The sequence below is a fragment of the Rhodnius prolixus genome, unplaced genomic scaffold, assembly GCF_049639745.1.
Source record: "Rhodnius prolixus isolate KJV_2025 unplaced genomic scaffold, Rpr scaffold_5, whole genome shotgun sequence".
NCBI lineage: Eukaryota > Metazoa > Arthropoda > Insecta > Hemiptera > Reduviidae > Rhodnius > Rhodnius prolixus.
In genome coordinates this window covers 41,708,275-42,844,980 of record NW_027411624.1, presented here as the reverse complement: position 1 = coordinate 42,844,980, position 1,136,706 = coordinate 41,708,275, and the positions used below count along the sequence as shown (strand labels likewise).

The 1,136,706-nt window shown below is 34.9% G+C and overlaps 20 protein-coding genes, 4 long non-coding RNA genes, 3 other non-coding genes and 1 pseudogene across 63 annotated transcripts; 14 read left to right on the top strand and 14 right to left on the bottom strand.

The window, feature by feature from the left end:
* Nucleotides 1-2,684: 2,684 nt before the first annotated feature.
* Nucleotides 2,685-12,690, bottom strand: LOC141458919 (solute carrier family 22 member 3-like). 2 transcript variants are annotated; one of them, XM_074137502.1, is made up of 11 exons: nucleotides 12,471-12,690; nucleotides 11,499-11,774; nucleotides 10,842-10,988; nucleotides 9,905-10,008; nucleotides 9,493-9,647; nucleotides 8,780-8,948; nucleotides 7,316-7,445; nucleotides 6,064-6,259; nucleotides 5,419-5,541; nucleotides 4,639-4,820; nucleotides 2,685-3,160 (listed from the first exon to the last, which is right to left on the bottom strand). In XM_074137502.1, exons 2-11 carry the CDS (start codon nucleotides 11,763-11,765, stop codon nucleotides 2,876-2,878), a joined length of 1,758 nt encoding a protein of 585 aa, XP_073993603.1. In that variant the 5' UTR covers nucleotides 11,766-11,774; nucleotides 12,471-12,690; the 3' UTR covers nucleotides 2,685-2,875. The 2 variants fall into 2 exon arrangements, with proteins under 2 accessions (XP_073993603.1, XP_073993604.1); XM_074137503.1 differs by lacking the exon at nucleotides 12,471-12,690 and having other exon boundaries at nucleotides 10,842-10,992; nucleotides 11,499-11,742.
* A 114-nt stretch (nucleotides 12,691-12,804) lies between these two features.
* On the top strand, nucleotides 12,805-24,000 carry crok (crooked). 2 transcript variants are annotated; one of them, XM_074137516.1, is made up of 4 exons: nucleotides 12,805-13,129; nucleotides 17,726-17,804; nucleotides 17,896-18,057; nucleotides 18,847-24,000. In XM_074137516.1, exons 2-4 carry the CDS (start codon nucleotides 17,750-17,752, stop codon nucleotides 19,065-19,067), a joined length of 438 nt encoding a protein of 145 aa, XP_073993617.1. In that variant the 5' UTR covers nucleotides 12,805-13,129; nucleotides 17,726-17,749; the 3' UTR covers nucleotides 19,068-24,000. The 2 variants fall into 2 exon arrangements, with proteins under 2 accessions (XP_073993617.1, XP_073993616.1); XM_074137515.1 differs by lacking the exon at nucleotides 12,805-13,129 and adding an exon at nucleotides 16,762-17,650.
* Nucleotides 16,769-16,980, top strand: LOC141459023 (small nucleolar RNA U3). Its single transcript, XR_012461365.1, has one exon. It is a non-coding gene; the product is annotated as a small nucleolar RNA U3 (small nucleolar RNA).
* A 118-nt stretch (nucleotides 24,001-24,118) lies between the features above and the next one.
* On the top strand, nucleotides 24,119-46,704 carry LOC141458915 (uncharacterized). 3 transcript variants are annotated; one of them, XM_074137491.1, is made up of 15 exons: nucleotides 24,119-28,573; nucleotides 29,740-29,845; nucleotides 29,937-30,140; nucleotides 32,222-32,442; nucleotides 32,748-32,917; nucleotides 35,762-35,962; nucleotides 36,048-36,212; nucleotides 37,241-37,379; nucleotides 39,209-39,387; nucleotides 39,732-39,797; nucleotides 42,005-42,401; nucleotides 42,823-43,005; nucleotides 43,155-43,328; nucleotides 43,790-44,004; nucleotides 44,547-46,704. In XM_074137491.1, exons 1-15 carry the CDS (start codon nucleotides 28,465-28,467, stop codon nucleotides 46,668-46,670), a joined length of 4,653 nt encoding a protein of 1,550 aa, XP_073993592.1. In that variant the 5' UTR covers nucleotides 24,119-28,464; the 3' UTR covers nucleotides 46,671-46,704. The 3 variants fall into 3 exon arrangements, with proteins under 3 accessions (XP_073993592.1, XP_073993593.1, XP_073993594.1); XM_074137492.1 differs by lacking the exons at nucleotides 24,119-28,573; nucleotides 29,740-29,845; nucleotides 32,222-32,442; nucleotides 32,748-32,917 and having other exon boundaries at nucleotides 30,002-30,140; XM_074137493.1 differs by lacking the exons at nucleotides 24,119-28,573; nucleotides 29,740-29,845; nucleotides 29,937-30,140; nucleotides 32,748-32,917 and having other exon boundaries at nucleotides 32,313-32,442.
* A 1,962-nt stretch (nucleotides 46,705-48,666) lies between these two features.
* Nucleotides 48,667-50,680, bottom strand: LOC141458925 (UPAR/Ly6 domain-containing protein crok). Its single transcript, XM_074137513.1, has 3 exons — nucleotides 50,520-50,680; nucleotides 50,264-50,446; nucleotides 48,667-49,440 (listed from the first exon to the last, which is right to left on the bottom strand). The coding sequence occupies exons 1-3, from the start codon at nucleotides 50,575-50,577 to the stop codon at nucleotides 49,229-49,231; spliced, it is 453 nt and encodes a 150-aa protein (XP_073993614.1). The 5' UTR covers nucleotides 50,578-50,680; the 3' UTR covers nucleotides 48,667-49,228.
* Nucleotides 50,681-50,819: 139 nt separating this feature from the next.
* LOC141458918 (uncharacterized) lies at nucleotides 50,820-57,841 on the top strand. 2 transcript variants are annotated; one of them, XR_012461276.1, is made up of 7 exons: nucleotides 50,820-51,852; nucleotides 52,882-53,063; nucleotides 53,388-53,628; nucleotides 53,871-53,973; nucleotides 55,134-55,259; nucleotides 55,362-56,194; nucleotides 56,290-57,841. XR_012461276.1 is itself a non-coding variant. In XM_074137501.1 (6 exons), exons 1-6 carry the CDS (start codon nucleotides 51,206-51,208, stop codon nucleotides 55,869-55,871), a joined length of 1,809 nt encoding a protein of 602 aa, XP_073993602.1. In that variant the 5' UTR covers nucleotides 50,820-51,205; the 3' UTR covers nucleotides 55,872-57,841. The 2 variants fall into 2 exon arrangements, 1 of the variants encoding a protein (XP_073993602.1); XM_074137501.1 differs by having other exon boundaries at nucleotides 55,362-57,841.
* Nucleotides 57,842-59,491: 1,650 nt separating this feature from the next.
* On the bottom strand, nucleotides 59,492-104,111 carry spz3 (Spaetzle domain-containing protein 3). The gene is made up of 5 exons (XM_074137508.1): nucleotides 103,591-104,111; nucleotides 66,097-66,221; nucleotides 62,255-62,533; nucleotides 61,512-61,637; nucleotides 59,492-61,434 (listed from the first exon to the last, which is right to left on the bottom strand). The coding sequence occupies exons 1-5, from the start codon at nucleotides 103,900-103,902 to the stop codon at nucleotides 61,227-61,229; spliced, it is 1,050 nt and encodes a 349-aa protein (XP_073993609.1). The 5' UTR covers nucleotides 103,903-104,111; the 3' UTR covers nucleotides 59,492-61,226.
* Nucleotides 104,112-111,520: 7,409 nt separating this feature from the next.
* LOC141458931 (uncharacterized) lies at nucleotides 111,521-112,757 on the top strand. The gene is made up of 3 exons (XR_012461284.1): nucleotides 111,521-111,872; nucleotides 112,043-112,166; nucleotides 112,361-112,757. It is a non-coding gene; the product is annotated as an uncharacterized lncRNA (long non-coding RNA).
* A 4,777-nt stretch (nucleotides 112,758-117,534) lies between these two features.
* Nucleotides 117,535-126,441, top strand: LOC141458924 (ubiquitin-conjugating enzyme E2 J1-like). 3 transcript variants are annotated; one of them, XM_074137512.1, is made up of 6 exons: nucleotides 117,535-117,767; nucleotides 121,906-121,984; nucleotides 122,062-122,267; nucleotides 122,366-122,556; nucleotides 123,697-123,808; nucleotides 124,088-126,441. In XM_074137512.1, the coding sequence occupies exons 2-6, from the start codon at nucleotides 121,948-121,950 to the stop codon at nucleotides 124,364-124,366; spliced, it is 825 nt and encodes a 274-aa protein (XP_073993613.1). In that variant the 5' UTR covers nucleotides 117,535-117,767; nucleotides 121,906-121,947; the 3' UTR covers nucleotides 124,367-126,441. The 3 variants fall into 3 exon arrangements, with proteins under 3 accessions (XP_073993613.1, XP_073993612.1, XP_073993611.1); XM_074137511.1 differs by lacking the exon at nucleotides 117,535-117,767 and adding an exon at nucleotides 121,727-121,796; XM_074137510.1 differs by lacking the exon at nucleotides 117,535-117,767 and having other exon boundaries at nucleotides 121,753-121,984.
* LOC141458917 (WD repeat-containing protein 48) lies at nucleotides 126,324-142,927 on the bottom strand. Of its 2 annotated transcripts, none has more exons than XR_012461275.1 (14): nucleotides 142,372-142,726; nucleotides 142,012-142,231; nucleotides 140,578-140,790; nucleotides 139,412-139,552; nucleotides 138,977-139,131; nucleotides 138,704-138,886; nucleotides 138,325-138,516; nucleotides 137,900-138,007; nucleotides 137,707-137,809; nucleotides 137,199-137,361; nucleotides 136,848-137,039; nucleotides 135,435-135,615; nucleotides 130,579-133,292; nucleotides 126,324-126,686 (listed from the first exon to the last, which is right to left on the bottom strand). XR_012461275.1 is itself a non-coding variant. In XM_074137500.1 (14 exons), the coding sequence occupies exons 2-14, from the start codon at nucleotides 142,417-142,419 to the stop codon at nucleotides 133,182-133,184; spliced, it is 2,010 nt and encodes a 669-aa protein (XP_073993601.1). In that variant the 5' UTR covers nucleotides 142,420-142,545; nucleotides 142,775-142,927; the 3' UTR covers nucleotides 127,895-133,181. The 2 variants fall into 2 exon arrangements, 1 of the variants encoding a protein (XP_073993601.1); XM_074137500.1 differs by lacking the exon at nucleotides 126,324-126,686 and adding an exon at nucleotides 142,775-142,927 and having other exon boundaries at nucleotides 127,895-133,292; nucleotides 142,372-142,545.
* Nucleotides 142,928-145,196: 2,269 nt separating this feature from the next.
* LOC141458916 (E3 ubiquitin-protein ligase RNF19B-like) lies at nucleotides 145,197-361,749 on the bottom strand. 5 transcript variants are annotated; one of them, XM_074137497.1, is made up of 20 exons: nucleotides 361,361-361,749; nucleotides 337,194-337,275; nucleotides 230,547-230,806; nucleotides 225,489-225,613; nucleotides 220,813-221,002; nucleotides 219,183-219,297; nucleotides 216,416-216,606; nucleotides 215,064-215,208; nucleotides 212,520-212,656; nucleotides 207,649-207,746; nucleotides 166,258-166,453; nucleotides 164,898-165,057; nucleotides 163,876-164,017; nucleotides 163,591-163,779; nucleotides 162,938-163,053; nucleotides 162,715-162,844; nucleotides 160,286-160,402; nucleotides 158,467-158,589; nucleotides 158,186-158,328; nucleotides 145,197-149,732 (listed from the first exon to the last, which is right to left on the bottom strand). In XM_074137497.1, the coding sequence occupies exons 3-20, from the start codon at nucleotides 230,803-230,805 to the stop codon at nucleotides 149,585-149,587; spliced, it is 2,724 nt and encodes a 907-aa protein (XP_073993598.1). In that variant the 5' UTR covers nucleotide 230,806; nucleotides 337,194-337,275; nucleotides 361,361-361,749; the 3' UTR covers nucleotides 145,197-149,584. The 5 variants fall into 5 exon arrangements, with proteins under 5 accessions (XP_073993598.1, XP_073993599.1, XP_073993596.1 ...); XM_074137498.1 differs by lacking the exon at nucleotides 337,194-337,275 and having other exon boundaries at nucleotides 361,361-361,731; XM_074137495.1 differs by lacking the exons at nucleotides 337,194-337,275; nucleotides 361,361-361,749 and adding an exon at nucleotides 250,514-250,852.
* LOC141458921 (uncharacterized) lies at nucleotides 176,601-197,478 on the top strand. The gene is made up of 3 exons (XM_074137507.1): nucleotides 176,601-176,958; nucleotides 192,280-192,537; nucleotides 193,548-197,478. The coding sequence occupies exons 1-3, from the start codon at nucleotides 176,668-176,670 to the stop codon at nucleotides 194,181-194,183; spliced, it is 1,185 nt and encodes a 394-aa protein (XP_073993608.1). The 5' UTR covers nucleotides 176,601-176,667; the 3' UTR covers nucleotides 194,184-197,478.
* Nucleotides 339,846-352,343, top strand: LOC141458930 (uncharacterized). Of its 7 annotated transcripts, XR_012461279.1 has the most exons (7): nucleotides 339,846-339,906; nucleotides 339,984-342,925; nucleotides 343,307-343,527; nucleotides 344,886-345,113; nucleotides 345,195-345,425; nucleotides 347,211-347,328; nucleotides 351,390-352,343. It is a non-coding gene; the product is annotated as an uncharacterized lncRNA (long non-coding RNA). The 7 variants fall into 7 exon arrangements; XR_012461283.1 differs by lacking the exons at nucleotides 343,307-343,527; nucleotides 344,886-345,113 and having other exon boundaries at nucleotides 339,984-340,107; nucleotides 342,477-342,925; XR_012461281.1 differs by lacking the exons at nucleotides 343,307-343,527; nucleotides 344,886-345,113 and having other exon boundaries at nucleotides 339,984-340,107; nucleotides 340,708-342,925.
* Nucleotides 361,750-361,884: 135 nt separating the features above from the next.
* Nucleotides 361,885-397,115, top strand: LOC141458920 (mitochondrial protein C2orf69 homolog). 3 transcript variants are annotated; one of them, XM_074137506.1, is made up of 8 exons: nucleotides 361,885-361,936; nucleotides 362,021-362,109; nucleotides 371,951-372,142; nucleotides 373,742-373,869; nucleotides 382,696-382,758; nucleotides 385,932-386,082; nucleotides 386,570-386,909; nucleotides 388,455-397,115. In XM_074137506.1, the coding sequence occupies exons 3-8, from the start codon at nucleotides 371,981-371,983 to the stop codon at nucleotides 388,718-388,720; spliced, it is 1,110 nt and encodes a 369-aa protein (XP_073993607.1). In that variant the 5' UTR covers nucleotides 361,885-361,936; nucleotides 362,021-362,109; nucleotides 371,951-371,980; the 3' UTR covers nucleotides 388,721-397,115. The 3 variants fall into 3 exon arrangements, with proteins under 3 accessions (XP_073993607.1, XP_073993605.1, XP_073993606.1); XM_074137504.1 differs by lacking the exons at nucleotides 361,885-361,936; nucleotides 362,021-362,109 and adding an exon at nucleotides 363,517-363,752; XM_074137505.1 differs by lacking the exons at nucleotides 361,885-361,936; nucleotides 362,021-362,109; nucleotides 382,696-382,758 and adding an exon at nucleotides 363,517-363,752.
* LOC141458928 (putative peptidyl-tRNA hydrolase PTRHD1) lies at nucleotides 361,942-363,348 on the bottom strand. Its single transcript, XM_074137517.1, has 2 exons — nucleotides 363,045-363,348; nucleotides 361,942-362,141 (listed from the first exon to the last, which is right to left on the bottom strand). The coding sequence occupies exons 1-2, from the start codon at nucleotides 363,231-363,233 to the stop codon at nucleotides 361,968-361,970; spliced, it is 363 nt and encodes a 120-aa protein (XP_073993618.1). The 5' UTR covers nucleotides 363,234-363,348; the 3' UTR covers nucleotides 361,942-361,967.
* Nucleotides 363,856-370,259, top strand: LOC141458923 (two pore potassium channel protein sup-9). Its single transcript, XM_074137509.1, has one exon. It carries the CDS (start codon nucleotides 367,877-367,879, stop codon nucleotides 368,921-368,923), a length of 1,047 nt encoding a protein of 348 aa, XP_073993610.1. The 5' UTR covers nucleotides 363,856-367,876; the 3' UTR covers nucleotides 368,924-370,259.
* Nucleotides 397,116-400,624: 3,509 nt separating the features above from the next.
* LOC141457757 (uncharacterized) lies at nucleotides 400,625-403,576 on the bottom strand. Its single transcript, XM_074134987.1, has 8 exons — nucleotides 403,381-403,576; nucleotides 403,024-403,285; nucleotides 402,708-402,947; nucleotides 402,287-402,502; nucleotides 401,998-402,208; nucleotides 401,377-401,499; nucleotides 401,059-401,181; nucleotides 400,625-400,962 (listed from the first exon to the last, which is right to left on the bottom strand). The coding sequence occupies exons 2-8, from the start codon at nucleotides 403,267-403,269 to the stop codon at nucleotides 400,889-400,891; spliced, it is 1,233 nt and encodes a 410-aa protein (XP_073991088.1). The 5' UTR covers nucleotides 403,270-403,285; nucleotides 403,381-403,576; the 3' UTR covers nucleotides 400,625-400,888.
* Nucleotides 403,577-407,928: 4,352 nt separating this feature from the next.
* Usp39 (ubiquitin specific protease 39) lies at nucleotides 407,929-414,704 on the bottom strand. The gene is made up of 11 exons (XM_074136244.1): nucleotides 414,562-414,704; nucleotides 414,324-414,485; nucleotides 413,820-413,933; nucleotides 413,129-413,304; nucleotides 412,785-413,010; nucleotides 412,139-412,425; nucleotides 410,068-410,196; nucleotides 409,925-409,986; nucleotides 409,553-409,688; nucleotides 409,371-409,457; nucleotides 407,929-408,141 (listed from the first exon to the last, which is right to left on the bottom strand). The coding sequence occupies exons 1-11, from the start codon at nucleotides 414,662-414,664 to the stop codon at nucleotides 408,097-408,099; spliced, it is 1,527 nt and encodes a 508-aa protein (XP_073992345.1). The 5' UTR covers nucleotides 414,665-414,704; the 3' UTR covers nucleotides 407,929-408,096.
* Nucleotides 414,705-415,179: 475 nt separating this feature from the next.
* On the top strand, nucleotides 415,180-424,077 carry LOC141458369 (uncharacterized). Its single transcript, XM_074136252.1, has 5 exons — nucleotides 415,180-415,559; nucleotides 416,136-416,238; nucleotides 421,639-421,753; nucleotides 422,105-422,327; nucleotides 423,711-424,077. Exons 1-5 carry the CDS (start codon nucleotides 415,180-415,182, stop codon nucleotides 423,895-423,897), a joined length of 1,008 nt encoding a protein of 335 aa, XP_073992353.1. The 3' UTR covers nucleotides 423,898-424,077.
* A 2,357-nt stretch (nucleotides 424,078-426,434) lies between these two features.
* Nucleotides 426,435-443,681, bottom strand: Prp40 (pre-mRNA processing factor 40). Of its 9 annotated transcripts, none has more exons than XM_074136241.1 (18): nucleotides 443,263-443,681; nucleotides 442,756-442,936; nucleotides 442,611-442,671; nucleotides 442,396-442,525; nucleotides 441,144-441,295; nucleotides 440,051-440,124; nucleotides 439,280-439,396; nucleotides 438,581-438,702; nucleotides 437,592-437,815; nucleotides 436,595-436,860; nucleotides 436,043-436,176; nucleotides 435,493-435,607; nucleotides 434,330-434,460; nucleotides 434,122-434,229; nucleotides 433,395-433,589; nucleotides 431,687-431,791; nucleotides 431,161-431,319; nucleotides 426,435-426,938 (listed from the first exon to the last, which is right to left on the bottom strand). In XM_074136241.1, exons 1-18 carry the CDS (start codon nucleotides 443,263-443,265, stop codon nucleotides 426,777-426,779), a joined length of 2,439 nt encoding a protein of 812 aa, XP_073992342.1. In that variant the 5' UTR covers nucleotides 443,266-443,681; the 3' UTR covers nucleotides 426,435-426,776. The 9 variants fall into 9 exon arrangements, 8 of the variants coding, with proteins under 8 accessions (XP_073992342.1, XP_073992337.1, XP_073992336.1 ...); XM_074136236.1 differs by lacking the exon at nucleotides 443,263-443,681 and adding an exon at nucleotides 443,125-443,255; XM_074136235.1 differs by lacking the exon at nucleotides 443,263-443,681 and adding an exon at nucleotides 443,119-443,160.
* A 1,512-nt stretch (nucleotides 443,682-445,193) lies between these two features.
* On the bottom strand, nucleotides 445,194-485,274 carry Fancd2. Of its 2 annotated transcripts, XM_074136233.1 has the most exons (26): nucleotides 484,603-485,273; nucleotides 483,480-483,622; nucleotides 483,249-483,391; nucleotides 483,016-483,145; nucleotides 482,365-482,441; nucleotides 481,745-481,937; nucleotides 481,046-481,260; nucleotides 480,181-480,331; nucleotides 479,827-479,924; nucleotides 479,573-479,738; nucleotides 459,865-460,034; nucleotides 459,483-459,673; nucleotides 459,255-459,361; nucleotides 457,897-457,970; nucleotides 457,678-457,803; nucleotides 457,111-457,354; nucleotides 456,834-456,961; nucleotides 455,788-456,046; nucleotides 455,251-455,487; nucleotides 455,013-455,172; nucleotides 453,909-454,121; nucleotides 453,569-453,794; nucleotides 452,637-452,823; nucleotides 446,546-446,695; nucleotides 446,264-446,431; nucleotides 445,194-445,657 (listed from the first exon to the last, which is right to left on the bottom strand). In XM_074136233.1, exons 1-26 carry the CDS (start codon nucleotides 485,030-485,032, stop codon nucleotides 445,481-445,483), a joined length of 4,563 nt encoding a protein of 1,520 aa, XP_073992334.1. In that variant the 5' UTR covers nucleotides 485,033-485,273; the 3' UTR covers nucleotides 445,194-445,480. The 2 variants fall into 2 exon arrangements, with proteins under 2 accessions (XP_073992334.1, XP_073992335.1); XM_074136234.1 differs by lacking the exons at nucleotides 445,194-445,657; nucleotides 446,264-446,431; nucleotides 446,546-446,695 and having other exon boundaries at nucleotides 452,656-452,823; nucleotides 453,732-453,794; nucleotides 484,603-485,274.
* A 1,255-nt stretch (nucleotides 485,275-486,529) lies between these two features.
* On the bottom strand, nucleotides 486,530-494,089 carry LOC141458370 (uncharacterized). Of its 2 annotated transcripts, none has more exons than XM_074136254.1 (9): nucleotides 493,907-494,089; nucleotides 491,584-491,737; nucleotides 491,446-491,497; nucleotides 490,824-490,930; nucleotides 490,371-490,572; nucleotides 489,213-489,385; nucleotides 488,232-488,350; nucleotides 487,590-487,765; nucleotides 486,530-486,799 (listed from the first exon to the last, which is right to left on the bottom strand). In XM_074136254.1, exons 2-9 carry the CDS (start codon nucleotides 491,587-491,589, stop codon nucleotides 486,645-486,647), a joined length of 990 nt encoding a protein of 329 aa, XP_073992355.1. In that variant the 5' UTR covers nucleotides 491,590-491,737; nucleotides 493,907-494,089; the 3' UTR covers nucleotides 486,530-486,644. The 2 variants fall into 2 exon arrangements, with proteins under 2 accessions (XP_073992355.1, XP_073992354.1); XM_074136253.1 differs by lacking the exon at nucleotides 493,907-494,089 and adding an exon at nucleotides 492,628-493,794.
* Nucleotides 494,090-494,125: 36 nt separating this feature from the next.
* LOC141458368 (uncharacterized) lies at nucleotides 494,126-980,234 on the top strand. 6 transcript variants are annotated; one of them, XM_074136245.1, is made up of 5 exons: nucleotides 494,126-494,840; nucleotides 499,512-499,677; nucleotides 500,125-500,361; nucleotides 500,647-500,918; nucleotides 979,664-980,234. In XM_074136245.1, the coding sequence occupies exons 1-5, from the start codon at nucleotides 494,269-494,271 to the stop codon at nucleotides 979,869-979,871; spliced, it is 1,455 nt and encodes a 484-aa protein (XP_073992346.1). In that variant the 5' UTR covers nucleotides 494,126-494,268; the 3' UTR covers nucleotides 979,872-980,234. The 6 variants fall into 6 exon arrangements, with proteins under 6 accessions (XP_073992346.1, XP_073992350.1, XP_073992349.1 ...); XM_074136249.1 differs by lacking the exon at nucleotides 979,664-980,234 and adding an exon at nucleotides 902,600-902,636; XM_074136248.1 differs by lacking the exon at nucleotides 979,664-980,234 and adding an exon at nucleotides 624,436-624,478.
* LOC141458371 (uncharacterized) lies at nucleotides 650,148-655,694 on the bottom strand. The gene is made up of 3 exons (XR_012460904.1): nucleotides 653,692-655,694; nucleotides 651,605-651,658; nucleotides 650,148-650,613 (listed from the first exon to the last, which is right to left on the bottom strand). It is a non-coding gene; the product is annotated as an uncharacterized lncRNA (long non-coding RNA).
* Nucleotides 803,078-935,035, bottom strand: LOC141458372 (uncharacterized). Of its 2 annotated transcripts, none has more exons than XR_012460906.1 (2): nucleotides 934,683-935,035; nucleotides 803,078-803,998 (listed from the first exon to the last, which is right to left on the bottom strand). It is a non-coding gene; the product is annotated as an uncharacterized lncRNA (long non-coding RNA). The 2 variants fall into 2 exon arrangements; XR_012460905.1 differs by lacking the exon at nucleotides 934,683-935,035 and adding an exon at nucleotides 804,081-804,476.
* Nucleotides 977,422-977,524, top strand: LOC141459044 (U6 spliceosomal RNA). Its single transcript, XR_012461373.1, has one exon. It is a non-coding gene; the product is annotated as a U6 spliceosomal RNA (small nuclear RNA).
* A 67,390-nt stretch (nucleotides 980,235-1,047,624) lies between the features above and the next one.
* Nucleotides 1,047,625-1,047,784, top strand: LOC141459017 (U2 spliceosomal RNA; annotated as a pseudogene).
* A 54,929-nt stretch (nucleotides 1,047,785-1,102,713) lies between these two features.
* On the bottom strand, nucleotides 1,102,714-1,102,818 carry LOC141459047 (U6 spliceosomal RNA). The gene has a single exon (XR_012461375.1). It is a non-coding gene; the product is annotated as a U6 spliceosomal RNA (small nuclear RNA).
* Between the last annotated feature and the right edge of the window lie 33,888 nt (nucleotides 1,102,819-1,136,706).

The window sequence follows — 1,136,706 nt, the reverse complement described above, 5'->3', positions numbered from 1 at the left end:
ATTCAAAATAGGTAAGAGCAACTAACTATAAACAGATAAAAAAAAGGCACCGACTTTTAACCCAAGAGAGACCTGAGGATGATACAATGTCTTATATAATTGCAGCATCACCTGATGTAAAAAAAGAAATGCTGGGCCATCTTTTTTTGTTTGCCCCATAACCCCCCTCCGAATTATTATCTATAAATAGGTGATGCCCCAAACAGAGCCGAAACAAACGAAGCTCTAGTATCCTCAGAAATGAGATTTACGAGCAATTTTTTTGGAATTTTATGCAGGTTAAAGATAATAGTAATTTCATTGTTCACTAAGTGTATTCTTAGAACACTATAGACTTGGAGTTTTATTTCTTCTACCATTTGTAGTTCCATATTCCATCTTTTTTTCAAAATTAAATATTTTTTTTTTCTTGCAAGTGATTCCATCTAAAGTTAATGGAGGGGGTGTAACAGGTATCGATATGTTTGTATTTATTGCTGGTTGCAGGAAAATTGAATAAGTTGAAGAAGGTTATGTGTAGAATCTCTTGAAAAATAGGGGTTAGGTTATGTTATGGAATGTAATTTCAGTTAATAATATGAAGATTTTAAAAAATTTACAGGTGTCCGTATAATTTTTTGTAAAATCGGTTTTATTTGAACTGCCCATCAGCAAGGGAATGAATTTATTATAATTTGTCTAGAATAATGGTTCGAGCGTATTCATCATGAATTTATGCACGAATAACCTACCTATGAAGCCATATATTTTACTTATTTTGGGTGAAATTTGTAAATACTCATTTTGCCGATAGAATCTAGTTCGCTACACGCTCAGTTATTGCCAGATCAAACGATTGGAATAATTCATTTAACTATTGCCCAAATTCAGAAAGAAACCATATCAAAATTTCATGTTCACTTGAACTGTTCAGGCTTCATCCAATGAACGACAACTACAATAAGTGTGTTTGTGTGGGGAAAAGGCTGAATTGGTAAATAACTGTTCAAAGCAGCCGGTGAGGTTTTGTTGATATTCAGTGCTATTAAAACAAGATATTCCAAAGACTTTTTGTAAGGGAATAATTCCATAATTCGTTGATGACTGGTTTTTTTTTATGGTTTCTCTTAACTTGAAGACTGAAGTTGTGTGAATTGATATAGAGCATTTCGGGCTTTATTCTGTAGTATTGTTCACTACTTCAGATTATAATGATGTTATTATTATACTTGTTTAATAATAAAGTACTACGTTTTTAAACTAAAATAAATTGATTACTCTATCCCGCTATTAGAGTGCACACATATTTGTTATGTTTACGCTAAGTCATTGCAGATTATTATTTATTGGAGATTTGGAATATCAGTACACAAATAGTAAGAGCAGGTATGTACTTAGAAAGATTGTTTTTTATATCTTGAGACTTCCTCCTTCTTTTACACGGGATTAGCCATCCTACGCTTCATACTCGATGTACAATAAATCGGACTTACATTTATAAGGACTGCGGACAATATGCTATTTACATTTGTTTGTGGGTGGCAAGTTTCTGTGCGGCAGGCCTTCCACTTGCTCCCTCTGTAAAGAGGATGGGATTAACACCCCGACCATTTGTGAATGGGTGTGTGAATAGAATAGATAATCTAGTTTGTAAATTACAACAGTGCTATTTGGATATAAACATTATGAGTGAGAACATTCGATATATAAGATTATAGTTTGTCTGTAAATGTGAATGTTAATTTCAGAGAAAAGTATGAAAGCTAAGATCTGTAAGCGATAAACATAGGCCAATTAAATTAATGCTAAAAACAAATTGTCATTTCAGCAAAAAATAACGGTCATATAAAGAATTAAGGTGTGTTTTAATTCCTCAAGTGAAAAGAAAATTGGAAAAATGCAATTTTCCAGTTTTTTTTTTCTAACCTTCGTTTAAACATTACATATTCTGTAACATTTCACTCACTCACTCACAATGGCACTACAACCCAATTAGTTGGGTCCTGGCCTCCTCAATTTTACTCGGCCAGTCGCGCCCTCTGTTTGGGTCTCCCAACTCTCTTTTTGCGGTCAGAGACTTTCGCTGTAGAAGCTTGTACGGAATCTCTTCGTGGGACATTCTTACAACATGTCCCCAGTCCATCTAAGCCCCTGATTAACTTAATTAACGCTATAATATTCGCGGCTCTTTTGTCAGAGCATACAGCTCTCTGTTTGTTCTGCGACGCCAAGTCATGTTCTCACGTATTGTGGGCCGAAGATCTTACGGCAGTATTTTTCCTTTCGAATATTAAAAGGCGTTGTTCATCAGCTTTCGTGATTGTATCCAGGTTTCGGAGGCAAATACCAGGTACAGGGCGAATAAGAGTTTTATAAATTCTTAGCTTGGTTGCCCTGTCCAACAACTTACTTCTCATGTGCCTATAAAGGCCGAAATAGCACTTATATTCTGTAATATTTACATATATAAAAAAAGTTCTGCCAAAATTTGATTTAGGACCAGTTCTAAGGAAGAATGGGTTGAAGAATGACTTTTGTCTCATCCAATGTATAGAAACTATTAGAACAAGTAGGAACAGTTTAATTTTTATATGTTTTTTAATAAATGTCACAAATTCAGGATTTGTAAACTTATATAAGTTAGAACTTGAAAATAGTAAGTAAAAAAAGTCGTTTTTTTTGTTTTTTTAAATAATTCAAACTACTTTAACAATGAAAACACATTTATTTATTATCGGTTTAGCTCCATCATCTTGATTTGGCTTGATTTCAATTAAAGGCGCATAACAAGCAAAAAATAATGCTGCTATTAATATGGCGTTATTTATAAACTTAGTAGTATTGAGGGGCAATTCATCAGGATAATTTCGTTCATCTCTACTTAAGTACAACCTTTCTAAAATCTAAGAAAAGGCACTTTAGATTTTGATGTAGTTGTTTTTAAAGATTTTCTATCTGAAGAAATTCTTGTAGATTCTGCACGAATTAAAGTTCTCTTAGTAGTTACATGTCTCAGCATTTCGCTTATATCGATGTCATCACGTTTAATTTCTGTATTTTCCAACTGACTGATTAAATCGCATGATTCTTCTAGTTGTTTTGGTAGTAACAGCAGTAAAACGGAGCCCAAACAAGCTGACGTGCCAAACAGTACCTGCGGCAAATTCTCTGATATTCTTCCCTAAAAAATAGGAAATTATGTACCTACATTAATTGTATTAGCAATTTCAAGTATTGAAATGGCAAATGTAAGGCTAGAATTTTAAAACATTCATAAATTCAATTTTTAAATCTATGAATATACAGGGTGAACCAGTAAGTATTGTCCATAGGCCTACTGTGTTTACCAATGACGTATTGGCCAACTTCATATTTTCCACTGTTTTTGAGTGACGTCACTTTTAATTTTTTTAAAAAAATCATTACTTTTTTTTGCAATAAAAATGTTATTGATCAGAAAGTTTTAATTCTGAGTTCGATTCTGGATGACACGGTTAGAAAGGCAGATAAATTTCCTGAAAATTGACACCATTTTGAAGTATAAATTATTCTCCAATCAGCCTCAATCTTCCTCCCGAAACTGGAAAAATAAAACTAATCGAAATTTTTGAAGAAAACTCATTAGGACCTTACGTGATCATTATCACACCTAGGTGCTGGCCCTTTTTTATAAAAGTTTCCTTGTTTAATGGGCTTTAAAACGGTATATCATTTTCCAGGATTTCTTTTATCTTCGTATGAGAAATTACGTTTGTTTTGCAATAAAATAAGAGGAATCCTGGAAAATGATATACCGTTTGAAAGCCCATTAGGCAAGGAAACTTTTATAAAAAAGGGCCAGCACCTAGGTCTGATAATGATCACGTAAGGGGCTAATGAGTTTTCTTAAAAATTTCGATTAATTTTATTTTTCCTGTATCCAGGAGGAAGATTGAGGCTGTTTGGAGAATAATTTATGCTTCAAAATGGTGTCAATTTTTAGGAAATTTATCTGTCTTTCTAACCGTGTCATGTCATCAGAATCGAATTCGGACTAAAACTTTCTGAGTAATAACATTTTTATTGGAAAAAAAGTATTGTTTTTAGAAAAATAAAAATTAAGTGACGTCACTCAAGAACAGTGCAAAATATGAAGTTGGCCAATACGTCATTGAACTCCACCTTAGATGTACTACACACAGTAGGCCTATGGACAATACTTATTGGTTCACCTTGTATATAGTTAATAATACAAAAAATGAAAGCCTAATATTTTGCGAGCAATTACTAATCCCTGTGCAATACTTTTTTTTGAGAAAGAAATAAAAAAAATACTCGTCCTACGATTGTCGAAATGTATTGAAGTAAATCGCGATTGTGTGGAAAAAGTAATGTATACCATAGTTCATGTAAGTTTCTGTTAAATATTTTCTTTTTTTTTTTAAAAAAAAATATCTTGTAATCTTACTTTTCGAATAACCCTCGTACATTATTACCTTTTATCTAAATTTTACATTAATATTTTTAAGCTACAATCTTTTGTTCAACAACAAATAACTTAGGCCCCTTATTCAGTGCAGTCATTATTATTTGAAACCATGCCCCCTCCTCCACGCGTATATACGCATATATCTCCCACGAAATAAACATTAATTACTTGTATGTTTCATATTTACTTACTAAATTAACGACATTTGTGGCGACAAATAAAGCTAAGCCTACGCAGGTGTAACCCCATCCTAGGCCAGTCATGCGAATTGAAGTAGGGTAGAAAGAGGCCACTGTCATCGCTATTGACGTGTTTGTGACGGAAGCAAAGAACCTGCTGGCCAAAATCAACACCATCGATGCAGGACTTCTACCTGAAACGTTAGAAAAGAACCTATTTATTTTATTTGTTGCATTCAAATCATGGGACTTCTCAAGAAATGGGATTGCTCTGTGCCTGAACAGTTTTAAAGATATAATATCTTTTAAAACTATAAAGTATAATTAATTATAACTAACATTTTATATAATTTATTAATCGTGATAATATAATTAAGATTTATTAACGTAATAAAATCGTAGTCTTAGGAGATGTTTATGGAGCCTGCATATTTCTGCTGAGGCTGAGATCTTGAGGTAAGCCTAATGACATGAAGGATATTGGCCGTCGGCATCGTCCGTCAGTTATTCAGACTGAAATTTTCATCATTTATGCTCAATATCTGGATGACTACAGGCTGGAGGATCGCCATGTTTTCTCAACAGTCAGTCCGCCCTAGAAGCTTTAAAGAGATCTGTATTCAGATGAAAGATTATCAACACGAGCACAATGCACAAAATGTCGCACGAGCCGCAACAGCATAAGGATTAAGTTGGGATGCCGGGGAATACAAGGTATAAAGCGAAATGCAGCATCTATATAATATAATCCCATTTTAATCATGTGATTATTAATAAATGCAAATTACTTACTTGGCCATAGTGTGGAAGCTAGACAGAGGATTCCTTCAACTAGAGTGGACACAACCAGGAACATGATTCCAGGGCAGTAAGTCAAGATTAGTGCAACAGAGGTGGCAATCATTTCCAACCCACCTTAAAAAACAATTTTATTATAAAACTTGTAATGTGTATCAATAAAAAAAGAATGATGTCACACGTCATTACTCTCAAGGTTTGAAAGCACAATTTTGTTTGAATCTTTACTTGTGACCAAAATTATAAAGTCTGTAAAACTGAAACGTAATAAGGAACCTGCTCCACAGTACATCTTACATGTGTTTGTATACATGATGTGAATTTTGCCGAGAATGGTGAACAATTTCTGAGTAAATATAAACTTCAGATTGAAGAGTTTGCTGTAAATTTTGAATTTTAATTAAAATTAAAACCATCATAATTAGTAAGCAAGAGATAGAATAGTTAATTAGATGAAAGGGGGTCACTTTAGAGGGAATCTACTCATCCCTACTCCTTAAATTCAAATAAAAGCTGTCCATTTATGTGTTTGCAACCAAAGAACGATATTTCAATTCAATTTTAGAAGCTGTTTTAGTATTCAACCTCTAACGTTTGGCTTAAGAAAAACAAAAAAATTTACAGGTAATGAATGGATACCTTTGATCATGAGCACGTGCATAATATCTGTGATGGAGAACAAGGTGACCTTCCTCAGAGTAAGACCGTAGTAAGAAATAAATATAAAGAAAAATATGAAAGGTGTGATGACTGTTAAGTGTTTCATGATGGGTGTTTTGAAGAGCATTTCCACCTCCACCTTATTGCGTTGACCGCTGAAGTAAAGCACTTCCATCTGCAACAAACAACAAATAACCTCAGTACTAAGTTTTTCCAGCAATTAAAAGCTCATTACTTAAGCGCCACGGTAGCCGAGCGGTTAGAGGCGAGACCTGCAATGCTAAGATGTATTGTTGGTTAATGGGTTCGATTCCCGATCTTAGGCCTTGTATTTTATTTAATGGTTAATAAAAGAAATGTACAGTAAAGTAGGTTTGCTAGTCGCCTCCGTTCACGACATCAAATTTGGTAGTTAGACGTAAAGTCCGCCTGAAAAAATAGGTAATTACTTTACTTTACTTAGAGCTGTAGAAAATATTTCATTAACACACTTATTTTCTACATATATTCAAAGCATAAACATGCTCTTGTAAAATCTCTAGTCAGTTTCTCTCATAGCAATTGAAGTTGCTGTTGCAAGAAATAGATAAGCAACAAATAGTTCTGAAAGAATGCTATGCAACATAGCCTATTTTGAGGGCGGGGATTAGAAACTGAACATATTTTAGAAGTGGAGTAAGCCTCTCAAATGTTTGTGGCTTTTTCTAAAATTATTATGGTTAAATAACTCTTTAAATCTTAGTTCGATTTTTGTTGAAATTTGGTGTAATGAAGAAGATGGGTTTCCAAGATATCTTATCTTGTACTTGAAGAAGACCAAGCATTGCAATCGTGTCAAATTTTGATATCTAGTTTTTATTAGACATTACCATTTTGCAGATTCTCTGGATAAAAAAAATATAAATACCATTAAGAAAACGATCCGTATTTATCTGTATTTGATAACATATTTATATCTAAAACTAAAAAAACTATCCTTGTTTTGATTCTATTAGGGTTTCCTGATTGTATACTATTGGCCAAAATGTTCATCTTAATGCAGGAAATAGTAATGAACTAATCTGAAACCCTTTGTTACATTTAGTGTGCTTAATAATGTATGACATTTTATTAATAATAGGAGGGTTATGTTGCAACAATGCAACTGAAGTAACAGTCGCCACTGGCTAAAATATCGATAGCTTTTGAAGTAATACATCATTTAGTAATTGAATATGGATTCCTTTCATACTTTTTTTATACGGACTACTACATCTGAAGGCAGAGGTTTGCTGTTGATGGAGGCGGCCGCCTCTAGAACGCCCATCACGCCATCTAACTGGTTTCTTGTTAATAGCCATCGAGGAGATTCTGGCAAGAACCTTAAACCAAACAATGCAACAAATGAAATTCATTTTATTAAATAACTTTATATAGTAAATATCTGCATTACGCTTACAAGAGATATTCAGAAGGGATAGAGTAAAAAAATAGCAAAAACAGCGCGTTATGAGATGTCAAATAAATTCACTTCGATTGGTATTTAAGAAGAGGCTATTTTTAAGTGGATGACTAATCTAAAAAACACTTGGCGCTGGATTATAAAAACCTGTTCATAAAAATCCTCAAGTTTTTTAGATTACTATTTGATATAGAAATTAAATAGTTAAGAACATTGGTTTTTGTTGAAACAATATTTCGGTGCCGCAATACAGGGATCAGTCGAATTAAGTTTCGTAGAATGCAACTTTTGTTCTTTTCGATAACTGTTTCGTTTTTCACGTAACTTATCAATGCTATTAGGCACTGTTGTTCTCTATCTAAATTTTTTATTTACACCTCTGACCATTCTTTCTAGGCAACGCTAATAAATAACTGGCCGTAGGCTAATATTTGTACCGACATATCAGCCCTGTCTGTACTGTCGTCTCCAGAGTCCCAGACTGCCGTTCTATTGCCAAATCGAACAATAATCTAGCAAGAACGTTTCTTATTTCAAGCTATTCCAAGATGAAACATTAAGGTACTTAATGGTAATTAAGGTGATTTGACGCTTTCATCTTGACTGGTAAGTCAGAAGATTATCGAACTCCAGATTATCAAATAATCAGATGTCATACCACTTCCTTCACCAATATCTTCTGTTACTTGATTGCAAGACTGTTTATCAATTAAAAATGAAAAAAAAAAAAAACATATCCAATCAACTACGGATCTAAAAGGAAAGGAAAGGATAAGAGCCCTACGCTGGAAGAGTGGGGAACATCCGGGAAAATCAGAAAAATTCTAGAAGTGGGCGGACCCGAAGAAGGATAACAGTGGAAATATAAACCACGAATAATCACAATTTAACCTCATAAAATCAAATTTAACATTGTTATAGTTTCAAGCTTTGGATGAGTCGATTTTCATTTGTTTTTGTTTTTTTTAATGGTTTAAGGCGCGTCAACATCTAAGGTTAATGGCGCCCGGAGCTTTTTTCAGTGCACTGTCGGCCTCCGGACAGTGTTCTCTCGTTACAGACAACACTGTCCATCACCGGACAGTGAGCTGTAAGAAGCTCCTAGGAAGAGAAAATCTAAGAGTCAGCAGCTGGATTCGAACCCGGGACCTCCGCGTGGGAATCCAATACGCTAACCGCATAGCTAATCCCTTCCCTCATTTTATTTGTTATAGGTAAATTAAGAAAGCGAGAGGGAAAAGTAAAGAAACTCACCACCAAAAGGAGAAAAGCAACAAGCTGAGCAGCGAAATGACTATGTGAAGATGGTTCCATCTTCTGAAAAAATATGCAAGTCCAGCCAGCGTGAAATAGCCCAATCCGTATGAGTACATGTAGAATACGCTCATCGTGGACTTCCATCGACCGCCAGTCACTTCTACACCTGCATCAAAATAAGTCAAGCACACTGCAAAGTAGCTCATCAAAAATGGTTCGGTTTTCAAATTTTACTAAAAAAGTTACTGTAAATTAATTGTTTTAACGGCAATACTCGAGGCTTTATTTATTTTATTAACTTTCCCATATTTTACTAAAGAAGGTATAGAATCAGATTATCAAGTTTTCTTAGGAAATATTAATTTAAAGTCCCCTAAGTTTAAAAAAGTGGTGTTTTGTTTTCTTTACGTCTATAAATTTATAATTTATGTAACCATGTTCTGTAGTATTTCGAAGGCAGTTTAGTAGTTCAATTCATTCTACTAAAATGACCTAACTCACTTAAAAAAAAATTCACATAATACTTTTACATTTTTCACATATGTTGGTATATAAATAGCACATTTTTTCCAACCTATTATTACAAGTAAATCCAGAATTTTAACATCTTCATTTCAAACATCAGCATTAATTAATTAATTAATTAATCAACTTAAATGATTTATTCGCTAACTATAAAATTCATTTAGTATATACATTAATATAGTTACATAAAACTGAGGTGCAGGTCATCAAAGCGTTACACACAAAACCCTGGATACCGGTAGAGACAAGATAACCAGTGTATGAAGAGCTCAAGCCGGTGATGATGCCAGTCACCATCTGTACGAACTGGGCCACCAGTAGTACTGATCGCCGGCCGTGCCTGGGATTCATGATAACATCTTAAAAAATTATTTCAGGAGATCATAGCATTGTAGGTATCTACTCCAATAAATTACAAGATTACACCTATACCACTGAGTGAAAAGATCTAGTATGATGTTGCGTGCACATTGACATTACTAATAGTTTGTGTGTCTGACGTCCCCGCTATTGACACCTTCTTGATCTCCTCACATATAAACTTAGTTAAATATCTTCTTTAAAGAAAGTTCTGAAGTCAGCAGATAAAAAAGTTACCTGTCAGCGGCTATTCCAACGATAAGGCAACTGCAAGCTGCGCCCGCAGAGAAAACACTTTCAGCCAAGGTGTTGATCGGTAGTTTGGAGCAGGCCAGATTGAACTTGAATATACAAAATAAGTGGTGTAATTTTAATTTCAATAATTATTAATTACAAATTTTCGCTACACTCATTTTTCTCATTGTTGAACGCAAATTTTTCAAAAGAACTGGAATGTTTCATGTTTATTTTTACGGTACAAAAAAAGGTACGGAAGTCTTAAGAACCCATAAAAATGTCTCAGGAAAACGTTATAAATAAAAAAAAAACAAAAATATAATCTACTTACAACGAAATAATTGCGTTTATTGAGAATAGAATAAATCATTATTTCAATAAAAATATATACAAAAAATAAATGAAGTATAATGTACGAAACGTTATAACCTTCATAACAGTGCTAACTGGTAAAGGTTAAGATGAGCGGGATAAGAATGCAGGGAAAAAAGGAAAGGGAAAACCTGCAGCTGCGTTTATTGAGTTAAGAGAAAGTTAATATCAGATTGATGTTTGTTAACGAAAAAAAGGAGAATTATTTTATGAGATGCAGAATGTTTTAAAAGCAAGAATGAACTAAATTCATTGAAGGATTAGCTTTTAATTAGTTTAAAAGATTCTCATTTATAGCCCAGCTGATAACAATAACATTCGTAACGTCGACAATGCTTCCACGCAAACCCTGGCTAATCAAAAAAAAAAACACTGTTAATATCCAAGTGTTCGAAAACAAAGTTACGTTATAAAATTAATATTAATTCATAATATAAATAAATTTATTCGTATCAATAATGTATTAATGTCGTCCGTACGTAGACTAGTAAAAGCTAACGAAAAAATTGTGAAGATTAGAAATAAAATAAGATAAATAAAGACAGAATAAAAAGATGCTTCTTACCTGGGCGATTATCGTCCACCATTCCTGCGAATATTCCCATCCCGTGCAAGTAATTTCATCTGCCGATCGAGACTTCATCATTTCTTCATAAGAGAGGGAAAAATTAAGCTTCTTTATATTGCAGGGGTTATACTCCAATCCGCCCAACTTGCTCATAAATAAATATGTTTCTCTTAATACAGTAAAAAATAAATAAAAACACCAGAATGAAAAAGTAGCAGAGAAATCACTTGGCTCATACAACAAATTAATATGTTTTAAGAACAAAATATCAACGAGAACAAAGTATTTTAAGAACAAATACTTCAGTACCTGCAGATAGCTTGGAACGATAAGAGTGTGGGACTACTTACTTTGTTCTCCAAAAGTGGATTTTGCTCAAAAAACTTAGGATACTTATGATCATGAATTTATGAGAACATATTTCACCATTAGGTATGTATTTTAAAAATGTTGACTAAAGAATTCCCAAAATTCTCGTGACATTAAACCAATTGACTTTTGCTTTCAAAATGAAAAAGGCGACATCCTAAACAGCAACGGCAACTTCAAATACGCATCCGAATTTAATATGGAAATCGGATATATTTAGTGATCAAAACCCAAATCCTGATTCACAATACGGCACTTACAGGAGTTTCGCATTATTCGGCTTACCTCGGCTGGCCTTGTCGTTCCTGACAGTTTGATCCATTCAGCAATGCTGATATTGTGTAGGGTGGGTGGCCTCCTACACCAGAAACCGCCATCCATTGCTTCTACCTCTGGAGCAATCAGTTGTAAAGTTGCCGGCATGTTGAACAAGGTCATTACTACCACAATGGATATTTGCCAAACGCCAACATCGCCCATTGTCTCCAGGATGGGGTCTTCATGAGTTGGTTGAGGTACCCAATGGGGCTTATCTCCAAAGCTTTCTGTCATTGGTGAATCCTTAGTAAAATAAAGAAGATCTCATTTACTTAAAAATGTAGTTTTTTCCTAAATCTCGACTCTTTCCTACCATAATTTACATACATGAACTTTAAATTTACCATCACTTAGAAATTTGCTGTTAACATAATTAACTTGAAAAGTACTACTACAGGTACTTGAAATGATTCTGTTTAAAGTAACATAACGACATCTCTCCCCCATATCCCCACCTAAATCTATTCTTTGATTGGCGGCGGTTTAGCCAATTACTAGAACTCGAAGAATTTTCTGTTCACAGACAGTTTCGGTGAGTGGAGACTCCTAAATAGGTGGGACAGCCCATCATTTAATAATTTAATCATAAAAGAATTCCATACTCCATTTACATCAATGTCCTGTAATATAAGTGTCATTTTAATCATCAAGAATTAGGCTAATATCTATGGAAATACTGACTGTAATAATAATTTTTTGAGGGGTTTACACAGGTGTAAACATTTTTAATCGAATGATACTTCGTTTATGGGACGTTGAAACAAAAAAGAAGAACAAGAACATTTTATTTTAAACGCCATTATTGGCAAGTTTTTTTCTTCAAATTAATTTGTCCTACGTGTTGAGATAAATTACTCTTAAAAAACAATAAAGTTATTGTTATAGATGAAGTAAGAAAAAGTCGGTAGGAATGATGATTGATAAGAGAATAGGACTTACCAAATTACTCGCACCTGTCTTCTTTAATATACTTCTGGGATTGTATATTATATTACTCAATTTTAGCACCTATGATTTCCATTTGCTCATCTAAACATATAAGTACTAAGTTTATAAAAGCTCCTTCTATGGAGCTACAATTATAGCGACAGTGCTCGACAAGGCGCACCATTTTTGTTAATTATAATTTTGTACACATGTTAATGAACTGTAAGACACATGTTTTTAGCGTTATGAAAAGAGCAACATGTAAATTTTTGCTTACAGTATTTCCATTATTATTATCACATTGCATTACAGTTTGAAGAAGGCAGTGAAGAGTATTTTCTCTTATTCTTGTTAAAGCATAAGAGTATATCTTTGTGAATTGTGTGAACTTAATATCTCCAAAAAAAAAAAAAAAAAAAATATTGCAGAAGACATGTTATTTTTTTCAATTGGCTAGGATTGATAAATATTTAGGAAAGGCTACACACATTTCCACATTTTAAAAACTGATTTTGATTTTCTGCTTTTAAAGAATATTGTAATCAGACTTTCAGATTGTAATAATATTTTCGATGTTGAATTTTTATCAGATATATCCATTTTAAGCCTCGTTGAAATCGAAGATTGTGTGTGAATATCGACGCTATAATATCGAATCAACCTTTTTACTAGTAAGTACCATTTTACTTTATCGCTTTTTCATTTTTTTTCCCCTCAAGATTTTCTTGCAAACTGCTTTTTCTTACGATTTTCTTTAAACTTAATGTGCTAGTTATACATATAAGGAGATTCCTAAGATTGCTCTGGTTACAATCGAGAGACAAAAGCCATGACGGAAGTACCGTACGAAGACATAATGGAATTTACTGGTTTAAGTACTTTACAGTTTCTAAGACTAGCCACGAACTTAATTTTTATTTTCAAAATTCTAAATAATAATATTAACTGTCCTGAACTGTTGTCATTGTTGAATTTTCATGTGCCAACTAACAGTACTAGAAAAAGACAAGTGTGCCATGGTACTAATTATCGTATGTTCAGTTATTTTCCAAGAGTTGCGGATCAAGTTAATCATCTACCCGCTGATATACGAGGGTCGTTTGAAAAGTCCGTGCAAAAATAAAAACTACTTAATTTTTTGGGGAAAACCTTTTTTATTTTTCAACATAGTCTCCTTTTAGGCTTATACACTTCGTCCAACGCTGCTCCAGTTTGTTGATCCCTTCCGAATAATAGGATTTGTCCAAGACTGAAAAATAGCCATTCGTTTCTGCAATCACCTCCTCGTTTGAATAAAATCTTTTTCCCGCCAGCCATTTCTTCATATTGGGAAACAAATAGTAGTCCGAGGGAGCCAAGTCTGGAGAATAGGGGGGTTGTGAAACGAGTTGGAACCCTATTTCCATTAATTTTGCGACCACAACTGCTGAGGGGTGAGCTGGTGCGTTGTCGTGATGGAAAAGGACTTTTTTGTGGGCCAATCGTGGGCGTTTTTCTTGCAGCTCGGTTTTCAAACGGTCCAATAACGATGAATAATATGCAGCTGTAATAGTTTTACCCTTTTCCTGATAGTCGATGAGGATTATTCCTTGCGAATCCCAAAAGACAGTCGCCATAATCTTTCCGGCCGAAGGAACGGTCTTCGCCTTTTTTGGCGCAGATTCCCCCTTGGTAACCCATTGTTTAGATTGTTCTTTGGTCTCAGGAGTGTAGTGATGTATCCATGTTTCATCCACAGTGACGAAACGACGCTTAAAGTCCTGCGGATTCTTCTGAAACAGCTGCAAACCGTCCTTGCAACACTTCACACGATTTCGTTTTTGGTCAAGCGTGAGCAATCGCGGCACCCATCTTGCGGATAGCTTTGTCATTTCCAAATGTTGATGCAAAATATTATGTACCCGTTCATTCGAGATGCCCACAGCACTAGCAATTTCACGCACCTTCACTCTTCTGTCATCCATCACCATATCATGGATTTTATCAATGATTTCTGGAGTAGTAACCTCAACAGGGCGTCCAGAACGTTCAGCGTCACTTGTGCCCATATGGCCACTCCGAAAATTTTGAAACCACTTATAAACTGTTCTAATCGAAGGTGCAGAGTCACCATAATGTTTATCAAGCATCTCTTTAGTCTCCTGAGGCGTTTTGCCTTTCATAAAGTAGTGTTTAATCAACACACGAAATTCTTTTTCGTCCATTTTTTGAAAATCACTCGATTTCCTCGATTCAAACGAATGCCAAACACAAAGAAATAGACCGATCTGGCTGTAACTTGGTGTGTGTTCTTCCAAGAGATGCTACTAACTATAACTAAACATAACCTCGATACGCGCCAGTAGTGCTATCTCTCTGACTTTGCACGGACTTTTCAAACGACCCTCGTATTTGATTTATTCAACACCAACATGATCGAGTTGAAACGTTTGTTAAATAGCTGATTTTGCGGAGATTGGTACTAGGGAAAACTTACCGGTTATTTGTGATATTATTAAGATTTATTAATTAAGTAAAGTTTCTCTATTTTTAAAGTATATTTTATAGTACATATTTTGAAGTATTTTTTATCTATTAAGTAAAGTATGTGTATATATTATTTCTATTTCATTTTTATTTCCATTCTACGATGTATATATGTATAAATGTTGAGTTATTATTAAATGTTATTTTAAATTATATTTCTTTGTAACTGGATGATCGCCCGTTTTGTAAATAAATAAATACTTAGCACTGTTACTTTTATTTGTTAACTTTTCCAGAAGTATTCGAAATAAGGGGATTCGAAATAACTAGGTTTCTATCTAAATGTTTTATATCATATTACAAAGGGATGTGGATTGTGTAGCTAAAATTACGTGTTCGATTAAAAAAAATCTTACAAACTATTTTTACCAATTTAAAGAATGGCTTTTTCTCTTTTTTAAGATTTTCTCGAAAATGGCGTTTAGGATTGTGATGATAGCTGAAGCTAAGTTAGGAGATTTATGTCTACATAAAATTAGAGGGTTATTGCAAGAAAGTGAGATTAGTTCTGACGATGTCAAATCGCAAGTGGGTTACATTGTGCTAAAAATTTAAAAAATTATTTATTTACAATACGAGCAATCACCCATTTTCAATGAAATATTTATAATCCATAATATAATGTAATGTAAAACATATGAACGTATATTAGAATATATAGAATATACATTTATTGTTATGTAAATAAAAAATATTATTAATAACAACAATATTATTAATTAAGAAAAAACAATTGATTTTAGGCTTTTTAAGGAATATAAGAAATTGAATGGAACCGTTTAAAGTACTTTACTGAATTAACAAATTTTAATGATTTCAGATTTAATTTGATTGTAATTTTCCTTTTTGTATAAACCAAGAGAATTTATACATAACTAAACGTTACTTGATTCCACAATGTTTAATTTTTCCATAAACTCTTCTATTTTACAAAGTATCTCTCGACATTTAATGATTCTGTTAATTTTGACGAGCTCTTGCATTCCTTAGACATTATATTATTTACTTAAGTGATAAGTTTAGGATTTATTTTAGGAACAACCTGATTTTTTTGTAAACATGCATTTCTCTTAAATTACTTTTTTATTGCTCTTAAATTATTTGTGTTGTAGCCTTTGTCCTCTGTGTGTACTTAAAACTTTGGTTTCTGGTTGGAGTCCTTATTAATAGAAATTGAACGAATTTATAGAAATTTTTGTATTTAAAAATACTTGTGTGTACTTTTGTTATGGTAAAATTGTATTAGACTAATGATCAGAAAAATTCTTCACATTTTATGAAATTTTAAAAAGTTATTGATTTGATTTAATGTCAAAAAATCATGATAGTAACAAATGTTTAACTTGTTTATATTTAATATTTTATATGTTTAATCAGTGCGATTGTGTGAATTTTTGGTTTTATGATCAATATTACTTCTTCATAAATACAAATATTGAGCAATATTGGGTTAACTTGGCGATTCGACTAAATTCATCGTCAGGTAGAACTCTCCATGAGAGCTCATTTTCAACCACCCAGTAGTTCTTCTGTGCACCAGTAGAAATCGCTAGGCACTAATTTAAGAACTTTTTCAATTAATTTTCTAATAAATAAATAAATCAGGTTCAGATTCGGTATGAACATTTTTCTCTTTTAGTATTTTATGTTTAAAGCATTACCTATTTTCAAGGTTGGTCAATATTTGCTTGTAAGTAAATAATACTTTGCTTATAAATTGTTGCTTCTCGTTGGGTTACACAACAGTTGTCTGGTTAACTGTGAATGTCTCGATACAGCCAGTTAAGACCTTACTTCTACAGGATCATTTCTGCAGTAAGTGGTCGATTGCAAATAATGTAAAATTTTGCGAAAAATAAACCATGATGAGGATTCATAGTGTTTTTCCTTGAGCGTGAGAAAGATCGAATAGTTCTCTTGTAGAGTTATTCGATTGTCGATGATCGCTGGAACTTTCGTTTGCGGGAGTTCGTGGGAAGGGCACTTTCTGAGTGGTTTTTTTTAAATTTAAACTAAAGAAATTATTAGTAGTTCGAGGATTTTTGGTCCATTATTTGTAAATGTGAAGTTCCAGTGTGTCTGGACATAGAATGACAAGCCTGGTAGCTCAGCCGTAAATACTTAGTGAATACGTGAAATTCTGTATATCCAACTTGTTAGTCCAATCTCATGTATTACTAAAGTGTGTTAGTGAGAAACTATTACGTTTTTTTTTTGGATTTACTGTGTTTTTGTGGGCAGAAACTATATTGAGTGGTATGGTCATGGTCTCAATGTTGGTTAAAAATTTTGTACCCTCAGTAGCCAGACGTAGATTTTTTAACTTTTATTGAAATGTCACTGGGAAATTCGATTAAAACCACTTCAGTTTAAAGGGAATTTAGCCTTTATTTCGTGTTTTTACTATACCACTACTGTCATGAGCATTGCAAGAAAGAGTCGTGTAAATGTCCATGCCAAAGTTTAATTATATTAAATTATTATTATTTGGTAAACATGGTTAATTTTCATGATAGTTCGCTTATAGAAATGTAAATAAAGGGAATTGGGGCGTGGTCAGTTTTGGTTCCTACTATTGGAAGGTAGACGCAGACTTCGTTATTTTAGTTACCACTCGCCAGGGCATGTATAGTGGTGTTTGGTGTAGTGGAATAACTGTGCTGAAGGTAGAACATTGTTATCTGCTAGTTGAACGTTTTTGTTAGTTGTAAATATTGATAGAATTGTTTTTTTTTTTCTAGCATAATTAAAATAAAAAGTTGAAAATGTCTAATTGGGATTTATTAAAGATTATATTTATACTCTCATTGTGTCAGGAAGGTATGTGAAAAAAATAGTGTTTATTGTTCCTTGATACTTTTTTTAAAGAAAAATAATTTATACTTCATTTTTTGTGTGTGTGTTTTACTAGCATTATCCATTAAATGTTGGGTATGCAGATCTGACGCAGATCCAAAATGTGCCGATCCATTTGATAATTCAACTGTACCAATAACTGATTGTAAACAAGAACCTGATCTACCTCATTTGCCTGGAGTTAGGCCAACAATGTGCAGAAAGATTAGACAAAAAGGTAATCAAACAAAAAAAATACTTCAATTTTTTAATAAATTTAAACTTTGCAAATTGGAAATAGACTATTTTTGGAACAGTTTGAAAAAAACCAAACAGTTTATTGCTTTGCATATAGTGCTGTTTAAAACAAAAAATAATGGCCAACATAATTGGAAACAAACGCATATAATTTGCGAATCAAAATAAATTGCAGAAAGTGTTAAAAAAAAAACAAGGAAAAAATTGCTAGAAGTTCTAAACAGCAATTAATCTCTTGATTAAAACTCAAGAAAGGGTTAAGAAATTAATTAAACCTTATTAATATTGATTATTTTTCTAAAATTTTCGTACTATTGCATTTTTAAATATAAATGGTTATAATATTTTTAATTTAGATAAAATGTGTGGAATTTCAGTCATTTGATATTGTTTGTTTCTCTGAAACTAACCTAACCAATAATCATAAAACTGTTTTTAAGGAAAAATTTAAATTTCAAGGGGATATTTTTAAAAAGTTGCTGTTTCCTAGGTCGAAAGCTTGGTAAGAAAGAAGTGAAAATAATGAATACTTATTCTGACTGAAATGGCATTATTCCTTTTAATGTTTTTTTAAAATTTTAATTAATAGTATGTAAATTATTTGTAAGTGACTACATCTGTATTATTTTTGGTTGATTTTTGTTTTCATTTAATTAAACTTTCATTGTGTTGTAATGTATACTTTTTTTAATAGGCGATTGCCGGTTATTTATGGTTAAATTAATGAAATTATGTTAGTTTTAATTTTCCTTTTTTCTTATATTTTTAGTAAATGGTGAATGGAGATATTTCCGCAGTTGTGCTTATCTAGGTGAACCAGGCATTGAAGGGGATGAACGATTTTGCCTGATGAGAACTGGCACTTACAACATATTCATGGAGTATTGTACGTGTAATTCCAAAGATGGATGCAATTCTGCCATTTCCAAATATACTGGAATTTCTAGTTTAGTGACAGGTTTATTTATGTTATTATGGTATTTTAGATAAGTTTTTTTTTATTTTTTGTGTATAAAATATGTGAGAGACTGGATGGAAGCTTTTTTTAAATAATTAATATTCACTATTAGTGCTTTAAGCGCCAACATTTATGTACAATTAAAGTGCCTTAGGTCTACCACAATGAGATCCTACAAAAAAAAAAAACTGTAATATTTTAAAGCAATTATTTGCTTAGAAAATAAAAGCACAACGATATAACTACAAAAAAATATAGCAAAGACTTAATTAGTGTTTAAATGTTTTCTAAAATTATTTAGAGTCTAAGAGAATCTATTTTCTGTGGTTTTTCTTTGTTGCTGTCTCATCCCATTTGATCTTCATTATCAAAGATTGCTAATTACTTGATAGAAGTTTTCTTTATCACATTCCACGATTGATCAAGTTTGTTTGATTCTAGCAGTGTTTTAGAGAACAATCCGGCTGCTTACTTGACGGAAATCCTCTCGCTGGTGTTTTGCTTTCCATGCTTCTAGGATGCTTAAGAGATTGCCAGTCTAGTATGCGGCTGGTCCACAGCGATCAGGCTCCGACCGATTGGTTTTTGGTCAGGGTGTTTTTTTTTTTTTTGGTATATCTGAAAAGAATCGCGCTTCAATTCCGAATTCCACGTCTTTTTTTGTGGATATTTATCATATGAGTGCTTGTTTTCTTTGGTCTATCCCATGGGAATGATCAACATAAGCCTAATTTTAGTAAAACCTATTTCGTTGTTTGGCCATAGAATGAAATTCAAAGTTTTTTTGAGGGGGTTAGTTATGCGGGCCAATAATGGAACAACTTTCTTTTGTATTGAAAGAAATTTAGGTGCTCAATGATTTTTTTTGAATCTCTTTGGCTTCCTTCTCCCTATTCCCCAAAATACTGTTAGTCTGATTTGAATTCTTGGAAGGCTTTTCTATTTGAGGAGTCACTAATTTTCATAGAATTGTATTGTGCTGATGGTTTCAGATTCTTTGTTTTTTTATCATTATTCTTCATTCCGATTAAGTTCAAAGTTGTTCGTGCCTGCCACCAAGTAATAGCAAGTTAACAAGCAGGTAAGTAATAAGCAATGACTTAACAACTAATTTGTATGAAAATTGGGTGCAGCTTAAATGTACACCGCTATTTCAGGAGCAAATTCTATTCTAATTATCAAAATTAGTAAAGAAAAACTTCATATAAACCATGGTTCGAATCTCAACAGTTTTCCGAGAAAGTTACTACTAGTTGTAACGCTTCACTACTATTTTGTCTACACAAAAATGGGCCTTAATTCTTTAGTAAAAGCTACAGGAAATTTGATTACACCAATAGAAATAAAAATCATTAAATTTTCCATAAGATGAAGTTATATTGTTTATTGTTATTATTATTATTTTTTAATGTTAATGTTAACTTGTTAATTTTAATGTTATTTAGTGATGACGCTTTACATTAAATGCAGTAAGTAAGCTTCTTAAATAAGTTTTTCAGAGAAAATATGTTAAACAAGTTCTAGAACTATTCTTATACTGTTGTTTTTAAAATTTAAAGAAAATTGTCGAAAAGGTTTTTGAGATAAATCCCACTCCAAAAAAAGTCAAAAATCGATTTAGTAAAATGGCAAGTCTTGTTTTTTAAAGTTGTGAAATGTGAACGCCCTGCTATTCTCTGTTTTATTTATTTTTTTTTTTTTGAATGAAAGGTAACATTTTCGAAACCGTGGTTTTGTCCTTTCTAAAAAAAATGTTCTCCTTATTGAATCTCAAAATCTTAAATCTGCACGATCACATCTTACCCTTGAAGGAGGATTAAAAACAATAAAAAAAAAAAAGTAGTTATTTAGAAGTGATTAAACACTTGATCTTTATTCTGAACTGTTTATTGGGGGGGGCCTGCTTTGTTTAGAAAAAGCTATTTAATTTTTTTATAAGCCCAGCTTATGTGCTATTGAAGATATCAATTATTAAAAAAACTTTGCCCAATAAAGGGTCATTGCGTTTAACTTCAAGCAGTTAAATATTACTTCTCTATTGATTGCGATCCAATCAATATCTTGTGTGTATAGTATTATACCGTATCGCTAAAATTATAAAGAAATTAATGCTCATACAGTTTTTAAAACTTGACCAAAAACTTTTAAACTATAAATAAATATATAAATCAAGGGGAAGGTTAAGTTTTCCATTTATAAAGTGCCAATTCAAAATAATTTGCGGTGTTATTAATAAATAATTATTAATTAACAAATAAATAATAAATTTGTTAAGTCAGATATACATACACTGGGCCAAAAAAGTCTGTGAACACTAACCTAAATTTTATTACTTTTATTATTATCTTATTAGAAACTTCTTTTATTTTCAAATGAAATATACTATTCGATAGAGAGAAACCAGAGTTTTTCATTTTATATTCAATCTTTTATTTTTGTTCAGCAGGAATATCACAATTAAATGTTTAACAAAACAACACCCCAAACGAATGCAAAAAAAGTCTGTGAACAGCTGTATAAATATGTAAAAACATTAAGATAACAAACAGAAAAACGATTGAATAAAGTTTCAAAGTTCTCTATTGTATTGTAGAAACCACTACAGTCAGTTTTGTGAATAAATAATCTAATTAGTACATATTTAACCACTAATATGGAAGTTCCCAGACCAATTCGAGAACTTATTGTGACGTTGCGAAATGAAAGAAAAAGTATTCGAGAAATAGGGAAGATAGTTCAAAAAAAACCCTTCAACGGTGCATAATATAATTAAAAAGTACGGAAATGTGATTAGTAGGCCACGCAGTGGACGGCCACCAAAACTTAATTCCTTTCATAAACTGCAAATTCTGAAGTCTGTTCGAGAAGAACCCAGGACAAGCGCTCAAAAAATCAGTCAAGAATTATCAAGTGGTTATGTGTAAGCGTAACACCACAGACAATTAGAAATAAATTACATGAATACGATTATTGCGGTCGAGTCCCGAGGAAAAAACCTTTAATCAATAAAATAAATAGTAACCGCCGATTGGATTTCGCGAAAGAATATGTTTCTAAGCTTTCTAGTTTCTGGGAAACCGTAATCTTTTCAGATGAGTCGAAATTCAATGTATGTGGGTCTGATTGACGACAAAAAGTGTGGCGAAAAAGAAATGAAGCTATGAAAATGAAAAATATGAAGCCTACTTTTAAGCATGGGGGAGGCAACATTCTGGTGTGGGGTGCATGAGTGCTAAAGGAGTGGGCAAGTTAGATCTAATTAATGGTATGATGGACCAATATGTGTATGTGGATATATTAAGACGCAATTTAAAAGAAAATTCAAAAAAATTAGGGTTGGAGGGAACGTTTGTCTTTCAACAAGACAATGACCCGAAACATACCGCACTAAAAACTCGGGAATGGCTTTTAAATAATACACTCTGGCGCCTAAACACCCCTCCACAATTGCCAGACCTTAACCCAATAGAACATTTGTGGGATGAAATCAGCCGCGAAATAAATAAACGAGGAATAAGAAACCGTGAACAACTAAAAAACGCTATTTTAGAAGAGTGGGATAAAATTCCAACATTGACGACCACAAAATTATTAGGATCGATGAAAGCTCGCTTGTTGGAAGTGATTAGGAACATAGGAGGTCCTACAAGTTTTTAAAATTTATAATTCACGTACAATGTGTAAGAATGATTTATTTCTGCAAAGTGTTCACAGACTTTTTTTGCATTCGTTTGGGGTGTTGTTTTGTTAAACATTTAATTGTGATATTCCTGTTGAACAAAAATAAAAGATTGAATATAAAATGAAAAATTCTGGTTTCTCTCTATCGAATAGTATATTTAATTTGAAAATAAAAGAAGTTTCTAATAAGATAATAATAAAAGTAATAAAATTTAGGTTAGTGTTCACAGACTTTTTTGGCCCAGTGTATGTAACAGCTGGTTCGGTTTGGCTGTAGTATTATTATTATTAAATTCATTACAAATGACAAAAATTTTCTTTAAAAAAATTCAGTTTCCCTCAAACTACGTAATGGTATAGAGGTGTTTTTTTTTTTTACCTAAAAAAAATGTTTTTTCCCCGAAAATTTCAGGTAATTTTCCAAAAAAAAATCATTTTACGTTCCGCAAAACACTCAGAAAACTGTAAAATCTTTATCGATATAAAAATCGACTAAGAAGGGTATTCTATCTGTAAAAAATACAGAAAAATTGAAACAATATTCATTTAAAGATCTCAAAAAAATAAAGAATATATTTATAATAAATTAATAGTAATCAACAAAATCAAATCAAATGCCTTTATTTTTGAAATTAAGAGTGATTATTAACCACACATTACAAAAAAAAAATACGAATAATATTATAATATCAATATTATTTTGTGTATGTTCAGCTTTTGAATTTTTTGCGTATAGTCTTAACAATTTTTTTTCTAAAAGTAAAAGCAAACTATAGAAAATCATTTTGTTTTAATTTGTAATTATAATTTGTAGAATCTCAGATAAAATTGACGTATTTGATATTTTTAGTATAAAATATTGCTGCCATAAATAATTCTGTTTAGAATAGATATTTGAAAATGATAATTACTTTTAATCTGTAACTTCAATATTACTTCAAAAATAATTTCATTCAGTTCATGTGTTATTAACATTAATTATTACTCTTTTTTTTATATATATAATTTTATTAAAATTGAAAGATTAAATAAGAATTAGTAAGAATTTTTTCTTTTAAGCCTTTGATTAATTGTTTGTCAGCTATTGATTATCGATTTTTTTTTTTTTATTAAAATAACTATAGGTGTAAAAGTAATGAAAATAGAAATAGAATTTCTAATAACCAACTGTACCGTCCCAATATAATGTGACAAATAATGTAAAGTGACCTTTTTTTAAAAAACAATATTTTTTTTTTTTTAATTTCTAATTGTATAACAAAAAATAAATGTTTTGAAATCTTATTATTTTTTCTTTTACATTTTTTCTGCACGTTCCTCTTCAACTAGACTATAATTACTAAATAATTTCAAATAGGGCTGAAAATCTAGACATTTCAAAATACTGTTATATGAAAGGATTCAAATATAAAGTCTAATTAGGATTTAATTAACTTTTAACTCGCAATTTGCAATTTTATTTGAAATTATAACAACAGATATGCTCAGTCTTGGTAGTGAAATAGGATAGTACGAGTATCAATGAATCTGTGTATCGGTGAGCTTTTAAGTTATGTAAAGCTAATTTTGTTCTATTAAACACTTCCTTAAATTAATTATTTTTAAAGAAAGTCCCAAGAATGGATGTTCTCTCTTCCTCTTTAGAGATGAATACAGCATAGACGTTTTTGCGTATCCTTTCATGACAACGGTCGTTAATAGTGTCGTTTAGTATATAATAAATTCTCGCATTTTATTTTGTATTTACTTTTAATCACTTAGCGAAAATCAAAAAACTATCTGAATAACAAAACACTATTACAAACACAAAACACTACCACAGAAACAAAACACCATCTGAAAAACAAAACACTATCTGAAAAACAAAACACTATCACAAAAAACAAAATATCTGAAAAACAAAACACTATCACAAAAAACAAAACACTATTACAAAGACAAAACACTATCTGAAAAACAAAACACTATTTGAAAAACAAAACACTACCACAGAAACAAAACACCATCTGAAAAACAAAACACTATCACAAAAAACAAAACACTATCTGAAAAACAAAACACTATCACAAAAAACAAAACACTATCACAAAAAACAAAACACTATCTGAAAAACAAAACACTATCACAAAAAACAAAACACTATCACAAAAAACAAAACACTATCACAAAAAACAAAACACTATCTGAAAAACAAAACACTATCACAAAAAACAAAACACTATCACAAAAAACAAAACACTATCTGAAAAACAAAACACTATCACAAAAAACAAAACACTATCACAAAAAACAAAACACTATCACAAAAAACAAAACACTATCTGAAAAACAAAACACTATCACAAAAAACAAAACACTATCACAAAAAACAAAACACTATCACAAAAAACAAAACACTATCTGAAAAACAAAACACTATCACAAAAAACAAAACACTATCACAAAAAACAAAACACTATCTGAAAAACAAAACACTATCACAAAAAACAAAACACTATCACAAAAAACAAAACACTATCACAAAAAACAAAACACTATCTGAAAAACAAAACACTATCACAAAAAACAAAACACTATCACAAAAAACAAAACACTATCACAAAAAACAAAACACTATCTGAAAAACAAAACACTATCACAAAAAACAAAACACTATCACAAAAACAAAACACTATCTGAAAAACAAAACACTATCACAAAAAACAAAACACTATCACAAAAAACAAAACACTACCACAAAAAACAAAACACTATCACAAAAAACAAAACACTATCACAAAAAACAAAACACTATCTGAAAAACAAAACACTATCACAAAAAACAAAACACTATCACAAAAAACAAAACACTATCACAAAAAAAAACACTATTACAAAGACAAAACACTATCTGAAAAACAAAACACTTCCACAAAAAACAAAACACTATTACAAAGACAAAACACTATCTGAAAAACAAAACACTACCACAAAAAACAAAACACTATCACAAAAAACAAAACACTACCACAGAAACAAAACACTATCACAAAAAAAAAACACTATCTGAAAAACAAAACACTATCACAAAAAACAAAACACTATTACAAAGACAAAACACTATCTGAAAAACAAAACACTACCACAGAAACAAAACACCATCTGAAAAACAAAACACTATCACAAAAAACAAAACACTATTTGAAAAACAAAACACTACCACAGAAACAAAACACCATCTGAAAAACAAAACACTATCACAAAAAACAAAACACTATCTGAAAAACAAAACACTATCACAAAAAACAAAACACTATCACAAAAAACAAAACACTATCTGAAAAACAAAACACTATCACAAAAAACAAAACACTATCACAAAAAACAAAACACTATCACAAAAAACAAAACACTATCTGAAAAACAAAACACTATCACAAAAAACAAAACACTATCACAAAAAACAAAACACTATCACAAAAAACAAAACACTATCACAAAAAACAAAACACTATTACAAAAAACAAAACACTATCACAAAAAACAAAACACTATCACAAAAAACAAAACACTATCACAAAAACAAAACACTATCTGAAAAACAAAACACTATCTCAAAAAACAAAACACTATCACAAAAAACAAAACACTATCTGAAAAACAAAACACTATCACAAAAAACAAAACACTATCACAAAAAACAAAACACTATAACAAAAAACAAAACACTATCACAAAAAACAAAACACTATCACAAAAAACAAAACACTATCACAAAAAACAAAACACTATCACAAAAACAAAACACTATCTGAAAAACAAAACACTATCACAAAAAACAAAACACTATCACAAAAAACAAAACACTATCTGAAAAACAAAACACTATCACAAAAAACAAAACACTATCACAAAAAACAAAACACTATCACAAAAAACAAAACACTATCACAAAAAACAAAACACTATCTGAAAAACAAAACACTATCACAAAAAACAAAACACTATCACAAAAAACAAAACACTATCACAAAAAACAAAACACTATCACAAAAAACAAAACACTATCACAAAAACAAAACACTATCTGAAAAACAAAACACTATCACAAAAAACAAAACACTATCACAAAAAACAAAACACTATCTGAAAAACAAAACACTATCACAAAAAACAAAACACTATCACAAAAAACAAAACACTATCTGAAAAACAAAACACTATCACAAAAAACAAAACACTATCACAAAAAACAAAACACTATCACAAAAACAAAACACTATCTGAAAAACAAAACACTATCACAAAAAACAAAACACTATCACAAAAAACAAAACACTATCTGAAAAACAAAACACTATCACAAAAAACAAAACACTATCACAAAAAACAAAACACTATCACAAAAACAAAACACTATCACAAAAAACAAAACACTATCTGAAAAACAAAACACTATCACAAAAAACAAAACACTATCACAAAAAACAAAACACTATCTGAAAAACAAAACACTATCACAAAAAACAAAACACTATCACAAAAAACAAAACACTATCACAAAAACAAAACACTATCACAAAAAACAAAACACTATCACAAAAAACAAAACACTATCACAAAAAACAAAACACTATCTGAAAAACAAAACACTATCTGAAAAACAAAACACTATCACAAAAAACAAAACACTATCACAAAAAACAAAACACTATCACAAAAAACAAAACACTATCACAAAAACAAAACACTATCTGAAAAACAAAACACTATCACAAAAAACAAAACACTATCACAAAAAACAAAACACTATCTGAAAAACAAAACACTATCACAAAAAACAAAACACTATCACAAAAAACAAAACACTATCTGAAAAACAAAACACTATCACAAAAAACAAAACACTATCTGAAAAACTAAACACTAGTTAGAAAATGAATGAATTATAATTACAAGTATCATTTATTTGTCATTAACTATGTAATTTGTGCTCACGTAAGACGAATTCAAGACTGAAATTTAGTTTTAACTCCGTAATTCAAATCACAACGATAAAACACCAACTCCAACTTTCCCTTTTTCTTTATAATGTGGTAGTGAATGAATATATGTAATGATTATTCAGAATAAAGATAAATCATGAGAATAATTTGGAATAGAATTAAAATGAAGTGCCTTTTAATACTAACCATGATGATGAGATACATCTTTTATTAATCTAACAGAAAAATATTTATGGGTGATAAAAGGTCAGCATAAGGGTCTGTGACAACTAATACATTCTAAAAAAATATGGTACTAGAAGTATTAATGAAATGTTGGGTACTCTCTGATTTGTGTACCTTTTGGCGTTTAATCAACCCTTCTACTTAACTTTTTAAGAAGATTAGCAATTATTTTCAATTTTCAAAAATCTCTTGGAGCTCCTATTGCAGTGTGCACTCATGATACAAAATAGTATTTTTTTCAAATAAAATAGCAAATTTTGTAAATTGTGCATAAGCAGCGCTCTACAGTGGTCTTTTATTGAACTAATTTTTGGAACCCTTCCAAAAACAATAATAGTGGAATTAGATTTTTTCGGTTTTATTTAAAAAAAAACAAACTAGAAAATATATTTATTCATTTACCAATGGCAATTTTATAGAAAACGTGTTCTGAATTATATCATGTGTGAATATATATATATTTCATTACATACAGCTACTTAAGGCATTTTTTTTAAGTTTTGAAATTACAAGAAGGTGCAAATGTACTTTGTAAAAAATGTGTAAATCAAAAAATAAGAAGCCTACTAAAGCCACATGTGTGCTTTCTCCAGAACCATCGACCAGAATATGTTTAACAAGATCGAACAAACTAAAAGCAAAAGAAGGTAAAATATAGCTTCATTTTAAACAAACAATAGGCTAACAGTTGTTAAAAGAGGAAGCTTTAAGCTGGAGAGGAATTTCTGAAAAAAAAAACAAGAGCTTTGTATTTTCCAACATCTTTTAAAAGAAAAAGTTTTGTAAAACTCGTTGAAGATTCTGGTTTTCACCAGGATTAAATGCTTTTTTTTTAAAGAGTTATTAGGAAGATGCGTCCATGGACATTCCTTGATACGAGAATCTATTATTTTTTTAAATGTTAAAGGAGGGGGCTTTGAGTTTACTGAACTTCAGAATATCATCGTTTGTTCAAGAAAACGAAATGTTAGGAAAAAATTTGTCATTTACAATTTTATAATTGGAGTAAGAAAAAAACCTACTGAGTTATTGCAATAGATTTTTACTTACTCCTACTTCTTCGGGTATTTCTCTTTTTGTTTTGGAGTTTGCCAGAAATTTTATTTTGAGGTGTCTTGAGTTCGAAAAAGGGTTTTTACAAATAAGTCTTGACTTATTAGGGTTGCCAACTGCCTTTTCTTGGAAAGGACAGTCTTTTTTTAACACCTGGTTTTCCTTGTCTTTTCTTAAATTAGGGAAGGACACCTTTTGTCCTTTTTTTTCAGATATTGTTCACACAAATCTAATTTATTTTATTGTATTTTTGATTTAAGTTTTGACTTCTGAGACTTCTTCATTTGGCGTGTTGTTTTTTTCTGTTCTAACTAAACTGAATAGGTCAACAGGTTATTGATGTAACGGATGAACTTTTTATGAATAAGTACGTAAGATATAAATGTACCCAGGCCAGATTACAGACGAGGGAGAGGGGACTTACGCCAGGGGCCCGGAGCCGGAGTCTCTAAAAAAAAAGGGAAAACGAATGACATATATTCCCTGGCCCCAAAATCCTGTCGACGGCCCTGAATGTACCTAATTTTTTTAGGGTGTCATTTTATGGAACTTTATAGAGTTGGCAACCCTAATACTTATTCATATTAAACTTAAATAAAAAAAAGTGCAATTCACCAAAATTTTGCAATTATTAATAAAATGAACAACAGATATGCTCAATATTTATTGGGAAATAAGGTAAATTTAGTGAATTAGTGTATTGTCGAGCTTTTTGAATTCTGTTGAAAGATATTTTCGTTAAGTTTAAATTATTTTTCAGGAAAGCTACAAGATTGGAAATTCTCTCTTTATAAAAATGAGTACAGCATAGTAGATGTTTTTGCGTATCCTTTCATGGCAGAGGTCATCAGATACTTAGTAGTGTCGTTAAGTATAATAATAAAGTCTCGCATTTTATTTATTGTTGCTATATCACCAGCTAAACGAATGCACAATTATGTAATTTATTTTTTGCAGGTGCAAAAAACTACATATGCCATCATCTGATGAACGGAAAACCTTTGATATTGCAGCAGTATGCACGTGTACAACTTGTAAATGCGGATCAAAAGAACACAAAGATCTAGCTGAATATCTGAAATCTAAAAAGATTAAGATAGAGGATTGTAAGGTTTCTGAGCATTCTGATTCTGATGCTGGCTCCTCGAATAATTCAGTGCTGTAAGTGCTTACGAGGAGGATTTGGTATAAAACTATTTTTAATAGTTTATTAAACTATTGTATAAAAATGAAACAAATCTTGTTTTAAATACTCTCACAACTTTCGCATACATTGAATTTTTGATAAATGTTTAAATTAATTAATAGAAAATTTTGAAAACAAAACCGGGTACTTTTCCGTTAAACGGGCGCAAGCGAAAAACAGTTTTGGGTAAAACTGTTTTCTTTACAATTCATTAATATTTGTTTATAGTTGAACGTTTTCGAATTTTATTTCGTTGACTTGGCTCGCGTTTGGTTCACAATTGGCGACATTTGCGCCCGGCTAACGGAAAAGTACCCAAAACCGTAATAATGGTCTTTATCAAGTCTTTGTGCGAAAGCTGAAAATCCAAGAAATACTTACGATACTTACTTCATACTTCCAATTAAGTGATTAAGTGATGATAAACGTGGAATTTTTGCTTAAATCAGGAAGGGCTATTAACCTTTCTTGTTTCCTTTGATAGTAAAGTAATGGTCCACTACCGTTTTCTCAGAATAATTAATTATTAAATACATTCAGCATAAACGAAAATTATTTATGTGTAGGGCAGAGGGGTATTAAGAGGCATTTCTTACTAAATGCCATTTCTGGCATCGTATACCAACTAGAAACCTACATAATTTGGATTAGTCGCTGATTCATTAATTCTAAAGGGAGGAAGATTTATTGCCAATTCCAGTCGTAATTTATGATTACTTGCCAAACTTTTGACCTAGGGGGACTAGGTCATATTTAGGGGTTAGGCTATTAACAATTATAATTGTTAATAAACATAAGTACATTTTAATGTAGTGGAGAGGGGGGCCACATTTGAACAGATTTACATTTTCTGTTACAGAGTGCGCACAGAATCTGTATTACTGAACCTTTTTATTTTGTTCTGTATAACTTTCAAGTCTTCTTAACAGATCTATATCAATAAACAGTTGTTGTACTTTACATACATATCTATATTTTTTTTTTTAATTTAAAAATTTTGTGTCAAATGTTAATATCTGCTCCACTGGTGGGGTAGCTTTGAAGTAAAGTAATAGCCAATTTTTTCAGGCGGGGCTTAACGTCCAACTACCATTTACTAGGTGTCGTGGACGGAGGCGACTAGCAAACATACTTTACTGTAAATTTCTTTTATTAACTATTAAATAAAATCCAAGGCCTCTAGACCGGGAATCGAACCCAGTACCACGATGCATATTAGCATTGCAGGTCTTGCCTCTAACCGCTCGGCAACCGTGGCGCCTAGGGTAGCTTTGAACACAATATAAAATAGAAAGAATTGGATATTACTTTACTCTGAAATCTACCTTTTATCAGTTATTTCTCTCTCACTACTACAATTACTTTCTCTTTTAAACCACTGAAATCTAGTTCAAAAAATCAAGAATGACTCAGTTCGGGGATGTTGTACCGGGTTTAGGAACAAATGTTGCGCTTCTTAATGGTAGGTTTGAACCACTTTACCCCTTCTCTGCGATTAAACACAAATAAGTCACAAACTTGCAGAGGTCGGTAGGGCGGCACATTCTAACTGGTGATGTTAGAAATGTGGTGCCCCTCTCCTTCCATAAAAGGAAATATAATATCCAAACACTTTTTTTGCAAGCAAATAGACTTTTTGTAAATACAAGGTTTGAAAATACGAATTCCAAATGGTAATATGGACTAACAATACTTACAAACTTGTCCACACACAATTTGTAATGTCTTTTTTTTTTATGATTAAGTTGGCCTCAAATAAATTTTAACGTTCCATAAAACGTTTTAGCACTTAACTGTGGGCCACCAATAAAAGAATAAAGAAAACATTTATCTGAAACTAATTTATTATATTTTTTTTTTTAAAAAAAAAAGAAGACACTTCTAATTCATTAATTCCTAGACTACCGTTACCTAAACGAAATGTCAAGTTTGAATAAACTGTGACGGATAGCTCAAGAAATGGAGCAGACCATTACAAATCACTGAGTTATTTAAATCAAATTTGCACTTTTTAATGAAAATCATTCTCAAAAAATAAAAATATAAACATTTTCAGATATCCAAAAATACCAAAGAAACTGGATGAACCGATTGAAGGTAAAAAACATTTTCTGAAAAGTTTTAAAACAAAGAAACGCAAAAAACGTACAAGAAAGAAAAGAAAGCTGGAAAAATGGAAAAAGAAAGAAAAAGTATTGAAACTATTAGAAAAGGTGAAAATTAGAGGAATTAGCGAATATCCATTATATGAATTATTGGCTGCTTTGAGAGCGAGGGGTATGTTTTTGGAAGTATTGGATTTATCTAATATTAAATGAATTTGTAACCATATTTGGCAACAGATATTTTAAGACTATTGGACTGCAAAATGCAGAGCAACGAGTTAGCGAAAGGCTAAGATGCTAAAAAAAAAGTGGAAGATGTGCCCCCCGGTGATTTTTTAAAAATTGATAATTTATTAAATAGAAAAAAAAAAGTATTTTCCATTTCCAATCAGACTCGGCAAGAATTTTTCATTCCACGTTAAGATTTTATCAAGATATCAACAATATTTTCTTAATTCAAATTCTTGTCTTGTACAGAATTAAAACTGGGACCTCTAATGAAGAAAATTAAGCCAGAATCTTTAAAGCTTTTCTCCAAAGCATTGAAAATCAGCTTTCTAAACGGATCAAAATATGAAGGTTATTTTGACCAAATGATGATTAATGGTTTTGGGCAGCTGAGATACAAGAATGGTTCAGCTTATAAAGTAAATACTAATATCTTTATTATCAAAGAATAAAACTGGGAGTTTATTGTTAGTTTAACGTTAGTGTTTAGTTTTAGTAGCATACTAAAAGGTGTCTCACGCCTTCTTAAACTATCAATCAATAAACCTTTATTTATAATTAAATGTAAAATACAAAAAATTATTAGGAAATGCATGGCGTATAGCCGTCTGCAGGAGTTGGTACATCAATTATGAAAATCAAAAATAATAAAAAAACGGTGATAAACAAAGAAGAGAGAGAGAGTGAGAAAGTGTGGCAATAAGATGTAAATGAAACAGAATACGAAATTATCTATTAAAGTCATATGAGAAAATAAGGATGAATAAAAATAATAAAACTAATAAATAATTACAAATTAACTATACAGTAATAAAACATTAAAAACTAAATAATTCCTTCTCTATTTGGGCAGGTTACAGAAGTGATGACAAAAATAATAATAATAACATAACATAAAATCATAATAATAAAAATAATAAATTTAAAAAAATTAGAAAAAAATAATAATAAGCATCATGTTATAATTTGGAAAATGCGTATCAACTATGAATAAAGGAGCTGTCTACATTCAGAGCTTGAATCCTAGATCTCCAGGCCACTTTAGTGAAATTTAGAAGTGGGTGGAATTCCAATGAGGATAGCAGCCGAACAATTTGGTAGCTAGGAACAATAGAGGCTCCCATATACCGAAGGCGAAGCTCACCCAGTGATGGACATTCGGCTAAGAAATGGAAGAGGTCTTCGCGGACCCCGGATGTACATAATGCACAAAGGCTCTTGTCCTCCTCACAATCCAACCATGGCACGCTATTCAGCTTCAACAACTCTCCCCTTAGCTTAAATAGCCACCTTAAGTCCCCTAATTTCAGATTAGTGGCAATATCTTTGCCGAAATAAGCCCCAAAGTGTGCCTTCACATCAGTTAGTGTTCTATACAGCAGAAAACGCTTTGTACTTCCGGCCCTTCTGATAGACTCCTCTCGACAAACATTCCGGATTTTAGCAACTAAATCTAACAGCTGTGTTTGCCAACGGTCCTGGTGTTCCAGCGAAACATCAAACTCAGCAGAGTACCTCCGCGCAAGGGCCGTCCAGCGACCGAAGAATGCTACACCTCTCCCAATCACCTCAAGAGCCACAATTCGAGGCAAACGGAATGCCGGTAGATTTATTACTTTAAGGCAGTACTTAACATGAAGTAGTAGGGTAAATAAAAATAAAGGGTCTAAAGCTGTTTCAATGTGTAGAATATAGTTAGGCGTAGATGGAGGCAGGGCAAAAAGCTTTTTAATAAAGTACCGCTGAAATTGTTCCAGGGCGTCGAATTGCTCATAACCCCAAACCTGGCAACCGTAACAGACAACGGCCCGTGAAGCAGCCTCAAAGACTTGGTACTTAGCATTAAGTGGGACCTCCTCTTGTGAAATAAAGCTCGACCAAACTTTATTGATGCCTGCTTTAGCAGAGGAAATCTTATAATTAAAGTGAGGTGCGAATGAGAGGCGCGAGGTTAACGTCACGCCTAGATACTTATATTGATTGACATTCTCTAAACGTTGACCCTTGTAGAACCAGCCTTCTTAAACTATAAACTAACGATATAAATATTTGGCCCAAAAATGAAGCCCATAAAAATGAAGTAGATTTCCGTTTAAATGAAACAGCCTTTTTTATCAACAACTTTTATGACTCTAGGTCTCATTTTCTTCGACTAGGAATTTGGCTGACAAGGAGAAAAAAAATACTCCTTCCCTCCTGAGGTTTATTTAGAAAGAGAGTTTAACGATGTAAAGAGTAGTAACGACTTCTGAAAGTAGTTAACCCTTTTACTCTCATCTTTAATGGTTGTCCCTGACTACCAGTTTTTCAGTTTCCTCTAGACCAGGGGTGCACCAGCTCAAATAGAGTTAGGGGGCCAAAATTCAGATAGAAAAGAATACGCGGGCCATAAAAATGAGTAGGATCAAAGAAAATATTTTTGAAAAATAAATTATTTTCAATTTTAATTGTAAAGTGAATTTACTGAGGATTAATGTTCCGTTTTTCGGCCTTCAAGTGTTTCGTAATCGGGAGACATATTTGAAGTAGCAGTTTTTAAAATAATTTCCAAATGATCGTCGTTCAAACATGATCGTTTTTATTAATGTTCATAAGCGAGAATGTCTGTTCACATAAATATGTTGTTCCATATATGGAAAGGATTTTCAATGCAACCTTTATAAGATTTATAAGTTTTAGTTTAGTCCAGGATTGTCAAAACATAAAACAAAATTCTTCCCATAATTTGCTTCGCGGGCCGCATGCTAGACAACTGGAGATAGCTTTTTTGTTGAAGTGTCCAAGACTTCAATTGACTACTTTAAAATCTGGCTGAAGTACATTTTTATAAAGCATCTACTTTTGTCTTCGATGAGATTTCTATCTTTTCAAAGTAAATTATTTCTGGATAATGTAAAAAACCTTATTGCCTATGAAAGAATTTTCATAGCAATGGAAATTTCGTAGCGCATTCAGATATTTAGTATTTTCCATTCGTTCTTAATTTTCACTTGCAATGTTCTTCAAAATTTCACCAGTTGTCATGCGTACAGATTTCTCAGCTTTTACTCCGCTAAATCTTTCACCAGTGGGCTTATGTTCAAAAATTTAAAAAAAAACTTTGTTAATTTACGATGTGGGATTAGTTATTTCACGTGCCCCTTGCCTGGTTGGCTCCGGAACTAATGAATGTGTACAGATTTGCCGAACTAAATTGTATAAAAACTTACATTAAGCTTAATTCCTGTGATTGTCAATGTATTTATTTAATTTATTTTTTTAAGGGAAAATTTAAGAATGGAATGGCCCATGGATTTGGCATGATGACATGGGATGATGGTAGTTATTATCAAGGAACGCTGAAAAAAAACCTGAAGCATGGTCATGGATCTTTTGTATTTTTTAAAGATCGCAGAATCCATGAGGATACTAATATTTACAAAGCACATTTTGGTGAATGGAAAAATGGCTTAAAACATAATCATGTACATACCGTAGTTTTTATTTTAATATTGTATGTTCATCTTTTTTTTTTCTATAGAATACTATAAATACTATTAATGGTTTTAGGGCCTTACAGTTTTCGGGAAAAGTAACTGGTATGAAGGAAATTGGAACAATGGACTAATGAATGGCTTTGGAATCCGTTGTTATAAAAAAGGATGCTATTATATAGGGAACTGGAAAGATGGACGAAGAGATGGTTTTGGCACCATGATGTGGCCAAATAGAGATGTTAGTGAATTATTTCAAGGTTTCGTGTGAAATGTTCACATAGGTGACTTACCAATTGCTTGGTACATTAATTGCATGTTGGAACTATAATCCTATGAAAATCATTGGTTCAGACATAAGAACCTGAGAGTTGTTTGACAGTAAAGTATCACATCATTACAACGAGAGGCAAATCAGGCAATTTTTAGGCTGATACACTGTAGGAAGTCTAGAATTATTCGTGGCTATATGAGCTTTACATTATATTCTAAAGTTTACAGTACCATTAGCAAGCATTGCTCACAGCCTAATAAATTCTTCATTACATACTGCTCCACTTTTTTCTTTTTATTGTGTTTCTATCAACATCCTTCAGGGAGATTAAGTGCTTTTTAAAATTAATGATAGTGAATTTCCTTCTAAATGTTTTGGGTAGAGCTTTGGAAAACTTGATGCCTCAATGGTGTAAAAAAAATTAAAAATAAAAACAGTCAAGTACATTCAGTCGTCTGTTCACAATCGTTTAAGTCATTTCATGTTTTCGTTCGTAGAATTTTCTTGAGTTTTTCTGGTTTTTATTTACTTTTATCACAGTGATAAGAATATTATTCATTTCCTCTATTTCTGTGTTTGTCGTATTAACCCAATTCGTAATGCTCGTTCCTGAATTTTTGGCTCTTATTGTTGTCTGTGTTTATTTTCTATTCTTCTTTCTGAATTAGTACACCTAAGTTTTTTTTTGCTAATAAGTTTAATATTTGAAAAGAAATTTTGTTTTGTTCGGAAGAATTGCCTGGAAGATAATGATGCTAAGTGGATGTAAGTGGTCTGAGATGGATACTAGGGAATCCAAACTTTTATTAACCCTATTTAGTAAATAACTTCCCTACCAAGTAAATGAAAAAGAAGACAAGAATTAAGATCATTATCTACTATATTTTGATATAAAACTGTCAAAAAATAATAGTCATATTTTTTTTGTGCGAAGTAAGAAAAAGTAGATTTATTTACAATTTTCTGTAAATAAATTTTTCTTTTGTGTACTGTAGATGTATCAAGGAAATTGGGTTAATGGTAAAATGGATGGTACAGGAACATACATTTGGAAAGCTTTCAAAGTGACTGAATGGCTGATATCACCATTTCAAAACTCGTATGCTGGAGAATGGAAGAATGGGCTAAGACATGGTTAGTTCTTTTTACTATTATTTTTTCACGACTGTCAATAATTTATTTAATAAATTAGATTTTGAATTCTTTTATACTCTACCAAGATCAGTTAGCGTCTATTACAGGTACTTTCGCCCGTAGAAACTTTGTTGTTAATTATTTGCGTGCCGGTTGTTGTTGTACGAATTGTGTTGAGATCGTTATGAAGATTAACATTAGAAACGTAGATATAGAACTTATAACGATGTATCATTCGCTTAAATAACACTTTATTTTCCACCGTCACTTTCCCTTAAAATTTAAAAATATTATATAAACACCTAAGAGAAGAATCAAAAATATAAAGTTACATCCATTTTTGGTTGATCTTTACAATAGCTCCCCAGAGGCGTGGCCTGTTTATTTTTGGTGCATGCGCAGTACAGCACAGTTACCGTTGACTTTTTAAACTACTTCCCGCCAATGTTCAATATATTCTTTTTAAATTTCTCAACTTCCCGCCAATGTGCTGTATATAATTTTTTTGAATTTCTTAGCTATTTATGTTGAGCGCGCATGCGCAGTACACTTACTGCATAGTAACTGCTTCTTTTTCAACGTATTATCAGTTCCCGCTAGTGCCAGTGTGTAACTTTAGGTTCCTTTTTTTTGAAACTTCATAAAAGATGAGCGTTTTGAATTTACAGTTTTTCTTTAATTTAAAGCATGAATGTAGTCTGAGGGAGGATAAAGAGATGAAAGTTTTATCATTTTGAATAAGTGTTGGTTTAATTAGTAATAGATATGTAGGTCCGAAGTGTGGAAGTGAGATAAGTATGAAAAGGAGTCATTTTTCCATGGGCGATCAAATGAGAGCATTATTTAAGGGAGTGAATAAAGTGTAGAAACAGAAGGATAGGGATTGCATTGAATAAGGTAGGCTTCTTTTCTTTTCTTTTTCATGTGTCTGAATTACAAATTAGAGTTGTGTTAGTGGATTAGTGGGGCAGTGAGGGGGGTTTGGGGGGCGAAGCCCCCCATAAAAACAAAAAATAGATCAGGGGGCGTGGGGGCAAAGCCCCCACAAAAAGGGGGGTGTGGGGGCACAGCCCCCACGAAATTTTTTTTTAAATAAAATTTTCAATCTTGAATTAATAATTCGAAGTGATTCTAATTCGCTGTTACCATATAACCCGCCAGATTTAAATGTAAATATAAAATAAAGAAATATTTTTATATTTACATTTGAATTTGGCGGGTTCTATAGTAACAGCGAATCAGAATCACTTCGAATTAGGCCACGCCTCTGGGGAGCTATTGTAAAGATTTACCCTTTTATACTCTACCAAGATCAGTTAGCGTCTATTTAAGGTACTTTCGCCCGTAGAAACTTTGTTGTTAATTATTTGCGTGCCGGTTGTTGTTGTACGAATTGTGTTGAGATCGTTATGAAGATTAACATTAGAAACGTAGATATAGAACTTATAACGATGTATCATTCGCTTAAATAACACTTTATTTTCCACCGTCACTTTCCCTTAAAATTTAAAAATATTATATAAACACCTAAGAGAAGAATCAAAAATATAAAGTTACATCCATTTTTGAGTTGTCCTGATCCGAAACACGTATGAGCAAACAAATTTCTCAATTTAAGAAATTAAGTTATTCTCAAAGAAAGTGCGTTGTATCACATTTTCTTAAAAATTGTTTAACTTCCAAAAAGGAATGATAACTATTGACAACCTCCTCCCTCTGAGTGGAGTGGAGTTTTGCCCAGTGCAGCTCTGACATTGTTAGTTCTTCTTCCCAGTCAGTAAATATAATTTCCCAATTATTAATTTATTTTTTTTTTATTTAAATTTAAGGTAAAGGAACTTTATATCTGTCTTCTGGAGTGAAAGTGATTGCCAATTGGAAAAAGGGGCAAAAACATGGTTACGGTGAGATTCTGTGCACAAATGGTAAAAAAGTAATGAAAAATAAGCTTTTCCATCATGATAATATCGTTGATACAAAGGAGCCTATATTTGAAGATCAATCACAGGTAAGTAAAGTTTATAATAATTTCTAGATATTTTTTTTTTTATAAGCATTTCTTTTAAAGTATGGAGAGAAGTATGGAAAGTGAAGGCCCCTCCACACAAAAGTTTTTGTAAACGAAAATTCTCTTATTCTATCTCTTAATTTTGCATATTCTACTTCTACTTACTATAGTAATACGAAATATCTCGCATAGTTAAAGAACAAGTTGTATTTAAGTTTATTCATTTGTTAATATTGTTTTAATCCTGAAGAAACCATACTAATTTATTTAATAATTATTATACATTATGTACAAGTGTTTAATGTTACTTTTTTTTTTATTTAATCCTATATTCATACATGAAGGATGAAAACGAAGAAGGAAGTAAGGAAATTGCCTTGAAAAACAATGAGCCTGATACAACCAACAAAGCAAGTATTTCTTTCTTCCAAGTTATTAATATATTCATTGTTATTGTTGCGGTTTAAAGATGGGATTATTGCCTAATACCCTCTTAAGGGGAAGTTATGACAACAATAGGTATTGTGATGTTTAATCAATTAATTTCTTCTACTTCTGATTGCCCGAGACGCTTGGCCAGCTATTCCAGGATAAACTGCTGAGCTCAATTGGTGGCTAAACGGGCGCTGATTCCTCCCTATTTGCTTATTAGCAATAATTACAATGCCCAGCTACCTTGTTTTGGAACGGACTTCTGATAGCGGGTTGTCGAAAAATTCTAAAAATGTCTTACTATCTCTATTCTTCCAGCATCCTGCAGACTTGGTCATGTTTCAATTCATGATACTTTATAAAGATAAATTGCAACATTAACAGGCTGTAAATTCTCTTTATTTCCCACTATTTCTCACAAATCGGCTCCATAATCTTTGAGCACTTTCCGCCCAAACCTGTTTAAAGTTACGAGGGTCGCTTGAAAAGTCCGTGCAAAGTCAGAGAGATAGCACCACTGGCTCGTATCGAGGTTATGTTTAGTTAGTAGCATCTCTTGGAAGAACACACACCAAGTTTCAGCTAGATCGGTCTATTTCTTTATGTTTGGCATTCGTTTGAATCGAGGAAATCGAGTGATTTTCAAAAAATGGACGAAAAAGAATTTCGTGTGTTGATTAAACACTACTTTATGAAAGGCAAAACGCCTCAGGAGACTAAAGAGAAGCTTGATAAACATTATGGTGACTCTGTACCTTCGATTAGAACAGTTTATAAGTGGTTTCAAAATTTTCGGAGTGGCCATATGGGCACAAGTGACGCTGAACGTTCTGGACGCCCTGTTGAGGTTACTACTCCAGAAATCATTGATAAAATCCATGATATGGTGATGGATGACAGAAGAGTGAAGGTGCGTGAGATTGCTAGTGCTGTGGGCATCTCGAATGAACGGGTACATAATATATGCATCAACATTTGGAAATGACAAAGCTATCCGCAAGATGGGTGCCGCGATTGCTCACGCTTGACCAAAAACGAAATCGTGTGAAGTGTTTGCAAGGACGGTTTGCAGCTGTTCCAGAAGAATCCGCAGGACTTTAAGCGTCGTTTCGTCACTGTGGATGAAACATGGATACATCACTACACTCCTGAGACCAAAGAACAATCTAAACAATGGGTTACCAAGGGGGAATCTGCGCCAAAAAAGGCGAAGACCGTTCCTTCGGCCGGAAAGATTATGGCGACTGTCTTTTGGGATTCGCAAGGAATAATCCTCATCGACTATCTGGAAAAGGGTAAAACTATTACAGGTGCATATTATTCATCGTTATTGGACCGTTTGAAAACCAAGCTGCAAGAAAAACGCCCACGATTGGCCCACAAAAAAGTCCTTTTCCATCAAACGCACCAGCTCACACCTCAGCAGTTGTGGTCGCAAAATTAATGGAAATAGGGTTCCAACTCGTTTCACATCCCCCCTATTCTCCAGACTTGGCTCCCTCGGACTACTATTTGTTCCCCAATATGAAGAAATGGCTGGTGGGAAAAAGATTTTATTCAAACGAGGAGGTGATTGCAGAAACGAATGGCTATTTTTCAGACTTGGACAAATCCTATTATTCGGAAAGGATCAACAAACAAGAGCAGCGTTGGACGAAGTGTATAAGCCTAAAAGGAGACTATGTTGAAAAATAAAAAAGGCCACCATCTCTCAACATCTTCCATAAACAAATTCTCATCATTGCCGGATTAAATTGAAATTGTTTTGAACTTCCACCAGTAGCATATTTGTAATAGATAAAATTTAATTCTGGTCCACGTTTTATTATCACTTTTTGCAACCATTCTCTTTCTAAACAGTATATAGATTGTCTCTTTCCTGTGGATAAAAAATTAAGTAGTTTTTATTTTTGCTTGGACTTTTCAAACGACCCTCGTACAATTATGTTCCATTACTGTAAGTAATGACAGCACTTTTACTAGTGTTCTGTAAACATGGGTTTTTGTCCCTGACCACGAAGTTCTTTATAATTCTGCCGTAACTATCTTTTTCTTCACGCCCTCTGCTCCGCCTACATCACTTAGAATCGAGTATATGTAAGAAATTTGGTGACTTTATGAAACCTATAGTTTCTCTGAAGAGATTCCATTAATCTATAAATAATTTTTTTTGTTTTTTTTTTAGACATCAGGTGATGAATTAATAAAAGCTGAAGGTTATTTACCTGAATGTGTTGCCATAAATGCGCCTGCATACTCTATGGACTTTGATTCACATATTTACAAAATATTTGTACCAGATGTTTGTCCAGATATCTATCCAGATGGTACTGACTTTTCCACGTGGGTATCCACAGGAAAGAGACAATCTATATACTGTTTAGAAAGAGAATGGTTGCAAAAAGTGATAATAAAACGTGGACCAGAATTAAATTTTATCTATTACAAATATGCTACTGGTGGAAGTTCAAAACAATTTCAATTTAATCCGGCAATGATGAGAATTTGTTTATGGAAGATGTTGAGAGATGGTGGCCTGTTTCTGACCAAGAAATCTCTAGTTGATTTCGACAAAGAAGTCGGTAAGAAGTAAAAAAACGTAATCTGTTTTTTCTACTTTCGCTACCATCTTCGTGTTGTATGGATTTTAGCCATTCTAATCCATTCCTTCAATCTATTATTAAACAAGCAAATCTTCTCATTTAAGAAAAATTCCTCTTTTACCTGTCTTATTCTTTCAATAAAATTCTTTGCCATTGCCTAAGGAAATCGTTACGTCCATCATTCATTTTCACAATGTGGCCATTACCATCGTGGCTTTAAATTCTTTAAAATTTGTCTTGTCTCTGCCCAGTATACTTGCTGAAGAGCGTGGTATGTAGAGGATGGTGCTGAAATGTTAGTAAATTTTATTTTGCCATCAAACTGATATTTCATTAATCTAAAGATTACATTTTTTTTACTACTTAAAATACTGAATTTTTTTTTTTTTTTTTTGTTCAGGACTTGGCGATAAACCGTTCGATCAGATCCCTATGTACGAAATGATACATTACTTATTAATTCTCTCTTGGGAAGTGTTTGCTAAACAGAAATTTTCCAATCCCAATATTCCTGGAATAATAGCGTCAGCATTTGACAGATTTATTGAAGATGTATTGGTTCCGGTAGCACATGGATATTGTGGTAATTATTTGAGGAGTAACCAATAGTTTCTCTTAGTCACAATGTTTCAATATCCTTCCGTTCTAGATACGCCTAGTTTATTTATACAGAATATTATTGCATTTCCATGAGTTAATAAAAGAAAACCATTTCATATTTTGTTTCTTTAGGCAACATCCTAATGTTATTCAGATATGTCCCTCTAAAAGCATTGTTTTCTTTGTTCAATTCAATCAAGAAACCATTTACTATTCGCAGACTTTTAAAAGTGATTAAACCAGTGGAAAATTCTTTTCGAGACATATTACCTCGACCCTCGAAATTTATCAGAAAACTAGCGAAAGGTAAGAGATTTAAAAACTTCTAAAGTTATCACGTAAACGTATAACTCATTCACGTTAAATATGATTGGGCATTAACTGAATTTAAAGATAACTATTATGTGCTTTAAAAAATATAAATTTCTCCTATAGCAAAAATAATCACTAAAAACTATTTAGGCAAAATCTGGTCTGGACATTGGCACACGACTTTCTTTGATTTAATTTTAAGGTTTAAAAATTAAATACCAAATTAACATTATATAATTTTATCATACAGAAAACATCTTACCGTCACCTGTTTCTCAGATCAAATTAATTAAAACTGAATTACCTTAACAAATTATTAGTTATAAAACTTATTCACATTACGGGAGTAATGAACAAACAATACGTCATTTTAACAAAAAATCTTAATGCTTTTCTAAAACTACGCTAGACTTACTGGATTTGATAATCTATTAAACAATAATGTTCTTTTCCAGGTTTAAATGTTATTCACCCAAACGGTTCTTTGGATTATTTACCTATACATGATACATACTTTGATTTAGTGTATGAAAAGAAGACTTCTGTAATAATCGAAGGTTCAGATCTTAGTCTTCTAGGACTATTGGGTTTCAATATATTTGTCCAAGTATTGCTGGAAGTGTTACCAAATGTTGTTACTCTGGAAGGAACTATTAGAGATGATTACGAGGTAATTATATGCACTGCGCAATTCCTAAAGGGCAAGAGTTGGTGTCTTGTAACATATCATTAGAGTGGTTACAAATTTTTACAGGGCATGTAGCTTTGTTTTTTTTTTTTGTATCTGTTCTGCATGTACGCTCTTGTAAGTGAACACTTAAGCTTAAACATTATATTCCGTTTGCGATCGCTCTTGAAGACATTTCTTGAAGACTCGAAGTAATTTAGCGAATGGAATTTCCACTGCCGGAAGTAACATATCACTGAGAGATTTATTTTTTTAATATTTTTAAGAATTTCTCACGATTGGTCCTAATTCCTCCCACCCACGAACTTCGAAAGTAGAGTACATTCATACATTCTACTTTTGTTTCGATTATTTTTCCCTAAAAAAAATTCTCTCTAAAGTGCTATTTGAGAGCAATGGGCGGTTTTACAGTGTATAAAGTTAGAAGTAAATATGTTTCAAGAAGTTAGGAACCTTGAGAATAGTTGTAAGGAAAAGTCGTGTTTATGTTCATGCCAGGTTTTTTTTTTGTTTTTTTTTTCTAGATTACCTTTTTGGACTTTTGTGATATATTGAGTGAACTGATAGTTATCTATTTGGACAAAGTGCACGGTGATCTTGTTGATGAAGACTTGGTGGAAGAAGGAGCGGAAGATGTAGATGATGAAAAAGAGGAAGAAGAAAAAGATGACAGAGACACTTATGAGGGCGAACGAGTAGATGAAGAAGAGGAGGATGAAGATCCCTGCTTGTACGGAGATGATGTTAGCACTGACGAAGATGAGAGTGAGCATTTCTATGACATTGTCGATGACGACTACTACGATGATAACGACGAAGACGGCCGCAATGATAATAACAATAACGATGAAGAGGAAAATGTCCAGGAGATCGGTGAAAATAAAGCGACAGCAGTAGCCCGTTCAGTTTCCGAAGCGGAAGGAGAAATACCAGGCTATTGTAAAGATCGTCTACGTTTTAAAATGTACGAGAAAAAAAGTGATGATGAATTATCTTCAAATGTTGGTGGGTGTTTTTCGGATGTTTACTTAAGCGGAGAAGAAAATCAGCTTTTGGATGATTTAAGATTTGTCGACGACGATGATGATGAGGTTATAGATGATGAAGAAGAGAATGCTGCCTATGAGGAAGCATTTGCAGACTTCATGGCCTGTAAGGATGAGGAAAGTGGCTCCGAAGTTCAAGAAAGCGAAGAGGAGAAGGAGTATGTGGAGTCGGAAGCACTGAAAGTATGTCCTCCGGAACATGAATGCCTAGAGCCGATTAGTAAAGCATTGCCTTCAGAAGATGAGGTAAAATCTGAGATAGAGGATTTAAGTGAGAAAATTAGAGAGTGTTTTAACAAAAATGTATTAGCACCTGATGCTGTACATTTTCAATCATTTCTTAACATATTGCTGGGTAATGAAGAGAATTATAGAAATTATCCCTGTATGGCTTATTTGAAAAAGAGTAAGAAATTGATATGTATCTTCAATAATTTAGTTAAAAAAAGCGGATTACTACATAAAAAACGATTCGATTTTATAAAATCCAGATTAGAAAATGAATTTATAAAAAAATTTATAAACAACAAATTAAAACACGGCTCACATGAGAGGAAAAAGAAGTCAGAAAGCCCTCCTTTGCAAGATACGCCCAGCGATTCAGAAATCTCTGATGATAGCTCTGAAAATAGTAATACTTTTGGTTACAATAACTTTTTCCACATCGATTCGGATTCCTCGGACGATTGGGGCGGCTGGAGTGACAGTTCCACTAATACAGATGTTACTAAGAAAAGTAACTCTAGTTACACAGAAACAGAGGAAGAAATTTCTTCGGCTAGTTCAAATACCACTTTTACAACGCTAGTGGAAACTGATGCAGACAATTCAAACTATGAACTAAATTATTCAGCTACGGACGAAGAAAGTGAGTTAATAAGAGGATCGTCAACATCTTCACCAATTACAGACACACTGACCAGTAGATCTGATGAGACAAGCATTGGATTCACAAATTTGAGCGTTGTATGTTCGGAAACAAATGCGCCAGATATAGAAAATGGATCTGAAGAAAGTATTTGGTCTATAGAAAATTCGGAAAATAATGAACATAAACCATTACTTGTGGTACACGAGACTGAAAAAAACAGAGAAGAGATTAAGCGAAAAGCTGAAATTCTAAAAAGTAAAATTGCGGAAGCTTTATTCAGTGAAGGAAACGGTCGTGAAGAGTACAATAAATTGCTAGTTAGGTTAGGTGGTAATAAATTATTAGACGAATTACGAGATTCATTAAAAAGAAAAATGGGTATAAATGAAGTAGTTTTTAACAAAGAAGAGTCATTAGAAAGTGAATCGGAGGAGGAATCAGATAGTACAAGTGAAGTGGAAAGATCAAAATCAATGCTATCTAAAGGGAGTTTTCTTGAGACAACTTCAGAATTGAATCTGACTTCTGATACGAGTAAAAAGTTTAAACGTACCAAAAATTATGAATTTGACCGTTATACTCACATGTTCACTTTGAAAAGTAATCGACCTATAAATTATGAATATTTTTTTGATTTGCCTCCAATAAAACATCCTCTTATTGTAGGCGGCGGCATTGAAGGTTGCTCTTCAGATGACGATCGCTATGATGTTAAAAAACAATACTTTTGATAAATAAAATGTATTATTGTTTCGTTTTTTTAAATCTAGCTTAATGACCAGAAATAAATACGCGCAAATATAATTTTTTTTTTTTTTTTAAGAAATATTCTGTAGAAATATTAGTATTGGGGTCATCTGAGTTCAAAAATTTGTAAAAATGGTTTATGAATAAATACTGAAAACTAGCAGAAAACTTAGAATTTTATATTTTGTTTACGTCCCTTCATTGGGATCTGACGCTAACTTAACGAAGAGAATTGACAGTATACTTTAGTGAATGGATTCTTCTTCAATTATTTTAGATATTCGCGAAAATAGTTGCTTCAAGTTTCTTTAAACTTTATAATCTCATGTCAATCAAACAAAAGTTTATTGGAAATTCTTCAAAAAAAACGTGTGGCTGTGTCATGGACACGGCCGTGTGTTGTACGTGAATACGTTTACGTAACGGGTTATATTTTTTATTTATATATTTAGGATGAAATCAAGGAAACAAATTCGAAGATCGAACACAATCTATGCCCTATACAGTCCGTTGTCGATGTAGAAGCGATTTCACCATCTATTTGCATAATACAACCGCCCCAGCTGCACAGATTTACTGACACCGTCGTTGATCCGCTCGGCCGCATTCATTCTTTTACGTTCCCGGCACAGCTTGACTCGGTCATATGGTGTTTTATTATTATCATTCGATTGTTCTTGAGTAGCCCTTTCCAATCGTATATGATCTCTGTATTTCATTTTGGCTTTTCGACGCGTATAGGCCGACATTATATATTTTTTTATTCTAACACCTTTATTTTATTCACTGTCACTATTTTACACTAATGTTTTATATACAATCGATAGATTGTAACGACAGCTGACGATTAAAACTTAAACGAACATCGTAGCTTCGTCCGAGTCAAAAGTTATGCTAATTGCAAATCTCGAATCGCAGCAAAATGATCTCAAAATGGCGGCGCTTCCCCCTCCACCGCGCGCGATGTGTCACAGTCCTCGCTTATCGTAATGAATTCTTTGATCCTTTGGCTATCCAGTGGTCTAATTTAATTTTGGATGTAGAGGATAGATTCGAAACTATAATGCCAAACTGTATCCCCCGATTTTGTTATCATTAGGTTTTTTGGATTGCCACCATATGATTCAAATTTAAAGACGTATTCACGTCAAAAAAAAAAAAATCGATTAAAAGCACTTTTGGCAAAGAGGTAAGTGTTATTATAATCAAGAAATTGCAAATAAGATCATTCTTTTAAACTAAAACTGGAAGAGATCTGAGTTGAGTTGGTTTGGGTAAAAAATAAAATTCGACTGTCTTGACGAGCCACTGTCGTTGCAGAGGTCACCTGAAGAAAGAGGGCCTGTTAGGTGTGGTGTGGATCTGCGGATGCTGTTCAGCAAAGGCGATCACGCAAGTAAACTTATTAACTTAAAAGCGTTGCCCATTCATTCAATGACTATGAAGTTATCATATGAAGGAGGACGTACCGTTCCTAGAACTTAGTGGCTCTTCAAAATTCCGAGAGACTTTTCAGTTGTTTAATTTGTGAGCTCTTACCAATTTGCACCACTATACTTACAGATAGAGAGAACAATAGATCTATGAAAGTCACACAGCTTTATTCTACTTTCCAGGTACTCCAAAAATTTTTCGCTCTTTTCTTCGCAGCAAAACTGCTAGTTAAAGGTGTTTGAAGGGTTGACGAGAATTCTGCACAATAATTAGTCGAAAAAAAATTATTTTAACGATTATTTATAACTTCTATGAATAGTATATCTAGGTCATCAAGGATGGTTTTCAAACTAGGCTCTTACCTCCGATACCACCCACACAATAGATAACCTTTTTTTTAGTTCTGGTAAAATCGCTGTTACTCTATTCAAAAAGCAACTACCACTATTTTGTAACCACATTAGTTTGGTTGGTTAGCGAACCCATTAAAATATTCCATTATAAAATAGGTAATTTAAAAAAAGAAGGAAATTCATTAAATGAAAATTATGACAAAATATAAAAGATTTTTATTTACAACTATTTGCTTAAAAGTTTCTTGGGTCTCTTGCTAACAAAGTACAAAATAAAATTGGGGCGATTTGTGCCATGCTAAATTCTTTTATAAATTGCCTTCAAAAAACCTTTAGATTTGTTTTTTTTTTTTTAATAGATACATAAGAAATATGTACTTATTAATATTAGTTTTCACAAATATTTGTTAAAGCTATATTCTGGACGGCATAAGTACGTTTATGATTGCACAAAACTACTGAATAAAAATAAAAAACAAATTAGTATAATAAAATCATAAAATATATGTATCATTTTGTACTGATAATAAAATGCATTTATATATTGTGTGTTTATACATTTATATATATTATTTATACATTGCATATTTAAATAGGTTGTTATTACATTTGTATAATTCCTTGGAACAAGGCAATAAATTTGCCGAAATGTTGAATAAGATGTTTGCTTACATTAACAGCTGCTCCTCAAATACTATACAAGTATGTATCTGTATTACTTATTGAAACAATGGTGATCTTCTCGATAATCTCAATCACTTTATAATATAATAAAATATAAATGAAATGATGATAAAAATGGTCCAGTTCGCTCTTATACTTGGTCCACTGTTACATCCATCTTCTGAACAATAACATTGTTCCCAGTAATCACCATTTTCTCTAACTCCCCAATTACAAACTCCGGTAACACCAGTCTCAGCTACGGAAGCACATCTTCTAATAACTTGTCTCCATCTACCATCCCCTAGGAAAATGAATTTTTTATGATTAGTCCCAGGAAATATTTGAATATTCTCTTTTTATTCAGCAGGCAACTAAAAAAAAAAAAGTTGAGGCCTATATGAGCAATGTAACAATTAACAACAAAACACGTTCTGAATAGAAAACACGATGGTTAAATCTTCTTAATACCTAAATCACATTAAACAACGTCAAGTCCTACTAAATTCAAAATGGAAGCAAATAGCTAAATCTGCAGTTTAAAAAGAATTTTACATGAAAGATTCACTTATTTTACTACAATAACTAACATTCTTAAGTTCTCATTTGTTTCATAAACCGAATAATAATTTTGGATAAAGTCTCGTCTAATGCCTAGTTTTTTTTACTTTTTGAGAACCTAATCGCTTTGTAGATCTGTCTGTAACTACATACAAGAGAAGACGGTCAGAAATTAAACATTTGATAAAAAAAAAATCTATTATTCAAAGAACTGTGAAGGAACAGTACGCGAAAAAATTTGGTTGAAAAAAAACCATGGGCTCTGTAACATTGGAAGTTGCAAATATATCTGTGAAGCAGAACTCGCCTGTCTTTATCAAACGTACTTTAGATCCCAGAATAAGGCCTAATGCTTGACCAAATATGGGTTTCTTCACATTGTGGTTTGCTTAGTAAACTTTCTGAAAATATTAACAGAGTTCATATCTACCGTAGCAAATGTTCCTGATTTAGTAAATCCCCAACAATAATTGCATTATAAGATAACAGGGTTAAATTTGGATGAAGAATGTGCTTAAATAATTAAGAATATAGAAGTTAAATTATTATTTTTCAATAGTATTTACAAATAAATCCTTTAGGCCCTTGGTGAGTTTCTTTCATGCAGAATGTCCCAGGTGTTACTGCTTCCTCGCTTGCACAATCAACTGGAATATTTCTATCTTTTTGAAAATTAGAATAAGCTCCACAGTTATCTACACCTTTTGGATCAGTTCCTGACGAACACTGATAACATCTAATCGCATTTCCTAAAAAAATAAAATAAATAGAACAAGACCGATCAGTATTCACTTATAATAAGTATTTCTTTGGATTACTAACCTTGAATAAAAACAGACAAAAAATGTATTAAAATAAAAATAAAATTAGATAAAATCATAGCTAAAAATTATTGAAAAAAAAAAAAATCTAACGAAGATTCCTAACCATAAACAAACATAAACAACTATGGACCTTCCCTAAGGGTGAACTAAACCACACCTACCCACAACCATTTAGATTGTTGCAGTCCTGTAGTAAATACATAAGGAATGCCTATTTTTTATTTTAATAAAAAAAAAGATTTATATTAAGTTCTTCGAAATTTATTTAAAACTTGATTTTTACAATTATTTAAAACTGATGCTTCTTTAATAAACACGTGGGTTGATGGAAGAGGGGAACTGTTTTGATTTTACTAAAGTAGTACAGTTTTACAGTAAGAAGGATTTGTTTTTAGTGTTTATTTTTAATATTTGTTAGAGTTGAATGTTAAAAAGAGTTGTTTTAATGAGGTAAAGTTGTTTTCTAAATTAACTTGGGACGTTATTTCTTAAAATATTTGCTTTATTCATCAAAGAAGGCTTTGTCATTACAGTTTTTTTGATGGTAAAGTGGTTTTGTGTGATATAATTCGGGTTAAATTATCAATCTGTTTCAAATACTACTTTTTATTGAGGATTTAGATTATTCTAATTTGCTTATGTTTTGAAATAAATCTATTGTAATAAATTAGAAGAAACAAAAAAATGGAAGAAACCGGTGAAGAAAACGAAAATAAATGTATTTCCATTAAAAAAGGTCAAGCTGGGTTTCCTAGTCTACAAAATATTGCACAAGAAGATGAACAACTTGAAGCCAGTAGCGAAAGCAATGATACTTCTACAACAAACAGTGAAATTAAGATCACTGAAAGCAGTGCTTTAAAGGAAGTGCATAGCAATAGTAGAGAAACAGCAACCGAGTGCAGCATACTAAAAGAAAAACAATGTGATATTGAAGATATAAGTGACAATTATGTCAGCTGCCCAAATTCGACAATCCATGAAGTATCTGATAAGTGTGATAATGAAATCACCCCTATTTCTTCTAACAACAGAGATACAGAAACAATGAAAGCTATAAGAACACCAAATATAGCCACAAGTGAATCTCAGTCTGGCGATGAATCCTCCAGTTTAGGTGACGATATGGAAGCTAGTAGTTCACTGAAGCTAATACCAAAACCTGAAGTGAATGTACAGAAAAGAAGTGATTCACTAGCGCTAATATCTTCAATTTATGATTATAGCAGTGACTCTGGCTCGGATAATAGATCTTTAGTTGATGGTTTCAGCGAACATCGTTCTGAATGCTTTTCCTCTAATTCTGAACACATATGTTCAGACGATACTGAGTAAGTTATAACATTTATGCAAATTATTTTTTAAAATTTAAATATACATGGTTTATACAAGCTATCTTTCTCAGTGTAAGATTCTCCTCATTAGATGTAGTCTCGCGAATTCGCCAATAAATTCACTTGTCATTGATTTTATTTTTTTAAAAGAAATTTTGTTGCAAATGTTCATTTGTACTAGGGTTTGGATTTGAACCCGACAGGTCCTTCGAAGACTTGTTGACTTCCCTGAACCTGTTAATTTTCTACGGTCGTGTTAATACTTAATGTTTAAAACCAAGTTCGGACTTTTGCTAATCATGGAAATCTTTCCCTTCCATTGCACATTCCTTTCCACACACATACGCTCGTAAAGCATTTTTGTGAGTAACGGTGTAAAATTATATATATGTGTATGTGTGTGTGCTTATGCATATATATTATATGTATATTATATAATAAGAGTGAAGATCTTTAATCATCTGTTCTCGTTGCGACTTTTTATCTCACCTATGCTTGATGCTTGTTTAATCATTGATGTCATATTCTGTACGAGCTATTGTTTGCCATTCCACGTACTTAGGCAGCCATACTTTGGTATTTAAAGTGTGAGAAGTAATTAATCTTACTTCTTAAACAGGTTATTAAGGTTTTAAAGCCTAATTTGTTTAAGATGTAGAAAAACAGTATGTATTTTTTCATCTCCGATTAACTCTATTAACCTTGACTCCCTATCTTTTCACCTGCCATCCTTGAAAAACCGAGCGAGATTTCCATCTCCAAACAAAATCCTTTCCTTTCTGAGGCACGCACTTCTATATTTCGGCTAATTCTTTAGGCTTTAGTCCTACCATCTTAGTTTTTTCTATTATTACCATTTCTTCTTTTTCGCTTCTACCCCTATTAGCACATTTCTCAGGCTCTCCTTTTCTTTCGATTTGTTTTTATTAATATAATTACATTCCCAACTCATTTTATAAATATGTAAGTCCATAACAATTTATTTTTTCAGTGCTAAAAAATAATAACAAAATATTACTGTTTTAGAGAAAGTGATTCTGATTTAGAATCAATCATTGCCAAAAAACCAACATTTATCCCAAAACAGATTAAAGTATTGGGTGAATTAAACATTAAAGATCTGCCACCTATCGAAGATCTGCATATCTCTGTTAAAGAAGAGGAATGCATCCCATTCGGCAAAGTGTACAGTATTGTGGACACGTTGTGTAAGTTTATTTCTTATAAAGTGTAAAAAGAACATTATAAAAGATTTATATTGTAAATTATACAACATTAATATACGAGTATGTTGGACATGGCTACTAAGTGATGTTTGAGACCATTTGTCAGTTTTACTTTACGGAAGCTTTTCTCTCTTGTGACAGATATATGAAAAATTAATTTAATAGCTTTTCTATCAAGATTTATGAGAAAATGAGTTAAAAAATTAGGTTTATTTCTAGGTTAATGCTAAAAAAAAAAATTAGGTAAAAATAATTCATTTCCACGAGAATTTTCAATTGTATTAATGATTTTCTTGTTCTTTTCAGTGGTAATACAGTCATTGCCAGATAAACCTGCTCTGAATTTAGATAGCATCTTTTTCAGGCATAATGGCGAACCAATTGGTCGAATCTTCGATGTGTTTGGCCCTGTTAAAAGGCCATTTTATTCAGTACGCTTTAATACTAATGATGAAATTCATGAAAAGGGATTGGAAATCGATGTGGTATTATACGCAGCACCTGACACTAAACATATTGATTATGTGTTCGCGCAACAATTAATGAAGTAAGTTATTTATTTTTTAGTTTAAAAAATAATTCTGCTCAGAACAGGAAAGGTTGGCGTTACTTAAACGCTGTAATGTAACAGTAATCAATAAAACAATAATATTAAAAATAATACATTAGTAATGTACAAGATAAGGGATTAGCGTAATGTTTAGGGCACTAGATTTAGGACTCATGGCCACTTCCTCAGCGGCCTACAATATTTTATCTTGATTGATTTATTTATTTTTTCTGTACCAGGCAAAAAGGAAGTGATGCGTCCTGGGTAAATGACTGTGAGCCCCCAGTTGAGTGTATAGACTATTCAGACGATGAAGAAGAACGGAACAATAGACGAAAACAGGTAAAAAGCAGAAAAAAGTTGTTTGTAAAATGCCATTTTGAAGGTTTTTATATATTTCTGTTTTCAGAAGATGCCCTAAGCCTGGGGCCCAACTGTCTCACGAATTGCCTCTATTCATAATTAATGAATGACGCAAGTTTTTGTTGAGAGTAACTGCCAATTTTTAATTTTTCATTGTAGACCTATTAGACTAGTTTTCTGTATAACATTGTATAAATTAATTAAGCAATTAATATTGATTAAGAAAATTGGTTCAAGATTAGTAAGGGTGAAACTTAATTAGTATTCTTTCTTTGTAATCACAGTTTAGGTTGTAATAATAATTTTTTATTGAAAAAGTATCAAATTATGATGGTGATAAATTGATTAAATATCGATTATTAATAGTTGCAGACCATCGATAAAAAATTCTGTAAAACAAATAACTGAAATTAAATGAACCGACATAAAATCATTTAATTAAAAAAGCAAGACAAAAAATGAAATAAAAATAATTCCAAGAAGTACTTATATAATGCAATAATTTTCGGTCTTTCGTATAAATTTTAATATATAGGCTTCGTGACCGTAAATTATTAAACTAAGGATTGAAGATTGGCGAGGAATCGGTCCAAATAAAAAACAACTCGTTTTTTATTTGACCGATTCCTCGCCAATCTTCAATCCTTAGTTATAAATTTTTTGTTCAAAGAAACTAAAGATAGCCGATCGATCATTGCCCAGATTATCAGCAAATCTACTGCTGATAGTTTCATATTACCGTTCAAGTCCAAAAGAAAGCATACTTAACATGTACTTTAATTTAATTTCCCACATTTGGGATAATCGGGGAAAAATGAAACAATCAACGATTTTCTTTAACATTTTTTGAGTACACTACACACACACACACACATTTATATCCACTTAGAAAAGAATACGGAGTGGTTCACGATACCCTCATACGCTGTAAAGAGAGTATGTAAGGTCTTATATAGTTCTTACCAAATTCTGGCTGAAAAAAAAAAAACATTGTGTAGATAATGTCAATCCCAATTTCTTAATAATTCCCTCCAGGCAAACTTTGTTACCTCTAGGTCCCGGCAGCCAATTTAGTAATTGGTCTTTTGCGACTCTAATAATTGCAATTAGTGAAAGTCTTTTGCATATTTCCATTTCAGAAAAAGCCGGTGATTGTAAAACAGGAAGAAATTGATGACGGCTCTCCAGCCAGGAAGAAATATCTTTCATTTGAGGAACGCATGAATAGAAATAACGTTATGAGAAATAAATATTATAGTAAAGTGGTAAGATTACGTTAATATATTAGTTTCAATAACAATACATTGTTAAATACTGGACTGTTGATTAATCTAGTTTTTTTTTGTTCTTTTTGTGATTTTTATTAGAATACTCCATTCAAACGGAATCGAGATATTGGCTGGCATAACAGAATTGATCGTCCACTTTCCTCGCCTTCACCACAGCCGACATCCTCTTCAAACACCAGCGGAACTTTCCATATGAGAGCACCAATGTTAATACCACCTTCGCCAAATTCTGTACCTCCTCCACCAGTCAGGCCGGCAATAACATTTCCACAGAAGACTACTACCTTTCTGACTTATACACCGCCACAGTATAATCCACACCATCCACCGCCAGTATGGCATCATAATCGCCCACCCGCCGCGGTAATACGTGATCAAAGATTTCCCATAGGTTGTCCACCACCACCCGTTCAACACAATCCACCAGTATTTCAACAGCCTCCACCATCGGAGTTCTATTATCGTTGTCAGCTGCCACCGATTATACATCAAGGGCCGATGATAAGACCACAGTTTTCCACGCCCTCTAGTACATCTAATAATGCCTTCCAGTATCCTCATTTTCCACGCGGTGGAAATTCCTTTTAAGATGTTTTTTTTTTAATTTTATTTTTTAAACTATATTTTTTAAATGGAAAGCTTTATTAAATTTGTTTTTATATTTTTGATAAAAAAAAAAAAATTATTTCTTTTAAATTTAATTAATTTACATCTTTCTTTTTGTTTTGTTGTGGCATTAGATGGCTATATTTTTCAGAAAATGTTCATAGAATTTGGCTGTCAAATAAAAATTAATTGGCAAGATTTGCTACTATTTAGTGAGCCGCAAATTAAACGTTCCAATTCTGGATTTTGTAAAACTTGAAGAAATTAAGTCAAGGTAATCCAACTATAGTGGACATAATCCACAGGTAACTGAGGTTTCTATACTATCTTACTTGGCATTCCAGTCTTTTTCAAATCGGTCGTTTTTTGATTTTCCTTAAAATTGTTTTGTTTCATACAGGATAGAGTTTTTGAGTAGTTAATAACTTCCGCAGAAGGTGCTAATTGTGATGCACGATACACGTTCAACGTTACCTTATTGCGACATATTTAAGATTTTCAACTAACTCGAAATATTACCAAAAATGTTGAAATTCAACTATTTAATTCAAACAAATGTGTTCTAGAAAGTGCTTTTCTTAAATTTTCAACCAAAAATTTGTGGAATCTTCAATCCTGAATGATGGTATTGTCTTATTATTCTGAATAAGAAAGAGAGAGACAGAAAAATTGTAACGTAAAAATTTAAAATATAACGGGATACTGCCCAAATAGTTTTGGTTGCTTTGTCATGGCATACGATATCAGTTAACCATGATTTACATTTTTACAAAACTTACTAGCTTTTCTTGGAACAGGTTTTTTGTAACAGTATGAAAACCTTTTGTACCAATTTATTTTTACATGAATCTTTACTGCTATGTAAAGAAAAGAGAAAATTTGGAATTGTGATTTTCTAGCTTAAGGTGGCTAACCTAAAACCACCGTAACATTCAACAGTTAAGAATAATGTAAAAATATGATGAACTAAAGGAAATAAGTAAACAAGTTTTTCTATCCAATAGCCAGTTTATCACCAAAAAAAATGCAAAACTATTGATAGAGAATAAAATATAGAAATTCATAAGGAAATATTCCCATTTTCAGTTTTTAAATCCCGTAAATGTGATGATGAACTATTCGTTCGGGAATCTAAGATAAACCTACGTGTTCCAAGACCAATAAACTCCTTCGAGATCCCTATCACTAATATTGAGGTAAAGTGATATTTTGATAGGAAATAAATACCGAGAAAATTAATGAAAAACTCAGAACTACCTTATTAATGATTGTCATATTTTGTTCATGCAATATTATTTAAAATAAGTTAAAAGAAAACTTTAAATTGTACAATTTATAAATATAAAGGGGAATAAAATTTTCATCCTACAAATGACGCTTTCTTTTTGGTGTGAATGAAGAAGCTTTTCTTATTATCAACACGCATGATTCTGCGTGAAAAAAAAAGAAAAGAAAAGTAAATCTGCCTTTATTGGGTAGAACTAGATTCATAAAATTAATTTTATTCTTTAATGACCTTGGTGCGAAGTAAAGGTACTTTTCACTGGATTTTTTTTTTATTTTTAAGCCAAAATATAATTTAAAAAGCTCAAGTTGGGGGTGACCGCCTCTTATTTCGTACATGCCTGATAAAAATATCTGTGGAAAAGGGAGAAAGTTCGAAATCGATTAAAAATCAAACGGAGATGAATAGAAAGATAAATGATAAAAAAATTTCCTACATGACTTCAAAAAATTTGGAAACTATATAGAAGTAAATTGGCTAAGTTGAAAGAAAATAATTTTTCCACCTAAAATTTCAATTTTTGTTCGCAAATTTTTACCACCGAAAGTATTTTTTCCTAGATGTGCAATAAGTGTTTTTTTAAGAAAGTATCGATTCTCTCGAAGATAAGAAAAATCGTTTGTAGAACATTTTTTACTTCCAATAAAAAGTGGTACTTAATATTTTATTACTTTGTTTTAGTTATAAAAAAAATTGTATTTTAAAATTATTATTTGATACATCTTATAAAGTCTATACTCTATAAAACTTTTGTCTCAAATTTCTTGTTACATTTTGTGCTTTTTTGGTGGCTAAAATGCCATTTTAATTTAATTAAAAGAAGAGTAATAATATATCTAAATAATAATTATGTATATAGTTTATGATTTACGTTGAATGAATGTCAGACTTTATATTATTTTCTAAAAAAATATTTAGATATATTAAATAAAACTAAAGTTCGTGTTTATTTTTAATTTTTTTTTGTATAATTTTATAAAGTTTTATTCAACTATATTATTTTTTATAAGCATAGAATTTGAAAGAATCTAAGGAGGAGAATTGGGCAGATTGACTGTAATCTGTGGCATAACTAATGAAACAGAATCTACTCTGAAGATGTTTTTTGTTTTTTTAATGGAAGTAAAATTACAAGAATCAATTTTTCTTTCTCTTGCTACACGATAAATCCGCTATCAAATTATTTATAGGTTCCCAAGATATATTTGGAAAACCACGTTTGGAAATATCTTGTGAATTATCGGGTTATATATCCTCTCTATTCATAAGTCGGTAAGTATCCTCAGATTAAAATTTCTAAATCCAATTACTATCAACACAGTGTGCCTCACACAAGAAAAATGTTGGGCTTAAAAAAAAAGAAGAAAACTGTCTTCAGTCTATCAAGGTCCAGTTTTAAGAAAATCTTATTTTTTTTGCACGTCTCAGATCTAAAGATCTGACTCAAGGTTTGTCCCAACCCTGAAAGACATGTATCCACACGATGTAAATGGATACACGGTATGACAAGCTTATTTGCAAACTTACAACTCCAGTGGATTTTTAAAACGTTTCACAGGAAAGCACTCCTGTGATTTTTAATTTGTATTATACAGGGTGAGAGGATCCGAAAAAAATACGAGAGCTTAGCGAGCTATATGCGGAGGCGGATGTTATAAAAATAATTAAATTAAGTAGGCTTAGCTGGGCGGGCCACCTAGCAAGAATGGACAAGTCCGAGATGCCTAGGAAAACTCTGGATGAGATCTTTTTCCGAACTCGGAGAGCTGGTAAGGCCGAGGCTGAGGTGGGCAGACGGTGTGAGGGTGGACGCTGGGAGCCTGTTGCGAGTCTCTGAGTGGAGGGCGGCAGCACAGGACAGAGCTGGTTGGCGGACGCTCATAGGGGAGTCCAGGACTCACCACAAGTTGTAGAGCCATCGAAGTAAGTTAAGTATTATACAGGGTGATCCATTTAAAACGCACCAATCGCAAATAATTTTTTAGGAAAGCGGAATTTCGAAAAAACCCACGAAGTAAACTATATGTTTTTTTTAGGTCTAGTTTTCAAATTTTTCACCTCCGATGCTGTATCTTTACTTTTTGGCGGAGTTTCGGCCAAAAACCCAATTGGGGTTTCATAAGGACCACTGGTTTTGACAATGATTGTGTAAACTACTTAAAAAATTGTGAAAAAATGACGATAACCCTAATATTTGTCAAGATATTTAAACTTTTAAGGTATACTAAGAGAGAAGAATAAAAATACTTCATTTGTTTTCTCTAAACTTAATGATGATAAGCATTACTTACTAATTATTTGAAAAAACAAAAAATAATGATGATTTAAGAAATATGATCATCTTTTACAACAGATTTATTTTTCTATATTACAAATACACAATACGTACAGGGCAAATAAATTGATTAATTATATAAAAAAGATTTCGAGAAGTTCATTAGTAAAAAGACTATTTACAAAATGACTAATAAACAATTTTTATTTTTTTTTAAATTGGTACATTCTATCTTGTAAAATCTAAATAATTACTTGATATTATTACATATTCTTTTGTGTAACTGTATTCTGCAACGTTCAAGATTAAAATTACAACATTTTAAGAAATACATACCATTCAAGTACCACTATCTTCAAAACAAGATAAATAGTACATTTATCAATTTGAATCAATTCTGAGATAGGTAGTAAAATCTGGAACTAAGATTATTAAACGGTGGTACTTAATTAATAATAATATTTACAAAAAATTAATTAACAGAGAAAGTGATACCAGTTTGAAGAATTAACACAATTTTTAGTTATTCATGTAAATGATTTCGGCTTAAATAAGTGAAAATGGAGATCAAGTTCGTTGTTATCCATGTAAAAACTGAATTTTTTCAAAGATTTTTAAAAAAATACATTGAGAAAAACAAGAAATGGTACCCCGTGAGTTTCTTCTGTTTTTTTTTGTTTTTTTTTCACTTAGAAATACATACACAGGCCAAAAAAGTCTATGAACACTAACCTAAATTTTATTGCTTTTATCATTATCTTAGTATAAACTTCTTTTATTTCCAAATGAAATATACTATTCAATAGAGAGAAACTAGAGTTTTTCATTTTATATTCAATCTTTTATTTTTGTTCAACAGGAATATCATAATTAAATGTTTAACAAAACAACACCCCAAACGAATGCAAAAAAAGTCTGTGAACAGCTGTATAATAAATGTGTAAAAACATTAAGATAACAAGTAGAAAAACGATTGAATAAAGTTTCAAAGTTCTCTATTGTATTGTAGGAACCACAACAGTCAGTTTTGTAAATAAATAATCTAATTAGTATACATTAGTGTAAGAATTATATATTATCTGCAAAGTGTTCACAGAATTTTTTTTGCATTCGTTTGTGGTGTTGTTTTGTTAAACATTTAATTGTGATATTCCAATTGAACAAAAATAAAAGATTGAATATAAAATGAAAACTCTGGTTTCTCTCTATCGAATAGTATATTTCATTTGAAAATAAAAGAAGTTTCTAATAAGATAATAATAAAAGTAATAAAATTTTGGTTAGTGTTCCCAGACTTTTTTGGCCCAGTGTATGTTCTTATTTTAAATTACCAAAAGAAAATAAATAAATAACATAATTCATAAAATAATTAATTTTATGGTTGTAAAGTCAGTTTTGAATTTCCAATTAAAGTTTAGGAACGCGATGTTATTTTCAATGTTTTTGTTTACATTTCTAAATAATAAGTCATAGGTTATTTTAATTTAAACTAACATTGTAAAAATAGGAGGTAAATAAAGGGTTATAAACTAAACGCAATTAAGCAAAAACTATATGATTGTTGACCTTGTTCGGTAGTTAATTTGGTATTTTCCTCAATTAGAAATCAAAACTTCTTTCAGTTAAAATAATTTTATTTTCATTTCAAACACGAATTATATATATTTATTCTTTATTAGTGCAATATATATTTGTAGCACAATCATCAGAATGATTCAATCTATAGCTGGGAAAAAAAATCGATAAACTGGGAAAAAGAATACAAAGTAATAGTCTTCTAATTTGATCGTTGTCTGGAGGTTACTGGTTGAGTGCTAGAGTTAAACTCAGTTGGATTACATCGGCAAACACAACACGACGGAAATAGAAACCAATCCATGAATATTCCTTTGCAGTCATTGTCTGGATCGTAGGCAAGTAGTCGGTGCCACTTATATTTCTGTTCACAGCCACAATCACCCGAACATCGGCTGGTCTGCACTTTGCTGTAATAATAATAATAAAATAATTTGACTTATTTTTCTTAAATATTTTCTTCAGTAATAAAGAGCCTAATACTCACGAACAAACTTCCTGATGTACGGCTTGTTCGAAATGTTGCGTGTTGACAATGGCCCGTACTTTACCCGCACTGTTGGCTGCCCAGTATGGGGTAACGATTTCCACCTTGGACTGGCAAGCGTCAACTCTAAAACAGATTAACATTAATAATTGGTTTATTACTGAAGCAGACGTTTAAAAAAGTATTCAGTCCTTCGTCTTGTAACCGGTAGTGTCTTTTTAGAAACTTGTACTAAAACGGGACATCTTCCCAAGCCGAAGTTCTCCCTTCTCAAAGTCAAAAGATTCACTTTAAAGCTAAAAGCAGTTGTTTTAAGTGAGATTCTGTAAGTGATAGTTCAGTGAGGGTAACTTCTACTGTAAGTTGAAATGTTTATCAACAATTTAGAATTCTTTAATAAAAAATATATGCAACACTAAATATGGTATCTCGGAGTTGACAGTTCTTGCAAGCATTCTTAATGCACAAGCACCAATCTTGCTTCTATCCGAAAATTATTCGTTGCTTAAGAGCGTCTTCATGTTCCCCAAGGGCTGGAGAGGTATAGGCCACGACTTGCCACTGAATTGGGATCACTCCTTGCTTACTTTAAGCCCTAGTTCATCTAACTACCTTTTGCAGTTTGGAAATAGATTGTATTCTCACCTAAATTATTATTATTATTATTATTATTTTACTAAATACGTGCAGTTAAAAACGATTGTATCAAAATTAAATCTCGCGGGATCATTTTGTTCACATACCTGCCAGTATCTGAAGAACTGTTAACCGTAGGCGTTCTAAGACCACCGCCTGCCTGTCTGGCAGATCTTGCCTTGTTGTTGAAGTAACTGCTGCCACCGCCTCCCGCAAAACCGGCTGTTGCACTAACAGAACCACCCAGACCGTTTCCACTTCGCCGTCTTCTATCCGATTCGTACACTTCTTGCCCTGGCGGACCGTACTCCGATGTTAACTGAAACTCTCCATACATCCGCTTCATTAGCGCCTTGTTCTCATCTATGAACAGTTCTATTCGTTCTCTGAAAAATAAAAACAAAATTGCGTGAACACTCACTCGACTTTGTTTTTCTTGCAGATTTACGTAAGTAAATACAAATGGTTCTAAAAATTAGAGGATCAAATCATAGGTGTACCACTTTAATGGTATAACACACTCCACAACAAAAACGTTTCAAGAGGTTGACATTTGATATTTCGCTCTGCTGCGACCAGAGGATGCCACAGGAAGGTTTTGGTCAAAGTCGGTAGACCGGAAGTACTTCTTTACCCAAGAGTTTCTTTTTAAAGATTTTTCCATCGATTTTATTTGAACTTGGTGTACCAATTTTATAGTTGTGGTTATTATTTGTAAAAAATCGATTACGAGTAATGAGTAGTAATAAGTAATGAGACTGATTTTTTTATTCAAAAAGAATTACAATTCTACATTGTCACCTTCAAAATAACTTCCTTCTGAAGCCTCACAGCGCTGGAGACGTTTCTTCCACTCCTCATAGCAGTGCTCGAACTCCGGTACTGGAATAACCTTCAGCCTTAGTCGGTTACAGCCGTTTGAATGTTTTCGACTGTCCCAAAATGAGTTCCCTTGAGGTGATTTTTCAACTTCGGGAAGAGAAAAAGGTCACAAGGACTCAAGTCAGGCGAATAAGGAGGCTGAGGAGCCACAGGAATGTTTTTACTGGCCAAAAACTCTGTTTATTGAAATTACTGTGTGACAAGGAGCATTATCGTGATGCAACACCCACTTGTTCTTGATGTTTGGTCTCACACGAATGACCCTTTTTTCGAAGTTTTTCAAGAACTCGGTAAAAATGTCAAGGGAACTCTCGTTTTGGGACAGTCGAAATGGAAGAAACGTCTCCAGCGCTGTGTGGCTTCAGAAGGAAGTTATTTTAAAGGTGACAATATATGTAGAATTGTAATTCTTTTTGAATAAAAAAAATTTAAAAAAATCAGTCTCATTACTTAATTTACAGGCCACGTATTACATGAGTTGCTAAAAAAAAATCGATACTTTTTTTACTCAACGGAATGGTTCACTTCATTGAAAATGATTTTCAGGCTTTTCTGACAACTTACTGAATTCTAAATAAAGTAATCTAACATTCTTATACACTTTTTCTTTAATCATTTTTCAAGAAAACCTGCGTTTTATAGAACAGTTCTAGAGTAAGGTTCGAGCTAGGCTTCCCTGTAAGGTTATGTTGTTTTTTTTTTTATGAAGGTTACCCTTTGTAAAGTTATGTGTAGTGTAGTGGACGGGTTTAATTCCGTGTAATGAAATTTATTATCAAATATTCGTAGTTTGTAGAACATTTTTTTGAACTTAAAACCTTGAAAAAAGTATTAAGTGAAAGTAATGTATGTTCACAACAAATATTTGTTTTACTTGATTACTATAATCAATCTTTGTGAAGTTATTTTTCAGAAACAGATGCTAAGAAGTATTTTTATTAAATAAAACATAATTAACATTGATCATTCCTATATTTATATGCAAATGATCCACCAGCAAGCCTACACTAGCGTATGTTATTAGATTTCTAAGAATTATTAGGGGCCTAATAACTTCTTTTTTCTTTTTTTTGCTCGAAGTAAATTGACAAGTTTGTTATTGTGAAGTGTCTATACACTTATACACATTTTTTATAGCTTGTTTACATTCATGTTTTTTGATTCGTAGAAGACGTTAAGTCATCTACTTCAAGAAATGTCCAGTCATTTTGAATTTCGAAATGATTTCTACATTAATTATGTAATTGAAGAATAAACAATTATCAAAAGAATTTTTTGTTTTGAGAAAAGAAAGAAATAACCTTTTTATTGATACCAGATGTCATTGTAGTTTGGGTGGGAATATTAGAACCGTAGATTGTTACTCTTTTAGAGGAAAGTTTAACATTTAATTTCCTTTGAATTCTATAATAATCTAATTTCCTGGGAGAAGAATATAAAATCTGATGTAGACATACCTGATACTTCCTTTGACCCTCCTCACTATATAAATTCTTTGTTTTCATTTCTGCTTTTATTAATTTAATCTTCTTTAGGAATAGGGTGATGTTTTTAGTTAGAATTACCACAAATACTACCTTCCCATTATGATTGGTATTTTATTTAATAAGTAGATGGAGGTTAATGCATGTTTATATCGTTCTTAAATTACAATCTAGTTCAAATTGGCGCCCTTACCCCAAATAAAAATTAATAAGTACATTAAAAATCCGTAACACCCACAAATACTTAAACGTTTTTTATTACAAGTTATTTTTTTTATTTATTTACACTAAATTCTACTAAATACAAAAAATGTTAAGTTCTGCAATCGTATCTTATTTTCGATTTCGAATAATCATCGAAAAAAAAAATCGATTTGAGATCTCCTCTGTATACAAAAACTTTATGTTTAAAACAAGTAACCTGCATGCGTTTGGGTACTCAAACTTTGTATTTCTTTTGGATATTTTTTCTTCATCTGAGGGAAATTTAGCGATTGAAATCCTTGAATTGGAAGTTGTGGTTATTTTAAAAATTTCAAAGCCCAAACCGTTTGTTCAACAACTGCTAAGGTTATGGACAAAGAGAATGCATTTGAGATGGTGGAAATTGTTACAAAAATGCAATCTCACGTTAACAGTCACCAATAACTTAAAATCACACAGTCAAATTTCAAATACTTCGAAGGCAGTGGCATCAGTGCACCATTATTTTCATCCATCTGATTGTAACATGAATTAATAAAACTCTACATGGATCATATTTCATGTAACTGGTGAGTGCACGAAACTTTTTAACATCCGGCTTAGGTACCGGATAATCATTCAGTGTGACCAACGTAAAAAAAAAAAATTTGCTAGAAAAGAATGCAATCTGTTGGAATTAAGTTTCATTTTTAGGGATTTGGGATTCATCATCCAATTGGTGCTTTTAAACCCACTGTGAAGCTGTTAGAAGGTGCTAAGTTGATCATTAAGGCGCGCAAAGGCATTTCTTTCTTTGTCCATTCAAATTTTCTTTGTCAAAAAAAAAAACAAACTGCAGAAACCTCCGGATCTTTTATAGGTTTGCGCCGAAAAACCAGAGGCTCACTTGGATTACTAAAGTCGTACGCCATTTCGTCAGTACACTCCACAGGTCAAACTGGTGCGTAGTGTATCTTTCTCAAAGACAGACCAAAGAGATTAAGTTACTTCGACCTAGTTTTTTTTGTTTTTCCTAGAATTGATAAGTGGGATGGCGTTACTCTTCTTTTGATAGGGTCGTAGAATCGTAGGTAAAACTCGTACTCGCTTCGGCGGTAAAACTGGCAACTATCTTAGCTAAAGTGAGGCAAAAAAGGTATATTCTGTGGCAAATAAGCTTAAATTATTGTACACGGCCCGCAGTTTAGAGGCAGAGCTTTTTTGCTTAGGTTTGCAAGATAGTTCTTTCCGGTGGGTATAATTCCGGTAAACCTATTTTGTTTTTTAGATCTTTACTGTGTTACAAACGTACGAACACACAACGAGAGAGATGAGATACTGCAGAGTACAATTTTTTTTTAAAAAAAACTACCACATCAATTATAATAGGACGTACTTACATTGGATAGGAATTTCCAGCAGTCGGACAGAAAAGCTGATGGTACCGTTTTATACATGGTGTTCCTTTGATGATATCACCCCTGATTTCCAGACCCAGTGCAAGGGATAGAGCAGTCCACAGGACCTGTAACAACAGGAAAAAAAAATTTAGTAAATAACAATGAATTTTTCGCTCTCGAAAATAGATTAAAACTATTTCTTTTCAATATTAATTTCAAACTCATTGCACATCTTTAAACTTTGGGGTTAGAGGAAGGTAAAAGAAATGCGTATCGACCCGTTTCCGGTAATGTTAAGGTCACCGATAAATTAATGGCACGTCATGATGAATGTATATGCATAATAAAATGACATAGGTAAGTAATAGTATAAAGTCTTTGCAATATATTCTTTCTACATATATAATTATATATCCATTTCCGTACAATGACTTGGCAATTTTCATTAATCTACACCAGCGTAAAGACGCCAGCGTAGAAAAAAAAGGAAAAGAAGAAGTTGAAGGTCACAATGTAGTGGATAAAAAATGAAATACATCTTATACTATTTACCCACATATTGTTCGATACGCTGGTGATTTCCTTTACGAATCAAGACGTTTGATCAAGTTCCGGGTTTTACTGTGCAAGAATTACTTATTCTATGCTCACAAACAAAATGGCGACGTATGCATGTTTTTTCATGTTGAATTTGAAAAAAAATACTATCATAAAAAACCTAAAACTACTTCAAATGTCCAAAAAACGTGTTTTTTTTTTTAATGGTTTACTGTGCTTCTTTCTTTGGCCCCATTATTTTTAGAAATAAAATTTCTTGCCAAACTTTACGCTTAAATTTTTAAATTAATTTTTATTCTTTTCATAAATTTCCATTCTTCCCTTCGCCACGGAGTCGTCAATGTACGAGGTGTGGCTATTAAGTAACGAGAGACTGAGGCTGCTACAGAAGAACTATGCATGCGCCTAAATCCTAACGACCGAACAGCTGTGCAGTGTAAAGCCTTCTCTTTCGAATTGCAGCGTCTCACGTGTTTTTGTAGAGAAATTTGTTTGACCGGAACCGTCGTTTCTGTTGTAAGAGTTGTTAGTTTCGTTTTGCCGAAAACTTGATACTACACATTTGTAGTAGAGCAACGAATTGTCGTGAAATTTCACATCAAAACTTGATAAAACCGCTACTGAAACTTGATCTTTTATTAAAAGAAGTTTATGGCGAAGAATGCTGTATCACGTGCGCAAGTTTTTGAGTGGTTCAAGCGTTTCCAAGATGGCCGAGAAGACGCCGGAGATGATGACCGCCTGGGTCGCCTTTCCACGTCCAAAACGGATGAAAATATCGATTATAATTGAATCAACATTACTACCATGAGGTGCTTGCTCAACTCCGTGAAAGAGTAAGGAAAAAAAACGACCCGATTTGTGGAAGAACAAGTACTCAGGGTTCTCCAACGCAAGACAACGCGCCGGCTCACACTGCATTGTCTGTCACAAGACGTTTCTAGCCAGGTACAACACCCCAGTTTTAGGCCATCCGCCTTATTCGCCTGACCTCTAGTCTCGTGTGACTTTTATCTGTTCCCCCAAAGCCAAATCTCCATTAAAAGGAACACGATTTATAGTTCGTTGAAGCTGTGAAAGAAAAAGCGGCACGCGTCATGCTGGAGCTGACAGAAAAAGACTTCCAGCACTAATTCTGAACAATGGTAAATTCGCATGGAGCGTTGTAGGGATAGGGGAGGGGTGTATATTGAAGGTGATAATAACTAAATATGTTTAAAGTTAAAATAAAATGTTTTACAGCAATAGTCTCGTTATCGCGATCTCTGTCCAAAATAAGAACTTTTGAAATGCTCGCCTTAACTAGCAGTAGTTAGTGGTGTAGACTTGTAAGTCTCACGATGGCCATAAGTAACCCTTTTTTGGTGGAGAGGGGATATCTTAGCACTAATTTGGTACATTCGTTGAGATTTTAATCTGACTAATTTTAACAGGGAGCAGCCGCTAAAAAAATTCTGGACAATTCTAGACGCTTTTTTTTGATGCCGACGGTTTATTAAAATTATTTTCCTATGACTTCTTTAAAGTTAGAATTCTGTTGCAAAATGCCATCATTCGTAGAAAAGCAAAATATAATTAAAATATTCATTTCAATTCATCAGATCAAAGCCAATTTAGGTAGATACAGTCTAGCAGATATAATTGAATAAAGAAGATAGAATTCTGTAATAAGTCTTGCAAGTTTTAAGACCCAATATGTTGTCTATAGATGATGACTCATTCACTTATTAACATTACATTATTATTAGAATAAAGCAGTCATGTATAAAAAATAAATAAATGACACAATAAATTTATTTTAAATAAAGGTGACGTAATTTTAAGTATATTAACTTAGAGTGGGCAACTGGGGGAATCGAATTAGATGGAACTCGACAGACTCGAATGGATTAGGTAATGTTTTTTGTTCCCTCTCTGTAGGATCGAGAAATCCTCGATGGGCCATTTACTCTCTGGCTTGGGATAGTTTGCGGTCCTTACTAACCTCCTGATACACTCATCAGGAACTTCTGGAATAATCTAGAAGAAATCCTCCTAATGATCTGTAGTGGTCACTTCATGGGAGACGTGGCCCAGTTAGGGTTTCCTTAACCAGTTAAGCGTGGAATTTAGCTTTTTTTAAAAAAACCGCTCACAGTGTGCGGAATTAAAATCAGACAGTGACGTGTATACACGTGTCGAACGCAGCAGGGCAAAAACAACCAAAAGTTTACAATAGTCGTAATAGTCGCACTGCATGCGACTTTTACTGCAATCTCTCTCTGGGGGCTTACAGATTACCAGAGAGCATTCTGTGCTCATTCAAAAATCTTGCACCGCTTCACGTATGCATTGCTCTAGTTAACTAGGGACGCCAAGAGCTTTTTTACAAGGAAGAAAAGAGCTTTTTGAATTCTGTGCAAAATGAAATCATGCTCGTACTGTGAGGTCTGAACCTCTATCTAAGAGGTAAAAACGGGCATTGCACAAGGGTTTGTGAGCTTCTATTTATGTGCGTAATTCCCCAATCTCTAATGCGGAGACCAAATATGTACCAACAGCTTATCATTTGGCTGACTCCCACCGTAGTTCTATTGGGTAAGATAAAGGAAACATCCCACCAAATAATGTTGCTTATTGTATTTTATTAAAATTTCGAGTTTTTATAGTTAATGGCAATTTGATATTTTTCACCACGAGTATACAGGTCGAACGCACCGTAATAGAGATTTGGTTTGACGTGCTTAACTGGTTAAAAGGGCTAATTTTTGTGAACTGGACTGTACTTTGCGGATCGTGTAAAGGGAGTGATTTTTTTTTCCTTTTTCTTGTTTTAATCCCTGGATTTGAGCCTTAAAGTTAAATTTTATTTATACAGGTTCCGAGTTGATAAGCCTTCAGGTGCTTTCTGAACCTACTATACCCCGTGAATAGGCCTGTGGTCAGAGTAATCTCGATTCCTACGCAAGCAATGAGTTCTCTCTAGTTCTTTTTGTTTACACAACCAAGGGCATCATTAGTCTTGTTGTGTTTAATCCCCAGGACACATCTCACCCAGTTCTTTTCATGCTCTCTCTCCAGATCCAGTCTCTTGAGAGCCGCACGAACTGCTTCTCTTTGGGTGATCCCCAGGACAGGCACCGGGCCAATGAAAGGAGTGTTAGCTCCCGTTGCAGGTCAGTTGATCGCCTGTTTCATTCCTCCTTGATCCCCCACATGACCTAGCACCCGTTCCAGTTGAACTTCATTGTGCCAGGCCTTAGTCCTTAAAGTTAAATTTTATTTATGCAGGTTCCGAGTTGATAAGCCCTACCTTGTGCTTTCTGAACCCCGTGAATAGGCCTGTGATCAAAGTAATCTCGATTCCTACGCAAGCAAAGAGTTCTCTCTAGTTCCAGGGTCTTTTTACAGTCCCAAACCAGGGATGAGGTAGTTCTGAAGGAAGTAAGGGGCCTTCAGTGCAGCTTGGGTGTCCCGAAAAGATACAGATCTCCCTATTTCTAAGTTCCATTTGCAGGTTTTCCTCAGTACAAGTTTTTTTGATGGCAAAGACCTCGGCCTGTGAAAGACGGTGGCGTATCTCCCAAGAGCAATCTCTCTCACAATGAGTATCTCAGGTTTATATCTAAGGTTGGATATAGTAATAAAGAGTTCTCAATAAAATAAGTAATGGGGTAATTTCAAGATTTTTCTTCTTTTCTTTAAATGGCGACTTGAATCATATTCCAGGTACCAAGTTATCTCAGACAAGGTTTTTTAGACTCCAGGGAATCTGTAATGGTCAAATTTTTTCTGGCTAATTGATACAAGGGAGCAACAAAAACTACGATACAGAGCTGGTGGCTAGAAAAATAAAAAGATGTGTTTATCTAAACTGATACAAAATTTATCTTTTTAATTTTATCTTTTTACTAAAGAAATTCCCAACATTTTAAGAATAAATAATTGTTGTCTCGAGAAAAAAATAAATTAGCCAGAAATAAGGAAAACAAATATCTGGAATGATAATGTTCAGGGAATAGTTTTCCTTAAAAAATTGTATCACTTTTTTGCCAAGCCGGCGTATCCTGTATTTTAACGCGCTCAAATACTTAAAAAACACGGTTTAATTATGTTAGCAATTCCCGCTTATTTAATGCCCAAATAAATTTCTTGAAAATAAAAAAAGAATTGCCGGAAGTCTCGGCATGAATAACTAAATTTTTTAACATCCTTTAGTTTGTTTCCAATTCTGGACAGTTTTTTTTCTCTATGAATATTGCAAACTTGAAGTACCAATCGCACTAAGTCCCATCCAGAAAACTTTACGTCCTAGGGAAGGACTTAAACAATAAAGGGTACTTCCTTTCTGTAAAAAAAGTAAAAATAATTGGCCATCTATCCCTGCTGTTTGATGGCCATCTGTCCCGAATGCTAGAGAGAGATGGCCAACATGATAAACATAACTCAACGCACACTTTTTGACAGTTTTAGAAGTTAGGATTCATTAATGTATACTGCACTTTCCTAATATGTAGAAAACAACACTAAAATTTCGACACATACATTCGCTGCAGCACGCAGTATGCAACTATCATAGAAGTTTTTGTTGAGACGATAATGTTTTTATTCTCTGAGTTAATTAATAACGCTTTGACGCAGACCAAAATGGGCTCACTGTAGTCAGACATGAACGTACATCACTGGAGAGGTCACGCAGCGCCGTCGGACGACATTTCGGTTAAATTTCGGCTGTTAGGGAAGAAATTAGCTATGCGGTTAGCGTACTGGACTCCCACGCAGAGGTCCCGGGTTCGAATCCAGCAGCTGCTGACCCTTAGATTTTCTCTTCCTAGGAGCTTCTTACAGCTCACTCTCCGGTGATGGACAGTGTTGTCTGTAACGAGAGAACACTGTCCGGAGGCCGTACAGTGCACTGAAAAAAGCTCCAGGCGCCATTAACCTAAGCTGTTGACGCGTCTTAAATCATAAAAAAAGAAAAAAGAAATTCGGCTGTTGGCCCGATCTCACCCGACTTTACCCTATCTTGATGACACCATATTTTTAGATGGTTTAGATTTTACGAAAAAAGTAAAAAGATTTCAGAATAATAAAAAATAAACGATCAATAAAAGAAGCAATAATTTATTGATTATTGATCATTATTAATGCAGAAAGCTGATGCCCACACAACATCTGTAGAAAAGTAACCCGAAAAGTGACTGAAAAATCGATTCAGTAAAACGACACTTCCGGTTTGCTGATTTCGTTGAAATGCCACCTAAATCAGATTATATTACATTTCAACTTCCTGTGACTTTTTGTTTTTATGCTGACCATTTTTTTTTTACGGACTCAATTTTTGAACATTTGTCACGAACGCTATCAATTCCTTACGCACAATATATTAGTAAAATAAAGTAAAAATAAATATAAATAAATAATTCATTCCAAGGGATTTCCTCTCTCGTAACATACGTAATTTTAATGCCAAGAAAAAACCGCTACATACCCATCTGATTGACAGCATTGTCTGTTGTTTTTCAGAAATTTTCAGTCAGCTTTAAGAGACACTAACTTTGATGTAAACAAAGAAAAGTTTCAACATATAACTGAACCGGAAACATACACACATTCCGGAAGTGCACTGTTAATGGAATCATAAATTCGTGAACGAAATAGTTTTTTAAAAAATTTTTAATCACAATAAATTCACCATAAATTTTAACACTGAGAAAAAGAAGTACATTCGTACACAATACACACGCACAAAAAGAATCTATTAACCTATTTCCTGTATGATTGTTGCAAAAAAAAAACAAGAAAAAAAAACGATCGATTCCCGGGAAGTGCAGTGAATCCCGGCGAGTTACCAACCTTAATAACTTGGGATGAGAAGAATAGTTCGTAGTGAAAGATCCTCAGAGGGGTGGGGGCAGTATGGAACTCTCTCTCTCTCTTCTCTCTCTCACTCTCTTCTCTCTCTCTCCTTGTCTGTGTGTGTGTGTCAGTCTGAGTATTCCCTCTTCTAGTTTCCCTCCAATTAAATATAACCTTGCAATTTTTATAAATATATTTTTTAGCTGCATCACCTATTTCCTGTGTCTCAAATAATTAAAAAGATTCCCCACCATCCTGAGTCTTGACAGTAAATGAAGTAAAGAGGAAATCATTGCACACCAAATCCTGTGGAGGGTAAAAGTAGTCACACGAAATTCGCTTGACAAAAAACAATGCGTTTCCTGTAACGTTGCGTTTTCCGGTGTACACTTGATACATTTTCGAATTCCTGTAATAACGATTGGACCTAGAACAATATCCAGGAGTTAGGTAACAAATTGCAATCCAGCGTTTACGCTATGAAACCTTTGGAACGCTGTGGCCGAAGGAGATAGTAGCACAAAAAGAACTAGTAGGGAAAGTCCTCAACCTTCTTAGTAGGAGAGGTTTCGTCTACTAGATCCAGAAGGAGGAACTAGATTAGCCACTTCTACAGGGTACTTGGCATCCCTGCGGTTATCCCAGCCTAACAATATGAACATGAGCAACATATACTGTTACACTCTTAATACATTTACACAGTAGACGTAAGGCGTAGTCATCTGTACAAGGAGGGGCTTCTTATTAGCTGTGGAACCGTTGTGTGCAGATTGTGTCAGGATGAGGAGGAAACGGCCTCTCTCGATTGCGCTATGAAACCTTTGGAACGCTGAGGCCGAAGGAGATGATAGCACAAAAAGAACTAGTAGGGAAAGTCCTCAACCTCTTTAGTAGGGGGAGGTTTCGTCTACTAGATCCAAAGGAGGAAGTAGATTAGCCACTTATTCAGGGTACTTGGCATCCCTGCGGGTATCCCAGCCTAACATTATGAACATGAGCAACATTAAACTGTTACATCCCAACACATTTACACAGTACTCATCTGTACAAGGAGGGGCTTCTTATTAGCTGTGGAACCGTTGTGTGCAGATTGTGTCAGGATGAGGAGGAAACGGCCTCTCTCGATTGCGCTATGAAACCTTTGAAACCGTTGAGGCCGAAGGATATAGTAGCGCAAAAAGAACTAGTAGGGAAAGTCTTCAGCCTCTTTAGGAGGGGAGGGTTCGCTTACTAGAACTAAGAAGGGGCTGGCACAATAAGTCTTCTGTGGCTGCGGTGCCGTGGGGCGTAGGTCCCGTCCCATCTATTATCTTATCTTAGGAAACAAATTTATGAAAATGAACTTCCCTTTTTATTGGCTATAGACTTGGCAGTTTCACGTTTTAGCCAGGCTAGGGTTTGCTTACGTACTTCCTTTTGGGCAGGAAGATAATGTTCTCATAATAACCTTGCAATTTCCCTCTCCTTGAACTTCAATTTCATATAACCACCACTCACACTTCCTAGGGGGCTCTTCTTTTTTCATGAAATTCTGGGAAAGCTTTCCACAACTTACCGCTTTTTCCCAAGTTTCCACCCCCCCGCAAGAACACTGCCCCTTTATCGTGAAAGATTGTTAATGTTACGAACTTTTTTCTTTTTTTTCAACGGTAGTACGATTTTACAAAATGGAGGTTACCAAGTTTACCAATTTTTAATTAAAAGTTGTGACTTTATCGTCCTGTACTACGATAATTAGAAAAAGACGAAGCCTTGCTAGTCTATCAAGCTGAGCTTTATCATACTTCAAGCTTTGGATGATGATTTTAACGCGGATGTTCTTTTAATTAAATATTTGCGTAATAATAGTTCTTTTTTTGCTGGCAAATGATTTTTTTAAGGATGTGGTTAAACGGGAAATATTTTTATAATACCCCAGTGTATCCAGTCGTAAAATGTAAATTAAGGAAGACATGGAAAAAAACGAAGAAGCTTAATATTATGCATTGTTAAGGAAAAAAGGAAAAGCCAGTTTAATAAAGGATTTTCCGTGCGCTGATTTTTGTTGTGCCTCAAATTTATTTAGAATTTCAAACTCTTAGAAAATTCAATTTCCCTCTCTTTTTTTCTAATCTTCTTCAGTAAATCATCTTAAAAATAAGTTTAAAATGAATTTTGTATCCCTCTAGTTCAGTGATGGCGAACCTATGTGACCCGCAGACACTGACCCGCGCAAGTTTTTTCACTGACCCACACAATTGCTAGGCAACAATTTGATTTAGATTTTCTAATTGTGTGGATAATTTATATTCTATCTGTATTATTTTCAATCACTCATTGACACAAAAGCAATTTAAATGCTATCTATAATCTTTAGTTTGATCATTACAGTTCTAAAACGCAAATGACGACAAATGCTTTTTGTAGTATTTGAAATAAAGCAAAAGTGTTTACAAAATATCAAATAAAATGTATAATTTTACTCATATTTTGTTTGTTAAAAAAAATCGACAACCCAAAGCACAAATAACCATATTTAGATTAAGCCAACTGAATTTTAAAGTTGTTTAGTTTTAAACTTAACTCTTGTGCAAATGGGCATTAGTGACCCAAGAGCTAGTACTAAAAAAAAAAAATGAACAAAATTTGATCCACGTCTCAAAAAGGTTCGCCATCTCTGTTCTAGTCCATGTAGGACTTCGTATTTTAGGTTGAATTCCTGTTCGGAAAAGTGCGTGTACTACTAACATTTACTCCTGTCTGTCTTCTTTTGGAAGTAAGAGTACTGGGATAGGGGGAGACTTCCTGTGTAGGAGTAGCAATTCACGGTTTTCAGAAACTATAATGTTGCTTGAAAATTTAATAAAGGATAAAATTTTCTCCGAGTTTGTAGACTATTATTGAGTTAGATATTTTCCGAGTATAGTTAGCTATAAGAGAACGTGCTCATATATCAGAGTTTAATTTTTTTTAAAACCGCGATTTCCACGTTTAGACATAATTTTCAGAAACCCCATCTTAGCGGAGCACGAATCAAAATAGTACCATGACGAGGTAAAACTGAAGTATTCCAAACTTGTAAATTTCGAAGATTTACTGGTCGGGTGATTTCTTGCTTTTATCTATTTATAGAATTATAAATAAAACTATAATGATTCTTGAAACAATGTTGCCAACTAAATTGAATAAAAATAGAATATAATTATAATTGTATTGTATTTAATGTACTGAGTAGGACGTTCAGCTAGCTTTTTTTAACGCTGAATTTTAAATTCAAATGAAGTTTTTTTACTTCGTTATTGCTTCATAGATGAGTGAATTTTAGATGTTAAATATAGTTATATATGTATATATATACAACAACAAGGTTAAAAGTGTTGATGAATTCATTGGATACAATTGTTACAGTTCATAATGAAGTTTGACTCCATTACCTAATTAGATTAATTCAACTAATATACTCGTATCATGTAAACAAGGAAAACGAAACAGAAAAAATAATTAGATTAATAATATTCAATTGAATAAATAGGTAATGTATTAGGCGCCACGATAGCCGAGCGGTTAAGAGACTAGACCCGCAATGCTGAGATGTATTGTTGGTTTAGTGGGTTCGATTCTCTGTGTCTAGGCCTTGGATTTTATTTAATGGTTAATATGAGAAATTTACAGTAAAGTATGTTAGGCGGTTATAGGCTAGACCCGCAATGCAGAGATGTATTGTTGGTTTAGTGGGTTCGATTCTCTGTGTCTAGGCCTTGGATTTTATTTAATGGTTAATATGAGAAATTTATAGTGAAGTATGTTTGCTAATTGCCACCGTCCACGAAACCTAATTGGGTAGTTGGACGTAAGGCTAGCCTAAAAAAATAGGCGTTACTTTACTTTACTTTTAAATAGGTAATGTATCAGACCGGAAGTAATCACGTGTAATCTATAAAAATATCTTGAAAGGATATCTGAAAAGTTCTGGAATGACCAATCAGAAGTTTTTTTGGGCGGATGGTAAGGAAAACAATTTTGCCAGTTCCTCTGATGGCCAATCAAAACGAAATATTTCATCTATTTGCGATTATTTTTGGGCTCTTCAGTTGAACACAATTATATTGACAAATACTGCTGAAACTGTTTCAACATCCGGTGAAACTTTGCACGATCGTAACCATCTAACTATGAGCGTTCAGAAAAATTTTAAGATTGAATGAGGTGAGGGGATAATCTAAAAGTAGATTATGTATGGACTTGATAGTATATTTCTGTCAATAATATTGCAATAAAATTAATACCACTAGATGCAATTATGCAATATGGCCTGTGAACTTTTGCGCATGCGAAGTCCAGTTTAAGAAAAATAAGAAATATGTGCTACCAAATCTGGTTGCCAAGAATGTTAACTCTCTGTTGGTTTATGTAACTTAAAAGAAAGGATATTAAATAATTCTTAATACCATTTATTAAAAAAATATTTAACTCAAGGTTGAATGTTCAATATAATATTAAGTAACAATTATTTCCCATATTAAACTTTAATATTCCATCTCATAACAAATTTTCTGCTTCTTAATTTTAGAGCTCCATTTTTTTTTTAGTTTCCACCAATTTTTAGATTCCAAGAGAAACTAGAAATCACAATTATTAGTTGAGGCAATTGAGGCAATGTTGTTGTCTCAGAAAAATGTTTTGTTTAGATAATTATCTTCGTTTGTGTGCGAATCAAATATCTCAAAATGAACAAAAAAAAAAAAAAATTCACCGGAAGCTGAAAGATCGATTCAAAATTCTTGCAACAGGAAGTAACCAATTCTATTCTAAGCGTTAATAAGTCGAAGCACTATGCAATTTCGTCTTTGGTGATTTCATCGATTTAGCCCTCGTAACGGTCGATGATTTCTACGATAAATGATGCTTTAAAGACCATCCTGGAAAGTGACCAATAATCTTTTGAAGCGGTTCAGTAAGATCGCAACAGAACAATCGGCCATTAATTGACACTATTATTGTGGATTATTTAAAAAAAAAGGTGAACTCAAAAATTTTTACATTAAAAGTCAACAAGAATTTTATTATAAATAAAATTTATTATTTTTTTTCTTTACATTTTTTATTATTATTTATTTAAAATGCTTCACCTTGCTTTGTCGTTAACCGCTTTATTAATATTGTTACCTTTAAAAATAAATGAAATGGATTAAATGTTTGCAATCTAACGCCTACAAACTTCCAACTATACTAAGAGTAAATGTTTCAATGTAACGTTGGTTAGCATAACTACCTCACTAGCAGGCACCTGTTGGAATTCCCTATTAAAATATTGGGCTGCATTTTACCTTTTAATTACGCATTAATTTTACTAATTAAATTGAATTTTATAATTTTTCCCCCACCTATGATTTTAATCATAAAGACGAAAAAAGATACACTGCTCCACAAAAAAAGTGGCGTACTTTAAAAATGCGTTATTTTTTTTTTCTCTGTAACTTTTTTGTTCTACATTTTATTTTAGTTAGCAAATATAAGAAGTATAAAGTTACGGGAGGGCTAAAATAAAATAAAAAATGATCTAAAAGAAATGAATACCTTTAATTTAACAAAAAAAGTATTTCTCGGCAAAAAATGAGTTTGAAAAAAAATGTATTTCTTCCGATTAAAAAAAGAGAAAAAGAATTTTAGTAACGTGTATTGCTCGGCTTACTGCATCCAATCTCCTCGGCATACTCCTTATTAAATCTCTCACGAAATCTTATGTTAATTCCTCCCATATCTCCACCAGAGCACCTCGCAACTCTTCTAAGCTCCTGGGAGGATTATTTCTCCATCTTAATCGCCTACCCATCTCATCCCAAAGATGTTGGATTTAAATCCGGGCTGCGTGCTGGCCACCTCAAAACACGAATGCTAGTATCCTGTAGATATTGAACAACACAGGCGGCAGTGTGTGGTCGGGCATTATCTTGCATAAAAATAAAATTTTCCCCAATAAATGGTTCATAGGGTATCACATATTGCTGCAAAATTTCCCCCACATACAAATCTGCATTCAAGATTGCCCTGTTGAACACGTGGAGCTCAGTATGAGCCCCCATAGAAATCCCAGTCCACACCATCACTGAACCACCTCCGAATGGTAGTCTACCAGAAATATTGCACGGAGCGTAGCGCTTTCCAGGCCTTCGGTAAACTCGTCGCCTCCCATCAGGTGCGTAGAGAGCAAAACAGGACTCGTCTGAAAAGAGAACGTTTCTCCAATCGTTCTCAGACCAGTTGCGGTGTTCCCTAGCGAACTCTAGATGGGCTCTCCGATGGTCTACGGTGAGCAATGGTCCTGTGGCTTACTTCCTAGAGCGTAAATTCATTTCAGCGAGCCTTCTTTGTACAGTTTCGGCACTTACTGAAACTCCACGAACAGTAAGCAGTGTTTGAGCAGTTTCAGTAGGAGTTGATTTACAATTTCTCAGAGTGTGAATTCTAATAAATCGGTCATCAATTCAGACCCTTTGTCACTTCTGGTATTGGGCTAACGGTTTGGACATGCGCACTTCGAGTGAACTCGCAGAGAAAGTACGTGAGAGTGTTATATTCCTGGAATATCTCCATTCGCCCATAATGTCCTGCTATTTCTAGTTTAAAACAGGTTATTATAATGTGATAATAATAATAATGCGATGTGGTGATCTATTTTATTTTATTTTTAATAATTAATGCAAAAAAAGAAAAAAGAAATTTAAAAATATCGTAAACAGTTTCCAGTAAGATGAGTCACTTTGTAATAAATGTGTTACGATAAAACAAAAACAAAAATTAACTTAATGTAGTCGAAATCAACTTTCAGAATCCAGGGCCGGCTGGATTAACCTCCCTCCCCAAATCCTGGTCACAGTTTCCGGTAATTCTCGTTCTTTATTTGTCGTTTGTGACCTCTTCATCTAACCACGCTAACGGAGGGAACAAAGTTGATCACCGCTTTTGGAGAACATAATTTTGTTCTTTTTCTCCTTTCTGGCCGTAAACAAATACTAATACTAAAATTTAATTGGTGATAAATCCGTACATTAGATAAGAAAAAGCACTTTAGAGGGATGGCCAAACCAAACCATAGCCTAGAAGTGCCCTTAATAGGCTATATTTGGGTAAATATTTCCAATAAAGATTATCTCGAGGTTTCAACTTAGAAATTCTCTTCTAATTTTGGAATATTTACGTCATATTTATAGCTTGCGTAAATTACGCGGTTCGCAATTGAAATTGCAGGAACTGAAATCTCCTGTCCGTAACCCTTTCCTCGAGAACTGCCCTAAAACTACATCTCTTTTTTTAGTAGAGAGAGAGAGAGTGAGAGAGAGAGGAAGAGGAAGAGAGAGGGAGCGAGAGAAGGTGAGAGTGAGAGAGGTGAGGGAGAGGAAGAGAGAGGGAGCGAGAGAAGGTGAGAGTGAGAGAGGTGAGGGAGAGAGGGAGTGGGTGGTAGAGAGGGGGTGGGGGGAGGGGGAGGAAGAGAGGGAGTGAGGGAGAAAATTAATGCCCAAAAGCCATTTTTTTTCCAGGAAGTCTCTAAAAGTGTAAATAATCCATTGAGTATTTCCGTTTTTTGGGGGGAATAAGCTTCAAAACACGATTTTTGGGAACACTTTTATCTCCACTCTTTTCAGCGAGATGCTGTACACAAAGATGGTATGGTAGGGTTTAGGCAGTTTAGGGTATTAGTGCCAACCTATTGTATTTCATTACTAGTGTGTTTTATTGCTACTGTATTTTTTACTTCCGTTTTGTGGGAGTCCGAAATGTCCAAACGTTTCACTCTACATAATATAGGCGTCTATATGAGCACTCTCTAAGGAGGTTACTTGATTGTTTATACAACCAATTATAGTTATTATTGTTCAATTTAAGCTTATATATTGGTTTATTTAATTCATATATACTTCCGTTTTATTAAATAAGTAATTGTTCAAAACTAAAATGGTTACTTTTCTTTTTGTTCCTTCTCTAAAAAATTGAGATACGAGTAAATTAATAATTTGATATCAGTGAAAAGTCGGTCACGAAACTTCCCAGTTTGCTGCATTTACGCCCCTCTGTTCGGGGTAGGGTTTTATTAAAAACCAAAAAAGTCCATATGATCTTGAAGCTCAATAAATGCGCAACTTTTTCTGAAATTTGGTGAGACTCCTTGATTCCATTAATCATTAGAAAAATACAGTTGAAAATTTTAATTAGAAATCTAAGAGAACGAATTTTTTTTTGGACAATAAAGTAAAAATTCAATATTTATAAGAAACGTTTTAAGGCTTTGGGCTAAGCAGATTTCTAGGAAATTTAATGCTCTTTCGTTTAGGAATAAGCAGATTTGATGTAGGGCAAAAGATAGAAATGTTACGGCCATTTTTATGGGCAAAAAAACGCGAATGTCGACGGAAAAGTTAAACAAAAATGCAAATTTTTTGGACACTATTGAGAATCAGGCCATAGTGAAGAGAATATTTTTTGTTGCATTTGAGCTGCTGAATCACCTCCCGGAAGTTTCGACCACTCCTCCGTTGTACACCCTGTAACGGTTATCGTCGTTTCGTCGAAAAAAATTCGGGGATAATCGCAGAACGGATATGACGTACCGTAATTACGCTCTAATTGAGCTTGGCTATACCAAGCTGTTTTCTAAGTACCGAGCATCCCCTTATGTATAGAAGATCGCAAAACTATACTAATCAGCCACTGTTCTATTCAGCTGACTAGACGGAAATTAGAAATAGTAAACAATCTATTCGTATACGCATTCCATTCCAAGAGGAAGTAGTTATTAAAATAGAAAACGCTATTTAAATACAAACACCTCAGATGTATTCAGGGGATAAATTATTTCTAATACACATACATACATACATACACACATACATACATACATACATACATACATACATTTACCACGTAAAATGGTGAGAGAACAAAAGCCTTATTTACATAAATTAGAATACACTAACAGAATCTTTAGATTCATAGTATAACTAAAGTTTAAACTATCACTATAACTATTACATTGTAGTAGATAACATCTATCATGTGCATGAAAAATGGCACACACCTGTATTATTCTAAGTACTGGTAAAAACAGATCTCTCTCTGGTGCAAGAGCGTGCATCTGTTATGTTAATTATACGCCGAGCAACAATAATTACTAATGGTTGCATCTCCAGATGCACCTATACGGTCCACCCACTATTTTAGTGTGAGTTTATAATTATTGTTTCTAACCTAGTTTTATTAATAATTAATTCAATGGTAAACCATTTATAATCTATCAAAATAGATTCATTATTATAGATAGATTCCAAATACTGGTTTCTAAGAGATGAGGTTTTATTCTTAAATCGTAGTTTCAAGACATGGCACAAAAAGGATTTCGCCATTTATGGCCAGATGTGTTAGCGTGGAAGGAAATAAGATGGCATCCAAGACTGTGGTTTGAAAACCCCACTACGATGGAGTTTGCGATGGTTTACCTGCGGGAGGAGTAGCCTCCTGGACTAGGAGGCAGATGAAGATCTGGTCTCCACAATTATAAACAAATTAAAATGGACAAATCTGAGTCTTGCCTTTGCCCCTGAGTAGAATTAGAAAATTGCTCAACTGGAACTGGGTCTTATCTCAAAGGGCCCAAAGTAGTAGGGCTTTGAGAAACGCAATGACACTTGCAGAACCTCCTCAACCGCTGACTGTGATGCCATAATTCAAAAAAAAAAGACACCTAGTTGTTGGAGGAGGAAGTACTCTATCTAAGATATCTTGGAATCACAGACTGAAATGGGATGCTGTGGAGATTCACTTGGCGCCACTAAGGTGCACATTTTTTTTGTGTAATATCCTGGGAAAGGGGGTGGAGAAAGTGGCCACATGCACACAAACTAGCAGTAAAAGAGACATTTTTCGATCAAGTCGCCAGAAATGGGGCAGACTACCACTAAATTTTACACTGAACGCACCGTAAAAAAACATAGCGTTAGTTATGGAAAGAGTACAACTACCCTGGCAACAAAGCCAGGCGTAGAGCAACATCGGCCTAATGACTACTTTGTAAAGGAGTAGTTTGTTAGTCACAGTCATTTTGGAGTCACCTGAGAGAAGAGGAAATAATAGTCTTGTAGTCCAGTTTGCCTGCGTTTACTTTGTCCTGAACGTGGGTAATTGTTGTCCAAAGTTAGCCCTAAGTACTTCACGTGGGTAGACCACTGAATGAGAGTATTATTACATCTGATTTGTCGGTTAAGAGTCGGTCTGCGTTTGGTATGAAGAGTATAGCGTTAATCTTGTCGTGGTTAATTTTAATTTTCCATTTGCTGCAGAATTTTGTAGGTCTGTCTATTGCAAGAGTAAATCTGTTGGTGAGTCTTAAGCTTTCCGCTATAAAGTGCCCTTAATGTTTAATAAGCCGCTCCCATTTCCTGTTTAATATCAACAGGTATTAAATTAGTAAAGTTACAAATTTGAAAAAAAAAAAAAATTTTTGAACGGAAATGCCATTTTAATGAATAAATTTTCTACTTTTCTACGTATTTTTCGCACTAAATAATTAAAAACAGAAAATTTTATGACGTAAGTTTAGGTTAAAGGAAGTCGTGTCAGTACATTCACTTCAGTCATAAATTTAAAAAAATAAAAGTAAAAACCTGTTTACAGTATTACTGTGCAATACTTAACATTAACACTAACAATCAATTAACTTCTAATATAGGCTGTAAATTTTTCTAATTAAATATAGCATATTAATAACAGTATTTCAAATTATTTAATACGCTGGCTACATTTTTGCTTTTGTGTCCGCATACCTGAAACTCTGCCTTCTCCTCAATATGTCCATGAAATTAATCGTTAACAAGCAACAAGTTATCTGCACTTGTAAAGAGGATGTTTGCTTTTACGTAAAACGGTTCCCCCTCCTCCCCCGCCAGGAGTGGGGAGAATTGGGTCCTTTCAAGGGAGCCGTGGCAGAGTGGGTATTAAGAGGCATTTCTCACTAAATGCCATTTCTGGCATCTTATACCAACTAGAAACCTACATAATTTGGATTAGTCGCTGATTCATTAATTCTAAAGGGAGGAAGATTTATTGCCAATTCCAGTCGTAATTTATGATTACTTGCCAAACTTTTGACCTAGGGGGACTAGGTCATATTTAGGGGTTAGGCTATTAACAATTATAATTGTTAATAAACATAAGTACATTATAATGTAGTGGAGAGGGGGGGGGCACATTTGAACAGAATTTACATTTTCTGTGCGCACAGAATCTGTATTATTGTACCTTTTTATTTTGTTTTCTACAACTTTCAAGTCTTCTTAACAGATCTGTATCAATAAGCAGTTGGTACTTTACATACATATCTATATTTTCTTAATTGAAAAATGTTGTGTCAAATGTTAATATAGTACAACCTGGATTAACCGGGCTGACCTCCGGCTGTACCCACCCCGGAAAACTGAAATCCCTGTTAAACCGAATACACAGTATTAACATAGTACATTTGTACCTATGAATGTACATATGTACATATATAAGTATGTAAGTATTATACGGGTGCATAGGTAGACTCATCAGTGAGATGCCTATGTGAAAATATGTAAATTAAAAAGCCGTTTCGTCACGTAAATCCTATGGTCTTTTGTAAGACTGTGGTAAATCCCAAGAAATTCAGGACTAATTGCACCATATTTTGGGTTTTTACATACATAATGACCCTTCAAGAAAATCAGGTATAAAAGAGTTGTTGCCACGCCTACCAATTATGTTACATCGGAAGACAAAAAAAATGTTTCCTGTCGCCACCGAAAATTAACTTTTGTTTCGGCGCCGATCTGAGGTGTTCTTATGATGACTTAACATGATCCCAGTTAATCCGAATCCCCGGTTAACCGAGGGCCGGTTAATCGATGTTGTACTGTATCTACCCCACTGGTGGGGTCACCTTTGAACACAATATAAAATAGAAAGAAATGATATTACTTTACTCTGAATCTACCTTCTATCAGTTATTTCTCTCTCACTACTACAATAACTTTCTCCTTTAAACCACTGAAAACTAGTTCAAAAATCAAGAATGCCTCAGTTCGGGGATGTTGTACCCGAAGTGATGGGTTTAGGAAGTTTGAACAAAGCATTCGGTTTGTTGAGCTTCTTAATGTAGTAGGTTCGGGACCACTTTCCCCTTCCCTGCGATTAAACCCCCCAAAAAAGTCACCAACTTGCAGGTCGGTAGGGCGGCACATTCTAACTGGTGACGTAGAAATGTGGTGCCCCTCTCCTTCCATAAAAGAAAATATAATATCCAAACACTTTTTTTTTTGCAAGCAAATAGACTTTTTGTAAATACTATATTTAAAAATACGAATTCCAAATGGGTAATATGGACTAACAATACTTCACACCTTGTCGAACTACAATCTTCACAATACACTTCCCAAAGCTGTAACAAGAAAATTTTTTTTACTTTCAGCTTATAAAAATTCCTCAATTCTGGACTTTACAAAACCATGAAAACGGAAAGGAAATTCTGTCAATTATAAAACAGGTCTACCACAACATTCTGAAGAAAATTACCAATCATAAATGTTTTAAATATTTGGCGAGAAAAGTAAATCTGTTCAAAGGTGCCCCCTCACCACCACTCATAAACAGTCAGCACAGAAGATACACTAAACGTTAGATGTAACAATGTAAAAAAAAAAATATATATATATATTATAATTGTTAATAGCATAAGTCTTGATGATGATCTAGGTCCCCTAGTTCGAGAACTTTGACAAAATTGAGGACTGGGAATGGGCAATCTTCTTTCTCCCATTAATTAAGAAGGAAGTTCGTTGCTTTAAATTCTAAGTTTGAAGGTAAGTTCAAAACCAGAAACCTACCACTTCAATTTGTGGATTTTTTTTACTTCCTTCCTCCCCCCACCGGAAATATCTTTTACGAAGTTCTTTAAACTTAGAATCAACTAATTACGTATATTAGACTTTTTTTTTTTTTTTCTAATTCAATACTTTCTAAGTCATTCTGAGAAAAGACGAAGGTTAAAGTTCATTTGTAAAGTATCATTACAAATTTACGTACAACATTCTGAAACTTCCAAAAAAAAAAGTCCCATTAAATACTAATATATTTAAAAATAATTACATATTCCTAATCTTACATTACAAAGTTACAAAACAAGTTAATGACTGAGATCGATAAACTTAAGAAGTAAATAACCACTAAAAAGTGCCAATCATAAAATAAGGATTTAAAAAAAACCCGCATTCATCGTGTGTTGGAAGCGATAATCGTCAAAACATTTTGTCCGACCAACGTTAATTATAAATTATCAACATAAAACATATAAACAGAAAAATACTTTTTAATTATTTGGTAAACAGGTGATTATGAAATTCAGGTAGATAATTTTTCTTTTTGATGTTCTTTATTTTAAATCTTAAATGGCAGTTTTATTATCTATGAAATAATATCGCCGGGAGGTTTTATTTTCTGAAAATAATCCAGTGATAAATTAGAAATTAATGACTAAGTGAAAATGAAAATTTTGTGTTTTGGGAGAAAAAACAAAAAAAAAAACTTTCCCTTGATTTTTCTTTAAAACTCTAGCGGAAGTACCCAAAAAGAATGTAAAAAAGAAACTCAAGTTTCACGAGCGAGTTTTTCACGCAAGAATTTTCCACGTACAGAATGGATTTCCGGTCAAAAAATAAATTTCAAAGTTTTGTTTAGAACACATACTAGCTACTTCCTTTTTTTACGTTAATTGAATAAATTTAAACGAAAAAATAAATAAATAAATAAAAGCCCATACATTAAATTGCCTAAATACCGTTTCAAAATATAATAAATGTTTTACTCGTTCATGTCAAAACATGAATAACAAATCATGATAAATTAAATTTTTATTTCCTGAATAAATAATAAATAATAATAAAAAATCAAAAATTACTAATAATATAGTTATTGGAGGGTATAGGTGTGTGTGTGTGTGTGTGTGCAGAAGAACATGGAGAATCTAGATGGCATTGACCCAGTATTTAGATGAACAGTGTTCACTCTCACTTCTTCGCCATGTTTTACATCTGATTATAGGTTAGTTTTATTACTGTTACACAAACGGGCATCTTTTTTTTTTTTTTTTACTTTCACTGTATGAGACAGTGTTGACTTTTATTGGCTTTTGATTTTTTCAAACGAAAATTCCCTGTTTGATAAAAAAAAATCGTATCAGCTGATTTTGGTAGAAAAAAAAAAAACAAACAAACTGAAAAATCGTTTCTGTAAAGTATCACTTCCGCTTAGAAGAATTTATTTTATTTTCCTCACACATCTTTTTTTTTTTACTTTCACTGCAAGAGACAGTGTTGACTTTTATTGGCTTTTAATTTTGAAACGAAAATTCCCTGTTTTGTAAAAAAAAAATCGTATCAGCTGATTTTGGGAGAAAAAAAAAACAAACTGAAAAATCGTTTCTGTAAAGTATCACTTCCGCTTAGAAGAATTTATTTTCCTCAAACGGTTACTGTTAATTTCGAAACTAAATAACTTAAAAAAAAAAATACTCAGGTGACATCGAAACCAATTTTTTTTGGGGTAATAATTTGATATCAAAAATTTAACCCAATTGCAATACATTTTCGTACCTAGTATTACCGAGTATGTAATAAAAATCGATTGTTTATCAAAGAGAATTAATCAAATCGTTTGACATTTCTGTAATTCTATCGATAATACTTGAGGTATTTCTAAAGCATGTACGCTATGAATGCAATTCTCAAGGGTACATACCGTAAGAACGTATACTACCATTCTAAGGACAGACATACAAAGTATTTATAAATATGCATAAATAACAATACTAAATACAAACGCAGACATATGACTACTTATTTATCACTAAATAAATATATCTTTGTTCTGTCTCTATACTTTTTTATATTACAAGTTATAGATTTTACCAATCGTATAAAACCCCAGGGTCAATAAATGAATATCATAATAAAAATAAGTATTAATAAAAAATTGAAATACAACAATAACAGTAATTTTTGTATTGTATCATATAAAAATATAACTGTACAAAAAAAATTATAGAATATTAACATAAAACGGCTGTCAGATAAATAACTATAACGAAGCTAATGTTGTCCTTGAACTTCTATTGTTGATATGATCGGCTAGCGTGATAGATATTGTTGGTTATATTTTGCAACAAGACTGCAAAAAGTTTCGAAATTTTCTTTGATAGCATGAGATTTTTAATAGTTAACAACCGAGATGTTAAGTGTTATATTTTCGGGCGGTTTTGTGAAATTGAAACTGCTAAAAACAAAACAGTCTGTAACTCCACTAATATTCTGAGTAAAACCTTCTAATTTTGCTCAAATATAGACCTAGTATTTACCCATTTAATATCAAAATTTGAAAGGAATCCGTTAGTTAGGAAGCGAGATATTAAGTGTTATGTTTTCAGCTATTTTGAGTGATAAAGATTGTACAGTTTATAACTACTTTAATGTACTATAAGAAAGTTCTTATTTTGCTCAGATATAGACTCCACATTTCCTTATAAGTTTCGTAAAAGCGGAAAATTAGCAGAATATTTTTAGAAATATAAGATTTGGAGCAAAAGGAAGTCATGTGAGTTTACACTCAAGGTTACTTTCTCTTTCTTTACAAATAAATCCAATAAACATATTATACAGTTTTGTTAATGATGACGAAAGTTTTTTGATATGTCGTCATACAGTGTTTTTATTATTAAACTCATTCATGTTATAACATGTTTTTTAGTAGGCCATCAACAGTAACACCTGTCTGTAGACACTCTTAATTGAAATACATCATATAACCTTACTCATAGCCACCTCACGATTCATGTAGATTCTGTAGGTGTAACTAAGAACAATAGCAGACGATATTCTGACCCAGTTACTGGATATTTAGTCAACATCATTCATGGTTATGTTCCTAATCTACTTACGTCTTTGGTTACCTTCATAATATTTAGATGTTACACCTTGGGGTAATGATTGTCGTCTCACGTCATATATCGGCCATCTATTGCTCAACTTTAAATAGCTGTTTCGTCGTGAGAATTTTTGCAAGTTAGTGGCGGAAGAAGCTTGCTTTTCCTTCCTTTTTACTCGGTTTAGAAGAAATTATCCCTAGCGTTGTACTAATAACTGTACTGTGTCTTACATGAGTGGGTTATTCAATAATGTACACAAAGAAACATATTTTCTGGGATTATTTCTTGGAGGTGCTTCGCACTATAAAATAGCCTACACTGCCCAGACATGATTGAGTCAATGACTGGGATGGCAGAGGAAAGGAGGTGTTTCTTCTTCAATACAACATACAATGGCACAAGTGACGCTGAAAACGATAGGAGCTCCTGCCTCACAACCACCTTTACCAGCCTTCACCTTGACCTTTCGGATTTTGATCTGTTTAGTAAAAAGAACAAAACTTTGTATGGCTCTTCAAGTTCAACGGCAACGATGAGGTGCAGAAAAAGAAAGTACAAGACTTCCCTCTCCCTCTTATTATAAAGGAGGGATAAAAGTTTAAGTTAATGAACTGTGCATCAAGAAAATTTCACAACCGAAAGTAACAGGAGGAAAATGGCTCCTACGATTTTCACCTGACTCCTGGTACGCCATGTTAGAATGTTGATCTAGAAAATTAGATCTAGCGCATTCTGTGAAGGGAAGAATATAGTTCAAGATTCTTAGTATGAAGAAAAAGTGAGTGAATATCGAGAACTGTAGTAAGGGAAAGTAGTTGGTTTAGTAAGACAGATTATACGTAGGCTGATGTGTTGCCGTAAGCGTATTATACACAATACTTTTTATCCTGATACAATTTTTTAATTACTGTTGAGCTCTTAGGTTGCACTTTTTTTGAGGAACACATGAAGGTCAAAATGGAGAAAATATATGGTTTAAAGAGTTACCAATCCGAATTGTGATGGAGGGGGTATTAGGAGGCGACGCCCTCCAGTTTTTTTTTATACTCTGCTATCTTCATTTTAAATTCTATAAAGTTAGGATGAAAATAAAACTAAAACTTGGTTAAAATAAATAAAAAATGCTAAAGAACTTTATCCTAATAAATTCACTCGCCAGTTGAACCAGTTTGTCCCACGCTTTATTTGCAAAGCTCCTCTCACAATATTTTTTTTTTTTGTTTTTATTTATTTTTACCAGGAGTTTCCTGTCTTAGCTCTTCTCTTTTTTTTCAATCCTGTTAGTTTGACCATGACTTCTTGTAGAGCGGTTTTTCTGAATCAATTGTTCACGCTGATCAATCTTTATTAGTTTTAGTACTTGCTAACTTGATTATTTAATCGAGATTTATCTGTGTAATGTTTCCTTCCGCTGTTTTATCAGTAGGAAAATGATTATCATGTCGAATGTTCGATTATATAAGTTTCGCCAGAAAACATAAGTTTTAATAGAAATCGCTTTACCGGAAATAACTATCTCTAAAGACGATCTTTTAATCTTATGTATAATACAAGGGAAAAATTATTGCGCCAAAATTATGAAAATCGGGTTTTCGACATTAAAAAAGAAAAAGGGTTAATGAAGTAAACTCTAAATCATCTCCTAACTGACGACGTTGCTAATATTCAAGGTCAACTGTCTGGGCAGTTTCCTGCGGGATAGAGAAAGATATACCTCTCGTAAAACCTGCCCTGGTTCTGTGGCTTCTCAGATATAAATCTGCCAAAGATGGTTTCGAGTGAAACTCGGAAAATTAAAAGAAAAACCTCTAGAAAATAAGCAATTTTTGGCTGAAACGCTGTTTTATTTCTACACGTATTTCTAGCTAATCTTTTGTTCTTAAAAAAAAAAAAAAAAAAAAAAAAAAATTACTGCCGATAAAAACACGAAACCGGAAATCCTCATCCCAAGGAAATGTAAAAAAATTTGGTTTAAAAAAAGAAAACCGGAAAAACCTTGGAAAATTGATTCAGTAGAATGGCAGCATTTGCGGATATCTAAACTAAATAACATCTTTTAATAATCAGCAATTTTACATGTTTAAATTACTCCGGAAATAGACTTGCAAATATACCAATTGATTAAAAATGTCTTTTCGTATTCTTGAGACGGGAAAACATGTATTTCCTGTGTAAGCTCAAAATGAAAATAATGCTTTCTCAAAAAAAAAATAGAAAAACCACAAATTTTCACAAAAACTGGAGCTCAGTTCCTGTAATAAGCGTAAATAAATAATAACGCCAAGTAATATTATTAAAAAAATAATTTCACGGTTTTTGACTTTTAAATTATTGAAAGATATTTATAAACTTAATTAAAAGAAAAAAAAAGGCATGTTCCAAAAATGGAGTCAATTAAAACATGATAAAACATTCATAGCAATCGATTGGAAGTAATTCAAAAAGTTTAATGATATGCTAATCGATGTCCTCCACTGACTACAATCAATGGAATTCTAATTGATATGATTCATTGATAGAAAATCTTGGAACTTATTTATGCACAGTGGGTAACACATGTTAATTCAGGACTGAATGTTACACCCCATTTATAATCAGGATTTTTATTTATTTGAAGGCAAGCGCTTGAACTACTTATAATAATACCTAAGAAAATATCTAGTTAAGATAATAGTGGCAGTGGTAAGAGTTCATTGGATATCGTCGAATAATTTGTTTGGTTACAAGTTGAATGCACCCACTTTATTGAATAGACAGGTGCCACACGGTAGCCGAGCGGTTAAGATACTAGACCCGCAAAGCTAGGTTGTATTGTTGGTTTAGTAGATTCGATTCCCTGGTCTAGAGGCCTTGGATTTTATTTAATGGTTAATAAAAGAAATTTACAGTAAAGTATGTTAGGCGGTTATAGACTAGACCCGCAAAGCTAAGATGTATTGTTGGTTTAGTGGATTCGATTCCCCGGTCTTTGGCCTTGGATTTTATTTAATGGTTAATAAAAGAAATTTACAGTAAAGTATGTTAGGCGGTTATAGACTAGACCCGCAAAGCTAAGATGTATTGTTGGTTTAGTGGATTCGATTCCCCGGTCTTAGGCCTTGGATTTTATTTAATGGTTAATAAAAGAAATTTACAGTAAAGTATGTTAGGCGGTTATAGACTAGACCCGCAAAGCTAAGATGTATTGTTGGTTTAGTGGGTTCGATTCCCCGGTCTTTGGCCTTGGATTTTATTTAATGGTTAATAAAAGAAATTTACAGTAAAGTATGTTAGGCGGTTATAGACTAGACCCGCAAAGCTAAGATGTATTGTTGGTTTAGTGGATTCGATTCCCCGGTCTTTGGCCTTGGATTTTATTTAATGGTTAATAAAAGAAATTTACAGTAAAGTATGTTAGGCGGTTATAGACTAGACCCGCAAAGCTAAGATGTATTGTTGGTTTAGTGGATTCGATTCCCCGGTCTTAGGCCTTGGATTTTATTTAATGGTTAATAAAAGAAATTTACAGTAAAGTATGTTAGGCGGTTATAGGCTAGACCCGCAATGCTAAGATGTATTGTTGGTTTAGTGGATTCGATTCCCCCGGTCTAGGGGCCTTGGATTTTATTTAATGGTTAATATGAGAAATTTACAGTAAAGTACGAGTATGTTTGCTAGTCGCCTCCGTCCACGACACCTAATTGGTAGTTCCACGTAAAGCCCCGCCTGTAAAAAATTATTGAATAGACTCCATTTTTCTGAGAGGTTTTGGAAAATTCTTTTGTTTCCGTAAAAACTTTGTTTACACGTTACATAATATATAAAAGTAGATCGGAACCATTCTCTCTAAAGTGTCTTTATGTATGTAATGTGCCATTTTTACCATCTTGACAATGTAAGTAATAATTTAGATTACAATTTGATATAATCAATTTATGAACCTTAATTAACAGGAAATCGTGTGCGTGCGTGTTGAATTTGGATTAACTTTTAAATAGGAAACGATTTCAAGGATGTGATCGATTTTAAAATAAATCGAACGTGAACTATTTAAAAAAAACAACTAATAAATTGAAAATACTCTATGGCTGAACTGTCCTTGAATTGTCAATTTTCTCAGATATTTATCTTTTCAAAAAAAAAGAAGTTTGATTAACATCTCTGAAATGAAGGAACAATATCCGCATTCAGTTAGTGCTCATTAATTTACTCAGTGCAGCAGGGCTTTTAACAGGAATATATGTGTTAATAACAGAATTTCTATAACAACTTATGGGAATCTTTTTTGTTAAATGTAGAACGAACATTCGATTGCTTTGCTGTTATATAATAAGTTCTTTTTTAGTTCCTAACCTTGCCACAAATTAGAGAGATAATATAGACAGCTATGAATATTATAATTTAATGTATCACCATGAAATAGCGTGCAAGTCGTTTAACGAATACATTTTAGCTATTTGGGGAATCCCCAGCTAATATTAGTAATTGTATGTTCACTGCTTTATTTTAATAGCTTATCCCCACCAATCTCTCTTAGCTAATTGGGAGTTAATAACAGCCCCTTAACAAGGTATTAAATGAGTTGTTACTTAAACTTTTGAGCTAGATCAAAATAGCATAACGTGTTTATTTCTAGCTATTCAATAGCTGGTCTAGATTATTCTAGAAATACCATTTTGTCCATTATTTATTGAAGGTTTTTTCTTTTTGGTTTGATCCGTTGAAGCGTCCCTCACTTATTCCTGAAGTGTAGTGGCTAGACGGAAACGGAAGTGATGTCGAAATCACTCAACACCAAAGTAATTAATCTACCTCTGATTATGGGCGAAAGTCCGAAATCGGTCAAGGATACAATTATAATCAACAAAGATGTTATAAATTTTTGTGCATATTTTATATGTTATAAAGTTCATCCTAATTTTTTATTTATTTTTGTTAAAATATTCTCGGACGCAATCTAAATTGTGAAGCACTTTAAGTTGTTAAAATGATGAGTATTCAGGCGGGGCTTTACGTCCAACTACAAAACTAGGTAAGTATCGCGGATGGAGGCGACTAGCAAACATACTTTACTATAAATTTCTCGTATTAACCATTAAATAAAATCCAATGCTTCTAGACCAGGAATCGAACACACTAAACCAACAATACATCTAAGCATTGCGGGTCTAGCCTATAACCGCCTAACATACTTTACTATAAATTTCTCGTATTAACCATTAAATAAAATCCAATGCCTAGACCTGTGGGGAATCGAACCCACTAAACCAACAATACATCTTAGCTTTGCGGGTCTAGCCTATAAACGCCTAACATACTTTACTATAAATTTCTCATATTAACCATTAAATAAAATCCAAGGCTTCTAGACCAGGAATCGAACACACTAAACCAACAATACATCTAAGCATTGCGGGTCTAGCCTATAACTACCTAACATACTTTACTGTAAATTTCTCATATTAACCATTAAATAAAATCCAAGATCTAGACCGGGGGAATCGAACCCAGTACCACAATAAATATTAGCCAAAAATGTAAAGTGTAGTAAAATGATGAGTAATTTCATTTTTCAGCATTTTCTTTTTTTTTCATATTTGTAAAATCGAAGCTCAGCACAAATGCAATAAGTTACACTTAAGGAGAACTTATTCTAACTTTCTAAAATTAAAAAAAAAATGTTAATGTATTTTCAAGTTGCTAACCAAACAAATAGCTACCCACACGGTGCCTATAAAGTAAATACAATATAAATAAACAAAATAAGGCGTTAAACATTGTGAATATGTCCAATTTTGATGTACCAAACAACCAGCTACAAACTAAAGGCACCACCATATGAGATTTATTTATGACTAGAGGGTGTGGCTGTGGGGGAGGGGGGTAGAAAGAACAATTATATTAGTTAATATATTTATTGTCACAGATTGCGCATGCCCCATGGCCCCATGTTGACTCATTTACACAGGAAGTGGATACACTCTGTACAAGAACTGTTGAGGAGGGTGTGGTCTTACTAGTTTGGTCGCTCGCATTAATTTTTGTTTTGTTCTATGAATAATTTTATGAGTAGCTCAATTTATCAAACTAAAAACATACTGAGGTCAGAGAAATCATTTTTTTTTTTTGGTCTTGTTTTAAGGAATAAGAATGAAACGTTGAAATCTCGAGAGTGGGTAGCGCTTTTGCTTTTGAGACCAAGTTCATACTGTCGGGGGCCGTTTGTACAAGACCCTGATCCGCCCAGTCTTGGACATACAGCTCTGAAACCTGGACCACATCTAAAACCAGATGAGAGAGACCCCTCCTAATTTTCGAAAGGAAAATACTGCGGCGAATTTTCCGGGCCCAGTACGCGTGGGACAGGAATGGAGGTTTACCAAGGAATCTAGGAGCTTGTACGAGTATGTAATGTTTAAAGAAATAGATGTGGTTAAATTCATGAAGTTGGGCTGGACATGTGGTTAGAATGAGGGACGAGGACATCCCCCCAAAAAAGGTGACTAATGAGCCACCTCCATGGAGTCAGGAGAGTTGGGAGGCCGAAGCTGCGCTTGACGGACGGTGTTGCAAGGTTGTTGTTGAATAACACCAACTGGAGAGCGGCAGCAAAGAGTAGGATTGACTGGCCGGAAACTGGTTCAAGGAGGCCAAGACTCAGCGATGAGTTGTAGCGCCATTGGATGATGATGGGGCCGTTTCTGATAAAAGGTACTCGGAGTAATGGAGGATCTAAAAAGAATATGCTGGGTCCTTGGTTCCGGTAAGAATCCCAATACTTTCCGTTCCATTTTTCCAAACTTTCTCAAGAATTTGAGAAATTTGCATACAGAGAATTCCAGGAGTAATGGGACCAATCAGCTGTTTTTCCAATCTTATTTCTGTTCAGATTTCCTGTGAGATAATTACAAAAAAATAATTGTATTAACCAATATTTATTATCAATTTATTGAATCACTAAGTTCTGATGATTATAGACGATCAATTCAATCTCTATTCACTACCTCACTTGTCAAAATCACGGAGATCCTCAATGATTCTGGGAATATCGCTAATTTTAGTATCATTAGATGAGGATGACTTTCCATTACAGGATATGGTTAACAAGCCAATAAAATGAAGATCAATCAAAAGTTCCCGGATACGTAATATTCTCTCTCTCTCTCTCTCTCTCTCTCTCTCTCTCTCTCTCTATCCCGGACATTAAAGTGAGAATCCGCAATCCAGTGGGCTAATCCATTTTGTGTTTGATTACCCACAAGTGCTGCTCATCTGGCTATAGGATCTTCCTGTTTTATTCTTTGTTTCCCAGAAGTTCCCTGAAGTATTATTTAGTAATTGAATTATTTTTATCCAACTTGTCAAATAATGGCGTGAATTTTTTCACAGACTTTCTTGTACCGCATCTTACTTAAACTTACTTAAAACTTACAAAAAAAAAGTTTCGTCATTACAAAAAAAAAAAATATTTAAGTACAAAATTATAAAAGTTCCGTTTTAGAGGTACCTAGGAGCTTCTTATAGCTCACTTCCTACAGTATTCTCTGTAACGAGAGAAAACTCTCCGGAAACCGGCAGTGCTCTAGTAAAAGCTCCCAGCGCCAATGATCTCAACTGTTGACGCGCCTCAAAATAAAAAAAAACCGGCACTTGCGGTAAAAGCCAATTTTCACCAAATTTTATGATTTGAGATTAATATTTGACCCTTATTAATTGTTGCATTTATTCCCTGGAAATAGCATTAGAGAGAGGAAAATCCAACCTTCCATCACCCATAAAAGTTTTTCTTAAAATCCATTTCTCTTCGTGGAAAACGACGTTTCAAAGAAAAGTCTTAAAATGTTCCCCAACTTGTCATTTCTAACTAGTTTATATATTGATAAGCCAGACGCCACGGTAGCCGAGTGGTTAAGAGACTAGACCCGCAATGCAGAGATGTATTGTTGGTTTAATAGGTTCGATTCCCCGGCCTCTAGGTCTTGGATTTTATTTAATGGTTAATATGAGAAATTAACAGTAAATTAAGTTAGGCGGTTGTAGGCTAGACCCGCAATGCAGAGATGTATTGTTGGTTTAGTAGGTTCGATTCCCAGTCCTTAAGCCTTAGATTTTATTTAATGGTTAATATGAGAAATTCACAGTAAAGTATCTTTGCTAGTCGCCTCCGTCCACGACACCTAATTTGGTAGTTGGACGTTAAGCCCGCCTGAAAAAATAGGCATTTACTTTACTTTATAATTGATAAGCCATAAAATATCATAAAATAATTGCAAAAAGTTTAAATGTCAAAAAAAGAAAGGAAAATATACTCATATTTTTATATTAGTTTTTAATTAATAGAGAGATATGCAATATATACTAATGATATGATTGGGTAAAGATGGCGCCTGGTGCACCGTTGGAATTTAGAACGAGGTCCCTTTTTTTATTTCGTATTTCCAGTAATAACTACCGTTCTTACAGCCTCTATGTAATTAAAAATTTTTATTACATCTACAAAATGTATTTCTATTTATTTAAGTTCACTTCGTTCACTACTAGATGGTATTACAATCGCGCTGATTTACGATTTTAAAAATTCACTAGAAATATAAGTAAAAGTAATTTTTAAAAATTGATCTGTTGGTAAGACTGTTCCGGTATCCGCTATAAAGCGTGAAACTAAAAATTAGCAGGAAGTTGAAATTAGTTATTTTGCTGTTATCACCAGAGGATGGCCAAAACGTTATGGTTGGAAATTGTTTCAACCCAGAAATACCAATTCCGGAAGAAAAATTGCAAGGGCCAACAGTTGAATGCGAAGTATCTCCATGTGGGAATCCAGTACGCTAACCACTGAGCTAATCCCCTTCTCTTTCTTAAATTGTATTATTTTTAAATTTCATACTTTCAAATTTTGTAAATAATTCTTTACGATGATAATAAACAGCGCGACAAATCCCCCTATTTTTTTATTCTGGTCATTTTGTAAATGTTAAGGTGAACCTCTAGGTACGGACTTGTTATTTAGTGTTCCATGTTAAATGGTTATTTATTTGCTATATAATTATTTTTAAATAAGATCGTAAACACTTTTTTTTCGAAAAAAAGACTAGGTTAATACGTGCACGTAAACACTTTGTCCAATTTTAAAGTTCTAACTCGTAAAGCCACTGCAAAATCAGAATTTGCATTTCCTGTTTCTGGAAAAGGGAAGTATTGCGATCGTGACAGAATTTTCTGTTTTGAGTTTTCAAAATATCCATTTTGAGGTTCTTTGAGAGCAAAAAAAAAGTAGTTTTGAAATGTTTGTGTGTATGTGATAAAAATATCTCAAAACTTACAGAGCACAGGGAACTGAAAATTTATACTTAGATTGGACCCCCCATACTAAGGGACAGACTTTACCCTGGCCATCAAATACCGGGCAACATTTTGAATATTGTCAAATGGCGACTATTTTTTTTACTTTTAACTTTACGTAATGAGTGTCCTGGATCCTGGAGCTTGTAAGAAGGGGAAGGAATTGCTGCTAATATTATCTAGGGCATGTGTAGTAAGCTTCTTGGCTGCGGAAACCCATTACATACAGATTTTTAGATTACATACACACATTTTTTTTTACAGATTTGAAGATGTATTTCTTAATCGTCCCATCTCTTAGACGGGTCCCAACACGTCCCTTGTTCAAAATAATAATTCGCCTTGTGCTAGCTTTGTTGTCAGAATTCGAAAGGAGGCGATTTCCACACCAAGACATCTGTACTCATTTACCTCTAACTGAGGAGATTTCTCGCCAGATCTACCAACAAATCCACCGGAGAACTTCACTCTGAGCTTTTCCAAAGCGCTGTTCATTTTATTTTCATCCATGTCATCACACATCTGGTTCCCCAGAATAAGGTGAGTTTATGTTACTTTCTCTGTCCAGCTGAGGCTTTTCCCCCAGGGCCGGATTTTTCTATAGGCTAACTAGGTTTCAGCCTAGGGCCTCAAGATCAAGAGGGGCCTACATTCAAATTGTTAGCAAAATTAAAATTACACTATTCTAAAAACAGTGAACAATAAAACACTGTTTTAGTGATGTATCAATGTAGTGATTATTTTATTATCTCTCAAGTAATTAACAAACTTAAAACTTAAACTTAAAAATGGGAGGTGAAAGGGCCTCATAAGTGGAATAGCCTAGGGCCTCTTATCTTCTAAATCCGGCCCTGTATTTCCCCTACTACATTTCTCTAGGTGAGGATATTAGAGCATTGCGCATTAATTGGTGGACTCCAGTAAAGGTTAATCTTGAATCATTTTAAGGTTCTGGTAGCAGTTGAACTTGAACTAATCTTCCTATAATGGCGAGAGTGTTAGGGAAATTCACCCATGAGCTCTGAGTTGGTTGAGCTGGTCATAGCCTCTAATTCCGCGACCTCTGCTCCTTTTAGAGGTCTTCCATTCATTCATACCCTTTGATTTCAGAAAGGATGGATTCACTGTTCAAGCCTATCCTAGCGCACAGATTCCAAGATGTATTTCTTAATCGTTCCATCTCTTAGGGAACTTCCAAAGTGGGCGAACTGGTAGTGCATCTAAATTGTCTGTTACCAGGACGTCCGTATCTATCTAGCGCCTTCTGAGGATTCCCTTAAGACAACTAACTTTATCCACCGTTTCGACTGTGTTTTTAATCAGAATAATAATTAAAGTAATTTTTACTGGGAAAAAAAGAAAAACTAAATGCACGCAGCGAGAATTGAAAGAAAAACCCTAAGGAAATGGTTCTAAGGGAAATTCGACTCTGCAACTGAGGTTTATATCTAAATTCAGATTTATGGTTCTGCATGATAGATATTCCATTATACTTAACTATATTAAGTAAAAAAACTTTAATACAGGAAACAGATCGCCTACACAGCCTCTATTTAAACATGTTGCAGCTGTAAACAGTGTATATGGTTCCCCACCCTAGAGTGTTACACTTAAATGTTAACTCCTATTCAAGGTGAGTGAGATGTGCTAGTAGTAGTAGTCGTCGTCGTCTATAACCATTATGTACTGTCTGCAGGAGCGGCAATACATTAACATTATGCGGCGCGTTCGAAGGCACCCAAGCGAGCATTTAATATTTTAATCATAAAGAATTTACTTGCTATACCAATATTTACACAGCTAATAATTCTGACCCCTAATTATTTTTCTCAGTGACTGTAACATTGAGAAATTATTATAGCGTATTAATTTATAACTAATGATATAATATAACTGCCATAAAGAACGGTTAATAATAATAATAATAATAATGGTTCGAATCCAGCAGCTGACCCTTAGATTTTCTCTTCCTAGGAGCTTCTTACAGCTCACTGTCCGGTGATGGACAGTGTTGTCTGTAACTAGAGAACACTGTCCGGAGGCCGGCAGTGCACTGGAAAAAGCTCCGGGCGCTAATAACCTCAGCTGTTGATGCGCAAAAAATTATGTATAAAAAAAAAATAATAATAATAATAATAATAGTAATAATAAAGACGCCCCAGTAGTCGAGCGGTTATAGGCTAGCCCCGCAAAGCTAAGATGCATTGTTGGTGTAGTGGGTTCGATTCCCGGTCTTAGGCCTTGGATTTTATTTAATGGTTAATAAAAAGAATTTACAGTAAAGTTTGTTAAGGCGTTTATAGGCTAGACCCGCAAAGCTAAGATGTATTGTTGGTTTAGTGGGTTCGATTCCCAGTCTCTAGGTCTTGGATTTTATTTAATGGTTAATATGAGAAATTTACAGTAAAGTATGATAGGCGGTTATAGACTAGACCCGCAAAGGTAAGTTGTATTGCTGGTTTAGTGGATTCGATACCCCTGGTCTTAGGCCTTGGATTTTATTTAATGGTTAATATGAGAAATTTACAGTAAAGTATGATAGGCGGTTATAGACTAGACCCGCAAAGGTAAGTTGTATTGCTGGTTTAGTGGATTCGATTCCCCTGGTCTTAGGCCTTGGATTTTATTTAATGGTTAATAAAAAGAATTTACAGTAAAGTATGTTAAGGCGTTTATAGGCTAGACCCGCAAAGCTAAGATGTATTGTTGGTTTAGTGGGTTCGATTCCCAGTCTCTAGGTCTTGGATTTTATTTAATGGTTAATATGAGAAATTTATAGTAAAGTCTGTTAGGCGGTTATAGGCTAGACCCGCAAAGCTAAGATGTATTGTTGGTTTAGTGGGTTCGATTCCCCCGGTCTTAGCCCTTGGACTTTATTTAATGGTTAATATGAGAAATTTATAGTAAAGTCTGTTAGGCGGTTATAGGCTAGACCCGCAAAGCTAAGATGTATTGTTGGTTTAGTGGGTTCGATTCCCCCGGTCTTAGCCCTTGGACTTTATTTAATGGTTAATATGAGAAATTTATAGTAAAGTCTGTTAGGCGGTTATAGGCTAGACCCGCAAAGCTAAGATGTATTGTTGGTTTAGTGGGTTCGATTCCCCCGGTCTTAGCCCTTGGACTTTATTTAATGGTTAATATGAGAAATTTATAGTAAAGTCTGTTAGGCGGTTATAGGCTAGACCCGCAAAGCTAAGATGTATTGTTGGTTTAGTGGGTTCGATTCCCCCGGTCTTAGCCCTTGGACTTTATTTAATGGTTAATATGAGAAATTTATAGTAAAGTCTGTTAGGCGGTTATAGGCTAGACCCGCAAAGCTAAGATGTATTGTTGGTTTAGTGGGTTCGATTCCCCCGGTCTTAGCCCTTGGACTTTATTTAATGGTTAATATGAGAAATTTATAGTAAAGTCTGTTAGGCGGTTATAGGCTAGACCCGCAATGCTAAGATGTATTGTTGGTTTAGTGGGTTCGATTCCCCCGGTCTCAATGCCTTGGATTTTATTTAATGGTTAATATGAGAAATTTATAGTAAAGTCTGTTAGGCGGTTATAGGCTAGACCCGCAATGCTAAGATGTATTTTTGGTTTAGTGGGTTCGATTCCCCCGGTCTCAATGCCTTGGATTTTATTTACCACTGGGTTTAATTTATCTAGTAAATGTCTTAGAAGACATTAAGTTACTTTCCTTATTTTTATTATACTTAAAAAACGACTCCTTAATTTTCAAAATTAAAAACATAAAAACACCCTTATCAGTGTGTGTCAAGGTCAACCAAATCTTTATCTATTCTGTATCTCATACTTATTCTATTGTGATTCGAGGTAAATTACCTTAGAAAACTATTTGTTGATTAGTTTTTATTACTAAAGTCTCTTTTCACTCGATTGCAAAACTTCAAATTGTACTATCTAATTATAGGTTTGTTTGTCAGTAGCGTACGTACATTCCAAAGGCCCGACGGACAATAATTGCTCTTCTCTATTATTAGCCTTTTGCTTAAGTACGTTTTTTACAGCCTTTCTTTCACTATAATAATCCACAGGAAGTATTTTGATCATGTAGACTCTTCTATATCGAATGTTTTCCTGGAATATTTGTCTGTAGAGTGTATAGTCAAACATTTGTCCTAGAAAAATTCGATTAATAGCCGGTCAGAGCGAAGTATGTGGGTTAAACATATCTTTACGTTGCTATTTCAAATAATTTTTATGGCATGTCTTATTAAACATGGGATAAGGATTAAATAGTTATCCCTAATTCTAAATTTGAGGAAAATTTTTAGGTACCCGAGGAACGACACTATGTTTTAGAACTAATTTTATCTATCAGAAGTTTTATTTGTATTGTTTTATGTTTTAATTACAGTCCAACGTTTTTAAACTTGCTATATACTTACGAGTATTTAGTATCCGTGGAGATCTATGATTTTATTTGTTCAAATTTCTGCACCTAAGTATCGCTACAATATAATATATTGTTGTACGGTTCTAGTAAAGTGTTAAATAAAATAAAGTAAAGTAAAGTAATCGCCTATTTTTTTTCAGCCGGGGCTTTACGTCCATTTTACCTTGGGCAAACTAACTAATCCTTTTTAATTTTTAGGATTTCATCAACCACCAGAAGCAGAGGGGATTACCGGACACAAATGCACCCAAAACAGTGCAAGCAATGTCAGTTTTGCAATGAAGGAAGCTTATGAACGCCCCGTATCTAGCCTAAGCTTCTAGTTCAAAACGGCCTTACTTCCTCTTGAAGCAGCAATGTCAAAGATCTTCCTTCAGGACTAAGAAAAGTCTTGTACAACTTATCTCCTTGCCAAATGAAAGGTTCATTACCCTGGTTACAGGCTTTATCCCATAAGGAAATTTTGGAATAAGATAAGAAAACAGGGGTCAGATGGGGGAAAATGGAGAACTTAGACTAATATTACATTCAGGCTCATGCTTTCGCTAGCCAATCTGGGATTAGAGATACTCTTGACTCTGTTCTGGATTCTGGAAAGGTATATGGTTGATATTGGTAGTGTTAAAGAGCGCGGAGGACCTAGAATGCTCAGTTTGAAGAACAAAATCTGTTGCAACAGTCGTAATATATCCTGTTTGTACTTTCTCTTACTCCAAAACCAAGAGGATGTATCGTGATTAAGATATATTTTCAACGGAAGTACGTTATTGGGATCCGCTGAACAAGTGGTTACATGACTTAGGGAGTAAGAATCCTGTAAACGTTCATAAAAAACAAAATCGTAGGGGGAAGTGGATTAGCCACTTTTTCAGGGTCCCTGAGGGTATCCCAGCCTAACAACATGAACATGAGCAACATTAAACTGTTGCAGTCCAATAAATAGGGCATCTGTATAAGGAGCGGCACATTAGCTTGGAGCCGTTGCGCAGATTGTGTCAGAATGAGAAGGAAACGGCCTCTCTCTGGCTGTTCCCTTTAGATCTTTCAGTCGAATGGAGATAGTAGCGCAAAAAGAACTAGTAGGGAAATAGGGAAAGTTCTCCACCTCTTTTGTAGGGAAGATTTCTTCTGCTAGATCCAAAGGGGATGGCACAATAAGCTGCGGTGTCGTGGGGCATAGGTCTCACCCTGATAATCTAATCTCTATGGAGTAAGAGCTGTCACACTTAAACACTATACAAGTTATGGACGCCTCATTTTATGGACCAAACACTGATAACTAAGGGAGCTCCAATAATCTTCTAGGTACACAGTGGGTTTTGGTATTATTGACCACTGGTTCTTCCTAAACACAAATTAAAGTTTACAAATCAGCCATCTAAGGCATGGAAGAATACTGATTACTGACCGGAATATGTACCAAGGTACCATTGTTGTAGGTAGAACTATAGGAATAGAGTGGCACCACAGGCACAGAGCCGTTCTTCACCAGGATGGGTCCTCTGAACTCTTCGGCAGGCTGATGAGGGCCACCGCTACCCGGAGGTCTGCCCTCGTCTTCGTCATCATCATAGTCGAGCACCGCGTGCAAAGTGGTACGTCCAGAGCCGGCCGGCACACCGCCGGACACGCGAACATATTGTACTGGATAGGGCGGTGGTGGAAGTGTTGGAGGCGGAGGCGGTAATAGCCCGGCTGTACTGTAGTTCTGTATGGACATCACTCACATAATACTGGACATCGGACAAAGTAAAATATCTTGGGCACTAAAATCGAAACCTGAGACAATTAAAAAAAAAAAAAAAAAAGGGAGAAAAGAAGACGATGGCAATGTAAACAGAACTAACAAGAGCTCGTCAGTAGCTGGACTGTGACGTAACAATCCAGACGCTATCCGACTGACACGCGAACAGAGACTGACAGAGCTACAAATACTGGGCCAATCTACATACAGCACCGCTAATAATCTGGACGGGGATCAGGAGGGGATCGTACCCCACTTTTGCGTCATTCACGTAATCTTTTAGTTTTTGTTTGTACTCCAAATGAAATTAATTTAAATTAGCAAGATCATATTTTAAATTTTACTTTCCCATGGTAGAATTAGGACGTTATTTAATTTTTTTTTTTTCTTCTTCTTTTTTGTGGTGTTAATTGCACGAGAACTGTCAACTTTAAGCCAAAATCATTGATGCGGAAGGAAGGATTATTTTATTTTCACGAAAATGATTTTAACGAAGTTTTTTTTACTTCCTGTCACGACTTGGTAAGGAGAAGGTAGCGTTTTTCGAAGTTTTTTTTCTAAGAAAATTCGTTCTAGGATAGCCCTGGGGGAGTAATGGGGATCGTTTTCCTCTAAAGTAGCAAATCAGCACAATTTACGTAACACAAACCTTAAAATCTAAATCGCCCCAGGGGTGTTGATATAACACCATCAGGCATGTAAAGTGATATCGATAGGCAATTTGATGGGCTTGTTATATCGACGGGAGGCGATTCAGTGGCCACCTCCTTCACCGTATTTGACACCTATGGACTATTTCCTTTGGGGATACCTGAAAAACAAGGTGATTATTCATAACCTTTCTTATTTCTGCCTATCTAAAAGCATTTCTAAATCTAGGTGTATCAGAATCAAGCCGGAATTGCATCTGTAGATGAACTAAAGCAGAGAATAATAGATACCTGTAAGTCGGTTAAAGCCGAATCTATTTCTTTGGCAGTAAGGGACAATTGGCAGGAAAGAGCATGTCTAATGATAGAGGCCATTTCGAGCATGATCTGTAATATTAATGAGGAGTAAAATTTATAATAAAATAGTACTTTTCTTCTTATTCAATCAAAAAAAAACCGTTATAATATTGTCATTTAGAAATTTCTTATAAGAATCATGTTTTCATTCATAACTTGTAAAATATCGCTCTCAGCAAAAAACCGTCCAAGTAAATCTGTTTCTGAAATAAAAACCCCACCTCCCCATTTGAAAAAATGAAGTTGGTGCCTGTATCTCGCTTCTGGAAGCACCGAAAAAAATTTACAAATTAAATTTGGATGTCTAACAAAAAACTAAGGGAACACGTATTTTTTAGTTTTTTTCTAGCTATCTTAGTTTCCGAGAAAAAGTCGTTATCCATATAGCTAGGGACACCCTGTATTACATAATTTATTTAAAGAACAGACTCAAATTAGATGAATCAAATTTAGTACCATGTAATCAAATTTTCAAGAAGGCAGTGGGTAATAGTAACTATTATTCTCAGCTGATTGTAACCATAACAGAGTATAACCTTCAAATGGATTACACACGTTGCCACAGCTCTTTGAATCATATTAGCTATTGATGAAAGGGACATATTATATGGCGATAAAACTTTTGGCAAACAAATTAAAGACACAAGTTTTTAAAACCTAAAATCAACAAACTTGGTCTTCGAACCCATAAATAAGATAAACAAAAATTACCCCCCCCCCAAAAAAAAAAAACAGTTACACACTTACTGTTAAGTGTAATTGCGTAATTGATGTTAAGTATTAAGCTTTGACGTCAGATTTTTTTGTCTGTTTCTTTTAAAGTTACTTTGTTTTTAAATTTTAACCATTGTTTTTGTTTTGGCCTAGTTTCCCAAAATATTCGAGAAGCACGTAGTATAAAATCTAAAAAAATAAATGTACGTGATCTGCATAAATTTATTAAATTTACTATTTCTTTTTTAATTTTTTGGTTTAAATAGCTTTATTTTACCTAAAATTGTAAACAAACCATATTTTTATTTGTAAATATCCCAAATTTTACTTTGTAATTTTGTATTTTACAACATATCACGTATAACTTTTGTGTAATATGCTTTAATGCACTGTATAAAATGAACGTATATGCTTCTTATCTTTTGACTTTATTTTCATAGGAAATTTTCATTTTAGGGCACTCCAGAGGGAGGGTGTGGTTAGGTTTCCCTCTAGTGTGCCATTTCAGTATAATGTACGGACCAATCACTTGATTTAAGTGTGAGAGAGAGGGAGAGAAGCGAGAAATGTAGAAACAAGACCCTGTAATGTGGACCCCTCCAAGACTTGAACCAACAATAAAATAGAATTAAGAATTTCATCTTGGGGGTCTATTTTTAAAAGCAAAAACTATTGATTAAATTCATAATAAATTGATGAAAGTAATCAAAAAAAAGATTAACGAAAATACGATAAAAAAAAAAAAAAAAAAAAAATGTTAGCACTGAATTAGAAAACGTGCAACAATAAAATTAACTGTTAATTCTTTTCAAAGAATTCGTGATATTACATCATTTACTAGCAATGGAAACACGCCCCTAGTGGCTAAAACAACTAACTACTTAGCTTTATTGTAGCATTACAAGAACATAGGGCTTTAGTAGTGGTTTAGTAATTTCGAAACATTTCGATTAAGTCGCTGTGCTAGAATATAATTATTTTTATTTAATTTTTTTATTTTTTAAATCACGGTATTTAGGTCATTATGGTAAATCTATTGCGAATTCTGTTTTCAATTCCCACTAAAATTACTTTTAATCAGAGTATTTGTTTTTTTCAACAGTTAATTTATTCAAAATTACGTGTAAATGAAAGTAATCAAATTATTATATGCATTTCAATGAACTGCACAAATTATTCAATTTTGCAATGAACTACAAAACATTGACCAAAAGAAAACAAAATCTGGGTGAAGGAATAACGGCCAATCTCATTATTATTATTATTATTTTTTTTTGCAATAATTACACGTTGATTGACAATATTTTCTTGTAACATTCAATTTTTTTTTTTCTGATCGATTTAAAAATTATTCTTCATAATTAGATATTGTTGTGTAGCGGGGGGGGGGGGGGCGGCCTTAGATTATTTTTCAGTTAGAAGGTGACTTGATTGGTGTGGTTATGTGATGAATAAGGAACGGATTTTTATGTATTTAAAAATGCCAAATATTTAATTAAAATATGCATTTATTTTCGTCAATTATGTGGAAAATATGTGATTTTCTTAAAATATTTTCTGGAATATTTAAGTAAAATGGACATTTTTTTTATGAAAATGGAATTTTTTTTTTTTTGGCAAGTTATAATTATTTATACGAGAAAAGAACATTTTTACAATTTGTAATAATTTATTAGGAACAATGTAATTTGTTTTTATAAGTTATAATGATTTATACAACAAAGAACATCAGCATCACTGTCAAGTTTTTCAATAACTGCATTGGCAAAATACCTGCCCTCAACGTCAGTGGTTTCATCAATTGACACCCAAATTGGTCCATCTTTGATATGTTCTCGAATTTTGGTTAGTGTATCTTTATAGATATCTTCCAGGTAGTTTTTCCGCAGAGTGCTCTCGTCAGGCATTTTTTTCCCAATATAGGTCTCTAAGAATCCTTTGAAATGAGGATTTTTAAGTTTGTGGAAAGGGATATCTGCTCTAACCAAAGCCCGACACAGATCTGTACTCAGAGTAGACTTACTTGATGATGGAGATGTAAGGAAGGCTTGATAGGACGTCCTCTCTTTATTTCTGTTTTTATTCTCTATGTGCGATCTGGTGGCAATATGTTGGGTGACTTGGGAACGTTGAGAGCAAGAAACGCGCTTGTCACAAGCTGTGCAGTACAAAATGTCTCCATCACTTCGAAAAAGTTCAGCTGGAAACTCGCGAAGATATTTAGCAACCAGTTGTTTGCTTGAGGCCGATGTTCGTGGCATTTCACCCAAAAAAGAATGCACTAAGTGACCGAACGAAATGAATTGGACACTTCAACGAACGAGCTGAAAGAACAGACAACCTCAGACAACTTCAAAGAACTAACAAGTGCCCGTCACTGTTTAGCAGCATTCTGAGTAAATTACAATAACCATTGTACCCACTGTGGTTCACAGTTCCTGTCAACCACCTCCCAATTATGAAAATATGCCCAAAATGAAAAATATGAAAAAATATGTACATATTTTGATTAAATATGTAGAAATATTTATTTATTTTAATCAAATATGTATAAATATGCGATAATATCCAAATATGTGGAAATATGTGAAATAAAAGTAGACTCAAACGGCTTAAAAAGTGTCAGAATGTATACTTCTAGTTGAAAAACGTCTGTAAATTGCCTAGAAAAAAATTATGTAAATACATACGAATCCGTTCCCTAGTGATGAATATTATCTTGGTCTCGGCCCTTGACGCGCCATCTATTAACTCGGTGTGGTGAAGTAATTTACAACTTCAAGTTTAAGGCACATAGCCGGGAGCTTGTCACGAGAAATTTGCCCTTCCCCTCCCAAAAAATGTCTTGTTTCAAAAATTTCATCTTTAAAAATAGTACTTCCGGTTGATAGCTTTCGTATTGAGTGAATATATTACCCCCCCCCCAAAATAAGAGAAATTACTACTTTCACTTCTAGTGAGAGATACTGATGTCAATTACTAAATTATGGTCAGCGCTCCTGGTAGAACCAAATGGAAGTATAAAGTTTCAGCTTCTTGTAATTTTTCGATTTTTTTTTTGTGGGGGGCTCATTTGTTCTCGCAAAAAAATATTTCTTTTTATGAAAAAAAAAAAAACACTTTCTAGGGGTGGGACCTCAAAATGGATAAATTCAATTTTTTTTTTTTTTTTCAAATTGGCATGATTGAAAGTAATGAAGTATAATATTAAAGTATAATAAAGTCAAGTGAATCATCGTTTCTGATTTTATTTCCTTTTAATATTGATTTGCGAGTTAATATAAAATTACGAGGCACTTAATCTAGAAAAACGGTAGCTTGGTAAATAATAATAATAATAATAAAAAACTATATTAACCTATGAAAAGACACACACACACACACACACAAAAATGCACTACATAACCTTGGCATATCGAGAAGTTATCGAGTGGTTACTTTCATTACACATTGCCTTACTAAACGGCACATTTTATACGATTTATGGTAAGTAGGGAGTTGTTCTTTATATTTACACTGTGAAAGTCGTATTTTGCACTATTGCATTCTATATTCCAGAATGATTAACTGGACTCTAGCCAATAATCCAATCATAATAATAACTGTCTTCATTTATCTTACTTACATTAAGAATATAAAAGTGAAAAAAAAGAAGTCTGGGGTGACCTATTTTATTGAATAGTTCTGATATTGGTTAAGCAGTTCACAATTTCCCCAGCTTATTGATAAAATATTTTAGAAAAAACCTAGGTCATAAAACACAAGTTGGTGTCAAACTGAACCCTATGTAGACATACACTTTCGACTGGAATAGGTTACTCTTACGTCAGAGGCAGAGAGGTGTAAAGGAATCGTACCAAATGTAGTTCTTCAATAAACCGATAAAGGATGGTTATCTAATTGAAGCAAAAAATTTAACATTTAGTGAAAGTTGTAAATTTAATGATTTTTGGTGAATATCGAGGTGCGTTCTTAAATAAAAACAACATTTTTGCTTTATACCAACGTTTCGGTAATTTTTACTACCTTCTTCAGGGTATTATAAAAAAAAAAGTTTGTGAAGTTTAATGTAGAGCTACGAGTATATCATCATAACTGTAGGTCATCATCAACTGTAAAAGGATTACAGAAACTGCTGAGGACTGTTTTATTTCGACAAAATTCTTCAATAAAACCAAAATTAGGTACATGATAATTGAAATAAAACATATTCTGCAATCATTCACTAACCGTAGTGGATGGTGTGACGTAATATAAATTTTCAAAATAATTTATTTTAATTTTTGCATAATTCCATTCTTTATTAAATACCTATGGAGGAAAAAATAGTGAAAAAATTCTGGAATACATTTATTATAAGAAAAAAAGGCTTAAAATGTCCTAATGGTGGGCGTGTAATTGGGCGTGGTTTACTCCTCCCCTACCTACGGTTCTATTGGCCAGTATACACGCCCACAAGACGCTTGTCCGATCCGCCATTAGGATTTTTAATGCCATTTTTTTCTAATTAAACAATAGTTTAGAATTTTTTTACTATTTTTTCCTCCGTAGGTATTTCACAAAAAATCACCTAATGCAATAAAAAAATGCATTTCAAAAATTAATGTAATTTCGAATTTAACTGTTTTATTTCGACAAAATACTTGAATCAAATAAAATTAGACACTTGATAATTGAAATAAAACATATTCTGCAATCATTCTTAAACCGTAGTGGATGGTGTGACGTAAAATAAATCTTTAAAATAATTTATTTTTATTTTTGCATAATTCCATTCTTTATTAAATACCTATGGAGGAAAAAATAGTGAAAAAATTCTAAAGAACGTTTTTGGTAAGATTATTAGGCCTAAAAGATCTTAATGGCGGAACGTAGAATAGGTAGGTGGGCGTGTAGTTGTGTGTGGCTTATCCCCACCTACCTACATTTCTATTGGCCAGTATACACGCCCACAAGACGCTTGTCCGATCCGCCATTAGGATTTTTAATGCCATTTTTTTCTAATTAAACAATAGTTTAGAATTTTTTTACTATTTTTTCCTCCGTAGGTATTTCACAAAGAATCACTTAATGCAATAAAAAAATGCGTTTCAAAAATTAATGTAATTTTCAACTTAACTGCTTTATTTCGACAAAATACTTGAATCAAATATAAATTAGGCACTTGATAATTGAAACAAAACATATTCTGCAATCATTCATAAACCGTAGTGGATGGTGTGACGTAAAATAAGTCTTGAAAATAATTTATTATTACTTTTGCATAATTTCATTCTTTATTAAATACCTATGGAGGAAAAAATAGTGAAAAAATTCTAAAGAACGTTTTTGGTAAGATTATTAGGCCTAAAAGATCTTAATGGCGGAACGTAGAATAGGTAGGTGGGCGTGTAGTTGTGTGTGGCTTATCCCCACCTACCTACAGTTCTATTGGCCAGTATACACGCCCACAAGACGCTTGTCCGATCCGCCATTAGGATTTTTAATGCCATTTTTTTCTAATTAAACAATAGTTTAGAATTTTTTTACTATTTTTTCCTCCGTAGGTATTTCACAAAGAATCTCTTAATGCAATAAAAAAATGCGTTTCAAAAATTAATGTAATTTTCAACTTAACTGCTTTATTTCGACAAAATACTTGAATCAAATATAAATTAGGCACTTGATAATTGAAACAAAACATATTCTGCAATCATTCATAAACCGTAGTGGATGGTGTGACGTAAAATAAATCTTGAAAATAATTTATTATTACTTTTGCATAATTTCATTCTTTATTAAATACCTATGGACGAAAAAAAAAGTGAAAAAATTTTAAGAGAATATTTTTAATAAAAATAAATAGATCGTAATATTTTCTCACGTACTTATACTAGAGTAAGAGAAAGTATTTATTTGATAGTAGAGCCATCTCTGGGCAAGGCTGAGAATCCTTGCCCTAGTTCAGCTCACCATATACGTGTGAAACTAAAACTTTTTTTAACATTTTATTTATTAAAAGCTAATTGCTTTGAGGAGAGAATATTAAAAAATTGTTTGACACATTTCGTTCCTCCCAAAACTTCTATTAAATATATAATCAAATTATAATTCTAATAAAATAACTACATAAAGTGAAGAATAGTACTTAAGATGGCATTGGCACGAACAAAAGCAAGTTCAATAGCGTATTGTCTGCTGTGTAAGGTCGAGGCTTTATAGAAAGTGTCCAAGGAAAATAGAAAGGTTTTACATTTTAGCATATATCTTCTCCCACCATATTGTAATTGTAACTGAAGCACGATGGCCTGGAATTTATCCAAGTTATAATATAATGATTGAAATTTAATTCATTTTATGTTCTACAATTTTAGACTAAAGAACTAAAGATGCTTGATATTTTTTTCACATTTCAGGTTATTCTGAATGATAGAGATTTAAACTTATTTCCACAAATCCTAACGTTAGAATTATAAGCGAAGGTCGGCAGTGCGGTGAAAAAAAAAGTTCCTATGACGAAGTTCTTGGAAGAGATAGAGGGTAAGCTTCCCTCTAATTTATTTTAAAAATCCTAAGTTTTAAATCCACCATAATAGTATGCATGTGCTAAGACCTTACCTGTAGCACGTTAGAGACAAACGGACCTACGCCGCTCTTTTAGAGCTTTCTCTTAGTTGAATGTTTCTTGCAAAATAAATCAAATGATAGAGATTTTCTTCTTCTTTGTTGTTTAGGTTCACAGAGGTAATCAAACGATTAGTTTTGAGTTGATGTTCATACAAATAGGACCATTAGTTTAAAAAAAACTGCTTTTTCCTCAAAACCTCAAGACGCTTACTTCCGGTGGAAAATTGCATTTAAGAAATTGATACGATCGCAAAACTTACGTAAGAGAGTGGCAGTTCGCTACTTCCTCAAACAGACATAATGTTCAAAGTGAATGTACTTACATGGCCACTGTGAATGTAATGTACGATTTCACACAAGCACCTTAATTCATTTATTCACCTTTTCATTTAAAATGGTAACCAGCTTACAATATGTAACATAATGCCTTAAGTAACCTCCAGTGTCCAGAATCAAGGATTCAACACTGATTAAATGTCAGCTCAACCTTGATAAATCGAGATTTATTTGCTGAGATAATTTTTTTTATAATCTTGTTTATTATTGTATAAGAAAGATAATAATTATTATTGCAAAGGAATTTATTAATCACCTTTGTTTTGGATAATGCATCGAGTCTCGCGAATCTATAAATGTTCAAAGTTTTTTTCACCAGAAAATCAGTGTTATGAGATCTGCTGTGTAAAGAAAATTATGGTGTAAACTATTATACCACGATTTAGGTTCGAAAAATTTTCCTTGAAATTACGAATTTGACTGAAAAGATATCTTGACTTTAGTAGTATTCACTTAGAAAACCTTAATGCAGGAAGTGATTTTTTCATTTTCAAATTACGCTGAACGCATCCATAAACAAAAACAAGACAGGTTCAACCAGTCTACTCCACCAAAACCCCTATTTCAGATTCCATCTTGCATAAAGACCCAGACTGTAAGGATATTCGTCTACAATTTCCAGCTCCAGATCGTGAGGGTCTACAAATCATCTGTGCTATAACGAACGTCTTGCCGTTCGTTTTCATCCAAGTAGGATCTATGCTTCTCCTATTATCTATAAATTTCTCATATTAACCATTAAATAAAATCCAAGGCCTCTTGACCGGGAATCGAACCCCCCACTAAACCAACAATACATCTTAGCTTTGCGGGTCTAGCCTATAAACGCCTTAACAAACTTTACTGTAAATTCTTTTTATTAACCATTAAATAAAATCCAAGGCCTAAGACCGGGAATCGAACCCACTACACCAACAATGCATCTTAGCTTTGCGGGGCTAGCCTATAACCGCTCGACTACTGGGGCGTCTTTATTATTACTATTATTATTATTTTTTTTTATACATAATTTTTTGCGCATCAACAGCTGAGGTTATTAGCGCCCGGAGCTTTTTCCAGTGCACTGCCGGCCTCCGGACAGTGTTCTCTAGTTACAGACAACACTGTCCATCACCGGACAGTGAGCTGTAAGAAGCTCCTAGGAAGAGAAAATCTCAATACATCTTAGCTTTGCGGGTCTAGCCTTTAACCGCCTAACATACTTTACTATAAATTTCTTTTATTAACCATTAAATAAAATCGAAGGCCTAGATCAGGGGAATCGAACCTACTAAACCAACAATGCATCTTAGTTTTGCGGGTCTAGTCTCTTAACCGCTCGGCTACCGTGGCTTTTTCTTTGTGAAGTTGAAAAACACGGTTGACCTGAACTACCAATTTATACGTGGTTTTAAAATATTCATACAAAGTATGTTGACATGCGATTACAATTAAAAAATTGTATATCTGAAAATAAAAATTAGTTATTTTCTTATTTATTAAGAAAAATCTGTTTATTTTCATTTGTTTTTGAGAACATTTTAATAATTTTTTTTAAATTTTTGCCCAGATAATCCGCATCCGGATAAACGAGAGAACACTATCCAAGTTATAAGTTGTTTTATTTTCTTCAAAAGATATTCTGTTTTATTAAAATATGCACACCTAAGATGGTAATATTATTTGGTTTCAAACAAGATAGTAAGGTGACACAAAAAGCCTAATTATTTCTTACAAGACCAATTACCCCACAGATCCAAAGGTGAGATAATGTAATCTTGTTGGAAAAATCTCCACTGTTGTCATCAAAGAGTCGACACCGAACTGTCAGGAGGTCTTCAAATAACACCTGTATACTAGACATACAACATGGGTACAAGGTGAATGTGTACAGACCATTATAGTCATTATCTGTGTAACAAAAGGGGAACTGGTCACGATCTGAGGATTTCCTTTCTCTAGTTGTACTAATGAAAGTGCTGACTAGATAGATTTGTTGCCCATTTTCCTGAAGTATCAAGGACTTTTGTTTCTAAGCTCCCTTTTTGACACTCCCTTTGTGTGGATTGCATCCTACAATATTACATGATTTTATTCCCTTATATGTACTCCTTTCCCTTAGTTGCATTGATAAACTAATAAAGTTATCTTCATTTATGGAATTTTATTTATCTATTTTCACCTTTATATCTTACCTGAAGGTTCAAATAAGTTCAACAAACGTTTCACCAAAGATCTGTTTTGTCGTTTTTGCCCGGGTTACTACTTTTGGCCTCAATTTCTTCATACTATCTTCCGGAGCTTTTCTCTTCGTAGGAGTCCCTACAGCTCATTTTGTTGCGTCCAGTGATGTCTGCAGCAAGAGAACTGCTGTACTGTAGAGGCCGGCAGTGCTCCTTATATGGCTCCAGGAGGTACCAATGATCTTTGTGGTTGACTCTATATAAACTAGTGTGAATACTCATGAATTTCTGTTACTATAATTCTTATGGACAGATTTTTGATCTGTAAACCAAAATCAAGAGAAAAATTGAGTTGTGCTAACCGGTTTTTGAAGCTTTCTGCCTTGACAGAATTTTCGCAACACATTTAACTTTTCTTTAATGCAGAACCGTAAATTACACTTGCAAATTTAAAAGGAAGCATTCCTGTCTAAATAGAAACCTTAATTTTCTTCTTTATAATAATTTGATTATCCCTGACTTGAATTGATTGAATTCGTTTTACACGAAATAAAAGAAATTTAATAAAATATAAAAAAAGAAAAATAATATAAAATCGAGCATAATAAAATTAATAATGGACTTTATTGACAAAATAATAGATCAAGGACTTGTGTTGTAATTGATTCTTTTGATCGTATAAAAACTACATACAAGATAACTACATACAAAATAAATGTTAAAATATAATTAATTTACCAAGCTTATTAAAGTGAATGCGTCTAGTGCATAATCAAAACATCAATTGGGACCAGCAACTTGAGGGCCTTAATGTGCCTCGTACTGTTCGTGCTTAAAAAAGTATTTCGCGGAAATAACTCTGAGTGGTCCGAAACAAAATTTTGAGACCATTTTATACATTTTGGTACTATTATACATAGTGTGCCTCCTGCTGTGTTATGGCCCTACAATTTGGTATTAAAATTAGACGCGACTTATTCACTAAACTCTCTTTTTAAACTAGCAAGTGTAAAACTTCACTTCGATACAATAAACTATTGGCTGTAACAAAAATTATAAATAATATGGCAGTTTTAGAGTTTTGTTTATTGTTTCTGTTACGTAGTAAACGTGGAGAACATAGTGTGATGTATAGAGTTATAGCACGGAGTATCTGCTCTCTAGCGGAGAATTTTTTTTTTAAACGTTTTGTTGTACCGCACAATTCAAGTCCCTAAGTCCAATATTGGTTTGTGTATGTTGTTGTAAATCAATCGTTTGTGTTTTAGAGGTAATTTTGATTGTCTGCCTATTACTAACAGTTTGTACGTTTAGTTTCTGCGTTTTAGTTCCGTATGACGGTTCCAATTTAGTCGCTTGCCATCGTATCGTAAATATCATATCCACGGTTGCAGAGAGGAGTGTTATCACTAGGGAACGGATTCGTATGTATTTACATATTTTTTTCTAGGCAATTTACAGACGTTTTTCAACTAGAAGTATTCATACTGACACTTTTTAAGCCGTTTGAGCCTACTTTTATTTCACATATTTCCACATATTTGGATGTTATCGCATATTTATACATATTTGATTAAAATAAATAAATATTTCTACATATTTAATCAAAATATGTACATATTTTTCATTTTGGGCATATTTTCATAATTGGGAGGTGGTTGACAGGAACTGTGAACCACAGCCTGTGAATCACAGTGGTTAAAAAAGTGTTTTTAAAAGCACCAAGTCGCATTAAAATGCTAAAAGATCTCTATCCAGACTTGTGCCTTCCACCAGAACCAATATTGACAAGATAGGGTACTTGGCTGGAAGCAGCTCAGTATTTTTTTTTTTTTTTTTTTTTTTTGGGCGCATCGACTGCTAAGGTCATTAGCGCCAGCTCAGTATTATTATGAAAACTACAATAAAATCAAGAATGTCCTTTCACATCTCGAAGACGAAGCAGTAGCGATAAATACAGTCAAGTCTTTATTCGAGAAACCTAATTTAAGGAACGACCTTGCATTCATTTCTGACAATTGCGTATTTCTTGCACTTGAGTCCCAAAATGTTCGACTGACAGAAAACGTGTCCAACGTTAAAAAAAGTCATCGAAAAGGTGGAAGGAATACCTGGGAGTAAGGGAGATCTGATCAGATCAAAACTGGTAGAAGTACTGAGCAAGAACAAAGGGTGGGAGACCATCTGCCAGATTTCTGATATTATCAGTGGAACAGAAGTCACCTCAGAACATCGTGTACCCTTTACAACCAACGAGATAACTTCTTTCATCTGTAGATGTTGAACGATCTTTTAGTCGTTAAAAGTCCATCTTACGCCCAGATCGTCGTCACTTTACGTTCCAACATTTGAAATTTCATGTGGTTGCAAACAATTTCGAAGAGTGAAGTTTTCAAAATTGAAAATTTAACACATCTTTTTATAAATAGTAAAAATGTTCTTTGTTGTATAAATCATTATAACTTGTAAAAACAAATTATTTTGTTCCTAATAAATTATTATAAATTGTAAAAATGTTCTTTTCTTGTATAAATAATTATAACTTGACCCCCCCCCCCAAAAAAATCCATTTTCATAAAAAAAAAATGTCCATTTTACTTAAATATTCCAGAAAATATTTTAAGAAAATCACATATTTTCCACATAATTGACGAAAATAAATGCATATTTTAATTAAATATTTGGCATTTTTAAATACATAAAAATCCGTTCCTTAGTTATCACGTTAAAAAAAAGGCAGGATGACAAAAAGCTGTTTGCAGAGTGAAGCTGATTTGTTGGCATTCTTGCGGATTAAATTTTATTGCCCATTTGTTTGAGCCAAGTTCTGTTTTGGTATAAACTGTAAATGAGTAGAAGCTGTATTTAGGAGTCAGAATGGATTTCAGTGACTTTAGCAGAAGTACGAAGAAGTATAGTATGTAAGGTTCGCCCGAAGAATATTTCCTAACGATCTTCCGTTGGCGCTGAGGAAAAGACAGAATTAGCTGTTTCCACTGCCTGAAAAGATTAAGTAGTAAGTTCAAGAAAGATTTTCTTTAATTTCCCTTAAAGTTCCTGGTGCCACAGACGATTGAAAGCTTAAGCGACATCAAGGAAGGTCACAGAACAATACTGTTTTCATTCCTGCGAGGAAGCGCTAGTAGTTACTGCTATATGGCATAATTAACTAGCGAAATTGTCGTTAAGAGAGATTTTATCGTACCCATGCGCACATGAAATCCACACAAAGATCAAAAAGACTGGAACTTAATAGATGGTACAAAATTCTTGCTAGGCTTCTTGACTGATGGCTCGAAACTCTGTTTGAAAACAAAAGAGATTACCAGAACTGGCTAATCTATAGAATAGCTCCCCGGAGGTGTGGCCTGTTTATTTTTAGGAGGTGGGAAGTACAGCGCACCTACCGGTGAAAATTTAAACTACTTCCCGCCAATGAACTGTTTCGGATTGTGCGAATTTCGTAACGCTTATGTTTCGCGCGCAAGCGCAGTACACTTACTGCATAGTAACTGCTTCCTTTTTAATGTATTATTAGTTCCCGCGAGTGCCCTGTTTGTGATTTGAGGTGCCTTTTTTTTGTAACTTTATGAGCATGAGCGTTTTAAATTTGCAGTTTTTTTAAAAATTAAAGCATGATTGTAGTGTGAGTGAGGATGGAGTAATGAATGTTTTAAAAATTTTTATGGATGTTGGTTTGATCAGTAGGAGATATGTATGTCCGAAGTGTGGATGTGATATGAAAATAACAAAAAAAAATAGTGCGATTGATAAGTATGGTTGGAGGTGCCGAGGCTATTCGACCCCGCCAAGTACACCCTCCTCAGGTAAAGGACTCCACAGAATAAGGTAAGTTTCTTTTGTGTTGTTCTGTGTAATTATTGTAATGAATCTTGTGACACAAATTAAAAAATTGAGGGTGATTAGGTAGGTTAGGAGGGGGGAATGGGGGCGAAACCCCCCATTAAGAAAAAAATCAGGGGGTGAAGCCCCCCATTAAGAAATAAATAAATAATTCGAAGTGATTCTGATTCGCTGTTACCATATAACCCGCTAGATTTAAGTGTACATATAAAATAAAGAAATAGTTTTATATTTATATTTGAATATGGCGGGTTCTATAGTAACAGCGAATCAGGATCACTTCGAATTAGGCCACGCCTCCGGGGAGCTATCCTGAAGATTTACCCCAGAACCAATGATATCTCTTTAACAAAAACTTACAGTTTAAAATGTTAAGTATAAGGGTTGATTAAACGCCAAAAGGTACACAAATCAGCAAGCACCCAACATTTCATTAATTCTTCATTAATATTTAAGTAATTTTACTGCATTAATTTTCATTAATATTTTTTAGAATTTATTAGATGTCACAGACCCTTATGCTGGCCATTTTCGTCTACAAAATATTTGTTCAAGTAGCACTGTAGATTGACTGTAATATCTAGTTATTTATAATAATCAAACTATTAAATACAGGTTAAAAAGAAAAACGTTATAAAAAATAAAAAAAAATTATGAGGCTAAAAAATTCAAAACTTTTTTTTATAAAAAAAAATGTAATATGTAATATAAAGTAAATAAGATATGTATATTTTTAGGACAGCTAATTATTCCAGTATTTTACTATAAGTAAAATTAGGGGGACTAAATTAAATTACAATTGAGAAATCAATAATTGTTGTTGAATAATCTACTTGTTATTAACTGTGTGTTATTTGTGCTCACGAATATTTCGGTAAGACGAATTCAAGACAGTAGCCTACTCTAACTTTGTCTTTTTCTACTTTAACATGCATGTACATATGTGTGATTTATCATAATTATAACAAAAAAATATAAATGAAGTGGCCAGCATAAGGGTCTGTGACATCTAATAAATTCTAAAAAATATTAATGAAAATTAATGCAGTAAAATTACTTAAATATTAATGAAGAATTAATGAAATGTTGGGTGCTTGCTGATTTGTGTACCTTTTGGCGTTTAATCAACCCTTATACTTAACATTTTAAACTGTAAGTTTTTGTTAAAGAGATTTTTGTACCTTTTGGATAGATTTTCCTTTTTGTCTATTTTACAAAGTTACATATCTGCTTTACAGAATTTTTTAAATTTGGAATAAGCAATTCTATCATTATAACCTGATAAGATGGTAAGTCGGAACCGTAACTACCACTAGAGAGATCTTTTTAAAGAATGATTATCGTTAAGGTCCCCCAAACCATCCTCAGTAACAACTTTTTTTGAAAAAGCGTTTTGAATAAAATAGGAAGGTATTTGTGCGTAAATAGCAAAATTAAACTGCGATTTCATTACTTCCTTTTAAGAGGAGTAAGAAAAATAAACTGCGATTGCAGTACTTCTAGGCAAAGAGGCAAAGATTTTTTAATCGAACGACAATTCATTGATTTAAATCGGTTCACTCATTGATAATTTAAACGATTGCAGTACTTCCTCTTAGTAGGTGCAAGAGCATCAGCAATGTAGAGGAGCTTTAACCACTTATTCGAGCTGAATTTTATCAAAATCGGACTAAGCGTTATAGAAATATTGGTAATAATAGTTTTAGAAAGGGCCTTATTTGGGTGGGGCAAACTCCCCTCCTTATGAGGCACGGCGTCGAGACCTTTATAGTGCAAATCTGTACAAAATTTCGATTCGAATGACATTTCATTCATGAAAATCGGTTCACGTGTCGATAATTTGAAACGATTCCTATACTTCCCCTTAACAAGTGTAAGAGCTGATTGCCGCTTTAATGTTACGTAGGGGAGCCCTAACCCTATCATCCTACCAAATTTTATCAAAATCGGGCTAAGATTTACAGAGTAATTAGTAATAATAATTTTGGAGGGGGCCTTACATAAAGGGGGCTAACTCCTCTCCCATTCGATGTACAGGATCGAGACCCTCAAAAGGCACATCTACATAAAATTCCGAATCGAATGACACCTCATTCATGAAAATCGGTTCACGCGTTTAGGCGCTACGTTGTTTACAAAAAAGGTAACAAGAAGAAGAAGAACAACAACAACAACAACAACAAGAACAAGAACAAGAACATTTTTTGAAAAAGCCGTTTTTGCTCATTTTCAGCAACTTTTTTCTCGAAACCTATTAGATCTGGGTGGTTGCAAAAAAATTACAGCTATAAAGGAGGGTTTGCCCTATATTTTAAAGAAAATTTGGGAATTTTATCTTTTATAGAAAAAGAGAAAAAAATTGTCAAAGTTGGGTGTTTTTCAACGTTACGCTTTTTCGTGCAGTTTTTGACGATCAACCCTTATACAACTGTCCTACCGGACAGTTTTAATAATACTCTTTACACAGATGGTTTGGAGCACAACTAAACTTTTCATCTTCAATCGTGTTCAATCTGTTTAATCAATCAAACTTAACCCTTCGTACCGTACCCCAAAATTATTTTTGTGTCCAAGAGTTAATTAAAAAAACCGCCATAAAAATTCCATAACAACTGCACGTCCAACCTTACCAACAAATTAACAAATTCTTATTCACAATCCTAGCAGGAGAGGAAATGCCGATCTCCTCGTGATTATTTTCCTCAAACGGACAACCAGTAATCTGAAGATTTAGTGGAGTTCCTATACTGGGAGTCATCTCCCTAACGTTTTCAAGACAGACACATTTCACGAAACGACTGCAACTTGTATTATTTTTTTTACAGTTCTAAAAAAAAAAAAACAAGCGAAATATTACGCATATGAGACTATGTACATTAGCAATAGCTGTGTAAGTACACAGCATTCAATATTAATAATTAGTTCAAATGCTACTAATTTAATTAAACCATTAAAAAAGCTCGGAATTTAATGCTAATTTGTAGCAGCTCTTATTTTTAATCTTTTGAATTAAAATAAAAGTAATTTGTTAAAACATTTACAAAAAAAAAAGACTAGCAAAAGACGCTAATTTGAACAAATTTAAAAAAGGCGGGCATTTCGAGTCAGGTGATCATTTTGTCCTTGAACCTCCACTTAAACCTGACGTCATTTTCTAGTGTTTATTCTGTTCAAGTTAATGGTTCGTGTTGTGTTAAAATGTTGTTCCAACTAGTTTGAAATTTGAAATGGAAATTAAAATTATTTTATAGTATTAATATTAATTTTAGTTTTTGTTTTTTTTAATATAGTTTTCTGTGATCTCAAACTAGTACAAATTATTCCTGTAAAAAATGGATTTTCAGGCCAAATATAATACTAAAATCCCAGGTATGTTTAGCTCAAGATTGTTGAAAAATTCTTTTCAGAAATGAGTTCTAACATTTATTTATTTTTTTTCAACTTAGCTGTAAAAAGGTTAATGAGGGAAGCACAAGAACTTCAAGAGCCAACAGAAGATTACAGTGCTCATCCATTAGAGGACAACCTCTTTGAATGGCATTTTACTGTACGAGGTTCACCAAGTACTGAATTCGAAGACGGTCTATACCATGGACGGATTATACTACCAAATCAGTATCCAATGAAACCACCAAACATAATTTTACTAACTGTATGGTAAAATTTTAAATTGAAATTCTGAATTACGATTAAGTTTTTAAATCCAACAATAATCCTGTTTTTCCTATCTTTGATTTCTATGATTTCTAGCCAAATGGTCGTTTTGAAACTAATAAAAAGATATGCTTAAGTATATCTGGACATCATCCGGAAACTTGGCAACCGTCTTGGTCTATAAGAACAGCTTTACTTGCTCTGATTGCATTCATGCCTACAGCAAGTAAGGGTACAATCGGTTCTTTAGATTATACTCCAGAAGAGAGAAGAGCTTTAGCTAGGAGGTGAGTGAGTTTATATTTTTAGCTAATCCATTGATGGTACCTATAAACTTATCCCATGTTTAGGATCATCTGGAATTCCAAAAATTGGAGATAGTGAAAGATTCCTATTTTTATAAAAGAAATTGTTCTTTCCACTGGTCGCACATTTTTACCCTCAATCGGTGCTCCAGTGAATTTTGTTCAACATCTCACCAATTGCTTTGTTTGTTTGGACAGAAGGTTATCTAATGATTTTTCCTCTATTCCTATTTTTCCAATTGCTCACCTTGTAGATGAAAATTGATTTTATTTCTTAATAAATAAATGAAAACTCTGTTTTAAATAAGTCATAGTTAATGAACTAAGTTAAACACTGTGTCCTGTCATAAAAGTTGTTTCTAATTTTACTAGTAATCTACATTAAATGATTAGAACATTAGCCAAGATAGTTTATATTAACATAAATTTACACCAACTTCTTTATCTCATCAGTCTAAATTGATGAAATCAAAGAATTACGATAAAATTTTACGCCAATGAAAATGGATTAAATATTGATTCATGAAATTTTCAACTGGATTGGGACTCGGATTTTTCACACGGTGACGATGAAAGAGTTCTCAACTTAGATCGTAGTATGATTCAGTAGAGAAAAGAATGCCTAATCGCACAATTATTAATGATGTCGACCAAAACAGAGATTTTATTATTTTTCATTAAAATATTAAGGTTCAGTATAATTAAGAAATAATATTTAAATTATACTGCGAAAACGGAAAAATCATGCTCTTCGTTACTGCTGAAAAGCGTTAATTTCCATTCTTTTCCATTTCTTTCACACTAGTTGTGACAGTTCATTTAGTAGTGATTAGAATCGACTAATGGAGTGCTAAGGGTTTAATATTAGCCTGATCCACTTTGTGATTTTCATAGATTCACAGGCAACTATTTCTTTGTTGGAGTAAAAAAAAATAAGAGATAGAAATATATTTTTAAATTTCAAGCCCCATAATATTTTTCATTTCAAAGCTGTCCTTCAAAGAGTAGAATCAGATCAAGAATTACTGTTATGACAATATATGTATATCAAAAAAGTACCTTAAAATGAGTTTTCATTTTATATATTTATTTAATTAATACACTTGTTCTTCAAACCTTAAGGTCATTGAAATGGGAATGCCCTCAGTGTGGTCTAATTTCATCACTCCTAGGTAAAAGACCTAATGACATTACTAAAGATGAATCACAACTTATCAAGAGTGTAATCTTTAAGGTGAGTTAATAATTAACTTTTTTTTTTTCCTGTAGATTCCTGCGCCAAACCCTTATCCAGAGACCCAATCCTGGGCAACAAATCGACGTTGTGCAATCCGCTGTTGTTTTTTTAAGAATTTCTGGGCAAAGCTTAAATGCTCATCTCATACATAAATTAAACAATGCTAACTATAATTTAAATTTGCACACGGTTGTGAGAATGTTGAAAATCATAAGCCAGCCATATTATTTATTCCATGATAAGAATCCAAAGTATTATAATTTCATGATATTACAGGCCGAAGATCAACAAGGTTCAGCGAATGGTGGAGGAAAAGACACGATGAATACCAAAGAATCAAATTCAAAAGCACTTAAATCATCTGTTTCGGCTGCCAACTTTACAGCATCGCCAAACTCGACCAATCAGCCAGACTGTTCGGCCACCACACTTCCTGTGGTAATGGATTCATCTCCGCCAGGTTTCTATTTAGGTGAGAAAACGTTCAACATCATGGTCGCCGGCATCGTTTTGGCCATATCCCTATTAATCTACAGAAGGCTGTATTTATTGTAAAGATCTCTTATTTAAAAGTTAGCTCTTGTATTGTATAAAACCATTTTACCAAAAACCAATATAGTATACAATGCAATTAGTATCTGTTTATAGTTATTTTATTGTGATTAATTATCTGTTATATAAAATTGAACGGTGGAAAAAAAGCATGTATTTATATATTCAATATATATAAATTTTAATAAATATATTAAAAAATAATAGAAGGTTACAAATGATATTGTGAATGAAATCATTTGTTCCAACAGAAATTTTGTGATTGCCGATTGGTTTGTAAATTACTTTGGCTTGTGCTTACAAAAGTTTGGAAGAATTTGTTTGCAACCTTCCTTTTGGGAGATCTAGTTCTCAAGTCTGGAAATTTTGATCTAACGTTTGGTACTCTTGAGTGATCACAGATCAGTTTCAATTTGTCACTGGTATTATCTGTTGTTGTGATTTGTATGTTTATATTTATATATTTTTAAACGGTTTCAAATTTTAATCCATTATCAGAGGATTAATTTATTAATTTGGTTTAGAGAATTTGACTTCCACTTATGTTTCTGTCGCGCACTAAGCTTTTTTCCCATGATCAAACTTATAAATCATCCTCTGATAATGAATATTAATTCTGAAACCTGTCATAGATTTTAGAAAAAACGTTCTACGACAGATAAAATCAACGATATTATCTTACGCTGCGTTCCTAACCACATTTTTAACAATTTTAAAAGTTATTAGTTTGGTAAATGTTGGTACATCTATCTGTTATTGCGCATGCTCTGTACAAACCAATCAGAAATTCTGTTGGAAAAGAGAATCTAGTTTCTACTTTACAATGTTTTTAATTATTAGATGAAAGTAGATCTCAAAATAAAATAAAAAAATATTAATAATGATTAACCAAACAACCAAAACTAAAAATAAGGAAGATAAATTACTGTTTTTATTTAATAATTAGAAGGATGAAATTATGTTAGTAACTAAAAACAAGAACTGTATACATCTTTACTATTTTTTTTATTTTTAATCGTAATCATTGTAGGTGCAAAACAACATCAAGTAAGGTTATTATTTATTTTAGTATTTTTTTTTTTTAAGTTCTTCCATTATCCTAGGAGTATTATTTATATTTTGCGGGTTTGTCATTTAAAGAAAAAAAATGGAATGTTTGATCCGGTTAATAATGCTAGGTTATAAAATAAATTCGTTGCAAAACTTGCAATTTTCAATTATTTTGTTAAAATTTAAACTTACGCTTATTATTAAAGTGCAGCAAACTTCTAAACAATAGAGCTTTGAACAGTACCCATTTTTGTTAACTTTGACCCATTGTATTTCTGTTCAAACTTCGGAAGTTTTATTCTAATCATCGCGGATATCAATGGAACCTACATATACGAGTAACCAAAACAAATAAAATTAATATTTGTTATTCTACTTTGCGCTCTAATCTACCAATAAATTTCTTCAACAATTAATTAAACTGAAAATTCATAAATCATTTTTTAAACTAATCTAGTTTTTACTCTTTCTTTCAGTAATTAGATTTTCTTATCGTACTAGAAAAATCCTTATCCAAGGATTAGCTACTAATTATGGACATCCGTTTAGATTAGCTACTTAATAAAAAAGGGCAATTTTGTCACTTTTTTTGGTGTCAAAAATTTCCTCGTACAGCCAGTATATTGGTACGGTCAGTTTATTACATTTTGTTTACATTTTCTATGCGATACGTGACCAAAGTTTACATGTACATAATATCACTTACATCAAGAAAAGTTCCACCATATCATCTTCTGTTACCTTCTGAGAGCCGATTTTTTTTCTTTAAAAAAAACTTGGATAAGTTCGTAATTTAGAAGCATTACATTTGTAATTATTGAAAAAAAAAATCAATCCAACAGGATTCGAAGTACCTAGGTTGGAAAGTAGGCTTCATTAAATTTGCTGGTCGTAGAAATCATTTTCCTAATTAATAAATACATAAATTAGCCTTTATTTCCATTTCGTATACATAATAAATGTTCGATATACAACATTTTTCAAAGAAAAAAGAAACTTTAATAATAAAAAAAATTAAATCTGTTTTATTTACGATTATTTTCTTAGAGGCTCCTTTCTTGGCAAAGATTTTTCTCCCAGTTTCTCCATAATTGTTTACCTTGAACCATTCTTCCCCGTTTGGTACCCATCTTAAATTGATGACTTCCTCTTTTCCTTCTATTATTTCAGCCTAGTCGAGTTAACCATCCTTCTTGTCCATCTATCATCAGTCATTCTTGCTAAACGCCCTTTCCTGTTCTATTTCATTGTCTTTACATTTTCATTGTGTCGTCTAGAACCGTAATTTTTCTTAAGTCTTAATTTTTTTATTTTATCCTTTGGTAAAGTTTAGAATACTCCTTTCTATCGACGTTTGAGCAACTTGAAGGAGTTCTTTTTTTAAACCCCCTGGCAGATGGCAAGTGGACAAAAAGAATGACAGAGTGAACACCGTTGAGGAATAAAAGGAAAAGAAGAAAGAGTATTTAAGATTCGCAAATGAACTGAAGAAAGAGGGTGAAACCAATTGGAGATCAGCTCAAGATACAAAAAAATCATGAAAAAAGTGGGGAAAGCCCCACTTTGAGAAATGACTCGACGAAGAAGGATTTGCTATACCATAGCAGGATATTTCAGATACTATAAAAATTATGCACCATTCCAGGGAAAAATATGATAATAGTCCTAGTCACACAGTCAACTATTAAATTTCTAAAGGAAACAAGTAATAAAATTAAACACATACCAAAATTTTAACAAATTAACCTTTAATTGGCCGAAAATATTCTAATTCTCCTGACATTACCCTCTGGGTACGAGTTAAATTAAACAAATTATGGTCACTCATGTTTCTAATTTAAACGAATAATTATATTCTGAAATAGGCTAAGATGCAATCAATGATTTCACACACACACAAAATAGTAAGCAAAAATGACAAACTCAGCAGACCTCATGAACACGCGCTGTACTTAATGCGATTGTCATATAACCTCAGGGAGGTAACAAGAAGTTCCACAACTAGCCATTCAAAGGCAACACTGTGAGGAGGCTCAGCACCAAAGAATTTTTTTTTTTTCTAGATGTAATAAAGTTAAATGGCAAATAATAACAAGAAGAAATCTATCCAACGAATCTAATTCAACTAAACTTACATCTCAGTTGGCCGTAAATGAATGAATGATACAAACCTGAGCTACTAGATGTTAGATGCTGAAAAGATATTGAGCAAATACTCTTTAGATTGCCCAACCCTAGTAGATGCAATGAATAATTGAAAAAAGTTTTGATAATAAAAATAACATAAGCTTCTAAACTTCAAAAGCCCACAAAAAGGAGTAATATGTAAACTTGGTAACTTTTATGCAGATGATCCTCTTTGACTTTTATAATCCTTTACAGTGGAGACACGGAGCAGTAACTTCATTAAATCTTGTTTTTGTTTTAAATAAACAGTTCATAACAAAATTACAAGTTAAGGAAAATATATAAATAAGCTAATTTATAAAATTCTGGCTTTATTTCATTATTACACTGCCCAATTTTCTGTTGGCAGCACTATTTTTGGGTGCCATCAAGTAGCACTTATGGAAACAAACTCATTAATTACGTTTTATGATTTCTTGTTCAGATTCCATTGGTTTATCTTTCTTTAATGAGAGAACATGAAAATTGTAATCTTAATATTGCCTTTAATCAAATAACAATAAGTAGGGATTTTAAATTGTAAAAAATTGGAAAATGGGTAAAATTATTGTTAAAAACAAAACAAAAAAAATTGTAATACTATATGGTGCACTTTTTTAGTTATTTATCAAGGCACTCTTCACAATTTTAAATAAATATAGAGATAAACAAAAAACTGTTACCATTTTAAAAATATATACAAAAATTCGTCGACTGGGTTTAATGTTTTTTCTGAAAATATCACACTTTTCATATTGTTTAACACATGCACTTTACTACAACGAGTTCAAAATTATCTGTGGGGGTACTTAGAGCGGGCAAAGCTCCTAAACTTAGGTAGGTTGCTTAAAATTATTGGAATTTTATTTTATTTTAAAAAGTATAATGTGTAAATTTGATAACTTAACTGTAATTAAATGTAACTCCATACTTTAACAATTAATTTACTATAAACAGAAGGCAGAACCCTGTTCGATTGTTAAATAGCCCAAAATCAAAACTGAGTTGTTCACAATAACACATGTCCACGTCGACAAAGAGAAAAAAAAAGATGGTTTATATTAACGATATCGGTTTCTTCGCAAATAACGCTCACAAAACGACGACTAAAGAGTGAGGAAAAACTAGTAAAGAAATAAGAGTATTGTATCTGTTGATAGTTTTTTTTTTCAGTTGAATCTGTAGAAATTAAAGATCTTGTACCCTAATCTAAAGTAAAATCTATTGTGGACCTACAAATACATTAATACCTTTGAGATGTCTTGTTAACGGGCAGAAGGCAATAATGTTGGTCGCTTGCATCGAATCATACATATGAAGCTATTTATATATATGAAGGTTTTTATTAGGTTTACTCTGGTAGTTGTTTAATACAGTCAAATCTAAATTATTATTATTTTTTATTAATGATAATCTAGCCTAGAAAAGGAAATGTGAGCGTGTAATGTTTTCTTAAGAAACACGTCATGTTTAAACAAAACTTCTAATTTTGTAGTATAAAGATAAAAAATGTAATATTAAAAATCCAAATACATGAAATCAATTTTGTTTTTGTATTTTCCTTTTAAACACTTTTTAAATTCTTTGGTTAATACCATGTCAGTTGTTCCAGCATGCAGTACGTAACTGACTTATGATTACCATTTAGCCCTGAGAGGTTGGTTTTGTAATTATTTCTTTATTTAGAAAGTTATTTTTTTTTTAAAGTAATTTATGTTCTGCTTAATTTATCCACAATAAATGGCGTATGAAGCAGAAGGAGAGAAACTACACTAATGGTAGGTAGCCTTCTACAAGATATCATTAAGTTCTAATTATACCCAAAAGGGTGCTTTCAGAGCCACTGGATGTTAAGCCAGCTTCATGAATTGCCAGATATATTCGGAGTTGCAAGGTTTTTGGATTAAAAGATTTTAAAAAAAAAAGTGAGAGAAAATAGTGATATATTTTAACTTGGCGAACAAGTCACTGAAATCGTCAACAAGACTTAAGATTTGAGACATTAACGGGAGTCCTATTACGTACTTTTGTCCAATTAGCTGAAACCTACAATCCAGGGTGAAAAAAAATAAAGCCGGAGTCAAAAGATATTATCAACAATTACAGTGAGCTAATTGTTACTTCTCCCAATATAAAGCTGATTTATATTGGATCGTAAGAAACGAAATGGCATCTATTTGAAGTTGGATAAAAAAAGGAAAAGATTTTATGGCTTTTACTGAAAATGGAACATAAATTTTAGTAAAAACTTCAAAAATTGAAATTAAAATCAAAACATGTACATCTAATCTTTCTTTTAGAAGGCTAAATATGTATCTACATATAATTTTTATATAACTAACGGAATGTCACCCACATTTACGTACAACTAACCAAGATAAAATAATCGACCATCTGTAAATTAAAACCTTCAACCTCTCCTTTACATAAGCTCCGTTACAACTTAAAAAAGAAACAGGTTCGACAGGCTTTGTTGTATACAACCCTGCACAACTATTATGCTTGTTTACAACTTCTTAATTCCCCAAATATTATTATAAATTATTTTCATTATTTTAAGGCGCGTACCACATCTGAATTTTTGTAGCGCGCCAGGAGCTATTTTCAGAGCACACCCATGGGACAGTGAGCATTAAGAGACTTCCGGGGGGGGGGGGGGAAAGAGAAATATCATAAAAGGCAGGCTTGATTCGAAACCGGTATTATCCGAGGTGTGCTAGAATGTCTAACCACCCGCATAATCTTTTCCCTAATATTATTAATTTGTTTTTTCAAGTTTCTCTTTAGAGTCCGGAGAAAATGTCTTACAATACATTTCATATATAATCCATTTTTTTTAAACTATTTACAGAGCCCTAAAATTATTTTCATTTTTGTATTTATAAGAAGTAATACTATTTTTTCTTTTTAGTTACTAACTTCATTATTATCTTAATAATACTAGCTAGATAATTAAGCATGTTTTTTAAATATACAGTTTAAATATAAAATATACTTACATTAAAAAAAGGTTGTTTTAATTTTTTAATTTGATTATTGTGGAAAACCTAGTTTCTTTGCTTACAACTTACAATTGTAAGATTCCTATTTTTCATTATTCAAGCCAATATTTCCTGAAATTCCATCAAATAATTTTTTTTTTCAAACATTATTTCATAATGCAAATGATTTAAACTACAGATTATCTTCTTGGACTTGAAGATATAAGTTTTTTTTTTTTTTGTATTATCGCCAATACTTATTTTTCAACTGACGAACCAAAAAACAAAAAAAAATTAAATATTAAACCGAAATTCCAGTGTGGCTACCAGGGTGAACTTGATTTTATAGTTTATTTTTTATTTTTATAACAAAAATATATCAAAGCATATATTTTTTTTTTTTTTTTTTTTAATATTAATTATTTAACTTATAAATTAAAAACTGTACATAATAAATATTCACGATTTGATTCCGTCATGTTTAAATGATTTACAAATATATAAGAAATTCACCAACAGAACTAAGAATCAATCACAGAAGATAACTCTTTTCTTGTTTACACTTATTACACAAAATGTGGTTGATTTAATTGTTGAAAAATATTTTCGAATTTATTTTTTATTTTTATTTTTTTTCAACAAGTCAAACAAATATCACATTTATTAGATAAATGTTTACGACTCTGTATTTCTATACCCAGTTAAATGTCCCCTATCAAATATCAAAAATAACAAGACATGATTCCACTAATGGGTTTGTTAACACTAACACTAACACACACAAAATTGTATCTTACCATGTTAAGGTCATTCTGATTAAAATCAATTCTTATTCATAATTGTAAGGAGTGTAAACAGGAATATTTATATGGATTCTGTCCTAATTGGAACAGTTTTTGCCTAAATTCCTGATATAAAAATACAAAAAAATCCGAACAAGTCTTAACCGTATGTATCCAAAAATACGTGTGCCAATTTGAAAGTAGATGAAATAAAAGATGGCTTACGAGAGAAATAATAAGACGATAAATAGGCCAATTCGAATTGGGTAGGCTCAAAAAAAGAATTGTACACAAGTCAGGGATTAATGAACATGGTCAGAAGAAAAATAAAACTTACTTTTAGTGATTTAGATTTTGATTGAAAACAAAATTAAATCGATATTTTAATAAAATTTAAAGTCTGGGAATTTAAAAATGTTTTAGTATTTAGGATAGATTTATTAGGATACGTTTTATTGCATAAAACGAAAAAAAATACAACGGCTAAAACAACTAAAAAGATAGAATAGCCAAGCTAGGCTACAAAATACAATAGAGTCGGTGAACCAAACTCTGAGTAAGTTCGATAATAACTAGAAACCTGTCATATGTTTAAAATAATACCAAAACAAATAAAAAATAAACAATACTTTTATATCTCTTTGAAGGATAATTCACTCAGCTGTGAGAATTTGAATAGTTTAATGTTCCATTTCTAGATCCACGAAATAGACTGCAATAAATGCATTTATTGAACTTTGTAAAATTTTAAAACAATAAATTTTACTGGTTTAACTGTTTAAATCGGTTTTATATAAGGCATAATTTGTCCTTATGCTCTTTATTTTTTCACTTAGAATGAGAAATAATATCTCATAAATTTTCTACAAGTGCCTCAATGAAAATAGAGAGTGCCCGATGGCGATGGTGTTATTGTGGATTGAAGGGCAGAATTTGTGCGCATTTATGACATTAAAAAGGGTAATAAGTTAATAATGATTGTGTAAAAACTATAGGGAGATCCACAAGTAACAACAGAAATACTAAGATCATTAACAGAAAGGAGAAAGAAACGATACTCAAATTCTTTGCGAACTGCTGGAGATGTAGAGTATGTATGTGATCATCCCAACTTGTTGGCGCCCCTACATCGGTGTTGCGGGGGAAACAAATAAAATAAAATAAAATAAATAAATACAAATAACTCAAGGAGAAAGTTATAACTAAAATAATCACGAAAAATCTTGTACACAATAAAAATTACAAGAATAATCATTTTAAAAACAAAACTATCTTCAAACTGACAACAATTTTAAAAATAAATAATCTTAAAAATTTAATATATTTTTAAAATATTAAACCAAATATACCTTTTTTTTGCCCGTATTTGTTTCTTTTTATAACAAGGATGGTCCCCAGAAATGATTATAAGTTAATAAACACTTTTTTTTTATAAGTTACGATGTAATTTCCCCCAAACAATTATTCCCGTTAAAAAAGAAATCAACCACATAAGTGTAATTGTAACGCTTTAAAAATGGTCGATGGTCTTGCCACAGCAGTTCTTTATCTTATTATTTGTTTTTTTTCTCGATTTATTATTAATAATAATAATTTAAAAAAATTATTACGCAGCACGAAATACCAAGAAGCCTGACTTAGTTCCTTTTGTTGTAGTAACTCTCAAAAAAAATGTTACTAGCAACAATTTTTTTTCTTTTTCATGGCCTATTTTTAGATAACGAATGATGAATAATTCCTAGTGAACACTTTGCCGAGTCCGGGCCGATGATGATGCAAGTGCTGCTGTTGTTGCTGTTGTTGTTGGTGGTGATGATGATGATTGTTGTTCTCTAACGATCATGGCCTTGAATTGGTGCCTTTAATTGGACGATAATGTAGAATCAAATCAGAAGATGATTTCCAAATAAAATGACGTACCGTTCTTAAATCCATGTTTGAGTCCAATGTCTAAAATGAACAAAAGAAGTATAGAAATCATAGAAAGAGAGAGAGAAAACAATTCTTGTAACGAATCGATATAATTTAACATTGATTTTTTTACTAAATTTCAGTTGACTTCTATATAGTTTAAATTGAAAGAAAGAAATACAGGAGCCATTACAAAAACCTTACTTAACACCAATTTTTCTTATATATTAAAGCCAGGTTACACACATTCGTTAAAATTTATGCTACAGACGACGTATGAAATGACAGCAGGGTGAGAGACTGAACGAATACAGCAATGTAGAACTAGTGATATTTCGTCTTGACGAGTTGTATGTACGAATGGGGTATATTGTCAACAATAAGGTTAGTCACGCAGAAAGTAGCGTCAACGTAGGTGTAGTTTTTGATTGAAATATCTACACAGTTCGTATGTTTGTGAGTACAGCTGAGCCGTTAAGTGCTAGTCCGTAAAATCCAGACATGTTTGAGGATAGCATTGTACGAGGGTCGTTTGAAAAGTCCGTGCAAAAATAAAAACTACTTAATTTTTTGGGGTAAACCTTTTTTATTTTTCAACATAGTCTCCTTTTAGGCTTATACACTTCGTCCAACGCTGCTCTAGTTTTGTGATCCCTTCCGAATAATAGGATTTGTCCAAGTCTGAAAAATAGCCATTCGTTTCTGCAATCACCTCCTCGTTTGAATAAAATCTTTTTCCCGCCAGCCATTTCTTCATATTGGGGAACAAATAGTAGTCCGAGGGAGCCAAGTCTGGAGAATAGGGGGGGATGTGAAACGAGTTGGAACCCTATTTCCATTAATTTTGCGACCACAACTGCTGAGGTGAGAGCTGGTGCGTTGTCGTGATGGAAAAGGACTTTTTTGTGGGCCAATCGTGGGCGTTTTTCTTGCAGCTCGGTTTTCAACCGGTCCAATAACGATGAATAATATGCACCTGTAATAGTTTTACCCTTTTCCAGATAGTCGATGAGGATTATTCCTTGCGAATCCCAAAAGACAGTCGCCATAATCTTTCCGGCCGAAGGAACGGTCTTCGCCTTTTTTAGCGCAGATTCCCCCTTGGTAACCCATTGTTTAGATTGTTCTTTGGTCTCAGGAGTGTAGTGATGTATCCATGTTTCATCCACAGTGACGAAACGACGCTTAAAGTCCTGCGGATTCTTCTGGAACAGCTGCAAACCGTCCTTGCAGCACTTCACACGATTTCGTTTTTGGTCAAGCGTGAGCAATCGCGGCACCCATCTTGCGGATAGCTTTGTCATGTCCAAATGTTGATGCAAAATATTATGTACCCGTTCGTTCGAGATGCCCACAGCACTAGCAATCTCACGCACCTTCATTCTTCTGTCATCCATCACCATATCATGGATTTTATCAATGATTTCTGGAGTAGTAACCTCAACAGGGCGTCCAGAACGTTCAGCGTCACTTGTGCCCATATGGCCACTCCGAAAATTTTGAAACCACTTATAAACTGTTCTAATCGAAGGTGCAGTCATCATAATGTTTATCAAGCTTCTCTTTAGTCTCCTGAAGCGTTTTGCCTTTCATAAAGTAGTGTTTAATCAACACACGAAATTCTTTTTCGTCCATTTTTTGAAAATCACTCCACTTCCTCGATTCAAACGAATGCCAAACACAAAGAAATAGACCGATCTGGCTGAAACTTGGTGTGTGTTCTTCCAAGAGATGCTACTAACTAAACATAACCTCGATACGCACCAGTGGTGCTATCTCTCTGACTTTGCACGGACTTTTCAAACGACCCTCGTATATCAATCGTTTAAGCTAATTAGGCAAATTGGAGCATGTTCCGAGTAGTCTGAAAGGAAGTTTTGCACGTTTTGTCATTTCTAGAATTCTTTGCCTTTTGATTAGTAAGCAATAAGGAATAAGTTTTTTTTATCTAAATGCTTAAATCAATATTTACACATTTAAGGGTATATTGGAAAAAAAGTAAATTGCAAAATAAGTGGTCATAAAGTGATACCTAAAAGATCTATTATGGTTCATTAGAGTGCATTCTCAGTACTAAGGAGTTAATAAAGTGTACAACGTATATAACTAAATGACTTTCTGTGAAGAAGATTTAATAAGAGTTTTCTTAATTATTACAAGAAATCTAGCTCGTAAACATACCTGATCATTACAGAGTAATTCTACTTTATCCTCGGCTAATGATGTTGAATCGGTTCCATCGTACGCTCTTTCAGATCCTTGGACACCAGCCACTGATCCAGTCTCTGAACCTAACATTTTCTCGTAAACATGTTCGGCTACTTTATGCATCTGAATAAAATCGTTAGCAGATAATCGTTCCCTGAAAAAAATAGATAAATAAATAAAATAAACAATTTCATATACATTCGAATATTTAAGAAAATCTTATCAAAGTCAAGAGTATCAAAATATGTGCGATATGTCTACGACTTTTTTATTTTTGAGATAGTTTGTTTAAACGCACGACATAGCTAGTAGCTAAATATCAAGTAGTACTATTGAAAGGAATGTTATTTAATTGGCGTTAATTTTCAAATAATGTTAACTTTTTAAGTTCTTTCCAAGTCTATCTATCATCGTTTATAATAGAAAAAGTCTTTGCATAATAACTACGTTTGGCATTTTTAATTTTATTCTGAACCAGATTACCGAGTACTTCAAGTCCCAAATGTAGATAATCTTTTTTTGATCTTATGAAAGCTTTCCTCAGCTTGTCTTGTTAAAGCATTAAATTTCGAAAATCGTCTCATAACCAAGGAGATAGTACACGTCTAATTCGAACAGAACAAAAAAAAAAATTATTCATTGTATCCAAAATGTAGCTGTAGTCATGGCCGGATTTTCCTATAGGCTAACTAGGCTTCAGCCTAGGACCTCAAGATCAAGAGGGCCCTACATTAAAATTGTTAGCAAAGTTAAAATTACTATTCTAAAAACATGTTTCATTTAACATATTGATATTTATATCGCAGAAGTGATGTATTTTATTATCTCTTATGTAATTTACAAACTTAAAAATGGGAGATGAAAGGGCCTCAAAAGTGGAATAGCCTAGGGCCTCTTTTCATCTAAATCCGGCCCTGGCTGTTGTATATCAGGAATTTAATCGTCAATAAACGAAGACTCATGCAAAGTAGATCTCTCACAATCGTGTAATTTAACTACGTAATTTTAAGCCAAAAAAACGTTTGAAATTCCGAATCATGCTATTTTCATCGTATAAATGCTATACTTTAAAAGAAAACTTAATTTAAATAAAAAAACATTTTGAAAGAAAGGTAACTGGAAGATAACAATGTTCAAGAACTTTATCCTCATCATCTACAATGAAGAGATCAAGCCAAGTGTGTGAAGAAGATGTATCAAGAAAACTTTAAGGAGGGAGCGAGACCAATTTGTAAAACTATCGAACTCACAGGAGCTGAATCGAATTTTTCTAGTAATCGAAAATCTGCACGATTACAATATAGTAAGAAAGAGAAAGTAAAAAATAAACATTCGAATAACATTCCCGAAGTATAATATAAACAATGCAAAAAAAAAAAATCTTACCTTTTAATACTTTTGACCTGGGTACTTGAGTAGGGCACCAGGTAGAATGGTATTTTATTAAATTTAGGTAAATTCTTTTCTACAACAATATCGGCTACCCATGATGGCACTGTCTCGTGTAAAAGCGAAATCTCCGTTTCTCCACCAGCGTCTTGAACTAATAACCTGTACAGGGTACGACCTCCAACTTCACTGCAAATAAATAAAACAAACATAAACGTTTACAACAAAAAGTGTTAATAGGTAAAATAATTAGCATGGAGTTATGTTCTAACAAAAGAATTATAGGAATAATTTCATTTTCTTGCGGTATTAATAAGTGTATAGATATTTTTTTTGTGTGTTTATTACCTAAAAATAAGTGGCGTATGCGGTGGTACCCTAAAATAATCATTAAGCTGATGGGAAGAGACTAACTGGGCATCGTTATTACGGCAATCTTGTTCTTCGCCGGCCACCAACGATGACCACCAATGTTCTAACAACGCTTTCAACAGCACGCTGCCGTAATTAACTGGGAACACATAACGCACAAAAAAAAAACAAGATGTAAAACTCAAATTAAGAAAACAATCTCATCATGAAGAACAGTAAACTATTTTATTATCTTTTTCCATTTTGTTTGTATTATAACTGCTTCTTGCAAGGTTTCTGATTATGGATACTTATGGCATGCAAGCAAGAAACATCAATACAACAAGCAGGAAACTTTTGGCAGAAAAATTCCTCACCCCATGATTTAAGTCCTAAAGAATCAAGAACTAGTCCAAGAATTATTTTTTGCTTTAAAACTTTATTAATTAATTTCCATTCTAAAACTGTTGGCCTTGAATACCAAATATTGGAGTAAGTGATTTACCTTTTTGATCGATTATATCATTATGCGCCAGTCCAGCATCCTTTGCAGAGACCCAAGCTGAAAAGCAATCAGTCTCATCTTGTCCTAAATGTATTGTTAGCATCTGAAAAAAAGGAAGTTATTTAAATAAGCTAGTTAATTTCATTCTTTCAATACATTTAAGGCAGAATAAAGTAAAAAATTCAAATCTTACCCCAGTTTTGAGATCAACATTAAACCAGCTGGGCACAAAAACCATCTTAAACCTAGCCTTTACTTCTTCTTCAAAATTTACTCTTCCAAGATCTTCAACTTTGGTTGCCTAACACGAAAATTCTAGATCACTTATCTATCTATCACTTAAAAATAATCAAGGTTTTTTTACAATTTTAAACTTTACTTATGTTAGCAACTGTAATTCAACTGTTCTTTGGCTTCACTATGAGCATAATTAAAGAACTTTAAAAAAAAGCGAGAAGTCTCAAATCATCTCCTTAAATCTATTTCAAGAAATTCACACTAATGTTCAAGCGATCTTTCTACAAAGTCGAAATATGTTCAACCTACTTCAATCTCGCTAATATTCCATCGATTATCAAAATCTTATCCTAATCTATTATAAAACTAGATGTAAATTACCTTCAGAACATCGTATACAGCCACACATTCGGCCGTATCCTGGGTAAGGATTAACCGTTTATCATTAAGGATATGGAATTTCCTAATCGCCGCTCCACCTTTGATAGTCTGTTCAGGCCTTTTACAAAGCGGTTCTGCTCCGTCGGTATCTTCGTCTAGGTCGGCAATAACGGCATCTCGTTTTGGTATAGTCTGTTTAAAAAATGAAAAAGGAGATAATCAGGTTAGTACCTAACATATCGAGACAAGGTTAAAAGAAAGTGATGGAAATCTTATGTGTCTTTCTTTTCGCAATTTATGCAATACATTTTTATTTAATTTTCAAAACTTAAAAAAAAAAATAGATTTGTAACGAACATAAAGTAATTAGTGTGCGAACCCAATAGTTGATGGAAGAATTGGAAGTTGCCACCCAGAGCCCAGTGAAATCTGGAGTAGTAGCCATTTTCAAGACTGGAGCAACTTCTTCACAAAGTAATACAGATCTCTTGGTGCATAGATCTGTCAAATAGACTTTCTTATCTCGACCACCGCTTATCACTTGGGTGAAATTATCACTAGCCTATATTAAATAAAAAAAAAAAAAGATTAAGCTAGGTAATTACATCTTTTATTGATTTATTGTTAAATAAAAGACCTATAATATACATACGATCAAAGCCCAAACACCTTCGTTATGTATTCGGATTGTTTGAATACATTGCTGTTGACCTAATGACCACATCTTTATCGTACCATCACTGCTTCCTGAAAGGCATTGGGTACCGTCTCGATTTACGACTAGCGCTTTTACATTATCACTGTGACCTACAAGTTCCAAGTATGTACATAAATTGTAAAAATAAAAGTAAACCTAATGTCTTTTAAATGTTCTTTCTAAAAAGCTTTTGAAAGATTTACAAATTAATAAAAAAACAAAACAAAAAAGCAGTTGAAACATCCAATTAAGTATTTAAATTGAACTATTCTTCTAAATAAAAGAGTAATTTGTACATATTAAACACCGCTATTACTCGCTGTTCTTTATTCAATCCACGTAAAGGAACAATATTTTAAAAATAATTTTTTGAATTTAAATTAAACTGACCAATAAGTTTCATTTGCTTGTTGCAAGACCGTGGGTCCCAAACTCTTAATACTTTTTCGGTACTACCGCTGATGATCACAGTTCCTGACGGATTCATAGCCAAACTATAAATAGAATTCTTGCTGCCACTGATGGAAGATGCTGCACAAAATGTAAATTGTATCATTCACACACACACAAAAAATATTAATAATAATAAATTAGTAATATCAACTATTTCACTGGAAATATATATTACATTACGAACTGACAGAAGTCAGAAGTGAAAGAATAAAGAAAGAGGAAGATCTGGTTAAAAAATGGAACAAAACTAAGTATAAATCAATTTAAAAGTTTTAGTGAACAACAAAATAAACAGAATAAAGCTAAAATAGGAAATTTATTATTTTTTTTTTTTTGAAATTAAAAAAGCAAAATACAAATAAGGTGAATGGAGATTTTCTTAATAACTAATTGACAAATTCAACTAGTTGATCAATTAAACAGGAAATTAACGTGATCTGTGTGACGAAAAATCACTTTCACACCCTTAAGAACAAAGAAAATGCAGAAATAAATGTAATCTTTTTGCAAGAATTATCTAGAGTCATCAAATTGGATGAAACAAAGTGGAGCTAGGTTTATCCTGTCTTCTTTATCGGTAGCTTAATGAATAAGACTGGAATACTCTCGGAGGGGCGACAATATCCCAGAAGAAGTGGCGAATCTAAATTTTTCAGGAGGAAATTAACATATCATCCGTTTGAAAGCGTTACCATAAGTTTGCAACAATCAAAGTATTAACTTTGGCCTTAAGAGCTCTCAGAAGATATTTCAAAAAAAGGTCTGCTAGGAAAAATCCGGAGCTTGTGAAAAAAAAGAAGAAGTTTCTGCACTGTAGAACTAAAATGAGTCGCCCACACTTTTTTATGGCTACAATAAATGGGAAACGGGCCATCCCATAATCTAATGTGCTAATAGGTAGAATTCTTCCGAATTAAAAAACGATTCTTAATCACTGTTGCTACCCAGTGCTTTTTACTCACTCCATTAAAACGGCTAAAAAAACATTTTTTTTTAAACTGATACCCTTTTTTCGATCACTTATGACATTAAAGTTTGGAAAAACAACTATAGTACACTCTTTTCTTTTAATTCATATCCAATACTTGGATTAAAATACTTACTAGTTACAGTATTATTTGATGCGGTAAGTGCAGTAAGGGTATTTACATCCCACAAAAAGATGGCTCGATCTAGACCGGCTGATGCAACTTGTTCGATTTCTTTTGCATAAGCCAACGCTCGGACATAATCTTTGTGTGTTCTTAATGTCGACATACAAAATCCTTTATGAGCGTTCCATACTTTTACAGTTGTATCAGAACTAGCTGATATCACTGAAATTAAATTAAAAAAATATTTACATTAACATGAACTATCTTAGCTACAGAAACACTAGGAGTGTGCACCTACAATTATATTATTGTAGATATCTAATTTATTTATTTAGATTTTATCTAACTATCTAGATAGGTTTATCCCAGAGGCAAAGTGATACCAAAGAACTGGAAAAGAATATTGGTGGATAAAGTTAGAGATTGAAGGAAAAGTACTGACTTTTTTTATTTATCTGGGGAGTCAACATCTGAAGTCATTCCGCACCAAAAGAATTCTCAGTGCTCTACCATGACTGAGCTGTCAACTGAGAGAGCAAATCCATCCCCACCCCCCAGAATGTGGAAGTAATTGCTGAGAATGTAGAAGTCATGAAGACAAAACCATGCAACAGTGATTTTATTTTTTGTTTAGATATTTAAAAAAGTAAAAAGTTTTGTACCTATTGTTTATTAAAATTTCATTATAGAATTTCTCTTGAAAATAGGATGAAACACTAATTGGTATATTTGGGATTTGAAAAATGTGGCACGTATCCTCAAATGACTTTTTTAGTAGTAGAAATTATAATTATTGGAAATATACAAAAAAAATAATTAAAAACCAGGGATTACCATGGGAGCTAGGGGCTGACCTGAGTTTATGGGCGCCGGTAGTGCACTCAGAAAACAGATTTCCAAGGAACATGTTCAAGCACTACGTAGAATTATCAAGGTGTTTGAAGAAAATGTTTAGAACTTGTAAGAATTGTAGTTAATTTTATGTTGAGCAATTGTTTACTTTTTATCTTTCTTTTTGTGATTAAAATACCCAAAAAATCGAGTTGAAAACAGTGGAATGTATAAACAAGTCAACTTGATAGCAAGTGATTATCGGCAAACAGTATTCGACTGTTTTATCTTGGAGTAACAACTAAGGCCGATAACAAACTAGTCTTGAACTAGAGAAGAAATATTAGATTAAATTAAAAGCGGTTTCAGAAAAATTGTAGAATGAATTTTAAGCAGAATATATAATTGGATTATCCAGAGTTACTTTAAGAAGCTTCTAATATCTACACACAAGTTAAACAAGGAATTGCAAAGGATTATAATAACAAAGTAATAAATTTTTGTTTGCAAATTATCCATGTTTTATCAAATTCTTGCCCGAAACTTTGTACTGTAAACTCCTTACATTGAGGATGGCAAAACAATAGAAATGAAGAATTATCATTTACTTACAGTTTTTTCCCCCGCAACAGAGAACAATGTCGTTGACCCAATCCGTATGATGTTCCATGGATTGTATATATTGTTCTCGACTGGTCTGTTTTGTACTCCATGTCCTGATAATGCTATCTCTGCCAGCAGAGTAAAGTCTTTGCATATGCGGATCATATTGTAACGAATTGACCCCGGCTCTATGCTGTTTTTCAACTTCATCACGAATAACGAATGAAACCTAACACACAAATAATTCTGATTTTTTATTCAATAAAAAACAAGAAATCCTTAATTTCATGGTACGATATCTTGAATAGTTAAATCTTGAATCACATTTAGAAAAATTTATGAAATTCAACAGGCTAACTTTTTATTTACCTGAACTTTTTTCCTACCACTTTGGCCACCGGATTTATGAGTGGTCATTTCGACTTGTTAGACAGTATTTTCACGCCGTCTTTTAATTATTTTAATCCCTTATACACTTAATTAGAACTACATTATTTCAAAACTAAATATAAATTTATCCTCACGTTTTTTTTGTACTTCCAACTAAATAAAGAAAGGCAAGTTACATTAATTTTAGAAATAAAAACACAACTATATAAAAAAATAAATAATGAATTCGTTTAATATTTTTCTAGCTAGGTGCCCAAACAGGTACTTCAGTACACCCAGTCCAGTAACAAATCACAACAGCCTCTACCATGTTTATATCAGTAGATGGCATAATAACATAATTCCTCATTAAGAGGGAATAATACAATGTTATGAAACTTACATTAAATAAACTATAATCTGGCAAGTTAAAAAAATTATATTTTCCAAAGAAAGAAATTTAATTACAATTATTTTTTGTTCTACTATGTATAATAAAAAACGAATTTTGTAAAAATAATGATTAAGGCAATAACGCTTATACAGTCTCGAAATATGACTCATAAAATTATTATTACTGGAGTCTAATTTGACATTTGGTAAAATCAAGTATCGATAAATCGATTTTAAATTTGATCGATAGAAATGTGGTCATTCAAAATATTTTGTTTTCATTGATTTATATCTAATTATTGTTTCAAAAATAATATTGAATCTCATCAAGTTAAGAATAGGAAAAAAGAAAATGTAGCGAAAGTACTTAATCTTAAACTATTCTAATATATAAAATATATTTAGGAATTAGAATTAGTTGAGCTAGTAATAGCGCCTTGCAGTTCCTACTTTTGAAATTATCTCTTTTCAAAATAAAGTAATATCACTTTCTCGTAAGAAAACCTATTTAAAGGAGCAAATAGACTACTCACTTCTTTAAGATCCTTGCTTTACCGCGAAAAACTCAAAGGAAATTCATCCATAAATATAAAAGAAATCACTGAAACTCATTCTAGTTAATTCATGGAAATATACAATACTTCTTTTCATCAAACTTTCACTTAAAATCGCCATTTATTTTTAAACTGTATATTAAAAAAAAAAACAGAAGAAAACCCTCAGTTGATCCTAAAGTATAACAGCAAAGTTCAAAATAAAAATTTCTGGACGTAGAAGGTGGGAAGGTTTCGGATTCTATTTTTAAATTTTCTGTTTTATTTTTTGATTATTTGGCCAATAATCCTCTCTATTCTCATTAAATGACGTACCATTTTATTTTGTAGTATACTTTACAGTTTTTTGGAACCCTAACTTACCTCTGGCTAGAAGTTAGAGTTACGTTAAAAGTGGCTCTTTTCTTAAAATACCATAACTACTTCCAGATATCCATTTCGACAGCAAGCAATCTGTGCTCTGATCTCTTTGATTACTGTCCCAGTTATCTGATTGATAAGTTACTACGTTTTTAAGACTAAAACAAGCTAACTAAAACTAAAACATGACGAAAGAAGTAAAGAAATATTCTGCCGAGCTTTCAACATAGGGACTAAGTCATTTTTAGAGCTTATGCTATTGACAATTACAATACTTTTTACATTATTATAAGGGTGTGTCTTCTGTCCTGTTTACAATAGCACAAGCTCTGAAGATGACCTGTCTCTAGGTCGAAAGCTCGGCAAAAAATAAAAAAATAACTGAAATTGGCAGTATTCTTTCTTCCTTCTAGAATAAAGAATCAATCACCAAAAAAAAAATGCACAATACTATTGACATAAGTATTATAAGTTCTAAAATGAGATATCCCTCTATATACACTGGGCCAAAAAAGTCTGTGAACACTAACCTAAATTTTATTACTTTTATTATTATCTTAGTAGAAACTTCTTTTATTTTCAAATGAAATATACTATTCGATAGAGAGAAACCAGAGTTTTCATTTTATATTCAATCTTTTATTTTTGTTCAACAGGAATATCACAATTACATGTTTAACAAAACAACCCCACTCACGAATGCAAAAAAAGTCTGTGAACAGCTGAATAAATGTGTAAAAACATTAAGATAACAAACAAAAAAATGATTGAATAAAGTTTCAAAGTTCTCTATTGTATTGTAGAAACCACTACAGTCAGTTTTGTGAATAAATAATCTAATTAGTATACATTTAACCACTAATATGGAAGTTCCCAGACCAATTCGTGAACTTATTGTGAAATTGCGAAATGAAAGAAAAAGTATTCGAGAAATAGGGAAGATAGTTCAAAAAAACCCTTCAACGGTGCATAATATAATTAAAAAGTACGGAAATGTGATTAGTAGGCCACGCAGTGGACGGCCACCAAAACTTAATTCCTTTCATAAACGATTCATTTCAAGAAGAACCCAGGACAAGCGCTCAAAAAATCAGTCAAGAATTATCAAGTGATTATGGTGTAAGCGTAACACCTCAGACAATTAGAAATAAATTACATGAATACGATTATTGCGGTCGAGTCCCGAGGAAAAAACCTTTAATCAATAAAATAAATAGTAACCGCCGATTGGATTTCGCGAAAGAATATGTTTCTAAGCTTTCTAGTTTCTGGGAAACCGTAATCTTTTCAGATGAGTCGAAATTCAATGTATGTGGGTCTGATTGACGACAAAAAGTGTGGCGAAAAAGAAATGAAGCTATGAAAATGAAAAATATGAAGCCTACTTTTAAGCATGGGGGAGGCAACATTCTGGTGTGGGGTGCATGAGTGCTAAAGGAGTGGGCAAGTTAGATCTAATAATGGTATGATGGACCAATATGTGTATGTGGATATATTAAGACGCAATTTAAAAGAAAATTCAAAAAAATTAGGGTTGGAGGGAACGTTTGTCTTTCAACAAGACAATGACCCGAAACATACCGCACTAAAAACTCGGGAATGGCTTTTAAATAATACACTCTGGCGCCTAAACACCCCTCCACAATTGCCAGACCTTAACCCAATAGAACATTTGTGGGATGAAATCAGCCGCGAAATAAATAAACGAGGAATAAGAAACCGTGAACAACTAAAAAACGCTATTTTAGAAGAGTGGGATAAAATTCCAACATTGACGACCACAAAATTATTAGGATCGATGAAAGCTCGCTTGTTGGAAGTGATTAGGAACATAGGAGGTCCTACAAGTTTTTAAAATTTATAATTCACGTACAATGTGTAAGAATGATTTATTTCTGCAAAGTGTTCACAGACTTTTTTTGCATTCGTTTGGGGTGTTGTTTTGTTAAACATTTAATTGTGATATTCCTGCTGAACAAAAATAAAAGATTGAATATAAAATGAAAAATTCTGGTTTCTCTCTATCGAATAGTATATTTCATTTGAAAATAAAAGAAGTTTCTAATAAGATAATAATAAAAGTAATAAAATTTAGGTTAGTGTTCACAGACTTTTTTGGCCCAGTGTACATAGGTACAAATATATATACATTACCGGGTCTTAGCCAGACATTTCAAAGAAAATGTGCTTAAGTTTTAAAATACTTCACCAATCACTCGTGAATTGTGATGATAATGTTTAATCCGTACTTGCGCATATTTAGACAATAAATAATCTTCTGAAATTGATGAAAAGGATACAAACTTTTCTCTAAGAGGGTTGATAGTTCAGAAATCTTGAATATTCAGTTAAGAAATAGCTTTTATTCGGTTAAATATAAACAATGGCATAATTCTGTACAAAAAAAATATTCGAATACCCTATACAATAGAATTTACAGGAAAACATAATATAATTTCTCTTCATTCGTTTTAAATGCCAATATGCCTATAGTAATCTTTTTTTTTTCGTAATATTTACATTAATTAGACAGCTGATGATAGTGATTGAATTAGTATTAATGATAATTTGCATTATTTTGAAGAATGACTTCTTAGTGATGAAAACAAAACAAAAAATCGAACGAACTCAAATTCTGTAAAAAATATAAACTCGTCTTTGTGTTCTTACAAGATTTTGTCCTGATGAATTTACAAACATGTTTTTTTTTAAAAGGATAATATATTTTCTAGTCATAACTATTTTGAATTCATTTTTTTTTCAATGCAAGTTCAAAGTTCCAAAATGTATTTTTAAGTTCTCTTTGTCTTCCAAAAAACAAAAAATTGTCAAGGCTGTTACAAGTTGTAGAAAAATCTGCCAGTTAATTCTTGAGAAGAGAATTTACCGTTTTTCTTGATCATGAAGATATATATAAATCGTTGATGGTGGAAAATTTCGGTAAAAGTGTTAAACTTGCTTGAATTGAGTGAAGTATAATATGTTCCCTGAAACTTGTTAAATGAAATTGCTTTGACACCCAGGAATGGCAATTTCTAACTGCTGCACCCCAACTCTTTTTTAAACTTGCTGGAGGGCCGAGGTTACCTAACAGGACTGGGTAGGGTATATATTTATATAAATTCCCTCTCCGTAGCAGATCCTCAAATTTTTAATTTAGGATTTCTTTTCGGAATAAGTGGGGCGCGAGTGCATTAACATGTGTACTGAATTACTGACTTTCCTCTATCTAAAACTTCCCTAATAAGCATTGGGATTCCCTTAATCTAGGGAAGCTGTCCTCAGAATTTCTGAGGACCTCCCCCCCAAGAAAGTCATTAACTCTAATTGGCTCCCTACTCTTTCATCACACACACACACACAAAAGGGAAGTTTAATATGATGTTAACTTCAAGTTGTGCATTATCGATGAAAACTCGATAGTGGAAATTTGTCCACATCCCCAATACTTCCCCTCCTCTTATCATTTCAAAAAGAAAGTAAAAATCAAGTTGTCGACTTTTCTGAAAATTTCATAAGTTTAACAGTTAAAAATCACCGAATTTAATGTAAAGGAGTCTAATGACTAATGACCAATATATGTTTAGTTGCTCTTAATTTTAAATAAATAAGATCACCCATTCATCAAAGATATTCAACAAATACTTAATTTTTTTTTATTACAAATCAAGAAGGGTCAAAATAATTATTATCTTTTTTGTCCCCCTATCGGTGGCTGTAAAAACAAAAAAGAAAAAACAAATAAACAAAAAATAATCTTACAATATAGGCTAGGCTTTTAAGTTTAACAAGAATAAGTTTAAAATCAAATAGTAACATATCTTTACAAATTACATTAAACAATTTCATTGGAAAAAATAATAATAATTGTTAAAAAATATTGCACCTAAAAACTTAATGTTATTAAAGAATATTAGCAAGAAAACTATTATTCCCTTTTTTTTTTTATGGCAACACTGTCAATTATTTTTTAACAATATTGATGGCAACAATTTTCTGTTAAAAGTGAGAGTGAGTAACATGAACTTTAAAGTTAACAAAATAAAGGTAATTACCCGATATGCCTCATTTAAATACAAATATTATTGTATTTAAAAATTATCCATAAAATTTTTATTTTGGGGAATTTTGTAGGCAACTTTTTTTTTTTTTCAGGGCAGCTGCAACTGTTTTTTTTTTTAAACATGGACCAGTGGCAGTACACCATTAAGATAAACCCTGAATGCGGTGCCCTAATCAGTACTGAAGGCTTCTAAATACCTCATAATTTCAAATTAAATCATCAACTAGTTCTGTAACTTTCGATTAGAAGGAGTTCAATCTAAGCTTCCACATAATCGCCTACATGTGGGCAATATGTATAACTTAGTAAAATATCTTTAGCAGGATCTAGTTAGGAAAAGGATTAATCGTTCTGTGGTACAATAAACTAAAAAGAAATAACATTAAAAAGAAGGTAGCAGTAATTAAATCTATTATAAATCTTTTTAGTAAGATTCGTTTGATCATTTCAAGAAAACTGCTGATCATCTGTAAAAGTACTGTTTATGTGAAAGTTTCACTTCATTGATTACGTGAAATCTTGCTATAATCATTGTTTTCCAAATTAAATCAAGAACGACTCTTCTCCCCCCAAATGGGGGGGAAAATCCTTGTACTTTACAAGAAATGGGAGACATTTCTCTCCTAGTGGATCATCTAGTTGGGGATTTTGTAGGCAACTTTTTTTTTTTTTCAGGGCAGCTGCAACATTTGAGGAATTTAAACCTATCAATCTTTGATCTAATTGAATATGTAACCAAGTACACCCCCCACCAAGAGTATATTTATCAGAAATTTTTTTTGAGACGAAATTTGTAGATTTCTGCAGGGCAAATGAAAAACAAAAACATTTTTAGAGAATATAAACAAAAAAAAAAAAAAAAAAAAATTTCTACGAAATTGAAAATTGGTAAAAAGCGCTTGGGGCCACCAATAGTAGACCCTAACCTGGACTCTTCACTTTTTTTTTAATACACATTAAATACATAATTCTTTTTAAGAAAAATGAAATGTTCTTTAAAAATATGTGATACATTAGTTTAATGTTTGAACATTGTTACGATATACGTTGCAGCAGCCAACCAATTAATAGGTATATTTTTTAAATACCACTTCATTATTTTATAGCAAATTGTTTTTATTTTTTTTTTTATACAATTAATATTTTCAAAATACTATACAAAAATTTTATTTTTGAACTATTTCATTTCTTTTTAAATTAAAGAAAATGAACAATCTTAGGGACTCATTTTGCAATAAAAAAATATATTATGTATACTTCAATTTCTTGTTTTTACTAATGTTTTTAATCAAGTCCTTATAATGCTAGATTATACAACCCTTTATAAAGAATTTGCACTTAAGGAAAAACAAAAAGTGCAAAAAAAGCTCGACCGATTTTTTTTTACATAGTAGTAATTTTCCCCTAAATTTATGTAAAACCTAAAAATAATAATAAATCTTTTTTTTTAACCAATTTAATACATTATAAATTTATTTATATACTATTTATTTTTTGACACAGTTCGTATTGACATTTAATTAATTTATTAATAAAGCGAATTGATCACAAAAAAGAGATAACATATATTTTATTATATAATATGATAAGTTGCCCTTTTTTCTTATTAACGCTTGAAAGGAAAATCTAATTATATTATTTTTCTCTTTCATAAAACAAAGAAAAAAAGAGAGAGAGATAAGAAATATAATCACAATTATTCAAACGAGGAGTTTTGACACAAATTATGCCGCCAACTGTGTGCATTTTTGTTTTTATGTTGATTAAATTTAATGGAAAGACAGTAAAGAATTTTTTTGATTTTCTTTTTTCTGTGATATTTTTTTTATATTTATTATTATTTTTAGTCCTGTATAGAAACAGTAACAGAATCTATTGGTTCTGGTATAGTTGGTAAAAGTGGAGGACTGTCAAGGTTTGTGGTACTGCGAGGTTGTGGAGTATAGACTTCATCGGCTATCTGTTGGAAGAATTGACTTCGTAGCGATGACCTGGTAGGAAGAAAACAATTTCAAAGTTATTTTACTTACAAAATTAGCAAAGTAACTTAAGTCCCACCCACGGATCCACCACAGCTGAAGCTATTTTGCACAACTTCCAACGGCAACATGCCTTTGGTCAGTCCTGGTTTCGTATCTGCCGAGTTAATAGTTTCTTGTTCGCTTAAACCGCTAGCTTTCGCACATCTTCGACGGCCACTAATAATGCCCGGTGATTTCTGATTTAAATACTAACAATAGTTAATAACTTAATGTAAGTGAAAGTGTGTGTCTTACTACCAAAGCCTCAATCTCATGCTTGTGAATGACTGACACAGGCTGCCCAATTTTGACGACCGGACGAAGTTCACCGACAGTGCAGTCTAACAAAATGGATCTGCTGCATGATAAGTACCGGAGGGCAGTATCGATGGTGTAAATTGCTGCCTAACAACCTCCTTCAAGTTTCAGAAAGTATGCGGAACTGGGGGGTTACCAAATTAAGTGCCTGTGGGAAGAAAAGTGCCTAAGTACTTTCAGCAACTGGTATAGTTCCATTTCCAGCTATACACTAGCCCTGGTATTAGATCGAAATATTTACATTCAACTGCAAAAAAAAAAAAAAGGGTGGATCTTCTTCACCAGCCATATTGTCAGCAAATTTCCATATATCTGCTATTTCGTATTGTTGTTACGTATCAAGGATATCTTAGCTTAGAAAATTGAATAATAATAATAATATCCAGCTGTTAGCCCTTAGATTTTCTCCTCCCAGGAGCCTTACAGCTCACTGTCCAATGATGGACACATTGTTGTCCGGAGAACACTGTCGTGGTCTGTTCCGGTGCACTGAGAAAAAAAGCTCCGGGCGCCAACAACCTAAGATGTTGGTTGGCGCACTCCAGTGGTTAATGCACTAGATTTTCCAAGTGAAAACCAAAACATTCGTAATTAGCTGCCAGACCTTACATCATAGAAAGTAATATCTATGGTAGATTTCAGATTGTGCAAGGTATCTCTAGGTATCTGCAGCAGAGTGTCTCATAACAGGCAGCTATGTGTTTAGTTACGACGAATTATCTGAAAAGTCACAACCACATCGCAAAGCTCATCACTTGACAGCAATAGTGCAGCGTGGTTATTTTACCCGGCTGTAGCCGGGGCGAATATTCAAGTTCTTATCAATATCTCCCTCTAACGAACTCTTACAAATATTATAGTAACTTACTGTGACGTGTATTAAAGTATGAGAACTTATAAAAATTAAACACTTGTAACGGGGCACTGGAACTAGTTGCTATGCTTATGGTTACAGCTGTGTATTTTATTTGGAAAAAAAAGGATTTTATTTATTTTTGATTCATTCTGAGTTGGGACTTGCTGGAAGTAAGACAAGGACAAAACTGTTTGGAAAACCCTGTGTTACCTCTTGTTGACCTGCGAGTCTTCTCGTCTACGGCCCTGCCGTAATTGATGTTATTAAATAATTTATTAAAGAATTTATCCTGTGAATCTATTCTGCTTAATGGTAAGATTGGCTATCGTTACTTTAGCTTATGTCAAATAGTTTATTGGTCATATCTCTCTGTGAGTGTGTGTGCGTAAGTGTGTGTGAATGTGTGTGTGTGTGTGTGTGTGTGTGCGCATAGAATCATTGCTCAAGTAAGTGAGAATAAGGAAGAGTCAGCGGCTGGCCTACATTGGTGTCAGGTGTGGGGTATCGTTGGAAACCCGTACCGAGCTGTTTGCGGTAGCAATAATAGCGTCGCGTACTCTTATTAATAGTACCTCTGAAGTATGGGTGACGTAAAGGCTTTAAAGGAGGAGGTAGACCTGCTGAAAGAGGAAGTTCGCAGGATGAGCTCCCAAAAGGAAGCAGCAAGCTTTTCCTCCGATGAAGGGGGGGTTAAACGAGACCTTTCCCTACAATCGCTAATCATGCCTTGGGGTGGGGACATATCAGATAGGCCTATTGATCAATTTTTGCAGAATTTTGCATTAGTGGCCGAAAGAGGCGGGTGGTCAGAGGCGGATAAACTTATGGTATGTCGCCTTAAACTAAAAGGGGCTGCAGCGGATTGTGTGGCTTGTCGACCGGAGTTATTGCTGCCCACGGCGACGTTTACTGACCTGGTTGAGGTGATTAGAACTCGCTTTGCGAGAGAGGCCACGCCTGAGCAAAGGCTATTGGAACTTAACTCTCTTGAACAGCTGTCGGGGGAAGATGCGCGTCAGTTTGCAGATAGGTGTCGGCATGTTGGTGGAAAAACATTGCCTGTCAAGGCGTCAGTGGAGGAAGCGGGTTGGGCTAGAGCTCAGCTCGAAAGAATCCTTATGGCTGCCTATATAAAAGGGCTAAAAGGGGAGCCAAGTCGGCAGCTACAATACGACCCCCCGAAAACGTTTCAGGAAGCGGTGGCTCGGGCTTCGCGTATTGAGCAAGTGAAAGTGCCGTCAATTTCTCCACGGGAAATAGGGGCAGTGCGAGGAACTTCGGGTCTAGAAGGGAAGACAGCAGTTGAGCCTCAACGATCTGGAGGCGTATGCTTCCTTTGTGGGAGACCGGGTCATTTTGCGAAGTCATGTGGTCGGAGAGGAAGAAGAAGCTTTGGGTGGAGTAATCCACGCATTGAGGCTGGGCCCTCAAAAAAGGAGACCGTCTGTTTTGTCTGTGGCCAATTCGGACACTACGCACGGGATTGTGCTCGACGAGCTACCTTAACAAAAGGCAGAACTTGTTCTACGGAGGAAAACTGGCACCCAAAAGCGGAGGGCTCGACCGATGGCCCAACGTCGAACGCCCGTTAGAAACAAGGGCCCCTGTCCTGGTGCCAAGTGTGGCAACGGGGAAGTCTAAGGGAGTAACAATACCTGTGTTCACAGGAAAGCGCCGGTTGGAATTACTTGTTGACAGCGGTTCAGAAATTTCCATTTTAAAACAAGCGATTCCGGAATTGGTAGTCAAGCAGTCCCGTATAAAAGCAACAGGAGTTACGGGGAGTTCGGTACCCATTATGGGTGAACAAGAGCTGGAGTTCCTTGTAGAGGGGAGCCGGGTGAACCACACCTTTGTGATCGCCGAGGTAGCCACTCGCGGGGACGGTCTAATGGGTTGGGACTTAATGAAGAAACTAGGGTTGGTTGTAGACGCTGGCCGAGGTCAGATCACAATTAAACCAAGGAACCCTTCCGTAGCTATGGTGGAGAATGGCTGCAAGGAGGAAGCATCGTCCTACGGTAGGGATAAGCAGGGGAGTAAGGGGAGGGACCCTAACTGGCCTCGAGAGGGCAGGTTAAGTGAGCTCGGAGTGAAGGTAGCACGATGTCAGAAGATACCGGGTCACAGCGAATGCTTAGTAGAGGGTAAAATAGCCCACGACCTGGAAGGGGACATTCTTTTAGAGCCCTTGGGGTCAATCGAGGGGGGCTTGAGGATAGCGAGAAGTCTAAACCGGGCTGAAGGCCGCCGGGTTTGGGTAAGAGTAATAAACCTGACTGGGTCAGATGTGAATGTGGGGAAAGGACAGTGGGTAGCCACTGCGGAGAGGATAAACTTAGATAGCGCATCATCTCAAGCGGAGATGGTTGGTGCCGTGGAACAGAAAGTGGTCCCGGAGGGAAAAGTGGAAGCCGAGTGGGAAGGGAAGTTAAGCCATTTGGCCGAGGGAGACCGCGATAAATTGATGCAAGTGCTACGCTCGTACATACGAATCTTTCTGGAGCCTGGGCCAGAAGGGTGCAAGTTACCTGTGTATCACAGAATTAAAACAACAGAGGAAGGTCCCGTTATCAAGCGTCCCTACCGGGTTCCCTATAATCAGAGGCCCATTGTGGAAGAACATCTCCGTGAAATGCTAGACAAGGGGGTAATTGCACCGTCAACAAGCCCATGGTCTGCCCCGATTGTGTTGGTACCAAAGAAAAGTGGGGACGGCACTTGTAAATACCGTTTCTGTACTGATTTTAGGGGACTTAACAAAATCACTAAAATAGACTCCTACCCACTACCACTAATAACGGAAACGTTGGAGAACTTGGGTAGAAGCAGGTACTTTTCAACAATCGATTTGGCCAGTGGTTATCACCAGATCCCTATCCACCCAGAGGACTGCGAAAAAACAGCTTTTACAACTATAGGGGGCCATTTTGAGTATAAACGGATGGCTTTTGGTCTGGTTAACGCGCCAGCGACGTTTCAACGTTTAATGGACCAATTATTGGCGGAAATCAAAGGGGAGGAGTGTCTGGTCTACATGGACGATATAATTATCTACAGTCCCACCCTCGAAGAACACTGTCGCCGATTGGGTAATGTATTGCATCTCTTAGAGCGTGCGGGGTTGAAAGCTAATCTAGGGAAGTGTGCTTTCGCACAGCGGGAGGTGCAGTACTTGGGACATGTTGTATCTGCTGAAGGCGTAAAACCAGATCCTAGCAAATTGGTGGCCATCAACTCTTATCCTACTCCTACCTCGGCAAAAGAGGTAAAGAGTTTTTTGGGTCTTGCGGGATATTACCGCCGCTTTATAAAGGGGTTTGCGGACCTTGCTCAACCACTTACCTCATTACTTAAGAAGGATGTGATGTTCACCTGGGGCAAGGAGGAGCAGTCTGCGTTTGAGGTTCTGAAGAGAACACTGTGCTCCTCGTCAGTACTAGTATACCCAGATTTTAGAGACAGCTTTATATTAGCGACTGACGCTTCGGGGATAGCGTTAGGAGCAGTTCTCTCCCAACTATGTGAAGGGCAAGAAAGACCAGTGGCGTATGCTAGCCGTCAACTAACTCCAGCTGAGCAAAGGTATTCCACCACGGAAAGAGAACTGCTAGCAGTGGTCTGGGCCACAACACAATTCCGCTGTTATCTTTTGGGTCGAAAATTCAAACTCGTCACAGACCATGCTGCTTTAAAGTGGATGCTGAGCCTGAAAGACCCTTCCGCGAAATTGACACGGTGGTCTCTAAGATTATCCGAGTTCGTGTATGACGTAGAACATAGGCCCGGGATTAAACACCTTAACGCTGACGGATTGAGCCGAAGGGTCGCTTCTGCTTTCGAGCCAGAGTCGGTAAACGAAATCTGGTGGGGTACGGGGGAAAGCGACCGGTTCGTGAAAGAGCAATCCAAAGATCGCTGGTGTAGCCAAACTAGGAAGTCCTGGCCAGAGAAAACATATGTTCACGAATCCGGGTTGTTATACTGGACAGATAGTAAAGCTCAGAGAACCCAGTGGCGTATAATGGTACCAGCCAAACAGCGGATTCATATAATCAAAGTCCATCATGACGCGCCCTGGTCCGGCCATCCCGGTATAGAGAGGACTTTAACTCGTATCAAGGAGAATTTTTTTTGGCCCGAGATGGCTAGAGATGTTGAGCTATACGTCAAAAGTTGCCACTCTTGTAATGAACGTAAGACACCAAGTGGATTAGCAGTACCACTGGGCCGAGTAGCTGGAGCTACTTATCCCTTCGAGTTGGTCTCCCTGGACGTAGTGGAGTGCCCTCTAAGTAGCATGGGAAACCGCTACCTTCTTACTATGGTCGATCATTTCACTCGGTACGCAGAGGTGGTCCCGATGAGAACGCAAACGGCTGAAGAGACTGCCCGGGCATTTGTCCATAATATTATTCTGAGACATGGGGCTCCTCGTCAGGTTCTGACCGATAGAGGTACAAATTTCCTATCCCATTTGTTTAAAGCAGTCTGCCACGTGCTGCACATAAAGAAGCTACAGACCACCGCCTACCATCCCCAGAGCAATGGAATAGTGGAGCGTATGCATCGGACACTCATCGAATCTCTCTCCCACTTTGTTAGAAAAGATGGCCGGAATTGGGATCGATGGGTGCCATTTGTTGTGATGGCGTACCGCTCCACTGTTCATTCATCAACAGGGTTTACTCCTCATTATCTGTTATATGGGCGAGACTTTGAAATGCCGTTTGATTTCCCATATACGAGGCAGCAACAGGCGGCATCTGTGGAGGAGTATGTGACGCAATTAAAGGAGAGGCTCTCCGCGGCGTATGCCCAGGCCAAAGAAATCGAGACTAAAGCCCGAGAGTCGTGGACCCGTTCTTATGACTCGGGGAAAAAGGACCGGGTATTTCACGTAGGCGACAAAGTGTATTTATTGGAGCCGGCCATACCACAAGGTCAGGCGAAAAAATTTTATAAACCTTGGTCGGGACCACATGAGATAAGTGCAAAAATCTCTCCCTGCGACTATGAATTGGTTTTGAGTTCAGGGGGTCGATATGTGGTGCATGCCAACCGGCTCAAGCCTGCCTATGAAGCCAGAGGAGACTATGGTAGGGGGCAAGCAAATGACGCGGTTCACCCCTCAGGAGTTTCGGAGGAGACGGCCACCTCAGGCAGTACTCCTCAGGCGGATAATGGGCAAGGGCTGGGAGAAGACTTGAGTGAAACCCCTCTCAGAGTTTCCCTAGCACCATCCACACAGAGTGAGGCGGTGGAAGAGGGAGGGGAGGACGCTTCCGAGAGTCCCGAGTCCACGGTGGGAGAAGCAGATTCATCGTGGCACCCAACATCCGGACAGTGGGGTCCAACAGAACCCCCAAGGTCTCCTTATTTGTTACGTGGTCAAGAGAGCGAACAGGAATCTAACCACAACATTCCTTGGGAGGTTAGAGTCAATCTACGGCCGAGACGTCGTCGAGAGCGCATAGATGAATGTAGATGAATGAGGAATAACCACTAGACTCCATTCTCTTATCAATCACCCTGATTGGCCCCAAAACTATTTGAATAAGCGTATGGAGCAAAAGCCAAAGAATTAGTATTGATATGGATAGGCATGTGAGGCCGGTAGGGGAGTGGACGGAGAAATGGCCGTGGCGGAAATGAGAGGACCCATAAACCAAGATGAAAGGGAATGTTTCTCGAGCGGAATACCAGCAAAGAGAGGTCTTGGCAACTCAGGAATCCAGCCTAGGTTCCTAATCTGCCAGCCATTTAAAACAGGAGTGTCTCGGAGCAGAAGAGATTATTGAGCTGAAGAGTGCCTCGCGGAGTCGACAGACGTAGGCGCCATAAAGGAAGGCAGAGGCTCAATTCCGAAAACGTAACCGAAAGGGCGAGTGGCGTGAAGAATTGAATCGGGAGAGCAGCGACAGAGCGCGCAGGACCATTCAAATGGTAGAACAAGAGTAGCCGTGGAGCGATAGCTTCTCCAAAGGTTCCAAGATGGGGAAACTTGCTCACCAACGGGACACACCTACATGTCATCCACTGCGAAGACTTGGGCCAGGAATATTCAAGGGTCGGCTGCCCATGCGGAGTGGAATCAGGAGTGGACCAGCACGCGGTAGGAGCGGCAGAGTCGACAACCTCCCCGAGGCTTGAAAAGTGGAGTCCACTTTTCTTCAAAGGGGGGGATAATGTAACGGGGCACTGGAACTAGTTGCTATGCTTATGGTTACAGCTGTGTATTTTATTTGGAAAAAAAAGGATTTTATTTATTTTTGATTCATTCTGAGTTGGGACTTGCTGGAAGTAAGACAAGGACAAAACTGTTTGGAAAACCCTGTGTTACCTCTTGTTGACCTGCGAGTCTTCTCGTCTACGGCCCTGCCGTAATTGATGTTATTAAATAATTTATTAAAGAATTTATCCTGTGAATCTATTCTGCTTAATGGTAAGATTGGCTATCGTTACTTTAGCTTATGTCAAATAGTTTATTGGTCATATCTCTCTGTGAGTGTGTGTGCGTAAGTGTGTGTGAATGTGTGTGTGTGTGTGTGTGTGTGTGCGCATAGAATCATTGCTCAAGTAAGTGAGAATAAGGAAGAGTCAGCGGCTGGCCTACACACTAATACAACAAAACACTGTACAATATCAGAACTGTTAATAAAGATCCGGGAGATGTCGAAGCTAGCCTTCTGACCATCAATAACTCTTATCAAGCAGAATCAACCGTAGGTAGCGACTTCTTGTAAACAGTTTGATTGCGACGACAGGTAGCGATATGCTAATACATTCTGCGGCCAAAAGAAATTATATCGCAACAAAGAAAGACTAAAAAGAAATATTCTCAGCCTTATGTCAAGAAGGATTAACATTCAAAGGTTGATACAGGCTCCAGTGTCGTTTGGAACTTAACCCATCGCGTGGGTCAACTATAATGAGAGATTACACAGAGAAAGCTGTGCTTCTGAACTTCTGCAGCATGAAAATTAAGTGAAGCTTAATGGAACACGTTGTTGCTACATCAAACTAGAATATTGGCTAATGGCCACAGGCATAGGCCAAAAAAAAAAAAAAAAAAAAAAAAAAAAAAAAAAAAAAAAAAAAAAAAAAAAAAAAAATAATAATATCCCGTTTCTGCGTGAAATATTAATAATAAAAAAAATAATATTAAGTTTTTTTTTTTATATAAAAAAATCATTATTTTTTATTCTCATTAGTAAATAATTTAGTAATTATTTGGAAAAATAAATACTTGGAAGTCAAAGACCCGTCTTCATGTTTTCGATGTAGAACTGAGCCTGACGATGGTGCCTGGCGATCGATGTAGCTAACGTTTTTATCAAATCTAACTCTCTCCGGAGTGCTTGCTTCTTCAATTTCTTCTTTAAATGGTCCCTAAAAAAAAAAAGGGAATACAGTGTTGAAAATCATATCAACAAACCCCCTAAATTGAATCTTCATCTATCAAATTATAATGGACAAGATTTCATCCGTAAGTAATGCAATAATAAAGTTTAAATAGAAAATACTTACGAACTTATTCTTTCTTGTACCACCAACTTTTCTATAAAAATTCGAGCCATTGTCATCCCAATAAGCTGCATTATTTGATGATGAGGTAGCAGGTGGCGTTGTAGAATTTGGTTCCGAGTCAATCTTAAAAGATATATTTTTTTATTTATTCGTTTTGATAGTATTTTTTATTATTCTATCATATTTCAAAACTGTGCAATTCTGATTGGAATTTAAAATGACTAATATGTAAATACGAGGGTCGTTTGAAAAGTCCGTGCAAAGTCAGAGAGATAGCACTACTGGCGCGTATCGAGGTTATGTTTAGTTAGTAGCATCTCTTGGAAGAACACACACCAAGTTTCAGCCAGATCGGTCTATTTCTTTGTGTTTGGCATTCGTTTGAACCGAGGAAGTCGAGTGATTTTCAAAAAATGGACGAAAAAGAATTTCGTGTGTTGATTAAACACTACTTTATGAAAGGCAAAACGCCTCAGGAGACTAAAGAGAAGCTTGATAAACATTATGGTGACTCTGCACTTTCGATTAGAACAGTTTATAAGTGGTTTCAAAATTTTCGGAGTGGCCATATGGGCACAAGTGACGCTGAACGTTCTGGACGCCCAGTTGAGATTACTACTCCAGAAATCATTGATAAAATCCATGATATGGTGATGGATGACAGAAGAGTGAAGGTGCGTGAGATTGCTAGTGCTGTGGGCATCTCGAATGAACGGGTACATAATATTTTGCATCAACATTTGGACATGACAAAGCTATCCGCAAGATGGGTGCCGCGATTGCTCACGCTTGACCAAAAACGAAATCGTGTGAAGTGTTGCAAGGACGGTTTGCAGCTGTTCCAGAAGAATCCGCAGGACTTTAAGCGTCGTTTTGTCACTGTGGATGAAACATGGATACATCACTACACTCCTGAGACCAAAGAACAATCTAAACAATGGGTTACCAAGGGGGGAATCTGCGCCAAAAAAGGCGAAGACCGTTCCTTCGGCCGGAAAGATTATGGCGACTGTCTTTTGGGATTCGCAAGGAATAATCCTCATCGACTATCTGGAAAAGGGTAAAACTATTACAGGTGCATATTATTCATCGTTATTGGACCGTTTGAAAACCGAGCTGCAAGAAAAACGCCCACGATTGGCCCACAAAAAAGTCCTTTTCCATCACGACAACGCACCAGCTCACACCTCAGCAGTTGTGGTCGCAAAATTAATGGAAATAGGGTTCCAACTCGTTTCACAACCCCCCTATTCTCCAGACTTGGCTCCCTCGGACTACTATTTCTTCCCCAATATGAAGAAATGGCTGGTGGGAAAAAGATTTTATTCAAACGAGGAGGTGATTGCAGAAACGAATGGCTATTTTTCAGACTTGGACAAATCCTATTATTCGGAAGGGATCAACAAACTAGAGCAGCGTTGGACGAAGTGTATAAGCCTAAAAGGAGACTATGTTGAAAAATAAAAAAGGTTTACCCCAAAAAATTAAGTAGTTTTTATTTTTGCACGGACTTTTCAAACGACCCTCGTACAGCTGTTAACGACGTATCCGTGCGAACGATCATTAATAGTTTCTTTTTCAAACTCTGCTACAATTGCATTAAATAAAGTTACTATTTCTTCGTTTATACATTCGTTTCAAGGATCCCTCTACATTTCTGAGAAATTACCATTTTTCTTATCATTACCAGAAATAGGTACCAAATATTTCAATTAAAAACATTATTAAAGCTTTAGGCAAAGTGTTATTTGCTAGTTTTAGTATTAATTATACCTGTATCTGGAATTAACAAAAATATAAGTATTTAAAAAATACTTACAAACTTATTCTTTCTTGTACCACCAACTCTTCTATGATAATTATTGGTGCCACTGTCATCAACATTCGTTGACGATGAAGTAGGTGTTGTGGTCGAAGAACTTGGTTCTGATTCGATCTAAAAAAAAAATACAAGTACTTTATCAGTTTTTATTTTGGAGCAAAAAAATCAAGCAAAAACAAAGATCTGGTTGACCCATCAACACAGTTCTATTCTGATTCTGGTTTCGTATCACACGAATTGTTCTTAAGAGTAACCCACAAGAAATAATCCAGTGAGGTATGGAGGTCAGGTGATCGCAGTGGGTATTCTACTCAGAATAATAAATTGCTATTTATTTTTTTAAGGAAACAGAAGCAAAGCCATTTTCCTTGATTTATCTTTAAGTGTTCTTCAAGATTTTGGTAATTTTGGTGTTTTAAAGGACAAGTTGACGCTTCATCAAATTACCATAGAATAATGTTAGGGGCCCATCTTAATGAGAACATTCCTAGCAGGTCTCGTACAGGTTGCGTAGAATATCCAAGTTATATTTTTGTTTTTTTTTTCTTTTCTTTTCTTGAGGAGTAGCTCTTAAGAATAACGTGTATGATAAAAAAAAAAACAAAAAAAAACCCTGTCACCATTGAAGATTTAAGTTAGCTATCGAATGAGCATGTGCTGAAATTCCTAATAAAATGTTTTTAAATTCAAGCGATTTCAGAGCCTCACGATGCTAAAGGCGCTGTTTACATCGTAAAGTTCAACAATTTGAAATTTGGGGATTGGGCCATTATTTCTCAACCATTAAATCTAAAGTATAATTAAATTACCCAATTTTATAAAGTGTGACAACATTTTTTTCTGCGAAATTCCTTATTAAATTCAGCAGTAAATTATATTTAAGAGTTGGAACTGTAAAATACGTAAGAAATGGTTCTTTTGAAGGTTGCCGCTTCAACTCACCTCAATTAATTTTTAACGAAAAGAAGTTTTCTAATGTGGCTACCAGTACTAAGGTTAAAAGAGATCACCTGGTTTATTGTTAAATCTTAACAACTTATTTAATCTTCTTCAATATTTCGTAAGCTATAGGAACATATATTGCACTAAAAAAGGGCTTTTTAGAGAGAAATCGAACGATCTCTATTTCCAGCAGATAAACTCTAATAAAGAGAAGTAGTACTTCAGATTCAGCAGTTTTCTTTATACTTAAAATGTTACCAGCCCATCTAATTCTCCTAAATAGGACATAAATGACATGGTCGAACATTTCATTTAAGTAGTACATTTCAGGAATGCCTACACATTTTACAAATCCACGTTCGTGACCACTACTCCAACACCCGCTCCTATATATATTTATCTAATAGGTAAAGGGTAAATAGTACCATTGGAGATCGTGCAGATAGCTCTATAGCTATTTCAAGGGTCATATGGCCAATGAAATTGGTGAGAGATGATCGTCATTGCCAGGAGACCCGTGTTTTACCCCAGAACTCTTTAGAACTTGCACTTTACCTTGGACATCTTTCTACGGAGTCTGATCTACTTTTCCGGAATACCTAGCATTCACAGTCTCTCAACCAAAATTGATTTCAATTAGCTATAACTTATCCCTGTCTAAAATGTATAGATAGAAGACAATCATTTATTGCTAGACTTCCCCTGAGAGAAATACGATATATTTGATCTCGTCCACAAAGAGTTTCTACCTCAAAGTCAATCAACACTTTTACTGAGAGGTTCTTGAAAAAACTTCGAAAAAGGGCCATTCGAATGTGAGACCAAACATCAAGAACAAGTGGGTGTTGCATCAAGATAATGCTCCTTGCCACACAGCAATTTCAATAAACAGAGTTTTTTGGCCCTGTAAAGACATTGCTGTGGCTCCTCACAGCCTCCTTAGTCGCCTGACTTGTCAAGTCCTTGTGACTTTTTTTTTCTCTTCCTGAAGTTGAAAAAAATCACCTCAAGGGTGACTCATTTTTGGGACAGTAGAAAACATTCAAACGGCTGTAACCGACCAGCTGAAGGCTATTCCAGTATCGGAGTTCGAGCACTGCTATGGAGGAGTGGAAGAAACGTCTCCAGCGCTGTGTGGCTTCAGAAGGAAGTTATTTTGAAGGTGACAATATAGAATTGTAATTCTTTTTGAATAAAAAAAATTTAAAAAAAGTCTCATTACTTAATTTACAGACCTCGTATATACTGTAAAGTAATCATCAATTCTTTTTTATGAATCTTATGGGATCCAAGACCTAGTCTAATTATTATCATATACTCGGCTTGCATCACAGTATCCTTTCTTTGGTATAAATAATTGGAAAATGGAATTTCCAGAGGTCTTGTTTTTCTTCTCGAAATGAAGCATAATTTTTCGGAGATAATAATAATAATAATAAAACCTTTTATTTTTTCACATTTATTTCACTAAATCACATGCTTACCTTGAAATTAACTGAAGTCATTGAACTCCTATGACCCGCATCTTCCGTTTGTGTCTTATCAGATAGACTATTACAGGATGTTTCACTTCGTTGTCTGGATTCGTTAATAGACTCTACAACTGTGTCCTCTCTGTTACAGTAAAATAAAATTGGATGAGTGAATTTTTTTTTAAAAATAATTTGATGAGAGAATAAACCTATATTGATGTCCATCGTGGCTAACCTGGCTATTGGCTCGGTTGTATCATGAGCACCTTCTAATTGGGGATCAATAAAACTAACGTTGTCATCGAATCTTACACGATCTAAACACCCATCTTCAACGTCATCTTTATGGCTCTACAAAAAAAGTAAACAAAAGAAAATTTAACACATAAGTAACTATTCTAAGTAATTAGATTAGGTAATTTTAAAATGTTTGCCTCTTTGTACTTGTAAGGGGAAGGCTATGATAATGAACTTTAAGAAAAGTACCAGAATAAGTAAAATAATTAAGTGATTTCAGCATTTTCTTTAGAGAAGTTGCCAAGTTTTTTTTTTTTCAAACTAGGACAAGATCTATCAATTAGTCCTGAAACTTTTTGGAACTTCCAAGAACATTGATTTTATTTAGCAGAAACTTTCGAGAGGAAACTGAAGCGTCCCACTTCCTTCATCAACAGTAACCTTTACCTCTCTAATAAGTATTGTTATTTTGATGCCACAATCTTTTACTGAAAATTTTTGTTCCAAAATCTGTGATAACAGAAAATGTTGTGTTAACACTAATTTTTAAAAAATTATATTAAGATATCGAATTATATTTTTGAAAAATCGAAATATAAGCAAAAATTTAGCTATAATTAGAAAAGTAACGTAAAATTTACTATTACTTACTAATTTACTTTTCTTCGTAACTTTTCTTAACAATCTAGTAGCTAACTCTTCTAAAGAATTGACAGTAGCTGGTTCGGCTTCATTAGCAACAGCAATTGTACTTCCACCCGTTGACGTCGTTGTCTCCGCTGCGCTACCTGATGAATCGTTGCTTGCACCACGATAATTTGACAAAGAACCTCCTTCAGTCTTTTAGAAAATTAATTAACAAATTTAATATAACTATAATTATAATATTATAGTATTTTAGTTATACAAAGAGTTTTTGGTGAAAGACTTCTTTACCTTGAAATTTAATGGGGAGCCGGCTAATCCCCTGGTAGAAGCGGCGTCAGTCTTGTCTGAGAGGCTTGTCGTCGCGCTGGCAGTCTCACTACTCACGCTAAATCTTTGACACACAACTACATCGGCTAGCACTTCTAATCTGCTTTGGAAAAAACAAAATTTCAAAATGTTTCATCAAGATGTTTAATTCAGTACGGGGGGGAAATAATCGCTCTCTTCATTTCCATCTCCCATAAGAGGTATCAGGGACTGTTTTTTTGGGATTATATTTCTACTTTTGGAATGTCCGCTACCTCTATATCGGGTCAAATTGGTTGGCCCCTTAGAGGAGGATAATAAACTTCCAGCTTCCCTTATAGAGCTAAAGTAGTGAACAAGGGATGGAGGGAGATAGATCCCTAAAGAGAACGAAGAATCTTTTTCGAATCAAGCAGTAGTTTTTCCTAACTGCCGACTTTTCTCCCGTGATTTCCTGCAGGACCCCTTATAATTACTAGTGTTGAAGGTTTATTATATCCCCCACTCCTAGAACCTTCCCTAATTTTTAATTTGGGTGTGTCATCTTATGGGCATCAGAGAGTGATCTCTGTCGGCCAGCTCTACGCTCTTCTCAAATCTAACTAGAAAAGAAAACAAAAAATAAGCCATCTTGTTATTACAACTGCTACATTCTCTTAACAGAATTGTAACAATAAGATCTTGTCAAGTTTTTAGATTTGAGAATTCAGCAGAAATACAAGGTTAAATCTCAAGTCCCCTGGATAGTTAATTAAGAATGATTAAGTGAGGTAAGTGAAACTGCAGCTACATTATATGAGACAATACATAAATATAATGTATTTATGACTGGCAGACGGCGTTAGCCATGCCTTTTGTACAATGTTAAAAAATATTATGTACTATATCTTCTAAAATAAATGTATATTATTATTATTATTATTATTATTAATGTATTTATGAGAGAAATTTAATCAAATATCTTTTAAAAATTAAATAAATAAATTCATTCCCGCCAACTTTACCTTTGTCCAGTGTTGTTATTGGACGCAATACTTCCTGCCAGCGCTACAAAACTGGCACTCTCTCTATCAGCTTCTCTTTCCAATTGGCTACCACTTCCTAAAGATAAAGAAACCTCACCGATACTTGGATTACCTCCAGGATGGCTTACGGTATCACCGTCTGTAAACAAAAAAACATAAACTCAATTAGAATAATGGTTTTTATTTCTTTTTTGCGTTTATTGTGCTACAATCAGCGTGTTAGCGCTATAAGTAACAATGATAACAGTGAACAGTAGAAGTAAATGAGTGGAGAAGTTACCGGCAGTGGTAACACTCCAAAACATTTTATGGTTAGTCACTCTCTGTTCACTTGAGAGGAGATCACGAGGCCTCACTGTCTTTTAAGACGTCTTGTCGGGTTGTCAGGAAGAGTTCTAAAAGAAAGATTTTGGAGCTAGAGGATTTATATGAGATTGCAGGCAATTGAAGTGGGAATTTTCTGTATCGTGTTTTAGCAACTTGGGTGATGAAAAGAATGTTAAGGTCAGTGTTTATAGAGTCCAGGTTGGAGACATAAAATGGAGCGTTTACAAATAGTTCGAAGTATTTTAGATTGTAGAGATTGAATCCTTTGGAGATTGGTGCGTTTTGGTTGAATCCCCACAGCTCTATTCCATACGCCCAGATGGGTTTCAAAATAGAAGTATAAATCAGTCTTGAATTGTCCAGAGAGAGTTTTGATCTATCGTCTAAGAGTCTTTTAAGTAGTCCATAGCGTCTGTTTAGTTCTGTTCTTTTAAGTCTAGTGTGGGGGTTCCAAGAAAGTCTTCGGTCTACAATAATTAAAAAAAGAAGAAGAAGAAGAAGGTTGCATCTTGCAATAAGACAACCACACTAATCAGTTACCAAACCGATTTCCTGTTAGTCAAAGGCCCCAAATTATCTTCTAACTGGTTCTAGACGGCGTCTAAAATCGGAAAACCCAGAATTGAGACCTGCTGTTGAGATCAATCAGGAAAACATTTCATGAAAGTTCGCTGCAGCAGAAAGCTGAAAGGATGAAACTAAATGATCTGGAAAATTAAGAGGATTCCCTGAAAAGATGGCATCCAGGCAAAAGGTACCTTGATTGGATAAGAAGGAGACATCTTGTTCCAAATAGAAGGAAATGGAGTCGCCTCTGTTGGAAAGATTGCCTCCATAGTCTCAGGGTAAACATGGATATTTAATAAGATATCTAAGTAGCCAAATCTTCACAACTTAAGGGCACTTATTTTTTTCAACCAATATTATTTACCTTGACTAAAAACTAAATTCAAAATAAAACAAACCCTTATATGGTTTAACAAAATTAAATAAAATAGTTTGGTAAACTAACCGTTAGCTTTAGAAGCTAATACACCCATCACATCTTGTTCATCATCGAATTCAAATCTAACTCCAGCACCAGAAGTGGAAACTCCACAGCCTCCAGATCGGCACAAAGATACAGGTACCACTCCGTAGACATAGAACAAGAGTATGGGCACACCGATACCAACAGCTAGGCCGGCTAATACTGGCGAGATCAGCACCTGCTCAAACAACAAAAATTATTATTATAAAACCACTTGACATCGTAGGAATGGGGTTTTTGGATCAATACTTTTTCATTTCAATCTTAAACGAAGAATTGGTTCTCACCAATACCTGCACAGGTGGGCAAAACTTTGGATTCGTTCCCAGACCATTAGCGCAGAGACTGCCCTCTATGGGCTTTTTCATAAAAATAAACAAAACTACCCTTTCTATGGAACACGAGAACCTAGCGTTCCAGGAACGATTCTAAAGTGAACCGCAAAGTAGTGCCCAAGCTTGAGAGAACTCATGCCCAATTTCCCGGACCCATCATTACCAATTATAGGAAAGTAAATCACCCATCAGGTTAGCAAGTAAATTTACTAGTAAAACATAAGAGATTAAGTCGAAACAATTAGGTTCACTTTCAACATTCCTCGCCAAAAATAAACTAATTCTAATAAAAATGAATCACAACGGAATTAAGTAAACAACATTTCGTGTGGAATGTAACAGGAAATACTTTAAATGCCGGATATCCAAAACGTAAAAGTTTCTCTGAATAATAAATGAGCAAAAATTTTTTTTTTTCTGCATCTGTTTTGCCTGAGCTCTGCTTTAAGCAAGAGTACTTCTAGGATCTTAGAGAATCTTCGCACGCTAATTCCATAACATTTGATTGATTTCCAGTCGCCTATTATTTAAAAATTTCATACCTAGCACCTTAAGACGATCCCTGGAATAATGTTCTCCAATAGAATCAACAGTTTAAGGAAAAACCACCGGAATTCCCCAAAAAAACTCGCTAAAAACTGGAAAATCCATTCCGTAAAGTAAGTCACTTCCTGTCAGCAAATCTGCTTCAAAATTTAATCACTATTATGCAGATAATGAAGGCCGTGCATTACACGGTAAACGGCTTTTCCCACAGAAAAATCTCAATATCTCCACTCTCAGAGAACTTGACGACTTCATCAGATTTTTCCGGAAAAATGTTGTTTTTTTTTTTCCAAATGAAAGTTCTGGAGCTACAGTTTGGCATTTAGTGCATCAAATTTAAAGAAAATCGTTAGGGCTGTTTCCCTCCAAAATTTCTGGAAAAGAGATAATACCAGTTGATTGATTAAATCGAAAAGCTAACTGTTGGGTAGCTCCTAAGCTAAGTTATAATCAAATTAGCGCAATCTAGGAATTTTCGTTTCAGAGAGTATTTACAGTAAAAGTAATGTAATTGCCTATTTTTTCAGGCGGGGCTTTACATCCAAATACCAAATTAGGTGTCGTGGACGGAGAGGCGACTAACATACTTTACTGTACAGTTATCATATTAACCATTAAATAAAATCCAAGGCCCAAAGACCGGGAATCGAACCCACTAAACCAACAATACATCTTAGCTTTGCGGGTCTAGCCTATAACCGCCTAACATACTTTACTATAAATTTCTCAAATTAACCATTAAATAAAATCCAAGGCCTAGAGACCAGGGAATCGAACCCACCAAACCAACAATACATCTTAGCATTGCAAGTCTAGACTATAACCGCCTAACATACTTTACTGTAAATTTCTCATATTAACCATTAAATAAAATCCAAGGCCTAGAGACCGGGGAATCGAACCGACTAAACCAACAATACATATTAGCTTTACAGGTATCGCCTCTTAACCGCTCGGCTACCTTGGCGCCTAAGAGAGTATTTACTGTGTGTTTTTTGGATCTGCAGATTGTTTAATGCGTCACACGGGGGGAACTTCACCTTTATATACTCATCATTCAACAAGAGAGTGATAAGGTAAGAAAGGAAGAAATATGCTTCCAATTACGGCGGAAATTTGAGACATACTCAATACTTCCTATTGTAAGCAACTATCTGATTGAAGAAGCAAAATCTTGGTAATATTTGATGAGAGATTAATGTACTTGATGAAAGCAATTAGAAATAAGAACATCTTCAGCTATTAACAGAGAAGGAAGCTGTAAATGAAGATGCCAACTAATGTACAAAAAAAAAAAGAGGCGCAAAGAGATGTTAACCAACGCAAGCTTGGTGGTAGTTAAAGGCGTGGAAACAGCGTTGCAAACATAACAAGGGGTCGTCCGGTCGGATACAACAGAGAGCCAGGAGCCGCCGCATTCATCGTACACACTTATTGATTGGGTGCAACAGAGAGCGTGAGTAGAAACTGCGATGGGATGATGACACACCAGGATCTGCACAAAGTGGAGTTCCACGGTTACCACTACTGGAGCTCCACTCACACACGCACAGGAAACCTCTTTTTTAACCTCCTCTTCTTCCCTGCCGTTATTTCTTCTTTATACAACTTAACATACAAACCAGATATTTCTATCCCCACCAAACCCAGTTCTTTTCAAATTTATATCTCTTTATGGACATTTCTCAGAGTACGTTACGCATTATCAAGCTTTTCATGCTAGCCAAATAATATAATATATAAAAGAGGCATATAAGCAAATGCACCATTATTTACCTTCAAAGGGTGTATTCCATTCTGCCAAATATATCATATTATAAGAACTTGTGCAAACAAATAAAACGATCCACAAATTTCAACTTTGTAAACAACCTCGAACATAACCCTACCACAGAGTATATTATAACCTTCCCCATTAGCTTTTACTTTCTCTGACATCACATGGGCATTTTTGATGGTGACGTAATTTTTTAAATCCAAATTTTTTATTGGATATGTTTTCACTAATTATTAACGTTGATAAATAAATCTTTAAAAAAAAATCACTGAAACTTTAAATCTAAAGTAACTCCACCCAAGAGCGTTCCACCAATTTTAGAACCGCTAAATTTAACTTATATATATTTTCTTAGAAAAAAATTTAAGATGAAAATCACAGCATCCGATCTCACACAAACACTCTTTTCCATGTGGCAAGATAGTAGAAGCAATTACAGGTTTTTCCAGTTCAATACGAGAGATAGCTGAAAGGCTAGCCTTCAGTGCCTCAATACATAAAAAGAATAAATATTTATTATGATAAATATATACAATACATAAAATAAATAAAGAAGTATAAATGTATAAAAAAAACATTTCAATCTTCTTAACTAAGTGATATAAGAGAAAAGTTAGGTGAGGAGGATTGGATTGCAGGGGAAAAGGAGGAAAAACCTGCAGCTAGTGTAGAAAGTTAGAGTAGGATATGTTTTAGTCTTCTGTGTCCTGTATGTTGTAGAAGGATCGTAGGAGGCTATGTCGTGGTAGAGTGGATTAGGATGGCAGTATAGGATGGAAAGGAGTTTGAGCAGACGATTTTTGGATATAGGAGCGTACCCCGGGGATAATGGACGCAGTCTCCGTGGAGTGAGTCAATTCTAGTACGCCGTGGAGAGAGTCTGTTGCGAGTCTGAGAAATTTGTTTAGCGTTGTCCTGGAGTTTTTTGATGTTGCTACTACAAGTCCAGGCTCCCAGGCAGAGCAGGCGTAGAGAGCAACATCGGCCTGATGACTACTTTGTAGAGGAGAAGTTTGTTAGTCACAGTCATTTTGGAGTCACCTGAGAGAAGAGGAAATAATAGTCGTTTAGCCAGTTTGCCTGCGTTTACTTTGTCCTGAACGTGCGTAATGAAAGACAGTTTGTTGTCTAAAGTTAGCTCTAAGTACTTCACATGGGTAGACCACGAAATGAGTGTGTTAATACAAGTGATTTGTCGGTTAAGAGTGGGTCTGCGTTTGGTGAAGAGTATATCGTTAGCCTTGTCGTGGTTAATTTTAATTTTCCATTTGCTGCAGAATTTTGTAGGTCTGTCTATTGCAAGAGTAAGTGGCCTCAATACAATGCAGCTATAAACACAACTGATTTGGACAAGTACGCAAGGGTATTGATGTGCTGACTTGTTTCGAAACTTTTTTTTTTTTGATGGCTCAGCCTTTGGAGTCAAACAGGAAACCATAGGAAGGGGACTCACAGCAGAGGAAACTATGTGAAAAGAGGAATGATAAGAAGCAGGTGGAGCAGCCGATTTGGTTTAAGGACACCATTCTTCCACATCCAAGCAAACTTACTTCTTGCAGGATGCTGCCTCTGGAATGTCTACTGATCCCTTAGTGTTTTTTTGGGAACCATCAACCTTTCTAAAAACACAACAAGAATGAGGATTCCCTGTTGCTGTATATTCAATAAAGGAACGGGCTTCGCTGGCTTGATTTGAAATGCGCCTAACACTTCTGATCTAACGTTACCCACTGAAGTAACAACAATAGCCTTCAGAGGTGGTTATGCATAATAATTATTTAGTGGAATACACTGGAGGGAAGAAGACCGCTTTTATACACGAGAAAGGTCACAGCCTTTCTGTATACTGGTATTTCATTTACAAAGCGGATGTAAACAATACCAAACCAATTCACAGAAACCACCTGAGTTACACCTCGAATTTTGTACAAAAGACATTTCAATTAATTTTATTATTTATTAAACTCCAGCTTCCCTTAATAATACAATATTTCAATGCTACCCCCCACACAGTGACTTCATGAATCTGAATATCAAAATTTAATGACGTCAATGTTTGTAGTTACCTACGTAATAGCTCTGCTCAGTATTCAAATAGAAGGAACATTATATAACGATGACGCCACTGGTACACACCAGTGTGAACCCTCACATGATTTGGGCGGAAGCACGTGTTCTACTGTTTTCATTTGTGTACGCAATAAGGGAAGCGTATTTCCTTATTTAAATTTATCGATCGAAATTCCTCACGTTGGAAGTACAAAGGGAGTAGCGGAATAAGAGGGGTCTGGCGGCCCCCACCGGTTTTGAAACAATCGACCCAAAAACTTTGGAGGAGACCGAAAAAAAAATTTTTGAAATTTTTTCCGACCCTCTCCAACCCCACAAAAACTCGTAAACGAGAAAAATGTGTTTTTTTGATATTTTAATTTTTTTCGAGCGTTCTAATCCTTTTAAAGCGGTTCCAACGCAACTAAAAATTTATTTTGGATGTGTAGATGTTCTCTGAATTTTTTCGGTTTTTACGGTACAGTTAAATGAAGTGAAACATAGCTTTGAATCCAAAAAAATCGTTAAAAATCGGGATTTTTTAAAAACAAGTTTTCGGCATTTTGGGCTGACTCGATGGAAAATGACGGCCTAACTATGGTTGAAAGATACACTCTTACTCTACAAAATGGCGCAATTGAAACTCAATTTGGTTGCTTGTTGTCTGCGATAACTCAATTTGAGTAAAACGCGAATTTAAAAGGTATGCGATTTTGGCCAATAAAATAAGTCACAATTTAATTAAACAAAAAAAGCACCAAAAATAATGTTCGTATAAAGGTATTCTAAATCGCTGATCAAGAATTTGATGTCAAAACCATGTTTTGACAATTGACAGCTGTTAAAAATGCTGTCAACAAAAAACGAAGAATTCATTTTTTTTCAATTTTTTTTTAATGCACGGATAATTGTTTTTATTTTCAATTCATTGAGGTAATTATAATCTTGAATTTAATGATAAAAGTATATGTTGATAAAACGTCATATCACATTTTTTTAGTTTGATTTTGTCGAAGATGTTCATCATTTGGAAGTTTTCAAATCCAATTCCTCGGATTCGAATTTACCATCAACAAGCCACAAGTAGATTATTCAACAACAATTATTGATTTCTCAATTGTAATTTAATTTAGTCCCCCTAATTTTACTTATAGTAAAATATTGGAATAATTAGCTGTCCTAAAAATATGCATATCTTATTTACTTAATATTACATATATACAACATTGTGGGATAAATACCTAGATTGAGAATGTAATTGAAGAAAACTATATTATTTGCGATAAAGCCAGATAATTATTACCTATTATCACAAAACTTCCAAATGATGAAAGGTGCATAAAATGCGACCTACTGTTGCGATACGGCACCGGGCAAAAAAAAGTCATTACTTCAGAAGAAGAAGCCAACTTGTTTTCAGATGAACTGGACAAAGAAGTGGATGTAGGAAACGTTCTGTGCGGAAAATGTCGTCGTTCAACTCGTCTAGTCAGTGCGGATCCGAATTTACCATCAACAAGCCACAGTCATCACGAAACTTTTCCGCAAGATCGTGATCGTGTGGAACGACAATTATCAGAACTCTCAAACTTGTCAGCATCAGGATCTTCAAACCATTGACATCAGACGATGTATCAGACTTTCCCGAAATGACAGAAAAAGATTTGAAGATCCTTTTTACAGGTTCATCATTCATTCATCATTTGGAAGTTTTCGTTTTTTTGGTGGCATCTCTGTTTTAGCGAAAAAAAATTTCAAAAAATTAACATCTTCGACAAAATCAAACTAAAAAAATGTGATATGACGTTTTATCAACATATACTTTTATCATTAAATTCAAGATTATAATTACCTCAATGAATTGAAAATAAAAACAATTATCCGTGCATTTAAAAAAAATTGAAAAAAAATGAATTCTTCGTTTTTTGTTGACAGCATTTTTAACAGCTGTCAATTGTCAAAACATGGTTTTGACATCAAATTCTTGATCAGCGATTTAGAATACCTTTATACGAACATTATTTTTGGTGCTTTTTTTGTTTAATTAAATTGTGACTTATTTTATAGGCCAAAATCGCATACCTTTTAAATTCGCGTTTTACTCAAATTGAGTTATCGCAGACAACAAGCAACCAAATTGAGTTTCAATTGCGCCATTTTGTAGAGTAAGAGTGTATCTTTCAACCATAGTTAGGCCGTCATTTTCCATCGAGTCAGCCCAAAATGCCGAAAACTTGTTTTTAAAAAATCCCGATTTTTAACGATTTTTTTGGATTCAAAGCTATGTTTCACTTCATTTAACTGTACCGTAAAAACCGAAAAAATTCAGAGAACATCTACACATCCAAAATAAATTTTTAGTTGCGTTGGAACCGCTTTAAAAGGATTAGAACGCTCGAAAAAAATTAAAATATCAAAAAAACACATTTTTCTCGTTTACGGGTTTTTGTGGGGTTGGAGAGGGTCGGAAAAAATTTCAAAAATTTTTTTTTCGGTCTCCTCCAAAGTTTTTGGGTCGATTGTTTCAAAACCGGTGGGGGCCGCCAGACCCCTCTTATTCCGCTATCCCTTTTACAGAATGGATATTCCACTATTTCCTCTAAACTTGACCCAAAGTTTGGGATTTAAGGATACTGTTGAGTGACGGAAGATTGGTAGGTAGGTAGATCCTTTAGAAGTCCCATTCCTGGCTCTTATCGTATTATAAAAAAAAGAGAAGGATTAAAGATGCTGCGAAAATTCTCAGTTTAAGGAACGATAGTTATGTCGGTGGTAAAATGGCCGACTTGGTTGTTTCAGGTGGCAACCAAAAATGTGAGTCTATTCGCGCGCTGGCGTTTCACACATTTCTTTGATTAAAAAAAAATATATATATACACTGCTCCACAAAAAAAGTGGCGTACTTTAAAAATGCGTTATTTTTTTTCTCTGTAACTTTTTTGTTCTACATTTTATTTTAGTTAGCAAATATAAGAAGTATAAAGTTACGGGAGGGCTAAAATAAAATAAAAAATGATCTAAAAGAAATGAAAACCTTTAATTTAACAAAAAAGTACTTCTCGGCAAAATATGAGTTTGGAAAAAAAAGTATTTCTTCCGATTAAAAAAAGAGAAAAAGAATTTTAGTAACGTGTATTGCTCGGCTTACTGCATCCAATCTCCTCGGCATACTCCTTATTAAATTTCTCACGAAATCTTGTGTTAATTCCTGCCATATCTTCACCAGAGCACCTCGCAACTCTTCTAAGCTCCTGGGAGGATTATTTCTCCATCTTAATCGCCTACCCAGCTCATCCCAAAGATGTTCGATTGGATTTAAATCCGGGCTGCGTGCTGGCCATCTCAGAACACGAATGCCAGTATCGTGGAGATATTGAACACAGGCGGCAGTGTGTGGTCGGGCATTATCTTGCATAAAAATAAAATTCTCCCCCATAAATGGTGCATAGGGTATCACATATTGCTGCAAAATTTCCCTCACATACAAATCTGCATTCAAGATTGCCCTGTTGGAACACGTGAAGCTCAGTCTTAGCCTCCATAGAAATCCCAGCCCACACCAGCACTGAACCACCTCAGAATGGTAGTCTACCAGAAATATTGCACGGAGCGTAGCGCTTTCCAGGCCTTCGGTAAACCCGTCGCCTCCCATCAGGTGCATAGAGAGCAAAACGGGACTCGTCTGAAGAGAGAACGTTTCTCCAATCGTTCTCAGACCAGTTGCGGTGTTCCCTAGCGAACTCTAGACGGGCTCTCCGATGATCTACGGTGAGCAATGGTCCTGTGGCTTGCTTCCTAGAGCGTAAATTCATTTCAGCGAACCTTCTTCGTACGGTTTCGGCACTGACTAAAACTCCACGAACAGTAAGCAGTGTTTGAGCTGTTTCAGAAGCAGTTGATGTACGATTTCTTAGAGTGTGAATTATAATAAATCGGTCATCTAGTGCTTCTGTGGCTCTTGGTCGACCCGAATCTTGTCTGCGAGTGCAGAGGCCTGTCTCCCGGTAACGATGGATGGCTCTACGGACGGTGTTCTCAGGCAACCCTAACGTTCGTGCAGCGTACCGCTGACTCCGTCCATCCTCAACTAATGCAATAATACGGGCCACTTGCTCTGTTGTAATTGAGAGTTTGCAATGCTTTCAGCTTGAAAAAAGTCGAAACGCAACTGTAGAGGTCAATAAATTTATTTACTGTTGAGGTAAAGTTCACGTTGTTCTTTACACAAAAAGACCGAAGGGGATTAAACGAGGCATTGCTTCTCTATTTCCAAGAAACATTGGACCTTGATTCGATTAATTGTTCCCAGACAGTTTATGAAAACAATTAAAACTAATAATCTTTCCCCAAAATGTGATAAAACAAAAAATAAACGCTTATTTCAAAGTGCGCCACTTTTTTTGTGGAGCAGTTTATGTATAGGGTGTTCATTTTAAGACGGCTCAAATGCATTTCATGCTTAAACGGTTTGTCCTGAGCAAAAAATGGTAGAGGAAAAATTTGTTGCCCGTCACCTCTAGTTTCAGAATATGTTACTTGATTTTAGATTGCTGCCCGCATACGCGGCTGACGAGCGACAAAAGAGAGGGTTCGCAGTTGACCCTCACTTTTCATATACACCGTTTTAAAGAGTAGAAAAAGTTATGAAAGAAACCGGAAACCGCAATTCTATATCTTCAAAATTAAAGGTGCTAGGCCATTTCAAAAACCGGTATTTATTAATCATATTTCAATTTTTTAACTTGTTATCAAAGAGAAAGAAGAGCAGGCGATAGGTCATTTTTATGTATTTTTTCATCCCCTTTCTACTAAAAATATTGCCAAAGCAGTAAAGCTAGTATTTTTCTTAATATCGGGGAAATAAGTCGTTTTCCGAGTGATTTTTCTAAGAAAAATCAAATGTTAAGAGCTTTAGATGTTCTCAAGCATACACAAAATGGCTAAAAATTAATTTTACATCTGTTACAAACAAGGTTTAAAAATTATTTGGTAATTTTGGGAGAGTTGCGTTTAATTACCAAAAAAAAATTAGAAACCTCCTGCCACATATTTAAGTGAAACAATATCTTTCATGTAAAGGTTCAAACTTATTCCTTAATTTATCAAATAATGCACTTTACTCAACTTGTGAAGCATGTACTGGTGCCTTCAAAGGTGCCTCCTCTGGCTCGCAAGCCAGGTTAGCCAGGAGGTTATCAACTGCTCTCTGTATCTGAGGAGGTACATTTCAAGGCATAATACATGCTGCACAAGCTGCGTAAAGTGCATAAATTAAACTATCAAATAATTTGTGAATCGCATCCCTTTAATAGAATGCGGAACTTTATATTAATAGACGACTAAGTTTTTGTTAGACTTTTTTCTAAAAATAGATCGATCTGCTTTCGACGATCAAGAATCATTTGGACTATTGTCTTGTGTTATAATATATAATATAAAAATAAATCGATAAAAGTACTACTACGTACATCGAGACACAATACTGATGGTATGGCAAAGTACAGAAAAACACAAGTGATACATATCGAGATAACAAAGAGCCACACTGATAGAGAATAGAGAGGGGTGGACCCAAGTAAAAGGGATGGCTTTCCCTCCGGAGTGGGGGGGCAAAGAGGGCGCGAGTGTAGTAGGAGTGCAGGCTGGCTGCGGCGCGACCTCGGCCTCCACCGAGTTCTCTCAGTCATGTCGGACAGCTCGGACGAAGAAGAGTGGCCAGTGTCCGCGGAATGGCTGTCACATGTACTCTCGGAATATCACGGCGGTAGTGCTGTACTCGTGACAGATTATCGCCTATCACAGGCTGAATCCGCACTATCGGACATTCTATCAATAAAGGTTACATATGAACGGCCGCCCAGTCAACAGTCGACCACGATATCCTTGGTGTTGAAACTGTTGCCCAGGGATCCATTCAGTCGTTTCTTTGTCACTGAAGCGCAGTTTGATCTGAGGGAAATCAAATTCTACACAAAGGTAAATAATATAAAACTAATGTAATAAATATAAATAAAATTATTACTGCATCCCCCACCATCTTTCAAGAATTCAAAACTCAAGTTTCCCAATAAGAACTGCCATTTCAACACTATCATGTTTTCAGCTAATGCTCTCTCTCTGGAATTAAGTTGGGCTTAAATCTCAAGATTAGCTCTCAAAATTAGCCATCAAAGAATTTTGTTTTTCTGAAAAACTGCTATTTATCTGAGATTATTCTACCCACAATTATTGCAGAATGTAATATTCTTATTACCTTTGGCAATATTCAGGTAAAATTAAAATTTTCAATCAGACAAGAAAGCCACCAAAAATGCACTAGCATTGGGTTCAGGTCCTCTGAAGAAGAAAGTGGGACGAGAAGAGCTCTTTCTAAGCCAATTAACTTTGATGCTTTCAATCTTTGGGAATTTTCCCCGAAATAATTTCATTCAAAGTTTTCGTACAAATTACACAAACATAAAATTTCTACTATTACTTTTCTTTCCCCCACGGAAAATTGATTTATGAATTTTTCTCAGCACTATTAACTTTCCCTTAAATTAAATGGGACCATCTTAGTAAGACAAGAGAACTATCTGAAAACCTTTCTAGAATATTTCCATTTTTAAGGAAAATCAAAAATCCCGGGAAACTTTGGTAAACTTTACTCAAATACATGTTTTGTGATCTCCCGTAAGTCTCCTAACGATCCCTATATTGTACACTTCATTTATCACCACCTGATGATGACTGACAAACAAAGACTTGGAATGTTATAAGAGCTGGACAACCTTTAACTGTAAGTGTGTCTCTTTTTTCCAGTAAAAACTTCCCATGGTCACTAACCAACACATTCACTATTTGTTGCTGTTGGTCATTTAAGAAGTTACCAACAACATCTTAGTCTCAAATTTTAACTTCTATTACGATTTCCTTAAAAATGTTTCTACTAGAAGGTTTTTTTTTAAGGAAAAAGTTTTTAAAATATTTTAGCTTATATCCAGACTGATATTTTTGCGCAGTACTAAAGCTTGGGCATATATTAGCTATTTAAAAAAATAATAATTTTATCTTAAAGGAGGGTGGCCGTTATAGAATATTTACCGGCAATGATTAGAAGTTCTATGATACTCTCCATGCTTGACATTCATGTTTAAATACCCCCATAAGGCACATCTACATAAAATTCCGAATCGAATAACACCTCATTCATGAAAATCGGTTCGCGCGTTTAGGCGCTACGTTGTTTTCAAAAAAGGTAACAAGAAGAACAACAACAAGAAGAACAAGAACAAGAACATTTTTTGAAAAAGCGGTTTTTGCTCATTTTCGGCAACTTTTTTCTCTAAACCTATTAGATCTGGGTTGTTGCAAAAAAATTACAGTCATAAAGGAGGATTTGCCCTTTATTTTAAAGAAAATTTGGGAATTTTATCTTTCATAGAAAAAGAGAAAAAAATTGTCAAAGTTGGGTGTTTTTCAACGTTACGCTTTTTCGTGCAGTTTTTGACGATCAACCCTTATACAACTGTCCTACCGGACAGTTTTAATTATCTAATATTCTGAAAACAAGGAACACTCCATTTTTTCATGAGTGTTCCCTGAATGTTTGAAAGCGACTTTTTTCATGACATTTTTCTCGCAACGGAAAAAGGGCCTGCCTTGATGACACCTCCTAAAAAGGACTCTTTGGGTAGAGAACACGCTCTATTCAGTTTTCCCAATGAGTTGGGAGAGAAATTTTACTGTGAGTATACTGTAAGTATGTGGGAACAGAACATCTCAACAAAATGAAAATTGAAAACTTGAACCATTCAATTTAGGCTCCCCCTTCGCTCTAACAACACCAGACTTTGTGTAGGATAGATTTCTAGATAGATAAAATAAAGCAGTTTTTAAGTCTCAGCAGAAGACTGTCAGATGGATCCTTTCAGTTTAAAAATCCCATAGTAGGGCCCAGATCGATTGAATAATCGAAGAAAATTAGTTATAGTTAGTGCAGATAGTTTTGCCCCATTAGTCTGCTGATGTTACCAGTTCAGTCTAGTGTGCTAAATTGATTGGAAAATATTAATGAAGATTGATTCTCATATAATCCGGCTGGGCAATCTTATTTTTCGTAGCGTTAAAAGAAAGTGTACAAGATTTGCTGATCTAATGCAGCACCTATTATTAAAATCAACAATTAGTTGTTGTTCATTACTTTTTGGTGACTGATTCATAGTTTCAATAGGATGAAAAAATAATTGCCATTTCAGTCGTGATACATTTATTCTGCCGAGCTTTTGGACCTAGGGGGACTAAGGCCCATCTTCAGGGATAGTTTACAAAGTAATGTTTTTACATTACAAGGTTGATGTGTCTTCTTTTTTGTCTGTTCATGGGCAAGACATGTCTGTAATTAAAATTTTACTTTGTAAACTAGCCCTGAAGATGACCTAGTCCCTAGGTCCAAAAGCTCAGCAGAATAAATGTATCACGACTGAAATGTCAATTATTTTTTCATCCTATTTATCAATTAGAATGATATTTAATTAGACGCCCAAGAAAGAAAAAAAGTCATAATTAGTCGTCCAAGTTGAGAAGATCAAGTTATTTATAATTCAACTTTATTTTAGATAAGGAAAAAAATTAATTTAAACAAAAATTAACTACTTTAAAAGAAAGTTTCTTTTTTTAAATTAAAAAAAATAAAAGAAAACTTGGCAACAAAAAGAAGACGAAGAACGGATTAAAAGATAACAAAAGGAGAAAGAGAATAATTCTCTAAGTTTTCATCGCGACCAATTTACTTCTTTCTAAAGAGCGGCGATAGTTCTCTCTGAGCTCCTTTATTCCACTTACCGACAAAAGAGAAGTGCTTCTCTTCTTTTTTATTGTCATCGCTCTTAGTTATTATGCTACTGTCATTTATATTTACAAAAAAAGAGAGTTAAAAAGAAGAAAAACAAATGAAACAAAGATTTTTTTAACCTTAAAAGAGAACAATTACAATGTTTTTATAAAAAGTTTTAAGAGAAAGAAAAAAACATTTTGTTTAATTATGTGTAGGTTATAAGTAGGTTATAGAGCACGGCCAACTTGATTGTGGGGAAAATAATATTATACAAAATTTTTGTTTCTTCTTTATTTTTTTCTGTTGTTTCTTTTAAACTACTTTTTAAATTACTTTAGGACTTGGGTTGTTAAGTTAGAAAATAAAATTAATTATAAATAAATGTTGTATTTAATGGGATTGAAAAAATAACTGCCATTTCAGTCAGTGCTATTTATTCTGCCGAGCTTTCGACCTAGGGACTAGATCATCTTCAAGGCTGTGGAACATATTTACAGTTTGTTAACAATGAAACTATTGAAATGAATATGTATAATAAAAACGAAATTTACAAAAATTATTTACCTAGTTTAGAAAGTAATACGAGGGTCGTTTGAAAAGTCCGTGCAAAAATAAAAACTACCTTATTTTTTGGGGTAAACCTTTTTTATTTTTCAACATAGTCTCCTTTTAGGCTTATACACTTCGTCCAACGCTGCTCTAGTTTGTTGATCCCTTCCGAATAATAGGATTTGTCCAAGTCTGAAAAATAGCCATTCGTTTCTGCAATCACCTCCTCGTTTGAATAAAATCTTTTTCCCGCCAGCCATTTCTTCATACTGGGGAACAAATAGTAGTCCGAGGGAGCCAAGTCTGGAGAATAGGGGGGATGTGAAACGAGTTGGAACCCTATTTCCATTAATTTTGCGACCACAACTGCTGAGGTGTGAGCTGGTGCGTTGTCGTGATGGAAGAGGACTTTTTTGTGGGCCAATCGTGGGCGTTTTTCTTGCAGCTCGGTTTTCAAACGGTCCAATAACGATGAATAATATGCACCTGTAATAGTTTTACCCTTTTCCAGATAGTCGATGAGGATTATTCCTTGCGAATCCCAAAAGACAGTCGCCATAATCTTTCCGGCTGAAGGAACGGTCTTCGCCTTTTTTGGCGCAGATTCCCTTCTTGGTAACCCATTGTTTAGATTGTTCTTTGGTCTCAGGAGTGTAGTGATGTATCCATGTTTCATCCACAGTGACGAAACGACGCTTTAAAGTCCTGCGGATTCTTCTGGAACAGCTGCAAACCGTCCTTGCAACACTTCACACGATTTCGTTTTTGGTCAAGCGTGAGCAATCGCGGCACCCATCTTGCGGATAGCTTTGTCATGTCCAAATGTTGATGCAAAATATTATGTACCCGTTCATTCGAGATGCCCACAGCACTAGCAATCTCACGCACCTTTACTCTTCTGTCATCCATCAGCATATCATGGATTTTATCAATGATTTCTGGAGTAGTAACCTCAACAGGGCGTCCAGAACGTTCAGCGTCACTTGTGCCCATATGGCCACTCCGAAAATTTTGAAACCACTTATAAACTGTTCTAATCGAAGGTGCAGAGTCACCATAATGTTTATCAAGCTTATCTTTAGTCTCCTGAGGCGTTTTGCCTTTCATAAAGTAGTGTTTAATCAACACACGAAATTCTTTTTCGTCCATTTTTTTGAAAATCACTCGACTTCCTCGATTCAAACGAATGCCAAACACAAAGAAATAGACCGATCTGACTGAAACTTGGTGTGTGTTCTTCCAAGAGATGCTACTAACTAAACATAACCTCGATACGCGCCAGTGGTGCTATCTCTCTGACTTTGCACGGACTTTTCAAACGACTCTCGTATTTTCACATTACAGGGTTGGTGTGTCTTCTGTCTTGTCTGTTCATGGGACTGAGTGTGATCGGTCTGTGTGTGATATGTGTTAGGTTGTGTGGAAGTCAGTGTTGCCAATTGTCATAAGTATTTTTGTAGTAAGTTTGCGTATATGTTGTTTAAATTGTTCGTGCCTGTTTTGAAGTTTAAACTGTTTTCTGTCTTAGATATGTACCTCATTTCCAGAAACTAGGTTAATAATTTTTGTAAATTTCGTTACATTATACATTATTCATTTCAATAGAATCATTGTTATCAATCTGTAAACAAGTTCAACAGCCCTGAAGATGTGACCTAGTCCCCTAGGTCGATAGCTCGGCAGAATAAATTTTTCTAGACTGAAATGGCAGTTATTTTTTCATCCCATTGAAACTAAGAATCAGTCACCAAAAAGAATGAACAACAACGTTGTATTTAAGTTTAATTAAAAAAAAAACAAAAAAAACATCGCACTTATCTTTCAAAACATAACTACTGAACTGTCTTTAACTTCGATTAAATCTTAAGACAATAGACTTAATGAAAAATCCCCCAAAGAGGCCACAGTCACTCTGAACTCCCCGGATTCTTTCTCTTAATATAAAAACTACTTTGTAACTATCTTAATTTTTTTTTTAAACTTACTAATAAAAGAACTTATATGCTGAGGATAGGGGAGCTAAAAAAAAATCTACGGGCCCGGTGGTGTATGGAGGCTCCAAAAGAACGAAGAACTTAAGAAAAAACTATACGGAGAAACCCCCGGACCTAGTTTCTTGTATCACAAAAAAAAAGGCAGGCTGAGTTGGCTCTCGGCCCATGTTGAACGGATGCCCTATCACTGAGTTCCTAAAAAAAGTATTATATGGATACCCGGTGGGGGGGGGGGGCGCAAGATGTAGAGGGTCGTCCCAGGATAAGATGGTTGGTTGAAGGGGATCTGCGAAAGGTGTGGGTGTTAGAAGATGGCGCCTAAAAGCCGAGGACAGAGGGAAGAGTGGCACTCTCTATAGAACTGTAGCGCCATAGGGAGAAGAATAAAAGAACTTGAACTGAGACCATAGAAGGGACTACGGTCTAAAATCCCAAAATGCAGCAAAGAACTCCCAAACAGAAATGACCTTCAAGTCCACAAAACAAAAAATTGGGCGTATTTAATCTCAGTTTACGAACTAAACTCTTAACATTGCTTTCGTGCCAATCACCTTAGATTATCTATGGCTTTTCTTCAAATTTCACTGGGCAAATGTCCAGGATTGCCAATCCTTCTAGAAGGGCTGGCTGGCAATATACTTTTTTTCACTTTAGTTACAATTTCTTAGTTGCACTTGTTAGCGTTCTTTTGATGGTGGCAACAACAGAGGGGGAGACTTGAGAAACCCGCCGACGTTCTTAGTCAAAAAAAATGCTCACTTCATAAATTGGCCGCTTACTTCTGACCTTAATAAATTTTTTCTTTAACTAATTGCAAAAGATGACATCAAGGATGTGCACCTTCATTTGTTGCTTTGATATAATACAGATAGGTGTACAGGTTATATCATGTCCTAGGACTTCTTTATCATACTCGAAAGCCTAATTAAAATAAGACAGAACTAGTAAAAGGGTGCTCCAACATAATACGGGTGATCCTAGAAGAGACACATTGTTGGCCATCCTTATCACACTTTTCACATGCTCTGCACATTTCCGCTATCATATCAGAACCACTGTCAAGAGCACAATTCAGTGCTGGACACATCCGGTAATTATAAAATTAATTAAAAATAAAAATTAGACTTTTTTTTAAAAAAAACTTTCCACAAAAAATGAAGTTTCAAATATCAAAATAGAGAAAATTTAGAGAAATAAGAAACGGGCGTTTCTGGTTACTAATAAAGGAAATCAAAAAGGGAACGACCAACTAAAGTGTGATCTGGAACGAGTACGTCAAAAAAAAAAACTTGATCCTAACACTACCTAGGCGCTTCAGGAGCATTGATTTGGATGATGGTGTATGTCTCCTTCCTTGAAAAGAGGATGTTGGCCGTAACCTCGGTAGCGGAAGTGACGTTTTTAATGATTTTAAACGTATCACACAAAATTCCTGTTACTTTTTCCACTAAATGTAAAAGGAAGTAATATAATAAATTCAGATTACATTAACAAAAAAAAATAAATTAAAAATTCATGATTGTGACTTCATAAAAACAAGTGCCTTCTAAATCACCTTGATCACTAATTAATTATTCAGCCAGCGAAGAAAGACAAGTGAAATGGAAAAAGACGCTATACGCCTTTCTTTTTAGAACTTGATTTATTAATGAGTTTCACTCCCACTTTTTCTTTTTGTAGTTGATTTAATTTTCGTTATGCCAATGGTTCTGTAGAGAATTTCCCCTCTAGTCTTTGTTAAGAAATGATCTTTACCGGCTGCAGAGGAATATGTATCTCAAATCGCAACCACGCGATAAGTACGTAGTCAAGCAGGATAAGAAAAACATGTTTCCTTCTCTTCCTGGCCTTCCGGGTTAACTAACACCCCAACAACCTGTAAAAATGTTTCCAGAACCTCAGTCCAAAAAAACAGTAGGGAGAGAAAGAGCCTGTGTCACTACAGTAATCTTGATTCTTACAGGGTCATCTCCAAGAACTCAGTTTTGGAGCTCTTACTGAGTTTCACAGTCAATGGAAAGTTGAGTTAGCCTTCTACGAGTAAGTAGTCGTGGCCAACGTCCAAAGAGCCACTCGCTCCAAACGGTAACTGTTACTACCAAAAAAACAGGTTCTGAATGAACTGAACGAAGTGGAGGATGATCAAGTATCTCTTAGAGACTCATTCTCTCGATATTTTTTTTTTTTTAAGGCCTAAGATCTGAGATCTTAAATACAAAAACCTCTACCAAGAAAACTTTTTAATGAATGTCTCCTGATTTCACACTGGAAGATACCGACCGTCGAAGACATTAAATACCATCTTGGACCAATCTGAGAACCAGATGACTCAGGAATAAAGTAAAATTAAAGGGAAAAAAATTAACAGCAAGCCCACTTTACGATAGATGGATTTAAAATTTGGTACCAGATTTCCGGTAAACACGCCAAATCGAATATCTAAACGACTGCATTTCCTTAACCTACGAGAAGATCAAAATTTTACCTTCGTAATTCCGAAAGAGAAAGCTGTGTGTGTGTGTGTGTGTGTTTCTCACACCTTTTTCTATTAAATGTTTTTCTTACTGTAATTCACTAATAAAATTAGCAGAGTAATTAGAAAGAATTTAATGACTTCCGCTATAAAAAAAACTTCAAGAAGACGACGCTTAAGTCAAAGAGTATCATCATAAGCACCTCCTTTTCACGAGGGTAAATGATAAGAGGGCTCTTGACGGACGCCCTTTCTACCAGAGGAAAATAAATTTTTCACGGCTTCTTATTAAAACAAGGAAGGTTTTTTGTATATATACGAGGGTCGTTTGAAAAGTCCGTGCAAAGTCACGAGAGATAGCACTACTGGCGCGTATCGAGGTTATGTTTACTTAGTAGCATCTCTTGGAAGAACACACACCAAGTTTCAGCCAGATCGGTCTATTTCTTTGTGTTTGGCATTCGTTTGAATCGAGGAAGTCGAGTGATTTTCAAAAAATGGACGACAAAGAATTTCGTGTGTTGATTAAACACTACTTTATGAAAGGCAAAACGCCTCAGGAGACTAAAGAGAAGCTTGATAAACATTATGGTGACTCTGCACCTTCGATTAGAACAGTTTATAAGTGGTTTCAAAATTTTCGGAGTGGCCATATGGGCACAAGTGACGCTGAACGTTCTGGACGCCCTGTTGAGGTTACTACTCCAGAAATCATTGATAAAATCCATCATTGATATCATTGAAATCATTGATATGGCGATGGATGACAGAAGAGTGAAGGTGCGTGAGATTGCTAGTGCTGTGGGCATCTCGAATGAACGGGTACATAATATTTTGCATCAACATTTGGACATGACAAAGCTATCCGCAAGATGGGTGCCGCGATTGCTCACGCTTGACCAAAAACGAAATCATGTGAAGTGTTGCCAGGACGGTTTGCAGCTGTTCCAGAAGAATCCGCAGGACTTTAAGCGTCGTTTCGTCACTGTGCATGAAACATGGATACATCACTACACTCCTGAGACCAAAGAACAATCTAAACAATGGGTTACCAAGGGGGAATCTGCGCCAAAAAGGGCGAAGACCGTTCCTTCGGCCGGAAAGATTATGGCAACTGTCTTTTGGGATTCGCAAGGAATAATCCTCATCGACAATCTGGAAAAGGGTAAAACTATTACAGGTGCATATTATTCATCGTTATTGGACCGTTTTAAAACCGAGCTGCAAGAAAAACGCCCACGATTGGCCCACAAAGAAGTCCTTTTCCATCACGACAACGCACCAGCTCACACCTCAGCAGTTGTGGTCGCAAAATTAATGGAAATAGGGTTCCAACTCGTTTCACATCCCCCCTATTCTCCAGACTTGGCTCCCTCGGACTACTATTTGTTCCCCAATATGAAGAAATGGCTGGCGGGAAAAAGATTTTATTCAAACGAGGAGGTGATTGCAGAAACGAATGGCTATTTTTCAGACTTGGACAAATCCTATTATTCGGAAGGGATCAACAAACTAGAGCAGCGTTGGATGAAGTGTATAAGCCTAAAAGGAGACTATGTTGAAAAATAAAAAAGGTTTACCCCAAAAAATTAAGTAGTTTTTATTTTTGCACGGACTTTTCAAACGACCCTCGTATATATATATATATATATATATATATATATATATATATATATATATATATATATATATATAACTCATTATAACTTACCGAGATAGAACTATTTTTGGAGGGGGATAATTTCTCAGAATAAATAAGGTGACTGAGTACTTTGATTAATATATAATCCAAATAGGGTTGGTAAGTGGTACGACTGAGCGCCATGTTGAAAATCCCGAAGATCTTTATCTACTTCCTGTTATCGCTTGTAAGAGTACAGAATTTTCCCCCGGAAAAGCACGAAAATGCATTGAGGCACCCCGAGCCTAACAAAAATAAATTTAAAATTAATAAAAAAACATTTCAAGGTTCAGGAAGTAAACAAATCATATCGTAGTTTATTGAATCCATTAACCAATGCGATAAGAGTAAAAAGTAAACATCCGGCGTTAAAAGAAAATGCTATTCATAATAAGAAATAGCAGTAACAAACAGGAAGTGGTTCAACTATGTGTTTTTAGACCACATTTATAATCGATCATTCTTCGCCAGTTATTAATCTAATTTTATTAATTTTCCAAAGATGTTTCGATTCATTATATTCGATACTAAAATGAGCAACTCAATCTCTATATGTCCCCTCTTGTTGTTGGGGTACAGGCTTGAACAATAATCAGGCCATATACCCACTGATCAATATCAAAGTTAGTTTGAAAGAGGAGAGGAGAGGGGCAGGCACCCATTTTTGGGGGTAGAGAAGGGGGTCGTTTGCTGTACCCTAATATTTTATTCATGTCCAAACATGTTCATTTGAATATCCATTTATATAAGAGAGAGTAATGGTGATTTGGAATTCACTTAAAATGTTATTCTAAATATGGACTAAAATACTGTTTATTTATTTTTTTTAATTCTATAAAAAAAATGTAGCTATAAACACGAGTATTTTAATTGTTAATCTCGAATTTTGGTACAATGCCATAGCTTTTGGACAATGTCTTCAGCAGTTGGAAGGTCCTCACCAATTTGGGCTCCGTTTTATGCTGATTATATTATAGACACGAGTCTCAGGCGTTCCGTCCTGAATGGTTCCACAAAGAATTTGTAAAATGAGCAACATTTAGGCCTATTTTGTTAATTTTTGTATGGTATCTTTTCTTCGTCGTTAACCAAAAAAAAATATGGATCACCATAATTTGCATGCTGAATGTTGGTGACAAAACCATAAAAAAAATAATAATCTCACAAAAACCTTATACTAAAAGAACCGGAAACTTGGAGATTTTTACCTACGTAATTACTTCCTATGAATATGCTACAGTTGTTAAGACCCGCTCATTATACCTACTACACTAACTTTAGGGGGATGCTTAACCCTCCCACCTCTTCCCTAGGGAAAATATTTTTTAAATTAAAACTGTCCGGTAGGACAGTTGTACCTATAAGGGTTGAGAAGTCAAAAAAGTGCACGAAAAAGCGTAACGTTGAAAAACACCCAACTTTGATAATTTTTTTCTCTTTTTCTATAAAAGATAAAATTCCCAAATTTTCTTTATAATATAGGGCTAATCCTTCTTTATAACTGTAATTTTTTTGCAACAACCTAGATCTGTTAGATTACGAGAAAAAAGTTGCTGAAAATGAGCAAAAAAGACATTTTCAAAAATTGGTCTTGTTCTTGTTGTTGTTGTTCTTCTTGTTTGTGTACTTTTTGGCGTTTAATCAACCCTTATACTTAACATTTTTAAACTGTAAGTTTTTTGTTAAGGAGATAAAAAGTTATAGATAAAAAGAAAAAAGAGTATGGAAGAGGGAAAGAAAATTACGGGAGCCGTTTTTCCAAGAAAAACTGGGAAAATTCTTTTTCTTTTCTTTTTTTTTGGGTAAAGAGGAATCAATTTGAGAAAAATTGTAATTTAAATTTCCTCAGAGCTTCCGTTTTTGCGTAATGATGCTCACAGCAAACTGATCAAATTTTCAGCATCAGGGGATCCCCCAAAACAGCTGTTTCCGGTCTAAATATTCTAAATAATTTCTCAAGACGAGGACGAGGAGGGGGTGTGAAAAGCTTTTCATTAATGCATACTTCCGGTTTTCCTGTAGCACAGTTACTGTCGCGGCAACCTTGATTAGCGTCAACCTAGAAAACTAAACAACAAAAATTTGAGCTCTCATTTTTTTTTTTTGTTTCCGTTTTTGAGTAGTAATTAAACACGCAGCGATAAATTATGGTACAAATGATCGATCATTATGGAGGCTGACAATTATAGTATCGATAGCAATATATGCAGCTGTTTGGTCGATTATCTCTACATACTGCATGTGCCATAGTCTCGTATTATAAATGGCTGTTATCTAGATCCAATATTGGTGGACAGACTCGCAGTATCAGCGCACTTAGTTCACTGTCGATGTTCTTATCAAATAATCAGTGTGGAATTCTTCCAGTACATTCTCTTAGTAAATGTTTACATTTTTATTTACCAAATATTTATTCTAATCCCCTCTCTGAAGACGAAAAGCAAGGGGCGGGTAACTTTCTTCCCCTCACACCCCACCAAAATCGAATTACGAAACAACTGATTATGAGTGGCAACACTGTACTCGATTAATGAATCTTTGAATGTTCACAACAGCCGGAAAACAGTGAAAAAAAAGTTGTGTGAAATATTCACCCAAAATTACAGTTGTTCAATTATTATTAATGAATACGAAAACAATAAGGAGGGGAGGGGGCCCATAGAAATTCTGGCCCCTTAATTAATTACCAAGTTGGCTAGTTTATGCAATCAACCGGCAGTGTTTGGCCCCCGACCGCACACAGATAGTATCGGCCATGTTGCCTACATCAGCTGATATAATATTAAATTGTTCACTAACACTGCCAACTAAATTAATATATATAACTGTAATATATCTTAATGAATTCTGTTAATGAATTATTTATTAATCTATTTCTATTATCATTTATTGCTAACTTTTTGTTTTTATACCTAGTTATCACCTTGTGGTCCCTTCAATTTTATATTTTCGTTCCTTCATATTTTATTGTAGCGAATATATAATTAAAATATTGAAGTAAAATGTCTCTAGATTGAATTCTAATTTAATAAAAAATAATTAAGTGTTTTGGGAATTTAAGAATTAGTACGAAACCTTGATTATATGTTAATTAATGAATAACTGAGATCAACGTACAAAACACAATTTTGGGGGGATCATCATTTTGTTCCAGAATAGCGTTTCCCCAACCTGTGGTACGCGAAAAATAATCAGAAATGGCTGACATAAAAAATTAAATCATAAAAATATCATAGATACGTTTCCCCCCCCCTATAATTTAATAAAAATTATTTTAATTAATAATAAGTATATGGTAAAGTTGTTAATACTCGTATGTACAAGTAATAAGGTTGGTCTGTCTCAAGATATACGAGAAAATATAATAGCACATTTAACAAGGATTAAATTTGTCTTTCATGGAGTAGTTTCCCAAAACCTGAAAACACAAATGATAATTCGGATTTCAAAAGCCCCTTCTATAAAGAAAATTTAGGAAAAGCTACATCATCATCAATAAAAGATAAAGAAAATTTAATAGAATTATCATGTGACAGAACTTAAATGATAACTACGTAAAAATCGCTTAAAGAGACTGGATTGTAATGAGTAAGCTTTATCCAAGCTTCATTAAATTTAATTGGTACTTACAGGTGGTAGTTGAATGCTTAAAAGAAATTAATTTAGAAGATTTGGGCCCAAATATAATATTCGTAAAGAAGAACTTTGTAAATTAATTAATAATTTTGAAGAGAAAAATATGTACGCAATTTTTAATTATTTAAAAAAAAGTTTTAAAACTAAGATCTTACACTTTACGAAGTTTATAAAGTGAACATGAACTTGGAACTCATTTCTAACAGATACAATGTATCTCTATACAAATAAAGATGATAATAATATAATAACACACTAGGAATAACAAATTTCACGAAATACAGTCATTTTTACGAAGTGGTACAATTTAGCATGATTGGTACTACCAAGTGGTAGGCGAGCCAAAAAATAGGTTGGGAAAACGCTGCTCTAGACCATTGATAAAAAAATAAATAAAATGTTTCAATCAAACAACATGAAAGAACACCAACTAGAATTGACCTAACGTACGTCATAGCTTTACTATATATGTTAGTTGTAATGAATGAATGAAATGTAGCTATTTATTTAAAATGGAACTCTCCAACAGGTGGTCCGTCAGTTATGGAAGTTAATTTTTTTTTTTAATTCATGAGAGCGGACAATGAATGGCCGAGCATAAATAGTTTATACAATAATTAGCATGACGTCAGAGTATGAAAACACCTGCAACGTTCAAGATCACTGTACTTATCGTCAGTGGAGGCAAGATTCCTTCTAGCCCAAGACATTCCTGAAGCCCTTCTGAGCGCTATTATTGGCTACCTACTCTTCCAATTGCCAGTAACAAATTAACCACTGAGAATTCTTGTACAAGAAAATCCATTCGCTGACTGTAGCCAAGTTCCCGGCGCTCAAACTAGAAGAGAGAGAATATAGCCTACTCTCTTTTCCCTAGCCAAGATTCTGCGCACCTATTTCCCTTGTAGCGTGGCAGGTTGTGTCTATCTGAGTATAGAGTGAGCTATCCTAGCCTATTCTTATCTAATCTCCCCACCCCCCCCGGCTTAATAGCCTTACCCGAGCTAAATCCAGCCCGGATTAGATCCTAGGCCTAACCCTGATATAAAGTCCCCAGGCAAATAGTTTGTGAAGCTGAGATTTCTTAAAGCTTTTATTTTTTATCATCCCACACATACTCACGCACACGCACGTCTATATCCTCAAGAAAGGGGGCAAGAGAGAGCCCCCCAAAAAAAACAAACTAGGGCACTCAAGAAAACATAAATATTTAATATTCGAAGGGGGATGTCTGGGGGCCCTTTTTTTTTATATGTGGGAGACGATTTACACACATTCCCCCGTACTATTGATTTTAGTTTAATACTGTATGAGATGTTCTGCGTCCTGTGGGAAGGGACGAGATGCCCTATTCAAGATAGGATTAACCTTTCAAGGGAAAATGTGTTAGAGGGGGAACTCTACTTAGACTCCCATCTTTTTACGCTGCAAAAAAGCAGCGCTTACATCCAACTACTTTAAACTATTAAAAAAACGTAGGAGGGAGAGACAGAGAGAGAGAGAGAGGACTTTTCCCCCCCACCTTGTTCACTTCCTCTAACACTGAGTTTAGACCGGAAATACCTGTTTTGAAGACCTCCACCCCCCAACAGCCACCCCAAAAAGTGGTTTTTACTAAGTCTTATCACTGAGTGAGTGGAAGAGGCGGTTGAGAAACCCGCCAATTAACTTCCTTTACTAAATAGGTCAACCGGAAGTGCCTGAATGATTTCGAGATTTTCTCGAAAATGGCTCTCCCTAAGTTCTTTCCTTTGAACTCCTTCTTTTATACTTCATACACAACAAAGCTCTGACAACTTTTAGACGGCAAAATGTTTCAGGGCAAAATTCACTTCTAGGGCGAACCGGAAGTGGTGGGTTTTCCTCTTCCGAGTTCTACTTCAGTGAATTCAAGGACTTATTTTAAATATTAATAATCATTAAATGTGGTGAGCAAAATTCCAAATTTGATTAAAAAAAAAAAAAAAATGGCTGACCGGATGTACCATTTCACTGATTGGACTTTTTGGGGTTTCAGCAATTTTTTTCTTTTTTAATGGTAACTAAATTTAAGGTAAAGTCATGTGAGATTGCCTAGTTTTGAGCACTAAGGTTTCTATTTTCCTGCTAATTTTTAAACAAAAGTTAAATTGATTTATTTTTATAACAGGTGGCACCAGATTTACACGATTTCCAGAAAGATTATCTACAAGATGGCCAACAGCCAATAGAATTACCAATACCAAAATGTTACCACGCTAGATATTCAGGAGGCGATGAAAGCCCTGTGGAAAGCGTACTAGTATTAGAGAATCTAAAATCCACCGGATATGATGTAATGGAATTTAGCAGAGGACTGACATTGGATCAAACCAGATCGGCTTTGGCAGCCGTGGCTAAACTGCATGCCTTATCTTTAGTTATGAAGGTGAGTTTAACTTTGTGTGTGTGGGTGTTTCCCGCAAAAAAATGCCAACATGTCCCCGCCTACACCCGCCGTTCATTGTCCTAGACATTCTTTCCTGTTTCTGATTTAATACGCTAACTTAAAGACTTTGCAAAAAAAAAAAGAAGACCAACAACGCAGACGGGGAACCAACGATCTAAGTCTTACCTAAAAGGCTCACGGAACAAATCCTTCCAAGAACAAAAAAAACCTTCTACTGCAATAATTCCGTTATCTATCTAGATACATCCTTAATAATCCTTTCGAGAAGTTTTAATTTCCGATTGTTCCGTGATTCCACCAATGACTAATCAGATCTACTGGCTTATCCCTGATCGGCTTCATCCTGGATAATCCTTCCGAGAAGTTTTAATTTCCGATTGTTCCGTATTCCACCAATGACTAGTCAGATCTACTGGCTTATCCCTGATCGGTTTCATCCTGGATAATCCTTCCGAGAAGTTTTAATTTCCGATTGTTCCGTGATTCCACCAATGACTAATCAGATCTACTGGCTTATCCCTGATCGATTTCTCAGCCAAGTGTGCCTTCAAATAGCTTTTTTGGATTGGTTGGATTGGCCTTTCAAATCGACAAGGAAGTTTCTTTCATTCTGAGATCAGATCGAGAAGGAACTGAGATATGTTACATAGACGAAGTATCTGCTAAAAGAATCGATTCCCGTTGCCATGAATTCTTTTACCAACACTTTCCAAGTTGCATTTTTTAACGAGTTTTAAAAGCAATAGAATAGCTTTCTGAAAATAATTAATGGGCTACGTCACTTCCGTTTAGGTTTCTAATAATTATGTTTCCACAAAATTATGGTGAACCACAAAAAGGGTTGGGTTACTTCAGCGCATTTCACGTTCTCAATTCTGAAGTCAACATGATAGATATCGTCCTAAAAAGTGATTTCGATAGCTACGAGTGTACTACAAATACCATCATTGCCGGTTGAATGCTAAAGTGGAGTTTTCTCTTTGTTCCAGGTGAAAGAAGGAAGACCTTTGGATAAGAAATATCCATTTCTATTTCAAACAGCCAGAGCGACAGACTCCTATCAGCAATTAGTTGAACGAGGACTACCACAACTGGCACAGTTCTTAGAAACAAGACACGGTCTTACATCGGTCATGGAAGCATTAGCCAGACTAAAAAGCGACACCAAAGAGCTAATATCCTCACTGTTAGCGCCCAGCGAGCCAATCGCCTTGATAACGCACACAGACTTCTGGTGTAATAATTTACTGTTCAGAGACGATAACAGTTGTCGGGTACTCGACTGGCAGATGGTCACCTACTCAAAGCCGACAAACGATGTAGCACTATTACTAGTCAGTTCTGTGCCGACTGAATTAAGACGTCGCCATTGTACAATATTATTAGATCATTATTGGAAACATTTCACGGAGAATACCCAAAAACTTGGTCTAGATATCCAAAGTGAACTAGGATATAGCCGGCAAGATTTAGATCGTGACTTTAAACGTTCCCAATTGTTAGCCTTATTATTGTGTATTGGTTCGGTGGATGTCGCCTTGGGTGATCCGGTCACTGAACAACGTCTACTCGATCTACTACAAGATCTACACGATGAAGGGATATTAACCAAAGATCTAATATAGACTTCAAAAATTCTGCTCATTCTAGAAGGTTATATATATTCAGGTTAGTTGGTGATAATTAAGAGCAAAGAAAATTTTAACAAGTATCTTTAAATCCTTAAGAATCGGCTTCCTCAAATCAACTCCTCAAAGCATCGGAAAAGTCAAAGCGAATTTTTCCCCAACCCAATTAGATTAGATTAGACTAGGGCGGCCTCAAGGCCTACGCCATTGCGACCCCTTTGGATCTATTGTGACTACCTTCACTGTAAAGTTCACCCTCCCAGACCTGTCCTCTTAATCAGACTCTTAATTCCTGGAGAGCGACTCTTGCGTAAAGCTCACAGGCCTTGGTTTTTCCTCCCCCGAGAAGTAACATCCTTAGCCCCAGACAAGCCCCTCACACTGACACCACACGTGCAGTGCCCGTTTCCTCCTTCTCCTCCTGACAGAACCTAATAATCTGTTTCAAAGCTTCTGGGTCCATACCCTTATTTTTGACTCTAGGCATCATATTCCCACTCAAGGAACTACCACAGCCATTCTAAGGCTCCTTCAGTTTTGTCCCGGAATCCACTTTTTACCATCCAGGAAAATAAAAACTGCTCCACAAATAAGCGCAGCTTTCTAACTCCCCCCCCCCATGAATTCCTTTAAAAAAAACCAAGGTCTTAGGGAACCGTGTCAAAACAAAATGGAGTCTCAATCATGCTACAATATCTTGTACGCTTTTACAGGAAATATTATTATAAAAAAAAAAATCAATTCGCTTTGATTTTTAAGGATGCTTATTTAAATTCCCATTAAAAAAAAAAAAAACAGACATAATCCTGCTTGAGAGGGGGGAAAAAATCCCTAAACTTCAAATTAGAGGACCCTAGCTAATTTTTTTATATTAAAAGTTTAACAAAAATAAAGCAAAGTAATCCTTGAATTTATTACTATAAAGTTTCAATTAATACGTGATTTTTTTAAATAATTTATTATTTATTAAAGCACCATCTTAAGGATTATATTATTATATTTCAAAGCACCACCAATTTGGTAGTGTCGAGTAAACGTCCTAAATAAAAATAAAAGTTTAAAATTAAATACGCTACTGCTAGCCTATTTAAATATATATTATTATCCATAATAATTAAATGAAATATAATATAAATATAAAGAATTATATTGTGATTAACCCGTACTTTATACATTTAATTTAAGCAAAAAAAAATGGAGTAATTTAAATAGAAGAAGGTTTCAATTGTGTTACCAAGTTATCAATAAAAATTACCACGGCTTTATAGATTATAAATCATATGTTTCTTGTTTTTATTTTTTAAACAAACGGAATAATTGTTACGTCACTAAATTAAAAAAAAAAAGAAAAAAAAAAGATAATATTTTGTTATCTTATAAATTAAAAAAAATAGGGAATAAAAGGCTAGTAAATAATTTTAAAAAATTTAAAAACAAAAACAATTCTTTGAATGGCGAGCAAAATTATTGTAGAAAATGTTTTTGTTTTTTATTCAAATAACTTATTCTTAAAATAATTAGCCAACATTCAAAATAATTATAAAATATTAATGAATATAAATTAAAAAGCCAATAAAATAGCCTACATAAAAGAAAACAAAAACCCATATTATGTTTTACGTGTATTAAAGTAATGAAAAACATTTTTATTTAATTATTTACTTATTTTTAAACTTTGAGGGACTTTTTGTTTAAAAACGTCCTACGTAACAATAATAATAACAAAAAGAACATTGTCAAGTTTATTGTAATTTGTGCCAAAACAAAGAAATAAAAAGAATAAATAATAATTATTATTATAATTCCAGAATTTCTTTAAACAAAGAAGTGGTAAATACCAAAAAAAAAAAAAAATATTTTTTCTGCAACCATGTAGGAATGTTCTCATTACTCAATTAAAAATCAGCTGTGTAATGCCCAACTTTACCTCACTAGTGGGGGAAAAATTCCCATTAGTGTCACTTTCCTCACTAGTGAGTGGAAAAAATTTATTGTGCTTTCTTGATATAAGAAGTTTTGTTATTAAATATTTTCTGTAAAACTTTAATAAGCTTATTTAAATTTATTTTATCTAATTAATTAAAAAAATAAAATAAAAATTGAAAGGAATATAGAAATAAAAATAATATTTTAATAAATAATTAGATATTTTTAATTATAACAGTTAAAAAGAGGGATGGAATTAGCTATGAGGTTAGCATACTGGACTCCCACGCGGAGGTCCCGGGTTCGAATCCAGCAGCTGACCCTTAGATTTTCTCTTCCTAGGAGCTTCTTACAGCTCACTGACCGGTGATGGACAGTGTTGTCTGTAACGAGAGAACACTGTCCGGAGGCCGGCAGTGCACTGGAAAAAGCTCCGGGCGCTAATAACTTCAGCTGTTGTGCAAAAAAATAAAAAAAAAAAACAGTTAAAAAGGTTATAGTGTTACTTTATAGAAATTTAAAATGGATTCTAGTGATTCCTGTTTAGTTTTTTTTTTTAGTTAATAACCCTAATGGTTGCAGAAAAAATATAGTATTTAACTCGAGTGTAAAGTATTTTCCTCACACTCGGCAATTTGCACTTGCACTCGCCTCGCTTCGCTCGCTTGTGCGTGCAAACCCTGTCTCGTGTGAGGAAAAGTACTACTTTCCACACTTGTTAAATAAATAACTATTAATCAAATAATACCAAATAAGTTTATGTGGCCCTATCTAAATTTTTAAATTTAATATTAATGACTTTTATTTTGTTTAAAAGGAATTAAATTTATCACTTCCTGTTTCACGTCGTAAGATTTAGAGCCTAGCAAGAACGCAAAGAGTAACTGCGCATGTACATACAAAGCAGATAGAAACTGGGGTTTCTATAGTAAAGGATGCGATGGGGTAACGAGAAGTTTATTCAAGTCCAGGGCACATCTTCCACAGTTGGTCCAGTTGATAATGGGGGGGGGGACATTACAGACGAAGAAGCGTTCACCAGCCTAGAAGTCTTTTCTTTGATCACTCAGGCTTCAAGTTGAAGGAGGAAAGCCTTGAGCGCTTCAACATCCGAGATTATTGGCGCCTGGAGCTTCTTTTTTTTCAGAGCACTAGACGGCCTCCAGACAGTGTTTTCTCGTTATAGACACCACTGTCCATCACCCGGACAGTGAAGCTGTAAGAAGCTCCTAGGAAGAAGCAGCTGGATTCGAACCTGGGACTTCCTCGTGGGAATCCAATTCACTGGAATCATTTTCATTTTCTTCACACAGACTTGCGCACGCACAGGCGGGTAGAGTCTCTCGGAAATCCATCTAGATTTAGACTGAATGGGAACGAATTATCAGCACTAAAAAAGATGAAGGAATAACAAGATAATATACAGTATTGAAGACTGCAGCCCAAGATCTGTGAACAAGTGATCTCGTCCATTCTCTCTAAGCCAACAGAAGAAAAACCGCAAATCACAATTTGATAGAAAGAAGTTGATGAGTTCCAATCCCAAGATAATCCCAGGACGACAAGGATCACGACTCACATCCCCCCACTTTCAGACAAACAGGAACAACTAACCACTGGGTGGGAGGGGGTAGGGTAAGGCGGAGTGGGGATGGCGGCCATCTAGCACAAAAAAGGTGCACATTTTAGGTGCGCCAGAAACCCCATTTTCCCCCTACTTACAAGATTTCCGGTTAATTAGGCCGGAAGATAATCCAAGAAGTATTTGGAGAATTTGAGTCAATCAAAAAATGGCTAATTTTTTGTTTGTATCAATTTGTTTCAGCACCGGAAACATGAAAAACCACTAAATCGCATCAACTTATTTGGAAAACTGAATAATATTTGTTTTTTGTGAGCATTGTTTTATTATATTATAAGAAATTTTGTATTATTTTTTTTTTTAAATATTTTGAATACCAATATATTTCAGCTTTAAATTTAAATACAATAAATGTGGCTGTTTAAAAAAAAAAAAAATAATAATATAACTCCTTGAAGGTTTTTTTTTTTGCTAAACGATTTTGAAGACGGCAAAGAAAAAAGTAAAAAACTTTGTTTACCATCCCATCAATATTGAAGGAGTAAAATGGAGTAGATTAAGAGTGATGACACTGTGACGATCCCTAGGGGGGACAGAGGTCGTCAGATGTTACCGACATTCAAGGACATTCGGCAAATTCTTTTTCACTTCTAACCATGTTAGTGTAAACATAAATTAGTGTCTAAACTCGGTTTACGTAATTTTCTTTTAGTAAAATAACATTTTTTTTTTTTTCCAAACAACATAGAATTTGGTCTACAAAAATGTTGTTAACTTCAATGTGGTTTACGTGTTCTCTATAATCAATTGACGGTTGTTAAAGGAAGCGCAAACTTCAAAGCTACCGCTTAGTCCATCAATAAAAAATCAATATATATGTGGATAATACAACTTTTTAAATCTAGCCATTATATTCACATTCAATTGGCGACTGCAAAGACAGATTGTAAGCAAACTCTCAGGAGGATATAAGCTTCAGAACCCAACAACATACTTAGGCAACTTACAGGAAACTCCGCCCGACTTCCTGAGAACTCAGTTTTTTATAAAGATTTGAATCCTTTGATCTTCATGCTGCACAGCAAATTAAGCTTCACATACAGCATAATTTTTTACCCCGTTTTCAATGCACCATCAACAAAAAATATGACCATTTTTTTTGGTTGCAAATGCTCGCTTGAGGTGGAAATCATGAAAATTAAATCAATTTGAAAAAAGTTTGGTTGATTTTACAGGCATAAACTTGTTCCTCCTACAAAATGGCGCAGGGAAACGCCAGCTGATTCGGGGGGGCCTTGCGATATAAAAAAAAAAGTAAAGTAATTGCCTATTTTTTCAGGCGGGCTTTACGTCCAACAACCAAATTAGGTGTCGTGGACGGAGGCAACCAGCAAACATACTTTACTGTAAATTTCTTTTATTAACCATTAAATAAAATCCAAGGCCTCTAGACCAGGGAATCGAACCCACTAATCCAACAATACATCTTAGCATTGCGGGTCTAGCCTATAACCACCGAACATACTTTACTGTAAATCCGTCATATTAACCATTAAATAAAATCCAAGGCCTAGAGACCGGGAATCGAACCCAGTAAACCAACAATACATCTTAGCATTGCGGGTCTAGCCTATAACCGCCGAACATACTTTACTGTAAATCCGTCATATTAACCATTAAATAAAATCCAAGGCCTAAGACCGGGAATCGAACCCACTAATCCAACAATACATTTCAGCATTGCGGGTCTAGCCTATAACCGCCAAACATACTTTACTGTAAATCCGTCATATTAACCATTAAATAAAATCCAAGGCCTAGAGACCGGGGAATCGAACCCACTAAACCAACAATACATTTTAGCTTTACAGGTCTCGCCTCTTAATCGCTCGGCGCCTATTGCGATCTATCTTGCGACATTTTTAGAATTTAGACCAAAGAAATTGTGCGCCAGCCCGTTTGAAATTGCAAATGGTGTGGATGAGCTTAAGTACATAGTTGCTTTTACCTTCAACTAAATCGAGTGGAATTTAAGATAATAATGTTTCCCCCCCAATTTAAGTGTGTATAGTCCGTCTCCTCTTTACCAGCTAGCAGTTTCGGGGTATTGACGTTCGGACGGCCAGTTATCTACCTGCAAGGTTATAGGAGGAGCATTGGATACTGTCATCTATTCACAACTAACCCCCCCACATGGGACTCATTGATCATTAATTATTAATCAGAATTAAATATGTAATCGTAAAGCAAATTGGCAGCCGGAAATGCTATGACACTCAACAGATTATTGTGGTTATTATCGATTTTTTTATCGATTCCCCCCCTGAAAATGTTGCTTCAAAGTGAACACCAATAATATTGAAGTCATCTATTTTTTAGTTCAATTTGAAATTTACACAAAATTTATTTATATAAAAGTGAAAGAAAGTCGTGTGAGTCATTTTTAATGAGAAAAATCAGAGATTTCAATGAATTTAAAATAAGTAAATAATACGTAAATAAACATGTTGAAACTGGTTAAAATAAGCAAAATAATCCTTCTTTTTTTTTTTGACTGGCACGGACAGGAGATATAGTGGAGAACAAAGTGGTTTGTAGGGGGGTCAGGAAGTGGAGTTGGGTTCATCACGCTGGTAACAAAGCGTGACTAGGAGAGGGTGTCAGAGGCAGGCTCTACTGATGGGGGGCCGAACACCTTCCGCTGGACTAGATCAATCAGGTCACCTGGCGGAATGTAGAGAGGCAACCGCTGGCTGATAGCAACAGTGAAGAACACACTGCAAATACCATGTGTGGTGCCAAGCAAAATTGGGGAATAAAAATGAATATTGCATACACACTGCAAAATAGAAAGAATTCAATTTTAATCTACCTAGAAAAAAATAAATAAATTATTATGGTGTGCAATGAACAAATAAAGTTTAAAGCATTAACTTTGGCACCGAGTTCGAGAAAATAATAATTAAAAAAAAAAAATGAAACGTTTATCCAATGAAATAAGTTCCGGTTGGCTGATTCCGTTAAAATGCTTATTACCCTAGGCTAAGCGCCCAATTGGAAATATTAAATTTAAACTTTCTGCCCACTTCCTGTCTTCAGGGGCCACGATAGCCGAGCGGTTAAGAGGCGAGACCCGCAATGCTAAGATGTATTGTTGGTTTAGTGGGTTCGATTCCCGGTCTCTAGGCCTTGGATTTTATTTAATGGTTAATATGAGAAATTTACAGTAAAGTATGTTAGGCGGTTATAGGCTAGTCCCGCAATGCTAAGATGTATTGTTGGTTTAGTGGGTTCGATTCCCGGTCTCTAGGCCTTGGATTTTATTTAATGGTTAATATGAGAAATTTACAGTAAAGTATGTTAGGCGGTTATAGGCTAGTCCCGCAATGCTAAGATGTATTGCTGGTTTAGTGGGTTCGATTCCCCCGGTCTAGGTCTTGGATTTTATTTAATAGTTAATATGAGAAATTTACAGTAAAGTATGTTAGGCGGTTATAGGCTAGACCCGCAAAGCTGAGATGTATTGTTGGTATAGTGGGTTCGATTTCTTGGTCTAGGCCTTGGATTTTATTTAATGGTTAATATGAGAAATTTACAGTAAAGTATGTTAGGCGGTTATAGGCTAGACCCGCAATGCTAAGATGTATTGTGGTTTAGTGGGTTCGATTCTCCTGATCTAGGCCTTGGATTTTATTTAATGGTAAATATGAGAAATTTACAGTAAAGTATGTTTGCTAGTCGCCTCCGTCCACGACACCTAATTTGGTAGTTAGAAAAAATAGGCGATTACTTTACTTTACAGTCTTTGAGTTCCGCAGCTTACAAACACAAATCGCTCTGTAAATTCTCTCTAAACCAGGATATTTCCTGTTAAAAAAACCCTCCAAAATCAGCACGATTACATTACTTCCTCTTAAATAGAGTAAGAGAAAGGTGGAAAAATCATTGAAGCTGCACAAAAAACTTTTCCAAGATTATTCAGAGCGGATGTAAAAAAAAAATAAGATCAGCCTAAAGGAAAGATTAATCTAAGAACCATGAAGTGTACACTGATTCCTAGGAAGCTAGCATGCTGGAGGAAAGGAGATAAAGCCTAAGTTTATATAAAGGAATCCGTGTAACAGCCGTTAACTTTCTTCCTCTCAAGGCTTACAGGGAAATGAACTTTCCAATGATCCAGTTAGGCTTAAATGTTGCCTAAAGTAAAAAAAAAAGAAAAGAGGGATTAAAATGAAAATGTGCATGAAGAAAGAGTTAAGAGTGTACGTGGGAGTTGAAGGATAAGTAGAAGAGCCGAGATGAGAAGGAAAGCTAGGAACGCGAGTAGTGGTGAGCTAGAATAGGGGGAAACTGGCGCGCTGGCGGCTGGAAGCTGCGAGAGACTGGAAGATGCAGAAGGGCGTGGCGGAAGTGTCTGTAGCGAACGGAGGCAGGGTGCCCAGATCGATACGGGGTTGAGGGCTTCAGGAGCCCGGGCCGGGTCAAGGCTGCCAATTCTACCCCACCTCCCCTGACAACACTCATCCACCAATCATGTACCGCCTCTTTACCAACGCAGAATTATTATTTTTGTTTTTTGTGCTCTCTGTTTACTATATAACATTGGCTGCTTCCCTCTCTTTCCCATCTACATCAGAGGTAAATATCTAATAAAATATCAAGTGCCAATTTCATCTAAACTCGGAACTGAACTCACACAAGAATGAATATGGTTCAAACCCTATACTGATAGGGATACTGATAGGATTAAGAAAAACAAATCTAACCTAGAACACGCAACATCACGATCTCTTACTACTGCGGCCCAAGATATGAGCTCAAAAATTTTTCGAATTTTTTTTGGGGGGGTGGAATTTTTGAGCCCCCATACAGTTCGTAACCAACCAAGACCGGAGCTCGACTGCTTTAAAACCAATTTTTTAGCTGGAAAATGATACAATCTATTGAAAGAAAAAACGCACTCTACCTCGTATATTGAAGCGAGTAGATGGTAGAATACGAGGTCTGTAAATTAAGTAATGAGACTGATTTTTTAAAAAAAATTTATTCAAAAAGAATCACCAATTCTATATTGTCACCTTCAAAATAACTTCCTTCTGAAGCCACACAGCGCTGGAGACGTTTCTTCCACTCCTCATAGCAATAGCTCGAACTCCGATACTGGGAATAGCCTTCAGCTGGTCTCGGTTACAGAGCCGTTTGAATGTTTTCGACTGTCCCAAAATGAGTCACCCTTGAGGTGATTTTTCAACTTCGGGAAGAGAAAAAAAAAGTCACAAGGACTTGACAAGTCAGGCGACTAAGGAGGCTGTGAGGAGCCACAGCAATGTCTTTACAGGGCCAAAAACTCTGGTTTATTGAAATTGCTGTGTGACAAGGAGCATTATCGTGATGCAACACCCAAATTGTTCTTGATATTTGGTCTCACACGAATGACCCTTTTTCGAAGTTTTTTCAAGAACCTCTCGGTAAAAGTGTTTTTATTGACCGTTTGACCTTGGAGGTAGAAACTCTTTGTGGACGATTCCGTGGATATCGAAAAAAACAAATCAGCATGCATTTGATCTTCGACTTCGGCCATCCTTGCTTATTTTTGGGCCTTGGAAAGGGTTGAAGTGTGCCAATCCATGCTCTGGCGCTTGGTTTCTCTGGGTCGTACTCAAACACCCAAGACTCGTCACCAGTAATAATGACACGTTCCAGAAAGTGGGGGTCATTTTCAATTGAATCCAAAAAGTCAAGTCAAAAACATTCAAACGGCTGTAACCGACCAGCTGAAGGCTATTCAAGTATCGGAGTTCGAGCTATTGCTATGAGGAGTGGAAGAAATGTCTCCACTGCGCTGGGTGGCTTCAGAAGGAAGTTATTTTGAAGGTGACAATATAGAATTGTAATTCTTTTTGAATAAAATTTTTTCTAAAAAATCAGTCTCATTACTTAATTTACAGACCTCGTAGGCCTAAAACCAAAAATATAATCCTCCCCACCCCAACAATTTGCTCAGGAGCTTTCAAAACGCACTTCCTCCAAAAAAAAAAAAAAAAAAAAATCTGGAACGTTCACAATCATTCCCGGTAATACAGCAAATCAGAGAAAATTACCAAAATGATCGGCCAAAGAGAAATGTAATAATTTACATTAATGCATAGCATGTAAATAAGTTCACTTGTTTGTAAAATTTATTACATTGGATGATTACAGTGACTAAACAACAACACACACAGACATCAATAAATGAGTATTTTATTCATGTGTTTTGCGAGAAGTAGGAGTAGATGGTCGTATAAATTATGTGCGGTAGTTATCACACTGAGATGATGGGTCCCCAAGTACACAATTAATTCAATACTACCCCCTCCTATACTAGCTCTCTTCCACCTAAACATATTTTAATGTCCATGTAAAGTTGTTAATGTAGATGTTGCCTTTGTTTATTCTACACAATACAACTTTCTCTCATTAAAGTATTCGCCAAACTACGGAATTTTTACTGAATAATAGCTGCCTTCTACATCACCAGGGTGGGTGATCTATATACAGGGTGATCCATTTAAAACGCACCAATCGCTAATAACTTTTAAGGAATACGAAATTCCGGAAAAACCCACGAAGTGAACTAAATGTTTTTTTTGGGTCTAGTTTTCAAATTCCCCCCCCCCCCGATGCTGTATCTTCATTTTTAGCTGAGTTACGGCTAAAAACCCGATTGAGGTTTCATAAGGACCACACTGTTTTTGACAATGATTATGAAAACTACATTTAAAAAAACTGCGTATGGAGTCATTCTTATTACTTAAAAAAAAAATCATAATACTTGTTTTAATATAGTGTAGTCATACGCAAGATTCGAACTGGGGATCTCCCACTTACAAAGCCACGCTCTTGACCACTAGACCAACACCCGCCCATCCTTGGCAAGATATTCTTACCGTAATCACAGGTCAAGAAGTCTTGCATACAGGGTACATTAAAATGATGTGATGATTGCTTTTATTTGATGATAAAACAAATTTATCCTGATTCACCCACAACCATTACATTACACTACATGTTTTAAAATCTTCAATTATTATTAATTTTTTACTTTGCGTCACAAATAACATTTTTTCCAGTCAGAGGACCTCCCCAAAACGTGTATTTCTGGTGGAAAATTAATATCGTAAACCGTTCAAGAATAAGATAAAATTGTAACTTTGATCTTAAATATCTCAACAAATATTAGGGGATATCGAAACGGGGAGAACGTCATTTTTCACAGTTTTTTTATGTAGTTTTCATAATCATTGTCAAAACTAGTGGTCCTTATGAAATCCCAATCAGGTTTTTGGCCGTAACTCCGCTAAAAATGAAGATACAGCATCGGGGGGTGGAAAATTTGGAAAACTAGACCAAAAAACACATACGAGGGTCGTTTGAAAAGTCCGTGCAAAGTCAGAGAGATAGCACCACTGGCGCGTATCGAGGTTATGTTTAGTTAGTAGCATCTCTTGGAAGAACACACACCAAGTTTCAGCCAGATCGGTCTATTTCTTTGTGTTTGGCATTCGTTTGAATCGAGGAAGTCGAGTGATTTTCAAAAAATGGACGAAAAAGAATTTCGTGTGTTGATTAAACACTACTTTATGAAAGGCAAAACGCCTCAGGAGACTAAAGAGAAGCTTCATAAACATTATGGTGACTCTGCACCTTCGATTAGAACAGTTTATAAGTGGTTTCAAAATTTTCGGAGTGGCCATATGGGCACAAGTGACGCTGAACGTTCTGGACGCCCTGTTGAGGTTACTACTCCAGAAATCATTGATAAAATCCATGATATGGTGATGGATGACAGACGAGTGAAGGTGTGTGGGATTGCTAGTGCTGTGGGCATCTCGAATGAACGGGCACATAATATTTTGCATCAACATTTGGACATGACAAAGCTATCCGCAAGATGGGTGCCGCGATTGCTCACGCTTGACCAAAAACGAAATCGTGTGAAGTGTTGCAAGGACGGTTTGCAGCTGTTCCAGAAGAATCCGCAGGACTTTAAGCGTCGTTTCGTCACTGTGCATGAAACATGGATACATCACTACACTCCTAAGACCAAAGAACAATCTAAACAATGGGTTACCAAGGGGGGAATCTGCGCCAAAAAAGGCGAAGACCGTTCCTTCGGCCGGAAAGATTATGGTGACTGTCTTTTGGGATTCCCAAGGAATAATCCTCATCGACTATCTGGAAAAGGGTCAAACTATTACAGGTGCATATTATTCATCGTTATTTGACCGTTTGAAAACCGAGCTGCAAGAAAAACGCCCACGATTGGCCCACAAACAAGTCCTTTTCCATCACGACAACGCACCAGCTCACACCTCAGCAGTTGTGGTCGCAAAATTAATGGAAATAGGGTTCCAACTCGTTTCACATCCCCCCTATTCTCCAGACTTGGCTCCCTCGGACTACTATTTGTTCCCCAATATGAAGAAATGGCTGGCGGGAAAAAGATTTTATTCAAACGAGGAGGTGATTGCAGAAACGAATGGCTATTTTTCAGACTTGGACAAATCCTATTATTCGGAAGGGATCAACAAACTAGAGCAGCGTTGGACGAAGTGTATAAGCCTAAAAGGAGACTATGTTGAAAAATAAAAAAAGGTTTACCCCAAAAAATTAAGTAGTTTTTATTTTTGCACGGACTTTTCAAACGACCCTCGTATAGTTTTACTTCATGGATTTTTTTTCAAAATTCCGCTTTCCTAAAAAGTTATTAGCGATTGGTGCGTTTTAAATGGATCACCCTGTATATGCACTTACTCGTACACGTGCGCGCACATGCATGTGCGCCCAAGAGGCAAAGAGTTGGAGTGAACGACGACCATCCAGTGATGGAAGCTGTTAGTTCCGTCAGGTTGGCAGAGCTTACACAGTAAAATTGATAAATCACTGATAAAATTCAATATAGAAACCTGCATCTCTGGTAATACTTCATTAAAAGTGGGATCAACGAAATAAACGAATACAAATAACGGTTAACAAGAATGCTACGTTATTATGCTACTTATCCGTCATTGTGTTGTCATATATATATTTAATATGAGTCAGACGCAAGAATAGACTCGTAGACAGTATCAATTAAATTGGCTCCTCAACAAATAGGGATCTATCTATGTGTATGACGCATCAATAAAAACTATGAACTAACAAGCGAAGCAGTCACAATCAATTGAGTGTAAATTGAATCAACAAACCAAATGTATGTTTACAATATGTCAAACAAGTTGTCCCGCTATTTTATTAAATATAAACTATTATTTAGGTCTTTGTGATTTATTTTAGGTTGGTTATATTATCATTTAAGGCGCGTCAATATCTAAGGTTATTGGTACCCGGAGCTTTTTTCAACGCACTGTACGACCTCCGGACAGTTATTCTCTCGTTACAGACAACACTGTCCATGAGAAGAAGAAAAGAGGAGCTGTAAGAAGCTCCTAGGAAGGAAAAAAATTCTAAGGGTCAGCAGCTGGATACGAACCCGGGACCTCTGCGTGGGAATCCAATACGCTAACCGCTATATTATTATTAGATACTTAAACTTAACTGCACCCGCACAAGGTTACATGATATGCATTTATGATTCAGTAAATATAATTACTAAATAAAGCTTTTTTATTTTACTTTATCTGGAGTGGGATTCTAGTTTTTGGTTAACAATAGAAAGTAATAACTTTCCGAGAAAATAAATCAGGATTTTCTAAGGCTTTTGTCCAGTTTTGCCAACAAATGTTTGCAAAACTGTTGAAAAAAAGGAAAAAAAAAAAACAGACTCGATGATGAATGAAATTGGGTAATCAGTCGAAATTCACTATGAACGCAACAAAATTTGTGTCCAATCAACATCAACTAAAAGAACATTAAAAATAGTCCTATTCAATAATAATAACAAAAAACAAATTAAAATATAAAAATACTCACAGAAGCAGAAACTCCACCAGCAATTGCCAGATTTCTTTTATGCTTGTTCGAATGTTTGTACCTGGTGTAGATCTTGCGGCCCACCCACACGGGAATTCCTGTAACAAAATATAATTTATTTAAATATTTTTCAGGCGGGGCTTTACAACTACCACAAATTAGGTGTCGTGGACGAAGGCGACTAGCAAACATAATTTACTACACATTTCTTAAATTAACCATTAAATAAAATCCAAGGCCTAGAGACCGGGGTATCGAACCCACTAAACCAACAATACATCTTAGCATTGCGGGTCTAGCCTATAACTGCCTAATATACTTTACTATAAATTTCTCATATTAACCATTAAATAAAATCCAAGGCCTAGACCAGGGGAATCGAACCCACTAACCTACAATACATCTTAGCATTGCGGGTCTAGCCTATAACTGCCTAACATACTTTACTATAAATTTCTCATATTAACCATTAAATAAAATCCAAGGCCTAGACCAGGGGAATCGAACCCACTAACCTACAATACATCTTAGCATTGCGGGTCTAGCCTATAACTGCCTAACATACTTTACTATAAATTTCTCATATTAACCATTAAATAAAATCCAAGGCCTAGACCAGGGGAATCGAACCCACTAACCTACAATACATCTTAGCATTGCGGGTCTAGCCTATAACTGCCTAACATACTTTACTATAAATTTCTCATATTAACCATTAAATAAAATTTAAGGCCTAGAGACCGGGGAATTGAACCCACTAACCAACAATACATCTTAGCATTGCGGGTCTAGCCTATAACCGCCTAACATACTTTACTATAAATTTCTCATATTAACCATTAAATAAAATCCAAGGCCTAGACCAGGGGAATCGAACCCACTAACCTACAATACATCTTAGCATTGCGGGTCTAGCCTATAACTGCCTAACATACTTTACTATAAATTTCTCATATTAACCATTAAATAAAATCCAAGGCCTAGACCAGGGGAATCGAACCCACTAACCTACAATACATCTTAGCATTGCGGGTCTAGCCTATAACTGCCTAACATACTTTACTATAAATTTCTCATATTAACCATTAAATAAAATCCAAGGCCTAGACCAGGGGAATCGAACCCACTAACCTACAATACATCTTAGCATTGCGGGTCTAGCCTATAACCGCCTAACATACTTTACTATAAATTTCTCATATTAACCATTAAATAAAATCCAAGGCCTAGACCAGGGGAATCGAACCCACTAACCTACAATACATCTTAGCATTGCGGGTCTAGCCTATAACTGCCTAACATACTTTACTATAAATTTCTCATATTAACCATTAAATAAAATTTAAGGCCTAGAGACCGGGGAATTGAACCCACTAACCAACAATACATCTTAGCTTTGCAGGTCTAGCCTATAACCGCCTAACATACTTTACTGTAAATTTCTCATATTAACCATTAAATAAAATCCAAGGCCTAGACCGGGGGAATCGAACCCACTAACCTACAATACATCTTAGCATTGCAAGTCTAGCCTATAACCGTCTAACATATTTTACTGTAAATTTCTCATATTAACCATTAAATAAAATCTAAAGCCAGAGACCGAGAATCTGATTGACTGATTCTATATGTTTGTAAAACTTGCAGTATCGTAGCGTTGCTAATGGAAAATGAACAGGTAAGTTTTAGTTATCTATCTAATAAGAGGTCGTTTTACGATCTTATGACCTCCAGTAATACAATTATAGAATGTGAACATCCTCAAATCCAAATAATCTACACAGAAATTATAAAATAAACTCTACCTACCAGTAATTTTCATTGAAGGAGCTGTTCTTTTACATTCTTTCTTTTATTATAACTGATGGACATAAGGAGTTCGATTTCCTTAGACATACGAGTTATATCCCAAATTCTTTTATTGTAAGTAAAATTTAAGTTAAGAAATCATGGAAAACTAACATAACGAAATAAACCAAATACCTGTACTTAGTCTCAGTTCTTTCATTCAGTCAATTTATTTTAATAATTATTAAATCATAAACTTCCAAATAATATAATACAAATACCTTATACAATACAGTAACAATAATAAATTAGTCAACTTTGTAATGGCTGCAGTTAACATCCTAGCAGAAGTACCAACTCAAAAATTTGAAATTTAAACAAACGCGGTCACTTAATTCTAAACTTTACCAAACAGATGGCATGATAGTCGCCAATGACATTAAAATAACCTTCCATTGTTTATACTTGGGAGTACGGTCGAATAAATATTTTCTCATTCCTGTTAAAGGAATTGTCTCAAATTCTCTGATATAGTGTGATCAATGGAAATTCTAGTTTTCGAGGTTTTCAGAGAGATCGAAGTTTGTTTTGTGTTTTTTTAAAAAAATAAAATATGTTCTGGGAATATGTTCACTGAAATTAGCTTGGAAATTCAATCGTTATATTGCGTATGGGTATTCCATCAATCAGGAAGCGATTAAAGTACCTCAAGCCCAAAGTAATTTTAATAGTTTAGCTTTTTTATAATAATAAAGTAAGTAATTTTGATAGCTTTTTAATTGTTTGTTAGTTTCCTAAGAGTAACTTACAAATAGCTTTTTAATTGTTTGTTAGTTTCCTAAGAGGAACTTACGTTTTTCTTTAAACTAGCAGTATATTGCACACATGTAAATCTTAAAACTGTTACTTAAACATGAATTTGATTAAGGGCACTTCCGTTAAAAAGATAGTAGTTAGGCTTCCCCTTTTTAGAAGGAAAAAAGTGTCATTTTAGTGTAAAGTAATGTCTGACTACTAATCCATTATCAAAGATTAAATAATGAGATGGTAAAATTTTGTTTTTTGAAGAAATTGGGAGCTAGTAAATCAATCAAGTGAAACTCTTTAAAATAGTGGTAATAAATCGTAAGTAAGGTGGCTTACAGAAGAGTATAATAGGCGGTTCTCTAAAGTGCCAATAATGTAAATTCCATAGTGGTTTGGCGATCAATATACAGTAGCTATAGAGCTTAAGATTGTGAATTAAAGTATCAGAAACTTTGTAAACGAAGTTTTGTCCAATTCTGTTCTTCACTACTAAGTAGTAAGTACTTAATTTCCTTATACCAACTGCTGGCAATTCATATCTGGCAACTCAGTGAAATAAATATACCTACCTTAAAGAAATTAGAATTATGTTCGGTGGCCTCTTGCACTGCTTAGTTAGAGCCTGGCAAATTTACAAGATATTCCGCATTTGATTAAACATATGACATAATAGCATCCAATTCGTTGCGAACATTCGCTGCGATAGTTGTAGGGAACAGTTAATGTAAAATGCGCAGACAATAAAGCCATTACAGGTTTCTAGGAACAGCCTGTTTCAGTGGTACGAGGGTCGTTTGAAAAGTCCGTGCAAAAATAAAAACTACTTAATTTTTTAGGGTAAACCTTTTTTATTTTTCAACATAGTCTCCTTTTAGGCTTATACACTTCGTCCAACGCTGCTCTAGTTTGTTGATCCATTCCGAATAATAGGATTTGTCCGAGTCTGAAAAATAGCCATTCGTTTCTGCAATCACCTCCTCGTTTGAATAAAATCTTTTTCCCGCCAGCCATTTCTTCATATTGGGGAACAAATAGTAGTCCGAGGGAGCCAAGTCTGGAGAATAGGGGGGATGTGAAACGAGTTGGAACCCTATTTCCATTAATTTTGCTACCACAACTGCTGAGGTGTGAGCTGGTGCGTTGTCGTAATGGAAAAGGACTTTTTTGTGGGCCAATCGTGGGCGTTTTTCTTGCAGCTCGGTTTTCAATCGGTCCAATAACGATGAATAATATGCACCTGTAATAGTTTTACCCTTTTCCAGATAGTCGATGAGGATTATTCCTTGCGAATCCCAAAAGACAGTCGCCATAATCTTTCCGGCCGAAGGAACGGTCTTCGCCTTTTTTGGCGCAGATTCCCCCTTGGTAACCCATTGTTTAGATTGTTCTTTGGTCTCAGGAGTGTAGTGATGTATCCATGTTTCATCCACAGTGATGAAACGGCGCTTAAAGTCCTGCGGATTCTTCTGGAACAGCTGCAAACCGTCCTTACACGATTTCGTTTTTGGTCAAGCGTGAGCAATCGCGGCACCCATCTTGCGGATAGCTTTGTCATGTCCAAATGTTGATGCAAAATATTATGTACCCGTTCATTCGAGATGCCCACAGCACTAGCAATCTCACGCACCTTCACTCTTCTGTCATCCATTTCAGGAGTAGTAACCTCAACAGGACGTCCAGAACGTTCAGCGTCACTTGTGCCCATATGGCCACTCCGAAAATTTTGAAACCACTTATAAACTGTTCTAATCGAAGGTGCAGAGTCACCATAATGTTTATCAAGCTTCTCTTTAGTCTCCTGAGGCGTTTTGCCTTTCATAAAGTAGTGTTTAATCAACACACGAAATTCTTTTTCGTCCATTTCTTGAAAATCACTCGACTTCCTCGATTCAAACGAATGCCAAACACAAAGAAATAGACCGATCTGGCTGAAACTTGGTGTGTGTTCTTCCAAGAGATGCTACTAACTAAACATAACCTCGATACGCGCCAGTGGTGCTTTCTCTCTGACTTTGCACGGACTTTTCAAACGACCCTCGTACATGGCTAGATTTCACCGAGTGCCTTCTTTAACAGTGAAAACCAGATGGAAATCGAACAAGAATTTAAGGAAATGCTCATCCATAGATGGATATGTGATACTGCTATAGAACGTGGATAAAATCCAACGACACTCCAGTATCTCATCTAGATTTTCGTCAAATTACACATGACATTTATAACGACTAAACTACTGTAATAATATCTAGTAAATTAAAAGAAATAACAGTACTAACCAATAATTATGGCAGGTACAGCAATGCCTGCCAACAGACCAATTCCTACAGGAGCACCCACCAGGGTGCCCAATTGCCATAAGATTTTCTTTTTCCGGGACCAAGGCTTCTTTCCCCAGAATGTACAACCTGAAGGACTGTAAACAATTTTTTAATGTATATTAATAAAAAGTGATATTACCTATTTAGTTCTAAGTTAATTGGAAATCAATTGAGTCTTCTTTTAAAAAAATAAAGAACCTAAAATAATAAATAAAAATAAAGTACTGTCACAAGAACAGAAAAAGTAAGGCATTAAGTATATATAAAAAAAAATAAAGATTAGTTGAAGATAAAATTCAGATTTCTAAATGTCTCTGTGCTTTATGACTTCAGAAAACTTCTGGACCCAAAGAGTAAACAAAATCTTAGATTTTCTCTCTCCTTTAAGAGCCGTTAGAACCAAACTTTAAAAAGAGATCCAGGCGCCAATGATCGAAGAACTGTGACAGCAATCTTTACGAGGTTTTCGAACCTTCTAGTCACGCAACTTACATACAACAAAAAAAAAGGAGTGACCCAGATTTACACCAACGAAGACTCACAGCAGTCCTAAACCAGAGAGCAACCTTGAGTAGATAAATCATAAGTAAACTGAAGAAGGATGATTTGATTTTGGGAAGATTTATGGGACGCAGAGAAAGACTTTTCTTGCCTCTCCTATTCTCGTTTAGATATCACTGCTGCGGGTGCCATTTTTATCTTAAACATCCCATTTTCCATTAAACAATTTTCCGCATGTTCTATGTTTACTTTTAATCTTCATATCTCATGTTCTTCTACTGAATTCCTGATCATGTAACTGATATTCTCTCTGTCACGAGTAAGAATCTTCTGATGCCCGAAAATAATAAATCTTTCTCTGATCTCTGATCTCTATCCTCACCTTGCAGCAGTTTTATTCTATTTTTTTTAAATTCAACAACGTATTGAAGAGACTGTCTGTTAAGTCTTAAAGTAAGTCTTTGGAAATGATTTCTAGTTTTTACTCAATATGAGAGCTTTTTTTTGTTTTTCTTGTATGTTCTCTGGAAGGCTTTAATCGAATCTTTCTATAGAGAAAATTCAGTCGATTTTTCCTTTTCTTGATTTATACTAATCCAAAGCCCTTTTTGACAGAACATTACTGTAAAAATGGAAACTGAAAAAAAAAGGAAGCATTCTTTCCATAATTAAGCAAAGTTTTGATTGAGTTATCACTAAGGAACGGATTTTTATGTATTTAAAAATGCCAAATATTTAATTAAAATATGCATTTATTTTCGTCAATTATGTGGAAAATATGTGATTTTCTTAAAATATTTTCTGGAATATTTAAGTAAAATGGACATTTTTTTTGGGGGGGGGGAGGCAAATTATAATTATTTATACAAGAAAAGAACATTTTTACCATTATAAATAAGTTTGTGGAAAGGGATATCTGCTCTAACCAAAGCCCGACACAGATCTGTACTCAGAGTAGACTTACTTGATGATGGAGATGTAAGGAAGGCTTGTTAGGACGTCCTCTCTTTCTTTCTGTTTTTATTCTCTATGTGCGATCCGGTGGCAATATGTTGGGTGACTTGGGAACGTTGAGAGCAAGAAACGCGCTTGTCACAAACTGTGCAGTACAAAATGTCTCCATCACTTCGAAAAAAGTTCTGCTGGAAACTCGCGAAGATATTTAGCAACCAGTTGTTTGTTTGAGGCCGATGTTCGTGGCATTTCACCCAAAAAAGAATACACTAAGTGACCGAACGAAATGAATTGGACACTTCAACGAACGAGCTGAAAGAACAGACAACGTCAGACAACTTCAAAGAACTAACAAGTGCCCGTCACTGTTTAGCAGCATTCTGTGTAAATTACAATAACCATTGTACCCACTGTGATTCACAGCCCTACAGTCTGTGGTTCACAGTTCCTGTCAACCATCTCCAAATTATGAAAATATGCCCAAAATGAAAAATATGAAAAAATATGTACATATTTTGATTAAATATGTAGAAATATTTATTTATTTTAATCAAATATGTATAAATATGCGATAACATCCAAATATGTGGAAATATGTGAAATAAAAGTAGACTCAAACGGCTTAAAAAGTGTCAGTATGAATACTTCTAGTTGAAAAACGTCTGTAAATTGCCTAGAAAAAAATATGTAAATACATACGAATCCGTTCCCTAGTTATCACTAACGAGTTTGAATGAAACGAAAAGATCGATTGGATGACAAAGCAGAGTCGTCCAAGAAACTTCTACTGTATTCTGAAAGAATAAGAGTGAAGATTAGATGAAACCTCTCCACTGGACTGTGCAAGGATTCTTGTTTAATTCAAGAGAGACCCAGTTGGCGAAAAGAGATCATGGACTACTGTCTTGCCAAGATGGATATCAGACTTATAAAGACTTCCTTCCACACAGTCACTTTTATTAATAACATAGCAACTTCAGAGTTCTTGTACCATTAACACTAACAATCTGATTACCTACTTATTATCTAATAAATAGAAAATATTACCTAAGATAATGGAGATCTGAGATTTCTTTCATACAAAGCCAACAAAATTCAGCACCGCAAACAGCACAAGAGATATGATTACAGCTTCCGTCATCCATCTTGACTATTAATACTTGGCATCTAGGACATGGCTTTATATCATCTCCTGTAATAAAATATTATACATTATTATATACATCAAACAATGATACTATAATATTAAACACTGTTTTGAAATACTCGTTCATCTACTTTGAGGTTGATGTTACCAAAATCTCTCACTCGATCTCTAAAATCGACATTCTGGTGTGAAACACTCTCTTCAACTTTCAATGTTATGATCAAAACATTAACTGTAAACTTGGGAGATTTTATTAACATGTTAAGTGTGTTAGACGTGAATAGACGTTAAACCAAATCTCTGTTACGGTGCGTTCCACGTGTATACTCGTGAAAAATCTAAAATTGCTATTAACTATAAAAACTCGAAATTTTAATAAAATACAATAAGAATATTATTTGGTGGGATGTTTCCTTTATCTTACCACTAGAACTGCCAAGTATTTTATACGGAGGGGGTTGGTGGGAATCAGCAAAATGATAAGTGGTGGTACATGTTTGGTCTCCTCATTAGAGATTGAGGAATTAAGCGCACAAATAAAAGCTCTCAACCCTTGTGCAATGCCCGTTTTTGCCTTAGATAGAGGTTCAGACCTCTCAGTACGAGCATGATTTCATTTTGCCCAGAATTCAAAAAGCTCTTTTCTTCCTTGTAAAAGCTCTTGCGTCACTGCATACGAGAAGAAGGGGTGCAAGATTTTGAAAGAGCACAGAATGCTCTCTGGTAATCTCATGCCCAAGAGATTGCAGAAAAAGTCGCTTGCAGTGCGACTATTACGACTATTGTAAACTTTTGGTTGTTTTGCCCTGCTGCGTTCGACGTGTATACACGTCATTGTCTGATTTTAATTCCGCACACCGTTGGGGGGGGGGGGGATTTTTAAAACTAAATTACACGTTTAATTGGTTAAAAATAATAAAAGGCACTGGAATGTGACAAAATTAACCTAAAAATTAAAATTTGGGGCCAGATGAATCAATTTTTAATGAGAGAATATTGAACTTTATTTTTTCTTTTTACTTCTTCTTAATCTTTGTAAAAGAAAGTATTGTTATCGTGCAGGCTTCTTCGTACGCTTAGCAACACTTTTCTACTCTTAAAAGCCGCACTGGTTTGTCAAGTCTTTACCTCCGTCAAAATACGTGCAGTGATTGATACTTGTTCCTTAACAAAACCTACTACACTGGCAACCTCGGCCAGTTTTACTAAACTTACATTTCTAATTTACCTGAAGAAAAAAAACCCAACTTACTGTGATGAGAATCCTGAGAGAAAGATAAGGAAGAAGAACGAACATTAGGACTACGTTGTGCTCTGGCCGCGTCGCAGGTTTGATTCGGATGCCATGCCGCTTTACAATGATAACAGAAATAAGAATCACAACCTTCTCGTTCGCATTTAATTTTAGGACAACTCGCACAACCAGATGCTATTACCGCATAACTGTAACAATAATAATAATAATAATAATAATAATAATAATAATAATAATAATACAACAAATATAGCTAGCTTATATAACATTTTTATTTTATCATTTTCTTGATAATATAAATTAATTACATACAATTATTCCGTTACGAATAAATGAATGGGAAAAACTAAAGCAATTTTCTCAACTTAAAAAGTTATACTAAAGTAGGTCTAGAGGCCTTGGATTTTATTTAATGGTTAATATAAGAAATTTATAGTAAAGTATGTTCGGCGGTTATAGGCTAGACCCGCAATGCTAAGATGTATTGTTGGTTTAGTGGGTTCGATTCCCCCGGTCTAGGCCTTGGATTTTATTTAATGGTTAATATGAGAAATTTATAGTAAAGTATGTTAGGCGGTTAAGAGACTAGACCCGCAATGCTAAGATGTATTGTTGGTTTAGTGGGTTCGATTCCCTTGTCCTAGACCTTGGATTTTATTTAATGGTTAATATGAGAAATTTATAGTAAAGTATGTTTGCTAGTCGCCTCCGTCCACAATACCGAATTGGTAGATGGACGTTAAAACCCTGCCTGAAAAAATAGGCGATTACTTTAGTTTTTACTAAAGTAGGAAAAAATATAAATGGTTCAGTGCTTCTTATCTGACACTGAGATCCAAGAATAAGTTTGTGTACTCGACCGCCAATATTTACAATTTCAAACAATTTAGAAGGAGAAGCTGATGTTAACATCAAACTAACTGAAAGAATTTAATTTTATTCCCTGAAAATATTAAATAAAACATAAAATCCATTATTAATTATAAATTAACAATCTAAAACAACTATTATAGATTAAACACGATACTTGTCTTTATTTTCTTGATTGAAATATCTCCAAATTAAAAATTGTATTTATTTTTCGAAGTACAAAGATTTGTCAATCAGAGAAAGATCTCTTCAAAAGCCAAAAGAAGTGGACCTAAAATTGCACAATAGTTGATCTGTAATGGTTGAAATTTAAATTGGTATTCAGTTGAAACTAACCAAGGTAAGTAAATTAAACTACAGCTTGAAAAGAAAAAGCTTAAGGGACTAGTCCCTTGGAAAGTAATTGGTCTTTTCTTTATAAAGGAGCAGTCCTGTATGTTTTGCGCAGTATCGAAGGTTAGATCTATCCCCTTTCACGGCTTTGAATGATCGCCTTTTTTTTCCGCCTGACTTTTCTTAATGTAGATTTCTTTTACTTCCATCGCTAGCATAATCTGAGCTTTTTTTCTTTTTTTACTTTATTATTGATTTCAAAGATGGTTTTGGTTTTTTCGACCGTTGTTGATACGATGATTTTTGGTGAATATCGAGGTGCGGTCTTAAATAAAATAACTTTGTTGCTTTATACCAACGTTTCGGTAATTTTTACTACCTTCTTCAGGGTCTGTACAAAAGGAATATTACACTAATTTTGATAAAATTTAAAAAATAAAATTAAATAAATAAAAATTATTTCTAAAACATAAAATTAATTGGATAGATAAATATAATTTGGAAAGACTTACATTATAAAAAAAAAAAAGTCTGTGAAGTTCAATGTAGAGCTACGAGTATATCATCATAACTGTTAAGGAATTCACGGAAAAGCGGGTTTATATAGAGGTAAGGGAGGGGTGAAAACAATAAGGCTGGAAAAACCTAAGGTATGTGGTGAGTACGAGTATGTGTGAGTACAGACCCTCGTACTTTGTTAAGTTACTATTTGAAGAACGTTATTGTAGAAATTTGAAAGATTGTTCGTGTCTGTCCTAAAGTTGATACATTTTTGTTGTTTTTTAATGTGAATCATTTCTAATATGTTCCGTTTGTTTCTGTTGGTGTTAGTTGCAAGTATGGAAGTGTTGTCAAAGTCAAATTCGTGTTGTAAGTCTACGAGGGTCGTTTGAAACGTCCGTGCAAAGTCAGAGAGATAGCACCACTGGCGCGTATCGAGGTTATGTTTAGTTAGTAGCATCTCTTGGAAGAACACACACCAAGTTTCAGCCAGATCGGTCTATTTCTTTGTGTTTGGCATTCGTTTGAATCGAGGAAGTCGAGTGATTTTCAAAAAATGGACGAACAAGAATTTCGTGTCTTGATTAAACACTACTTTATGAAAGGCAAAACGCCTCAGGAGACTAAAGAGAAGCTTGATAAACATTATGGTGACTCTGCACCTTCGATTAGAACAGTTTATAAGTGGTTTCAAAATTTTCGGAGTGGCCATATGGGCCCAAGTGACGCTGAACGTTCTGGACGCCCCTGTTGAGGTTACTACTCCAGAAATCATTGATAAAATCCATGATATGGTGATGGATGACAGAAGAGTGAAGGTGCGTGAGATTGCTAGTGCTGTGGGCATCTCGAATGAACGGGTACATAATATTTTGCATCAACATTTGGACATGACAAAGCTATCCGCAAGATGGGTGCCGCGATTGCTCACGCTTGATCAAAAACGAAATCGTGTGAAGTGTTGCAAGGACGGTTTGCAGCTGTTCCAGAAGAATCCGCAGGACTTTAAGCGTATGACTTTTCAAACGACCCTCGTAAAACAGTTTTTTTTATTTTTTACCTGCAGTCAGGTGCTGGACACCATCGGGTATCCGGTTCAACGGCCAAAACTCTACGGACCATGAAGTCTTCGTATTTTTCATACTGATTCTTATCATTTAATATCATTCGTATATCTAGAAAATAAAAATTATAAAATGAGTTAAATCATTACAGAAACAGTGGGTGATACAAATACTTAATAGTTCTGATAATGAACGTAATATTTAGATTAATAATATTGGAATTATTTCTCTATTATTTTTCGGAGACTAAGAAGAGGACATAAATAAATAAAATAAATAAATAAAATAAATAAATAAAATAAATAAAATAAATAAATAAAATAAATAAATAAAATAAATAAATAAAATAAATAAATAAAATAAATAAATAAAATAAATAAATAAATAAAAACTCCTTTTACTGACGTTTCGGCAAATTAATTGCTTTTTTCAGTAACTACAAAACTGAATTCATACAAATGTACAATAATACTATCAGTAGTATTATTTTGTCTAGTTATTTTGTAATTTGTAGTATTAATAATACAGTAGTATTATTAATACAGGGTGGGGCAAAAGGTATGAACCGGTTTTAAAGGGATGTAAAGCAAAAACAATTCAACTCACAGAAATTATGTTTATATTGTTTAATTCAGTACAGAATCTAGTTTTTTAATTAAGTTTGAAAGATGATATCACGTAGGTGGCGGCCGTCAGCCGCGATACCAAGAAATGTTGGACAGAATTCCAGAAAAATTCAACATTTTTCAACAGTGACGAGGCCCATTTTCACCTGTGTGGAGCTGTTAATAAACAGAATTTTCGCTATTGGGCTAATGAAAACCCAAGGGAAATTCACCAGAGGTCACTTCACTACCCTAAAGTGACTGTATGGTGTGCAAGTATCCCAATTTGGGATTATTGGTCCTTACTTTTTCGAGGATAATGGGCGAACCGTCACTGTCATCGCTATGTGACAATGTTGGAAGAGTTTTTTTTTGGAACCTGAACTGGAAGAATTGAGTGAAGCAACTAATCTGGGGGGGCATCTGGTTCCAACAGGACGGGGCTAGCATCCCCAACACTGCTAGGATTTCAATGGCGAGATTGAGGCAAGTGTTCCCCCAGCGCCTCGTCTCTTTGGAGGGGTGACGTGGAGTGACCTCACCAGATTTGAGCATTTGAGATTTTTTTCTCTGAGGGTACATAAAGGAAAAAGTTTTTAAACACACAGTCCACATACCCAGGAAGAACTTAAGGACAGAATCAGAGAGGAAGTTACGGCAATAGCCATCGAAATGTTGTCAGAAGAGCTGTTGAAAACTTCAAAATTCGCCTTTAAGAGTGCATCGCAGCTGACGGCCGCCACCTACGTGATATCATCTTTCAAACTTAATGTAAAAAACTAGATTCTGTACTGAATTAAACAATATAAACATAATTTCTGTAAGTTGAATTGTTTTTGTTTTACATCCCTTTAAAACCCGGTTCATACCTTTTGCACCACCCTGTATTACGAGTACAAAATTTCGGGAGCCATTTCAGGAAAGAGTTGCTGGTGTGATGATAGCTTTACGGGCCATCATCTTTAACCCTCTCGGCTATCTTCTTACAAGGAATAAAAGACTACCAATAATTTATACAAACCGTTCGGATGCATGGCTTCGGCACATTGTGGACAAGATACAGGCACTCTTGATTCAGATATCTCAATTCTAAGATAAACTTGTAAACAATCATAACAAGATTTATGTGGACAGGTGACCAACAGAGGGAAGTATTCAGGTGCCAGTTCATTTAAACACAGGCTACACTCCAATCTTTTAGTGCCATCACTCTGGAAAAAAAAGTACCAAAAATAATAAGCTAATTAAAGAATAATATATTTTTTTAAGGACAAAAAGTTTTTTTAAAAATTTACTCCAATCAAATCTAATTTCTTTGACATGATTAGCGTTCATAACGCTGAGATATTCAAATCTATTAACCACATGCACACGCATACGAGGGTCGTTTGAAAAGTCCGTGAAAAAATAAAAACTACTTAATTTTTTGGGGTAAACCTTTTTTATTTTTCAACATAGTCTCCTTTTATGCTTATACACTTCGTCCAACGCTGCTCTAGTTTGTTGATCCCTTCCGAATAATAGGATTTGTCCAAGTCTGAAAAATAGCCATTCGTTTCTGCAATCACCTCCTCGTTTGAATAAAATCTTTTTCCCGCCAGCCATTTCTTCATATTGGGGAACAAATAGTAGTCCGAGGGAGCCAAGTCTGGAGAATAGGGGGGGATGTGAAACGAGTTGGAACCCTATTTCCATTAATTTTGCGACCACAACTGCTGAGGTGTAAGCTGGTGCGTTGTCGTGTTGGAAAAGGACTTTTTTGTGGGCCAATCGTGGGCGTTTTTCTAGCAGCTCGGTTTTCAAACGGTCCAATAACGATGAATAATATGCACCTGTAATAGTTTTACCCTTTTCCAGATAGTCGATGAGGATTATTCCTTGCGAATCCCAAAAAGACAGTCGCCATAATCTTTCCGGCCGAAGGAACGGTCTTCGCCTTTTTTTTTTGGCGCAGATTCCCCCCTTGGTAACCCATTGTTTAAATTGTTCTTTGGTCTCAGGAGTGTAGTGATGTATCCATGTTTCATGCACAGTGGCGAAACAACGCTTAAAGTCCTGCGGATTCTTCTGGAACAGCTGCAAACCGTCCTTGCAACACTTCACACGATTTCGTTTTTGGTCAAGCGTGAGCAATCGCGGCACCCCCATCTTGCGGATAGCTTTGTCATGTCCAAATTTGGATGCAAAATATTATGTACCCGTTCATTCGAGATGCCCCACAGCACTAGCAATCTCACGCATCTTCACTCTTCTGTCATCCATCACCATATCATGGATTTTATCAATGATTTCTCCGAAAATTTTGAAACCACTTATAAACTGTTCTAATCGAAGGTGCAGAGTCACCATAATGTTTATCAAGCTTTCTCTTTAGTCTCCTGAGGCGTTTTGCCTTTCATAAAGTAGTGTTTAATCAACACACGAAATTCTTTTTCGTCCATTTTTTGAAAATCACTCGACTTCCTCGATTCAAACGAATGCCAAACACAAAGAAATAGACCGATCTGGCTGAAACTTGTTGTGTGTTCTTCCAAGAGATGCTACTAACTAAACATAACCTCGATACGCGCCAGTGGTGCTATCTCTCTGACTTTGCACGGACTTTTCAAACGACCCTCGTATTTCAGAATAACTGTAGCTGTATTTATCGAGTTTTTTTATTTATTTGCGTAGTTATATAAAAAACAGGAAGATTAACAGCTGTGAAGGAGAAAACGTTTAACTTAATGAAAAATCAATGTACGCTTCAATTAGCGTAGATTGTAGGACGCAGAAATGTATGAATGTAAATGACCTTGCATTTTACTACTACTGCTTTCTAAATAATCTATCATGAATCTAATTTGTATGTATTTAATTTGTTTTGAAAACAAAGTTGTATTTATTTATTTATTTTTTACATAATTTTTTGAATCCATCTTTGTTGTTAGGAAAGAGATTTGACGCTATTAGGTAGAATAAAATAAAAAAATCACTAGTGTACGAGGGTCGTTTGAAAAGTGCGTGCAAAGTCAGAGAGATAGCACCACTGGCGCGTATCGAGGTTATGTTTAGTTAGTAGCATCTCTTGGAAGAACACACACCAAGTTTCAGCCAGATCGGTCTATTTCTTTGTGTTTGGCATTCGTTTGAATCGAGGAAGTCGAGTGATTTTCAAAAAATGGACGAAAAAGAATTTCGTGTGTTGATTAAACACTACTTTATGAAAGGCAAAACGCCTCAGGAGACTAAAGAGAAGCTTGATAAACATTATGGTGACTCTCTGCACCTTCGATTAGAACAGTTTATAAGTGGTTTCAAAATTTTCGGAGTGGCCATATAGGGCACAAGTGACGCTGAACGTTCTGGACGCCCTGTTGAGATTACTACTCCAGAAATCATTGATAAAATCCATGGATATGGTGATGGATGGCAGAAGAGTGAAGGTGCGTGAGATTGCTAGTGCTGAGGGCAAATGAACGGGTACATAATATTTTGCATCAACATTTGGGACATGGCAAAGTTGTCCGCAAGATGGGGGTGCCGCGATTGCTCACGCTTGACCAAAAACGAAATCGTGTGAAGTGTTGGCAAGGACGGTTTGCAGCTGTTCCAGAAGAATCCGCAGGACTTTAAAGCGTCGTTTCGTCACTGTGGATGAAACATGGATACATCACTACACTCCTGAGACCATAGAACAATCTAAACAATGGGGTTTCCAAGGGGGGAATCTGCGCCAAAAAAAAGGCGAAGACCGTTCCTTCGGCTGGAAAGATTATGGCGACTGTCTTTTTGGGATTCGCAAGGAATAATCCTCATCGACTATCTGGAATAGGGTAAAACTATTACAGGTGCATATTATTCATCGTTATTGGACCGTTTGAAAACCGAGCTGCTAGAAAAACGCCCACGATTGGCCCACAAAAAAAAGTCCTTTTCCAACACGACAACGCACCAGCTCACACCTCAGCAGTTGTGGTCGCAAAATTAATGGAAATATGGTTCCAACTCGTTTCACATCCCCCCTATTCTCCAGACTTGGCTCCCTCGGACTACTCTTTGTTCCCCAATATGAAGAAATGGCTGGCGGGAAAAGATTTTATTCAAACGAGGAGGTGATTGCAGATACGAATGGCTATTTTTCAGACTTGGACAAATCCTATTATTCGGAAGGGATCAACAAACTAGAGCAGCGTTGGACGAAGTCATAATTATAAGCCTAAAAGGAGACTATGTTGAAAAATAAAAAAGGTTTACCCCAAAAAATTAAGTAGTTTTTATTTTTGCACGGACTTTTCAAACGACCCTCGTATACTACAAATACCTACAACTTCTCTAGTGACCTCAAAAGTTTTCTTCAAAATTTCAAAGTTAACTAAATGAAAGTTTGGTCCAATAAAGATTATAATGAACCCCCCCCTTAATAAAATAAATGTTCATGAAAATTACGGTAGTTTTCCGTTTGCCGGGCGCAAGCGGAAAACATGTTTTCTTTACAATTCATTTTAATATTTTTGTTCTTTAGTTGAACTTGTTTTGCTTACTATAAATTAATATCTGTTTATAGTTGAACGTTTTCGACTCAATTCATTGAATTTTATTAATTCAAAATTAATTTCAAATATAACTACAAAAGCATTTTTGTCGTCATTTGCGTTTTTTAGAACTGTAATGATCCAAACTAAAGGTTATAGATAGCATTTAAATTGTGCTTTTGTGTCCAATGCGTGATTAAAAAAAAAAAAAAATACAGATGGAATAGATATTTATTTAACAAGTGCGGAAAGTAGTACTTTTCCTCACGCGAGGCAGGGTTTGCACTTTACACTCGAGTTAAATATTATATTTTTTCTGCAACCATTAGGGTTATTAACTAAAAAAAAAACTAAACAGGCATCACTAGAATCCATTTTAAATTTCTATAAGGTAACACTATAACCTTTTTAACTGTTATAATTAAAAATATCTAATTATTTATTAAAGTATTATTTTTATTTCTATATTCCTTTCAATTTTTATTTTATTTTTTTAATATTCGTTTTTTAATTATTTAGTTACGTTAAATAAGCTTATTAAAGTTTTACAGAAAATATTTAATAACAAAACTTCTTATATCAAGGAAGCACAATAAAGTTTTTCCACTCACTAGTGAGGAAAGTGACACTAATGGGAATTTTTCCCCCACTAGTGAGGTAAAGTTGGGCATTACAGAGCTGATTTTTAATTGAGTAATGAGAACATTCCTACATGGTTGCGGAAAATATAAATTATCCACCACAATTAGCAAAATCTAAATCAACCCGCGTTCGCCATCACTGTCCTAAGCCTTAAGGTATCCCTCTAACGTGCCATTTTTAAGGAGTATGCCACCTTAATACTCAAAAAATTGTAACAGATAAAAATCAGGTTTTTTTTGTTTTTTTTGCAGTAAAACCGTCATAACAGACATTTAATGAAATTACTTAAAATTACCGAAATTTCGGAGTCCTAAAAAAGGCAATTGAATCCATAAGAAGTATCCAAAATGAAACTTTTAGTAAACATATTTATTTGCTCTCGCTATTTACCTAAAAAAACACCACAAATCTAATTTATTTCTTAATGAAGCAGCATATACAGTTGAATGCAGCAAGATAATACAAAAGTTATTAAAGCCTGCTTGAAACCGTTCTAGTAATATTTACTTAAAGTGTTCTACCATGGTAGATAAAGCCTTACTTTGTTAGGGTCAGTGGTAATGTTTACATTTAATTTAGGATCCACCGTCTGTTCATCGCTCAGTCTGCCACTTTGTTGATCCGATTGTTGTTGCGATCTAGTCGTCTCGCTGGGACTGCTTTCGCCTGCAATAAAATGTTTTATTTAACAGATATTTACTTGGAAAGTAAAACAATCTAATAGAGAGAAAAACAATTATTTTAATGGACTAAATGTAATTTGTTTAAATTGTGCCGTTTATTTTGAAAGTGGGGCAAGTCCATTTTTGGTTATTTCGAGATATTTAAGGTTTTGCGGTTCAATAAATTTAAAAATATTGGTAAATATTAATAGACATATTTTTTTGTATTTTGTGGTGTTAGATAATGTAAGTTTATAATCCAATAGTGTTTATAGTGCTGGCTAAGGAAAATAAAGGTTTATTATAACTAAATGGACTTGCCTCAGTTTCAAAATTAATGAATTATTGTAATCGTTGATTTAAATGGATAATATTTCAGTCGTATCAGTCTTTTTTTTTGAATCATTTTGGTCCGAATTGCCTTCGTATTCAGATTCTGATTCCAAGATTCTTCTTTTATTACCGATTGTCATGGGTCTTATTTCTACAAACATAATAAAATTACTTACAAATGAGGATTTTATTGAAATATGGCGTTATTTTATTTTTTTGTACCTACCAAATTCACTTTCAGATGTATCAGAGTTTATAATTACCGTTGTAATCGGTTTCAGCCATTTCTTTCTTTTTATAAAATAAACCACAATCCGTTAGTAATTTTCAAATAATGAAACTTTTTTCGTACACCGAGCACAAAACAACACAACTTACTTGATAGCCGATAATATAATGTCGAATGTTAAACAATATTTACAGTTTTTCAGAGTGTTGCCAATAGTAGTACTAAAGATAGATAAAAACACCCTACATTTCAGACATGATGTTAAACCATCATATTTGCTTCACCATACATCAACCGGAGTTAAATTTTGCTGTACAGTTAAATAATTTCAACCTAAGATGGACTTGCACCATTTTCAAATTAAACATATTTACAATATTGTTAAGAGCTAAAACTTCAATCTCCCAAATATTAGGATTCTGAATTTTTTTGACTCTAAATTGTTTACAGATAAAAAGATCATACTAAGTTTTATCTATAATTACCATTATCTTCATTTTTTTTTTAAAAACGGACTTGCCCCACTTTAAAAATAAACGGCTCAATTATTCTATTTTTATACACATTTCCCTAATAATGTAACAAAATATCCGGGTGTGTGCATTAATTTTAAGGATTTTCTAAGAGATGGCGTTACTAGTATTGAATTGCATCAGATTAAAGTTTAATTAACTTCATTATGAAGCGTCATTGTTGCGCTTCATTTTTCAGTATATGTCATATCGCTGTTGTGTAAACAACATTTTTTTTTAACCTTATAACCTGTCAACTTTTGTACCAACAAAACGCAATTTGCGGGAAGCTTTACTTTTCTGTTTCAATTGGAAGAAAAAAGCAGCTGAAAGTCACCGATTGCTGTGTGAAGTTTATGGTGAACATGCTCCATCGCAACAAACGTGTGAGTACTGGTTTCGACGCTTTAAAAGTGGGGATTTCGATGTGGATGACAAAGAACGTCCAGGCCAACCAAAAAAATTCGAAGATGATGAATTAGAGGCATTACTCGATAAAGACTCGTGTCAAACGCAAGCAGAACTCGCAGAATCATTGGAAGTTGATCGAGCAACAATTTCGAGACGCTTAAAAGAATTGTGAATGATTCAAAAGCAAGGAAATTGGGTGCCACATGAATTGAAGCCGAGAGACGTCGAAAGGCGATTTTGCATGTCGGAAATCCTGCTTGAACGCCACAAAAAAGAAGTTGTTTTTGCATCGTATCGTCACTGGTGTTGAAAAATGGATTCACTACGACAACCCGAAGCGCAAAAAATCATGGGGTAAGCCCGGACATGCAACAACATGGACGGCCAAGCCAAATATTCATGGCGCCAAGGTAATGCTGTGTATTTGGTGGGATCAGAAGGGTGTCATCCACTATGAGCTGCTGAAACCAGGCCAAACTATAACGGGCGAGTTCTACAGACAACAATTGATGCGTTTGAAGCAAGCATTGGCAGAAAAACGGCCAGAATATGCGTCCAGGCACGAGTCTGCAATTTTCCATCATGACAATGCTCGGCCACATGTTGCTAAACCGGTTAAAACGTACTTGGAAAACAGTGGATGGGAAGTTCTGCCTCACCCGCCTTATAGCCCAGACCTGGCCCCTTCCGACTACCACTTGTTTCGATCGATGCAGAATGCTCTTTCTGGAATACGCTTCACTTCTGAACAGGGTATCACAAATTGGCTTGATTCTTTCTTGGCTTCAAAAGACGAACAGTTCTTTTGGGATGGAATCCATAATTTGCCCGAAAGATGGGAAAAAGTAGTGGCTAGCGATGGACAATACTTTGAATAGAATATTTTGTACCAATTTTTTATAATAAAGCTCCAATTTCACAAAAAAAAAATCCTTAAAATTAATGCACACTCCCTATATAGGTAAACTTTGGTACACAAAAAAACCCACAATTTTGTGAACCCTCTTACGTCTCGTATCTCTTAACATAATACCCAAAATTCTAACCTATATTTAACACAAATTTCAAACGAAATTTCAAAAAACACATTTAACTCACAGTATACAGTTTTTTAAAACTGCATAGTACTATGAATTATCACCAAAGGGATGTCTAACCCCGTTTACAAACTGCCTCAAGTCTTCTACAAATATGATTAAAAAAAAAAAAAAAATTTACAAGATCTACCTGCATTTAATAACATTTTATATCCAAACACCGAAGATAGAATTAAACAGCATTCCACCAGTTGGATTTCCAAATACAAACTTGAAGACGAAATCTCGTGATGAAAATTGAAGAATTTCTAAGGGTTCTTTGTCACCTGATGAAAGTTATGAAATGCAAAGCAATGAGAACTACAAAAGAAGCCGAATCGAAAATGTTCATAACTAAAAAGTGATATAAATAAGATTTTCTAGCTGACAACGCTAGGAAAAATTAAACTAGAGGATAACATTTCTTAAAGCTTAATTCCTACACTTTCATAAAGACAAAATGCTAATGCACTAATATTAATTAAAGACTTCCGATATACTTAATTTTGGCTTAATGCATAACACATACTCGAACAATAAATCCAATATTTCAACCACCTAACCATCATATAGCCTTCCCTAGTGGTATCTCTTTTATCGACCTGCTAATCGATCCAACAAACAACAATATCGGTATGGGGTACTCTATTAAAAACACAATTTTATCATAAATTTCATTGATTAAATTTTAATCAGTTCTTTAATCGACAAAATTAATCGTACTTTTAATCATACAACAATTAATTAGTGAACTAAATTTAAAACTTAATCCTTAAACTAAAAAAAAATTATCGATTAAACACTTCTCTCTTTAAGTGCCATTCCTGTGAAATGTACGGCCTAAACACCTGTAAAATATTAACACGATTTAAAAAGTTAACTGATGTTCAAAATTTGTAAAGAAGAATACGATTAACATTAAGCAAGCGATTATTATTTTGAAAATCGATTTATTTTTTTTAAAAACTTTTGTCAACAATTTACATATGTACATGTAGGAGGAATATTTCATTTATAACAATCTTTTTTTTTTTTCAAGCAACTTTATTTTATTTAGGAGGGGGTTAAATAAGATTTTCTAAACTTCCATTTTAGATATTTTAAGGTTTTACAATCTCTAAAATCATAAAATAGAAGAAAATAATCAGAGAATTAGAAAAATAAGTGAAAGGTATTGGAAGCACCAATGTTAATACGCTCTGATCCCACCCATGACTGTTTATCATTGGAGGGCGTGACTACACTAGTGGTGGGCGTGACCCGTCCACAGTCCGCAACTGTTCTGCATTGTGATTGGCCACTACTTCGAACTCAATAATTTCAATGAAATAATTAGTTTAAAAATTTTTTCTCCACATTTCTCCCATAGGTATTTGATAAACTTTCGATTAAAGCAAGAAAAAAAAATTCTACTTAAAAATACGATAAATAATATTTCTTTTGGCATAATACTTCATGTTTTACACAATTATCGTTAACAGAAACAAAAATGTTCAGAATTTGTATTGTTTAATCGTGAAATAGATAAAAGAGAAATGGGCATATTCTAGACTTGTAAGCCGCCATTAAATAGGCGGCACGCTTACTTTATCCGGTGGAGAACTCTCGTGGCAATTTCTGTAAACTCAAATGCAATTTCTACATTCACATTTAACCATGTTAACGACTCACTAGACTTAAATAGGTCCACCTTGTGATCATATTTATCGATGTTGGTGACTCACTAGACTTATATAAGACAATCTTGCACTCATTTAACCATGTTGGAGACTCACTAGATTTAAATAGGACTATCTTACACTAATATTTAACCTTGTTGAAGACTCACTAGACTTATATAGGACTATGTTAAACTCACATTTAACCATGTTGACGACTCACTACACTTATTAAATAGGTCCACCTTATGCTCATGTTGGCGACCACTAGACTTATATAACACAATCTTTCACTCATTTAACCATATTGGAGACTCACTAGACTTGCAGAGGACCACCTTACACTATATTTCAATAAGTTGGAGACTCACTAGATTTATATAGGACTATCTTACACTAATATTTAACCTTGTTGAAGACTCACTAGACTTATATAGGACTATCTTACACTAACATTTTACCATGACTTACAGAACACTCGTCCGATTTCATTAAAAAGTATATCTTTCTAATTCTTTAGTTTTTTTCTTAATAATGATGTGGTGATTCTAAAAAGTCAATTTTCTATTTTATGTAAATTATGTTATATCGTACATCATTTTACCAAAGATGATTTTGTATTTGACCACTGTAACTTGATGAAATAATTCGCGATCTATTAGGCTAATATATTTGACAACCAACAAGTTTAGTGCTTTTGCAGAATGACTGTACTAACCATTCGAAGAGGAGTGGTTAGTGGTGAAGGCAGCTGATTGCGGCAGTTCACACACCTGTTGTCCAGCAACAGATCCGCCACCGGTGGCTGCATTCAAAAGCCTCCTGGCCAGCAGGGGACTGGGACGTAGGAGACGTCCAAGCGAGATCCTAGGAAAGTGTCTCCTTTTAGCCGTAGACGCAGTTCCTCGTTCATCACTGCTACTTGAGCCTTCCGATCCTCCACCAAGTCCTCCACTTCCTCCGCCTGCCTTTCTCATCCTGCAACAAGTCCAAGTAAAAGTGTGTTTTATTTATATTTTCTTAAAATATAAATGCCAATTTAAATAATAATATGTTTAACCTAGCTAAATGTTTACAGTAAACTTTCTTTAACCTTTTTCTAGATATTGGATGCTGGCAACGTTTCGATCATCGGCAATTCCGATTATCAAACGGTTAAGGAGTTTTATTAAATAAAAATATAAAGTAAGAGTTTTATAAAAAAGTAACATCTTAAACCAAAAGATAGGAACAAATATATCTATTTAATAAGAAAACTGATTAGTTTAAGATAAACCCGAGTAACGATTGACTGTGAGAGATTTAGGGTTAGCTATCGGTTAGGGGTCCTCCCAGGGCTTAAGAAGTTCTATGCCTCAAGGCACTCGTCTGGAATAATAATAATATTGAAAGTTCGAATCCAGCTGCTGACCCTTCTTAGATTTTATTTTCCTAGGAGCTTCTTACAGCTCACTGTCCGGTGATGATGGACAGTGTTGTCTGTAACGAGAGAACACTGTCCCCGGAGGCTGTACAGTGCACTTAAAAAAGCTCCGGGCGCCAATAACCTTAGTTGTTGACGCGCCTTAAATCATTAGAAAAAAAAAATAATAATAATAATATTGAAACCGATCCATTGATCTATAAAAGAATATTTTTTTGAATATGTTTAAATCTTTTATTTCTAAAAATTCAGTTAAGTTATTTGTAATTAAGTAGTTAGTATGTTTTATTTTTTTGTTAGTTCGTGATGTTAACTTCAAAGCGTTTAATCATTATGTTAACAGAAAAGAGTTAATTTATTTATTTTTTTTATATTATTTAACCACCACTTCAAACAGAGACAGCCATTAGCCACCTCAGAAACTGTTCATGGAAAGATTTAAATAAGCATATGCAAATTAGCTATCTACAAAGCTACTTTTTGAAGAGAGAAACATATAATTTTTTTTTGTCTTTTTTAAACTGTTTAGGAAAAAAACTATAAATAAGAAAAATTTAAAAATAGCGAGACAAGTAACTATAAATTTCATTTTAAATATCAAGGTCATTGATTACTCTGCATTTCTACTTACAAGAAACAGATAAATATCCCTACAGTTTTTATTTATTTGATCTTATTTATTTATTTATTTTCTTTTAGAATAAAGAAGAAACCAAACCGGATGCCTGTAGGATATCTAAATTAAGTTAGCACTGTCATTAGTTGTTTTTTTTTTTAAATTTAAAGTTTGTTAGGAATGGGCCCCACTAGAAGTGCACACTTAAACTTATTGATGCTTAGTCTAAGTCTAAACACGTATCTGGTCTAATTTGCATACTGTGTGGGCTTGATCTTATTACTTTCATTGATTTTCATTAATTTCTTTTTCCAAAAAAAACACTTCAAGATGGTAAAACTGAGAGAACAGGTCGGTCATCTTCTTGAACTTATTCAATTCAGCATTGGCACAGCTCCCAAATTTTATGCACGTGCATTTTTACTTGTTTCCAATGAAGATTCTTTTATACTTGACACTAGTTTACCTTGCAGGTTATAGAGGGGGGAAAAGAATGACCTAGAGGTATGTGGAAGCTGCAGAGTCATAAGTTCATTTCAAAAATATGAAGCCACACCCAATGGCTGAATTAAGCGCCCAAAAAAAGGCGTACCAGCTGTATGTTTAAGGGGATGTTCACAGTTATTAATGACATTTCATAAATGGTCCAGGTTAAAGTTTAGGGAGCATAGTTTAGGGGGTGGGGGGGTAGCAGAATGGGAGGAAATCCTTTTATTAGTGGTCTCCGTCGTTATCCGTTTTGTAGTAGGAAACCAACAGAGATGTGTACATGTGTCAAGAACTTGGACTCATAGCCGGAATTGAAGTAATAATTCTGAACGTCCAGGGATGGTAGAGCTGGACTAAGGGAGACATCCTCTGATCGACTCGGGAAGATGTTTGGTTGGACATCTTAACTGCTGCTCCCATTTCTTTCCTAACCATATCTCCAGTGACAAGGTTAACTGAGCCAAGTACGGGAGCCTCCAATTGGTGCCTCTAGCGCCTGCCCGCTGGCAATTTAAACTAAAATTAAAAACTCACTAAAATGGGCTCCTATTGATCAAAAAAACAAAATTACCAACTCATCCAAGCTTTGTCCAAATATTATTTAATGGCGTTTCATTAAGATTTATTTAATATTTAATTGTTTAATGAATTCAATAATAAAATTTAAATTTGAAATTTGAGTTTAATGAACTTGATAATGAGTTCCACCAAGTATCTTGTTAATAATTAATTTCCGAAAAGGGTGGGGGGAGACCACAATGAATTGTTTTTCTCATTTTCGGTCTCTGCTGCCTTCAATCTATCGATTTGCAGTTTTCCTTAATACAAATCCTTTTTTAAAAAACAGTGTGAGCAAAAGACAAAATCGACAAAGTAAATTAACCGGAAACTAGCTTTCTTGCGTCTTTTATAATTGGATAGAATTTTAAAGGATGTACGATACCTACCGCTTTTTCTTCATTTCATTAAATAATGGGCTCATTACTATTATATCAAATTCTGTGAAGGAAATTTAAATTGCAATCATCGTTTGTATCATATTGAGTTAAGATCCCCACCAAGCCTTTGGATACAATTCTTGAATAGTCATGACGTCGTTCATTCGTAGAGCATGAAGTTCAAGCTTATTGGTACGCTCAGCCTTAGTTCATTAATGGTTGGGTTAGGTTAGGTTAGGTTAGGTTGGGTTGGGTTAGGTTAGGTTAGGTTAGGTTAGGTTGGGTTAGGTAAGGTTGGGTTAGGTTAGGTTTGGTTGGATTGGGTTAGGTTAGGTTAGGTTAGGTTAGGTAAGGTTGGGTTAGGTTAGGTTTGGTTGGATTGGGTTAGGTTAGGTTAAGTTAAGTTAGGTTAGATTTGCTTAAATGTAAAGCAATGAGTTTGCAATGCCTGCCAATCCTATAGAAGTGACCATTTTTTTGTGTGCTATTCATCTACTTCTTCTATTTAATGAGCTATCTGAAAGAAGGAAGAGTTATGGATAGAAGATAGTGTGATTGATTGTAACGACTACTAATTGCATTCTTACTAATCAATTGATTAAATAAACAAGACGGAATATTAAAGAGTAATTATCGATATATCACGAGTGTTGACCTTTTTGGAGGTCAATAGTAAATATTATCTAAAATAATAGATGATAAGTTAAAGTATATATACTCTCCAAACAAAATGATTGTTTAAATTCAACATCTTTACTGATATCTACTACGACTTCCATATCATTGTTAAAGGAAACCACATATTCTACCAAAAGAGCATTGGCATAATTTTATTACAGCATCCACCTTTCGTAGCCATGGCAAGGGAAAGATTACCAAAAGGGAGAAATGTTTTTCTCCAAATTGGCAGGAGGCTGCGTTGCAGGAGCTTCCACATGATATTGAGAAGAGCTTGTTAACACGTTCTGTGCCACGTGTACAACACGTTGAACTAGAACTTCAGGCCACGTGTACCACTAGGTGATAGACGCAGTCATATTTATTTAATGCGTTGAAAATATATATTTTATGACAAATGTAATTTTGTAAAATGTATTTCTACTAAAAAGATGAGGCGTTTTACAAAATGGAGTAGAGAACAAAATACATAAGTTATATAAACAATAATTAATAATTACATTTAATAATGGATTTTGTTGAAGCAAGGGAGGGGCATAAAGACGGCTTTTTCGGGGCAATCGCTGCAAAACAAACCAACTGTTTCTCTTGCTACTTCAGTACTGAATTTTTTTAATATTTTGTTTGTAGCAAGAAATGCAACGTTCGTCTTTGCTGTCCTCGCTTTGCCCTCTATCTTTTTTTTAGTTTCTTGGCTTCGTCTTCTACAGTTTGTCGCAGTTAATGAAGACGAGTTGTCATTTATATACCACATACACGATAAGATAGCTATTCCTAAACAAGAGTATCGATTGATGATCTAATGAAAGATTGTGGTGATAATATATATCAACCTTTAGTCAAAATATCAAATGGCCTGAACGACAAGTCCAGGCAAAAATGGCTTAGGCACGGAACGTGTTAACTTAGCTAGATTACAGAAGGACATTCACTTTCCCAAAAGTTTTCCAGCTGCTATGCCTAAAAAGAAAGGGGGGCATCCACTCTCTCAACTTGTTCCAAATACCTTACAGCTGAATCTTCGATAGCAAAAAAATAAAAATCAACCAGATGAGACTTTTTTTGGTCTATTTGCCGCTGGACCATTTTTTTCCCCGTCTTCCCCAACATGTCCATTGTCCCAAATCCCACCCATCGGCCCCCCCAGCAGCAAGCATCCTCCACCCCCCTCATAATCCCGCTTCAAGATACTACCCATAATCATGGAAATGCCCCGGCATCAGGATGCTACTTCATTTTTCAAAAATCCTTGCTATATACATCATAATTTTGCTTATAACCGTACTGTGCATGACCTTCAAGTAAACACTAGATCAAGCACCCATTGACTTTCTAAGAAACGTACAAGTTACTAATTCAATAATTCACTGACCCACTTCTGCCAACCACAATTTGATGTCATAATTATAGTAATTCTATTTCTAATTACTATTTTCAATTTTAGCTCAATTATCTTTTATTTAATAAGAAAATTATTACAGTGCTTTATAAAAAAATAAACTTAAGAAATGAATGTATTTTAAACTTGGTTTTATTTGCCAATATTTTATATTTATGTTTAAAATACATATAATACCTATATATATATATTTTTTAAATGATTTAAGGCGTTTCAACATTTCAGGTTATTGGCGCCCGGAGCTTTTTTCAGTGCACTGCCGGCCTCCGGACAGTGTTCTCTCGTTACAGACAACACTATCTATCACCCGGACAGTGAGCTGTAAGAAGCTCCTAGAAAGAGAAAATCTAAGAGTCAGCAGCTGGATTCGAACCCGGAACTTCCGCGTGGGAATCCAATACGCTAACCACATAGCTAATCCCTTCCCTTGTTTAAAATATTAAAATCATTATAAAGATGCTGTAATAATAAAGAAATAGCTTTGGCCAAAGAAGGAATTGGTTAATGGACTCAATGATTCCTGAACACTACATTACCATGATTTCTATTTGCAGAATACCACACTGAAGTGGAAAACTTGTGCTTAGTTGTAAGAGAAAATTGTGTAAATTTTCACACCAGCTTTTCACAAGAAAAGTGAAAACCCAATATCGAAATAAGGACATGAAATCCCTTTCCCCTTTCTATAAGTAAGAGTATGTGATAACGATTATGTTCCTGACATATCGACTTTAACAGTCGATTAATTCAGTAAACTGTTACTCTGTACGCTGGTTCATCTCACCGCAAACGAACCAATTAAGAGATAATTCACGTACCCACCATTATTTAGCTGTGAAATCACAAAGATAATGGCGGTTAATCTCTCTCTCTCACTCTCTTTATTACACTATAATAAAAATAAATTATTATATTCAAATAAAATACTAAATTGCTCCCATCAAGGGCAATTAAATTTCAATCTTGAAATTTCTGTCCTTGTTGGAATTTTTCCTTATTTTTTTTAAAAAAAATGAACTCAAAGATCTAAATAAATAAAATTATAGTTTGTAATCGACCATACCACTTAATTATAATGATTATAAATACAATAATAACTACTATTACACTATAAAAGGATAAATGTTATAGTTTTAATAATTTAAATTTATAATGTAGAAAATAATGGCAATAAAATTCCAAAATTAGAAGATTTAATGATTTAAATACAGAGCTTTTGAACAAGTTTGATGAGTGATGTAATTCCATTTTTTCAGACAGGCTTTACCAAATAAGGTAGTTGGAGGCGACTAGCAAACATGCTTTACTATAAATGGCTCCATATTAACTATTAGATAAGACCAGGGGGGGAATCGAACCCACTAAACCAACAATACATCTTAGCTTTGCGGGTCTAGCCTATAACCGCCAAACATACTTTGATATCAAGTTTTCATATTAACCATTAAAATAAAATCCAAGCCTAAGACCGGGGGAATCGAACCCACTAAACCAACAATACATCTAAGCATTGCGGGTCTAGTATCTTAACCACTAGGCCACTATGACACTTAGCTAGGACTAATTAAATCAGCAATATTATTCACCACGTCGGAACTTAACGTATTTTCAACAAAAATTAAATAATATTTCTATCTCAAATTATTCTTCTGAAGTGGACAAAACGTGTGTTTAGGCCAGTTTGTCTGTCAGAAACTTCTTAAATATATATTTTTCTTAAAAAAGAAAAAAGAGCCAACAGCTGGATATTCGAACTCAGGTTCTCCGTGTGGGAATCGCTGAACACTCAGCTAATCCCTTCCCATATTATTTGTTTTATTGCCTTTTTATTTAGTTACTCATTTCTATAGCTATTTATATTGTCCACGTAATTTAACAGTATTCACTTTATATATCAAACTTCTATTTTTTTTAAAACCAATCCTTGAGATAACAGTCAAGGAGATCAGTGGAAAAGTTAAGAAGGTTATAAGTAAATTATAATGACATTTTTAAAACTCCACGTGTCATTATGGCAATTATAGCACACGATAACTTCCTATATAAATGCGTTTAAGGCAAAGAGATAAGACGAGTGCGAGAAATAAATGTTATTTCCTCTAACCTCTATGGCTGAATGAGACGTATAGTGGTCCTACTTCCGTTTTGATGGATTTTTAATGTATAAATACAAAGTGAAATATAGTGCTTCAACTCTTCTGAGCTATTTTGAACTTTTACTGAGTCTGTGGACCTCCTGAACCCGTGTTTGAGAAAGCTCAATCACAATACTTTCCTTAACTGTAATAATAATAATAATAAGGAAAAAATTGAAATCCACAAATTATCTTTTCGCAAAAATTACTTTAAACACACTTCTATTCCGAACAAATGATATAACCTTTAACCAAAAAAAGAGTTGTTTTGCGGTCATAATTATTTATTCAAATATTCATTTATGGGGATTAGTTTATATTCAAGGATTGCTAATTTTCCAAAAGGTGCGATTCAATTCACTGAATACTGATAAATGTTAATGCGCTAATTCAACTGTCAGTTAAAGAAGCACTCCTTTACCACGACTATTGACTGACATGAATAATGGACTGACACACACAAACACAAACGCGTCCACAGTTTATGTGAAAACCAGTTCAAGGGCATAAAACTTTTAAAAAAATTATAGTTGAGAAGGTTATTGGGCTAGGTCTGCTCTGTTAGGCCAATAGTAATCTTCATGAATATCAATTTAAAATATTTATTCATTTATTTATTAACTTCATATTTCTACCGCAAAGATAGTTGACTTTAAGGTAATAAATAAATGTCTGTTACAATAATAGAAATGAAAATGTTAAAAAATGCGTTACATAAATAGATAAACATTATTGTTACATGTTAACAGCTAATTACAAAGGTAAAGTTCCAATTTAAATTTACGTACATTCTAGGAAATCCTTATGATGGGAAAAGGATAAAATAGGCAGAGAAAAAAAAAACCTGCAGCTAAAGGAGGGAGAAAGCTAGGGAAGGATATGTTTGTTTTGTGTTCTGTAGGGAATGGAAGGATCTTAGCAGAGAGGGTTTTAGGATGATAACTTAGAATGGAGAGAAGTTTCAGCTGATGGTTTTTATATAAGGGAGCGTACGGGAAGGATTATGGAAGCTATCCCACGGAGTGAATCAATTTTAGTTTTGTAACAGCTTCACAGAGAAGTTTGAGCTGATGGTTTTTGGATAAGGGAGTGTACAGGAAAGATTATGAAAGCAATCTTATGGAGTGAATCAATTTTAGTTTGTAACAGCTTCACATTGAAGTTTCAGCTGATGGTTTTGGATAAGGGAGCGTACGGGAAGAATTATGGAAGCAATCTTATGGAGTGAATCAATTTTAGTTTGTAACAGCTTCACATAGAAGTTTCAGCTGATGGTTTTTGGTTAAAGGCGCGTACGGGAAAGATTATGGAAGCAATCTTATGGAGTGAATCAATTTTAGATTGTAACAGCTTCACAGGATGCTCTAGTTATAGCAAAACAAAAAAGGCGCATGGTTTCCTTAGACCCACTCGAAAGAACCACTCAACACCGAGAAAATAGCCCTGGTACAACATCCGAGAATCTGAATGAATTAAAGAAAGCAGTCCTAGACTGATTGACCAAACTGTCCAAGCTTGGAGACCTCGCAAATATACATTTACATAATTTCAGCAACAGATTGACGAGTCTTACACGTAACCAATGAAGACGGGCACCCAAATGCGAGCTGCTTTATCAGCAAAAACTCGGGGTTTTTTCCAAGAAAATCCTGTAGAGTGGCTAGCTGGGACACCACAGGCATAAAAGTTCCTTCAATTTTTGCGTAATTCTTTCATCCCACAAGTATGTAAACAAATTCTTTTCTCGAAAAAGTAACCTTCTTTTTTTTCGAACTAAAGGGATTTCCGGTGAAAACTAAGTTATCGAACATTTTTCAAATTTCCTGTGTAAGGGGACAGTAAATCAAATAAAATCTTGAGATCAAATAAAGTGTTATTTCTCTTTATATTATTAATTGTTAATATATTTATGGCAATAAGAACATAAAATCAAATTCAGTAAATAAAGACATTAAAAATCGTACGACCTAACATTTATCCTTATCGTAATAAAAAAAAAAACCAAATAAAATTAAATAAAAAGCAATAAAAGGAAAATTACTGTCTACTACTCCATATAAAAAAATTTGATGATAAGAAGATAAATAAAGAATGCGTCATCTAAGTAAATACTTATATATATATATATATATAAAAAATAATCAAAGTGTAAATAATATACTATTAGACCATTCGTCTAAGAAAAATGAGTTATTAGCAGAAATTGCTGCTTCCCACCTCAGTGGTGGATATTGGTGGCATCACGAAGTCGGGGAACAAGGATTTAGATTAGGTCTTAATTCTGGACCGACGTGGAGGGCATCCCATATATTGGGACGAGGGACAAACACTATGACTGATGCTGCTACAGAAAGCATGCGCCAAAATCCTAAGGACCGACCGACAGCTGTGCAGCGTAAAGCCCTTCTCTTTCGGATTGCAGCGTGTCTCACGTGTTTGGTAGAGAAATCTGTCTGACCGAAACCGTCAGTGTTTGTGTAAGAGGTGTTAGTTTCCGTTTTGCCGAAAACATGATACTACACACTGTGGTAGAGCAACGAATTGTCGTGAAATTTTCACATCAAAACTTTGGTAAAACCGCTACTGGGAACTTGATCTTTTATAAAAAAAGATGTTTATGGTGATGAATGTTTAATCACGTGCACCAGTTTTTTTGAGTGGTTTCCAAGATGGCCGAGAAGACGTCGGAGATGATGATCACCCGGGTCACCCCTTCCACGTCCAAAAACGGATGAAAATATCGATTATAATTGAATCAATTATAATAATTACTACCACTGAGGTGCTTGCTCAACTCCGTGAAAGAGTAAGGGAAAAAGAGACCCGATTTGTGGAAGAACAAGTCACGGGTTCTCCAACGCATGACAACGCGCCGGCTCACACTGTATTGTCCGTCACAAGACGTTTCCTAGCCAAAGTACAACATCCCAGTTTTAGGCCATCCGCCTTATTGTCTTATGTGACTTTTGTCCTGTTCCCTAAAGTCAAATCTGCATTAAAATGAAACCAGATTTCAGTCTGTTGAAGCTGTGAAAGAAAAAGCGGTACGCGTCATGCAGGAGCTGACAGAAAAACACTTCCCAGTACTGTTTCAGAACAATGGTAAATTCGCATGGAGCGTTGTGGGGATAGGCAAGGGGTGTATATTGAAGGTGATAATAACTAAATGTGTATAAATTTAAAATAAAATGTTTTACAGCATCAGTCTCGTTATTTAATAGACACACCTCATATCTTGTCACACATGTGAAAATAATCGTTATTAATTAAAGTGTTTTTTACACAAATCGTTCTGACCCTCTCCAACTTATCAGAATGTCCGATGAAGAAAAAAAGCAAATAGAAATGATAATAATAGCGAAATACTAAACCGATGATGAGGTGACATCATCAACACAAATACATTCACAAATCTTTTGACATTTACACTACACACAGGCACTAAAACAAAAAAAAAGTAAGAAAACATCATTCACTATGAGTGGAATATTACAACGACAATAGAAAAACATAAATAAACAAACAACAGTATATAACCTTACTATTAGGTAACCTTTACACAAGAATGTAAACATCGCGACTGCCTGTATAATCAAATTAAAAATACAGCGCACAAAAACCAGTCTCGCCATGTGTGTGTGTGTGTGTGTGTGTGTGACGCGCTTCCAAGAAGGTGAAAGAAAATAAATAATAATAATGATGATGATAAAAAAACATTGCAATATTATAAGGAGCAGTGCATAATTTACAAGATCGATATTTAGAAGATCAGCTGTCTGGAGAAGGAGCTACATATTGGGTCATTCGCCCCCCTTAGGCTGGAAACATAGTGGAGCGGCGAGCAAAGCGGCGATGATAGCTGCTTCAGATCTTAAAGAAAGCGACGAGCAGCGAGCAAAGAGTCGCATGCACATAGTGACGAGTTTAGTCGCGTTCTCCTTTTGACAAAACAAGATGGAGGAACTATTTTTATATGAAAATTCTTCGTTGAAACTTTGGCATTTGCAGCAGCTTAGTAGTAGGAGCTGCAGTGTATATGACATAAATAAGTTTAGAAATGAACTTGGTGAATTTCATCACTTGTACCAACAACTTCGGGAGCATCCTGGCAAGTTTCATGCGTATTTTCGAATGTCTTATCAACATTTGATTACATACTAGCCCAGTTTAACCCCATTAATCAAAATCAAATTTTATTGTTTTTGAGTAATACAGCTCATAACATGGAGTTAGGCACAATATAGAAAAATTAACTATTTAGGTTATTTACTAAATACAAATCTGTGTAACCCCATTAATCCTAGCAGTTACTTTAAGATAAGAAAATCAAAATAAATAAAAATAAAATAGAAATATATGCAGATAAAAAGAAATTAGTCAATTAAAAAAACACAATAATTTTATTAAATCACTACTCCATGATTTGTCGTAAATTAATGTTGTTCATCTGAAAAACTGGAGTAGTACGACGCTACAGAAGAAGGATTGGAGAATTCGTCCTGATCAGAAGTAGTAGGAAGTGAAAATGTAATTTAATTTTGCCTAGTATTTAGATGAAAGTTAGCATTAAGGGATTGAGAACCAAATTAAATGTAGCAAAAATTACCTGAATTCTCCATTAACTAATAATTGTTAATTAATTTAAACTATTAATTATTAAAAACTATTGTAGCTTCACAAATACTATGGCCCCACAGAGGTTTCTTTAAACAAACAACCAATAATGTATCAATATCCATAACCTTTGAAAAATAACCTTTACAAATTGAGCGCGATGAGAGCGAAGAAATCAAACATGTCATAACGCTTCGCTCTACTCTTTATAGATAGCGTTGCTCTATCTTCGCTTTGCTCGCCACTATGCGCGGTCCCATTTGTTTACTTGTGTTTGATTTCGCCGCTTTGCTCTTCGCTATCATCGCCGCTTTGCTCGCCGCTCCACTATGTTTCCAGCCTTAGATTTAAAAAAATAAATAAAATAAAGCTTCAAATACCTAATTTTTTATTAGTAAATTTAAAAATCAATGCTGACATGCCGTTTTAATTAACAATCCTATTTAATTAACAATCCTATTTAATTAACAATCCTATTTCATTACCAATCCTATTTCATTAACAACCCTATTTAATTAACAACCCTATTTAATTAACAATCCTATTAAATTAACAATCCTATTTAATTAACAATCCTATTTAATTAACAATCCTATTTAATAAACAATCATATTTCATTAACAACCCTATTTAATTAACAATCCTATTTAATTAACAATCCTATTTAATTAACAACCCTATTTAATTAACAATCCTATTTAATTAACAATCCTAGTTAATTAACAATCCTATTTCATTAACAATCCTACTAAATTAAACATTTTTAATTCATTACCTTAAACAGTGATAAAAAATTAATTTAATTAATTGAAAATGTGGTTAGGGCCGCAGTGTTGGATAATATCTCCTGGATTTTTTATACGTGTTCGTAGTACGCATGTTCTTTTTTTTGTGTGTGTGTGCGCTTGACTTAAATTCGGACTTACGGCCGTCATCAGTTTAGTGTAAAGATTTCAAAGATTTCATTTCGTACTACATTTGTTGACTGAGTCAATAATCATTCTTTAGCCACTTCTTCTTTTAACTTTGTTTATATTGCTAGTTCACAAACAGACAGATAAACATGTAGACCAATTTTTGAAAGAAAAAAAAATAAATAATACACTTTTTCGTGGTCCTAAGGATCTTGAAATCATGTATTTCCGCCAAAAACTCGAAAGTCTATATAAATCGAACAAAAAATGCTAAAGTCATACTTCCTGTTAATTTTTTTTTTAATTTTGTTCCCCCCACCCGCTAAACAAAAATTACTACCTAAAACTCCTACTTATTAGACCAAACAAAAAAAAAAAATACACTGAAAAATAGTAAATACTAGATTTATACGATAATATAAGGAATGCTCTGACCGGAAACTACACAAGGGTGAGAACTTATTATACACATTTAGCGTAAAATTAACTACAATTAATTTCCTTTGAGAAAATGATGCATATTTTTTTGGCACGAAACACAATATCCTTTTATATTTAACAGGCATGCGCAAAATGTATTATCTAAGCATATTTATCTAACTATTTTTTCCTACTTCATTGTCTCCAAAAATATTTCTTCAACTATTAATTCACTAATTTACTTGTTTACAAATACAATAATAAGATTTACGTCAAGAACTCAATAACTATTAGTTTCTGGAATATCGTATGTACATATAAGGCGCCACGGTAGCCGAGCGGTTATAGGCTAGACCTGCAATGCTAAGATGTATTGTTGGTTTAGTGGGTTCAATTCCCGGTCTTAGGCCTTGGATTTTATTTAATGGTTAATATGAGAAATTTACAGTAAAGTATGTTAGGCGGTTATAGGCTAGACCCGCAATGCTAAGATGTATTGTTGGTTTAGTGGGTTCGATTCCCGGTCTTAGGCCTTGTGTTATTATTTAATGGTTAATATGAGAAATTTACAGTAAAGTATGTTAGGCGGTTATAGGCTAGGCCCGCAATGCTAAGATGTATTGTGGTTTAGTAGGTGCGATTCCCGGTCTAAGCCTTGAATTCTATTTAATGGTTAATACGAGAAATTTAGAGTAAAGTATGTTAGGCGGTTATAGGCTAGACCCGCATTGCTAAGATGTATTGTTGGTTTAGTGGATTCGATTCCCGGTCTTAGGCCTTGTATTATTATTTAATGGTTAATATGAGGAATTTTCAGTAAAGTATGTTTGCTAGTCGCCCTCCTAATTGGTAGTTGGACGTTAAGCCCGCCTGAAAAAATAGCCAATAACTTTACTTTATATTCAAATCACGACTAACAGGAATTAGTTTGTTTTTGTTAAATATTCATCAACTGGATATTTTTATTTAGTAAACAGTTGTTTCTGTAAAAATTTTCACGTAAAATGGTTCCATGAATTTTGTACAAAAACTTAGAATATAGTATATCCATTGGATACTAAGATACCAACGCGGAGAACCCAGATTCGAAACCAGCTGCTGGCCTCTCTCACCCTTAGAGCTTCTTACAGTTCACAGTATTGTCTGTAACTAGAGAACACTGTCCAGAGGCCGGCAGTGAACATGGAAAAAACACTGGGCCGTCTATAACCCCTCGAGATGAGCGAAGCGCCTTAAACTATTTAAAAACCAAAACAAAATACGCCAAAGGAAGGCTCTGACCGACTACAGTCAGAGCAACACACCCCGTCAGCCTTTACCTGATTCTCTGCTCATGGACACGTCACACAACTAGTAATTGCCAAGGGTGGGGTGGTAGGAAGGACAATGTAGATTAGTTAACAACAGGTGGAGGATGTAGAGCGTACTTTCACTTCTTAATAAATCCGAAAGGTTAGTAAACTTAAGCTACACCATCTTCTTTGTACGGGAAAGAGGAGCAAGTCCACGGAAGTGGAGTTCAGCAATTACCACCGGATACCATCATCGATAAAATTGCAACTTGCGTGGGGAGGAGGGAAGTGCTCCCAATTCTAACTCCTATTTCAGGTCTTTTGTTTATTGTAGAGGATGCTGTTGGAAGCAGTTAAGAGTTGTCATGTTTAAGCTGGAAAAACAAGTTAATTTTCCATTTTCTTCCAGGAGAAAATCCTTTCATTGAATCAAATAGACCTTCAGCTGTTCCCCATGAAAACTTAAAGCCCAAAATTTTCCAACTTTAAAGGAGAAAACATAGAATTTAATGGTATGATAATAAAGATATAAGGCGTTTCATAATGGAAGTGCTACTTATCGTCTTACATAGAATACATTTTGTTTTTTAGTAACTTTTTTTTGGCTTTTATTTGTGCTACAATCAGCGCGTTGGCGCTATAAGTAACTATGATAACAGAGTAACTAATGATAAGGTAACGAGTGGAGAAGTTACCGCATTGGTAATCCTCCCAAAACATTAGACTGTTAGTCCCACTCTCTTCACTAGAGAGGAGATCACGAGGCCACACTGTCTCTTTTAAGACGTCTTGTCCCAGGTTATCAGGAAGAGTTCTTAGAAGAAAGATTTTGTGAGCTAGAGGATTTATATGAGATTACAGGATGAAGTGGAGTTTTCTGTATCGTGTTCTGGGCGATTTGGGTGACAAAAAGAATGTTAAGATCAGTGTGTACAGTCCCGGTTGGAGCGTTTACAATAGTTCGAAGTATTTTTGATTGAGAAGATTGAATAATTTGGAGATTCGAGTGTTTGGTTGAACCCCACAGCTCTATTCCATACGCCCATGGGTTTTAAAATAGAAGTATAAATCAGTCTTCCATTGTCTCGAGAGAGTTTTGATCTATCGTCTAAGAGTCTTTTTAATTGTCGATAGCGTCTGTTTAGTTCTGTTCTTTCCAGCCTACTGTGGGGGGTTTTAGTAACTTAGAATGTAATTTATGTAGGCGCCACGGTAGCCGAGCGGTTAAGAGATTAGACCCGCAATGCTAAGATGTATTGTTGGTTTAGTGGGTTTGATTCTCCCGTTCTAGGCCTTAGATTTTATTTAATGGTTAATATGAGAAATTTATAGTAAAGAATGTTAGGCGGTTATAGGCTAGACCCGCAATGCTAAGATGTATTGTTGGTTTAGTGGGTTCGATTCCCCCGGTCTTAGGTCTTGGATTTTATTTAATGGTTAATAAAAGAAATTTACAGTAAAGTATGTTAGGCGGTTATAGGCTAGACCCGCAATGCTAAGATGTATTGTTGGTTTAGTGGGTTCGATTCCCCCTGGTCTAGGCTTTGGATTTGATTTAATGGTTAATATGAAAAATTTACAGTAAAGTATGTTAGGCGGTTATAGGATAAACCCGCAATGCTAAGATGTATTGTTGGTTTAGTGGGTTCGATTCCAGGTCTTAAGCCTCTTGGATTTTATTTAATGGTTAATAAAAGAAATTTACAGTAAAGTATGTTTGCTAGTAGCCTCCGACCACGTCACCTAATTGGTAGTAGGACTTAAAGCCGGCCTGAATATAATTTATGCAATGAATACGTGTGCACACACACAATATTGTCATGAACCAGCCGATGTCTCTGACAGAAGTACACACAATGGGGCGAACAAAGTGGTGGCTACTGATATAACGTTCAGAAGGGGGAGATGTGTGAATAGCCAATATTAACATCATGGAATTGCACAATGATAGCCAACAATGGAGAAGATTGACGAAATAGCTGTGGCTCCATAGCTTTCTTTCTTTTCATTTCGATCGGTACGCACAATTTTTTTCTTTTTATTAACCACGACCGGTACCGTAGTTTCAGCCATCATCAGAGGTTTAAAGAATCTGTTGTCAACCAAGTTCCTGTATCACGCTACACTTCCGAGTAAAAATATGCATTACGTAAATAGAACTTCATTAAAAAATATTTACAAATATGAAGTACCAATTAAAATTATATTTTAACCTTAATAGTTTAGGGGACGCTCAGGATAGATAAGATATTTATTAAATATACAGGGAAGAAAGATAGATAAAAAGAAACCTGCAGCTAGAGAAGGATATGTTTCAATTGTTTTGGGTTCTGTAGGGATCGGAAGGATCGTAAGCAGAGGGGGTTATAGGATAATAATTTAGAAAGGAGAGGAGTTACTGTAGATGGTTTTGGATAAGGGAGTGTACGGGATGGATTATGGAAGCTGTCTAATGGAGTGAATCAACTTTAGTTTGTAACAGTTTCACAGTGAAGTTTCAGCTGATGGTTTTTGGATAAGGGAGCGTACGGGAAAGATTATGGAAGCAATCTTATGGAGTGAATTAATTTTAGTTTGTAACAGCTTCACTGAGAAGTTTCAGCTGATGTTTTTGGATAAGGGAGTGTACAGTAAGGGTCATGGAAGCTATTTAATGGTAGGGATTTGTTTCTAGTTCGTCGAGAAAAGAAAGCCAGTCTCAAGACTAAGGAGTTTCTTCTGTGTAGTCCAGAGTTTCGAAAAATATGCGTACTACGTCTTCTGCTTGCTATAAACAAAGATAAAAGGCAATTCCGTTTCTTAAATCGAAAAAAACCAACAATTGTAAACATGATGTTAATTTAACCTAACTGATTGAATATATCAGCCAAATCGTTTGTACAAAGAGAAAATATATATATATTATTATTAAAAAAAACAATATTCATATTGCAATAATAGGATACAGGAAGTATTATACAATATCAAGTGTAATTATTACGACACGAACAGACAATACTAAAATTCAGGTCAGTTTTATATAAATACGTGTCCGGAAATCACAAATAATAAATAAAACTAATGTTGTAATAAATAAATTATTGTTCACGAATGGAAATGGCTGCGTAGTTCCAAAATGGAAAAAAAGTTTAACCAATAATTACTGATGCTTTAATCGATATTTAAGTTCGATATACTTCCGGCATTTCCGGTGAGAACTTAATATCGACAATTTATGACGATCGCGATATATAGTGTACTTCCTGTAACCTTGAAAGCGAAAGTAATATCAATTAGTATTTTGAAATTAAAATAATTAAAAGAGTAAGGTCTTCGGGAAAAACCTAATTTACATTTTAAGAAAAGGAAAATTAAATGAAAGAGCCTGCAAGAAAGAGAGATAACCATGTTTCCTTATTGCTGTTAAGGAAGACAGGAGGCGGCCATCACGCTGAATGATGAATCTAGCTAATCGGTGGGGAACAATCTGGAAAATCATCACAGGACCAATGAACCCAGGTGTGCAACGGACTGTGGATAGTCCCACTGGGGTATTCCACGACCAATACCATTACCTCCCTCCTCCGGGACCACGGGGAGTCTAGAATTACTCTAAATTACAATTTCCACAAATTTTTCAATTGCATCAGGATTTACAAACAAACATACGAGACCGCACAGAAAATTCAGAGCTGTATTTTCCTCCATCGCTATTTGGGTCTCCAGATCTTCCTGTAGAAGAAAGATATTTCCTTTCTAATTTATCATCTAAAGTAAAGTAATTGCCAATTTTTTCAGACAGGCTTTACGTCTAACTACCAAATTAGGTGTCATGGACAGAGGCGACTAGCAAACATAATTTACTGTAAATTTCTTTTATTAACCATTAAATAAAATCCAAGGTCTAGACCAGGGGAATCGAACCCACTAAACCAACAATACATCTTAGCTTTGCGGGTCTAGCCTATAACCGCCTAACATACTTTACTGTAAATTTCTCATATTAACCATTGAATAAAATCCAAGGTCTAGAGACTGGGGAATCGAACCCACTAAACCAACAATACATCTTAGCATTGCGGGTCTAGCCTATAACCGCCTAACGTACTTTACTATAAATTTCTCATATTAACCATTAAATAAAATCCAAGGCCTAGAGACTGGGGAATCGAACCCACTAAACCAACAATACATCTTAGCTTTGCGGGTCTAGCCTATAACCGCCTAACATACTTTACTGTAAATTTCTCATATTAACCATTAAATAAAATCCAAGGCCTAGATACCGGGAATCGAACCCACTAAACCAACAATACATCTTAGCATTGCGGGTCTAGCCTATAACCGCCTAACATGCTTTACTATAAATTTCTCATATTAACCATTAAATAAAATCCAATGCCTAGAGACCGGGGAATCGAACCCACTAAACCAACAATACATCTTAGCTTTGCGGGTCTAGCCTATAACCGCCTAACATACTTAACTGTAAACTCAAATTAACCATTAAATAAAATCCAAGGTCTAGACCAGGGGAATCGAACCCACTAAACCAACAATACATCTTAGCTTTGCGGGTCTAGCCTATAACCGCCTAACATACTTTACTATAAATTTTTCATATTAACCATTAAATAAAATCCAAGGCCTAGAGACCGGTGAATTGAACCCAATACCACAATGCATATTAGCTTTACAGATTCTAATTATAATCTATAAAACACCAATATTTTTATCTACCATAACTAGCCTTAGGCCGGCCACCAAAAGAATAACTCCGGGCGCCAATAATCTTAGATGTTGACGCGCCTTACATTAAAATTTAAAACAAAAAAATGATTTTAGGCGCGTCAACATCTGAGGTTATTGGCGCCCAGAGCTTTTTTTTTTTGTCAGTGCACTGGCGGCTTCAGTTACAGACAACACTGTCCTTCATCGAGCTGTAAGAAGCTCCTAGAAGAAGAGAAAAATTTATGGGCCACAGCAGCTGGATTCGAACCCGGGACCTCCGCATAGAAATCCAAATACACTAACCGCGTAGCTTAATTCCTTCCCTAAATTAAAAAATTAAGGATATAATTCAGTACCTCGAAGGTAGAACACTAACTCAATTGTTTTCGAAATTTCTTTTTTTAATGTTTCTAATTCAAAATTATTATTTGTATATTACCCAACGATCTGCTAACGTGCATCCATGTTACTTATTATCCGCCAAAGATTTAAGTAAAATAACTCCCCTGTGGGCTTACCACATATCACTTTTTTTTTCATTTGCTCTCCTGTAAAAAAATAAAAAAGTGACATAGTGTTGGGGTATCTCCGTGGTACTGAAATAAAATACACCAAAAACGGGTTCCGTAAAAATATTCACACTTCCGGCCAAGCAATTTTTCAAATTCTCAAACTAGGAATTTTTATATCTTTACGATATAACACGTGGGTGATAATACCCATTCTTTAGGACGAAATATTCAATGATATTGAAGTCGTTTTTAAAGGAAACTCCTCCCCCCCCCAAAAAAAAACAGTGTCACATTCGGTTGGCTCTTTTGTCGAAAAAATTTGTTGTCTATCTTCATCGAAACTATCTCATGATGATAACAAAAAAACAAATCAAATTTGAACATAATCTGATATTTGGTTTATTAAATTAGGCTGAAACATAAAAGAAAAACAGATGGAGGATGACGTAGAACTCTCTCTATATGTACTTCCGGTGTAAATTTAAGAATAAAAATCTGCACGTTCACAGGGGGGGGGGGCTTCAGAGAAATAAATAAAATTTTACCTTCTGCCTCTAGGATTTAATCGATACGAATCGCACACAAAAGCAGGTAACATCTTCTATCTCTTTTTTTTTAGTTTAATCAATTAACACGAAACACTGACCAAAACACTAAAACAGGAAATAAAACGGAGAAAACTTCAAATAATACGAATCACATTAGTGTTTGGTTTAAATTGACGACGAACTACAATCATAGTACTGTACACAGTAAAGCACACAGACGAAAAGAGTCCTACATAAACGTATTTATTTATATAGGAAACAACGCATTTAATAACACATTTAACCAACAACCTGGACTACGCGAACTGACATACACACAGTAAGTGAGGCGACTAAATATACTGCTGCTAACAACAACATACTCGTATTGTTTGTGCTGGCTGGTGTCCGCAGTAGTGGGGGGCCAACGGAGAATACACTTTTAAAAATGTACCGAATGTATCTCTTCAACCATGATAAACACTAATTTATCTACTCCCTTTACGTACAAAGATACAAAAACATTCCTTGTGTATTTTAATATCCGGGAATACGAATACTCTTTGGGAATATACCTATATATATATTTTAAATTCCGTTTAGAATTAATTCCCAGTACTTAGTTTTATAAATAAACGAATCAACTCGATAGAATTATTATATCTAATACGCATTTCCGGTCGAATGGAAAGGATGTGAACATGCTCCAAAAATGGGGGGGGTTAAATCCCCATTTGGTGGGGTTTCCGGTATTTTTTAAAATTTTCTACCAAAACCAGAACTTAAGACCACCTTTTATTCTATTTAAACACGCCGAGTCACAAATTATAAACAATTTTAACTTAGAATTTAAAATATGGTCGAATTTTGGGCATATTTAATTCAATTATTAGGCTATATAAGTCATTACAATACACTGAAATGGTACTTTAGAGGTATGCCCGCCGGCAGTCTCGCCTAGAAATGCCTTTAATCTCATCCCGGGCCTCTCCTTCCACCTTCTAGCCCTTCCTGGATGTCCAAGAAAGAGTTTCTTGGCTTTTCTTTCATCACCACATCCGTTCCAAGAGATCTAACCATCTAATCCTTCCTTATAATGTTTCAAATACAAGTTATACCCATCTGTGCATTACGTATACACTAACTTTAAGAAAAATCTTGGTTGGAGCCTTTTTCGAATGAAAATCATCTCATCTCAAGCTCCTCATCTTCAATGCTTGAAGAAAGGTTTATCGGATACGACAGCGACTGCTAATCACGTACTGATTTATTTACAGATCTTTTCAATATGTATTGTTTCTAGATGTTTACCATCTTGGGCACTAATCATCTTCTTCTTCTTCTTCTTCTTCTTCTTCTTCTTCTTCTTATTCTTCTTCTTCTTGCTTCTACTTCTTATTCTTGCTTCTACTTCTTATTCTTGCTTCTACTTCTTCTTGCTTCTACTTCTTCTTCTTGCTTCTACTTCTTCTTCTTGCTTCTACTTCTTCTTCTTGCTTCTACTTCTTCTTGCTTCTACTTCTTCTTCTTGCTTCTACTTCTTCTTCTTCTTGTTTGACACTACAGTTTACCTTGGCCGCCTCAATAATCATGTGTCATTCTTTTCTCCCTAGGGCCGCTCTTCTCCGATCTTCCCAAACCCAAATCTCTCAAATTCCACTCCCAAAACACTGTCCAGCCCTCTCACCCAGAATCTCCCTCCCCTTCTAGCCCATCTTGGATGTCCAAGAAAGAGTTTCTTGGCTATTCTTTGCTCCCTCATTCGTTCCAAGTGACCTAACCATCTAATCCTTCCTCGTTTGATAAGGTCCAACTAGATCCTGACCAGCATAAAGATCTTTGACTTTCTTATTTTGGACCTTAACATCCATCTGTTCTCCCTTCCTGAATGGGGGTCATCTTAAAATTTTCCTCTCCCAGACATTGGAGAAAGCGTTCATTCTCCCTCAGTGAGAGCCCACATTTTGCTCCCTATACATCACAATAGGTCTCAAAATCGTTTTATAACATAAGCATGCAATTTGGCATCTCTCCGGAGCACCAATAGCACGATTAAATAAGACGAATCATCTTCAAAAAATGAAACAGCTGACTCCCTTACATTAGACTCAATCAACTTTGAATTTCTTTCTGACGATGATAAACCCTCTAATACGAAGAACTATTCGACATTCCAGATTATCCCACTTCAAGGACCATACACACGTAAAAACGGGTTACCGAATAGAGAAAACTATTCCGTCAGAACATGTTGACCATTATCAATAAACATTTTGTGGACATACTGACCCACACAGTACAGCTAGTGGTGTAAATACTACCGGAAGTCTTGAATCATTTTTTTCACTACTACACTCTTCCTTAATTTTTCAAATCTTACGGCTGCACTCTTGATCATCTAGTCGATCTCCGGTATATCGATTTACAATCATAAAACAAAAGAAGATATTTTAAAAAAGTCGTTCTATTATTCACAAAAGAGAAATGTTTATTTAAAACCAAAGAGAATCTTCACTTAAAGAAAATAAAAATATAACCCAATAAAAACTGGTTCTAAAATTCAACTTCAAGCTGCATCGGAAAATCCCCTCCCTATTGATTTTTTTTTTTAAATTTAAATTTATTCCAAGGATTTCAACGTTAAAAAATAAAATCTTCCAATTGAAAAAAACAAAAAAAAACAATGTAACTAGATTAGCTTAAAACTTTGATAATTGTGGCGTAGTAGTATTGGCAGAATATGGATGACTAATTCCCATGGAAACATTGCAGGAACGCGTCAAACTGGGCTAAATATTCTGGAGCCTTGGATGCTGAAGTGGAGGATCGAAATCCCAAAACACAGTATTCACTCTAAAGAAGGAAATTCTCCGTAATTCCCCAACACTTCTGTACCAAGTACGATATCTTGAGCTTACACCTTGACAAAACGACTAACATGGATCGCCCCACACGAGATTCAAACAAACTGATCTCAATCTGAGGTAAGATACGAGGTGTGTTCAAAAAGTAACGGGAATTTTTAAATTTCGCGGGTTTGGAGAGTCTGATTGTAAAAATTTTTTTTTATTATGTTGGTACACATGCCCCTGAAGTACGATAAAATTTTCAGTAATATTCATTGTTTACTTCTTAAGTGGTAGCCGTTAAGGTTAGACGTGTTTTTCGAGCTTGGCGATTTTTGTTTGTTAAAAAAAATGGATCAAAGAATTTGTATTAAATTTTGCGTAAAAAATGAAATAAAGTGTGTGAAATGTTAATAAAGGCATATGGTGAGTCTGCTATGAGTAAAACAAGGATTTACGAGTGGTATAAGCGTTTCCAAGATGGCCGCGAAAACGTTGAAGATGACGAACGACCTGGACGTCCAAGCACATCAACAACCGATGAAAACGTGAAAAAAGTGAAAGAAATGGTTATGAACGATCGCCGAATCACAATCAGAGAAGTCGCTGATGATGTTGCCATATCAATTGGCTCATGCCATGAAATTTTTTCGGATGTTTTGGGTATGAAACGTGTGGCAGCAAAATTTGTTCCAAAATTGTTGAATTTCGAACAAAAACAGCGGAGAATGGAAGTTGCTCAAGAGTCACTCAATGAAGTCGACAACGATGCGGATCTACTGAAACGTGTTATAACAGGTGACGAAACATGGGTTTACGGATATGATGTCGAAACTAAGGCTCAATCGCCCAAGTGGAGGCATTCTGGATCGCCAAGACCGAAAAAGGCTCGACAAGTGCGGTCGAATGTGAAGGTTATGCTCACTGTGTTCTTCGATTTTAATGGCATAGTGCATCATGAATTCTTGCCACAAGGTCAAACAATCAATAAGGAGTACTACCTACAAGTTCAACGCCGTTTGCGTGAAGCAATCCGAAAAAAACGCCCGGATTTGTGGCAAAACAATTCATGGATTTTGCACCACGATAATGCACCTGCTCACACTTCATTGCTTGTTCGTGAATTTTTGGCCAAAAACAAAACTTTAACGATGCCCCAGCCTCCATATTCGCCAGACATGGCTCCATGTGACTTTTTTCTATTTCCAAACATAAAGAGAACATTAAAAGGCCGTCGTTTTACAAGCATAGATGACATTAAAAGCGAATCGCTGAAAGAGCTGAAAGCTATCACAAAGATCGAGTTTCAGAAGTGTTTCGAGGATTGGAAAAAGCGCTGGCACAAGTGTATTGTATGCGAAGGGGACTACTTTGAAGGCGACAATATTAATGTAGATGAATAAATAAATATTTTTTTCAAAAAACGAAAATTCCCGTTACTTTTTGAACACACCTCGTATGCGTGAAAAGACGATTCAACAAACGATCAAAATAGAGTCTGGATATACAGCTCCATGGATCCATCGTCTGACAGACAGACTCACAAGCCTGGAACGAAAGAAGACACACTTCCGGTTAATCTAAACTCGCCATTCTATCCCCCCTCTCTTTCCCGGTAACTATAAACAAGCATCTGTGCACTGTCCAGTTGACAGAATTACAGATAGTTGGAAATTATGTAATTTTCAAGATTAATTTTTCTTCTAATTAAGAGTTTTTCCTAGAAATTGGTAGCACACTGACGAGATGGGGAAGATTTATTGTGGTTTTCTCAGGTATGGTGGTGGTGGGGGGGATAATGGTGGATTTTCGTTAAACTTGAAACCCAGATTGTGGTGAGGGGCAAATTATGCATTTTCTAACTTCCTTTAGAAGATCGTGAAGGTTGTTGGATCGATTAGATCGAAACTAGGAACTTTCCTTTTTCAGGGGATTATGTTAGATTAAATGCAGGATCAAAGGTTCGAGCTACTAGAATACGTACACTCGAGTAGTAGGGATTCCAGGACCATCAGTTTCATTTCAAAGGTATCATCCCACGATTCCTGAAGATTTAGCATCTAGGGAGCATCGTTGAACTGACCAGAATGGAAACCAACAAGTTGTTTATCACTAACTAATGTCCACTTCCTGCCAACCTGCATGCCATCCTCACAGAACCAATATTCGACACGTATCTGGCTATTTCCCAATTCATTACCAAAAACAAAATCAAACTTTGAAAATAAAAATAAAGACATAAAACATAACAGCAACTAAAAGCAAAAATAACAATAGTACTCATAACACATCCCATTAAATAATACATTAGTACATCCCTGGCTAATCTGCACAGACAGGAAGCCAACAAACAAACAAATAAAAAAAAAAACTCTTTCTGGGACGTCCACGATAGTTTATCTGATATTAGAGTGGGGGGGAATGAACCATACCTTGATTCCTCCTGGAGTTAGAATATATAGGTGGAGGGAAGAGTTGGCTCCCAAGGGATTGTACGACGGGCGGGCGTTGGCTCCTGTTTTTCCAAGTCGAAGTTCCCTTAACTACCTGGGTGATTGCTTCAACACCTGTGTGTATTGAGTAATCTCATCTCTTGCTATAGGTGAAGAGCCCCAAATACTAAATGAAGTTTGCAAAGAAGAACAACTCTCACTAACAAACATCTGTGCACTCTGTCCAATTAAATGTTTCGACAAAATGGGGCGCAGAAGGATGAATGGATTGAAGGGGATCTCTAGGCGGCGAGTGGGTAGCCACTATGCGGAAGAGATACAAGGACGTTTGGAGTGAATAGAAAGAAATATCAGCGGCGATATTGTCTTTGATATCTTTAATGAGAAATGCTCTCTCGTTATTTACCACACAATAACAATAAGTTACCTTGAATTTTATTATAGTAGATTTTCAATTAACAACACGTTTATGCTGCTAATATTAAATGTGCAGTTAAATGCCACTGTGTATATGCCTATATATAGGAGCGTCTGTACCAAACTGTGGGTGACACTAACTCACGCACTCCCAATGTGACGTCCTTACATTCCACTTCCTCTTTCTCCTTCCAGAGGAAGTCATGTGATCGTCTTCCTTACAATTCAGGTATATTCCATTTATCTGGATCATATATCCAGGAACTTAATTTATGCGCGGTACTTAGGGGCGAGATGATTTAAGATAATCCTCTAATGTGCCATTTTAGTTACAGTACAATTCTAACCACTACTCGTACGTAATATATGACTAAAGACTATCCAATTAAAATTCCGAATATTAGAATACCGGAAATGCAGAACAGCTTTTTGGCAATATCTGCAATTTTCTAGACCAGGGGTTCCCAACCATTTTTATTTTGTCACCTCTTACCCCTAAAGAAATTTCACTCGAACCCCACACCTCCCTGGAATTTATATTTTGCTCAAGGATAAGTATAACAAAAACAAAAAATCTAACACAAGGAGTAGGGGAGAGAGGGGGCACCTTTGAACAGTTTTTAATTTCTCGCCAAATATTTGGAAAACATTTATGATTGGTAATTTTCTCCAGAATGTTGTGGTAGACCTGTTGTTGTATAATTTGACAGAGTTTCCCTTCCGTTTTCATTGTTTTGTAAAGTCCAGAATTGAGGAATTTTTATATTTTGTAAGGTGGAAGTAAAATTCTTTGTTGCAGCTTTGGGTAAGTGGACAAGGTGTGAAGTATTGTTAGTCCATTATTTAACATTTTGGAATTCTTATTTTTAAACCTAGTATTTACAAAAAGTCTATTTGCTTGCAAAAAAAAGTGTTTGGATATTATATTTTCTTTTATGGAAGGAGAGGGGCACCACATTTCTACGTCACCAGTTAAAATGTGCCGCCCTACCGACCTCTGCAAGTTTGTGACTTTTTTGGGGGGTTTAATCGCAGAGAAGGGGATAGTGGTCCGAAGCTACCATTAAGAAGCGCAAAAAAAACGAATATTTGGTTTAACTTCCCTAAACCCATCACCACTTCGAGTACAACATCCCCGAACTGGGTGATTCTTGATTTTTGAACTAGATATCACAGTAGTTTAAAAGAGAAGGTAATTGTAGTAGTCGAGAGAAATAACTGATAGAAGGTAGAGTCCAGAGTAAAGTAATATCATTTCTTTCTATTTTATATTGTGTTCAAAGGTACCCCACCAGTGGGGCAGATATTAACATTGGACACAAAATTTTTTATCGTATGTACAAGATAATATTATAATGAAAAACATTTAGAATAATAATAATATCCTATTATTTACCTGGTTTTTTCTCGCACACCCAGGATGGGTACCCCAGATCCTAGAGCGTCATTAAAAGCATTGATTTGGACGTAAACAAAACGAGTGGTTAAGCTATACAATGAATTCGAAACTTCTTGTCGAAAATATATGGTAATGATGACGTTATCATTTCCTTTAGCTGTAAAATTTTATTACAGGGAGAACAAGTTTAATATTAAAGGAAAGGACACCTCATTCATGAAAAATCGGTTCGCGCGTTTAGGCACTACACAGTTTTACTAAAAAAGGTAACAAGAACAGGAACAATTTTTAGAAAATGTAATTTTTGCCCATTTTTGGCATCGTTTTTTCTCAAAATCTATTAGATCTTGGTTGTTGCAGAAAAAAATAACAGTTACAAAGGAGGATTTTCACTAAATTTTAAAAGAAAAATTTGGGAATTTTATCTTTTATAGAAAAAGAGAAAAAAAAATTGTCAAGTTGGGGTGTTTTTTTTCAACGTTACAGCTTTTTCTGGCCACTTTTTTGACGATCAACCCTTATACAACTGGTCCTACGGGAAACAGTTTTAATTATTTTTTTAAAATTAAGTTATGTTAATTATAGTATAGGGGAAGTCATGTGAGTGTCCACACCAGATTTTTTTTTTTTTACACCATTAAAAGGAAGTATGAGTCAGGGTAACCAATGGCCCGGAAATTGTGCAAATAAAACGCTTTTAATTAAGAAACATTTCTTGAAGTTTATACCAGATTTTCGTAATTCCAATTTCCGTTTTAGAACCAAGAAAAGTAATAAGTGGAAAGTAAAATTATTGATGAAAATAGAAAAGAGGAGCACAAAGATGTTCGAACTTAATGAAGCAATTTATATTTATAGTAGATTGAACAACAGGTTTGATTCAAAGGCTGTCTCTGATTGGACGGTGGTTGTAGATGGGCCTGTTGAGCTTTCTTTGATCAATTAAATTCCAATTTCCTTCAAGGGGGGGGATAATTGTTTCATACCCTATCGCCAAGATTTTACAACTGTGCAGATTCCATTTTATTTTATTAAACTCTTTGCACAGCAGCTTAAAGGAGCAGTCAAAGCTGTTTATCTCTTCTGCTCTGTCCAAAAAGCTCCACCACCCTACAGCACATTCAAATTATCAAACAAAGATTTGGTTACTATTTGGGCCAACCTCCCACCGCTTCCAAGAAGAAACCAGACATAATGGTTACATCCTGATGACTCTGTGTGCATTTCCCAGCTTTACATTAATAAAAGCCCCATGATGAATTAAGAAAATTTAAAGAAAAACTTGTTTTTAAAATTTATTTAGTAATTTACAATCTGCACACATTGTGTACAATCAGTAAATATGATGAGTATGATGAACTGGTGTGCGGGAGGAGAGCAGGAGGAGAGAAACGACCCAGCGGTAGCACTCTCTATAGGAGAAGAATGACGTTTAGGTCTTCAAACAACAAGGAAGTCGCGGGGCCACTGGCGATTCAGTCGGCGAGGAGTATTAGGGAAGTCAGAGAAGGTGAAAGGACTGTAAAAGAGGATTAGAGCTAGTCGAGAGAGTAGTATGGAACTTTTTGGTATTTAGTCTTGGCGAGTTGGTTGTACGAATGGGGGATGTTAAGAGGTCGTTGTGAAGAGTGAGGTTAGTCACCGTAGAAAGGAACGCCAACTATCTGTCGGCAGTAGTTTTGACTGAAATATCCTGTAATGTCCGTATGTTTGCATTGAGGGAAACTAGAAACTTACTGCTTAACTTCGGCCGTAATTACCCCAAATTTCTGCTTCGTCGGTAAACGAACTAAAATTTGAAATTATCCTAATATACAATATAAATAAATTTAGACCCGCAAAGCTAAGATGTATTGTTGGTTTAGTGGGTTCGATTCCCCTGATCTAGGCTTTGGATTTTATTTAATGCTTAATATGAGAAATTTATAGTAAAATATGTTAGGCGATTATAGGCTAGACCCGCAATGCTAAGATGTATTGTTGGATTAGTGGGTTCGATTCCTCTGGTCTAGGCCTTGGATTTTATTTAATGGTTAATATGAGAAATTTATAGAAAAGTAAGTTAGGCGGTTATAGGCTAGACCCGCAATGCTAAGATGTATTGTTGGTTTAGTGGGTTCGATTCCCCTGGGCTAGACCTTGGATTTTTATTTAATGGTTAATATGAGAAATTTACAGTAAAGTATGTTTGCTAGTCGCCTCCGTCCACGACACCTAATTTAGTAGTTGGACGTAAAGCCCCGCCTGAAAAAATAGGCGATTACTTTACTTTTACAAATAAATTTAGAAAACAAATAAAATTTTTAATTAAATTCATTTATTATTAACACTTCAATTGTTAATTAAAAAGAATCATTCACCTCTTATTGCAGGTTATCAGATGTTATTACAATAATTTTAATTACTCATTTCTAAAATTAGCACCAAAAGAATTACGTCAACCATACTGAATCATAAAAAAAATAAGCCTTGCATGTAGATTGTGCAATTTTATATTGCTGTAGTGGGGTGGAGGGAAAGATCTGAAAGTTTCAAGTAAGTCCCTTGTGATGTGAGAGATTGCAGTAGAGACCAGTGACATTGAGATAGGAAGTCAAAGAGAGAGAGAGAGGGACGCTGTCATTGTGAAAGTTACGAGTGACACTACGACTGGAATGGTCGTCTTGGAGGGAATGTTCTCCAGTGAGAGGGGAGCGGGCAGAAGAGAAAGGCACAAGAATGCTGCACAAAGAGATTGAGGAGAGAGATAACACTCTGTAGATAAGATAATGGTAAGTGTTAGAGAAAGAGAAATTTACTCTCGTAATCGTGAGCTTACGTAAAGGTAAACAGGAAGTATTGCGTACGTGACAAATTCTCGATTTCTAATTCACACCGGAAATACCATCTGAGATCCAATCAGATCAAATTTAAGTTTCATTTTTTTTTTTTGGTGATATTTATAATTTTTCAAATTTGAAGACAGAAAACAAAATGGGTGACCGGAAATGCCACATTTCTGAATAGTTTTTTGGCGTTTTTTTTTGCCTTTTTTTTGGCATTGGCTTTAGCCATACAGCCAGCATCGTCTAGGTGCTTATCACTAGAATATCACTCACTCTCCATTCTTACTTATAAATACAGTCACTTCACACATTCATCCCTCTACTGTATACAACTATTTACATACAAACTTACAAACTAATGGATGGATCAGTACTCTATATTCCTGCCATCCTTATAGCTTAACCGAAATTAAAATCACCGTAATCCTTCTCTAATCACTTTCTTCCATTCATTCTAATCGGCTATAAATTTTAAATACATTCATATTTCTTAGGCTAGCTCTGCTACAGGAATTAAGCTTGAGAATATTATGTCTTCGTAGCGAAATGGTGCATCTAAATACCCTGTACGTATAAGTCGTCAAACATTCGTTTCCTTTCTACTCACATAACGTGGACACATCCATTATTATATTGTCCTGAAATCCTCCTCCTCATCAGCAATCTACGCAATGAGGAGAGAGGACCTTTTTGTTGATCCTGTGAAGATACGGATCCACACACACCGGTGGTTCGCTCTCAGCCTGCTTATTGTCATGACAACCCATTTATTTAGTGGCAGTTCCCTTAAACCATGGTTTCTTTTCTTTAGAAGTCATAATCTCATTTTAATCATTAAAATTGTAAATTTTACGAACATTCAATTTCGTAAACTTGTGGTAATACAAAGTTTTGGGCATGTTCAACCAGTACAGTTTTTTGAGAGCTGTTCTTCTTTGTAACCTTCATTTAGTATTGGACTCTTCACCTATAGCAAGAGATGAGATTACTCAATACTCACAGGTGTTGAAGCAATCACCCAGGTAGTTAAGGGAACTTCGACCAGGAAAAGGAGGAGCCGACGCCCCTCCTCTCCGTACAATTCCTTGTGGCCAACTCTTCCCTCCACCTATATATTCTAACTCCAAGAGGAATCAAGGTATGCTTCATTCCCCCCCCCCACTCTAATACCAGGTAAACTATCGTGGAAGTCCCAGAAAAAGTTTGTTAGCGATAACCAACTTGCTGGTTCCCATTCTGGTCATTTCAACGGAGCTCCTCCCTAGATGTTAAATCTTCAGGAATCGTGAGATGATGCCTTTGAAATGAAACTGATGGTCCTGGAATCCCTACTACTCGAGTGTATTATAGTAGCTCGAACCTTTGATCCTGCATTTCATCTAACATAATCCCCGAAAAAGGAAAGTTCCTAGTTTCGATCTAATCGATCCAACATCCTTCACGATCTACTAAAGGAAGTTAGAAATGCATAATTTGTCCTTCACCACAATCTGGGTTTCATGTTTAATGGAAATGCACCATTATCCCCCCCACCATACCTGAGAAAACCACAATAAATCTTCCCTATCTCGTCAGTGTGCTATCAATTTCTAGGAAAAACTCTTAATTAAAAGAAAAATTAATCTTGAAAATTACATAATAATTTCTAACTATCAACTATTCAAATTCCCAACTATCAACTATAGTTTGGAGGGGGAAAAAACACCGGATATAGTGTCTACGTAATGGCAAATAAATTGCAAAGTCATCATTTAAGTTAAACCATCCACCACTAACTTCTAAAGAAAAAAGATAACAATAGAAATAGACGCATTTAGGTGAAGACGATTGTATTTAATGAGATCCGGACAAAAAAAAGAATGAATAGAGCATTATTTCAAGAGACGTGTACATTAAAGTCCGTTCATTAAGACGACCTTCAAATAAGACTAGACCTAATGTGAAATACGTTGACTTTGTTGTTTTTGCTTCAATACAAAAATCTACAATTCTCAAATTCAAGAAATTAATACAGAATCTTAGACTAATTTTTTCCTATTCTCTGTTTTACGTAAAAGAGGAAATAATTAATTATATTTAGTTTACACCGGAAATAAATGAAGTCGAAAAAGTTTTTTTTTTTGTCACTTAACTGTTTTGCAGAAGTGTAGAACGTTAGTGAAGGATATGTGATAACAAGCCTGTTATAGCGCGTTACTAAGATAGGTTAGGTTATCCTGTTTTTGTTTTTTTTTTGTAACAGGATTTTTATAATCGTGTTCCCAGGGAATGTTTGTTTAGTTCACTTTGGTTACATTTAGTGGTATTATTTACAGTTTACAAACTACAACAAGCATCAAATTATAAGAAAAGAAGGAAAAATGAGATGGCCGAAGTAGAAGGATGCAGCTTTTTTGATTAACCATCAAGGACTAACGGAAGCGAAGTTTTGTCTAGGCAAGGAAGATATGGATGCCCCAGAAGATTACCTGGAAGAACATATTCCTTTCCTAGAACGATCCAGATTATGTGATAGACAAAAACCATAAAAGAAACTTCTGAGAACTAGCCAGGATTTCATAATTCAAATCCTAATAATAGGTGCATAATATGACGTGGGACATTCTCGGAAAATGGGGGATCATATTTCTTCATAAAGGAGAGGTGTTTTCATGGAAATCATAAATTTACTGGAGATATTGTAATTTTACTACAATTTACGATTAATTGTAACAGATATTTGGTTAAAAATAAATGAAATGGTTTTGAAAAGTGTCTTGCCTAAGGAAAAGCGAGGAACGATTCTCGTATAGACACCTCTAACCAGTTTTTTTTTTGTAGGGGAACGACCTCAGCCGGTTTAAGGTCGCCGCCTACAACAGCAATATCTTTCCAGAATCACCTGACCGCCCTAATACAGTTGACTTCCTTTGATTCGCCAATGAATGGATCGCGGATCTCTCTCTTTATTGGTTTTGATCAAAAAAACCTTTGAAAACGGATATGCAGTTTTATTCAACAAGTTTCCCCTTTTTCCCGGAAAAAAATTAATTGAATATTAATTGCATAACTTTTATTGGCCAGACTTTCGCTGGAAAATTCACAATTGAAGTTTCACTGTGACGTAACAGTGAAAGTTGCTTAAAAAAGTCTTGTGTATGACTGAAATGGTATCCTCCCTAATGTGAATATTCTAGAAAAATAAATCAAATCTTACTACTACTACTACTCCCTGGTCATCACAACCCATGAAGGGCCTGGAGACCTCAGCCTCCAACAGCTTTCCCCCGTTCACGGGTCCCTCGCAGCCGTTCTCCAACCGTGCAGAGCCCATCCGCCACCACATCATCCTCCACGTCCCTCAGCCATCTCAGCCTTGTGGTCTGCCTCGGGGGGGGGGCCCTTCTCCCGCCAATACAACGGATGCTCATACAACGCTCTTTTTGAAGCCCATTCGATGTATGTGTCCCAAACCATCGCAACCTGGCACGAACGGATATGGAACAGACTTAATAATTCTGGATGCTGAGGAAGGGATACTAACGTCCTAAAGAAAAAAATCTAGGATTTAAAAACTAGCCATCCTTGAACAGCAATCAAGGAGAATTAGAGCACTCCTGATCCCCAGGCTAAGGCACACATAAACAACTTCTAGAATCCTGATTTGAATCGATTCTCATCAGGAGTACTCGTCAACAACTAATACATTTCCAAACTTTCTTAGCGCTTTCTTGTAAAAAAAAAAAAAAAATCACAGTTAAACAAGATCTGTGATGTCATTTCCCCTTCTCTTCTTAAATGAAAAAGTTAAAGAGAGAGAGAGAGAGAGAAAACTTCAGAATTTCCAAGAATTGACCATTCCGAGTTAAAAAAAAAAACCATGAGCGTTTTCATGCAAAGACTTTTCTCCCAAAATTTTGTATTAAATATTACACAAGGAAATTCTAAATTGAGGAAAACTTGTCGGCTAAATTATAGAAATATCTAAACACCTCAATTTCATTAATTTTTAACTGGATACAATTATGGAGATTATTATATGAATTGTGGAATTCCACCAATCATAATGACAGATTTAGTGATTCAAGAAGGAAAATACGATGCTTTTACTAACACAAAGCATAGATCTTACTTTATCTCCAAAAACGTAAATGTTGTAATGGAAAACGAAAGTATAATTTATAATTTTAAAGAAACTAAGACAAGAACAACATAATAATAAAAACTCAAAATTATTATTATACATATATAAAAAAAAAAGACTAGAGATGAAAGAATTACGAGAGAGGAAGTGGACGGGATATACGTCCCTTGTTGTCCTGATAAAACTTGGGTGTCCTGTGTTGGATGCAGGAATGTGAGAGTGGTCTTCTCCAGTCCAGTTAACGGAAATTCCTAGTTATTTTAAAGACAGTACAGTTACTTTTACTGGAAAATAGGCAGAAACAAATTTATTATAATTAATTATTTATTTATTGTTACTAACGCCCCTAGAAATAATTAAGAGCAAAAGGGAGGGAGAAGACCGTTGCAGCTTGACAATTCCTAAATTTGGAAATCTGTTGCGAACATACATAGAAACACCTGGAATTCTTTAAGAACTGTCCAGCAGCTTAAGATCAGTTTCCGTGGACCGATATAAAAAATAATATTTTTTTTTTTTTTTGAAAATGACGTGCTTTTAAAAGGTTGTATTTCCGGTAAGGGCTAGTACACTTCAAAAGTATGACTTTGCTGCAATTCTTCCGCTTATAAAGTTGACAAAATACGTAAAAGATAAGACAAGATTTTTTGTTTTTTGGAGAAGTTAAAGAAAGATTCTGAATTGTACTCAGCCTGGAGAACGAACAGTTCGCCGATTGAATGAGAAGAAAAAGATGGTGGTACCCTCATGATGTGATTAATGGCTGAAACGTCATGAGATAAAGATTATATTCATAGCCTCTAACCAGTGTAGTTAATTGTGAACTAAAAATATTACTTCACTTTAAATAATAATATTACGCCAAAAAAGGAAGTGACCACACTACAGACCCCGAGAGAGCGTTTCCGGGGGGGGGGGGAAGGAAGAGGAAGTAATGGCCATTCAAGGGTCTGGAATTAGCTGAGTGGTTAGCGTAACCTGGATTCCAATGTGAAGATCTGAAACGTACGTTTCCGGGAGGGAGGGTTAAGAGTAGATAAGAGAGGATCTTTAGAGATTAGAGATGGAAGATGAAAATACTATATCCCCGCTCAGCTAAAAGAGGAAAGAAGTCGCAGGTTATATGGCGAAGATTACGAAGGTCAGACGGATTTAATTGTATATTTTCGAGGATTTATAGATTTAGCCCAAAGTGGTCCGTCCGCCCCGAAGAAGCACGCGATGCATGATCCACAAGCCACGCTATTGTATTCCGCACCACCGCCCCCCTCCTCACACCCAATAAGGAGGAAATTGAACTGACCAAAACAGGAAATAATCAATAGCTGCACCAAAGAAAAAAGGTGCTCTATCACCCTAAAGCTAGAAATTCAATAAACCGCAGCGTAATTTTCCAACAGATGAGTTCAAATTTAAATATTATTTTGAGATTGCTCGGAATGACAATATTGGGGAAAAAATAGTCTACAACTAAAACAGTGCCAACGGCCATACCATTTTTTCAAACTATACATTTTTAATAAAAATTTTAATTTGGGTTTTAATCGAACTTAATGAATCGATTAAAAATTGTGCTGAGGAGAATCTGCGAATGGATCTTAGAAATAGGGAGATTTGCATCTTTTCGGGAAGTCAAGCTGCACTGAAGGCCCTCACTTCCTTCAGAACTACCTCTTCTCCTGGTTTGGGAATGTAAAAAAAAAAAGCCGGCACTAAAACTGGGATGGGCACAATAAAGTTCTGGACTGGAATGGGTGCCGGGTCATGTGGGGGATTAAGGGGAATGAAATAGCTGATCAACTGGCCAATGAATGGAGAGCTAGTAGTCCTTCCACTGGCCTGGAAACTGTCCTGGAGATCACCCAAGAATGGTAGTTTGAAGATCTGGAGAGAACATGAAAAGAACTGGGTGATGCTTCCCGGAGGTTAAACACGGCAAGAGTATGATGCCCTTCCTGTGAAAACAAAGAACCAAAGAGACTCTGGACTTGGGCAGGAATCAGATTACTCTGATTACAGGCCTATTCACAGGAACATGGTAGATTCAGAAAGCAGTTCTGTACAAGGTAGGGCTTTTTAGCATGGAACCGTTGTGCAGATTGTGCCAGGAATGGAGCTAACACTCCTTTCATTGGACTGGAACCTGTCTCAGAGATTGGATCTGGTGAGAGAGCATGAAAAGAACTGGTGGGTGATGTGTCCAGGGGTTTAAACACAAAAGAGTATGATGCCTTGGCTGTGTAAACAAAGAACCAAAGAGACTCTAGGCTTGGGTAGAGATCAGATTACTCTGGTGGAAGGCCTATTCGACAGGGCACGGTAGGTTCAGAAAGCACCTGCCGAAGAGAATGATTGTGTAAAGGATTCACCCTTGCAGATAAGACCTCATATCTTGGTGCTACTCACTGGGGAAACCCCCCACCACCATCCCTCCGGAGTAGAGGAGAATATTTAAGTGCTCATTTCGCGCTGGAAACCGCCCGGACAGTGGCGCTCTCTTAACTGATAAACTGACAACCTTCCATTTCATTTGATTTATACACCAAGGACAACAGCAACTAAGTTGCCAGCGCAACTCCTTGGAAGATAGGGGCTTATCAGCTCGGAACCGTGGTGCAGATTGTTGTCCCAGAAAGAGGAGGAAATGGCCTCTCTCACTTGTTATTCTATTGCGTTGCAATCGAGCTGCTGCGCTACCGATATCTTTGAGGCTTTTGAGGCTAAAGGAGATTGTAGCACAGAAGGAACTGGTAGGGAAAGTCCTTAACATTCTTAGAAGGGGAGGTTTCATATACTAGACTTAAAGGGGAAGACACAATAAGCCTCTTTAGGCTGCGGTGCCGTAGGGCATGGGTCCCGTCCCGCTTCTAATCTTAATCTTGATAAATCAATGGAAATAGTGCTTAATGGGATTTGTCCCATATTAATAATTTAAAAGAAAGCCAAAAAATCCAGAATTTGATTCCCACTCGATTCATTATTCATCTTAAATTTTAGATCACTCGTATTCTACGACCAAAAATGACTCAGCTTACAACAATAGAAATAATTATGCCAATTAATACGGATCTAAGCATAAAATAATTTGTTTTGTTATGCACACTGTTACCGAACACACGGATAGTTCTTGCAATAAACATCAAGTACAGCGCTTGCTACACAGGGAATTCCATTTTGAACGGATGTTCTTGAATCTTGGGGGGGGGGGGGGAAATTAATAAAATCGATTAAGTAGTACTTTCATTTGACCGGATGTTACAGAAATTTGTTCATTATGTTAAAAATCAGCTTCCTTGGTAAGGCCCAATCACAAAACTTCCGCCGTTTTTTTGTTTTGTTTTATTTAATATTTTGTTCACAGAAAATTTTTTGATACCCAAAACCGATAATTTGACCAGTAAAGTAAAGTAATCGCCTATTTTTTCAGGCGGGGCTTAACGTCCAACTACCAAATTAGGTGTCGTGGACGGAGGCGACTAGCAAACATACTTTACTGCAAAGTTCTCATATTAACCATTAAATAAAATCCAAGACCTAGACCAGGAGAATCGAACCCACTAAACCAACAATACATCTCAGCTTTGCGGGTCTAGCATATAACCGCCTAACATACTTTACTATAAATTTCTCATATTAACCATTAAATAAAATGCAAGGCCTAGAGACCTGGGGAATCGAACCCACTAAACCAACAATACATCTTAGCATTGCGGGTCTAATCTCTTAACCGCTCGGCTACCGTGTCGCCTTAATTTGACTAGTATTACTATATCATTTTTCCTTAACAAGTAAGTGAAAATCAAAAATAAATTTAAAAAGAAAACTACAAGATCTTATATTTCATTTTCTTTTTTAATTTCAAGTGAAATTTTAATATTCCGTCATTCTTTTAAACTTAAGTATTTACATATGAATACGTGTAAATATTGATTTAATACATAAGTCACGCTCATGTTTGTGTAATATGAGAATAAAAAAAAAAATGTTACGATAAGAAACAGTATTGCATATTCTCATGCATATTCTCATGCAGTTTTTATGATTTTTCACGCTAAGAGAAAGTGTGGAGATCATAAAAAGGAATTTTCCAAATTGATTTTTCCCAATGCAAATCAATCTTTTTTTGAGGACGCCAGAAAATAAACCTCAATCTGGGTCTCTCACGACCTAACTTAAGTTCACTATTTAAATTTTCCTGAAACTTTGACCTAGTAAGTTAAGCGAGGCAGCGTGAAATGTACCCTACAGAAGCAAAAGCGAATTCGCACCCATCCCCCTCCCGGAAATGCCCTCCTAAATAAGGGTTTAATGGAAAACTGATTGTGATAAAAGTTTTAGCTACGTATAAAGTGCAGGTTATCTTCAAACGAAGAACAATAATACGTTACATCCGGTTACGTATTTTCTTAAAAATTTAGAAACTCCAGAAAAGTATAAAAAAAAGTTTCCTCTAAAGAAATTTAACATTTAACCCATGGAAACCACTGGTATTCTCCCTTGTGACCTTTTCTTTTTTAATGTAGGAATTGTTTTCTACAAGCGGGAAGCTCAACTAACTGGACGGGATGGATACTCACATACGATGCACAGAAACTTTGATTCCCCGGTCTCTAGGTCTTGGATTTTATTTAATGGTTAATAAAAAGAAATTTATAGTAAAATATGTTAGGCGGTTATAGGCTTGACCCGCAATGCTAAGATGTATTGTTGGTTTAGTGGGTTCGATTCCTTGTGGGTCTAGGCCTGGGATTTTATTTAATGGTTAATATGAGAAATTTATAGTAAAGTATGTTAGGCGGTCATAGACCCGCAATGCTAAGATGTATTGTTGGTTTAGTGGGTTCAATACCCCGATCTCGAGGCCTTAGATTTTATTTAATGGTTAATATGAGAAATTTACAGTAAAGTTTGTTAGGCGGTTATAGACTAGACCCGCAATGCTAAGATGTATTGTTGGTTTAGTGGGTTCGATTCCTGATCTAGAGGCCTTGCATTTTATTTAATGGTTAATAAAAGAAATTTACAGTAAAGTATGTTTGCTAGTCACCTCCGTCCACGACACCTAATTGGTAGTTGGACGTTAAGCCCCGCCTGAAAAAAATAGGCGATTACTTCACTTTACTTTACATACGATGCACAGAAACTTCGGACTACTGCACAGACAGTAGTGTTTTGTGATAGGGCTAAATAGTGGAAATGGATTATCCGGAAGCGGTATATTCAGAAAGCTAGGAGGATTAGGATAAGTAAGGAAGGAGAAGGGAATACCAAAAACAATGACAGAATGCTTAAGTAGTACGTTAAAATTAGGAGAATCCCCCCCCCCCGCAAAAGGTAGCCTGAAGAAGTCACAAAACTAGTACAGAGGAAGAAGAAAAACCAGCAATGAGATGGAAGAAGTGAATCGTCAATGTAGAAAAAAAGGGAAAATCCGGATTAGGCAAGTCAAAGCTAGATACGAAAAATCCATTCACTTAACAATTTACTTTCGGTTACTGGGGACTTTGATCGGACTTTATTTCTCATGTATTGCAATCAACAATAAACTTTCAGCTTCCAGATGATATTACGTTTTAGTAACACAGACACACATACACGTTTTCAGTGAGAACTCGATATTAAAAATTTAGCATGATCGATGTAACAGCTGTTATATTATGAAGGTGTTGGAAAATGAAAAACATACGAAAAACTGTTAGAAATAAAAATAAAATTTTCCCTGTCCCAAAAAAAAGTATTGAATAAATTTTAATAAATAACTAATAAGTAATTAATATCTAAAAATAATAATAATAAGAGAAATATAACAGTCTGATGAACAAACATAAATGCGAGAAGAGCCCCCAGGTTAGGGTCAATCCATTCCATAATATAACAGTAATGCAAAGCATTTAACAATATTATGAGCCAGGCAGCAATTTAACAGCACCCAGCTGTATGAATGCTAAATTGAGAAGATTGCCATGCACTCTAGCGCCCAGACAGTTAACTATAATTAAAGTAGTCGGACTCTCAGACAGACAAACCAACGGCCGCGCGCGCGGCGCTAACCCACACTCCATCTACTGGAATAAATGTTTAACTATACTCGTACAAACGTTTCTCCATTTAAGTAGTTGACAACACATACTACTATTACAGTAATATAACATAATAATTGTTATAAGTAGCGATGTTTTGGTGATAATAGTTTAAGAGATATAGAAGGTTAAAGTTTTGTGATTTTCAAATTCGTTGTAATTTCAAACGTTTATTATCTCCCTTCCTCTTGCTTGTATTTCAATAAATCCTTTACCAAATTGTAGAGAAAACACAGCTGTAAAACTGATATAAATAGCGATCTTTTAGTGATAATAGTTTATGAGATATAAAAAGTTAAAGTTTTGTGGTTTCCAAATTCGTTCAATACCGTTTTAACACTATGATAATGAGATAAATCTTTTATTATTCTAACAGAAATATAATCAAAATCTATAGTGTAGTTTACGAGATATTAGAAGTTAAAGTTTTCACTTAATAGAACAGAAACAAATTTCAAAACTAAATATATCATTTTCTACTCGATAGATTTTTACGAAATTTTATACAATTATAGACAATAGTAGTCTCCATATACAGGTAAAATATAAACAAAATCAATCGAGTAGTTTTCGAGATATTTGAAGTTAAAGTTTTCACTTTATAGAACAGAAACAAACTTTAACACTAAATATCTCGTTTTCTGCTCGATAGATTTTTCCAAACTTTTACACAATTATAGACAATAGTAGTCTTCATATACAGGTAAAATATAAACAAAATCTATCGAGTAGTTTTTGAGATATTTGAAGTTCAAGTTTTCACTTTGTAGAACAGAAACAAACTTTAACACTAAATATCTCGTTTTCTGCTCGATAGAGTTTTCCAAAATTTTGCACAATTATAGACAATAGTAGTCTTCATATACAGGTAAAATATAAACAAAATCTATCAAGTAGTTTACGAGATATTTGAGGTTAAAGTTTTCACTTTGTAGAACAGAAACAAACTTTAACACTAAATATCTCGTTTTCTGCTCGATAGATTTTTCCTAAATTTTACACAATTATAGACAATAGTAGTCTTCATATACAGGTAAAATTTAATCAAAATCTATCGAGTAGTTTTTGAGATATTTGAAGTTCAAGTTTTCACTTTGTAGAACAGAAACAAACTTTAACACTAAATATCTCGTTTTCTGCTCGATAGAGTTTTCCAAAATTTTGCACAATTATAGACAATAGTAGTCTTCATATACAGGTAAAATATAAACAAAATCTATCAAGTAGTTTACGAGATATTTGAGGTTAAAGTTTTCACTTTGTAGAACAGAAACAAACTTTAACACTAAATATCTCGTTTTCTGCTCGATAGATTTTTCCAAACTTTTACACAATTATAGACAATAGTAGTCTTCATATACAGGTAAAATATAAACAAAATCTATCGAGTAGTTTTTGAGATATTTGAAGTTCAAGTTTTCACTTTGTAGAACAGAAACAAACTTTAACACTAAATATCTCGTTTTCAGCTCAATAGAGTTTTCCAAAATTTTGCACAATTATAGACAATAGTAGTCTTCATATACAGGTAAAATATAAACAAAATCTATCAAGTAGTTTACGAGATATTTGAGGTTAAAGTTTTCACTTTGTAGAACAGAAACAAACTTTAACACTAAATATCTCGTTTTCTGCTCGATAGAGTTTTCCAAAATTTTGCACAATTATAGACAATAGTAGTCTTCATATACAGGTAAAATATAAACAAAATCTATCAAGTAGTTTACGAGATATTTGAGGTTAAAGTTTTCACTTTGTAGAACAGAAACAAACTTTAACACTAAATATCTCGTTTTCTGCTCGATAGAGTTTTCCAAAATTTTGCACAATTATAGACAATAGATGTCTCCATATACAGGTAAAATATAAACAAAATCTATCAAGTAGTTTACGAGATATTTGAGGTTAAAGTTTTCACTTTGTAGAACAGAAACAAACTTTAACACTAAATATCTCGTTTTCTGCTCGATAGAGTTTTCCAAAATTTTGCACAATTATAGACAATAGTAGTCTTCATATACAGGTAAAATATAAACAAAATCTATCAAGTAGTTTACGAGATATTTGAGGTTAAAGTTTTCACTTTGTAGAACAGAAACAAACTTTAACACTAAATATCTCGTTTTCAGCTCAATAGATTTTTCCTAAATTTTACACAATTATAGACAATAGTAGTCTCCATATACAGGTAAAATTTAATCAAAATCTATCGAGTAGTTTACGAGATATTTGAGGTTAAAGTTTTCACTTTTTAGAACAGAAACAAACTTTAACACTAAATATCTCGTTTTCAGCTCAATAGATTTTTCCTAAATTTTACACAATTATAGACAATAGTAGTCTCCACATACAGGTAAAATTTAATCAAAATCTATCGAGTAGTTTACGAGATATTTGAGGTTAAAGTTTTCCCTTTTTAGGACTGAAACAAACTTTAACACTAAATATCTCGTATTATGCTCGATAGATTTTACCTGAATTTTGCACAATTATAGACAATAGTAGTCTCCATATACAGGTAAATTATAAACAAAATCTATCGAGTAGTTTTTGAGATATTTGAAGTTAAAGTTTTCACTTTGTAGTACAGAAACAAACTTTAACACTAAATATCTCGTTTTCTGCTCGATAGATTTTTACTAAATTTTACACAATTATAGACAATAGTAGTCTTCATATACAGGTAAAATATAAACAAAATCTATCGAGTAGTTTTCGAGATATTTGAAGTTAAAGTTTTCACTTTTTAGAACAGAAACAAACTTTAACACTAAATATCTCGTTTTCTGCTCGATAGATTTTTCCAAAATTTTACACAATTATAGACAATAGTAGTCTTCATATACAGGTAAAATTCATTCAGGTAAACTTTAAACCCAAGTTTGCTTTCGTTTTACAGAGTGAAAACTTTAACTTCAAATATCTTGATAATTACTCTATAGGTTTTGTTTATATTTTACCTGTATATGAAGACAACTTTAGTATATAATTGTATAAGAGATATAGAAGGTTAATGTTTTGTGGTTTTCCTCTTCGTATTAAAAGCAATTTATTTAATTAAATGAATCCTTTACCAAATTGTAGAGAAAACTTATAACTGATATAAATGGCGATGTTTTAGCGATAATAGTTATTGAGATATAGAAGGTTAAAGTTTTGTTGTTTTCAGTGGTTTAAAGGAGAAAGTTATTGTAGTAGTGAGAGAGAAATAACTGATAGAAGGTAGATTCAGAGTAAAGTAATGTCATTTCTTTCTATTTTATATTGTGTTCAAAGCTACCCTACCAGTGGGTAAAGCGTCTAAATCATTTGACACAAAATTTATTTAAACAAAATAATATAGATTTGTAGGTAATGTACCAACTTTTTATTGATATAGAACTATTCGGAATACATAAAAGTTGTAGAGAAGAAAATAAATAATAATACAGATTCTGTGCGGACTCTGTAACAGAAAATGTAAATTCCGTTCAAATGTGCCCCCCTCTCCAATACATCTATTTGCAAGTCGGCTCTGTCCTGCCGTAGTCGACGGAAAGCCAGCCTGAAAAATTAGGCATTACCTTATTTGACTGCTCAAAATGAGAGAGAGAGAGAGAGAGAGAGAGAGAGAAATACAGAAGTTTGTTTTTCTCACAGACAGGTACAGTTAATTACTATTGCGCACGTAAGAAGCGCGAGTCGTCCATCTAGTGTTTTACTTGATAGCCTCACGAGATCGCTAGCTACCTGGGCACACGATGGAAGAGGTCAACAGACCGGCCTTGGACAACCTTGCAATTCTCAGCTGATCGCCACTTACTAATGACAGTCCTAATTAACTGAAGCGTCTAAATCATTGTAAACAGCGTTTTTAAAATTTTCCACTCATATGTTTTAACTATTTATAGTTTTATTTAATTATTTTTAATCTCCGCTATCTGTTTATAGTAAAAGCAAAACTATTCTGAGATCTTCCAGATTTTTCTATTTCCAGTTTTTTTTCACCAGAAGTAGTCACTTTTTCATTTCCTCTTTCCTAGGTGGAAAAACTGAAAATAACCCTTGGCCAAATTCACACTTCCGGCCATGATATGATTTAACTCAACACTCGAGAAACTTATTTTATTATAGATTAAAGTGAGTGAACCATAATATTCCACTAAGTGGTTAGTCTAGGACCAGGGGTCGCGCCTAACGTTTTTGATCATGGACCCCCTATATAATTTTTCGAAATCTCCATCAACCCCCCCCCCGTAAAAGTAATTTTCAGTTTTATTAAAATAAAACTATCTATTAGGTTGACTGTGTTTATACATTTATTTTATGATTTTTAAACATTTTATTATTATTTTTTTTCAGGCGGGGCTTAACGTCCAACTACCAATTAGGTGTCGCGGACGGAGGCGACTAGCAAACATACTTTACTGTAAATTTCTCATATTAACCATTAAATAAAAATCCAAGGTCTAGACCAGGGAATCGAACCCACTAAACCAACAATACATCTTAGCATTGCGGGTCTAGTCTATAATCGCCTAACATACTTTACTGTAAATTTCTTTTATTAACCATTAAATAAAATCCAAGGCCTAGAGACCGGGAATCGAACCCTCTAAACCAACAATACATCTTAGCTTTGCGGGTCTAACCTATAACCGCCTAACATACTTTAATATAAATTTCTTTTATTAACCATTAAATAAAATACAAGGCCTAGACCAGGGAATCGAACCCACTAAACCAACAATACATCTTAGCATTGCGGGTCTAGTCAATAATCGCCTAACATACTTTACTGTAAATTACTTTTATTAACCATTAAATAAAATCCAAGGCCTAGAGCTGGAAATCGAACCCATTAAACCAACAATACATCTTAGCTTTGCGGATCTAGCCTATAATCGCCTAACATACTTTACTGTAAATTTCTTTTATTAACCATTAAATAAAATCCAAGGCCTAGACCGGGGGAATTGAACCCACTAAACCAACAATACATCTTAGCATTGCGGGTCTAGCCTATAACCGCCTAACATACTTTACTATAAATTTCTCATATTAACCATTAAATAAAATCCAACGCCTAAGATCAGGAATCGAATCCAGTATCACAATACATATTAGCTTCGCAGGACTCGTCTCTAACCGCTCGGCTTCGGTGGCGCCCATGATTTTAAGCATTTATTAAAGTAATTTTACATTGTGTAACAAATAGTTTTATGAAAAATATCTCAATGTTGAAATTCAAAATACCGTAATATTTTATTAAATAATAAGTAATTATAAATAAATAAAGTAACTACAGTATTGTTTCTTAATTAATGAAGTGGGTATGCCTGGTGTTTCTTTGCCAGGTTCGCAATATTGGGTTCAAAAATTGTTTTTCCTTCGACCCTCTGGCTCAGCAGATCGACCCCCTACTTTAGTTAAATAGACCCCCATTGGTATATATAGACCACTTTGGCGACCTCTGCTATAGCCCCACTTTTCTCATATTTGCCATTAATAAAATTTTCCAGGAAATACGTTACTAATATGAAAATTGAAAATTGGGAGGGTTTCAAGTTTAAAAAACAAATATTTTCAACCATTTTCCAAAAAAAAGAAAAGAAATCTTAAAAAAAAGTGAAAAATCTCAGCAAAGTGATAATTCTGGTTAAGTACATCCGTAAATGCACTACATTTCCGGTGGAACAAGCACGAAACCATCTATTTCCGGTAAGAGGTAAAAAAAAACAAGCATGAAAGCAAAGTTTTAGCAGTTAGTAAGGATTATATAAATAAAATATAAACGCCCACTTTAAGCGCTTACTCACTGTCTTGGTGAAAGTTTGCTAATTTGAAGTTGTTATCGCGTAGTTTAACTGCTAGACGCTATATATCTCTCGTTCTCTCTTTTTCTCTATCTCTATCTCTATTGTCCACCGCCATCTTGTTCATGACGTAGAATTTGATTTAGTAATTTTTATTCTTACCGGAAATACATGTGGACGGACAATGTGAATGTGAGATTAAATCAGTGTGACGTATTTTCATGGAAAGCAAAAAAAATTTCAATAAATAATTAAAAATTTTAAAATAAAATACAATTTCTCTGAAATCCAGTCAAATTATCGTAAAATGTAAGCCTAATGTTTAAAATTGACCTAAATTTAAACTTGCAGTCTGAACTGTGGCTTAAAAATGGAAGTTCTACTATACACACATTACATTCATGGATTGCGTGCTTATTATCATAAATATTATAACTACGAACCAGTTCAATGTGTTCCGAAGTAAGATAAATGTATATAAATCGTGTGAATTAACTTTCTCTCTTCAAACCCATTTCCGGTTGTAGGATTCCCAATCATCAAACTTGCGTTATTTTAGCAACATATTCTCCTTTATAATAACCGTAGAACTCAAAGCGATACCACATATTTAAATGGTCTTATAAAGGAAATTCCAAATTTGAGGAATATCATTTGGGTGAAAGTTCCATTATACTGAACAAGGCGCCGCGGTAGCCGAGCGGTTAAGAGACTAGACCCGCAATGCTAAGATGTATTGTTGGTATAGTAGGTTCAATTCCCAGTCTCTAGGTCTTGGATTTTATTTAATAGTCAATATGAGAAATTTATAGTAAAGTATGTTAGGCGGTTTTAGGCTAGACCCGCAAAGCTAAGATGTATTGTTGGTATAGTAGGTTCGATTCTCCTGATCTAGGCCTTGGATTTTATTTAATGGTTAATATAAGAAATTTACAGTAAAGTATGTTTGCTAGTCGCCTCCGTCCGCCGACACCTAATTGGTAGTTGGACGTAAAGCCCGCCTGAAAAAATAGGTAATTACTTTACTATACTTTACTTTATAAACCATTCATGTTAGAAAACAAAATTATAAGTTAATTTCAATAGAAAAACGTTTTTATTAAAATACACACATCAATATTGCAGGATCATGACGTTTAACACCGTGACCCAATGCTGTCTTAATGCTGGGAGCTTGTCGATTAGCAAATATGATCTCTGGTTTCCTTTTTAACTCGGTCTGGTGCTACAAATTTAAAAGTCTAACTTGATGTCATTGTAATTCTATTTCAGGCCGCCATTTTGGGAGGTGGGAGAGAAGCTAGATTTTTTTTTCAGACTCTGTGGCCCTCAAAATGAAAGTAAACAATGAACATGGACACATTTATTACAATATTTCAATTTAAAAGATAAAAATGGATAATTCTAGGTATTCTTTTTATATATTGAGGCAATTATTAAGAATAGTGAACTGAAATAGAAAAATTCTAATAATAAATCAATCTATTCTATTCACTCACACACACACCACACACATATATATATATATATATATATACATTATACTGTGTAAGTGGTGTAAGTTGTGTTGATCACGTGGCCCAATCCAAACACTGGATAAACCGATTGAGTCATATACAAATATAAAAATGTGAGGAGATGGGTGGGGATAGAGACCTGTTATAGTAATTGATTCGAGGCTGCAATCACTTATCAAGGTTCTCTGATTTAATAAATACGAGATTTGGATTTAATTTCGGCCCGCCTATTTTTACGCGTTTTTTCTTTTAATAACAACCAATCAATATGGATTAATATATCTTTTTCTGTCTTTTTTCTCTGTGGTGGCCGCCTAGATATTATAACATATCAGTGGGGCCCAAATTGCCATGCACACCAAATCTAAACACCATATTAATTGGGTTCATTTTAGGATGATTCGCACTTAATTCTTGTAAATCCTTGTCAAAAACTTACGATAGTTTAAAAAGTTAAGAGAACCCAAAAAAAAAACATATAACCCCCCCCCCAAACCCTACACTAGATTAATTATTTTAAACCCAATATCCATTTTGCAATCATTTGAGGAGTAATCCACTAAAATAACTAGCATTCATCATGAGTTGTGAAGTAATCGCCTATTTTTTCAGGCGGCCTTTACGTCCAACAAGTACAGATTAGGTGTCGGGGACGGAGGCGACTAGCAAACATACTTTACTGTAAATTTCTTTTATTAACCATTAAATAAAATCCAAGGCCTCTAGACCGGGAATCTAACCCAGTAACACAATACATATTAGCTTCGCAGGTCTCGCCTCTAACCGCTCGGCTACCTTGGCGCCTTCTTCATGAGTGATAACGGAAGTAACTCAAGGGGTATCACACTTCTTGACACCTTCCTTTCCAGAACTTTCTGAACTCACACTCGGCTGAAACTATTTTGTACATTGACAGCCGCCACGCTGTGAAAACTAAATAATTATCATCACCATAATCATGGACAAAATTCCGGCATTTAATTTCCTGTTTGACAAAGTTGTCGCCGGATAAGAAGTAGACAGGCCAGTTTCACTAGAAACTTGGAGGGGGGGTCACTCTTTTTCTTTTTTTTTGAAAAGTGGGGTGAAAATATTATTTACAAACTTCACGAGAACTTTGTAAATAATTTAATTCAAGTTTTACTAAGTGCACTTTCTGCGGGGGAATGATGATTACAACATCAATTCAAACTGAGTTCCGGTATACAGGTTTCCCCGGTGAAGAGGCTGGCTATACAGGAAATTCAAGAAACCCCTTAAAACAAAAAAACTAATTAATTTCAGCCATTAAGATTACCTCTCGAACAAACTTCTACTCAAGTAAGCACTAATTAACTTCCTTCAAAAACTGGTGGTCTCTTTGTTAACTAGAAATCGATCAAAGAGGAAGATAATAAAAGATGTACAGTTTCAGGGCTTACCTGATCATTAGATTTATCCTTCATAATGAAATATTCTAAAGCAAGGAACGGAAGTGAAGAATGAATCTGTGATTCACCTAGTTTATATTTCTACAAATGTTTTAGTAAATAACTCCAATGAAACGAAGTTTGCGTATAAAATAAAAAAGCGTATAAAATGAAGTGAGTTTTTGAAGCCTTATAATAATTAGGACATGAAAATGATAGTAATAATAGAGGCGCCACAGTAGCCGAGCGGTTATAGACTAGACCCGCAATGCTAAGATGTATTGTTGGTTAGTGGATTCGATTCCCATTCTCTTAGCCTTGGATTTTATTTAATGGTTAACATGAGAAATTTATAGTAAAGTATGTTAGGCGGTTATAGGCTAGACCCGCAAAACTAAGATGTATTGTTGGTTTAGTGGGTTCGATTCCCTGGTTCTAGGCATTGGATTTTATTTAATGGTTAATATGACGAATTTATAGTAAAGTATGTTAGGCGGTTATAGGCAAGACCCGCAAAGCTGAGATGTATTGTTGGTTTAGTGGGTTCGATTCCCCGGTTTCTAGGTCTTGGATTTTATTTAATGGTTAATATGGCGAATTTATAGTAAAGTATGTTAGGCGGTTATAGGCTAGACCCGCAATGCTAAGATGTATTGTTGGTTTGTGGATTCGATTCCCATTCTCTTAGCCTTGGATTTTATTTAATGGTTAACATGAGAAATTTATAGTAAAGTATGTTAGGCGGTTATAGGCTAGACCCGCAAAACTAAGATGTATTGTTGGTTTAGTGGGTTCGATTCCCTGGTTCTAGGCATTGGATTTTATTTAATGGTTAACATGAGAAATTTACAGTAAAGTATGTTTGCTAATTGTCTCCGTCCAAGACACCTTAAAAGAAAACTGGTCAATGATGTGCCCAACAAGTTCCTGTTTACAAAATCCCTTCCTGGAGGCACCTCCAGACTTCACTCACAAAGCCTGTGGCTCCTCGGGAAAGTGGTGGAAATCCATCACCAGCTGATGGAAAAGTGTTCTCCAAACTCCTAAATTTGTCTCTTCTCACTCAGAGAAACTCTTTTACATTTAAAAGCGGGACAAGACGCGCATACTCATCAGCCATTAGCTCTTCCCATTTCTTTCTTCTGCTCTTAATGACGCCAGCAGTACAGATCATCACTGTTTTGTCCCCCCCCCCTCATTGCTCTGTTATTTCAAATTCTTTGATTTTAATAAATATATTATTTAAACGTGAACTAAATTTCACTAAATTTTAATTTTGAAATTTTTTCACGCTCTATATTTTTTTCTCCCTGCCATTTATTTAATAAATTATTTTTCTCGGATATGTAAAATGATTAGATTAAAAATTATCATTAATTTGAAACTTAAGTTTAAGTTGACAGAGCATTTCTTAATCTATCAGAAAATTAATTAAAGCAAACGTTCTTAAGATAAATAAATATTGGTATATAAAATAATTCCATCCAAGGTTATCAGATCTGCTGATAAGCCCAGTTTATCTTACAATAGAGACAATTTTGTTGCAATATTATGCAAACTGTAATGCACTCATCTTTGTCCCAATATCTCTTTCTCTTAACCCTTCATTCACTTACGAGGAGTATTGCGAAGTTCTATGTAACCAGAAATAAGGCTTTTTGGAATCTTCAAAGTCCCCCCCCCCTCAAAAAAAGTACTGTTTTTAGAGAATGGTACATGTATATGTGTCTGTAAATCACCATCAGAAACTTACTTAGGTATGAGAAGTATTGTAATCAGTTTAATCAAAATGTTGCTGCGAAACATTAATCCCCCCAAAAAGGAAGTGTATTTAAGTCAAATGTTTATTACGTAAAGAAACAGGAAATAAAGGCTATTTAAGTTAGCCACAAGATACCCAGTGCTGGAGATTTAGAGACAGGTTCAAGGCACAGCCTCCACAGTTGCTACTAGAGGAAAGTAAAGCAGCAATCAACAAGCGCCAAACATGTCGAGAACAGACAACTCTCAAATTGCCCCTACACAGATCTTAAGTAGCCAAAGTTTAGGCCATTGTTAAATGGAAAACAACCAAAGTTTTATTTATCTAGTAATGGTTGAACCCACCCACTAACCCCAAATAAACAAATCCTGGAACATTACTAAACCCCGCACCCTCTCCACCGCCATTAACTTTACAAACAATACGTAATTACCTAAAGAAAATAACTGAGCTATTGTTATAGCCTAGAGTCGGCTATCAGACTTGTGAGAATAACCAATAGAAAGGCACCTTCCGTTTTCTTATTGCTAAACTTTCTAAATTAGAAAACTAATCTCAACCACTTCCTGTAACACTTCCTCCTTAAATTCTAAATTGACTGAACAAGTTATTTCCTTTAAACTCGATTTATTTATTTATTTATTTTTTTTGGAACATATCTAATGATTAGAGTTATCTGACTCAGGTGGTTCAATCATTAAAAGGGCCAACATTAAAGAAGAAATGATTCTCATCATTTTTAAGAAAATTTAAAAAAAAAAAATTTCAGTAAAGTGGTACCTCGGTTTTCGAACGACTTGACTTTCCAACAAATCGGTATTCGACGAAGAAATTCGCGGAAAATATTGTCCTAAAATCCGAACAAACATTTGGAACTCGGAACACCCGAAATGAGCCGAGTTGTGTTTTTTATTTACACTTTTAGATCTTATTTCTTGTTTAGATACATAAAATATTTAAAATTAGGCCAGTAAAATTAGGCATAATTCTGGAGCATCTGACTTAGTTTACATTATTTCTTATGGGATAAATTGTTTCGATTCTCGACCAAATTGGTTCTCGACCGTACTTCCGGAACGAATTGTGGTCGAGAACCGAGGTACCACTGCACTTCCGGTTTTATAATTTTGAACAAAATTCATTGACACGAAAGTAATTCTGCAGGAAATAATTGCCGTACCCATCCTAAAAAAAAAAAAGCAGGAAAAACCCACTGAATTGAACCCAACAAATATACACAAACCCATAAGAAAAATTTACAAAATGGCTGATGTTTTTGAGTGAAGTTTTTTTTTTTTTTTTATGGCGAAAGAGTCATTTTCTCAAGGGTCAGCCCCTCCATTTAACCAGTTAAGCGTGTTAAGACGTGTATACACGTCAAACCAAATCTCTATTACGGTGCGTTCCACGTGTATACTCGTTGTGAAAAATATAAAATTGCCATTAACTAAAAAAACTCGAAATTTTAATAAGAATACAATAAGAATATTATTTGGGTGGGATGTTTCCTTTATCTTACCCAGTAGAACTGCGGTGGGAGCCAACCAAATGATAAGTGGTTGGTACATGTTTGGTCTCCGCATTAGAGATTGGGGAATTACGCACCCAAATACGTAGAAGCTCTCAAACCCTTGTGCAATGCCCGTTTTTTACCTTTTTAGATAGAGATTCAGACCTCACAGTACGAGCATGATTTCATTTTGCACAGAATTCAAAAAGCTCTTTTCTTCCTAGTAAAAGCTCTAGTGGCGTCCCTAGTTAACTAGGAGCACAATGCATACGTGAAGAAGCGGTGCACATAGATTTTTGAATGAGCACAGATTGCTCTGGTAATCTCAAGCCCACAGAGAGATTGCAGAAAAAGTCCCCTTGCAATGACTATTACGACTATTGTAAACTTTTAGTTGTTCTTACCCTCTGCGTTCGACGTGTGTACGACGTCATTGTCTGATTTTAATTCCGCACACTGTGGAGGGTTTTTTTTTTAAACTAAATTCCACCGCTTAACTGGTTAAAGGAAGGAAGTAAAACTTTCTTGGGAGGCTTTTTGAAAGTCTTCTGCAGATCTTATTAAGTTTGGAAACGAGTCAATATTAATTAATAACACAAAATAATTGCTTTAAATTGTTTTTACACGTTTACATAAAACAGTAAAGGTTAGGTTAGGTTAAAGTAAATAAATTTTTTCCGCAACCATGTAGGAATTCTGTTCTCATTACTCAATTAAAATCAGCTGTGTTGTAATGCCCAACTTTACCTCACTAGTGGGGAAAAATTCCCATTAGTGTCACTTTCCTCACTAGTGAGTGGAAAAACTTTATTGTGCTTCCTTGATATAAGAAGTTTTGTTATTAAATATTTTCTGTAAAACTTTAATAAGCTTATTTAAATTTATTTTATCTAAATAATTAAAAAACGAATATTAAAAAAATAAAATAAAAATTGAAAGGTATTAAAACTGTCCGGCAGGACAGTTGTATAAGGGTTGATCATCAAAAACTGCACGAAAAAGCGTAACGTTGAAAAACACCCAACTTTGACAATTGTTTTCTCTTTTTCTATAAAAGATAAAATTCCCAAATTTTCTTTAAAAATAAAGGGCAAACCCTCCTTTATAGCTGTAAATTTTTTTTTTTGCAACCACCCAGATCTAATAGGTTTCGAGAAAAAAGTTGCCGAAAATGAGCAAAAACGGCTTTTTCAAAAAATGTTCTTGTTCTTGAAGTTACCTTTTTTGTAAACAACGTAGCGCCTAAACGCGTGAACCGATTTTCATGAATGAGGTGTCATTCGATTCGGAATTTTATGTAGATGTGCCTTTTGGGGGTCTCGACGCTGTACATCGAATGGGAGAGGAGTTAGTCCCCTTAATGTAAGTAAAGAAATTAAAATATTTTAATAAATAATTAGATATTTTTTAATTATAACAGTTAAAAAGGTTATAGTGTTACCTTATAGAAATTTAAAATGGATTCTAGTGATTCCTGTTTAGTTTTTTTTTATTAGTTAATAACCCTAATGGTTGCAGAAAAAATATAATATTTAACTCGAGTGTAAAGTATTTTCCTCACAATAACTATAACATTGTTGAATTAAATTAATTAAAAAGTTTATTGTAGCGTGCATTTCTAGGTAAATAAATAAGCGAAATTGTACTAAATGATAATTATAAAACGTTGATAAACGTGATAAACTAATTTGAAACGTGCCGTCAATAAAGTTGATAACCAAATAGGGAAACTCTAAACTAAAGAAGCACTTAATGGAAACGTGTCCGTACGGGTAATTACCAACTTACAGCATGACCACCAGGAAAACGAACTTTTCTCACTAGATAACTTTAAAACACTTCATTTCCGGGTAAAATACCGCATGTTTCAAAAAATTTCCTCCTCCTACGAGTAGAAGCAAGAGAACCAGGAAAAACCTAAAAACCGGATTTAAACTAAAATTGATAATACAAAAAGAAAATAAGATGAGAAGAATCGAACAATAATTATATAAATGGTGAGAAGAATCAAATTGTGGACATTGAAAATGCATTTAGTAAACACGTACTGGATGACGCTATAACATGTAAGAGGGGCAGCGATCTGGCGTCACATACGTTAACAAAATTACATCACATGTCTGTCTGCAATTTATGTAATATACATGGTGTGAAAATATATTGAATAATTAATTAAATCATACTACAAAAAAAAAGTAATGTAGAGTGTAACCATCACCAGATCACATGACCACAATCACGTGGTCTTGTCCTAGGCTCAAGGATAATACAGGATAGCCAACTAAATTACTATTACTGTAAATATCGTATTTATATGATTATATTAAAACATAATATTAGCTAAACCTGTTGCAGTTAAAAAAAAAATCAATCTTAAAATTTCGATCTATCGAAATAATAGATGATACTGGTAAGAACAATCTTAGATCCATCACAAATCAGTTTAGGTGTTTGGGTGGCAAGCATAAATCACCCTGCTTTCGTGCATGATTTGAAACGCACCGGAAAGATAAAAAAGTGATTTAGCAGTGAAAAGTTCTATCATAATTAACTCAAATTACTGTTTTAGTTAATATACATACAAATAAACATATTATAATGGTACTTGTGAGTTGATATATAGCAATTCGAAAATTGAAGGTAATGCACAACTCCCAAAACTTTATCACCTTATATCTCCTACAAAAGTACTGCTAGAAAGTTGGGATAATGCACAATTGTAGAGGTAAACGAGTACTATAATTGGATATATTTCCGCAGGATTTACCCTAATAAGACAGGAGATATAGCGATTCGAAAATTGAAGGTAAAGCACAACTCCCAAAACTTTATCACCTTATATCTCCTACAAAAGTACTGCTAGAAAGTTGGGATAATGCACAATTGTAGAGGTAAACGAGTACTATATATAGTACTATATATTGGATATATTTTCGCAGGATTTACCCTAATAAGACAGGAGTTATAGCGATTCGAAAATTGAAGGTAATGCACAACTCCCAAAACTTTATCACCTTATATCTCCTACAAAAGTACTGCTAGAAAGTTGGGATAATGCACAATTGTAGAGGTAAACGAGTACTATAATTGGATATATTTTCGCAGGATTTACCCTAATAAGACAGGAGTTATAGCGATTCGAAAATTGAAGGTAATGCACAACTCCCAAAACTTTATCACCTTATATCTCCTACAAAAGTACTGCTAGAAAGTTGGGATAATGCACAATTGTAGAGGTAAACGAGTACTATATATAGTACTATATATTGGATATATTTTCGCAGGATTTACCCTAATAAGACAGGAGATATAGCGATTCGAAAATTGAAGGTAATGCACAACTCCCAAAACTTTATCACCTTATATCTCCTACAAAAGTACTGCTAGAAAGTTGCGATAATGTACAATTGTAGAGGTAAACGAGTACTATATATAGTACTATATATTGGATATATTTTTGCAGGATTTACCCTAATAAGACAGGAGTTATAGCGATTCGAAAATTGAAGGTAATGCACAACTCCCAAAACTTTATCACCTTATATCTCCTACAAAAGTACTGCTAGAAAGTTGGGATAATGCACAATTGTAGAGGTAAACGAGTACTATAATTGGATATATTTCCGCAGGATTTACCCTAATAAGACAGGAGATATAGCGATTCGAAAATTGAAGGTAATGCACAACTCCCAAAACTTTATCACCTTATATCTCCTACAAAAGTACTGCTAGAAAGTTGCGATAATGTACACTCGTAGAGGTAAACGAGTACTATATATAGTACTATATATTGGATATATTTTCGCAGGATTTACCCTAATAAGACAGGAGTTATAGCGATTCGAAAATTGAAGGTAATGCACAACTCCCAAAACTTTATCACCTTATATCTCCTACAAAAGTACTGCTGGAAACTTGGGATAATGCACAATTGTAGAGGTAAAGGAGTACTATAATTGGATATATTTCCGCAGGATTTACCCTAATAAGACAGGAGATATAGCGATTCGAAAATTGAAGGTAATGCACAACTCCCAAAACTTTATCACCTTATATCTCCTACAAAAGTACTGCTAGAAAGTTGCGATAATGTACAATTGTAGAGGTAAACGAGTACTATATATAGTACTATATATTGGATATATTTTCGCAGGATTTACCCTAATAAGACAGGAGTTATAGCGATTCGAAAATTGAAGGTAATGCACAACTCCCAAAACTTTATCACCTTATATCTCCTACAAAAGTACTGCTAGAAAGTTGGGATAATGCACAATTGTAGAGGTAAACGAGTACTATATATAGTACTATATATTGGATATATTTTCGCAGGATTTACCCTAATAAGACAGGAGTTATAGCGATTCGAAAATTGAAGGTAATGCACAACTCCCAAAACTTTATCACCTTATATCTCCTACAAAAGTACTGCTAGAAAGTTGGGATAATGCACAATTGTAGAGGTAAACGAGTACTATAATTGGATATATTTTCGCAGGATTTACCCTAATAAGACAGGAGTTATAGCGATTCGAAAATTGAAGGTAATGCACAACTCCCAAAACTTTATCACCTTATATCTCCTACAAAAGTACTGCTAGAAAGTTGGGATAATGCACAATTGTAGAGGTAAACGAGTACTATAATTGGATATATTTCCGCAGGATTTACCCTAATAAGACAGGAGATATAGCGATTCGAAAATTGAAGGTAATGCACAACTCCCAAAACTTTATCACCTTATATCTCCTACAAAAGTACTGCTAGAAAGTTGCGATAATGTACAATTGTAGAGGTAAACGAGTACTATATATAGTACTATATATTGGATATATTTTTGCAGGATTTACCCTAATAAGACAGGAGTTATAGCGATTCGAAAATTGAAGGTAATGCACAACTCCCAAAACTTTATCACCTTATATCTCCTACAAAAGTACTGCTAGAAAGTTGGGATAATGCACAATTGTAGAGGTAAACGAGTACTATAATTGGATATATTTCCGCAGGATTTACCCTAATAAGACAGGAGATATAGCGATTCGAAAATTGAAGGTAATGCACAACTCCCAAAACTTTATCACCTTATATCTCCTACAAAAGTACTGCTAGAAAGTTGCGATAATGTACATTTGTAGAGGTAAACGAGTACTATATATAGTACTATATATTGGATATATTTTCGCAGGATTTACCCTAATAAGACAGGAGTTATAGCGATTCGAAAATTGAAGGTAATGCACAACTCCCAAAACTTTATCACCTTATATCTCCTACAAAAGTACTGCTGGAAAGTTGGGATAATGCACAATTGTAGAGGTAAACGAGTACTATAATTGGATATATTTCCGCAGGATTTACCCTAATAAGACAGGAGATATAGCGATTCGAAAATTGAAGGTAATGCACAACTCCCAAAACTTTATCACCTTATATCTCCTACAAAAGTACTGCTAGAAAGTTGCGATAATGTACAATTGTAGAGGTAAACGAGTACTATATATAGTACTATATATTGGATATATTTTCGCAGGATTTACCCTAATAAGACAGGAGTTATAGCGATTCGAAAATTGAAGGTAATGCACAACTCCCAAAACTTTATCACCTTATATCTCCTACAAAAGTACTGCTAGAAAGTTGGGATAATGCACAATCGTAGAGGTAAACGAGTACTATAATTGGATATATTTCCGCAGGATTTACCCTAATAAGACAGGAGATATAGCGATTCGAAAATTGAAGGGAATGCACAACTCCCAAAACTTTATCACCTTATATCTCCTACAAAAGTACTGCTGGAAAGTTGCGATAATGTACAATTGTAGAGGTAAACGAGTACTATATATAGTACTATATATTGGATATATTTTCGCAGGATTTACCCTAATAACAGGAGTTATAGCGATTCGAAAATTGAAGGTAATGCAAAACTCCCAAAACTTTATATCTCCTACAAAAATACATAGCAATAGAAAATAATCAGCATATGTATATAATTATTATTATTTTTTTTTCAGCTGGAGAATTACAATGCTATCTTATCTGCCAAATTTTGATAATGTATCTAAGATACTTGAAAATGCATGCACTTACTTTCATGGAGATAGGAATTCAAGGCGACCAAGGAGTTAGTTAAACACATTGCTTACCTGAAAAAAGCATTCAATAATTAGTTGTGCAATTACCTTTGCAATGAAATAGATATATCTTAGCAGAGTGAATTAATGTGCACAGAATGTCTGTTAATTACTCATATATATATATATATATATATCTTTTTTCTTTTTCTTTTCTTGTTAAGCTACAGACTTATTTGGATATTGAATCCATTTACCTAAGAAGGTAAATTAATTGACAAGACTATATTCACTATTGTATTCTACAAAATTATAAAAATGTGTACAAGGAGAAATAAAATTGCTCAAACTTAAAAGGAAACAGGAGGAAAGAAATCTGGCGTTAAAGATTCGAAACCTTCTTCCTGGGCCCTTCTTGGGTTAAAAGGACAACAGTAGGACCTCCCTCAACTTTTCTTCATCATTAAAAGGGATGAATTTAACAAATAGTTCTTGAAATATAATTTGGTAACATATTTATAAATTCACCTAATATTGTAAGGATGATGAAAAAGCACGAAATTCCTTGGCAACAGCTCTTTTTTCTTAGCAACTCATTTGAATCATTTTTACAGGATATATAAGTATATATTTTTAAATCGAAGGGATAGGTAGTTTTGCCATTTTTTTTAAAGGGATATTGTCGTCCCTATCGGATAGTCAAGCAACAGACAATTACTGAAACCTCCCTAACATTCACACACTATCACATAAGGTTTACTGAGACGGCTTATACAATTATATGGCTTTAGAGATACAGGGGTTCAGCTCCTAAACCAAGATATTGAACACCTTGTGCCAAAGGATGGATGACCGGCGAGAATGGAAGCACCGAGACACCCATTAGGTTTACTTGGAGCAAGATGCTCACTTGTGGAACAAGCAACCTTTTTCAGACTTTCCTGGGCATTGGTAGGGCATGAAATGAGATCTCACTCTAGGAAGAGAAGGGACCCCTTCAGAGCCCCCTTAGGAGTTGGTTTTCGGTGTTGAAGATGGAAATACCCGCTCTGGAGAGTACTGGAGAGAGGGATGTCTGTGGCAAAAGGAAGTGGTCAAAATGATTAATTCTTAGAAATTCCGCGAGAAAAGTTGGGTTTCTTGTTTCTCTAATATAGGGAAAGCCATCCTTAGAACATCTGGAAGAACCAGAAGTGGGATACATTGCACCAAGAAATGGTTACCCCTGGGACTCCCCTGGAGAGCCTAGTACTATAGATGTACTCTATGCAGTATTTGTCTTGGGGGGTAAGTCTTCTACAGAAATCTGGAGAGAGCATTGGAAGTAAGGTTTTTAAGTTGGTACCAGTTGATGGTTATTATTCATTTATGGTTTAAACCATACTTTCTAAGACTTCCTTAGAACAACATCTTGAATTGTTTGATCACCTGATTTTAAAAGCTCTATGAAAAACACAATTTGAAAATTCGGTGTAACGAAATTACACAATTCTAAAGAACAGGAGTAGAAAATAAATAAGAAAATAAATACGAAGGTTATTTATAAATAATTTTAACAAACACGTACAAAGTAAACATCGGAAAAATTACAAGAAATAACTGAAACTTCTTCATCATTACGTATCTTAAATAAATATTTAATTTAAGACTTCTCCTATTATTTACTCTTTTAATTTATATTAATTTATCCGACATATTTGTTTTCCTTACGCTAAATATTTACTTTAAATTTAATCAAATATTTCTTTATGTTGGCCACCACAATAGTTGAATGGTTTAAGAATGCAATCACCACAATAACTGTGGTTTTAAGAATGCAATCACCACAATAGTAGAGTAGATTAAGAATGCAATCACCACAATGGTTGAGTGGTTTAAGAATGCAATCACCACAATAGTAGAGTAGATTAAGAATGCAATCACCACAATGGTTGAGTGGTTTAAGAATGCAATCACCACAATAGATGAGTGGTTTTAAGAATGCAATCATCACAATAACTGTGGGTTTAAGAATGCAATCACTGCAATAGTTTAGTGGTTAAGAATGCAATCACCACAATAGTTGGGTGGTTTAAGAATGCAATAACTAAAATAGGTGAGTGGTTTAAGAATGCAATCACCACAATAGTAAAGTAGATTAAGAATGCAATCACCACAATAGTTGAGTGAATTAAGGCTGCATTACCTACAGTAGTTAAGTGGATTAAGAATGCAATCACCACAATAGTTGAGTAGTTTAAGAATGCCATCACTACAATAGTTGAGTGGATTAAGAATGCAATCACCACAATAGTTGAGTGGATTAAGAATGCAATCACCACAATGGTTGAGTGGTTTAAGAATGCAATCACCACAATAGATGAGTGGTTTTAAGAATGCAATCATCACAATAACTGTGGGTTTAAGAATGCAATCACTGCAATAGTTTAGTGGTTAAGAATGCAATCACCACAATAGTAGAGTAGATTAAGAATGCAATCACCACAATAGTAGAGTAGATTAAGAATGCAATCACCACAATAGTTGAGTGAATTAAGGCTGCATTACCTACAGTAGTTAAGTGGATTAAGAATGCAATCACCACAATAGTTGAGTAGTTTAAGAATGCCATCACTACAATAGTTGAGTGGATTAAGAATGCAATCACCACAATAGTTGAGTGGATTAAGAATGCAATCACCACAATAGTTGAGTGGATTAAGAATGCAATCACCACAATAGTTGAGTGGATTAAGAATGCAATCACCACAATAGTTGAGTAGTTTAAGAATGCCATCACTACAATAGTTGAGTGGATTAAGAATGCAATCACCACAATAGTTGAGTGGATTAAGAATGCAATCACAACAATAGTTGAGTGAATTAAGGCTGCATTACCTACAATATGTTATTGGGTAAACTATGTAGACCCCCAAGAATTTAGTACTAGGGCTCGTTTCCCATCGTTAAGTCTTGAATTTTAATAAATGGTAATGTAAGGAAGACTTTAAAGTCTAAGCCAAGCGTGCTTTGTTATATTTATCGAGGAAAATTACATATTTGTCATTATTTGTGGGGGGGGGGTCATTAAATATTCATTACATTTTTGTAAAGAATAAAAAAGGCTGTGAAGCATTGATCTGTCTAAAGTTATTACAATGTAAATTAGATGAATACGATGCAATATTTAGAATAAAAGAGGGAATAAAGTGTAATTTAAAGTACAGTCTACTGACTTCTAAGAGCTAGCCAAACTAGCCACGAAAAATCTGCATAACTTCTCACACTTATTTACTTTTCCACATTAGTTATGGAATATATTGTGATCATATCAAAATTACCGGAAATATCCGGCGTTAAAGTGAACTGAGATTGAATTTTGAGACAATTGCCTGAAGTTTTCTCCCTTTACAAGCCTTCTTTTTGGGTCAGGGCACTCTCAGTCCTCCCAAAAAAATAAGGATAATCTCGAGAGTGGACTGAGCAACCACTTCCGTCTAGAGCACTCTTATCTAACAAATATTACTTTGCCAAATTTTAATTTAATTAGAACAATTGACAATTGTTAAGTGTTTTCAAATTGTAATTCAAATATAAGGGCTTCCTTTAATTTTTAGATAATAATTTAATTTCCTAAATTGCAAAGGTGACAGGTAATTAAATGTAATTAAAACGTGTGACAGAATTTAATATCTTGGATGATTGTTTTATCAAAAAATAAATATAATTAATTTAAAATTAATTATCTTTTGTATCAGAAACGTTTATTAACATTTATTTTAATATTTATCGAAGTAATCATTCGTAGACTTATCTTTTGTGGGTTTGAATTTCATGCTTACGAGCTTGAAAGCTAGGATACCCAGGCAACAAACTTACGAATTTAAGATCAAAAAATTAACTACAACTACAATCCCAACTTTAGTAATACCCAAATATTCGGGACACAACAAATCACGACATTTGAAAAAGAAAGAGGATAAAAGCAACACAAAAGAGGCTTCCTGTAAAACAGGAAGGAAGATACAATCTTAAGGATTCTAAGCCACTACACTCGACCCAATGTTTCTAGGATTTTGGGGGGAAAAAATAAATAAAACAAGGGAATTTTAAAGAGATGTTGAACAATGTCCAGGGGATTCTACCTCAATACTGAATTCTGAGCCATCTTCCAGTGTCGTTCCCCAGAGGTACAGAGGAGTGGGGACATGAAGGAGAGCAGCAGAAATTGATACTTCTAAACGTAGACAACAATGGGTCTTACAAATAAACATAAGCCTATTCATGGAACCATTAGATAGTTGAGATCTTTTTCTTTTTACAGTGAAGTGATTTCCTGGTGTTCATCAGAGTGTTGGGAAGGACTAATGTTCTCCCCCCCCCAAGGGGAGTTCGAGAGAGGGATATAGCACCAAGGAGCATCTTTAATCCTGAGATTTTTTTCTACAGAGCCTAGGCGATCCAATCCTTAGTATGCTCCCTACCGTTTAATATGGGGGGGGGGTTCAGTTTGGGGATGCCTAAGGCGGATTTTGGGGAAAGGTGTGCTGACCAGTGCTGATTCTTCCTGCATGGGGGATTATTAGTATTTAAAAGGGGGAAAAGACACTCTCTACCTAGTATTCTCTTAAGGGAGATTCCTGTAAAATGATTCGATTGAGTTGGGCTCAGGGAAGTAATTATCCCTAACTGCTGGCTTTCACTTTTCATTCTCCTAGAGAATCTGGATGAATAGTGAAAGACGTTCGCGATAATAGTCGCCCTCCTCTTGCCGCCATGTTAATGACGTAATAACAGAGCCACTCATTGATAGGTAAACCCTTACAATCCGACATCGTAGTGCAGGCAAAAAAAAAAAAGACAAAAGCTTGGTAATCGATTAGAATGACCATTTAGTCTTTTAAATGTTCTGATCGACCACAATATTTACTCGACCACCTGTTTTCCGTTTCCGTTTCAAATGCATTTTCTTGTGAATCAACAAAATAAGAACAATTCCCAATTTCCATTAATATAGAAAAAAAAAAAAGTTGAATTACTCCCACGGGAACAATATTGCACATACAAAAGCAATATTAATTAAAAACTACAAAAGAAGTGAGAGAAAGGTTATAAAATAAAAGAGGTTACTCTGGATGAGTGGGGGGGGGGTTAGAATATCGTAGCAACTTTCTTAACAACTTAAGCAGGTTATAGCAGTAATGAAACCTTCTACTTTTAGCTTTAAAAAAAAAACTTACAACTGATCTAACCATATTGGTTGGAGCAAAATTTATTGAGGTTAGTATATTTAATTGTTATACTTCCTTGTATAACCTTCAACAAAAACTAGTTTAACGTCTTTTAATAGAACATTCTATTGGCTGGTATTTATAATAAAATGTCTAATTTATTATTCTGTTGGTAAAACATGATTGGAAATTCTGAACCAAACGGAGTATTTATTGGCTCTGAGAATATCCTAGTAAAAGAAGGTTGGATAAGGATTTGTATAAGTGATTATTGAAGAAATGCTGTTTGGTAGATTGTGTCGAGGAACTTCTATAAGAGAGGATAAGCCTATCCACCATCTTAGATGAATGCGTACGCATGTAGGGCACAACTGGTGCCTAAAAAAATAATTACAAGTAATTACGTTTACCGTACGCAAGTCCAGACAAGACTGCCCCAAAAATTAACAGTGGGAGAAGAAAAAAAAAAAAAAAAAAAAACTCGGCAGCAGCTGGATTCGAACCCAGGATCCCCGCGTAGAAATTTGCTCCAAAATGGCTGCAATGAATTTCGTTAAATATTGAATACACACACGCTACTCCTGCATCCTGCTTAATCTACCATTTTTTATTTGAAAAGTTTTTTTCCGCGCTTCTCTGGAGGAAATGGATAGATAAGCTTTCCCCTCCCCCCTCTAAAGTATTATTTCAATTAAAATGTACGCTCCATTGTTTTAAAGGTGTTGCCAAAATTTTCACTCTCTCTACAGTTTCCTGTAAACTTCAAACATGCTAGAAGATCGATAAATTTTATTTTAAAAATAATTGTTCAGAAAAATTCGTTTTTGGGGGGTGCCTTTTCTCTTTTTTTTTTTTTTTTAAATTGGGTGTATGAGAAAATGTATAATTTCGAACTGTATTAAGAGAAAGTCGTGTGAGTGATTCAAATCAGATTTTCTCTTTCTAATTTGATCCCATACAGAGATCCTGGGTTCGAATCCAGCAGCTGGCCTATTTTTTTTTTTTTTTTTTTGTCTTGTCTGAACATGCCTAAAGTAAACGTAATTACTTGTAATTATTTTTTTAGCCACCAGTTGCGGCGCACTGCAAGTGTTCGCATTCAGCTAAGATGGTGGAAGGCTTATCCTCTCTTATAATAGTTCCTCGAGAGTTCAGTATAGAGCAGCAGTTAAACGAAGAAGATCAACTATCTAGAAGGTCGTGGAAAGCATGCGTGCGCAATAGAACAAACTGCTAACATCGTGTGCACTCTACCATGATGATAAATACTACAATTAGAAACTAGGAAATCTACCAATCTATTTCCTGTTCCCAGGACTTTTGTGTCGGACAATTAATTTATTGAATATTATTTATTAATCAGCCTATGACGTCCGATCGTGTGTCCGGGAGAACAATGGGAAGTCCAGACAGAAGGCAGACTATTATAGCCTTGAAGAGGTTACCCAAGAGACATGGCAATTTTCTTCCTTTTAAATAATGCTCACAGTATCTCTTGATAAAAATATTCACAAACCACTGATAATGACCAAATTTCCGCAATCTATACTAAATGTGATTGCCCTAAAGCCTAAATATACGTAGCTGTAGTAGTATAACTGAAGAAGACTGCCCAACCGACCCCGTAAGTCGAAAAACCCTTTGTTCTGCGCTCAGACGAATCATTCTCATACTTGCAGTTCATTATAATGAAGTGATTTTTTTAAAAACTAGGAATGTTTACTGAAAAAAAAATTTCTTATTAATCTTAATTATTATTATTTTAAATGATTTAAGGCGCGTCAACAGCTGAGGTTATTAGCGCCCGGAGCTTTTTTCAGTGCACTGCCGACCTCCGGACAGTGTTCTCTCGTTACAGAGCTGTAAAAAGCTCTTAGGAAGAGAAAATCTAAGAAGGGTCAGCAGTTGGATTCGAACCCGGGACCTCCGCGTGGAAATCCAGTACGCTAACCTAACCGCATAGCTAATCCCTTCCCTTATTATTATTATTAAAAAATGAATTTTTCTAGAAATCTATGTATATTTAGCCAATGTAAGACAACAGGAAATGGATTGGTTTACGAACTGCCTAGGAGCTAATTTCGAAAAAGTGACCAATCAATTGTGGTGTAACGAGCTCTTTCAGTTGACCGAAATTTTAAAAATGGCGTCCTAAGAGATCAAAAGCACCTATAGGCGGAAGATCAAATATTCTGCTTCTTTTTTTTCTATTTTATTTTAGTTTTTGTGTTACGATGTACGAGGTGTGTTCAAAAAGTAACGGGAATTTTCGTTTTTTGAAAAAAATATTTATTTATTCATCTACATTAATATTGTCGCCTTCAAAGTAGTCCCCTTCGCATACAATACACTTGTGTCAGCGCTTTTTCCAATCCTCGAAACACTTCTGAAACTCGATCTTTGTGATAGCTTTCAGCTCTTTCAGCGATTCGCTTTTAATGTCATCTATGCTTGTAAAACGACGGCCTTTTAATGTTCTCTTTATGTTTGGAAATAGAAAAAAGTCACATGGAGCCATGTCTGGCGAATATGGAGGCTGGGGCATCGTTAAAGTTTTGTTTTTGGCCAAAAATTCACGAACAAGCAATGAAGTGTGAGCAGGTGCATTATCGTGGTGCAAAATCCATGAATTGTTTTGCCACAAATGCGGGCGTTTTTTTCGGATTGCTTCACGCAAACGGCGTTGAACTTGTAGGTAGTACTCCTTATTGATTGTTTGACCTTGTGGCAAGAATTCATGATGCACTATGCCATTAAAATCGAAGAACACAGTGAGCATAACCTTCACATTCGACCGCACTTGTCGAGCCTTTTTCGGTCTTGGCGATCCAGAATGCCTCCACTGGGACGATTGAGCCTTAGTTTCGACATCATATCCGTAAACCCATGTTTCGTCACCTGTTATAACACGTTTCAGTAGATCCGCATCGTTGTCGACTTCATTGAGTGACTCTTGAGCAACTTCCATTCTCCGCTGTTTTTGTTCGAAATTCAACAATTTTGGAACAAATTTTGCTGCCACACGTTTCATACCCAAAACATCCGAAAAAATTTCATGGCATGAGCCAATTGATATGGCAACATCATCAGCGACTTCTCTGATTGTGATTCGGCGATCGTTCATAACCATTTCTTTCACTTTTTTCACGTTTTCATCGGTTGTTGATGTGCTTGGACGTCTAGGTCGTTCGTCATCTTCAACGTTTTCGCGGCCATCTTGGAAACGCTTATACCACTCGTAAATCCTTGTTTTACTCATAGCAGACTCACCATATGCCTTTATTATCATTTCACACACTTTATTACACTTTATTTCATTTTTTACGCAAAATTTAATACAAATTCTTTGATCCATTTTTTTTAACAAACAAAAATCGCCAAGCTCGAAAAACACGTCTAACCTTAACGGCTGCCACTTAAGAAGTAAACAATGAATATTACTGAAAATTTTATCGTACTTCAGGGGCATGTGTACCAACATAATAAAAAAAAAAATTTTACAATCAGACTCTCCAAACCCGCGAAATTTAAAAATTCCCGTTACTTTTTGAACACACCTCGTATACAGACAGGCAGACCGACAAAACTCATTCAGAGAGTGAGAGAAAGGAAAAAAACAAAAGAAAAACCAGTTTTTCTAATTCATGGAAACTTAAAACGGATTTTCTCAAGGGAAAACTCAAAATTAAAAAAAAAAAATCAGCACGATTACAATATATTTTTTTGCCGGAAGTAAAACGAATTTCTTTTTTTATTCTTTTATTTTAGTTTAAAACCTCCCCTCATAAAAAAAAATTCTACTGCGCATGCCTGGAGTTTCCCATCTTGTGAAATTTGATTTAAACTTAACGTCTTACTTCCTGGATCTGAAGTACCGCAAACTCTCCACCGAGAGAGAGAGACACAGAGACAGAATCTCTCAAGGACACTTTTAACAACTCCTTCTTCAAATGCCAATTAATTACATAATGCTACATAAAAAATAAGACAAATCCTTGCCATATTAACGGTAAATAGTTTTATAATATACCTATTCATTAGGGTGTTCCAAAAAAAAATAATGTTGACTTTTAAATTTAAAAGAGCGCCGGGCGGAAAATCGAAAGTTCATTTTAAAAACAAAAAGTTTGGGTCCATATTAGAGCAAAATCGATTAATATTTAGAGGTCGATACCATCGATCAAAAGATTTTTGTTTTGCTTTTTTTTTTTTTTATAAAAAATCTTAATTAAATGTTTTGTATCTTTTCAAATTATCAGCAAAACGTGTAATTGTACAAAGTTTATTTAAATATAATTCGCTCTAAAGACAATGCAGATGGAATCATTTTAATGGCCATTTTACTTTCAAAGTTATGAATAATTAAAGAAGCTGTATTTAAAAGAAAAAATATTAAGAAAAATATACATTTTTGAAAGATTTCTATTAATTAACGTTAAAATCACTTCATTTTTTATGTGTTTCGTACAGAATTTAAAAAACCAATAATTTTTGTTACTGAAACGTCTAAATTAGGGAATATTTTGCATTTACTGTTATAATTTGAAATTGATTGATCGATAGTAAATCACAATAAATGCAAAATATTCCCTAATTTAGACGTTTCAGTGACCAAAATTAGTATTTGTTTTTTAAATTCTGTACGAAACACATAAAAAATTAAGTGATTTTAACGTTAATTAATCGAAATCTTTCAAAAATGTATATTTTTCTTAATACGAGGGTCGTTTGAAAAGTCCGTGCAAAAATAAAAACTACTTAATTTTTTGGGGTAAACCTTTTTTATTTTTCAACATAGTCTCCTTTTAGGCTTATACACTTCGTCCAACGCTGCTCTAGTTTGTTGATCCCTTCCGAATAATAGGATTTGTCCAAGTCTGAAAAATAGCCATTCGTTTCTGCAATCACCTCCTCGTTTGAATAAAATCTTTTTCCCGCCAGCCATTTCTTCATATTGGGGAAGAAATAGTAGTCCGAGGGAGCCAAGTCTGGAGAATAGGGGGGGGGGATGTGAAACGAGTTGGAACCCTATTTCCATTAATTTTGCGACCACAACTGCTGAGGTGTGAGCTGGTGCGTTGTCGTGATGGAAAAGGACTTTTTTTTGTGGGCCAATCGTGGGCGTTTTTCTTGCAGCTCGGTTTTCAAACGGTCCAATAACGATGAATAATATGCACCTGTAATAGTTTTACCCATTTCCAGATAGTCGATGCGGATTATTCCTTGCGAATCCCAAAAGACAGTCGCCATAATCTTTCCGGCCGAAGGAACGGTCTTCGCCTTTTTTTGGCGCAGATTCCCCCCTTGATAACCCATTGTTTAGATTGTTCTTTGGTCTCAGGAGTGTAGTGATGTATCCATGTTTCATCCACAGTGACGAAACGACGCTTAAAGTACTGCGGATTCTTCTGGAACAGCTGCAAACCGTCCTTGCAACACTTCACACGATTTCGTTTTTGGTCAAGCGTGAGCAATCGCGGCACCCATCTTGCGGATAGCTTTGTCATGTCCAAATGTTGATGCAAAATATTATGTACCCGTTCATTCGAGATGCCCACAGACACTAGCAATCTCACGCACCTTCACTCTTCTGTCATCCATCACCATATCATGGATTTTATCAATGATTTCTGGAGTAGTAAACTCAACAGGGCGTCCAGAACGTTCAGCGTCACTTGTGCCCTATATGGCCACTCTGAAAATTTTGAAACCACTTATAAATTGTTCTAATCGAAGGTGCAGAGTCACCATAATGTTTATCAAGCTTCTCTTTAGTCTCCTGAGGCGTTTTGCCTTTCATAAAGTAGTGTTTAATCAACACACGAAATTCTTTTTCGTCCATTTTTTGAAAATCACTCGACTTCCTCGATTCAAACGAATGCCAAACACAAAGAAATAGACCGATCTGGCTGAAACTTGGTGTGTGTTCTTCCAAGAGATGCTACTAACTAAACATAACCTCGATACGCGCCAGTGGTGCTATCTCTCTGACTTTGCACGGACTTTTCAAACGACCCTCATATATATATATTTTTTTTTTAAATACAGCTTCTTTAATTATTCATAACTGTGAAAGTAAAATGGCCATTAAAATGATTCCAACTGCATTGTCTTTATAGCAAATTATATTTAAATAAACTTTGTACAATTAACAACGCTTTACATACAATACTATCCCCAAACCTATGGTGGACCTACGGACTAGGGCTGTCTGGGGTTCAGCCACACCTACAGAACATACGAACTGTACAAGACATTTCAGCCAAAACTACTGCCGACAGATAGCTGACGCTCCTTTCTACGATGACTAACCTCACTCTTAACGCCGACCTCAACATCTGATTCGTACAACAACATTGTTGAGAGAATACTGGCCCCGGAAGTGGGCCGGTACACTGGGGTGGAGCAAGCTCCAAGTCCCCCCAATGATCAGTTTGCGATTTCTAATATCTGCGATAAGAATTAGCCTATTGATTCTATAAAGCCAAAAATCTGAAAGTTGTTGCTAACAGAGCTGAAAATTATGTTAGCGCCTTCGAGTGTTCTATAGATGTAGGATCCGGTCGTGAATTGATCGTCGCCCTTGCCCTAAATAGTTACGTAGCCATTACTACAGGAAATGCCCTTGTCCTATTATTCAAGCAATTCCAACGTTGTTGCAAAATTGCAATTTTTTAATAATAATTTTTAAACAGAATTATTACTTTTTTATGGATTTTTAGAAAAATAAAACCATCAGACTAAATTCTACTTTAATTTAGGACATATTTAATGTTTATTAAGCAATTTAAATAAGGTTAACGGAAAAGTTTTATAGATTTTACAAGAAAAAGTTTTCCTCAACATATTATTCACACTTAAATACCAGCGTTATCACACGAATTTCCCACTTTTTACGAAGGCGCCATTTCATTTTAAATCAATCTTTATAGTTTTTTTCAATTTTCCATCAAAATTATTACAGTAATATCACCGTGGGAAAGGAAAAATTTTTTGGGGGGAGCTTGAATTTCTTTTATGAGCTTACAAAATATTTACAAAGTGCTGTTTTTGGGAGGGGACACCAATTGGTGTTATAGGGAAAGAGCACTGTGCTTTCCTGTGTTATCCAGAAAAGTTTTCTTTTAAGAACTATAAAATTTTTGGTTTTTCTAATTTACAATTATTACGCCATTTTATTTTCTTTAAAAGTCTATTTGTTAACAGAAAATTTAATTTAATTTTTAATTACGAAATTTTTTTTTAGTTACCTACTGCTATAATTTCAATTTTGTTCTGAAAATTAGGAATTTTAATCATTATGTTCGTAAATGTATATGGGTCAAAGCCATTGTCATTCACATATTTTGTATTTAAAAAAAAAGTGTAACGTTAAATAAACAAAAATGGAAAAAAAAAAATAGTCCACGTAATGGAATAAGATGATGATGCTTTTAATGATCATCCTGGAAGCTGAGGATGACGCAGCAATAAGACGTTGATGATTTATATGTTTGTTATTTTTACAGGAAGTTAAAAATAAAATCGTAGCAAAATGATTATTTCCGGTCACCTGATTTTTTTTTTGGGGGGGGGTGGTTTCAAATTTAGAAATTTAAGTTTTACATTTGTTTTTTTTTGTATTTTTTTTGACAGATACAGAGTTTCATGCACAAATAACAGCTGTTATTTTAGTAGAAATGATGCCTATTTTATCGTGCTTCTGATCAGAGTAGGTCTATAGAAAGTGACCGTGGAAATCGATTTCTAAATCGATTGCTTACGACCTCTTAAAGGGCAAAAATCGATTACATTAAAAAAAAAAAAAAACAAAGTACCTGATGAATGAGGGCGAACTATTAATCTCATGTAGCGGTCTGTAAAATGCCATCTAAATAGATGTAAAACACCACAAAATACACAATATTAACACAAACAGCTGATCGCTGGTTTTTCCACTGCTAACTAAATCTTAAGATAAAAAGACGCGGCCGGCTAATCACTGACGAGCTCCGACAGACTGTCGGCAAAGAGTAAATCGTTTCTAATTCAATACAGATTTTTAATATAAACTTAAACCTTGACACATTTCAACATTTCTGTTATTATTATTATTATTTTTTTCCATGTTCTGCAGCAAAGCAGTTTCAAGGACCACCTTGTACTTGTAATAATTGAAGGGGTAATGAAAAACTGTACGATGTTCAAGGAAAAATGATTAAATAATATAATTTAAGAGAAATGTCCGCCAAACGGAAATAACCGAGTAAATCTATTTTTGTTACTGCTAGAAAACTGTGAAAAGCCGAACATTCCATTGGTTACTGCTACAATGAAGTAGATAAACACCATTATTTGCTACAATTCATCACCGTAATAACAACGTCACTGTGGAAATTTTTTAGCAATTATTAAAAACAATTTCTCCCCTCCTTCTCAACCAACCAAATCTAAAAATTTGTAAATAAAATTATAATTGTTTTAAAGTAGACTTGATTTTCCCATATGAATATTTAGAAAAACCTTGGAATCCTAAGTTTTCCTTTTATGTATTTGTTTACAAGGAATAACTTTTCTTTGTATTTTTCTTTTCTTTTTTAATAATAGATTAACGAAGCTACGGATATTCCATGTTCACTTTCCGGCCAGGTTTCTGCCATCTTTCATAACACAGACTTGGACAGATCTGAAGCGCTCCCTAGGGGCTCTTCATAGACCAAACGACTAACATGGGGAATCTATGCACAAGACTTAAAAAGACAAGGGGTGGGGCTGGGGGGGGAAAGCGTGCGCAACTTCTTTACAGACTACTTGGACGACGCTCCAAATAGTCTGAAGAACTCAAAACGATTGATTTACAAGACAATGCTCAAACCTATGTGAGATTTACGGACTAGAGCTACAAGGTTCAGCCTAAACCTACGAACATATGGACTGTACAATACCCGAATAGTCTGAAGAACTCAAAGCGATTGATTTACAAGACTATGTTCAAACCTATGTGAGATTTACATGGACTAGTGCTGTGGGGTCCAGCCAAACCTACAAACATACGGACTGTACAGGACATTTCAGTCAAAACTTCTGCCGACAGATAGTTGACGCTTCCTTAGTGCGGTGACTAACCTCACTCTTCACAACGACCTCTCAACATCCCCCATTCGTACAACCAACTCGCCAAGACTAAATATCAAAACGTTCCATACTGCTCTCTCTACTTGCACTAATCATCTCGTACGGTCTCTCGCCTCCTCTGAAAATCCTCCTTACAATCCTACCCGCCGACTGAATCGCCAGTACTATACTCCTCTCTCTACTTGCTCTAATCCTCTAGTACTGTCTCTCGCCTCCTCTGACATCCCTAACACAATCCTCCTCGCTGACTGAATCGCCAGTACTATACTGCTCTCTCTAGACTAGTAATATTTCCCTGGATATCAACAAAGTAAGATCAAGTCAAAAAAAAAATTGTAAGTTTATATAAGATTTAACCTGGTAGGAATCTCCTTTCCCAATCGCAGCTTCGCGTGTTATTCTACTGTAGAATCCGAACCTTTTCTTATTTTGTGCGGAGGCTAAATGATCGCCCAGTTGGCGTTAGCAATGGACTAGCGATTCCACCAAACTTCCAATGCATTGTTTAAAAAAAACGTTCAAGCAAAACGTTCACATGGTGCATCATTCCACATAATGTGCGAGCTCTTCATAATTGCCAGAGTCTAATGATAATAATCCGGCAGGAGATATTCTGACGTCACAGGACGTGACTACATTAGATTGACGCACTTCCTTAATTTATGTAATTGCAGCCATTAATATTTCTTTAATAATCAATATCCCAGCCTAGAATGGTAAACTAATTCACCAGCTTGTAGTATTTGTTTTTTTTTTTGTTTTTTTGCGTAAACCAAAACGAAACGGAAAAGAATTAGTTTTTCCCTCGACCCCTTTCCCTGAAGTACCACTACGTAAAAGCGCGTCAATATCTTCACGGTCATTGGCGCCCGAAGCTTTTTTCTCTAGTAAACATTTGTTTTAAGATACATAGTTCCTTGGAAGGGGCTGGTTTAGGCAATCCTATAAAGAGATTACATTTCAGGGTATGGTACGATTCAAAAAACTGTACAATGTTGGTAAATAATGTAATACGTCTCAAATAATCGGAGTTACAAGAAAATTTTGGGAAGTTTGAAAATAGTAGTCAAAGGAAGTCGTGTGAGTGTCCACATCAGATTTTTCTTTCTTTTTTTTTTTTTTTTTTTTTTAAAAAAAAAGAAGAATTTTCTAGCGGAAAATTGGACACAGAAAAAATTACGAAACTTCGTAAACAACTTTTAACATAGAGAGTGACGTCATCAACAAAATTTCCCACAATTCCCTTGGATCAAACCCACAGATAATTGGCGCCCTTTCAACACTTTGACTGCCGCCAAAATCTATGCTGCAGTTAGTTATTGTAGTAACGCCCACAATTTAAAATGACCTTCTTCCTGTTTTTGTGACGTTGATTTAAAAATATTTTCTCTTTTCCTTATTATTTATTATTAAATGACGAAAAAATTGGCAAATCAGCTGGGATGCTATTTTTTTTACTTTTTTCGAAAAGTAAATCCTTGTGATCAAGTTACATTTTCAGAAAATAAACTTATAAGAACTTTAAAAGGTTTAACGAAAAAGTAATTAGAAGATCCATTTGGCCGGAGCGTAGTACTAATACCCGGATCTTCCGCTCCTTCCGAATGTATGTCAATGGCAGACTTTTCTGCAGCAGCCGAACTTCGATGGCTCTGCTTCCTACACCCAGGATGCCATGTACCATATAGAATGGGGAAAGATAATTAAATGATTAAGAAGCATAAGGATGCTGCAATATAGATAATGTACTTCATTATTCTTCATCCAAGTGGATAGAAATTACCTCTTAAAGACGCCTCTAAAAGTAAACAAAAGTGATGACGTCACGGGAAGAGAAAAAAGCAGCTCTAGACTCAATCTTTGGGTAATTACATTAACTTCACCATTCGCCAAGTTCAGACCAGAATCTTGAAATCTAATAAGGAAATTAACCAACTGCAAGATTCAATCAAAATGGTTTCCTTAATGAAGTTGATGATCCTAGTTCTAGGAGTCTTTAAACTAATTTTTACTTCAATTTACACCCCTTTTGTTGCTTAATTACCAAAACTTCCTCTTGTCAAAGTATTCCAAAACCGGAAGTAATTGCAAGTAAAAAAAAAAATAATAATAATGACACAAATACGACTTCCTCTTAAACCTATTTCCTGTTTTTCACTAATTTGGATTAGTACCAATTTTCCAAAAAGATAGTTGCCAATAGTTTCTTGGTTAGCATAAAAAAGAAACAATTTTTTGCACAAACTTACAAACTAGGCTTTCAAAGGGATATAAATCTGGAGCAGAAAATAGGAATGGATAAAGTATGTACAACCAAAGGGAAGTGGAAGGAATACAACCGACTAGTCCCCCCCCTCCCAGAAAAACAGAGTTTTTCCACCTTAATAGGAAAAGTTCAAAAAGAAAGAAGTCCTAACTAATATTGGAAAAACTATACGCCGTAAACTTTACTAGCATTTTCTCAGTTAGGTACTTACCAACACCTGGGGCCGAACATTAACTTACGTACAAAAAGATACTCCATTTATTACCCCAATTGTTTGTAAACTGACCCATTTTTAGAGGGAAGAAAAATTTAATTGGTGTTCTTTGTTTGAATGGAGTATCGACAGCTTAGCTTCTTTTTTTTTTTTTTGCAGGATACTGCCAGCCTGCGGTCAATATTAGACAAGTTTAAACATGTTTATCGCCCCTCCCATTAGAGCTACACTCTCATGGACTACTTTTTAATGAAAAATGATTAAAATAAAAGTTAGTAAAAACATCTGGGTAGATTTAATCTAAACGGATATGTAGAGCTACTTCCGGGTGAATGGATTTTTGACTACGTCAAGTAAAATCTAAGACACGATTGCGCTACTTCCACACAACAAAAGAGGTCGTACAAAGTAAAGGGGTGAACTTAAATAACAAGTAAAGTAAAGTAATTGCCTATTTTTTCAGTCCAGCTTTAGTCTAACTATCACAAATTAGATGTCGTGGACGGAGGCGACTAGCAAACATACTTTACTGTAAATTTCTTTCATTAACCATTAAATAAAATCCAAGGCCTAAGATCGGGAATCGAACCCACTAAACCAACAATACATCTTAGCGTTGCGGGTCTAGCCTATATCCGCCTAACATACTTTACTGTAAATTTCTCATATTAACCATTAAATAAAATCCAAGGCCTAAGATCGGGAATCGAACCCACTAAACCAACAATACATCTTAGCTTTGCGGGTCTAGCCTATAACCACCTAACATACTGTAACAAAGTTGACCTGGGCGGAGAAGAAAGGCCTAGATTGTTCTAGAGGTTGAACGACCAAAGTCAGTAACAGGCCGCCACTGCATAAACAAAAGGGGCGGTATCTACTTGTGGCAGAAAAGAAAGGCCTAGATTGTTCTAGGGGTTAAGCGACTAAAGCCGGTAACAGGCCACCACTGGGTAGACAAAAGGGCCGGTCTTTACTTGAACTAGAAAGGAAAGGGCTAGATTGTTCAAGGAGTTAGTGACCTGTGTAAAAGCCAGCTAAGAGAAAGGCCTCAGTTGGGGTGGTGGCATATGTGTTTCCCAGCCAGTGATTGACAGGTGAGAGTGAGACAGACGGAGTTGGAGAGAGACGGAGAATGGGAGGAGGCGTCTCACAGCTGAGGTGGTGGCAGTATGTTTTCTCCAGCCAATGAACATCAGGAGGGCGTGGAAACTTATGCTCAGAGAGTTGGAGGAGGGCAGTTCCAGTTGAAGGGAGGCACGTAGTTAAAAGGAGGCAGACACAGCTGGAGAAGTCAGTTTTAACAGTTTTTAATCAAGTTTTAAGGAGTTCTTAACGAGTTGTTAATCAGTTAGTTTTGGAGTTAGTCTTGGAGAGTCAGTGTTGAGACATAGTTAGAGAGAGTCAGTGTTGTGGAGTGCTTCAGTGGTAGCTAGTTGGGAAATTAGTCAGTTGATGAGTAGAGCTGTTTTAGTGCAGCTGAGACTAGTGCAATTCGGTGCAGTGCGGACCAGTGGTCAGTCGGGGAACAGTTTTGTGGCGTTACGAAGTGAGTAAGTAACAGTAAACTGTTGTGACTGTTGTAAATGGTGACTGTAATGAATAGCGTTAGTTGCTAGTAAATGTTAATGTTAGTTAATGTTAATGTGTGAATAAATCAGGTTATTACTTACAACTTTAGCGAGTTTTATTATTTTATTTTATTTATTTATTTATTTATAATTTGTCAACGGGGTGAACCCCATACAAATAGAGTTTGGTATTTACATCATTACAAGTTTAGCAGACATATGATAATCCAACAATGAGAGACCACAATGATTGACTGCAGAAAAACAAAAATAGAAAATTGATGATACAAGAAATTAGCAACAGCGAAGCAATACAAAAAGAAGTGCCAATGACAAAAATTACAATAGCTTGTACAAGAGTAAGTAGTTGAAAAACAAAAAAAGAATACAATACAATAAAATTGACATGAAAATTAAATTCAGAAAAGAAAGGCAGTAATCAAAATTGATAGTTATTCATTTAATGTAAACGATCTGATCTTTAAACAGTTTACAATATAATAGTATAGATTTTTTATATCCTGTTCAGTATTAATGGCTAGTACATTAGGAAACAGCTGTGGGGTAACATTTATAACCTGTGGTATATGATGCTTGCGAAGTGGTTCGTATATCGGACAAACAACAATCAAATGAAATAAGTCCTCAGCAGCCTTATAATTACATATTGTACACAACTCTTTAGGTTTGATGATATAGGTGGTGTTTTTAACCATTAATTTAACTTGATATGTACCAGAAAGCCTCAATTGCGTGAAAAGTTTTAGTATGCCAAATGGCAAGTTAAGGTCAATGTAGGGCTCCTTATCATAAGTAAGAGTGAATAGATTAGTATAAAATGGACTATATTTTGCAGAGAGCAGCAGTTCAAAATCTTTATTTTTTAAAAAATCTTTAAACTTATTTAATGTAGGTGTAATTGATTTTTTAAAAAGGACAGGATTTGTTTCTAATAAAATGGAATTAGAGTGAATTTGGGTGAGCAAGTTATCAATTTGAGAGAACCAGTTAAATTTTATTGAACTATGGTAGTTAAAGTGAGCATGTTTAAGCTGCGAAAAACATATTTTTGGAAGCCTGTTGTCCTCCATACTCAGCAGTTTATTAATCCAGGCTAATGTAAGTTTTAAGACTCGGTAGCTGGAATTGTCCAGCGTAAGTTCAGTGCGGATCAACCATGCAGGGGTATTTTTATTTAGAGAAAATAACTTTTTATAGAAGTGTAAATGTGCTTTTTCTATTGCTGGAAGATACCGAAGTCCCCATATAATAACTCCATAGCAAAGAGTACTCAAAGAAATAGCATCATTCACTCTGATCCTGCTTTTCATAGACGTTATTTTTCCCTTTCGACACAACTCCAGAACAGATCCTACAGCAGAGGAGGCTTTGGAAGCAGCAAATTTAGACTGAAGGTGAAAGAGTCCAGAATCCGAGAATTTAACTCCCAAGTAGTTCCAAGACTGGGCAAGTTCAATTTCCTGCCCCAAATAGTTCATTTTTTTAAGTTTTTTTGCACGACCCCTATGAAAATATACAATTTTTGTTTTGATGGAGTTCACCTCTAAGCAGTTAGTCTTGGCATAACTAGCAAGGATATCTATTTTTTTTACTAAATCAGGCAAAGAGTCAGCAAAGATAGCACTATCATCTGCATAAAGAGATAAGAGGACATCAGTATCTGAGGCAATTGGAATACCCGAGACACCTCTCGCTCGAAAGAATTCTTCCATGTCACTTGTGAAAAGACTAAACAAGTATCCAGAAAGTACCTCACCCTGCAGTACACCCTTGGTTACACTTACCTCATCAGATACAGAGCCACCACTTTTTACCCTTAAAGTTGCATTATCATACATATGTTTAAGGATTCTTATCAGTTTGCCACTCATTCCAATATAATTTAGTTTATGCCAAAGCAAATTGTGGTTCACACAATCAAAGGCTTTCCTGTAGTCTACAAATACAACAAATAAATTAGAATTTCTGTAATCAATTTTAAATTGGATTAAAGTATTCAATATAAATAAGTTGTCTATACATGAGCGCCCTTTTCTAAAACCACACTGAGATTCTGGTAATACATTGACATTATCATCCCATACCATCAACCTCTCTAACATTATTTGAGAGAATATTTTTAACATAACACATAGTAGAGATATTGGTCTATAATTATCAGGAGCAGTCCTGTCACCTTTTTTATAAATCATCGAAACTATAGATTTAGACCAACCGTCAGGGATCTTCTCTTGTTCAATAATTTTATTAAAAAAACAAACTAAATATAATAGCCAATTCTCAGGGAGATATTTAAAATATTCACTGGGCAATCTATCATGTCCAGGAACTTTGCCACACTTTAATTTATGTAATGAAAATTTCACTTCTTCTAACGTTACAGGACAGTCAAGGAGAGGACAAGATACACTAAAAAATAAGTCATTACGGATATCAGACTCCCCATAATAATTCCTAAAATAAACCATCCACTGTTCCATATTAATGAAGTTCAATTGCATATTTTTAGGGCGAAATTTATTGACCGTTTGCCAAAACAATTTACTATTATTACACTGATTTAAACTATTTATTAATTCTTTTTCATAATTTCGCTTTTTCAGTTTAACTACATTCTTGTAATATTTTTTGGAACTGATATAATTCACCTTCTGAACTGCATCATAACCACTGCCCTTGAACAACTTAAAGTAGGTTTTTACAGCAGCTTTAACTTTTCTACACTCACCATCAAACCAGGGACAGTTATTTCGGGTTGGTTTATTTAGATTAACCTTCTTTTGGAAAGTAAGTTTTAACGAATCAGCAGTATCATATAAAGCGGAAACAAAGTTAGTATATAAGTCATTTATATTATCACTATTAATGTTGCCCACTTTAGGGGAACATTTCAGGGTTTCTGCGAATAGTAAACTTTTAAAAGGGTCCCATAAAAGAAAATCTTTAAATATTAAGCTGTTAGAATTATTAGTATCAAGTTTTTTAGTGTTATAATTAAGAATGGTAGTTATAGGAAAGTGATCTGATTGTGATATGTGAGATGTGACACAAAAATCATTAATATGATGAGCAAAATTCAGGTTACACCAAAGCAGGTCCACAACACTTTGACCATTATAATTTATACTGGTAAAATTTCCAGCAGTATCACTTGGTGATCTGCCATTAAGTAAGAGAAAATTATTGCTCTCCAATAGATCAACTAATAGTTGACCTCTAGTGTTAACCACATCATCCTGACTACTGCGACTACCACCAAGATATGTGTTATAAAGTACTTCTACATCAAATTGGTTCAAAAGGCCCATCCTGCAGTTAAAATCTCCTCCCAGGAGTATCAGATTATTACCAAATTTAGATTGCAGGCTATTAAGGGAATCATTAAGAATATCTAGGATATAATCTAGGTCAAGGGAAGGTTTAAAATAAAAAAGACCAATAATAAACACATAATTAGTCTCTGTTAGTATTACTTTTACAAACATCCAGTACTCACACTTCTCAATGACATTTATTTTATACAAACTGTTACTGAAAATGATGGCCAGGCCACCACTTGCCCTTCCTTTACTCTTCTGTTTAACAGCCGGCGATGAGACCATAGAAATATCAGACATGTACGCTGGCAGCTTGAAGGTATCTGAGGCTACCCAGGTTTCAGATAAGCAGTAAATGGTATCTTGAGAAAGTTCAGGAACACTGAGTTTGAAGTTGGAGAAACCTTGGATGTTCCAAAAAGCAACCGAACAGAAGTTTTCTTGCATAGACTTCTTTTCATGTAAATATGGAATCTTCAGTTCATTATGTGCAATTACATTTATGGAGTTACAAGTTTTACCTTTAGGTTTTTTCATTTCTTCTTTAAAAAAGGTTTTATTGAACCAGTAGGGGATTTCTTTGTTTTCCTTTTTCTGGTGGCACCAGACCTTGAAGAATCAGATCTGTCTGTTTCCGGACCATCAATTTCTGTCTCATCAGATAATGGGGTAGCTGCAAATTGTCCAAACAAATGCTGAATATCTAATTCTGATCTGATTACGGCTGCAGGTACACCTTCCACTTTTCTTACTAAAATTTTATTATTTCTAAACCAAACAAACTTGACTTTCCCCACATTTTTCAGATTTTTCGCGTTGCGGGTCTAGCCTATATCCGCCTAACATACTTTACTGTAAATTTCTCATATTAACCATTAAATAAAATCCAAGGCCTAAGATCGGGAATCGAACCCACTAAACCAACAATACATCTTAGCTTTGCGGGTCTAGCCTATAACCACCTAACATACTGTAACAAAGTTGACCTGGGCGGAGAAGAAAGGCCTAGATTGTTCTAGAGGTTGAACGACCAAAGTCAGTAACAGGCCGCCACTGCATAAACAAAAGGGGCGGTATCTACTTGTGGCAGAAAAGAAAGGCCTAGATTGTTCTAGGGGTTAAGCGACTAAAGCCGGTAACAGGCCACCACTGGGTAGACAAAAGGGCCGGTCTTTACTTGAACTAGAAAGGAAAGGGCTAGATTGTTCAAGGAGTTAGTGACCTGTGTAAAAGCCAGCTAAGAGAAAGGCCTCAGTTGGGGTGGTGGCATATGTGTTTCCCAGCCAGTGATTGACAGGTGAGAGTGAGACAGACGGAGTTGGAGAGAGACGGAGAATGGGAGGAGGCGTCTCACAGCTGAGGTGGTGGCAGTATGTTTTCTCCAGCCAATGAACATCAGGAGGGCGTGGAAACTTATGCTCAGAGAGTTGGAGGAGGGCAGTTCCAGTTGAAGGGAGGCACGTAGTTAAAAGGAGGCAGACACAGCTGGAGAAGTCAGTTTTAACAGTTTTTAATCAAGTTTTAAGGAGTTCTTAACGAGTTGTTAATCAGTTAGTTTTGGAGTTAGTCTTGGAGAGTCAGTGTTGAGACATAGTTAGAGAGAGTCAGTGTTGTGGAGTGCTTCAGTGGTAGCTAGTTGGGAAATTAGTCAGTTGATGAGTAGAGCTGTTTTAGTGCAGCTGAGACTAGTGCAATTCGGTGCAGTGCGGACCAGTGGTCAGTCGGGGAACAGTTTTGTGGCGTTACGAAGTGAGTAAGTAACAGTAAACTGTTGTGACTGTTGTAAATGGTGACTGTAATGAATAGCGTTAGTTGCTAGTAAATGTTAATGTTAGTTAATGTTAATGTGTGAATAAATCAGGTTATTACTTACAACTTTAGCGAGTTTTATTATTTAATCAAACCCACATATTTAATAACTAGTGGCAGGCATTAGTTGTGTAAGTAAAGTTTTTTTTTGGGAAAAACTTTACAATACTTTGATATAAGGTTCTCGTATTAACCATTAAATAAAATCCAAGGCCTAAAGACCGGGAATTGAACCCACTAACCAACAATACATCTTAGCATTGCGGGTATAGCCTATAACCGCCTAACATACTTTGATATAAGGTTCTCGTATTAACCATTAAATAAAATCCAAGGCCTACAGCACGGGAATCGAACCCACTAAACCAACAATACATCTTAGCGTTGCGGGTCTAGCCTATAACTGTCTAACATACTTTACTATAAATTTCTCATATTAACCATTAAATAAAATCCAAGGCCTAGACAGGGAATCGAACCCACTAAACCAACAATACATCTTAGCGTTGCGGGTCTAGCCTATAACTGCTCGGCTACAGTGGCGCCTAAATAACAAGTACGTCAATAAATAACGGAAACAAAGCTGGCGGGGGACGACGATAACGTCCTTGGAGATTACATCCTGAAATATTTAATAATAAACACCATTCCAGTGAAAGCTATATAATTATAAAGAACAAAGTAGTGGTATTTTAATCCAGTTACACTGGAGAGCAGGAGGGAACAAAATATATGACGTAAATGGTAACTAACTGTATTCTCATCGCTAAAAGTTAGCTGATATCCTGAATGAAATCTTGCGCTATAAAGAGGAAATCGGATTTGAACACTCACACTACTTTCTGTTACTGTGCTCAAGAATTTGCTCAGAAATTGCCTTCCGGGGAAAGTTTCGAGACGTCTGGACCAAAACCATTGCTTTGAGGTTGGAAGATGAATGGATAGGCCAACACAGACTGCTTTTTTGGGGGGTTTTCGTTTTGAGAATGGGAGAGAGAGGGAGATTTTAAAATTGTATTTCTGGTGTCAAATCAATTTCTTTGATTGCAAATTGATCACAAAATTTCCGCTTGTTCCAGAGGCAATGAGAAGAAAACAAAAAAAAAAAATGGAGAGGGAATAGTTGAATGAATGAAAAGATGTCCCCCACACTTCCAGGGAGGCCAGACAGACCGGGAGAATCCGATCCGGGGGCGGAACAGCTGTGCTGGAGTGTTGTTTTGCAGCCATACTCCTGGTGCCTCTTAAACCCTCCTCTCTGTATAGCAGTAAGAGGTCGCCGTCAAGAGCACCCACCCTGGGTGTAGGGAGGAGATACTCCCCGCTAAAATATCGATTAGCTTTGGGGGCGTAGATGATGGGAGTGGTGCCGCCTCATCTAGGTGTTCACAACGGCCTCTCCAAAGGTGGGTTGTAGCCGCCAGATCTACTCATCTTCCCTCTTTCATCAAAAAATCCCCATTCAACAAACCATAGAAGATCGTAGCTTCACTGACGTACAAGTACAGATCACCTATGCAACTTCCGTTTACTCTAATCTGACTGCAGATCTAATTTAGGTATCAAAGCAGTGTGAAATACCTGCCATAAGTTGGACTGGACAATAGTGGAAGGCAAACTATAATACTTAACTACAATGACGGCGCGTGTCCTCACCATACTTGATATAGTAGCGTATCGTAGTCACTTTATTTAGGTAGACTTTAGCGGGTGAATCTCCATGTTTTTTTAAGGGTTTGAGGATTCCCTTGCCCCAACTCATTTAATTCTTTATTTTTCTTTTCCAAATCTCTCTATTCTTTGCGACTTCAATTTGAAAGACCACAACCAACCATATCCTCCTTAGCCATCTTCAGCCATGACATCTTCGGCCTCCCTCTTCTCCTTCTTCTCTCTCTGAGACCCATTCCAAGATCAGTCTAGCAATCCTTTGCTCTTGCATCCTTCAAACATGTCCTCTGCCACTCCAACCTTTTCTCCGTAAAATCTCCAGTTCTGTACATCACTAAAACTTCACTCAACGACCTCCTAAGAGGACTTTAGTCCAATCCATGAAAAGAAGTTGGGAATATCTCCGTTTAAAATCCTAAACAAAGTGCAGAAACCTTATTAAAACTGTTTCCGGTAGGACAGTTGTATCAAGGGTTGAGATCGTCAAAAAGTGCACAGAAAAAGCGTAACGTTGAAAAACACCCCAGCTTTGACAATTTTTTCCTCTTTTTCTATAAAAGATAAAATTCCCAAATTTTCTTTATAATGTAGGGCAAATCCTCCTTTATAACTGTAATTTTTTTGCAACAACCCTGATCTGGTTTCGAGAAAAAAAAGTTGCCGAAAATGAGCAAACACGACATTTTCAGAAAATGTTCTTCTTCTTCTTCTTGTTGTTGTTGTTCTTGTTACCTTTTTTGTAAACAACGTAGCGCCTAAACGCACGAACCGATTTTCATGAATGAGGTGTCATTCGATTCGGAATTTTATGTAGATGTGCCTTTTGTGTCCATATACACAGACTACTTGCCCACAAACCCATTTTTATCTGGACTCCACTGATCCTAACCACCGAAGTTTTTGAAGTCCAAAAAAACTGAACAACCACCAATGTCTTCACTTAGTTGAGTAAGTGAAAGTAACCACTGGATATTCGTAATACAAATATAGGAACTACAGAGTAGGATATGATTACGCGAGCGAACGGAATACTGAATTCATTTAACCATCTCCACATGGTGAGTAATATTAATAAGACAGAACAATATACATGTAATAAGATGAATTCCCCGGTGAGTTGAACGGAAATCTTAACAACAAAAAAAATCGATTTAAAGTAAAAAAAAAAAAAAAAAATCGATAATACACATTTACGAGATAAATCTAAAAAAAAATTGGCGTAAATACACTCACATGACTATTTCTTCCCATTATTTAAAGAAAACTCGTAGAAGCCATCTTTAGGAAAATCTCGGGGGGGGGGGGAATACGCAGACGAGTGGAAATTTTGGTTAGCCGGCTTTTCCAAAAGCCTCAAAGAAGAGAACTTCAGCATTAAAATTAGTTTTTGGTCAAATTTGTGATTGAATGGCATGCCTTGGGGGTCAAAATTCAGGTTACGCCACTCCAATTCCAACCTACATATATACGCTACATGGAGGGGGAAATAATATTCTAATATTATTCTATCAGCTGTTCAGTAAGACTAGAACCGTTCAGTGTTGAATGCCCTGAAGAGAGAGAGAGAGATAATACTGTTTAATGCGCGTATTTAATTTCATTAAATTTATCTGTTGGCTAAAATTCTTTTTCCCCATGATTCAATGTAAATGAGACCAAAATTTTTTTGAGTAAAATGTTCCCAAAAAAATTTAAAAAAAAGAAGATAAAAAGGAACATTACAGAAAAGTCTAGCGTGCACATACCAAAGGAAATATACACGTAAACGGAAATCTTGTGAGTGATTCAAACTAGGTGTCGTCGTTGTTAACATTTAAACGAACACACGGACACAGTGTTGCCACCACTTCCTATTTCACTAAACTTTCAAAGAATGATTTTTTTTTAAGTATTACTTAACATCTTTTTTTTTCTTTTTTTTTTTACAGAAAAATTCCTGTATAAACATGCATGAACATGTTTTAAAAATAAACAATGACAGATTCTACTATTTCAAGGCTCCCATATGAATCATTCACAATTGTACGGCTTTGTTAGCCATGCAGATAAAAAGACATAATAAAAAAAACTCTAATAAGGAAAAAATACTGAAGTAGCAAATTTTTTATTGGCTTTCAGGCACCACAATGATGATTACGAAATAATAATAAATAGATATTGTTAATCCTTTGCAGAAATCAATAATTACGTAACAATCTATCGACAAAATTTTTGAATCATTAATTTGATCTAAAAATCTAGATAGCTCTAGTTTTAAATTTATTACATTTTCGTTAATAATTAATAGTTATTACTATTAATTTTAGACTTAATATTTTCCTCGTTCTCATGCACACTAAGCTGCGACCACGTGACTCGCTAATAACCAATTAGGGATGAGAACTTAGAGAGAGCAAAGGAACCAATCAAAACAATTGGGGATTTTCGATTCTCACTAGTGAAAACAGGAACAATTCATTGCTTTAAACAAAAACTAGCGTGAACAACTCAGATGACTTCCGCTTCAATAACTACAAATCTAATACATCAATTTTTTTCTCCACAATTTTCCATTAAAAACTAGAATTTCGGTGGACTTAAAGCTTAAGATTAGAGCTATTTTTCAAAATGATACTTCTCAGGATAACTTTAAAAACACGCGAAAATTATTACAAATAAAACAGCTGCTTTTTTTGTTTTTTTTTGTTTTTGCATAAAATGAAAAACCGGAAGTAGCACTTTATTGACTGGATTTTCCACTATTTTTAAGAACTTTTCACTTATCAGGGCTTTATACTTCCGTACATAAATAATATATTCATTGGTCTACAACTTTCATGTAGAAAGTTCACGTGAAAGGGCTGAATAGATACAATATTTCTATGAACTATGATGCAATTGTTGGCTCAAAAAAAAAGGTTACAAATTACAGAAGTATATATATGTATAAAAAAAAAAATCTGGATAATATATATGATATTTACTTCATCTTGGTGGGCAATGAAGTGGGGGATGTTTTATATATATATATATATATATATATAAAGAGAAAGCGGTTTTGTGATTGGTTTAAAATGAAAAAAACAATTAAGAAGTCAAATTACTAGGAATGTTAATTATGTAATAATAAACATCTTAGTTAAGGAAAAAAATAGAAAGTTTGGTCTAAGAATAAAAAAATAAAATAAAACAACGTGTGAACGAACAGTCCACATACTTATCGCTCCTCGGATTGACTGGAAACGGATTTTCTGGGGGAAAAACTATTCAAATATAGTTTGTAGAATACAGTTTAGTGAAAATGGTAGGAAAATAGTACAAGGAAAAAGTTCTAAGCAGAAGTGAAGGGAAACTTTCTCCTAAAAAATTCCGCTGGAAAAATGGGTTTTAAAGCATCATTGTACTTATCTAACCTAACCCAACCTAACCTAACCTAACCTAACCTAACCTAACCTAACCCAACCCAACCCAACCCAACCCAACCCAACCCAACCCAACCCAACCCAACCTAACCTAACCTAACCTAACCTAACCTAACCTAACCTAACCCAACCCAACCCAACCCAACCCAACCCAACCCAACCCAACCCAACCCAACCCAACCCAACCCAACCTAACCTAACCTAACCTAACCTAACCTAACCTAACCTAACCTAACCTAACCTAACCCAACCCAACCTAACCTAACCTAACCTAACCTAACCTAACCCAACCTAACCTAACCTAATCGCGGGCTAAACTTCAACATGCCGTAGCGTTATTTTTCTCTTCTCTTAGTGAAGGCCACATTGCGGTAGAAAAAAAAGTGATGAAAAATATTTTCATTAATTTTTAGCAGACGAATTTATTATTTATTTAGCAGTGCACATAATTTGAAATGAATAGAGATACAAATGGCTGGGCCAAGTGGAAATGCATAATGGCTGTAGTAGATAAGACATCGTCAAAAAAAAAAAAAGACAAAAGATAACATGCATTAGCGCACCGAAACAAACCTTGAAACAAGTCAAATATAGTGAGTGTGTGTGTGAGAGAGAGAGATTGACAGAGAGAGAAAGAGAGAGAGCGAACGAGAGCTTGACCCCGAAGTTCTAAGAGTAAGCTAACAAAACTTAAGTCTACATCCATTCATTACGCATATCCAATTACGTTACCTTAACTCAAACACTACGTCACAAGGTAATGCTTACTTAATTGGTTAACTGTATTAACAAAACTAGTGTGGGGTAGGAGGAGAGAGAGGGAAACAAATCCATAAATTTAGTTCGTGCAGTTAGTCCTTGCTTTAAACTGGAACCCTGGGTCCTTGGATCGCAATATCTCATGACAAGCCACTTGTGGGGCCAATCTTCCCCTGGGTAGGCTAAAAAAAGAAGTAAGCAATGGAAGAAAAAGGGTAACATTGGCATTAACGGTGGTGATTTGTTCTTCCTAGTACTTCCTCAGACGTTCGGTTTCCTTAATTTTAGATGAGCTTTGCTCAGGATATTGCGGGCTAATAACTAGGAGAGGATTTAGCATCAAGGAGTAGCTGCTATTTCTGAATGTTGATTCTCCACTCTTCGGGAACTTCCCTAGAGACATTTGGTCCTTTTCCATCCAGGTCCTACTTTGGCGGCATGACAGGAATCTGGGTTGAAAGTAAAACAGTTTTTGCTAAGCTACACGCTGACAGGAGGCGGCAGTAAATGACAAGAAGTTTACAAGCCCTCAAGGGATAAGTAGCGTATCCGGAGAGAATAATTTTGTGAGCACGCTAGCGATATGGAAGGACAAAGCACAGCCCACCAACTACTACCACATTGGGCCCCTATTAGTGACCAGATAATGGTGGAGGTAATACCTTAGAACCAACCCAGATTCACTTTATTTGGGAAAGTCATCTACAGACTCCTAGAAAGAGAGTAGGATTGAGATGAATGCACTAGCAGGAGGGACTAAATCTTATTCCTACTTGCTTGAAAGCTAGAGTGGTAGCCATTTCCTAAGAATATCTAATAATGGAAAGCAAGAAAAGTGGAGGAATTTATTTGGCCTTAGGGGACCTTGACTGCCGATTTCTCTGTTCCTTGAACTTAACTGGTGGTCTTGACGGAAGTTTGAAGAGAATACGAGGTGTGGCTATTAAATAACGAGACTGATGATGGCTACAGAAGAACTATGCATGCGCCAAATCCTAACGACCGACAGCTGTACAGCGTAAAGCCTTCTCTTTCGGATTGCAGCGTGTCTCACGTGTTTGTAGAGAAATCTGTCTGACCGGAACCGCCGTTTGTGCACTGGAGGTGTTAGTTTCGTTTTGCCGAAAACATGATACTACACATGTAGTAGAGCAACGAATTGTCGATGAAATTTCACATGAAAACTGGGTAAAACCGCTACTGAAACTTGATCTTTTATTAAAAGAAGATTATGGCGATGAATGTTGTATCACGTGCGCAAGTTTTTGAGTGGTTCAAGCGTTTCCAAGATGGCCGAGAAGACGACGGAGATGATGACGTCGCCCAGGTCGTCCTTCCACGTCCAAAACGGGTGAAAATATCGATCATAATTGAATCAACATTACTACCGTGAGGTGCTTGCTCAACTCCGTGAAAGAGTAAGGGAAAAAAAACGACCCGATTTGTGGAAGAACAAGTCACGGATTCTCCAACGCAACACAACGCATACTGCATTGTCTGTCAAGACGTACCTAGCCAAGCACAACATCCCAGTTTTTTAGGCCATCTGCCTTATTCGCCTGACCTCTGGCCCCATGTGACTTTTATCTGGTTCCCCAAAAATCAAATCTGCATTAAAAGGAACAAGATTTCAGTCGGTTGAAGCTGTGAAAGAAAAAGCGGCACGCGTCATGCAGGAGCTCACAGAAAAAGACTTCCAGCACTGTTTCTGAACAATGGTAAATCCGCATGGAGCGTTGTAGGGATAGGGGAGGGGGTATATTGAAGGTGATAATAACTAAATATGTTTAAATTTAAAATAAAATGGTTTTTACAGCATCAGTCTCGTTATTTAATAGCCACACCTCGTACAACTTTCTAGAACCTCCCAAATCATCTTAATTTGGAACCCGTCTCACAGAATATTTAGAGGCATGCTAGCAACAGAGGTTCGTCTCTGTTCGTGATTGACCATTCCCCAGGAATTTGAGCAGAACCCACAGAAATGGAGTCAAGAATTCTCTTTATTTATTTAAATAACCCCAGATTGTCGTTTCCCTTCTTATTAATAATAAACTCTAGCAATAACTCTACGGTGATTAACGAGGCAGATCGTGAGGGATTATAAATAACGAGTTTAATAAAAAAAAACCGCTAAGGAATGCTAGGAGGAGGATCCAGTGGGAAAGGAAGTCTGGGGCAATTGCTGCAAAGTTTAAAAATAACCCCAATCTCTAAACATAGCCCCTACTCATCATTTCCTCGAGCGACGAACTACAAACTAAATAATTTATAAATGTTGTACATCATAAATAAGTGCCGCTCTATTTTGCTTCAAGCACAAGAAGAAAGCATTTATTTATTCTTTATGTATCCCTTTAGCGGATATAGTTGGGAGAACAAAAGCGGGAACCATCTGGTCTCAAAACGCACACATCACATCATGCATATATATGGCGGTTAAATTTTCTCCACATGTTTGGTGGCTGGGAGGATAGGGGTAGACCCACTACTCTCGCCGGGATAAAATAAGGATTGAATTATAGAAAATATATAATATTCCAACAGCCCATTAGGAGTCTAGGTGTCATCGGATCCGAGTGAACAGATCCTAGTCTAAGTGTTGCAACCGCACAACTGACATCCTCTCCACAAAGCCCGAATCCAGCAACTAGCACCGAAGACTATAGCTACCACCATAATCTAGATAATTATTACAGGAACTTGTAGTTAGAGAGGGCTAATATTTCCTGGCAACTGAATTGAAAGTGTAAAAGAAAGCCACAAGGGAATTGATCACAGGCATTACCAGGCATCTGAAGACTTCAAAACCATGTTTTCCTGGGTGAAATACTTGAATTTCTCGCTAAAAGGGTGGGAGGGAAATTGGTGTAAAACGACTCCTAATATTACTTCCTCTTTCGGCGATTTACAAGGTTTTTTTTCCAGGGTATATCAAATTTGAACTCTCTGCTATTTTCCGTATTAAATGAGGCTGACCATAGATGGATAAACTGACAGAAAGGTGGACACCAATATGTAAAAAACGATTCATGTTTTTGGGGAACCCACAAAACGGGAATGGAAGAATTGAAACACCAGGGATCCTGGCGTGTGCCCCCCCCCACCGCCACCCTGGCCAACTAAATACTGACAAGGGAAGGGATTAGCTATGCGCGGTTAGCGTACTGGACTCCCACACGGAGGTCTCGGGTTCGAATCCAGCTGCTGACCCTTAGATTTTTCTCTTCCTAGGGAGCTTCTTACAGCTCACTGTCGCCGGTGATGGAGAGTGTTGTCTGCAACGAGAGAACACTGTCCGGAGGCCGCGGCAGTGCACAGAAAAAATCTCCGGGCGCCAATAACCTTAGATGTTGACGCGCCTTAAATCATAAAATAAAAAAAATACTGACAACTCCGACAAACACACATAAGAGAGACCTGCAGAGGCTAACCCAGTTGATGAGTACAACTATTCTGGGTTTAGCGAACCCACAGGCAAACTTTAGCTCACCATCAAACTCACATTTACTCAGAAAAACATTTTACAACCCCAGGCTACATGGAAAATGGAAAGTCAAAAAACTACACGATTGCAATAATTCCCCTCAATAATTGTGAGTCACCGGAAATAAAGTATTTGATTTTTTTTTTTTAATTGCGTATTCTTAGCGTAAACAAAAATAACGAAAACACACGAACACGATTATATAAATGTTCGCAACAATGGTGGCGTTTAAAAGTGCAATGCACTATAAAATTATACTGTTAGCCATTTATAACAAATTATCAATTATGCAAATACTGCTAGTTGCTAGCTGTAGTTCAGTTTTACTATTCACTAATACGAGTTTCCTAACGAACATGTCGTTGCAAGTTAGAACTCTGCTCTGACCACTCTCACGACTTCCTATTACGAATTTCCTTTAAATTCCGAACAAAATTCAATTTATATCTTAAAATTACAATTTGTAATCGTATATAACACGAAAATATAACGACAAAAGGGGAATCACTCCCCCCAAAACGGTCCTTAGACGAACTTTCCTGGAAAAATGAAGAAAGGAAAAGATCATCTAATGTAATAGGAACTTTAAAGAGAAGGATAAAAACGATTTTCATGAAAATAAAGGAACTTCCGGTTTTAAGGAATTCCCGCCCCCATTTTCCTGCATAAATATTAAAATTAGTACACCAAGTTTAAAGAAAATCGTTTTCCCTTAAAGAGGAAATCTCAAAAGTTTGAAACAAAAACCTGAAAGAGGCACTTCCGGTGGTTGCTCTAAATCTTGTGACAACATCCTGTTTTGCAACAAAGCAAAAGAAAATCAAATTTGTATTTACTGAGATTTATTGGTTTTTGGGAGTTTGAAGATGGATATACAGGGTGATCCATTTAAAACGCACCAATCGCTGATAACTTTTTAGGAAAGCGGAATTTCGAAAAAAACCCACGAAGTAAACTATATGTTTTTTTCGGTCTAGTTTTCAAATTTTCCACTCCCGATGCTGTATCTTCATTTTTGGTAGAGTTACAGCCAAAAACCCGATTGGGGTTTCATAAGGACCACTGGTTTTGACAATGATTATGAAAACTACATAAAAAAACTGTGAAGAATGGCGTTAACCCCGTTTTGATATCCCTAATATTGGTTGAGAAATTTAAGATCAAAGTTACAATTTTATCTATTCGTGAACAGGTTTTCAATATTAATTTTCCACCAGAGATACACGTTTTGGGAGGGTCCTCTGGCTGCGAAAAATGTTATTTTTGACGCAAAGAACAAAAAATAATAATAATTGAAGATTTTAAAACGTGTAGTGTAATGTAATGGTTGTGAGTGAATCAGGATAAATTTGTTTTATCATCAAATAAAAGCAATCATCACATCATTTTAATGTAACCCGTATGCAGGACTTCTTGACCTGTGATTACGGTAAGAATATCTTGCCAGGGTGTTGGTCTAGTGATGTCTAGTGATCAAGAGCGTGGTTTTGTAAGTGGGAGGTCCCCAGTTCGAATCCCTCAGGTGCAGTCATTCACAATACTTAGTACATCATAACTCTTTTTTAAATAAAACGTAGTCATAATCATTGTCAAAACCAGTTGTCCTTATGAAACCCCAAAAGGGTTTTTGGCCGTAACTCCGCAAAAAATGAAGATACAGCATCGGGGGTGGAAGATTTGAAAACTAGACAAAAAAAAAACATATAGTTTACTTCGAGGGTTTTTTTCGAAATTCGGCATTCCTAAAAAGTTATTAGCGATTGGTGCGTTTTAAATGGATCACCCTGTATATTCAAATACCCACAACATCCCAACATCCTTGCATAGACACGCCGACAAACACGCTTGGAGGGTGAGAAAAGAGAGTGGTATTGGGAAAAAAAAAACACTTTTTTTCATGGTCTCAATACTTCCGCTGACGTAAAGCAAGAAGAGAGAGTGAACAAAAAAGTTAACACTCAATATTCCTAACAACACACACATCTTTCTACTCTAATAACAAGAGAACAGCCCTAAGGGTTGGCCCTATTCAAGGTTCTGGAAATGGATTCAGAGTGTGGAGCACAGATACGACGATAGAAGCCTTCATTCGTATGCTAGCGCGGTTATTGTACTCGTACTTCCAAACATATGTTCAGTTAGACACTAAAGGCCCTTTGTTTTTCTTCGTTTCTTATTTCTTTTCTCTCAGCATTATCTAAAACTTTGAACCTAGACTCACAAGACTTCCTCCTTATACAGACGACGAGTTGTTCGAAAAAGAAAACTAATTAACCTAAAAAATTGTTCGTAACAAAAAAAATGTTGATCTAAACACAAAATCTGGAGAAAAGTAGATCTCCCCCCACTGACAAAACTACGCTTCATAACATAACCTCTACACCAGTGGTTCTCAACCGGTGTTCCGGTTAACACCGGTGTAAACACACTGGTGTTCCGCGAATATGGTCCAAGTTCCGCGAATATGGTTCCGCGAAATTTCAATTTTAAATGTATTAAAATTTAGAAACTTGGGAAAGATACGAAAACAAAAAATTGTTCCTTTTTTTTTAATTTGAATTTAATTTTAAGTTCTTGCTAAATACCGAATTTCAAATTATTTAATGTTAGTGTTCCGCGAGAAAAATATATACATATAATTGTGTTCCGCGTCTACGAAAACGTTAAGAACCACTGATATAAAGGGTTGAAAATTTTTTGGGTCATGAAATTCTGTAAAATTAAGGCCGTTCCATATCTCCCACTGTAAAACACGTATTGGTATGGAATTTTGTTCTCTTATACACTTTGTTTTTCTCAATTATAAACTATAGTTATTTTGTGCACAGATCTAAAAAGGTAGAAGATATAAAGGGTTGAAACTTTTTAGGGTCATGAAATTCTGTGAAATTATGGCCGTTCTGTATCTCCCACTGTGAACCACGTATTGGTATGGAATTTTGTACTCTTATACACTTTGTTTTTTTCAATTATAAACTATAGTTATTTTGTGCACAGATTTAAAAAGGTAGAAGATATAAAGGGTTGAAAATTTTTTGGGTCATGAAATTCTGTAAAATTATGGCCGTTCCATATCTCCCACTGTGTACCACGTATTTATATGGAATTTTGTTCTCTTGTATACTCTGTTTTTCTCAATTATAAACTATAGTTATTTTGTGCACAGATCTAAAAAGGTAGAAGATATAAAGGGTTGAAAATTTTTTGGGTCATGAAATTCTATAAAATTATGGCTGTTCTACATCCCCCTCTGTGAACCACGTATTGGTTTGGAATTTTGTTCTCTTATACATTTTGTTTTTCTCAAATATAAACTATAGTTATTTTCTTCACTGATCTATAAATGTAGAAAATATAAAGGATTGAAAATTTTTTGGGTCATGAAATTCTGTAAAATTATGGCTGTTCTACATCCCCCTCTGTGAACCACGTATTGGTATGGAATTTTGTTCTCTTATACACTTTGTTTTTCTCAATTATAAACTATAGTTATTTTGTGCACAGATCTAAAAAGGTAGAAGATATAAAGGGTTGAAACTTTTTAGGGTCATGAAATTCTGTGAAATTATGGCCGTTCTGTATCTCCCACTGTGAACCACGTATTGGTATGGAATTTTGTACTCTTATACACTTTGTTTTTTTCAATTATAAACTATAGTTATTTTGTGCACAGATTTAAAAAGGTAGAAGATATAAAGGGTTGAAAATTTTTTGGGTCATGAAATTCTGTAAAATTATGGCCGTTCCATATCTCCCACTGTGTACCACGTATTTATATGGAATTTTGTTCTCTTGTATACTCTGTTTTTCTCAATTATAAACTATAGTTATTTTGTGCACAGATCTAAAAAGGTAGAAGATATAAAGGGTTGAAAATTTTTTGGGTCATGAAATTCTATAAAATTATGGCTGTTCTACATCCCCCTCTGTGAACTACGTATTGGTTTGGAATTTTGTTCTCTTATACATTTTGTTTTTCTCAAATATAAACTATAGTTATTTTCTTCACTGATCTATAAATGTAGAAAATATAAAGGATTGAAAATTTTTTGGGTCATGAAATTCTGTAAAATTATGGCTGTTCTACATCCCCCTCTGTGAACCACGTATTGGTATGGAATTTTGTTCTCTTATACATTTTGTTTTTCTCAAATATAAACTATAGTTATTTTCTTCACTGATCTATAAATGTAGAAAATATAAAGGATTGAAAATTTTTTGGGTCATGAAATTCTGTAAAATTATGGCTGTTCTACATCCCCCTCTGTGAACCACGTATTGGTATGGAATTTTGTTCTCTTATACATTTTGTTTTTCTCAAATATAAACTATAGTTATTTTCTTCACTGATCTATAAATGTAGAAAATATAAAGGATTGAAAATTTTTTGGGTCATGAAATTCTGTAAAATTATGGCTGTTCTACATCCCCCTCTGTGAACCACGTATTGGTATGGAATTTTGTTCTCTTATACATTTTGTTTTTCTCAAATATAAACTATAGTTATTTTCTTCACTGATCTATAAATGTAGAAGATATAAAGGATTGAAAATTTTTTGGGTCAAGAAATTCTGTAAAATTATGGCCGTTCTATATCTCCCACTGTGAACCACGTATCGGTATGGAATTTTGTACTCTTATATATTTTGTTTTTTTCAATTATAAACTATAGTTATTTTGTGCACAGATTTAAAAAGATAGAAGATATAAAGGGTTGAAAATTTTTTGGGTCAGGAAATTCTGTAAAATTATGGCCGTTCCATATCTCCCACTGTGTACCACGTATTGATATGGAATTTTGTTCTCTTGTACACTTTGTTTTTCTCAATTATAAACTATAGTTATTTTCTTCACTGATCTATAAATGTAGAAGATATAAAGGATTGAAAATTTTTTGGGTCATGAAATTCTGTAAAATTATGGCTGTTCTACATCCCCCTCTGTGAACCACGTATTGGTATGGAATTTTGTTCTCTTATACATTTTGTTTTTCTCAAATATAAACTATAGTTATTTTCTTCACTGATCTATAAATGTAGAAAATATAAAGGATTGAAAATTTTTTGGGTCATGAAATTCTGTAAAATTATGGCTGTTCTACATCCCCCTCTGTGAACCACGTATTGGTATGGAATTTTGTTCTCTTATACATTTTGTTTTTCTCAAATATAAACTATAGTTATTTTCTTCACTGATCTATAAATGTAGAAAATATAAAGGATTGAAAATTTTTTGGGTCATGAAATTCTGTAAAATTATGGCTGTTCTACATCCCCCTCTGTGAACCACGTATTGGTATGGAATTTTGTTCTCTTATACATTTTGTTTTTCTCAAATATAAACTATAGTTATTTTCTTCACTGATCTATAAATGTAGAAGATATAAAGGATTGAAAATTTTTTGGGTCATGAAATTCTGTAAAATTATGGCCGTTCTATATCTCCCACTGTGAACCACGTATTGGTATGGAATTTTGTACTCTTATACACTTTGTTTTTTTCAATTATAAACTATAGTTATTTTGTGCACACATTTAAAAAGATAGAAGATATAAAGGGTTGAAAATTTTTTGGGTCATGAAATTCTATAAAATTATGGTTGTTCTACATCCCCCTCTGTGAACCACGTATTGGTTTGGAATTTTGTTCTCTTATACATTTTGTTTTTCTCAAATATAAACTATAGTTATTTTCTTCACTGATCTATAAATGTAGAAGATATAAAGGATTGAAAATTTTTTGGGTCATGAAATTCTGTAAAATTATGGCCATTCTATATCTCCCACTGTGTACCACGTATTGATATGGAATTTTGTTCTCTTATACATTTTGTTTTTCTCAAATATAAACTATAGTTATTTTCTTCACTGATCTATAAATGTAGAAGATATAAAGGATTGAAAATTTTTTGGGTCATGAAATTCTGTAAAATTATGGCTGTTCTACATCCCCCTCTGTGAACCACGTATTAGTTTGGAATTTTGTTCTCTTATACATTTTGTTTTTCTCAAATATAAACTATAGTTATTTTCTTCACTGATCTATAAATGTAGAAGATATAAAGGATTGAAAATTTTTTGGGTCATGAAATTCTGTAAAATTATGGCCGTTCTATATCTCCCACTGTGAACCACGTATTGGTATGGAATTTTGTACTCTTATACACTTTGTTTTTTTCAATTATGAACTATAGTTATTTTGTGCACAGATTTAAAAAGATAGAAGATATAAAGGGTTGAAAATTTTTTGGGTCATGAAATTCTATAAAATTATGGCTGTTCTACATCCCCCTCTGTGAACCACGTATTGGTTTGGAATTTTGTTCTCTTATACATTTTGTTTTTCTCAAATATAAACTATAGTTATTTTCTTCACTGATCTATAAATGTAGAAGATATAAAGGATTAAAAATTTGTTGGGTCATGAAATTCTGTAAAATTATGGCTGTTCTACATCCCCCTCTGTGAACCACGTATTGGTTTGGAATTTTGTTCTCTTATACATTTTGTTTTTCTCAAATATAAACTATAGTTATTTTCTACACTGATCTATAAATGTAGAAGATATAAAGGATTGAAAATTTTTTGGGTCATGAAATTCTGTAAAATTATGGCCGTTCTATATCTCCCACTGTGAACCACGTATTGGTATGGAATTTTGTACTCTTATACACTTTGTTTTTTTCAATTATAAACTATCGTAATTTTGTGCACAGATTTAAAAAGATAGAAGATATAAAGGGTTGAAAATTTATTGGGTCATGAAATTCTGTAAAATTATGGCCGTTCCATATCTCCCACTGTGTACCACGTATTGATATGGAATTTTGTTCTCTTGTACACTTTGTTTTTCTCAATTATAAACTATAGTTATTTTGTGCACAGATCTAAAAAGGTAGAAGATATAAAGGGTTGAAAATTTTTTGGGTCACGAAATTCTGTAAAATTATGGCCGTTCTATATCTCCCACTGTGTACCACGTATTGGTATGGAATTTTGTTCTCTTATACACTTTGTTTTTCACAATTATAAAGTACAGTTATTTTCTTCACTGATCTATAAATGTAGAAGATATATAGGATTGAAAATTTTTTGGGTCATGAAATTCGTTAAAATTATGGCCGTTCTATAACTGTGTACCACGTATTGGTATGGAATTTTGTTCTCTTATACACTTTGTTTTTCTCAATTATAAACTATAGTTATTTTGTGCACAGATCTAAAAAGGTAGAAGATATAAAGGGTTGAAAATTTTTTGGGTCATGAAATTCTGTAAAATTATGGCCGTTCTATATCTCCCACAGTGAACCACGAATCGGTATGGAATTTTGTTCTCTTGTGCACTTTGTTTAACTCAGTTATAAACTATAGTTATTTTGTGCACAGATCTAAAAAGGTAGAAGATATAAAGGGTTGAAAATTTTTTGGGTCACGAAATTCTGTAAAATTATGGCCGTTCTATATCTCCCACAGTGAACCACGTATCGGTTTGGAATTTTCTTCTCTTGTGCACTTTGTTTTTCTCAATTATAAACTATAGTTATTTTGTGCACAGATCTAAAAAGGTAGAAGATATAAATGGTTGAAAATTTTTTGGGTCACGAAATTCTGTAAAATAATGTCCGTTCTATATCTCCCACTGTGTACCACGTATTGGTTTGGAATTTTGTTCTCTTATACATTTTGTTTTTCTCAAATATAAACTATAGTTATTTTCTTCACTGATCTATAAATGTAGAAGATGTAAAGGATTGAAAATTTTTTGGGTCATGAAATTCTGTAAAATTATGGCCGTTCTATATCTCCCACTGTGTACCACGTATTGATATGGAATTTTGTTCTCTTGTACACTTTGTTTTTCTCAATTAGAAACTATAGTTATTTTGTGCACAGATCTAAAAAGGTAGAAGATATAAAGGGTTGAAAATTTTTTGGGTCATGAAATTCTGTAAAATTATGGCCGTTCTATATCTCCCACTGTGTACCACGTAATGATATGGAATTTTGTTCACTTGTACACTTTGTTTTTCTCAATTATAAACTATAGTTATTTTGTGCACAGATCTATAAAGGTAGAAGATATAAAGGGTTGAAAATTTTTTGGGTCATGAAAATCTGTAAAATTATGGCCGTTCTATATCTCCCACTGTGTACCACGTATTGATATGGAATTTAGTTCTCTTGTACACTTTGTTTTTCTCAATTATAAACTATAGTTATTTTCTTCACTGATCTATAAATGTAGAAGATATAAAGGATTGAAAATTTTTTGGGTCATGAAATTCTGTAAAATTATGGCTGTTCTACATCCCCCTCTGTGAACCACGTATTAGTTTGGAATTTTGTTCTCTTATACATTTTGTTTTTCTCAAATATAAACTATAGTTATTTTCTTCACTGATCTATAAATGTAGAAGATATAAAGGATTGAAAATTTTTTGGGTCATGAAATTCTGTAAAATTATGGCCGTTCTATATCTCCCACTGTGAACCACGTATTGGTATGGAATTTTGTACTCTTATACACTTTGTTTTTTTCAATTATGAACTATAGTTATTTTGTGCACAGATTTAAAAAGATAGAAGATATAAAGGGTTGAAAATTTTTTGGGTCATGAAATTCTGTAAAATTATGGCTGTTCTACATCCCCCTCTGTGAACCAAGTATTGGTTTGGAATTTCGTTCTCTTATACACTTTGTTTTTCTCGATTATAAACTATAGTTATTTTGTGCACAGATCTAAAAAGGTAGAAGATATAAAGGGTTGAAAATTTTTTGGGTCATGAAATTCTGTAAAATTATGGCCGTTCTAAATCGCCCACTGTGAACCACGTATTGATATGGAATTTTGTTCACATGTACACTTTGTTTTTCTCAATTATAAACTATAGTTATTTTGTGCACAGATCTAAAAAGGTAGAAGATATAAAGGGTTGAAAATTTTTTGGGTCATGAAATTCTGTAAAATTATGGCCGTTCTAAATCGCCCACTGTGAACCACGTATTGGTATGGAATTTTGTTTTCTTATACACTTTGTTTTTCTCAATTATAAACTATAGTTATTTTGTGCACAGATCTAAAAAGGTAGAAGATATAAAGGGTTGAAAATTTTTTGGGTCATGAAATTCTGTAAAATTATGACCGTTCTATATCTCCCACAGTGAACCACGTATCGAAATTGGATTTTGTTCTCTTGTGCACTTTGTTTTTCTCAATTATAAACTATAGTTATTTTGTGCACAGATCTAAAAAGGTAGAAGATATAAAGGGTTGAAAATTTTTTGGGTCACGAAATTCTGTAAAATTATGGCCGTTCTATATCTCCCACAGTGAACCACGTATCGGTTTGGAATTTTCTTCTCTTGTGCACTTTGTTTTTCTCAATTATAAACTATAGTTATTTTGTGCACAGATCTAAAAAGGTAGAAGATATAAATGGTTGAAAATTTTTTGGGTCATGAAATTCTGTAAAATTATGTCCGTTCTATATCTCCCACTGTGTACCACGTATTGGTTTGGAATTTTGTTCTCTTATACATTTTGTTTTTCTCAAACATAAACTATAGTTATTTTCTTCACTGATCTATAAATGTAGAAGATGTAAAGGATTGAAAATTTTTTGGGTCATGAAATTCTGTAAAATTATGGCCGTTCTATATCTCCCACTGTGTACCACGTATTGATATGGAATTTTGTTCTCTTGTACACTTTGTTTTTCTCAATTAGAAACTATAGTTATTTTGTGCACAGATCTAAAAAGGTAGAAGATATAAAGGGTTGAAAATTTTTTGGGTCATGAAATTCTGTAAAATTATGGCCGTTCTATATCTCCCACTGTGTACCACGTAATGATATGGAATTTTGTTCACTTGTACACTTTGTTTTTCTCAATTATAAACTATAGTTATTTTGTGCACAGATCTATAAAGGTAGAAGATATAAAGGGTTGAAAATTTTTTGGGTCATGAAAATCTGTAAAATTATGGCCGTTCTATATCTCCCACTGTGTACCACGTATTGATATGGAATTTTGTTCTCTTGTACACTTTGTTTTTCTCAATTATAAACTATAGTTATTTTCTTCACTGATCTATAAATGTAGAAGATATAAAGGATTGAAAATTTTTTGGGTCATGAAATTCTGTAAAATTATGGCTGTTCTACATCCCCCTCTGTGAACCACGTATTAGTTTGGAATTTTGTTCTCTTATACATTTTGTTTTTCTCAAATATAAACTATAGTTATTTTCTTCACTGATCTATAAATGTAGAAGATATAAAGGATTGAAAATTTTTTGGGTCATGAAATTCTGTAAAATTATGGCCGTTCTATATCTCCCACAGTGAACCACGTATCGAAATGGGATTTTGTTCTCTTGTGCACTTTGTTTTTCTCAATTATAAACTATAGTTATTTTGTGCACAGATCTAAAAAGGTAGAAGATATAAAGGGTTGAAAATTTTTTGGGTCATGAAATTCTGTAAAATTATGGCCGTTTTAAATCGCCCACTGTGAACCACGTATTGATATGGAATTTTGTTCACTTGTACACTTTGTTTTTCTCAATTATAAACTGTAGTTATTTTGTGCACAGATCTAAAAAGGTAGAAAATATAAAGGGTTGAAAATTTTTTGGGTCATGAAATTCTGTAAAATTATGGCCGTTCTAAATCGCCCACTTTGAACCACGTATTGGTATGGAATTTTGTTTTCTTATACACTTTGTTTTTCTCAATTATGAACTATAGTTATTTTGTGCACAGATCTAAAAAGGTAGAAGATATAAAGGGTTGAAAATTTTTTGGGTCATGAAATTCTGTAAAATTATGGCCGTTCTATATCTCCCACTGTGTACCACGTATTTATATGGAACTTTGTTCACTTGTATACTCTGTTTTTCTCAATTATAAACTATAGTTATTTTGTGTACAGATCTAAAAAGGTAGAAGATATAAAGGGTTGAAAATTTTTTGGGTCATGAAATTCTGTAAAATTATGGCTGTTCTACATCCCCCTCTGTGAACCACGTATTGGTTTGGAATTTTGTTTTCTCATACACTTTGTTTTTCTGAAATATAAACTATAGTTATTTTCTTCACTGATCTATAAATGTAGAAGATATAAGGGATTGAAAATTTTTTGGGTCATGAAATTCTGTAAAATTATGGCCGTTCTATAACTCCCACTGTGTACCACGTATTGATATGGAATTTTGTTCTCTTGTACACTTTGTTTTTCTCAATTATAAACTATAGTTATTTTGTGCACAGATCTATAAAGGTAGAAGATATAAAGGGTTGAAAATTTTTTGGGTCATGAAATTCTGTAAAATTATGGCCGTTCTATATCTCCCACAGTGAACCACGTATTGGTATGGAATTTTGTTCTCTTGTACACTTTGTTTTTCTCAATTATAAACTATAGTTATTTTGTGCACAGATCTAAAAAGGTAGAAGATATAAAGGGTTGAAGATTTTTTGGGTCATGAAATTCTGTAAAATTATGGCCGTTCTATATCTCCCACTGTGTACCACGTATTTATATGGAACTTTGTTCACTTGTATACTCTGTTTTTCTCAATTATAAACTATAGTTATTTTGTGTACAGATCTAAAAAGGTAGAAGATATAAAGGGTTGAAAATTTTTTGGGTCATGAAATTCTGTAAAATTCTGGCTGTTCTACATCCCCCTCTGTGAACCACGTATTGGTTTGGAATTTTGTTTTCTCATACACTTTGTTTTTCTGAAATATAAACTATAGTTATTTTCTTCACTGATCTATAAATGTAGAAGATATAAGGGATTGAAAATTTTTTGGGTCATGAAATTCTGTAAAATTATGGCCGTTCTATAACTCCCACTGTGTACCACGTATTGATATGGAATTTTGTTCTCTTGTACACTTTGTTTTTCTCAATTATAAACTATAGTTATTTTGTGCACAGATCTATAAAGGTAGAAGATATAAAGGGTTGAAAATTTTTTGGGTCATGAAATTCTGTAAAATTATGGCCGTTCTATATCTCCCACAGTGAACCACGTATTGGTATGGAATTTTGTTCTCTTGTACACTTTGTTTTTCTCAATAATAAACTATAGTTATTTTGTGCACATATCTAAAAAGGTAGAAGATATAAAGGGTTGAAAATTTTTTGGGTCATGAAATTCTGTAAAATTATGGCCGTTCTATATCTTCCACTGTGTACCACGTATTGATATGGAATTTTGTTCTCTTATACACTTTGTTTTTCTCAATTATAAACTACAGTTATTTGGTGCACAGATCTATAATTTTAGAAGATATAAAGCAGTGCTTCTTAACCGGTGTTCCTGCTAATATGGTCCAAGAGTTCCGCGAAATTTCAATTTTAAATGTATTGAAATTTAGAAACTTAGGAAAGATACGAAAACAAAAAATTGTTCTTTTTTTTTAATTTGAATTTAATTTTAAGTTCTTGCTAAATACCGAATTTCAAATTATTTAATGTTAGTGTTCCGCGAGAAAAATATATACATATAATTGTGTTCCGCGTCTATGAAAAGGTTAAGAACCACTGCTCTACACCAACACATCGCCCCTGATAAACCAGCTGTATAGAATGCAGCCATTTAAAAAAAGTAGAAAAATATGCCTCCATTTTTTTTGTATACACAAAATAAACTTTATCAGAGTTCAATGCTTAAATAATAATACAAATATAGATATATAGTTCAGATGAAACAAGAATAAATTCCACTAGAAATAAAATAAGAAAATAAATCCAAGGTGATCCAATGTATTACGTCACAGATAAACTAGAAATGAGGGTTTATTAAAATGGTCAGAAGAGGAAGGGGGGATACCCTATCAAACACAAAACTTTGACGAGGTCATTTCTATTCAGCTGCCCAAGCTCAGTGTGCCCAAGAAATAGTGGTGTTCATGAACACCTATATCGAAAATATCGATTATACTTCTTTATCGATTCTTATTTTCATTCGATGGTATCAATTTAATTGCGATTCTAAACCAAATTTCGAAAACTATTTAACAACGAAATTATTATTATTATTTTATTTTTTTAATTTATTAAGTTAAGTTATCTACAGTCTGTATATACATATATACAAACTGTAAATCAGGAAGTACAAGATTAATTAATTGGTACGTGAAGAGCAGGAGGAGAGAAACTACCCAGTGGTAGCACTCTCTACGGGATGTTAATGATGTTTAGGTCTTCAGACCTCAAGAAAGTTGCGGGGCCACTGGCGATTCAGTCTACGAGGAGGATTGTCAGAGGAGGCGAGAGACAGTACAAGAGGATTGGAGCAAGTGGAGAGAGCAGTATAGAATGTTTGATATTTAGTCTTGGCGAGTTGGTCTATGAAGGAAATGTTGAGGTCGTTGTGAAGAGTGAGGTTAGACACCGTAGAAAGGAGCGTCGGCTATCTGTCGGCAGTAGTTTCGTCTGAATTGTCTTGTATAGTCCGTATGTTCGTAGGTTAGGATGAACCCCACAGCTCTAGTCCAAGGATGAGCAACACGCGGCCCGCCAAGCATTTCTAAAATTGAATTTATTTTATCGACTTTGTCCCATCAATATATTGTTATAAAATTAATTATAATAAAATGGTAGTACATACTGAACCGAAATATTTTTTTATGGCGAGTTACTTGTCGACGACGTTTTTAAACATGCAATACGAACGCGCCGCGCCTGCGCGACTTTTTTGTGACGAGATACACACTTGTCGGTGACTTGTTCAAACATGCAATACGGACGTTTCGTAAATTATTAGTAAGAGTTAATCTATGTGCGGCCCGCCAAAAAAAAATTAAATTTAAATTGGCCCATTGATTAAAAAAGTTGCTCACCCCTGGTCTAGTCCATAAGTTCACCATAGGTTTGGGGATAGTGTTGTATATTAAGCGTTTGAGTTCAATGGTTAATTTGGAGCGTCGTCTGTAGTCTGTAAAGCAGTTTCGCACGTTTCGTCATTGTATGTCTTTTAAGTCTAGTATGAGTGGGTTCCACGTGAGTTGTTTGTCTATGTAGAGCCCAAGGTAGCTAGCACCAGATCTGTTCAAGGAAGAGGATTGCTGTTGAAGAGGACAGGTGGACAGAAGCCCCGCCGAAGAGTAAACGTGGCATGCTGGCATTTCTGTGGGTTCATTTTAATCCGCCACTTCTTAGCCCAGGATTCTATTTTATGTAAGTGTAAAAAAAACGGGATTTAAAAGGAATTTAGTCCGTTGAAAATTCCTCACCAAGGGAAACCACTGGTGGCTTAAAAATATCTTGGTATTCTCCATGACTTCATCATTATGTTGAAGACGTTGGATGAACCTGGTTCATCTTAGCCAAATCTAGGAAGAAGAGTTAGCCGCCCCAAAAATAAGAAGTTGTCAAGACAACTCCAACAATCAAAACCGTTGGCTTCCTAAGGGTACGTTTACAACGGAGCTGTGAGTATAGACGATAGCAAAGATGATAACTGATAGAGTAAAATATAATCGCTGATTAGTGTGCACAACGGAGCTGTGATACATGCAACATGTCCGAGTAGTGAAGAAGAGTTTTCATGTTCAGCAGCAACAAAAAGGTATATTTTAAAGAGAAAACGCTTTAGAAAATATCATGTACATCCCATAAATAGAAAACGAAGAACTTTGGGCGAATTTCACCATTTATATAAGGAACTTAGAAATTATCCGGATCGTTTTTTTGAATATGTGAGGATAGGTCCACCCACATTCGACTATATTTTAGAAAAAATAAGGTCAAAATTAAGAAAACTTTGGAAAAATTGTCATGGAAATCCTATAACCATAGAAGAAAAACTAGTGATTACTCTTAGGTAAGTAATGATTTTATTGAAAAAAAAACAACAAATAAATACACATGAAAATAAATGTAAGCACGATTTAAAAAACAAAATATTGTTTAAAAATAAATAATAAAAAATAATGAGTAAAGACAGCACTAAATAATTTTTCGACGTCCATCTTGAAGCTCCGATACTGGAGTTCAGCTAGCAGAAAAATGAAAAATTCAATTCTATCATCTATGCTCGTTTATAGCAGCGCGTATGAGTCACTAGTCGAAGCTTCGTTGTGCACGCTCACATAAGAATGTACTAGGTTATTCTATAAGCGCTGATGCATCACTGCTATCATCTCCGCTATCATCTATGCTCACAGCTCCGTTGTGAACGTACCCTAAATCAAGCCGTACGATAAGGCCTTAAATCATTTGCCCACAAAAATCTCTTCAAAAGAAACTGAGAAAAGATGAAGATTTCCACAGACAGAGCAACTTTGGGCAAGAAAAATTACATCCTGGGTAACTCTGTGTGGAGTTAAAGCTTTAAAAAAATTTGAAGCTTGCAATTTCATTTTTTTTTCGGTTAAAATGTGAATCATAAATTGCATATGTACGTGCTGATACACTCCTTTTATAAGGAACATGACTTAGAATGGCAGGCAACCCTGGATTCTCTACCTAGACATCCTCTTCCATAAAGATTCTGGAGAGTTTTTTTTATCAATTAAATGGCATTTTACTATCTTAAGTTACCACTTTACGAGAAATATTAAAAGTATACAAAATGTGATTCTTGAAAAAAAAATATAATAATAAATTTTTTCTGTCCCCCTACCTTCAAAGTTTCTGGATGATTAGATCGCCGAATCCAGTAAATGTATCTGTATATCCACAAATTGCACTAGAAACTTGCGCACCTGGAATTAAAAACAGAAAACTATAATTAAAAAAAACTAAATTGGTAACAAGAAAAGTTTTTTACAACCACATCTAAAAATCCATTTAAAAAATTGAGCTTATTTTAAGCTAGATAAGTGTAGAAGCATATCCTGAAAGCACTACCTAATCAAATGGATTCCTTCAAGTACAGGGAATTTGATAAAAAATTTATTCGTACTAAATATGATTAAGCAGCAGTTACAAACTGTACGTTGAAATGCACTTTAAAGAACTGACTAACCTCTTTTTGAAGAAAAATACTTTAAATAAAATTTTTTTATCTACTAAACATTTAATATTAACTAGTATACATTCTTAGATTACAAAAAAAAAATCGTCTACGAGGGTCGTTTGAAAAGTCCGTGCAAAGTCAGAGAGATAGCACCACTGGCGCGTATCGAGGTTATGTTTAGTTAGTAGCATCTCTTGGAAGAACACACACCAAGTTTCAGCCAGATCGGTCTATTTCTTTGTGTTTGGCATTCGTTTGAATCGAGGAAGTCGAGTGATTTTCAAAAAATGGACGAAAAAGAATTTCGTGTGTTGATTAAACACTACTTTATGAAAGGCAAAACGCCTCAGGTGACTAAAGAGAAGCTTGATAAACATTATGGTGACTCTGCACCATCGATTAGAACAGTTTATAAGTGGTTTCAAAATTTTCGGAGTGGCCATATATAGGCACAAGTGACGCTGAACGTTCTGGACGCCCTGTTGAGGTTACTACTCCAGAAATCATTGATAAAATCCATGATATGGTGATGGATGACAGAAGAGTGAAGGTGCGTGAGATTGCTAGTGCTGTGGGCATCTCGAATGAACGGGTACATAATATTTTGCATCAACATTTGGACATGACAAAAAGCTATCCGCAAGTTGGGTGCCGCGATTGCTCACGCTTGACCAAAAACGAAATCGTGTGAAGTGTTGCAAGGACGGTTTGCAGCTGTTCCAGAAGAATCCGCAGGACTTTAAGCGTCGTTTCGTCACTGTGGATGAAACATGGATACATCACTACACTCCGGAGACCAAAGAACAACCTAAACAATGGGTTACCAAGGGGGGAATCTGCGCCAAAAAAAGGCGAAGACCGTTCCTTCGGCCGGAAAGATTATGGTGACTGTCTTTTTGGGATTCGCAAGGAATAATCCTCATCGACTATCTGGAAAAGGGTAAAACTATTACAGGTGCATATTATTCATCGTTATTGGACCGTTTGAAAACCGAGCTGCAAGAAAAACGCCCACGATTGGCCCACAAAAAAGTCCTTTTACATCACGACAACGCACCAGCTCACACCTCAGCAGTTGTGGTCACAAAATTAATGGAAATAGGGTTCCAACTCGTTTCACATCCCCCCCCTATTCTCCAGACTTGGCTCCCTCGGACTACTATTTCTTCCCCAATATGAAGAAATGGCTGGCGGGAAAAAGATTTTATTCAAACGAGGAGGTGATTGCAGAAACGAATGGCTATTTTTCAAACTTGGACAAATCCTATTATTCGTAAGGGATCAACAAACTAGAGCAGCGTTGGACGAAGTGTATAAGCCTAAAAGGAGACTATGTTGAAAAATAAAAAAGGTTTACCCCCAAAAAATTAAGTAGTTTTTATTTTTGCACGGACTTTTCAAACGACCCTCGTAGAATCTTTTCTAAAAACAAAAAACAAAAAAAAGATAAATCGGAGTTAAGTTAGATTCTACAAGGATAGGCCCAGAAAGCCTACGCCACTGCCATCCAAATTGTCTAGATCTTACCAAGAAAAAGTTGCCAAAATTTGAATTCTATTTACATATACCATCTGTCTGCAGAAACCTATCTATCTATGAAGCTTATTATAAAAATAACAAGTATATTTGCATGTGAAAATCCTAAAATAGAAACCCCTAATTCTTTCAATAACAAGAGAAACAAGTCAGGGAAAAAAAGTTGTAAAATTCAAAATTAACGTGACGTCAGAACACAAAAGTTTGTAAAGAAGCCATCTTTTTTTTCCCCCGTTTTTATTAAACTTACGTTTAAAATCAATAATTTACAATTAAAACAATGAGGAAACTGAATCTCAAAAACAAAATTAATAACTCAAAATACTGTAAGAGATTACAAGTAATAATTAATTCTATTTTTCTAAAAATTCAAATTCTGATACCATATTGAATCTCATGTCAATCAAAGTTGGTGATATTGTTACGACTTTTTTTTGCACATAATCTTAAAGTAAATAGTGTTAATTATCAAAATTTAATTAAAATTTGCTCCATTTACTAATTAATTGTTAATTTAAATTTGAACTTACATATAACGGTTGTTAACGCTGGGAAGTGTTAAAGGAACTAAAAGAAACTAACTTCCCCCCACTAACAGAAAAATCTTAAAAATACTAAACAAATAATTTTATTACTATTAGTTTTGTAATTAATTAATACTATAAAATTATTGCGTTTAAATATTAATTTTTATTTTTATTCTATTAAATTTTAAGTTAAAATTTTTTAATACATTTACCTAAATACATACATTAAATTTGGTTATGCTTAGGAATGATGAACTGTACTGTGCTGAACATAAACCAGCTGACTAATTACCAATGGCGGTTACATTATAAATGTTACGTATAAACATCACTTGTTTGTTTAGACTGTAAGTTTTATTATTATGTTATTTCATTTATTAATTTCTTGCAGAACAAAAAAAGAAAACAATGAAGAATGAATTTCTGAAGTAATAAAGTGTGGTTGAATACTGAAAACTTAAAAGGAATCTTATGAAACAATATTGTCTGGAACAAAATTTTCTTTATAATAATAGGTAAGTGTTTATTTTCTATTTTACTTTTCCTTGTACGAATTATAAAGAATTACGAATCCTAGATTCAAAGTTTTTATCAGAATTACGTTTTAGAGGTCTTGTTTACTTTTTTCCATGTTACGCGTAATACAAAAGTTGAAATTGACTGGAAATATAAAGAATGATATTGTGCCTGCCAGCACAGGGAACAAACAATAAATGTTTTGAGCAAAAATAAAGCCAAAATGGAATAACTTTTTCCATAAATCAACTTCAATAATATTCATAAATTTTATATACGCAGTCAAAAATTCTAGGCCGGTAATCAGTGTTTATTTATAACAATATTTCTGTTGAATTCAATTAAAACATTCCAATGGGTAGTTAGTTATGCTTCTCTCAAAAGCAACGTCTTATTTATTTATATAATTTGGTCAAAATTATGTGAGTGCCCTCCAAAAAAAAAAAGAAACAGTATAGAAAAAATTTATAACCTTGATGTTTTTTAGTAACCTTCAGTGTTTGAAAGAATTTTGTCGTTTACCTGTTATATAAGCAATAATTGCCATCGTATTTTTGAGTTTACACCGATAATTAAGTGCTTATAATATAAAATTATAGTTTTCAGGTCCCTTGAATACGAAAAAGTGTTTTTTTTTTGTTTTTTTTAAAATTGATCAGTGAGTGTAGTGAATGTAACTGCTGTGAGACAAATATGTATACATATACAATTACATCGTTTAGGTGCCATCAGGAGAGACGTGATATTAAGGTATGAATCAAAATTCGTCAACTGAAAATTCCATTTAATCCACTTTTCGAGTTTTTTTTGGAGGTTTTCTCGAAAATGATTTTCTTTAAAGCAGTTATTTGCTGATATGTAACTTTTGATACTTTTTCCGGTTAATCTTTACAATAGCCCACGGAGGTGTGGCCTATTTATTTTAAGCGCATGCGCAGTACAGCACACTTACCGTTGACTTTTTAAACTACTTCCCGCCAATGTTCAATATATTCATTTTAAATTTCTCAACTTCCCGCCAATGTGCTGTATATAATTTTTTTGAATTTCTTGCCTATTTATTTTTAGTGAGCATGCGCAGTACACTTACTGCATAGTAACTGCTTCCTTTCCAACGTATTATTAGTTCCCGCCAGTGTCCAGTGTGTAACTTTAGGTGCGTTTTTTTTTAAAGTTCATAAAACATGAACGTTTAAAATCTACAGTTTTTCTTTCATTTAAAGCATGAATGTAGTCTGAGTGAGGATGGAGAGATGAAAGTTTCAAAATTTTGAATGGGTGTTGGTTTCATTAGTAATAGATATGTAGGTCCAAAGTGCGTTAAGTATGAAAAGAAGTCATTCTTCCATGGGCGATCAAATGAGAGCATTATTTAAGGGAGTAAATAAAGTTTAGAAACAGAAGGATAGGGATTGCATTGAATAAGGTAGGCTTCTTTTCTTTTGTTTTTCATGTGTCTGAATTACAAATTAGAGTTGTGTGTGGATTAGTTGGGTAGTGAGGGGGTGTGGGGGCGAAGCCCCCATAAAAATAAAAAATAGATCAGGGGTGTGGGGGCCCCCCACGAAAATTTTTTAAATGAAATTATCAATCTTGAATTAATAGTTCGAAGTGATTCTGATTCGCCGTTACCATATAACCCGCCAGATTTAAATGTAAATATAAAATAAAGAAATATTTTTATATTTACATTTGAATTTGGCGGGTTATATGGTAAGAGCGAATCAGAATCACTTCGATATTAGGCCACACCTCCGTGGGCTATTGTAAAGATATACCCATTTTCGAAAGAAAATAAGGCCCCTTCTGGGAGACAAAATTTTAAGTTTTACTCTTTTCATTTCTGTCTTTGTACCTTTGTTCAAAAATAAGAACTTAATTCGGGAAGAAATTTGACTCACCTGAAGTAACACTTTGTTGAATAAATGGTTTTTTTTCAATAGTTTAAGAGAAAATGGCTGCTATGAATTATTTTAAACTTTGTCTGATGATTAACCAAACTTATAAATCTACAACTATTATTATTTAAAACAACTTTTCCGGAAAATTCGATTTTCGGAAACGTCTGAGAGAGAGTGATTGATTAGATTATCATTTTTGTTTAATGAATGGTTTAATAAAAAGTTTATTGAGGATATAATTCACTATTAATCAAATATTCGAGTTCGAAGACAATTTATAAGTTAAAACCATGATTAAATAGTAAGAGAAGGTAATGTGAGGGTTTACCCCAGATTTTTTGATTTGAAATTTTTTGTTTACAGGTCATTTCCAGTTCTATAGTGCAACTTTTAAAAAATTGTGCCATTTTAAACGAAGTTTTTTTAAAATAATATATTGTACATTCAATTCTTTCTTATTATAATAGTTTCAGGAAGTAGATCTTCTCCACTGAAGAATCTTCAAGGAACCAGGCGTACAAATGTTATTCCGTAATAAGTTCGGATTAGAAGAAGAAGAAAAAAAAACAATCTAGGAATAATAGCACGCCTGGATTTGAATCCATTACCTCTTTGGCGGTACATATAACTAAAAATTCGCTAAAAATCTTGCTATCAGAGGCATCAACAATTACAAAACGGAATAAATTTGATCTTTCCACAGTTTTCTGTTATTCGAGATATTATATTAAAAAATAATACAATCGCTGATACAAATTTCATGTTCTTTTTTCAGAAAAAACATAAAAGCAGAATGTGTATTTCCTGTGAAAGATTGGTATAGAAAATTTGACCCAATTTTACAACTTCTTTTTACCTGGAACAAGAGTTAGTAAAACCAAAAAGTAATGCGGATGTCCATTTGAATGAACATAAAGTAAGTAAAATAAAAAAAAAAAGAATACTGCTTCATTACAACTTAGAATAATCTTCATAAAAAACAACACACAAACATTTCCTTCCTGCTAGTTACAGGGAAGTGGTTTAGATAAAGAATGCAGGTTATATTATTGTTTAAAAAAAGAAAAGAAAAAACTATAAAAAAAAAAAAACTCAATTTCCTGAACTCTCTCTTAAGTTCCTTAAGGAATACACAGGAACTATTTTAAAAGTAGCAGGAAGACTTCTGTATTAAAAATTCTATTAGTATTCACATCCATTCTTCCAGTTATATAGGAAGGAATTACTGCCACAAAAGTTTTGTTTCTATTTGTTTTGAAAATAAATTTAAAATAAAGAAATACCTGATTTTTTTCAGGCGTGCTTTACCGTCCAACTAAAAACTTAACGGAGACGACTAGCAGCAGCAAACTTACTTCGTTTTGAATTTCTCATATTAAGTATTTGATAAAATACTTGGCCCAGACCGGGGAATGAATGTTTTGTTTTAAAACTAACTGCAGCTTTAAAAAAAGAAAAATTTAAATGTTGATAAAATATTACTTTTGAAGGAACCTAGTAAAAGCTTATTAAAAGAAGGTCATCTCATATTTTAAGGAAGTATATTTAAAATTTAGGAATGAAATAATATTTAGTTAAAGAATAACTGGCAAGTGTAACCCTCTACGCGGCAGAAACTTGGAGCCTAACGAAGAAAATGGAAGATTGGCTATTGGCCTTAGAAATGGATTTCTGGAGAAGAAGCTGTGGGGTCTCCAAGATATGGCACGTGCCCAATCCGGAAATCCGAAGACGTGTTGGAATACAAAAAAAAAAAAATTTGTATTCCATTGAAACACGGAAATTAAAATGGTACGGCCACGTGATGCGTATGAGTGGTGAGAGATGGCCTAGGAAGATGATTGATTTCATTCCTAGTGAGAGGAGAAGGAAAGGCAGGCCTAGGAAAACTTGGATGGAGGGAATAACCGATGGAATGGCCTCTAGAGGCCTTCGGGAAGGGGAGTGGGAGGGCAGGAAATCTTGGACTTTGGGCATTGGGGATATGATTCCTTAGGAATTGTCTTTAACCCCTAAAAAAAAAATAAATAAATAAAATAAATAACTGGATTGTTGATTGAAGATAAATGGAAGATAAAAATCAGTCAATTCATTAAATTGGTTACACGCATTTTTTTGTTTTAAGGGGCTAAAGACAATTCCCAAGGAATCATATCCCCAATGCCCAAAGTCCAAGATTTCCTGTCCTCCCATTGCCCTTCCCGAAGGCCTCTAGAGGCCATTCCTTCGGTAATTCCCTCCATCCAAGTTTTCCTAGGCCTGCCTTTCCTTCTCCTCTCACTAGGAATGAAATCAATCATCTTCCTAGGCCATCTCTCACCACTCATACGCATCACGTGGCCGTACCATTTTAATTTCCGTGCTTCAATGGAATACAATTTTTTTTTTTTTTTTTTGTATTCCAACACGTCTTCAGATTTCCGGATTAGGCACGTGCCCATATCTTGGAGACCCCACAGCTTCTTCTCCAGAAATCCATTTCTAAGGCCAATAGCCTAACCTTCCGTTTTTTTCGTTAGGCTCCAAGTTTCTGCCGAGTACAGGGTTATATTTGCCAAGAAAACGTGGAAGAGCCTTTTTTTTTAATCTCCATACGGAGAGATTTACTACAAAGTAGTCCCAGTAGCTGACAACCAGGCGCCCAGGTACTTGAACACAGCTACACGGATGCAGCTGCTAATCATCCACAATCAGGGACGTTGGGGAAGATCCACCTACCACCATATATTGCTTTTTGGACTTACTGACCTCTAAACCCCATACTGAGTACGCTGCAAGCAGCTTCAACATTTTAAAGAAAAGTCACCACTTTCACGAACTCCAAGGGATTTGTAACTTTTATTTCCGGTGAAAATAAGATTGTGACTTTTCCAAAGGTGGTGGAGGAGGAGAATGAGGGAAGATAATCGCAGTATTTTCTTTCATTAGCATTAAGAGAAATGTTTGAAGAAAAAAACTGTTTATTTACTTGGCCAGAATTCCGCTATTTCCTTGAACGCTGGCTGGGAATTCGTATTTAAGATTTCTTTTCATCAGAGCTCTTGTCAGAATGAATAAACTTGCATCATTTTATCGCTTCAAGTTTATTTTATGAGTTCGAGGTTGTAAGATGTCATAATTTTATTATGTAAACATAATTTTATACATATATTAAGTACGTTTTTATTTGTTGTTTTCCTTTTTAGGTTTTCTTAAAACAAATTACTAAGGTTCATAGACTTAGATTAGGGTTGACCCAAGAGCCTTAAGATTCAAGTTATCCAGAATTTCAGCAGCAATAGGAACATATTCTATTCATGATTCAGCAATTAGTTCATTTTAATGGTAAAGTCGAACACACGGTTTAACATAGAAATAGATTTTCACTAGAACGCCAGATCCCCGTGGGCTTTTCGGATGAGAATCTCATATCTCAGGTTGGTGGTTTTTTTTTTACTCCATTTTTCATTAACCATCGTTTAACAGAGGTGAAGTTGTGAATCATTCGTATAAAGATACTTTGAAGTTATTTGATATGGTTAGCCTAATAGTTGTTTCATTCGCCTGATTAGTATCGTAGAGATTAGTAGCATAATGTAATTATTATATCGAGAATACGTTGGGTACACCTGGATAGAATCTTGGAGAAAGTCCGCTAGATGTCATTCATTCAAAAGCAAAGTTAGAAGAGATCGTGTAAAGTTCAAAGAGTTTGGTGTCTTTATGTCTAGTTTATTTTTGAATGACTAGGACATTCACAAGGACTTCCCTGAAGGCGAAGTCCACATTCCTTCAAAGTACAATAAATTGAGTATCTCCCATGATATACGAGGGTCGTTTGAAAAGTCCGAGCAAAGTCAGAGAGATAGCACTACTGGCGCGTATCGAGGTTATGTTTAGTTAGTAGCATCTCTTGGAAGAACACGCACCAAGTTTCAGCCAGATCGGTCTATTTCTTTGTGTTTGGCATTCGTTTGAATCGAGGAAGTCGAGTGATTTTCAAAAAATGGACGAAAAAGAATTTCGTGTATTGATTAAACACTACTTTATGAAAGGCAAAACACCTCAGGAGACTAAAGAGAAGCTTGATAAACATTATGGTGACTCTGACACCTTCGATTAGAACAGTCTATAAGTGGTTTCAAAATTTTCGGAGTGGCCATATGGGCACAAGTGACGCTGAACGTTCTGGACGCCCTGTTGAGGTTACTACTCCAGAAATCATTGATAAAATCCATGATATGGTGATGGACGACAGAAGAGTGAAGGTGCGTGAGATTGCTAGTGCTGTGGGCATCTCGAATGAACGGGTACATAATATTTTGCATCAACATTTGGACATGACAAAGCTATCCGCAAGATGGGTGCCGCGATTGCTCACGCTTGACCAAAAACGAAATCGTGTGAAGTGTTGCAAGGACGGTTTGCAGCTGTTCCAGAAGAATCCGCAGGACTTTAAGCGTCGTTTCGTCACTGTGGATGAAACATGGATACATCACTACACTCCTGAGACCAAAGAACAATCTAAACAATGGGTTACCAAGGGGGGAATCTGCGCCAAAGAAGGCGAAGACCGTTCCTTCGGCCGGAAAGATTATGGCGACTGTCTTTTTGGGATTCGCAAGGAATAATCCTCATCGACTATCTGGAAAAGGGTAAAACTATTACAGGTGCATATTATTCATCGTTATTGGACCGTTTGAAAACCGAGCTGCAAGAAAAACGCCCACGATTGGCCCACAAAAAAGTCCTTTTCCATCACGACAACGCACCAGCTCACACCTCAGCAGTTGTGGTCGCAAAATTACTGGGAAATAGGGTTCCAACTCGTTTCACATCCCCCCCCTATTCTCCAGACTTGGCTCCCTCGGACTACTATTTGTTCCCCAATATGAAGAAATGGCTGGCGGGAAAAAGATTTTATTCAAACGAGGAGGTGATTGCAGAAACGAATGGCTATTTTTCAGACTTGGACAAATCCTATTATTCGGAAGGGATCAACAAACTAGAGCAGCGTTGGACGAAGTGTATAAGCCTAAAAGGAGACTATGTTGAAAAATAAAAAAGGTTTACCCCAAAAAATTAAGTAGTTTTTATTTTTGCACGGACTTTTCAAACGACCCTCGTATTTGTAACATTATATCTAGTTTAAACTCCTTGTTCACAGTATTTATTTATTTAATTATATTTCTTCATTTAATTATTTATTTTTTTGTTCACAGACTTATTTCACCCTACACATTCGCTAAAAATAAATATCTGCAAATACCTGATGAAATTTCAGTGCGGAAAACTTGTGACAGAAGATAAAAATACCTAATAAAATTGGAATCATAACTGGTTAGAAATTAGTATATCGTTATTTTAAAATAATGTCAAACATATATATATTTAGAATAGATAACTTACATTAGTGTTTTTCCTTAAATAACTTATTATTATAATAACTTATTCCTTGGCAAAACACGTTTATTTCTGTGTCAGTGCCATGCAACAGGTGACAAGAGTATCTCTGGAAACAATATCACGTGACATCTAAACACCAGATAAGCTCTGATATTACAACCACATACTGTAATTTTGTTGATATATGGGAGCGCAGATTAATATTTTTTAAAAAAAAAAAAAAAGAACAAAAAATCTTATGTAAACTTTATATCGTTTTAAGTTATCAAAATTTTGTTATTTTTACTTTTTTTTAAAAAATTGGTAAAATATTTTCTAGAAAGTTGAAAAGCTTTACTTCCAATTACTTAGTAATTCTTGGGGGACTTTGCAAATTAAGTTTTTCACCGAAATGTTTTCTTTTCTTTTTGGTCCCCTCAATTAAAAAAAAAAGTTTTGTAAGCATTTTTGGACTTCGTGGATATGAGAGAACTGATGATACTCAAAAGCTAGAAATCATCAGAAGAAACTCTTCAACTTTGGGTAAATCCATGTTAATACCTTCCATCATCTCTCAAACCCATGACTCATCAGTGTAGTGTTGGGGTACGTTCACAACGGAGCTGTGAGCATAGATGATAGCGGAGATGATAGCAGTGCATCAGCGCTTATAGAATAACCTAGTACATTCTTATGTGAGCGTGCACAACGAAGCTTCGACTAGTGACTCATACTCGCTGTTATAAACGAGCATAGATGATAGAATTGAATTTTTCATTTTTCTGCTAGCTGAACTCCAGTATCGGAGCTTCAAAATGGACGTCGAAAAATTATTTAGTGCTGTCTTTACTCATTATTTTTTATTATTTACTTTTAAACAATATTTTGTTTTTTAAATCGTGCTTACATTTATTTTCATGGGTATTTATTTGTTTTTTTTTCAATAAAATCATTACTTACCTAAGAGTAATCACTAGTTTTTCTTCTATGGTTATAGGATTTCCATGACAATTTTTCCAAAGTTTTCTTAATTTTGACCTTATTTTTTCTAAAATATAGTCGAATGTGGGTGGACCCATCCTCACATATTCAAAAAAACGATCCGGATAATTTCAAAGTTCCTTATATAAGTAGTGAAATTCACCCAAAGTACTTCGTTTTTTATTTATGGGATGTACATGATATTTTCTAAAGCGTTTTTACTTTAAAATATACCTTTTTGTTGCTGCTGAACATAAAAACTCTTCTTCACTTCTCGGACATGTTGCATGTATCACAACTCCGTTGTGCACACTAATCAGCGATTATATTTTACTCTATCAGTTATCATCTCTGCTATCGTCTATACTCACAGCTCCGTTGTAAACGTACCCTTGAAATCATCTTTTTTACTTCAGCCGACTGAAGTTGCACTTCATTCCATTCAACCCTATCTTTTTTTTGGCTAGGTCAGCGTTTCCCAAACTTTTTTGACCGCGGCCTGGTACGAGATTTTAAATTTTTTCGCGACCCACCTTTTTAAAAAAAACATTTATTTACAAAACAAATTTTATTTTTTAATAAAAATCAAAATTCAAGTTGTTTGTTTATTTCATGCACAAAAATTGCAAAATAATTTATGTAACTAAAACATAAGTAATTAAAGACAATCCATTATCTTCATTTAAAACTTGAAAATAAATTTTGTTTTACATATTTTGTCCTTAGTGCGAAGGATGATGTTTTTCATCACATAGTAATTTCAAATTAGGACTTGATGATGTTAATTTTATTCTCAAATTAGGTTCGTCATCCAATCTGTTTCGATACTTATTTTTTAAGTACACCAAGGCTGAGAACGCAGTTTCACTCGTATAAGTGGTGACACTGAATGACGAATCGAAATCAGCCAATCAGTGCATCCGAATTAAAACGGTCCGGTAGGAAACGGTGGTAAAGGGTTACCACCTGCAGTACTTGAAAAAGTTTCGAAAAATATTAAATTTAGAGCAAAATGTTATAGATTTTTTGTGTTTTTACAATTTTTGCCACGACCCAGCTGAATTTTTCTGCGACCCACACTTAGGGAAACGCTGGGCTAGGTTATTCACCATCTTCGTTAATCCTAGCGTGTCTTACAAGCTCAATGTAATGACTTAGATTGAGTCAGTCTTATTTTTTGTTTTTAACCTTTCTCGATTATTGTAGCCATCACATTTTTTTGTTAATTAGTCCCCGTGTAAAACTGCAGTGTGCAAGGGAAGCTTGCAATTAATACACATCAGTGAAGAAGAATGTAATTTCTAAATATATAGAATGCATCTGCCCATTTTATTTTTACACTTTCGTATTTCTGCATAATATTACTTGCACACTTCTTCAAAACATAGGGAAGATTCAATTTGTTGTTTTCTCCATTTCTTTGAAAATAGCTCCAACAATGTTCTTTAATTTTCGTCCACCACTTTACCCATCTTCACTTTTATTCAAATCATTTTCCCAGATTCTTTTGATTTTTGTTTGAGGGGCATCTTCTGAGAAAATCAAAATAAGATCCCTGACAATGGAACGTGAGATAAATTTTTTGCCTACTTCTTTGGTTTTTGGTCAGGATTTTTTTTTTTTTGTAATTTACTTTGCAAGTGCCTTGATTCTTTTTTAGAATTAATAAAACTAATGGCAAAGCAACATTTATTTTCCCACCTTTAAAGTGTTATCATTTTTTACCCATAATGTCAGCCGGACACAAAGTCAACCAGGCCAAGAACATGAAGCACATTTAAGTGCTGCGTCTTACCTTACGATTAATGGACTCCAAACGATTATTCTGACTGTAAGAACAGTCAATCGTCTTAATTTTATCTAATTTGTCAAAATATCTAGAAATTTGTGCCTTTCATTACTCATGAATACTCTTATACTCGTAAAACAGTACACAGTCAATTAGACTGATGAGATTATCAATCCGATTCACCGATGTAAGAAGGTGACCTTTCTGATCAATACCAAATTAATTCGGCCAACTAGTTGCATTCTACAAACTAATCATTTCTAAAAAGATCTTCAAACAAAACACTTGCGAAATTTTATTAAACGATATGAGCAAAATATAAATGAAACTTGCTGAAAATTTTCAGTCCCTTCTATTCCAGTCTATTTTCTACAATTTTATTATTATTACGATACTGTATTATTACTACAGTCGACTCTCGATAATTCGAAACTCGATAATTCGAACTCTATAGCTGCTAACTTCGGTAAATCGAAAAAATGCAGTGTATTTAGATACGCTCGATAACTCGAAATCCTTTTCTTAACAACAGGGGGAGAGAAGGCTCTATAATTCGAACGAGGCCGTATGCCCCTCTTTATAATTCGAATTTTCCCGAGTAATGTTTATTTCTCATTTTCCGCTTATTGTTCATTTCCTGCGTAATGTTTCCCTCCTTTCAGCCCAGTTTAACTTTACAATTCTCTTTCTTAGTTTGTCACGATGGGCAGTACCTCTCCCTTACTGTGTCCCACAAAAAAAAAACATTATCGCGGCCGTGGTAAGTGGTTCGAAAAAAGAAAGATATCGCCAAAACTTTCAATATTCCACCATCAACGCTTTCCACAATTCTAAGTCACTTGACTAAGTCAAGCCACATTGAAACAAAAAACTGTTCTTCATTTTTTAAATTAGGTACATATGTATATTATTATTTATTGAAATGTTAATACATATGTAATTTTTTGTTCTTTTTTGACGTTTTCATTATTTTTACTTTTTTACTCGAGGCTATATATGTCTAAAACTTAGGTAAGCTCATACGTATTTTCAATATGCGTATGTACATTGTACATACATATGTACATAATAAAAACTCTTAATAATTCGAATTTTTTCCCCCCTTCTTGATAATTCAAACTTCTTGATAAATCGAAGTCTCGATAATTCGAATTTTTCTTGTAGACCCTTGGATTTCGATTTATCGAGAGTCGACTGTATTACTATTATTATGAAAATAATCATAATAATTAAAAATTTTTTATAGCGCGTCAACATCTAAGGTTATTGGCGCCCAGAGCTTTTTTCAATGCACTGCCGGCCTCTCGTTACAGACAACACTGTCCATCACCGGACAGTGAGCTGTAAGAAGCTCCTAGGAAGAGAAAATCTAAGGGTCAGCTGCTGGATTTGAACCCGGGACCTCCGCGTGGGAGTCCAGTACGCTAACCGCATAGCTAATCCCTTCCCTTTTAAAAATTATTGTTACTCAAAGAATTCTTTATTTATTTTAAGCAGTTTTGCCCCCCGAACAATTTTGCTCTGCCATGTATTTATGTATTTTTTTTTTTTAAACCTAGTATAAAATAAAATAATAAATATATATTATTTAGGTAAGTAAGCAAATGAATTGTAAACTGACCGTTTTGTAATACCCTCATAATGTAATTTGCAAAAATAAAATTAAGTTTTGATACTATACAAAAGTTGTAATTTGAGAATTTTATCTAAATGCATAAATACAGTGATAACCAAAATTAAGATTAATCTACATTTTGTTTATTATGGCCGCACAATGTTCACTTTAATCACTAAGAAATATGAGAGCTGTGATAAAAAATATAATTGTAAACATATAATGTATTTTAAAATGTCATTTAATACAACAATTTTTGGCAAACTAATATAATAATATTTGATTTTTTTTTTTTTCTTTAAATTTTAAACATAATGAAATGCCTGTTCTGACTGAGTGCTAAGCGGAATATTCTAAAAATATTTGAAAATAAACATAAAAGATTTATAATTGTAATAACTGCTACAATAAAAGTAAATATGTGGCATCTTTCCCATTTACAATTCGGTTTGAAGGACGATTTCTTACTTTTTACGAAATATGTTCTTGAAAACAGATTTAATGTATTACAGACGTTTAATATGTACTATTTATATCCTTAACAAAAACTTACTTGTTTTTAAAAAGAGAAGTATAAAGAAATTAAGTACAAAATTCAGCAAGTACCAAATACTTTCATTCATACTATAGCTCGTAATATCAGCCATTTAAAAACGGCCGATTTTCCCAATTTTTTAAAACTGTTTTCTCTTATTGAAACTATTTCCGGTAGGACAGTTGTATAAGGGTTGATCGTCCAAAAACTGCACCAGAAAAAGCTGTAACGTTGAAAAACACCCAACTTTGACAATTTTTTTTCTCTTTTTCTATCTTTAAAAGATAAAATTCCCCAATGTTCTTTAAAATATAGGGCAAATCCTCCTTTATAACTATAATTTTTTTGAAACAACTCAGATCTAATAGATTTCGAGAAAAAAAGTTGCTGAAAATGATCAAAAACGGCTTTTTCAGAAAATGTTCTCGTTCTTGTTGTTGTTACCTTTTTTTGTAAACAACGTAGCGCCTATAAACGCGTGAACCGATTTTCATGAATGAGGTGTCATTCGATTCGGAATTTTATGTAGATGTGCCTTTTGGGGGGGACTCAATGTTGTACAGCGAATGGGAGAAGAGTTAGCCCCATATATGTAAGGCCCCCTTCCAAATTATTTTTAATGATAACTCTGGAAATCTTAGTCCGATTGTGATGAAATTTGGCAGGAAGATATGGGTCCCCTACGTAACATGAAAGCAACGTTCTGCGCTTACACCTGATAACGGGAAGTGTTGCATTCATTTCAAATTATCGTCGCGTCAACAGATTTTCGTGATCTTACTAAGTAAAGTTGCCCTAAATTTAATTCTCCATATTTTTCTCCACATTTATTAGATCTATATAATATCCTGGACACTTATGGACTATATCAGGTCCTACACATCATTGAAATATCCATTTATTATCTGTTATCAAATTTAAAACCTTTTTAAAGAAATTTACCCCTTTTTTAAAAAAATAACACACACACAGCCCTTATACTAATACTAAAATAGCACGTGCGAGAGAACAATACCACTTCCTCTCCCAATATCCTGAACCGAATTGTTCTGGAACAATTTTTTTAAAATAAAAATCACGAAGAATTGACACATTATCCTCGACTGACTCCCCTCCATCGATTCCATGAAATATCTTCTTCCACAATCCCCTTACTTTTTTACTTAAAAAAAACATGAATCCCTTCTTCATACCCAAAACTATTTGCTGAAACTCCTCTCCGCTCTAAATTGTCAATCCTAACCCTTTCTGCTAAGATCCTTCCATTCCCTACAGAACACAAAACCATTAAACATATCCTTCTCTAACTTTCTCCTCTAGCTGCAGGTTTTTCTATCGTTCCCCCTCCCCCACGCAGCAAATAATATTCTTGTCCCATTCTAAACGTCCCTCAACGATAAAAAGGTTGTAATGTTTAATAATTTGGAATTTCATTACTTTTTGTAAGTATTGAGTAGATATTTAAATGAAGTTTGTACTATCTGTGATCTCAAAGAAAAGTTGTTGACCTTCACTAGTGCTACGAGAATAGAAAAGCTGAAAGAAGATCTTAGAAGCAGATGGAATTTACTGTAAAAAGAGGAAGTAAAAAACAAAAAACAAAATAAAATAAAACTTCCCAGAGCATCTAAAAACACAAAGTAATTAACAGAATATTATCAAACCCACTACCACTATGTCAACCATACGTAGAATAAAATTAAAGAAAACATCTTGGGAGTTATGTATCGATGTAGACTCGATTCATTGAGCACTTTTTTTTAAAAAAAACTTGAAAAGGAGAAACTATTACGAAAGTTCTCGAATGCTATTCGAAAGTGTTTTTTAAAAGCCAGTAATAGAATACTTTCCCTCTGTGAGTGTCTTCACTCTTATTTATCGTTAGAGAGCTGCCATATTTAAATACATAAAAAAAGGAATCCATTTTTGGAGAACTTATGCTTGATTAATTTTATTAAAATAAATAAAAAAAGAGCACTTTTATGATGAAGTAGAAAAGAAAAAACTTGGGTAAGAAATAATTGCTTGATTCTGACTGCAATTCTCAAAGTTTAATTATTAATACAATTTCTCTTTAAACTTATAATTTGAAAAACACATTCAGTTCTTCGTATGAACTGAAAGGCGTGTAAAATATCTATCTGCAACTACCAATTGTGTCTATATGACTCAAAACGTTCTCTAGGTTTTTCCATTGGATTTGGGAATACGAGGAAGTCAGAAACCAAACTGATGAATAGGAAGGGACCATACTTCAATTCTCTCAAGATAACCCATTGTTAATGGACCTTTTCAGCATTGTCCTGATGAAAGATGATGTTTTTCTTCTCTCTCTCTCTCTCACCCATACACTTTATAAAGTAAAGTAATAGCCTATTTTTTCAGGCGGGGACTTAACGTCCAACTACCAATTAGGGTGTCGTGGACGGAGGCGACTAGTAAACATACTTCACTGTAAATTTCTTTTATTAACCATTAAATAAAATGCAAGGTTTTTAGACCGGGAATCGAACCCACTAACCAACAATACATACTCGTATTAGCTTTACTGGTCTCACCTCCTAACCGCTCGGCTATCGTGGCGCCTCCATACACTTTATATACTCGTATAAATATATATTGCAATCTAGTTCTCTCTTTTTCACGAATTTATTTATCCAATAAAAAAAACAACTTGCATTATTCTGAACGAACTCACTCAAAATCATTTATTGGTTGGTTTCCTTTTTCTTCTGTCTTGTCTGTTCATGAACCTTGTCACATAGACAGAAGACACACCAACCCTTTAATGATGTAAAAAAGTATATTGTAAATTAGCCATGAAGATAAACCTAGTCCCTAGGTCGAAGGCTCGCGGCATAATAAAGTTTATCATGACTGAAACTGGCATTAATTTTTCATCCTATTGAAACTATGATTCAGTCACAAAAAATAATGAACAGTAATTCCTTTTTATAGATTTTCTCATTTTCTTTATTCCAATTAATCCATTTCAACGAGAAATACAAACGTCATCACGTCTAATAAATATGTTGCATATAAAGAAAACTGGTCGACATATCGAATCTATCCCATACACGTTATTGACGGGTTACCTACAAAAAAAATAACGAAATTTCATTAAATGCAACGCCATCTACTTGCAAAGCCGAGAACATTTTAAGCCTTTCCCATCCCAAAGAAACAACTATTAAATATTTTTAATACAATTTACTATCTACCAGTAGTACGATTTGCAGATTATAGTGAGCAGCAGCTGGTTTTTAGTTCATGAAAAGGGAAAGGACTTGTACATGGTTTCCATCCAAGGAATATTTGTCTCAATCCCCCTGCTAGGTACTTTGTGCCTTCAAAGCTGCCCAAAGTTACCTAGTCTTATTTGATTCCCAAGGTAGTTGGTGAATCACTTTCAATCAAAGGAAGTTTTCTTGAAAACTCCTCTCTAAGGTAGTTTCGTTTCAATCTTGTATCAAAAAAAGAAGTTTTGTCTCAATTGCCATCCAAGTTAAATTAGTTTCAATTCTCCATCCCAAAATAGGTTTTTTCGATTAGGCTTTGTCAGTGCAAACAAAACTTACCATTTGCTTTCTCTGTTAGGGACCTTCAATAAAATTTAATTTAAATAGAAAATTTGCCAATTAGGGTTAAAACCTGAATGTGTTACTGATTCGTGCTAAAAGTTTATTATATACATTTCATGCACTTTATATATTATATAAATACATATCTAGCTCTCTCCTTTCACCAATAGATTTATCCAAATATTTAATTATTAAATTCAAATCATTATTTGTATTTATATGCTAATGTTATAAGAGGGACGGTTAATATATAAAATAAAACCATATATGACCAACTAGGCGTGAGATAATGCCATAAAAACAACCTACAAAGGAAAGTTGTGTACTCGCCATACAAATGGACATTTCGTCATAAGCACCTATTGTTCACATGTTTGATTATTTGATGCACACATTTTTTTTTTTTGTAACTGTTGTGACTCAAAATTAAAATGAATGTTAAATTCAATTCATTTAATAGATACCACTATTTATTCAAGGACAAAATAAAATAAAGCGTGAAACATTTGCACAAATTAACGAAATTCAGAGTTTTCAATCAACATTTTAGTATCCTCAACGTTTTTCTTGGGGTCAGATACTTCTCAGTCTCTGAAGTTTCAAGTAGAGTGAATGAGTAACTTGATCTAAGAATGTAATATAAAGCAGGGACTTATAAAAGTTTCATATCCTTGATCACCTGGTCGACCAAGTCAGCTGCATTAATCGCGTAGGAAGCGATCTATTATTTCCGTTAGCGCATATGGCATTTGTTGTGTTAAGAGGCCTTGTTAGAGGCAATAAGGTAGGGTGGGTTACGCATCCGCCATATGTTATGACTTGATTGCATCTCTCCTGCGGACCCTGTGATCATATTTTGTTTCCTATCAGTGAGTTCAACACCTATACAGCTGGACACAGCTAATAGGGTTTAAATTACTTTCCAAAGGAATAGATTAGTTTACTTTGTGAAAATATAAACAATGATACAGAGACCACTAACAACTTGTGGGTGTTCCATACTGGCAAAATTTATATTTTGACTCCTAACACTCATAAAATAGTGGTCTGCTTTGATAGTTTATATAGTGCGACCATAAATCAAAACTATCATGTGGGTAATATGATGGGAGACATATTTTCTCCTCCTATTATATTATGCAATAAAAGGCAGTATAATCTGCAAAACGTACCTTTGATTTTCACAAATATTTGGTAGTTGTTTATTAAAAAGAACTATAATATTGTGGTGAATTACATACTTGCGGCAAATTGTTTTTTAAAAAAGAGTGATAACCTTTATGTCATCCTTTGTGTAAATCTTTATTTTCGATGAAATCAAAAAGCGAAAAAAAAATGACTCAAGAATTCAAAACAGCTGTTTATATTTTTCATTAACTTATTTTAACTCTTCTACAGTGAATTTAGTAAGTAAAGTGCTAGCTTTCACTGGTTGGATCTACACCTTCTTCACAAAGAACTGCCATTCTCGCCTATCTTCGGCTTTTCTTCTTCTTCTTCTTCTTCTTCATCCTCACACACCAATCCTTCCAAGATCTTTACATACCATCCTAAAAGCCACGGGTGCCACTGAACTCCCTCTCATCGACTTATTAGGGTGCTTTGGTTTTCTCTGCACTTGAACAAGTCACTGCACAACTCCTTTTCTGTTTAATGAAGGCAACGAAAGCTATATATATTTTATCTTATGATTCTCCACACCTCATAAGCAACCAAAAAAAAAATCTGATTAATCTTCATTTAAATGTCAATTTGAGCTGCATGATCTGAAAAACGAAGCACTTCATTGAAAGTAAAAGGCATCTTGCTGCCTGCATGCTTTGATTTCATCTTCCACATCAATCTCCTCTGTTTCCACAGCTTCCAGGCTTATTAATCCCAGGAAATTAATATATAAACTTAAAGAATGTATATTACATAAAATTCAGCAATTAAAAGTTCAACAAACAAATATGTTAAAGCTTCCCACGGCCTCCTACGTGCAACTAAAAACAAGTGGGTCACACCAGAAGCAACCCTAAACTATACGTTACAGTCCCTTTAAAAAAACAAAACTCAGCTAGGATTTTCTAAGAAGTGTAATCTATATTCAAAGCAAGAAAAAAAAGAAGTTTATAAACAATACCAGAATTTAGAACAATAAGATCAATTCAATAAGCATATCTAAAATAAAAACACAAATTCTAAGAATGTTATAAACATTATTAAAAACCTTATCGTTTATAAAAATAGCAAGACTGATTAACTTCTAAATTGAGAAACATTTGTTTACTACGTCTCTGACGTGACATTCTTTGCTAGATTACAGAATTTGGTTAGAAAATTTTATTTTATAGTCAGTCAGCATAAGCTTATTTTATCATTGGGAAAGATATATTCTGAGGCATCGGTAGCATTTTTGTAAAATTTGTTCTCACAATTTTCAATTTTCTAACTTAAAATAATTTCTAACTCTATAGTTTAAAATATATTTTGATTATTACCAACATTATCTAAATTAGAAAATTGGAAACTACACCGAAATCTATTTTACCTTTTATACTTGAATACATGGTTCAAGAGTTGCTCGAAAAGATATCAAGTTAAAGGTAAATGAACCGAAAGTTCGTGGTTTTCCCGCTATTTTTGGCTGTGCTTAAAACATATGCCTGACATGGAAGGAACCCCCCCCACAAAAATTTTGTTGACAACATATCCTTACTTTAAGTCCAGCTAAACTAACCGACCTCCAACGAATCCAATTCCTTCTTTACTTCAGCTACTTTCTTGCTATAACATCAGCTGTTGTTTTGAGCATAAATCATGTGTGAAAATATTATATCTACTGTCGTCATGCTTTTATAGTTTGTAGTGATTTAAAAACGTGGGCTAGCTATAGAAAAAATTGGTAAGAGATAGTACTATTGGTAACGCGATAGATTTAAAAAAAAAAAAAAAAACCGGCTGGAAGTTTCAGGTTCAAATCCAACTGGTTAGCTTACAGAAATTGTATATTCCAAGGAGCGTTTACAGCTCACCTGTCCGATAAAGGACAATGACGTCCTTTTATCGCGACTCTCCAGAAATCGAATTGGTACTGAGAAGACTTCCCAAGTAAAAAATATTTAAATTTAAATAAGATTGCTGTAGGCAACGAATTAAAAAGTTCAAATTATTTTTTGAGCCCCAAAAATATAAAATGCAATCAGCTGTAACAATTTTAAAACTTAATAAGTGTTGAAAACTGGGAGATAAGTCCTTGACCAACTAATAGCAGTTCTAATTGGTATTCATTATATTATATTATATATTTTACCTACAGCTTTGCATCATCACTTTAAGCTAGTAATATTCTTTATTTAAATCAAATTATTCAATGAACCTATTTAACTTTAACAAATTATCTTTAGCAAAAAAAATAATTTTGATTATTCATACAACCTTCTCCTACCTCAGTTTATCGCTAAAAAAAACGAAAAAGTTCTTGTAATTTCTTTTCAGTACCTAACCTAAACCAAAAATTTGAAATTTGTTATTACATTTGTGTGCAGCACTAGGGGACGCAATAAGACCTTCGGTCAAGATCGTTCTGAACAGAAGTAGGGATTTTAAGTGTTTACAAAGTGACATGTTTTATACGTAGAAGATTTTCGAAATGAGCTAAATCAACGTAATTGATGAATAATTAATTTATCTTTAGCGTTAAACTACGTAAATACGTATGCCCACTTTAAGAGTTCATTGTTCATCGTTTGTGGTTTCTAATTCTTGAATCCAAACGGAAGAATATTGCTAATTCAGTCATTTTTTTTAATTTATTTATTTTCTGCAACCTTACAGGACTAGGTCATCTTCAGGGCTGTGGAACACAATCTATTTATTGTAAAATATGTTCCACAGCCTTGAAGATGACCTAGTCGAAAGCTGAACAAAAAAATAAATAGAAAAAATATTATTTAAATTGGCAATATTCTTTTTTTTTTACATTTGTTAATCATTTATTTTTTTTTTATATTTAAATTATCTTGTAAGGAAATATTGTAATTCATAACTTCTACATCTCTGACAGTGAAACATAGTAATTTCTGAAGGTTGGGCAGAATAATGGTTGGTGGTTAAATTCCATTGCTCACGCCCTCACAGACATCTCAAATTTCTACATCTCGGACTTTGAAACTTTCCGAACTGACCATATCGACACTTCCATCGATAGTTCAGCAATTCAATTTCAATATCATCTCATCTCATCTTATCTTCTCCTACAGGCTCTCTGATGTCTACCTCTCTCTCTCATTCTTCCCAGCACACCTTTTGACCTTATTCTGGGCTGCTACATCCTGCCTCCCTATCAAACTTCTTCCTCCTTTTTTTTTTTTTCTATCCCTTGGCTTTTCTTTCTAAGCGGGTGGCGATTAAAATGTATCTGTGCTATACCATCTTTGAACTACTTATTTTCCTATCCTACGAAAATTTCCCAAATAAATCACAAGCTAGGTAAAGATAGTCACATCCTTTAGGCCAATAAGGTTCATGTCCTTTCTCGACAAAATATTTGAAAAATTATTGCTACAGCGCTGTTATCCAACCGTAGGCAACAAAACTATCCTTGCTCATCTTCAATTTAGATTTCCATTGCGACACGGCACAATGTAGACGGTGTATTGAATAGTATAAGTTAATATTTTTCGTAGGCAGTCTCGCCTGGGTGTTTTTCGAAGTGGGGCAAACTTTTAATCTGGATTAGCATCCCGATTATTTTTCAGTACACCCTTTAACCAACCTGTTCTTAAGCTACCTACCGACCAGTATTTTCCCGTATTAAGGACTATTACCAGTTTCTCCTTTTACTCTATTTCGTAAACAAGAAGAGAAGGCACTAAAACCCTAATTATTATCATCGCTTACTCTTTTCTTACTTACATCTTCCAAGTAATCATTCTGTAACAGGTCTTATGTCAATCAAACAACCGTGTTTACTGTTAGTCATATTTCTTGAATTAAGTTTACACAAGGCAAGGTTATGCATATCAAAATGAAATCTTTCATCTTTCCAGGGTTTCCTCGATTCAAAAGAAAACCCAGATATTTTCCCACACTTCAAATTGATTAATAAAAAAAAAAAGTAATAAAACATAATATAGTTTACATTAATAAATATATAAGGAGATTTTAAATTATTGAGCAAAAAAGTAATATTTTTCAAGGGCATTCAAATTGGTTTAAAAATAACTGTACATCACTAATCTAAGTTAGCATGTATTTTTTGAATATCCACATTAAAAATGCTTGTGCTTCAAAATTTTCATAAAAGTATTGAACAAATTCTGATTACTTAATTATTTCTTGGTATAACGGTACTTCTCATGAATTTGAAAAAGTTCCCGTTCTTATGAAAATAAAACTTTTCCTAAATGAAAAATTTGCTTTAATTCAACCAGTATTATATGATTAGTGGATTCCTTTAAAAGCTTAAATGTAAAAAAAGATTTAAACACTTTAAAACTTACCTTTTATCAAAACTTGTCAATTCTCTGTGTGCACTTCTCCTAGTTTGTTTTTAAAATGCATTAATATTTAAAACCGTATAACTATTGAAAGTTCCAGAAAAAAATTTAATTTTTAAGCGTATACTGCAAGAGTAAACAATGATAAACTTCTCACCACAATATGGTCAACACTTTTTCGAAGTTTACGAATTATGAAAGCTTTTCTCTAAATAAATGAAATAACATAGATTAAGCAAAAATTAATATATTAGCAACTACTAAAAAAAGAAAATCAAATGGATCTAAACAAAAATTTCTAAAAAATTTAATTTAATAGAAGCACACTCGTAAACATTCTCCTACATCTGGGCCAAGACTGAACAGATGGGCATACAACCGTGCATAACCCAAACACTGAGCACAGCTTTAGAGATCCACAGGTTTACCAACACAATATTGGCAACGTATTAGTTAGGGGGTAGGGAAAGGAGGTTACTTTATTGCTATAAGCGAACATTAAATTACTTTCTATTAGCAGACAGTTTATGAAAAAAAATTTAATTATTAATATTTAAAAGGGTAAAAGGAGATTACAAAGTAAGTTATTCATTTCAAAAATGCTTTTTTATTATCCCGAAAACAGTTTGTATTTTTTAAAATAATTCTGTACTTCACTTTTAGGATATGGTTTTAATACTAAGCAAGTAGCTATATCTTCTGGTTGTTCAATCCATAATTTATGGTCAATATTGTCCAGTTTCAATTTCAAGGTAAGCTCCATAAGTACATCTTCGTCAGGTACCTAAATGTCCAACAAAGTTTAAAGAAATCAACTCAATACTACAAATATTCTTAGACAAGCTAATATTAATTTTGTTTTAACTTGTGATATTGTTAACAACTAATGTAAAGTTACTATAAACTGCTTTAATACTAATTCTAAAACTGAGTTCTTAAAAAATTTTTTGTAACGTTCCGATAAATTGTAAAATTAAGCCATTATACTAATCAAGATTGTGGTAGGCAGACTAATGCTTGGCGCCTTCTTGAAAATTTATATGAAACTTTAAACTCAATTAGCTTGTCTATTTGAAAGTCGCACACGAATTTGATTCATTTAGGTCGTCCACATAGGAGGAACATTAGGAAGCTGTCGACAACCTGTTCTCCATACCGATATCTGGCAACCCAAGGATATAAATTAATCTGGTAGAGTTTCCTACAATTATGGTTGCACACTCGACTTTCTCGGATCGGCCAAGGGAGGAGAAAATAGTAATTTCTACTTAGTGGATAACAAACCGTTACGCAAAAGAAATACCCTTTTACACATCAATTCCTATAGGTCACGTTTTATTCGCTTGACATTACTCACTATAGAATAGAATACTAAACTATAGAATGCAATAAAACTGCAGTCGAACAAAAAGAATGGTGCAACTAATGTAAAATGTTGCCAAAATTGTTACTTTTAGTGGAGGTGTCATGTTACCCAATTGCATTTATCACTTAACCATTGAGATGCATAATTGTGAATTATGCTTACACAAAATTTAAAGAAACGTAGTTTTTAAACCATGTAGGAAATTTCACTAAAAATGTTAACTATACATTTACTAACAACATTCTATAGATTATATGATAGTTCCACAAATGACAAGTACGCTTTCACTTCTTTTTAATATACATATATATATAATCATACCTCTAAAACCACCTTGTGCATATTGTCCAAATCCTTCAAATATTCTTTGGTATTTTGATCTTCATAAAATAAGTGTATTGTGGCTGTACATGCATGGCAAGCTTGCGCTATCAACGCTCCTAATGTCCATTTTAATGATGATATTAAATCCTTCCTTATCAACACATATTGCACAATTTGTGTAGCCATTGTTTTGGTAAAAAAAAAAAAAAAAAACGATTAAAAAAAATTTCTATTAGAAATCGCTAAATTGTAAGGTTGCTATCTCAACAATGTAGGGTAAGGTTGTACAATGTGTTATAATGCTCGATTGTATACAGGTTACTTCACGTTATCGATAGGCTATGATTATTTATGTTTAAAAGTAATAAACTTAATATTCGGAAAATAAATAAATATTTATTAGGCCTATTTAAAAATCAAATTTTGCTTTTGTAATATGGTTAGTTAAACTAAACATTTTATTAAAAATAACTTTCAAACCTCTTGGTCATTGGCAGTGGTTATGGTGGAATTGGAATGGTGGTGTAACTTTGGTCGTAAGGAATGGTATTGAGAGTTGAGTTAACTTTTATTTTAAATATTCATTTTATAAAAACTGTGCTTCTTTTAGAATTGATATGAATAAACTATATAGTGGATTAGCTAAACTTTTTAAGTTGCATGACTCTCAGTACAACATGTAAACTTATTTGTCGGATAATTCAGGTATTTCAGTTTTAAATTAGTATTAAGTATGTTTCCATTCTTACTGTTATTAATGATACTTTGCTTGATTAGTATATCAGGCTTATATATATTGCCTACTTCAAATTCATTGCTAATTTTATACTAACCTGTTGTGTCTAACCTTTTTAGCCTAGACATTTTTATATGATAAACTGAATTGACTTTCATGAAATCGCTTTTAGAAGAACTAAACTTCACTTTTGTAATTAGATTTTAGTTCTGGTTTTTATAAATTATTTAACTGATTTTTATTCGCCAAAGGAACATTCGCTATGATAAGGAAATTATTCTGGTTGTGATAACATTCCAAGGTAAATAGGTTTTAGCATAATGCATGTGAACCTATTTGCGATTAAAATTGTAATTATCATTTCTTTACTTTTTAAAATTATTTGGCAAAACTAGAACCGGCATTTTTGAGACCTAACCCAGCTGATTATGATGAACGAAAGGCATGTAATCAGTTTCTAAATTATGTTCTCTTGTTTGGTTTAATTAAGAAGAATATTTTGAAGTGTGCTTATTTTAAGAACTTTCAAAAACAAGAACTGTTATCAAAAGAACCAAATTCTCTAAAAAGTATAAGATGTACAAAGTATTTGTTGAATCTATTTTTCAATCTTTTTTTATTGAATTAAAAACATCTACAAGCAAGGGTCAAATATTATTTGAAAACGAATAGTTGTTACCAAATAATTATAATCACTATCAATTTAAAAGAAAGCTTTAACGTCTAAGATATTATTTACCTTTTTAAGACTTAGATATGTGTTCATACAAGTGTTTTATTAATAATGTTAATATTTTGTGATTAACAATGTTAATTTTCAATTACAGATTAGTGTTGTAAGATGCTGCTTTCCTTTTCGTCCTGCTAAGTTTTATTCGCATTACCTTGCCTTTATTGATTGAAACAAACATCTTTTTTTTTACATCTAATGTTATTTTTTACTTCAGATTCCAAATTTTAGTATCTATATGTAGCATAGAAGGGCTGTCAGGCCTCTTGAGCGTAATTTACCTGAGATGCTCTTGAGTTGTTTTAGAAAAAGACCTGTAGAATTTCTTCATTATGGAAGTTCTTGGTTGTACAGGTAGACATGTATTCCAATGTCGAACTCTGTTACAAATTATGTGGAAACATTTAATGAAATCCTATCGGGTGCTGCACAAACGCATCAAAGTGGATTGGGATCTGCACGGATATTCAGACTGATCTCAAGGCTAAATTATTTGGTTTTTATTGGTACTGTTTTTTTTTTTTTAAATCTTTTATCAAGAATACTCTTAAAGGGTATTTAGTGAAATGTTTACTAGGTTGGGGATGTTTGGCAATCTATAATGAGTTGAGCTGATTTTTCGTTGTTGGTGTACCTTTTACGGACGCTCTCCAAGTCCCATTTCAGATATTATTGGATTAAAGAAACAACCCTTGTTACGAGACTCCTCAAAATCAGATTGATAATTGAGATTAGGTTGAAAAAGTTATAAAGGAAACAGGAGAAAGAAGAGCTTTGGCCATTTTCTAATGAGTTAATTGTTTGTTTTGTACAGGCTCTTTGAATCTCTTTGAAGTTGTTTCAAGCCCGGGTGTTGATTTTTGGGGCAGGTATGAGGGCCCTAAAAAAATTTAGTCTTCAAAGCTATGATCTCTCTCTCTCTCCAATGACTGAGTTTAAACAAGTATTGTCAAGAAGTAGAGGGAATATCTGACGCAGGTGTTATGGCAGAATGTAACAGCGACATTCTGGTAGAAGAATAACTAATGGATGCTTTGCGGAAGACCTGTTATTGTTCTTTCTAAGTCTGATTAAAGAAATATATATCGTAGAGTGATTCTAATATAAAAACACAATAGATAATGATTATTTTTAGATCGTTTTCTAAGATGATTCTTACTTCTTTTTTTTATTATTATTATTTCATTTATAAATCGGTTGCAGTCTTATGCACCTGTGAATAAATTGTTTTTGGCGTTCGACGACATACATTTAGAATGTTTAAATTATTTTGGCAACAAATATAAGGTATAAATGGGTCTAACAATAGTTCTGCCCATTAGTCATCATAATTGACAAAACTGTGAACTGGTTTCTTAGCTAGATTCTGGCAAGTGAATTGAAACCATTCTTCCTTACACTCTTACATCTCTGGCCAAAGACCAAAGTGGTAAATGTAACAGTTCTTACACTTTCACAGAGAGAGAGAGAGAGATATTTGTAAATTCTTACTCTCACAAATTATTGCACTATCTTTATCCCGATAGACCCCCTCAGAAATTACTATGCTCCAGGCTGCTCTGTACTACAATACTTAGACCTGTACTGAAATAACTGACACCCAGTGTGGGTGGGGCCCAGTGAGACATCAATACAAATCTTTCAAAACAAAGACGACTCGTAAAGATTTATAGATTACCTACTAGCTATGGAAGCTGGAAAAGTCTTCCAGCCAACTAGTTCTCGCCGACCTAAACCAAAATTACCGCATGACATACTTCACAACTCTTGAGACATAAAAATTTAATCATGTTTTTTTCCGAACATATATTTTGTTCATTACATGTTTGTAGGCATAAAATGTTAGCCGGGAAAATAAAGATATTTCTTTCTTTTAATTTTCTTTACTGCTTGAAAGATTAGTTTAGAGGCGAGTTATGAAATTACGTTAATTTTTTTTTTTTTTTCTAATTAAAAATTATAAATAAATGCAAAAACTAGCCCCCACCTAATTGTATAGGCATTTATCTATCTTTCGACGAGTCCCTGTCTTTAAACCATTCTTTAGGCATAAAAGCTTATAATTTTTGGACCTCACCAATTGCACCGCCAACACCAAGGGAAATAAGCTTCTATTTTATTCGGAACAAATTACAGGGTCAAAGCGGAGCTGTATGGAGAGTAAAACAACGAAATTTCCTCTAGTTCTTCTTTAAATATTTACTGGTTGAATTTTGCTGTGTTGCTGAAAGATTTATTCCTTTTCATTTTATTTAAGACATTTTTTTGGGCCAAAGTAGCAAACATTGGTGGCGACCAACGATTTAATTGTCTGGCATGTATTCACAGTAGATAATTCCTTATCAGTTCCAAAAAAAAAAAAAACTGCAATCTATATTAAGCCAATAGATACACTTTTTTTCTTTTATAAGACGTAATATTCGATGTAAGAAACGATCATCCAGTAAGAATTGCAAGTAACTTTCTAGGGTATTCAACCTCTTTCTCAGCTTCGGCAATGATTTCTACAGCCCAGTGAATCTACGAGTTTCGAGCGATTATACGAATCTCGTATAATCTATCGAAACCTGACTTTGTTTCCAAGTTGGTGTCTCATTCTTGGATTTTTGGATAAGATTAAGCAAGATCGTTCGTAATCTGGGCCTTTCAATTTCATAAATTTTGTTTGTAGTTACTGTGGGCTGTAAAACGAAATAAAAAAAGACTTAGCCACAGTATTTGATAAAGGTAAAGGGTTAAGATGAAATAATTTTCAGATAAAATTAAAATTAAATTAACGTAAGTCCGTATCTGAAATAAAATTAGAAAAACGAATTTTTTGGTTTACCATTTTACCATGTAGATTGTAAAATGTAGCTTTACAATCTAGCCATTCATTCATAATTATTGTATAGGTATAGATACTTAGGAGATATTTTTAATTTTATCCAATCTTCAATTCATAAATATCCTACTTCAATATTTATTAGGTCAATGTTTAATATATTTTTATAGCTATTTGAAGACCAACAACGAGCGTCGAACTAGTTTCAACACTAATCGGTTGGCTAAAGAAGGAACTAGCAACAGGGACAGGGAGGGAGAGAGTCCAAATTCTGTATATGTGGGATGTTAGGAGAGGGGCGTACGGTATGGATGGATTTAGAATCACTGTAGTCAGTGTGGCGAGAGTCTACTCTAGTGTGTTGTTATTTAATAGAAACAAAATGGCTAAGCTATTATCTAAGATGGTGTGCAGAATGTTTTTTGCTGTAGAATGTGATAAAATTGTTGGTTTCTTCTTTTTGTATTTTGGAAGGAGATAAATAGCAAAGTGGAGACTAGCATTTGTGAAGAAATAGAAATTTTGCAGAAGGAGTAACAATGAATGAATCAAAGACAAAGTCAAATTCTTCTTCACGTTACAGAAGTTCTGTGCGCAGTAAAGGATCAGCGTCCTCTTATCATCAGGCAACCCCAAGAGAGAAGGTGCGTGATTGTTGCCGAAAGATTGTGGCATTTATGTGCACACAAGTGGGCGTAGGCGGACTGATAGTCGGCTATGCTGTAGTCGGTGCGTTCAGTTTTATAGCCATCGAAGGGGCTAAAGAGAGACCAGAGTATAAATCGGTTATTGAATTGAGAGCAAATTGTACAGCACAATTATGGGAATTAACTACAACGGAAAATGTGTTCAATCAGACTAGATGGAAAATGAAAGCGACAGCAATACTGAAAGGATTTCAAAATGGTGTTGCACATGCAGTGAAAGCTGGCTACGATGGACGTACAGCTGCTGAAACATGGTCATTTCCAGCCGCACTGATGTTTTGCCTGTCAATTTTCACCATGATTGGCTATGGAAATATGGTACCACGCACCAGTTGGGGTAAATTAGCCACAGTTGTCTACGCAGTATTCGGTATACCCTTGTATGTATTGTATTTCATGAACATGGGACAAGTATTGGCCAGCACTTTTAAATGGGTCTACACCAAACTATGTGAATGCTCTTTGATAAGAGACCCTGAGAACCCGGAACCGCCTAGAATTGTTGTACCATCAACAGCATGCCTGTGGGTGATGGGCGCTTATATAGCCACTGGGACCATTATGTTTGCCGAATGGGAAAAATGGAATTATCTAGATTCAACATATTTTTGTGTAACCTCATTGTGTAAAATTGGTATTGGTGATTTTGTGCCGGGAGCAAATATTCTTGAATCAAAAAGTGGTAATCAAACTAAATTGATTATAAATTTTGTTTATCTATTACTGGGTATGGGTTTAGTGGCCATGTGTTATAATTTAATGAGAGAAGTGGTTAAAGTGAAAATGCACGATTTTAAGGAAGATATACTACATTGTTTTGAAGATATGCGATTGAGAACGGTTGAGTGCTATCAGAGACGACGATCTCCAGATAGATAAGATGCGTTTGAGGACTTTTTTTTTTTTTTTCCTTGAACTAAAAAAAAAAAATGAACAGAAAAGCTTAAATTGTAAATTTATTCCATTTTTTTGGTTTTAATTGTAAGCTCAAAAAAATCTATTGCTTTAGACACTTGAGAAAAAAGCTATGAATAGAAAACGCAAGCTGCCTCTTCCTCCTCCTTATTTTGCTTTATTATATGTCAGCTATGTAGTAGAGCTTTGGACAGATATATTGCGCTTGGATATTATTGATACTTTTGCCAAAATATGTAACGGTATTTGCAAAGAACATTGAATGTTTATTCTTAGATTTAAAAGAAAAGGAAGTAAAGTAATAATTATTGAAAGCTTTTTCTTATATTCAATGCCTTAGAATTTATCAAGATTTAAAATGTAAATATGTACGGGATTCCATTCTGTTATTGCTTGCATTGAAAGGTTCAGATTTTGACTTTTTTAGTTAATTTTAGACACTTTAAATTAATGCTCACATTTTTAATTATATTTTTTTTTTTTTTGATATATTTAGAAAATAATATTATATTCAGTGAATGTGAAATAACACGCGCGTGCGTAATATCACTGGCAGTACGCCTATTGAATGTGTATACCAGCTTTGGCTATAATTAGCAAAAAAAAAAATATGTGTGTTAGCAAGAGAGAAAAAAAAAAAATAAATAAATAATGGAATTGATTTTGCTGGAATTGTTGGTGTAAACAAAACTTTTTAAAATAAACCAAACGTTCAAAAAAAAATATGGAAGTAAGAAGTATTTCAGTTTTTGGTTTCTTTAAATGTTTTCTTACTTTCAAATATTTATGTTGGTTAAGTTTTTTTAACTTTCTATTAAAAATGTTTTTTTTTATTATTTTGTCTTATTTTAGAATTAAAACATGATTTATAGAAAGAGTAATAAATTATTATAATTTTTTCTCGCTTCTCGTAAGGTTAAAGTTTTTTTTTTTTTAATTCAGACTAAATTTTGTAGACTTCACAGAAATATTTTGTTTTTCAAAAAAAAAAAAAAAAAAAACAAATTCTGATATTTGTGTGAGTGGTCTTGTATGTGTGCTCATTGTAACTCAAAAATGAAAATTACAGGGGAAGTGATTAGCTATTAGGTTAGAGCATACTGGACTCCCACGCGGAGGTCTCGGGTTCGAATCCAGCAGCTGACCCTTAGATTTTCTCTACCCTAGTAGCTTCTTACAGCTCACAGTTTTGTCTGTAACGAGAGAACACTGTCCGGAGGCCGGCAGTGCACTGAAAAAAAGCTCCGGGCGCTAATAACCTCAGTTGTTGACGCGCCAAAAAAAAAAAAAAAAATTAAAATTCTTTAAAATTTGGCTTTAGAAGCCGACAGAGGTCGCGACAATCAGCTCAGCTTTTGGTCAAAATTAATTTAGGAAAATTTGGCTCAATTGCAATGCTTTCTTTTACTAAATTAGTGTAAATGATCTAGTAAATAGATCCTTCTATTTTGAGTACTACTGTAACTGTATTTTTACTAAAATACAGTTTTTTAAGTAATTTTTGATGTCATATTTGATTTTTTTTCACATAACTGTCAAAAAAATAGAAACACATTCTAGTACATTCCAGTTTAGTTACGTTGATTTGGAATTTCATATTTTGCATTTTGTGTATGGGTATACAAGAATAGAATGAAATTTTTAAAAAAAACAAAATCCAGCGGGATCCTAAAGAAAACGTTCTCCTACAAAGTAAAGTTCCTTTAAACTTTATGCTTAAGTCACAAGTAATATTGAAGTGAGGAAAATAGCTTAAGCCTAGGCAGAAAAATATCCCTCTTTCTAAGATTATATATTATATCAGCTTTGTGTTATTTAATTGTTAATCTTTTGTACTAGATTTAATGAATAATGCAATAATTAGAACTTTCCGATGATGGACTGTGTTGTCTGTAACGAGAGAGAGAACACTGTCCGGAGGATGGCTGTGCACTTAAAACAGTGGTTCCCAAAGTGGTCCCTACGGACCCCCAGGGGTCCCCGGTATCATTCAGGGGGTCCGTGGAAAATTAAAATTGATTTGGGGGTCCCTGATCAACGTCAGGGGGTCCGCGCAAGGTTCAATATAAAATAATTAAACTGTGATCCATTTTTATTATTATGGAAATTAGAGACTAACAAGGTGACCAATTAAATTTAATCAAAACTAAAAGGGTAATATCTCCGTTTGTTGCAAAACGTTTTCTGTAAAAACAAAACTTGGGAAGAGGAGAATGTTCTCGGTTTCCAAATCTTTCGAAATTGCAAAATAGAGATGAAGATTTGCTTGCTCACTGTCAAACACCTAACGGCTCTTCATGCAGACCTGAACCAAAGATTACTCGTGGGGATTTGCGGTTGCTACTCACAAACATTGAGCCGGATATAAATACACTCATAACATCTCATCACGTTCATCCAAATTTTTAATTTTTTTAAATTTTATTTTAAACAAAAGTTATAATTTCAATAAATACTTCTTCAACAAAATGCTTTTTTAAATTTGTAAATTTTAGACTATGCATTTATGTACTCGTAGCTTTTTCATTTGGGGGTCCGTGGGCAAGGTTTGACTATAAAAAGGGGTCCATGGGTCAAAAAAGTTTGGGAACCACTGACTTAAAAGAAGCTCCGGGCGTCAATGATTTAATGGAAATTAAATTAATAACCTTAAATCAGTCATGACAGAAAGAAAACATTTTCATCATTTGTTAATGTTAAATTAAAAGTAATCGCCAATTTTTTTCAGGCGTGTCTTAACGTCCATCTACCAATTAGGGTGTCGTGGACGGAGGCGGAAGCTCATGCTTTACTATAAACCAATTTTTGTCTAACAAATAAAAAGTAGTCATACGCGGGATTCGAACTGGGGGACCTCCCAATTACAAAGCCACGCTCTTGACTCACTAGACCATCACCCGCGCCCGTGTTAAATTAAGAAATAATCTATTTCTGTATATTATATTTTGTTGTATGTTAAAAAAATAATTAATTCTGTAAATTTCAATGCAGAAAAGATGTGGTAGCAGTTGTAGCGAAAGGATGGCAGCTCCAGTTCCCGTCCGTTTAGCCAGAGTGGCTGGATACCAGGGTCGATCCAATGATATAGTTTATACTCCACCTTGGTCACCATCGCCTCCAGATTCAAATGCTGTACAACAATCGTCTTCACAAGTTGTGGTCTTCTTTGGCGGAGATGTACAGGTAGGTTGCGGATTAAATTTTTTTTTAAAGGTAAATTTTCGGTTTTGTATTGGATTCAATTTGGGTAGAGATTAGTTTTTTATTTTGGGGGATTCAAGCGATTCTAGGTAATAAGATGTAAGAGATGAAACTCGTTTGACTAACAGTAAAAAATAAAACAAAAGATCTTTCTCTCAGAACTTTTAAAAATTACCTGTCAACCTGAGCCTTTTTGGTGGTATATATGTATGAAAAGTGTGACAGAAGAAATATTTATTATAATAAATATGTGCATAAAATAAATACAGAAGTATAAATGTATAATACAGTTCAACCTTCTTAACTAAGTGAAGTAAGAGAAAAGTTAGGTGAGGAGGATTGGAATGCAGGGAAAAAAGGAGAGGAAAAACCTGCAGCTAATATATGTATGAACTCCAAAATTTTGGGATATGAAAACGAGGGTTATATATTATTTCATTATTTCCAAAAAAAGAGGGATATCGAACTTTTAGAAGTGGCTGCTAAGATTATCAATTGTGGATTATGCCATATTTTAAAGTTAGTATTTCCTATTTTTATCCAATTCCATTTTCTTTTATCTGAATTTCCCTATTGCCTTCCACATGGACTTACCCAAAATGTCTGTGAAACTTTGAAATACACGAATATTATGAAAATGACCGGCGTGTCACCTAAACTCTTATATGGACATAAGTATAAAAAAAAAATGTATCATCCTCAAAAAAGGCTTCAAACAATATGAAATTAAAATTCTGATTTAATCCTCAAACTATTTTTTTTTTTAAATTATTTTTCTTGTACACTTCTGCAGATTTTTCTAATTTTTTATTTATCTCTTGGATATTATGAAAAATCGGTTCACGCGTTTAGGCGCTACATAGTTTACAAAAAAAGGTAACAACAACAACAAGAACAAGAACAACAATTTTTGAAAATGTCGTTTTTGCACATTTTTGGCATTGTTTTTCTCTAAAACTAATTAATCTATGTTATTAAGAAAAAATTACAGTTATAAAGAAGGATTTGCCCTATATTATAAAGAAAATTTGAGAATTTTATCTTTTATAGAAAAAGAGAAAAAAATTGTCAAAGTTGGGTGTTTTTCAACGTTTCGCTTTTTTATGCAGTTTTTGACGATCAACCCTTATACAACTGTCCTACCGGACAGTTTTAATTCACGCATTTTGGCACAATGTTAAATATATATATTGTATATATAATGCGTGTTGAATTACAACTAGACTGAGTTTCTCTGAAAAAGAAAAGAGATTTATTTGGCATTAACAACATTCTTAAAACATTAATTTTCAATACATAATTATTTAACTATTCTTCAATACCTGAAAAAGAAAAGAGAAACGACACTCAAAGCCGATAATTCACTTCACTCTTTTCAATCCTAACCTGTCCTTTTTTTCCTACCCACTCTTCACTCGAAGCTACGAGCATGCGCAGAAAGACGGGGGTGGAAATTAAAATTAAATATCTTACATAAATATATATATTTCATCTTTACATTTCATTAACTGTCTTTTTTCCAAAATGATCTTTTAAAAATTATTCCCGCTCTAATAATAATAATCTTGTGATTATTTACAGGACTTCAGTGAAAATATGGAAGCCCATCGTGACAACAAAAGATATGCGAAATGGAATTTAGAGAATACTGCGTCAATATTACAATCTCAATTTGAAAATCATCACATTGTTGTAGTGAGACCATCCAGGTTTGTTTAAGTTTCAGTTTTTTTTTTTTTTTTTTGTCAATTAATAACAGTTTTCTTACAATGTTTAAAGTGTTCTAAATTTGTTTGATGGTTAGAGAGAGATATTTTCTTAGTAAGACTTCTTTTTTTGTTTTTTCTTATTAAGAGAGAAATTATCCAATTATTTTTAACTATCGATCGCAGGAAAAATTGTTTCCTCTTCAATGTATCGATGTGTGCTGAGAAGATTAACCCCAGAACATCTTCGGATAAGATTTCAGGAATTCCTAGTTCTCAAACGACTTCTTACAAAATTACTCACACCCTTAGGGTACGTTCACAACGGAGCTGTGAGTATAGATGATAGCAGAGATGATAACTGATAGAGTAAAATATAATCGCTGATTAGTGTGCACAACGGAGCTGTGGATACATGCAACATGTCGAGTAGTGAAGAAGAGTTTTTATGTTCACCAGCAACCAAATGGTATATTTAAAAAAAAAAAAGATGTAGAAAATATCATGTACATACCATAAATAAAAAAACGAAGTACTTTGGGCGAATTTCACTATTTATATAAGGAACTTAGAAATTATCCGGATCGTTTTTTTGAATATGTGAGGATGGGTCCAACCACATTTGACTAAATTTTAGAAAAAATAAGGTCAAAATTAAGAAAAAGTAGGAAAAATTGTCATGGAAATCCTATAACTATAGAAGAAAAACTAGTGATAACTCTGAGGTAATGATTTTATTGAGGAAAAACAAATAAATACACATAAAAATAAATGTAAGCACGATTTAAAAAACAAAATATTGTTTAAAAGTAAATAATAAAATAATAACCAAAAATAATGAGTAAAGACAGCACTAATTAATTTTTCTACCTCCATTTTGAAGCTCCGATACTGGAGTTCAGCTAGCAGAAAAATGAAAAATTCAATTCTATCATCTATGCTCGTTTATACCAGCGAGTATGAGTCACAAGTCGAAGCTTCGTTGTGCACGCTCACATAAGAATGTACTAGGTTATTCTATAAGCGCTGATGCATCACTGCTATCATCTCCGCTATCATCTATGCTCACAGCTCCGTTGTGAACGTACCCTTACGCGTAACGTCATCTATGAAATTTATCAAAATTATCTTTCCAAAATCCGTACATCTTGTCTTCCCTAATTGGGCTTTAGTTACAAGCCGTTACAGATTGAAAAAAAATGTATTTTTTTCAATTTTATTACCAATAACCATCCATTTAAAAAAAAAAAAAAAAATTGCATCATAAAAAGAATTTCAAAATATGTATTGCCTAATTTTATCTATTTATCCTCTTAGAATAGATTAAATTAGGGCGGCTTTAATGCCTACACCACCGAGGATCTATTGTGGCTCCCCGACTTCAGAGCTCACCCTCCAGACCCCGTCCGCTTAATCTGGACTCTTTAATTCTGGAGAGAGGCTTCTGGGTAAAAGCTCCTCAGGCCTTGGTTTTTTTCCTCACCGTGGAGTAACATCCTTAGCCATACAAGCCCCTCACACTGACACCAACACGTGCATTGCCCGTTTCCTCTTCTTCCTGACAGAACCTACAAAGGCTAGCCATCTAGCCAAGCTCGTGCGATGCATGTGTATTCTGAGCCTGCAGTGGCCAGATAATAGGCTTACAATTATCCTTATAGTCCCCCACGGCCTTGACGGATTAATTCTGCGGTCAGCCTCGGCGAATAGCCTCTGATGAACTCCTTCGCCTGTCTCAGCCCAGTGGTGGCAAGCCACCACTCCTGAGCCCTATATTTATCCTCTTATTTACGGCCAAAAATAGGATGCAAACTAATTTTATTTTGAATTTTTGGAAAAAAAAAAAAACCTTCCAAAATTATTTTTGAATCAATCCTTACAGTTCAACTTGAACAGTTAAAAATAACAACAAATCAAAGCTATACCTGGGTATAGGGTATTTTAATCGAAAAGGTATTTTTTTTTTCGGATAATTAACGAGGTCTCTAGTGAAATTTAGGGATAAAATTTAGAAAAATCTTCAAGTTAAATATTTTATGAAACATTTACAAGGTATAGAAAGCTATTTTAAGATAAATCTCATAATTTTTTTTAAAGATGGGGGAAACACAATTATACTAAGTTGGTTAATATTATATATTAAGAAAAATGTTATTTTATTCTTTTTTTTTTATCTTTAATTAATATCCTTAAGTAGTCAATAAGAATTGGAAACAAATATGTTTGTGACATATTTGTTTGTCTAAAAAGTCTAAACAGTAAAAATTGGCAATAAATGTTTAAAAACAGAAGAAAAAATCCTATTCTTTAATGATTTGACAACATTGTTAATAAGTTTTTTAAATTGATTGCTAAATCTTAGACTGTTTGTAGTCTTAAAATGGCTCCCTGTGTTTGGATTTTGTTTTAACCTTTTAGAATTATAAAAAAAATTGAAAAAGATAAGTGAAACTAGTTAAAATGTAATATTTCCTTTTGTATTTAGTTTTATGGAGATGTAAATATATTTTTTTATTTCTAAATTATGATAATTAGTTTTTGTCATTGTAATAATAATTATCATTTTTAAAAAAAGTTCAAAAGACATGAATAATTGATTTCTTTGATATCAAAAAATTTAAAATCAAAGAAATTGAAAATAATACTAACAAGAAGAGATTTACTCCACATTTATTTAAATAATTTTTTTTTTATGTTTAATATACCCTAAATCGAAATGTGATATGTCGTATCACATTTCGATTTACCACATTTTTATTTCTTTCTCCTCGTTATCACGATTTCTTAAGGAATCGAAATGTGATACTTCGAATCACATACATTTCACTTACCTCATTTTTATTTCTTTCTCCTCGTTATCACGATTTCTTAAGGAATCGAAATGTGATACTTCGAATCACATACATTTCACTTACCACATTTTTATTTCTTTCTCCTCGTTATCACGATTTCTTAAGGAATCGAAATGTGATACTTCGAATCACATACATTTCACTTACCTCATTTTTATTTCTTTCTACTCGTTATCACGATTTCTTAAGGAATCGAAATGTGATACTTCGAATCACATACATTTCACTTACCACATTTTTATTTCTTTCTCCTCGTTATCACGATTTCTTAAGGAATCGAAATGTGATACTTCGAATCACATACATTTCACTTACCACATTTTTATTTCTTTCTCCTCGTTATCACGATTTCTTAAGGAATCGAAATGTGATACTTCGAATCACAAACATTTCACTTACCACATTTTTATTTCTTTCTCCTCGTTATCACGATTTCTTAAGGAATCGAAATGTGATACTTCGAATCACATACATTTCACTTACCACATTTTTATTTCTTTCTCCTCGTTATCACGATTTCTTAAGGAATCGAAATGTGATACTTCGAATCACAAACATTTCACTTACCACATTTTTATTTCTTTCTCCTCGTTATCACGATTTCTTAAGGAATCGAAATGTGATACTTCGAATCACATACATTTCACTTACCACATTTTTATTTCTTTCTCCTCGTTATCACGATTTCTTAAGGAATCGAAATGTGATACTTCGAATCACATACATTTCACTTACCTCATTTTTATTTCTTTCTACTCGTTATCACGATTTCTTAAGGAATCGAAATGTGATACTTCGAATCACATACATTTCACTTACCACATTTTTATTTCTTTCTCCTCGTTATCACGATTTCTTAAGGAATCGAAATGTGATACTTCGAATCACATACATTTCACTTACCACATTTTTCTTTCTTTCTCCTCGTTATCACGATTTCTTAAGGAATCGAAATGTGATACTTCGAATCACAAACATTTCACTTACCACATTTTTATTTCTTTCTCCTCGTTATCACGATTTCTTAAGGAATCGAAATGTGATACTTCGAATCACATACATTTCACTTACCACATTTTTATTTCTTTCTCCTCGTTATCACGATTTCTTAAGGAATAGATGATAAAAATTGTTTTAATAAAATATTTTTTTTTATTTAATTTGCTTCGTTTGTACTTTCAATACTTGTCAAACGATTAAGTGAATAATTCACGTTAATTTTTATTTAATTAATTAATTTTTTTAAAAATTTATTTAAGAGTTTTTTGAAATTATTTTTCTGGCATTAAAAAGTTAAGTTCAATATTTTTTTTTGTTGAGCTCTTCAATGTTCGAATCCTGACAGTTGATCTTTTGATCGCATTATAATGGGCTGTCCTTACATCGTGCGGAAGATCTAAACTGATTCCTTCTGGACTTTTCTGGGACCTTTCTTACTTAAGTCTAATTTTTCTTTTCTTGCAAAGTTTTTTCTGCAATTTCTAAGTAAATATATTGGACAGTTGCTCTCATTCTTCTTCTTTAGCTGGACAGTCCCTTAAAAGGACCAAGGCCTCCCACTTTCTCCTCTTACAGTCATCATCCTTAGATTCTCTTCACCTACTAGGTGGACCGCTCTCTTGGTCACCTGTCCTCTGCCCTCAATCTTGGGACTGTTTCCAATCTCATCAAGTAGCCAGCCCACATCTCTACCTTGCTTGCTTTATCTCCTGTTCACTAGGTCCGCCTCTACATTTAAGTCTCGCAGCTCTTTGGTAGGTGCGGAAATGCCTTTGATCGTATTCGCAAACCGTAGATTCTGCTGTGAATCATTCTACCACACAACTACCAGCAGTCACTTCGGTACTGGAGAGACCATGCTTTTGATGCTTACATTGTGACTGGCCTAACGACCTATTTTTTTTTTTGATATGGCAAGCTTAGCTTGTCTGGAGATATCGTAAGATTTAAAGATATTTTGTAGTACAGTCACTTTAGTTTCGACGTTGTTGTCCTTGGTCACTATCGCTCCCAGGTACTTGTAAATATCCACTTGCACGAAGATCTTATTTTTGAACTGCAGATTCCCTTGACATCTTTCAAGTTCCATGGATTTTTCCATAAATTGCTCATTTATCTGGATTCCCATTCTTTCCGCTGTTGCGGTCAGTGAGGACAACTTCTTTTTAATAAATGAGTAAAACGGATTCGTTTTGATTAATGTTCTCTATTTATTTATATTTTATTTATTTTTTATTTTTTTTTGTGATAAATAGGAATATTATGGAAAGAAAATAAATCGCCTGCCTTTAATAGACTTCTGCATGCTCGTTGATTTCAACAATTTAGTAGTTAGTGTTTTGCATTGTATGGATACAGTATTTTGTTTTGTTTCGTTTTCATTCTTAGCTGATAAGTACTCGTAATTTCTTCATAAAACAAGGGAATAATTTGGGTTTTATCCGAGGTTTTACAAGTTTTTAAAGGACTTTCAAGAAAAATGAACTATTGCTGTCAGCTGTAAGGGTGGCTTAATCGTGAAGTGAAGCTGAATTACATATTTTTTACGAATCTTTTAATTAGTTTTAGAATTTACGATATCAGATTGAAAGCATGAAGGGGGTACTCTGCACTGCGACAGAGTAGTTAAATTGTGCCCCGCACCAGATGAGATCGTCATCGCCCAGAACTCCGATCTAGGAGCCAGAACACCCCCTTGTACAAACTTACACCTCCTCGTAAATTGATCTCCCTAAATATTCTGAAAAACACCCCAAAATTAAAGACAGAGACTTCTGGCAGAAGTATATTTCCCTCCAACAATTGGTAACTACCGAGGTTGTCCAGGAAAGCCACAAATCGTGTTGTGATGTTGGCAAGTGGGTATAATCACCCTCCTAGATAGAACCTCTACACCTAATTTACTCAGGAAGGATATATCTCGCTTCTTTCACCTGGGTACCAAGGTTCTCTATGGAAGCCCTAGGAAGTGAGTGTTTTTTTAATTTTATTTTTGTCTCGAAGCTCTGTTCTCGACGCTTATCGGTGTAGTGAATTGCTACTTCTTTTTTTTTTTTTTTTTTTCATTAGGTGGGTGTGTTCACAGGGAAACCGAAATCCCCGTAGAAGTGGCTAATCCAATTCCATTCCATGGGTACTCTATAATAATCTATTAGGAATTCACTACGATAGCCTTTACTGAACGAGAGAAGACCTATCACTTTATTAGAAATTATGTCTCCAGAGGACATAATGTGAACTCGTTGTTAAACATATACAAAAAAAAAAAAAAACAAGCTTCCGTCTTGAGAATCTCGAACAATATTGTTGGTGGACCCCCCCCCCCCCAAAAAAAAACCCTCAGATATTGACGCGCCTTATATAGTATATTATATAAAATCGTTACAATTTGGTACAATTCACGAAAGCCTCAAAATTCTTCTCGAAGGGTGGACCAGATATTTTAAGTACAACTTTTCTTAAGATTTCTGCAAGTTTTCAAATCAAGATTTTTTTTTTTTTTTTTCTAATGTGAATAATGACTGCTTTAGCTTCCGCCAATTAACCTTCCAGCGGGCGCACCCAAAAAGTTAAAAAAACGGGCGCGCGTATCTTAGAGATAAACTTTGGTATTTTTAATTTTTTCTATCAATAGAAGAAATGAAATTAATTAAAGAACATCTATAATTATTAATAATTGAAAAAACAATTTGAAAAAAGGCTCAGAAAACGACAGTACTTTTTATTTTTTGAAAGCCAACAAGTGTAATTTTACAATCACCATGTTCAGCCACTAGACTGTCTGAAAATGTTCGCAGTGATTTCCTCCTCGTATCTGAAGATATAAAATGTCTTTTTCTGTCAATAGAAAACAATATTCTTATAAAAAATGTTGAAAATAGTTCAATTTGATGAACACGTATAAAAGAAAAAAAAATATATAAATAATTGATAAGTCAGAAAACTTACTCGAATGGTCGCGAGTATATGTCAGTCACGGTTTCGGCAATTGCAAAGAAATGTACAACACCAAACAAGATAAGATTTTTACTGAAGGAAACTAGTCATGAGGGAGTAGTATTGCTTAAAGGGCAGCATCCTCCGCCGCTCCGTCACTACGAGGGTCGTTTGAAAAGTCCGTGCAAAGTCAGAGAGATAGCATCACTGGCGCGTATCGAGGTTATGTTTAGTTAGTAGCATCTCTTGGAAGAACACACACCAAGTTTCAGCCAGATCGGTCTATTTCTTTGTGTTTGGCATTCGTTTGAAACGAGGAAGTCGAGTGATTTTCAAAGAATGGACGAAAAAGAATTTCATGTGTTGATTAAACACTACTTTATGAAAGGCAAAACGCCTGAGGAGACTAAAGAGAAGCTTGATAAACATTATGGTGACTCTGCACCTTCGATTAGAACAGTTTATAAATGGTTTCAAAATTTTCAGAGTGGCCATATGGGCACAAGTGACGCTGAACGTTCTGGACGCCCTGTTGAGGTTACTACTCCAGAAATCATTGATAAAATCCATGATATGGTGATGGATGACAGAAGAGTGAAGGTGCGTAAGATTGCTAGTGCTGTGGGCATCTCGAATGAACGGGTACATAATATTTTGCATCAACCTTTGGACATGACAAAGCTATCCGCAAGATGGGTGCCGCGATTGCTCACGCTTGACCAAAAACGAAATCGTGTGAAGTGTTGCAAGGACGGTTTGCAGCTGTTCCAGAAGAATCCGCAGGACTTTAAGCGTCGTTTCGTCACTGTGGATGAAACATGGATACATCACTACACTCCTGAGACCAAAAGAACAATCTAAACAATGGGTTACCAAGGGGGGAATCTGCGCCAAAAAAAGGCGAAGACCGTTCCTTCGACCGGAAAGATTATGGCGACGTGCCTTTTGGGATTCGCAAGGAATAATCCTCATCGACTATCTGGAAAAGGGTTAAACTATTACAGGTGCATATTATTCATCGTTATTGGACCGTTTGAAAACCGAGCTGCAAGAAAAACGCCCACGATTGGCCCACAAAAAAGTCACTTTTCCATCACGACAACGCACCAGCTCACACCTCTGCAGTTGTGGTCGCAAAATTAATTGGAAATAGGGTTCCAACTCGTTTCACATCCCCCCCTATTCTCCAGACTTGGCTCCCTCGGACTACTATTTGTTCCCCAATATGAAGAAATGGCTGGCGGGAAAAAGATTTTATTCAAACGAGGAGGTGATTGCAGAAACGAATTGGCTATTTTTCAGACTTGGACAAATCCTATTATTCGGAAGGGATCAACAAACTGGAGCAGTGTTGGACGAAGTGTATAAGCCTAAAAGGAGACTATGTTGAAAAATAAAAAAGGTTTACCCCCAAAAAATTAAGTAGTTTTTATTTTTGCACGGACTTTTCAAACGACCCTCGTAAACTGCGATTATTTTAGTCTAAGCTTGTATCTGTGAGATACGCGCGCCCGGCTGGAAGGTTAAGATCGTCCTTCGGCTGACAAATAGTACACTGTTCTTGGAGGATGCTTGTATAAAAAGGAAGGTAAGAAGGGTCCCCTCACAAGACAGATAGATTTTTAAGAAATTTATGTAATAAAAGTATTTTATTTTATTTTATTTTTTCTTGCATGTATCTCTTCATTAACCACCATTGCATTTTGTTCTTTTTATTTTTATCTATTCATTTATTTTGCTAGTAATTTCGATGCTTTTAATTAATTTCTAAAATTGCTTGAAATTAAAAAAAAAGAAAAGAAAAAAATGTTTTTCTCGTAGTAATTATTGTTATTCTAGTATTTCACTTATCTATAAGTAATCTATTTTATTAATTACAATTTCCAAACATGGATAGCCCCTTGTGTGTACTTCCATTACTTTGTAAACAAAGTTCGAATCACATTGAACGGGTTTTTTTTTTTTGGTTTTTTTCTGACAACTTTCATTTTTTATTTCTTTCTTTTTTTATTATTTTTATTTTCTGTTATGTTACGACTAGATTGGCGTCACATAAGCTAGCAACTTTTATGGACTTGTTATCACCAGATCAAGAGCAAAGAAGGTAAATGATGTTGAGAAAGAAAACAGAAAACAAAAAGACCAAAAATATAAGAATCAAACAATATTATAAAAAAAAAGGCATTCTAGGTCCCAAACAAAATACCAAGGGGCTATCCGAATTAAGTCTTTGATTTATTGATTATTTATTTTATTTATTTATTTATTTTTGCCTTTCAACTATTGGTAACTCAATCGCAGTCTTTTTTTTTGTGTGGGGGGAAATTGATTATATCTTATTTTCCTGCTGGGTTCTTGTTAATTACCAGCTAGCATCTCCCAGCTAAAGCAACATACCAACCAATCTACATTACGCACTCACTTGACTATCTGCAGAAATGAATCGTGAGCATTTCTTTTTTGAACACTAAGCCAAAGTAGCTGTTAAAATTTCATCAAAAAATACAGTATAAAACTTAACGAAAAACAAAGCCACAATTTTTTTGGTTTGGCTTTTTAATTATTCTCTAAAAATATTAAAATCAGATTATGTGACTTCCGTTTAATTTTTACACCTTTTTTTTTTGGAAATTAATACTAATTAGGATTGAAATATGAGTAAATTTGTTTGAAATGTTTGGGGCCTAAGTGCTATATTATATATTAATACTATACAAAAATAGAGCATGATATATTTATATTTCTTTTTTTTTTGAATGACATAATCAATAGTATATATATATTTTTTTTTTATCTTACCTCTTTATTTAATGTATTTGGTTGTTGCTGGATGAATTAGAGAATGTTTAAATCTAGTAGAATTTTGGGTATTGAGTATTTCAAAATATGATTTCGAAATGAATTACATTTAAAAATACTTTTTTTTGGAATTTTTGTTTTACAAGTTTAATTTCCCGCCCCCCCCCTTGTCTGCTCTTTACCTAATGTCGAGGATTAGCCCCCGAACAAAGTGGGATTTTAAAATAATTAAGTTACATTATTTACAGATTATATTCTTCATAAATTTATGTTGTAAAAATAATCAGGATAATATGAGGATAAATTGCAAACAATTCATTTGTTGAGTGTACTAGATTAACTGCAATCATTGCCCAGTTATATACACTGAACAGATTATGGCAACATTTGCAAGAAAGAATGGCAAAAAAAAACACGAGAGAAAGAGATTTGGATAATAAGAAGGAAGATTGTGCCCAAAGCATTTCAGCATCTTATAAAATGCATCTCACAAAAGCACTCATGCTTACAAAAATGGCAATGAGGTTGAAGTGCTCTTATTATTATTATTATTTTTAAAAATAATAGTTATAAAATTTGCCTAATTGAAAAACCAAATTTTTGTTGTAAATTTTAGAGTACCTTCCAGTTCACAGGAACTCTTTTGTCTCGTGACATTGTAAGAAAATTATCTTCAAAAAAGTTTTCTGTTTATAATGATGGGGAGAAATTATGTCGTATATTTGACGTACAATATCTCTTTACTGTGACGTGTTGAATGGGAAATGGAAAATTAGATCAACTTGTAGAAATAAAACCAATCTTACCAACATTTAAGATTAAGATTCTAATAGGACGGCCCTTTAAGGCCTACGCCACTGCGACCCCTTTGGATCTATTGTGGCGAGCTCACCCTCCAGACCCGTCCGTTTAATCAGGCTCTTAATTCTGGAGAGCGACTCTTGGGTAAAGCTTACAGGCCTTGGTTTTTCCTCCCCGAGAAGTAACATCCTTCACATAGACACAAAACGTGCAGTGTCGTCTCTTCCTGACAGAGCCTACAAAGGCTATCATCTGCCAGGCTCATGCGATGCATGTGTTTTCTAAGCCTGCAGTGGTCGGTAAATAGGCCTACAATTATCCTTAAAGCCCCACGGCCTTGACGGATTAAATCTGCAGTTAGCTTTGGCGAATAGCCCTTGATGTACTCCTTCGCCTGTCTCTGCCCTGTCCTGAGACCTAGTCTGCACCCATAGTTTAATGGCCGCAGTCTTGAAGACACTTGGAGACCGCAAAATAGGGCTCCGGGCCAACGAAGTGTCCCGCAGAGCCTTCCCGGGGCCAATAAATCTGTCACTTCGTTTCCTTTATGTCCTGAATGACCAGGTACCCAAACCAGAAAGACCTTATTGTGGTCACTGATTTCCTTCAGGGCACCCAGACAGTCCCAAACCAGTCTTGAATTGACCTTTGTAGGAACTAATAGCTCGTAGAGCAGCCTGACTGTCCGAGAAAATCACGACCTTAGAATTAATAATTCCTCGTCCGCTAATTTCGGCAGCACAGAACCTTATTGCAACTAGCTCAGCCTGAAAAACCGTAGCAAGTTTTCCTAGGCTAACCGAATACCTAAATTTCGGCTTCACCCCGTACACTCCCGCTCCCACCCCTTCCTCTGTTCTGGAGCCGTCCGTGTACCAAATTGAGTCCCCCACAACTGGCGGACCGTGTGTCCAAGCCTCCCAGTCCCAAATACAGACTTTGAAAGGCTTGTCAAAGCTATATTTGGGGGTCATACCATCCGAAGGCAGGCCCAAAAGAGGGTCAGCCTCCAGCTCCTCATATAGCTCATCTTACCAACATATATACAAAATACTTCTGCGCAAAGTAGCCAAAAACCAATTCAGTTTTAAAGAAAAACCAATACCTCAACTGGAATTAGTTACTAGGGGCGACTTGGACTCATCAGCTGGGCAATTAAAGGTGGAGGGGAACCACGGTACTTTAATAAACATCCTTTTAAAAATGAATATAAATAACTCTGCCCCGATGAGTAGTCTCAACAATTGAGAAGATGTATTCCAGTTTGTTAATAATATGACCTATCCTGAGAGAATTACTAGTTTGATACTTAAGTGTTAATAATAGAGCTTGAATTCATTATTTGTTTTAAAATGTAGATGAAAGAATTTAAGATAATTCTTCGGTTTGATACGTTACATAATCTAGCAAGAACATATATACTTAATTTAGACTCTTCCACTATAATTTTATACCCATTGGTTTGCTCAATAGAACTTTAGGAAATGTTTTGCAATGATGAATGTTTATAAGAGAATGAGGATTCAGTAAATGAATGAACCCAATGGAAGGAAGAATTTTGCACAAAATGTCTTCACTAAAGTTATAGTCTAAGGGAATATGTTGTAGGTGTGAGGAGGGGAGGGGGGATTTTATTCATTTAAGATTGTCATTATTTTTTTTCTGTTCTTTCTTTAGGATGGAATTCAAAATGTTCAGTTGTTTTGACAATTTCGTCCCATGTAACAACACCGGAGCTCCTGATCACACGCCCATGCATTTTGCTTTGCTTCATTTAGAAAGATTGCTTCAAAATATTTCTGTCCGACTGAATGAAAGAAAACAGCAGGTAATTTTATTTTTATTATCAACTTAATAAATAAGTTGAAATAAGTATTTTCTTAATCATAAGATTGGATATTAAAAAAATAAATAAATCACGTCCTTCTCTAACTTTCCCCTCTACCTGCAGCTTTATCCTTTTTCGCTGCTTATTTTATCCTTGTCCCAGATTAAGCGTTTCCTAAATTGTAATGAAGGATAAAAAGCACTATAAAAATTTTGGTACTTCTGTAAAGCTAATATGTATTGTGGTACTTGGTTCGATTCCTGGACTTAGGCCTTGCCTTTTATTTTATGGTTAATACAAGAAATTTACAGTAAAGTATATTTGCTAGTCGCATCCGTCCACGACACCTAATTGGTAGTTGGACGTAAAGCCCGTCTGAAAAAATAGGCAATTACTTTACTTTTATTGGTACTTCATTATTGTACTTATTTGTCAATTTATAAAGTAGTATAAAGTATATCCATTATCTTTCTTATCTGTCTATCAGGTAGGAGCTGCTGAACAGCAAAACAGTAGTACCAACAAAGCTACAACGGGAAGCGGAACAGCAACAGTTGGTAACAGTAATGCAGATAGTAACGAACAGGTTGTTTGTCGTTTAGATAAATGTGATTCGCTTACATTAATCGGCTTTAGTAAAGGATGTGTTGTGCTTAATCAATTTGTATACGAATTCCATTATTTAAAAACTCTTACACCAGATGACCAGTCATTATCTGAAGTTGTGAGTCGCATATCCGATATGTATTGGTTAGACGGTGGACATTCAGGCGGCAAGAATACTTGGGTCACGTCAAGAAGCCTACTGGAGACTTTAACAAGACTTGGTAAGTAAAGTTTTGGCCTTAAAATTAGAAAAGAAAAACTGTAATAAAGCAGAAGTTTTGATTGTTTTCCCAAGACTGGCTTAAATAGTATTTTGTGTTCTTGTCTCCTTCGGTCGGGTATGGGGATTTCATGTGAGTCGTTTATCGTAGTGTAAAAGTTATAAAATTGGCTTTTGGTCTATTTTTATTCTCCACTTTTTCGAATCTACAGAGTTAAAAAAGCTTGTACGGTTTTGAAGATTTCTGAAGTCGAACCAAAGAGATCTATATGGGGAGAGATGATGCAGTGCTTTCTGCGAAAGTGTAAATGTGTAGGATGAAAGGAAAGATAGAGATGTGTCTTCGGTATATCACGGTTCGCCTAGAACGATTTTAATTGAAAAGTTCACGAACATGAAAAAGTTTTCTTTCTCCTTATTATTTGGGGCAAAACTAACCAAAATCCACTGAAAACCAAATCGGTTTACGTTGCGGATTTTTTTTTAAAAATTTTTCAGGTCAAAAAACGGGAAAAACGGCTTTTTTTTTTTGCATTGATAAGCCTAATGAATGGAAAAACAATACAGTTTTTTGCAAAATCAATGCATGCTTTTTGAAGCTGAGGGAATTTCTGACAGATTGATGTATTTTATAAATGATAAAAATGAAATTTCGACATTCAAAATCAATAAAAAAGACATTTTTGAGCAAAATAAGGCAAAAACAAGGGTTTCTCACAATTCAAAGCTTACTTAACAAATAAAGCATCGTTTTTTTTGTGGAAGGGAATGGAACTTTTCAAAAATGAGAAAAATTCTTGCAAAATACAATATTTATACACTGGAAAAAGTGAAATTTACCAATTCAAATTCATTTAATGAAACTTTTTGGATTAAAAGATAAATGATTACAATTGTAAACAACAATAGAACGAAGAAGTCTTTCACCATTCAGTGTATAAATATTGTATTTTGCAGGAATTTTTCTCATTTTTGAAAAGTCCCATTCCCTTCCACAAAAAAAACGATGCTTTATTTGTTAAGTAAGCTTTGAATTGTGAGAAACCCTTGTTTTTGCCTTATTTTGCTCAAAAATGTCTTTTTTATTGATTTTGAATGTCGAAATTTCATTTTTATCATTTATAAAATACATCAATCTGTCGGAAATTCCCTCAGCTTCAAAAAGCATGCATTGATTTTGCAAAAAACTGTATTTCCATTCATTAGGCTTATCAATGCAAAAAAAAAAGCCGTTTTTCCCCGTTTTTTGACCTGAAAAATTAAAAAAAAAAAAAAATCCGCAACGTAAACCGATTTGGTTTTCAGTGGATTTTGGTTAGTTTTGACCCAAATAATAAGGAGAAAGAAAACTTTTTCATGTTCGTGAACTTTTCAATTAAAATCGTTCTAGGCGAACCGTCTTATACCGAGTATAAGGAGAGGACCTACAATGCTCCCCTGACGGAACATTTTCAAGAATAGGACAATCATAAATTATAATTTTAAAATATCTTCAAGTATTAGGGAAAATGATGTAGAATTTTAAAGTTATAATTTTACCATGCAGGTATCCGAGTGCATGTTCACGTCACACCATTCCAGATAAATGATGATCGCCGGCCTTGGATTAGAAAAGAAGAACGTTCCTTTACTGAATGGCTGAAAAGATTGGGTGCTCCGCTCAGCAGGCATGTACATTTTGATTCACTGCCGCCTAACCTTGCAACACATTTGGAATTGATTACGGCCTTCAAACAATCAACACCAACAACTACAGCAATTAGTTCACCAACAACTGATGAAGAGGTTTCTGATAGTGCTCCCCAGTCGTGAGTGAAGTAATGGATAAGGCATTTCTTATAATAAAAAAAAAAATGGTGCGTGGCTCAGGTACAATTTTCGTCACTAATTTTTAAATATAAATAATTTAATTGAAAACAAAATGAAGACATTCAGTAAATTACAGAACTATAAAACAGTGGTCAATTAGAATGAAAATACAATTTGACTACTATAGAACGATAATATTCGTGCATATTTTTTCGCCATATAGGAGTTGTAGTTTTTATTTGTAAAAATGAAAGGAAGGAAGTCGGCCAGCTGATTATTTATTAGCAATTATATGTAATTGCTCATTTTAAATTTAAAATGTCATAAGACTGCTTTCAGGTAGGATTTAAAAAAAAAATAAATAAAAGCTTCATTTATTGATTATTTGCAATATTTCTTAATTTTTGTCATTCCTTTTTTTGTTTTGTTTACATTATCCAGGTTTAGCTGTTTTTCTTTTTTAATGATAGGTTTTTCATAAATTTTCGCTACTGTATTTTATTTGCATTTAAAATTCATATTAATTATAAACAAAGCAAATTCTTTTAGTAAGTCAGTTTAGATTAGGTGCGAGGGTCATCACTGTTGGATAACATCGTTTTTTCTTTTTAATCATAAACTGTTTATATTCTTCAATCATATCAGGTTTCAGATTTACATCCATCTGCAGAGATTGTGTTTTCCAGGGGTTTTTTTGTTATGAATTTTTTTGAGCTGTTCTTTTATAACATAGCGTACAGGTACCGTTCAATGCAACTAATAAAACTATAATGTTCCTAAGTGGAAGGCTAAAAATATTGACTTCCACTGATTTGAGTAGAATAAAACAGAATATTTATTACACAAGAAATTTGATTCTGATCTAATTAGTTTCCTTTCCTTAATATCAGAACTGTTCATCAGGTTTGAGATTTGGTTTTCTTGCTGGAATACCACACCCTTATTCTAACTTCTCACAAGAACTTAAAAAAATTATTCTAGCTGTGTGAGGTCGCGTATTATTCAAGGTTATCTTTAATCTGTCTGCAGGCAGTTTGTAGCTCTATATCACAATGGACGTGTAACACAGAACAGGAGTCACGTCAGAATAGATTCTACTCCATGTTGGTTACACAGCCTCCATATAGGGTGCGTTCCACTTGGCGACCACAACGACCAAAACATACTTTCAGGCGTTCCACTTGGCGACCGCGGTCGTTGTGGTCGTGGCGAAAACGTCACTAATGACGTCATTATTTTCGCCCACACAACGACCACAACGCCCCATCTATAGAGCTGGGTCGAAGTGGGCGTTCAGAGTTGGCGCAATTTTTAAAACAAAATATGGCGACCGAAAAAATTATCTCATGTAAATGAAAGTATTATTTCTGTAAATAATAGAATGTGTTTCTCGAAAGTCTCCAAAAAATAAATAAATAAATAATTACTTATCCCTTTACACACTAAATCACTGAATAACACAAAATCATTTACCTGAAATAACTTTTAAATTCTTCATTTGAATAAAGATCAATTACTCTGATAGCTAATAATACGTGGCCTAAGTTTTCGCTTTTTATCATTGCGATTTTGTAAAATTGCATTCCACTCTTCATCGGAACTAGATAAAGTACTTTCTAAAGCATTATTAATAAATATCCAACTGTTGCCACAAAAGACATTTTAATTTTATTTAAACGTAAATTTTATAAATACTCCACTAAAATGTAATATAAAAAATTGAATTATATATATTCTATTAATATAAGTCAACTTTACCAATAATTAATAAAGTTTATTATAACTGCTTATAAATGGGGTTTAAATTAAAAAACAACCTCTTCAAGCTTCTGACTTATTTTCGAGGCCGCCATATGCAATGTTTACATGAACGGTTAAAACGCCCACAGTCCGTTCCACTTGGGTTTTCGATCGCAACGCTCACAAGCAAGTGGAACGGCCAAAATCGCGGTCGTGGTCGTGGTCGTTGTGGTCGCCAAGTGGAACGCACCCATAGTAGCGCATATTTCATGGACCTTCACCATACCTCTTTCCATCTGGTAAGTTTAAAATGTGCCTATACATCTCTGTGAATATTGCAGCGGACCATTTTTCTATGTCCAGTCAATACGTTTATTTCCGACACAGTGAACAGTACTTATTGTGTACACACTGTTGAGAAGAAAACCTGTTGCCGGTATTCCAGGCATTTAATCTTGCTTATTGTTCTTAAAAAAAAATGTGATCGCCTTGAACAGATTCAAGTAATATTCTTACTTCTTTAACTATATACAACCTGTTTTTTTATAATATACAATCTGTCTTCTCGCCCTGTTGTAAAACGGGTTGACCTTATACCCAGTACTTCTTATATTGCTGCATTACAGCCCTGGATAATACATCAGCTGATTCCTTCTCCAAACAGAACTATATTTATTTCTGGTTTGTAATCATTTTAAAAATATGAACAGGATATGATGCGATGAATGAATTATGTTACCTTAGAAAATTTAAAGAATAACTTTACTTCCCATATCTCGTGCGTTTATCTTTTGTACTATGCTTCCGGCGATTCTTAAGCTTATCATTTTCATTCCGTCCTTAAGTAAGACTTCTTTAAACAATCTTAAATAAATCATATATTTATTTGAAGATAGACTAAAATATTTTACATATATTAAAACATTTCAGATTGTTTTTACTGTTAATTCAAAAAATAAATTATCACTTATAAAAAAGAAAAAAAAACAACTCAGTATTGATGCTTAGTATAGGGAATATAAATGAAGATCTATAACGTGAATTCTGTAACTTAAGTCCATAATTTTGTTATGGTGCTCACAAGGTGACCCAAAAAGGCTGGTTGTTAGATTCCTCCGATCGAAAATATGTTTGTAGTATATTGGTGCTTTAATGAGGCAAGCTTCAACAATTGTATCAACGAATTATTTGTAATTTATCATTAATTATCTGTTTACTTCGGTTGTCTTAATTTTTGTATTTTTATTTTTTACATGCACTAATATTTAGTACAATTTCCATATAATAAGATTTCTTTTTTTTAACTTTTGTTTACTATGAAATGAATCAATTACTTGATGAAATCAGTAGCAATAGTCTTCTTGCACAACTTCTTTGTCTAGTTATAATCTTCCCTGTCGCTTTTGCTTTTTCTAGACACGTTGTCCATTTCTGAACAATTAACATTTCATAACTTTTGGCTTCAGCTTTCAACATTACATTTAGGCTATTGTTAGTGACAGACCTAATTAATTATATTTAATCTAGAATTCATTTTAACCTAGTTTAATGTCCTTTTTGAAGCCAGCTTTTTCTCTCTAGTACTGGTTTTGATAATGTTAAATACAGTTCCTTGACGGAAGTGGTAAAAAAATACTATTTCCTTAAAGCTCCATAGAAGTTCCATAATTGTCGTGTTTTGTACCTTTCAACGGAGTTTCAATAGGTATTTGATCTACTCATGTCAACTATCTTTTTGTCCTGTGGATTTTGGAGGAGCCAGTGGTTTTTTTTTTTTGTTCAAGTTGGAATATTCGTAAAGACGCCAACATTTTCTAAGAAAAGGCTAAACAACTACCAAGGGTTGATTCTAGTTTTTTGTTTATTTATGAGGTTTTATCTATTTTTATTAAATTTTTCTTTAGTCTTCCTTGAAATCAGTGTTTTATTGTTAAAGTTGTGATAAATGTGGGCTCGACTATTCTTTTTATTTCAAAAGTGTTCTTAAAAAAGAAAGAGTAATGGTAAAGAAATATACAAATAAATTAAGTGCTTTCAGCTATTTATAATAGGAGGTTCATATTCCAAAACTTTATCAACAAAGAAAGCCTAAAATATTTGCCACATTAAAATGCACACTTATTCCCCGATTTAGGCGAATGATCGGTCCCCTAGGATAAAGCAAAACCTTGAGTGATAAACATATGGAAACCAGGGTAATTTGAATATTCATTTTATTTAAACCTATAATGAAAACGCTAAAGCACAAAAACAAATAATTTGAGTCCATTATTGCATAAAGTACTCCTACTTTTTTTGCGTTTCTTTAAAAATATAAACAAATGAAGCTCATGTAATTCATTTCATGAAAACTGTTTGCTACAGAATTTTTTTCGGAAGGAAATAGTCGAGAATTTGGATTCCTATTTTATTTAAAATAGAGATTTTTACAAGTATACACTATTACAAAGAAAGTCAGAGAATTTTTAGAACTGTAAGTAAAGTAAAATAGTGCCTGCTTTTTTCTTTTTTTTTTCAGTCGGGCTTTTCTTCCAACTACCAAATTAGTTGTATAATTTACTTTTCCGACTAGCAAACGTTCTTTACTATAAATTTTCTTTTATTATCCATTAAAGCTCCAAGGTCTAGACTGAGTATTAAACCAAGCACCACAATTGCATTAGAGACACCAAAAATCATGACATCAGTTTTTAAAGACTGGTTCCTGTAAAAAAAAAAGAGATAAGACTCGAAATCATGCACTTTCTCAATGATATCTAAGTATCTTAACATAACTTGGTCTTCCTATATTCTCATTTTATCACGGTATTTCGTCAAATTTAATTACAGCTCTTTGTTTCATCTTAATAATTCAGTATTTCAGTATTAAACCAGTGTGCATTACTTTAAATAGTACAGTTCAGTAGCTTTAAACAGTTTTCTGTAACTCAACCAACCCGCATAGCCATGCCCTGAAGAAGACAATAAATATATTTGTCGAAACGTTGGCAAAAAAGACGAGTTGTTTTTTTATTTGGACCGATTCCTCGCCAATCTTGAATTCTTAGTTTAATAATTTACAGTCACGAAGCCTATATGAGCCGTTTATTTTGAAAGTGGCTTAACTCCATTTGTCAATTTTTTCCGGTTGCCATGGTTACTTGTACAACTTCCTGTTATTTATGAGTAAAGCATTTCAGGTTGCTCATATTCCGAGCAAATACGATAAATTCTTGACACATAAGTTTTTAGAGTTAGTTCAATAATTGAACCGTGTAGTTTGAAAGTGGCCTAACTCCATTTATACTTAAATCAAGATAATAATCTATTATTGAGGGAAGGGATTAGCTATGCGGTTAGCGTACTGGACTCCCACGCGGAGGTCCCGGGTTCGAATCCAGCTGCTGACCCTTAGATTTTCTCTTCCTAGGAGCTTCTTACAGCTCACTGTCCGGTGATGGACAGTGTTGTCTGTAACGAGAGAACACTGTCCGGAGGCCGGCAGTGCACTGGAAAAAGCTCCGGGCGCTAATGACCTCAGCTGTTAATGCGCCCAAAAAAAAAAAAAAAAAAAAAAAAAAATCTATTATTAATAATGTCTGAAGGCAGTAATTTTAATTAATTAGTATTTAACAAGTTAACTTCTCAGTTTTTGGACAATTGCGCTAGTTTAATAACCAGTACGTTTAATTAATATAAAACTTAAAATTTAATATTAAATTTTAGAAATTATTTCACCCATGGGGAAGAACAGAACAAGACCATTTAGTTCAGATAGTGAAGAAGAAATAGTTTTAAAGATATGTAAAATAAATTAAGTATGGTTTTTTCAATTTGAAGCATCTTAAATTATGTTGAATGGACTTGGGCACCTTCAAATTTTATAAAGAATCTGGAAGTTAATTTTGAAAGTGGCCTAACTCCATTCTTGATAAGAAAACGCATATTATTCGCTTAATAATTGCTTTATTTTAATAGGAACTATAAATTTAACACCCTTAGATACACTTAAGCAGTATGGCTCATTAGTATACTGTACGTATATTTTTAAATTCATTGAAACGCAAACCCTTAAATATCTCGATTTGAAGATAAATGGAGTTAGGCCACTTTCAAAATAAACGGCTCATATATTCATATTTAAATAGTGCGCCAGCAGTTCGGTCGTGGTTTAAATCACTCATGCTGTGTGGATCTATCGCGAGTCTTGAAATTTTTTTTGGCACACACCATGTACGTCACCTATTTTTTTTATCCATCCCAGCTTAATTAGTGAAATTTACTGTAAATTTAGATCGAGTTCTCTAATGTATTGGTGTCACAGAATTAGTTACCGATTATAATTTTCGTACAATCAGTTGAAACTTTTCAAACAGAAAGTAAATGTTAGGATCCACACTAAACTTTTCTCATTGCAGTTACGCTACTCGACGAGACTAATTTATTCATGTTGAAAATTTGTTGAGTGTAAAAAAAATATTACTTCGACAAAGCTACCGTTGATTTGACGTGAAAACAGATGAAAACAATAAATGTCTAACGGGACGTTATGAGATTTGTAGTTTGCAAATATGGTTTAGATTTTGGAACTATTGGGTGTACAATTTTTATAAATTTTTAAATGTCAACTCAAGAAGAATAAGATTACATTTTTAAAGCAGCACAGTATAAAATAATTATAAAAGCCTGGATTAATAGCGTTATCAGTTCATGATAACGGTCATGATCTCTGCCTAATTATCATTAATAAACAAAATTTTTATTGTGAGGATAATTTTATTATTAACAGTGCTACTAAAAAAATAAAAAATAATGACGTCTGAAAATTTTTTAAACTTAAAAATTTTTTTATTTTAAGCTATTGTTAGAGAGTTGTTGACTTTGTAAAAATTGATCCAGTTTCTGATTTAAATCTTTTTTTCCGGAGATCGGCTTTGAGAATAATATCAACTAAGTTTTTTTTTACTAGTTATAAATTTTGGGGTATCTTGATTTCTTTTTTGCTAAAGAACTTGGTGATAAAGACGAATTTCGTAACCAAATGAGTAAGAAAACACTTCAGCTTTAGTTACGCACAACATTTTGTGCACTGAAAAAAGCTCCGGGCGCCAATAACCTTAGATGTTGACGCGCCTTAAATCATTTAAAAAAAAAAAAAAAAAAAATTCCTCTGATTAAAGAAAAAGAAGAATTTTAGAGATCTATTTGAAATAAAAACAAATTAAGATTGTAACATATGATTCAATATAGTTAGTTATCTCTCTTATTACTCAATTAGTATCAGTTAATTTTTTGATTTTTTGTTAACGGTGATTTTGGCGGTGGGGGGGGGGGGGAATATTAAGGTGCGGTTGAATAAATTCACGAACAAATTTTGTTTCTTCATGCCAACGTTTCGGTAAATATATTACCTTCTTCAGGATATTATAAAAATTTGTTGAAGTTCAATGTGAAACATTTATAGCAAAGTACGATGCTGCTAAGTGTCACCTCCAATCATGGTACCTAATTGACTGTATCGCTATTTTACGCAGCAGAAAATAATTTCATTACGCAAAGAAAAATCCAAAGGTGTAAGCACTTTTTTTGCTCAACCGCGTTGGAAAAACACGGTCTAATAAACTCGGAAACACAATTTCAAAACCAGTGGTCAACTAATTGGAGAAAGCTTGTTGGAAGACTCGTAATTTCAGTTGGTGATTGGATTCATAATCCGACATTAATATCACCAGATTTTAATTTTCTAGAGTATTTTTTTTGCTGTGATCAATTTCGGATTTACATCTTATCCTCACAGTGTGTCGTTAAGTTTTTGAAAGTGAAGTCGAGTCTTAATTTTTTTTTTCTGCTCTACCCAGTCGACAACCCTCATTCTTAGATCAGACATTTTTTTTCTTTTGTAACTTTTCTTCTTTTGCTGTCACAAATGAAACGTTTTCTTGGTTTCTGTGGAATACATATTCCTAATATACTTTGATTAATCCCATAGACTCTTCATTTAATACAACACCATACAAGCTGTTTCTCATCAAAGAATCTTTCCAAGTACTCTTATATATTTTATTGTTCATAAATTTTACGTCTTGGTCTTCTGAAAGATGATCGATCATTCCATGTTTTGGAAATTTTATCTTCTTACGACACTTTGCCCCACGCCATTTCTTCTTTTTCTTTTGCAAATCTTCCAAATAAAATTATAGTGAAATGGCTGAAATCCCAAGTAATTGATTCTTAGTTTATTTTTACTTTTTATTTATTTATTTTTTTTTCAATGAGCAATAAATCTAAAGAATGCAACTTTCAAAAAGTTGTTAGCAAGAATTGGTACGATAAAAAGAATATTGTTTAAAAAACAAGCAAAAAGAAAAAGATTTCCTCATGTTATCACATGGTAAAAAAGAGCAAAAAATGTGTGTCTTTAAAAAAAGAATAAAAATTAAATTCTTATAAATCCTTTTCTTGCATTTTTTGTCTTAAACATTGTCTTAAAAAAAATAAATGCCCCTCCCCAAAAAAAACAAAAATAATTTGGCTGTTATTGATGTTAATACAATAAAAATTTTGATGCTGCTCAATGTATCTCTCCTCACCACCTCATGTATGTCGAATTTTTCCGCTCCATTTTAACCATACATTTTTGAACAAAAACAAAAATCTAGTCAAAATGTATTTTTTTTTTTTTTTTTAAACAAAAAATCAATTTTTTATAAAAAAGAAATTAATTTGAATTAAAATAAAATAACAGAAATAAGCGAGCATATATTTTTTTTTTTGCAAACGTATTTTGATTGTAAAACACTTCTTTTTCTTTAATATTATTATTAAAAAGTAACGTTGACGAATGTTTATAAATATTTTATTTATTACACATAATTATCTATATTTTCATTCAATTTATTTTATTCATTTTTTTTTCTAAATCACTTCTTGATAATAATATTTACAGGAGTTTATTTATATAAAATGTATATATAATAGTAAATGTGATTTGTAAATAAGATTCTTTTTTTTTTTCTTTAAATGTAAAAAAAAGAAAAGATAAATATTGATTTTTTTTTTTCTCCTTTGTGTTCGATTTTTAATATATGTTGTTTGTGCCTAATCAGTAATAATGATGGAAAAACCGATCGGGAGGTTATAGAATCATGTGAAGGTCAAATTGTATCTTACATAAACACGTGTAGTATAGAAGAACAGGAGAAGGTACGAGGGTCGTTTGAAAAGTCCGTGCAAAAATAAAAACTACTTAATTTTTTGGGGTAAACCTTTTTTATTTTTCAACACAGCCTCCTTTTAGGCTTATACACTTCGTCCAGCGCTGCTCTAGTTTGTTGATCCCTTCCGAATAATAGGATTTGTCCAAGCTCTGAAAAATAGCCATTCGTTTCTGCAATCACCTCCTCGTTTGAATAAAATCTTTTTCCCGCCAGCCATTTCTTCATATTAGGGGAACAAATAGTAGTCCGAGGGAGCCAAGTCTGGAGAATAGGGGGGATGTGAAACGAGTTCGAACCCTATTTCCAATTAATTTTGCGACCACAACTGCTGAGGTGTGAGCTGGTGCGTTGTCGTGATGGAAAAGTGACTTTTTTGTGGGCCAATCGTGGGCGTTTTTCTTGCAGCTCGGTTTTCAAACGGTCCAATAACGATGAATAATATGCGCCTGTAATAGTTTTACCCTTTTTCCAGATAGTCGATGAGGATTATTCCTTGCGAATCCCAAAAGACAGTCGCCATAATCTTTCCGGCCGAAGGAACGGTCTTCGCCTTTTTTCGGCGCAGATTCCCCCCTTGGTAACCCATTGTTTAGATTGTTCTTTGGTCTCAGGAGTGTAATGATGTATCCATGTTTCATCCACAGTGACGAAACGACGCTTAAAGTCCTGCGGATTCTTCTGGAACAGCTGCAAACCGTCCTTGCAACACTTCACACGATTTCGTTTTTGGTCAAGCGTGAGCAATCGCGGCACCCATCTTGCGGATAGCTTTGTCATGTCCAAATGTTGATGCAAAATATTATGTACCCGTTCATTCGAGATGCCCACAGCACTAGCAATCTCACGCACCTTCACTCTTCTGTCATCCATCACCATATCATGGATTTTATCAATGATTTCTGGAGTAGTAACCTCAACAGGGCGTCCAGAACGTTCAGCGTCACTTGTGCCTATATGGCCACTCCGAAAATTTTGAAACCACTTATAAACTGTTCTAATCGAAGGTGCAGAGTCACCATAATGTTTATCAAGCTTCTCTTTAGTCTCCTGAGGCGTTTTGCCTTTCATAAAGTAGTGTTTAATCAACACACGAAATTCTTTTTCGTCCATTTTTTGAAAATCACTCGACTTCCTCGATTCAAACGAATGCCAAACACAAAGAAATAGACCGATCTGGCTGAAACTTGGTGTGTGTTCTTCCAAGAGATGCTACTAACTAAACATAACCTCGATACGCGCCAGTAGTGCTATCTCTCTGACTTTGCACGGACTTTTCAAACGACCCTCGTATCTCAAGAATATTAAAAATAAGAATTCTTTCCGGAGAGTTGGATAACCTTTTCCCACATGGACCCCAAGACAGACAAGAGCTCCAAGAGTAATAAAAACAATCGGCGTTGGGATTAGCAGAGTGGTTAGCGAATACTGGATTCCAACGTGGAAATCTCAGGTTTAAAAACCAGCTGCTGGCCCTGAGATTTTTTCTTCTTAGAAGTTTCTTGTAGCTGTCCAGTGATGGATAGATAGATAGTGTTCTCTGAACGGGACAACACTGGGTGCCAATTACCTCAGATGTTTAAATTTAAAAAAAAAAGTTATGCTATTACTGAGCCTTGGCCACCACAACCTTCTTAACCTTAATTTGGATCTGCCAATTCGCCCTAACCCAATGCACTTCCTAGCCACTTTTAATTCAAGTTAACATCAGCAGAGCAACAGGGTACTTTATTTTCATTCTCACGACTGGTAAGAAGTATGTTATAATCGTGTCTGATGTCATCTTGCCATCAAATTCCATATCCGGAAAACCAAAGTAAAAGGATTTGTTGAGTTTTCTTTGAAAAAAAAAAAAAAAGTCTCAGAATTCTTTTAACCTTGTTTTCTCAATTTATTTTTAACTGTTCATTATTTTTGGTGACTGATTCATGGTTTCAATTGGATGAAAAAAATAAATGCCTATTTCAGTCATGGTAAACTTTATTATGCCGAGCTTTCGGACCTAGGGACTAGGCCATCTTCAGGGCTGTGGAACATATTTACAATGTGATAACAATAATTATATTACAATGAATATGTATAATGTAAAGAAATTTACAAAAAATATTTTTTCATTATAAATATTCGTTGTTCATTTTAAGACGGCTCAAATGCATTTCATGCTGAAACGGTTGATCTTAGCCAAAAAATGGTTGAGGAAAATTTTGTTGCCCGTTACCTCTAGTTTCAGTATATGTGACTCGATTTTAGATTCCTGCCCGCTGACGCGCGACCAAAAGTGAGGGTTCGCAGTTGACCCCTATTTTCATGTACAGTTTTAAAGAGTATTAAAAGTTATGAAACAAACCGGAAACCGCAATTCCATATCTTCAAAATTAAAGATGCTAGGCCATTTCAAAATCTGGTATTTATTAATCATATTTCAATTTTTTTTAGCTTGTTATCAAAGAGAAAGAAGAGCACGCGATAGGTCATTTTTATGTATTTTTTCATCCCCTTTCTACTGAAAATATTGCCAAGGCAGTAAAGCTAGTATTTTTCATAATATCGGGAAATAAGTCGTTTTCCGAGTGATATTTCTAAGAAAAATCAAATGTTAAGAGCTTTAGATGTTCTCAAGCATACACAAAGTGGCTAAAAATTAATTTTACATCTGTTACAAACAAGAAGGTTTAATAATTACTTGGTAATTTTGGGAGAGTTGCGTTTAATTACCAAAAAAAAAAAAAAATTGGAAACCTGCCACATATATAAGTGATCAATATCTTTCATTCAAAGGTTCACAATTATTCCTTAATTTATCAAATAATGCACTTTACTCAACTTGTAAAGTATGTACTGTGCCTCCAAAGGTGCCTCCTCTGGCTCGAAGGCCAGGTTAGCTAGGAGGTTATCAACTGCTCTGTAACTGAAGAGCACCAAAGTGGATTTTATTTTTAAATAAATGTTTCTCTCAGAAGAAAAATACTTTGAGGAAAAAAAAAAATCTTTATTAAAAATTACAAAATAAGTACAGGTCAATAGTAAAATATTAAGGTACATCTTGTTTGCAACAAAAATACATCTATAGTAATCCCAAATTCTATTCTGCAGTCCCTCTAATTAACAATATAATTAGATTTTCTTCTTTTTTTTAAGTTGGAAATTTTTTATTTCAAATAAAAACTTACCCTTAATACTGTACAAATTAAAAATATACATCATTCGCTCATTGGGAAGAGTAATTATTAAAATCAACTCACAGCACTATTGCTGGAGTAATTCCTTTAATGAAAAAATTTGCATCAGATCTTCTCTTACCGCAAAGAAATTCTGGAAGAAAAAGGAAAGAAAAACAAGATTGTACTAATAAGAATTTAGACACAGATCTAATTGAAATTGTTTACAAAAACAAAAAATAAATATAACCTTGTAAAAGACCTATAGCTTCATAACCTTCTAAAAGTTGAAACCTGGCTTTAGCCTCGGCATGTCCCATTTCGGAGGCCATTTTATGCAATTGTAGTACAATGCCGGACGCCGTAATATCTTCTACAAAAAAATAATTTTATTAATAACAATAACTAACATTGACTGACTCCTATTGTAAGGGCGAGTCCTGTTTCCGAAGCCATTGGGGCTTACTACATGATCCCCCTAGATGGTCAAGGAGGTAAATCCTCATTTTATTACAAGGTACAGGAGCGTACGATTCTAATTTATGAAGCGATTAAATAAAATGCTTACCACAAACGGATGATTCATAAGTAAGAGCCATTTTGTACAATTCATTTGCATCACTAAATTTGTTAGGTTCTTTAACATCGTTGGATTCTCTGGCCAATCCCCAATCTTCAGCATCTCTCAAACCTATAATAAAAAAAGAAAAAGGGAAGGCACTAAATAACCTTGTATCACCAAATTACATAAAATACAGTGTACCGGACTGTGGCCCCCTAATGAAGTTTTTGTCTGGGTATTTCAGAGCGTTTCAGTTCTTACAGCCTCCTTAGAGACTGAGAAGCGGTCTGAAGAGTTGGCAATGCCTTGAATAAGCTGATGGCCTCAAATTTTTAAGTCACTTAAAATATAAATAATAGTATTACGGGGAATTATGAGTAATGTTGTAATTAAATCTTTCATATGGTATTTGGACATTATTATCTGAAAGAATCATCATTACGTTCCTTTTTCATTGGCAGTTTTTATTTATACGGTTTTGCGCTGCTACTTTGATGACTACTAATACTAAATAATTCGGAGGTAATTTTAAACCGGTGTTTCTTTAATTATTATAGAATTCCTTAATTTCATCTCTGTTAATAGAATCTTGTGACTTACTTAATTAAAGAGGAAATTGGTACATACCACTGAGTAGTGGTGCATCCTTAGTTTTACTGTCCAGCCCGAGTGCCGCTTTAGCATCTGGTTGACCTAGAGCGGCAGCCTCTTCGAATAGTTTTCTGGCCGTTATATTACTTGCCTCCAATCCACCCCATCCATGGGCATAAAAGACTCCCAAATTGTATTTAGCTGTTGCGTGTCCTTTATCAGCGGCCACTTGATACCATTTTGCTGCCTAAATGACAAATATTATCAATTAAATTTTCATTTGTTATAGAAGTTATCAAAAATTAATAATAATAAAAAAAAATACCTGGGAAAAATCCTGTTTAGTTCCTAATCCCATTTCATAACACTGTGCAAGATTATAGGCGGCTGGTGCATATCCCCTACGGCTGGCCGATCTAAACAAATCAACTGCTTCACGATGACGTTTTGCTGAAATGTAGTCTACACCGCGACTATTCTCGGATGAAGCAACTACAGATTCATGTACAGCGCGGAATTCTTCAGCAGCTTCGTTTAGTACCTGTAAGTAGTTGGTTGTTGACCTAATTGCTATAAAATATATTCCATGATATTATAAAGGTTTACTTTTTTTATCAGTATCATTTCTCAGGGAAAAAGGAGTCATTTTTCTTCAAAACAATGCTAAAGTCTACTTTTCCTAGTTTCTCTGTGATTATCAATGCAAGAATTACACTCATTCCTGTACTAAGAGAAATAATGTTCACCTCTTCAGCGGTTTTAGGGCCATATGGAACACTGTCAGTTACATCGTTACTATCTGTGCTGTCGACAGCTACTGTAGAATCCGAATGGATTCCCACATTGATCGGTTGATTGTTAGCAACTTTTCCCAAAAGATGAAATAATTGCGGTTTTTTACAATCTTTCTCCTTGCTTCTTACACACCACCATTTTCTCCAATGACATGGTTGTGTAAGAAACCATCCAAGAGCTAATACACTACTCTGTAAACATAATTAAACTGAACGTTTAAGAACTATCTGAAATTCTTAAAATTTGGAGAAATTAAAATCGACTTACACAACTGACAGCACCTAGAAGTGTGTTATTTCCATCGTGAGGAGTCGACTTTTGTTTATCTCGTTTTGGATCTTCATTACTTGCACATCTATATTTGTAAATTGGTTGTAGGAAACATGGAGAGAATTTTCGACAGTAAGTTGTATGTTCAGTGCAATCATTTTTGACAGTTTGCTCAGATGGTCTGATGATGCGGAATCCTCTCTCCAATGTTTCTCTCACACCACGCGAAAAAAATTTCCACATAATTGTAATTCGTTTCCTGTAAAAGTGATAAATACTTCGCCATATAACAAACAAGTTAATATAAAACTATTAGTTTGAATTATAATTTTATTACTTATGAAAAATCCTAACCTGTTAACCTTGAAATCTGTAATGGCTTCTTTGAAATTTGATAAAATGAAACTTTAATTTGTTGTATTTCTTTCACAATTTGATTTATTAAAAAGAGAAAACAAAAGATATAATTAAGAATTTATCATTTTTATAAGTGCCTGGAGGCACTATCGTGACCTCTAGTCCCAGTTTGAGCCTCAGCCTTCGTGCTTAGCGGTCGGCTATCAGCGCACTAAATTCCTCCTTGAGATATCATACTCTTAAAAGATATATAGATATACTGCAAATGGAGCCGTTGCAGCTGATCAGACAAGTATGGAAGATGAGATGAAATTCATTGCAGGTTATTTTGAACATACAGCGGGGTATTTGAATTGGAACGTAAAATTAAAATGAAATTAATTCCTTTTCATGAGTTGGACTTAGCAAAATCTATTTAATTTTCATTATCAGTGGAAACTAGAGCATTAATTATTGACAAAAAACTAGTGTGGGATGGAGATGTTCTTTTTTAGTTCTTACCCCTCTCAAGAAGTATTTCATTCGTGCATATTTGAGTTTTCATTTAAATAAAAAATTATGTGGAATTTTATTGAAGTTTTAAAAAGTGTGCAAAAGAATTAACTTTAATTAGCACCTCCTTTGTTCAAACACAATATTCTTTTTAAGGGAAATGTAACTTATTCAGCGTTTCGCGTTACCAACCACGTAAAACAACTCAAATAAGACTTGCAGATATATTTTAAAAAATGATAGAATTTGAATCCTCTGATATTTCCCGTTTTTGAATTATAAGGAAAACAATCACAGCGAATAAATTGTGCATGTATGAACCTGTGGGTGCAGAATATCTCAAAAATTAAATGATCAAACTTTCTATTGAAGCTATTTTGGCTTCTGTTACTATTATTTTCTGAAGAAATCTTTCGCTTGTGAAAACGTCTAAGATGAGACAACTGTTTTTCGCGTTCTTATTGAAAATGCCCCTCACGATTTTCGTTAAATTTCATTCTCTTAGAATTTGTTTTAAACATTTTTCTAGATAAATTTGATTTTGTACTAAAGGTAAGTAAAACATTAGCAAACAATTAACGGTTCTGCCAGCAATATAATTTCAAGCCTCATTTAAGTTGGAAGGGTACCTATTGGAAGCACTCGATGATACCTGTTGTGCAAGCAGTCACAATTATTAGCCAGATTGTTTAAAGAAAAGCCTTTTAAAAAACTTAAAAATTAGATGTGAGAGGAATTAAAAATTGATAAACACTCATTGATGAGAAATTGGAAATTCATCTTTAACTGAATACATTTGACTGACTATTATAGAAGTTTTTGCTAGCCTACATGGGTTCTCTGTATAGAAGTTAGTTTGTCTGTCTTATACTCAATTAGAGCCCAATTTTATTTAATTTCATTTAGGTACATTTTACATTAGGGAGATTGATATTTTTCTGTTACAATTTCCACTTAACATCGTTTCTAAAGAAAGTAGTTATTTAAATAAAGTCAAGAATGTAAATAGAAACAAGTTAATGTTAAGAATCGATCTCGAAATCAGCTTTTATTAACATTTTTATATTCAGTTGTATGAGCGAATAATATTATGCAATCTATCGACTCAAATACATTATAGTTGCTATTATTGATTACAGTTTCTTCACCAATAAACGGCAGCCATGTTATTAGCAATCCTGGAGGTCACGAACACAAAAGTGAAAAATTAAGTTGTGGATGTAAATAAGACACATTGCACCTAGTTCTAAATTAATCGCTGAATTTAAATTTTCTACCCTTAAATAATGAATCTGATCTCTGCATTGCTTCTAGACATAATCCTTATCTAAAAATTAAAGCGTCCTGGACTGTATCCACATCATACTTTGAGTGGGAAAAGCGTCCTCACGCCTTTTGGTGCACATTGTTTCTAAAAGTCATTGAATATAAAAGGAGACGAATATTTTGGAATTCGGGTTAAAGGGGCAGTCTTAGTTCACCACGTTTCTCTACCAACGATTACTAATTAATTTTCTTTGGAGTCAAAACTAAGAAAGCGTTTGCTTGTAAGCGTTGAACATTGCCTTACATGGTTGGTATTAGAAGGCTAAGAGATTAATTCCCAATTTTTAACTAATTCTAGTTTTAGAAGTTATTCAATAATTACGATTTTCAAAATGTGGGTTCTTAGAGTATAAACGTTTCTACTTCGACTGTAAGATGCTTTCGTAAAGCACCTTTGTTTTCTGTTTCAATTTTCTATTTAATCAAAACACCATTTATGTGATACTCAAATAACAATAAATAATTTATTTAGAAAGAATTCCAAATTTATCATTTTAATATAATGTTTCTCTTACCTTAACGAATCCTTCGCTGCCATCCCTAAACTACTGCAGATCATCAGAAAGTGAAGGATGTGATCCAAGGTATGACCTTGGTAGTTGAACCAATGGTCTATTTGGAAGCAGATTACCGGATGGCTTTTCTGAACGGCTTGACTTCTCAATTATGTTGAATCAGCATGGACGTGTATTAAGTGTATATTGTATTCTGTTTTTACAGTAACATTTGTTTTTAAAGAAAAGAAGTATGAGGAATTCTGTGTTTTTATAAATATATTACGAAATAAAAGATGAAGTAGTGACATGATCTCTATGAGAAAGGAAGTAGAAACTGAGAAAAAGATGAAGTTGCCAGTTCTACGAGAGGTCTCGCGCCTCTGTCACTTGCCTACAGGGGAGTTACAGTTAATTCAATGGAACCACATTTAGCTTTTTGGTCAAAGTGCAGTTGCTTTGATCCTCTTTCCTCATCTAAGTCCTAATCAGGAGATATTCAACCCTATTGAGCTTGTGGTTAGTAGCAAGTACATTAGAACTTAATTTATCAATTTCAACAAGCTTAGCATTTACTACCAATCTGACCGGTTTTTCGTGATACGATAACTCTCACTTTTCCATCGGCTTTCCAGCGTCTTCCACTGCCATTCAGTTTACTCGGACTCCAGTATAGTTTGTATACTTAACTAAACTTGTTGGGTCCATACAAGTAAAACAGATCTAGAAGGAGTTTACTACCCTAATCATCTCGATAATCTTGTCCTGAAGAAAGTTGTAAGTTGTGAGTCACCCATTTTTTCCCTATAGCTTTGCTACCAGCTTCCACTTTAAAGTCACTTGATGGTAGACGTAACCGAAAGAAACGCTTACATAGCACGACTCACCACTAATTCCTTCGTTTGCCCACTTATTGTAACTCTTGTTTTAACAGTTCTTTTTTTTAGAGGCTTATAATCAGTATACTTGAGTTGCCTGTAACTTTTCACTTTTTTTCCTTGAGTTTTCTTAGTACATAAGATTGACTTTAAAAAAAATTTAGGATGGAAGATTTGCGAGGAATCGGTCAAATAAAACAACTCGTCTTTTTGCCAACGTTTCGACAAATATATTGTCCTCTTCAGGGCCTGGATATTACAAATACAAAACAATTTACAGAGTCAGTAACATAGAAAAAACAGTAAAAATCAGTAATACAAAAATTTTGTATTTTACTGTTTATTTTTGTATTACTGATTTTTACTGTTTTTTTCTATGTTACTGACTCTATAAATTTGTAATATCCAGGCCCTGAAGAGGACAATATATTTGTCGAAACGTTGGCAAAAAGACGAGTTGTTTTATTTGACCGATTCCTCGCAAATCTTCCATCCTAAGTTTAACAATTTGCAGTCACGAAAACTATATATTCATATTTTAAAAAAAATGGTAAAACCGCAGAAATGGTACTTAAGAGGGATGCCCAAATACTCTGTTCCCTCTTAAAATAATAATTAAACTGAATAAATCTAATAATCAAGCAAATATTCATCTTTACATGAATATTTTGTATTTCTAGTTTGGTCCCAGTGATTTTCGAAAAAAATCGCGAAAAAAACGAAATGCCAGTTAACTCTGAAATCCTTGTTAATATGTTTGTGATAGGTCCCGTGAATATCAGTAAACTTACATTGTACAGGTAACTCTTACGGGACCCTCTCTCGGAAAAGAGCCCTTTATCGAATTTTTTGTATCTTTGTATCTTTTGCAATAACTGAAAGTATTGCTAACTTGCAGAATGTTAAGACAATTTTTGAGTTTACCAGAGATTTTGTGATATGCGTTAAATTCTTTTATAGAAATGCGTTTCAATTAGTACTTTTTCAACTTTCGTGATAATGGCTTCAATGTTTTTTTTTAAATATGTAATTTTACTCTTTTGCCCATACTTATGTAAAACTTACGGTTTTATGAACTGCATTTAAAGAAAAATTATGTGAAGCCTTCCTTAAGGGTTTTTTTCGAGTTTTTGAGAGCTCAAAAGTATCTCACATATCGCTGATTTACATCCGTCATCAGTTAGGTGATGAGAATGTGACTTCCAAGTTTCCGTCACACATCAAATTGTTGAATATTATGGTGTGATGGGTAAAATAAACGATATTACCCAGCACTAAGAATGTAATTACGTATTTAACAATATCTTACATATCTCTCTAAAAATATTTTTCGGATTTAAAATTTAAAACAACTGTTTCTTTTTTTTTAAGAAATGAAATATATTTGTAACAAAATTGCATTGCCTCTTTAAATATTTGTTATAAAGGTAATTATATTTTTGCTATTCAAGTAGGATTTCAAAACTTCAGCCTATTGAACACACCCATATATTCAACTTTTCTTTTTTTTTCGTCACCCAATCTTAAGAAGCAGACTTTGGAGTTTCTTCTTTTTTTAACTCATAGATCTGTGAACATTGAAGAAATAATTCAGATTAAATTATATAAGAATTTAGTAGTTAGGTAAAATTTTGTGTGGATTACGCGCATCCCTAGAGATGCTTCTTTAGGGATTTTGTTATCCCTGCGGATATCCCACACTAACTGCACAAAAAACCTTTACGATAAGACCCTTGAAACACCTAATTTTACATAAAACTTGACTTGTTTAATTTAAGTTGGACTAGCCCTAAGATTTTTGACACTCTTAGTGAACAATTACTACGGATAGAATTCATTCCAGAACAGGCCTTGTGTGAAACAATCTTCCCTCACATCTATTCCTCAAGATTTAATTTTTTGTGTAGTTTTTTTTGTATTTAATGCCGTGTTTCAGATTAACGGTGTGTTATCTTGTTTCATAAAAACTTTAAGACACCTCTTTGAAGTTATATTTCAATAATTAGTGAAATTATGTTTCATTTGCTTAGATTTTTTTACACATCTTTCTTGTTTTATTATTTCTTCTTTCGATTCGGGTCTAATATTATCTTTTGACAAACTCCGCATAATTTCATGAACTCCTTTCTTATTGAGTTAAAAAAGGACCTTACTGGTCTAAATTCCATGATTACAACAAAGTAGTTTTGCTCTGCGTTGATTAACTAGGCAATCAGAAATTTTCTATTTATCAAGAAATCAAGTTTAAAAGTAAGTAAAATTTGACTCAATAAGTTCAGTTTACTCGTAAATATAGCTTATCTTCATGGTTTTTATGATTATTATATCCGAGCCAGATATTTCAGAATCCAGCCAGGAAGAGACATTTTTCAATCCTACTTTATTTTATTTTTCTTGATTGTGTCTGAAGTCGAAGATTAAATCAAAAGTGCTCCAAAGGGAGAAATTGACTAGACATAATACGTGACGTGAATTTCACGTCTTCAGAGGCTTATGGGTTTCCCAACCTAACAACATAAACCATTGACTGATCCAACATTCACCTAAAACACACCTGAAAAGAATGATGAAGGTGTGCAACTATTTGGATTTAGACTAACTCACTGACAAACTGTATAACTGTTCCCATAAGTTCATTTAAGCTTAAATATTTATAACACACTACATAATATGTAAGAAAATACTGATTTCCTGAGAAGCCGCGTTTTCTATTTGAGCGTAAATGTAAAAATAAATAATCATCAAAACCAACTGACTAATATTCATTTTTTTTAAAAAAAAAGACGTATTAACTTACTTGAATATAAGCTTCTGTTAGAGTTATCATCTGTGGAAGTATGTCAGTCACATGTAAATCCTGCATTTCATACCATTTACCATTTCCCTGTAAAACAATTGAAGCAAGTTCTCAAACACTGCACTTCCCAAACATCTATTATCGTATTATCATTATTATAAAATATCCGAAATCGTGATTACCTTGTGCAAAAGATGTACTCTATAAGTACCTTTATCTGGTTCACCATCGTGTACAACGTTTGCTACTAGGTCATAAACAGTACTTTTATGAAGAGCTTTAACTTCAGGAGTAAGGAAATCACCAAAATCTATACTTCTGTAAATGATCATTAATATGTTTTTAATTTTAAATTCTCATTATAAAAATCTGATTCAAATATCACAACTTTTTTTTTACTGCAATTATTGCGATTACTGCTTGAGCTTCACCTCTCACCACCATAAACTATTGGAATTCCAAAATTAATATAAAGTTTGAGTTTTTACTTCTTTTTTACACATTCATACTCCAACTAACAAATACATTCATTCATCTTACCAACTGTTACTTACTTGACAGGGAAGTTCACAATTGTAGGATTCTTTTCAACAAAAAACGTATTCTTTGTAAATCTCTGCAACGAAGGTGTAGTAATTACAAAATAAAAACAAACTGTCAATGATTATTTAGAGTAAATAAAATTAAAATTATTTACCTTTATATACAATATTAGAAAAGGAGGCAATCTTGTTATTTCGAATTTTTTAAGAAAATTCTCTTTATATGTTTTGTATTCTTTTTCAGTTTCGCCATTAAACTTTGTTAACAGAGTGAAAAGATTTACCTAAGAAAAGAAGTAGTATTTACAAAAATAAACCTAATTGACTTTTTATTAATTTTAATTTTTCAGTTTACTTTTAATTTTAAATTTATATTTTCTGATGTGTACACATTGCCTGAAACTTTTATAAATCAAATCTTTTTTAAAATATTAGCAAATTAATAACTTAATATCGAGTACTTTCAAGAGTGGAAAGCCCAACGCTCATTTTACCGCCTTTGCATTGAAGCTAGATTTACTGCAATTATTGCGATTACTGCTTGAGCTTCACCTCTCACCAGTCTGGAATTGGAAATTCTGATTTGGCTTCGAAGAAACTAGTGAAAAGTAGCCAGAACGCTGAAAATGAAAAAAATCAAACAACTTCTTCCAAGCTTTTTCAGCGACTGTTGGTACTGAAGGGAACACTTCTACAGCTAGTTAATGCTGTGTTCTACCAACATGTTTGTTCACTTCAATAGCTAAGAATGAAAAAAAAGCACTTCTTTTTAACACTTTTGCTGTACTCTATATTAGAAAAAGAAAAAAGAAGGCCTAAAGTCCAAAATTAAGAAGGTGTACAGAAATCTCAACAGATTTTTTGTAATAAGAGGCGAGAGAGGACCCTCTGCAGCAAAATGTGAGAAAATGACGCATCTGGCTGAGCCAGGAACATGTTTAATTCTGACCGGTTTAAGTATTTCATCCATTCAGAGATTCAGTGTTGGTAGAATCTGACTTCTACTAATAAAGTTTCTAATAAAACCAACCAAATTATCCAACACTTCTGATCCTGAGTAATTTCCATGAGATTTCCCTTATCACAAATATATACAGCTATTAACGGAGCTCCTGGATTGTTGTCTGATGTTTGTAATTTCTGAAATGCTAATGTTAATATGATCATAATTAAATGTTTTTACTATCGAATTGTAAATTATTGTAACCTCTGAGAAAAAAAATTATTATTTGTTCTCAAAGATCATTGTTCTTATTAAAAATTCTAGGTTCAACCCAATTAGCAAAAACTTTGAACTTCCTTAAGTTAGAAGAATTTTCTGCTAACTTAGGGCAGGGTTTCCACCCACATTCTAAAAAGTAACCCCACACAATAGTGTATAAGGAATCCGTGTAAAAGTTCGATTCTGATCACACTCTTCTTTAAAGCGAGAAAAAAATATTTTCTACATTTACCTTGAGTCCAGTCCATCCTAGTTACCATTCAGAGGAAGATACCTTTATAAATATAAGTAAATCTCGCGCACTAGATGTAAAAAAAAAGTGGAAACTAATTATTTCTAAGTTAAAACAAATATTTTTTCATGCCATAAGTTTCCCAAACTAAGTACAATTAAAAAATGGTTTAATTTTGTTTGGGCAAGCGGCCATAGAGGCATTAAATTTAATGAAATACGCGTTTTAATTAAAAAAAAAAAAAAAAAAAAAAATACGCCTGGAGCATTATTACGTGCAACTTCGCCTATTTTTAATTTTAGGAATTTTACAACATTTAACGTTGTTAAAAGATGTCAAGATTTCACAAAGAAAATTAAGTGAAGTTCAATAAAAAAAATTATAAATACACTTTCCCTGCAGAGAGAACAAAATGACTCTGGGTTAATTCATAAAACTAAAGCAATATTACCTTTTAAATCTTCAATTAAAAAAAAACTATAAAGAAAAACATTTAAAAATTGCAAAAATTTTAATATATACAATAACATTTCACCTTAATTCCATGAACGAATGAATACTCACTTAATCCAAGCATCAATAGATTGTTTCAAGAATTTTAATTGGTTTCTACAGTCCAATCCAGCATAAACAATTCTTTTAAAAATATGGAATTATTTTCGTTCGATTCCAACTTCTCAGCTTTCATCTGACTACGATGATATACAAAAATTCCAAGTACTCTCATCAACATACTAAAAACGTCATGGAGACCTTGTAATTGTTTACTTACTTGTGGTATGATATTCTCCATGATTTCATCTTTAAACAGAGGTGGAGGCGGTAGATCGCAAGTAAGATACAAGAATGGAGAATCGGCCACTGATTCTTGATACTCTTGTGTTAGCAAAAGTTCTGATCGTTGTCTCTCTTCCAATTCCACTGGAGGAATTTTACGCGTTCTAATTCTCATTGCACCCAGAAATGTACGATAAATGACAGATGATTCTGGACTTTTGTTTCCGTTCAGTGCAATATGCAATGCGTTCAGAAACCATGATAAGAAATCAATAGGATCACCTGTAACCAAAGTTTTGTGTAAATCACTCCACATCATTTTCTTATGTGGGAATTAAGAGTTGATTTTAAAATAGAAATTGTGTTGAGCTGCGAAGAGAGTGGCTGGAATAGAATTGTTGAGGCTCCGCTGAAAGATTTCTGCACTGCAGTAGTCGTATGGTTTAAATGTTAATAAATAGTCTGTTGTGCAGTAACTTGAAGAGGACACAATTGATTTAAAACATTCTACATAGACTTAGAATAATTGTAATGTTGCGTTTATGAAGATCAAAACATGAGTTGATAAGTTATGTTCCACGGACCAATAGTAGAAAAACCTTATTATTTTGAATAAAAAACGGAAAAACAAAACCAAAAACCTTGTTTGGTAAACTGGAATTTCTTGCGACTCCATAGTACAACAGCTTGTAACATTTCATGCGGAGATACGTGTGCTTTAAAATTTCTTGGATTCCATAACTTTCTCATGAGTTCTCCGAATCTTTGAACCAGAAGAAATGAGCTATCGCCTGGTGGACGTTTCACACGAGCATAGTTGATTTCTCGTAAAAAGAAATCTCTTAAAGGTGTCACATGGCAGAGAGCCTAAAGAAAGAGAACATAGAATTAATTGATAACACAACACATACAGCACAATAGTAAATTTATTACAGTATAGTAGATAAAAAAAAAAAAAATGGCGGCATTATATTTTGTTATTTACCTGCAGGATAACGTTACAGTAATCATTAGCTTTGATGTTATTTAAACCAACAATGCCAGGCAAATATAACGTACCATCGATCGCTCTGGAAAGTTTGTCACTAGTATCCAGAGATCTTATATGGTCTGAAGTAAACGTTGGATTTAACACATATTTAATGTCATCCAATGAAGAATCTTAAAAAAAAAAATAAATAAATAAATTCTTCCGAAGCAATAAAGAAGAAATCTTGATTACTTGAGATATCAGTTAAACATCCACAATTTTTTATTTATACACACAGTGTAATAGTATCCATTACTTTAACAAATTTTTCGAACTTGTTTTAAAAACTATATATATATAAGGTTTAAAGACAATAAACTTTTGAACTTTTCATTTATTTCCTCGCAGAAAACAGTTTGCTCGTAAATTATATAGGTGTGTAACAAAGTTGTATTTTTTGGAATCTTTTGCTAGCCCTGGGAATCGAAGCCATTCTCTTGTATTGCTATCCTGCAGATTCGAGTAATTAGGGGGTTCGAAAGAGTTTAAAGAAGAAGTTCTAGAGAATAATCTGCTTCTGCACTGTTCTGTTTCCAAGAGTTTAACAATATCTCAAATAGGGTGATCTTATAATATATTTATTTATATTCTAAATCAAAGTGAATACTGCATCTATATTGTTTTACCGTGAAACCTTTATACATACCCACAATTTCATAATTATCTGGCAAACAATAGAATTTCAATGTGTGTAAATTAAGAAAAACATGATGGCTCTCGGCAACACTGTGGGTATAGGCATGTGTATTTGTTCCTCGACCTGCAATACATAGGTAACTTAAACGAGAAATAGGTATCATAAGTTTGATAATTTGCTGACATGATTTTTAGTGAGTACTGGTAACTTTGGAAGCATGCCTCCTCAAATCATTATTGTAAGCCAAAAATTGGTTTTCGACTAAAATTGTAGAAATTAGTAAAGGAACTGAAACGTACGTCACTCCATATGATTTTGGTCAATTGTGGCATTCAAGGCATGCTTCTACAGCGCATTCACAATATATTTGGCTTACTCATTTTAATATCTCTAATATATAATGTCGAGGAGACGGCTTGAGGAAAAAAAAGTGGGAGCAAAAGTAATAGCAAAACTCTCAACTTGGCGAGTCAAAAATTCAAATTCAAGTATTCAAAATTAAAAAAATAATACCTTGGAAATATTTTCCACAAACCAAACAGGCATATACATTTATTCTTGATAGCGATACTGAACAGAGTTTTTCAAAATCAAAATCCAAAACTTGCCTGTTAATCGTATCTAGATATGGGCATAACCGATGTCTGACAACGGTATCTTTGTCCTTTTTGTGTACTGCAATTTAAAAATATTTCAAACATACTTTCTAAATAAACAAATTAATCAATATTAAAAAAAAAAAAATACTTACCCGGCTCATCATCCTCTGAAATAGGATCAATATCATAAATATCATCAACTACTTTTCTTTTTAACACTTTTACACCATTTTTGGCTTTATTTTTGAATTCCATTTATGAAATTTGTATTTCTATTTCCGCTTCAATTGGCAAATATTAAATTAAAACTTATTTACGGAAATTTAATTAAAACTTACGTCTGCAAAACGTAAATATAACCTCCACTGCTGTAACTTGTAAGGCTTCTTCAAACACTACAGATCGCAGTACAGTTTAGGCTACGATTCGATTATCTGCGAGGTTATGTTTTTGGAGAGTAGACGTTATGTTTTATCTACCTGTTTAACTAAATAGTTAAATTTAATTTGAATAGGTGCATAAATATTTTCGAAATTTCATTTTTTCTATTGATTTTTAATTAACTGCGTACATTGTAACTAATTTGAGAAGCAACTGCGGTTGCTTGAATGCGTAGTAACGTTCTTTAAATTTTAGGTTTGCTTTTTTTGTTATCAAGTTTTTGTACTTTATTATAATAGAACAAAACTGTGAACTATGTCCCACATTAATTTCACAGATGTGATTTCTTAGTTATTCTTTTGTTTAATTTTCTTCATTCTTTTGCTTCAATGGCTCCATCAAGATCTCGCAGTAGATCTAGAAGAAGGAAGTCTCGAGAACCTTCAGAAGAAAGATTGCGAAGTAGAAAAGAAGAGAGAATTGTTTACAGACATGATGGCCGTGAAAGCAGTCATAAATATGTTAAGGACAAAAGTAAAAGAGATGATCATCTAACAGAGAGTGTAAGAAAACTGTCAGATAATGGATTTATTAGGGCAAGAGATTTTAGTAGAGATGATAGAGATAGAAGAGAACATTATGCCAGAAAATTAAAAGATGAAGATCTTGAAGAAGAATTTATGAACCACAGAAGGGAAGAACGAGAGAGAATTACCTTTTTCGGAGTGGCCAGTGTTTGGGGGAAGTCTCCTTTAAGGATGTTTGAGGAGTGAGTATAAACCCATATTGGGAAAAATGAGGAGTGATTTTTCAATACCATATTGTTTTCCATTTTCCATTAATCGGGATATTTTCCCCCATTACCTTGAAGCATTTCTGTTTTAATATTCGTTCTTATAGATGCACTTTAGATAAGATTGATTTTCCGGAGGTGGGACATATAAAAAGGAATTCTGCCTTTTTTTCTTTTTTATTTGGACGAAACATCTATGCCGGTGATAATCCACATTTTGACTAAGTCTGGGAAGTTTCCTACAGTCGTTTCAGTGGGCCAGGTTCAGCAGCCTAACATTTGCTCGTATTTGCCTCCTCATTTCTTTAAGTTGCTTCAAGGGAGACGCTGATCATTGATATAAGTAAAAAGACTCGGGATAGCATGTGGGGTCATTTACCTTCTATCCTCCAGTTCGACACTACATATGTATTTAGAGACGTATTTACTTCATAACTACTAGCTGACCAGTTACAGCAATGTTGGCTAGCTTTATTTTCAGCATCTGCTAAAAAATGGCATATATCTATCCGTTATTGAATGAATATATTTATTTTACTTTGTTTACTTCAGCTCTGATGAAGAAGTGAAATTGGATGTTAATGCAAACAGCAGTTCGGAAAGTGAAAAAGATTTGAAGAGAAAAAAGAAAAAGAAACATTCGGAGAAATCTAAGGTTAGTTTGTCTTCAAATAATTTAAAGTATAATTATTCTCATTGAATATTGGTTCGGTGGCAGGTACCTATGTACTTCTTTACTGAATCTGTTTTTCAGTTATTTGAGATTTTTTCAAAAAATGGCTTCAATGAATTTTGTAAAATTTGGTGAACTAATCATTTATTTGTAGATCTATATCTTTTATTTGAAATGTTTTTCCTGAAAATTCAATTAAGGGCACTTTTGTATAAGGTTTGGGTAGGTACTCAATTAGATGTATTTTAATGTACACACTTTTTGATGTATGGTTCTACTTCTTGTGAAGTATTAAGAAGGGCTAAATACGTATCTAAAATCGAGTTTAAAGTAAATGCCTCACTCTACTTCTTACTTATTCAATTAAAGTACTTCTTTATTCAATGTATTGTTCACTGTCTTGAAATTGGCTTTTGGGCTTTTCTGTGAGCTCCTTACATTTGCACACATAGATTTGTATCTTTCCCTTTTTATTGTTTTCTAGGAAAAAAAACCTTTTTTCTCCACTTCCTAGGAGCTTCTTAGAGCTCACTGTCCGGTGAGTGTTGTGTCTGTAATAAGAAATAGTGATGGGCTATTAGAGCGGACTCGTTCCACTGGAACGAGTCCGATGGTGGAACGAGTTGATTCAAATCCCTATTTTAAAAAAAAGTGATTCCGCCCCGCCCCAAAAAATTGAGGCAAATTAAAATGAAAATAATTAATACTGTAGTCGTTTACACTAAAATAAAACTGACTTAAGGCTACTATGTAGAAGTTCACTGACACATTCCAACTTGTAAGAGGAATCCACACCAAAATACAAAACCTGGCGAGCTTAAATACTGATGCTTGAAGAATAAAATAAGTTCGAAGGTTTTTTTAGAATATCAATTCTAAAATAATATTCATTTTATTATTTTGTTAATTTCTAAACAAAAGTAGGGGTCGATCTAAGACAGGGAGTCGAAGGAAAAATAATTTCGTACCCAATATAGCGAACCTTGCAAAGAAACACCAGGCACACCCATCTCATTAATTAAAAAGCAATGCTGTAGTTACTTTACTTATTATTTAATATTTTATTTTACATATAGAAAATACTGTGTGCCAAATCTTTAACTTAGCGGCTGGACGCTCTTTCTTTTATCTTCATTGGCGAAAGTTAAATCGTGTACATGTCATGACGACGATCAAAGTAATACTGAGCTAAAAAATAGTATTACCTAACTGGATTACTTACTGCTGTATCCCTCCCACTCTATCACCTACTTCACAAACATTCGTCGATTGGAAATGGGTTGTAGTTTAATATTCGTTTCATTTGAAAACAAAAAACATTATAACGCTTTCTCAAGATGTTTTTAATTTTTAAAAATTTGTTTTTGTCCATTACTCTTATAATATACGAAAAATTTCGAATAAAATATAATATACAAATACAGAATGATCTAGAGTGCAGGTGGAGTCAGTCGTCGTTGTCATGGTGATGGAACCGTTTAACGACTCCGGCCCAACACCAGCAATTTCATTGGTTAAATCCACTGGAATTGGTGGAGTCAAATCCGGAGTGATTTAAATCCTTTTGAAACCGGACTCGTTCCATTTTTTCGTTCACTGAATCTAGCCAATAGAAAATGCTGAAGCTGGAACCGGAGTCGTTAAACGGTTCCATCACCATGACAACGACGACTGACTCCACCTGCATTCTAGATCATTTGTGTTTGTACATTATATTTTATTTGAAATTCTTCGTATTTTACAAGAGTAATGGACAAAAACAAATTTTTAAAACTTAAAAACATCTTGAGAAAGCGTTATAATGTTTTTTGTTTTCAAATAAAACAAATATTTAACTAAAACCTACTTCCAATCGACGAATGTTTGTGAAATAGGTGATAGAGTGGGAGGGATACAGCAGTAAGTAAACCAGTTAGGTAATACTATTTTTTAGCTCAGTATTAGTGATGGGCAGAACGAGTCCGCGTTTGGAGTCGTTGGATTTGAATCAGTTCCAGGGTTGGAATCGATTCCAACAACTCGTTCACTGATTCCAGTCTGTACTTACCCTATGCATTAGTACAAATGTCACGCATTGTAATTAAATAAATAATTAAAAGTTAGCTTTTCCAGTTAATAACAAAACTATATTTCTTTAACACACATTAAGTAGTTCCCTAATTCCCAATTGATCTGATAAATATAAAATTAACAACGTAACCAAATATTAACAAAAATAGGCTAGTCAAATATAAAAATTAAAGCAACTGCAGTTTTGTCGTTATCTAGCTTGACCACCGGAGTTAACTTGATTCAAGAAGAAAAACGCAAATGGGTAGGAAATTATTCCCATAAAAAAAAATTATAACCCTTCAAACAAAATGATAATTACTCATAAAGAAAGAAATATTTATTTACTATGAATTAATATCAAGCTTTTAAAATATCTTATTATTTTACAAAAAGAAAAAGCTGTGTGCCAAATCTTTAACTTAGCGGCTGGACGCTCTTTCTCTTATCTTCATTGGCGAAAGTTAAATCGTGTACATGTCATGACGACGATCAAAGTAATACTGAGCTAAAAAATAGTATTACCTAACTGCTTTACTTACTGCTGTATCCCTCCCACTCTATCACCTATTTCACAAACATTCGTCGATTGGAAGTAGGTTTTAGTTAAATATTTGTTTCATTTGAAAACAAAAAACATTATAACGCTTTCTCAAGATGTTTTTAAGTTTTAAAAATTTGTTTTTGTCCATTACTCTTGTAAAATACGAAGAATTTTAAATAAAATATAATATACAAACACAAATGATCTAGAATGCAGGTGGAGTCAGTCGGCGTTGTCATGGTGATGGAACCGTTTAACGACTCCGGTTCCAGCTCCAGCATTTTCTATTGGCTAGATTCAGTGAACGAAAAAATGGAACGAGTCCGGTTTCAAAAGGATTTAAATCACTCCGGATTTGACTCCACCAATTCCAGTGGATTTAACCAATGAAATTGCTGGTGTTGGGCCGGAGTCGTTAAACGGTTCCATCACCATGACAACGCCGACTGACTCCACCTGCACTCTAGATCATTCTGTGTTTGTATATTATATTTTATTCGAAATTCTTCGTATATTATAAGAGTAATGGACAAAAACAAATTTTTAAAAATTAAAAACATCTTGAGAAAGCGTTATAATGTTTTTTGTTTTCAAATGAAACGAATATTAAACTACAACCCATTTCCAATCGACGAATGTTTGTGAAGTAGGTGATAGAGTGGGAGGGATACAGCAGTAAGTAAACCAGTTAGGTAATACTATTTTTTAGCTCAGTATTACTTTGATCGTCGTAATAACATGTACACGATTTAACTTTCGCCAATGAAGATAAGAGAAAGAGCGTCCAGCCGCTAAGTTAAAGATTAAGCACACAGCATTTTCTATATGTAAAATAAAATATTAAATAATAAGTAAAGTAACTACAGCATTGCTTTTTAATTAATGAGATGGGTGTGCCTGGTGTTTCTTTGCAAGGTTCGCTATATTGGGTACGAAATTATTTTTCCTTCGACTCCCTGTCTTAGATCGACCCCTACTTTTGTTTAGAAATTAACAAAATAATAAAATGAATATTATTTTAGAATCGATATTCTAAAAAAACCTTGGAACTTATTTTATTCTTCAAGCATCAGTATTTAAGCTCGCCAGATTTTGTATTTTGGTGTGGATTCCTCTTACAAGTTGGAATGTGTCAGTGAACTTCTACATAGTAGCCTTAAGTGAGTTTTATTTTAGTGTAAACGACTACAGTATTAATTATTTTCATTTTAATTTGCCTCAATTTTTTGGGGCGGGGCGGAATCACTTTTTTTTAAAATAGGGATTTGAATCAACTCGTTCCACCATCGGACTCGTTCCAGTGGAACGAGTCCGCTCTAATAGCCCATCACTACTCAGTATTACTTTGATCGTCGTCATGACATGTACACGATTTAACTTTCGCCAATGAAGATAAGAGAAAGAGCGTCCAGCCGCTAAGTTAAAGATTTGGCACACAGCTTTTTCTTTTTGTAAAATAATAAGCTATTTTAAAAGCTTGATATTAATTCATAGTAAATAAATATTTCTTTCTTTATGAGTAATTATCATCTTGTTTGAAGGGTTATAATTTTTTTTTATGGGAATAATTTCCTACCCATTTGCGTTTTTCTTCTTAAATCAAGTTAACGCCGGTGGTCAAGCTAGATAACGACAAAACTGCAGTTGCTTTAATTTTTATATTTGACTAGCCTATTTTTGTTAATATTTGGTTACGTTGTTAATTTTATATTTATCAGATCAATTGGGAATTAGGGAACTACTTAATGTGTGTTATAGAAATATAGTTTTGTTATTAACTGGAAAAGCTAACTTTTAATTATTTATTTAATTACAATGCGTGACATTTGTACTAATGCATAGGGTAAGTACAGACTGGAATCAGTGAACGAGTTGTTGGAATCGATTCCAACCCTGGAACTGATTCAAATCCAACGACTCCAAACGCGGACTCGTTCTGCCCATCACTACTCTAAAGTACTTCTTTATTCAATGTATTGTTCACTGTCTTGAAATTGGCTTTTGGGCTTTTCTGTGAGCTCCTTACATTTGCACACATAGATTTGTATCTTTCCCTTTTTATTGTTTTCTAGGAAAAAAAACCTTTTTTCTCCACTTCCTAGGAGCTTCTTAGAGCTCACTGTCCGGTGAGTGTTGTGTCTGTAATAAGAAAACACTGTCCGGAGGCCGACGCTCCGGGCGCCAATAACCTCAGATAATGATGCGCCTTAAATCATAAAAATAAATTTATGCAACTGGATGATTTTTATTGTTTCGTGTTGAATATGAGAGTATTACTAATGTATGTACTCCTTTCATGCTTTGCCACTCCTTAAGAACTATTATAATCTTTTTTTTATTTGTTTCAAGAATTTGGAAAATATTGAAGACTAAGAAAGATTTGCGCTCTTTTTTTTTATCTAATCGAAAATTATGCATTGCAATTAACGAAGATATTATATTAGCAAAATTACGATATGAATATTACAAAAATTATTAATCAAGTATAGGTTTTCAAAGTATGGCATGACTATTTGGTAAATAATCCAAATTTTTATTTGGAAAAAATTATTTTAGTCTACTTGCAATGAAACAAAACACAGATGATGATATAATATGAACAATTTTATAAGTACGCTCTGATTTTGAGTAGAACATTAAAACAGTTTTTCCGTTCTCATGAAAAGTAGTGATTATCACATTCAATAGTTAGCATTTGTACAGACCAAGTTTTTTTTTATTAAAATTGGAAAATGGGTGATTATTGCACTTATTGTATTAAAATATAATATTCTCGTTCTAATTTTCAGAAAAGTTCGAAGAAAAAGAAGAAGGAAAAGAAACATAAAAAGAAAAAGAAAAAATCAAAGAGTTCAAGTGAATCCGAAGATTCTGATGGTGAAGAGATTTGGGTTGAAAAGAATGGTAAAATATTAATTAGAATAAATTACATCTTTTAGTTTTGTATAATCAACTAAGTTGACTTCGAGAAAAAGGAAAATTACGATGACCTTTTTTGCTTGCATTCTTAAGAGTCTCTGGTAATCAAGATTTTCGATTTGCTTTTTGGTAGCTTTTAATTTCTTTCACTAGGTAAGGTCAAATTTTTTATTTCGAATTTTTGCCGGAAATAACTGTTTTGTGATCCATTAAGTCTAAAAAAAAAAAGTATAATATAGTATATTATTATAATATGAGTATATTTTTATTTTACTGAAGCAAAAAAACTACCTTTGAGATTCGAGGTTTGAGAATTGATTTATCTTGTTCTTGCAGATGCAGAGAAAACAGCTGAGGATGACGAGATTGGGCCAGTGTTGAAAGCACATGCCACCTTATCGCAGAAAGATTTCGGCAAAGCCTTGCTGCCAGGTGAAGGTGCAGCAATGGCCGCCTATGTGGCCGAAGGAAAAAGAATCCCACGTAGAGGTGAGATCGGCTTGACTTCCGATCAGATCGCCTCTTATGAATCTGTTGGCTATGTGATGAGCGGAAGCAGGTTAGCACTTGATTTTCTTTGATTTTTATCATTTTCTTTTACCGTTAAGTGAAACGACATTTAACGATTCTTTCAATTTTTTTTTTTTTGAAATAGCATTTGCTATTTAGAAAATGGGTATAGGTTTTTAAGGTCCGAACAGTGTAGTTTTATAAGGTTGTTTATGAACGGCATAGTTTAAAAAATAAAATCACCGGAAATTCAAACTTATAAAGGTCGTACGATACAATTTCCTAAAACAGACGATATTTATTCAGTTTTATTTAATGGTTTACTTGTACAGTTTTTCACATGGGCCTTCTGATGTTGCTTTTCAGTTTAATGTACTAATCTACCATACACACATTATTAAACTGGTTAGAACGACTTACAGTACATTTTTCATCTTGGTTTAACCCTCGTAAGAGAAAGAAGACATTGCGCGTTTTCAATTTTGTGTTTTCATTGGAAATTTCACATATTTCAGTGGTCATCTTCATACAAAAATAATTTCGGTACTTTTCCATTAGCCGGGCGCAAGCGAAAAAGAGTTGAGGGTAAAACTGTTTTCTTTACAATTCATTAATATTTGTTTATAGTTGAACTTGTTTTGCTTACTATTAATTAATATTTGTTTATAGTTGAACGTTTTCAACTTTTATTCCGTTGACTTGGCTCGCGTTTGGTTCACAATTGGCGACATTTGCGCCCGGCTAACGGTAAAGTACCAAATTTTTCTTTCTGTAGTTGTGTGAAAGCCATATTATTATGATTTTCTCCTGAAGTTCAAAATATACTAAATATTTTCAATGTTCAATCGAATTATAGAAGAAATTATGTGTACAGATAATGAAATAATACGGTGATAACTTACTGTCATAAACTTTGTCAATGAAATTGTGTTTCTATCAGTTGAAGAGGACCCTCCGTCGTGAAATATGCCTGTTTGACCAGTCAGTTCTGACTCTTCTTCGTCGCAAGGACTGTATACTTAATAATATTACAGTCACAAAAACCATATCTAAAGGTGTAAACCAATTTGATTTATATTGAAAATTTAAATTTTGGGCTACTCACTTAGAACTCTACACATAGTGATATTGTAAATGGAGTTCAGTTTTTCATAGATCTTGATACAGTCTTGGTTTCAGTCTTCAAATCACATTGTTAATTAATAGTTAATAACTAATAATCACGCGAACGTTCACTGTACTCAATTACCGTTATAATCAGCGACAGTAGCAACTACTATCCAAATAATTGGGCTGTACGATAACGATTTAAAGTCTACAAAAATGATATTTTTTCTAATTTATAACTTTTCTCAAAACAAAATCAATTTTCGCAATAAATTTATTTCTTCTTTTTTTACTTCTTAAGGTGATTTATTTTTTATCATTATAGACATCGTCGTATGGAAGCTGTACGTCTGAGAAAGGAGAACCAAATCTATTCAGCCGACGAGAAGCGCGCTCTGGCGATGTTCAGCAAGGAAGAAAGACAGAAACGAGAGAACAGAATACTTACTCAGTTTAAGGAAATGGTTTCAAGTAAACTATCCACGACTAACCCGACCATCAGTGAAAATTAAGGCAAAAAAAAACTTTCAAATTACAAACTATGGTTTAAGGCCAAATAATAGTCAGATTAGAAAATAATTACCTTGAGATTCTTCATTTGGTTCACTTTTGTTTATTATTAATTTCTAATTATAATTGTTTATATAATATGTAAATAAAATGTTTAAAATAAATAAAAAGTTTGATTGAAATCAGTTGCAAACAATAGTAAGTACAAGTATAACAACTTACGTTTGTCCGAAAAATGTCCCTCTTTTTTAACATCCAGATAATTTCTCATAGCTTTTTTTATAATGCAAATTGTAAAACTTTTGTTCACTTTCTTTCTTATAAGGCGTTGGACAATAGCAATAATAAAGTGATTAATAAAGATTTGTGGTATTAAATCTTTGGCGATTGGCGCCAACACTGTATTTCAGTATTTTGCCGGTCCACTACACAGTACCTGTCACTGAACAGTATTTGTGAGAGGCTATCTATAGAGGAAATCTGAGAACAGGATGTTGGCAATTAAAATTAGGTCTCAACGTAGTTTTCAACCACCGAGCCGTTATTATCCCTAGATTTTTTATAATTCGTAAATGTTTATTTTTTTCAGGTCATTTTAGAAATATGCTGGGCGAACAATAAAAATGGCGTGGCAATCATGAATGATGATCATCCAGTGATGGTCACGGGGCCAACGGCGCCTCAGCCGTCTTTGGGGGTTGGAGGGAAGTGTGGTTGAGAATAGGTTTGCAGCTAAAGGATTAGGGTGAAATGATAGTTTTTGGTGGAATGTGTTGTAGCGGGTTTTGGCAAGTTCTGGTATAAATGGAATGTTGAGGTCTGTGTGTATGGAGTGGTTACTGACATAAAAGGGAGCGTTTACTGACATAAAAGGGAGCGTTTACAATGCGGCGGAGTATTTTAGATTGGAGTGTTTGTAATCTGTTGATGTTAGATCGTTTAGCTGTCCCGTAAAGTTCAAGTCCGTAAGTCCATATTGGAGCAAGAAGGGAAGTGTACAGTCGACGCTTGTTCTGTAGTGTTAGTTTTGAGCGTTTGTCCAGTAGTCTAGCAAGGAGTTTGTATCGTTTGTGTAATTCAGCCCGTTTAAGTCTCGTATGAGGGTTCCAAGTTAGTCTTTTGTCTAGGTACAGTCCAAGGTACCGCACATGGTCGGCTGGTGGGATAGGAGTGTTATATAAGAAGACAGGTCCAAGAGTTGTTCGTTTGAGTGTGAAGACTATGTGTTTGGATTTGTTTGGGTTGATTTTTATTCGCCATTTTTGTAGCCAGGGTTCTAGTGAGTGAAGGTGAGATTGTAGAGAGCGGATAGCGAAGACAGCTATCCGCTCTCTACAATTTTAGAAATGAAAATCTAACATGTAAAATTAAGCATTTATATTTTTAAACAAGTTATTTTCTTACAAATATCTTTTTGCCATAATCAATCAATAATCAAGCTTGTTCACATCACATGACTGAGGTATGAATTCTCCATACTTGTCGATATTGTGGGAGACCTACGCAATATTGTTCTCAAACTTGACGATAGAGCAAGTTGAATCCTTGAATGCAGTTGTTGCCTCTTGTACATAAGAAGTTATATTTTCGATTTTACAGATTTCTTTTCTTTTTATTAGTTACTTGTTTCCTAATCAAAGTGCTAATTACTGAGGTATTAATCAATAACTCATTACAAAATTAATCGATATGTCAAAATTACTAATTTAATGGATGAGCAAGAAATGAAATTTTCTGTTACTATGAACAATTGAAAGATGAAGGAAGTTGTTTTAAAGAAAACCCAACAATAGCAAAAAGCTTTAGATTTTTGGGAGAATTTTCTGTTATAGTTCTCTACAGTAAATTAGATGCTACTGTACATGTTCTAGTCTCAACTCAAATATTCCAAGACCGTAACTTTTTATATTGGTTCTACTCTATCATACATTACCACGGACAGAGCAAGGCTCCTGCACTGAACCTATTACCTTCTTACTCTGCTATTGGTGGAGGCGCAGAGAAAATCAGTCTTCTAGACAACCATCGCTAAATACATTATACCGAATGATATAAAAAATAATTCCTCTGAATCACTAGACGGTTCTTTATCTTGCTGAAGAACCTCCCCGACCTTCTGATAGCAACTCTCGTCTGCTCAAAACAAGCATCCACTGCCCTCCCTCAAATGTACTTATTTGAGAAGGATCAATTAGTAAAAACTAACTTGACCTTTTTCACTTTGTGACTTTCAAGATTTGTCAAGATGTTTAGAACTTTGTTTAGCCAGGACCACGTAAGTACTCCGTCTGGATCGCTATTAGACTTTCCAAGAGATAGATTCAACAATCCCGTGTAAGAATTTATAAACATTTCCTGATTTTTTAGTGTAAATAATCCAGAATTTGGCAGTATCTCGACCTCATCTATAAGTTTCCTCATTATCAATGCCGAAAAATAATTAGATTCCTTCAACCGTGCATATCTCAAGCGGATAGGCAAGAAGATTGAACTTAGGAAACTGTGGAAAATGGAAGGCTGGAGAGAGAGCATTAAAAAGTTAAAAGTAAAATAAATTTTAATTTAAAATAATTTTGTTTTACTCAGCGTACAGAATATTTACTAAATTTATACAAAGAAAACAAATTTGTACATTTAAATTAAATATGTACAACATAATGTTAGAAATCAAAATAAACAAATGAAATCCCAAGAAATGAAAAAAATTAAAATTACAAAATAGAGAACCACTTTATCCGAATATTAAAAACTATCCAATAAAATTAATATTAAATATTATGAATTAATTTTTATTTTAAAATAAAAACAACGTTTTGCAACGAGTAAAAATAAAAATCACTAATGAAATAACTAAATTACAAAAAATAATAATAATAATAATTTAGTCGTCTTCATCGTGAAGTTGTTTCAACAGTGCTATCCTCCTTAATTCCAGCTCATGGTCGCTCATCTCTTCAGATTTATGATTAGTTTTGGATTTATCTTCGGGCGGTGGAGTTGATGGGCTTTTCGGCCTACTTTCTGAGTCCCTTCTCTCGGATGCCTGAACACAAAGAAGCAATTTTGGACAATAAAAATGTAAAAATTGTTTATTGTCTTTTTGTTTGTTTTATTATTTAGATTAAGATGAAAATTATCATTAAATCTTAAAGATATAATAAAGATTGTGAAGCAACAGCAATGTTTTTTATTTTGTTTTCCTTCAAATCCATGTTTAGATGGTGATTTTTCAAGTAAATATCACAAGTAAACTTAGTTTATATAAGAAAGAATTTATGCTTTTTAACGATAGTTATACTTTTGTTGCATTCTCTATTCCAGAATACTTTTTGCTTAAAATAATTTTCCAGAAAAGTATTTTGGGTTATAAATTATTTTAACAATGTTCTGAGTTTGATTTTTTAGATTGTAAATCCTTATCACAAGTTTTGATAATGATCGGTTGGTTTTACGAATGAAACGAACAATTTTGAAAAAAAAAAACTGTGAATCAAAGAAGTGTTTTAGAGACTTTATATTTATTTATTTATAATCTTAAAACTCACTTAGAATACAGTCTGGTTTAGATTATTCATGAAAATAGGTAAAAAAAAATACAAGAACGTTAGTTTAAAAAAAAAAATCATAACTTACAGGCTACCGATTTAATTTATTTTTAAAAATCAAGCACATTTAGCATCGTTAATACTACATTTCACACACCAAAACATTTCCCTTAAATTGCACTTCTAAATAGTAGCGCTAAGCATTAGCCCTTTTCTAGAAGGGCTGTAAAATAAAATGAAGCATGGACCAACAAACAATATTTTCTGATGTAAGGGTTCAAACCCCAAAGAAATTGGTATAATTTAAGATTTATTGCCCAAGATCAACTCGAATGCTTTGAAAAATACAGATCTAATACCAACTTTGGAACTTTGGCATTTTGATTAGTCATTTTATACTTGTAAATACTTAAAAAGATTTTAAAACTGTACAAAATACTGATACAGCTTATAGAGGAAGCTTATAATTTACCCCTACCTGAGAATTCTGACTTAGTAAATTACCCTGGAAAAAATGTTTCAAATAATAAAAGTAATAAATAGATCTATATGGAAATAGTAAAGATACAAAGTTTGAAGAAATTGATTGAAGCCGATTTTGAAAATAGAAAAAAAAAATGGGTAAACTAGAAAATCAATTCAGCTAAAAATGGGCACAAAACTGTCCCGGTGTATGGTATCTAAATTAATTTTGAGTTGTGCTGATCCCTGCCCTTTCACTTGAAAATCTCAAAAAATGGACATGAACTGAGCGCAAAACTTTTCTAACACAAGAGATCTCAAAATAAATAAAATAAAAATAAATAAATAAATGCTATTAGTAATTGAGTCCTAAAGTAGGACAGCAGAAGGCGTTCTGCACAATGTATTCCAAGTAAAAACCTAGTTAAGTCTAACATAGTAGATACCTAAAAGACAAATTTACCTTACGGATTCACCTATAAATCTTTATTGACATATTTCTTCAATCTTTGCATTTTTAATTGAAGAAATTATTATTTTTTTTTTCCAATAAATTTAAAACTGCTCACCAGAGATTTCCTAAAAATTAAAACTTTTCCCGATTGAATTTTATACGAAGTATTAAAAGTTATAACATAAATGAAGGAACTTTACTTGTTTTCCAAACACTTAAAATACGCCTGAATAACTTAGCAAAATCAAATCAGTAAAATTATATTTCATATTTTTTATTAATACAAACAGGGGGACATCAATATAATGTATGAGATTGATCACTCGGGTAAGTTTTGAGATATGATAATATGGTTTACCTCCTAAAGAAACTTTTTATCAATGGAGTTGCTGTTTGTTCACCTTCCATTTCTAGTGCATTTGGTTTTAGCCTCATTTTCCAGAACTGAAGATACTTGTGTAATCCAAAGATGTGTCTTCAGGAAGTTTCCTTGTCAGTAGACGATTTGATAATGTTTGAAGTTTGAAGAAAGACTGAAGTAAGCTAAATAGTTTTTTAAAAAAAAGGTGCAGATGATTTTCAATTTGAAGACAACTAATTGATATCTTAAAATGGCTGTGAATGAACAGTCATTATCAAAGAAGAGTAATAAGCTTCGAAGATCCATTTAGCTTCTTGGCAGTCTTCTGCTCCATTCACCCTAATCGTCTTAACCAAGCAGTACTTCTGAAGAAATGGTCTATTTATGATTTTTCCCATAAGCATTATTCTTTGAAAGTACTTGAAAGAGTTTTGGTGAAGGAATTCCTAACCCTTCGTATTCTTTACTATTCTTAGGCAGGTTCAAGTATATTGTCCTAAAACGAATAAGCAGGTTGCCCTCACCAGCACTTCGTAAATAAAACAAAAAAAATCTTTCTCCACTCCTGTAGACACCCAAATCTTATCATGCACGCACACAATACTTACACGAAGCCCACAAGGCTTCTGCAGAATTGTTATATCAACAGTTGGATTTAGCGTACCCACAGGCAAACTTTAGCTTACCTATATTCATTCATTCAAACACATACGCACACCCATGGTTACATTCTACAAATCGACTACATTATTATCAGTAATCACTTTAACCTAAGAAAGCCGCAATAAGATCTCTTGTAGTTCTTTAATATATTTGACTATTAATACAGCCACTTCCTTCTTACTTTTTAATACATTTCCGAGACCAGTTTTTTGTATTATTACTTTTCTTGAAAAAAAAAAAAAAAATGATAATCTTGTTAAGTTGACTTAAAGTCACCAATTCCACGATGTTCAATGAAAAAACTTCACCACAATGCATCGTTAAGATTTAGAATTCTTATTATAAACTGCAGAGATCAAATTTCGAAAAACAATTCTTTCGCAGATGTTTATTTTTTCGATTGATTACTCGTGACTTTACTCCAGATGAGAAAAGATTTCAAAGAAGTTAAGGACCGAGATTTAAACAGCAGAATGAAAGTAGCCCCCAGTATATTTAAAATTCTTTCTCTCTATACCGCAAATTGGGTCGTCTACCACCTTCTTTTCTTGCACATTATCCAGCCGCCTACCAGCAATCTCTGATCTTCCTCTTAAAAAATTTCTTACTCAAAAGAGAGTTTTCTCGTACATCACAACTCTGTGACATTCCAGTTCTTTCGAATAATTTAAGACAGAGAGCTAATTTTGCAGCACTCTGGGGCTCATGTCTCTGGAATATTCTTATTTCTTTTGGGCCGATCTTCATGTGACAGCAGAGCAACCTGTTTTTTTTGTTGTTTTTTTTTCCCCCCCAGCAGCAAGTCTGTTCCATATAACTTGGCCGAAATCTTCGTCGTCATTATCATCTCTTAAGCATTAAAACATATGTCTACATTGGAAATATTATTAATAAAAGATAAATACAGATATCCAATATCACAATAGAGAAAACCGTTAATTGGGAAATTGTTACGTTGATGCAGAATTGATGATCCAATGATGATACGCGACGAATTTTAAGAGTAGTCCGTTTTCAATAAGTGGATTCAAAGTTTTTTTTATAATTTTTCATCAGAAGGGCTTACAGCTACAGAATAGTCTTCTCATTGAGATACCATACTATCTCTTGATTGTTGCAAATCTTTGACCAGTTACGAGCAGTTTCATCCCTAAAAAAAGACTATGACGCAGCATCATGTACATTTTTTTAATTTATGTGATTTAAAACTATCACAGCCAAAAGAAAAAAACTCTTTTACAAAATTTTCCAAGATTCGCAAAATTAGGAATATGTTTCCTTTTTTTTCACACTCTGTGATTAAATGAATATGTTAAGTTTCGAAACTATTCAGTACATAAAAGCACCAATAAAAACAAAGTAAAATATACTTCCACTTTTTCGTTTCATTTTTTTTTCATACCTCAAAACTTTCTCAATTCCGAATGATTCTAGAATTTTAAATGTTGAACATTTTAATTTTCGGAAATCTCAAAGTGAGCAAAGAAAGAAAAAAAAAAACTACTTTTAATAGCAGTAAGAAAAATAAAAAAACTTCTTAAAAAATGTATTCCAACAAATAAATACTAAAAAGCAAAGACAATTATTATTATTTTTTTTAAAAATCTATACAAAATAAGTGTATTTTCTGGCTTTACAAAAATCACATTCTTTTTTCTTTCATGACAATATAAAAAAAAAATAAAAAAATAAAAAAGAAAAAGAAAAAAAAACTTTGTCTTTTTACTTTTTATTTTTGCGAGCGAGAGAACCCGAATTTTGATTTCTTCTAAATACTCACAGCAGGACTGTGGGAATGGCGCCTCTTTTTCTTAGATTTCTTCCTTTTATTCCTGTTACGATGTTCAGAATCCGAACTCTCAGATTCTGATTTATGTTTTCTGGTTCGTTTATTATGTTCCCGACTGTAGGCTCGGTGATCCGAATCACTTTCAGAACCCTATAAGAAGAAAGAAGAAAACAAAAACAAAAAATGGCATTAATTTTCTCATAATTTATTATTAATATTAAGTAATTCCACGTATTTATTGTTTTTATATACCTCTAAGCAATATATACAAAAATAATGGGAGATATCAAGTAAAAGTTTATTAAGGAAGGCCATATTTTTTAATGTTTTAATTTAATTTTTTTTTATTCATCAGTTTTTGGTATTTTGGCCGGATCGGGAAGTAGCGTGGCTAGGAAACATAGTGTTCTAGGAGATAAAGGACTCTGGAACATATAAAAATGGATACTGGAAAGAATTACAAGGAATACAAAGTAAATTTCAAAATAAAAAAATAAATATAAAAAGTTTTCCATACCACTGATCTTGATCTGGATCGTTTTTTAGTTTTTTTACTTTTCTTCGTTTTCTTAGATCTGGTATGGTGATGACTGCAAGATTCTTCCACTTCTTGTTGATATTCCTTTAAAATAAATAATTAAATTAAATTAAAAAATGCGCTCAAAATTCAATAAAATAGATAATGAAGTGAGATAAAACTATTTATTAGACAATAAGTGTTGGTGGCCAATTATATTGGTTTGTTTTACCACATTCTATTTGTATAATCTTATGTCGACAAGTTTAAATCTTATAAGGTAAAAGAAAAAACTATATTGTACAGGTAGACTTCGCTTTAAAAACATAAGAACTCTTCCGAGTCAAAATACAAATCAATATACATAAATGGAATTGGAATTACAAACAGCCTACCTGGCTACCCGAAAGCGTTCGCATGGAACCTAAAATGACGTTATAGCCGATTAAGGCGTAGGAAAATTCAGCAACAGGAGGAGAATCAAACAAAGTGGTACGCATTAAAAGACGTAGCAATTGTGAATGAAAATCTTAGGCCCAGAGTCAGTGAAAAAGTTCATGATTAGCCACTCGTGCAAGTTTATTACAGCATTTCTAGAAGCCTGAGAGACCATCCGAATGATCTGGACGGGCTACTCAGATTGATTAAATAAAACATGTATCGCATACACCGGCGGTCAGCGCATTGGATAACCCTAGTAATTTTTAAGTAAAAAAAACGCAAAAAGACAACAGAAGTTTTTCCAGTAAAAGGCGAGTATTGCTTACGAGTAGTAGCAATTGCCTATTTTTTCAGGGCGAGCTTTACGTCCAACTACCAATTAGGTGCCGTGGACGGAGGCGACTAGCAAACATACTTTACTATAAACTTCTATTATTAACCATTAAATAAAATCCAAGGCCTAGACACCGGGAATCGAACCCAGTACCACAATACGAGTATTTAGCACTTAGAAAAAGAAAAACTCTTGTCTTCAAGCTTTACTCAGAAGTTCCTCTTCACACTCTCAAATCTAATCAAATAGACAGAAATGCTGAAATACTCCAACTAGAGGGTACCACAACAGATTAGATCACGGTGTCGTAGTTTATCTAGCCAATCTTCCACGGAATCTATTCAGATCAAAGAACTTTTTTCTGTTTATGTTTGTTAATTATTATTATTGTTTATTTTGATTTTGATTTGATTGAGACAGACGGCTGGTAAGCCATTGCCAATTTTTGCTTAAGGATAAATTTTCCTTTGTAAAAATAATTTGTATAAATAAAGCAATTTTCTATTCTATTCAGATCAAAACAACTAAGCCCAATTTTTAAATAATAGAATTATGTTTAAATGCAGATAACAGATGAATTCATATTTTTATAAAGGATGTTAAGGCATTAAACTTGACAAAATGCTGGAATTTCCTAAAATTGTACTTTAGTCTAAATTGCATAATTGTAAAACTTTTTCCAAATATATTTTCAAGGAGTGTCAAACCCCTAAACCCCCTGGGTGCGCCTAAATACAGAAACAATGTAAAAATAACTAACTGAAATAATACAACTATTGAAAACGAAATAATTTGAAACAGAAATAACCCCCGCGACAAAGTAATATATAAACTAGCATTTCTTTTATTAGTTCTATCTACAGTAAACTGAGGTTCTCCGCAATTATTTATTTATAATAATTATTTAGCAAAAACTTAGAAAAAAAAATTTACCTTAAATACCCTAAGACGATCAGCCTCAATAGATAATGTTCTAAAAGCTTCTTCACTCTGTAATTTCTCTCTGATTTCTGACCATTCACTGCTATAATCTACGTCATATTCTTTTAAAAGATTTTTAAAGCCGGCTTCTAATTTTCTTTGACGACGTTGATCTTCTTTTAAGCGCTCTTTTTCTCTTGATTCAGCCTGTCAATTTTAAAAGGTTTATATTAGTTATTACGTTATTTTAGATATCTATTTAAACATGTATTAAGAATACACCTTATACACATTGGAGTTCGTTGTAATGTACCGTTCGTCATTGTTCACAAAAAAATGCATAAGTAATTACTTTTTAAGTAATAGAAACTAAGAAAAAGTTCCTCTGAATTAAACCAATGTAAACTAACTACTTGAGATTAAAAATGTTAGAGTAGTGTCGTTTAAATAAAAAGCCAGCTTCTTAACCAGCCAGCCAAAATAAATCTAAGGGAGTAGATCCTGTAAAGGAATGGATTTCTAATGGAAGCTACCACAAGACTGCCCAAATCTATTCCAATCAAGTCCTTTTTTATTAAATAGATGATATTAAGTTTTGGTAGCTCTCTATTTTTTAACAGAAATTTATCTAAAATCTCACAATCTTTAAAATTAATTACTTAAATTTGATAAATATCATTTATGAATGGAAAAACTTTACTGAAAAACGAATACTTTAAAATAATAATAGTATCAATACCTTTTCCAATAATGCATTATATGTAAGTTTAACGTTTCCAGCGTCCAAGGTTGCTGATCGTCTATCTTCACAAACAACTGTCGCGAATTCTTCGAATGTTGTGGTAACCTGTATTAAGACAATAATTAACATTGTTTATTACTATTTTTTTTATTTGACAATGAAAACATAGTTAAAGTATATCAATGGAAATAATTATGAAACGTACCTCTACTTCAAAACCTTTTTCTTTTAAAATTTCTTTTATAATTTTCCTTTCATCATGAAATCTAGATTTCAAATCTTCTACATAAAATTTAAATAAATCTAAGGGAGTAGACCCTGTAAAGGAATGGATTTCTAAAAATATTACTTGATAATTCAAAAAATATAATATTTATTTATACTATGAGTTCGGAGATTGGCGAATGTTTAACTAATGAGAGAAACACACTTTACACAGTAGTTACTTTTTTTTTTTTACCGAAATCCCTGATTCTTTTTTAACTTCAGAGAAAGAAAGTTTTAAAAAAGTTAGGAACTGGAAACCAACTAGTTTTCTTATCGCAATAATCTTAAACCTACAAAGACCTATTTGAAAAAGTTTTAAACTAGTTAATCATTAAATACCTGTATGTACTAAGGAAATGCGCCTTCAGTATAATTAATTTTCTTTCAACTAACTTTAAATTTACAAATCACTACTCAAATCCAATCCATCCATTTTTAGAAAGTACATATTTATCACATAAAGTACACGCTCATGTAAGGAGTAAATGAACAATATCAGACCCTTTAAGTTAAAGTAATCATGATAGCAAACTTGCTTTATTACCTAAATTAAAGTCTTGTGAGATGTGTTTTATTTTTACAGCTGTGTGTTTGCTATTGTTTAGATGTAATAAAAAATTGTCTTAATGATCCAACCAGAACTATTCTGATCTTTTGTCAGTCACAATCTTTTTAAGCGTATGGTTAATCAATTTTCATTTTTATTAATGAACAATTATTTTTTTTTGGATCTGACCTAAAAGTATTTAACTGATACTACTTTTGTTATAGCCGACAGCACCGCATAAATAACACAACACATATGTATTAATATTTTTTTTAAAAGTAAACATAAATAAAATAATAATTCTTTTAATATCTAATCGTCCCTAAGTGATTATATGTTGGGAGATATCTTTAATTACCGAGGTTAAAATACACTTAGTAACATTCTCGATTAAAAATATCGATAAAACTATCGATTCACTTTTAATACACATACTGCTTTTATTTTTAGTTTTTGACTGAATAATTATGTTCCACGAATTATATTACATAGCTAATTATTTAGTCGAAAACAGCATAAATCTAAAATATAAAAAATGAATAAATGCTAGTCACCTGATTGTCCTAACATAGCTGAAAAGCGCAAGTCGGCGCTAATGATGGGATATAACTCTACCCATAAAGACATTGAGGTTAATTTGCCTTCCTCGTGAAGTTCATTAAGTAACATCTAGAATATATATAGAATACATTGTTCGGACATCAATAGAAGCAAACTCAAGTAAAGCAGAACACATTTTAGTTGACATATAATTAAATATAAGTTAATTTATGTATTACTTCTTGAACTAGTTTCAGTAAGTCGTAAATCTACAATTCTATCAGAAACTTTTTCAGTTTCATTTATGTCCCAGTACAGTTGTCTTAGTAAATATATTATTTAAGAGTTTTTTGAAAGATACTCCATTGGCAGCGAGATATTCAATCAAGAAAATCTTGGAAACCTGACTAGGTCTCAACTGGTACATAGCCTCTCTGTACCAAAGATCTACGTTGGACAATGTGTACACCAAATATTCACTCACCCAAACTGTATGACTATAACTAAAAGGGAATAGTAACCAATGTTAAGAATAAAAGGAGAATAATTTATCAAAACACCTACCCCAAATGCATCTCTATTCTTTCTTTGCTGTCTTTTCCGGCGTTTTTTGTCTTTCTCTTTCTCTTCTTCTTCCTCTTTCTCTAATTCTCTAATGTGATCTTCAAACACTATCAACGCATCTTCTTTGTCCATCCCTGAGCGAAACAAGAAGTCAAAAGATTAACCAAAAAAGCTAGTTTAGATGGATAAAATCAACATCTTCTATGTTCTTATCAATAAAAAAATGTTAGAATTTTTTTTTCACTAGATCCACAAGTATTTAAAAAAAGTACGTAAAGTTAAAAGGAAAAGGAAGTTGCTTCGAGAAAAACGTGGCAAGCTGAAAAAAAAATCTTTAAAAAACAGACGTAGTCGGGCCCTGAACATAATCAACATTACCAATGTTGAACATGCTTAAGGTTTTTTTTGTAACCAATTAAACAAATAGTTTTATATTTAGTACGTTGATACTCATCACATCAAATTATCTTTTGCAAATTTTCTTTGCAAAATACATAAACTAATAATTATTCACCACCAAATAAATAAAAACTAAATCAATCATCCACTAACCAAGCAGATCAGCATCATTAACGAAATTAGGATTATCCAATAACATTTGTTGTGCTTCTTGCCAAGTAGTTCTATGATCAATTTGCGCCATAGCATCTAAGATTGCGGCCAACTGTTTCATATTTCTTTTCTTCTTAGCTTTAGCTTCTTCTTTTTCTCGCTTGGCTAAATTAAATACAGCATCTTCATAGATTTCACGTCGATCAGAATCGCAAACATTTTTCCAAACATCTAAATGGCCAAACGTTTCTTGACAACGATAGTATCTGAAAGGGAAATCGAAAATATACTTTTTATCTAAGAAAATGCTTTAAGTCGGAAAGGATGTCAACTTTTTTAACATTCTCTTATCGGTGTGCATCTTCTAATGGGACTTTATACCTTTAATACTTACAAATTTTATCTTCTAAAGTCGGAATCGACAAACATTATTTACTTATGAATCGATAACTTTAAGAGGATTATGTTCGGTTATTTGTTTCGTCTTAATATGGGGGGGAAATTTTATTTGAATCATTTATTTAATTTTTTTTTTAAATAAATAAGTAATCAGATAATAATAATAATAATAATAGTAATAATAATAATAATAGGCGCTAATGACCTTAGCAGTCGATGCGCAAAAAAAAAAAAAAAAAAATAATAATAATAATAATAAGGGAAGGGATTAGCTATGAGGTTAGCATACTGGACTCCCACGCGGAGGTCCCGGGTTCGAATCCAGCTGGGTGCTTCTTACAGCTCACTATCCGGTGATGGACAGTGTTGTCTGTAACGAGAGAGCACTGTCCGAAGGCCGGCAGTGCACTGAAAAAGCTCCGGGCGCAAATAACCTTAGATGTTGACGCGCCTTAAATCATAAAATAATAATAATAATAATATTAATAATAATAATAATAATAATAATAATAAAGGTATTGGTAGTTAGACATAAAGCCCGCCTGAAAAAAATATGCAATTACTTTACTAATAAAAAAGGTAATATAATTAATTTTACCTCATTGAAGAGCACATATTGTCCGTAGTCATAAGAAAATGTTCCAAGTCTTCTTTAGCTTTTTTCGCCCTTAACCTTTGTTCATCGGCTTCTTCCTTTCTACGCTGGGTTTTATAAGCGTTAAATACCTGTTTCTTATCACTAAACTGTTTCATCTGCGTATATCTTGGGTCATTGCCAATGAGTTTCATCGCTTGTTCCCAGGAAGCATTACTAGGGACATCCTGAAATTTGAAAATCATTACCCATAATTTGTCAGGCCTTAAATTGCAAGAGGAAAGATGGAAGGATGTTAGCCTTTGAAAGATATTTAACAAGAAGTTTTTCATTGATGCTCTACTAAAAAAATTTAATGAGACCGACTTTTTAAAATTACTGGTAAACACTTCCAGAAGGATAAAATAAGATTTGTGGAAGTGAAATGATGAAGAGGGTTGGATATGTGAAATTATAAAGATCTTGTGAAATTACAGTGGTATTTAAGCTTAAATAAAGAATACAGGTAGAAGGGTTGTTAAAAGGAAAAGGATTTCATGTGCGAAAGAGTTAAATACTGTCTACTGAAGAATAGTTTTAATAATAATATCAGGATAATCTATTATAAAATGGAGTGATATGCAGATCGAGTGGAAAATCATAAATAAATCTGATGTAGGCGTCTTACAAGACGCGAAACAGTTAAACGTTAATATCCGTTAAGATGCTTTTATAATCTGCAATAAACAAAATAAGAAAATATCACGTAAGAAATTAAAGTCTTGCGAACAGATACTGTAATCCGGCAAGTGTTTTGAAAACATTATGGTAGATGCCTTGGACATTATCAGGCTAACAAGTAGATATTTGGTACATGCTATAAAATCCTTCACTGTTGAGATGTAATTTTTTTTATAAACTGCTTACGATAGCATTATTTACGTATATACGACATTTTTGTCTATCCTACTAATTTGTTTATAACTAAAAGCACTAGTAAAAATATTACCTACCTTCTCTTTCAATAGATTTCTGAAAGCTTCAGTCAGCTCTTTCTTATCTTTGAATGACATTTTTGAATCATCACCTTTACCAGGCAATGAAGTATTGGAATTACTATCTTCATCAACTGAAACTAAGAACATTAAGGAAACAAGAACTTTTAACTCACAACAATACATAAACTTTATAAATATAAAACAATAGTTCAAATATAAATAAAAAAAAAATCAATATTAGAGATCAACTTATTGATTCCATATCATCATTACATTAGTCCAAAATAATCAGAATAAAAAAAATAGAAATATAATAATTGCACTTAAATGAATGATGCCTAATCTTTAAGCTGCTTCAAGTCAAGCGTATAAGCTAAAAAAATGTGGGCTTCTAGCAATTTGGTTTAAAATCAGTAGATTAAGCCAGACTTAAGAGCTTAAACGAATTTACTCGAAGTATAATTGATTCACGAATTAAACTAAATAAAGCTTTGCACAAAATTTTGAAAACCAGCACAAAATAAAGTTTAAGAAGTATAAAAAAGTGGAAATAGTTGAAGAAAAACTAAAAACCACCGATTGCAATAATAATCTTGCTTCAAAACAGGCACTAAAATATAAACGTCAATTTTTACCCAGATTAATATTAAGATAATAATAATAATGCCCAAACAACCGTTATAAAAAAATATCAACAGTTAACAATCTACTGACCAGCTGATGATTTTGGCGGAGGAGTTGACGCAATAGCGGCTAATGTAGCTGCCATGGCTTGATCCAATGCTGATTTACCCAATGGTGGAGTGGTTGATTTTGCCACAGTTTCTACCGCTGTAATGTAAACAATTATGTGGAATTTTTATTAGTTGATTCCTCTTCTTCTTTTTTATACTCAAGTGTTTTATAAATATATACATTATCGTCAAAAAAGGTTAATATACAAAGAAGTTTAGATCAAAATCAATTGTAGTATTTATTTTTAAAAGTTAATAAATTCTATTCTGAAATATTTTGTGTTTTAAATAACTTATTTCAAATTGAATGCCTTTAATCTGTAGAACATTTTCTTAAAATAAATGAATAGTTTCTATGGTGATTTGCACTCTTTAACGAAACCTCGAAACAAAAATCGAAAAATAATGAATAAGCTTTGCAAATAATTGATTTCAGCCGAAATAATTATTAAAATGCATCCAAGAAAATATTTATTACACAGAGAAGTAAAAATGATCACTACGGGTAATTCTTAATTTTTATTTGATCCTTAACAAAATGACAATTGTTTATTTGGCTCGTAATGGAAAAAAAAAAAATTGCCTAGCACTGTTCTAAACTCTTCCATCGCTTTACGAGCAGATGTACTGTTGCTTTCAACAATCTCTATGATGGTGCTATCTTTACGTAAAGTGTGTCTCTTCACTTTTGGATGCATTAAACGAAATAAGAAGGAAAGTTATTAATAAAAAAACTAATAATTCACAATACCTGTAGGCATGGGTATGGAATTGGATGTACTATCTTTAGGTGACTGCCCTTCTTCAGTTGTAGGTTTCTTCTCTCTGAAAGAATCATCATAAGATTTTTTTTTTATTATGCTATTAGACAAATTTAAAAAGATGGATGTTCTTTCTCGTTAGGGGAAATGATGAACTAAAAAATTTACACGAAGCCTCTGATAGACTTTAAAGACACAGATTGTGTTGAGATAATTTTGATAAAGTTTAGCTCACCAGTAGAAATTTCACATGCACACTACAAAGGCGTCACAATAAGCACGATATATATAAATTTTTTTAAGTAAGCACTGACATTTAGAGCTATAAGAAAATGTTGGTTTTTTACAATAAACACTTGAAATCATGTTACAATAGATTCCTTTGAACTAAAAGTTTCTTACAACACAGTGGATAATAACAGGTGATGTTCTACGCTAGGCGGTTCTTCGATAACCAATATGAGCATCGGAACTTTCTTAAGAAAAAATGAGGATAATGTAATGTAACGAAAATTATCTTTATAAGAATGATTATCAATTGTCAATTTATAGTTTGAATACAGTGTTTTATGTATCTACTTTAATTAAAGTAAAGTAAATAAAAATTAAAACGGATCAAGGCGGGGACCTTGATGGAGCTTTAAAAAAAATAAAATAAAGAAATGAGTTTGAAAAAAAGACCTACAGTCTTTTGACTTATGAACTTAGTTGCAGAGGTTGAAATTTAGAATTTGGAGTGAAGCAGTAGTGGTGTGAACTTGAACAGGGAGTTTTAAAGAACTAAAGGAAGCAAGTACGGCAAAACTAGTGAGAGAGCCGACAATTTACGTTCTAATTTTTAATAAAGAATATGTTTATATATTTTTTCTCAACTGTTCAATTTATATCAACTGGTGCAAAACATAAAATATGAACAATGGAAATTAAGATGTTTATTAAACAGACCCAAAATAACTGTTCTTGTAAAACTTATTAGACACAGAAACGTAATAAAAAAAAAAAAAAGAATTTTATTGTCTACTTACAATAAAACAGTGTAAATTCTAAATGAACTCATAGAAAAATTAAATACGCTACACTTACTCAGTCGGAAGTTCTTCAGCAGCTATTTTAGCTTTCAATTCTTCCAATTCTTTGGGAATCGTCCAACGGGATTCTTTTGTAACCACATTATGAAAATACACTTTTCCAGTATCAGACTTATATTCTTTCCACGGGCAATTGGACAAGAGTTTCTGAAAAAATTATTGAAGAAATTATGTACTGTACATGTATACACTGTCGTAAACGGTTATTTTAATATATAAATGTAGGCTTAATTTAATATTCGCTTAAAATTGTTGCTAAATTGTTTATAATTTCTTCAAAAACACTGCATACTAAATAAGAAAATATTTGTTTTTTAACATTAATAATAAATACTGAGTAACATAGATGTAACTTCTCTAAACTGACCTTTGAATTCGTACAACTAAGAAATAATAAATAATATTGAAAAGTTTGTGACATCATTAGTTCACTTTATAGAAGCTAGAGAATCGATTATTTAACTTTCGTCTTCGTTTGTACAACCAAATATTTTAGCTAAGAGATGGAGTAGAAAAAGCAGGGAAATCTAATAGGAATAATGGTAGAAAGTTCACTTGAAATTATTAAAATTGTAAATAGAAATCCTTATACCATACAAAGTAGACTACAAAAGTATTAAAAATGGAAATAAATTAAAAAAATGAGGAAGTAGTACAAAGAAATATCGGTGAACATTTAAATATCAAAGTCACTAGATTTGCATATACGATTGCAGAGGGTTAGCTTTGCAAATTTCAATTTTCAATCAACAATCTGAATATTAATTATGGGAATTAAACATGTTACTAGAATTTCGAGTTTGTAAAAACCTGGAAGAATGTACATATGTCACTTATACCCATACATATAATGGAGTGAGAGAAATTCTAGTGAATATTTGACATCATTTTTTTATTTCTGATAAAGATGATCTTACACCGTCAGTAACAATATGGAAACAGCAATAAATTTTTAACCAAATCTCTGACCCTTATGCCATTAACTCTGTCACAAATGATTGTTTACTGGAAGTTCTAGCAAGTACTTGTTACCAACTGAGAGCTCGGCTTGTCAATGATGTACAACATATTTTCGCCTAAAAGGCAACATTCCCGAAACAAGTACGTATAGCCTACAAGCTTTTTAAGCTTACTGTGGATATGCATCAAAGAAAATTTTAAGCATACACGTTATAATGATTGGCATATTATTTGAAGTACTACAGTCCCTAACTGGAGTTAATTATAAAAATAAAAATGCCACTTACTTCTGCAGGAGATTTTAGCTCATCAGGTTTCTCCCAAAGACTCTTTTTGGTGACGGTATTATAATAGTAGATTCTACCATCAGGAGCTTTGTGCTCTGTCCAGTCACACTTCTTATCCTTTGAATCATCTCTGTATGATAAAAGTTTTGGTTAAAAGAGATGGAATTCAAGGATACTGACGATTCTTAAACTTTAATAAGTACAATATTACTTACCCTTCCTTTTCCTCGTTAGTCTTTGACACTTCTGGACCATTTTTCGTAGGTTCGCCTATTACTAAAGAAATACCAGCAGATATTCAACTTCTTTTAATTTATGTAAAATACGCAAACCACAGACTAATAAGACAATAATAATTACCTTGACCTGGAAAAGCAAATCCTGGTGGGGGAATGCCGTACGGTGCAAGAGGAGGACCTGGTGGCATCATGCCAGGAGGCGGTATAAATCCAGGCGGAGGCCCTGGAGGAAACCCAGCCATCGGAGGCATTGGAAATCCAGCGGGAGGAAAGGAAGGCGGAGGGCCTCTATCTGCAGGATTCTGAAAATGAAAAGAGTTTCAATACGTAGTGAAAGTATACATCATATTGGATTCAAGTAATTATGATACTCTATTGCTCTTGGAGCCTATTTACTCTATAATCTCAAATGTTTTCTTATACAAAATAACCAAAAGACAACGTCATGCATTAAGCCTAAAAATAAATAAAAAATAACACAAACCCATACCCCAAAATTAAATGGGAACATTGCGAAACGAATGAATAACCTATACTATCAATAACCTACATTATATTACAACAATTCCAACAGGCAATTGTTTTTAAGAACAAAGATAAACGACATGAGATAAAAATTACACCTTACCATAGTGTGCGCGCTGCTCAAACAGTTCAATCAGAATATTGTTATTTTTTGTTTCAATTAATTGAAATTTTTCTTTTAAAAAATCTTTTATATTCACAATTTACAAACATGAACATTTGAGATTAAAATTTTTATGCAATATTACTAAAACATACACAAAATGTAAAAGGGTTATTAAAGGCATACAAAGCCGCATAAAACAATGAATAACCTTCCCTTGTCCCTTTCTAAGCAAAACAACCCTAAGGACCAATGCTAATATCTTCATAGAAGTTATTCTATTTTTTTTTTTTTTTGTACTTGGATCAAATTCTTTTTAAAGGTTTTTAAAAATGACCGTATAAGATATTACTTCCTGTTATTTTAAATAATTATTCCCGGACAACGCACATGCCAAGCCCAAATATAGCGTCGTTTTATACGTTGCGCACTAGGGTTCCAGAGATTATGCTCAAGTCCTCCTAATACGGCATAACATTCAATACTATATTACTGTTTAAAAAAATTTCAATGCAATCCTTTCCTTTCACCCTGGTGCAATAATTACAAAAAATACTGTATTTGAAATAAACAAAGTTGGGTAAAGCATTTGATGGTGGACAGATTTTCTAAGACCACAAAAGTTCGACTCTACAATTAAAACTACTCGCAGAATACTGTATTATAAATGATATTCTTTCTTAACTTCAACATTTTAAAATAAAATATAAATTTCAAAAATGTTTCTCCCATGTTTGATTTTATTAAAAATCACAATCAAGGTTGGAATCATAGCTTACTCCATTCTGAATCTTAAATATATCATATATGTGAAATTCTGATGATAAAGTTGGTTTAACAGATCCCAATTTGAATTCCATTAGCAAGTGGAATTCCGTTACATACTTTAATCTCTCTCTCTTGAAAAATGATCGATATTAATAAATATAAAAGGAACTTAAGAAAGAGAAGTAGATTTTGAATTCTTTACTTTATAGATGATTAGTCAGTTTCCTGGATATAGTATAAATACAAACCTACCATCTTTATTGAAAAATTTTTCTATAAAAAAATTAGTCTTGGGTGGTTGAGAATCTTGTTTTTTCCTAAAATAATAATAAAAAAGTGAACTATGTATTTCTTCAGGAAGTTGAAATCTTTGATGATTAAAATCAAAATTAGTGAGATTAACAAAAAATTGGTGCCCAAATAATAAAAACGAACGATTTCTTATTTATTTATTTGCGTTTTCGCGTTGTATAGATAGATATGGATTCTCAATTTCGAAGCCGAAGGATCAATACTCTGTTTTCATTTTGATTTGTTACTGTAAATACTAAGTTGTCATACTTCCACAGGTATCAGCCCAAAGTGAAAATTTTGTAGGGTTCCAAGGGAAGATTTGGAAGGAGATCCTCTCAAATCCCCATCCAACACTTTTTTAACTACCCAGGCAATTGCGAGGAAGGGTTAGAAGCAAGCACTCAGGGATAATCCCTTACTAGCATCATATGTTCTTTGAATTCAATCCAAGATTTACTAAGAATAATAATAATGAAAAGGTATAACGTGGAGAATCATTTCAATTCTGGCAGTAAAAAAAGCCAAACTACCATATCTGTAGCCTGGTCCTAGAGACAGTTGCCTAGGAAACACCACACGGAGAGGGGTTTTGCTCTCCCATAAATTTCAAATTTTAAAAGTTCTAACATCAGTTTCGTTTCCGGTCAGACTTCAGTCAACAGATCTTCATAGAGTCTAATATCGAAAACTACAGCTTCTTGATATCTCTAGCAATTTTCTAAATAATTTCAAACGCAGATGGGCATCATTACAAAATTTCCAGCGCATCTTTTCTTCTAAAGTCAAAAAATATATTACATATTAAAAAAAATCTTTTATTAATAATTTTATAAATTTTTTCAATTGAATATTCTCTTCTTTTTTCTCTCTCGTTTGCTGACTGAACAGATTAATATACTACATTTATACAAGATCACATAATATCGTTAATACAACTTTTTTAAAATCCATTTATATCAGGTACATTTTAAGGCACATACCTATTATATTAGTCACAGAATATAGGACAATTATTTTAAAAAAGAAATCATTAATATATAAAACAATTAACTCTTTACAATATCTCAGTATAAAAAAATACCAAACAGTAGTAGCAACTCTAAAACAATACATGTAAAATGAACATCCGATTAACTAAGTACTGAAGCTTAAAAGATCAGTAGGCTTCACTGATTGACGTTGTGTCAGTAACGGAAGTACCATCGCTTACATTACCATCATCATTCTCATCTTCTTCTTCTTCCTCCTGTTCACCATCATTTCCTCCATCATCTACTAGCATGTCATCCACAAGTGGAGAGTTGGAGCCTACTGAATTTGTATCCAGTGAATCCTGTAAAACAAAACGTCAGTCTTAAGAACTTTAAACAAAAAAATTGACTCTTCGGGTACTGGGAAAGAAGAAAGTACTAGCGCGATCGTGTAAAATTTTCTAACTTTCCCGTTTTCACCGGAAGTTTTGACGTCCTCTGTGTCAAAAAAATTGTTTGGCAAATCTTTTGGTCTCTATGTGTCTTTCTATTAGGTTTGTGGTCTGAATAATACAAGTTATTTGAAGCACAAACGTTTAACTACTACTTAGATTTGACATTTTCAAAAATGTTTTGCATTCCTCTTGTCTCGAAAAATTAGTTTAAATAGGACTGTCAGTTTGGCGGTAAGTATCCATCAGAACACAAAATATAAAAAAGGTACTAATGAATTAAGGTATATGCTTTAAAAAATACTTTTACCACTGGTCACCGACTAGCATATGAAAAGAGTTGCTTTCTATACGAATTACAAGACTCGTACAGAATTTTTTTTTACAGATTCCTTAACCAATAATTCATTTTATAGACTTACAAAATTAGATGAATTAATTTTTTTGTTCACTGACCCATCCAAGGTTTTTTTAAACAAATATAAGCAAGAAAATTAATTCTATTACGAGTTTCACCTGTGACTGGATAACATCCCCATGATGGTCCTTGTTTTTCATACTACCCAAGAAGAAAGCTTCAGTACACTTATTCTGTAATATCATACTTTTAACTAACAGCACTATAGATTCCAAGGTACCTCTGATGCCTGGAAGTTGTTGGAGAATTGATCTATCTTTGGTTATCTATAAGCACATTATTATAATCCAAATAATTATTACAAAATCTCAAAAAAACGTTATCATAGAAAGAAATATTAATACTAATCTAAAGCTAAGTTTTTTTTTTTTGTAAATTACCTTACTGTAATTGCAGACACTTTGTATATATCTTGTAACGACTTGAAGTTTCTTAATAGTTTGGGTTACTAGTACGGCATCTAATTTAAACATATTCGCACATACAGACATACCATTCGATTTAAATAATTTGATTATAGGAAAACATCCCTGAAAATTGAAACGTTTAAGATATTTAAGCAAATCTATAAGAATTTTTCTTAAATAGAAAAAATGTAAAGTGATATTTTTATAATTTAGTTATTACCAAAAAATGTAAGAATTGGAAGCATAATTTTTAGAAAAAGATTTTCTGCCAAGAATGACAATGGCTTAAAAACGAAACAATAAAAATAGTTTCTAGGCAACAGAAGTCTCCCTCTCATTAAAGGAAAGAAATCTATGTAATGTATCCCATAATCAACTTTCAAGATAGCTCCAGAAAGAGCCGGTGGTCACAGTCAACCACTCCCAGACGACAACATACCCAAAAGGTCTCACCAGTTGTTCTCCGGAGCAACAAAAGATCTTATCCAGTTAAGCGTTGAATTTAGTTTAAAAAAAACAAAAAACCACAGTGTGCGGAATTAAAATCAGACAATGACGAGTATACACGTCGAACGCAGGGAGGCAGAACAACCAAAAGTTTACAATAGTCGTAATAGCCACTGCAAGCGACTTTTTCGTTAATATCTGTAGCTTGAATCTTGCACCGCTTCTTCACGTATGCATTACTCTAGTTAACTAGGGACGCCAAGAGCTTTTACAAGGAAGAAAAGAGCTTTGAATTTTGTGCAAAATGAAATCATGCTCGTACTGAGGTCTAAACCTCTAACTAAGGTAAAAACGGCATTGCACAAAGGTTGAGAGCTCCTATTTGTGTGCCTAATTCCCCAATCTCTTATGCGGAGACCAAACATGTACCAACCACTTATCATTTGGCTGATTCCCACCGTAATTCTATTAAGGATAGAGGAAACATCCCACCAAATAATATTCTTATTGTATTTTATTAAAATTTCGTGTATACACGTCAAACACGCTTAACTGGTTAAGGAACCAGACTAACCATCCCCTTAACCACAACTTGGGTATCAAGTCGAAATAAAAAAAATTTCATTTCGGTTTTGTGATGAAGGCACATACAAAACAACCGATCAGAGAGTGAGAGATTTACTTTAATAATAATAATAATAATAATATCTTTATTAAGCCAAATTAGAAAGAGATGAAAACAAAACAATCACTGACAATATAAAGATAATACTCTTGGTTTAATAAACCATCAGAGGGAGCTGGCATTAATAAACAAAAATAAATAATAAAAATAAAATAAAAATAAAACAACATTCTGCATATAAGTTATAAGATGGTACTTCTGACTCGGATACATTACAAAAATACTCCAAATTAACAAACAAAAATAAAAATAAATACTACATTTTATAAACAAAACCAATGAAATACAAATGAAAGGGAACGTATAGGGATTGTTACATTAAAGATTAATAATTAAATTCCTGTACTAGGAAATACCTGTACTGCCAGGCCGTTTTGCAGTAATTAATCAATGCTTTAAAATCGGCACCATTTAAGTAGTTTATTAATTCTTCCCGTGTAAGTACAGCCTTTTTTAACCACTTCACGCGAAACTCTTTTAGTATTGGACAGATTGCAATGAAGTGGTAAATGTCCTCCTGCTGTGAAAGATTGCAAAGCGAACAGAGGGATGATGCGCTTGTTCCATAACGTTTGTAGTTCAAACAAATCAATTCCCCTCTAGCTTTTATTATCCAGGTAAAATCATTTAAGGAGAGCCACTCATTTATGAAGTTTAAATCGTATTTTAAATCTTTATAAATTACTGAGGTTTTAGACGAGGTAGCTGCATTTACGCAATCTTCCAGAAATTTAAAACTTATTTGTTCTCTTAATTTATTAAAGCTATTATTAAGGGCTTCTGGATTTACAGCACCCACATCAAATCGAATTCCGTGCGAATGAAACAATTCATTTTGAATCTTGAACCAATATAAATTTTTTTTTATAGCAAACTGGGCAAGAATTTTCGGAAATCTAAAGTCGGGCATTTTCAGTACTTTTAAAATATATTTATGATGTAAATTAAGCGTGAAAGTAAATAATGGGCAAAGCTTTGTCTCAAGATATAATAAATAATTTGGAGTATTTACTGGCAATTTAAATACTTTCTTAATAAAGAATACTAATAGTTTTTCCACATCATTAAATTTTTGGCCTCCCCACACTTGAGCTCCGTAGCAGATACTTGCTCTAGATATAGAATTAAATATTTTTAATTTACTTTCGAAGCCAATATCTTTGTTTAAAATAAAACTTTTCCAAAAGGAATTTAGACAAGACTTTGAACTTTTTAATTTATTTTTAAAATGATTAGTCAGACAAAGGGTTGGCGTGATATTGATTCCAAGATATTTATAATTGTTTACAATTTCAATTTGTTCAGCTCCATACCACCACTTGTTATTTGAAGAGATTTTACCGCCGTTTCTAAAAACAATGATTTTTGATTTTGCAAGATTAACAACCAAATTCCAAGTACTACAATAACTGTGCAATGAATTTATCATTTTTTGTAGTGAAATGGGCGACGACGCAAGCAAGACAATGTCATCGGCGTACGCTAAAAGTTTAACATTAGATGCACCAATATTCACTCCGCCATCTAAATACTCCTCCAGATCATTAATAAATACAGAAAAAAGGAGAGGACTCAAAAGTGCACCCTGTTTAACTCCCATCGCGATTTTAAATGAGTCTGACAAACCTTCCCTACACCACACCCTGCCATAAGTATCATTGTGAAGACCAAAAATAAGTTTAATTATTTTATAAGAGAGCCCATTATTGTATAATTTATAAATTAGTCCATGTCGATCAATTCGATCGAATGCCGCACTGAAGTCGACAAAAAAGGCGTACACTTTTTGCCTTTTGACGCTTAATTTGATTTTTACCAGAGAAATTAACGTAAACACATTGTCTATTGTTGAGTAATTACGGCGGAAACCCGCCTGAAATTCTTTTAAAATATCATTTTCAGTGAACCACTGGTTTAATCTTTGCAAAACTAACCCGGAAAATATTTTCCCGACGGTGTTCTCAAAAGAGATCCCCCTGTAATTTTCTACACAATTAGTGTTGCCCTTCTTATGTAAAGGAAATATTATTGCTTCATTAAAACGCTTTGGAATATTACCATTTTCTAAAATGTTGTTATAAAAATTAAGTAATACATTTAAAAAGTTTTCTGGGGCATATTTATAGAATTCGTACGGGATTCGATCTGTACCTGGTGCTTTATCACATTTAACTGTGTTCAAAACTTGTTTTAATTCTGGAAAACTAAATGGAGCGTCCAAAAACTCATTAGTCATAAAAGGTGGGCAGAAATGAATGCGATTTGCAAGCAAGGGTGGATTATACATATCACTGAAGTGCATTAACCATTGGTTCAACGAGATATCCGGTCCAGTGACGTAAGATTTAGTTTTAAAAGATCGAACTATTTCCCAAAATTCTTTGGTATCTTTTATTTCAGAAAATTTTCCAATTATATTTCTATAGTATTCTATACGTTTCCTTTTAAAAACATCTTTAAATTCTTTATTATAAATACAATAATTATTTCTATCATTAATATTATTTGTCTTTCTGTACAATCTAAGTGAACTAAAAGAAATTTTACGAGCTTGAAAACATTCTTTATCAAACCAGGGCTGTTCTTTCATTCTATTGTATTTTATGTTATTATTGTTTGTGTACAAAAGGTTATTATGTGAAGAGATAAATATTAGTTGATAAATAGACTCTAAGTTCGTGGTATTATATTCATAAATAAATTTTTCGGTACTTATTTCAAGTTTAAATTGGTAATCTGATTTGTTTTGAATTTTCCAATTTAGTTTCGGAATTAGATTTAACGACTGGTCGTACTTGAATTGCCTTTTTAATTTGCAAGTAACTATGATGGGCATGTGGTCAGAGTAAATTTGAGAATCAATTTTAAAATCCAAGACAACAGGCAAACATTCTCTAGACACACAGCACAAATCAATTGTAGACGAACCAGTAGGGCCTAAAAATGAAAATTCACCAAATATATCTCCTCGTGATCTACCATTCAATACAATAAAGTCGTAGTTATCAAATAACTCAATTAGACTTAGCCCGTTTTTATTTACTACATTGTCTTTACTATTTCTGACTACGTTCATAAATTCAACATTCTCTATTTGCTTACTAGATAATTTATTTTGTAAATCTCCTATTCTTCCATTGAAATCGCCCAATAAGATGAAATTTTCATCTTGATATTCAGTTATTAAATTACTTAACAAAATAAAATCAGCTTCCCATCTGTTACAATTTAAGTACACTGGCAGAACATATACAGACATATTATCACAGCTACATAAATTAATTGTAAAAAAGCCATTAATATTTACATATCTCACTGAATTAAAATTATAAATAGATTTTTTAATGCCGAACAAAAAACCCCCACTGGCTCTACCATAATTTGACACGCGAACTGCGGGTATAAACTTGAGCTCATAATCATCAAACAGAGAAACAAAAAACGAAAACTCCTCCTCAACTAAAAAAGTTTCAAATAAGAGAAAAATTTCATACCTTTTTATGTAATTAAAAAAACCAGAATTAAATTTTTTACTTTTCATACCACAAACATTGTAAGCCAAAATCGTTACCAGAGATCCGTCCAGACTGTTTTTAAATTCTATTTCTTCTCCTCCTTGTTCTTTTCCCCTTGACTCAGTGGACGCTGAGGTCGGCCTCGTAAAAAAGGAAGAATCGAGCTGGAGTCTGAGTTTTTCTTCAAATTCTTCAATTTCCTTTTCTTGCTGCTTTGTGTGGATGCAGTTGAGATGCCCGAGGCATCAGTATCCGGTTCGTCATATTCTGACTCTCCGCCCAGCTCAGCAGTTTCCTTTTGCCCCGTAAAGCCCAACTGAAGGGAAATTAAATCATTTTCACTTTTTACAGACTTCACATACGTAGTATCAGATACTCGAACCTTGATGCACCCATTTTGAAACCAAACATACTTTATCATAATTTGTTTTTGAAGCTCTTTAACTTTCTTAAATAATTTGTAATGATAAGGAGACATATTTTCGTTTATAAAGATAGGTTTACCAGGTGAAGTAGCACTGAATAATTCGGTGGTTAGTTTAGCTCTATTTATTTTCTTACTTTTCAGGAATTCGTTTTTATCTTTAGTATTCACAAATTTCAAAATAATTGAAGGGCAGACAGTTTCCTCTCTATAATTGGCCGTCAATTTTTTAAAGAATTGTCGATAACAGGAACAAATACGCTCCTCCCTTACTTCAAAGCCAATAGCTAGGCCTATTTTTTGTACAATATTATACACATTTTCCTGCTCAGTGTAAGGGACATTATTTATCCTAACAGAGCTATTATATTGTGTAGACTGAATTAACTCATTTATTTGTAGCTTAACTTCTCCAAGTTCTTTCTGCAGTTTCATGTTAGCTTTTTTAAGCTGACGATTGTCGTCGTTACATTTTTTTATTCTCTCATCAATCGCAGAAATGGCTGTGACAATATCGTTTTTACAAGCGTTTACAGATGAGACAACTTCCGCTCGATCAGCTTTTAAATCTCGCAGTTCAGTGAAAATATAATCCAGTCGGGCCAGTATTACGCTACTAGAGTCGGTGCCCCCACTACTCCCCGGCACACTGTCACTCTGCACATCCCCACCAACTGAACTTTGATTTTTACCGTACATAATTTCTTCTAAACTTGATTATTTTTAACAGTAATTATTTTAAGTTTTTCTTAAATTATCAAATGAAGCCAAACAACCTATTTATGAAATTATTATCACTAAAAAGCAGGCAGAAAACTGAAAAAACTGATACTAAATTTAACTAAGTAATTCGAATTTAACTTAGAGAAAAACAGAAACTAAAACAGAACAGTCAATTACGTCCGCACTCTACAAATGCTCAATACCAACTCCGAGAGATTTACTTTAAATAAATAAGTTTAATTAAAAATATTAAATAAATAAAAAATTTACCTTTAACAACTGCCTTAGATTAACTTTAGCATCTTGTGCTTTAACTATTTGAACAAGATGTTGTAAACAGTCTACAATTTTATCCCAAAATGTGAATTCTTCTTTTAAATCCGAAACATCTATTTTGTTTTTTGATACAGTGTATAGACATTTTGTTAAACACTTTATCAGTACATGTAGATTTGTCCTTAAAAATAAGACAAAAACAAAAAAAAATTCTTTTAATAATTGATTTAGGAAGAATTGAAGGATAATTTAGTTACATCTAGAGAGAGTACGCTCTTGAGGCTAAATCCTGCAATGTTGAAGCCCCATTTATAGGTGGGGGCCCGTAAGTATCTGGATCTTATGTTAACATTAATTATTTTTTATTTTTGACACATTTCGCCAGAGCACTAGGCCACTTCTCGCTTCCAAAAGCGATTAACTACTTCACTTTCACGAAACTACAAGCGACTGGATATTCCAAGAAGCAGAATAGTCACTTTAATTCACTAGTTCAAAATTTTCCTAGTTATCAACCATTCCACATACCAAGTGTTGGCGATTATTTACCCAAATTCATTAATAAATATAATATATTTGTTCATGCACATATATATTAAAAAAATCTTCCAATTTTTGAGATTGTTTTTCAATCACCCTCGTTAGAAGATAAAAGTTATTTTTATCTTAATTATTATGAACAGTATTAAGTGTTTATCTTTGCGTTATGTGTGATATGAACCCTATTTTAAAGTTTTAAATATCTGTACATAGGAAAAACATAAATTTGACCAAAACTTCTGGATTTTTTTTATGTTCTCGTGATTTCCACTGTTCCACCTATAGATTACTTTCCAGAATTATTGTGCACAGGTAATAGCTTAACCAATTAAACAGAGATACCACACTGTCTTACACATAAAAATATACTTAAATAAGGCATTTACTTATTAAAATGTGGCAACAGAGTAAATGAGCAATCTGTACTGTTTAATGTCGTAATTTCATTACTTATTGATGTTATAACAGTAAAAACATTTTCCAAACTGTCTTCGCCGCTAATTAAGTAAATCTCTAGTAAACAAGCTTGGCTTTTATTTAACTGGTTACCTTTCAGTACAACTCCTTTATTGTCGTACCATTTACGTTTTAGAAACTGGTTACACAATTCACCTGCAACAATTGGCAGAGCTTTTAAATAGTTTTAATTTAGATTTTTTTATTTATTTATTTAAATAACAATATAATATCCTTTATTATTATTACTACTAAACAAATAATAAATACCTATATCAGTAACTTTTTTATCTTCGACATCGTCTTGAAGTGAATTCAACGTATTTATTAAATTAACTAGGTTAACAGCTGAATTTAAATCAACCATACACTTAGATATAGTTTCTAAATAGTTAATAGCCGATTGCAATGCGCGATTTAAGGTTATTGAAGATTTAGATTTTGCTTCATTACTGGACTCACCACCTAACTTCATTGCTGCCTCTGTGAACATAATAAAGTAGACTGATTTTGGTAAGAGAAAGAATTTATTACATAGCTTGATTTAGAAAATTAATGTTTTGAGTGGATAGCGGAAATCGGGCTATGCAGAACAACAACAAAAACAATAATAATAATAAGAAGAATAGTAAATAATAATAATAACACGGAGGTCCCGGGTTCTTAGATTTTCTCTTCCTAAGAGCTTCTTACAGCTCAAGAAATACTTACCAGAACTCAATGAATATTTCCTACTAATTTGTTTTTAAGGCTGATATTGTCGGTTCTCGTACACAAAGCTTTGCCGTTTTTGTTTTGTTTTTCAATTATCGCTTATATCTATTTTTTTAATAAAAGTATTTGTAGAATTAACTAACCAGGTCTTGGAGAGAAACTTAGAGTAGCCACTCCTTTCATTGTTTTACAATATGTCCTAAACCCTTGAAAAATCAGTAGGGATCAAATACGGTAAGAGGTAAATATCAAAACAGATGAGATTCTTAAACTGGACCGGAGTCAACAGCAGCGTGGTGAATTGACCTGTTCAAGAAAGCTGTAGGTTTAGGGAGCTCAAAGGATGTAGGGAAGAAGAAATAGCCTCTCACATCCTGTTTGGGTAGTATGAGATCTTAGGCACCTTCAGACCACAACAAAACACCTAAACTCTTGCAAAAGATGAGAGCTTGCACCTATTAGGACTCAAAGGGCCAGTTATAAAAAAAAACTGTCTTTTGGCTATATATACCTCTCCAGATATTGTCTTCAATAGAACCCACTTCCTGTATTCATCTAATCCCAATTCCTCTTCATACCAACAAAAACTAGTAAAAGTAAATTTACTCCTACTCGTTAAAGACATTAAATTAAAACTGATTTGAACTGAGCATTGCTTACTTATAAGATACTTGATGTAGGTATCCGTTTTAAGATCTGGCCAAGAAAAAAATGAATCAAATATTGAAAATATTAATGAAGTACATTTTTTAATTTCTGCAGTACCGGAACAAAACATTCCTAATGCATCATAAACTCCATCGTTTTCTTGTAATAAATTCTAAAATCAAATATTTATTTCGTAAATGTTTCAGTTATGTGGATAAAAATTTAAGAAATAAAAATAACCAAAACTTACATAAAAATATTCAACCATTTTTTGCAAATGATTTGTAATGTGTGATATTAGTTTTGCCGTATTTCTAACTACAAGATCAACTGGTACATTTAAAAAATTATTAAATTCCACTTTTTCAGTTTCACGGCTTTTTAATAAAATACCCTTAGGTTTTAGACGATATATTAGTTTTCTGTTTAAATCATCTAATAGTAGTAATAATTCATTTGGTCCCAATTCGGCGCTAAATTTACCATCCTGAAAAAATAGTTTTAAAAATTAGTTTGAATAAATATTGAGGCCTTAAAATATAAGTTAAATAACCCTTAGCCCGAAATTGAAATTAAGCTTAACACAATTAATATCGATATCTTATCGATCGATATTTTCTTCACAATTTTTTCGATTTGAGAATAAAATATTAAGTTAAATCTATTTAAACATTTATTACCATTAAACACTCATAAAGTATTTGGCACGATTATATTAGAAGAAACAGAAAGAAAAATATACTTATGAATGAACTAATTGAACCCAAAATATAAAGTTTGTACTCACAATTGGCGGATCAGGTTTCATGATCAGTGATTGTGTTAATATTAGACAAACGTCAAAATCAAACTCTCTTAGATACTGTTGAAAATAAGAGAAATCTGTTAAAATCTCCACAGATGCATCTTCATCTTCAGTGGATGAATCTTCTGGCTGGGTTGGTGCTGAATTATTTCCATCGTTCTTTGAAGAACCACTATAATTAGTGTGAACTTTCTTCTTTTTTCGTGGACGACGTTGTGATACTCCTCCATTGGCACTTGATCTGTTCACATTTTTTAAGTGCTAGTTAAGTGAATGATTAAAAAAAAAAAAAAGTCTCACTTTTTTAAAGACTTAAAAACACTTTTAAAAGTCTGACTAGAGTTGCCTTTTGGTAGTACACCGCCGAAACTTTAGAATCGAAAGAAAAATTGGTATTTATGTTGGAGAGGCAATTTACTAGACAAATTCTAAGCAGGGGGGCCTAAAACATGTGGAAAGTTTGACGTTTCAGTTCTGTTTTTTCAGACGAAGTTTACGTTCTGTAACACCCGCGCATATAACAATAAAGGATTATCATCTTCTCTTTAAATAAATAAACTAAGATAAATTACTTATATCGCTTAGTTAAACATTCAAAACCATGCTTTGGAAGAAGCCTAGGACCAGTATCCCGGCGAAGGACCCAATCAGAAGCAATTCTAGGCAATTCCAGGCTAAACTACGTAATTGTTCTATTTCCATTTGCGGTAACTAGGACCTTTTGTATCAGTATTGTTTCCCACAGGCATAGGCAATCCAGATAAGTACGAAAATACGAATATCGGAGGATTAAAGAAAAACGCAAAAAACCATGCTTATCTTTACAGTTATCTTTCATATGATTTTCTTCCTCCAATACTGGTATTACCTTAGATTCTTTTACATACGTACTCCTTGAAAAACTCAGCTTAACACTATTACCACCTAACTCCTTTTCAATTACATTCAATTTCTGTGCCATATTGAATTATTATTGAAGCAAAGTAAGTGATATTATTAATTGATAGAATTGAATATCCATTTCTTACTTTTTCTTTAACTGGCCAAGCCCTTTACGAACGCCCACACACTTAGGTGGAACGTAGCCAATAGCTAGTGGGAAACAACTAGCGACGAGCGTCTGTACATGCAGAAGTAGACGTAACCGCATCATTACCTGTCAGTATTGTAAAAAAAAAAAATAAATAAATAAAAATAAATGAATATATAATTCAAAAATATAAACAAATAAAATCATGATTTACGTTGAAAAAAAAATAAAACCGATCAAATTATTATTATTTTTTTTTTTAAACGAATACTGACCTTTTCTGGTGCACCTTCTTTGATAAGATAAACAAATGAATTGATTATCTCTCTGAGCCAATTACAAGTATGAAACAGGCAATCCATCGTAAATACTTGTTCTTGCTGATCTAATGTAGAAAATTTTGTAAAAACTGAAGGATTTGGAAAAGAGATATAACAACCTAGTAGGGCATCAATTTCAGACAGATCAGCTAATTGTAGACCTCTTATCACTCTTAACAATCCAGGTAGTGCCACCAATCTGTCCAGTAATCAAAATTAAAATAATTATTAAATGCAAATTTTGCATTTGCCATTGGGTATATGTTGAAAATTTATTATTAAACTTTTCCAAATTATTAGTATTTTCGCCAAATATATTACGGAAATTGAGAGACAGACACATTATTTTAAACAATGTTACTGAAAACAAGTAATTCTGCCAAAATTTCCTAGCCTTGTTCGTAATTTGGAATAGAAATAACATTTTTCAATGTCAATGAACAAATTTTTGTAATTTATTTAATTTTTAGTTGCTGTAAAACTGAACTTTTAAAAAGTAACAAAGATAGTATCTGTACTAACTTATGTACACTGAAATTAGTTTTTTGTTTGGATTCTTTAATTACAGCATCACTAATATTCAGAACTATAGGATCTTCTAAATCTACGTCTATACAAAACTGTATAGATGCTTCTAGTTCATCATCTCTATAAAGAAGAAAAACAAAATTATTAATAAAAAAATTCGTTGTTTGAAAAAATTAAATTCATAATGAGATGAAAGAAAATTTATCTTTGAACCTGGATGAAAATTCAGATGCAGCAATGATGAAATTATTTTGAAGACTGTTCTGCAATTCAATTGAAACTTTTTTCTGAAACAAAAAGAGTACATGAAACTCTTAGTGCGGATCAAATCTTGAGTACGATCTTTGGACTAATTGTGGAGTACAGCTAATAACAATTACCAAGATAACAAGTTAGACCAAAATTCGTAAGGACTAGAGTATTACTTTTAAACATTACACAAAAAGGAAATGAACAGAGAAATCTGCATTTTTTTGGGGGGCGTTTTTTTTTTGCAGACTCTCCTACAAAATCATCTTCACCCAGCATCAATCACGAGTCAATATGATGAGGACTTTTTCTGGCTTGAGGCTTACTTGTTTCTTACCGCAAGAGGCAAGCAACGCTTAAATTATACACTGTCCGTTGTATGGTTGAGTCCATCCAGGATGTGAAATTAAAATGTCTCCAAAATTTATTCACCTGATCAGACCAATGTTCCGGAAGAGCAACTCTAAACGGCTTTAGAGTGAAGCCGTAACTTCCCTTCACCCCCCAAAAAACTGCATTAAAATGAATTTTTTAGGTTGTGGATAACGTTAAACGAAAATATTGAAGCCATTTTTGAGCTAAATTGCAAAAAAAACAAAAAAAAAACGAATAATCGACATTTTAAAGTATCACTTTCCGAGGATGGAATCTGACCATATCCTGGTGCTCTGGGTGGCACCTAAATGAAATATCATATTTGAATTATCTGCACACTTCCACTTCTGAGTTTACTCAGATTAATCTGCATTAAACTACCTTTTTCTTAGATTAAGGTAAGTGCTTCAAAACCAGCTTTTCAAAAGAGACAATCTACACGATTGATTGCTACTCTATATTCAGTCCAGAAATCTGAAGTAGACAAAATATTTAATATTTTCAAGAGTTTTGCATGTCTGGTGTTGACTGTAAATAATGAAATGAAGGAAAAAGCAACTTTATTTTCTCAGACAGAAAGAAAAATCAAGCACAAAAATAAAGGCGTTCAAAAGAAAAATCAAGCACAAAAAAACTGATTTCTTCTAACTAATCACAACGCAAATGAAGAATAAAATTACGGTATGATAGTCCATATTAAAAGGCAAATAAGTACAATATGAATGAGTGAAGTGAAGAAATAAATCTGGAAATCATCAGTGCAAAGATGATATTGAAAGAGATGAATATGGTCCAAAACAAAGAATGGTAGGAGAGTTGTTTATATAAATATTATAATACAATGTATTACTCAAATATTCTGTATTCTTTAGCTACCTTTTTAACAATCCGGTTTATTATAGTCAGAAAATTTACTAATTTACAAAATAAAAACCAAAAATTTTTACCATAAAAGCTTTATCCATATTGTCAGAATTCAGCACTATGTATGACAGCTGATCATAACACAATTCATGGGCTTCAGAATTTGAATAAGTAGCGGCCGTAACCAATTCTATGAATGAAAAGAAAATAAACAAATTAATCATGCAAAATATTATTAGAGATTTTAAACAGAATATTTGCAGAAAAAAAAGGAATTTCTTGGAAAATGAAAAAGGAAAATTCTAGTTTACCTAAAAGAGCGTAAGCTTTTTCAGAATTATTATTCAACACAATGCTGTTTATTCCGCTAGTTTCTTCAGTTGAGTTTCCTTCTTTTGATTGCAACTCTTCAGTATCAGGAGTTATGTTTGTTTCATTTTCTTTCTTTTGTACCATATGTTTGATTGTCATTAATGAACAAATAACTCCACTTTTGAATATTCTAAAATAAAAAAAAGTGCAGTAACAATTATATACAATATTAGTCATCATGTATTCATATTGATCAACCCTGAATATTAGATGGTGTCAGTTAAGAAATTGCATATATATTTAATACAACATAAAGTATTATTTCATTCCGTACTCATGAAATAACATAATACAGAAACACGCTATACTAGTAAAACTTACGGTGGCTCTGGACAGCATAACTGTTTTTGTACAATCATGTAAATTTCATTTTGTAAAGAAACTGGTTCTTCGGATAGTTCATCAGAATTTCCAAAGGCAATCATACAAATGGTGTCCATTAATTGCCTTATTTCAAAAACATTCAAGTCGGACACTATATCGAGTAAAGACTGCAAAACAAAAAATGAAAAAAATACCTTAAAATAAAACTTTTTTTTTTTTTTCTTCAAGGGGGTGAAATGCAAATTACGCTCATTGTGCCGGACACCCACGCGGCTAAGTTTTCTCTACAATTAGGTACAGAATTCATTGGAATCTAAGCAATACAAACCGAGATATAAACGTTTGAAATTTGATCGAGTTTGAAAACAACAAAATTTAACCGTCTATATCTCCTTAAATATTACAACTAAAACTTCGCTATTTATATCACATATACAGCTAAGTTTTCTCTACAACTAGGTATAGAATTCTTTGAAATCTAAGCAATACAAACCGAGATATAAACGTTTGAAATTTGATCGAGTTTGAAAACCACAAAATTTAACCGTCTATATCTCCTTAAATATTACAACTAATACTTCGCTATTTATATCACATATACAGCTAAGTTTCCTCTAAAACTAGGTATAGAATTCTTTGAAATCTAAGCAATACAAACCGAGATATAAACGTTTGAAATTTGATCGAGTTTGAAAACCACAAAATTTAACCGTCTATATCTCCTTAAATATTACAACTAAAACTTCGCGATTTATATCACATATACTGCTAAGTTTCCTCTAAAACTAGGTATAGAATTCTTTGAAATCTAAGCAATACAAACCGAGATATAAACGTTTGAAATTTGATCGAGTTTGAAAACCACAAAATTTAACCGTCTATATCTCCTTAAATATTACAACTAAAACTTCGCTATTTATATCACATATACAGCTAAGTTTCCTCTAAAACTAGGTATAGAATTCTTTGAAATCTAAGCAATACAAACCGAGATATAAACGTTTGAAATTTGATCGAGTTTGAAAACCACAAAATTTAACCGTCTATATCTCCTTAAATATTACAACTAAAACTTCGCTATTTATATCACATATACAGCTAAGTTTCCTCTAAAACTAGGTATAGAATTCTTTGAAATCTAAGCAATACAAACCGAGATATAAACGTTTGAAATATGATCTAGTTTGAAAACCACAAAATTTAACCGTCTATATCTCCTTAAATATTACAACTAAAACTTCGTTATTTATATCACATATACAGCTAAGTTTCCTCTAAAACTAGGTATAGAATTCTTTGAAATCTAAGCAATACAAACCGAGATGTAAACGTTTAAAATTTGATCGAGTTTGAAAACCACAAAATTTAACCGTCTATATCTCCTTAAATATTACAACTAAAACTTCGCTATTTATATCACATATACAGCTAAGTTTCCTCTAAAACTAGGTATAGAATTCTTTGAAATCTAAGCAATACAAACCGAGATATAAACGTTTGAAATTTGATCGAGTTTGAAAACCACAAAATTTAACCGTCTATATCTCCTTAAATATAACAACTAATACTTCGCTATTTATATCACAAATACAGCTAAGTTTCCTCTAAAACTAGGTATAGAATTCTTTGAAATCTAAGCAATACAAACCGAGATATAAACGTTTGAAATTTGATCGAGTTTGAAAACCACAAAATTTAACCGTCTATATCTCCGTAAATATTACAACTAAAACTTCGCGATTTATATCACATATACTGCTAAGTTTCCTCTAAAACTAGGTATAGAATTCTTTGAAATCTAAGCAATACAAACCGAGATATAAACGTTTGAAATTTGATCGAGTTTGAAAACCACAAAATTTAACCGTCTATATCTCCTTAAATATTACAACTAAAACTTCGCTATTTATATCACATATACAGCTAAGTTTCCTCTAAAACTAGGTATAGAATTCTTTGAAATCTAAGCAATACAAACCGAGATATAAACGTTTGAAATTTGATCGAGTTTGAAAACAACAAAATTTAACCGTCTATATCTCCTTAAATATTACAACTAAAACTTCGCTATTTATATCACATATACAGCTAAGTTTCCTCTAAAACTAGGTATAGAATTCTTTGAAATCTAAGCAATACAAACCGAGATATAAACGTTTGAAATTTGATCGAGTTTGAAAACCACAAAATTTAACCGTCTATATCTCCTTAAATATTACAACTAAAACTTCGTTATTTATATCACATATACAGCTAAGTTTCCTCTAAAACTAGGTATAGAATTCTTTGAAATCTAAGCAATACAAACCGAGATATAAACGTTTGAAATATGATCTAGTTTGAAAACCACAAAATTTAACCGTCTATATCTCCTTAAATATTACAACTAAAACTTCGTTATTTATATCACATATACAGCTAAGTTTCCTCTAAAACTAGTTATAGAATTCTTTGAAATCTAAGCAATACAAACCGAGATGTAAACGTTTAAAATTTGATCGAGTTTGAAAACCACAAAATTTAACCGTCTATATCTCCTTAAATATTACAACTAAAACTTCGCTATTTATATCACATATACAGCTAAGTTTCCTCTAAAACTAGGTATAGAATTCTTTGAAATCTAAGCAATACAAACCGAGATATAAACGTTTGAAATTTGATCGAGTTTGAAAACCACAAAATTTAACCGTCTATATCTCCTTAAATATAACAACTAATACTTCGCTATTTATATCACATATACAGCTAAGTTTCCTCTAAAACTAGGTATAGAATTCTTTGAAATCTAAGCAATACAAACCGAGATATAAACGTTTGAAATTTGATCGAGTTTGAAAACCACAAAATTTAACCGTCTATATCTCCTTAAATATTACAACTAAAACTTCGCGATTTATATCACATATACTGCTAAGTTTCCTCTAAAACTAGGTATAGAATTCTTTGAAATCTAAGCAATACAAACCGAGATATAAACGTTTGAAATTTGATCGAGTTTGAAAACCACAAAATTTAACCGTCTATATCTCCTTAAATATTACAACTAAAACTTCGCTATTTATATCACATATACAGCTAAGTTTCCTCTAAAACTAGGTATAGAATTCTTTGAAATCTAAGCAATACAAACCGAGATATAAACGTTTGAAATTTGATCGAGTTTGAAAACAACAAAATTTAACCGTCTATATCTCCTTAAATATTACAACTAAAACTTCGCTATTTATATCACATATACAGCTAAGTTTCCTCTAAAACTAGGTATAGAATTCTTTGAAATCTAAGCAATACAAACCGAGATATAAACGTTTGAAATTTGATCGAGTTTGAAAACCACAAAATTTAACCGTCTATATCTCCTTAAATATTACAACTAAAACTTCGTTATTTATATCACATATACAGCTAAGTTTACTCTAAAACTAGGTATAGAATTCTTTGAAATCTAAGCAATACAAACCGAGATGTAAACGTTTGAAATTTGATCGAGTTTGAAAACCACAAAATTTAACCGTCTATATCTCCTTAAATATTACAACTAAAACTTCGCTATTTATATCACATATACAGCTAAGTTTTCTCTACAATTAGGTACAGAATTCATTGGAATCTAAGCAATACAAACCGAGATATAAACGTTTGAAATTTGATCGAGTTTGAAAACAACAAAAATTAACCGTCTATATCTCCTTAAATATTACAACTAAAACTTCGCTATTTATATCACATATACAGCTAAGTTTTCTCTACAACTAGGTATAGAATTCTTTGAAATCTAAGCAATACAAACCGAGATATAAACGTTTGAAATTTGATCGAGTTTGAAAACCACAAAATTTAACCGTCTATATCTCCTTAAATATTACAACTAATACTTCGCTATTTATATCACATATACAGCTAAGTTTCCTCTAAAACTAGGTATAGAATTCTTTGAAATCTAAGCAATACAAACCGAGATATAAACGTTTGAAATTTGATCGAGTTTGAAAACCACAAAATTTAACCGTCTATATCTCCTTAAATATTACAACTAAAACTTGGCGATTTATATCACATATACAGCTAAGTTTCCTCTAAAACTAGGTATAGAATTCTTTGAAATCTAAGCAATACAAACCGAGATATAAACGTTTGAAATTTGATCGAGTTTGAAAACCACAAAATTTAACCGTCTATATCTCCTTAAATATTACAACTAAAACTTCGCTATTTATATCACATATACAGCTAAGTTTCCTCTAAAACTAGGTATAGAATTCTTTGAAATCTAAGCAATACAAACCGAGATATAAACGTTTGAAATTTGATCGAGTTTGAAAACCACAAAATTTAACCGTCTATATCTCCTTAAATATTACAACTAAAACTTCGCTATTTATATCACATATACAGCTAAGTTTTCTCTACAATTAGGTACAGAATTCTTTGAAATCTAAGCAATACAAACCGAGATATAAACGTTTGAAATTTGATCGAGTTTGAAAACCACAAAATTTAACCGTCTATATCTCCTTAAATATTACAACTAAAACTTCGCGATTTATATCACATATACTGCTAAGTTTCCTCTAAAACTAGGTATAGAATTCTTTGAAATCTAAGCAATACAAACCGAGATATAAACGTTTGAAATTTGATCGAGTTTGAAAACCACAAAATTTAACCGTCTATATCTCCTTAAATATTACAACTAAAACTTCGCTATTTATATCACATATACAGCTAAGTTTCCTCTAAAACTAGGTATAGAATTCTTTGAAATCTAAGCAATACAAACCGAGATATAAACGTTTGAATTTTGATCGAGTTTGAAAACCACAAAATTTAACCGTCTATATCTCCTTAAATATTACAACTAAAACTTCGCTATTTATATCACATATACAGCTAAGTTTCCACTAAAACTAGGTATAGAATTCTTTGAAATCTAAGCAATACAAACCGAGATATAAACGTTTGAAATTTGATCGAGTTTGAAAACCACAAAATTTAACCGTCTATATCTCCTTAAATATTACAACTAAAACTTCGTTATTTATATCACATATACAGCTAAGTTTCCTCTAAAACTAGGTATAGAATTCTTTGAAATCTAAGCAATACAAACCGAGATGTAAACGTTTGAAATTTGATCGAGTTTGAAAACCACAAAATTTAACCGTCTATATCTCCTTAAATATTACAACTAAAACTTCGCTATTTATATCACATATACAGCTAAGTTTCCTCTACAATTAGGTACAGAATTCATTGGAATCTAAGCAATACAAACCGAGATATAAACGTTTGAAATTTGATCGAGTTTGAAAACAACAAAAATTAACAGTCTATATATCTTCTTAAATATTACAACTAAAACTTCGCTATTTATATCACATATACAGCTAAGTTTTCTCTACAACTAGGTATAGAATTCTTTGAAATCTAAGCAATACAAACCGAGATATAAACGTTTGAAATTTGATCGAGTTTGAAAACCACAAAATTTAACCGTCTATATCTCCTTAAATATTACAACTAATACTTCGCTATTTATATCACATATACAGCTAAGTTTCCTCTAAAACTAGGTATAGAATTCTTTGAAATCTAAGCAATACAAACCGAGATATAAACGTTTGAAATTTGATCGAGTTTGAAAACCACAAAATTTAACCGTCTATATCTCCTTAAATATTACAACTAAAACTTCGCGATTTATATCACATATACTGCTAAGTTTCCTCTAAAACTAGGTATAGAATTCTTTGAAATCTAAGCAATACAAACCGAGATATAAACGTTTGAAATTTGATCGAGTTTGAAAACCACAAAATTTAACCGTCTATATCACCTTAAATATTTCAACTAAAACTTCGCTATTTATATCACATATACAGCTAAGTTTCCTCTAAAACTAGGTATAGAATTCTTTGAAATCTAAGCAATACAAACCGAGATATAAACGTTTGAAATTTGATCGAGTTTGAAAACCACAAAATTTAACCGTCTATATCTCCTTAAATATTACAACTAAAACTTCGCTATTTATATCACATATACAGCTAAGTTTCCTCTACAACTAGGTATATAATTCTTTGAAATCTAAGCAATACAAACCGAGATATAAACGTTTGAAATTTGATCGAGTTTGAAAACCACAAAATTTAACCGTCTATATCTCCTTAAATATTACAACTAAAACTTCGCTATTTATATCACATATACAGCTAAGTTTCCTCTAAAACTAGGTATAGAATTCTTTGAAATCTAAGCAATACAAACCGAGATATAAACGTTTGAAATTTGATCGAGTTTGAAAACCACAAAATTTAACCGTCTATATCTCCTTAAATATTACAACTAAAACTTCGCGATTTATATCACATATACTGCTAAGTTTCCTCTAAAACTAGGTATAGAATTCTTTGAAATCTAAGCAATACAAACCGAGATATAAACGTTTGAAATTTGATCGAGTTTGAAAACCACAAAATTTAACCGTCTATATCTCCTTAAATATTACAACTAAAACTTCGCTATTTATATCACATATACAGCTAAGTTTCCTCTAAAACTAGGTATAGAATTCTTTGAAATCTAAGCAATACAAACCGAGATATAAACGTTTGAAATTTGATCGAGTTTGAAAACCACAAAATTTAACCGTCTATATCTCCTTAAATGTTACAACTAAAACTTCGCTATTTATATCACATATACAGCTAAGTTTCCTCTACAACTAGGTATAGAATTCTTTGAAATCTAAGCAATACAAACCGAGATATAAACGTTTGAAATTTGATCGAGTTTGAAAACCACAAAATTTAACCGTCTATATCTCCTTAAATATTACAACTAAAACTTCGCTATTTATATCACATATACAGCTAAGTTTCCTCTAAAACTAGGTATAGAATTCTTTGAAATCTAAGCAATACAAACCGAGATATAAACGTTTGAAATTTGATCGAGTTTGAAAACCACAAAATTTAACCGTCTATATCTCCTTAAATATTACAACTAAAACTTCGTTATTTATATCACATATACAGCTAAGTTTCCTCTAAAACTAGGTATAGAATTCTTTGAAATCTAAGCAATACAAACCGAGATGTAAACGTTTGAAATTTGATCGAGTTTGAAAACCACAAAATTTAACCGTCTTTATCTCCTTAAATATTACAACTAAAACTTCGCTATTTATATCACATATACAGCTAAGTTTCCTCTAAAACTAGGTATAGAATTCTTTGAAATCTAAGCAATACAAACCGAGATATAAACGTTTGAAATTTGATCGAGTTTGAAAACCACAAAATTTAACCGTCTATATCTCCTTAAATATTACAACTAAAACTTCGCTATTTATATCACATATACAGCTAAGTTTTCTCTACAATTAGGTACAGAATTCATTGGAATCTAAGCAATACAAACCGAGATATAAACGTTTGAAATTTGATCGAGTTTGAAAACCACAAAATTTAACCGTCTATATCTCCTTAAATATTACAACTAAAACTTCGCTATTTATATCACATATACAGCTAAGTTTTCTCTACAACTAGGTATAGAATTCTTTGAAATCTAAGCAATACAAACCGAGATATAAACGTTTGAAATTTGATCGAGTTTGAAAACCACAAAATTTAACCGTCTATATCTCCTTAAATATTACAACTAAAACTTCGCTATTTATATCACATATACAGCTAAGTTTCCTCTAAAACTAGGTATAGAATTCTTTGAAATCTAAGCAATACAAACCGAGATATAAACGTTTGAAATTTGATCGAGTTTGAAAACCACAAAATTTAACCGTCTATATCTCCTTAAATATTACAACTAAAACTTCGCTATTTATATCACATATACAGCTAAGTTTTCTCTACAATTAGGTATAGAATTCTTTGAAATCTAAGCAATACAAACCGAGATATAAACGTTTGAAATTTGATCGAGTTTGAAAACCACAAAATTTAACCGTCTATATCTCCTTAAATATTACAACTAAAACTTCGCTATTTATATCACATATACAGCTAAGTTTCCTCTAAAACTAGGTATAGAATTCTTTGAAATCTAATCAATACAAACCGAGATATAAACGTTTGAAATTTGATCGAGTTTGAAAACCACAAAATTTAACCGTCTATATCTCCCTAAATATTACAACTAAAACTTCGCTATTTATATCACATATACAGCTAAGTATCCTCTAAAACTAGGTATAGAATTCTTTGAAATCTAAGCAATACAAACCGAGATATAAACGTTTGAAATTTGATCGAGTTCGAAAACCCAAAAACTTTAACCGTGTATATCTCCCTAAATATTATAACTAAAACATCGCTATTTATATCAGTTATACAGCTAAGTTTTCTCTACAACTAGGTACAGAATTCTTTGAAATCTAAGGAATACGGACAGAGATATAAACGTTTGAAATTTGATCGAGTTTGAAAACCACAAAAACTTTAACCGTCTATATCTCCTTAAATATTACAACTAAAACTTCGCTATTTATATCACATATACAGCTAAGTTTCCTCTAAAACTAGGTATAGAATTCTTTGAAATCTAAGCAATACAAACCGAGATATAAACGTTTGAAATTTGATCGAGTTTGAAAACCACAAAATTTAACCGTCTATATCTCCTTAAATATTACAACTAAAACTTCGCTATTTATATCACATATACAGCTAAGTTTCCTCTAAAACTAGGTATAGAATTCTTTGAAATCTAAGCAATACAAACCGAGATATAAACGTTTGAAATTTGATCGAGTTTGAAAACAACAAAATTTAACCGTCTATATCTCCTTAAATATTACAACTAAAACTTCGCTATTTATATCACATATACAGCTAAGTTTCCTCTAAAACTAGGTATAGAATTCTTTGAAATCTAAGCAATACAAACCGAGATATAAACGTTTGAAATTTGATCGAGTTTGAAAACCACAAAATTTAACCGTCTATATCTCCTTAAATATTACAACTAAAACTTCGTTATTTATATCACATATACAGCTAAGTTTACTCTAAAACTAGGTATAGAATTCTTTGAAATCTAAGCAATACAAACCGAGATGTAAACGTTTGAAATTTGATCGAGTTTGAAAACCACAAAATTTAACCGTCTATATCTCCTTAAATATTACAACTAAAACTTCGCTATTTATATCACATATACAGCTAAGTTTTCTCTACAATTAGGTACAGAATTCATTGGAATCTAAGCAATACAAACCGAGATATAAACGTTTGAAATTTGATCGAGTTTGAAAACAACAAAAATTAACCGTCTATATCTCCTTAAATATTACAACTAAAACTTCGCTATTTATATCACATATACAGCTAAGTTTTCTCTACAACTAGGTATAGAATTCTTTGAAATCTAAGCAATACAAACCGAGATATAAACGTTTGAAATTTGATCGAGTTTGAAAACCACAAAATTTAACCGTCTATATCTCCTTAAATATTACAACTAATACTTCGCTATTTATATCACATATACAGCTAAGTTTCCTCTAAAACTAGGTATAGAATTCTTTGAAATCTAAGCAATACAAACCGAGATATAAACGTTTGAAATTTGATCGAGTTTGAAAACCACAAAATTTAACCGTCTATATCTCCTTAAATATTACAACTAAAACTTCGCGATTTATATCACATATACAGCTAAGTTTCCTCTAAAACTAGGTATAGAATTCTTTGAAATCTAAGCAATACAAACCGAGATATAAACGTTTGAAATTTGATCGAGTTTGAAAACCACAAAATTTAACCGTCTATATCTCCTTAAATATTACAACTAAAACTTCGCTATTTATATCACATATACAGCTAAGTTTCCTCTAAAACTAGGTATAGAATTCTTTGAAATCTAAGCAATACAAACCGAGATATAAACGTTTGAAATTTGATCGAGTTTGAAAACCACAAAATTTAACCGTCTATATCTCCTTAAATATTACAACTAAAACTTCGCTATTTATATCACATATACAGCTAAGTTTTCTCTACAATTAGGTACAGAATTCTTTGAAATCTAAGCAATACAAACCGAGATATAAACGTTTGAAATTTGATCGAGTTTGAAAACCACAAAATTTAACCGTCTATATCTCCTTAAATATTACAACTAAAACTTCGCGATTTATATCACATATACTGCTAAGTTTCCTCTAAAACTAGGTATAGAATTCTTTGAAATCTAAGCAATACAAACCGAGATATAAACGTTTGAAATTTGATCGAGTTTGAAAACCACAAAATTTAACCGTCTATATCTCCTTAAATATTACAACTAAAACTTCGCTATTTATATCACATATACAGCTAAGTTTCCTCTAAAACTAGGTATAGAATTCTTTGAAATCTAAGCAATACAAACCGAGATATAAACGTTTGAATTTTGATCGAGTTTGAAAACCACAAAATTTAACCGTCTATATCTCCTTAAATATTACAACTAAAACTTCGCTATTTATATCACATATACAGCTAAGTTTCCACTAAAACTAGGTATAGAATTCTTTGAAATCTAAGCAATACAAACCGAGATATAAACGTTTGAAATTTGATCGAGTTTGAAAACCACAAAATTTAACCGTCTATATCTCCTTAAATATTACAACTAAAACTTCGTTATTTATATCACATATACAGCTAAGTTTCCTCTAAAACTAGGTATAGAATTCTTTGAAATCTAAGCAATACAAACCGAGATGTAAACGTTTGAAATTTGATCGAGTTTGAAAACCACAAAATTTAACCGTCTATATCTCCTTAAATATTACAACTAAAACTTCGCTATTTATATCACATATACAGCTAAGTTTCCTCTACAATTAGGTACAGAATTCATTGGAATCTAAGCAATACAAACCGAGATATAAACGTTTGAAATTTGATCGAGTTTGAAAACAACAAAAATTAACAGTCTATATATCTTCTTAAATATTACAACTAAAACTTCGCTATTTATATCACATATACAGCTAAGTTTTCTCTACAACTAGGTATAGAATTCTTTGAAATCTAAGCAATACAAACCGAGATATAAACGTTTGAAATTTGATCGAGTTTGAAAACCACAAAATTTAACCGTCTATATCTCCTTAAATATTACAACTAATACTTCGCTATTTATATCACATATACAGCTAAGTTTCCTCTAAAACTAGGTATAGAATTCTTTGAAATCTAAGCAATACAAACCGAGATATAAACGTTTGAAATTTGATCGAGTTTGAAAACCACAAAATTTAACCGTCTATATCTCCTTAAATATTACAACTAAAACTTCGCGATTTATATCACATATACTGCTAAGTTTCCTCTAAAACTAGGTATAGAATTGTTTGAAATCTAAGCAATACAAACCGAGATATAAACGTTTGAAATTTGATCGAGTTTGAAAACCACAAAATTTAACCGTCTATATCACCTTAAATATTACAACTAAAACTTCGCTATTTATATCACATATACAGCTAAGTTTCCTCTAAAACTAGGTATAGAATTCTTTGAAATCTAAGCAATACAAACCGAGATATAAACGTTTGAAATTTGATCGAGTTTGAAAACCACAAAATTTAACCGTCTATATCTCCTTAAATATTACAACTAAAACTTCGCTATTTATATCACATATACAGCTAAGTTTCCTCTACAACTAGGTATATAATTCTTTGAAATCTAAGCAATACAAACCGAGATATAAACGTTTGAAATTTGATCGAGTTTGAAAACCACAAAATTTAACCGTCTATATCTCCTTAAATATTACAACTAAAACTTCGCTATTTATATCACATATACAGCTAAGTTTCCTCTAAAACTAGGTATAGAATTCTTTGAAATCTAAGCAATACAAACCGAGATATAAACGTTTGAAATTTGATCGAGTTTGAAAACCACAAAATTTAACCGTCTATATCTCCTTAAATATTACAACTAAAACTTCGCGATTTATATCACATATACTGCTAAGTTTCCTCTAAAACTAGGTATAGAATTCTTTGAAATCTAAGCAATACAAACCGAGATATAAACGTTTGAAATTTGATCGAGTTTGAAAACCACAAAATTTAACCGTCTATATCTCCTTAAATATTACAACTAAAACTTCGCTATTTATATCACATATACAGCTAAGTTTCCTCTAAAACTAGGTATAGAATTCTTTGAAATCTAAGCAATACAAACCGAGATATAAACGTTTGAAATTTGATCGAGTTTGAAAACCACAAAATTTAACCGTCTATATCTCCTTAAATGTTACAACTAAAACTTCGCTATTTATATCACATATACAGCTAAGTTTCCTCTACAACTAGGTATAGAATTCTTTGAAATCTAAGCAATACAAACCGAGATATAAACGTTTGAAATTTGATCGAGTTTGAAAACCACAAAATTTAACCGTCTATATCTCCTTAAATATTACAACTAAAACTTCGCTATTTATATCACATATACAGCTAAGTTTCCTCTAAAACTAGGTATAGAATTCTTTGAAATCTAAGCAATACAAACCGAGATATAAACGTTTGAAATTTGATCGAGTTTGAAAACCACAAAATTTAACCGTCTATATCTCCTTAAATATTACAACTAAAACTTCGTTATTTATATCACATATACAGCTAAGTTTCCTCTAAAACTAGGTATAGAATTCTTTGAAATCTAAGCAATACAAACCGAGATGTAAACGTTTGAAATTTGATCGAGTTTGAAAACCACAAAATTTAACCGTCTTTATCTCCTTAAATATTACAACTAAAACTTCGCTATTTATATCACATATACAGCTAAGTTTCCTCTAAAACTAGGTATAGAATTCTTTGAAATCTAAGCAATACAAACCGAGATATAAACGTTTGAAATTTGATCGAGTTTGAAAACCACAAAATTTAACCGTCTATATCTCCTTAAATATTACAACTAAAACTTCGCTATTTATATCACATATACAGCTAAGTTTTCTCTACAATTAGGTACAGAATTCATTGGAATCTAAGCAATACAAACCGAGATATAAACGTTTGAAATTTGATCGAGTTTGAAAACCACAAAATTTAACCGTCTATATCTCCTTAAATATTACAACTAAAACTTCGCTATTTATATCACATATACAGCTAAGTTTTCTCTACAACTAGGTATAGAATTCTTTGAAATCTAAGCAATACAAACCGAGATATAAACGTTTGAAATTTGATCGAGTTTGAAAACCACAAAATTTAACCGTCTATATCTCCTTAAATATTACAACTAAAACTTCGCTATTTATATCACATATACAGCTAAGTTTCCTCTAAAACTAGGTATAGAATTCTTTGAAATCTAAGCAATACAAACCGAGATATAAACGTTTGAAATTTGATCGAGTTTGAAAACCACAAAATTTAACCGTCTATATCTCCTTAAATATTACAACTAAAACTTCGCTATTTATATCACATATACAGCTAAGTTTTCTCTACAATTAGGTATAGAATTCTTTGAAATCTAAGCAATACAAACCGAGATATAAACGTTTGAAATTTGATCGAGTTTGAAAACCACAAAATTTAACCGTCTATATCTCCTTAAATATTACAACTAAAACTTCGCTATTTATATCACATATACAGCTAAGTTTCCTCTAAAACTAGGTATAGAATTCTTTGAAATCTAATCAATACAAACCGAGATATAAACGTTTGAAATTTGATCGAGTTTGAAAACCACAAAATTTAACCGTCTATATCTCCCTAAATATTACAACTAAAACTTCGCTATTTATATCACATATACAGCTAAGTATCCTCTAAAACTAGGTATAGAATTCTTTGAAATCTAAGCAATACAAACCGAGATATAAACGTTTGAAATTTGATCGAGTTCGAAAACCCAAAAACTTTAACCGTGTATATCTCCCTAAATATTATAACTAAAACATCGCTATTTATATCAGTTATACAGCTAAGTTTTCTCTACAACTAGGTACAGAATTCTTTGAAATCTAAGGAATACGGACAGAGATATAAACGTTTGAAATTTGATCGAGTTTGAAAACCACAAAAACTTTAACCGTCTATATCTCCTTAAATATTACAACTAAAACTTCGCTATTTATATCACATATACAGCTAAGTTTCCTCTAAAACTAGGTATAGAATTCTTTGAAATCTAAGCAATACAAACCGAGATATAAACGTTTGAAATTTGATCGAGTTTGAAAACCACAAAATTTAACCGTCTATATCTCCTTAAATATTACAACTAAAACTTCGCTATTTATATCACATATACAGCTAAGTTTCCTCTACAACTAGGTATAGAATTCTTTGAAATCTAAGCAATACAAACCGAGATATAAACGTTTGAAATTTGATCGAGTTTGAAAACCACAAAATTTAACCGTCTATATCTCCTTAAATATTACAACTAAAACTTCGCTATTTATATCACATATACAGCTAAGTTTCCTCTAAAACTAGGTATAGAATTCTTTGAAATCTAAGCAATACAAACCGAGATGTAAACGTTTGAAATTTGATCGAGTTTGAAAACCACAAAATTTAACCGTCTTTATCTCCTTAAATATTACAACTAAAACTTCGCTATTTATATCACATATACAGCTAAGTTTCCTCTAAAACTAGGTATAGAATTCTTTGAAATCTAAGCAATACAAACCGAGATATAAACGTTTGAAATTTGATCGAGTTTGAAAACCACAAAATTTAACCGTCTATATCTCCTTAAATATTACAACTAAAACTTCGCTATTTATATCACATATACAGCTAAGTTTTCTCTACAATTAGGTACAGAATTCATTGGAATCTAAGCAATACAAACCGAGATATAAACGTTTGAAATTTGATCGAGTTTGAAAACCACAAAATTTAACCGTCTATATCTCCTTAAATATTACAACTAAAACTTCGCTATTTATATCACATATACAGCTAAGTTTTCTCTACAACTAGGTATAGAATTCTTTGAAATCTAAGCAATACAAACCGAGATATAAACGTTTGAAATTTGATCGAGTTTGAAAACCACAAAATTTAACCGTCTATATCTCCTTAAATATTACAACTAAAACTTCGCTATTTATATCACATATACAGCTAAGTTTCCTCTAAAACTAGGTATAGAATTCTTTGAAATCTAAGCAATACAAACCGAGATATAAACGTTTGAAATTTGATCGAGTTTGAAAACCACAAAATTTAACCGTCTATATCTCCTTAAATATTACAACTAAAACTTCGCTATTTATATCACATATACAGCTAAGTTTTCTCTACAATTAGGTATAGAATTCTTTGAAATCTAAGCAATACAAACCGAGATATAAACGTTTGAAATTTGATCGAGTTTGAAAACCACAAAATTTAACCGTCTATATCTCCTTAAATATTACAACTAAAACTTCGCTATTTATATCACATATACAGCTAAGTTTCCTCTAAAACTAGGTATAGAATTCTTTGAAATCTAAGCAATACAAACCGAGATATAAACGTTTGAAATTTGATCGAGTTCGAAAACCCAAAAACTTTAACCGTCTATATCTCCCTAAATATTATAACTAAAACATCGCTATTTATATCAGTTATACAGCTAAGTTTTCTCTACAACTAGGTACAGAATTCTTTGAAATCTAAGGAATACGGACAGAGATATAAACGTTTGAAATTTGATCGAGTTTGAAAACCACAAAAACTTTAACCGTCTATATCTCCTTAAATATTACAACTAAAACTTCGCTATTTATATCACATATACAGCTAAGTTTCCTCTAAAACTAGGTATAGAATTCTTTGAAATCTAAGCAATACAAACCGAGCTATAAACGTTTGAAATTTGATCGAGTTTAAAAACCACAAAATTTAACCGTCTATATCTCCCTAAATATTACAACTAAAACTTCGCTATTTATATCACATATACAGCTAAGTTTCCTCTAAAACTAGGTATAGAATTCTTTGAAATCTAAGCAATACAAACCGAGATATAAACGTTTGAAATTTGATCGAGTTTGAAAACCACAAAATTTAACCGTCTATATCTCCCTAAATATTACAACTAAAACTTCGCTTTTTATATCACATATACAGCTAAGTATCCTCTAAAACTAGGTATAGAATTCTTTGAAATCTAAGCAATACAAACCGAGATATAAACGTTTGAAATTTGATCGAGTTTGAAAACCACAAAATTTAACCGTCTATATCTCCTTAAATATTACAACTAAAACTTCGCTATTTATATCACATATACAGCTAAGTTTTCTCTACAATTAGGTATAGAATTCTTTGAAATCTAAGCAATACAAACCGAGATATAAACGTTTGAAATTTGATCGAGTTTGAAAACCACAAAATTTAACCGTCTATATCTCCTTAAATATTACAACTAAAACTTCGCTATTTATATCACATATACAGCTAAGATTCCTCTAAAACTAGGTATAGAATTCTTTGAAATCTAATCAATACAAACCGAGATATAAACGTTTGAAATTTGATCGAGTTTGAAAACCACAAACTTTAACCTTCTATATCTCCCTAAATATTACAACTAAAACTTCGCTATTTATATCACATATACAGCTAAGTATCCTCTAAAACTAGGTATAGAATTCTTTGAAATCTAAGCAATACAAACCGAGATATAAACGTTTGAAATTTGATCGAGTTCGAAAACCCAAAAACTTTAACCGTGTATATCTCCCTAAATATTATAACTAAAACATCGCTATTTATATCAGTTATACAGCTAAGTTTTCTCTACAACTAGGTACAGAATTCTTTGAAATCTAAGGAATACGGACAGAGATATAAACGTTTGAAATTTGATCGAGTTTGAAAACCACAAAAACTTTAACCGTCTATATCTCCTTAAATATTACAACTAAAACTTCGCTATTTATATCACATATACAGCTAAGTTTCCTCTAAAACTAGGTATAGAATTCTTTGAAATCTAAGCAATACAAACCGAGATATAAACGTTTGAAATTTGATCGAGTTTGAAAACCACAAAATTTAACCGTCTATATCTCCTTAAATATTACAACTAAAACTTCGCTATTTATATCACATATACAGCTAAGTTTTCTCTACAACTAGGTATAGAATTCTTTGAAATCTAAGCAATACAAACCGAGATATAAACGTTTGAAATTTGATCGAGTTTGAAAACCACAAAATTTAACCGTCTTTATCTCCTTAAATATTACAACTAAAACTTCGCTATTTATATCACATATACAGCTAAGTTTCCTCTAAAACTAGGTATAGAATTCTTTGAAATCTAAGCAATACAAACCGAGATATAAACGTTTGAAATTTGATCGAGTTTGAAAACCACAAAATTTAACCGTCTATATCTCCTTAAATATTACAACTAAAACTTCGCTATTTATATCACATATACAGCTAAGTTTTCTCTACAATTAGGTACAGAATTCATTGGAATCTAAGCAATACAAACCGAGATATAAACGTTTGAAATTTGATCGAGTTTGAAAACCACAAAATTTAACCGTCTATATCTCCTTAAATATTACAACTAAAACTTCGCTATTTATATCACATATACAGCTAAGTTTCCTCTAAAACTAGGTATAGAATTCTTTGAAATCTAAGCAATACAAACCGAGATATAAACGTTTGAAATTTGATCGAGTTCGAAAACCCAAAAACTTTAACCGTCTATATCTCCCTAAATATTATAACTAAAACATCGCTATTTATATCAGTTATACAGCTAAGTTTTCTCTACAACTAGGTACAGAATTCTTTGAAATCTAAGGAATACGGACAGAGATATAAACGTTTGAAATTTGATCGAGTTTGAAAACCACAAAAACTTTAACCGTCTATATCTCCTTAAATATTACAACTAAAACTTCGCTATTTATATCACATATACAGCTAAGTTTCCTCTAAAACTAGGTATAGAATTCTTTGAAATCTAAGCAATACAAACCGAGCTATAAACGTTTGAAATTTGATCGAGTTTAAAAACCACAAAATTTAACCGTCTATATCTCCCTAAATATTACAACTAAAACTTCGCTATTTATATCACATATACAGCTAAGTTTCCTCTAAAACTAGGTATAGAATTCTTTGAAATCTAAGCAATACAAACCGAGATATAAACGTTTGAAATTTGATCGAGTTTGAAAACCACAAAATTTAACCGTCTATATCTCCCTAAATATTACAACTAAAACTTCGCTTTTTATATCACATATACAGCTAAGTATCCTCTAAAACTAGGTATAGAATTCTTTGAAATCTAAGCAATACAAACCGAGATATAAACGTTTGAAATTTGATCGAGTTCGAAAACCCAAAAACTTTAACCGTCTATATCTCCCTAAATATTATAACTAAAACATCGCTATTTATATCAGTTATACAGCTAAGTTTTCTCTACAACTAGGTACAGAATTCTTTGAAATCTAAGGAATACGGACAGAGATATAAACGTTTGAAATTTGATCGTGTTTGAAAACCACAAAAACTTTAACCGTCTATCTCTTTAAATATTATAACTAAAACATCGCAATTTATATCAGTTATACAGCTTGGTTTTCTCTACAACTACGTACAGAATTCTTTGAAATCTAAGCAATACGAACAGAGATATGAACGTTTGAAATTTGATTGAGGTTGAAAACCACAAAACTTTAACCTTCTATATCTCCGTAAATATTATAACTAAAACATCGCTAATTATATCACATATACAGCTAAGTTTTCTCTACAACTAGGTACAGAATTCTTTGAAATCTAAGCAATACAAACCGAGATATAAACGTTTGAAATTTGATCGAGTTTGAAAACCACAAAATTTAACCCTCTATATCTCCTTAAATATTATAACTAAAACATTGCTATTTATATCATTTATACAGCTAGGTTTTCTCTACAATTAGGTTGAGAATTCATTGAAATCCAAGCAATAATAGTAGTAATAATAATAATAATAATAATATCCCACGCGGAGGTCCCGGGTTCGAATCCAGCAGCTGACCCTTAGATTTTCTCTTCCTAGGAGTTTCTTACAGCTCACTGTCCGGTGATGGACAGTGTTGTCTGTAACGAGAGAACACTGTCCGGAGGCCAGCAGTGCACTGGAAAATCTCTGGGCGCTAATGACCTCAGCTGTTGATGCGCCAAAAAAATAAAATAAAATAAAATAATAATAATAAGCATAATAAGAATAACAATATGAATAATAATAATAAAAAGTATAATAATAATAGGAATTATAATAATAATTATAATAGGAATAATAAAAGAGTCCTGTTCCAATGGTCAAGGTACTTAGAATACCGTTTAATTGAATGTAAGAAAAACATATTTTAGATCATGATAGAAATCTGATAGTATTTTTAAAGATATATTAGATTGCTGTGGAAAATTATTTGTTCCATTTCTTTGTGAACATTTGTAAAAATATTAGCCATCAGCTAAGTTCAAATTTTCTAGTAAAAATTATGTAATGTACAAACAGAAAGCTGAAAAGTTTGTATCTATAGAAAAAAAGCTGAGCATTTTTACAATTTCTTTTCTCCTAGGAAATATAAAAGTGAAAACTATTTGGCCTGAAAACTGATCCTGAAGTTGGATAAACACTACCGTACTCTGTTTAACCTAAATATAAATAAATATACTAACCATAATTAATGTAAGAAATGGTGCCATTTTTGCCGCATGTTTAGTGGTAAGTTCATGGAGAAGATCTAAAGATGGTCTAGCGTTTTTCGTAAATATTTTAACATTGTCTATTATTTCTATTACTATGGCCTTACGATGTTCTTTACCCATCTGGACAAAACATTCACTAGAAAAAAATAAATTAATTAAACAAGTAAAATAATCTCGCAGAAGAGGAAAAAAAAAAACCTTAAACCTCCAAAATTTGTACTCACGCAAAGAAAAACGAAGCAAAATTGGAAACTGTTAGATCAGCACTTTGCAATAGTGATGATAAAAATTTTCTGAGATCAGAAAAATTTTGTTTCAATACCTAAAATGTTAAAATAATAGTGATTATACAAATGAACACAGTCATGGACTAATGTGATTCATTTAGATAAGTATTTCAGACCAATCTCTTTGATTTGAAAATTTTCAACAGGGAATAATTGATATTAAAAGAATGATTGCTTGAATAGCATTATTTCGTTGCAGTGCATATATTCTTTAAAAAAAAAGAATTTTAAGATAATCTATAAAAATTTAAGTAAATTGTTTAAATCAGGTGTAGAGAATTTAATACTTACCCCCGCTAGTGCACTAATAGTGTCCGATATCAACGACTGTTTAAAATAACCATGCCTTATTCTGCCTCTAGTTGCAGTTACAATCACTTTCTTCTTAGAAGGGCACATGGCGATTGAATGTAACAGTAATAACATCACCATATCAACAGGCCTGAGAAAAAAAAAAAAATAATAATGATGGAAATTAAAGAAAACAGCAGGCTTGGACTGACAACTTTTGCAGAAGTATGTTGGTTTTGGCGAGGAATGGACAGGGAGTGTATGTCTCACACCCATAGTCTTAAAACAGTTCTAGCATTACGATGATGAATACGATGAATCGAGAGCATACACGAAATTTCACGAGGTGGTGATCCGATAAAAATTCATCAAAAACTTGTAAGTTTTGCAACACAATTGATAGTTTGTTCTTATCAGACCTTTTGCGTCTGATATCCTGATGAACTCTCCTCCAATCAGCGCAAGAGTATAGAGATTTCAGGGTTAGACATTCTGAATTTTCCTCACGTTTCTAGAATCATTTTTATTAGTTTCAATGGCACTAATTATTTTAAATAATCAAAACGAAATGTGTTGCCCTACTTTTTATCCAAAATAATGATAGAGTTAATGTTTTCGTGTACTGCAACAACTTTTATCACTAAACTGATCAAAGTCAGTTCATCCAAATATTATTTGTTAGACATGCAGCAACCACAGTATATCAACACGCAAGATTTTGATTTGTTTTTTTTTCATGGATAATCTAGGAACTGCTAGATCACAAAAATTATCGTATGTTTATGCTGCTGGGAAAAATAAAAGAGGTCGGTTACTTAATTATTAAAAACTAATCAGTAAAAAAAAAGAAAAGAAAAAAACTTACTTATGACTAGTGTGACTTTTCACTTTTGTGACATTTTTTAAAATTGCATCTGCTAACTTCTGATTCTGTAAAATAGAATCTTTTACTTTTTCAAATATCTTAATCAAAGTACTGGAAACCTCTGAAGCAGTTACTTCACGTGCACGCATATAATCAGCCAGCGCAGGTCCATCAGCGTGACATATCACCAACTCTGAGCGAATACCGTTTAGAAACTTAAATATGAAAACAAATTTGGCATTTATTATAGCAAATCTAATCTGCTTTTATAGGATATATTTAAAACAAGAATACAATAAGAGGAGGAAGCAAAGCACCAACAAGGGAAACAAAAAAAATTAGTAATTTACAAACACTCGGCTTTCATTTACTACAATCTTCAACGATGTTAATCTCTCAAACCACGAATTTAATAAACACATATAATATTGTAGTCAACTTTTTTAAATATAAATAGTAAATTCCAGGAATATTTAATAACTAAAACTGAGGTAAGTGAAAGACGTGTAAGTGTTCAAACCATATTATAGTATTATTTTTCCTAGAAAAGGGCGAAACTAGCCGATCTAAAGGCCCTTCTTGGCCCTAATAGCCAAAAAAAAACCAGGACTAGGACCACTTATGATTTACATCTTACTTATTACCGAGCTAAACACATATCCGAGTACATACAAATGAGCTAATATTTTAATAAATTACCTCATCAATATGTCCATCTACAGGCGCTTTTAGGATGAACTTAACAAAAGTTGGAATATGATCTAATGGTCCTCTTCTTAAAGACTTCACCAGACTAATTTTCACCTCGTATAGCGAGTTTCCTTCCAAACACAAGTTACCGAATGCTGTTAATATGGAAGGAGTCAAAAAAGGCTTCCACTTCATTAATTCCCTTAGAAAAAAAATGTTTTAAAATAAGTTTAAGATTAAATTTTTGTATTAATAACTTTCTGTAAATTTAAATAATTGAGAATAAATTAAAAATTCATCCAGTATTTTGCCATCAACATTCCTGGAAACCATATCCACAAAGTTCAGTTGCTTAGTAACTAAGAGTGGCTTCAACAGTTTGGACGCTACTGAGAAAGGAAAGGAAACTACCTCACTATGATTTCCAGAACATCTTAAATAAATAAAAACAACCCAGTTTAAACACCTCCCTTCAAGAGAAAATAACACGAGTTCAGTAGCGAAATTGCTATAAAACTTCAGCCTTCAAAAACCAGTGTTACTGGTTTCGAAAGAGAGTTGCTTAATAGTTTAATTTGGCTAGTTGCAAGTTAAGCCCAACAAAAAAATGATAAGAATTTGGTACATACATGAGTTCTTTGGCGACAGAGTCTCGTTGTTCATCTCTGATTAAGTCTGGAATACAATTTATAATCTCATGTTGTACCTAAAAAAATGAAATTTCAAATAGACATGAAAATATTAAACTAATAACGTTAAATAAATTAAAGAAATTACTAGAAATAAGGTACAAAAGTCGAAGAGAAGGTCAAGGACAATAATAACGGTTTAATTTACGTCTTTTATTTATTTTTATATTCCAAGAAATAAGTATAATAATTCTAAGTTTAAAGAACAAAGGGGACAACTTCGGCGGACGGTCTCGAAGTCTATACTCATCAATGCATTCTCGTTGCATCTTTACATGTGTTTAAGTCTTAATTAAATATTTCATTTTATTTCGCTAAGTGTAAACCATTTATTAAATGTATAATTTAAAAATCTAACATTATTTGTCTCACTTATCATCATATTATTTGAAATCTTACAAATCGTTCCAGTTAATAATAATAAAAACAAAATTAATGAAACTTATTCCAAGTTGGGGCTACTTAACTTATAGGTTGTCCATCTTTTTTGTTTTTGTTAAAGCGACTCTCTGTCATAAAAATGTTTTCCGATCCGACTTATAATTTCTTCTATACATATAAAAAACCTATACAAAACATTCTGATGCTCACCATGGTGACTGGCACAGCATGAATAATATCAAATAAAGTTTTCGTAAAAGTAATTGATGCATCAGTATATGGTAGGCATCTCATTGCTTGAAGAATCAAACGTACCCACATAACTCCTTCATTAGAGCTTCTGCAATAAAATATTTTTATTATTTTGTTACCTATAATTAAAAATTAAACAAAAATAAGATTAAGAATGTCATTAAATGATCCTGCTAGGAATCCATACATACTGATCTGCGTCTGATAATATTAGTCCAGCTAAACGATCAAGTAAATACTGAGCAAGTTTTGACTGAAGAACATTGACCATTAGAAGTAATCGTATGAGACATTCCTGATATTCACCTCTGGCTATGATACAATCCGCTTCAGTCTGGGAACATTGTAAATGTGGAAATAAAGATAAAGAGTTGGAGTTTTAATAATATTAAAAAAGAAAAGAAAAAGAATTATATACTAACCTTTGTTGGTGCTAATGATTTCAGGAATAGATCTTTATCAGCCAGGTATTCTTCTAGATATTTTATGAATCTGTTTACGCGATTCTCACCTCCATTTTTCAACAGTTTTGTAAGGTCACGAACAAATATCGCTTGATCTTTTTCTGAAAAAAAGAGAGAGAAGAGAGTTTAATTTTAAAATAGAAAAATAAAATAATTGGGAAAGTATATTTATCCTTCAACAAAGAAAACACAGATCTTCATAGCATAACTTTAGGCTGTTAGCCACAGTATTCCAGGCAGAGAAAGTAACAATACTCATTTGAACTGCTGAGATCATAAGGCGAGGATAGTTAATTCCACAGTCGTTATTGTCTTTTACCCACGAGCCCTTCACCTGATTCCTAAATATAATTAAAAAGACAGAACTACTGAAGGCGGTCCTAGAAATATAGAGTGACACAACAGACCTTTTGGATCGTACGCTTCAATTCCAAAGGATCAAATCTATATTATTGTTAAGAAGGAATTAAATGAAGTCAAATTTCTATATTTCAGTTTTGATCACACATTGACGACATGAAGTGCTTCATGAATTCTGTGAGGACAGTAAAATGGCTTAAACCAGCTTATGACTTGTGACTCAAGTGTTGCTTAAATTGCTTAAAACAAGTGAGTCAAAATTGAGTTGATGGTAGAGGCCAAACCTCAAAGAATGATACAGAATATAAACAAATTTGAATAATTCAAACTATAATTTAAAAGCTATAAAATTAGAAAAGGGCTATACTGAAAACAAGAAGAATTAGTTGTACAGGAATAAAAGCGCAACCAATTTGTTGTGGCCAATAGGGTGAAGATCTGCCAGGTGATGTAGAGAAACATTCCTGAAAAATGTAAAATTCCAGAATCGTTTCTAGCAAACTGCAATGGATAATGCTCTCAATTGGTGAAGTCCTTAACCAAATTTCCCATTCTATCGAATTCTTAAACTTCGATTCTTAAGTTTAACAGCTAATAATTTTGACCAACCTTCATGTTGAATGAAGTGCTTATTGAACTAAACCAAACTGATTACTATCATATTACTTCGTAATAATAATTAAAACAATGAGAACAAACAATAAATAATACAAAAACTCACTTAATATGTTATGTACTCCGTCTTCACACAAAATCATTCCAGCATCTTTTAACAACAACATGAAATCATTAGATGTCTTCAAAGTATTCATAGGTTCCAAACTAGATGGTAACTTGGAGATATTCTGTTTTTTTGACGAACAACTTTCCAGAGGTGGAGTTGATAACATTTCTAGCACTTTTTCAGCAGCTGATTTGTCTCCAGTTTTTTGTTTTAAAGGACTGGTTGTGGACTGTATTTTTTGGCTTTTATTTCCATTAACTATAGTGCTTATACTTTCACTATCGAACAAATCCTTTTGTGACTGAACTTTTTGTGATGAAACATCACTTTCAGTGTAACTAATTTGACTAAGCGAACTTGTTGATGAATTACCAAGTAAAGTGCTGCTTGCTTGAGGTGTAACAAGTTTTTTTCTTTTTCTGTACATATTTTACCAAGTTTTTAAGAAGAACTATTGAAATTAAATAAAGCAACAGATTGGCCTAATAATGTTTTCTAAAATACAAAGCACCAAATTATATAAATCGTTTAGTGATTAGTGAACTGTCAAGAGCATAAACAAAGTAAAGAATCACTTAATAAATTAAATTTACTATTAGTTTATTAACAGCAGGTAAACTGATATTGGCGCCTTTTTCTCTTAAGTACAAAGCCTTCATTGCAACCTCCCATTCTTACTGCAATCTAATATCTATATCTAATGAAAGAATGGCATGATTTCAATATTCAATTGTATTAAGTTTGGACAGATATTTTATATTCAACCCGAATTCACATATTTTAAGTTCACAATTTGAAAATAAATAATTAGGAATAAAATTTAACCTGAAGTTCATTAAAATGGCGACACTGTAAAATAAAGTTAGGATAATTCAAAACTGAACTTATCCATTTTTCAAGTGTAACAGGATTTCGCCGGTCAATACAATTCTAATCACGTTGTAGAAAATGGATATTTTTGGGAGTAACCATTATACCGGTGGTCTATTGAAGCATACATTATCCTTCACCTTATCCTGTAAACCCCCTTTGATCTTTTCCTTGTTTCAAATAGAGATGACCTAGATCCAACCAACTCTAGAGCAAAGGTGGTTCGATTATACTGTTAACACCTTTTGATTGTCTGTATAAATGACAATTCTAATTGGCTCTACAACTTGCTTGCACGAATCTTGGCCTCCTCTATCAAAGTACGCCAGTTGTCCCGGTCCCAATGCCGCCACTATCCAGTTTACAACTCAAAATTACCTTGCCCAGCACATATTATCCTTTTGGAGCGATCGTTTCTACTACGAAACATTCTAACATCTGAAGCGGCACTGTAGAAGAAATTGTACTATATCTTTCCTAAGTAATCTTAAATCAAATTCACTGAGAAATGCTTCAAATAAACGTTATAGACTTACAAGTAAGGTAAGCATGCATGTGAGGTAGTAAGCATGCAGAATTTGAAGAAACCCAGAGCAAGGGGAAGAAATCGCTTTAAAGAACCTTTTCAGTATTGAATACTAATATGTAACGTCAAAATTTGAAGAAATTGAAAATTTGACCGACTGAACTATTTTTTTTACCTTTTAGCAATTTTGTCCAAAATAATTTTTTAAAAAATTTGTACACATTCGAAGTACATGTTGGTACTTTCAAGGAAAAATCATTTAAGCGGTATTCTTAGAGATGAAAATAAGCTCTTCTTATAGCTTAAGTACCGTATAACAATGCATATATTTCACTTTAAGAATTTCATCTTCGTCAAACTTTATACAAAATGTAACAACAATATTTACATAAAGGAATTATTTACAAAAATTTAGAAGAGTAAAAGTAAAAAATTAAGATAAGAAATAACTAAGATTAGTCAACTTGTCACTTATAAATAAAAAATATAGCCTAAATATAAAAAATATGAAATAATCATCTCACAATGGACGAATATGTCTGGCCTGAATTTAATAATAGCAATGATCATATTATAAATTTACATTATAAAAATAATTTATACATACTTTTTCTTTTTTTAAGTAAAAATACATATTTTTTTTTTATAATTTAATGTATAATTTCTGCTTTGAGAAAAGTTTCATTGAATGTTCCATGTTCTCCAATTGTTTTTCTAAATCTGACCTTCTCTGTCTTGCTTTCAGTGAATCACTTCTAACTGGTAGTTGATTGAATTGAAGCAAAAGATCTTCATAATCTGTAACGATACCGAAACAAAAATTAGATTACAAAATTAAAAGGTCAGGAGGGAGGGAAATTTGGTGTGAACATTCCTCAAAACTTTCTTTCACAATTCACATAATTGCTTAATTTCACAATAAAGTCTACGACAGTGGCCGATAAAAATTAGCTGCAAATAAAATAGATGATCATAATTGAAAGATGAATTAATAGCTCCCGCATTCAACGGATTGCGGACAGTGAAAATTTTGATCACTCTCTTCCCAGAAAATATCTAAAGAGCCTTAATTTGGAAGGATCTTCTTAAGAACTTTGGGAGAACACTGAGCAGAGAGAAGTAATCCCGCACTGCCGGACTGCTCTGCTCCGCCTGGGGTTTCCATTGTAGTTACCAAGGTTAAGAGGGGAGTACTTGCGTAGATTACTCTTAGTTATTCAGGGGCGCCAAAGAGTTGGTTATCTCTAACTAACGACTTTCACCGTTCTTCATAGAACTAATATTCCACAGAGAATCTGGATGGTTGTTTTCAATCACCTGAGAGAATGGTCTAAACACGGAGCGTAGGAACACATTAAGACCTGTTTGGTTGCAGAATAGGGCAGCGTTTATTTCGAACCGCGCAGTTTTGTTGCCGTTCATTAGAGAATGCAGAGACTAGTTAGAAAAATGTGAAAAGGCTTACCAACCTGAAGGTAACGTAACGTAAGGTTCATCCTACCGCTTGGAATCAACCGTGAACCTTGAATGCAAAAACTACAGGCTGAGAGTGTACAGAACTAGTGTATTAATAAAATTTAATACTTACGTTTGTTCATCATTTTTAGATGCTCTAATCGTTCTTCGTCACTAAGCAGTACATAACCTGAACGTGCATCTCTTTCCAACGGAGGGTGTTCTATCAATCGCTCGTTTGAGGTAGCAGAAGCTTCTTCAGATTCCTCTGGCGAAAGAATATTTGTTTTTTTCCTATCTTTTAGGTATCTAAAGAAATAAATTTAAACAAGCACTGTTTCATTTTCAATTTTTCTCTTATCTATGATGGAGTAACAAAAGTCTGTGCGCATATATTATCATTACACAATCTTACTTTGTACTATTTATCAGTCAAATTTTCAACTTAAAAAAATTATATTATTATATTTATAATGTAGACAACAGATGGATTCAACTGTCTAATACAAAAGTAGGTGAATTAAGCCATTTATTTCATCTAACAACTTCAATTTTCTAAACAATATATATAGTCTACTTTCCATATACATAGCGTATTATTGGAACACTTTTATTCTCTCATAAATTTTCTTAGGGGCTCCTAAACCATCCCTAACGGGTGAGCCTTTAAAACTAATTATCCTTAAAACGTAAGATGCAAAATGAACAGACTTTTGTTTCATCCTGATTGTAATAATTTACGCCAGAACAGACTGCAACTAAATACTTCAAGCACCTTGGTAATTCACCTAACTGATAGTTTTGAGGTATACCGTTTGGATCAGGCTTTTCTTTTGATATCTTACACTTATATTCCATCCGCCTGTTTAGTTCGACGAAATTTATGACAGCGTCCTAAAAGCAAAGGGGGAAATAAAACATCACCAATAGCCCTTTTAAAATGACGAATAAATGCGCATGTGTTATCCACAAATAATAAAAAAAAATTATTTATTCATAGTTGAGAAGCAATTTTTGTATACTATATTCTTGCTGATTGTATCACACTTTTGGAAATTACTTTATCATCGACAACACATGCTTTAAGATTTGAGCGAAAGAAAAATGTTTTCGTAGAATGCTGAAAGTAACAATATTGATAGATTCAAGAAAAATTGTATCAATATTTAAAAAAGAAAATTTGAAATTCCATCAAAACTGAGACATCTAATAGTACTGGTTTCAACACTAAATTAGTTTATTTAATATCGAATTTATTAAGGAGTTGGAGAGGAATATTTTTTCCAGATTCTAAGACCTCAATTTAGATGGTGTGCTGTAGGGTCTTACCCGACACGCAGTAAGGAAAGCACAGATTTGTCTTTCAGAACTATTTCCTACGAGGCTGCTGGCTCCTTTCCAGCTTTATGAAAAAAGAAATTAATAAGACCAATTTAAAAACGAAATAAATAATTATTTTTGACTAATCTACAATTTATTTTAATGTTTTCTTTTTCATCCTGTTATATTATTCAGTGTATTAATCAAGAGTAGTTAAGATGTTAACTTATTTGGTCCATTAATCTTCAAACAAGAATTTCATTTAATTCATTAAATTTCTTTTAACCACCTCTTTTTATTGTACAAGTTTATTATGGCTTTTCTAACCTGGTACTTTGTATCAACCTTTATTTTTGTTTCTTTAATTGAACTCTATTTAAAAATCTACTTAGATTTTAAAGAGTAAATAAGGTTTCATTAGAGAATATCAAAATACCTTGGTAACTTTATTTATGGTTTTCTCATTCGTATTAATAGATGAATCCCTTGACACTGGTTCATTTTTACTAATATTTCCTTGTGCCTTAATTAATTTTGGAGAAGTTAAGTTTACATTAGAACTTTCATTATCTATTGTGTCTTGGAGTTTTGGAGGGCTAGTCTGAATACCTGCAAGAAATTCATAAGTTTAAAAAAAATAATCATAGCTTCAATATTATCTATGTTTAATATCTAAGTAGTGTTGTGTTAAATTTTTAGTAGAGATGGGTCTAATTTTATTAAAAAGTATGGCGTCATTACCGATCTGTAAAGTTGAACGTCCGATTTTCAATTGATTATATGTACATTTTGGGTAGGCTTACCATTCGTACCGGTTTGACCGGGATTGTCCCGGCGTCCCGGTCAAACTTGAACAACACCGCCATCCCGGCCGATCGTTCCCCCGCGCCAATTTATTCATATGTTTTCAGTTCTTAATAATTTTGATTGCATTTCAAATATGAAAAACACAAATTAAGCGATAAGCAAAACGAAAATGAGCCTCTTCCTCCTCTGCGTCCCGGTTTGGCTCTTCGTAATTATGGTAAGCCTAATTTTAGGTAATTGCACTTCAAAGGGCAGTCAGCTTTCCCCCCACCAAAAATCCCTTAGATTTTAATTGGAAAAACTGATTCAATTAAAGTTATAGACATTCTTGATTGAAATGAGCGCACTTAGTTCAAATTAATCCCAATTACGTAAAAATCTTCCAAAATGTGATAAGCCTTTGCAATGAAGTTAAATTGGAAGTTTATATATTGGAATGATTAGTTAAATAGCCAAACGGATCAATATAAGCTAAAGATGGCTTTATTAGGCCGAAACATCCAAAGAAAATGTAGCAAATATGAGCAATTTCATACACTAACCAACGACCTAAGAATCTCTAACTTCCTGATCTATCAAAGAAATACATGATAAAGGGGAAAAAAAATTGAATCCTATGCTGAATATGTCCATTCCTACCCTCATATAGACCGAAGTTCCCCTTTTTAAGTATACCGTTGGTGAGGAACATATTAGGTAAGTAATTTAAAAAACCACTGTAAAAACTATGCAATGTTAACGCCTTTTTTGTTCATAAGATCCTTATCAATGAAAGTTTGGTACAAACCTTGGTCAGTGAACTGCTTTGGTGTTGAATTTTTTTTTAATGGAGCATCATCTACAAAGTCTATAACTGAAGTGCTAGAATTAGCAGATCGCCCAGTCAATTTTTTTTCTACTGTTGACTGATTATATTTAATCCATACAGGTTTGTTAATACCTTTCAAAACTGTAAACTCTGATCTACATTTGGGTACACTTGATTTTTGCTAAACATCAATAAAAAAAAAAGAGTCCAGTTTATTCAAAAGAATAAAATAAATGTTAACAAAAAATAAGTTGCAACTAATAAGGATAATTAAGTAATTATTGACGGGCATAAACTTCAACTTGAAGAAGCTGATCTGAGAAAAAAAGATGTCTCTATCACCAGGAGCGCATTAGAGAGGACAATAATTCAGATCTACTTCGTTGCAGTTTTTAAACATCCGTTAAAAAACAGAGAAAAAAATATAATTACTTTTGCTTGTACTTCTAATACTTTTTTCGTTGCTGATATTTGCTGCTGCATTTGACGCAAATTTTTTACATTTTCCAGAAGAAAATTTCTCGTAGGTTTTTTAGGTCCTGAAAAACAAAGAAAAAAAAACCTGGCTGTAATGAAACTTGTTCAATGCATAATTAAGTTGATTCATGACACCAGAACATGAGAATTTTTCGTTAATTCAAGTAAGAATTGTTGATGCTTTCAATTCCCTTTCTATAGAAGCCAATGGAAGTAAGGAGTAAGTTGAAAAGTTAAATAAGATCAGGTATAATTCACGAGTACCGTCTAGCAGGATAAGGTCTTGCCATGATATCTTACATTACGGATGTTAGGGGGACGGAATTCTGAGTGTTATCAACTTGGATAGTCATGCTGAGTCTGAAGTTTTGCCCTATTAATTTTCACTCTTTCTTCACAGGGGAGAATTAATAATAAAATTTATTCTTGTCAAAAAAAGAATCATTTGTTTATCTACTAAAACGGTAGGAACGTCTAAATCAAAATAGTTTCCAGTTGAAGGCAGGGGAGATAATAATATTATCATATATAATCAAAATGTGGTAATACAAAACAAAACAAACATTAATTTACTCACGCACGGGTAGAAGATTTTTTAGTTCAGGAGACACTTCAAAAGATTTTTTAAACTGGAATTAAAATAATTTTGTGGTTAAAAATTCTGTAACACAATCGTATAAACAAAACTAAATTTGAAGCAACATTTTTTACTCACGTTCATGATTCAGTGTAAATAAATTTAATACATTAATTAGCTCTAGATATTCTGTTTACCACAATTTCACAACTCAGAGAAACCTCATCACTAATTTGAAAACAAATATGGCTCTTGTGAATGCCTTCTAAAAATGGCTCCACACATCTCATAACTTAAAAAACAATGTTTAATAATCTGTTAATTTTTTGCAACGTATTTTGAGGTTAAAATAAAATTATTAAAATAAAACAAATAATATTTTATACAACAAACAATATTTTATACATGGAATGAAATCGGATAACATCGGGTAAAAACTTGAGAGCGGGAGATTTAAATTTTAAAATAAAGTTTTAAATGTAATGTTTTATTCTTTCAACAACAAAACAGGCTTGATTTTTATCAACAGCAATTAAATTAAAATAATTAAAAAATTCTGATATTTATATTATTTAGGTTACATTGAATGTTTATGAATAGATTCTCAGGAATTTGGTGTGAATAAAATTAATTTTTGTACCGATCTACTTTATCGCAGGTTTGAAAAAACATTTCACAATTTATTCTGTATTTTAAATATATTCTGATTCATGAATACATCTGATTATATTTCTTAGAACTTTTCATAAAATAGTCAAAACTATTAAACTCTCATGAAGTGCAAAAAGAACACAAAAACAAAGGCCATGAATCTATACGAGAACCAGTATTTATTAAGATAGATCACAGAATCACAAGATGCCCTTTAGTGAATAGATGCTCATGATTAACTGACTGAAAACCTCTATTTATTTAGAATGAAGAAAGCAATTAGCAGTTGATCACTCTTCTACAGAAGCAGAGTACAAGGCAATGACTGAAGCTGTTAAGGAAGACAAGTCCCCGCAAAAACGTATAAAACGAGTTAGAAACATTAACTGAACAATGACATGGCACTCAAACTCGCGGAAAAACCCATTTTCTGTGAGAAAATAAAGCACACTGACTTAAATAATCGAGTTACATTGAAACAAGCAAATTATTCAGTTAATAAATCAACAGATTTTTTGTTGGTATACTTACCATCAAAGAGCCTAACAAAGCCGAAATGCATGACTGAATAGGTAAACTTTCTTCTTTTGGATCAAGGGGAACAGTTTAAAAGGAGCTGTCCAAGTGAAATGTTAAAAAAAACATATGAAAAGAACTAAGATGACCTTTATTATGATAAACTTCATGTACATCTTAGGTGTTTTTTTTTATCACCATTAAAAACCATTTTGAATAAGAATTCCATATTGAAAGTGAATATAATATGTAATCTATCTACTGTGATTAAATAAACTATTTTTTTATAAACACCACTCGCCTTATTTTTTCCTAACTTAGCTCTGCTAACACTGAGTTTGCAAGTAAATTTGGTATTCCACAAAAAGTACCAGTTTTGGATCCAGTTTTTCACTGTCAATTTAATATTAAATAAAAGTAATAAATGTATTGATAAAGTGAAAAAAAAAATATCAAAGTTGGGTGTTTTTCAACTTTACGCTTTTTCGTGCACTTTTTTTTGACGATCAACCCTTATACAACTGTCCTTAAGGACGGTTTTAATTAAAAAATATATTTTAAATGAAATCACTAACAATATTGCTCAAAACGATTTACCCAAAATCTGCGGTATTATTAATGATTTTACCGTCATAGTTTCCTTTCGAAAAAAAGAAGATCGAAGAAGAGTTAGCATAGGATAGAAATTCAAAGAAGATTTTTTAAGAAAACTGAAAACTGCAAGGTGCTTCTTTAAAGTAACACTTCTGTGTAATGGATTAGAATCTATAAATAAGCTGCTTATTCATTTGGACTTCATTACTAAATTTGAAAATTATTTTTTAGTGTGGTCTTCTGATCTTAGTAAACTTCTAGTCTTACATCATTTCATTTAGACATTGCCTGGGATATTCCACAAAAATATTCAACGAAAAAATCAAACGGAGGAATAGATTTGCAAATAATTTGTTGATCATCACTTTTGGTTGGAAAGTGTTTTCCCAAGAAAGGTAATTTTAATGCATTCTGGGCGTAGAATGAAGTTAGGTATTTCTTCTCTTATGATTTTTAGAGTCATAAGTTCTTTCTAAATTAATTTTGGTTCCCTTTAAATATTTAAATAAAGATTGAGGAAGGGTCCTAGGCGGACCGAAACGTCCTAAATTGGAAAACATAAAGCGTAGAGACTAAGTTCCTTTTTTTTTTGGATTTTATACCACACAAAGGATGATGACGTTAATCGCATATCTCTCCATCCAAAATCTTCCGACTCAATCTCACTCCCTAAGTAATTCCCAAAAAATGGTTTAAGCACCTTTGCTTAACGAATCCCAAGGTATCTATTTCAGATCACATCCTCTGATGCTTTCCATTTTGTGCATCTTATTGCATTCCTTTTCTTCTCTCTTCAGGTGTAAATTTCCTTGAAATCATTCACTGCTATTCCATCACTTCTTGTCCATCCTAAATTCAAACTCACTGAGTCTTGTCTGTGTTCATGATTAATCATTGCTCTCTTAATAATAAACTTTATTTTCAAATCATCATGTTTAATGTGGCACATGTGTTATTAAAAAAATAAACAAGATATTAAAGGCAGTGCTTATGACATTTATAAACTCTGTAATTTGTTTCGGGTCGTGTTAATACTTCCAATCGAAAAACAAAAAACAAAAAATGGATTTTAATGATAAACCTTCTAATTTTATTAAACTTCCAACAGAAAGTTATAGCAGCGTTGATGAAGAATGCAGTGATGAAATGGCAACTCTTAATGATGTTGAAGAGTCAGATATATCAACAGAAACAAGGGAAAAATATGAAGAAGAAGAGGAAGTGGACTATAAGCGTGTAAAGGTGGGCAAGAAACCGAAAGAAGAGCTCAGCGATGAAGAAGATAAAACAGAAATAGATTTACTTAACATACCCAAGAAGCCAAAAATAAAGATGTTTAAGTTAAAGCTGTTAGAATCAAAAGAGACAGTTTCTGTTGAAGAAGAGAAATTAGAGGAAGCCTTCGACAGTGGCAGTACAGAAACATTATATAATATTTCTGCGTCTACGGCTTCAAAATCTCCATCAGTATCAACAGCATTTCGTTCATCAGCCTCCTTGGATACGTTATTGTCTTTAGAATCATTTGAAGGATCAGAAGCAACAGTGGAATCACCAGAATCAAGCATTGGATTTGCACCGTCAGTAAAAACGAAGAAAAAGAAAAAATATTTTATTAAGGAAAACAAGTCACTGTAAGTCCATTTCAGAGTGCTTATGTTTTATGCGATTCAGAGATGAAAGCCTTTTCGTCAGATAAACGAATGGTTGTTTGTTTGATTTAGGGAGCGTTGTACTTTCGGTATCTAGCCTTACTTTCTAATGTTTATTTGTATGCTAGAGCTTTATGGTCATAACTCAGATGGAAAGAGCATTGAGCGTCCTATTACCTTACATTAATAAACTCCATATTGTTATAGTATCTTAATAATGCAAGAGACTATTTTGAATCCATGTAAAAAAAAAAAGTTAACTTTCCACACTTTCTAAGAAAAGTATCCTATTTTCATTTTGATTATTCACAAGAAATATGTTTTGAGATGCCCTTGAAAAAGTGATTTTTATTTTCTTAATTAGTTCATGATCAGCATACCACAGACGAAGAAACTTCCAAAATAATAATAAGAGCTAGCAATCAATGGACTCTTTAAATGTTTGTCTTTCGGAAATCTGGGTCTCAGTAGAATCACTGGCCAATCTATCCGTCTCGATCACACCTACGATTAAAGAAATCAAGCTGCGTTAAAGCCAGTAGTGGCTGTGTCATAAATGAAAGTTAAAACTCAGATGTATGAAATTTATCTAATTTAGATTTATTTTTGCCAAAAAAAACTAATTAGACAAAAAATAACAAAGGAAATCATTTAATCTAAATTGATTTTTATCTAGTATGTAATTACCACCATCTTAAAGACTGTAGGATGACTGACTTAAAGTCAGTTCAATGCTTCTCCATCTTAAAGGAAACGCACAACATGCTCAAGAAAGCAAGAATATTGAATACTACCAACCTAGGGCAATAAAGATTTGAGAGTTCTGTCAATGTATAAATTTGTTTAGGATGAGTAAATGTAAATTGTAGGTGCTTAGTCGCAAGCTGGAATTGTATCTGACTTCATAAGATCCTTCTTATTGGTGAATGAGAATGATATATGTCGCTAGCTGCATGATTGGTGGAAGCTGATACAAAATAAAATAAAAACGGGTGAATAATCCTGATTCTGGCGTCATTTTTTTAATTTATTTAATGCCTATAATTTTGTCAATTTCAATTTTTACAGTATTGTAATGTTTACAATTGAAGAGTATAACGTTGTTGCATTACATTATTGTTATTCTACTTTTATTTATTTTATTTTTTTGTAATTAACATTATGCCACGTCTTAACCTTGTTTGTATCGGCATTTTAAAATCTTCAAATACAATATACTGTTTTCTCCTCCCTTTTGGGAACAAAAGGAAAACACAAGATTATTTACACACAGTAAAATTCTTCATCAATCAAAACAGTAAATGCACAATATAGTTTCTCTAATTCTAAGCTATAATACGCATACACACAGTAGTAAGAAACTCGTATACACTTACACTCTAGTGATGGGCTATTTGAGCGGACTCGTTCCATTGGAACGAGTCCGATGGTGGAACGAGTTGATTCAAATCCCTATTTTTAAAAAAAGTGATTCCGCCCCGCCCCAAAAAATTTAGGCAAATAAAAATGAAAATGAGGCAGCAGAAGGTTTGGAACGATTAAACATAAGAACAAATGTCACGCAATTTATTATATTATTATATCATTAAATGTTAGCTTTCCCAGTTAATAACAAAACTATATTTCTTTAACACACATTGAGTACTATCCCTAATTTCCAATTGCTCTGATAAATATAAAATTAACAACGTAATACAAATATTAACACAAAAGTAGGCTAGTCAAATATAAATTAAAGCAATGCAGTTTTGTCATTATCTAGCTTGACCACTAGAAGACTGGAGTTAACTTACTTCAAGAGTATTCAAGGTAGAGAAACGGAAATGGGTAGGAAATTATTCCATAAAAATTCTAACCCTTCAAAATTATAATTACTCATAATATTTATTTACTAAGAATTGAATATCAAGCTTTTAAAATATTATCTTATTGTTTTACAAAAAGAAAAAGCTGTGTGCTTAATCTTAAACTTAGCGCTGGACACTTACTCTCATCTTCATTGGCGTAAGTTTGAACGTGTACATGTCAGCTAGACGGTCAAAGTAAAACTGGGCCAAAATTTAGTATTACCTAACTGGTTTACTTAGGCTGGAAACATAGTGGAGCGGCGAGCAAAGCGGCGATGATAGCGAAGAGCAAAGCGGCGAAATCAAACACAAGTAAACATATGGGACCGCGCATAGTGGCGAGCAAAGCAAAGATAGAGCAACGCTATCTATAAAGAGTAGAGCGAAGCGTTATGACATGTTTGATTTCTTCGCTCTCATCGCGCTCAATTTGTAAAGGTTATTTTTCAAAGGTTATGGATATTGATACATTATTAGTTGTTTGTTTAAAGAAACCTCTGTGGGGCCATAGTATTTGTGAAGCTACAATAGTTTTTAATAATTAATAGTTTAAATTAATTAACAATTAGTAGTTAATGGAGAATTCAGGTAATTTTTGCTACATTTAATTTGGTTCTCAATCCCTTAATGCTAACTTTCATCTAAATACTAGGCAAAATTAAATTACATTTTCACGTCCTACTACTTCTGATCAGGACGAATTCTCCAATCCTTCTTCTGTAGCGTCGTACTACTCCAGTTTTTCAGATGAACAACATTAATTTATGACAAATCATGGTGTAGTGATTTAATAAAATTATTGTGTTTTTTTAATTGACTAATTTCTTTTTATCTGCATATATTTCTATTTTATTTTTATTTATTTTGATTTTCTTATCTTAAAGTAACTGCTAGGATTAATGGGGTTACACAGATTTGTATTTAGTAAATAACCTAAATAGTTAATTTTTCTATATTGTGCCTAACTCATGTTATGAGCTGTATTACTCAAAAACAATAAAATTTGATTTTGATTAATGGGGTTACACTGGGCTAATATGTAATCAAATGTAGACATTCGAAAATACGCATGAAACTTGCCAGGATGCTCCCGAAGTTGTTGGTACAAGTGATGAAATTCACCAAGTTCATTTCTAAACTTATTTATGTCATGTACACTGCAGCTTCTACTACTAAGCTGCTGCAAATACCAAAGTTTCAACGAAGAATTTTCATATAAAAATAGTTCCTCCATCTTGTTTTGTCAAAAGGAGAACGCGACTAAGCTCGTCACTATGTGCATGCGAATCTTTGCTCGCTGCTCGTCGCTCTCTTTGATCTGAAGTAGCTATCATCGCCGCTTTGCCCGCCGCTCCACTATGTTTCCAGCCTTAGTGTAGTATCCCTCCCACTCTATCACCTATTTCACAAACATTCATCGATTAAAAATATTTTTTAGTTAAATATTCGTTTCATTGGAATACAAAAAACATTATAACGCTTTCTTAAGATGATTTGAATTTTTAAAATTTGTTTTTGTCCATTACTCTTATAAAATACGAAGAATTTCAAATAAAATATAATATACAAACACAGAATGATCTAGTGTGCAGGTGGAGTCAGTCGTAGTTACCATGACAACGGAACCGTTAAACGACTCCGGCCCAGCTCTAGCATTTTCATTGGTTAAATCCACTGGAGTTGGTGGAGTCGAATCCGGAGTGATTTAAATCCTTTTGAAACCGGACTCGTTCCATTTTTTCGTTCACTGAATCTAGCCAATAGAAATTGCTGGAGCTGGAACCGGAGTTGTTTAACGGTTCCATTGCTATGGTAACGAGGACTGACTCCACCTGCACACTAGATCATTGTGTTTGTATATTATATTTTATTTGAAATTCTTCGTATAAGAGTAATGGACAAAAACAAATTTTAAAAATTAAAATCATCTTAAGAAAGCGTTATAATGTTTTTTGTATTCAAATAAAACGAATATTTAACTAAAAATTATTTCCAATCGATGAATGTTTGTGAAATTGGTGATAGAGTGGGAGGGATACTGCAGTAAGTAAACCAATTAGGTAATACTAAATTTTGGCTCAGTGTTACTTTGACTGTCTCACGGTCATGTACACGGTTAAACTTACCCAATGAAGATAAGAATAAGAGTGTCCAGCGCTATGTTAAAGATTAAGCACACAGCTTTTTCTTTTCGTAAGATAATGAGATGATATTTTTAAAGCTTGATATACAAGTCCTAGTAAATAAATATTTCTTTATTTATGAGTAATTATCATTTTGCTTGAAGGGTTAGATTTTTTTTTATGGGAATAATTTCCTACCCATTTCCGTTTCTCTATCTTGGATCCTCTTGAAGCACATTAACTCCAGTCTTCCAGTGGTCAAGCTAGATAATGACTAAACAGCATTGCTTTAATTTTTATAATTGACTAGTCTATTTTTATGTTAATTTTTGTGTTACGTTGTTAATTTTATATTTATCAGTGCAATTGGAAATTAGGGATAGTACTCAATGTGTGTTAAAGAAATATAGTTTTGTTATTAACTGGGAAAGCTAACATTTAATGATATTTTTTAATAAATTGCGTGACAATGTTACTAATGCATAGGGTAAGTACAGAGACCGGAATCGGTGAACGAGTTGTTAGAATCGATTCCAACCCTGGAACTGATTCAAATCCAACGAGTCCAAAGACGGACTCGTTCTGCCCATCACTATTACACTCTCTCAAACAGTGTTGCCACAATACTATGCATTTTTTGACAACTACTTCTAAGCACTCATTTTTTTTTTATATATTTTTAGGATACCATTGCGCAATGAATTTGAAGAAAGAGATATGTTAATAATCTCTATAAGAAACAGTATCGTGGAAGAAGTGGTAAACAAAGCTTTTAAAAGATTTCAAGCCACATTGGCAGTACCGTTCACCGTACTTTGTATGCACAAAGCTTGGAGGAAACTTATTTATGTAAATCAGTTTTGTGTACTACTTTCTTTTTGGTTGTTTAAGTGTAACTTATTTGTTATTATTATTAGTTGTATTAGTGAAGTTATCTCTTAATACAGAGATTTATGAAAATATCATGGTTTTTCTGATGAGTAGAGAGAACGGTTATAAGGATTTTGGATTGAAGGAATTGTAAGTCTTTGGACTTAAGAGCTTTTGGTTAAAATCCCCAAAGCACAATTGAACTGTACATGGAAGTGTAAAAATAAAATGATTATTTTTAAAAGTAATTTTTTTTAATAGTCCATCTGTTAAGTTCAATTCTTTTGAGTCTTTAGTTAGGGTCCCACATTTAGTGGCTTGCCTTTGATCAGTCAAATTTGTGGTTCTAATTGATATTCTTCAAAAAGACTACTGTTCGGTTTTGCATTTACAAACTCATTCTTTTTTGTTTTGTTGAAAATGAAGATGTACAGCTTCAGGGAAGAACCACAGCGAGAAGATGTTTCAGCAAAACCATGGAAACCGGATAAACCATCAAACAAATGCAATGAAGACTCGTGGGCCACTAATCAGATGCCAATAGATGTCCATTCAGATGTTGAAACTGATTCAGAAGCGGCAAAAAAACAGGATTTTGATTTTTTACCAATATTTACTGATGAATTGGGAATGCCTCTAAAAAGTTTTGAAGTTAAAAAACCGGTAATAAAAATGAATACAAGCATTTTTTTTTTTTTTTAAAGTAGTTTTGTAACTAGGAGAATGAGAAAAGGCAAATGTAGTTAACGAAATACGTGTATTCAGTAAATTATTTTAAGAATAATTTCTTGAGGGCACTTTTGTCAAGTTGTGACTCTCTATTGGATTTTAGAAGAGGAACCATGCAATTGATCAGGTCGTCTCTGTACTTAAAATTAGTTTTAAAAATTAGTAAAAAAAAAACTTTTTTTGCAAGTATAACTCAAAAAATTTACATATATTTTTCAGAAAGGCAAAAGAAAAAGTAAAAAATCAAAAGACTCCCAAAAAATGCTTAAAAAACATCACAAAGCAAAAGAATATGGAAAAAAAGTATCCTACAAGCCAACCAAAAGGGTCACTGTGGTAGATTCACCGCGTAAACAAAGTAGAAATAGTTACCGCTGGTCTGAGAGGACCTCTCTTTCGTCAAAGTCTGTAGCTACAAAATTAGAATCTTTTCTATTGACCCAGCATCAAAGTTTTCTTCAAGGACATAAATCTTCATTAGCGCAAGGAAGGTAAGTTGTTTTTAGTGGAAGTTTTATTTCTTTTACTGTAATGAAATTATTAATGCAATAATAATAATAAACAAAATGGGGCAGAGTTGTAAGCTTGAATGGTTATCGTTATTGGTTTTCCACCTAGATAACTCGAGTACTAATCCACGTTAGCCGAGCGGTTAGAGGCGAGACCTGCGAAGCTCCTACACTCAACAGCAAAAAAAAACCGGACACTCAGATTTGGTCTCATAATTTTGTTAAATACGTTAATCTTTTTAATTTATGGTAAGAATTGGTTTATTTATAAGTTATTTACACAAAATCTGCCACAGATGACTAATTTTTATTAATTATTAACACAAAATTATAAAATAAAGAAAAAATAAGAAACTAACACATTTTTTTTTAAACTTTATTCTTCATTTTTATCAGGTTTTCTGACAAGGGATGTTCTACTAATAGCGGGTATTTCTCTCTCCTAATCCTGTCAGGCAGAGAAGAAATTAAATTTTGGACGTACTCCACCGGCAGAGCATCCCATTCTTCACGAAGAGCAATTTGGAGCTGATTTAAGTCACTAGGAGGAGGATGACGATGTCTAACATGCCTTCCTAAATTATCCCATAAATGGTCTATGGGATTCATATCGGGAGTTCGTGTAAGCCAGTCCAGAACTGTGATTCCCACTTGCTCCAAGTATTCGGTAACAATTCTGGCGGTATGTGGGCGAGCATTATCCTGCATCAAAATGACTTGGTCACCAATAAATGGAGCCAACGGGATCACAGCCTGTAGGAGCACTTCCTCAATGTACCTCCGAGCAGTCAGAGCCCCCATTATCAATGAAAATCAGTTCAGTACGGGCGTGGAAATTGATTTCACCCTAAACCATAACTGATCTCCTTTCGAAAGGTCGTGACTCGCGAAGAGTACATTGAACAAATCGCTCCCATGATCGTCTCCACACTCTGTCTCGATCGTCTGAGTGGTATAGACCAAAGCGAGACTCATCTGTGAATAAAACTGTTCCCCATTGCACTACAGTCCAATGAAAATGCTGGTTGGCAAATAATCGCCTTTCTCTACAATGCCTTTCCAGGAGTTGGAGCCCTGTCGCGGAGCGCCTTGCTTCAAGTCCACGCTCCCTGAGTCTCCGCCATACTGTGTCCGAGCTAACACGCGTATTTCGCGCCACTTGAAGCCTGTCCCGAACCTCAGGAGCAGTTAAATGGCGGTCTCTCAATACTGATGAGTGTGATAAATCGATCGTCAACTTCAATTGTGGCCCTTGGTCGGCCACTGCCAGCCCTCCGTTCATAACTGCCAGTCTCCCGGAAACGCCGAATGCATCATTAATGGCGGACTTCGCTACTCCAAGTGTTTCTGCGATAGATCGGACGCTCCGGTCTTCTCTTGCCAAGGCATCAGCTCGGGCTACGTCTACATTCGAAAGAACCATTATTCTGAACCAAAATAAAAAAAAAAATCACGTCTATTAATGACAGAAAGGCGCGGTTAATAAATTAAAGATCTTTAAAGGTGCGAAAACCTGCTTACAGTTTAGAAGAGTTCCGTCAGGTAAAGCAGCCTCAAGACAAATAAGCCACACCTGAGTCTTATCTCATGCCCTACAGATCCTGAAGGGATTAGTTCAATGGACTTAGACCCTTCCTTCTCTGTAATAACCAGATTACCCACAAAAACAAACACATCACTGATAATCAGCTTTTAATACAAAAAATAGTAAGTGTCCGGTTTTTTTTGCTGTTGAGTGTATGTATTGTGGTACTGGGTTCGATTCCCGGTCTTAGGCTTTGGATTTTATTTAATAGTTAGTAAAAGAAATTTACTAGTGATTTGCTAGTCGCCTCCGTCAACGACACCTAATTGGTAGTTGGGCGTAAAGCCCCGCCTGAAAAAAATTGACGATTACTTTAGTTACTTAATAATAAGATATGAAAGCATAATCCATCTAGCTGGAATCTCTCAATCCGAAATGATAAAAAAAAGGCTTTTGGCATTTTAAATGTTAAGCAACAGTAAAGAAACCAAATTCTATTAAAAACTAAAAACATTTTACACTTTTTTCGAAATATTTTTATTTCTGTAATAGTGAAATGAATTATATAGTTAGATTAATAAAATATTATTTAAACTGAAGATTAAAAGGTTTTATAACACAAAAAAGCCAATCACAGCAAAATTTTGTAGATACATATTTAGTAGATGTTTAGTTTCTCTAAGTGCCGCTAGATAACCTCAGCTGTACTATTTGTACAGTAGGGTGGAACTATTGCTTAAGATTTGAAGAAATTATAAAGGTTAATTTTTGTTTTTATATAATATATTAATACAATTTTTCGAACAAATAGTTATTTATTTAACAAGTGTGGAAGGTAGTACTTTTCCTCACGCGAGGCAGGGTTTGCACGCACGAGCGAGTGAAGCGATGCGAGTGCAAGTGCAAATTGCCGAGTGTGAGGAAAATACTTTACACTAGAATTAAATATTATATTTTTTCTGCAACCATTTATTAACTAATAAAATTAAAAATTTCATTTTTACAGTGTACAAAAAGTAATTTATTTATTATAAACATTTATTGTTATATTACAATTATTTACATTACTTACGTATTTACATTACTTATTACATTTTCTGCTGTTTCTTTTATTGATGGAGGAGTGTTTTCTAAACAGGAATCACCAGAATCCATTTTAAATTTCTATAAGGTAACACTATAACCTTTTTAACTGTTATAATTAAAAATATCTAATTATTTATTAAAGTATTATTTTTATTTCTATATTCCTTTCAATTTTTATTTTATTTTTTAATATTCGTTTTTTAATTATTTAGTTACGTTAAATAAGCTTTTTAAAGTTTTACAGAAAATATTTATGTTAATAACAAAACTTCTTATATCAAGGAAGCACAATAAAGTTTTTCCACACACTAGTGCGGAAAGTGACACTAATGGGAATTTTTCCCACTAGTGTGGGAAGTTGGGCATTACACAGCTGATTTTAATTGAGTAATGAGAACTTCCCTACATGGTTGCAGAAAAATGAATTTTAAATTTCACTTAGAAGAAAAAAAAATTATCGTTTTACTTGAAAAATAATTTTCATTACTTAAAAACTTATCCAACAAATATAATATTAATGATATTGTATGGAATTATTTTTATTAAGTTTGGCATTGAAAGATGTTTCTTTATTAAATATTATGTTCCCTTCAGATAGTCCATTAAATTGTTTAGTAAGCCAAAGTTGCCCATAGCATTTGTAATAAGACCCGGGGCTAAAACTAAAATTAGGATCCCCCTTACTTTTTTTACTTCCTAAAATTTTTGAGATGATGACTTTATAGACATTTTGAACTGGATATGACCCCCCCCCAAAAAAAAAGAAGCAAAAAAAAAATCCAAACAACTGCAATGGAATGGCTGTATTTTTGATCATTAAACAAAATCTACACAAGATTATCAACATTTTTTGTTCTTATCAACAGGAAGTGACCAGAGCAAGGGAGTACTAAATTTATAAATGGCAAAAAAATTTGATTGATAAAAATTGAAACAAAAAATAAAAAAAATTATTAAAACAAGAATTAGGTCACATTTTAAAGATTTAGTTCTTTTAATCACCGCTAGATCGCCTCAGCTTTACTATTTAGCTTTATACGTTGTTGGAATAATACTGTGTCTCTTACAATTCAAAATTCATCTTTAATATTTGTAAATTATCAAGAGTTACGTCCGCACTTGACTTAGTGAGCCTTCTAATCATCTTTACTTCTCTTTAATTATTCACTAATTAATTTAATTCATTAAATTGATTAATGTTAATTTTTTAAAATGATTGTGCGAATTCCCATCATTGATTGGATGGACTGATTGGCGTTTGACCACATTGATTGGCTCAGAGGCGGAGCCAATCATTGCTCTTTGGAGAGAGAGAGAGAGAGAGAGATCCACCAATTGGTATAATTCTTCACTCAACTCAAGATTTAGTCATCTGATTTCATTGTTTTTAAAAGTTATTGCGGTTACTGATTTTTTTTTTTTTTTTTTTTTTATCTGTAGAATTAAAATTCAAGATGGAAATTTAGGAAGAAATTTTTCTTTTTTTTTTTTAAAGTTTAATTTGGTTGGTACGGTATAAGAGGAAGTAGCCAAAATATTTGACCAACTGATTTTTTTTTTTTTGTTTCTTTCCGGTCAATGAGCAAGATATTGTTCAGAACAAAAGGTGTTCTCAGATAACCAGGGTGGTGGTTGTATGTAAGATATACACTCGCAGTTTGGCTGTAAGACGGATCTAATTACAGGGTGGGCCGTAATTTGATCATCTTCGTTTTACAAATAATTGAAAGTTATTATTTTTTAAATTAAGTTTTTTGTTTCATACGCGAAATTCATGCTTTGTTGATCCTTTGTTGATTAATCTTTAATTTTTGTTTTTTTTTTTATAAATTGTGCAATGTTGAGTTAATATTAAGAATTAAAATAAATATACTTAGTCGATTGCCTCTAAGAACCTGCTTTCGTAAAGTTTCTGTTCTTTGGCTCTGGTCGCCAACTTGAGAAACCTTCCCATTGTCCTGTTACTATTTTTAATCTTCAAATTTTCGGGGGCTGTGAGGGATTGGCCCACTTAGGCTCGTAGAAGGATCACTTCCTAGGGAAGGTAGCCCTATAGGGTTGTGTACGATACTATTTGTGCCCTTAGGATTTCATTTTGAAATACATATGTGCAACGTACTGTTCTGGAGAGTGTACATGGTGTACTCAAAGGCTGTGGTAATCCGTGGGGAGTCGGCAAATCCGCCCCCCCCCAAGTTCCTGCATTGCAACAGACACTCCTTGCGGAATTGGAGTGATATTTTATAAATATTAATACGAGGGTCGTTTGAAAAGTCCGTGCAAATTCTGAGAGATAGCACCACTGGCGCGTATCGAGGTTATGTTTAGTTAGTAGCATCTCTTGGAAGAACACACACCAAGTTTCAGCCAGATCGGTCTATTTCTTTGTGTTTGACATTCGTTTGGAGGAAGTCGAGTGATTTTCAAAAAAATGGACGAAAAAGAATTTCGTGTGTTGATTAAACACTACTTTATGAAAGGCAAAACGCCTCAGGAGACTTAAAGAGAAGCTTGATAAACATTATGGTGACTCTGCACCTTCGATTAGAACAGTTTATAAGTGGTTTCAAAATTTTCAGAGTGGCCATATGGACACAAGTGACGCTGAACGTTCTGGACGCCCTGTTCGAGGTTACTACTCCAGAAATCATTGATAAAATCCATGATATGGTGATGGATGACAGAAGAGTGAAGGTGCGTGAGATTGCTAGTGCTGTGGGCATCTCGAATGAACGGGCACATAATATTTTGCATCAACATTTGGACATGACAAAGCTATCCGCAAGATGGGGGTGCCGCGATTGCTCACGCTTGACGAAAAACGAAATCGTGTGAAGTGTTGCAAAGACGGTTTGCAGCTGTTCCAGAAGAATCCGCAGGACTTTAAGCGTCGTTTCGTCACTGTAGATGAAACATGGATACATCACTACACTCCTGAGACCAAAGAACAATCTAAACCAAGCAAGGGGGAATCTGCGCCAAAAAAAGGCGAAGACCGTTCCTTCGGCCGGAAAGATTATGGCGACTGTCTTTTGGGATTCGCGAGGAATAATCCTCATCGACTATCTGGAAAAGGGTAAAACTATTACAGGTGAATATTATTCATCGTTATTGGACCGTTTGAAAACCGAGCTGCAAGAAAAACGCCCACAATTGGCCCACAAAAAAGTCCTTTTCCATCATGACAACGCACCAGCTCACACCTCAGCAGTTGTGGTCCCAAAATTAATGGAAATAGGGTTCCAACTCGTTTCACATCCCCCCTATTCTCCAGACTTGGCTCCCTTGGACTACTATTTGTTCCCCAATATGAAGAAATGGCTGGCGGGAAAAAGATTTTATTTAAACGAGGAGGTGATTGCAGAAACGAATGGCTATTTTTCAGACTTGGACAAATCCTATTATTCGGAAGAGATCAACAAACTAGAGCAGCGTTGGACGAAGAGTATAAGCCTAAAAGGAGACTATGTTGAAAAATAAAAAAGGTTTACCCCAAAAAATTAAGTAGTTTTTATTTTTGCACGGACTTTTCAAACGACCCTCGTATCTCTCTCGCCGCGCCACAAGATCTACGCGCATCATTTTCTGTGAAATTCTTGTAGATTTATATATTTATTATTGAATTGCCAAGAAAAATATGGAATATTTTTTTATTCGCCATAACTCAATTACGGGAAGATCGATGTTTTTTTTAAATAATGTGAACCCATCGGAAATAACATTTCCGAGAAAATCAGCCAACCAGAAATGCCTCTTTTGGAGGTTTTGGGGTTTTTTACTCGGAAATAGCTCCAACAGTATTTTTTTTTTTTTTAATATATGATTTAAGGCGCGTCAACATCTAAGGTTATTGGCGCCCGGAGCTTTTTTCAGTGCACTGCCGGCCTCCGGACAGTGTTCTCTCGTTACAGACAACACTGTCCATCACCCGGACAATGAGCTGTAAGAAGCTCCTAGGAAGAGCTAATCCCTTCCCTTCTAACAGTATTCTTTTAACTTCCGATTAATTTGTAGGGCCCATCTAGGGGAGAGGGTAAGGGCAATACTGCCCTCTTGAGTACCATTTTAGTTTAATGCATGATCCTATCATTTCCTGTAGTATTAATAACGATTAGAATAAAAACTATTTTTATTACAAAATTATAAGTTTCTAAATAATTTAGTTACGCAAAATTTTGGACATGTAAATATTCACGTCAAATTGAAAAACCCATGCTCATGTCAACCGGGTTATGTACAAAAGTTTCGATGAGAAATTTTAGAATTTTAGAAGCTTGAGATATTTTATGAGAATGAGATATGTACATATAATTCAGAAAATATGTAACGATCGCAAGACTTCCGCTTGTCAGGAGAAAGAGAAAATCAAGTGAGAGATAGAGAAAGAAACCACTCAACTAATGTAACGCTGTTGAAAACAATGGAGGTATTAATCATTACAGCTTTACAATACATTCTGGCTAGAAGCGTGTGTGACAAGGCGAGCGAATGCAATAGTGAGAGAGACATTGGGGAGAAAGAGAGACTTTTTTGTAAAAGATACGGAGAGAAGAGAGTGTAGGACCTGTGTTAGCTGTGGGTAAGGTAATGAATATTCTCTCTTCTTAGCGAGAGGCTAGTTGAGAATTAAGTGACTGTTGCTATGCAAGATAGATACGCTACTAGCGGCCGATTACAGAAACTAAGCAGGCGTCAGTTTGTCTGCTGTTGCCAGGCAGGTTTCCCCCTCTCCCATCGCAAAGTTGTGTGCGCCCCACCACTTTGCCTGCTTTCATTCCTTCCTTCGTTCATACTTCTGCCGGCCAGCCGGTCGGTAGCAGCGTTTAAAGAGCGCAAGTAAACAGCTGATCTTACCGCACACTCTAGCGTCTTCTGCAGCTCCTATTGTATCGCATTGAAATATTTCACCTCCAAACAGTCGAACTCAGGAGTACTCCTTTCAGGCTTCTATAACACTTAAACAAACCGGGAAAACAGTACAAAGATATTAACATATATTTCCTGCCATCACGATGGCTTAGGATTTTCTGGTAAATCCTGACAGAATCTAATCTAAAAACATGTGACATAAGTTTTTAGATTAAAGAATTATGTTTAGAATGCAGACATACAGATGGGATTTATATATTTCTATGCAGTTGTAGGAGCGCATTATGCTAGATTATTATTGGCCGACCTTTTTTACAATATTATCAAGAGAATTCATCCCCACTAGGGGAGTCAATTGAAGTTATTTTCAGATTTGTTAATTATATTAAGTATGAAAGTCAATCGGATATCATCAATATCAGTCATTAATGATTAAAAATTTCCTTATCCAATTTTACGCTAAAAGCTAATTTTGTTAACCTCTCTTTCTGTGGAAATTTATGTACGTAATTAGATACAATCTCGAACTGACAGAGCAGCTGTCAATTGATTTAATTGATAATTAGATTAGGTATTTTTGTAAAAGTACTGTCCATTATCAAATTTAAAATATTCATTTTTTTTTTTTTTTTTTTTTTTAAGCGCATCAACAGCTGAGGTTATTAGCGCTCGGAGCTTTTTTCAGTGCACTGCCGGCCTCCGGACAGTGTTCTCTCGTTACAGACAACACTATCCATCACCGGACAGTGAGCTGTAAGAAGCTCCTAGGAAGAGAAAATCTAAGGGTTAGCAGCTGGATTCGAACCCGGAATCTCCGCGTGGGAATCGAGTACGCTAACCACATAGCTAATCCCTTCCCTTATTATTATTATTATTATTCCAAGAGACGCCACGATAGCCAAGCGGTTATAGGCTAGACCCGCAAAGCTAAGATGTATTGTTGGTTTAGTGGGTTCGATTTCCCAGTGTCCAGGCCTTGGATTTTATTTAATGGTTAATATGAGAAATTTATAGTAAAGTATGTTAGGCGGTTATAGGCTAGACCCGCAATGCTAAGTTGTATTGTTGGTTTAGTGGGTTCGATTCCCGGTCTCTAGGCTTTGCATTTTATTTAATGGTTAAAATGAGAAATTTATAGTTAAGTATGTTAGGCGGTTATAGGCTAGACCCGCAAAGCTGAGATGTATTGTTGGTTTAGTGGGTTCGATTCCCGGTCTCTAGGCCTTGGATTTTATTTAATGGTTAATATGAGAAATTTATAGTAAAGTATGTTAGGCGGCTATAGGCTAGACCCGCAATGCTAAGATGTGTTGTTGGTTTAGTGGGTTCGATTCCCGGTCTCTAGGCCTTGGATTTTATTTAATGGTTAATATGAGAAATTTATAGTAAAGTATGTTAGGCGGTTATAGGTTAGACCCGCAATGCTAAGTTGTATTGTTGGTTTAGTGGGTTCGATTCCCCTGCTCTAGGTCTTAGATTTTATTTAATGGTTAATATGAGAAATTTACAGTGAAGTATGTTGTTAGGCGGTTATAGGCTAGACCCGCAATGCTAAGTTGTATTGTTGGTTTAGTGGGTTCGATTCCCGGTCTCTAGGCTTTGCATTTTATTTAATGGTTAAAATGAGAAATTTATAGTTAAGTATGTTAGGCGGTTATAGGCTAGACCCGCAAAGCTGAGATGTATTGTTGGTTTAGTGGGTTCGATTCCCGGTCTCTAGGCCTTGGATTTTATTTAATGGTTAATATGAGAAATTTATAGTAAAGTATGTTAGGCGGCTATAGGCTAGACCCGCAATGCTAAGATGTGTTGTTGGTTTAGTGGGTTCGATTCCCGGTCTCTAGGCCTTGGATTTTATTTAATGGTTAATATGAGAAATTTATAGTAAAGTATGTTAGGCGGTTATAGGTTAGACCCGCAATGCTAAGTTGTATTGTTGGTTTAGTGGGTTCGATTCCCCTGCTCTAGGTCTTAGATTTTATTTAATGGTTAATATGAGAAATTTACAGTGAAGTATGTTGTTAGGCGGTTATAGGCTAGACCCGCAATGCTAAGTTGTATTGTTGGTTTAGTGGGTTCGATTCCCGGTCTCTAGGCTTTGCATTTTATTTAATGGTTAAAATGAGAAATTTATAGTTAAGTATGTTAGGCGGTTATAGGCTAGACCCGCAAAGCTGAGATGTATTGTTGGTTTAGTGGGTTCGATTCCCGGTCTCTAGGCCTTGGATTTTATTTAATGGTTAATATGAGAAATTTATAGTAAAGTATGTTAGGCGGCTATAGGCTAGACCCGCAATGCTAAGATGTGTTGTTGGTTTAGTGGGTTCGATTACTGATCTTAGGCCTTGGATTTTATTTAATGGTTAATATGAGAAATTTATAGTAAAGTATGTTTGCTAGTCGCCTCCGTCCACTACACCTAATTTGTGGAAGTTGGACGTAAAGCACGCCTGCAAAAATTATTCAAAAAAATTAATATGATGTTTAAAATATTTTCCTGTGATGGGACAGTGTTGTCTTTAAAGAGAGAACACTGTCCGACCGTGTTCCATTTGTAGACACAATATACGGAAAAATAAATTATTGCAATAGAAATAATCGATCTATTGTATTTGCTTGTTAATATTTTGAGACATATATTGTGCTACAGAAATCTGTGTTATGGCGTAGTGGATGGTGAGTCATAAATAAATATCGTCATATCGGCGTTGTGTAACATGGCGTGAGATACATAGGTCTTAATAGAGAATTAGTAGAAGAAGCAGAAGTGGCTCCCCATCTTGGGAAACAATAGACTTCCCAACTTTCCCCTTCTGTTGCCCTTCGCTAGCTCAGCTTATAACATGGTGATGCTGTAGGCCTTTTATCTACCCACTGAGGGAAATTAAACGAAGGGAAAAATGAAAGGGGGGCGTCCGCCACTACAACGGAAATACCAAACAGAGTTTTATCAACTCACACAGTGAATGGTGAAAACAGTTGCAGAACCAACTGTTCATCGCTTCCCGTGGGACTGATCTCCCCTCTTTTTCTCTCAAATTGAAATTATTAATACTCTTTCTCTTAGTTGTTTTCGAAATTGAGTTTTCAGTTTTCTTGAGTTCAAAAAAATCAAATTCTGTACTATCAAAACCAAGATTTTTTTGTTGCTCTGTACGTGAATTGATCTTAATTCAATGATTAAAAACAAACAAAGTGTGAAACATAATCAACAATTGAAGCAACCATTTAAAAAGGGATGAATTCTATCCATAAATTTGGACAGGAGATCAAATTAATAAATAATTAATAATAATAAAAATTAACATTAACAATAAAAAACGCTTGTAATGTAATACAGTCATGCTATTTAAAAATACAAATATATTATACAACTTTATCTTTTGTTTAAAACTATACTAAAATAAATAACCTGTAATTTATGATACCTGATTAATATCTCAAGTACTTTATTTGTAATTCTGTGAAGTTTCAAGTCTAGAAATTGCGTGACTTACTATATTAAACTCTTCATTGTTTTTGGTGAACATAATAATAATCCAGCACAGAATATTATTTAAAAAAAAAATAAATAAATAAGTTATCTACTTTAATAATGATAAAATTTTGAGAGTCACAGTTCGGTTGCTAGGATCTTCCACTGGGAGTCATTGTACGCTGGGGATTAATTGAGTTCCTAGAGGCCAAAAGACGATATCGCTACTTTGTCAAGAAGTAATCGCTACCAGTGTACGAGGGTCGTTTGAAAAGTCCGTGCAAAGTCAGAGAGATAGCACTACTGGCGCGTATCGAGGTTATGTTTAGTTAGTAGCATCTCTTGGAAGAACATACACCAAGTTTCAGCCAGATCGGTCTATTTCTTTGTGTTTGGCATTCGTTTGAATCGAGGAAGTCGAGTGATTTTCAAAAAATGGACGAAAAAGGAATTTCGTGTGTTGATTAAACACTATGAAAGGCAAAACGCCTCAGGAGACTAAAGAGAAGCTTGATAAACATTATGGTAACTCTGCACCTTCGATTAGAACAGTTTATAAGTGGTTTCAAAATTTTCGGAGTGGCCATATGGGGCACAAGTGACGCTGAACGTTCTGGACGCCCTGTTGAGGTTACTACTCCAGAAATCATTGATAAAATCCATGATATGGTGATGGATGACAGAAGGTGCGTGAGATTGCTAGTGCTGTGGGCATCTCGAATGAACGGGTACATAATATTTTGCATCAACATTTGGACATGACAAAGCTATTCGCAAGATGGGTGCCGCGATTGCTCACGCTTGACCAAAAACGAAATCGTGTGAAGTGTTGCAAGGACGGTTTGCAGCTGTTCCAGAAGAATCCGCAGGACTTTAAGCGTCCAATCGTCACTGTGGATGAAACATGGATACATCACTACACTCCTGAGACCAAAGAATAATCTAAACAATGGGTTACCAAGGGGGAATCTGCGCCAAAAAAGGCGAAGACCGTTCCTTCGGCCGGAAAGATTATGGCGACTGTCTTTTGGGATTCGCAAGGAATAATCCTCATCGACTATCTGGAAAAGGGTAAAACTATTACAGGTGCATATTATTCATCATTATTGGACCGTTTGAAAACCGAGCTGCAAGAAAAACGCCCACGATTGGCCCACAAAAAAGTCCTTTTCCATCACGACAACGCACCAGCTCACACCTCAGCAGTTGTGGTCGCAAAATTAATGGAAATAGGGTTCCAACTCGTTTCACATCCCCCCTATTCTCCAGACTTGGCTCCCTTGGACTACTATTTGTTCCCCAATATGAAGAAATGGCTGGCGGGAAAAAGATTTTATTTAAATGAGGAGGTGATTGCAGAAACGAATGGCTATTTTTCAGACTTGGACAAATCCTATTATTCGGAAGGGATCAACAAACTAGAGCAGCGTTGGACGAAGTGTATAAGCCTAAAAGGAGACTATGTTGAAAAATAAAAAAGGTTTACCCCAAAAAATTAAGTAGTTTTTATTTTTGCACGGACTTTTCAAACGACCCTCGTATAGTATATCTTTTCAATCCCGATGAACGCGCTAGCCTTGTGTTTATTAGTGAATGCTAGTGAGTAAAGTGTTTTGGGCAGGCTGGGATACCCGCAGGGATGCCAAGATCTCTGGAGAAGTGGCTAGCCCTCCTGCGGGAATATGGGTACAAATGGGAATGGGTAGAAGTGGTTGGGCCCCAGTTCCCTTGGGAATCATTTCAGTTTTATTTTTCTTCAGGCGGTTGGGTGGGTGGTAAAATGAAAAATCTATTTGAACAATTAAGAAAATAAAATTCAAGGGAAAAGGAAAATAAAACAAAGATTTATTTCTAGTGAAAGAAAACACGCTAGATAAAAATAACACACACATTAAGGGAAGCGAACCAGTGACCTTCATTTCTTAAAATAAAACCATTTTCTTTTAATTTATAAATTGAATATTCATTCATTCCATTCGTTTAAATTTGTCTTAATTTGTTTTTTATTTATTTAACAAATACTGACGTTCCCCCCTACTTTAAGTCATCTTTAAATTTAGTTTCTTAAAGAAAATATTATCTAATAAAAAGTATTCAAACAACTTTTTAAATTTGTTCAGACATCCCAGTTATTTGATTGGTAACTAAAAAAAGATGTCAAGTTAAATAAATAATGCCTATTATTTCAGGCTGGCTTTACGTACAAAACTCCCAAATTAGGTGTGGTGGACGGAGGCGACTAGCAAACATACTTAACTATAAATTTCTCATATTAACCATTAAATAAAATCCAAGGCCTCTAGACCGGGAATCGAACCCACTAAAACCAACAATACATCATAGCTTTGCGGGTCTAGCCTATAACCGCCTAATATACTTTACTATAAATTTCTCATATTAACCATTAAATAAAATCCAAGGCCTAGACCAGGAGAATCGAACCCACTAAACCAACAATACATCTTAGCTTTGAGGTCTAGCCTATAACCGCCTAACATACTTTACTGTAAATTTCTCATATTAACCATTAAATAAAATCCAAGGCCTAAGACCGGGAATCAAACCCTCTAAACCAACAATACATCTCAGCTTTGCGGGTCTAGCCTATAACCGCCTAACATACTTTACTATAAATTTCTCATATTAACCATTAAATAAAATCCAAGGCCTAAGACCGGGAATCAAACCCTCTAAACCAACAATACATCTCAGCTTTGCGGGTCTAGCCTATAACCGCCTAACATACTTTACTGTAAATTTCTCATATTAACCATTAAATAAAATCCAAGGCCTAAGACCGGGAATCAAACCCTCTAAACCAACAATACATCTCAGCTTTGCGGGTCTAGCCTATAACCGCCTAACATACTTTACTATAAATTTCTTTTATTAACCATTAAATAAAATCCAAGGCCTAAAGACCGCGGGGAATCGAACCTTCTAAACCAACAATACATCTTAGCATTGCGGGTCTAGCCTATAGCCGCCTAATATACTTTACTGTAAATTTCTCATATTAACCATTAAATAAAATACAAGGCCTAAGACCGGGAATCGAACCCACTAAACCAACAATACATCTTAGCTTTGCGGGTCTAGCCTATAGCCGCCTAATATACTTTACTGTAAATTTCTCATATTAACCATTAAATAAAATACAAGGCCTAGAGACCGGGAATCGAACCCACTAAACCAACAATACATCTTAGCTTTGCGGGTCTAGCCTATAACCGCCTAACATACTTTACTATAAATTTCTCATATTAACCATTAAATAAAATCGAAGCCCTAGAAACCGGGAATCGAACCACAGCATCACGATATTTCTTAGCTTTTTCTATCTGTTCGGTTATCGTGGCCGACTGAGCCGTCATATAGTTTAGCCAAAATCGAGTAAATTCGAAGGCACTGAAGATAGTAAGAGAAAATCGATTGAGGCGTTTCAATTTCTCTTTATCGATAGTTTTTTTTTTTTTATTCCCCGATAGAAAATCTCAGCTTCTAAAAGTTGGTACACGTGGATACTTCTTCCAGTTTTACACACACACACAGCTGGTGAAGAAAAAAACTGAGAGTATAGAAATATATCGAATATCTAAGCTACACATTTCTGTCAAATACATTTTTATCACACGGCTGGCATTAATCACCTGACGCTGCTATCTCCATGGTGAGCGAAACCCCCCCCTGTGACATGTCACACTGGTCTGACCATATTTCTTCGCAGAGAGGTAAAACGAACCTGTAAATTTTCCGGGTAGCAGGGGAAATGGTGGAAAGTTTGTTGAAACATATTTCTAAAAGTAATATATATTACTGACAGCTGGAATTCGTGTATTTGGGTGCGACTGTCTGTTTAGTTATTCTGATACTTTTGTGGTGTAGTGAAAAACAGAATAATGGTTAACAAATTTTGAATTTGTTCCAAAATGGGCTGGAAGAATAAAATTTTAGTTTTAAATTTGATACCGTTTCTAAATAAACTGATGTTTTTGAAACACGTGGTTTTCCAAAAACTATCTACTCCTTGGTGCTGTGCTCCGTCAGAAATACATTCCCTACTCCTTTACATGGCACTCTTCACTTCCCTGAGGGATAACTGTGCTATCTTCCCATTTCCCAGATTAACTCCTACACGTTAATCAATGGCGTACTTTATTTTTAAGGCCTTATTTTCCGGATGTTCTACTGCAGGGGCTCCCCAAACTTTTTACACAGGGGGGCCACAGTACACTGTCCCTCAGACCGTTGGAGGACCGGACTATAAAACAAACTATTTTAAAGTAAAAAAACAAAAAACAAAACGGGAACAAATAGAATATTTCAAATAAAGAACAAGTAAATTTAAATCACCAAACTGCTCAGTATTTCTGCGGGAACTATGGACCTGCTTTTGGCTAATGAGATGGTCAATGTCCGGGTTTAGTTATAGTGCTTTGCCTTTCTTCCCTACTTCTGGCTGTTATTTTACACTGTTTTCGGAGCCGTGACGCGTCCGTCCCCCGTCACCAGAAGTAGTACTGTACATGAGCGACGCAGCGCTTTGCGGCACCGTCACATATAGTGCTCCTCTCACTGACCACCTAGTGAAAGAGATTCCCCTTCCGGAAGTGCGGCGAGGGTCGGATAAATGTCCTCAGGGGCATTAAAGCACCCCTGTTCTTGTTTTTTGCTCAGCTTCAATAGATTTCCAAGAAGATCTCTCCCTAGATAAATGTAGCTTCCTTTTTAAGGAAGAGTGCGACAGTATCTACAAATTTGTGTGGAGTCTAATGAAGAAAGAAGCCAAATCGAAGATTTGTATTAAGGAAGGTTTAACTGAATCCAGATTAGTAGCAGGATATATTCTCTCTTGGAGCACCGATGAAGAGATTTCTAGCCCCCAGTGGACAGTGGGTTTTTACCTCTTTTTCGGACACTCGGTTTTCCTGAAATTTCCTTAGAAGAGCCTAGAGGAGGTTTCTAGATCTAGAGGGCTGTACAAACATTCTCAGAACAATCAAGATTGGCGAGGAATTGGTCAAATAAAAACAACTCTTCTTTTGTGCCAATCTTGAATCCTTAGTTCAATAATTTACGATCACGAAACCTAGATATTCATCTGATTATACGTTGGGTAGGTTGGTTATCCTTCCCTAAGCTTTCCCCTTTACATGGGGACTTTCCTGAGGAGAGCTTTATTAGTTACCAGATGTTGAAGGGGGCCTTCCACCTTATCTAAGCGTCCTTTTTTTTTTTTGGTGAATGTTCCACGGATTATATAGCGAACACTGCGTTGGCACTATGGTTGCTGAATTCCGTTTTATTCTTGTTTCATCTCTTTTGAGCATGCTATAGGGTTGGCAGTTGGCACCTGGTCTGTACCCAGTATACCCAGTTAATGATTGAAACCCGTCACTTCATTCTCTCCAAATTCGAACCCAGATTCTGTCATCGAATCATGGCGAAATCTTGCAACTTTTTTAAGTCATTGTTTTCTTGTAAGAAGGATACAGCCTAATAACTAAAGGTTCGATCAGTACCCGTGATAGAAGTCGTATTTCTACCTTGTCATCCCAGATAGAATTAATCACAGACCTATAACACAATAGACGCTACACGGGGCATTGTTTTTTTTTTTACTTGCCCTAACCTGAGTTACACCTTGAATTTGATTGAATATCTCAAGTGTTTCAAGGTCGAATAGGCATAATGTAATTAAAAATAATTTTTTTTTTTAAATGAATTTATAGTAATGGATGACGTAACACTCTATTGTCCGTTTGTTGAATAGAGAGAGGTTTGTACCTATATATTATTAGTTAGCGGTAGCCTCACATTGAGGGCACACAGCTTTTCAATTGTGAGTGCATGTTGCTAGATATATGATGAGGAGGGCTATATATCCCCAAATGGGATGGGTACACCCTCCCCCCGCTGTGTGAGTGGGAGGACTATCCCGTTTTGACCTTGCACTTGGGCCATGTTGCCATATCTCTTCAACAGCGCTGCTCTACAAAAATAATTTCACCCTTTCAATTATTCAATGTAGCTGTCTCACTTGTTCATCTTTTTAAATTATACTTCCATTTCGTCAGTAATTTATTTTCTCAACTTAGTATTTATAATTGAGTCAATTTACTTAAACAGAATATTTATTTCATTTCTTTGTAGTAGATTTAAATTAATAATACTTTAAATAAAACTTATACGTCAAGTTTCTAACTGAGAAAAAAAAGTTATTGTAATTATTTAGATCAGCAGTTTCAAGCTACTTTTATTGGTTTCCGTCTCATATCAAAGCCTTTTGCCATCACTTCCTGTATGATCAAGAACGAAACGTTCATCACTTACGCGTAGTAAAGTTCCTCCATATTTGTTTAAGAAGGTTACCTTGTTGTGTGTGACGGGATATGATAGTATGACGATAAGGATGAAACCCAGGTGAGGCTGGGCGCCTAAACTTCTTTCTATGGGATAGTTCAATAGTTTATTTTTCTGGGAGCTGTTGGAAAGCGGATTGGATGCTTTGCTCCAGTGCAGAGCTTCCTTCCTGGTTTGGGTGACTAGAGTGTAGCCAACTATAACTGGCCAAGATAACCTCCTTTAAAATGATTAAAGATACTTCAGGAAAGTCTTTTTTTTGCCGTCTCGCAGAAAAAGGCAGCTGAAGAAGATGGGTCTGTGGCGGAAGTGGACGGTATCTGCAGATTCTAGGACGCGATGGTGGACCAAAAAAAAAAATAAACCCAGTAAATTTCTTCGAAGTTGTACTTCAAGGAATATTCAGACAACTGTGTAAGTTACCATCCCTGATCTTAGAATTTCTTAGAGGCCTAAGACTGGATGTTGTCTGTACTACGCCTGGGAACAGCAAGGAAGAAACCATGGGGGTTCTTACTGTGATTTATGGAAAAATGGAATTAGAATAGACAAAACCCCGCGACAAAACATTACCTTACCAATGGTTTGCGAAGTACGTGGTGTGGCTATTAAATAACGAGACTATTGCTGTAAAACATTTTATTTTAAATTTAAACATATTTAGTTATTATCACCTTCAATATACACCCCTCCCCTATCCCTACAACGCTCCATGCGAATTTACCATTGTTCAGAAACAGTGCTGGAAGTCTTTTTACTGTGACGCGTACCGCTTTTTCTTTCACAGCTTCAACGGACACTGAAATCGTGTTTCTTTTTAATGCAGATTTGATTTTTGGGGAACAGATAAAAGCCATATGGGGCCAGGTCACCGCGAATAAACCTGGGATGTTGTACTTGGCTAGAAACGTCTTGTGACAGACAATACAGTGTGAGCCGGCGCGTTGTCTTGATGGCGAACCCCGTGAGACTTGTTCTTCCCACAAATCGGGTCGTTTTTTTTCCTTACTCTTTCACGGAGTTGAGCAAAGCACCTCATGTATCCTCGTTTTATATTAAATATGGGGCTACTATCCCCCATACCTTCTGACTAGCCACCAGTAACCCTTATCTACTTCGGGTTGCCTCATTCCCATAGTACTAATAGTTGACTTTCCTATTAACAAAACAAACCAAACTACCTCTTCTATCGCACTCGTTGCATGTAACAGAAAAATAGTAGAAATCTAATTCCCTGTTCCAAACTAACCATCAACCTTTATAAGTAAGTAAGTAATTGCCTATTTTTCAGGCGGGCTTTACATCCAACTACCAAGTAGGTGTCGTGGACGGAGGTGACTAGCAAACATACTTTACAGTAAATTTCTCATATTAACCATTAAATAAAATCCAAGGCCTAGACCGGGGAGTCGAACCCACTAAACCAACAATACATCTTAGCATTGCGGGTCTAGCCTATAACCGCCTAACATACTTTACTATAAATTTCTCATATTAACCATTAAATAAAATCCATGGCCTAAAGACCGGGGATCGTACCCACTAACCAATAATACATCTTAGCATTGCGGGTCTAGCCTATAACCACCTAACATACTTTACTGTAAATTTCTCATATTAACCATTAAATAAAATCCAAGGCCTAAAGACCGGGGATCGAACCCAGTACCACAATGCATATTAGCTTTGCAGGTCTCGTCAACCTTTATAATTAATTTATTAAACCAGAAAGATTATGACTTTTTTTTAAAAAAAAAATTAATATTTTTTTTCCAGGTAAGTCTGGTTTTAGTTTTATTTTGGTCCTTTGCGCCGGAAGAATCTGTAAGTAATTCCTTTTCTTTTCTTTTTTTTTTTTTAAATCCAGGGAATCCTATTTTCCAGTAGTTTAGAGGCTTTACCCCCCCCCCCCCCAACCCATAAAATTGTTGCTGGTAATTCCCAGATTTAGACAAAGATCCCCTTGTTTTTAGGGAAGTAAAACAGGAGACTTGCTAATGGAAGTATCGGGTAAATGAGGGTCAAACATAAAGGAAATGAATTCTATATTCGCATATTAGACCCCCCCCCTCGTCATTCTGAGAATGCTTTTGAAATTTACATTAAACCGAGTTGTGGGGGGCGTGGGGTGATAATTTTAATTATTAATCAAAGTTCTCCTGTATTATCTACCAGTTGGGTGAAACAGGAGCTCCTCGAAGTTACTGTGGGGGGGGAGGAAATAAGAAGTTTCCAATTACCTGAAGAGAACAAAAGAACAACAGGCTTCGAAACATCACACTATTCGACTACATCTTTGCAGCCTCTTTTTGTCTAAAGTCTCAGCGATTCATATTTAATAAGCATTAACACCTTAAAGCTCTGGATCCTATTAGATTTCTACATCCTTTCTACATCCTATTAGAAGACTCTTCGATTGTAAAATTCATTCATTAATATAGATAGAAGGCCCAGTTTCGTTTAGACCAAAGGTACTAGTAGTTTACTAAGCCGTACTAAAGGGACCGTATTGAACCCTGATGGGCTGTAGGTCCCAGGGACTAGCAACCAGCAATCCCTCTTTCAGTCTGTGAATTATTAATACGGAAGGAAGAGCTCCTTTCCAAGGCCACTGTGATATAGTTTGAACTAGTTTCCCTCTAAACCAGGAAAATACTACTACCTATTTATCTAAAATTTAAGAAGATATTAACAATGAAATATTTAAACAGCCAATGAATTTTATTATATAAAATTACAATTTTAAATTGTAAGAGACAGTTTTTTCTGTAAAGTGGAAGTTAAGTTCAAGGAAATCATGAAATCAAGGAAATTAAGTCATGCGAATCCCACCAGTTTTATAGTATAATATAATTTATAATATTATTTTAATTTACAGTACGCTACCTTGGGCTCTTGATAGACAAACGACTCACGTGGAACCCCACACACTAGACTTAAAAGACAAAGCAATGACACCGACGTGCGAAACTGATTTACAGACTACTTGGGGTGCGTTCCACTAAGCGATCACAACGATCAAAACATCCCTTCAGGCGTTCCATTTGGCGACCGCGGTCGCCAAGTGGTCGTGGCGAAAACGTCACTAATGACGTCACTATTTTCGCTCACGCGAAGCCCACAACGCCCCATCTATAGAGCTGGGTCGAAGTGGGCGTTCAGAAATTTGGCGCAATTTTTAAAACAAAATATGGCGACCGAAAAAATTATCTCATGTAAATAATAGAATGTGTTTCTCGAAAGTCTAAAATAAATAAATAAATAAATAATTACTTATCCCTTTACATACTAAATCACTGAATAACACAAAATCATTTACCTGAAATAACTTTTAAATTCTTCATCTGAATAAAGATCAATTACTCTGATAGCTAATAATACGTGGCCTAAGTTTTCGCTTTTTATCATTGCGATTTTGTAAAATTGCATTCCACTCTTCATCGGAACTAGATGCAGAACTTTCTAAAGCATTATTACGTTGCATTAATAAATATCCAACTGTTGCCACAAAAGACATTTTAATTTTATTTAAACGTAAATTTTATAAATACTCCACTTAAATGTAATATAAAAAATTGAATTATATATATTCTTTTAATATAAGTCAACTTTACCAATAATTAATAAAGTTTATTATAACTGCTTATAAACGGGGTTAAAATTAAAAAATAACCTCTTCAAGCTTCTGTCTTATTTTGGAGATCGCCATTTGTAATGTTTACAGGACGGTTAAAACGCCCCATAGTCCATTCCATTCGATTGTAATGTTCGCAAGCAAGTGGAACGGGCAAAACCGCGCGGTCGTGAGCGTGATCGTTGTGATCGCTTAGTGGAACGCACCCTTGGACGACGCTCCAAATAGTCTGAAGAACACAAAACGATTGATTTACAAGACTATGCTCAAACCTATGTGGGATTTACGGACTAGAGCTGTGGGGTTCAGCCAAACCTACAAACGTACGGACTGTACAGGACATTTCAGTCAAAACTACTGCCGACAGATAGTTGACACACCTTTCTACGGTGACTAACCTCACTCTTCACAACGACCACTCAACAATCCCTTCATAGACCAACTCGCCAAGACTAAATATCGAAAAATTCCATACTGCTCTCTCGACTAGCTCTAATCCTCTTGTACTGTCTCTCGCTTCCTCTGACATTCCTAATACTCCTCGCCGACTGAATCGCCAGTGGCCCCGCGACTTCCTTGCAGTCTGAAGACCTACACGCCATTACTCTCCTATCTCTCCTCTCTCCTCCTCACATTCTCCTCTCTCCTATAGAGAGTGCTACCACTGGGTAGTTTCTCTCCTCCTGCTCTCCACCCGCACCAGTTCATCACTCTCTCCATATTTACTGATTGTATACAATGTTTACAGATTATAAATTACAAAATAAATTTAAAAAAAATCTACAGTGCACACTATCGCTGTATATAAAACAACGAAATTCTAAAAAAAATGATTTATCAAATTAATATTTCCCAATAAAACATTGAGAATATAGCCATAAGTTTTTATAAAATGATAATTTATCCAACTTTCAAAGAAAATATACTATAGACTATAAAACTAAATAAGACTAACTATAGAATATATTTTAAAACCTAAAAAATAAGGTTACAAACAGTTGCCCCTTTCCCCTTACTGAGTTATAAAAACCAGAACTACAGCTGTGTATTGCATGCTTAGAAGACATAAATTTTTAAATCTCCCATCAAAGAATAAAGAAAAGTTTACTTCAATGAAGACCATGGCCATATTTGATTAATCAAGAATTTAGAAGATAATATTTTGATTTTTTTTTTTGATTATACGTATATATTTTTTTTGATTACATCTAAAAATAATATGGCTAAAAAAAAAAAAAAATTAAGCACTTACAGAGAATAAGCTATAATTCTTTGAGTAGCTTATAAAGTTTGAAAACTTAAGTGTACTTAAACTTAAGGGTTTAAATAAAGGGTTAATAAAAGTTATTTTATTACTGAATACACAATTTAGATAAATTATGGTGGGCTTAAACGTTTTTCTTTCTTGTCACAATTTAGTTTACAATTTAGTAGACAATTTACTGTATTTCCGACTAGCCAGTTTTTTGGGGGGGGGGATTGTTTCTGAAATTTGATTTTAGCTAAAGGAGAATTTCTAGCGATCAGAAAGTGTTAGGACTTCCCTCTAAAGTGCCTTTATAGGAAATTTTACTAGTTCATTGCTTACATAATTATCGCTAAACTTTTAAAAAAAAGATTTGGTTCGTGTCCAACCTTTGATCTTTTTATTTTTCATTTCTCTTGTACAAAGTTATTTAATTAGAACGAGATAATGAAGTACACGTAACGATATAAACAAGTTCACAATCTCGTGGGAGTTAGTAGCTTATATGGGTCGAATCAGCCACAATTTGTCACAAAGGACTGTGAGTTATAGGAGAAGTGACGTAATTAAGATCAGCACAACTGGTACATTATATACAAGCGGAGTACATCGTAGGGTCATTAATAATGAATATCAACTCTCTTGTTCATATTATATATATATATATATATATATATATATATAATTAGTATATAGTGCAGACAAGACAGTATATATATACTTTCAACGGCTATGGAAATCCCATCAAGTGATATTTATCTTGTTTTGGAAAACCTAGGTGGAAATCTTGCTTTCTCAGCTACGGGAAAATCCGGTAAATATTGTTCGAAATATTTTTTGTAGTCGTAGAAATCTTCGTTCTTGACGAAAATGCATCCCAAAAAATTGGTGAAAGAATTGATGAGAAGTTTTTGATACTTGAACTTTTCTTCAGAAGAAGAGGTGCACAGTTGAGGAATTTAAACTTATGGACGTAATTCTTTGATGATTCCCAATAAGAGCAGCTCTAAAATTAACTTTTCATCAGGTATGTGTAATGAAGTAATGATATAAACAAGTTCACAATCTCATGGGAGATAGTAGCTTATATGGGTCGAATCAGCCACAATTTGTTACAAAGGACTGTGAGTTACAGCTTATTATTATTATCATCACCAACTGCTTATTATCCCATCAGGACAATGTTTCGACTCACAAGATGTTTTAGGAAAGGGTGGAAAAGCTAAGGAAATTCAAATACGAATTATATTTGAAAACCCATGCCTATACAACAGACTTGCTAATTCCTGTAAATTTCACTGCCAGACTGAGGCAGTCCCCCCCCCCCCGCTTTCCATGTTTGTGGACTTTGAAAATCAAAACTCTTTTCTAAAAATTAATAATAATAATAATTTGATCATTAAAATTGGTAATACGGTTGTACCGGAAATCAATATAACTACGTATGCTTATTGTTTTGGGTTCTGATAAATTATAAAAGAGCACAAAATGAAATTGGCGGTAAAAAACTTGCGCGGGAAGTGTAAAAGAGTAAAGCGTATAAAGGCGGGAATAAATAATAATGACAGCCCAGTTAAATAATTTAATAAACAGAAACGAGGGGCCCCCCCTCTTGGTTTTACACTTGGCCCAATAATTGGATACAATAAACTATTAGTTGTAGTAATGGCGGAACAATTTAAGCTTACGTGACGATAGTCATGCTTCTCAGCTTTCTTTTCAATTTTATTAATGCTTATTCTGAAGGATAACTTATTGATTTGCTTGTTGTACCAATGCTCCGGTTTTAGGAAGAAATGGTGATCATGTCGAGAATCTATATGTTAAGGTTTTCCTTCCCCTTAAACAGGACCCAACAATTTTCTTGAAACTGGAACTGCTTTTTGTTCCATTAATAGTCTTCCCCAGGGATAGAAGGGATAAGCTTCAAATTTAGGGTACTGGATTCCAACACGAAGATCTTAAGGTCCAAATACAGCTGCTGGTCCCTAGTAGCTTCTTACAGTTCACTATCCTTGCTTTGGACTGTGTTTCAATAACGAGAGAACAGTGTTCAGAAGCTTGCAATGCACTGAAAATTACTTCCGGGAAAGTGTCATTTAAGCCTACGAGGTGTGGATATTAACGACTATAACGAGACTATTGCTGTAAAACATTTTATTTTAAATTTAAACATATTTAGTTATTATCACCTTCAATATACACCCCTCCCCTATACCTACAACGCTCCATGCGAATTTACCATTGTTCAGAAACGGTGCTGGAAGTCTTTTTCCGTCAGCTCCTGCATCACAGCTTCAACGGACTGAAATCGTGTTCTTTTTTAATGCAGTTTTGACTTTGGGGAACAGGACAAAAGTCATATGGGCGAATAAGGCGGATGGCCTTATAAACTGGGATGATGTACTTGGCTAGAAACGTCTTGTGGCTAGACAATGCAGTGTCTGAGCCGGCGCGTTGTCTTGATGGAGAACCCTGAGGACTTGTTCTTCCACAAATCGGGTCGTTTTTTTTCCTTACTCTTTCACCAGAGTTAAGCAAGCACCTCATGGTAGTAATGTTGATTCAATTATAATCGATATTTTCATCCGTTTTTGGACGTGGAAGAGCGACCCGGGCGGTCATTATCTCCGACGTCTTCTCCAGCCATCTTGGAAACTCGCTTGAACCACTCCAAAAACTTGCGCACGTGATACAACATTCATCGCCATAAACTTCTTTTAATAAAAGATCAAGTTTCAGTACCGGTTTTACTAAAGTTTTAATTTGAAATTTCACGACAATTCGTTGCTCTACTACAATATGTGTAGTATCATGTTATCACGGCAAAACGAAACTAACACCTCTTACCACAAACGACGGTGACCGGTCAGACGAGATTTCTCTTCAAACAAGTGAGACACGCTGCAATCCGAAAGAGAAGGTTTTACGCTGTGCACAGCTGTCGGTAGTTAGGATTTGGCGCATGCATAGTTCTTCTGTAGCAGCATCAGTCTCTCGTTATTTAATAGCCACACCTCGTAATGTACTGAGTAAAAAATATTAAATTTAAAGATAGTCGAATTGGTTTAAGCGAATGAATTTCCTGTTTCTTGGCCGTTAACTGCGGACTAGAAATCGTAAAAGTGTTTGAAATTTGAATAAGTAGTTTTTAGAGTAAATTCAAAACCTAAAAATCTGATAATGTTGCAACAAAAAATATCTTCATGGAACTTTCAATTAAACGAATTCAAGTTAAACGTCTTAATCATTTAAATAACCATTATTCTCGAATAATGAATTGACTAAATTTTAGAAGTATGTAAAGGTGTGGTTGGAGAGGGGAAGGAAGTTAAAAGGCCAATTTTGATAATATTCTTTAATTCATTGTGAAGAAGTTCAGATACAAAGAGGAAGATGCTTAGATGATGGGGTGGAGATAGCCTGTAGATAAGACATGGTTAATAACGAGCGAACAGCTGAGCTTGTCAAGATGCACGGCCATAACGATATCATGTTGGGAAGGTTAGTTTGGCAGCGGCGGCGGGAGTGGGGGAATCAGCTGACTGCCGGGGACAGATCGATAGCAATGCTTTAGGGTCAAGCCAAGGACACATCTACACACTCACACACACACACACAAATACATATAGTGATAGAACGAGAATGACAGAGATAGAGCTCTCCCTTGGCAACAACAACTCACTCGCCTACCTTTACTGAAGGCTGGGGCTAAATCAGGGACCGGATATAGCCACACACGAATTTTATTTCATTATTTTTAAATCATTCATTTTACTTTTTATTGCACAAAGAAATGAGAGTGCAACAGTCTGGAGTTATCACTCACACGATTTCCTCATAAAAAGCTCAAAAAAAAGCCATTAAGTGGTAGGTACTTCCGGTCGATTTTTTTTTTTTAAATAACGAATAGTCAGGTCCACTGTTGGCACCAACCTAGAGTTTTCTAACTTAGGGCGAAAGATGCATACAATCGAACATTGACCTTAATAATGTAACTATCAAATACAGAAACTGCAGCTATCTAGTCAAATTAAAAGACAATTCACCCCTTTTTACGATGCTTTTTTTACTTCTTATTATTCGCAGAGATTGGTAGAAATTTTAGCCACTTAAAACTTGCAAAAGAAGCCGCCAATAGTGGGGGAAAAAATGGCTAACTATAAAAATTACCACACACCGATATCAAGTATACTAAAAGCAGCACTACAAAAAAATGGCCAGACAGATTAACAGTAATGGTAATAAAGGGAGATTCTATAAAACTATGTGTAGATCAGTTACCTAGGACAACCATGGGTTTAAGGGGAACTGTCACTAAATAAATGGGTTGTTACGACAATAAGCTAGCTGAGAGGAGCGAACCACGCGGTGTGTGTGGATCCGTATCTTCACAGGATCAACAAAAAAGGTCCTCTCTCCTCTTTGCGTAGATTACTGATGAGGAGGAGGATGATTTCAAACCATATAATAATGGATATGTCCACGTAAGTAAAGTAAAGTAATCGCCTGTTTTTTCAGGCGGGGCTTAACGTCCAACTACCAATTAGGTGTCGTGGACGAAGGCGACTAGCAAACATACTTTACTGTAAATTTCTTTTATTAACCATTAAATAAAATCCAAGGCCTACAGACCGGGAATCGAACCCAGTACCACAATACATATTAGCTTCGCAGGTCTAATGTACTTCTATACGAGTATGCCTTCTAAAATAGACGATAGTTATGAAAAAATGATATGTCCACGTTATGTAGAGTAGAAAGGAAACGAATGTTTGACGACCTATATACAGATATTTAGACGCACCATTTCGCTACGAAGACACAGTATTCTCCACCAACATCTATGTGCTTAAATCCTGTAGCAGAGCTGGCCTAAGAACAATGAATGTATTTAAAAGTTATAGCCGAATTAGAATGAATGGAAGAAAATGATTAGTGAAGGATTACGGTGATTTTAATTTCGGTTAAGCTGTAAGGATGACAGGAATATGTAGAGTACTGATCCATCCATTAGTTGTAAGTTTGTATGTAAATAGTTGTATATAGTAGAGGGATGAATGTGTGAAGCAAATGTATTTATAAGTAAGAATGGAGAGTGAGTGATATTCTAGTGATAAACACCTAGACGATGCTGGCTGTATGGCGAAAGCCAATGCCAAGAAAAAAACCCTAGATGTACAATCGAGTGTTGGTTTTAATATCAACCATCAAATACAGAAAGCGCAGCTATCCTAAAGTCCAATTAAAGTCCAGTTTAAGTCCAATCCGAAAAGTTCTCATCATTTTTCCTACGGGTTAAAGATGACTAAAGAAAAAAAAATGTTTTTCACCTGCAAATGAATATGAAAACAATAAGCTCCAGAATAGGCAAATCCTGATGCTGTACTGATACTGAGTTTTGTGTAAAAAAAACATTCCCGGTTATTTGTACCTTTTTTTGGCGGTGGGAGGGTGGTGGAAGGGAGCAATGCTTTTTTGGGGGGATTTCTAAGGGAAATTTAATTTTTATTTCTGCGCTGAAGGAAACGTAACAACCTGACAGTAAACTCAGATGGACCTTTAGCCCTTAGCCCTAATCCACGTCACTCTTATTTATTGTCACTAAAGTCAAACCAAACTTCTGAGTAGTAAAAAATAAAGAAATTTTTTTTTTTTGTCAACCATGATAAGAAAGAAAAGTTATGCGAATGAATTTCCCGCAATAAAAGTTTAAACAAAAAGAAAATAAATCCTTCAAGAATCTGACAAGATAATTTTCCCAATTTTCCTTTCCACCTCCCGCCAAATTGATTTGAAAATTCAATTTGCTCTTTTTCTCGTATTTGATTTATTTCCTATCGCCCCCCCCCTTGTAATATTTCGCACATAATTCATTGTTGTCACAATAGGGAAAAAATGAGAGAAGAAAAGCTGATTACTTTAGCATCATGGAAATAAGAATTCTATTTTATTGTTGATGGGTGAAGGGGGATGTTCAATTGAAGTGAGCGGCAGAGGGACAAAGAGAAGAGGGGAAACGAGGAGAATATCCTGGAATAAATAATAATGCTGGAAGAAACATCTGCAAAATGTGTGCTTGCCACACCTGGAGACAATGGGACTGGCCCACCAAATAATATATGTATATAAATGGGGGATGGTTTGGGGGATAAAGAAGACATTTGGCTGTTACTACCAAGATCTTCAGGCTTCCATCTTCTTGGCAGTAGTAACCCACACATGCTACACAACAAACCTTCCTCCTGCATCAATTTGGCTCAAAATAGTTGCAAGCCATTGTGCCTCGCACATTGTCTGAGTGAATGAACGCCCAAAAAAAGAGAAAAGCCTTTCTCATTACAGTATTCATGTGTATGCTGTAGGAACAGCCGGTCCTCTAGAGACCTCCCAGGGTTGTCCTGAAAGGGAGTGTAGAGAGGGTGAGAGGGGTGATTTGCTGGTCCTCCCCCCTTGATTGCAGAATAAAAGGGGGAGGCAAGATAAAAAGAAAGGGGTGACACTAAGGGCCTAATAGTTTTCTGTTTTGAAGGGTTTCTGTTCAAAATAAGGGTTGCAATCGATCTTCAAGTGTTGCAAGTAGTCATAATTAGGGGGTGCTGGCACATTGTTATTCCGTCAAAGGTAAACGGGTAAAATAATTATTAAACACTATCCGCGGTGGAGGAATTATTAATTTCTGTTGCCTGTTTTTTATGATACTGTTACTTTAGGTATTAAAGTTTTGGCAGCTTTAAAAGCTTTAAAATATTAGGCATAAAAGTGTAGCTCCTTAGCTTTGCCCAGGGTACACCACATGGAGGTGAGCTACTTGGTACCCCAGGGTTGCAATCGATCTTCAAGTTTTGTAAGTAGTCATAATTAGGGGGTGCTGGCACATTGTTATTCCGTCGATGGCAAAAGGGTAAAATAATTATTAAACACTATTCGCAGTGGAGGAATTATTAATTTCTGTTGTCTGTTTTTTTATGATACTGTTATTTTAGGTATTAAAGTTTTGGAAGCTTTAAAAGCTTTAAAATATTAGGCGTAAAAGTGTAGCTCCTTACTGGTATACCCAGGGTACACCAAGTGGAGGTGAGCTACTTGGTATCCCATTTTTTGTTGACAGATTTAACGATGTAGTGGATAGACCCGGGTCTTGTAGGTTTTCTTAATAATGAGAAGGTAGATTATTTGGCAAAGAAAGGAGCCTAAGTCGACCAACTATCTCCTGCCATTTCTTATGGATATGCGGACAGAATGATCCATAAAAAAAAGAAAAGAAAAGAAGAGAAATCCATTGACCGGAAATGCGTCATCACTGAAACAATTTTCCAGCCACTTTCTTTAATCTTCGTGCAGAATATTTGTGTAACTGTCAGCCTTATTGGCTTTTGATTCCGATTCTGATGGATGACGCAGTTTGGATATAAGCTAACTTTTATTTTTGACAGTGTAACTAACAGGTTAATTTATGACTGGTCCAACGTTGATAGCTATTCATTATTATTAGAGAAATAGCAGAACGGAAGTTACAATTAGAATAATGAGGGAGTCTTTGTGAGCAGACTTTTAAGGCACTTAAACAATCTTACGAACTTATTTAGGCCAATACCTCTATTTTGATTGAGCAAGCTATAGTCTATATTAGATAGATTTTTTATTTCATTTATTCCAGAGTTGAGATTATAAATTGTTTTTAAATAATCTAAAAAAAATAGTTGAATAAATGACAGACAGTCTGGCGCATGTGTTCGAGATGACAGTTGATGTACAGCTGGCCTTGAATTCTTCCACCCTGCTCGCTCATATCTTCTCTCTCGTTCACTGAGTCGCTCCCTCTCTCTCTCTCTCTCTCCCACATGTACACCTTGAACTTGACACAACCAGTAACATGGATGATGTCATCAATACAGGCCCCAATATTCCATTACAGGCTGTCCTATATCTCTACAATTATAGTTGATACATAATAGTTGAATTATAGTTATCGTCAATGCTAAAGTACTTCCGATTTATTTTAAAAATTATTTAAAGAACATCGCATATTAGCTGATATTAGGTGCAATAGGTACCATATTAAATTACCTAGGACTTTTCAGTACTTTTTCAAAGTACTACTGCTTTGAATTTGAATTTGAAAAGTTTATTTACAATTTAAAATTTTTTATACAAATATATTTAAAAGGAGGTTTCAGGCTGCATGCCCATATCCTCTCCACAACATATCAACATTTACATTGGATACAAGTCGAACTTAATGCTAAGGCAAAAAATTTTAAAAAAACCTTACTACATAAGATTAATTAAAGCAAGATATGCTTTAGCCTTTTGTGCTTGTATTTTCTATAATTAAGAGAACTTAAGTTATAGTCCATAATACTTTTTATATGCGGGTAGGGACTATGTGTACAGGAAGTTACACAGTTTTCCGATAAATGTGGACAAGCTGGCAACATCAAGTGCTACATGTATGTAATCTACGGGTGTCCATCGGGGATATGATCCAACTAGTCTTAAGCATTTGTTTTGGACTCTTTGTAACTTCCCGTAATTGGTGCAACAAGTATTGGACCACACAGGGGCTGCATATAGGAGTACGGAGCGGATATAGAGATAGTAGATAAGCTTTTTATTAAGAAAATCTAAGTTAGAGTTGAGGTTCAAAAGAGGAAAGTGACTGCACATAATTCCTACCGCTTTATCGCACACTGAGTTTATGTGTTTGGTGAAAGTTAATTTGGAGTCTAACACCAACCCGAGGTATTTAACTTCCTTAACTTCCACGGAAGGGAGTTGCCGTTAATTTGAACAAATCTATTCACCACCGGTCTGCCGCGTGTATAAACAAAACAACTTGTGTCTTGGCATGGTTTGGCCTTATTTTCCATTTTGCAAAGCACTCTCTATATGAGATAGGGGAATGTGAAGAGGAGAATACGAGGAGGAGGGAGAAGAAATTTAGTTCTTCAGACTGTAAGAAAGTCGCGGGGCCATTGGCGGATTCAGTAGGCGAGGAGTATTAGGGATGTCAGAGGAGGCGAGAGACTGTACAAGAGGATTAGAGCTAGTCGAGAGAGCAGTATGGGGCTTTTCGATATTTAGTCTTGGCGAGTTGGTCTATGAAGGGAATGTTGAGTGAGAAGAGTGAGGTTAGTCACCGTAGAAAGGAGCGTCAGCTACCTGTCGGCAGTAGTTTCGACTGAAATGTTTGTACTGTCCGTATGTTTGTAGGTTTGGCTGAACCCCAGACAGCTCTAGTCCTGTAAGTCCACATAGGTTTGAGAATAGTACTGTATATTAATCGTTTGAGTTCAGTGGGTAATTTGGATTGTCGTCCAAGAATACGAAATGTTAAGTTTAGAAAAGCAAATAAAAACTTAGAAGATAATAATCCCTAAAAAAAAAATAATACGATCCCCTCCGAGTAAAGTAAAATTCTTCCTTACTGGTTTCCCATAGCCCAGTGAGCCTTTAATGTTCCTAAGAAAAACCATACAGAAGAGAATATAAATGTGGCAGATTAAAGGATCACCCTGGGAGTCACGCAAACAGGAAGTGAACACTCTTAATTTCCGTAATGTATTCAAAGCATCGCGTTTTCCCTGTCACAATTCTCTATTTTTATCCACAGTAAATTGTACTCGTATATTTGCCCACAGTTTGGGCTCTCGTTTTGTTAAAACTATACCTGGTAATTAAGATATCTTATTGCTCTGTGGTCATAAAAAATAATAATAATTTAAGTACAGTTTATGATCAGACAAGTTTATGTTTTAGGCAAGTGTAAGTTTAACTTTTAGTATCACTGAATTCATATTTCTACACAAGTTGGTTCCGCTGAATGGAAAACCAAGCACTCTGGAGAAGCTCCACGAAGAGATGGGAGCCTGGAGACTGAAATAAGCTGAACATACTCCCCTCGTCCAATAAAACTACTCAGCTAGTCCTTACAGGAGGAGTCGGCTGCCTCACGCACTCTGTTCTCGAGACAGTCACGGATCCTCCTACGATGCCCTTGCAAGCGTCAACTATTCCTCCTTCGGGACGCACTTAAGATTGTTGGGGATGACGGCTTTGTGAGTTATTTGACTTATAGCTTTCAGGGACGCCAAGGTTCCAGTAGGAAATGCTATTCCACTTCTTCCTAAGGTAACAAAATGAATGCGATCCAGGTGATGAGCTGTTTTATTACTCCCTGACTAAACTCTGCCAGCTTCCGTTCCAACAATTACCTATTACCTATTTCCTAATTAAAGCCAACATGTGACACCTACTGTACGAGGTATGGCTATTAAATAACGAGACTGATGCAGCAACAGAAAAGCTAAATGCATGCGCCAAATCTTAGCCACCGACAGCTGTGCAGCGTAAAGCCTTCTCTTTCGGATTGCAGCGTGTCTCTGTCTCAGAGAAATCTGTCTGACCGGAACCGTCGTTTGTGTAAGAGGTGTTAGTTTCGTTTTGCCGAAAACATGATACTACACATTGTAGTAGAGCAACGAATTGTCGTGAAATTTCACAACAAAACTTTGGTAAAACCGCTACTGAAACTTGATCTTTTATTAAAAGAAGTTTTTAGCTATGAATATGAATCACGTGCGCAAGTTTTTGAGTGGTTCAAGCGTTTCCAAGATGGCCGAGAAGACGTTGGAGATGTTGACAGTCCGGATCGCCCTTCCACGTCCAAAACGGATGAAAATATCGATTATAATTAATCAACATTACTACCCTGTGAGGTGTTTGCTCAACTCCGTGAAAGAGTGAGGAAACGATCCGATTTGTGGAAGAACAAGTTCTCAGGGTTCTCCATCAAGACAGCTCGCCTGCTCAGACTGCTGGTGAGGCATCATGATAAGCTCAAGAAACATTTCCTCCAAGCTCCCTAAGTTGATAGGTCCAGCCTACTAAGCTAGGGAACGGTCCCTAATTCCATTGCAATCGCCAGTTTGTGGTTTGAGACGTAATAAACTTTTTATGGACTGGCCAGCATCGCAGAAGATATTGGAGACGCATCTACTTCCTTCCCTAATAGATCTTCCTAATACTAAAACCACCTAACATTTAGTTTTTAACAAAAATGATTTGATATTAGAGTAAATCGATAATACTCCTTTCTAGTGCCGGTAATATTTATCAGATCTGCTGCAGTACAGAATCAGCTGCCTTTTTATTTTAAATACTTCGCCTTTTTTTATCTTCCCCTTCCTGTTAAATTTCAATTTTGACGGTCAAGAAAATTTAAAATTTAATTAACTTAATCGATTTACTGACAAACTCGGTTAAAAGAGATTTATTCGCTTGATTGGGTTTCATCTTGTACTCTCCTTTTTTTTGACTTCTCAATGAATTTGTTCCAAATCAACTAAAATTTGATTTAACCTTAAAAAAAAGGAAGAAGTTTTTGCTTCATTAAAGTTAAAATTAACTTATATATCGGTAGAAAGGAAGGAGACGTATTGCGATTGTGCCCAGTTTTAGAGAAATCGATTTTCCACTGGAGGCGTATCTTTTCGATGTTTATAATGTAATGTGCAATTTAAATAATGTTAATTATAATACAAATATATGAATGAGAACAATTTTATAATTAAATAAAATATAGCAAGAAAGTGTACAATAACACCAAAGTAAGTTCATTTTTTAAACCGGTACTCGTGTGTGAAAGAACATTTTTTTTTTGCATGACCTTAGGCAAACGTAATTTTATGCAAAGACAGGAAGCAAAAATCTTAGGAGAATATTTATCACGTATCACGTACAGAAAATAATTGAAGGTCATCACGTAAGGAATAAGGTTAATATTTATTTAAAATTGATTGTTCTATATTGAAATTGAAGATGTAGCCAGCCAGCAGTGTGTTAAGTGGGCACACTTAAAGTAGGTAGGTATTCATTATTCTTAAGTTCAAGTAAACATGTTGCTGAACATGTTCAGGTGATAACCTACCTGGGAAAAGAGAAATTTACAGTAAAGTATGTTGTTAGGCGGTTATAGGCTAGACCCGCAATGCTAAGATGTATTGTTGGTTAGTGGGTTCGATTCCCCCGGTCTGGCCTTGGATTTTATTTAATGGTTAATATGAGAACTTTGTAGTAAAGTATGTTAGGCGGTTATAGGCTAGACCCGCAAAGCTTAGATGTATTGTTGGTTTAGTGGGTTCGATTCCCCTGGTCTAGGCCTTGGATTTTATTTAATCGTACTTCACACAAGTCCTGGATCGCCAACACCAAAACCCCCCCAAAAAAACCAAGAGTATTTTCCCTTTAAGATATGCAACCTCTAAATGTTGATGAGCTATCGATCTTAGCTCCTCCATTTTAGCTTTGTGCTGGATTAACCTGTACGCTTTGAGCACACATCATCCTTAAGCTGCAGTCTGTGTCTCCATGAAAAGGAGTTGTTATGATGATGCAATGATGATGATTACAGCGCCTCCTAGCCTCCACAACTACAACTCATCATCGCAAGACAGTTCTCGCTTTGTTCATTAATCAAATATAACTTGAGCATTAATTTAACCAGATTTAACATGTAATAGCCATGAACAGTGATTACGTCATTATTTATTTATTTAGATTAACTATTTTTCATATTTGTTTCGGGCTTTTCATTTAAATTCCCCAAACTCAAATAGAAGGTTCAAAAAATTTGACGCGACCACTCAACTTCTATCTTACCAAGTTTATTAGAAGAAAGTAATAAATAAAAGAAAAACAGAATAAAGCTATCTATTATCTTCTATATTGAGGAAAACAGCAGAAAATAGAAATGAAATGATCTCAGAGTGTAATTGCTATAATGAGTTTGGCATTGAGAACTTTCCCAGTGCAGTGTGGGCAAAGTTGTTACATTTTCCATTTATGTTATCAACATTAAATCATGTTTTTTTTACTCTAATACTAATCGTAATGGTACAAAAACTGGTTGTCCTTGTACCATTTTGATAAAAGAAAAAATATATTATACAGGGTGTTCATTTTAAGACGGCTCAAATGCATTTCATGCTTAAACGGTTAATCTGAGCGAAAAATGGTAGGGAAAAAATTTGTAGCCCGTCACCTCTAGTTTCAGAATATGTGACTTGATTTTAGATTCCTGCCCGCATACGCGGCTGACGCGCGACCAAAAATGAGGGTTTGCAGTTGACCCCCATTTTCATATACACAGTTTTAAAGAGTATAAAAAGTTATGAAAGAAACCGGAAACCGCAGTTCGATATCTTCAAAATTAAAGGTGCTAGGCCGTTTCAAAATATGCTATTTATTAATCATATGTCAATTTTTTTAACTTGTTATCAAAGAGAAAGAAGAGCACGCGATAAGTCATTTTTATGTATTTTTTCATCCCCTTTCTACTAAAAATATTGCCAAGGCAGTAAAGCTAGTATTTCTCTTAATATCGGGAAATAAGTCGTTTTCCGAGTGATTTTGCTGAGAAAAATCAAATGTTAAGAGCTTTAGATGTTCTCGAGCATACACAAAATGACTAAAAATTAATTTTACATATGATAAAAACAAGAAGGTTTAATAATTATTTGGTAATTTTGGGAGAGTTGCGTTTAATTACCAAAAAAATTGGAAACCTCCTGTCACATATTTAAGTGCACAATATCTTTTCATGTAAAGGATCAAACTTATTCCTTAATTTATCAAATAATGCACTTTATGCAGCTTGTACTGTGCCTTCAAAGGTGCCTCCTCAGATACAGAGAGCAGTTCTAACCTGGCTTGCGAGCCAGAGGAGGCACCTTTGAAGGCACAGTACATGCTTCACAAGTTGAGTAAAGTGCATTATTTGATAAATTAAGGAATAAGTTTGATCCTTTACATGAAAGATATTGATTACTTAAATATGTGGCAGGAGGTTTCCAATTTTTTTGGTAATTAAACGCAACTCTCCCAAAATTACCAAATAATTATTAAACCTTCTTGTTTGTAACAGATGTAAAATTAATTTTTAGCCATTTTGTGTATGCTTCAGAACATCTAAAGCTCTTAATAATTGATTTTTCTTAGAAAATCACTCGGAAAACTACTTATTTCCCCGATATTAAGAAAAATACTAGCTTTACTGCCTTGGCAATATTTTTAGTAGAAAGGGGATGAAAAAATACATAAAAATGACCTATTGCGTGCTCTTCTTTCTCTTTGATAACAAGTTAAAAAAATTGAAATATGATTAATAAATAGCATATTTTGAAACGGCCTAGCACCTTTAATTTTGAAGATATCGAACTGCGGTTTCCGGTTTCTTTCATAACTTTTTATACTCCTTAAAACTGTGTATATGAAAATGGGTGTCAACTGCATACCCCGCACTTTTGGTCGCGCGTCAGCCGCGTGTGGCGGATAGGAATCTAAAAATCAAGTCACAGAGATGACGGGCAACAAAATTTTTTTCCTCTACCATTTTTTGGGCTTAGATTAACCGTTTTAAACATGAAATGCATTTGTGCCGTCTTAAAATGAACACAATCTGTATAATAAATTTGTTACCATCGTGTTGTAAATTATCGATTTTGTAGAATTTCAAGAGGCATTTTTTTTTTTTTTTTTTGGGGCTGGGGCCGTAGAACTGGAAAACGATATATCGCCGATTATTTTAATTCGATATTTCGACGCTGCTAGCTCTTAAATTTTTCTCTTAACAGTTCAGTGTCCTCCAGAGGGAGAGAGAGGGAAAGAATGTTGTCTGCGACGAAGAAGACTAAAGTGTATTGTGTAACCAGAAGACGGGAAGTGCACTGAAAAACTACTCAGATGTTGACGTGCCTTAAATTTTTTCTGTTGACGTATACTAGTTTCCAAGTAAACTAGAGATCTTTAAACAGCTATTTCTGGCCTAAACACGAAATGGAAAATCTGTACGATTTCAGTACTTCCTTCCTTTTTAACGAGAGTAAGAGTTAGGTAAACTTTTTTTTTTTTTAAAAAAAACAGTACTTTTAAAAATTATTTCGGGGGGTTTAGATAATGTGAGAAAGTTTTAATATGATTGCCATTGTGGGGGGCGAAGGCACTCGGCGCGGGAAAGTTGGATATTTCAGGCGGTAACTTTAAGCTAAGCGCGCGGAGAGAGAACGGCATGAGTCGACCAAGTTAAATTCACCGAGTAAATATTTAATTACAAAGTGTGTTAGGTAAAGTGGTGGAGACTCTCTTATACCAGAGACAGAGACAGAGAGAGTGACGAAGGGGGCGCCACAGTAAGAAGATGTGTAGGAGTTCTCGCGCCGATCTGGCCCGCTTCACCAGGATAACTCCAGAGCCAAAGTTGGGAGGGGAAGTATAAGGGCGCATCATTTCTCTCTACAGCATTACAAATGTATTCTCTTTGTGGTCGCGGCGAGAGTTAGTTAGTTACAGGAGGTAATCATCCTCCTGTACCTACGGCAGATTCCACTCAACTCTCTCTCTTTCCCGGTGACTGTAATCCTCAAACAACTGCCGTACGCTCTAGATGGCCTTTTTAGGATTGTCCTGGAGTAACGGGAGTTCCTCCTCGCCCAGTCTGATATAGAGGTTGCCACCAAAACCAGAGTATTACCTTGTCTTGTCTTCCTATATTCCCTCCCTCCATCATCCCCTTTTCTCTACACCGGAAGCTGTAACCCCGGAGATCACTAGCTATAAAGGAGCTTCCTTCCCGAAGTACTCACCCACCACTTCCTCTCTCTCTCTCTCTCTTATATATATATATATACCATAATTAAGATTACATAACTATGCCTCTACCTTCTTAATATCATGCCGCAATACCACACTGATTGTTGTTCTCCATACCAAAAACATGTTCTTTGCTTTAACCCAAAATTATTTAATTAATTTTCTAATGAAATTTCTGAAGTTTTCCCATTTCACATGTTTGGGGCGGGGTATGCAGAGTGGGTTACCCACAAACTGGTGACTTTCTAAAAATATACAGGTCGGTTACAGAGCCGTTTGAATGTTTTCGACTTTGTCCCAAAATGAGTCACCCTTGAGGTGATTTTTAAACTTCGGGAAGAGCAAAAAAAAGTCACAAGGACTTGACAAGTCAGGCGAATAAGGAGGCTGTGAGGAGCCACAGGAATGTTTTTTTACAGGGCCAAAAACTCTGGTTTATTGAAATTGCTGTGTGTGACAAGGAGCATTGTCGTGATGCAACACCCACTTGTTCTTGATGTTTTTGGTCTCACACGAATGACCCTTTTTCCAAGTTTTTTTTCAAGAACCTCTCGGTAAAAGTGTTTTGATTGACCGTTTGACCTTGAGGTAGACGATTCCGTGGATATCGAAAAAAAAAAACAAATCAGCATGCATTTGATCTCCTCGACTTCGGCCATCCTTGCCTTTTTTTGGGCCTTGGAGAGGGTTGAAGTGTGCCACCACTCCATGCTCTGGCGCTTTGGTTTCTGGGTCGTACTCGAAACACCCAAGACTCGTTACCAGTAATGACACGTTCCAGGAAATGGGGGAACTCATTTTTGGGACAGTCAAAAAACATTCACACGACCAGCTGAAGGCTATTCCAGTATCGGAGTTCGAGCACTGCTACGAGGAGTGGAAGAAACGTCTCCAGCGCTGTGTGGCTTCAGAAGGAAGTTATTTTGAAGGTGACAATATAGAATTGTAATTCTTTTTGAATAAAAAAAATTAAAAAAATCAGTCTCATTACTTAATTTACAGACCTAGTAGTTTTTTTTTAATTATTTATTTAGAGAAGCACTTAAATTATTGTTGAAATTCTGGGGACAAAAGTCAAGTTCAATAATTAATCATGATTGTTTAATTCTGACGTGATGCTGCACAGATCAGCTGAGCAGTCCTTCTCATTGGGTATTGAGAGAGGTTAGCGACTGACAGTAACACATAAATACTACCTTAACAAAAACTTACAGTTTCAAATGTTAAGTATAAGGGTTGATTAAACGCCAAAAGGTACACAAATCAGCGTGTACCCAACATTTCATTAATACTTCATTAATAGTCAAGTAATTCTACTGCATTAATTTTCATTAATAAGTTATTTTTTAGAATTTATTAGATGTCACAGACCCTTATGCTGGCCATTTTCGTCTACAAAATATAATATGTTCAAGTAGCACTGTAGATTGACTGTAATATCTAGTTATTTATAATAATCAAACTATTAATTACAGGTTAAAAAGAAAAACGTTACAAAAAAAAAAAAAAATATGAGGCTAAAAAATTCAAAACTTTTTTTTATAAAAAACTTACATTAATGATTTTATTTCATTTATTTATTTTTATTTTTAAATAAAAATCGTCGGTTTAAGTTCATTCTTCGATTAAAGTAATTGTTATTTTATGTAGTAGTCAAACGTTTATAATAATAGGTAATAATTATCTGGCTTTATCGCAAATAATATAGTTTTCTTCAATTACATTCTCAATCTAGATATTCATCCCACAATGTTGTATATATGTAATATCGGTAAGACGAATTCAAGACAGTAGCCTACTCTAACTTTGTATTTTTCTACTTTAACATGCTTGTTCATATATATGTAGATATGCATATTTTTAGGACAGCTAATTATTCCAGCATTTTACTATAAGTAAAATTAGGGGGACTAAATTAAATTACAATTGAGAAATGAATAATTGTTGTTGAATAATCTACTTGTTATTAACTGTGTGTTATTTGTGCTCACGAATATTTCGGTAAGACGAATTCAAGACAGTAGCCTACTCTAACTTTGTCTTGTTCTACTTTAACATGCATGTACATATATATGTGATTTATCATAATTATAACAAAAAATATTATAAATGAAGTGGCCAGCATAAGGGTCTGTGACATCTAATAAATTCTAAAAAATAACTTATTAATGAAAATTAATGCAGTAGAATTACTTGACTATTAATGAAGTATTAATGAAATGTTGGGTACACGCTGATTTGTGTACCTTTTGGCGTTTAATCAACCCTTATACTTAACATTTGAAACTGTAAGTTTTTGTTAAGGAGATTTTTGTACCTTTTGGATAGATTTTCCTTTTTGTCTATTTTACAAAGTTACATATCTTCTTTACAGATTTTTTTAAAATTTGGAATAAGCAATTCTATCATTATAATCTGATAAGGTGTTAAGTCGGAACCGTAACTACCACTGGAGAGATCTTTTTAAAGAATGATTATAGTTGCGTTCCCCCAAACCATCCTCAATAACAATTTTTTTGAAAAAGCGTTTTGAATAACATAGGAAGGTATTTATACGTAAATAGCAAAATTAAACTGCGATTTCAGTACTTCCTTTTAAGAGGAGTAAGAAAAATAAACTACGATTGCAGTACTTCTCCCTAAAAGGCAAAGAGGCAAAGATTTTTTAATCGAACGACAATTCATTGATTTAAATTGGTTCACTCATTGATAATTTAAACGATTGCAGTACTTCCTCTTAGTAGGTGCAAGAGCATCAGCAACGTAGAGGAGCTTTAACCACTTATTCGAGCTGAATTTTATCAAAATCGGATTTAGCGTTATAGAAATATTGGTAATAATAGTTTTAGAAAGGGCCTTATTTGGGTGGGGCAAACTCCCCTCCTTATGAGGCACGGCGTCGAGACTTTTAAAGTGCAAATCTGTACAAAATTTCGATTCGAATGACACTTCATTCATGAAAATCGGTTCACGTGTCGATAATTTGCAACGATCGCTATACTTCCCCTCAACAAGTGGAAGAGCTGATCGCCGCTTTAATGTTACGTAGGGGAGCCCTAACCCTATCATCCTACCAAATTTTATCAAAATCGGGCCAAGATTTACAGAGTAATTAGTAATAATAATTTTCGAGGGGGCCTTACATTAAGGGGGCTAACTCCTCTCTTGTTTAATGTACAGCGTCGAGACCCCCAAAAGGCACATCTACATAAAATTCCGAATCGAATGACACCTCATTCATGAAAATCGGTTCACGCGTTTAGGCGCTACGTTGTTTACAAAAAAGGTAACAACAAGAACAACAACAAGAAGAAGAAGAAGAAGAAGAAGAAGAAGAAGAAGAAGAAGAACAAGAACAAGAACATTTTTTGAAAAAGCCGTTTTTGCTCATTTTCGGCCACTTTTTTCTCGAAACCTATTAGATCTGGGTGGTTGCAAAAAAATTACAGTTATAAAGGAGGATTTGCCCTATATTATAAAGAAAATTTGGGAATTTTATCTTTTATAGAAAAATAGAAAAAAATTGTCAAAGTTGGGTGTTTTTCAACGTTACACTTTTTCGTGCAGTTTTTGATGGTCAACCCTTATACAACTGTCCTACCGGACAGTTTTAATTTAACGTGCAGATCATAAATGGAATCAATAAATCCTTTTTAGCCGTTCATGGATCTACAAAACCTTGATCAAAATTTACCAATCAATAAAGGCTATTGATTGACACTATTTTGGAGCGTATTAATTGGAGGGCAGTCTCTCTCTCTCTCTCACTCACACATCCACAAAGTCGAACAGATGTGAGTTTTTCCTATTGAAAGGAAAAGCCCTAGATGCGGAAATGCCCTTCGCAGCTAGATGGTTGTTGAACAATAAACAATAAACTCTTTGAGAACTCATTTGTGAACAATAAGTGTGTCAAAGCAGGACGAATCATCATGAAGGACTTACTTTGCAAGTAAGGACGAGGTGTGGCTATTAAATAACGAGACTTATTGCTGTAAAAAAAACATTTTATTTTAAATTTCGTGTGCGGCGGTTAAGACATGTGATGCAATTAGAGAAAAGGCAATTTTTTGTCTTTTTAAATACCGTAATACCAACTGTAGGATTGTAGAGTGTGTAGCACCAGTGGCCAGTGCTCACCTCACGATGAATTATAAACGTAGAGTTGGCAACACTGTCACCCCACTTGCGTTCTCCTAGTTTTTTTTCTACTAGTATCCAGTTTCATCTAATCGTAGTTAACCCACTTCCGTTTTTCTATGTTGAACACTAGCCTACATTCGCTAACCATATTGTTATGGTTACGTTGTAAAAAAAAAAAAAAAAAACAGTATCGCAGTGAGATTATTCTGTTTGGGGTTAGGGCTGGGTAAAACTTATCGATTGTCATAATTGACGGTGAAAACTCGATATAAATCGATATAATTTTTTTTACAATAATTTCCTTGTCGATAGTAAGAGAAAATGGAAACTAATAAAAGCAAAGTTTTCTTCTTTTTTTTTTTTTGTGGGGAGGAAAGAGGAATTTCCGCTTTTCGTTAAAAATAAAATCAGATTTCTACATCCTGTGGTTTATTTTACAGCATCGAAGTCAACGAGGACTTGAATTCAACGGGAAGTGAGAGCCAGCAGTTAGGGATAATTACTTCCCTGAGCACAACTCAATCGAATCATTTTACAGGAATCTCCCTTAAGAGAATACTAGGTAGAGAATAGCTTTTCCCCTTTTAACTTCTAATAATCCACCACCCTGCAGGAAGAATCAGCACTGGTCAGCACACCTTTTCCCAAAATCCGCCTTAGGTATCCCCAAACTGAACCCCCCCCCATATTAAACGGTTAGGAGTGTTCTAAGGATTGGATCGCCTAGGCTCTTTAGAAAAAAAATCCCAGGATTAAAGATGCTCCTTGGTGCTAAATCCCTCTCTCGAACTCCCCTTGGGGGGGGGAGAACATTAGTCCTTCCCAACCCTCTGATGAACACCAGGAAATCACTTCACTGTTAAAAGAAAAAGATCTCAACTATCTAATGGTTCCATAAATAGGCTTATGATTATCTGCAAGACCCATTGTTATCTACGTTTAGAAGTAACAATTTCTGCTGCCCTTCTTCATGTCCCCCACTCCTCTGTACCTCTGGGGAACGACACTGGAAGATGGCCCAGAATTCAGTATTGAGGTAGGATCCCCTGGACATTGTTCAACATCTTTTTAAAATTTCCTTGTTTTATTTATTTTTTCCCCCCAAAATCCTAGGGTTGATTGTAGTGGCTTTAGAATCCTTAAGATTGTATCTTCCTTCCAGTTTTACAGGAAGCCTCTTTTGTGTTGCTTTTATCCTTTTCCTTTTTCAAATGCTGTGATTTGTTGTGTCCCGAATATTTGGGTATTGCTAAAGTTGGGGTTGTAGCCCCCCTAGTTTGTAACGAATATTTTGCAAAATCTATTGCATCACACTTGCCAAATCTAGATGTTATAGAATAAACCTCAATTAAATCTAATAAAAATTGTACATAAATAGAAATGTTCGTAAACAATTATATCCACTTTCAGAATTAGCTGAAAGTTAAATATTTAAATTTCACGAGCACTTATTTTACTAAATTTTTAACGTTAATCTAATTTTTTAAAAATAGATTAAAGTAAACCTTATTGAGATTAAAAAAAAAAAAAAAACAACAAAAATGAAACCTCCTAAAATCTAATATAAGGTTACGACTTGGAAGGGGGACAGCCACTCGGAGCAGTCAGCTGATAGTGCTGCAGATCGATAATGAAGGAGTCGTGTCAGCTGTAAACTGAACAGGTTTTTCAAGTTTAACTTTTTTATCTACCCGTGCCCTTTCTTGATTTTATGTATTTATTTTTTAATAAATAATTAATATTAAATAAAATAAATGCTAATGAAAATTAAATGTAGTAAAGTTATGATAATGAAATGTTAGAAAATTTTGTAATTGTATACTTTATTTGTTTTTAATATCTCCTTTGTCCTTGAACAAATTGTTTCAAGCCGAAGTTAAAAGTTTCCAAAAAAATGGCTGAAATTATGAGCTTGAAGTATGAACGAAACGTTGGGCTGATTTGTGTACCTTTTGTCCTTAAATCAACCCTTATAAATTTAAACTTTTCTTAAATTGTTAGTTTTTGTTAAGGAGGATTAATTTTAAAGAGTAGTGGTGAAACGTTAAATGATTTGTAAAATAGAAATCTGTATACCAAACTCTGATTAATGTAAAGTAACGTATTGTTTATTTCAGGCCGGCTTTACGTCCAACTAGCAATTAGGTGTCGTGTACGGAGGCGACTAGCAAACATACTTTACTGTAAATTTCTTTTTATTAACCATTAAATAAAATCCAAAGCGTAGAGACCGGGGAATCGAACCCACTAAACCAACAATACATCTTAGCATTGCGGGTCTAGCCTATAACCGCCTAAAATAATTTACTATAAATTTCTCATATTAACCATTAAATAAAATCCAAAGCGTAGAGACCGGGAATTGAACCCACTAAACCAACAATACATCTTAGCATTGCCGGTCTAGCCTATAACCGCCTAACATACTTTACTATAAATTTCTCATATCAACCATTAAATAAAATCCAAGGCTTAGAGACCGAGAATTGAACCCACTAAACCAACAATACATCTTAGCTTGGCGGGTCTGGCCTATAACCGCTCGGCTACCGTGGCGCCTTCTGATTAATGTGAGTTCTGGTGAAAGGTAGAAAATCCAAAACAGGTACATTTTATTGTAAAATACTATAAAAATGCCTGGCTACAACGGAGAATACCAAAGAAATGGTTTACAACATTTTTAAATGAAATTTCATTTTTTTTTTTTTTTAATGAAAAAGCAAATATTTAATTTTAGAACTTATCCAGGAGCTGGAAAAGAGAGAATTAATTTGTAGGCAAAGACATATTATGTGGGTGTCCACAATGACCCACAACGGGTGCCATTTTTAATATACTAAGCAAAAAAAACATACATGATGGGTTTATATTACCTATACATATATGGGTGTATTAGATGGGTGTATTATACCTAGGTAGGTAGATTTAGTATAATTAATGCTTTTTCCTGCAAATACATAAATAATTCAGGAAAATTTTATAATAAATATCTCATTAAACAAATATCGTTGGACAAAAATGGTGCCCAATATTAGCTCTCGTGAGAAAAATGGTGCCCAATATTAGCTCTCGAGAGAAAAATGGTGCCTAATAGCTCTCGAGAGAAAAAAAAATGAAAGAGAAATATAATTTTGGGGAATTAAAAATTTCAGTTAAAAACAAATTCAGTATGTGATCACTGGCGTGATTTCCGGCTTTCGAAATTTAAGTATGAATTTTCGTAACTTAAAATTGCCCTTTCATACGCTTTCGACAACTTAAAAGGCTTTTAAGACGATAGATCTGAACTTCCTCTTTGACAACAACAGACTGATTTATACTTCTATTTTGAAAACCCATCTGTGTCGTATGGAATAGAGCTGTGGGGGTTCAACCGAACGCACAAATCTCCAAAGGGATTCCATCTCTTCAAACAAAAATACTACGAACTATTGTAAACGCTCCAACCTGAACTACTCGTATACATACTGACCTTCAACATTCATTTTATCACCCAAAGTCGCAGAAAACACGATATAGAAAACTCCATTTCAGCCTGCAATCTCATATAAATCCTCTAGCTTACAAAATCTCTGCTTCTAAGAACTCTTCCTGATAACCCGGAGGGCAAGACGCCTTAAAAGACAGTGGATTTTATTTTTTTGTATTTTCTCACTCTAGACTTAAAAGAGCAGAACTTAAAAGGCTCTTAAGACGATAGATCAAAACTCTCTCTGGACAACAATAGACTAATTTATACTACGATTTTGAAACCCATCTGGGCATATGGAATAGAGCCGTTTGGGGGTTCAACCAACTCTTCTATCTAAATTACTTCGACCCATAGTAAACGCTCCTTTTTTTCGACTCTAACCGGAAACTATGCTTACAGATCTTAACATCTCTTTTATCACCCAAGACGCCCTAAAACCCCGATACTAGGAAACTCCATTTCAACACCTGCAATCGCATGCAAATCCTCCAGTTCAAATTTCTTTCTTCAAAGAACTATTCCTGATAACCTGAACAAGACGGCCTTAAGAGACAGTGTGGTCTCGTGATCTTCCTATCTAATGTAGAGAGTGACTAAATAGTTCATATGTTTTTGCAGTTTTTACAGGAAGCCCGATCGTGTCAAATATTTGAAAATTATTATTATTTTTTTGTTTTAAACGGAAGTACGTATGTTCTTGTGTTATGTTTTATTGGCTGAATAAGATGCAAAAAAAATGGCGGTAAGCTTAAAAGCTCGGCATTCCCTAGTATAGTGCCTTTTGAGGCTTTTTTCTGTTAAACGACCTATTCTTTTTGGAACTCCTCAAGAACACTACTTTACCGTTTATATCTAAACTTTAGAAAAAAGTTTTTGCACACTGGGTTTAATTTCTGTCTAATTTTACTAAAAACGCCAACGCGTTGATTGTAGCAAAGAAACAAAAATTTGTCCTAAAATATGGTTGACTTCAATTATTTGCTTCGAATTAGATGTTCACTTATAAAGGGTACCATTTTCGAAACAAATTACTTTGAATCCAAAAATCAATTCTGGTTATATTCCTTCGAGATTGGATGTTTATCCCTGCAATCCCTTGGGGATCCCCTCAAAATGTCACACTCACGGTGATAAATCCTTAATTCTACAATATAATTACAGCCTATCTTCCTCTTCATTAGATAGGAAGACCACGAGACCACACTGTCTCTTAAGGCCGTCTTGTCCAGGTTATCAGGAATAGTTCTTTGAAGAAAAAAATTTGAACTGGAGAATTTATATGCGATTGCAGGTGTTGAAATGGAGTTTCCTAGTATCGGGGTTTTAGGGCGTCTTGGGTGATAAAAGAGATGTTAAGATCTGTATGTATAGTTTGCGGTTAGAGTCGAAAAAAAGGAGCATCTTCCTCTATCTTCAGTCAGTATTTCTTGACATATTGCCCAGTTAGTATGAGACTCCCCCGAGGACTGGCAGATAATTGGGCTCTAACTATAGATGACAGTCACTCTTGTTGAAGACATATTTTCAACAACAATACACCGCCTTCTTTTTTTTGGAGGGGGGAAGATGAACACACACATACTGACTGGAGGACCTGGACCGAAAACCTCTCTGTCTCTGTAACAATAGGGCTAAGTACAAAGAAATGGAGTATGAAGTATAGCTCACTTTGTTTAAGGAGTAGAGCCTATTTCTATCAACATGGACCATATACCTGTCCTCTTTTTTTCATCTCTGGAGACAGTCTCCAGTCAGTGGTGGGCGCACATTGTTGTCTCTGGAGCCAGGTGTTACTGTTTTCAATTCACTTGCTTCATCTTTCTTTACCTGGACATTAGCCTCATGTTTGCTTAAAGTGTGCCAACCAAATTGTGTTGACCACTTCGAATTAGATGCAAATTAGATAGTAATCTAATTGGGGCATTACATTGTTTGTGCAAGTTTTTTTGCTTTTTTTTGGCATTGGCTTCCGCCATACAGAGCCAGCATCGTCTAGGTGCTTATCACTAGAATATCACTCACTCTCCATTCTTACTTATAAATACATTCGCTTCACACATCCTTCCCTCTACTATATACAACAATTTACATACAAACTTAACAACTAATGGATGGATCAGTACTCTATATTCCTGCCATCCTTATAGCTTAACCGAAATTAAAATCACCGTAATCTTTCTCTAATCATTTTCTTGCATTCATTCTATAACTTTTAAATACATTCATATTTCTTAGCTAGCTCCAAATACAGTATTTAAGCACATAGATGTTGCTGGAGAATACGTATGTCTTCGTAGCGAAATGGTGCATCTAAATACCCTGCATATAGGTCGTCAAACATTCGTTTCCTTTCTACTCACATAACGTGGACATATCCATTATTATATTGTCCTGTAATCCTCCTCCTCCTCATCAGCAAAGAGGAGAGGGGAGGACCTTTTTGTTGATCCTGCGAAGATACGGATCCACACACACACCGCGTGGTTCGCTCTCTCAGCCTGCTTATTGTCGTAACAACCCATTTATATTAGTGACAGTTCCCTTAAACCCATGGTTGTCTTGGTAACTGTTTGTGCAAGTTATTCTAGCTTAATTCATCTCCAATTGATGGATTACAAAAAAACAAATTTGTAAAAAGTTAATACCTGTATATCAGAAAAGGAAAATTCCAGCTAGCTTTACTTTGTATTACTGGGTATATCTGGGTAGACTCTGATGGTACCTAATATAGTTTTATTTTTATGCCGAGGAGAAAAACAAAAAAAAAATGTAAATGTAGTTCGTGTTGTTGATATGGTAGGCCGTGTAAAATACGACGAGCGGTGATAGAGGTAGCTGTGGAAGGAAAGGAAATGTCACGACCTCAGTTCGTGACATCACGCAGATTGTAGAGGCTCTCCAGGACTCCCCACTTCTACAGGCACCTCAGCGGCCTACAACACATCTTCTGTACACTTCAAACAGTACTTCTTAATTAGGAGTATCTAGTTAGCACACTCTGATTTATTAAGTTTTACTTTATCATCTCTACAGTTACTTGAGTCAGGTTTTTTTTTTTAAAAAAAAATTTAATCATTGCGAAGTGGTAGGGACATGGTGAAGAAGTTGAAGACTATTTTCCGTCTTCTGATTAACCAGGATTGGATGCTCCAGAGTAAGTATAGTTTCCGGTCAGAGTCGTAAAAAGGAGCGTTTACAATAACTTCGAAGTATTTTAGATAGAAGAGATTGGAGCGTTTGGTTGAACTCCACAGCTCTATTCCATACGTCCAGATGGGTTTTAAAATATCAGTATAAATAAGTCTTTTGTTGTCCAGAGAAAATTTTGATCTATCGTCTTAAGAAGCAGAGATTTTGTGCTAGAGGCTGAAGTGGAGTTTTCTGTATCTTGTTTTGGGCGATTTGGGTGACAAAAGGTATGTTGAAGGTCAGTGTGTTTAGTCCAGGTTGGAGCGTTCGAGGTATTTTAGATTGTAGCGATTGAATCCTTTGGAGATTTGTGCGTTTAGTTGAACCCCCACAGCTCTATTCCATACGCCCAGATGGGTTTTAAAATCGTAGTATAAATTAGTCTTTTGTTGTCCAGAGAGAGTTTTGATCTATCGTCTTAAGAAGCAGAGATTTTGTGAGCTAGAGGATTTATATGAGATTGCAGGCTGAAGTATCGTGTTTTCAGCGATTTGTGTGACAAAAGGAATGTTAAGGTCAGTGTGTACAGTCCCGGTTGGAGCGTTTACAATAGTTCGAAGTATTTTAGATTGTAGCGATTGAATCCTTTGGAGATTGTTGCGTTTAGTTGACTCTATTCCATACGCCCAGATGGGTTTTAAAATCTTTGTATAAATTAGTCTTTTATTTGTCAAAGAGGATGTTTAGATCTATCGTTTTAAGAGTCTTTTAAGTTCTGTTCTTTTAAGTCTAGAGCGAGAAAATGCAAAAAAAAAAATCTACTCTCTTTTAAGGCGTCTTGTCCCCCGGTTATCAGGAAGAGTTCTTAGAAGCAGAGATTTTGTGAGCTAGAGAATTTATGAGATTGCAGGCTGAAGTGGAGTTTTCTGTATCGTGTTTTCAGCGATTTGTGTGACAAAAGGAATGTTAAGGTCAGTGTGTACAGTCCCGGTTGGAGCGTTTACAATAGTTCGAAGTATTTTAGATTGTAGCGATTGAATCCTTTGGAGATTGTTGCGTTTAGTTGACTCTATTCCATACGCCCAGATGGGTTTTAAAATCGTTGTATAAATTAGTCTTTTATTTGTCAAAGAGGATGTTTAGATCTATCGTTTTAAGAGTCTTTTAAGTTCTGTTCTTTTAAGTCTAGAGCGAGAAAATGCAAAAAAAAAAATCTACTCTCTTTTAAGGCGTCTTGTCCCCCGGTTATCAGGAAGAGTTCTTAGAAGCAGAGATTTTGTGAGCTAGAGAATTTATATGAGATTGCAGGCTGAAGTGGAGTTTTCTGTATCGTGTTTTCAGCGATTTGTGTGACAAAAGGAATGTTAAGGTCAGTGTTTATAGTCCCAGGTTGGAGACTTAAAACAGTGCATTTACAATAGTTCGACGTATTTTTTTTTTAAATTATAATCATTGCGAATTAGTAGGGACATGGTGAAAAAGTTGAAGACTATTTTCCGTCTTCTGACTAACCTGGGTTGGATGCTCCAGGTTTCAGGAGGATATTGGCAAGATATCTTTGACTGTAGCCGTGATCTGGGGCAATAGGGTAAACCCAGGATTAATAACCGAGAAAAGTGGACTAGCTGGATAGATAATCGATACCAGAATGTGTTCCCGAAGCCAGTGGAAAAGCGAGTCTAAATACCTGGTGATGGTCATTAAGACTTCTACAGTTCACTGCTGAGGCACCTTTATCGGTGGATTAAGGGTATAGTAAGTGCCTATTTTTTCAGGCAGGCTTTACGTCCAACTACCAAATTAGGTGACAGTTGACGGAGGCGACTAACAAGCGAACTTTACTATACATTCCTCATATTAACCATTAAATAAAATACAAGGCCAGAAACCTGGGAATCGAACCCACTAAACCAACAATACACCTTAGCTTTGCGGGTCTAGCCTATAATCGCTCGGCCACCGTGGCGCTTGATCAAGGGTATAAGGGTACGTAGGACGACCCTGATGGAAAAGTCCTGAGGGAGGCCAAGGGCTAAGCCTATCTGCAGGATGATGTAAAGGAGGCATCACAAAGTTGTGTGTAGATGGCCAAGGTGGTGGCCATCTTATGTGTTAGGTTTCTAAGAGAATCTAAATTAGATTGCAACGTCCAGTAAAGCTAACCATCGCAGATCCAGAATCTGCTGGATCCTCTTCTTCAAGTCCTGGCTGACTCATAAGCCCAGATTTTCTCTCAGAGACCCCTTCTTTTAGGTGCACCCCAATTTCCACCACTTTCTGTGAAAGTCTATTTGCAGTCGGCCGGGCCTCCACAGGAAACTTCAATGACCTGACAAGAAGTTTTAAAGCGCCACGAGATAGCTCCAGGACAATAACAGCAGAAAAGTAAGCGATAAGACTGATCACGTTAATAATTAAGTGACTAAATTGAAAAAACAAAAAAATACCCAATACCATGCAGCCCAGACCAACAGACAAACAACCTTTTTTAAAAGGGTTTCCAAAGCTCATTCAAAGTTCTGATAGTACTCCATTTGTGCACTCAATTCCCAACGGTATTAGAGTATTCTCCCCTCAGGAAACAGTTGCTTGTGATATACGGAGCTTTGAAAGCTCACAGATGAAAATAAAAATTTTGAAGGGCATTTTTAAAACATAATTTGAAATGAAACAATGATGTTTCAAGGTGACGTAAATTTTTGTTTGCAGCATTTCCGACAGTGTTGCCAACAATTAAATAAATTGTTGAAATAATTTTTTTTTAAAAAAAATGGTCAGTTAGGATCCTCCTAAGAAACAAACAAAACCAAAAAAGGCAAGATGAAAATTTCTTTAAATAAAATGGGATGGCTTAAAGTAAGTGGGCTGAAAAAAGTATTCAATGATAAAATTCAGCCTCAACTGATTTTGAAATTTGATATTTCGTAGTTTTTAGGTGCAGTGATTAAACTTAAATATAAACTATTTTTTGACAAAAATCAGCCAACTGAAACTGGGAAACATTTCCTTAAAGGGCAATTCGATTTAAGGGCTCTTTTAGGCTTTGGGAATTTTCCCATGAAGTCCCCCATTTCAGGGTAATTTACACGCTTAACTCCTAATAAATATTACTAAAGATTAAAATTTACATATAACCCAAATTCTAAATTTGAAGAAAACTGACTCTGACTCTGGAAGTGCCACTTCCGTAATACTGAAATTCAACTAATTTCCGCTTTCACAAGTAAGAGGAAGTTACAGTGGTAAGTTTAAAAAAATTAGTAAAATAGGTTTCTTTTTTGTTATAGCACAATAATCTCTTTTATTGTGTAGGTACACAGTTTTCGCCCACGATTATTTTCTTATAGTATATAAAGGAATTTTTCAATTTCCTTTAGAAACTTAACAATATGTTAGGTGTCAAATTATCTTTACTGATTTCGACGTTGTACAGCCTGCAACAGCCTGCCAGATAGCTGGAAATTTTTTTTAAATAATTTTTATTCTTCTTCCTTCTGGGAAACAGGAAACCGATCGTGTCAAATATTTGAAAATTATTATTATAATTTTTTTTAAACGGAAATACGTATATTCTCTTGTTTTATTGGCTGAATAAGATGCAAAAAAAAAAAAAAAATGGCGGACAGCTTAAAAGCTCGTACATTCCCTAGAATAGTACTTTTTGAGGCTTTTTTCTGTCTAAAGTTTAGAAAACTGAAAAAAAAAAACTTTTTCGATAATAATAATGTCGATAGTAATCAATAAAATAAAATCGATAAACTCAATGGAAAATTTTTTTTTCTGAAAGTTTATACAGAAATATCAAACGTGTTGATAAAAAATAACATGTTTTCATTATATCAGAACATTATTTATAGAATTTTAAAATTGTTTTAAGGTGAATCAACAACCGAGGTCACTGGCGCCCAGAGCCTTTATTCAGCGAACTACCAGTCTCTTCGAACCGTGATCCTCTCGTTGCTGTGAAAACATTTCGCAACGCTGAACAGAGAGCGTTGTAAGAAGTTGCTTAACAAAAAAAAAAAATCAAGAGCTACAGCTGGATTCGAACCAGGGATCTCCCGCTTGGAAATTCAGTACACGTGAACTACTGAGTGCTCTATTCCACTCTCATTTTAATATTATTCTGTCTATTAAAGTTTCTTTTAATCATTTCAAGGATACCTTGAAGTTATATTAAGGTTTTTTTTTTTATGAACCTTAAAAGGACAGATTAGAAACCGTCCATTTCTAATAAATTTTCAAAACCAAATAACCAGTTAAGTGAGTTTGTCGTGTATACACGTCAAATCAAATCTCAATTACGATGCGTTCGACGGGTATACTCGTTGTGAAAAATATAAAATTGCCATTAATTATAAAAACTCGAAATTTTAATCAGAATACAATATGAATATTATTTGGTGAACTGCGGTGGGAGCCAGCCAAATGATAAGTGGTTGGTACATGTTTGGTCTCCGCATTAAAAATTGGGGAATTAGGCGCACAAATAGAAGCTCTCAACCCTTGTGCAATGCCCGTTTTTACCTTTTAGATTTAGAGATCTCAGACCTCAGTACGAGCATGACTTCATTTTGCACAGAATTCAAAGAAGCACTTTTCTTCCTTGTGCAAAGCTCTTGCGTCTTCCCTAGTTAACTAGAGCAATGCATAGGTGAAGAAGCGGTGCATAGATTTTTGAATGAGCACAGAATGCTCTGGTAATCTCAAGCCCTAGAGAGAGATTGCAGAAAAAGTCGCTTGCAGTGACTATTATGACTATTGTAAACTTTTGGTTGTTTTGCCCCTGCTGCGTTCGACACGTGTATACACGTCATTGTCTAAATTTTAATTCCGCTCCCTTTGGAGCGGGGGGGGGTGTTAAAACCTAAATTCCACCGCTGGAACTGGTTAAAACTTCTAGCAGATTGAAAAGAAATAGGTTTTCCAAACTAGCGAAGTAATCGTCATAATTCTCAAAAAAATAGTTTAGTAATTAAAATGAGACAACAAAATGAGGAAACACAATTTAAAGTCGTAATGTCTACAACAAAGTGGCATTAATCTACTACCTCTGATCATCTATGAAAAACATCCAAAATCGGTCAGTAATACAAAAAAACAAAAAAAAATGACGGAGGAACAAAAATCAATGAAAAATAATCGATTACTTGAATTTGAAACATTTTTATTTACCGGAAACGAGAGATTTCTTTGCAGGAGTACCACCACAATTTACTCAAAAAGAAAAAACAGTAAACTAACATTTATTGTTTTATGGTGGCCTCCAAATCATTTGTTAATAAATTTAGAGTAAAACCTAATGTGATTATTTATTATTATTTTTTTTCAACTATATAATATAACTATATAAGAAAACACGTACCCACTTAGTAAATGTTTTAAAACATTAGTATGTAAAAGTGGTAATGTTTAGTTTATGAGGCACGCTATCTAGATGCTAGCAATCAGAATACTTGAACATACAGACACACACGGAGAGTGTTGTAGCGAAGGACAAAGCCGGGCAAGATGGAGAGCTTGTTGCTAGGCGTACTTGGAGGCCCTAGCTTCTCCCACCCAACTGTCTCTCTCGCACACTAGAGAGAGAGATAGAGAGATATCCCCTCTCTCACTGTCATGACACTGAGCTCATGCCTGCTTTACTTCCCGTCCTAATTATGATTAATTATGTTCTTACTTTAATTTTTTTTTTTTTTTTTTTTTTATCCACATTGTGCCTATTTATCCATAATTTTATTTTTTTTGAAAATATTATCCATTAAATTGATATCTTAATTATAAGTTGATAACAATTCCTTTATAAATTGAAACTTTTAAGTACTTCAAAAGTAACTAAAACAATAGGCTTACACGAATTCTTACACCGGAAATATATCCGTTTTGTGGAGTTTCGAAACAAAACAGCTGCTATGATTTTCTTTATTATCTTGGTTTTTAAACAAATTATCCAGAACTAGTTCGATTGAAGGCACGTCTAGGAGTGGAGGGGATGTATATTTCCACTGAAATGCCATTTTTCCAAAACTGGATCGAATTTTTTTTTTCCCGATAGAATTTTGAGGACATACGAGGTCTGTAAATTAAGTAATGAGACTGATTTTTTTAAAAAATTTTTTATTCAAAAAGAATTACAATTCTATATTGTCACCTTCAAAATAACTTCCATCTGAAGCCACACAGAGCTGGAGACGTTTCTTCCACTCCTAATAGCAGTGCTCGAACTCCGATACTGGAATAGCCTTCAGCTGGTCGTGTGAATGTTTTTAACTATCCCAAAATGAGTCACCCTTGAGGTGATTTTTCAACTTCGGGAAGAGAAAAAAGTCACAAGGACTCAAGTCAGGCGAATAAGGAGGCTGAGGAGCCACAGGAATGTTTTTTTACTGGCCAAAAACTCTGGTTTATTGAAATTGCTATGTGACAAGGAGCATTATCTTGATGCAACACCCACTTGTTCTTGATATTTGGTCTCACACGAATGACCCTTTTTCGAAGTTTTCTTTTCAAGAACCTCTCTCGCCCAGTCTGATATAGAGGTTGCCGCCAAAACCAGAGTATTACCTTGTCTTGTCTTCATATTCCCTCCCTCCATCATCCCCTTTTCTCTACACCGGAAGCTGTAACCCCGGAGATCACTAGCTATAAAGGAGCTTCCTTCCCGAAGTACTCACCCACCAATTCCTCTCTCTCTCTCTCTCTCTCTCTCTCTCTCTATATATATATATATATATATATATATATATATATATAGATATATATATATACCTTCTTAATATCATGCCGCAATACCACACTGATTGTTGTTCTCCATACCAAAAACATGTTCTTTGCTTTAACCCAAAATTATTTAATTAATTTTCTAATGAAATTTCTGAAGTTTTCCCATTTCACATGTTTGGGGCGGGGTATGCAGAGTGGGTTACCCACAAACTGGTGACTTTCTAAAAATATACAGGTCGGTTACAGAGCCGTTTGAATGTTTTCGACTTTGTCCCAAAATGAGTCACCCTTGAGGTGATTTTTAAACTTCGGGAAGAGCAAAAAAAAGTCACAAGGACTTGACAAGTCAGGCGAATAAGGAGGCTGTGAGGAGCCACAGGAATGTTTTTTTACAGGACCAAAAACTCTGGTTTATTGAAATTGCTGTGTGACAAGGAGCATTATCTTGATGCAACACCCACTTGTTCCTTGATGTTTGGTCTCACATGAATGACCCTTTTTCGAAGTTTTTCAAGAATCTCTTGATTGACTGTTTGACCTTGAGGTAGAAACTCTTTGTAGACGATTCCGTGGATATCGAAAAAAAAAAACAAATCAGCATGCATTTGATCTTCGACTTTGGCCATCCTTGCTTTTTTTGGCCCTTGGAGAGGGTTGAAGTGTGCCACTCCATGCTCTGACGCTTTGGTTTCTGGGTCGTACTCGAAACACCCAAGACTCGTCACCAGTAATGACACGTTCCAGAAAATAGGGGTCATTTTCAATTGAATCCAAAAAATCCAAAAACGGCTGCAACCGACCAGCTGAAGGCTATTCCAGTATTGGAGTTCGAGCACTGCTATGAGGAGTGGAAGAAACGTCTCCAGCTCTGTGTGGCTTCAGAAGGAAGTTATTTTGAAGGTGACAATATAGAATTGTAATTCTTTTTAAATAAAAAAATTTCAAAAAAATCAGTCTTATTACTTAATTTACAGACCTCGTATATGTTAAGGGAGTAGGGAATCAATAGCATTAATCAATTAGTTTTCCCCACTGGCTTTTCCCCCATCTTGTGGTGAAATGGAAAATCGTAAAAATGAATCCCCGTGCCTAAGGCTCAATAAAATTAAGTAATCCGTTTAGTTTTCATCCCCAAATTCAGCCTTCCATTACCACCATAAAGCCTTTTTACCAATCGCACCACCTGGAGAGCACGATATATGGTGCATACATAAAATAGGGCTGAATATGTTCAGGAGCAAGTTGAATTCTATGCCTCAGGCGTCAATAAATCGTATGTTCAAATCGGCGAGATCAACAGTGTACCAGATATAAGATTATACAAAATGCAAATATCCAATCTTGCTATATACAATTAATGCGGAAACAAGATTATCGGATCTGGAATTTATTATTGGGCCAATCTTTTTTAAAGCCAGAGTTTATTGGTTCATTTTTCATCCCCCCACTTGGGTGTCACCACTCACAGAGCTTACTCTCATAACGGCAAATCGGGATAATTGTTGCCAAAAAATAAGGAGAACCTATAAACTCTGGAAGGGAAGCGAATTTGTAGTTAAGGGATAAATACTGGACTGCCTTAACACTTCACTGCTTCCAAGAGTGGATACGAGGTGTGGCTATTAAATAACGAGACTATTGCTGTAAAAACATTTTATTTTAAATTTATACATATTTAGTTATTATCACCTTCAATATACACCACTCCCCTATCCCTACTAGACCCGCAATGCTAAGACTTATTAGTGGGTTTAGTGGGTTCGATTCCCGGTCTCTAAGCCTTGGATTTTATTTAATGGTTAATATGAGAAATTTACAGTAAAGTATGTTAGGCGGTTATAGGCTAGACCCGCAATGCTAAGATGTATTGTTGGTTTAGTGGGTTCGATTCCCGGAGTCTAGGCCTTGAATTTTATTTAATGGTTAATATGAGAAATTTACAGTAAAGTATGTTAGGCGGTTATAGGCTAGACCCGCAATGCTAAGATGTATTGTTGGTTTAGTTGGTTCGATTCCCCGGTCTTAGGCCTTGAATTTTATTTAATAGTTAATATGAGAAATTTACAGTAAAGTATGTTAGGCGGTTATAGGCTAGACCCGCAATGCTAAGATGTATTGTTGGTTTAGTGGGTTCGATTCCCGGAGTCTAGGCCTTGAATTTTATTTAATGGTTAATATGAGAAATTTACAGTAAAGTATGTTAGGCGGTTATAGGCTAGACCCGCAATGCTAAGATGTATTGTTGGTTTAGTGGGTTCGATTCCCGGAGTCTAGGCCTTGAATTTTATTTAATGGTTAATATGAGAAATTTACAGTAAAGTATGTTAGGCGGTTATAGGCTAGACCCGCAATGCTAAGATGTATTGTTGGTTTAGTTGGTTCGATTCCCCGGTCTTAGGCCTTGAATTTTATTTAATAGTTAATATGAGAAATTTATAGTAAAGTACTTTTGCTAGTCGCCTCCGTCCACGACACCTAATTTGGTCGTTGGACGTTAAGCCCCAACTGAAAAAATAGGCGATTACTTTACTACTTTTTTACTTACAAAGCTTTAATTGTTATTTGATATGGCGTAGTGGTGGAACAGTAAATTTTTCTAAAGATGCACTTTAGAGAAATTTAACTTTCATATACAAATTAATGGAAAACCTAGAGGGGCCATTTTTGAGGAAAACCTACGAAAAAATTGAAGACGCACTTCTGTCTGAAATATCGTAGAAAAAAAAAAATATAAATAAAAAAAAATACAAAAACGGAAATGCCAAGTTTGGACTTCCGGCGACTTTTTTTTTTCATTTTCGAGATATAAACAGGAAGTCAATATTACTGTGGATAAATTACAAAATAAAATGATCACGTCCCAATTACGTAACGGTTAATAAATTTCATTTGTTACGATGCCCAATGGCGCAACCAAAGGGGGGGCGGGAAAGGAACGGATCAATAACAACTCCTGTGGGGGGTCCCGCCGAATGGGGGGGGACATATAAAAGGTTTTTTTTTGGTTTTTATGAACAGAAATGTATCGATTATTTTTTTTTTGTTTGCACTTTAAGTTATCACCAAACTAGAACCAAGTTTTTGGAATGGAGTAAAATTTTCTCCGCAAAATGGGTTTCTTAGGAGTTTTTTACTCTACTAAAAAGTCTTGTAATTGTCCAGATTTTCAATAGTTAAGAAATTTCACCGGAAATAACTGTTTTAAGGTACTCGGAGTCCGGAAGAAGGTTTTTTTTTTAAATTGTTCTGTGTGTGTATGAGTCTACTTAATGTGAATTTAATATTTCGCCTAGGTGCCACCTGAAGATGCCAGAACAATGGTTTTGGGACAAAATCAGTCAACCGGAAGTACTCTTTACTTTTTTCAATTTTTCGTTTTTTTTTTAAAAGATTTTCTCTCAAAAAAATCACCTTCTTTATTTAAGTTTGGTATTTACGTAAATGTTGATTTGCAGAAAATTTTATTCGTAACATTTTCCGATTAAAAAAAAAAAATCGATTAAGAGTAGTCCGGAAAGAGGGAGAAAAGTTAAGAATTCTCTCTGAGTTGCTATTTTCTTGTAATCAACAGTCCGTCCATATGGTGGTAATGTCAAAAGAAAATGTATTAAATGTGTTGTTGTTACAAAACAAAAGACTCTTTATACCTGTTGTTACTGCAACCGATTTGGTTATACGCGGTATCGAAGTATGGGGGATCGACTAAGCGTTCCAAATTCTTTACGTATTCAGACTTTACAGTCCAAAAATACTACGAAAACTACTTAACGCTCTATATTTCTAACCTCACCATTCATAATGATCTCAAAAATAGTGCTGCACGAGAAACGAGACCGAGACGAGACTTGAGCAACCGAGACCGAGACCGAGATATTATATATATATCTCGTCGAGAAATCTCGGTCTCGTCTCGGTTTTTCAAATATTAATTTTTAGCTACAAAATTATAAAATTGTGTTCTTTATTAATAAATAATCATTACGGGTATTGAATTAATTATTAAAAGATACGATTTTATTATATATGTTCAATATTAATACATCTATTTGACTTCGAATTACATAAGTAAAGTAAGCTAAGTAAAGTAATCGCCTATTTTTTCAGGCGGGGCTTTACGTCCAACTACCAATTAGGTGTCGCGGACGGAGGCGACTAGTAAACATACTTTACAGTAAATTTCTCATATTAACCATTAAATAAAATCCAAGGTCTAGAGACAAGGGAATCGAACCCACTAAACCAACAATACATCTTAGCATTGCGGGTCTAGCCTATAACCGCCTAACATACTTTACTATAAATTTCTCATATTAACCATTAAATAAAATCCAAGACCTAGAGACCGGGGAATCGAACCCACTAAACCAACAATACATCATAGCATTGCGGGTCTAGCCTATAACCGCCTAACATACTTTACAGTAAATTTCTTTTATTAACCATTAAATAAAATCCAAGGCCTAAGACCGGGAATCGAACCCAGTACCACAATACATATTAGCTTCGCAGGTCTCGCACAGCTCGGCTACCGTGGCGCCCTCTTCGAATTACCTAATTTTTACATAAATTCTAACATCTTTTTGAAATTATATAAAGATATATAACAGTAATAGTAATATATGATGCATTGAAGTGTAAGTAGTTGTCTTCTTTTACACACATTTTCATCACCAATATATAAATTAAAATAATTATTAGAAAATAATAACATTTTTTAAAAAGATTATTAATAGCAAACCATTTTTAATACTTAAACAAAAATTCAAAAAAACCGAGACCGAGATATCTCGACGAGACCGAGACCGAGATCGAGACTGCATAAAGTCTCGCCTCGTCTCGGTCTCGTGCAGTACTACTCAAAATCCCTTTCATCAACGGACCTTACTAAAACTCTTTTCTTAAAATTTCATTCCTTTACAGCAGCTCATCCTAATCCTTTAATTGAACACTTATCTTCTTCCACATTATCAGGTGATCCTCCAAGGAGATTGAAGAGAAGATGGCTCCCGCGATCTACTCTCCTCATAACAGTATAGTGATCTGATCACGTTAATGCAGTGTCGCCACTGGGTGCCTTCTCCAATCTTCATTCAAGACATTGTATGTTATTACATCGCGTTTGCTTGTTGCAACAACCGTTGCAGTCGCTAATTCTAATAAAAGATTTTAAAAAGTGTTAAAAAAATCGAATCTGTAGAATAGTCCTTTATCGGAAGTAGGATCGCGTTCATTTCCGCTAAAATTAGCTCTTAGGACTTCTTAGTAAACTTTTGCCATTATTCTAGAAAATGTTGTTGTTTTTTTTTTAAGAAAAATATTGTTTAGGGTACCCCCCACAAAAAAGTTACAATTTCATTGTATTGTACGTCAAAAAACACTGTAAAATGTTGGTGAAAATTAAATATAGTTTAAGTGTTGAGAGTTTAAGAACAAAAAACCAAACAAACTTTGTGAAATAAAACTTTAAGAATATTAACAAGAAAAAGGTGGTCAATTAACTTTAAGCGCTGGTTAACTCGTAGTGGCTGAACCAATAGAGCAGCGCGCTGAAATCTCTGTTTTTGAGATTTTAAGTGGTAGAAAAGTTGGGAGATTTCAGGAGGCAGCAGCGGTTTTTTTTTTTTTGGACCATTGATGATAGAAAGAATGGATTCCAGGTGAAAAGCGATCCCACCATTGTTATCCCCAAATAGGAGCTCTCCCCCCACTTTCCCACGCGATGATGGAAACCCAGCTGAGTTGCGGAAGATAGCTAGCACAGACAGAAACTAAAGTAAAAGTTTTCTTCGTTATTGATTAGCTGTCAGTTTCCGGTTCCCCAGTAAATGAAGACCCTAAATGTGATTTTTCTTTCTCTCACCTCCCATGTATCCCTTTTTTCTATTCTCGATAGAGAGGGGTGGGGGTGAACTCTCCATTACCAATCTGAACTCCTGTCTGGACACAATAAGGAATCCAGGACAGAAAGGAGCTTCGTAACAGACAATCATTTGTATTTAAACGGGTTAAACTATCTGGTCCTTGCATCTGAACATTTCTTACTCGCACGATTCCCAAGACAATTAAATTCTTTTCATATCTTTTTAACATTTAAGTAATATTTTATCCCTTCAATATCTCACCAAGAATTATTTGGGTAATTATCAATTTAATATGCTTCCCATTTCGGAGATTTTACAAGGAATCTCCATTTTGAGATCAGCTGAGGTCGTAAAAACGGAAATTCGTATACGGTTTAATAATGAGATGATATTTGCTTTAAAAACGACCGGACGATTTATCACCTTACCGGAAGAATCACTTTCTGAGCCGATATTCTTTTAGCGTTTTTGCATTATCTTAAAAAAAAAAAACGTTCTTCGAGCAAACCATTTTGTTTTTTATTTCGTATTTAAGGTACCTCAAAACGGATATTACGCGTACGTAAACTCGATATCGACAATCTCTTTCTCTCACTAGTTGAGTAAGAGAAAGTAGAGATTCTCAATTATTGTCATTTTCTCTTCAGTTCAGAGAAAATTGTGAATGAATAATATATTTTACTGTATTTTATTTTATTCAAACATTTCTATTGCCAAACAGCTGTGATATTAATTTACTAACCGATAGAAAGTTCCTTGTATTTTTACCAGCTGTTCACTACATATCGAATTAAACTTGGTGAATACTATGCTTTGATCGATGAATATGCTAGTGAATATGGCCGTCTAGTTAGTATAGATCTTTCCTGTCCATCGAACTTTACAGCACTTCGATACGTGGATAGTTCGATTATTGCAGTAAAAGAAATTAAAAATATTTTTTTTTTTTTTTGCCAGTCTAAACCTGTCCAATTTTATTAAGTAATGCATAATAACAAAAGATGTGAAAACGTTGGACAATCCTTTGTTTCAGAAATTAGATACATTGTTTCTTACCCAGCCGAAAAAACTATTCTTACTAGAGTACGTGTCATGTCAAAGTTCGTGATCTACCCTTTAACCTCATAACTAACTGATTTATGAGGAGACCCCTTCGTTAGCAATTAATTTCAAATTTGGTATTTATTATTTAAGTTTTCGTCATTGCTTGCTTGATTTTTTTTTTTTTAGATATGGAGTAAAATTATAAAAATATTCGTGGAGTAAGGCGCTACGGTAGCCGAGCGATCAAGAGGCGAGACCTGCAAAGCTAAGATGTATTGTTGGTTTAGTGGGTTCGATTCCCTGGTCTTGGATTTTATTTAATAGATAATAAGAGAAATTTATATCAAAGTATGCTAGGCGGTTATAGGCTAGACCCACAAAGCTGAGATGTATTGTTGGTTTAGTGGGTTCGATTCCCCTGGACAAGGCCTTGGATTTTATTTAATGGTTAGGTTAGGAAATTTACAGTAAAGTATGTTTGCTAGTCGCCTCTGTCTACGACACCTAATTTGGTAGTTGGACGTTAAGCCCCGCCTGAAAAAAATAGGCGATTACTTTACTTTACTTTTATTCGTGAAGTTTTAAATCGTTTGCCCTTGACAAAAAAAGAATTGGTTTGAAAGACTCACATGACTTCCTATTTCTGTAGTTATTATTAAGAGAGAGCTAGAGAGAGAAGAAGTATTAAAGCGCTCTAGCGTCTATCAGTTTATTAAGACATTAAATGCTAGTAAATCTGCCAAAAGTCTACCAAAAGTTGACGTTGCGTAGTTAGCAGTTCGCAGGGGGGGTGGTATTAATCTCCCAAAGTTTATGCTATTAATATCTGCTCAATCTCGCTCTCTCTCTTCCCCCTCCAGAACAACCCGTTGTTTCCTCTAATTTCTCAGCAAGAGCGCTTGGCCTAAATACCCGGTTCGACGCAAGTGTTATTTTAGGCGGTATAACGATAAATGATATGGAATTAGTTACCATCTTCTTGACTCTTATCAAGCGGTCCCCATTTTCTGAAGTTCTCTTGTTCCTGGTCTTCCAGGATTCATCCTTCACCAAGTTTGATTATATTTTATTAATAGTGGCAGCCATTATTAATAATTCTCCCCCCTTTAACATTTCCTCCTTTATCTTTTGTAAATAAATTGCTTTTTATAAATCATTGAAATTGACTTAGTCTTGGACTTTCATTGAATACGAGATATTAGAAAAGTCTCGACAGACAATGCAGTTTGAGCCGTCGCGTTGTCTTGATGGGGAACCCTGAGGACTTGTTCTTCCACAAATCGGGTCGTTTTTTTTCCTCACTCTTTCGCGGAGTTGAGCAAGCACCATCACGGTTGTAATGTTGATAAATTATAATCGATATTTTCATCCGTTTTGGACGTGGAAGGGCGTCCCGGGCGGTCATAACCGCTCCGACGTCTTCTCGGTCATCTTGGAAACCACTTGAACCACTCAAAAACTTGCGCACGAGATAACCATTCATCGCCATAAACTTCTTTTAATAAAAGATCAAGTTTCAGTAGCGGTTTTACCAAAGTTTTGATGTGAAATTTCACGACAATTCGTTGCTCTGCTACAATGTGTAGTATCATGTTTTCGGCAAAACGAAACTAACAACTCTTACAACACAAACGACGGTTCCGGTCAGACAGATTTCTCTGCAATCGAAAGAGAAGGCTTTACACTGCACAGCTGTCGGTCGTTAAGATTTGGCGCATGCCTAGTTCTTCTGTAGCACAGCATCAGTCTCTCGTTATTTAATAGCCACACCTCGTAATCAAATTGCTTTAATATTTCTGACAGGATGTATGTCCTCATCAGTGACTCTCTAGGACAGATATGGTGACGGGGAGAACTAGGTGGTAAAGAAAGTAAACTCTGGAGGTCTAAGGAAGGAATTATAACTTCGGTCCATCAGTAGGGTTTTACACTGACTTGGCCTTACTGACTTGCAACTTTAGTTTTGATAGATGATTTCAGTTCACCTGCTTCTGGAACGGCCATTTTGCTGCTTCTTGTCCCTTTTCGTAAAGCTGTCTCAGGCAGACTATTCCGGTAATTTTTCTTTGTCTTTCTTTTTTTTTTTCTTTGGTAATTAATGAAGTAGTTTCTCGTACGACAGGGCAAAGCGGGGGGGGAGTATCGTTTTCAAAACACAATAAAGTTCGGCTGGAATAGGTGCCGGGTCATGTGGGGATTAAGGGGAATGAGACAGCTGATCTACTGGCCAGGAATGGAGCTAACACTCCTTTCATTGGCCCGGAACCAGTCCTGGGGATCACCCAGGGGTTCGGTTCGTGCGGCTCTCAGAGATCTGGGATCTGGAGGGAGCACGAGAAGAGCTGGGTGAGATGTGTCCTGGGGTTAAAGCCTTTAATGCCTTGGTTGTGTTAGCAAAGAACCAAAGAGACCCTGTGCTTAGGTAGAAATCAGATTATTGTGATCATAGGCCTATTCACGGGGCTTGGTAGGTTCAGGAAACATCTACACAAGGTGGGGGCTTATCAGCTCGGAACCGTTGTGCAGACTGAGTCTCTGAGGAGACGGTCTCTCACTTGTTATTCGATTGTGTTGCAATCGAGCGGTTGCGCTATGAAACCTTTGGAAAGTTAAGACCAAGGAAAGTTGACTGCCCTATCTTACCCCAGTTGTGATAAGGATAAAGCAAACATAATTAAATAAGAAAGTAATTTTTTTGTTTTTTAAAATTACCTTCCCAAGTTAACTTACAACGGAAGTGTTCATTACTAAGAACAGTGAAGCCACTCTTTCTCCATTTCATTACCTGGCAGTTCATAAAAGTTCTCTCGGGCAGTTCCGCTGGAGCACGAATGTGAGCTGAATAGAAAATTGATTTCCTTCAAATTGGAAATATACAAGGGCGGCCCAACTTGAAAAATCTCATTAATCCCTTTAAAGAGCTAGAAAAGATATTTCCTTATTTACCTTTGTCTTTAAGTGATGCGCAAATGGAGAACCTTCTCTCTTCACCCCACGTTAAGATAAGATAAGATAAGATAATAGATGGGACGGGACCTTACGCCCCACGGCACCGCAGCCACAGAAGACTTATTGGCCAGCCCCTTCTTAGTTCTAGTAAGCGAACCCTCCCCTCCTAAAGAGGTTGAGGACCTTCCCTACTAGTTCTTTTTGCGCTATTATCTCCTTCGGCCTCAGCGTTCCAAAGATTTCATAGCGCAAACGCTCGATTGCAACGCAATCGAACAGCAGGTGAGAGGCCGTTTCCTCCTCTTCCTGACATAATCTGCACAATGGTTCCGAGCTAATAAGCCCCACCTTGCGTAGATGCTTCCTGAACCTACCGTGCCCCGTGAATAGGCCTGTAATCAGAGTAATCTGATTTCTACCCAAACACAGGGTCTCTTTGGTTCTTTGCTTAGGGTACGTTTACAACGGAGCTGTGAGTATAGATGATAGCAGAGATGATAACTGATAGAGTAATATATAATAGCTGATTAGTGTGCACAACAGAGCTGTGATACATGCAACATGTCCGAGAAGTGAAGAAGAGTTTTTATGTTCAGCAGCAACAAAAAGGTATATTTTAAAGAAAAAACGCTTTAGAAAATATCATGTACATCCCATAAATAAAAAACATCCCATAAAGTACTTTGGGCGAATTTCACTATTTATATAAGGAACAGAGCTTTCTCCATGCATCTCTTTTAGCCTTCCTTATGGCTATATTGTAAGAAGTTAGGGCCTCACGGTACTCCTTCCATGTTCCCCTTCTTTTAGCTACATTGAACAGTTTCCTAACTTTACTGCGGAGCTCCTTCAGCTGGTTATTCCACCAGCCTACTTTCCTATTAGATGTCATCACTGTCTCCGCACAATTCTCCCAGTAGGCCTCCTTGATGACGCTCTGAAGTCTCTCAGTAGCTTCATCAATGTCCATCCGGGCCCTAAAGTTATTGTTGACTGTACCAATGTTTGCGCTGAGATCCCGTCTAAACGAGTCCCAGTCCGTTCTCCTAGGGTTTCTGTAAGTAACCATCTCCTTACAGTCAAACCCAATGTCGAACCCCACGTTAAATAAATATTTCAAGACTTTAATTAAGATTGTTCTGGTTTTTTTGGGGGGGATCAGATAATAGTGACACCATCGCGAGAGCAGAAATCGATAAGAGAATCATTTGAGATATGTTGCAGATTAAGTTATCATCAGATGTAAGGGAAATTTGTTTAAAGCGAGTTTTCCTCAGTAATAGGTGGAGAAAAGACACCCATTTTTATTTGTAAAAGTAAAGTAATTGCCTATTTTTTGAGGCGGGGCTTAACGTCCAACTACCAATTAGGTGTCTTGGACGGAGGCGACTAGCAAGCATACTTTATTGTAAATTACTTTTATTAACCATTAAATAAAATCCAAGTCCTAGAGACTGGGAATCGAACCCACTAAACCAACAATACATCTTAGCTTTGCGGGTCTAGCCTATAACCGCTCGGCTACCGTGGCGCCCCATTTTTATTTGTATTAAATGGTGTAAAAAAAAAAAATTCATACTTTTATTATACCCTTAGTATGATGCTTAAAAAAATGCCTTATTCACCCTTCAGGTGCGATAAATAACTAAGACTGATTCAATACAGTTTACCGAGTTAGTAACCGTTACTGCAAAATATTAGTGCCTTTCTTCAACTGCTTGGTGCAATCAGGTGTTATATTGACTGGAGTATCAGCAGTTTTAGCTGAACAGCTGTGTACGGTAACTATGGTAACCTTACCTAGCTGCAACGGGTTCTCTTAAATAATGCTAGGTGCTATGTGTGAGTATGCATTGCGTTACTATGGTAACACTCAGCCGCTTCTAGTATACTCTTAGCTCTTCCAAAACGCATATGTACACAGTTCTCTGTGTGTCTCTGTATATGTGTGTGTATAAGCATTTTCAGAATACCAGCAGGCAAGCGCTCTGGAGTTTGCTATTGGTGTAAACTAGCCCAAACTACATCCGGTGTTTGTAAGCGTCTAGCATATAATACCAGGGCTGTTGGGGTACCCACACGGACTCAGAAGTCACCCTATTCGCACACGAGTCACCACTTAAACGACGGCCCCTTGTGGACCTTATTTACGATTTACTTTATTAAAATAGTCTCAACGTTGGTCTAGTAGGAGTAGAAATGATTATGCTGATACATAGAAGTTTCCTGATTTTACGTTGGTGGACTCCCCCCCCCCCCACACATTGTCAGCCATATTGTATATATTATGAAGGTGTTTCATTATTTGGACAGTCATGTCGGCCACACACACAGACATGTCCCCTGTTTGTATAATATAAACAATCTACAGCGCATGCTCACAAAAAAACATTTTCTTACACCCTATGGTGCCCTTATTAAAAGTACGTTTTTCCAAAAAACATTTTTCAAATAAAAGTTACCGTAAAAGATAGAGAAAAAAGGGAAGAGGTATTGTTGGAAAAAAAAAAGGGGATCATAATTCTGAAATATCAAAGGGAAGAAGCAGAACTTTCTCATCCCTTTTCTCTAAAAATGCCCTTATTTGAATTTTCCTGGGAAAAAGTTATTGTTCACAATTTTCTAAGGGCTGAGAAATTTTACAGTAGCTAAGGAGTTTCCCTTCGACCCTTCCTGTCACTGATTAGGCACATTCATGAGGTTCCACAAAAAAGGTTTAGGTCCCTCAGTTTAAGACCGAATAAGACTTCTTGTGGATCAGGCTCTCAGACGTCTCGGTTTGATGACCCAATATAAGGCGCTTCAAGCCTAAGAACTGAAATCTTGGTTTCAATTTGCTGGGGATGTTTTAACAAAAGAAAAAAAAACTTTAAACTCATCTTTTTTTTGTCCTTTTAATCGCCAATAAATGTTGCAACTATCTCTCTCTATAAGGATGAACAGTTAATGCCAGTTTCAGTCATGATATATTTTTATTATGCCAAGCTTTCGACCTAGGGACTAGGTCCATCTTCAGGGCTAATTTACAATATACTGTAAATTAGCCCCGAAAATGACCCTGGTCCCCTAGGTCGAAAGCTCGCGGCATAATAAAAATATATCATGACGACTGAAACTGCCATTAATTTTTTCATCCTATTGCAACTTTGATTGAGTCACCAAAAAATAATGATCAGTAAGTACAAGACGAAAGCCAATCGAGTCTGTCTATAAGGTTTTCTTGCGGCTTACTGGGGGTATCACACTTCGCAACAGGATGTTCAGCCTAAGCCACCATCTCTTTCCGTCGTTGAAGACGTCCGTATTCCATCTATAGTAGATTTTAAATTTTAAAAAAGTATAATTTTATTATACAATTTTACCTAATAATAATTTAAAATTTTAATTAGTTTATTATTCAATGAAAATTTGAATAAAATAATGTAGATAATGATATCGGCAATAATTCATGAGTCCTTTTCCGAAATATCGTTAGCAAACCATTATATTATACAAACAAATAATGTTAAAAAACGAATAACAAACAAATAATATTAAAAAAACGAAGTACCTAAAATAACAATTGGTCGATAACTCAGAATATTATATAGGTACTACCGTTACTCAAATCGTTACCAAGAGAGAGATTCTTATTGTATTATTATACCCTTATTATACTATAATTATAGTTTTAGAATAATAATGTTTCAATTGTATTATTCAAGTTTGGAATTATTAAAATTAGAAGATTTTTTACTTCCACACATTGTGCTAGTAGAAAGGAAGTACTGTGTGATCAATGAAATGTGAATACAGAGTATTTACAGGAAATGTCAGGCTTTGAAGAAATCGTAGGAGTCTAAAATGTTCTGTTTGTGTATCCGCCAATCAGTGGAGTGTGTGGTCGGCGTAAATAAAAAAACGGACAGTGTAAGTTCAACTATTAGGCCTGAAAATGAGATTTGGTAAAAAAAATCAACCAACCAGCTGATCATTTCGTTCAAACATTCAATTTCAATGTAGGCGACTAGCAAAAGTACTTTACTATAAATTTCTTTTATAAAATCTTAAATAAAATCCAAAGCCTACAGACCGGGGTAATCGAATCCACTAAACCAACAATACATCTTAGCATTGCGGGTCTAGCCTATAACCGCCTAGCATACTTTACTGTAAATTTCTCATATTAAATATTAAATAAAATCCAAGGCCTCTAGACCGGGAATCGAACCCACTAACCAACAATACATCTTAGCTTTGCGGGTCTAGCCTATAACCGCTTAACATACTTTACTGTAAATTTCTCATATTAACTATTAAATAAAATCCAAGGCCACTAGACCGGGAATCGAACCCACTAACCAACAATACATCTTAGCTTTGCGGCTCTAGCCTATAACCGCCTAACATACTTTACTGTAAATTTCTCATATTAACTATTAAATAAAATCCAAGGCCTCTAGACCGGGAATCGAACCCACTAACCAACAATACATCTTAGCTTTGCGGGTCTAGCCTATAACCGCCTAACATACTTTACTGTAAATTTCTCATATTAACCATTAAATAAAATACAAGGCCTACAGACCGGGGTAATCGAATACACTAAACCAACAATACATCTTAGCTTTGCGGGTCTAGCCTATAACCGCCTAACATACTTTACTGTAAATTTCTCATATTAACCATTAAATAAAATCCAAGGCCTCTAGACCAGGAATCAAACCCACTAACCAACTATACATCTTAGCTTTGCGGGTCTAGCCTATAACCGCTCGGCTATCGTGGCGCCTCCATTTTAACGATTTCAGCCAATCAAATTGCTCATTACAGCGATTAAATCAGATTAGTCATTCTTTTTGCCGAACTTTCGATCTAGGGACTCTAGACCATCTTCAGAACTTATTGTCTATATAATTTTTTTACATTGTAAAGTAGATGTATCTTCCGTCCTGTCTACTTATGGACAATCAACAAAAACTGTAAGCGACATCAATTAATTTACAATTGACTGAATATTTATTTGTAAAAACTTAGGATATCAAAGTAAATAAGAATTGAAGATAACCTGAATTTCTAATGTTCAATACTTAAAGGTGATTTTGAAAGCTTTTACTCTGGGTGAATCATACCGCTATCGATTGGAAGTAAAATAGCACGAACTTTATACAGTTACCATTTAGCTTGAGTGCCATTTTGATTTGCCCTGTTACACCTTGGAGAGCAATGTTTGTTACCTTCAAAAGATCGGCCGTGACATATGAGATCATAATGTGTATTGGTTACTACTGTAATTGTTACTTACTGTTGTCAACATTGCTGTTCAATTATATTAATAATATATCAAGTCAACTATTGTGGGAATAAATAATAAATATTATAATTTTTTTTTTGGCAGGTTATAATTTTGAATTAGGGTTATCTAACCTGAAAGAGAAACTGTAAACAAACGCACACTCACACGACTTTTGTCTTACTTCAATTCTTAAGTTTTCTAACTCATTTACTTCTACACCTGAAATTTATAACCTGTTCTATACCAATTTATTTTTATTAAACATGATCCACTTTGCAAAATCTTACAAGGAAATGACACTTTACCATCGTGGACTTGAGAAAAAGCACAGCTTCTTCGCCAACCCAGGGCGGATGGTTGTGAAGCTGTGCTTTTTTCATCTCTTACCGAGCTTACAGATTGACTTTTCTATCGATCCAGCTTCTTTATTCTTCAATTACACCTGACACCTTAATTAACTAGGAAACTTGTATCACTAAATCCCTCCTTAGTTTTTGTTATTTTTAAGACTTTGGAGAATGTTTCATTTTTCAGCCTCGCGGCATCAAAGTTAAGAATAAAAGAGAGAGAGTTTGACATCAAAGTTAAGAATAAAAGAGAGTTTGACATCAAAGTTAAGAATAAAAGAGAGAGAGTTTGACATCAAAGTTAAAAATAAAAGAGAGAGTATGACATCAAAGTTAAGAATAAAAGCGAGAGTATGACATCAAAGTTAAGAATAAAAGCGAGAGTATGACATCAAAGTTAAGAATAAATGCGAGAGTATGACATCAAAGTTAAGAATAAAAGAGAGAGTATGACATCAAAGGCAATATGGGATGATTGATGTTCATAATAGGGCTGGCATTTTCATAATGAGTTAAATGGGTTTTCCGGTAAAACTACGATGAGTCTGAAAGGGCTGAAATTTCCTAAGAAATGTGCCTAGTTCACTTTTTATGGCAATAAGGGATAGAATAACTGGATGCTTTGAGAATTGAAAGGTTCCACAACTCTTAAAGTTCAGCTCTGCAAGTCTGGTTTAGGGTCACTTATCCAGTCATCTGTTTTGTAGCCTTGGTTGTGGAGTCTGTTATGTGAGTTCTAGTTAGTTTTACAGTATTGAAGTGTGGTCTTCTAAGTGTGATTGCGGTCTTTGTCCATATTCAGTATATTAGGGATTATGTTTGAAGTAAATGGGTTCAACAACACCTATTATCTTCATTCTTTTTAAGTTTTCAATTTACGAAACCATTCTTTAAGAAATCTTAATAACTTTGTCAGACTCTTCTAGCAACCATCTGGTCGGTATTGCAGCATCACCAACTCAGGAGGAGAGGATTGTGTCAGGATGAGTGGGAATATCAACTGTTGGTGGATGTTGATTTGGTGAAAACTTCTATTTACATGAGAAAATGGGGAAAAAAATATCTTAAACGAACTTTTAACATACTTTTTCTTCACCTCTGTAAGCATATTGTTCTTCCTTCAGCGATTTTAATTAAATTACAGATTATTAATTAGTTAATTTCAAATTTATTATATTAAACAATTTGAAAAGTGAAAACCCTATATTAATTTTAATTAAATATTATGTTTGGACCAAGGTCAAGGTTACAAAATGTATAATTTAATGATAAAATGGGCAGTACTTTTTGCTTTTATTTCTCTTTAAAAGCTGGACGAGTAGGGATGCATAGCTAGTTCAAGGTAATCGACAACAAAACGAAGAAGAAAAACAAGTAGAAAAAGAAACGACATGATTACCTCCTCATCTTCAGGAAACAAAATAAGAATATTCGGCCATGAATAGCAGTGGGAGGTGGGACTTTAAAGATATAACCTTGATATCAGCTGACTTGAATCTAAGAATATCTTATTGGGTTTCGGTTTTTTTGTTTTGTCGCCCTTCTTGTGGGACTTTTAGGAACATGTGTTTTGAACAACCTTTCTTGTGGTTACAAAAAAAAGTAATCTTTAGTCTTCTTTGTATGTATTTTGTACTCAAATACTTCTTAGCAGAATAAAAATGCACAAAACTTATACGAGGTCTGTAAATTAAGTAATGAGACTGATTTTTTTTGTATTCAAAAAGAATTACAATTCTACATTGTCACCTCTTCAAAATAACTTCCTTCTAAAGCCACACACAGCGCTGGAGACGTTTTTTCCACTCCTCATAGCAGTGCTCGAACTCCGATACTGGAATAGCCTTCACAGCTGGTCGGTTACAGCCGTTTTTGGATTTTTTGGATTCAATTGAAAATGACCCCCATTTTCTGGAACGTGTCATCATTACTGGTGACGAGTCTTGGGTGTTTCGAGTACGACCCAGAAACCAAAGCGCCAGAGCATGGAGTGGCACACTTCAACCCTCTCCAAGGCCCAAAAAAAGCAAGGATGGCCGCAGTCGAAGAGATCAAATGCATGCTGATTTGTTTTTTCGATATTCACGGAATCGTCCACAAAGAGTTTCTACCACCTCAAGGTCAAACAGTCAATCAAAACACTTTTACCGAGAGATTCTTGAAAAAACTTCGAAAAAGGGTCATTCATGTGAGACCAAACATCCCAAAATGAGTCACCCTTGAGGTGATTTTTCAACTTCGGGAAGAGAAAAAAAAAAAAGTCACAAGGACTTGACAAGTCAGGCGAATCAAGGTGGCAGTGAGGAGCCACAGCAATGTTTTTACTGGGCCAAAAAACTCTGGTTTATTGAGATTGCTTTCTTTCTGGAATAGCTTGAGGAGATTCTCACAAGCTGAGGACGATTACTGCCCTATAAAGGAGATTTTACATTCTTGAGCTAAGCCTCTTAACATAGCTTGGAAATTCCGTTCCATCTCCTTAGATAAAGCGCACATTATTCTCCCCCCAAAAAACAATTCTTTTGAGCCAATAGTAATTCGAAACCGAATTTTGGTGCCCATATCTTCTTCATTGCTACGAGTGCAGATATGAGATGTTTCAGACTAAGGGAAACACAATAGACCCACACGTACGTGCGGCCTAATTCCTTATAGAGGCCCCCCCCCCCATTTCTAGATTAGATAAGATACAATTGTTATTTCTTTATTTCTTGTCAGCTTCCCGCTTCTCCCGCTAAAGACGAGTGGAAACTGGCGACGTCCATCTTTAACACTACTCAAAACAATTTAGATACTTTTTTTTTATAATTCCCAGTTTACAATTTATAAAATTTACGAGTCAGGAATTTAAAAATAAATTATGTTTATTTAGTATTTATTTATTTTTTGTTTGTTTTGTAAAACTGTTTTTCCTAGTGACGTTTGATTTACAATTTTGTTTAGCAATTATTTTTCCCTTTTGAAAAGAGTGAAAAATTTTGGCAGAGAGATTTAATAGATTCACGTAGTATATATCACACTGAATTTGGCAACACCTAGCTGTTATTTAACATTTATCACCCAGCAATTAGTGTCAACATCTTTAGTTAAAACTTTAAAAGAAAGAGAAAGAGAAAACAAAAATATCTCTTTCTCTTTCTCCACTCAGTGCCAAGGTCATGGTTACTAAAAATACAAAACTTTATTGTATTTACCACAAAGTTAAGCTCATTTATATTGCACTATTTGTGAGAGCTACAATTTGGTGTAAACAAGTTTGATGAGCAAGTTATTTTATGTTTGTGAGACAGTTTTAAATTATACTTCTTTATATTAATTTTCATTCCCTCCTATCCCAAATCTGTGTGGCTAGGAGTATTCTGGAATTTTCAACAGGTTCGAATCCAGTTGCTGGTTCGTAAGATTTTCTCTTCCTTAGTAGCTACTTACAGCTCACCGCCCGGTGTCTGTAACTAGAGAACACTGTCCTGGAGCCGGCAGTGTACTGATAGAAGCTCAGGGCGCCAATGACCTGAGATATCGACGCGTCTTAAATTTAAAATGGAAAAAATAATAGTGTAAAGTGAAATCACATATTGTAAGATCTGGATAAGACTGTTCATTATTCTGTTCATCACTTCAGACGGAAGCGTCACCATAACCTCCTCCCCTTCCTATAGTAGTGTCCTTAAAACGGTAACCAGAGGAGTTAAGCGGTGGAATTAAGTTTTAAAAAACTTCCCCCCCCCCACAGTGTGCGGAATTAAAATCAGACAATGACCGTGTATACACGTCAAACGCAGCAGGGCAAAACAACCAAAAGTTTACAATAGTCGCTCTGCAAGCGACTTTTTCTGCAATCTCTCTCTCTGTGGGCTTACAGATTACCAGAGAGAGCATTCTGTGCTCATTCAAAAATCTATGCACAGCTTCTTCACGTATGCATTGCTCTAGTTAACTAGGGACGACGCAAGAGTTTTGCACAAGAAAGAAAAGAGCTTCTTTGAATTCTCTGAGCAAAATGAAATCATGCTCTTACTGGAGGTCTGAATCTCTATCTAAAAGGTAAAAACGGGCATTGCACAAGGGTTTAGAGCTTCTATTTGTGTGCGTAATTCTCCAATCTCTAATGCGGAGACCACTTATCATTTTGGCTGACTCCTACCGCAGTTCTATTGGGTAAGATAAAGGAAACATCTCACCAAAATAATATTCTTATTGTATTTCATTAAAAGTTCGAGTTTTTTTTTTATAGTTAATGGCCATTTTATATTTTTCACAACGAGTATACACGTCGAACGCACCTTAATAGAGAGAGTTTGGTTTGACGTGGATACACGCCGGACGTCAGATGCGCCTCTACTGGAGAAATCATTCATGCTTTCCAGGCACTGCCTCCATTTCCATGACGTTAATGAAAAATACTGTGGCCCCACAGTAATTTTCTCAATTACCAACAAATAATATAATGATCAAATTAACAATAATAAAACATGAGACGTATAATAATTTTAATCCAATCAAATTGTCTAAAAGTATGATAGGTTATTTGAGAAATTAAAATTACTTAAGTTGAACATGGTAATTCAATCTTTAGGGTGAGGAGATACTTAGAGTAATTTAAGTCCTACATTGTTGGATGCTGTTTTGTAACCATGACAATATGTTTTTTTGTTAAACTCATTATTTTTGATCATTATGTTGTAAGAATGGAAGCTGTATTTCACTAATAATAATGTCTCGCAATTTCCTGAGGAAGAAGAATTTCCCTTGTAAGATCTGGTTTCTACAATTTTCTCCTTAATATTAGTGGAGTTTTTCTTTTTTTCTTCCTACTAGGTAAGGAAAATTCTTAAGATTATGTCAAACTTTTGATTTCAATTATTTGTAGGAAAGATCCGTTCTGAGGGATTCTAAGTTTGAGTGGGTTTTAAAATGTGGTGTGTAAAGTAGCTCAAATACTGGAAATCAGTGATGGCCGCCATTAGTCACCCCAGTTGGTCACTGGGCAAACGGCGCCTCAGCCGTCTTCGAGGAGTCTTGGAGGGTAGCCGTAGTTGAAGGTAAGTTTGCAGCTAAAGGGTTAGGGGATGAAATGAGAATTTTTGATGAAAATTTTTATATCGGATTTTTGGCAAGTTCGTAGATCGAGTGGAATTTTGGAGATCTGTATGTATTTTGTGTGGTTACTAACATAGAATGGAGTATTTTGGATGGGAGTGTTTGCAGTCTATTGATGTTTGATTATTTAGCTGTTCCGTAAAGTTCGAGTTCGGTGTGAGAAGTGCTGTATAGAGTCGTCGTTTGTTCTGTAATGAGAGTTTTGTAGTTAACTATTTTTTTATTTAAAGTACAAAATATAGTTTTGAAGAAAATGTATTGACGAAATAAGCGGAAAGAGAAAGAAGAGAGAAGAAGCTGCATGCTTAGCACTTCCGGTCGCTAGACACGTTAATTTGATATCAAATATAATTACGAATACACTGACAGAATGGCCGGATAAAAAAGCAAGATGTATATTGGAAAGCTGCAGGAGATTTTTAAAAGACGGGATAAAATTTTTTCTACATTCTTCCATAAGGTTTTTAGGCCTGGAATACTACCTGTCATGTTACCAGTAGTTACAGATGATAAATGGTAGTACTATATGCTATGGTGGAGTAAACGAAGAATGAAAGATGGGAAGCAGGGCAAAGTTGTGGTTAGGTTCTTGTTGTTGAATGTGCATGTCTGTGCATGTTTTTGGAGGTTATAACAGGCAAGGTTATAGTGCTGTGCCTACACTAATTTTGGTTGGGTTGTTAGTTTGAACATAGTGTGTACTATAACTAATTATCTGCGCTCTCTCTTCAACTCGCACACTGAGACAGAGAGAGAGAGACAGAGAGATTTGTGTAGACACGGTTCCTCACCAGTACATGTTTAAAAAGAGTGAACATACACAAACACACGGGAATCTCTCTTTTATATTACCTAACACTGTGTACTTTATTATTTATATATATATATATACAATATCCCACACATGCAATATATATAATATATAAGCATAGACTGAAATAGAATACTTTTGAACTTATACCCAACTAAAACAAATACATTTATAAATTACCTCTCAACTGGGATGATTACGTAATTGGTGTACGATTGATTGTCAAATGATAAGCACCTGAAGAATTGATTAGTCTACGCGGATTCAGGTGCTGATCTTTTGAGAAAATCACTGGAAAAATGGAAAAAAAATCTATTTATAAAAGTGACTTCTTGTGATTAGCTGATTTTATGGAAAAGCTTTCACTTCCGGCTCCTGATGATGGTGGTATCTAAAAACCCGGTTATCAAATATGAACTTCTTGCAACATTTTGTTTTTGGAGTTGGCCATAGACAGACGCACATGTACGGATAAGTTGTAAATACCACATTTGTCAGATATAGGGGAGTCTCGAAACGGCTACTTCCGGAAACAAGTTCAATTTCGAAAGTTTAGCAATACTCACTTAACCTTGTTAAAGAAATTTAAGCAATAATAATAATAATAATAGAAGTGTGGACCTAGGTCGGGTTACCCGGGGCTCCGCCATGCCTCACTGGCTGAGATATTGGTTGGACGCTAATCGGGAAGAGAGACATGTGCCATCCTAGTCCGAGAAAAGAAAATAGCTCTAGGGGCGCTAATGACCATAGTCGTCGATGCGCAAAAAAAAAAAAATAAATAAATAAATAAATAAAATAAATTAATAATAATAATAATATAAGGGAAGGGATTAACTATGCGGTTAGCGTACTGGACTCCAACGCGGAGGTCCCTGGTTCGAATCCACCTGCTGACCCTTAGATTTTCTCTTCCTAGGAGCTTCTTACAGCTCCACTGTCCGGGTGATAGACAGTGTTATCTTTAACGAAAGAACACTGTCCGGAGGCCGGCAGTGCACTGAAAAAAGCTCCGGGGGCCAATAACCTTAGATGTTGATGCGCCTCAAATCATTAAAATAAATAATAATAATGAAACTGATCTAAATTTGTAGCATTAAATCATCTAAAATTCAAAAATAAGTAATAAAAATTGGAATACTCGTATCTACCTGTAATTTAGAAAGGTAATTTCATGAAAGGACAGCTGATAATTGTTGGCGGTACGTGTAAGTATTTTGAGGTGTCAGAATTAAGTCTTGTTAGGCTGGGCTACCCACAGGGTCGCCAAGATCCCTGAAGAAGTGGCTAATCCACTTCTCCTCCCTACGGGTTGTTTGTAAAGCAAAGTAAAGTAATCGCCTATTATTTTCAGGCGGGGCTTATCGTCCAATTACCAAATTAGGTGTCGTGGACGGAGGCGACTAGCAAACATACTTTACTGTAAATTTCTATTATTAACCATTAAATAAAATCCAAGGCCTAGAGACTGAGGAATCGAACCTACTAAACCAGCAATACATCTTAGCATTGCGGGTCTAGCCTATAACCGCCTAACATACTTTACTGTAAATTTCTCATATTAACCATTAAATAAAATCCAAGACTTAGAGATAGGGAATCGAATCCACTAAACCAACAATACATCTTAGCTTTGCGGGTTTAGCCTATAACCGCTCGGCTACCGTGGCGCCTCTACGGGTTGTTGTTATGTACTGACGATTATCGTTTTGGTAAATCGATTAATGAATCTCAGCTTAAATTAATATTTTGCAAACATTTTTCAGCAGAAGATAATTTTCAGCCATGTTAAACCCAAAATAAAAAAAAACAACAAAATATTAAGGCACACGCATCGAACAGTTTCAGCCATCACAAGAACCTAGTAAAAATAAATTTGAATAAAGAACGGAAGTAAGAGAGAGAGAGCAAGAGAGAGAGATTCAGCGAATGATATTACCCAATTGACAACGTCAGATTTGTCATTTTAGATTTGTAGCCGACATGTTTCCAATAATGGAGACATGTGTAACAGAGCGATGCTGATTATTTGCACCCAATTGGCTAATAATTGACGAAATTCCTCGCATTTCATCTAATGTCATCCCATTTCAAGCTACATTTGAATTCGAAAGATATGCCCAATATTGTTATCCATGATTGCTTTTATTCATCGTTGTGATCTTATTCCATGGAAGTAAATGGAAGTATGGTAATCGCTTTTAGTTAGTTTGGTAATCGATTTTTTGCCAGAGGCACCCCCCCGCCTAGGATGTAAATGTGGCCCCTGCTAGCTTTAATACTAGAATAGATTAAGGCGTCACGGTAGCCGAGCGGTTATAAGCTAAACCCGCAATGCTAAGATGTATTGTTGGTTTAGTGGGTTCGATTTCCCGGTCTCTAGGCCTTGGATTTTATTTAATGGTTAATATGAGAAATTTATAGTAAAGTATGTCAGGCGGTTATAGGCTAGACCCGCAAAGCTAAGATGTATTGTTGGTTTAGTGGGTTCGATTTCCCGGTCTCTAGGCCTTGGATTTTATTTAATGGTTAATATGAGAAATTTATAGTAAAGTATGTCAGGCGGTTATAGGCTAGACCCGCAATGCTAAGATGTATAGTTGGTTTAGTGGGTTCGATTCCCGTGCTCTAGGCCTTGGATTTTATTTAATGGTTAATATGAGAAATTTATAGTAAAGTATGTCAGGCGGTTATAGGCTAGACCCGCAAAGCTAAGATGTATTGTTGGTTTAGTGGGTTCGATTTCCCGGTCTCTAGGCCTTGGATTTTATTTAATGGTTAATATGAGAAATTTATAGTAAAGTATGTCAGGCGGTTATAGGCTAGACCCGCAATGCTAAGATGTATAGTTGGTTTAGTGGGTTCGATTCCCGTGCTCTAGGCCTTGGATTTTATTTAATGGTTAATATGAGAAATTTACAGTAAAGTATGTTTGCTAGTCGCCTCTGTCAACGACACCTATTTAGGTAGTTGGACGTTAAGCCCCGCCTGAAAAAATAGGCGATTACTTTACTTTTACATTTTTGTGAACTTCGCTAAAATTGGAAAATTCACTCAATGAAATGGTCTCCTGGTTGGCTGATTTTGTCGATAAACTTTTGTTTGATTGGTACATACAGCTGAGCAAAAACAATATCATCATTACTTGAATAACATTCCAGCGGTTTTACAATTTTTTTTTTTAAATTTGATGTATATTCGTACTTTTTGAGAAACAGACTGAAAAACTGAAAACGGAAAATGTGCTGAAACAAAGGAAGGTAAATATAAAAGGAAAATGGTGATGAAAATTCTAAGAGATGAAACTTTCTAAAACCCTGATTAGAGTATTAGTAAAATTATTTTTCCAGGCCCTTTTCCAGTTTTAAATGTTCTTTTGTGTACTTTATTGTGAGAAAAACCTGAGAACTCCAGAGGAGAAAAAGAAGAATTGACGTAGGAAAAATACTTTTCCTTATTAAACTAAGAACAAAGCCTAGGCTGTGTCCTTTTTATTTCCAAAGAATACTGTTAGAATTTACCAAGGACATTGAAAGTCCTTAAAGGGATTCACTCACACGCGCACACTCAGTGGACGTGTGAAAAAGGAAGAACTCAAGGATGAGGAAAGAAAAATGGGTAAAAGAAGGTGGCGTAACAGAAGTAGAGGACTCCAAGATTGTTGACTAGGACATTAAGCCTTAAATTAGACTAGTACCACTAGGACCAATGGGGAGTAGAATAGTTTGTACGAAGTGACCCCGGAGTACAAGAGTGGGGAACTACACAGTGTGCAAGAAGAGACAAAGGAAGTGGTATTGTGCAGACAGAGAGAGAGAGCATTCTAGCGTGACAAGGTGTTGGGGGGGGGGAGCGGGGACTCCCCTCCGGGTAATTGCTAGCTGCGGGATAGTCGTGACACACAAAGTGATTGGCCTTGATTGGCTGTCCTTGGAATCAGCTGATAACAACCGCTCTGTTTCTCGCACCAAATTACTACACCCAGCTGAAGTGTATGTTAATCAGGGCTCTTGCTGGCGCCAATAACCTCAGCTGTTTATACGCACCCTAAGCGCCCTAAATTAAATATTCAGAAAAACTGGATGTTCAGCTTCTTCCATCAAAAAAAAAAGCTTCTCTGCCCTAATACTTTCTATATTCAATTATTTCAGCAGATATACGAACATTTCCCTATCATTTCCGGTGAGAACTATAAAAGTAAACCATTAAATAAAAACCAAGACTTAGACACCGAGAATCGAATCCACTAAACCAACAATACATCTCAGCTTTGCGGGACTAGCCTATAACCGCTCGGCTACCGTGGCGCCTTACACAAAAATTTATAACCTCCCACAAGAATTGTAATCCTTCCACTGCGTCATTATAGGTGCCACTGATGAGGGCATACATCCATATACAACCTCATTAATTTTACAGTATTAATAGGAATTCGGCAGACTTACACATTGATAGACAAAGCACGCTTTACACGCTAGTCAAAGAAAGTTTAGCTTTTTAGAAATACTGCGCTCAAAGTGAGTTGGTGACGTAAAAATCTGAAGTGCGTGCAACTTCCGCTTGGTTTGGAGATCAAGAAGACTAAGAAGAAGAAGTTTTTAATTAAAAAAATTTTGTTTTAATTATTAACATCCATACTAACCGCACTCCAGAGACCCTGGAGGGAGGCAATATTCTATCGTAAGTTATTGTTGACGTTAGCAAGATTAAAGTTTAACCAGGATGGTGTTCTAGCGTGGAGGCGGGGAATTTACGCTAACCCCTGAAACTTTCTACTGCGGTAAACTCTTGTTTTTCTTTATATAAGAAGAAAGTCTGGGATCAGTGCCAACATTTAGCCATAGATTGCGCTCATCCTGCTGGAGGCGCGCATTTATTGGGGATATGTTCAGCTAATACAGCTGGAGCTTTACTTTCTTATACTTTAAGATTTTTGTATAATGTTTGATTTTTTTAAAACGGAACTTCTACGTCATGTAAACTGTCCGTTACAGAATGACATTTGACCACAAATTGATTGCCAATCAAACTGATAGCTCTACTTTGAAACTTACAAACAAATATGTGGCTAAAAATACAGAGTTTGCAGAAGAAGAAGAAAAAGAATCAGGAGAAACTTTCTCATTTACATTTCACATGAGAATTGTGACGTAAGAGGAAGTCGAAAGAGTATTGCCAACTAGATTTTTAGTTTTATCCCAAAACAACTGCAACTAGGCTGACAGTGTCGCACGTGTTGAAGGAAGGGTGTCAGGCACTGCGAACCCAGAGGGAATCAGCTGGCCTGCCACATGACAAGCGCGCAATTCTTCAAGAGAATTCTCCTTATGTAAGGAGGCTATTTGATTTCTTGAAAAATATAAATTATTATAATAAAATTTAGGTACAGATTAGGTTAGGTTAGTTTTTTTTTGCTTTTTTTTTGGCATGGCTTTCGCCATACAGCCAGTATCGTCTAGGTGCTTATCACTAGAATATCACTCACTCTCCATTCTTTCTTATAAATACATTCGCTTCACTCATTCATCCCTCTACTATATACAACTATTTACATAAACTACAGCTAATGGATGGAGCAGTAATCTGTGCTCCTGCCATCCTTATAGCTTAGTTTAGAAATTTTAAAAGGGAAAGGAATATCGAGTACTTTCCCCTTGTATGAATGAGTAGTTCGTCTGCGTTTAATAGCGTGAGTGAATTTATTGGCGTGAATGTATTTATTGGCGTGAATGTATTTATTGGCATGAATGTATTTATTGGTATGAAAGTATTTATTAGCGTGAATGTATTTATTGGTATGGATGATTTTATCAGTATAAGTGTATTTATTGCGAGAATGTTGGTATGACTGTTAGATTTAGGCTTTTAATCCGGGGTTGAAAGAAATTTATAAAAGTATTTCAACCCCCCCCCCTTAGGTTTAAATTCATTTAGGATTAGGTCACTTTTAGAGTGTGCAGGAACATTTGTTAAAAGTACTGCACACTTGAGTTAGATTCTACGGAAATAGCCTCCTTAGGATTCATTCCCCTCGTCGACCAGATCGATGATATAAGAGGAAAGCGCGGTCTGCTTCCGTTAGCCTAGGCTCCACCTTGTCTTGCTGAGCAAGATATGTGTGTGTGGCAGCTCCCGATAGGACAAAAGGGTACCATCCCAGCTCTAGTGGCCTTTGTATATGAGAAAAGAGAAACTATATGGTAGGCGCTAATGGCCATAGACGTCGACGCGCCGGCAGAACTAATAGTGGGTAGCTGTGGTTGCTAGGCAGTGGACCCACATCTCTGCAGGATCCATAAACTGTTACTAACACGGACCCCACAGTAAATACTACCTCCTTTGATCCAGGCTCCAATCCCTGGCCAAGAGAAGAGCAGTGGAAAATATGAAGTTGGCCAATACATCATTGAACTCCCACTTTAGATGTACTACACCCAGTAGGCCTATGGACCAATACTTACTGCTTCACCCTGTATATATAATGTCTCGGTCTCGGTCCCTCAAATCTCGTCTTGGTTTCGTCTCAATCTCGGTACCGAGACCAAGATTCGTCTCGATTCTCGTGCAGCATTATACATAGAGCCTACAAGTTAAGTATATATAAAATTTGCCTTGGTTTTTTAACAAAAAAAAAACTGCAACTCAACAGTAAGAATCGATATACAAAACATTGACTAAATCTGTCAAGCAGAATTACCATTTTGACAATCGATTATGTACTGACTTATCTATAATTTATTTTTTATTATTTTTTTTTTAACTCAATCCTGGTTTTAAAGTCTTCTGACGCAATCCGACGCGCTTTGCTCGGAGGTTAGATTTTCTTTGTTGTTGACTTTTAAAAACGTGGATGGCGGGCGAGATGGTAACGTTTGTATAAAAATAAGAATATAAAACTCTGGGGTTACTGTCGGATGCGGTGAAAGTACCTTTAGGGTTAAGTATTATTACGACAGTAACACATCTCTCTCTTATGGGAGCTTAGAAGAAAGTAATAATTCTAGTTGTAAATTAAAGGGACTAAAAAGGGTTTTTAAAATAACTAGAAATAGTAACAGAGAATAAAATTAAGAACAAAATAAAGAACGAGTGAAATACAAACAGAGGAACATCCGGTTTGTGGACTGCCGCTCGCTAGTTGGTGTTTATATTTAGAAATTGAATTCTAATTCTTTCTTTTATCTTTTTTTATGTTTATTTTCTCCAAAATGTTTATAAAAAAAAGAAGTTTTATTTCTGTATCTAACTATAGAAATGTGGTACACCTCCCTGGGATTTAGGGAAGTAACACTTGGCCAGGGATTGGAGCCTGGATCAAAGGAGGTAGTATTACTGTGGGGGCCGTGTTAGTAACAGTTTATGGATCCTGCAGAGATGTGGGTCCATTGCCTAGCAACCACAGCTACCCACTATTAGATCTGCCGGCGCGTCGACGTCTATGGCCATTAGCGCCTCCCATACATTTTCTCTTTTCTCGTGTACAAAGGCCACTAGAGCTGGGATGGTACCCTATTGTCCTATCGGGGGCTGCCACACACACATATCTCGCTCAGCAAGGTAGGGTGGAGCCTAGGCTAACGGAAGCAGGCAGCGCTCACCTCTTACAACATCGATCTAGTCGACGAGGAGGAATGTAGTTTTTCTCCGATGGTACCATCCCTTAATTCATAAATTGAACGGGGGAAAATTGCATCAGTAAATCAATCACTTTTGATTGACAGATTTTAGGGGAAAATTTAGTATTAAAAACTGGAAATCAAGTTGGTGTTTTCTAAGACCTTGTGCTTGTGTTAATCTGTTACGTCCACTTTATCTTCCATAGGGTATCTAGGAGAACATTACAGTCTTCTCTTGCAAGACTATCTAGTTTCCTCCCCATGATTTACTGGAATCAATCTCACCTTTTTCTACCGATTTTCACCAGTTGCGTTTAGTGTTTTTCTTTCTATGGCTCCCATTTATGTCCATTTATAAACTATACTTTAGTTTACAGTTCTTAAGTTATTTTGTGAACAGATGTTTAAATTTAAAAGGTATTGAGAGTTGAAATGTTTTTGGGTCTTGGTTCGCTCTGAAATTATGGCAGCACTATATCTCCCAATGTGAACCAAGTATTCTTATGGAATTTGGTTCTCATATAAACTTTGTTTTTCTCATTTATAAGCTGTAGTTTTTTTGTGCACAGATCTATAAATGTAGAAGATATAAAGGGTGGAAAAATTTTTGGGTCATGAAATTCTGTAAAATTGTGGCTGTTTGAAATCTCCCACTGTGAGCCAAGTATTCGTATGATATTTGGTCCTCTTATACACTTTGTTTTTCTTATTTATAAGCTACAGTTATTTTGTGCACAGATCTATAAATGTAGAAGATATAAAGGGTTGAAAATTTTTTGGGTCATGAAATTCCGTAAAATTGTGGCTGTTTTATATCATCCAATGTGAACCAAGTATTCTTATGGAATTTGGTCCTCTTATACACTTTGTTTTTCTTATTTATAAGCTACAGTTATTTTGTGCACAGATCTATAAATGTAGAAGATATAAAGGGTTGAAAATTTTTTGGGTCATGAAATTCAGTAAAATTGTGGCTGTTTTATATCATCCACTGTGAATCACGTATTCGTATGAAATTTGGTCCTCTAATACACTTTGTTTTTCTCATTTATAAGCTGTAGTTTTTTTGTGCACAGATCTATAAATGTAGAAGATATAAAAGGTTGAAAATTTTTTGGGTCATGAAATTCTGTAAAATTGTGGCCGTGTTATATCTCCCACAGTGAACCACGTATTCGTATGAAATTTAGTCCTCTTATACACTTTGTTTTTCTCATTTATAAGCTGTAGTTTTTTTGTGCACTGATCTATAAATGTAGAAGATATAAAGGGTTGAAAATTTTTTGGGTCATGAAATTCTGTAAAATTGTGGCGGTTTTATATCTCCCACTATGAACCACGTATTCGTATGAAATATGGTCCTCTTATACACTTTGTTTTTCTCATTTATAAGCTGTAGTTTTTTTGTGCACTGATCTATAAATGTAGAAGATATAAAGGGTTGAAAATTATTTGGGTCATGAAATTCTGTAAAATTGTGGCCACTTAATATCTCCCACTGTGAACCACGTATTTGTATGAAATTTGGTCCTCTAATACACTTTGTTTTTCTCATTTATAAGCTGTAGTTTTTTTGTGCTCAGATCTATAAATGTAGAAGATATAAAGGGTTGAAAATTTTTTGGGTCATGAAATTCTGTAAAATTGAGGCAGTTTTATATCTACCACTGTGAACCACGTATTCGTATGAAATTTGGTCCTCTTATAGACTTTGTTTTTCTTATTTATAAGCTACAGTTATTTTGTGCACAGATCTATAAATGTAGAAGATATAAAGGGTTGAAAATTTTTTGGGTCATAAAATTCTGTAAAATTGTGGCGGTTTTATATCTCCCACTATGAACCACGTCTTCGTATGAAATTTGGTCCTCTTATACACTTTGTTTTTCACATTTATAAGCTGTAGTTTTTTTGTGCACAGATCTATAAATGTAGAAGATATAAAGGGTGGAAAAATTTTTGGGTCATGAAATTCTGTAAAATTGAGGCTGTTTTATATCTACCACTGTGAACCACGTATTCGTATGAAATTTGGTCCTCTTATACACTTTGTTTTTCTTATTTATAAGCTACAGTTATTTTGTGCACAGATCTATAAATGTAGAAGATATAAAGGGTTGAAAATTTTTTGGGTCATGAAATTCCGTAAAATTGTGACCGTGTTATATCTCCCACAGGGAACCACGTATTCGTATGAAATTTAGTCCTCTTATACACTTTGTTTTTCTCATTTATAAGCTGTAGTTTTTTTGTGCACTGATCTATAAATGTAGAAGATATAAAGGGTTGAAAATTTTTTGGGTCATGAAATTCTGTAAAATTGTGGCTGTTTTATATCTCCCACTATAAACCACGTATTCGTATGCAATATGGTCCTCTTATACACTTTGTTTTTCTCATTTATAAGCTGTAGTTTTTTTGTGCACTGATCTATAAATGTAGAAGATATAAAGGGTTGAAAATTATTTGGGTCATGAAATTCTGTAAAATTGTGGCCACTTAATATCTCCCACTGTGAACCACGTATTTGTATGAAATTTGGTCCTCTAATACACTTTGTTTTTCTCATTTATAAGCTGTAGTTTTTTTGTGCTCAGATCTATAAATGTAGAAGATATAAAGGGTTGAAAATTTTTTGGGTCATGAAATTCTGTAAAATTGAGGCAGTTTTATATCTACCACTGTGAACCACGTATTCGTATGAAATTTGGTCCTCTTATAGACTTTGTTTTTCTTATTTATAAGCTACAGTTATTTTGTGCACAGATCTATAAATGTAGAAGATATAAAGGGTTGAAAATTTTTTGGGTCATAAAATTCTGTAAAATTGTGGCGGTTTTATATCTCCCACTATGAACCACGTCTTCGTATGAAATTTGGTCCTCTTATACACTTTGTTTTTCACATTTATAAGCTGTAGTTTTTTTGTGCACAGATCTATAAATGTAGAAGATATAAAGGGTGGAAAAATTTTTGGGTCATGAAATTCTGTAAAATTGAGGCTGTTTTATATCTACCACTGTGAACCACGTATTCGTATGAAATTTGGTCCTCTTATACACTTTGTTTTTCTTATTTATAAGCTACAGTTATTTTGTGCACAGATCTATAAATGTAGAAGATATAAAGGGTTGAAAATTTTTTGGGTCATGAAATTCCGTAAAATTGTGACCGTGTTATATCTCCCACAGGGAACCACGTATTCGTATGAAATTTAGTCCTCTTATACACTTTGTTTTTCTCATTTATAAGCTGTAGTTTTTTTGTGCACTGATCTATAAATGTAGAAGATATAAAGGGTTGAAAATTTTTTGGGTCATGAAATTCTGTAAAATTGTGGCTGTTTTATATCTCCCACTATAAACCACGTATTCGTATGCAATATGGTCCTCTTATACACTTTGTTTTTCTCATTTATAAGCTGTAGTTTTTTTGTGCACTGATCTATAAATGTAGAAGATATAAAGGGTTGAAAATTATTTGGGTCATGAAATTCGGTAAAATTGTGGCTGTTTTATATCACCCACTGTGAGCCAAGTATTCGTATGAAATTTGCTCCTTTTATACAGTTTGTTTTTCTTATTTATAAGCTACAGTTATTTTGTGCACAGATCTATAAATGTAGAGGATATAAAAGGTTGAAAATTTTTTGGGTCATGAAATTTCGTAAAATTGTGGCTTTTTTATATCTCCCACTGTGAGCCAAGTATTCGTATGAAATTTGGTCCTCTTATACAGTTTGTTTTTCTTATTTATAAGCTACAGTTATTTTGTGCACAGATCTATAAATGTAGAAGATATAAAGGGTTGAAAATTATTTGGGTCATGAAATTCTGTAAAATTGTGGCTGTTTTATATCTCCCACTGTGAGCCAAGTATTGGTATGAAATTTGGTCCTCTTATACAGTTTGTTTTTCTTATTTATAAGCTACAGTTATTTTGTGCACAGATCTATAAATGTAGAAGATATGAAGGGTTGAAAATTTTTTGGGTCATGAAATTCCGTAAAATTGTGGCCGTGTTATATCTCCCACAGTGAACCACGTATTCGTATGAAATTTAGTCCTCTTATACACTTTGTTTTTCTCATTTATAAGCTGTAGTTTTTTTGTGCACTGATCTATAAATGTAGAAGATATAAAGGGTTGAAAATTTTTTGGGTCATGAAATTCTGTAAAATTGTGGCTGTTTTATATCTCCCACTATGAACCACGTATTCATATGAAATATGGTCCTCTTATACACTTTGTTTTTCTCATTTATAAGCTGTAGTTTTTTTGTGCACTGATCTATAAATGTAGAAGATATAAAGGGTTGAAAATTATTTGGGTCATGAAATTCTGTAAAATTGTGGCGGTTTTAAATCTCCCACTGTGAGCCAAGTATTGGTATAAAATTTGGTCCTCTTATACAGTTTGTTTTACTTATTTATAAGCTACAGTTATTTTGTGCACAGATCTATAAATGTAGAAGATATGAAGGGTTGAAAATTTTTTGGGTTATGAAATTCTGTAAAATTGTGGCTGTTTTAAATCTCCCACTGTGAGCCAAGTATTCGTATGAAATCCTCTTATACAGTTGGTTTTTCTTATTTATAAGCTACAGTTATTTTGTGCACAGATCTATAAATGTAGAGGATATAAAAGGTTGAAAATTTTTTGGGTCATGAAATTCCGTAAAATTGTGTCTTTTTTATATCTCCCACTGTGAGCCAAGTATTCGTATGAAATTTGGTGCTCTTATACACTATGTTGTTCTAATATATAAGCTACAGTTAATTTGTGCACAGATCTATAAATGTAGAAGATATAAAGGGTTGAAAATTTTTTGGGTCATGAAATTTCGTAAAATTGTGGCTGTTTTATATCTCCCACTGTGAACCACGTATTTGTATGAAATTTGGTCCTCTTATACACTTTGTTTTTCTCATTTATAAGCTATATTTATTTTTTGCTCAGATCTATAAATGTAGAAGATATGAAGTGTTGAAATCTTTTTGGGTCATGAAATTCTGTAAAATTGTGGCGGTTTCATATCCCCCACAGTGAACCACGTATTCGTATGAAATATGGTCCTCTTATACACTTTGTTTTTCTCATTTATAAGCTGTAGTTTTTTTGTGCACTGATCTATAAATGTAGAAGATATAAAGGGTTGAAAATTATTTGGGTCATGTAATTCTGTAAAATTGTGGCCACTTAATATCTCCCACTGTGAACCACGTATTTGTATGAAATTTGGTCCTCTAATACACTTTGTTTTTCTCATTTATAAGCTGTAGTTTTTTTGTGCTCAGATCTATAAATGTAGAAGATATAAAGGGTTGAAAATTTTTTGGGTCATGAAATTCTGTAAAATTGTGGCTGTTTGAAATCTCCCACTGTGAGCCAAGTATTCGTATGATATTTGGTCCTCTTATACACTTTGTTTTTCTTATTTATAAGCTACAGTTATTTTGTGCACAGATCTATAAATGTAGAAGATATAAAGGGTTGAAAATTTTTTGGGTCATGAAATTCCGTAAAATTGTGGCTGTTTTATATCATCCACTGTGAATCACGTATTCGTATGAAATTTGGTCCTCTTATACACTTGGTTTTTCTCATTTATAAGCTGTAGTTTTTTTGTGCACTGATCTATAAATGTAGAAGATATAAAGGGTTGAAAATTTTTTGGGTCATGAAATTCTGTAAAATTGAGGCTGTTTTATATCTACCACTGTGAACCACGTATTCGTATGAAATTTGGTCCTCTTATACACTTTGTTTTTCTTATTTATAAGCTACAGTTATTTTGTGCACAGATCTATAAATGTAGAAGATATAAAGGGTTGAAAATTTTTTGGGTCATGAAATTCCGTAAAATTGTGACCGTGTTATATCTCCCACAGTGAACCACGTATTCGTATGAAATTTAGTCCTCTTATACACTTTGTTTTTCTCATTTATAAGCTGTAGTTTTTTTGTGCACTGATCTATAAATGTAGAAGATATAAAGGGTTGAAAATTTTTTGGGTCATGAAATTCTGTAAAATTGTGGCTGTTTTATATCTCCCACTATGAACCACGTATTCGTATGCAATATGGTCCTCTTATACACTTTGTTTTTCTCATTTATAAGCTGTAGTTTTTTTGTGCACTGATCTATAAATGTAGAAGATATAAAGGGTTGAAAATTATTTGGGTCATGAAATTCTGTAAAATTGTGGCTGTTTTATATCACCCACTGTGAGCCAAGTATTCGTATGAAATTTGCTCCTTTTATACACTTTGTTTTTCTCATTTATAAACTGTAGTTTTTTTGTGCTCAGATCTATAATTTTAGAAGATATAAAGGGTTGAAAATTATTTGGGTCATGAAATTCTGTAAAATTGTGGCTGTTTTATATCTCCCACTATGAACCACGTATTCGTATGAAATTTGGTCCTCTTATACAGTTTGTTTTTCTTATTTATAAGCAACAGTTATTTTGTGCACAGATCTATAAATGTAGAGGATATAAAGGGTTGAAAATTTTTTGGGTCATGAAATTCCGTAAAATTGTGGCTTTTTTATATCTCCCACAGTGAGCCAAGTATTCGTATGAAATTTGGTGCTCTTATACACTATGTTTTTCTAATTTATAAGTTACAGTTATTTTGTGCACAGATCTATAAATGTAGAAGATATAAAGGGTTGAAAATTTTTTGGGTCATGAAATTTCGTAAAATTGTGGCTGTTTTATATCTCCCACTGTGAACCACGTATTCGTATGAAATTTGGTCCTCTTATACACTTTGTTTTTCTCATTTATAAGCTATAGTTATTTTGTGCTCAGATCTATAAATGTAGAAGATATGAAGTGTTGAAATCTTTTTGGGTCATGAAATTCTGTAAAATTGTGGCGGTTTCATATCTCCCACAGTGAACCTCGTATTCGTATGAAATTTGGTCCTCTTATACACTTTGTTTTTCTCATTTATAAACTGTAGTTTTTTTGTGCTCAGATCTATAATTGTAGAAGATATAAAGGGTTGAAAATTTTTTGGGTCATGAAATTCTGTAAAATTGTGGCTGTTTTATATCTCCCACTATGAACCACGTATTCGTATGAAATATGGTCCTCTTATACACTTTGTTTTTCTCATTTATAAGCTGTAGTTTTTTTGTGCACTGATCTATAAATGTAGGAGGTATAAAGGGTTGAAAATTTTTTGGGTCATAAAATTCTGTAATATTGTGGCTGTTTTATATCTCCCACTATGAACCACGTATTCGTATGAAATATGGTCCTCTTATACATTTTGTTTTTCTCATTTATAAGCTGTAGTTTTTTTGTGCACTGATCTATAAATGTAGAAGATATAAAGGGTTGAAAATTATTTGGGTCATGAAATTCTGTAAAATTGTGGCGGTTTTAAATCTCACACTGTGAGCCAAGTATTCGTATGAAATTTGGTCCTCTTATACAGTTTGTTTTTCTTATTTATAAGCAACAGTTATTTTGTGCACAGATCTATAAATGTAGAGGATATAAAGGGTTGTAAATTTTTTGGGTCATGAAATTCCGTAAAATTGGGGCTTTTTTATATCTCCCACTGTGAGCCAAGTATTCGTATGAAATTTGGTCCTCTTATACACTTTGTTTTTTTTATTTATAAGCTACAGTTATTTTGTGCACAGATCTATAAATGTAGAAGATATGAAGGGTTGAAAATTTTTTGGGTCATGAAATTTCGTAAAATTGTGGCTGTTTTATATCTCCCACTGTGAACCACGTATTCGTATGGAAGTTGGTCCTCTTATACACTTTGTTTTTCTCATTTATAAGCTATATTTATTTTGTGCTCAGATCTATAAATGTAGAAGATATGAAGTGTTGAAATCTTTTTGGGTCATGAAATTCTGTAAAATTGTGGCGGTTTCATATTTCCCACAGAGAACCTCGTATTCGTGTGAAATTTGGTCCTCTTATACACTTTGTTTTTCTCATTTATAAGCTGTAGTTTTTTTGTGCTCAGATCTATAAATGTAGAAGATATAAAGGGTTGAAAATTTTTTGGGTCATGAAATTCTGTAAAATTGTGGCTGTTTTATATCTCCCACTATGAACCACGTATTCGTATGAAATATGGTCCTCTTATACACTTTGTTTTTCTCATTTATAAGCTGTAGTTTTTTGTGCACTGATCTATAAATGTAGGAGATATAAAGGCTTGAAAATTTTTTGGGTCATGAAATTCTGTAAAATGGTGGCTGTTTTATATCTCCCACTATGAACCACGTATTCGTATGAAATATGGTCCTCTTATACACTTTGTTTTTCTCATTTATAAGCTGTAGTTTTTTTGTGCACAGATCTATAAATGTAGAAGGTATAAAGGGTTGAAATTTATTTGGGTCATGAAATTCTGTAAAATTGTGGCGGTTTTAAATCTCACACTGTGAGCCAAGTATTCGTATGAAATTTCGTTCTCTTATACAGTTTGTTTTTCTTATTTATAAGCTACAGTTATTTTGTGCACAGATCTATAAATGTAGAGGATATAAAGGGTTGAAAATTTTTTGGGTCATGAAATTCCGTAAAATTGTGGCTTTTTTATATCTCCCACTGTGAGCCAAGTATTCGTATGAAATTTGGTCCTCTTATACACTTTGTTTTTCTCATTTATAAGCTGTAGTTTTTTTGTGCACAGATCTATAAGTATAGAAGATATGAAGGGTTGAAAATTTTTTGGGTCATGAAATTCCGTAAAATTGTGGCCGTTTTATATCTCCCACTGTGAACCACTTATTCGTATGAAATTTGGTCCTCTTATACACTTTGTTTTTCTTATTTATAAGCTGTAGTTATTTTATGCACAGATCTATAAATGTAGAAGATATAAAGGGTAGAAAATTTTTTGGGTCATGAAATTCTGTAAAATTGTGGCCGTTTTATATCTCCCACTGTGAACCACGTATTCGTATGAAATTTGCTCCTCTTATACACTTTGTTTTTCTCATTTATAAGCTGTATTTATTTTATGCACAGATCTATAAATGTAGACGATATAAAGGGTAGAAAATTTTTTGGGTCATGAAATTCTGTAAAATTGTGGCCGTTTTATATCTCCCACTGTGAACCACGTATTCGTATGAAATTTGCTCCTCTTATACACTTTGTTTTTCTCATTTATAAGCTATAGTTATTTTTTGCTCAGATCTATAAATGTAGAAGATATGAAGTGTTGTAAATTTTTTGGGTCGTGAAATTTTGTAAAATTGTGGCGGTTTTATATCTCCCACTGTGAACCACGTATTCGTATGAAATTTGCTCCTCTTATACACTTTGTTTTTCTCATTTACAAACTGTAGTTTTTTTTTTGCACAGATCTATAAATGTAGAAGATATAAAGGGTTGAAAATTTTTTGGGTCATGAAATTTCGTAAAATTGTGGCTGTTTTATATCTCCCACTGTGAACCACGTATTCGTATGAAATTTGCTCCTCTTATACACTTTGTTTTTCTAATTTATAAGCTATAGTTATTTTATGCACAGATCTATAAATGTAGAAGATATAAAGGGTAGAAAATTTTTTAGGTCATGTAATTCTGTAAAATTATGGCCGTTTTGTAGCTCCTACTGTGAACAACGTATTCGTGTGAAATTTGGTCCTCTTATACACTTTGTTTTTCTCATTTATAAGCTATAGTTATTTTGTGCACAGATCTATAAATGTAGAAGATATAAAGGGTTGAAAATTTTTTGGGTCATGAAATTCTGTAAAATTGTGGCCGTTTAATATCTCCCACTGTGAACCACGTATTCGTATGAAATTTCTACTTTATTTTATTTTTTTCTAAAATCATTACATTTTCCCAATAAAATTGTTATTACTCGGAAAGTTTTAGTTCGATTTCGATTCTGGTGTCACGGTTAGAAAGGCAGATAAATTTCGAAGCATATCGTAAGTTATTCTTCAAACTGCCTCAGACTGGAAAATGATATACCGTTTGATAGCCCATTAAACAAGGAAAGTTTTATGAAAAGTGCCAGCACGCAGGTAATGATCACGTAAGGTCCTAATGAATTTTCTTAAAAATGTTGATTACTTTTATTTTTCCAGTATCCTGGAAGAAGATTGAGGCTGTTTGGAGAATGACTGATGCTTCGAAATGGTATCAATTTTTAGAAAATTTATCTATCTTTCTAACCGTGAATTGAATTCGGACTAAAACTTTCTGAGTAATAACATTTTTATTGGAAAAATGTAATGATTTTAGAAAAAAAAAAATTAAAGTTGCGTCAATCTTTAGATGTACTACACAGAGTAGACCTATGGACATTACTTACTGGTTCACCCTGTTTATACTTAACTTCCAGGCTATATGGAGTATTTTGTGGAATTTTTGGGTTTCCACAATGTTGTCGGACTTTGTTAGACTGGGGGGGGGGAACTTAATGGCTGCCAAAGACGTTCCCTGCAAGAAGTGGTTAATCCATAAACCTGATTAGAATTCATGAAAACAAAGGATGGATAGGACGAAACAAACTGATTGGATAGGAAGTACTTAGGTATAGTTTATAGGTGTAATAACTCTACTATTACAACGGAAAGAACTCTAGAATCGTTCCAGAATATTCTTTATTCAGCTTTTTGTATAATACAGTCTTATAACTCAATTTAACATATGTTTTTTTATATCACATGGCAATTAATTAACTATATTACACTTCTCATCTGAATTTCACATGTTATCCCTCACCACCATCATCTTTTCTAAATTGACGTCCCAACCTAGTGACACTTAGGCTGGAAACATAGTGGAGCGGCGAGCAAAGCGGCGCTGATAGCGAAGAGCGAAGCGGCGAAATCAAACACAAGTTAACATATGGGACCGCGCATAGTGGCGAGCAAAGCGAAGATAGAGCAACTCTATCTATTTCTAGTTTTTGTTTTTGCCGCTTCGCTCTTCGCTATCAGCGCCGCTTTGCCCGCCGCTCCACTATGTTTCCAGCCTTACTGTTTCTGGCCGATCTCCCAGTGCCACTTCCGCAACATCTTCGTCTCCTCCGCACGTTCGATCAACTTCGGTCGATGAGGCTCCAAAACCATCTGAACCTGCCTTTTTAATAACTGATCGAGGTAATGACTCTACTATTTCCAATGGAAAGAACTCCTAGAATCTCAATTCTACATACGGTTTTTTTATATCACATGGCAATTGATTAACTATTTTACAATAGGCACAATGGCCTTTTTTGGGGAGGAGGTTGTAGTCTGAAGAGAATATAGCCTAAGATAGAGTCTAAGCCTAATGATTGTGAATTTATCGTCCATTTAGATGGGACGCTCTACAAAGAGTTGCGCTGGTAACTTAGTTGTTGTTGCCCTTGGTGTGTAAATCAAGTGTAATAGAATGTTGTCAGCTTATCAGTTAAGAGAGCGCCACTGTCCGGGGCGGTTTCCAGCGCGAAATGAGCGCACTTAAATATTCTCCTCTACTCCGGAGGGATGGTGGTGGGGGGTTTCCCCAGTGAGTAGCACCAAGATATGAGGTCTTATCTGCAAGGGTGAAGCCTTTACACAATCATTCTCTTTCTTCTTCAGTCATTTCTTTAGGGACCCTCCCTAGCTAAGGCCAGGACTAATAATAAAGGCTTCTCGTATTATATTGCAAAATTAATTACTCTACAAAAGAAAATTAGATCTTAAATTTTCCTAAATAATCTTCTTCCTTTATATTACTTCAGCCGACTTTAATTTACAATTTGTACGTTTTTCGTAAATAATGACGTTCTCTTCTCTTTGGAGTGGGATGAATTCATTTATCCTCGTTCCCATTACTGTGCATGACGATTAAAGCACAGAGAAACCTTTAAATCTTGCTTGAAAGTCCCAGTTTGAAGATAGAATACTCCAGAACGGTATTAATTTCACTTCCTGAATGCGAGCTTACTCGTACTTCCGTTAATTTTTTTGAAGTTATATTTTCGAATGTTTTGTCTTACTTAATGTACAGAAAAAAAAGAAAAGGAAATCGTATGGGTGTCTCTTTTTTTTGGAAAGAAACCAATACAAAAAAAAAATTTCACAGGAAATGGTCGTATAATCTAAAATACGCTGCCACCTAACAGATTATTTGTAGCTCCTTTAATTGTCTGTAACTTAAAACTTTTGATCGGAACTACTCTACTCCCAAAGTCTGATTTTTGTACAACCCCCTCCCCCTTAAACCTAGACGACCGGATGATCTATTAAGTATACACTCTCGTAAATGCGTACATGTCCCCCTCATGGCCAGAGCTGGGAAATAGAATTTTCCACACGAAAAGAGAGCACTTGCCAGGACGGACAATTTACCTAGGCGTTGTGCACGGGGTTTAGTTTTCCCCGGCGATAATTTCCAGGCTAGTGAAAGGGAAGGAAGAGATCCTTTGGTCCTTTTTCAAAGGATTATTCGAGTTGGAAATATCCAGTTATCCTGTGGAGCTTATTTAATAATCCTGGTTTTTTTTTTTTTTTTTTCTGCCTTAGATAATTCAGGGAGGAAATCTTGCATTTAACACGGTAGCCGAGGCGATTAAGAGGCGAGACCTGCAATGCTAAGATGTATTGTTGGTTTAGTGGGTTCGATTCCCTGGTCTAGAGGCCTTGGATTTTATTTAATGGTTAATATGAGAAATTTATAGTAAAGTATGTTAGGCGGTTATAGGCTAGACCCGCAAAGCTTAGATGTATTGTTGGTTTAGTGGGTTCGATTCCCTGGTCTAGAGGCCTTGGATTTTATTTAATGGTTAATATGAGAAATTTATAGCAAAGTATGTTAGGCGGTTATAGGCTAGACCCTATGGATCTGGAGAGAGAGCTTGAAAAGAACTGGGTGATGCTTCCCGGAGGTTAAACACGGCAAGAGTGTCCATGCCCTTGGCTGTGTAAACAAAGAACAAAGAGACTCCTGGGCTTGGGGCAGAAATCAGATTACTCTGATTGCAGGCATATTCACTGGGCACGACAGGTTCAGAAAGCAGTTCTGCACAAATTAGGGCTTTGGAAGCATGGAATCGTTGTGCAGATTGTGCCAGGAATGGAGTTATCACACTTTCCATTGGCCTGGAACCTGTCTCAGAGACTGGATCTGGAGAGAGAGAGCATGAAAAGAACTGGTGGGTGATGTGTCCTGGGGTTTAAACACAGTAAGAGTATGTTGCCTTGGCTGTGTAAACAAAGAATCAAAGAGACTCTGGGCTTGGGTAGAAATCAGATTACTCTGATTACAGGCCTATTGATGGGGGCATGGTAGGTTTAGAAAGCACCTGCCGAAGGATTATGTAAAAGGATTCACCCTTGCAGATAAGACCTCATATCTTGGTGCTACTCACTGGGGAACCCCCCCCCCCCACCTCACTGGAGTAGAGAATATTTAAGTGCTCATTTCGCGCTGGAAACCGCCCCGGACAGTGGCGCTCTCTTAACTGGTAAACTGACAACCTTCCATTATAGTTGATTTATACAACCAAGGGCAACAGCAACTAAGTTACCAGCGCAACTCCTTGGAAGATAGGGGCTTATCAGCCTCGGAACCGTTGTGCAGATTGTTGTCTCAGGAAGAGGAGGAAATGGCCTCTCTCACTTGTTATTCGATTGCGTCGCAATCGAGCTGCTGCGCTACCGATATCTTTCAGGCTTTTGAGGCCAAAGGAGATTGTAGCGCAGAAGGAACTTAGGGAAAGCCCTCAACCTCCTTAGTAGTGGAGGTTTCATCTACTAGACTTTAAGGGAAGCTAATTCTAATTTTTTTTAAAGTTTTTAAATAAAATATGTGGGTTAGAAGTTATGAAAGAAGAGGACTCTAGTTAGGTCTTCAGTTATTGGCCAGTGAACAGTAACCGATGGAAGTCCCCCTCTAGAAAAAAAAAAGTATAAAAAAAATAAAGTGTAACAGAATTCTCTTACATCAGCTGGATGATTACTCTCATCGCAGCCTCACCTCAGACAAAATTCTTTGTCACTTTCTTAACAGACACTCTGCTGCGTGACGGATATTCTGTTAGTGCGTCTAACGAGATTTTTTTTTTTTCCAACGCGCACTGCTGCCAACCATTCATGTCTTTTTATTTTATTTTTTTCCAAACTTTTTACCAAAACAGGAACAAACATGTTATGTACGAAACTGTTGGACCGAATAGACAGTTTTCTTGTATTTTCTTTAATGTGAATTTCACCGTTAAAAAATATAATTCAATTTTTAGCTACATGCAGTCTTTTTCTTATATATTTCTTTTATTTAACCGAAAGAAAACTGGGTTAAACTGAAAAGAAGGAAAAGTGAGAGCGTTGAAATTATCATCGAGCATTTTCCTTCGAGGGGGAGGGGAGTCCGTGGAAATTAAATATAATATAGGTGAGGTGGGTACAAAAAAATAGCAAGCTGGTAATAAAGGGATGCCCTTTCTGTTTTCTGGAAATTCAAACCAAGAAAGGAACATTTAAGGGCTTGGTCGCGCGCCAATAGAGACCGGAAGTGAAAATTCCATGAACTTCCCCCCCCCTCATTTTCTAGCGCGCCTTTAAATCGTAAGCAAATCAGCTGATCTCTAACCAATTTTGCTTGCAGCCAATTATTAGCGAGAGAGAGAGAGAGAGAGAGAGAGAAAATTGATTTCCTGGAATCTGCCAGAGGTGGGTGACGTCAGGTTTCTCTCTCATTGCTCTTTTTTATAATCTCGCATAAACTCGCTGTCTACACAGTTCTTAAGTTGGGTACCAGGGCATTATGACGTAGAAAATAATTCACTAAAAGGCGAGCATTCGGGCGAATTCCTTGAACTCTAAGAGAAAACCCAGTTTTTTTTTTTCACAGAGATGGGATAAATTGTTTTGTTGGGAAAGATGCGCTGATAATAATAATAATAATAATAATAAGGGAAGAGATTAGCTACGCGGTTAGCGTGTATTGGATTCCCACGCGGAGGTCCCGTCGTTCGAATCCAGCTGCTGACTCTTAGATTTTCTTTTCCTAGGAGCTTCTTACAGCTCACTGTCCGGGTGATGGACACAGTGTTATCTTGTAACAAGAGAAAACTGTCCGGAGGCCGGCAGTGCACTGAAAAAAACTACGGGCGCCAATAACCCTAGATGTTGACGCGCCTTAATCATAAAAAAAAAACAATAATAATAATTATTATTATTAGTCTTAATATTATTATTATTTTATTATTAATAAGTAGATTACTTGATCCGGTAGACTACTACCTAACCCAGTTCTTAACCGGCCATGGATACTTTAGCTCGTATCTTGGCAAAATGGGTATGGTAGCCACATAAGATTATATGTTCGGGGATTCAGCTCACGATGATGCGAATTATACGTTCTCCGAATGTGAAAGATGGGCGGAGAAAAGAGCAAGGCTGCAGGAAAGAACTGGACCACTTTCACCACACAACATAGTGGAAACTCTGGATACTATGCTGGCTAGCCCATAGACCTATGGGAGGAAGTTTCCTATTTTGTCTAGGTCTATGCTAAGAACTAAGAGGAAGGAGCTAGACCGTGTCGATAAGATCTACGGCACAGACAATTTGCTAAGTTACAGTCCAAGTTGCATTCAATTCGAGGCACCACCCTGAAGGAATGCTTATGGCGGTTCCAGGGTGGACGAGGGGGTGTTTTTTAGTGGGTAGAACTCCACACACACCCAGTCTTAATGTGGAAGGTGCCTGTGGCATTTTCCCCCTCAGAAGAAAAATCGTATTAATATTATTATTATTCTAGCTTTTTTCCAGTGTATTGCCGGCCTCTGGACTATGTCCTTTCCTAACAGAACACACTGTTTACAAACTGGATAGAATGAGCTGTAAGAAGCACCAAGAAAAAAAAAAAAATTTAAAAGCCTTCAACTGGATTCGAACCCGAGATGTCTGCGTGGGAATCCAGGCACGCTAATCACTTAACTAATCCCTTCCCACCTAGCTGATGCTGTTGGTGCTTATTACGATTCACTTGAACGAGTATCAGTTGAGTTTTAAAGCACAATTTTAATGTATGACAACGGAAACCTTTTTTTTTACTAATCTAAAAGTTACGAAATAGATTCACTTTTATTGACTTACATATTTCCTCACAAGAAAAACTTCATTGAATAAAAATAAAGTTGTCAAAACGGAAACTCATTTATTCTTCTTGCCAGATACATAAAACTGGTTTTTATGTAAGAAATACATTTATTTCTACAGAAAAATAATTCAACAGACACTCCCCCAGTGCTGGAGCAGTAAATTAGTAAATCCAGATCTGTGCAATAACCAATATCCTACCACTTCCAGGACTGGAGATCATCAAAAATTGATATATTGGTGTTGGTAGGGGTAGGAGAAAAACTGTGGGAAATCTGATGGAAAAGCCACAATATTGCTGCAATGCCGCCAAACTGTATCACAAAACTTTTTGCGATTTACGGAGCGCGCTCTATCTGGTTTACAAATGTCCGTACTATGTGTGGAGGGGGGTATACAAATCTTTGGAACGGAAATGCTTGAAGGAGAGGAAGTTAACTGGTTTTCTCACCGTCAATCTTATTTTTATTTATTTCTATTTAAATAACTGTCCACAGGGTTGACACCATCTTGTTTTTAGTTTTCTGTATTTTTATGACCATTTTAGTATATCTAATGCATTTCATCAATATCTTAAGAAATAAATAATCGATTATATCATTTATTTTAACACGTGCTACTTTTTTTTTAAGAATTGTTTTAAAATTCTCTTTAATTCTCCAATGATATTCTTTTAAAAAAAACCTAATTGTGGTTTTCTTACAATTCGATCTATATCAGAACTTAAACTTTTAAGTTTAACTTTAAGTTTAAGTTTAACTTTTAAATTTAAACTTTTTGCGGCCACGACCCCTTTTTAAAGTAAAAATTTCTTGACAACCTCTTTATATTCTAACACCTTTCTGGCAGACGGATTTATGCATGCCGTAAAATACTTATAAGGTAAGTGGGGAGAAGATGCCACACTTAACACTTATTTCCGTTTTGTAGGAAACTGGGTTATCGAAAAACAACACCAGTATCAACGTCCAGGTTGTTTTTTACTCTTTAATTACATATATTTATTAGTATATTTAATTAAATGCAAAACCATTAAAAATGCATTTGAATGAAATTTGTCAAAACTGGCAAATATCTTAAGATATAAATTGAGAAAGAAAAAATTACAAATTTAATGTTAGGTAAACAGCAAAATATTCTCATTAAACACTGAGGGGAAGGAACACTGAACAAAAGACATTTTTTGTTTAATTTTTAACATTTTTTGCAATGCAAATTGTCTTTGCTGCAAATTTCATGTAGCCATCTCTTGCATGTTATGCATTGAAGCCAATCGCATTTTGGGCCCTTCCTATCACAAAAATATCCTTTACACTCAATACAAAAATCATTGTCCTCCTCTTCAATGTCACTCTCACCACTGGTCATTACCAAATTATCGGGAGCGGAGAATGCTGAAGATGAACTGTCCTTCCTTTTCTTTTTCTGCAGTACTTTTCCCCCTTTTTTTTTTGTCGGCAGAGTAGCCTTTCTTCTCAATGCCTCCCGTTTCTCCACCGTCGTAGGGACTTCAGCAGTTTGTTTCTTTCTTCCAGTTTGCTTGGGTTTCTGAAATCTGGGGATAGGACTAAATTCTTCAAAAGAAGTGATGGGACCGCTGCTGCTTGTTGAAGCTATTGCCAGAGGTGCGTTAACGTAGGAATTGCTGCCATCCAGTTGTAGATATGCAAAATATGACGATAGTTGCATCTTCCCCCAACTGGCATCTTCCCCCCACTTACCTTATATATATTTCTTTTTAATTTATCTTGTAAATAAAGTATTATTATTATTATATTATTATATCCTAACACCTAATGATTAGGCTATAAGTCGATTTAAGAATCTTATCAAAAACGTTCTCTAGAATTTTTTCACTATTTTTTCCGCCATAGGTATTTAATAAAGAATGGAATTATACAAAAATAATAATAAATTATTTTGAAGATTTATTTTACGTCACACCATCCACTACGGTTTATGAATGATTGCAGAATATGTTTTATTTCAATTATCAAGTGCCTAATTTTGATTTGATTGATGAATTTTATCGAAATAAATCATTTAAGTTCGAAATTACATTAGTATTTGAAATGTAATTTTTTATTGCATAGGTTGATTCTTTATGAAATACCTACGGAGGAAAAAATAGTAAAAAAATTCTAAACTATTGTTTAATTAGAAAAAAATGGCATTAAAAATCCTAATGGCGGTTTGAACTAGTGACCTGTGGGCGTGTATACTGGCCAATAGAATCGTAGGTTGGTAGGGGGAAACCACACATATGTACACGCCCACCTACCTATTCTACGTTCCACCATTAGGACTTTTTACGCCTAAAAATCTTATCAAAAAGGTTCTCTAGAATTTTTTCACTATTTTTCCCTCCATAGGTATTTAATAAAGAATGGAATTATACAAAAATAATAATAAATTATTTTGAAGATTTATTTTACGTCACACCATCCACTACGGTTTATGAATGATTGCAGAATATGTTTTATTTCAATTATCAAGTGCCTAATTTTGATTTGATTGATGAATTTTATCGAAATAAATCATTTAAGTTCGAAATTACATTAGTTTTTGAAATGTAATTTTTTATTGCATAGGTTGATTCTTTATGAAATACCTACGGAGGAAAAAATAGTAAAAAAATTCTAAACTATTGTTTAATTAGAAAAAAATGGCATTAAAAATCCTAATGGCGGATCGAACTAGTGACCTGTGGGCGTGTATACTGGCCAATAGAATCGTAGGTTGGTAGGGGGAAACCACACATATGTACACGCCCACCTACCTATTCTACGTTCCACCATTAGGACTTTTTACGCCTAAAAATCTTATCAAAAATGTTCCCTAGAATTTTTTCACTATTTTTTCCGCCATAGGTATTTAATAAAGAATGGAATTATACAAAAATAATAATAAATTATTTTGAAGATTTATTTTACGTCACACCATCCACTACGGTTTATGAATGATTGCAGAATAAGTTTTATTTCAATTATCAAGTGCCTAATTTTGATTTGATTGATGAATTTTATCGAAATAAATCATTTAAGTTCGAAATTACATTAGTTTTTGAAATGTAATTTTTTATTGCATAAGTTGATTCTTTATGAAATACCTACGGAGGAAAAAATAGTAAAAAAATTCTAAACTATTGTTTAATTAGAAAAAAATGGCATTAAAAATCCTAATGGCGGATCGAACTAGTGACCTGAGGGCGTGTCTACTGGCCAATAGAATCGTAGGTTGGTAGGGGGAAACCACACATATGTACACGCCCACCTACCTATTCTACGTTCCACCATTAGGACTTTTTACGCCTAAAAATCTTATCAAAAAGGTTCTCTAGAATTTTTTCACTATTTTTTCCGCCATAGGTATTTAATAAAGAATGGAATTATACAAAAATAATAATAAATTATTTTGAAGATTTATTTTACGTCACACCATCCACTACGGTTTATGAATGATTGCAGAATATGTTTTATTTCAATTATCAAGTGCCTAATTTTGATTTGATTGATGAATTTTATCGAAATAAATCATTTAAGTTCGAAATTACATTAGTTTTTGAAATGTAATTTTTTATTGCATAGGTTGATTCTTTATGAAATACCTACGGAGGAAAAAATAGTAAAAAAATTCTAAACTATTGTTTAATTAGAAAAAAATGGCATTAAAAATCCTAATGGCGGATCGAACTAGTGACCTGAGGGCGTGTCTACTGGCCAATAGAATCGTAGGTTGGTAGGGGGAAACCACACATATGTACACGCCCACCTACCTATTCTACGTTCCACCATTAGGACTTTTTACGCCTAAAAATCTTATCAAAAAGGTTCTCTAGAATTTTTTCACTATTTTTTCCGCCATAGGTATTTAATAAAGAATGGAATTATACAAAAATAATAATAAATTATTTTGAAGATTTATTTTACGTCACACCATCCACTACGGTTTATGAATGATTGCAGAATATGTTTTATTTCAATTATCAAGTGCCTAATTTTGATTTGATTGATGAATTTTATCGAAATAAATCATTTAAGTTCGAAATTACATTAGTTTTTGAAATGTAATTTTTTATTGCATAGGTTGATTCTTTATGAAATACCTACGGAGGAAAAAATAGTAAAAAAATTCTAAACTATTGTTTAATTAGAAAAAAATGGCATTAAAAATCCTAATGGCGGATCGAACTAGTGACCTGAGGGCGTGTCTACTGGCCAATAGAATCGTAGGTTGGTAGGGGGAAACCACACATATGTACACGCCCACCTACCTATTCTACGTTCCACCATTAGGACTTTTTACGCCTAAAAATCTTATCAAAAATGTTCCCTAGAATTTTTTCACTATTTTTTCCGCCATAGGTATTTAATAAAGAATGGAATTATACAAAAATAATAATAAATTATTTTGAAGATTTATTTTACGTCACACCATCCACTACGGTTTATGAATGATTGCAGAATATGTTTTATTTCAATTATCAAGTGCCTAATTTTGATTTGATTGATGAATTTTATCGAAATAAATCATTTAAGTTCGAAATTACATTAGTTTTTGAAATGTAATTTTTTATTGCATAGGTTGATTCTTTATGAAATACCTATGGAGGAAAAAATAGGAAAAAGGACGTGTAAATGTTCGTGCTGGATTTTCAGTTTTTCTTCTATTCAGCGTGGAAATATTTCTACGAAATAATCAATACAGAAAATTATAATACGATTGCAACTTCCTCCTCTTTACACTGCGATTAAGGAATAAAGTGAAAGTTGGTATTACTGACTACAGAGATCCGTACGTTTGTAAGGTACGTATGTATGTATGTGTGTGTGCCAGTTGCAAAGTTTTCTGTAGGATCGATAGTGAAGACAATGTCAAGGTCAACCATTCACTGAAAGAGCTGGAGAGAGAGAGAGAGTAGAGCTGGAGAGAGAAGAGAGAGCTATCGAGAGAATATTTCTCCTCCATTTAATCAGCAGCGGCAGGAACAGTAAAGCACAGCAGGCTTAATGTTCTCGCTCTTTTAGCCTCACTAAGGGCTTATCCCCACCACCGTTCCAAACACCCTTATTTCCCCCCACCATCCCCCAAATCTACATGCATGAACGGGCATGCCCTTGACCTGGATTCGCTTCTACTTTTGGTCTTATTTATATCATGGGTGTGGGTCTGTAAATCTGTATTTTATTTACTTTCTCATCCAATTCTCATGTGAATCACTCGCACGACTTCCCATTTTCTCTTACTCCATTCTAGTTAGCGGAAGTATTACAATCGTGTCGAACCTGCGAAGCTAATAAGTCTTGTGGTACTGGGTTCGATTCCCGGTCTCTAGGCCTTGGATTTTATTTAATGTTTAGTAAAAGAAATATACAGTAAAGTATGTTTGCTAGTCGCCTCCGTCCACGACACCTAATTGGTAGTTAAAATTAGGTTAAAACTGAAAAATTAGGCGATTACTTTATTTACAATCGTGTCGAATGTTTCGACTTAAAAAGAGTAAAAAAAAATCAATTATGCATTGTTGCTTACTATTATCTCCTCTTGTCTCGTAATACCAGAGCAACCATGATGTATACTAGCGAGAGTAACGCAACGTTTTCTACAGCTCCTATCGCAGGCTCTTTTCAGTCCAAAACGTTTCATTGGCGTAGGGGGGGTGTCCTTCAGGATCTGAGCGCATAAGTCCTGTCAAATTTAGGCTGCAAACATCCCAGGCAGAAAATTTAACTCTAAAAAAAAGCTAGTTTCCTGATACCCACTTCGTGACATCATGAAGCCGTCCTCCAAAAAAAAAAAAACCAACTCTGTCGCAACATCATATCCTGTTTGTTACTATTTAAATTGGCAACTTGTTTCAATGGGGGATTAATTTTGACTACCCAATTACAAAAAACATTTACGAACGAGAACAACAGAATGCCCCGGCTAAGACTGTTGCTATTTCTTGGTTGTTTATTTGGCAGGGAGCCCTTTTTTGTCCTTGGTCAGGAAACAAACATCTAATATTTTATATTTCTCTATTTATCACCATCTTGTTTACAGCCAGCATCATGGACCCGAATCTACGTCTTTTATAACTCTGTCTCATCCGTTTTCTTTAAATATCTTCTTCTTCTTTTATTTCTCTTTTGTTTTGGCAATTGTCTACTTCATTTAGAGAGTTCTCGGACAGTACAACCGGTTGTTTTTCATCTCTATCGCGTGCCTTTTTTTTATTTATTTTATTTTGTTTTTGTAGACCAATCGACCGAAAAAAAAAAACACTGAAAATGTTTGTCTTGAAGTGTTCTTTATTTCCTTCAACTGCTAAGAAACAGTTTCAAAAAAAAAAAAACAACAAAAAAACGGGAGAATTTCTCTTCTGTAAGAGTTAGTGAAGAACCTAGTAAAATACAGGATTTCCGTTTTGAGATTTTGACCCGGAAATATCCGCTTGGAGGTCTCCTGATTACGAAAAAAGTGATTTTTTTTTTTTCACATTGCGAGTGTTTCCGCTTTTGAAAACTTACTTTGTTGTGGCCCCCTGTAAATTGTCGTACGTATTTTTTTTTGTTTGAGATGTTGTCTAAATTGTTTTGCAACCTAGGATACCAGTAGGAAATGGTGAGCCCCTTGAAGAAGTATCTAAGTTGCTTACTCCTTATTCAAAAAGAAAAAAAGTTATCCTTGAAAAAAGTAAGGTTCACGTCTGTGTAGATCCTGTTTGACATTGAGAATCCCTTATTTGATGTGTTAAGGAAGGGGGAGAGGCTGTTGGCCCTCGAAATGGACTTCTGGAGAAGAAGTTGTGGTATATGCAGGGCTCCAGCGAATTCCCAACTCCGAAATTAGGAAGAAAGCCAAAGTCGGGAAGATCATTCCCAATACAATACGAGACCAAAAGACTAAAAAATTGTTATGGCCACCTAATGCGAATGGATGAAGATCGCTGGCCCAAGAGAATCCACAGTTTCACTCTACAAGGAAAGGAGAAAACGGGGAAGACCACAGGAATACGAGGAAGATCGTTGTCGAAAAAGTGGTAAAGTACCCGGGGGGGAAAAAGAGGGGATAGGACTCTATAATCATGTAGTTATAAATAACTTTTAGTCTAGTTTATTTTCAGTGATTGACCCATTTTTTTAAACCCCAATATCTCGAGATACAGCATCCAACTTTGTTTTTTTTCAAATATTTGAGCTCCTAAAAAAAATAATTTTTTTTTGGAAATCGGTTGGGCTTTTTAAAAGTTATGGTAATTTAAAATATGAAAAACAAATTTCAGTTTAATGTCAAAATTACCTTATTTTTTTAAAAAAAAGCTGTTCCAAACTGGGCACCATCAACGGATAGGCAAGCCAAAGCTCTGGACTCCTACGCTCTATTTATAGCAGCACTTATGGTGGCAAAGTCAAGACCTAGGGCAGAGGCTTGGAGTGGGTGGAGCATATAATTCTGGTCACCCTGTATAAAGACTAGAATTGGTAAAAAGCACTTTTTCGTTTTCAGGGGACTTTTTCAAAAACTATATGTCCTCTCCCCAGAAAATAAAATAAAAAAACAGAATTTGTATGTTATTTCTTTGCTTTGAGACAAAGCTTTTTGCATAAAGTTTGAATGCTTCCTGTAAATCATATAGGTTTTATTAAAACTGTTCCGGTAGGACAGTTGTATAAGGGTTGATCGTCAAAAAACTGCACGAAAAAGCGTAACGTTGAAAAACTCCCCAACTTTGACAATTTTTTTCTCTTTTTCTATAAAAGATAGAATTCTCGTATTTTCTTTAAAATATAGGGAAAATCTTCCTTTATAACTGTAATTTTTTTCGTAATAACATAGATTAATTAGTTTACGAGAAAAACGATGCCAAAAAAATGTGCAAAGACGACAATTTTCAAAAAATTGTTCTTGTTCTTGTTGTTACCTTTTTTTATTTTTGCAAACTACGTAGCGCCTAAATGCGCAAACCGATTTTCACGAATAAGGTTATCTGAAGAAAGCAACTCACAAATTATCGACTGATAATATATTCCCCCACTTGAAGCAGTAACAGAGTAGAAAGGGAAGAAAGGTTGGGAATAAAACTGTGCGTGAAAGATAAAAAAATGCGCTGTTTCATAAAGTGTGCAGATTGTACTTCGAGCAGCACATGCACTTTAGTGGGGGGGAGGAGAAGGTATTACTTCCGGTGTCCTCTTAGATTGAATGACGTTCACTGGAACAAATTGACGGGGCGATCACATTTTTTTTTTTTTTATTTCCCGTTATGAATAAGGATATATATATATATACGGGATCATGGTGGCATGTGAGTGGTGGTCCTATATATTATTTGCGTAAAAAAAATAGAGTAGTTCCGGTCGATGGAATTGGGGGGGGTGGAGAAAAAAAAGCGGAAGGGTATGAGCGAACGAAAATGTTTTATGCTGTTTTTAGGGTTACGCAGAGGTGGGGCTACCGGCTGTAGCCCCTTGCCAGACCCCCCGCACACGGGGGAACATACGCAGGCTTCACTTCGTAGTAGACCCCCCAGTTTTTTTTTTTTTTTGAAATTCTAGCGGCCACATGTCTTTTCATATCATGCCTTTTTTTATCAGGCCACCAGAATAGGCTAAAACATTTTTTTTTTTTGTGGAGGGGCGGACTTGGGGGGTTTGTGTGTGTGTGTGTGGGGGGGAGTTTTCTAGCGGTGGTTAGCTCCCTGGGAGTTCTAATAATATTTCATCTCTTCCAGTGTGTAGAGTTCTATTTCACTGGTTGTACCTTTATCTATGAACTCCTACACTTTTCTGCACCCTCCATGGGGAACTTGTCGATATACTCCCCCCCCCAAGGGGTAAAGGAGGGATTGAGCAGAGAGAGAGAGAGAGAGAGAGAGAAAAGCGTCCAACTTCCGCCTTCACCCTAGGACTAGGGACTACAACCGTCACACTTCACACAGACACAGACCTCCTCTTAACTCATACTATCCCCTGTGCGCGCGTTCAACCAAACGGCGTTCCCAAGGTTCCGGAAACCTTGCCCTGTTGGATATTTCCTACCTGTCAAATATTTTATACGGATCGTTTGCTAGATATGTTACTTTTTCCCCCATTTTTAGCGCAACATTTTTGCTCTCCTCCTTCTATCTTTTGTAAAGTGTGCACCTCATAAAGGTAGAAAGAAGATGTTGTATAAGGTTGGCTTTTCCTTCAAGACATAAATAAAATGGCTTTTCTCACTTTCAATTATCTTTAGACTTAGCTTTTATTCATGACGTATTCATTTTCTCTGTGTTGTAACAAAATATAAGTACACAGTTATCATGAGGAGTTTTCTTTTTTTCGTGATGAAGGTAAAGGGGGAAAAGTGAAAAGCAAATTAGTTTTTCTTTTTTTTTTTATCTAAAAACTAAGTTCGTTCTGTGCAAAATAATTTTCCTGGCATTTTCTTCTGAGCATATGTTAACCTCAATAATTAAGGCAACATGATCTCTCATTAGGCAACAACGCCAATAACAATAATTAAGGCAACTTGATCTCACTAGGAGTTCCCGAAGTTAACCAGGCAGCAATGTATGTCTCAGTCGCAGGTAAGATGTAAGTTACATGCCATTAAAAAAAACCGTAAAAGAATTAAAGAGTTCATAAGCGGAAATCAGTGAATGGCTTGAATGATTCGCCACTTCTGATTAAAGGATGACGCCCAACATCCTGTTCCAAATTCGCACGGATTTAAAGCCTTAATTCATCCGTTACGCATCCTTTGTTTAAGTGATCCGGAAAACCCAATTTAACCCAATTTTGAATAAATTCTCCAAGTTGTAGCCTGAAGCGTCATAGGATTAAAACAAGGTGCCGATAACAGTTTCCCCTTTTATTGGGTCGATTAATCCCCAAAGATAGAGCAAGGGGGAAAAAATGGCATGCAAATTTTTTGCATGAACAAGTAGCGTATCTTTCCCCTTGTTCATGCAGAGTGTTCCTTTTTTTAATATATATACATATACGTATACATAAAAAGAACATCATATAATCTAGCTTATCCAGCTATAGAAGAAATCCAATCGAGCGGAAACGTTCTAGAATATGTGGGTAAGCTTTTAGATTTTTCTCATGATGGCATAAAACAGGAAGTGATGTTTAGATCGTGTCCAATTATTGGAATTATGGTTTTTCTTTTTTAAAGGAAAACATATTTTGAAAATTGGGAAAATTGTTAAGTACGTGTGTTTATGTGTTCGTCGATGTTCAAAAACGAATATCGCTGCGTTTTCTTCTTTTTTTTTTTAACTTGGTCTTCTAACTGCATTCTTGTAGTTCTATAACATTTATACCGGAAATACACGATTAAAAGATACTTCTCAGAAAACAAAAACTTTTTCGTATTCAGAGTTCCTCGAAATGAATACTTCCGTTTTTTTTTTTACTTTTTTTTTGGCATTGGCTTTCGCCATACAGCCAGCATCGTCTGGGTCAAGGGTCGGCAACGTATTTTAAGCAGAGAGCCATTTCTTCTTAAATAATTTTAATAAATCTTACCAAGAGCCGCAAGGATGATGGTGTAAAAACCTTTGCCGATCATTTATAATCGCAAATTATTATTTTATGATAATCAATAACATTTAAATGTTTTATATATTTATTTTCACATATTGCTAAGTAAATAAACAAATAAATAATAACTAAACCTGTGTTTGAATGAAAATGGCGACAGTCCTTTATATTACATACTGTATTCTAATATAATTCTATTCAATTTCAAACCAAATCTCAATTTAAAATTCTTTTTGAAAAAATATCTTTACTTTAATAAATGGAATTTTCATTTATTTTAATAAAATTAAAATATACAATATATTTAGGACAGGCTGAAGAGCCACAAAATTTGGATAAAAGAGCCGCATGCGGCTCGCGAGCCGCGGGTTGCCGATCCCTGCTCTAGGTGCTTATCACTAGAATATCACTCACTCTCCATTCTTACTTATAAATACATTCGCTTCACACATTCATCCCTCTACTATATACAACTATTTACATAAACCTTACAACTAATGGATGGATCAGTACTCTATATTCCTGCCATCCTTATAGCTTAACCGAAATTAAAATCCTTCTGTAATCATTTTCTTCCATTCATTCTAATTCGGCTATGACTTTTAAATACATTCATATTTCATTGCTAGCTCTGCTATAGATTTAAGCACATAGATGTTGCTGGAGAATATTATGTCTTCGTGGCGAAATGGTGCATCTAAAAATACCTGTATAAGTCGTCAAACATTCGTTTCCTTTCTACTCACATAACGTGGATTTCCGTATTACTTCCGGTTAAAAATTACGATCGAAAAATGTGCACGATTTGCAATTTCTCCTTCCCTTTAGTAGTTTAAGTTTCCACGGGGGGGTAACCCTCGGAAAAGGGCCACTTTTCTTTAACTTTAAACTTTTTCATTTATTTTGAGACTTTTTCTCAAAGCCGGCTCATATGATTTTTACTTTTATTCTTGGTAGACTCATTACTTCCTGTTTAGCTCTATTCTTTTTTCTTTTTTTTTTTTTTAAGAAAAACATTTTTCCACAGGAAGTGGAGTTGAAGCTAAATTCTGTGGTTTTTACCACCACAATATTAATGATCACTGCGCAGGAAACCAGTTTGGAAAACAATTCTATGTTAACCGGAAATCCAAAGAAATTTTTGGAACTAAAAAAACAGGAAATACTGAGTAAAGAGGAAGTGACGAGTATAATATAGCAGAGTTTTTCTTTTCATTCCATTAACTTTTTTTCGCAAATCTTTTAGTTAGCAGCAGTAATGGAAGGAAATTTGGTGCGTAATCTGTGTTGTTTACAATGACATCATAGTGGAAATTATGATAAAAAGAAATTTGATAAATATTTCTAACAATAAGCAAAAAATTTGTCAACAAAAGGAAAAAGCAGATTTCATTCTAAAATAATGTTTTATAAGGGGAAAAAAATCTTTTGCCTTGAGATAAAGCAGAAGGGCGTCCTTAGTTCGAACAAGGACCGTCGTCGTTTTCGTCCTCCATATTATACTCTCTTTGGTCGTAAAGTTTTACTACCTCGGGAGAGCACTTCTTGCCAAGGCGATAACCTCCTTCTTATAATAAGAAGGAGCTCGCTTAGAATTGGCCGTCCTCCACTCTTATTTGCAGGGCCTCTACTAGAATATTAAACATCGGGAATGAATTAGAACCTTGAGTTTATCCTGATAATATGGAATATATCGTATATATATATATATATCAGGATAGTTCACAAGAATATGGGATAACAGCAGCGTTACCCCAGCACTCTTTGCAATCATTTCTTTAATCTATATACCTTGAGCATTTCATTTACTGTTATATTTGATCAATCAATATTCTTTGTAATGTGATATCTTAGCACCAATCGTTAATAACTTTTTAGGAAAGCGGAATTTCGAAAAAAAACATGAAGTAAATTATGTTTTTTTTTGGTCTAGTTTTCAAATTTTCCACCTCCGATGCTGTATCTTTAATTTTGGCGGAGTTACGGCCAAAAACCCAATTAAGGTTTCATAAGGACCACTGGTTTTGACAATGATTGTAAAAACTACATAAAAAAATTGTGAAAAAAGACGATGACCCCGCCGTTTCGATATCCCTAATATTAGTTGAGATATTTAAGATTCTTACCGTAATCATAGGTCAAGAAGTGTTGCATACGGGTTACATTAAAATGATGTGATGATTGCTTTTATTTAATGATACGAGTAAAACAAATTTATCCTGATTCACCCACAACCATTACATTACACTACACGTTTTAAAAATCTTCAATTATTATTATTATTGTTATTTGCGTCACAAATAACATTTTTCGCAGTCAGAGGACCTCCCAAAACGTGTATTTCTGGTGGAAAATTAATATTGAAAACCGATCACGAATAGATAAAACTGTAACTTTGATCTTAAATATCTCGACTAATATTAGGCATATCAAAACAGGGTTAACGTCATTTTTCACAATTTTTTATGTAGTTTTCATAATCATTGTCAAAATTAGTGGTCCTTATAAAATCCCAATCAGGTTTTTGGCCGTAACTCCGCTAAAAATGAAGATACAGCATCGGTTGGGTGGAAAATTTGAAAACTAGACCAAAAAAAACATATAGTTTACTTCGTGGGTTTTTCTCGAAATTCCGCTTTTCTAAAAAGTTATTAATGATTGATGCGTTTTAAAGGGATCACCCTGCATATTTTGTGAAGAGTCTAACAGACGGTCTATGGACCACGTGATGTAGATGTTAGAAATATACTTTGTAGAGGGCATTTCAATTTTTTTTTTTTTAAATAATAAAGCATCATTGATTGATTGATTGATTCACCAATTAGTCAAAAAAATCACTTATTCGAACTGGATGGACGTATATTTCCGGTAAAAAGCTAGAAATCTGTTAAATTTTGACACGATCGCCCAGTAAGCGGAAGTGAAACAAGAAAGAAAAAAAACTACGTTCTTATTTTTAGACGTTTGATTCTATTTTTGAAATGCATTTTGTTAAAAAAAAAGAACACTATTTTTAGAGAGAGAGAGAGAGAGAGAGAGAGAGAAAATTATAAAAGAGTTCAATGAACTTTGAACCAAGGACTGTTGCTTGCACCTACTTATATGACATTTGTCCGTCTGGTGGAAGGTTAGCTGAGAGAACATTTATTTCACCTGTCCAAGGAGAAGAAGGACAAAACTCGACTAAAGAAAACATCAGGATGGAGGTAGAGGTGGAAGACAGAACAAAACAAAAAGGTGTAAGAGGTTATACGGGAATCCTTTTGTTGTGCAGACAGTTTGCGCGCGTGTGCTTGTGTATGTGTGAGGAAGCTGAATGGGAGAAAGAGACAGAGAGGAGGTTAATATATTGGGAATATATTCCCAATAACTGTACGATACACAACTCAGAGTGAATCAGAATAGGTGAGTTATTGTATATGATTAGAGTGGCGGTGACACGATCGTCTAGTTCGTTGACCCTTGTATACAGGCCGAGACATACAGTGAGCTACTCCAGGTAAGACGAGAGATACACGCCGATAAACATGAAGATAGTAGCGACCAGGTAATATTATTAACCTCACTCCTCAATGATCAGTAAATCCCAGCCTGTGGATGCTGCACGCTGCATCTTACGCGGCCAATCTTCTTAATTAATTTTCTTTTTTTCATTTTAAGTAACAATTCATTGGAAAAAAATCAAATAAATTTTAGCCCAATTTCCACTCTGTTTTTCCACAAACACTATGGCAACAAACTGAATGGAAAAACTGGTACAACTTGCTCATCAAGTAGGCAGTTTTCCAAGCTCGCAATTTCCATAAATAGTTAACGTTAATTTCCCAGATACTAAAATTAAAACTTTATTCCTTTAACCAGTTAAGCGCGGAATTTAGTTCTTAAAAAAACCCCCCACAGTGTGCGGAATTAAAATCAGACAATGGACAATGTATACAAGTCGAACGTAGCAGGGCAAAAACAACCAAAAGTTAACAATAGTCGCACTGCAAGGGACTTTTTCTGCAATCTCTCTCTCTGGGGGCTTGAGATTACCAGAGAGCATTCTGTGCTCATTCAAAAATCTAGGCACCGCTTCTTCACGTATGCATTGCTCCTAGTTAACTAGGGACGCCCAGAGCTTTGCACAAAGAAGAAAACAGCTTTTTGAATTCTGTGCAAAATGAAATCATGCTCGTACTGTGAGGTCTGAATCTCTATCTAAAAGGTAAAAACGGGCATTGCACAAGGGTTGAGAGCTTCTATTTGTGTGCGTAATTCCCCAATCTCTAATGGGGGAGACCAACCACTCATCATTTGCCTGACTCCCACCGCAGTTCTATTGGTAAGATAAAGGAAACATCCCACCCAAATAATATTCTTATTGTACTTTATTAAAATTTCGAGTTTTTGTAGTTAATGGCAATTTTATATTTTTCACAACCAGTATACACGTCGAACGCACCGTAACAGAGATTTGGTTGTGACGTGTATACTCGTCAAACGTGCTTAACTGGTTAAAAGTTGAAAACATTTTTGAGGAAATTAGTAATTAGTCCTATTTCCGTTGAAGGAACAGCAAATTTAAGGGAAGCCCACTCATTCCTCATCCAGAATTTCATCCTTGGTCGAATTTTTTATGATACAATATTATAAGGTGTAAATTAGATTTAAAATTAAGTTCTTTGAATTTCTTGGGATTAGATTAGATTAAATTAGGGCGGCCTCAAGGCCTGCGCCACCGCGACCCCTATGGATCTATTGTGGCTCCCCTCACTCTAAAGCTCACCCTCCAGACCCGTCCGTTTAATCAGACTCTTAATTCTGGAGAGCTGCTCCTGGGTAAAGCTCTCAGGCCTTGGTTTTTCCTCCCCGAGAAGTAACACCCTTAGCAAGGACAAGCCCCTCACACTGACACAACACATGTAGTGCCCGTTTCCTTCTCCTCCTCTTCCTGACAGAACCCTGCCAGGCCCATGCACAGGCATGTGTTTTCTGAGCCTGCAAAAGGGCCAGTTTAATAGAACTACAATCATCCTTATAGCCCCACGCGGCCTTGACGGATTAATTCTGCGGTCAGCCTCGGTGAATAGCCTCTGATGAACTCCTTCGCCTGGTCTCTGCCAAGTGGTGGCAAGCCACCACTCTTGAGACCTACTCTGCACCCATAAATTAATGGCCGCAGACTTAACACATTTCGAAACCCCAAAGTAGGGCTCCGGACTCAACGAAGTGGCAGATTTATTGGCCCGGGAAGGCTCTGCGGGACACTTCGTTCCCAAATTAAGTTCTTTGAATTTCGTGGGATAATGAATTGTTTAAAATGTTAGATGTGACACAAAGAGAACTTTACTCAAGAATGTATGCAAAAAAGTCTACGCAAGGGACACATCACGGCCTTTACAATATGTTATTAAATAAATCAATAGATTATATCGCTCACTTAAAATATACAAACAAAATTGGTGAAGCGAACTTACAAAAGTTTGCGGGAAAACCTATATACTTTGCGGTATGGATAATAATATCCTTAAAAGTAAATCTATTAATAGAAATTTGGAAAAACATTTTCATCTAAGTCCTTTTTTTAAATCTCTTCTTTAGATGAATTAACAATTTCTACTTTTTATAATTAGTCTCAATATTTTTTTTTTGAGTCACTGGACCTCAAAACACGTGATTCCCACGTGAAGAGGACAAAATATTCACGTGGAGTTACTTTTTCTTCCCTCCAGCGGGACTTTAAAAAAAAAAAGAGAGGAAAGAAATCGGCATAAATTGTACAACCTGTTACGGCAATAATTAAATAGCAAACCATAAATTGCGCTTAGTTTTGCATGCGCATGCGCATTGAACTGTGACGTAAGCCGGTGAAGGGAGAATCGAGTATGTATCAAGATGGGAGAAGGTGGCCCAAGATTTACAATCACATTGAGTGGCTAAAAAGGACTAACAATGTAACCAATACATTATATTGTGAGCAGATTGACTAAGTAATGTTTTATTATTACTGGTCCAGAGCTGTTCATGGAGAAATGGTTGCTCATGAATTGTAGATATTGGCAAAGCAGTATATAGTGGTTGGTTATTGCTTGTCTAGTTTATCACTCACAGGACAGGTGAGCGTAGTGGTCTGTTGCGTGGGTTACTTTTTCAGTATAAAAAGGAAAAAGGAAATCCTCTCTACCTTTTACCATCATTTAATATTCCTTCCGGTTTAAATCAAATAAGAAGGGCCTTCCGCTATTCTCATTACTTTATTGTGCATATCGCCACTTTACTATATAATGTAATTAATTTCTTTTTAGAAGCGGAAATGACGTAAGAATTCATACAGATTTCCGTGCTAGGATTTCCGTTTTTTTTTTGTTTTTTGTTTTTTTACAAGAAATGCACGATTTGTGAAGTCCCAAAAGTTAGATCAGATTGGGCTCTAGAATGCTTTTGGTCCAAGATTATGGTACTGCACAAGCTGCATCATCACCCTTCCCAACAATACCATCTCTTACTCTATCTCTCTCGATGTGCTTTTAAATGTAATGATTTTTTTGGGGGAATATTGAGGTGTGCTCAATATATTCACAAACACAAATTATGTTTCTTCAAATACCAACGTTTCGGGTAAATATATATTACCTTCACTTCAGGGTATTGCCAAATTTGTGGAGTTTAATGTTAAGGCTACATCATCATAACTGTTGAACATTAAACTCCACAAATTTGGCAATACCCTGAAGTGAAGGTAATATATATTTACCCGAAACGTTTTTTCTTTTTTTTATTTGGCATTGGCTTCCGCCATACAGCCAGCATCGTCTAGGTGCTTATCACTAGAATATCACTCTCTCTCCATTCTTACTTATAAATACATTCGCTTCACACATTCATCATTCTACTATATACAACTATTTACATAAACTACTACTAATGGATGGATCAGTACTCTATATTCCTGCCATCCTTCTACGAGCTTAACCAAAATTAAAATCACGTAATCCTTCTCTAAGCATTTTCTTCCATTCATTCTAATTCGGCTATAGCTTTTAAATACATTCATATTTCATTGCTAGCTCTGCTATCGACTTAAGCACATAAATGTTGGTGGAGAATATAATGTCTTCGTAGCGAAATGGTGCATCTAAATACCTGTATATATCGTCAAACATTCGTTTCCTTTCTACCACATAACTTGGACATATCATTATTACATGTTTGAAATCCTCCTCCTCATTGCAATCTACGCAAAGAGGAGAGGACCTTCTGTTGATCCTGTGTAGATACGATCCGCACACCGCGTGGTTCGCTCTCAGCCTGCTTATTGTCGTAACAACCCATTTATTAGTGACAGTTCCCTTAAACCATGGTTGTCTAGGTAACTGATCTGCCATAGTTTTATAGAATCTACCTTTATCACCATTATTGTAATCTGTCTGCCATTTTTGTAGTGCTGCTTTTGCAATTATACCCTTGATATCGGTGTGTGGTAATTTATAATTAGCCATTTCCCCACTATTAGGTGGCTTCCTTTGCAAGTGTATCAACAATTTCATTCTCTTTTATACCACAATGACCCCTTACCCACAAAAAAATTAATGCAGACTCCCTTCTCTTTAAAAATGGCAATAGTTTCTACAATCTCTGCGATAATGTGATTCATTCCTGTAGACTGGTTGTGTATATGTGATAATTTACACAACGCACTCTGGTTGCTGTCACTAATAATGGTATATTTTTTCTCCGACAACGAATAAATATACTTTAAAGCCGTTAAAATAGCAATTAGCTCCGCTGTATAGATGGACGCCTCATCTTCTAATTTAATTATCGTAAAATAGTTCCGAACCGGATCATACACAGCACTTCCGACTTTATTATTGATTTTGGACCCATCTGTAAATAAACGATATGAGCCCGAAACGTTGGTATTTGAAGTAACATAATTTGTGTTTGTGAATATATTCGACCGCACCTCAATATTCCCTAAAATCATCAGTTAATACGGTGGCCATTCGTACTGTTTTTGGCAGGACAGTACTGTTTTTTAAGACGCTGTCCTTTTTTTTTTTTTAGCATAAATGTCCTGTTTTTTATTTATTTGTCCTGTTTTTCAATGAAATTTAAATTCTACTCAAATTTAATTTTTGAATGTAAAAATATAGTATAAATGTATAATAATTAAGTTCGCAAATAATCGTTTAGAAAAATATTTTCTGTGTACATTAACTTTAGACGAACCTTTAGAGTAAAACACAACCTGTTTTACCCGATAGAGTAGACTAGTCGACTAGTGTAAACATCGATCGCTAAACGTTACAAGAGTTACTATTTACATTTTGTTACTAATTAATAAGTGTATAGTTCAAGCAGACGCTCAGTTTCGGCTGAATATGGGCCATATTATATTATATATTATATCGGTTTTGTAATAACCGATCTCGAGTTAATAAACGTATTAATATTTTTTATAGATTTTTTTTGCTCCTTGTCCTGTTTTTTGATACAAAAATAATGGTCACCGCATCAATTAACAACATTTAAATGTAATGTACAGACTCGATCAATGTACAGACAAATCGATTAGCGGGCAGTGCCATTTTTTTGAATCGATTTTGTATTTTTATTGAACGTGTTCTTAAAAAAAAAAAAAAAAAAAAAAATTGTTTCACGCAGATTGCAGTAAGAGAAAGTCGTCTGATTGTTAGAACACGATCTAGGGCGGGGTAACTCAGGGACTACTAAACATTGTATCCATGAAAAATCGATATAGAAGACCAGAATCGATCACTAATTTCCTCCAAATATTAGCAATAATTGACCTTTAAAGACTGTTATAGAAGTATGGATTAGATATACATCATTTAGAGAGTTTAAACGCGGGTCCGATGACCTCTAAACCACTATTAACACACTAATATAGAACATGTGTATACAAGTACGACAAACATAAACCAATTTAAACAAGTTTAAACAGAGTTTAGATAATGTTTAATGTATTTGGTAGTTTAGTTCATGCCGTAGGCTAAATAGACATGATGGACTCTACAAAATTGGGCTGCTCGTATGTTTGTGTGTATACTCAGTAGTTTTGTTACAGGCTTTCGTGATTTGTTATGGTCGAAATTGAGTTTAAATCGACTAGGATAAACTTATCGTTCCCCATCCCTCTTCAAATACTCTTTGAGTTTACTGTCTACTAGGCGCCACTTTAGCCGAGCGGTTATTGGCTAGACCCGCATAGCTATGATGTATTGTTGGTTTAGTGGGTTCGATTCCCCTGATCCATGCCTTGGATTTTATTTAATGGTTAATATGAGAAATTTACAGCGAAGTATGTTAGGCGGTTATAGGCTAGACCCGCAATGCTAAGATGTATTGTTGGTTTAGTGGATTCGATTCCCCCGGTCTAGGCCTTGGATTTTATTTAATGGTTAATATGAGAAATTTACAGTAAAGTATGTTAGGCGGTTATAGGCTAGACCCGCAATGCTAAGATGTATTGTTGGTTTAGTGGGTTCGATTCCCGGTCTAGAGGCCGTGTATTTTATTTCATGATTAATATGAGAATTTTATAGTGAAGTATGTTTGCTATTTGCCTCCGTCCACGACACCTAATTGGTAGCTGGACGTAGAGCCCGACTGAAAAAATAGGCAATTACTTTACTTTACCCTCACTAATATTCTAAAGATCTGAACAGGATGTCCATGGATGTCACAAATGGAGTGGGAAAGTTAAGTTAGCAACGACCAGATACTGGTGAAACACACGGCCATTCCCAGTTGTGCACTTCCAGATTAAGGGAATGAACGTCAAATAGTCCCTGATCTTCAATACAATCCTCCAGTAACCAGACACTTTTCTAAATCAAGAATTTGTGGTAACCAACGAGTTAAAGGAGGAAAATCCTAGAAGGAGGTGAGAAGCCACAATTAGGGATAGCCATTTTCCTGGCACCAAAGAATACCACTTCCCATAAAGCTGCAACAATGTAGGAGAAACCTTGGACCAATTGGGAGGCCAACAAATCTCGGAAAAGATCCCACATACCCCTCACCATACCTCCTCTAACCCACTAGTAACCAAGCATATGCTTCCTGCGGGAGTTCAAAACGTGCTCCCAAGACTGTCTCGGACATCAATGGAGGTACGTACACCTGTGTTACCACGGAGATTCAAATCTCAATAAAGGTTACCTCTACGCCCCATCTATTCTTCGCATGTATTATTATTTTAAATAGATTTACAAGGAAATATATTCTATTTATACTGGGGTTATATATCATATTATACAATATCTTAACGATTTTATTATTATACTAGACTTAGCTACTGTTTTGTTTCATTGTTCTAGAGTAAAGAGGCGACGAATGCTATTGTGTATGGCACACACAATAGATATTTTAATTAAAGTATTCTGCCCATTGAAATAATAATACACGATGGAAAAATTACGCAATTTTCTAGCTAGCAGCATTACTAGGTTCTCCATTTTCCCAGGATGGGCTATGACCTGGCTCCAAGTCGTACTAAACTCTTACATTAACTATACTCTCCAAGCGTGTCTAGCTTTTGCTCACTCTCTCCAGGTAGTATTTACCTGAATTTTTGTTTAGTTTTTGTTTTTTTGTTTTACAAAAAAAAGAAGTGGAATTATTTATTTACTAAAAAAAGCTACATAAAAATTCATTAATTAAAAAGCATCGCAAAAGCTTTTTGTAAAGAAATTTAAAGCACATCTTTGGACCTATTCACTCTCCTTAAAGTAGAAAAACCGTCTGTCATAAGAGCATCTAGCGACTATCAAACATACTTTACTATAAATTTCTCATATTAACCATTAAATAAAATGCAAGGCCTAGAGACAGGGGAATCGAACCCACTAAACCAGCAATACATCTAAGCTTTGCGGGTCTAGCCAATAACCGCCTAACATACCTTACTATAAATTTCTCATATTAACCATTAAATAAAATCCAAGGCCTAAGACCGGGAATCGAACCCGCTAAACCAACAATACATCTCAGCTTTGCGGGTCTAGCCTAGACCGCCTAGCATACCTTACTATAAATTTCTCATATTAACCATTAAATAAAATCCAAGGCCTAAGACCGGGAATCGAACCCGCTAAACCAACAATACATCTCAGCTTTGCGGGTCTAGCCTAGACCGCCTAGCATACTTTACTATAAATTTCTCATATTAACCATTAAATAAAATCCAAGGCCTAAGACCGGGAATTGAACCCACTAAACCAACAATACATCTTAGCTTTGCAGGTCTATTCTCTTAACCACCCGGCTACCGTGGCGCCTTAAAGTTATCAGTATTTTCAACTGAAACAATGGCGCTATCTACATGAAATTCTGCCAAACAAGGATTCTTGATTGCTTTAAGATATCATATTTTTTTTTTTTCTTTTTGTGACCTATCTTCATCGTTAATCGTACGATTTTTGTACTACTCGTATTTTTTTTTGGTTCTACGATTTTTTTGAGCGTTATGGCGTGGAGGTTTTAGGAGAGTATTTTTGTTTTATAATTTCCATGTCATTCTCATGTTTTGACACTTCTCTCTCTCTCTCTCTCTCTCTCTCTCTCTGTCTGTTTTATTCTAAATGTAAGAAGAGATGAGCATATCACTCCTCATTTTATTTTTCTTAATTGGTTGAATGTCAAGTATAGAAGGAAGTATTTATTGGGAAGGTTTCTGTTTATGCTTCTAAAAAATAAACGTCCTGAATATTTATTTAATCGGTTTATTAGGAAGGCCCAATTAGATTTAAAAAATACCAGAACTGCTAATTTCAAATTTTATATTTCTCCATATCGAACAGTTACCTATAAAAATTCATTTCTTGTGCAATCTTCTCTTTTCTGGAATTCTTTACCTCTTACATTAATTCATAAAAGTACAATAGCTTCATTTAAAAATGCATTGTATGATTTCTTAATGCGGTCCTTCATAGTAGACGCTTCTCATTAGAGAATTTATTATTTAGTTTTATATCTATAAATTAAGTGCATTTCAATGTAATTTTTGTTATAATAATTTTACTTTTATATTATAGAGAACTTATTGTAATTAATTTTGTAATTTAAATTTTGTTTGTTGTCCTTAAGGGATATTGTCCCAGGACAAAATAAAAGTTTCTTTCTTTCTTTCTTTCTTTCTCACCAAATCTTACGACGTCTGTCCAAGATACGTGACTATAAAGTTTGCAGTTAACTTTATATCATCAGTTAGGTGAGGTCTTGTTTTTCTTCGAGTATATTGTTTTTCTTTGAGACATTGTGTGCGGTGAAAATAGTGTAGCAAATAGAAAAAGATTAGTTCTCAACCAATCGCCTGGAGGGGGGGAGATGAAAAACACTGATGAGATTTCCATGTTTTCTAGAATTTCCTTCGCACTAGCTGTTCTTTAAAATAGTAAAGCTAGAACTATTACGTATTGTACAAGCCCATTATTTTGTTTTCTGATTTGTTTTTTGGTTAAATTGCCCACAAAGAATAGATTTTAGTTACAAAGACTGCAATAATCAACTTAAAACATAACTATATTTAGTTTGGCTGTTGCCGTTATTAAATAGATTATTATGTGGAAGGCAGAAATCCCTACAGAAGAACTAGGCTGTAAATCTAGGACAGAAAGAAAGAAGAGTAAGGAGATGCCAGGAGAGTATATTGTTATCCCAGCCCCTGGGCTTTCTCTTTGTCGGCTTCCCTAGGAAAAACTAAGAAAAAGAGGGTCCCCGAAAGCACGGCGGATAAATCACAGTAAGTTTTATTTATTGTTTATTTACGCAGGATTCGAAGGGTTCGAAAAGGAAGAAGGAAACTCCTGGAAAATCCCCGTACTCTCTCTCCTCAGAGAAAAGAGGAGTTTTTCTATGAATTACTTTTAGTGTGATTTAATGTCTGTTTTCTTTTGCAGCTATTTTTCGGGTTGTCTGGCTGTTAGTATGTATATATTTCCCGGCACATCCTCATACCACCCCGCCGCCAATACAACCCCATTTTCTTTTTGTCCTCTTTTCAGATTTCCTTTTCTTCTAGTTATCCTGGAAATGTGATGGCAAGCTAATAGGAAGTCAACTAGTTTTTTATTTTCTTTCTTCCGCGCCTGAGATATTTATTGGATGAAACTAAGAAGCATGGCGAGATAGTGGCTGATGTAACAGCTGAATTAGTGGATAGAAGGGATAAGCAAACTTCTAACATCTTGTGAAATTTGGTATGGTTGCAAGAATAAGGAAAAAAACAAAGAAAAAATATAGAACTTTTACTAAAAATTAGCCTCACTTTAGATTCGCTTAAAATTTGATTAAAAGACCATTAATGGGTAACGAGGTGTCCCATTTTAAGAAGAATGTATGGCCCTATTCTGGAAAGGGGACAGATGGAGGATAAGGACCAGTATAGGAAAGTCAGAGATCTTTTTGCTGATCAGGACCTAGTTGGCCTTATCAAACACTTAGGTCACTTGGAACGAATGAGGGAGCAAAGAATAGCCAAGAAACTCTTTCTTGGACATCCAGGAAGGGCTAAAAGCTGAGGGAGGTCCCGGGTGAGATGGCTGGACAGTGTTTTGGAGTGGGATTTAAGAGATTTGGGCTTGAGAAGATGGAGAAGAGCGGCCCAAGAGAGAGAGAGAGAGAGAGAGAGAGAGACGAATGACACAAGATTATTGAGGTGGCCAAGGTTCTTCATGGACTGTAGTGCCAATGACGAAGAAGAAGAAGAAGAGATGTCCCCAGGGCCCAAGTCTATCAATTTCCATGAAAGGAATGTCAACCAAAAGAACTCGTTTAAGAGATTTACACTTCTGGTTCGCTTTTAAGCTATATACTTATCTAGCTTTATCATAGTTTAAAAACCGCAAAGTGGTGATAAAATGATACTTTAGATTGACTTTACTACAAATTTCTCATATTAACCATTAAATAAAATCCAAGGCTTCTAGACCGGGAATCGAACCCACTAACCAACAATACATCTTAGCATTGCGGGTCTAGCCTATAACCGCCTAACTTACTTTACTATAAATTTCTCATATTAACTATTAAATAAAATCCAAGGCTTCTAGACCGGGAATCGAACCCACTAACCAACAATACATCTAAGCATTGCGGGTCTAGCCTATAACCGCCTAACGTACTTTACTATAAATTTCTCATATTAACCATTAAATAAAATCCAAAGCCTAAGACCGGGGAATCGAACCCACTAAACCAACAATACATCTTAGCTTTGCGGGTAGATTGATTGGGTACCCAGTGCGCTAACCACTGAGCTAAAATTCGTTTTAGGGCAGTTTTAGGGTTCAAGGTTACTGTTAGGCTTCTCTGTAAGGTTACATATCAGTGTAATGTTACGTTTTACGTACTATACTAATAATGATAAGAGGGCATAATAACCCATTAGTTCATTGCCCAAAAAAAACAAAAAAAAAATAATGGTAAGAACTAAATTGGGCTCAATTTTTTGGAATTTGGAATCTTGTAGATATTAGTGAGAGAAATACTTACTAATTTTTTTTTTTAAAAAAAAGTAAAATGAAATAAAAAATAAAGCTTCGTATATTTTCTATGTGTACAGACATAGTTATCGTGTAGGAGGAGATATGTGTATATGTGTGTGAGCGTGTGTGTGTGTGTGTGTGTGTTCGTGTCTGTAAGTATAAGCATGTCTATACATGCATGAGATGTATATATGTGAGTGACGTAGAGGGGAGGTACCATACTGCTTAATATTTATTTAGTAAGATCGTTGATCCCAAATGTCAACGGTCGTTAGAGGTCTCTTCAAGGCAGTATAAAACACTTGAACCTTCAGGACTCGTGTGGCTGGGTGTTTGAGAAAGAGTATATATAAATCCAGAGCTAGAAATTTTCGCTTACATTTCCTTGATGTCGTTTACGAAAAAGTCTTTATAAAATTTCTTCTTCCGGTCACCGATTTGTTCCAAATTCGAAATTTTGGTTCCAAATTCCATTTAATTAATGTTTAATAGATAGTAACAGCTGAAATGGCCCTAAAGAGAGGAAGGTCAACCATCATTTTCATTCAAAAGGGGCCCTTAATCGAATTTTCCGGGAGTAGGAAAATGCTTCAAATAATAGTTTTAGAACTATTTATGTAAACCAACAAGTTTGCCAAGAAAATCATGGATACTATTTTTTTTTTAAAAAAAGTCAAAAGAAAGGACGAAAATTCGATCCTACAAAGTAATACTTCCGGTTAGGTTAGTAGAAAGTTTATTAAATTTAAAAGTTAAAGATGTTGCAAGTTTCCGTTTTTAAGTCAAGCCACACCCCCATAAAAAAAAACCGGTCGCACAAAATGTCTTCCATCTAAAATACCATTTAGTATAAAGTACATTCTTACGTCATACATTATATATGAATGTTAAATGTGATGCTATTATACCAAGACTGTACCCGTCACAGATAAGACCCCTCCTCTCGTACGTACAGACCAATTTGTATGGAAAATCTCATCTTCTTTAGAAACTCAAAATGGGCACTTCTAGTCGATTCTTGATATCGAAAATTTAACACACAAGAGAAAAGTTAAAAATATCGATTCCCCCCCCCCCAAGCGAAGTGAATGAAGACAAAATGGAGAAAATATTAACTTCCGCTTTCTAAACTCTGAACAACGGGAAAATTATGAGCCCCTCTCCATTTTGTGAACTAAATATGACAAAACTTTAAAAATCTACTAAAATTATTAGCCGACAAGGTATACCTTTTAAATAGTAAATACCTGCAGGTAGAATGTTAACCTGTTATTTAGAAGCAACACTGTTTTCATTTCAGGTTCATTAATAATGAAAATAGACGTAAAATAGATTTCCGTTGTAAAATACTGTAAAACAACATCTTGTCTCAAAGAAGTTTAATTACGTAAATAATTGTGGTAAACGGAAGTCATGTGAACGCTTCTCGTATCGATGTACTATCAGACAAAGGCGCCACGTTGGCCGAGCGGTTAAGAGACTAGACCCGTAATGCTAAGATGTATTGTTGGTTTAGTGGGTTCAATTCCCCTGTTCAATGCCTTGGATTTTATTTAATGGTTAATAAAAGAAATTTACAGTAAAGTATGTTAGGCGGTTATAGGCTAGACCCGCAATGCTAAGATGCATTGTTGGTTTAGTGGGTTCCATTCCCCTGTTCAATGCCTTGGATTTTATTTAATGGTTAATATGAGTAATTTACTGAAAAGTATGCTAGGCGGTTATATGCTAGACCCGCAATGCTAAGATGTATTGTTGGTTTAGTGGGTTCAATTCCCCTAGTCTAGGCCTTGAATTTTATTTAATGGTTAATAATGAGAAATTTACAGTGAAGTATGTTTGATAGTCGCCTACGTCCACGACACCTAATTTGGTATTTGGGCGTTAAGCCCGCCTGAAAAAATAGGCAATTACTTTACTTTACTAACCAGAAAATTTACTGAAGATCAGCAAGACATAAATTCGGGTAATCACCCATAGAGAGCATACAATTTATCTTCCTGTAACCCGCCTTAAGCTCCCTTGTCTTTATTCCCAAAATAAATAAATAAATACATATATTTCCCTAGATATATTTTGTACATTCTCTCTAATTATATAAGCTCTTGGTGGTTAAAATTTTGTGTATGAATGATAAATGGATGCTCCCGAGGGCAACACTAGAATTATGGATTAAGCTTCAACATATGGGACCAGGAGAACATGGGCAGCCAGGAGCTTTCATCTTAATTACCCTTAATATTCTAAGGATATTAATGTACGTACGTACGTTACATTGTGTTACATAGATAGACATACTTGATTTTGTGTGCGTGTAAAACGTTGATAAATATAGGCTATTTAAAATCAAGGTATTATGAGGTAAGTTATGACGTCAAGGTTCCATATTGTAACTGAGGTACCATATTTTAAGTTGAGATAATAATATTTGAAGTATGTGGGTGATTTTAGGTAAGTATTATGGGGCTACTTCTATATTTTGGGGAATTATTTATTTATTTTCTTAAATTTGAACAATATTATTACTGATTTCAGAAGAATTAATACATAATATTATTAGAGTAAGATTTTGCGGATTCTATCAAAATTCTAGATTTACAGAAAGATTATGTTCGGAAAAATGGTGAATAAATCTTTGTGTGGTATATTATACACTATAGTATACACTAAAGTATACACTATAGTATACAGTATAGTATACTCTACTGTACTCAGTACAGTATACTATACTGTATACTATACACTACACTATACACTGTACTATACACTATACTATACACTATACTATACACTATACTATACACTATACTATACACTATACTATACACTATACTATACACTATACTATACACTATACTATACACTATACTATACACTATACTATACACTATACTATACACTATACTATACACTATACTATACACTATACTATACACTATACTATACACTATACTATACACTATACTATACACTATACTATACACTATACTATACACTATACTATACACTATACTATACACTATACTATATACTATACACTATACTATATACTATACACTATACTCGCAGTATACCCATAGAAAGGCATTAGAATAAAAGATATGACCACATACAAGAAACTAAGATTAAGAGCAACGACTGATAACTGGGACAGACATCACAGCATTTAGGGGAAAGACATCACAAGAGAGAATTATGCACCAAAAAAGAAAAGGATAGGGATAATCTTAGTGAAAAACAGGCAGGAGGTGGATGTGGCCCAGGGGATACCTGTGTCAAGAACAGAGCCTCCTAGGTACAGGGCTGAGAAGAAGTATTTTTTCCAGAATAAGGCGAGCTAGGAAGGGCATTTGAGTACTCTAGAAAGTCTGCCTAGTACTAGGGCAGACCAAGAGGACCTCTCTTGGGCGGGTAGGGATGTTTAGGATTTTCTGGAGTGGTTATTCCAAACTGCTGTTTACCCACTTCTTTTTCCAGAACAGATTAGTCTCAGATGGAGAGCCTGGATTTAATGTGGATGGAAACATTACTCTATAAAAAAAACCCTCTACTTTTTTGAGGGCTGTCCTAGAATAGTTAGGGAGTCGTAATAGTGCAGAAAAGTGTTTGTGTTAATCCAGAGGATAAGGATGTTACTTCTCGGCGAGAAAAAAACCAAGGCCTGTGAGCTTTACCCAAGAGTCGCTCTCCAGCATCAAGAGTCTGGATCAAAAGGACGGGTCTGGAGGGTGAGCTTTAAAGTGAGTGAAGCCACAATAGATCCAAAGGGGTCTACGCAGTGGTGTAGGCCTTGAAGCCACCCTAGCCGCACCATCTATCTATCTAACTAATCCGGAGGATGGTGATCTCCATGATGGTCAGTCAGTCTGAAGAATCTGATGAGTTGATTCATCATGGAGAGGATGGTGTGGAACCAGGTCATAACAAACAATGTTAGAACGCTAGTATAAAGCCACCAGTTTTGTCGTGAAGCCAGGACTTCATCACAGCCCTAAAGCCCGCATGACTTTATAACAGCCTTACAATAAGCTCAGGTGGATTCAGAGCCGAGGTAAAGCTTTATTTAACAAGCTTGTGATCTAGAAGTCAGGTTACAACCAGCGTTGAACCCACGAATTACGTGACATTTAATCATTAGTATACGTACGTAACTTCTCACACAAAAACTGTCCAAATTTAGGCATCAAAACCAATAAGCTAATAATAATTAAACTTTATGTAATTTTTGTTATGACTTCCGCTGGTGGTAGGTGGCGCTAGCGGCGGAAGTTATGATTAGAAGAGTACTTAAATTTGGAAATTTTATCCCGATCATTCCCTTTTTTATTTTTTATAGCATTCAGGGAATGTTTGTAACAATAATAATAATAATAATGAAAATAATAAAATCCCTATATGGACGAGTACAGAGTTCATATCCTCTGTCTAAAAAAAAGAACCAGAAAGCGACTCTAAAAACAGCACGCCCATCACCGGGGACCGGTACCGGACGCTTTCATTTAAAACACGGTGTGCATATTAACGAGTGTCGCTGGAGCAGAACTGGAACGGTTTCCAAAGCTTTCTCCTGGCGACCCTCGCCATTGTACAGACTGGAGGAGAGAGAGAGAGCCTGTACCATTGGATCTCTATGGAAGCTGGCTATTCAAATCTTCTCTCCACCCACCCACACACAACGCTCTGCCTATTCCGCTTTACAGCAGCCGGCCCTGATCTCTTGGACATCTAAAAGAGAAAAACACTTTTTAAATTATGCAAATAATGTTTTGTACAATTTAAATTTAAATTATTATTAACAATTTTTAACCATGAATACTGAATTAATTGTGAAACTATTTGCAAAATATCTTTTGGAATATTTAAAGAAATGAACTTAACTTTCAAAATTGTACCGCTTAGGCCAGCGTTTCCCAACCTTTTTTTGGCTCGCGTACCACTTAGTAGTACTCGTACATCATGCTAGATTGTATCACTTCGTAAAAATGATTGTATTTCGTGAAATTTGTTTTTCCGATTGTTTATTTTATTATTATCTTTATTTGTATAGAGATACAAAGGAGTTCCAAATTCATGTTCACTTTATAAACTTTATTAAAAAGTGTAAGAGCTGATCGTCGCTTTAATGTTACGTAGGGGAGCCCTAACCCTATCACCCTACCAAATTTTATCAAAATCGGGCCAAGATTTACAGAGTAATTAGCAATAATAATTTTGGAGGGGGCCTTACATAAAGGGGGCTAACTCCTCTCCCATTCGATGTACAGCGTCGAGACCCCCAAAAGGCACATCTACATAAAATTCCGAATCGAATGACACCTCATTCATGAAAATCGGTTCGCGCGTTTAGGCGCTACGTTGTTATCAAAAAAGGTAACAACAACAACAAGAAGAACAAGAACAATTTTTGAAAATGCCGTTTTTGCTCATTTTCAGCATCTTTTTTCTCAAAATCTATCAAATCTAGGTTGTTGCAAAAAAATTACATCTATAAAGGAGGATTTGCCCTTTATTTTAAAGAAAATTTGGGAATTTTATCTTTTATAGAAAAAGAGAAAAAAAATTGTCAAAGTTGGGTGTTTTTTAACGTTACGCTTTTTCGTGCAGTTTTTGATGATCAACCCTTATACAACTGTCCTACCGGACAGTTTTAATAAAGGGTAAGATATTAATTTTAAGTTTTTTTAAATAATTAAAAATTGTGTTCATATTTTTCTCTTCAAAATTATTAATTAATTTACAAAGTTCTTCTTTAGGATTATTATATTTGTGCCCAAATCTTCTAAATTAATTTCTTCAACTACCTCTGTAAGTACCAATTAAATTTAATGTTGCTTGGATAGAGCTTACTCTCATTACAATTCAGTCTCTTTAAGCAGATCTTTACATAGTTATCATTTAAGTTCTATTAAATTTTCTTTATCTTTTATTGATAATGATGTAGCTTTTCTTAAATTTTCTTTATAGAAGGAGGTTTTGAAATCCAATTATCACTTGTGTTTTCGAGTTTTGGGAAAATACTCCATGAAAGACAAATTTAATCCTTGTTAAATGTGCTATTATATTTTCTCGTATATCTTGAGACACACTAACCTTATTAACAACAACCTTATTAAGTGAAGAACGCAAAGCTCCCTTAGGACATGGCCAGGCGAGCGTTTTTTCAAAAGATTCCTTGTTTAAAATCTGGAAAAATATTTCATAAATCATACTTCTTTTTTTAAAAATGCATTTTCATTCATTTAAATGCCAATGGCCTCTTTTAAATTAAAGTCGTCTTTCTTCAAAGATGGACTAAAACCTTCATCTTAGTTGCTTCTCCTTTAATTATACTTTTGCAGTTGTAATTAAAAGACTTCAGCTTTAATGGCGGTTACATAGCTCCATATTTAACAAATCTTGTTTAAAATTAATTAGAATAGAATATAAATTAAACGGAATCACTGCAAATTAAGATACAGTTGGTGAATTATGGAGACAAGGAGAGAGAGATGAATTTAAAGAGAGTATGCGCGTGAAGGAGTGAGAGGGAGATATCAGACAATGCACATTATCTGTTAGCTTAAACTTAAATGTCAGTTTGGTTTGTAATTTTTTCTCAATTAATAGTTTGATTCAGAGGGATTGTGTCGCAGCATTCTACTGACATTATTATTAAATTTATCTTTTTTCTATTTTTTTTAAAAATACAATTCCAAGTTACAATTACATTCAATTATATTCGTAAATTACGGTAAGAAAAAGTCATGTGAGTATTCATACGAGATTCTTTTCATGAGAAAGTAAAGTGAAACTGTCGAATATTGGCGAAAACTATTCGAAAACGATCTAAACTTAATGTAAAATTCCTTGAAAATTGTGAGAATATTTTTTTCGACTAATTTGTTAGCATTATTTCTCAATATCTACTTAAGATTAATATTATTTACCAAATAACAAAAAAAAAAGTTAATAAAATATGAGAAAATAATAAAAGATTAAGAAAAATAAGTGAAAGGTATTGGAAGCACCATTGTTAATACGCTCTGATACCACCCATGACTGGTTATCATTGGACGGGGCGTGACTACACTAGTGGTGGGAGTGATGACGCTAGAGGTGGGGCATGTCCCGCCCACCATCTGCAACTGTTCTGCATTGTGATTGGCCACTACTTTGAACTCAATAATTTCAATGAAATAACTAATTTAAAAAATTTTTCTCCACATTTCTCCCATAGGTATTTGATAAACTTTCGATTAAAGCAAGAAAAAAAAATTCTACTTAAAAATACGATAAATAATATTTCTTTTGGAATAATACTTCCTGTTTTACACAATTATCGTTAACAGAAACAAAAAAGTTGAGAATTTGTATTGTTTAATCGTGAAATAGATAAAAGAGAATTGAGCATATTGTGGACTTGTAGGCCGCCATTAAATAAGCGGTAAGCTTACTTTATCCGGTGGAGAACTCTCGTGGCAATTTCTGTAAACTCAAATGCAATTTCTACATTTTTTAACAATGTTGGTGACTCACTAGACTTACATAGGGCTGCCTTACACTCACATTTAACCATGTTGACGACTCACTAGACTAATCTAGTCTAGTCTACCTTTCACTTACATTTAACCGTGATGGAGTCCCACTAGACTTATATAGGACCACTTTATACTCACATTTAACCACGGTTGAGACCTCACTAGACTTACATAGGTCCACCTTATACTCACATTTAACCATGTTGATGACTCACTAGACTTACATAGGTTTACCTTACACTCACATTTAACCATGTTGGAGTCCCACTAGACTTATATAGGACCACCTCATACTCAATTTTAACCATGTCTGAGACCCACTAGACTTATATAGGACCACCTTACACTCACATTTAACCATGTTGGCGACTCACAAGACTTACATAAGGCTGCCTTATACTCACATTTAACTATGTTGGTGACTCACTAGACATATGCAGGTCCACCTCACACTACTTGACATTTATTTTTTATTGCATTACATGTAAAACCTATTTGTGTATTAGTCGATTTTTTTTGTCAATCTATCTACTATTTATCTCCATTTTGGCGAAGAAATAAGTTTGTGCTACTTCTTACTCTTCTTACCTATTCAACTCTGGTAGAACCTCGTTTTTGAACACGATCTTGGTTCAACCATTGGCAAAGTTGAGATTATAAAAATGTAATTACTTAATAAATTTTTGCCTATCTTTGCTAGTAATAGGTTAACCTGCAAGAAATTGGGCAAAATACGTTTAACGTATCATAACAATTTGTAAACATTTTTACCATAAAACATGAGTAGCCTGATAAATATAATTTAAAGTCTTATGTTCAGGAAAAAAGAAGATGAAAGTATGTATGTTGAGTGTACATAATGGTGTCTTTCTTTCAGTATGCAATCGTAATGATGTGCGAATATACATACGTATAGAAATATATAAAAGCTAGAAAGAGATAGATTTAGATCTAAAGCACATACAGCGGTAAAGAAAAAGCCCAACTTCGTCTCTTTCTCTTTTTATAACGATATCTAAACATGGACGGTCTCCTTGGTGACAAGGTAACTGTTCTGGTTAGGATATCATGTGGTTTAGATGTTCTGCAAAAAAGACCCTGGGGTGTAAGCTTTGCCTTTAGGTTACCAAGACAACTACTGGCACAATATAAGTGAGGGACCGTCCCTTCAGCATGGGTATTATATATAGCAGCATAGCACTTTACCCTGTTGATGTTGTCCATCGTTTAGAATTGTCCGTGTCAAGTTACCTAGCTAGGCCTCTCCTGTCTACCAACTTTGGCGGGAGAGGGGCGTCATCCTAGGGGACAACAGCGCTTTTCACCTAAACAAACTTATCCTGGTTACAATTTATTAAATAGAGTAGCCACTAACCATATACGTACACCTTTTCTCACCTTTTACACCGGGGCGCTTCCATGCTACTCGTAATGAAATTTCCTGGAATTGGGGGGGGGGAAACGGAAATGGTAACTACGTTCACTTTAAGCCCATCAAGAACACTTTAAGGGGTTGCTATTTCAGAGGACTATATTGATGTTCTCTTGTTACTTCTAATGATACAAAAAAGAAAAGTATTCTGCCAATCACCTGTAAGTCTTTCTGTGACTTCGATTATTAAGCTTTGTTTGAACAAAAAATAATTTTTTTTTCATTATTTTAATTTAAAAAAATTAAGGAGTTCCCCTAATAGTTTCATTCCCGAACATTCACCTGATATTAGCCCTAAATGCTTCAGCACCAACAAATAACGGTTTAGGATCTCTTCCGCTAAACTTTCACACCCTAGTAATCGTGTTTTATTTAATAGAAGAGTGTAAATAAATGGAAGGGGGGTTTAACCGGAAACTAAATTACAACATTGTAACAATAATTGTATTTAACATCCGGGTGCTATCGTAATCAAGTTATCGTAAGCATGTTTGGGCCTGTTAACCGTCGGTTTGTTCCATTTCCACCTAGACCGAGCGTACGTAAGCACTCCAAAGTTGTATCCAGGAGACGAGTTGTTCGTAATAAAATGGTTGTCTCTGGTAATTGTTGTAGAAGTGGGGGCTTCTACGTAAATAACATCCAGTTACCATCTTATAGTTGCTAGCTGTTATTGTAATGGAAAAATCAACAGGAAGAACCAAACAAGTTACGTCATGAATTAGTCTTAACCTTATTTTATGCTATTTTCTTAAATTTAAAGATAAAGAATTCTATCAGCCTTTCGAAGTCCCCTAAAAAATTACAATATTTTTACTGAAAAAGTACAACTATCGAATAGAAATTTGCATATGATACTAAACTTTGTGCCACTTTTTTTTTTTTTTTAATTTAACTAAATTTTTAAACAAACGAGAGATTCAAAATAATTATTTAGAATATAATAATCGATCATATATATTCTATAAGTTAAATAACTATGTATCTGGTTCAGTAGATCAGTATGGACCAATCAAAAAACTTGTAGATACCCTTAGAAAGAAAGGCGCCACGGTAGCCGAGCGGTTAAGAGACTAGACCCGCAATGCTTAGATGTATTGTTGGTTTAGTGGGTTCAATTCCCCTGATCTAGGCCTTGGATTTTATTTAATGGTTAATAGAAAGAAATTTACAGTGAAGTATGTTAGGCGTTATAGGCTAGACCCGCAATGCTAAGATGTATTGTTGGTTTAGTGGGTTCGATTCCCGGACTTAAGCCTTGGATTTTGTTTAATGGTTAATATGAGAAATTTATATCAAAGTATGTTAGGCGGTTATAGGCTAGACCCGCAATGCTAAGATGTATTGTTGGTTTAGTGGGTTCAGTTCCCCTGGTATAGGTCTTGGATTTTATTTAATGGTTAATATGAGAAATTTAAATCAAAGTATGTTAGGCGGTTATAGGCTAGACCCGCAATGCTAAGATGTATTGTTGGTTTAGTGGGTTCAGTTCCCCTGGTATAGGTATTGGATTTTATTTAATGGTTAATATGAGAAATTTATATCAAAGTATGTTAGGCGGTTATAGGCTAGACCCGCAATGCTAAGATGTACTGTTGGTTTAGTGGGTTCAATTCCCCTGGTGTAGGTCTTGGATTTTATTTAATGGTTAATATGAGGAATTTACAGTAAAGTATGTTTGCTAGTCGCCTCCGTCCACGACACCTAATTGGTAGTTGGAAGTTAAACCCCGCCTGAAAAAAATAGGTGATTACTTTACTCTTTACTAGAAAGAAAATTTGATTTCGTAAGCTGCGGTTAGGGAAAATCGTGTGTATTCCCACCAGATTTTTCTTGCGGGGAGGGGGAAGGAAGTAGAAGAAATTTAATCGCAAAGGAAGTGGAAGTGTTACCAACACTAAGTAAAAGAGGTTACTTAGCCCTTAAACGATTGGTGAGAGAGAAAGTTGCGCTTTAGATTGTTGGTAAAGATCCCAGAGGAGCCACTAGGAACACACCCCTTTATATATATACTGGATATAAAGTGAATTACCTTTAATGAAAGGCCCGTGTCCATCCAATTGTATTGGGTTTTGGGGGGGGGGGAATAGATTAGTTACGCGGTGGATGTGGTTATTTATCCTAGGATTCCTTGCCTAAAGATGGATAGATAGGAGATAGAGCTATGGAAGAGCTAGGCTTGCTAGAAGGAGAACGTCCTCTCTCTCTACATATATAGAGGACTGGGCGGTCCCATTTATTGAAATGGATGATTTCAGTTGGGTTTGACCCTTCTTCGCCCAGGAACAATAACTACCTCAATCTGTTCCACCCAACATTTTATGATAATTAGCCACACCATTCCATAAACCCCTCAGGAGGATAGAAGTTCCAGGAGATAAGGGGGAATTATAGGCTGAGAGAGAGAGAGATATTATAACAAACAGTTTGTTCTAGAGATAAAGTTATTGATGTCTAGTAATTTGGTTATACTACGTGATTTACAAAATTTTGTGCCCCTGAAACTGATGTATTAATTTTTATTAACAACCATTTAGATAGGAATTTTGGTTTATGTTTGATTAAAATTGTTACATTAAACATAATCTCATTAAGTTTTATCTGATTCAGTTGAAAACATTTCATTCTACTAAAATGTTCAACTAACAATTTATTGTGATTTTGTACACAATTTTGTTGTTTCATTTAACAACATTTGGTTGTCGTAAAGTTTGTTTGTTTTGTTGTTATCTTTCTTATCACGTGATTGGATTAATTGTAATTTGCTTAAGTTTTTATTGTAAGAAATAACTTACAAATGAAATAGAACGACGTAAACTATTGCAATTTATGGCACTTATACAGCTAACTTTTCTCTACAACTCGATAAAGATTTCATTAAATCTAAACAATACGAACAGAGTTATAAACGTTTATTATTATTATTATTATTATTTTTTTTAATGATTTAAGGCGCGTCAACATCTAAGGTTATTGGCGTCCGGAGCTTTTTTCAGTGCACTGCCGGCCTCCGGACAGTGTTCTCTCGTTACAGACAACACTGTCCATCACCGGACAGTGAGCTGTAAGAAGCTCCTAGGAAGAGAAAATCTAAGGGTCAGCAGCTGGATTCGAACCCGGGACCTCCGCGTGGGAGTCCAGTACGCTAACCTCATAGCTAATCTCTTCCCTTTATTATTATTATTATTATTATAATTATTATAATTGCTCAGCTGAAGCTGAATCAAGTGATGCGGGTGGTAAATAGGTGGATGGCCGAACATGGTCTATCCCTGGCGTTGGCCAAAACGGAGGTTGTCGTCCTAACGAAAAAAAAAGGATTCCGACGGACATCTCATGGTGTGTTGGTGAGGAGGAGGTGACCTCTGGGAACTCCGTGAAATACCTGGGATTGACGGTAGATAGGAGGCTAAACTTTTATTTGCACATTCAGCAGGCTGCGGACAAGGCTGCTAAGAATGTTGTACTGCTGGGGAGGCTGATGGCCAACGTAGGTGGCCCGCGAGCGAGCACTCGGCGCGTCCTGATGAGCATCATCCACTCCACACTCCTTTATGGGGCGGAGGTGTGGGCGGATGCTCTAAATAAAACGGCGTACCGAAAGAGGTTAGCGAGAGTTCGGAGACTCGGTGCACTGCGGATTGCCTCGGCATACCGCACTGTATCCGAGCCTGCAATTATGGTGATTGCTGGGGTTATCCCTATTGCCTTCTTAGCTGGAGAGCGCAAGAGGCTTTATGACAGGAGGCAGGAAATGAATAAAGAAGCCGTGTCCAGGAAGGAGCGTTCCCGTACCGTGCTGGAATGGCAGGCTGCCTGGGACGAGGAACCGCGTGGCCGATGGACCGCCAGGCTCATCAAAGATGTAAGCATCTGGATAGGGTGGTCATTCGGAGAAGTGGACTTCTACCTTACCCAACTCTTGAGTGGGCATGGCCTTTTCAGAGCATTCCTCAAGAGGATGGGTAAGGAGGCTCAAGAAGACTGCATATATTGTCCAGCAGTGAAAGACGACGCTTACCATACCTTTTTTGTCTGTGAAAGGTGGGGTCGCCTACGAAGAGATTTGGAGCATATATTTGGACAGTTGACTCCTGTGGGGTTGTTAGAGGCGATTCTCTCTTGCAGAACTAATTGGTCGCTAGTGGCTGGTTTTGCAAGAGAAGTACTCGTCTCTAAAAAAAGGGACATGGAACACCATTCGAGCAGGGTCCCCTGAGTAGGGGCAGGACTGAAGCCTAGCCTGATGTAATGCTGACATCACTGTGAATCCAGGCTAGGTCCGGAAGTAGGAGGGGTGTTTTAGCCGGTAGGCCGCGAGGGAGTCCGGCACAGTGTGCATGAGTTGCATTTCACCCCCTCTTAAAAAAAACAAAAAAAAATTATTATTATTATTATTATTATTATTATTATTATTATTATTATTATTATTATTATTATTATTATTATTATTATTATTATTATTATTATTATTATTATTTGACCTTATGTGAATGCCTGAATAACTTCTAAAAGTATCAACTCTATAACCTGGGGTCGCCTTTAAGCGACGAAACGGAAATGTATCCCTTGACGGACTGGCATGAAACAAATTCTCATTATTCTAATAAAAAATTTTTTTTAAGTATAAGTACACAATTTGACGTCTCTTTATTTGTACTTTTTAAAAACCACTCTAGTCAAGTTAGTGTCACTACTGACTGCGCTACTCAAAATGCTGATCTTTAACCTCTGTACCTTAGGATCGTATTACTGTTTTCCGCTTGTTCTTAAAGCACATTTCTTTATTATTATTATTTTAATAGAGGCCCCCCCCCCTATTCTGATCCGAGAAAAACAATAGTTCAACAGTGCTTTGACCTAGGTTTTTGAACTTAAAAAAAAGAAAAACATATGTTTTGTTCAAATTACTTCCTGTCTCAATCGTTCCTAATAAATAAATACCCCCCCCCAAAAAAAGAATAAACAAAATTGAAAATTTCAAATACAATTACAGGAACAAGTGTAAATATTTAAAAGAGGGGTGGGCACCTCTTGTACTTATACGATAGATGATAGGTTTATGTGTGTGTCTAGAATGAAGATAATCATTGGTTGTGTCAAAGCAGACATATCGATATGGATGTAAAATTTACGATAATCGATTTCTCTTCTCCTTTAGGGGGGGTGTGTGTGTTGAGAAATGTCACTAAACTTGGGTTAGATATTTTCTGTTTTGTGACAGATAAGTCATCTAAATGCAATGAGCAAAATGTCACCGAATATATATTATATTTTTTTTTGGGGGGGGAGGGAATCCTCAGGGTCTCCATAAACTCCCTAGGGAGTTCAGCTGGAAAATTAGAGTGTTGCAACTAATTATTATTGTCCCCATATCGGAAGTTGATCATTTGGGCTATTTAATTTTCACTTCCTGTTACTATTACTACGTAACCGGAAATACTGCGATCAAGTCAAATATTCATTTCCTTACTTTTTTTCCAAGTTTTCATCCGTTTTTTGGTGTTTTGGAGCACTAGAAGAGTAGTTTTTACGAATTTGTCTGTGCGTCTATCTTTGGATGTATTGGATTTTCTTGTAACATTTTCTTACATTTTTTTTTTTGTGATTACTTAAAATAAAGTGCGTTTTATATAATAATTTATTTTGACAACTTGTGTGCGCCATTTTGAGTTGAAACTCCCTCATTAGACTATATGTTATACGTTCAAATAAGATAAATTAATATTGATGCAATTTCTGTATTGTTAGACTCCATTTTGAGTTAATGAAAATCAAAATTCTTCGCAATTTAGCTTAAAGGCGACCCCAGGATTAGAGTTGATGCTTTCAGAAGTTATTCAGGCATTCACATAAGGTCAAATAATAATAATAATAATAATAATAATAATATTTTTTTTTTTTTTTTTTAAGGGGGTAGGTGAAATGCTTCTAACGCACATACGTGCCGGACTCCCGCCAAGGCAGCCTACCGGCTAAAACACCTACCCCGGCACCAGGCCTAGCCTGGATTCGCTTATGCAGCACTACATCAGGCTAGGCCCCTATTCTATCCCCAATCAAGGGGTCCTCCCTCCAAACTCAACCAGCTCCCTTTGTTTGGCACTTAACACCTCCCTAATGAAGCGTGCCACACATGCCCACTGCCGCCTACTAGTGAGCATAGTCGGTATTATCCCCGCTGGGGTAATATGCCCGACATATTGCTCCAAGTCTCTCCTGAGGCAACCCCACCTCTCACACACAAAAAAGGTGTGGTGGGCATCGTCTAATATTCCCGGACAATAGCCGCACTCACCACTGGTCCTCTTCCCTATCTTCCTTAGGAACTCACAGAAATACCAGTGACCACTAAGGAATTGGGTAACGAAGTAATCCACTTCGCCAAAGGACCTCCCTATCCATGCACCAACATCTGTGATAAGGCTGGCCGTCCATCTACCTCTTGACTCCTCCTCCCAAGAAGACTGCCACTCCAACACCGTGTATGCACGCTCCTCCCTGGAGACCGCTACTTTATCCACTTCGTGCCTTCTAGCGTAAACTCTCCTTCTTTCATCGGCCAGAAGTGCAATTGGGATAACTCCCGCTATAACCAGGGCCGCTGGCTCCGAAACAGTCCGGTATGCCGAGGCTATCCGTAGGGCACCCAGCCTCTGTACCCGTGCCAGTCTCTTTCTATAAACTTCTTTTCTGAGTGCCTCTGACCATATTTCAGCCCCATACAACAGGACTGAGTGGGCGACACTCATAAGCACCCTGCGCGTACTGGCTTTGGGACCTCCTACATTGCTCATAAGCCTTGTAAGTCTGGCGACATTCTCTCCTGCCTTATCCGCCGCCTCCTGTAAATGTCTCCCGAAGCTCAATTTTGCATCAATTGTGATGCCCAAGTATTTCACGGCTTCCACCGAAACAACTTCTTCTTCGCCAACGTTCCACGGGATATGCCGGTTTATTCGTTTTTTTGTCAACATGACAACCTCTGTTTTGGGGAGAGCTAGCGATAATCCGTGTACGGTCATCCACTGGTTAATAATAATAATAATAATAATAATAATAATAATAATAATAATAAACGTTTATAACTCTGTTCGTATTGTTTAGATTTAATGAAATCTTTATCGAGTTGTATATAAAAGATAGCTCTATAGCTAGTATAAATTGCAATATTCTAGTGGTAATAGATATCGAGATATGGAAGGTTAGATTTTGGTGGTTTTCGATTAGGTTTTCAAATTTATTTAAATTTCAAATGTTTGTAACCCTTTTTGTAATTATCAGATTTCAATAAATTCTTTATCGAATTGTAGAGAAAAGTTAGCTGTATATCTGCTATAAACGGTAATAGTTTTGTACCAATAGTTAATTAGATATACGTATGTAGGAGATTAAATTTTTGATGTTTTCGAATTTGCTCAAATTTCAAACGATTATATTTCTGTTCGTATTGTTTAGATTTTAATGAATTCTATACGGAATTGTAGAGAAAAATTAGCACTATTGCTGGTATAAATTGCATTATTATAGTGGTAATAGATACTGAGATATGGAAGGTTAAATTTTGGTGGTTTTCGATTAGGTTTTTAAATTTATTTAAATTTCAAATGTTTGTAACTCTTTTCGTCTTAATGACGCGCCTTAAATAATTAAAAAAAATAAAATAAAATACTATAACACAAAATAAGACAACGATTGCATAAATTCCAATCCGAAGATTTCAACCTCGAAGATAACCTAAGTTCCGGTACCGAAGACGATGTTTTTTAAACGGTAATCGAAGCTAATCAACAGGTAGACCTGTTTGGAACATCCAATTTTTTTTTTCCTACTGGACTTTGCGGGTGGGGGCGTCAAAAAAAAGTAGGGGAAATTTCAGTATCGACAATTGGACACGATCTCCATGCTTTCCTCCTAAATTTATGGCGTCAGTGAAAAAAAAGTGAGCTTGTTCAGCTGAGAGAGTTCGGCTGATGGGAGAAGGATAATTCAAGACGAGTAGTTTTTCCCCGGAAGTCTGACTAAACAGCCAGAAATACAAAGGAGATTCTTGACTGTGGTTGCTAAAATAGTAACTTTTTAGTCTCTATCATTTTGTACGTAATCGAAAAATACCGGAAGTAGGCACACGGAAATGCATTGTACGAGTATGATCATATTACAAGAAGCTAGAGGTTATTTTACTGCTTACTAAGCGCCCTCACGTGTATCAGCTGAGTTCTTCTTGTCAAAGTCTTCTTGAAGGGTTATCCCCACCATTGTTACAAAGATACATGTATTGCAGAAAAGTGAAGATACGCATTTCATTCATACAAGAGCCCCCCCCCCCCAAAGTTGATCTCGCCCTTTTCGGAGCTTGGGGATCTTCTCTATTAATCCAGAGAACTCCAGAACTTGTCACAAGCATGCGGAAACATCTCTCCATGTTACTTTTAGAACACCTCCCCCCACCCTGCTGTATTCTATATTACATTTCTGTCCCTGTGCAGCAAAACTTTTAGTTTAAAATGTTGCACAAGTTTCATACAAAACATTTTGTCTGAATTGTTCCAACAACAACAACAACAACAACAACAACAACAACAGCTACAACAACAACGCCCGACTTCTCTTCTTTGCAATTAAACTTAACTCATTATCTTTACTTGTTGTTGTTCCGTCTTGGAGTTGCTGATGAAAGGTTTAACTGATTAAACCTCAGCCTCAACTTAATTTTAAACATATACAACATTGTTTTAATAATTTTACGTAAAAGTTTTTTGTTTTTTTTCTGGTGTGCGTGTTTGGTTTGCTGTGTGAGTCGTTTCTGCCCTATAAGGCAGCATTTCCCAACCTGTGGTACGCGAGTTGCTGGTTGGTGGTATAACTAATAATGGCGGACATAAAAAAATTAAGCATAAAAGTATCATAGAAACGTTTTTTACCTATAATACATAAAAATTCTTTTAATTAATAATATTATACAGTAAAGTTTGTTAATATGTACAGTAATAAGGTTAGTCTGTCTCAAGATATACGAGAAAATACAATAGCACATTTAACAGGATAAAAAATTGTCTTTCATGGAGTATTTTACAAATCCCGAAAACACAAATGATAATTCGGATTTCAAAACCCCTTCTATAAAGAAAATTTAGGAAAAGCTACATCATTATCCCATAAAAGATAAAGAAAATTTAATAGAATTATCATGTGACAGAACTGAAATGATAACTATGTACAAAAATCTGTTGCTTAAAGAGAGACTGGATTGTAATGAGTAAGCTCTATCCAAGCAACATTAAATTTAATTGGTACTTACAGAGGTAGTTGAATGCTTAAAAGAAATTAATTTAGAAGATTTGGGCCCAAATATAATAATCCTAAAGAAGAACTTTGTAAATTAATTAATAATTTTGAAGAGAAAAATATGTACACAATTTTGCTTTATTTTAAAAAAAGTTTTAAAACTAAGATCTTACGCTTCACAAAGTTTATTAAAGTGAACATGAACTTGGAACTCCTTTGTAACAGATACATTGGTATCTCTGTACTAATAAAGATGATAATAGTAAAATAACACACTCGGAATAACAATTTTCACGAGATACAATCATTTTTAACGAAGTGGTACAATTTAGCATGATGTTACTTACCAAGTTGTACGCGAGCCAAAAAAAAGGTTGGGAAACGCTGCTATTAGGAAATCCTATATTTAAAATGCAATAAATTTTCCTAAATAGATTTTTATAGTTTTCTAATGATATTTCTTTTTTCGGAAGTGGTGCCTTTAAAGTGAACGCTTAAAGTATCAAGTTTCAAGAAAAGTTAACTACTTTAAACTGTGAAAAGTGTGTCGTGTGTCTACACAATTTTCTTTTCATTCATTCATTTACTTTTAATTCATAAAAACTTAATAAATAAATTGTATATGTATATCAGAGATGGAAAAGCTATTATTGGTTATAGAGGGTCTCTCTTGAAATTTCAATCAAGCTAAAATTATTGTTTGATTTGTAGATGGTGGACGGAGGCTGTAGGTTTAATCTTTGTTAAGCTGCAGGAGATGAGATCACGTACTCAAACCTTGATTGGCTTTTTGTGTATATATATATATATATATATATACATAGGCTACTCCCACCCTCTTATATACACAATCCTGCCAACCAATGGAGTACTTACTACCTGTACAGAGAGAGAAAATTTCATTTGTTAAATAAAATAAATTTTAAAAAGAGCCAGCAATTTTAATTGGCCCCCGTGTATAAAAAACATTTTGGAAATTGAGTTTTTCAACGGGAAATATATTCTGTTTGAGGTCACTGGATAGACACAGACTTTCGGGAAGTAGCCCGGGGTTGTTAGTAGCAGCTTGTAGAGGAAGGGATCCTCGTCATCCTCGAGATATTCGTGAATCGTCCATTTCCACGATAGCCGTGCTACTTTACTATTAGTGACAACCGATTGGCTAAACTTCCGTTATGTAGAATTGTTTTGGTTTTTCAACGATAAGAACTATGGATATAATTTAAAAAAGGAAAACATTTTTCCTGAAAAATTTAAACGTATTTTCTTTCTTCAATCAAAATATTAATATTGCCCTTTATTTACCTCAATACATATATGTGTTTCACATACATTTCTATTTAAAGTGTTGTGTAAATAAAATTGTATATGTTCTATATAATAAAATATAGTTGATGGTGGGTCAGTCAGTGTTTGCTATAAATATTTACTAAAACATTTCTCACATATGATGGATGCTCTGTTTACACTATATACAATTTATAGTGGAGTGTGGAGTGCGTCAGATAAGACAGCTGTTTACCCCCTCCACTGTATATTCATGCCAACAATATATTGAATTATCTACAAATATTTCATCCAGCTATTTACGTATGTCATTCTCTATATAAATATTATTTTATTAAAATTACAATTCCAAGTATTATTATAATAAGTTTTTAATATTATATTATTTTAATGTTTCATATTAACCGTGGAATTATTAGCAGAATTTACTATCTTCTCACCGGAAATGGATGTTTTGTGGTACACCCCCCTGAGTCCAGTAAAGTAATCGCCCAATTTTACAAGCGGAGCTTTAACATACAACTATCAAAATTTAAATATCATGGAAAACACCAATTGGTGGCAAAAGCATATTCTTTACTGTTAATACATATATATTTTTTAAATAAATAAAAATTTGCTACACCTTGGGTTTCGAACTCGGGATCTCCCACTTAAGAAACCCCCTCCCACGGCTTCATACCCCTCCCAAAAAAACATCACAACATCTGCTCCTGTTTGTACTGTGTAATGTTTGTATACTAATCTCCAAAAAAAGTAGGAGCTCACTATTTATGAACTGTGACCCGCCAAACAGTGGTGTATTGCATGGATTAGTATATTCCATTCTCTGAACTTGAATATGGATTTTTTATTTATAACTAATACAACTTGAGTCAGCATGTTGTAGTACGTGATGGAAATATGAATGAAGTTGAAATCTCTACTGTTAATTAATCAACTGCTGATGATGCATAAAAGTGCGAAACCTGTCAGGAATACAATGAACCTGCATGAACGACTCACGTTAATCAAATCAAAGATACTATCTAGTACTGCGAACCTAACTTCTTTTCCAATACTGAGATATACAGGGTGTTCATTTTAAGACGGCTCAAATGCATTTCATGCTTAAACGGTTAATCTGAGCGAAAAATGGTAGAGGAAAAATTTGTTGCCCGTCACCTCTAGTTTCAGAATATGTGACTTGATTTTAGATTCCTGCCCGCACACGCGACAGACGCGCGACCAAAAGTGAGGGTTTGTTGTTGACCCCCATTTTCATATACACCGTTTTAAAGAATACAAAAAGTTATGAAAGAAACCGGAAACCGTAATTCGATATCTTTAAAATTAAAGGTGCTAGGCCATTTTAAAATCTGATGTTTTTAATCATATTTCAATTTTTTAACTTGTTATCAAAGAGAAAGAAGAGCACGCGATACTAATACTAGCTTCAAAGGTGCCTCCTCAGTTACAGAGAGCAGTTGATAACCTCCTGGCTAACCTGGCTTGCGAGCCAGAGGAGGCACCTTTGAAGGCACAGTTCATGCTTCACAAGAAGAGGGTCAACTGCGAACCCTCACTTTTGGTCGCGCGTCAGCCGCGTATGCGGGCAGGAATATAAAATCAAGTCACATATTCTGAAACTAGAGGTGACAGGCAACAAATTTTTCCTCTACCATTTTTCGCTCAGACCAACCGTTTAAGCATGAAATGCGTTTGAGCCATCTTAAAATGAACACCCTGTATATAACCTGTTATAATAACAGATTCTGTAGAGTGGAACTCCGAAAATTCGATTCAATTCGAACTCTAAATCAGACGACGAAAAAAAAAATTATAAAAGAAAAATCTGTGAAATTTTCCAAAATGTCAAGACTAGAGGAAAATGGTAAAATAATAATTAAGATTTGCAAATTCCGCAGAGAAGACTTGATGTTCTGTTGTAAAAGAAGTGCTGGCAATGCACTCTGCTGGAGACTTCATTTCATTGTAAAGAGTACCAATTCCCAGTACAACGGAAATCTCATGCAGCCTACTCAACCGACTGGAGAGGAGCAAAGAGACACAATGCTAAGTACTCAGGAGGGAGAAAGAGGTAGTAGATGACGGTTGAGTGGTTTGCTCACAGGCGGCAGCAGGAGATAAGCTCCGGTAGAAACCGGTGTAGAAACAAGGGTGAACTTTCCGGTGGAGGGTGTGAACCGCGTCTCCTAGTGCTCCTAGGAGCGCCCTACTCCTCCGTACATTTCGAGTACATCCTGTATCGAATACATTTCAAGTGTGCGGCAGGCTCACCCAGTCACCACTTGTAAACTTCCCCTATCCTGTTTCCACATTTCGGCTTTAACAACCCAGAACTAAACTAGAAATCAATACCCATGAGTTGTGTACAATGAGATCTGCCATTCTCACTAGCTCTTATTACTTGGGGTAAGTGGAGTACATACTGGAAATGCAACTACGGAAACGATCGTATTCCAAGTTCCAGGAAGGTCACTTAAGGAAAACCTTTTTTTACGTGAAATGCATAAGAAAATTCACTTATTGTAAATGCGATTGCATATTGTATAGTTATATTTAAATGGTTATTCTTTTACTAAAGAAGTAAAATTGTGCTCTCTCTGTAATCTGAGAGACAAAGAAACTGTCTTCCACTTTATAGCAATCTGCCCTAAACTGATTGAGTTCCGCCTAAGATTTTTTGAAAAGCGCAGTCTAAATTTTGATGAATTTATTGAATATTTGGATGGGAAGGATTGGCTAAGTCTGATCAAATTTTGCAAAGAAGCATAGTTGCACTTCCGCATTGTCCAAAGAACTAAGATCCAAAGTTGAATGTAATATTAATGATCGTCACTAGTAAACAATAGTTCCTCTTTGTAACCTCCTTAGTTAATTAGTGCTTTGTTGACGTCAGTAATTGTGTAAAGCCAGATGTAGGCGGCAGTCGGATGGGCGTTGGAGCGGAATTAGCGTGCGAGTAGAGTAGAACTCAAGTGTCTGCATTGCTGCAGATCAAGTACCCACTTCCCACAGAGCTGCTGCATGTGAAGTAGGTGACAGAGTTGGAATTGTCAACTCAGTGTAGTACTATAAGATCCACTTCTTTCCGCTTGACGGCACACACACGATGACGGAGATGAACAGGAAATCAAATTATATTCATGCGGATGCAAGATCAAAGTAAAAGGAGTGGGGGCAGTTGACCAAAGTTAATGACAGAGGGGGGGGGGAACGTTGACAAAGTCATTGAATTTGTAAAGATAAAGATGTCGAGCGGCAACGTTGTAAAAGCAACATAAAAGAGAAATTAAAATAGATTTATTTAAAAGGAGCTCAGGATTGACTAAGGAGGTTATGAACGAATTCAAGAAGATGACAAGAATGGTAACTGAAAGCCCAACTTGGGCAGTGCATCGAATTGAATTCCGACATAATAAAGTCCAAGAAATGATGCGCACAAACTTGCTTGCGCAGCTAAACAGATCCCCGATGGAGGCAATCATCTTCTTAAGCCAGTCATATTAGCAACCTCATTGTAGCTACTGACCTGAGTACATCACACACCCTAGAGTATGTCCACTCTTGTCAACTTTGAGGAGAAAGTCTACTGGCTCTGTTAGCCTGCTTCTGGAAACAGTTGTCCGGGGGGGGGCCACGGATATTGGTTTGAATGCCTACAGCGGGGGGGTCTAATTATGAAAATTACAGGAAGAGCTACTTGACCTAAACTATAAGCCATATATTCTAGGAAGAAACTACGAAATGCAGTATGTGCAATATGAGCGTCAATCGAAGATGTATTTCACTTTCTTGGTCATTGTAGAATATTGTGGGTTTTATAAGAAAGAAATTCTTTGACAAGGTGACCTTAAAGGAAGGTGAAATGATTCTCTGCTGTTGAATGGCTCTAATTGGCTGCCATTAATTGCCTATATTAAAGAATCTATGGCGCATAGAATGTTTTTAAGAAGCAAATTTCAATTATTAAATATTATTACCAACCCATGTCTCGGGGGTAGTTTTGATTATTATTAATATTATTATTATTAACTAGTTCTTTCTTTTAGAGCCCGATTCCCATTCCTTAAATTGAAAAGATTTCTGTTTATTTGTAGCATTATAAGCTTTGAAAATGTTTTTCCTTTAAAATGTTAGCCACAATTTCCTGACAGACCATTGTATTCATGTCAGTATTCATACGATTCAAATGTGTCATTTTTATGTTTGTTTCTTTATAAATATGATAATAAAGTATGTTTTCTATCTATCTATCTATCTATCTATCTATCCAACCAGCTCAAGCTATCGGGCAAAACCAACTCCTATTCCCTATTATCTTGGAGGGCCTAATATCTTAAAAGGTTTCACCAACCCTGGCCCTAAATCTAAAGTGGATATATCCCTAATCCCGTATACTGTGGTGTTGTATATTTGAACATGACTACTGTTATAGTGTATGCGCACAGTGTAACTGAGCTCAGCTTATCCCGTGGGCACGCTACTCCCCAGGTAGTTGTGTACGTCAACTACCCCTTGCGGGAAATTATTAGTTAATAAAAGGAAGTGCAAAGAAGCTATTGCTATTTTATTCTTTTTATTAAAACTAAAACATTCAGATTTGAATAATTACAGGTTTCTTTTTACAAAATAATTATTTAATACATTATCTTCCATCTCCAGACATTAAAATGACGTTATCCAGTTTTTTTGAACCTTAGAGGGAAGCCTATCCGTCACTCCATCCCAGGATTGAGCTGCAAATAACAAGAAAAATTATTCAATTAGAATTTATATACGATATGTGTATTTTATACAAATAGTAAGGCGCCACGGTATTCGAGCGGTTAAGAGACTAGACCCGCAAAGCTAAGATGTATTGTTGGTTTAGTGGGTTCGATTCCTCCGGTCTCCAGGCCTTGGATTTTATTTAATGGTTAATATGAGAAATTTATAGTGAAGTATGTTAGGCGGTTATAGGCTAGACCCGCAATGCTAAGATGTATTGTTGGTTTAGTAGGTTCGATTCCCCGGTGTCTAGGTCTTGTATTGTATTTAATGGTTAATAAAAGACATTTACAGTAAAGTATTGCTAGTCGCCTCCGTCCACGACACCTAATCGTGGAAGTTAAAATTACACAATTGGTTTCAAAGCAATACCGGCATGTTCATAGCAGAGATAATCTTTATTGTGAAACCCCAATAACTAATAAAATAGGCGATTAATGACGAGTGACCCAGCCAGGTGTGTTTCACAGTTCCCCAATCTAAATGTTAATGAACATATGTTTTCTTAAAAACCTCTATTAATATTTAAACGATTATAAAAAAATAAAAATAAATAAAAAAATACAAAATACAAATACGAATCGTCTTTTCTATGCTCCAAAACATCCTTTAGATTGCCTTATACTACTAACATAACCTTTTGAAGTATATTTTGATGATATAACAGGGTATATTTTAACCTTCCTCGTCTTCATCATTAACCTCCTACACTTATTCGCCCACAGACGTATGGTTACGCCTCTATCAAGTAATATGATTAACAAAATAACTTTGATAAAAAAAAAAACAACATAAATAATCAAGAACAAATTAAGGGGGCTGTACCCCACAGCTCCTCCCCATAATTATTGTCAAAAGAGGATTGACAGACAGACAGAAGTTTCTTTATGTAATCTTAAATTATGTGTTATTAAATATACATATTTCTCTTCTATATTACAAAGTATGTAGAGTTATTACCGTAGATCCTTATCTGTCCATCATAACTCGTTTTGTAAGTCCTTCAGGATACTCCTGCGGAAACAGAAAACAAAGTCATGAAGAGAAAATACAGGACTTTCTCCCCATTTTCAGGATTCTAAATTATCTTCCATTTTCTAAATTTTATATTAAATATTAATAAAATAATATTTGAAGTTTTAGGATCAATACTGAATAGAATAAAGCAAATTAATCGTTAATGTTTTCAGGCGGGGTTTAACGTCCAATTAGATTTAGGACTGGGGCGGAAGTACATATTTAACGCACATATCGTACGGAAACATCGTACGAACAAATCGTCTCCGCTACAATCGCCTATAAATTTCTAAACAACAAATCAATGTGTTGAGCAGACAATAGATCTTCTTCAAAATGCTCTTTCGAAAGCTGAAGAAACACAGAAAGAGTAGCTGATTTTTTCCTCAATCGTGGGTAAGAATCACCGCGATAAAGATGCACTCATTGTTCTGAAAAGATGAGAACAAAGAAGAAATTCTTCTTGATAATAAGAAATAAACAAACATTTTTTTATATCTACCTCGATAAACTCAGTTCCGGGTCAGTTTATGTATTTCAGTCAAGGTTCGTATGCAAGCTGAGATAACTCTTCCAGCATTACTGGAGCATTTATTATTTCTGAGTAAAAAATAAAATAGAATAGTATTGATAAACTTTGTAAAATATGTATTTCTTATCAATTTGTTTTACGTCTCATTCAATTTTAGGTCAATACTCATAGCTAAGAATAACTTGGCCTGTACAACATTATCTGACAGACTTTCTAGTGTCAGCATTGTTATAATTATCGAATTCGATCGTCGAAGCAAACGGCAGAGTCAGTTGAAGAAATGAAAAGAAGGTAGAGCTCAGGTAAGAAAGTGCTAGGCATGCTGAACTCGGTTTTGTGGAGCAATATGGGGCGGATACCTGGACAATATCCAAAGCCAATGGAAGGCCAATGGAAGGAGATGGATTTTTGGAGGAGGTCGACAGTGATTACTAGACTGGAAATGGAGAAGTAAGGGAGATAATGGAGGTAAGAGGCGCCACGGTAGCCGAGACGGTTATAGGCTAGACCCGCAATGCTAAGATGTATAGTTGGTTTAGTGGGTTCGATTCATGGTCTCTAGGCCTTGGATTTTATTTAATGGTTAATATGAGAAATTTATAGTAAAGTATGTTAGGCGGTTATAGGTTAGACCCGCAATGCTAAGTTGTATTGTTGGTTTAGTGGGTTCGATTCCCCTGCTCTAGGTCTTGGATTTTATTTAATAATTAATATGAGAAATTTACAGTAAAGTATATTAAGCGGTTATAGGCTAGACCCGCAATGCTGAGATGTATTGTTGGTTTAGTGGGTTCGATTCCCTGGGTCTAGGCCTTGGATTTTATTTAATGGTTAATATGAGAAATTTACAGTAAAGTATGTTTGCTAGTCGCCTCCGTCCACGACACCTAATTTGGTAGTTGGACGTTAAGCCCCGCCTGAAAAAATAGGCAATTACTTTTTTACTTTTTTTTTAAATGTAGATAAGAGGTAACATGTTAATGCGTATAGAGGAGTGGTGATTGAGACGGTTTGGACGTGTGGTGAGGATGGATGAAGAGGGAACATATAGCGAGGAGAATGTTGGAATGGCACGTGGAGGTAAGGAAGGAAAAGATGAAGACCCAAGCTGACATGGAGGAAGTTGCTGAACGAGTGGCTGCAATGGAAATGCGAGAGGAGGCTGCAAGGGGCTCAGAGAGAGATTGAAGAAAAAAAAATCGATTTTGAGGAAAACCTCAGCTTTGAGCTTAAGTTGACATATATTTTTTAATCTTCATCTTCTTCTTGCTTGGCACTACAGTCCATGGAGGACCATGGCCGCCTCAATAATCTTGGTGCCATTCATCTCTCTCTCTCTCTTGGGCCGCTCGTCTCCATCCTTCCCAAGCCCAAATCTCCCAAAACCTGCTCTAACATTTTCCAGCCATCTCACCCAGGGGCCTCGCTCTCCTTCTAGCCTCCCTCCTGGATGTCCAAGAAAGAGTATATATTCAATAGGATTTTTAAGAACGCTTACTCTGCTAATTTTAGACGATATCCTCTCCAGGCGACTAAGTTGAAACAAATTCCAGAGCTCCAGGATGAAGAATAGCTCTAACCTATTTCTCTATCGCCATTCGCTGTTCTTCTGCACCATGTTTCTTTAATGCCAATTCTCCTTACTCAGTTTATTAGACTGAAGACTCCATACTTCTATTTTTCTCCCTATTCTCGGCCATCGTTTCAGCCACCTCAACCACCATGTACTAATCCTTTTCTAGTTTTTGTATTTCCTTGCTTCTTAAATTCAAATTCCATCCCATGATATCACCAGAGTTGCAATTTGGCTATTACTTATTTGATCTTTTAGCATGCTCTTCTTGAATGCTGAACACCTGATTTTTTTTACTCTGTTTACTTATTTTTGCTACAATCAGCGCGTTAGCGCTATAAGTAACAATGATAACAGTGAACAGTAGAAGTAAATGAGTGGAGAAGTTACCTCCAGTGGTGACACTCCAAAACATTATATGGTTAGTCACTCTCTGTTCACTTGAGAAGAGATCATGAGGCCACACTGTCTCTTAAGGCGTCTTGTGTCCCGGGTTGTCAGGAAGAGTTCTAGAAGAAACGATTTTTGAGCTAGAGGATTTATATGAGATTGCAGGCTGAAGTGGAGTTTTCTGTATCGTGTTTTCTGCGACTTTGGGTGATAAAAGGAATGTTAAGGTCAGTGTGTATAGTCCCAGGTTGGGAGACATAAAATGGAGCATTTACTATAGTTCGAAGTATTTTAGACTGAAGGGATTGAATCCTTTGGAGATTGGAGCGTTTGGTTGAACCCCACAGCTCTGTTCCATACGCCCAGATGGGTTTCAAAATAGAAGTATAAATCGGTCTTTTGTTGTCCAGAGAAAGTTTTGATCTATCGTCTAAGAGTCTTTTTAAGTAGTCCATAGCGTCTGTTTAGTTCTGTTCTTTTAAGTCTAGTGTGGGGGTATCGGTAAAGGTGTTTTTTTTATTTTATTTTAATTCTTTTTAATGATTTGAGAAGTTTTACATTTAGACTAGCACTGAGTGGGATCTGGAGACTTTATCTTCTCGAAGACACTAGGCTTGGTTGCACAATAGTTGTGACAATCCTTAAAAGTACTTTGCAAAGTTCTTAACTTTATTCTGTTCTACCCTTGGGAAAATGAGAGAGAGGGAGAGAGAGAATAGTCTACTTCTTTCAATGGTCTTTTTATGGAAAAAGAGAAAAAGAAAAGCATTAAAATAACTAAAAGAAAATATTCTTAACTTCGCATTGTGACTTTCTTAACATTTTTCTTCTTTGTTAAGGCCCCAATCTGCTTTCCTTTTACCAAAAAGAAAAAAAGAAAAAGTAACTGACCGAGTTTGACATTTCTTCTTGCTAACTTTGTAATTTTCTTTTTGTTCGTTACTTTTGGAAGGGAGGCAGGGAGGCAGGGAAGGTTTTTTGTAATTCTACTTTTTAAATATTTTAGTGTATTTTCTTTCCCCTTTCCCTTCTCTATTTCGTAAGTTTAATTAATGATTTTCTTTTGGTAGTGCTTTGTTTTTCCCAGTTTTTCTTTCTTACTTCCTCACTAACATCTAGGAAATTAAAAACTTTTTGTGTGTTAAAAGAAAAAAGGAAGTTTCTATAAAAAGGAAGTTTCTATAAAAAGGAAGTGTCGCGAAATTACTGAAACTTAGCATTCATTTCCCCTTTTAATTACAATTATCACTTCCGCTAGCAAAGTTTTGAGCGACATGATTTAAACGATTTCTTCGCTTAATACTTTACAGATTCACAGCGGAAGTTCCAGGGAAAAACGAGAAGTAATTAGTTGGTAATCAGCTGATGTTTTTCTCTTTCCGGCGATCCGGAAAAATAAGGCTCATTCAAAAGGCTTATTACTCTACATCCTTCCAATTCGCTTCCTTTACATCGCCATTTTTATTCTTCTTTGCTTCCTTTTTTACAGCTCTCAATTGCAGCAATACCGCCCTCTTTATTGTCTTTTTTTTGGGGGGGGGGGGGGGGGGGTTCCCAGGGTTATCGAGGTGTGGCTATCAAAAAACGAGACTATTGCTGTAAAAACATTTTATTTTAAATTTATACATATTTAGTTATTATCACCTTCAATATACACCGTTCCACTATCCCTACAATGCTCCATGCGAATTTACCATTGTTCAGAAACAGTGCTGGAAGTCTTTTTCTGTCAGCTCCTGCATGAGACGCGTGCCGCTTTTTCTTTCACAGCTTCAAAGGACTGAAATCGTGGAAGGGCGACCCGGGCGACGTCATCATCTCCGACGTCTTCTCCAGCCATCTTGGAAACGCTTGAACCACTCCAAAAACTTGCGCACGTGATACAACATTCATCGCTATAAATTTCTTTTAATAAAAGATCACGTTTCAGTAGCGGTTTTACCCAGTTTCAACGACAATTCGTTGCTCTACTACAGTGTGTAGTATCATGTTTTCGGCAAAACGAAACTAACGCCTCTTACACAATCGACGGTGACCGGTCAGAAGAGATTTCTTTACAAACACGTGAGACACGCTGCAATCCGAAAGAGAAGGCTTTACGCTGTGCACAGCTGTCGGTCGTTAGGATTTGGCGCATGCATAGTTCTTCTGTAGCAGCATCAGTCTCGTTATTTAATAGCCTAACACCTCGTATGGTCTTTGTTTTCCTTTAGGAACCCAACACCTTCCTGAAGTTATTCCTCCTCACAGCCAGACGCCATGTTTCTCACTCTAGGGCCAAACACGTAATTGTAAACCATAACTAACCGTAGTAATAGAGGCTTCAATATCAATATTAAATTGCTAACAATTCCTAATTAAACAATATGTAATTCAAAGCTGTGCTTTTAGATTTAGTCACTAACAGAATCCCCCTTAATCAGTCAATAATATCATGTGGAAATGCAATCATGCGTGCCATTCTGTGCAATCAATAATTAACTAGCTAACAGATACAGTTGGCCTAAAACAGTTGCTAGTTCTGGGAAATTCTCCAGTATTAATTGTTCATATAATATATCCCCAATTACGATATCAAATTACGTGACTCAAAGTTTAACATGTTCACCATATAATTCAAGTAATTTCCAGAAATTTAAGCCTAGGCTTATGGCCGCATCGCGTAGTATCATCCTATTTGTTATTAGTATCCAGATACGGTTTTTTCTCTTAGTTTAATATTAAGAAAATCAAAACGAGATTAATCGTTATTAATATCGATCGAAATTAAGAAAAATCGATACAATCGTTTTAATTGAATCTGCGAATTCTACTCACGAAGTAAGATATCTCCTTTTTTCTAACAGCATCCCAACAAAGATGGTCTAAGGATTTGTACTAATAGGATTGAGAGAATTCTCGAATTCCAGTCCAGGCTTGCTGATAGGTGGTTAAAAGGTGTCATTTTCAGGAATCAAAAAATGCTACTTTTCTAGATGAAGCTGGATAATATCTTTCATTGCAAATGTATCTCTGGCCGGGTTCAGAATTCCATCCATTCTTAGAGGTAGATAAATCAATTTGAGTGTAGAGATCTTGACTTCAAATTATCGTCTCGTGCTACACCTGCTGACTTAAGGTAGGCGAAGACGAAATCTCTACACCAATGTAATTAATCTACCTCTGTATGGTCCAAAAACGGTTAGGGATACAATAAAAAAAATGCTAGGATGGATTTACTACATGTGCTTGTAAATGCTATGGAGGCGGATAGAAACGAGGAGATAAAATCAGTAGGTAATTATATGTAACATTAGAAGATAGAAAACGAAGGGGAATGGATGTGATGTATGAATGAGTTTGCGGTGCACAGTTAGGAAGTGCGGTCCAAAGCAGAAAGCATGTTTGGCTGAGGAGCAATCACTGTAATGGTTGAGAGGGCTGGCTTGCTAAGTCTGTGAGATTGTGCGCAAAAAAAAGGCAGGAGACGTGTGGCTAGGTAGGTGGTCTGCCAGCACTAAAATCAGTAGGGGTAGATCTCGGCTGTAGTTAGGGTGATATGCAATGGAAATCTACTGCAGAGAGCTGGGGGGAAGATTGAAGCAGTCGGCGGGGGATGAAGCTGCCAGAATCCCGGGGATACTCCCCTCCTAAATAGGGGAGATAGCCTCACTCACCCACCCCACAACCAACTGTAAGTAATGTATACCCTCATTTCTCTGCAATAATGTTCATCCAGCATTCCTCCACAGCTCACCAACACATTTATAACTATAATTATTTACACATTCATCTCCACTTACTGTCAACAAACAATCTTCTCAAATTTCTTCCTCCATATTATCTCTCCATAACAACACATTAGCAACATTTGCCATCGAAACCGCACTAGAAGGCGCACTTACTCACCCAGCGAGATCACTGCGCATTCACCAGATCATTTATCACGATAAATGTTTAAACTTAATTGTGAAAGACTTACTGCAACTTATGGTAATATTTTCTTTTAACTCAAAAATCTCAAAAATTGCAGTAAAGTAAAAGAGAGTGAAAAATAATTAATATCTTTGATTTTGTTAGTAGTAGCACGCAATTTTATAGGATCCCTGATCGATTTCGGACTTAAAACCATCATCAGAAGTGCAGAATGATCAGTGTGGTATAGAGAATTCCACTTCACATATATTTCCGAATAAAACTGTACTTGCTGACAACACTTATTTAAATAGAAGCTCACTATTTATGAGCGGCGACCCGCCAAACAGTGGTGTATTGCGTGGATTAGTATATTCCAATCTCTGAACTTGAATATGGACTTTTATTCAATAATATAACCAATGCCGAAAATTAAGTGTAGTTGCTGAAGTCGTACAGAATTATGATTTTAAATTTTCACCTTATGAGATCTCCTCAGTCACGGAATAGTGGTTTGTACGAAGTTGTCTGTGTCTGTAATTGTGTAGGTTTGAAAAATCACAGTAAGTACAGTAATAATTTGAAATGCTAACATCCTGATAGACAGTTTTTTTTTTTTTATTTAATTGTCAAAAACGTTTCAACAAGGATGTGTGCCTTTATCAGCAGCTCTGATAGGTTATAAAGAAGGTTTTGCTCATATAATGTGATACCAAGTATTGTTTTCGTAATCATTAATTTTTAATTCCACATTATTCACAATTTTTTTTACAAAGTAAAGTAATTGCCTATTTTTTCAGGCGGGCTTTACGTCCAACTAACCAAAATGGATGGAGGCGACTAGCAAACATATTCTACTGTAAATTTCTTTTATTAATCATTAAATAAAAATCCAAGGCCTAAAGACCGGGAATTGAACCCACTAACCAACAATACATCTTAGCATTGCGGGTCTAGTCTCTTAACCGCTCGGCTACCGTGGCGTCTCAATTTTTTTTTCACAAAAAAAATATAATTATCTGAGCCATCTCAATACATTGTTATTGACACAATAAGAGATAGAACTAATTCTAAGTAAATTTTCTCTTTAGAAACGATAAATTTTGCAAATAACTTGTGAGATTTATTTCAAGAGTTAGGGTTTGTTTGATTTAGTTAGCAGTGTTGGCTAAAACGATGGGTGTACCAGTTTCCAATAAGATTTAGAATGGTTGGTTACTAGCTATTCGATTCAGTACGATAATCGATCTCAGCGACCCAAACAAATCTCTAAGGATACAGTGGTCCCTCTACTGGTAAGGGGACAGTAAATAAAAGAAATAAATAGGATTTCCTTGTAAAAGATTCTACAACTTCTACTTCCTTTATAGCTAGTCTGATTGTGTTTGATTTGTAATTCAGAGTTCTGGTTGGAGAACAACACAACTGTTTTTAAGGGCGGCACCAAATTCACACAAGAAGTGATCTGTATATCTTTTCCTCTCTCTCTTTTTTCACTTGTTTGTGTTTTTTTTTGTTGGGTGGGGGACTGTAATTTTGTTTTCCTTTCTCTTATCACTGAAAGAAGGAAGTATTGCGATCAAATAGGAATTTAGTTTTCACCGGAAACACGTGGGTCTTTATTCAGAGAAAAGGAAAAAACAATGAAGTTTTCAGCTTTTCACGAATTCAGTAAATGCTGCTAGAATTTCAGAAAGTTCCCTGTGATGTTTCTATCCCCCCCCTCCAACCAAAGAGAGATAATACTGTCCATATTTCTTAGTTGGCAGCGACAGACTGCCTGTCATCAAATAAAGTATCTACTTTTACAAGAAGGAGGGCGGCAGGCTATCAAGTAATGGATGAACGCGATCTCTAGTGTTCACTGTTTGCAACTACACAGAGAGGGCTTTGGAGGCGGCAGGAAAGTGAGATATGAGAGGAAGCAGAGCAAGAAGGATGTTGGACAATTTAGTAAGGACTCCTTGCCTTGGTAGAGAGCCCCGAGTAAGTAATACCGTGTCTAAGGGATCTATCATTAACTATCTTGGTGGCTGGAGGCGGTGGTGCGCTAAAGGAAGGATGCTGCCAGATGGTTCCCTTAAAACACTCCTCTCACCCTTCCTAAGAGGAGTACTCAACACACTGTCCATCAAGGGTAATGTGCCGCCTCTCCATCAAGCTGCTGCAAGCTGCTCCATCAACAATCAGTTACACAAACTCCACCAATCTTCTTCTCCAACCTTCATTCCTTACATCTTATTGATGAGCTACCGAATTCCCAGTTTCCCCGCACTTGATCCCCTTTATATTGTGCTACTTCCGGAAAGTAATAGAAACCCATTTGAAATAGGCGTAATTGATCAAGTAAGTTATTGAACTGAACTATTATTGAACATTCAATTACAGAGCTATTTCTAGCTCAATAAAACATTTTTTTTTTACTATCTTACTCCTAATAAGAGAAAATATTGTGTTCGTGAGAAAGTTTCTCAAAAATGACGAAAAAGTAGTCTTTGGTACTTCCAATTCTAGAGAAAATGGAAAATCCGCCAGTAAAAATTTAATTACAGAGAAAAAAAAACTCTAAAAGGTAAAATAAAATGCTAAAGCCTAATTATTATAAACCTAAATTATAGACTGAGTATGTACTCAGCATGTGCTTAACTCTGTTAAATTTGTATTTCAAGTTAATGTCAGAAGTTCCTGTTTGAATGTAAAGTCTTCCTGTCACTGTCTTGCAGTTTAATGAGAAATCTCAGTGTACTATTTCTAACTGTCTGTGGAGCGTCTCGATATAAGGGTACCTGGGTGAGTCGCTGGCCAGTCTTAAGAACTTGTTCTGTATGATTTGGAGCTTTTTTTCAGGTTAATTTCGCAAGTTAGGTTTCATGCAGGGCAGATATACGAGGAGTGGCTATTAAATAACGAGATTGATGCTGCTACAGAAGAACTATGTATGCGCCAAATCCTAACGACCGACACAGCTGTGCAGCGTAAAGTCTTCTCTTTCGGATTGCAGCGTCTCACGTGTTTGTAGAGAAATCTGTCTGACCGGAACCGTCGTTTGTGTAAGAGGTGTTAGTTTCGTTTTGCCGAAAACATCGATACTACACATTGTAGTAGAGCAACGAATTGACGTGAAATTTCACATCAAAACTTTGGTAAAACCGCTACTGAAACTTGATCTTTTATTAAAAGAAGTTTATGGCGATGAATGTTGTATCACGTGCGTAAGTTTTTGGAGTGGTTCAAGCGTTTCCAAGATGGCCGAGAAGACGTCGGCTTCCACGTTCAAAACGGATGAAAATATCGATTATAATTAATCAACATTTCTACCGTGAGGTGCTTGCTCAACTCCGTGAAAGAGTAAGGAAAAAACGCCCCGATTTCTGGAAGAACAATTCATGGGTTCTCCATCAAGACAACGCGCCGGCTCACACTGCATTGTCTTTCAAGACGTTTCTAGCCAAGTACAACATCCCAGTTTTAGGCCATCCGCCTTATTTGCCTGACCTGGCTGGCCCCATGTGACTTTTATCAGTTCCCCAAAGTCAAATGTGCATTAAATGGAACAAGATTGCAGTCCGTTGAAGCTGTGAAAGAAAAAGCTGCACGCGTCATGCAGGAGCTCACAGAAAAAGACTTCCAGCACTGTTTCTGAACAATGGTAAATTCGCATGGAGCGTTTTAGGGATAGAGGAGGGATGTTTGTTGAAGGTGATAATAGATTAGATTAGATTAGACTAGGGCGGCCTCAAGGCTTACGCCACTGCGTAGAAAGAAAGGATGCTGTAGACTGGACCACAAGGACCCCTTTTTTTTGGGGGGGGGGAGCATCTCCACCACCAACACTTCCTCATCCAGGGGGAACCTGCTCTGGGCAGGAGATCACCCTCTGGGGACCACTAACTCCCCGCAGGGCGGTCTGCCACCCACAGAAAACTTACCAAAAATAATTCCTCTTTATCTAGAAATCGCTTTCCACAACCATTTGGCACTTAGAATAATAAAATAAAGTACAGATGGGGGTGGGAAAAAGAAATTTAAAATAAATAAAAGTAAAACTGTGACCGAAATTCTGGACCCCCAACTCCAATTTTTAACGATCTCAATTTATGATCTACTTAAAAAACAATGAACCAAGACGGGGGCGTCTTTAATTAAACCACTTCTGTTGAGTGCCTTTATTTAAATCCCCTCCACCTCGAACCATAATGGTTGAAGTTTTCAAGACAATGTTATAATAAAGTATTTTTACTGCGCGGAAAGAAGAGGGATTATTTATTAAAGTAAAAAAAAAATTTCATCTTTAACAAAGTGACTTTCACAAAGTGCTTTTAAAATGGAACTTTACCATAATCGATAAACGATGAGTTCGATGTTCAAACATAATTTTGACGTTAAGTATCAAGGTAGCTGAGAAATCTGATGTAAAATACATGTTTTTTCCGCCCCCGCTTTCAGAAATTTTATTATAATAGTTGATCAAGCAAAGTTATAACGTCTTATTTACCTAACTAAAAAAGGTTACGTCAAAAATCTTGTTATAGAATGTTCACCAGAAGTATATATTTTGAAGTTCGATGAAGAAAAGTTTTTATTTCACCACCATCTTGAATGGAACATTACTTCGCAGGCAGAATTCTTCTACCGGAAATAACTATTTACGAAATGAACTTCTTTATACCCTTTAACCAGTTAAAACGTGTTTGACGTGTATACACGTCAAATCAAATCTCTTATTACGGTGCGTTCGATCGTGTACACTCATTGTGAAAAATATAAAATTGCCATTAACTATAAAAACTCGAAATTTTAATAAAATACAATAAGAATATTATTTGGGTGGGATGTTTCCTTTAGCTAACCAATAGAACTGCGGTGGGGGCCAGCCAAATGATAAGTGGTTGGTACATGTTTGGTCTCCGCATTAGAGATTGGGGAATTACGCACACAAATACGAGGGTCGTTTGAAAAGTCCGTGCAAAGTCAGAGAGATAGCACCACTGGCGCGTATCGAGGTTATGTTTAGTTAGTAGCATCTCTTGGAAGAACACGCACCAAGTTTCAGCCAGATCGGTCTATTTCTTTGTGTTTGGCATTCGTTTGAATCGAGGAAGTCGAGTGAATTCCAAAAAATGGACGAAAAAGAATTTCGTGTGTTGATTAAACACTACTTTATGAAAGGCAAAACGCCTCAGGAGACTAAAAAGAAGCTTGATAAACATTATGGTGACTCTGCACCTTCGATTAGAACAGTTTATAAGTGGTTTCAAAATTTTCGGAGTGGTCATATGGGCACAAGTGACGTTGAACGTTCTGGACGCCCTGTTGAGGTTACTAATCCAGAAATCATTGATAAAATCCATGATATGGTGATGGATGACAGAAGAGTGAAGGTGCGTGAGATTGCTAGTGCTGTGGGCATCTCGAATGAACGGGTACATAATATTTTGCATCAACATTTGGACATGACAAAGCTATCCGCAAGATGGGTGCCGCGATTGCTCACGCTTGACCAAAAACGAAATCGTGCGAAGTGTTGCAAGGACGGTTTGCAGCTGTTCCAGAAGAATCCGCAGGACTTTAAGCGTCGTATCGTCACTGTGGATGAAACATGGATACATCACTACACTCCTGAGACCAAAGAACAATCTAAACAATGGGTTACCAAGGGGGGAATCTGCGCCAAAAAAAGGCGAAGACCGTTCCTTCGGCCGGAAAGATTATGGCGACTGTCTTTTGGGATTCGCAAGGAATAATCCTCATCGACTATCTGGAAAAGGGTAAAACTATTACAGGTGCATATTATTCATCGTTATTGGACCGTTTGAAAACCGAGCTGCAAGAAAAACGCCCACGATTGGCCCACAAAAAAAGTCCTTTTCCATCACGACAACGCACCAGCTCACACCTCACAGCAGTTGTGGTCGCAAAATTAATGGAAATAGGGTTCCAACTCGTATCACATCCCCCCTATTATCCAGACTTGGCTCTCTCGGACTACTATTTGTTCCCGAATATGAAGAAATGGCTGGCGGGGAAAAGATTTTATTCAAACGAGGAGGTGATTGCAGAAACGAATGGCTATTTTTCAGAGCTTGGACAAATCCTATTATTCGGAAGGGATCAACAAACTAGAGCAGCGTTGGACGAAGTGTATAAGCCTAAAAGGAGACTATGTTGAAAAATAAAAAAGGTTTACCCCAAAAAATTAAGTAGTTTTTATTTTTGCACGGACTTTTCAAACGACCCTCGTAAGTTCCACGCTTAACTGGTTAAAGATTTTTAGTGTTAATAATTTACTATTAAATTAGGGCCCTTTTTTCGCCTTTGACAATCCGTAAATCCGCTGCCATTCGATATAGCACTCCGCGTTTGCATAATTTTTAATATCGGTGACTAAAATTGGGTTGACTATTTAAAGTAAAATTAAAAAAAAAGAAAAAAGTTTTTTAAGAATCGTTAAAAGATTTTACGATATATTCGATGCAATGCATGCAATTATTAGATCAACATTCAGAATGTTGTTAATTTTTCGATCTAACTCATCGATATAAATAATCGATTGATAACTACAGGTTAGGGAGGGGATACATTTTTTTTAACGAGCATTTTTCCACTGCAAAACCATTTCTTTGGTTAGGGTACTGTTTTCAACTTCTAAATTTTATTAGTTTAAAACAGTCGGTTAACTATCGCTAACTATCGTTAAACTGCAATAGTATTGATTAAATAATGCTATAACAGCTGACTACCAACCCCTCGTCTGCTAGGGACAGCACTGCCTCCTCTGAACGTTAAAGGGGGGGTCTGATTAATTCATCAGACTTCCGTTTTGTACCAGCCGTCCTACTATTTTGCATATGTACACTGATATATATCATATTCATTCATTTCCTGTTAGGGTAATAATTTCAGTAGTGGAGATTATTATTGCTTACAACTACTGACGAAATGAGAAAATAATGCGAAATTTCCCTGATTCCCCCGGGAAAAAAAGGGGTTTTCTTTAATCCCCATCTGTATGTGAGTACTGAGCTGTATTCTAAAACGGAAAATCACCAGAAAAATTCAAGTGCTACCATTAGATGCCCAAATAACGAATCAACCGGAAGTTACTACCAATTTTTCAACTAATTTTCTCCAAAATGATTTAACGATTTTTCATTTGGTATACTGACTGCATAGATACAGATTTTTTTTATTAAAAAAGGAATTTTTCTGTTTTTTCCTGTTTTTCTTTTTTTAGCGCACGTCTAGTGAAAAGGAAAATTAGAATACATTTTCTTCTAAAGTGGGCCATTTATATTAATGGAAAATTTAAGTTTTTTGGCAAAATTTTTGAGTTTAAAAAAAATTGGCTTGAATAAAAACGTTAATTTTTTAAAAGGAAATTCCTTTTGTTAACACCGGATGTAGGAGACGCCTACAGCGGGTAATGGACCTTCCGTTTTTTGTTTGAAATTTTCTCTTTTTAATGAAAATTTGATTTTTAGCGGAATTACTGTGATGCCATTACCTCTCCAGGGTTTTTCCTCAAAAGACTTGTTAGAACATTTTTTATGGGGAAAATTCGAAGTTTTCCAAAAGAGAAAAAAAGAGGAAAAACTTGAATGAATGAATAAATATTTATTTCTATAAATATATAAAAATAAATCAAATAAATAGAGAAGATAAATGTATTATACATTTTAACCTTTTTAACAAGTGAGGAACGAGAAAGGTTAAGATGAGCAGGATAGGAATGCAGGCAGCTAGTGTAGAGAGTTAGAGGAGTATCTGTTTCATTCTTTTGTACCTGTAGGGGGATAGAAGGATCTGTAGGAGGCTGTGTCCGCGGCAGAGTGGATTAGAATGGCAGTCTAGGATGGAAAGGAGTTTGAACAGACGATTTCTGGATATAGGAGTGTACCGCGGGGATAATGGAGTGCATAAAAGTCTCTAGTGCATTTGCTATAAAAATTTGTGCTGAGGAAAATCTGCGAATGAATCTTAGGGATAGGGAGGTTCGCATCTTTTCGGACAGCCAGGCCGCGCTGAAGGCCTTTGTCTCCTTCAGAACTACCTCTTCCCAGGTCTGGGAATGCAGAAAGGCCCTAGAACTACTGGCTCGGCACGATAAAGTTCGGTTAGAATGGGTGCCAGGTCAAGTGGGGATTAAGGGGAATGAGACAGCTGATCTACTGGCCAGGAATGGAGCCAACACTCCTTTCATTGGCTCGGAGCCTGTCCTGGGGATCACCACGGATGCAGTTCGTGAGACTGGAGAGAGCATGAAAAGAACTGGGTGATGCTTCCTGGGGTCAAACACAGCAAGAGTGTTATGCCCTTGCTGTGCAAACATAGAACCAAAGAGACTTTGGGCTTGGGCAGGAATCAGATCACTCTGATTACAGGGCACTATTCACAGGGCACGGTAGGTTCAGAAAGCACCTGCACAAATTAGGGCTTATTAGCTCGGAACCGTTGTGCAGATTATGCCAGGAAGAGGAGGAAACGGCCTCTCACCTGTTATTCGATTGCGTTGCAATCGAGAGACTGCGCTACGACATCTTTGGGACTTTGAGACCAAAGGAGATTATAGCGCAGAAGGAACTGGTAGGGAAAGCCCTCAACCTTCTTAGAAGGGGAGATTTCGTCGACTAGATCTAAAGGGGTTGGCACAATAAGCCTCTTGTGGCTGCGGTGCCGTTGGTATAGGTCCCGTCCCGCCCGTCTAAATCTAAATCTCTAATCTAATCTAGTGCGTCGTGGAGAGTCTGTTGCGAGTCTCCAGAAATTTGTTCTAGCGTTGTCTTTGGGAGTTTCTTGATGTTGCTCCAAGCCAGGCGGAGCAGGCGTAGGAGTAACATCGGCCTTATGACTACTTTGAAGAGGAAAAGAAAAGCTTAGGATTAAAAAAGTAAGTTGTGTGAATAAGTTCATACAAAGCTTTTTTTCCTCCCCACTTTAAAGCTAAGCATTAGTTATTTGATGATGATGCATATTTTTTTTTTTGGATAAGCAAAAGCTCATTGAGCATGCGTATTTTTTCTTGACTATAACAAGAGTTTGGTCTAGTTTGTGGATTGTATTAAAACCTGGACAGCTCGTCTATCTATCTACCCTCTCTCTCTTGGCTGACATGTTTACTAAACCCTTCTCTCCCCCCCTGTCCGCCACTTTGTTTTCATATGCTAATCTAAGTCCACTCCGGGAGATCTCTATTCTACATTTTGCTATCAAAACACTGTATCCATTACGCTAATTTATACATTGTTTTCTAGGATGTCCGGAAACTTCATGCTACTAGTAGCCATGTCCCCGTTTTGTAGGTCGTCATCTCCATCATCACTTAACAAATATGTCTGACGTTGGTAAAGGTTTTTGTTCCCGAAGGAGGGGTGGGGGAAGGAAGGAAATGATGGACCGTCTAAACTGTGAGAGACTTCTCACAAATTCTTACATTGCCCACTTTCAACTCCTTATTAACATAACCTCCTGCATATACATTAGGCGATCAATATGTTGGATATTGGATATCGTACACTTTGATAATGGACAGATAGATTGTGAAAGGTGATTGACTAATATTTGTTTCAGTATTTCAAATCAAAATTGATTATTTGTTGGGATAGGCATACGGGTGGGTGGTGGTTTTGGTTGACGTATGTTAAATACGTCTCATTCAACCACCAATATAACATCAAAGCCTCACGCCATATATCAAAACTGATGTTGGTATGATACCCATGATTAATGTAAATAACATGACAGTTAGCCCACGTCCAAACTTATTTCTATCTCTAATCCTATAATAATATATATTAACCTCCTCATAATGATTTATCTATTTATTATAAATGATTTCTGTTACATGTATGTATTGTACGTACGAACTTATATAAACTTGTGTATAGCTAACAGTTTCGATAGATTCAGCTCGGTTTTTTTGGTACTGTCCCCCCCCTCTCAACAAATACTTTTTTGAAAATATTAACATAGTGTCACGGGTGCTACACACTTAAGAAATTTGGAACTTCCGTAAGCAAAAAAACATTGTGCATCCGGCTGGAACTGACGGTGAATTTTTCTCAGTTCACACAAAGCCAAGGCACAGTATTGGAATCATTATACTTATGGTATTATTTTGGCTGAAATCGATATTAAAAAAAAAAAAAAAATTAAGTCGAATCCTGACTTCTGGCTATTTGAGCACTTTTGAGCTGTAAAAGTAAAAAAAAAAAAGTAATTGCCTATTTTTTTTAGGCCAGCTTTACGTCCAACTACCAAATTAGGTGTCGTGGACGGAGGCGATTAGCAGATATACTTTACTGTAAATTTCTCATATTAACCGTTAAATAAAATCCAAGGGTTAGAGACTGCGAATCGAACCCACTAAACCAACAATACATCTTAGCATTGCGGGTCTAGCCTATTACCGCCTAACATACTTTACTGTAAATTTCTCATATTAACCATTAAATAAAATCCAAGGTCTAGAGACCGGGGAATCGAACCCACTAAACCAACAATACATCTTAGCATTGCGGGTCTAGCCTATAACCGACTAACATACTTTACTGTAAATTTCTCATATTAACCATTAAATAAAATCCAAGGTCTAGAGACCGGGGAATCGAACCCACTAAACCAACAATACATCTTAGCATTGCGGGTCTAGCCTATTACCGCCTAACATACTTTACTATAAATTTCTCATATTAACCATTAAATAAAATCCAAGGCCTAGAGACCGGGGAATCGAACCCACTAAACCAACAATACATCTTAGCATTGCGGGTCTAGCCTATTACTGCCTAACATACTTTACTGTAAATTTCTCATATTAACCATTAAATAAAATCCAAGAGTTAGAGACTGCGAATCGAACCCACTAAACCAACAATACATCTTAGCATTGCGGGTCTAGCCTATTACCGCCTAACATACTTTACTGTAAATTTCTCATATTAACCATTAAATAAAATCCAAGGCCTCTAGACCAGGGGAATCGAATCCACTAAACCAACAATACATATTAGCTTTGCGGGTCTAGCTAACCATTATTATAGTAATAATTATTATTACAATAGAAATATCGTATCCCGTCTATAAAGTATCAAGCTGCGGTAATACGCCATTTTTTAAAAGAAGCTTGATGGTAAGAAGGATCCCGGAACGGCACGCGTTTAAAAATCCTTTTATTACCAGTAATCCTGCGTAGAAAGCAATTAATATTTAGTGAAAATAACAATTGAAGAAATTATTGAGTAGTTTAGTAAAAGAAAGTGCCATTTTGTTTTTATTTTTTTTAAGTATCCAGAGATAAGTAATAGACTTTCAAGAATTAAGTTGCTACCCGTTAATAATAACTACTCCATTAGTAGTTACAAAATGCGTGCTGTAATTTTTTTTCTAACTAATCAATTACATTAACAATGAATTGAATATAATGTACGTTTACGAACGTGACAATCGATAGCCATTTATGGTATAACAAAGTAGTTGAATATGAGTGAAATGAATGTAGTATCGATGTTATGTCAAGTGGTTGGTTTCCGTCTGGGGTAGGTCGTAGTGATTATATGCACGCAAGCCCAACCGTCCCGGATGTAGTCTGTACAATCCAAAGTACTTCCGGTCACATTTTGAATATGCACTTCAATAAAAAAAAAAAAGAGAAATGTTTGCTCAAGTTCACCATTTCATTGTTTGGCTTAATAATGAGATAAAAAAAGAAGCTGATTTGAACACTGCAGTCACTTCCTGTTGGAACAATTTCTCGGAGTTCTAACATACCTTTTATCGATCTCGGAATGTTTAAATAGAAGTAAAGTAATTGCCTATTTTTTCAGGCGGGCTTTACGTCCAACTACCAAATTAGGTGTCGTAGACGGAGGCGACTAGCAAACATACTTTACTATAAATTTCTCATATTAACTATTAAATACGTAAAATCCAAGGCCTCTAGACCGGAAATCGATTTAAACTTCCTTTTGTAATTTAAAAAAAAAAATTGTTGAAAATAATTGCATTGAGAAAATTCATTTTTCAAATCTTAAGTGAGGTTTGTGCCGTTGATGTACAGGCTGTACAAAGAAATGTGCCAACTTCCTGCGATAGATTAGACAGGAAATTATTCTGCCGTTGATTTAGAATCAATAATCAGACGGTTGTTGTGTGGGGTGGGATGTACTTCCCGGGCTGGAGGGATGTAGATGGAGTCTGCTGGTCGGGAAGGGTGAGCAAGCAGGATCACCATAAATATTTTCATCCTTGATCAATAGATATTAATATATTTATTTTTTATCCCGGTATTCGTGGGGGATATTGCCTTATTAATAGTTGTGTTTTTCTAATAGTGTGAATATTAAAAATGACCAATAATGTGAGGGGGTGGCAACCTCAAAATCTAGTGTGGTGCCTCCAAATCTTAGCTGCCATAGAATTTCGATATTGGGGAGCTCATTTAAAGCTACTGTACCGGCAGCCTGTATAATAATAATAATAATAATAATAATATATTTTTTTTTTTTTCTGGGGAGTAAAATCTAATGGATACCAGGTGGGCCAGTCCTGGTGATGTGGGACTCACACCCACTAAAAACCTCCCCGTCTCCTAGCTAAACCTTCCATGGAACCGTTTACCACATTACTTCGTGGAAGGCCTTCCCTATTCGCCCTTTCGGGCTTCCGCATCTTTAGGCCACATCTACTCTTTCTCCCTCTCAAGTGGCACGGGACACTTGCTGGTGAGGGTGTGTGCTCTCCACGAACTTCTTCTTCCTCAGGACGTCCTCAACAAACACAGCCACTGCTGCCCATCCTCTCTCCTCGCAGAGCATTCTTTGAGTGACGTCCTCCGGGCTAAAGTCGCCTATTACATCGGCCGCTCGTCTTCTTTCCACGCCCCACCGACTGCAGGCAAAAAAGACATGGTAGGCATGCTCCTCCACACATTCCTCGCAGTGGGTACATTGAGGGTCTTCTGCTTTTCCGATCCTATGGAGGTACTTTCGGAAGTACCCATGCCCCGTCAGGAATTGGGTGAGGTAATAGTTTACCTCCCCATGTTGCCTCTCGACCCACGGTTTGATATTTCGGATCAGTCTCGCTGTCCAGCGTCCCCGCTTATCCCAGCGCTCCTGCCAAGCATCCATCGTCCGGGCACGTTCCTCGCGCCTTTTTGTGGCCTTTGGCAATACCTCCGCTTTCCGTAGATAAAGGCGCCTACGCTCGACTGCCAGTAAGTCGATTGGGATGGTGCCCGCGACCACCATGACCGCTGGTTCAGACGCCACTCGCAAAGCGCCTCTACGCTGCACTCCTGCAATCCGCTTTCAATACTTCGTGAAGCGAAGTGCTTCAGCCCATACCTCCGCTCCATACAGCAGAACCGAGCTCACCGCTGTAATAATAATAATAATAATAATAATAATTTTTTTTTTTTTTTTTTTTATAAGTGAGGAAAACCTTCATAAAGGTACCATACGCTCGGTTATGTGGGATTCCTACCCACTAAAAAACCTCACTTCCTCGTTTTCCTTGATGGACCCAGCCCGGGACCGTTTATCACATTACTTCGGGCTGGACCAGGAACACTATGCACTCCGTCATTTTCCCTTATTTCCCTCTTCAGCTTTCTTCTTTTTTAAAATATCGCTGACGGTCTTGTCCACCTTAGTCCAGTTGGACTTCGCGGCTAACATTTTGCCCACGATATTCTCTGGGGTAATGCTCCCTATCTCCAACTCCAGTTCCATTCTTTGTTGGTCCCATCTCTTACACTCGAAAAAAGGGTGCCGTGCATCGTCCTGAACATCCTTACAATAAACGCAGCAAGGGCTTTCCACTTTTCTCATGGTGTTCAGATACTTCCTGAAGCAGCCATGACCTGTTAGAAACTGAGTCAAGTAGAAATTTACTTGACCGTGTCTCCTAACATACCATCCCGCAATCCTGGGAATCAACAGTCTTGTCCATGCTGCTTTGTTACAGAATTCCCATTCTTCTTGCCACTTCTTCAGAGTGTCTCGTCTTGCCTCCATTTTAATTAGCCATCGGTTTTCTCCTATTCTTTCATATATGGCCTTTCGCTCCTGAGCGAGAAGGTAGATCGGGATAACCCCGGCCACTACCATAATTGCTTCTTCCGAAACTGTTCGGTAAGCGGAAGCTATCCGAAGGACTCCTCTTCGTTGCACTGCAGTCAGTCTCTTCCGGTAATATGCAGTGCTTAACCTGTCTGCCCACACTTCTGCCCCATATAGCATAATGGAGTGCACCACTGACATTAGCAGCTTCCATTCGCATTAAAGCATTATGAGACGCCACACTTAAAGACACTCTCGCCTACGATCTAACTCACTGACACTTAAGGGAGCTAAAAAAAAGTGTTCTTTGTAACTTTTTTTTCTTTAATTTTATTTTGGTGGTAAGAAGTTGGGTATCCTCTAGGATTTGTTACTACTCATTCGTATCTTCTGACCTTGTAATCCATCTCCTCAATTCTATCCTTCTCAGAACCTCTTTCTCGACATAACCCATCACAAGCTTGGATTTCCTCGTGTTCTGGCTCTTCCTAGTCTATCTTTTGAAAACATGTGAAAGAAGTTTCTTTCATCGTATAATCATCACCTCAGTGAGGTTTTTTTTTTTTTTTTGTGGGAATCCTACAATGATTACACTCTTTTATGTGACTGAATATTTTCAGTTACACTTTCACTTTTCTCATCTCCTTTATATTGATTCATTTTATTTTTGGGCCATGACCCAAGTTTTCTGTGGCATTTATTAAAAACTGCTGGTCTTATTAAAGTCATACTATTAATGAAGGAAGGGATTAGCTATGAGGTTAGCATACTGGACTCCCACGCGGAGGTCCCGGGTTCGAATCCAGCTGCTGAGGCCAGATTTTCTCTTCCTAGGAGCTTCTTACAGCTCACTGTCCGGTGATGGACAGTGTTGTCTGTAACGAGAGAACACTGTATGGAGGCTGGCAGTGCACTGAAAAAAGCTCCGGGCGCCAATAACCTTAGATGTTGACGCGCCTAAAATCATTAAAAAAAAAAGAAAAATAATAAACCATTTATTGCTCTAAATGTACAAATACATGATTAGATATAATCGTTTACGTAAGTAGCAATTCAACAATTTTGCTGAATTGCTACAGCAATTAAAGGTACAGTTCAGTTCACATCAAGTACAACTTTAATATAACATTTTTATAAATTAATAAAAATATAAATACATAATTGAAAATATTAAATACATTCATATTTCTTAGCTAGCTCTGCTACAGATTTAAGCACATAGATGTTGGTGGAGAATATTATGTCTTCGTAGCGAATTGGTGCATCTAAATACCTGTATATGTCGTCAAACATTCGTTTCCTTTCTACTACATAACGTGGACATATCCATGATTATATTGTCCTGAAATCCTCCACCTCCTCATCAGCAATCTACGCAAAGAGGAGAGAGGAGGACCTTTTTGTTGATCCTGTGAAGATACTGATCCACACACACACCGAGTGGTTCGCTCCTCTCAGCCTGCTTATTGTCGTAACAACCCATTCATTTAGTGACAGTTCCCTTATAAACCATGGTTGTCTAGGTAACTGATCTACCATAGTTTTATAATTGTACTTCTTAAATGAATTAAAGAAAGATGAAGTTTGAACAAAAATGTAAGCTCCTACGTCTTCTAAAGTACGATCGTTTAATTCCGGAAACTCCTGCATGATCACAATATTTAAGACTAGGTGACACCGAAGTTCAAGAAAAATGGTGCACAAACAAACATAATTATTGTAGTACTTAAATAAATAAATAGAAATGTAATGCGAATGGCATGTGCAAAGAAGCCAGATGAATAATAAAGCTGGTGATGGTTAAAGCAGTGTAAAAAGGAACCCCTTAAAATGATGGCGGTAGACGAGAAGCGGGTGAAGCGTTCCAGTCGTCAAACCCTTCAATTACTGTCGACTACGTCATGGCAGAAGGGCCTGAACACAGAGCAAAGGTTTACCTCTCTCTCACTCTCTCTGTGTCACTTTCCCTTCTTCATTTCGGCATATCTAATAATAATACAGGCCGATTCTCCCCAAAAAAAGAACGTAAGCGAGCACAATTCTCTTACAATTCGCTACAGTGGGCTCTATTGAAGGTTGAGCATTAACGAAGCCCCATATATGTTCGGATATCACCCCAACCCCCGCCACGCCCAAAAAAAAAGATCTCTAGAATTGGGTGGGGCGAAGTGAAGAACCGTTTCAATAAGGCTTCACACCAGGGTGGTGTGATTTATATTTACTTTTATTCCCACCTCTTTCCCGAAGTTCCTGGCTGTGGTATCTAGAGTTCTCTATCATTGTTATTTTCGTTTGTAGGTGCCCAAAAAGAAAAAAACCTTCTGTGACCCATTTGTAAACATTTATTTGACTTCAAGTACTCCCAACCTGTTTATTTTAAATAAAAAGACTAGAGTGAATAGTCTAAAACTTTCAGTATAAGACCCGGGGGTACAGTTCCCGGCCTTTTTTTCCCGCTGTGGCGCTGACGAAGCTAGCAATCAATGCATCCGTGAAATGACGCATCCGGCCGAACCAAAGAATGAAGTGGTTGTTTACTAGGTTATAGGTTAGTAGGATGACAAAAATAACTGCCAGTTTTAGTCATTATAAACTTTATTATGCCGAGCTTTCAATCTAGGGACTAGGTCATCTTCAGGGCTAATTTACAAAATACTGTTTTACATCATTAGAGGGTTGGTGTGTCTTCTGTCTTGTCTGTATTGTTAACAATAATTATATTAGAATGAATATGTATAATGTAACGAAATTTACAAAGATTTACCTAATTTACAATATACTGTTTTACATCATTAGAGGGTTGGTGTGTCTTCTGTCTTGTCTGTATTGTTAATAATAATAATATTACAATGAATATGTATAATGTAACGAAATTTACAAAGATTTGCCTAATTTACAATATACTGTTTTACATCATTAGAGGGTTGGTGTGTCTTCTGACTTGTCTGTTCATGGACTGAATGTGATCGGTCTGTGTGTGTGATTGTGTTTGGTTGTAAGGAAGTCAGTGTTGCCAAATTGTCAACTCTTCTTTTTGCTAACGTTTCGACAAATATATTGTCCTCTTCAGGGCGTGGCTATGTTGGTTGATTGAGTTACAGAAACTCAGACAATATATTTGTCGATAAGTTGGCAAAAAGACGAGTTACTTGTTTTTATTTGGACCGATTCCTCGCCAATTTTGAATCCTTAATTGAAGACAATTTATTTGTCGATAAGTTGGCAAAAAGACGAGTTTACTTGTTTTTATTTAGACCGATTCCTCGCCAATTTTGAATCCTTAATTGAATAATTTACGGTCACGAAACCTATATCTTCATAAATAACGATTTTATTAAGTAGTTCTTCCGATTGACCCATTTTGACTAAAAACCTTATTAAGGTACCCAAGCGAAATATAAAATGACAACTTCCTGCGATTTTAATTTTGTCGATAAACACTCTCCTAATCGAAAATCAAAACAATTACAATAACATTCACTTACTAGTCAAGTAAAAACGAAATGAACAAAAATGGACACCATAATTGAATTCTTTTTCATAATTCGCCCTGAATACAATTGCATTATTAATCCCTTCCAAAAATGGAGGAACATGACGTCATTTGTACCGGAAGGAGAATCAATATTTTACGCTCGTTCTATCATGGATAGTAAATATTTCCTAGCTGATCGTATTGATTAAGCTGAAAAGTGCATCCTGGGATTGCAGTTTTTTGATTAACAAAAGTGCATCCTGGGATTGCAGTTTTTTGATTAACAAAAGTGCATCCTGGGATTGCAGTTTTTTGATTAACAAGCCCGACAATATGAGGTTGCATTTTTAATAAATTAATAATAATTTTTAAAAACATTCCTACATGGGGCAGCACTAGGCAGTGCAATTGTTTTTTTCAAATACAATGAAATCAGAATAACGGATTGTAAAATAGTTTTTTTCTTTTTAATTTATTTTTTACTACATAATGTAAAGCTCCATCCGGAAGTTCATCCATTCTATTGAACAACAAATTACTTCCTGTTATAAATGGTAATGCGTTTATATATTGTATATACGAACAAAAAAGGGGGTATTTTTTATTTTAATTCGATTTACATGCGGTCCAAATCAGAGGAAAACGGTATATTTTACAAAACGTAAGAGATCTGAACTGTTAAATGATAAAATGGTCAAAATTAAAAAAAAAAAAAAAAAAAAAATTTAAGAAACATTTCCTTTCAAATTATACTTCCGGTTTAAGGAAAAACTTGGACGGTACTTCCGCTTACTAAGTAGTTGTAAAGAGAATCGCACACAAACATATTAAAACCCATTTTTTTTTAAAAAAACCCTTAAAACGATTTATTTCCGGTGTGAACTGTTTACTTTTACTTTTACTCTCAGGCGCCACGGTAGCCGAGCGGTTATAGGCTAGACCCGCAATGCTAAGATGTATTGTTGGTTTAGTGGGTTCGATTCCCGGTGTCCTAGGCCTTGGATTTTATTTAATGGTTTATATGAGAACTTTATAGTAAAGTATGTTAGGCGATTATAGACTAGACCCGCACAGCTAAGATGTATTGCTGGTTTAGTGGGTTCGATTCCCATGATTTAGGCCTTGGATTTTATTTAATGGTTAATATGAGAACTTTACAGTAAAGTATGTTAGGCGGTTATAGGCTAGACCCGTAATGCTAAGATGTATTGTTGATTTAGTAGGTTCGATTCCCATGATTTAGGCCTTGGATTTTATTTAATGGTTAATATGAGAAATACAGTAAAGTATGTTAGGCGGTTATAGGCTAGACCCGTAATGCTAAGATGTATTGTTGGTTAGTAGGTTCGATTCCCGGTGTCCTAGGACTTGGATTTTATTTAATGGTTAATATGAGAAATTTACAGTAAAGTATGTTAGGCGGTTATAGGCTAGACCCGTAATGCTAAGATGTATTGTTGATTTAGTAGGTTCGATTCCCAGTCTCTAGGCCTTGGATTTTATTTAATGGTTAATATGAGAACTTTATAGTAAAGCATGTTAGGCGGTTATAGGCTAGACCCGCAATGCTAAGATGTATTGTTGGTTTAGTGGGTTCGATTCCCCGGTCTCTAGGCCTTGGATTTTATTTAATGGTTTATATGAGAACTTTATAGTAAAGCATGTTAGGCGGTTATAGGCTAGACCCGTAATGCTAAGATGTATTGTTGGTTAGTAGGTTCGATTCCCGGTGTCCTAGGACTTGGATTTTATTTAATGGTTAATATGAGAAATTTACAGTAAAGTATGTTAGGCGGTTATAGGCTAGACCCGTAATGCTAAGATGTATTGTTGATTTAGTAGGTTCGATTCCCAGTCTCTAGGCCTTGGATTTTATTTAAGGGTTAATAAAAGAAATTTACAGTAAAGTATGTTTGCTAGTCGCCTCCGTCCACGACACCTAATTGGCAGTTGGACGTTAAGCCCCGCCTGAAAGAATAGGCGATTACTTTACTTTACTTTTATCTCCCGAAGGTTGCCTGCACGGAGCTTGTCTCTCCAAACCACTTTATCCTCTCAATCACTGCAGTCCCACAACCGCGGCCATAACCTCCTGGATGCACTGCGCTCTATCCAGGTTCTGTTAAAGGGCGGCTGCCACCTTAAACCTATCTTCCGGGCCATCCGTCGTCTCCCATTCTCTTGGTATGTGACCATACCAAGTTAAAAAGCTCTTTGGTAGATCCGGACTATTTCGAGAGTTGTCCACTTCCATGAATCTTCTTCTTCTTTTTGACTTCACCCGTTGTGCTCGTGAGCATCATCGCGTCGACCTTCTTCAGCAGTCCATTCTAGACAGCTCTGAGCTTTGGCATTTGTTTTTTTCGTGAGAGTACAGGTTTCGCTTCCATATATAGCAACATACCCTCCACTATGAATGTATAAATTTTGCTTTTTCACCCCAGGTTGATCCTGCACGGATCTTATCCATCCAAACCACTCTATCCCGGCAATCACTGATATGTGTGGATTCGGTGTGGCAACGGTGTGAACTTGGAAATCCCAAAATTTGGCATAATCACAATTCATTCCAAAGAAAGAGGAATTACTAATTTTTTTCCTTTTGAAATATTTGAATAAATTTCAACCAATACCCTATCACTTCTGAACCTCCAAAAAAAAGTTACACTGCATTATACATATAAAACAAATAATTCAATACACGATGACGTAATGTTAAAAATGACTTATATTAATTGGTTAGTCGACTAACCTATTATGACGTATTGATTTCTTAAATTTGTTCAGGCAATACAACATTCGTGAGAAGAAACGGGATTCAAATTCGATCTTGAACTTTTACCCATTGCAATTACACTTACAGTATTGATTTAATATAAATATATTTTCGAATTCTTTTATTCTTGAAATAAATATTTATTTCTAAATATAGTATATTAATTATTATTTATTGTGCGAAGTAATTTTAAAATATTTCAAAGAGATATAAGAATCGTGGGCTGAAAAATGTTTCTATAAGCTACAGCTGATCCAAGGTTCCCATTGAACATTACAGCAATTTTATTTATCAGCTGGTGATAACTAAATCACGTCTCTGTTAATTAAATTATCACCCTATTATTGATTTTTTTTTATAGCAGTAATTAAAATCGCTTGCTCTGACGTAACGATGTGGCATTTGATTATAAAGTAACTTTTTTAACTGTTAAAAAATTGTTTAAATTTGATTTTATTATAGTTATTTCAAGAATTTTACTTTCTTTTAAGGAAAATTAAGAATCGATCTTTTTAAATCTAGTCAGTATCGAGTTTTCCGCTACCAGTTTTTAACTTAATTCTACGTGTTGTACATATGTAAAAAGTATGGCGGCTATTTATTTTCCAAAAAGTCATCGATTCATCGATTCCAAAAAAAAAAAAAAAAAAAAAATGGTACTTCCGGTATGTGGAATTTCTTTTAAACTCAGAATTTTGAAAACATATTTATTCTTCGCTGATATTAAGATAAAAAGAAAAAATTGAAAATGACTTTGAAATTGTAATGTACATTATAGAAAACGCAAACAATATCTCTAACTTTTAATCGAAGTTTATTGATTATTGACATTCAAAAGTTACCCTTTAATATTACATTACCTATTATATCTAGAATATTGCAATTTATATCAGCGATTGAGCTAAATTTTCTCTACAATTCTGTATAAAATTCATTAAAATCTAAACAATACGTACAGAGGTATAATCGATTGAAATTTGAACGAATTTGAAAACATCCAAAATTTAACCTCCTATATCTCATTACCTATTGGTACAAAACGATTGCAATTTATAGCAGCTACACACCTAACTTTTCTCTACAATTTGATAAAGAATTCACTGAAATTGGATAATTACGAAAAAAGGTTACAAACATTTGAAATTTGAATGAGTTTGAAACCCTAATCGAAAACATCCAAAATTTAACCTTCCATATCTCATTTCCTATTGGTACAAAACGATTGCAATTTATAGCAGCTACACACCTAACCTTTCTCTACAATTTGATAAAGAATTCACTGAAATTGGATAATTACGAAAAAAGGTTACAAACATTTGAAATTTGAATGAGTTTGAAACCCTAATCGAAAACATCCAAAATTTAACCTTCCATATCTCGGTATCTATTACCAATAGAATATTGCAATTTTTTGCATATGATTGAGCTAACTTATCTCTACAATTCCGTATAGAAATCATTAAAATCTAAACCATAGGAAGAGATATATAAACTCATATATCTCACAGTTATAACTTTTAATCGAACTTTTCCGAACCAAAATTTTGAAAATTAAAGGTGATAAGTGCAAACGGAGGGGTGTATACCCTCCTTAGACTACTATGAACTGACAGATTTTGCTCGTTAAGCAACAAATATCCCCCTTCCCGGAAGGGATCAATCGTAATATAAAGTTTCAGCATCCGGTTTTAAGATACGTTGTTCACCCCGAGCACCTCAAAACGGATACTTCCGGAAAGAACTAAAAATCTATATATATTGCAAAAGATCGTAATATTGCACGTACTTCCTTTTATGTACTTAGATGTTAGATCTACCTAAGCCACAGAAAATTTGGATACGTAACTAGTACATTGAACATAAGGAAACCAGGTTATAAAACCTCCTATCCTTTACATATTACAAGAATTACCAGCGCATAAATTCTAATCTTAATTTATAATACAGTACACACAAAATACATACCGCCATTTATTTATACATGTACATAAATATAAAAATATTATATTCCATTTATTATTACTATCAGTAACTAGCCATCTTTGAAAATAATATCTTATATTATACAGATATATATGTACAAAACTACCTACATAAATTATATATGCATTTTAAAATAACCTTATTCCGCATCTTCCACATTTATCACAAACTATATGTTTTAACGCGGTTATTTAGTCTTGATCTCTGACGTCATTACTGTTGCGTACTTTCACAAATAAACATAAATAGTTTATTTAAATAACAAATAAATCAAAATTTATAATCACCCACTATTATTAAACTGCGACTAAAATACTTCTCAATAAATAGACAAAGAAAAATAAAACAATCCAACGGACGATTGTAATATTTCCGTTTAAAAGATGTAAAAGTAGCATGTCACTTAAATATCACGCCGAAAATCTCGAACAACGTTTTCTTGACAATTTTAATCAAAATCGGGCAAAGATTATTGATTAATGACATTCAAAAGTTACCCTTTAATATCTCATTACCAAATGTCTCTAGTAGAATGCCACTTTTTGCTAATGATTCAGTTTACTATTGTCTACAATTCCGAATAGAACTCATTAAAATCTAAACAATACGGACAGAGGTATAATCGATTGAAATTTGATCGAATTCGTAAATATAAAAATTTCAAGCTTCTATATCTAATTAGCTATTGGTACAAAACTATTGCAACTTATGACATTTATACAGCTAATGTTTCTCTACAATTCGATAAAGAATTCTTTGAATTCTGATGTATATATAAAGAGATATAAACGTTTGAAATTTGAATGTGTTTGGAAACGGAATCTATAACCGGGAAATTTTAACCTTCCATATCTCATTACCAAATGTCTCTAGTAGAATGCCACTTTTTGCTAATGATTCAGTTTACTATTGTCTACAATTTCGTATAGATCTCATTAATATCTAAACGATACGGACAGAGGTACAATCGATTGAAATTTGATCGAATTCGAAAATACAGAAATTTCCACCTTCTATATCTAATTAACTATTGGTACAAAACTATTGCAATTTATAGCATTTATACAGCTAATGTTTCTCTACAATTCGATAAAGAATTCTTTGAATTCTGATAATTATATAAAGAGATATAAACGTTTGAAATTTGAATGTGTTTGAGAACGGAATCTATAACCGGGAAATTTTAACGTTCCATATCTCATTACCAAATGTCTCTAGTAGAATGCCACTTTTTGCTAATGATTCAGTTTACTATTGTCTACTATTCCGTATAGACCTCATTAAAATCTAAACAATTCGGACAGAGGTATAATCGTTTGAAATTTGATCGAATTCGAAAATACAGAAATTTCCACCTTCTATATCTAATTAACTATTGGTACAAAACTATTGCAATTTATAGCATTTTTACAGCTAATGTTTCTCTACAATTCGATAAAGAATTCTTTGAATTCTGATGTATATATAAAGAGATGTAAACGTTTGAAATTTGAATGTGTTTGAAAACGGAATCTAAAACCTGGAAATTTTAACCTTCCATATCGCATTACCAAATGTCTCTAGTAGAATGCCACTTTTTGCTAATGATTCAGTTTACTATTGTCTACAATTCCGTATAGAACTCATTAATATCTAAACAATACGGACAGAGGTATAATCGATTGAAATTTGATCGAATTCGAAAATACAGAAATTTCCACCTTCTATATCTAATTAACTATTGGTACAAAACTATTGCAATTTATAGCATTTATACAGCTAATGTTTCTCTACGATTCGATAAAGAATTCTTTGAATTCTGATGTATATATAAAGAGATATAAACGTTTGAAATTTGAATGTGTTTGAAAACGGAATCTAAAACCTGGAAAATTTAACCTTCCATATCTCATTACCAAATGTCTCTAGCAGAATGCCACTTTTTGCAAATGATTCAGTTTACTATTGTCTACAATTCCGTATAGATCTCATTAATATCTAAACGATACGGACAGAGGTATAATCGATTGAAATTTGATCGAATTCGAAAATACAGAAATTTCCACCTTCTATATCTAATTAACTATTGGTACAAAACTATTGCAATTTATGGCATTTATACAGCTAATGTTTCTCTACGATTCGATAAAGAATTCTTTGAATTCTGATGTATATATAAAGAGATATAAACGTTTGAAATTTGAATGTGTTTGAAAACGGAATCTAAAACCTGGAAAATTTAACCTTCCATATCTCATTACCAAATGTCTCCAGTAGAATGCCACTTTTTGCAAATGATTCAGTTTACTATTGTCTACAATTCCGTATAGAAATTGATTAAAATCTAAACAATACTTCATGAATCAGAAAAATGGAATTAGCTCACAAAATATGAGATCCATAAAAATGAATGGTATTTCTGTATTCATTCATAAAGATAGCTGGTATGTTTTTTGATATTAAGTTGTATCCGGTTCAAAATACAATGAATTGGGTGAATGATGGTGTGTTGTTCGCCATTCACATTAGCTTGTTTACGGCGTTTGATTAAATGATCAGTTTGATGAATGGAAATCTTAGTCTTGGTACCAATTCAACCAACCAGTTTTGTTCTATTTGTTGAAGGAAATTAAATGGCCCCCGAGCATTTCCTGTGCTTATAAATTGGCTGCTTTAAGATAGAAACCGTTATTTATTATGCGCCTAGGACTATTTGATAACTAGTTTCCAAAATGGAGTCACTTGCCTAATTGGGTCGTCTAATGAACTCCTAAAAGTGATTTCCAGTTCCTCTTTCTCACTCCCACTCTGTTTTCATCTAATTATTTTGATGATTACTTTCTAGCGCCTCGGAAAGAGGTTTCTATTACTTTGGCGCAGATTTTGATATTTAGCGTTTTCATCGGAAGTCACCAGTGTAAACTATAATATGTAAGTCAAAAATGGACAGATTTCATAAAATTTCATACTTAATTTTAATTACCATCACGAAACTCTGCAATTTGGTCGAAATTACATAACCGGATGTGGCTCTTTATCGAATTTCAAATTCGGATACTCGTCTTTTATTCGTCAATATGTGTTTTCTTGGAACTGGACTCTAGGCCAATGAGACACGATCAAATTAGCTCAAATTAAGTTCCAGCAAACATTTGAAGGGTTTCAGAAGAAAACTCAGCTGCGTGCTGAAGGCTGAGAGATTTAACCGTTTTTTTTTTCCAAGCCCTAGGTTGCAGCAGCATCGAATCAAAATTGGGACGACTTTGGCCCAAAAAAAGTAAAGGTAGCTCTTTCCATCTAAAGTCGGAGTGGCCGGTCACGTGATGGGTTTTGCTGTGTGGGGGGGGGCCACTGCAAACTCAGAAGACATAAATAAGAGGTTACCAGGCGCCACGGTAGCCGAGCGGTTTGTAGGCTAGACCCGCAAAGCTAAGATGTATTGTTGGTTTAGTGGGTTCCGATTCCCCGGTCTCTAGGTCTTGGATTTTTTATTTAGTGGTTAATATGAGAAATTTATAGTGAAGTATGTTAGGCGGTTATAGGCTAGACCCGCAATGCTAAGATGTATTGTTGGTTTAGTAGACCCGAGTCCCTGGTCTAGGCCTTGGATTTTATGTAATGGTTAATATGAGAAATTTATAGTAAAGTATGTTAGGCGGTTATAGGCTAGACCCGCAAAGCTAAGATGTATTGTTGGTTTAGTAGACCCGAGTCCCTGGTCTAGGCCTTGGATTTTATTTAATGGTTAATATGAGAAATTTACAGTAAAGTATGTTTGCTAGTCGCCTCCGTCCACGACACCTAATTTTGATAGTTGAACGTAAAGCTCGCCTGAAAATTTCGTAATTAATTTTTTTTCCCTTTTTTAATAAGAGGTTACTGGACCTCTGTTCCAGGGTGGTCATTGTAGGTTTTGCTTGACTAAAGAGAAGTTACCATGTTCTTTGTCACTGCGAAGGGCTAGCAAGAGCAAGATTTCTTACACTAGGCGTGGAAACTGCCTCTCAGAGATGAGCTAAACGGAGATGTCTGCCCGAAAGAATTGGGTCATCTTCCAGGTCTTTATGAGTAGTCTCAGTTTGGCTAACTCTGACTCAGGGATTCCCGGAAGCGAAAGTATATTTTCCAGAAAATTTGAAGCACAATACTTTTTCCTTAGTTGGAGTGAGAGAATGTAAAGAAAAGAAAACTCTTAAAGGAATGTTGTTAAAAAAAATGAAGTTCTTATTGAAGTCCGTAGAAGTTTTCTCTCTTACTTAAAGTTCTACGTGTGGTGCATACTCTGCTCCAGGGTGTTTGTTTTCAAAGTGAAACTGTTACACTAACTTCTGTTCGTGTGAGTTAGCTCGCACGTGCGTGATACTTTGGCCAGATTTCTTTGAGCAAAGCTCTAAAAATAGATGTAATAGTAGAGGGGCCAGCAACCGGCATCAGCCTCTCTGGTAAGTGTTCTGTGGAGAGCAGAAAAAAAAAAGATACAGTATAGGGGCGTTAATCAATCAGTGAAAGAGGAATCTCTTCTACTATAGGAATGGGGAACGCTTTTGGTGGGGAACGAAACGGGGGGAAAGCGCGCGGTGGAGCTTTATAGAAGGAAGCAAACTTGTGGGTAAGTCTTAGCAAGTGGGAATGAATGCGGGCTTGTATACCCACACGTCCAACTCGCCGCGGGGGAAGGAGCGCACCCGGGTTTGTGTGGTGGTGCCCGCCCCCCCCCCAGACCAAGCGGGAGTAGCACTTGAGTGATGTTCCATTAGGAGGGATTGAATGGAGCCGCCAGGAGTGGCTAAACTCACCTTGGGTTTGACTAAAAGTTCGCCAGAGTGTGCTGATACAGGAATAGGAAGAGAAACCGGTAAAAGGAGCACAGGAAGAGTGCCCAAACAGTCTACAACTGGCTCCATTATATCCGGTTCTCTCACAAAAAACAGAATTCTCTTTCCAAGTCTTTGAATCCTTTCATTCAAACGAACAAGAATAATGGCCCTAGCAAAACTGTCCAATATATTAATAATTAATCTTCAAAAACTATAACAGTTTGTAAACTATACTTATTCATTCTAAAGCTATAAAGCTAATAATTAGGAGTGGGGAGAGAAATAATAAGCCATGCACACTCGCACGACTTCCTCTTTTCGTGAAAAAAAATTTTCCTCGGAAAATCGCTGAAAATTGGAGTGAAATGACACTTCCGGTCAACCGATTCCCTTCAAATTTAGAATTTTATATGGGCATTGAATAATTTTTCTTCCGGTATCCAGGAATACGAAAAAAAAAAAATTAATATCCCCGTAACTCAATGAGTTAAAATTTGATATTTGACTTCTTCCACTCTTCTTCTTTGGCGGGGCATATCTCGCACTATCCTGTAACGATACTCTTATCCTACAGCTGATACAGTTCTTAGGAATATATGTTACTTCCACAAAAAAAAAACTGACCTGGAAACCCGTCATACTTTATTAAAAAAAGAACAAGAAACTAACAGAAAATATGAACTTCTCTTTAAGACTACTGGACGGACTACCCAAACTATTTGTAGGTGCGCGAAGACGCCTACACCCAGAAGCGGCAAACGCGAGAGTTTTAGAGAGGGTTAATCTCTAGTGCCCTTAGTGCGTAAGCCCCACCACCAACTCGACAAGGTTGGACACCAAGTGGGGTCAAGGCCGGGAAGGGCCAGGGGCCATAAAGAGGGCAAACAAAAGACACCGAGATAACCGTGCAGTTGAAGATGGAGAGAAAACTGATGCTGAATATTAGTGTAATGTAAAGGATACAGGAAGGCTTTTGTTGCTCCTTCTTCTTGCCGATGACGAGATACACTGTAACCTGGAAAGAATAGAAGTGAAAACACAATGAAGGTTACAAGAAGCGAGGCTACAGAAGTTTGGCGGGAATTAAAACGCGGGAAAAGCATGGCGCGAAAATTTAAAAGGAGGGGGCGCCGCGAAAAGATGAGTTCGACTGAACACTTTTAATACGTAACGAAATGCTGTTACAACGTTTCCTTGACTTACTGAAGTGAGCTCAACCAAGCGCTCTAGTTCCAAAAGAAACCATGACTTCCTATTAAAAATACGTCCACTTTAAAAAAAAAAAATCGATTGAATACATCGCAGCAAATCGCACAGACCTGAAAAATCAATTCAATTAAAGTGTCACATCCGGCGGTGACTAAAACTGTTCGTGTTATCTAATCTAAACGAAATATCTCTGCTTTGAACTATCCGCTGTTTTTCATCTTTAATTTTTCATTGGCCACACAAACTTAGATACATTTTCATTAGCTGAGTGTAGAAACTCTACAATCCAAGTAAGAACTTCATTTCCTAAGACTTTTCCGCTCTGTGTTTTTTTCTTTTTTTTTTTTACCCCACCACTTCCTGTTCCTTGCACGTAAGTCCCGCAAAAAATAATGGGGGGGAAGCCTATCTCCCGCCTAAATACCTCGCGTGTCGCTATAGCAATATTCACCTCTTCTTTAACCTCTGGTACTCTGGTACGACAGAAAGTGGTGCGGGCGAGGGAAATCTACCATGAATCCCATCAAGCGGGAAATTTTTAACCAGAGGCTTCTTTCCCTTTCCACCAATCTTGATCACTCCTCTTCCTCCTCGTCACACCGCTATCCTTCTCTTTCACTAAACCCCTCTCCGCTTATTTTCACGGTACGAAATCGCTGAGCCATGCAAAAAATGCCGCAAGCACAACCTGGTTCTTTCTTTCTTTCTTTCTTTCTTTCTCTCTCTTCATTCCTTACTCTGTCAATCCCCCCATTCACTCAGCCAGCGATATCGCCTGAAGGTGTGTGGCTTGCAGTAGACGAGGCGGGTGAGAAGAACTGAGGAAGAGGAAATGGCTCATTGCTTTCACGTAGCGCTAGGGAGTGCTTTATTATATTTATTTATTTATTTTTTTTACCATTTTCCCCATCTCTTTTAGCCGTTGCTCAATAATAATCGATTTATCGATATATATATAATAAAATATTCTCTCCCGTTTTTTCATCTAATCCCTTGAACTAAACCCACCCCTTGCAACTTGACTGTGACTGATATATCTAGAGAGCTGTGGTTGAGGCTCCATCAGCATCCTATTTACTTACAGCGAATTTCATCAGAACTGTTGCTGATTAGTACACAATTTTTTTTATTGAAAAGTGAACCAAACTGGTTACATCCTGTTTAAAAGAAAGTGGAAAAGTGTTTTTTTTTTATTAATTGGTCCAGGCGCCACGGTTGGTCCAGTAGCCAAGCGGTTATAGGCTAGACCCGCAATGCTAAGATGTATTGTTGGTTTAGTGGGTTCGATTCCCTGTCTCTAGGCCTTGGATTTTATTTAATGGTTAATATGAGAAATTTACATTAAAGTGTGTTAGGCGGTTATAGGCTAGACCCGCAATGCTAAGATGTATTGTTGGTTTAGTGGGTTCGATTCCCTGTCTCTAGGCCTTGGATTTTATTTAATGGTTAATATGAGAAATTTACATTAAAGTATATTAGGCGGTTATAGGCTAGACCCGCAATGCTAAGATGTATTGTTGGTTTAGTGGGTTCGATTCCCTGTCTCTAGGCCTTGGATTTTATTTAATGGTTAATATGAGAAATTTACATTAAAGTGTGTTAGGCGGTTATAGGCTAGACCCGCAATGCTAAGATGTATTGTTGGTTTAGTGGGTTCGATTCCCTGTCTCTAGGCCTTGGATTTTATTTAATGGTTAATATGAGAAATTTACATTAAAGTATATTAGGCGGTTATAGGCTAGACCCGCAATGCTAAGATGTATTGTTGGTTTAGTGGGTTCGATTCCCTGTCTCTAGGCCTTGGATTTTATTTAATGGTTAATATGAGAAATTTACAGTAAAGTGTGTTAGGCGGTTATAGGCTAGACCCGCAATGCTAAGATGTATTGTTGGTTTAGTGGGTTCGATTCCCTGTCTCTAGGCCTTGGATTTTATTTAATGGTTAATATGAGAAATTTACATTAAAGTGTGTTAGGCGGTTATAGGCTAGACCCGCAATGCTAAGATGTATTGTTGGTTTAGTGGGTTCGATTCCCTGTCTCTAGGCCTTGGATTTTATTTAATGGTTAATATGAGAAATTTACATTAAAGTATATTAGGCGGTTATAGGCTAGACCCGCAATGCTAAGATGTATTGTTGGTTTAGTGGGTTCGATTCCCTGTCTCTAGGCCTTGGATTTTATTTAATGGTTAATATGAGAAATTTACAGTAAAGTGTGTTAGGCGGTTATAGGCTAGACCCGCAATGCTAAGATGTATTGTTGGTTTAGTGGGTTCGATTCCCTGTCTCTAGGCCTTGGATTTTATTTAATGGTTAATATGAGAAATTTACATTAAAGTATATTAGGCGGTTATAGGCTAGACCCGCAATGCTAAGATGTATTGTTGGTTTAGTGGGTTCGATTCCCTGTCTCTAGGCCTTGGATTTTATTTAATGGTTAATATGAGAAATTTACATTAAAGTGTGTTAGGCGGTTATAGGCTAGACCCGCAATGCTAAGATGTATTGTTGGTTTAGTGGGTTCGATTCCCTGTCTCTAGGCCTTGGATTTTATTTAATGGTTAATATGAGAAATTTACATTAAAGTATATTAGGCGGTTATAGGCTAGACCCGCAATGCTAAGATGTATTGTTGGTTTAGTGGGTTCGATTCCCTGTCTCTAGGCCTTGGATTTTATTTAATGGTTAATATGAGAAATTTACAGTAAAGTGTGTTAGGCGGTTATAGGCTAGACCCGCAATGCTAAGATGTATTGTTGGTTTAGTGGGTTCGATTCCCTGTCTCTAGGCCTTGGATTTTATTTAATGGTTAATATGAGAAATTTACATTAAAGTGTGTTAGGCGGTTATAGGCTAGACCCGCAATGCTAAGATGTATTGTTGGTTTAGTGGGTTCGATTCCCTGTCTCTAGGCCTTGGATTTTATTTAATGGTTAATATGAGAAATTTACATTAAAGTATATTAGGCGGTTATAGGCTAGACCCGCAATGCTAAGATGTATTGTTGGTTTAGTGGGTTCGATTCCCTGTCTCTAGGCCTTGGATTTTATTTAATGGTTAATATGAGAAATTTACAGTAAAGTGTGTTAGGCGGTTATAGGCTAGACCCGCAATGCTAAGATGTATTGTTGGTTTAGTGGGTTCGATTCCCTGTCTCTAGGCCTTGGATTTTATTTAATGGTTAATATGAGAAATTTACATTAAAGTGTGTTAGGCGGTTATAGGCTAGACCCGCAATGCTAAGATGTATTGTTGGTTTAGTGGGTTCGATTCCCTGTCTCTAGGCCTTGGATTTTATTTAATGGTTAATATGAGAAATTTACATTAAAGTATATTAGGCGGTTATAGGCTAGACCCGCAATGCTAAGATGTATTGTTGGTTTAGTGGGTTCGATTCCCTGTCTCTAGGCCTTGGATTTTATTTAATGGTTAATATGAGAAATTTACAGTAAAGTGTGTTAGGCGGTTATAGGCTAGACCCGCAATGCTAAGATGTATTGTTGGTTTAGTGGGTTCGATTCCCTGTCTCTAGGCCTTGGATTTTATTTAATGGTTAATATGAGAAATTTACATTAAAGTGTGTTAGGCGGTTATAGGCTAGACCCGCAATGCTAAGATGTATTGTTGGTTTAGTGGGTTCGATTCCCTGTCTCTAGGCCTTGGATTTTATTTAATGGTTAATATGAGAAATTTACATTAAAGTATATTAGGCGGTTATAGGCTAGACCCGCAATGCTAAGATGTATTGTTGGTTTAGTGGGTTCGATTCCCTGTCTCTAGGCCTTGGATTTTATTTAATGGTTAATATGAGAAATTTACAGTAAAGTGTGTTAGGCGGTTATAGGCTAGACCCGCAATGCTAAGATGTATTGTTGGTTTAGTGGGTTCGATTCCCTGTCTCTAGGCCTTGGATTTTATTTAATGGTTAATATGAGAAATTTACATTAAAGTATGTTAGGCGGTTATAGGCTAGACCCGCAATGCTAAGATGTATTGTTGGTTTAGTGGGTTCGATTCCCTGTCTCTAGGCCTTGGATTTTATTTAATGGTTAACATGAGAAATTTACAGTACAGTATGTTTGCTAGTCGCCTCCGTCCACGACACCTAATTTGGTAGTTGGACGTATAGCCGGCCTGAAAAAGTAGGCATTACTTTACTTATTTTACTTTTTTTACTTATAAATGGATCCATTTGTACGTATATGAGAAATTATTATCGATTGACTATTCGATTTATTTTTCGTAGCGAAACATATCAAAATTGTGATTAATTAAAACAACTCATTTCATTTTGAAACTATTTTAAATTCAATGAGAGTAAAAATTACAGAGTTCTCATTGCAATTATTATTGCAACGTGTTTAAAATGTTTAATCATATAATTAATTAAGCATACAGAACAAAACAGAAACAAAATATACAAACAATGATTAAATTGTGAATCGGAATAATTATAATTCGAACTATGATATCGATATATTCTAGTAGGTTGTTCACAATTGGCTATCGACCATCAAGACCATCTCAATATGGTGGCCATATTTAAGTGGTAACATACTTTGAATACAAAATTTTTTTTATTGGCCTACAGTTTGTTTTTCTCGCTTCGAGGAAAAGTCAAAAATAGAAAATCTTTCCGATAAGAAAATGATCGTCACTTACTTTTAATATCGTCAGAGTAAAGAAAAATTAATAGGGAAAACTAATAGTTATTATAACGATTAATTTTCTGTAAAAAAAAAAACACAAATTTACCGAAAACATCTAACACTTTTCCGACAAGGAAAACCTGTAACATGCACATGTAATCGATTTTTTTTTATGGTGGAAAAGTGAGTGTAATTAAAATTCACTTTATTGAAGGAATTTTCCGAACAAACACACGTGTCAGTAGTAAATAGATTTTAATATGGCTCCCTACCACCACCACGTGGGGAAACGGCTATGGTGCCTAAATAATATGTTCAGCAAAGCTGAAACTTTTGCAGAGTTTTCAGATATATATTTTTCTTTTTTGTACATAAAACATTATTTATGGCTATATACTGTAATTAATTGTGGATTTGTTTTAAAAATGGTTTTTCTTTTAATCCAAAGCTAAGTCGTTAAATAACGCCAACAAATGAGAGTTTAATACCTGTGGTATTTTTTTTAAATTATTATTATGAAGATTAATTTATTTAGTATTAATAAAGAAGGCTGAGATAAGATAAATTACACCTGGAAGAGTGTCCTCGTAATTACACTTTGATCTGAGCCAAAAGACCGAGAAGAGATTATCCGGCGTAATTATGTGGGAAACACCATCGTCCAAAACCCAAATGGGATGCACCCAGCCGCCTGGCTCTCCAGGTTGGGGATTCCCCCCTTTTCTCTCTTTTTTTTTTTATCTCTTTGCCACATCCATCCCCTCTTTTCCTGAAGGGTTTGCTGAACCTCTATACTTCCGGCAATGGACACACAGAGGACGTGCGGATAAAGTCACGTTAAACTTTCTGGTTTGAAATGCTCAACTATTAGGCGCAAGCCAAATTCCAAGAAGGCAAAGTTGCTTTTTCAATTGGGTTGTGGTTTTCTGAGTTAATCGGGGGTGAAAGACCGCAATATTAAGTTATCCCAAGGTGACAGCCTGGAGCTGGAAGTGCGCTGCTCCAGTTAGGAAGTGCTTTCCTTGTAAACTTAGTAGTTTAGCCCGCTTCATGAGTTCAGCCTACCATTGAATGGGCCACAAACTGGAGTTACTATCCTAGGGCGTTTTTTGTGTGCTTCTATCCGCTCTTGCACATCAACCTGCTGGAGCAGCGACATCCCCTTTTAGTAAACCGACGAGGAAGGTATAGAGGAACCAGAACACCCTACGAAAGGTGGGGTACGCTCCTTAAAAATCCCTTGGTAGATTGAGTTCGGAAAAGGGTAAAAAGATATCCTAGTAATTAATAGATACGAGGTGTGGCTATTAAATAACAAGACTATTGCTATAAAACATTTTATTTTAAATTTATACATATTTAGTTATTATCACCTTCAATATACACCCCTCCCCTATCCCTACAACGCTCCATGCGAATTTACCATTGTTCAGAAACAGTGGTGGAAGTCTTTTTCTGTGAGCTCCTTCATGAGATTTGTGCCGCTTTTTCTTTCACAGCTTCAACGGACACTGAAATCGTGTTCCTTTTAATGCAGATTTGACTTTGGGGAACAGATCTAAAGTCACATGGGGCCAGAGGTCAGGCGAATAAGGCGGATGGCCTAGAAAACTGGGATGTTGTACTTGGCTAGAAACGTCTTGTGACTGACAATGCAGTTGTCTTGATGGAGAACCCCTGAGGACTTGTTCTTCCACAAATCGGGTTGTTTTTTCCTTACTCTTTCACCAGAGTTGAGCAAGCACCTCACGGTAGTAATGTTGATTCAATTATAATCGATATTTTCATCCGTTTTTGGACGTGGAAGGGCGACCCGGGCGACGTCATCATCTCCGACGTCTTCTCGGCCATCTTGGAAATCACTTGAACCACTCCAAAAACTCGCGCACGTGATACAACATTCATCGCCATAAACTTCTTTTAATAAAAGTTCATGTTTCAGTAGCGGTTTTACCAAAGTTTTGATGTGAAATTTCACGACAATTCGTTGCTCTACTACAATGTGTAGTATCATGTTTTCGGCAAAACGGAAGTAACACCTCTTACACAAACGACGGTGACCGGTTAGACAGATTTCTCTACAAACATGTGAGACACGTTGCAATCCGAAAGAGAAGGCTTTACGCTGCACAGCTGTCGGTCGTTAAGATTTGGCGCATCATAGTTCTTCTGTAGCAGCATCAGTCTCGTTATTTAATAGCCACACCAAAAAGACTACAGGAAAATTAAAAAAAAAAATCTGGAATTAAAACTGTTATGCCAAGATTTAAATTCAGGACTTCAGGAGGATGATAAAATGAGCCTCCAGGGATATAATGCCTCTGGTTATAGGTGCCTTATCCCAATCTATCAATCTACCTATCAACCCCACACACCATAAAAGCCAGATCATTTATTCTAGTTTAATAATACTAAATCAATCGACAAGAAAGGGGAAAAACAGAAAAATAAAAGGGAAATCTTGAAATGAAAACTTGTCAACTAGAATTTTCTAATAATTGTTGTAAGAAAAATCTCATGTAAGTATTACTAATCGGATTATACATTATATAAAGTATATACATATTTACAAAAACTGATTAAATGACTTGCATGACATCTCAGCAGATTTTTTTGTTAAGCATGAGCTTTGTGTCTGTGTGAGAAAGAGAGAAAATATAGCAGAGAGTAGGATAGAAAGAGAATGACTAAGCAAGCACGTACACGTGTGATATCCACGTGTCGCACGACCAACGGATTGAAAAAAAAAAGAAGTTTTTTTGTGAGTGGACGGGGGGGGGGGTATATTGTTTGTAGACACCAGGCAGCATATTGTAGAGGCATTCATTTTTACAAATATGCCACGGCGGATTATATATGTACTAATTCGTAATTCATATGTCCCGGGAATACCACGTACTTTTTTTACTAAACTATATGAAACGTGCGAGATAGAAAACGTTGTCCAATAAAGTCCAGAGTATAGGTGGGAGACATGTTCCTACATAGATCGTACAAGAGGAAGTGGGGACAAATTAAACAGGAAATTGAAACGAACAAAAAACAAAATTCCGGTGTTGACGCTAGCACGTCTTTTTCTTACTGTAGTAATTAAATTTGTTTACTTGAAAATTTTTTGTCGTTTTCGATATTTACAAAAGTTCACTTTAAAATATCTAATCAGAGAAATTGCTCCCCAGTAAAATATACAGGGTGATCCAGTAAGTATTGTCCATAGGCCTACTGTGTGTAGTACATCTAAAGTGGAGTTCAATGACGTATTGGCCAACTTCATATTTTCCACTGTTCTTGAGTGACGTCACTAAAATCATTACTTTTTTTCCCAATAAAAAGGTTTATTACTCAGAATGGATCAGTAGTCAACTTTTAAAGTAGATTGTCTTAAAATAAGGAAGTCAAAGGTTACAAATTGCACTTTAAAAAAAAAAAAGAAAGTTACTTCTGATCTCTCTGAAATATTTGAGATAATGTTAGGAAATATTTTAAACAAGTGCTATTTTTATAAACATAAAATTCATATGTACTTACTCCAAATTACAATTTCACTGTTTAAAAAGAAAAGAATGTGAATAAACCTTAAACTTTTTTTCTTTTTTTCTTAAGTGCAATTTGTAACCTTTGACTATCTTATTTTAAGACAATCTACTGTAAAAATTGACTACTGGCCCGTCTAAAAGAGTTTTCAATGAATTAAACAACTCGATAACTAACACTGTTGAGTGCTCGTGAACACCATTTTCTTGCCAAAAACAAACGTAATTTCTCATACGAAGATAAAAAGGAATCCTGGAGAATGATATACCGCGTTAGAAAGCCCACATTAGACAAGGAAACTTTTATTAAAAAAAGTGGCCAGCACCTTGGTCTGATAATGATCACGTAAGGGCCTAATGTGAGTTTTCTTCAAAAATTTTCGATTACTTTTTTTATTTTTCCAGTATCCAGGAGGAAGATTGAGGCTGTTTGGAGAATAATGTATACATCGAAATGGTGTCAATTTATCTGTCTTTCTAACCGTGTCATCAGAATCGAATTCGGACTAAAACTTTCTGAGTAATAACATTTTTATTGTAAAAAAAAGTAATGATTTTGGAAAAAAAAATTAAAGTGACGTCACTCAAGAACAGTGGAAAATCTGAAGTTGGCCAGTATGTCATTGAACTCCACTTTAGATGTACTACACACAGTAGGCCTATGGACATTACTTACTGCTTCACCCTGTATAGATATTTTTTTTTAATTTGATATATTTAATCCTGATTAATTTTTTAATTAATTAATGTCCACCCTGGAAGGATTTCGCTGAATTCCGGAGACTATTAGTTAGCAGGCAACCCCCCATACTGGAAACTACTTCCTACTTCTTCGTGACACTAGCACGAAATGGCAAACCATTTCTACTTCCGCCGGAAGTCATGCCAAACTCACACGAATATGCGGTTTTTCTTTTGGCCCAACCTCTGTGTGCGTGAAATAAAGACGTGTGTTCTGAGTTATCTTTTAATTAACTATAAACACTTTTTTAATTTTATCATGGTTTTACAATGTCGTGTTTTTTGTATTTTTAGGCTTAAATTCATTTAAAAAAAATAATAAAATTACTATCCTATGTCATATCAAATATATATATATATAATATATATATGCATTTTATGTAAATGTAGTTACTGTGTATATAAAATGAGAAGATAAATGAAACATGAATATTTACTTTATAAAATAACAATATGGTCGAGTCTTAACACGCTAGCCACTAAAACTGCCTTTACTAATCAGGTGTTGGACATCTTTTAGCGCATGCACAGTTCACCATAATTATGATGGCAGTGGACGTCATAAAGGCGTCATAAAAGTTTTTTTTTCCAAAACATGAACAGGTTATTTCTTAACAACTTAATAAGAGATACGAGTGGACTGATTCTGGCTAACATGTGTAACTTGAAGATTATTTAAAAAAAAAAAAAAAAAAAATGGTCTGCATGTTAGAACTTGCTAAGATTTAGTCGAAGATACGAGTATTTAGCCTGGGAATTCAGCGGGGAGAAAGAGCTTGTAACCGAAAAATAGTCGTAGGTGGCAGGAGCTGCTACATAATATAAATTTGCACTTTGGACTGCAAGATCAGGTGCTGTTTACAGCCAAGATTCCAAAATAAAAATAAAAAAATTCATTCTCTACCGTGCGTTCGGCCTGGCCAGTGCCCGCTTATGTTATCTATCGTCTGTGAGTTCTATATTTTTATTATTATTTCGTATCTAGTATAAGTTTTCCCTTTGTATTATTTTTTCTTAATTAAAGGTATTTTGTCGTTTGGTTCATTAAGCACAAGAGAAAATTTTATTTTACTCCCTATCGCCCCGGGTGATTGTCTCCAGGACCCTCCCTCCTCTCACCAGTGAGCTATCCCGCCAGAGGCACCCTTAAGGGTATTTTTCTATTTGAGGCTGGTTAGGGATCCCGTATCTGATAGCTTCGGCTATCTGGCGCCCGCAAGGATACCGTCCCTTTCCCCTGACCGGTCACAAGCTTATTGTCAGCAAAAAAAAAGAGGAGGTTTAGTGCCAAATCTGACGTCAGTTTCAGTGCACTGCCGGCCTCTGGGCAGTGTTCTCTCGTTACAGGCAAAACGTGTCATTGAGCTGTAAGAAGCTCCTAGGAAGAGAAAATTCTGAGGACCTTCAGCTGGATTCGAACCCGGGATATCTGCGAGGGAGTCGAGTACGCTAATTACTGAGCTAATCCCTGCCCTATTAGTATTATATTTCCGGTTTTTTTTTTTTTACACTCAGTCTAGGTTCATTGCTAGCCAATCAGAATAAGTTATTTTTTTTTTTTAATTTACCCTACAATTAATTTTCGGCAAATAATCTTCGCGATCTTTACTATCAGGAGTTATCATCTTCTACCAGGAGCTTAAGACCACCTGATGATGCTCTTTATGTAACCAATTCTCCAGGTGGTTGCAACCATCTTGTCTTGTTGTCCCTTGAACACCCCACCCCATATTCTTCTTCAAACCAAAGAAAATAAAAAAAATAAAAAATTAAATCAGGTAATTTTCTTTGTCTGAAATTTGTCAACGACAAATATTTCCCGACTGTTCGTCGTTGTTCTCCCTTTCACTCACTATTCTTATTCTATATCACCTCTCCCTACCTGAAGATTTAGTTTACAACCTGGACGTCATACCGTGGAGCGGTACCCCCCATTCACAAACACCCAGGTATGGGTAGTAAAACTGCCTCGTAAACTACACCCCGGCGGGATTTTCTTTCCTTTCTTCAAGCTTGATGGCTTCTGGCTACCAACAGGAACAACAACGGCTAGAGAACGGTTGAGGGCCAGCTGTTTAACTTTCAGAGCAAGGGGTTGGGCACGGTTCCCATGAGCAGCACATAAAATTCCTATTCTTCCCTTTTTGTTTTGCTCTATAAGTATATATATATATATAAAACATTTACTTTGACAACGCAGTAGCAACAATGGCGGCTCCTTCCTTTAAGCATATAAAGAAATCTGAAGTGACCACTCACACGACTTCCTGTTTCTACTGTTTAGCAAGGTTCGAACTCATTAATATTCTTCAAAACTCCGAATATTTGACCCTTTATTAATTCTTAACCAACAATATTAGTTTGTAAAATGCGTACTTATACTGAAACATAACTTTACCTCCTAGATCAGTACGCAGTTTCTAGGAGCCAGTTCCCGTCAAAGTGAACTACGTATTCATTGGTTGAAGGAGGTCAATTCCGGTTCAGGAATTTTTCCTAAGACTCGTTTTGAACCAAACATTGAACCCCCTCCTCCAGTTTTAACAGTACCCAAGGACCGTTCCTTTTTTTATTTTTTATAACAGAAAAATGACATTTAAGAAGGAATCTGTTCACCAACTAACTCAGAAGTATCCTTAATCCAGATTTTGGGGGGAACGTGTTTCAAATTTAAGTTGTAGATTTGTAAGTTTCAGGCGCCACAGTAGCCGAGGCGGTTATAGGCGAGACCCGCAAAGCTAAGATATATTGTTGGTTTAGTGGGTTCCATTCCCAGGTCTCTAGGCCTTGGATTTTATTTAATGGTTAATATGAGAAATTTACAGTAAAGTATGTTAGGCGGTTATAGGCTAGACCCGCAAAGCTAAGATGTATTGTTGGTTTAGTGGATTCGATTCCCCCGGTCTAGGTCTTGGATTTTATTTAATGGTTAATATGAGAAATTTATAGTAAAGTATGTTTGCTAGTCGCCTCCATCCACCACACCTAATTTGGTAGTTGAACGTTAAGCAAGCCTGAAAAAATAGGCGATTACTTTACTTTACTACTTTATAAGTTTCACAATCTCTTTACGAAGTTTCCATGAAATCGTAGACGCCGTTTTCTTGGAAATCTTTGATTACAATTTAAACAAGAGGCACAAGCCTGAAGAGTTTAGTTCCTAGATAAGTGACAATGGTACCAAGATATTGGTCGAACTATCGTATTACTTTGGGTACAGATATGGATAATGTCATCATGGACTAGAATGTAGATACGGGTGTTCCCCCTTAATTGAATGGTATCGTATTTCTGCTGGTACAGGGGAGCCCAGTAATATGAGTAGGTGTATGTTGTGCGTGACCTGTGATAGCGCACATCTCAATTAGGTTCAAAATAAAAATTTCCCGAATCATTCGTAAATAATCAGGATTTTTTTTTTGTTTTGGAGGTAAATATCTGGGAAGTGTGAGATTCGCCGGAAATGGACTCGAAAAGAAATATTGTAAGCCTATAAGTGTATATACAGTTTAAAGAGAATTATATTTAGTTCAAAGAGAATTCGACCTCTGACTTTCAGGGGAATATCCTGCTTTGAAATGAAACGCTCTTCCCCTGAGTAAAACGAAGCAGCTGAAGAAATTGTGATGCCTCTACGCTTCATATATTTTTTTGCACAGAACAACAATTAGCCTAATTGGAAATATTTACACATGATTGCAAATAATTGGCTGGAAGCAGAATAAGTGATTCGAAACGCAGAACAATGAAAGATTTAAAATTATTTCGCTCTATTTTAAGTAACCTTCTCCGTTTCTTCTTTCTTTGCAAATTATCTCGATTGAGCGGAGCAAGACTGGGGGTGGAGTAGAGGAAGTGAATGATAATTTAAATGCATAAAATGTTAAATTAGGTTTAGAGTTCACCCTATATTTAGAACTATTTGAGAGTGGAAGTTTAGGCTGGGGCTGGAATAGGAGATTGGGAGTTCATTTGAATGTATAGTAAAGGGGAACAAGGGGAGGCCGAGGAACAACTTCTAGCTATTCAAAATAGGGGGGAACAGAGAATATTAACTATCATCGCTTCAAACAGATACTCCCCTTCTCCTGTGTGCCTGAATCCGCCTACATACTGGACCCCGCCGTTCTTTAACAAACCGGTTTCAGCATGAAACTAAACTACATCATCCATTCAGCTCAACTAATGCTGTACCATTCATACAATATATTCATCTCTGACAGAACAGGAACTCGTTAAGGTTCATCTTTTGCTACTAATAAGTTAGATTTGCGTGTTGAAATTCAGAGGAATACAGCTTCCAAAATGGGATTTATCAAAAAACTCCTCCTTAAAATTGCTTCCTTAGTAAAGTAAAGTAATCGCCTATTTTTTCAGGCAGTCTTTACGACCAACTACCAAATTAGGTGTCGAGGACGGAGCTAACTAGCAAACATACTTTACTGTAAATTTCTCATATTAACCATTAAATAAAATCCAAGGCCTAGAGACCGGGAATCGAACCCACTAAACCAACAATACATCTTAGCTTTGCGGGTCTAGCCTATAACCGCTCAACATACTTTATTATAAATTTCTCATATTAACCATTAAATAAAATCCAAGGCCTAGAGACCGGGAATCGAACCCACTAAACCAACAATACATCTTAGCTTTGCGGGTCTAGCCTATAACCGCCTAACATTCTTTACTATAAATTTCTCATATTAACCATTAAATAAAATCCAAGGCCTAGAGACCGGGAATCGAACACACTAAACCAACAATACATCTTAGCATTGCAGGTCTAGCCTATAACCGCCTAACATACTTTACTGTAAATTTCTCATATTAACCATTAAATAAAACCCAAGGCCTCTAGACTGGGAATCGAATCCACTAAACCAACAATACATCTTAGCTTTGCAGGTCTCGCCTCTCAACCGCTCGGCTAACGGCTACCGTGGCGCCTAAAAGCGTCATTATTATAAACAGAATTCTCTTTGACTCCCACTAGTAGTAGTGTGCGAAACTCCGGGGGACCACGAAACTATTATTTCCGGTCAAAAAGTAAGATCGAAAATTTGTTCGATTGCAACACTTCCTCAAAAAAAAAGTAAGAGTACAGGTTATTGATAAAAAATTCATTATATCGAATTATATCGATAAACAAATATTTACTACTCGGCTTAATTATGTTCGATTTCACCAAAAAATATTTAAAGACTAATTCATTGCAAACAAAATAGAAAAAAAAAAAAAATAGATCGATCAGCTGATATGCAAAACATCAGCTGATGTGTAAAATAAATACGAACCAAAAGTTGTCATTAATTACAAATTAAAAAGGAACTTTTTAAATAGCAAAAATAAAATTAGGGACAAAAAAATGAAGTAATGAAAGTTAATGCTTTTTAATTTCTCTTTTCTCACAGTTTCTCTTTTCCTGTCTCTTTCTCACAGGAAGTTGGTTGGCTCTCCCCCTAATCAACAAATTTTGCCATAATTATGACGCATGAATAATTGGTAACCCAATTATTTTAGGGCCAGTTACAGATTTTCGTGTTTTTTTTTTAGACATACGTCACTTTCTGATCACTCTCTTGCTTTCTCTCTCTCAATCCATCAATCACTCTCTCTCTCTCTCTCTCTCACCCATAGACCCTAATTATAATTATTCTTTTTTACTTCTTAATGAGATAATTACGTGAAATTAGATTGCGTCACACCAGTTTTAAATTTTCTTTTAATATTCTCTTCTAAGAGAAAATTATTTGTAATTATGTGGATTTTCGAGACTTTAACGGTTTTTACCGGAAATCTCTGTTTTAGTACGAAAAAGTCAGTCTTTCTTTCTGTCAGTCCTTTTCCTGTTTATGTGGATTTTCGAGTCTTTAAGGGTTTTTACCGGAAATGTCCGTTTTAGTACGAAATAGTCAGTGAGTCTGTCTGTCAGTCCTATTCCTGTTTATGTGGATATTCAAGACTTTAACGGTTTTTACCGGAAATCTTCGTTTTAATACGAAAAAGTCAGTCCTTTTCCTTTTTATATGGATTTTCGAGACTTTAACGGTTTTTACCGGAAATCTCCGTTTTAGTACGAAAAAGTCAGTCTGTCTGTCTGTCAGTCCTTTTCCTGTTTATGTGAAAATGAAAATAAAATTGGGTGGCTAGATTCCCTCTAATGTACCACTTCTTTTTTTTTTTTGGTAATATACCTAGCTTTTGGTCCTAGCTTCTGTCAGCTGTTTAAAAGAAGTTGAATTTGCTGTTGAAAATCGCGTTTAAAATGAAATTCTATACCGGAAGTAACTCTTTACACATCTCAATACCTTGGAAAAAAAAACCTTGTCTTAGAAAACTTGGGTTAACTTTTACTTATATCATTTTTTCTGGAATTGGCTTTTTTTCCGAGTAAAGTTCTTAGGATAAATGTTAGGCAGGGGAACTGGGAAACTGGACTTTGCTGAAAAGGTAACATTTCAGTGTATTGCATGATTTTGCTTGGGTAAAGCATAATTTTTGATTTAAATTTCAAATGTTAAGATTTAAGAGACCCCACCCTAATCAAATTATTTTGTTCTTAATTTTATTTTTTGCTTTTTAAAATTAATGACAAATTTTGGTTCATATTTATTTTACACATCAGCTGATGTTTTGCAAATCAGCTGATCGTTCTACTTGTTCTATTTTGGCTTTTATCCAAAAAGGCAGATCATAAATCTATAGGTATAACCGTACGTCCTTTAACAAGTTAAAAACGTCTTCACTAGATTGCCTCACAGCATCAAATATATTCCTCCAGTTTGTCAAAAAAGATATTTATTTGACATTAACAAAATGATCGATAAATTAATCGATATTAAAGTTATTGATTAAATTTTACCAGTTAAATTATCGCAATGATCGCATCATAAATAAAGCTTCTAAAACATTACTTACGTCACCCATTCTATGTACTTTTCATTTTATTTTCTTTACATAAAACCGTTTTATATTCAAATTAGCTAGATCTGATCAAATTGCATGTGAGTAAATTACTGGAGAAAAACGGATGTAGCAAACTGATTGTTTATTCCATGATTATGGAGTACGTAATATATATATATATATATATATATATATATATATATAAACACTGTATACCTACCTGATTTACCAATTCAGGAGATAAAATGCATCTAAATAATGGGGCTGCAATTTTAACCTTTGCGTGTTATTAGAAAAGGCAACAGGCAGTTGCAGCTGTTATTGTTGTTGTTGCATTTATGTGTTGCAAACATGATTTATTACAAATTATTATGGAGATTAGAAAGATTGCATATTTTATTAGAAAGAAACTATCTTCTTGTCCCCCTGCTTTCTTCAAGTATGAAAAGTTTTTATCGACTTCAAGACTCATTTTTAAAGAGTTTTAGGGAGAAGAAAACAGCTGCTCCTGTTATCCCAACTTAGAAGCGTAACAGGCATTTTTTTGTCGGGGTATTCCACACGGTAACTCTTTAAAATTAGACCCTAAGTGCCTAATAAGACCCCTGCAACTGCCTTGGTTATGAAACAATGCATCCGGGTAACTCTCCCCGGAGTGGAAGCCGGCAGGAACTACTCTCTGAAAGCATTTCCCCCAAACAATCTCCCCTGCAGAGAAACCTAGGTGGGGGTACACATTCCGCTTTCTAGTAAAGCAACTTTGGAGTAGATCTATCCGCATGGAGCTCTCCAAAAAAAAAAAAAAAAAAAAGCTCCTCCACGTTTTCTTGGCAAATATAACCGTTTTTACGCGGCAGAAACTTGGAGCCTAACAAAGAAAATGGAATGGAAGATAGGCTATTGGCCTTAGAAATGGATTTCTGGAGAAGAAACTGTGGGGTCTCCAAGTTATGGGCCTAATCCAGAAATCCGAAGACGTGTTGGAATACAAAAAAAATAAAAAACATTTTGTACTCCATTGAAACTAAAATGGTACGGCCATTTGCTGCGACATGAGATGGTGAGAGATGGCCTAGGAAAAGTGATAGATTTCATTCCTAGTGAGAGGAGAAGGAAAGGAAGGCTTAGGGAAACTTGGATGGAGGGAATTACCGAAGGAATGGCCTCAAGAGGCCTTCGGGAAGGGCAGTGGGAGGACAGGAAATCTTGCGACTTTGGGCATTGGGGATATGATTCCTTGGGAATTGTCTTTAGCTCCCCCCCCCCAAAAAAAAACTAGCTTTCCATCCACGCCCAGCTCCTTAGATCTTCCAAATGGGAACCAACTCTCCAGGGTAGGTTCTAGGAAGAGAGAGAGAGAGGTGCCTTTAGAAAGGTATAGTCTCCCAGATGTCCTGTGCAAACTTGACTAAGCACCAAGCCTGCCTCAGATATTCCCCCGAAATTGGTCACAAAATAAAACTACTGGAAATGGTCCAAGGAAGCTATACACTTCCTTCAAACACCTTGCTACAAGCCCATTCTTCAGGGAGGACACGCCCTAATAACTGCCCTAACAGTACAAGCTCTGTACAAGCGATAGAACCGTAAAGTTCTAATTCATTAGCTTTCAGGGAACTATGGACATCTGGGTCTTATTCAATTCTTACCATCCCTATTTTGAAACCGAACTTCCGTTACAGAGAGGGAAGTTAACCCTAACCCTTCCTTAATAACTGCCCTACAATGATTTTTTTTTTTTTTTTATAGAAGTAAAAGCGTTCGACCTATTGCTATTGCAGTGAAACAGAGTTAGCTTCCAAGTTGCAGAAATGCGCGCATATTTAGAACTTAGTATTTACTTAGCATTTCAAGTTCGTGAGGGAATCAAGCCCCTTCTGCTAGCCGTGGCCATACTACTTTGCTTTCATTACGTTCAAACATTCTGTGGAACAGTGAATTAGAAAATAACATCCATTTACGCTGGCCAATCTTCAGATCAACACTAGTGTAGAAATGGAAAGAAATAACATAAAGAACTGCTACTAAGAATATACACTACTAAATCGTGACGATATTTAATATTTTGTGCTACATCTGGAAATAGCAGAAAAGATTACTTTTGGATTGGTCGAAAAGAGAAGTAGCGAATAAATAACAGTTTAATTGGTAGAAGTTTGTTCTTCCACAACTACCTGGAAGGCACTTTGACTAAATTAGGATATTTCTTGATATATAAAAAAAAAATTGGAGTTGCAGAAGATAAAGTGGGCAAAGGAATAATGGAGAAGTGAGTTCGGAATATGGAAGGGTCAAAGGTCAATTCAAGGCAGAGTTAGTTTGGAAACGAGTCTAGGACACGTGACTTCCCAAAACTGGCTCTTTGACCTTATCATTTGCCTAACCTATCCATTTAGCTCTCTCTCTCTCTACCTCTCACCGTGCAAGAACTGGAGAGCCACCAAGTGATTAGAAAGAGACAGAAATAACCGCTTGTCACGTACATAGTAATCAGCACTTATAGTAACCTAGTTTTATTTTTAACTTTTGAACGAAATATAAGAAGCATACTTTCTTTTACGGGAATGGTTAAAAAGTGGTCCTGTGATTGGCCAGATTTTGAAATTATACCGGAAATATCCCTCTCTTTGTAGTGTATCCCTCTCCATAACTGAAAAAGGGCAAAGCTGAAAGACATTAAAAAAGTAAATTGCCTATTTTTTCAGGCCGGCTTTACGTTCAACTACCTCAAATTAGGTGTCATGGACGGAGGCGACTAGCAAACATATTTTACTATAAATTTCTTTTACTAAACATTAAATAAAATCCAACGCCTAGAAAAACTGTGAATTGAATCCACTAAACCAACAATACATCTTAGCATTGCGGGTCTAGCCTATAACCGCCTAACATACTTTACTATAAATTTCTTTTACTAAACATTAAATAAAATCCAACGACTAGAAAAACTGTGAATTGAATCCACTAAACCAACAATACATCTTAGCATTGCGGGTCTAGCCTATAACCGCCTAACATACTTTACTGTAAATTTCTTTTATTAAACATTAAATAAAATCCAAGGCCTAAAGACCGAGAATCGAACCCACTAAACCAACAATACATCTTAGCATTGCGGGTCTAGCCTATAACCGCCTAACATACTTTACTGTAAATTTCTTTTATTAAACATTAAATAAAATCCAAGACCTGGATGGACGCACAGAACAGTTTAAGAGCGTTAAATAATTATTGTTCCCGAAATTCATTAACTGTAAACGCCGAAAAATCCTTTGTGGTTGTTTTTCAAAAAGGTGGCCGTCGTTTGAATAAAAAATTGTATTATGATGGTAAAATTATTAAATTCGCTAATAAATTTAATTATTTGGGTTTACCCTTTAGTACGTCGGCAAAATTTTATCCGGCTACTGAGCACTTTTTGTCCAAATTCGTTGCTGCTAAATCGACCGTTTTAAATGTACTCAGAAGCTCTAAGTCGGACAATTGGAAATCGAAGTGTTATCTTTATGAGTCTCTGGCTGAGTCGGTGCTTTTGTATTTATCTGAGGTCTGGGGTGGTCCATACACTGAACAAATTGAGAGAGGTCAGTTGTTGTTCTTCAAAAATCTCTTAAAATTGCCAAAAAATACGCCTAGTGCCTATGTTCGGATGGAGGTAGGTCGGATCCATTCAAGATTTACAGTATTTAAAAGGATGATTGGCTGGTGGCTGTCTCTGTTGGCGATGCCAGAGGACAGATTACCAAGAATGTGTTTATCGCGTCTTGTACAGGTTGAAAACAATTTCAATTTACCATTTAATTGGTACTCATACTTAAAATACAATTTATGTCTAACTGGACATCAGTATTTATTAATTGAGGATGTTGATACTATTAAAAATAACAAATTTAATGTCTTGTTTTCTTTCAGAAATTATTTATTCAGTAAAGATGTTGAGTTTATCTTAAATTCTTCATTTAACCCTCATTTTAGATGTTTATCTAGTTTTGACCCTCAAGGTGAGCTCTATTTGCATTTTAATTCTAATATCGAAAAAATACGAATTTTTTGTCAACTGCGTTTATGTAATTATAAAAAGAATTTTAGGATAATTCACGGTCATGACAGATATCAATTTTTTCCTTTAGCTTTTTGTAAATTGTGCAATAACGATAAAAAAGATGATCTTTTACATTTCCTATATGATTGTAAAGTTTTGGATAATTTAAGAGCTAAATTCTTAAGTAAATATTTATTAACTGCTTGTCCACAAACAGACTTACTGATGTCTAATGATGATAAACAAATAAACGATATATTTTGTTATCTATCTGCAGGTTTAAAGTTACGTAGAAATTTGTATGATTGAGAGACATCACTTCTTTTTGTTTTATTTTTATTCTTCCTTTCTATCATTGTCGTTCTGTTTATTTACAAAAAGAAGAAAATAGGGAGGAAAGGGAGGAAGAAAGGAGAAATTCTTCTCTCTCGTTATTAATCAATTTATTATTATTATTTTTTTATTTTTTATTTTTCTCAGCTGATTTTGTTTTCACCCACTTAATTGTCTTTAAGAGTATATATAGATATAAGAGCTCTTTTACTCAGTTTCACTCTTATTTTCACAGATGTTGTTTTGTTTGTTCTTGACTTTATGATCTTATTTTTATTTATATAATTATTTTGATTTTTGTAACCAACTCCTGCTACAGAATGTATTTTCTAAAGCAATAAAAAAATATTATTATTATTATTAAATAAAATCCAAGGCCTAAAGACCGAGAATCGAACCCACTAAACCAACAATACATCTTAGCATTGCGGGTCTAGCCTATAACCGCCTAACATACTTTACTATAAATTTCTTTTACTAAACATTAAATAAAATCCAAGGCCTAGAAAAACTGTGAATTGAATCCACTAAACCAACAATACATCTTAGCTTTGCGGGTCTAGCCTATAACCGCCTAACATACTTTACTATAAATTTCTTTTACTAAACATTAAATAAAATCCAACGCCTAGAAAAACTGTGAATTGAATCCACTAAACCAACAATACATCTTAGCATTGCGGGTCTAGCCTATAACCGCCTAAGATACTTTACTATAAATTTCTCATATTAACCATTAAATAAAATCCTGGGAATCAAACCCACTAACCAACAATACATCTTAGCATTGCGGGTCTAGCCTATAACCGCTCGGCTACCGTGGCGCCTGACATTAAATACCTCACACTAGAAGATGCCCACTATAAGGTTTTGGCCCAAATCGGTCAGTTCAGCGTAGAGAATTCAAATTGGTGGATGGTTGGAATGCCAAAACCTGTCTGGGATACAATAAGCCTTGCTACGAGTGGGAATAAATCCTAAGATATTATCCGACTCTCTCTAGGCCCAACTAGATTTTTAAATTATTTTTCATTCTTAACATTTATTTTTACTTTTTTTAGATCTAGATCTTTAAGTTTATAATGGAGTCTTGGTGAGGTGTTAGCAGCATAGCTTTACTTAGCAGACACTTTCTTCTACCCACGTCTTTGAGATAAGTTAAAATTTACGACTAACCAAAAGTGGAGTGTTATATTGCTGTCAAGTGTTTACTAGAGCTTTAAAGTTTAGAACCATGGAAATAGAGGTTTCTCTTTTGTAGAAAAAAAAAAAAACATTTTCTTCTTAGACTTTAGGTTTTTCTTTCAACACTATTTTTCTCCTTCTTCTGTACTTTCCATTATTTCCCCTATTATTATTTTGTGAATTTGTTTCACTTTTTTTTTACTTCTGTGGCCATAATTTTCATGAAATGAAAATTTATTATTATAAAGTATAAGGAAAATTTGTGACTATTCTTAAAAAATACATAAGTTTGTGTCAAGTTTTTTTAAGTTTTTAGATTTCCAAAGAAGTTTAAAATGTTTAAGAATTTATTATAATCTCCTAATAGTATTTTTAAAGCTTTCAAATTTGAAAAAATATCAGGAGCAAAGAGAAATCAGGAGCTCTACTTTCACTTGACTTTCTCTTAGAGTTTTTTTTCTCACTGGGAGAACTTCAAACGTACTCTATGAGCTTTATTATTTCTAGAAGGGATTCTAAAGAACGCGCCTTGCTTAAAAAGCAATGGGAAGGTGTTGGAATAAGAGGACTCTTCAACCTGTGTTTTATCTCCTGTATCGTATCAGCTTTCTAGGACAGAAATCGGTGGAGATCGCAAACTTGATATTCGTCAAGACAAGTCACCTCTTTGAGCGGCTGCCTAGAACTTTTTTTGCTCACTCTTTGTAGCACTTCCTGGATTCGAGAGTTATTCTTGCGGGAATAGCTCCCCCCCCCCCAGCGTAGCCTAAAAAATAATTTAAATTGCGATCTAACTTAATCAGGGGGTTTAATGCCATTAAACTAGCGCCATTATTATGATCATCGCGGCATATTTTCATCGATTCTTCTTGACGCTCCAATTTTAAAACGAGTGAACATTTTACACGTTCTTGATATAAAGCAAGAAAGCGGAAGTAAACAGTGATGAGACACAATATTTCCTGCAATAAAGGAAAAAAACCAGAAAGACGAAGATGGTACTTCAAAAAAAAAAAAGAAGTTCCATCATATCGATTATTGCACTTGTTCGATAAAAAAGGAATTGGGACATGCGAATACGTCTGCGAAAGAAGCTACGGTTTAACAATAAGATTGTTGGTATCTTTTAAAAATGATTCACCAGAAATAGTACATCCGGTTTGACGACATTTTTTCCAAAAATCTGATCATCCTCTTGTTGCATCTAAAAGACACAATTATATAATCGATTTCGGCACCACGATTACGGTACTATTGGCAATCAATCCTTTCCCCCCGCCCTTTACCGTCTTTGTCTCTCTCAGCAACAAAATTTATGTACACTCGCTCATAACACACTATAGTCTGTTGTACACAGTAATGTTACTAATAAGTGATATGTGTGCTGTATTACAGTCTATAGACAGCCCTCGGCTGGCTTTAGGTAGTCCAGGGCCTGCTATTTCCATTTCAGACAGATTTTACAACTATAGCCCAGCAAACAAAGGGCCTATTGTTTTTAGAAATATCCACCGTACTACATCAATTTGTATTTAATAGTGTTGCCAAGGTAACCAATTTAACCACTATTCCAGCTTTATAATAGAAGGGGAAAAGAAAGAATAATACGGCGATGTATCCCCATAGATAAAGGAACTAGAATAAAAGACTATTTAATGATAGGTCTGAAATTTTTTTAGGGCATTAATAAAAACAAAAAACAGCTGATTATAGATAAATCAAGCCTTCAAAACGAGTACGTAAACGTTGTAACCGGAAATAATAATAAACAAAGAAGTATGAACTATACAGAATAAAACTAGAAAGACGATGATGGTACTAAAAATAAAGAAAAAGCTTCGTCATATCGATTATTGCACTTGTTCGATAAAAAGGGAATTGGGACACGCGAATACGTCTGCGGAAGAAGCTACGGTTTAATATTGAGATTGTTGGTCTCTTTTAAAAAATTATTCTCCAGAAATTGTACTTCCGGTTTGACGACACATTTTCCTAAAATGTGATCATCCTCTTGTTGCATCAAAGTGAAATATGAAATTCCAACTTTCTGCGATTTTAGATTTAAGGTAGATTCAATTTTTCCTTTCGATATTTTAGGTGAAAACTATCGAAAATCTGCACTATTGCAATATTCTTTTTTAAGTGCAGTAAACAAACATACGCACTGTACAAGACATTTCAGTCAAAAGTACTGCCGACAGATAGCTGACGCTCCTTTCTACGGTGACTAACCTCACTCTTCACAACGACCTCAACATTCCCTTCATAGACCAACTCGCCAAGACGAAATATCGAAAATTCCACACTACTCTCTCGACTAGCTCTAATCCTCTTGTACAGTTCTCTCGCTTCCTCTGACATCCCTAATACTCCTCGCCGACTGAATCGCCAGTGGCCCCGCGACTTCCTTGTAATCTGAAGAACTAAACGTCATTATTCTCCTATCTCTCCTCTCTCCACCTCACATTCCCCTCTCTCCTCTAGAGAGTGCTACCGCTGGGTAGCTTCTCTCCTCCTGCTCTTTCCGCGCCAGTTCATCACTCTCTCCATATTTACTGATTGTATACAATGTATACAGATCGTAAATTACAAAATAAATGTGCAGTAAGAGGAAAAATGGAGCCCCTACGCACCTAAAGATGAGCGCCCTAAGTAGAAACTTTAAATTGTAAAAACATGCTCTTCTCCTAAAGTTTAAAATACGGTTTTTCTAAGAAATTTTTAAATAAGCCCTTTTACAAAAGGACATAAGGGAGAGATAGAGACAGAGAATAGTTCTGTGCAGACACCAGCTGTTATGGCGTCGTCAGACCCAGGCGGCTTTTTAGTCGTGTCAGCTGATCCCCGAGTACCTACGGAAAGATTCTACCAGAATAAATAACCGCAAATCAGGGCAACAGCCGAAAACCCCCCCGGGAGGCTACCTGTTCCAACATATTACCTGCAACACAGTCTCCCTTAGTCCAAACATACCCAATACCAACTTCTTAGTTTCCTTTACAGCTGGTCTGTCTATAAGAATGAAACAATTATTTAAAGGTATAATGACGTATTTCTAGCGGCAGAAGGAAGACAGCATCCTCCTCCCATCCAGGACCTTGTCACCTTGGGAAGGTAAAATGTTTTTACCCCAACTTTGGAATTTAAATCTCTTGTTTAAAAACATCTGTTGGTGTGGAGGGTTTAAATACCTTTCGGCAGAATTCCCATCCAACAGCCACTAAGATTTGGTTTCCTTCTTCCCGTTTGGAAGCCTACGAGACTAATCTTCCAATTTTTACCCAATTTTAACTGCTGCCCTAAAACCATCTGCCCTTCTAGGAATGTTGAGGGCTTCCTTCAACTAATGGATGCCGGATGTTCAAAAGGGTTTTTTTCTTTTTTATTGATATCTCTCTTTCTTTCTTTCTCTCTCTCTCTCTCTCTCTCTCTTTCTTTCTCTCATAAAACAGCAACTTTTTTATTTTTGACTTTCCACCGGAAGCCTCCTAAATCGACAAAATTTTCCATACAGGAAGAACTATCAGAACTCTCAGAGAAAAACTGGGCAAAAAATTTCCTTAAATCTATTATTTTTTTTTACTCCAATATTAGAAAAATTTTACTGATGAGGAAAGAGTAATTTTACACAGGAAGCCTCCCTGAACTCCACCGTCACAAGTACGTATGTAAATCCTTGAGGGCGATTGCATAAAAAATCAGATGGGAGGAGCATAGATTTGATTTTGCAATCGATCCGCGAAAGTAAAAGTAGAAGTCTACAATGATTGGGGTGGAAAATTCATTACGTCAACTGAATTTTGATTTGATTCGCCATATTAACAACTGTACAGATTAGTCGAGTTGTAACCCAAGAGGATCATCGATTTCGACTCGATCAATGGTACGTTTAGTGCAGAGATTTCAACTTCACTTATGCTTCCGCTCAAGTGTGGGGTAAGAATAGGGCGTCACGGAAACTTGGCGGAAGTCAAAATACAAATGTTTAAGACTAGTTAAGAGTCATATCCCCTTGTGGACACCCATAGACTACAAACAATGTTGTGGTCGGTGTGAAGATTGAGGTTAGTCAACGTAGAAAGGAGCGTCAACAATCTGTCGGCAGTAGTTTTGACTGAAATGTCTTGTACTGTCCGTATGTTTGTAGGTTTGGCTGGACCCCACACAGCTCTAGTCCTGTAAGTCCCACATAGGTTTGAGGATAGTACTGTATATTAAGCGTTTGAATTCAATGGGTAATTTGGAGCGTCGCCCAAGAAGTCTGTAAAGCAGTTTCGCACGTTTCGTCATTGCTTGTCTTTTAAATCTAGTATGAGTGGGTTCTTTCTACGTTAGTCATTTGTCTATGTAGAGCCCAAGGTAGCTAGCACTAGATCCTGTACAAGGAAGAGGATTGCTGTGTTGAAGAGGACAGGTGGACAGGAGCCCCGCCGGAGAGTAGACGTGGTATGCTGGGTTCATTTCTGTGGGTTCATTTTAATATGTTTAAAATGTTAAATTTGAACTTTTCACGGTTTTTTTTTCCAACGTTTTAGTGAGTAGCGCAACATTGCGCAGACTTCCGATGGTTTAGAAGTATGCACTTCCTGTGAAATCGTAAAAAATATCTTATCATTTCGTAATTATGTTTTCTTGCGCAATAATGGTGGTAAGATGAAGAATTTATTCCAACAAGAACCTTCAAGAAGTAGGAAAAGTGTCTTAAACTGAAGATTCCTTGCTTTAGAGACAAACCAGAAATAATCTTTATTGTCCTAAAAATGATTTACAGGAACAAAACTGTAACACAGCCTCTCATTCTCGGTACTCTAAGTACCGTTGCTAAAACTTTTTGAAGCATTAATCTCAATTCTAACCCCCTTGAATTGTTGCCCTGTATTTAGCTTTTTTTTTTTAAGGAAGGAGGGTGAGTTGGAAGTCGGAAGACGTGAAAGAGGGAATGCTTTAATGTCCCAGAACAGAAGATGGGATGGCTAAAGGACGACGGTTCCTTTGATTTAGGGTTAAGGCCGCCTATAAAAATAAAACCATTAGGACAGCATCGGCGGCTATCCCTTTGAGTTTCTACCTCCTGACCAAATGCCCTGAGTATATTTAGGAGCTTTTTTTAAAATAAATAAATTTATGAAGGTCTTTCATTTATTTCCGTCAGAGAAATGAATACTTTTTCTCTCTAATGACATTTAACATTGAGAGTACTTTTAAATTCATTCATATACGTAAAAATTTAATTTTAAACTCCTGTTTTTCTCATTTTCTTTTTTCTTTTAAGAGAAAGGAGATTTTCCATTTCCGGTTTTTACCGGAAATATCCGTTTAATGGTCCCCTGAGTACCAAAAAAGTCCGTGATTGTGTGTGTGTGTTTCCTGTCTCTGTATCCCACAGTATCTCGAAAACGAAGAATTGCAGAAAATTGAAATTTATTATTTCGCTTGACCGCTAACGAAGGGCGCCACAATATGGATTTCAGTTAACCGGAAGTATGCTAATTTGCTAAATAAATTTTCCAGTACCTTTTTTTTTTTTTTTTTTTTTAAAAAACAAGTTTTCTTTCTAAACTTGGATGTTTAGGAAAAGCTTTTCAAGAACTAGGAAGAAAAACATGCAAGAAAGGGTAAAATATGCAAATAAATGCGAATCTCGAGCAGAGAGATCCTAAACCGTGTGGAGAAGGGCAAATCCAGTTTAAGGATTACTTGTCCCCTAGGATTACTTGTTACAAAACAATAAGGGGAGTATATTACCCGCAGAAATCAAGGTAGAGTTGAGCGGCTGGAAATAAGATGCCTGCCTGTTCACGATTTAACTCTTTGAGGCAGACGATTTTAAAGAAAATAAAAGCCCTAGTTGCACAGAATTTCTTTTATTATAAAAAAATGGAAATAAACATTCATTTTCATTATCTTACACAAGTAATCATCCCTCTCAAATAATCATCACTCTCGAAATAAGAAAAAAAGAAAAGAAAAAATTAATACCATTTCAATAGTCCTTTTTCAGTGTGGGACACTGGTATTGTATAATACCAGTATGCAACTAATGCTTTATATGATGTTCATTCAAAAACAACTTTTTACCAAAACAAAGCGGAACTTTGCAGCCAGCACTGTCCTTCAGCGCACTCTTCCTTGAAATGTTTAAGTTCCATGTTTTGACCCAATTGTTTGTAAACAATATATGAATTAACAACAGCTGCATCCAAATAATAGAACAGTATGCGGTGCCACCATTTTCTACTATCGGTCAAGTTTATAATAAATATAAAAATTATTTCACTTATTCACGCATTTACCATTGGTGCATAGCACTGCCAACTGAGTGAAAAACTTTAAATAACATAATAAGCTGTATGTATGAATAACTTCAACTTTTCGAGGTGGGTTAAAATATATCCCACCATGCAGCAAAAGCTAAGCAAATGGTGGGACAGTTTTTAACCCACCTAGCCCCAAAGAGTAGGATTTTTTGTGGATTTTAGGATTTATCCCTCCTCTCCGTAGGCAAGGCCCGAAAATAATAGCCTACCATTTTTGGGCCAAGGGTGTTCCAGCAAAAAAAAAAAAAAAAAAAAAAGGACTCCAGAAGGATATGCGTGTTTTATGGAGAGGATGTCTGCGTGGAAGTCACCTAAAAAATTATTAAAAAAAATAGAATTAAAGGATGGCCATCGACTTAAGACAGTTAGATGACGTAGAGGAAGTCCTCCGTAGGGTTGGAGTGAGCAGATGGCGCTTTAAAGCTTATTGTGGAAGTCCAGATCGAGTAGTACGAGGGGGTACCCAAAAATAACCGGAATTGCGTTGCCGCGCATGGAGCTTATGTAGTACGCATTTCTGCCGCTGGACGTGTATAGCGCAATTCCTTGCCAGTTCAGTCCTGCCTGTGTTGTCTGCCTGGCTTGTTCTGTTCATCTGCAGTGATTGTTTTTACCAGCGCTGTTTTGTTCTTTTTTCGTTTTTTATGATGGCAAGTTTAAGTAAACAACGTGCAGCTCTGAAATTTTGTTTTCTACTCGGCAAAAATGCTGCTGAAAGTGTTTTAATGTTGAAAACAGCTTAAAAAGATGACGCTATGGGGAAAACTCAAGTATACGAGTGGTTTACTCGGTTTAAAAATGGCGACATGTCGATTGATGACAAACCTCGTTCTGGACGTCCATCAACTGCCCGAATCGACGAAAATGTTGAAAAAATTCGAGAGCTGGTGTTCACAGACCGTCGACAGACAATTGATCAACTGTCAGAGAGTAGTGGGTTATCTTGGAGCTCGGTTCAGCGAATTTTAACGGAAGATTTGGGGATGAAAAGGGTTGCTGCCAAGTTTGTTCCTCGAGTTCTGACTGACAATCAAAAAGAACATCGAGTTGAAACATGTCGTGCTTTGAAACAACAGCTTGAAACTGATCCAGACTTTCTGTCAAAGGTCATTACTGGTGATGAGCCATGGTGCTATGGTTATGACCCAGAAACAAAGCAACAGTCGAGCCAATGGAAGACGTCATCTTCACCCCGACCAAAAAAATGTCGTCAAGTCAAGTCAAACATCAAAACAATGCTGATTTGCTTTTTTGATGCCAAAGGCGTAGTCCATTCAGAGTTTGTCCCCCCAGGTCAGACCGTCAATCAAACCTTGTATTTGGAAGTTTTGAAAAGATTGCGCAATAGTGTTCGCCAAAAAAGACCCGATTTGTGGCAAACAGGAGACTGGTTCTTCCACCACGACAATGCACCTGCACACACAGCCATCTCTGTTACACAGTTTTTGGCTAAAAATGGCATGGTTCCGCTTGCCCCACGCACCTTACTCGCCTGACCTGGCTCCGTGCGACTTTTTCTTATTTCCACGCATGAAAAAGGGCATGAAAGGTCACCGATTTGTCAACATTGAAGAGGTCAAGAAAAAAACGAAGAAGGAGCTGTCAGCCATTTCTAAAGATGACTACAAAAAATGTTTCGAACAGTGGAAGCACCGGTGGGACAAATGTATTAGTTGTAATGGAGAGTATTTTGAAGGGGATAAGGTTGTTCTGTAAAAAATTTGTAAATAAATAGCTTTTAAAAAATAATTCCGGTTTTTTTTGGGTACCCCCTCGTAAGTAAGTAAGTAAACTTGATGTCTTGTTCCGGTTACAATATACTTTCCGCAGAAATATTTTTTTTTTACGAAATAATACGCTGGCTAGCCGTTCCGAGTTTCCGGCTACTTGTCTACAACAATACAGCAACACTGCAGTTACGCTAAGGGTACACTGAATGCCTTGGCCGAGAAATGAACAATGAATACAAATAAAAAAAAAAACAGTGTGTTTACTCCCCACTCCTAGAGTTGATCATTGACGTGGCGTGTTTGCTGCTGCCGCCTAGCGGGAGTTCTCGCTATTAAGTACGTTAAGACTGGTAGCACTATAGATATATGATCGTGCTGTAGAATTAGTCCAATTTACTTAACTGGGACTATTTTATTATGTATAATTTTTAATTATTAGAAATCGTTTTGCGATTCGCACCCCCCCAACGCTTTGAAACAAATTAAATGCCAAAAAATAATTTCTGCGAAGACTCACACGACTTTTCTTGCCGCTCTTTTCCAGGTTCAAACTTCTTTTTCCTTTTTTTTTCCCGTAATTTTTAAAACAAATTAACCAAATCCAAGACTGTGTGAAAACTGCACACATTATCCCCTAAAATGATGCCAACAGGGGGGGGGGAAAAATCAACTGCCGTACATTTGTGTGCTCAGTATGCCATAGAAAGGATATTCCCAAGAAAATCTATCTTGAAAATACATTCAGTAAATGCGTACTTCCGGTAAAGGTATTTAATAGCGCTGATTTTGTGTACTGTGATGGGATCAGCAATCATCTATATTACCTAATATGAAGGCGCCACGGTAGCCGAGCGGTTAAGAGACTAGACCCGCAAAGCTAAGATGTATTGTTGGTTGAGTGGGTTCGATTCCCGGTCTTAGGCCTTGGATTTTATTTAATGGTTAATATGAGAAATTTATAGTAAAGTATCTTAGGCGGTTATAGGCTAGACCCGCAAAGCTAAGATGTATTGTTGGTTTAGTGGGTTCGATTCCCCCGGTCTAGGCCTTGGATTTTATTTAATGGTTAATATGAGAAATTTACAGTAAAGTATGTTAGGCGGTTATAGGCTAGACCCGCAAAGCTAAGATGTATTGTTGGTTTAGTGGGTTCGATTCCCCTGGTCTAGGCCTTGAGCATTTTATTTAATGGTTAATATGAGAAATTTATAGTAAAGTATCTTAGGCGGTTATAGGCTAGACCCGCAAAGCTAAGATGTATTGTTGGTTTAGTGGGTTCGATTCCCCCGGTCTAGGCCTTGGATTTTATTTAATGGTTAATATGAGAAATTTATAGTAAAGTATCTTAGGCGGTTATAGGCTAGACCCGCAAAGCTAAGATGTATTGTTGGTTTAGTGGGTTCGATTCCCCCGGTCTAGGCCTTGGATTTTATTTAATGGTTAATATGAGAAATTTATAGTAAAGTATCTTAGGCGGTTATAGGCTAGACCCGCAAAGCTAAGATGTATTGTTGGTTTAGTGGGTTCGATTCCCCTGGTCTAGGCCTTGGATTTTATTTAATGGTTAATATGAGAAATTTATAGTAAAGTATCTTAGGCGGTTATAGGCTAGACCCGCAAAGCTAAGATGTATTGTTGGTTTAGTGGGTTCGATTCCCCGGTCTTTGGGCCTTGGATTTTATTTAATGGTTAATATGAGAAATTTATAGTAAAGTATCTTAGGCGGTTATAGGCTAGACCCGCAATGCTAAGATGTATTGTTGGTTGAGTGGGTTCGATTCCCGGTCTTAGGCCTTGGATTTTATTTAATGGTTAATATGAGAAATTTATAGTAAAGTATCTTAGGCGGTTATAGGCTAGACCCGCAAAGCTAAGATGTATTGTTGGTTGAGTGGGTTCGATTCCCCTGGTCTAGGCCTTGAGCATTTTATTTAATGGTTAATATGAGAAATTTATAGTAAAGTATCTTAGGCGGTTATAGGCTAGACCCGCAAAGCTAAGATGTATTGTTGGTTGAGTGGGTTCGATTCCCCTGGTCTAGGCCTTGAGCATTCTATTTAATGGTTAATATGAGAAATTTATAGTAAAGTATCTTAGGCGGTTATAGGCTAGACCCGCAATACTAAGATGTATTGTTGGTTGAGTGGGTTCGATTCCCGGTCTTAGGCCTTGGATTTTATTTAATGGTTAATATGAGAAATTTATAGTAAAGTATCTTAGGCGGTTATAGGCTAGACCCGCAAAGCTAAGATGTATTGTTGGTTGAGTGGGTTCGATTCCCGGTCTTAGGCCTTGGATTTTATTTAATGGTTAATATGAGAAATTTATAGTAAAGTATCTTAGGCGGTTATAGGCTAGACCCGCAAAGCTAAGATGTATTGTTGGTTGAGTGGGTTCGATTCCCCTGGTCTAGGCCTTGAGCATTTTATTTAATGGTTAATATGAGAAATTTATAGTAAAGTATCTTAGGCGGTTATAGGCTAGACCCGCAATGCTAAGATGTATTGTTGGTTGAGTGGGTTCGATTCCCCTGGTCTAGGCCTTGAGCATTTTATTTAATGGTTAATATGAGAAATTTATAGTAAAGTATCTTAGGCGGTTATAGGCTAGACCCGCAAAGCTAAGATGTATTGTTGGTTTAGTGGGTTCGATTCCCCCGGTCTAGGCCTTGGATTTTATTTAATGGTTAATATGAGAAATTTATAGTAAAGTGTGTTTGCTAGTCGCTTCCATCCGCCGACACCTAATTGGTAGTTGGTCGTAAAACCGGCCTGAAAAAATAGGCTATTAATTTACTTTACTTTACCTAATATGGTGGATTTTTCAAGAATTAAATATGCTTTGAAAATTTTGAAGTTAAAAGAAAATTGGCTGGAAAACTTCAGTGGAGGAAAATGTTTTTTTTCTTTTCTTTTTTTGCGGGTAGAGCCATCAAACTTGTATTTCCGGTGGGAGCTCTTAATTTCGAATGATGAGAGAAAATGATCAACCTATTATTTCGTCCATATTTATAATTCAGTCAACTTTATGTCGGCTACAGGAAGGGGGCCATTATTAAATGAAAATAATAAAATATTAAAATAAAAATAAAAAACAGGGAATAATTACGATCAAGATTGTGGTGTTTGTAGGGAGAGCGGAAGGATTATAGTGTGTACGTTTCCTCTGTCGGGAACCAATAGACCGAGTTTCCTAAAATAAGGGGGAGTGCGCAAAGGATAACTGAAAGGAAATAAGGTGACCACACATACGTGGTACCACTTCCGGTGTACAGTTATACTTTATATACACAGACAGACACACCGTCAGGTTATAATATAATTAGAGTGCCATTATTAATTCTCATTGTGGAAAATTTAATACAATTAAATTCTAATTTAATATTGAACAATATGAAGAACAATTTGGTTTATTAAATTTAATATTGTTGGGGCAGGTGTTCCCGAGGGAAGTGTCCTTGGGCCTGTACTCTACACCATATACACTGCTGATATTCCTACCAATCCTTATACATCCCTCCCTTTTTATTTATGCCGATGATATGGTAATCCTCTCTCTCCTCATGAAGTCCCGGTCCTTGCCTGTCGCTCCCTTCAATCCCATATAGACTCTCTCGATCCTTGGCTAAAGAAATGGGGAATTAAAATTAATGAAAACAAATGTAATTACATTACATTCTCCCTAAGGCGAACCATTCTTCCACCTGTTTACCTAAACCTCACTCCTCTTCCCCACAACAGATTGTTGTTAGACCTAGGACTTTTCATGGACAAACGCCTAACCTGGGGAATCCACATACTAGACTCAAACGGGAAAGAACTGAAACAGACAATTCAAAATTCTCTCTCTAGACTTTTCGACAAGCGATCTAAAACTCTCACTACAGGATAAACGACTTATCTACACTATGATACTGAAACCTGCCTGGGGACTTACGGGAATGGAACTTTGGGGTTCAGCCAAAGCTTCCAATATCAGCAGAATCCCAAATATTCCAATCAAAAACACTCTAACTCTACCTTACACCAAGATTTCCTTGTTCCTTATCTTTATGGAGCTGTAAGATCCCAGTTACATTAAATTCCACAACTTCAATTACCTCACATCCCAATCCTCTAGTTTACAGTGATGGCGAACCTATGACCCGCGGGTCAGACACTGGACCCACGCAAGCTTTTTAATTGACCCACACAATTACTAGGCAACCATTTGTTTGTTTACTTGGGTTGATTTAGATTTTCTAATTGTGGTGGATAATTTATATTCTATCTGTATTTTTTTTTAATCACACAAAAGCAATTTAAATGCTATCTATAACCTTTAGTTTGATCATTACAGTTCTGAAAACGCAAAAGACGACAAATGCTTTCGTAGTATTTGAGAAATAAAGTAAAAGTGTTTACAAAATATCAAATAAAATGTATAATTTTACTCATATTTTGTTTGTTACAAAAAAAATCGACAACCCAAAGCAAATAACCATATTTAGATTTTTCTTCAGATAAAACACACTTTTGTTCAGGTTTTGTTCAGGTTATGTTTGTAAAAAGAGGACTTCCATAGCCACTTGTTTCGTCCCGTTTTACCCCGTTAAGCCCAACTAAATTTTAAAGATATTTAGTTTTGAATATATTCAGTTTAAAATTTTTAAACTTAACTCTTGTGCAAATGGGCATTAGTGACCCAAGAGCTAGTACTAAAAAAAAAATGAACAAAATTTGACCCACATCTCAAAAAGGTTCGCCATCCCTGCTCTAGTATGTCAACTTAACTACACTACCAGGAAATCCTCCTCCAGGCGGTTGAAGCGCAGGTGGGGCCACGCGATCTTCTAAGTTCCAATGAACAATAGTTGGAACTGTACCACTTTAGGAGTTTCACCAATAGGGGCGAATTCTCCTCTCATGCTATTCATGTATTTATTCTATGTATCATGCTGTATCAGCTTCACTTATTGCAAAAATATACTTCAGATGTGAAAATAAATAAAGTAAAACAAAAAAAATATTGTTCGGGTCAGTAAAAATTTTGGAAAAACGCGTCTCTCCAAAATTATAATTTATAAGTTTTCTTTTGATTTAAATTTTATTGAAAAACAAAAATTTGAATAATTTGTACCCCCACTAAATAGGAATAAATTTAAGGTTAAACAATATTACCTCACCTATTTTTGTTAACATAAAACGAACCTTAAAATTCTAATAAATATTACGTAATTATTTAAGTCTACATGAGCGTTATTGTTTTATATTGTTTCTTTTTTTTCCTTAAATAAAGTAGAGGGACTTGCGGAAACTCGGTCTATTGGTGCGTAAGGGTTTGAGAACTGGGACAGGAAAGACAAGGAAAATAAATAAATGCCCTTAAGGGTTGGCCAGTCGAGTAATAACAGACATTAGCACTTAAGGAAGAAGCAACCTTAGAATAGAGAAACAAGGAACAAGAAATAAAAGAACAAAAACGAACAACTACTACTAGTGTGATACGAGAAGCTAGTGATGGTTAGGTTAGTGTAGCATTTCCAAGGTCAACCAAGAGAGTTGCCTTAGTAACAACAGGCCGGGTGGTAACCATCCCGTCCTAAACCAAGGTTTTACCAGGTTGTTGGTTGGTGGGTCCTAACTCTGACCGCTTATTTTTATTAGATTTTAATTAACTTTTGCTTTTTATTTCATCTTGTTTTTATCATTGATCTGTTTGGGGGGGGGGAGGAAGTGACGTGACGAAATTTTCAAAATTAACTTCCTGCGGAAATCTCACACATCTTCATGTCACTCAATACTTTCTCCAATTGTCGACCGATAAAAACATTTTTAATTTTTTTTTGTTTTCTTTTTTTGGGGGCATTGGCTTCCGCCATACAGCCAGCATCGTCTAGGTGCTTATCACTAGAATATCACTCACTCTCCATTCTTACCTACAAATACATTCGCTTCACACATTCATCATTCTACTATATACAACTATTTACTTACAAACTTACCAACTAATGGATGGATCAGTACTCTATATTCCTGCCATCCTTATAGCTTAACCAAAATTAAAATCACGTAATCCTTCTCTAAGCATTTTCTTCCATTCATTCTAATTCGGCTATAGCTTTTAAATACATTCATATTTCATTGCTAGCTCTGCTATCGACTTAAGCACATAAATGTTGGTGGAGAATATAATGTCTTCGTAGCGAAATGGTGCATCTAAATACCTGTATATATCGTCAAACATGCGTTTCCTTTCTACCACATAACGTGGACATATCATTATTACATGTTTGAAATCTTCCTCCTCATTGCAATCTACGCAAAGAGGAGAGGACCTTTTGTTGATCCTGTGTAGATACGATCCGCACACCGCGTGGTTCGCTCTCAGCCTGCTTATTGTCGTAACAACCCATTTATTAGTGACAGTTCCCTTAAACCATGGTTGTCTAGGTAACTGATCTGCCATAGTTTTATAGAATCTACCTTTATCACCATTATTGTAATCTGTCTGCCATTTTTGTAGTGCTGCTTTTGCAATTATACCCTTGATATCGGTGTGTGGTAATTTATAATTAGCCACATTTTTAATTTACAACTCAAAATACCCTAGACAAAAATTAACCCCCCCAAAAAAAGATTCAAATTGAGCAGAAATTACAGATCTATGAGTGCATTTTGGACCGGAAATAGTGGAACTATTTTCCCCGTAGAAAAGTGGAAGGAAAAATCATGGCAGTTGAAAAGAAAAAGAAAAGTTTCTTTTTTGATTGTGGAAATTTTCTTTTAACTCAAAACACATTCTATCAAACTATATAATGTATAATACATCATTATATACGACGGAGATACCTAACAATATGTCACATTTTTTCATTTCTTTTTAAACTGTCCCGGGTAGGTCCAGATTCTCGGAACTATTGTGCAGATTGTGTCAGGATGAGGAGGAAACGGCCTCCTCACTGGCTGTTCGATTGCGTTACAATCGAGTGGTTGCGCTATGAATCCTCTGGGAACTTTTAGACCAAAGAAGATAGTAGTGCACAGAAAAAGCTGTAACATTGAAAAAAAAACCAACTTTGACAATTTTTTTTCTCTTTTTCTATAAAAGATAAAATTCCTAAATTTTCTTTAAAATATAGTGAACATCCTCCTTTATAACTGTAATTTTGTTGCAACAACCCAGATCTAATAGGTTTCGAGAAATACGTTGCTGAAAATGGGTCAAAAAGGGCATTTTCAGAATATGTTCTTGTTCTACAGGAGAGCAAATGAAAGATTCTTTTCGCGGTTTCTACTTACTTATGTGGTAAGCCTACGGGCAGTTTATTTTGCTTAAATCTTTGGTCGATAATAAGTAACATGGATGCACGTTATCAGATCGTTGGGTAATATACAAATAATAATTTTGTATTAGAAACATTAAAAAAATACATTTTTTGAGTTGTATACCTCCGATGTACTGTTACAAACAGGGTCGTACATTGCACTGAATCGGCACACTGTAGAGCTAGCAGCTAACCCCAGTCTTAATTCTACCGGGTACCCAGCCTAACAATATGAACATGAGCAACATATACTGTTACACCCCCAATACATTTACACAGTACACATCTGTACAATGATGGGCTCGGAACTATTGTGCAGATTGTGTCAGGATGAGGAGGAAACGGCCTCCTCACTGGCTGTTCGATTGCGTTACAATCGAGTGGTTGCGCTATGAAACCTCTGGGAACTTTTAGACCAAAGTAGATAGTAGTGCAAAAAAGAACTAGTAGGGAAAGTCCTCCACCTCTTTAGTAGGGGAGGTTTCTTCTACTACATCCGAAGGAGGAAGTAGATTAGCCACTTCTTCAGGGTACTTGGCGTCCCTGCGGGTATCCCAGGCTAACAATATGAATATGAGCAATATATACTGTTACAACACCATACATTCACACAGTACACATCTGTAAAATGATGGGCTCGGAACTATTGTGCAGATTGTGTCAGGATGAGGAGGAAACGGCCTCTCTCACTGGCTTATTCGATTGCGTTACAATCGAGTGGTTGCGCTATGAAACCTCTGGGAACTTTTAGACCAAAGTAGATAGTAGTGCAAAAAAGAACTAGTATGGAAAGTCCTCAACCTCTTTAGTAGGGGGAGGTTTCTTCTACTACATCCGAAGGAGGAAGTAGATTAGCCACTTCTTCAGGGTACTTGGCGTCCCTGCGGGTATCCCAGGCTAACAATATGAATATGAGCAATATATACTGTTACAACACCATACATTCACACAGTACACATCTGTACGAGGTGGGGGCTTATTAGCTCGGAACCGTTGTGCAGGTTGTGTCAGGATGAGGAGGAAACGGCCTCTCTCACTGGCTGTTCGATTGCGTTACAATCGAGTGGTTGCGCTATGAAACCTCTGGGAACTTTTAGACCAAAGGAGATAGTAGCGCAAAAAAGAACTAGTAGGGAAAGTCCTCAACCTCTTTAGTAGGGGGAGGTTTCGGCTGCTAGATCGTCGCGGCGGAGGGCAAAGGTCCCACCCCGATAATCTTATTCTTAACAACAGCCAAGGACAGATCTTTTAGAGTAGTATAGGTTAAAGGGTTGTTCAACCCCTTTTCGCATCTATCATCAAAACTATTGATTCCTGATTGCTACATGGGATCAGTATCATCAATAAGTTGCTAGTTTATAGTTAGTGATTATTTCCATAACATTGGTTTCCAATCACCCCAGTATTATTGTTAATCATATCAATATTAACATCTCTCATGCTCACTATGTCTTACTGTAATAAACTGTAAATCAATGGTAAGCCAAGGGTGCCGAGGAATATTGTAGTAGTAAATTGTATGATCTATGTGTTGTTTAATAGTGTGACAATAAATTACTTGAAACAAGTAGTTTATGGTGCCCTGACCGAGGCGGGGGGGAATTCGAGCCCACAACTCTCTGCCTCACCCCCTCCCATCATAACTCACCCCACGTGCACAACAAAGATCGAACTACTAGAACAAGTAGCAGACGCACAAACAACATTTTGGGACAATTATGGGGCTGTTACACAGGTCCTCCTGGGTTGTGTTTAGAGCGTTGTTGGTTATTGATGTTGTTGTTGTTGTTGGTCGTCAGATGGTTCTATGGCTTTCGGGAGAGAGAACTCCTGCTGTGTTATATTATAGGTATAATTGTTTTGAATTTATGTTTTATCGTAAATAATGGTTTTGAAAATGGGTTTACTGGGTTTTCTAAATAGTTCTAATGGTGGGTTAGTGTACCTGGTTGGGGGGAGTGGTTAACTTAATGGATACAGTTTGTGTTCTAGGTTTGTGAGTAAATTATGAACAGTGGGATAAACTAATGTGCGTTTAAGTAAAAGTTTGGTAAAGTAAAGTAAAGTAATTGCCTATTTTTTCAGGCGGGGCTTAACGTCCAACTACCAAATTAGGTGTCGTGGACGGAGGCGACTAGCAAACATACTTTACGGTAAATTTCTTGTATTAACCATTAAATAAAATCCAAGGCCTAGGGCAGGGGAATCGAACCCACTAAACCAACAATACATCTTAGCTTTGCGGGTCTAGCCTATAACCGCCTAACACACTTTACTGTAAATTTCTCATATTAACCATTAAATAAAATCAAAGGCCTAGAGACTGGAAATCGAACCCACTAAACCAACAATACATCTTAGCATTGCGGGTCTAGCCTATAACTGCCTATCATACTCTACTGTAAATTTCTCATATTAACCATTAAATAAAATCCAAGGCTTAGACCAGGGAATCGAACCCACTAAACCAACAATACATCTTAGCTTTGCGGGTCTAGCCTATAACCACTCGGCTAACGGTGGCGCCTTTGGTAATGTTTGGTAATGTCAACTTGCTTATAGAGAAAATCCAGAAATTCTGGTATCTCCTCTATAAAAAGCCACGTCCAGGAAAACCGGGAAAACAAGTTCCATGTTTAGAATTAGGATTTGAAAACCCAAAAAACTTTGCCTTTTTCCTACCAGCTGTGAAATGACCCTTACCCTATTCCTCAGCAGCAAGTATTTCGCCGGAGGAGGAAATGTTTGCACGTATCATTAAAGGGCAGGGTGCTTTTACCAAAGTAAAACAGGAGAAAGGGCGAGAAACATTGCTACGGGTATTGCAAGGAATTGTGGGAGTGATTACTTCCTCTGATCGGCCAACTTCTTCTCAGTTTTAGGTATTTCCGGTGTGTATTTTTTGATATATACCGCCCGCCCCCGCCTCCAACTCTCTTTATACTACTGACCTTTACATCCGCTCACACAACACACTACTTCTATTACTTCTTTTTCGTTAACAACTTCTACGAGTAGAAGAAGTTTTTCCACGCTGTTTTTAATGACCGACTATAAAATTTTATGTTCTTATAGAGGGAGCAGTTTTTCCCTTTTTGTGTAGTTAATGTTCTGTTTGGGAGATATTAGTGAAAGGGCCGAGGAGTAGCAGGATACAAGGAGAGCCGCTTCTCCCCACCTATTCCTGTTCTTCCCGTTACACAATAGCCCTCATATAAGACCCCCCTTTAGCCCTTGTTCCCTATATGCCGATGATCGGGTAGAGATTGGGGATATGTTCCCCCCCGTTATGTAACTATATTACAATAAAGAAATACTGATGGCATTGACTAGTTACAACCATCGCCATTATATTCCCTCATATCTGCCCTGCCTCTCTCACAGTCATGTTCTACATAATATGGCATCAATGTTGTAACAATTTCTTACTTCTTACAGTTTAGGTTACGACTTTATTTACACAAACTTTGTACATATAACTGAAGCAAAAAAAAGCAACTAAATTCGTGAAAAATAAAGAAAAATAAAAATTTTAAGGAAACTTTTTTGCAGTACTCTGAGATTTCCCGGCAAACTGTATCTACGATCGTACCTAAACTTTGTGCAGTGATTACGAACATATAAAACTACAACTTTGGTTTGTTAACATTTTGTTTACGAAAAAATCGATTCAGGAAAGGTGGCTAGTAGATGGCCCTGTTAAGGGTAATGACGGTCATATCTCTTGTCCTACAGTTAAGGGAAGTTGTTGATTAAAAGCAGGAAATAAGAAGAAATTTCTCCAAACGGAAGTTCGCCCTCTACTCAGAAGTTTTCAAAAAAAAAAAAAATTCCAATCTACCCAAATAAAATAACTACGGTTCGCTAGCGTTAAATGTAAGACAGGATGAGACACTACAGTAGACCCCAAAGTAAAATTCACTTCCACTTTATGTACCAATTGAACAAGGGATGTACGAGGAAAACCACAAATGTAGCCCAGTCCCCATTTCCTGTCGCTAACACAATCACAACAGACTTCCTATAGATTGTGTACATATATACGTATAACATCACACCCTGTTTCCAAAGTAACTCTGCTAAAATGTTTTAGCAGGCCACTCTATTGCCGCTTATAGATTGGGTCTTAACTTAGACCCAGTATCCAGGAAGCAGATTATTTTAGAGACCATCTGGAACTGTACATCGGACCAATCTACCATCTTAATGTCCCATAGACAACTAACAGCTGAGCCTATTGACAATTTTACTTGTACTTCTATTACTGCATCGTATTTTCTAACCGTTTTACACACTTTGCTATTATAACTGTTTATACAACTAGTGATGGGCGCCACGGTAGCCGAGCGGTTATAGGCTAGACCCGCAACGCTAAGATGGATTGTTGGTTTAGTGGGTTCGATTCCTGGTATCTAGGCCGGGATTTTATTTAATGGTTAATAAAAGAAATTTACAGTAAAGTATGTTTGCTAGTCGCCTCCATCCACGACACCTAATTGGTAGTTGGACGTTAAGCCCCGCCTGAAATAATAGGCGATTACTTTACTTTTTTTTACAACTAGTGATTCCTAGATAATTACCACCGGAAGAAAGATTATTACCTATTTCAGACATAATTTGTTTGAATTATTTTTTGCCAAAGCTTTCGATCTACGGACTAGGTCATCTTCAGGGCTGATAATTTAAAATTATAATTTTGTTTTACATTATCAACAGAAGAGGGTCAGTATGTCTTCTGTCCTGTTGAAAGGTCGAAAGCGTTTTTCTTAAAAAAAATGAATAATAAACTAGGAACGGAACAGGAAATAGTATTTCTTCCTTTTTTGATTAATGAATCAGAGTCACCAGAAGACAATGAACAATAGTTCTCCAAAACGGAAGTGGCGCGTAAACCTTGCAGAAAACTACTTTCTAACAGGATATTTGTTAGTTTTCTAAAATTTATTGCCATTTTTCTTTTGTACCCTTCTGCCACCTGTATGATATATTAATAAGAGTAAAATGTGAGTCAATATGAGCCAAACTTGGGAAGGAAATTCCCCCTAGACTAACTGAATTTAAACACTTTTTCCAGATTTTCGTTGAGAGAATTTTCTAGCTCAGATCGGGGATTAAATAGAAATTTTTTTGTATTCTTCCCTCTAAAAGGAATATTTCCTGTATAAATGTACGTCTCTTGAATGTGTTGTACATTATAAAGGGAAGTTAAATCTCTTGAGAAAATTTCCCAAAGAATCCCTTAAAAAAAGGTACCAGAATTAATGTGATACTGAATGGAGCAGCAGTCCCTGGCACGAGATCAGATGAGAGGGAAGAATGCCTGAGGTATGCAGAGTCTATTCCACCAGATTAGAAACAGAGAGCCATTTGAGAATGCTGATGTGCATACGAGCCAGAGGAGGCACCTTTGACATGCTGCACAAGCTGCATATTGTGGATTATTTGATAAATTAAGGAAGCCAGTTTAGCCAAGAGGTTATCAACTGCTTTCTGTATCTGAGGCACCTTTGAAGGCACAGTACTTGCTTCACAAGTTGAGTTAAGTGCATTATTTGATAAATTAAGGAATAAGTTTGGAGCTTTAAATATAAGATATTGAACATTTAAATATGTGACAGGAGGTTTCCAATTTTTTTTGGTAATTAAACGCAACTCTCCCAAAATTACCAAATAATTATTATACATTCTTGTTTGTAACAGATGTATAATTAATTTTTAGCCATTTTGTGTATGCTTGGAGAACATCTAAAGCTCTCAACATTTGATTATTACTCGTACTTATAAAAGTCACTCGGAAAACGACTTATTTCCCCGATATTAAGAAAAATACTAGCTTTACTGCCTTGGCAATATTTTTAATAGAAAGGGGATGAAAAAATACATAAAAATGACCTATCGCGCGCTCTTCTTTCTCTTTGATAACAAGTTACAAAAATTTAAATATGATGTAATAAATATCAGATTTTGAAATGGCCTAGCACCTTTAATTTTAAAGATATCGAGCTGCGGTTTCCGGTTTCTTTCATAACTTTTTATACTCAACTGTGTATATGAAAATGGGGGTTAACTGCGAATCCTCACTTTTGGTCGCGCGTCAGCCGCGTATGGCGGGGCAGGAATCTAAAATTAAGTCACATATTCTGGAACTAGAGGTGACGGGTAACAAAATTTCTTCACTACCATTTTTTGCTCAGATCAACAAAACATTGAAATGCATTTGAGCCGTCTTAAAATGAACACCCTGTATAATGCAATAAACTCTATAATACTAGTAAGAGAATGTGCGAGTGTTCACTCAAGATATTATTTAATTTTTTAAAGCATTAAGCAATTTAAGTAAAGTCTAATAAATCTTTATAAATTATTAAAGCGACTTTAACAAAAAAAAAAAAATCTAAACGTCAAACTAATATATAAAGGTTAAATTTGACGGCATGGCCAAAACCACTTTACATAAGTTAATCCCTATTCTGGATCCACATCTCGCTCACCCAATCCCACCCTTAGTGACAAGCATTTGCAATATTAGTTAATCCCTGCCCTTTGAGTGGAATAGAAGGGCTGCGAATCCAGTGAACGTACCAGGCTAAATGGGAATTCTATCTCACTGGAACTCTCTACCTCTCTCTGTTCAGCCCGTCCTGATACCTCCCATATGCCCATGTTATTAGAGTAGGTCCCCCCCCTAGCGGCCAATTCTATCCTTTGATTGAGGAGGGATCTACAGTTCAATTCCTGTTCACCAATAAGTTTCAATCCAACAAAAATTAATTAGATTATCCTCTTGATCTGTAATCTCCTGAGTCAAATACCCCCCCCCAAAAAAAGTTGATTGCTTTTATTTTTATCTTCCTCTTACAGTCAAAAGAGGAAGTTCTGGAATCGTGTACGTTGACGACTCCATTACCGGAAATAGATGCTTTAAAGACACCCCCCAAGTACAATAAAACTAATTCAAATTTGGTGTAAAGATTTCATCTAAAGTAAAAAAAAAGTAAAGTAATCGCCTATTTTTTCAGAGCAAGCTTTACGTCCAACTACCAAATTAGGTGTCGTGGACGGTGGCGACTAGCAAACATACTTTACTGTTAAATTTCTCATATTAACCAGTAAATAAAATCCAAGGCCTCTAGACAGGGGGAATCGAACCCACTAATCCAACAATACATCTTAGCATTGCGGGTCTAGCCTATAACCGCCTCGGCCACCGTGGCGCCACCGACTTCATCTACTCTTAACTTAAAAATCATAATCTCTGCACCAAAACCAGATTAACCAGCTCTCTGATGTTGGAAGAAATTGTGGCTTCATCTAACTTTCAGACTTCTCTGTTTTTTCTTTTTTGCTTGTACCGCTTTGTGTTTTTTCCATTATCTTTCTCTGAGAAAGACACACGCGCATGATACGAAAGCATAAAAAATCAAACGTAATAAAAATATTGCTTTGAGTGCCTGTGATAAATCTTGTGTATGTAAAAAGAAAAAACAAAAGAATAATTGGAAAAATACAAAGAAAATGTGTATACAGAGATGGAGAGTGTGTGTAGGTAAGTATATAAGTTTGCGCTTTTATATATATTATATAAAAAAAAGAAATAAATAATTTTTCATCTTCTACGCTTTTCATTATTATTTCAATATATCGATAACTGACATATCGACTTCTCTCAATTTTCTTTTATCATGTATAAACATGCATACCAACATATTATATTTCTTTCCTTTGATATCGCTGTAAACATTTTATATACCTCGTTTCAACTCCCCTGTTTCCCGCTTGTACACTTTTATGTTTTTTCATTATCTTTTTACAATGCTCTCCATGTTATTGGTTAAAACAAGGAAATATATTCTTTTCCTGTACATGTACAGGTTTATTCCCTCGCCAATTTGTTTGTTTTTTGTTCGATATCTCCATGAAGTGCATGATAACGTCGTAATCGTAACAATTGTTTCTTTTCATGTACATATTTACAAATAAATAAATAAATAAATAAATATATAAAAAATTCTATTAAAAGTATAACCCTCATTTAAACTTCATCCATTTTCCGCTACCCGTATTGTTTATTAAGAGAATCCAATATTTATCTTATCTAACTTACGTAGTTGTTCTTCTTCTATTTCATGTATATATATGTATATGTTATATACGTACAGGCGCCACGGTAGCCGAGCGATTATAGGCTAGACCCGCAAAGCTAAGATGTATTGTTGGTTTAGTGGGTTCGATTCCCCGGTCTCTAGGCCTTGGATTTTATTTAATGGTTAATATGAGAAATTTATAGTAAAGAATGTTAGGCGGTTATAGGCTAGACCCGCAATGCTAAGATGTATTGTTGGTTTAGAGGGTTCAATTCCCCCGGTCTAGACCTTGTATTTTATTTAATGGTTAATATGAGAAATTTATAGTAAAGCATGTTAGGCGGTTATAGGCTAGACCCGCAATGCTAAGATGTATTGTTGGTTTAGAGGGTTCAATTTCCCCGGTCTAGACCTTGTATTTTATTTAATGCTTAATATGAGAAATTTATAGTAAAGCATGTTAGGCGGTTATAGGCTAGACCCGCAATGCTAAGATGTATTGTTGGTTTAGTGGGTTCGATTCCTCAGTCTCTAGGCCTTGGATTTTATTTAATGGTTAATATGAGAAATTTTTAGTGAAGTATGTTTGCTGGCCGCCTCTATCCTCGACACCTAATAAATGGTAGTTGGACGTTAAGCCCTGCCTGAAAAAATAGGCAATTACTTTACTTTTTTTTTTTTTACTCATATGTACACGAATACAAGTAGCTACTGTAGCCGATATATTTTTTATTTCCAATTGTAGCTTTAAAGCTCTTCATTCGACTGATGGGGGCTTTTGAAAAAAGTTTATATGTTGGTAATTAAAAGAAGTAAGTAACAAGAGATCGTAAATTTTTCTTTTCGACCACTCCATTCTATTTTCTCTGTTTTTCAACCATTGTATTCTTTTTTTTCTAATTAATTAATTGCTACAGGAAAAGCTCTGTTACAAATTATTTGCTGATTGGTTTTTCACTGTTAGAATTTGGCCATAATCTGTTCGTCTAGAATTTGGTGGTAATTGAATCTTGTTCAATTCTTGTTTTAATTTAATTTTGATTTTTGTTTGTTTTGTTTTTTCGTTTTTAATTCGATCTCTGTTTGTCCTTATGTTAGAAGAATTATTGCAGATTTTTAAATAGTATTTTGTGCAAGAAAATTCGTGTTTTTTTTTAATTATGCCAAAAAAAGAAATGACTCTTCAAACTCAGATCTATCTTAAAATTAATTTCCTCGAGGAAAATTCTTCACATAAACTTATTTATGTGTATGTTAATGTATGCAAGGAAATTTCAGAGAAAATAATAGAATTTGTGTTTTCAAGAAAACGGGAAAAGGGATACTTCCGGTGATACTATGGGTTTCGATTTATTATAAATTAGATCTCCTTTTTGGAGACCTAAAATCAAAAAATATATACAGTTTTCGCTTCAAAGTAGTTTAATATATATATATATATATATATATATATATATATATATACGCCCCTAACAGCAAAGTAAAGTAAAGTAATTGCCTATTTTTTAAGGCGGGCTTTACGTCCAACTTCCAGTTAGGTGTAGTGAACAGAGGCGACTAGCAAACATACTTTACTGTAAATTTCTCATATTAACCATTAAATAAAATCCAAGGCCTAGAGACAGGGGAATCGAACCCACTAAACCAACAATACATCTTAGCTTTGCGGGTCTAGCCTATAACCGCCTAACATACTTTACTATAAATTTCTCATATTAACCATTAAATAAAATGCAAATCCTAAAGACCAGGAATCGAATCCAGTACCATAATACATATTAACTTTACTGGTCTCTATACGCCCCTCACAGAAACCCCTATATAAATCGATTTTCCCTTTTCAGACCCCCCCCCCCAAAGTGACATTGATGATATCGATAACAAACAAAATACTGGTACAGCTGAAAAGTTGGTTATAGATCCCACAGCATTTGATAACATAGTTCGATATTATTGGTGACCCCTAAACCTGGTTTTTGGACTTTAAAATTTTTTTTTCAGTTTGGTGTAATGATTTGGATTTCCAGTAAGAGTGCGAGAGGGAGTATGATGCCCAGACTTCCGTTACAGCCCAGTAAGTGTCGTAGGTAAAAAAAATTTCTAAAAAATTACTAAGATAGTTTTTGCCTATTTAGCTCCGTAACATCTGCATAAACTTATCTATGTCAAAAAAAAAAATACTATAATCTATTTTTAAGTGATTGCAAATTGCATGTTATGAACTTACGGGCAGATCTTCTGACACCCCATCCCATTAACGACATGCTATTTCATGCTAAGGTCGTTATCTAAAATGAAATTGTTAAATGGACGTGTCAGATTGTACCCCCACCTCTCCAAAAGTGAAATATGATTCAACGTCGAAACTGCCAAGCGCTGTCTGTCGGCACCATTTGTAAAAAAAACAGAATTCGTCTTTGTACCTTTTTTCTGCTCACCCTTTACTCTTTTATCTTTATTTCTTTAATATCTGTCCAAAATAAAATATAGAAATAACTAATCGATAAAAAAAAATGATTCTGATAAAAATCGATTGATTCATTCAAGAAGCGTAATATTTTTCTTAATGAAAAAAAGAAAAAGTGCAGCGGACAAAGTGAATGCATTCATAAAAATTAGTAAAACGCTGACACGATTCTCTCTTGCTACTGTACTCAAGTTTCGAACTCATTAGTACTCAAAAAACTGCGATGACATGAGTTAAATTTGAGTCTTTAATCACTTACGAAGGATCAACCCACCTCTTCTCTTTTAAAAGTACTCTCAGAGAAAAATGTTTCTCCTCAATTTATGTGCTTGTTCTCGCTAAACATCGATCTTGGGAGCCGTTTGCGATAAAATATTTTTAAAAAAAGGAACAAATCGATTCAGTAAAGTGACCATTTCCGGTAAGCTGTTTTTGCGTCATATTTAGGAAGTTCCGTCTCGCATTTGATTCTTATTAATATTATACAGGTGATAAGGCTGAGCGAAAAAACAGTATTAGCACTTTAGAGTAAAATCTAACATCCTTAAAAAAATAAAATCAACCAGTTAAGCATGGAATTTAGTTTTTAAAAGACCCCCCCCACACACAGTGTGCGGAATTAAAATGGGACAATGACGTGGATACACGTCGAACGCAGCAGGACAAAAACAACCAAAAGTTTACAATAGTCGTAATAATCGCACTGCATGCAACTTTTTCTGCAATCTCTCTCTCTGGGGCTTACAGATTACCAGAGAGCATTCTGTGCTCATTCAAAAATCGTATGCATTGCTATAGGTTAACTAGGGACGCCAAGAGCTTTGCACAAGGAAGAAAAGAGCTTTTTGAATTCTGGGCAAAATAGAAATCATGCTCGTACTTTGAGATCTGAATCTTCTATCTTAAGAGGTAAAAAAAGGGGCATTGCACAAGGGGTTGAGAGCTTCTATTTGTGCGCGTAATGAGGGAGACCAAACATGTACGAACCACTTATCAATTTGGCTGGCTCCCACCGGCAGTTCTATTGGGTAAGATAAAGGAAACATCCCACCAAATAATATTCTTATTGTATTTGGGCGCTACGTTGTTTACAAAAAAGGTAACAACATTTTCTGAAAATGCCGTTTTTGCTCATTTTCAGCAACTTTTTTTTCTCGATACCTATTAGATCTGGGTTGTTGCAAAGAAAATTACAGTTATAAAGGAGGATTTTCCAAATATTTTAAAGAAAATTTGGGAATTTTATCATTTATAGAAAAATAGAAAAAAAAATTGTCAAAGTTAGGGTGTTTTTCAATATTCCTCTTTTTCTGTGCACTTTTTGACGATCCACCCCCCCTTATACAACTGTCCTACCGGAAACAGTTTTAATTTTATTAAAATTTCGAGTTTTTTTTTTTATAGTTAATGGCAATTTTATATTTTTCACAACGAGTATAGTACACGTCGAACGCACCTTAATAGAGAGATTTTGGTTTGACGTATATACACGTCAAACACGCTTAACTTGGTTAAAAACAGATAATTACTGGCTCAAAATAAGTTTTAAAAAAACAAAAATCTGTGGAATGCACTTAAAAGAACACGTCATATTTATCACGGTCATAATGAAAATGCATCTGCATAATTTTCTGATCAGGGGGGGGAAAAAAACAAGTCTACAAAATAAATAAATAAAAACTGAAAAAAAAGAACACACGATATAACCAGCTGAAATTTAAATATTAACCAATCATTTTTTAAATAATTCGTAGTGGTGGGGGAAACTGATAATTGCACAGCCTTATTAATAGTGAGAAAATAAAAAACGAATTAAAAAAAAGAAATGATTCGTTCAGTGATTGTTTATTGAACCGAACTAACCTTGATTTAAATAAAATGGAGGACAAATAAAAAAAGATTGAAATCATTTATAACAAAACTCTTAATGCAGTATATGAAATGCCTTTGTAATGTTTGTGTGAGATATAAAAGAAATAAAAATTCAAAAAAAGAAAAGAAACAAAAAATGACTCATGTAATTTAATGACTAATAAATATGAACGATATATAGAAAGGAATAATTCAAAAAAAGCTGTGGAGGGGGCAAAGAATAGAAGAATGTATTATACGGTCAAGGTTTTTTTGTAACATTAACACATCGATTATTATTATATCGCATTGTTAATGATTTCCGATTTTTCCTATCACACCTCCTGACCCATATATTCCAATTATTGTAATCAGATGTGTACAAGAAGTTTTTTTTTCTTTCCGGTTCTTTTTAAATTTGTAATTTTCTAATTAATTTCATTTAAAAATGAGTTCAACTCGTAATAATAATGACTAATCTTTTTTTTTTAATTATTATTTATCCTTTTAATTTAATTTCCACCTGTACCTACAGGGTACAATAAGTAAATGTGATAAGCGTATATGAATAACGTGGCAGACGTGAATGACGGTCATCCAGTGATGGCCGCCATTAGTCACCCAGAGTTGGTCACGGGGCCAACGGCGCCTCAGCCGCCTTCTTCGAGGGAGTCTTGGAGGATAGCCGTAGTTGAAGACCAAGTTTGCAGCTAATCTTTTTCCAATAGCACCCTCCGTTGGTTCCAATCCTTCCTGTCTAATCGTTCCCAATTCGTTGTCACTCCCGATAGTAATCCTTCTTCACTTCTTCCTTTGTCACGCGGTGTACCTCAAGGTTCTTCCCTATCTCCCACCCTCTTCTCAAATTTACATCAATGACCTTCCTCTTTCCATCTCTCATTCCCAGTATCACCTCAATGCTGATGATTTTCAGATTTACCTATCCTTTTCCCCGTCGGATTTGTTTGAAGCTGTATTTAAACTTCAAGAAGACCTCAATAATATCTCAGCATGGGCCATGAACAATAAGCTTACCCTGAATGTAGAAAAGACCAAAGCTATAGTTATTGGCTCCAACCCACTCCTTAAATCATTGGCTCCTCTTCCTAATCTTTTCCTTTACAATACCCCAATAAAATATTGTTCCTCTGTGAAATACCTTGGTATCACTTTCGATCAAAACCTATCTTGGAAAAACCATGTTTCCCAAATCTCAATGTCGTTCCATCCATATCCTTAAGCAGTTTAATAGTTCCCGTCACCTTTTTCCAATTAAGACCCGGCAACTCCTAGTTTCCTCTCTTATATTCCCCCATTTCGACTATGGTTGTTTAGTGTATGGCGGTCTTTCTGGTGATATTGAAGCTAAGCTTAAGCGCCTCATGAACTGCTTCATAGGATTTATTTTCAGCATTTCCAGAGACTCTCGCATTTCGCACTGCTACGATGAGTTGAAGTGGCTTTTTCCTGTCTATCGCCGCCAATATTTTTTGACTTCTTTCCTTTTTCAAGTCATCCAGTCTCAAAGGCCTTCCTATATTTTTCAACTCCCTTAAGTTTAAATCCTCCATCCATTCCCGTAACACTAGATCTCGCTCATCTGATCTCTATATTCCCTCTCACCGTACCTCATTCTTTGACAAGTCCTTCCTAATACGTGCTACCTCTCTCTGGAACTCCTTGCCTTCATCTGTCCGCCATGCTCCTACCCTATCCATCTTTAAATCCCGTCTATTCAGTTATCTCCTTTCTATTCAGCTTCCTCCGAAATTCTAATTGTTTTAATTTATTTCCTTAATTCCTGCTGTTTTATTATTTTATTTTTACTTTCATTTTCACTTATTATATTTTCACTTTTGTAAATACTTATTTATTTATTTAATTTCTCTATAATCACAGGCCAAACTGTTAAGGCCTCTATTTGTTCCTGTATTTATTCTTAGGGGACAATTGTCCCAGAATAATAAATTTCTTTTCTATTTCTATTTCTATTTCTAAAGGGTTGGGGGGGATGAAATGAGAGTTTTTTGATGAAAATTTGTATATCGGATATTTGGCAAGTTCGGAGATGGAGTGGAATTTCAGAGATCTGTATGTATTATGTATGTGGTTGCTAACATAGAATGGGAGCGTCTACTATGCGGTGGAGTGTGTTTGCAGTCTATTGATTTTTTTAACTGTTCCGTAAAGCTGGAGTCCGTTAAGTCCATGTCGGTGTGAGAAGAGCCTGTATAGAGTCGTCGTTTGTTCTGTAGTGAGAGTTTTGGGTCGTTTGTCGAGTAGTCTGGTCTAGAAGTTTGTATCGTTTGTTGTAGTTCGGTACGTTTAAGTCTCGTATGGGGGGGGGGGTTCCAGGTAAGTCTCTTGTCTAGGTACATTCCAAGGTAGCCGCACATGGTCGGCTGGTGGGATAGGTGTATGATGTAAGAAGACAGGTCGGTGGAGTTTTGACGTTTGAGTGTAAAGACTATGTATATTTAGACTTAGTTGGGTTAACTTTTTATACGCCAGTTTTCTAACCAAGGTTCTATTGAGTGAAGGTGGGACCGTGGTGAGCGTACTGCGAGGATAGCGACAGTGTGTGTGTGGAGAGAATGGCAGTGACGTCAGCAAAGTTGTAAATAGAGGTATTAAGGTTAGAAGGTAAGTCGGCAGTGTAGATTGTGTAAAGAAGAGGAGCTAAGACACTTCCCTGTGACTAATCTTAAATTTATAATTCATTAAAATTTAGAAAAATATTTTTTTAAAAGTAATTTGGTCAGCCTGTTTGTCTTTAGACAGTATAAACTCAAAAAAAACGAAAAAAACACAGGAAGTTATTCGAACCGGATGAAGTATCAAGACAAAATAAGCCAACCGGAAGTGCGATGTTGCTGAATCGATTTTTTGTTTTCTTCTTCTTTTTCTTGAAAATAGATCATTAGAAAATTTGGCATAATAAGAAAAAGTTAAAAAAATCTAAACTGATTTTAGTGGCAAAAAAAAAAAAATAAATAAATAATCACGTTTGTACTTGAACTTTAAAAATGTTAAAATTAGCAACATTACCTAGTTTAAGCTGATCACGTTTTATGAATAATATTGAATGAATAATATTAATAATAATAGAATCAATATTAAAAAGGCCATGTTTTACTTGTGAAATTTGATTAAGCTTCTTAACAAGTGGCCAATTAAAACTAACGTTACTAAATCAAAGGAAATAAGTTTTTTTACTCTAGCTTCATTAACCAAACTGTTGTAACCAACTGGTGGACAAAGTACGCTACCTTGGACTGTACCTGGAAGCAAACGGTTGCCATGGGATCCCCCGAGACTAGACTGGAAAAGACAAGAAACTAGCCCAAAGCTTCAAAACTTCTCGCCAGACTACTTTTTGACCAATGATTGAAACTTAACCTATATTTTTTTTTTTTTAAAAAAAAAGAAGACCTTATTTGGTCGTACGACATCGAAGTATGGAGGGTGGGATCGACTGACAGTCTAACGCTTGGTCATATGACATCGAAGTATGGAGGGTGGGATCCACTACCAGTCTAACGCTTGGTTATACGACTTTGAAGTATGGAGGGTGCGGCGGGATCGACTACCAGTCTAACGCTTGGTCATACGACATCGAAGTATGGAGGGTGGGATCGACTACCAGTCTAACGCTTGGTCATACGACATCGAAGTATGGAGGGTGGGATCGACTACCAGTCTAACGCTTGGTCATACGACATCGAAGTATGGAGGGTGGGATCGACTACCAGTCTAACGCTTGGTCATACGACATCAAAGTATGGAGGGCGGGATCGACTACCAGTCTAACGCTTGGTCATACGACTTCGAAGTAGGGAGGGTGGGATCCAATACTAGTCTAACGCTTGGTCATACGACATCGAAATATGGAGGGTGGGATCGACAACCAGTCGATGCACTCCAGATTACCACAGAAAATTCCCTAATTCTCCAGTTCCCTTTCGTCAAAGATTTTAAAGAAAACTTAATTTCTCAATTTTTCAATTTCACTACAACAGTTCATCGCAAAATCTCTAAAATCAATCAGGAAAATGCCTTCGAGATCTACACCACTTATCGTGGGAGCAGTTACAGTATGTGTTCACGATAATGGTGTGACACCCTTTGGGGTGTACCTTCTCCGTTCAAATATCCTGATAGGATATCCTGATACCTTAGGAGCTAAGCCCTAACAATTCTCTTCGAAAATAAATATAAAATAAAATCTCCCTATTTCTAAACAACATTTAAGAACCATCAGTTATCAAACTGAACTAGGCTAAACTATTCCATCAAAATGGCTTCAAAATTTATATTCAATTACATTTTTTGGCTATATATATATATATATATATATATATATATATATATATATATATAATAAATTATATTTTTCCATGTTGGTGACCAATAAACTGGATGTGAGATTTTCAATTACGTGTAGCTACCATGTTCCTCGTTTTATCCACGGCACGTTTCACCATTTAATGCAGGAATAGGCTGGTAAGATTGCCTAATACCAGAAAGTAATAGGTAATAAATTATTTATGAATTTTATTGGATAAAAATCTCTCGCAGTTTCCAATTTTAAAAATGTAAATTGGTACTTTATTGGATGAAATATTGGAGGAGTAAGTGAATTTCCGCCGCCCCTCCCATTTATTTTTTGCAGCATCCAACGCAGAGATTAACTGTCTACGGTGAAAAAAAAAACATGAAACTAGTTTTCTAATTTTACTTTACTAAGGGAAAAATTCAAGAATTTTCAATTCAAACTGAGATTTTAAACGATGGAGTTTAAAAAAAAAAAATTAAACAAAAATAATTTGGTGTAAAATTCATTAAACTTGGACGTTATATGAACTGCAGAATCCAGAATCCTGCCTTAAATCTATACACTGTTGATAACGCTAGGAAAATCGGGAAAGGTTATTTTCTACATGAACTGAAAATGGAGAAAACAGCACCGATTATAACTTATCTATTTATCAAATTATTGTAAATATCAAATTAAATAACTTAAAACAATGCCTATTTTTTCTGGCCGTCTTTACGTCCAACTACCAAATTAGGTGTCGTGGACGGAGGCGACTAGCAAAATTTCTTTTATTAAACATTAAACAAAATCCAAGACCTAGTGACCGGGAATCGAACCCTCTAAACCAACAATACATCTTAGCTTTGCGGGTTTAGCCTATAACCGCCTGACACACTTTACTGTAAATTTCTTATATTAACCAGTAAATAAAATCCAAGGCCTAGAGACAGGGAATTGAACCCACTAAACCAACAATACATTTTAGCTTTGCGGGTCTAGCCTATAACCGCCTAACATACTTTACTATAAATTTCTCATATTAACCATTAAATAAAATCCAAGGCCTAGAGACCGGGGAATCGAACCCTCTAAACCAACAATACATCTTAGCTTTGCGGGTTTAGCCTATAACCGCCTGACACACTTTACTGTAAATTTCTTATATTAACCAGTAAATAAAATCCAAGGCCTAGAGACAGGGAATTGAACCCACTAAACCAACAATACATCTTAGCATTGCTGGTCTAGCCTATAACCGCCTAACATACTTTACTGTAAATTCCTAAGTTGCACCAACAATTGTAGTCAACTACTGCATTTTATTGCTACTTTATTTTTTACTTCCGTTTTATTAAATAATAATTGTTAAAAACTAAAATGGTTACTTTTCTTTTTGTTCCTTCTCCAAAAATTGACATTTGAGTAAATTAGTAATGAAAAGTCGGTTCGCAAAATCCCACTTTTCTGCATTTACACCCCTCTGTTCAGGGGAGGGTTTTATTAAAAACCAAAAAAATCCATGTGATCTTAAAGCTCAATAAATGCGCAACTTTTTCTGAAATTATGTGATTCGTTGATTCATTAAGCATTGAGAAAATGCAATTGAAAATTTTAACAGAAATCATCGAGAACGAATTTTTTGTTGACATTAAAGTAAAAATTTCATTGTTATAAGAAACGTTTTGAGGCTCTGTACCAACCATATTTATAGGAAATTTAATACTCTTTCGTTTGGAATAAGCAGATTTGTTGTAGGATGAAGGATAGAAAAGTTACGGCCGTTTTTATGGGCGAAAAACGCGAATATCGACGGAAAAGTTAAAAATGCAAATAACTTGAACACTATTGAGAATCGGGCCAAAGTGAAGAGATTTTTTTTTGTTGCATTTGAGCTGTAGAATCACCTCCCCAAGTTTCGACCACTCCTCCGTATACACCCTGAATACATAATACGTAGACGATAGTAATTTCAAAATTTTAGTATTTCCTCACCCCCAAAAAAAATTAATTAATTTTTTACGATGTATTTTATTACATTATGGATCCCCATCATAAAAGTATTTTATGATTAAGCGTTGTAAATAATATAAAAGAAAACTTTTATGTAAATATGGGTATGTAAATAAAATTATTTATTTTAAATATTAATACTAAATTATTATAATTGATTATTTCGTGTCATAAATAATAAAAACACCTAGTGGGGGGGGGGGTGCACATTAATAGTTCCTGTGTGAGGGAGAGAGGGACAAAGTATTAGAAAAAGAGAGTGCAATTAGCAAAGATGCCAGTACAGACATGCTCATTAACGGTAAAAAATGGAAAAATACTGTCAAAGTAATTCTACTAACTTTTGATTTTACAGGTATAATTGAAGAGCTTGGTGCAAAAAGGAGTTATCTATATTTTTTTTCAGAAAATGTGTTTAGTGGCGCCCCCTATTGTATGTTCAATTCTACATCTTTTGGTGCATAAACGAGTCTTTATGCAGACTCGTTTATTATTACTTATTCTCTAACCTAGGTTAGATTTGGAGCAAAAATGAGTTTTCTACCGCAGATAACTTTCTTTTGCTCCAAACAGAAAAGATGACGCAATCAATCAAACAAAAAATTTTTATATTAGGTTTATTTAATGTTTATATTAGGTAGAAATTATTATTTTTCTTTTTGACAGGCATAATAATACAATATATCTAACATTCGTTTCGACAAGACACAAAATGCCACTTAAAAGCACAAAAACAAGAAATCTGTTAACTAAAGTACCTTAATATGTACTCAAGTTTTTACTGAAAATTATGATTTTGGTGCAAAAAAGAGTTAGCTGCAACATTATAGCAAGCTTAAAAAAAAATGCCCTAGATAGTTCAAATTGAGCCCCAAAAATGACCCCATCACAATATATTAACTAATCCTTACAGCAGACACAACATAAGGAATACATCTTAAAACATATTTAGTCTTTTGTCCCTACTAAAAATTTTAAAAAACTGTAGATAACTCCTTGGTAGCACCAAGATCTTCAATTTGACCCCAGACACCTTGTTTTTTCTTACCAACTATTGTGCCCATATTTAGAGTCACTCGTACTGTTCTTTGCTACTTAAGTGAACATATATTGTTGTTGGGAATTCGGCAGGTCGCGCCTGTAACTTCTCCCACTTTTCTGAATATCGGGATGAATGTGTAACTGAAGCCTGTACTAGTTGGGAGAGAAATCCTGTGTTTTTTTTGATACAGGAATATTTTGAACTGAAGGAAGTAAACGTTTGGAATCCAAAATGCTGGGGACCAGTTGCTGAAGACACTTCCCGTTCGGTTAAATGAACATTTTAACAGCTCCTCAAGGCAGACTGGACTTTGGATCAAAATGTATGTGGGCAAAAAAGAAATGTTTCTTCTGTTTCTGTTTTAAATAGAGAGGGACGATTAAATAAAACTGTATGAGATAATTGTATATAACGAGTCATGAGCAAAGTATATACTGTAATACCAATAACAGGTATGAACTAGACAGCTGATATGAACCCTATTTATATAACAGTCTGCTTTGATAAATTCCTCTTAAATTGTATGATATCTAGAAATAGTATTTTTATTTCTGTAATACCCTTATAACAATATATATAGAGGCGTGATTAGAATATAAGCCGCACCTTATATACATACATACATTTATATACACAGAAAAATAAAAAAATAATTGAGAAAAGCAAATATATAAATGAACAGTAATGATGAATCATCACATCTGGACCAGCCATCATGACGCATTCACTTTCACACCTAATTGTACTGCGGTGGACCAAGGTCATCATGAGAAAGAGAGAAAAAAAAACTCCGAAGTGTAGACTCGCATGAGTTTCTCAAAGTTCTAACTTAACCATTTTTTTTTCACGATAATACGATGTAAAATTTTGTAAGACCGTAAAATTACACTGAAATATAAACCTTACAGGGAAGGCTATTCGAAATGACGGCCTGTAAACGAAATCTTGCCTAAAAACGATGGCTCTAAGGAAGGGGTGCCCCCATGCGGCCACATGCGGCGTCCTGAGGACATTTATCCGGCCCCCTGCCGCAGTTTCCGGAAGGGGTATCTCTTTCATTGGTTGGTCAGTGAGAGGAGCACTAATATGTGGCGGTGCCGCAAAAGCGCTGCGTCGCTCATGCACAGTACTACTTCCGATGACGCGGGATGCAAGCGTCACGGCTCCCTAAGGCTGGAAACATAGTGGCGCGGCGAGCAAAGCGGCGATGATAGCTGCTTCAAATCAAAGAGAGCGACGAGCAGCGAGCAAAGATTCGCATGCACATAGTGACGAGTTTAGACGCGTTTCTCCTTTCGACGAAACAAGATGGAGGAACTATTTTTATATGAAAATTCTTCGTTGAAACTTTGGTATTTGCAGCAGCTTAGTAGTAGGAGCTGCAGTGTACATGACATAAATAAGTATAGAAATGAACTTGGTGAATTTCATCACTTGTACCAACAACTTCGGGGAGCATCCTGGCAAGTTTCATGCGTATTTTCGAATGTCTATATCAACATTTGATTACATACTAGCCCAGTGTAACCCCATTAATCAAAATCAAATTTTATTGTTTTTGAGTAATACAGCTCATAACATGAGTTAGGCACAATATAGAAAAATTAACTATGTAGGTTATTTACTAAATACGAATCTGTGTAACCCCATTAATCCTAGCAGTTACTTTAAGGTTAGAAAATCAAAGTAAATAAAAATAAAATAGAAATATATGCAGATGAAAAGAAATTAGTCAATTAAAAAAACACAATAATTTTATTAAATCACTACACCATGATTTGTCGTAAATTAATGTTGTTCATCTGAAAAACTGGAGTAGTAGGACGCTACAGAAGAAGGATTGGAGAATTCGTCCTGATCAGAAGTAGTAGGACGTGAAAATGTAATTTAATTTTGCCTAGTATTTAGATGAAAGTTAGCATTAAGGGATTGAGAACCAAATTAAATGTAGCAAAAATTACCTGAATTCTCCATTAACTACTAATTGTTAATTAATTTAAACTATTAATTATTAAAAACTATTGTAGCTTCACAAATACTATGGCCCCACAGAGGTTTCTTTAAACAAACTAAACCAATAAATGTATCAATATCCATAACCTATGAGTAATAACCTTTACAAATTGAGCGCGATGAGAGCGAAGAAATCAAACATGTCATAACGCTTCGCTCTACTCTCTAGAGATAGCGTTGCTCTATCTTCGCTTTGCTCGCCACTATGCGCGGTCCCATATGTTTACTTGTGTTTGATTTCGCCGCTTTGCTCTTCGCTATCATCGCCGCTTTGCTCGCCGCTCCACTACGTTTCCAGCCTTAAACAGTGTAAAATAACAGCTGGAAGTAGGAAGAAAGGCAAAGCACTATAACTAAACCGGACATTGGACCATCTCATTAGCCAAAAACAGACCCATAGTTCCCACAGAAATACTGGACAGTTTGGTGATTTAAATTTACTTGTTCTTTTATTTGAAATATTCTATTTGTTCCCGTTTTGTTTTTTGTTTTACTTTAAAATAGTTTGTTTTATAGTCCGGCCCTCCACCGGTCTGAGGGACAGTGAACTGTGGCCCCCCTGAGTAAAAAGTTTGGGGACCCCTGCTCTAAGACATAGGACCACAGATGGGCCCATTTTCTAAACCAATAAAATAACTTTAGAAAAAAGTATAAATTGTTTTGTAAGTCTTCTCAGTCCGTTTAAAACGAAAAACCAATGGGGGGGGGGTGCTCCAACATGATAACTGATTTGCGTGTTCGCAGTTTAGGACAAACTCTCCTTAACCATAAGTGCTACTTAAAGTGAACTTGACGAAGTTCCAGTCCACTAAAGGCTACAGTCGACAGATTTATGGACTTGTACTCTGAAATATCTCATCAATCTATTGAACCAGTTCCTCCACCAGGAGAAGTGAAGATTAACTGCACAGATAGGAAAATACCACCTTTTAAGTATACCGGAAGGTGTCTTACGAGTGTTTACACCAGGATCTTTCCTCTTTTCTTGCCAACTTCCTTTCTATCCCTTTTTTAATTTCCTGTTACTAAAACCTTTACAGATATTACGCTAATCTAATTATCCTTTTATTGCTTTCAACATAGCTCTATTGGAACCATTTAATTCACTTTCTCCGTTTGCTCGTTAAGTTTTTTATGTTTTAACCACACAAGTTTGGTTTGAACATTCTTATTTAAAACTTATTAACCTGGGTAATTGTGGTTCTCGTTTCGCTTCTTTTTAATTACCATCTGTAAATCAGTAACAGCTGTAAATCTGGAGATTAGGTATTGCACATTGTAATTACATTCTTTATATGTTTAAATTAATTTCTTATTTGCATACTGACAACTTAATTTGCCCTTTTTGCTTTATTTTTTGGCTATTTAAGGGAGTAAGGATAATTAAGTATTTCAAGTACCATAAACCATTAAATGATTTAAACATAAAACATTTATAAATTGACTTGAAAAAAAGGATTCCAAATTGGGCGAGGAATCGGTCCAAATAAAAAACAACAACTCGTCTTTTTGCCAACATTTCGACAAACATATTGTCTTCTTCAGGGCGTGGCTATGCGGGTTGGTTGAGTTACAGAAAACTGTTTTTCTGTAACTGGCATAAAGACGGAGTTGTTGTTTTTTATTTGGTTCCGATTCCTCGCCCAATTTTGAATCCTTAATTTAATAAATTTACGGTCTCGAAACCAATATACATATATCATATTAACTTGAATACAATATAGTGTTATCATATTAAACATGATATGATGAATATAAAGCAGGAATACTCACAAAACTGTTTCTTACTTCTTTTTTCGCAAATGAACTTTCCTTAAAACTCGGAATTTATAAGGAAAAAATCCGCCAGATTTGGAAAAGACTTTTCTACAAATTTGGACCAAGAAGTGGCGGATTAAAATGAACCCACAGAAATGCCACCAGCATACCACGTTTACTCTCCGGCGGGGCTCCTGTCCACCTGGTCCTCTTCAACAGCAATCCTCTTCCAAGTACAGATCTGGTGCTAGCTACCTTGGGCTCTATATAGGCAGAAGACTCACGTGGAACCCCACACACTAGACTTAAAAAACAAGCAATGACAAAATGGGCGAAACTTTGCTTTACAGACTACTGGGATGACGTTCCAAGAGAAAAACAAAAATCTGAAGTGTAGACTCACATGACTTTCTCTTACTAACTTTCTCAAAGTTCTAACTTAACCATTTTTTTTCACGATAATACGATGTAAAATTTTGTAAGACCGTACAATTACACTGAAATATAAACCTTACAGGGAAGGCTATTCGAAATGACGGCCTGTAAACGAAATCTTGCCTAAAAACGATGGCTCTAAGGAAGGGGTGCCCACATGCGGCGTCCTGAGGACATTTATCCGGCCCCCTGCCGCACTTCCGGAAGGGGTATCTCTTTCATTGGTTGGTCAGTGAGAGGAGCACTAATATGTGGCGATGCCGCAAAAGCGCTGCGTCGCTCATGCACAGTACTACTTCCGATGACGCGGGATGCACTATCATCTATAGCATAGAACTTAAACGCTTAATATACAGCACTATTCTCAAACCTATGTGGGACTTACAGGACTAGAGCTGTGGGGTTCAGCCAAACCTACAAACATACGCACTGTACAAGACATTTCAGTCAAAACTACTGCCGACAGATAGCTGACACACCTTTCTACAGTGACTAACCTCACTCTTTCTCAACGACCTCTCAACATTCCCTTCATAGACCAACTCGCCAAGACTAAATACTGAAAGTTCCATACTGCTCTCTTGACTAGCTCTAATCCTCTTGTACTGTCTCTCGTTTCCTCTGACATCCCTAATACTCCTCGCCGACTGAATCGCCAGTGGCCCCGCGACTTCCTGGTAGTCTGGAAGGCCTAAACGTCATTCTTCTCCTATAGAGAGTGCTACCGCTGGGTAGTTTCTCTCCTCCTGCTCTCCTCCCGCACCAGTTCATCACTTTCTCCATATTTACTTATTGTTTACAACTGTATGCAAATTGTAAATTACGAAATAAATTAAAAAAAAAAAAAAAAATTGAATTTGAAAGGCGGAAGTAAAAAATGTGATCAGAAACACATTATTACAAAATAAAATAAAATTCATATTTTAGATTCTAAACAAGCATTTTAAAGTAACGTGCAATTTAGCCTTATTTTTTAGCCATTAAAAAGAATAAGACCAAAGGAATTAACAAGTTCACGAACTGTAATTTCTTTAAATAAAAATGAAAATAAAAGAACAAGTATGAGTAGAAAAAGAAAAAAAAACGACTTCAAATGAGTATAATTTAAATCTTTTAATATTAGATATTGGTACTTTTTTATGCTAATTTTAACAGTTAATATTCTTAAAAAAGGAATAAATCAGATAGACTGTTATGAAAGGGTTTATTAACGTACCTGTGGCCCGTCTGACGGTCTATCTGTGTCTTACAAGTTATTATTCGCATCTATTAAATATTATTACATCACTTTTTTCCCAATTTCTTTTGTTTTCGATAATCGGCAGAACTGATCGAAATGAATTCTGATTGTTATGACAAAAAAAAAACAAAAAAATAGATTCATGATTCATAGAAGTAGTGATTTATCGATGTTTTACTTCCACGCTTACTTTAACAGTTTTTTGATTTTTAACCTTCGTAGTGCGCATGTTTATGCCTGCCCGGTTTTTAGGACTTACACTTTTAGGACTAATCAGAGTTTGGTGTAGAGATTTCTTTTTTTCATTATTAAATAACGAGACTAAACGCTGTAAAACATTTTATTTTAAATTTAAACATATTTAGTTACTATTACCTTCAATATACACCCCTCCCCTATCCCTACAACGCTCCATGCGGATTTACCATTGCTCAGAAACAGTGCTGGAAGTCTTTTTTCTGTGAGCTCCTGCATGAGACGCGTCACAGCATCAACGGACTTAAATCGTGTTCCCTTTTAATGCAGATTTGACTTTGAGGAACAGATAAAAGTCACATGCGGCCAGAAGTCACAGGCGGATGGCTTAATACTGGGATTTTGTACTTAGCTAGAAACGTCGTCTTGACAGACAATGCAGTGTCTGAGCCGGCGCGTTGTCTTGATGGAGAACCCTGAGGATTTGTTCTTCCACAAATCGGGTCGTTTTTTTTCCCTTACTCTTACACCAGAGTTGAGCAAGTACCTCACGGTTAGTAATGTTGATTCAATTATAATCGTTATTTTCATCCGTTTTTGGACGTGGAAAGGGGCGACCCGGGCGGTTATCATCTCCGACATCTTCTCGGCCATCTTGGAAACGCGCTTGAACCACTCCAAAAACTTGCGCACGTGATTAACATTCATCGCCATAAATTTCTTTTAATAAAAGATCAAGTTTCAGTAGCGGGTTTTACCAAAGTTTTGATGTGAAATTTCACGACAATTCGTTGCTCTGCTACATGTGTAGTTGATTCGAACCCAAAAAACTTTGTTGCCGAGTTCCATGAAGGATCCATGAAGTAGATATCAACGTTGAACTTCCTGCGGATGTTTCAATTTCAAAGTTAGGCTGTGACCTCACAGGCAGATATAGGACCAATTAGTCAAAACGTATCAATTTTTTTTTTTAATGGATCGTATATTTCCGGTGAACATTCGGGATTCGAAATTTTGAAACACGATTCAGTCCTTCTTTTACCAAATACTGCAAAAGTAAAGTAATTGCCTATTTTTTCAGGTGGGCTTTACGTCCAACTACTAAATTAGGTGTCGTGGTCGGAGGCGACTAGCAAACATACTTTACTGTAAATTTTTGTCATATTAACCATTAAATAAAATCCAAGGCCTAGGCCAGGGGAATCGAACCCACTAAACCAACAATACATCTTAGCATTGCGGGTCTAGCCTATAACCGCCTAACATACTTTACTATAAATTTCTCATATTAACCATTAAATAAAATCCAAGGCCTAAGACCAGGGGAATCGAACCCACTAAACCAACAATACATCTTAGCTTTGCGGGTCTAGCCTATAACCGCCTAACATACTTTACTATAAATTTCTCATATTAACCATTAAATAAAAACCAAAGCCTAAAGACCAGGGGAATCGAACCCACTAAACCAACAATACATCTTAGCTTTGCGGGTCTAGCCTATAACCGCCTAACATACTTTACTATAAATTTCTCATATTAACCATTAAATAAAATCCAAGGCCTAAGACCGGGAAATCGAACCCACTAAACCAACAATACATCTTAGCTTTACGGGTCTAGCCTACAAACCGCTCGGCTACTGTGGCGCCTTAACAATTACAGTAAGTGAAACAAAATATTAAATTAAGCAAACCATTTTGTTTCTCTTCAAACTTAATTTTATTCTATTTCCCTCCCAATCAATTTATTCAGTGGAAATGTTTTGAAGCAGAATAAGAAAAAGAAAAAAGTTATTGACTTCAAAGCACTGTAGAGATCAAAAAGGTTCGTGCAAGTTTCAAGTCCAATTATTATGGGTAGAAGTTTAGCCCAGACCTTCCGCCATTGTGACGTCACTTGAAGCGTGCACATGTGTGTGGTTCTTTACAGCCCTATTATTACACCTTTACTGGCCGTGTATCCACTTTACATGAAGTATATCTACCCAGCCTTACCGCTCTATCACTCCATCTCTCTCTAGCCCCCGCCCCGCCCAGTCGTGCCGTTGCCCTTAACGATTCCACTATCCATTTACCTATTACTCTTCCTCGCTAGAGATATCGTCAACAAACCTGTTATTATTGCCAACTTCCTGTAGTGTCAGTACGTATCTCTCTCTCTATGTACGTGGTTTGATTAAACTGCAGATAATACCTGTCTAATGAAGTACATACATATAGTATATAAATAATACATCCATTTTTCTCCATTGTGCGTATGCATAAAATTGCTGCATATTTTCACTTCTTTCCCACTCACTGCATTATCATTGAGCAGAATTTTTTGGGCATTTTGAGTTTTTACAGCCCAATAGTTTCGTGGTCCCCCTTGAGTTATTATTGCACCACAAATCCTCTTGGAAAGTCTACTAGAACAGCGTTTACCCAACCTTTTTTTTGGGCTCACGTACCATTTACTTTGTACATCATGCTAAATTGTACCACTTCGTAAAAAATGATTGTATTAAACTGAAATTTCTTATTCAGAGTGTGTTATCTTCTTTATTTATACAGAGATACAATGTATCTGTTACAAAGGAGTTCTAAGTTCACTTTATAAACTTTGTAAAGCGTAAGATCTTAGTTTTAAAACTTTTTTTAAAATAATTAAAAATTGCGTACATATTTTTCTCTTCAAAATTATTAATTAATTTACAAAGTTCTTCTTTAGGATTATTATATTTGCGCCCAAATCTAAATTAATTTCTTTTAAGCATTCAACTACCTCTGTAAGTACCAATTAAATTTAATGTTGCTTGGATAGAGCTTATTCATTACAATCCAGTCTCTTTAAGCAGATATTTACATAGTTATCATTTAAGTTCTGTCACATGATAGTTCTATTAAATTTTCTTTATCTTTTATTGATAATGATGTAGCTTTTCCTAAATTTTCTTTATAGAAGGTGGTTTGAAATCCGAATTATCATTTGTGTTTTCGGGTTTTGGGAAAATACTCTATGAAAGACAATTTTTAATCCTGTTAAATGTGCTATTTATATTTTCTCGTATATCTTGAGACAGACTAACCTTATTACTGTACATATTAACAACTTTACTGTATAATATTATTAATTAAAATAATTTTTAAGAATTATAAGAAAAAACCGTTTCTATGATATTTTTATGATTTATTTTATTTTTTATGTCCGCCATTATTGATTATTTTTCGCGTACCATCAACCAGCAACTCGCGTACCACAGATTGGGAAACGCTATTAGTAGAACAAACCTTCCTTGCTCTTTTTGCAAGGACCTTAGAGATGTTGAAGAACTTTTATTTGTAATGTATTTCCGGTAAAATTCGATTAAGGGCCACCTTCTTGGCGAGGAGGCTGGGGTTAGGGGGCTATGCTCTACAGTTCCATTTCCGGTGTAATGTATGATCTAATCACTGTTAATAAGGCCTTAAATAAGGACAAAAACAAAATTTGGCTGGCCGGAAGTAACTATTTCACTAATTAGATTTTTATTTATTTTTATTTTTGTAGTTTTAGCGACTTTCCCGAAAATGGCGCCTTTAAACCAGGGGTCGCCAAACCTTTTTTTGATCATGGACCCCCCCCATAAAAGTAATTTTCTGTTAATTAAAAATAAAACTATCTATTAGGTTGACTGTGTTTGTATATTTATTTTATGATTTTAAACATTTATTAAAGTCATTTTACATTGTGGTTAACAATAGTTTTATGAAAAATATCTTATTGTTAAAATTTAAATACCTTAATATTTATTAAATAATGAATAATTATAAATAAGACCCCCTGGCTCAGCAGATCGACCCCCCTACTTTTGTTAAATAGACCCTTGGGGGTCTAATATAGACCACTTTTTGCGACCTCTGTTTTAAAGTGATCATCTATATATATAAAAATGAATGTGTGTCTGTCTGTTTATACTCGATAGATTCAAAAACCGTATATCCAATCGCCGTGAAAATTTGGGAAATTATTAGGTATATCCCCGGGAAGGTTTTTGCACTTTTTTTAAAAATCAGAGTTGGGGTTCCAGGTGCTCCCGAACAAATATCCCAAAAATATCAAAATAACATTTAATTAGTAATATTTATTAAAAGTGTAACCATGAAAACCATGAAAAACAGTTTTTTGCAATTATTAATACGAGAATAAATTATACCGAAGATGGTGGAAAATCCATTAAACTAAAAGTCTCAACAATACTATTGACGTTGATAATCGTTGGGTAGTACCATATTCTCCATTACTACTAAAAACGTATAATGCTGAGTACTTCAATTCAGTGAAAGCTATAAAATATATTTGCAAATATGTGAACAAAGGAAGCGATATGGCGGTGTTTGGGGTGGTAAATACAACTGCATCTAACGATGAAGTCACCCAATATCAACTGGGACGCTACATAAGTAGCAATGAGGCTGTATGGCGTATTTTATCATTTTCCAACGGTTGTTCATTTAGCAGAAAATGGACAGCGTGTGTATTTTACATCAGAAAATGTACGTGCAAGAGCAATGTCACCACCGCCAACAACATTAACTGAATTTTTCACATTATGTAGAAATGCTACCTTTGCAAGGACACTACTGTACTCTAAAGTAGGGATAATTTTATTGTTAATTTTCATTTCGATGTATTGTACACATTTGATCATTAATAAATTATGTTTGAGGTATCAAAACTGCCTTTTGTGAACGGGTACAGCTAGTATGTTATAAATAATAAAGTGAAATACTTTTGTAAGTTCGTAGAAAATTTGATTACGTAAGAGGACGTTATGCGTGTGATGACGTCAGATGCACCCCCTCCACAGTCCGATGAAAATAAATAAAAAATCTTGATCATCATGAAAGTTTGATAATGAGAAATGAGAAATGAGAAATCCATTGTTATGATAAGATATGGAACTATACGGAAGTTAGATATCATGAAAGGTAGGGTTAATGATTACCCCTGAACGCCCCCCTCTAGCATGAAAGCAACCCCTGGTGGTAGAGGGGGGGTCTTTTAAGTGGAAAGCACGCAAACATCGCATTACTTCTCGTCATTTTGGGTAGAAAAGTTGCCCAACCTGTCAGCACAAAACAAGAACCTATACACATCCACCACCACAACAACAACAACAACAGCAAAACCAATTAAGGGTTTCTCATAATAAAATTGATTTGTATATGTGTCTGTGTAATAACAGGAATAGACAGGCTTTAAAGGTAACCTGTTGATACATTATCATAACGCCTTGTGTATATCAACGTCCATTAGTTGTGACTGCCATTCCGTGATTATCAAGACATGATATATTAATAACTGTCCCATTATATATAATCATTTTTAGTATACAATACAATTATTACATATCAAAATTGCAGTCATCATTTTATGTATACATATATACAAATTTTACATAAACTATAGCGTGACTTAAATATAAACAAATTTTACTAACTATAAAAAGTTATTATTGAAATTTTTCTAGCCTAATACGAGGTGTGGCTATTAAATAAGGAGACTGATGCTGCTACAGAAGAACTATGCATGCGCCAAATCCTAATGACCGACAGCTGTGCAGGGTAAAGCCTTCTCTTTCGGATTGCAGCGTGTCTCACGTGTTTGTAGGGAAATCTGTCTGGCCGGAACCGTCGTTTGTGTTGTAAGAGGTGTCAGTTTCGTTTTGCCAAAAACATGACACTACACATGTTGTAGAGAGCAACGAATTGTCGTGAAATTTCACATCAAAACTTTGGTAAAACCGCTACTGAAACCTGATCTTTTATTAAAAGAAATTTATGGCGATGAATGTTAATCACGTGCGCAAGTTTTTGGAGTGGTTCAAGCGCGTTTCCAAGATGGCCGAGAAGATGTCGGAGATGATAACCGCCCGGGTCGCCCCTTTCCACGTCCAAAAACGGATGAAAATAACGATTATAATTGAATCAACATTACTACTGTGAGATGCTTGCTCAACTCTGGTGAAAGAGTAAGGAAAAAAAAAACGACCCGATTTGTGGAAGAACAAGTCCTCAGGGTTCTCCATCAAGACAACGCGCCGGCTCAGACACTGCATTGTCTGTCAAGACGACGTTTCTAGCCAAGTACAACATCCCAGTTTATAAGGCCAACCCCCCCCTTATTCGCCTGACCTGGCTGACCCCATGTGACTTTTATCTGGTTCCCCAAAAATCAAATCTGCATTAAAAGGGAACACGATTTCAGTGTCCGTTGAAGCTGTGAAAGAAAAAGCGGCAAGCGTCTCATGCAGGAGCTCACAGAAAAAGATTTCCAGCACTGTTTCTGAACAATGGGTAAATTCGCATGGAGCGTTGTAAGGATAGGGGAGGGGTGTATATTGAAGGTGATAATAACTAAATATGTATAAATTTATGTATAAAATGTTTTACAGCATCAGTCTCGTTATTTAATAGCCACACTTCGTATTCCTAATAATCAATTAGCGCTCTATTTTGGAATGTATTCACACGCAGAGATCACTGGTTCAAATCCAGCTGCTGGCCCTTATTCATCTTTTTTTTAATTGGCTCATGAAAAAGTCGTGTGAGTCTATAAAACCTGATTAAAAGTTTTATTATTTTGTTTCACAATAAATATCATTCAATCGATTGACTGAATATCGTCTTTTTCTATTTGTATACAAAAGTTGCAACAAAAAACACATTGTTGTCGATTTCCTTATCGTGAAAAAACTCCTCACACCGGAAACAGTAGATACCGTATGAATATAAAAGAGAGATGCTGGAACACGAAAGTTTTTAGATAAACGTTCGCCCCAAAAAGAGGAAACCGGATCGCTGTTGTTATTTATTTGGTTTTGTTTTGTTGGGCATTTATTTATTTAAAAGAATGTTTTTGCAACAAAAAAGATATTGACCCTTCATTTTTTTGGAGGGGAGGTATTCAATTCGCCCCCACTCCGCATCAGTTTTCTTCTTTAGGGTAACCTTGTTAGGATCGAAGGGTTGTTGACACCAAGGGTAAAAGAGGCTTTTTTTTTATGGGCCAACTTTTATGGGCCTGGAGTAAGAATGACTAAAGAGGGGGAAAAAATAAATAATAATATCCAAATATACAGGAACCCAGCCGAATCCTGCCGATTGAGAGCCCATTCAAAATACGAGGGTCGTTTGAAAAGTCCGTGCAAAAATAAAAACTACTTAATTTTTTGGGGTAAACCTTTTTTATTTTTCAACATAGTCTCCTTTTAGGCTTATACACTTCGTCCAACGCTGCTCTAGTTTGCTGATCCCTTCCGAATAATAGGATTTGTCCAAGTCTGAAAAATAGCCATTGTTTCTGCAATTACCTCCTCGTTTGAATAAAATCTTTTTCCCGCCAGTCATTTCTTCATATTGGGGAACAAATAGTAGTCCGAGTTGGAACCCTATTTCCATTAATTTTGCGACCACAACTGCTGAGGTGTGAGCTGGTGCGTTGTCGTGATGGAAAAGGACTTTTTTGTGGGCCAATCGTGGGCGTTTTTCTTGCAGCTCGGTTTTCAAACGGTCCAATAACGATGAATAATATGCACCTGTAATAGTTTTACCATTTTCCAGATAGTCGATGAGGATTATTCCTTACGAATCCCAAAAGACAGTCGCCATAATCTTTCCGGCCGAAGGAACGGTCTTCGCCTTTTTTGGCGCAGATTCCCCCTTGGAAACCCATTGTTTAGATTGTTCTTTGGTCTCAGGAGTGTAGTGATGTATCCATGTTTCATCCACAATGACGAAACGACGCTTAAAGTCCTGCGGATTCTTCTGGAACAGCTGCAAACCGTCCTTGCAACACTTCACACGATTTCGTTTTTGGTCAAGCGTGAGCAATCGCGGCACCCAGCTTGCGGATAGCTTTGTCATGTCCAAATGTTGATGCAAAATATTATGTACCCGTTCATTCGAGATGCCCACAGCACTAGCAATCTCACGCACCTTCACTCTTCTGTCATCCATCACCATATCATGGATTTTATCAATGATTTCTGGAGTAGTAACCTCAACAGGGCGTCCAGAACGTTCAGCGTCACTTGTGCCCATATGGCCACTCGGAAAATTTTGAAACCATTTATAAACTTTTCTAATCGAAGGTGCAGAGTCACCTAATGTTTATCAAGCTTCTCTTTAGTCTCCTCAGGCGTTTTGCCTTTCATAAAGTAGTGTTTAATCAATACACGAAATTCTTTTTCGTCCATTTTTTGAAAATCACTCGACTTCCTCGATTCAAACGAATGCAAAACACAAAGAAATTGACCGATCTGGCTGAAACTTGGCGTGTGTTCTTCCAAGAGATGCTACTAACTAAACATAACCTCGATACGCGCCAGTGGTGCTATCTCTCTGACTTTGCACGGACTTTTCAAACGACCCTCGTAGATCCCAGAATCCAGTAATTTTGTAATTCACTCCCTTACATAGGGCGGGCCCTCCTAACTAGATAAAGTCTTAACGAACAGCATCTTCTGAACTCTATTATCCCTTATCCTCCTGCCATTTAGATCTAAACAGACGGAACTCTCAGATTATACGGGACTCACACAGAAATAGGTATCCCTGAAACAAAATTTAGTAAATTTAAGGATAACGGAGAATTTATTAATCCAAAAATTTAGATATTGATTTTTTTTTATCGGGAATGAAAAAAGTTTTTGAGGATTCTATTTAATTTATACAGGGTGTTCATTTTAACACGGCTCAAATGCATTTCATGCTTAAACGGTTGATCTGAGCCAAAAAATGGTAGAGGAAAAATTTGTCGCCTATCACCTCTAGTTTCAGAATATGTGACTTGATTTTAAATTCCTGCCCGGCATACGCGGCAGACGCTAAGCATGTACTGTGCCTTCAAAAGTGCCCCCTCTGGCTCGCAAGCCAGGTTAGCCAAGAGGTTATCAACTGCTCTCTGTATCTGAGGAGACACAGTACATGCTTCACAAGTTGAGTAAAGTGCATTATTTGATAAATTAAGGAATAAGTTTGATCCTTTACATGAAAGATATTGGAGGTTTCCAATTTTTTTTTGGTAATTAAACGCAACTCTCCCAAAATTACCAAATAATTATTAAATCTTCTTGTTTGTAACAGTTGTAAAATTAATTTTGTGTATGCTTTGAGAACATCTAAAGCTCTTAACACTTGATTTTTCTTAGAAAAAATCACTCGGAAAACGACTTATTTCCCCGATATTAAGAAAAATACTATCTTTACTGCCTCGGCAATATTTTTAGTAGAAAGGGGATGAAAAGATACATAAAAATGACCTATCGCGTGCTCTTCTTTCTCTTTGATAACAAGTTAAAAAAATTGAAATATGATTAATAAGTACCAGATTTTCAAATAGCCTAGCACCTTTAAATTTTGAAGATATCGAATTGCGGTTTCCGGTTTCTTTCATAACTTTTTATACTCTTTAAAACTGTGTATATGAATATGGGGGTCAACTGCAAACCCTCACTTTTGGTCGCGCGACAGCCGCGTATGCGGGTAAGAATCTAAAATCAAGTCACATATTCTGAAACTATAGGCGACGGGCAACAAATTTTTCCTCAACCATTTTTTGGTTCAGATCAACCGTTTAAGCATGAAATGCATTTGAGCCGTCTTAAAATGGAACACCCTGTGTATTACTAACGAGGATTAGATATTTTTTTTTTTGCAACAAATTACTGGTTAGAAGGGAAAATTTCTCAATTTAGTGCAGTTCTAGACGTGTGGGGTAGAGGCTTCCCTCCATAAAGTACTATTCCTAGAATAATGTACAGGTTCTTGTAAACTGTAATTTAATGCCTGGAATTTGTAATTTGAGAATATTAGTATCAGGGAAAAAGGTATATTGAGTTGTCACAATTGACTTTTAATTACCTTTGGTGTTTTATTAATAATGAATTCATTAAAATTAGATGTGCCACATATGTTATTGATTAATTCATTGTGTCTGTCTGTCAGTGCGTTACTTCATCAGTTTCCCTCTCTACATTCCAGTTTTTTAAACGAATTTTCTCCAGCCGGAAAATTCCATAAAAGATTTAATTGAAGAGACGGTAATCAAATTGTTGGAATTGTTGGGCATTCTAACTAATTAATTATGTTGAAATTTCAGGACAATTTAAAAATCAAAAAATGCCCGAAGCAATCAAATAAATTAAAAAAAAAAAAATGTATGAACTCTAGAACGATAAAATTGTTCCCGAAAGTCCGTTCATGCAAAATACCATTATTGTGACTATGTCGAATTCATAGAACCTCAAAGAACGTACGTCCTACTACCTAACTAGGTATCATGGACGAACATACTTTTTTTACTATGTAATGCAAGCCCTAGAACGGTAAACGAACCCACAGTAGCTTTGCAGGTTTTGGACTCTCCCTAGAAATAATGGAGGAAGAGGATGCGCTTTATTTAAGGGAAATAGGATACTATTTGGGTGGTTCCTGTAGTGAGCCGGCAGTTTGGACTCCATAGAACTAAGCACCACTAAGTGCTCTGAAGTTTGAACTACCTTCGCTAAGTTCATTGTAATAATAAGGTCCCAATAATATTATTGTTATTTTTTTTTGGCGTTTATTTATGCTATAAGTAACAGTGATAACCAAGTAACAAATGATAAGGTTACCCAGTGGTAACACTCCCAAATATTAGTCTGTAAGTCCCACTCTCTTCACTGGAGAAGAGATCGCGAAGCCACTGTCTTTAAAAACGTCTTCTCGGGTTGTCAGGAAGAGTTCTATAAAAAAGATTTTGAGCTAGAAGATTTATATGAGATTGCAGGCTGAAGTAGAGTTTTCTGTGTTTTCAGCGACTTCAGTAATAAATGGAATGTTAAGGTCAGTTGTGTATAGTCCAGGTTGGAGAAATAAAAAGGAGCGTTTACAATAGTTCGAAATATTTTAGATTGAAGAGATTTAATTTTTTGGAAGTAGAGGGAAAATGGCGGTTCTGGCGAAACTAAATTGTGCCAGATCCAAACACCTCCAAATCTGTCCGGGTAATCATCGAGTTCAACGAAGCTGTAAGCCATATCCATCAGCACAATTCTACCCCCACCTATCATCGAATTTGACGAAGCGAACCATCACAAAAACAAGACGAATCGTTTTAAAAGATCTAAAGATTTAAATCGGTATAGATATACCGATTAAACAACAGATTATTCGTATGAAATTTTGTGCTCTTACACACTCTGACCCAAAAAAATTTCAACTCTCAATACCTTCTCAACTAATGGGTCTGTACTCAAGAAATCTATAGTATACTACTCAGTAAAAGAGAGTGTGTAAGAGCACAAAATTTCATTCGAATAATTTGTTGTATACTGTGGGAGTTATAAGAGCCCCATATCACAGCAAAACAATGACCCAAAAAAATTTCAACTCTCAATATCTTCTCGACTAATGGATCGGTACTCATGAAAACTATAGCATACTACTCAGCAAAACAGTGTGTAAGAGCACAAAATTTCATTCGAATAATCTATTATTTACTGCGGGAGTTATAAGAGGCCCATTTCACAGCAAAACCATGACCCAAAAAAATTTCAACTCTCAATATCTTCTCAACTAATGGGTACGTACTCATGAAAACTATAGTATACTACTCAGTAAAACAGAGTGTGTAGGAGCACAAAATTTCTTACGAATAATCTGTTGTTTCCTGTAGGATTTATAAGGGCCCTATTTCACAGCAAAACCATGACCCAAAAAAATTTTAACTCTCAATATCTTTTCGACTAATGGATCTGTACTCATGAAAACTATAGCATACTACTCAGAAAAACAGAGTGTGTAAGAGCACAAAATTTCTTACGAATAATCTGTTGTTTCCTGTAGGATTTATAAGGGCCCTATTTCACAGCAAAACCATGACCCAAAAAAATTTTAACTCTCAATATCTTTTCGACTAATGGATCTGTACTCATGAAAACTATAGCATACTACTCAGAAAGACAGAGTGTGTAAGAGCACAAAATTTCATACGAATAATCGGTTGTTTACTGTGGGAGTTATAAGGGCCCCATTTCACAGCAAAACCATGACCCAAAAAAATTTCAACTCTCAATATCTTCTCAACTAATGGGTCTGTACTCATGAAAACTATAGCATACTACTCAATTAAACAGAGTGTGTAAGAGCACAAAATTTCATACGAATAATCGGTTGTTTACTGTGGGAGTTATAAGGGCCCCATTTCACAGCAAAACCATGACCCAAAAAAATTTCAACTCTCAATATCTTCTCAACTAATGGGTCTGTACTCATGAAAACTATAGCATACTACTCAGTTAAACAGAGTGTGTAAAAGCACAAAATTTCATTCGTGTAATCTGTTGTTTACTGTGGTAGCTATAAGGGCCCCATTTCACAGCAAAACCATGACCCAAAAAAATTTCAACTCTCAATATCTTCTCAACTAATGGGTCTGTACTCATGAAAACTATAGCATACTACTCAGCAAAACAGAGTGTGTAAAAGCACAAAATTTCATTCGTGTAATCTGTTGTTTACTGTGGGAGTTATAAGGGCCCCATTTCACAGCAAAACCATGACCCAAAAAAAATTCAACTCTCAATATCTTCTTAACTAATGGGTCTGTACTCATGAAAACTATAGCATACTACTCAGTTAAACAGAATGTGTAAGAGCACAAAATTTTTCGTGTAATCTGTTGTTTACTGTGGGAGTTATAAGAGCCCCATTTCACAGCAAAACCATGACCCAAAAAAATTTCAACTCTCAATATCTTCTCAACTAATGGGTCTGTACTCACGAAAACTATAGCATACTACTCAGTTAAACAGAGTGTGTAAGAGCAGAAAATTTCATACGAATAATCGGTTGTTTACTGTGGGAGTTATAAGGGCCCCATTTCACAGCAAAACCATGACCCAAAAAAATTTCAACTCTCAATATCTTCTCAACTAATGGGTCTGTACTCATGAAAACTATAGCATACTACTCAGCAAAACAGAGTGTGTAAAAGCAAAAATTTCATTCATGTAATCTGTTGTTTACTGTGGGAGCTATAAGGGCCCCATTTCACAGCAAAACCATGACCCAAAAAAATTTCAACTCTCAATATCTTCTCAACTAATGGGTCTGTACTCATGAAAACTATAGCACACTACTCAGATAAACAGAGTGTGTAAGAGCACAAAATTTCATACGAATAATCGGTTGTTTACTGTGGGAGTTATAAGGGCCCCATTTCACAGCAAAACCATGACCCAAAAAAATTTCAACTCTCAATATCTTCTCAACTAATGGGTCTGTACTCATGAAAACTATAGCATACTACTCAGTTAAACAGAGTGTGTAAGAGCACAAAATTTCATATGAATAATCGGTTGTTTACTGTGGGAGTTATAAGGGCCCCATTTCACAGCAAAACCATGACCCAAAAAAATTTCAACTCTCAATATCTTCTCAATTAATGGGTCTGTACTCATGAAAACTACAGCATACTGCTCAGTTAAACAGAGTGTGTAAGAGCACAAAATTTCATACGAATAATCGGTTGTTTACTGTGGGAGTTATAAGGGCCCCATTTCACAGCAAAACCATGACCCAAAAAAATTTCAACTCTCAATATCTTCTCAACTAATGGGTCTGTACTCATGAAAACTATAGCATACTACTCAGCAAAACAGAGTGTGTAAATGCAAAAATTTCATTCATGTAATCTGTTGTTTACTGTGGGAGCTATAAGGGCCCCATTTCACAGCAAAACCATGACCCAAAAAAATTTCAACTCTCAATATCTTCTCAACTAATGGGTCTGTACTCATGAAAACTATAGCACACTACTCAGATAAACAGAGTGTGTAAGAGCACAAAATTTCATACGAATAATCGGTTGTTTACTGTGGGAGTTATAAGGGCCCCATTTCACAGCAAAACCATGACCCAAAAAAATTTCAACTCTCAATATCTTCTCAACTAATGGGTCTGTACTCATGAAAACTATAGCATACTACTCAGTTAAACAGAGTGTGTAAGAGCACAAAATTTCATACGAATAATCGGTTGTTTACTGTGGGAGTTATAAGGGCCCCATTTCACAGCAAAACCATGACCCAAAAAAATTTCAACTCTCAATATCTTCTCAATTAATGGGTCTGTACTCATGAAAACTATAGCATACTGCTCAGTTAAACAGAGTGTGTAAGAGCACAAAATTTCATACGAATAATCGGTTGTTTACTGTGGGAGTTATAAGGGCCCCATTTCACAGCAAAACCATGACCCAAAAAAATTTCAACTCTCAATATCTTCTCAACTAATGGGTCTGTACTCATGAAAACTATAGCATACTACTCAGTTAAACAGAGTGTGTAAGAGCACAAAATTTCATACGAATAATCGGTTGTTTACTGTGGGAGTTATGAGGGCCCCCATTCACAGCAAAACCATGACCCAAAAAAATTTCAACTCTCAATATCTTCTCAACTAATGGGTCTGTACGCATGAAAACTATAGCATACTATTCAGTTAAACAGAGTGTGTAAGAGCACAAAATTTCATTCGAATAATCGGTTGTTTACTGTGGGAGTTTTAAGGGCCTAATTTCACAGCAAAACCATGACCCAAAAAAATTTCAACTCTCAATATCTTCTCAACTAATGGGTCTGTACTCATGAAAACTATAGCATACTACTCAGTTAAACAGATTGTGTAAAAGCAAAAAATTTCATTCGTGTAATCTGTTGTTTACTGTGGGAGTTATGAGGACCCCATTTCACAGCAAAACCATGACCCAAAAAAATTTCAACTCTCAATATCTTCTCAACTAATGGGTCTGTACTCATGAAAACTATAGCATACTACTCAGCAAAACAGAGTGTGTAAAAGAACAAAATTTCATTCGTGTAATCTGTTGTTTACTGTGGGAGTTATAATGGCCCCATTTCAAAGCAAACCATGACCCAAAAAAATTTCAACTCTCAATATCTTCTCAACTAATGGGTCTGTACTCATGAAAACTATAGCATACTACTCAGTTAAACAGAGTGTGTAAAAGCACAAAATTTCATTCGTGTAATCTGTTGTTTACTGTGGGAGTTATAAGGGCCCCATTTCACAGCAAAACCATGACCCAAAAAATTTTCAACTCTCAATATCTTCTCAACTAATGGGTCTGTACTCATGAAAACTATAGCATACTACTCAGCAAAACAAAGTGTGTAAAAGCACAAAATTTCATCCGTGTAATCTGTTGTTTACTGTGGGAGTTATAAGGGCCCCATTTCACAGCAAATCCATGACCCAAAAAAATTTCAACTCTCAATATCTTCTCAACTAATGGGTCTGTACTCATGAAAACTATAGCATACTACTCAGTTAAACAGAGTGTGTAAAAGCACAAAATTTCATTCGTGTAATCTGTTGTTTACTGTGGGAGTTATAAGGGCCCCATTTCACAGCAAAACCATGACCCAAAAAAATTTCAACTCTCAATATCTTTTCAACTAATGGGTCTGTACTCATGAAAACTATAGCATACTACTCAGCAAAACAGAGTGTGTAAAAGCACAAAATTTCATTCGTGTAATCTGTTGTTTACTGTGGGAGTTATAAGGGCCCCATTTCACAGCAAAACCATGACCCAAAAAAATTTCAACTCTCAATATCTTCTCAACTAATGGGTCTGTACTCATGCAAACTATAGCATACTACTCAGTTAAACAGAGTGTGTATGAGCACAAAATTTCATACGAATAATCGGTTGTTTACTGTGGGAGTTATAAGGGCCCCATTTCACAGCAAAACCATGACCCAAAAAAATTTCAACTCTCAATATCTTCTCAACTAATGGGTCTGTACTCATGAAAACTATAGCATACTACTCAGTTAAACAGAGTGTGTAAAAGCACAAAATTTCATTCGTGTAATCTGTTGTTTACTGTGGGAGTTATAAGGGCCCCTTTTCACAGCAAAACCATGACCCAAAAAAATTTCAACTCTCAATATCTTCTCAAATAATGGGTCTGTACTCATGAAAACTATAGCATACTACTCAGCAAAACAGAGTGTGTAAAAGCACAAAATTTCATTCGTGTAATCTGTTGTTTACTGTGGGAGTTATAAGGGCCCCATTTCACAGCAAAACCATGACCCAAACAAATTTTAACTCTCAATATCTTCTCGACTATTGGGTCTGTACTCATGAAAACTATAGCATACTACTCGTTTAAACAGAGTGTGTAAAAGCACAAAATTTAATTTGGTGTAATCTGTTGTTTACTATGGGAGTTATAAGGGCCCCATTTCACAGCAAAACCATGACCCAAGAAAATTTCAACTCTCAATATCTTCTCAAATAATGGGTCTGTACTCATGAAAACTATAGCATACTACTCAGCAAAACAGAGTGTGTAAAAGCACAAAATTTCATCCGTGTAATCTGTTGTTTACTGTGGGAGTTATAAGGGCCCCATTTCACAGCAAAACCATGACCCAAAAAAATTTCAACTCTCAATATCTTCTCAATTAATGGGTCTGTACTCATGAAAACTACAGCATACTGCTCAGTTAAACAGAGTGTGTAAGAGCACAAAATTTCATACGAATAATCGGTTGTTTACTGTGGGAGTTATAAGGGCCCCATTTCACAGCAAAACCATGACCCAAAAAAATTTCAACTCTCAATATCTTCTCAACTAATGGGTCTGTACTCATGAAAACTATAGCATACTACTCAGCAAAACAGAGTGTGTAAATGCAAAAATTTCATTCATGTAATCTGTTGTTTACTGTGGGAGCTATAAGGGCCCCATTTCACAGCAAAACCATGACCCAAAAAAATTTCAACTCTCAATATCTTCTCAACTAATGGGTCTGTACTCATGAAAACTATAGCACACTACTCAGATAAACAGAGTGTGTAAAAGCACAAAATTTCATTCGTGTAATCTGTTGTTTACTGTGGGAGTTATAAGGGCCCCATTTCACAGCAAAACCATGACCCAAAAAAATTTCAACTCTCAATATCTTCTCAACTAATGGGTCTGTACTCATGAAAACTATAGCATACTACTCAGCAAAACAGAGTGTGTAAAAGCACAAAATTTCATCCGTGTAATCTGTTGTTTACTGTGGGAGTTATAAGGGCCCCATTTCACAGCAAAACCATGACCCAAAAAAATTTCAACTCTCAATATCTTCTCAACTATTGGGTCTGTACTCATGAAAACTATAGCATACTACTCAGTTAAACAGAGTGTGTAAGAGCACAAAATTTCATACGAATAATCGGTTGTTTACTGTGGGAGTTATAAGGGCCCCATTTCACAGCAAAACCATGACCCAAAAAAATTTCAACTCTCAATATCTTCTCAACTAATGGGTCTGTACTCATGAAAATTATAGTATACTACTCAGTTAAACAGAGTGTGTAAAAGCACAAAATTTCATTCCTGTAATCTGTTGTTTACTGTGGGAGTTATAAGGGCCCCATTTCACAGCAAAACCATGACCCAAAAAAATTTCAACTCTCAATATCTTCTCAACTAATGGGTCTGTACTCATGAAAACTATAGCATACTACTCAGTTAAACAGAGTGTGTAAGAGCACAAAATTTCATACGAATAATCGGTTGTTTACTGTGGGAGTTATAAGGGCCCCATTTCACAGCAAAACCATGACCCAAAAAAATTTCAACTCTCAATATCTTCTCAACTAATGGGTCTGTACTCATGAAAACTATAGTATACTACTCAGTTAAACAGAGTGTGTAAAAGCACAATATTTCATTTGTGTAATCTGTTGTTTACTGTGGGAGTTATAAGGGCCCCATTTCACAGCAAAACTATGACCCAAAAAAATTTCAACTCTCAATATCTTCTCAACTAATGGGTCTGTACTCATGAAAACTATAGCATACTACTCAGCTAAACAGAGTGTGTAAAAGCACAAAATTTCATTCGTGTAATCTGTTGTTTACTGTGGGAGTTATAAGGGCCCCATTTCACAGCAAAACTATGACCCAAAAAAATTTCAACTCTTAATATCTTCTCAACTAATGGGTCTGTACTCATGAAAACTATAGGATACTACTCAGTTAAACAGAGTGTGTAAGAGCACAAAATTTCATTCGAATAATCGGTTGTTTACTGTGGGAGTTATAAGGGCCCCATTTCACAGCAAAACCATGACCCAAAAAAATTTCAACTCTCAATATCTTCTCAACTAATGGGTCTGTACTCATGAAAACTATAGGATACTACTCAGTTAAACAGAGTGTGTAAGAGCACAAAATTTCATTCGAATAATCGGTTGTTTACTGTGGGAGTTATAAGGGCCCCATTTCACAGCAAAACCATGACCCAAAAAAATTTCAACTCTCAATATCTTCTCAACTAATGGGTCTGTACTCATGAAAACTATAGCATACTACTCAGTTAAACAGAGTGTGTAAGAGCACAAAATTTCATACGAATAATCGGTTGTTTACTGTGGGAGTTATAATGTCCCCTTTTCACAGCAAAACCATGACCCAAAAAAATTTCCACTCTCAATATCTTCTCAACTAATGGGTCTGTACTCATTAAAACTATAGTATACTACTCAGTAAAACAGAGTGTGTAAAAGCACAAAATTTCATTCGTGTAATCTGTTGTTTACTGTGGGAGTTATAAGGGCCCCATTTCTCAGCAAAACCATGACGCAAAAAATTTCACTCTCAATATCTTCTCAACTAATGGGTCTGTACTCATTAAAACTATAGCATACTACTCAGCAAAACAGAGTGTGTAAAAGCACAAAATTTCATTCGTGTAATCTGTTGTTTACTGTGGGAGTTATAAGGGCCCCATTTCACAGCAAAACCATGACCCAAAAAAATTTCAACTTTCAATACCTTTTCAACTAATGGGTCTGTACTCAAGGAAACTATTGTATACTACTCAGCAAAACAGAGTGTGTAAAAGCACAAAATTTCATTCGTGTAATCTGTTGTTTACTGTGGGAGTTATAAGGGCCCCATTTCACAGCAAAACTATGACCCAAAAAAATTTCAACTTTCAATACCTTTTCAACTAATGGGTCTGTACTCAAGGAAACTATTGTATACTGTTGAGTAAAAGAGAGTGTGTATGAGCACAAAATTTCATACGAATAATCTGTTGTTTACAGTGGGAATTATAAGTGCTCAGTTTCACAGCAAAACCATGACCCGAAAATATGTCAACTCTAAATATCTTCTCAACTTATGGATCTGTACTCAAGGAAACTACAGCTTATAATTTATAACTCAGTAAAGTGTAGTATATAAGTGAACAATATTTCATGCCAATAATGTGTTGTTAACTGCGGGAGGTAGTTGTACGTCAAGGAGCATGAATTAGTAAAACTGCTAAAAAGCAGTCGCTCGAGTTACCCTACTGTACAAAGTGAAAGGTAAATCTGCAGTCAGCAGACGAATGGACCCAAGTACAGAACTCTCCTCTGCGGAAGAGGATTTTTTTTAGTTTTGTGGATAACGTCCGTTGCCAGAGCTTGGTTTGCTATCACTAAAAGCCTTCTACTGATGAGTGTGTGGCAACTTACTAAAAAACTAGATATACCGAACCCTTTCTATAATAACCTACCAGGTAAATCTTGGTAGAAAGCATTCCGGAACCGTCATCCTATCATTGCAAGAAGGATAAGCGTACTGTTTCTTGAGCCAAAGTAACCAACACTAGTTTGAACGTTTTGTATAATGAAGTTTCTCGATAATTGAATGACGCAGATGCTCTAGAAGGTTTGAACGAAATTAAAACTCTCCGGTAGGATAGTTGTATAAGGGTTGATCGTCAATAACTGCATAAAAAGCGTAACGTTTTGAAAAATATTATATTATTTAGGTAGGCTAATTTAAAATCCGATTGTTATTAATTATGAATAAGACTGATATTTTTGTGAAAAATCTAAGTGGAACAGTGATTTAGGTATTTTGAATTTTTTAGGTCGTTTCAGGAATATACTTGTTGTCAATCACTGGTCCCACTCTATGTCAAACACTGGTACCACCGAAAATTCGGTATGTCAATCACCGGGTCATTGAAATTCTTTAAAAAAAGTAATAATTTTTGGTTGACATAAAAATCGAATTTACTGAATACATAATACAATCTAATGGAGCGGCACAACTGTACCAACCAACACCTGGAGCCAAAATAACGGAAGATATTCTAAACGAAACTCGAATTTTTTCTTAAGCTCTAAATTACCGGTCCCTTCACGCTATTTGTTTTGTGTGAGTGCTTTTTTAAACTCATTTTTCGAAAAAAATAAGCATACACTTAAAAAACTCTTTAGTCTGTTGTTTATTTTAAACTTCTCTGTCATAAACCTATTTATTTCAAACATTATTCTGAACAAAATTATTATTTAACAGTTCTGAGATCTGAGTATATCTATACCGATTTAAATCTTTAGATCTTTTAAAACGATTCGTCTTTTTTTTGTGATGGTGCGGATTTCAGCCTCGTCAAATTCGATGGTAGGTGGGGTTAGAATTGTGCTGATGGGTATGGCTTACAGCTTCGTTGAACTCGATGATTACCCGGTCAGATTTGGAGGTGTTTAGATCTGGCACAATTTAGGTGTGCCTGAACCCTCAAATCCTGTCTACTTTTGGAGATTGGAGCGTTTGGTTGAACCCCACAGCTCTATTCCATACGCCCAGATGGGTTTCAAAATAGTAGAAGTGTAAATCAGTCTTTTGTTGTCCAGAGAAAGTTTTGATCTATCTTCTAAGAGTCTTTTAAGTAGTCGATAGCGTCTTTTTAGTTGTGTTCTTTTAAGTCTAGTGTGGGGGGGGGGGGGTTACAAGAAAGTCTTCGGTCTAAGTAAAGGCCAAGGTAGTGGGCAACGTTCACTTCTGGTAGAGGTGTTAGGTTATAGAAGACTGGAGGAAGAGGAATGCGATGAAGAGTGAAAGTGATGTTTTGCGACTTAATTGCATTAAGCTTTATAGCCCATTTCTTGAACCCACTGTTCTAATTGAGGAGAGATGTGACTGCAGATTTCTGTGTGCTAGGACAGGATCATGATTAGAGAGGACAGTAAGGCGGACTCATCTGCGTATGTGGAGAAGTGTAGTGTTAGGATCTGTTGGTATGTCTGAAGTGTAAATGGTATAGAGAATAGGACCCAGAATGCTGCCCTGTGGAACTCCAGCGTCGATTGGTTTAAGTGGGGAGAAAGAAGATCCTATTTGCACTCGGAAGTATCCGTATTGAATAAAAGACTACCCAATGTTATTGATGGTAGAAAAATATATTTTCATTTCCTTGTAAATATATTCGTGTAACATATGTATTACATAATGTATAAAACGATTTTACTCTATTTAAAAACGTTTAAAGATTTGCAATAATTTTTTTTTTTGAACTGCAAAAGATTTGCCCTTCATTACCCAATCAATAATAACCAAACTTCAAATTTAAAATTTAATCAATTGACTTAATCGTACTTACCATAACGGAGGTATCAAATTACTATTCAATATGTTATGAGTACATTCAAGGTTGAATTTGTTCAAGTATTTAATATTTTCCAATGCCTCTAATATTAACATCATTAATTATTAAATATATATATATTTGAATTTGGAATTTAACATTGAAACGACCTAAGAATATTTAAAATAATATCAAATTTGCATTGCATAAATTCATTTAGATAAATATACTTCTAAATTATTGTCTAGACTTTTTCTTTTTTTTAATATCCTGTAATTGCAATTACTGAAAATGATTTAGCCAAAAATGAAATCAACGGAAATGATAATTTATTTGTACGTGCTAATTTTTGATTTGTAATTATATAATTTGAATAAAAGAGGTAAGTTTTTTCGAACGTTTTTAAATGGCGTTAAAATTAAGGGCGGAAGGAGGAAAAGGAAGTACTAATTTGGGTAACTTTTGTCCTTTAATCAAACCCTTAATTAACTTACCTGTAAGTTTTTTTTTCACCTAAAGAAATGTTAATAATACGATATTTTAACTGTACGAGTCCATTTTGAGAAAATCTCAACATATTGAACTTCCGGGCAGTCGGTTTCCTGTAACTTTAGAAAACTACACTCACATTTTATTCCTATGTCAAGTAAGTACACTTAACAGAGAGAGTTACGGCCTTTTCAAAGAAAATCAAACCACCCCTTCCCCCCAAAAGTGCCCTTAATCGAATTATTCCAGAAAAATGTTTCCCATAAAAAATTATAGAACTATGTGTGAGCTATTATTATACCAAGTTTAAAGAAAATCCAAGAAGCGGAAGTGAAAAAAAATCTCTCTCAGTAAAGTGGCACTTCCGGTGGACCTATTTGGATCCAAAATTTTGTTGCCGCTTCCTCGGGTGTCAATTAAACTAAATATCAAATTTGAAATTTCTGCGATTTTCCGTTCCAAAGATATAGTGGAAAAACATCTGACTACGGAGCAGTAAAGTACAGTAAACAAACCTATGCCATCAGAGATCGATGGGTTTGAGTCTAACAAATTCCAGGTATTACTTGATCTCTAACCCATCCAGCTTTAGCCGACTTTTTTATTGTCACACATTTCTCTCCTTTTTTTTTTTTTTTATCTCTAACAAGCCGAATACGATCGGCAATTTTCGGCTCGATTGTCCACATGATTAATTTTATTTCGAATTTAATATTTAACATCCAATAGGCACACTCACACGACTTTTTTTACAAATACGTACGTAGTTGGGTATTCTTATAAACTCAAACTTTTTACCAAATAGTAATGACTTTAAATTACACAATTTACCAAGTAAATAAAATTCATCAATTTAAATATAAAGAAAACTAAATTTAAAATAATGTCTTAAAATGATCCCCTCCCATGGCTTCTAATCAAAATTTGAAGGTTAACCCAAGGTTAAATTAAACAATGTACAATACATTTAAAAAAAATTGTTTATCACTTGTTTTATCATTCGTTTAAAAATGTTTTTAATTTTTTTTTTCTGTTAAGCAATTAAAAATATAATAAATAATAATGGATAAGTAATATTTTGCATTTTTACTAAAAAGAAAAATCAAATTCATCAATAAAATGGAATCACGGTTAAATTAACCTTATTGATTATGCAATAAGGAAAATGCAATTATTTTTTACAAATAGTTCGTATAGAATTTCGCGCTCTAATGACCTTTTTTATTTGTTTTAAATTATTTCTATTAAATAATTCACCTTCGACAGAGATTCAACCTTCGATAGACTTCTGTTCCAGTTGAACAGTTGCACATTTTGGCTAAAATTTTTCATATTAAAGAAACCTAAAAAAAAAGAAAGTAAAGTGACGCCTAATTTTTTCAGACAGGCTTTAACGCCAACGAATAAATTAAAACTTAATGAGAAAATTTCTTATATTAAACATTAAATAAAATCCAAGGCCTCTAGACCAGGGAATCGAACCCACTAAACCATCTTAGCATTGCGGGTCTAGCCTATAACTGCCTAACATACTTTACTGAAAATTTCTTATATTAACCATTAAATAAAATCCAAGGCCTAGACCAGGAGAATTGAACCCACTAAACCAACAATACATCTTAGCATTGCGGGTCTAGCCTATAACCGCCTAACATCCTTTACTGTAAATTTCTTTTATTAACCATTAAATAAAATCCAAGGCCTAAGACCGAGAATCGAACCCACTTAACCAACAATACATCTTAGCTTTGCGGGTCTAGCCTATAATCGCCTAACATACTTCACTGTAAATTTCTCATATTAACCATTAAATAAAATCCAAGGCGTAGTGACTGGGGAATCGAATCCACTAACCAACAATACATCTTAGCTTTGCGGGTCTAGCCTATAACCGCCTAACATACTTTACTATAAATTTCTCATATTAACCATTAAATAAAATCCAAGGCCTAGTCCAGGGTGAATCGAACCCAGTAAACCAACAATACATCTTAGCATTGCGGGTCTAGCTTATAACCGCCTAACATACTTTACTGTAAATTTCTTTTATTAACCATTAAATAAAATCCAAGACCTAAGACCGAGAATCGAACCCACTAAACCCACAATACATCTCAGCTTTGCGGGTCTAGCCTATAACCGCCTAACATACTTTCCTGTAAATTTCTCATATTAACCTTTAAATAAAATCCATGGCCTAGAGAGTAACGTCTTAACTGCTCAGCTACCGTGGCGCCTTTGATATCGAAATATATACGTATATATATTTAAAAAAATAAAGTTATGCCTATTTTCTCAGGGGTGCTTTACATCCAACTACCAAATTAGTTGTGGTGGTCCGAGTTAAATTTCTCGCATTAATCATAAAAATAATAAAATCCAGGACCTAGACTGGAGAATCGAACATAGCACCACAATGCTTAAAGAAAAACATCTAGGCTCCATCTACGTGACTAAGAATAGTTCCAACAGCCTAAAAGAAAATAAAGATTAATACTCCTTAGCCTAAAAAAAAGAGAAAATGCTTCACCATTCCTTATCTCTCTGCTAGGGTCTAGATCCATTGCCTTCACTATATAAGAACAAACGGGAAGGACCGGTTTTCTTGTGTAGGCAAGCAAGCCGTTGCCAAAACCTATCAAATATCTAAAAATCCTTCTTTATCTTCAAACTAGGAGATCTTATCTTCTTTGGACGACTTAAGTGGGTAGCTTTTTTTTTTTTTTTTTCTGTTTTTATGGAGTCCATTGCTATCAATGGGGAGAAGTTTTTATAACCCTACTTTATTTCTAGTACCTGGAACCAATCCAGAGCGGGTGGTGTTGTCTAGAAAAGAGAATCTGATTCTGGACTTGTTATCGTCTTTTCTTTCTCTTACTTCTACTAACTGGGGGTATTGTGATCGGGCCAAGTTATCGAATTAGAGTTCTCTTGTATACATTATTTGAACCAATTTACAAAATGGCAGACAGATTACAGTAATGGTAATAAAGGAAGATTCTATAAAACTATGTGTAGATCAGTTTACCTAGACAACCATGGTTTAAGGGGAACTGTCACTAAATGAATGGGTTGTTGCGACAATAAGCAGGCTGAGAGAGCAAACCACGCGGTGTGTGTGGATCCGTATCTTCACAGGATCAACAAAAAGGTCCTCCCCTCTCCTCTTTGCTGATGAGGAGGAGGAGGATTTCAGGACAATATAATAATGGATATGTCCACGTTATGTGAGTAGAAAGGAAACGAATGTTTGACGACTTATACGTACAGGGTATTTAGATGCACCATTTCGCTTCGAAGACATAATATTCACCACCAACATCTATCTGCTTAAATCTGTAGCAGAGCTAGCAAAGAAATATGAATGTACTTAAAAGTTATAGCCGAATTAGAATGAATGGAAGAAAATGATTAGAGAAGGATTACGGTGATTTTAATTTCGGTTAAGCTATAAGGATGGCAAGGAAAATAGAGTACTGATCCATCCATTAGTTGGTAAGTTTGAATGTAAATAGTTGTATATAGTAGAGGGATGAATGTGCGAAGCGAATGTATTTATAAGTAAGAATGGAGAGTGAGTGATATTCTAGTGATAAGCACCTAGACGATGCTGGCTGTATGGCGGAAGTCAATGCCAAAAAAAGAAAACAAAGAAAAAACAAGTTTCCGAATTACTAATTTTGGATCTAATGTAGAGCCCTCTGTAGGGACCTAAGTGACTTATCGAATTTGGACTTCCAGCTATTTTTCGTTGTGCATTTGCAGTGGAGGCACCAAATACATAAAACAATTCGTAAAAACCTGAACGATTGCATTTTCTCCCTCTGAGTAAAGCAAGAGATAGTAGAAACTATCAGCACTACTCTAGAATACGAGAACTAGTTCTATAAAGGAATAATAGAAACGAGAAACGGCCGCGAACTAGACGGAAATGACTACAGTTTTATTCCACTTAAAAATAAAAAACTGTTTACGATTTCCCACAGAGGACAAAAACTACCTGTTGAAGGGTAATTCACCTGTTTACAATAATTCACAAAAACAACTCCATCGTAAACAGATGAGAGAAAAAGGTAAGAAAAAAAATAAATACTCAGAAAAATGCTCCTTTTGCTTTTCAGTTGTAACATTTGAATTTAACCTTCTGCATAATTTTGTAGACGTCGGTCGGCTCTGCCAGTCAAACATACATTAAACGGGCAATACTCTTGGATCTTGTGACATCAATGGTCCACTTTACCACAATCTCTGCTCTAATCGATTCATACTCATATACTATCGATTCATATATTTAGGTAGTGAATTTTCACCGGTGTAATACCCGTTTCTGATTTTTTTGATAAGAAAATTTTTGTTCTCCGGAAGGGAGACAACAAATTTAACATCATTATACCCAAAAACAGTGCTTTTGGAGAAACAAAATCCCTACCCCCTCCTATCTTTACCCTAGAAATGTGCCCTTAATCGGAACGTTTCTGGTAAAACTGCCTCAAATAAAAGTTTAAAATTTTTTTTTTTAAGTAAAGTGTGATTCCATAGTTTGAAGAAGGAAATCGTTGGTGCCAATTTTTTGAGGAAAATCCTCAGTAAAGTGGTTTTTTCCTTTTGAGTTCTCTCTGATCAGGCCCAATCTACGTAGTATCCTATTTTAATTGTAAATTTATGGACTTATCACCCTGTTATATACTAATCAGGATTAAATATGAATGCGCAATTGAAGAGCTTGGTGCAAAAAGGAGTTATCTACATTTTTTTTTTTTCAGAAAATGTGTTTAGTGGCGCTCCCTATTGTATGTTCAATTCTACTTCTGCATGGTGCATAAACGAGTCTTTATGCAGACTCGTTTATTATTAGTTATTCTCTAACCTAGAGTTAGATTTGGAGCAAACATGAGTTTTCTATTGCAGATAACTTTCTTTTGCTCCAAACAGAAAAGATGACGCCATCAATTTTCTTATTATGTTTATTTAATGTTTATATTAGGTAGATATTATTATTTTTCTTTTTTGACAGGCATAATAATATATCTAACATTCGCTTCGACAAGACACAAAATGCCACTTAAAAGCTCAAAAAATCTGTTGACTAAAGTACCTTAATATGTACTCAAGTTTTTACTGCAAACTATGATTTTGGTGCCAAAAAAAAGAGTTAGCTGCAAAATAACTTTTGCTTATAGCAAGCTTAAAAAAAATGCCCTAGAAAGTTCAAATTGAGAGCCCCAAACGACCCCCCATCACAATATATTAACTAATCCTTACAGCAGACACAACATAAGGAATACATCTTAAAGGATATTTAGTTTTTTTGTCCCTACTAAAATTTTTAAAATACTGTAGATAACTAATTTTTGCACCAAGCTTTTCAATTCCAAATTTAAAAATTTTCAGTACCAATGGAAAATTTTATAACGTAAAGTGAGGTAAGGAGGAAATTGTATTGAACCAGATTTTTCACAGGTTAGCCACCTGTGCTCCAAAACCAGTTAAGCGTGTTTGAAGTGTATACACGTTAAACCAAATCTCTATTACGGTGCGTTCGACGTGTATACTCGTTGTGGAAAATATAAAATTGCCATTAATTATGAAAACTTGAAATTTTAATAAGAATACAATAAGAATATTATTTGGGTGGGATGTTTCCTTTATCTTACCCAATAGAACTGCGGTGGGAGTCAGCCAAATGATAAGTGGTTGGTACATGTTTGGTCTCCGCATCAGAGACTGGGGATTTACGCACACAAATAGAAGCTCTCAACTCTTGTGCAATGCCCGTTTTTTACCTTTTAGATAGAGATTCAGGACCTCACAGTACGAGCATGATTTCATTTTGCACAGAATTCAAAGAAGCTCTTTTCTTCCTTGTAAAAAGCTCTAGTGGCGTCCTTAGTTAACTAGAGCAATGCATACGTTAAGAAGCGGTGCAAGATTTTGAATGAGCACAGAATGCTCTGGGGGTAATCTCTAGCCCCAGAGAGATTGCAGAAAAAGTCGCTTGCAGTGACTGTTACGATGTTGTAAACTTTTGGTTGTTTTTGCCCTGCTGCGTTCGACGTGTATACGACGTCATTGTCTGATCTTAATTCCACCCTTAACTGGTCCAATCTTCTAGCTAGATAGTAGCGCCAAGAAATCCCAAAATTCATTTCTATCTTATTTGAATCTTTCTTTTCCTTATAATTAAAGTAGAGTGGACTATTTAATTCCAGTAGTCACCTTCAGCACTAAGAGTTTTTTTTTCAAGCATCGCTGCCTTCATTAACACATACTTGACAAATAGATAAGTACAGACGTTTTGTGGTGGGGGAACGGATTTTTCTTTTTGTATGTGTGTTTAAGGTAGAATCTCTTTCTGGAAGGAGGGGGAAGCTTAACTGGCTGTTACATGTTCATCGAAACGCACTGTTACTCTCTATAATTTAAATAATTGGCTTTTCCCTTTCGAGCCAATTGAATCGCTCTATTTAAGATCCATGCGTCACCCACAAATAGTCGTATTTTATCATGTACGGCCCCCCCCATTTTATAGCATTCTAATTGGTGTCTTTGTCACGATATAATGATTGAAGTGACCAATAATAGCCATTTTTGGTGACGCCACAGCAAATGACTTTTGAAGTCTTCAGAATGTTGATGAAGTGGTTTTTATGAAGAAATTTAATTTAAAAATGGAAATTGTAGAGATGCTTTTTTTTTTTTGTTTTCCAGTAACTACATCAGGTTGCCGAGTATCTCACTGTTCCTGTATTGTTCCCATACTGGACCATTATGGTTTAAGGAGAACAAAATGGGACTCTGGCCGGCTCCCTTTTTTTCTTATACAGATTGTGTTCATTTTAAGACGGCTCAAATGCATCAAACGGTTGATGTGAGCCAAAAAAAAGTGGTAGAGGAAAAATTTTGTTGCCCGTCACCTGTAGTTTCAGAATATGTGACTTGATTTTTAGATTCCTACCCGCATACGCGGCTGACGCGCGACCAAAAGTGAGGGTTTGCAGTTGACCGCCATTTTCATATACACAGTTTTAAAGAGTATAAGAATCTTCAAAATTAAAGGTGCTAGGCCGTTTCAAAATCTGGTATTTATTACATTATATTTCAATTTTTTTAACTTGTTATCAAAGAGAAAGAAGAGCACGCGATAGGTCATTTTTATGTATTTTTTCATCCCCTTTCTACTAAAAATATTGCCAAGGCAGTAAAGCTAGTATCTTTCTTAATATCGGGGAAATAAGTCGATTTCTGAGTGATTTTTTTTCTAAGAAAAATCAAATGTCAAGAGCTTTAGATGTTCTCAAGCATACACAAAATGGCTAAAAGTTAATTTTTCATCTGTTACAAACAAGAAGGTTTAATAATTATTTGGTAATTTTGGGTGAGTTGCGTTTAATTACCAAAAAAAGTGGAAACCTCCTGCCACCATATTTAAGTGATCAATATCTTTCATGTAAAGGATCAAACTTATTCCTTAATTTATCAAATAATGCACTTTACTTCAACTTGTGAAGCATGTACTGTGGTGCCTTCAAAGGTGCCTCCTCAGATAGCAGAGAGCAGTTGATAACCTCTTGGCTAACCTGGCTTGCGAGCCAGTGGAGGCATCTTTGAAGGCACAGTACATGCTTAGCGTCAGCGGAATCTAAAAATCAAGTCACATATTCTGAAACTAGAGGTGACAGGCACAAATTTATCCTCTACCATTTTTTGCTCAGACCAACCGTTTAAGCCATTTTAAGTCTTAAAATGAACACCCTGTATATACCTTGTGAGACGTAGGAGCGAACATCCGCCAATCTTATAACTGATCTGGTTTCGAACCCATCTCCTAGCTCATTTTCTTAGTGGCTCACACAATTCGGCGATGATAAGTTGTTACCAAGAAAATATTGCCCACAGACGGCAATACATTTGAAAAATGTTGCTGGCGACTTCAGTAAGTGAAAGTGGCCTAATTTGGGCTTATTTCCAGTAAAAACTTTGTGATGAAAATCTGATACATCGCTCTGCTTCTTCGTACCAGTATTGCACGCAGATACATTATTACATTTACAAAAATATTAGCGTCAATTTCAAGAGAAATGAGAATTAAAGTCTTTGCTATTATTTACTGTAAACGTAGCAGCGAACAAAGCTTCATTACGATAGGCGTTATATTAAGTGCACAACATTATGAAAGGTGCGGCAGATAATGGAGAGGGAATCGTCATGTTGGCTAATTATAGTTATGATAGAGCATTGATGAATAAGGGCGTAGATTCAATCACTGCACATTTACAGATTATGCAATTATACTCTTATACATACGTATATACAGATAGACAGCGACAAATTGAATAATAAGAGTGATAAATAGCGATGCTTATATGCATTCATATGAATATATGCAACAAAAGACAGTAAACTCCTACGCACTGTTTTGCAGTGCACAAAAAGGATTTAAAATTGTTTACATTAACATCATCCAAACTGATGTAGCTAGCTTCCAAGTGCGCTATGATACTAAGTATTCAAGGATTCTTAATAACAACTAAAAAACTATATAACTGCAAAAAAAAAAATTAAGACAAAAGGATAGCTGCAGGGAATAGATCCCTGTTTGCGGTTCAAAGATTTATCTAGCAAAATGTTTGGCTTGCAAAACTTATTATTAGGCTAATAATCACTTACACTAGCAAAGCCTGGATTCTCCGGGATTTGGAGGCGAAAAATAGTTCTGAGAAAAATATTCGGCCCCTAAAACGTGTTAAAATGGAGTGTTGAAAAAAACCGTAAAAAATGTGAGAAATTTTGAAGCAGATATTTTGGGAAACCGGATTCAGTTGCTAACATAAAACATCATCCAAACTGATGATTAAGTTTTGGGTCTTGTGGTGAGGATTGCCTTAGAGTAGGCTCCCGAGAAAACTTTTATATGGCATTCCAGCAGGATTGACACCCTCGACGATATTGGGGGTAAGAAGATCAAGGCCGAAGATCAAGTGTTGGGGAAACCCTATTGAGGAGGTCCAGATTCAACTCTAAGGGCAATCGCCTTCGATTGGCAACTAAATAAGGGTATTATATTAAAGAGTCTTGAGGAGGCCAAGACTCTTCATGAGTTGTAGCGCCATTTAAGAAGATTATATTATAGAAATTGTTCATAAAAATTTACTAATTTGGAGGCTAACTGGTTGGAGATATTGAATGGGGCATTTACCATATTTTATTATTTTTTATTTTAGGATTCGAACTGGAGGTTATTGCGGTTAGTTGAGGTTACCCTGTATAGTTAATGTCTCTACATGTCCAAACAGGAGGGTCGTCAGGTACTATATGTTTTCCCTTGGTTTGGCTGGAGTCCATTTTACAGCAATTTTTTTCCAAGCAGTCTTTTCCAGCAATTTTGTATCTGGTTATTTTTTTCCAGTTTTGGCTTTGTGGTTCCATGTAAGTCCCGGATAAAGGGCGAGATATTTATACTTGATTCGCTGTAGTTTAACTTTGTAGGTTACAAAAACAGCCTTGGACCAAGTTGTAGGACATCTCGCTCCCTTAACTTATCCAACTTCTGACTGCAGAATTAATCCGTCAAGGCCGTGGGGCTATAAGGATGATTGTAGGGCCTATTAACTGGGCCACTGCAGGCTCAGAAAACACATGCATCGCATGGGCACCTGGCAGATGGCTAGCCTTTTGTAGGTTCTGTCAGGAAGAGGAGGAGGAAACGGTACTGCACGTGTTGGGCCAGTGTGAGGAGCTTGTCTGGGGCTAAGGATGTTACTTCTCGGGGGGAGGGGGGAGGAAAAACCAAGGCCTGTGAGAGCTTTACCCAAGAGCCGCTCTCCAAAATTCAGGAGTCTGTCTCAAAAGGACAGGTCTGGTGGGTGAGCTTTAGAGTGAGGGGTAGCCACAATAGATCCAAAGGGGTCGCAGTGGCGTAGGCCTTGAGGCCGCCCTAGTCTAATCTAATCTAACTTATCCAACTTAGCAGCAAACCGATCATGCCCTAGCTAAAACTCCTTCATTCCCGGCAATCCTCCAGACAACGACGTCGGTTTTGCAATCTTCTGAACCACATAACCTCCCTATCCCTAACTACAGACAGATTCAGTAGACCTCAAAATCGAGTATTTCCAATATAAATTAGGCAAAAGTATAGTAATATACTTAATATTAACAAAAATACTATTTTCTACCTCTGTTTTAATAAAAAAGAATCATTTTTGCATTTTATACTTAATTATTTTAGTGAGACAGGATCCAAATTTAGAATAATTCAAGGTTAACATACAATCCTCACCCTCCTTCTGTTCCAAGTTTTATTTTTTTATTTTATTTTTTTGCCTACATTTAAACAATAGGTGCTTTTTTTTAAAAAGAAAAAAAGTAATTATCATAAAACACCTATTTCAAGGACTATTTGAGAAAGTGTAATTAATAGCAATTATTTTTTACTATTTCTAGACATAATTAAGATTTTATTCATACGACAACAACTTGCGTTAAAAAAAACAAAATATCAGTGGGTGCGTAACTTAACTATAAAGGACTTTGAAGATGGCAAATTTTTTTCTGTAAGATTCAGCATATCTTGAAAAACCTTGTTTTGGCCAATCATAACCAGGATGAAAGTGAGAGAAAGAGTAAGTCGACCATTTTACGATATACAGTAAGAATTGCAAGTTTTAAGAAATATACGGGAACCATTTTTATTCTTTAGGCAATCTTAAAATTTCTTAAAGGTTACCGCTAAGATGTATTGTTGGATTAGTGGGTTCGATTCCCGGTCTTTAGGCCTTGGATTTTATTTAATGGTTAACATGAGAAATTTACAGTAAAGTATGTTAGGCGGATGCTAGACCCTCAATGCTAAGATGTATTGTTGGTTTAGTGGGTTCGATTCCCCTGTTCTATGAATTGGATTTCATTTAATGGTTAATATGAGAAATTTATAGTAAAGTATGTTAGGCGGTTATATGCTAGACCCGCAATGCTAAGATGTATTGTTGGATTAGTGGGTTCGATTCCCGGTCTTTAGGCCTTGGATTTTATTTAATGGTTAACATGAGAAATTTACAGTAAAGTATGTTAGGCGGTTATAGACTAGACCCGCAAAGCTAGGATGTATTGTTGGTTTAGTGGGTTCGATTCCCCGGTCTCTGGGCCTTGCATTGTATTTAATGGTTAATATGAGAAATTTACAGTAAAGTATGTTTGGCGGTTATAGGCTAGACCCGCAAAGCTAAGATGTATTGTTGGTTTAGTAGGTTAGATTCCCGATCTTAAGCCTTTGATTTTATTTAATGGTTAATATGAGAAATTTATAGTAAAGTATATTAGGCGGTTATAGGGTAGACCCGCAAAGCTAGGATGTATTGTTGGTTTAGTGGGTTCTATTCCCCGGTCTTAAGCCTTGGATTTTATTTAATGGTTTATATGAGAAATTTATAGTAAAGTGTGTTTTGCTAATCGCCTCCGTCCACGGCACCTAATTTGTGGTAGTTAGATTAAAAATAGACAATTACTTTACTTTACTTTTTATTTTAATAACAATAACATTTATTTGAATAGAGCTTCTCCAAGAATTTGTTTTTAAGCATTCCGAGATAAGAAAAAAATTCAAATTTGTTCATGTTTATGAATAATTAAAAATAAGCAATTTGAAAAATATAAAATTTAGAAGCTCATGAATTGTCATTATAAGTGTATATCGTATTATATTTTTTGGTCCGAGTTAAACAGTTATTATGAGCGATTGTGAGATTATGAATGAAAAATGACTCTGGTTTAAAATCACGTAGCGCGAACAAAAATGGGCGGTTTTATTTATTAATTTTTATGACGAGATGTTTTTTCTATGCAAACTAAAATAATAATAGTTGAAAAACTACTAACAAATGTAAAAACTATGTAAATTCTGTACCATTAATAACAGTATAATCACTAGTGTACATAACGCTGATTGTAGCTTCTTATTAATAGCATCAAATTATAACAGTGAACATATATGTATAATGTACTCATAAGGATGGTTACATACGTTTTCCTGTATCGCCCTGTAGACTAGATCCTTTATACGGTTGGCTGGCTAGCCGGATTATACACTTAGCATATAAACATGATTCTAAACTTTACACAACTAGACATGCAATCCGACCATTAGAAAGGGGAGAAAAAATACTAGAAGTGAAAAATCTATTTCCTTACAGTTCTTACGGTTCACGTGATCTGTGTGGAAATGTTGGTTAATTGAGTTCACGTGTCCTTACAGCATTAGGGATGGTTTTCAAGATTTTGTACGTTCTCTTACTATCCCCAGCAAGAAGGGTGTATGGTGATCGTGTTTCAAAGTTATGATCGGAAAAATTTATGATTTGAAAAACCACCTTAAAAATTAGAAAAACTAATTAGTTCATTCAAATTTTTCTCTTATTTTAATTTCCCGAATTTTCATCTACGAGGGTCGTTTGAAAAGTCCGTGCAAAGTCAAAGAGATAGCACCACTGGCGCATATCGAGGTTATATTTAGTTAGTAGCATCTCTTGGAAGAACACACACCAAGTTTCAGCCAGATCGGTCTATTGCTTTGTGTTTGACATTCGTTTGAATCGAGGAAGTCGAGTGATTTTCAAAAAATGGACGAAAAAGAATTTCGTGTGTTGATTAAACACTACTTTATGAACGGCAAAACGCCTCAGGAGACTAAAGAGAAGCTTGATAAACATTATGGTGACTCTGCACCTTCGATTAGAACAGTTTATAAGTGGTTTCAAAATTTTCGGAGTGGCCATATGGGCACAAGTAACGCTGAACGTTCTGGACGCCCTGTTGAGGTTACTACTCCAGAAATCATTGATAAAATCCATGATATGGTGATGGATGACAGAAGAGTGAAGGTGCGTGAGATTGCTAGTGCTGTGGGCATCTCGAATGAACGGGTACATAATATTTTGCATCAACATTTGGACATGACAAAGCTATACGCAAGATGGGTGCCGCGATTGCTCACGCTTGACCAAAAACGAAATCGTGTGAAGTGTTGCAAGGACGGTTTGCAGCTGTTCCAGAAGAATCCGCAGGACTTTAGGCGTCGTTTCGTCACTGTGGATGAAACATGGATACATCACTACACTCCTGAGACCAAAGAACAATCTAAACAATGGGTTACCAAAGGGGAATCTGCGCCAAAAAAAAGGCGAAGACCGTTCCTTCGGCCGGAAAGATTATGGCGACTGTCTTTTGGGATTCGCAAGGAATAATCCTCATCGACTATCTGGAAAAGGGTAAAACCTTTACAGGTGCATATTATTCATCGTTATTGGACCGTTTGAAAAACGAACTGCAAGAAAAACACCCACGATTGGCCCACAAAAAAGACCTTTTCCATCACTACAACGCACCAGCTCACACCTCAGCAGTTGTGGTCGCAAAATTAATTCGTTTCACATCCCCCCTGTTCTCCAGACTTGGCTCCCTCGGACTACTATTTGTTCCCCAATATGAAGAAATGACTGGCGGGAAAAAGATTTTATTCAAACGAGGAGGTGATTGTAAAAACGAATGGCTATTTTTCAGACTTGGACAAATCCTATTATTCGGAAGGGATCAACAAACTAGAGCAGCGATGGACGAAGTGTATAAGCCCAAAAGGAAACTATGTTGAAAAATAAAAAAGGTTTACCCTAAAAAATTAAGTAGTTTTTATTTTTGCACGGACTTTTCAAACGATTCTCGTATTCCATATTAATAATGAATATAATACAAAACCAAAGTTCTAAATGTAAAGAAAATTAGGAAACTGAAAATGCAACTTTAAAGTGAATGTATACAGGGTGAACCAGTAAGGATTGTCCTACTGTGTGTACAACATCTAAAGTGGAGTTCAATGACGTATTGGCCAACTTCATAATTTCCACTGTTCTTGAGTGTCGTCACTTTAAATTTTTTTTTCAAAAATCATTACTTTTTTGCAATAAAAATGTTATTACTCAGAAAGTTTTAGTCCGAATTCGATTCTGATGACAGAGGTTAGAAAGACAGATAAATTTTCTAAAAATTGACGCCATTTTGAAGCATAAGTTATTCTCCAAATAGCCTCAATCTTCCTCCTGGATACTGGAAAAATAAAAAAGTAATCGAAATTTTTGAAGAAAACTCATTAGGCCCTTACGTGATCATTATCAGGACCTAGGTGCTGACATTTTCTTGTAAAAGTTTCCTTGTCTAATGTGGGCTTTCTAACGGTATATCATTTTCCAGGATTCCTTTTATCTTCGTATGAGAAATTACGTTTGTTTTTGGCAAGAAAACGTGTTCACAAGCTATTTTTAGTACTTGTTTAAAATATTTCCTAACATTTATTCAAATATTTCAGAGAGTTTAGATTTTTTTTAAATACTTTTTAAGTGCAATTTGTAACCTTTGACTTCCTTATTTTAAGACAGTCTACATTAAAAATTGACTTCTGGTCCATCTAAAAGAGTTTTCAATGAAATAAACAACTTGATAAACTAACACTGTTGAGGTGCTCGTGAACACGTTTTCTTGCCAAAACAAACGTAATTTCTCATACGAAGATAAAAGGAATCCTGGAGAATGATATACCGCGTTAGAAAGCCCACATTAGGCAAGGAAACTTTTATAAGAAAAGTGCCAGCACCTAGGTCTGATAATGATCACGTAAGGGCCTAATGAGTTTTTCTTAAAAATGTCGATTACTTTTTTATTTTTCCAGTATTCAGGAGGAAGATTGAGGCTGTTTGGAGCATAATTTATGCTTCAAAATGGTGTCAATTTTTAGAAAATTTATCTATCTTTCTAACCGTGTCATCAGAATCGAATTCGGACTAAAACTTTCTGAGTAATTTTTATTGGGAAAAAGTAATGATTTTAGAAATAAAAATTTAAAGTGACGTCACTCAAGAACAGCGGAAAATATGAAGTTGGCCAATATGTCATTGAACTCCACTTTAGATGTACTACACACAGTAGGCCAATGGACAATACTTACTGGTTCACCCTGTATACATTTTTAAATACAGTTATATTTTTTATTACAAAAAACAAACAAAATTATGTAATAAACTTTAGTTATAAAAAAATCTTACGAGTGTTAACCCAAAACAAACAAAATTATGTAATAAACTTTAGTTATAAAAAAATCTTACGAGTGTTAACCCAAAACAAACAAAATTATGTAATAAACTTTAGTTATAAAAAAATCTTACGAGTGTTAACCCAAAACAAACAAAATTATGTAATAAACTTTAGTTATAAAAAAATCTTACGAGTGTTAACCCAAAACAAACAAAATTATGTAATAAACTTTAGTTATAAAAAAATCTTACGAGTGTTAACCCAAAACAAACAAAATTATGTAATAAACTTTAGTTATAAAAAAATCTTACGAGTGTTAACCCAAAACAAACAAAATTAAAACTGTCCGGTAGGACAGTTGTATAAGGGTTGACCATCAAAAACTGCACGAAAAAGCGTAACGTTGAAAAACACCCAACTTTGACAATTTTTTTCTCTTTTTCTATAAAAGATAAAATTCCCAAATTTTCTTTAAATCTTACTCCAAACCCTCCTTCATAACTGTAATTTTTTTGCAACCACCCAGATCTAATAGGTTTCGAGAAAAAAGTTGCCGAAAATGAGCAAAAACCGCTTTTTCAAAAAATGTTCTTGTTCTTGTTCTTCTTCTTGTTGTTCTTGTTGTTCTTGTTGTTACCTTTTTTGTAAACAACGTAGCGCCTAAACGCGTGAACCGATTTTCATGAATGAGGTGTCATTCGATTGGGAATTTTATGTAGATGTGCCTTTTGGGGGTCTCGGCCCTGTGCATCGAATGGGAGAGGAGTTAGCCCCCTTTATGTAAGGCCCCCTCCAAAATTATTATTACTAATTACTCTGTAAATCTTGGCCCGATTTTGATAAAATTTGGTAGGATGATAGGGTTAGGGCTCCCCTACCTAACAATAAAGCGACGATCTGCTCTTACACTTGTTAAGGGGAAGTATAGCAATCGTTTCAAATTATCGACACGTGAACCGATTTTCATGAATGAAGTGTCATTCGAATCGAAATTTTGTACAGATTTGTACTTTAAAAGTCTCGACGCTATGCCTCATAAGGAGGGGAGTTCGCCCCACCCAAATAAGGCCCTTTCTAAAACTATTATTACCAATATTTCTACAAAGCTTAGTCCGATTTTGATAAAATTTAGCACGAAGAAGTGATTAAAGCTGCTCTACGTGGCTGTGAAGTGCCATCATGCTCTTACACCTACTAAGAGGAAGTACTGCAATCGTTAAAATTATCAATGAGTGAACCGATTTACATCAATGAATTGTCGTTCGATTCAAAATCTTTGCCTTTTAGGGAGAAGTACTGTAATCGCAGTTTATTTTTCTTGCTCCTCTTAAAAGGAAGTACTGAAATCGCAGTTTAATTTTGCCATTTACGTACAAATACCTTCCTATTTTATTCAAAACGCTTTCTCCAAAAAATGGTTATTGAGGATGGTTTGGGGACCGCAACTATAACCATTCTTTAAAAAGATCTCTCTAGTGGTAATTACGGTTCCGATTTAACACCTTATCAGGTTATAATGATAGAATAGCTTATTCCAAATTTTCAAAAAATCTGTAAAGCAGGCGTAACTTTGCTAATAGACAAAAAGGAAAATCTATCCAAAAGGTACAAAAATCTCCTTAACAAAAACTTACAGTTTAAAAAGTTAAGTATAAGGGTTGATTAAACGCCAAAAGGTACACAAATCAGCAAGTACCCAACATTTCATTAATACTTCATTGATATTATTTAAGTAATTTTACCGCATTAATTTTCATTAATATTTTTTAAGAATTTATTAGATGTCACATACCCTTATGCTGGCCAGTTCATTCATAATAGTTATAATTGTGATAAAATGTATATTATATCTTCGTATAAATAGGTACTTTATTTTAACTCTATTCCAAATTATTCTTCTGATTTCTCTTTAATGTGCCCTTTATTCTGAAGTTGTCACATATACATGCATGTTAAATTAGAAAAAGACAAATTTAGAGTCGGCTACTGTTTAAATTTGAATCACGGAGGATTTAAAACAATATTTCAGTCTTGAATTCGTCTTACCGAAATATTCGTGAGCACAATTACACACAGTTAATAACAAGTAGATTATTCAAAATTATTTATTCATTTCTCAATTGTAATTTAATTTAGTTCCCCTAATTTTACTTATAGTAAAATACTGGAATAATTAGCTGTCCTAAAAATATGCATATCTTATTTACTTTATATTACATATACACAACATTGTGGGAAGAACACCTAGATGGAGAATGTAATTGAAGACAACTATATTATTTACGATAAAGCCAGATTGACTACTACATAAAATAACAATTACTTTAATCGAAGAATGAACTTAAACCGACGATTTTTATTTAAAAATAAAAATAAATAAACAAAATCATTGATGTATGTTGGTGTAAGCATTTTTTAAAAAATTTTTTGAATTTTTAAGCCTCATATTTTTTTATTTTTATAACGTTTTCTTTTTCACCTGTAATTAATAGTTTGATTATTATAGATAAATAGATATTACAGTCAATCTAAGTTAAATGGTGTGCTACTTGAACAAATATTTTGTAGATGACAATGGCCAGCATAAGGGTATGTGACATCTAATAAATTCTTAAAAAATATTAATGAAAATTAATGCGGTAAAATTACTTAAATAATATCAATGAAGTATTAATGAAATGTTGGGTACTTGCTGATTTGTGTACCTTTTGGCGTTTAATCAACCCTTATACTTAACTTTTTAAACTGTAAGTTTTTGTTAAGGAGTTATGTAATAAACTTTAGTTATAAAAAAATCTTACGAGTTTTAACCCAAAAAAAATTTTAAAATCAGTTTTTATCATAATTCACAAATCATTCATCATTTTATGAACACAATATTTAACAAACAAAAGCAAAAAAAATCATCATTAAAAATAATGATTAATAACCAAATAAATAACTAAATTAAAAATGGGATGTATTTAAATAAATAATGTCTTTACTGATGATATATTTTTAAGGCCATCCAAAGTACAACTTTGTTAGCATCTTATTCTTTTTTTTTAAATATAATTTATTCTATAGATTTCTAGTTTAGGGGCGTAACTGAATTTTAAATACAATATTATGTAGCACACCAATCTATGACATCATTGTTTACATTACATACATTTATACATGTGTTTGTGTGTGTGTATACCAATATAGGCAAGGTCTCTTCTCCACCTTCTTGAGCACGTTAAAAACAATTTTTTAAGAGATCTTTAGATGAAGTAGATGTGGGTTGAAGTAATGTATTCTAGTAGTAGGCGGGAACATAACCTTAGAATATTAAATTGTTTCATAAATAAATGCAAGATATAAACTAATAGATAAATAATTATATATTTATAATAGCTATAATCCCCATTTTTATTTTTTTATCACACGTCAAATCATCATAATCTGAATTTAACTCTAAAGTTCCAAATACAATCATTTCTGACATCGATCATTTATTCTGATTTGAGAGTTGAATGATTTATGGTATGTGAGTAAAGAATGTGAGCAAATGATTGGGTGTGAAAACTCACCCAAGTTTCTCTTACAAGTCCATTGGTTATTTTTTCCCCAATCTTAAAAAAAGGAACTCTTAAACAATTTTCCTGGATAAGACTCAATGTATACAAGAAAAAAAAAAAAATCGAATATCTTTATCAAAGATGGTGGTACATGAAAAGAAATCCCCTTCTGGAGATTACCTAAGTGGTATAACCGGCAGAATTCAATGAACTGGCACTTTAGGAGCTATGGATCCACAACCTGTTTCCATCCATGGCACTCCAAATTCCATAATTCATTCCGTCTGACCCACAAAAGTTTTCATTTCACCTGGAAAAATAGGAACTTGATTAAATAAAAGAACAAAAAATAGGCACATTACTTGCACTAATGCACGCCACGGTAGCCGAGCGGTTATAGGCTAGACCCGCAAAGCTAAGATGTATTGTTGGTTAGTGGGTTCGATTCCCCGGTCTCTAGGCCTTGCATTGTATTTAATGGTTAATATGAGAAATTTACAGTAAAGTATGTTAGGCGGCTATAGACTAGACCCGCAATGCTAAGATGTATTGTTGGTTAGTGGATTCGATTCCCCGGTGTCTAGGCCTTGCATTGTATTTAATGGTTAATATGAGAAATTTACAGTAAAGTATGTTAGGCGGCTATAGACTAGACCCGCAATGCTAAGATGTATTGTTGGTTAGTGGATTCGATTCCCCGGTGTCTAGGCCTTGCATTGTATTTAATGGTTAATATGAGAAATTTACAGTAAAGTATGTTAGGCGGCTATAGACTAGACCCGCAATGCTAAGATGTATTGTTGGTTAGTGGATTCGATTCCCCGGTGTCTAGGCCTTGCATTGTATTTAATGGTTAATATGAGAAATTTACAGTAAAGTATGTTAGGCGGCTATAGACTAGACCCGCAATGCTAAGATGTATTGTTGGTTAGTGGATTCGATTCCCCGGTGTCTAGGCCTTGCATTGTATTTAATGGTTAATATGAGAAATTTACAGTAAAGTATGTTAGGCGGCTATAGACTAGACCCGCAATGCTAAGATGTATTGTTGGTTAGTGGATTCGATTCCCCGGTGTCTAGGCCTTGCATTGTATTTAATGGTTAATATGAGAAATTTACAGTAAAGTATGTTAGGCGGCTATAGACTAGACCCGCAATGCTAAGATGTATTGTTGGTTAGTGGATTCGATTCCCCGGTCTCTAGGCCTTGCATTGTATTTAATGGTTAATATGAGAAATTTACAGTAAAGTATGTTAGGCGGCTATAGACTAGACCCGCAATGCTAAGATGTATTGTTGGTTAGTGGATTCGATTCCCCCGTGTCTAGGCCTTGCATTGTATTTAATGGTTAATAAAAGAAATTTATAGTAAAGTACGTTTGCTAGTCGCCTCCGTCCATGACACGTAGTAATTGGTAGTTGGACGTTAAGCCCCGCCTGAAAAAATAGGCAATTACTTTACTTTTTTACTTTTTACGTTCATCAAAACGTGGTTCTTTAATCAGTGATTCATCTTTATCCACTAATTCCAAGATAATTCACAGAAATGAATGCTGTGAAGCCTCCAATTCCTGGTAGTTAGACTGAAATACGTCCAGGAACATTCCACCAAACTAGAAGAACATTCTTGAACTGAAACATTTCAAGATGTACATATGAATTTATGAAGCCTTCAACACGATATAATTTCCTAAAAATTTGTCTATGTTATTAACATGAGTGAGTCTAGTTCGGTTTCATGTTTTTCATTAATCAATTCATTTTTAAAGATAGATTTTCCTTCACTGAATCTAGTAATTTTCAAAGAAAATTCTCTGAAAATTGTTTATTCCTGTTTAAGGATTATTACTGAGAGGGAACTGTTACAACCAAAATCCCCTCTTGGTCCTTAACCGTCTCTTGCGTATTAAAATTCCAGACATTACTAAATGGATAAATGGTGTAGGTAATTATCACGGAGATTTCCATCAGACTACTCCATCCCCTTATCTAGCCTCCTCTAGTTATCGAGATCACTTGGGATTAATCATTTTACATCCCTGGATTATATGAAAATAATGCCCCTATTAATGGACATCTTCTCATCTTTGGGTGTGAGGGTTGCTTGTCGAGTCCTTCTTTACTTGCGACAATGAGATGCTGCAGGTCGTCTCTGCCGGGGGGAAGAAATGAACAACAATAAGCCAACTGTTTCATTGTCTTTTACTATAAACTTTGTAACAATATATTATTTTACCTTTTGTATAAAATTTTGCTGACTTCTATCCCTCCCTCCGGGCGGGCGTTATTTCTACAAGAAGTAAAGTGATGTTATTTTACGAAAATGGAGGGGTTAGCCAAAGAATTCAAAAGAAAGGAGTAAAACTTCTCTTTTATGTTGGGGAAAATAAAGGGAGTTTTCCTAAGAGTTTTTATACGGTTTGGAAAGTTTCTTTTGGTGAGCTCTAACCAGTAATTTCATTGGATAAAGATAACTGAAGTACTGTGAACTTCCTCTAAAGGATATAATTTAAAACGATCTCATACTCAGGAAGAGCATGTATTGCAGATAACAGAAATATCTATTTTACGGGTTTTAAATAAATGGTAATTTGATCCCAGTTGTAGCACGCTAGTTTTTTTGGAATACCTGGCCAGTTTTAGACTTTCAACTGGGTAACATATATAATTACTTCAAGGCGCCACGGTAGCCGAGCGGTTAGAGGCGAGATCTGCGAAGCTAATACGTATTGTGGTACTGGGTTCGATTCCCGGTCTCTAGGCTTTCGATTTTATTTAATGGTTAATAAAAAAAAATTTACAGTAAAATATGTTTACTAGTCGCCTCCGTCCACGACACCTAATTGGTAGTTGGACGTTAAGCCCCGCCTGAAAAAATAGGCGATTACTTTACTTTATATAATTACTTCGCATAGAGTTTTTTTTTTTGCCTTTTTTTGGCATTGGCTTCCGCCATACAGCCAGCATCGTCTAGGTGCTTATCACTAGAATATCACTCACTCTCCATTCTTACTTATAAATACATTCGCTTCACACATTCATCCCTCTACTATATACAACTATTTACATACAAACTTACAACTAATGGATGGATCAGTACTCTATATTCCTGCCATCCTTATAGGGTAACCGAAATTAAAATCACCGTAATCCTTTTTCATTTTCTTCCATTCATTCTATAACTTTTAAATACATTCATATTTCTTAGCTAGCTCTGCTATAGATTTAAGCACATAGATGTCGGTGGAGAATATTATGTCTTCTTAGCGAAATGGTGCATCTAAATATCTGTATATGTCGTCAAACATTCGTTTCCTTTCTACTCACATAACGTGGACATATCCATTATTATTTGTTTGAAATCCTCCTCCTCATTGCAATCAACGCAAAGAGGAGAGAGGACATTTTTGTTGATCCTGTGTAGATACATGGAGTTCCTTTCAACGTAACTTAGTTTTCCTTCAATGAGTTTTCAGTGCACATTCAATTAGCTTAAGTCTCGTGATATTCGATCTTGCGAGCGATACATTAGTGACCCAACAAGTATGGGACGAGTATCTTGTCGACAAGTTCAGACTATTCAAACTTGTAATTTTAATCAATCGGCGTACTTTCTTTATTTTGAATCTTCCAAATTTTATTTCATCAGTGTATCCATGGCAAATTTTTTCTTGGTTAGATATTCTTGAGATTTCCACTTTGAGTTCCAAGCCAAATCTGTTATATATTCAAAGACAAGACATCATAATTTAATTCAAGACTCTAATATGGTATATACATTATTAACTTAATCCTTGTGTGGCTGACTGTACCTTCAACTTCTTGGATTTAAAAGGCATTGAAGAATGGGAGTTGTTAAAAAATCCATTTGCAAGAATAAAGCAAAGGAAAAAGTTAAGTTATATTCCTTTATCTTTATTTTTTTTTTAAAAAACAATAATAATGACAATAAACACATAAATATTACCTTAAAAACATTTACCATAATATTAAAGAATGTTTAAAATGAAAACAATAGAAAGAAGAAAACAATGGTAATCTCCCAGGACATTCGAGATAATACAATCTTCCCAGTAATCTTATGTTATGAATATATTGTATATTATATATTCATACTAATAATGTGATTGCTATGGATACGGACGAGAACGCAGCATTTATGGGAAATATGTAAATATAGAAATGTAAACAGCATATCAAGATTCAAAGAGCTCTCTTTAAGATAGCCTAAAGAGCCGACATTTGCCTTCAGTTATAATAAATGAGGCAAATGGTAGGAAATTAAAACAGATAGAGGAGGAAAGGAGTTCTAAAGAGAACTGAAGAAGATTACACATTTATTTCAATCCCTCTTTCGTGCGTAAGAAATAACAATAACTTATAAGCCCAAGGAAATCAACATTTTTAACAATAAATTGTCCCAAATTCAAATGAAACCCCATTTTAAATAGGAGAGTACAGGAAAAAAAAACCATAATTGGGCAGTAACTCTTCCAGATCAGAGTAGATAGATAGATAAAAATTAATTTATTAAGTGAAATTATATAAATATACGAGGGTCGTTTGAAAAGTCCGTGCAAAAATAAAAACTACTTAATTTTTTGGGGTAAACCTTTTTTATTTTTCAACATAGTCTCCTTTTAGGCTTATACACTTCGTCCAACCCTGCTCTAGTTTGTTGATCCCTTCCGAATAATAGGATTTGTCCAAGTCTGAAAAATAGCCATTCGTTTCTGCAATCACCTCCTCGTTTGAATAAAATCTTTTTCCCGCCAGCCATTTCTTCATATTGGGGAAGAAATAGTAGTCCGAGGGAGCCAAGTCTGGAGAATAGGGGGGATGTGAAACGAGTTGGAACCCTATTTCCATTAATTTTGCGACCACAACTGCTGAGGTGTGAGCTGGTGCGTTGTCGTGATGGAAAAGGACTTTTTTGTGGGCCAATCGTGGGCGTTTTTCTTGCAGCTCGGTTTTCAAACGGTCCAATAACGATGAATAATATGCACCTGTAATAGTTTTACCCTTTACCAGATAGTCGATGAGGATTATTCCTTGCGAATCCCAAAAGACAGTCGCCATAATCTTTCCGGCCGAAGGAACGGTCTTCACCTTTTTTGGCGCAGATTCCCCCTTGGTAACCCATTGTTTAGATTGTTCTTTGGTCTCAGGAGTGTAGTGATGTATCCATGTTTCATCCACAGTGACGAAACGACGCTTAAAGTCCTGCGGATTCTTCTGGAACAGCTGCAAACCGTCCTTGCAACACTTCACACGATTTCGTTTTTGGTCAAGCGTAAGCAATCGCGGCACCCATCTTGCGGATAGCTTTGTCATGGTCCAAATGTTGTTGCAAAATATTATGTACCCGTTCATTCGAGATGCCCACAGCACTAGCAATCTCACGCACCTTCACTCTTCTGTTATCCATCACCATATCATGGATTTTATCAATGATTTCTGGAGTAGTAACCTCAACAGGGCGTCCAGAACGTTCAGCGTCACTTGTGTCCATATGGCCACTCCGAAAATTTTGAAACCACTTATAAACTGTTCTAATCGAAGGTGCAGAGTCACCATAATGTTTATCAAGCTTCTCTTTAGTCTCCTGAGGCGTTTTGCCTTTCATAAAGTAGTGTTTAATCAACACACGAAATTCTTTTTCGTCCATTTTTTGAAAATCACTCGACTTCCTCGATTCAAACGAATGCCAAACACAAAGAAATAGACCGATCTGGCTGAAACTTGGTGTGTGTTCTTCCAAGAGATGCTACTAACTAAACATAACCTCGATACGCGCCAGTAGTGCTATCTCTCTGACTTTGCACGGACTTTTCAAACGACCCTCGTACACATAGGGTGCGTTCTACTAGGCGTTCACAACGATCACGCTCACGACCGCGATTTTGCCGCGTTTCACTTGCTCGCGAACGTTACAATCGAAAAGCCAAGTGGAATGGTCTATGGTTGCGTTTTAACCGTTCATGTAAACATTACAAATGCCGAACTCGAAAATAAGTCAGAAGCTTGAAGAGGTTGTTTTTTTAATTTTAACCCCGTTTATGAGCAGTTATAGGTAATAAACTTTATTAATTATTGGTACAGTTGATTGGTGGAGACGACTACATTTTACCAAAAAAAAATAAATATTATGATCTATTAAGAACTGTGAATGACTGCACTCGCGGGATTCCAACTGGGGACCTTCCACTTACAAAGCCACGCTCTTGACCACTAGTCCAACTTCCGTCCATCCCTAGCAAGATATTCTTACCGTAATCACAGGTCAAGAAGTCTTGCATACAGGGTACATTAAAATGATGTGATGATTGCTTTTATTTGATGATAAAACAAATTTATCCTGATTCACCCACAACCATTACATTACACTACATTTTTTTTAAATCCTCAATTATTATTAATTTTTTTTTACTTTGGGTCACAAATAACCATTTTTTGCAGTCAGAGGACCCTCCCAAAACTGGTGTATCTCTGGTGGAAAATTAATATTGAAAACCTGTTCACGAATAGATAAAATTGTAACTTTGATCTTAAATATCTCAACTAATATTAGGGGATATCGAAACGGGGTTAACCGCATATTTCATAAATTTTTATTCCATCGTCAAAACCAGTGGTCCTTATGTAACTCTGATCAGTTTTTTTAGCTGTAACTCTACCAAAAATGAAGATACAGCATCGGGAGTGGAAAATTTGAAAACTAGACCGAATAAAAACATATAGTTTACTTCGTGGGTTTTTTTCGAAATTCCGCTTTCCTAAAAAGTTATTAGCGATTGGTGCGTTTTAAATGGATCACCCTGTATATACCTTGTACAAACTCTTACGCTTTGATCAAACGAGAGTATGCTTTTAACTTAACGAGTTTTCCTTTTTCAAATGGAAAATATGAAAAATTAAAATAAAATAAAAAAAAAATTGGGAGAAAAACTAAAATAAAAAAGCTATTGTACAGAGTTGATATTTTGTGCGGATATTTAGAAGGGTCCGCCGTATTCTCAAGATATAATCCAGTTTTCTTTCAAGAGTTTGGGAGGTTATTTTAGCCATCTTACTTCTGCGCTGCCCCACTTAGGGTGCGGGTCTGCTTTTAGCAGATGGAATTCTTGAAGCTTACTTCTTCTTCTTACTCTCCCACTCACCCATTTTCCAGTGTAAGTAGAGTTAGGAATGAGTGACGTAAAATTGTAGTCCGCAAAAAAAAGAAGTTCTGTTTTGCGAAAAATACAAATAAAAAATAGACATGAGGTTAGCAAATATCTGTCTTCTATAAAACTATGGCAGATCAGTTACCAAGACAACCATGGTTTTAAGAGAACTGTCACTAATATAAATGGGTTGTTACGACAATAAGCAGGCTGAGAGAGCGAACCACGCGGTGTGTGTGTGGATCCGTATCTTCACAGGATCAACAAAAAGGTCCTCCCCTCTCCTCTCTCCTCTTTGCTGATGAGGAGGAGGAGGATTTCAGGACAATATAATAATGGATATGGTCCACGTTATGTCCAGTAGAAAGGAAACGAATGTTTGACGACATATACAGGTATTTAGATGCACCATTTCGCTACGAAGACATACGTATTCTCCAGCAACATCTATGTGCTTAAATACTGTATTTGGAGCTAGCTAAGAAATATGAATGTATTTAAAAGTTATAGAATGAATGCAAGAAAATGATTAGAGAAAGATTACCTCGGCGTCATCCTAACTCCTCGCCTATCCTTTTCTGCCCACCTAGAAGAGAGAATCTCGGTAGCCAAACTTGGTTTAAATAGAGTGTGGCATAAGTTCATTTTGAATAAAAATGTCCCATTGGACGCTAAACTCCAAGTTTATAAAAGTGTTTCGCGTGTTGTGGTTTGCTATGGTGCCCAGGTCTGGGGTTTTCAGTGTTATGATTTATTAGAGAAATTTCAGAGATTCTTCATTAAGAAGTTATTTTCTCTTCCTTCTTCTACGCCAAATTACATGCTTACAATAGAATCAGGTCTGGAACCTTTTGAGACTTACACTTTATCTTTGCACTTTAAATATGTTCTTAAAACTCTTTCTTTTCCTGATAATAGACTTACTAAAAAAATAGCTCTCCAAATTATCAATAAAAAACTTTTTTGGTTCAAGCATTGGCTCTCTTTGGCAAGGTTGTACTCTCATGGCTTTGAGGGTTGCCTCGCTGATCTTCCGAACTGGCGCAGTCAGCTTTTCTCTCTTGTTTCTGCGATCAGGGAATCTCTTTCCGAGCAGTCATTAAACAGAGCGGTTATGTCCGAACGTTTTCCTTTATATAGTATCTTAGTTCGTGAACATAAAGATTGCGTAACGGCCTCTTTTCATGACAAACTAAACATCCTTGACCTGCGTTGGTTTTTCAAGCTCCGAGGAGAGCTTCTGTATTTGAACCATAGGCCTTGGTTAGATAGAGACTTTGACGAAGAAAAGTGTTCTCTGTGTAATTATAATGTTCGCGAGGAGATTTACCACTTTCTGGGGGAATGTCCTCTACTATCTGAGTTTCGTCAAATTTATTTCAAAAAGGCTACTCTCTCCAGGGAGGAGATCATTGGGTTCTTGTCTGGCCAGGTCCAGCCTTGCCCGCTGCTACGCTATGCTCGCCATGCCTGGAGGGTCAGGTATCACTGGCTTTCTGACATTATTTAGAATAGACATAGGATAATTCTAGAATTTTTGAATTGTAATTTCTTTATTTATGTATTTATTTTATTTTTCCCTTCCTTATTTTTCTTTTTGAACAAACGTGTTTTTCTTTTTTGATTTTTCTTCTCAATAAGTTTAATGGTAGTAGATAATTTATTATTGTTTAAATTTATATTGTTTATTTGTTCTCTTTATTCACTTATTTTACTTATTATTTACTTATTTTTTCTTTAATTGTTCACGCTGTAAACTCTGGCAGACGGCATTTGCCATTGCCTATATATTAGGTTTTTTTTTCATAATTGTATTGTATTGTATTGATTACAGAAGGATTACGGTGATTTTAATCCAGGTTAAGCTATAAGGATGGCAGGAATATAGAGTACTGATCCATCCATTAGTTGTAAGTTTGTAGGTAAATAGTTGTATATAGTAGAGGGATGAATGTGTAAAGCGAATGTATCTTTAAGTAAGAATGGAGAGTGAGTGATATTCTAGTGATAAGCACCTAGACGATGCTGGCTGTATGGCGGAAGCCAATGCCAAAAAAAAAAACTCTCTCCTCTCTCTTTTTCTGTGTGTGTTTGTGTGTTTAGCACAAATAAAGGAACCTTATACTGGAATGCAACTGGAAATCTGTCGAGGAGCATGTGGCCCACTGGAGGGTACCTACTTTGGACCAAATGGGGGTCGTTCAACTTAACATTAGCAAACTATTAGTTGGAAGTGCTAACTATAATTTGATCTAGTGCATGTATGTGTACTTCAAGCTTTGTAGGAGAGATTTTGAGCATTTAATTTAAATTCTCTTACTTCTTCTCTCTACTAGTGAATTATTCTCTCGACCCCTCGAATGCTGTATACCATGGCATTCGTTAGTCGTCTGATGGCTCTTGGATGGCTAAATTTTTTAGTAACGTCGAAATAATAATTTATCTGGTCAATTTATTCTTTTAAATTAATCTTCATATTTGTCAATTAGATGAAAAATTAAATGCCAGTTTTCAGTCGTAATACATTTATTCTGCCGAGCTTTCGGACCTAGGGACTAGGTCATCTTCAGGGCTGTGGAACATCGTTGCCAATTGTCAAGTATTTTTGTAGTAAGTTGGCCGTATATGTTGTTTAAATTGTTGGTGTCAGTTTTCGAAATTTAGACTGTTTTCTGTCTTAAATATGTACATCATTTCTAGCACTCTGTATATTGGTTTCTGATTTATGTATCTTTGTGTTTGGGAGATCGAAAGTGTGATATGTAAGGTTTTTCTGTGCTATGTAAGGAAAGTGCTGTGGTGTTCTTTTTTAGTTTTGTGTCGTAAGAGTGTTGGTACAGTCTTTTTTTTCAAAGAACTGTGATGTTTTTCCTATATATTTTTTGTGACAGTCTTTACATTCAATTTCGTATATAAAGATTGGATTGTTTGTTCCATTTCAGTCTGGTCTTTTAGCTTCGAAAAAAATTTGTCTTTTTGAGTTGTTGGTGTTTTTTCTTGTAGTGATTATTGTGTTTGTCGTGTTCTGTAGTAATGTTCTTAATTTGTTTGTGAGTGGTTGTGAGACATATGGTAGTGAGACATATTTTTTTGGGTTCTATGGATAGGTTAGTGTCGTTGTTTGTTTTGTAAGTTTGTTGTTATATGTGGTAAATTTCGTTACATTATACATTATTCATTTTAATAGAATTATTGTTAACAATCTGTAAATATGTTCCACAGCCCTGAAGATGGACCTTAGTCCCCCTAGGTCCAAAAGCTCGGCAGAATAAATGTATCACGACTGAAATGGCAATTATTTTTTCATCCTATTGACAAATATGAATCAGTCACCAAAAAGAATGAACAGCTATTCATATTTGTCTCTATTTTATGTTTTCATTTTTTATAATTACCATTTTTATTACACTTCAATAGATAATATACGTATAATATAGGATATTATCATTTTGAGGACTAAATGGCATTTTGATGGCTATAACAATTATTATAATGTTGCATGGCTATAGTATTTCCTCTCTCATTTTGAGAGGGGCCCGTTAGTATGTATGTATGAATACATTCCTTATCATTAAATTGATCTTTTAAAAATGCAATTTAAAATTCATTGATAAAGTCTCAGAAAAAATAAATAAAATCAATGCTTTTATTTTTCAAATTTTGACCAATCACAATGTTGTGAAAAAATGAAAATGCTTAAAATATTTATAGAGGTAAACTTCGTAATGTTAATGAGTAATAATGATTAACAAAGAAAACTTCCCATTATGGGATCCCCAAGAGATAAAGATGAGTCTGGAAAGTTTTGTTTTATCCCTTTTTTTTGTTTCTTTAAAGGTTTAAAGATTCCTTTCTACCAGCCTTCTACTTGTTTCAAGTTTTAATTATAATAATAATAATGTTGGAAAGTTTTAAAAACTTTCCAACATCCCTGAAAGCCGAAAAACGGGACTCCTTGTTTAAGATTTAAGGTCTACCGACTGCCCTAAACCCTAGGAACTACAACACTCCACAGAATTACAAACATTAATGTATTATAAATTACAAAATTTTATAACCATAAAAACCCTTTCATAGATGGCAATCACACGTTTAAAACTACCTTTATATAATTACTATGGGGGCCCTTATTTTAATTACTTTAAAGCCGTACATGCCGCTTACCCCCAACTTAGCTTAGCATGACATTCACGATTGGGGGGCCATATCGACACACATACATGCCATTAAGGGAGCAATTACTAGGACACGCAACCCTTCTCATAGATTCTTTTTTAAAAAAAGTTTTGAATCTCTAAAACAACTCCTACAGTTTATTGGACAAAACTTTGGCACAAACTTTAACGAAGTATTAATGTTAACCAGATATCTGCTACTTAGGGAAGAAAGGATAAGTTTTTACACCTCCTCATGAAGACTTAGCTACTCTATAGGAGGAGTTAGCGTATTAGGAGGAAAAGTGTTTAGTAAAAATGATCCCTTTTCTATGGATCTCACGAATTGAGTCAATCAAAAATAAGGGCAGTTTCATATTCCTGAAGGCACAATTTGATTTTCACTAGAAATATCCGTACTTAAGGTCCCTTGACTCCAGAAAAAAAGAGAAGTTTTTCCCAAATTGAAACTACGTGACCACTAAAGTCAAATCGCTAAACACTTGAGTTTAGGTTCAACTATTGGCATCAATATACCTTTGATTTCCATGTGATCGATAGATCGATGGCGAACCTTTTTTGAGACGTGGGTGGGTCAAATTTTGTTCATTTTTTTTTAAAAATAATTTAGTCTAATCCAATGTTTTCCAAAAATCAATAAATTTTCGGTAATGAAATCATTAATATTAGATTTATATTCAATTAATATTCAAATATTAGTTTGGGTTATAATCGATCCTGCGGGAAGGAGTGAGCTAGCAAGCTTCTGGGACCTTTGCAGATATCCTCTAGTCTAGACAGTTGGGAGTTTACTAGAACTATCATTCTTACACTGACATCAGCTGAAAGTGGCTAATCTCCTCCCACTTCCGTTTCCGTTGTCTTCTGTGGGTTCTCTCATTATTTCCGGGAGTGTGTTGGTGTCGCGAAGAATTAGTATACTATTTTAGAGTTAGGTTTCCTGTCTGGGATGCCAAGCGCACCTAAGTTCACTCGTACTTATTAGTGACGCCCTTGATCAGGGATGGCCAACCTTTTTGAGACGTGAGTCAAATTTTGTTCATTTTTTTTTAGTAGTAGCTCTTGGGTCACCACTAATGCCCATTTGCAAAAGAGTTAATTTTAAAACTAAACATCTTTAAAAATTCAGTTGGCTTAACGGGGTAAAACGGGGACGAAACAAGTGCTATGGAAGTCTCTTTTTTACAAACATAACTGAACAAAACCTGAACAAAAGTGTGTTTTATCTGAAGAAAAATCTAAATATGGTTATTTGCTTTGGGTTGTCGATTTTTTTAACAAACTAAATATGAGTAAAATTGTACATTTTATTTGATATTTTTGTAAACACTTTTGCTTTATTTCAAATATACTACAAAAGCATTTGTCGTCATTTGCGTTTTTAGAACTGTAATGATCCAAACTAAAGGTTATAGATAGCATTTAAATTGTGCTTTTGTGTCCAATGCGTGATTGAAAAAAAAATACAGAAAGAATATAAATTATCCACCACAATTAGAAAATCTAAATCAACCCGCGTAAACAAACAAATGGTTGCCTAGCAATTGTGTGGGTCCAGTGTCTAACCCGCGGGTCATAGGTTCACCATCACTGTCCTAGGCTATTCTGTAAACTTCGTATCTACATTCAATGCATATTATATAACTTTTCTTAAATCAGTAAAAGTTGTTTTGGTTGCAGTTTTTGGGTAGTGGTTTGAGCAGATCTCTTTGTAAGGTTAACTTACAGCGTGATGTTCAATTCCTTACTGTGTAAAGTTGGATAAGAATTAGATATGACTTGAAAACTCCAAAGTTTGAAGAAAGTTGTGAATAAGTCGTGTGAGTGGTCACATCAGATTTTTTATTGATTTATTCTTTTTTTCTTTGTTAAACATTTAACATGCATCATCAGAGGTTCTATTCAGTTTGTTGTTTATTTCCTTCCGCATCAAACCCAACATCACAGAACACATTATTCCAGTATTTTGATTCCTAAAGTTAATGGACAGAGATCCCAGCGCTTGTGTAGGTGTGCAGTAGAACAGGTGTGCTCCCAGACCGTTGAAACGTGATAATTTTTTTTTTTTTCTCACAATATAGAGAAAATATTTTTCATTTTTGTTTATCTTAACAATAAAAACGTTTCTGGGATAATGCTATTTCCAGGGATATGATTTTATATTGTATTGTTATGTCTGCCTCGGATATAAAACTCTTTCTCTAGTTTAGAATTTATTGAAGACAAACAAATTGTATTTTCTCTCTTTGAAAAGAAATTCATAAATAAATTTATTTGTAAAAACAGGCGATTTCTCTCTTTATTTTCTATTACAACAATGCTTTAAGTTCTAACATGTCTATTACAACAATGCTTTAAGTTCTAACATGTCTATTACAACAATGCTTCAAGTTCTAACATGTCTATTACAACAATGCTTCAAGTTCTAACATGTTATTACAACAATGCTTCAAGTTCTAACATGTCTATTACAACAATGCTTCAAGTTCTAACATGATTATTACAACAATGCTTCAAGTTCTAACATGTCTGTTACAACAATGCTTCAAGTTCTAACATGTCTATTACAACAATGCTTCAAGTTCTAACATGTCTATTACAACATGCTTCAAGTTCTAACATGTCTATTACAACAATGCTTTAAATTCTAACATGTCTATTACAACAATGCTTCAAGTTCTAACATGTCTATTACAACAATGCTTCAAGTTCTAACATGTCTATTACAACAATGCTTCAAGTTCTAACATGTCTATTACAACAATGCTTCAAGTTCTAACATGTCTATTACAACAATGCTTCAAGTTCTAACATGTCTATTACAACAATGCTTCAAGTTCTAACATGTCTATTTTTTTTAATTCTGATTTTTTAAAACCAGATTTAATTCTCACTAATATCCAGATTTTATAACAACATATTCATCTGGAATTACATTTTTAACCAAATTTTGGACGCTCTGCAATGTATTTTCCAAAAAAAAAAAAAAAATTATTGATCTATTTATGAAGATTGATGAAAATCAATAAAAATCATTACTAAAAAAAAAAAATGATGGGAAAAGTGAAAAACATTAGGCTGAATTAGTTTGTATGTGATAGCAATTATCTCAGACACTTTGGATAAGATTTACTAGAAAATGTTGCAGCGTTTTGCGGTGTAAATTCTGCTTACAGAACTGCTACGGAAATACTCGTATTGTTTAAGACTTCTGCCTCCTTTTATGGAGTCGAAAAAAAAAATAACTTAACTCTTATAAATTAAATTACAGAATTAAACCTGGCAAAAATTTTGGCAAAGTATATGGATAATGATCATTCGTCTGGTCTTGGGCAAGATGTTTACAACATCCCTGGTGTTGAAAAACTCTCGGGACATTCAGAAGGTGGATGATGGAATGTTCTAGATCTAGGTGGCTGGTAGTGATGTCTTCTGTTGAAGATGTTCTTCTAGTCTGGCTTGTTGGTCATACAGAAGTTCTTGGGTAACAAGAAGGTTGCACGGGTTGGCCAAATCGGGCATTTCAATCATCCTTTATTGGTGCCAAACGAAAATTATGTATCTCAGTCAGAGCTGCTGTAAAAAAATTGAATAAACAAATAAATACGAGTATATTTTTTTTCTTAAGATTATTGACAGTAAGCGAAATAATATTTACACAGCGTGAAAGACATTTGAAAGTATAACAAGGAAGTTGGAACGTATTTTTCAATAGTAATAATAATATTTTTCAAGAAATTATTTATATATCGATTCAATGGCCAAGGACGTGCGAGTTCCACACTACCTCCAGACAAGCAACTATAGAGTTCATGTTTTTTCTGTCTTCTTTAAGCCCGTACTTAAACCTGTTTACCCTTTCTATGAATGGTAAACAAGTAGAAATCTATCTGGATATTACAATCGAGGACACATTATCTTAAAGTACTTGATATTATTAGATTCTCAATGATGAAATATAGTTTACATGTTTGCCAGACTGTTTTATATTGGATCATACGAATTGAAGTTGTTAAATTTATTATTTTTAATATGTATCCAGATGGTACTTACTTAAATTGATGTTGATACAGATGTATGTACTTGTATGACAATTGTTTCAACATAATATTCTCTCTGACTGGAATATGATTGTATGAAGAATATGAGTCACAAGTGTTAATTTTGTAGTATTCATCATTGGTCCGTCACAAATTAATACCAGCAAAAGATCTATGCTCACTAATCTTGTTGGAATACAAGGGGGTTTTAAGGGTATTTGCTGTGAAAAAAACATCCTGGGTTTAGGGTCACTGTTCAGGAATGCGAAGTTCATTTATAGTATGACTTTAATAAGACCAGCAGTTTTTAATAAATGCCACAGAAAACTTGGGTCATGGCCCAAAAATAAAATGAATCAATATAAAGGAGATGAGAAAAGTGAAAGTGTAACTGAAAATATTCAGTCACATAAAAGAGTGTAATCATTGTAGGATTCTCACAAAAAAAAAAAAAAAAAACCTCACTGAGGTGATGATTATACGATGAAAGAAACTTCTTTCACATGTTTTCAAAAGATAGACTAGGAAGAGCCAGAACACGAGGAAATCCAAGCTTGTGATGGGTTATGTCGAGAAAGAGGTTCTGAGAAGGATAGAATTGAGGAGATGGATTACAAGGTCAGAAGATACGAATGAGTAGTAACAAATCCTAGAGGATACCCAACTTCTTACCACCAAAATAAAATTAAAGAAAAAAAAGTTACAAAGAATACTTTTTTTTAGCTCCCTTAAGTGTCAGTGAGTTAGATCGTAGGCGAGAGTGTCTTTAAGTGTGGCGTCTCATAATGCTTTAATGCGAATGAGTGTGGGTCTATTGAGTTACAAGTTTGCCTGCGGGTAAGCTAAACCCAAATAGTTGCATGCATTAATTATCTCTGCAGGTCCTCTTTGCATTGTATGAGATTGGAATTGAGTATTGTTTAGGAATTGAGTATATGAGTATACAGAAGTTTGGCTAGGGGATACCCGTAGGGACACCAAGATCCTTGAAGAAATGGCTAAATTACTAAGTTATGATAACACAAACAATCTTTTACACAAACAAAGCGTTAGCACTAAAACACATACTTATAAGTAAAGTAGTAAAGTAAATTGCCTAATTTTTCAGGCGGGGCTTAACGTCCAACTACCAATTAGTGTCGTGGACGGAGGCAACTAGCAAACATACTTTACTGTAAATTTCTTTTATTAACCATTAAATAAAACGCAAGGCCTAGAGACTGAGGGAATCGAACCCACTAAACCAGCAATACATCTTAGCATTGCGGGTCTAGCCTATAACCGCCTAACATACTTTGCTATAAAATTCCTTTTATTAACCATTAAATAAAACGCAAGGCCTAGAGACTGAGGGAATCGAACCCTCTAAACCAGCAATACATCTTAGCATTGCGGGTCTAGCCTATAACCGCCTAACATACTTTGCTATAAAATTCCTTTTATTAACCATTAAATAAAACGCAAGGCCTAGAGACTGAGGGAATCGAACCCATTAAACCAACAATACATCTTAGCATTGCGGGTCTAGCCTATAACCGCCTAACATACTTTGCTATAAAATTCCTTTTATTAACCATTAAATAAAATCCAAGGCCTAAGACCGGAATCGAACCCACTAAGCAACAATACATCTTAGTATTGCGGGTCTAGCCTATAACCGCTCGGCTACCGTGGCGCCTAAAACACATACTTATAAACAGACCCATCATTCTGACTACAAAACAAAGTATGAGAATTTTAGTGGTTAAGTGCTTTCACATAAGATTTTCTGTTTTTCGTAATTATGAGATTTAAAAAAAAAAGAAAAGTAAATAAGGTTCTTGCAGTATTTATTCAATTTGAAGTTTTAATCATTGCAATTAATTGTGCAAATATTGACAATGCAGAATAAAAAAAGGATTCTAGATTAGAAAAGAGAGATAGCGGTGAGCTCCCTCTCACTCCTCTTCTGTGTGGAGAGGTGGCAGAGATAAAGGGGTTGAGAGAGAAGAACTTGTTTAAGAATTGCGTTGCATGCACTCCTAGATGCGGACATTTGTTAAATGTTAGAAACGTTGGTTAGATAAACTTAGAATTGATGTACCTAGCAACATAATGCTCACCATTCATCATTTGTACTGGAAGGGAGGGAGTCCAGAATTTTAGATAAGGATGAGTTGTTTTCACTCTGGGGCTGTACCACTCCTTCCTGTTCCGCCCGACTCGCCCAGAGTCACTAGAGGACCGGTTCCATTTTAATTGCAGGACTCCAATGGTGACCCAACCCTGTCTGTGGCAGTCACTCCATGATATATGGGATCCAGTGTGATCACAATAGGCAAATCCTTTCTACCAAACTATATATACTTAAAAAATAGTTCCTAGTTTAAATATACAGACCCAGCTGGAAGATGACAACGTGTAGGTGTTGAGGTAGTATAATATATGTTGACACGTGTGTAGCATTAAGTGTTGGCTGTATTATACATTTCTTAAGGACTCGTTCATCTTTTATAACAGTCAATTTTCATTTCTTTTAGTATGAGGAAATACGTCAGATTTCCAAGGTTTGAAACTTCTTGCGTGAACACTCTCTCGAGTTTTTTTTTGAACTTATACATTGTTTTCGAACTCCACAGTTTTTTTTACATATATGTGGGTGTCTTAAATTTCATGAATTTGTAGATGCATTTTCACTTTGGGTAGTGGTGAGGCGTTCTTTTAGAGTTTAGTTGGTTCCTTACTTCCGTTTGCGGGTTACTTTGCCATAAAGAAGCATTGCATAGCTATCGAACAACAAGTGAGAGGCCATTTACTCCTCTTCCTGACTCTATCTGCGCAACGTTTCCAAGCTAATAAGCCCCACCTTGTGCAAACCTACCATGCCTCCGTTGATAGCCTTGTAATCAGAGTACTCTGTTTCCTACCCAAGCACAGAGTCTCTTTGGTTCTTTGTTTACACAGCCAAGGCAGCATAGTCTTACTGAGTTTGACCCCAGGACACATCACCCAGCTCTTTTCATGCTCTCTCTCCAGATCCAGTCTCTGAGACAGGTTCCAGGCCAATGAAAAGAGTGATAGCTCCATTCCTGGCACTCTGCACAACGGTTCCATGCTAAAAAGCCCTATCTTGTGCAGAACTGCTTTCTGAACCCGCCGTGCCCTGTGAATAGGCCTGCGATCAGAGTAATCTGGATTTCTACCCAAGCACAGAGTCTCTTTGGTTCTTTGTTTACACAGCAAGGGCATGACACTCTTGCCGTGTTTTACCCCAGGACACATCACCCAGTTCTTTTCATGCTCTCTCCAGACCCAATCCCTGAGAGCCACTCGAACTTCACCCTTGGTGATTCCCAGGGCAGGTTAGATTACAATAAGTCGCACATATTAATTGTTAACTAATCACAGATTACAGATTAGACAGTTAATTAAGGATTAAGCCAGGCGCCTCGGTAGCCGAGCGGTTATAGGCTAGACCCGCAAAGCTACGGTGTATTGTTGGTTTAGTAGATTCGATTCCCAGTCTCTAGGCCTTGGATTTTATTAATGGTTAATATGAGAAATTTATAGTAAAGTACGTTTGCTAGTCGCCTCCGTTCACGACACCTAGTTTGGTAGTTGGATGTAAAGCCTGCCTGAAAAAAATAGGCAATTACTTTACTTTAAGGATTAAGACTAACTTTAATTAAGCATAAACAGTACAAAATTTAATAAACTGTTGTAACGGGAGGCAAATTTAAGTTGCGTACACACACACAGCCTAAAAAAAGCATTGTTTTATTAAAGCACAAGACTTGCAACACAAAGTGGTGAAGCTAAAACACTTCTTGGGGGTCTAGCAGAGGACTTAACATTAAAAATGTCAAAGGTTATCCCACAAGGTCATAACTAGGATGTTATTAGCCTTTTTTACTGGTGAACACAAAGTGTGTTTGTGGTTTTGCGCCATTATAGTTCTTGTGCCAACGACCTGTTGAAGTGCGGTAAATGTCAATGTGGATTTGAGAGAGCTCTGAGATTCTCATTTTTTTTTAATTTTTGTTGCTTATGCCCTAAATTGGGGGCTAATTTTAGTAATATATACCAATCCAAATTGTAGTTTAGTCTCACTTTATCCACTGAAAATGGTGGGGAGAATTTAGGACTCTGGACAATTTCCATGGACATTCACGCTTTGAGATCACTTGAGGAAAAAAACTCGAAAAATTACCAGGAGGTTATCAACAGCTCTCCTATATCTTAGGAGGCACCTTAGACATGCTGCACAAGCTGCGTAAAGTGCACTATTTGATAAATTAAGGAATAGGTTTGATCCTTTACATGAAAAGATATTGATCACTTAAATATGTGGCAGGAGGTTTCCAATGTTTTTTTTGGTAATTAAACGCAACTCTCCCAAAATTACCAAATAATTATTAAACCTACTTGTTTGTAACAGATGTAAAATTAATTTTTAGTCATTTTGTGTATGCTTGAGAACATCTAAAGCTCTTAACATTTGATTTTCCTTAGAAAAATCACTTGGAAAACGACTTATTTCTCGATATTAAGAAAAATACTAGCTTTACTGCTTTGGCAATATTTTCAGTAGAAAGGGGATGAAAAAATACATAAAAATGGCCTATCGCGTGCTCTTCTTTCTCTTTGATAACAAGTTAAAAAATTGAAATATGATTAATAATTACCAGATTTTGAAATGGCCTAGCACCTTTAATTTTGAAGATACCGAATTGCGGTTTCCGGTTTCTTTCATAACTTTTAAACGACTTATTTCCCCGATATTAAGAAAAATACTAGCTTTAATGCCTTACAATATTTTCAGTAGAAAGAGGATGAAAATATACAAAAAAATGACCTAATCGCAGAGCTCTTCTTTCTCTTTGATAACAAGATAAAAAAATTGAATTATGATGTAATAAATAGCAGTTTTTGAAAAAATGTCCTAGCACCTTTAGCTGTTCATTCTTTTTGGTGACTGATTCATATTTGTCAATAGGATGAAAAATTAATTGCCATTTCAGTCGTGATACATTTATTCTGCCGGAGCTTTCGATCTAGGGACTACGTAGGTCACATCTTCAGGGCTGTGGAACATATTTACAGATTGTTAACAATGATTCTATTAAAATGAATAATGTATAATGTAACGAAATTTACCACATATAACAACAAACTTACAAAACAAACAACGACACCAACCTATCCATGGAACCCAAAAAATATGCCTCACTACCATATGTACAACCACTTACAAACAAATTAAAAACATTACTACAGAACTCGACAAACACAATGATCACTACAAGAAAAAACACCAACAACTCAAAAAGACAATTTTTTTTCGAAGCTAAAAGACCAGACTGAAATGGAACAAACAATCAAAATCTTATATACGAAATTGAATGTAAAGACTGTCACAAAAAATATATATGGGCGAAACATCACAGTATTTAAAAAGAAGTCTGTACCAACACTCTTACGACACAATACTAAAAAAGAACACCACAGCACTTTCCTTACATAGCACACAGAAAATCATCACACTTTCGATTTCCCCAAACACAAAGATACTTAAATCAGAAACCAACACACAGAGTGCTAGAAATGATGTACATATTTAAGACAGAAAACAGTCTAAATTTCGAAAACAATTTAAACAACATATACGGCCCACTTACTACAAAAATACTTGACAATTGGCAACACTGACTTCCACACAACCAAACACATATCACACACAGACCGATCACACTCAGTCCCATGAACAGACAAGACAGAAGACACACCAACCCTGTAATGTTGTAAAATGTTACTTTCTAAACTAGGTAAATAATTTTTGTAAATTTCGTTACATTATACATATTCATTTCAATAGAATTATTGTTAACAATCAGTAAATATGTTCCACAGCCCTGAAGATGTGACCTACGTAGTCCCTAGGTCCGAAAGCTCTGGCAGAATAAATGTATCTCAGACTGAAAACTGGTATTTATTTTTTCATCCTAGCACCTTTAATTTTGAAGATATCGAATTGCGGTTTCCGGTTTCTTTCATAACTTTTTATACTCTTTAAAACTGTGTATATGAAAATGGAGTCAACAGCAGGAATCTTAAAAATTAAGTCACATATTCTGAAACTAGAGGTGACGGGCAACAAAATTTTTCCTCTACCATTTTTTTTGCTCAGATAAACCGTTTAAAAATGAAAATTGCATTTGAGCCGTCTTAAAATGAACACCCTATATATAAATAAATATAAATATGTATATTTATAAACACAAAGAGCTCAGAAGGTTAACTGTTAGAATGTGAAATAAGACTTTTGTTTAGTTATTTTGAAAATAAAAAAAAAACGTTTTTCAATTTGTAAACAAAACTGATGAAATTCTTTGGTTGATTTTCATCAGCTAAAACAGGATTGTTAATATTGTTTACGCGTTCGTAGACAGGAAGGGTGGAAGGATAAGGCTGTGTCTGAAACTGGTCTGACAGAACAGTGGGAGACAGGTTTCGTGCTTAAACGTTAAAAAAAAAACTCTAGGGTGGGGATAAGAATTAAGAGTCAAGTGTTTGGTGGTGTGATCTGGTTTGTTTGTTTATCTAAAATATAAATTCCGATAATTCTTGATAAACTCTTGAATGGCCCCGAGCAACGAGAGGTCTATTATTCGCGATAACTCGCCTATATATATAGTCGCACCCATAAATATGTGGCTTGATAAGTGATAAAATAACAACTCGATAATCGCCTTTTTTTTTAAAAAAAAACTCTTCATCTTCAGCTAAATACTTCCTTTCTTTGGAAATGATGGTCGTAATTATGGCGATCAAGATGGAAGAAATCGCCACATCATCGTCATCATCTGTTCTATGGAAACTCTGATGTTAATAAATCGCGCGAATTACTTTTACCGCGCGATTTATTTTAATTAAAAACCAAAAAAAAACCGCTATAAAAACGCAGAATTCAGTAAATAGGTTATTTCCGGTGGATCAATTTTCTTGAAAATTTAAATTTTACTTCTTACACATTGAATTCCTATTGGTATTTTAAAAGCAATGAGGCCCTTTTTACCCCTTTACAGCCATGCCTGATTCCTCTTATCTTTCCTCAGAATTCCCTATAAATATAAATATAAAAAAAAAAATTGAATTTTCTGCGATATTCTAGATCAAAGTAGTTGCCAATATTAGGGGCAAATTTTGTTCGTGTTGTTCAGTTAACATAGCAGTAGAGACGCTAAGCTCCCTGAAGAGGTTTTCTGATTGGGGACGTGTGTACAGCTTTAGGGTTCGGAGCTTCGATCAAGTTGCATTAAGCTTTCTTAGAATTTCCCCCCTCCACTAGATCTTCAAAGTCCTAGACCAATTTAGGAGCCCAAAAAAAACATACTCGTATACTTCTGGTACAAAAATAGTAAAGATCCGCGTGACTCCTTTGTAACAGCCAGCGGTAGAATTAAGAAAAAAGAAATATTTCTTTCTTCAACCAGTTGATGAAGTAAAGGAAGTAATTCTAAATGAAATGTCAACAACAGCCCACAGATTAGGGTACCCTCTTTTGCTTTTGCCGTGGAGAGGGAGAGATACCCTCGGGATTTACCGGAAATTAATTTTTATAGAATAGAATAGAATAGAATATATTTTATTTTGCCTGTACATATGTTTTACATACAATAGACTCGTCATAATAATCACAATAAACTAGTTATAATGAACTTTGAAATGATCCGTCAAACAATGTCTTTGTACAATTTACTTCAGTTCACTCAACTTTGAAGTGAGTAACAGTCCATCTACTTGACAAGAAGTCCTCTATTTTATAAAACATATTATTCAATAAGAAGTCTTTAATAATTTTCTGAAATTCCTTTTTCTCTGTATTTCTTATTGATTGTGGAATTTTGTTGAACATCCTGGCTGCCATCATGCCCGGCGCCTTGTCAGACCTACACAATCTCCGTCTAGGCAAATGTAAGTCATTTTTGCTTCTTAAATTGTAGGAATGTTCATCACTTCTTAAAACATTTTTCTCGTTGTTCTTTATATGCATTATATTGGCATAAATAAATAACGACGGTAATGTTAATATTCTATTCTCCTTAAATAGTGGTTTGCAGCTGTCCATTTTTCTACTATAAAACATCATCCGTAAGGCCTTTTTCTGCATTTTAAAAATGATTTTTGCATCTGAGGCTGCTCCCCATAGTAGCAGTGCATAACTCAGCTTGGACTGGAACAAGCCGAAATATGCTGTTTTCAGAACATCCAGAGACACCACATCTCTTAGCTTTTTAAATAAGTAAATCAGTCGTGCCAGCTTACCACTCAGCATCTGAATGTGACCTTTCCAGGAAAGATTTGAATCCATAGTAATGCCTAAAAACTTGACAGGTGGGTCATTTTGTTCTTGAATTAGATTAAAAACCTTTGTTGTGGTTTTCCCTTTATTCAAAGATAACTTATTTAGTATTAACCAGTTTTCCAGAAACATCAGACCATTAGAAGTACTTTTTTGAACATTATCATAGATTTTATCTTTTGTAATGAGTGTGGTGTCATCCGCATAAAACAAAAAGTTTCCTGAGGAGCACTCACCAACATCATTGTAATAAATCAAAAACAGGAGCGGCCCCAAAACAGAGCCTTGAGGAACTCCACACTGTACAGTCTTTAATTCCGATGTTTCTCCTAAATGTGACACATATTGCATTCTACCCACCAGATATTGCTTAAAAAATTCCAACTGTCCTCCTTCTATACCGTAGATCTGCAGTTTATTTAACAATATTTCATGTGATACCATATCAAAAGCTTTACTCAAGGCAGTGTTTTTTTAGATTAACTATTAAATTTATGCATTCATTTTGTTCATGTTTGCAATTATTATGCAATTATTCACTCTATGAATATATAATATAGTATTATAATAAATATTATATATGTATTATGTATTAAAATTAAATATATTTAAAAAAAACTGGTTTGAAAATTTTCTTTTTTTTTTAAAAAAAAAAAAGTCACGTCCGCCATGATTCCAAATCACGTGGTAAATCCGCATATTGCGAAGTTGTTACAGCTAGTAAACATAGCTCACTTGTATTTCTGCGTATTTACGATACAATTAGAAGTATCGTCCATAATTACAAACGTAGAAGTCAACGATGGAAAAAGAAAAACAACGATTTTCACCAAAATGTGAAGCATTAAAAAGGCTATTTTTTTTTTTATAGATACCGTCCCGACAATCTAATCTACGAGACGGAAGTTCTGTCTCAAAACCTCTCCCTCCCTCCACGCCAAGAACTCACTCTTTCAGGTTATCCACCTTTTCAAGCATTCCAGGAAGAGTCTGGAGGACCTTGAAATCTTGAGGATCCAATTTTTGTAGAATCGAAATCAATCGACTTATTATTTTTTTTTTTTGTTTCGATTGAATTCAACGTGCACACCCTCTGAAAAAACGTAAAACTCTCCTTCTAAACTTAATTCTTGTTCATCGTCTTCGCTCCTATGCCATTTCAGCGTCGAGCTTTAGATAACTTAGGCCTTTAACCAACGGATGTGCTCTTCTCTTTGTTATTTACTAATTTTCGGATAGAAGACCTAGTCTGAGCTAGCTTTTTATGCCGCCAATCGTTCGAATGTAATCCAAATAGCCCAACCTTGGTCTGCGGCCTTCTGATTTGGCCTCCATCAAGCACCTAATCTTCTTCTCTACACTTAATTAAATAACTCAACACAAGCATCGCATGGGCCTGGCAGATGATACCCATCTGTAGGTTCTGTCAGGAAGAGACGAATTAACGGTGAATGTTAACAAAACAAAAATTCTAAAATTAGGTTTAGGAAGGGAACCCAAAAAACAAAGGAAATTTTATTTCAATAATCAAGAAATAGAAAAAGTAAAACAATTCGACTACTTAGGCATAACTTTTTCTCGGTCTGGGCAATTTAACGATACTGTATCTTCCTCGATCGCCAAAGCGAATGCAGCAACAGGAACAGCGATAAACATTCTTTGCAAGGGAAAATCTAACTTCTGGAAGTCTAGAACGTATTTATTTCAGTCTTTAGTGAAAAGCTGTTTACTATATTGTTGTCCTGTATGGGCATTGAGGCATGGCGATCAATTGGAAAAAGTACAAATGAATTATTATAAACGTTTACTGTGTCTCCCGCGGACCACACCAAATCACTTAATTAGATTGGAGACTGACCAGTTAAAACTTTCATTTAATATTTTAAAATCAACTCTTCATTGGATGTTTAAGATCAGCAATTCAGCCGAAAATAGTTTTCTATATCTCTGTTTTGCGACCCTTGTGAATTATAGTGTACTTAAACCAGGGGAGATCAAATATAATTGGTTTTCACAAGCCAAGGAATGCCTGAAATGCATTAGTATAGACGATTTAGGTCCTTTACAGGAGTTGGTCAGAGTTAAGAGAAACATTAAAATAACTTTAGAAAGATACAAAAATTATTTAATTCAAGCCGATTTAGAAAGAGTCTTAAAGTCATCTTTTAATATATTTTGGAATAATGCAGTATTGTTGAATGAAACTCAGAAATATCTTCAGAGCTCTATTCCTTTCAAATTTATCAAAATTTACGCCCAAATAAGACTTTCTGGCCCTTATTTTATCAAACTTACACTTAATAAAATTACCTATAAAATTAATCCAAAAAACCTTTGCCTTTTATGTAATTTAAACGAACCTGAAACTTTAACACATATATTTATAAAGTGTCCATTATACAAGCTATTTAGAAAGCAATTAAATATAACTGCAGAAAACGATGCCAGTTCTGAATTTACAAATCTGTTTTTTAATACTCCTTTTGAACATACAATATATCGTATCTATAAGTTTCTTGAAAATGTATTGAAATTAAGAGCCTTTGTTCTAAATGAGTGATCAGTTATAATTTCTTTTTGATATGGTCTAAGTTTCTGTTTATTTAATTTTATTTAATTTATTTTAAGTTTCCGGCTTTTGGTTTTTTGTGTTGTGATTAATATATTATATTAGGAATATTTGTCATAGTACTAAGTAGCAGAACTCCATTTGTAACAGGTTTTACCTTTGTACAAATTTGAATAAATAAATAAATAAATAAATAAATAAGAGGAGGAAACAGCACTGCACTGGTGTTGTGTCAGTGTAAGGGGCTCGAGTGGCTAAGGATGTTACTTCTAGGGGGAGGAAAAACCAAGGCTTTACCCCAAGAGTCGCTCTCCAGCATTAAGAGTCTGATTAAAAGGACAGTTCTGGAGGGTGAGCTTTAAAGTGAGGGGAGCCACAATAGATCCAAATGGGGTCGCAGTGGCGTAGGCCTTGAGGCCGCCCTAGTCTAATCTAATCTAATTAAATAACTTAAACAGTTTTTACAAAATTTACTATCGCTAGAAATTAAAAAATACAACTTTAGTCACTGCTCTCCATGGAATAATTATCAAATTATAAAATGGAGTCACAAAAACAAAAACAAAAACTTCTAAAATCATCAATAAAAAAAGATTGAGACAGAGACAATATAATTATGAATAAAGTTTATTAATTAAAGAGACCAACTTCGTTGAATACTTTTTTACTGAATAAAAAATGATTATTTAAGAGTTCATTGACCGTTTGGCCCACATTTTACTATTCAACTCTGGGCGGTTGGTTGGTAATTGCGATATATTCAAGTTGGCCAGATTGCCCTCGTCTTTTATTCGACGCACTATCGCAATATCTGGTGTGCTCTGTGTGTATGTGAGAGAGAGAGAGAGACAGTGTGAGAGAGTGACAGAGAGAGAGAGAGAGAGACAGTGTGAGAGAGTGACAGAGAGAGAGAGAGAGAGACAGTGTAAGAGAATGACAGAGAGAGAGAGAGACAGTGTGAGAGAGTGACAGAGAGAGAGAGAGACAGTGTGAGAGAGTGACAGAGAGAGAGAGAGAGACAGTGTGAGAGAGTGACAGAGAGAGAGAGAGACAGTGTGAGAGAGTGACAGAGAGAGAGAGACAGTGTAAGAGAGTGACAGAGAGAGAGAGAGACAGTGTGAGAGAGTGACAGAGAGAGAGAGAGAGACAGTGTGAGAGAGTGACAGAGAGAGAGAGAGAGACAGTGTGAGAGAGTGACTGAGAGAGAGAGAGAGAGACAGTGTGAGAGAGTGACAGAGAGAGAGAGAGAGAGACAGTGTGAGAGAGTGACAGAGAGAGAGAGAAAGAAAGAAAGAAAGAAAGATAAATTTATTATGCTCTGGGACTTAAGTCCCTTAAGAGCAACCAATAAAATTTACAATTTAAAAAAAAATATTTTCTCTGATCTGAGAGATTAAACTAAAATAAATTCTTGACAACTATTTACATCCATAATTTTATATAAAATATGTACATATATAAAAATTACTAATTATAATGAATTAATAAAATAATAATAATAATATTAATTATAATAATTATTAATATAATAATGTAAAACAAAAACAAACAAAAAAAAAAGAGAAAAATATCTTCTATATACAAACTTAAAAATCTCTTTTGTACAATTCAAACAAATGATTGTAATAGAAAAACTTAAAACTAGGCAGTAATTTCTTGTTGGTCAAGTCAGTAGGTAAGTCGTTCCAAAGTCTACTGGCAGCAACAGTAAAAGAGTTTTGATACGTTACAGTCCTATGGGGTTGTATGTAAAGTCTGGAATCGACAGTCCTTGTAGTTCTTAAGTCTAGTGCAGCTTTTTGTGTAAACATGTCATATAAGTATTTTGGAGTCTGTGTTCTAAACAATTGGTATATGAAATTACCCATAAAGTATTTTCTACGGTAGTCAACAGTAAGCCAGTTTAAAGTAAAGTAATGTGGTGTAATATGTTCGTCTTTCCTAATATTTAGTATAAAACGGATACAAGAGTTAAGTGATCTCTGGAGTTTGGTGTTAAGTTCCGAGGTAAGATCAGCATATACCAGGCAACAGTAATCAAAATGAGGAAACATGAGAGTACTAACTAGCTGTTGACGGAGAGGTATAGGCAACATATTTTTATGGAGTTTTAGCTGGTATAGAGATTTATGAATACTATTACAAATATTACTAACATGACTATTCCAAGATAACGTGTTAGAAATCGTCACACCTAAACATTTTGCAGTCGTAACATAAGGTATATTTATGTTATTAACAGAGAGAGAGAGAGAGAGAGACAGTGTGAGAGAGTGACAGAGAGAGAGTGAGAGAGAGAGAGTGAGAGAGAGGAACTGAGCGAGAGACTGCGAGGGAAGGATATTGTACGAATGAGAACAGAGGTCCATTATATATACTCCATCGTAATTCTCGCGAATTTGATATTTCTTTATGAACAAAAAAAAAAAAAATAATAATAAAATAAATACACTAATAAATAAAATAAATAAATAAATACAAGCTAGAATTTTGTGTTTAAAAAACCCCGTAGTTCAATAAACAAGAATTAACGCTTTATGGAAGAGATTACCTAATTGGTTAACCGTACATACCGGATACTAACGATTACCTGGGCCCTTAGATTTTTTTTTTTTTGTTTCCTCTTCTTCTGAGCTTCGGTGATGGGCAGTGTTCACCGGAAATAGAGAACATCGAAAGGACTACGAGCGGCAATTGTCTCAGAAGTTAAAGCGCCTTATATTAAAAATGAAAACACAGTCTACATTACAGTCAACTTAAAATCCACTAGATGCACTGCCCTTTTTTTTTCCAGGCACGTTTAAGTATCAAAGCTGAAGATAAGCCGTTTGTAGTTCAGTACCATTCTCTAACAGATCTGGTGCGCTACCCTGGAGCTCTTCATAGACAAACGACACACATGGAACCCACACACTAGACTTAAAAGACAAGCAATGATTTCCTTATTTTAAGACAGCCTACTTTAAAAATTGACTAATGTTCCTTCTCCAAAAATTGACATTTGAGAAAATTAGTAGTGAAAATTCGGTTAAGCAAAATCCCAGTTTTCTGCATTTACAACCCTCTGTTCGGGGTAGGGTTTTTATTAGAAACCAAAAAAATCCATATGGTCTTGAAGTTCAATAAATGCCGCAACTTTTTCTGCAATTGGGCGACTCCTTAATTCATTAATTTAATTGAAAAAAATGCAGTTGAAAATTTTAATAAGAAATCATGGAGAACGAATTTTTTTAAGACATTAAAGTGCGTAAAACATTTCATTGTTTATAAGAAACGTTTTGAGGCTCTGTACTGAGGCTCTGTACTGAGCCTCAAAACGTTTAGGAATAAGCAAATTCGTTGTAGGGCAAAAGTTATGGCCGTTTTTATGGGCGAAAAAACGCGAATATCGACGGAAAAGTTAAAAATGCAAATACGAGGGTCGTTTGAAAAGTCCGTGCAGTCAGAGAGATAGCACCACTGGCGCGTATCGAGGTTATGTTTAGTTAGTAGCATCTCTTGGAAGAACACACACCAAGTTTCAGCCAGATCGGTCTATTTCTTTGTGTTTGGCATTCGTTTGAATCGAGGAAGTCGAGTGATTTTCAAAAAATGGACGAAAAAGAATTTCGTGTGTTGATTAAACACTACTTTATGAAAGGCAAAACGCATCAGGAGACTAAAGAGAAGCTTGATAAACATTATGGTGACTCTGCACCTTCGATTAGAACAGTTTATAAGTGGTTTCAAAATTTTCGGAGTGGCCATATGGACACAAGTGACGCTGAACGTTCTGGACGCCCTGTTGAGGTTACTACTCCAGAAATCATTGATAAAATCCATGATATGGTGATGGATGACAGAAGAGTGAAGGCGCGTGACATTGCTGTGGGCATCTCGAATGAACGGGTACATAATATTTTGCATCAACATTTGGACCATGACAAAGCTATCCGCAAGATGGGTGCCGCGATTGCTCACGCTTGACCAAAAACGAAATCGTGTGAAGTGTTGCAAGGACGGTTTGCAGCTGTTCCAGAAGAATCCGCAGGACTTTAAGCGTCGTTTCGTCACTGTGGATGAAACATGGATACATCACTACACTCCTGAGACCAAAGAACAATCTAAACAATGGGTTACCAAGGGGGAATCTGCGCCAAAAAAGGCGAAGACCGTTCCTTCGGCCGGAAAGATTATGGCGACTGTCTTTTGGGATTCGCAAGGAATAATCCTCATCGACTATCTGGAAAAGGGTAAAACTATTACAGGTGCATATTATTCATCGTTATTGGACCGTTTGAAAACCGAGCTGCAAGAAAAACGCCCACGATTGGCCCACAAAAAAAGTCCTTTTCCATCACGACAACGCACCAGCTCACACCTCAGCAGTTGTGGTCGCAAAATTAATGGAAATAGGGTTCCAACTCGTTTCACATCCCCCCTTATTCTCCAGACTTGGCTCCCTCGGACTACTATTTGTTCCCCAATATGAAGAAATGGCTGGCGGGAAAAAGATTTTATTCAAACGAGGAGGTGATTGCAGAAACGAATGGCTATTTTTCAGACTTGGACAAATCCTATTATTCGGAAGGGATCAACAAACTAGAGCAGCGTTGGACGAAGTGTATAAACCTAAAAGGAGACTATGTTGAAAAATAAAAAAGGTTTACCTCAAAAAATTAAGTAGTTTTTATTTTTGCACGGACTTTTCAAACGACCCTCGTATCTTGGACACTATTGAGAATCGGGCCAAAGTGAAGAGAATATTTTTTGTTTCATTTGAGCTGCTGAATCACCTCCAGAAGTTTCGACCTCTTCTCCGTGTACACCCTGTATATTCGTGAGAAACAGTATGTGTTTCCGCTCCATATCACTTAAAATCGATAGTTGTACTTTTAAGCGACATATGATAAAAAAAATTGGCAATTAATTTACTTTTACAATGATTCAAGCGATTTTTATAATTTACCTAAAATAATTTTTTTGGTAAAAAAAAACCCTCTTATTTTGGATATTAACATGTTAATGATTAGATAAAAGTTTAATTTTTGTTATCAGCTGTTATGCATGTAATATTTTAAACACGACCATCTTATTTTAATCAAGAAAACCGTTTAGCGTTAGTAAATTGCATCCTACAGCTGCTGCACTGAATGCGTTCGTCTGCTTGATGCACCATAAATTTTAATAGTCTATTCGTTCTATATAACTAAAGAAATTTAATTAAAATTGAACTTTTGACCCCTAAAAAGAAAAAAAAAAGAATAAATTTCATTCTACCATAAAAGTTTGTACTTCCATAATCTCCTTTTTTTATGACCAGGTCATCGCAGTTACGAGGTTTCGAAATTAAAGGGCCATAGGTAACCCACAAAAGGGCACAGGTTTACTAGAAATATCTTCTTCTTTTTTTTTTTTTTTTTGGCAAACATAAAGTTATAGTCTCTAGGTCAGGGGTCGCCAAACCTTTTTTTGATCATGAACCCCCTTTATTTAATTTTTCGAAATCTCCATCGACCCCCCCCCCCCCCATAAAAGTAATTCTCAGTTAATTAAAAATAAAACTATCTATTAGGTTGACTGTGTTTTTACATTTATTTTATGATTTTTAAACATTTATTAAAGTAATTTAATAAAGTATTATAGATTAGATTGCTTCGATAAAGAAATTACGCGTGGTTGCAGGAGATGAGAATTGCCAAGATAAGAAGTTGGAGAACAGTGTGTAACAATAGTTTTATGAAAAATATCTTAATGTTGAAATTTAAATACTTACCTTAATATCTCCTTAACAAAAACTTACAGTTTTAAAAGTTAAGTATAAGGGTTGATTAAACGCCAAAAGGTACACAAATCAGCTAGTACCCAACATTTCATTCATGCTTAGTTCATATAATTTAAGTAATTTTGCTGCATTAACTTTTCCTTCACATTTTTTAGAATTTATTAGATATCACAGACCCTTATGCTGGCCATATTTATCTACAAAATATTTGTTCAAGTAGCACTGTAGATTGACTTTAATATCTATTAATATTAATCTATAATAATCAAACTATTAATTACAGGTTAAAAAATTCAAAAACTTTTTGAAAAAATGCTTACATCAACATACATCAATGATTTTGTTTATTTTATTTATTTATTTTATTTTATTTATTTTTTTAAATCGTCTGTTTAAGTTCATTCTTCGATTAAAGTAATTGTTATTTTATGTAGTAGCCAAACGTTTATAATTAAAGGTAATAATTATCTGGCTTTATCGCAAATAATATGGTTTTCTTCAATTACATTCTCAATCTAGGTGTTCTTCCCACAATGTTGTATACATGTAATATAAAATAAATGAGATATGCATACGTTTAGGACATCTAATTATTCCAGTATTTTACTATAAGTAAAATTAGGGGGTCTAAATTAAATTACAATTGAGAAATGAATAAATAATGTTGAATAATCTACTTGTTATTAACTGTGTGTTATTTGTGCTCACGAATATTTCGGTAAGACGAATTCAAGACTGAAATATTCTTTTAAATCCGTGATTCAAATTTAAACAGTAGCCGACTCTAACTTTGTCTTTTTCTACTTTTGCATATATCGTATATATGTGACATCTCAGAATAAAGGGCAAATTAAAGCTAAATCCGAAGAATAATTCGGAATAGAGTTAAAATAAAGTACCTATTTAAAAACGGATATAATATACATCTTATCATAATTATAACAAAATAATATTATGAATGAACTGGCCAGCATAAGGGTCTGTGATATCTAATAAATTCTAAAAAATGTGAAGGAAAAGTTAATGCAGCAAAATTACTTAAATTATATGAACTAAGCATGAATGAAATGTTGGGTACTAGCTGATTTGTGTACCTTTTGGCGTTTAATCAACCCTTATACTTAACTTTTAAAACTGTAAGTTTTTGTTAAGGAGATTTTTGTACCTTTTGGATAGATTTTCATTTTTGTCTATTTTGCGAAGTTACATATCTGCTTTACAGATTTGTTTAAAATTTGGAATAAGCAATTCTATCATTATAACCTGAAAAGGTGTTAAGTCGGAACTGTAACTACCACTGGAGAGATCTTTATAAAGAATGATTATAGTTGCCATCCTCAATAACAATTTTTTTGAGAAAGCGTTTTGAATAAAATAGGAAGGTATTTGTACGTAACTAGCAAAATTAAACTGCGATTTCAGTACTTCCTTTTAAGAGGAGTAAGAAAAACAAACTGCGAATACAGTACTTCTCCCAAAAAGGCAAAGAGGCAAAGATTTTGAATCGAACGACAATTCATTGATGTAAATCGGTTCACCCATTGATAATTTTAACAGTTGCAAGACTTCCTCTTAGTAGGTGTAAGAGCATTATGGCACTTCACTGCCACGTAGAGGACCTTTAATCACTTCTTCGTGCTAAATTTTATCAAAATCGGACTAAGCGTTATGGAAATATTGGTAATAATAGTTTTAGAAAGGGCTTTACTTGGGTGGGGCAAACTCCCCTCCTTATGAGGCGTAGCGTCGAGACTTTTAAAATGCAAATCTGTACAAAATTTCGATTCGAATGACACTTTATTCATGAAAATCAGTTCACGTGTCGATAATTTGAAACGATTGCTATACTTCCCCTTAACAAGTGTAAGATTAGATCGTCGCTTTAATGTTATGTAGGGGAGCCCTAACCCTATCATCCTACCAAATTTTATCAAAATCGGGCCAAGATTTACAGAGTAATTAGTAATAATAATTTTGGAGGGGGCTTACATAAAGGGGGCTAACTCCTCTCCCATTCGATGTACAGCGACGAGACCCCCAAAAGGCACATCTACATAAAATTCCGAATCGAATGACACCTCATTCATGAAAATCGGTTCACGCGTTTAGGCGCTACGCAGTTTACAAAAAAGGTAACAACAACAACAACAACAACAACAACAACAACAACAACAACAAGAAGAAGAAGAAGAACAAGAACAACAACAATTTTTGAAAATGCCGTTTTTGCACATTTTCGGCAACTTTTTTCTCAAAATCTATCAGATCTAGGTTGTTGCAAAAAAATTACAGTTATAAAGGAGGATTTGCCCTACATTTTAAAGAAAATTTGGGAATTTTATCTTTTATAGAAAAAGAGAAAAAAATTGTCAAAGTTGGGTGTTTTTCAACGTTACGCTTTTTCCTGCAGTTTTTGATGATCAACCCTTATACAACTGTCCTACCGGACAGTTTTAATTTATTAAATAATAAGTAATTATAAATAAGTAAAGTAACTACAGTATTTGTGCTTAAATCCTGTAGCAGAGCTAGCGAAGAAATATGAATGTATTTAAAAGTTATAGCCGAATTAGAATGAATGCAAGAAAATGATTAGAGAAGGATTACGGTGATTTTAATTTCGGTTAAGCTATAAGGATGGCAGGAATATAGAGTACTGATCCATCCATTAGCTGTAAGTTTGTAAGTAAACAGTTGGATATAGTAGAGGGATGAATGCGTGAAGCGAATGTATTTATAAGTAAGAATGGAGAGTGAGTGATATTCTAGTGATAAGCACCTAGACGATGCTGGCTGTATGGCGGAAGCCATTAATTAACAGCATTGCTTCTTAATTAATGAGATGGGTGTGCCTGGGTGTTTCTTTGCAAGGTTCCGCTATATTGGGTTCGAAATTGTTTTTCCTTCGACCCCCTAGCTCAGATCGGCCCCATACCTTTGTTAAATAGACCACTTTGGCGACCTAGGCCATCACGCGAGTTATTCCCCCCCCTTTAACCAAAATTGGGCCAAATTTTCAATTTCGAATTTTTCCTCTAGGGGGGGACCCCTTGAATTCGAAAAAAAGTGATTTCAATAAATTTAAGTTTGAGGTGGGGGGATGATCATAATCAAAAAAGCTTAAACTTCGCAAAAATTTCAAATTTATAATTTTGAATCGATTAAACACTATGTGACTCTTTTAATAGGCTTTGGGAAGAGATAATCAGCAGACCGGAAATGCGCCTTTAACGAGTCGATTATTCAGTTTTTTTTTCTGCTTTGAACTTCGTAAGCTCCTTTTGCACTCATTTGGGGAAATGTAGAATTTGGATTACCGGAAGTGGATTACTAGAAAAATTCCGTTTTTTAAATCAAGAAAATGGGTACGTAAATATAGCGATAAGAATAAGCGTTCATCCGTTTCAGATTAATTATAACGATCTTGATTAATTTAAAGGTCAATAATTATGTTATTTAGCCAGCTGTGGCTGTTATTCTGTTATTTCATATTGTTGTGGCCAGTTGTAGCCTAATTTGGGAAATAATTTGATTAATTTGAATCCCCCTTTGGTAAATGCATTGTGTATGTTTGTTTGTAAGTTGGCCCCTTATTTATGTACGTCACCAACTGTTAGGCTTGTAGCCTCAAGGGCTCTTCATTTGGCTAGCCCCTATTTAATAATTTGTGTTCACTAAATACTTGTATCAAATTTACTCCAATTAGTGTTTTATTGTTTGCAGCCATTGATTTTTATGTTTAGTTTCGATTGTGAGCTCATTGTTATTTTTTTTAGCGCATCAACAGCTGAGGTTATTAGCGCTCGGAGCTTTTTTCAGTGCACTGCCGGCCTCCGGACAGTGTTCTCTCGTTACAGGAGCTCATTGTTATTGTTATTATTTTTAGTCTAACGCCTACATCGTTGGCTTTCTCGGCATATCGATGTCTCGCAGCCCAGTAAAGCGCGGCTTGAGTATGAAATAAACGACTCAGAGCAGAACCCTATGAGGTGATCAGCATCCATTTGGCCGTTTTTGTTTTTGCCTTTTTTTTTGGCATTGGCTTTCGCCTTACAGCCAGCATCGTCTAGGAGCTTATCACTAGAATATCACTTACTCTCCATTCTTACTTATAAATACATTCGCTTCACACACATTTATCCCTCTACTATATACAACTATTTACATACAAACTTACCAACTAATGGATGGATCAGTACTCTATATTCCTGCCATCCTTATAGCTTAACCGAAATTAAAATCACCGCAATCCTTCTCTAATCATTTTCTTCCATTCATTCTAATTCGGCTATAACTTTTAAATACATTCATATTTCTTAGGCTAGCTCTGCTACAGGATTTAAGCACATAGATGTTGGTGGAGAATATTATGTCTTCGTACCGAAATGGTGCATCTAAATACCCTGTATATATGTCGTCAAACATTCGTTCCCTTTCTACTCACATAACGTGGACATATCCATTATTATATGGTTTGAAATCCTCCTCCTCATTTGGCCGTTTCTGGATTCGGGTGAAAGTTTGGATAATCCCATTACACAAAATCCTCTTTTGAATGCTTTTCCGAGTAGAGTTATGTCCTGTGGGAACGACTGAACGATGCCACAGCTTTGGGGATGGCCAGTTTACACTGGGAGTTTAACACTATTACCCAAAAAGTTGGCGGTTGGATTCGAGGCAGCTAATGTTTTGGATTGTAGGTAGCTTGTGACCATCTAGAGCAGTGGTGAGCAAACTTTTTTAATGGGGGGGGCCACAAAGTTTAAGAAATTCTAGAGGAGGGCCAGGAATTATAGAAAAAATGCATTTTGTGTTAAAGCTTTTAATTATAATATTATAAAAACATTACAGCATTACACACTTGTGTAACTACGCGGCTAGTTTAGCTTCACCTATAGGTTATGCATCTATTATTCTACTAAGTAGAATCTACTTTATACTTCTCGACCGTCAAAACGTAATTATAGCGGGCCATATACTATCCATGTCGGAGGGTCCCTCGGCGGGCCGGATTAAATACTTTCGCGGGCCGGAGTTGGCCCGCGGGCCGTACTTTGCCCATCACTGATCTAGGGAGTCCACAAACAGGCTCCAGGTTTCCTTAATTTGGCTCCATAGCTTTAAATTCTCCAATAAAGTTGTAGACTGGCCAACCAACAGGTGCAGCCAGCTGGTATGCTTGACAATTTAGTGATAATCGCTCCCTAGAAGGCAACTTTCCGTCTTCTCCATTATAGAATATTCTGAATTAGGCTCCCTAATAAGATTTTTATAAAGAGTATGTTCTCCTCCGATACTTGGTTACCAACTAGACTCTCTAGTGAGAAATTCCAGGAATCAGGGTGCCGATAAATTGGGATAACTACTCCCCTTTATCACCAGGGAGAAGTTCTAGGAAGAGTGGGAAGAGCTCCCTTCCTTCTTTCCAAGCATATTCCCTACACTTCCTGCAGACAGCTCCCTTTGCCAATCTCTTCACCCTGCAGAGAAAAGCGTTGGGGGTTATCCCCCCCAAAGGGAATGACTCAATTCCAGCTGTGAAATAATTCCTCATATCCTCTTTTTGATGGCCTATTCCTAGGAGTAGGTTGTGCAGGAGGCACCATGAAGAGCTGGAGTTCAAGTTTTACCCCCAACTCCTCCTGATAAGCTTAAAAAACTGGGTCTCTGGTCTACGGTTTCTCACGCACTATTTCCACACGATTTAGACTGCGATTTTTAAGGCTGAGATATCCGCAATGACTAGAAGACATAGCGAAGTCTTCCAGAAACATACGAGGTCTGTAAATAAAATGAAACTGATTTTTTTAAAAATGTTTTTATTCAAAAAGAATTACAATTCTATATTGTCACCTTCAAAATCACTTCCTCCTGAAGCCATACAGCGCAGTGGAGACGTTTCTTCCACTCCTCCATAGCAGTGCTCGAACTCCGATACTGGAATAGCCTTCAGCTGGTCGGTTACAGCCGTTTAAACATTTTCGACTGTCCCAAAATGAGTTCCCTTGCGGGTGATTTTTTTCAACTTCGGGAAGAGAAAAAAAGTCACAAGGACTCGCAAGTCAGGCGAATAAGAAGGCTGTGAGGAGCCACAGGAATGTTTTTTACTGGACCAAAAACTCTGGTTTATTGAAATTGCTGTGTGTGACAAGGAGCATTATCGTGATGCAACACCCAAATTGTTCTTGATGTTTGCTCTCATACGAATGACCATTTTTTTCGAAGTTTTTCAAGAACCTCAATCAACACTTTTACCGAGAGGTACTCGTAGCTAGTCCATTTACGCCTATAGTGACCTATAATCCCATTCTGGGCCCGCAGCTTGCAGGCAATGGAAAACAAATTACTGTAGGTCAGTTATTTTACATGCGAGTATACTTTTATTTTTTTTCTTTCTTTTAACCGAATAAGATGCAAAGGAGTGGGGATGAAGGAACGCAAACTGTTGTAAACATCTGCAACACACCCGTCTTAAAAAAAAAAAAAAAACGGAAGTTACGAATAGAGGGTGGGTTAATGAAAGAATGAATATTAATAACCGGAAGTATTTGAACGGAAATGTGATTACGTAACATTTAACTGCAAGAAAAAAAAAACATTCTGTGGGTACTACAGCGGGCTTATATGTACAGTTGTGCTAATTTTCAAGGACCCACCAGTGTAGAACACATTGCATATAATTATTCTTCGGCCCTGTCTGGGGGTTGGGGAGATATAGTCTAGAAAGGGGGGAGTCTATCGTGTTATGGGCAGCAGATAAATATGTGAAGGTCGCCCCTATATATATAAATGTCCATATTAATATGCAGCATAAGGGTCTGAAGAGAGATGAGGAAATTTAGGTCAGTAGTATATTAATATAGAAATTCAGCACCTGCGAGATAATTTACCAGCTGGTTTCTCTGGTGGACGGAAACCACCTGCTCGTTTATCATCCAATTGCACAAATACCCGACTTTGGATGATTATTAATGATGATTATTTTTTTCTAAAGCCCTATATAAGTGCGCAGAAGTATAGTCTGTCCGTTAGCAATAGAACTAATTTCAAAACTATTGTATTTCTTGTAATAACTATTAAGAAGGAGTTTAATTATTTGTGGGCCGATTATAGTTGCCATTAAACGTTTGAGCTGTGTTCTATTCCTAGAAAGGCATATTAATAAAAGTGGTAATGCAGAATTTACCGTTCCCTTTAGGGGAACCCTAATATTCTAAAATTCCCTACCTAGGATATACCTTCTAGATTATCTAGAGGATGGTATTATACGTCTCTTAGCAGCGTTGCCCAGGATGACAGCGCTCACCTCTATGCTTAGCAGTGAACAAGGCCCTGGTCCTAGAAAGAAGGGAAGGATTCAATGGGGACAACCACAATAAGCCTTCTAAGCTGTAAAGCCCTTTAAAGAACAGAATCCGCCGGATCACTAGTGACTAAGATACCCTGGAAGGTGCCACGGTAGCCGAGCGGTTAATAGGCGAGACCCGCAATGTTATCTAAAACCTTTAGTTTGATCATTACACTTCTAAAAACGCAAATGACGACAAATGCTTTTGTAGTATATTTGAAATAAAGCAAAAGTGTTTACAAAATATCAAATAAAATGTATAATTTTACTCATATTTTGTTTGTTAAAAAAAAATCGACAACCCCAAAGCAAATAACCATATTTAGATTTTTCTTCAGATAAAACACACTTTTGTAAGGTTTTGTTCAGTTATGTTTGTAAAAAGAGAGACTTCCATAGTACTTGTTTCGTCCCCGTTTTACCCCGTCAAGCCAACTTTGAATTTTAAAGATGTTTAGTTTTGAAAATATTCAGTTTAAAATTTTTTAAACTTAACTCTTTTGTGCAAATGGGCATTAATGGGTCCAAGAGCTAGTACTAAAGTCTCAAAAAGGTTCGCCATCCCTGCGCTAGGCTATGCCTGGAACAGATGGGACTGGTCTCATCCAGGTGTCTGCCTCCTTGCTCTAAGGGTTATATACTCCTTAGATGAGTGAAAATACAATTAGGAAAATTGTTAGACGTTTCCAATACTTCCCATTTAAGGGGAGTGAAATAAAAGTAAGAAATGTCCTGTACAAATACAAATTCCTCCTGAAGTCTTTAATATAATTTATAAAGTGTTTGGGGGATATAGTGTTTATTGTTGGTTACTGCCGAAGGCACTCAGTCCAGGGCAGGAGTCCAATGTTTGCGCAGGGGTCCCAAGCTAACCGGGACTGAATGCCAAGTGTAACAGTCAACATCTTTTCAATTAAACTGGGGCCCCCCCACCACTAAACTATACAAACCGACATTGCCGGTTCACATCTAAACAAACGTACCCTACTAAACGGGTACAAAGTATATTAAATTGTTGAATACAGTGTTCTCTCTGTCAAGTAAGGGTAAACACTTCAAAAATCCCTATTTTCCCTTATGTGTTCTAAAAAAAAAAAAAATGTATAATTGCAGGACTTTGGTCGAGATGGATGGGGGTGGAAAGAAATAAGGGGATTGCTTTGGGGCACTTCGCATGACTTAAGGGCGTCAGCATTATAAGACCCCCTCACACGTACATCACGCCCTAATTCAGTACCTTTTTTTCCGCCCCAATTCCAAAATAACCAACGTATTTCCGGCGAAATAATTGAATTAATTGAATTTTCCAAAGTAAATATATCAAAGAAAAGTTTTATGAGACTACTTTTGTGCTGAAAGCGCAACACACTTCAAGAAAATTGGTGGAAATCGTCTGAAAAACCTTTTCCAGCAAAGTGATACTCCCAGACAGCTGATTTTCACAAGTCCCTAATGGTACTAAAAGAAAATTTGAATTTCGTTGCAATTTTTCTATATTTCTCTTTGAGCAATCAGATGCTCAAAAATGCTCTTTTCCTTGCGAGCTCGAAGACATAGTATCAATTCTTCAGAATTACTTATTTAATAATTAATTGAAATTCTATTTAAGGAAGGTTATTGATCAGCTAGCTGTTTCCCCTCCCCCATTCTATTTAAGCCTAACCTTAGCAAAATAACATTTTACAGCCCTGGTGAAAGTGGAGGTTACAAGTATCTTGTAGTAAGGTTATTGCCCTTCTTTACACCCAACTGCTAATTATTTATTCAGCCAGTTTTGAAATTCAATTTGGCAATTTTTAGCACCTTCATTTTTACATATTTACCTGTACAAATTATCTATTCAGTTAGAATTTTAATTATATTTTATTCATTTATTGCATGCTATATAAAATATATAGATACATGTTGCAAATTGAATATACAATATAAATAGCCACATCCGCTGAGTCGTGAAGATAGATGCCAGTCATTGGCTAGAATCATACAGAAATTAGGCTCTGGATTGATCACGTCAATAGACCACGCGGCCATCGCCTGGGAAGGAGTTGTTTTGGACTCTAATAGGAGGCCCCGATTGCCAAACAATTACTTAGGAAAAAGTTTCTTGAAAGCATTAATTGTAGAGCCGAAATGGCTAAGCCTTTAAAGCTAAGATGTATTGTTGGTTTAGTGGGTTCGATTCCCGGTCTCTAGGCCTTGGATTTTATTTAATGAGTAATATGAGAAATTTACAGTAAAGTATGTTAGGCGGATATAGGCTAGACCCGCAATGCTAAGATGTATTGTTGGTTTAGTGGGTTCGGTTCCCCGGTCTAGGCCTTGGATTTTATTTAATGAGTAATATGAGAAATTTACAGTAAAGTATGTTAGGCGGATATAGGCTAGACCCGCAATGCTAAGATGTATTGTTGGTTTAGTGGGTTCGGTTCCCCGGTCTAGGCCTTGGATTTTATTTAATGGGTAATATGAGAAATTTATAGTAAAGTATGTTAGGCGGATATAGGCTAGACCCGCAATGCTAAGATGTATTGTTGGTTAGTGGATTCGATTCTCCCGGTCTAGTTCTTAGATTATGTTTAATGTTTAATATGAGAACTTTGAGGTATAGTCGTTTCCGTCCATGAAACCTAATTTGGATGTAAAGCTTGCCTGAAAAAGAAAGGCATTACATTACTTTTTGTTTACTTTAATTTCGATTTTAAAGAAAATTTCTGATCCGGAAGTTGCAGTTTTTTTTAAAAAAAATAGATTTTCTCTTAAGTAGACGAAAAAATTTGCTCTAAACTTTGTAGATCACATACTCAGAGGTCGATTACAATAACTTTCATTAGAATAGTTCTTTTTGCAAAAATTCGTTCTTGTGGAGTTCTCAGAGTTACGAGTATGGTTTTCCATAAGACGTCACTTCAGTGTCATGTACAACTTTATCATTCTAAATTTCGTAAAGTAAATCTTTAAATTAGAATCTTGAAAATTCTCCGTTAGATTTTAATACATTAAAAACTGTAAAGATATAATCGTACTCTAACAAGAACAGTTGAACTATTAAGAAGGCACTTTAATTAATATAAATATAACAGAGTGATGTTTCAGTCACACTGGTTATATTCTAAATGAAGATGACGCAATAGAGTGTAGCTCTATTAATTCAGCACTAACAACTTCATATATAATATATATGGTAGAATAAAAGGGGGGGCTACTCTATTATAGAGCACACATAGACAGACAGACATGCATGAATATTAATGCATTTAATAAACTATAAACACTCACTTCCCTCTTTATTCTTATTAAAAACTACCAGTTTATTCTCTTTAATTCATTCACATTTCTAAATACTTTGTTCAAATTTACGACTCCTTTTGTGGCACTTTATTCTCTCCTTTTATTCAAATAATTGTTGGTAGCTAAGTGATGGTGGATTGTACACCGCCGCAATGCAGCTCCATCTATTCACAGTTGGACCAGATTCTAAACATACCGACACTAATTCGCATGCATACCAAAAAGTGGGCCACTTTTTAAGCCTCTCTTGGGAGCAGTGAGGTTTATTTGTACGGAGATTTTTTATAAATTTTGGCGTTACGTTAGCCTAGGCGGTTATAGGCTAGACCCGCAATGCTAAGATGTATTGTTGGTTTAGTGGGTTCGATTCCCCCGATCTAGGTCTTGGATTTTATTTAATGGTTAATATGAGAAATTTATAGTAAAATATGTTAGGCGGTTATAGGCTAGACCCGCAATGCTAAGATGTATTGTTGGGTAGTGGGTTCGATTCCCCGGTCTCTAGGCATTGGATTTTATTTAATGGTTAATATGAGAAATTTATAGTAAAATATGTTAGGCGGTTATAGGCTAGACCCGCAATGCTAAGATGTATTGTTGGTTTAATGGGTTCGATTCCCCGGTCTCTAGGCATTGGATTTTATTTAATGGTCAATATGAGAAATTTATAGTAAAATATGTTAGGCGGTTATAGGCTAGACCCGCAATGCTAAGATGTATTGTTGGTTTAATGGGTTCGATTCCCCGGTCTCTAGGCATTGGATTTTATTTAATGGTCAATATGAGAAATTTATAGTAAAATATGTTAGGCGGTTATAGGCTAGACCCGCAAAGCTAAGATGTATTGTTGGTTTAGTGGGTTCGATTCTCCTGGTCTAGGCCTTGGATTTTATTTAATGGTTAATATGAGAAATTTATAGTAAAATATGTTAGGCGGTTATAGGCTAGACCCGCAATGCTAAGATGTATTGTTGGTTTAATGGGTTCGATTCCCCGGTCTCTAGGCATTGGATTTTATTTAATGGTCAATATGAGAAATTTATAGTAAAATATGTTAGGCGGTTATAGGCTAGACCCGCAATGCTAAGATGTATTGTTGGTTTAATGGGTTCGATTCCCCGGTCTCTAGGCATTGGATTTTATTTAATGGTCAATATGAGAAATTTATAGTAAAATATGTTAGGCGGTTATAGGCTAGACCCGCAAAGCTAAGATGTATTGTTGGTTTAGTGGGTTCGATTCTCCTGGTCTAGGCCTTGGATTTTATTTAATGGTTAATATGAGAAATTTACAGTAAAGTATGTTAGGCGTTTATAGGTTAGACCCGCAAAGCTAAGATGTATTGTTGGTTTAGTGGGTTCGATTCTCCTGGTCTAGGCCTTGGATTTTATTTAATGGTTAATATGAGAAATTTACAGTAAAGTATGTTAGGCGTTTATAGGTTAGACCCGCAAAGCTAAGATGTATTGTTGGTTTAGTGGGTTCGATTCTCCTGGTCTAGGCCTTGGATTTTATTTAATGGTTAATATGAGAAATTTACAGTAAAGTATGTTAGGCGTTTATAGGTTAGACCCGCAAAGCTAAGATGTATTGTTGGTTTAGTGGGTTCGATTTTAAGAATAATAGTAATGTCTGAACCAAACCATTTTTGTTTTGTTTAATTTTGCAAAGAAAGTTTATGTTCATTTTCACGATCTTCAATGGGCAATTATACCCTAGTCTATGGCTCCATAAATGAATCATTGAAGTAGTAGGTCAAATTACTGTTGGTATGTTGGTTTGAACGGAGACAGTAATTATTCTGGATGATTAGGGTATTATTACTTTAATTATGGCTTACCACAAGCTGGAGGTATCTTTAAAGTAAATATGATTATAAACATATATTGGCAGAACTGCAATACAACTAGGCCTTTATTTTTCCAACAGAGTGCGTGTGTATGCGTATCCCCCACTCTAGCATTCCTGGTTTCAAGGACACGGTGTTAAATAATAATCAAGTATATAAAGGACTCTTCTTTACACAATTCCATTATTGCAGATGTTCTTATTTTGAAAAATGAACTAAATAAAATAAAAAAAAAGAAGTTAGACACAGCCTGGCCATGTTGCAGGAGAAGGACGGCAAAAGGAAGAGAAGAACACCTGTCCTGCAAATGGCATTTCATCATCCGGAAGTAGTTCTTTTATATTTTTTATTTTTACAAAGTGAAGGAAATTTGTCCTTTATACTGGAAATACCACTCGCATGAATTTTATTTTGTTCTCAAGGTTCGAACTCCGAGTATTGGATACATATTTCCAAATCTTAGACGCGACAAATGGTAGGATGGATTGTTGATAATCCTTGGAGAATCGAGATGGTATCCCCGCTTTGTTAAGGAAGCTATAAAAATAATATATATTATTTATTATAATTAAAAAAAAAAAAGTCCAAATTTTAGGAGAAATAACAATTGCTTACTTTATCTCTGAGGTTTTGTGTGTGTGTGTGTATAATTGTTGTTTGTATAATTGGGCTGGGATACCCGCATGGACGCCAGCGCTCCTGAAAGTCCACCCCCCCCCCACCTACTACGCGAATAATTAAAAAATAACTTTTTTAATAAAAGTTTTGTTTTAAACTTTCAAGATCTCATTTTTTTCTTTCATAGTTTTATTTTTTAAAAAAATAATCAATTTCTACCAAAATATTTAATCAATTACTGATTTAATAGACAGTCGGGGGGTCAATCAAATTCTGACTATTTTTGTCATATGATAGCCCCACGATAAGTGGCAGAGACATGATTGATTATTATTTAAAAATATCTTCAGTAAATTATCTCAAGACGTTTATATATTTTTTTTAATCATCTTGAAAGCAAAATGTTTCTTAATGTATTTGTTTTCTTTTTAAAAAATTTATTATCAATTAATTTTTGTCTAAAATATTTTTTAATTGTATTTTACGTAAAAATTATTAAGCGATAAAAGCCGGTACAGGAAATGGTCTCACGAATTTCTCCTGCTCCAATTTCCCAAGTTGTAATTTGATTCTCCCCTCCCAAAATAAGTATTTTTAATAAATGAATCGATGAATCGATTTTTTAACATGATTCAGGTTTAGATTTAGTTTAGAATTTTGGGGCGGGTCAAGTTTCTAGGCACTGCCTTCTTGTTCTTCCTCTCTTTATAATAAAAAATCTCTCTTTTGATTTATTGTCTATTTAGTTCCAGGATTTCCTCACCAGTCATATTTCCTGGTTTTTCCAAGCGGTTACCCAATATTCAAGTTTCGCACAAAAAATGGGGGGGGGGGGTTGACAGGAACATAAGTTCTAAGTTCCCTTGGGATTCCCTGCGGTCGTTTGGGCCCTCCAAACCTGAGCGATGATTAAACGACAAAAACGGAACTTTAAGGCAATTTTAGGCAATGCAATTTCATTCTACTAGCTTCTGCTGGAAAAGGCTATCTACAGCAGTGATAGCCTTCTTTTCCTGACTTGACCACGAGCTAGGGAGGACATCTCTGATGTTCTCAGAAAGTCTGTAGAATTTATCAGTTCATGGTGTAGAGCATTAAATCCTTTTCAGTCTCTCTCTTTTGGGAGATGTTTACAGAATTGGTTAATCTAATTCCCTAGGTCAGAGGACCCCAAACTTTGTACACAGAGGGCCAGTTCACTGTCCCTCAGACAGTTGGAGGGCCGGACTAAAAAAACAAACTATTTTAAAGTAAAAAAAAAACAAAAAAAAGCGGGAACAAATAGAATATTTCAAATAAAGAACAAGTAAATTTAAATCACCAAACTGCCCAGTAATTCTGCGGGAACTATGGGTCTCAATGTCCGGTTTAGTTATAGTGCTTTGTCTTTCTTCCTACTTCTGCTGTTATTTTTCGGAGCCGTGACGCGTTCATCCCGCGTCATCGGAAGTATTACTGTACATGAGCGACGCAGCGCTTTGCGGCACCGCCCACATATAGAGCTCCTCTCACTGACCAACCAATGAAAGAGATGCCCCTTCCGGAAGTGCGGCGAGGGCCGGATAAATGTCCACAGGGGGCCGCATGTGGCCCGCTGTGGCCGTGGTTTGGGGGATCCCTGGCGTAGAGCATTAAATCCCTCTCAGTTTCTCTTTTAGGAGATGAATGGTGTGTTTACAGAATTGGTTAATCCAACTGTTTCCTGGGTCTTCTACAAAGAACCTGGACAGTTACCAGGTGTTGAAGCGGGATTTATCTTCCTTGAAGGTTTAAGGTATCTAGAACCGGTTATCTCGCTTCCTGATTTCTCACTTTAGGGTACCATCTTTGCTGAAGGAGAATTTAATGGGTCTACCAGGGATTAGTAATCCCCTAATTATCGGTTCCCATCTCTTCCTAAAACTTCCACCCTCGATATATACTGGTACACTTAATTTCAGGAACAATTCACAGAACATCTGTGGAGCTTTAAGTCAAGGGAAGTGTGAGTTGCAGCAGGGTACCAGTTATCCCTAACAGCTAGATAAAGCCACTGAACCTAGCAAATCTTTGCAGAGCTTGCGAATTTTTCAGGAGCTTGCGTAATTATCAGGAGCTTGAGGGAGGAATCTTATAATACTTTCAATTTTCAACAGCTCTCTATTAATATTTAAAGAGGGGAGAGGGCACTGATGTGGCCATTATCGTCTGGAACCGGAATCACAATCGATTAAAAATATTAATGGTTATTTAATTCGATTAAAAAAAAAAGTAAATAAACTTCATTCAATTTCAATTCAAATTTGCCAGTTATTAAATAGTTTTTGGAAAATTTAAAATTGGGTCCAAACAATATCCAGTTCAAACCAGAATTAACCAGTATTCAAAATGTAATTAATGTTCTTAAAAAAAAGCGGAAACTGTAATTATCAGCAAATAACGACACCAACACCATTTAATTGGTTTATTATACCTCTTTTCTTGTTTATCCTGTTTTTAGTGTGGGTTATTTTTTTTATCCTTTTTTAAGCGACTGTAAAAAGGTTTTTTTTGGGGGGTGATAAGATGATGAATTTCAGGGCTAATTGGCTAAATAGAAGTTCATAAAATGTAATAAAAAAAAGAAAAACTAAAGTAATCGCCTATTGTTTCAGGCGGGCTTAACGTCCAACTACTACAAATTAGGTGTCGTGGACGGAGGCGACTAGCAAACATATTTTACTGTAAATCTCTCATATTAACCATTAAATAAAATCCAAGGCCTAGACCTGGGGAATCGAACCCACTAAACCAACAATACATCTTAGCATTGCGGGTCTAGCCTATAACCGCCTAACATACTTTACAGTAAATTTCTCATATTAACCATTAAATAAAAATGCAAGACCTAGACTGGGGGAATCGAATCCACTAAACCAACAATACATCTTAGCTTTGCGGGTCTAGCCTCTTAACCGCCTAACATACTTTACAGTAAATTTCTCATATTAACCATTAAATAAAAATGCAAGACCTAGACTGGGGGAATCGAATCCACTAAACCAACAATACATCTTAGCATTGCGGGTCTAGCCTATAACCGCCTAACATACTTTACAGTAAATTTCTCATATTAACCATTAAATAAAAATCCAAGACCTAGACTGGGGGAATCGAATCCACTAAACCAACAATACATCTTAGCTTTGCGGGTCTAGCCTCTTAACCGCTCGACTATCGTGGCGCCTAAATGTAATAAAATGTTGTACGTTTTGTGTGTGCGCGCATGTGTATGTACGTGAATAGAAAATTTTCCAAAATGGGAAAAATCAGTAAGTTTTTGAGTAATAAGTAAAACTTGATTATATTTTCATCTATCTCACTTTATTAAATAAATTTTTCCGTTTTTTGTAGCTAGAAAAAAATTGTCGTGTAATTCAATGAAGATTTTTTCTTATTTCCGGTTGGTTTCTGATTGTGTACGCACTCGTATAAGTGGGACCAACCGTTACTAAAAACTTCTGTAGTGGGGAATTAAGAGATTCTTAAAGTTTCTAAGAAGTGGATCGATTTTCAGGAATTCCTAGTTTTCCCACGAAAATAGGTACCCATTTTTATAAGTATTGTGTTCAAGGTATGAGCATTCCCATAAAAAGTATTGAGGAAAGTAGAATTTTCTTCCCGGTTTTTTTGGGTGACGAGGGGGATACATTTGTTTATAAATTTAATTTAAAAATAAATAAATAATACATCGAGCGAGGATACAAAGAAAAGAAAAACAGATAAAGAAAGAGGAAAAAGAGAAAAAAGAAAAGTCAAGATGGAAATAACTCCATTTCCAGCAGGAAAATTGTCCCCCCAAGCAATTTTCTTTGAATCCTATCCCACTGTACTCTGCACTTCACTCCGTGGAAAGAAATTAATTTAGACAGGAAATAAGGGGCGGTTGAAATGGGAGGGGATAAGGGAAGATGCTGCTAGCTCTTTTTTTTCCAATACAGTTGTGGAACTTAATTTGAAAAGAAGTTGGAGACTTGGAGGTGGTTGAGAAGATGATAACGGGCAGCCCGCTTCTTGCCAGGACAGAAGCGGGGTGTAAGGATGTAAGATAGGATTCCAAGAGTTACTAAAACTACCGTTTGGAAGATTGTTATGATACTAATTCCTAACCGCCAGGATGTTCTGCGGCAAGGTTGTTTTCCTTTTTCCATTTTTAGAGGGAATATTCTGTAACTTGTTGTTTCGTCATCATGGAAAAGCACCAATCTCTGGACGAGGTGGTGTTTAATTTTTCATTTTTTTTATCTTCTTCATGAAATATTCAATTTAAACTCATTTTGCTTTATACTTTTATTTTTCTTATTTTTTTTTTCTCGTAACGGAAAAGAGACTTCATTTGTATGTGAAGTTTCCACAGGAAACACACTCTCTCTGTGTGTATGAGTTTTGATGATTAAAATGGTTAAAACGGAAGTGACACTTTATTTGAATTCCTTCATTATTTATAATTTAAGAGGCGCGTCAGCGTCGAAGATCATTGGCGCCCACTATGGTTTTTCCAGTGGCATTGTCGGGTCACCAGTTAAGACTGATATTAGCTACTTAAATAATCTTATTACTTTTTTTTAATACTTTGGAGAATCACTTATTAACCATTAAATAAAATCCAAGGCCTAAGACCGGGGAATCGAACCCACTAAACCAACAATACATCTAAGCATTGCGGGTCTAGCCTATAACCACCTAACATACTTTACTATAAATTTCTCATATTAACCATTAAATAAAATCCAAGGCTTAGCCCGGGGAATCGAACCCACTAAACCAACAATACATCTAAGCATTGCGGGTCTAGCCTATAACCGCCTAACATACTTTACTATAAATTTCTCATATTAACCATTAAATAAAATCCAAGGCTTAGCCCGGGGAATCGAACCCACTAAACCAACAATACATCTAAGCATTGCGGGTCTAGCCTATAACCGCCTAACATACTTTACTGTAAATTTCTCATATTAACCATTAAATAAAATCCAAGGCCCAAGACCGGGGAATCGAACCCACTAAACCAACAATACATTTTAGCTTTGCAGGTCTCGGCCATTTAACCGCTCGGCTACCGTGGCCGAGTTCAAAAAACACAAATTTTGTTTCTTCAAATACCAACGTTACGGGTAAATATATATTACCTTCTTCAGGGTATTGTAAAATTTTGTGGAGTTCAATAATACTATTGATGTTCAATAACTGTTGATGTTATGATGATGTAGCTTAACATACCCTGGAAGATGGTAATATATTTACCGAAACTTTGGTATGAAGAAAAATCATATTACTCGTATCTTAATTTTGTTTTTTCCCCTGCCACCAACTGTTCTTTTTCAGACTTATTGAAGTAGAAGTTTGTTCGAAAGCCATTCTACCAATAACAATACTTAAAGAGGCCAACTTTCTTAAGTAAGAAAACGTAGAAATAAGATCGATATCGCCTAATTATAACTTAGATCCTTATCGTGGAAATCATTGCATTTATTTCTTATAAAAAAAAGAAAAGAAAAATATAATCAAGCTGGAATAATTACTGTAATTACAGTTTGTGATTGGCAGATTACTGTAATTAACTTTATTATTACAAGTTTACTTTCAATAATCAAAGCTGTGATTATAAACTTCTACTGATAGTTTGAAACAGAAAATAAATCAATGTCATTTTTCTTTTTTATTAAGTGCACTATAATTAAAATTAGATTTAATCTTACTTATCAGAGTCTGTAGTAACGGGCCTTTCGATTCTGCGTTAATTTGATTCAGATAAGACTGCAGACACTTTTAATGGGTTATTTGACGTCTGAACTTTGAACTAAGAATGATATCAGAAAAAAATCTGATAAGAGACAAATCACGTGACTTTCTTCACAAGTAATTTTACTAAATTCTAATTGGTAAATTTTAGCGTCGATTTTTTTTTTTGTGGATTTGAAGTAGTGAATTTAGAGAAGCGTTTACGCTATCTCTTTAAACTCTCGCTGAACGCTGAAAGAATGTACAAGCTTGGAAAAACGTGGCATAAAGCGACACGCGGTAGGTTCTTCATCAATGAGATGCTGTGGTCTGAGTGTCTGTTTTGGCCCTCTCTATTCTAGTATTCACCTCTCTTTTTGGCATGAAATCTCTTACCGATCTGTTACCCGTACTTCTTCAGAATAGATAGTTCTTGAGGAGTCTTAGAACAATCTTAGTGGTTCTAAGTTAAATCTCGTCTTTTCAAGAAATTTAAGGAAAAGTGATGAGCGAGTTTTCTTTGCTAAAATTACATTCTTTCAAACCAATTCCAAAGAATTCAAACCTAAAATAGATATATAATAAAATTAAAAAATTTATAAAATACTCTTTATTTTATTTAATAATTATTTTAATAACCTTTACATGAGAATTGAATAAATTTTCTAATTTTATTATATAATACATTGCTAGGTTTAACACGTTACAATAATTAATTAAAAATTTTAATTACAATTATTAATTAATTATAATTTCTAATTCAGTTTAGATTAACCATTATTTTAGATAGCTGTCCAATTTAAAAAAAAAATGAATTTTCTATTTAAAATTAAATTAATTGAACAATTACGATTAGATCATCACCGAATATCGTACGAGGGTCGTTTGAAAAGTCCGTGCAAAGTCAGAGAGATAGCACTACTGGCGCGTATCGAGGTTATGTTTAGTTAGTAGCATCTCTTGGAAGAACACACACCAAGTTTCAGCCAGATCGGTCTATTTCTTTGTGTTTGGCATTCGTTTGAATCGAGGAAGTCGAGTGATTTTCAAAAAATGGACGAAAAAGAATTTCGTGTCTTGATTAAACACTACTTTATGAAAGGCAAAACGCCTGAGGAGACTAAAGAGAAGCTTGATAAACATTATGGTGACTCTGCACCTTCGATTAGAACAGTTTATAAGTGGTTTCAAAATTTTCGGAGTGGCCATATAGGGCACAAGTGACGCTGAACGTTCTGGACGCCCTGTTGAGGTTACTACTCCAGAAATCATTGATAAAATCCATGATATGGTGATGGATGACAGAAGAGTGAAGGTGCGTGAGATTGCTAGCGCTGTGGGCATCTCGAATGAACGGGTACATAATATTTTGCATCAACATTTGGACATGACAAAGCTATCCGCAAGATGGGTGCCGCGATTGCTCACGCTTGACCAAAAACGAAATCGTGTGAAGTGTTGCAAGGACGGTTTGCAGCTGTTCCAGAAGAATCCGCAGGAATTTAAGCGTCGTTTCGTCACTGTGGATGAAACATGGATACATCGCTACACTCCTGAGACCAAAGAACAATCTAAACAATTGGTTACCAAGGGGGAATCTGCGCCAAAAAAAAAAGGCGAAGACCGTTCCTTCGGCCGGAAAGATTATGGCGACTGTCTTTTGGGATTCGCAAGGAATAATCCTCATCGACTATCTGGAAAAGGGTAAAACTATTACAGGTGCCTATTATTCATCGTTATTGAACCGTTTGAAAACCGAGCTGCAAGAAAAACGCCCACGATTGGCCCACAAAAAAGTCCTTTTCCATCACGACAACGCACCAGCTCACACCTCAGCAGTTGTGGTCGCAAAATTAATGGAAATAGGGTTCCAACTCGTTTCACAACCCCCCTATTCTCCAGACTTGGCTCCCTCGGACTACTATTTGTTCCCCAATATGAAGAAATGGCTGGCGGGAAAAAGATTTTATTCAAACGAGCAGGTGATTGCAGAAACGAATGGCTATTTTTCAGACTTGGACAAATCCTATTATTCGGAAGGGATCAACAAACTAGAGCAGCGTTGGGTGAAGAGTATAAGCCTAAAAGGAGACTATGTTGAAAAATAAAAAAGGTTTACCCCAAAAAATTAAGTAGTTTTTATTTTTGCACGGACTTTTCAAACGACCCCCCCTCGTATGTAGCAAGCTTCTAGATTCCTTGAGATTTTCATTGAGAAATTTAATTTATTTATTTATTAAAAAAATAAATAAATATTTTTTAATTTAATTTTTTTTTTATCGTTTTTGTTAATTGGCGATAGTTTCACTATGGACTAAAAGATTAATCACACAGTTATACTTTTTATCTTTTATTAAAGGTGAATGGAGCTCGTTAATTAATGGTTTTAATTAGTAAAGAAGTTGATAAAACTTTAATTAAATGTATAAAAGTTTATGTCAGCTGTAATCTTTGAGCTTTATGTGCTTTTTTGTGATTTATTTTTTTTTTATTTGTCTTGGTGTGGTGTAATTTGATTCTTTGTGTCTGTGTTTGTGTGTGTTTAAATTGTAAACGTTTAATTAGTTTTTATGACTGGTGACATGATTTAATGTCGATTTATGTCTTTCACCTTTAAATTAAAATTAAAAATAAATAAAAAAAACTTTTTCAATCGTCTACAAACTTTGAAATAGTAAATAGTTATTTATTTAGTTCGTTTTATGATTCAGTTTTATCCTTTTACCATAAATATTATTACTTCTTTCCTTAGAGGGAAAGTGGACTAGCCACTCACTACTTCAGTGGTCTTACCTCTTTCCTGTCCGTGTACCAACCAAATACTGTTGACAATAGCACGTACCACAACTTCCGGTTTAATTGCAGTTCAATAAGCCGTAAGAAGAGGGTTGAAAAAAGGAAATTTCCTTTTTCAACTTTTGGTAATCGATAGTGTTGAGTTTCTGTCAGAGTTTTGAATATGTCGACTAGGGTGTTGACTTTTAAATTTTATACAGCGCCGGGCGGAAAATCGAAAGTTCAATTTAAAAACAAAAAGTTTGGGTCCGTAGTAGAGCAAAATCGATTAATATTTTTAGAGGTCGATACCATTGATCGAAACATTTTTGTTTTATATACGAGGGTCGTTTGAAAAGTCCGTGCAAAGTCAGAGAGATAGCACTACTGGCGCGTATCGAGGTTATGTTTAGTTAGTAGCATCTCTTGGAAGAACACACACCAAGTTTCAGCCAGATCGGTCTATTTCTTTGTGTTTGGCATTCGTTTGAATCGAGGAAGTCGAGTGATTTTCAAAAAATGGACGAAAAAGAATTTCGTGTGTTGATTAAACACTACTTTATGAAAGGCAAAACGCCTCAGGAGACTAAAGAGAAGCTTGATAAACATTATGGTGACTCTGCACCTTCGATTAGAACAGTTTATGAGTGGTTTCAAAATTTTCGGAGTGGCCATATGGGCACAAGTGACGCTGAACGTTCTGGACGCCCTGTTGAGGTTACTACTCCAGAAATCATTGATAAAATCCATGATATGGTGATGGATGACAGAAGAGTGAAGGTGCGTGAGATTGCTAGTGCTATGGGCATCTCGAATGAACGGGTACATAATATTTTGCATCAACATTTGAACATGACAAAGCTATCCGCAAGATGGGTGCCGCGTTCGCTCACGTTTGACCAAAAACGAAATCGTGTGAAGTGTTGCAAGGACGGTTTGCAGCTGTTCCAGAAGAATCCGCAGGACTTTAAGCGTCGTTTCGTCACTGTGGATGAAACATGGATACATCACTACACTCCTGAGACCAAAGAACAATCTAAACAATGGGTTACCAAGGTGGAATCTGCGCCAAAAAAGGCGAAGACCGTTCCTTCGGCCGGAAAGATTATGGCGACTGTCTTTTGGGATTCGCAAGGAATAATCCTCATCGACTATCTGGAAAAGGGTAAAACTATTACAGGTGCATATTATTCATCGTTATTGGACCGTTTGAAAACCGAGCTGCAAGAAAAACGCCCACGATTGGCCCACAAAAAAGTCCTTTACCATCATGACAACGCACCAGCTCACACCCCAGCAGTTGTGGTCGCAAAATTAATGGAAATAAGGTTCCAACTCGTTTCACATCCCCCCTATTCTCCAGACTTGGCTCCCTCGGACTACTATTTGTTCTCCAATATGAAGAAATGGCTGGCGGGAAAAAGATTTTATTCAAACGAGGAGGTGATTGCAGAAACGAATGGCTATTTTTCAGACTTGGACAAATCCTATTATTCGGAAGGGATCAACAAACTAGAGCAGCGTTGGGTGAAGAGTATAAGCCTAAAAGGAGACTATGTTGAAAAATAAAAAAGGTTTACCCCAAAAAATTAAGTAGTTTTTATTTTTGCACGGACTTTTCAAACGACCCTCGTATATATACAGGGTGACCAGAGTTATATGCTCCGCCCACTTTTTTTTTTAACGGCGGGAAATTTCGAAAAAATAAAAAACACGTATTTAATCATTTTTGGTCTAGTTTATTTTCAGTGATTGACCCATTTTTTGAAACCCCTGTATCTCGAGATACAGCATCCAACTTTTGTTTTTCAAATGGAACGTTACATTTTTTGTTGCATATTTTTATAGTATTTGAGCTCCTAAAGAGAACAAAAAAAAAAATTTTGAAATCGGTTAGGTTTTTCAAAAGTTATGGTAATTTAAAATATGAAAAACCAATTTCAGTTTATTGTCAAAATTACGTTATTTTTTTTTAAAGAATCTATTCAAACTGGGCACAATCAACAGATAGGCAAGCCAAAACTCTGGACTCCCACGCTTTGCTTGTAGCAGCACTTATGGTGGCGAAGTCAAGATCTAGGCAGGCTAGAGTTATTCGACGTTTCAGATCATCGACTGAAGCCACGGGATTAAGGATACTATACACTTTATTTTTTAGGTATCCCCACAAAATATAGTCCACTTGGGTCAAGTCCGGAGATCGAGGTGGCCATTGGATGGGACAATGAGTCCTTACGCACTTTTAAGGAAATTTCTGCCCAGCTAACCTCGAACCACTCTCGCCGGGCAACCATCTTGTTGAAAATACATATCTATCCGACGTTGTAGATGAACATCTTCAAGCGGAACTGGCAAAATGTCTCTTCAAAAAAAGTTAGATACCTTGCACCAGTTAAGTTCTCTCTGTAGAAGTATGGATCGATTGGTTGATTTCCTAAAACTCCACACCAAACGTTTGTAGAAAAAAACAACCTGAACGTCAAATAACTCTAGCCTGCCTAGATCTTGACTTCGCCACCATAAGTGCTGGCTACAAGCAAAGCATGGGAGTCCAGAGTTTTGGCTTGCCTATCCGTTGATTGTGCCCAGTTTGAACAGATTCTTTAAAAAAAAAATAACGTAATTTTGACAATAAACTGAAATTTGTTTTTCATATTTTAAATTGCCATAACTTTTGAAAAACCTAACCGATTTCAAAAAATTTTTTTTTGTTGTTTTTAGGAGCTCAAATACTATAAAAATATGCAACAAAAAAAATATAACGTTCCATTTGAAAAAACAAAGTTGGATGCTGTATCTCGAGATACAGGGGTTTAAAAAAATGGGCCAATCACTGAAAATAAACTAGACTAAAAATGATTAAATACGTGTTTTTTATTTTTTCGAAATTTCCCGCCGTTAAAAAAAAAAGTGGGTGGAGCCTGTAACCATGGTTACCCTGTATATGTATAAAAAATCTTAATTAAATGTTTTGTATCTTTTCAGATTATTAGCAAAACGTGTAATTGTACAAAGTTTATTTAAATATAATTTGCTATAAAGACAGAGGCAGTTGGAATCATTTTGATGGCCATTTTACTTTCAAAGTTATGAATAATTAAAGAAGCTGTATTTAAAAGAAAAAAATATATTAAGAAAAATATACATTTTTGAAAAATTTCGATTAATTAACGTTAAAATCACTTCATTTTTTATGTGTTTCGTACAGAATTTAAAAAACAAATAATTTTAGTTACTGAAACTTCTAAATTAGGGAATATTTTGCATTTATTGTTATAATTTCAAATTGACTTACAATCAATTTTAAAAGACACAAAAACATTTAATTAAGATTTTTTTTATAAAACTAAAGCAAAACAAAAATCTTTTGATCAACGGCAGCGACCTCTAAAAATATTAATCGATTTCGCTCTAATACGGACCCAAACTTTTTGTTTTTAAATTGAACTTTCGATTTTCCACCCGGCGCTCTTTAAAATTTAAAAAGTCAACATTGAGTCAACGACTGATAATTTTACAAAATGGTCCATTGATCTAAATGATGTTATACACAGATCTCCTGAACCTTTCTTCACCATTCTCATGCACCTCCATCATCCTGCCTGTCCTTGGGTACATGATTGCCACAGATAAGCTACAGTCACAGCTACAGTTGATTTCAGATGTTGGGGGGGGGGCCTTAAATTGAAAACAAAAGAAAAATATATATCTTATTATTTTTCCAGTTAATCTATCATAAATTTACCCGGAAAAACGGGTAATTAAGCATAAATTCTTGAAATCAATGTCTGAGAAATCCCTGGAATAAATATTCCACATCAATCAGTTCATCACGAACCCTGATTAGCCTTCACTTTTTAAATGACCATCTTCATTAGTTAGCAAAATTGTTCGGCTTAATTAAAGCAAACCGGATGGGACTGGATGAATTAGAAAATATAATTCGCCTAGCAGTTTGTAAACAGGAAATAGCACGTAAATGAAACATCATTGTGTACTATCCATCACCATCTTGTCAGCTGGTACAGTTGGTAGGCTCGCCCAGTTTGCTTGTTCATATTACATACAGCACTATCACGATGAGCTTGTCACCATGATGGTAATGTATTATACTTGTAAAAGATCTGTTGTGGTAATAGGTTATCAAATTTACCTTGTTCTTGCAAAATTGATAAGATTAGGGGTACGAAGAGACGGGTAGATCCCTTAGTCCAGGGACAATCCATTCCCTGCAGGCCTACGCTGATATTCCAAAAGTGGCACCCAAATTTTGGGAAAGAAAGGTTCTATGGTATTACTTTCACCCATTCAGGGCTCACGCTACGGGAAATCCCCTGAAATCTAGGGAGCTTGCTGATTGGCTTTAAAACACTACCTGCAGCCACACAGCTTGCTTCTCAATGCGCATCCCAGGTAGAATAGATAGCGCTTCAACGCCTGGTAACCGTGCCATCAGCTTCTCTAGGAAAGGAAGCCCCAGCATGGTTAACCATTTCTTCCCCACTCAAGCTATTTTAACTCCCAGCTTTTCTATGTGGAAATCTAATCCCCCCTCTCTGAGGACATCCCCCACTGTACTAGGACATCTAAATAGGTATCCTTCCAAGAGAGATCCTGGACTTTTAGAGACCCAATTCTCCGCGGGATAGGTGTTAGTGTATCGATTTGTAGGTGGGAGATTCCCAGTTCGAATCCCACGGGTATCTATCAAAATAAATATAAATTAATTTAAAAATAATAATTTCATGTTAACAAAGTTGTAGACCTTTATGTTTTAATTGCGAAATAGTAAAACAAGTGTTGATAAAAAATTTTTTGATAACATATTTTCCAAATTAGAAATACTGATAAGAAACGACTTTATGACTAATACTGAGGCAATCTTGCCTCTGCACACACATACACCGTTTTAATCTCTTAATGATAACCTTTATCTCCCTTAATAGCACCTGTTATTACCTCACTGATAAGAGATAATAGCCTATTTTTTTCTTATTTCTGATTAAACAAATTACTTAGAATTTGGATGCTATTTCTTAGAATTTAAAAATTTACTTTTTGCTTACTCTTCTCGTAAATACTGGAAGTATTCGTTTTTCGTGTCTGAATGACGTAATTGTATTTCCTGTATAGTTGCTAGTTAGGAGGTTAAGCCCCGCCGGAAAAAAATTGATGATTACTTTACTTTGTAAAGCTCATCTGTGTGTCTAAAAAGTTTGTATAAAATCTTGCTTCAATTCTTTAAAATCATTTTTGAGAAAGCGGCTATTTTTATAATTTCTTAGCTCATCACGGAATAATCATCCACCCCCTAAATAGCGTTAACTCTTTACACTTAGGGAAATGAAAAAGACGATATCATTTTGGAGCTTAAAAAAAGATTAAAAAGTAATTTCAAAATGAGCAAAATTTGAGTTAACTTCATTTATCATACAATTTTGTCTTTTGCAACAATTCAATTAGTGAGTTTTTCTTTTTAGGCTTTTTTTTTTGGCATTGGCTTCCGCCATACAGCCCCAACATCGCCTAGGTGCTTATCACTAGAATATCACTCACTCTCCATTCTTACTTATATATACATTCGCTTTACACATTCATCCCTCTACTATATACAACTATTTACCTACAAACTTACAACTAATGGATGGATCAGTACTCTATATTCCTGCCATCCTTATAGCTTAACTTAACCGAAATTAAATCACCGTAATCCTTCACTAATCATTTTCTTGCATTCATTCTAATCGGCTATAACTTTTAAATACATTCATAGTGAGTTAATGTACTTCAAAATACATTAAGCTCTTTTCACATTTTTCTCGTACTTCAAAGCTTCAAAATTGATGAAAATATGGTTTTCACTAATCATCTTTTTGGCGAAATCAGCGAACAGGAAATGCCACCTTTACTTGTACAGATTTTTGTTTTTGTTTTGTTTATCGGATGTTCTCGAAATGGCTCCAAATAATTTCCTTAGATTTTTATTTGAAAATATTTTCCCAGAAAATTTTCTTGCAAACGCTGATCAGGGGTGGGTGGGTGTGTGGAATTGTATCCAGCTTTTCTCCAAAGTCATTTAAGTACGACCGCCTTATCTACGTATGAAATTAAGTACAGCTTAAACTTGGAGCACTCAAATAAAATAAAATAAAAAAATCCAAATTTAAAGAGAGACTCTATTTAAAGAGAGAAACTATTGAACGGAAGTGAATAATTTTTGTTTATTGTCTCGTTTTTTGTTTATTCTTGTCTCACAAAATAGTTTCTACATAAAAATTATTATTCCTGAATAAAGAAAGATTGTATAAGTAACAATTAAACGATAAAACAAAAACATTCTACAGTTGGTTTATTTTACGAGATAGAAGGTCCATAAGAACGTTACCCCATTTTTCGTTTTGTCTTTTTTGGTGATAAGCGCGATAAGCTTTTGTTTGCTTATCACTAAAATTAATACCAACTTTTGTTTAATGAAATTGGATTATTCTCTCTTTTTTTAACACGACAATTGTTATTTATGATCAATGTTAGTTGTTAAAGAATTTTTGTTTGCTAAGAATGACCTAAAAACGATAAATGTAACCTTCATTTATCCTAATTAGGATTATACTGTTAACTAAATAGATTATACTAAAAAAAAAACAGCTTTATTGGCTGATAATAACTATAGGTGAACTAATTTTTAGATAATTTTGATCTACGCTATAAATAAATCTGTGGCTTGGTGCAAGAAGTGCTAATGTCAGATTTTGGGTAAAAATGAGTAAAAAATATCTGTTTTGAAATATTAACCATCAGAATTTTTCTTGCAAGGAGAGCCAAAGACAAGGTAGCCGAGCGGTTAGAGGCTAGACCCGCAAAGCTTAGATGTATTGTTGGTTTAGTAGGTTCGATTCCCAGGTCTTTAGGCCTTGGATTTTATTTAATGGTTAATATGAGAAATTTACAGTAAAGTATGTTAGGCGGTTTTAGGCTAGACCCGCAATGCTAAGATGTATTGTTGGTTTAGTGGGTTCGATTCCCATGGTCTGGGCTTTAGATTTTATTTAATGATTAATAAAAAGAAATTTACAGTAAAGTATGTTAGGGGGTTATAGACTAGACCCGCAATGCTAAGATGTATTGTTGGTTTAGTGGGTTCGATTCCCCCGGTCTTAGGCCTTGGATTTTATTTAATAGTTAATAAAAGAAATTTACAGTAAAGTATGTTTGCTAGTCGCCTCCGTCCACGACACTTAATTTGGTAGTTGGACGTTAAGCCCCGCCTGAAAAAAATAGGCAATTACTTTACTTTACTTTTTACATTGGCACTTCTTGCCACAGAAATATATTTTTTTTGGGGGGGCCTTAGATTAGATTAGATTAGATAGTAGACGGGACGGGACCTATGCCCCAAGGCACCGCAGCCACAGAAGACTTATTGTGCCAGTCCCTTCTTAGTTCTAGTAGGCGAACCCTCCCCTCCTAAAGAGGTCAAGGACTTTCCCTACTAGTTCTTTTTGCGCTACTATCTCCTTCGGCCTCAACGTTCCAAAGGTTTCATAGCGCAAACGTTCGATTGCAACGCAATCGAACAACAGGTGAGAGGCCGTTTCCTCCTCTTCCTGACATAATCTGCACAACGGCTCCGAGCTGATAAGCCCCACCTTGCGCAGATGCTTCTTGAACCTACCGTGCCCCGTGAATAGGCCTGTAATCAGAGTAATCTGATTTCTGCCCAAACACAGGGTCTCTTTGGATCTTTGCTTACACAGCCAAGGCATCAAGGTCTTGCTGTGTTTAACCCCAGGGCACATCACCCAGTTCTTTTCGTGCTCCCTCCAGATCCAATCTCTGAGAGCCGCGCGAACCGAACCCCTGGTGATCCCCAGGACAGGCTCTGGACCGATGAAAGGAGTGTTAGCCCCATTCCTGGCCAGATAATCAGCTTTTTCATTCCCTTCAATACCCACATGACCCGGCACCCATTCCAACCGAACTTTGTTGTGCCGCGCCAGTAGTTCTAGGGCCTTCCTGCATTCCCAGACCAGGGAAGAGGTGATTCTGAAGGATACGAGAGCCTTCAGTGCAGCCTGGCTGTCCGAAAAGATGCGAATCTCCCTATTTCTAGGTTCCATCCGCAGGTTTTCCTCAGCGCATATTTTAATAGCAAAAACCTCGGCCTGGAAGACTGTGGCGTATCTCCCAAGAGATCTCTCAATGAGTACCTCGGGTTTGACCCCATACACTCCAGACCCAGTCCCACAGTCCATCTTGGAGCCATCGGTAAACCAAATGCCTCCCTTCCGGTACTGATCCGTCCAGTTTACCCTCCATTCAGTCCTCGGTTTAATACACACCTGAAAAGGAGTCTCGAAACTGTATTTAGGACAGATACTGTCCCCTGCCATGTCAATAACCGGCCCAGGGTCGACCTTATCTGAAATAATCATATGGCCAATACAGGAACTTATACGCCTCCATTGCCCATTGCTCGCCATTCTGTACGCACTGGCCCTTGCCTCCGCCTGAATAACATATTGAAGCGGAGCCAACCCCAGAAGTACCTCCAGCGCCGCAGTAGGGGTGCTACTAAAGGCCCCCGTGATCATCAGACAGGCCAGTCTCTGCACCCTTGCTAGAGCCTTAATTGCCGTCTGTTGTTCAGTCTTCCTCCACCACACCACTGAACCGTACGTGATGATAGGTATGACTGTACGTGTGTAGAGCCAGTGGGTCATCTTTGGGCTAAGACCCCACGTCTTCCCACAGGTTCTAGTTATTCCACAAAGGGCCTGTTTAGCCCTTAATGTAACTCTCTCTATCTGCGCCTTCCAAGTGAGTCTGGTATCCAGGACAATGCCCAAATACTTGACCTCACCCGACACATCCAGAGTTTTACCAAAAAATCGAAGGTTTTTGTAGCTCTCCTTGTCCCTTCTCCTTGTAAAGGGAACCAGAGTAGTTTTAGAAGGGTTCACTGAAAGCTCTACCCTTCTACACCAATTTTCTATAACCTTGAGAGCTTCCTGCATGAGTTCAGCCACGATTGTCTCATGTCTACCCCTGACCACTACAGAAATATCATCTGCATAGCCAAGGACCGAGAACCCACGAAGGTCTAGCACCTCAAGTAACTCATCTACGACCATACACCAAAGGAGCGGGGATAGAACCCCCCCCTGAGGGCACCCCCTAACTGTCGTTAACTCCAGCGATTCCCCAAAAAGGGTCGCTGTAATTCTCCTTGACGATAGCATGTTACAGATCCATCTTGAAACAGTGGACTCTACGCCATGTCTATCCATCGCCAAGGCAATTGAACTGTAGGTAGTGTTGCTGAAGGCACCCTCAATATCCAGAAACACGCCCACAGCTGTCTCCTTGCAAAATACCGAAGCCTCCAACTCCTTAACCAGGCAATGGAGGGCTGTCTCGCAAGATTTGCCTGTTTGGTAGGCATGCTGATTGGCATGCAGAGGCCGTTGCTTTAAAGCCACCTCCTTAATATACATGTCAATCAGTTTTTCTAGCACCTTCAACATGAACGATGTTAGACTAATTGGTCTAAATTCCTTCGCCTGGGTATGAGTTCTCTTCCCGGGCTTTGGAATAAAGATAATTTTTACAGGCCTCCATGCCCTAGGGACATGGTTGAGTGCCAAGCATGCCCTCATTATCCTGCATAAAATAGGAGTAATTAAATCTTTCCCCTGCTGCAAAAGGGCAGGGAAAATGCCATCAGGACCCGGGGATTTATAGGGCTTAAAATAGTTGACAGCCCAGACCACCTTATTGTAGGTAATGCAGTATTTAGCCACGGCCCAGGTTTCTCTGGTCCCCCGACACCTATCGGGTCCCAGAGTATCCTCACCATGCTGTCCTGACTCAATTACCTTCGAATCGGGAAAATGAGTTCTCATGAGACACTCCAATGTGTCTCTCCCCGATTTGGTAAAAATCCCTTCCTCGTTCCTGATGGTACCCAGGGCACCCCCTGGACTTTTTGATATTATGCGATGGAGCCTAGCCCCCTCCGAGGTCATCTCTACCTCTTCACAGAGCTTCCTCCAAGCATCTCTTTTAGCCTTTCTAATGGCTATGTTGTAAGAAGTTAGGGCCTCACGGTACTCCTTCCATGTACCCCTTCTTTTAGCTACATTGAACAGTTTCCTAACTTTTCTGCGGAGCTCCTTCAGCTGGTTATTCCACCAGCCTACTTTCCTGTTAGATGTCATCACTGTCTCCGCACAGTTCTCCCAGTAGGCCTCCTTGATGACGCCCTGAAGTCTCTCAGCAGCTTCATCAATGTCCATCCGGGTCCTAAAGTTATTGTTGACTGTATCAATGTTTGCGCTGAGATCCCGTCTAAACGAGTCCCAGTCTGTTCTCCTAGGGTTTCTGTAAGTAACCACCTCCTTACAGTCAAACCCAATGTCGAACCTAATGTACATGTGATCCGAAAGTGAGGGGACCCCCGACACATGCCAGTTCCTAACAAGGGTCGATACAAAATTAGTTCCCAAAGTTAGGTCGATCACTTCCCTACGAATAGAGTTGTGGAAGGTGGGTTCTTCTCCCTCATTTATAACATGCAAATTATTCGCACTAATGAAGTCCAGAAGATACTTACCTCTCTGATTGGTTCCTGAGCTGCCCCATACCTCATTATGGGAATTAGCATCACACCCAATCAGTAGTTGCAGTCCTCTCTCCCTACACCGGTTGGTCAGATACTGCATCTCCTCCGATGGGGGAGGGACTGTAGAGTCATATGGAAGATAAGTCGAGGCCACGACAATCTCCCTGGCCTCCTTATCCACATGTAGCTTCACCTTTATTGCGGTCTGGTCTCTGAAACAAAATTCCATTAGCAGTAAAGAGGTAATGTTTTCCCTAACAAAAATACATGTCCTGGGATTGTCAAGGTTATGGTCATAATAAATCTTACCTTTCGCTTCGCCAAGTCCTGCAATTCGCCCCCGTACCAGCCAGGGTTCCTGGATGAGGACAATGGCGATATCTTCCTCCTCGATGAATTTTACTAGAGCTGCAGACGCCCCTCTACTGTGATGGAGGTTCACCTGAAGCAACCTCCATCGATTCAGGGGGGTCATGAGCTGCAGCACCAGTAGAAGTCTTCGAAACTACCCTGAGTCTGACCACTTCGAGTCCTAGAAAAACCTCGAAGTTAGTCCCCTTCAACCTACTCAGGGCCTGTTCCGATATTTCGAACACAAGAGTTTGACCCTTGGGCTCGATTTTCCAATTTAGGAGCCTCCATTCCGCTATATCCAAGCCCTCGTTTTGAACGAGCAGCTTGTCCAAAATAACGGACGGAGTAGTATTCTTGAGAGCGCCAGGTACCCACATAGCCACCTTAGCCGCCCTCACGATATCTCTGGCAGGACCCACCCTCAGCTTAGCTCCCTCACCCAACTGGAGCTCCGGAACCACCCTCTCCAACCAAAGTCTCGCATCCTCACCCTCGCAAGCGGGGCCTTAAGTAATTATGATTGGATAATTATTGTGCACCATCAGATGCTGGTGACTGGAATGTAATTAATCGATTAAAATCATAGTGTTCAATACGTAAATTCGGTATTAATTTTACTTTCGGTTACTCCTATGTATGTGTGGGAGGCCTGGAAACCAGAAAAATATTATTCTCCGCCATAGCCAAAGTATATTGTCATCAAAGTAACCCTGGTGTTATCTGGATAATCTGGAAATGAGATGATATAGTTACCCATATTTTGGAAATGGCTGACGTTACTGGTGAGGCTAAAACCCTTCTTTTTTCTTTTTTAAAGTGCCCTGAAACCATTTTGAAGGTAATAATGGTTCTCTGGAGAGGTCTTAATGAAGGAGGAGACCTGTAGAGTGTACCTCAACTTCCTTGATCCTAAGAGAGAAACTTTCTGGAGCAACTTCATTAACCAGAGCAGATCTGAAGGGGGTCTTGTTCTCGAGAAAAATTTAAAGGGGCTTTGACTGGAGGAAAAGAAATTAATTTGGGGAAAATGTGCGAAGCTTTTTTTTTTTTTTTTTTTAGTGCACTGCCAGCCTCGGAACAGTGTTCTCTCGGTTCAGACAACACAATCCACCAAAGGACAGTGAGCTCTACGAAGCTGTTAGGAAGGGCCATAGCTGTGATTCAAACTCCCGGGTTGGAATCAGGAGAACTATTATTCCAAACACAGAACACAAAAATTTCGATAGGATAAAAAAAAAATAATAATAAAAAACTACCCTGGGGATAAAAAGGAGCTTTGAAATGTAATTGCTTTATTTTGTCTCTGCTAGAACCCGAGATCTAATTCTATACACCTCCGGTTTCTATTTAATTTGGAAATCCCCACTGTAATAGGGACGTTTAAAAAGGGAACACAGCCCGGGCCTTTTTAGCCAGGGGTTTTTAGTATGTTTGTATAGGATACAGAATGAAAGCGACTTGGGAATAGTACACAACGATTTAGAATATTCTTCCACACACATATATATATGGTGGAAAAGGATATTGAATGCCCTTTATTCAGTTGGCTAAAAAAGGGAGAGAGAACTCTTGTACTTTTATACAGTGTAGGGCTGGTAGGGCCTGGTAACAATATGCTGTCACTGATATAGCTAGCAATCTTTATAACTGTATAGATAGGGGTTTCTCTTTGTCGATAGAATTTTTATGAAGGTGTTTCCACATTCAAAAGAAGATGGAATCCAATAAAGCCGGATGAGAATGGTATCAAAAGAAGAAATAGAACTTTCTTATTTTTTTTTTGGCAAACTCTAAAATTAGGAATCTCGAACAGTTACTAAATTCTCAAGGCCTAAACTTAAATAAGTTTAAGTTTAAAATCCTGTAATTAACTGCATCAAACTTTTTTTTTTCAAGGTTTACTCTAATATGGTTGGCCCTTTCAGTCCATGAACAGACAAGACAGAAGACAAATCAACCCTCAAAAATGATGTAAACTCTCGCAGTTCGCCACTGCTACGATGAGTTGAAGTGGCTTTTTCCTCTGTCGATAGCCGCCAGTATATTTTGACTTCTTTCCTTTTTCAAGTCATCCAGTCTCAAAGGCCATCCTATATTTTTCCAACTCTTTAAGTTCCAAATCCTCGATCCATTCCTGCAATACTAGATCTCGCTCATCTGATCTCTATATTCCCTCTCACCGTACCTCATCCTTTGACAAATCCTTCCTTATACGTGCTACCTCTCTCTGGAACTCCTTGCCATCATCTGTCCGCCATGCTCCTACCCTATTTATCTTTAAATCCCGTCTATTCAGTTATCTCCTTTCTACTCAGCTTCCTCCGAAATTTTAATTGTTTTAATTTATTTCCTTAATTTCTATTGTTATTTTTATTTTCTCTTTTTGTAAATACTTACGTATATTTTCTGTTTAATCACAGGCCAAACTGTTTTTATTCTTAAGGGACAATTGCCCCAGAATAATAAATTTATTTTCTATTCTAAAATATTACATTGTAAATTTACCCTGAAGATGACCTAGTCCCTAGGTCGAAAACTCGACATAATAAAAATATATCATGACTGAAATTGGTAGTTAGTTTTTCATCCTATGGTTGCCATAAATTTTCATTTAAACAATTTTGGTACGTTAAACTTTTATTTAAACAATTTCCCATAAAAAAGATCGATTAAGAAGTACACTTCAGGAAAAAAAGGGTTTCCTTCCCGGAAGTTATGAAAATTGTACCGAAGTGCAGCTAAAAATTCCAAGTTTCAAGATTACCTTTTTAGCACTTTAGGAATACCTTTTTTTATTTTTGCAAAAGTCTTTTTAGGTTCTGTCAGGAGGAGGAGGAAACAGCACTGCACGTGTTGTGACAGTGTGAGGGGCTTGTCTGGGCCTAAGGATGTTACTTCTCGGGGGAAGAAATAAACCAAGTCCTGTGAGAGCTTTACCCAAGAGTCGCTCTCCAGAATTTTAGGAGTCTGATTAAACGGACAGATCTGGAGGAGCGGAGCTCTAGAGTGGTGGGAGCCACAATAGATCCATTGGGGTCGCAGTAGCATAGACTTTTAGGGCCGTACTCTTAGAATCTATCTAACCCCCTCTAAAATACTATTTCCTGGTTCTCATCCTTCTTAAGGGAGGGGGAAGGCTAGTTGTCTTGGCGTCTAAAAACTCGAATTTAAAGGAAATTCCTCAACCGGAAGTATCTCCCCCTTTACTCAAATCGATAGTTGACTCTCTCAACTATCGATTGTTAATATTGTAAACTTCTTACTGGTTAGAGATAGACTTACCTGTATAGTTACACTTAACATGTTATGTACACAGTTTTTTTAAACTATAATATGAGTTAAATATTCCGAGTTAGAAGAATATTAATGAGTTAAATCCTTGTGAATATTAGTAATAGGAAATCGTGTGATTTTTTCTTAACACAACAGTCTCGAATTTTCTCGAGTTCTTACAGTCTCTAACGATTTCTTCTGAAGTTCATATTCAATTGAAAAAGATCTTTAGCTTTTGTTTACAGATAATTATTGTAAGAAAGTACAACCTGTACAGGGTTTGGTGGGTGTGGGTACACTGATGAAGTTACTTCGAGGAAGTGGAATGGCTCCTCACAGAGGTTCCCTCCCTAGTAAATTTAGGAACTTTAAAATGCAAAATATTGCATTCTTTATGAGCATAATTTTTGCTCGCTTTTTTTTCATCCCCTTGGCCTCTCTCTTCTTCTTCTTCTTCTTCTTCTTCATCTTGTTAATATTTCGCCATTTTCTATCTCCTGGAGTTTCTGGAGGAGGTGAAGGCGAGGGCCAGGAAAATTAATGTTTACTATTGTGTGAAGAAAAAAAAAGGCAAGCATCTTGGTCTCTTGTGCAAAGTACGATATGAAAGCTAAAAGAAAAGTGGTGTGTTTATATAGGCCGCTCTGGAGATGGAAAGTAGCGGCGAATTGATTACTCAGGATGGAGCCGGAGTTTACTTGGAAGAAAAGCTGGAAAATCTTGCTTATATTGTATATATAATATATTTGTGGTGGGTGGGGGGAATAACTTCATACATATTTCTTTGAGCTAAAAAGGAAAAAAATCCGGGGGCCCCATTTTTTTTAATACTAGAAAATATATTTCAGAATTATTCATGGCACAAAGATGCGGCCCTCCCCCCCCATCGCGCCCCATTTTGCCAGCTTCTTCCAGCTTATAAAAAAAATCTTTATTCTCCTGCCTCTCCTTCTACATCCCACACTTCATCCTTGTTTTCTCTTGTTCCCATTTCTGTTTTTTTGCCTCTCCTTACATTTAGCTAGCCCTTAGTTCTCCCGTAGAAACACCTTCCTTTTTTTTAGTACTTAGGGTCCCCCAAAAACGTTCATCGCTAGAACACCTTTCTTGGCTTGAAGTTGACAAGTAGCCATTTCTTTGCAAACGACTTAACGATATGCTACATTTTTTTTTGTCTATCTCCTTCCTCCTCTGTTGTTGCAAATGTCTGTCTTTTTTTTTTTTTTTGAGAGAGAGAGAGAACAACGAAAGGTAAAACAGCAAAAAATAAATATTTAGAAAAAGAACAACATCACAACATAATTTATTTATTCTGTAAATAGTTATTTATTTAACAAGTGTGGAAAGTAGTACTTTTCCTCACGCGAGGCAGGGTTTGCACGCACGAGCGAGCGAAGCGAGAGGAATCACTAGAATCCATTTTAAATTTCTATAAGGTAACACTATAACCTTTTTAACTGTTATAATTAAAAATATCTAATTATTTATTAAAATATTATTTTTATTTCTATATTCCTTTCAATTTTTATTCTATTTTTTTAATATTCGTTTTTTAATTATTTAGTTACGTTAAATAAGCTTATTAGAGTTTTACAGAAAATATTTATGTTAATAACAAAACTTCTTATATCAAGGAAGCACAATAAAGTTTTTCCACTCACTAGTGAGGAAAGTGACACTAATGGGAATTTTTCCCCACTAGTGTGGGAAGTTGGGCATTACACAGCTGATTTTAATTGAGTAATGAGAACTTCCCTACATGGTTTGCAGAAAAAAATTATTTTTCCCTGGTTGTACAGGAAAAAAAAAACACTACGTTGTTCACGAACATGATTACAGGTCCCGGAAAGATACATCTTAGCGATATGAACATACATTCCGCACGGTTACCAACATTACAAAAAAAAAAAAATGAAAAGAAATCTAGTGAACACTCATTCACTCGATAGCTCTTACAATTTTCAAGAACCTCTCGGTAAAAGTGTTGATCGACCGTTTTGAAAAACTTTCAAAAAAGGGTCCATTCGTGTGAGATCAAAGATCAAGAACAAGTGGGTGTTGCATCATCACGATAATGCTCCTTGTCACACAGCAATTTCAATAAACCAGAGTTTTTGGCCCTGTAAAAACATTGCTGTGGCTCCTCACAGCCTCCTTAGTCGCCTCACTTGAGTCCTTGTGACTTTTTTTTTTCTCTTCCCGAAGTTGAAAAAAAATCACCTCAAGGGTGACTCATTTTTGGGACTGTCGAAAACATTCAAACGGCTGTAACCGACTAAGGCTGAAGGCTATTCCCAGTATCGGAGTTCGAGCACTGCTATGAGGAGTGGAAGAAACGTCTCTAAGCGCTGTGTGGCTTCAGAAGGAAGTTATTTTGAAGGTAGACAATATAGAATTGTAATTCTTTTTGAATAAAAAAATCACTCTCATCACTTAATTTACAGAACTCGTACAGGTATATTTAAATTCAAAAAATGTTTTTGAAAAATATGCACAAATTTCCCTAAGATTATACAGTTTGTAGAACCGTACATTACACTGTAATGTATAACCTTTAAAGGAAATCAAACTCACAGATATTTCCGTTTATTGCGAATGTTTCATTGGTTGAAATTCGGGGCAGGGATCATGTTCTGTCAGGTGGCTGTTTCGATTTGTGGGGGTAACTGCAAGCTCCTAATATTAGGGCCTCCGAGTAATTAGTGGTTGTTCTTTGGGTAGCTCCTACATCTTTTATTTCGCCCAGAATGTCTCTTGCTAATGACTCATTAAGTTAAATTTAATTATTATTTTGAGTTTTAGAAACTTTAAAGAGTTAAGCGAGTTTGTGAAGATTATTTCTGTTTTAAACTTTGCTAAATTGTTGGTAGAATGTTTTAAGTACGAACCGGAGGAGTTAGTCTTGTACATCTGTCAGGGGTTCAGGAAATGTGCGTGGGTTCTGTTGGGTTTCTAGCTAAGTAGAGCTCCGTGAGTATATCTTGGTAGAACGGATGTAATATTAATATGAACGTGCAATGCCAAAGGAGTATTCTTACTTCAATATCTCTCACACCGCATTTACACAACTTCCGTTTCAAGATGTCCATCACTTCCTAATGCATTCTGTAAATTGGGCTGCTAAGTACTTCTTAGGGTAATTGTCTATTTCTCCCTGCAATGGCCCGCTTATCTAGTGTTATCATGCAAGCAAACTATAGGAGCACCGATATTATTTTAAGAAAATAGCTCTAAAAAAAAAAAGTAAAGTAATTGCCTATTTCTTCAGGCTGGATGGAGTGACCACCTAGATGGTTTTTCATGTTCCGATAGTGTTAGGGAGTGTTGCCATTACTACTTTAAACCCCCCTACATAGTGCTCCTTGTTGTTCCTTAAATAGTTACTGGAATAGTTGCTGAAAAATTCTTGACTAACTGCTGGAGACACATTGAGTTAATGGTTGTTGCAATGTTAGCAAATTAAAAGGAAAAAAAAAGAGAAAATCTTCTTCCAGGACAATATGTGTTCACTCATGACCTGGGAGTCCTGCATTGGCCTGTTTAATTACATTCCTGTGGGAATCCTTTACCGTACTCTCTCTAAACAAAAAAACACACTCATATATATCCAGGAATCTCTCGCTCCAATTGGATTTCGAGCGTAGATTCACTCAGCTGTAATTTTGGAGTTCATGAAGTTTATTTGGGTGGGCGGCCATTTCCCCACTTCCGGGCGAACCTTACGAGTACCTCTTTCTCTCTCACACACCCAAATACCAACTAATGGCAAACCAACTTATCTTTAGTACAGAGTTCCGTTTTTGTTAGTGGCCAAATGATCAAACACCGCACCGAACGAAGGACTAGCCAGTGAAAGGTGTAATTTCAAATGTGCTCGCTCAAGGTTGTAGCGGCGTTAACCTGAGGAGCATGAGAAGCCGAAGGCTTTAGGTCACCTCTGATCTTTATCCATGGTCGATTCATTGTACATCGATGAGATCTTAAAAGACTGGTATTTTTAGATACCTTATATTTTAACACCAAAAATGAGTTAAGCTCAATTTTAACCATTCAACGTATTAAAATTCTCCCCCCTGAAAAAAAAAAAAAAAATTCATATTCCATTTTTGAACAAACGTTTTTTGACCTTGAACAAACATATAATTGGTTAGCGCTTAAAAACATTCCACACACTCGGTAAAGCAACTTTAGAAGACCACCACCTTTCGACTTCAGCAAGCCTTGCTTTTGTTTTTCACTTTATTCACTTCCGCAATTGAAATTATTTACAATAAAGGCTAACCTAACCTAAAACTGTAAATCTTCCTGGTAACTGGTAACTTTACAGTTTCTGGGTAAAGTCTTGAAGGCTTCCGTTCGTCCGAAATACGAAGAAGATAGGTTGCTTTGTAATCTCATCTTAGATACTTACAAAATTACAATACTGTTCAACCATATTTACTGTTTAAGAAAATTCAAGAATTAAATTTATGATAATTTTTTGTTTAAGTAAAAAGCCGTTTTTAAGGCTAAAATCTACTTATCGATAGAGTTAAAGTCTATGTAAAGTAATTGCCAATTTTTTTAGGCTGGCTTTTTGCCCAACTACCACAAATTGGGTGTCGTGGATGGAGGCGAATAGCAAATATACTTTACTGTAAATGTCTTTTATTAACCATTAAATAAAATCCAAGGCCTAGACACCGGGAATCGAACCCACTAAACCAACAATACATCTTAGCATTGCGGGTCTAGCCTATAACCGCCTAACATACTTTACTATAAATTTCTCATATTAACCATTAAATAAAATCCAAGGCTTAGACAAGGGGAATCGAACCCACTAAACCAACAATGCATCTTAGCATTGCGGGTCTAGCCTATAACCGCCTAACATACTTTGCTATAAATTTCTCATATTAACCATTAAATCAAATCCAAGGCCTAAAGACCAGGGGAATCGAACCCACTAAACCAACAATACATCTTAGCTTTACGGGTCTCGTAGTCTTTTAACCGCTCGGCTATCGTGGCGATAGAGACAATAACACTGTAAATAGCATTAAACAAAACCAGCTCCCCCCCTCCACACACACACAGACAGTTGAACATCTCTCGCGTTAATCTTAACAGTATAAAATTATTTGTACACTATCAGATAAACTATGGGGAGGAGGCAGCAGTTTTAAATGGTTAAAACCATTATCAAACATTCATATTGACACAAGTCTTTTATCATTACCAATTTATTATGGTTGCAAATAATTGAACATTGTACAACAACAATCGATTAACCTAAATTTCCAACTATAATTGTGACCTCTCTCCCTATGTTAAATCCATCCATCTTCTTTTTTCTTTTTCTTTTTTTTAATAAAGCTTATCGATACTTTTCTAAATGCTATTGCTCTCACAAATAATTGATTTAAAATTACAACCAATTTTTTTAGCAGACCTATTTTTGTTGATAAAGATTTCAATAAAAAGTTATAACTAACAAAATATCCGGAAAATATAAAAATTTGAAATTATAGCTACAACCATATGTTATCTACGTTAGGACAATTTCTTATATATTTATTTTTTACTTTTTTGAAAAGAAGTTATTTTAATGTTTGGCATCTTATCAAAAGATATATTTTATTTTACTAATTAAATATCAATATTATTATAATAAATAAACAGATCAAAAGTTGCCGTCAAAACTTGTGACGTATAAAAACGTTCCTTTATTTCATTCTAAAATAAAGAATATGCTTTTTATCATTTATCAGACTAAATTATCGTTATTATTTATTTTTCTTATTTATTAACATCTTTGAACTATGATTTATTAACTTTCTTTTTCTTCTTTTTTGACTTTAAGTAGAATATTTGATGGAACACTTTTTGGGTTCAGGTTATATTTTATTTATTCATATTTACGTTGACCGTATTTTTGTTTTTTTGTTTTATGGCTACCTGGTGCCAACTAGTGTCCAGCTGTTTACGAATTGATGTTCTACTTTCTCACAAACACCAGCTGTTTTCCCATTTTATTTATAAATGAATCCAAGGCAATAATTTCTACAGTGTATATGTGGCTGAGGTTTGCATATTTTTGCCGTTCTGTAGGTTAGGAAAATATGAATTTTCCTTTTCTACTTTCACTTCTAAATAAGTAAAGGATCATGGCTGAGTTTTCTAAATTTTTGTTTGCACCGGAAATACAGGTTTTTGTTATTTTTTTAACGGAACATTCCAGAAATTAAAATCACAGATAAATCAAGCTTGTTGCTATTATTGTTATCTGTGATATTAGATAAAGATAAAAAAAAAAGTCTAAACGAAAGTAATAGTCTATTTTTTCAGGCGGGGTTTAACGTCCAACTACCAAATTAGGTGTGTCGTGGACAAACATACTTTACTGTAAATTTCTTTTATTAACCATTAAATAAAATCCAAGGCCTAGAGACCGGGGGAATCGAACCCACTAAACCAACAATACATCTTAGCATTGCGGGATTAGTCTATAACCGCCTAACATACTTTACTATAAATTCCTTTTATTAACCATTAAATAAAATCCAGGGCCTAGAGACCGGGGGAATCGAACCCACTAAACCAACAATACATCTTAGCATTGCGGGTTTAGCCTATAACCGCCTAACATACTTTACTATAAATTTCTCATATTAACCATTAAATAAAATCCAAGGTCTAAAGACCGGGAATCGATCCCACAAAACCAACAATACATCTTAGCATTGCGGGTCTAGCCTATAACCGCCTAACATACTTTACTATAAAGTTCTCATATTAACCATTAAATAAAATCCAAGGCCTAGAGACCGGGGGAATGGAACCCTCTAAACTAATAATACATCTTAGCTTTGCGGGTCTAGCCTATAACCGCCTAACATACTTTACTACAAATTTCTCATATTAACCATTAAATAAAATCCAATGCCTAGAGATCGGGGGAATCGAACCCTCTAAACTAATAATACATCTTAGCTTTGCGGGTCTAGCCTATAACCACCTAACATACTTTACTATAAATTTCTCATATTAACCATTAAATAAAATCCAAGACCTAGAGACCGGGGGAATCGAACCCACTAAACCAGCAATACATCTTAGCTTTGCGGGTCTAGCCTATAACCGCCTAACATACTTTACTATAAAGTTCTCATATTAACCATTAAATAAAATCCAAGGTCAAAAGACCGGGAATCGAATCCACTAAACCAACAATACATCTTAGCATTGCGGGTCTAGCCTATAACCGCCTAACATACTTTACTACAAATTTCTCATATTAACCATTAAATAAACTCCGAGGCCTAGACCATGGGAATTGAACCCACTAAACCAACAATACATCTTAGCATTGCGGGTCTAGCCTATAACCCTCGGCTACCGTGGCGCCTATTACAAGTGAATACCAGACCTTCAGTTTCCGTCCGTATGGACCTTAATATAAGATAACGATAATATTAACACCATTGCAATATTCTCATCTACAAAACTGCAACGGCAAAGAAGAGGTAACAATGACTAAGATTGAACATGGCCACTATTTCGACTCTCAATGGTACTGCAACTGATTCTGGTAGCTCTGAGGAGCAGTTACCTGATCAGATCAGTTTCTGCCCGGTTACCTGTAAATATCATAGTCCCTATTCTAATATCAGAGTCATTCATTGGGAACTTTTGGGATTAAGCTTGCTCATAATGTAGCCCCAAATCCTAGAGGAGTTCTAAGACCTCCAAGGGTCTCTCTCTCTCTCTCTCTCTCTCTCTGTGCTGCTAAACGGGTCACATCCTCTTCCTCATCATACTCTTCCAATACAAACAGTACAAACAATACTCATTTTACTGTAGCCATATTTATAGATACCGAGTATTCCAAAACACGGACTTGCCGGCTATGATACCAATATTTGCGAAAGTCCTTGGGTTATATCCCAACAGCGTGTTGTTGATTGGGGGGGGGGTAGCGAATAAAATCATGGTAGTCTAGAAAGGGAGGATTGTCTATACTATACCGTAATGATATTTTAGTACCATGGTTTACATTCCCAGGCACGTACAATTGCCTACTCACTCTCTCTGGCTACCCGTCCTCTTTACCCCCCCTGTATCCCTAGCCCCCCAAAACGCCACTTATTACGGAGTGTTGCTGTGCTTCTTGGCCGGCCAGTCTGCTGCCTGGTAAACAACCCTGAATGCTTACCACTTATCCATGCTTCCGTTCTCCTAATGCTACAAATTTATCCCTTTATTTACAATGCCAGTTCTCCTCATTCCTTCTTTCTGCAACCAAACCTCACGTAACAACACTTCTTTCTATTTTTCCTGTTTTTCTTTACATAAATGTAAAATTAGCAATAATTCTTTATACAAGGTTCCACTTTGTTGGAATATTTTTCCCTTTTTTTGTCATTCCTCCCCCCCCCCCCGACACAGAATATTGTAATGGTAGGTGCGTGCTAATTGGTGAATAAAAATTTTGAGCGTACCAAATTCCTTCACGTTCGCTTCTTAAGTATCCTTTACTCCAGACTGTTGTTACACTATTCTGGAACAGACTGGAAAAAAGGAGAACAATGATTTAGCTAGATGTTTAATGAAAAAATAAAAACAAAGAAAAAAGTTTTTCTTTTACTCTTACACCATTTTTCTCTTGCCACAGCTTACGTAACTCAATTTTTCTTTTTGTAAAACATGGAGTTTCTACTAAAACTACTTAACTAAGAAAAATAAATAAATAAAAGGAAGATTTGAGATATTAACTAACTGATTTATTTTAATTCATGAAAATAGCCAAGCGGATATAGGCTAGACCCGCAAAGCTAAGATGAATTGTTGGTTTAGTGGGTTTGTTTACCCCGGTCTCTAGGCCTTGGATTTTATTTAATAGTTAATATGAGAAATTTACTGTAAAGTATAATGGCGGTTATATGCTAGACCCGCAAAGCTAAGATGTATTGTTAGTTTAGTGGCTTCGATGCCCCCGGTCTAGGCCTTGGATTTTATTTAATGGTTAATACAAGAAATTTATATTAAAGTATGTTAGACGGTTATAGGTTAGACCCGCAATGCTAAGATGAATTGTTGGTTTACTGGGTTCGATTCCCGGTCTCTAGGCCTTGGATTTTATTTATACTTTTATTAAATACTTTATTTTAAATATATAATATATACAGATATATTTTTACAAAGTATGTTCCGTAAGCCTTTTAATAAAAAAAAAAATCAAAGAGAATATAAAGGTTCAAAATGCCCTTCAGGCAATATTTACAAATTAGATTTTTCTTGTTTTTTTCAACTGTGGAGATTTACTAAAATAAATACAAAACCTTATTTATTTATTTATTTTTTTCTGCTATATCACAATAATAAATTAATGGTTTTCCGTATATAATGTAGGCTGTATGACAGACAGACGTACACGTAACATTTGTATGTACGTGTTTTAACTGAATAGCCATTGTAATTTATGACATACATTTATAAAATATATTATTTATTTATTTATTTATTTTTATTTATGAAACTAACGCATAGTTTGTAATATTATTTTGCAATAAAGAAATACTTTAAAATAAAAAATGCATAACTAAAATAAAAACACTAATACCAACTATAAATTTATTAAATGGAATTCTCTTTTATTGTATAATCTCAAAGTCGTTTACCTGTTATATGCACCTGTTTTTGTAAATGTTAACACATCGGTGTGGTGAATATAAGTGGTTATTATAGAGCTTACAAAGTCCTTGTAATTTCTATGTGTTTATTTATGTGTATATGAATATAAAATATACACACAATATACTCATTACTATATATGTACTATGTGTATAAACGTCCTTTGATCTTTTAAGTTAAGTAACTATTCTATTCAATTACCAATTATCTGGGTATATTTCTTTAAAAAAGAATATCTTACAGGACGAGAAATTAATAATTAATATAATAAAGACCCTTACAGTGAACTTAATTTCATATTAAAGTAAGTAACGTTCTTTAAGAGAGAGAAATGAACGGTTTGTTGGGCAAAAATAGAAATACATTATTATAAGCAATTAAGTACCCTTATACAATTTTTATAAAATAGTTAAGCGCCACGGTAGCCGAGCGGTTATAGGCTAGACCCGCAAAGCTAAGATGTATTGTTGGTTTAGTGGGTTCGATTCCCCCGGTCTTAGGCTTTGGATTTTATTTAATGGTTAATATGAGAAAATTATAGTAAAGTATGTTTGCTAGTCGCCTCCGTCCACGGCACCTAATTTGGTAGTTGGAAGTAAAGCACACCTGAAAAAAAATAGGCATTACTTTACTTTACTTTTTTTTATTATTCAGAAATTAAATATGATTCAAATGTTTGAAATTTGAAGACAAAATTTGGAAATTAGAACCTTAAAAATAAGTACTTTCAAAAAGAATTGTGTTCTAATTAGATTCTTTTTTATGTTCCAGGTAAGTGAAATGATTCTTGTTCAGACGTCACTTCGGTAAGAATATTTAAAAAATTTTCTCGCCTTAAGAATCATTTTGTAAATCTTTTCCAGCTTTTTTCCTATCGATTGATTTTTACCCAATCGTAGCATGTATTATTCATCGAATCAGTGTTTGATAGTTTAATCAGTTAGGTGTTGAGCCATAATCCCTCGTAAGTTACGATCTCCTTTCTCTCGCACAAGTCCGTGAAGAGTAATTAGAGGACTGACCAATGCCTACAGCTTCTTAGCAGCATCTCCGGAGGATAAGAGCCTCACCAGGCCCGAGGTCAGTCACCTGTGACGACGGGGCACGTTGACCTCAAACCACTTTCACTATTTCAACGGGCAACAGCTGGGCCGGCGCTCTTTTGTGTTCTATGTACGTGCGTCTGTCCTGTCTAGGTGACTGCTTATTTGTAATTATTTTCATAATCCATTAGAAATTAGAGCTCACCGCTACTTGTGCAGTACTTCCGGAATCTCTCTCTCTATTTACTTAATAACGTATTAAATATACCTCTACTTAGTTCTTAAGTAATGGAACAAGGATACTTAATAAACAGGTCGTTATAAGTAACGAAGTAATGATCATGCCAGTTTTGTGAAAGCAAAAAAAAAAAGGTCCAAAGAACTTGTCCATGGATCTATCTTAGCGGAAGTTCTAGGGTGCGTACTCCTACTTAAAAGTTACCTATTGGGAAAGGGACAATTTTACCACCGGATATATTAGGTTTTGCAGGACTCTAGTTTGTAGCATTGGAATGAAATGTGGGTGTAATTTTGGGTTATTTGAGAAATTCAAGGGATTATGGATTACTTTTTTAGGTCAGTGTGGATGGTCTTATTGTTTAAAAAAGGTTAAGAAGGGAGAAGATTATTGGGCCAGTTTCAGTCATAATTTCTCTTTCTTTCTTCTCGATGAAATGATCTGATGAAGTTATCTCCAAACATTGTAAGTTTTATTTCAAAGATACAACAGCAATCCTCTTCCTTATACAGATCTGGTGCGCTACCTTGGGCTCTACATAGACAAGCGACTCACGTGGAACACACTAGAGTTAAAAGACAAAGCAATGGCAAAACGTGCGAAACTACTTTACAGACTACTTGGACGACGCTCTAAATTGCCCATTGAACTCAAACGATTAATATACAGTACTATGCTCAAACCTATGGTGGACTTACAGACTAGTGCTGTGGGGTCCAGCCAAACCTACAAACATACGGACAGTACAAGACATTTCAGTCAAAACTACTGCCGACAGATAGCTGACGCACCTTTCTACGGTGGACTAACCTCACTCGTCCCCAACGACCTCAACATTCCCTTCATAGACCAACTCGCCAAGACTAAATATCGCAAGTTCCATACTGCTCTCTCTACTTGCTCAAATCCTCTTGTACAGTCTCTCGCCTCCTCTGTCATCCCTAACAATACTCCTCGACGACTGAATCGCCAGTGGCCCCGTGACTTCCTTACAGTCTGTAGAACTAAATCTCTCCTCTCTCCTACTCATATTCCCCTATCTCATATACAGAGTCTACTATCTCTCCTCCTGCTCTTCCCGCTCCAGTTCATCTCATTCACCTCCTATTTACTTATTGTATATATTTATACAGATTGTAAATTACAGAATAAATTAAAAAAAAAAAAATTAAAGATAATATTTCGATCCATTTCCGGCAAAAAAATAAAAAACCCTTTCCCTTACGAGAATTTCTCACTCCTTCCTTCAAATTTCCCTTGACCTTGAAAATGTACTACCCTCATTCTGCTTGCCTCAATTAACTTGAACCTAAGTCCTAGTTTCTGTATAGTTACCCCCTCAATGAAACAATCAAATCAAATATTTCTCCTCACATTTTTAACATCTAGTCCCGATGATTTATTTATTTGATGATTTCAAGTGTTGACCTTAAATTTTAGTGCCCCCCTCCAAATCGGGTCACAAATCAAAAGATATCGTAAAAATCCTAGCCGATAACAGATTTTCTGTTTTCTAAATCAAATAATTTATTATAATAAATACGCCTACGTAAATGTAATAAAATAAATCTTATTATGGAATATAAAATGTATGCCATCTTATGTAATTTTAAATTGCTCAAGTTCAATAAAATTTATTGAAATGAACTTTGAACTTATTTTATTTATTATTTTAAATTAAATTCTAAAACTAGTGAAAGAAATACTCGTAAGAGTTGCTTGCATCGTCAGGTTTTTTTTTTAAATACGGTCCTTGAAACGTAAATTTTCAAATTGCGGAAGCAGCCATTGGGGGGTCCCTTATTCCATTCTCTCTCTCTCTCTCTTCCGCAAAAATTTGAACCTAATTTTTTCTGACCAATCAGGCAGGCTAGTTGTAACCTTTTTATTAATAGAAAGTTTTGGGGGGCATGGTACTTTCCACCCCCCATTTCTAGATCTCTGTTAACATTTTGAATTTAGTAAACCATAAAGGAGAGCGGAAAGAGATAAAAGAAGAGTGACGTAATACATTTTTAAAGTTCAATTTAATTGTAGCGTCATTAAACCGGTTTGTTTGGCTTATTTATTTTACTTCAACCACTGGCTGAACTTTATATTAACTTACGACTTATTTACTGTCTAATTATAGTGAATGACTCTACTGTATTACTCTGCTATATATTTTTTTATTTACTTTTAATCATATACTAGTACATGAAAAAACAAAAAATGTAGCTTTCAATCATTATCTTAATGAACAGTTTTTTTACTGAACGTGTTACCCACTGCTGGAAAAAGAAAACTTTAACTCAGAGGTCACCAAAGTGGCCCCCCCGGGGGTCTACTTAACAAAAGTAGGGGGCCGATCTGAGCCAGGGGGGGGGTCGAAGGAAAAACAATTTCGAACCCAATTTAGCGGAACCTTGCAAAGAAACACCCTGGCACACACCCATCTCATTAATTAAGAAGCAATACTGTCGTTACTTTACTTATTATTTAATAAATATTAAGATATTTTTCATAAAACTATTGTTACACAATGTAAAATTACTTTAATAAAATGTTTCATGTTCTGCACCAAGCTTCTATGAGCTCAAGATGTTCTTGGACAAAAGCTTGGTGCAGAACATGGAGGATTAAACTTAACACTACCAAATGTATACAGGTGACATTCACATTAGGAAGACAGACCTGCCCTCCACTAACTATTAACAATACTGACCTACCGACTTCCACACACGTTCGTTATCTAGGGCTCTACCTGGACAGCCGTCTAACCTGGTAACCCTCACACAAGACTTAAAAGACAAGAACTGAACAGACGCTACGGACTACTAAGAAGACTCCTTGGACCGAAATCCTCCATGAACGTACAAAACAAACTTACACTTTTACAAAACAGTATTAAGACCAATATGGACCAGAATTGTGGGGCTCCGCCAAACCATCCAACATCCAACCTATCCAATCTTTCCAGTCTAAAGTCCTGCGCCGAATCGTTAACGCACCATTGTAATGTGTCTCCAACCGCTCCCTCCATCAAGATCTCAATATTCCCCCTATGTAAATGAATTAATCCACACCCGATTCCTGAAATTTCCACAGCAAACTCTCTGTGATCACCCACAAATCCTCTGGCTCAATCACTATCCACAACGTCCCATCCTGACAATCCTCCACGTCACTCTTAAAACGGCGTTGGCCACGTGACCTCATTGCTTTCTAAACCCCAATAAGTTCCTAGAGAGTTCCAGCGCTTGCTGGTTTCTCTCATCCCGTCATCCTGGTTGTGGCACTGAGCCAGCTCTGTGGCACAATCAAATGTTTCTTTGTACTACAATTTTGCTAAATGTATATTTTGTACAGTTGCAAATAAATAAATAAAATATAAAATAAAATAATTAAATAAATGTTTAAATATCATAAAATAAATATCCAAACACAGTCAACATAATAGATAGTTTTATTTTTAATTAACTGAGAATTACTTTTATGGGGGGGAAGGTCGATGGAGATTTCGAAAAATTATATTGGGGGGGGTCCATGATCAAAAAAGTTTGGCGACCCCTACCTTTACTGGGAAAAAAGTTTGGGTGAGATCTCCTCACCTGGGAATTCCATTATAGTCCTGTCTCTTCTGTTCCGGGAGGTTGTTCAAAAAAAATACTCCACCGGAAGTACCTCAATTGATTGTTTTTAATTTTTCGTAAAAAAAAAAATAACTTTTTGGGGTTGTACTCGTTGTGGCGTTTCCGCATAATGTAGAAAACTCAAATTGAGGTAGTTGGATAGAAAATTTATCGAGTTTGAACTCAGAAAGTCGTGTGATTTTTTTCATAGCTGATTTATTTAACTTCCTGTGGTTTTTTTTTTTTAAATTGGAAACAGCTAGAAAATGAAGTTTAGGTGTCTTCTAATCATGGAGGCATATTTATGCGGTCTAGTACAGTTACTGGCATCATTAGTAGCTTATTGTGGTAGAATGTATGTTGGTAGTAGCCTTATTTAAATTTATTTATGTAAGTTACATAGTGTAGGTATATGTACGTATGTAAGTAGTTGTAAGCACGAACTTTTAAACTGTAACAATTGAATCGTGCTCATACACACACTCTGGAGAGAGAGGTCAACGTCCTCCTGGTTAGCCACTGTTCTTCTTGTTGCTACCGCTCTCTTGACGACCATCTCAACAAGAAAGTAGAATGCAACAGAGATACATGAATTGTGGGAGGGAAGAGAGAGAGAACGATAGATGTTTTTTTTCTTTTTCTCTTTTTGCGTGTGACGTTATAAAGAGTGAGGCTAGCGTGTTTAGCAAGAAGAATATAATAAAAGTGGACGTCATTTTGAAAGATCCGGTTTTCATCTTTATTCCCTTTCTTTGTAGCCACTTCTTGGCTAAAAAAAAACAAAACAAAAAACCACCACCACTTAGCAGCATTACCGCAGGCGGGTTGGGGGCAGTTCTTCCTTTTATCAGTTTGTACCCAGCGTGCACTTCCAATATCTTACAGTTCTTGTCACGATTTCTTCTTGTTGCCCCTATTTGGGTTTACCTGGGTCTAGATCCTCTCCCTTAATTCCACTCTTCCTGATTGATTAGCCGATATTGTTTTTTTGGCTTTTTTTTTACCTTTTTTTGGCATTGGCTTTCGCCATACAGCCAGCATCGTCTAGGAGCTTATCACTAGAATATCACTTACTCTCCATTCTTACTTATAAATACATTCGCTTCACACACATTTATCCCTCTACTATATACAACTATTTACATACAAACTTAGCAACTAATGGACGGATCAGTACTCTATATTCCTGCTATCCTTATAGCTTAACCGAAATTAAAAATCACCGTAATCCTTCTCTAATCATTTTCTTCAATTCATTCTAAACGGCTATAACTTTTAAATATACTCATATTTCTTTGCTAGCTCTGCTACAGGATTTAAGCACACAGATGTTGCTGGAGAATATTATGTCTTCGTAGCGAAATGGTGCATCTAAATACCCTGTATATATATGTCGTCAAACATTCGTTTCCTTTCTACTACTCACATATCGTGGACATATACATTATTACTCCTTAACAAAAACTTACAGTTTAAAAAGTTAAGTATAAGGGTTGATTAAACGCCAAAAGGTACACAAATCAGCAGTTCCCAACATTTCATTAATACTTCATTGATATAATTTAAGTAATTTTACTGCATTAACTTTTCCTTCACATTTTTTAGAATTTATTAGATGTCACAGACCCTTATGCTGGCCATTTTCGTCTACAAAATATTTACTCAAGTAGCACACCATTTAACTTAGATTGACTGTAATATCTATTTATCTATAATAATCAAACTATTAATCACAGGTGAAAAAGAAAACGTTATAAAAAATATAAAAAAAATAAGAGGCTAAAAAATTCATAAACTTTTTTTACATCAATAATTTTATGCATTTATTTTTATTTTTAAATAAAAATCATTGGTTTAAGTTCATTCTTCGATTAAAGTAATTGTTATTTTATGTTGTAGTCAAACGTTTGTAATAATAAGTAATAAATAATCTGGCTTTATCGCAAATAATATAGTTTTCTTCAATTACATTCTCAATCTAGGTGTTCTTCCCACAATGTTATATATATGTAATATAAAATAAAGAAAATAAAGATATGCATATTTTTAGGACAGCTAATTATTCCAGTATTTTACCATAAGTAAAATTAGGGGGACTAAATTAAATTACAATTGAGAAATGAGTAAATATTGTTGAATAATCTACTTGTTATTAAATGTATGTTATTTGTGCTCACGAATATTTCGGTAAGACGAATTTAAGACTGAAATATTGTTTTGAATCCTCCGTGATTGAAATTTAAAAAGTGGCCGACTCTAACTTTGTTTTTTTCTACTTTAACATGCATGTATATGTGACTACTCAGAATAATTCATCACTCATTTTATCATAATTATAATAAAAAAATATTATGAATGAACTGGCCAGCATAAGGGTCTGTGACATCTAATAAATTCTAAAAAATGTGAAGGAAAAGTTAATGCAGTAAAATTACTTAAATTATATCAATGAAGTATTAATGAAATGTTGGGAACTGCTGATTTGTGTACCTTTTGGCGTTTAATCAACCCTTATACTTAACTTTTTAAACTGTAAGTTTTTGTTAAGGAGATTTTTGTACCTTTTGGATAGATTTTCCTTTTTGTCTATTTGCAAAGTTACGTCTGCTTTACAGATTTTTTAAAATTTGGAATAAGCTATTCTATCATTATAACCTGATAAGGTGTTAAATCGGAACCGTAACTACCACTGGAGAGATCTTTTTAAAGAATGATTATAGTTGCGGTCCCCAAACCATCCTCAATAACCATTTTTTTGAGAAAGCGTTTTGAATAAAATAGGAAGGTATTTGTACGTAAATATCAAAATTAAACTGCGATTTCAGTACTTCCTTTTAAGAGGAGCAAGAAAAATAAACTGCGATTACAGTACTTCTCCCTAAAAGGCAAAGATTTTGAATCGAACGACAATTCATTGATGTAAATAGGTTCACTCATTGATAATTTTAACGATTGCAGTACTTCCTCTTAGTAGGTGTAAGAGTATGATGGCACTTCACAGCCACGTAGAGGAGCTTTAACCACTTATTTGAGCTAAATTTTATCAAAATCGGACTAAGCTTTGTAGAAATATTGGTAATAATAGTTTTAGAAAGGGCCTTATTTGGGTGGGGCGAACTCCCCTCCTTTTGAGGCATAGCGTCGAGACTTTTAAAGTACAAATCTGTACAAAATTTCGATTCGAATGACACTTCATTCATGAAAATCGGTTCACGTGTCGATAATTTGAAACGATTGCTATACTTCCCCTTAACAAGTGTAAGAGCAGATCGTCGCTTTATTGTTAGGTAGGGGAGCCCTAACCCTATCATCCTACCAAATTTTATCAAAATCGGGCCAAGATTTACAGAGTAATTAGTAATAATAATTTTGGAGGGGGCCTTACATAAAGGGGGCTAACTCCTCTCCCATTCGATGTACAGGGCCGAGACCCCCAAAAGGCACATCTACATAAAATTCCGAATCGAATGACACCTCATTCATGAAAATCGGTTCACGCGTTTAGGCGCTACGTTGTTTACAAAAAAGGTAACAACAAGAACAACAAGAAGAAGAAGAAGAAGAAGAAGAAGAAGAAGAACAACAATTTCTGAAAATGCCGTTTTTGCTCATTTTCGGCAACTTTTTTCTCGAAACCTATTAGATCTGGGTGGTTGCAAAAAAATTACAGTTATAAAGGAGGGTTTGCCCTATATTATAAAGAAAATTTGGGAATTTTATCTTTTATAGAAAAATAGAAAAAAATTGTCAAAGTTGGGTGTTTTTCAACGTTACACTTTTTCGTGCAGTTTTTGATGGTCAACCCTTATACAACTGTCCTACCGGACAGTTTTAATATTGTCTTGAAATCCTCCTCCTCATCAGCAATCTACGCAAAGAGGAGAGAGGACCTTTTTGTTGATCCTGCGAAGATACGGATCCACACACACCGCGTGGTTCGCTCTCTCAGCCTGCTTATTGTCGTAACAATCCATTTATTTAGTGACAGTTCCCCTTAAACCATGGTTGTCTTGGTAACTGATCTACACATAGTTTTATGGAATCTCACTTTATTACCATTAACATCTGTCTGCAATTTTGTGGATATTGTTAGCTTACATCATTTTTTCTCGATCATTTCTTAGATCGATTTTCTTTTTACTGAAACCATAATTTTTGGGCGTATCCTCTTAATTGCCCAAAAAAAAATGCTTGGCTAAGGCGATTTACCAAGCACTGTAGAACTAATCTAACATTTCCCACTTAAAACTTTTATTTCCCAGTTTGAAATCTTTGTGAACTTTTCAAATATTTCTGTACACAGGAAGAGGTAGCTAAAGGAAGTGACATTTATTGGGTGTGACGAAATGAGACAGGAAGTTGTAAAAATAACAAAAACAAAATCCAATAAAATTCCAACAAAATGGATTCGCAAAGTTTTTCTCCAAAAACAAATGAGATACGCAAAATAAGAACCATTATTAAAAAAACAAAACACAAAAGTCATGTTCAGGAATTCAGGAATGAGTAGGAGTCACGAACACAGGATATCCAATTGGAATCTATATCGCATAATAGATTACCACTTTTATTTTTTTTAGACCCATTTCCATGTCATTGCAACTTATACTGAGGCTTCTATATTATCTTGGAACATGCTATGCAATGTTGGTAAAAAACCAATAGAATGTTATCTTATTTATCTTAAGGGTGGGGGAGATGTACGGCGGTGGATTTGTGTTTTTCGAGTGATTCTGGAATGATCTAGAAGACTTTTAATTAATAAAAACTCTTTTTTAATATTAATCTTGATAATTCGAAACCCAATTAACCTAAGGGTGAACTAAAGTTCAATTAATTATTCATGCATCAGTTTATCAAGCGATAAAGATGCTGCAAAGTGGGTGGTCTGTAAAGACATAAGGATGTAGTGGAGCACGATTTTTTGGCAAAGCGAAGGCATTTGTTGTTTCGGATAATTTGGAGTTAGTAAGGGTGGCACTTTAACTAGTTAAGTGTGTTTGACGTGTATACACGTCAAACCACATCTCTGTAACGGTGCGTTCGACGTGTAAACTCGTTGTGAAAACTATAAAATTGCCATTAACTATAAAAACTTGAATTTTAATAAAATATAATTAGAATATTATTTGGGTGGGATGTTTCCTTTAGCTAACCAATAGAACTGCGGTGGGAGCCAACCAAATGATAAGTGGTTGGTACATGTTTGGTCTCCGCATTAGAGATTGGGGGAATTAAGCAGACAAATAGAAGCTATCAACCCTTGTACAATGCCCGTATTTACCTCTTAGATAGAGATTCAGACATCAGTACGGGCATGATTTCATTTTGCACAGAATTCAAAAAGCTCTTGGCGTCCCTAGTTAACTAGAGCAATGCATACGTGAAGCGGTGCAAGATTTTTGAATGAGCACAGAATGAGCACTGGTAATCTGTAAGCCCACAGAGAGAGATTGCAGAAAAAGTCGCTTGCCGTGCGACTATTACGACTATTGTAAACTTTTGGTTGTTTTTGCCCTGCTGCGTTCGACGTGTATACGACGTCATTGTCTGATTTTAATTCCGCACACTGTGGGGGTGTTTTTTTTTAAAACTAAATTCCAGTCTTAACTGGTTAATGAGATAACACTCCTGGGATCATATATCTACGCGTTTTTCTCGCCCGCCTGACAAAATAGGATCATATCAAAAGTGATGCTGGTCCTCGTGGGGCTATAAGGATGATTGTAGGCCTTTTAACTGGCCACTGCAGGCTCAGGAAACACATGCATCGTATGGGCCTTTGCAGGTTCTGTCAGGAAGAGGAGGAGGAAACGGGACTGCACGTGTTGTGTTAGTGTGAGGGGCTTGTATGGCTAAGGATGTTACTTCTCGGGGAGGAAAAACCAAGGCCTGTGAGCTTTGCCCAGAGAGTCGGTCTCCAGAATTAAGAGTCTGATCAAAAGGACAGGTCTGGAGGGTGAGCTTTAGAGTGAGGAGGGGAGCCACAATAGATCCAAAGGGGTCGCAGTGGCGTAGGCATTGAGGGCCGCCCTAGTTTAATTGGTCCAACCAGGAAATTAAAGGGGGGGAATAATCCTCTTCATCTTGCAGAGTTGTTGGGAACCAATGGAGAACGATATTTTTCGAGAAAAACAGACTTTTTTTTTCAGGATAGTTTTTCAGGTAGTTTTGGGTGTAGGATTTCCGGTTAAGTTATATTTCAGTGAAATGAACTATTTCCCGTAAATTTGATTGGAATGATCGAAATCTAAAGGAAATACGTAGAATAGTCATCTGAAGTGTCCACTCCAGTCTTTTGACTGGATTATCTACCTGGAAAGGTTTCTCACACTAGATTTGACAGAATTCCTGTTTGAATTTTATTTCCGGCGGTTAAGTTTATTTTGCAAATTGTGGCTTAATTTTACAAGTACTTATTTGTGGTCACAATTTATTATTATTTTTGTCCCCCAAATTTCTTCCGTTTGTAATAATAATTATAAAAAAAGCAAAAAGTGGACCCCCAAACTTTATAAACATTGGCAGCCATTATTGAAATGGTTTCTATTTTACCCTCCTCAGAGGAAAACATATGGTAAACATTATGTTGGAAGGCCGTGTGTATATACGTGCACTAGAGTATGATATGTGGTTTCCAGATGTGTTCCAGTTCTATTGACATAATACGTTCTAAACTGGCCTCATTCTCTTTCACAGCATCCCTAAATCTGTTTTTTTTTCTGTTTTTTTTTTTTCCTTTTTGTATTTCTGTTTCATTTCTGAAGACCAGTTCATCTCTTTCTTTTAACTTCTTCTCTTTTACGACTCTGTTCGGCCATAAAAAAGAGAAAGAAGTATAGTTTGAGTGTGATTTATCACGTGTTAAACACTTGTAAGTCTTGTATTCCTTCATCTTCTTCTGCCCCTCCCCCTGTACCCCAATTTTTATTTAAATATAACTTTTAACTTAAATCTGGGCAGAGGAGGAGCTTATTTTATGAGTGTATTTTGGAGGAACATAGATTACAGTTAAGGTAATACTTCTACAGCTGAAGTACTGCAGTGTGTCCTCCTCATTGGATATACATATATTTTTTTCCGGGTTGCTATCCCCCTTTTCAAGAGTTTTCTGGACACTTTATGTTGAAGTGCCTGTTTAAAATAGGGTTGCTCTAAATCAATGATATATATATTTTTGTGTGAGTCCAACTAAATCTTTGGGAGAATTATAGTTTAAATTAGTTATTTCTCAACTAGAGAGAGGAAAACATCCAACTATTAAACTGTTTCTTTTTTACTGTTATGATGACTTTTAGTTTGTTTTCAAAACTATAACCATATAAAAGATCAAAGAGGCCGGGCATGGCTCTGAAAAAGCTTCCGGTATTGTAAAACATGTTAAAAAACCTCAAAAGATGGGGAAAAAAATTGATTCCTTTAAGTGGCACTTCCGCTTGGTTGATTCCTCCCCCCAAGCATATTATCGGACCCTCACAATGGCATCTAAACCGGATGTCCAATTTCAATCTTCAGAGATTTTTCGTTTTTCAAGATATGCTGAACAAACACACACACACACATGCATGTATATACAAAGTAGAAACTGCTTCTACTTTTTTTTGGTGTAGGTGACCTTATAAAGGATATTTTTTTTGAATGACCTGTGTTCGGGTATCCCTCCAGCTTAAGATATGTGGGAGAGTTATGGATAACAAGCAATGACCTCGGCGGAAAAACACTAGTGACTGGGAAAAACCAACTCAATCTAATCTTAAGCTTAGTTTAATTATGCTGATTTACTGAATTTTTCCTTAAAAAAAAGAAAAGTCAATAAAGTGAATTTTCCACCCGGTGAAATTTCTTATAAGTATTGAGAAAAAGTATCTTTAATTCAAGACGGGATAATATCCAAGGATGGAGGGACAGCCACTCCATTGTAGAGCGGGGAAATCAACATACCCGCCCGCGCCGCATCAATATCATCTGTATCTTTTTACAACAAAGAGCGTTCTTACTTTAGTTATCTATTGGAATTTCATTAAAGTATTCCAAACGGAACGATACTTTAAAGTTCAGGATTACGAGGAGCGAGGACTTAATGAACGCAACTCTTTTGGTTATCCAAAAGGAAAAGCTGCCCCCCACTCTTTTTTTCCAATCTCTTTTCCTTTTTGTTGCTGGAGATGGAAATTAAAGTGAATTCTCATTTTCCGCCAGTCTTATTTTGGGAACTTATTATCTTTATGTAATTATCTTGGAAGCTTTCCACAAGTTTTTCAACTTTTCTGGTACTACCAACTCTCCTAGGCGGCTTTTCTTTGGTGATCTTTATGGCCGAGTGGTTGTCCTAGACGTTATATATCCAACTCACTATTTGGCTTTAATATTTTTACGTAAAAAGTCTGACTTAAAGGGTGCACAACCCGTCCAGTATTTTCTCTGCCCTTTTCTCGGGTCTGATATTTATTACCTAATATTAACAATAAATTATGTTGTAAACACAATAAAAAAGATAGCCTTTAATGGTTTGTGTAAATATAGTATAGCTTCTTAGTTGAATTAAGCCAGGCGCCACGATAGCCGAGCGGTTAAGAGACTAGTCCCGCAAAGCTGAGATGTATTGTTGGTTTAGTGGGTTCGATTCTCTGTGTCTAGGCCTTGGATTTTATTTAATGGTTAATATGAGAAGTTTATACTAAAGTATGTTAGGCGGTTATAGGCTAGACCCGCAAAGCTAAGATGTATTGTTGGTTTAGTGGGTTCGATTCCTTGTCTCTAAGCCTTGGATTCTATTTAATGGTTAATATGAGAAGTTTATACTAAAGTATGTTAGGCGGTTATAGGCTAGACCCGCAAAGCTAAGATGTATTGTTGGTTTAGTGGGTTCGATTCCCGGTCTTAGGCCTTGGATTTTATTCAATGGTTAATATGAGAAATTTATAGTAAAGTGGGTTTGCTAGTCGCCTCCGTCCACGACACCTAATTTATGGTAGTTGGACGTAAAGCCCGCCTGAAAAAAATAGGCAATAAGTAATATGTACTGCCTTAACTTCTGTTCCTAAAAAAAGTGGGTATTCTCTAGCCAAATATTGATTTCCTTCCTAGATGGCCATTCCTTGGTTCCTCTTTGACACTAATTTCATAGAAATAGGAAAGCGAATAGCTCAGGGGTTAGAGTATTCTGGATTCCAACACGGAGATCCCCTGATTCCAGGCCTTAGATTTCCTCTTTCTTCTTACAGCTCACTGTCCGACCATGGGGGCAGTGTTTCCTGTGACGTACGAGAAGGAAACTTAAGGGAAGTCGTAAGCTCTACACCAACTGATTCTTCATCCTCTGATGAAAGGGATACAATTAACAGGCACGCTGGAACGAATAAAATCTTACAATATTATCAAGTACTGGGAGACATTAACCACATTTTCAAGAATTTAATGTATTTTAAATTCCAGAGTTAAGTTAGAATTTTGAGAATATTATAAACCGGAAGTCATGTAAGTGTTCAAATATAATTATCTAGGAGTAGGTCTCCTTTAGTGCATTTTTTTGGTCCCAAACTCAATGATACTAGTTTCCTAAGGAGAATATGGATCCATCAGTGAGATGAAATGTTGTCCACGATAGAGAGAGCCAGAAATATTGTTTGTAAGCCACCTTATAGGTCATACGTGCGCTAATGTGAATCGTGTCCAACACATAAACATCTCTTTTATTACACCTCTCTATCCTACATATTTATTATTCTCCATGGTGAAGTATAAAAATTGTTTGTAAAATAACATTAATATTTTACACCGTGTATATAATAATAATAAAAAACATGGATCTGGCTGTACGTAGTTTTGCATGTATAGTTTCACCGTAATGTAATATTCTCTTGTAAGACAGGCTTGTCCATTGTCTTCTTGATCGTAACGTAGTGTTATGTATAGAACAATGGCAGTGCCAGGAAGCATCTTTCTCCTATGGGAAGCCTTGATATTTAAATTTTATATATTATATTCTATATAGAGTTTTTACACTGGATAGTATCCACGTTTTTTCTTTTTTTTATTGGACTTCCTGTTTATACAACTTTCGTCGTATTAATATAGGAAGTATTCATATTTTAATTTTGTCTGAGCTCTTCAAAATTTTGAAATCCCTTTTATCTAAGTGACGTGAAAAAAACACGCCTTTTGTTTTTACTGCAATTTTTTTTTTGTTTCGACTTCGCTTACGTCACTCGTAGTCAAAACAAGTGTATAGAGTAAAAAGTAAAAGTAAAGTAATCGGCTATTTTTTCAAGCGGGGCTTAACGTCCAACTACCTAAATAGGTGTCGTTGACAGAGGCGACTAGCAAACATAATTTACTATTTCTCATATTAACCATTAAATAAAATCCAAGGCCTAAGACCGGGAATCGAACCCACTAAACCAACAATACATCTTAGCATTGCGGGTCTAGCCTATAACCGCCTAACATACTTTACTATAAATTTCTCATATTAACCATTAAATAAAATCCAAGGCCTAAGACCGGGAATCGAACCCACTAAACCAACAATACATCTTAGCTTTGCGGGTCTAGCCTATAACTGCTCGGCTAACTGTGGCGCCCAAAACAAGTGTATAATGAGACGCAGTGTATAGCTGGAAAGAAATTCAAGAAATAAAAATACCAACACAAAATAAAATTTATCGTATAGTACAACAAAAAAGGGAAGAAAAAATGTCCCAGCCCTAAAAAAAAAGAAGATAGAAGAGAGAAAGTTTTGTAATGATGCTGCCGCCATTATTCCCATAAATCTCGGGATTCTCCTTCAAGGAGAAGGGGGGGATCGCTTACCCTAGGGGGGGTGAAGGGGTCTCTCTCTCTCTCTCTCTCTGGTGGCATTAATCCCTTGTCACAGATTAGCCCTCCATTTCCGGCGGGCAGTGTAACAACACTTGTAACATGTCTACATGGATAGTACGGACAGTTACATGGGATTAGAGTGAATCCCCCCCCACTATATCCTAAATCCAACTTATCTCTCCCGTATACAAACATAAATTCTCCCAGAAAGGAAACAACATGGATACCAAAATTGCATTAAATTCTCAAGGTCAAAATATTTGCATGATTTTTCTTGTTACAGCATTATTTTTTTTTTTGTATGTTTACCGGATATCATCTCTTTCCTAGTATAGTTTAAGAGAGAGACAGTAGCAAAAATTGGGCATAAATACTCGTATGTTATCTGCCTCCTTCTTTTATATGGAATAATATTAATGATTGACGAACAAGCTGCTACAAAGATGCATTCCATGCATTCTTCACACACCATTTAAATCCATCATCCATCTTAATTTTATGTTGCACCAGTGTGCAATTCTAAAAATAGCCACAAAAAGAATTCAACAACAAAACAAATCCAAACTTATGCACAGACTTAGAAATAGAAACAAGAAAACGACCCCAGAGCAGACCTACTGTTGATTTAGTAATGTAATTTACGATTAGTAGCATTTTCGAGGTCAATGGTATTGGTTAAAGATTTATCCTTCGCAAGAGGGTGAAAGAGAGATAGAGAGAGACAGAGAGAGAGAGAGAGATTGGACATGCTTCATTTGACCACCACACATGAGATTGTATTATGTACGTACATATATATATAGTGGTATATATGTATTTTGTGTTAACAATATTGACTTTCTGCAGTAACTTGTCCTTGGCAATTTGAAAGACAAGCACACCACTTAAATCTGGGTCCTTGGTTTGAGATTGTGTCGTGTTTGTTTTGTATGTTCGCTTGGATCAGTAGATTACTGGAAACTATTGAGACGAAAACAGCTGATATAGTTCTATTTATTTATTTATTTGGGTACTTTATTTATTTATTTAATTTTTTTTTTATTCAGCCAATCCATTCTTTGGCTTTAACTAACAAATCCAACTAAATAATCAGGTTTCTTTAAGACATGGTCCCGATTCTAGACTAGGGGGGGGGTCAAATTCAATTTAAACACGGTTCAATTGGTACCTACAGGCAAGATTTACGCGGGCCACATCATATTTACAAACTTTTTGTTAAATTTATATTCTGTAAATGAGGAGCCAAGAATATGGATAGAATAATTAAAACACTATATAAGTAAAATAACGTAAAGTAATTACCTATTTGTTTAGGCAAGCTTTACGTCCAACTACCTAAATTAGGTATCGTGGCCGGAGGCGATTAGCAAACATACTTTACTATAAGTTACTCATTATTAACCATTAAATAAAATACAAGACCTAGACCAGGGGGAATCGAAGTTACTAACCAACAATACATATTAGCTTTGCGGGTCTAGCCTATAACCGCCAAACCTACTTTACTGTAAATTTCTCATTTTAACCATTAAATAAAATACAATACCTAGATCAGGAGAATCAAACCCACTAACCAACAATACATCTTAGCTTTGCGTTTCTAGCCTAAAACCGCCAAACATACTTTACTGTAAATTTCTCATATTAACCATTAAATAAAATACAAGACCTAGACCCATAAGGGGAATCGAACCCACTAAACCAACAATACATCTTAACATTGCGGGTCTAGCCTATAACCTCTCGGCTACTGTGGCACCCTATTACGTGAAGTACTAAGCATACTAAGTGAAAAACTCAAGCCACGTATACTGTAAAGTGGTTTTTCCTGTGAAAAAAACCAATTTCCTTTCAAAATTGTAATTCTATTATGGGTTATATAAATATTACTGGATGTTTTAAAGGCGATGAAACTGAATCAGGTTCTGATGGAACCATTTTTATAGAGATTCTTAAAAAGGAGAAATTTTATTGCCAATTTCAGATATGATTTTCGTTTTTAATTATTTTTAGTCAAGCTTTCGACGTAGGGACTAGTGTAATCCCAAGGGACCTTAATGAAAATTTGAGTAAGTGAAGGTAACAACCAGGCTTCTTAATGACGTAATCTAGCCAGTAGTTTCTTTGTAGTTTATTTTCATTGTAAACGGTAACCTTCCTTCCAATGTATAAAGACGTAATGCTAGTTGTTGTCCCATATTTGTAAATACGATGATAAAAATAATGTTTGCAAGCTGAACTTTTTTTTCTATTTCCTTTCCAATTCACTCAAGTCTACAATAAGTTTAAATTGTATGAGTAATATAACCAACAAATAAACTACCTTCCCATAATAATAAACTGGTTTTATGTTAGTTTTTATTTGTTTGTTTTTTGTCTTTTATGTTCTTCTGAACCGGTTTTCATACTTGTTGTTTTCTTGTTTGCTAAACAAACAAAAGTCTTGTTTGTGAATGGTACTTCTTTGAAGAATGGAGAACTATCTAAGAGAGAAATCAAGTTTTAAATTGATTGAACCATCTTTCAAACTGTTGTGGACAGAACAGTGCAATCTCTTCTTGGTTTAAGAAATCCATCTTGGTATTAATCTGGATAAAAAAAAAGAAGATCATTGTAGTAAAAGCTGCTGCGATAGGAATAGGGCTTTATTTAAAGTTTTAGTGTCAGTCCAATGGAGAGCTTCCTAAGATGTCCTCGTATACAAGAACTACTGAACTAAGTCCTGTTTCAGAGCTTATCGTATTACCGCAGAAACCAACTGAGCTAGTATTAGTACAGAACAAAGTTCCAGCACATACAGCGGAGTCAAAGCCCACATAGGCAGTATAGTTGCTAGATAAGTTAGTCAACCGTAAAATAAAAATAAAAAAATGGAGAAAGAAAGCTGATCTCGTTCAATGGAAAGTTGGCGAAACTTTCAAATCGCCCCTATTTGGTGACCTTACAGTTCTCGAAGACCAACTGATTGAAAAACTGCAAGCAGTAAACCGCTATCTCTTTCTTATTTTTGAGTCATCAGAGCTTACTCTTTCTAATTTTTGAGTCATCAGCGCTATCTCTTTCTTATTTTTGGGTCATCAGCGCTATCTCTTTCTTATTTTTGGGTCATCAGTGCCATCCCTTTCTTATTTTTGAGTCAGTCAGTACAAACACTTTTTTATTTGGAGTCATCAGCGCTATCTCTTTCTTATTTTTGAGTCATCAGGGCTAAAAACCTTTCTTATTTTTGAGTCATCAGCGCTATCTCTTTCTTATTTTTGAGTCATCAGAGCTAAAACCTTTCTTATTTTTGAGTCATCAGCACTACCCCTTTCTTATTTTTGAGTCATCAGCGCTATCTCTTTCTTATTTTTGAGTAATCAGTGCTAACACTTTCTTATTTTTGAGTCAACAGCGCTATCTGTTTCTGATTTTTGAGTCATCAGCGCTACCCCTTTCTTATTTTTGAGTCAGTCAGTACAAACACTTTTTTATTTGGAGACATCAGCGCTAAACCTTTCTTATTTTTGAGTCATCAGCGCTACCTCTTTCTTATTTTTGAGTCATCAGCGCTACCTCTTTCTTATTTTTGAGTCATCAGCGCTACCTCTTTCTTATTTTTGAGTCATCAGCGCTAACTCTCATTCTATTTACGCCAAGCTTTTTAATTCCGTCGATACTTTTGGCAATGTCTATGTGTTTTTCGTATAATAGTTTCCCAACTGACATTGGGTGCACCCTCGAAAGCCCCTTTTTGTCCTTGTTAGTGCTTTCCACTATAACATAAAAGGGTCCTAAATCCGTACTTTGATATGCCATATTTGTGTATCCATTTGTACTTTTGTTCGCCTTGGTGTAAATTTGTTCATCACTTACCTTGTTTGCTTCTTGGTTGGTGCTTACCTCAGTCAGTTCCATAGCTACCTTCACATCCGGTTGGCGCAACATGCTTCTAGTGGTAGGGACCGATCCACTCTCCGTCCCTTTACGCTTTCCAGCCACGTTCACCACCTTCTTGACTGACTTAGTAGGCATATTTGAGATTTTTATTAATATTTTTGAATTTTCAAAAAACGCTTTGTTATAGTTGCTAGTGTATCTCTTTCTTATTTTTGAGTAATCAGTGCTAACACTTTCTTATTTTTGAGTCATCAGCGCTATCTCTGTCTTATTTTTGAGTCATCAGCGCTATCTATTTCTGATTTTTGAGTCATCAGCGCTATCCTTTTCTTACTTTTGAATCATCAGCGCTTACTCTTTCTTATTTTTAAGTGATCAGCGCTATCCCTTTCTTATTTTGAATCATCAGCGCTATTTCATTTTTATTTTGAGTCATCTCTATCACTACCTCAGTTTTGTGTAATTATCTTATTTTATGAATTATTAGCAACAGCTCATTTTCTCTCTCCCTCTCAAAATTCTCAAATTGGGATTTGAAAAATTCTAATTATAATATTTATTTACCAAAAATAGAAAAAAAAAACAAAAAAAATAAGAGCAAAAAATTAAAAGAAGAATGATAGGTATTGTAACCTTAATTAGTAACACTTGGACAACTGTCACTGATATAACCTCACCTAGAGATAACCTTGAACTTGACTTTAATGGAACCCTTTGTTAATTGAGCGATTGTGTACTGTTTTTTTTCCTTATTTTTTAAACAAGGCTAACAATAATAGAAACAAAAAAAGTAACTACTTATCTAGAAAAATAAAACAACCAATAAATATTAAAGTAAAAAGTTTTAATTAAAATTTACATTTTTATTTTTAAATTTAAACAAAACAAAAATCTGATATTTAACTTTTCTCTTTTAGCATAACTCCCAGGATTTTATAAAACTAAAAATTAAAGAGACATCGTTTAGGGTATCAGTTTGAGAGTTGTGTTGTGAAGGCTGGGATACCCGCAGGGTCAAGAGCCCTGAAAAAATGGCTAATCCACTTCCCCAGACAAATAGTTAATTTAAAAAAAATAATTACATAAATTAGGGAAATAATTAATTTAAAAAAGATATCTGTTTATTAGATGAATAGACAAATTTAATATTCAATTTAAATATATAAATAATTATGAATCCATATTACGAAAATGGAATCCATTTAATAAGTTATATCTCTGTAATTAATCACTGAATTACATTAATTAATTATATAGAACTATAATATGACGTATTCGTCTCAATTATTTGGTTTCTACAGTTTAATTAATAATTAATTTTTTAATAAATTGACTGTAAATCTAGATTTCCTTGAGTCTGTCAGCTTCCCCACCTCCTTTGCTGTTTGAATCATTTTCCAAGTATAGAGATCAATGCATTCACCTTGGATGTGTTGCAGTTGGTGTATTAATTTTACGTTTAAATAACTTTCTGATTAGGCGAGGGGAGATTTGCTATGTTTGAAAATATTTGACACTTATGTTCTCCTGATTCACTTAATATCTTATGGGCAGGTTTAAAGCGTTCTTTAAGTTACACACTATAATATCAAAAGATCCTAGGAATAAAGATTACGGTATCAGGAGACGAATGTAGGGGAATTAAGTGACAAACCCGCAATACATACAAGTGTTACATTCATAGTATAATTTCATGTTACACTTAGTAAGCGCTAAATACAAGGTCAATGGTGACACGCGAACTAATATTTTGGGTGACACGCATCGACAGTGACAAAAAAAAAAAAAAAAAAAAAATTAAATAATTTTTAATAATATTTGAGCGATTTGTAGAGTACTTTGAAGAAATTACGGTATTTATTGAGAATATGGTTCTGGCAAACTTTCCACAGATCAATGATCATAAAATAGGTCATTTATTAAATCTTTTTTTTTTTTAACTATGGTTGCAAATATCAAAAAATTATGAATATTTCTTCAAGTGACACGTCATCAGAGTTAAATTGAGGTTTTTCAAATTGTTGACACGCCATCACTGGCCTAGGGGCTGGAAATCGAACCCACTAAACCAGCAATACATCTTAGCATTGCGGGTCTAGCCTATATCCGCCTAACATACTTTGCTGTAAATTTCTCATATTAACCATTAAATAAAATCCAAGGCCTAGAGACCGGGGAATCGAACCCACTAACCAACAATACATCTTAGCTTTGCGGGTCTAGTCTATAACCGCCTAACATACTTTATTATAAATTTCTCATATTAACCATTAAATAAAATCCAAGGCCTAGAGACCGGGGAATTGAACCCACTAAACCAACAATACATCTTAGCATTGCGGGTCTAGTCTATAATCGCCTAACATACTTTATTATAAATTTCTCATATTAACCATTAAATAAAATCCAATGCCTATTAAACCTATTAAACCAACAATACATCTTAGCTTTGCAGGCCTTGCCTATAACCTCTCGGCTACCGTGGCGCCCGGTTCTCTTTTATACTCCAACATCAATTCCTCCTATTTGGGGAGAAGCTCCGTCCCATTGTGAGATGCCACAATGCTCTTTTCTGCAGATCTTCAGCTCGTTCGCTATCTTTTGCTAGTATCTTCTCTTGGCTATCAGTCAATAAACTTACCGTTACTTCTTGATGAAACCTACTTGCCTTCTTCTTGAACTTCTTTGTACATCATCCATCAGGATCATTAAGATCCTCCTGCCTCTCTTATGAAGTCAAGTAAACACTCGCTGTTTAAAGGAAGTCTAAAGTGGGTGAGAGGGGGGTAAGATAAGAGATTTCAATTAAAAATCCACAGCCTCCTGTAATAAGTACCGTTCTATGGACTTTGTATGTTATCGCTTCTGATGATTTCCACCTTCTGCCCACCAGCTGCGTCTCCTCTATCTTTTCCCTCTTCTCTCTTAAGTACTCTCTCGGCTGGTAATCGACCTTTTGACTTGATATACAACTCACGAGAGCTTGCCAAAGCGCCATGGAACTTCAAGCTTTACTCTATAGTAATATATTATCTCGATGCACGACCTTAACTTCACCTCCTCCATCACCATCTAGCTTTATGCTAACACACATAACGACACAATGTAAAGTGATGGAGCGATCGTCTCTACAGCCTCACAACAGATCAGAATCGATGTTAACTCTCCTGTTCTGTCTCTCTCTACTCCTGTTTCCTCTTCTTGTATAATTACTTGGACGGTAGGTTCTTCTTCTTCCTTTTGAGAACTCGAACTATTGTAGTAATATCAAATATGTTATTTATTACCTTATGCCTTCGTTAATATCTACTTGTTTTTTTTTAGAACCCACTTTTTCCGGAAGTACCATTATGAGGGTCACCATATAAAGTGCCCACGTAACAAGTATCATCCGGTGACTCAGAACTAGGTCTGTAAATTAAGTAATGAGACTGATTTTTTTAAATTTTTTGATTCAAAAAGAATTACAATTCTATATTATATTGTCACCTTCAAAATAACTTCCTTCTGAAGCCACACAGCGTTGGAGACGTTTCTTCCACTCCTCAAAGCAGTGCTCGAACTCCGATACTGGAATAGCCTTCAGCTGGTCGGTTACAGCCGTTTGAATGTTTTCCACTGTCCCAAAATTAGTTCCCTTGAGGTGATTTTTCAACTTCGGGAAGAGAAAAAAAGTTACAAGGACTCAAGTCAGGCGAATAAGGAGGCTGTGAGGAGCTACAGGAATGTTTTTACTGGCCAAAAACTCTGGTTTATTGAGATTGCTGTGTGACAAGGAGCATTATCGTCATGCAACACCCACTTGTTCTTGAAGTTTGGTCTCACACGAATGACCCTTTTTCGAAGTTTTTCAAGAACCTCTCGTTAAAAGTGTTGATTGACCGTTTGTGCTTGGGGTAGAAACTCTTTGTGGTCGATTCCGTGGATATCGAAAAAACAAATCAGCATGCATTTGATCTTCGACTTCGCCATCCTTGTAATATCTTAATTTACAGACCTATAGAAAGCACAAAGTAGGCGGTGTGATTTCAACATAATAATCTCCTGATATAATAGATAAGAGATGGCATAATATGGCGGATATACCTTGAGCTCCTTATCAGATCTCGTTTTTTGGCTCGCTTTTGTCTCCTCAGTTAATGCTGTGACAATGGTTACCCACACAATAAACAAGTAAATATCTTCAAACTTTATCTAACAGAGGAGGAAGGAAGGAAGTAATAATCAGGAAAATATTAAACTACAGAATTTTCCCATGGCGTGAGTAAGAATGAAGACAATTCGGGTAGAGTTAGATAAGAGTCGCAGGATAGTTAATCTTCTATATATTTCATACAAGTTGCTAATGGACTCATTTAGGACAATGGAGACAAACTTGTAGAAGTTTGCCGAGTTTTTAGTATTGTCTTATGGTAACTAAAGATAGCGCTAGAATGGGTCGTTAGCAGAATCTGTTAATGACGAAATGAGAGATAAAGGTAGCCCCAATTTTCTTGGTTAATGATGAATGGAAACGTTCAGATCGTAAGGGCAGGAGCCATTTTTGAAATAGGCTTGTGGATTTTTCACAGCTTTGAGCCGCCACTGGGCTTACCCGATCCTGGAAGAGCTTTATGAAGCTGCAGCTTTTGGGAACCATTGTAATGTGGAGGGATGGACCAACCATGGAATCTTCTAGCTCCTCGGGAAGAGCCAAAGGGATGTTCCGATCAAATTTGTTATCTCTCTCTTATTACCACCAGCAAGCAAGTTAGAAATTGTTTAGCTGCAACCTAAGAAAAAAGGCCACCTTTAGCCAATTTAGATCAATATAGATAGATTCTATGAGGGCATCCTTGAAGGCCTACACCACCGCGACCCCAATGGATCTATTGTGGCTTCCACTACTCCTAGAGCTCAGCTCCTCCAGACCCGTCCGTTTAATCAGACTCCTAATGCTGGAGAACGGCTCCTGGATAAAGCTCACACAGGCCTTGGTTTTTTCCTCCCCGAAAAGTAACATCCTTTCAGCCAAACAAGCCGTGCAGATCAGTACACTTTTACCACTTTTACAAATCAAAAACTCACGAATCCCTACTAAACTTACTAATCAATTGATTGGATTAACTTAATTTTGATTTTTAACATTGCAGTTATGTCAAAATCAAATGATGCTTTTTTCCCCCTATGATCATGTAGTAAAGCGATTTTTTTCAACATGGTTATGAGTTCAGTACCTAAATATATTGTGGCGTGAACATACTCTAATTTGGGGCTCACTCTAATTGAGATCATTTATGAGATTAGACTCCCAAGTTATATTATGTATTTATTTATTTAGATCAATTCTGCTTAATTAAAATATTCTTTAAAAAAAAAATGCAAATTAAAGATTGGTTTTAATTAATTTATTCGAACGATGACGTCAATGTGAGCAGATGAGCGGTTTTGAAACTAAGGCATTAGGTTCAGTTTTGAATCGTGTATTCATTAAGTCACAATATTATGCGACGTTATTCATTTCTCTTACTTAGCAAGAAATGTATCGTAATAGTGGAGTGGCTGCAGCGGAAATATCTACTTTAACTTCCGCTTAGCCGCAAAAAGTGGGTCACTATAAATTTGTTTGTACGAGGGTCGTTTGAAAAGTCCGTGCAAAAATAAAAACTACTTATTTTTTTGGGGTAAACCTTTTTTATTTTTCAACATAGTCTCCTTTTAGGCTTATACACTTCGTCCAACGCTGCTCTAGTTTGTTGATCCCTTCCGAACAATAGGATTTGTCCAAGTCTGAAAAATAGCCATTCGTTTCACAATCGCCTCCTCGTTTGAATAAAATCTTTTTCCCGCCAGCCATTTCTTCATATTGGGGAAGAAATAGTAGTCCGAGGGAGCCAAGTCTGGAGAATAGGGGGGATGTGAAACGAGTTGGAACCCTATTTTCATTAATTTTGCGACCACAACTGCTGAGGTGTGAGCTGGTGCGTTGTCGTGATGTAAAAGGACTTTTTTGTGGGCCAATCGTGGGTGTTTTTCTTGCAGCTCGGTTTTCAAACGGTCCAATAACGATGAATAATATGCACCTGTAATAGTTTGACCCTTTTCCAGATAGTCGATGAGGATTATGTCTTGCGAATCCCAAAAAGACAGTCGCCATAATCTCTCCGGCCGAAGGAACGGTCTTCGCCTTTTTTGGCGCAGATTCCTCCCTTGGTAACCCATTGTTTAGATTGTTCTTTCGTCTCAGGAGTGTAGTGATCATCCACAGTGACGAAACGACGCTTAAAGTCCTGCGTATTCTTCTGGAACAGCTGCAAACCGTCCTTGCAACACTTCACACGATTTCGTTTTTGGTCAAGCGTGAGCAATCGCGGCACCCATCATGCTTTGTCATGTCCAAATGTTGATGCAAAATATTATGTACCCGTTCATTCGAGATGCCCACAGCACTAGCAATCTCACGCACCTTCACTCTTCTGTCATCCATCACCATATCATGGATTTTATCAATGATTTCTGGAGTAGTAACCTCAACAGGGCGTCCAGAACGTTCAGCGTCACTTGTGCCCTATATGGCCACTCCGAAAATTTTGAAACCTCTTATAAACTGTTCTAATCGAAGGTGCAGAGTCACCATAATGTTTATCAAGCTTCTCTTTAGTCTCCTGAGGCGTTTTGCCTTTCATAAAGTAGTGTTTAATCAACACACGAAATTCTTTTTCGTCCATTTTTTGAAAATCACTCGACTTCCTCGATTCAAACGAATGCCAAACACAAAGAAATAGACCGATCTGGCTGAAACTTGGTGTGTGTTCTTCCAAGAGATGCTACTAACTAAACATAACCTCGATACGCGCCAGTGGTGCTATCTCTCTGACTTTGCACGGACTTTTCAAACGACCCTCGTATATGTGACGCTGTATTTTATCATTTTTTTTTTTTTAAAGATTTTAACGAAGATGGCTTCATCGATAATTATTACATTTTTATTGCTACGTATTTGCTTGTTGTAAATCTGATTAAAGAATTTTCATTCATGAAAATCGGTAGGCGTGTTTACGCGCTACGTTGTTTACAAAAACAAGAACAACAACAAGAACAAGACCAATTTTTGAAAATGCCGTTTTTGATCATTTCCATCAGCTTTTTTTCTGGAAATCTATTAGATCTAGGTTGTTGCAAAAAAATTTGCAGTTATAAAGGAGGATTTGCTCTATATTTCATAGAAAATTTGGGAATTTTATCTTTTATAGAAAAAGGGAAACAAAAATTGTCAAAGTTGGGTGTTTTTCAACGTGACGCTTTTTCTGTGCAGTTTTTTTTGACAATCAACCCTTATCCTACCGGACAGTTTTAATTACCTTTTACATATTTGAAACATTATTCTGGGACAAAATTTTCTGTGCTCTGGAGGGGGGGAGTGGGTGGAGGAGCTGTAAATACAATTTGACATTCTTCCAAATTTATCGGAGGCGCAATTAGGTAGAGGGTAACCATCAGTTTTCTGAACTGATAGGACAATTTATGATCACCATAGGTACCAAATCCACCTAATTGGTAACTGTAACTCATGTTCAATAAAAAAATTAAGTTTTAGTTAAAAGATAAAGTTAGTTACCACCAGATTGTTGGGGGGGGGGGTGGCAGCCATCTGGAGTCTGTAGAAGGAAGCTGTTTGCTGGAAGGTTAAAATTTAAGCAGAACCTAACTCTAAGAATCTGGTTCCTCCCGTTTGGAGTCGGCCAAAGAGGCTTAGTTCTTCGGCCTGTGACATTAGAAAAAGCTAAAGAAATGTCCCAACCTCACTTCTTCAAGGCGCAGGGAGCAAGCGAGAGCGCACATTATAAACTGTTTTCTTTCTTTCTATTTTTATTACGTCATAAAGTCCCAATAAGCACCATCTCTGTTACTGCTTTAGTCTTCTGAGAGAGCGGCGGCATACCCACTCTTTCTGTCACCTAAGATAAGTTACACTGTATGGGACCAACATAAGCAATGCATAATCTTAATAAACATAATCATAAAAATGTACACTAAAATTTCCAGTCTAAATGTTACGAAATTATTAATGTAGTCAAATGACTGTCTGCCGCACTGTAATACAGGAGTTTATTTCCTTGCCCAATTTCCAAAATAATGCCCTCCTGTATTCTATTAATTTATTTCTTTCGTATATTATCATTTTTTTATCCATTTTGACTCTCTTTATGTGACTCAATTTATTTCAAAGGAAGCTTCAAAGTAGGTAGAGTTTAGACGCTATACATCCGCTTCCAGTTCTTGGGTTTCTGCCATAATTAGCCAATCAGAGTTCGATTTGTTTTTTGTTTGCTTCCGGCTTCTGTAATAATAATTATTTATTTATTTCGTATTCGGAGAGACCCATACAAAATGGAGTTCTGTTCTCTTAAGCCCAAAAAAGATGCATTTGCTTCCGAATCCCAGTTTCACAGTTTGTATAAGGAGCTGAAGGATGCTGAGAGGCATTATCTGGGAAACGACAATTATACTGTTCACAATAAGCAAGGTTATTTTCAAATTAAGTGGCCAATCATTTAAGCTAAATTACAACGTCAGCAGATCTGGTTCCTGTTATACATGTCCTCTCTCTCTAAAATACAGGTGCAATTAGTGCTGCACGAGAAACGAGACAAATCTCGGTCTCGGTCTCGTTTCTCGGTACCGAGACCGAGACCGAGATCGAGATCTCGTCGAGAAATCTCGGTCACGTCTCGGTTTTTCAAATATTAATTTTTAGCTACAAAATTATAAAATTGTGTTCTTTATTAATAAATAATCATTACGGGTATTGAATTAATTATTAAAAGATACGATTTTATTATATATGTTCAATATTACTACATCTATTTGACTTCGAATTACATAAGTAAAGTAAGCAAAGTAAAGTAATCGCCTATTTCATAATTCACCTTCGAATTACCTAATTTTTACATAAATTCACTAAATTTCACTATTCATATCATTCATTCATTCAATTTCATAAATTTCACTATTAATAATCTAATACTTTGAACTTAGATATTATTTGAATTATATTTTAGAATTTTGGAATTAGTGAATTTGAAAAAAAAAGACTATCTATGCATCTAAAAAATATTGCCACAAATTTTCGTTTTTAAGATACACTTTGCCCAAGCATTGATACATAAAAGAGCTTTTACTGAGTCAGAAGTTAGAGGAGATCTTCTATTGGTCATTATCAACGCAGCTTGCGAAAATAATATTTAAGATGGCACTGAAGTTGCACAGATACTAAAAATATCTTTCGCCATTCTAGACAAATTTTTGAAGGAATTCTCAAGTGTTTTCCACCATTCTAAAATGTCAACGTCTACTGGTGCTTGGTCTAATTTGGTGTAATTAATTATTTCTGCCTTCCATGCTTCGGTGATATTTGCTGATTTTTGAGCAAATGGTGCAAAAATATTGATGCAGTCGTCGTCGTCGTCTAAAGGTGAATCATCAGATTCTTTATCTTCACCAACAGCCATAACTAATGGAGCGGGAAGTTTGTTGGGAGGTGTATTTTTTATTTCACGAATCGACTTGATATAGCAGGCAGATATGTTATTTGGGTCTTTCATTTCGCGCGTTTTTAACATCTTTTAGAAATTATATAAAGATATATAACAGTAATGATGCATTGAAGTGTAAGTAGTTGTCTTCTTTTACACACATTTTCATTACCAATACATAAATTAAAATAATTATTAGAAAATAATAACATTTTTTGAAAAGATTATTAATAGCAAACCGCTTTTAATACTTAAACAAAAATTCAAAAAATAAAGTCTCGCCTCGTCTCGGTCTCGTGCAGCACTAGGTGCAATAGAAAATATAGTCCATTTTCTGGGTATGTGTCCCGTACTCCAGGAATTCAGAATCAGATGGCTAGGGGAAAATTATTTATCTTATGAAGGGGTGATAAATTATTTGAATGGTTACTTAATATGGGTGAAGGATGTGGCTTTACAAACTGACGTATGTCCAGAGTAACGGAAGTACATTTTAAAGATCAGAGATATGAACATTTTGGAAAGTCAGCATCTGACACAAGTGGTGCAGGTTAGTGCGAGTTCATTCCAGATTTGTTGACAAGCTGAGATCTCTCGGTAAATAAATAAATAAACCCACAGTTGGTAAAATATTTGTACATATATATATATTTTTTTTTCATATTTTATGTAAATAAATGAAAAAAAAAAACAGAATAATTTGTTTAGGGAAAAGCGAGGAAATATGAGAGAAAAGTCTATATTATAAAGCCTTTATGATTTATTTCCACAGGATTCTCAGCTAGCAAGGAATCATAAAAATTATTCCCCATATACTGCAAACCTGCAAAGCACACCACTCCGCTTATCCTGGTGATTCCAGAATTTCTTTATTTCCTCAGGGAAATAAGTGTAATAAAGGTGGTGGTAAAAGAAAAGCGGCGCTGAAAAAAAAATGCAGGAAAATTTGTTGTTTTAGTTTCCATTTAGAGCTCACTCACTCACTCAGATCAGTGTTGGGGAGATGCTGAGAGATTTGTAATAAGCTAAGTCTCTCGTATATTTACACGCAGCGCCAAAGGGCATTACTCAAAATTATTTACTTCAATAGCCCTACACTTTAGGGAAAATAAATGATAAGGTAAATTCCCCCCCCCCCTTACACCCTTCAAAAAGGAAGTATTGAGATTTTTTTTGTTTCTTTTTCACCGGAACTTTGATTAAATTTTCAATTTGCATGATTTGCGAAATATATGTCTGTCTATGTAAACCAAGGGTCGCCAAACTTTTTTTGATCATGGGAACCCCCCTATATAATTTTTCGAAATCTCCATCGACCCCCCCCAATCATAAAAGTAATTTTTAGATCAATAAAAATAAAACAATGTATTAGGTACTGGTGTTTGTATATTTATTTTAAAGCAATTTTACATCGTGTAACCAATAGTTTTATGAAAAATATCTTAATGTTGAAATTTAAAATACCTTAATACCCCCACACTAGACTTAAAAGAACAGAACTAAACAGACGCTATGGACTACTTAAAAGACTCTTAGACGATAGATCAAAACTCTCTCTAGACAACAAAAGACTGATTTATACTTCTATTTTGAAAATCCCATCTGGGCGTATGGAATAGAGCTGTGGGGGTTCAACCAAAACGCACCAATCTCCAAAGGATTCAATCCCTTCAGTCTAAAATACCTCGATCCATAGTAAACGCTCCTTTTTACGTCTCTAACTGGAGACTATACATAACAGATCTTAACATTCCTTTTATCGCCCAAGTCCCTGTATACAGGAAACTCCACTTCAACCTGCAATCCTTTAGCTTAAAATCTCGGCTTCTAGAACTCTTCCTGATAACCTGGACAAGACGTCTCAAAAGACAGTGGCCTTGTTATCTCCTCACAAGTGAAGAGAGTGGGACTAACCATCTAATGTTTTGGGAGTGTTACCACTGCCGGTAACTTCTCCACTCGTCACCTTATCATTTATTACTCTATTCTATCATTGTTACTTATAGCGCTAACGTGCTGATTGTAGCACAATAATCGCAAAAAAAGAAATATCTTAATATTTATTAAATAATAAGTAAAGTAACTACAGTATTGCTTCTTAATTAATGAGATGGGTGAGCCTGGGTGTTTCTTTGCAAGGTTCCGCTATATTGGGTTCGAAATTGTTTTTCCTTCGACCCCCTGGCTCAGATCGACCCCCTACTTTTGTTAAATAGACCCCTGGGGGTCTATATAGACCACTTTGGTGACCTCTAATGTAAACAGTCATCCGAAATTGTGATTATTTGCTGGAACTAATTTTTAACCATATTTTTTTAGGATTTTTTTCCCGAAAAACTATTTATGGAGTAAGAGAAAATGAATAAATTGATTTCGTAAGTCGAAAAAATAAAAATCTAATTACAGGGGTTAATTACCATGAGAATAGTAATAACAGGAAGGAAGTCGTGTTAATGTTTGCAGCTGATTTTTATTTATTTTTATTTTTTGTAATTAATTCACAATTGATCTGTTATTATTTATTCGAGTTTCTCGTTGTATTATTTTGTACGCAGCGTTTCACAGCCATTTGTTAAAATTACAACATGGTACGTAACACGCATGACTGAGCAAATTGTTTTCTAATTTCAAATGTATTATCTATTTTAAAATACATTTATATATATATATATATATATATATATATATATATATACAAAAAAAACAGCGTCTGATTCGTTTTTAATCCACGGCTAACTGTGAATTAATAGTGAAACTAAAGTATAATGCATTTATTTTTTTGAAACAACAACAGTTAGGTCACAGTAGTGGTGGAGGGAGAGGGAACTGTTTCCGCCATAAAAGAGGAAATAAAAGACAAAATCTGAGATTTCCGGTTTTCAAAAACGGACATTTCCGGTTTAAAAAAAAATTCCAAAATTATTTATATATATATATTTTTTTTTTAAATTTGTTTATTTATTTTACAACAGTATCCTGGTACAATAGGCAAAAGAGATGGGAGATAAAGTGATGGCGCAAATACACATGCACGTACGCGCACATGCATATGCGCCAAGGGCGTGAGTGGAGTGAACGACGACCATCCATTGATGGAAGCCCTTAGTTCGCCCAGGTTGGCAAGCTTACACAGCAACCATCCTAGGAGGTCGGCGTTATATGTTGAGATGATCGCGTAGCCACCGCGCTGTGGATTTGAAGGAAGTGTTGTAGTAGACCTGTTTGTGGATCAGAGGGTTGTATTGATTGTGTAGATTTGAGGGGAGTTTTGTGTATCGAGATTGGGCTATTTCCAGAAACGAGAGGAATATTGAGATCAGAGTGTATTGTGCGATTGGAGATGTAGAAGGGAGCGTTAACTATTGTTCTTAGAATTTTTGATTGCAATGTTCGATTTTTTGGGCGCTTCCGTAGAGTTGTACTACGTACGTCCATATTGGGGCAAGTAGAGCGGTATATAGTGTTCGTTTGTTCGTCAGGGTCAGTTTTGATCGTCTGTCGAGTAGCCTTTTCAACATTTTATACCTCAGATTGAGGTCAATTCGTCTGAGTCCGGTGTGGTAATTTATATTTAAATATTTTATTTAAAAGAAAATTTTAAGAAAAGTTGTGCATACAAACGTGAACTGATATTTCTAAAATACTGTGTGCGTAAAATAAGAGGGGAAACTGTGTTTGATAATGATTTCAGTTGCCATGGCAACTGGGGAAGGTAAATTAGTGCAAAAGGAGGGTTTGGGCAGGTTAGTTTACTTAGTGAGTAGAAGATTTTATTCTGTTTCATTAGTGAGCTAGGCAGGACAAGTGAGAGGAGGAGAAGTGAAGAAGGGTTCGGCACATTTTCGATGACGGGGGTGTGAAACAAAGACAGTCTTGTAAAAGAGGAAGAGAGAGCGGATGAGAAGTTCAGAGGAAATGTGACGTCATTGCTCTTCAACTTTATGAATATGCATCGTTAAGACGTAGAACATCACTCGCTCCTACTAATATGTAGACATCATATCCTGCAGGAACCTGACTTGGAAAGCACTGACTGTTCCTCAAGAGCGGCCATATCTCCTTCGCTCCTACTTAACCTCTCGTGTAGCTAAGCTAGAAACATAAATACAAAGCAAAGTCGTTAAGATTAACTCTACTTCCGGACTTAACATACTAAATTCTTCCTTTAATTGCTCTTATCTTCTCGTACGTTTGTATATTTGTTTTCTCACTATTTGCATAACTTCTACTTATACTCCATTTAGCCTAATTTACGCCCTAAAAACTCTCTTAAAAGAGGTGCCATGTTTTAGCACAATAATTTGTGGAAATAAAATATATTAAGAGCATGCGCAGTATAGTTAACATAATTTTAGTTGTAGATCTACTTTAGATGTAGCTATTATAGATCTGGGAAAGCCCTGCTTTCTGGGCAATGTTCTCTCTCTCGATACAGAAAAACGAACTCACCGGACAGTCAGCTGTAAAAAGCTGCTAGGAAAAGGAAATCAAAGAGCCTGCAGCTGGATTCGCGAACCTGGAGATCTCTACTGAGCTGCTTCTTTCCCTAATAGTAGATCTTATTATAGACTGTTTTTATCCCACTATAGTTTTTGTAAAACGTAAAGTCCAACTTGAAAATGCAGGCCAAATGAGCTCTTTGGACGGAAGTCCTCACCTAATTTCCCATTTTCCGCCCTAATTTTGTCTTTAAACCGAATTTTTCCGGAACAGTGAAAAGTGTGGTCTCATTTTTTTTTTAAATCGATTTTTTTTCATCGATAAAACTCAAATTTAAAGCACATAAATGCCAATTACTTAAATAAGATTTTTTTTTGTGTGTGTAGGTTTTAGAAAAACCGGAAACTTTGCGAACCTCTAAAGAGTGTTTTTTCATCGTTTTTTGGTGACGTGATTCATTTAATCCAAAAGGAAGAAACAATGTTGCCAATTTCCGCAATAATTTTTATTTATTTATTTTTTATTTTTGGCCAAGCTTTCAACCTTGAGATTAGATCAGCTCCAGGATTTTTTGGCTTGTTGACAGTTATAATATTTTTTTTCTCACATTTTTAACATCAAAGATTGGTCTGCTTCTGTCAGGTATTGAATTAAGCGTAAGCCCTGAAGATTACACTAGTCCCTAGGTCGAAAGCTTGGCTAAAAAATAATTAAAAACGAAAATTATTTCTGAAATTGGCAATAAAATTTCTCCTTTTTAAGAATCTCTATAAAAATGGTTCCATCAGAACCTGATTCAGTTTCATCGCCTTTAAAACATCCAGTAATATTTATATAACCCATAATAGAATTACAATTTTGAAAGGAAATTGGTTTTTTCACAGGAAAAACCACTTTACAGTATACGTGGCTTGAGTTTTTCACTTAGTATGCTTAGTACTTCACGTAATAGGGTGCCACAGTAGCCGAGCGGTTATAGGCTAGACCCGCAATGTTAAGATGTATTGTTGGTTAGTGGGTTCAATTCCCCCAGTCTAGGCATTGGATTTTATTTAGTGGTTAATATGAGAAATTTACAGTAAAGTATGTTAGGCAGATATAAGTTAAACCCGCAAAGCTAAGATGTATTGTTGGTTTAGTGGGTTCGATTCCCGGACTAGGCCTTGGAATTCATTTAATGGTTAAGATGAGAAATTTACAGTAAAGTATGTTAGGCGGTTATAGGCTAGACCCGCAAAGCTAAGATGTATTGTTGGTTAGTGGGTTCAATTCCACCTAGTCTAGGGATTGGATTTTATTTAATGGTTAATATGAGAAATTTACAGTAAAGTATGTTAGGCAGATATAAGCTAAACCCGCAAAGCTAAGATGTATTGTTGGTTTAGTGGGTTCGATTCCCGGTCTAGGCCTTGGAATTCATTTAATGGTTAAGATGAGAAATTTACAGTAAAGTATGTTAGGCGGTTATAGGCTAGACCCGCAAAGCTAAGATGTATTGTTGGTTAGTGGGTTCAATTCCCCTAGTCTAGGCATTGGATTTTATTTAATGGTTAATATGAGAAATTTACAGTAAAGTATGTTAGGCAGATATAAGCTAAACCCGCAAAGCTAAGATGTATTGTTGGTTTAGTGGGTTCGATTCCCGGTCTAGGCCTTGGAATTTATTTAATGGTTAAGATGAGAAATTTACAGTAAAGTATGTTAGGCGGTTATAGGCTAGACCCGCAAAGCTAAGATGTATTGTTGGTTAGTGGGTTCAATTCCCCTAGTCTAGGCATTGGATTTTATTTAATGGTTAATATGAGAAATTTACAGTAAAGTATGTTAGGCGGTTATAGGCTAGACCCGCAAAGCTAAGATGTATTGCTGGTTTAGTGGGTTCGATTCCCAGGTATAGGCCTTGGATTTTATTTAATGGTTAATATGAGAAATTTATAGTAAAGTACGTTAGGCGGTTATAGGCTAGACCCGCAAAGCTAAGATGTATTGCTGGTTTAGTGGGTTCGATTCCCAGGTATAGGCCTTGGATTTTATTTAATGGTTAATATGAGAAATTTATAGTAAAGTATGTTAGGCGGTTAGTAAAGTATGTTAGCCTTAGACCCGCAAAGCTAAGATGTATTGCTGGTTTAGTGGGTTCGATTCCCAGTCTCTAGGGCTTGGATTTTATTTATTGGTTAATATTAGAAATTTATAGTCGCCTCCGTCCACGACACCTAATTTGGTAGTTGGACGTAAAGCCGGCCTGAAAAAAAATAGGCAATTACTTTACTTTTTCTACTTCACGTAATTATCCTCCCACTTTTATTTGTAAAAGTTATTTTCACGTATTTTATGACAATAGGTAATAATTCTTGTTTGGTTAAATTTCAGTATAATGCACGATTCAGTATGATGGTGAGAATTTAAGGTAATTGAAATTTGACTTGCTATTCTCGTACGACGGATTGAAGTAAAAGTATTTCCTATTTTTTCAGACGGGACCTAACGTCCCAGCTACCAATTAGGTGTTTCAGGACGGGTCGGAAGCTTATACTTTACTTTATAAACAATTTTTTCTAACAAATAAAAAGTAGTCCGTACGCGGGATTCGAACTGGCGATCTCGCACTTACAAAGCCACCCGTCCCTTACAAAGGATTATTAGATTATTAATAGAAAAGTCGGTATTAAAACGACGTGGCCACTAAAATGATGTCATCAATTGTCAACAAATTATATAATAAATAATTAGATTATAAACAATATACAGAAAATCGATATATGTGATATGCAGCCAAGTTATATAAGCAGTTCACAAGCGTACTCGATACACGCATTGAATGATAAAAGATTTTTTCTTTCGAGATTGTCTCGTTAATTTGATATGCGAACCAATAGGCGCGCACATTTATATGCTACAGAGCATATTTACGCTCTTAAACACGTTCTGATTTTTTTTTTTAAACTAATATTTACCTGATAAGTCCCTAAGGAGGGCACAAAGAAAATAGTATAAAGTATTGGGCTTCCGGCTAATTTTTACGTTTTTTGTGATCATGTTTTACTCCGCTAAACGGAAAACGAAATGAACAAGCACATAATCTTACATACAATTGGCGGAGAAGAAGGAATATTCTCCAGTAAGATGAGATTTCACACAGTTTCACTTGGACAATAAGTGGTCGCGAGGTTCATTAGCGCCTCTGTCGTCAAGATTGGGATTATCTGGAATAGATGACTAGAAAAGTCGATGAAATAAAGCAGCGTTTCCCAACCAGTGGTACGCGAGTTGCTGGTTGGTGGTACGCGAAAAATAATCATTAATGGCAGTCATAAAAAATTAAATCATAAAAATATCGTAGAAACTTTTTTTCCTATAATTTATAATAATTATTTTAATTAATAATATTATTCAGTTAAGTTGTCTTATGTACGCGTAATAAGGTTAACTTGTCTCAAGATATAAGAGAAAATATAATACATTTAACAGGATTAAAAATTGTCTTTCATGGAGTATTTTCCAAAACCCGAAAACACAAATGATAATTGCATTTCAAAACCCCCTTCTGTAAAGAAAATTTAGGAAAAGCTACATCATCCAATAAAAGATAAAGAAAATTTAATAGAATTATCATGTGACAGAACTTAAATGATAACTATGATCTGCTTAAAGAGAGACTGATTGTAACGAGTAAGCTCTATCCAAGCAACATTAAATTTAATTGGTACTTACAGGTAGTTGAATGCTTAAAAGAAATTAATTTAGAAGATTTGGGCACAAATATAATAATCCTAAAGAAGAACTTTGTAAATTAAATAATAATTTTGGAGGGAAAAATATGTAATTATTTAAAAAAAGTTTTAAAACTAAGATCTTACACTTTACAAAGTTTATAAAGTGAACATGAACTTGGAACTCCTTTGTAACAGATACATTGGTATCTCTACACCAATTGGGATAATAATAATAAAGTAACACACTCGGAATAACAAATTTCACGAAATACAGTCATTTTTTACGAAGTGGTAAAATTTAGCATATTGACAAAGCAAATGGTACGCGAGCCAAAGAAGGTTTGGAAATGCTTTATTAAAGGATTGAGTGATAGTTTGGAACGATTAGATTAACACTATAACTTGGGCCCATAAATCCAAATTGGATTTTAGGAGTTGATTGTTTTCCCTTTGGATTCGTTTCAGTCTTCCAGGTCCAAGTAGAGTCCTAGATACTTCACACCTACTTACGCATTGTTCTGCAAGAACTGGAGGTCAGATGGTACCACTCATTATGGAGGTAACCCTTTTTTTTGTGTGGACGTTGAGGTTCATTCTCCATCTACGAAGCCATTGTTTTAGAAATTGCAGGTTACATATTATGCTAAGTACCGAATCAGGAATCAGGATGCGTGTACATCCTGTTAGAGGATACACTAATCAGTATCAATAATTTCAAAAAAACCCATTTTTTTTTGGAACCTAGAAGCCCCTCAAAATGTATATTTCCGGTAAAACACCAAATTTTGGCACATCTCTCCCTCCTCAAAATCTGTTGACCCCCTCCTAAAAAAGCAGGCACAACAAAAGGAAATTCCTTAGCAATAACCTTGAGCTTAACGATCTGACGCCGGTTCGAAGGATATGTCCTAAATTGAGCCCCAGCTGTCACAATCCCAAGTGAATTTTGATGTTGCAACCTTTCTTTTACTTTTGACATCCATCAAATGCAAAGTGCATTTCCATGTCACAGGTAGTTTGTTGTTTGCATGAGGAAAACAATAGTAGACAATTTCGGCGTTGCCACTATAATATGGTTAGTTGATGTGGAATTTTTGTAGGTGAATAAGGAAAAAAGGAATATAAAGAAATAAAGGTCTAGTAAAACTATATTTTGTACTTAAAAACCGTTGTAATGTACGAGTAAGATGGATTTGAGTGAGGGGAGAGGTTGGCAGAACAAGGAAAATTCCTTAGCTATTTTAGCAACTTAGCAGAACAAGGAACAGAAAGCTGGGTCAAAGTTTACCTAAACTTTGATTTAAATGAACAATTTTTTTTTTAACACAGGAATTTGTACTGAAAATTTAGTTTTCCTTGTCGTCGTGATTTTCTTTTTCTTTTAAATGTCAAAAGCGACTTCCTTGTAGTATGAAGAACATAAAGATCATTAATATCCTGTAGAGAGTGGTACCACTGAGTGGTTTCTCTCCTCCTGCTTTTCACGCATCCATTTATCTCTTATTCTTCCTATTTACTTATTGTATATATGAATATAAGGCGCCAAGGTAGCCAAGCGGTTACAGGCTAGACCAGCAAAGCTAAGATGTATTGTTGGTTTAGTGGCTTCGATTCTCCGGTCTCTAGGCTTTGCATTTTATTTAATGGTTAATATGAGAAATTTATAGTAAAGTATGTTAGGCGGTTATAGGCTAGACCCGCAAAGCTAAGATGTATACTGGTTTAGTGGGTTCGATTCCCGGTCTCTAGGCTTTGCATTTTATTTAATGGTTAATATGAGAAATTTATAGTAAAGTAGGCGGTTATAGGCTAGACCCGCAAAGCTAAGATGTATTGTTGGTTTAGTGGGTTCGATTCCCGGTCTCTAGGCTATGCATTTTACGAGGCCTTGGATTTTATTTAATGGTTAATATGAGAAATTTATCGTAAAGTACGTTAGACGTTTATAGGCTAGACCCGCAAAGCTAAGATGTATTTTTGGTTTAGTGGGTTCGATTCCCGGTCTCTAGGGCTTGGATTTTATTTAATGGTTAATAAAAGAAATTTACAGTAAATTATGTTTGCTAGTCGCCTCCGTCCACAACACCTAATTTGGTAGTTGGACGTAAAGCCTGCCTGAAAACATAGGAAATTACTTTACTTTATAAGTGCATACAGATTGTAAATAACGTAATAAATTATGAAAACAAAAAACAAAATCGGTCAAATGATCGCTCTTTCAAGTCATTGATTTTTATTAGTATATTTATCTTCTTAGAAACTTCATTTTTTCGAACTGAGGGGACCTCGGCACAAATATTCCCGGGGAAAACTTCTAATTAAATACTTCAGCACTCTCCAAGTTATACGTATTCGTTTTTCGTGAAATTGCCACAAAATTTCTTTGATCCCTATAGATTTTAGATGCACAATAAATGTGCATTGTAATTGCTTACCTAAAAGCAATTTATAAGTACGTACGTAAGTGTACGTAATAAGTACTTTGTAATACATAGGGGAACCTAGAGGCTGAATGTGGGGAATAAAGATGGTTTTTATTCACTCTTAGGTCTTGTTTAGATGTAGATAAAGTGAGCTGAGTAAAGTAGAAGTGTCTGAAATGCTGATGTACCGGATGATGGCAGAATGCAGTGTGGATATAAAAGGAAGTGCTACTAGTATCTGTTTTGGAGCAAAAACAGGGGTTTGGGGCGTAAATAAGAGGGAAAAGAATGAAGGCGGAAACAATGGAGGGTGCAAGAATTAGCGTAGGAACAAAGAACAAGGAACAAAGTATAGGCGTTACTCTCTACACTCTCTGCTATCTCGTCTTCTTTTTTTTCTTGTAATAATAGCACATCTTAGCTATGTGCTATGCTTTTATATTTTTTTCTTTTTTTTTTTAGCTGTAAAGTAAATGAGGCTGAAATAAATGTAGCTTTTCTGAATGCTGCTGCTATTAAATGGCGGGTCCCTTAAGAGAGGCTCTAGAGCTCAGGGCAGCGAGAGCAGAGGCGCCTTCTTAAGGATAAGAAAAAAACTTTTCCTGAAGTTTCTTCTAAGCCTCCCAGTCTCGCTTTCTTTCTAGAAGAAGCAGTTTCACTGGAACAACCATAAATGGTCATTAGAACAAAGGAATACATCTCATCTTACAGTCAGACAAACTGATATTCCAGGTGCTAGTAGATATTGCAGGTTAATTTACTGGGAATGTACATTAAATGGATATACAGGGTGTACAACGGAGGAGGTTGTAGAAACTTCTGGAGGTGATTCAGCAGCTCAAATGCAACAAAAAATATTCCCTTCACTTTGGCCCGATTCTCAATAGTGTCCAAGATATTTGCATTTTTTCAACTTGTCCGTCGATATTCGCGTTTTTTTGCCCATAAAAACGGCCGTAACTTTTCTATCCTTTATCCTACAACAAATCTGCTTATTCCAAACGAAATAGCATTAAATTTCCTATAAATAGGGTCAATACAGAGCCTCAAAACGTTTCTTATAAATAATGAAATTTTTACTTTAATGTCTAAAAAAAATTTGTTCTCGATGATTCCTTATTAAAATTTTCTACTGTATTTCTTCAATGATTAATGAATCAAGGAGTCACACCCAATTTCAGAATAAGTTGCGCATTTATTGAGCTTTAAGACCATATGGATTTTTTTTTTGGTTTTTAATAAAACCCTACCCTGAACAGAGGGGGTGTAAATGCAGAAAACTGGGATTTTTGCGTAACCGACTTTTCACTACTAATTTACTCAAATGTCAATTTTTGGAAAAGGAACAAAAAGAAAAGTAACCATTTTATTTTTTAATTATTATTAATTAACTTTGATTAATCAAAAAAACCCTCCATTATGTCATTAAAATAATTTACACAAACAATTGTAGCCAAGAAACTGAAAATTTGCCTTTTCTTAGCTTGAATAATTCGAACAATTTTGGTAGCGATTTTAGGTAGGCCCCTAACCTATTGTATTTTTTTTTACTTCCGTTCTAATAAATAATAATTGTTCAAGTTCAGATTACTTTTCGTTTGGAATAAGCAGATTTGTTGTAGGATAAAGGATAGAAAAGCTTACGGCCGTTTTTATGGGCGGAAAAACGCGAATATCGACGGAAAAGTTGAAAAAATGTCAAATATTTTGGACACTATTGAGAATCGGGCCAAAGTGAATAGAATATTTTTTGTTGCATTTAAGCTGCTGAATCATCTCCAGAAGTTTCGACCACTCCTCTGGGTACAATCCTGCAAATTCTGACATTTTACGCCAGTTTTCGGGGAAGGGTTGTGATAGACACTAGAAGATTTTCTTCTCTTTTTTTTTGTGAAATTTAGGGCTTTAAAAAACTGTATAGTTTTGGTAAAAGAAGTAAAATATGACGCCAATATTCGAAATTTGGGAGTAGTTTTATGAGTTAGAACCTTGAGTGTGTCACAGCTGATTTATCTGAAAGTGTCCTCATGGTTCCGCATCATAAAACGGAAATCCTAAAATGAAAATAAAAAGGTTTTCGTACAATCTGTAGGACAAAATAGAAACTGATAAATAGTTGCAAACAAAGAACCCGATTTGGAGAAAATAAGTCTGAAGTAGGCTTATTTATTTATTTCAGATTCTAGTATTTCACTTTCAGCAAGCAAAGCTAGTACCGAAGGGTGGAGAATAGGAGAAAAAGGGTCAGCCCTATTGTGTGTTAGGGCCCAAGGACGGTCGTAAAAGGAGAATACTGTGTGAAAGAGAGAGAGGAGAATATCACCAACCTAGAGAGCCCGTACTAAATACACATGTGCACAAAACTAAAGTCACAATATTGCATGCACCAACTTGTTCGTCTGTATTCTATTTATAGCTTCCAATGCCTCCGCGCATCAAGGTTAACCATTTTGTCCTGTTTTTTTCTACCAGGTCTATTTCATTTTTATTTAAGTTTCAAAAAGTAACCATTCAATTATCAACTTCTTATTCTGGAGTCAATGAAATCTTTCAATTGTTGGTTGTTCGTATCTATTCTTCTTTGAAACATGTAAATTGATTTTTTTTTTTCTCATACTTTTAATGAAAGTATCGCCGTCATGTCAATTTTTTTTATTTTGGGTTTTCATTATAGACAATTTAAGACCTTTAAAGCAAATATGTATTGTTGGTTTAGTGGGTTCGATTCCCGGTTTTAGTCGTTGGATTTTATTTAAAGGTTAATAAAAGAAATTTACAGTAAAGTATGTTAGGCGGTTATAGGCTAGACCCGCAATGCTAAGATGTATTGTTGGTTTAGTGGGTTCAATCCCCAGTATCTAGGCCTTGGATTTTATTTAATGGTTAATATGAGAAATTTACAGTAAAGTATGTTAGGCGGTTATAGGCTAGACCCGCAATGCTAAGATGTATTGTTGGTTTAGTGGGTTAGATTCCCCAGTCTCTAGGCCTTGGATTTTATTTAATGGTTAATATGAGAATATTACAGTAAAGTATGTTAGGCGGTTATAGGCTAGACCCGCAATGCTAAGATGTATTGTTGGTTAGTGGGTTCAATTCCCCTGGTCTAGGCCTTGGATTTTATTTAATGGTTAATATGAGAATTTATAGTAAAGTATTGTTTGCTAGTCGCCTCCGTCCACGACACCTAATTGGTAGTTGGACGTAAAGCCTCGCCTGAAAAAATAGGCAATTACTTTTCTTTTTTTTTTCTTTTTTTAATAGAAAATTTAGAAATGAACTTAAAATCTTTGTATACTTTACACAATCTCTTCTGACCGTAGTTTTCGCGTGTTTGTGGAAAGTTAAAATTTGTACTAAAACCTACAAAAGTTTACTTGCCAGAAAAAAGTCACAAAACTAAAATTAACTATTCCTTAAAATGGCACTTCCGGATTCACATTTGAAGAGTACGATCATTGGTTATCGAAGAATTATTGCATTTCCTGTCTGTAAGAGGAGCCTCAAATAGTGAGAAGTTTCGTTTTTTTTGGAGAACAGAATTCTACGATCTGTTGTGGGTGTTAGCCAATGATTAGGCTACCTTCCGGCTACTTCAAGCAGAAACAGGAAGTATGAAACTGAGCTGACCCAGCTACAAAAACCGGAAGTAAGCTGACCCAGTTACAAAAACCTATTTGCTTACTGAAGGGGGGACCTCTGCAACATATATTAGCCGAGTACAGCCCATATCTTGTTTAAATATTTGCTTATTTCTTTTATCCCTTATCAAAATTGATTTAATAAAAAACTTATAATATTTTCATGTGTTAAAAAGAAGAAAAGATTGATAACAGTCTGGGAGATTGGTTCATCTTAAAGTCCCCGTCTTCTCTGGTCCCTGATAGAGGGTCAAAGCGGCGTTTGTTTCTTTCTCCTCCCTGCTTTGATCTCGCCGCCGGCCAACAACCGGGATACTTAGAAGTTCCCAGACATTCTTAATAACTACAGCGGATAGTTGTTAAGCAACGGTGTCGTCCTCTCCTACATTCTCTTGGCTTGATAAATCCAGGAACATCTAAAGAAATCTCCTAAGGAATTTATACTGGAGAAGGCCTTTCAGATTCCTTACTTGCTAACCTTCTTCACCTTTATTTCTATTTTATGTTCCTCTTTTGTCCAGTACATTTTAAATTTTTTTTTTTCTAAGGATTAGATTCATTTATTTGAACAATTTCTTTCGATTTGAAAAAAAAATAATAGTTTGATACTTACAAGACTTTTTTCTAAAAGAAATTTACGGCGGGAGAGATTACAGTTTATTCAAAACTGGCAACTGGGCGCCACGGTAGCCGAGCGGTTATAGGCTAGACCCGCAAAGCTAAGATGTATTGTTGGTTTAGTGGGTTCGATTCCCAGTCTAGGCCTTGGATTTTATTTAATGGTTAATAAGAGAAATTTACAGTAAAGTATGTTAGGCGGTTATAGGCTAGACCCGCAAAGCTAAGATGTATTGTTGGTTTAATGGGTTCGATACCCCGGTCTCTAGGCCTTGGATTTTATTTAATGGTTAATAAGAGAAATTTATAGTAAAGTATGTTAGGCGGTTTTAGGCTAGACCCGCAATGCTAAGATGTATTGTTGGTTTAGTGGGTTCGATTCCCGGTCTAGAGGCCTTGTATTTTATTTAATGGTTAATATGAGAAATTTACAGTAAAGTATGTTTGGCGGTTTTAGGCTAGACCCGCAATGCTAAGATGTATTGTTGGTTAGTGGGTTTGATTCTCCTGATCTAGGTATTGTATTTTATTTAATGGTTAATAAAGGAAATTTACAGTAAAGTAAGTTTGCTAATCACCTCCATCCACGACACCTAATTGGTAGTTGGACGTAAAGCCCCGCCTGAAAAAATTGGCAATTACTTTTTTAATAATTGGTGAAGAACTAAGTATTCAATGGGTGAGGAAGATAGATTCAGGTTAGATTGAAGATCTTTACATTCAGTTCGTTAGCTGTCATTGAAAGTAGAAATGTCCATAAAATTAGATATCCATTCAAGCAAGATAACAGCTATCAGTGACATTGGCTTATCAACTCTGTGATAAGGAGATAAAAATAATAGGTAATGAATGCACGGTGCTGCGACAAGAAAAGCAATGAGAAATCGGGCTTTTCTTCCATGGAGGCCACTGGGGGTGATTTTCTTTAACAGTGGCACTATTTTCCACAGCCTCCATTTGCAGAACTCCGGCGACTTTAAGTCTCTTTTCCTCTCTTGTCTTCTAGTTTCTTTCGTTAATGGTAGAAATGTCTTTCAGTTATTTAATTTTATCTTTATCAACCTCACCTTGATCTATTTATAGAAATATCTGTTTGAATGGCTGGTTAATTTGCTCCTCTTTCATTGAGCAAATAATCTAAAATTACTCAGTTTATGTGACGGGCTCAGTTTATCGATTACAAGGTCAGATTAATCAAACCCCAGTTTTTCCTGTTTTCTTGATGTGGAAAGTGTTTCTTTCTCTTACTATTGGTGAAAAACTTTTCTAACTTGAGGATTTTCACCAGAAAGATCCATTCCAAAGTTCGCTGAGTCTGAAAAAGTGGTTTTTAAGCTTAAAACTATCTCTGGCACGAAAAAAAAGTTTCAGAAAGTCATATTCCATATTAAGTTACTATTTTGATTTGGTTTAATCAGGGAACCTAACTGCAATGTAGCGATTAAAATTCTTCAACAGCGGGATATCCACTGGAACGTCAAGATTCTTGGTGAGGCAGCTCATCTATTTTCCCTCTTTTGGGGTTATCCGTAGTTCTAAGTATTGGATTAGGGTTTCTACTTTTTGCTTATCTTGAAAATGCAGTCTGTAGTCCTAAGTGCAATGCAATCTTTAAGGTTCTACTTTACCCAATTTGACTGGTGCCAGACGTGTCTTTACAGCATCTCTCACAAACCCCTGATGACGATTACATCCCAGAATCTGAGAGGGTTTTAAGGGAGGTAAGGTCATCCTTCAGCACATGGTAATTAGCCAGGAGAGTGAATGTTTCTTGAATAAATTAGGGCATCGCGGTCTTTGGTGTTTCCTTCAACACGTTCCATCAGGAACTCTCTACTCTAAATTTGTTTTTTTTTTGTATTTTTTTTTGGGTCTGTAACAGTGCAATGCAACCTTTAAGATCTACTTTGCCCAATTTACTGGTGCCAGACTAGACTCTACAGCATCTCTCTCTCTCTAAACTCTGATGAAGAATACATCCCAGAATCTGAGATGATTTTAAGAAGCGTATGTCCTCCTTCAGCGCATGGTAATTAGCTAGGAGACTGGATCTTCCTTGAATAATGGGAATTGGTTGTATCCTTCAACACGTTCCATCAGGAACACTAGGGTATTCTGCCTTACCCTGAACGGCCCCCCCCTACTGCCAGTTACAGTTCGAGGAAGTGTGCACCTACCTTTGGACCAACAGAGACACAAACTGGATGAACTGAAGTAACTCCCTCTACAGCTTAAAAACTCCAAGGGCCGTAATTAAAATCGGCCTAGATTCAAGCATCTGGCACCCCGAAATGGAAACCTTAAAAAAAACCATCTCAATCTCCAGCTACTCCTTAGAGTTGCTTTCTGCGTGTCTACTTATCGTCAGGATCGTCCATAGTTTTACTTTTAACTGTGTGCTCCAGATTATAAATCAAGGATGAAATGGAGGTGATTAGAGCTGTTCAGTCGAACCAACACTAAAGATATCCTTCTTCCAACTGAGTACTATTAATTCATTTTTCTCCCCAGGATGGGGGAGGAAGCACACCCAGCGCTGTTAGTTATTCTTTTATCCAACAGGCAGCGCTCCCAGTTCCTATCTTCTCGTTAATTCCTCACTTTCCATTCTTTTCTCTTTTTTTTTTTAAACCCTAAAGTCGAATTTAACTATATTTATGTTGGACACGTCCAGGAATTATGATCCGATTTGCTGCCTCCCTCTTCTCTATCCCGTTTTAATCTTTCTCCAGCCTCTCCACCAACTTCATACTCTCATACTCTCGCAGCTTTTTGTTTTTATAACAAGTGATCGTTATCATTACTCCTCTTTGTCCAGCGTTTCTCTGCAGCAACACGTCTGTTCCTCCACTTACGCTCTCTACCGCTCCAGTACTGGGGATATACCACCATCACCTCCCTTTGGCTCCAGGCTAACATCTTTAATGTCACGTCCTCTACACAAAGGATTCATGATGCTTCTGTTATTGTTGTTGTTGTTGTTTAGTTCTGTTGTTACTACTAATGATTACAATGAGACTGGCTACATATAGAGCTACAGTAAACTTTTTTTTTTAATGTCCGTTTTCTCTACAATTCAACTTTAATTTTATTATCAAATGGTTATTTTCTTTTTTTTTACGTATTTTATTTTCAATTTCCCTCTCTTTTTTCCCCCTCTTTATTCTTACCAGTTTTTCTAATTTTATTTTCTTCTATAAAGTATTTTCAGTTAGCCGCTAATGCTGTTAGTGACCACTCCGTTCTACACTTTGATCTTAGCCAAAAGGCCGAGAAGCTAATATGTATTGTGGTACTGGGTTCGATTCCCCGGTCTGGAGGCTTTGGATTTTATTTAATGGTTAATATGAGAACTTTGTGGTAAAGTATGTTAGGCGGTTATAGGCTAGACCCGCAAAGCTAAGATGTATTCTTGGTTTAGTGGGTTCAATTCCCCGGGTCTTAGGCCTTGGATTTTTATTTAATGGTTAATATGAGAAATTTACAGTAAAGTATGTTTGCTAGTCGCCTCCGTCCATGACACCTAATAGGTAACTGGATGTTAAGCCCTGCCTGAAAAAATAGGCGATTACTTTACTACTTACTACCTCTCCGTTCACGTTTATGTATTAGATTGGTGGGCTATTCTATTTTAGGGTTAAATCTTTAGGGTTAATTTAAGTTAAATCTTAAAACAAATAAATATATTATTATTAATATTTTAAAGTATTTATTTATTTTTCGAGTAAGGGCAAGAAGTTATTCCCTCTTCAAGAAAGTGGACGCAGAGCACGGCATTCGTAGCATATGGCGAAGATCCCAAAAATTGAAATTTTCGGTGATGTACAATTCTCATCCTGGTTTAACACGAATCAACGTGTTGCTCCCTTATTTTTTTTTATCCAGTTCCTTACTAAATAAAGTTTTCACGCCTGAGACTGGACGTTCATCCTATAGCACTCAGTTTATGCTAATGTTTCTCTTTGGGGTGGGGGATAGTCTTAAGGAATTAGAGAGAGGCTTTGGACGGCAAAGGGGGGAACAGTCAAATAGCAGTAGTTCTAGATTAACAGAAATTGGGGCTTCAGTGCATGCTATTTGGGGAGGGGGGAGTTAATATGACGTCGTATAAACCAAATCCTAGAAATCCAAATCAGCATGATTTTTTTTCTTGAAAATTTAGGGATCATTTGAAGCAGGAATTCTGATCTAGCCCTAGATTAGATTAGACTAGGGCGGCCTCAAGGCCTACACGCCACTTCGATCCCTTTGGATCTATTGTGGCTCCCCTCACTCTAGAGCTCGCCCTCCAGACCTGTCCTTTTAATCAGACTCTTAATGCTGGAGAGCGACTCTTGGGTAAAGCTCACAGGCCTTGGTTTTTTCCCTCCCCCAAGAAGTAGCATCCTTAGCCAGACCAGCCCCTCACAGTGACACAACCCGTGCCGTTTTCTCCTCTTCCTTCTGACAGAACCTACAAAGGCTATCATCTGCCAAGTCCCATGCCCAGGCATGTGCTTTCTGAGCGTGCAGAGGGGCCAGTTTAATAGTCCTACAATTATCCCCACAGCCTTGACGGATTATGAGCTGATCTAGCCCTAGAAATTATTAGACTCACAACAACTCACAGCAACTCAGTGTGATTGTTTCATTCTAGATCAGACGAACCTGGCTTCATAAAGGGCTTTTTCAGCGTGATTTATCGTGATTTATTGTACGCTTGTTGTTGATTTATGGAGGCGGCAACAGCAACAATGTGACGGCAACTTTGTGAATTTCCCATCCTGGTAACAGGATATTGTATATACACAGTTTCCTATACTGTGAATTAAAACAACCAACCGTTGGGCCCAGAAAATAAATTACACCGTAATGGTGGCTCCCCCTATACGTCTTTATTGGGCGATGCATAATTTTATAGCAAACAAACAGCGTGCCTTCCCCCACGGCTATGGGGGGGGGCGGACCTCAAATTAACTTTTATGACCTGTAAAAAGAAAAAGGGATAAACAAATATTAACTTCATTTTCTGTCCTCCATAACTCATAAACTAATGCAAATTTGGCCGTTATTTATACCGTCTTCATTCTTCTATAAAAAGCAATAAAATATAACTAGCGATTAAAATTTATTATCTTTTATTATTAACTCTAAACATTTATGTTGTAATTTGAAAACTAAGCGGCCCCCCCGTAGTTTTTTTTTTTTTTTTTTAAATAAATTTAATGCTTACCAATAATATTCAGATTTTTTGTTTATCCTTTTATTGAAATTTACACCTGTACCTAGAGGGTACAATAAGTAAATGCGATAAGTGTATATGAATAGCGTGGCAGACGCGGATGACGGTCATCCAGTGATGGCCGCCATTAGTCACCCAGTTGGTCACGGGGCCAACGGCGCCTCAGCCGTCTTCGAGGATTGGAGGATAGCCGTAGTTGAAGACAAGTTTGAATCTAAAGGGTTTGGGATGAAATGAGTGTTTTTTGATGAAAATTTTTATATCGGATATTTGGCAAGTTCGGAGATCGAGTGGAATTTCAGAGATCTGTATGTATTGTGTGTGGTTGCTAACATAGAATGGGAGCGTCTACTATGCGGCGGAGTGTTTGCAGTCTATTGATATTTTTTTTAGCTGTTCCTTAAAGTTGCGAGTCCGTAAGTCCATATTGGTGTGACAAGAACTGTATAGAGTCGTCGTTTGTTCTGTAGTGAGAGTTTTGAGCGTTTGTCAAGTAGTCTTGCTAGAAGTTTGTATCGTTTGTTTTAGTTCGACACGTTTAAGTCTCGTATATTTTCAGGTAAGTCTCTTGTCTAGGTACATTCCAAGGTACCGCACATGGTCGACTGGTGGGATAGGTGTATGATGTAAGAAGACAGGTCGGTGGAGTTTGACGTTTGAGTGTAAAGACTATGTATATTTAGACTTAGTTGGGTTAATTTTTTATACGCCAGTTTTCTAGCCAAGGTTCTATTGAGTGAAGTTGGGACAGTGGTGAGCGTACTGCGAGGATAGGGTCAGAGTGTGTGGAGAGAATGGCAGTGACGTCAGCGAAGGTGTAAATAGAGATATTAAGAGGAATAGAGGTATTATTCAGATTGAGATGACAATTTGAACTTCTCTCTATTCGCCCTTAAGATTGCTCGAAAGAATTTTCGAAAAAAGATTATTCGAATCGAAGTTACTAATCTTCATAGTATGTTATATATATATACGAAGTTTCGAAAGAAATCATAGTTAGGGCTTCCGGTTGACAGATAATCTCTTGAGAAAAAAGTTTCGAGAAAAAAAACTAATAAAAAACTTGTTTTCAATAAAGTACCATATCCGGTAAATCGATATTCCTTAAATCCGGAGTGTTTTTGCCTGTCTGTAATCTAATAATAACACTCTCTTTTTTTCCGTCACAGGATACAAGTTTTTCTGAAATGGTTTCGGATTTTTCATCAGAGAAAATTTTTCCAGACTCTGAGCTGTGATTTTTAATAGTACGATCGATCGATCAGTCTGCAGATAATTTTTTCTTTCAAATTCTATTTGCATCAATCTATTCGATAAACGTCATTCACTTAATCGATACACTAAAATTTATCGATCAGCTATAAATATAATGAGGTGTTTTGTTATATATAAATAGGATGGACTTGTTTGCTTAAAAATGTGCTGATTACTTCTTGGACGTCACATCGTTGATAAGTTTTTATTTGGCTGACGCTGGTTGTTTGATGGTGATAACTATATAATAGTTAATTTTGATGTGGGAAATCCAATCAATAAATACATCGATGTTAAAGTTTACGTAGAACTTCCTGAATTGAAAGTGAAAGTAGTTTTGAGGGCTCCCAATTTTTTGTCCAGCACTTCCTGTGGCGTAATTTTATTTAAAATGATGTTTACAGCTTTAATACAATTTCTTTGAATTTTTGTTTCTTAAAGTATCTTATTCGTTATTTTTTTTTAAAAAAAATAACTACAACTTCCTTTTTCTTGTAATGCAATCTTGTTTAGGATATCTGCACTTCCTGTTGTACAGTACACATTATAGACAAATCACTAAACGTAAAACCACAAATTGTTGCTAAACAAAATATCCTATTACAAAGCATTGATTTTTTTTTAAATATCAAATGATCAAGTGACTTGCGCAAAATACACGATTAAAAAGAACCAGACGATTTTTGAAAAATCTAATCGTCATGGTAATGAATGAATTTAGAGTTGTTGAATTTTACGAAACAGATTATTAACATTGCATTGCCAATCTGGAGGCAGTTTGACTCCAAAAAAAAAAAATAGGAATGGTCTCTTGTTTCCCCATATTCTCATAGCTATCCCGAAATGCTCTTAGATATGCAATCCCCACTCTCTCACCATTCGATAGTCACGGAGCTGAAGACCGGTGAAATTCTTAGTTTCTTTTTGCAGATTAGTTTACTTGAATCATATCAGAGTCATTTTGGGCTCCAGATTGGCATTATACGAGTATATTGGCAAATATATCGGAGTCATTTCGACTGCTCATAAGTAGATTTTCTATTATTAAAACCCTTTTCAGCTCGATGATGCCATATTGCATCACTAGTTTAAAATGTATTATTTCATGCTTAATTTTGGCCAAATGATACAATGGGCATCATTTTAGTTTTTTTTTTTTCATGTCTGTTGAGGCAACACAAGTGAGGCACAAAAAATGTGAGGCACATTTTTGCCTGCATTTGTTTTGCATTTTTTCTGTATAATAATTCGGTCCGGAAAGGGTTAACTTGACTCCAGAGTATTGCCTAAATGCTAATTTGATAAATTTACATAATTCTCATAGAAAGTATCAAGGCACAAATAAAAAGCCTCTTTCTAGAATTGATTTTCTGTTCGAATTGCAGCAAAAACTTGTAGAGAATTGGGTAATTTCCGATCCGTGTCCTCAGCGGCACAGTAATTGAAAATATAGCGAATGTAATTTAAAAATATGAAAATGTCCCTGATCAGAAGGCAGTCGTCAATCAGACGACTAGAAAATACTGCAAAATTACAGCGATCCTAAGTTGAAGTTAATTCCTTCTGCGTGAAATGTTAAAGCCGATTTGTGGACAAAATTTGTCTTTTCGTTCTTAATTCCTATTCTTTCTCATCCTTTAATGCAAATTTTATTATTAAAATTGGAAATCATTATAAAAAATAAATTATGGAGTCAATATTAGCAATATTAGCAATAATTGACTAAGTTCGAACATTGGCAATGCAGTGTTAATGCCGGACTTAAATTTGTATTCTATGCAAGAACATATTTATTTTTTTAAACTTATTTCATTCCCAAATAAGAAACGATAATCGTGCTGCGCTCTGTTCTTCGACTTTGATATTTAACCGTAATGAAATCGTGCTGAGCTGATTATCGATTTTCACTTTTCGCTGCAACGTAATCGATTATCAGATTTCGTCGTTAAAAAAAAAAAACTCAAATAAATGTTTCAATATTGTTTTATACATCTAAGTTTGTATGTTTGTAACTGAAACTCTTTGTTAGTAACTGACGTCAAAAAGTTTATTTCCGGTTGAATAATTTAACCATTTATATGTATATAGATATAAATAGAGCACCAGTCTGTTTACCATAGTAACCGATGAGAGCAGAATGTTCTAAGAGTTCGTTTAGGATGCTGGCTTTGCTCCAAAATGATTATTTGTATCATTTATCTAAAACGAAGACCATAACCGCTCTTATGATAGTTTTTTATAAGCTCTATTTTTGTAATAAATAAATAAATAAATAAATGAAAATACGTAGATAAATTGAAACCATTAAATTTGAAAAAAAAAAAAAAAAACAATATTGACCATTTTAATTTACGATGCTTCCTCTCTGGAGCGGAAACAATATTGCTGTGGGGCCTTTCTCGACGTGGCTCAGGCCTTTGATCGAGTGTCTGGCACCCAGGACTATTGTGGAAGTTAAAGAGTGCTCTTCCAACAACTTATTACTTGATTATACTATCATTTCTTACCGACCGCTTCTTTAAGATAAGTTGTGGATCTGCCTCTTCCGGCTACTCTCTGGCACAGGCTGGTGTACCTCAAGGTAGTATCCTCGGACCGCTTCTCTGTATACTGTGTACACATCTGACCTACCAACTGACTCAAACTACTGCTATTCTCTCTTCTAACTTAGACGCCACTATAGTTTCCTCTCATCTACACAAACTAGAACCCTGGGCCAACAAGTGGAGAGTCAAATTCAATACTCAAAAAGTGCGAACAGATAACTTTTACTCTGCGTCGTAATTCTTGTCCTCCTATAAGTTTCAACTCAATTCCTCTTCCTTCTGCTAATTTAGCTCGCTACCTTGGGATGTACATCGACAAAAGACTATCGTGGAATCCGCACACTAAACTGAAAAGACTTGAACTCAACCGACGAAACAAATTACTACTGCGACTAATTGGTAGACAATCTAAGCTGCCACTAGAACATAAAGTACTAATATACAACTGCGTACTCAAACCGATCTGGACTTACGGACTTGAACTGTGGGGATTCAACCAAACTTTCTAATTCACAAAAGATCCAGGTCCTTCCAATCCAAAATACTCCGTCAGATTATGAATTCTCCATTTTATGTCCCTAACTCTACCCTCCAAAACGACCTCAAGATCTCATACGTAACTGACGAATCTAAATATAAATATAGAAAATTCTTTGACTCTCTTCCATTCTGTACCAATCCTCTTGTACAAAATATTGCCTCCTAAACGATTCCAGATCGTCCTCCTCGACGATTGAAACGCTGTTGGCCTCGTGACCAGCTTCAATAGTACAAGAAACTCCAGCGAGAGTGTTGCCGGTTGGGCAGCTTCTCTCCTCCAGCTGATCCAGCCATGAAGTCTTCTTTTATCATATTCACTCATTACATTTTATTCCTTGTAGATTGTGAATAGCAAATAAAAAATTACGAGAATTTTCATAAACTAATTTGGGATAGAATTTAAGAATTTGTCGTATTAATTTTCTCTTTCCTGTACGTAAGACACAAACTGTAAGAAAAGCTAGCCACTTCCTCTTAGTACAATTCTCGAATTGTCGACTCCATAGGAAACAATTCAATACTTCCTTTCCTTGTAAATATCTATTGAAATTGACAACTGCAAAAAAAGACAATCTGTTTTTACTCTTTTGTTTTGGCGGAAATCCGGGTAAAAAGCAGCAGCATCAGCTTGTGCACATCTGTTCAAGATCATTAAAAAAAAAGAACAGAAGTTACAAATATTTGTTAGGAAATTTCCTTGTGTTCACGATCCAATTATGATAATTGTAAAAGGGACTGGAGCTAGGTATTATAGAAGGTTCAGTATAAAGGTTTTAGGGCCCTATCTACGAAATAATGTAAATACAAAGGGGCCCCTCGCTCAATAACATAATAGGCTCAATTTCTGTGAAAGGTACCTCTCGTATTTAGGCTTTATTTTGTTAGCATTATTAATTAAAACTGTCCGGTAGGACAGTTGTATAAGGGTTGATCATCAAAAACTGCAGGAAAAAGCGTAACGTTGAAAAACACCCAACTTTGACAATTTTTTTCTCTTTTTCTATAAAAGATAAAATTCCCAAATTTTCTTTAAATTATAGGACAAACCCTCCTTTATAACTGAAATTTTTTTGCAACAACATAGATCTAATAGATTTCGAGAAAAAAGTTGCCGAAAATGAGCAAAAATGGCTTTTTCAAAAATTGTTGTTGTTCTTCTTCTTCTTCTTCTTGTTGTTGTTGTTGTTGTTGTTGTTGTTGTTGTTACCTTTTTTGTAAACCGCGTACCGCCTAAACGCGTGAACCGATTTTCATGAATGAGGTGTCATTCGATTCGGAATTTTTTGTAGATGTGCCTTTTGGGGGTCTCGACGCTGTACATCGAATGGGAGAGGAGTTAGCCCCCTTTATGTAAGGCCTCCTCCAAAATTATTATTTCTAATTTCTCTGTAAATCTTGGCCCGATTTTGATAAAATTTGGTAGGATGATAGGGTTAGGGCTCCCCTACGTAACATTAAAGCGGCGATCAGCTCTTACACTTGTTAAGGGGAAGTATAGCAATCTTTCAAATTATCGAGACGTGAACCGATTTTCTTGAATAAAGTGTCATTCGAATCAAAATTTTGTACAGATTTGTACTTTAAAAGTCTCGACGCCATGCCTCATAAGGAGGGGAGTTTGCCCTACCCAAATAAGGCCCTTTCTAAAACTATTATTACCAATATTTCTATAAAGCTTAGTCCGATTTTGATAAAATTTAGCACGAAGAAGTGATTAAAGCTCCTCTACGTGGCTGTGAAGTGCCATCATGCTCTTACGCCTACCAACAGGAAGTACTGCAATCGTTAAAATTATCAATGAGTGAACCGATTTACATCAATGAATTGTCGTTCGATTCAAAATCTTTGCCTTTTAGGGAGAAGTCCAGTAATCGCAGTTTATTTTTCTTGCTCCTCTTAAAAGGAAGTACTGAAATCGCAGTTTAATTTTGCTATTTACGTACAAATACCTTCCTATTTTATTCAAAACGCTTTCTCAAAAAAATTGTTATTGAGGATGGTTTGGGGACCGCAATTATAATCGTTCTTTAAAAAGATCTCTACAGTAGTTACGGTTCCGACTTAACGCCTTATCAGGTTATAATGATAGAATTGCTTATACCAAATTTTAAAAAAATCTGTAAAGCAGATATGTAACTTTGCAAAATAGACAAAAAGAAAAATCTATCCAAAAGGTACAAAAATCTCCTTAACAAAAACTTACAGTTTAAAATGTTAAGTATAAGGGTTGATTAAACGCCAAAAGGTACACAAATCAGCAAGTACCCATCATTTCATTTATACTTCATTGATATGATTTAAGTAATTTTACTGCATTAACTTTTCCTTCACATTTTTAGAATTTATTAGATGTCACAGACCCTTATGCTGGCCAGTTCATTCATAATATTTTTTTGTTATAATTATGATAAAATGAGTTCTGAATTATTCTGAGTAGTCACATATACATGCATGTTAAAGTAGAAAAAGACAAAGTCAGAGTCAGCCACTGTTTAAATTTGAATCACGAAGGATTTAAAACAATATTTCAGTCTTGAATTCGTCTTACCGAAATATTCGTGAGCACAAATAACACACAGTTAATAACAAGTAGATTATTCAACAATAATTATTCATTTCTCAATTGTAATTTAATTTAGTCCCCCTAATTTTACTTATAGTAAAATACTGGAATAATTAGCTGTCCTAAAAATATGCAAATCTTATTTATTTTATATTACATATATACAACATTGTGGGAAGAACATCTAGATTGAGAATGTAATTGAAGAAAACTATATTATTTGCGATAAAGCCAGATAATTATTACCTATTATTATAAACGTTTGACTACTTCATAAAATAACAATTACTTTAATCGAAGAATGAACTTAAACCGACGATTTTTATTTAAAAATAAAAATAAATAAAATGAAATCATTAATGTATGTTGGTGTAAACTTTTTTTTAAAAAAGTTTTTGAAATCTTTAGCCTAATTTTTTTTTTCTTTTTAACCTGTAATTAATAGTTTGATTATTATAGATAAATAGATATTACAATCTACAGTCTAGAACAAATATTTTGTAGATGAAAATGGCCAGCATAAGGGTCTGTGACATCTAATAAATTCTAAAAATGTGAAGGAAAAGTTAATGCAGTAAAATTACTTAAATCATATCAATGAAGTATAAATGAAATGATGGGTACTTGCTGATTTGTGTACCTTTTGGCGTTTAATCAACCCTTATACTTAACATTTTAAACTGTAAGTTTTTGTTAAGGAGATATTATTATTAATAATGCCATTATTTGATAACCTTCATAATGTTATATGATACAAATAACTCCCTTATATTGTAAAATTATCTTTAAAGGGTTATTGTTTATAATATAATTTCTTCATTAAGTTAAAAGCACTTCATTATTTTAACTGTCCCGGGTAGGTCAGTTTTGTATAAGGGTTGAGAGCGTTAAAAAAAACTGCACAGAAAAAGCTGTAACGTTGAAAAACACCCAACTTTGACAATTTTTTTCTCTTTTTCTATAAAAGATAAAAATTCCAAATTTTCTTTATAATATAGGGCAAATCCTCCTTTATAACTGTAATTTTTTTTCGAAATAACTTAGATTAATAAGTTTTCGAGAAAAACGAGGCCAAAAATGTGCAAAAATGATACTTTCAAAAATTGTTCTTGTTGTTGTTACCTTTTTTTATTGTAGATTAAAAACGGTGGTGGCCATAATCGATCCACCTCAACACTATGGATTCTCTTAGGCTGGCTGCTGTTAAAGCGAAGCCATTATCGTGGAACTAACCGGCTTCCATCATTGGACTAATCGTTATTCATTCTACTCATGTCTCGTAGTGTTGTATACTAGAACTATGTACATGCACTTTAGGGCGATTTCTTGGACCCTTTCATCTTTTATATAAACTTCGTACATATAAGTCTTACCATAGTATATAGACTTGTAAAATAAATAAAAGTTAGACCTCTGGAAATCGCAGTCTTAAAATATATTTTTATCATCAGTTTTCTGCTTATTTTTATCCATAAAAATCAGGCCGGCTTCATCACATCATCAGCATCATCATTACCACGGAATAAAGAAGCTATTTGTGAATATATATATACATATATAAAGCTCCAGGTTTGCATGAATTCCAACTCGGACAATTCTGCTAGAGTTTCCCTTACCTCAACTGTCCTAGATTACGTCGGCTCCATTACCCTAATGTAACAATTCCATTCCAAGACGGCGGGCATGCGCGCTCGTTTAGGCCAGTTTGGATAAATATATTTTCCGTTACATTTATTGCAATGTTGTCTGCAGGTCCAAATTTATTATTTATTCGATGGTACAAATTGTTCCACCCCATAACGTAATCGCCATATTTGCTGGACTTATCCAGAATAAATATATAAATTTTTTTTTTTCTTTTTATTTTAAATATATTTTAATAAATTCCTTTCTACAAAAATTATACAACTAGAATATCGCAATTAATACCAGTGATAGAGCTATCTTTTCTCTACAATTCGGTTAAAAATTCATTAAAATCTAAACAATACGGATAGAGATATAATCGATTGAAATTTGAACGTATTTCAAAACAAAAAAAATTTAATCTCCTATATCTCATCAACTATTATAACAAAACTATTAAAATTTATACCAGTTATACGTCTAATGTTTCTCTACAATTCGATACAGAAATCATTGAAACCTGATAAATACGAAAAGAGATATAAACTTCCAAAATTTAACCTTCCATATCTCGGTACCTAATGCAACTAGAATATCGCAATTAATACCAGTGATAGAGCTATCTTTTCTCTACAATTCGGTTAAAAATTCATTAAAATCTAAACAATACGGACAGAGATATAATCGATTGAAATTAGATCGAATTTAAAAACAACTAAAATTTAACCTTCTATATCTCATCAACTATGATTACAAGACTATTATAATTTATACCAGTTATACATCTAATGTTTCTCTACAAATCGATATAGAAATCATTGAAATCTGATAAATACGAAAAGAGATATAAACGTTAGAAAAAAAAAATGCATTAACGTGTTATTAATTAAGTTATCGTAAGAAAAAGTCATGTGTTCTATTGGTTATTTTAGGTACTCAGGCCGTTACGTCATTAGTATTACCTCATAAACTGATATTCCAGTAATTTTCTTTTCCACCTAAAAAGAAAACTAATATTTCCACAACGATGTTACCGCTGCATAGTTAAAGGCATTGTTCCAAATAGTGCTCTCAGACCTAGATCTCACGTCTTGTTTATCGTACTTACATGAATAATTTTACCATTCTAAATATTACGTAAGTTTCAAATAGTTTTTTTCTTTCGTCCATAAAGAAAATTAGAAAATGCTATCCAATATATTATGTTCGTGTGGAAAAATAGAGAGCAAAAAAATGCGTGCGAGTGAAAGAAAAATTGATTGCCTCTATTAAAGATAAGTAAGTTACTTCGTAAAGACATAGATTAATATGGCCGTCCCATTATTCAAATCAGGTAGCATCACCAAGTACTTTATGTGAATTTACAGACAATTTTATTCCCAGCCAATTACCAGCTAGTAAAAACCGGAATCACGGACTTTCGGCTTTTGTCTTGTTCATTTTAAACATGGAATTGTCAAGAGAAAAATCAGACTAAATTGTAGAGCTCAATGATAAATGCGTGGTGCAACAACTTAAGTTTAAGCTTCTACAAAATTCTTGCCTTTTATGTGTCACAGACCATTATAAGTTAAATAATAATAGCTTAAAAGGAGCCATACAAAATTGAGGTTTTAGAGGGTATTTAAGGTAACTAAAATACTTAACATAACTATAATCAGCGTCGAGACCGACAACAGTATAATCGTTTATTTAAAACTCAACCATCTATACCTTATTAACTATTATCGCTAGAACATTACTTTTATACAATTTAGGAGCAAACGTTTCTCTAAAATTCGATATAAAAATCATTGAAATCTAACAAATACGAAAAGAGATATAAACGTTTCAAATTTGAATGAGTTTGTAAACTTAATCGAAAACGACCAAAATTTAACCCTCCATATCTCGGTACCTAGTACCACTGAAATATCGCAATTAATACCAGTGATAGAGCTACCATTTCTCTATAATTCAATAAAGAATTCATTGAAATCTAAACAATGCGAATAGAAATATGAACGATTAAAATTTGATGGAATTTGAAAACATCTAAAATTTAACCTTCTATTTCTCTTCATCTATGACTACTGAATTATTATAATTAATAACAGTTATACATCTAATGTTTCTTTACAATTCGATGTAGAAATCATTGAAATCTGATAAATACGAAAAGAGATATAAACGTTTGAAATTTGAATGAGTTTGTAACCTCAATCGAAAACATCCAAAATTTATCCTTCAATATCTCGGTAGCTAATACTTATTTTGAACGAATACGAAAACCTTAAAAATTTAACCTTCTATATCACAACAAATATTAAAACTAGAGTACGGCAATTAATACCATTTATAGAGTTAATATTCTCTACAATTCGGTAAAGATTTAATTAAATTCCGAATAAAAGTAAAAGAGATATAAACGTTTGAATTTTGAACGAATTTCAAAACTTAGATTGAACACGAAGAAAATTTACCCTTCCATATCTCTTTTAATTTTACAGGTAGGAAAATGCAATTTATATCAGCTATAGAGAATACGTTTCTTTACATTTCGGTGAAGAATTCATTGATATCTCATTATTACGAAAAGAGATACAAGTGTTTGAAGTTTTGAACGAATACGAAAACCTTAAAAATTTAACCTCCTGTATCACAACAAATATTTAAACTAGAGTAACGCAATTGATACCATTTATAGAGTTAACTTATTCTCTACAATCCGGTAAAGATATCATTAAATTCTGGCAAGAGGGACAAGAGCTATAAACGTATGAATTTGGAACGAATTTCAAAACTGAGATGGAACACATCGAAACATTAACCTTCCATATCTCTGTTACTTTTACAGGTAGAAAAATGCAATTCATGTCGTTTATAGATAAAACGTATCTTTACATTTCGGTGATATAAACGATTGAAATTTAATCGAATTTGAAAACATCTAAAATTTTACCTCGTGTACTATTTCAGTAACGATGACTACAAAACTATAATAATTTATACCAGTCATACATCTACTGTTTCTCTACAAATCGATAAAGAAATCATTGAAATCTGATAAATATGAAAAAAGATATAAACGTTTGAAATTTGAATGAGTTTGTAAACTCAATCGAAAACATCCAAAATTTAACCTTCCATATCGCGGTAGCTTATTCCACTAGAATATCGCAATTAATCCCATTGATAGAGCTAACTTTTCTCTACAATTCGATAAAGAATTAAGTGAAATCTATACATTACGAACAGAGATATAATCGATTGAAATTAGATCGAATTTGAAAACAACTAAATTTTAGCCTTCTATATTTCATCAACTATGACTACAAAACTAGTATAATTTAATCCAGTTACACATCTGATGTTTCTCTACAATTCGATATAGAAATCATTGAAATCTGATAAATACGAAAAGAGATATCAAAGTTTGAAATTTAAAACAGTTTGTAAACTCAATCATAAACAACCAAAATTAAACCTTCCATATCTCGGTAGCTAATTCCACTAGAATATCGCAATTAATACCATTGATAGAGCTAACTTTTCTCTACAATTCGATAAAGAATTAAGTAAAATCTATACATTACGAACAGAGATATAATCGATTGAAATTAGATCGAATTTGAAAACAACTAAATTTTAGCCTTCTATATTTCATCAACTATGACTACAAAACTAGTATAATTTAATCCAGTTACACATCTGATGTTTCTCTACAATTCGATATAGAAATCATTGAAATCTGATAAATACGAAAAGAGATATCAAAGTTTGAAATTTAAAACAGTTTGTAAACTCAATCATAAACAACCAAAATTAAACCTTCCATATCTCGGTAGCTAATTCCACTAGAATATCGCAATTAATACCATTGATAGAGCTAACTTTTCTCTACAATTCGATAAAGAATTAAGTAAAATCTATACATTACGAACAGAGATATAATCGATTGAAATTAGATCGAATTTGAAAACAACTAAATTTTAGCCTTCTATATTTCATCAACTATGACTACAAAACTAGTATAATTTAATCCAGTTACACATCTGATGTTTCTCTACAATTCGATATAGAAATCATTGAAATCTGATAAATACGAAAAGAGATATCAAAGTTTGAAATTTGAAACAGTTTGTAAACTCAATCATAAACAACCAAAATTAAACCTTCCATATCTCGGTAGCTAATTCCACTAGAATATCGCAATTAATACCATTGATAGAGCTAACTTTTCTCTACAATTCGATAAAGAATTAAGTAAAATCTATACATTACGAACAGAGATATAATCGATTGAAATTAGATCGAATTTGAAAACAACTAAATTTTAGCCTTCTATATTTCATCAACTATGACTACAAAACTAGTATAATTTAATCCAGTTACACATCTGATGTTTCTCTACAATTCGATATAGAAATCATTGAAATCTGATAAATACGAAAAGAGATATCAAAGTTTGAAATTTAAAACAGTTTGTAAACTCAATCATAAACAACCAAAATTAAACCTTCCATATCTCGGTAGCTAATTCCACTAGAATATCGCAATTAATACCATTGATAGAGCTAACTTTTCTCTACAATTCGATAAAGAATTAAGTAAAATCTATACATTACGAACAGAGATATAATCGATTGAAATTAGATCGAATTTGAAAACAACTAAATTTTAGCCTTCTATATTTCATCAACTATGACTACAAAACTAGTATAATTTAATCCAGTTACACATCTGATGTTTCTCTACAATTCGATATAGAAATCATTGAAATCTGATAAATACGAAAAGAGATATCAAAGTTTGAAATTTAAAACAGTTTGTAAACTCAATCATAAACAACCAAAATTAAACCTTCCATATCTCGGTAGCTAATTCCACTAGAATATCGCAATTAATACCATTGATAGAGCTAACTTTTCTCTACAATTCGATAAAGAATTAAGTAAAATCTATACATTACGAACAGAGATATAATCGATTGAAATTAGATCGAATTTGAAAACAACTAAATTTTAGCCTTCTATATTTCATCAACTATGACTACAAAACTAGTATAATTTAATCCAGTTACACATCTGATGTTTCTCTACAATTCGATATAGAAATCATTGAAATCTGATAAATACGAAAAGAGATATCAAAGTTTGAAATTTGAAACAGTTTGTAAACTCAATCATAAACAACCAAAATTAAACCTTCCATATCTCGGTAGCTAATTCCACTAGAATATCGCAATTAATACCATTGATAGAGCTAACTTTTCTCTACAATTCGATAAAGAATTAAGTAAAATCTATACATTACGAACAGAGATATAATCGATTGAAATTAGATCGAATTTGAAAACAACTAAATTTTAGCCTTCTATATTTCATCAACTATGACTACAAAACTAGTATAATTTAATCCAGTTACACATCTGATGTTTCTCTACAATTCGATATAGAAATCATTGAAATCTGATAAATACGAAAAGAGATATCAAAGTTTGAAATTTAAAACAGTTTGTAAACTCAATCATAAACAACCAAAATTAAACCTTCCATATCTCGGTAGCTAATTCCACTAGAATATCGCAATTAATACCATTGATAGAGCTAACTTTTCTCTACAATTCGATAAAGAATTAAGTAAAATCTATACATTACGAACAGAGATATAATCGATTGAAATTAGATCGAATTTGAAAACAACTAAATTTTAGCCTTCTATATTTCATCAACTATGACTACAAAACTAGTATAATTTAATCCAGTTACACATCTGATGTTTCTCTACAAATCGATAAAGAAATCAAAAGAGATATCAAAGTTTGAAATTTGAAACAGTTTGTAAACTCAATCATAAACATCCAAAATTAAACCTTCCATATCTCGGTACCTAATACCACTAGAATACCTTTTTTATTTTACAATTTATCTTTTTAAAAAAGTAATTTTAAAGCAGTCCTCAGAAAGCGATTGAGATAAGCTGTCTTTTAAGATTACATTTTAAAATGATATTCTGTTTACAAACTGCATAATGTTGGTAAAAATATTCCCTGTTTGTAGAATATTCATGAATTAGAAACAGTTTTCAAAATATCCACTTTTTGTGTTAATAAAAACATATTTACCTCTGTGCTAAACTATTTCAGTCAATGGTGAATTCTATTATTAATATTTCAATCTGTAATAATAATTGGTTTTATAATTTGGCACAGCTTCCTTTGTTAATAAGTAAAGATACGTATATTAGATGCTAATGGCAGTGACAAGATATTATTTTTTGTTAGCCAGCACGAAAGCTAATAGTGATAATTCCAAGGTTGTTCACTGATAGACGGAAGTTGTTTAAAAACCAATATTACTTGCATTAGTCGCGCTTCCGTTAATGTTAGCTATAGTTAGTATTCATTTTTGCCCCCTCCAATGAATAAATGTCACTTTTTTGTGTGTGTGTGTGTGTGTGTTATCCTCCATTATCTTCCTTATTGCGCACCTATATATGGGCACTTGTAGCCATAAGAAAATTTAAAATAATAAATTCTCAAGGAGTTTAAATTTTTTTAAAAAAAAATGTAGGTTATTTAGTTCGCGAATATCTTGGTTTCACTTAATTCCTAAACTTTCACTTCTTTGAGTTAACATAAAGACAAAATTGCTCACCAAAGCTACAGATTCAGTAAGATTTCTAGCCTCAAACCTTTATATTGTCTTGTTTCTAAGGGGGAGGGGCCATCTACTGGGGAGCATCTTCCTGTGAATGTCCATGACACCACAACTTCCTTTTCCATATTTCCTCTTACGAATTCTTGCTTAACATCTCCATTGATCTCGCTATTTCTTTGGGCATTTTATCCAATGATACATTATTATGTTAAAATTAGGTTGTCTGGCCCTAAAAACGCGCGGAAAGACCTGAGCCTCCAATGCGAATATACCTAGATCCTCCCCAAATTTCTGATCAGTAATCAAATATCCTAAACCTATACCTGGTCATTCAGGTACATAAGGGAAACGAAGCGGCAGATTTCTTATCGTAATCATAGGTCAAGAAGTCTTGCATACTGGGGTGCATTAAAATGATGTGATGATTGCTTTTATTTGATGATAAAACCAATTTATCCCTGATTCACCCACAACCATTACATTACACTACATGTTTTAAAATCTTCAATTATTATTATTATTGTTATTTGCGTCACCAACAACATTTTTCGCAGCCATAGGACCTCCTCCCAAAACATATATTTCTGGTGGAAAATTAATACTGAAAACTGTTAACAAATAGGAAAAATTGTAACTTTGATCTTAAATATTTCAACAAATATTTGGGATAACAAAACAGGGTTAACGTCATTTTTCACACTTATGTAGTTTTCATAATCATTGTCAAAACAAGTGGTCCTTATGAAATCCCAATCAGGTTTTTAGTCGTAACTCTGCCAAAAATAAAGATACAGCATGGCGGCTGGAAAATTTAAAAACTAAACCAAAAAAAAAACATATAGTTTACTTCGTGGGTTTTTCCGAAATTCTGCTTTCCTAAAATGTTATTAGCGATTGGTGCGTTTTAAATGGATCACCCTGTATAATATTGTTGCATAAAAATATGTTACTAAAATTCCTAGTTGGGTAAAATCCAATGAATTTTTTTGTTGTTGCTTACTAATTTGCAGGAAGAGAAAGTTGTGAATCTATTTCTCACCAGATTTTTTTTAATTTTCTCTATTTTAAGATTGCCGGTGGTGTGGAGGGGGCGGATGAAGTACTTATTCACCGAACGTGATCTAAATAAAAGGTAACACAGTTTGGCAAGACTTTTAAACTGAATAAATTTTCATAATTTCAATAATGGAACGTGCGTTATCATTTATAAAACTCCCCAAGTCTTGAATTGCTAGATTGCGTCATAGAATTTCTTTTACAATTCAATTGAGCTTTATATATTATTTTAAGCTGTAGAAATAAGATTAGTGGTTTGTTTTTATGAATGAACTGTATAGTTTATAGTTCTTACCAATATTATCATAATGTTTTTTTGTTATTTCTCTAATAGTGTGTACAGGTTAGCCTAGTTCGAACAGAGATTTCAGCGCAATGACCGTTGTTGATTGATCAGCCAAATTTTTGGAATTGTTTAATACAAAATTATAAGGTGTTGTTTTCACTTTTGCCAATGGATTTAAATTAATTTTTACCATGTTTTAAGCCGGAAGTAGCTAGTCTCCTTCCACCCAGAATTTCTTCTGTTACTTCCGTTATTACGTTCAAGTCCTGAATAGTCTCCCATCATTGAGAGATCTCCGACTGACTTTTTACGACCCCTGACACTTTCGGTCAATTGCTAGGCAATCATTTGTTTGTTTACGCGGGTTGATTTGGATTTTCTAATTGTGGTGGATAATTTATATTCTATCTGTATTTTTTTTTCAATCACGCATTGGACACAAAAGCACAATTTAAATGCTATCTATAACCTTTAGTTTGGATCATTACAGTTCTAAAAACGCAAATGACGACAAATGCTTTCGTAGTATTTGAGAAATAAAGCAAAAGTGTTTACAAAAATATCAAATAAATATTTATTTAACAAGTGTGGAAAGTAGTACTTTTCCTCACGCGAGGCAGGGTTTGCACGCACGAGCGAGCGAAGCGAAGCGAGTGCAAGTGCAAATTGCCGAGTGTGAGGAAAATACTTAACACTAGAGTTAAATATTATATTTTTTCTGCAACCATTTATTAACTAATAAAATTAAAAATTTCATTTTTACAGTCTACAAAAAGTAATTTATTTATTATAAACATTTATTGTTATATTACAATTATTTACATTACTTACGTATTTACATTACTTATTACATTTTCTGCTGTTTCTTTTATTGATGGAGGAGTGTTTTCTAAACAGGAATCACTAGAATCCATTTTAAATTTCTATAAGGTAACACTATAACCTTTTTAACTGTTATAATTAAAAATATCTAATTATTTATTAAAGTATTATTTTTATTTCTATATTCCTTTCAATTTTTATTTTATTTTTTAATATTCGTTTTTTAATTATTTAGTTACGTTAAATAAGCTTTTTAAAGTTTTACAGAAAATATTTATGTTAATAACAAAACTTCTTATATCAAGGAAGCACAATAAAGTTTTTCCACACACTAGTGCGGAAAGTGACACTAATGGGAATTTCCCCCCACTAGTGTGGGAAGTTGGGCATTACACAGCTGATTTTAATTGAGTAATGAGAACTTCCCTACATGGTTGCAGAAAAATGTATAATTTTACTCATATTTTGTTTGTTAAAAAAATCGACAACCCAAAGCAAATAACCATATTTAGATTTTTCTTCAGATAAAACACACTTTTGTTCAGGTTTTGTTCAGGTTATGTTTGTAAAAAGAGGACTTCCATAGCCACTTGTTTCGTCCCGTTTTACCCCGTTAAGCCCAACTAAATTTTAAAGATATTTAGTTTTGAATATATTCAGTTTAAAATTTTTAAACTTAACTCTTGTGCAAATGGACATTAGTGACCCAAGAGCTGGTACTAAAAAAAAAAAAATGAACAAAATTTGACCCACGTCTCAAAAAGGTTCGCCATTCCTGGCTTAGTTACTAAGTGCCAGCCTGTAACATAGTAGTCCATCCTATTCTGCTGGGTAATTGCTATCCTTGTTCCATTCTTGGTTTTTATGGCTAGGCGACTTAATGATGTTTTAAACCTTTTTTTTTCTGAATACGATTTCTGTAGGGAGAAGTAGATTAGCCACTTCCTTAAGGAAACTTATCGTCTTTGACCTGCATCCCAGCCTAATTAGACAAACAGCACCAGTAATATCCCTTTACTAATACTACCCTAAAATCACTCTACGCAACAATACACTCTAGATCAGCGTTTCCCAACTACTGGTGGTACGCAAGTTGCTGGTTGGTGGTACGCGAAAAATAATCGAAGGACATAAAAAAATAAAGCATAAAAATATCATAGAAACCTTTTTTTCCTATAATTTATAATAATTATTTTAATTAATAATATTATACAGTAAAGTTGTTAATATGTACAGTAATAAGGTTAGTCTGTCTCAAGACATACGAGAAAATATTATTATATCCCAAAACCCGAAAACACAAATGTTAATTGGATTTCAAACTCCCTTCTATAAAGAAAATTTAGGAAAAGCTACATTATTATCCAATAAAAGATAAAGAAAATTTAATAGAACTATCATGTGACAGAACTTAAATTATAACTGTGTAAAAATCTGCTTAAAGAGACTTGATTGTAATGAGTAAGCTCTATCCAAGCAACATTAAATTTAATTAGTACTTACAGAGGTAGTTGAATGCTTAAAAGAAATTTGGGCACAAATATAATAATCTTAAAGAAGATCTTTGTAAATTAATTAATAATCTTGAAGAGAAAAATATGTACGCAATTTTTAATTATTTAAAAAAAGTTTTAAAACTATGATCTTACACTTTATAAAGTTTATAAAGTGAACATGAACTTAACTCCTTTGTAACAGGTACATTGGTATCTCCATACAAATAAAGATGATAATAATAGTAAAATAACACACTCGGGAATAACAAATTTCACGAAATAGAAACATTTCTTCGAAGTGGTACAATTTAGCATCATGTACTAACTACCAAGTGGTACGCGAGCCAAAAAAAGGTTGTGATACGCTGCTCTCTAGCTCAATAACTTTTGACTTGAAATATTTTTACTTTTAAATCTCAAAAGAATTCTCTAATTCTCATGGATTATTCAAATCGTTTAAAGTTAGGAAAAAATAGAGTACAGTAAAGACTATTATATCAGGTAACAGTGTGACGTCAAAAGAACCCCACCTTAAATAAAATTTATTTTCATTGGCAAAATTTTAAACAAACGAATTTGAGTGGAACTGTTATTAAGTAATCGTTCTAAAGGTTAATAACTACTTGTCTTTAAAATCGGGGAATTTTTCAGACATTCAATTATTACCATTTTGGCATCCCTGCGGTTATCTCAGCCGAACAATATTACCACAACATTTCACTGGCTGCCCTAACACCGCCGTACGCATAGGGCTCCGCTGAGATAGTTGATTTTTTTTTTTTGCAAAAATATTTGTCTTTAGCCAATCCCCAGGCAAACTTGGAAACACTGATATCTCTGATGAACATTTTGCTATAGAGATTACGATCGTGTAATGCTCAGTTAGTAGTGAAGTCAAGTGGATTTTATTGGAGATGAAAGATCTTCAGTCTTCTAAGGATGCTGTTGTTTTTGTAAGTGCATGATACTTCTTTGTTTATTTTGTTATTAAATAACTGGTGGAAGTGGTGGTAGGTGGTGGTAAACTGACGTAATATTTAAAGGAGTTGACAAAATCAATTTGCAAGCCTCTGGCCAACACAAGGTCCCTCCTAAATTTGTCCTATCGGCCGCCAAAAAAAAGGTAAACACCTTATGCAATATGTTCAGGTGACACAATAATTCTTTATATTTTTTGTTCCCATCTACTTGTCCCTCGGGATAAACAAAATTAATTTAAAAAAACAAAAAAAAAAAATACTACCTCTCTTTCATTATACAGCTAATTATAAATTCAAAATAAAATTTAAGAGATATTTATTTTAGACATGAGTAGGTCTTAATATAGTTATATGTTTGGCCGCTTGTATACAGATGATTTGGCAAAAACATGCAACTCTCTCTCTAGCGTCCCGTAGGTCTTCATAATACTTGAAACACGACTGTTAAATCTAAACATGTTCTACTACTGTAAAGTTTTTAAAACAGCTTTTTACTAACTTTTAAAAGCCCATTAAATCTACTGTTCTTTATTTATAGTTAAAATATTAAATGAAACATAAAATTTAAATTTAATTACCAGTCCCAATCGGATATATATTATATAAAAAAAAAATCACTTTCAACTACGTATAGTTGAGCCAAATACAAATTTTTCAGGCGGGCTTTAAGTCCAACTACCAATTAGGTGTCGTGGACGGAGGCAACTAGCAAACATACTTTACTGTGAATTTCTCATATTAACCATTAAATAAAATCCAAGGCCTAGAGACCGGGAATCGAACCCACTAAGCCAACAATACATCTTAGCATTGCGGGTCTAGCCTATAACCGCCAAACATACTTTGAAATAAAATTCTCATATTAAACATTAAATAAAATCCAAGGCCTAGAGCAGTGGTTCTTAACCTTTTCATAGACGCGGAAGACAATTATATGTAAATATTTTTCTCACGGAAAACTAACATTAAATAATTTGAAATTCGGTATTTAGCAAGAACTTAAAATTAAATTCAAATTAAAAAAAAAGAATAATTTTTTGTTTTCGTATCTTTCCTAAGTTTCTAAATTTCAATACATTTAAAATTGAAATTTCGCGGAACATTTGGACCATATTCGCGGAACACCGGTTAAGAACCACTGCATTATATCTTCTAAAATTAAAGATCTGTGCAGAAAATAACTATAGTTTATAATTGAGAAAAACAAAGTGTAAAAGAGAACAAAATTCCATATCAATACGTGGTTCACAGTAGGAGATATAAAACGGCTAATATTTTACTAAATTTCATGACCAAAAAATTTTCAACCCTTTATATCTTCTACATTTATAGATCTGTGCACAAAATAACTATAGTTTATAATTGAGAAAAACAAAGTGTACAAGAGAACAAAATTTCATACGAATACGTGGTTCACGGTGGGAGATATAAAACGGCCATAATTTTACAGAATTTCATGACCCAAAAAATTTTCAACCCTTTACATCTTCTACATTTATAGATCTGTGCACAAAATAACTATAGTTTATAATTGAGAAAAACAAAGTGTACAAAAGAACAAAATTTCATACGAATACGTGGTTCACGATGGGAGATATAGAACGGCCATAATTTTACAGAATTTCAGGGCCCAAAAAAATTTCAACCCTTTATATCTTCTACATTTTTAGATTTGTGCACAAAATAACTATAGTTTATAATTGAGAAAAACAAAGTTTACCTGAGAACAAAATTCCATACGACTACGTGGTTCACGGTGGGAGATATAAAACGGCTAATATTTTACTAAATTTCATGACCAAAAAATTTTCAACCCTTTATATCTTCTACATTTATAGATCTGTGCACAAAACAACTATAGTTTATAATTGAGAAAAACAAAGTGTACAAGAGAACAAAATTTCGTACGAATACGTTGTTCACGGTGAGAGATATAGAACGGCCATAATTTTACAGAATTTCATGACCCAAAAAATTTTCAACCCTTTATATCTTCTACATATATAGATCTGTGCACAAAATAACTATAGTTTGTAATTGAGAAAAACAAAGTGTACAAAAGAACAAAATTTCAAACGAATACGTGGTTCACGGTGGGAGATATAGGACGGCCATAATTTTACAGAATTTCATGACCCAAAAAATTTTCAACCATTTATATCTTCTACATTTATAGATCTGTGCGAAAAATAACTATAGTTTATAATTGAGAAAAACAAAGTGTACAAGAGAACAAAATTTCATACGAATACGTGGTTCACGGTGGGAGATATAGAACAGCCATAATTTTACAGAATTTCATGACCCAAAAAATTTTCAACCCTTTATATCTTCTACATTTATAGATCTGTGCGAAAAATAACTATAGTTTATAATTGAGAAAAACAAAGTGTACAAGAGAACAAAATTTCATACGAATACGTTGTTCACGGTGGGAGATATAGAACGGCCATAATTTTACAGAATTTCATGACCCAAAAAATTTTCAACCCTTTATATCTTCTACATTTATAGATCTGTGCACAAAATAACTATAGTTAATAATTGAGAAAAACAAAGTGTATAAGAGAACAAAATTTCATACGAATACGTAATTCACGGTGGGAGATATAGAACGGCCATAATTTTACAGAATTTCATGACCCAAAAAAATTTCATTCCTTTATATCTTCTACCTATTTAGGTCTGTGCACAAAATAACTATAGTTTATAATTGAGAAAAACAAAGTGTATAAGGGAACAAAATTCCATACCAATACGTGGTTTTACAGAATTTCATGACCCAAAAAATTTTCAACCCTTTATATCTTCTACATTTATAGATCTGTGCACAATATAACTATAGTTTATAATTGAGAAAAACAAAGTGTACAAGAGAACAAAATTTCATACGAATACGTGATTCACGGTGGGAGATATAGAACGGCCATAATTTTACAGAATTTCATGACCCAAAAAATTCATTCCTTTATATCTTCTACCTATTTAGGTCTGTGCACAAAATAACTATAGTTTATAATTGAGAAAAACAAAGTGTACAAGAGAACAAAATTTCATACGAATACGTGATTCACGGTGGGAGATATAGAACGGCCATAATTTTACAGAATTTCATGACCCAAAAAAATTTCATTCCTTTATATCTTCTACCTATTTAGGTCTGTGCACAAAATAACTATAGTTTATAATTGAGAAAAACAAAGTGTACAAGAGAACAAAATTTCATACGAATACGTTGTTCACGGTGGGAGGTATAAAACGGCCATAATTTTACAGAATTTCATGACGCAAAAAATTTTACACACTTTATATCTTCTACATTTATAGATCTGTGCGAAAAATAACTATAGTTTATAATTGAGAAAAACAAAGTGTACAATAGAACAAAATTTCATACGAATACGTTGTTCACGGTGGGAGATATAGAACGGCCATAATTTAACAGAATTTCATGACCCAAAAAATTTTCAACCCTTTATATCTTCTACATTTATAGATCTGTGCACAAAATAACTATAGTTAATAATTGAGAAAAACAAAGTGTACAAGAAAACAAAATTTCATACGAATACGTTGTTCACGGTGGGAGATATAGAACGGCCATAATTTTACAGAATTTCATGACCCAAAAAATTTTCAACTCTTTATATCTTCTACATTTATAGATCTGTGCACAAAATAACTATAGTTTGTAATTGAGAAAAACAAAGTGTACAAAAGAACAAAATTTCATACGAATACGTGGTTCACGGTGGGAGATATAGGACGGCCATAATTTTACAGAATTTCATGACGCAAAAAATTTTCAACCCTTTATATCTTCTACATTTATAGATCTGTGCACAATATAACTATAGTTTATAATTGAGAAAAACAAAGTGTACAAGAGAACAAAATTTCATACGAATACGTGGTTCATGTAGGGAGATATAGAACGGCCATAATTTTACAGAATTTCATGACCCAAAAAATTATCGACCCTTTATATCTTCTACATTTATAGATCTGTGCACAAAATAACTATAGTTTATAATTGAGAAAAACAAAGTGTACAAGAGAACAAAATTTCATACGAATACGTTGTTCACGATGGGAGATATAGAACGGCTATAATTTTACAGAATTTCATGACCCAAAAAATTTTCAACCCTTTATATCTTCTACATTTATAGATCTGTGCACAAAATAACTATAGTTTATAATTGAGAAAAACAAAGTGTACAAGAGAACAAAATTTCATACGAATACGTTGTTCACGATGGGAGATATAGAACGGCCATAATTTTACAGAATTTCATGACCCAAAAAATTTTCAACCCTTTATATCTTCTACATTTATAGATCTGTGCACAAAATAACTATAGTTTATAATTGAGAAAAACAAAGTGTACAAGAGAACAAAATTTCATACGAATACGTTGTTCACGGTGGGAGATATAGAACGGCCATAATTTTACAGAATTTCATGACCCAAAAAATTTTTAACCCTTTATATCTTCTACATTTATAGATCTGTGCACAAAATAACTATAGTTTATAATTGAGAAAAACAATGTGTACAGAAGAACAAAATTTCATACGAATACGTGGTTCACGGTGGGAGATATAGAACGACTATAATTTTACAGAATTTCATGACCCAAAAAATTTTCAACCCTTTATATCTTCTACATTTATAGATCTGTGCACAAAATAACTATAGTTTATAATTGAGAAAAACAAAGTGTACAAGAGAACAAAATTTCATACGAATACGTTGTTCACGATGGGAGATATAGAACGGCCATAATTTTACAGAATTTCATGACCCAAAAAATTTCCAACCCTTTATATCTTCTACATTTATAGATCTGTGCACAAAATAACTATAGTTTATAATTGAGAAAAACAAAGTGTACAAAAGAACAAAATTTCATACGAATACCTGGTTCACGGTGGGAGATATAGAACGGCCATAATTTTACAGAATTTCATGACCCAAAGAATTTTCAACTCTTTATATCTGCTACATTTATAGATCTGTGCACAAAATAACTATAGTTTGTAATTGAGAAAAACAAAGTGTACAAAAGAACCAAATTTCATACGAATACGTTGTTCACGGTGGGAGATATAGAACGGCCATAATTTTACAGAATTTCATGACCCAAAAAATTTTCAACTCTTTATATCTTCTACATTTATAGATCTGTGCACAAAATAACTATAGTTTGTAATTGAGAAAAACAAAGTGTACAAAAGAACAAAATTTCATACGAATACGTGGTTCACGGTGGGAGATATAGAACGGCCATTATTTTACTAAATTTCATGACCCAAAAAATTTTCAACCCTTTATATCTTCTACATTTATAGATCTGTGCACAAAATAACTATAGTTTATAATTGAGAAAAACAAAGTGTAAAAGAGAACAAAATTCCATATCAATACGTGGTTCACAGTAGGAGATATAAAACGGCTAATATTTTACTAAATTTCATGACCAAAAAATTTTCAACCCTTTATATCTTCTACATTTATAGATCTGTGCACAAAATAACTATAGTTTATAATTGAGAAAAACAAAGTGTACAAGAGAACAAAATTTCATACGAATACGTGGTTCACGGTGGGAGATATAAAACGGCCATAATTTTACAGAATTTCATGACCCAAAAAATTTTCAACCCTTTACATCTTCTACATTTATAGATCTGTGCACAAAATAACTATAGTTTATAATTGAGAAAAACAAAGTGTACAAAAGAACAAAATTTCATACGAATACGTGGTTCACGATGGGAGATATAGAACGGCCATAATTTAACACAATTTCATGACCCAAAAAATTTTCAACCCTTTATATCTTCTACATTTGTAAATCTGTGCACAAAATAACTATAGTTTATAATTGAGAAAAACAAAGTGTACAAAAGAACAAAATTTCATACGAATACCTGGTTCACGGTGGGAGATATACAACGGCCATAATTTTACAGAATTTCATGACCCAAAAAATTTTCAACCCGTTATATCTTCTACATTTATAGATCTGTGCGAAAAATAACTATAGTTTATAATTGAGAAAAACAAAGTGTACAAGAGAACAAAACTTCATACGAATACGTTGTTCACGGTGGGAGATATAGAACGGCCATAATTTTACAGAATTTCATGACCCAAAAAATTTTACACCCTTTATATCTTATACATTTGTAGATCTGTGCACAAAATAACTATAGTTTATAATTGAGAAAAACAAAGTGTACAAAAGAACAAAATTTCATACGAATACCTGGTTCACGGTGGGAGATATAGAACGGCCATAATTTTACAGAATTTCATGACCCAAAAAATTTTCAACTCTTTATATCTTCCACATTTATAGATCTGTGCACAAAATAACTATAGTTTGTAATTGAGAAAAACAAAGTGTACAAAAGAACAAAATTTCATACGAATACGTGGTTCACGGTGGGAGATAAAGGACGGCCATAATTTTACAGTATTTCATGACCCAAAAAATTTTCAACCCTTTATATCTTCTACATTTATAGATCTGTGCACAATATAACTATAGTTTATAATTGAGAAAAACAAAGTGTACAAGAGAACAAAATTTCATACGAATACGTGGTTTACGGTGGGAGATATAGAACGGCCATAATTTTACAGAATTTCATGACCCAAAAAATTTTCAACCCTTTATATCTTCCACATTTATAGATCTGCGCACAAAATAACTATAGTTTATAATTGAGAAAAACAAAGTGTACAAGAGAACAAAATTTCATACGAATACGTGATTCACGGTGGGAGATATAGAACGGCCATAATTTTACAGAATTTCATGACCCAAAAAATTCATTCCTTTATATCTTCTACCTATTTAGGTCTGTGCACAAAATAACTATAGTTTATAATTGAGAAAAACAAAGTGTACAAGAGAACAAAATTTCATACGAATACGTGATTCACGGTGGGAGATATAGAACGGCCATAATTTTACAGAATTTCATGACCCAAAAAAATTTCATTCCTTTATATCTTCTACCTATTTAGGTCTGTGCACAAAATAACTATAGTTTATAATTGAGAAAAACAAAGTGTATAAGAGAACAAAATTCCATACCAATACGTGGTTTTACAGAATTTCATGACCCAAAAAATTTTCAACCCTTTATATCTTCTACATTTATAGATCTGTGCACAAAATAACTATAGTTTATAATTGAGAAAAACAAAGTGTACAAGAGAACAAAATTTCATACGAATACGTTGTTCACGTTGGGAGATATAAAACGGCCATAATTTTACAGAATTTCATGACCCAAAAAATTTTCAACCCTTTATATCTTCTACATTTATAGATCTGTGCACAAAATAACTATAGTTTATAATTGAGAAAAACAAAGTGTACAAGAGAACAAAATTTCATACGAATACGTGGTTGACGGTGGGAGATATAGAACGGCCATAATTTTACAGAATTTCATGACCCAAAAAATTTTCAACCCTTTATATCTTCTACATTTATAGATCTGTGCCCAAAATAACTATAGTTTATAATTGAGAAAAACAAAGTGTACAAGAGAACAAAATTTCATACGAATACGTTGTTCCCGATGGGAGATATAGAACGGCCATAATTTTACAGAATTTCATGACCCAAAAAAATTTCAACCCTTTATATCTTCTACATTTATAGATCTGTGCACAAAATAACTATAGTTTATAATTGAGAAAAACAAAGTGTACAAGAGAACAAAATTTCATACGAATACGTTGTTCACGATGGGAGATATAGAACGGCCATAATTTTACAGAATTTCATGAACCAAAAAAATTTCATTCCTTTATATCTTCTGCCTATTTAGGTCTGTGCACAAAATAACTATAGTTTATAATTGAGAAAAACAAAGTGTATAAGAGAACAAAATTCCATACCAATACGTGGTTTTACAGAATTTCATGACCCAAAAAATTTTCAACCCTTTATATCTTCTACATTTATAGATCTGTGCACAAAATAACTATAGTTTATAATTGAGAAAAACAAAGTGTACAAGAGAACAAAATTTCATACGAATACGTTGTTCACGTTGGGAGATATAAAACGGCCATAATTTTACAGAATTTCATGACCCAAAAAATTTTCAACCCTTTATATCTTCTACATTTATAGATCTGTGCACAAAATAACTATAGTTTATAATTGAGAAAAACAAAGTGTACAAGAGAACAAAATTTCATACGAATACGTTGTTCACGGTGGGAGATATAGAACGACTATAATTTTACAGAATTTCATGACGCAAAAAATTTTACACACTTTATATCTTCTACATTTATAGATCTGTGCGAAAAATAACTATAGTTTATAATTGAGAAAAACAAAGTGTACAAGAGAACAAAATTTCATACGAATACGTTGTTCACGATGGGAGATATAGAACGGCCATAATTTTACAGAATTTCATGACCCAAAAAATTTCCAACCCTTTATATCTTCTACATTTATAGATCTGTGCACAAAATAACTATAGTTTATAATTGAGAAAAACAAAGTGTACAAGAGAACAAAATTTCATACGAATACGTTGTTCACGATGGGAGATATAGAACGGCCATAATTTTACAGAATTTCATGACCCAAAAAATTTTCAACCCTTTATATCTTCTACATTTATAGATCTGTGCACAAAATAACTATAGTTTATAATTGAGAAAAACAAAGTGTACAAGAGAACAAAATTTCATACGAATACGTTGTTCACGTTGGGAGATATAAAACGGCCATAATTTTACAGAATTTCATGACCCAAAAAATTTTCAACCCTTTATATCTTCTACATTTTTAGATCTGTGCACAAAATAACTATAGTTTATAATTGAGAAAAACAAAGTGTACAAGAGAACAAAATTTCATACGAATACGTGGTTCATGGTGGGAGATATAGAACGGCCATAATTTTACAGAATTTCATGACCCAAAAAATTATCAACCCTTTATATCTTCTACATTTATAGATCTGTGCACAAAATAACTATAGTTTATAATTGAGAAAAACAAAGTGTACAAGAGAACAAAATTTCATACGAATACGTTGTTCACGATGGGAGATATAGAACGGCTATAATTTTACAGAATTTCATGACCCAAAAAATTTTCAACCCTTTATATCTTCTACATTTATAGATCTGTGCACAAAATAACTATAGTTTATAATTGAGAAAAACAAAGTGTACAAGAGAACAAAATTTCATACGAATACGTTGTTCACGATGGGAGATATAGAACGGCCATAATTTTACAGAATTTCATGACCCAAAAAATTTTCAACCCTTTATATCTTCTACATTTATAGATCTGTGCACAAAATAACTATAGTTTATAATTGAGAAAAACAAAGTGTACAAGAGAACAAAATTTCATACGAATACGTTGTTCACGGTGGGAGATATAGAACGGCCATAATTTTACAGAATTTCATGACCCAAAAAATTTTGAACCCTTTATATCTTCTACATTTATAGATCTGTGCACAAAATAACTATAGTTTATAATTGAGAAAAACAATGTGTACAGAAGAACAAAATTTCATACGAATACGTGGTTCACGGTGGGAGATATAGAACGACTATAATTTTACAGAATTTCATGACCCAAAAAATTTTCAACCCTTTATATCTTCTACATTTATAGATCTGTGCACAAAATAACTATAGTTTATAATTGAGAAAAACAAAGTGTACAAGAGAACAAAATTTCATACGAATACGTTGTTCACGGTGGGAGATATAGAACGGCCATAATTTTACAGAATTTCATGACCCAAAAAATTTTCAACCCTTTATATCTTCTACATTTATAGATCTGTGCACAAAATAACTATAGTTTATAATTGAGAAAAACAAAGTGTACAAGAGAACAAAATTTCATACGAATACGTTGTTCACGATGGGAGATATAGAACGGCCATAATTTTACAGAATTTCATGACCCAAAAAATTTTCAATTCTTTATATCTTCTACATTTATAGATCTGTGCACAAAATAACTATAGTTTATAATTGAGAAAAACAAAGTGTACAAAAGAACAAAATTTCATACGAATACGTGATTCACGGTGGGAGATATAGAACGGCCATAATTTTACAGAATTTCATGACCCAAAAAATTTTCAACCCTTTATATCTTCTACATTTATAGATCTGTGCACAAAATAACTATAGTTTATAATTGAGAAATACAAAGTGTACAAGAGAACAAAATTTCATACGAATACGTGGTTCACGGTGGGAGATATAGAACGGCTATAATTTTACAGAATTTCATGACCCAAAAAATTTTCAATTCTTTATATCTTCTACATTTATAGATCTGTGCACAAAATAACTATAGTTTATAATTGAGAAAAACAAAGTGTACAAAAGAACAAAATTTCATACGAATACCTGGTTCACGGTGGGAGATATAGAACGGCCATAATTTTACAGAATTTCATGACCCAAAGAATTTTCAACTCTTTATATCTGCTACATTTATAGATCTGTGCACAAAATAACTATAGTTTGTAATTGAGAAAAACAAAGTGTACAAAAGAACCAAATTTCATACGAATACGTGGTTCACGGTGGGAGATATAGAACGGCTATAATTTTACAGAATTTCATGACCCAAAAAATTTTCAATTCTTTATATCTTCTACATTTATAGATCTGTGCACAAAATAACTATAGTTTGTAATTGAGAAAAACAAAGTGTACAAAAGAACAAAATTTCATACGAATACGTGGTTCACGGTGGGAGATATAGAACGGCCATTATTTTACTAAATTTCATGACCCAAAAAATTTTCAACCCTTTATATCTTCTACATTTATAGATCTGTGCACAAAATAACTATAGTTTATAATTGAGAAAAACAAAGTGTACAAGAGAACAAAATTTCATACGAATACGTGGTTCACGGTGGGAGATATAGAACGGCCATAATTTTACAGAATTTCATGACCCAAAAAATTTTCAACCCTTTATATCTTCTACATTTATAGATCTGTGCACAAAATAACTATAGTTTATAATTTAGAAAAACAAAGTGTACAAGAGAACAAAATTTCATACGAATACGTTGTTCACGGTGGGAGATATAGAACGGCCATAATTTTACAGAATTTCATGACCCAAAAAATTTTCAACCCTTTATATCTTCTACATTTATAGATCTGTGCACAAAATAACTATAGTTTATAATTGAGAAAAACACAGTGTACAGAAGAACAAAATTTCATACGAATACGTGGTTCACGGTGGGAGATATAGAACGGCTATAATTTTACAGAATTTCATGACCCAAAAAATTTTCAATTCTTTATATCTTCTACATTTATAGATCTGTGCACAAAATAACTATAGTTTATAATTGAGAAAAACAAAGTGTACAAAAGAACAAAATTTCATACGAATACCTGGTTCACGGTGGGAGATATAGAACGGCCATAATTTTACAGAATTTCATGACCCAAAGAATTTTCAACTCTTTATATCTGCTACATTTATAGATCTGTGCACAAAATAACTATAGTTTGTAATTGAGAAAAACAAAGTGTACAAAAGAACAAAATTTCATACGAATACGTGGTTCACGGTGGGAGATATAGAACGGCTATAATTTTACAGAATTTCATGACCCAAAAAATTTTCAATTCTTTATATCTTCTACATTTATAGATCTGTGCACAAAATAACTATAGTTTGTAATTGAGAAAAACAAAGTGTACAAAAGAACCAAATTTCATACGAATACGTGGTTCACGGTGGGAGATATAGAACGGCCATTATTTTACTAAATTTCATGACCCAAAAAATTTTCAACCCTTTATATCTTCTACATTTATAGATCTGTGCACAAAATAACTATAGTTTATAATTGAGAAAAACAAAGTGTACAAGAGAACAAAATTTCATACGAATACGTGGTTCACGGTGGGAGATATAGAACGGCCATAATTTTACAGAATTTCATGACCCAAAAAATTTTCAACCCTTTATATCTTCTACATTTATAGATCTGTGCACAAAATAACTATAGTTTATAATTTAGAAAAACAAAGTGTACAAGAGAACAAAATTTCATACGAATACGTGGTTTACGGTGGGAGATATAGAACGGCCATTATTTTACTAAATTTCATGACCCAAAAAATTTTCATCCCTTTATATCTTCTACATTTATAGATCTGTGCACAAAATAACTATAGTTTATAATTGAGAAAAACAAAGTGTACAAGAGAACAAAATTTCATACGAATACGTGGTTCACGGTGGGAGATATAGAACGGCCATAATTTTACAGAATTTCATGACCCAAAAAATTTTCAACCCTTTATATCTTCTACATTTGTAGATCTGTGCACAAAATAACTATAGTTTATAATTGAGAAAAACAAAGTGTACAAGAGAACAAAATTTCATACGAATAAGTTGTTCACGGTGGGAGATATAGAACGGCCATAATTTTACAGAACTTCATGACCCAAAAAATTTTCAACCCTTTATATCAGTGGTTCTTAACCTTTTCATTGACGCGGAACACAATTTTATGTATATATTTTTCTGGCGGAACACTAACATTAAATAATTTGAAATTTGGTATTTAGCAAGAACTAAAAATTAAATTCAAATTAAAAAAAAGGAACAATTTTTTGTTTTCGTATCTTTCCTAAGTTTCTAAATTTTAATACATTTAATATTGAAATTTCGCGGTACACTTGGACCATATTCGCGGAACACCGGTTAAGAACCACTGGCCTAGAGACTGAAGAATCGAACCCACTAAACCAACAATACATCTTAGCTTGGTGGGTTTAGCGTATAACCGCCTAACCTAATTTACTATAAATTCCTCATATTAACCATTAAATAAAATCCAAGGCATAGTACAGGGGAATCGAACCCACTAAACCAACAATACATCTTAGCTTTGCGGGTCTAGCCTATAACCGCTCGGCTACCTTGGCGCCATTTGATTTTTGTACTTCTAGAAGAGAAGACTGGATAAACATTCCTTTTTTGTTCCAATTCAGTTTAATTTATTAACAAATTACATCACTTTAAATACTATTTTTACTATTTTATAAACTATTTTACTCTAATTTATTGACGGATGCATGTGCTAAGACGGATAAAGTCACCGATATCAGCCGGCACTGCGAACTTGACCACATTTTCAATACATTAACTTTTTTAGTTGAAAGTAAAGAAAAACTAATACAAATAGCCACTAGAACATAACTTGAATGATACAGACTACTAGGTTAACTTCACACGCTAAGATTTATCCTGATCCATGTTAAAAGCTTAAAAAGCTACATTTTCACGAAAACGTTTTGTGTTTTATTAAGACGCCTTCTTCTCAAGAAAGAAAATACTTTTCGACATAATCCCCAAAAATATGTATATGTATATTCCTCAATGCTTACATAACAATTTCAGTCTAAATATTTATTATTTATGGATGCCTAATTTATAAACAAGTTTCTATAGAAACTAGTTTTATTATTTCTACTAAAAATAGATAAAATGGGAGGTCGGAGAAATATTCACAGATATTTCATTTTGTCCAAATTTACTTCAACCTTTATTATGCAATCCTACAATAGTTATACTAAACTAGGCTGACTAGATTTATGACAAAATATTAGATTAACCTAGTCAACTAAATTACATTAACTGGAATGAATAAGATAAGATAATTCTGACCTATTTTTAAGAGATTTGGTTCTTTGAAATCATAAATAAAATTGTCTTTTAGATTATTGAAAATGAATTTATTTGTTCAAGATAACATTTTTAGTACGTACAATTTTTTTTGTTGTATTTCGCGTGACTGTAGGTTGAAGTATCTCGTATAAGGTTTTGGCGTCTTGCATGATAAAAGAAGGGTTAAGCGTTGTATTTATAGTTAAAAGATGTAAAAAATAACGTTTACAATGGATCAAATTATTTTAGATAGTACGGATTGAATCCTACGGAGATTGGTGCATTTGGAAAAATCCCTTAGCTCAATTTCATACGTCTAGAGTTGGGTTTGACAATTAATAAGACGATAGATCTAAGCTGTCTCTTGATATTTATATTACATAAAAGACATACGAATATAAACAAATTTACGTGTTATTGACGAGAGACAGTTTAGATCTATCATAGTCTTTTAATTTGTTAAAAGCTTTAGTTTAGTTATATTCTCTTAAGACTGGGAAGGAAGATTTCAAGAAAGTCTTTGGTCTAAGTGAGCCTAAGGTGGTTACCAAAGTAAGAAGGTATTAGGTTATCAAAGATTGGAGGAAAGTACGCCAAAGAATCCACGGTGATGTTTTGAGACTTACTTTCATGAAGCTTGGTAAACAATTTCTGTTCTGAAGGAGAAGAAGTTAGCTAGCAGGTGTCCTGAGAGCTATCACAGGACCTTGATTAGGGGTCAGTAAATAGTGAAAAGTGTAATATTAGTTGGTATGTCTGAAGTGTGAATCGAATAAAGAGCAGCTCTGTGGAACTTCATCGTCCATAAGCTTAAGGGAAAAGAAATATGATCCTAACTTAAACTTGAAAGTATCGATCGAACAAGCTGTATTTCATTATTAAATAATACGTACATTACTTTCTAGACTTAAAAAAGGAATACAATCTGGAAAAACGAGAAATGAAATAGACTATATAGTGTAAGAAGTAAATGAAAAAAGACTTTGACGACATGTGGACAAAAAGAATGTCAGAGTGGGGTAGACGGAGTATTTAAGATAGGCAAATGAACTGACACCAATTGGAGACGAACAAATCAAGATAAAAAAAATTATGGAAGAATTTTAATATATACGAAATGGAAATTAAAGACACTTAGGTTAGGGAAGGGATTAGCTATGAGGTTAGCATACTGGACTCCCACGCGGAGGTCCCGGGTTCGAATCCAGCAGCTGACCCTTAGATTTTCTCTTCCTAGGAGCTTCTTACAGCTCACTGTCCGGTGATGGACAGTGTTGTCTGTAACGAGAGAACACTGTCCGGAGGCCGGCAGTGCACTGGAAAAAGCTCCGGGCGCTAATGACCTCAGCTGTTGATGCGCCAAAAAAAAAAAAAGGAAAAAAAAAGACACTTAAATAATTGTAAGCTTCCAAAGGTGGCCAGTGCGCCAAACTCGATCGAAGATCTTGCTGTAGTCCAAGAGGAAAGTCTCTAAAAACAGCACTCCTTTGTTTTTGAAGAGTGGATGCAATGATGTCCAACTGCACGATGGCGTAGCTATAAAGTTGAGGTGGCAACGTCCAAATCCAAATTGATGGCCTACAAGATGACTTCAAAGATTGCACAGTCTTCTAATATTTTATTTCTCAACCTCTTCACTTGCCTACAAAGATAAAAAAAAAGTATAACCATCGTTATTTAATTCAAACGGAAAGAAAGTGAATGCTCATGAGGTGGTTCATTCCAAATTTTTGTTTTGTACAAAAAAACTGTTACTGGAAATTGTGAAAATCTCCCATATACCGCTTTCCCATTAAATACTTTATCAACATTTCCAACTCCCATCGGACAATAAGTGCAAAGATGGAATATTCAACCACTGTTATTCTGCCTCAATGTAATAAAGTTTGAATGCTTTGTTTTAAATAATACCTAAACTTCTAGGCTCCATATTTACCATTTACTAAAATTTCACTCTGAAACAGAATTTATAACTTTTGTATTGTATGTTAATGTATTATTATAAAGTTTAATACAAAATGTATTAAAACGTTTCATTTAAAATGTATTCCCGTTTTTGTATTTGTAGTTAAAACATTTTAATACACAACTATTGGCTGGTGTTCAAAACAACAAACTTCACATGAACGTTAGAAGGTGCTTCATTATATTAATCTGGAGTGTTTCCAACATTTCAAAATACTAGAATTTGTTAAAAGACTTAGAAAGATTGTTTGAAAATACATGATGCAAACTGTATTTAATACATACTAGGGAGTGAATAAATTTATTAAATTTTTTTTTTCCTCTTCGAAACTTAGGAACTCTAAGCTAAATTAGCACATCACATTGACAAAAAAGCTCTACTGTGGCTGTGGTGTCATGGACATGGCCGTGTGTTGTACATGAATACGTTTACGTAACGGGTTATATTTTTTATATAAAATATTTTTATTTATGTATTTAAGATGAAATCAAGGAAACAAATAATTACTGTGTTACAATATAACTTTATTAATTATAGGTCTGTGATACGAAAAAGTACGACACAAATGGCGTACAAGATACATCGAGATTTCTGGTAAACGTTAAATCAATATAGGTATTACCTAACGTTGTTGGAGAAGTTTCAATATAAGACAAATTGAACTCGCATTGAGCATGAAGTCGGGCAATGAGCGGTTTTGTGAGACATCAACATTAAAGTCTCCAACTATCATAATTGGTGTAGTAAGTTCAGGTTCGTAATCGGGTATAATTTTAGAGATGATTTTGGAATATTTTAACAACGATCGTAACATAAAGAGTTTAATTTCTGTTAAAGCTGTGCCCGGATGGATATACAAACACCCGAGTACGAATTTGAAGATGTCATTGGTCTTTTTCGTTTACTAGACAGACATCACCAGCTTTTGCGTCTTTCATTTCCAAATAAATTTCCGAAATGTCAATGTTAACTCTATTACAATCAGTGAAAGCTATTGATGTTGCGATATATGGCGACTCCACCGGCTTTGCGACTTTTACCATTCGATTGTTCTTGAGAAGCCCTTTCCAACCGTATACGACCTCTGTATTTGGTTTTGGCTTTTCGACGCGTAAAGGCCGACATTATATATTTTTGATAATATTTTTTTAATCTAACACCTTTATTTTATTCACTGTCACTATTTTACACTGATGTTTCATATACAATCGATAGATTGTGACGACAGCTGACGATTAAAACTTAAACGAACATCGTAGCTTCTCCGAGTCAAAAGTTATGCTAATTGCAAATCTCGATACACAGCAAAATTATCTCAAAATGGCGGCGCTTCCCCCTCCACCTCGCGCGATGTGTCACAGTCCTCGCTTATCGTAATGAATTCTTTGATTCTTTAGCTATCCAGTGGTCTAATTTAATTTTAGATGTAGACGATAGATTCGAAACTATAATGCCAAACTGTATCCCCCGATTTTGTTATCATTAGATTTTTTGGATTGCCACCATATGAGTCAAATTTAAAGACGTATTCACGTCAAAAAAGAAAACAAAGAATAGAAACGCGTACTACTGCTACATCTTCTTTCTAACATAACAGGCTGTTCTCCGCCATGGCTAATATAAGTGTTTAATCAATCTACACTGCCTGTAAGATCTACTGAAGTCTATGTTCTTACTATAAGTAATTGAATTCTCATACTGTGCACAATCTTGAAAATGGTATAAATTAAAATTCGAGGGCAAATCATGGTAGTTTATCGGTTTATCGGAGTATGGATTTGTAAGGGAGATCCCCCCCAGTTAAAAATTCTGTAGGCCAGCGTTTCCCAACCTGTGGTACGCAAGTTGCTGATTGGTGGTACGCGAAAAATAATCAACAATGAGGGAAATAAAATAATTAAATCATAAAAATATCATAGAAACGTTTTTCCTATGCTAATTTAATAATATTATTCAGTAATGTTTTTAATAAGGTTAGTCTGTCTCAAGATATACGAGAAAATATAATAGCACAATTAACAGGATTCAAAATTGTCTTTCATGGAGTATTTTCCAAAACCTGAAAAGACAAAGGATAATTGGATTTCAAAAAACCCCTTTCTATAAAGAAAATTTAGGAAAAGCTACATCATTATCCCATAAAAGATAAAGAAAATTTAATAGAAATATCATGTGTGACAGAACTTAAATATGATAACTGTAAAGTGTTGGTATTGTTCAGGAATAGTAAGAAAGTCAAGCGACTAATAATAAAAATAACAAAAGTAGGTAGAGGGCAGAGGTCGATAAGGTAAGAACCCTGGTGAAAGGCGAGAGGTACTATTAACGAGAGTTAACGCCCGAACCCGGGTGAGTGGTTAGGAGCACAGAGAGGGCTTTAGCTCGGAAGTAGCTCACCTCACGCCAAAGCAGCTCGTTATGTAATTCTCAGCAGCTCGTATGTAATTCTCAGCAGCTCCGTGGTCTTATCTCGGCAATGGCTCGCCACCTTCTGCCTCCGTCACTCCTCCCCACCACTCACCAGGGTTCTTACCTTATCGACCTCTGCCCTCTACCTACTTTTGTTTTTTTTATTATTAGTCGCTTGACTTTCTTACTATTCCTGAACAATACCAACACTTTACATAACTATGTAAAAATCTGCTTAAAGAGAGACTGATTGTAACAAGTAAGCTCTATCCAAGCAACATTAAATTTAATTGGTACTTACAGGCAGTTGAATGCTTAAAAGAAATTAATTTAGGAGATTTGGGCACAAATATAATAATCCTAAAGAAGAACTTTGTAAATTAATTGATAATTTTGAAGAGAAAAATATGAACACAATTTTTAATTATTTAAAAAAAGTTTAAAAACTAAGATCTTACAATAGGATGAAAAAATAATTGCCAATTCAGTCGTGATACATTTATTCTGCCGAGCTTTCGACCTAGGGACTAGGTCATCTTCAGGGCTAGTTTGTAAAGTAATATTTTTACATTAGAGTGTGTCTTCTGTCTTGTCTGTTCATGGACTGAGTGTGATCGGTCTATGTGTAATATGTGTTAGGTTGTGTGGAAGTCAGTGTTGCCAATTGTCAAGTATTTTGTAGTAAGTTGGAGTATATGTTGTTTAAATTGTTCGTGTCTGTTTTGAAAAAACTGTTTTCTGTCTTAGATAAAGGGGGCTAACTCCTCTCCCATTCGATGTACAGCATCGAGACCCCCAAAAGGCACATCTACATAAAATTCTGAATCGAATGACACCTCATTCATGAAAATCGGTTCGCGCGTTTAGGCGCTACGTTGTTTACAAAAAAGGTAACAAGAAGAACAAGAACAAGAACAAGAACATTTTTTGAAAAAGCCGTTTTTGCTCATTTTCGGCAACTTTTTTCTCGAAACCTATTAGATCTGGGTGGTTGCCAAAAAATTACAGTTATAAAGGAGTGTTTGCCCTATATTTTAAAGAAAATTTGGGAATTTTATCTTTTATAGAAAAAGAGAAAAAAATTGTCAAAGTTGGCTGTTTTTCAACGTTACGCTTTTTCGTGCAGTTTTTGATGGTCAACCCTTACACAACTGTCCTACCGGACAGTTTTAATATGTATATCATTTCTAGCACTTTCCTTTTTGTTTCTGATTTAAGTATTTTTGTGTTTGGAAAATCGAAAGTGTGATGATTTTCTGTGTGCTGTGTAAGGAAAGTGCTGTGGTGTTCTTTTTTAGTTTTGTGTCGTAAAAGTGTTGGTACAGACTTCTTTTTAAATACTGTGATGTTTAGCCCATATATATTTTTTGTGACAGTCTTTACATTCAATTTCGTATATAAGATTTGATTGTTGGTCCTTTTCAGTCTGGTCTTTTAGCTTCGTAAAAAATTGTCTTTTTGGGTTGTTGGTGTTTTTTGTGGTCATTATTGAGTTTGTCTGAGTTCTGTAGTAATGTTTTTAATTTGTTTGTGAGTGGTTGTACATATGGTAGTGAGGCATATTTTTTGGGTTCTATGGATAGGTTGGTGTCGTTGTTTGTTTTGCAAGTTTGTTGTTATATGTGGTAAATTTCGTTACATTATACATTATTCATTTTAATAGAATTATTTAAACACACTGTAAATATGTTCCACAGCCCTGAAGATGACCTAGTCCCTAGGTCGAAAGCTCGGCAGAATAAATGTATCACGATTGAAATAGTAATTATTTTTTCATCCTATTCAAACTATGAATCAGTCACCAAAAAGAATGAACAATAAGATCTTACACTTTACAAAGTTTATAAAGTGAACATGAACTCCTTTGTAACAAATACAATGTATCCACTATATGTATAAAGATAATAATAATAAAATAACACTCTCGGAATAGGAAATTTCATGAAATACAAAGGCAAGTGGTCAAAAAGGGTTGGGAAACGCTGCTGTAGGTAATTAGTTAGAAATAAAATTTTAATAGTAAAGTTCTAGCTAAAAACCCTGTCCACTACACCTAATTTAATAGACGTTAAGTTTTAGCAGAAAAAATGGGCGGCGATTACTATGTCTTCGATTATTATAGTAAACGATAATCGTATGTGTATACAAATCGTTGTTTATTTTTTTTAAAAACAATTCTAATAAGACAAAGTTGATGTAGTAATAATAAAAACTAAGACCTATAGCAATTAAAGAAGTTGAGCAGTAAATAGATTAGAAAAGATACTACAGTAGAGGATGGTATCAAGTGCCTGCCCACAATTTCAAAACTAATTACCTGAACTACCTGTGTTACTCCCCAGCAGGTACATGGTAAGATAATAATAGATGAGGCTGCGATGAGGATAGAAGAGATGTGTTAGAGAGAGAGAGAGAGAGATGCTGGATGCTGGAAGGTCATCACAACGTCCCTGCCTAAATCATCTTCACTTGCTACAACAACCGTCCCCCCCCCCCCAACACAAAAAGGAAAGAAGAAGTTCTTTTATTGTCCAACAGAGTTCATCAATAGTACAAGACTCCGGGCAGGTTTCTCCTTACCTGTATTCAAGCTCACACAAATAATCACTTCTCCTGAGACCCTACACTGTACTTTCAAACTTCTTGAGCAACATAATTGTGTAGTACGATTCCACTACCTTATTATTATGATTATTAAAATTTTTCCTTTTGTTTTTACTGTTCTTGATGGCCCTATTTTCTTGATTAGAAGTTTTACGAGCGTTCAATTGTTTTTTTTTTTTGATTTCTTAAAAACTTACACCTTATGTTATATGCATATAACTTATTTATATAAACTTCTTTTTTAATTTCATTATTAATTCTTGGCCACATTCACAAAATAAAAAGTTGAAGGCCTAATTGATGTTGTGTAAGAAATATGTTATCTTCCTAATTTATGATCAAACTTAAGAATTATGTTCTTTTATTTTTAATTCCATCTTGTTGTTACGGAATTATAATTTTTTTTAATTAATAATAATTCCTTAAAAGTTAAAATTATGCAAGAATAAAGGAGGATCAATTAATTATTATATATGAATAATTTTTTATGTATAAAAAACATACATACATAAAGTTTAATAAATGTACATACAAAAAAACATATTGTGTTAAATTAATTTTTATAGAATTAAATTTGAATATTCTAAATTCAAATTGAAATGATGAAATGAAGAAAAAGTTTCAAATTTCAGCTAATTGATGTGTTAATAAATAAAAAATTAATATAAATATAATAAACTAGATTTAAAAGAACAGAACTAAACAGATGCTATCGACTACTTAAAAAGACTCTTAGACGATAGATCAAAACTCTCTCTAGACAACAAAAGACTGATTTATACTTCTATTTTGAAAACCCATCTGGGCGTATGGAATAGAACTGTGGGGGTTCAAAACCAAAACGCACCAATCTACAAAGAATTCCATCACCTTCAATCTAAAATACTTCAGAACTATAGTAAACGCTCCATTTTATGTCTCCCAACCTGGGACTATACACACAGACCTTCAACATTCCTTTTGTCACCCAAGTTGCTGTAAACACGATATAGAAATCTCCATTTCAGCCTGCAATCTCATATAAATCCTCTAGCTCCAAAATCTCTGCTTCTAGAACTCTTCCTGGCAACCCGGACTAGACGTCTTAAGAGACAGTCTGGCCAAGTGATCTCCTCTCAAGTGAAGAGAGTGGATATAACAGTCTAATGTTTTGGGAGTGTTACCACTGCCGGTAACTTCTCCACACATTTACTTCTACTGTTCACTGTTATCATTGTTACTTATAACGCTAACGCGCTGATTGTAGCACAATAAACGCAAAAAAAAAAAAAAGCATTTATTTTATACAACTTAAAATAAAAAAACAATTTACAAAGAAGGTTGCCATGGATGCTGTTAAGGATTATTTCCAAACTTGGAATGTTTTTCAGCTTAGTTTAAAAGAAAGGATTTTCGAAACCAGAAACCTTCCTTAAAACAAAAAAACAATGTGGACGATGTGGTGTACATTCTACGGAAATAGTTTTAAGAAATGCCCATTTTCGTGAAAATGATTTTTCTCTAATACATTAATTTAGGGGTCCCCAAACTTTTTACCCAGGGGGCCAGTTCACTGTCCCTCAGACCGTTGGAGAACCGGACTATAAAACAAAAAAAAAAAAAAGCGGGAACAAATAGAATATTTCAAATAAAGAACAAGTAAATTTAAATCACCGAACTGCCCAGTATTCCTGTGGGAATTATGGACCTGCTTTTGGCTAATGAGATGGTCAATGTCCTGGTTTAGTTATAGTGCCTTTGCCTTTCTTCCCTACTTCTGGCTGTTATTTTTCGGAGCCGTGAAGCTGGAAGTAGTACTGTACATGAGCGACGCAGCGCTTTGCGGCATCGCCACATATAGTGCTCCTCTCACTGACCACCACCAATGAAAGAGATGCCCCTTCCGGAAGTGCGGCGGGGGCCGGATAAATGTCCTCAGGGGGCCGCATGTGGCGCGCGGGCCGTAGTTTGAGGTCCTCTGCCTAAATTCATCATCGTTTGGATTATTACATGTTTAATCCCTAGGAATATTTGGCTGTGTCCCTGACACAGTTTTTGGACTTTCTAAATTAATCAATTTGTTGGATTCGACTTCACTTCCGTTTTGTCCTCGCACACTGTCCTTGCTGGACTGAATGTGAGACGGAAACAAAGGTGAAGTCGAATTCTTTATGGAAAAAATTGATTAAATGTACCTCTTGCTGATGGCCAGGGACTCAACAAAATCTTACTAGGGATAGAGTTGAAATCCAAATGAACATCACATGCCTGTTGATCAAAACGCTCAAGGAAGGGCTGTTTTTCAATTCTAAAGTTTTTCGAGAATTTTAAACTATTTCCGTTTTTCCTTCCGTACACCGTTAACCCCCCCCCCCCCCGCAAACGTTAAGAAAATCAACGATACATTAACCAGCACTGCATTTCCAAGGAAATTAAACTTACTGTAAGAAAATAAGACTCGTGGAAATTTCTCACCAGATTATGTTACAGATAAAGAAAAACCACCCTTAACTCTGGTAGCGATAAAAATCGATTAAAAAAAGTTAAAAGTGAGTAAAGTAAAAACATTATCTGGTACTTTGCAGCGTGCATAAAAAATATATTAGCACAACTACATCTCTGGTTTTTTAATTATTATTATTATTATTTTTTAGGTTATGTATTTTGGCGCGTTTTTTAATTAAAAACAACTTGATATGCTCGGCGCAAATTAAAAAATAACAGCAACAGAGGAAATAACAGCGTAAACCCGTGGAGAAGCTAATTTGAATTTAAGCTTTAACACATTAAACAGACGAGATTATTAATTTGAAAATTTTTTGCTTTATTTTTATAAATAATAATTGCTTTCTTAGTTTAAAAATTTGTTTTTTTTTTTTTTTAATATGGCAGGAATAAAAATAACCATAAATTTATTTTTGAATTATGGCTATTTGACATTTAACTAAATTGGCTAGAGAGGGCGCCACGGTAGCCGAGCGGTTATTACCTGCGAAGCTAAGATGTATTGTTGGTTAGTGGATTCGATTCCCAATCTTAGGCCTTGGATTTTATTAAATGGTTAATATGAGAAATTTATAGTTAAATATGTTAGGCGGTTATAGGCTAGACCCGCAATGCTAAGATGTATTGTTGGTTTAGTGGGTTCGATTCCCAATCTTAAGCCTTGGATTTTATTAAATGGTTAATATGAGAAATTTATAGTTAAATATGTTAGGCGGTTATAGGCTAGACCCGCAATGCTAAGATGTATTGTTGGTTTAGTGGGTTCGATTCCCGGTCTAGAGGCCTTGTATTTTATTTAATGGTTAATAAAGGAAATTTACAGTAAAGTATGTTTGCTAATCACCTCCATCCACGACACCTAATTGGTAGTTAGACGTAAAGCCCCAAAAATCGGCAAGAGTTTCTCGTACTGCAATATGCAGTTTTGTAAATGAGGGGGATTCCTTCATGAGGAAATATGTGGCTCTGCAGCATCCTTATATTAAAAGAGAAGCTGGTGCAGGAGTTACGTTTTGGGCTGGGATTAAAACCTTATCAAATTGATGTCACATCGTATGCAACACAAAAAAAGGGATTGCGTCTTATTAATAATTATCTCAATATGTATAATATTTTTTAAAAATCTTCCAGATTATTGATCAGCATTCCTACTTCCGGCTAACTCCCTAATCCCAGGTAATTTTTAGTGGGCTATTGATTGGAAACCAAAATAAATAATTAGGGATGGTCGGCTACCTTTTTCTTCACCTTTCAGTGCATCTAAAATTTGTAATGCACTCCGTATTTGATGCAACATAAGCTAGCAGCTTTTCTGAGTGCATTGTGAAACCGAGCAACCCCGGACTAGAGTACTTTCAAACCAATTGCATTATCACAGAGCACTTAGTCGGCACAAGTAGAACAAGATATGGAATATAGGCAGCCTATATCCATATGGCTTTATCCCTTAGAAATGCTAGATCTTTTGAAGGAAAAGATAAACAGATTGTATGAATAGATGAAGGGTGTGGAGATACATAAAATAAAAGTATATTTCACCGGAAGTGAAGAAGAAATGGCTTCGACTTTTCTTTTGCTTCTTTTTCCGCCACACATTTCCTGTCCCCTACCGCGCCACCCCCACCAACCATTCAGAATGGAAGAATCTCTCCTTTCAAGACGCACACACATATTGAACATTTTGAAGCCAGCATCCTCTCAACGACCTAATATTGGAGTGTGGCTGTTCTGCAGCGCCATAGAGAGTAGCTCTTTATTACACAGATTCCTTTAGCAATATCATCTTTTAAGTGCTCTGCACGTTATTCATATACACAAACAACCTCACCGCCGCCCCCGCTCGCCCGCCCTCGTGCACACATGCAAGGAGGTTACACTTTATGAAAATGTAGTAGAGTAAGGTTAGGTGTTATGAGAAGTCCCTGATAATACCCGAAGACGACGGTTCCCATTTTCCATGCTTAGCAGTTTTCAAGCTCAGCTATTTCAGCCCAGATATTGCTGTGTCGCCCATTCATCTGGGACCTTATTGCTACTATAAACTGTACGCTTCCATCCTCTTTTGCCCTCTTCAAACTACTTTTATATCACCAAGAAAGTTGAAAACTACTTTTTTTTCTCATTTTATTTTGGTTTGTTAGTAAAAATACATTTTTCCAACTTTATTTCCTTATTTAATATTGTTTATTTCCATTTTGGGATGCTGAGAGGTCGTTGACAACAATAAGGTCAGTCACGCAGAAAGAAGCGTCAACTGCCTGTAGGTGTAGTTTTTGATTGAAATATCTACAGTTTTTTTGGGGGCTTTTTTTTTGGCATCAGCTTCCGCCATACAGCCAGCATCGTCCAAGGTGCTTATCACTAGAATATCACTCACTCTCCATTCTTACTTATAAATACATTCGCTTCACACATTCATCCCTCTACTATACACAACTATTTACATTCAAACTTACCAACTAATGGATGGACCAGTACTCTATATTCCTGCCATCCTTATTGCTTAACCGAAAATTAAAATCATCGTAATCTTCTCTAATCATTTTCTTCCATTCATTCTAATTCGACTATAACTTTTAAATACACTCATATTTCCTTAGCTAGTTCTGCTACAGATTGTTGGTGGAGAATATTATGTCTTCGTAGCGAAATGGTGCATCTAAATACCCTGTATATGTCGTCGAACATTCGTTTCCTTTCTACTCACATAACGTGGACATATCCATTATTATTCTGACCTGAAATCCTCCTCCTCATCATCAGCAATCTACGCAAAGAGGAAGAGGGCCTAACTATACAGTTCGTATGTTTGTAAGTATAGCTGAGCCGTTAAGTACTAGTCCGTAAAATCAGTAAAGATTTGAGGATAGCATTGTATTAGCAAGTTAATTAGGCAATTTGGAGCGTCTTCCGAGTAGTCTGTAAGGAGTGTGTAGTTTTGATTGAAATATCTACACTGTTGTAACTTTAGCTGAACCATAAAGTGCTAGTCCGTAAATCCGTAAAGATAGCATTGTATATCAATCGTTTCAAGTTAATTAGGCAATTTGGAGCGTCTTCCGAGTAGTCTGTAAGGAGTGTGTAGTTTTGATTGAAATATCTATACTGTTGTAATTTTAGCAGAACCGTAAAGTGCTAGTCTGTAAATCCGTAAAGATAGCATTGTATATCAATCGTTTCAAGTTAATTAGGCAATTTGGAGCGTCTTCAGAGTAGTCTGTAAGGAGTGTGTAGTTTTGATTGAAATATCTACACAGTTGTAACTTTAGCTGAACCGTAAAGTGCTAGTCTGTAAATCCGTAAAGATAGCATTGTAACATCAATCGTTTCAAGTTAATTAGGCAATTTGGAGCGTCTTCAGAGTAGTCTGTAAGGAGTGTGTAGTTTTGATTGAAATATCTACACAGTTGTAACTTTAGCAGAACCGTAAAGTGCTAGTCTGTAAATCCGTAAAGATAGCATTGTAATATCAATCGTTTCAAGTTAATTAGGCAATTTGGAGCGTCTTCAGAGTAGTCTGTAAGGAGTGTGTAGTTTTGATTGAAATATCTACACAGTTGTAACTTTAGCTGAACCGTAAAGTGCTAGTCTGTAAATCCGTAAAGATAGCATTGTAATATCAATCGTTTCAAGTTAATTAGGCAATTTGGAGCGTCTTCAGAGTAGTCTGTAAGGAGTGTGTAGTTTTGATTGAAATATCTACACAGTTGTAACTTTAGCAGAACCGTAAAGTGCTAGTCTGTAAATCCGTAAAGATAGCATTGTAATATCAATCGTTTCAAGTTAATTAGGCAATTTGGAGCGTCTTCAGAGTAGTCTGTAAGGAGTGTGTAGTTTTGATTGAAATATCTACACAGTTGTAACTTTAGCAGAACCGTAAAGTGCTAGTCTGTAAATCCGTAAAGATAGCATTGTAATATCAATCGTTTCAAGTTAATTAGGCAATTTGGAGCGTCTTCAGAGTAGTCTGTAAGGAGTGTGTAGTTTTGATTGAAATATCTACACAGTTGCAACTTTAGCTGAACCGTAAAGTGCTAGTCTGTAAATCCGTAAAGATAGTATATCAATCGTTTCAAGTTCTTCCGTCTTCCGAGTAGTCTTTTAAGTCTTATGAAGGTTAAAGATACGTACAAAAAGACACCAAATTCACTATACAAAAACTAAATTCTTGGAGCCGTTTCCTAAAAAATTACCACAATAAACCAAACCGGAAGAATGGATTGCATTTCCGGTTCATTGCTTAACTAATTGTTTCATGGTGGCACCGATTTAAAATAATATCTAATACCTTTTATATCCGGCGACAATTTTTCGTTTTTTCCATGTTATGCACAGAAACATTCACGACCAATTTGTAGGGACCAAATATTCTTAAGACATAACCCAAGATTGCCTCTAAAAAACTGAGAATTGAAAATATCTACATGGTCGCCATCTTGAGAGTAATTTAGACCAGCTGTTATCAACCGTTTCTGTTAACTAACATAAAAATAATTAAATAAAAATATATTATATTTTTAATATTTATATATTATTAATATATACGAGGGTCGTTTGAAAAGTCCGTGCAAAAATAAAAACTACTTAATTTTTTGGGGTAAACCTTTTTTATTTTTCAACATAGTCTCCTTTTAGGCTTATACGTACTCGTACACTTCGCCCAACGCTGCTTTAGTTTGTTGATCCCTTCCGAATAATAGGATTTGTCCAAGTCAAATAGCCATTAGTTTCTGCAATCACCTCCTCGTTTAAATAAAATCTTTTTCCCGCTAGCCATTTCTTCATATTGGGGAACAAATAGTAGTCCGAGGGAGCCAAGTCTGGAGAATAGGGGGGATGTGAAACGAGTTGGAACCCTATTTCCATTAATTTTGCGACCACAACTGCAGAGGTGTGAGCTGGTGCGTTGTCGTGATGGAAAAGGACTTTTTTGTGGGCCAATCGTGGGCGTTTTACTTGCAGCTCGGTTTTTCAAACGGTCCAATAACGATGAATAATATGCACCTGTAATAGTTTTACCCTTTTCCAGATAGTCGATTTTGGTCAAGCGTGAGCAATCGCGGCACACCCATCTTGCGGATAGCTTTGTCATGTCCAAATGTTGATGCAAAATATTATGTAGCCGTTCATTCGAGATGCCCACAGCACTAGCAATCTCACGCACCTTCACTCTTCTGTCCATCCATCACCATATCATGGATTTTATCAATGATTTCTGGAGTAGTAACCTCAACAGGGCGTCCAGAACGTTCAGCGTCACTTGTGCCCTATATGGCCACTTCGAAAATTTTGAAACCACTTATAAACTGTTCTAATCGAAGGTGCAGAGTCACCATAATGTTTATCAAGCTTTTCTTTAGTCTCCTCAGGCGTTTTGCCTTTAATAAAGTAGTGTTTAATCAAGACACGAAATTCTTTTTCGTCCATTTTTTGAAAATCACTCGACTTCCTCGATTCAAACGAATGCCAAACACAAAGAAATAGACCGATCTGGCTGCAACTTGGTGTGTGTTCTTCCAAGAGATGCTACTAACTAAACATAACCTCGATACGCGCCAGTGGTGCTATCTCTCTGACTTTGCACGGACTTTTCAAACGACCCTCGTAATTATTAAATAAAAAAAAATGTATAATATATCTTAATTAATCAAATAAATATAATACAAACAATTTTTTATTGTGTTCAACTTTTACTGTTTTCTTCCTACTCTTTTTTTCTTTCAGCACAGTAAATAAATAAATAAATAAAATATATTAAATACAAAAATAAACAAGCACAAAAAAACAAAAGTTTATCCTTGAATAAAGTTTATAGTAAACAAGTTTCGAAAAAAACACATAAACAAACAGCCATTATGTTTAGCTATAATGAAAATAACTTCTTGCATTGAATTTTTGACTAAAAAGTATGAATGACTCGATTGTTTTTCGAGTTTACGTACACCTGTCACGTTTTAACTCAAAATTCGATTGTTTGCTTCATATTTATATATGCATAAATATATATATGTTTATGTATATTATTTATTTATTTACAATTATCTATCCAATAATAATAGAATAGCGTGCTCTAAATGGCCTCCACATTACATTTACTGAGTTTTTTTTTTTTTTTGTTTTTACAAATAATGACAAAGTTGTTGATTGCTGCACCGTTTGTGCACGTTTTGTTTTATTTACGCGTTTGTTCCTGGTATGCACAGGAAGTTACCAATAACTTTTACTGCTGTCACAGTGAAGACAATAATATTCGTTAATATGGTGAAAGAATTATTTTTTCTTTTTCGGCACAGTGTTGATGGCGGCGGATATGATTCCAATTTAGGTCACCGCGGGGGAATGTGGAGGAAGATCAAAATTTTGGCTTGGTAAGGGAATACAGGTGATGAGATAAAAAAAAATCTGGCATGTACACTCTCATTACTTTGTCATTACTGCTATTCTAACCAAAGAGCAGATTTTGAAAGATACTTAATTAATTTTAGCTAATATTATCCAGATTTGTAAAAACTTAATAATACTTTAGAATGCTAGAAAAATAATTTTCCAATTCAAAAATTCATCTACAAATATATGTACATGAATCCAATAAAAATCGTTAGAGGCATTAAAAAAAAAAAATACATAAATCTATTCATTATGGAATTCTAATAGATACAACTACACCGTATCACACAGGACATATTTTACAGAAAACCTTTTAGAGGGAAGCCTACCCCAATACCAATCTGTCAGAACTTTTCTTGATTGAATTTTCTGCAAAATATATATACATATATATATATTGTAAAATGTAAAGGGAAATCGTTGGAACGATTATTGAGAAAACCTGAAAACATTTGAGTGAACGATCCATAGATTGAACGATCCACTAAGTGAACGATCTATTAGTTGAACGATCTATTGAGTGACGATCCATGGAGTGAAAGATCCATTAATGAACGATATATTGAGTGAACGATCCGTTAAGTGAACAATCCACTAAGTGAACGATCCACTAAGTGAACAATCCACTAAGTGAACGATCTATTGAGTAAACGATCCATTGAGTGAAACAGTTGAAAAATAATTAACACCTAACGTTCAATTAAAGCTTGCAGCTAGTGTTACCGCAAACAGCTAATTTAGCGTTCGTCATAACGATCCATGGAGTGAACGATCCATTAATGAACGATATATTGAGTGAACGATCCGTTAAATTAGTGGTTCTTAACCGGTGTTCCGCGGAACACGCGGTGTGCCGCGAATATGGTCCAAGTGTTCCGCGAAATTTCAATTTAAATGTATTGAAAATGAGAAACTTAAGAAAGATACGAAAACAAAAATCGTTCCTTTTTTTAAATTTGAATTTTCTGCTACCAAAGCTGGCCTATCTTTTTAAGTCATAGTCTTTTACAGCATTTTTCCAGTGGAATAACCTGTCTATTTTGAGGAAATAATCGTCTATTTCCAGGAAATTACCGTCTATTTTTAGGAAATAACCTTCTATTTCCAAGAAATAAACGCCTATTTTCAAAGACTAAAAGCAAATTTCTCTTTTTAAAACAAACTTTTTAGGTGATAGTTAAAATTATTACGTCAACCTTCTTAGGTTAAGTTTTCTTTTTGTATTTTTCTCTTAAACGTGTATTATCAAACAGGTTTATTTGCATGTATTTCCTTGTAAAAAGGACTTTTTACTTGGTGTCCAATACATTAACTAGATTAACCAAATTAACTACATTACCAGTAAAAAATATATTTCCAGGATATAACAACCCATTTCCAAGAAAAAACCGTCAAATTCGAAGAAATAACCGTCTAATTTGAAGAAATAACTGTCAATTTCCACGAAATGACCGTCAATTTCCACGAAATGACCGTCCATTTTCACAAAATGATCGTCCATTTCCACGAAATAACCGTCCATTTCCACGAAATGACCGCCTATTTCCAAGAAATAATTGCTTTTTTCCAGGGAATAATAACCCTTTTCCAGGAAATAACCTTCTATTTCCGAGAAATAAACGCCCATTTCCAGAGAATAAAAGCAAATTTCCACGATATAACCGCCCTATTTCATAGAAATAACCGTATATTTTTAGGAAATCACCGCAAATTTTCAGGGAAAAAATTGCACAGTTCTAGAAATCTACATATAATTACCCAAAATTAGCTACATTACCCAGAATAACCTACATTACCCAGGATTTTTACCGGAATTAATATTTTTATAAAAACATTGTTGGCAACGGGATGCACGCGTCACGACTTCAAAAACAGTGTAAAATAACAGCAGAAGTAGGGAAGAAAGGCAAAGCACTATAACTAAACCGGACATTGGACCATCTCATTAGCCAAAAGCAGGCCCATAGTTCCCACAGGAATACTGGGCAGTTTGGTGATTTAAATTTACTTGTTCTTTATTTGAAATATTCTATTTGTTCCCGCTTTTTTTTTTTTACTTTAAAATAGTTTGTTTTATAGTCCGGCCCTCCAACGGTCTGAGGGACAGTGAACTGTAAAAAGTTTGGGTTTTACATCACTTTTAGAGTCTCCGTATCTATCTCCTTAACAAAAGCTTCCAGCTTTAAAAGTAAAGAATAAGGGTTAATTCAACGATAAAAGGTACAACAAACCTGTTAGTTGATCCAAAAAAAAAATGGAAAACGCATAAGGTAACACTCAGGTGGAATTTGCCTTACCCACTGCTGGATCCTTTAATTGCTGGATAAGAGGAAGAAGCTACAGAGCGAAAGACCCAATTTCTCGGAAAGAAAACTGTGTTGGGTGGTACAAGTAGATTGTGAAAGAAAGGAAACCAGGCCTTGGAAAATTTTATAGTAAGCAAGGAAAAATATAAGGTTCATATAAAATGGAACTAGTTTTCTTTTTAGGTGTTAGTTAAAATTATTTTGTCAACCTTCTTGGTTTAAGTTTTCTTTTTGTATTTTTCTCTTAAATGTGTATTATCAAACAGGTTTATTTGCATGAATTTCCTTGTAAAAAGAACCTTTTATTTGGTGTCCAATATAATATATATATTATATATATATAATACTTTATTCAGTAAAAACATAAAATAACACTATTACATACAATACAGAAATAGGTGGAATTTGCCTTACCCACTGCTGGATCCTTTAATTGCTGGATAAGAGGAAGAAGCTACAGAGCGAAAGACCCAATTTCTCGGAAAGAAAACTGTGTTGGGTGGTACAAGTAGATTGTGAAAGAAAGGAAACCAGGCCTTGGAAAATTTTATAGTAAGCAAGGAAAAATATAAGGTTCATATAAAATGGAACTAGTTTTCTTTTTAGGTGTTAGTTAAAATTATTTTGTCAACCTTCTTGGTTTAAGTTTTCTTTTTGTATTTTTCTCTTAAATGTGTATTATCAAACAGGTTTATTTGCATGAATTTCCTTGTAAAAAGAACCTTTTATTTGGTGTCCAATATAATATATATATTATATATATATAATACTTTATTCAGTAAAAACATAAAATAACACTATTACATACAATACAGAAATAGCATGGCTACAAGCCGTCTGCTGTCCAATATATTAACTAGATTAACCAAATTAACTACATTACTAGTAAAAAATATATTTCCAAGATATAACAACCCTTTTCCAGAGAATGACCGTCTAATTCCAAGAAATGACCGTCTATTTCGAGGAAATAACCGTCTAATTCCAGAAAATGACCGTCTATTTCCAGGAAATGACCGTCTAATTTCAGGAAATGACCTTGAATGTAATATATACTTGAATGTAATGTATTATATATACATTATGTATATAATGTAATATATATATAATGTAACATATATCTTTTTTGAAAATTATATTCGATTTTTTATTATTCATTAATTTTAAGTTCTTGCTAAATACCGAATTTCAAATTTTTTAATGTTAGTGTTCCGCGAGAAAAATATATACATAATTGTGTTCCGCGTCTTTGAAAAGGTTAAGTGAACCACTGCGGTTAAGTAAACAATCCACTAAGTGAACGATCCAGTGAGTGAACGATCCATTAAGTAAAGCAGTTGAAAAATTATGAACACCTAACGTTCAAATTAAAGCTAGCTTGCAGCTAATGTTACCGCAAACAGCTGATGTAGCGTTCGGTATATTCTTGGCGTTATTAAAGAAGATTGTGAAAAATTAGAACTGCATTAAGAGAGTACTAATTGCAATAAGAAATGATAATAGTAAATTTTTCGTACCAGAATTAAACTCAGCCAAATGAGATGAAAAATAAGAATTATATTGCTGTACGTTTGTACGTACGTGCGTGTGTAAGAGAGAGGTTTAGATAAAAAAAAAAGGGACCCACTTTCACACGTGTACTCACGTGTTGCTTAGCAACAAGACTATAAACAACACGTGTGCTGTATATTGCTGCCTCCACTTCTTCTCCCTTCATAATCATCTCCTTGTTAAAATAAAACCGGTCCTCTTAAGTTCCTTCCTTTTTTGCTCTTTTTCTTGGGGGGGGGGGGGAAAGGCGGACCTAACCCCTCAGGGTGCTAGCACGTTGGTGCCGCGTTACATGGAGCTGAGAGAGAGACAAACAGTAAGAAGAAAAAGAAGAAGAGAGAACTCGGTAAGTCACGGCCAAGATCCCCTTACTGATGACGGGGCGCAGTCCCTGTTCTTAGACAGACCTCGAAGAACCGGTTTCCATCTTGTGGGTGAGCAACCACAAAGAAGCGTTCTCTTCAGCTTTCTTACTTCGCTCATTATCTACAGAAATTATTCTTCTTCTACCAACCCATTTTTAGCTTTATCATCTTTACCACGATTACAACTAAAATCGTACCTATTTTTTTCCATGCAGGCTAGCTTAAAGCTCGAATACCAAATTAGGTGTGGGTAGTAAACTTAGTATTTTAATGTTCATTTCTCATTAACTGCGGGCTTTAATTAAGTATCAAGTCGTTTCTTGCATTACTGATACTTCCGGGTACTTAGTTTTAAGGACAAGTCCCCCTGAGAAGACCAAGTCGAAATTTTTGCCACATCTGTGCAATTTTCAGTTTTAGAGCTACTTGATAAACACACACTCTAAATCAGCTGATCGAAAAGTGCCACTTAATTAAATCGATTTTCAAAGTTGGTGTACTGATTTTTGTAATTTTGTAGTAAAAATTTTTATTTGTATCAAATTTCCCACAAAATTTGATAAAATATACTGATGTTTATTATTTCTGAAGTGGGAGAACCCAGGTTCAAATTCAGCTACATGCCCTTAGATTATCCTAAGGCTACCGTGGCGCCTTCCAACTTAAAGAGCGTCAACAACTGAGCTCTTGGGCGCTAGGAGCTTTTTTTAAAGCTCACTGTCCAGCGATGATAACAAGAGCATATTGTCTATAGACCGGCAATGCATTAAAAAAAAAAAAAAAGCTCCGGACGCCAATAAGCTCAGTTGTTGATGCTCTTTAAGTTGGAAGGCGTCACGGTAGCCGAGCGGTTATAGTCTAGACCCGCAAAGCTAAGATGTATTGTTGGTTTAGTGGGTTCGATTCCCCTGTCTTAGGCCTTGGACTTTTATTTAATGTTTAATATGAGAAGTTTACAGTAAAGTATGTTAGGCGGTTATAGGCTAGACCCGCAATGCTATGATGTATTGTTGGTTTAGTGGGTTCGATTCCCCGGTCTTAGGCCTTGGACTTTTATTTAATGGTTAATAAAAGAAATTTACTGTAAAGTATGTCAGGCGGTTATAGGCTAGACCCGCAATGCTATGATGTATTGTTGGTTTAGTGGGTACGATTCCCCGGTCTTAGGCCTTGGACTTTTATTTAATGGTTAATAAAAGAAATTTATAGTGATGTATGTCAGGCGGTTATAGGCTAGACCCGCAATGCTATGATGTATTGTTGGTTTAGTGGGTTCGACTCCCCTGTCTTAGGCCTTGGACTTTTATTTAATGGTTAATAAAAGAAATTTACTGTAAAGTATGTCAGGCGGTTATAGGCTAGACCCGCAATGCTATGATATATTGTTGGTTTAGTGGGTTCGATTCCCCGGTCTTAGGCCTTGGACTTTTATTTAATGGTTAATAAAAGAAATTTACAGTAAAGTATGTTAGGCGGTTATAGGCTAGACCCGCAATGCTATGATGTATTGTTGGTTTAGTGGGTTCGATTCCCCTGGTCCTAGGCCTTGGATTTCATTTAATGGTTAATATGAGAAATTTACAGTAAAGTATGTTTGCTAGTCGCCTCCGTCCATGACACCTAATTCGGTAGTTGGACGTTAAGCCCCGCCTGAAAAAAATAGGCGATTACTTTACTTTAATTTACTCTTTAAGTTGGGGAATAAGGAAAAGAAAAAGTGAATCGTGTTTACATCAGATTTTGTTTTTTTGTTTTAAACATTTTCTAAAATATTTGAATTTTCAAAATAAATATTAGGAGATTAGACTTCAAAGAGCTACATTTGAAAAAGTCGTTTCAGAGTTTTTTTTTTTAAGAGGGAGAGAGAGAGAGAGAATGAATTCGTGAGAAAGAGCTCCTCTCACTACAACCATCCTGTTTTTGATGCTATAAAAGATTTTGGATTTGCCGTCCCTCCATTATGGGGCCGAGAGGGTAACTGATTTAGGGCCAGACCTGCATGACCGGGTAATAAAATTTCATTCTTTTTTCAAGGTTTTTTTTTTCTTTTCTTTTCTTTGTCCAAAGACTTCTTTCGGCTGTCATTGGTCTCTCCTTAAATGTGTATTTTAGATGCATTTTGTTATTCTTTTATTACTGGACATTGAAAAATTTATTATCTGTGATAATCATTTAGATATTAAGGCAGTTATCTTTTGGGAGGGGGGAATTGTTGGCGTTTATTGTTATTTTGTCTAAATTTTGTTATTTTGTCATTGTTATTTTGTTTCAGATATTCATACTTATTCATAGCATAAATATAATTTTTTTTTGTTTTTAACAATTATAATTTAACAATAACTCTGTAAAACTAAGCCCCGATTTTGGTAAGCAGGCTTCCCTACTTAACATTTAAGTGCCATCCTGCTCTTACGCCTAGAATTGTAATCGTATCAAAATTATAGACACATAAACCAATGAATGAAAAGATATTCGATTCAAAATTTTTTTTTACAGTTTTCACGACTTTAGGAGGGGAGTTTGCCGCCTCCAATTGGAGGCTATAAATGAGCACTTATCCTTAAAAAAGAGGGAATTGTTATGGGATTCAGTAAATTGAGTATAAAGTGGGTAGCGTATTTATTAATGATGCATATTTAAAAGTGGTTTGTAAAATATTTTTTGTGAAAAATTGGATACGCAGGTGGAAAAAGGAAAATATTAAGGAGAATATTTTTTGGACCTGCGAGGACAGAGGAAGGCTTCAGAACCAAGAAGTAGCTGAACTGTTTGGTGAGTTTTGCACAAAAAGGCAGGAAGACTACGATGGTTGGGGCACATGGAGGATAAATAAAAGGGCTCCAAAGAGAGCCATTGTATGGGCGGGATAAGGCCCCCGAAGCAGACCACAATGCTGAGATGGCTGAGGGACGTGGAGGACAGACGATGTGGAGGCGGTTGGGCCCTGCACGGTTGGAGAACGGCTGCAAGGGACCCGTGAACGGTGGAACGGCTGTTGGAGGCTGAGGTCTCCAGGCCCTTCATGGGTTGTGAAGACCAGGGAGTAGTAGTAGTAGTAGTAGTAGTTGTAGTATTAGTAGTAGTAGTTGTAAAATTAGTAGTAGTTGTAGTATTAGTAGTAGTAGTTGTAGTATTAGTAGTAGTAGTTGTAGTATTAGTAGTAGTAGTTGTAGTATTAGTAGTAGTTGTAGTATTAGTAGTAGTTGTAGTATTAGTAGTAGTAGTTGTAAAATTAGTAGTAGTTGTAGTATTAGTAGTAGTAGTAAATTTTTTTGTAGATCTGGTGAATTGTAATTTGATCGGCTAGCAAACTTTAAATCAGCCCCCCAAATTAATTGTTTAAGAGACGTTGAAATTTTGTTAATCCACAAATCGTGATTTCAGGAAAGCCAGGTGAGAATGTTCATTTAGTGACGACAGATGACGTCATTCTTCTCTTATTTCTCATTCTCATTTAACACTCCTATCTTCTCTTGTAGAGACAACATTCCACACTCTTTACTCATTATCTCTTTTCGGCTCAACCAAACTTTCTCCTCTCTCCTTCCACAATATTCTCATCCTAAAGAGACTCCACCTTGGACACGGTTTATTCTCCTCTCTTGCAAACCTCTTCAGAATAGATATCCCCCCCCCCGTGTTTTTGAACATAATCTCTTCGTTTTGTAATAACAAGCGTCCCTATTTCTCTCATTTGGCGTCCCCCATTTTAATGGGCTCACACTGTTTCTAAACCTTTCTTTCTCTAATATTCTCCCTGAATCTAGTTAACATTTTACAGAATCATAATTGTATTCTCATCTCCTCTCTCTCTCAGTTCGCTCTCAATTATTTACTTCCTCATTTCTTTTTATCGATTATTATTGTAGCATTTTAATGAAACGTTTATACAAACGTCAACATCATTACGTTTTCAATTAACTTCTAAATGAATAAATTAACGGGATGGTATTTTACAGCACGGACTGAGGCAATTGTTGTGAATAAGTCAAGCGTGTCAGACTTAGCATTTAGGATAATTTCTATTAACTGAAAACCGTTTGGAATTTCAAAAATATATGTTTTAGCTGGTATTGAATTTAATCCAGCTAATCATGCAAGCAGTGTTTTTTAGTAAACTACATTTGATGAAGAGAGTGGCATTAAAAGAGAAACCTTGACGATGTTGGAAGTAAAAAAGATCTGGGAAGAACAATATAAGCTTTTCAATTGGGGTCAAAATTGTGAATCTGTCTCCAAGTTTTAAGTTCAAGTTATCAAAATAATTAGAGTAGAATAAATCATTAATCTAGATCAAAAAATTGAGCAAATTATTGCTCAATATGATGGAATAAAATGGTGGTCAATTTTTTTTTTTTTTTAATTTATTTTGTGATTTACAATCTGTATAAATATATACAATAGGTAAATAGGAGGTAAACAAGATGAACTGATGCGGGAGGAGCAGGAGGAGAGAAACTACCCAGCGGTAGCACTCTCTATAGGAGAGAGGAGAATGTGAGGAGGAGAGAGGAGAGATAGGAGAATAATGACGTTTTGTTCTTCAGATTTCAAGGAAGTCGCGGGGCCACTGGCGACTCAGTCTGCGAGGAGTATTAGGGATGTCAGAGGAAGCGAGAGACAGTACAAGAGGATTAGAGCTAGTCGAGAGAGTAGTATGGAATTTTTGGTATTTAGTCTTGGCGAGTTGGTCTATGAAGGGAATGTTGAGGTCGTTGAGGAAGAGTGAGGTTAGTCACCGTAGAAAGGAGAGTCAGCTATCTGTCGGCAGGAGTTTTGACTGAAATGTCTTGTACAGTCCGTATGTTTGTAGATTTGGCTGAACCCCACACAGCTCTAGTCCTGTAAGTCCCACACAGGTTTGAGGATGGTATTGTATAGTACTCGTTTGAGTTCAATGGGCAATTTGGAGCGTCGTCCAAGTAGTCTGTAAAACAGTTTCGCACGTTTTGTCATTGCTTTATCTTTTAAGTCTAGTGTGTGGGTTCCACGTGAGTCTTTTGTCTATGTAGAGCCCAAGGTAGCGCACCGGATCAGTACAAGGAAGAGGATTGCTGTTGAAGGTGGGCAATTAACACATTTCTTGAATCTCAAGTCGGCTCAAAAATTTCTGGAACATTTTGGCCGAAAGAACGTAATGCTACTCTTTCATTTACTGTTCTGTTTTCAAGTTTTTTGCGTTTCATTATTATTTTTTTTGGTCGAAGTCGAAAAAAAGAAAAGAAAAACCTAATTCCTGAGCAATTGTCCTTTTTTCTCCTTGATTTCCCAACAGAAATCCTGCCGAGGGTGATTCATTTCACTTCTTTCTCTTTAATCAACATGAAACAAAAAATGACTCTAGTGTGAACTCCTGATCCTCCTGATCTCTTGATAAAAAAAAACTTTTATCTCTTGATAAAAGTCAAAGAGATGATCAAAACTTCCCCTCTCAAAGCTCCATTTTTTTTTTTAACGGAATAGTAGAGGCGGATCTTCGGAAATCCATTGTTCCGCAAAAGCCTTTTTGCTAGCCACCGATCTCTATTTACTCTGTGGTTAATACCAAAGAAACCTTTAACAAAGGTCCTCTCTCCTCTTTGCGTAGATTGCTGATGAGGAGGAGGATTTCAAACATATAATAATGGATATGTGGAGTAGAAAGGAAACGAATGTTTGACGACCTATATACAGGTATTTTTAGATGCAACATTTCGCTACGAAGACATACGTATTCTCCAGCAACATCCATGTGCTTAAATCTATGGCAGAGCTAGCAAAGAAATATGAATGTATTTAAAATTTATAGCCGATTAGAATGAATGGAGAAGGATTACGGTGATTTTAATTTCGGTTAAGCTCTAAGGATGGCAGGAATATAGAGTACTGATCCATCCATTAGTTGTAAGTTTGTATGTAAATAGTCGTATATAGTAGAGGGATGAATGTGTGAAGCGAATGTATTTATAAGTAAGAATGTATTTATAAGTATGAATGTGTGAGTGACATTCTAGTGATAAGCACTTAGACGATGCTGTCTGTATGGCGGAAGTCAATGCCCAAAAAAAGGCCAAAAAAAAAAACCTTTAACAATATTAAAAGTAATGGGATACGGAAGTAAGAGAAAGGTCAAGTGGGTCAGGATTTCTGTGGGCCTAGAAACATTTACTTCCGCTGGAATCTGCTGTCTTCTGGATGATACCTGGAACGTGATTAAGCTCTAATGTCTCCAGGTATTTCAGATCGTCGACCCCCTACAGAACTATATTAATAGAAACATATGTACTCTGTACAGTACAAAGCTCAGTACGAACAAATTGTAGAGGGTGCAGGGTACCCCACTGTTGTTACTAATGTAGTGAGTAACCTCCGTTCTGAAGGGCATTGTACTAAAAATACTCTCTAAATGGTTAAACATATACAACCACACTCGACCCTTTGCAGGGTAAAGGGCTGCGCTACAAGTGAACTCCCTACATACTGGTCCACTGTGCTAGGCACTATTTTCGGTATACGTATATGACATGTATGCTTTGTTAAAGATAACTGTTTCTGTAACTAAGTTTGCACTAAACGAACTTATAACCTGGAAATATAGGCAACAACTGTATTTGGTAAACGGTATTCAAAGGGATGGACCAAAAAAGGCAAAAAAGAAACCCCCGAAAGGGGGTCAATATCTTTTATACTTTCATGCCTAGCCTTAAGTTATTGCAGTTCGCCAGGGTTTCCAGGATAGGGGCCGATACACTACATCACATCCACTGATGGGCATGCCCTTTCCATCCTTACATTACCCAGTCGAAATATCCCAACTTCCAGCGCCGTTCTTACAGTTCTCCCAATTTTTTTTACTCAACTCCTTCCAATTTCCTCAAATGGAGAGTTAAAACGCACAAAAATGGCAAACTATAACGTTCATCCTGGAATGAATCATCAACACTTCTTCGTACCCGTAACAGGTAGCACTTCCGAGATACCCTAACTTCGACCCTACATTAACAAGCTTATTAATTCTTCTTAAGACTTATTTGTAATAAAAAAAAATATCATGTTATTGAAAAAAATTCGCTGTAGAGCACACTATAATAAAGAAGGGATAGCTCGCTAAAACGTGTCATGACAATGTATTGTACGGTTCCACAAACTGAATAAAAGTAAAGTAAAGTGAAGTAACGCCAATTTTTTACTGGCTGGCTTTACGTCCAACTACCACAAATTAGGTGTCGTGGACGGAGGCGACTAGCAAACATAATTTACTGTAAATTTCTTTTATTAACCATTAAATAAAATCCAGGGCCTAGAGACTGGGAATCTAACCCACTAAACCAACAATACATCTTAGCATTGCGGGTCTAGCCTATAACCGCCTAACATACTTTACTATAAATTTTGCTTATTAACCATTAAATAAAATCCAAGGCCTCTAGACCAGGGCCCTATCCCTACAAAGAGAAAACTCTTATCGATTTTCAAAAATATATAATAAATAACTTGGCCGCCTAGAGTTGTTCGTTTAGTTAAAACTGTTTTTTAAGTGTGCTTACGAACGAACACACCTGTACACTGTTGAGAAAATAAAGAGTGTGCGTGTCACCGACATGCCCTCTAGGCTACAGGCTGCCCCAGGTTTTTGGAAATTGACCGAACACACTCAATTTAGCTGTATTCCCCTTGCAGTATAATCACTTAGTAACCATTTCAAGGGACAATTTTTATTTTTTTTAAAAAAACCCCGCATAATTATACTCTCCTGAGCTTTTATTTCGCCCGTGTTTAATTTTGTTCACTGTAATTTTTACTTTTCTTTTACCCACACAAGTTTATTAATTGCTTTTTCTGGTGATTTATCCAACAGTTTCATCATTTACTGTTCAAATCCTGTCCATAAAGAACTTAGTAAAATGTGAAAGAAAGAACTATGACAATGCTGTGGTGCGTAATGTTTGTCCTGACGTAAATGAAAGCAAACTCGCTTCGGCGGTACATATACTAAAATTGGAACGATACAGAGAAGATTAGCATGGCCGCTGCGTAAGGATGACGCAAAATCCTGAAGCGTTCCACATTTTTTTACGAGACCTGCAAAGCTAAGATGTATTGTTGGTTTAGTGGGTTCGATTACCGGCCTTGGCCTTGGATTTTATTTAATGGTTAATATGAGAAATTTATAGTAAAGTATGTTAGGCGGTTATAGGTTAGACCCGCAATGCTAAGATGTATTGTTGGTTTAGTGGGTTCAATTCCCCTGGTCTAGGCCTTGGATTTTATTTAATGGTTAATATGAGAAATTTATAGTAAAGTATGTTAGGCGGTTATAGGTTAGACCCGCAATGCTAAGATGTATTGTTGGTTTAGTGGGTTCGATTCCCGGCCTTGGCCTTGGATTTTATTTAATGGTTAATATGAGAAATTTATAGTAAAGTATGTTAGGCGGTTATAGGCTAGACCCGCAAAGCTAAGATGTATTGTTGGTTTAGTGGGTTCGATTCCCGGCCTTGGCCTTGGATTTTATTTAATGGTTAATATGAGAAATTTATAGTAAAGTATGTTAGGCGGTTATAGGTTAGACCCGCAATGCTAAGATGTATTGTTGGTTTAGTGGGTTCAATTCCCCTGGTCTAGGCCTTGGATTTTATTTAATGGTTAATATGAGATTTATAGTAAAGTATGTTAGGCGGTTATAGGTTAGACCCGCAATGCTAAGATGTATTGTTGGTTTAGTGGGTTCGATTCCCGGCCTTGGCCTTGGATTTTATTTAATGGTTAATATGAGAAATTTATAGTAAAGTATGTTAGGCGGTTATAGGCTAGACCCGCAAAGCTAAGATGTATTGTTGGTTTAGTGGGTTCGATTCCCGGCCTTGGCCTTGGATTTTATTTAATGGTTAATATGAGAATTTTATAGAAAAGTATGTTAGGCGGTTATAGGTTAGACCCGCAATGCTAAGATGTATTGTTGGTTTAGTGGGTTCGTTTCCCCGGTCTCTAGGCTTTGGATTTTATTTAATGGTTAATAAGAGAAAATTACAGTAAAGAATGTTAGGTGGTTATAGGCTAGACCCGCAAAGCTAAAATGTATTGTTGGTTTAGTGGGTTCGATTTACCCGGTCTAGGCCTTGGATTTTATTTATGGTTAATATGAGAAATTTACAATAAGGTATGTTAGGCGGTTATAGGTTAGACCCGCAAAGCTAAGATGTATTGTTGGTTTAGAGGGTACGATTCCCCGGTCTCTAGGCTTTGGATTTTATTTAATGGTTAATATGAGGAATTTACAGTAAAGTATGTTAGGCGGTTATAGGTTAGACCCGCAATGCTAAGATGTATTGTTGGTTTAGTGGGTTCGTTTCCCCGGTCTCTAGGCTTTGGATTTTATTTAATGGTTAATAAGAGAAAATTACAGTAAAGAATGTTAGGTGGTTATAGGCTAGACCCGCAAAGCTAAAATGTATTGTTGGTTTAGTGGGTTCGATTTACCCGGTCTAGGCCTTGGATTTTATTTATGGTTAATATGAGAAATTTACTATAAGGTATGTTAGGCGGTTATAGGTTAGACCCGCAAAGCTAAGATGTATTGTTGGTTTAGTGGGTTGGATTCCCGGTCTAGGCCTTGGATTTTATTTAATGGTTAATATGAGAAATTTACAATAAGGTACGTTAGGCGGTTATAGGCTAGACCCGCAATGCTAAGATGTATTGTTGGTTTAGTGGGTTGGATTCCCGGTCTATAGCCCTAGGATTTTATTTAATGATTAAATGAAAAATAGTAAAGTACGTTATCTAGTCTCCTCCGTCCACGACACCTAGTAAATGGTAGTTGGATGTTAAGCCCCGCCTGAAAAAAAAATAGGCGATTACTACTATTACTACTACTAATGAAAGTAATGAACGAACGTATTCAAGAAAATGATGATGAAGGGGGAAAACCTTTTTCTTTCTCCGAATTTCTTTTACTGCAATTCTTACAATCGTGAAAACAGTATACTGATGATTTTTTTCATCCAGTTGGTAAATTTTCCAGTGTCTGTAAGAAGAATAGAGTTTTTCTATAAGTGGCACTCTTCAGAGTGTCAAATCCTCCCAAAAAAAATTTTTCTAAAATAATTATTCACCAATAAAACTTTTTCCCTATAAAAATTAAAATGGACACTATTTCTCAGTTTTATTGCTTTTAATAATTCTTGTATTTTCTTTTCTTTTCTGTTACAGAATCGATGTGGACTATGATCTACTGCCGATTGAAACGAACAAATTTAAGACTAAAAGCTTAAGAAAGACGGTAATCAACGTTAAGGGTGCAAAAGCTCATCATGAACTCAACGCTGAGAGAAACTATTCACGTTTAATCAACAAAGTGCGACTATCGTCTTTTACATTCAACAAAGTAACACCTACTTCGGGGTCAATGCCTAAATGATTTAGAAGTTTATGGCCCCCTCCTCAAGAAAAAAAAAAATACATGAAATAAATTAGGGAATATTGCAATCGATATATCGATATTGCAATCGATATGTAAAGTTAAAAGAAAAGAAAGTAGAAAAATACAGATAACTAGTTTTTGCTAGTTGAGTTCATTGCCTTCATTTTATTTAGTTATTGGGGGGGGGGGTAACGGAAATAAATCTGGTACAGACAGACATACGGCTTCCTGTGGCCACTGTTTACGTAATTACATTTTCTCTGAACTTAAGAATTTGAACTCTAAAAGTGGTTATCATGAATATTACACGTGTTCACTTTAACCGTACGATTATTGATTAAAAAAAAAAAAAAAAAAAAATCGCCTAAAATTAAGAAAAACTATATTTAATGATATACAGTTCCGGTTTGTCAATTTCCTTTAAATTTTAAATGTCCAGAAATACGCTCTATCAAATTTCCCCCCTCCAAAAAAAATGATACAAATAAAATTTATATAACTACTAAAATACGATCAAGATACCAAGTTCAAGGAATATCTTACTTAAGAAACCAAAGTTTTTGAGAAAATGAGAAAAATAGAAAAACCTGAGAAATCGATGCAGTAAAGTGCCACATTTGGATTGGGCTGATTTTCTCTGAAAGATTATTATTAGGGGAGATCCTAAACCGGATATAAAATTCAAACTTTCTGTGATTGGTTGTGTTTTTGAGATATGGTGAACACACCAGTATACGTATAAACAGTACAGTCAAATTTATAAAAACTGTTTTATTTCCTTTTTTTTGGGGGGGGGGGACTCACAGGATCTCACAATATATATTTCCGGCGGACATTTTTTTTTTTTTGCGTTTATTGTGCTACAATCAGCGCGTCAGCGCTATAAGTAACAATGATAGAATAGAGTAATAAATGATAAGGTAACGAGTGGAGAAGTTACCTCCAGTGCTAATACTCCAAAACATTAGACTGTTAGTCCCACTCTCTTCACTTGAGAGGAGATCAAGAGACCACTGTCTCTTTTAAGACGTCTTATCCGGGTTGTCAGGAAGAGTTCTAGAAGCAGAGATTTTGTCAGCTAGAGGATTTATATGAGATTGCAGGCTGAAATGGAGTTTTCTATATCGTGTTTTCTGCGACTTTCGGTGATAAAAGGAATGTTAAGGTCAGTGTGTATAGTCCAGGTTGGAGCGTTTACAATAGATCGAAGTGTTTTAGATTGAAGGGATTGAATCCTTTGAAGATTGGAGCGTTTTGTTGAACCCCACAGCTCTATTCCATACGCCCAGATGGGCTTCAAAATAGAAGTATAAATTAGTCTTTTGTTGTCCAGAGAGAGTTTCGATCTATTGTCTAAGAGTCTTTTAAGTAGTCGATAGCGTCTGTTTAGTTCAGTTTTTTTTTAAGTCTTCGGTCTAAGCTATAGCCCAAGGTAGCCGGGCAACGTTCACTACTGGTAGAGGTGTTTAGGTTATAGAAGACTGAAGGAGGAGGAATAACGACGAAGAGTGAAGGTGATATTTTGAGACTTTGGTTTCATTAAGCATTAATAGCCCATCTCTTGAACCACTGTTCTAATGAGGAGAGATGTGGCTGTAGATTTCTGGGAGCTATTATAGGATCATGATTAGTAGACTGTAAGGCGGTATTGTCTTCGGTGGACATTTGAAAACGAAAATCCAACACGATTAACCAATATTTCCTCTGAGTAAATTACAGAAAGTGGAACTGCTTGAATTTCGACAAACAGAGGAAGTTATTAGAAACTTGAGGGAAGGAAGAATTATTTCCAGTTTAGTAGCTCTTAGCCATACGGTGCACGGCAGGAATCTTTTCTTCCTGTCTAGGATTGGAAAAACTATGATTTTCGCCCGGAACAATAAATTGTTGATAAGAAAATTTACGGAAATTCCACGCTCCTCCATTGGAGGAGCCCCCAATTCAATTTTTATTTAGCCTACAAATCTAAATAATATTTTTTCAGTATTTCTAAACAGAATACTTGCTGATCCAGAACTGCACACTTTCTAGATAAAGTCCAATAAATGGACATCTCGTGACAACGTCTAAAAAAAAACATAAATTTATTGGATATCAGATAATGGCGAGGCGAACATTTATCCTGTAACAATCTAGAGTCACGTGAGGTAGTGAACAATATGAAAGTTTACATTTAAAAAGAGAAACAACAGGAAAACAAAAGAAGGAAAAGAACTTCTTTTTTTTACCGGAAGTAATTATTTTTCACGAGTGCTGTGAGCAAAGCAAAGTAACAGGCTAGCTCCTCAGGCGAGCTTCAAGTCCAAATTAGGTGTCGTGGACGGTGGCAATTAGCAAACATACTTTACTGTAAATTTTTCATATTAACCATTAAATAAAATCCAAGACCTAGACCGGGGGAATCGAACCCACTAAACCAACAATACATCTTAGCTTTGCGGGTCTAGCCTATAACCGCCTAATAATACTTTACTGTAAATTTTTCATATTAACCATTAAATAAAATCCAAGACCTAGACCGGGGGAATCGAACCCACTAAACCAACAATACATCTTAGCTTTGCAGGTCTAGCCTATAACCGCCTAACATACTTTGATATAAAGTTCTCATATTAACCATTAAATAAAATCCGAGGCCTAGTGACCGGGAATCGAACCCCACTAACCAGCAATACATATTAACTTTGCGGGTCTAGTCTATAACCGCCTAACATACTTTGATATAAAGTTCTCATATTAACCATTAAATAAAATCCAAGGGCTAGAGATCAGGAATCGAACCCACTAAACCAACAATACATCTTAGCTTTGCAGGTCTAGCCTATAACCGCCTAACATACTTTGATATAAAGTTCTCATATTAACCATTAAATAAAATCCGAGGCCTAGTGACCGGGAATCGAACCCCACTAACCAGCAATACATATTAACTTTGCGGGTCTAGTCTATAACCGCCTAACATACTTTGATATAAAGTTCTCATATTAACCATTAAATAAAATCCAAGGGCTAGAGATCAGGAATCGAACCCACTAAACCAACAATACATCTTAGCTTTGCAGGTCTAGCCTATAACCGCCTAACATACTTTGATATAAAGTTCTCATATTAACCATTAAATAAAATCCAAGGGCTAGAGATCAGGAATCGAACCCACTAAACCAACAATACATCTTAGCTTTGCAGGTCTAGCCTATAACCGCCTAACATACTTTGATATAAAGTTCTCATATTAACCATTAAATAAAATCCGAGGCCTAGTGACCGGGAATCGAACCCCACTAACCAGCAATACATATTAACTTTGCGGGTCTAGTCTATAACCGCCTAACATACTTTGATATAAAGTTCTCATATTAACCATTAAATAAAATCCAAGGGCTAGAGATCAGGAATCGAACCCACTAAACCAACAATACATCTTAGCTTTGCGGGTCTAGCCTATAACCGCCTAACATACTTTACTGTAAATTTCTCATATTAACCATTAAATAAAATCCAAGGCCAAGAGATCGGGAATCGAACCTACTAAACCAACAATACATCTTAGCTTTTCAGGCTTTGCTATGGCGCTTGAGAAATATGTGGGAAGATTTTAGGTTGGATTAAGAGGTTAATCGAGAAATATCTCCAGTAGGACGATAATCTCTGGTAAAAAAAAAACTTCTCGTTTTATTTCGTTGCGGAAAGATTATGGTAGGCTTCCCTCTAAAAAAAAGTACCATTTCCGGTACAATTAGGAAGTGTGATTTTTCGTAGACGATCATTTAGTTATCAATTGGTTAAATATTTATTCCATGAAAATGGATTTTTAAGAAGGGGGTTCTTTGACGTCATACATTGCTCAAAAATAATTTTCATTTTAGCGAACCTTTGAAGCAAAGTAATATTTAGTAACTTGGAGAATTTTAGCAGGAGTCGTGTGTTCATAGAAGACACTCTCTTTTTTTTTACATTTTCCCTGTTACTTTAGTAAACAAAACTATATAGTATAGTACGGAATATTATTACATTTAGGATAACATAAATCTCCCATAAAATAGGAGCTACCACATTGAAAGTAATTTATACGTTTCACACACGGAGAGCAGCAGTAGATGGAGCGTATAATCTTAGCTTTTATTTAGTTTTTCTCGTCTCTGTTTCCCCCCCTTAGCCCCCTTCTCCTGCATGTAGTCCGTTCTCACTGTGTTGTGATGTGAAAAAAAAGAGTAGATTTGGTCAATGGAGCTGAGGAAGTATTTTTTCCAGAAGAATAACAGGAGAATACGGCCAGCCACTACGTGAAGAATGGCCTCAGTTAGGGAAAGCAACAGAGATAGTTTCCATTGACAAATGTTTTCTCTTACAAGATATTATAATTTTTCTCAGGCTTGTTAAATTTATCGGAAATAAGAACATTGCAATTTTTACTTCCTCTTTCTTATAGATACGGCTGTAACATTACGGCACAACTTACGCAATACTTACTAAAAACAAAGGTTTCTGCCCTTTCTAAAAATTCTGGCTTCCTGTACTATCCAAGACTTAGTGGCCATAGTTGAACCCTACTGTAACAGCCGCAGACGAGTTATGATGCTAACAAGAAGGCTGGAGATGGAGGATTTTGGAAGAAAAAAGACATACCTGCTCGAAGGAACAACTAAAACCTTACCATCATCATTCATCGCAGTCACTCATCATCAACATTCAGTTAGATCGATTGAAAAATATTGTGTGATTTTATCAGTTGTAGCATGCATATACTGTGTGTGTGTATATATTTCTTGATTATTCGATATTTCTAGATTATTCGATATTTCTTGATTATTCGATATTTCTCGATTATTCGATATTTCTCGATTATTCGATATTTCTCGATTATTCGATATTTCTCGATTATTCGATATTTCTCGATTAAGTTATGATCATTGAGTTAGAGAAAGTTTTGACATCATTATTTTTTTTACCACTTGTGCGTAAACATGGTTAGGAGAGTTTCATAGAGAGGGAACGAGTCGGAGAGAGAGAGAGAGAGAGAGAGAGAGTGAGTGAGGATTGCACCACCTTGAATGCAACTGCTGCCTGCTGTATACGTGACGGAGTGAATGTTTGCTGTAACCTCGCACTCACACTATAATAAAATACAATTATCGACTTCCAGGAACATTTAACTTATTATCATAAAACACAATATAAGTTATTATATTATTTGTATATATTTCTCTTTTTATTAGAAATAATTGTGGAAACGTTATTCCAATCACGTAACCCAAGCTGCTACTGACCTGTTGTGAATTCAATAATAGATGCTAATCTAAAGTGCAGTTTCTCTGCCACTATAATTAATTCCAATGGGTGCATGATGCATGTGCATGATTAGGATTGCGGAAATTTCCTGAGTGTAGTAGCTTGGACGTGGAAGACCATTGGCTCACGGACCGGAACAGTAACTAGCGCTTATCGATATAGCAACGTAACTTAAGAAATCTTTAGGAAGCTGGATTAGATTATCTTTGGAATGGGTACTGTTCCCTAGATCGTATTGTGCCAACACCTTGTAGATCTAGAAGGGTTTCCTTCAATTTGAAATGACCAGGGTCTGGACTACTGTAAACCAGGGGTCGCCAAACTTTTTGTGATCATGGACCCCTATATAATTTTTCGAAATCTCTATCGACCCCGCATAAAAGTAATTTTCAGTTAATTAAAAATAAAACTATCTATTAGACACTGTGTTTTGTACATTTATTTTATGATTTTAAACATTTTATTAAAGTAATTTTACATTGTGTAACAATAGTTTTATGAAAAATATCTAAATGTTGAAATTTAAATACCTTAATATTTATTAAATAATAAGTAATTATAAATAAGTAATGTAACTACAGTATTGTTTCTTAATTAATGAGATGGGTGTGTCTGGGTGTTTCTTTGCAAGGTTCGCTATATTGGGTTCGAAATTGTTTTTCCTTCGACCCCCCCTAGCTCAGATCGACCTCTACTTTTGTTAAATAGACCCCGGGGGGGTCTATAAAGACCACTTTGGCGACCTCTGCTGGAAAACTAACGATTCTAGTAGCCATTTTCTGGACCCCATTGGAGGGAAATTGCCCCCCACCACCACCTTGAGAGGGAAATCCCAAAGAAAATGTTCCCTGAGCGTATCATACTCGAGATATAGGTCATAAGTAATTAATTACGTTGCAAAATCTTTGACTGGGTTTATCAACTCAAATGTTATTTTTTTTAATTTTCTTAGTCCACAATCCTAACTTTTCTACTTTTGAGGATTGTGTCTTGAAGTTCAAGAGACTGTTCTCAGTTCTCATTTGATTTTTCCCAAAAATTTTCTGGAAAATCGATTAACTAAATTACGATTTGCAACTGTGCAAGTTTTAAGATTTGGAAATCATCTACAAAACAACACCAACAACTATCTCTAAAAGTTTAAAAACTTTTCTCCACAACTAATTTTAGACTCTGCTTAACCCAAGAGAAAAGGTTAAGCTTTAGTAGAAGCTTAACTAAATCCTAGACCATTAGAGCTTTATCAGTTTGTTGTCCAGTTAACCTAACTTGAATTAGTTAGTCAAGGTGATTAATTAAGATTTTACTCCAATAAATGGTTTATGTGAATATGAATGATGTAATAAGGTTCACAGAAATGTGCGCCCATTGGTGGAACTTGTTGTCAACTGTCAGCTGGGCCCAGTTAAATGCAACAGTAGCAGTTCTGGTGGTTATTGATTACTCTCTGATGATGATCACAGTGTTGATATAACTGTCAACCTGCCCTAATCAAAGTCCTGCTAGTTTTCAATTAGGACAAACCTTTACACAGGGAACCTGAAATTGTTAGTTGCTCTTATTGAATCAAGTTGATGATGATAGAATTATAGATTATTACTTCTTAGAATCTATTAATTAAACTGAACGTTAATTACTGCAATATCATTGTATTAATGAATATTAATTTGATAGAGTTGGGGGGGGGAATCTATACCGAAACTCATTAGATAAACAAACTGATTATTCTACCCCTAATGATGGAAGAAAATCCGTAACCTGTCAGGGATACAATAAACATGCGCGCCATGATGGATAAAATCCAAGATATTATCCAACTCTGCGCACCTAACCACATTTTTAACAATAAAAGTAATACCTATTTTTTATTTTCAGGCGACCAACAATCATTCCATATACAATAAATTTCTCATATTAACCATTAAATAAAATCCAAGGCTTAGAGACCGGGAATCGATCCCACTAAACCAACAATACATCTTAGCAATGCGGGTCTAGCCTATAACCACCTAACATTACTATAAATTTCTCGTATTAACCATTAAATAAAATCCAAGGGCTAGACTAGTACCGCATTACATCTTAGCTTTGCGGGTCTAGCCTATAACCGCCTAACATACTTTACTATAAATTTCTCATATTAACCATTAAATAAAATCCAAAGCCTAGAGACCAGGAATCGAACCCACTAAACCAACAATACATCTTAGCTTTGCGGCTCTAGCCTACAACCATCTAACATTACTATAAATTTCTCGTATTAACCATTAAATAAAATCCAAAGCCTAGAGACCAGGAATCGAACCCACTAAACCAACAATACATCTTAGCTTTGCGGCTCTAGCCTACAACCATCTAACATTACTATAAATTTCTCGTATTAACCATTAAATAAAATCCAAAGCCTAGAGACCAGGAATCGAACCCACTAAACCAACAATACATCTTAGCTTTGCGGCTCTAGCCTACAACCATCTAACATTACTATAAATTTCTCGTATTAACCATTAAATAAAATCCAAAGCCTAGAGACCAGGAATCGAACCCACTAAACCAACAATACATCTTAGCTTTGCGGGTCTAGCCTACAACCATCTAACATTACTATAAATTTCTCGTTTTTTTTTTTTTTTTTTTTTTTTTTTTTTTTGGCGCATCAACAGCTGAGGTCATTAGCGCCCGGAGCTTTTTCCAGTGCACTGCCGGCCTCCGGACAGTGTTCTCTCGTTACAGACAACACTGTCCATCACCGGACAGTGAGCTGTAAGAAGCTCCTAGGAAGAGAAAATCTAAGGGTCAGCTGCTGGATTCGAACCCGGGACCTCCGCGTGGGAGTCCAGTATGCTAACCTCATAGCTAATCCCTTCCCTAAATTTCTCGTATTAACCATTAAATAAAATCCAAGGGCTAGACTAGTACCGCATTACATCTTAGCTTTGCGGGTCTAGCCTATAACCGCCTAACATACTTTACTATAAATTTCTCATATTAACCATTAAATAAAATCCAAAGCCTAGAGACCAGGAATCGAACCCACTAAACCAACAATACATCTCAGCTTTGCGGGTCTAGCCTACAACCACCTAACATTACTATAAATTTCTCATATTAACCATTAAATAAAATCCAAGGCCTAGACGCCGGGAATCGAACCCACTAACCAACAATACATCTTAGCTTTGCGGGTCTAGCCTATAGCAGCCTAACATATTTTACTATAAATTTCTCATATTAACCATTAAATAATAATATAAGGCCTAGACCTGGTAACGGTTTTTGTGAGCTGCATCAACGTTGTTAACTGCTTAATATGACCCAAAAATTGGGACTTCAAAGAAATCTACAAGTTAGAAACTTGAGGAATATTAGTAAGAGAATTCATGTGAATATTTACACAATTTTTGAATTAATAATTAATAATTAGAGCTGTCAATGTTTTCGTAGAATAGCACCTTTCTTTGAAATATAATATTTTTTTGCTTATATAAGAAACATATGTGCTGCAACCTAGATCGTTATCGGAAACTTTTTTTTTTTTTTTTTTTAAATAAATAATTATTTACTGGCACGGCCTTCAAGATTAGAAATACAAACATCGTCTTGTATCCAGCTTTATTTAACACAGAACAGCTGATAAAACAGACATTAGCAAAACACTTGTGTAAAAATAAATTAGATGCAATATGTGTGTGTGTTAGAGAGAGAGAATGAGAGAGAGGGAGGGAGAAAAGCATACATCGAGTTCAATGTCCAACTTTTCAACTACTGTACATCACGATAGTTCGTGAATCAAAACTAGTAAATATTATAATCGACTAAAAAAAAAAATGAAAATAATGAGTAAATCATTGTGTAATAATTAGAATTAATCTAATCTATTTACTCTGGCGAGAATACTCACACGACTTCCGGTTTAACACACATGAACTTCCTCTTGGACACTAGACCAGGGATGGCGAACCTTTTTGAGCCGTGGGTCAAATTTTGTTCATTTTTTTTTTAGTCCTAGCTCTTAGGTCATTAATGCCCATTTGCACAAGAGTTAAGTTTAAAAATTTTAAATTGAATATTTTCAAAACTAAACATCTTTAAAATTCAGTTGGTCTAACGGGTAAAACGGGACGAAACAAGTGTGCTATGGAAGTCTCTCTTTTTACATACATAACTGAACAAAACCTGAACAAAAGTGTGTTTTATCTGAAGAAAAATCTAAATATGGTTATTTGCTTTGGGTTGTCGATTTTTTTTGTAACAAACAAAATATGAGTAAAATTATACATTTTTTTGCTTTATTTCAAATATTACAAAAGAATTTGTCGTCATTTGCGTTTTTTAGAACTGTAATGATCAAACTAAAGGTTATAGATAGCATTTAAATTGTGCTTTTGTGTCAATGCGTGATTGAAAAAAAAAAAATACAGATAGAATATAAATTATCCACACAATTAGCAAAATCTAAATCAAATCCGCGTAAACAAACGAATGGTTGCCTAGCAATTGTGGTGGGTCAGTGAAAAAGCTTGCTCATAGGTTCACCATCACTGTAACTAGATGGTTTCATGATCGCTTTAAAGGTACCGTTTTGCCAAAAATGGGGTTTAAAAAAAGAAAAAGTATACATCCTTGGGGTATTACTTATTCTCCCCAGCATCATCAAGAAATACTCTTCATCCGTAGTTCTGCCTGAAAGTCAAGGGACTTTTGCTTTCATGAGTCATGCTCACCAGGAATTATACCTAGAATATCCCGACCACCACCGTCCATGTATCTCCTCAATGACAGACCGAAAAGAAACCAGAACTTTGAATGGATCTTACGGAACATTGAGAAAACAGTTCGTATTTCCTGGCGAAAATTGATTGAAGTGACGCAATCGAAATATGTACTTCCGGTTTACGAGCCTAGTAACAGGTAATGAAAACAAAAACAAAAAAAAACGCTCTGGTGGATATACTTTCAAGTAAACTAGAAACGTTGAGAAAATAAACGCTTCAGTGGCCACAACTTTGATAGACAACGATATCGCATGTTCCGAGCGTCAAATCTTATCTGGTTAAGATCTAACTGCATTCAATTAATGTGCGCCCTTCAACCACATAATTCGAATTCAACAATTAAAAATTCTAAAGCATATTCAGCCCCTGCGGGTGATTATTCATGATTATAGAGATATTATCTATTTAAACAGAAAAATAAAATAAAATTATAGAATTAAATATACGAGTACGCTACAAACTTCTTGCCAGACTATTTGACAAACGTTCGAAACTTAACCTACAAAACAGAAGACTCTTATACTAGTTGTTACTGCGACCTATTTGGTCATACAACATCCGAAGTATGGGGATCCAACGTTCTAAATTCTTTACTTTGCCTTGGGCTTACAGAAAGGCGGTCTGTCGTGGAGGGCAGCGATCCAGCGATCGTCAGCGGCGGTCTGCTGTATGGGGACGTCACACAGGACGCGATTCTTTTGTTTAGAGCGGTCCAGAGTTTGGTAGCTTTCTTCTTGAGAAGTAGTAGTGCGTTTTTTTCAGTGGGATGAAAAAAATAAATGCCAGTTTTCAGTCGTGATACATTTATTCTGCCGGAGCTTTCGGACCTAGGGACTAGGGGTCATCTTCAGGGCTGTGGAACATATTTACAGATTGTTAACAATAATTCTATTAAAATGAATATGTATAATGTAACGAAATATACAAAAAATTATTTACCTAGTTTACAAAGTAACATTTTACAACATTACAGGGTTGATGTGTCTTCTGTCTTGGTCTGCTCATGGACTGAGTGTGATCGGTCTGTGTGTGATATGTGTTAGGTTGTGTGGAAGTCAGTGTTGCCAATTGTCACAAGTATTTTTGCAGTAAGTTGGCCGTATATGTTGTTTAAATTGTTCGTGTCAGTTTTGAAATTTAGACTGTTTTCTGTCTTAGATATGTAGGTATATCATTTCTAGCACTTTCCTTTTTTTGTGTGTTGGTTTCTGATTTAAGTATCTTTGTGTTTGGGAAATCGAAAGTGTGATGATTTTCAGTGCTGTGTGCGTTTTTTTTTGTTATTTGTTTTAATTTTTATATATTGAGTATGAGCTCGGACGAAGAACAACTCCTTCTGCTATTAGCTTTGCAAAGCAAAAAGAAGAAAAGACGAAGATGGGTGCTTGAAATCAGTAAGAAGAGAGAACAATTAGGGGAATACCACCGCTTATGTATCGAACTGGAGTCACATGAAGATAGGTTCTTCTAGTATTTTCGCATGTCGCGAGAATGGAATAAAAAATGAGTAATAATGTTTCTTAACATTGGAATCTTTATTTCGTAGTTACTAGGTGGCAAGGCGAAATCACGATGAAATCTTTAATTTTGTACTACCAGATCGCTTGTCGTCGCGACAATGACTAGCCCGCCGGCGATAGACCGCGTTCTGTTTAACAGAGATGATGATGCTACAATGTATAATACAACTAGACCGCCTGATCGCCTCAGTCGGAGATCGTTGCCCGCCCCGCGACAGACCGCTTTCTGTGTGCCCAACGCCTCAGACTTTACAGTCCAAAAATAACTACGGAAACTACTTAACGCTCCGTTCTATGTATCTAACCTCACTATCCATAATGATCTCAAAATCTCTTTCGTTAAAGATACCTTGCTAAAACTCTTTTCTTAAAATTTCATTCCTCTACAGCAGCTCATTCTAAACCCTCTAATCGAACAACCTATCTTCTTCGGCGATACCAGGTGATCCTCCTAGAAGATTGAAGAGAAGATGGCCTCGCGATCTACGAGTACTATCATCATAACATATGTCCACGATAATGGAGTGACAATACTGGGGTGCCTTCTCCACTCATATATCCTGATATTTTATTTATCATGTACATTTATCTTGTTGCAACAATTGTTGCTGTAGTAAATTCACTCGTATATCCTGATATTTTATTTATCATGTACATTTATCTTGTTGCAACAATTGTTGCTGTAGTAAATTCACTCGTATATCCTGATATTTTATTTATCATGTACATTTATCTTGTTGCAACAATTGTTGCTGTAGTAAATTCACTCGTATATCCTGATATTTTATTTATCATGTACATTTATCTTGTTGCAACAATTGTTGCTGTAGTAAATTCACTCGTATATCCTGATATTTTATTTATCATGTACATTTATCTTGTTGCAACAATTGTTGCTGTAGTAAATTCACTCGTATATCCTGATATTTTATTTATCATGTACATTTATCTTGTTGCAACAATTGTTGCTGTAGTAAATTCACTCGTATATCCTGATATTTTATTTATCATGTACATTTATCTTGTTGCAACAATTGTTGCTGTAGTAAATTCACTCGTATATCCTGATATTTTATTTATCATGTACATTTATCTTGTTGCAACAATTGTTGCTGTAGTAAATTCACTCGTATATCCTGATATTTTATTTATCATGTACATTTATCTTGTTGCAACAATTGTTGCTGTAGTAAATTTCAATAAAAGATTAAATATATATTATACATAAGCGATTTCTCTTTTAAAATCTATTACATTCTTCGTGACAAATATTCTAAATTTTCATGAACTAGCTAAGATGGCTTTGCCTACAATAAAAGTTACTGTAGTTAAAAAAAAAGCTGGTTTAAGGCCAAAGTTCAAAAAAGCTTTTCTCGCAAAGACAGAGCAGGAAAATGCTCTAATTCCAGGACAATACTTGGCTGATCGTTTTCCAGACGTAAATCGGTAAATTGAAAAAAATTAATAGGGAATTCTGTCGAGGAAGGTCGCCAGTGCAATGATTGATAAATAAATTAAAAAAAAAAGAGTAAGGCAATAAACCTAATTGCAATATTAAGTAAAGATACCTTGATTTAGAATCCTTGAAAGGTTTACCTGCTTCAATTAGTCTACATAAATTCAAATCTTTCCATTGCTTTTAGTTCCAAGAAACAATTATTTATAAAACACTAGTTGAAAACAATTTCTATTATCGAGCCAAAACGAAATGCAATGGAAATAATTAAAACTATAGACTTTCAAGGTCTGGAAAAACTAGCTGGGATTATTGACCAATTTTCCTTCAATTTAAACTCTGCTCATGGGAAATCTAAAATTTTCATTGCATTATAAATAAGCTGCTCTTTCCTATTGATGCAATTGGATATGTATCAATGATAATTTTCCACACTTACGAGTTCGTTCAATAAAAAATTGCAATAATTGCAAATAGATTATTTTAATTTTTATAATCCAATGATTATCCGGACCGACCTTGGAGGGCCAAGGGCGGACCAAGTGGGCTAATTTACTTGTGGAGGACACGATAGGTTGCTTTTATCGGTTTCCCTGCCAAGGGCGTTGCTAAATTGGATTTAGCCAAATCGTAACTCTGTAGACGCCCATAGTGATTTAATTGTGTTGTAATTTGACATAGTAGTCACTTTGTATCATCCTAGAAAGGTATCTATCTGTAAATACGCGATTATTGGGTACCTGCCTTAAATAGGTAGTCTACCCATTCGTTTTGTATTCAGTTGTTGATGCACCTTGGATAAAAAAAAGAAAGAAAGTAGAATTCATTAATTAATGCAGAACTTCCGGTAACTTCCGGTTTCTCATCGAAGGCATTTCCTCTGTTGGAACCCAAACGAAATATCAAATTTGGATTTTCAGTGGTATTTTTGACTTGGGGTGAAAACGAACTGTACTAAGAGAAAGTGAACCCTTTTTCCGCACTCTTCTTTGCCAAAAAAAGAAAAAAACAATGTCATCATTAAGGAAATTCTATAATTTATCTCCTGAACTAACAGAATGATAGATGTAGCACAGGTGATCCGCTAGAGCACACAGCTGTTCCTTAAAACACAACTCTGTAGCCCAATACTTGCTCCCACTCATATTTTTTGAGTTCCCACGTTTAAGCCCTATGGGACATACGGTTAAAACAGAAAGGACCCTACCATACGACAAGTAAAAAAAGTATTAAAGGGTTAGGGGAAAACTGAGTGGATAAAAAAAACAAAAAAAGTTACCATATAAATACAGTCCTCAGCCCTTTACCTAAAATAATTACTGGAATATTTAATTAATAATTAACAAATTATTAAGGTCCGGAAAGGGTGATTGATGCGATCAGTTAGTTTAATCAAATTAAAACTTTAGGGCGCAGGTGTTTGGTTTCGGAAAATGAATTTTTTTTTGAGGTCCGCTAAACATATAACTCAAAACTTTTCAGAAGAAAACGAACTAAAGAAAAATTGACCAAGAAAAGTCTATGAAGTAAATGGTTAGCGTAAATGGAAAGCCCGTGTTCGATTCCAGCTGCCAGACCTTGGATTTTTCTCTTCGACACTCCAGTCTAGAGGACTGTCAGGGCGCTGCAAAAAAACTCCAGAAACTGTCAGATGATGACGAGCCTTAAATTAAAAGAAAAATGAAATAAAGGGCTAATTTCTGTTAAAAAAAACAATAATTGCAAAACGCCCTTCTCATTAATAAGAAATAAAAAAAAAAAATATGAATATGGCCCTTAGTAAATTTAGAAAAATCCCCTAGCCTACACTCAGTACACTGAGGCGCCACGATAGCCGAGCGGGTTATAGGCTAGACCCGCAATGCTAAGATGTATTGTTGGTTTAGTGGGTTCCATTCCCCTGGTCTCTAGGCCTTGGATTTTATTTAATGGTTAATATGAGAAATTTATAGTAAAGTATGTTAGGCGGTTATAGGCTAGACCCGCAATGCTAAGATGTATTGTTGGTTTAGTGGGTTCGATTCCCTGGTCTTAGGCCTTGCATTTTATTTAATGGTTAATATGAGAAATTTATAGTAAAGTATGTTTGGCGGTTATAGGCTAGACCCGCAATGCTAAGATGTATTGTTGGTTTAGTGGGTTCGATTCCCTGGTCTCTAGGCCTTGGATTTTATTTAATGGTTAACAAGAGAAATTTACAGTAAAGTATGTTTGCTAGTCGCCTCCCTCCAAGACACCTAATTTGGTAGTTGGACGTAAAGCCCACCTGACAAAAGTAGGCAATTACTTACTTACTTACTTACTCAGTGCACTGCCTTTAAATAGATTTTCTTCTAGAAAAGGTGTCACTCAAAAGTTTAGCTCTAACTCACAGTACCTTAATTAAGTTAGTTAAAAATAAAAGAGAGAAAATATAAAGTCAGGAAAAAAGATCTTGGAGCAATAAAGGAAAAAGGAAAATTCCACAAAAAAAAACATAAAGAATAAAGAATTAATTGGACTACCCTACGGTCAAATGGAAAAATCCCTGGTAAACAAGCCATCTCATACGTACACACAGACTTACTGAACATCACGTCTAAGGTGGAAACTCAAGGAAAATACAAATGTATATATATATAACAAACGGTGAAAGAAAAGTGCCAGTGCCCCTCTCCATTCCCAAAAATAAACACACCCACAGTTGTGGAAATTGAAGGAAATGCCCCCCCGCTGTATCCAAACTTACCAATTTTCAAACCTTTTCCTTCTACAGAATTTTTCCGTTTTCCACGCTCTATTTTTCGCCTCTTCTAGAGCTTTTCAATAACAAACTTAATTAACTCCACCTTTTTTTTTATTTCCAACTGATTTCCAGAAAAGCTGTTTTCCAATGTAGCTGTTTGTTAGATAACATCAATAATATAAGGAAAATGATGGATTATATACAGCAAGTTTAATTCTAAACATTTACCCAGCTATTTACAAGCAATTTCAAATGCAATTATAAGAGAAGAATAAATGCAGAAATAAAAAAATAGCTAAATCATTTATCGTCTATGGTGAATGCACTTTCACGAGTAAATAGTGAAGTTTTAACCAGTTAACTGTTTACGATGAAGATATTCATCATGAAAAAAGTGTACAATTTTGTGTTATGACGAGTATATTCGTCATGCGTTTTCAGTATAGTGACCATCGGCAGTTAATTTTGCAATTTTAGTTAAAAAACTAACAATATATTCATAGTTTGGAATATTTTGAGGCCATCTCGAATTAAAAAGAACTAATAGATAGGATATAGTATGAATTAGTCTTAGTAAATGTATTCTTGTCTTTTATTAGTCATCACTGAATCAAATAACGAATTCATAGATTGTGTTAGGCTAGACCAGGGGAGAGCCATTTCTTCTTAAATAATTTTAGTAAATCTTACCAAGAGCCGCAAGGATGATAGCGTAAAAAATCCACTGTGGATCATTTGTATTCACAGATTATTATTTTATGGTATTCAATAACATTTAAATGTTTTATATATTCATTTTTCACATATTGCAAAGTAAATAAACGAATAAATAATAACTAAACCTGTGTTAGAATGAAAATGGCGGCAGTCCTTTATATTACGTACTGTATTTTAATATAATTCTATTAAATTTCAAACCAAATCTCAATTTAAAATTCTTTTTGAAAAAATATCTTTACTTTAATAAATGGAATTTTCATTTGTTTCAATAAAATTGAAATATACAATATATTTTGGGACAGGCTGAAGAGTCACAAAATTTGGATAAAAGAGCCGCGGGTTGCCGACCTCTGGGCTAGACTATGCAGTAAGTGGCACGCCTGGTAATAATAAAACGTGATGAGGATCCTTTTATTCCCTATTTACCTGTGTATTCAAGAGGCGGAGCTTTTGGCTCATGTGCAGGGATTTAGCGATCATCCAAATTGCTGAGTCGAGGGCTACTAACCTGCCAAGGATATTTCCCTGCATAATTGTTTGTATTTTAATAATCTGGTCCAGGGATTCATTTGCGTAAAATACCAGGGTCTGTAATGTTGCAACCCTACACGGGGGATAATTGCAGGAACCCAATTTCACTTATCAAACATACTCCAAATATATTCGTCATCACTTATTTTTTGTACGACGCACGTAGGGGGACAGATTTTTCCAACAAGGTCGAAACAGTTCAACTTGGTTAAATTAAATCATAACGAGTAATAATAGAAATAGATCTAGATTTATGTTGATTTGAAAGAATTTGGGAATACTAGCCCAGGGGAGTGGCCATCCCTAACCGCCGACTTATCGCCCTAAATTTGAAGAAAACAGCAAGTGCAGATGGTTGCTCTTCCTCAAATCCATCTACACCTGAAGAAAGAAAGTCTCAGGTGAAGGTTTTAAAAATGTCAGGACTTTACAAACCAATTTACTATTTGCATTAACCAAAAAGTCGTAAAAAATATTAACAAGTTAAGATTGTTGGTTGAGATTGGATGCAGTTCTCTTAAATGGAAAGGAGAAAGATTGTTGAATATATACTTAGACCAGGAGTGTTGTGGTTTAAAGTAATTGACAGAGACCAGCTGACTGGTGCCAGTGGTGCTTGCTAGATTGTAGTCAGAAACCTGCACTGACATAACCTTCACATAGACCATGTCTAGGCTGTTTGGTCTAGTAGATACATGGTTGTTAGTAGACAGGGGTTCCTTAGTTACCCCCACCCTTCCAACTGATGTACCTGCCAGTAAATAAGTTGGAACTATTTTTTTTTTTACTCTCTTTGTCTTCCGTCCTTCCCCCTCTCCCCCTCACAACAGAACCCTTCCTTCTGTACTTAGACCTACATCAAGTACAGAATTACAGACCCTACTTGTAACTTGTCACTCAAATTGACAAATGGTCTTTCTCTAAAAAACTTAAGTCCATGAAAATGGATGTTTTTCTTTTGTAACCTCCACGTGTAATGTTGGGACAATTAAATGAGAAAAGTTTTGGGGCTTTTCCGTTTAAAAAAAATGAAGCCAATTTTCGTAGATACTAGTTGGAAAGGTAACCAAACATTCCCTTTCATGGTCAGCAGCCATTTTGTGTACCAATGGAACTGCGAAAGACGCATCGACTACCAGAGGTCACTAGCACCAAGGAAGGTCTTATTCGATTTACTTCCACAAGTCTCAATATTCGACCACTTGACTTCAAACTTAGTCCTCACTAAGAGAGGAAAATAAAACAAAAATTCCAGCTAACCATAGCGAAGACATCAACAGGCGTCTCTTTAAGGCCAGATATTTCCTGTCTGGATTCGTCCGTGAAACAAAGCAACGTCTTTAAATCTGTTGCCGTAAATAACTCTTATAAAGACTCTCCTTGCATCACAGTCAGAAATAGGAGAATGGAGTCAATCCTTTTTATAATCCCAATAACCTAACTGTGTTCGCCCTGAAAATATGTATTCCGCTATCCCGTACTAGAAGGCTTCATATTTAATGACCACATCCAACCGGGCTAGATTAAAACCACAGCTTCATAGCAAACCTAGGCGTAATATTCATAGCTACAGTCACAGTGCTAAGTCTACGTATTTTATTGGAAATATCTATTTCTTGGGATTATGACGTCTCTGGGATTACAGCCAATGGTGGTTCCAAGACGTAAATTAAGGGTTTTGCCGGGTAGAGCTGTCGGCCCTACGGCCAATGTCTGATAAAGTGGAAGGAACTTTGATTTAAAATGGTTTACTTGCTTAGCCGGAAGGTAGATCTACATTTATGTTGATTTGAAAGAAGGGTATGCTAGCCCTGTGAGAGTTGGTCTTCCCTAACCTCTGACTTATCGACCTACCTAGGGCAGGCATGGCGAACCTTTTTGAGACGTGGGTCAAATTTTGTTCATTTTTTTTTTTTAGTACCAGCTCTTGGGTCACTAATGCCCATTTGCACAAGAGTTAAGTTTAAAAAATTTTAAACTGAATATTTTCAAAACTAAACATCTTTAAAATTCAGTTGGCTTAACGGGTAAAACGGGACGAAACAAGTGCTATGGAAGTCAATTTTACAAACAACTGAACAAAACCTTACAAAAGTGTGTTTTATCTGAAGAAAAATCTAAATATGGTTATTTGCTTTGGGTTGTCGAGTTTTTTTTTAACAAACAAAATATTAGTAAAATTATACATTTTATTTGATATTTGGTAAACACTTTTGCTTTATTTCAAATACTAAAAAAGCATTTGTCGTCATTTGCGTTTTTAGAACTGTAATGATCAAACTAAAAGTTTATAGATAGCATTTAAATCGCATTTGAGTCAATGCGTGATTGAAAAAAAATACAGATAGAATATAAATTATCTACACAATTAGAAAATCTAAATCAACCCGCGTAAACAAACCAATGGTTGCCTAGCAATTGTGGGTCATTGTCTGACCCGCGGGTCATAGGTTCGCCATCAACTGCCCTAGGGTGTTGTAGTGTATTGGTGCCTTGGTGTGCTTGTTTACTTAAATGTAGTCGTAAGTGTATTGTGTCTCTATTATTGTAAGTGCAATTGCATGGAGTGTACTGTGCTAGGAACCCTGTGGGATTTCATCACCCAGGATGATGCATGCAACAGTGATCCCCATGCAGGAAACGATAACTCTCCCTGGAGGATTTAATCCACAGTGTCATTACATACAATACGATCCAGTTCAGAGTGGAATAAGACTGTAACAGAGCCTCAAGTCCTTGAAGGCCTAAGGAGGAGTAGATAGGTTTAGTTATTCTAAATTTCGAAACTCCCGCTGACAGTGAGTCCTTTTTATTTAAAAATGGAAAGTGTAACCTACCTGTCTAATCCCTGGGAATCTAATCTAAGGTACCTTCATCGTGTCTAGCATCCCTACAGCTCTATTTCAACATTGAAATACGGGTCACTATCAACAAAAAATAAAACATTCCTTCTCTGAATAGAACAATATATTTTTCTCTAAAAAACAAAATATAGAACAAGTAAATATTTTCCTCAAAAAAGATTGGAAAAAAGCTAGCTGAGTTTATAAACAAGTAGATAGAAGAGTTAAAGAAAAGGCAACGTATGTAAATATATATATATAGTATGTGCGTGTGTATGTAATAGTTACATCTAGTTGAAGAACTTTAATAGACACAGTTGGCTGTGCTCCCAATAAACTAGAGATCTGTTTGGCATGAAGACCATAACAATCACTAGACACAGCGCTGTGTGAAGGATGAATCGACGTTAAGAAAGCAAAACACGAGCCCTATCTATCCCTAATATTTACCCTATTACTATGGAACTAACGCAGAGGGAAATTTAAATAAGTCTTCTTCGGCGATAGATATAAACAAAACTGTGTGTTTGTGTGTGAAGAAAGAAAGAGAGAGAGAGAGAGAGAGAGAGAGAGAGAGAGAGAGCGAGTTGTTTATTGTTGCGCATGTTGGATGGCCTCATAACTCATAGTTGAGTTACATTTGAAATAACATCCCATATTTTCTTGTTTATACAGGAACAAAACGTACCCATCTAATTCGCATGCGCATTAAAAGTTTTACGGTAGCCAAGGCGGTTATAGGCTAGACCCGCAATGCTAAGATGTATTGTTGGTTTAGTGGGTTCGATTCCCCTGTTCTAGGCATTGGATTTTATTTAATGGTTAATATGAGAAATTTACAGTAAAGTGTGTCAGGCGGTTATAGGCTAGACCCGCAAAGCTAAGATGTATTGTTGGTTTAGTGGGTTCGATTCTCCGGTCTAGGCCTTGGATTTTATTTAATTGGTTTAGAAATGAGAACTTTGTAGTAATTTATGTTTGTTAGTCCCCCTCATTGGTTGTAAAAATTTGTTTTCAAAATTTCCCTGGAATAAAAAAAAAAAACATATTCCATTACAAATAACAAGAAAAAGCAATAATTTCCACAAACAGGGAAATTGATTATTACCCCCTCCCCCCCCCCCCAAAAAAAAAAAACTCGACCAATTGTACCCGAGTACAGATAATATAGCCAACCCTAAAGTAATTACACGAAATTAAACAAGCCGTGGCCACCAGGATGAGAAAGTTCGGCCAACCCCTCCCATTCTCTCCTAGTACCCCATCCCGGGGAACAAGTTTGCACCCAGATCCTCTTAATCATCACCACCAGATGGTGGCTCCGATAATTTAACGTGGCTCTACTAACTTCGTACAGATATTGGTTAGCAAAAATATAATATATTTATCACCATCTTGCGCAATACTTTCAATATTAAAGGGCTCCCGGATATTTTATAAGGGGCGGGAGGGAAAATCAATTTTGAGCAGCCTCTCTGTTTCCAAATATCCCTAATCAAACTAAGTAAAAGAAGGGGAAAATATTACGATGGTGTTCAATTTTATAAATTAATTTTTCATCCGAAAAAAAAAGGCCTGCCTTTTACAATTTGGTTCCGGATAAAAAAATTGGGGTCGAACCAAAATAAATTCAGTGAAATAACATTTCCGGTTACTTGTTTGAAAAGCGGATATGTCCCGAGAGAGAGGGGGAAAGGAAATACGATAAACGTTTTTCTTTCCATTAATTTTTTTTTTCTTTCTGCAATAATTATATAATTAACATAACAATTAGGGTGAAGGGACCAGTAATTGACTGGGCACCAGTAATTGACATACCAGAAATAAACTGGTATTATAAGGGATATGAGCCGTTTTTAGTGGTGATTCTTTCAATTTCGTTATTGAGAAGCCTTTGGGCAGCAGTTTCAGAAAAATATTAATTATTGTAAGGTTCCTTGGTATCAGTGGAAGGTTATTTGTGTTAAAAGTTCAAAATCAAGGGAAAAACAAGCCGTTGCTAAGGAGGATTGATAAGAAAATAATTTTTCTTTTTTCTTATTTTTCGTTTATTTGTTCATATATTCGTGTGGTTATCAATGTTCTGTTATAATTAGTATTACTTGTAGATTTCATTTATGTAGTTTTTTTTTTAATTATAAGAAGCATTGAGGATTAAAATGGGGCTGTCAATCACTGGTCCTTGAAACGGCAATCTGCCCAGTAATTGACATGTATGTCAATTACTAGTCCTACAGCTTTTTTGTTTGAGACCAGTGATTGACTTCCTGGGAAAATGATAAGATAGGTTGGTAAATTTTATTATAATTAAAAATTCAATACATTGTAAAATAAAATCATTGATAAAAAATATCGGCAACATAAAATAAATAGTAAAACTTCCAACAAAATATGTTTAAATTAATGAATTTGCAAATGTACGCCTTATTTCAAGAGGGCATGCAGAATGATTATTCTGTAGAGAACAATGTATGAACAACAAACTGGAATAGTCGTGATCGCCGAACAGCTTCCGAGGCCTACGTGCCTAATAAAAACGACGCCCACGTAACGGAGTTGGAAAATCTCTCATTCTCCCTCAGTTTTGGGTCCTAGCCACATGACAAAGAAGAAAGGGAGGAAATGGCTAAACCATAGAATTCCATCAAAGAAAACGGCCAGAGGGAAAATGAAGCTCCCTCAAGAGAAGTACCAGGTGCGAAATCAAACATACGTGGAGAGTACATCCTACTGGAGCGGTACAACTTTGTGATGTTTGTGATGTTACCGATAGGACAGTTGTGTAAGGGTTGATCGTCAAAAGCTGCATAAAAAAGGGTAAGGTTGAAAAAATATTAGATTATTTAAGTTTGCCTATTTAAAAACTGATTGTAATTAATTATGAATAAGACTAATTTTTGTTATAAATCCAATTGAAAAAGTGATTTAGGAGATTTAAGTGATTTATTTAGATTTAAAAGTGATTTTGAATGCATACCTTATGTCGTTTCATGAATGTATTTGTATGTCAATTACTGGTCCCACCCCATGTCAAACACTGGTCCCACCGAAAATTCGGTATGTCAATTACTGGTTCATTGACATACTTCCAAAAAAATCATTTTTGGTTGACATAAAGATCGAATTTACTGCTTTTAAAATATTAATAAAATAAAATACATCCTACTGGAGCGGTACAATTTTACAACCTACACCTGGAGCCAAAATAACGGAAGTTATTCTATCTTAAACTCGAATTTTTTCTTAAGCAGTCAATTACTGGTCCCTTCACCCTAATTATGCAAAATAATTTGCGAACATTAAAAATATTGCGGCAAAATAAAATAAACTAATTACTTTTATTCCATGTTGGCCGCGATACAGTACAGCGATGGAATCACGAGCCATTGTTTGTTTTTTAATTGCTGTTAATGGCAATAATGGAGGGGGTGAAAGTAACGCTTTATTAAAGCATAAAGGTTTATGGAAATAGTACTAAGCATGGATCTGTTACATAAAAGGTACCCAGAATCGCTATTCAATTACTTTACTAAACGGATCATTAGCCATGGAATGTTTTTCTCGTCGTGGTAAAAAGATCTCCGTCGATTATGTATGCATAAAAATATACCCATAAATATAATTCAACTGGCCGTGTTAATAAAAATAGTTTTCTTTATAATGATTCGTGTGTGTTCTTGTAATTATTATTATTTCGCCAACTGTTTGCATAAAAAAAACAAATATTATTAATATGACCAATTTAACATAATATGAAATCGCTAAAGAATGAAATTATTTCAGGCAAGAGCTAACTTATGTATAGTTTGGAAAATGAGGGTAACCAATGTCCCTGATTTTCCTTAATGCACAAAGATGTACTCCTACCTAGGGTGAAAAATGGCCAGGAAGCCTATGGCAACCACGACTAAATGTTGTCGACTCAATTAGAGTTCCGAGGAGATAATTTGGAAATTTTTTAGGCTTAATATGTATTAGGAATAGTACAGGAATAGAACTGCAGGGAACAGCCTTCAATCGCATCTGATCCCTTTAATCCAAAATCCGTCTAAGACTCCCTACACCGTACACTATTCACCCATGGACCTTAAAGTCTATACCATGGCCAAATCTTTTTGCCTCAAAAAATTCTGTACCCCCCCCCAACTTACCCAAATCCCCCTCTCCAACACTTGAAGCACATCCGGTGGCCTCTCACAATATGCTGTCTAGTGTGTGTGTGTGTGTGTGTGTGTGTGTGTGAGTCCGTGAATCTCCTCGCCATCGAGACGCCATGATAGCCGAGCGGTTAAGAGACTAGACCTGCAAAGCTAAAACGTATTGCGGTACTAGTCTAGGCCTTGTATCTTATTTAATGTTTAATATGAGAAATTTACAGTAAAGTATGTTAGGCGGTTATAGGCTAGACCCGCAAAGCTAAGATGTATTGTTGGTTTAGTGGATTCGATTCCCCGGTCTGTAAGCCTTAGATTTTATTTAATGGTTAATATGAGAAATTTATAGTAAAGGATGTTAGGTAGTTATAGACTAGACCCGCAATGCTAAGATGTATTGTTGGTATAGTAGGTTCGATTCCCCCGGTCACTAGGCCTTGGATTTTATTTAATGGTTAATATGAGAAATTTATAGTAAAGTATGTTAGGTAGTTATAGACTAGACCCGCAATGCTAAGATGTATTGTTGGTATAGTAGGTTCGATTCCCCGGTCTGTAAGCCTTAGATTTTATTTAATGGTTAATATGAGAAATTTATAGTAAAGGATGTTAGGTAGTTATAGACTAGACCCGCAATGCTAAGATGTATTGTTGGTATAGTAGGTTCGATTCCCCGGTCTGTAAGCCTTAGATTTTATTTAATGGTTAATATGAGAAATTTATAGTAAAGGATGTTAGGTAGTTATAGACTAGACCCGCAATGCTAAGATGTATTGTTGGTTTAGTGGGTTCGATTCCCCGGTCTAGAGGCCTTGGATTTTATTTAATGGTTAATGTGAGAAATTTACATTAAAGTATGTTAGGCGGTTATAGGCTAGACCCGCAATGCTAAGATGTATTGTTGGTATAGTAGGTTCGATTCCCCGGTCTGTAAGCCTTAGATTTTATTTAATGGTTAATATGAGAAATTTATAGTAAAGGATGTTAGGTAGTTATAGACTAGACCCGCAATGCTAAGATGTATTGTTGGTATAGTAGGTTCGATTCCCCGGTCTGTAAGCCTTAGATTTTATTTAATGGTTAATATGAGAAATTTATAGTAAAGGATGTTAGGTAGTTATAGACTAGACCCGCAATGCTAAGATGTATTGTTGGTTTAGTGGGTTCGATTCCCCGGTCTAGAGGCCTTGGATTTTATTTAATGGTTAATGTGAGAAATTTACATTAAAGTATGTTAGGCGGTTATAGGCTAGACCCGCAATGCTAAGATGTATTGTTGGTATAGTAGGTTCGATTCCCCGGTCTGTAAGCCTTAGATTTTATTTAATGGTTAATATGAGAAATTTATAGTAAAGGATGTTAGGTAGTTATAGACTAGACCCGCAATGCTAAGATGTATTGTTGGTATAGTAGGTTCGATTCCCCGGTCTGTAAGCCTTAGATTTTATTTAATGGTTAATATGAGAAATTTATAGTAAAGGATGTTAGGTAGTTATAGACTAGACCCGCAATGCTAAGATGTATTGTTGGTTTAGTGGGTTCGATTCCCCGGTCTAGAGGCCTTGGATTTTATTTAATGGTTAATGTGAGAAATTTACATTAAAGTATGTTAGGCGGTTATAGGCTAGACCCGCAATGCTAAGATGTATTGTTGGTATAGTAGGTTCGATACCCCCGGTCACTAGGCCTTGGATTTTATTTAATGGTTAATATGAGAAATTTACAGTAAAGTATGTTAGGCGGTTATAGGCTAGACCCGCAAAGCTGAGGTGTACTGTTGGTTTAGTGGGTTTGATCCTCGGTCTCTAGACCTGGGATTTTATTTAATGGTTAATATGAGAAATTTGCAGTAAAGTATGTTAGGCGGTTATAGGCTAGACCCGCAAAGCTGAGGTGTACTGTTGGTTTAGTGGGTTTGATCCTCGGTCTCTAGGCCTGGGATTTTATTTAATGGTTAATATGAGAAATTTATAGTAAATCTTGAAATGATTGTTAGAATGTTTTCTTCACCAAGTAATTAGGAACTAAGCTACACGCAGCTTAACATTAAAATTGAGCTCAATACTTTTTTAATAAACAATTATTTGGGTAATTGTTTATTAAAATTACTCTTTTCGTTTTTTTTTTGTTTTTTTTAATACTGTAACTACTGTTTTTTCATTCATTAAAATCAAATATAAATTAGTGTGTTGAAAAGATGTAGAGCACTAATTGTGTGTAGTTGCCCGTATTATCCGGGACCGATTAGGCCCCCCCCACCGTTTCGACCATAACTCCGTATAAATTCATTTTTGATTACTCCCTTTTTTTTTATCATAAAAAGGGGAAATAATAATTACGTCAGTATATTTAAGTTAATTCGTATTTTATTACCATCCTATTTTCCATTTACATTGCTTTCTCGTTCTCATTTTTTATCCTAACGTTCCAATTTATACCCAACTACACAGCGCAAATGTGTGTAATTATTGCTAATGTTCGTCCATTATTCGCTTTAAGTAGGAAAAGAAAATTATTTTTACCCGAAAGCTTTAGTGAGGGGGGCTTCTAATGTTAAGTAAGCTTAACTGGGTAAAATTTTTCAGAATTCAGATTTACCGGAAATACATTTTTGAGGGCTCCCCACCCCCCACTAATTGTGATTAAAATAGAACCCGGGGGGGGCTATCCTAAGCATGCAGCCTAAGTAATGCTTTAAGAAATGGACCATAATCCCCATTTCTTCGCTCTTATCCTTTGGAGTTAGTAAAGTAAAGTAGTGCCAACTTTTTCAGGCGGGCTTCACGTCCAACTACCAATTAGGTGTGGTGGACGGAGGTGACTAGCAAACATGCTTTACTATAAATTTCTTTTAATTACCATTAAATAAAATCCAAGGCCTTGACCGGGGGAATCGAACCCACTAAACCAACAATACATCTTAGCAATGCGGGTCTAGCCTATAACCGCCTAACATACTTTACTGTAAATTTCTCATATTAACCATTAAATAAAATCCAAGGCCTAGAGACAGGGAATAGAACCCACTAAACCAACAATACATCTTAGCATTGCGGGTCTAGCCTATAACCGCCTAACATACTTTACTGTAAATTTCTCATATTAACTATTAAATAAAATCCAAGGCCTAGAGACCGGGAATCGAACCCACTAAACCAACAATACATCTTAGCATTGCGGGTCTAGCCTATAACCGACTAATATACTTTGCTATAAATTTCTCATATTAACCATTAAATAAAATCCAAGGCCTAAGACCGGGAATCAAACCCACTAAACCAACAATACATCTTAGCATTGCAGGTCTAGCCTATAACCGCCTAACATACTTTACTATAAATTTCTCATATTAACCATTAAATAAAATCCAAGGCCTAGAGACAGGGAATCGAACCCACTAAACCAACAATACATCTTAGCATTGCGGGTCTAGCCTATAACCGCCTAACATACTTTACTATAAATTTCTCATATTAACCATTAAATAAAATCCAAGGCCTAAGACCGGGAATCGAACCCACTAAACCAACAATACATCTTTGCATTGCGGGTCTAGCCTTTTAACCGGTCGGCTACCGTGGCGCCTTATCCTTTGGAATTAGATCTTCATGTTTTCAATACAACTCTTCTTCAAAGGACATCTTAGTTATTTCTTGTCCATTAAACAATCAGCTTTGAGGTTCTGTTTTAAGATAATTATACGTTATGTTGTAGGCGCTAGTCTAATCTTGCTTACTTTTTTCTTTGTACAGTTCTAAGATAAGAATAATTAGACTCTATTTGTGTCTTTTCCAGGATGTAATTTTGGTTTGAACTCAGCCAACCTTTCTTCGATTTTGTATTTTATGAACTTTGCTCTGTTTTCTGAGTTTTGCAATGTACACTTACATCGTCTAAATGGTATTGTTGGGATGATTTTTGTTTCGTCCACTCATAAAAATACATGATGAATTAATATGGTTTGAAATTATTGGGCTCAGAGAACCACCTTGCGGAACTCCTTTATCCCTAGACTTGAAGTTTACTTGCTGGCCTCAAATGACTATCTATCAGGCTCCAAGACCCTAAGAAGTATCCTGTTGGAAAAGTACCTAGATTTCGGCACCAAGTCAGAAGCAGATGCTTCTTGATATTACTGCTTAAAGATAAGAAAATACATTAAAGCCAGGACAGAAGAAGCATTGTGCAGTAAATCTCGCTAATTCTGGCTATTCTGTTGCAAAGAACCACTTCCACAAGGAACGCAGAAGATCTTCCACAATGATGACCTAAAAAACCAAAATCAAGAATTACCCTGAATGGAGCAAGAACAATTTCTGAATTGTGACAATTATTCAGAATAAAACTTCTCTCCCTCTAGTTTTTTTGTCTCTCGACATTTTAAACTGAGAGCAACCTTCAATTAATTCTCAGAACAACTGACACTATCGCTTTTGTCGGTTTCATTTCATTGTGTCATTAAATAATGTCATTCTTGATTAAAGTAGGAAACAAAAAAAAATACTGCATATATATCTAATTACATGGAAGTCACGTACTTTAACGTCAGAATGCGTCTGTTAATTTTTTTTATTTTTTTATAGCAAAAAAGAGGTGTAAAACGATCACGCAGATTTCCGGTCTCAGAGGAAAAACGTCATAACTAATTAAATTTAAATTTTTTTACTTCGTGTTTTAGTCATCTTCTTCATTTGGCCAAGTTTTATCTGCCTTTATAACGTCTTAGCTATTTAAAGCTTCCGGTTAAAGGGCCTGCTGTTCGTCTTTGTTTTCCCACACACCTTTTAGGGTTTTCTTTTAACGTAGAAACAGAAAAAAAAAAACTGATGACGTGCCTCCTGAAGAAGATCAGATCACTTTAAGAGAACAATGCAAAACGAACCAATGAAACTGTTCATTATTTTTGGTGACTGATTCATAGTTTCAATTGGATGAAAAAAATAACTACCAATTTCAGTCATGATATATTTATTTATTATTTTGAGCTCAGTCCATGAACAGACACAAGACAGAAGAAACACGCCAACCCTTTATTGATGTAAAAATATTTCATTGTAAATTAGCCCCGAAGATGAACTAGTTCCTGGGTCGGAAGCTCGGCATAAAGTAAAGTGAAGTAATCGCCTATTTTTTTTTCAAGCAGGGCTTAACATCCAACTAGCAATTAGGTGTCGTGGACGGAGGCGGCTAGCAAACTTACTTTACTGTAAATTTCTCATATTAACCATTAAATAAAATCCAAGGCCTAGAGACTGGGAATCGAACCCACTAAACCAACAATACATCTTAGCATTGCGGGTCTGGCCTATAACCGCCTAACATACTTTACTATAAATTTTGCTTATTAACCATTAAATAAAATCCAAGGCCTCTAGACCGGGAATCGAACCCACTAAACCAACAATACATCTTAGCATTGCGGGTCTAGCCTATAACCGCCTAACATACTTTACTATAAAGTTCTCATATTAAACATTAAATAAAATCCAAACCTAGACGGTGGCGCCTGAAAGCTCGGCATAATAATGAATATATCATGACTGAAACTGGCAGTTACTTTTTTTCATCCAATTGAATATTAGTTTGTATTATAAATTCATGTGTAGTAGAGAGTTTTACTGACCCAAAAGAGAAAGTTGAACTTTTTAGTAAATAATCTGTTTTATCTTAATAAAGTATCAAGTATAATAAAGTTCAGGGAGTTTAAGCTCAGTGAAAAAAAAAAAACAGCAAGAGGGAGGGAGAGAAAGATAAAATGCAATCAAGTTCTACAAAATAGTCGACCTTTATTTTATGCAAAACGTCTTTTAACATTATTATTATTCTTGAATAGCTTGCAAAGAATAGAAAATGCATAAGAATTATTGTGGGAAGTGGTGTCCTCAAAAAAATAAGAAGTAAATTACCTGTAATTATTCGCCAATTTACCTATTAATTTGTACGTAAAAAAAAAAAGAATAAAAAAAATTTCTCCTCTGAACTTAAACTAGATCTTTGTATCATTTATCTAAGTTTTCTATATGTATGTGGGACAATCGTATGTATTATTATTATAATTTTTTAAATCGCCTTTTATATGATTCTCAAACAGAATAAGTGTCATTACGAAGCGAGTCTATTCACTCACTACTACTAAGCCACTGGTAGAAACTGGTTTTCTGGAACTCAATCTGTCTCTCTCTCTCTCTCTCTCTCTCTCTATATATATATATATATATATATATCTCCAGCATCACTTATGCATTACAGCTGGAAAACAATAGAAACACTTACAAGGGTCATTTTCAAGAGTTGAAAACTGTTCGCTAAAAGAAGAACAATAGCACCATTAGTGAAGGCCTCGTGCACAACCAGCTCTACCTCTGAATATCTCATCAAAATATAACTCTTCTGTTAGTATATTCCCCACTTGGGAACAATCCTTTGTACAGGAAATATAAGAATGGAAAAGAAGAAGACTAAAAAATTAAAAGCATCTCTATCTTTAATATTCAATTCGTTCTTGTTAATTCTACTATCAGGATGAAAAAAAAAAAAAAAAATAGGATTGTTGATGAAAAACTAATTGTTGAGTAATAGAGAAACTGAAAATATGGTTACTTTCTCTTACAACAATCTAAAGTAAGTTATGGCAACCTAACACCCAAACTGATCAGTAAGTTATCTTTACACTATGGCAACCTAACACCCAGTAAAGTTATCTTTAAACTATAACAACCGAACACCCAGTAAGTTATCTTGAAACCTCAGCAACCTCAAACCCAGTAAGTTATATTAAACTATAACTGCCTAACACCCAGTAAGTTATATTAAACTATAACTGCCTAACACCCAGTAAGTTATATTAAACTATGGCAACCTAACACCCAGTAAGTTATATTAAACTATAGCAACCTAACACCCAGTACGTTATCTTTAAACTATAGCAACCTAACACCCAGTATAGTTATCTTTAAACTATGGCAACCTAACACCCAGTAAGTTATACTTAAATTACAGCAACCTAACACCCAGTAATTTATCGTGAAACTATGGCAATCTAACACCCAGTAAGTTATCTTTAAACTACGGCAAACTAACACCCAATAAGTTATAATCAACTATAACAACCGAACACCCAGTAAGTTATCTTGAAACCTCAGCAACCTCAAACCCTGTAAGTTATATTAAACTATAACTGCCTAACACCCAGTAATTTATATTAAACTACGGCAATTTAACACCCAGTAAGTTATATTAAACTATAGCAACCTAACACCCAGTAAGTTATATTAAACTATAGCAACCTAACATCCAATAAGTTATAATCAACTATAGCAACCGAACACCCAGTAAGTTATCTTGAAACCTCAGCAACCTCAAACCCAGTAAGTTATATTAAACTATAACTGCCTAACACCCAGTACGTTATATTAAACTATAGCAACATAACACCCAGTAAGTTATCCTTAAACTATAGCAATCTGAAACCCAGTAAGTTATTCTTAAACTATAGCAACCTAACCCCCAGTAATTTATCGTGAAACTATGGCAACCTAACACAAGACTAAAAAGAATGAAGGCTAACTGACGATTTCCTGCAAGCTATGAAGGCAGAAGAGCTTTCCAGAAAATTCATTAATTACAACCGAGAAAATTTCAAGCCCAGGATCTAGCCTAATAAAGAAAATAAACTGGAAAGTTGAGAGGAAATAGATTTTTCACAAAGTAAAATTACCTAGAAGCTAAAGGAGAATACTGAATAAGATATTTATTATTTTCAATTATAATGTTTTATTTTACTAACTTTAACTAATCTAATGAATTTTTCAGTAACCTTACAGGATTCATATTTCATCAGAGTGTTACAGCGAACTGTGGATGCTGTGAGAGAGGGAGCCAGATAATGTATTCAGTAGAGGAGGTAGCTTGATATTTTAATGCGAATATCGTGTACCTGTTGTCTTCCAGTTTAGTAGGCAAATTATTTAGAACATTGTTGGGCCTAAGTCTCTCTCTCTTCTCCAGCTAGCATAACTCCGAGCCTGGAATTTAAATTCTACATATTATAGGAGCTCAAGGAGGAAGAATAATCTGGAGTTAACTCCACTCTTACAAAGCTTCTAACGTACAAATTTGTTTCAAATTCCAAATATTTGAGTCATAAATCCTTCTCTCCAACATTATACATTATGTAACCATACATTATACTGAAATATAACCTTTACAAGGAAACCTTAACTCAACCTCTCCCCTGTGAAGTGCCTCAAAATACGAATAATCCTACAGAAATGATAAAAAAATATGCTACGCGTCAGCAATGTTGTAGAAGCGGATATTGCGACCTTAAAACAGACACTTCCGGTGGAAACTAATGCTCTAAAATCTGCACCAATACTTTCTCTTCCTGTAAGAGAAAGTTATAAAAATTTGGTTCGAAAAACTGAAACGGTTTAAACAATTATAGACCAATAATCTTCGCTTGAACATTGTTGCTGTTGGACAAACGATATTTGGTAATAATATTGATCGAGATGCATTCCAAGTAACGTCTCCTCGACATTCAGATATCTTGGTAGGTTCGTCCTCATTCTCTCTCTCAAAAAAAAAAAGGAAGTTCAAGGTCGGCCACGGCCATTTCGCAAAAAAAGAAAGCTCTTAAAAGAATGCACAATTAGGGCGAATACTTCTACAGTGAAAAGGAAATCATGTCCCCGTATTTCCGGTTGTGGATGAAATGATGAAAAGTCTGAACTGCTGAACCGAAAGGAGATGCTGTTTCCCCCCTTACCCACCGTTTTAGGCGCATATCCTTAAAGAAAAGTTCAACAAGCATTCAACAAACCAGGATGCTAGGACATAAAACTAGGACATTGTTTATCTACGTAGTTATTACAAATGCGATCTTCACCCAGTCGCCCTATCTGCGCCTGGCTGTGGTGAGTCCAATGAGACTGTGCGGCACTTTGTAGGAGGTGTGTCCAGTTTATTCTAAAACTAGATTTCTCGTCTTCGGGAGGTTAAATGTTTCGCTACCGGGGATTGTGGTGGCATCTGGTAATCTTTACCAGAACTCTCTAGGTTTATTCCAGTGCACTGTGGCGATTGAGTCGCCATGCTCTCTAGTGTCCTGATGCTACTTTATCAGTATTGGCATGTGGCAACCTTTAGCCGGATTTGTTGTTTTAAAGGCCCGCTATCACTCATGAGATGAGGAGTGGGCGGGGAACAATGGGAACCATTTTGGATTGCCTGCGTTCCTTCCCCTTTTTGGTGGAACCGCCCTTCTAATACAATCTACAATCTACCATCTACATAGTTATAAGGATAACAGATCTCAGAAATAAGGATGAGCTCCATCATACTAAGGCGTGTGGCTGCTCACTGTACCAAAATCTTTTTAATTAGAGATGTTCAAACGTTTCCTTAAAATTTCTTTCAGCTTCCAATAATTACTCACAGATCATTTTGGTGACATTACGTTGTAATTTTGGGCGTGAGGAACATTTAGTGTCTCCAACCTGGACTATACATACTGGACCTTAACATTCCTTTTGTCACACAAGTTGCTGAAACAAGATACAGAAAAACTCCACTTCAGCCTGCAATCTCATATAAATCCTCTAGCTCAGCGTTTCCCAACCTGTGGTACGCGAGTTGCTGGTTGGTGGTACGCGAAAAATAATCAATAATGGCGGACATAAAAAATTAAATCATAAAAATATCATAGAAACGTTTTTCTCCTATAATACCTACAAATTAGTTTAATTAATAATATTATACAGTAAAGTTGTTAATATGTACAGTAATAAGGTTAATCTATTTCGAGATATACGAGAAAATACTAGTATAATAGCACATTTAACAGGATTAAAATTGCCTTTCACGGAGTATTTTCCCAAAACCTGAAAACACAAATGATAATGACAAATAATGATTTCAAACCTCTTTCTATAAAGAAAATTTAGGAAAAGCTACAACGTTATCAATAAAAGATAAAGAAAATTTTATAGAATTATCATGTGACAGAACTTGAATGATAACTATGTAAAGATCTGCTTAAAGCTCTATCCAAGCAACATTAAATTTAATTTAAAAAAGTTTTAAAACTAAGATCTTACACTTTACGAAGTTTATAAAGTGATCATGAACTTGGAACTCCTTTGTAACAGATACATTGGTATCTCTATACAAATAAAGATGATAATAGTAAAATAACACACTGGGAATAACAAATTTCACGAAATGCAATCATTTTTACCAAGTGGTACAATTTAACATAATGTATTACCAAGTGGTACGCGAGTCAAAAAAGGTTGGGAAACGCTGCTCTAGCTCAAAATCTCTGCTTCTAAGAACTCTTCCTGATAACCGGGAACAAGACGCCTTAAGAGACAGTGTGGCCTCGTGATCTCCTCTCAAGTGAAGAGAGTGGGACTAACTGTCTAATATTTTGGGAGTGTTACCACTGGGTAACTTCTCCAATCGTTTACCTCTGTAATTCATAGTTCTTACTTACCAACGCGCTGATTGTAGCAAAAATAAACGCCATAAAAAAAAAAGAAGATTTTTTTGGACGCCTCAAGATATTAAAAACGGGAACACTGATTCCAAATTCGAGGATTTTTGAACCTTATTTCCAGAATAAACTACTCAATCTGTTGGCAGTAATTTTTCACCAGTAAAGTAGTGGGAGATAGGGAAAAAAGTACGATCTGTATAATCAGATTCAGTAAGACGTCGTTAAGAACCATCAGCCTGGTACAGAAAGCCCTGCGGGTTACCAGCAAAGCTACGCACAAAAAGAGAGAGATTACAAAGGAGTCAATGATTAAAAGTTTGCACGCAATCGCAACTCCCAACTCCCAACAGTTCTGGGAAACTGCCCAAATCGAGGTCGAGCGTTACTAGCAGAACGTTGCCTTTATTCTTTGCAGTCCCCGGGTAGATTTCCACAGGAAGTATAGACACACACACACTTACACATTAAACTAGATTCTTCCCTCCAGTGGAGGGGACAAAATTATGCTCTCTACGTTCTTGTTAGCATGTACGAGGGCAACCTCAATGTATATTCAATTTCTTGGTAAATTTACGTTATGAGCAAAGTGTTCATTTTGCAATAATGGTAATCTTATATAATTGCAAGCAATATAACGTCATAGATTACCTGGAACAGTGCTAACAATTCATTTTTTTCCCCCCAGAAAAACGTTTAATGAAAAAGTGGAAATACAAAACATTCGACAGTTTTCTAGAGTGAAACTGGCATTTTCTTGTAATAATTTTCTCTTATCCCAGTTCATGCTTAATATCAAGCTTTTTTTTGGCATTGGCTTCCGCCATACAGCCAGCATCGTCTAGGTGCTTATCACTAGAATATCACTCACTCTCCATTCTTACTTATAAATACATTCGCTTCACACATTCATCCCTCTACTATATACAACTATTTACATACGAGTACAGACAACTAATGGATGAATCAGTACTCTATATTCCTGCCATCCTTATAGCTTAACCTAAATTAAAATCACCGTAATCCTTCTCTAATCATTTTCTTCCATTCATTCTAATCGGCTATAACTTTTAAATACATTCATATTTCATTGCTAGCTCTGCTACAGATTTAAGCACATAGATGTTGCTGGAGAATATTATGTCTTCGTAGCGAAATGGTGCATCTAAATACCTGTATAAGTCATCAAACATTCGTGGACCTCATCAGCAATCTACGCAAAGAGGAGAGAGGACCTTTTTGTTGATCCTGTGAAGATACGGATCCATACACACCGCGTGGTTTGCTCCTCTCAGCCTGCTTATTGTCGTAACAATCCATTTATTTAGTGTCAGTTCCCCTTAAACCCATGGTTGTCTAGGTAACTGATCTTCACATAGTTTTATAGAATCTCCCTTCATTACCATTACTGTTAATCTGTCTGCCATTTTTAGTAGTGCTGGTTTTTGCAAATTGTACACTTGATATCGGTGTGTATGGTAATTTATAATTAGCCATTTCCCCCACTATTGGTGGGCTTCCTTTGCAAGTTTTATCAACAATTTCATTTTCTTTTATACCACACAATGACCCCTTATCCACAAAAAGATTAATGCAGACCCCCCTCTCTTTAAAAAATGGCTATAATTTCTACCAATCTCTGCGATAATATGATTCATTCCTGTAGACTGGTTGTGTATATGTGCTAATTTACACAACGCACTCTGGCTGTCACTAATCATGGCACTTCAATAAAGCTTCAACAAAGGAAACGTTTAAACGATTTACGCATTACAGGTAAGCTTGCCGTCCTCCAGTTCCCCATTAAAATCAGGATTTCAATCCCACAAAAAAAAAAGGAGCTCGTAGCAAAGTTATGTCCAAGTTCCAATGGTGTCTGAATAGAATATTAAAGGAAAACACTGTTCTGTTCATTTCCGTTGAAGTAGCATTCTTTCAATTATGTATGTAGATAGATTCTCTAGCAATTTTACTGTCGAAATTTACGTATGAGGTAGATGTATTTGATAGGAAATACGTTTAAACAGGAAATACTAATCCATTCTGGTAGTAAAGACGTCATGTTTGTTGAACTATCAGCTGGCTACTAGTTTGTGACTGTATTAAAATTAAATTCATCCTAATTTGTGACCAAGGAAATGGGCTTGTGGATTTGGAGCTCTTGACTTTACACGCCTCTTCATGTGGCCCTAATATCCTTTATAATCACCAACATCCTGGAATTGGAAAGAGTCCAATTCCAGAGCCCTTAATTTAAAAGATAATAATTTTTGTTTTGTTTTTGAGGCTAATTTTAACGTTCAAAAAGAACAATTTCAATAGAGAATTTTAATAAATTAAAATTATTAACAATCAAGGTAAGAGAAATACACGTGTTTCCATCACCACATTATATTTTAATTCTCGTTTTTAAATACGCCCGGCGGCGACTAAAAAAACAGCACATTTAATTCAGATTGAGACTGTAAGCGAACTACGTCAGTCTCTCCTTTTAAAAGGTCAATAAAGGTTGTTGATCTGAATTTGAACATTGAATAAAAAAATAATAAAATAAAAGTTATCAACTTTGACCAACTTTTACTCTATCAAACTTTTACAAAATATCACTGATTAAATAATCAAGTATATATGTATAATATTAACTGTTTAATAAAAAAAGGTAATAATAATAAGGGAAGGTTATTATATTGCTTTATAGTTGAAGGATAAATTTAAAATGGGTGAAGGAATTGTATTGTAAAATTAAGAAATGCCTGATCAATATATTATGTAGTACAATATGTAATAATTTGTTTTTATGTACAAAGTGTGGCTATTAAATAACGAGACTATTGCTATATAAAACATTTTATTTTAAGTTTATACATATTTAGTTATTATCACCTTCAATATACACCCCTTCCCTATCCCTACAACGCTCCATGCGGATTTACCATTGTTCAGAAACAGTGCTGGAAGTCTTTTTCTGTCTGAGCTCCTGCATGAGACGCGTGCCGCTTTTTCTTTCACAGCTTCACAGCGAACTGAAATCATTGTTTCTTTTAATGCAGATTTGATTTTGAGGAACAGATAAAAAGTCACATGGGGCCAAGGTCAGGCGAATAAGGCGGATGGCCTTATAAACTGGGATGTTGTACTTGTCTACAAAACGTCTTGTGACAGACAATGCAGTGTCTTGATGAAGATCCCTGAGGACTTGTTCTTCCACAAATCGGGTCGTTTTTTTTTTCCTTACTCTTTCACGGAGTTGAGCAAGCACCTCACGGTAGTAATGTTGATTCAATTATAATCGATATTTTGATCCGTTTTGGACGTGAAAAGGGGCGACCTGGGCGGTCATCATCTCCGACGTCTTATAAACGCTTGAACCACTCAAAAACTCGTGCACGTGATTAATATTCATCGCCAAAAACTTCTTTTTAATAAAAGATCAAGTTTCAGTAGCGGTTTTACCAAAGTTTTGATGTGAAATTTCACGACAATTCGTTGCTCTACTACAATGTGTAGTATCATGTTATTACGGCAAAACGAAACTAACACCTCGTACACAAACCAGTCAGGTTCCGGTCAGACAGATTTCTCTACAAACACGTGAGACACGCTGCAATCCGAAAGAGGAAGGCTTTACGCTGTGCACAGCTGTCGCTCGTTAGGATTTGGCGCATATAATAGTTCTTCTGTAGCTGCATCAGTCTCGTTATTTAAAAGCCACACCTATTACGACCCGATTTATGGAAGAACAAGTCATGGACTCGTATAGTTTGGTGAACGGGCTAAGTAAATTTTGCTTTGTTCTGAATAATCATTTCAGTTTAAATTTTTTTTTGTAAAATTGGAAGATCTAATGGAAATGGAAAAGTCTGAACAGAAAACTGCAGAAACTAGAAAGAAAAGACTTTATGGTTATTTTCAGGAAAATGGGGAAATGTGACGAAGAGATTAGTTTAGGTAAATGAGAAAGGCTTTTTGTGCAGTTAAACGGGAACAATGGATATTTAAACTTGTAATATCGGTTGGGAGTCGACACCGTTTAACTTAATGAGCGACATTCTCTCAGAACTGTCACAAAACGGGGGGGGGGTATCGCTTCACCCAAGTAACGATCATTTTAGTAATGGTTTGGAATTTGCCTTGACGATTTGATCCCTGTATAAGGGAGCTTTAGAACGGTATATATAGCTTTAAAGCAGCCAGCAGTTAGCTTCAGTATAATGTGTTTTGGGTAGTGCTTTCAAACTGTTTGGCTGGTATTGGAATCACAAAACTCCAAGACTGTTGCCAAAGTTTTCTCCCCCTCTACTACAGATTTGCGTTTGGATATTAGCCTGATAGCCTGGATTAAATGAAGCAAAATGTGTAAAGGGAAATCGAGATTAGCGCTCTTCTCTCTCTAGAGTTTGGTAGGCGTAGGCGTGTAGGGGGGTCAAAGTTTGCTTCCGGTTCCCCCCCACTTTATACTCTACTTCCCAGATGAATTAGTTAGTGCAACTGCTTGCCCGCGGAAGCTTGTCATGAACTATTTATACACGACAGCCAAGATATAATGGAGAAGCGCCTCCTATGCTTACAAATACATACCTAAATATATTTTCAGGCTGAACTTAAAACATATATAAAGCTTATTCATAAATTAGTGCTGCTTTATTACAAAGGGAAATGAGGCTAGTTTACACCGTAAATAAACGTTCCCTCAAGCAGATAAAAAAAGTGGATGTTACGAATTGGTTTACAAAACAGTACCAATTAATAAGGAAATCCGGAATAAGGACTTAAGACAAAGATAAAGTAATGCCTATTTGATCAGGCGTGCATTACGTCCAACTACTAGATTAGGTGTCTTGGACGGAGGCGACAAGCAAACATACTTTACTGTAAATTTCTCATATTAACCATTAAATAAAATCCTAGAGCCCGGGAATCGAACCCACTAAACCAACAATACATCTTAGCTGTGCGGGTCTAGCCTATAAACGCCTAACATACTTTACTATAAACTTTTATTAACCATTAAATAAAATCCAAGGCCTAGAGACCGGGAATCGAACCCACTATACCAACAATACATCTTAGCTTTGCGGGTCTAGCCTATAACCACCTAACATATTTTACTATAAATTTCTCATATTAACCATTAAATAAAATCTAAGGCCTCTAGACCGGGAATCGAACCCACTAAACCAACAATACATCTTAGCATTGCGGGTCTAGCCTATAAACGCCTAACATACTTTACTATAAATTTCTTTTATTAACCATTAAATAAAATCCAAGGCCTAGACCAAGGGAATCGAACCCACTAAACCAGCAATACATTTTAGCTTTGCGGGTCTAGCCTATAACCGCCTAACATATTTTACTATAAATTTCTCATATTATCCATTAAATAAACTCTAAGGCCTAGAGACCGGGAATCGAACCCACTAAACCAACAATACATCTTAGCTGTGCGGGTCTAGCCTATAACCGCCTAACATATTTTACTATAAATTTCTCATATTAACCATTAAATAAACTCTAAGGCCTAGAGACCGGGAATCGAACCCACTAAACCAACAATACATCTTAGCATTGCGGGTCTAGCCTATAAACGCCTAACATACTTTACTATAAATTTCTTTTATTAACCATTAAATAAAATCCAAGGCCTAGACCAAGGGAATCGAACCCACTAAACCAGCAATACATTTTAGCTTTGCGGGTCTAGCCTATAACCGCCTAACATACTTTACTATAAATTTCTCATATTAACCATTAAATAAACTCTAAGGCCTCTAGACCGGGGAATCGAACCCACTAAACCAACAATACATCTTAGCATTGCGGGTCTAGCCTATAACCTCCTAACATGCTTTACTATAAATTTCTCATATTAACCATTAAATAAACTCTAAGGCCTAGAGACCGGGAATCGAACCCACTAAACCAACAATACATCTTAGCATTGCGGGTCTAGCCTATAACCTCCTAACATACTTTACTGTAAATTTCTCATATTAACCATTAAATAAAATCCAAGGCCTAGAACAGGGGAATCAAACCCACTAAACCAACAATACATCTTAGCTTTGCGGGTCTAGCCTATAACCGTCTAACATACTTTACTATAAATTTCTCATATTAACCATTAAATAAACTCTAAGGCCTAGAGACCGGGAATCGAACCCACTAAACCAACAATACATCTTAGCATTGCGGGTCTAGCCTATAACCTCCTAACATACTTTACTGTAAATTTCTCATATTAACCATTAAATAAAATCCAAGGCCTAGACCAGGGGAATCAAACCCACTAAACCAACAATACATCTTAGCTTTGCGGGTCTAGCCTATAACCGCCTAACATACTTTACTATAAATTTCTCATATTAACCATTAAATAAACTCTAAGGCCTAGAGACCGGGAATCGAACCCACTAAACCAACAATACATCTTAGCATTGCGGGTCTAGCCTATAACCCCCTAACATACTTTACTGTAAATTTCTCATATTAACCATTAAATAAAATCCAAGGCCTAGACCAGGGGAATCAAACCCACTAAACCAACAATACATCTTAGCTTTGCGGGTCTAGCCTATAACCGCCTAACATACTTTACTATAAATTTCTCATATTAACCATTAAATAAACTCTAAGGCCTAGAGACGGGGAATCGAACCCACTAAACCAACAATACATCTTAGCATTGCGGGTCTAGCCTATAACCTCCTAACATACTTTACTGTAAATTTCTCATATTAACCATTAAATAAAATCCAAGGCCTAGAACAGGGGAATCAAACCCACTAAACCAACAATACATCTTAGCTTTGCGGGTCTAGCCTATAACCGCCTAACATACTTTACTATAAATTTCTCATATTAACCATTAAATAAACTCTAAGGCCTAGAGACCGGGAATCGAACCCACTAAACCAACAATACATCTTAGCATTGCGGGTCTAGCCTATAACCTCCTAACATACTTTACTGTAAATTTCTCATATTAACCATTAAATAAAATCCAAGGCCTAGACCAGGGGAATCAAACCCACTAAACCAACAATACATCTTAGCTTTGCGGGTCTAGCCTATAACCGCCTAACATACTTTACTATAAATTTCTCATATTAACCATTAAATAAACTCTAAGGCCTAGAGACCGGGAATAGAACCCACTAAACCAACAATACATCTTAGCATTGCGGGTCTAGCCTATAACCTCCTAACATACTTTACTGTAAATTTCTCATATTAACCATTAAATAAAATCCAAGGCCTAGACCAGGGGAATCAAACCCACTAAACCAACAATACATCTTAGCTTTGCGGGTCTAGCCTATAACCGCCTAACATACTTTACTATAAATTTCTCATATTAACCATTAAATAAACTCTAAGGCCTAGAGACCGGGAATCGAACCCACTAAACCAACAATACATCTTAGCTTTGCGGGTCTAGCCTATAACCTCCTAACATACTTTACTGTAAATTTCTCATATTAACCATTAAATAAAATCCAAGGCCTAGACCAGGAGAATCAAACCCACTAAACCAACAATACATCTTAGCTTTGCGGGTCTAGCCTATAACCGCCTAACATACTTTACTATAAATTTCTCATATTAACCATTAAATAAAATCCAAGGCCTAGACCAGGGGAATCAAACCCACTAAACCAACAATACATCTTAGCTTTGCGGGTCTAGCCTATAACCGCCTAACATACTTTACTATAAATTTCTCATATTAACCTTTAAATAAACTCTAAGGCCTAGAGACCGGGAATCGAACTAACTAAACCAACAATACATCTTAGCATTGCGGGTCTAGCCTATAACCTCCTAACATACTTTACTGTAAATTTCTCATATTAACCATTAAATAAAATCCAAGGCCTAGACCAGGGGAATCAAACCCACTAAACCAACAATACATCTTAGCTTTGCGGGTCTAGCCTATAACCGCCTAACATACTTTACTATAAATTTCTCATATTAACCATTAAATAAACTCTAAGGCCTAGAGACCGGGAATCGAACCCACTAAACCAACAATACATCTTAGCATTGCGGGTCTAGCCTATAACCTCCTAACATACTTTACTGTAAATTTCTCATATTAACCATTAAATAAAATCCAAGGCCTAGACCAGGGGAATCAAACCCACTAAACCAACAATACATCTTAGCTTTGCGGGTCTAGCCTATAACCTCCTAACATACTTTACTGTAAATTTCTCATATTAACCATTAAATAAATTCCAAGGCCTAGACCGGGCGAATCGAACCCTCTAAACCAACAATACATCTTAGCATTGCGGGTCTAGCCTATAACCGCCTAACATACTTTACTGTAAATTTCTCATATTAACCATTAAATAAAATACAAGGCCTAGACCGGGCGAATCGAACCCTCTAAACCAACAATACATCTTAGCATTGCGGGTCTAGCCTATAACCGCCTAACATACTTTACTATAAATTTCTCATATTAACCATTAAATAAACTCTAGGGCCTACAGACCGGGAAGTTAGCAGAATTTTCAAGTATTTTTTTAACCTAAAACATACCTAAAGGGCATGCCACTATGTTAGAGAGTATATAAATAATGTATGTGAAATATATCCACTGCTTTTAAGGGGTCTTTTTAAAAAAGGGGGCGTGTTCATTCTGTTGTGTCCCAACAGTTGGCAATCTCCAGCCTCCTGGGGGACCCCCCTTTTGTTTATATTGCTCAGTCAGCAGTAACCCAGAGTGGTGGTGGATGCTGGGTGAACTGATCCTGAATGGCAATAGGGGCACCTAAATCTCCAGACACAGAGTGGAGTACGCAGATATCTATCCAAGAAGCCTTGCTTTGGTACCTCTTCCTGTAGTCTAGAGATTGCCTTTGTCAGACCAACTGAGCCGGAAATGTTCTCCCTAATAGACTGTCCCTTTTCTTTTTACATTTTGAGACGCATTCTAAATCTACTGGGATTAGTTAACTGTTGTTGCTTATATTGTCACTGCAACATTGTTATTAACTTTAAATACACAATTTAGTTTTTACGGAATAATTAAACTATGATTAATCGATTAATCGAGATCTGGAAAGAATTACTAAGCTGACAATTCTTGTGGTGGGGGGGAGGAATTTAGATTTTTAAACGTTCTGCTAACACAGACAATAATCTGCTCTACTTCGACGCTCAATGAACCTCTACCAAATTAAATCCCTCTTTCGAAAATGTTTTAACACCATCCACAAACACTAAGTGTAGTGAAACTGCCATTTTTAAAATTTATTAAATTCCCACTATTTAAATTTAGGAACTGGAACAGTATTCTCTCGGGGCAGATAAAGAAGCTGTGTCTGAAACTAGATATCATCTGTCAGATTCATAAACTCCAGTACACTAGATCTCGCTCATCTGATCTTTATATTCCCTCTCACCGTACCTCATCCTTTGACAAGTCCTTCCTCATACGTGCTACCTCTCTATGGAACTCCTTGCCTTCATCTGTCCGCCATGCTCCTACCCTATCCATCTTTAAATCCCGTCTATTCAGTTATCTCCTTTCTATTCAGCTTCCTCCGAAATTCTAATTGTTTTAATTTATTTCCTTAATTTCTGCTGTTTTATTATTTTATTTTTACTTTCATTTTCACTTATTATATTTTCACTTTTGTAAATATTTATTTATTTATTTAATTTCTGTATAATCACAGGCCAAACTGTTAAGGCCTCTATTTGTTCCTGTATTTATTCTTAGGGGACAATTGTCCCAGAATAATAAATTTCTTTTCTATTTCTATTTCTATTTCTATACCGACTATCTAATTGCGGTATCCCCTAGGGATATTTAGGTATCATCAGCTGCTGTAGGAGGATATAACATCCCTTGCAACCATCCCAGAACTGAATATAAGGGATGTTATAGTTTGACAGTAAAAAAAAGGTTTGTTTTTTGTGGCGTTTATTTTTGCTCCAATCAGCGCGTTAGCGCTATAAGTAACAATGATAACAGAGTAACAAATGAAGCAAACGAGTGGAGAAGTTAATCCCAGTGGTAACACTGGCTAAGACACTGAACTATTAGGGACTCTCTTAGATGGAGAGGAGATCACTGACTTGTTGAGTTATCTGGATGAGTTCTAGAAAAAAGAATTTTGGGCCAGAGGATTGCTGGGGTTTTGGGGTGACTTGGGCGATAAATAGAATGTTAAGATCTATATCTATATTTATAGTCTCCGGTTAGTGACGTAAAAAGGATGAATCCTTTGGAGATTGGAGCGTTTGGTTGAACCCCACAGCTCTATTCCATACAACACGAATGGGTTTTAAAATAAAAGTATAAATCAGTCTTCTGTTGCCTAGGGAGAGTAAAAAAAAAAAGGGGCAAAATAAATTATTTTGGGGCAACATTATTAAAAAAGTATGAGGCACCTTTTTTTATTTTTTTAATCTCATTGATAACCTCAAATTTTAATTAATTTCAAGGTACTTTTTTGCAGCCTGTATTTGAAGGACTTATAAAATATACTTTGTTAAAAGAAAAATTCAAATTATGTGGGTGCCAACATGTAATAATCATAATAATTATGGAAATCCAAATATTCCATTTTGGGACACATAAAAAAAAAGTATGAAAAAATGCTTAAATTATCAATCTGCCAATTACATTGAAACCTAATTAGCAATTCTATCTTTTCATAAAAGAAAAAGATTATTAATTAAAATTTTGTTAATTATTATTATTTTTTAATTAATTCAGATTTATTATTAATTTTTTATTTGGCAAGTTAAGAGTAAAAAAAAACAAGTGGGGGAACATAATGGACCAATCAGATTATTAAAAGTAGCCCCCAGTATGAGGTGGTGATAGAGGGGCTAGCAGAAAGTCGATATTGATTTTTTCATAATTAAGAAAGGGGTTTTCTTACTTCAATTCCCCCTCTATCGAGTCCATCTCCTCCCCATAAGCCCCAAATTAAAAGACTCCACTTAATTACGGAACAGCAAAATAAAATAAGGACAGAGGATGACGTAGCTGTGAAAAACTTTTTTTTTTTGTGACCATCCACCGGAAAATGTAGTAGGTATGGGGGGGGGGGGGTTGGAATTCTGGAACTGTTGAATCTGGGTTCTTCAATATAGTTAGCAGTGGTCCGTCCTCTTCCTAGCAGAAATTAGGGTATTTTATTTTTAGCAAAGCGGGTGGAGTAGAGAGGACAACGCTTGCGATTTAATTGTCCTTCCGTCACTGGAGAGAGAGAGAAAGAGAGTCCTAAGAAGAGCAAAACAGAGATGGAAAATACCGGAAGGAAATCATGTAAAAAGGAAAGAGATAATTGAGTTTGAAAATTAGCTCAAAGCCTCCTTTCCCCCTCCCCCTTGAAAATGGCGTCCAGTAATGAACTTAACTTCCCAAGTTTAAGCGTTATATTTCCTTCCTTACTCAAGTATTCTCCCTCCACCTCACCCCCCCCCGCACAACAAAGCGTTTCCAAAACTTAAGCTTCACTTCAGCATACTAAAAAGTTATCTAGCCTGAACACTCGTATGACTTTTTTTTCTCTGTCTTTCTGTTAATTCTCGACGATTACACCATTATTAAATATGATAGTTTTGGTTTTTCGACCCGTTGTTAATTGATGATTTTAGGGAATATTGAGATGAGGTCGAATAAATTCACAATAACAAATTCTGTTTCCTCAAACACCAATGTTTCGAGTAAATATATTACCTTCCCTTCAGGGTATTGTAAAAATTTGTGAAGTTCAATGTTAAGGCTACATCATCATAACTGTTGTTACAAAACTGTTAAATCAACAGTTATGATGATGTAGCTGCTTAACATTTAAACACCACAAATTTTTACAATACCCTGAAGAAGGTAATAACAGTCATGACAGTTATGACAACAGTTATGATGTTGTAGCTGCTTAACATTTAAACAAATTTTACAATACCCTGAAGAAGGTACGAGGGTCGTTTGAAAAGTCCGTGCAAAGTCAGAGAGATAGCACCACTGGCGCGTATCGAGGTTATGTTTAGTTAGTAGCATCTCTTGGAAGAACACACACCAAGTTTCAGCCAGATCGGTCTATTTCTTTGTGTTTGGCATTCGTTTGAATCGAGGAAGTCGAGTGATTTTCAAAAAATGGACGAAAAAGAATTTCGTGTGTTGATTAAACACTACTTTATGAAAGGCAAAACACCTCAGGAGACTAAAGAGAAGCTTGATAAACATTATGGTGACTCTGACACCTTCGATTAGAACAGTTTATAAGTGGTTTAAAAATTTTCGGAGTGGCCATATGGGCACAAGTGACGCTGAACGTTCTGGACGCCCTGTTGAGGTTACTACTCCAGAAATCATTGATAAAATCCATGATATGGTGATGGATGACAGAAGAGTGAAGGTGCGTGAGATTGCTAGTGCTGAGGGCATCTCGAATGAACGGGTACATAATATTTTGCATCAACATTTGGGACATGACAAAGCTATCCGCAAGATGGGGGTGCCGCGATTGCTCACGCTTGACCAAAAACGAAATCTTATGAAGTGTTGCAAGGACGGTTTGCAGCTGTTCCAGAAGAATCCGCAGGACTTTAAGCGTCGTTTCGTCACTGTGGATGAAACATGGATACATCACTACACTCCTGAGACCAAAGAACAATCTAAACAATGGGTTACCAAGGGGGGAATCTGCGCCAAAAAAGGCGAAGACCGTTCCTTCGGCCGGAAAGATTATGGCGACTGTCTTTTGGGATTCGCTAGGAATAATCCTCATCGACTATCTGGAAAAGGGTAAAACTATTATTCAACGTTATTGGACCGTTTGAAAACCGAGCTGCAAGAAAAACGCCCACGATTGGCCCACAAAAAAGTCCTTTTCCGTCACGACAACGCACCAGCTCACACCTCAGCAGTTGTAGTCGCAAAATTAATGGAAATAGGGTTTCAACTCGTTTCACATCCCCCCCCCCATTCTCCAGACTTGGCTCCCTCGGACTACTATTTGTTCCCCAATATGAAGAAATGGCTGGCGGGAAAAAGATTTTATTTAAACGAGAAGGTGATTGCAGAAACGAATGCCTATTTTTCAGACTTGGACAAATCCTATTATTCGGAAGGGATCTACAAACTAGAGCAGCGTTGGACGAAGTGTATAAGCCTAAAAGGAGACTATGTTGAAAAATAAAAAAGGTTTACCCCAAAAAATTAAGTAGTTTTTATTTTTGCACGGACTTTTCAAACGACCCTCGTAATAACAGTCATGTAACAACAGTTATGATGATGTAGCTGTTTAACATTTAAACTACCTACAAATTTTACAATACCCTGAAGAAGGTAATGTATTTGCCGAAACGTTGGTATTTGTAGAAACAGAATTTGTGTTTGTATATTTATTCGACCGCACCTCAATATTAGCTCCCAAAAAATCACCCCATTATCAATCTTAAACGAAATAATAAAAAAAAAATTCCCTGCAGAATTTGATTTTCAATTTTAAATCCATTATTAATGCCAGAAGAAAGAATAGTAAAGATTGATTTTAATCTAGCAGATTTCACAAACAACTAACGTGGCACAGCTGGAATTTAAAATATTCAATAAATAAAATATAGCAAAGAATTTAATCCAAATGATATGAATCATATAATTAATATTTATTTATTACATTCCAATAAATTGCATTCCGCGGGACGAGAAAAACACCTGAAGGTGAAACAATTTGTCTATAATGTGATTTTTATAATGTCAATATTTTCCATTAATTTGTTAATCAAATTGTAATTTTTCCATAAATTAAAAGAAGAAAATTCTGTTTACATTAAATTAAACATAGGATGAGCTCATTGCTGACATTGACATTCAAATACTTATGTACATAGGAATTTTTTTAATAGATTTTTGACCTCGTGAAAAAAACGTTATAAGAAATTGCATCAGCCAAATTCGATTGGTTCTTAAAATTGTGGGCAAATTGGAGTGGAAGGAACAACAAGATCAATTAAATAGTGAGAAAGGAATTAATAACATGTTTGTGTTATTATGAGCGATCAAATAGTTTTTACTGGGGAATGATGTCAAAAGATCAAGGAATCGGGAGAAGATTCTAAGTAAACCAAAGGAACGATGGACCCCCCCATTGCACTTGGCTGGGAAGACGTCTTATACTTTGAATCTGTATCACAGTTCATTCCCCCTGTTCAAGAAAATTCCCGTACAAAGATAAGGAAAGAAATGGTGAGTTCATGGTAAACTGTAAGGCTGCGAACTGATTACTCATCACTTCCGGAACTAAAAAAGCGGGCCTTTTTAATTGGATTTAACTGGGGGCTACTTCAAGCCTCTACTTCAGGGAAACTATAAGAAGGAAATCTGGTAGCACTTTGTGGACAGGCTTCACATATACACACAAAATCTAAGGTTTTTATCTATATTCAAAGTTCTCGAGCCAATCTAGAACCCAATTTCGAACAAAAAAAAAAATTAAACTGTGGCTGCGTCATGGACCACGGCCGTGTGTTGTACGTGAATACGTTTACGTAACGGGTTATATGTATTTAGGATGAAATCAAGGAAACAAATAATTACTGTATTACAATATAACTATTAATTATAGGTCTGTTATACGAAAAGTACGACACAAATGGCGTACAAGATACATCGAGATTTCTGGTAAACGTTAAATCAATATAGGTATTACCTAACGTTGTTGGAGAAGTTTCAATATAAGAGATAATTGAACTCGCTGAGCATGAAGTCGGGCAATGAGCGGTTTTGTGATCAACATTAAAGTCTCCAACTATCACAATTTGAGTAGTAAGATCAGGCTCGTAATCGGGTATAATTTTAGAGATGATCTTGGAATTTTTTAACAACGATCGTAACATCAATAGTTTAATTTCTGTTAACGCTGTGCCCGGATGGATATACACACACCCGAGTACGAATTTGAAGATGCCATTGGCCATTTTTCGTTTACTAGACAGACATCAGTAGCTTTTGCGTCTTTCATTTCCAAATAAATTTCCGAAATGTCAATGTTAACTCTATTACAATCAGTGAAGCTATTGATGTTGCGATATATGGCGACTCCACCGGCTTTGCGACTTTTACCATTCGATTGTTCTTGAGAAGCCCTTTCCAACCGTATACAATCTCTGTATTTGGTTTGGGCTTTTCGACGCGTATATTTTTGATATTTTTTTTATTCTAACACCTTATTATATTAACTGTCACTATTTTACACTAATGTTTTATACACAATCGATAGATTGAGAGGACAGCTAACGACTAAAACTTAAACGAACATCGTAGCTTCTCCGAGTCAAAAGTTATACTAATTGCAAATCTCGATACGCAGCAAAATTATCTCAAAATGGCGACGCTTTCCCCTCCACCGCGCGCGATGTGTCACAGTCCTCGCTTATTGTAATGAATTCTTTAATCCTTTAGGTATCCAGTGGTCTAATTTAATTTTGGATGTAGACGATAGATTCGAAACTATAATACTGTATCCCCCCGATTTTGTTACCATTAGATTTTTTGGATTGCCACCATATGATTCAAATTTAAAGACGTATTCACGTCAAAAAAATCTCAGATATGTAAAACATCCGTTGAATAATTTGGTGCTTTCGGTATTTTTTAGAATTTTCCTCGAACCAGGAAATTCAATCAGGGCATTTAACTTCCCCCTTTTATGTTGCCAAATAAGGCAAACTGGTACATTATACTGTTGTGATGTAACCTACAGCTAGCTAGTTGTGAGGAGTCTGATTGCCCTTTACAAGACAGAAGACCTACATCCGGTTTTATTGAATGAAAAAGATGAAAGGAAGGTAATGGACAAGATTAGGGAAATGACACAGAGGTAGATTGACAAGCTAATTCTACCTGAAACCTGAAACTGCAGCTCTACCTAGCCCCCCCCCTCCAAAGTATGGATATTAGGTCTATAAAATGCAGGCCTATGTCATGTGTTTAACGGGAATGACTGTTTTTTTGGGGGGGAGGGGGTGAGCTAAAGCCTGTGGGTTTGCTAAAGCCTAAATAATTGCACTACCTCTGCAGGCCACCACTATGTATATTAGGTAGGTCAGGGGTCCCCAAACTTTTTACCCAGAGGGCCACAGTTCACTGTCCCTCAGACCGTTGGAGGGCCGGACTATAAAACAAACTATTTTAAAGTAAAAAAAAACGGGAACAAATAGAATATTCCAAATAAAGAACAAGTAAATTTAAATCAACAAACTGCCCAGTATTTCTGTGGGAACTATGGACCTGCTTTTGGCTAATGAGATGGTCAATGTCCGGTTTAGTTATAGTGCTTTGCCTGTCTTCCCTACTTCTGCTGTTACTTTTCGGTGCCGTGACGCGTGCGTCCCGCGTCATCGGAAGTAGTACTGTACATGAGCGACGCAGCGCTTTGCGGCGGCACCGCCACATATAGTGCTCCTCTCACTTGACCACCAATTAAAGAGATGCCAGACAAGCAGTTACAGTGTTAGGTGTTGTTCGTATTGTCAGACTGGGATACCCGCAGGGACGCCTGAAGAAGTGGCTAGTCCACTTCCCCCTGCGGGGTAATATAGAGTATAGAGACAGGCTAAGTAAATTTCCCACGATTACAAAATAAAACTATTTTTTCAAGGAAATCTTTATAATAATAAAAAAAAAAAGAAACTCTCTTTCTATAAGGGATAAGCGGAAGTGAAAATTGCATTATCAAAAAGTCGTGTGGGTGGTCCGCAGCAGATTTTGCCTAAAACGTTGTTAATATTCCAAGTTAGTTGGTTGGAGTACAGAAGGTTGACTAATGGCACATGTCACTATTCAAAATTGAATAGGGAATAAAATACGGAGAAAAAAAGAGTTCCAAGTGAAGTAGAAGCGAATCTAGTTTGTGGGAAACGCAAGTTAGAGAGATTGGAATGAAGAAATGGTCCAAGCACATCAAGTAAAAGGGATGAAAAGGCTAAGAAAGGAAATGCTCCTTTCAGGAAATAGTGTGCGAGAGAGACAGAGGCGAAGTTCGGGGGGTCCTCAATCATGCGGAAATCATTCTATCTCTTATCCTGCGAAGGGTGTCCTGTGCGCAGGACAGGAAGGGATGTGGCAAAGTGAGTGAGAGAGAGCCTACAATCATGTCTTCTTTTACTACTATCCCCTCGTCATAGCCTAATGTATCCAAGCTATCTCCCAGAGGGATACCTCGTTCAAAGTACTTGTAGCGGAGAAGGATGAAAACAACATTGGGCACCAACTGGCCACAAGAAGAGAAAGCTTTAGAGGAGCTTTTCATTTGGTATCTATTCCCCTGTGGGGAACACTGGACGGTCAATACGATGAACGTTTTGAGACGGGTCTATCCCGGGAGGGACGTGTATTGATGATTTCTCCCATTTTACTGATTATCGCTTTATCCTTTCACGTTTCCTGTACTCTCCGCCTAATGCGATGTCCAATTTGGTTTTTGGTCACATTCGGCATTTTATTCAAACTCAAAAGCACTACCAAAATTGTATTTGCGCTTTTAAAAAGAAGAGGGGTCTGCATTAATTTTTTTGTGGGTAAGGGGGTCATTGAGTGGTATAAAAGAGAATGAAATTGTGGATAAACTTGCAAAGGAAGCCACCAATAGTGGGGAAATGGCTAACTATAAATTACCACACACCGATGTCAAGTGTACTAAAAGCAGCACTACAAAAAATGGCCAGACAGATTAACAGTAATGGTAATAAAGGGAGATTCTATAAAACTATGTGTAGATCAGTTACCTAGACAACCATGGTTTAAGGGTACTGTCACTAAATGAATGGGCTATTACGACAATAAGCAGGCTGAGAGAGCGAACCACGCGGTTATGTCCACAGGATCAACAAAAAGGTCCTCTCTCCTCTTTGCGTAGATTGCTGATGAGGAGGAGGATTTCAACCATATAATAATGATATGTCTACGTTATGTGTTATATGTTTGCCAACTTAAACCTACAGGTATTTAGATGCACTATTTCGCTACGAGGACATAATATTCTCCAGCAACATCTATGTGCTTAAATCCTGTAGCAGAGCTAGCTAAGAAATATGAATGTATTTAAAAGTTAAAGCCGAATTAGAATGAATGGAAGAAAATGATTAGAGAAGGATTACGGTGATTTTAATTTCGGTTAAGCTATAAGGATGGCAAGAATATAGAGTACTGATCCATCCATTAGTTGTAAGTTTGTATGTAAATAGTTGTATATAGTAGAGGGATGAATGTGTGAAGCGAATGTATTTATAAGTAAGAATGGAGAGTGAGTGATATTCTAGTGATAAGCACCTAGACGATGCTAGCTGTATGGCGAAAGCCAATACCAAAAAAAAAGCTTGAAATTAAGCGTAAACTGGGGTAAGAGAAATTATTACAAGAAAATGCCAGTTTCACTCATTAGAAAACTATCGAATGGTAGATTGCTGATGAGGAGGAGGAGGATTACAGGACAATATAATAATGGATATGTCCACGTTATGTGAGTAGAAAGGAAACGAATGTTTGACGACTTATACAGGGTATTTAGATGCACCATTTCGCTACGAAGACATAATATTCTCCACCAACATCTATGTGCTTAAATCCTGTAGCAGAGCTAGTCTAAGAAATATGAATGTATATAAAAGTTATAGCCGACTAGAATGAATGCAAGAAAATGATTAGAGAAGGATTACGGTGATTTTAATTTCGGTTAAGCTATAAGGATGGCAGGAATATAGAGTACTGATCCATCCATTAGTTGTAAGTTTGTAGGTACGTAGATAGTTGTATATAGTAGAGGGATGAATGTGTGAAGCGAATGTATTTGTAGGTAAGAACGGAGAGTAAGTGATATTCTAGTGATAAGCACCTAGAAGATGCTGGCTGTATGGCGGAAGCCAATGCCAAAAAAAAGTAAAAAACAAAAATGCGATGTACAACTCTTTGCGGAAATAGCTTTTGAGCAGAATCGAGGAAAGCAATCGATTATTTTCCTTTCAGTGAAAACTACTAACTATAATAAATTTAGTTTAAAAGAAAGAACTTTATTTGTATAACCTAGCTTTTTAGTGCTTAGTCTAATTTATCTATCGAAATATTTCGAAATCTCAAATAGTTTGGGGAATTCGAAAAAAAGAAAATAAATATATTAGGAAATATAAACATATATTTGAAATGTAACATAACATTTTCGAGCACTGGGACATGTTTTCACCAAACATTGTGTGTTTCAAAACGAAACTAGGTTAATTGATGAAGCTATTGAAAGAGTACGATGTAGAGGGAAAGATGGGCTCAGCGTGGAAGAGAGAGAGAGGAGGAATGGACCAAAAAAGCGATTTTACTGCGATCTTGTTTATATCGCTCTATTCAAGTTTGGGAAGCGGAAAAAAAAAGCATGCTACATCATGCTGTGTTTGTTTCTCCTATCCTTTATCAGATCTCGCGTGTGTTTTTGCTTATTTTTATTTTTTATTTTTACTGTATATTTTTTTTTCTGTATACATTTGGGTCCCATCTGGCATATTTTAAATTGCTGTTTTCTTTTTTGTTTTTTTCCCCTTGTTCTTGTTTTTATCATTATACTTTTTCATTTGGTGGCCTCATTTTCAGAGAGACGGCCAGCTGTACTGCTTTCTCACGTATTTCAATGTATACTTTTGTGTTTTTTTTACTTAGTTTCTTGATGAGAAAAAGATTTATACATAAGTGGGATATAAAATGGTGCCTATCTATAAATTAATTCCTTGCAATATATCATTCAAAATAAAGAAAATACAAAAATAAACCTGAAGTGAATCGTCACACAAACTCTAACCCACTAAACCAACAATACATCTTAGCATTGCGGGTCTAGCCTATAACCGCCTGACATACTTTACTGTAAATTTCTCATATTAACCATTAAATAAAATCCAAGGCCTACAGACCAGAGATTCGAACCCACTAAACCAACAATACATCTTAGCTTTGCGGGTCTAGCCTATAACCGCCCTAACATACTTTACAGTAAATTTCTCATATTAAACATTAAATAAAATTCAAGGCCTACAGACCAGAGATTCGAACCCACTAAACCAACAATACATCTTAGCTTTGCGGGTCTAGCCTATAACCGCCTGACATACTTTACTGTAAATTTCTCATATTAACCATTAAATAAAATCCAAGGCCTACAGACCAGAGATTCGAACCCACTAAACCAACAATACATCTTAGCTTTGCGGGTCTAGCCTATAACCGCCTGACATACTTTACTGTAAATTTCTCATATTAACCATTAAATAAAATCCAAGGCCTAGACCGGTAATCGGACCCACTAAACCAACAATACATCTTAGCTTTGCGGGTCTAGCCTATAACCGCCCTAACATACTTTACAGTAAATTTCTCATATTAAACATTAAATAAAATTCAAGGCCTACAGACCAGAGATTCGAACCCACTAAACCAACAATACATCTTAGCTTTGCGGGTCTAGCCTATAACCGCCTGACATACTTTACTGTAAATTTCTCATATTAACCATTAAATAAAATCCAAGGCCTACAGACCAGAGATTCGAACCCACTAAACCAACAATACATCTTAGCTTTGCGGGTCTAGCCTATAACCGCCCTAACATACTTTACAGTAAATTTCTCATATTAAACATTAAATAAAATCCAAGGCCTACAGACCAGAGATTCGAACCCACTAAACCAACAATACATCTTAGCTTTGCGGGTCTAGCCTATAACCGCCTAACATACTTTACTGTAAATTTCTCATATTAACCATTAAATAAAATCCAAGGTCTATAGACCGGGAATCGATCCTACTAAACCAACAATACATCTTAGCTTTGCGGGTCTACCCTATAACCGCCTAACATACTTTACTATAAATTTCTCACATTAACCATTAAATAAAATCCAAGGCCTAGACCGGAGGAATCGAACCCACTAACCAACAATACATCTTAGCATTGCAGGTCTTGCCTAAAACCTCCTAACATACTTTACTATAAATTTCTCTTATTAACCATTAAATAAAATTCAAGACCTAGAGACCAGGGGAATCAAACCCTTGGAATTTTCGGGTTAGCACTCTGTTCCAGTTGGTATCGTTTCGTTAAGTAAAGTTTTCACCAGTAGTCTAGGGAGTTATTGAAAGATGTCTGGCGTGTGTGTGAGGGTTCCTCGTTAATTTTTGGGGAATATTTGCATTTCTCTAATCCCTCATTCAACTACTCCCGTGTCCAACATTAACAGACATTTACAGACACTTCAGTCTCTCCTACAGAATAAAATGAACAGCAAAAGAAAAGTTCGAAACTACAGAAAAACGACAATTAAAATTACATTTACAATTTAAATAATTCAAACTTCTATTTTTAACTTCAACACCATAGGGGTAATTATTTAATTTTTTATTTTCATAATGTCACGACAAAGCTAACATTGATAACAATGTACGGGTCCGCAGATGGCTGGCGGTTAGAGTTTTGTTACGACAATCTATTGAAACAAAAGAAATATTTGCTTTTAACAATGAATAGATTTAAACTGGAACGATAACCCAAAAAGTTGAAAATAAAAAATAAAAAATCAGAAATATGATCTGTAATTTTTATAAACATTATTATTGTTGCAAAAAAAACAACAAAACAAATGCCAGAAACAGATAAGCATTTTACGTGGTTAAAAACATAAGACTTTAAATCAAAATATATTTAAACAAAAATCTTATTTTTAACGCCCAGACCAAAGTTTTAACCTGAACAGTTTGTAGAATCGTTCATTAAAATGATGTGTCCCAGATAGAGAGACTTAACTCCCCTTTTTATTCCAGAACTGTTCAACAAGATATAATTGAGGAACCTGTAGCACATTACTTCGGTGAATGACTCTGAGCTTTGTGGGACTACACAGTGAGAACATTCGGGGAATGGATGTGACTCAGAGGAGACAAAACTTTGTAAAATTTGTCCTTTTAACAGATTTGAGAAGGTACTGTAACGAGACCTGGTAGATTTTAGGAGTAAACCAGAGAGAAGACTGAATGCGAGAATTAGGGAGTTTTCGATCGGGAAGGGATAACGCGGCCCTTCCTACGCCTTAAGGAACACCCTCCTCCTTCTAAAAAGAAAAGGAATTAAGCTCAGTGTTTAGCGTACTTAGATTCCCACACGGGAATCGAAACCAGCTGCTGGCCCTTAAAAGGCGCCACGGTAGCCGAGCGGTTATAGGCTAGTCCCGCAAAGCTGAGATGTATTGTTGGTTTAGTGGGTTCGGTTCCCAGTCCCTAGGCCTTGGATTTTATTTAATGGTTAATAAAAGAAATTTATAGTAAAGTATGTTTGCTAGTCGCCTCCGTCCACGACACCTAATCGGTAGTTGGGCGTGAAAAAATAGGCAATTACTTTACTTTACTAAACCTCTTGCCAAAAAAAAAACTTCCCTCAAACTCATTTCCAGGAAATCCTGCCAGACGGCTGAAACGTCATCGTTACCACGACTTTTTGGGGGGAGGTAACTAATGGAATGTTGACGCTGGCTAACTAACATTAATGAAAATCTATGCCAGTCTTAGTGTGTAGCCTTCTTTGCAGATGTTACATAAGATTTGAGACAAGAATACTAGAAAAAAGATCTGGGAGGTGTTCTGAAGCGACAAAGATGGCCTACCGCAGTTATAACTTGGGGAAATTGTTGATTGATTCCTCAAGAATTGTAGCCTTCAAGAAAGACATCGAAGAATGGGGCTCAAATTGCTTCTACGCACACACTGGGGAGGGAAACTTTGTTTGATTTCAAAACTTGAAGGCTCCAAAGTGATTCAAATATAATAAATAAGAATTTTGCTTTCATTTATCTAAATTTTATGATATTCATTAAAAAAAAAAAAGATTCAGTTGAACGTGCAAGTCTCAACATGTCTGTGTGCAGCACTTCAGCGCTCTCTACTCCCTGCTGAATATTCAACTAATACCATTCTAACACTTAGAATGACACACACCTTTCCTTTAGTTCAAACTGATAAATGAATCCGCATCGTACACGGAATATAGATTTGTATTGGTACGTGTATTGCTGGCCTGGCATGCACAACTAGTTGAATAGATTGTAAATGTTCATTCTGTGGCCCCCTCTCTCCGCCCCTCCATCTCTTTTACCACTCCCCTACAATTGATGGTAAACTAACTCTTCAGAGTTACCGCCAGCAATATTTCCTTAGTTTTGTAGCTAGAGTGTATGGTTTCCTTTTTATCAGTTCGTATGTACATATCTGTGTTTATGATTCGAAGACGACTTCTTGGACAACGCCATTCTGCTGCAAAGATCCGCTATTACCACTCCTACGACTTCCTCTTGCTGTAATTCTCAAATATTTCCTTCAAACTCGGCCCTACATCCAGTTAAAAACAAAAACCAATCCCACTTCAACGGCAGCCAGGCTTTCCAGGTCCTAGAAAGAGAGTGGGACCGGCAGAATGGGATAGAAATACTCTATGGTGCAATGCGACTCTCCCAAGTTTTTTCTTATCAGCACTACTGTCCAGGAAATGAAGAGCGAAATCTGGGAACGTGGAAGACCCTTCCCGTTCTCTTCTAGTAATGAAGCTAATCATTATTCTCTATTTCTGTCGCTAACATGTTGATTAGATGCATACAAAAAACAGATGCTTAAGTTCAGCTTTTGTGCTTTAGATAAAAATCTAAAGTGTATTAGTTTTATGCTGCTGAAAAAACATAACCATTTTCATAATTATCACATTAGTATGATGCGTAGACACTGAGTAACTACTCGTATATATGTATTGGTGCCTATGAGCATGTTTGTTTATATGTGCAAGCATAGGTTTTAATGAATGGTACTGTTTGTTATATGAGCCTAATTAAAAACGACATTTCAACGCTAATGGGCTACCCCCTCCCCCGCCAGCCACGAGTGGCTGTTCCAAGCTAGGTCTAATTGGCTCTGCCTTTGTTCCACTACCCTTACACCTTAATAACCATGAGAGGCAAAGGAATATATATATATATATATATATATATATATATATATATATATATATATTCGTCCTTCCACTTCCGCTCCCTAATCTTACATTCTGTCACACTTCTGGACGAAGAAGAAACCACTACAATAAGAGGTTAGGTACCACCAGTGACAATTATATTTTCTGGAGAAAATTTTTCTCAAGAACTAAACTCCAGGATCCCTGGTCGAAGATATGATCCTGTATTTCTCTCCTTTGGCGATCTATTGACTACAGAAAACTTTCTTTTTTTTTGTCTTTAGATAGCTTGGTGCAGAAAAAGATGTACTATTAAGATAAAGTATCATGGAGGAAATACGTAGATGGAACAAAATACTTAGCAAACAAGCACCATAAAAGTTTTGATGGTACTTTCAAATCTCAAATTTAATAACTACTAATTTTTTATTTATTTATTTATTTATTTATTGCTTTTAAGTTTACAAACTTTTTGCAATAGAGTTGGCTATACATAGTGTAAATAAAAAATTACATTGGTTACAAAGTAAATAATCCAAATAAAGTAAAAATATAAATTATATCAAAATAAAATAAATACTCCCTACTTGTAGACTTTTTTTTTTTTACAAAACCAAAAATTTGACTGTACAAAGCACACAATTTAACCATTACTCTATCAGCTCATTACAACTCTCTCTGGCAGACCACTTTATTATTTTATTTCAGTGTTATCAAGTAATCAGTCAGTGGCTAGTATTTCTTTTACTTTTTGCCTATTCTGAAGTGCTTGTATTACAAAATAATACAATTTATTTAATTGAAGGTCCGTTTGTACCGAAAGAAGATAGTCTATTTTCAATTTGTAACTATTAAAATATTTACATCTTAACGAGCTGTAAAATGGGCATTCAGTTAGAAAATGCTCTAAGGTATCGGTTTTAGTTGAAAAGCAAGTAAAGCAGTAATTGTCTGGCTTAAATTTAAATTTTCTACCCATTATAAATATAGTCGGGTATTTACTATTAAATAACCTTAACTGAGTTACTAATCTCAATTTAACAATAGAAGTATTAAAATTGAGAAGGGGCTCTTTGCTGCCTAAACTGCTTATTAATCTGTAGTGGGAGTTGAATTTAGAGTTCAAAACCTCTTCAATATCCCTACATACCAAGTTATTTTGAAATTTAGTTCTTAAGTTACAAAAATTTTTCTTTAAAATTACTGGATCTTGATACTCCCATATTTCTAAAGCACCAATGCTAGATAACATATCTTTCAAACCTGAACACCAGTTGTAGGGAACATTATTGTTGATTTCATGTACCAGTTTTAAATAACAAATTTTTTGAATTTGACTGTCAGGTAAAATTAGTAGTTTATACCAAAATTTGATCATTCTACTAAATATATCACTTTTTAAATGTACACTATTTGTTTCTAAATGAACATAACAATTTGGGGTGTAGGAGGATAAATGTAACAGGTATTTGAAAAATTTTAACTGTACCCTTTCCAAAATAACAGTGTAATCAAAAGCCCAAATTTCAGAAGAATATAATAGAATGGGTTTTACAAGGGAGCTGAAAAGATGAACCTTAGAGTTCCAACTATCTGATTTATAGCGTGACAATATTTTCATTACTTTCAATAACTACTAATTAAAATTTATGTCTTTAACAGAATTTAAAAACCCCACTTAGTGTAAAGGAGTTTTTTATGTATTTTTTATTTTTATTTTTGTCCTACAAATATTAAGGAAAGGTTAATAAACTTTTAAAAAATTTTGTTTGTTAAAAATTGTCAAAATTTGGGAGGGAGAATAGTTTGTTATTTTGACATCATTTTCGATACTAATTTCCTGGAGAAATCGATTTATTTAAAAGTTTTTTTGTTTTTTTTAGACCAAAAGCCATCAAAACAAAAGTTCAGCCTTAATTGACAGTTCTAATTTCATCTTATATAATTTGTTTTCTATTAGGAGAAAATAAATTATTTATTTATTTTGAAGCTGTGAGTTGTAATTTATTTTTTTTCTTACATTAAAATACATTGATTACGTAGTTAATTCAAAGTAGTAACTTTCATTACGTTAAGAATCGTTAGCTCATCGTTGGCTCATCGTTGGCCATCAACTGTAAACCTGTTCTGATGAAACGATCTGAATATAATCTCCTCCCATTCCAAACAATCCGTCACGAAATGAATCGCTGTATTATACCCTAAAGTAAAACACTCTACAAAAGGATCTTGAATGGATGTAATGACGAAGGATTACCAATTTGAACAATGAACAATGAATCTAAAAACCAGAATTATCTGATAAACCTGGACTACAGATCAGGGATTGTTGCTGAGAGCTTCTCTCAGTAAAGGATGGAATGCTGTAAAGTCGTCCGATCTTGGAAGTTAGACTAGCATACAGCTAGCAAGTTTTGGTCCTGTGTTCTTGGAAGATCATTTTTAACCAGTTAAACGTAGAATTTAGTTTTTTAAAAAAAACATCCCCCCCCCACAGTGTGCGGAATTAAACTTTACCGGAAGTCCTACCCGAAAAACTATCCTGAAAAAAAAGAAATCTGTTTTTCTCGAAAAATATCGTTCTCCATTGTTCCCTAACAATTCAACAAGATGAAGAGGATTATTCCACCATTAATCTCGACCCCTGGTTGAACCAGTTCTCAAACCACCACTAATGGCATGCTCCTAGTTGTCAGGCGGGCGGGAACATCGCGTGGAGAAATGATCCCAGGAGTGTTATCCATTAACCAGTTAAGCGTGGAATTTAGTTTTTTGAAAAACTCCCCCCACAGTGTGCGGAATTAAAATCAGACAATGACGTCGTATACACGTGTCGAACGCAGCAGGGCAAAAACCACCAAAAGTTTACAATAATCGTAATAGTCGCACTGCAAGCGACTTTTTCTGCAATCTCTCTCTGGGGGCTTACAGATTACCAGAGAGCATTCTGTGCTCATTCAAAAATCTTGCACCACTTCACGTATGCATTGCTCTAGTTAACTAGGGACGACGCAAGAGCTTTTACAAGGAAGAAAAGAGCTTTTTAGAATTCTGTGCAAAATGGAATCATGCTCCAACTGAAAGTCTGAACCTCTATCTAAGGTGAAAACGGGCATTGCTACAAGGGTTGAGAGCTTCTATTTGTGTGCATAATTCCCCAATCTCTAATGCGGAGACCAAACATGTGGGTTCGATTCCCAGTACAGAGGCCTAGGATTTTATTTAATGGTTAATATGAGAAATTTATAGTAAAGTATGTTTGCTAGTCGCCTCCGTCCACGACACCTAATTGGTAGTTGGACGTTAAGCCCCGCCTAAAAAAATAGGCATTACTTTACTTTACTGAGTTAATCCCATGGGTAGGACATGTTGGGTCGGCGTTCAAGATGATTCCTTCAATCAGCGAACAACTTGGAAGAGCTACATCATCTTCGACAAGCCTGGTAGCCCCAAAAGAGGAAATCGATCACATTATTCCAAGCAAGCCCCAGTTCTTTTAGACAATTTATCCATTAACAGTGATGTAACGAACTATTATTGTAATTTTTGTAGTCACCCCCCTCTCACCCATTGAAAATTATTTGTTACTAAAAATTATGAGGAATTATTTTTTTTTTTTTTTGTATTTTAATCAAATTTTCATGAATAATTCCCCCCCCCCCCAAAAAAAAAACAAATGACCTACACACAGTATTTGTGGCTGTATTGTCAACAATTATTTTTATTATGTATATTAATGACCCCCCGTGGCCATAATGGAACCTTGGATGAACAATAAATCGATTGCAAAACACTGAAAAATAAGCCGCCCACCTAAACGTTTTTTTTAGTAGTAAACAACCGTGTAAACAACAGGTCGAGGTGATTATTATTTTTATTTTTTATTTATTTTGTTGTTTTTGTTGGGGCTCCTCCCCAATTACATTATTCAGGATCAAATAATCGATTGTAAATCGCCATTATATTGCGCTGTAATAGTGAGGGGGGTCACAAGTTATCTCCATAATTGCTTGAACTTAGAGAGAGAGAGGAGAGAGAAGAAGGTTGAATCAAGCTTGAATTTGAGAGAACGGATTTCACTCTCTCTCGAAAAAAAAAACGAGAATCCAAAGCACCAAGAATCTCAAGCTTGTTTCCATTCTTAAGCACCAACCCTAAAATAAGTATAGGCCCACCCAGATATTTGGGGAATCCACCAAAATTCTAAAGAGAGAAGAATGAAGTAAGCCACCAATTGAAGCGTTTTCTGTTTCCCAGAATATTGCCTAGGCTCCTTTAATAAAGATAATAATCTTATTGTTGTTCATTCTTTTTGGTGACTGATTCATAGTTTCAATAGGATGAAAAAATAATTGCCATTTCAGTCGTGATACATTTATTCTGCCGAGCTTTCGGACCTAGGGGACTAGGTCATCTTCAGGGCTGTGGAACATATTTACAGATTGTCAACAATAATTCTATTAAAATTAATATGTATAATACGAGTATAACGAAATTTACAAAAAAATTATTTACCTAATTTACAAAGTAATATTTTTACATTACAGGGTTGGTGTGTCTTCTGTCTTGGTCTGTTCATGGACTGAGTGTGATCGGTCTGTGTGTGATATGTGTTAGGTTGTGTGGAAGTCAGTGTTGCCAATTGTCACAAGTATTTTTGTAGTAAGTTTGCGTATATGTTGTTTAAATTGTTCGAAAAAAATAGTAACGGTACTGTTTGAATAGTTTATAGTGCGGGTAATAGGTTAACTAATTGGTATCAATAAAGCAAAAAAAAAAAAAATGTTTAAAAAGGGACATCATTAGTTTTAATAGGATGGAAAAATAATTGCCATTTCAGTCGTGATACATTTATTCTGCCGAGCTTTCGACCTAGGGACTAGGTCATCTTCAGGGCTAGTTTGTAAAGTAATATTTTTACATTAGAGGGTTGGTGTGTCTTCTGTCTTGTCTGTTCATGGACTGAGTGTGATCGGTCTATGTGTGATATGTGTTAGGTTGTGTGGAAATCAGTGTTGCCAATTGTCAAGTATTTTGTAGTAAGTTGGAGTATATAATGTTTAAATTGTTCGTGTCTGTTTTGAAAAAACTGTTTTCTGTCTTAGATAAAGGGGGCTAACTCCTCTACCATTCGATGTACAGCATCGAGACCCCCAAAAGGCACATCTACATAAAATTCTGAATCGAATGACACCTCATTCATGAAAATCGGTTCGCGCGTTTAGGCGCTACGTTGTTTACAAAAAAGGTAACAAGAAGAACAAGAACAAGAACAAGAACATTTTTTGAAAAAGCCGTTTTTGCTCATTTTCGGCAACTTTTTTCTCGAAACCTATTAGATCTGGGTGGTTGCAAAAAAATTACAGTTATAAAGGAGTGTTTGCCCTATATTTTAAAGAAAATTTGGGAATTTTATCTTTTATAGAAAAAGAGAAAAAAATTGTCAAAGTTGGCTGTTTTTCAACGTTACGCTTTTTCGTGCAGTTTTTGATGGTCAACCCTTACACAACTGTCCTACCGGACAGTTTTAATATGTATATCATTTCTAGACTTTCCTTTTTTGTTTCTGATTTAAGTATCTTTGTGTTTGGAAAATCGAAAGTGTGATGATTTTCTGTGTGCTGTGTAAGGAAAGTGCTGTGGTGTTCTTTTTTAGTTTTGTGTCGTAAAAGTGTTGGTACAGACTTCTTTTTAAATACTGTGATGTTTAGCCCATATATATTTTTTGTGACAGTCTTTACATTCAATTTCGTATATAAGATTTGATTGTTGGTCCTATTCAGTCTGGTCTTTTAGCTTCGTAAAAAATTGTCTTTTTGGGTTGTTGGTGTTTTTTGTGGTCATTATTGAGTTTGTCTGAGTTCTGTAGTAATGTTTTTAATTTGTTTGTGAGTGGTTGTACATATGGTAGTGAGGCATATTTTTTGGGTTCTATGGATAGGTTGGTGTCGTTGTTTGTTTTGCAAGTTTGTTGTTATATGTGGTAAATTTCGTTACATTATACATTATTCATTTTAATAGAATTATTTAAACACACTGTAAATATGTTCCACAGCCCTGAAGATGGACCTAGTCCCTAGGTCGAAAGCTCGACAGAATAAATGTATCACGACTGGAATGGCAATTATTTTTTCATCCTATTGAAACTATGAATCAGTCACCAAAAATAATAACAGTAATTGGCTTGTAAAAAATAAACAGTACAGTCGTTTTCTGAGCCTTTTTTATTTGTTATATCAATTATTAATAATTACAGATGTTATTTAATTAATTTCATTTCTTCTATTGATAGAAAAAATTAAAAATACCAAAGTTTATCTTGTAAGATACGCGCTCCCGTTTTTTTGTAACTTTTTGGGAGCTCCCGCTGGAAGGTTAATGAGTAATTATTATCTAGTACATCCATCTTACTTGTTCTTTCCAAGAGAAAAGAAGGTACATACGTATTAACTAGAGAAATATAACAGACCTTAAAGATATAGAATGGCAGTTGAAGAATATATATATATATGTGGCTGATAACAATTTATAGCCTGGAAGCGAGCCTGTAATAAGCCTATAAATATTGTTGCAGCTCGGTTGGGAACCGGTTTGTTTGGTGCGGCACCCCCTCGGCAACCTCTACACGGTAGCTAAAGTAATAACTTACATATCCCCGCCGCATCCAATCAATGCGTTTTTTTCTTCATAGTATTTTCTCTTTCATTTTATCAATTCTTTGTCTCTGTCTCTCTCCTTTCCCCCACTTTTCTTTGTATTCTCGCCCTGACTGGTACATTCTGTATTGTCTATGGATGTAATGGAAGGGCTATTATTATTTTGGTATCTATCAAGCTCATTTTTGGCCGTACTGCTTGGTCTTGTTAGCTTAACTAATACATGATCTTTATTTTCTCTTTGGAAAACAAAAGAAAAATCAAAAAAATTAGTTGATGGAATTTTCCTGATCGTCAACTGCCTTCGAAAAGTAGAAGCCAAAGTTTTTCTTGTCTTTTGTAATGAAGATATAATGGACTATTTCCGCTTGGAATGGATTCCGTTGTAGAAATAAGACTATTGAGTCTAGGCTATCTCTCGTTTGTGTCCACATTTCTTTTCATTAGGTATGTTAGGCGGTTATAGTCTGGACCCGCAAAGCTAAGATGTATTGTTGGTTTAGTGGGTTCGATTCCCCCTGGTCTAGCCCTTGGATTTTATTTAATGGTTAATATGAGAAATTTATAGTAAAGCATTTAGGCGGTTATAGGCTAGACCCGCAAAGCTAAGATATGTTGTTGGTTTAGTGGGTTCGATTCCCCCGGTCTAGGCCTTAGATTTTATTTAATGGTTAATATGAGAAATTTACAGTAAAGTATGTTAGGCGGTTATATAGGCTAGACCCGCAATGCAAAGATGTATTGTTGGTTTAGTGGGTTCGATTCCACAACTTGTAAAGCTTGACCGATACTTTGTTTTTCCATCTTCCAAGAGATAAAAACTGAGCCAATTCTCAAACCCATTACACCATCTTTCTTGGTACTAGAAGGCTGTGGAGCTACAGCCAAGAGTAAAAAAAAGTTGCTATAATAAAAAACTTTGTGACAAATAAATAGTCTGTAGAAAACGTTTATGGGGGGGGGGGGAAAGCCTAAATTGCTTTAAACCAGCGTTTCCCAACCTTTTTTGGGGGCTCGCATACCACTTGGTGGGTAGTACATCATGCTAAATTGTACTACTTCGTAAAAATGATTGTATTTCGTGTTATCTTATTATTATTATCTTTATTTGTATAGAGATACCAATGTATCTGTTTTACAAAGGAGTTCTAAGTTCATGTACACTTTATAAACTTTGTAAAGTGTAAGATCTTAGTTTTAAAACTTTTTTTTTAAATAATTAAAAATTGCGTCCATATTTTTCTCTTCAAAATTATTAATTAATTTACAAAGTTCTTCTTTAGGATTATTATATTTGTGCCCAAATCTTCTAAATTAATTTCTTTTAAGCATTCAACTACCTGTAAGTACCAATTAAATTTAATGTTGCTTGGATAGAGCTTACTCATTACAATCCAGTCTCTTTAAGCAGATTTTTACATAGTTATCATTTAAGTTCAGTTACATGTTATCTTTGATCGATAATGATGTAGCTTTTCCTAAATTTTCTTTATAGAAGGGGGTTTTTGAAATCCAATTATCATTTGTGTTTTCGGGTTCTGGGAAATACTCCATGAAAGACAATTTTTAATCCTGTTAAATGTGCTATTATATTTTCTCGTATATCTCGAGTCTGACTAACCTTATTTACTGTACATATTAACAACTTTACTGTATAATATTATTAATTAAAATAATTTTTATGTATTATGGGAAAGGATATTTCTATGCTTTGATTTCTTTTTTAATTTTTTATCTCCGCTAATATTGATTATTTTTCGCGTACCACCAACCTGCAACTCGCGTACCACAGGTTGGAAAACGCTGATTTAATTTGGAGAGGATTCTTGGAAGGATGAACACAACACTAACCCCGGCAACTACCCCGTAAAGTCCTTCGTTTATAGAATTGATTCCTGAGTTATTAGAATTTTCCGGAAAGTAACTGGCAATTTTCAAAACTCCAAGAGAATCGTTTAAGAATTTCCTCAACTGTTTTTCTACTTTTTTTTTTTTTGATTAACTACAAAATCAAAGTCTTAATCCCACTTTATAAGTTAAACAAGAAAACAAAGCTACTAAAGTTTAGTTACAATAGATCGAAAGTAATAGAACTTAACTATAAGTAATTGACCTTGGACTAAAGTTTGGACTTCAAGAGTGCTACACTCCAGAAGTGGACTTAAGAAAAATAGACAATAAGTCCAGAGGGAGATCGCCGGAGGCGTTTAGACCACTTCACCTTGAACTTGTGCCTATCTCCGTCTCTCTCTAGTTCCCTCATGCAAACTGCTTTCAAAAAGTAAACCGGTCTTTTGAAGTCAGAATAAAACGATTCACGAAAATAACTATTATTTATTTAATATAAATATATATACTTAAAAACGTGAATGTAAAGAAAAAATAGGCTTTAAAGTTGGCTAACGTTTTGTACAAATCTAAGGTTATGGCCCTTTAGTTCTATCTAAGGTTTAGGAAAATAATTGTCTTTAGATATCTTTTGAAGCTAGCTAAGTATAGACACAAAAACCATACTCAAATCAAAATACTGTTTTGTAACCAATTTTGGAAACTCTGGAACGTTTTACGGGACGGATATTGAGCCGCTTCCCAGCTTTTTGGCTCAGCGGAGTATCTGTTCTTATCAGAATAATCTCTGGTACAGACTCCTTTTGAGATTTAACTTGAGATTAAGTTGATTTTTTGGAAAATGATGGAGTGCTGGGCGCTTGTTCCAGCTCTGGTGAAGTTGACTATAGTTTTAGGCGGGTAGCCGAACGGTTATAGGCTAGGCCCGCAATGCTAAGATATATTGGCGCGATGGCGCCTACACCTAGAAGCGGAAGACGCGAGAGTTTTAGAGAGGGTTAGTCTCTAGTGCCCTTAGTGCGTAAGCCCCACCACCTCGTCAAGGTTGGACACCAGGTGGGGTCAATCAAGGCCGGAAGGGCCAGGGACCATAAAGAGGGCAAACAAAAGACACCGAGACAACCCCCCTACGGCTGAAGATGGAGAAAACCTGATGCTGAAGAGAAGAAGATGAGTCAAGGATACAGGACGGCGGTTGTTGCTCCTTCTTCTTGCTGAAGAACGAGATGCCTGGTAGCCTGGAAAGAACAGAAATGAAAACATAGCAAAGGTTATTAAGATGCGAGGCTACAGAAGTTTTGGCAGGAACCAGAAACGAGGGAGAGGCCGCCAAGAAAAAAGCTATGTACGGCTGAATAGTTGGTTTAATAGGTTCGATTCCCCCGGTCAAGGCCTTGGATTTTATTTAATGGTTAATATGGGAACTTTACAGTAAAGTATGTTAGGCGGTTATAGGCTAGACCCGCAATGCTGTATTGTAAGATGTATTGTTGGTTTAGTGGGTTCGATTCCCGGTCTCTAGGTCTTGGATTTTATTTAATGGTTAATATGAGAACTTTATAGTAAAGTATGTTAGGCGGTTACAGGCTAGACCCGCAATACTAAGATGTATTGTTGGTTTAGTGGGTTCGATTCCCGGTCTCTAGGTCTTGGATTTTATTTAATGGTTAATATGAGAACTTTATAGTAAAGTATGTTAGGCGGTTACAGGCCAGACCCACAATGCTAAGGTGTATTGTTGGTTTAGTGGGTTCGATTTCCGGTCTCTAGGCCTTGGATTTTATTTAATGGTTAATATGAGAACTTTATAGTAAAGTATGTTAGGCGGTTACAGGCCAGACCCACAATGCTAAGGTGTATTGTTGGTTTAGTGGGTTCGATTCCCGGTCTCTAGGCCTTGGATTTTATTTAATGGTTAATACGAGAACTTTACAGTAAAATGTTTCCTAGTCGCCTCCATCCTCAGTACCTAATTTGGTAGTGGGACCTAAAGTACGTCCAGGAGAAATGCATAACTTTACATTTTCTCTTTTTTGGATTTTGGGAAGCCATCTTGAGAGCCTAGGCAGTTCAATTGCAGAGTAACGCTATAACTGTACATAGAACATTTACAGGGAACAATGAGGAGAGAGTTGAGTTTAACCCTTCACTACTAGCTCCACTTCTTCTCCTCAAACTACCTGGTAACTGAATATCTGGATGAACAGTTTCATCCCCAGGAGTTCTCTGCAGTGATTTCTCCAAGCATTTCACATCCTATTTCACGTCTCAAGTGAACGCTTGTTTGGCGTGTCAGTGTTTTTGGTCTGTGTTTGTGTTTTTGGCTATCTGCAGGGACGCCAAGATCCCTGAAGAAGGGGCTAGTCCTAGTTTTACCACCTACGGGGTCTACAGTATAGAGTCATCAAGAAGGAGACCTGGATGTACAAGATGTAAAGTTTTGTCTTGCACAGAAAGAATACATTATCTGAATTTGCAGTCTCCCCTTTTTTTCCTTTCCAGATTCCAGTGAGGAAATGGAGTAAACTCTAATATATCTGACTGAGATGACAAATATCAAAGGAAGCTTTAGACACCTGCAAAGTTACCAGGTGCCGGAGGAAAGACTCCCTAGGACTTCCTCAGATCTGGGGGGAAAAAAAAGAACTACACTAAATTTTTGAATTGCAAGAATTTTATGGGAGCACAGTCTGTAGTCCTTATTCTGCGAAACTATTGTAAAAGCACTGTACAATTGTTATGAAATTCCCAATAAATATGAAGGCTCCCTAAAATTAATTTAAACAATACAAAAAACCTAAACAAACAAATAATTAATAATCCGGGGTGTCCCCCACTCGCTGATGCTGAATTTACCATAGATTAGATGTCAGTAATTAACATATAACACGATCTAATAATCTTATTTAATATTCGAACAGACAAAATCACTGTTAATAGATTTGTTAAACAAACATTCTCTAATTTGGTTGATCAGTTAAGTTAAGCTAACCAGTTACGAGGCTGAGAATTTATTCTTAAGAAAAAAATAAAATTTTAATTTTATTTAAATTATAAACATATATTTAACCTAAAATTTAAATTATTTAGTTTATTATATGACATGGTAAATCTTAATAATTAAGATAAACTAATTAGGAGTATTATATAATTATTATAAGCCATTTTGATTCTGGTTCAGCCTTGTCAATCAGAGTTGGGAATTGTATTTTTGAAAGGTGTAATTAGTTACGGAAAATTAGACACTGCGAACATAATTTAGACATTTAAACTTCTAAAAATGCATTTAACAATTTCCTTACAAAAAACATTTTATTAAAAGCTTTAGGATCAGAATTAACTGAACGACGGAAAAAAAGCATAGTGCTGATTGGCCAGTACACAGATGTATGATTGTTATTTTTTTGAGGCTGCGGAATATGGAGCCTCGAAATATCTCATTGGCTAGCACCAATGGGGAAGCCATGTTAGGGGTTTATCCTTGGACCTAGTGGAACTGTAGATTAAATTAGATTAGACTAGGGCGGCCTCAAGGCCTACGCCTTACGCGACCCCTTTGGATCTATTGTGGCTCTCCTCACTCTAAAGCTCACCCCCACCAGACCTGTCCTTTTAATCAGACTCTTAATGCTGGAGAGCGGCTCTTCGGTAAAACTCTCACAGGCCTTGGTTTTTCCTCCCCGGAGAAGTAAAGTGGAACTGTTATGTGGAAACGATGCAAGAAACCTATTCTATGCTAGAAGAAAATAATAATTCGTTCAGCCGAAAGATTTGCGACTAATTATGCAGTAACTGAAGGGCGAAAAACGCTCTTAATGTGAAGCTCGGGGCATCCCAGCTTTAAGAAGCTTAAAGATTGGTTTTTCATAGATTTTCCATGTTTAAGAATTTTCCCCTTCCCAAGTTGAAAAACAAAAAACAACAACAACAACAAGAATCTTCCACATCTTTGTATTTGTAATCTACCATTGAAGTAGCAAAGGTAAAAGAAAATGGCTGAATCAGAAAAGGGACAGTTACACCTGGAAAACAAAAAAGTATCCCAGGGTGGATAATAAATCTCCCAAAGTTTGGCAAATATGTTTCCAGGCTAGGGGAACCCACACTGCATTCCTGGTTGGGCTATTACCCTCCAACTGGAGCGCCCAACCCACCTTCGTCTTCCAGAGCCAACTAATATCCAGTATGTCAGTTCATGGTCGTATTTCATTGCTAGATACATATATATATAATGTAAAAACATGACTAATTGTTGTATGCTTCAAAACTATTTATTTTTTTAAATAAACGTAAACACCTACAACCATATTTGCAATCTGTGTTAGAAATAATACCTGTTAATTACGTCTGTTTTAGCCTAGTTTCCACAAAGTATTACGTCATTAATGTCTTCCAAATTCAAAACTTCCATTTTTTATGGAAACCATGTCGCAAATTATTTGGGAATTATCCATTCAGAGAATTAATCCCCACTCATTGATCCCGGTCAGGAGCAGCCAAGCAGGACTCTAAGCCCAAGGATTTCGTCAACTCACCAGAGCATCTTCATAATCCAGAGTTCCCGTAGTGTCCAGGGACCTCCCGAAAAAGGGCACACTGCTTCCTTCTACTAGGGGTACCTACATTTCCAGCTTTTCCAAGGCTCAGCAGTCTTATTAATAAAAGAGGTTTCTACTGGAGGAACAGAAAATAAAAGAACTATTTAAGGAAATTAGTTATTATTCAATTAGAAACAATTAGAATAAATGTCAGAGGTAATGTTACCGTAAAAACTATAAAATTATTAATAGTTATAACCAGAAACTAACCGGTTTCATAAGCGATGTTTTTTCTCTCTAAATTTATTCCTTGCTCTTTCCTGCTTTTTATTCTCTTAATAACAATAATAGAATATGGAATAATTTCAAGGAATAGAAAAGCGTGTCGACTGTCCGTAGGACCGCCCCCGGATACATTCTGCTCACCTTTCTAGTCCTGTAACACCTCTAATCATCTTAGTTTGCTGCGTATACAATTTATTTAAGTACTAGAATTTGTAATATTCCAATAAAGTAAAGTAATGCCAATTTTTCACAAGCAGGTTTTATACGTCCAACTACCAAATTAGGTGTCGTGGACGGAGGCGCCTAGCAAACATACTTTACTACTAAATTTCCCATATTACCCATTAAATAAAATCCAATGCCTAAGACCGGAAAACGAACCCAGTACCACAATACATCTTAGCTTTGCAGGTCTAGCCTATGTCCGCCTAACACACTTTGCTATAAATTTCTCATATTAACCATTAAATAAAATCTGAGGCCTAGACACAGAGAATAGAACCCACTAAACCTACAATACATCTTAGCTTTGCGGGTCTAGCCTATAACCGCCTTAACATACTTTACTATAAATTTCTCATATTAACCATTAAATAAAATCTGAGGCCTAGACACAGAGAATAGAACCCACTAAACCTACAATTCATCTTAGCTTTGCGGGTCTAGCCTATAACCGCCTTAACATACATTACTATAAATTTCTCATATTAACCATTAAATAAAATCTGAGGCCTAGACACAGAGAATAGAACCCACTAAACCTACAATACATCTTAGCTTTGCGGGTCTAGCCTATAACCGCCTTAACATACTTTACTATAAATTTCTCATATTAACCATTAAATAAAATCTGAGGCCTAGACACAGAGAATCGAACCCACTAAACTAACAATACATCTTAGCTTTGCGGGTCTAGCCTATAACCGCCTAACATACTTTACTATAAATTTCTTTTTATTAACCATTAAATAAAATCCAAGGCCTCTAGACAGGGAATCGAACCTACTAAACCGACAATACATCTTATCTTTGCGGGTCTAGCCTATAACCGCCTCGGATACCGTGGCGCCTTAATATTCCAATAATAATGATAATAATAAGAAATGGAAGTTAAGCGAGAGAAAGAAACAATTGTTTTGAGCGAAAATGTGATGGTTAGGTCAACAGTGTTGATCGTTTATTGTATCCCTGATCTTTTTCATACATACCTCCATTATCAGAGGTAGATTGACCAGATTAGTGTTGAGATTTTGACTTCACTTTTAGTAGGTTACTGTAACTGCCTGTAAGTGTAGTGTTCTGTTCTTAGCGATCAGCAATTGCAGTTTAAGACTATAATCGCTGCATCAAACTGATTAATCTCTCTTTGATGATTGGCTTAAAGTCCAGTCCAGGGATACCAATAAGCATGCCTAATCCAGAAAAATTTTCCCCTTAAATTCAGAATTTCTCGGAGAAAGCTCGTAGTAGTAAATAAATAAAAAAAAATGGGAAAGTCTCCCGGATTTATGTAATTTATTGATTTACATACGTAATAAGTAGCATTAGTGGATGTGTTTAATAGACAAGAATTAGTAATCCGGTAGTTTTTTGGTGAGCCGACCAATGGAGCTGTACAGAGTGACTGACAGACAGACAGAAGAGTGTGCAGCCAGAGGTACGTGCGCACACCACAGGTAGATTTTTTTAAAGTTGCGTGACCATACACACAAATCTACAAACTGGGTCACATCCTTTAAAAAATTGGGCCTCTTTAATAGATACCCAGAATTTAGCCCCGCCCCCTCCTATTTAGTTTGGTTTTGGAAGAGGGCAGCAATTAATTTCAATGTTGGTACCATTGTCTATATTATGGTCATCAACTATATAGACTACGTTAATAGAAGAAGAGTCTTTTATTTTTTATTTATTTTTTTTTGCGGGGCCCCTCCAACTATTACCAAGAGTAGGGGTGGGGGGGTAGAAATACAATCTACTGCCACTGCTTTGTTGATTTCTTCTCCTGCTGACTTCATCATTACATGGTACTTTTCCATACAATTTACACACTAACACACAATACTTGTCTCTATATAATATACGAGTAGATACTTTACAGCACAGACTGACAAACACGTACAGACTGATAGACACACAGACACAGACACACTATAACCACAAATTGTAACATATAACAGAGTGAAGGAATTGCTGTTATTATACACCAGTAGTTGTAGTAGATTGTGTAAATTTGCAATAACCTCTCCACTTCCCCCTTATTACCCAGCTGTATCATAATAATATAGGCAATGGTTTTTTGTTGTTGTTGTTCTTTTTTCCGGTTTAATTACCCTATTTTATTTTTTTTTAACCAACCCTATAATCGTCCATTTTACAAAATGCTCGTGTCTCTTCTTCTTTAATTCTAGTTCATTGGCCTCAACTAATTTTTACGATCTGCACAATATACAGAACAGAACATTTATCGCTTGTATTCTACGAAATTCTCCCAATTAAACACGAAGTTTAGAGAACAAATTTAGGTAACATTTCAGAGAAGTGGAAAAATATATGATATAAAAAATAATATATGGTATATATTATAATAATATATTATACTATATAATAATGTATTATATATTATTGTACAGTATATAATATATGGTACTTCCGGTACTTTTGGAATTATATCCAGATATTTATCCCCCCTTTTAGAATAAAAAAACACGCAGAGCCGTACATTATGCTGAAAGAGGGAAGAATAATCACTCTCTCTATCTCTCTCTTCCCCCTCGCCCACGCCCAAGAGCCCCTTTAATCGTAACTATCAGGGAAAATTTTCACAAATGAAAATGTGGATTTAAAAGTTTAAGGATACTTCGAAGTTTCCACCTCACTATCCATAATGATTTTAAAATGCTTTTTTCATTTAACAAATCTTGCTAACACTCGTTTCTTCAAATTTCATTCCACTCTACAGTAGCTCATCCTAACCCCCTCAATTTTCCTCCACAATACCAGGTAATCCTGGTAAAGGAGATTGAAGAGAAGATGGCCTCTCTTGATCTACTCTTATCGTGAGAGTAAAGCACGTTACTGGTGTGGCCTTCTCCACACATGATTTTCACGTATTTTTTTTTTGCTATCAGGTACCATATTTGCTTGTTGCAACAATCGTTGCAGTGCTTAATTGCATTAAAAGATTTAAAAAAAGGTGAATCATTGAGGAAATCACCAAAAAAAAAAAATAATAATAATAAAATCTAAAGCGTAAAGAAGTCACATCCGTTTTTAGAAATTTTCCCCAAATTTGGAATTTTAGCAATACCATAATAAGATGGACAGAAAAGCGTGAGTTTTTCTCATCTGGTTTTTCCGTGAAAAGTTTACCTTTTTCATACTTTCCACCCATAATCAGAGGTAGAATAATCAGTTTAGTGTGGAGATTTTGACTTAACTTTTAGGTTACCGTAACTGCCTGTAAGTGCAGTGTTCTAGCGATCAGCAATTGCAGTTTAAGACTGCAATCACTGCATCAGACTGATTAATCTCTCTTTGATGATTGGCGATACCAATAAAGATGCATGAATATTTTCCCTTTAATCCAGAAAAATGTCCCCCTTAAACTCAGAATTTCTCGTAAAAAGTTCTTAGTAGTAAATAAATAAAAAAATGGAAAGTATCCCGGATTTATGTAATTTACTGATTTACATACGTAATAAACAGCATTTCCCGGAAGTGTGTTTTTAATCGAATATTTCTGGGAAAGGATAAAAGAAAAACAAAAATGTTTGGTAAAATACTACTTCCGATTAAGGGATTTTGAAGAGTTAGGTGGTAGTCAGGTTTTTATGGTAGATCAAGATGGTACTTTAGAGGCATGATTAAGGTTGCACTTTACAGAGAATTTCCTCCTCCCTAACTTAAAAAAAAGAAAAAAAAAAGAAAAAATCTATCTTTACGCAAAATTTTTGACCATAATCCTTATTACGTATATACCCGCCAAAAACAAAATTTGAAGAAAATCTGTGGATATGATTTATTTTTTAAAGAAAAGCGCAAAAAAACTGGGAAATCCCAAGAATAAAGTATGAAAATTTGACATGTTTACCCACAGTGAATAACTAGGAACAATTTATTTCGTGTTCAGGTGCTCAACCATGTGTTTCCGGATTTAAAATATATATATATATATATATATATATGATCACAATATTTCCTGTTACTGATGATGAAAGATAGTTGAAAACTTTTAATTTTCTTCGGGGGAAGGGGGAATTTTCTTTAAAACCATTAATCAGCCGATACAGGCTTGTAACTAAGCAAAGCTTAGTCTCATCCTTGAAATGTCATTACCCAAGTCTAGATAAAAATGGCGCTGATACTCTGTTGAACTGAAAAAAAAAGAAGAAAAAAACTTGTCTTTTATATATTTTATAGGAACCTTTTACAAAATCCTCTCTGACGATCATTCCGACCCGAGGGCTTAATCTATATCCAGCTTTGGATTAATTACTTCCTGTGCAAAACACCTGGGTACCGCATACCCTCTATTATTAATTGTCCCTTGATTAATTACTATGTTATTTTTTTTTTTATTTTTTTTTTTTCGGCGCATCGACTTCTTGGTCATTAGCGCCCACTTTCTTAGCTCTTCTTATTTCCTTATACTACTGGAACTGGGATGACACATGTGCAGACCCATAGCTTCCAATCACAACACCTTGCTTAACAAGGTAGGGTGGAGCCTGGGTCAGCAAAATTGTCTCCACACATCCCCTCTTATTTCATCGACCTTGTCGACGAGGGGGAGTGTGGAATATAATTGTGACATCCCTTAAATCAACTAACTTTTATAATACATATCTAAATCTGAATTAATAATTTTAAATGTTTTCTATTATATTTATTGTAGGCAAAACCAAAAGTATTATAATTTCTAAGTTTACTATTTGCTTGGGCTTTACTGAATACTAAATCCGAGGAGGCTATTTACTCTACTAGCAGTTGGATGTGCAGTACTTTGAACTAATTTTCCTGCACATCCTAAAATAAACTAGAACTAAATATAATTAACCTAATGGGGTTGAAATACTCGTATAAAATTTCTTTCAACCCCGGGATAAAAAACCTAACCTAAACATACATACGACTTTCTCGCCAATAAATACATTCTCGCCAATAAATACATTCACGGCAATAAATACATTCGTACCAATAAATACATTCATACTAATAAATACATTCTCACCTATATACAATACACTCATCCTAAGCATTCACACTAGGGGAAAGTACTCGATATTCCTTTCCCCTTTAAAAGGACTAAACTATAGATTAACCTAATTACTAACCTAAATTTTAAAATATAAATTGATATGTTTTAGATACGTAAATAGCCTCCTGATGTAAGGAGAACCCTCTTGAAGTATAACGCGCTTGTCATGTGGCAGGCCTGCTGTTTCTCTCTGTGTTCGCAGTGCCTGACACCCTTCCAACACGTGCGACACTGTCAGCCTTTCTCGGCATCTCGGGCACCTCGGCCTTCTTTCGGCAATGAGGAGGTACCCATGTGTCAGACGTGTATGACCAATCCTTAGCCCTGTTAGAATCACTGATTCATGCCGCGGGTAATTCTCGACTCTAGCATTTAGCACACGTGGCCTTATATCTTTTAGTTTTTCATTAATGTTGTCCCACTGAACTTGCCATTTTCTATTTATAATAAGTTTCAAATAGGCTTGTAAATCTGTGGGACGTACAGGGATGACATTTTCAGAGGTAGTAGAGGTAGCTTCTTTAGCGGCCTGGTCTGCTCTTTCATTGCCGGACACACCTATGTGCCCTGGCACCCAGACGAATGTCACCCCTTAGCCACGTGCACGAAGTTCAAAAAGTAGTTTAAAGATGGTGATGACCATTGGGTCCGTCGAGAATTGATCCCGGAGAGCCATTATCGCACTTAACGAATCTGTCAATACCAACGATTTATTATAATGATTATCTTTTATTAACTTTAGGGCCTGGCAAAGTGCATACGTCTCTGCCGTGTACACCGACGCGTAATGAGGGACTGTCCAACTAAGGGAAACTCCATCGGTGTACACAGCGCTACCAACACCGTTGTCTGTTTTGGACCCGTCCGTAAAGACAGGTCTAGAATCATAATAAGCACTCATTAATTCTAATAGTCTTTGTCTATAGACAACGGGCGGTGTATCATCTTTTTTGAATATTGCCAGGTCCATGCGGACGCGCGCAGAGGGCAGTAACCATGGAGGGTGGGGTATTACTATGTTATTGTAATCCGATAGCTCTTTTCTTAAACAAATGGTGTACCCGTTACTTATTGGGTCCATCTTGGGTGAAGAAAAAGGAACTTTGTCTTCTACGTCGGATAAGATAGATAAATAAATCTTTATTATAAATATGTACCATAAATATCGTACAGACATGAAGTGCCAATGTACAATACATTATAACCCTTCATAACAATGGTATGTAAAAAGCCTAAGATTTGAAGGATACAGAATGCAAGGGAAAAAACCTGCAGCTAGTGTAGAGAGTTAGAGAAGTACTTGTTTCAGTCAGACTAAATTCCGTTGTTTAGTCGAAAATAGAACCCCTGGAGGTTAATCTCAATATCCAGAAATCCTCTAACTAAAATTTCTTTGGAAAAACGTAGTAGGTTGGCGAATGTACAATATTTTAAGGATTAGATCAAAAAAATCTCGTATGGATTTCTGGATTAAGTTAAAGAACAAGTGGAAAATCCGTTCAGTTTCATCGCTGAGTTCAGTTTCAGCGCCCCTGGTGGTGCCTAATCCAAATATCAAGTTTTCACTTCATGGGAATGTTTTCGTAATGAGATAATCTTTGTAAAGTAAGTAAAGTAATCGCCTATTTCTTCAGGCGAGGCTTAACGTCCAACTACCAATTAGGTGTCGTGGACGGAGGCGACTAGCAAACATACTTTACTGTAAATTTCTCATATTAACCATTAAATAAAATCCAAAGCCTAGAGACCAGAGAATCGAACCCACTAAACCAACAATACAGCTTAGCTTTGCGGGTCCAGCCTATAACCGCTCGGCAACCGTGGCGCCTGAGATAATCTTTGTTTTTCCGCGCATACAAACCACAAAACAGGCATTTTTCCGGTGAAAATTTTCGCTTTTCGTGGTTTCCGCATAAAAGCAAAATTCCCCCTTCCCCCACTAGTGAGAGAAAGTAGAAAACAAAATCTGGTATAATAATGGTAATACAAAAAATGCAAAAAACAAAGTAATAATAATTTGCACAGCTGAGAACAATTGTATGCGCTATGAATATAGAAAAAAACCTTGAATTAAAGTATAGAATATGGACAAGGTGAGGTAGACAGGTTAGGTAATAAGATAGGACCATGTTTGAAACGTGAATATAATGATACACTGTGTCTGTGTGTCTGTATGGAGGGAGCAGTCCTTGAGTTTCTGAACCTAACTGCCTCCACTCCACCCCCACCCCAAAAAACTGGGCAAACTCTCCTTCCCCTCCAAACCTCGATTAACCAAAGGTGAATGCACCGATTTGACTTTGGCCAATTTCGAAACTTACCTGTATGTATGTATGTACATGGCCATATGTACCGGCTCGATATTACCACTAATCGCCATCTTTCATTAACACTGTTAACACCGTTAATATAACCTTTAACATTTTCCCAATAATGCTCGCGCTAGTACTTGCCACAAACACACATACATTTTAACGGATATTCGTTCTGGTAACCTTTCTTAGGTTTTTCTTTATAAATTTACGCCAAATAATAATAGAAAATAGTTATTCCAGGGAATAAGGAATATTTTTTTGAAAATTATGATTGTAAAAAATTATTACAAGTACAAGTATAATGTGGTGATGAGATTTCCTAATCCCCTGAGTGGACGCTGGAAGTTCACCCGATTGAGAGTTTCGAGCTGAAGGATAGAGCTAAAGGATTTTGAAAGGCGAATGGTATTTTTTTTTTTGGCGAACGATATGATGGAAAGGATGCTGAGGTCTTCGTTTTTCCCTATAATAGATAATCTTCGTTTTTATCCTTCGAAGCAGCCATGTTTAATGTATCCTTGTCCGATCAGCAGTAGATTAATAAATTTTATGTAGAGTTGCTGAATATTAGACGGAAACATTAGGTTAAAGTCAGACGACACGGTAGCCGAACAGCTAAGACACTAGACCCGCAATGCTAAGATGTATTGTTGGTTAGTGGGTTCAATTCCCAGTTTCTAGGCCTTGGATTTTATTTAATAGTTAATATGAGAAATTTATAGTAAAGTATGTTCGGCGGTTATAGGCAAAGCTGAGATGTATTGTTGGTTTAGTGGGTTCGATTCCTCAGTCTCTAGGCGTTGAATTTTATTTAATGGTTAATAAGAGGAATTTAGAGTAAAGTATATTTGCTAGTCGTCTCCGTCTACTGACACCTAATTGGTAGTTCAACGTAAAGCCCGCCTTAAAAAATAGGTAATTACTTTACTTATTAGTTTTTTTTTTTTTTTTTTTTTTTTTTTTTACAACTCATTGCTGAGTCCTGGCCTCCTCAATCAGTCTCGTCCATGTTTGTCTCTCTTGTGCAGCCGTCCTCCAATTAGCTACCCGCAAAATGGCTCGACAATCTTCACTAACGCTAATGTATCTACCTCTAATGATAGATAAAAGTTCGAAACCAGGTCAGAGAAACAATAAATTTTAGTCGAAATGTCATTGACTCCAGGAGCTTTTTTCCCAGCGAAATGCCTGCCTCTGAACAGGGTTCTTTTGTTTTGACATTAAGCTATATGAAGCTCCTAGAAAGAGAGAAATATCTAGGGGGGGGGCCAGCAGCTGGATTCGAAACCAGGATATCCGCTTTGGATGCTAAACAGTGTGCTAATCCGTTCCCTTATTTTTTTTTTCGAATTATATTTCAGGCAGGTTAGGGCCCTGTGAGCCCACTACTTCCAAGCACATTTGAGGCCTAGAAATCTGGAACATACGGCTAGAATAATGTATAAAATTTTTATTAAAATTCAATGATATTTTTTTTTATGTCAATTGGAAGTTGAAATTAATTGCGACAGGAGAAAGTTTATTAGTTTTAAAACCAGATTTTTGTGTGTAATACTCGACTAAATAGTGCGCCAGAGAGGTTAGGAGAGCGCCGTCTTGACAAAGGTCAAGAGAAGCTGGCTGGCTGCTATTGGCTGGAAGGCCGCAGTGGTTCGAGAAAGTGCCTCCCGACTCCAGGCGATTGCCACCACTACATTACTCTGACTGACTCCAAACTGGTCTGTAACACTCGTTTGGCCTATTTTTGAACTTTGACCCGTCGTTGTTATAACCACTCTGATCATATTACCCAAACTCATAATTTCATGTTAAAAGAAGAGAGAGAAAGAGAGAGAGCTAATGAGGGGGCCAGAAATAACAAAAAATAAATAAAAAAAACCATCATATCTAGATAAAGCTCTAACAGGATTATTTTAGAAAGCGCTTTGCACTTAAAGACTTGGGAGATTACTTTGCACAATTTGGGAGAAACGCAGAATATCAGGTTACAGAATATAATCTGTATAAATCGCCGGGAAAATATCTCAAATTACCTGATGAGTATCCATAGTGTATTTATTGAGGCGCCACGGTAGCCGAGCGGTTATAGGCTAGACCCGCAATGCTAAGATGTATTGTGGTACTGGGTTCGATTCCCAGTCTCTAGGTATTTGATTTTATTTACTGGTTAATATGAGAAATTTACTGTAAAGTATGTTAGGAGTTATAGGCTAGACCCGCAATGCTAAGATGTATTGTTGGTTTAGTGGGTTCAATTCCCTCGGTCTCTAGGCCTTGGATTTTGTTTACTGGTTAATATGAGAAATTTACTGTAAAGTATGTTAGGCAGTTATAGGCTAGACCCGCAATGCTAAGATGTATTGTTGGTTTAGTGGTTTCGATTCCCTCGGTCTCTAGGCCTTGGATTTTGTTTACTGGTTAATATGAGAAATTTACTGTAAAGTATGTTAGGCAGTTATAGGCTAGACCCGCAATGCTAAGATGTATTGTTGGTTTAGTGGGTTCAATTCCCTCGGTCTCTAGGCCTTGGATTTTGTTTACTGGGTAATATGAGAAATTTACTGTAAAGTATGTTAGGAGTTATAGGCTAGACCCGCAATGCTAAGATGTATTGTTGGTTTAGTGGTTTCGATTCCCTCGGTCTCTAGGCCTAACTATCAAATTAGGTGTCATAGACGGAGGCGACTAGCAAACATACTTTACTATAAATTTCTCATATTAACAATTAAATAAAATCCAAGGCCTAGAGACCGGGGAATCGAATCCACTAAACCAACAATACATCTTAGCATTGCGGGTCTAGCCTATAACCGCCTAACATACTTTCCTGTAAATTTCTCGAATTAACTATTAAATAAAATCGAAGGTCTAGACCGGGGGAATCGAATCCACTAAACCAACAATACATCTTAGCATTGCGGGCCTAGTCTCTTAACCGCTCGGCTACCGTGGCGCCTCAAATTTTAGTCAATAAATAAATAATTCCTATATTTTCAATAAAATATTTAGGATTCATTAAACAAAAGTCACAGTTTAGTAAAATAAAAAAAGAATCCAGCCCTTCCTCTGTAAGGTCCCAAAATTGAGGAAACGAGATACCCCAGGGGTAGTACATGTAGCTCGGGAAGGGGGGGATGGAGAGACATAAAGTTTATTAAGGCTCAAGGGAAATTAGAATTTGAGAATACGTGGATGAGTTCCGCGTTTAGGGCTAAGGGTGATCTGCTCTAAGGGAGATAAGGGACACAGATATCTGAGGAGGAGGAGACGCTCTCTCTCATCTAGTAAGGGCTAATATCTCCACCACCCCATGCCTGTATACAAGCTTGAGTTGCCTGCTCCCAAAATCCAATCTAATCCACCTGGATAGATAGCCATTATCAGTGATCACGTACTGGGCACGTACCACGTTTAGCACCCATCGTGCTCTTCTTAGCCAACCATTTTGATTGTCCTACCAATTTGGTTTGCCGATATAAAATTGTATACAGCAAAGTTCAGGGTGGTCATTAGATGAACGAGCTTAGGATTAGAACTTTAGAATCATATTTAAATACAAAAAATACTTTCCTATTAATCTCTAATTTACAGATTAGAAACCAGAAAGCTAATCAAACTTTGCGCTTATTTAAACCAAGTTTTTTTTTTTTGTTTTCCACCAATGGACATCAAGAGCGATGAGTGTCCTGAGTTAAAGGAAGTCTTCGAAGCAGTTTTGAATTCGTCTCAGAAAAGCAGAAGCGTGGAGTTATCCTGAGACTTCCTTTTTCTATTAGTCAAAAAAGAGGACGTAGGCATTACCTACCGGGCCAATGGGCGCACAATTATATCCTGTTGAGAATAAATATCCGGTAGGATCACACTCACACGACTTTTTCTCTTAATGAAAGAGTCTAACTTACAAATTTTCTCCAGACTCTAAAAGTTTTGAGTCCCCGTTCAATTCCCCCGCTTCTCACAGGAAATGCCCTAAATAGAATTTTTCTGGATAAATATGCTCAAAAATAAAAAAAAAAAGCTTACAGAAGCTCACCGAAAGTGGAAAAGCTGTATTGGAAAATGACACTTCCGGTAAATTGATTTTGATGAAAAGCTTATTGTGTCTTCCTCTCTGTTAGCGTCCTAAGCTATTTGGCATCAAATTGGAACTCTGTGCGATTTAGAGCTACGTGAGTTATACGGTGGATGCAGTCAAACTAACAGACAAGACACTTTTTTTTTTGGACTTCCGGTAAAAAAAAAAACCGTCCAGAGAAATTGGACTAATCACAGTTCGCTTAAATTAAGTACGATATTACAAACAAAAAGACCCAGTTACATCTGTCCAGTACTCGATTTATTTTAATCAGTAACCATCGTTTCCTTTATAGTAACCCTGGTTTCCTTGGTAACCGAATTTCGGCCATATAAATGTAAATAAAAAAAAACAAAACCTTGAATAATTTATTATCGCCCGACCAGTTTAAGTAGAACCCCTCTGACACGGTTGGAAGAACACCCCAGTAACCACTACGCTAACCATGACCTCACTTCTTTATTCCACATTAACTACAGATCATCTATCAGCTGTACTTAATCACATATTTTTGTATCACTTTCAAAAGAGATTAGCTGTGGTGGAATGATGATTTTTTTTAAAGTGGAGGGACTTTTTTTTTTTGGTTTAAGTTAGCGATCGATCATTATTTATTGATGGAATCGATAGTACTGCTATAAGTGAAGCATTTTTTTTTTTTTTGAAAAATTCGATTTAGGACACTTCTAGAAAAGATGGGTCCATAGTATTTCCTCAGAGGAGTCGTTTGAGTATAATCGTTTGAGAGTGGGAGATAAGCCACTTCAGTTAGTTTACTAATTTGTCTTGTGAGTGTGTGTGTGGTGTTGAGCAGGAGTTTGCGCCTGTGGGTTTGCTAAACCCAAATAAGTTGGAACACATCAACTATATCTCTGGTAGGCCGTACGTATGTACACTCTGTGATTGTTTTGAAGGATGTCCAGTATTATCTGTAGTTCATATTGTTAGGCTGGGCTACCCGCAGGGACGCCAGAGATTCCTGAAGAAGTGGTTAGTCCACTTCCGGGATTGAGTGCCTGTACTTCACAATTTCTAGTTTTTATTGGATAAGATAGGCGCCACGGTAGCCGAGCTGTTAAGTGACTAGACCCGCAATGCTAAGATGTATTGTTGGTTTAGTGGATTCGATTCCCTGGTCTAAGCCTTGGATTTTATTTAATGGTTAATATGAGAAATTTATAGTAAAGTATGTTAGGCGGTTATAGGCTAGACCCGCAATGCTAAGATGTATTGTTGGTTTAGTGGATTCGATTCCCTGGTCTAAGCCTTGGATTTTATTTAATGGTTAATATGAGAAATTTATAGTAAAGTATGTTAGGCGGTTATAGGCTAGACCCGCAATGCTAAGATGTATTGTTGGTTTAGTGGGTTCGATTCCCTGGTCTAGAGGCCTTGGATTTTATTTAATGGTTAATAGGATCCGACATAAATTCTACTATCGATTAGTACAAATTGTTATAGAATCTATTTTTTATATCCAGAATACAGTTTTCAAAACTCAAAAAAATGTATCATAAAACTTCTTGCTTAGAAAAACAAAATTTTTAATATTACTTTAATAATGTAATCAAGTTTATTGCTAAGTATATTGAACTTATCTAAGGAAGTTACACAATTAGCTCTTTAGATAACTCTAACATTTATTTTTTTAACTTAAATTTTAATGTACTGTTATATAAGTCTTTTTAAATGTATATAGTAAGTATATATTTTTTTATCTCTATTTCTGTATACACAATTTTATTTTTTCCAAATTCTGAATTTGAAAGAGGGAAGGAAGAATTAGTCTAGCATTTAAGTGCCATTTCAGTGAAATTACAACCGCTACCATTCGCGTAATATTAGGAAAATTGTACGAATTGGAAAAATTTAGAGATTTTAGATTCAATGTTGCCACTGAATGGGTTTTTCCACGTTTTCTTTTAGATTTTCTTGAAAATAGATCATTTGATTCTTTTAGGGGGAAGGCTTCCCTCTAAAGTGACGTTTAAGAGTGCTTTAACTTTAGAATTGTGAGAATTTACTGAGAGATAGCTGGCCACGTCACGTAAACATCTCCGCACATACAGACCAACAACCGTTTCAAACCCAATTTCCTGTATTCACTACAACTGTGCGGAAACTCAAAAAATCTGAAAAAAAAAAATCTACCGATCATCTTACTTCCGCCTATGCGGGAATAAAAATAAAACCTGTGATTTATAAAATATATAATAACTAAAAAGCAATAAACTTTGACCTTCTTCATACAGCGTCGGGGGTGTGATTACTGTGGTGTAATTACTGGCTAGCAAGTAAGTATGACTCACACAACTTAATGTACTTGATGATGGGTGGGGGGGGACAGGAACTTAACGTTAATGTACTCGGCTCTCTGGAGCTAAACATAACTGACTGGAAGGTATTAATGTATTTTGCGTTAATGGTGAACACACGTAGAATGAGAAGAAGAAGGAGCTGGACTGCTGGGGTCCACAGTGCAGGAACATGAAGAAGTGGAAATCAGGTTGTAAGATGTATACAGTAGTGTGTGAGGAGTGACCAAGGGGGGGGGGATGAGTGGGAGAAAGAGAGACGGTGAAGTTGATGGACAGTTAGAGAGAGTGGTCCAGTGAACTCTGGGCGTACAGGACTGCAGGAAAGGAGTACATTAGACGGGCTGCTGCAGTGATGATGTTGGCAACACGTACCAACACTTACAGACTGACGCACGCACCGGATATAAGTAGAACATATTAAAGCGCCTAATACCCCCAGTCATTATGTCACTTAAACTGTATATTCTTCTGCCAAGTACAGAAAAAAAATTGCATCCAACCTAACGTTTCCTCCTGCATTTAAGTCTCCTCCTTCTCCCACTCTCCAACTCACTATAAATAAAAAGTATAGGTACGTTAACCATAATTTTTCTTACCGTAATTTACGTAATTGAATTTCCTTAAAGCTTAAAAGTAATACCAATAAATATTTTTATGTATTTAAGAATTTTATTTATCTTCAGCTTATTTTTGCTCCAATCAGCGCGTTGGCGCTGTAAGTAACAATAATAACAATAGAGTAGTAAATGATAAGGTAAACTAGTGGAGATGTTACCCAATGGTAACCCATCAAAACATTAACATAGACTGTTATTGCTGTTCATTATTTTTGGTGACTGATTCATAGTTTCACTAGGATGAAAAAATAATTGCCGTTTCAGTCGAGTAAAATTTATTTTGCCGAGCTTTCGGACCTAGGGACTAGGTCATCTTCAGGGCTAGTTTACAAAGTAATATTTTACGTTACAGGATTGGTGTGTCTGCTAACTTGTCTGTTCATGGACTGATTAGACTATTAGTCACTCTCTGTTCACTTGAAAGGAGATCACGAGGCCACACTAGCTCTTTTAAGACGTCTTGTCCGGGTTAACAGGAAGAGTTCTAGAAGCAGAGATTTTGAGCTAGAAGATTTATATGAGATTCAAGGTTGAAGTGGTGTTTTCTGTATCGTGTTTTGGGTGATTTGGGTGATGAAAGTTAAGGTCAGTGTGTATAGTCCAGATAAAATGGAGCATTTACAAATAGTTCGAAGTATTTTTGATTGAAGAGATTGAATCCTTTGGAGATTGGTGCGTTTAGGTTGAACCCCACAGCTCTATTCCATTCGCCCAGATGGGTTTTAAAATAGCTAGCCTAGCGGTTAAAGGCGAGACCTGTGAAGCTAATATGTATTGTGGTAATGGGTTCGATTCCCGGTCTTAGGCCTTGGATTTTATTTAATGGTTAATAAAATAAATCTACAGTAAAGTATGTTTGCTACTCGCCTCCGTCCACGACACCTAATTGGTAGTTGGACGTTAAGCCCCGCCTAAAAAAAATAGGCGATTACTACTACTACTACTAATCCTTTGGTGATTGGTGCGTTTTGGTTGAACACCACAGCTCTATTCCATACGGCCCAGATGGGTTTCAAAATAGATATATAAATCAGTCTTTTGTTGTCCAGAGAGAGAGTTTAGATCTATCGTCTAATAGTCTTTTAAGTAGTCGATAGCGTCTGTTTAGTTCTGTTCTTTTAAATGTAGTGTGGGGGTTCCATATGGTGGGAGGTTCTTCTGTAATCACATGTACATCACTAACATGTCTGCATCGATATACTCCCCTAAAGCAAGACGGAATTACCGATGTACCCCACCTGACAGCAAGGCAGACTTATCGTTATACCCCATCTGACAGCAAGTTAGACTTATCGATATACACTACCAGGCAGCAAGACGAACTTATCGATATACCCCACCTGACAGCAAGACGAACTTATCGATATACCCCACCTGACAGCAAGTCGGGCTCTTATCGATATACCCCGCCTGACAGCAAGTCGGACTCTTATCGATATACCCTACCAGGCAGCAGGTCGGACTTACGATATATCCCACCTGACAGCAAGGCGGACTTATCTATATACATTACCAGGCAGCAAGTCGGACCTATCGATTTACCCTACCTGACAGCAAGACGGACTTATCGATATACCCCACCTGACAGCAAGTCGTACTCTTATCGGTACACCCCATTCATCAATCACTTCTTAGTTTCTTTTGAACAAAACAAAATCACGTAAAGTATTGTAAACAAAAATATTTATATCACGTCAAATGTTAACATCCGCAAACTATAGTAGTTTAATAGTTCCATTCAGCAAATTACCGCACTTTACTTCCTCTTCAAATTATTGCGGAAGTAGTTTTCTTTATGAAATGATTGCTTTCCCCCCTCACTAATTTAGAAACTCTACGCCAAAGATTTCCTAGCTAGTTTTTGGTCTAATAGTTATATTAGAAAATAAATAAAAAAAAAAAATCTAATATTTTTAATAATTATATCCGGAAATTTAAAAATAGCAAAATCAAGGTTGATTTTTATTGATTTGTTTGGAACAAAATCACTAGTTTGGGAGTAGATTACTTCTATTTTCAGCTAATAGAAGTCACATTGAGATTGGTTATTTGGCTGGCCAATGAATAACTTTGAACATGTAATTGATTTCCTAGTTCTCTTTAGTTCCTCATTTCTCTTACTACCTCTTATTTCCTCACTACTACGCTCGTAAGAGGAGAAATTTTGGTGAGAATACTCACAGAACTATTTTACAGGGCCACACTATTTACGTAATTATTTTACTAGAATTTATTATCAATATTCATGGCTTACTCCAAGAACACAACCTATTCTCCAAAAGTTTCTAAAGTATAGTACATAAACGGATTTTACTACCGGAACTGCTAAAGAAAATCTATTACAAAATATGGGGAAAAGCCTTTCGGTAAAGTCGCGACTTCCGGTGTATTGTTAATTCTCTCTAGTCCATATTTAAGGCTAGAAATCAATTGTTATATCAATCTACAAACAAAAAAAAAATCTTTAATAATGAACTACTCAGAACGGACACCAGAAAAACTGGTAACAGCAGCAGAAAAAGGTAGGTAACGTAAAATTCAGTCAGTACATCGTGAAGCTAGTTTAAAAAAAAAAAACACTAAACGGAAATAGGTCAATTAAAATTGAACCAAATTCTACACAATTTACCCCCCGCCCCGCCCGCGCCTCCATCTTTTGTTTTCACCCTCTATTAACTCTTTTCATGTATCTACACATATAAAAAAACCATTTTAATGTATATTGTACAGGTTATGCGTTATGCGCATGCTCATTGTATATGTATAAATGTAAATTTCACATATATATGTATGTGTACATACAATAGATAGAACTCTTTATATGCTAATTAACTGCTTTATTACTGTGACCTGTACAAACTGTAACACTGGCTGCCCCCACCCCAAAAGTAATGTATATAATACCAGCTAGTAAGCTAGTAATTTAGGCCACTTTATACCATATAAACACAATTAGTAATTTAAATGATCATTATGAGCTAGTGGTGGTATTGTTTGGACGTGCGGTGAATAAGAATGACGTAATTGAGGTTAACTCAAGTATATATAAAAAAATTTTCTCTTATTACAGTAAGTGATTGCGTTTGTTTAGATGAGAGATGTTAATCCTTTTGAAGAAATTAAAAAAAAAAAATCTGCATAATATGGTGATATAAGTAAGTAACACGACCTGGGCTCCCTTCCCGATGTATCCCCACAGGTTGCAGATTGTGGAACAGGCACAAGATATACTCCCGCGGACAAGGTAGAGCACATAAATGTATGTAACTTAGGCTAGAAATCCCAATGTTTGTATCAATCTACAAATAAACAAAATCTCTAATAATGAACTACTCTGAACGGACACCAGTAAAACTGGTAACAGCAGCAGAAAAAGGTAGGTAGCGTACAAAATTCAGTCCACAAATCGTGAAGCTAGTTTTGAGCTTCCTCCATTCAACAGCTGGCTGGCAACAAGAGACAGAACTACAAAAAGCCATACTGGTTATGCAGGCAAGAACTACACACAAATAAAGTGACAAAGAAACGTTCCATCAAGGTGAAGGTAAGTATTACCTTAGCCGATTTATCCCGGACAGAAAAAAAAACCTAGGTCCCCCAGGTTAGAGGTTTGGCCTAAGAGTTAACAGCCGCCCACCCTGTAAAATCCTAGCTGTTACTGTAATCAACAAAAGAAAGATAAAACCGGAAAGACAGAATTCTAAGCCAGTGGGGGGATCAGGAAGGCAAAGGGAAGCTGCTGAACACTGAGGAGATGGTGGACTGTGGCTATCATTGTAGAGATAAACCTTCACAAGAAAGGTTCATGTTTTTACCTTCCTTAAATGGTTTGTAAGTGACCCGCAAAGCTAAGATGTATTCTTGGTTAGTGGGTTCGATTCCTCTGGTCTAGACCTTGGATTTTATTTAATGGTTAATAAAAGAAATTTATAGTAAATTAAATTATTAGGCGGTTATAGGCTAGACCCGCAAAGCTAAGATGTATTGTTGGTTTAATGGGTTCTATTCCCTGATCTCAAGGCCTTGGATTTTATTTAATGGTTAATATGAGAAATTTGTAGTAAAGTATGTTAGGCGGTTATAGGCTAGACCCACAAAGCTAAGATGTATTGTTGGTTTAGTGGGTTCGATTCCCCTGTCTCTAGGCCTTGGATTTTATTTAATGGTTAATATGAGAAATTTGTAGTAAAGTATGTTAGGCGGTTATAGGCTAGACCCACAAAGCTAAGATGTATTGTTGGTTTAGTGGGTTCGATTCCCTGATCTCAAGGCCTTGGATTTTATTTAATGGTTAATATGAGAAATTTGTAGTAAAGTATGTTAGGCGGTTATAGGCTAGACCCACAAAGCTAAGATGTATTGTTGGTTTAGTGGGTTCGATTCCCTGATCTCAAGGCCTTGGATTTTATTTAATGGTTAATATGAGAAATTTGTAGTAAAGTATGTTAGGCGGTTATAGGCTAGACCCACAAAGCTAAGATGTATTGTTGGTTTAGTGGGTTCGATTCCCTGATCTCAAGGCCTTGGATTTTATTTAATGGTTAATATGAGAAATTTGTAGTAAAGTATGTTAGGCGGTTATAGGCTAGACCCACAAAGCTAAGATGTATTGTTGGTTTAGTGGGTTCGATTCCCTGATCTCAAGGCCTTGGATTTTATTTAATGGTTAATATGAGAAATTTGTAGTAAAGTATGTTAGGCGGTTATAGGCTAGACCCACAAAGCTAAGATGTATTGTTGGTTTAGTGGGTTCGATTCCCTGATCTCAAGGCCTTGGATTTTATTTAATGGTTAATATGAGAAATTCACAGTAAAATTCGTTTGCTAGTCGCCTCCGTTTACGACACCTAATTGGTAGTTGGACGTTAAGCCCCGCCTGAAAAAATAGGCGATTACTTTACTTTTACTTTACTTTACTTTGGTTTGTACCAATATAAAGATGGTGCTAAGCAGAAGATTAAAGAAGATATGAGATTAAAGATAACTTCAACCTCCCCGGATGTGGACTCTTTCCCTGTTGACCAGTCCCTTGTAGCAGATTTCGGGAAGCACCAAGAGATAATAGAAATCGGATTTTGCACTCCCCCCCCATAATGCAAATGTTAACAACAAAAGATTATCCATTTTGAGCGGCACACTTCCGACGGACATGCAATATCGACAATTTGGTTTGACAGTCCTTTGCACAGTCCGCTGGCAAAACAAGAGAAACTAGAACTGAAAGTCTTAATGGTCTTCAGTCTAAGCAAGCTTTTGATTCCCTAATAGCCGATATTTTCCTGAAAACGCAAATGAACACTAAGATATCTAATGAACGCCCATTAAGGAGGGAAAAAGGTTAGATTACCCTCATAAACATTAACACAAGCTTTTCCATATTTAGATTCCTTTCAAATCCCTGGGGAAACGCCGCTTATTATCAGAATTAGTAACGCAACTACACAGAACTTGATTACAAAATAGATTTACCAAGAGACTGGGATATTAGCGATTTGACAGGAACCAGACAATCTCCAAGACTCATTAGCGACGGGGGAGTAGCAACTTTAATGATGCAACGAGCTAATAGTTACACATTTTGGCGTGAGAGAGCACTGCCGTGATTAAACGCTAGAACCATGATGTAGAAGGCCGTGCCACGGTAAAAATGTGTCTTCCTTTACCATCAGTATTCGATAATGCTGCTGTTGTTTTAGTAAATATTACTTTTCACCTTGAAGGTGTCAAAAGTATTGTTATTACAACAAAAAAGAGTATAGACAGACAAACAAAGTTATTTATGTTAGATTTTAAGTAAAACTATATATATATCGTATATATTTTAAATAAGTAGATAATGCTTGTTTTTTGCGTAGATAAACCCGAGGCATAGACTAGTAAACAATAGTAAGATAGACGGTAAAAACAATGAAAGGAAAGCATCGGCTTTTAAAGTCTTAATTTTCCGAAAAGTCATTATACTAAAGAAAATTGGCTAAATTTCCAAAATGGCCATCGATTAAACAATGTATTTTTCCGTCTAGAAGCTTACAAACTAGGTAGCTTACAGGGAGAAAATTGTCTAAAATAAGGACGAAACAGTATTGATAAGAAAATAATTGCAAATAATTATTAATGGAAAAACAAAACAAAAAATTTTTCCCGTTTTATGGAAAGTTTTCTACAACTGAATGGAAAAACACAAGTTGTCGAACACGCCTTTTCTATGTTTACTAACATTAGCAAGTCCGCTTTATCGATCCTCTTATAGTGTTTCGTAATAAGTGGGAAACGTCTTTTAGTTTTCTATTATTAAATTTCCTTTCTTTCTAAACTTCGGATAAAGTCAATAATCGCCAAAAAATAAATCACGGCTTGAAACTTTGCAAAGTCACGGCCACTCCTGAAGCAATAGTATGGCACATCTATCCGGCGGAAAAAGAGATTAGTCTCACAGTTCCTTAGCCAATAAAGTACAAAGAATCACAACGAATAGTGGGTGAAAAAAAAAATCTAAGACTAGAGGCTAAGGAAAACGCTCATAGTTGGCTACAAGCTTAAGCTAATCACTTAAACCAAATGGTCCTTCGAACGGAAACACATCGCATAGTAACGGATATCCTAGACAGACTTTTGTAAGAAAGAAGTAGAAACAATGTTGCAGTTTTTATGCTGTTGCGGAAGATTTGTACAGCTTAGAGTTCGGCTTATAGGTGAAGATCTTCTGTAATCAGAGGGGATTGCAAGAGATCCACTAACGAGAGAAGGGGTGCCACAATTTAATCAATTTAGGCAATCTAATCTGTGGCAACAAGCTTTGAATTAAATTCAAAGTTTAATTGAGTGACTTCAACACCTGCAATAAGTAAAATAAAGCTTATTTTATTCAGGAAAGCTTTACGCCCAAAACTACCAAATTAGATGCCGTGGACGGAGGCGACTAGCAAACATACTTTACTATAAATTTCTAATATTAACCATTAAATAAAATCCAAGGCCTAGAGCCTGGGAATCGAACCCACTAAACCAACAATACATCTTAGCATTGCGGGTCTAGCCTATAACCTCCTAACATACTTTACTATAAATTTCTCATATTAACCATTAAATAAAGTCCAAGGCCTCTAGACCCCGGGAATCGAACCCACTAAACCAACAATACATCATAGCTTTGCGGGTCTAGTCTACAACCGCCTAACATACTTTTCTATAAATTTCTCATATTAACCATTAAATAAAGTCCAAGGCCTCTAGACCCCGGGAATCGAACCCACTAAACCAACAATACATCATAGCTTTGCGGGTCTAGTCTACAACCGCCTAACATACTTTTCTATAAATTTCTCATATTAACCATTAAATAAAATCCAAGGCCTAGAGACCGGGAATCGAACCCACTAAACCAACAATACATCTTAGCTTTGCGGGTCTAGCCTGTAACCGCCTAACATACTTTACTGTAAATTTCTCATATTAACCATTAAATAAAATCCAAGGCGTAGAGACCGGGAATCGAACCCACTAAACCAACAATACATCTAAGCTTTGCGGGTCTAGCCTATAACCGCTCGGCTATCGTGGCTACTGTAACCCTTGTATTAAAAATGGTAACCACTTATACGAGTAACGTTGCAAAAATTTGTAATCCAATTTAGAATTATGCAATAAATAATTGCAAAAAAAACTGTCGAAAGATAATAATTTATATCCAGAGTTAAGATTACCAGAAATTCTATGTTTTTACACTTCATCCTGATTTTGTAAAAATACATTGAAATAAACCGCAGCAATTAATCTACTACAATGTTTTAACCTAAACCAACATGTAGAGTACTTAAGGATATGAGAGCAAGGTGTTATTGCGGTATTTACGGTCGATGGGGTATTTAGAACAAGATTTCATGTAAGTTATAAGAAAACTGTAGCAAAAAAAAAAACAAAGTTGTAAATCAACCTTAGATTGTGTCAATAAGGAAGCTGCGATCTTTTACCAGACAAGGTCAATGCAGAATTGTAGGAGCGAGAGTGAGAGAGTGAAAGAGAGAGAGTGAGGAAGCAAATAAAGTGGGTAACATTTAAAGAAGCTGTTAAAATTCATCTTCCGCTTAGAATACATCGCGAGCGCTTTTAAAATTATAGTTAATACATTTTTCAAGCGGCAAGGCTGGCTCCAGAGTGTCCACAAAAATAAAAACTTTTAGCAACGTTTTACCAAGATTGATAGCAAGGTTTCTTGTTCTTCTTAAGAATAGTGTTATTGTTGTGGGTGCTAAAAAAAATACGAGTAATATGAAATACCGAATGGATCTTCGATTAGCTATATGATCAAAATTTGGAGCCCTATATAGAAAAATTAGGTTCCATTTGTTAGTCCTAAGAGTTTAACTAAATTATTGTAAAAAAAATAAACATCTTGACTACATCTTGACAAACGACTAATATGGAATCCACACACGAGACCTCAACCTGAGGTATAAAATGTTGAAAAGGCTACTCGACAAACAATCAAAACTGACCCTGACGAACAAACGAACACTATATACCGCTCTACTTGCCCCAATATGGACGTACGGAATACAACTCTACGGAAGCGCCCAAAAAATCGAACATCAACCGACTACCAAACCTTACAATCAAAAATTCTAAGAACAATAGTTAACGCTCCCTTCTACATCTCCAATCTTACAATACACTCTCTGATCTAAATATTCCTTTCGTCTCTGAAATAGCCCCAATATCGGATTGCCCAAAAACTCCACTCAAATCTACATACAGTCATTACAACCTTCTGGATCCACAACATGTCAACTACAAGCACTTCCTTCAAATCCACAGCGCAGACTAAAGCAGCTGTGGCCACGCGATCATCTCAACATTTAACGCCGACCTCCTAGGATTGCCACCCTGGTGAACTAACTGGCTTCCATCACTGGATGGTCGTCGTTCACTCCACTCTTGGCCTCTTTTGGCGCACATGCATGTGCGTGCACGTGTATTTCCGCCATTTCCTTACCCTCATCTCGTTTGCTTGTTGTATCTATTGCAGTTGCAAAATAAATAAAGAAATAAAAAATTTAAAATAAAAATATTAATTTCAACTAATCAATTTCTAAGAATCATAATAATTGATTTTTTAATCGATTTAAATATTTAATCGAAAGACGTCGCATGTTCGTATCTAAAATAAACTCTTTTAAACGTACAATTCGACAGCATGAAATTATTTCATTTCAAATCGACATTGCTAACCTTGAACATGTGGAGGCCATTAGTTTTGGCGAATTTCCAATGGAGGCCATGGACGGAAAAAGGTTGGTAACCGCTGAATAGGTCAAAAACTGTATAAACTTCCTTTTTTGGGGGCGCAGGGGTGAGGGAGTATTCAGGGGAGCTCCAAAATATGTGCTTAAAGGAAGAGGAAGCAAAACTGGAGTGGATTTGCTTGGAGTAAGTTCGTACTTAAGTTGTGAAAGTTCGTTTGGCTACCATATTATAACATAAATGTAATGCATACGTTTGCTCTAATAAGTACCTAGTGGCCGAACGGACACCCATGATTGGTTAGTCGTCTCTTTTGGGCATGTAAAGTGTGCGCGCGCATGTGCAGATAGACAGGTCCTTATTTTGCTGAAGATCTATTTGTCTGTCTGTCTGTCTGTCTGTCACACAGTAGCACTTGCAGAGTTAGTATCACCATAAATGTAGTAACTCCGTAAAGTGTGTGTGCGTGTACAAGACATAACAACAAACAGATGTGTTGCTGTTATATGTTCGCTTACTGTTTATGGTGTGACGTCAAACCTTCACCATATTGTAACCAGTATCTTATATTTATTGCTTTCTTTTTTTTAAAAAAAAAAGAAAAAAAAGTAACATGTTCAAACATGCTTTATATGAATGATAAAAAAAAAAAAATTATTGGCGAAATTGACCATTCTTTAACCTGTCTACAACAATTCTAGTTAAAACGACTTTTCTTTGCAGTCTCCTTAAAATGGTTAAAGAAAAAGTGTAAACCGACAGTGGATATCTCTTAGGATGTTCTTCTATGGGTGATCAAAGATTGCTTGCTCAAAACGTTTATCGTTATTTTAGAGGGGTGGTAATATTGGAGGTAAACCAAAGGCTCACGTCCGCCAATAAATGCTATTAAGGGCTGCAGAGGTACATGCCAAGAAACCAGGTCGATTACAAAGACAAGTGAGGGAAGAACTCTAAATTTTCAAAAGATCATTTGGCTAACTTATGGCCTAGTATTTGTTGGACAGAGAGCCGTACAAATCGGAAGTTAGTTGTGCTCTTTAAGAACGTAATAAAATGTACTGAACAGAAGAAGACTTCGGAGGGCTTGGATGGAGGATGTTGAGGCACCAAAGAGGGTAGCAGAGGCACAAGAAGTTTCTACCACATCCACAAGTTGACGATGCAAGGGAACCCTAGTAAATCCCTCTGGGAAAGAGCAATCACATCAAACACCTCACAGGATGGTTCAAGGAGGCCAAAGACTCAGAACTGTGCTATAGATGGTGACTCGGATAACTTGAGAACATTCTCGGTGGATACTCAATTTCAAATATTTTAAATAAAGCTCTTTACTTTAAAGAAAAGCTAAGCTGGCACTTACTTATTTATTTATTTTCCAAGTTTCCCGTTGAACACCTTTAATAATGTAATTGGTTGCAAGCTGAGTGCCCCTCGCGCAACTCCTGCCCTGCATCCCTAGCACAGTTTCATCTAATTTCATTTTAACGCTACATAAATTATAGGTAAGTGTATATTGCTCGTTCTACCATATTTCCCCCACCCATCCACGGCTCTTTGTACAGGTTTGAACATGTCAAAATGTTTCATGGCTTTATCACTAGACCTTATCTTTTTTTTTTTATTTAATGGACTTCATTTATTACATAAATTCATTTTATGTATTTTTACATACTTCATGTTATTACATAAATAGATTAGTTAATAAAGCTGAAAGCTTTTTCCTTAATTTCCATTTTCTTAAAGAGATTTTCCGTAAAAGTTTTACTTGTTAAAAATATTTTCTTAATCCTTTTCTTATTTTTTTTTTTTTTTAATTTCTTATGTCTGTCTAAGTCAGCAAGAACTTTTGTTTTTTGTTTTGTTTTATCAAAATTATTATAAGTAAAGTAATCGCCTATTTTTTTAGGCGGGGCTTAACGTCCAACTACCAATTAGGTGTCGTGGACGGAGACGACTAGCAAACATACTTTACTGTAAATTTCTCATATTTACCATTAAATAAAATCCATGGCCTAGACCCAGGGAATCGAACCCACTAAACCAACAATACATCTTAGCATTGCGGGTCTAGACTATAACCGCCTAACATACTTTACTATAAATTTCTCATATTAACCATTAAATGAAATCCAAGGCCTATAGACCGGGAATCGAACCCACTAAACCAACAATACATCTTAGCATTGCGGGTCTAGACTATAACCGCCTAACATACTTTACTATAAATTTCTCATATTAACCATTAAATGAAATCCAAGGCCTAGAGACCGGGATTCGAATCCACTAAACCAACAATACATCTTAGCTTTGCGGGCCTCGCCCTACAAAAACCGCTCGGCTATCGTGGCGCCTAGTAAAATATCTAAGAATTGAATAAATTGTATTGAAACGCCCCTAGTTTAAAGTAAAAAAAAAAAATCACTTGTAATGGAAACTCATTTTGAAAAATTTTCTGTGGCAAATTTGAAAGAGGTTGGAGAAAAAAGAGCCCACCCTCCGCACATAAACGTTTTATTTTTTGAAATAGGATTCAGTAAATAATAACAATTATACATAAAATGAAAATATATATTAAAGAAAACTGAGAACAAGAAATTAATAACCGAAAAAAAATACTCGAGGCTTATTATTAGAGCCAGCCGAGCGCTCTATCCGGTTTGGAAATGATTATAACCGTGGTAGGCGTACACGGAGATTCGTTTCAAGAGAAGGTAGAGGTAGCCTCTACCACTAAAAGATGGAAGCCAAAAAGAAAAAAGAAAGCAAAAGGAAAGAAAGAAACGACCACTACAACAAATGGTTGGTTATACTACATCTGATAATTTTCGTTATGAAAGTTTACTGCTATGAAATTAATACCAAGCGAAGGGAAATGCCTGTGTACGGAGGGGGTGGGGTGGACGTTCATCCTGGCTTTATTTGTCGATGAGTAGAGCGCAGAATTACTTTCTTGTAACGGAGCATTTACTCACGATTCTGGGCGATACTCTTCACAGCTTCGCGCGAGGAGGAAGTAGTAGGGCGTTTCCGCTGGAAATATCGCCGGAAGGACTTGTGTAAAACCTCAGAATTTAGAATTACATTTCAGCAAAGTTTAGTGGGTTCGATTCCCCCGGTCTCTAAGCCTTAGATTTTATTTAATGGTTAATATGAGAAATTTACAGTAAAGTATGTTAGGCGGTTATAGGCTAGACCCGCAATGCTAAGATGAATTGTTGGTTTAGTGGGTTCAATTCCCCCGGTCTTAGGCCTTGGATTTTATTTAATGGTTGAATGGAAATTTATAGTAAAGTATGTTAGGCGGATATAGGCTAGACCCGCAATGCTAAGATGAATTGTTGGTTTAGTGGGTTCAATTCCCCCGGTCTTAGGCCTTGGATTTTATTTAATGGTTAATATGAGAAATTTACAGTAAAGTATGTTTGCTAGTCGCCTCCGTCCACATCTAATTTGGTGTTAAGCCCCGCCTGAAAAATATTGGCGATTACTTACTTAATCAACGGAAATCAGTTTATTAGTCTCAACGTTGTACTGTAAACGTGTACGTACAATAAATTTTACGACGAAACTACGCTGAGATTACGCGCATCTATTTGCAACTGAATGCACTCCACGTAGCACGTGAGTGTAGGTTTGTGAGTTCACTCTTCTACAAACTGACTTCTATTCTCCTATATTTTACTACTCCATCTATGTTCTGGCGGAGTTTTTTTCTACTATTTCATGTCGCCTTTCATCCAAAGTAGTTTCTCCCCCTGGTGATTGTCGGCCGCAATCTTTTTGTAAAATCTGGTCACGTAGCTGCCGGACGGATGGACGGACGGACCAACGTTATGTTGCAAGGTGCAGCCTCCTGTATTTGTTGTCGCCGCATACAAAACTTGCTCTTTAAAACCACAAAAAGTCCGAAGAGAACCAGTGTGTACACTGTACGTATGCTGTTTTCGAGATAGGTCTGTTTGGATCTTGGTGGTATTGTTGTTACACAGTGAAGAGATTCAAGGATATAAAACGGAAGACGGTCTCTGTGTGTGTGTGTGTGAGAGAGAGAGAGAGAGAGAGAGAGAATAAAAGGCAAAAAAAGGAAAGAAAATAGAAGACAATAAAGCCAGTAGCTGTGATCGTGATTTGCATGCAACACCGTCTGCTGGGAAGCTAGTGAACCATGTGTAGAAGTGGGGGCACTTGCAGTTTTCAACCTTATACATATTAATTTTTCATTCATGAATTTTCTATTTATTTTGTTCAAAGAATTGAAAAAGAAAAAGTGAGTTGTACAAGTGAGAAAAACTTTCAACTCTTCGAGTACATACTGCTGTTGCCCAGCACGCTCCAAACTTGAGTTTATGCACGGCAGACGGGGGAGCCAATGAACAACTTTGTAGCGTTCATGCAGGAACATGTAGGTAAATTCTCGTATTTACTTAGTTAGACCTGCAAGATGATTATAACCGGAAGACTTAAAAATAAAAAAAGGAGTGATTCAAAATAAGACTTCCTCATGCATACGAATATTCCTCGCAGGACATTGTTCACTCCTAAGACAACTGGAGAGAACCTGGGGGGGGCCCTTACTGTAGATTTTGCGGGACCCATCCTGGAAAGACCAAGTGGGAAATATAACGTTTGAACTTCCTACAATTTTTCGCAACCAGGGAGGAAAACTCCTCCTCAAAACAGCTACTTCCGGCCCGTAAACTCGATTACGTAGTTCGCCATGATCGCATGAGTTCCATACCCAAGTGAGAGAAAATATATAAAAGGAAGATGGAATGACCAAGAGAAAATGTGGAAATACTGATTGAATTATTTAAATTCGCTTGAGGGCAATGATGAATCGATTCCAAGTGTAGATTTTCTTTTTTAAATTTTTCGATTAGTTACACAATCAGACAAAGAATCAAATCTTCCCTTCCACAAGTAATCAATCACAAACACGAGGTAAGGCTATTAAATAACGAGACTGAAGCTGCTACAGAAGAACTATTCATGCGCCAAATCTTAACGACCTAACAGCTGTGCAGCGTAAAGCCTTCTCTTTCGATTGCAGCGTCTCACGTGTTTGTAGAGAAATCTGTCTGACCGGAACCGTCGTTTGTGTAAGAGGTGTTAGTTTCGTTTTGCCGAAAACATGATACTACACATGGCAGTAGAGCAACGAATTGTCGTGAAATTTCACATCAAACCTTTGGTAAAACCGCTACTGAAACTTGATCTTTTATTAAAAGAAGTTTATGGCGATGAATGTTTATCACGTGCGCAAAGTTTTTGAGTGGTTCAAGCGTTTCCAAGATGGCCGAGAAGACGTCGGGGAGATGATGACCGCCCGGGTCGCCCTTCCACGTCTATAAACGGATGAAAATATCGATTGTAATTGAATCAACATTTACTACTCCGTGAAAGAGTTAAAGGAAAAAAAACGACCCGATTTGTGGAAGAACAAGTCACGGGGTTCTCCAACGCATGACAACGCGCCGGCTCACTCTGCATTGTCTGTCACAAGACGTTTCTAGCCCAATGTACAACATCCCAGTTTTAGGCCATCCGCCTTATTGTCTTATGTGACTTTTGTCCTGTTCCCTAAAGTCAAATCTGCATTAAAAGGAACCAGATTTCAGTCTGTTGAAGCTGTGAAAGAAAAAGCGGTACGCGTCATGCAGGAGCTGACAGAAAAAGACTTCCAGCACTGTTTCTGAGCAATGGTAAATTCGCATGGAGCGTTGTAGGGATAGGGAAGGGGTGTATATTGAAGGTGATAACTAAATATGTATAAATTTAAAATAAAATGTTTTACAGCAATAGTCTCGTTATTTAATAGCCACTCTTTTTACACTGAGAAATTATGTTGAAATAACCACTCAAAAAGAAAGATTCAGCTGAAGCAAATGCAGGAAGTAACTTAAGACTTGTATTTTTAAAGAATAACCCAGTGAGGAGCAGCAGGGCGTGTGGTGGAGTAGGGGAGCAGATAAAAAGCAGAAGCACGACCTTGTTGATGCAGGTCTGTAGTGACGTCACCGCTGAAGGGCCTCCTGCTGGGAACGCCCCTAATTGGAGTCTCCGGACTCCCTTGGTGAGTGGAAAAGTGCCCAGTCTCAAGTTCATTTTGTGTTCATGTTACCCCACTCTGCCTGTTGGAGATGATGTTAGGGAAGGATGAAAGGACGAAGTGTGGAAGAAAGTTCTCTTCCTTTTTTTTGGTAAGGGTAGGTGGAGTGGATGGTGCAGGGGTACTTAGTTTAAAAGTCTAAATCCTGTACATTGTGAGGGAGAGGTAGCAATGGTTTTTTTTTTTTATACAAGCCAGGCAAACAACGTCTACAATCCCTAGGGGCCTGCGAACACAGGCAGGGGAGTGATCCCTAGCTTTTTTCTTTTTTTTTTGGTACATTGAATAACATATCTGGCAAATATTTTTCTGGAATTGAAAGTAGGTATCTGGGGAGCGGACAAAAAAAGAAAGGTAGTCCACCTTTTCTTGAAGAACCTGGAGAAATGTCAGTTGGGGGGTTTCTTTCCATTTAAAGGAATTGTAGCAATTCTCCTGGTTGACAAATAAGGAAAACTGAAACTCGCAAGAACAAAGTCAGGGGTGTAGAATTTTTTTTGTTTGTTAAATTTCCCTAGCAGCATAAGATACATTACAGCAAAATACGGGAATCGACCTACCCCCTCTCTTTTCCAGGAGTACCCCTAATCGAATTGGCCGTGAAAAATGTGACATTACAGATCTACATCAATAGATGTAGACACCAATTTCATCAAACGTTTTTTGCATTAAGTTGAAGAAGTCTTCTATTAACTCTTTGTGACGTGATTTACGTGTGGTGAGGTGTGGCTATTAAAATAACGAGACTATTGCTGTAAAAACATTTTATTTTAAATTTAAACATAATTAGTTATTATCACCTTCAATATACACCCCTCCCCTAACCCTACAACGCTCCATGTGAATTTACCATTGTTCAGAAACAGTGCTGGAAGTCTTTTTCTGTGAGCTTCTGCATGAGACGCGTGCCGCTTTTTCTTTCACAGCTTCAACAGACTGAAATCTGGTTCCTTTTAATGCAGATTTGACTTTAGGGAACAGGACAAAAGTCACATAAGACAATAAGGCGGATGGCCTAAAACTGGGATGTTGTACATTGGTCTAGAAACGTCTTGTGCCAGACAATGCAGAGTGAGCCGGCGCGTTGTCATGCGTTGGAGAACTCCGTGACTTGTTCTTCCACAAATCGGGTAGTTTTCTTCCTTACACTTTCACGGTGTGGAGCAAGCATCTCACGGTAGAAATGTTGATTAATTAAAATCGATATTTTCATCCGTTTTGGACGTGGAATCATCTCCGACGTCTTCTCGGTCATCTTGGAAACGCTTGAACCTCTCAAAAACTTGCTCACGTGATAAACATTCATCGCCATAAACTTCTTTTAATGAAAGATCAAGTTTCAGTAGCGGTTTTACCAAAGGTTTGATGTGAAATTTCACAATTCGTTGCTCTAATGCCATGTGTAGTATCAAGTTTTTCGGCAAAACTAAACTAACACCTCTTACACAAACGACGGTTCCGGTCAGAAAGATTTCTCTACAAACACGTGAGACGCTGCAATCGAAAGAGAAGGCTTTACGCTGCACAGCTGTGTCGGTCGTTAAGATTTGGCACATGCATAGTTTTTCTGTAGCAGCATCAGTCTTGTTATTTAATAGCCACACCTCGTATTTCACTCTCAAAACTGATAGCTTAAATGCAGACAATCTTTACATGCATTTTCGTATGAAAAGGTGCAAAATACGTAAAAAAAAAAAAGCCGAGCTAGAATTAGCACATTAATAGAAAACAGAATGTCATAGAAGATGTGTATCAAGCTAATAAGGCCGCCCTCCTAGAATCGAATCTGATCTAATAGAGCGGAAAGTTCGGGGCCACTATTTTCTGGTAACAATAAAAAAAAAAAAAGGGGCGATTATTTTTATCGATTATCTTGGAAAAAAGGGTCCAAGTTTTCTGGAAAATTCAATGAAAAAAAAAAATCCGCGAGAAAAGACGCCTGACTCATTTTCCATCAGGAAGATGTTACGGTGGAAATCTGACAGATTGAAATCTTTGGAAAAACTCTATTTACCAAATTGAAAAGACGTTTCAGCCCAAAACTACGAATCTCTGAAGAGTCATCTGCGACTTTTTTTTGGGGGAAAGGGGGCGTAAATTAAATTTTTTAAAAAAAACGTTGCACACGATCGAAACTGTTAACAGCAGCATGTTGTTATTTAAAAAAAACTGAGTTAGACAGAAAAAAAGGGGGTCGAATATTTCGTCTTTGAACACGTTAATTTAGAATTTAAATACCGGAAGGAAAGTTGTACAAAGTGTTTTCTAGCAGATTAGTCTTAACGGAAATGAGGATTAATTGAATTAGAAATCTAATTTAAATTTTAAAAGCACTACGATAGAGAGTTCAAATTGAGAAGGTTCTTCATTTTTATTTATTTATTTATTTTTAAGTTTAAATTAAAAATAATAATTGGTTGAGTTTATAATATTTATGAGTGGGTAACGTGGTTGTTGTTGTTGTTGTTGTAGCAGGTAAGAAAGTTAAAGATTGGACGTGTAACTCAGGTAGCAGAGCACCATCTATCAGATAATACATCTACAGCTTCATACCTCAGTTTTAGAAACTTTCTATTTTTTGTGGATCTTTTTATTATTTAAAGATTTTTTTTAGTGACCTGAAGGCGTGACCATCAGTTAAGAGGAGTTTTTATTTATTCTTTTATATTTTTAAAACAATTTGAAAAAAAATTAAAAAGTAACTGATCTTTTCTGTTTCATGCTCTTTACCTAGGTTTTTTTATAATTCTAGTAAAGACTAAAAAGTTGCACACGATCGAAACTGTTAACAGCAGCATATTGTTATTTAAAAAAACTGAGTTAGACAGAAAAAAAGGGGGTCGAATATTTCGTCTTTGAACACGTTAATTTAGAATTTAAATACCGGAAGGAATGTTGTACAAAGTGTTTTCTAGCAGATTAGTCTTAACGGAAATGAGGATTAATTGAATTAGAAATCTACTGATAAGGATCTACTGAAACGGAGAGCTTTTTAAGCTCGTTGTGTACGTGATGGGAATCAGCAACTTCAGACGTAACAGGGTACATACGGGCAAGTCACGCTACTCATTGAATCAGAAGCACTGAAGATAAAACAATAGTATCAAAAGAAAAGTCTCTTAAGCAGCGAGCGCGATGAATGCTGAAAGAGGATTTTTAATAATCAAACATGGATTAAGAGATAAAACACCCCACTCAGGACTATGCACAACTAGAACTGATTCAAAGAATTCCTCAAGGAGAAATCTAGACTGAACCTCGGTGTTCCCTTCTTTTTTTCTTTTTCTTCTTCTTTTTTTTTACAGCACCAGAGAAAGTATGTTAGTAATAAGATCCTCCGCAGGATGTGCATGATCAATCTGGGAGCTTATTAAAAGTAATGTCAAGATGAGGAACAAATAAAACCCCGAAACGGAGCTGCAATGAACGGTAATTGCAAGCATTCTATGTGAGATCGTCACATAGCACAAAAAGAAAGCTTTACCAATGTTCAAGAGCGATTTTCTTCAACAACCCTAAGCTGGATGTATTTCCTTAAGAGCACAGGACACACCATTACACAGGACCCAATGACATCATTAACAAAAAAAATTACAGTTTAAGAAGTTAAGTATAAGAGTCGATTAAACGCCAAAAAGTAGTTAAATCAGCTAGTACCCATCATTTCATTACTATATAGCATAAATATATTTCAGAATTTATTAGATGCTACAGATCCTAGCTAGGATTAGGTTAATTTTCATAAACAAAATATTTGTTCAAGTAGCACAATAGTTAACATACCTTGACTGGCAATTGAAAATATCGTATTACCTATTACAAATAAAACAAAACAATTTTATGCTAGTGCTAGAGCTATCAATTGTCTACAATTCGAAAAAGAATTCATTGAAATCTGATGAATACGAAAAGTGATATAAACGTTATAATTTCTATCGTATTTGAGTACCAAAACGAAAACCTCCAAAATTTAACCTTCCATATCTCACTACCTATTATCACTAGAACAATGCAGTTTTCTGCTAATGCTAGTGCTATCTATTGTCTACAATTCGAAAAAGAATTCATTGAAATCTGATGAATACAAAAAGAGATATAAACGTTTGAATTTTGAATCACTTACAAAATACACAAAATTTAACCTTCTATATCTTATTATCTAAAGCCACTAAAGTTTTGCAATTTACAACATTTATAGAGTTTTCTTTTCTCTACAAATCGAAAAAGAATTCATTGAAATCTGATGAATACGAAAAGTGATATAAACGTTATAATTTCTATCGTATTTGAGTACCAAAACGAAAACCTCCAAAATTTAACCTTCCATATCTCACTACCTATTATCACTAGAACAATGCAGTTTTCTGCTAATGCTAGTGCTATCTATTGTCTACAATTCGAAAAAGAATTCATTGAAATCTGATGAATACAAAAAGAGATATAAACGTTTGAATTTTGAATCACTTACAAAATACACAAAATTTAACCTTCTATATCTTATTATCTAAAGCCACTAAAGTTTTGCAATTTACAACATTTATAGAGTTTTCTTTTCTCTACAAATCGAAAAAGAATTCATTGAAATCTGATGAATACGAAAAGTGATATAAACGTTATAATTTCTATCGTATTTGAGTACCAAAACGAAAACCTCCAAAATTTAACCTTCCATATCTCACTACCTATTATCACTAGAACAATGCAGTTTTCTGCTAATGCTAGTGCTATCTATTGTCTACAATTCGAAAAAGAATTCATTGAAATCTGATGAATACAAAAAGAGATATAAACGTTTGAATTTTGAATCACTTACAAAATACACAAAATTTAACCTTCTATATCTTATTATCTAAAGCCACTAAAGTTTTGCAATTTACAACATTTATAGAGTTTTCTTTTCTCTACAAATCGAAAAAGAATTCATTGAAATCTGATGAATACGAAAAGTGATATAAACGTTATAATTTCTATCGTATTTGAGTACCAAAACGAAAACCTCCAAAATTTAACCTTCCATATCTCACTACCTATTATCACTAGAACAATGCAGTTTTCTGCTAATGCTAGTGCTATCTATTGTCTACAATTCGAAAAAGAATTCATTGAAATCTGATGAATACAAAAAGAGATATAAACGTTTGAATTTTGAATCACTTACAAAATACACAAAATTTAACCTTCTATATCTTATTATCTAAAGCCACTAAAGTTTTGCAATTTACAACATTTATAGAGTTTTCTTTTCTCTACAAATCGAAAAAGAATTCATTGAAATCTGATGAATACGAAAAGAGATATAAACGTTATAATTTCTATCGTATTTGAGTACCAAAACGAAAACCTCCAAAATTTAACCTTCCATATCTCACTACCTATTATCACTAGAACAATGCAGTTTTCTGCTAATGCTAGTGCTATCTATTGTCTACAATTCGAAAAAGAATTCATTGAAATCTGATGAATACAAAAAGAGATATAAACGTTTGAATTTTGAATCACTTACAAAATACACAAAATTTAACCTTCTATATCTTATTATCTAAAGCCACTAAAGTTTTGCAATTTACAACATTTATAGAGTTTTCTTTTCTCTACAAATCGAAAAAGAATTCATTGAAATCTGATGAATACGAAAAGTGATATAAACGTTATAATTTCTATCGTATTTGAGTACCAAAACGAAAACCTCCAAAATTTAACCTTCCATATCTCACTACCTATTATCACTAGAACAATGCAGTTTTCTGCTAATGCTAGTGCTATCTATTGTCTACAATTCGAAAAAGAATTCATTGAAATCTGATGAATACAAAAAGAGATATAAACGTTTGAATTTTGAATCACTTACAAAATACACAAAATTTAACCTTCTATATCTTATTATCTAAAGCCACTAAAGTTTTGCAATTTACAACATTTATAGAGTTTTCTTTTCTCTACAATTCGAAAAAGAATTCATTGAAATCTGATGAATACGAAAAGTGATATAAACGTTATAATTTCTATCGTAATTGAGTACCAAAACGAAAACCTCCAAAATTTAACCTTCCATATCTCACTACCTATTATCACTAGAACAATGCAGTTTTCTGCTAATGCTAGTGCTATCTATTGTCTACAATTCGAAAAAGAATTCATTGAAATCTGATGAATACAAAAAGAGATATAAACGTTTGAATTTTGAATCACTTACAAAATACACAAAATTTAACCTTCTATATCTTATTATCTAAAGCCACTAAAGTTTTGCAATTTACAACATTTATAGAGTTTTCTTTTCTCTACAAATCGAAAAAGAATTCATTGAAATCTGATGAATACGAAAAGAGATATAAACGTTATAATTTCTATCGTATTTGAGTACCAAAACGAAAACCTCCAAAATTTAACCTTCCATATCTCACTACCTATTATCACTAGAACAATGCAGTTTTCTGCTAATGCTAGTGCTATCTATTGTCTACAATTCGAAAAAGAATTCATTGAAATCTGATGAATACAAAAAGAGATATAAACGTTTGAATTTTGAATCACTTACAAAATACACAAAATTTAACCTTCTATATCTTATTATCTAAAGCCACTAAAGTTTTGCAATTTACAACATTTATAGAGTTTTCTTTTCTCTACAAATCGAAAAAGAATTCATTGAAATCTGATGAATACGAAAAGTGATATAAACGTTATAATTTCTATCGTATTTGAGTACCAAAACGAAAACCTCCAAAATTTAACCTTCCATATCTCACTACCTATTATCACTAGAACAATGCAGTTTTCTGCTAATGCTAGTGCTATCTATTGTCTACAATTCGAAAAAGAATTCATTGAAATCTGATGAATACAAAAAGAGATATAAACGTTTGAATTTTGAATCACTTACAAAATACACAAAATTTAACCTTCTATATCTTATTATCTAAAGCCACTAAAGTTTTGCAATTTACAACATTTATAGAGTTTTCTTTTCTCTACAAATCGAAAAAGAATTCATTGAAATCTGATGAATACGAAAAGAGATATAAACGTTATAATTTCTATCGTATTTGAGTACCAAAACGAAAACCTCCAAAATTTAACCTTCCATATCTCACTACCTATTATCACTAGAACAATGCAGTTTTCTGCTAATGCTAGTGCTATCTATTGTCTACAATTCGAAAAAGAATTCATTGAAATCTGATGAATACAAAAAGAGATATAAACGTTTGAATTTTGAATCACTTACAAAATACACAAAATTTAACCTTCTATATCTTATTATCTAAAGCCACTAAAGTTTTGCAATTTACAACATTTATAGAGTTTTCTTTTCTCTACAAATCGAAAAAGAATTCATTGAAATCTGATGAATACGAAAAGTGATATAAACGTTATAATTTCTATCGTATTTGAGTACCAAAACGAAAACCTCCAAAATTTAACCTTCCATATCTCACTACCTATTATCACTAGAACAATGCAGTTTTCTGCTAATGCTAGTGCTATCTATTGTCTACAATTCGAAAAAGAATTCATTGAAATCTGATGAATACAAAAAGAGATATAAACGTTTGAATTTTGAATCACTTACAAAATACACAAAATTTAACCTTCTATATCTTATTATCTAAAGCCACTAAAGTTTTGCAATTTACAACATTTATAGAGTTTTCTTTTCTCTACAAATCGAAAAAGAATTCATTGAAATCTGATGAATACGAAAAGTGATATAAACGTTATAATTTCTATCGTATTTGAGTACCAAAACGAAAACCTCCAAAATTTAACCTTCCATATCTCACTACCTATTATCACTAGAACAATGCAGTTTTCTGCTAATGCTAGTGCTATCTATTGTCTACAATTCGAAAAAGAATTCATTGAAATCTGATGAATACAAAAAGAGATATAAACGTTTGAATTTTGAATCACTTACAAAATACACAAAATTTAACCTTCTATATCTTATTATCTAAAGCCACTAAAGTTTTGCAATTTACAACATTTATAGAGTTTTCTTTTCTCTACAAATCGAAAAAGAATTCATTGAAATCTGATGAATACGAAAAGTGATATAAACGTTATAATTTCTATCGTATTTGAGTACCAAAACGAAAACCTCCAAAATTTAACCTTCCATATCTCACTACCTATTATCACTAGAACAATGCAGTTTTCTGCTAATGCTAGTGCTATCTATTGTCTACAATTCGAAAAAGAATTCATTGAAATCTGATGAATACAAAAAGAGATATAAACGTTTGAATTTTGAATCACTTACAAAATACACAAAATTTAACCTTCTATATCTTATTATCTAAAGCCACTAAAGTTTTGCAATTTACAACATTTATAGAGTTTTCTTTTCTCTACAAATCGAAAAAGAATTCATTGAAATCTGATGAATACGAAAAGTGATATAAACGTTATAATTTCTATCGTATTTGAGTACCAAAACGAAAACCTCCAAAATTTAACCTTCCATATCTCACTACCTATTATCACTAGAACAATGCAGTTTTCTGCTAATGCTAGTGCTATCTATTGTCTACAATTCGAAAAAGAATTCATTGAAATCTGATGAATACAAAAAGAGATATAAACGTTTGAATTTTGAATCACTTACAAAATACACAAAATTTAACCTTCTATATCTTATTATCTAAAGCCACTAAAGTTTTGCAATTTACAACATTTATAGAGTTTTCTTTTCTCTACAATTCGAAAAAGAATTCATTGAAATCTGATGAATACGAAAAGTGATATAAACGTTATAATTTCTATCGTATTTGAGTACCAAAACGAAAACCTCCAAAATTTAACCTTCCATATCTCACTACCTATTATCACTAGAACAATGCAGTTTTCTGCTAATGCTAGTGCTATCTATTGTCTACAATTCGAAAAAGAATTCATTGAAATCTGATGAATACAAAAAGAGATATAAACGTTTGAATTTTGAATCACTTACAAAATACACAAAATTTAATCTTCTATATCTTATTATCTAAAGCCACTAAAGTTTTGCAATTTACAACATTTATAGAGTTTTCTTTTCTCTACAATTCGAAAAAGAATTCATTGAAATCTGATGAATACGAAAAGAGATATAAACGTTTGAATTTTGAATCACTTACAAAATACACAAAATTTAACCTTCTATATCTTATTATCTAAAGCCACTAAAGTTTTGCAATTTATACCATTTATAGAGCTTTCTTTTCTCTACAAATCGAAAAAGAATTCATTGAAATCTGATGAATACGAAAAGAGATATAAACGTTTGAATTTTGAATCACTTACAAAATACACAAAATTTAACCTTCTATATCTTATTATCTAAAGCCACTAAAGTTTTGCAATTTTTACCATTTATAGAGTTTTCTTTTCTCTACAAATCGAAAAGGAATCATTGAAATCTGATGAATACGACAAGAGATATAGACGTTTGAATTTTTATCGTATTTGAATACCAAAACGAAAACCTCCAAAATGTAACCTTCCATATCTCACTACCTATAACCACTACAACAATGCAGTTTTCAGCTAATGCTAGTGCTATCTATTGTCTACAATTCTATGTAGAAATCATTAACATCTAAACACTACGAATAGAGATATAAACGTTTAGATTCTGAATCAATATCAAAAGATAGAAAATTTAACCTTCCATATCTCATTATCTATTGCCACTACACTATTGTAATTTGTACCATTTATAAAGCTTATTATTCTCAACAAATCGAAAAGGAATCATTGAAATCTGATGAATACGACAACAGATATAGACGTTTGAATTTTTATCGTATTTGAATACCAAAACGAAAACCTCCAAAATTTAACTTTCAATATCTCATTACCTATTATCACTAGAAGAATGCAATTTTCTGCTAATGCTAGTGCTATCTATTGTCTACAATTCTCTATAGAAATCATTAAAATCTAAACACTACGAAAAGAGATATAATCGTTTGAATTCTGAATCAATATCAAAAGATAGAAAATTTAACCTTCCATATCTCATTATCTATTGCCACTACACTATTGCAATTTATACCAGTTATAGAACTTACCATTCTATACAAACCGAAAAAGAATTCATTGAAATCTGATGAATACGAAAACATATATAAACGTTTGAAATTCTACTGTATTTGAAAACCAAATCAAAAACCTCCAAAATTTAACTTTCAATATCTCATTACCTATTATCACTAGAAGAATGCAATTTTCTGCTGGTGCTAGTGCTATCTATTGTCTACATTTCTATATAGAATTCATTAACATCTAAACACTACGAAAAGAGATATAATCGTTTGAATTCTGAATCAATATCAAAAGATAGAAAATTTAACCTTCCATATCTCATTATCTATTGCCACTACACTATTGCAATTTATACCAGTTATAGAACTTACCATTCTCTACAAACTGAAAAGGAATCATTGAAATCTGATGAATACGAAAACATATATAAACGTTTGAAATTCTACTGTATTTGAATACCAAAACAAAAACCTCCAAAATTTAACCTTCCATATCTCACTACCTATAACCAATAGAACAATGCAGTTTTCTGCTAATGCTAGTGCTATCTATTGTCTACAATTCTATATAGAAATCATTAATATCTAAAAACTACGAAAAGAGATATAAACGTTCGAATTTTGAATCACTTACAAAACATATAAAATTTAACCTTCTATATCTCATCATCTATTGCCACTAAACTATTGTAATTTATACCAATTATAAAGCTTATTATTCTCTACAAATCGAAAAAGAATTCATTGAAATCTGATGAATACGAAAAGTGATATAGACGTTTGAATTTTTATCGTATTTGAATACCAAAACGAAAACCTCCAAAATTTAACCTTCCATATCTCACTACCTATAACCACTAGAACAATGCAGTTTTCTGCTAATGCTAGTGCTATCTATTGTCTACAATTCTGTATAGAAATCATTAAAATCCAAACACTACGAAAAGAGATATAATCGTTTGAATTCTGAATCAATATCAAAACATAGAAAATTTAACCTTCCATATCTCATTATCTATTGCCACTACACTATTGCAATTTATACCAGTTATAGAACTTACCATTCTCTACAAACTGAAAAGGAATCATTGAAATCTGATGAATACGAAAACATATATAAACGTTTGAAATTCTACTGTATTTGAATACCAAAACAAAAACCTCCAAAATTTAACCTTCCATATCTCACTACCTATAACCACTAGAACAATGCAGTTTTCTGCTAATGCTAGTGCTATCTATTGTCTACAATTCTATATAGAAATCATTAATATCTAAAAACTACGAAAAGAGATATAAACGTTCGAATTTTGAATCACTTACAAAACATATAAAATTTAACCTTCTATATCTCATCATCTATTGCCACTAAACTATTGTAATTTATACCAATTATAAAGCTTATTATTCTCTACAAATCGAAAAAGAATTCATTGAAATCTGATGAATACGAAAAGTGATATAGACGTTTGAATTTTTATCGTATTTGAATACCAAAACGAAAACCTCCAAAATTTAACCTTCCATATCTCACTACCTATAACCACTAGAACAATGCAGTTTTCTGCTAATGCTAGTGCTATCTATTGTCTACAATTCTGTATAGAAATCATTAAAATCCAAACACTACGAAAAGAGATATAAACGTTTGAATTCTGAATCAATATCAAAACATAGAAAATTTAACCTTCCATATCTCATTATCTATTGAAATTGGTAAAGTGTTTTTTGTTTTTTAACGTAACGCTTTTTGACAATAATCGGGAAGTTTTAGTTTGGCGGCTAGGCTGTTTTCCCGGAATGCTCTTTGGGACTAACTTTTTAGTCTACTGCTTTTTTTTGAGAAGACTATTTACCTAAATAGAAAAATTTATTTCGCTGGCTGCCTTGATTTGAATGTTTGTCTGACTGAAGGTTATATGTATGTAGTGTTTATAATTGATAACAATTAGAGGAACACCAGTCCTGAGTGAATGAGAAGATTTAATCTGCTTGTGAGCTAAATAGAAGTAGCAGAGCAACCAGTACAATGTGTATCAAGAGTGTTGTTTAGGCTGGGTTACCCGCAGGAGCGCCTAGTTCCCTGAGAAGTGACCTTATCCACTTCCGCCTACAGGAAATGTTTAAATAATGATTTAAAAAAACAAAAATGTTAATTCCAGCTTTGAAACATTAAAAGATCATTTATAAATGGTAATACTAAACATTTGCTGTTTTCTATTATTTCTTCATCTAAAATTGCATCTAAGTTTCAACAACATGCATTAGTATTGCAACAGCAGCCTGCCTACGTTAATTACAAATGTTTAATTGATATCCTAACTGAAAGGATGGGTAATACTTTTGTTTCTTTGTCTTCTTCTAACTCTAATCAGAATTCAATTTCACTATTTATTTATTTCTATTTAATGATTTAATAGACAATAGTTGAAGATGTCTAGATGGAAATCAAAGAGAAATTTCTCCGGCTTTCAATAAAAATTGGTGATGTGTCTTAGCTTTGTCTGAATAATTGAAAATGATATTGCTGTTGAAGTACACAATGCAGAAATAATTAGCAGTTGCATGCTGATAAACACTCGTGGAATCTGGAAACTCACAGAACTTTGTTTAACTCAAACAGATGCACTTATAAGAGTGCAGTGGAAGAAGAATTGAGTTGGTAGGCTTGAAATACCCCTAACCTAAGGGGTCAGCGCAAGATCCTGAAGTAGTGGCTAGCCCATCCTTGCCCAGATGGTGGGTGGAGGCAGGTTTAAAAGGTTAGCTCAATTGCCAAAACTTTACTTGGGATGAAACTGCATTCAAGAAAAAAGTGCAATCAAAATCTTATTACTTTGTAAATTCTCTGAAGCCGCAGAAGAACAACCGGGGGCCACTTAGATGGGTATTTATGGAAGAAATAGGCACAAGAAAGTGGTCTAAACCCAGTTTTCATCAAAATTTATCCCTTTTAAGACTTGCTGAGTGTGGAATAGTTTTTTGAAAGTGGTTTGTGTGTAGTAAGTGTATATAAATAGTTTATAGAAAAGGTAACAAGAAGAAGAAGACCAATTTTTGAAAAAGCCTTTTTTGCTCATTTTCAGCAACTTTTTTCCCAAAATCTATCAGATCTATGTAACTAAACAATCAATAAATAAAATGCTGTTAAGTCATTCAATAATTTGAAAATTATATTTGTTTTTTGTGAAACAAAAAAAAAATAAAATAAATACGAAGTCTAAAAACAAGACAGAAGAAAATCACGATTAAAAATTTGCTGAATCAGATTTTGGTATATTAACAAAATGGAGTGGGGAAAGGAATTAACGATAATTAGAGTTCTCACACTTTAATCAACTACGCTCAAGGTCATCATCAATCACCTGCGGCCCGCCCCTCACTAGAAAGGATAAGAAAAAATCTAATGAAAATGAATCTCATTTAAATTTGAATTAGAACAATGCTTTTCTGAACTTCGAGAAGCGATAGAGTCTCTAAAGGTGATAAGGAACTAGTGACCAAATCAGGTTTCGAAGTAGTTTGATCTTTACGAGGTGTGACGAAACTAACACCACTCATTACACAAACGACGGTTCCGGTCAGACACAGATTTCTCTACAAAACACGTGAGACACGCTGCAATCCGAAAGAGAAGGCTTTACGCTGCTGCACAGCTGTGTCGGTCGTTAGGATTTGGGCGCATGTAATAGTTCTTCTTTAGCAGCATCAGTCTCGTTATTTAATAGCCATATCTCGTAGTTTCCCATAACAGATGTGTGTTTAAATCGACAGGAAATATTGTGTCACCTGTAATATAGGTGGGACAGTTCTTCAGGCTACAAAAAGCGATTAAATAAACCCAGGAACAAAGCCTAACATGTCTTCTTCAATGATGTGCTCCAACAGGGCCCCTAAGTAAATGCGCAGAGCCTACAAAATAAAACAACCAAATTTGGGAATGAAGTTCAATCAACCATCAAGCAAATTATCATCCTTCAAGTACACTTGGTGGGATTTCAAGGGAAAACAAAAAAAAAAAAACCATTGGTTATAATGCAGGGGATCGATCCTAGGACAGATTGTCTTGAACTATCCCCACTACATTAAAGAAGAATAAGACCGGATACCTAGGTCTTGCATTTATTGTAAAAACAATATTAACTTCCTGTAATTATAAATCAATTAACTATAAAACTTAATCGTCCCCCTGGAATAATGCACCAACATAACCTTCACATTATTACCTGTTATATAACCTCATTATTACCTCCTCCCCATATATATATATTGCATAATTAGCTAGTTTTAACAGCCAGGCAATAATATACGAGCTAAGGCAATAAACCTTGAACTTAGGGCACGCCAGATTTGACAAACGAAAAAAAATAGTAACGGTACTGTTTGAATAGTTTATAGTGCGGGTAATAGTTTAACTAATTGGTATCAATAAAGCCAAAAAAATGTTTAAAAAAGTGACATCATTAGTTTTATTTATTTACCTTACTATCGATTGTAAAGTTTATTGAACGTAGTTCAATAGTTTGTTTGGGGGTGGGGGGGTCCCAGTCGAATGAACTTCGTCAATTTCAGCAAGTATAAGTCCTGTAAAAGTTGTATACATAGATTTAGATCTTGGTGGCAATAAGAAGATTCGAGAAGTACGAGGGTCGTTTGAAAAGTTGGTGCAAAGTCAGAGAGATAGCACTACTGGCGCGTATCGAGGTTATGTTTAGTTAGTAGCATCTCTTGGAAGAACACACACCAAGTTTCAGCCAGATCGGTCTATTTCTTTGTGTTTGGCATTCGTTTGAATCGAGGAAGTCGAGTGATTTTCAAAAAATGGACGAAAAAGAATTTCGTGTGTTGATTAAACACTACTTTATGAAAGGCAAAACGCCTCAGGAGACTAAAGAGAAGCTTGATAAACATTATGGTGACTCTGCACCTTCGATTAGAACAGTTTATAAGTGGTTTCAAAATTTTCGGAGTGGCCATATGGGCACAAGTGACGCTGAACGTTCTGGATGCCCTGTTGAGGTTACTACTCCAGAAATCATTGATAAAATCCATGATATGGTGATGAATGACAGAAGAGTGAAGGTGCGTGAGATTGCTAGTGCTGTGGGCATCTCGAATGAACGGGTACATAATATTTTGCATCAACATTTGGACATGCCAAAGCTATCCGCAAGATGGGTGCCGCGATTGCTCACGCTTGACCAAAAACGAAATCGTGTGAAGTGTTGCAAGGACGGTTTGCAGCTGTTCCAGAAGAATTCGCAGGACTTTAAGCGTCGTTTCGTCACTGTGGATGAAACATGGATACATCACTACACTCCTGAGACCAAAGAACAATCTAAACAATGGGTTACCAAGGGGGAAATCTGCGCCAAAAAAGGCGAAGACCGTTCCTTCGGCCGGAAAGATTATGGCGACTGTCTTTTGGGATTCGCAAGGAATAATCCTCATCGACTATCTGGAAAAGGGTAAAACTATTACAGGTGCATATTATTCATCGTTATTGGACCGTTTGAAAACCGAGCTGCAAGAAAAACGCCCACGATTGGCCCACAAAAAAGTCCTTTTCCATCACGACAACGCACCAGCTCACACCTCAGCAGTTGTGGTCGCAAAATTAATGGAAATAGGGTTCCAACTCGTTTCACATCCCCTCTATTCTCCAGAATTGGCTCCCTCGGACTACTATTTGTTCCCCAATATGAAGAAATGGCTGGCGGGAAAAAGATTTTATTCAAACGAGGAGGTGATTGCAGAAACGAATGGCTATTTTTCAGACTTGGACAAATCCTATTATTCAGAAGGGATCAACAAACTAGAGCAGCGTTGGACGAAGTGTATAAGCCTAAAAGGAGACTATGTTGAAAAATAAAAAAGGTTTACCCCAAAAAATTAAGTAGTTTTTATTTTTGCACGGACTTTTCAAACGACCCTCGTACGTATAAAAAAAACAGTTGGATGACACCTTGTTCGATGGTAATCGATTACATCGATTTTTTTTTTAAACTTCTAAATCGAAAAATATTGTACTAGAGTTCTTTCGATAGATAGATATCCTTGACTTGTAGTTCTTATGAACTGGATTTTGATAATTTTGTTAATTTTTATCAGGGTCTTTTATTCATAATTTAAAAAAAAATTAATTTAGCAAAAGGAAGAGAAAGCTGGAACTGGATAAACAATTTGATTAGATTTTAACCATAGCTGGAGAATGGTGGAGATTCGGTACGCTGGATAACCTCTGTAGCGACTTTAGAGGCATTTACATATATACAGAGGGAGATGGCAGTGAGGAGTACTGGAGGGATGGACATATTCCAGCACTAGGAAGGGGTCCGAGGGGGGGGAGGCAAGTTCATACGTCACTGTCCGCCTACAGCTCTACGGGCACACCTGAGATCGCCTCCTTCCTCCTGCGCAGCAATAATTCTTGTAAACCCTACCTCCAAAAGGCCCTTTTTGGACGCACACTAAACAACAGCTAAACTTCTACATGTACGGACACGAATACTCATGCTGAAATTGTTATAAATTACAAGAAATTTACAATAAAATATTGAAACATTAGTTGAGATTTGGTATTTATCAAAATGAACTGGAAAAATTGGTGATCTAAGCACATGGAGGCGCCTGGTGCCCCAAGAAAAGAGGGACCCAAATTCCGGGCAAGCCTTCACATTGCACCTATATCCACGCGGATGCCCTGAAAGAACTATAATACAATGTTTTTCGATATAGAAGTTTTTTCTTTTTTATTTATTTATGTATTTTGTAATTTACAATCTGTAAATATATATATATATATATACAATATATATAATTGTATATAAATATATATAGAATAAGTAAATAGGAGGTGAATGAGATGAACTGGTGCGGGAGGAGAGCAGGAGGAGAGAAACTACCCAGCGGTAGCACTCTCTATATGAGATAGGGGAATTTGAAGAGGAGAATACGAATAGGAGAGAGGAGAAATTTAGTTCTTCAGACTGTAAGGAAGTCGCGGGGGGCCACTGGCGATTCAGTCGGCGAGGAGTATTAGGGGTGTCAGAGGAGGCGAGAGACTGTACAAGAGGATTAGAGCTAGTCGAGAGAGCAGTATGGAATTTTCCGATATTTAGTCTTGGCGAGTTGGTCTATGAAGGGAATGTTGAGGTCGTTGAGGAAGAGTGAGGTTAGTCACCGTAGAAAGGAGCGTCAACTATCTGTCGGCAGTAGTTTTGGCTGAAATGTCTTGTACAGTCCATATGTTTGTAGGTTTGGCTGAACCCCACAGCTCTAGTCCATAAGTCCCACCATAGGTTTGAGAATAGTACTGTATATTAATCGTTTGAGTTCAATGGGCAATTTAGAGCGTCGTCCAAGTAGTCTGTAAATTTAGAAGTTAAAAAAAAAAAATCGATGAAATCGATTACCATCGAACAAGGTGTCATCCAACTGTTTTTTTATACTTTTCGAATCTTCTTATTGCCACCAAGATCTAAATCTACTATGAATACAACTTTTACAGGACTTGTACTTGCTGAAATTGACGACGTTCATTCGACTTAAATGATGGGGGACCCCCCGCCGAACAAACTATTGAACAACGTTCAATAAACTTTACAATCGATAGTAAGGTAAATAAATAAAACTAATGATGTCACTATTTGAACATTTCTTTTTTTTGCTTTATTGATACCAATTAGTTAAACTATTACCGCATTATAAACTATTCAAACAGTACCGTTACTATTTTTTTCGGTTGTCAAATCTAACGTGGCCTAAGTTCAAGGTTTATTACCTTAGCTCGTATATATACTGCCAGAGAAACTACAACGGGGACCCACCATGCGGGAAACCGCTCTGGGCACTCTAGATCTCATAAAACCCAACCGAGTAACGGCTCCAACATACCGGAGAGACTTGGGACCCCATACCCCACCATGGTCAGCAGCCGTTGCACTAGCGAGAACCGCCAGACTATGGCGGAATAAAAGGGGAAAGGAAAAACAAGGAAAGGGTAAAGCAAAAAGGAAGTCGGTGGGGTAGCCACACCGACCCGCCAGAGCCCTGTTAGTCGTTACGCCTGAGGCGCCTGTCGCTTCCGGTCCACACTACGTGGAAGTAGGGTTGACTTGTCGCCTAAACACTTTGGAATCGTCCACGAAAATCGTTTTTTGAACCAGAGTGTCACAGCGACCTTGTGGACCATAGTTGTTGAGTTAAGGTGAATTCCAATTCGTACGTATACAGTCACACCTCGTTTTTCGGACTCTAAGACCACAAATAAATACTACCGCTGACTTTCCAGGTTAAAAAAACACTGGTATCAAGGGGTGCGGCAGATAGGATAACCTTCCTCTTGGGGCGAATATCGCACTCTTTAATCTCCCCCAGGGAGAATGTAACTTCAAACTACTTAGGCTCCCTGGAGAAGCCCTTAGAATGAAAGGGGAGATGTGCAGAATTGGGATAATCAATACTAGGCGCCTTAACTCTCTTCCTTCCTGCTAAGAGATGACTAGCCTTAAAAAAAAAACGCACCAGAATGCACTTGAATGCACCAGATTCGGATAGCCACTATTTAGAATAGAATAGAATAGAAAAGAAATTTATTATTCTGGGACAATTGTCCCCTAAGAATAAATACAGGAACAAATAGAGGCCTTAACAGTTTGGCCTGTGATTAAACAGAAAATAAATAAATAAATAAGTGTTTACAAAAAGTGAAAATAAAAATAACAGCAGAAATTAAGGAAATAAATTAAAACAATTAGAATTTCGGAGGAAGCTGGATAGAAAGGAGATAACTGAATAGACGGGATTTAAAGATGGATAGGGTAGGAGCATGGCGGACAGATGATGGCAAGGAGTTCCAGAGAGAGAGGTAGCACGTATCAGGAAGGACTTGTCAAAGGATGAAGTACGGTGAGAGGGAATATCGAGATCAGATGAGCGAGATCTAGTATTACGGGAATGGATCGAGGATTTAAACTGAAAGAGATGCAAAATATAGGATGGCTTTTGAGACTGGATGACTTGAAAAAGGAAAGAAGCCAAAAAATACTGGCGGCGATAGACAGGAAAAAGCCACTTCAACTCATCGTAGCAGTGGCGAAATGCGGGCCGAGTCTCTGGAAATGCTGGAAATAAATCTTATGAAGCAGTTCATGAGGCGCTTGAGCTTAGTTTCAATATCACCAGAAAGACCGGGCCATATACTAAGGAACCATAGTCGAAATGGGGGAAAATAAGAGAGGAAACTAGGAGTTGCCGGGGTCTTAATTGTGGAAAAAGGTGTCAGGGAAGGAATAAACTGCTTTAGGATATGGATGGAGCGGCGAGAGATTTGGGAAACATGGGGTTTTTCCAGGATAGGTTTTTGGTCAAAAGTGATACCAAGGTTTATTTAGTGCCTGAACTCCCCTGAACCGCTAAAGAAAGAGTGTTAACCTCCTCCTAACGCCTAGAACGAATGAGGACTAGCAGGATGAAGACCACACCAGTCACTACTGCACCATCAGCTTCATCTCCACGATTCTTGACACAGTGTATGCTGAAGATTCCCTAAATGAAGCTGGTCTAGAAAGAGGCTCACAGATGTTACAACTCAATAAATAATATTCTTCATTCATAAATACTAATCACTAACCATGAATGGAAACACTATCAATAACTCAATAGTTCCAAGTATGAGTAATAATACATATACAGCATAGTAAATAAAAAGAGAATATACATGTATATATACAGATCCAATGAAACCCCTTAATTAGAAATGAAAATGAAATCATTCATTTAACAAATTTACATAATTATGACCCACAAATTTCATGATTTAACCATGAGCACGTTAACCGCACTTGAAACGTAAATGCTCTGAGGGAACGCCACGCCCAATCCTCCACGTTTTCATTACTGTTATGTATTATTTATGAGTTAATAAAAAAGAAAAAAACAGTCGATCGATAACCGGAAGTTTAAAAAATGTACACGATAAAAAACGGTTAACATCAAAACTAAGTGCTGTTTAATTATTGAATGGCTAAGATTTTAATTAATGGAGTTTTCCGAATTTTTGGTGTCCATTACTCTTTTATTAGGTGCCCAAAAACTTGTAAGTGAGGCTTGCTAGCCAGATGGTCTCTTAACCAGAATAAGTTTGGTTATCCTTTTTTTTTTTTTTTTTTTTTTTTTGTAATTGCGTTACGTTAACTGTGTAATTTATGGTGTAAGTTTATTAGTTGGGTTACGTTTTAGTGATGTTTCGGGTAACCCGACTGCAATAGCCAAATCTGATTAGCTGTTATCCTGTGTTACTGGTAATAAGTAAAAGAACGCTCATTTTTCCAAGTGATTTATTTTGAACTACATACTGACTTTTCACACAATTTGATCGAAAATTTGTATTTGAATAATTTTCTTAGGGGAAAATTCCGTGTAAGGGCCGTTCTAAAAATTGTAGGTTCCATTTTCGTGCAAAAAATCGAGAAAAAAAAGAAGAAGTTTAATCAGCAAAGCGATATTTCAAATTGATTGAAATCTTATAAGTATAACTCTTCAGGCTCAGGAAGCACATGGCAGATGATAGTCTTTGTAGGAGGAGGAGGAGGAAACGGCACTGCTTCACGGCACTGTTGGGTCAGTGTGAGGGGCTTGTCTGGGCTAAGGATGTTACTCCTCGGGGAGGAACAAAAAACCAAAGCCTGTGAGAGCTTTACCCAGGAGTCGCTCCCCAGAACTAAGAGTCTGATTAAACGGACAGAACTGGAGGAGCGGAGCTCTAGAGTAGTGGGGAGCCACAATAGATCCTTGGGCCGCCCTACTAGAATCTTATCTACCGCAAATTTGACGTAAAATAAAGTAAAGTAATCGCCTATTTTTTCAGGCGGGGCTTAACGTCCAACTACCAATTAGGTGTCGTGGACGGAGGCGACTAGCAAACTGACTTTACTATAAATTTCTCATATTAACCATTAAATAAAATCCAAGGCGTAGATACCGGGAATCGAACCCACTAAACCAACAATTCATCTTAGCATTGCGGGTCTAGCCTATAACCGCTCGGCTACCGTGGCAACCTTTGTCATGCATGCGCAGAGGCCATGCTAATCTTCTCTGTATTGTTCCAATTTTAGTATATGTACCGCCGAAGCGAGAAATTTGACGTGGTCACAATACTTCTGTTTCCGTACAGACAGACAGACAGACGGACAGAGAGAGAGAGAGAGAGAGAGAGAGAGAGAGAAAGTGAAAATTAGCTCAAATTAAAAACTTAAGCTTGATTAAGTTTAATACACGTACTTTCCTTTCTTTATAAAGTGAAGTTTCTTTAACTAATTTCAAACAATATATCAATTAAAGAGGAGAATAGATAAAATAAAAATAAAAAGAAGAACTATAAGAACAAAAGGGAAATGAATAAAAGCAGGAGAAAAGCTGCTGAAATAGTAGAAAAGCGTGCAAATGGAGTATTTATTCAAATTAGTTACAAAAGTCTGAATAATCAAACTTTTAAGACAAGAGCTTTGAAACTGTCCATTATTAAAGAGCGAAGAACACAGTATGGGGGGAAGGGTGGAGCTTTAAAATCAGCTTTTCTCTCTCTCTCTCTCTCTCTCTCTCTCTCTCTCTGTGTGTGTGTGTTTGTGTGTGTGTATGTATGTATGTGAGAGAGACAGAGAATAAGAGCTTTATAGCGATAGTTTAACTTTATAAAAGCTAAAGAGACAAATTCCATTTGAATTGCCGATTGTGCTGCTCTCTCTCTCTCTCTCTCTCTCTCTCTCTCTCTCTATCTATCTCTCTAGTTTAGAAGTACTAAGAACGGGCTAGCAGAAAGGCTAGGAGTACGACTAATGGCCCGAGTTAAATTTAGCTTTATACAAGAGTTATGTCAGCTATTCTAGTGTGCTTTGTAACGTAAATTGTGTGGGAATCTAAAATGGGTTGGATATTAGCGGCAACAATGTTCTGTTAGGTAATAAGTACTAAAAGCCCAACAAGTCAAGCTTGAATATATATATAATACATACATCTAGAACTAGACAGTATTTTATTCACTATAAAATAAAAAAAAAAGATTTCACGCTTGTTAATTCTTAATTTGAATAATTAAATCTTTTATAAGATTAATTAATAGTGCTAAAACTAGCCGTGCACTATTTTATAGTTCTTTGTGAACGAACTGAATCTATTTTTTGGTTCTTATTGTAAGTTATTTTGAGCTTTCTTGTGTATTAACCAGTTAAGCGTGTTAAGACGTGTGTATACACGTCAAACCAAATCTCTGTTACGTGTGCGTTCAACGTGTATACTCGTTGTGAAAAATATAAAATTGCCATTAACTACTAAAAACTTGAAATTTTAATAAAATGCAATAAGAATATTATTTGGGTGGGATGTTTCCTTTATCTTACCCAGTAGAACTGCGGTGGGAGTCAGCCAAAATGATAAGTGGTTGGTACATGTTTGGTCTCCGCATTAGAGATTGGGGAATTACGCACACAAATAGAAGCTCTCAACCCTTGTGCAATACCCGCTTTTAGATAGAGGTTCACACTTTCAGTACGAACATAATTTCATTTTGCACAGAATTCAAAAAGCTCTTTTCTTCCTTGTGCAAAGCTCTTGGCGTCCCTAGTTAACTAGAGCAATGCATACGTGAAGTAGCGGTGCATAGATTTTTGGAATGAGCACAGAGAATGCTCCGGTAATCTCAAGCCCCCAGAGAGAGATTGCAGAAAAAGTCGCTTGCAGTGACTATTACGACTATTGTAAACTTTTGGTTGTTTTGCCCTGCTGCGTTCGACGTGTATACGACGTCATTGTCTGATTTTAATTCCGCACACTGAGTGGGTTTTTTTTTTTTAATTAAATTCTGCGCTTAACTGGTTAAAAAGTGAATAAAAAGGGATCTTGTGTTGTGGAATCTCCACGAGGAAATCGTTGGTTCGAATCCAGCTGCCGCTTTTCTTTTCTTTTTTTTTTTTTTATTTTCTCTTCCTACAGAGTCACTTTCTACAGCTCAATACATACCGTCTCATCCCGAGAGCCGGCTGGGGCTAGACGGTTTCTAGTGACAGGAAAAAGTTTGCTGGGATTTTCGGTAATAGGGAAAAACACAAAAAAATCAAAGAAAACCTTTTCGAAAAACGAAAAAACTTGGGATCAAAGAAAGTAAAAATTTCCTTTTAAAGTTCTAGCTATGAATCAAGTTTTCTTTTCTGAGGCACAAATTTTCTCCCCCCCCCAAAAAAAATTGAAAACTTAAGTTGGACCTCAAAACAAGAATGTTCAGTGGAAAATCGATTTTTAGCAATTCGATTCCCAATCGATTCTAAAGTTCGATTCTTACAAAATTCGATAGAACTTAACGTTCATTTTTGAAATGACTTTTCACGATTGAATTCATTTCCAAAAAACAAACCATAACTGATAATGTCAATTAATGATAGAATTTTTGTACAGAATTAATGATATAGTTGGCTATAGTCAACAGATAATTTAGTCTGACTACTCTCTGAATGAGACTAAGATTCGAAACTACACCGGAAGTATTATCTCTCTAATGTAACCCAAATTAAAACTGGCTGCACGCCACCTGACCATTCCTTCTGGAACTTATTAAACGAGCTGTTACATTCAAGCTAGCCCTATAATAAACTCGTGGGATATTATCAATGGAAATGACAAAATATTTATATCTTATCTAATTATCCATTTTTAAATTGTAGAATGAAATATTTTAAAGTTTTAGTTAGCCTACCGCCATTCTTAAAAGTCAGTAATCTAAAAAAAAAAGAAGTCGATGTAATAGACTATTTATTCAAGTGAGGCTTAACGCCCTCCTATCGTTGACGGGGGCCGGAAGCCTATTTAATATTTCCATTTTTCCTAACAAATAAAAAGTAGCTACACCCGAAATTTGAACCGGCGATCTGCCACTTACAAAGCCACGCTTTGTAACCACTACTCCTATAGGGCTCACGTAAACCACACGTGAGCAACATGGGTCCTAAATGGGTGAAAACACTGTGAAGAAATTGAATAGTTGATGAGAGAATCGTCAATTGGAGTATGCTGAATATAAAAACTTAGATTTGGTAGCTTTAGATATGGTTCTAGCAGCAACTTTGGGGCTACGTCATGGGTTGGAGGAATTTATTGAAGGAGGTGAAGTAACTTGATGATCGAATGGACACCTTTCAGAAGGGAGAGTAAAGGGAATTTCAGATTATTCAACTATGGGCTACGTCATGGCTTGGAGGAATGATTGAAGGAGGTGAAGCAATTTGATGATCGAATGGACACCTTTCAGAAGGGAGAGTAAAGGGAATTTAAGATTATTCAACTCTGGCAACGTCATGGCTTGGAGGAATGATTGAAGGAGGTGAAACAACTTGATGATCGAATGGATACCTTTCAGAAGGAAGAGCAAAGGGAATTTCAGATTACAGTTAATTTGTACTTCACTAATCTTATATTTGTCCAGATGAATGTTTGAAACCGGGAATTGCACGTACTGATGGCGCCAATAAGAAGCTGTTTACGTTTTTCTTTAGAAAACTGGTTAAGAACCAAATACCAGCTGTGAGAATAGGCTAGGGAATTTTAGGTTGACATAATATTGTCTCCCAACTGAAGACAGGATTACAATGCTCCAGTCTTGGAGATTACGAGTAAGTAAAGTATGTTAATGTGCCTTTATAAAATATGAGACCAAGACCGAAAATCATCTTACAATACATCAAGCAATACATCTTAGCTTTACTCCTCTGAGCTTGGCATAATATTGTCGCCCAACTGAAGACAGGTTCATCAAACGAACAGTTTATAAAATCTAAAAATGGATCCCAGAACAGCAATACATCTTAGCTTTACGCTTCTGAGATTCCGAGCCATTGAACTCTTTGAGTAACAGCCGCCGGTCCGCTCGGGAGTCGGGAAGTCCAAGAACCACCCCAAATATGAGTTTTTCTTTTGTTTTATTTTTTGGCTTTTTTTTTTGGCATTGGCTTCCGCTATACATCCAGCATCGTCTAGGTGCTTATCACTAGAATATCACTCACTCTCCATTCTTACTTATAAATACATTCGCTTCACACATTCATCCCTCTACTATATACAACTTTTTACCTACAAACTTACAACTAATGGATGGATCAGTACTCTATATTCCTGCCATCCTTATAGCTTAACCGAAATTAAAATCACGAAATCCTTCTCTAATCAAAATATGAGTTCCTCACCAGGGAAAACATCCAAAGGAAAAACTGAATCATGAACTTTTCTCACAAAACCCGAACACTTCCTTTCACAAGAAGCGAGGAAAATTAAAAGAAAATAAAATAGAATTAATTAATAATTTTTGGTTTTTAGAACAATCTTGAATTTGCATTTAAAAGGATATAAATATATATTTTTATACAGTTCTGAGTGAAAAATATAGTTCGTTAAAAGTTTTTGTGGAAAGCTTGAATGAACAGCGAGGAAAGTTAAGCATCTTTCCCTTTCATCCCTTTGTATAAAGCTGGGAAAACTTCTCCTTATTCTTGGACTTCTCTTTCACCTTGTTAGGTTCACTAAACTTCATCTTATGCTTTATTTAAGTCCTTTATATTTATGGTGTATATATATAATTATTTTAAAAGGGAATTTTCATTTTAAAACTTTTAATTAGGGTTTTCCTTCTATATTTAGGGACAGGAGATAAATTTAGACGGGTCTTTCATGCGGAAAAATTTATTTTTGTCCTTTTCAAGTAATTACGACTGAATGGACAATTTTATCATTAATAAAAAAAAAAATTATATCTCAGAATTTTAAACAACTTGCGGGCACACTTTTACCATTTCTTCCTGCTATTCCCAAGGGTCCCTACTCACACATTCAAAACCGTGCAGTACCAGTGATGGCGAACCTATGACACACGCAAGCTTTTTCACAGAACCCACAATTGCTAGGCAACCATTTGTTTTTTTTAAAGCGGGTTGATTTAGATTTTCTAATTGTGTGGATAATTTATATTCTATCTGCATTTTTTTCAATCACGCATTGGCACAAAAGCAAATTTAAATGCTATCTATAACCTTTAGTTTGATCATTACAGTTCTAAAAACGCAAATGACGACAAATACTTTTGTAGTATTTGAAATAAAGCAAAAAGTGTTTACAAAATATCAAATAATATGTATAATTTTACTCATATTTTGTTTGTTAAAAAAAAATCGACAACCCAAAGCAAATAACCATATTTAGATTTTTCTTCAGATAAAACACACTTCTGTTCAGGTTTTGTTCAGTTATGTTTGTAAAAAGAGACTTCCATAGCCACTTGTTTCGTCCCGTTTTACCCGTTAAGCCAACTGAACTATTAAAGATGTTTAGTTTTATGAAAATATTCAGTTTAAAATTTTTAAACTTAACTCTTGGGCAAATGGGCTTTAGTGACCCAAAATGAACAAAATTTGACTCACGTCTCAAAAAGGTTCGCCATCCCTGGTATATATGGTACTTTAAATAAGGCTTAAATGAGGTTTCACGGGAAATTTTACTGGACAACTTGAGGGAGCCATTTGTAAGTGCACTTCCGGCTTCAGAATGGGTTCTTTGGTCACAGACTTCCACCACTGGAACCGAGAGCCGGAAAAGGCTCCTACAAAAAGAAAATCTAGTTGAATGGTACAATTAACTATCAATAACTGTTAATTAAGCTATTAATCACTTCTTCACCAATTCGGGAATGAATTTCGCTTCAATACTGGGCAGATTAGGGTAACCCACTCCTTGGAGCCTTCAAAATCCCTACCATCCCTTATATTCTCCTCCATTATCCTGTAACTAAGCAACCTTTCTGAGCGTTCAAATTCAGTGGTACCTAGATTTTCGAACGACTTGACTTTCTAACAAATCGGTATTCGACCAAGAAATTCGAGAAAATATTGTCCTAAAATCCGAACAAAAAATTTGGAACTCGAACACCCGAGATAAGCCAATTTATACGAGGTACCACTGTACTCTTCTAAGCCCGCTATATTTAGGATAGGCTTCTGCGTGATGGCCAGTTGTTTTCGACGCAGAGACCTCTCTGCAGTATCCTTCTTTCGACGCGGAGGGAAATAATACTTACTTACTCCGTGTCCACCACATAAACAACTATTTCCAGCAACCATTCGTCCAGCAATATCTTCTGTTACATCGTTTTTAGAGGTTAACACTGCACCCAAATATTTGAAATTCCTTAAACTCCTTCAAAGCTATATTCCCCCCCCCCCCACAGCTTCCGAAATATCCATCACTTCTTTATCACAACCATATATTTAGTTTTCTGGCAGTTAACCTCCAAATCCAAACTCTTTGGCCTGCTGCCTCCATTTCCAAGAAGAATGTCGCCTTTAGCTTCGCTTGAGATCTTGCCAATAAAGCCACCACGTCATCAGCCTAGGGGAGGGAAGTAATAGGGGGCGGAAACAAAATGAGCAGCCCTCAAGGGACTTCTCCACCTTCTCCATCTTTACCAGATACTCTGAGGTTGATTGCTTTCGTCCAGCTTTCAGCAAGATGAAGAGATAGACGATTAGCTCGAGATGCTGTAATATGGAGGCACATGAGGAGATAGAGCTAGGGATTTAGCTCCTGCCCACTCCCAGTATTGATTGATAGTATTTATTGTATTATTTTTAAATCAATACACATTTATCACTTCTTAAAACCTCAGATATTAAATAAATAATAAATAATAATAAAGAACACTGTTATAAATAAATTTAAATGCATTTTGGCAGTTTTTTTTTTATTTTTTACCGTAATTTTTATGTTATTTTATGTAAGTTGAATTATCAATGTTCTTATATGTAAATGAAGGCTATTATTTTAATTTAATATTAATGAAACCTTGCTCAGATGATGATGTTCGCCTTTCCTGTAATTCTCTTGAAAATTCAAGGAATACAATAAAACTGGGTGATTGCAATTTTCCTTGTACATTGAGTTTAAGACAGCCTAATAAATCCGGTAGCGAACAAAGTGTGGGAAATGCAAATGAAGTTATAATATGAAGGTCAACGAAGGCTTTTCTTTTCAACAAGCCTTCTTTTGGGGGGTGAGGTTTAACTGGCAGGACAGGTGGGTCTCTCCACCTTAAGGGGGGAGAAAAATGGGGCTGCATCGTTAACAACTGGGACCATTCACAAGCAACTGGATGAACCCCAATGCCCCGTTCTGCCTTAAAGCCATTACACTTGCTCCCATTGTATGTGGGGGTCGTGTAGTCTCCCCCTTTACAAAATGTCATCTCCAATCCCTTTTCTATATCTTGCTAGAATTGGGTACAAGATATGTTCCTAAGAATGGAGATGGAAATAGAAAAAGAAAAAGAAAAAGAAAAAAATTACCAATTCTTCTCCCGCAATGTATTTTTGTTAATCGCCCTAGGGATGCCCTGGCTACTCCCTCAACAATGGAAAAGGGACTTTTTCTCCCCCTTGTACCGAACGATTCGTCATCTACTCCCATAATGACATGTCATCAATTCATATGCTTGAATACAAAACTAGTCATACTCGTATTCTATTCCAAGGTATAAAAAAAATATATATATATACGGGGGTCAAAAAAAGTATTCATACACTAAGTTATTTTACTTTATCTACTGAACTTTTGTTTCTAGGATGACTACTTGTTCAGCACTGAAATCGAAGATAGTAACAATGAATTTAATGCTCTCATTTTCTTTTATAAACATAAAGAATTGATTAAAAAGCAGAAAAATAATTTATTATATGCAAAATAAGTATTCATACACTCAGTCTGAATGTTATAATTAACGCAAAACTAAAGACCTAATATTTTGTAAGCAATCCCTTTGCATTTGTTATTGCCTGAAGCCTCCTTGGCATAGATTCCACCAGGTTTAGTGTCTCTTAAGATGTGATTTCTGCCCTTGATTTCTTTAAATTGGTTCTGAGCTCTTTTCTGGAAGAACATTTCAATTTTCTAATTTTCCGTCCCAAATAAAACCATAAATTTTCAATAGGGTTTATATACGGTAACTGTGAAGGTGTGACAAATTGTTTCCGGGCATTATAAAGCAGCCATTCCTTAGTATTTTTGGGCTGCATGTTTGGGATCGTTATCCTGTTGAAAGAAGTATGCGCTTTCGATCCCCAATTTGCCAGCACTTTTGCTTAAATTATGGAGATGGTTAAGAGTACGTACCATCGATGACGACAAGTTCTCCCCCTCCCGCAGCCCCATACCAACACACTGCCTCCTCCGTGCTGTACAGTTTTTATTATGCTTTTTGGTTCAAGTTCTCTATTACTTATAAAAAAATTTTCTGCTTTTTAATCGATTCTTTATGTTTATAAAAGAAAATGAGAGCATTAAATTCATTGTTACTATCTTCGATTTCAGTGCTGAAGAAATAGTCATTCTAGAAACAAAAGATCAGTAGATAAAGTAAGAAAACTTAGTGTATGAATACTGTTGACCACTGTATATTCAAACGACCTTTTTTCAAACATGGAATTTCTACTAAAAATGCGGGCATTAAGGGAGTTTTCCAATATTATTCTGCTAAATCAGCTGGAAATGATTTTCAGGCGAGTTTTTAGGTATTATTTTTATCCCTCAAAAAATAAATGAATAAAAAAAATTATCGTTTCACTTAAATATTACTTATTCAAGTATCCAAGGATAAACCCACCAAAATTATCAAACAAACAAAATAATTAACTGGCCAAGCTATTTATATAATCTCGCAGGAAGTGTTGCGCGAGTATTTTTTATATTTATGAATTTTTTTTTATTTATTTCTAAAACTGTTAATCTAAAAATAAACATTTTAAATTCATTTACTTTTCTATCTCTATCTCTCTCTTTAAATAAACACCCATTAAATGGAGATTTCACATGAGATATAAGTTTATGTAAATGGATTGGCTATAAAATCTAAAAACCATTAAGTTTTATTGAGATAACCTTGTGTTGAAATTGACTACGTTTGTCTGTTAAAGTGTGCGAATAAGGTGGAGTAGAGTTTTGTCTTGTCAGTATGATTAACAAAACTTTTTTTTAGAACACATCAAATGTTAAATATTGTTCGCGCTGTTAGGCTAGGATATTTGCAGAGAGAGAGAGAGATGCCAATAAGAAGTGGATATTACACTAACACCTTCGGGGTACGATTGTGTTTAAAAGCAAGGCGCCATGGTAGCCGAGCGGTTATAGGCAAGGCCCGCAAAGCTGAGATGTATTGCGGTACTAGGCTATATTCTAGACCTTAGATTTTATTTAATGGTTAATATGAGAAATTTACAGTAAAGTATGTTAGGCTAGACCCGCAATGCTAAGATGTATTGTTGGTTTAGTGGGTTCGATTCTCCGGTCTCTAGGCTTTGGATTTTATTTAATGGTTAATATGAGAACTTTGTAGTAAAGTATGTCAGGCGGTTATAGGCTAGACCCGCAAAGCTAAGATGTATTGTTGGTTTAGTGGGTTCGATTCCCCCGGTCTCTAGGCCTTGGATTTTATTTAATGGTTAATATGAGAAATTTATTATGAAGTATGTCAGGCGGTTATAGGCTAGACCCGCAAAGCTGAGATGTATTGTTGGTTTAGTGGGTTCGATTCCCCGGTCTCTAGGCTTTGGATTTTATTTAATGGTTAATATGAGAAATTTATAGTAAAGTATGTTATAAAAAGTATCAAACAGTTGAAAGGTTGCAACGGTTTTTTGTTAAAAAGCTTTTCAAGTTACCAAAGAATACGGCTAATTATATAATCAGTTTAGAAACGAATTTGACGAGTATGTTTTGGTATACATTGAAGTTGCACATAAGTTATATTTTCAAAATACTTCAACTTCCAGACGGTAGGCTCCCCAAACTAATAGCCAAGAAAATTATCGCTAAGAAAATCTTGTGGTTCAAGGATTGGGATAACGTGTGTCGTCAACTGGGAATATCCCCGTTCAATCTAGAAAATTATGATAACTGGAGAAGTAATTTAAATAGTTTTCTGGATATATTAAAGATGAACGAGAGAGAGAATGATATAGCTAGGGCGAGAGAAGGACAACATCATGTTATCTATCCGAGGTTGGATTACGATAAATGGGAATACCTCTGTAATTATAGTGTCGAAGATGCCCGCCTAATAATAAAAGCCAGATCAGAGTCATTCAATTTAAATTTTAGGCCCTTTGATCCAGAAGCTGACCAAAACTGCACTTTGTGTAACCTAAATGACATAGAAACCGTTATTCATTTTATAGGAGTTTGTCCCATACTGGCGCCATATAGGCTTCATTATTTAAATAAAACAGTTCTCTCGATTGAGGAGGTATGTAGTTTTTTGAATGGTACAGAAAACTGGAGTGACTTATGCAAATATTTAAAATCAGCTATCTCTTATAGAAGATTGATTATTAATGAATTTTATCTCTGATGATAAGTCGTTTTCATTTCTATTTTTGTTCTGTTTTAATATTATTTTTATTTTTTACTTTATCCGATGTTTATTTGTTCCTCATTTAGTTGCAGTTTTAAACCATAAAAATTTGTAATCGCAACTCGGCAGACGGATGTAATCCATTGCCTTCAAAGAGTTATTATTTATTTTTCTATTGAATTTAGAATTATTATTTGTTCATAAATATTATTGTATTGTAAGATGGAAACATTTCTTTAAATAAACTCTATTATTATTATTATTATTATTATTATAGTAAAGTATGTTAGGCGGTTATAGGCATGACCTGTAAAGCTGAGATGTATTGTTGGTTTAGTGGGTTCGATTCCCCGGTCTCTAGGCTTTGGATTTTATTTAATGGTTAATATGAGAAATTTATAGTAAAGTATGTTAGGCTAGACCCGCAAAGCTAAGATGTATTGTTGGTTTAGTGGGTTCGATTCTCGGTCTAGAAGCCTTGGATTTTATTTAATGGTTAATATGAGAAATTTACAGAAAAGTATGTTAGGCGGTTATAGGCTAGACCCGCAAATCTAAGATGTTTTGTTGGTTTAGTGGGTTCGATTCCGTAGTCTAGAGGCCTTGGATTTTATTTAATGGTTAATATGAGAAATTTACAGTAAAGTATGTTAGGCTAGACCCGCAAAGCTAAGATGTATTGTTGGTTTAGTGGGTTCGATTTCCGTGGTCTAGGCTTTAGATTTTATTTAATGGTTAATATGAGTTTATAGTAAAGTATGTTTGTTAGCCACTTCCGTTTGCGTCATCTAAATTAGGGAGTTGGACTTTAAAGCCAACCTATGTTGAAATGTATTGTATCATTTTTCAACGGAAACTCGTGCCAGATCAGTTATGGGACCTGGGACCATAAAAGTTTGAAAATTCAATTTTTTGAATCTTTAGTCAGCATCAGAGTATTTTCCCTTACGTCACGAATACTTTTAAAAATGACGACTTGTATAGGCTGAAATCAGTTCTAAAATAAATGTTTTTTTAAAAAAAAAAAACATTTCTAGAGGGGATGCGTTAAGCGTAGCGGCGTTTGTGCTGACGATTGCCAAGAAGATCGTTACGTCACCTTGCCACAATTACACCTGGTGAACGTACGGATTGTGCACATGTTACTTGGCCAACCCCGCCACCTTCCCAGCCATTTAAACTTGCACTTAGCTCTCTTACTTTTAAGCTCTTTCGCACGACCACTTGCTTGTCGGTTAAGTCCTCCCCATGGCTTGAACTTTAAACATTTTGCCGGTGCTCTTGCTTTGTGCAAGTTTACTTTCATTTTTTTTTTGTTTGCTATCCCCCCCCACACCCTAACAATTGGCCAAGGACATACCCCTCTTTGTTAAAACGTAACCTTCAAAATCTCTTTATAACCTCGTAAAACCTTCACTCATCACTTGACAATGATTTCCCTCTTTTTTCTTTTATTAGATCATAGAACCGCCCTTATGTATTCCATTCCTACCATTCTATCCAGATCAGGTTTCTACTTCATCCTATTCAAGCTAATGTAAACTGGAATGCAAGACTGGAATATGGGGAATCCTTCAAGTTTACCCACATGTTCTTCATGTCTTAATGAAACAGCTGCCCTTTTATTAAAATGGGAAATCTGTTGATAAGAGCGGGGGGGGAGACACCCACGTAATTAAGGCAAAGATTATCTCATCCTTCTAAAGTTTAGATTCATCCGAATAAATAGCATCCTCCGAACAGTTAAGATCGTGGCCCCCATAACTCTTCAGAAACAATAGATTCTCAAAGTCATGCTACCTAGAACTCATTTTAAAATAATTTCTTTTTTTTTGGCGTTTATTGTGCCACAATCAGCGCGTCAGCGCTATAAGTAACAATGATACAACAGAGGTGTTTTTTTTGCCTTTTTTTTGGCATTGGCTTTCGCTATACAGCCAGCATCGTGCATCGTCTAGGTGCTTATCACTAGAATATCATTCACTCTCCATTCTTACTTATAAATACATTCGCTTCACACATTCATCCCTCTACTATATACGTAGCGAAATGGTGCATCTAAAGATACCTGTATATGTCGTCAAACATTCGTTTTCTTTCTACTCACATAACGTGGACATATCCATTATTATATTGTCCTGAAATCCTCCTCCTCATCAGCAATCTACGGCAAAGAGGAGAGAGGACCTTTTTGTTGATCCTGTGAAGATACGGATCCACACACACCGCGTGGTTCGCTCTCTCAGCCTGATTATTGTCGTAACAACCCATTTATTAGTGACAGTTCCCCTTAAACCATGGTTGTCTAGGTAACTGATCTGCCATAGTTTTATAGAATCTTCCTTTATTACCATTACTGTTAATCTGTCTGCAATTTTTGTAGTGCTGCTTTTGCAATTATACACTTGATATCGGTGTGTGGTAACGCAGTAGTAAAACTCCAGAACATTATATGGTTAGTCATTCTCTTCACTTGAGAGGAGATCACGAGGCCACTGTCTTTTACGACGTCTTGTCCGGGTTATCAGGAAAGGTTCTAGAAGCAGAGATTTTGTTAGCTAGAGGATTTATATGAGATTGCAGGCTGAAGTGGAGTTTTCTGTATCTTGTTTTTGGGTGATTTGGGTGACAAAAGGAATGTTGAAGGTCAGTGTGTATAGTCCAGGTTGGGAGACATAAAATGCAGCGTTTACGATAGTTCGAAGTATTTTAGATTATAGCGATTGAATCCTTTGGAGATTGGTGAGTTTGGTTGAACCCCACAGCTCTATTCCATACGCTCAGATGGGTTTTAAAATCGTAGTATTAATTAGTCTTTTGTTGTCCAGAGAGAGTTTTGATCTATCGTCTTAAGAAGCAGAGATTTTGTGCTAGAGGATTTATATGAGATTGCAGGCTGAAGTGGAGTTTTCTGTATCTTGTTTTGGGTGATTTGGGTGACAAAAGGAATGTTGAAGGTCAGTGTGTATAGTCCAGGTTGGGAGACATAAAATGCCGCGTTTACGATAGTTCGAAGTATTTTAGATTATAGCGATTGAATCCTTTGGAGATTGGTGAGTTTGGTTGAACCCCACAGCTCTATTCCATACGCTCAGATGGGTTTTAAAGTCGTAGTATTAATTAGTCTTTTGTTTTCCAGAGAGAGTTTTGATCTATCGTCTTAAGAAGCAGAGATTTTGTGCTAGAGGATTTATATGAGATTGCAGGCTGAAGTGGAGTTTTCTGTATCTTGTTTTGGGTGATTTGGGTGACAAAAGGAATGTTGAAGGTCAGTGTGTATAGTCCAGGTTGGGAGACATAAAATGCCGCGTTTACGATAGTTCGAAGTATTTTAGATTATAGCGATTGAATCCTTTGGAGATTGGTGAGTTTGGTTGAACCCCACAGCTCTATTCCATACGCTCAGATGGGTTTTAAAATCGTAGTATTAATTAGTCTTTTGTTTTCCAGAGAGAGTTTTGATCTATCGTCTTAAGAAGCAGAGATTTTGTGCTAGAGGATTTATATGAGATTGCAGGCTGAAGTGGAGTTTTCTGTATCTTGTTTTGGGTGATTTGGGTGACAAAAGGAATGTTGAAGGTCAGTGTGTATAGTCCAGGTTGGGAGACATAAAATGCAGCGTTTACGATAGTTCGAAGTATTTTAGATTATAGCGATTGAATCCTTTGGAGATTGGTGAGTTTGGTTGAACCCCACAGCTCTATTCCATACGCTCAGATGGGTTTTAAAATCGTAGTATTAATTAGTCTTTTGTTGTCCAGAGAGAGTTTTGATCTATCGTCTTAAGAAGCAGAGATTTTGTGCTAGAGGATTTATATGAGATTGCAGGCTGAAGTGGAGTTTTCTGTATCTTGTTTTGGGTGATTTGGGTGACAAAAGGAATGTTGAAGGTCAGTGTGTATAGTCCAGGTTGGGAGACATAAAATGCCGCGTTTACGATAGTTCGAAGTATTTTAGATTATAGCGATTGAATCCTTTGGAGATTGGTGAGTTTGGTTGAACCCCACAGCTCTATTCCATACGCTCAGATGGGTTTTAAAATCGTAGTATTAATTAGTCTTTTGTTTTCCAGAGAGAGTTTTGATCTATCGTCTTAAGAAGCAGAGATTTTGTGCTAGAGGATTTATATGAGATTGCAGGCTGAAGTGGAGTTTTCTGTATCTTGTTTTGGGTGATTTGGGTGACAAAAGGAATGTTGAAGGTCAGTGTGTATAGTCCAGGTTGGGAGACATAAAATGCCGCGTTTACGATAGTTCGAAGTATTTTAGATTATAGCGATTGAATCCTTTGGAGATTGGTGAGTTTGGTTGAACCCCACAGCTCTATTCCATACGCTCAGATGGGTTTTAAAATCGTAGTATTAATTAGTCTTTTGTTTTCCAGAGAGAGTTTTGATCTATCGTCTTAAGAAGCAGAGATTTTGTGCTAGAGGATTTATATGAGATTGCAGGCTGAAGTGGAGTTTTCTGTATCTTGTTTTGGGTGATTTGGGTGACAAAAGGAATGTTGAAGGTCAGTGTGTATAGTCCAGGTTGGGAGACATAAAATGCAGCGTTTACGATAGTTCGAAGTATTTTAGATTATAGCGATTGAATCCTTTGGAGATTGGTGAGTTTGGTTGAACCCCACAGCTCTATTCCATACGCTCAGATGGGTTTTAAAATCGTAGTATTAATTAGTCTTTTGTTGTCCAGAGAGAGTTTTGATCTATCGTCTTAAGAAGCAGAGATTTTGTGCTAGAGGATTTATATGAGATTGCAGGCTGAAGTGGAGTTTTCTGTATCTTGTTTTGGGTGATTTGGGTGACAAAAGGAATGTTGAAGGTCAGTGTGTATAGTCCAGGTTGGGAGACATAAAATGCAGCGTTTACGATAGTTCGAAGTATTTTAGATTATAGCGATTGAATCCTTTGGAGATTGGTGAGTTTGGTTGAACCCCACAGCTCTATTCCATACGCTCAGATGGGTTTTAAAATCGTAGTATTAATTAGTCTTTTGTTGTCCAGAGAGAGTTTTGATCTATCGTCTTAAGAAGCAGAGATTTTGTGCTAGAGGATTTATATGAGATTGCAGGCTGAAGTGGAGTTTTCTGTATCTTGTTTTGGGTGATTTGGGTGACAAAAGGAATGTTGAAGGTCAGTGTGTATAGTCCAGGTTGGGAGACATAAAATGCAGCGTTTACGATAGTTCGAAGTATTTTAGATTATAGCGATTGAATCCTTTGGAGATTGGTGAGTTTGGTTGAACCCCACAGCTCTATTCCATACGCTCAGATGGGTTTTAAAATCGTAGTATTAATTAGTCTTTTGTTGTCCAGAGAGAGTTTTGATCTATCGTCTTAAGAAGCAGAGATTTTGTGCTAGAGGATTTATATGAGATTGCAGGCTGAAGTGGAGTTTTCTGTATCTTGTTTTGGGTGATTTGGGTGACAAAAGGAATGTTGAAGGTCAGTGTGTATAGTCCAGGTTGGGAGACATAAAATGCAGCGTTTACGATAGTTCGAAGTATTTTAGATTATAGCGATTGAATCCTTTGGAGATTGGTGAGTTTGGTTGAACCCCACAGCTCTATTCCATACGCTCAGATGGGTTTTAAAATCGTAGTATTAATTAGTCTTTTGTTGTCCAGAGAGAGTTTTGATCTATCGTCTTAAGAAGCAGAGATTTTGTGCTAGAGGATTTATATGAGATTGCAGGCTGAAGTGGAGTTTTCTGTATCTTGTTTTGGGTGATTTGGGTGACAAAAGGAATGTTGAAGGTCAGTGTGTATAGTCCAGGTTGGGAGACATAAAATGCAGCGTTTACGATAGTTCGAAGTATTTTAGATTATAGCGATTGAATCCTTTGGAGATTGGTGAGTTTGGTTGAACCCCACAGCTCTATTCCATACGCTCAGATGGGTTTTAAAATCGTAGTATTAATTAGTCTTTTGTTTTCCAGAGAGAGTTTTGATCTATCGTCTTAAGAAGCAGAGATTTTGTGCTAGAGGATTTATATGAGATTGCAGGCTGAAGTGGAGTTTTCTGTATCTTGTTTTGGGTGATTTGGGTGACAAAAGGAATGTTGAAGGTCAGTGTGTATAGTCCAGGTTGGGAGACATAAAATGCCGCGTTTACGATAGTTCGAAGTATTTTAGATTATAGCGATTGAATCCTTTGGAGATTGGTGAGTTTGGTTGAACCCCACAGCTCTATTCCATACGCTCAGATGGGTTTTAAAATCGTAGTATTAATTAGTCTTTTGTTTTCCAGAGAGAGTTTTGATCTATCGTCTTAAGAAGCAGAGATTTTGTGCTAGAGGATTTATATGAGATTGCAGGCTGAAGTGGAGTTTTCTGTATCTTGTTTTTGGGTGATTTGGGTGACAAAAGGAATGTTGAAGGTCAGTGTGTATAGTCCAGGTTGGGAGACATAAAATGCAGCGTTTACGATAGTTCGAAGTATTTTAGATTATAGCGATTGAATCCTTTGGAGATTGGTGAGTTTGGTTGAACCCCACAGCTCTATTCCATACGCTCAGATGGGTTTTAAAATCGTAGTATTAATTAGTCTTTTGTTGTCCAGAGAGAGTTTTGATCTATCGTCTTAAGAAGCAGAGATTTTGTGCTAGAGGATTTATATGAGATTGCAGGCTGAAGTGGAGTTTTCTGTATCTTGTTTTGGGTGATTTGGGTGACAAAAGGAATGTTGAAGGTCAGTGTGTATAGTCCAGGTTGGGAGACATAAAATGCCGCGTTTACGATAGTTCGAAGTATTTTAGATTATAGCGATTGAATCCTTTGGAGATTGGTGAGTTTGGTTGAACCCCACAGCTCTATTCCATACGCTCAGATGGGTTTTAAAGTCGTAGTATTAATTAGTCTTTTGTTTTCCAGAGAGAGTTTTGATCTATCGTCTTAAGAAGCAGAGATTTTGTGCTAGAGGATTTATATGAGATTGCAGGCTGAAGTGGAGTTTTCTGTATCTTGTTTTGGGTGATTTGGGTGACAAAAGGAATGTTGAAGGTCAGTGTGTATAGTCCAGGTTGGGAGACATAAAATGCCGCGTTTACGATAGTTCGAAGTATTTTAGATTATAGCGATTGAATCCTTTGGAGATTGGTGAGTTTGGTTGAACCCCACAGCTCTATTCCATACGCTCAGATGGGTTTTAAAATCGTAGTATTAATTAGTCTTTTGTTTTCCAGAGAGAGTTTTGATCTATCGTCTTAAGAAGCAGAGATTTTGTGCTAGAGGATTTATATGAGATTGCAGGCTGAAGTGGAGTTTTCTGTATCTTGTTTTGGGTGATTTGGGTGACAAAAGGAATGTTGAAGGTCAGTGTGTATAGTCCAGGTTGGGAGACATAAAATGCAGCGTTTACGATAGTTCGAAGTATTTTAGATTATAGCGATTGAATCCTTTGGAGATTGGTGAGTTTGGTTGAACCCCACAGCTCTATTCCATACGCTCAGATGGGTTTTAAAATCGTAGTATTAATTAGTCTTTTGTTGTCCAGAGAGAGTTTTGATCTATCGTCTTAAGAAGCAGAGATTTTGTGCTAGAGGATTTATATGAGATTGCAGGCTGAAGTGGAGTTTTCTGTATCTTGTTTTGGGTGATTTGGGTGACAAAAGGAATGTTGAAGGTCAGTGTGTATAGTCCAGGTTGGGAGACATAAAATGCCGCGTTTACGATAGTTCGAAGTATTTTAGATTATAGCGATTGAATCCTTTGGAGATTGGTGAGTTTGGTTGAACCCCACAGCTCTATTCCATACGCTCAGATGGGTTTTAAAATCGTAGTATTAATTAGTCTTTTGTTTTCCAGAGAGAGTTTTGATCTATCGTCTTAAGAAGCAGAGATTTTGTGCTAGAGGATTTATATGAGATTGCAGGCTGAAGTGGAGTTTTCTGTATCTTGTTTTGGGTGATTTGGGTGACAAAAGGAATGTTGAAGGTCAGTGTGTATAGTCCAGGTTGGGAGACATAAAATGCCGCGTTTACGATAGTTCGAAGTATTTTAGATTATAGCGATTGAATCCTTTGGAGATTGGTGAGTTTGGTTGAACCCCACAGCTCTATTCCATACGCTCAGATGGGTTTTAAAATCGTAGTATTAATTAGTCTTTTGTTTTCCAGAGAGAGTTTTGATCTATCGTCTTAAGAAGCAGAGATTTTGTGCTAGAGGATTTATATGAGATTGCAGGCTGAAGTGGAGTTTTCTGTATCTTGTTTTGGGTGATTTGGGTGACAAAAGGAATGTTGAAGGTCAGTGTGTATAGTCCAGGTTGGGAGACATAAAATGCAGCGTTTACGATAGTTCGAAGTATTTTAGATTATAGCGATTGAATCCTTTGGAGATTGGTGAGTTTGGTTGAACCCCACAGCTCTATTCCATACGCTCAGATGGGTTTTAAAATCGTAGTATTAATTAGTCTTTTGTTGTCCAGAGAGAGTTTTGATCTATCGTCTTAAGAAGCAGAGATTTTGTGCTAGAGGATTTATATGAGATTGCAGGCTGAAGTGGAGTTTTCTGTATCTTGTTTTGGGTGATTTGGGTGACAAAAGGAATGTTGAAGGTCAGTGTGTATAGTCCAGGTTGGGAGACATAAAATGCAGCGTTTACGATAGTTCGAAGTATTTTAGATTATAGCGATTGAATCCTTTGGAGATTGGTGAGTTTGGTTGAACCCCACAGCTCTATTCCATACGCTCAGATGGGTTTTAAAATCGTAGTATTAATTAGTCTTTTGTTGTCCAGAGAGAGTTTTGATCTATCGTCTTAAGAAGCAGAGATTTTGTGCTAGAGGATTTATATGAGATTGCAGGCTGAAGTGGAGTTTTCTGTATCTTGTTTTGGGTGATTTGGGTGACAAAAGGAATGTTGAAGGTCAGTGTGTATAGTCCAGGTTGGGAGACATAAAATGCAGCGTTTACGATAGTTCGAAGTATTTTAGATTATAGCGATTGAATCCTTTGGAGATTGGTGAGTTTGGTTGAACCCCACAGCTCTATTCCATACGCTCAGATGGGTTTTAAAATCGTAGTATTAATTAGTCTTTTGTTGTCCAGAGAGAGTTTTGATCTATCGTCTTAAGAAGCAGAGATTTTGTGCTAGAGGATTTATATGAGATTGCAGGCTGAAGTGGAGTTTTCTGTATCTTGTTTTGGGTGATTTGGGTGACAAAAGGAATGTTGAAGGTCAGTGTGTATAGTCCAGGTTGGGAGACATAAAATGCAGCGTTTACGATAGTTCGAAGTATTTTAGATTATAGCGATTGAATCCTTTGGAGATTGGTGAGTTTGGTTGAACCCCACAGCTCTATTCCATACGCTCAGATGGGTTTTAAAATCGTAGTATTAATTAGTCTTTTGTTGTCCAGAGAGAGTTTTGATCTATCGTCTTAAGAAGCAGAGATTTTGTGCTAGAGGATTTATATGAGATTGCAGGCTGAAGTGGAGTTTTCTGTATCTTGTTTTGGGTGATTTGGGTGACAAAAGGAATGTTGAAGGTCAGTGTGTATAGTCCAGGTTGGGAGACATAAAATGCAGCGTTTACGATAGTTCGAAGTATTTTAGATTATAGCGATTGAATCCTTTGGAGATTGGTGAGTTTGGTTGAACCCCACAGCTCTATTCCATACGCTCAGATGGGTTTTAAAATCGTAGTATTAATTAGTCTTTTGTTTTCCAGAGAGAGTTTTGATCTATCGTCTTAAGAAGCAGAGATTTTGTGCTAGAGGATTTATATGAGATTGCAGGCTGAAGTGGAGTTTTCTGTATCTTGTTTTGGGTGATTTGGGTGACAAAAGGAATGTTGAAGGTCAGTGTGTATAGTCCAGGTTGGGAGACATAAAATGCCGCGTTTACGATAGTTCGAAGTATTTTAGATTATAGCGATTGAATCCTTTGGAGATTGGTGAGTTTGGTTGAACCCCACAGCTCTATTCCATACGCTCAGATGGGTTTTAAAATCGTAGTATTAATTAGTCTTTTGTTTTCCAGAGAGAGTTTTGATCTATCGTCTTAAGAAGCAGAGATTTTGTGCTAGAGGATTTATATGAGATTGCAGGCTGAAGTGGAGTTTTCTGTATCTTGTTTTGGGTGATTTGGGTGACAAAAGGAATGTTGAAGGTCAGTGTGTATAGTCCAGGTTGGGAGACATAAAATGCAGCGTTTACGATAGTTCGAAGTATTTTAGATTATAGCGATTGAATCCTTTAGAGATTGGTGAGTTTGGTTGAACCCCACAGCTCTATTCCATACGCTCAGATGGGTTTTAAAATCGTAGTATTAATTAGTCTTTTGTTGTCCAGAGAGAGTTTTGATCTATCGTCTTAAGAAGCAGAGATTTTGTGCTAGAGGATTTATATGAGATTGCAGCCTGAAGTGGAGTTTTCTGTATCTTGTTTTGGGTGATTTGGGTGACAAAAGGAATGTTGAAGGTCAGTGTGTATAGTCCAGGTTGGGAGACATAAAATGCAGCGTTTACGATAGTTCGAAGTATTTTAGATTATAGCGATTGAATCCTTTGGAGATTGGTGAGTTTGGTTGAACCCCACAGCTCTATTCCATACGCTCAGATGGGTTTTAAAATCGTAGTATTAATTAGTCTTTTGTTGTCCAGAGAGAGTTTTGATCTATCGTCTTAAGAAGCAGAGATTTTGTGCTAGAGGATTTATATGAGATTGCAGGCTGAAGTGGAGTTTTCTGTATCTTGTTTTGGGTGATTTGGGTGACAAAAGGAATGTTGAAGGTCAGTGTGTATAGTCCAGGTTGGGAGACATAAAATGCAGCGTTTACGATAGTTCGAAGTATTTTAGATTATAGCGATTGAATCCTTTGGAGATTGGTGAGTTTGGTTGAACCCCACAGCTCTATTCCATACGCTCAGATGGGTTTTAAAATCGTAGTATTAATTAGTCTTTTGTTTTCCAGAGAGAGTTTTGATCTATCGTCTTAAGAAGCAGAGATTTTGTGCTAGAGGATTTATATGAGATTGCAGGCTGAAGTGGAGTTTTCTGTATCTTGTTTTGGGTGATTTGGGTGACAAAAGGAATGTTGAAGGTCAGTGTGTATAGTCCAGGTTGGGAGACATAAAATGCCGCGTTTACGATAGTTCGAAGTATTTTAGATTATAGCGATTGAATCCTTTGGAGATTGGTGAGTTTGGTTGAACCCCACAGCTCTATTCCATACGCTCAGATGGGTTTTAAAATCGTAGTATTAATTAGTCTTTTGTTTTCCAGAGAGAGTTTTGATCTCTCGTCTTAAGAAGCAGAGATTTTGTGCTAGAGGATTTATATGAGATTGCAGGCTGAAGTGGAGTTTTCTGTATCTTGTTTTGGGTGATTTGGGTGACAAAAGGAATGTTGAAGGTCAGTGTGTATAGTCCAGGTTGGGAGACATAAAATGCAGCGTTTACGATAGTTCGAAGTATTTTAGATTATAGCGATTGAATCCTTTGGAGATTGGTGAGTTTGGTTGAACCCCACAGCTCTATTCCATACGCTCAGATGGGTTTTAAAATCGTAGTATTAATTAGTCTTTTGTTTTCCAGAGAGAGTTTTGATCTATCGTCTTAAGAAGCAGAGATTTTGTGCTAGAGGATTTATATGAGATTGCAGGCTGAAGTGGAGTTTTCTGTATCTTGTTTTGGGTGATTTGGGTGACAAAAGGAATGTTGAAGGTCAGTGTGTATAGTCCAGGTTGGGAGACATAAAATGCAGCGTTTACGATAGTTCGAAGTATTTTAGATTATAGCGATTGAATCCTTTAGAGATTGGTGAGTTTGGTTGAACCCCACAGCTCTATTCCATACGCTCAGATGGGTTTTAAAATCGTAGTATTAATTAGTCTTTTGTTGTCCAGAGAGAGTTTTGATCTATCGTCTTAAGAAGCAGAGATTTTGTGCTAGAGGATTTATATGAGATTGCAGCCTGAAGTGGAGTTTTCTGTATCTTGTTTTGGGTGATTTGGGTGACAAAAGGAATGTTGAAGGTCAGTGTGTATAGTCCAGGTTGGGAGACATAAAATGCAGCGTTTACGATAGTTCGAAGTATTTTAGATTATAGCGATTGAATCCTTTGGAGATTGGTGAGTTTGGTTGAACCCCACAGCTCTATTCCATACGCTCAGATGGGTTTTAAAATCGTAGTATTAATTAGTCTTTTGTTGTCCAGAGAGAGTTTTGATCTATCGTCTTAAGAAGCAGAGATTTTGTGCTAGAGGATTTATATGAGATTGCAGGCTGAAGTGGAGTTTTCTGTATCTTGTTTTGGGTGATTTGGGTGACAAAAGGAATGTTGAAGGTCAGTGTGTATAGTCCAGGTTGGGAGACATAAAATGCAGCGTTTACGATAGTTCGAAGTATTTTAGATTATAGCGATTGAATCCTTTGGAGATTGGTGAGTTTGGTTGAACCCCACAGCTCTATTCCATACGCTCAGATGGGTTTTAAAATCGTAGTATTAATTAGTCTTTTGTTTTCCAGAGAGAGTTTTGATCTATCGTCTTAAGAAGCAGAGATTTTGTGCTAGAGGATTTATATGAGATTGCAGGCTGAAGTGGAGTTTTCTGTATCTTGTTTTGGGTGATTTGGGTGACAAAAGGAATGTTGAAGGTCAGTGTGTATAGTCCAGGTTGGGAGACATAAAATGCCGCGTTTACGATAGTTCGAAGTATTTTAGATTATAGCGATTGAATCCTTTGGAGATTGGTGAGTTTGGTTGAACCCCACAGCTCTATTCCATACGCTCAGATGGGTTTTAAAATCGTAGTATTAATTAGTCTTTTGTTTTCCAGAGAGAGTTTTGATCTCTCGTCTTAAGAAGCAGAGATTTTGTGCTAGAGGATTTATATGAGATTGCAGGCTGAAGTGGAGTTTTCTGTATCTTGTTTTGGGTGATTTGGGTGACAAAAGGAATGTTGAAGGTCAGTGTGTATAGTCCAGGTTGGGAGACATAAAATGCAGCGTTTACGATAGTTCGAAGTATTTTAGATTATAGCGATTGAATCCTTTGGAGATTGGTGAGTTTGGTTGAACCCCACAGCTCTATTCCATACGCTCAGATGGGTTTTAAAATCGTAGTATTAATTAGTCTTTTGTTGTCCAGAGAGAGTTTTGATCTATCGTCTTAAGAAGCAGAGATTTTGTGCTAGAGGATTTATATGAGATTGCAGGCTGAAGTGGAGTTTTCTGTATCTTGTTTTGGGTGATTTGGGTGACAAAAGGAATGTTGAAGGTCAGTGTGTATAGTCCAGGTTGGGAGACATAAAATGCAGCGTTTACGATAGTTCGAAGTATTTTAGATTATAGCGATTGAATCCTTTGGAGATTGGTGAGTTTGGTTGAACCCCACAGCTCTATTCCATACGCTCAGATGGGTTTTAAAATCGTAGTATTAATTAGTCTTTTGTTGTCCAGAGAGAGTTTTGATCTATCGTCTTAAGAAGCAGAGATTTTGTGCTAGAGGATTTATATGAGATTGCAGGCTGAAGTGGAGTTTTCTGTATCTTGTTTTGGGTGATTTGGGTGACAAAAGGAATGTTGAAGGTCAGTGTGTATAGTCCAGGTTGGGAGACATAAAATGCAGCGTTTACGATAGTTCGAAGTATTTTAGATTATAGCGATTGAATCCTTTGGAGATTGGTGAGTTTGGTTGAACCCCACAGCTCTATTCCATACGCTCAGATGGGTTTTAAAATCGTAGTATTAATTAGTCTTTTGTTGTCCAGAGAGAGTTTTGATCTATCGTCTTAAGAAGCAGAGATTTTGTGCTAGAGGATTTATATGAGATTGCAGGCTGAAGTGGAGTTTTCTGTATCTTGTTTTGGGTGATTTGGGTGACAAAAGGAATGTTGAAGGTCAGTGTGTATAGTCCAGGTTGGGAGACATAAAATGCAGCGTTTACGATAGTTCGAAGTATTTTAGATTATAGCGATTGAATCCTTTGGAGATTGGTGAGTTTGGTTGAACCCCACAGCTCTATTCCATACGCTCAGATGGGTTTTAAAATCGTAGTATTAATTAGTCTTTTGTTGTCCAGAGAGAGTTTTGATCTATCGTCTTAAGAAGCAGAGATTTTGTGCTAGAGGATTTATATGAGATTGCAGGCTGAAGTGGAGTTTTCTGTATCTTGTTTTGGGTGATTTGGGTGACAAAAGGAATGTTGAAGGTCAGTGTGTATAGTCCAGGTTGGGAGACATAAAATGCAGCGTTTACGATAGTTCGAAGTATTTTAGATTATAGCGATTGAATCCTTTGGAGATTGGTGAGTTTGGTTGAACCCCACAGCTCTATTCCATACGCTCAGATGGGTTTTAAAATCGTAGTATTAATTAGTCTTTTGTTTTCCAGAGAGAGTTTTGATCTATCGTCTTAAGAAGCAGAGATTTTGTGCTAGAGGATTTATATGAGATTGCAGGCTGAAGTGGAGTTTTCTGTATCTTGTTTTGGGTGATTTGGGTGACAAAAGGAATGTTGAAGGTCAGTGTGTATAGTCCAGGTTGGGAGACATAAAATGCCGCGTTTACGATAGTTCGAAGTATTTTAGATTATAGCGATTGAATCCTTTGGAGATTGGTGAGTTTGGTTGAACCCCACAGCTCTATTCCATACGCTCAGATGGGTTTTAAAATCGTAGTATTAATTAGTCTTTTGTTTTCCAGAGAGAGTTTTGATCTATCGTCTTAAGAAGCAGAGATTTTGTGCTAGAGGATTTATATGAGATTGCAGGCTGAAGTGGAGTTTTCTGTATCTTGTTTTGGGTGATTTGGGTGACAAAAGGAATGTTGAAGGTCAGTGTGTATAGTCCAGGTTGGGAGACATAAAATGCAGCGTTTACGATAGTTCGAAGTATTTTAGATTATAGCGATTGAATCCTTTGGAGATTGGTGAGTTTGGTTGAACCCCACAGCTCTATTCCATACGCTCAGATGGGTTTTAAAATCGTAGTATTAATTAGTCTTTTGTTGTCCAGAGAGAGTTTTGATCTATCGTCTTAAGAAGCAGAGATTTTGTGCTAGAGGATTTATATGAGATTGCAGGCTGAAGTGGAGTTTTCTGTATCTTGTTTTGGGTGATTTGGGTGACAAAAGGAATGTTGAAGGTCAGTGTGTATAGTCCAGGTTGGGAGACATAAAATGCAGCGTTTACGATAGTTCGAAGTATTTTAGATTATAGCGATTGAATCCTTTGGAGATTGGTGAGTTTGGTTGAACCCCACAGCTCTATTCCATACGCTCAGATGGGTTTTAAAATCGTAGTATTAATTAGTCTTTTGTTTTCCAGAGAGAGTTTTGATCTATCGTCTTAAGAAGCAGAGATTTTGTGCTAGAGGATTTATATGAGATTGCAGGCTGAAGTGGAGTTTTCTGTATCTTGTTTTGGGTGATTTGGGTGACAAAAGGAATGTTGAAGGTCAGTGTGTATAGTCCAGGTTGGGAGACATAAAATGCCGCGTTTACGATAGTTCGAAGTATTTTAGATTATAGCGATTGAATCCTTTGGAGATTGGTGAGTTTGGTTGAACCCCACAGCTCTATTCCATACGCTCAGATGGGTTTTAAAATCGTAGTATTAATTAGTCTTTTGTTTTCCAGAGAGAGTTTTGATCTATCGTCTTAAGAAGCAGAGATTTTGTGCTAGAGGATTTATATGAGATTGCAGGCTGAAGTGGAGTTTTCTGTATCTTGTTTTGGGTGATTTGGGTGACAAAAGGAATGTTGAAGGTCAGTGTGTATAGTCCAGGTTGGGAGACATAAAATGCAGCGTTTACGATAGTTCGAAGTATTTTAGATTATAGCGATTGAATCCTTTGGAGATTGGTGAGTTTGGTTGAACCCCACAGCTCTATTCCATACGCTCAGATGGGTTTTAAAATCGTAGTATTAATTAGTCTTTTGTTGTCCAGATTGAGTTTTGATCTATCGTCTTAAGAAGCAGAGATTTTGTGCTAGAGGATTTATATGAGATTGCAGGCTGAAGTGGAGTTTTCTGTATCTTGTTTTGGGTGATTTGGGTGACAAAAGGAATGTTGAAGGTCAGTGTGTATAGTCCAGGTTGGGAGACATAAAATGCAGCGTTTACGATAGTTCGAAGTATTTTAGATTATAGCGATTGAATCCTTTGGAGATTGGTGAGTTTGGTTGAACCCCACAGCTCTATTCCATACGCTCAGATGGGTTTTAAAATCGTAGTATTAATTAGTCTTTTGTTTTCCAGAGAGAGTTTTGATCTATCGTCTTAAGAAGCAGAGATTTTGTGCTAGAGGATTTATATGAGATTGCAGGCTGAAGTGGAGTTTTCTGTATCTTGTTTTGGGTGATTTGGGTGACAAAAGGAATGTTGAAGGTCAGTGTGTATAGTCCAGGTTGGGAGACATAAAATGCCGCGTTTACGATAGTTCGAAGTATTTTAGATTATAGCGATTGAATCCTTTGGAGATTGGTGAGTTTGGTTGAACCCCACAGCTCTATTCCATACGCTCAGATGGGTTTTAAAATCGTAGTATTAATTAGTCTTTTGTTTTCCAGAGAGAGTTTTGATCTATCGTCTTAAGAAGCAGAGATTTTGTGCTAGAGGATTTATATGAGATTGCAGGCTGAAGTGGAGTTTTCTGTATCTTGTTTTGGGTGATTTGGGTGACAAAAGGAATGTTGAAGGTCAGTGTGTATAGTCCAGGTTGGGAGACATAAAATGCAGCGTTTACGATAGTTCGAAGTATTTTAGATTATAGCGATTGAATCCTTTGGAGATTGGTGAGTTTGGTTGAACCCCACAGCTCTATTCCATACGCTCAGATGGGTTTTAAAATCGTAGTATTAATTAGTCTTTTGTTGTCCAGAGAGAGTTTTGATCTATCGTCTTAAGAAGCAGAGATTTTGTGCTAGAGGATTTATATGAGATTGCAGGCTGAAGTGGAGTTTTCTGTATCTTGTTTTGGGTGATTTGGGTGACAAAAGGAATGTTGAAGGTCAGTGTGTATAGTCCAGGTTGGGAGACATAAAATGCAGCGTTTACGATAGTTCGAAGTATTTTAGATTATAGCGATTGAATCCTTTGGAGATTGGTGAGTTTGGTTGAACCCCACAGCTCTATTCCATACGCTCAGATGGGTTTTAAAATCGTAGTATTAATTAGTCTTTTGTTGTCCAGAGAGAGTTTTGATCTATCGTCTTAAGAAGCAGAGATTTTGTGCTAGAGGATTTATATGAGATTGCAGGCTGAAGTGGAGTTTTCTGTATCTTGTTTTGGGTGATTTGGGTGACAAAAGGAATGTTGAAGGTCAGTGTGTATAGTCCAGGTTGGGAGACATAAAATGCAGCGTTTACGATAGTTCGAAGTATTTTAGATTATAGCGATTGAATCCTTTGGAGATTGGTGAGTTTGGTTGAACCCCACAGCTCTATTCCATACGCTCAGATGGGTTTTAAAATCGTAGTATTAATTAGTCTTTTGTTGTCCAGAGAGAGTTTTGATCTATCGTCTTAAGAAGCAGAGATTTTGTGCTAGAGGATTTATATGAGATTGCAGGCTGAAGTGGAGTTTTCTGTATCTTGTTTTGGGTGATTTGGGTGACAAAAGGAATGTTGAAGGTCAGTGTGTATAGTCCAGGTTGGGAGACATAAAATGCAGCGTTTACGATAGTTCGAAGTATTTTAGATTATAGCGATTGAATCCTTTGGAGATTGGTGAGTTTGGTTGAACCCCACAGCTCTATTCCATACGCTCAGATGGGTTTTAAAATCGTAGTATTAATTAGTCTTTTGTTTTCCAGAGAGAGTTTTGATCTATCGTCTTAAGAAGCAGAGATTTTGTGCTAGAGGATTTATATGAGATTGCTGGCTGAAGTGGAGTTTTCTGTATCTTGTTTTGGGCGATTTGTGTGACAAAAGGAATGTTAAGGTCAGTGTGTATAGTCCAGGTTGGAGCGTTTACAATAGTTCGAACTATTTTAGACTGTAGCGATTGAATCCTTTGGAGACTGGAGCGTTTGATTTTGAAAATAATAACATTAAAAATTTGAAATTTGAAGCACATTGCAGTCTTACGCAGTCTTCAGAACCAGTCTTCAGAAATTTTGAATCACACAAACATTTTGTTGTGGATTAATATGTTGTAAGTCAAAAATCTTTTAGAGATGTAGTGGGTGGTCACATCAGTATGTGCGTGCGTAAAAACAAGGAGTTTTGCAAAAAACGGAAACGATTGCGTACATAATTCGGGGAAATCTGTTGGTACCGATCCAGAAAGAAACAGCTATAACCTTAGAGGTGGACTCTTAAACGCTTCATAACCGCTTGGCTTTTTTTTTTTTTTTTTTTTAATTCAATGTGTGGGAGTGAGAGAGCAGAGAAAGAGGGAGGGAAGTGGGAGAAAGAGAGAGGAGCGTACGATTGGTCGTGGGCCAAACGGGCAGTTGGCTTCAGAAACCGGCAGGGCATCGGCCAATGGACTTCAGCTCTCTGCACTTGACCCCGGGCCGAACTCGACTTTTTATTCTAAATTCAATATCCAAATATATCCAAGAAAAATCACTGCAGGTGTAAATCCATCGGATTTCAATTAAACAATGTTTGAAGTGTTCAGAAAAAAAAAGATTTTTATTTTTCTTCGATCTTGTTTTTTCGATTGAAACATCGATCTACTCTTTAATACTTCTTGCCCATAAATAAGAACCATTTTCGGGATTTAAACCCGTAAAAAATTCAACCAGATATTTTAAAAATATAACTAACTTCCTTTATGGACTCTATAAAGAGATGATGAAAAAAAGTGTGTTTAGTACGAAACAAGCGCAGACGTGAAAAGAAAGTTAATGCACATCTAAGTAAATTGCCTTTAAATTCGTTTTTCTTGCATTTCTGGTGTAGATATATATAAAAAAAAAAGGTAAAGTAATCGCCTATTTTTTCAGGCGGGGCTTAACATCCAACTACCAATTAGGTGTCGCGGACGGAGGCGACTACCAAACATACTTTTCTGTAAATTTCTCATATTAACCATTAAATAAAATGCAAGGCCTAGACCCGGGGAATCGAACCCACTAAACCAACAATACATCTTAGCATTGCGGGTCTAGCCTATAACCGCCTGACATACTTTACTATAAATTTCTCATATTAACCATTAAATGAAATCCAAGGCCTAGAGGCCGGGAATTGAACCCACTAAACCAACAATACATCTTAGCATTGCGGGTCTAGCCTATAACCGCCTGACATACTTTACTATAAATTTCTCATATTAACCATTACATAAAATCCAAGGCCTAAGACCGGGGAATCGAACCCACTAAACCAACAATACATCTTAGCATTGCGGGTCTAGCCTATAACCGCTTAACATACTTTACTATAAATTTCTCATATTAACCATTAAATAAAATCCAAGGCCTAGAGGCCGGGAATTGAACCCACTAAACCAACAATACATCTCAGCATTGCGGGTCCAGCCTATAACCGCCTGACATACTTTACTATAAATTTCTCATATTAACCATTAAATGAAATCCAAGGCCTAGAGGCCGGGAATTGAACCCACTAAACCAACAATACATCTTAGCATTGCGGGTCTAGCCTATAACCGCCTGACATACTTTACTATAAATTTCTCATATTAACCATTAAATAAAATCCAAGGCCTAAGACCGGGGAATCGAACCCACTAAACCAACAATACATCTTAGCATTGCGGGTCTAGCCTATAACCGCCTAACATACTTTACTATAAATTTCTCATATTAACCATTAAATAAAATCCAAGGCCTAAGACCGGGGAATCGAACCCACTAAACCAACAATACATCTTAGCATTGCGGGTCCAGCCTATAACCGCCTGACATACTTTACTATAAATTTCTCATATTAACCATTAAATAAAATCCAAGGCCTAAGACCGGGGAATAGAACCCACTAAACCAACAATACATCTTAGCATTGCGGGTCTAGCCTATAACCGCCTGACATACTTTACTATAAATTTCTCATATTAACCATTAAATAAAATCCAAGGCCTAAGACCGGGGGAATCGAACCCACTAAACCAACAATACATCTTAGCTTTGCGGGTCTAGCCTCGAACCGCACGGCTAGCGTAGCGCCCTGTAGATATAAAAATATTTCTAGACTAAACTAGTAAAAATGAAATCAAATGATTGACCAAATATTATTTTAAGATGCGAGTGAATGAAGACCCAATAGTAATTTAAAAAAGTTACAACAACAAAAAAAAAAAGTTCAGCTCATTGGACAACTGAAATGTTTTCCCCAAATCCAGGGTAAGCCATTGGATGAAAATTTATTGAAAAAAAAAAATACAAGGAAAATTTAGAAAAACTGGGTTCTGAAATTGGTAAAAGAAAAAAAAAAGATTTCTATGATGGACAGCTTCCCTTAAAGGAGCCCTTTTTCATTTAATAGGAAGAACCTACAATTTTTATCAAAATATTGATCAACTTTTTTTTAATTTCCACTTCCGTTAGAGGTCGCTTTACGGCTGGATAATTCTTCAAATTTTATTCTAAATTTTCCTTTTACGATTTACGTGTCTAAATAACAACAGTAACCTGTAACAGTGACTTTACATAATTTTCTATTTATGCCCACGAATAAATATTTACTAATATATAAAAATAAATAAATTACGACCAGTAACAAAATAAATAAATACATTTTTGGCAAGCTTGAATAAAATAATATCACACCACCATTCATTTAGGAATTTATGCGTTGTATAAAAGGATCATCTGACATATTGTTTTTTATTATTCTGTAACAACGGAAATAGACAGGTTAACGAACATTTTGAAAATATTAGATGCCATAGAATTACATCATTTTTTTTTTAGTTTTAAGTAGTTTTCATTTTTAGATTTTAGATTTTTTTTTTAAATATTTGTTTGTTCATTAAGTGTCTTTGTATTGTTTAGATTCTATTCAAACGTGATCTGGAGCAGTTCCAAAATGACAGCATACAAATTACTGGGGAAAAATTCTATCAAAGTTTAAATTTAATTTAAATAAACCAAACAGATACAACAAAATTATCCATTCCTAAATACTAATTTGAAGTATTTAAATCAAATTGTGGAACATATTAATTGAAAGTAAAAAAAAAAAAAAAAAAAAAACAGAACATTTTCTTGGTAAAAACATTAAGATTAATCTGAAATTAGATTAGAAGAGAAGGGAGTCTGCATTAATTTTTTTGTGGGTAAGGGGTCATTGTGGTATAAAAAAGAATGAAATTGTTGATACACTTGCAAAGGAAGCCACCAATAGTGGGGAAATGGCTAATTATAAATTACCACACACCGATATCAAGGGTATAATTGCAAAAGCAGCACTACAAAAATGGCAGACAGATTACAATAATGGTGATAAAGGTAGATTCTATAAAACTATGGCAGATCAGTTACCTAGACAACCATGGTTTTAAGGGGAACTGTCAATAATAAATGGGTTGTTACGACAATAAGAAGGCTGAGAGTAACGAACCACGCGGTGTGTATGGATCCGTATCTTCACAGGATCAACAAAAAGGTCCTCTCTCCTCTTTGCGTAGATTGCTGATGAAGAGGAAGATTTCAAGACAATATAATAATGATATGTCCACGAATGTTTGACGATATATACAGGTATTTAGATGCACCATTTCGCTACGAAGACATTATATTCTCCACCAACATTTATGTGCTTAAGTCGATAGCAGAGCTAGCAATGAAATATGAATGTATTTAAAATTAGAATGAATTAGAATGAATGGAAGAAAATGCTTAGAGAAGGATTACGTGATTTTAATTTTGGTTAAGCTATAAGGATGGCAGGAGCACAGAGTGCTGCTCCATCCATTAGCAGTAGTTTATGTAAATAGCAGTATATAGTAGAATGATGAATGTGTGAAGCGAATGTATTTGTAGGTAAGAATGGAGAGTGAGTGATATTCTAGTGATAAGCACCTAGACGATGCTGGCTGTATGGCGGAAGCCAATGCCCCCCCAAAAAAATTAGATTTAAAAAGCCAAGATGTCCAAAGTGTAACGGCAACTGAGACAGCTTGGTGTGGGCCAGGAGTTCGTAGAAGTGACAATTTTGGGCCCCAATCCAAAATATTTTTACAAGGAGAGCGAATGATATATCTACATATTTAAATGTATCTTGTCTTTTTTTTCTTCAATTATCTTAGAATCATATTAAATTAGATCCAGCCTGGCCAACATCTAGCACATCTTCTCTGTAGTACGCGGAAGAGAGAGAGAGAGAGAGTGACAAAAAACGTTTACAAGTATCTTGAGAGAAACAGAGAGGCAAAGGAACCATTAAATAAAATGCAAGGCCTAAGACCGGGGAATCGAACCCACTAAACCAACAATACATCTTAGCTTTGCTGGTCTAGCCTATAACCGCTTAACATACTTTACTATAAATTTCTCATATTAACCATTAAATAAAATGAAAGGCCTAAGACCGGGGAATCGAACCCACTAAACCAACAATACATCTTAGCATTGCGGGTCTAGTATCAAAGCCGCCTAACATACTTTACTATAAATTTCTCATATTAACCATTAAATAAAATGCAAGGCCTAAGACCGGGGAATCGAACCCACTAAACCAACAATACATCTTAGCATTGCGGGTCTAGCCTATAACCGCCTAACATACTTTACTGTAAATTTCTCATATTAACCATTAAATAAAATCCAAGGACTAGACCAGGGGAATTGAACCCACTAAACCAACAATACATCTTAGCATTGCGGGTCTAGCCTATAACCGCCTAACATACTTTACTGTAAATTTCTCATATTAACCATTAAATAAAATCCAAGGACTAGACCAGGGGAATTGAACCCACTAAACCAACAATACATCTTAGCATTGCGGGTCTAGCCTATAACCGCCTGACATACTTTACTTTAAATTTCTCATATTAACCATTAAATAAAATCCAAGGACTAGACCAGGGGAATTGAACCCACTAAACCAACAATACATCTTAGCATTGCGGGTCTAGCCTATAACCGCCTGACATACTTTACTATAAATTTCTCATATTAACCATTAAATAAAATCCAAGGCCTAGTGACCGGGGGAATCGAACCTACTATACCAACAATACATCTTAGCATTGCGGGTCTAGCCTATTACCGCCTAAAATACTTTACTTTAAATTTCTCATATTAACCGTTAAATAAAATCCAAGGACTAGACCAGGGGAATTGAACCCACTAAACCAACAATACATCTTAGCATTGCGGGTCTAGCCTATAACCGCCTGACATACTTTACTTTAAATTTCTCATATTAACCATTAAATAAAATCCAAGGACTAGACCAGGGGAATTGAACCCACTAAACCAACAATACATCTTAGCATTGCGGGTCTAGCCTATAACCGCCTAACATACTTTACTGTAAATTTCTCATATTAACCATTAAATAAAATCCAAGGCCTAGTGACCGGGGGAATCGAACCTACTATACCAACAATACATCTTAGCATTGCGGGTCTAGCCTATTACCGCCTAAAATACTTTACTTTAAATTTCTCATATTAACCGTTAAATAAAATCCAAGGACTAGACCAGGGGAATTGAACCCACTAAACCAA

Bases quoted from the DNA above. Each gene is read 5' to 3' on its own strand.
- LOC141458919 (XM_074137502.1), bottom strand. From the start codon at position 11,765: ATGACAGAAAGCTTTGGAGATAAGCCCCATTGGGTACCTCAACCAACT. The intron at 9,648-9,904 runs GTAACTTTTTTA...CATGAATCCCAG, and splicing joins GTTGGAATAGCCGCTGACAG to GCACGGCCGGCGATCAGTAC. The intron at 8,949-9,492 runs GTAACTATATTA...ATTTTGATGCAG, and splicing joins GACCTGCACCTCAGTTTTAT to GTGTAGAAGTGACTGGCGGT.
- crok (XM_074137516.1), top strand. From the start codon at position 17,750: ATGTCTAATTGGGATTTATTAAAGATTATATTTATACTCTCATTGTGT. The intron at 17,805-17,895 runs GTATGTGAAAAA...GTGTTTTACTAG, and splicing joins ACTCTCATTGTGTCAGGAAG to CATTATCCATTAAATGTTGG. The intron at 18,058-18,846 runs GTAATCAAACAA...TTATATTTTTAG, and splicing joins CAGAAAGATTAGACAAAAAG to TAAATGGTGAATGGAGATAT.
- LOC141458915 (XM_074137491.1), top strand. From the start codon at position 28,465: ATGTGTAAATCAAAAAATAAGAAGCCTACTAAAGCCACATGTGTGCTT. The intron at 36,213-37,240 runs GTTAGTGAATTA...TGTGTACTGTAG, and splicing joins TGATGTGGCCAAATAGAGAT to ATGTATCAAGGAAATTGGGT. The intron at 39,798-42,004 runs GCAAGTATTTCT...TTTTTTTTTTAG, and splicing joins AGCCTGATACAACCAACAAA to ACATCAGGTGATGAATTAAT.
- LOC141458925 (XM_074137513.1), bottom strand. From the start codon at position 50,577: ATGATTTTATCTAATTTTATTTTTATTTTAATACATTTTTTGTCTGTT. The intron at 50,447-50,519 runs GTTAGTAATCCA...TTATTTTTTTAG, and splicing joins TTTGTCTGTTTTTATTCAAG to GAAATGCGATTAGATGTTAT. The intron at 49,441-50,263 runs GTAAATACTATT...TCATTTTCCTAG, and splicing joins AGGGCCTAAAGGATTTATTT to GGGATGGTAGATGGAGACAA.
- LOC141458918 (XM_074137501.1), top strand. From the start codon at position 51,206: ATGGAAGAAACCGGTGAAGAAAACGAAAATAAATGTATTTCCATTAAA. The intron at 53,974-55,133 runs GTAAAAAGCAGA...TTTCCATTTCAG, and splicing joins GGAACAATAGACGAAAACAG to AAAAAGCCGGTGATTGTAAA. The intron at 55,260-55,361 runs GTAAGATTACGT...GATTTTTATTAG, and splicing joins ATAAATATTATAGTAAAGTG to AATACTCCATTCAAACGGAA.
- spz3 (XM_074137508.1), bottom strand. From the start codon at position 103,902: ATGTCCATACAGAACTACAGTACAGCCGGGCTATTACCGCCTCCGCCT. The intron at 62,534-66,096 runs GTAAGTACGTCC...TTTATTTTTCAG, and splicing joins GCTGGAAATTCCTATCCAAT to AGAACGAATAGAACTGTTCA. The intron at 61,638-62,254 runs GTATGTGAACAA...AATCTGTTTTAG, and splicing joins AGTTCTTCAGATACTGGCAG to AGTTGACGCTTGCCAGTCCA.
- LOC141458924 (XM_074137512.1), top strand. From the start codon at position 121,948: ATGGATTTTCAGGCCAAATATAATACTAAAATCCCAG. The intron at 122,268-122,365 runs GTATGGTAAAAT...TATGATTTCTAG, and splicing joins CAAACATAATTTTACTAACT to CCAAATGGTCGTTTTGAAAC. The intron at 123,809-124,087 runs GTGAGTTAATAA...ATGATATTACAG, and splicing joins TCAAGAGTGTAATCTTTAAG to GCCGAAGATCAACAAGGTTC.
- LOC141458917 (XM_074137500.1), bottom strand. From the start codon at position 142,419: ATGACCACTCATAAATCCGGTGGCCAAAGTGGTAGGAAAAAAGTTCAG. The intron at 137,810-137,899 runs GTAAGATTTGAA...CCTTTTTTTCAG, and splicing joins ATGTTGATCTCAAAACTGGG to ATGCTAACAATACATTTAGG. The intron at 137,362-137,706 runs GTAAATCACTTA...ATGTGTTCCCAG, and splicing joins TGATATAATCGATCAAAAAG to TTAATTACGGCAGCGTGCTG.
- LOC141458921 (XM_074137507.1), top strand. From the start codon at position 176,668: ATGTCGGACAGCTCGGACGAAGAAGAGTGGCCAGTGTCCGCGGAATGG. The intron at 176,959-192,279 runs GTAAATAATATA...TTTTTATAACAG, and splicing joins AAATCAAATTCTACACAAAG to GTGGCACCAGATTTACACGA. The intron at 192,538-193,547 runs GTGAGTTTAACT...TCTTTGTTCCAG, and splicing joins CCTTATCTTTAGTTATGAAG to GTGAAAGAAGGAAGACCTTT.
- LOC141458916 (XM_074137495.1), bottom strand. From the start codon at position 250,566: ATGTTACCTGCTTTTGTGTGCGATTCGTATCGATTAAATCCTAGAGGC. The intron at 165,058-166,257 runs GTTAGTTTACCA...TTTTGTTTACAG, and splicing joins ATTAGCTTCTAAAGCTAACG to ACGGTGATACCGTAAGCCAT. The intron at 158,590-160,285 runs GTAAGTATTTTT...ATATCTTTTAAG, and splicing joins GTACAAGAAAGAATAAGTTT to ATTGACTCGGAACCAAATTC.
- LOC141458928 (XM_074137517.1), bottom strand. From the start codon at position 363,233: ATGGCTACACAAATTGTGCAATATGTGTTGATAAGGAAGGATTTAATA. The intron at 362,142-363,044 runs GTATGATTATAT...TTGGACATTTAG, and splicing joins TGCACAAGGTGGTTTTAGAG to GTACCTGACGAAGATGTACT.
- LOC141458920 (XM_074137504.1), top strand. From the start codon at position 363,708: ATGACTCTCAGTACAACATGTAAACTTATTTGTCGGATAATTCAG. The intron at 373,870-382,695 runs GTTTGTTTAAGT...TGTTACGACTAG, and splicing joins GTTGTAGTGAGACCATCCAG to ATTGGCGTCACATAAGCTAG. The intron at 386,910-388,454 runs GTAAGTAAAGTT...TTTACCATGCAG, and splicing joins GGAGACTTTAACAAGACTTG to GTATCCGAGTGCATGTTCAC.
- LOC141458923 (XM_074137509.1), top strand. From the start codon at position 367,877: ATGAATGAATCAAAGACAAAGTCAAATTCTTCTTCACGTTACAGAAGT.
- LOC141457757 (XM_074134987.1), bottom strand. From the start codon at position 403,269: ATGTGGAAATTTTTTTCGCGTGGTGTGAGAGAAACATTGGAGAGAGGA. The intron at 402,948-403,023 runs GTAAGTCGATTT...TTATGTTTACAG, and splicing joins TTCTAGGTGCTGTCAGTTGT to AGTAGTGTATTAGCTCTTGG. The intron at 402,503-402,707 runs GTGAACATTATT...AACTACTTACAG, and splicing joins GCCCTAAAACCGCTGAAGAG to GTACTAAACGAAGCTGCTGA.
- Usp39 (XM_074136244.1), bottom strand. From the start codon at position 414,664: ATGGAATTCAAAAATAAAGCCAAAAATGGTGTAAAAGTGTTAAAAAGA. The intron at 413,305-413,819 runs GTATGTATAAAG...TTTTTTTTTAAG, and splicing joins AGATAATTATGAAATTGTGG to ATTCTTCATTGGATGACATT. The intron at 409,458-409,552 runs GTAATCACGATT...ATTGTTTTACAG, and splicing joins GAGTACATCTTTTGCACAAG to GGAAATGGTAAATGGTATGA.
- LOC141458369 (XM_074136252.1), top strand. From the start codon at position 415,180: ATGGCTCCATCAAGATCTCGCAGTAGATCTAGAAGAAGGAAGTCTCGA. The intron at 416,239-421,638 runs GTTAGTTTGTCT...TCTAATTTTCAG, and splicing joins AACATTCGGAGAAATCTAAG to AAAAGTTCGAAGAAAAAGAA. The intron at 422,328-423,710 runs GTTAGCACTTGA...TTATCATTATAG, and splicing joins TATGTGATGAGCGGAAGCAG to ACATCGTCGTATGGAAGCTG.
- Prp40 (XM_074136235.1), bottom strand. From the start codon at position 443,145: ATGTTCCCATTTAATTTTGGGGTATGG. The intron at 435,608-436,042 runs GTAGGTGTTTTG...TATATATTCTAG, and splicing joins AGAATAGAGATGCATTTGGG to ATGTTACTTAATGAACTTCA. The intron at 431,320-431,686 runs GTATGGAAAACT...TTCTTCTTATAG, and splicing joins GATCCAGATCAAGATCAGTG to GGTTCTGAAAGTGATTCGGA.
- Fancd2 (XM_074136233.1), bottom strand. From the start codon at position 485,032: ATGTACAGAAAAAGAAAAAAACTTGTTACACCTCAAGCAAGCAGCACT. The intron at 481,261-481,744 runs GTAATTTATTAA...TTCATATTTAAG, and splicing joins TAGATGGACATATTGATGAG to TTTCTAAACGGTATTCGCTC. The intron at 456,047-456,833 runs GTAAGAAATGGA...AAATGTGAACAG, and splicing joins CTTGGCCAGTTAAAGAAAAA to ATCAAGTGCCAATGGAGGAG.
- LOC141458370 (XM_074136254.1), bottom strand. The intron at 490,931-491,445 runs GTGAGTAAATTA...TTTGTTTTTCAG, and splicing joins AAAAAATCTTCTACCCGTGC to GACCTAAAAAACCTACGAGA. The intron at 486,800-487,589 runs GTAAGTATTAAA...GTATCGTTACAG, and splicing joins TCTAAAAATGATGAACAAAC to ATTATGAAGATCTTTTGCTT.
- LOC141458368 (XM_074136245.1), top strand. From the start codon at position 494,269: ATGGATTTTAATGATAAACCTTCTAATTTTATTAAACTTCCAACAGAA. The intron at 499,678-500,124 runs GTAAATCAGTTT...TTGAAAATGAAG, and splicing joins CTTGGAGGAAACTTATTTAT to ATGTACAGCTTCAGGGAAGA. The intron at 500,362-500,646 runs GTAATAAAAATG...TATATTTTTCAG, and splicing joins GTTTTGAAGTTAAAAAACCG to AAAGGCAAAAGAAAAAGTAA.